The sequence below is a fragment of the Panthera tigris genome, chromosome D4, assembly GCF_018350195.1.
Source record: "Panthera tigris isolate Pti1 chromosome D4, P.tigris_Pti1_mat1.1, whole genome shotgun sequence".
NCBI classification, from domain to species: domain Eukaryota; kingdom Metazoa; phylum Chordata; class Mammalia; order Carnivora; family Felidae; genus Panthera; species Panthera tigris.
The window spans coordinates 71,196,107-72,320,522 of NC_056672.1; the positions used below are offsets into that span (position 1 = coordinate 71,196,107).

General features: G+C 39.3%; 12 protein-coding genes, 2 long non-coding RNA genes, 1 other non-coding gene and 3 pseudogenes across 48 annotated transcripts; 8 read left to right on the top strand and 10 right to left on the bottom strand.

Moving 5' to 3' along the window:
* Nucleotides 1-1,080: 1,080 nt before the first annotated feature.
* Nucleotides 1,081-104,605, bottom strand: ECPAS (Ecm29 proteasome adaptor and scaffold). 5 transcript variants are annotated; one of them, XM_042965168.1, is made up of 50 exons: nucleotides 104,280-104,295; nucleotides 96,451-96,554; nucleotides 80,038-80,168; nucleotides 73,897-74,013; nucleotides 72,304-72,422; nucleotides 71,018-71,167; nucleotides 67,487-67,655; nucleotides 64,472-64,611; nucleotides 60,665-60,746; nucleotides 58,384-58,503; nucleotides 55,284-55,369; nucleotides 54,953-55,031; nucleotides 53,106-53,155; nucleotides 52,047-52,113; nucleotides 51,832-51,954; nucleotides 49,687-49,790; nucleotides 49,168-49,291; nucleotides 48,111-48,191; nucleotides 46,683-46,908; nucleotides 46,197-46,288; nucleotides 43,255-43,389; nucleotides 42,322-42,484; nucleotides 41,695-41,867; nucleotides 39,925-40,026; nucleotides 36,356-36,479; nucleotides 31,250-31,395; nucleotides 30,785-30,839; nucleotides 29,857-29,971; nucleotides 29,084-29,152; nucleotides 25,936-26,053; nucleotides 25,484-25,651; nucleotides 22,657-22,736; nucleotides 21,951-22,056; nucleotides 21,133-21,180; nucleotides 19,951-20,072; nucleotides 17,924-18,074; nucleotides 16,929-16,994; nucleotides 15,443-15,532; nucleotides 14,323-14,389; nucleotides 13,402-13,493; nucleotides 13,255-13,321; nucleotides 12,827-13,018; nucleotides 12,017-12,225; nucleotides 11,166-11,209; nucleotides 10,877-11,069; nucleotides 7,766-7,904; nucleotides 5,696-5,801; nucleotides 5,158-5,246; nucleotides 2,554-2,625; nucleotides 1,081-1,237 (listed from the first exon to the last, which is right to left on the bottom strand). In XM_042965168.1, the coding sequence occupies exons 2-50, from the start codon at nucleotides 96,470-96,472 to the stop codon at nucleotides 1,098-1,100; spliced, it is 5,523 nt and encodes a 1,840-aa protein (XP_042821102.1). In that variant the 5' UTR covers nucleotides 96,473-96,554; nucleotides 104,280-104,295; the 3' UTR covers nucleotides 1,081-1,097. The 5 variants fall into 5 exon arrangements, with proteins under 5 accessions (XP_042821102.1, XP_042821101.1, XP_042821103.1 ...); XM_042965167.1 differs by lacking the exon at nucleotides 104,280-104,295 and adding an exon at nucleotides 103,665-103,685; XM_042965169.1 differs by lacking the exon at nucleotides 96,451-96,554 and having other exon boundaries at nucleotides 104,280-104,605.
* LOC122233271 lies at nucleotides 65,059-72,081 on the top strand. The gene is made up of 2 exons (XR_006210814.1): nucleotides 65,059-65,183; nucleotides 71,810-72,081. It is a non-coding gene; the product is annotated as an uncharacterized LOC122233271 (long non-coding RNA).
* A 12,849-nt stretch (nucleotides 104,606-117,454) lies between the features above and the next one.
* ZNF483 (zinc finger protein 483) lies at nucleotides 117,455-139,345 on the top strand. 2 transcript variants are annotated; one of them, XM_015543120.2, is made up of 7 exons: nucleotides 117,455-117,675; nucleotides 119,517-120,057; nucleotides 121,979-122,067; nucleotides 123,004-123,130; nucleotides 123,510-123,605; nucleotides 127,354-128,916; nucleotides 136,227-139,345. In XM_015543120.2, the coding sequence occupies exons 2-6, from the start codon at nucleotides 119,670-119,672 to the stop codon at nucleotides 128,901-128,903; spliced, it is 2,250 nt and encodes a 749-aa protein (XP_015398606.2). In that variant the 5' UTR covers nucleotides 117,455-117,675; nucleotides 119,517-119,669; the 3' UTR covers nucleotides 128,904-128,916; nucleotides 136,227-139,345. The 2 variants fall into 2 exon arrangements, with proteins under 2 accessions (XP_015398606.2, XP_042820380.1); XM_042964446.1 differs by lacking the exon at nucleotides 117,455-117,675 and adding an exon at nucleotides 118,119-118,188.
* A 6,876-nt stretch (nucleotides 139,346-146,221) lies between these two features.
* On the bottom strand, nucleotides 146,222-229,988 carry PTGR1 (prostaglandin reductase 1). 4 transcript variants are annotated; one of them, XM_042963686.1, is made up of 14 exons: nucleotides 229,920-229,988; nucleotides 185,356-185,464; nucleotides 173,686-173,855; nucleotides 172,743-172,897; nucleotides 171,984-172,207; nucleotides 170,086-170,201; nucleotides 168,627-168,672; nucleotides 166,646-166,702; nucleotides 162,044-162,211; nucleotides 158,095-158,212; nucleotides 157,216-157,371; nucleotides 154,185-154,293; nucleotides 150,210-150,328; nucleotides 146,222-146,474 (listed from the first exon to the last, which is right to left on the bottom strand). In XM_042963686.1, the coding sequence occupies exons 5-14, from the start codon at nucleotides 172,112-172,114 to the stop codon at nucleotides 146,364-146,366; spliced, it is 1,131 nt and encodes a 376-aa protein (XP_042819620.1). In that variant the 5' UTR covers nucleotides 172,115-172,207; nucleotides 172,743-172,897; nucleotides 173,686-173,855; nucleotides 185,356-185,464; nucleotides 229,920-229,988; the 3' UTR covers nucleotides 146,222-146,363. The 4 variants fall into 4 exon arrangements, with proteins under 4 accessions (XP_042819620.1, XP_042819621.1, XP_007094350.1 ...); XM_042963687.1 differs by lacking the exon at nucleotides 171,984-172,207; XM_007094288.3 differs by lacking the exons at nucleotides 171,984-172,207; nucleotides 172,743-172,897; nucleotides 173,686-173,855; nucleotides 185,356-185,464; nucleotides 229,920-229,988 and adding an exon at nucleotides 172,250-172,319.
* On the bottom strand, nucleotides 177,025-177,097 carry TRNAT-CGU. The gene has a single exon. It is a non-coding gene; the product is annotated as a tRNA-Thr (tRNA).
* LOC102957544 (dnaJ homolog subfamily C member 25) lies at nucleotides 200,693-220,492 on the top strand. The gene is made up of 4 exons (XM_042963689.1): nucleotides 200,693-201,099; nucleotides 213,801-213,953; nucleotides 216,286-216,756; nucleotides 219,280-220,492. Exons 1-4 carry the CDS (start codon nucleotides 200,767-200,769, stop codon nucleotides 219,400-219,402), a joined length of 1,080 nt encoding a protein of 359 aa, XP_042819623.1. The 5' UTR covers nucleotides 200,693-200,766; the 3' UTR covers nucleotides 219,403-220,492.
* Nucleotides 201,550-204,373, top strand: LOC122232983. The gene is made up of 3 exons (XR_006210370.1): nucleotides 201,550-201,989; nucleotides 202,737-202,890; nucleotides 203,650-204,373. It is a non-coding gene; the product is annotated as an uncharacterized LOC122232983 (long non-coding RNA).
* Nucleotides 229,989-230,021: 33 nt separating the features above from the next.
* Nucleotides 230,022-236,501, top strand: GNG10 (G protein subunit gamma 10). Its single transcript, XM_042963690.1, has 3 exons — nucleotides 230,022-230,160; nucleotides 234,388-234,519; nucleotides 235,551-236,501. Exons 1-2 carry the CDS (start codon nucleotides 230,080-230,082, stop codon nucleotides 234,511-234,513), a joined length of 207 nt encoding a protein of 68 aa, XP_042819624.1. The 5' UTR covers nucleotides 230,022-230,079; the 3' UTR covers nucleotides 234,514-234,519; nucleotides 235,551-236,501.
* Nucleotides 236,502-243,298: 6,797 nt separating this feature from the next.
* SHOC1 (shortage in chiasmata 1) lies at nucleotides 243,299-329,206 on the bottom strand. 7 transcript variants are annotated; one of them, XM_042963817.1, is made up of 30 exons: nucleotides 328,993-329,206; nucleotides 328,425-328,471; nucleotides 328,041-328,121; nucleotides 325,456-325,536; nucleotides 323,015-323,138; nucleotides 318,607-318,694; nucleotides 311,462-311,646; nucleotides 301,643-301,805; nucleotides 298,415-298,511; nucleotides 296,204-296,354; nucleotides 295,161-295,262; nucleotides 293,971-294,076; nucleotides 289,071-289,156; nucleotides 288,094-288,336; nucleotides 283,606-284,022; nucleotides 281,789-281,917; nucleotides 278,548-278,724; nucleotides 275,490-275,594; nucleotides 271,961-272,139; nucleotides 270,435-270,507; nucleotides 264,634-264,700; nucleotides 263,235-263,413; nucleotides 261,595-261,712; nucleotides 260,165-260,276; nucleotides 258,779-258,900; nucleotides 254,578-254,671; nucleotides 251,352-251,483; nucleotides 248,729-248,878; nucleotides 246,905-247,859; nucleotides 243,299-243,497 (listed from the first exon to the last, which is right to left on the bottom strand). In XM_042963817.1, the coding sequence occupies exons 4-30, from the start codon at nucleotides 325,498-325,500 to the stop codon at nucleotides 243,397-243,399; spliced, it is 4,500 nt and encodes a 1,499-aa protein (XP_042819751.1). In that variant the 5' UTR covers nucleotides 325,501-325,536; nucleotides 328,041-328,121; nucleotides 328,425-328,471; nucleotides 328,993-329,206; the 3' UTR covers nucleotides 243,299-243,396. The 7 variants fall into 7 exon arrangements, with proteins under 7 accessions (XP_042819751.1, XP_042819750.1, XP_042819749.1 ...); XM_042963816.1 differs by lacking the exon at nucleotides 328,041-328,121; XM_042963815.1 differs by lacking the exon at nucleotides 328,041-328,121 and having other exon boundaries at nucleotides 293,971-294,007; nucleotides 328,425-329,206.
* Nucleotides 279,391-280,995, bottom strand: LOC122232998 (annotated as a pseudogene).
* A 71,262-nt stretch (nucleotides 329,207-400,468) lies between the features above and the next one.
* Nucleotides 400,469-438,124, top strand: UGCG (UDP-glucose ceramide glucosyltransferase). The gene is made up of 9 exons (XM_007094489.3): nucleotides 400,469-400,654; nucleotides 420,034-420,175; nucleotides 427,888-427,990; nucleotides 428,724-428,825; nucleotides 430,309-430,421; nucleotides 433,870-434,048; nucleotides 435,295-435,381; nucleotides 435,868-436,057; nucleotides 436,414-438,124. Exons 1-9 carry the CDS (start codon nucleotides 400,557-400,559, stop codon nucleotides 436,582-436,584), a joined length of 1,185 nt encoding a protein of 394 aa, XP_007094551.2. The 5' UTR covers nucleotides 400,469-400,556; the 3' UTR covers nucleotides 436,585-438,124.
* SUSD1 (sushi domain containing 1) lies at nucleotides 403,392-688,627 on the bottom strand. Of its 11 annotated transcripts, XR_006210618.1 has the most exons (18): nucleotides 688,517-688,627; nucleotides 674,983-675,096; nucleotides 672,176-672,331; nucleotides 660,380-660,532; nucleotides 659,539-659,718; nucleotides 644,801-644,980; nucleotides 635,822-635,919; nucleotides 634,804-634,990; nucleotides 621,013-621,122; nucleotides 616,229-616,421; nucleotides 590,334-590,425; nucleotides 588,849-589,035; nucleotides 577,870-577,966; nucleotides 573,683-573,941; nucleotides 569,204-569,243; nucleotides 558,580-558,673; nucleotides 558,148-558,253; nucleotides 545,332-545,420 (listed from the first exon to the last, which is right to left on the bottom strand). XR_006210618.1 is itself a non-coding variant. In XM_042964608.1 (17 exons), coding segments are annotated over exons 1-17 (2,247 nt in total). In that variant the 5' UTR covers nucleotides 688,623-688,627; the 3' UTR covers nucleotides 556,575-558,252. The 11 variants fall into 11 exon arrangements, 8 of the variants coding, with proteins under 8 accessions (XP_042820546.1, XP_042820543.1, XP_042820545.1 ...); XR_006210619.1 differs by lacking the exons at nucleotides 545,332-545,420; nucleotides 558,148-558,253; nucleotides 558,580-558,673 and adding exons at nucleotides 423,372-423,661; nucleotides 424,033-424,185; XR_006210620.1 differs by lacking the exons at nucleotides 545,332-545,420; nucleotides 558,148-558,253; nucleotides 558,580-558,673 and adding exons at nucleotides 448,879-449,559; nucleotides 449,915-450,052.
* Nucleotides 688,628-702,141: 13,514 nt separating this feature from the next.
* On the bottom strand, nucleotides 702,142-702,836 carry LOC122232956 (annotated as a pseudogene).
* Nucleotides 702,837-715,169: 12,333 nt separating this feature from the next.
* On the bottom strand, nucleotides 715,170-841,133 carry PTBP3 (polypyrimidine tract binding protein 3). 7 transcript variants are annotated; one of them, XM_042964615.1, is made up of 15 exons: nucleotides 840,938-841,133; nucleotides 838,065-838,098; nucleotides 803,417-803,498; nucleotides 781,627-781,796; nucleotides 778,060-778,206; nucleotides 768,831-768,995; nucleotides 758,750-758,860; nucleotides 757,154-757,328; nucleotides 738,741-738,818; nucleotides 735,974-736,113; nucleotides 735,695-735,728; nucleotides 732,563-732,655; nucleotides 731,246-731,462; nucleotides 727,475-727,552; nucleotides 722,132-727,332 (listed from the first exon to the last, which is right to left on the bottom strand). In XM_042964615.1, the coding sequence occupies exons 1-15, from the start codon at nucleotides 840,943-840,945 to the stop codon at nucleotides 727,200-727,202; spliced, it is 1,665 nt and encodes a 554-aa protein (XP_042820549.1). In that variant the 5' UTR covers nucleotides 840,946-841,133; the 3' UTR covers nucleotides 722,132-727,199. The 7 variants fall into 7 exon arrangements, 6 of the variants coding, with proteins under 6 accessions (XP_042820549.1, XP_042820550.1, XP_042820548.1 ...); XR_006210621.1 differs by lacking the exons at nucleotides 838,065-838,098; nucleotides 840,938-841,133 and adding an exon at nucleotides 715,170-715,513 and having other exon boundaries at nucleotides 727,009-727,332; XM_042964616.1 differs by lacking the exon at nucleotides 838,065-838,098.
* Nucleotides 793,990-794,699, bottom strand: LOC122233144 (60S ribosomal protein L21-like). Its single transcript, XM_042964619.1, has one exon. The coding sequence runs from the start codon at nucleotides 794,499-794,501 to the stop codon at nucleotides 794,016-794,018; it is 486 nt and encodes a 161-aa protein (XP_042820553.1). The 5' UTR covers nucleotides 794,502-794,699; the 3' UTR covers nucleotides 793,990-794,015.
* Nucleotides 841,134-872,289: 31,156 nt separating the features above from the next.
* On the top strand, nucleotides 872,290-940,336 carry HSDL2 (hydroxysteroid dehydrogenase like 2). Of its 2 annotated transcripts, none has more exons than XM_042964500.1 (11): nucleotides 872,290-872,634; nucleotides 884,362-884,525; nucleotides 885,682-885,780; nucleotides 891,221-891,335; nucleotides 897,097-897,200; nucleotides 897,885-897,983; nucleotides 909,132-909,326; nucleotides 913,206-913,277; nucleotides 920,943-921,092; nucleotides 925,302-925,430; nucleotides 940,160-940,336. In XM_042964500.1, exons 1-11 carry the CDS (start codon nucleotides 872,609-872,611, stop codon nucleotides 940,270-940,272), a joined length of 1,266 nt encoding a protein of 421 aa, XP_042820434.1. In that variant the 5' UTR covers nucleotides 872,290-872,608; the 3' UTR covers nucleotides 940,273-940,336. The 2 variants fall into 2 exon arrangements, with proteins under 2 accessions (XP_042820434.1, XP_007094357.1); XM_007094295.3 differs by having other exon boundaries at nucleotides 872,290-872,600.
* A 14,385-nt stretch (nucleotides 940,337-954,721) lies between these two features.
* On the top strand, nucleotides 954,722-1,108,571 carry KIAA1958 (KIAA1958 ortholog). Of its 3 annotated transcripts, XM_007094296.3 has the most exons (5): nucleotides 1,021,215-1,021,632; nucleotides 1,024,496-1,025,690; nucleotides 1,065,693-1,065,776; nucleotides 1,092,495-1,092,667; nucleotides 1,104,255-1,108,571. In XM_007094296.3, exons 2-5 carry the CDS (start codon nucleotides 1,024,520-1,024,522, stop codon nucleotides 1,105,059-1,105,061), a joined length of 2,235 nt encoding a protein of 744 aa, XP_007094358.1. In that variant the 5' UTR covers nucleotides 1,021,215-1,021,632; nucleotides 1,024,496-1,024,519; the 3' UTR covers nucleotides 1,105,062-1,108,571. The 3 variants fall into 3 exon arrangements, with proteins under 3 accessions (XP_042819614.1, XP_007094358.1, XP_015398553.1); XM_015543067.2 differs by lacking the exon at nucleotides 1,065,693-1,065,776; XM_042963680.1 differs by lacking the exons at nucleotides 1,021,215-1,021,632; nucleotides 1,092,495-1,092,667; nucleotides 1,104,255-1,108,571 and adding an exon at nucleotides 954,722-954,860 and having other exon boundaries at nucleotides 1,065,693-1,067,996.
* LOC107180771 lies at nucleotides 1,043,343-1,044,111 on the bottom strand (annotated as a pseudogene).
* Nucleotides 1,108,572-1,124,416: the final 15,845 nt, after the last annotated feature.

A 1,124,416-nucleotide genomic window follows, 5' to 3' on the forward strand; every position in this document is an offset into this window, starting at 1 on the left:
ACCATAAACACTTGTGTTAGACTTGGTTCTTCCCCTTACCCTATACCCTTTGGCAGGGGTATGAGCAGAACAACAACAAAAAAAGAAACCCTAGCTGCAATTGTTTACTTTCAGTGATAGGTTATTCCCAAATGGTTAATTAAGACGCTTGCCTTCTATTTCTAGAGTCATACTGTTAGTATAAGAATGGGCGGCAATTTATTGTCTTCACAGTTTTGAGATTATAAATGGTCTAAAACAGAGCAGTCACGATTTTGTTGTTGGTTTTTGGCTTTTGCAAAATACGCAAACTACAGATACAGACAGAACAAGCAATCCTGTCCTAATCTCCTTTCACATGCCTGTAAAAGGGCGATCAGAATTATCACATGGAGAGCAAAGTCTCTCAGCCCGTAAAGATGGTAACCAATCATTTTCTAAAAACCGATCATCTAAACAAATGACAAGACAACGTTCAGCCTCTGAATTCAAGAATCCAACAGTACTTAGATAACGGGTCGGTTCAGTTCTGGTTCAAGGACTATAGTATACACCTCATCTTGGGAGTTTCTTAGGCAGGCCAGGGGTAGCACTGATTGGCAGCAGCTTATAAAAGAAGTATACTGGGCAGGTCTTCAAACACCTGGGTCCCAGCCTTGGCACAGGCTTCAGATCAGAAGCTAAGTCATCTGCTAGCTTATTTCTTCAGGTGTAAAGCAAGGGGGCTAAAATAAGTGAATTACAGAGTCCCTTCCTGAAATAACCTTATTTAATTTGGATGCAGTTCCAAGATTCTTATCCAGCTTGCTCTGCAACTCTGCCTATTCCTTTAATTACAGCCTTAATTCTTTTCATAACTATTTCCATCAGTTTCACCTCTGACCACCTCTCAAACATCCAAGGTCCCATTAAGCTCACTCAGCCCAGACACTTTTAAAAATCAAGTAAAATAAAGCTAATAAGGAACAAAATTTAAGGCATTTTTTTTTTTTTATTTCAGCCAAGGAATGATGCATGCTACAGATTAATCTTTACTTTTACCCACTTGGTTTTTCAAAGAATACCACCATTTCAACCCCCAATGAACATGGCACTTGTTGCTTTCTTCTCCTTCTAATTTATTCCAGGTTTTCAAGTGTTTTCTTCAGTAATGATGCTTTCTCCTGCAGCTCAGGTCTGCTGTCCGTCTCCATAGTAGCTAAAGACTCGATTAGGAGCACTCTGCATTCTGATGTCAAACTTTCCCACTGTTTCGATTCTGAATGGAAAAAGAAGAATCTTTATAGAACAAGCAAGCAAAAAAACCCTCAAACTGTTCTTTCTGCTTTTCCTCCACAGAGCGTATCCCCCAAATAAATGCAAAGCAACCCCCTGATGACAGTTTGACATATGATAACAGGTTCAATAGTTGTCTCAAAACCTAATTATTGACAATAACCCGAGAATATGTCAGAGCACTTCATCCTCTGCCCCCCCTCCCCCACACTAGTGGAACAAAGAGGATCTAAGGATGCTGGAGGAAAGCGGGAAGTAGGAAGAATCAAGGCAAAGCACACAGTAACAAGCCACTTAACACAAAAGCCGTCTTTATAAAACACACTCGGTAAAAAAATCTTGAATAAACTTCACAATTGCAAAGTCAGTCTGAACAGACTGACTTTCTTGAAGGCACCAGAGATCTATACACATACTGGAAATTTTAGAAACTCAGAAAGTATACCAGATCCTCAATCTTGTCTATCAGGTTCTGCCACTTTCTAGTGACGTGGTTTCAAACAAGTTGTTTCACTGTTTAGCCTCGTTTTCCTCATCTAGAATTTATTTCTACACATCTGACTGTGAAAATTCAGTAATGCAACTAAGTTCCTAGCTCTTTTATTTCAACAAGGAAAAACAAGATTATGAGATGTGTAGCATTACTGAGTCTAAAAGGCCTGCTTCATGGAATCCTAGGAGGGGTGCTTTAATTGCTAGGCAGAGAGAGAGGAGAAATAGAAAATATTTAAGACTCTCGAGAAAACTGTTCCATCTTCTCCATTCTCAACCTACGGGGTTAGAAAAATGAAAAAAAAAAAGAGAAAAAAGAAAAGAGGCCTCCTTTTGAAAAACCCCACTGGAGAAAATGCTAGTGGTTTTCTTTTACCACTGATACAACAGACCTTTAGAAGACATCTGCTTCTTGATAAAAGGTTTAAAAAAAAAAGAAAAAAAAAAGAAAAACGGGAAAAAATAGGATTAAGAAAACTGCTATCAAATTTGATGACTCAACTGTTAAAGTGTTTTCCCAACTCCACTCCCTAGTGCGTCACTGTTTCTTTGTGTATGTACAGAGAGCCCTCGAGATAGCTATGGCTTCATAATATATTAAAAGTATATAAAATAAGAGTACCAAATTTAAACACTTAATAAAATTTAAAGGTTTTAGCTTTGTATATTTGACTTACATGCACATGTATTAATTTGTATTATAGATTATACACTTATTAAAAACAAAAACAGAAAAAAATTCCTAAACTATATGCCATAAAGTATCCTGCCTTTCTGATCCCCTGATCAGAACCATCAAGAGCTCACCTTCAAGTTTTTTAAGCAGTAATTCTATCACAGATAAAGCTTCCGTTCTCACAGATGAGTAGGTCTTATTTTCTAAGAAGAAAATCAGATAGTTCACGTTATTTGTTTTATATGCCTTACAAACAGAACCTTCGAGAGTAAATTAGTGTTACTGGAAGAAAGATATTCAGAAATTATAAATTCAGAGAAAGATATACCTGTTCTTAAGTAAGCTTCCTTTTGCTTATTATCATCAAATACTTAAAATATGCTACATGTCCGTATTTCTTACTTTAAAAAAAAAAGAAAGCAAACTGTCAGCCAAATATACCAATGCCAGTATTTGAAGGACCCGTTTTAGAAGTGAGAAATCAAACGACACTATCTCAGAGTTGTCTTCACATGACACCTGAGAAAGGTATTTAGGTTTACATGATGAGTTCCTCATTTTATCAGAGAACATTAGTAACCCAGAGGGTTAAGGACAATCAAGGACACCTGTGTCTTCACTGCCAGTTCCTTTTTTTTTTCCTTCATTTTTTAATGTTTATTTATTTATTTTAGAGAGAGAGACAGCATGTGTGCATGCAAGCGGGGGAGGGGCAGAAAGAGAGGGAGAGAGAATCCTAAGCAGGCTCCACACTATCAGCGCAGAGCCCAACTCAGGGCTTGAACTAACAAACCATGAGATCATGACCTCAGCCAGTATCCAGAGTCAGACGTTTGACTGTGCCATCCAGGCGCCCCTTGGCTGCCAGTTCTTATTCAAAAGCATTCTACCTCCATGAACTGCAACTGAAACATGCTTCCCTAGTGTCTATTTTAGACACAGCATCTAGTTCAGGGTGATACCGTCTACCAAAAAAATTAACAGACAAGCAAGCCTGAGGCAAGGAAAGCACAAGATGAACTTATAACATCCTTTTTTTGCTACAAAGTACAGAGGTGCCTAAAAGGATGCTAGCGACCTGTCAGTAAGACCCAGGAGTCAGCTTAAAGAAGCCTCCGCCAGCCAAATCTGGAACCATCGGAGTAAAAAATTACTTAAGGAAAATAATTAATTATAAACCAATGGGGGGAAAAGGAAATCCACAAATCAGGACTGATGAGATAAAGAGAGGGAGAGGTGGCATCTTGTTTATAAGAGGATGCCGATGGCCACATGGTAAACGTGAAGGAAGTGCCCCGAGGTAGAAAATCACCCTCGTAAACACCTCGTAAAAATTACCTCGTAAACCTCGTAAAAAGGGTTCAGGGAAAAACCCTTGATGCATGCTAAGTCCAAAGAGGATATTTTGAAGAGGGGTGGTTTATCTGCATGGTCTTAAAGTACCTTCTCTGGGACTGCTGGTTAAACATAGTTAAGAGGAGCAGGTTGTTTGAATGGTCTTAAAGTGTGTTCCCACGGGTTTATCAGACACAAGGGAGAAAAAGAGTAATGAATAAAGAATAAAGAAATAAAGAATAAAGAATAAAGAATAAAGAATAAAGAATAAAGAAAAGTGAGTAGTACCCTGAGGAGGTGATCAAAACTAACATCACCAATCAGGGCAGATGAACACTGTGTGCCTCTGGAAGTGCAAGGATACATCACTCACAGAGTGTCCCAGCCAGGAATTCATAACCTGCATCTAGTCACCGGTAAACATGAAACACCAAGTGAGAAACATTCTAGTTTTAAAAATGGGGGGGGGGGGGGGGAGTGGGGAAGGGGGAAGACTTTTCTTCAAAATTATCAATGTCATGTAAGATAAAGAAAGGCTGAGGAAGTGTTCCAGATTCAGGGAGACTAAAAAGACATGACAGCCAAGTCCAGTAAATGATCCTGGACTGGACTCTTTACTAATGGGAGGGGAGAAAGAACTTTGTTGAGGGCACATGGGCGGCTCAGTCAGTTAAGCATCAGACTCGGTTTTGGCTCAGGTCATGATCTCACAGTTCGTGGGATCAATCTCTGCACTAACAGCATGGAGCCTGCTTGGGATTCTCTCTCCCTCTCCTTCTGCCCCTGCCCCATTTGCGCACATGCACGCACGCTCTCTCTTTCTCTCTCAAAAATAAATAAATAAAAACATTAAGAAAAAAAAAGAACATAGTTAAGTCAACTGAAAACCCTGAATATGAATGGTAAAAATCTGACTAAACTTACTGCATCAGTGTTACACTCCCTACAGCTGGTAACTGCACGTGTTACATCAAAGAGCACACGTGGCAAACTAAGGAGCAAAAGGGCACAATGTCAGCAACATACCGTCAATGGTTCAAGAAAAAACACAGGTACACAGAAGTACAAATGATGAAGTAAATGGGACAAAATATTAACAGGTGACCTTGCGTAAAGGATACACACGTATTATATGCACTATTTCTGCAACTTTTCTGTAAGTTTGAAATTCTTTCCAAATAAAAGTTAAATAAAAATACTTATCACAAAGGTTCTCCTAACCTAGGGGTTAGTTCCAGAGTAACATGCCACAGTTTGGGGACACATGTCGAGTACATGAAGTAGTTCAGCAGCTGTTCTGTGAATGAGGCTCCTTGCACAAGGGAGGGAGTATCTGAAGCTCCACTCCCCGAGCTCTAAGGTTAGGACTCCTTATATCCACATCAGCTCACCACACTCACCTAAAGAATATGTGATTGATTTACAAGTTTCGAGAAGAATTTCAGCCAAAGCTTCAGGATCTGCATGTTCTTCTTCCAAAAGCATTAATCTGTACAATAAAAGCAAGATACAAGCGCCAGTTATTAAAGAAACATCCCCATACTTTTCTGGCACAATTTCTATCTGCATGTTATCGCTTTACAATGTCACTTCAGCTATTTGGTTTTAAAATTTGAAAGAATTCAGGGGCCCCTGGATGGCTCAGTCGGTTAGGCGTTCGACTTCAGCTCAGGTCATGATCTCACGGTCTGTGAGTTCGAGCCCCGCATTAGGCTCTGTGCTGTCAATTTGGAGCCGGGAGGCTGCTTCGGATTCTGTGTCTCCCTCTCTGTCTGTCCCTCCCCCACTCACGCTCTGTCTGTCTCTATCAAAAAATGAATAAACGTTAAAAAAAATTTTTTTAATGAAATTTGAAAGAATTCCTTGTAATAGATCTAAAACGCTGAGTGGATGCGGGAGGCAAAATAAATGACTAAACTGTGTGTGAAGCAGAATTACCCCTGAAAAAAGGCATTCATCGACTGTAGGACTCCGAGCTGCACCTTCCATGTGCTGAGTTTCAGCCGCTCACACATCAACTTGCACAGCTCCTGACGGTAACAACCTGGGGCAAACAGAACAAGACAAAGCGAGACAGAGAGTGCAGGAACAAGACACACAGTGAGAGAGGGACACACGAGGGACAGACAGAAACCGGAGCACAGAAGGATTGGGAGGGTAGGAAAGAGGAAAAAATAAAACATATGCCTTTAAATTAAAGCCATGAAATCTCAAGAAACTTCAGCGTAACTTTGTGCCCAATTCCCAAATTTCCCAGACCAGAAACATCCCCCCATCCAGGGTCCTATGTAACTGCTCATAAATGTTCGTTTTCAAGGCAATATCCTTCTCCAAGGAACTAACAGAGAATCTTAACCACACTCCCTTTCCCTGTAAAATACCCTGAGTCACAGCCAAAGAAAGCAGAACTCTGGAGGCAGGGAACTCCTCTCTGGACACTCACAAGCTCCTGCATATTATAGGCTTATCAAGAGACAACAATGCTTTATTCCCAACATGTTATGCCAACTGCACTTGTTATAATTACATCATTAATAATACGCTCAATGACGAAAAGGAGGATAAAACTCAACAAAGTAGTTATTTTTTAAATGCTGTCAAATTTAGTATGATTCACAAATGTAAAGATGCATGGGGATAAAAATCTAAAAGAATTTTGCACCTGACTTGTTTTCTAATAGACTATAATTTCTTTCTCCACCATAAACAAACATAAACCAGGAATTGTAGATGCTACATTATGAGTAAGATGTACATAAGAAGCCAATGTGAAACAATTAAATTCTCAGACCTTGGCCCTCTCCTCAATAACTAGCAAATGAATGTACATTCCATTGCCCTACACTATAATTAATGTACTGCTTTGTGTGGGATCTTTTTTATAGAATTCCCTACTTTAATTTTTCCTATCTATCAAGCAAAAGTTAGGAGTCCAAATGGTGTCAAATGAAGTGGATTTTCACTGCAGCCCGTAACATAAGATGAAGAAATAAGACTACTTAACAAATCTCTGTCTTATGGAAAATTCTTCCAATACATACCAAATATGCTGCATGAAGGTCACACAAAGAACAGCCAAGGCTCAAAGACAATCTTAAGTCTGATTTTAGACATATGCAATCCTGAATAATCAACAATATTCTATACAGTATCCAAGATTATTAACATGTTCAGCAGGGTGCTCTGCAGGAACCAGCATAAGGCAAACTCAGGAGCACAGTGTCATCCCAAGAGGCCCTCTGAACTAACTGCAACTTAAATCAAGAGCAAAGGCTTAGTGGTTCTTCACTTAAACCTTTGGAAATATATATCCAACTTAAAAAATCTCTCAAAAAGTTCCAAGTTTCTCAGTGAAATACAGATTTCACCTGTTTATTGAAGATTTGGTAACAAGGCCGTTAGTTTTGAAGAAAAGAGCTCACTAATAAATTCTATGGATTCCCCAGAAAAGAGCACCATAAAGAGTAACAATTCTTCTTATGGTCAAAATACATAAAATTTATCATGATTGTCATGGGCTGAATTGTGTCCCCAAATTCATCAGTTCAAGGTCTAACCCCAAGTACCTCAGAATGTGACTGTATTGAAAGACAGGATCTTCAAAGGGGCCATTAGGGTGGGCCTCAATGCAGTCTGACTGGTGTCCTTATAAGAAGAGGTTAGGACACAGACACAGATGGTCATTTACAAGCCAAGGAGAGAGGGTACAGAAGAGCCCACACTGCCAACACCTCGATCTCAGCCTTCCAGCCTCCAGGACTGGGAAAAAGTAATTTCCGTTGTTTAGTACGCCCAGTGTGTCTTACTGTGTCGTGGCGGGAGCCCTCGCAGACCCTACACGGGTGTCCACGAGACTGTTTGCGGAGGTAGGAGGACAGTTTACAGTGAATCCCTACTATGAATCAGACTCCGCAAGCAACAACAACTACCAACTGCCACACAGAACATCCTCGTTCCCACCAAGTAACCTCTGGTTACAGCACTTCACGCGCAGATTCCAGTGCTTACGCTGGGTCTCCATGTTCCGGGGCCAGGCTTTGCCCAGGCTCTCAAAGGCTCCCAGCAGACATTCCAGCTGGAGCTCCTTCTCCTTCTCATTCTCATCTTCGTTTTTGGTTGTCCGAATGCCAGTGCTCTCAGGTGAGTTCTAGGATATAAGAAAGCAAATTTTAATTTTTTTCCTTCTGAGTTACAGGTGTACTACAAAAACAACCAGGGTACCACAGTAGGAAATGTTAACTGAGAATTAAATGCTAAATTCTCTATCATGAGTCTTCCTTTTTGGAAAAAGAATTTGTTACAGAAATACTACACCTCTCTAATAAATTTGGAAAATCCTTTAAAGCAATCTGTATGAAAAGGTGAAAAATATGCTGTATATGTAGCTTTGTTTGTTTTTATGTAGGCTCCACGCTGGGCATGCAGGCTTGAACTCACGACCCTGAGATCAAGACCTGAGCTGAGATCAAGAGTCAGACTTCCAACTTTGGCTCAGGTCATGATCTCACGGTTCATGAGTTCAAGCCTTGCGTCGGGCTCTGTGCTGACAGCTTAGAGCCTGGAGCTGCTTCAGATTCTGTGTCTCCCTCTCTCTCTGTCCCTCCCCTGCTCGCACATTGTCCCTCTCTCCCTCTCTCAAAAATAAATAATATGAAACATAAAAACAAAAAAGATTAAAAAAAAAAAAAGGAGAGAGACACATGGGGCACCTGGGTGGCTCAGTCAGTTAAACATCCAACGCTTGATTTCCAGTCAGGCCATGATCTCACGGTCATGAGATCGAGCTCCCTATCTGGGCTCTGCACTGACAGCAGGGAGCCTGCTTGGGATTCTCTCTCTCCCTCCCTCTGCCCCTCCCCTGCGTGCATGCGCATGCTCACATACTCTCTCTCAAATAAACTGTAAAAAAAAAAAAAAAAAACCAAAACAACAAACAAAAAAAAGGGCACCCGGGTGGCTCAGTCAGTTAAGCATCTGACTCTGGCTCAGGTCATGATGTCACGGTTCGTGAGTTCAAGCCCCACTTCGGGTGAGCATGATCCCCACCTTCAGGTAAGCTCAAGCCTTACTTCGGGTGAACCCCACTTCTCTCTGTCCCTCATAGGATTCTTTTTCTGCCTCTCGCTCACTTGCACCCTCTCTCTCTCAAAAACAAAAAAGAAGAAAGAAAAAGACTCAGATGCTTAACTGACTGAGCCACCTAGGCACCCCTGTATATGTAGTATTTTAAGAATACAAAAAGATTTGCATTTGAGTCATGGGATTAAAAATGAAAGAACCTGGTAATCATCTAAATCCAAACTCTTTCTTAATAAGAAAGGGAAACAAGCTGAGAGGTGACTCATGCAGCTAGCTGGTGAAATAATGTATTTAAAACACAGTCTCCTAAATCCATGTATATCCATATATCAGTATATAACAGAAATTATCTAAACTGCTTTTTGTTAAAAGAAAACCAATGAGCAGCAACACAAGAAATACAAATCCTATTTAAAACATTTCATGTTTCTTTAAAAAATGATAAGCCATAACCTTTTTCTCTCTGAACCAGTGTCCAATCTCCAAAAATGCGTACTTCATTTTCCAAATGACACCTAAGTCTTTTTTATCAAAGTCCCCTCAATATACAGTAGAGACAAATAACAGAGACACCCTGAGGGGGCGCCTGGGTGGCTCAGTCAATTAAGTGTCTGACTTCAGCTCAGGACATGATCTCACGGCTTGTGGGTTCCAGCCCTGTGTCAGGCTGTGTGCTGACAGCTTGGAGCCTGCAGCCTGCTTCAGATCCTGTGTCTCCCTCTCTCTCCACCCCTCCCCCATTCTCACTCTGTCTCTCTCTCAGAAATAAACAAACACTGGGGCGCCTGGGTGGCTCAGTCAGTTAAGTGTCCAACTTCGGCTCAGGTCATGATCTCGGGGTTTGTGAGTTCGAGCCCTGCATTGGGCTCTGAGCTGACAGCTCGGAGCCTGGAGCCTGCTTCAGATCCTGTGCCTCCCACTCTCTCTCTGCCCCTCCCCCACTCACACTTTGTCTCTGTCAAAAATGAATAAACGTTAAAAAAATTTTTTTAAAAACATTAAAAAATTAAAACAACAAAAGAGTGACACACTGACCTCCCTGTCTTCATTCTAGGATGACTAGGATGGCTTCTGCACACACATAAAAGGCAAAAGCACATCACCACTATGTTAGAGACTGTCCATTCGCTCCAACATTCACTCCTGCAACTCACTGTTCCCATAGCCATGCGTTTCTCAGCTTGCGGGTTGAAATCCCTGCAATAAACTGCTCTTTCTGCTCTGTTTAAAAAACAAAACAAAACACACACTCTCCCCTTCTCCCATGAAGGGCAAATGGACGCCTAGAAGACTACCTTTCCTAGCCTCTGTCGCAGCCAGGTGTGGCCACCTAGCTAAGTACCAGGAAATACAAGTCAAAGTGCCACAAAGTGTCCAAGAACTCTCCTTGAGAGAGAATGGCCATGCCTACTTGGATCCTGCATCATTTCCTCATCTCCTCTGCCACCACCCGCCTGGAAGGCAGTTACACCTGCACACTGTAGGGAAGGCAGAGCTCACAGCATAATCAGCCAGAATGCCTAGCTTCCTAGGTGACAGAAAATCATCTATCTTGTTTGAGGCCATGATATTGCAGGATTTTCTGCTATTTGCAGTTACACTAATCCTAATAAAATATGTAAACAGGGTACGTGGAAAATCTTCCTTTCTTTCCCTTCTTTTTAAATTTTTTAAGTTTTTAAGTTTCAAAATTTTAAAAATTTTTCTTTTTAATCTTTTTAAATTTAGTTTTTATAAACTAGACCAGAAGGGGGGGCACCTGGGTGGCCCAGTCAGTTAAGCGTCCAACTTCAGCTCAGGTCATGATCTCGTAGTTCGTGGGTTTGAGCCCCACATCAGGCTCTGTGCTGACAGCTCAGAGCCTGGAGCCTGCTCTGGATTCTGTGTCTCTCTCTCCGTCTCTGGCCCCTCCGCTAGTCACATTCTTTCTCTCAATAATAAATAAATGTTAAAAAATAAATTTAAAAATAAATAATAAATAAAATAAAATAAAATAAAATAAAATAAAATAAACCAGAAGGGTTTACAGGTGGTCGTTACCTTCTTGATGAGAGGTATGACAATGTCCGAAAACTCCTGGAATCTGTCTTCTTTGGTGGCCTTTAAGACATCCGCCGCACAGTTGATTGCTACGATCTTATATTTAAGATTCTCTTTGCAACACTCCTTCAGAACAGCCTGGAGAATTTCATTTGTGCTGGGCTGATTGGGCACAGGCTTTTCCAGCTGTGCACTAGAGGATCCACACAAAAGAATTAGGACAGTTAGTAAGGAATGCAGCTTTCGGATTCTGTTTAAGAAATGGCATCGTCACTGGATGAACATTTACCTGCATGCTGTCACCACACAGGCAATGGCTTTCAACAGCTCTTCCTAAAGGGTTGAAAGATGAGGGAATACTGTTAAGCACATGTGTGTCATTGACATTCTATATACGATGACTGCATTACCTGAGGAGTATTTAATAACTTAGCCAGAGTCATAGTATCTTTAACACACTTTACTATTTAACAAGCACATCCACAGAGTTTTACTACAAACCACAGAGGGAGGACAAGTGTCTTCATCTCCACTTTAGAAAGCCTAGAGACCTGACTTGTCCAAGGTCAATCACAGAAGTCCCAGTCCAGCACTTCTTCTACAGTACTGTGTTGGCCGCCACTGACTGTGACCACAGCAAGTCGACTGTTACATGCTGCCACATGTCATGTTCCCCGCTGAGTGTTCACTCTAAGTAATCTACTATCACCCGTGTGTATGAAGTGACTAATTCACAGGCCTCGGCGATGGGCACCCTCAGCTCCAGGTTTAGGCACAGCTTGCTTTCTACTCAATTTCACGTGTGCCAAATCCTGATCTGTTCACGAGGTCACCAGGTATGAAACAGCCAACCATGTGATTTAAGACTTCTCTTGGAAAGCTAAACGTGATAGATAAAAATCAATCTCCAGCATTACTATGCAGTATTCAAAAACATGTGGGTTACACTTTCATGAAACATCATATTTAATCAGGCCAAGTTTACACAGAGCTTCCCACTGGCTAGAAAAACTGGTTCAGATAAAACAATCCACCTGACATCCCACAAAAGCAGATTCTAATTTTTATGGAAAATGAAAGATGAAATCATAATCCTTTAAGGATACCTTCAATTTAACTGGGCATGAATGGTTCCTTTACCTTTCCTGCCCATGTTCTTCCAGCCAGGCCTTGCAGTAATGCGGCCAGGATCATTCCCAGATATGGAGGTACTAGGGAGCTGGTCTGTTTTGCAATTGATGCCATGGCAATTGCACCCTGGGCTTTCATTTTCCAGGACTGGGACTGCAAAGCCTTCTGGGTAATGGTAATCAACTCCTGCAGGTATAACCGAATGCCACCAAAGGAACCTAGGTTATGAAAAGCAAAATTAGAGCAACTTTTAAATGACCAAAAAAAAAAAAAAAATCAACTTTTTTCTAAGTCTGAAAAAGAAAAAGGCAGTGACCATCAGCAATAAATGTTCTCAACAGTTACATCATACCACTCTCTGAAAGAGAGAGAAAGAGGGGAGTGTTGGAGTGTCGTGATATACCTTTATAACAGTAAGACTTTATAAACCTGAATATGCCCACAGGAGGGTGTCATGCAAATGGTCACCATCCATTTGTACACGTGAAGGTGAAGTACAGAATGAAGAAGCATTACTCTGAAATAATACACTAAGGCAACATAAAATCACCATTCACTCCCAACTCAAATAGGTACAGCTCCACTTTGCTTGGGCAGAGTTCTGTTCTGTTACGTGGGCAGCAATGAGGGCAGAGAGCAAAGAGGTCTGAGGGCCAACCTTGAGAACGTAGCAATTTGGACAGGCTTAAAACCAAATGGGACACATGATGTTAAAGTCCTGGGAAAGTAACTACAAGAGTTTATAGATGAAAAGTAAGAGTAAAACCCCAGCTGTGGTTTTTAAGAAACAGGTTTAATTCACAGGCACTGTTTACTAACCAGGTACATTTTCCTGCCACACTTCAGTCCATAAGTTACACTCTTCCTTCTCTGCTTTCTCCTCATCAGTAATTTCATGCATGCCCAAAAATGCCAAAGGCAGAACTTCTTTGGCATGGTTCTTCAATACATCCGGGCTGTATCGTCCAATAGCATGAACAGTCAAAGCACAAGAGGTCTTGTAGATGGGTTCTAAAGAGGAGCAGAAACACCATAATCTTCATCATGCTTACTGCTGTCAGTCAGGGTGACTGATCTCAACAGACTACTAGCTCAGCTTGCACCGTGGCAAAACAAATCCGTAAAACCAGTCAGAAATGTTCCTAAGCAAAGCGCATAATATCAGAGGGCAAGACCTGATTTGTACTGTGTTCCTAGATTGCTAACATCTAAGTTAAAAATAGTAGAGAAGAGGAAAAGAAAGGTACCTTCTTTCTCCATGTACCAGCCATTGAGTTTCTGTAGGAGTTTCTCAGTGCTGCTATCCCGTGAAGTCTGAGAGAGAAAGCAACCCTATTTATTCCTTTATAATTACCAAAGTATAATTACTTAATTAAATACAAAATTCAACTCACCCGAACTAAATGGCCCATGGCAAATGCACAGGATTTCTGAATTACACTGTTCCGATCTGTCAGGCCACTAAGCAAAGCACTCATAAGTTTACCTATCAGAAGTAACGGAGAAACACATGACACTTGTTTACCTATCAGAAACAACAGGGAAAAACATTCTGCTCTGTTCCCAGGACAAAAACAAACTTAATCCTGTAATTAGTATCTGATTTATTCCAAGCTAGTTTGGAACCCAAGTATGTTACATTTGTACTATCCACTTGTTTCCTTTGCCTGATATAAAATTAAACAATCTGTGTCTAGAATACTGTAGGAAACGTTGCAAAAATGAGAGCTAGGTACTATAAAGTTCATTTGCTCCATGTAGAAGGCAATCTGAGAAGAGAAAAATGCTAACACAAAATTAGGCATAAAAAGGGGCACCTTGGTTAGTTTAGTCAGTTAAGCGTCTGACTGTTGATTTCAGCTCAGGTCATGATCTCATGGTTCATAAGTTCCAGCCCCACATCAGGCTCCATGCTGACAACATGGAGCCTGCTTAGGAGTCTCTCTCTCTCCCTCTATCTCTGCCCCTCTCCTGCTGTTCTCTCCCTCTCTCTCTCTCTCTCTCTCAAAATAAATAAACTTTAAAAAAAAAAAATAGACATAAGTGGTAAACAAATCCTACAAAATGGCAGATACTTTCACCTCCTTATACCAGTAAGAAATGATCCAATACTTATAAAACAGTGAACACTAACTAAACTTGATCATCCTTGCACCTTGTTGCAAACAAAGAAACAAAGGCAGAAAGGGGGGGGTCAAAGGGAGAAAAACCATACAGAAGATCACAAGCGTGTCTGAATAATTTTTTTTAAAAACCTTGTCACACAAGACATGGCCATACCAAAATGTCACCACACAAGGTTTTGACAAACTCACCTGAGTAAGGTGTTAGGTCCTGGGGACACTGAGTAGTTAATGACACAATGACACTGGCACAGCCTCCCTACAGGGTTACAAAGGCAAAGGTCTAAATTTGATGGTCACAACGTTCTTTCTTTCAAACCCTTTGTCTTAGGTGTCAATGATTTAAAGATGAGGAATATATGAAGCCTAACAGTCCCTGCAGGATTCAATCTGGAAAGAGGAAGGTCCTTATTTTAAATTAGCAATGCAAAGATCTTTTTCAAGGCTTTCAGTAGGAAGATGTGTGTTCTCACATACATTGCAAGTAAGAAAGAAAACTGGTACAGTCTTTCAGGACGGTAACATGTCCTCTTGGCCACCCTGGTTCTAACATTTTCAGTTCTAAGAATTTAACCAAAGGAAATAGCTTCAGGTGTGTCCAAAGACATTCATCACAGTGCCTTGTTTAATATCAAAAAGGCTGAAATCAGATGTTCCTTGAGGGACTGAAGTAGATGATGCTACAGCCACACAACAGAATACCCTATCGTCATTAAAGAGGATGCTATAGAAGACACAGGCCCGGAAAAGAGAGTGGAAGAAAACACTGTGAAACATTAACAGCAATCACCTCTGCATGGTAAACTTAGTGGACAATCTTTAACTTCCTCCTGATCTATAAATGGTAAAATTTTTAAATGCAAGCAGTATTACTTTTGCCAGGAGAAAAAAAAATCTGACTGGGTCTGATCCTTGAAAGATCTTAAACAGGAAGACATTTTTCTAACCAGACACCTGCTGGCCCCTGTGAAAATACTAATCACCACCTAAATCCATCGTGCCTCGATATCTAGAAGCATTTCCATTAATAACTGATCATGATGAGGACCCAGAGAGCATGTACATGGCAACCAGGGAACAGAAATGATTCCACTAAAAAAAGCAAGATAGAATTTATTGAATAAGGCACATGTTTTATATTCTGAGTTACAGGTTTTAACTTATTAGTGCAACCATAGAAACAAAATAGTTAATATAAGATATTATTAAGTTTTACAGAGAACTATGAATTTCAGTATGATAGCTGTTACATTTTTGTGGCCCAAACTAATGAAGATGAAAATTCCTCTTGTGAAAAAATACACTTACTTACCTTAGTTCCGAGACCCACACCACTTCTGATCAATTCACATAATCTAGGAACTAGCTCACCCAGCACCGACACATCAAGATACTGCAGGCACTTTGGGAAAAGAATAAACATAAAGTTAACGTCAGAAAATGAAGTCAATACCACATCAATGAAAACTGCCATGTCAAATATGTTACCCGCTGGATTTGACATGAAGTTGAAAATTGCTGGTTTGATTATGCACTGATTTCAACGTAAAAACCGCCACTGTACTACAAGCAGAAAAACCATTTACCAGTGGGTCAACAATAAAAACAAAACAAGGGGCGCCTAGGTGGCTACGTCGGTTGAGCGTTCAGCTCTTGATCTCGGCTCAGGTCATGATCTTGCTGTTGGTGAGATCGACCCCCACATCAGGCTCTGCACTGACAGGGCAGAGCCTGCTTGAGATTTTCTCTCTCCCTCTCTCTGCCCCTCCCCCGGCTCAGGTGCTCTCTCAAAATAAATAAACTTAAAAAAAAATAATAAATGTTTAAAAAAATAAAAATAAAAGCAAAACAAAAATAACAAAAAAACATTTACTTACTACAGGAGAAAATGAATTATGATTACCCAAAAAGAAAGGATTTCTCTGGGCCTATCTTCCTCTTTCCCAATTCATGTTCAGTGTAAAACACATGAATTGGCTTCAGGGGGCCTGCCCGACCAAACCATCTTATTAAAGTCAACTTCTTAGGTGAATACTATGTTTTAAAAATGCAATGACACACATTCTATTACAAATGAGCGTATCTGTAAGGTATTTGCTAACCGTTTCTATTTATTTAAGATTTCTTTTCCCCTCAATAATCCAATTAAGACATAATATCCTTAGACCAAGTTTGGTGATAGTCCCCCCATAAGCACTAAAGAATATCTTCTTCTCTTGTCCAGCCTTGCGCTCTGCTTAGCAAAACAACTTCCAGTAGCTCACAATTTGTCAGTTAAGCACTCCAGTGTATGCATAGCAGAGCTGGCTCTAGACTTTAGTGACCCCTAATCCCAGACTCTAGGATCTTTAGAATTTCGAACCTCAGTGCCAAGCAGCTCTTTTCTGCAAATCCCTTTCCACGACCAAAACATTTCAGCACTGCTTCAGTTCTCTTTCCCTCTCTTTCATGCCGCCTACCTTTACTGAACCTCCAGCTTACACCTTCCTAGGTCCTCCCAAGGACAATGCTCAGGCAGAGACAACTATCTGAATCTTTCTAAACAGGCAGGCCAAAAGAAATACACATTTGAGGGATCTTTTAATATAACACAAATCTGAACTAATGGATGTTGGTATTTAGAAAATGATTTATTCCATTTAGCAATCTAGCAGAAGAAGAAAAAACTATACTAAAAAACTAGAGTCACAATAGGTGCTTGACTCACCCCTTAAATCTCTACATCACTTGATGGACCCTGAAGACTGAAAAATTACACTCTAAGGTAGCCAAACATTGCTATTACATTAGGCACTGACCATGTTGATTGTTTCCATCATGGGAGAGGATTTGGCAGCACTAAGTCGAGCACTATCCATCGCAGCCTGAGAACACAAATTCAAGTCACTCAGCACATACAATTAATTAAGAAGAACCCCTACACACACACACCCATAAAAGGGCTTTGTTTCTAGAGGAAATTTTCAAAAAAATAATATACAGATAAAGGAACAGGCACAACATTTGATGCTGCATAATCTGACAAAAATCTGCAATCACCTCACTATAAAATATGACACACACATTAAAAAGAACGAAGTAGCTCTATCTACAGATATGATGTATTGTCAATAACAAAAAGCAAGCTGTAGAACAACATTCATCGTCTATTTTTAAATTCGCGTGCTTGTTTGTGTTTGTAGGCTATGACTACAAAGGAATTTCAAAACAGACCCAGGAAACCACTGAGAGTGGATACCCTCAGGAAGTGATACTATACCAGCAAGGGAGAGGGGGCTCCTAGGGGATTACTGTCTACCCTTCTGCATTATTTTTTCACAGCAAATGTTTCACCTACAATTTTTAAAAAACTTTGATCAGTCTAGGCACCTACAGTATATCTGAAGAGCAGAATAATTTTGGACTATGCCCAAGTCTAGATACAAATCCTCTGTTCTTATAAGGGCAGGAGTGGTCCACAGAAGGACTCTGAAGGTGTGGAACCCACCCCTTAAAAAAAAAAACATGTACAAAAAACTGTGTTATATAAACATAAATCCATTTTTTAATGGAAGTGCTAGCTTTCATCCAATTCACAAAATAGTACATGAGCACTCCTCATACACCCTCCCACCCCTCCAAAAAACACACTGCATGTAGTCACAGGAGTTGAGTTATTTCAAGAGTGATGAAGGTATCATTTGAGTCATGGAGTTTGTCTAGGAACACCAGAAAGACTGTTCAGACAGAACTCAGGACCTTAACAAGCCTTTTCCTCCTTGACCATGACCAACATGTCTTGTTGTCAACTCACCTTTTCTTGGTCTGTAGCCCGGAGGCTCAAATAATTGAGAACTTGGGGTTCCAACACACTTAAGGATTCCAACAGAGCTGGGATGAGTTTTGGTGCATGTGGTTTCAACATGGCTCCTGCACTTTTGCTAATCTTCACAAGGGTGTTAATGCTACAGACACACAGAACACAACTCCTAAGTCCTTTTAACAAAAGCAAGAAGCTCTACAAATCTAATCATGGGGACATTCTGTAGTTTATTGCATTCAGGAATACATTCGCCTGGTTAGAGTCTGGTCCTAACACTACCTTTTTCCTTTTTATCACAGAAATTTTTGAGCATATGTGAAAGAAGGAAGAATCGTAAATGAAATCCTACATATTCTCTACCTGGTTCAACAACCAGCAACTTTTGGCCAATTTTGTTTCATTTATACCTCCTCCATACACACAAGCACACTTCCCCTCTCCGACATCATATTACTTTCAAGTATCTCCTAACTAAACTTCAGTATGTGTCCCTAAAAGACAAGGATCCTTTACTACAACCAAAATACCATTTTCAAGCTTAGAAAATATTAATAATATTTTTCACATAATCTGATATCCAAATTTCCCTGTTTCACAAGTGTCTTTAAGAGTTGGTTTGTTGCTGGGGTACCTGAGTGGCTCAGTCAGTTAAGTGTCCCAATTCTTGATCTCGGCTCAGGTCATGATCTCATTGTTTGTGAGATCAAGCCCCACATCTGGCTCTGCATTAATAACACAAAGCCTGCTTAGGATTCTCTCTCCCTCTCTCTGCCTCTCCCTTGCTCTCTGAAAATAATTAAACTTAAAAAAAAAAAAAAAAAGTTGGTTTGTTGGAATTGGATCCAGAGCCCACCCACCCATTGCAATTTACTGCATTTCCCAAATCCTTTTTAACAGTATCGTCCCTACCCTTTTTTTTTATAATCTGTTCTCATCAATTGTATTCCAATGGTGTCATTTAACATGCTCCTCTGTCCCCTGTACAGATCTGCAGGCTACATCAGGTTCAATTTTTTTTTTAATACGAATCTTTCACAGGTGGTGGTGTACATGTCCTATTCCATCACATCAGGATGCATGTAATGTCTGCTTGTCTTTTTTTTTTTTAATATAATTTATTGTCAAATTGGTTTATATACAACACCCAGTGCTCATCCCAACAAGTGCCCTCCTCATTGCTTGTCTTTTTTTGTGAAGAGTTATCAGTGGATTCAAGTTTGGTTGACCTAACCATTCAGTTAAAGTTTCCCATCAGCCTTTCACCAGTGGAGTTAGAAGCCACTAATGATTATTACCACAGATTATCTTACAGAGAATAGCAAAATGGTAATATCTTAATTTTATAATTCTCTTGCCTTTGTCATGCAAAATCTTTAAAAAAAAAAAAAAAACTCCCCTCAGCTATTTTATTATTAGTAGTATGAAACAGTTACTATAAGTATGGTACTATGCTGGTAGTATTAATTTGATCTAATTTTAAGACTGAACTAAAATGACAGATAAAATTCCTAGATAGGAGTCTAGTTTAAAAACAAAAAAACAATACAAACTAGAATCGTTCACCATTGAATTTTACAAAATAGCCATATATGTCTAAACATGTGAGTGCCATTTTTTTAGCAATTCATTGTTGCAGGTGGTACAGTTTATTTTAAAGCTAGTAATCTGTGAAATATTAACTAAATGATATAACCAATAACTCCCAAGGACCTGTGACATAACAGAAATGTGTGCCTGCTAGGGGCAGGGGCTGATGGCAACACAGTAAGATACCTAACTCAAGGTCAAGGCAGAACGCCAGAATACTGGTCCAAAGCAAGGTCCCCATGAGAATGTCTGTTTCTGCAAAAATGGTCTACCTCACAACTTTTCACAAATGCTCTTGGGTCACCTCAATAGGCTATCCTCAACTCATTTCTCCATACTCTAAGAATCTAACATTCAGAGACACACTATTTCTGCTGAATGGCTAGGAGCTAAGTAAATCCAATATACTCATTTAATCAGCGGATTCACACCTGAGGGCTCGAACTTCTGTCACAGGGCTCATCATTCCTTTGTCCAGAAGGCAAGGCAGAAGGACAGCGATGGTTCTCTGGCCAGCTGCTCCTTTGGCAGGGTCACACATTTTCACACAAACCTCACATACACAGAGTGTGGAAATTAGTGACAATGACCTCTTACCCGATAAAGCATTCATCTAACAAAATATTTCCCATAGCCACAGAAAAGAGTAAGTTAATCAATTTTCCATGATACTTTGGGGAGAAACAGGAAAGAGTCCTCTGTCTGCCAGTAACTAAAAGGAATTGGGTAATGCTTCCACTCTCTAAGCTTTGGCTTTCTCAGGCCAGCAGGAAACAGCCGAAAATAAAATGAGAAAATGTGTAAGAAAGCACTTTGCAGAAGGCTTAAGGTATTATCATCATCATCAATAACTGTGGGTGACAGCATAACACAGTGGTCAGGAACACAAATGTGAAATAAGAAATACCTGTTTTAGGGGTGCCTGGGTGGCTCAGTTGGTTAAGTGTCCGACTCTTGATCTCGGCTCAGGTCATGAGCTCATGGGTTTGTGAGATTGAGCCTCGCACTGGGCTCTCAGCAGACAGCACAGAGCCTGCTTGGGATTCTCTCTCTCTCCCTTTCTCTCTAACCCTCCCCCGCTCAGTCACGCATATGCTCTCTAAATTAAATAAATAAATAGAAACATCTGGATTTAAAACCTGGTTTTACTACTTACTACTTACATGTAACCTATGGCAAGGTTTACATAGCTAGAATGTAGAAGTCCCTGAAATACCACAAAATCAAGTTCAAGTAAGAAACTTATTTCAAAAAGCCTGGCAACCTCGTAAATATGTAAGGAAGATTAACACATAACCATAGCAATAGTAAGAGACGAGATAGATGCTGCTTGCTCTACAAGGGTCCAGTGAAAGTCACATCTTATGTAAAGGCCCAGAGAAGCTGACCACAGAAAGAGACCAGACATAGACTTTGTCACAACTACTAGTATTCTAGTATAATGGCACCCAGTTTCTCATTCACTCTAAGAACTGTGAACTAGAACATGAAGCCAATTACTTCATGTCACTGCAACTCAATGTCAACTTATATGACAAAAAAGAAGTCACTGTTGTCCTGGTCTCAGAAAACCCTGCCCCACCTCATCCCCGAGATAAGATAGGAGTTTTCACCTTGCTTAGGGTTTTCAGGGCTAGTTCTGCAGCTTTCCGTACAGATTCCTAAAAATGAGGGAAAGTATGGCATGATACAGATTCGTTTCATTCTCATCCACCCCACAATGTGTACTTAACTGCCCCCGACTCTATACAGATTAGTGAAAAATCCTACTTATGATACCAGGTAAAAATAGTGTTTCACTAGGCTCCCTGTCCATCAAGGAACATATAACAGCATATATTCCTTGAATTAGGAAGGACCTATTGTGACCTTACAAAAACCTGGCTATTATAAGTATAACAGTTTAGAAGCTAAATGTATTATTAACACAAACATATCGATATCTATGTGAGGATTCTGGAAGACTTTTAAAAGTCTGTAATGAATAAAGCAAAAAGAAAGGTAAAACTGAAGTACCTAATTCTAATGGTGAGATATCCCAAGTATTTAAAATTTGAATCACTTAGGAAAAATTCAAAAGAATTAGTCCCATTATTTGGGAGTGACTGATCCAATTTATAAAACTGATCAAGTAGAGGTAGTCTGGATTATTTCCAAACTGTTATTTATCCTAATCAACAGCATCATTAAATCTCTATTGAAAGAAAGTCAGACTGTAGCCACTTTTTTTTTTTTTTTTTAAGTCAATTCAATTTAGATCTAAGGATATCCACCCTCGTAACTTCACAGACACATCAAGACTGAAACTTCGGGAGGAAATTGTAGTCTCTTAAAACTGTCTGTGGAGTGAGTTGTGAAACACTTAACATATGTACTTTAACAATCCATTTACACCTATTCCATGAATAAATGCAGACTATTTCTATAATACCTTGATATCATCTTGTACCCGGAAAAGAGTTTCCCAAATTTCTGGAAGTTTATCAATGATGTCATCTAGGGGTCTTCCTCTCAATAAATCATTCAGAGCTAAACAGCTGAAAAGAAACAATTTGGTTTTAAAATATAAGATCAAGGTAGTTCAATCTTCTACTATGAAACATTCCTACCAAACAAGAATAGGGATTGTGCCTGTATTTCCAGTTCCTACCCCCTCACTGCTGGACAGCAATACCTATTCCCTCCCTGGTTCTGCACACACCACAGGCATGTGACATTTACACTCATCAAATGTCTGTGTCCCACAACTATAATACAGCCTCTTTGAGAGGATACATCACTTTTTAGTTACCAGTGTATCCCTACGTGGGTAGCAAAGTGAAAGGACACAGCAGGCACTGAATAAATCATATAAATACATAAATAAATGATGCCCTACAAAGCCTTGACAGTGCCGATTTAACAAGTGATCTTCTTTAATGTCATACTTCTGTAAACTAAGACAAGTTAAAAACACCACTAACTAGAGGTTTTTTTTTGAGTTTTAAATAGTTAAACATAGATTGTCTAACCCAACCAAAAATATGCTTTTTAGTAACATGAATTTATTCCTTTTGCAAAAGTATAAAGCTTGGAAACCTGAAGAAAAAAAAAAGTCACTTCTATTTGACTAGTCTTATATTTCCAAAAAATGGTACCTAGATTCTCGAACTCGCCACATATTGCTGGTAAGGTTCTTAACCAGATCTTGAAGAATTTCCTTCAAATATTTATCCACCTAATGAAAGAAAAAGGTAAGATTTAAAATGTGAAATTCATCCACAGATTATTAACCTCTCACCCATACTAACCACATCCCTGAAGGTCACAGCCTAAGTGTCTCTAGGCTTCTCAGTCTACAAGTCTCTCCCCACTCTGCTTGCTGCCAGCTACCAGAACGATCATTCAAAAATGCAAACTTGATTCTCTTGCTTTCCTTAGTACGTGAATAAAGTCCAGCCACTGGGACATGGATACAAAGCCCTCTGTGACCGATCTAGCTCCAAAGGTATCGTGTGCCATCTCGCCCTTGTTCCTTAGTACATACTACCTCTCGCTACAATCCCCTTCCATGTCTTGCTTGCCTGGCTAATTCCTACTTGTCATTCAAGATTCAAATCAGGCATCACCTTTGCAGAGAAGACCGGCTACTCTCCTCTGACTTCCCACAGCACCTTGTTAGGCACGGCGTATCAGACTGTAAACAACTACGATGCTCCATCACACTGAGACCTCAAAGACAGGGACAGGGTCTCACTTGTCTTCGCTTCCCTGGTAACTTGCACAGTGTCTGGCACATAAAGACATATTATGACTGCTCAGAATGAAAGGTGAGTTCAATCTTTTATGCCTGTTTTGTTTGATATATTTGGTAATAACCAACCGATGATAGACTCAGTTTTTATACTGATCCAAAGAATCTCAAAACTATGGCTTTTCCACTTTTACTCTTGTAGGCAGAAGAGGTTTTGTTACCCTCCTTTACCCACAAAAAATCCAAGACAGACGTGAATAACTCACCTATGATTTAACAAACTGACATCTTCCAATGTCCACCTCTAAACATTCTATATCACCTTTTGCTTATAAGGAGATGATACATCTCAAGAGCCTCAGCCTGTGCCTTGGACTCAGATCTGTAAAGCCAACTGGCCTATTAGATCTTGACTGACCCAGGAATACCAAATACTCTCCTAGAGCCTTCAAAGCTGAATCCTCAAGTGCCTATCACCATGAACAGGAGCACACTCAACCTGATACCAAACTGAGCAAGAGGAAAAGGCCACACATGTGCAGGGACTAACTCCTTTAGTTAACTTTAAATAAAGGACTTAACCCAAAATGGCACAATCCAATTTGTTTTTAATTGGTTGCTTATTAAATGAAGGAAGGCAAAGAAAAGAGAAAGATGATACCCTGTTAATCAGGAAATTAGGGAAAGAAGAGAATGGATTCAAGGGATACTTCGGATGCAGAATCAGCAGAATTTGCTACTGGATTCAACTGTGTGTAGGGGCAAGACAGACAAGAAACCAAGATGATACCAAGTTTCTTGGCATGGGTAGATGGATAAATGCTGACAAGAGAGGGGAAAGCTTGTTTTTTTAAGTCTTGTTCTGGACTTCTTAAGTCTAAGGTATCTTGAAACAATATCCAAGTGAAGATGTCAAGAAGGCATTTGGATGTGCAAGTCAGAAACGCAAGTCGTGTCTGGGCCAAAATTATAAGATTGGGAACCATCACAACAAAGATGACATTTGTATTCACTGGAACTGATGAGCTCATTTAGGAAGATAAAGTTGAAAGTAAAAGGTACTCAGAGGCAAGCCCCGATAAATCCTAATATCTAAAAGTGAAATTATGGGGCGCCTGGGTGGCTTGGTCGGTTAAGCGTCCAACTTCGGCTCAGGTCATGATCTCGTGGTCCGTGAGTTCGAGCCCCGCATCGGGCTCTGTGCTGACCGCTCAGAGCCTGGAGCCTGTTTCAGATTCTGTGTCTCCCTCTCTCTCTGCCCCTCCCCCGTTTATGCTCTGTCTCTCTCTGTCTCAAAAATAAATAAACGTTAAAAAAAAAAATTAAAAGTGAAATTGAGTATGAGAAGCAGCCAGATAACAGAAACACAAGAGAGAAAACCATACTTGGCATTTGCCTGTTTCCTTGTCTATCTTCTCAAGGAAGTGAACTCCTTGAAGGCAGGAACTATTATGACCTGTTCTCCACTGCATCACCAGTACCTACACACTGTTCTATTTGTGTGAATACACTGCCATTTCCTTAGCCAGCCACCCCATGGACATTTAGATTGTTTCCATTTTTAAGACTGTAATAAATGTTGCCATGAGCATCTTTGATACATTGAAAGATGAAAGAAAGCTCATTTGTTTAAACAAGCATACAAACATAGGGACACTTGTACCCCAATGTTTATAGCAACACTCTCAACAATAGCCAAATTATGGAAAGAGCCTAAATGTCCATCAACTGATGAATGGATAAAAAAATTGTGGTTTATATACACAATGGAATACTACATGGCAATGAGAAAGAATGAAACATGGCCCTTTGTAGCAACGTGGATGGAAGTGGAGAGTGTTACGCTAAGTGAAATAAGCCATACAGAGAAAGACAGATTCCATATGTTTTCACTCTTAGGTGGATCCTGAGAAACTTAACAGAAACCCATGGGGGAGGGGAAGGGGGAAAAAAAAAAGGAGGTTAGAGTGGGAGAGAGTCAAAGCATAAGAGACTCTTAAAAACTGAGAACAAACTGAGGGTTGATGGGGGGTGAGAGGGAGGGGAGGGTGGGTGATGGGTATTGAGGAGGGCACCTTTTGGGATGAGCACTGGGTGTTGTATGGAAACCAATTTGACAATAAACTTCATATATTGAAAAAAAATAAAAAAATAAAAAAATAAACAAGCATACAAAGTAGAAAGAAAGATGAGCACTGGGCAATCTTAGACAAGGGTTCACAGATACTTGCCGTTGATTTGTCAGTGACCAATGCATTCCAAATACTTGTCATGGCCTGTCGAATGCCCAGGTTGGGATCAAACTGATAACGATAAAGACGAGGAACTAGCTGAGGCAGAAAAGGAGCCAGCTGCTCTCCAGCTCTGGTGGCAATCACATTAAAACCAAAAGCAGCACCCTAGAAAAATAAAAAGATGAAGTAACTCAGATACATCTACTGTGGTAAAATATTAATACATTAAATATATAAAGATCACAAAATTACCCCTCCCAAACTTGTCCCTGAATACAGCCTGATTTATTGGGTGTCCCAGCTTTACCAATGAGCCTGGGTGGTGGCCTGGCTCTCTCTCATCCCAGATTCTTACAAAATACACTGCATATCAATTGCCACTTCCTGCCAACGTAGCAGGTTTGGTTTTGGAAGTAAAAAGTAAAAACCATCCAGTGATAGGAACTTACCTTCCTAGAGTTCCACATCGCATGATGGTTGGCTAAATTCATAAATTTATACACCAGATCTGGCTGACTAAGATCACTTGCCAGAGAACAAAGCTCCTTGTAAGTAGAGAGGCCCTGGCTTGGAAACAAACAAACACAAAGCATACAATAATGTATTTCTCTGCCTTCAGCCCAGTAAGTTACTTCACCAATATTAGTGGGACATTTTAAAATTGTTTTCAATCTCATCACCACTGAGGCAGAGAACCAGGGTGAGAGGAATATACAAGTCACCTGGTTCAATTATCGACAATGCCAGATAAATGACCTGAAGATCCCTGCGACTCCTATGGGGGCGGAGCCCTCACCACCTCAGGAGGCGGGTAACTCTTCGTTACATTGTGCACCAATCTCTCAGAACCATGAAAGTCACTTAAAGACAACTTCTATCATCCCTAAGCCTTTTCTAAGCTACAGCAGCCCATCTTTTTTTAAAGTTTTTTTTTTAATTCCCGTTAGTTAACATACAGTGAGCGTTATGTGCAATAATATAGTGAGTCAACAGTTCCATACAACACCCTGTGCTCATCACAGCCAGTGCGCCCCTTGAGTCCATCACCGATTTCACCCGTCACCCCACCCAACTCCCCTCTGGTAAACATCAGTCTGCTCTCTAGAGTTAAGAGTCTGTTTTTTGGTTTTCCTCTCTTTTTCCCCCTATGATCTTTGCTTTGTTTCTTAAATTCCACATATAAATGAAATCACATGGTATCTTTCTCTAACTTATTTCATTTAGCATTAAACTCTTTATTAGCTCCATCCATTTCACTACAAATGGCAAGATTTCATTCTTTTTTACAGCTGAATAATATTCCATTGTATACAGATGCCACATCTTCTTTATCCATTCATCTACCTCAGCAGACACTTGGGCTGCTTCCCTATCTTGGCTATTGTATATAGTGCTGCTATAAACATAGGAGTGCATGCATCCCTTTGAATTAGTATTTTTGTATTCTTTGGTAAATACCTAGGAATGTAATTGCTGGACCATAATTCTATTTTTAACTTTTTGAGGAACCTCCATACTGTTCTCCAGTGGCTGCACTATTTTGCATTCCCACCAATGGTGCACGAGGGTTTCTTATTCTCCACATCCTTGCCAGCACTGCTGTTTTCTTGTGTTGTTGATTTTAGCCATTTTGACAGGTATGAGATGGTATCTCATTTTAGTTCTGATTTGCATTTCCCTGATGATTAGTGGCGTTGAGCATCTCTTCACGTGTCTGTTGACCATCTGTGTATGTCTTCTTCAGAGAAATGTCTATTCACATCTTTTAATTGGATTATTTGGTTTTTGGGTGTATCAGTTCTTTATACATGTTGGATACTAACCCTTTATTAAATATGTCATTTACCAAGTATCTTCTCCCATTCTATGGGTTCCTTTTAGTTTTGTTGATTGCTTCCTCTGCTGTGTAGAAATTGTTTATTTCAATATAGTCCCAATAGTTTATTTTTGCTTTTGATTCTCTTGCCTCAGCAGACTTATCTAGAAAGAAATTGCTACAGCTGATGCCAAAGAGGTCACTGCCTGTGTTTTCTTCCAGGATTTTTATTGTTTCAGGTCTCACATTTATGACTTTAACCCATTTTGACTTTATTTTTCTGTCCGGTGTAAGAAAGTGGTCTAGTTTTCTTAACACCATTTGTTGAAGAGATTGTCTTTTTCCACTGGATATGTTTTCCTGCTTTGTCAAAGATTAACTGACTACATAATTATGGGTTTCTGGACTTTCTATTCTGTTTCATTGATCTATGTGTCTATTTTCGTGCCAGTACCGTACTGTTTTGATGACTACAACTTTATACTATAACTTGAAGTCTAGAATTGTGATGCCTCCAGCTTTGCTTTTCTTTTTCAAGACTGCTTTGGCTATTCAGGGTCTTCTGAGATTCCATACAAATTGTAGTACTGCAGCACCCCAATCTTGATAACTTCTTTTGAGTCTTGTTAACTTTCCTCTGAACAAGTAATATTTACTCAAAGACCCGATTATTTGTGTTACTCTGTGAAAAGAGCACTTTTTCAGAAAAAGTCTACAGGGAGGGTAAGTGGAACAAAAATAACTTTCAAGGGGTGTCTGGGTGCCTTGGTTAGCTTCCGACTCTTGATCTCGGCTCAGGTCATGATCTCACTGGTTGTGAGACTGAGTCCCAAGTCAGGCTCTGTGCTGACAGTGCAGAGCCTGCTTGGGATTCTCTCTCTCCCTCTCTGCCCCTCCCCTGATAGTGCTCACTCACTCTCTCAAGATAAATAAACTTAAAAAAAACATATTACTTTCAATGTGGAAACAGTGAGCTATGGGAGAAAGTCAAGGACAGAACAAACAACTGGTTTCCGGTGTTGTAGACAACACTGAAACAGGGCTCTGTGTGATGTCACAGCAAGGCCCAGCCAGCTGAGCAGTCTGACCTGAGGGCTTTCAAAGGAAAAGCAGCAGCATAACCACAATGAAATAATGATAAGACAAAAAGAGGGTAAAGCTCTAGGAACTAATCTGAAATGCTAACTTGGTAGACCCCACAATACCAAGTAGAGTTGCTCCCCCCAAAAAACGAAATGCAGTGGATGCCAAGCTGTGCTGCCAGACCCCTCCTCAGGACTCAGCCGCCCGGGAGCTAACAGAACTGCCCTCAGTACAAGGTCAGGTCCTTCTCCAGAGAGGCCCACCACTGATGCCTAGTCACCGAGGGGATTTAAAGTCTAATGAGAGGAATGTAAAGGCCTGGCCCCTCAAAGCAGGACAGCTCTGAAGGGCCAGCCCAGCCCTTCCTCCCAGCCCAGATCCTCCAGAGCTCAGGATCTGCTTAAGTATTAGCAGCAGGTCAGCTCCTCCTTGGGCCACCAACCCTCTCTCCTGCCTCGTTGCTCCCCCAGGTGATAAGGCTGGGGCACTCTTCATTTCAGGTTCCAGCAGACAAACCTCCACCTCACAGTCTGTTTCCCAAGAACCTCAAGCTGAGACACTACACTTTCTCCACAGACGTTTTCTTCTTCCATTAACATACAACATTTCCTAGGAAGGTGGGAATCAGCGTTGTGAGCGTTCTATTGACAAGACTAAAGGTGTTTATGATGAACAATCAATGCATTTGGCACACTTACCCATCGGGTGTTTTGCCAAGGCTTCCCCCTTGAAATACCACTGTCTCTCCAGAAACTTCATGTTTCGCTCTAAAGCAGAACAATAAGACTTGAAATTAGCCTCAATTTTTTCATACCAATGAAATTTTTTCATTCAACTAACTGATTCATTTCCTTTATAAACTGATTAACATCAAACTCCACAGCAAGAATCTACCATGTGCAAGATGTAAAAGTCACCTAAATCCTTTCCAATAAGCCTAAGAATTTTGTAAAATGAATTCTAGGATGAACAAAGAGACATAAAAGACATCCCACGTCAAGTTAAACTGCATTAAATGTGGTCACCCATTAAAAACTATCCTCCCTGTAAGGAAGGTGACATAAAGCAGTGACCAATTACAAGAATGATCGCCCCTCTCATCCTCTTCACAGATCAAGCTACAAAAGACATGCAAGCTTCCTCTCCACATCTTCATGTTCATTTAGTCAACAGCAATTATGGTATTTTTGTAATCCGATGCTTTGATTGTCCGAGAGCATTCAACTTTCAAAGCCCGACCTACTGGCATGTTTCTGAACAGTAGTTTGGTTTCTTTCACTTTACCGTCTAAACAGGATACACTGAGTAATTAAACCACTCTCCACTGCAGAACAATCGCTGACATGCAATCCACAAGAGCTTAATAAACAGGAACACCAAAAGCTGACGTTTCCTTCTTCCACTGCATATTCTCAGTATGTGCAAAATTTGCTATACGTGTTTAAATGTGAAATGTTCAAGTTCACTGTACCTTTTGCCAGTCATGAGTGTCTCTACAAGTGTTGAAACCAATTCCTGTTGATCTTGTTCATTGCCCAGTTCATACACCAACCCAAGACCTTTTGAGGCAACATCTTGGCTAAGTTCTGCACACAAGTCAGACAGAATAGTATTACTTTAAGAGAAATTTGTCTTCTGGCCATCACTAGATTTTTTAAAAAGCTGTAACAGAAATCCAAAATAATATCAAAGTAAAGATATGAAAACATCATCAATCTGCTTATTTTGTTACAACATACTAAATCATCAGTGGACATGGCACCAAAAAAGTCCCTGTAAAGGAGAACTACATTCACAAGAGTCAATTCACAAGCCAAGTCCACACTGCTGGGCCTGGGCATGCAGGCACCGTGAGAGAGGATCAGGGCGCTACAAGGCATACTCATGCGAAGTACAACAGCCTCATGGGATTTCAACACATCCACGTCCAATGTTTTTTAAGTGAAAAGTCAATACGAGACTCTATTATATTGAAACAATTTCTAAAACAGAGCTACTTATTTCAATGTCTAACACGTTCACCCTCCCCTGACTTACATCACAAAGTGGAAAGGAATCAGAAGTAAAAGAAAGCGATTGTTTATAAATACTATCATTGAGGCCTCAGCTCCATTTTTAATTTTTTTTATTTTAAATAAACTCTACGCCACACATAGGGTATCAACTCACAACCCCAAGACCTAGAGTTGCATGCTCTACTGACTGAGCCTGCCAGGTGCCCCAAGGCCTCAGCTCCATTCTTAAATGCAAAACTGAAGAACATGATCTAATTAATCAAATCAGTCAATAAGAATCGACCTTCCTTTGTCCCTCTTTTATGCTCGTTAATCTAGATTTTTTCAAAATTTAAAATACAAGTTTACTGAAGTTTGGAAATCAAATATTTACCAATAACCTACCATCATTTTCTGACAAAACGGAAACAAATGCACTCTGAATTTCCTTCAGGTGAGACTGAAAGAAGAAGAAAGGAGTTTAGAACACAAACTCTACCTCTTGGTAGATAAGGGAGGGTAAGAATCTTTTCTCAGCGTACACAACACCTTGTTGGAGTCTTCCAACCCCAGGCAGCCACATTACCTATTATGTTATGCTCTGGTCTCTGAAGGCAGCCAAATTACCTGAAGGCTGGACCACTTCTCAGCCTCCCTATCCTTACCATTTGACTTTATACCTTCAAGTTTAGAATCATCTTCTAACCGATATAGATCAGGCTGTCATCTTTCATGTACAGCTTATTTCAAAATATCTGTTATCAGTTTGTGGCCCTCCCCTTCATACACTTTTCTTCCTACCGGCTTTCAATGATAAATATTTCATAAACAATTTCCAAAGGTGCTGAGCACATTTATAGCATGGCTTACCTTCACTTCTTTATGGGTACTTAGCTTCCTCACAAGGGAAAGGAGCCAGATGCAGGCCGCTTGCCTCACGTGTGGGTTGGGGCTGACAATATGTTTATTTAAAATCACATCCAACACCCAGGGGACCACATCATTCACTTTGGCTCCTGAGGGGAAAAAAAGGAATGATAGAAGTAATTAAAATAATTAAACAGAGTTTCCGGAAAAATTAAATTTTAATATTTATTCAACACAAGAAGCTTATAACATATAAGTATCTGAATGACTAAGGTGTTTAAGTTGTTGAAAGAATTTTGGTAATCGTCTACTTCAGAACCCAACACAAGCTAAATAAACCTTCAAAGGTACTCTCGTAACTTTAGCTCCCTAGAATGAAAACTTATTCCTACTACGGGGGAGGCTATGTAGGTGTAGGGGGCAGGGGGCATATGGAAAATTTCTGTATCTTCCTCTTAATTTTGCTGTGAACCTAAACCTTCTCTTAAAAAATTAAGCCAATTTAAACAAAAATTATCCCTACTCTCTCTGGTCTTAGCAATTTTTCCTTCTCTACCACATCTTTTCCATCTCCCATCTAAAAACTGACACACAAACAAAACTCTTCAGACTTGACTTTCCTCCTCTAGCTACACGTGCCTTTTTTTCTTCTCCTTTATTACTTCAGAGTCCTCGGACATTTCTGGCCAGCAAGTGTGTTGCAGGCCCATTCTGTGCACTGCAGCATGTTCAGCAGCTTGCTGGCCTCCCCTCTCTAGAGACCAGCTGCACCCGCCCTGTCCAGTGTCCAGACATTACCAAATGTCCCCCACGGGGTAAAATCTCCCTCTTACAGTCAAGAATCACTGCTTTTCATTAAAACCTTTCAAGTAGTTGTCTATACTCAATAGTCTAAGTTTTTCTCTCCTCTTTTTTTGAACCCACTCCAAATCAGGCTTTTACCTTCTCCACTCCACAGAAATTACTTATAAAAGTCACCAATTACCATCCTGTTGCTAAGTTCAATGATCACTTGTCAGTGTTCATCTTAATTGATCTCTCAGCAGTGTGAGACCTGGCTGATCCCCATCCCAGTCCTTTCCCTCCCCTCTACATAGATTTTCTTCACTTCCCTTCCAGGGCCCCCTACTTCAGGCCACTTCTTCTCAGTGTCCTTCCCTGATTTCTCCTCATCTACTGAAACTCAGAACTCTGGGGACCCCAGGGCTTGGCTGTTGGATCTCTTCTCCTTTCTACTTACCCCTCAGCGATTACACATAACACATGGCTTTAAAAACTATCTTTACATGATACTCCCAAATATTTTCCAAACTGTGACTCCTCAAAATGCCATACTCATATATCCAACTGACTTCCAGATATGTCCATGAAGATACTGGTTACAACTCACCTATGGGGGCATTGGGGCATTCCAACACTGAGAGGGAGGAGTGAGAAGAAGAGTCAGAAAAGCAGATTTCTCCCTGCACCCACCACGTCTGTATCTCCCACAGCCCCCCATCTTAGTTAAATGGCAATTCCATTCTTTCAGCTACTCGCATCAAAACCTCCGAGGTCATCCCTGACTCCTCTCACTCTTCACATCCATCCCAGTAAAGTCCCCATCCTCTCTCACCTGGAATACTGCCAGAGCCTCCTAACTATTCTCCTTGCACTGCCCTGGCCCTGCTCCAGACTACTTTCAACAAAATACAAATGACTGACTGAGTGACTGAGTGAGTGCGTGAGTGAGTGACTGACTGACTTATTTATTTATTTATTTTTAATGTTTGTTTATTTTTGAGAGAGAGAGCCTGAGTGTGAGGAGGGGAGGAGAAAGTGAGAGAGAGACAGGAGACAGAATCCAAAGCAGAATCCAGGCTCTGCGCTGCCAGCACAGAGCCTGACGTGGGGCTTGAACTCACAAACTGCAGTTTTATGACCTGAGCTGAACTTGGATGCTTAACCGACTTGAGCCACCCAGGTGCCCCAAAATGACCCTTTTAAAATGTAGTCAGACCATGGCCCTCCTATAACCGCTTCCTATTAAGGCCCCCACGGTAGCCTACAAAGCCCCTCTATGTTATCTCTTACTCCCCGTTCCCTCACACACTCTACTCCAGTCCCACTGACCTCAAACATACTCATGCCTCAGGGCCTTGCTTGCAATTGCTACTCCTTCTGCCTCCAATGCTCTTCTGTTTCAGGTCTTCACTTTAGTGACACCTCCCTGAGAGCAGGTGCCCCGTGCACTCTAAATTCCTACCCAAATTTTATCTATCGCTTTCTCTGCTATACTTTCCTCCATAGCACTTGTCACCATTTAGCATGTTGCGTGTTTCTCTTATTTGCTTTTTGCCAACTCCCCACTTAATATAAAGCTCTGTAAAAGCAGGATTTTCAGCTACCCAGGAAACTGGATAGAAACAGTGCTACTTTTAATTGAGATAGGGACTAAAGAGAGAATAGTTTTGGGAAATAAAGAGGGCAAACGGTTTGGGAAGCCAACAGGAGGAAGAGGTGATTTCAGAGTCAGGCATCTAGCTACAGTGGAGCCTAGGGGACCTGTGTATGGACACACCTAATGGAAATATAGTTCTGGAGTACAACACAATGGTTCTAAGATGAGATATCCATTTGGGGGCCATCAACATATACTGGAGTGAGTGAACTGGGACATCCCAGCACAGTGAGGAGTATGCAGGAACAAGACCAGTGAAGGACAACGAGAAGAGGTCAGAGGTAAGGAAGAAACACAGGCAAACACAGTCTTGCAAAACCTAGGTGAAAAATGTTCCAAGAAAGTGCTGGGGATATGGTAAAGGCCTGGGTGAAAATGCAACCCAACTGGACCAAAAAGAAAGGAGAATATAGGTAAGACAAGATTTCAGAAAGAAGGAAATGGTTAGAAGAAGACCCTAGAATGATAACATTCCTAAGGGAAAAAAAAAAAAAAGCCAGAATAGGACTCCCACAAAGCCAACAAAAAGCCTGAAAAAGGTAGAGCTCTATTAGGGGACATCCCCCTCTTCATAGGAATTCGGATACAGAAAGAAGCAGGTGCAGGGGCACCTGAGTGGCTCGGGCGGTTGAGCGTCCGACTTCGGTTTAGGTCATGATCTCATGGTTCGTGGGTTCGAGCCCTGCATTGGGCTCCGTGCTGACAGCTCAGAGCTTGGAGCCTGCTTCCGATTCTGTGTTTCCCCCTCTCTCTGCTCCTCTCCTCCTTGCACTCTGTCTCTCTCTCTCTCAAAAATAAATAAACATTAAAAAAAAAAAAAAAAAAGACAGAGGCAGGTGCTATTAATTCCTCACTGGTCACATAAATCTAGTTCTCAGGGATGCCTGGGTGGCGGCTCAGTTGGTTAAGTGTCTGACTCGCAATTTCAGCTCAGCTCATCCATGACCTCACAGTCATGAGATCGAGCCCTGCATCGGGCTCTGCATTGTGGATTGGGATCTGTGCTGCACGTCGAGCCTGCTTGGAATCCACTCTCTCTCTTTCCTTCTATCCCTCCCCCATGCATTCTCTCTCTCATTCAATAAATAAATCTAGTTCTAGTTCTCAGAGGCAAACACAATCTCTCCTTTACCTTCCCAAAACCACAATTCCAGCTATCTGTAGGTCTGCCACCTAAGCAGCCGCAATCACCAAGTAAACAAGCTCTGATCAGATTCCCACACTGCGCCAGGTACTGTGTTACATGCTTGAGATGCTAAGATGGCTAAGACCTAGGCCCTAAGTGGCTTCTCCAATACTGTATCTTCTATTCGAAGCCAGATCAGTACACTACAACAAAAGACATCAAAAAAGCTGAGTAGCACTCAGAGGAGAATGACAAACATGCATAATCAAAATTCAGGTCGAAAAGTCATCATTACCCACTTCACAGGATTTTATGCTCTCCTTTCCCTAAACACACAAAGATGGGGCAAACCTTAACACTTGATGGACAATTTAACTGAGACTCTTTTGGATGAGCAAAGAGCCAAGCCAACCAAAGAACAAATTCTTCCAAGAAGAGCATGAGACATAGGAAGTTTGTAAGTCTGAAGACGGGCATAGGTACCTCTCTATTAATCTTCATTTGCTTAAGTCACTACAGAGAAATCCATGGACTCAGAAACATGGCTTTTACAGCAGATCTGCTCTTCCGCGTCATGAGCCCTCACTACCATCAAGCCTCCAACATCACCCCTCATGTGCAAACTCCGAGTTTCTACTTCCAGTCTGGTTGCCTGTTAACAACGGTCACTTCCCTTCCTTTAGTATCTTCTCCCATTTATAGACAATCCTCCTTACCTGGCCTCATACCCACTGAGAGAAGCCTCAGAGAATTAGCCCTATCAGCTTCTGTCAAGTTATAGCTCTCCTAATTAGATAGCAAGTGAAAGTATATCTGTCCATTCCCTTTACATTTCTTTATGGTGGTTAACGAACAGGTGAACGTATGCAAAAATGCAAAATGCAAAACTAGTGTATTCATGGTAAAATACAATTCATAATGCAACAATTACCATGAAAACACTATCATTTCCTTAACTGAGAAGATAACATATAAAACATCAGGTGACTTTTCTTTTGTTTTTAGGACTAAAAATATATTTCAGTATCTGAAACAGAATTCATTTTCAATTCCAAACTGAAATCGAACCACAAGACATATGAAACCATAGTATCTATGACACGTAGTCGGAAACCACACCCTCCCTCTCCCGCATAGTTACGGAAAGCCAGAGACCCTCTGGGCAGAGGTACTTGGAACACCAACAGAAGACCCTGAGGTTTCATTATGTGATAAAGGATGAAGGGACACACAGCTTGGCAATGGAACTGTGTTGCGACTTCTGAAACTGGCTAAATACCCCAACCCTCCAGAAAAGAGCCTAAGCTTGAAGGTACAACATAGCGAATTCCTTTGCTTGCCAAAGGACTAAACAAAGAAGTTCTTGTTCATTTTGTGTTCACTCTCCTTTAACCAACTATTTTTCTTGACTGAACCAAGATGATATAAATATTTTTACAGAAAGTTAAAATGGAACGCATACATTTTTTCTTTTGCTTCAAATGTGCAAACAAGAACAGAAAGGGTTACTGGATTCTGAAGGGATGAGCTGCAGGTACCGTACCAGCAGGGGGAGTATACTCCTCTTCAGTCACCAGCCAGGCATCTCGGGCAGCCACAGAGCTCGTTCCTACGGCAGCACTGGTGATGGCCTCCCCGATGGTGAACTGCAGCTCTATCTGCTTGGCCTGCACGGAAGGAAACAAAAGCCGCAAATCGGCGAGAACATTTCCCAAAGACGTCTATTTCCACACAAAGGCTGTTTGGTATCAACACGTTCGTCTATTTCCACACAAAGGCTGTTTGGTATCAACCCCGTCAACGTGCTTTGTTTTTACGCTTTTTACTGGATTGCTCTCACCTAACCTGGTGGCTCACAGGGGACGGGTGGGGTGGGGAGGGGAGGGAACGGAGAATGTAGAGAATGACCTCAACACCACACTGCACTCTTCACCCTCAGCAGAGAACCACTAAGCAGGGATTTTTAACTGCGGGAAGAGTGATACCAGTAACTTTGGGGAAAAGGGCACGGACTGTGAAGCCACACAGATCTGGGGGCAAATTCTAATCTGTCTCTCACTAGCCACACAGGCATATTTAAACTCCGAGTCTCAACTTTGTGTGTAATGCGGGCATAACACCATCACCTGCCTCATCAGGCTGCGAGGAGGGAATGACGGTAACATGTTTAAGGTTTCCAGAGGATCCTCATGTGCGGTAACTGCACTACGAACAGCAGCCATTACAATGTATTAATTCATTAGCACCTCCCTCTTTGCACTCCTGAATTACGTGGTGTCTGCAAGTTACTCTCCAGTGGTTCAGAAAAAAAAAGAACGATAAAGCAAATGCGATAAAATGTTAAATTTTGGTGTATCTAGATGAAGGGTATATGGGAGTTCTTTATATCATTCTTACACTGCACTGTAAGTTTGAAACTGTTTCAAAAATCAAACATTAAAAAAGTTCTATACAGTATATACTCAAATTTTTTTAATTTGGTTTAGAAATTTTGACACATTTCACAAGCATGAATCACTGCACTGACAACATGGAATTGGGCCTGTCTTAGCTCCCTTCAGCATTTTTCTGTTTACTGTAAACTGGAAAACAGCTAAGAATGTGGGGACTGAGAAGAGAATGAAGAACAGAGGGTCCCCGTGAGGAGCATGGAAAGAGCGACCTTTGGGAGAACTCGGCACACAGACCACAGTGTAGCCATTCCTAAGCTCAATCAACTAAATGCTCTGGTCTCGGTGACGTGTCAAGTGCTGAGAGCTTCCGACTCTGAGGAAAAAGAATTTCAGGATTTCAGTTCTGCAGCTTTCCTGGTCAAAAGCTGCTTTGGCAATTCTAAGCAGAGAAAAGGTATCTCAACACAGAGGATCCCATAGTAAGGATTCATTTTATGTACCCTTTATCACACGTTTTTCCCATTGTTACTAACAACATAACTGGCATTACAAACAAAAACAAAATTCCTTAACTCCATTTATGAATGATAGGATACCCAGACTTCACTTTAAATATTCCAGAAATAGGGGTGCCTGGCTGGCTCAGTCAGTTAAGTGTCCGACTTCGGCTCAGGTCATGATCTCACAGTTTATGAGTTTGAGCCCCACTATGGACTCTGTGGTGACAGCACAGAGCCTGGAGCCTGCTTCAGATTCTGTCTCCGTCTCTCACAGAAGTAAAGATAATACTAATATAATGAATCCCCATGTACCTGTTTTTATCTCATCTCATGATCCTTTATTTCTGGGATATTTAAATGTATTTTTTAATGTTTATTTATATTTGAGAGAGACAGCGTGAGTTCGGGAGAGGCAGAAAGAGGGAGAGAGAATCCCAAGCAGGCTTTGCATCATCAGTGCAGAGCCTGATGCAGGGCTCAGTTTCACAACCCATGAGATCACTATCTGAGCAAAAATTAAGAGTTGGACGCTTAACCCACTGAGCCATACAGCGACCCCTTTCTCACTATTCTTAAACTTTAATCTCTCCATCATGTTTCTAGCGTTTCGTATTATCTCTGTCCTTCTACACTCTTAAAAAATAACTTCAGTAACAAGTTAATAATCCAGACAAACCTTCATTTATCTAAATAAAACTAGAAGAGAGGCGCCTGGGTGGCTCAGTCAGTTGAGTGTCCGACTCTTGATTTCGGCTTAGGTCACGCATGATCTCACTATCATGAGATCAAACCCTGCATCAGGCTCCATGCCAGTGTGGAGTCTACTTAAGATTCTCTCTCCCTCTCTTTCTGCTCCTCTCCCACACTTATGCTCCCTTTCTCTCAAAAATCAATCAAACTAGAGGAAATCCATCTCTCCCATGAATTTGTTAAAAAGAAAAAAAGGTAAGAAAGCAGACACTGTAAGCTTTTCCCCAAGAGGTTACAATGTCAATGACACCAGGGAGAACCTAATGTGGTATAAGTCATGCTCAAAAAAATTCACATTAAAAATACTGGATTATTGGGGCACCTGGGTAGCTCAGGCAGCTAAGCCTCCGAATTCAGCTCAGGTCATGATCTCGCCATTCCAGAGTTTGAGCCCCGCATCGGGCTCTGTGCTGACAGATCAGAGCCTGGAGCCTACTTCAGATTCTGTGTCTCCCTCTCTCTCTGCCCCACTCCCGCTCATGCTCTGTCTCTCTCAAAAATAAATAAACGTTAAAAAAATTCAAAAAAAATACCAGATTATGACTCCAGAGACCCGGATCCTAACACTGGCTCTGTCACTCAGTGGCCTTAGTCCTCACCCCAACCTGCTTCCTGTCTCCCTGCCATCCTTCCAGGCCCAAAAGGAACCTCACCTCCAAAACCCTAACATAAGTCTCCCAAACAGAAGTACTCACACCCTCCTTTGTGAGTCTACTGGCTTCTATGCAAATGTCTCTTCGTTCATTTATTGAGGTCCTACTACTACCAATCACACTGCCAGGCACTTGTTTCATAATGGGGATCAAAATAGACTTTGCCTCAGTCTAGTGGGCAATTAGAAACTGTGATAAATGCTGTGAAGACAAAGTTTGGAGAATCATGAGAGCCCAATAAATGAAGAATCTACTCTAGTTTGATGGCTTTCAAGGGGCTCAGCGCAACCCAAGAAAGAAGTATTAGTCTTTCAAAAGCTCAGAGCAAAGAAGGACAAAGAGTCTGGTGTACAAAAATGTGAGTAAGTGACGAGAATCAAGCCTAGATGAGGGTCCATATCAGGTCTTGTTAAGATTCATGACACAGGCCTAGCAGCTGCCCATTTGTTGGTCTTCCCAACTACCCTAGAAATTTATCCAGAAGACAGAAGCTAGGCCATCCAACTCAAGAGCAACTGGAATACCAGCATCCAATTCCTACATCTAGTTCACTGGGTTAAGTGTCCTCTTCTACCCACAATGCACTGGGCTTTACTCAATAATTATGAGGAGAGGATTTTCCCATATAGGTGATTTAGTCAATGCTATGCCTACCGAAGTGGTAAGCCCAAGGCTGGTTTGTACTCAATAAGTACTTGGTGAATAAATGAATAAAAGTTTAATTTAAAATCTCATAGCATACAAAACTCCAGCTAAAAAAAAAAAAAAAAAAAAAATGCCTTTTTCTGAATAACAATCAGATAGCAATATAAATACCTCCACAGAGTCCATCAGACCTTGCAAGAGGAGCTTCTGGTGAGGAAAATCTCCATCCCCAACTGGAAAATATCCCAGTGTTTGGATTGCTCGTTCTTTCATCTAAAAGAACGGAAAAATTTTTTTAAACAAAGTACATAACAGCTTTATCAGAGAACAGTGTTTCCAAAATGAGAGGACAGGGAGGAGTAGGCTGGCTAAAGCACTTATACACGCAAGTTTCTTCTTAAAAGTATCCAATTTTACATAATTATGTTTATAAGACACTGGAGGTAGAAAGACATAAAACTGAGTTCATTAAAGGTCCGTGGCTGCAAAAGAAGAAAGAAGAAAGCCTCTAAGTAGGTTTATTATCCTTCAAACTGTTTATAAATGTAGGTTTCTGGGCCTGGGTGACCTAAGATCAACTCACAGCTTGACCATTTTAGCAGTCTTTACAGGTATGTAACCTTAGGCAAGATACTCCACCTCTCTGTGATTCTATTTCCTCATCTGGGAAAACAGAGATGACAACTGTACCTACTTCACTAGACCTTTCAGAGAATTCAATTAATTAATGTACGTGAATCACTCAAGCACACACCTGGCACATTATAAGTGCTCACCAAGGGTTGATAATCACTAATTAGTTAATAACAGCTAACAAAAACTACACTGTTGACATTCTCAGGAAGTTTTAAACGGTGTCCAGATCAAGAATCAGATTATGGGAGTGCCTGGGTAGCTCAGTCAGTTGAGCATCTGACTCTTGATTTCAGCTCAGGTCATGATCCCAGGACCACAGGATTGAGCCCCGCATCAGGCTCTGTGCTGAACATGGTGCCTGCTTAAGATTAATTCATTCATTCTCTCTCATTCTCTCTCTCTCTCTCTCTCTCTCTCTCTCTCTCTCTCTCTCTCTCTCTCCTGCTTGTGCTTTCTCTCTCTAAAAAAAAAGAATAAAAAGGGTGCCTGGGTGGCTCAGTCAGTTAAGCATCTGACTCTTGATTTCAGCTCAGGTCTTGATCTCACAATTGGGGAGATCGAGCCCCGAATTAGGCTCTGTGCTGACAGTGCAGAACCTGCTTGGGATTCTCTCTCTCCTTCCCTCACTGCCCCTCCCCCACTCATTCTCTCTCTCTCTCTCTCTCTCTCTCTCTCTCTCTCTCTCTCAAAATAAATAAACTTAAAAAGAATAAGCTTATGTGTCTATTAAATTTGTAGTAAGTTGATTTATCTGCTCATTAAATCATATTATACTTCAACACTGAGGTACTCTGATCACAAATATAATGTTTTTAACTTTATGAAAATGTTTATCTGAAACTTAAAAATGATAAAAGTCCCTCTCCTCAGATATTACTCACCCCTCTTACTAATGCCCAGATTTCTTAAAACCAAATCGGCTGTCAGAGATTAAGATTTAGAGTTGTTCTAAAATTACAAACGTGATAAAACTATTTAACACTTTACAAACTATTTAACACTTTATTATCCATTGTTTGCAGGACAAAAGAACTACCTGATGCACTTAATTCTTTACCCAAATCCTAACAGTTATGGGCCTACACTGGAGCAGCTGGGCCAAATGGTGCATGCAGAAAGGCTGAACAAAATCACCCTTAACTCAAAATTAAACAGTCACCTAGACTTCCTGTATCATTCCCTTTTATATTAAATCCTTCCTCCAGCTGCATGGCCCTCTATCCTCATTACAACTGTGTTTTTGCTCATTTATGTATCTACAAATAGAAAGAATTTCAGAAAGGAAGGGAAAAAAAAGAAACTTGCCTTATTTGTTTCTTTACTGGAGGGTATTCTATTCAGTAAGCTTTCTACAAGATGCAATTTGGTGAAGCCAGATCCCTCACTGGGGATTGGGAGGGGACCGTTTCTGCCAATTTCACCCAGGGCTGTACAGGCAGCAATTGCCAGGAGGGGCGACGTACTGTCCAAAAACGAGCCTGAAAGCACATTGAGACAAAACTGAGAAGAATACACTTTTGCTCTTGGGATCCAGGGCAAGCAGCAAGGTACTTGAGATTGTTTTAAAGAGAGCACAACAAATCAAAGTCTACATTTCCCTCTAGTTGATAATTTGTTAGCATTTACTCAGTAACAAAACAACATAGAAATTAGGTAAACAGCACTGTACTCTGGTAAATGTTTAAGGTTTTCCCCGTGAGGAAGTATCACCTCCGTCATACTGAAACCTATGTATAGGAAAAAATATACAGAAAAACTAGAGTACTTTCCTTGCTATTAAAAACACAGAATTTATCCAACACTAAGTAAGGTATTGTGAAAAGGCTTGCACCTTTAAAGTGCAATGCTGCAAAAAGAAACTAAAATGCTGTATTAAATTTTAACCTAATTCAGACACTGCAACATCCAAGTCAGCATGAGCGTATTCATTACCTATCGTTTCTGTGGCGCTCTGAATGAGCTCCTCCTGGTCAGGCAGGAAATCGGCATTTGTCTCCTGGTCTTGTTGTTCGGCCATTCTCATTTTCTTCTTAGCCAAATATCTTCCTACTGTGAACCCCAATGCAAGCAAGGATCCGTGTTGTATCTCTGGGCTCTGAATTTAACCACACAACAGCATACGTGTCTGTCACTCTCTCACACATGCAAGAATGCACCGAAATAACTATGTTTCTTACAGTCATCTCCAATAAAACATAAGGCCAGACAACAAAGTGATCATTTGAGATTCGACCGAACACTAATGAATCTGGGGTTTCTAACACTCAAGAATTCTAAGAAGGTAAGCTGGGTCTTGACTCACTTCAAGTAATTCCCTAATCCTACACCCACTCCATGTCGGTGTGAAGGGGCTCTCCTGCAGGCCCCCCTGTAGCACCCATACATTCTTCTAGCTTAGAGCACTTACGTAACTACATTACCACAATCTTTAAGCCTAACTTCTCCCTACCGCCAACAAAATACAATGAGCAGATACTATTTCTAACTGCTAAAACCTCTAAACACAAAGTTGAGGTCTGAATGTTTGCAAGCACATGCTTTCTGATAGAACAGGCACAATGAGAGGCACCAGTAGATGGGGAAAGAAAAAGGAACTAACATTTCTGAGCATCTGTAGTACTAGGGATCCTCATGTATTTACTGAATTCCCAGCACCTAAAATTCAGCACCTAAATCAGACACAAGGCACTCAAAGTTGTTGCACAGAATGAATTAATCAATGTATTATCTATCCTCTATCTCACTTACTCTTCACAATCATAAAAGTTCCTTTTAGAAATGAGAAGACAAAACCTAAAAACAGATGCTTTTGGAAAGCTCTGCCATCTCCCCCAAAAAAGAATAAAGACAAAACTGGTAACATACATGATTGTCTTTTGTAGTCTTTATAAGCTGTTCTATCATTGACTTCAACTCATTTCCCGACACTGTAGACACCACCACAGAATAAAACAATGCTGCCAGTTCACGCATCTCTTCTTTACTGCTATTCATCAGACTCTGAGCGGTGTAAGAAACAAATATATACATCATATGCAATCATCTTCCTACTGACAACATCTGACATTTAAAATTAATAATACGTTATATTCAATCTATTGGTATCTGCAAGAAAATAACACAATAGGCTATTATTTAAAAGTAAAAGATGAATTATATATCAAAATGTCCTATGCCTTTTCATCAAAAATACAAAACATAAAACACAAAGAATTAATACACAGATGATCTAAAACAGAGGTCAGGGTGCCCAGCTGGCTCAGCCAGAGGAGCATTCGACTCTTGATCTCCAGGTCATGAGTTCGAACGTCATGAGTGTAGAGATTACTTAAATAAATTAAAGCAGAGATCAACAAATGTTTTCTGTAAAGGGCCAACTAGGCTTTGTGGGACCTATGGTCTGTGATGCAACAACTCCATTCTGCCACTGTAGCACAAAAGCAGCCACAGGCAACAGATAAATGAAAGGGTATATATGTGTTCCAGTAAAACTTTATGGACTCTATAATTCTCATGTATCAGAAAATGTTATTCATCTTTTTTTTTTCAACTATTTAAAAATTAAAAACTGAGGTGCCTGGGTGGCTGAGTCGGTTGAGCCTCTCACTCTTGATTTTGACTCAGGTCATGATCCCAGGGTCATGAGATAGAGCCCCGGTGTTGGGCTCCATGCTGAGTGTAGAGCCTGCTTAAAATTATCTCTCTCTGCCCCTCCCCTGCTTGCTCATACACGTTCTCTCTAAAAAAATAATTTTTAAAAAATTAAAATACGAAGGGACGCCTGGGTGGCTCAGTCAGTTGAGTGTCCGACTTCGACTCGGGTCATGATCTCACACTCATGGGTTCGAGCCCTGCGTCAGGCTCTGTGCTGACAGCTCAGAACCTGGAGCCTGCTTCGGATTCTGTATCTCCCTCTCTCTCTGCCCCTCCCCCACTCGCACTCTCTTTCTCTCTCAAAAATAAATAAACATAAAAAAATTTTTTTAGGGACGCCTGGGTGGCTCAGTTGGTTGGGCGTCCGACTTCGACTCAGGTCATGATCTCGCGGTCCATGAGTTTGGGCCCCATGTCAGGCTCTGTGCTGACAGCTCAGAGCCTGGAGCCTGTTTCAGATTCTGTATCTCCCTCTCTCTCTGACCCTCCCCTGTTCATGCTCTGTCTCTCGCTGTCTCAAAGATAAATAAACGTTAAAAATTAAAAAAAAATTTTTTTTTAAACTGACATATGAAAACCATTCTAAGCTTGCGGGCCATACAAGAACAGGAGGCAGGCCAGATCTGGTACATGAATCACAGCTTAATGACCCCTGATCTACATGATCAAAAGTCAGAAACTCTTGACATCATTTTACAATCAGCAAATATTCACAAGGAATAAAATAAACCTTTTAAGCCAGAAGCGATTTCATGAGACCAGATTTTCCAGAAAAGTGCAAAACTCACACCTCTTGGTATATTACATTCATGCTTTCACACTAAGAGATAATCTGTACATTTCACCATAACTCAAGTTCCATTTTCCAAAAAGAACTGCATTAGGTGGCACAAGAGGTATTCGAAACTGTATGAGCCATACCTGTACTAAAAACAATGTTTCACTTTGCAGTGCAATTCAAATTTAACTGAGCATCTTGAATTTTTCTTTGTTAAACCTGGCAACGCTTTTGGTGTGAGCATGGGACAAGAACACTCTCCTACATGGCTGGTGGGAGTGTAAACTGGTACTGCTCATATGCAGGATGCTTGTATCCCTCAAAAATGCTAAGCCTATGTCCTCAATTCCACTTCTAGGGAATCCATCTAAAAAATATACTGCCTTATATTCAAAATGACAGACGGTTCACTGCAGCAAACTGGAAGCACCCTAACTGACCATCAGTGAGGCTCTAGAATAAATTATGGCACATTTATATAATGGAAAAAATGAAGCCATTAAAGACGATATCCTCTCTGTAGTTCTACAGGAGTACCTACACATTTTAACTTTAAGCGAAAGAAGTAAGATACAACATGGTGTGAGAATTTTAAAAAAACGTGAAACAACAACAATAAAACAGTGTGAAAACTATGCACCTTTTGTGTAAAAGAAGGAAATAACTTAAAAATGCTTACTTTTATCTGTGTGTATATGTGTAAGTATACTCGAGAAAGTACACCATATATAAATAAGTGATGACCTGTGTATGTCTGTCAGGTGAGAGGGGAAGGGGCAGGAAGTAGGGAGATCTGGGTAAGTAGGAGACAGTTACAGAAAGGAGACAGTTTACATATGTTTTTAAATGATCTATTATTCCACTATCATAAGGCAACCAGTTTTTTTTTTTAAGTTTATTTTGAGAGCAAGAGTGAGAACGAAAGAGAGAGGGGAGGGTTGGGGGAGAGAGGAAGAGAGAGAATCCCAAGAAGTCTCTGTGCTGTCAGCGTGAAGCCTGACGCAGGGCTTGAACCCATGAACCTTGAGATCATGACCTAAGCTGAAATCAAGAGTCAGACGCTTAATCGACTGACCCACCCAGGTGCCCCACATATTTTTTATTTAAACTACAAATCTATTTTTTTTAACTTTTAAAACAGAAAAACATAATTTTTTTTAATCTATATGATTCTCAATTAATCTCTCACTCTCATCTAGATGGATCATTGAGATACACTAACCTAACATGCTTCCCAGGAAGTGTTTGGTAGGAGAGTTTTCAAAATGGCCCAAAGGTAGGAATGGTCATAGCAACACTAGCAGGAAGACGAAACCCTAAGACTACAGTGAAAAATATACAGAATCAAAGAGAAATGTACATGCATAGGATGTACCTTTATCCATTCTGTTTTGTCTACAAATTTGGCAGCCAGTTTTTCTGGATACACAGAGACAGCTTCCAGCAGACAGTACATGACTGGCAAACCTAAATGAGACAGAATTCCGTTTTAGCTTCAAGAAAAGCGGTAAACACACAGGGTTCACTAAATTCCTTTTAAGTATAAGGCCCCTGCTTTGGAAGGCATCTCCCAGTTCTACAAAACAAAAATCAACTTAAATCCAGTAGGTGATTCAATACAGCAAGTTTACAGACTAAATACCTATAAAAAGATATACCATTCTTCATACCCACTTCCAAAGTAAAAAACATTATCTATTGTTAGCATTTCTTTCTGAAGGAGTAACAGTGTATCCAGGATGAATCAAGTAAGTTCAGAAAAGAAACAAAGACTAATGTTCAGGTACAGGAGTGAAGAGAGTTAAGATTAGATTTTTGCCTAAGTGCTTTACCATCTGTCCTCAGCCGCACAACCACCTACCTCCAACACCTGCCAGCAGCTGCTGAAGCAGGCCAACGTAGATCTGAACAGGGTTGGTCTCTCCACTCTTGGAAGAAGATGATGAGGATGTCGCCTGACTACCTGACATCAGAGTCCGTATGTAGCGTCCAATGGCCGGGGCGTGATCTTGCATATCGGCCAAACTCTGGGAGGTGGGCACCACTCCGGCACTGTGCGCTAGGCACGTGCGCAAGTACAGGACGATCTGAAAGCAGAAGGAGGAAAAGCAGTCAAGCTCCTCAAGAAGTCAGTGTGGGAGGGTGTGCTGCAAAAGGACACTTTCCTAGCTTCATTTCCCCACCCTCCCTCATAAAGCTATTCGACAATCCTCACAAAAGCTGGAAAACATGACTCAGTAAGTTAACTGAAATTACAGTAATGCAGCACAGTTTACATAACAAGCTTTTATAAATCCAGAGTGTTTTTAGTGGAGTTTAATGGAGTTAAAATGCAAACTCAACTTTTTTAAAGTCTAAACAATTACAACAAAATCATTATTTTTTAAAAGATGGGGGGGGGGGGAGAGAGAGAAAGGGGGAGAGAGAGAGTGTGAGCAGAAACCTGGGGCAAATCATCTATTCCTGTAGAACTCCAGTTGTATTTAACCTCTACCAACGTAAGAATTTGAGAATATGGGTTCGTACCATCTACCCAAAGAGTAGAGACAACACCATAAAAACTTGTGATATAAACTGGCTAACAAGGAGTCCTCTGGAAGTTCTTCCCTTGAGAGCTAAAATAGGACAGGTGACAATTCCACCGTGGGTATTCTTACTCACTCTGAACAAGATTACCTCCTGTTGTTTAATTAGTGCAAGTCAATGACCTAAATAGATAACCCAAACAACCTCGGCATATTGTTGGCTTTAAATTCAAATCTAATTTGCTGTAATAATTTGCTGAAAATAACAACAATAATCAATGCAGAGCACCCAGTTCCTCCACAAAGAGAATCTCACTGAGCTAAATATACTTAAAGACTCCACCATGAATTAAAATAATACCAATTACCAAGGGGCACCTGGGTGGCTCAGTCAGTTAAGCATCGTAACTCTTTTGATTTTGGTCCAGGTCATGATCTCACAGTTTATGAGATCAAGCCCCACATCGGGCTCTATGTACCGATAGCACGGAGCCTGCCTGAGATTCTTTCTCTCCCCCTCTCTCTGCCCCTCCCCCGTTCTCACTCTCTCTCTCAAAATAAATAAACTTTTTAAAAACTTAAATAAATAATAAAATAATACCAATTACCAAATGCTTTTTTTCTAATAAACAACCTGGTGAAAAACAATGACATCACAATATGGGTTTATGTAGAACACAAAAAAGTTTGGACATCTCTTTGGGTGTGACATGATCTTTCAGAATGTGTAGAGAGAGAGAAATGGAAACCTATCCCAGTCCCACCTCTCCAAAGGCCGCTGGGTTAAACGGAAGGACAGTGGTCCCAGTCATGTACTTGGCTGGAGTTTTCATTCGATGGGAAGCCTGATAAAAATAAGTCAAAAACAAACACTATTACTAAAAAATGGAGCACATGTGCCCCTCCTCAATTCAAACATAATTGTATTTCTAACTACATTATTGTTTGCTACCGTTTTTTTCTAGTCACAGCATTTTTCCATCAATCATGCTGACTGCACATGTCCCTCAAACCCTAAATGACAGGTGCGGTGCTTTTTTTCCTGGCTTTTCTCTCCTTTTCTCCTGGCGTGTTTACTGCTTGTTTAAAAAGAATAAACTGCTCCAGGCATCTATTAACACTCACCTCGGGCCACTGCAGGCCCGTTATTTTCATTACTAATGGAGCAAGAGGAAAATATGTGCACAAAAGCATCTTCTGACCACAAATGTGACTGTGCTATAGAGAATTATGGCTATCTAGTCCTCACCTCCAACTCCCTTAAGATATCTGTCTTTGCAGAAAGCTAGGACTACCAGCATACTCAAAGAAACACTGATGTAAAAAGAGGGACAGGATCAGGGCTGGGGGGTCACGATAGCCAACACTCTGTCTGATCCACCAGCAGAGAGAACTGCGCACACGTGGGAGGTTTGCAAAAGCAGATGTGATGCCCTCCTATGATCAGAGTGGAAAAAATCTGACCTATTTCCTGAAGCATTCTTAAACTTATGGTTCCTAAATAATTCTCTCAAAAAATAAAAAAGGAGACCTATGTTTAAGAATGTCATACCAAGGGGAAAATGTTTAAACCTAGTCAGAATGTTAAAGAGCATATAAGGAATTATAAGTAATTCAGATTGGGGCAAAACAAATCAATTTTGAGAATTACATTTTCTTCATTTTGTATTCTCTTCCTCTACTGTAAATATTAACATTGTTAAAAACCTTACTACTATTCAACATTTAGCAATGACATTTCAAATATGTCACCTAAAAATGCGTTTATTTTTATCATTCATTATATGACCCACACTAATTTTCTGAAGTCAAATGCCATACCTTTTCTTGAATATAATACACCATTTCTGGGAAAGAAGGCATCTGCTTAGAAGCATTTTCTTTTCTGTTTCTACCAGGAAGACATCTTAATACTCGCTGTGCCTCTCCATGAACTTCTTCTCGTCTTTCAGAAAGACGAATAAAAATAAAAAATTAATTTCAATAATGGCAAAATGATCGTCTGATGATTAAGAACAGCAATTTTATTTGACAGCTGGGGTTCTGAGAAAATGTCTTAAATACGTTCTTGGCTATCTAAGAAAAAAGTCATAAAATACACTGCAAGAAATTACTTCTCTTTGGAAATATCTTGAAATTTGAACAGTTATGTGGCTTACCCAGAAATAAACAAGATAGGGTATAACTACAGGTCTCTATCATATCAAGGGCCATATTTTTAACTCTTTAATAAATTGCTTCTAAATTCCATAGACCAACATTAAAAACAATATAAATTTTAGTAATTTTCAAATAATTTTAAATGAACCCAAATTCAAATTAACACCTTTTGAAACTTACGGATCTCCTGCAGCTAGTAAGAGCAAATATCTGGACGGTATATGATCTGAGGGAAACACCGTGCTAGCAAATTTCACAGCCACCTGTCGAACTTGAACTTCAGGCTATTTGACACATGAATTCATGTTCACACAAACACATACAGATTTTAAAAAAAGAAGAAGAACTCAATTAGCAACAATTCATTCCAGTCAAGATAAGTCATCTTAATTGTAAACAATCAAAATTAAAACTGCTATTTTAGGAAGTATGTCTAAATAAATAAAGACAAATCATGTGTTGAAAATCTTTAATCAAGTTGTTTAGAAGCTTTGGAAAGTGACATCACTTAAAAAGTACTTTTATGATCTAAAAGGACCCTCCAAGTAAAGCAGGAAGACCCACCAAGACCATACACAGCCAGAGAATCTCTGTACGTGCACATCCTCAGGCCAACTTTGGGACCAAGGTCACTGCAAACGGTTTCTGGCCATCACCCCTGCTTCCCCAATTCTCAAACTCTTAGTCACATGAATGAAATTAAGACATTCTGCAGCGAACACGAACAGAGGTTACTTGGAATCTCTACAAATTTGGAGCAAAATATGTCCAAATTTTTCAGATTAGCTCTAGTTAAAACAGACTCCAAAGCAGTTTCAACTATGTAAACATATTCAATTAACTTAAATAGATTAAGTATCTATGAATACAAAGTTCAACCGGAGAAGCAGTTGAAGAATCTTTATTCTGAAAAGCCTTATTCTCATGCACTTCCCCCGCCCCAGGTCCTTCTCTTAGTCACAAACCTAACATCGTGAGAGGAGAGCGATAGTAAGAAACAGATACTGTCCTACATTCAGGTCTATCTTGCTCTTTATCATTCCTTGAGCTACAATAAACAGCAATGATATTAAGGACTAGTTCATATGATTTAGCCTACAGTCTGGTTGCTTTCAGTGTAGTCTAAGAATATAAATTAGCTTTGCTGTAGTAATACTGTTACATGATTTTATCTGTGTAGGTACAACCAGCACCCACATGCCTTATACAAGCATCATGCATCCTTGTAAGGTTACCTAGGGAAAGTCTTAAGTATTCTAATGAGTTTCCAAAAAGCCTACACTTCTTTGTCCACAATATATGACTATGAACCATGTACAAGAGCATCTGACAATGGAACTCTACATACAGTAATTTTCTTAAGTGTATATAATAATCCTGTCATATTTCAATAGAAACCAGATACCTTTCTGAACCTTCAGTAATTCCCTCGATATGAATATATTAAATATGCCAGCCACATTTCAGTAGGACACAACATATTAATCACACTAAGACTTTTTGACATCATTCCCTCTTCTAATCTCCCTTTCTACTCCTAGAAATGGAGGACAAAGAACTAACTACAGCAAATACATATTATTTTTTATTGTATAATATATATTGCGTATACATATTGCATGTACATATTGAGTACATATAGATAACTCAAAATTCTCTACAAACAGCCATGACGCCCAAATAAAGTCTAGAAGGAAGAAGAGTATGTGTGATGGTACTGGCTTACTTCCTACACACTCATTATAATGTATAAAATTTGTCTTTCTCTCCTTCTGCTTAGCCAGTGGACTGTAGGGTTCAACTACCAGGTAAGACAAAAGACTTCCAACTTGGGAAAACACAATATTAAGAACAGTTTCCCAGCATGAAAGGCTTTAAACATAAAGCCTCTGTGAATATCACCACTCCCTCTTCCCTAAAATCATATTCCCATCACAAAGTATCAAAAATCAACCATAGGGGCGCCTGGGTAGCTCAGTCAATCAAGCGCCGACTTCGGCTCAGGTTGTGATCTCACAGTTCATGAGTTTAAGCCCCATGTCAGGCTCTGTGCTGACAGCTCAAAGCCTGGAGCCCGCTCCCCATCCTATGTCTCCTCTCTCTACCCCTCCCCCACTCACGCTCTGTCTCTCTCTCTCTCAAAAATAAAATAAACATTAAAAAAAATTTTTTTAATAAAAAAAATCAATCATAAAGCACAGCCCAAATGAAAGCAAATATTCTTACTTGTCAAGATAGTTAAGGAGAAAAGCAATTCAAGTTTTGTTCTTAAAAATGTAAAATGTCTATATTGCCAACCTCTGCAGTTCACATAGCTGGACCTACCTTTATTAAGTATGAAGCCACAAGTGCCTCCATGAGAGTTCGCTGTGCTCCCTCCAAAGTACTATAAGCTCCAACCATCATAGATAACGCTTCTTGAATAGCAAGCCGAGTCTCAGGCTCTTCCTATAAGTATGATAAAAATAGCATTTCCCTCCTGTCAGGTGTCCAGGTCAGCATCCAAATGGAAAGCATAAACTTGCCAGGTGTTTCCCTACCTTACACAGGGCTTCAAAAAGCTGCTGCACAAGAGCTATATCCTTAGTGAATAAATGGGGCATTCGACTGTAAGAGAATATAAGACCATTGTTATGATCATACATTTCCATAAGGTTGAAAGAAAATGCAACCAAACGAAAATTTTCTTGAATTGCATTTTCATCTCTGAACACAATGTCAGCATCATTAGATTACCTCCCCCAAAGAGCCAAATACTTTTTAAAGCGAATATTTAATTCTTCAGCTGTCTAATCCAAGTAACCATGATTTAAATACATACTGTCCAGATATTCCCTTTACAATATTCCATGCATTCAGTTAGCATTTCTGATTTTAATAGGAAAAAAAAAACACAATTAAGACTAAACTGCTATTTAAACTAAAGGCTATCGGACAAATGCGGTATCAGGGGATCTAGGGTGGCTTTTTTCTGAGCCCCAAAGATCCTTTCCCTGCACAGTACAGAAGAGCAAGACCCAATCTACACAGGCCAGTACAAAACCTGTACCATGGACGGAAGCACCATATAGTGCTACTGAGGGTGCTGTACCTCTATCTCCCTGCTTTGAAATATAGTGAAGGAAGAGGAAACCAGGAGGAAGTAGAAAAAGGAAATCATACTAAGCAGGAAAAAAAAAAAATCCACCTTTGGAAACAGGGCCACCCAGAATCATAATATAGCACTATCAGAAAAGAGAGTCAAAGAGATAAACCTTGATGACTGGGATTATAAAGACTGGTAATAAAGAAGCCACAAGAACACTTAAGATCAATCAAATGTCTCCAGGGTGCAAGAAAAAGTAACCCATCATGACACAATCCAGTTCAAAGTATCATTTCAAGACTACCATTTAATATGGAAACATACCTTCAAATGTAAATTGAAACGTCTCACATCATTTTCCTACTACAAGGAAAACATTTCTAAACAACCTATGGTTTAAATACATTTCCTTTCAAAATCAGAAAAAAAATTATTCTCCATCTATTATTAAATGCCACATAATTTCTCTTAGTTTACCAACAGGATATCTCTCACTGAAGAAGAGTTTACTCACCTGGAGAGTTTTCCAACAGCTGAATATGCCATTGACAGTAGCTTAGGGTCCTTGAAATTAAGAAGAAAAAAAAAGAACAAAAAACAGACAAAACAAAAAATACAGTAAACAGCAAAACATTTTTGCTGCAATTACATGCATTATTTTACTCCTTGTTAAACCTGGTCTCACTCTGCCTAACTACAAGATATTAACATCTGAACAAAACAAACCAACAAAAAAATCCAAACCCAGAATCATCACACTACTAAAAGGAAAAGGAAAAACAAAAACAAAACTTTGCATCCCCAACTCACTCCAAAAGGAAATGCAGATGTCATAAATGAAAGGGTTCTCTTAGTTGTGCTAAGTTCGGGGTATTTGCAACACCATGTAACCTGCAAACACCAAAATTCACCTTCAACACACTGGGAAAACAGCTGAACTTAGCAGAAAATTCACCACTGGTCACACACTAGGGTCCTCCATCTCTAACCCAAAACTGTGATAAGCTAACCGAAGAACAATTACCTACAAGTCGGCATGATAACAAACAGCTTCCTCTCATATCTTCCATTACAAAAAATTAAAGGGATCACAGTCATCAAGAGAGTGAGGTTCCCTCCTCAGACAGACAGAATTTTACATCGTTTTATGAAAACCAATAGTCTGATGCCTCAAAACAAAGTAACCCCTCTGTGAGCTGAAGTTCATACAATTAGCATAGGGCTCACTCTCCTGCACCTAAACGGACACTCTTAAGGAGTCATCTGTTGGGAAGACAGGCAGGTGTCATCTCCAAGTACAGGGATCGGGGCCCTGTGGTTTTACCTGACCTCTCTAATCTATTTTTAAATATACAAATTCTCCCCTAAAAACCCAAAAGCACTTTTATTTCTACCGACCATCCCAAGCATCTGACTATCCATGCCATAAAAATAACCTGGAAGGTTCCTTAGGCCTCAAAAACCACACAAATACTATTCAATAAAAGACAGGAGAGCCAAGCCCCCAAAACACAACTGCACACCAAAGAATGGCTTTTCACTAATAATACCTGTTAATGTGCATTCAGTGCACCGATAATGGTGTGTGATCTCCTTTAATCTTCACAATAATCCAATGAAGAGGTATTATTTTTCCAATCAAGAGCAGAGCTCCAAAGATTTTAAGCCACTCATCAAAGAACAAAACTAGGATTCAAACTCAATTCTAACTCCAAATGCCAGGATCTTAGTGACTATACCACTGCAAATGTGCATTTGTGTGTAGCTCAGACTTAGGAAAATAACGCCAACTGGAGTTCTTAAATCTTACTTTCTTTAGCAAATTCACCTGAACTAATGAAGACGGCATGGCACGAGGGACACAGCCAGGACAAACAGGATTCAAAACACTTGGCTTCAAGGAAGCCTCATCTCACTGAGCTTAAGGAATCAAAAACTTACTGAATGCATGTTGTTACAGAATTGTGAATAGGTAAAAGCTCAGCCCTTAAGAATTAACACTATTTCTGAATCTAAGCAAATCCAAATAAACATCCACATGAAAACAAATCATAAAATAAAATTTACTTCTTTCCATTCCATTTTTGCATAGTGCCTAAAAGCAGAATAAAGTGCAAATGCTTTAAAAAAGATAAGACCTCTCAAAATTCATATCAATTTTTTTAACACTTAGTTCCAAAAAAAAAAAAAAAAAGCAAAAGGTGGCAGTAATTTCTGAAATTTGTACCACTTCAAGTAAAAATGCTAGAAATGATGGAACAACAGCAAACTGTAACTAACTAAACCAACATGTAGACCAGAAAGGTGGATAACATTCTAAAATAGAAGCTGTTAACAATATGTAAAAGACAAGTCACTTACTTCTTTATATTCATTGATTAGCTTGGTCAGGCCATTCAAAAGCATTGGACCTAGGGGCTTAATCTTGATTTCTGGACAACTTTAAAAAAAATAGCACACATACACAAAGCAAGATAAAAATCTTGTTATTATTTATCTTTTCAGATGATTACTTCAAATAATGAGACACAACTGAAATAAATTAAAATAATCTATTGAAACCTACAACTTTTTTTTTTTTTTTTTAAGATGAGCAAACATGGATTTCTTTCTGGATAGGAAAGAAATACTTGAAACATCTGATCATTCCAACAGCTTGAAATGTTACAGTCAAATAGTTGAAAAAACTTACGTTATACAAATGTGATGCACAAACTGCAAGGATAACGTTCTCAATTTTGAATTTGTATTTGTACCAAAGAGTCCGTCATACACCACCTACAAGAAAGGGACAATGACAATACCAATTAATAGCAGCAATTTACTATTTTCAAATATTAGGCTTCAACAGCAGATCTTGTGCACCACCCCTCATTCTTCAAAATTAATGATTATAATCATTTTAGCTGACCACCGTAGGAAGCCAGCCAATCAGTGGCTCCAGTCAGTAGTCCATGAAGTACAAACACAAAGGTTGACCTTACAAGTCTGCAAAACTTGTGGCTCTACCACCAGAAAGCAACAGAGCTCACAGCAGGCCCCCTCTCTGCCACTCTGTACCACACAGGGGATACTATCAGATAAAACCACTTTGGGTGTATTAAGTTCCTCAATTACATGCAGTCATTCTGAACAGATTATATAAAAACTTCACAGAAAACACCAAGATTAAAGCATTCTACAAGCGGACAGTCGGGACACAGGTGCTCCATGTATTGTGCAGTCATGTCTAGGTGGCAAAAGAGCACATAGTACATGAGTTTTGTGCAGCATCCAGAAGGCTCAAAGAAATCTAAATTTCCCAAATTTCTACTTTTTATGGGATAGTCTTACACTTAAAAAAAAAAATCTCCTTACACTGGTTCCTAAAACTACTAGTAGTATTCTGATCTTACTTAACAACGACATGTGACTGAACACGGAACAGGACTGAGCCTCTAATGGGTAACCGACACTATGCAAGGTGTTGTGAGATACAAAGAGGGCAGCATCACTCCCAAGGCACTCGATCGTGTTGAGGGGTCAAAATGTACATACATTAAAAATGCTATAGGACAATATATAATCACATGCTACTTTTTTGGAAAAGACTTTTAGAAAATTTATCTGATAATGCTATATTATATAGAGTAATATGGTAAAATGAAAGAAGCAAAAGGAATAATCAACACTAATGTTTTGTCAGAAAAAATAAAATTCATGGTGCTTACATTATATGCAAAGAATTATGCTACGTTCAAAATCAAGATGAGGTAACATATGACTAATTAAAGGCACTGGTATCAGGGAAGAAGAGGCTCATCTAAATGATACCTTGAAGGATTCTATGACTGAAAGGTGGAGGGGGTGGGCGGGGCCAATTATGTAGAACAGTAATATGCAATCATTAAAAACAGGAATATAACAAAGAATGTGTGCGATGAACAAGGAGTTTGTCTTTGAATATACAAAGTTTCGGCTAGATTTATTTTGAAAACACTAAATAACTACAAATAAATTATACACCTACAGGATATCTATGAATACTCTGTCACAAAATTCTAGCTGCTTATTATGTAACATAGTGTTACTACAACCAAATATTCTGAACCAAAATTATCAAGACACTGTCTGGGAAACAGTGCTTGGGAATACCAATTATAAAACACCAATCATGAAAAAGAAATGAAAGAAGCTCCGTGATAATTTTATGTTTAAGGAGACACAAAACAATACTTTAAAGTTACTCAAATCCTAGAATGCCAGATATGGAGAATACAAGTTTTATCATCTAAGAGGAGGAAGCAGCCACTGATACAAAATAGGCTTTAAGAGGGAGAGATGCTAAGAAGTCTATGTCCACCATACAGTGAACACGAAGGAGAGTGTTCTCATTCTGGGACTGAAAGAGAAGGGTGGCAGGAAATGGGAACATTTTTCAGACGGGAGGTAGCACACTGGAGTGCATCCTGAAACATGAGTAGATGTTTACCAAGCTAAAGGGGGAAGAGGAGCTCTGCCAGGTAAAGGGAACATTCTGAGCAGAGACAGAGCCATGAAAACAGTATATTTCAAGAGGAACAATTTTTGTTGGAGCTTAAGGTACAGGGTAAGGTGGGGGTGGGGGGCAAGAGAGGAGACTGGAAGATAAATAACTGCTAACTTTTCAGCGGTTACTAGGAACCTGATAATTGAATGAGAACTAGCCACTGCTAGTGGGAAAAAAATTTCGGGTGGAAATTTAGGGTGGAATTAGGGTGGAAAAAACATTTTTTTTAGAAAAACAGGAAAAGCTCTGACACTGATTTAAGTTCAAAAGCAAATAACTAATGACAAAATTATACCCAAATCTCTCTATTCCTGAGCTCTGCTGGTCACCACTTGGATAAAAGGTAAGAGCTTTTGCAGAGGGACTCATCCCACATCAAAAGAGAGTATAAGGATTTCCAATGCAGCAAAAGCTCTGGTGGCAACAGAGAAAACAGAATGGCTGTGGGAAAGAGGAAGGGAAACAAGATAGGAGATTACTGGAATAACCAAAATAAGAAAGGACAGTCTCAATTAACACCAGCATTAAATATAGGGAGATAAAGACATTAAGAAGGCAGAATCAAGAGGATTTGGCCATTGTCATCACATGGTGTTCTTTTCCACTTAACTGACTGGTAGAAACTTGTTCACTTAAAAACATTTTTGGAGCACATGAGTGGCTTAGTCAGTTAAGTGTTCAATTTTGATTTCGGCTCAGGTCATGATCTCACGGTTCATGGGTTCAAGCCCTACGTCAGGTTCTGTGCTGACAATGCACAGCCTGCTTGGGATTCTCTCTTTCTCTCAAAATAAATAGGTAAGCTTAAGAAAAGAAAAAAGAAGAGAAAAGGAGAAAAGGAGAAAAGGAGAAAAGGAGAGTGAAGGGAAGGGAAGGGAAGGGAAGGGAAGGGAAGGGAAGGGAAGGGAAGGGAAGGGAAGGGAAGGGAAGGGAAGGGAAGGGAAGGGAAGAAAAAAGAAGACGGAAAAAGAAGACAAAAAAACACACATTTTTGGATAAGAGCAACTCAGAAAAACATTAGTTTGAAAGGACAGTCACCATACATTTAAGTTGGATGTTAACTATATATAGTACACACTCGACAACAAAAATTTTTTAAATCATTTCTGCAGTTACACTTGAGATAGAAAAAAAAGATGGATTCTCATTAATCTTGTTAATACGTCAATGCATCTCCTAAATATCCATTAATGCATTTCTTTCTCTAATTAAACAGACATAAAAGTTGTAAACAGGCCATTTTTCTCTGCAAAGAACAAATTACCTGAATGTTAGCAGGGAACGTTTCTGCAGCTTGTCTAGAACGAAGGAGATGGGGGACAATCTTCAACTTGACCCTTGTACTGACTGGGTCCCTCTTCAGCTCTGGCTTCAGAACTGCTCCCTGTTCAAAAGATGTTTAATTGTAACTCAGCATTTCAAAATTACTGTGTGCTGAAAAAGTCATGAGAGATCATCTAAATCAGTAGTCTCTCAAGCTTTTGTTTCAAGATCACTTTACACTCTTACAAACTACTGAACACACAGAGTTTTTGCTTATATTGGAACACCTATCACCATACGCTACATTAAAAACTAAACTGAGAAATTTTTACATATTCACTTAAAATTATATTAATAAACCTATCATATATTTTAATAACATATTTTTTAGAAAATTAACTATATTTTCCCAGACAGAAAACTGTACTGACATTGTTTCATGTTTTTCTATAAATATCTTGATTGTCCACCTTAATAGAAGAGAGTTGGATTCTTTTATCTTCTACATTCAATCTATTGTGGTTATGTTATTTTGGTTAAATTACATTAAAAAAAAAAAACCCAGTTTCAAAAAAGATACATGGTTGGAAAACTTGGGATGATTTTAGCCTTTTCAGGTACTTGTAGATATTCTTTGACACTATGCCAAAACTTAATAAACAACAGCACCTTGAAGGTTAAAATCTGGATTTGAAACCGTTATCACTGAACTTTTGCATATTGTGTCATCCTAAATTCCACTGAGCTATAACCTTTTAACACTTCTATAACATCACCGGTCATTTGGAAAATAGTGGCTCACTGAGTTAAGCAAACATCTCATTATAAAGCATTTTTAAAAATCACACGTTAATATCACCACCAGTCTCATCAGAAAAATCTGTAGGTACTAACAAGCAGTCAGGCTCATTGTGATGGGATTCAAGTTTCCCTAAATTCTAACTTTTGCTTGAAAGTTCAACTTTTACCACTGGCAATAAACTGTATTAACTGTTCTTGAAGCCTCATTTCTTCACTTTGGAGAATATATCTGCCAAATACCATCTCAATAACCACAGTTGCCCTGTCTACAGGTAAAATAAGTTTTACCGCTTCATCAAAGATATTCTTAAGTAAAGCTGAGTTTTCTTCTTTTTTTTTTTCAACCATGAGTGCTGACGATAAAGAGCAGAATAACTACTAGCACTATTTGGTGACACAGTTCTGGTCTGTGCTAAGACCCCAGCAGTGACACCATCATCGTTTTAGCACCATCAGTATAAATATCAACATGGTTTAAAAAAAAAAAAAAAGTCTCCCTATGACCCAACAAGGGTGCACGGACCACATTCTAAACACCACAGATTTAATCAAACCCTTTCATGTTCCACATGAAGAATATGAGCCAAGAAAAGCTCTGTAATTAGCCAAATTCCTCCTCCCCAGTACAACATTTATGTGCAGCCACTCAGGACCAGAACCCAGAGTGACAGGGAGGCTCCCAGTTCCCAATTCATTGTTCTTTCTGCTACATGACACTCAATTTAACCTAACTGGAAATGGTATGACTTTTAAAATAACTATTTATGGCTTAAAAAGCAGACAAGCAAACAAACAAACAATAAACCTTGTATGTCTGGATATGGACTTGAGAACACTTTTAAACACAGTGAACCAAACAGAACTTAGGTCATTAAGCAAACGCCTTAATTTGAGGCTTCAGAAGAACCCACCTATTGTTCTAGATTCTAGACCAGAGGTCAACAAACTAGAGCCTATGGCCAAATCTGGCCCACCATCTGTCTTGATATGAGTGAAGAATATGTTTATGTTTTCAAATGATTCTTTAAAAATCAAAAGAATAATATTTTATAATATACGAATATCATATGAAATTCAAATTTCAGTACCCATAAAGATATACTGGCACACAGCCATGCTCCTTCTGTTATGTGCTGCCTATGGCTGCTTCCATGTTAGGGCAAAGTTAAATAGTTGCTGCCTCAGAACCACATGGCCAGCAAAGCCTAAATAATTTACAGAAAACAGGTGTGGATCCCTAATCTACACAGTGTATCATCATTATTTAAGCACAGGAATTGAAACTACCAGATCAAATAAACTAAGTTACCAGAAAATTTTAATCCACCCAGACTAGCATGGCTTAAAATTTCCTCCTATATTTCCTACAGTACAGGTTCGGCTTAAATCAAAATAACTAGGGAGAAAAAATTCAAATATATGGAGCTCCTATCAACCAAATGTTTTTTATTACGATGTGAGAATAAATCAAAACAACCTACCTCTTTCGTCTTCAGTGGTATATCTCCAAGGTATACCTTGTACATCTTATTAATGATGGCAGGATTATTCCAGTCAATCAAGCTACAGAAGGTTTCAACACAGCTTGTTAAAATTATTTTTCTCCCACTTCAATTATCTCAAAAAACACACAGCCCCAATATTTGTTACCAAAGGAAATGTTAGAAATACACAAATGAACTGGGCAACTGACATTGTAGAAGAAAAGGAAAGGGATTAATTTAGATCAAAATTAGTTTTTAAACAGAAATACATTAAGTATGGGCACCTGGGTGGTTCAGTTGCTTGAGTGTCCAGCTCTGTATTCCAGCTCAGGTCAAGATCCCACAGTTCGTGGGATCGAGCCCCGCATCGGGCTTTGTGCGGAGAGCATGGAACCTGCTTGAGATTCTGTTTCTCCCTTTCTCTCTGCGCCCCCCGCCCCTTTCAAAAATAAATAAATAAACTGAGGCACCTGGATGGCTCAGTCAGTTAAGTATCCAACTTTGGCTCAGGTCATGATCTCGCAGTTCATGAGTTTGAGCCCTGTGTCGGGCTCTGTGCTGATGGCTCAGAGCCTGGAGCCTGCTTCAGATTCTGTGTCTCCCTGTCTCTCTGCCCCTCCCCTGCTCGTGCACTGTCTCTCTCTCTCAAAAATAAATAAACGTTAAATAAATAAACTTTAAAAAAATACAGTAAGTCACTTATCCCACCCTGACTCAAAAAATCATTATATCCACAGTCCAATTTGACACCACACAAGAAAAAATGGACTGCATTCCACTCTCAAGGCCAATGCCATGGAGCAGTTCTGACAGAGCAGAGCTAGACTACGCTTGTTCAAAGAGCCCTGAGCCAAGCATCTGTTTAACCATTTGGAAATTCAAAAGTGACAAGGAAAGCGACAAAAAAATTCAACCATTAAACCCACACCCTAAGAAGCCCCTCCCATTTCTCTTAAATTGTGTCACTGTGATTCCTAGCCTCCCCCTCTTCCTTATCTATCAGCACATATTTGCAGCTTTATCATCTAATTCTATACAGCAGTCATGCTGCCATTAGTCACTGAGACTTGCTCCTTAGTGAGCTCCACCAGCAGGTGAATTAGAATATAGCGTTGATTGGCGGTGGGCACCTGCCCTCTGCAGCAGCCCCTCCCAGTCATTTTACAAACCTAGCAACACTGCAATCCTGCATTTCACGTATCAGTGAGATTTAACAATACTGTCTTCTCTCTGTCTTTTGACATTGGTTCTGCTTCAAGCTATACTGTATCTGTGTAAACACAGTTTACGATGCTGCTTTGACGGTTTTTCTTATCCACCTCTTCTTTCATAGTTTATCAATCTGCCTCTTCCACTATCCTTGAAGACGGTCCACGATTCTATTTTAGTTATTATTCACCTCCATCTTTCCTCAGCCGATTGCTACTAACTAATCCTCAAGCTCTACCTCTGTTTCCCTTCTATAAATACGTCAGGTATATTTTGACAAAACACACACACATTAGTAAAATGAAGTAAAACTTAACAGTAAAACAAACTAAACACTTTAATAAGGATAATTTTTACTGTATCGTATATTTTCCTTTTGCCATCTTTATAGTTTTAGAAATGTATAAACATATGTTTGATGTGAAAATTCAAAAATGTATAGAAATGTATAATCGGTACCATATCCCTCTCTATTCCCTTTCAGTAGCCACTAATTTTGGTGTATCTTTTCCTAGACTTCTTTTCTATGCATGTAAAATGGGTGGCTGGGTGGGTGGGTACAGCAGGCAGGTAGGGAAATAAACAGATCAATAGATAGATGGATCACATGGAGAGATACTTCAGGATTTTTCTTTAACAAAATGGGAAAATACCTACATACTGTTCTCAACTTACTTTTTATCTCTTAAAAATGTCATACTATTCTTTCTGAAAAAATGGACACTTGTTTTAATAGACAAAGCCAAAACTAATTAGGATACTTCTAGACCACATTTTTATTTCCAACAATCCAATCCACTACATGGTGTAAAGATTGGGGCCAGTTCAAACACAATGAGAAGTTTTAAAGAAAGATTTTCTGATACTTCAAAACCAAAAGTCTTTGAAAGGAAAAGGCAGTTACAAGCAGCATGAAGGAATTTCAGACCTGGGGAGGGAATATCAAAGTACAGTTCTGTCCAACTTTCTTATTTACAGAGCCCAAGATCTGGCGAGGTTATGAGAGTCCTCCATTCTCAATCAGTGAGAGGCATGACCAGAAGTAACTAACTGTGTAAGAATCCGCTCCTCCTATATGCCACCTCCCCTGCCCTGTAGCAGTGAGCTGTTCCCAACCATCACCATACGTGCAGCTTGCTTACTGAAATGGAACCATATTATCAAAGACACAAAGAAGTTAACTTCCTTATTCTGTAATACCTATTTGTATTGGTTTCTTTGAAAAGGGAAAACTACAATACGCATTCCACTGCCTTTTAGCATGTTATTACATTAAGCATTGAAACAAATTTAATAATTATTCCATAATTTGGTTTTTTCAACCAAGTAACTTCAATTTTTCATGTCATTTTTCAGTCTTCACACATCTCATTTTTTAAATCAGTACACACATTATTTTGTATTCTGCTTTATTCATTTGCCATTCCTTGGGAGCAATTTCCATGTTGCTTTATTACTTTTATAATTATTTCGGCAGATATATAATATTCCATATAGATACACAGAGTTAATTTACTTAACTATTTCCCTATAGCGAAAATAATTTGTTTCCATTTTTCTTACAATTGTAGGAAATGGTATAATGAGCAAATCTATAACATTTTTCTAAATATATTTTTCTTCTTTTGAATGACTCTCTTAGGATAAATTCCCAGAAGATTTACATAAAAGATTATAAATATTTTTATGATTCACTGCATACTTCAAACTGCTTTCCAAAAATTATTTTAGCTTATAATGCCAATCAACAGAATATAAAAATAGCAGTTTCAACAGAAACTAAATGGAGTTTCAACTATTACACAATTTTATTTACCAATGGGTACAAATTGGTGCACCAGTGTTTTATTTTGCACTGATTTGATTTCTCATACAAAATATTTCCTATGAGGGGCACCTGAGTGGCTCAGTCAGTTGGGCGTCCAACTTCAGCTAGGGTCATGATCTCACAGTCTGTTCGAGCCCCACAATGGGCTCTGTGCTGGCAGCGCAGAGCCTGGAGCCTGCTTCAGATTCTGTGTCTTCCTCTCTCTCTGCCCTTCTGCCATTCACTCTCTCTCTCTCTCTCTCTCTCTCTCAAAAATAAACATTAAAAAAAAATTTTTTTTAATTTTCTATGAGCCTTTTAGTATTTGTATTTCTTCACATGTGAATTAAGATCTATTCAGCACCACTTTTCACAGGACCTGATTTTTACCATATTAATCCTAATATGTACATATCCTTTATTAAAAGCAATCTCCATTGGTTTCACACAAAGGAAGAGTCAAAAATGAGTAATTTCTGGGTTTTGGCATTTTTCTTAACATTAATTATTTTAAGTCCATTTACCTAGCCGCCAAAGGTCTCATTTCTTGTGGTAATATTTCTAATCCATTCCAGTTTTAAACTGCATCTCCAAACAGCTTCTCTTCTTTGTCTTATACAGAATCCTGCTCTTAGGCAAACTGTCTTTATTAAAAATTAAGTATATTTCATAACCTCCTAAATCAAATGTCTCATTACAGAATCCTGAAAGAAGAAATCTGTGCTCAGTGAGCTTTTAGAAATATAGCCTCTTTTCATCTTTTAAAGGTGAAAAGAGATGTAGTTTACCTTTGCTTGCTTTTCAATTCTAGGTCCGCTGCTGTCGCTACACTGTGGCGTGTGTCACTAGAAGCAATCACCAGGTGGAGAACAGCTTCAAGTTCAGGCACCTGCTCAGCTTCTATGAATTTCACTATACCCAATTTGCACTGCAGATAAATGAAGGGAAGGAGAAACAGTGATCAAAGAAACAAAGACCCCCAACCAAAAATACTGTTTAACAGATCAGTATGGTCATATACCAAGGATCAACAGTAACAACAGGAGCAGCTCCTGTTTAGGCTTACATCGTGTCAGGGACTGTATATGATATATATTCACGATTTCATTTAACCCTCACAATCTATGAGATAAGCAATATTATACCCATTTTTCTGATGAGGGAACTGAGGCAAGGCTTAAGAATTTAGACACATAGTAAGTGATGAAAACAAGATTCAAACCCAAGTCTCTCCAACTCGAAGACCATTATGATACACAGCCTTCCTACTTAGGTTACAGTCTCTCTAGAATGATAAAGCCTTGAACTGAAGTCCAAATTTGGAGCCTGCAGGTAAGAGAGTGGAACATTATGAATAAAGTGCTCCATGGATTGTTTTGACATTTCAAAAAGAACTAAACCACATTCCACAGAGTTCCACTCTATTGTTAACATATTCATTCTGTCCTCAATATTCTTACATACTGAAAACAACAGGATTTCAAACACACTCTAATGAAGGTAAGTGAAATTCTAACCAAACACTATTCAATGTAATTGAATGGCTCAAATGAAACACAGACTGAAGAGGGATTCTAATTTGAATTTCATGCAGTGTGAAGGAACTACGAATTTCATAAAAATTCTATTTAGGACACATGTGCCTGAAGAGTAAAACTGTCTTTACCTAAAAGCCAGTTACATAATAGTTATTATGTATATGAATCAAGATTGATAGAGTTTATAATTATTAAATGACAATGGGTTCAATTTAAAAAGATATATAAACAGATCATAAAACGCTTGTCTTCCTTCCCCTTGTTCAACACAACCTACTTGTAACAAAAGCTACAACAGAAAGCACTCAAACACTTAAGCCATAGAAAAACAATTATGGAAATTAACTACACAAAGATATAAACAAAAAAAATGTGCAAAGAAAACTGAAAACAGTACTAATGCCCATCAATAGGAGACTAGTTAAAACCTTATGTGGTTTACACATAACTAAACTTTATATAAACATTTAAAAAGATGACTTTTTTAAAAAACCTGATATGCTGTTAAATGAAAAAAGTAAGCTACAAACCATATATTATATATAAATGTACAATGTAATATAAAAATGTATTGTGTAAAACTGTAATAGTGTATACACACACATACACACACACACACACAGTATGTTGTAAGAATGACAAACTAGGGGGAACACCCAGGTGGCTCAGTTGATTAAGTTTCTGACCTGAGACCAGGTCATGATCTCACGGTTCATGGGTTCGAGCCCCGCATTGGGCTCTGTGCTGACAGCTGAGAGCCTGGAACCTGCTTTGAATTCTGTGTCTCCTTCTCTCTCTGCCCCTCCCCAACTCATGCTCTGTCTCTCTCTCTCTTTCTCTCTCTCTCATGAATAAATGTTTAAAAAAAAATGACAAACTAGGGTGGCAGGATTCCAGGTAATTTCTAATTTGTCTTTATAATGTTCTGTGCTGTTTGAATCTTTACATTATCATGACTATCATTAGAAAAAATAAAAACCATTTTTATTGAAATAAAAACAAAATTTTATTTCATCTTTGAAATGAAATGGTTCACTTCAACACCAAACTATAAAACTGACAAAAAACATAGGCCTTTAGAAATTAGCAAATAATTACTGACATGATATTACAATTTAATGGTAACAACTACTCGCCAGCACTTAAGAGCTTTAGCCCTCAGAAAGACCTAGAGTCAAAGCCTAGAGCTAGAAGTGAGACCATGGTACATCTCAAAACCTCAGTTCCTTTTACAGAATGGAACAATTTCTTTACCTCTCTGGGTCGCCGTAAGGATTAAATGAGACAATGTATTCAAAGTGCTCAGCACAGTGCCTGTCACATAGATCACACTCAAAAAAGAGTAGCCTCTACTACTATTTACCTTTCTTTCTTACTTACATCCTGGTTTGAGGAGGGAAAAAAAGATCTATAACACATGAAGAAGTAAATCTACTCAAACATAACCCTCACTGAACAAATCATTCTATAAATCTGTGAGTGGCAGGAATGCCCCGCTTGCCTTTTTCCCTCTCCTGGGGAACACTGTTTTGATCAGTGGTCAGTTACATTCCCAAAAAGAAAAAGATCAAATCATTTAGACTGCCATGGAGAGATAAAGGAAGGATTGGAAGACTAACCCATGTTGCTTGAATTCCAAAATAATTACATACTGATCTCATCTGTTCTTCCCTGAGGTGCCTGAGGGCACAGACACAGTGAGGCAACTTCTCTGGAGAGCACCAGTCTTTTTTAAAAGCTGCTCAGAGAACATCTGTGTCCTGTTTAAATCCAGAATAAAATTCTTAATGCCAATTTTTAAATTCCCAGGAAGAAATATAAAAGGGAGTCATGCTTTTCCCCCCTATTGTCACATATGAGTATAGGAGTTCTTCAGTTTACACAAAAGGTACAGCCCTAAAAAGCTGAATAACCTGATATAAATTGTATTTTAACTGCACCAAAATAGCTAGATGATTATTAAACCTATAATTAAAAGCTAAAATGAAAGAAGTGAGACATAGTCTCTAAGGGGACTGTATTTTACCCCTGAACTATGTACACAATGTTAGAAAAACTGAAAAGCGCTTCCCACTCCTCCCTTCCCTTGGGGCTTTAACAAATAACTGACACCATGAAGAGAGCACATTACATCAATCGGTCCTTGCAAACATATTTCATTAGAGAGCCTGAATACGTGGGAATTATGTTACACATGCTTCCATGGACTTCATAGGGGCTGGTATACAGGGGGAGGTTCCATTATGAACAAGCAGTGTACGATACCTGTTCCAACTGTTCAGGTGTCCACGGGTTATCACCAATAACTCGCTTAGCTGCATAAAAACTCATTCCTGGAGGAGGCTGTGGTATTCCAGAACCTCCCCCACTATTTGAAGAAGAACTCTGTCCTGAAGATGAATTTTGGCGACTCTGGGATTCATTTAACACATATCTGAAAAGGAAACAAATTTAACCTCCTTCTTAAAACACATACACACACATGCATATTTAATACACTCAGTTATATACTTTTCTCCCAGAGAATTTTTCTAGAATACTTGAAATTACAATTTCATCATAAAGAAAAATTCTAAAGGTGTCTAAAAAACCTATTTACATCTTTAACAAATTAACTGTTAAGAGTCCATCTGTTCGGGGCGCCTGGGTGGCTCAGTCGGTTAAGCATCCGACTTCAGCTCAGGTCACGATCTCGCAGTATGCGAGTTCGAGCCCTGCGTCGGGCTCTGTGCTGACCACTCAGAGCCTGGAGCCTGTTTTAGATTCTGTGTCTCCCTCTCTCTCTGCCCCTCCCCCGTTCATGCTCTGTCTCTCTCTGTCTCAAAAATAAATAAACGTTAAAAAAAAAAAAAATTTAAAAAAAAAAAAGAGTCCATCTGTTCAACTTTGTTACAAATGAACTATTACAGTTACCAACAATGAGTATAAATATTTTGCTCTCAATCTATAAATACAACTATTCAAGAGCCACTATGGGCCCACTGCATTTTGAGTTTCTGGTTGAACAATAACAGAGAAAGGTTAGCTGACTGCAAGAAGGGCCTAAAAAAAAAAAAATTATTATTCTATATCCAAAGCACAGAACATTTTTAGTCAGTCCCATTTTTGTTAAGTTGCAATCCACCTCCAATTCTCCTTATATCCCTGCATTAGAAAACCCACTGAAACCTCCAACACATACACTCCAAACACATAACACCCCAAAAAGGAAAAAAAAATTCAAAAGAACCCAAAGAGGAAAAGTCATAACAATTAGCTTTTCCCATTGTATGTTCAAAGCCCTTTGTAGCTACTTATTAATTTACCATCCTATTTCCATCTTTGGCTTCTATAGATTAAACATAAGATTTCTGGTAAATTATTTTTGATCCAGTTAAACTGGTAGTTCTCATCTAGGAAATGAAAATTTTGAAAAAAAAAATTTAATTCAAGTCCCTTCCAAACTCTAAAGTTCTATGCTGACTTATTAGGACTGAACATTAAAATGAAATACTCGCTGTTGGGGCACCTGGATGGCTTCAGTAGGTTGCATGTCCAACTCTTGGTTTTGGCTCAGGACATGGCCTCATGGCTTTGTGGATTCGAGCCTCACATCATGCTCTGTGCTGGCAGCACGAAGCCTGCTTGGGATTGTCTCTCTCCCTCTCTAGCTGCCCTTCCCTGACTTGTGTTATCTCTGTCTCTCTCAAAATAAATAAATAAACTTTAAAAAAAATTTTTTTTTAATGAAATATTCGCTGTAATAGAAATTAAACACTTGGATCCTGATGGTATAGTAAATTATTCTATATTATTTACTTGCTATATCCATTCAATTCCTAAATCCATCTACTAAAAAAAAAAAAAAACAAAACAGGGGCTCCTGGGTGGCTTAGTCGGTTGAGCGGCCAACTTTGGCTCAGGTCATGATCTCACGGTCTGTGAGTTCGAGCCCCGAGTTGGGCTCTGTGCTGACAGCTCAGAGCCTGGAGCCTGTTTCCGATTCTGTGTCTCCCTCTCTCTGACCCTCCCCCGTTCATGCTCTGTCTCTCTCTGTCTCAAAAATAAATAAACGTTAAAAAAAATTTTTTTTTTAATAAAAAAACAAAACAGAACAAAACAAAAAAAACCTGTTAAGGAACCACTTTAATATTTTTATAAAAATAAGGCAAATTCTCACTGGTAAGAAAAACTGGATTGAGTACATTATGTGCCAAAGTTAAATTTGGATTTGGTAAGAAAAACTGGATTGAGTACATCATGTGCCTAAGTTAAATTTGGATTTCAAAGTTTATTTACCAAAGCCATCATCACCTGCCAATTCTGGCTGCCTCCTGATTTAACAATTATAAAAAGGAGGTTTTCATTTATTTCTAAGTTATAAGCAAGACTGGTGGTGGTCAGTAAATTAATCAATAATTACCAAACAGCTAACATTATGCAAAACATCATCCTAAGCACACGTCAGAAGCATTCCAAGAGGTGTGAGGTTGAGTCCCTGCCATCTGGAGATCTGGAGCAAGCTGAGATAATAACACATATAACAGCGTTTGACATGATATCACAGGGCAAAAAAACCACCGAAAAATAAGAAATGGTATGACAGGTACTAGACAGAGGTAGTGGAAGTGTTTCAAGGTCTGAAAAATAAAGCCACCAAACAAGAGGGGTGGGAAGGAAGCAAACTGGAAAGGAAGGAAATCGTACAGCACGAACCCTCTTGTGTCTGGATGGAGGGACAGATGATATGGGGCTCCGCACGGTAAGCTTATAGTGTATGTTCTACTCTTGATCAGGGAAGAGACAAGAAAAGCAGCATTTTAGATCAATATCTCTGGAAGCAAGAAAATAATTAGGCCAGAAGCTGATCACAACCTGGGCCACTGTGCCAGGGACCAGAGCTAGGTAAAACAGCTCTTGGCTTTAACAAGTCCCAATCCATTAGGGAAGACAGATGTGTCAGCAGTGTGATAAATACACAAAGTGGTGATACAGATGGATGTGACTGTCATTAAGGACACGGAAAATGGCATTCTCTGCCCAGGGAAAGAAATTCATGCCAGAGACACACACTGCTGACGTCTAAGCTAGTTTGAGGTGCTTTTTCAAAGCAGTTTTTTTGGCTGTTTTCTTTTTCTTTCTTTCTTTCTTCCCTGCTTTTTTGATGGGCAAGCATTTTAAGCAGAGAGAACTGTACTGTCTTAAAACACGAAAGGCAAGGACACATAAGAGCGCATCAAATGCATGAGTAGTAACGACTGGAAAACGATAGCCCAAAGACTTTAAGGTGTGACTGGTAAGAGGCGCGCATAAAAATCAGGGACCTTTCTGGCAGTGTAGAGAGTTTTGAAGAAGAGCAGCTGGTGAGAAAGTCGTGACAAGAGCTGAACAGAGACGAAAGTAGATGGCAGCGGGCAGCGGTGAGAGCGGTTTCAGGATGCATCAGGGAGCACAGAGGGGGAATTATGGGACTGGTATTAGCTAAAAGGAAAAGGGAAGCTGGAGGCAATTTATAACTATACCGACTCAGCTATGAGACACAGCACTGATGGCAATTAAAGAAAAGGATCTATTTTTATGGGGAAAAACGGATTTCAGCTTGGACAGGTTGAGCCCGAAATGGTTACAGCAGGTCCACACCTGTGAGGTCAATGAGCAGCGGAGCTGGGGTTTAGCAGAGGTCAGGGCTGCAGCAAACATGAAAATCTGAGACATATCCAATTTCAAGCAAAAGCTGAATCATTTAAAAGAGTACTTCACTCCACACAGTAAAAGCAGTTACTAATAAGGCTGCTTTGTTTTGATTTCTTAACCTACCCGTAAGGCATCAGAAGGACATCTAGCATGAAGTCCAAAAGCAGCTGCACAGTCTTTGGTTTCTCAGCAAGATTAAACGGAGAAGCTGATTTTGATGATTCAACAGGGTATTTCATGTGAAAAAGGGTTGGTATTAAAAGATGCATTAAGCTGAAAAAACAATTACATTTATTGCAACTACTTTAAAAATAAGGTTTTTATAACATGCAAATAACAGACAAAACAAAAATCATATAACATAAAGTGGCAAGTGTAGCAAGGGCCATGCGTTTTCAACACCACCAATTTACAAAGTCCTAAACCCAGGGGCTAGCCTAGCTTGCTCTGCTACTGAAACCTCAGTATACTGAGCAAAGACTGCCATTTAGCCAACCTGGCTCATCACCAAAAACACCAGAAACACATGTACAAAATATGACCTCAGTGTTAGTATCTGAAGTTACCAAAAGAGTTTTCTATTAAACTTTAGGTAGTTCAACTTCCAACATGTTCCCTCAATAATTTTTTTTTCTTTTCCATAGTTAATTAAAGTTATTCTAAAGCTAAAAAAATAAAAAGCAACGGTTTAATATTTTGAATAAACGTCCACTGTGTGAATTTATGTAACACGCCTTCTGTAATTCTTTCATTACACCTTTTGCTATTCTTAAAAACACATGAAAACTTCAAAGAGTGCTTGCACTGTTTATCAGTTGTATTTGTAAATACGTGGATTACAGTTTCTCTTTTAAAAATATACACACTCTAAAAAGTAAAGTAAAACCACCACTTAACTCCATCTTTCCTCCACAGTTCTGTGCTCTTCCTGACGATGCTCACTACAACCAGGCTACCCTACAGAACTCTGAGCCAAACCTGGACACTAAGTGTGTTATCTAAACCTTTTCACCCCTCCAATTCCCATATTAATATAAACAAGTGATCTGTTCCTTAAGAAAACTGCTCTAAGACTTCATACCCTCCGAAATGTTTTGATGAAAAGCACTTTATAACTAATTTGTGCAATCACATGAAATTAGCTTCTTCAAAATAATTAACAAAATAAATGCATTTAGATTGAGAAACACGTTGTTAGTTCTGCACATTTTCAATATGCTCACATCAAGAAATTTTATAATTACCAAAACAGTAACAATGAAATAACACAGGAAATTCAATTATTTGTCACCTGAAAGAGCTCAAGCCTTCACATTAGCCCAAGTAAAACAAAACGTGCGACTTTATTTTTTTGAAAGGTAGCTGTAGACTCATGCAGGTGAGAGGTAAGATAACTGAGGAGACCGTACCTATCCTGCTGTGGCTGAGGCTTCCCTTCCATGGCAGTAAGAAGCGTGGGGGCCAGTTCACATTGTTTTTCCACTGGCAGGCGAGGATAGCCCATCTTAACATAAATTATAGTAAAATTCTAATGCAATGAGAGAAAAGCAGGTGAGTGTGAAGGAAATACTCTGGGATTTCAAAGAAAACACACGGTTGATAACTTAGGGAGTTCTGTCATTAACAGAGAAATTACATTCTCTCTCCATACATTTACCACGTGTTTATTACAGCTTGATCAACTATTACATTTCAGGAAGAATTCCAGCCCTATTTAGTCAAAATGCTTGCTTTTAAGATGTGCTGCACGTGAGGGAGCATGACCTAATCGAAAGTACTCATGCATACATCTATCAAACATTCCATTTTTTCACCTTAAATACATAAAATTTTATTTGTCAATTATGCCTCAATAAAGTTGGCGGGGTGGGGGGAATAAACCACTCAAATATGCAATGTTCGCTGAAAAGGAAAAGTAAGCATTTGGCCAATCTGAACCTACAGGCTACACATTAGCATCAATCCTTTGAAGCTAAGAGGAGACCAACTGTGAAATCCTAGGCTGTTGTTTCCCACCTGGTCAGTTACTACAGCCTCCTCAGTACACGGCAGTGCTCTGGTTCCTCACCCGGACAACTGACCAATGAATGATGAACCAAGGCAAACTGAGTGCTGTGGGTATGTCTGTATCGCTATAATCTGTATGAATGCCTCACTGTAAGCAAACTTATAAATGCGTATCTGGATCCACGCATAATTAAAGATTTGCTTTTCTGAAGGAGTCTTCACTTTATGAAGGAGGCTTCATAAGGTTATTCCTTTGAAGACATTCTCTTTGGCAGTTTTATTGGTACCTAATGTTCCTATCTGCTTAAAGAAAGGGACATCTGTAATGAAGCTGTATGTACAGAGCAGGCACAGAAAGATGTCTGGACCAGTACATGGCTCCCAAGGTTTGGAATCCAGATGTTACATAAGACCCAATAGATTCTGACTCAAAGCTAGAAACAACAAGGCCAGGAAGAGATCATCTGACATCACATGGCATCAACACTCTTATACATTTACTTTTCATGAAGACAACAATTTAATAGGAGTATTTCTTACCAGGCTCAGTTTACTTCACTTTTAAAAAGGATACCTTTCTGAACACATCAGAAACAGAATTTTTAAAAATTCAGCTTCCTATCCTTGCCATTTACCCTTTCGTTGCCTTCTTCTATTATCATTTATTTATTCATGCCTATGCTACATAACCCTTTCTTCTCTCTATTCAGACTGGTCTCACACAAGCTTCTGCTAAGAATCCAACCATTCCTTTATATACCAGCATACCTGACAAGTCATTTCACCAACCTTCCTTTGCCCCATGGAAATGACCATGCCTTATCCTATTCCTACCATTTCAATGGAAAAACAGTGTGTCATCTAAAGGAAAATATCGCATATTCCATTTAGAATTAGTCTAAGGTGAGGTTCTTAACTTGCCAATATAGTGATGGCATCTAGTAAGTGTTAGGAGAGAAAACTTACATCAGACAACATTCCAAAAGAACACTCACTGTGACAAAGGAAACTGCAGCCGGGTCCTGGTATTGAACCAATAGTGTCTCTACCGGGAGCTGTATTTTGGGGCGGCTTTTTATACGCTTATTCAGATGGACCAACAGTTCCATTACCTAAGATACAGAAAGATATGAATTGAAATTATTGATACCTTTGAAACAAATTCATTTTTCCAACATTACTTAATTTGATGAATAGCAGCTACTTTGTTCGTTTAAAGGACATAAATGTAACATTCCAGAAAGGGAATTTACAATATCAAGGTCCTGTTCCAAAATGCTGTGCCCCCCAAGGCTGGGATCCCAGCTGAGCCTATACTGAGGCACTATTCCCCAAAAGACCTGCAAATAAATGACTGTTAACACCCTACACCACGGACTGAACATTTGTGTCTCCCCAAAACTCATCTGTTGAAGCCCTAATCCCCAGTTTTCTGGTTTTAGGAGGTACTTAGAGTTGGCTAACATCATGGGGGTGGGGTCCCCCACAATGAGATTGGTGTCCTAACAAGCGGATGAAGGGATTAGAGTCCTCTCTCTTTCTTCCCCTCTTGAGCATGCAGCAAGGAGGCTGCCTCTGTCAACCAGGAAGGTCCCTCCACAAGGAGACAGACCTGCTGGCACCCTGACCTCAGACTCACAGCCTCCAGAACTGGGAGAAATAAAGTGCTGTTTAAGTCACCCAGTCTGTGGTATTCTGTTACAGCAGTCAAATGGACTGACATACACTGTGAACATGACAAAAAGAGAAATAGACAAGATACTGTGAGTTTCCTGAAAAGAAAAACTCTGCCAAATCAAGGAGGACTTAGAGAGGAAGTCACAGGAACACTAAATGCTGACAACCAGATGAATTTCCAAGAAGAGAATCAGTTACAAGAAGAACAGAGGTCCAAAAGAATGTAGCACAATCTGACATGCAGATTGATGAGGATAAAAGTAGGGCCTAGATTATAAAACGACTCAGGTAAAATGCTAGATAGAGAACTTTTACTTTATTCTGAAGATCATCTGATTCTACTAAAGAGCTTTAAGTAATAACAAGCTTTCTGTCCTTCAAGTGGGGAAAGAGCAGAAAGAGAAGTCTGCAAGTCAATAGTCCCTGTGGGTGGAAAGCAAAAAAAAAAAAAAAAAAAGAAAGAAAAAAAAAGAGACTTGTGTCAAATGGCCCCGATCTTACTCTAACAATGAAATTATCTTGCTAAGAGAGAAGTAAGAAACTGAGCACTGAAAAATAACATTTTTAGAAAGTCTCACCTAAGAAAGACTCAAAGAGTTAAGGTATCTATTCTGGAGGACCAGGCCCACACTACTCTCCATCATTTCTGAAATTTGTGCTCCAGCCTCAAGGCAAGTATTAAAGGGAGTTGTAGGACTTCTCCCAGCAGCAACAAAAGTTCCAATGAATCTAGAGCAATAATGAAATATGAATTTTAAGAAAAACAACAAATCAGGGCACCTGGGTAACTCAGTTGGTTAAGCATCTGGTTTCGGCTCAGGTCATGATCTCACAGTTCATGGGTCGAAGTCCCACATCAGGCTCTGTGCTGACAGCTCTGAGCCTGGAGCCTGCTTCAAATTCTGTCTCCCTCTCTCTCTGCCCCTCCCCTGCTCGCAGTCTGTCTCTCCCTCTCAAAAATAAACATTTTTTAAAAATTATATTTAAAAAATGACAACAAATCTATAATCTATGGTCCGTTTAATGAATGACAATAATGAAATACGAGACATTCATCAAGCAGTTTCTACACAGAACACACTTGTGCACAGCACTCTGCATTTCCCATCTGATTCTCACAACAACCAGAGAAGTGGTATTCTCATTCCCATTTCACAGGTGAGGAAGCAGAGGCTCAGGGAACTGAAGTAACCTGTCCAAGGAGATACTGAGCCACTAAGTGGCACAGTCAGGATGTGACTCCAGAGCCCATCTGTTTAACCCCTCCCAACACTGCCAGTTGAGCTCAATTCATCTAAAGTGCCTGTCTCCACGAGACATCCTTGGGACCACTGATACCTTACAGAGATCTAGAAACATGCATTACCACACATATTTCATCCAAACTTCCTAGCTGTCCAGACCTGTGATACAGCTAACCAACAAGGAAAAGAAACAGCAGGAAGCAGCCTAAAAGCAATAGCCCTCTTCTGGCAATCTAATCTAGGCTGTTTCCTAGAAGGACTCTTGGGAAATCATTATTAGTGACAGACAATCATGTCCACAATCACGCACTCTTTACAAAAAAATTTTAATGTTTATTTTATTTTTGAGAGAAAGAGACAGAGAGGGAGCAACAGAGAGAAAGGGAAACAGAGGATCTGAGGTAGGCTCCAAGTTGACAGCAGAGAGCCCGATGCGGGGCTTAAACCCACCAACCATGAGGTCATGACCCGAGCCAACGTCAGATGCTTAACTGACTGAGCCACCCAGGCACCCTGCACTTTCTTTTTTTATCTTTTCTTTTTACTTTAAATGAATTAATGACTAATTTTCTTCTAACAATATCATCATCTTAAATATTGGTTAATTTCCTGTTTAGTTATCCACTATCTGAAATCTTCTATAAACCCATAAAAATAAAAAAAACCAACTGAGCCAGTCCTTCCCCGAGGCCAACTAGGTAACAGTTAACCTATCAGTAAACCTACAGAATCACTAGCCTTGGGTATATAGTGTCCTGTGCATAACAATTCTTATTACTCATTCATTTATATTCATTTATTCATTAATAACTTTTAACTGAAGTATAACATATGGCTAAAGTGCACAATTGAAAGGGCACGGCCCAAAGAGTAGGCATGGCCCAACTTCATAGAGTAAACACATCAGAAGCATAAAAACCCTGTATCCCATGCCCCTCCACTCACCAACCCCTCTTTCCCAAAAGTAACCACTGTCCTGAGTTCAAACACCATGTTTAAATTTATGTAAATGGAACACATAGGGTGAACCCATGTGTCTGAATATGCTTTATTCTATACCATATATGAGATTCACTCATGTTGTCGCTCAGAGCTGCAGTTCACCTTCATTGCTCTGGTAAGAAAATACCACAAGTAGGGGTGCGGGGGTAGCTCAGTCAGTTAAGCATCTGACTTCAGCTCCGGTCATGATTGCACAGTTCATGAGTTCAAGCCCCGCATCGGGCTCGGTGCTGACAGCTCAGAGCCTGGAGCCAGCTTCGAATTCTGTGTCTCCCTCTTTCTCTACCCCTCCCCCACTCGCACTCAGTCTCTTTCAAAAAGAAACATTAAAAAAAATTAAAAAAAAAAAAAAAAAAAAAAAAGAGTGGCACCTGGGTGGCTCAGTCGGTTGAGCGTCCAACTTCAGCTCAGGTCATGATCTCACGGTCTGTGAGTTTGAGCCCCGAGTCGGGCTCTATGCTGACAGCTCAGAGCCTGGAGCCTGCTTTGGATTCTGTTTCTCCCTCTCTGCCTGCCCCTCCCCCCGCTCATGATCTGTCTCTGTCTCAAAAATAAATATAAACATTTAAAAAAATATAAAATAAAAAAAATATAAACATTTTAAAAGAAAGAAAACACCACAATTTATCTACTCTCCTATTGATAGACATTAGATAATTTCCAATTTGGCCTAGTATGAATAATGCTGCTATGAACATTCTTAGATATGCTTTTAGTGCACATATATACATAGTGCTGTTATATATAAACTTAGGACTGAGTTTATATATAACTTGCTTGTTACGACCATGCTTGGTCATGGAGTATGCATATGATCGGCTTCAGAATATTTCCAAACAGTTTCCCAAAGTGGTTATACTCATTTACACTCCTACCAGCAATCTGTGAGAGTTCCAGTACAACCTTGTTCCAGTACAACCTTGGTATGGTCAGTCTTTAATTTTTAGCTATTCCAATGAGTTTAAACATAAATTTGGCTATAAAGCAGAACCTACATAACAAAACTCATTTTCCTTAAAATAGCAAATGTACTCTAAGGACATGTCACTAGAAATCTAAAACTTTAATTTCTCTTTCATTCAGTTTATCCACAAATTACCAGCTACCTTGCAGGATATCCTGGTTGAATCGAATGTACATCACAAAACATAGAAAGGAATCCCAAAATTACACAACTGAAAGTCAATACAAGTTTTCATCAATCACAAAATTTCACATATTAAAATTATTTATACATGAACTTTCAAATCACTGCCCACTGGAATCACTGTTTCCTCTCCCCAGTGCCTGACCTCCTATCACTCCTAACATTAGATGCAGCGGGTGGTCCTCAGCTCCCTGAAGGCGTCATACTCTGTTCCCACTCAGAATGCCTGCACAGGGCCTTCATGTCTTCAACAGTCTCCCCATCTCTCTGTCTGGCTACACACTACACAGCCCTTCCTAATGCCCCACATTCTGTTTAAATCAAGTCCTCAAACATATTCTTTCATAGAATGCTTTTCTTTTTTTTTTTTTTAGTATTTTTTTAATGTTAAGAGAGAGAGACAGAGAGACAGAGCATGAGTTGGGGAGGGGCAGAGAGAGAGGGAGACACGGCAGGCTTCAGGCTCTGAGCTGTCAGTACAGAGCCTGAGGTGGGGCTCAAACCCACGAACCGTGAGATAATGACCTGAGCCGAAGTCAGATGCTCAACCGAGCTACTCTGGCACCCCAGAACCCTTTTCTATCTTGGCATTTATTGCAATTTATAACTAGTTACTACTTGCCTGTTTTTGTTTTGTTTTTTTTTACTTTTTTTTTTTTTTGATGTTTATTTTTGAAAGCGAGAGAGAGAGAGAGAGAGAGAGAGCATGAGCAGGGAGGGGCAGAGAGAGAGGGAGACACGGAATCTGAAGCAGGCTCCAGGCTGTCAACAGAGTCCGATATGGGACTCAAACCCATGAACAGTGAGATCATGACCTGAGCCAAATTCAGATGCATCACCCAGGTGCCCCTTGCCTGTTTAATACTGGTCTTCCCAACTACATGTTTCTTTCATTCACTATGTCCCTAACACTTGGCATATACGGTAGAAGGCACCTGGTAAGGATTTGCCAAATGAATAACGAGACTGATGGAGCTAAATAAGAAAGCAGAAACCAACTCATGAAGTGTCTTTTATCATACCTTGCTATGCTGAGGGTAACAGAAGGCCACAGAAGAGTTTTAAATAGGACAGTGACAGGATCAAATACATATTTATCTCAGCAAGGCAGTGTTAACAACAGGCATGTCAAATACATGACAAGAATGCCCTATTCCTTCCTGCAAACATAACAGACATTCTTAAAGATACTCTTTCTCCAATGAACCCAAATTGGGTCTCAGAATCCCTCTTAGGGCAGACCTCCAAGAACCCATTGCCAATCAATCAAAGCGGCCCAAGGGATGAAACCCGATGACAGCTCAAAGACCTGAAGGTCTAGCATAAATACACCAGAAGACTGAACTATTTTAAAAATGAAGGGGGCAAATGTTCCCTGTAGAACATTTAGGTTAAAAAAATCTTGAGGGGTGCCTGGCTGGCTCAGTCAGTACAGCATGTGACTCTTGATCTCAGGATTGTAAGTTCAAGCCCCACACTGGGTGTGCAGATTACTTAAAAATTAAAATCTGAAAGAAAGAAAGAAAGAAAGAAAGAAAGAAAGAAAGAAAGAAAGAAAGACAGAAAGACAGACAGAAAGAAAGAAAGAAAGAAAGAAAGAAAATCTTGCTATGATGGCTACCCAACTTTTGGTACCAATACTTTACAGAATCCTAAAACAGGAGCTACACAACAATATCCTGGTGTTTAAAACAACTATTTTGCTTAATTTTAATGAAGGTTTTATTCACAGTTAGCCACTGATTAAAGAACAATTTTGGCCCATTCCCCCCTTTCATACTGGAACCAAGAGCATGGATTTTAGACCAAGCCCCCACATATTTTAGAATAATTATCTCAATTATTTCACTGCACTGATGCCAGTGTACAGGTGAAACTAAATGCAGCTGTGCTTAGCATACAAAAGCTATTTTAAATCACGTAAGCTGGTCCCAGACTTACTTTCCATTTTGAAAGGCCAGATTTGGATCATGAACCTAGATTTCAATAATGGGAACAGAAAACTCACTTCCTATATATACCATTTACCCATCATGTAATTCCCACCACTGTCCCAACATGCATACCTTTTTACGTACTCCTTCTTGGGTGCTGGACAGCTTGAGCAAAACAGGAGGAAGGAATTTAGATATAATATTCTGTAACTGTTCATCTGTTTCAGCATGGCCAAGTCGTAAAAAGACCCGTTCAAGCTGATCTATAAGAAGAAAAAAAGAAGAACTTAACAAAACAAACACAACCAAAACTAAGTATTTTCATAGCTTAATCCTTTTTCTGTACTGGAGGATCCTTCAGTCATAATTAACCACAACTAGTAGGTAGATGACTCTGACCCAGCTGGGAAACACTAAAAAGGTTTACCAGCTAATTATACTTTCTTACAACTGTCCCCGGTCATTTAACCTCTAGAAGGAGGAAAAACAAAGCCAAGAATAACAAAAGTCTCTCCTATATACAAAGTTACTCCTTCTTTCTAAAGGATTTGTATACTGAAGAGAATACAAAATTTTTGAAGAAATGTTCTAGACTTAGCCAGCAGAGGGAAACAGGAGAACTTTAATCAGATACCAGGGATAATATAGATTTGGTGAAACCATCTTACTGATGATGCAGTTTCTCCAAAGACAGCACCACTGCCCATTATTGTGTTGGCATTACCTAACCAGAATGTGAGAGACCATTTGCAACCATGAAAGTCACTGTGAGAGAAACACGTTAAAAAAAAAAAATACCAAGGGGACGCTCTCAGAAAAACCCAGGCTGTGACAAAGTACTGAACAAGTAACCAGTACAGTACAAGGTGGAGGAGGAATAGTGACAGGGGAACCTACCAACTGCAAACGACTGGATATCTGATTTTAAGGAATTAACTGTTAATTTTTTAGGTGTAATAATGGGAATGTGGTTTATGTTTGTTTTTAAAGGTTCTTCTAAAAATTACCAGTGGTGATTAAGGGGACTTCTAGGGGGCTAGAAATGTCCTGCATCTCATTCCAGGTGATGGTTACAGAAATATATACATTGATAAAAATTCACCAAGCTCTACAATTTCATACTTTCTACTGTATTATACCTCAATTTAAAATTTTTATTTAAGAGAGTCCTTATTTTTTCAGAGATCAAGACTGAAACTTCCAGATAAAATAACATAGTTGACAGGATTTACTTGAAATAACCAGGGGCATACTGGAAATTTGCTAAGAAAGAAATTTCAGATGTTCTCACCACACACACACACACACACACACACACACGTAACTACATGAGAAGATATGTTAATTCCAATAATCATTTCACATGTACATGTATATCAAATCATGTTGTATACCTTAATACAAAAATAAATAAATAAAGTAACAGCCTCATTTTAGTACTCATAAAAAATAATAATTGGGGGCAGAGGGGTGAGGAAAATGAGGAGAAGCCATATAAATGAAACCAAGATTGGTCACTAACTGATAACTGTACAAGCTGAATGATAGATACTAAGAATTTACATTTTTGCATATGTTTGAAATTTTCCATAATAATTTTTTTAAATACACACACACACACACACACACACACACACACACACACACACAAAGAGAACCTAGAGGCAATGACACCCTGGCAGCAGCAAGCACACCTTGCACCCAAATCTTGGTTTTTAAACACCATTCTTCAAAAAAAGGAACCAGGCTCTTTGAAAAAATGGCTAATTCCAGGGCTGGAGCAGTGAAAAAAAGCATGATGAACCTGAAGTATCTTGTAACATTAGGAAGAAAACGAGGCCTGGAACATATCAAAGGTCTACAGGAACCACCCCAAAAGAGTTCCAATATGGCCAAAGCTGAATAATTTGAAGAACAAAATAAATAACACAGTATTGTATTAAACCCAAAGCATAAATTAAATGTACGTGAATCCATATGATATAAATGATTAAATGATTAAATTCACTGATGAAAAGAAACACGACTTTCTTATAAAATAATTCCAAACAATTTATGTGTAGATACTTCCCCCTGCCGGAGGTACAGCTTAATTTCTGCCTCCACCCTCTTTGAGAGGGTAGACTAGATTTAGTGACTTGCTTCCAAAGAACAGAATAAGGAAAGAGGAAAATTACAGTGGAAACACTTGATAAATATTATCTTAACTGAGTGATGAAAGTTAACAACATGAGTGATGTCACATGGATATCACAATCCCTGATATGATGTGACATGAAAGGCATTTCACCTCTGTGATGTTCTTTCAAAAACCCAAACTCTCCATCTAATTATCAGTAAAACAACAGAAAAACCCAGGTTGGAAAACCTTCTATAGGACACCCGGCCAGTACTGCACAAGACTTTCAAGATCATGAAAAATAAGGAAAGCCTAAGAAACTGTCACAGACCAGAGGAGACTGGGGAGACAGGACAACTAAACAGTGTGGTCCCTGGGTACGATCCTGGAACAGGAAGAGGACATTAACGGGGAAAAGTGGTGAAATCCAAATAAAGTCTCAAGTTTAGCTTTTAAAATGACTAACAAAGGAAGAAAAGAGTAAGGAAGAAGGAAGCAAGGAAAGGCAGGATGACTGTGAAATAAGCAGACTAGATGATTCTATGCAGTGAAAGGAGTTCGTAGGAACAGGGAGCTCACTCCGCATATTTGTGCCAGTTACAGGAGGCTCTGCCTGGCACCTTACAGACCAGGGTCAGAAGAAACTGCCCGCAGAGTTTAGCTACAGAAACTGCGGAAAAACTGTTCTGTGGAAGAAGGCAGAAAGTTCAATTCTTCCTAACAAACTGACCTGGAGAATCTGGACCAAAGGCTTAAAAAACCAAGCGATATCTGGTCTCCTTCATTTTTCACATAACCATTTGGTTTCTTCCTATGTATTCCCAGTATAGTGCCTTAAACTTCCCTCTCTTCCTCACTAGAATAGAAAATGGAGCTTCCTAAATGCAATAAAATTATTTATGATGGCAACGTGGGAATGCCAAAAACAGCCCCAAACATCCTGTGGGGTCCCTCCAAAACAGGCCAAGTGCACCTGAGGAAGAGTAAAAGCCTCCTACAGCCTTTGGGATCGGTGTTAACACCTGTATGTCATCTGTAGCTACACACCACACTTTAAATAAAAGGGAATTAATCATGTTCAAGCTTTATGAAAATAAATGTAAATAAGTGCTGATATAGTCAAGAACGAAATTTATCAACCTGTCAAAGTTAAGAAAATAAAAAGTAAAGGTTTAGCAATAGTATGGTCCCTGAATCCTGTTTTTAGAGGCACAGAAAGAATGTGAACTCTGTGCCCTTACCCTCAACCCTGGAAACAACCTCAAGAAAGTAAATTAGGCCTGGGACCCAAAAAGTGTCTATTCAGAAACAAGAAGGATTGTAACCAAAAGTTCTGAAAATTCAAAAGGAATCCAAAACTTAAGTTCATCTTTCACACAGACTCAGTTTTTAGTTGCAGGAAATGAGATCCTTCAGGTCACCGCAACAGTATCTGAGGTACGACAAATACCACTTCCAAGTCAGAAGCAAGTTCCATCCTCTCCAGTTACATTACATATTGTATACAAACTCATCCAAATTGTTTTCACTTATGAAGAAATTAAAGAACTGCCATAACCTCAGATAATCACTGTGAAATGTGGAGAACAGCTTATGCACTAGTATTTCCTGTTCATACATTCGTGTTACTTTAACCTAAAAACTGGAATATGGCATACAGGATTTTACAGTTTGCCCTCTTTTTTTCCTTTTGATTAACACAAATCCTTTACTAGAAACCTTTGGAGCAATATATGTCTCAGAACTTTTCAGATTTTAGAATGATAATATAGTGACATAGTGTATATACTGTATTTCAAATAACCCTACCCATCCAGTGGGTTCTAGAGCAGTACCTACAACCAAATACATTCATATTCTGTAATAAAACACACACTCATACTCAGTGGGATAATCAAAGATTATAAGGAACCGTATATCCATTCAGGTCAGGTTTTAAATACCAAAGAACACTAAAATGTTTGGCTATGTATAAAACTTTATCTTTCTGTAGCACTAAATAAAAATCTAATTGATAATGGCTACATGGCAACTATGTCTATAGATACAGTAATGTAATTAACTAACACTCTATTTGTGCGATTACCAGTTTTATAGTACCACAAACAATACTCCAGAGAACATTCCTACCCATACATCTGTGCACTTGCACAGGTTTCGGTAAGCTAAAACATTAGCGACAGAACTGCTAAGTCAAAGGGTAGGAGTGTCGTCGGGTTTACCAGATTTTGGAAAAATACCCTGTGCTACTGACTAATGTATAGAAGTGTTGAATTGCGGGGCGCCTGAGTGGCTCAGTTGGCTGAGTGTCCGACTTCGGCTCAGGTCATGATCTCGCGGCCAGTGAGTTCGAGCCCCGTGTCGGGCTCTGTGCTGACAGCTCAGAGACTGGAGCCTGTTTCAGATTCTGTGTCTCCCTCTCTCTCTGACCCTCCTCCGTTCACACTCTGTCTCTCTCTCTGTCTCAAAAATAAACATTAAAAAAAATTTTTAAAAAAAGAAGTGTTGAATTGCTATATTGTACACCTGAAATTAATATAACACTGTACATTAACTATACTTGAAATAAAATTTAAAACAATTTAAAAAGAAAATTTTGTGCTAATTTATACCACCAGCAACGTATGTAAGTTGCAATTTCCCTATGCTCACTCCTATACTGAGTAATCAACTTTACAAAGATTATAAGTAGTCAATCTTAGCTGTATATGGTAGATGAAAAAAGATCACTCTGTTGTCTTAATTCATACGTATTTTATCACTAAGGTAAAGTATCTTTTCAAATATTTATTGGTCTTTTGAAATATCTTCTTCAGCAAATTACTCATTATTCTTTTGAGTTGATGACTTGTAAAAGCTTTTATATATTGGGGAAAAAATCTCCTCCATTCTCCCACACATCATAAATACTTTTTTCCTAGTATGCCTGTGACTCTATAGCACTTGCTTTTCATATCTAGGTTCTTAAATATAAATTTACCTTTCCTTCCTTTTATGGCTTTGGAGCTTCTAGTCATACTTAGAAATGCCTTTTTTACTCCAAGATTATAAAAAATAGTATATTCTGCAGAAAAGTGTTAACAGAGCAGGCCTGAGACTGCTATCCTTAGAAATGCCTGCCTGCCAGGCTGGCCCTTGACTGAGCATTTGGAAATGGGTTTCAGGACAGTTCCCTCCATTCCTAGAACGGATAAGAGTGGCTCACTGTGCCTAAACCCTTCACACAAACAATATGGTTTATGCCAAACACCTGCTTTCTTTCTTGAAATCTGGAATTTTGGTACGTGTTAGGCAGAAGATGCCAACATGACCCAGCACTGATTAAAAGCTCTTGGCACTGAGGGGTGCCTAGATGCCTGTCAGTAGAACATACAACTCTGGATCACGGGGTTGTGAGTTCGAGCCCCATGTGTAGCAAGGAGTTTATATAAAACAAAAATACATAAATACATTGCATACACACATATATACATAAACAACAAATAAAAACCCTCAGCACAGAGTCTCTAAAGAGCATCCCTGGTGGACAACATGTCACACATGTTGTCACAACTCATTGCTAGAGGGGTTTAAGCACATCCTTTGGGGCTCCCCAGAAAAGGCTGGTGGAAGCCTGTACCTGGTTTCCTCTGGACTTTGCTCCATGTGCCTTTTCCCTTTGCTGATTTTGCTTTGTGTCCTTTCACTGTAATAAATCTTAAACATGAATACAAATATATGCTGAGTCCTGTGAATTCTCCTAACAAATCACTGAAGCTGGGGTGGCCTTGGAGACCTCTGACACATATATTTATCTATGTTTTCTTCCTGGCCTTATGATTTTGCTTTTTTCATTCAAGTCTTTAATCGAGCTTGAATTTTTTTTGGGGGGGGGGGGGTAGCACATGGATGTAAGAAATCTAGTCTTTCTTGTTTTTGAAACCTAGTCTTTTTGTGTGTGTTTTTTTAAGGTTTTAGTTTTATGTTTGAGAGAGAGAAAGAGAACAGGCAGAGGAGGGGCAGAGAGAGCGGGGGACAGAGGATCCCAAGCAGGCTCTGTGCTGACAGCAGCAAGCTTGATGCGGAGCTCAGACTCAGGAACCGTGAGATCATGACCTGAGCCGAAGTTGGACGCTCAACCAACGGAGCCACCCAGGTGCCCCCTTTCTGTGGGTTTTTAAAATCTTTTTCAATGTAAATTAAACACTTACAAAAATGCACAAAATGTAAGTGTACAGTTTAATGAATTATTATAAACACCCATGAAACTATCACCCTGAAACCTGTACTACAAAGAAAGATTTCTACTGAATTCACAGCTGGAGAGGACTGAAAGACTAGCATAAAAAACAGTGGGTTTTAGGGACTCACCCAAGTTCACAGAGGTAATTAGCAGCAGCACAAGAACTAGAATGAGGTGTTCTGACCTTCAGTCGAAAAAACCTTGCCTATACTGTGCAACTGTCTGCAACAATAGTCCCATTTTCTAAAAGGACCTATGCTATATATACTACATCATACACAGGGAGCCCTGTTTAAGAGCATCACCAAAAGATCATGAGACTTTGTCTCATTCAAGTGGTAGTTAAGACAATATGGAACCATGTACAAATTCAAAGGTCAAAAAGCAACACGAGAAAGGGGCGTCTGGGTGGTTCAGTTGGTTGAGCAACCAACTCTTGATTTCAACTCAGGTCATAATCCTGAGGTCATGGGGTCAAGCTCCACATCAGGCTCCATGCTCAGCAAGTGTGGAGCCTACTTAAGATTCTCTCTCCCTCTTTCCCTCCCCCACTCACACACGAGCCTTGTTTCTCTCTAAAAAAAAAGAAAGGAAAAAAACACTAGAGAAAGCTCAACACTATAAATCAGAAGCTAATACCAAATGTGTCAAGGTGCAATTCACCCTTCCTCTTTCTCCCAGCTCATCTAAATTCTCTCCTCTTTCAAGGCCCAGTACCCTCCTATTTCCACTGTGAAGCACTAACTACTCTGGCTAGATCAGTCATGCACCCTTTCAAATATTTACTGAAACCTCAGTCTGTGTCAGAGCTTAGTGGCCATGGAAAAACAGAGTTAAGAAGGAAAAGGCAAGGATGTAGCACAGGATTACCACACTTGGATATGCTAGTTGCATGCTGAAAGAACATAATAGAAGGTCAGAGACAGATTGCTCAAGAAAACAGCATTTAGGGGCACCTGGGTGGCTCAGTCTGTTAAATGTCCAACTTTGGTTCAGGTCATGATCTCACGGTTCACAAGTTCAAGCTCCACATCAGGCTCTGCACCTACAGTGTGGAGCCCGCTTGTGGAGCCTGCTTGGGATTCTCTGTCTCCCTCTCCCTCTGCCCATGTCCCTCTCGCTCACACTCTCTCAAAATAAATAAACCTTAAACAAAAAGATTTTTTAAAAGACAATAGCATTTAAGGATAAAGGAAAGAGAATCCAAAAAAGGAAATGATAGGCAGTATATAAAAATAAGGAGAAAACTGAGTATTGCATCTAAAGAACTAGGGAAAGAAAAAGCAAACTAGTCAATGAAAACTGGAAAAAAATTGTCTACCCATACAGAAAAGAAATAACCTAAAAATCCCTTGCAGGTAGATTAATGACATGTACAAAGTAAGATTTTAAAGATTTTTAATTTTTTTTAATGTTTGTTTATTTTTGTGAGAGAGTGACAGACAGAGCATGAGTGGGGGAGAGGCAGAGATACAGGGAGACACAGAATCCGAAAGCAAGCTCCAGGCTCTGAGCTATCAGCCCAGAGCCCTACACGAGGCTCAAACTCCTGAACCATGAGCTCATGACCTGAACCAACGTCGGATACTTAACCGACCGGGCCACCCAGGTGCCCCAGGATTTTAAAGATTTTAAAATAAAACTGAGAAGGGAAAATTAAAACTCACACACAAAACATAAAAGACTAATCGGTTAAGATTTTAAAATATCAGAAAACACACCATAAAATAAGAAGATACGTTATAAATAATGATGTTTTTAAATGAAAAGGACTTGAATACAGAATGAAATATGCAAATCAAGAAAAAGCAAATTAATCCAAAATTTTCAAATAAAAAAGGATATAAGCAAGCAATTCAGAGATGAGACCCACAGACTAAATAACACATATAAAGATGTTCAATTACACTTGTCAGAAGTATGCAAAATTAACACAGTAAGATACAGTATCGTATTTTTCACATCAGAAAACTTTGCAAATCTAACTACCAATCTAACTACCAATTGTTGGCAAAACCTGGAAACAAACCAAGAGATACTTGAGTTCACTGTTAATGGGGTGTACACCCATACAATCTCTGAAACCAAATTTCTAGCAATTCTACTCCAGGGTAACAAACCCTAAGGAAGTTCTGCTCAAAGTAAGCCAGCTGCAAACTGTCACCAGTCAGAAAAAAATAAGGAACACTCTTCCTTCATCCTATCTTACTAGGATAAGAAATGTTAAGTAAAATAACAATGATAGTTAATTTACATTCTTCCACAGTTCCCTATTTGCAAAAAATAATTCTCCCACCCTCAGACCATACTTTGTGTATCACCGCCCTGGAGAAAAACTCTCCAAGGGAAAGATAAGCACAAGGAACACCAGAATTTTAAAGCTTAAAATGCACCTTAAAGAATATGGAAAAATGAAAATAAGAACATTTACTGGTGGGAATGCAAAATGGTTCAGTCACTTTGGAAGACAGTTTGGAGGCTCCTTATAAAAATAACAGTCCAGGGCGCCTGGGTGACTCAATCGGTTAAAGGTCGACTTCAGCTCAAGTCCTAATCTCGTCGTCCATGAGTTCAAGACCTGCATTGAGCTCTGTGCTGACAGCTCAGAGCCTGGAGCTTGCTTCGGATTCTGTGTCTCCCTCTCTCTCTGCCCCTCCCCTGCTCACACTCTGTCTCTGTCTTTGAAAAATGAATAAACCTTAAAAAAAAATTTTTTTTAACTAACTTAACTAACTAACTAACTAACTAACTAACTAACTAACTAACTAACAGTCCTGGGTGTCTGGTGGCTCATTTGGTTAAGCATCTAACTCTTGATATCAGCTCAGGTCATAATCTAGAGGTTGTGAGATCAAGCCCGGTGTCAGGCTCCACACTTAACGATTCTCTCTCTCCCTCTCTCTCTGCCCCTCCCCCACCTGCATGCATGCATTCTCTCTCAAAATAAATAAATAAACAACAAAAACTAAATATAGTCTTACCGTATGATCCAGCAATTGCACTCCTTGGTATTTACCCAAAGGAGCTGCAAACTTATGTCCATACAAAGACCTGGACAGGGATGTTTACAGCAGCTTTATTCATAACTGCTAACACTTAAAAGCTCTTCAGTAGGTGAGTAGCCCCAACCAAGATGTCCTTCAGTAGGTGAGTGGATAAGTAAACTGGTACAAACAATATTTTTCAGTGCCAAAAAGAAATGGTATTAAAATCATGGCTATGTGTCCAAACACACAGAATATAGGACACCAAGAGTGAACTGTACTATAAACCATGGACTTCAAGTGATTATGTACCAATGTAGTTTATCCTTGGTTCAAAAATGCACCATGCTGGTGAGTGATGGTGATGGGGGAGGCCGTGTAATTTGCGTAATTGTGGGGGAGGGATGGGAGCCAAGGGCTTATGTGGGAAATCTCTGTGCTTTCTTCTCAGAGGAGGAGAAACCTAAACCTAAATCTGCTAAAAATAAAAATTAAAAAAAAGTCTTTCTAAAAAAAACTTATTTTGAAAAAATAATTTCAAAAACACTGAAATTCTTCAATCCCAAAACAAAAAACAATTTCCAGCTTAGTTTATGTCTACTATTCCATTCACATAGGAAAAAATAAATATACTGATTTACTCTTCATTAAATAATTCTTTAATCCATATTATTCACCTGCCTTTCATTTCTCTATGTAAAGACAAAGAAAAGGGCCCTTCCTTCCTTCTACCCCCACCCAAAGCAGAAATAACCAGTAAAGGTTCAAGGACTTCACTTCAATGTTATCCACCAGTAGCCACTGATATTTCTGAAAACGTGTTAATTATTCCTGACAAATCTATCTACACAAATCACTCATTCTCTGGATTATGCCAAAAAATACAACTTTGACTTCTGAGTTAAGGAAGAAAGGCAACTTTTCCATCGGATTAGAAAAGGTAAATACTGGTTTGTCACTTACATCATCAGTTAGAGAAAAAAAGTTAAAAAAAACAAAAAAACAAAAAAAACAGCAATACATCTGTTTCCTCAGATGTATCATCTTTTCATAACAACTTGAACGTCAAAACATTCCTTACAAAGTATGCAAAGCAAGCATATACCATCAAAAAGAATAGGAAAAGTTACTAAATTTAAGGTAATGGTTATCTCCATGTGGTAGAATTTCAGAGGATTCTTTTTTGGCTTAATTTTATGTCATTACTATCTTACTTCATGAGCATGAATCACTTGTATGAACCAGAAAGAGAAAACAGTTATTTCAGGGTAACAGGTTTAGGAATGTTTTTAAAGTTGCTTAAGTTTTCTATAAAGAACATTATTTTTTCTGAATGTGAAAGTAAATTTTAAATTATAAATCATAAATTGGGTTAGCGGAAGCTGTGACTGAAATGGAAATCTGAAAATACCTAAACCACTGCCTGCTGCACCAAAAATCAATTAATACTCTACAGCTACAAGATATTTTGAGAAAGAGCTGTCAAGTTACCATAGAAATATACTAAACTATAATGGAATAATATCACAAGGAAATATCCTTCCTAATAGTTATTTATTTTCTTCTGATTAATACATATATATCCGCACAGTCACAAAGCAGTTTCACATGGCCTTTTGAGCCTCAAAAAACACTGTGAGGTGGACAACTGTTGTCTGCATTTATAATTAAAAAAACAGGCTCTGGATCTGATTTGCCAAAGGTCATCATCATCAATCTAATAAGACAAAGAATCGTAAGCTGAACCTCAAGAGATCTTTACCCTCCAAGAACACACTAGAATGCAGTACCTCCCTCTAAAATACCATTTAGTGAAGGGAGTATTAGTTCCAACTTACAAATGAAGAAACAGTCTAAAATTTATTAAGAATGCTGATCGCAGCACCTGGGTCGCTCAGTCAGTTAAGTGTCCAACTCTTGATTTCGGATCAGGTCACGATCTCACAGTGAGTTCGAGCCCCACATCCAGCTCAACGCTCAGCACAAAGTCTGCCTGGGATTCTCAAGTCCTCCCTCTCTCTCTCTGCCCACTCCCTCCCCCTCCCCCCCTTGCATGCACACGCTCTCTTTCTCTCTCTCAAAATAAACACATAAATTTTTTAAAAAATATTTTAAAATATTTACAAAAAAAAAAAAAAAAAGAATGTTGATCAGAACTGTAGTAAGTGGCAGGGCTAGGGCTCAAACTCCAAGCCAGTCCAACTCCAAACACAATGCTCATGCCTGCATGTTAAATTGCAGCACTGATGAAGCAGAGAAAGTGGATGGAAATGATACAAAGGCTTACTAGACATGGGTCTGGCTCAATTCATACCTTCCGCAGCAATTCAGAATTGGCACCATAAAGTCAAGCCACCCTTGAGTGCTTGGGCCTATGAGAATAAGCCAGTGGATATGGCATGGGCATCTTTAGCCTATCCTTTGGAACACAAAACCAGAAGTCTGGTCTGAAGAAAGAATGGTCACAGAGGCACAGACAGCATCTGGAAGAAGTGGATGATTTCTAGTTCTTGAAGGCCCCTCTTACTTCCATAAAACTCCCTGATTCCTTATAGTAAGAACCCTGTTTTTGCTTAAGCCAGCTTACAACTGGGTCCAAATACAAATGGAAGGTCTTTGTCAAAGGGGCACTGGGGGACAAGGAAGAAGTACTTCCTTCATAAAAGCACATTAAAAAAAATTAGCAGCTAGCACAAGCCTAGTGTGAATAATTAGATCAGAGAGGGAGTCCTTTCTAAGAGTGGGCCAATCTAGCCCCAAAAGAACCTTCTCAACCATGTACCCCATTACTCCCCAACAGCCACCCAAATTGCAATCGTTTAAGTGCGCCATGTTTTCCTGCCCAATTATTTGGTCAACCAAGTCCCCCAATCAGGAATACTCTCCCAACCTCTCCTATCTCTCCATCTCCACACAGCCAAATCCTCCCATTCAAGGTCCAGCTCAAATATTCCATGATCCACAACTTGTACATACCATTTGGGCCCTACAAACTCTCACAGACCTCTTCTACATCTCTCCTGGCACTCACTGTCTTTTGCTATATGTTATGTAACTGCCCAATCTTCTCTTCCCTAAACCAAAGCAGTTCTTCTAGGTGCGATTTCAATCTGATTCCACCTGACTACCCACTCATACACTCTGTCCTTCTATAGAACTCCTCAGGTTGAGAAACTGTGACCTAACTTTCTTGGTGTCCCGGCACTTAATTCAGGCCCTTGCAGAGAGTAATTGCTCAAATACCTGTTGAATGCATGAAATATTAATTCCTCATGCATTAAAAAAGTCATTTAGAAGTTTATACATTTAATGTCTAGCAAGAGAAAGGAGGGGATTGGCAGCAATTTATAGTATCTGACATCAGAATTTCCGGAAAAGGGGACTATATGTATTTTAATACAACGACAAGTGCTTAAGGTTACAAAAAAAAAAAAAAAAAAAAAGAAAGAAAAAAAAAGAAAAAAAAGAAAGGTGGGTTAAATTCCAGAAGGTCTGATTGTGTGGCAGCACTGGTCTGCTCCAAATCAGGAATGATGTAGTAGTTACTACAGAGAGGAGAGGAAAAGAGAAAAAGATGGAGAGGGAGGAAGGACCAGTGAAAGAACAGGAAGTCCAGCACTCTACAGCAAGGCCCTTCCCCATGACTCACATCTTCTAGAGTTAACTTAAATTACTGAAATGCTTGCGAAAGTGGATTGTGTGGTGTGTGTGTGTGTGTGTGTGTGTGTGTGTGTGTGCACGTGTGCACACACATGCGTGTATATAAAACCAGTGAAAACAGGTAGGTTTCATGTCCAAGCTTACATGAGTGGAACCAAAATAATCATTTTCAGAAATGGGAACCTAACAGCTAAGAAAAGCGTTAAGTATACGACATGTACAAAAATAGGATGTGATGGGGCAGGGGGATGCGGTAGTGAAGGAAGGATGACCACCTCTGGACTTTGACGACTTCTGCAGTTAGGAGTCTGAGACTAAAACTACGATGAGGACAGGGAAATACAAATCAAAACCACACTCAGATATCACCTCACGCCAGTCAGAGTGGCCAAAATGAACAAATCAGGAGACTATAGATGCTGGAGAGGATGTGGAGAAACGGGAACCCTCTTGCACTGTTGGTGGGAATGCAAATTGGTGCAGCCACTCTGGAAAACAGTGTGGAGGTTCCTCAAAACATTAAAAATAGACCTACCCTATGACCCAGCAATAGCACTGCTAGGAATTTACCCAAGGGATACAGGAGTACTGATGCATAGGGACACTTGTACCCCAATGTTTACAGCAACACTCTCAACAATAACCAAATTATGGAAAGAGCCTAAATGTCCATCAACTGATGAATGGATAAAGAAATTGTGGTTTATATACACAATGGAGTACTACGTGGCAATGAGAAAGAATGAAATATGGCCCTTTGTAGCAACATGGATGGAACTGGAGAGTGTGATGCTAAGTGAAATAAGCCATACAGAGAAAGACAGATACCATATGGTTTCACTCTTATGTGGATCCTGAGAAACGTAACAGAAACCCATGGGAGAGGGGAAGGAAAAAAAAAAAAAAAAAAGAGGTTAGAGTGGGAGAGAGCCAAAGCATAAGAGACACTTAAAAACTGAGAACAAACTGAGGGTTGATGGGGGGTGGGAGGGAGGGGAGGGTGGGTGATGGGTATTGAGGAGGGCACCTTTTGGGATGAGCACTGGGTGTTGTATGGAAACCAATTTGACAATAAACTTCATATATTGAAAAAAATAAAAAAATAAAAAATAAAAAAATAAAACTATGATGAGGAAGGAAAGCCTAACTGCCATCTAGATTTTATATGTAATAATCTTTTCAGGTAGATCAATCCTGTGAAGTATAAATCTAACCAAATACTAACTGATAAAGTCCACATCATCTATTAATTTCTATATGCCATTTTAATTCACCAAATGCGACTCTAATACTTGACCAAATCCAAATGAGGCCAGCAAGAAGTAATGCTTTCAATTTTGATCTCTACTCCTAGGTTTTTAAAAAGATGTTTGCCCTCCTTCTCTACCTTTAAAAAAACATATTAAATGCAAACGTACTTAAAAGGAGAATGTCAGGGAGCACCTGGGTGACTCAGTCCGTTAAGTGTCCGACTCTTGATTTGGGCTCAGGTCATGCTCTCATGGTTGGTGAGTCCGAGTTCCATGTTGGGCAGTGCGGAGCCTGCTTGGGATTCCTCTCTGTCACTCTCTCTGCCCCTCCCCGCCTCAAAATAAATAAATATACTTAAAAATTTTTTAAATTAAAAGGAGAACGTCAGGAAGTCCAGTAGTAAACACCAATAAAGGTCGGGTGGTGGGGAGAGGACCCATTCCATCATGGCTGCTGCAAGAGTTGCCTCCTTCCAGCCAGGGCAGCCCCAAGGGGTGACAGATGTAAATCTCTGCAAGCAACAAGGTTCAGAGCAAAAGGTTCCTGCTGACACAGTCCCTGCTGGTACCCCTTACCCCCAAACTAAGGCAATCAGACAGACCATCTTCCTGTCCCCTAGCCCACCAGTCTTACCCCCCAGGGCCCAGGCAGATAGTGCAATATTGAAAGCCTTGCACCAGGATGCACTATGGACTACATTCTGAGCAGGAAAGGGAAAAGGAGTCTTCCTTCTCCTGCCACTTCAGAAGTCCTAGCCACCTGCATATGACGTCAGGCTACTTTAACCCAGCATAGCCCAAAGCAAGGCTACCCCCTCTTGCTCTCACATACACATTCTACTACCCCCTACACACACACACACACACACACACACACACACACACACACACACACAGAGGGAGGGAAGGAAGAAGTGACTAGGTTAGCTTGGCAGGGTTGGGCCAAGTGATGAGACAGAAGCCCTCATCTATTACCTAGATTTAATGAATAAGTGTCAGATTCTAGATGCACTAAGCTCCACAACCACTCCCACCTCCCAAGGAAGTCCTTTCCCCCAGAAACAGCAGCTGGCAGGTGTCCACTTAGAAATCAGTGTTAGTAAACTGATGAACAGAAAGATTAGTTCAGCTTATGAAAGCCAGCTTAGAGGAGACAATATACCATGCAAGAGGTCAAACTACATAAAAGTCAAATATGTGACAGTGAAGATCCACCCAAAGCAGCTAATTACTTAGGATAATGCTCATTTGGATGTGTAAACACTAGAATATTCCTTATTTAAGTCACTATTTAAATTCCAGCATTTGTGGTATACTGCTTGCCTTCAGTAGATCATTAATTTCATTAACACATCTGTCACAGGCCCAAAAACACTGACAGAGAAAGAATCTAGGAGCAAATGAACAATGTCCCCATTTCTCTTCTACAATTCCTCCAACCTCCCAATTTTCCATTTCTCTAAAATGGAACGAAGATAGCAAAAATAAACCAAAGTTTACTCTGAAGTTGAACTTTGATTTATAAAATATTCCATGCATTCTATCCCTCAAAATTCCACCTAAATGAATTCAGACATCATACACATCATCAGCAATATACATACTGAAAAACAGAATGCACTGGGGGAAGGGGAATGCAATAGAAGACAGCAACAAAATGAACTTTGAGTTGAAGCCACAAAATCCCAGGTACTCACTGGATATTGAGCTCATGAGATCAGAGAGTTGCAATGTGAACATATAGAGTTTCAATCAAAGGACTATCCAATATCATCCAAGAAGGACACTGACACCATACGTATTCAGCCTCAGAATGAAGTAGAATTAAGTGGCTTTTCTATCACAGTAGATGTCAAAAAGGCAGAATTAGGAATATCCAATTACTATCATGACGCCATTTTTAACACCTTTTTTTTTTTTTTTTTTTTTTTTTTTACAAATAAAACAATTAACTCCAGGATAATATTCCTGCAGCGTGTAAAATCATCTTTTGTGGCTGTGGCAGACAATACCACTTGTAAATGAACACTCATAGATTTTTCCTTGTGCACACAGCTAAGCAATGTCTTCAAGTTTTATCTTTTTTCTCTCTCTTGCTGATTTTTTAAATTTATGTTTGTGCAATGACAGAGAATAGAGGCTTCAGGAATATATAAACTAACATGAACTTCACCAACTCTCTTAAGATAGCTAGAAAAGGAGAAAAACCCATGAAGATCTTGGCAGGAAAATGCTACTTGATAACCTATGCATTTTTAAATGCTACTACAAAAAAATGCACACATCCTAAGGAACTAAGGAACTACTAACCTCTACAATCAATGTGATACATGGTTTATCCAGTCTTGACAAAAATCCTCTGGATCACCAGTGGTACGTTCATCCACTCGTACACATGCAATTGTATAAAGAATCTATTATTTAGAACACCAGGAAAGAAAACAATTAAAAGATTTATACTCACAGCTACCATTAAGAAAACAAAAAAGCACTTTTCATTTCTATGCTAAGATCTAATTTGATGCCCTGCTTTGTAAATTCAAAATGAGGAGGAAAAAAATTACAGTGATTATCAAATTGGAGAAGGAGTAAGGAATATGTCCACAAACAAAATTTATTGTATAGAAGTAATAGGTGAATACTTTAAAAAAAAATACACTGGTAATTATTCACAGAAGACTAAAAAAACTGGAATACCAATACAACATTTATTTTATCATATATGTATATGTGTACATATACATATAAATCATCAGCATACAAAGCCTTACATTAAAATTAGAAGAAAGTGTAATTATATAACATTTTTACAAGATGAGTATTAGTAGGTACACATTATTAGTACATTACAACTGAGGATGTAAGTGGTTAATATTCATAACCCTGGGAACCTCTGCCTTCTCTCAGCACTCCTGATCCCCTTCCCTGGTTCTTCTTTGTCTTCTTCTCACCCCTACATATAGCACCAGACAGCTGTCCTCAGGACAATGTGTCCATTCCCATGACTCTACCATCACCCCCACACTCTACCAAGCTTCAGAAACCTAAGTTCCTATACACAGGAATCCACATGCCTAGCACTATGCCCAGTTCTTAATATGTATTATCTCTTCCCCCTCTTATAACAACTCTGTGAAATAGATTTTGTTATTAACCCATTTTACAGATGAGAAAACCAAAGCCCAGAAGTTAGGTCCTCTGTTCAAGGACATTAATCGAATGCAGGAGAGCCAGGATTCAAAACCATCTCTGACTCCAACACCAGATGTTTTTGTTACTGTTGAAAACTGTCTCCCTAAACAACATAACATGGGCGCCCCAGTAACTCAACTTACTCACTCAACAAATACTCTGTTGAACACAAACCTGTTCTCTTTTCTCCACTTCCACCTCCCTACATCTGTCTAAATACTACAATCTCCACTCCACTGCAATCTCTCAAGTAGATTCTTAGAATCATCTCTAACTCCTCCCTCTCTTAAATAATGCTTATCTACTTGGCCAATAATTTCTGCCTACGTTAGGGATTGTAGGATATATCACCTTCTTGCCAAATCCACTTTCACTCTCCCACTTCAGACCCTATGTTTCCTTCACTTGGCCACGGTGATACCCTCCTAATTAGTCTTGCACTCTTGGTCTCTGGATTCTTAAAATCAATGTTACGCCACGGCCACCTGTTATCCTTATAAAACAGATCTACTCATGTTACACTCCAGCTTAAAAGCCTTTGATGGTCCTCTTCTGTCTACAGAACAAAGTCCAAACTAGTTATGTTGGCATTCCCACACAAGCTGGTCCCAACCTATCTTCCCAGCCCCATCTCCTACTGCACCCCCCCGAATAATAATAATAATTTATATATAGCTTAATTGTTTAGACAGTGCATTTTCACATACGTTAATCATAACAACACTATGAGTATTTCTTATTATCCCAATTTTATGAGAAGGAAACTGAGACCTAGAAAGGTAAAATTATTTGTCCAAGATCCCAAATTGTAAGAAGAACATAAAAGGTAAAAAGGGCCAAGTATCAAACTACAAATTTTATCTCCTTTCCCAGCACCTCACACAGCCATAGCACGCCTACTCAGTACATCAGACTCACTCACACTTTCTCTGAAAATGCACAACATTTTCTAACCTCTATGTCTTAGCTTAATCTATTTTTCTCTTAACTTGGAATGCTATTCTCAGTTGAAATTTCCAAAGAACTGTGTTAGGCATTTTTCATATTATGCCTCATATGAGTTATTTATATTCATATATAAACCTGTCTCTACACTGAATTATAAGCCCTATGAGGACAAGACCAGAAGTTGGTCAATTTTTAAAGTCTTATTTAACTGGAAAATGTGTGAGGAAAACAAGCCACATAAGATGACAAGCATCAAGGCAGAGACTGGCCAGGCCTGAAACCAGAGACCAGAAACTTGGATCAGACCATCTGAGCACCCTGGAAGTGCCGACAATTTTAACATCTATCTTCTGAACAAGTTCGAATGTCCCAGTGCCAACTATTCTGACACTGGCCTTTATTAAATATTAGTTTATTGAAAGCTTAATTCAAAACAGAATGGGGTGAAAATTAAGAATTAGAAGTTGATAAAAAATAGAAATATCATTATTTTCACTTTAACTTTTCATATGTGACTAAGTAACCAAAATTTAAACCATACAGGTTTGATTTACAACGATCAGCTCAGCTGCATGGATGGCTGTCTCTAGGGCTATTTCAGTATGACCACAGAATCACATTCACCTACACAGACAGCTTCCCACATCTCATCCTCTAAAAGCCACTAGGATTCCTGGCACTGGCAGAGCCTCTCTCAGAAGGTATCTGACATGTTGATTATCTGGCCAACTTTTGCAAGTGAAGTGCCCCATGGTTATGTCAAATGGTCAAATTGAATAGTGTCAGTGGGCCTTAAGATTACAGGCCATTACTCCTTGAGTTGTCTTTATCCCAATGAAGATCAGATTCTAAGGATGCCCTATAATTATGAAGCCCAGAATATGAAACCCCTCAACTGCTGACCAGGTGAAAAGTCACAAATGCTTCCTTCCTTCTATCAGAAGTCTCCCTATCCACTCCTGCAATATAACTACAATGTCAACTTTTCCATGAACTGACTGAGGATATTAGAAGAAAAACTAGCCCACATGCTCTGCCCTGAATTTCATTTCATTCCAAACAGTTATAGCACCCTGAATATAAAGAAAAAAATTACAGACTATGATCTCAAGTAATTTACAATCTAGATTTCAGAACTCTCTTTAACAATCAGAACTAACTGTTCTCCGTGGTTGCATCTCACCCAAAAATCTACTATTTCTATTCAATAAACATCAGAATACTACAACATTTTATACACTACAGCAGATTTCTTCCAGAGGCTATTAAGATGGGGGGGGGGGGGGGACATGTTGCTCTTGTTATAAACTGTATATTCTCCCTTTCAGAGATGGTAATACAGCAGTCAGTCGGAATTAACATATAAACAGGAATCAGAGAATCTGAATTGAAGTCCTAACTCTGTAACATGAAGGAAGTTCCACCACTGAGACAATAATAGGACTAAACTCACAGGGCTGCTGCAAGGATTCATTTAATATGTACAAAGTGACTAGAACACATGGTAAGCTTTTGGTAAACATTAAGCTTTACAATCACCTGACTCAAAGTGACAATTACATGATATTTGTGAGAGGATAACAGATTCTAAGATATCCCAGCCCAAGACTGTCCTGCTTACCTTTCATGTGTCAATGATACTCATCAACCAATCAATCAATAAAAATGAAATAAAAGAGAAACCTAACAGTTCTGCTTCTCAGGAGCTCCTGCAAAGTGCGGTGGCAGATACAACTGAAAGCACCTGTAGATTTAATTTAAATTTATGGCACGCATGTCACCTCAAATACAAAAATAGAAAATGCTGATTTGAAATCTATAGAAACCCACTGTTACCAGCCATACATCTCTAAATAGCAGACATAGGAACCACAGATAGCATTATTTTAGCATTATCTATATTATGTAAGCATACATTTTGGTCCTTAACATAGCTGTTTACAGTTATTCTTCCTTCTTCTCAGCAGTATTATAATTCCACTCGTGGACTGTGGTGTTTCTTTTGCACCCCACAGCAAAGCTAAACAGTAGTCAAATAATTGTAATAGTAACATCCAGCTAAGATTTTTAGCAGCCCATCTGACTAGATCTTTTTGTCCACATGAACACTCGGTGCACAGAGGTAATACAGCCTAAAGCCTGGTTGAGTGCACACTGGAGTCTGAGACACCTGGGATTCAATTCCAACTCATTTGCTGCAGGACCTGGGGAACCTAAAAAGTCTGTTTTCCATTACATAAAACAGCAATAATAATTTTGCCTACCCCTTGGGATTACTTTGACAAATAAAAGAATATACACAAAGCACTTAATGCTAGTCCTGAAATACTGAATGGGATGTTTACAAATAGCTCCAATTTACTCTGAAATGCATCTAAAAAGGATGGATTGAGTACTTAATGCCACTCAACTGTATAAAGATGATTAAGTTTTGTTATGTGTATTTTACCACAATTTTTTAATAAAAAATAAAATAATTAAAGTGAAATTGTAAAGGTGGATTGAAAGATGGACAGATACATGATAAAGCTAATAAAATATCAAATGCAGAACCCAGGTAGTGAATATATAAATGCTTATTTTCAACTTTTCTGTATTTTTGAAGATTTTTACAATAAAATATTAGGGGAAAAAATGCAGACATCCAATAGTTCACTTTTATTTTCATCTACTACTGAAAAATAATAGCCAGCAAATATTCAGATTCTTGGCTCCTTTTTAAAAAATCTTATAAAGCATCTTTCCATCAGCCATCTCTTTTATTATAGCCATTCTAAAACTAAAAGTGGCTTATTTGAAACTTCTTAGCCACTTACTTATGTATTTAATTTCAAGTTAAATTATTCTAAGGTACCAGCTGCCAAGCATTTAATCTCTTCTGAAGTACAGAAACCAAGTCAACAGACATTTGTGGTTGATGACTGATGATGTGACCAAACAAAAAAATGGAAAAGCAAGGACTGGAATTATTTGCTCCTAACTTTTCCAGTAGCTGCTAAAACCATAAGTTCCTTAACCAGAAGGACTACCAGCACCTTAACAGGTACCTAATATACAGAAGCACAGTGCATCTACACATGTACATCAGCCATATAGAATGATACCCAATCCTTCTTCTAGTTGTGTCCTCCATTCCAAGTGATAATCCGGATTTTAAGTGTTTTAGTGGTACATCAGGAACCCAGATACCATGCAGTATAACAATTTAAACAGACCATCTCACACCCATTGCAATGGCTACTTTCAAAAATACAGAAGAAAATAACAAGCGTTGGTGAGGATGTGGAAAAACTGGAACCCTTGTGCACTGTTGGTAGGAACGTAAAATGATACAACCACAGTGGAAAACAGTATGGTGGTCCCTCAAAGACTTAAAAATTGAATTACCATAGGATCAAACAATCCCACTTCTGCATATAATACCCAAAAGAATTGGAAGCATAATCTCAAAGAAATACTTGTACACCCATGTTCATAGCAGCATTATTCACAACAGATAAGATGTACAAGCAACCCCAGTGTCCAACAACAGATGAATGGACGAGAGAATGTGATATACGTACACAATGGAGTATCATTCAACTTAAAAATGAAGAAAATACTGTCACATACTACAACATGGATGAACTTTGAAAACATTATGCCAAGTGAAATAAGGCAGTCACAGAAAGACAAACCATGTATGATTCCACTTATATGAGATACCTAGAGAGGTCAAAATCACAGAGACAGTCAGCAGGATGGTGGTTGCCAGGGGCTGGAGGAAGGTGGGGTGGGATAGGGAGTTAAGGTTCCGTGGGTACAGAGTTTCAGTAATGCAAGTTGAGAAGAATTCTGGAAATGGACGGTGGTGATGGTTGCACAATATGAATGTATTTAACACCACTGAACTGCACACTTAAAAGTGGTTATGATGGTAAACTTTATGTTATGTGTATTTTACCACAATAACAACAACAACAACAAAAATGGAAGAAAAAAACCAGGGACCTGATCTCCCCAGGAGGCCTGGAAGGGTGCTCCAGCTTGGAATTGACAGAGGAACAATCAACTCCGGCTCTCAAACCTCGTCTATCTCTGAACACACCAGGAGACCTTGTCCACTCAGACTCTCCATCACGCCCAGGGTCACACCAACTGTGTATTTCAACTTCAAAATGAACAAACATTACTCCGCCTACACCAGTTTTATGTCAAAGCAGCAACTTAATCTCTCTAAACCTGCCTCCTCCTTAAAACAAGGATAATTCCTACCTACCTACTTCACAAGGTTGTTATGAGGGCAAGAGTGAGATCACGTACATATAAAAGTAGCTTCAAACTGCCAAGCACCAAAGAAACAGAAATTATTATGTTTATAACTACTTTCGGATGGAAATTCCGAAGGGACTGTAACAACAAAAACTTCACAAGGCTTGCGACACCTCGCCCATGGTACATTCCATTTAAAACTCACATCATCCCTAAGTAACACCGTTCTTGTTTTTGTCATGAACTGAAGGGCAGCGCTGAGGAAACAAACAAACGCTCAACGTAAGCATTTCATCTAACCACCCCCAAACGCAATCAGAAATCATCTTACATGTTCTAGGAAAATTCAATTTTTATGACCCCAGCGTGGGCCTGCGGCGCCTTGGAACTACACTTCCCACAAAGCATCGAGGTGAACCCGGGCGGCGGGCGGGGCGGCCTGGGATTCAGGGTGGCCACAGCTCTCCCCGAACCTAGATCGCCGGCCCCTGAAAAATTGCACCGTTTACGGTCGAGCGTGCGCTGGCTCTCCTTTCTGAAACCGCTGTCACCCCGCGGTTCCTCCTGCGTCTAGCACGGCGACCCCTCTCTCCGCCCTCCCGTCCTTCCTGCTCCACCTGAGGGTCACCGCCTATTCTTGACCTTTCCGCTGATTTCTAAGGTGTCACAGAAAGGCACCTTCTTCCCTTCCTCCCCGCCAAATCTACATTTCTAGAACTCCCCAAACAGTTGGGACTCGGGGCCACGGCGGGGTCAGACGGGACGGGCCGACACTGCCCGCCACCCTGGGCCCCCAGCCGGTCCGCCCGCCCGAGCGTCGCGAGCAGGGGGCTGGGCTGCCCCCACCCCCGGGCCGGGGCGGATCGCGGGCAGAGGTGGCTCCGCCCGGGGCTCCGGTTTCAATTTCGCAACGTGACGGTGCAAACCTGAGGCCTACAAGCGCCGGCGGCCGGCGCCCCGCCCGCCCGCCAGGCCCGAGCGCCCCAGCCCCCCGCGGCCGCCGCCCGCCCACCCAACCCGGCACCCGGCGGGAGGCAGCGCGCCCCGGCCTGCCCGCCCGGCCCCGGCCGCCGCCCCCGGCCCCGCGCAGCGCCGGCTCCGACTCGCGGCCGCGGGCTCGCGGTGGCACTTACTCAGCTCGTCCTGGGAGGCGGAGGCGGCGGCCGCAGCCATGTTGCGCCAGGGAGGGAGGGAGGGGCCGGAGCGGGAGGGCGCGGACGCGAGGCGCGGGGGGCTCGCCGCTCGCGGTGCGGCAGGGGCCGGGAGCCGCCTCCGGTCGCTCGGCGCGGGCCGCGCTGCGCCCACGAGGCCCGCCTGCCGCCGCCTCCTGCGTCCTCCTCGCAGCACGCGTCGATCTCGCGGTCCCCCGCGAGCTCGCGACTCGGGCGCTCCCACCGCCTCGCGCCTCTGCGGAGCCGCCGCCGTCTGTCGGCCGAGTCCCGGTGCGCCCAGCCCGCCCGGCGGCTCTGCGGCTCCGCGCCGCGCTCGCCCAACTCACGCCGGTTTTATATTTAGAAAGAGCTGAGCCATCCTCCCAGCGGCCCCCCCGCCGGGCCCCTCGCGCGCCCGCCCGCCCGCGCTCGCTCGCTCGCGGCTCGTCCTGCCCACCTGCCGCCGCCCGCCCCGCGAGCGCTCCCCGCGCGGACCCGGCACGCGGCGGCCTGCGCGGGCGGCCCGGCCTAGCCGCCCAGCCGCGCCGTAGCAGCCTGCGGCGGCCGTGGCTCGGCACGGACGCGCGGGCCTCTGACCTGAATCCGAGCCGGTCTCCATGCCGGGGATGCTGCGCGCGGCGCCGCGAGGTGGGCGCCCGGAGGCGAGGCGGCGGCGGGCTCGGGCCCGAGGGGCCGCGCGCCGCAGTCCGGGAGGGGCCTGACCGGCTGGCCCGCGCTGCCGGGGCCGGGGGAGATCCTCGAGGCGGGGCCCAAGCTCCCTTTTGAAAGGTCTGCGGCTGTCACGTTGGCCGGTCCCGACCTGAAGAAACACGTCTGTCCAGAGGAAGAGACGTGGACTCGGAGAAGTAGAGCCGGGCTCCGAGTCGGCGGGAGGAAGCCCCGCCCTGCGCCTCCCGCGAACTTCTCGGCCCCGGCGCGTGGAGCGCCCGGGACCCGGCTCCCCCGGCTCCACTTCTCACTAAAAGGCAGTGAGAAAGTGCACTTTTTCGATCCTCTCAGAACTAGGACCGCCGAGTGAAGGAAAGCCGCGAAGCCCTACCAAAAGTTACATGAACCTATATGTTTAAAGTTCAAATTCAAGTATATATGCTTACATGAACTTTTTTTTATTTGTAATACCTACGTTCTTTTAGGTAGCCCGAGTGATTTATTTTCAATATGCCGATTTTAACTTGACGGCTTAAGTTGGTCCGTGTTCGTGGTTCGTGTACGTGAAAAACACTCGCAAAATGCAATTCAAATTAAGGGGTTGCATAATTGCTGTACTTTAAATGGTGGCACTGTCACAACAAATTAGGTACAAGATCAGATCCCTTTTTTTTTTTTTTTTTGGTATAAAAAGAAGAAATCAAGACCCTAAATAGATTGAAATTGCGTCTATTCCTAAAAGAAATCTATAAAGCCCTGGTTACTGTCTTGAAAAATGACTATATGTCATTCCAGATGTGGGCAAGTACATCTTGTACTTGCCTTGTACTGAGGCAAGTACAAGGTACTTACACGACATTAAAGACATCTATTTCCTTTATTGCTTTAATAAGGAAATTATACATGATCTTTGGGAACATTTCAAATGATTCAGAATGTCACAAAATTAAAAGTGAAGGGCCTTCCTCTTGCACATCCCTTCCTCTCCCACCATTTTCTCCCCCAGAGAAAAATGTGGTTAACAGGTAACAGTTGGGCGCGAGTGCTCTGGGGCCACATATCTACACCCTCAAAAGCGACTAGGATAGAGACAGGCTCATACTCAACAATGAAGTTTGCATCAGTTCCCCCCCCCCCCCCCCCGCAACACACACAATCTTCCATGTTAATTCAAAAAGGTCTACATCACCACTTTTTTTCTTAATGACCTCATAGCTCATTAAATTAGCCAATTCCTTTTTTGAGGACATTTTGGCTCTTTAGTTCGATGTTGGCACAAAGTCACTGCATAACAAACTATTTGCCAAGACTACAATATGGAAGTGTATAAAATAAAGGCTGTCCCCCATCTCACTGTCCACCATCCCCTCATCCTGCTCCCTGGAAAGAATCCTGTTTGATGCACCCAAACTTTCCGACTATGAATATATAAAGTAGGGGCGCCTGGGTGGCGCAGTCGGTTAAGCGTCCGACTTCAGCCAGGTCACGATCTCGCGGTCTGTGAGTTCGAGCCCCGCGTCAGGCTCTGGGCTGATGGCTCGGAGCCTGGAGCCTGTTTCCTATTCTGTGTCTCCCTCTCTCTCTGCCCCTCCCCCGTTCATGCTCTGTCTCTCTCTGTCCCAAAAATAAATAAAAAACGTTGAAAAAATTAAAAAAAAAAAAAAAGAATAAAGTAGCTGCACTAAGGATTGGTTTGGAGAAATGTTGACTTCTCATAACTTCAAATAGATTCTTCTAAAACCAACAACAAAAAAAACCCCATAGAATATAACTTTTAAAAAAAAGTTTGCTAGGCAATTTTAACTTATAGACAAAACTAGCATCTCATAAGTTCTATGTAGAAATTTTTAGAGTCCACACGTGCAAATCACAGATTTATGTTTATTTTAACAAAAATGGAATCCTACTACATACACTATTATGTAACTTTCTTTTCACCAAACAAGATATCACAGGTATTTCTCCATACCAGTAATGACAATAATAGCTAATACTAATTGTGCCAGGCACTGTTTTAAAGTGTTTTACATGGTTGGGGTGCCTGGGTGGCTCATTCAGTTGAGCAACCAACTTCAGCTCAGGTCAGGTCATGATCTCGCAGTTTGTGAGTTTGAGCCCTGCATGGGGCTCACTGCTGTCAGTATGGAGCCTGCTTTCCCCCCCCCTCTCTCTCAATAATAAACATGGGGGGGGGTACATGGTTGAATTCACTTAGTTCTCACAACAATCTTATGAAATAGGGATTTTTAATGACACCAGATCATGGAGGAACAAATCTAAAATGCCACAAACTAGAAAGGGGTAGAGTGGGAATTTGAACCTAGGCAGTGTGAATCATTCTTCACCACTATGGTCTGTTCAGAACCCTTCTTCTTGGGGTGCCTGGATAGCTCAGCTGGTTGGGCGTCTGACTTCAGCTCAGGTCATGATCTCATGGTTGGTGGGTTTGAGCCCCACATGGGGCTCTGAGCTCTGAGCCTGGAGCCTGCTTAGGATTCTGTGTCTCCCCCTCTCCCTCCCCCTCCCCCACTTGCACTCTGTCTTTCCCTGTCTCTTGAAAATAAATGTTAAAACAATTTTTTAAAAAAGAACTACCTCATTCTTTTATTTTTTTAAGTTTATTTATTTATTTTGAGAGAGAAAGAGTGCAAGTAGGGGAGTGGAAGAGAGAGAGAGGGAGAGAGAGAGAATCCCATGCAGTGGGAGCCAGATGCAGGGCTCAACCTCACAAACTGCGAGACCACGATCTGAGTGAAGTCAGATGCTTAACCGACTGAGCCACCCAGGTGCCCCTACTTCATTCTTTTAAATGGCTGCATGATGAGTACATGACAATATTTAATCATTCCCCTACTGATGAGCATTTAGGTTGTCAACAATTTTTGTTACTATTGCAAGCAAATACTACCATAAAAAATTCTTTTTTTTAATTTTTTTTAACGTTTATTTATTTTTGAGACAGAGAGAGACAGAGCATGAACGGGGAAGGGGCAGAGAGAGAGGGAGACACAGAATCGGAAGCAGGCTCCAGGCTCTGAGCCATCAGCCCAGAGCCCGACGCGGGGCTCGAACTCACAGACCACGAGATCGTGACCTGAGCTGAAGTCGGACGCTTAACCGACTGAGCCACCCTGGCGCCCCCCAAAATTCTTATACATATATCAGCGAAGTCACATGTTATATATAGAGACAGAAATATGTAGAGATAGGATTGTTAGGCAAAAAAAGACACCTTTAACATCTCATTATATACAGTACTTTATAGCAATTTACAATGCTGCTTCTAATCACTAGAGTTTAAAGCTATAAGCTTTTTCCATAAATAAATAAATAAATAAATAAATAAATAAATAAATAAGTCTCTAAGCTTTTTCATAGTTGCTTTCCCCCTTCAAACTAGTTGTAGTTTATTTTCCCCACTAAATAGCTTCATATTCTTACTACACACTTTGGTTTTGAATAGTGGCCTTGAGGTACTTCCTATCTAGAATCTACTTCAATTTCCAAAACAGACAAGAAAGAATTGTGGAAGGGGGTGAACGGGGGGGGGGGGCAGAGAAGAGGCCACTGGGAAGCCAAAATAATGTATCACAAAATCCAAGAACTAAAAACTTACATCTTTTAGATTTAGAAGTCCCCTCTCCCTCTGTTAGGCCCTAATCACACTAAATGCAAGCATCGTTCTAACAAAGTAAATAGTCTTGTTTCCATAGTCAAAGCAAATTAGAAACAGAGTATTAGAGAGCATTCTTCCGGGCAAGTACTAGGAAGACAGAAGAGCTACTAGACACCCTAAAAACAAGAGAAAAAGGAGGAAAACTATAAATAGAAGCCATAAGAGCTCAAAAAGCAAAACATGCTGGTGTTATTTGTTAAGTACAAAAAGCACCACCCCCAAGAGGCCCTGACGTCATTTCACCTGAATAACTGATGTTCATGGTGATCATCCTGACATCAAGAAACAGTAAAATGATGTCTACTATATCAGCATCAAAAATCAAGGAAGTACAGAGTATATCTTAAAAAGCTGTTCATCCAAAATGATTCTAATAAGCAATTTTAGATGCCTAAAAGGATTGATTCTAAACTATCTAGAAAATCTAGTTATCCCAAATGATTCAATGATCCATTCCCAAGGATCTCTAGAGAAGCCAAAGTTCTGCAGAGATGTGTCTCATACAGTATTCATTTTGGTTGCCGAGGAAGTCGGGTACTGGGTCCAGTCTGCCAACAGAATCCACAACGCTAATGATCTTCATCTCTGCTCTTTTCAGTTATTAAAAACATGTTTCACTACACATAAAAACCATGTCATGGCTCAAAAAATTCTGTTTTCTAAAAATCAAACTCCAAAACATCAGTCCTAACCGCCATGTAGAATCCTTCCACTGTTGTACCCCCCACTTCCTGTGGATTTAAAGTACATTTTGGATCCTCCCCATCGCCTCAAACATTTCCACTGCTCTCTGGTCTGCGTTTCCTCTAAGTATCATGTGCTCCGCTCTCAGTCCGAACCCCAAAGATGGCAATGAATTCAGGTCTTTCTTCCCTTGGTTTCTGTCTTAAAAATACAGTGCCAATCAATCCCCAACCTTTGGCAAATCTTATCATTCACTTTATTTTTCCCTCCCAAATATCTCTGGAAAAAGGCAAAAAAGCTAACCTGGTTCAATACAGTACTGCACCTTGCATCTTAGAAGATAAGGCAACATTTCCTCTACGGATAAAATTTATCCCTATACCAGAAGATCCTCTGATTTTCTTTAGATGGTGGTTGCAAACCTTTTGGTTCACATTCTTCCTCCTGCCCCAAATTTTTGAAATTTGGGTAATCCATTTACACATTTTAGATTGACATCTCAAGTTTTCCCTTATAAATAGTTGAAAAGGAGAAACTTTGATAACAAATTCTATTGTAAATATTAGTGTTTTTTTTGTTTTTCTTTTTGTTTTTTTAAGAGAGAGCACACTCAAGAACAGGGGGAGAGAGGCAGAGGGGCAGAAGCTGAGAGATAGAATCTTAAGCAGGCTCCACGCTGAGTGGGGCTCCATCCCATGACCCCGAGATCATGACCTGAGCTGAAATCAAGATTCTGAGGCTCAACTGCCTAAGCCACCCAGGCACCCCAATATTAGCATTTTAAAATAAAAACCCTTCCGTTATTTAAAAATACATATATATAGGATCTAATTAAGGTTTTTTAAATGAGATATTGATTTGATGCCTACTATCCTCTATTTAAAAATACATGAATAGCGTGCCTGGGTGGCTCAGTTAAACCTCTGACTTCAGGTCACGATCTCAAGGTTCGTGGGTTCAAGTCCTGAATCAGGCTCTGTGCTAACAGCTTGGAGCCTGCTTCGGATTCTGTGTCTCCCTCTCTCTTTGCCCTTCCCCTGCTTGTGCACTCGCTCTCTCTCAAAAATAAATAAACATTAAAAAAATACATGAACAAGCTCTTAATAATCAGAAATCTTACATAATTACTTTTGCTCCTTGAACTTCTACACCAACCTGTTTCTTCCCACACAATAATTTATTTTTTAAGTTTATGTATTTATTTTCAGAGAGAGAGAGAGAGCGTGTGTGCGTACAGGCACGCACACGAGCAGGGGAGGAACAGAGGCAGAGAAAGGGAGAGAGTGAGAGAGACAGAGAGAGAATCCCAAGCAGGCTCCATGCTCAGTACAGAGCAGGATGCGGGGCTCCATCTCACAAACCCTGAGATCATGACTTGAACCAAAATCAAGAGTCAGATGCTTTACCAACTGAGCCACTGAGGTACACCTCCCATTGATAATTTATACTAATGCAATATAGTTTTAACCTTGAAAGTCCTTGAAAGTACCCTCGTCTTCAACAAAAATGATATATAACTTAAAAGTATTTAAATTTTTTCTGTGGCCATCTAAAGAATTATGATGATTGAATAACCATAATTAATAGTAGTACACAACTTGTCAAAACAACATAAATATATTACAATTTTTTAGAGGTTCCAACTCTTAGTGATTGGCATATTTTTATGTTACAACTTCTGAGAGTTGTAGGGGTAGGGGCTTTTGGAAGGAAGAAAAATATCTAGGTATAGTTATTCACTTCCTCATTACCTGATTTAGTATATCAAATTGTCCCTTTGATGTCACTTGAAGCTCTTCCCTGGGGGTAATCAACCATACTTAGACTGGAGGTAGCTGAGAGGTGTGGCTTCTTTTGGAAAGTCAGAGAAGGGCCATTGTGAAATAGGACACCTTGACTCTATTTTTTTTTTTTTAAGATTTTATTTTTAAGTAATCTCTATGTCCAGTGTGGGACTCAAACTCATGACCCTGAGATCAAAAGTCACATGCTCTACTGACTGGGCCAGTTAGGCACCCCATGGACACCTTGACTTTACAGCATTCTTAGGCAAAACAAATTAAATGAAAAATGTATATGATCTACAGATTGATTCTCTTAACACTATCCATGTCCTTGTATTCCAAGATATCCCTCCCTACTCCCAGGGGACCATAGCTTCAGCATAGTTCATCTTGAGTGTTCTTTCTTCTTATCCTACTCTGTCCCTAGTTTCTCCTTAGAAAAATAACCTACCCCACCCTTCTCTATCCATTCTCATATTCAAGCCGCTCCTGTATTCTGTCCTCAACCCACTGGACCTCCCTGAAACTAGTTAATAGCAAACTCTGATGGACACTTTCATCCTGATCTTGTTTGAACTATGGACTCATCCTCCCTTTCAAAACTCTCCTCTGCTAGGTTTTCCCTACACAATTTCCTCCTGATTCTTTTCCACTTATCAGTTGCCTTCATTGTCCTCTCATTCTCTGCCACCCCTTTGAAGTTGGTACTTCACTTCAGTTTTAATCTCAGACCATTTGACGTTCTACCCGCTCTTTCTTTGCATTCCCCACTCCCTCATCTTCAATTACCAAATAACTACTTTCTCTCTCCAGTTAAGTTCTCTTGGACATTTCCACCTAAATGTGCTACATGCACTTCAAACTCAATATATCCGCAACGGAACCTATTTTCCTTCTCAAACCAACTTCTTGTATCCCTCAAAGTGTGTGAAACCAGCATTCAGTTGACCAAAACAGAGACCTGAGAGTAACCCATAATTCTACTTTATCCCTCACTTTTATTCACTATCTGCAGATTGTCACTGAGTAGTATCAGTTAGGGTTTCTCTGGTTCCCAGCACAGAACCCAACTCACGGAAGTAGAACAATATTTGAAGAAGAGTACTGGAGTAGTTCACAGAAACAAGGAATAATGAAACAAGTATGTTCCAAAAGGATAAGAACTGGGCAGCAACCAGGATCTCTGGACCAGGAACTTGAAGATCATCCCTCAGGGAATTGCAACCAGATGATTCAGCAATAGCACAGCCTTTCATTTCTGGATGTTGTGGAATAAGAATTATAAGCTCCAAACTTTGATTCAACCTTGATTAAAAATAAAAGAAACCATAGGGGCAAATGATAGTAGATGAAAGGTAAATAACTTTATTGACATAAATTCTTTGGGAACCCAAAGTATTCTGTTGGTCTAACATTTCTCAACAACAAAAGAGATGATTAACACACACACACACACACACACACACACACACACACACACACATTCTGATGCCTAGAGGAGCATACTAAATAAGAGAGCAACTCGTGAGTGGCAGAGGTCATGTTTAAGTTTCAGATCTAGATCTGCTCTGTTTCTTGTTTTTATGATTATTGCTTCTTTAATATTTCATAAAAAACAAGAGACTACCGTCTTATGTAATTGAATTATCTCATTCATGCTATAAATGAATTAACTAATCTTAGGTGTACTATATATATTGTGGGGGTTCTTTTGTCAAATAAAGAGTATTTCGAATGACTCTCTCTCTCATACCTGGAGAAAGTATGATATAGCTGATCCAAACACAAACAAAGTCTGATTCCTTTGACAGTGTCAAGTTTAAAATCCTGGGATGGGAGAGTTGATTGATTTAGTTTGGATCACTTGTCCCCACTGATGGAGATTTGGGACTATTAAAAAAAATTTTTTTTAATGTTTATTTTTGAGACAGAGAGACAGAGACAGAGACAGAGTGCCAGCCAGGGAGGAGCAGAGAAAGGGGAAGACATGGAATCCGAAGCAGGGTCCAGGCTCTGAGCTGTCAGCACAGAGCCCAAAGAGGGGATCAAGCCCATGAACCGTGAGATCATGACCTGAACGAGACACTTAACAGATCAAGCCACCCAGGTGCCCCTGGGACTATTAATAGAAGGAGAAAGGGAAAGTTGAACAATAAGACAAACAATAGTAACCACCTCCCACTAATCTAAATAGCAAATATTCACTCTCCTTAAAATGGTTCTAATCTGCCACTTCCTCTCTATTACTGGCTTTAGTCTACTTTCTCCAAGGCATCTCTTGGTAAAAAGTCTTCAGCCTTTAATCCTTTGCATTCCAGCTCGTGTCTTCTTCACTTTACCCTAATAAAGATCACTGTTACTCTGGAGGTTTACCATGATTTCTCTAAGTTTTTTTTTTAATTTTAAAAAAATGTTTTATTTATTTTTGAGAGAGAGAGAGAGACAGAGAGAGAGAGAGCGCACGAGCTAGCGGACACGCACACACGTGCATGTGATGGGCGGGACAGGGGCAGATGGGCCAGAGGATCGAGGAGGGGCTCACACTCACTGTGATATCATGATCCCAGCCCAAGTCAGATGCTTAACTGACTGAATGACCCAGGCACCCCTTAATTTTTTTAATGTTTACTTATTTTGTTTTTTTTTTCAACGTTTTTTATTTATTTTTGGGACAGAGAGAGACAGAGCATGAACGGGGGAGGGGCAGAGAGAGAGGGAGACACAGAATCGGAAACAGGCTCCAGGCTCCGAGCCATCAGCCCAGAGCCTGACTCGGGGCTCGAACTCACGGACCGTGAGATCGTGACCTGGCTGAAGTCGGACGCTTAACCGACTACGCCACCCAGGCGCCCCAATGTTTACTTATTTTTTGAGAGAGTGCATGCGTGCACGTTCAAGTAGGGGGAGAGGCAGAGAGAGAAGAAAGACAGAATCAAGCAGGCTCTGGGCTGTCAGTGCAGAGCCTGACATGGGGCTCAATCCTATAAAACATGAGATCAAAATCTGAGCCAAAACCAAGAGTCTGCTGCTTAATTGACTGAGCCGCCCAGGCGTCCCTTCTCTAAGTTTTAATTCTTTTTTTTTAAATTTTTTTAAAATGTTTATTTATTTTTGAGACAGAAAGAGAGCATGAACAGGGGAGGGTCAGAGAAAGAGGGAGACACAGAATCTGAAACAGGCTCCAGGATCTGAGCTGTCAGCACAGAGCCCGATGCAGGGCTCGAACCCACAGACCGCGAGATCATGACCTGAGCCGAAGTCGGATGCTTAACCGACTGAGCCACCCAGGCGCCCCTCTGTTTTAATTCTTAAAATTTAATATGTATATACACATATGCTTTATACATATATTTTTATATTGTATGTATTATAAATACAAAGAATTTATTAATGCATATATATTTTATAACTTAGATATAATTGACATATAAGATCATATTCCTTCTAGGTGTACAACACAATTTAATATATATTACTATATGATCACCATAATAAGTTCAGTTAACATCCATCACCACACATAGTTTAAAAGTTTTCTTGTGATGAGAATTTTTAAGATCTACTCTCTTAGCAACTTTCAAACATACCATACAGTTTTGGGGTTTTTAAATGTTCATTTATTTTTGAAGGAAAGAGAAACAGAGCAGGGGAGGGGCAGAGAAAGAGGGAGACAGAGAATCAGAAGCAGGCTCCAGGCTCTGAGCTGTTAGCAGAGAGCCCAACACAGGGCTGGAACTCAAGAGCCATGAGATCATGAACTGAGCCGAAGTCGGATGCTTAACTGACTGAGCCACCCAGGCGCCCCCACAGTTTAACTATAGTCACCATGCTGTATATTATATCCCTAGGACTTTATTAATTTGTAACTGGAAGTTTGCACCTTTTGGCCATATTCACCCATTTTGCATACTCCTCCATCTTATAGGACATTTAGTGGTTTTTCAAGACAGCTTAGCCTCATTAACATCTCTCAAACATCAAACATTAAACATTTCTTGCAATTCCACCCTTTCTTGTCACCCTTGATTCATTTTTCTTCCACCTGTCTAAAGTTTGTTTGTTTCCATCATTTCCCCTTCCTACTCCTTTAAATACACCTTATTGGCAAACTTTTCCTGTAAAGGGCTTGCTAATACATAGTTTAGGCTATGTGCGCCACAGAGTTTCCTTCACAACTACTCAACTCTGCCATTATAACATGAGAGCAGTCATAAACACTAAATAAATAAAGGAGCTTGCCCATGTTCCAACAAAACTTTACTTACAAAAACAGTGGGCTGATTTGGACCAGGGACCGTAGTTTGCTGATGTCTCATTTAGGAGCCTCTTGAGAAAGGGAGACTAGGAAATGAATGTTGGGGACTTGCACGTCTAAAAATGTCTCTAATCTCCAACTTAAATACTCAGGATGGCTAGAATAGAATGCCAGGTTGGAAAAACCGCTCCTCATAATTTCAAAGGTACTGTTCAATTTTTTTCTACCTTCCACAATGCGTTTCCTTCAGCTCAGCTAGCTCCACTGGCCTTCAGAGGTAATGCTCTCCCTTAAGATTTTACTCAGGCTAACAGAGCTATTTTACTTCATTAGTAACATTTTTCACATTTCTAAAAATCCATTTGAAGAAATTGACCATTATGTTTTCCAATTTCCTATACCCAAGGACTACCTTTTCCTAGAATTTAGTACCAGAAAAATGTTTGACTCTCAGGGAAACTTCTATGCTGTCTTTTATGAGACGATAAGCATTAAGTAACCCACTGTGATCCATTTTTTGTCCTGACCGTTATTATCCAATTGCATTCAGCTCTCATACCACATTCATTTGTATCCTCTGACGTTTATTAAAAGGGAATACATGTGAAGGAATTGCCAAAAGGAAGGCAACTATTTTGTCAGCTTGTTGCAACACTCAAGGCTGAAGGGATAGAAACAGGTATTTCCTTTCAACATCAACATCACATTGTAATAATATATTTCTAGATGGGCTAGATATCATTGCAACCATCTTTACAAAATATTATCTACCATATAGTGCATCATTTTGATCATTTCTTTGTTCCTACCTATCCGCATTTGCAATAAATCACCAAATCCTACTACTACTATGTCCTGGGTCTTTTTTAGTTCATCACCAATTAGACCACCTTCATCGTCCCACCTGGATTATTGCACAACGTCCTGACAAAACTAGGCTTTTTGCCTCCAGCTTTCCCTCTTTCCAATCTCTTCTCCATCCTGAAGCTAAAACAGCTAAAAAACAAGCAAACAAAAAGCCCACTTATTTGATTGTTCCCTAGTGTGCTTATCCTGACTAGAGATCCCACCAGATTGCTTATAGGTGAAACTCATTGATATGTGGTTTTTCTCTTTCTTTACTGATGCACAACCCATCACTCTTTACCACGATGGTTGCTTTTAATCATAGTTTGGTCACCAGTTCCAAGGAATCATTTTTTCCTGGTAATTTATTCATATGTAGCATGTCACTTAATTACGGAACATTTCAACTTGTGTAGTGTTTCTCAAAGTATAGTCCAAGGATCACCTACAATAGTTGTGGAGGGGAAGTTCCAAAATTTGTACTCAAATGAGGAATATCATGTGTGTCTAAGGTACACATTGTTTGAGAACCACTAATTAAAGTTCCTCTGACTTGCCCAGTTAAACTTTCGAGCCAATTTTATATCATGTCCCTCTGTTTTCTCCAGCTTCTCCTTGATGTCCCATTTTCAGCCTGACAAGGAGAGGTGGGTAGAGGAGAAGAGTATGTACTCAGACCTGGGACTGGGATAGCTTCGTTTTGACTGTGGACAGTTTCTTCAGCTTGCCTTGCTGCCTGTGAGATGAACCCAGTGGTTCATTTAGTTGAGCCTGCTCTGTCTTTTAAAGTCTCAGGGCCCTGACTCACCCTGCTCTCTCAGTCTAGAATGTTTTTCTCTCCTAACTCACTCCATCCTTCCAAAAGCCATCTAGTCATTAGAACCTTCCAAACAATCCTTCCTGAGTTCCTCGGCCCTTTTTGCAAGGTCCCCAGTAATCTGTGCAAGCGCCCATTTCTAAATTCAACAAATCTACTGACCACCTACTAAGCACCAGGTACTGTTTTTAAGGCCTGGAGATTGTTTCTCATGGAACAAGATAAAAGATAAAAATCCTTACTCTTGTGGAATTGGTATTCTAGTGAAGAAGGCAGACAAAAAACAAAACAAGACAGACAATAAGTAGTAAACAAATTAGAAAATTATATGTTAGGAAGGGAAACAGGAGTGGAGATGGATGGGTTCCAATTTAAGCATTGTGGTGGTGGGAGAGCTTCACCAAGAAGATATGATACGAAAGGGTAGGAGAGTGAGCCATATAGCTGCCTACAGCAAGAGCATGCAGCCAGAAATGCCAGGCAGGTTGGAAGGAGAGAGCAAGGAGGCCATTGTGACTGGAGCAGGGAAGTCCAGGAAGAGGTCAGGGAGGTTATAGGTGATCGATCAGATTCTATCCAGCTTTGTAGGCCACTGTTAAAATTTGGGTTTTTACTGAGTGAAATGGGAAACCTTTTCAGGGTTTTAAGCAGAGGAGGGACATAATCTGTTTCACGTTTTTAAACCATCTCTCCCGCTGCCGTGTAAAGAATAGACAAGGGAAGAAAAGTGCATTCAATCGGCTATTGCAATAATCCAGGGGAGGCATGATGGTGGTTTGCTCCATGGTGGCAGGTGTGAAAGTCATAAAATTAATATTTGTTAAATTCGCGTTGCGGCATTAATTATGGCTTACATAGAATGCACCACTAATATGCATTCTGCAGTGGGTTTTTCCAGCCTGGATTTAAGGGAAGGGTAGGGAGAGGAAGGAGGAGGGATGGTTTGAGGTTACCTAGGAGACCGAGCATCATAAACCTGAAAACCTGAGATGGTTCTAGGCCTTTAGGCCTCTGGCGCAGCAATAATTCTGTGGCCGAGCCCACCAGCCGTTTCCCAATGACCATGCGCAACAGGCCAGGTGGGAGCCTATGGAAAACACAGGACTTTCGCAAAGCAGGACAAACGCATTCCGGGAATCGTAGTTCTGCGCCCTTGCGCAGGCGCAGTGGCTCTTCGCGGGCTTGCGCGCGCAGCTCCTGCAGGACCAGCTTCTAGAAGCTCATTGCGGTGGCGTTGGTCTTGACTGCGGGTGCTGATGCAGGTAGTGGTTGTCCCGGGCCCCTGATTTGGCGGCCGCGGCCAGGTCGCCGGCTGCAAGGATGCACCCGGGCTGGGTGCATCTTTGGTGGGGTGGGTGGGTGGGTGGGGAGCCGAGCGATCTCACAGTGCACTCCGATGCTGCAGCTTCTGGGGGAGGTGGGCACTGTCCTGAATGACGGAGCTTTCCTCCATCCCCTCCCTGCTTCCATACTCCCTTAACTTGGGTACGCGGACTTTTTCGGCGGGAAAATTCCTTTATGTGTGTGCGTGGGGGAAGGGAGCATTGCGGTGACTGCAGGATGTTTAGCAGCATCCCTAGGTCTACTCGCTAGGTAGGTACCACTAGCACTCCTCCTCCAGTCGTGATAACCACGTCTTCAGCCGCCCCCCACCCCCTTTGAGAACTTCTGCCTGCCTGCGTCACATTTTCGCGGAGCCTCTATTGTAGGCTCCCTGGAGACCTAGACGAGTGTCTTAGTCAACACAGAGCCCCAGGTGCTCAGAGCGGCGTCAGGTACGTGGTAGGTGCCTAATATTTGGCGAAGGAATAAATGACGTCATGCATTCGTGTGTGCCGGGCTCTGTGCTCAGAGGTGGGGGAATTATTGGTATACTTGCAATAGGAGGAGAGGGCTTTCACTTGCCGCAATGTAGTGCATCTCAGACTGTATTTTCATCTCCTGGGTGCTCTCTGAGGGTGAGGACCCCACCAGATCTCTCCACGCTTGTCATAGTTTCCTGATCTTCAGTTATTTGCAGAATGAAAGCATGCGTGTAACACACGATGGGCTCTGTGCAGAAGAGCACTTGGGCATCAGAGAAACCTTTGTGCAAGAGGTGACAGTTGAAAGGAGTCGTTTTGAAGGATGAGTAAAGGTTTGGTAGGAGAGAAAGAAGGCAGCATTTCTAGGAGAGGGAACGGCACTAGTGCAAAGGATGAAAGGGGATATAGTTTTTGTTTTGTTTTTTTTTTGTTTTTTTTTTATGGCTGCAACATCCATCAGGGGCAGCTAGAGCTCAAGAGGTGAGGTTCTCAGAGCAGGGTCTCTAGATCATCAATACATGGCCTCTGCATTTGAACTTCACCCTGAGACAGCTGGGGAGTGATAGGTCCCTATTTTGCAAATTGGAAGGGATCCTTAGGCTGCAGCATGAGACTGGATTGAAGGTACCCGTACATTTGTAGTTTAAGTAGGATCGGGGCACCTGGGTGGCTCAGTCGGTTAAGGGTCCGACTTCTGCTCCAGTCATGATCTTGCTGTTGGTGAGTTCCAGCCCCACATCAGGCTCTGTGCTGACAGCTGAAGCCTGGAGCCTGCTTCAGATTCTGTGTCTCCCTCTCTCTCTCTGCTCTTCCCACATTCATGTTCTGTCTCAACAATAAATAAACATTTTTTTTAAAAAAAAGGTAGAATGGGGAGGTTTTTAAGAAATAAAACTGCCAGAACTTGGTTGTTGATTACGTGAGAAGTTTGAGAGGCAAATACGAAATCGGGCTTCTGAGTTGAACACCTGTTGGGAATATGTGGCCATTCACTGCAACAGGACAGGAGGAATAGAATAAATTTGTGACTGGATTCTCTTCTAGCAGTGTGCCTTTTCTGATGTGTTTTGCTTATGAAGAGTCTTTAGTCTGAAGAAACCGTTTTCTTGGTGGGTATCTTTAATTACCCTTAAATTAACTCCCCAGCCTTTCCCCCACAAAGAAAATTGCTCTTTAATGTAGCAGTTGGGCAGGGCTGTTGCTGGCCTCTCCGTATGTTTATGTCTGTGAACCATACCAAGAACAATGTTTTTAGAAGTAATTGTTTTACCTATTTAATATCTTTTATTTCTTGACAGTTTCTGCAAGACCATAAGCTGAATGCCTGGAACCCTTGATATTTTGCTGTCCCTAGTGCCTGTCGGTGGACTGTACTGTTAATTCACCTAGAGTCTGAAGGGGACTGTATTCCTGCTGGTGATACATTTGCAAGCTGTAGTACCTTGGACGAGATGACAGCCATCTCCCCGGACCCTCAAACTCTGGCCTCAAGTGAACCAAACAAGGTCCTAAGAATGGATACTCCTGGGGATCAAGAAGCTATCCGGAGAGGAGACGCGACTGACCCAGAGACTTTTAGACAGAGGTTCAGGTGGTTTTGTTACTCAGAAGTGGCTGGACCCAGAAAAGCCCTGAATCAGCTCTGGGAGCTCTGCATTCAGTGGCTGAGACCAGACATCCATACGAAAGAACAGATTTTAGAGCTTTTGGTGTTTGAGCAATTCCTGACCATTTTGCCTGGGGAGATCAGGATATGGGTAAAGTCACAACGTCCTGAGAGTAGTGAGGAAGTAGTGACCCTCATAGAGGATTTGACCCAAACACTTGAAGAAAAGGAAGGTGAGAATCATAGATGGTGGGAGGAAGAGGGAGTAATTTCCTCAAGGTGTGAAAGTAAACTCCTCCAAAGAAAGCAGTTGATTGCTAAAATAGGAGTCTAGGTTTGGGGTTGGGACTGGGTTTGGATCAGCCTCACGTGGTGAGCAGGTTTGGATCAGCCTCACCTTTTACTGTAGAATCTTGGGCAAGCTATGTAACCTCTCTGAACTTTCATTTTTATTTTAATCTGTAAAAAAGGGGTTCCTGTCTGTTCTAAGTCTTTTGTGAGGGTTAAACAGGTCAAGGCATAATACTAATTTCTTTCCTCTTCCCCTTGAGTAAGAGGGACTCTTAGAACATGGGAGAGAAGGAAATTATCTGAATGTGTTTGGAGTCACAAGCATATCATCCTGCCCAGGCCTCAACTTCTGCCTCCAGCGGGTGCAGGAGCACGTTTCCAGAACGGGGCTGCCCAATAGCTGCAATGATGGAAATGTGTTCTGCATGGTTTTGCTCTTCAAATTGAACATATGAAATGTGGCGAAGGCAAATAAGGAATTGAATCTTAAATTTAAATAGCCTTACGTGGTGAGCAGCTACCCTATTGGATAATGCAGTTCACAGCCTTAAGGGAGGAACAGCTGACTTATACTTTTATGCCTACATTATTATAAATGTATAAACTATGAATTATAACTTATCATTGTAAGATATGGATAAAAAGACTTCTAGGGTGGATAGCCCTTTGAGGGCATGTGGTTCAGCTTTTATAAAATCCCTCTAATATCCTACAATGTTCCAAATATGTGTAACATATGAGTTACCGTAAGACTCAATACATATGTACAAGTTTGTATCCTACCCAGAGTTCCACAGAAGTGGCATTTACCACCACAGACTTGAATTGTGCTTGCACAGCTAAAGGTATATTCAACATTTGGGTTTCCTGACTTTCCTCTCACTTGTCTGTCATTGCATTGTGGTGCTTCTCCAAAATTAGGGCCTCTATATGGAAGCCCCTGCAGTAAAGAAGTTCATGAATTGATTGCTTTAGCCTTCTGTAAGAACAGTGTCCTTAAAATCGTCCCTTCTTTCTCTTTGATTATATAATTCTGATTCTTAATTTCTGTTGATTGTCTAATCAATAAGCTGCCTAAAATTCTTTTCATAAGAAAGTGAAGCATGATTTAAAAAATACTTTTCTCGGGGCGCCTGGGTGGCTTGGTCGGTTAAGCGTCCGACTTCGGCTCAGGTCATGATCTCACGGTCCGTGAGTTCGAGCCCCGCGTCGGGCTCTGTGCTGACAGCTCAGAGCCTGGAGCCTGTTTCAGATTCTGTGTCTCCCTCTCTCTCTGTTCATGCTCTGTCTCTCTCTGTCTCAAAAATAAATAAACGTTAAAAAAAAAATTTTTTTTAAATACTTTTCTCTTACTAGAAGAGCTGTTGACATTGCCAGGTATGTAATATATTTAGTTGATAGTTTGGCTTCCTGATTTCAGTCTTTAGGAATCTGCTGGTGACCCCAGAAGAAGGGTCTGTTCCTGAGACCATCTTGGTTCTCTCATTCAATAAATGACTCTACAAGGCATTGTGCTAGGACTGTGAAGAAAACAAATTAACACATAAAACAAAATGCTTTTTTACCTTAAAACATCCTATGAATATTTTAAAAGAATAATTAGTATGCCATTTAAATTCATAAAACTGTAGATGTATGGATTGAATGAAATCAGTTATTGTGAGCTTAGGAATCGAAAGGCTTTTTTATGGGGTAGGGGAAAGAGCTTGGATTTTAAAAGAGTGTATCTGTGGCTTTTATCTCTGTTTTAAAGAGTAGGGAAAAACTGTTTCTTCTGACGTTTTTATCCAGAGAGACCTGTAAGAAATTCTAGTCTGAGGAACACATTTGAAAGACCAGAGTGTTCTTCTCTCCCCTTCTTAGATCCAGCCTCTCAAGAGTCTGTTATTTCTGAAGAGGAGAACCCTGAAGAAAATAAAATGGTTTCTGTCCTTCCAAGTGCTGAGTCCCGGGTAAGCTTCCCTTCACTGGTTTTCATTCTTTAGTGAATACTTACTGAGCTCCTACAGAGTGGTATAAAAATATTAGAGTAAAGAAGACCGTCTCCCTTTTCTTCACATTCTTCGAGCTCATTCTTCAGATGCTATTTTATTTCAGTTACCAGAATTTGTCACAAGTCTGACTCTAATGAAAATAACAGCTCTGTGGGGCTCCTGGGTGGCTCATTCGGTTAAGCATCGGACCTCAGCTCAGGTCATGATCTTATGGTTCATGAGTCTGAGCCCCGCCTTGGGCTCTGTGCTGACAGCTCAGAGCCTAGAGCCTGCTTCAGATTCTGTGTGTGTCTCTCTCTCTGCCCATCCCTGCTCGCACTCTGTCTCTCTCAAAAATAAATAAACATTTAAAAAAATTATAAAAAAACCCAACAAAATATTTTTACTAAAATTCTTAAATTATTCTGGGTAAAATTAGTCAAGTGGAAATAGGGTTATATTTTCTTAACACAGTAAAACTCTAGCTGAACAGTGTTGGAAAACAAAAAGCAACTCTCCTGTAAAAAGATATGGCTGTCTAATCATGCTGCTGTTAATGAGCATTTCTTGAATATTCTAGCCAATGCAGTAAGGTAAAAAGGAAATGAGGTAAGTATTGGTGTGAAAGAGACAGACGTGTGTTATTTGCAGATGACATGGTCTATTTGTAAACCTCTGGGTATCAACTGAATAAGTACTAAAACTTGTAATAGTTGAGAAAAGTGGCTGGTTACAAGTCGATAAGCTTTCTATAGACCAATAATTATCGGTTAGAAAAAAATTCTTATTCACAATAGTAAATAATACAGCTAAAATAGACTGATAATGGCTCCCAAAAGTACACCCAGTTCTTAATCCCCAGAACCTGTGAATGTTAAGCCGATGCAAAAAGACTGTGTTTTGTGTGTTCGTTAGGAGTCCATAACATTCAAGGATGTGGCTGTGAACTTTTCCAGAGGAGAGTGGAGAAAACTGGAGCCTTTTCAAAAGGAGCTCTTTAAGGAAGTGCTACTGGAGAACTTTAGGAACCTAGAATTTTTGGGTAAAGATACCTCTTCATGATCTAACATACAGGCTGTGTATCTTTTTGTTCACTATTAGTGAAAGGTAAATGCTATTAACTGTTTTGGCTGGGCATGCAGGGTTGACCATGAATGATCCTAAAAGTGTGTTCTGAAAATGTACTTTTCTGCAATGTTTTCTCCAAAAAAAAGAGTTCTGCTTTATTGAACTGGAAATGTTGAGTATCACTGTGTTGTCATCAAGGGCATACCTTCCTTGGTTTCCTCCTCATATTCCAGTGTTGATGTCTGTATGTGAAAGCTTCTCTTCCCTAGAGAACCAGAGGCTGTGTGTGAATGTTGGAACATTTTTGTTCTATGCAGAAAACAGTCATTTGGTATTCTTTTCTCTATGAGCAGGCTTTGCAGTTTCCAAATTAGATTTGATTTCCCAGCTTAAGTGGGTTGAACTGCCATGGCTGCTGGAAAAAGAAGTCTCAAAAGGCTCCAGACCAGGTGAGTTGGTGAAAAGCAGATAAGGAAATTAAAACGGTTGTTTAGCCAAGTCATTTGTGAAGAGCTTTTGAAATGTTGGGTGGGCTAGATGCTAAAATGGAAAGGTGATTAGAATATACCCCTTGCCTTCCTGGAATATTCATTTTAGTGAGGAGACTGTTGGTGTAGGTCCTCTGAGAAGTAGATGCCAAGACGTGATTAGCTATGCCAGAGACTTACTGGGGAGAATTTCAGTGAAGGAAAATGGGGATTACTGGAAGAGGCTAGAGGAGCTGTCAAGAGCATAGTGTGACTGTAACATCTGTGAATGAGAGAGGGAAGGGAGAAAGGTTGGGTAGGAAGTATCTTAGACTGCAGTGCTGCTTAAGAAAGTTTTGGCAAGGGGGCGCCTGGGTGGCTCACTTGGTTGAGCGTCCACCTCTTGATTTTGGCGCAGGTCGTGATTTCACTGTTTGTGATTTCGAGTCCCGCATTGGACTCTGTGCTGACAGCACGGAGCCTGCTTGGGACTCTCTCTCTCCCTCTCTCTCTCTGCTCTTGCCCCACTTGTGCTCTCCCTCAAAATAAATAAATTAATAAACAAACAAATAAACTTAAAAAAGCTCTGGCAAGGCCAAAAACTGGAATCACCTGCCGGTCAGATTCCTGAATCTCACAAGAAATGGGCTTGCCCAAGTGTCCCTGCTGTACTTGCCATGGACTGGGAGCAGCTTATGGGAAAGTGGCCTTGGCATGAATGTGGTGGTGGATATTCAGGGCAGCTGCAGGGACTGGTAAGTAAGTGTCCCAGAGTTGGAGATCTGTGAAGTGCATCTGTGTGGATGCTATAATATGGGTATCAGAACAAAAGGTGTTAGTAACGGGATATGTACTATAATAATGCATGTGTAAGGAACAGTGGGAAATACAGGAGCGACAGCTTTTTTCACGTTTAAGTTGAATCTTGAAGGAAAAGTAGGAATTCATCCAGTGGACAACATGTAGAGTATAATCTCATCTTTGTTAAAAGCAAAAAAATGTTACATGTACAGGTATTAAATATATAGCTATAGATAGATTTTTTTTTAATGTCTGGAGAGCTTTCATGTTCACCCTGGTTATCTTTGAGGGATTACATTTTTTTTCTTTATCCTTCCTTTATATTTAACAATAAATGTATGAAATTTACATTTAAAAATAATTTATTACAATACTTTTTTATATTAAATAATTTCACTTAGCTCTGTTCCACCTTTTATTTTATATAATTTAAGTTTATTTACTTTGAGAGAGACAGAGAAAGGTGGGGAGGGGCGAGAGAGAGAATCCCAAGGAGGCTCTGCAGGGTCAGCACAGAGCCTGACAGGCTTGAACTCACAAAATCATGAGATAGTGACCTGAGCCAAAATCAAGAATCGGATGCTTAACTGACTGAGCTACCCAGGTGCCCCTTAGCTCTATTCCATCTTTTTAAATTTTATTTTATTTTTAATATTTTTATTTAATTTTGAGAGAGACAGAGCGTGAGCATGGGAGGGACAGAGAGAGAGGGAGACACAGAATCCGAAGGAGGCTCCAGGCTCCAAGTTGTTAGCACAGCCTGACACAGGGCTCGAACCCATGAACTATGAGATCATGACCTGAGCCGAAGTCCTACGCTTAACCAACTAAATCACCCAGGCGCCCCATCTCTATTCCATTTTAACCAAAGTCAACCTGTTGGCTCTTTTCAGTATAGATACACAAATAAAGAATATTATGTTTAATATAAATGATATAAACATGTACCCCTCCACCCCCAGAATCATCATGTAGATGTACACCTTGTTTAAAAAGTTATTTACAACAGACTGGAGATGACGGACAAAGCAGAGTCAGTAGTTCTAATTTATAAAATACTTAAGTAAATCAGCAAGGAACTGATTTTTCTGATGCTGAGTCTGTTCGAAAAATGGGTGAAGAACTTGAGCAGATAGCTGACAAAATTAAAAATAACTGACAAAACTAAAATTTAAATACCTGTAAATTTGAAAAAATTTTCCCAGTCACTGGTCAACAATGAAATATACATTTAAAGCAGCAGATCTACTTATTATCCATCAAATTTGTAAAGATTTAAAGAAAGATCATTTCACCAGAGAGGAGGACTCAAATACTTGTGTTCATCATCTCTCATATGGTGGTAAAACTTTTCTACCCTTGGTTCCATAACTCCACTTTTATGACTGTTTTCTGAATATATATTAATCATTTGATATACATTCAGTATGGGAATGTCTCAACTGTAATGCATCTAAATGATGAATTACTACTGATTCAAATTATTCTTACGAAGCATTATCCATGAGATGGGAAGGAATTATGAATGAAAAAAAGTAACACCACGTTATACATGGTTTTATTTTTAAATGTATACAAAAGATTTATTCTAAAATATAGAGAAAAGTGTCTTTAAAAAATACACAGAATTTTTAACAATGGTTAGCTTCTGGGTAATAGAATTTTTGTATTTTATAGTTAGTGCTTTGAAAAATAGTTTCATGAGGGGTATGTGGGTGGCTCCATTGGTTAAGTGTCTGATTTGGTTTTGGCTTAGGTTGTGATCTCATGGTTTTTGAATTTGAGCCCTGTTTCCGGCTTGGGAATCCTCTCTCTCTCTCTCTCTCTCTCTCTGCCCCTCCCCCACTCGTGCTCACCCTCTCTCTCAAAATAAATAAACATTAAAATAATAATAGTTTTACAAAAGTGACAGTGTGATCTCATGATTAAGAGCCAAGTTGAATGATGATGGCTAGTAAATGAATTCAAAGTTCTGAGAAGGGTGTAAATAGAATATGGTATTAGAGAAGGCTGTGGAGATTGTGGGACCTGAACCCTAGGCCCTGTCAAATTTATGTGTTTGTAATAGTGAATAGTTGAATAGTGAATAGTGAATGCTTGGGATTGCATTTCAGGTAGTACAAAGACTGAGAGAATAGGATTGAGAACACCACCATAGTGTGTAGGGACAGCGAATGGATGCCTGAGTAGAGTGTATCCATAAGATTGATAGGGCCAGACTGGGGTAACGTGTGAAAGTCTAGCGTAGTTGATGTTACATGTCTGTGATGTGATTAACATTTTCTATAAACTTACTGCTATTTGGCTGCTTTGAGAAGCAGTGTAGTATAGGGATCAAAAGCATGGGCTTTGATAAACACTAAAAAATAAATAAAATGATTAAAAATAAATTATGGGCTTTGGTGCCAGACTAGATTTAAATCTGCCACTTACATGTGACTTTGGGTAAGCTCCTTACAGTCCATGTGCCTAGGTTGTCACGTCCACAAAATGGGGATAATGACAGGACCTACTTTATAGGCTTGGTGTGTAGATTAAGTGAAATACAAGTGTCGGATGTGGGACCTGGCATTTACTAAGTATTCAATAAATGTTTGCACTGTCGTCATTATTTGGAAAAAGGGTAGATTGTAGAGAGAGTGAGTTTGAACATAATACAGAAATTTGAAATGAGGGTGAGAACATGCATCTTTATTTTAACTATAAAGCATAAATTCTTCATTTTCCTCACTATTTTTCCTAATCCCTATATTTACCTAGTTTTCCTATATTACTTTTTTCTTCTCTGTTTTGTAAGATTCTGAGAACTGTGCAAGCCACACACCTACTGTTCGTAGTCCTTACTATTTATCTGTATTCCTGTTTCAGTCCCAAATATGATAGCTCCCTTTACTGCAACAGGACATACCCTATTTATTATTTCTTTTAGAGTGTGAACCTAGAGGTGAATTGAAGGAATCCTTTCGAAATCAAGATGCTCTCCTGGATGAATCAACTTTAAATAAAATAATAGAAAGATGCCTAATGGGTGGGGATCATGGCTTAATGGGAGAATCCCGGAAGCGTAGCAGTAAGGAATATTCACAAGGCGCAGTCACACAAAAGAAAACTCATGGGAGAGGCAGTAAGGGTGAGGAATTTGATCCAGATAAGAGCCCCTTTGGAAGTAATTTCAAACAAACCTCGGACATAATTAAACATCTGAGAGTCTACTTAAGGAAGAAATCTCGGAAGTATAATGAATGCAAGAAACCCTTCAGTTTTCATTCAGACCTTATGAACCGCAAAGAACACACTGGAGAAAAGCCACGGAAATGTAACGAAGGCAGGAAAGCCCTAGGTCACTCTTCATCTCTTACTGAACATCAGAAACATCAGAAAATAGGGAGGAATTTGGGGAGGAAGGCCCAGAAATGCAGTAACTGTGGGATAGCTTTTACACGAAGCTTGTCCCTTACTAAGAGAAGAAACTGCACTATATGTGAAAAATGTTGGAAAAATCTACATCAAGATGCATCCTCAGATAAAGATGAGGGAGCTGAGATGGGAGAGAAGACCCACAAATGTAGCAAATGTGGAAAAGCCTTCGGCTATAGTGCCTCCCTGACCAAACATAGGAGAATTCACACAGGGGAAAAACCCTATATGTGCAATGAATGTGGAAAAGCTTTCAGTGACAGTTCATCCCTCACGCCACATCACAGAACTCATAGTGGAGAGAAACCCTACAAATGTGATGATTGTGGAAAAGCTTTCACCCTGAGTGCCCACCTCATTAAACATCAGAGAGTTCATACTGGAGAAAAACCCTACAAATGTAAAGAATGTGGGAGACCCTTCAGTGACAGTTCATCTCTTATTCAACATCAGCGAATTCATACTGGAGAAAAACCCTACACGTGTAACAATTGTGGAAAGTCCTTCAGTCACAGCTCATCCCTTTCCAAACATCAGAGGATTCATACTGGAGAGAAACCCTATAAATGTGGTGAATGTGGAAAAGCCTTTAGACAGAATTCTTGCCTTACTCGACATCAGAGAATCCACACTGGAGAAAAACCCTATTTGTGTAATGACTGTGGGATGACTTTCAGCCATTTTACATCTGTCATTTATCACCAGAGGCTTCATTCGGGAGAAAAACCCTACAAGTGTACCCAGTGTGAGAAAGCCTTCCCTACCCATTCACTCCTCAGTCGTCATCAGAGAATTCATACTGGTGTAAAACCTTATAAATGTAAAGAGTGTGGAAAATCGTTCAGTCAGAGTTCATCTCTCAATGAACATCATCGAATTCATACTGGAGAGAAGCCCTATGAATGTAACTACTGTGGAGCAACCTTCAGCCGCAGCTCAATCCTGGTAGAACACCTAAAAATTCATACTGGAAGGAGAGAATATGAATGTAACGAATGTGAAAAGACATTTAAGAGTAACTCAGGCCTCATCAGACATCGGGGATTTCACTCTGGAGAGTAGTTCTTGAAATACTGTAAGGGGGTGCGGGTGGGGGGTGGGGGTGGTGGAATCTCACCAAATTGTCCCTTATTAAAAACCTGGGGTGTAAACTACCACAGCCTTGATCTGCAGCCACAACTTTGATGGGTTGGCAGCTAGGAAAAACACTTTTTCCCATGCACACTTCTTTGGCAAATCCTAATTTGGGTTGGTCAAGTCACATTGAAAGTGAAGAACGCAGGCGAGATGGGCAATGATTCTAAAAGGCCAAATGCAGATTTAAAAAGCAAGAAGCAGTGCACAAGACCCACTTAACCATTTCTCTTCAAGAGGTTTCTCTTAGCTTCTAGCAAGAACTGGTCGAATTCTGTTCCAGTTTGCCAACCACCTTGCTATATCACCTTGGGGCATGTCATTTGCCCTTTCTAAATTTGAGTTTCTTTACTGGTACAATGAAGTGGCTGAGGCTCATGATTTCTGAGTTTACCTCTAATCCTCTCTGAAGCTGTGGGAATAAGCTAAACACTTGGCTCGTTGGAATTTTCAAGTTTCTGTGGTAGGAAATTACTCAAGAGCCTGAGCTTCTAGCATAGTGAGAACGAAGTATACTCTTGGAATACTTGATGCCAAATCCCTAGACTGTCAGCAGGAACAAGTCAGTGAAGCTCACGCAGGTGTGTTTTCAGGGAGCGTTTTAATTGGACAAAGTCTCCCAACCTGTTTTTTCCTCTGGACTTTGAGTAAGGGGCTTAGGAATCTAGAGGGCATGCGTGGGAGCCATCTCAGCCATGAGAGTACCAGTCCTCGGAAAATAGGTTGGGGGCTGGGGAGGGGGGTGGTAGGGGAAGAAATGGGTGCTGAAAGCAGAGCTATTCTGGATGGATTGTCTTTTGCAAAACAGAATTATATTTTTTTAAAAGTTTGCTTATAGTAAGTATAGCTCCTTGTAATTGGAGTGCAAACATTGTGTATGGCAAAGGTCACGAGCTAAGAATGGGCCATTTGATATGGTTTCGTTGGTCTGCACGATAAGGGGTGTGTGTATGTGTGTTGGTGGAGTTGTCACCATTTAAAAATTAGATTTCATATTTAAAAAAATAAAGGCTTGCCTTGAGAAATTGCAAGGGGTGACCACACTGGCCCATATTTCAGTGGAGTAGTCAGCTGGTTTGGGGTGGTGCCTGCTGCCTTTACATGGGGAATCCACTCTTCTACTTGCCAAGTTCTCGTTTATAGGACCTGACTTGCCCACTATAGGAACTTGATACTATGATCCTCTACCATCTGGAGAATGCAGATTCTAAAATCTAAAGAGACTCTATTGATACTGATATTCAGGAAAAGAATGTAGAAATCAAAAAAATAACTTTTCAGTTACATTTTCTTGTTGAAACTGGACCTGAAAGGAATAGAGTGTGCAGATACTAGTGGATTGTTCCTTAGAAATCTCATTGGTGGAGTGTGAATAACAATTTCTAACTGGAAAAGGAACTAGAACCCTGAGTCCATTTGGGTTACGTCTCAGGTGATAGGGTTCTGGAGGTGCCCTATTGACTCAACAGTGGTACTAAAAAGTTCCTCAAGTTGAAGTTTGAGGCAGCTGTTATATGAAAGAGAATGAAACCAGAAAACTTTTGGCTTATGGAAGAAGATCTTTCATGCTTACTGGAGACTCAGCAATATTTGCTGTGATTTAATAGGTGTGGGTTTGCAATGCTACCTCTGGATTATACTGTTGGTTTCTTCCTTGTACCCCAACTCTCCCCACCCCAAAGCTTGTAGTTCAGATACTGCTGAGTGGTAAATTGATCTGCATAGTTAATTGCTCAGTGGACCAACCAGAGACATTCTAGCCATGAAAGGAATATGGTTTATGAGAATCATTAAACCCTGGTTTGGTTTTTTTTTTCCGAAAAGATAGAGTATGTGAAGGGAAGTATTTAAAATTCTTGAGAAGAGGCTTGTTCCAGGATGTTTACCAACATTCTCCAACATTCATAAGAGGATGTTTTATACCATTGTTGGGAATCTGGAACGTAGTTTTTTTTAACAAGTTTTTTGGGGTGTAAGTTACATATAAAAGTCATTTCAAGGGTATAATTGAGTTTTGGCAGATTCACTGAGTTGTGCAATCATCACCGTAATCCATTTTTAGAACATTTTATAACCTCAGATCCCTCGTGCCTGTTTACAGTTAATCCCTATGCCTACTCTTAGTCCCAGGCAACCACTAATCAGTTTACGCTGTCCATAGAGTTGCCTTTTCTGGACATTTTATACAAATGGGGTCATATGTGGTCTTTTGTTTTTCATTAACATGTTTCTAATTTCATATTATAGCGTATCAGTCCATTATTTTTATTGTTAAATAATACCCTATTTTATGGGTATACCCTATTTTGTCCATTCACCAGTTGAAGGACATTTGGGTTGTTTACAATTTTTGGCTGTTAAAGAGAATGCTGCTTTGAACATTGATGTGTAAGTCTTTGTGTAGACATGTCTTCATTTTTCTTAGGTAGATGCCTGAGTGGCTGACTCATCTGGTAAATTTTTGTTTAACTTTTTAAGAAATTGCCAAATTGTCTTCTCAAGCGAGTACATCATGTTGCATTCTGAGCAGCACTGTATGGTCCCATACAATCTGGGAAATACAGATCCTAAAATCTAAAGAGATTCCATTGACAGAAAAATTCCGGAAAAGAATGTAAAAATCATACAGAGTGACTCTTCAGTTAAGTTTTCATTGTAAAATTACACCTCAAAGGAATAGAGTGTGTAGATATTAGTGGATTATTTCTTAAGAATTTCATTGACAGAGTCTGAATAATAATTTCTAACTGATGAGGCAGCTGAAGCCTTGAGTCTGTCAGGTGTCTCTACATCCTCACTGACCCTGGTTATATTATCTGTTTTTATGAGAGCCCTCCTAGGTATTTGAAATGGTATCTCTTTGTGGTTTTAATTTGCATTTCCCTGGTGGCTAATGATGGCGAGAGTCTTGTCATGTGCTCTTTAACTATTTATAAATCTTTGGGAAAATATTTATTCAAGTGTTTTTTTTTTTCATTTAAAAAATTGCCTTATTGAGTTGTCATGGTTTTTAGTCTATGTAAAAGTCTTCTCTCCAGTATGAACTCTCTAAATACCATGTACTAGCCACAGAGAGAGACCTCAAACCCTGCTGCATGGTATTTATCAAAAGCTTGCTTTCAGTAACTACTTCTGTGTAATTGCCTAAAGGATATTTGATCCGGGCCATCCTCCAAGTACTTAAATTCATTTTTATGCCCTATCAGCTCATCAAGAGATTTTAAACTTTTTTTGATTCCTTATAGATTTGTTTTTATTAACCAGTATTTGACTTTATGCTTTTTATATACATTGATGGGTATTAAAATCAGCCCTTTAAGACATTCTAATTTAAAATGCAGATCTTGCTTTTAAAAATGTTTCTTCTTCCGGAGTTTCTGTTGAAGAAACTTCTTTCAGCTCACAGGACAAGATAAAAGCTTCTCCTGTCAGTGAGTCTACTTTTATTTACTTATTTTTGAGTTAGTTTTTAGTGTGGTAAAATACACAGAACATAAAGTTGAGCCTTTTAGCCCTTCTTGGGAGTACAATTCGGTGGCATGAAGTGCATTCACATTGTTGTGTAATCTTCATGACTGTCTATCTCCAGAACTTTTCTGTCATCCTAAATGGACACTTATTAAACAGTTACTCCTCATTCTGTCCTGCCCACAGCCCCTGGTGACCACTATTTTACTTGCTGTCTCTCTGAATTTGAATATTTGTCTTTTTGTGTCTGATTTCTTACACTTAGTATAATGTTTTTAAGGTTCATGATACAGCATGTGTCAAAATTTCATTACTTCTCAAGGCTGAATGATGTTCCATTGTATGGGTGTACCATATTTTGTTCATTCATCCATCCACGGACATTTGGGTTGTTTCCACCATTTTGGCTATCGTTAGTGGTATAAAATAGAGTCTAGTTCTAAGCAGATGTTCTTAATGGCATCTAGAATGGTGATCCATTCCAGAAGGTTTTCCATTTACTCTGCCGAGGTCCATCAGAGGAATCACTATCTGTGGCAGCTATAGCCTTACAAAACGTGTGTGTTAAATAAATAATAAGACCTGGAAGTTGAAATTAGTCCTTGATCCAGGGGCTGCAGAGTAGATACTGTTAGCAGTGATAAAAACAAGTCTTGTACATCTTCGTGAGAGCTCTTGGGTGACCAGGTAAATTGTCTTTGAGCAGTAATACTTTGAAGGAATTTTTTCTTTTTTTCTGAGCAGATCTCAATAGTGGACTTAGAAAATTGAGTAAAAACCATGTGGTAGGGTTGCCTGGGTGGCTCAGTCAGTTAAGGATCCGACTCTTGATTTCAGCTCAGGTCATGATCTCAAGGTTATGGGATTGAGCCTCACGTGGGGCTCTGTGCAGACAGTAGGGAGCCTGTTTGGAATTCTCTCTCCCTCTCCCATGGCCCTGCCCCCGCTCGCACGCGCATGCTGTCTCGCTCTCAAAAAACAAAACAAAACCATCTTGTAAACAGTTGTGTTGTCATCCAGGTTTTGTTGTTTCATGTATAGAGCACAGGCAGAGAAGATTTAGTGTGATTCTTAAGGGCCCTAGGATTTTCGGAATGGTAAATGAGCATTGGTTTCAGCTTGCAGTCACCAGCTGCATTAGTCACCAAATGAGAGTTAGCCTTTCCCTTGAGCCAGGCACTGACACCTCTCCAGTTATGAAAATCCTAGGTGGCGTTTTCTTATAAGACCGTTTGGTCTGTATTGAAAATTGTTTGTTTAATGTAGCCACCTTCGTTAATTGTCTTGCTAGATCTCCTGGATAACTTCCTGCAGCTTCCACATCAGCATGTGCTGCTTCGCTTGCTGTTAAGGAGACAGCTTCTTTCCTTAAACCTCATGAACCAGTCCCTGCTAGCTTCAAACTTTTCTTTCTGCAGCTTCCTCGCCTCTCTCAGCTTTCAGAGAATTGAGGGGAGTTAGAGTCTTGCTCTGGATTAGGCTTTGGCTTAAAGGAATGTTATTGGTTTGATCTTCATATCAGCAGTAAGGCTGCCTTGCTTTCTTATTCATGTACTTATGGGAGCGCTGCTTTTAATTTCCTTCAAAAAACGTTTCCTTTGTGTTCATAACTTGGCTAACTGGGGCAAGAGGCCTAGCTTTTGGCCTATCGGCTTTCAACATGCCTGCCTTATTAAGCTTAATCATTTCTAGCTTTTGATGGAAAGTGAGAAATGTGTGACTCTTTCACTTGAGCACTTCAAGGCCACTGGAGGGTTATTAATTGGCCTAATTTGAGTATCATGTCTCAGGGAATAATGAGGCCAGAAGACAGGGAGGTGGGGACAGAGGGTCGATGGAGCAGTCAGAAACATGCACAGCGTTTATCGTTGGTGTTCGTTGTCTTACGTGGGTGTGGTTCTTGGCACCCCAAGACAATTACATGAGTAACATTGAAGATCACTGATCATAGTTTACCATAACAGCTATAATAATAATGGGAAGGTTTAAAATTTTGTGAGAATTCCCAAAATGAGACACATAAAACGAGCAAATGCTGTTTGAAAAATGGTGCTGGTAGACGTGCTCAACACAGGTTGCCACAGATCTTCAGTCTGTGAAAACAAAAAACACCACACACTATCTGTGAAGCACAATTAAATGAGATATGCCTAGGTTCATTTTCACAAATGCTGCGTTTATTAATGCTTCATATATACAGTGCACTTTAAGAGATGAGATGAATGAATATTCCCCAGAATATTCCTGCAGAAATCCAGTCTTCTGTGTAAGACTGATGTGTGTTGGAGGGCAGGTAGGATGCAGGTCACAGTATGGTTGCATTTAACAGCGAAAATGAACTGTGTTCATTGCTAAAAATGAAATGTAAACATAGCACGTGGGAACACCCAGGAAAGGTGGCTCTGATGCTTGGGGATAGGAGTCCGTTGTGTTCCTTGCTGCCACGGTGCAGGCCCTGCATTGTAAAGACCTTTCTTTCCAGCCCTGGTGAAGAGTTTGTGTTTTGTTACCAGGGCAGTGGGGAACCAGTAGAGGTTCTTCATGTGTGCATGTGTTTGCTGATAGAGAACTTCTGTTTTTGCTGTTTTTTTTTGTTTTGTGCTTTCCTCAGAATTGTTTCTCCATTGTGGAACAGCTTGATGCAAAGAGAGAAACAAAAATTTTAAGATTCTGGAAATACACTGTCAAATTGTTGTCTATACAGGATAGCACGTTCATAGGGTCTCTCCTTTCTGTGGAAATATGGATGTCTCTATGATCTGATGTAAGGGATCTTTTCCCCAAACCAGGGCACTTGTGAAATGTCTCTCTTGAGTTAATCTGATGCTTAGTAAGTTGCAAATTACTAGCAAAATATTTCCTACCCTGAGAACATTGGTGAGATCTCTCTGCTGGGCTCTCTCTCTCATAGGTTCTAAGGTGAGAGGTCCTTCCAGGTTAGAGTCTTCAGGTCTCTACCCCTACAGAGTGGTTCTGATAATCTACAAGCTTTGCTAAATATCTGCAGCTCTTCTGGGGTTTTTTGCCATTGGTATTCAAGATGTTTGTCAAGATGTCCCGTATAAAATGAGACCAAGGAGAGCATTCCTCTAAAGTAGTAATTAATGGATGCATAATCCCTAGTTTTTTCTCTTTGAAGAATCTTCATTTTTCTCACTGGATTTGCCAAACTCATCAGAACCTTCCTTTAGCTCTCAAAGCATCTTTAAGACCATTGTTTTAAAGGTCTTGTCTGGCAAGTGTGACCTCTGGGCTTTCCAAGGTACATTTTCTGTTGATTTATTTTATTCCTTTGAATGGGTCATACTTTTTTGTCTCTTTGTATGCCTTGTGATTTTTTTGGTTGTTGTTGAAAACTCAACATTTGAATCTTACAGTACGGTAGCTCTGGAAATCAGGCTTTCCCTCTTTTCAGAGTTGTCTTTTTTATTGTCTTAGCATGTCTCTGTGCTGGGGATCAGTCTGTGAATGCTTAAGCTTTTCTCAGCTCTCTTCTGACTCTGTATTTCCCTGGGAGGAGTCCATGGTATTCTAAATTCTCCCATATATCAAATTTTTTCTCAATGTCTAAAAAAAACCCAGGTCCTGTCCCTTAATCCTCTGGAAGCTACTTGAGCCAGTGGGGGTTGGAAGAATGGTAGTTGGCTTCTGTGCTCTTCCTTCATGATCAGAAGCGGCCACCCACAGTCCGAACCCAGCACTCCGACATTTAGAGACAGAGGTTTTTATTACTTCCTCTGGCACCAGCAAGCCCAACTACAGATGTGGGTTTCGTCTCCACAGCTGCCTCCCCCTGGGCTGGCCAATAGAGAATGAGTGGCGCCTACTGTCCTGAAGGCTAGAATCCACCACTGATCATTGCAGTTTACCAGTCAAGAGTTCCCCTGGGAGCTGTAAGTTTTAAAATAGACTTCCTCTATTCCAGAATTATCACTAGCTACCTTTTTCCAGTACAGTTGTTGTCTACGTGGACAGATGGGTTCCTGGCTTTTCCTTCTCCGCCATCTTCCCTGTCATCACTTCCTTCATGTCTTTGATCTTTATCTTGCTTTCTGGAAATTTTCTTTAGCTTTATCTTGCAACTCTACTACTAAGTGTTTTGAATGTTTTATTTGTGTTGTCGCATTTATAATTCTAAGTGCATTTTCTGATTCTCTTTTCCTTTTTTGTTTCATGGGTGAATTTCTTTTCTCTGAGGATGCTAATATAGTGTCTTTATTCCATGTTCTTCTGCTCCCTGCATTATCTGTCTTTGCTCCGAGTTGCTTTTAACCTGTTTTCTCTCTTTCACATTGGAGACTTTCCTCAAATGTCTGGAGAGCTTTGACTATTCACATTTAAGAAGAGGGCTCTACCTGGTTCAGATTCTGTGTCTCCCTCTCTCTCTGACCCTCCCCCATTCATGCTCTGTCTCTCTCTGTCTCAAAAATAAATAAACATTAAAAAAAAATTAAAAAAAAAAAAAAGAAGAGGGCTCTAAAGAGCTGACTGGAAGGTATTTCATTTAGTGCATGCAGCACTGTCCGATAGCATAATGTGAGCCACACATGTAATTTCAAATTTTCTAGTAGCTGCTTTTAAAAAGCAAAGCAGATGAGGTGAACAATATATTTTAGAGACATATTATTTCAACATACAACCAGTGTAAAAATTGACGAGACATATTTTTTGCATTGTCTCCAAAACCCAGTGTATAATTGTATAAAAGTTGCAGCACATCTTAATTCATACACTAGATTTTTCCTTTGAAGTACTTGATCTATATTTAGATTTATAAAACTTAGCATTGAAAAGTAGATTCACCTAGTTCTTCCAAACATATCTTGATGTTAATGTAAATGTACTTAAAGTTTTCCAATAACTGGATCAAATATCAAAAACATTACTTTGATACTTGCATCCACATTGACAAAACTGCTCATTGTTTTATTGAAAGAATTGATTTGATTTTGAAGCAAAAGCAATCATTTTGAAAATTATTTAAGTAAACTCACTAACTCTTGTGTCCACTCAGTATTGTGAACATCAAATTTGGCAAAATATTGCATGAAATGGAAATAAAACTAAGTTTATCCAATCAACAAACCATTCTTCACATTTGCCTTTTTCTTTTTTGGCAGCCAACTTCCACAGAATACTATTGATTACATTTAAAATTTACATATTGACCAATGTTAGAAAAATGTGTAAAATTGTCATTTTTTTATTTGTATTATGAAGTGTTTCAATTTTAACTAAATTATTTTACCTAAGTAGGTACAAGTTTTTCCTGTTCTAAGGAGTTTCATATTTAGCTCATTCACATGCAGCGTTCAGTTAAGGAGAAATATGAATCACACTGCCACTTTTTGTCCATGATTTTTGAATATATGGCAAGCATTCCTTTCATTTTAAGAAAACCTTAAATTGAAATTCCTAGTACAGGAAATCTTTGTAAAAATTCTTTTCTAACTCAACCAAGGAACATTGGTAGAGAACACAAGATCATTAAAAACATTATCCTCACCAGTTCCATAACCTGGCAATGATAATTTTATAGCATTTGCGCATTATATACTGAAGAATTTTAACATCTGTATTCTTGACTCTCTTTAAGAGTCTCCTTGAGAAAACTGAACACAAATATTTTCAAGAGTTATCAGACACTGGAACAAAGCAATGAGGGAAACATCATTCTCTTGCTTTAAAATTCTAATACAGCTGGTCTTTTGACTTAACATAGCTGGAGTCTCATTCTTATGATAGAAACTCGTTTTTCTGTCTCTAGCTGAAATTCTTCTTTGACAGATGGAAAAATGTCAAAAATACCTGTCATGAGTTTGAGTTTTTAGGCAATGAATTGACATTTCTTTGTAAATTTGGATGTTCTTTGAGACAGAATGTACCAGATTTTCAATGGGCACTGTCTTAGTACATGACTCATCCAAAGCTAAAAGTAAATACTTGGAACTTTCTGAATTTTAAATCAATTGATCTTTGATAGTATTAGAAACTTCTTGTATTCTATGAACAACTTTGTTTAGAGAGTTAATTGAAAATTTCAATTTTTGTAAATGTCTTTTTAAGTCTTTCATAATTTCTAACTAAATTACCATAACTAACATAATTTCTTTTTATCGTCTCTCCATCTAAGATTTCTTGTGTGTGTGTTAAAGAATTCAACTATTGTATAGCTGGCCAAGTTGGCAAGTTCAAAATCCTGTTAAAAACTGTTTAAATTTTTTTGATGGAAATTGCTCATTTCATATAACTAATTTTGTGGAATTTCTTTTTTTTTTTTTTTTTTTTTTTTTTGCTGTTAGAATACTTAAACTCACTAGACTGTTGCTGAAAATGACAAATATTAGCTATTGTCTTAAATATTGTCTCCTGTATCTAACACATTTGTATACAACAAACAGCTTCTTCATTTTGCTGTGCCTGCAGTAAGTTGCAATGGCCATTCATCGACTGTGCACTATACCCTCTCCCCTTTTGTCTTTCCTGTACTAGTTGTAGTACTAGCTTCTGTATTGCACTGAATTCTGCCTCAGTAACATGCCTTCATTTTGAAATTTAAATATTTTCCCTTATTTTTTTATCTAGAAAAAAGTTACAATTAAAATAGTATCTCAGTTGGTGGTTAGGAGTTGCATAGATGTCACTGTAACTGTGCTGTCTGCATAGGTATGCTTTAACTTGTGCTAGCTACATAACATGCCCAAGTAAACACATTGTGATGTTCTTTCAGTGCATAGAAGAAAATCATCTGAACTGAAACAATCCGTTGATAACTGTGTAGATTGAAGTGTTTATCTGTAATACTAGAAATAATGCACGTCCCTCTACAAGCATTACAGTACAACATCCTATGCGATGCAACAGTTAAAGTGAATTGTAGTTCTACAAAAACAATAAAGTTGTGTTTAATGGAAAAACATTGACTCTGCTTCAGTTTTTTAAGCCTCAGAATGTGGCACTGTCTGTATTTGCAGTCCTAAGAAGCCTTCAGCAGCTACCATATTGGACAGTACAGAGTCAGAGTAAGCAGCACTAGCCACAGAGAGCCCAGCAGATCAAAGTGCTTAACTGATAACCGTTCATTTCCCAGGCAGGCATCCTACATTGTGTTGCATTCCAGTGTTTTGTAGCTGTACCATCTGGAGGTCCCAGAAGCAGAGAAAGCCAGAATGGGGAGCATTATATACATGGGTCCCAAATGGGTGCCACGGTGTCCCAGGTCACTGTAGAGAATTCTTAGGGGATTCCAGGATATTTTAAATTTTAGGGAAACACAGATACAACTATTGCGCATAGTACCAGATACTACTGTCTTATTATTTGGAACTTACTTAGCACATGGGACAGTTTGGTATTTCTTTTCTTGTGAAAAGACGATTGTGGTGCTAAGAATGCTCTAACCAAGAAACTTTGGGAACATGTAGCTTAGAAATCACTTCCTTGCTCTCCCATTGACCAGAAATCAGTCACATGACACTAACTGCAAAGGAGGCTGGGAAATTGTCTTGCCCTCACTGTGAGCACATAGATTGCTTCTGCCACTATTTGTCCTGATCACTATACCCTTTCATTCTCCCCACCCACCCTCCTGCTCCACCACCCCCCCCCCCCTACATACCTTCTTTCCCCCAGGGAGATAATCCAAAGTCTGTTGATGAGTGTTTACACCTTGAAGTCCAGGGTCTCTGGGTTACAAACTGAGTACCTGGGAGCAGCAGGTCAATTTGTGGGCTTCACAGAAAGATGATTGGGTGTTCACTTAGGTTTCGCCTCGGGGAAATTGCCCAAATGTCAGTGTCTGTTAGTCATCCTTGGAGCAGTGTAATTTCTCCAGAAGGACAGTTTTTCCAGAGAAGGAGCTATTCTGCCAGGGGCTACACACCTGGCTATTGTGGAATAGGCAGAAGAAATGCTGCATTGTGGGATGGGAGTTGAGAGTTCACCCCGCCCCCCCTTATATAGACTTCCACTTAATCTGTTTGCAGCCTGACATTTCATTTCCACCTTCCTCCAGGGCCAGGGGATCCAACTTAAGAGCCTCTCAAGTTCCACTTGGTGAGAGATCATACTGGTTTTCTGGGGGGTTTATGGAGGGATGGATAATCATTTACCACGTAAGGTAGGAGTGGCATTGTGAGCTTGAACTGCTCCTTACACATATCTTTAAGCACTAGCTTTCATTTTAGCCCCCAATTGCCTCCCCACTTCCAGAGACCCTGACGCCTTCGCCTCCCAAATCTTTATAGGTTTCATCAGTACCCTTTGAAAGAATGCAGGCATTGGGGCGCCTGGGTGGCTCAGTCAGTTAAGCATCAGACTTGATTTCAGCTCAGGTCGTTCACAGCTGGTGAGATCCACCCCACATTGGGCTCTGTGCTGACAGCATGGAGCCTGCTTGGGATTCTCTTCCTCTCTCTGCCCCTCCCCAGCATGATCTCACAGTTCATCAGTTCGGGCCCTGCGTCAGGCTCTGTGCTGGCAGCTCAGAGCCTGGAGCCTTCTTCAGATTCTGTGTCTCCCTCTCTCTCTGCCCCTTACCCATTCACACTACCTCTCAAAAATAAACATTAAAAAAATGTTAATAAAAACATTTTTAAAAAAAAGGCAGGTGTGCCTTATTTTCTGTGCTGACAACAAAAGTTCCTCTAAACAATATGTGTCTTCATGTAATATTGTTTGCAGTTACATGTGTGTAATTTTTTACAACAGCTCTAATGTGATATAATTCACATCAAAATTTCACCTTTTCAGCTTTATAGAAGTAAAAATCAGCAAAATTGTAAGCTATTTAAAGCATACAAAGTGATGATTTGGTGTACATATACATTGTGAAGTTATTCCTCCCACCACCACCGAGTTAATTAGCACATCCATCACTTTACATATTTACCAGTTTTTGATGGGAACATTTAGGTTGTACTCTCCTAGCAAATTTCAATTATATAATAACAGTGTTATTAACTATACTCATCACGTTATACACTGGGTTCTCAGAACTTAACGGGGCGCCTGGGGGGCTGAGTCAGTTAAATGTCCAACTTTGGCTCAGGTCATGATCTCATTGTTCGTGAGTTCAAGCCCCCGCATCAGGCTCTGTGCTGACAGTGTGGAAGCTGCTTGGGATTCTCTCTCCCTCTCTCTTTGCCCCTCCCTGACTTGTGCTTTCTCTATCAAAGTAAATAAATAAACTTAAAATTGTTTGACTTTTTTCTTTCTTTTTTTTTAGACCTCACATATAAGTGATGCCACACAGTATTTTGTCTTGTTCTGACTGGCTTATTTCACTTAGTATAATGCCCTCCAGTTCATGCATACTGTTGCAAATGACAGAATTTCCTTTTCTATGGCTGACGGATATTAGTGTGCGTGTGCATGTGTGTGTGTGTGTGTGTGTGTGTGTGTGTGTTTATCCATTCATATGGATACAAACACTTAGATTGTTTGCATACCTTGGCTATTGTGAATAATGCTGCAAAAATTCATTTCTTTGAAGTGTACAATTTAGGGGTTTTTAGTATAGTCACAAAGATGTGCAACTATCACCACTATATAATTCAAGAATATTTTTATTTCCCCCCCAAATAAACTCCATACCTATTAGTCATCACTTTCTACTCCTCCCGGTCCCATCTGTACAACTACTAAATCTACTTTCTGTCTCTAAATGTGCCCGTTTGTTCTGGACATTTCATATAAACAGAATCCTACAATGAATGGCCTTTTGTTTCTGTCTTCTTTCACTTTAGCCTAAGGTTTTCAAGATCTTATGTTGTAACATGTATCAGTACTTCATTCCTTTTTATGGCTGAATAATATTCCATTATAAAAATGCCACATTATAGCATATTGGACATTGGCTTGTTTCTTCTTCAGGCTGTTATGAATAATGCTGCTATGAACATTTGTGTACAAGTTTTTGTGTTGACATATGTTTTCAGTTCTCTTTGGTGCATACCTGGGAGTGACATTGATGGTTCATGGGGCAATTCTGTTTAGCATTTTGAAGAACTGCTCAACTATTTCCCAAAGCAGCCACCCCATTTTACATCCCTACCAGCAATGTATGAGTACTGCTAGAATCAATTTTTTACCTCTTTGCCATCACTTGTTATTAACCTTTTTGTAACAGTTGGTTACAAAAATCCTACTGGTTCCTCTTTATTTTTCTTAAATGGAGTTTGCATTTTTTTTTTTTTTAAGTAGGCTTCATGCCCAGTGCAGTGCCCAATGTGTGGCCTGAACTGAAAACTCAGAGATCAAGGCCTGTGCTGAGATCAAGAATTGAATGCTTAACCAAATGAGCCATCCGGGTGCCACTGGAGTTTGTATTTTTGTTATGCCTTATGTTATTTTGGATGATTTTCCGGAGGACAAAGCAGAATTCTTTATTCCCTTAAAACCAGAAGCCCTATAGATCTTAAAATTTTTCAGTTGGGCTAATAATATGCTGTCAGTGGTAATGTCCTGCCTGGTTCTTCATCTGGAAATGTCTGTCACTTTACTATTGAAATTTCACTGAAAAAAATTATATTCCTGGGATATGCACAAGTTCACAGAACATATTACATGCTGGAAAAAAGCACATTTTTGGTGCAATCAGTTGTATCATTTCAAGTCCAATTAGCTACCCGGAAGCAGTTCTGGATTATGCTGTTAGCATCAGGCTAAAACACTGCAGTGATGATTTTAAATGAGTTAATCCGAAATACTGTATTTAAAAGAGCACTCTTTTCGGGACACCTGGTGGCTCAGTTGGTTAAGCATCTGACTCTTGGTTTCAGCTCAGGTCATGATCTCATGGTTTTGTGGGTTCGAGCCCTGCATCGGGCTCTGCACTGGCAGCGTGGAGTCTGCTTGGGATTCTCTCACCCTCTCTCTCTGCCCCTTCCCTGCTCACCATGTCTCTGTCTCTCTCAAATAAATGAATAAACTTTATAAAATATTTTAAAAAGGAGCACTCTTGTAATACCCTATTACAAAAATGCATAATTGTGCATAGATTGACAGATTATTTAAAAACTTTCCCAAGCCCTGGGGCATCTGAATGGCTCAGTCGATTAAACGTCCGATTCTTGATTTTGGCTCAGGTCATGATCTCACGGTGAGACTGAGCCCCACATTATTGGGGATTCTATCTCCCCCTCTCTCTCTCCCTCCACTGCTTGTGCACGTGCACACACTCTCTCTCAAAATTAATAAACATTAAAAAAAGAAAAACTTTCCCAAGCTATAGGAATAACTAATAAAAAGTGTAATAGGAAAAAATCCTATTCCCAGTAGTGACAAAATAATGAAACACAAAGATCAGTTGAGCAGGTTAGTCTAGCTATGAACCAAGTACCTATGAATAGAAAACACAGTAAAAGATGTATTTGAAATCAGTGAAGGGTAGATGGGAGTATTCCATAAATGATGTAGGAAAAACTGGCTCCTAACTTGGAAAAAATAAAGAGGGATATGTATCTTACAGTAGGGACCAAGATAAATTCCAGACAGAGAAGTAGATGGGAGTGGGGGAAACATGAAGACCTGTGTTCATCCTGTCTCAAGTTGAAAATATTCCCATTTAGGAAGCTTTCCCACAAAGTACATACCTTGTGGTTGTAGATCTTACAGACTTTGGCCTTACGCTGGCTGTTTATCATATTTCTCTCTGCACGTAAGTCAGGAGTCTGCAGCGGTTTGGTAGCAAGCGAGCTCCTGTCTTGCAGCCTACCTTTCGTACTGGACATATTTTCTTCTTTTTAAAAATTAACTGTAGTAAGGTATAATTTACATACAATAAGATGCATATTTAAATGTACCACTTCATGAGTTTTGACAAATGTCTCCCCTTATGTAATACCCACCCCCAACAGGACACTGAAATCACCCCCAGATAATTCTCTCTTGCTTCTTTGCAGTCAGTCTCAATCCCCTATTCTCTGCTGTCACAGATCTAACATAACAGCTAAAACTGTAAAACTTATAGAATAAAACATGGGAGAAAAATTTCATGACCTTGAGCTAGGCAAAGATTTCTTAGGTGAGAAACTAAAATCAGTAACCATCAGGGCACCTGGGTGGCTCAGTCTGTTAAGCGTCCAACTCTTGGTTTCAGGTCAGGTCATGATCTCATGGTTCATGGGTTCGAGCCCTGCATTGCTCTGCTGGCAGTGTGGAGCTGGTTGGGGTCCTCTCTCTCTCCGCCCCTCCCCTACTCACCCTGTCTCTGTCTCTCTCAAAATAAATAATCTTTAAAATAAAATAAAAAAAAATAAAATCAGTAACCATAAAGGAAAAAAAAAGATAAGTATTATCAAAATTAAAAACAAATGCTCTTGGCTTCCAATTTCTGGGCCAGCCCGTGTTGGGTTTGGAAGTCATCACTCTGTCCTAACAAGAAATAAGTTGAGGAAACTGAAAAATCAACTCTCTTTAGATACAGCAGAGAACTGAGGTCACAAACTGCTGCCCCCAAATTTAGAAAGTCAGACAGACACAGAGAATCATGTGATTGGAGTCAAAGCCCAAGAGCAGAAATCTCCATGGGAACCAGCAGTCCCATGGCAGGAAAACTTAAACTATAATTGAGGAATTATTGGAGGCTCAGTCTGGATATCTTTAAGAGTTAAAAAAACAAACAAACAAAAAAAGCAGGGGTGCCCATCTTGGGGATACCCCCACACTTGCCTGAGTTTTATCTCATCCCTGTATGGGGGACCCAGAAGGGTGAAGATTTTTATTTTTTAATTGTATTTTATATAGTGGATAATTTGTAAGACCTAGAATTCAAAAAGTACAAAAGGTTATACAGTGTAAAGTTTCTTTCTTATCCCTTGCCTTCAGGCACTCCCCAGTTCTCTTCCCTGGAGACAAATCATATTATCAATTGTTTATTACATCCTTCTTGAGGTTCTCTCTCTCTCTCTCTCTCTCTCTCTCTCTCTCTCATACACACACACACACACACACACACACAATTTTCTTCTTCCATTTTTTTCCCTTCCATTTTTCACTGTGGTCTAATTTACCCCTTACCCTATTTGGAGGCAGAATTGACATCTTCATAATTCTGAATCTTCCTATCCAAAAGCATGGTACCTTTCCAAATTTTAAGTCTTTTGTGTTCCTCAGTAATGCTTTAAAGCTCTAAAGTGTTCGTGGGTGGGCACCTGGCTGGTTCAGTCAATAGAGCTTCTGACTCCTGATCTCAGGGTCATGAGTTCAAGCCCCACGTTGGGTGTAGAGAGTGTATTTAAAAAAAAAAAAAAAAAAGAGCTTGAAAGTGGTCTTCATTTAACTCTCAAACACTTTGGAGGCTTATATCCCCATGTGCTATCTTTTTGTAGCTGTTGGGAATGATAAATTCCTTCCTTGGTCTGTCATATTATTAGACTCAGCTGCAGAGAACCAGTGTGGGCTGCCCTGAGACCCCCATGAGCAATGATTATTTCTGCTCATGTAATCATAAGCAATAAGAGTGATAATTTTATGACTTCAAATTCACTGATTTCTGCAGGGAGATAACTAACACTTACTGGGTACCTAATATAGGCCAGGCATTATGCTGGTATTTTAAATAAATTTATAATATGTACATAACGCAGATGTTACTATCCTCACTTTACAGATTGGGAAAAAAAAAAAAAAAAAAAAGAACTCCAAAGTCACAGAGGCAGTAAACTTTTGGCCTCTAAGCCATTGTTTTCTCCCTTAACCTAGAAGGAGCTGTAGTAGGCAGTGACATGACCGGCCATTGTTCACTATGAAATTTTCACTCTCTGTTGCTAATTACATACCACTTAAATGTGTTTTATTAGGTAGATCAAACTCATTACAATTTTTAGATAATGAAGGCAGTATATATTTTTACTAAATGGTTAAAAAGACGTGGTAATCATCCAAATGAATTCTAGATTCCACGTGTCTGTTTTTTTTTCATGCTTTCACTATTGTTTTCCCCAAATTTTCACCTTTCAGCATTCCCATAAACGCAGCTGGCATGTTTTCAAACCCTTCAGTGATGTATTCACGATACTGGATTTTACCCTGTATCAAAATGACAACAAATATAACAGATTAATTTCATATTCTGAAGGATATACTTTTCTCATCATAGCAACAAATTTATCAGGAACATCATTATCTTGGACATCTAAGAGGGAGGCCCAATCCACCAAGAGCGTATAGTCAATCTAGTGGCATGAGCCACAAAGTACACATAAAAGTTTGGTAACAGGTGTTAGGTCACAGTATAACAATAGAAGAAATGTTACAGGAAGTGATTAAGCAATTTATAAGTAAATCACATGGAAAAGTTTAATAATGTAATGATCTCAGAAGAGGTGGAAGAAGATGGAAAAAGGGGCCCCCTTCCAGAGTATTATCTACTTTAATCCTTCCAGTAGCTTCATGATGTAGCATCATTACCTCTCTTTGACCCCTGAAGCGGCAGAGCCTATTCAGGAATTGTAAATACCATGGCAATCTAATAGTTCGCCCTCCCTTCAAGCCCAGATTCTTTCAATATGTGTTGAACATTCACTTAGGAATGTGGGAGGGAAGGGTTTATTTAGTGAGGGTTTTTCATTTCTCTGCTACAAGGCAGTCTACTAAGTGGAACTAATTTACATTTTCAAGGTTTTTATAAAGGGTCTTCTGTGGAGACTGGAGTTACCGGATACCACTTATTTTCTTAACATATTCCGGTGATGGCTTAGTACCTTTTATGAATTTATGGAGGGACAATTTGCTTGGGGTCACTCAGCTAATTGATAAGTACGGAGGCTGGGATTTGAGGAGGCCTTGACTAGGAAGCCCCAGCTCTTCTGTTCTTAAAGGAGGCAAAGAACCTGTAAAGGGGCAAACGCTGTAATCAAAAGTTTATAAGTTAAAAGTAGAGGATGAATACTAATATATAGGTGATAATAATATGGTAAATTAAGGTGCAGAATACAGGGCATATTGAAACCCTTTGTACCATCTTTGTGATTTTTCTATAAATCTAAAACTATTCTAAAAGAAAAGTATATTTTCAAGAAGAAAAAGAGATGAGAAAAAAAAATAAGTAGTTGAGAGAGAAATTAGGCCAATTCACTAGTTACTGAAAACAAAACTGTAATTAGGTCCACTCTGTTAGAAGGAGGCATTAGGAAGACCAGCACAGTGGTTTCTTGTTGTCAGTTGCCATCATGAGAGGGCTAGATCAGATTTCACCAACAGGGACAAAGAGGCTCCACACTGGGAACTTGAAAATCATTCAGCTCTTCCCAGCTTCCTGGAAAGAGCCCAGCTCAGCACTCCAAGCGTTGGACTGGGAAAAACACCAAGCTCCAGTGGCTGCCAGAGGAGCAATCTATTTGAATTGGGAAAGGATAATAAAGCCAAGAGTTTAGAAGTGTGATATCACTTTTCCCCTCCAAAACTAAAATAATGCCCCTTGGTTATTCAGAATTCTGTTGACTAAAACTGCAAATTGTGAAAGATGGGAAAAGTATCACAACATAGGACAGGATTGGCTTCTTCCTGTGGATTGAAAGCCATGGCTATAGGAAGATGCCAATTTGGGACCTGGAAGAGCCACAGCCCCAAATATATGCCTCTCCAACATTTATCCAACAATATTCATCTAGAGTTTACATTGATTCAGACACTATTCTAGGTGGTGGGGATACATCAGAAAAAAATGCATGAATGTTGCTGCCTTCATGGAGGTTACATTCTCACAGGAGGGCGATGGGCAACAAATATACATGAATTATAGTATACATCATGTTAAAAGATAATAATTGCTATGGGTAAAAGATAAGGAGGATCAAGAATGGAGGGGGACTGCAATTTAAAATAGGGGCATTATGGGGCACCTGGGTGGCTTAGTCAAGTTAAGTGTCCAACTTTGGCTCAGGTCATGATCTCGTGGTTCATGAGTTTGAGCCCTGCATCCAGCTTTGTGCTGACAGCTCAGAGCCTGGGGCCAGCTTCGGATTCTGTGTCTCCCTCTCACTCTAACCTCTTACCTGCTCACACTCTGTCCCTTTCTCTTATTAATATTTAATAAACAAATATTTAAAAAATAATAAAAAATAAAATAAAATAGGGTCATTTTAAAAGTTGCCTCATTCAGAATGTAGTTATAACTTGAAGGAGATGAGTGAATTAAGGAAGCAGTTACAGAGGGCAGAGGGAAGTGGGGAGGGATTGGGCAAAGAAAGCAAGGGGTGAACACTAAGAAATGAAATTAGGTAATGGAGGCCAGATCATGTACAATCTTGTAGGTTTTTTTTTTTTATTAGTTTATTTTTGAGAGGCAGAGAGAATCAGAGTGCCTGTGGGGGAGGGGCAGAGAGACAGGGAGACACAGAATCAGAAGCAGCCTCCGGCTCTGAGCTGTCAGCATAGAGCCCAATGCGGGCCTGAACTCACAAACCGTGAGATCAAGACCTGAGCTGAAGTCGGTCGCTCAACCAACTGAGCCACCCAGGCGCCCCTCGTAGGTTTTATTGTAAGTGAAATGGGGAGCTTTGCAGAGTTTTGAGCATAAGAATGACATGGTTTGATTTATGCCTTAAAAGATCACACTGGCAGCTGTGTTGGGAATTGTCTGTTGGGGCACAAAGTTGGGAGGCCAGACAGAGGCTACTAGGCTAAATAAGAAGGTGGCCTGGACCGGGGTGGTAGCAGTAGAGGTGGGAGAGCTGGACAGATTCTGTGTATATTTTGAAGGCTGAGCCACCAGAATTTCCCAACAGATTAAATGTGGGTCTGAGAGAAAGAAAGGAATCAAAGATGATTTCAAGGTTTTTGGATTGAGCAACTGGGGGAGGGGGAGGGGTGGGGAAATGGTGAGGTCTGTATATGGAATGGATTTGGCAGGAAAGATCAAGACATACTTAGTTTTTGACGTGTTGAGTCGAAGATGTGTATTACACATCTAAGTGCAGCTGTTGAGCAGCCCAGAGCCCTGGGGAGAGATCCAGGCTGGAGACAGACATTCAGGAGCTGTCAGCATACCAATGATATTTAAAGCAAAGAGCCTGGATGAGCTAAGTAAGGGATAGACAGACTGTGGGCAGAGAAGAAAAGAAGTCCAGTTACCATACCTTGGGACACTCTATTATTGATCTCCAGAGGAAAAAAGAAGTTAGCAGAGGAGGAGGTCCTCTCAGAAGGACAAATCTGTGAGGAAAACCAAGAGCCAAGGGAAGGCAAGGGAAGAAAGTGTACCAAGGACAATGTGATCACCTCTGTCAAACACCCCCCAGAGCCAAGTGATACTAAGAACTGACCACTGCAGTTCACAATCAGGACATCGTCAACCTTGACCAAAGCAATTACGGTGGAGCGGCAGGAGTACAAAAGCCTGATATGTGGGTTCACAAGAGAATGGAAAGAGAGGAACTGCAGACATTGAGTGTCAACACTTCCTGGGGCATCTGGGGGCTCAGCTGGTTAAGTGTCCCACTTGGGCTCAGGTCATGATCTCATGGTTCCTGAGTTCAAGACCTGCATGGGGCTCTGTGCTGACAGCTCAGAGCCTGAAGCCTGCTTCAGATTCTGTGTCTCCCTTTCTCTCTGCCCCTCCCCTGTTCACACTCTGTCTGTCTGTCTATCTCTCTCTCTCTCAAAAAAAAAAAACCACATTAAAAAACAAACACTTCCTGGTATTTTGTTCTAAAAGGGGGAGCAGTGAGATGGACCTGTATTTGCAGTGGAAATGAAGCCTATCATGTCAGAAGAGAATGGGATCCAGTGTACAACTGGGGGAGTGGCTCTGGAGCTCCTCACCTCTAAGACCCATGTCAGCAAGTCTTTCAGAGCCTTCTGACGGACATCTCCTTGCCAGCGGGTGACAATGAACCCTTCCATGCGGAGTTGCTGATAGATGATATTCTCTGGGGGTGGGCCTGTGAAAGAGGAGGACACATTTGGTGACAGGGTCCAGGGAGGTGGCCGTGGTGAAAACACAAGCAGTATAAGTCACATCACTGTTCTAGATTTCTCCACTCTTTTCTGATCCACGAGGTTGTCCAAAAATCAACATGCCCTCTGTGGTAGACAGAATAATGGTCTCCACAGGTGGCCATATCTTAACTCCCAGAACCTATGAATGTGCTTCCTTACATGGCAAAAAGGACTTGGCAGACATGATTAAGTTAAGGGCCTTTATTTATTTTTTTAATTTTTTTTAATTTTTTTTAATGTTTATTTATTTTTGAGACAGAGAGAGACAGAGAGAGACAGAGCATGAATGGGGGAGGGGCAGAGAGAGAGGGAGACACAGAATCAGAAGCAGGCTCCAGGCTCCAAGCCATCAGCCCAGAGCCTGACGCGGGGCTCGAACCCACGAACCGTGAGATCGTGACCTGAGCTGAAGTCGGACGCTCAACTGACTGAGCCACCCAGGTGCCCCTGTTGAGGGCCTTTAGATGAAGAGATTATTCTGTATTATACAGGTGGGCCCAATATAATCACAAGGGTCCTTGGACGGGATGCAGAAAAGTCAGAGTCAGGAAAAAATATGTGATGATGGAAGTATAGATTAGTGTGAAAGAGAGAGAAAGAGAGACTTTGGAAGATTCTGTGCTGCTGGCTTTGAAGATGGAGGTAGGGACCATGAGCCACAGAATGCAGGCAGCCTCTAGAAGCTGGAAGAGGCAAGGAAACAGACTCTCCTCTTGAGCCTTCAGAAAGAATTCAGCCCTGCTGATCCACGTTAGACTTTTGACCTCCAGAACTATAAGGCAATAAATCTGTGTTGTTTTAAGCCACTAAATTTGTGGTAATTTGTTACAGCAGCAATAGGAAACTAATACACACTCAGTCCTTGCACAGGCCAGGAAGCCAGGGAATGTTCAGCCTGCACATGCCAGAAGCAAGGCCCACCAAACACTTCCCAATGGCAGTCCATAGAACACTGTTCTATGGAACTGAAGTGGGTCCTGAAGATAACGTGAAAATGTTCCCGTGCTAATCAACCATAAATACCCTGATATTCCCGACATGTAGAATGTTCTTTTTCAGAATCACATGGAAGGCTTATGAAAAGAGATTGCTGGCCCCTCCCCCAGTTTCTGATTGTGGATATGGAATGGGTCCCAAGAATCTATATTTCTAACAAATTCTCAGGAGATGGTGATGCTGTTAGTCCTGGGCCCACACTTTGAGAACCACCAGCCTAGAAAAAGTACCAGCCTACTCTGCAGCCTATCAGAAAGGTAGTACTCAGGGCCCCTGGGTTGCTCAGTCAGTTGGGCATCCAACTTTGGCTCCGGTCGTGATCTCATGGTTCATGGGTTCGAGCCCCATGTCGGGCTCTGTGCTGACAGCTCAGAGCCTGGAGCCTGCTTTGGATTCTGTCTCCCTTTCTCTCTGCCCCTCCTCCACTCACACGCTATCTTGCTCTCTCTCTCTCTCTCAAAAGTAAATAAACATTAAAAAAAAAAAAGGTAGTACTTTTCTGTGTGAGAGAGAAAAGGTTGTGTTGGTTGCCTGGCTTATTTTCCCAAGGATCCTGAGTGACCAGAAACTGAGGGAATGACACCTGAACATAGTCTTAAAAGTTTCAGGAAGTCAGGTGAACATGCCCCTGAAACCTCAGCACCAGATGAGCTGAGGTGACTGGCAGAATTTATTTGCGGCATCCTTGATAACTGGCATCGCTCATGCTGAAAGTTCCTACTCCCTTCTTTGGAGAAAGTCACATTAGCAGTCAGAAAAATAAGGCCTTGTCCTGAACCAAAAGAAACTGGTGCAAGAGGAGTGAGATATGAGGGTGACACAAGACAGCAGCACGTCCAAATGCCAGGTTGCTCTTGCAGAGAGGGTGCTTCTTTAGGAGATGCACACCAACCATATTTCTCTTTAAGTTAAGAACTGGAATCCTCATTTCCTCATCTTGGAAGAGGATGAAATACCATTTTTGGGCTTATCCACCCTGATGGGAATATAGTTTCTTTATTGGGAGCAAGAAGAATGTGGCATTTGAACGTGGCATTAATGCTGGGGCAAATAATTACCTCTGAGCGATCCTAACAGTGATACATGTTAGAATTTCTGGAGCTCAGAGGCAGGGCAGGATCTCACCTAAAATGAATGGACAAAGCCAGCTGACGTCTCAAAGACCTTCAACTTCCAAACTCTAATTGCTAACAAGACGAGATCAAGTTACTGGGCCCAAATATTTGGCTGTACCTTATTGGACTATGGTCAAGAAAATGCATCCTGGTGCTTTGCTCAATGGACAGGCAGAAGATTTCCCAGGATTCTAGCTTAGCTTCAATTAGAAAACTAGAGGGGGGAAAAGTCCATAGCAATAAGACTGCCAAGTGCACCTGGAGTCTTTTTGGAGATGGTAGTATCTTTGATTTTTCCCAGCCCAAGAGGGAGTCTGCAAGCTGTCCTTTCTCAGTCCCTTCCACTCTCGCTCACCTGTCTCAGTGCAGTTGTGGGATTGTTAACTAGCAGGGCTGTAGGGTTTCATTCCCATGAGTGAAGCCCATCACAGAAGCCCAATTTATTTATGGTTATCATCCCAGATCTTGATAATAATCTCTAAGATTCCTTTGCTCTTTTTTTTTTCTTTTTTTGGACCACAGGTCAATCTATAATCTCACCAACAGCACAAAATCGTTGTAGTAGGAAAGGACTCTGTACGAGGAGTGCAGAAGGTCTGTCTTTGAGTCTCTTGCTAATAGGATTTAAAGAGCCTCTGGCCTTCTTGCCCATTCATCTGCCCATTCATAAAACAAGAGGCCTGCACAACATCTCTCAGAGAGTTAGGATTTCACAAATAAAGTTCGCTAGTTGATACTGCTTTTGGACCTCTGTGGGTATGAGGAGGGCAGAAGGCAGTCTCAGCATAGGAGAGTGGAGAAGTGGAGATGGATGCACAAAAGAAACAAAATAAGGACAGTCCAGGAACAGAGGGGCAATGCATGCTCCTCTCCCTTTCCATGGAAATTGTCAGTCTGGGGGAGCCAGTGTGTCCTGAAGCTCTAGGAGGCACTGCCCTCCACTGTCGGAAGGAAATGGCAGCCTGTTGTTTGCTTCACCCACATTGAGTCATCCTCTCCGATCCCCATTCCTCCGGCAACGTTCTGAATATCCTAAAGAACCCTGATATTGCACCAGCCAGACCAAGGTGTTCCGTCTCTAAATCAAAGCATGGCTGTCTTTTCACAACTTTGCCCAAAACAATAGGTAAACAATTAAAACTTTTAACAATTATCAACATTTCTTCCCTATTTTCAGATTCTGTTATTTCTCTATATCAAAATCTAACATAAGTTATTTAGCACAAACATATAAAAATACATGGTTTTAGTTTAATAAACACTACTTCATCAAGAATATCAGGAAGTCTGGGGAGCCTGTGTGGCTCAGCCAGTTAAGTGTCCAACTTTGGCTCAGGTTATGATCTCGCAGTTCGTGAGGTCAAGCCCCAGGTTGGGCTCTATGCTGACAGCTCAGAGCCTGGAGCCTGCTTCGGATTTTGTGTCTCCCTTTCTCTCTGCCCCTCCCCTGCTCACACCCTCTCTCTCTCTCTCTCTCTCTTTCTCTCTCAAAAACAAATAAACATTAAACAAATTTTTTAAAAAGAGGAAAAAGGAGAAAAGTATTTTTTAATTATTTTTTAAAAAGAAAATTATTATCAGGAAGCCTTTTTAATATTTTGATAGTCACTGGCCTATCTACCATATCCATGAATTTTCTCCTTGCCCAGTCTTTCTACATTTGTGATTGTGTGCATGAGCTCATTACCTGGGGGAAGTGGGCGAGTAGTATTATACACAGAGATGGCCCCACAAATAGCAATCCTTCCAAACTTCTTCATCTGGGGGATAACAATGTTTGAAAACTCTCCACCTACCTAAACAGGATGGAAAAAAAAAAAAAAAAAACAATCCACTTTAATCTAAACACTAGAAGATTCAGGAGAATCATTAAGTCACAATTCCCATTTCATAACATTTATTTTAGAAGGAAAAAAATCAGACTGAATTAGCACAACATTGCAGAAAATTGCACTTGAAAGGGACATGTGAGGTTGGACATTTCTGTTTTACTGTAGGAACATACCATATATAACTTATACATTTTACTTTATTATATTTTGGGGTTTTCTGACCAGTTCAATAATCTCTTTGCCCCTATCTAAAACCATGGAAAAAAATAGTCAGAAGACACATCAAGAACAAAGTTGGAAGACTCATATTTGACAATTTCAAAACTTACTACAAAACTGTATCAATCAAGACAGCATGGGAGCAGAAATATAGATCAACAGAGCTAAGTTGTGAGTCCAGAGATAAACTCTTACTTTATGGTCAATTGATTTTTGACAAAGTCCCAACACAATGAAATAGGGGAAAAAAACAGTCTTTTCAACAACTGGTGCACAATTACTGGCTATGGTAAAGAATGAAATTGGACCCCTCCTTACACAATACATAAAAATTAACTTAAAATGTATCATGGGCCTAAATGTATAAGCTAAGTCATAAAACTCTTACAAGAAAACATAGGAGTAAATCTTTGTGACCTTGGATAAGGTAAAGCCTTCTTAGACATGACATCAAAAGCCCAAACAACAAAAGGAGACATAAATCAGCCTTCATCAAAATTTAAAACTTCTACAGGGCTCCTGGGTGGCTCAGTTGGTTAAGTGCCCGACTTTGGCTCAGATCATGATCTAGTGGTCTGTGAGTTCGAGTCCTGCATCAGGCTCTGTGCTGACAGCTCCGCGTCTGGAGTCTGCTTTGGACTCTGTGTCTCCCTCTCTCTCTGCCCCTCCCCTCCTCGCACTCTGTCTCTCTCTCTCTCTCTCTCTCAAAAATAAATAAACATTTTTAAAAAATTTAAACTTTTGTGCTTCAAAGGACACCATCAAGAAAGTGAAAGAAAAGAAAAGAGAAGGTGAAAGACAACTCACAGAATAGGAGAAAATTATTGCAAACCATATTCAGTCAATCCTCATTACTGGTATATTCCGTAGTTGAGAAAGAGACTACTTGCTAACATTTATTTATATCCCTCAAATCAACACTCACAGGGCTTTCCTGCTCATTTGCAGACGTGCCTAAAGCAGTGAAAGATGCACAAAGTTCCCAGCTAAAGTAAAAAAAAAAAAAAAAGTCGAGGTTCTCTCTCTTTTTTTCACCTCTCCCAGAGATTACCAAGGGGGGAAGGCAGAAGGGCACAGTACAGAGTAGTTCAAAAAGCTCCAGCTCTGGGGTTGGTTGGATGGGGTCTGAATCCCAACTCTGGGAGGATCAGTTTGTGGGGCAGCCGTAGGCAAACTTCTTAACACTTCTGAACCTCCTTTTCTCTTTTAAAAAGTGAAGAAAAGAAAAGCTGTAGGAAGAGTTGTTTCTAGGATTTAAGATTGCAATGGAGGTAAAATATATACATGTATGTACATACTTGCCCTAGAAGCAATGCTCGTTGTTCGTGGTGACTTGATAGAACATAACTACCAGGAATACTGAGAATTGACTGTATCTGATGAGGGACCTATCATAACTCTTATAAAGAACTCTTGGGTGGGAGAGAGCCAAAGCATAAGAGACACTTAAAAACTGAGAACAAACTGAGGGTTGATGGGGGGTGGGAGGGAGGGGAGAGTGGGTAATGGGTATTGAAGAGGGCATCTTTTGGGATGAGCACTGGGTGTTGTATGGAAACCAATTTGACAATAAATTTCATATATTAAAAAAAAAAAAAAAAGAACTCTTGGGGTGCCTGAGTGGCTCAGTTGGTTGAGTGACCGACTTCGGCTCAGGTCATGATCTCATGGTCCGTGAGTTCAAGCCCCACATCGGGCTCTGTGCTGACAGCTCAGAATCTGGAGCCTGCTTCAGATTCTAGGTCTCCCTTGCTCTCTGCCCCTCTCCCACTCACGCTCTGTCTCTAAGAATAAATAAACATTAAAACAAATTTGAAAAACTCTTAAAACTCAACAAATTGAAAAATGGGCAAAATATCTGAGTAGACATTTCTCTAAAGAAGATATATAAATGGCTCATAAGCACATGAAAAGATGCCCAATACCATTAGCAATTAGGGAAATGCAAATCAAAACCACAGTGAAATACGACTTCAAACCAACTAGTATAGCCATAATCAAAATGATAGTTAGTAAGTGCTGGCGAGGATGTAGGGAAATTGGAACCCTCATACGCTCCTGGTGAGAATGTAAAATAGTGCAGCCATTTTGCAAAATAGTTTGTCAGTTCCTCAAAATGTTAAATATGGAGTCATCACATGACACAACAATTCTACTTATAGGCATATACCCAAGATCATGAATGTTCACAGCATTATACGTAATAGCCAAAAGGTGAAAATTACTCAGGTGCTCATCAATCAATTGATGGATAAATAAAATGTGGTATATCCATACAATGGAATATTATTTTTCAGCCATAAAAAAGGAATGAAGTACTGATACATACTACAACATGGATGAACCTTGAAAACATGATAATGTACAGTGTAAGAAGCCAGTCACAAAAGGCACTTTGGGGAGGAAATGGGGAGTAATTACTGAGTACAGCATTTCTTTTTGGGATAATGAAAATGCCCTAACATTCATTGTGGTGATGGTTATACAATTCTGTGAATATGCTAAAAACCACTGAATTCAACACTTCAAAATGGGTGAATTATATCTCAATAAAGCTGTTTTTTAAAGGCATATGTACTTTATATATTTTAGATGGAACTCTAGAAGGCTATTCCCTTGTATAGTACTTTGTTAGTAAATAAGATATTACGTCCATTTCATGCTTACGTTATCAAAATAACAATCGTAACCATCAGGAGAGGCTTTTTTCAAAGTTTCTTCCAAAGACTCTACTGTTTTGTAGTTAAAGGCAACATCATATCCAAGCTTTTTAAGGTAGGCAACTTTTTCATCAGACCCTGCTGCTCCAACAACTTTGCAGCCCTAAATGGGGAGAAAAAAATGGAGACCATTTACAAGCCAAGCATGGACTAACTCACCTTCCTAGCCTAGTATGGTCAGGTTCCCCAAGAACACCCTCTTAGGTACTGAACCACATACATGAAGATACCATAATGGGCCAACAGACCCACAGGTGAAATTGGTCCCTGAATCAGCCTACAACCCAACGTTAACTTTAGCTTGTCTCTGACCAACCAACAGATTCTGGTCTATGTTTATATGGTTTACAGCTCGTTTCAACTTACTGACTTGACAACCTATTCATCTGACTCTCATTTCTTTATTTTGGGTCTTCTCTTGCAGTGACTTGCATGCTATCTTTTGGAACAGTAGTGCTTTAGACGATAATTTGGGCTCAGTTCTGGAACTCTCAGCCATCTTGTCACTTCTCCTGGTGACTGCCCCTTTATTCTTTGATTTGGGCTCAAGCGTTGGACTAGATAGAACCTGTCTAATCATAGAATCATAGAGGAACTGGAGAGCATTCTGAAAAGCACTTTCAGGATGAGCTAGAGATTGTATTGGTACACAGAGAGTAGCACTTCAGAAATCTCTCTTGCATTCTCAATGTATCTTCAACTTCCAAGCAAGACCCACTAAACAAAACTCCCTGAGATCAGAGAAGGTCTGCTCTGTTCACTGTTGTATTCTCAGTGTACACTGTGGATATTGAGTAAATGTTGGGTAATGGAAGAAGACACTTACCTTGAGCTTAGCTATCTGGCCCACAGCAGAGCCCACTGCTCCTGCTGCTGCATTAACCATCACTGTTTCTCCACCCTTCACACCACAGATGTCAAGTAGGCCAAAGTAGGCTGTTAGCCTGAGGGAAGAAAATTAAAGATATGTGGGTTGATTTGTGGCTTTCTCTTATAAGTTGTTCAGATATATCCTGAAGGCCTTCTCAACAGCCCAGTGCCATGGGTCCAATAAAAGACAGAAAATATAGGAATTGAATATTACCAGCCACTAATGGTCCACCTCCTCCTTCCTCGCTCTTAGATAGGAATAAATATGATGGGAACCAGAGAAGAAATGGAGAGTTGGTTGGAAAGGTGCTGCACCCTGTCTATCCCTAGGCCAAGTCTCAAGAGCAAAAGAAGATTCTAGGACTCTGGGGGTCCTAGAATAGAGAGCTTGTGCCTCATTCCTATGTACGCCCTGGGGAGATGGTGAACTTCATGGGGAAAGCCTCCATGTCATCATGGTGCCATAACCATAGAGCAGATGAGGATCCAAGAGAAACACCTTGAGTTTTCCATGGCTCCTAAGTGGTATGGAAGAGCTTCTGAAATTTCCCCATCTCATCCTAAGTGAGATGTTGAAGTTAGCTTGCAGGGAAAAAACTATGGGGTCTGCAAAGATACAGCTCAGATAGTACTGACAAGAACTGAGTGAAGAAACCACCAGCTTGGATGGCCAGCTTGGAAGGGAATGTCACTGAGGACTCAGTGGGAAAAGTTACACTTTGAAGCAGGAGAACAGCATAAGACTAAGATAGATCAAGACCAAGAAGTTATTGGGGCACCTGGGTGGCTCAGTTGGTTAAGCGTCCAACTTCGGCTCAGGTCATGACCTCACAGCTCATGAGTTCGAGCCCCACATTGGGCTCTTTGCTGTCAGCACAGAGCCCACTTCAAATCTTCTGTCTCCCTCTCTCTCTGCCCCTCACTTGCACTCGCTCTCTCTCAAAAATAAACATTTTTTATAAGTTAAAAAAAAAAAAAAAAAAAAGATCAAGAAGTTGCTGTCGCCCCCCTGCTGACATGGAATCTGTTAGCCCTGGAAGCTCTGCATCAATCTTGGGGAGAAGAAAAAGAAAATTCTGAGTTTTGAACCTGAACAATGTGAAAAACCACTAAATTAAACTGAGGCTCTGCTTTACTACACAAGCCAAGATGCAGGCTTGGGATAGAGATGAAGTACAGAAATAGAAAAATTTTAAGTTTTATAATCACGCCCCTGAGTCTGAGTCAAAGAAATCTATATCCACTGTGGCAATTGCTAAACCACTTGCAAAATTTCAGACAAATTCATGTAAAGTTGTTTCTATAAGAAACAAACTATACATTAGCCTTTGGCTATATCCGGGGACCCATTAGAGTTGGACATTAAAGGCAAGGCAGTGAAAGGCATAGAAATCTACACATTTTCTGAGGACCCAAAAGCTAATATTCCCAGTAATTTTCGAAAGATGAATGGAGCACCATCTGCCTCAGAATCACCTGGAGTTTTATTAAAAATTTAGATTCCCAGGCCCCACACCTCAGACCCACTGGTCCAGAAATACTGAGACATGAACATCTGAATTTCATAAGAGTAGGTGATTCTTAGGAATTTAAGCAACTGAGAACCACCACCTTAATGAATGCCAAAACCAAAGCACACTGGGTGAGCTAGCATAACCTCAAAAGAGAAGCAGAAGGTGCATTTTCTGATTATATCATTCCACTCATGACAATCGTTACCACCCCCCAACCCCGATCTCCCTTCTAGAAACCCTAAAATCACCTCTCAATTAGACATACTGCCCTAGGAGACACAAGGCCTCTCCCAAACATCATATCCTTTTACAAGTAAAATGGAGAAGCCAACAGTAAAGCAATCTTAGAGGAAAAATTAAAGGTACCCTTGGGACTAAGGGGGACTTAACATATAAGTTTGGAGAGCAAAACACATGAACTCCTCCAGCTTAACTGAGAAAACAGAGGTCCACTGAAGGAAATAATGCAAACCTGGAGGGAATGCTAAATCTCTGGAGCCTGGACAGCTGAAAGGTACTCTAGGTTTCAAAGTTCAACTTCTTTTTTTTATAATGTTTATTTATTTATTTTGAGAGAGCGAGCGAGAGGGGGAGGAGTGGGGAAGAGACAGGGAGAGAGGGAGAGAATCCCAAGCAGGCTCCACACTGTCAGCAGAGAGCCCCACAGGCTCACAAATTATGAGATCACGACCTGAGCCAAAATCAAGAGTTGGACGCTCAACCCATTAAGCTACCGAGGCACCCCAAAGTTCAACTTCTTTTATAGTCTATAGCAGAAGTTCTAGCACTCTTGAAGGGCCGACCCATCCCACTGGTAAGTAGTCCAGAAGGCAGGAATTGCTCAAAGAATGGGCAGTGTGTCACTAGAGAAGGTTAGAAGCATGGGATAATGCCTCTCCCTCAATCAGTGAGAACCAATGGTATGAAGTTGATTGTTTATGGAGTAAAAATGCACTCCTTGGGGGTTTGGAACAGGGTGAATGAAAAGTACACACAAATGAGTAAGTTATCCTCTGTTTTAGGATTCAAATCTCCTAATATTTTACAGATTACTTTCTCCCCATCTAAGTCATGGGAGACTTGCTCCAAGGTTTCCTCATGTCTGCCTTCACCCCTGCATTCCTACACCTGGCTCACAACTTAGAACGACAGGTGGGATAACAAGGTGGGAGGAGAAGCTCTCCCTCGTAGAGGTTATGGGGCAGGTAGGCAGGACCTGGAAGTGCTATAATTCTATTTAGTGCTTATTTGAAAGTAAGAAGGGGGCCCCTGGGGGGGCTTAGTTAAGTGTCCCGCTCTTGATCTTGGCTCAGGTCATATCTCAAGGTTCGGGAGATCAAGCCCTGTGTTGGGATTCTCTCTCTCCCTCTCTCTCTCTGCCCCTCCTCTGCTCATGCTCTCTCTCTCTCTCTCAAAAAAATAAATAAACTTTAAAAGAAGACTAAAAAAAAAAAAAAAAAGCAAAAAGGTATTAAGCACCCTCTAATTTCACATTAATTTCAACATTGCCTCTTGGTCACGGCAATACTAAGGAGTTCATAATCTGAGTGCAATATGAAGTTGGGGTGTATGGGACTGGTTTTTGCTAGAAGCTGATCATTTGAGGTATACATATCCAGTTCATTCTTTAGAAGTCCTTCAAATTATGAAAAAGAAGGAGGGAGGGAGGGAGGAAGAGATCAAATAACTTAGAGAAAGAAAGGAAATACATGAATTTCAGGCTAAAAAAGTTTTGGGGGATTCCAAAAGGAATTCAATTGACCTTGCTTCTCCAGGCCACAAAGGGAAATTTGGAGCCTAAAGTACAGCTGAGATAGGATGAACTGACCAGGAGTCTTCCTGAGGGACAAGGCCAAAGGACTCTTGTGGAGTTTAAGTCTGTGTCAGCTGAGTGACTGTGCAACCATACTTGTGATTCATCTCATTTAAACTTCAGATCTCTTTATACCTCAGGAGATTCAGATGTGCATAGGGAAAGGTGAGGAATGAGAGACAGCACAGAAAAGCCAAGGTATATTGAATTCTCTTCCCCTTTTTAAACTCTGAAATGGAGACAGAGACCCTGAAGCCAAGACCCTTCCAGGGACAAAAGGAGCTGGTCCCTTTGTGTTACCATTTGCCAGCTGCTAAAGAGGGATCATGCCCCATGCTGTTTCTCACTGCCGCTCTCTGGTTCTGAGGGTCTCTGGCTGGATTTTTCCCTTTCTTTCCTTTAGTCCAAGGCCAACTCTAACCCATCTTATTCCCTTCTCAGTCCCATCATTTACTCTAACCAGCCCCTGAGCCTAGAATGTCTTGGGTCTCTTCTTGTTGACCACATTCTAGACAAACTATTTTGGAAAACCAGAATGTCAGATATTCAAATAAATGAAACATACCCATGAAACTCACCCTGTCATGCCAACTGTTCCCAGAGCCAAAGACACTGGTAATGTGTCTGGCCACTCTGCAGGCAGTTTTTCCAGATCTTTCCCATCAGAAATGGAGTGAGTTGTCCAGCCTGAAGAAGCCACTACCATAGTTCCTGTTGGGAAGGCTGAGTTTTTACTTTCCACAACTCTGAAAGATAAAGCACATTAAGATGTGGGAAACCTCTTTTCTTTCAAGGGAGTTAGGATGCTGCATGGTTAGTATTCCTAAAAGGGCATGGAAGTTAATATTCCATGATTGAATACCCCACCACATCTCTCCATCTTATTCCTAGCCATTGGTTTCTCCCCCTCCTTGAGAAAAAAATATGGGCCATTACAGAGGAACTCTCTGAATTGGTTCAACATCTGTCTCTGTCCTCACCCACTTCTCTTTAAGCAAGAGGTGTACATCCTCTGGTTCAAGGGGTTCTGTTCTGTTCTTCGGGGGCCACCCTCCATCTCCTAGCCCCTCCTCTCTCCTGAATATTTAACATTGTCCTCTCCACTGCCCCCTTTCCCTTTTATATTCAAACTTCTTCACTGCCCAATCACTTGACAACCCAATGCAACATGGCCTCCACCCCTGTTACTCCACTAAAGCCACAATTTCTGATTGCAAAATCTAGTGGACACTCTGCACTCATCATCTGATTTCACCTTTCAACTGTATTCAGCACTCTGGGCTACCCAAACTCTTTTTCATTGGTTTCCACAATACTACCTTCACTGGGCTTTTTGCCTCTCCCTCTAAGCTGCTCCTTTCCTGTCTCATTTGCTGATTCTTATTCTCCCATCTTCTCCCACTGTTACCATTTTTTTTACTCTCTTTCCCTTGATCATAAAATTATGTAACACATTTATTTTAGAAAAGTTATAATATATAAAATAAAAAATCAGTTCTAATCCCATAATACAAAGATAACTGCTAATATTTTGGGATATGTTATGGCAATCTTAATGATATATTTAAAAATGTGTATTATAAGAATGCAAACTGGTACAGCCACTGTGGACAGCAGTATAGAATTTCAAAAAATTAAAAATATAATTACCATATGATTCAGTAATTCCACTACTAGGTATTTACCAAAAGAATGGGAAAACACTAATTGAAAAAGATATATGAACCTTTATGTTTACTGCTGTACTATTTACAATAGCCAAACTATGGAAGCAACCCAAGTGTCCTTCCATAGATGAATGGAATAAGATACACACACACACACACACACACACACACACACACACACACACACACAATGGAATATTCCTCAGCCATAAAAGAGAATGAAATCTTACAATAGCAACAACATGGATGGATCTACAGGGTATAATGCTAAGTGAAACAATAAGTCAGTCAGAAAGACAAATACCATATGATTTCACTCATGTGTGGAATTTAAGAAACAAAGCAAATGAACAAAGAAAAAAAAGATACAAACAAAAAAATAGATCCTTAAATATAGAGAACAAACTGATGGTACCAGAAGGGAGGTGGGTGAGGAGATGGCTAAAATAGGTGAAGGGGGTTAAGAGTACACTTATTGGGGTGGCTGGGTGGCTCAGTCAGTTAAGCATCTGATTGATTTTGGCTCAGGTCATGATCTCCTGGTTCATTGGATTAAGCCCCACATTAGGCTCCATGCTAACAGTGCAGAGCCTGCTTAGGATTCTCTCTCTCCCTCTCTCTGCCCTTCCCTGCTTGCTCTCTGTCTCAAAATAAAGAAAAAAAATTTTTTTTTTAATTTTTAATATTTTTGGGAGAGAGAGAGAGAGAGAGAGAGAGAGCGAGAGAGCACAAGCAGGGGAGGGGCAGAGAGAGAGAGAGAGACACAGAATTTGAAGCAGGCTCCAGGCTCTGAGCTGTCAGCACAGAACCTGACACGGGGCTCAAACCCACAGACTGTGGGATCATGACCTGAACCAAAGTCAGGTGCCCAACTGACTGAGTCACCCAGGCCCCCCAAAATAAATAAAACTAAAAAAAAATTTTTTTTAAAGGAGTACACTTATTGGGATGAGCAATGAGTAATGTATAAAATTGTTGAATCACTATATTGTAACTAATATAACACTGTATGTTAATTATACTTGAAAAGAAAATAAGTGCATTTTAAAAATGTTTATTATATATATTTACATAATTGAAATCACCTTATGTTTTGCAAGCCAGCTTTTCTCTCTCTACACTAGCATATATGACTTATACTTTTTCTCATGTTAGTAAGAATCCTTTAAAAACTGAAATGAATTTCAGGGCGCCCTTCTGGCTCAGTCAGCAGAGTGAGCAACTCTTGATCTTGGAGGTGGGAGTTGGAATGCCACGCTAGGTGTAGAGATTATTTAATAATAAAATCTAGGGGCGCCTGGGTGGCTCAGTTGCTTAGGTGACCAACTTTGGCTCAGGTCATGATCTCATATTTTGAGTTTCAGCCCCATGTCAGGCTCTGTGCTGACAGCTCAGAGCCTGGAGCCTGCTTAGGATTCTGTGTCTCCCCCTCTCTCTACCCCTCCCCTGCTCACGCTCTGTGTCTGTCTCTCAATAATAAACAAATGTTAAAAAGAAAAAATTTTAATAATAAAATCTAAAAAAAACCTGAAATGAATTTATTATACCAGTATTAGACACTTAGGTTATTTCCAGTATTTTCTAAATTATACTTCAATTAATATTCGTAAATATGAATTTATAATTTTCCTAGGCAATATTTCTATAAATGGAATTACTAGGTCAGAGACTATTAAAACATTTGTTAACTCTTGTTGCATGCATATTGCCAAATTCTTTTCCAGAAGGTTATGCCAACATTTGCTTCCACCTTCAGGGTATAAGTGTATCATAACAACATTTCCATCCCTGAGTACTGTCTTAAAAAAAAAAAAAAAACAGACAGACAACTTTGCCAATTCAGCAAACACAGACATATGTTGTTCATATCTTTGATCATCAGCAAGAAATGTATACGACCTATATGAAGAAAACGGTTAATGGGCCATAAGACAAAGATGGATAAATGGAGAGGTATACTTTGTGTCTGGAGAAAAATGTACTAAAGATAACACATTTCCTCTAAATGAATCTATAAAGTCATTGAAATCCCAAAAATCCAAATATAATTTCAATAAATGGTGTTATAACTGGCTTGTCACTTGGACATAAAGTAAATACTTCACCCATATTCCAAAATAAAAATTAAAGGATCTGAAGATTTAATTATAAAAAATTAGCATATAAAATACCAGAAGAGAGGCACCTGGGTGGCCCAGTTGGTTAAGCGTCCAACTTTGGCTCAGGTCATGATCTCATGGTTCATGAGTTTGAGCCTGGAATTGGGCTCTTTGCTGTCAGTGCCAGTCCACTTAAAATAAAATAAAATACCAGAAGAAAACATGAATAAATATTTTAGTTATTTTGGAGGGGAGGATGCCTTTCTAATGATGAAATGAAACCCAGAAGCCACAATTACAAATATTAATAATTGTATCACATAAAAATTTTAAATTATGACTGGACACAGGGGAAAGATAAAGATAAAGACACAGATATTTGCAACACTCCTATTCCTAACATATAAAAAGGCTTGTACAAATCACTAATAAAAGATAAAAAGACCTAAAGGAGGAAAGGAAAGGACATAAACATAATTCACAGAAAAAAATTGATAGTTAATTTACAAAAAGAATGTCAACATCGCTAATATGAAAGAAATGGAAATTAAACTAAGCATGAAGTATCAACGTGAATTCACCTCAGATTGCCAAAATTGATGGTAAGCAATGGACATTTATTTGGTATGAGAAAGGTTCTTTAATACTATCGGTGGGAGTGGATATTCATACAATATTTTTGAAGAGCAATTTGACATTAAATCCTCAAATTAAAAATGTGCATCTCCTTTGACCTAGAATTTATGCTTCTGGGAATTTAATGTGAAGCAATATTTATCCAAGTAGGCAAAGAATACACAGACATGCACATAAAGATGTACGTATATTCCCTGCAGAACTATTTGTAATAGAAAAAATAGGAAACATTTGCTATCAGGAATAGATTACTTAAATGACAGATAACAGTGGAATAATTTGCAGCCATTAAAAGGTAGGTAGTATATTTATATACTATCAACAAAAGATATCCATATTAAGTGAGAAAAATAAATTTGCTGAAGGGCATATAATACTGCTAGTTAAGAAAAATTATAGACATTGGTTTGTGTACTGAACAATTTTTGAAATAAGAATACATTAACAATAGTCATCTCTAAGGCTCAGATGATGGGGGAACTTTCAGTTTCCAAAATAAAAAATGGTGGTTTATTGGAATTTTTACTATAGTCATAAACTGGACAAATGCAATTTTTTAACTAATTAAAAGCAAGACTAGCAAAGTGAAATTGCAGTGATGACAATCTCACAGTCGTCCCTCCCCCACAGGAAAGGGGCAAGATGTCCCAAGTTGCTTCCAAGGTCAGTGAGTGAACCATACAGGCTGAAGAAACTGTAGGGGCGATGGACAGACTCAGGACCCAAAAGAAGGTAAAAGAGAGATGTATTTTTCAAGCCCTGGGACAAATAGAAATACCTGGCCACTTGCTGCCCCATCATCGTATCACCCTCCTTCAATCTTTTGGCTGCCACTCTGGAAAAAAAAAAAAAAATTCTTAATACATAAGAGCATCAAGGGAAAACCATCTTGAGTTTCAAGCCAAATGGAAAATCAGTGGGAAAGTGTGTGCTGATACTTGAAGGTAATATAACTGGGTGAAATGCGGGAGAGCTGCTAGAAGTAAGCAGTTCTGCTCTGTGACCCCAAAGAAGCATTCTGATATATTTTTCTGGGAAATGAACATGAGAATCTTACCATCATATTCCACTGGGGTTGAGTTTCTACCAATGACTTAAAAGATGACAAAGACACCACTGGGTACTTGTTACTCAAATCACAAGCTGTGATGTTGTGATTTAGAATTAGAATTATTATATTCTGTCTATATCCTGTTTCTGGCAGAGCACCTAAACCCCTGGGATTTCCTAATTAATGAGACTGATAAAGGTATCTTTTGTTATGTTATGAAGTGACTTTTGGAAAGCACCTAAGGATGGGAGCGGGTTGCCAGAACCAACCATGTGATTAGAGGGCTGTAACTTTCATTTCCCTTATCCAGATCTCAGGAAGGGGAGAGGGACTAGAAGTCAAATCAGTTGCCAATGGTTAATGATTTAATCACTGTGCCTATGTAATGAGCCTTCATAAAATATGTTCAGAGAGGTTCTGGGCTGGTGAACACAAGGAGATCTGGGGAGAGTAGTGCCCTTGGAGGGGGCATGGATGCTCCTTACCCCTCCCCACATACTTTGCCCTATGCATCTCTTCCATGGGACTGTTCCTGAGTTATATATCCTTTTATAATAAGCCAGTAATCTAGTGAGTAAACTAGCTTCATGAGTTCTATGAGCCACTCTAGCAAGGAAGGTGTCGTTGGAAACTCCAAAGTACAGGTAACAATGTGGACTTGAGTCTGGCATCTGAAGTGTGTGGGGGCAGTCTTGTAGGACTGACTCCTTCACATGTGAGATCTGACACTATCTAACTGTAGATACTGTTAGAATTGAGTCGAATTGTAGGACACCCAGGGGTTATCAGAGAATTGGTTGGTATTGTGGGGGGAACCTACAAATTACAATTATTATTGCAGAATCATACTAGCCACACATAAAGGGATGCTAGTTAACATTTTGAAACATTTTTTACATTAAATTTGAATCTCTATTGATCAGCTCTGAAAACAATCATTTTAAAGAATGATGACTACATTATTTACCTAGGCAAAAACCACTGAGAAGTTAGTGCCCCATGAAGGCCTTTTATTCCCTCCCCACCCCCCCCCCAAATTGTTTCCTGAGTACACACATTTGATTACAGGAATACAGGTAAATGGAAGTCAAGAAAACCTTATTTTAGTCTTACCATCTTCCTCTACACAAATAAGTGCCAGTAGTAAAATGGACAAATTGGATTTGTCTTAATTTTTTGGGAGGCAATTCTGATGAGCAATTTGAGGCAAATTGTGTACATTAAGATAGGAGATGATGGTAAAATACAGGGGCAGGGTAACCCCTCGTCAACCTTCTCACACCTTTGCTGGCAGAATGAGCATCCATGAATCTTATCGCTGATATTATACTGGGACAACAGGGGGAAATGACAATCAGTTGGATATTTGAAAAGATGGACTATTTCAGGGGCGCCTGGGTAGCTTAGTCAGTTGAACATCTGACTTCAGCTCAAGTCATGATCTCATGATTTGTGAGTTCGAGCCCCGCATCAGGCTCTGTGCTGACAGCTTGGAGCCTGCAGCCTGCTTCAGATTCTGTGTCTCCCTCTCTCTCTCTGCCCCTCCCCCGCTCACACTCTATCTCTCTCAAAAATAAATAAACATTAAAAAAACATTATAAATTTTTAAATTAAAAAAATTAATCAATTAATTAAATAAATAAAAGATGGACTATTTCAAAACAAGGTCCCAAACACAATACATGAATTTTTAGGAGGAAAATAATACCTCATGTAAGGATCCACAGTGAGGAACAAAGCTTCCAGCAGGACCTCTACAAAATAAAGCATTCCATAGGCAATTAGATACTCAACACTCGATGCCTTCCTTGACTTTGGCACTCTAAATAAACACAGATAACCTTTCTGCTTCAAGGTTGCCTTTCCATCAGTACTTTCTATGGAAGAGACAAGAGGGGCTCTCACATTTGGTCCAGCCCAGATCATCATCATCATCATCATCATCATCATCATCATCATCATCACGTTATTTATTCAGCACTCCATGCTTTACATGGATTATTCTAGATGATATTCTCAATGATTACTGTTTTCATTTTATTTAGGCCTAGGTTAAGGAACTTGATCAGGGCCACATTTGTAATCACTGTTACAATGATCATATAAGGTTTCACTAACAGCCCCCATCGGTATTAAAGAATCTATATTTTGTTGCAGTGACCTCATGCACACATTCTCTGGAATTTTGAATCTGAGTCCTGGCTACCCCAATTTAGATGGGACTGAACTTTGCCATGCTATTTGATTGCATGTCCTTTTCTCAAAGCCTGCCTACCTACCTGTAAACACCTTTTATTGTCTGTTCTACAAAGCTAATCTCCAAACATGTTATGGCATGTGCTGCCATTTCTCTCCCCTAGATTTCTTTAGGTTTACCTTTTCCTTTCACTTTCCCTAAGGGGATGGGAGACTCTTCAATGAAGGAAGAGGGTTTATCCCTCCTGTCTGTGTACAGGATAATCTGAGCTTTGCACACAGCTGCTAGGTATTGCTTTCCCCACTTGCTTACCCCATCATCAGGCTTGCCAGGACAGAGAGGAAATCCTCCCCAGAGTCTGGTCAAAGTCATGAACAATGTACCCAACCGTGAGTTTCAATTATGCAGGAAATCAGAGGGATCCCACATGACATGAAGGCTTCACACAAGAACACCTTGAAAAAGTCTCTGTGGCAGATTGCAAAATTGTCACAAATGCCTTCCATCTCTTTGTGTGGGGCCTCTTTGCCATTCCTCCCATCAAGAAGTCTATTTCTCAATCCTTGAATCTGGACTTGGCTAATGTGACTTGCTTTGCATATTAGCAAACATGATATAACTAGAGGCATGAAAGTACTTGCACATTGGAGCCTGCCAACTCCTACTGTTCTAGATCAATGAGGCCACTGTGAAAACAAAGAGCTCAAACCAGCCTACTAGAAGAACTGAGACACACACCTCAGCAGAAAGCTTGCTAACCACCAGACATGTGAGGGGGGCCCATCCTACATTAAACAGCCCAGATGAGACGTGAAGAGTTACCACCAACTTAACCCAGCCCAAATTGCCAACCCACAGAATTGTGAGCAAATAATGATTGTTGTTTGACATCACTAAACTTTGAGGTACTTTTGTTATGAAGCAAAGGCTAACTGATACAGTCTTTTCCAACTCAAATCTTAGGACTTACCTCCATTGTTTAAGGGTGGGAGTTCAACTGTTTTCAACTCAAAGTTACCATGAGTGGGGCTGCCTTCAAAGTGCTTCTTCAGGGTCCAGCTCTTAGCATAAACCATCCTGAAGTTCCTGGAACACAGTAAAGATGTAGTCAGCTACCACGAAGTGATTGGATTATTAAGACTTCCTAGCCATTGCAATGAAGACAGACAGGAGGGTCTACTCATCATCTACTTCTCTTCATTATCATTTAATACCAACCACATTTATTATTTATTATATTTCTATTGCTGTGCAAAACACTTCAAATGCATTATCTCATTTTATCCTCCTAAGTTCCCTATTAGATAGGCATTATCACTGCCAGTACCAATGAGGAAACTGAGGCTTCCTCAGAACTCTCCAAGGCAAGGGAAAATGTAAACCAACACAGAAATTCTTCTCAGCTACCGCTAGGGTTTCACCAGGACACTCGACAGCCACCTCATGTGCAAATATTCTGTTTCTCACCTCACATAGAGTGAATCCTGAGAAAGAGTGTCAGACACAAAGAACCGAAGGGAGGAACACTCACATCTTTCAGTCTGATAAAGCAACGTTCTAAGGCAAACAGTCTCATCCTGCTGAACACCACGGCGTGGCGCTGCTGCTCTGCTCAGTGGTGAATTTACTCTGGCACCAAAAGGGAAATCCAGGGTTTAAACTTGCCTTCACAGGGAACCAAGAGAGATGATCCAGGCTGCCCTGAGCTTTGGGATCAGGACATTTTGCTTGGACCGATCTACCCCGCATCATGTGGGAGCCTCTCCTTCCTCACGTGTGTACTGCCAGCTGACAGGCCTGTCCCCCAGCAATGTAAGCAGAAAAAGGGGTTGACGGATATAAAAAGCTGAAATAGAGCTTTGCCGACACAGAAGTCATTTTAGGCCCTCCTGACACTACTTACCCAAGTGCACCGCCTTCAGAATTTCCTAGGAGGTGTTAGAATTACAAAGGAATGCAAAAACCTCAGAAGTTAAGGATTTTATGGAAACAAATCGTCTTTGCCGAGCCAGAGAATAGCCTAACCTTATCAGAGACGATAAATCAATGCCAAAGCTCCCAGCGCTGTTTCAAAAGCAAATATTGACCTCATGCACATGGTTGGGCTGTTCTTTGCTAGATTGAAACCCTTTGAGCACTCAAATTCCAGGCTAATTGGAGCCAGAGAACTGACGATGCCCACGCTTGCTGACCCTCAAGACTTCAATCAACTAGGACCTGGACTCCGTCGACTCAGGATGACCTTTGCCCCAATTCATAATGAATTTGCCTTTGCAGAGCCCCTTCATGAATATGCATGTATCATTAGCTTAAAACCTCCTCACTTTTCTTGTTCGAGGAGACACTACTTTGGGAAACATCCCTGGTGTTCTCCTTTACTCGCAAATAAAATCCTTCCTTTTCCTATTCTTTGCAGTCAAATGCTCTACCCCTGAGCTATACCCCCTACTTTTCCTATTCTTTGGCTCGGTTGTGTCTTTTCACTGAACACCCACCAAGAGGCGACCCCAGTTTAGGGTAACAGCAGGGCCCTGGACATCTCTGCATTGCCAGGGGAGCGATCCCGGCGGGCGGATCCGTAGTCCTGCTCTTCTACTTCTTTTCCCAAAAAGGCAGCTGAGAGCGAATTCTGAACTCGCTGCCAGTCCAGAAGCCCCCCACCCTGGAAAGAGCGTAGCCGAAGAGGCCGCAGAGTTCACGGAGTCCCACCCACCAGAGGGAGATGTCCAGGTGCAGAGTCCGCAGGCGCGCTCGCTCCTAGCTTCCCACCTCGTCGGCCTGCACACACCCATGCCCACTAACCGAATTCCGACCCCTATCTTAATTGTCCTTCCACACTTGTCCCAGTTCCGCGGTTCCGCAAGTTACTTGGCCAGCCGCCGCCGGGGTTGGGCAGCTATGCTGAGAACCCGGAATGCAGACAGGTCGTGCCCTTCCCTCCAGTAGGTCTCTGATTTCTCCAAGAACGTGCTGGGACTGGGAGGAACCGATCCGGACATCTGGCTTTCTAGTTTCCTCCTAGCCCAAGACTCAGAGGTTATGCAGCAAGAGGTGAGGGAGAGCAACGGGCAAACGCTCCACAATAGGGAATTCTAGAAAATCAGCAGGAAAAAACGGTGAGGATGTTTACTTACGAGAATACGCGGGCTCCACTACCTAGACACAGAACGTGTTTGAGGTTGTGCAGCGGACCTTCCACCTTAAATCCAGGCGGGTCCCGGGGGAGGGTGGGGCTTCCCGCAGGGGCGGAGCTGCTCCTGCGAGAGTGGTGGAGCCCGGGCCAGCAGAGGGCTCCGGAAGGGAAAGCCAGGATTACCCACAAGTGTGTGTGTAGGGCGTGATTCCAATGATAATGGCCTCTATTGGAGCCCTGCCCAGGTGGAACTGTACTTCCACTAGCGTCCTAAGTGGCAATCCGGTGGAAAGACGCCGCGTAGAAGAACGAGCCTTGGCGTCCACCGTTCAGGAAGGAAAGAGCCAACCGCACGGTCCCCCGGCGGCCGCAGCCCAGGTCTGGCCCAGTGCTGCTTTCCATCCGCAGGATCCTCCTCAGATCACAGCTTGCCTGGTGTCCACACCTCCACCCCATGCCCAGTCCCCAAGTCTCCCTAATGAACACCTGTTTACCTTTCACAAGTCGATACAAAGGTCCCAACGTCTGTGAGCTGTGGTCAGATTCCCCCAGGCAGGAGTGAGTGCTCTTCACTGAGGCGACCTCCGAGTCAGAACATCTAGCCCTTCACAGGGCCTTTCTGGGACTCGGGGAGGAGAGGAGAGGTGGTCTAAGGGAGGGAATGTACACAAAGCCAAAGTGCTGGTTTGGGCTACCCTGATTCGAAGCTGGTGTGTCTCCCTTTTCCTAGTGGTGCAGCTTTGAGGGAGTTCCTCAGCCTCTTCCTGCCTAAATTCACCCCTCTGCAAAATGGGGATAAGATAGTGCTTTATGGGGGCTCCCCCTAGCTGCCCACCCCGCAAAGCCTGCAACTCTTGATCTTGGGTCTGAGTTCCAGCCCCATGTTGGGTGTTTAAAAAAATAAGTAAGACATTAAAAGAAAAATAGTGCTTTATGAACATTAAATATCTTCTTTCCCCCGTTTCTTTTTTCTTCTAGAGAGAGAGCTCACCAGTGGGGGAAAGGATCCCAAGCAGGCTCGGTGCTGAGCAGGGGCTGGATCATGTGATCCTGGGATCTTACCTAAGGGGAAATCAAGGGTCCAGAGCTCAACAGATGGAGCCACCGACGCACCCCTTACGTGTCTTTTTAAAGAACAAAATGAGTTCATAAAGCTCAAGTGCTTAGAGATTACCACACAGGTGTGTGGTAAACTCAATAAACCTAGCTCCCAGTAACAAAATCTTTGGACTTCCCCGTTGACCCTAAGTCAGTCCCAGGAGCCCCACATTGTGTCTGATTCAATCATGTATCTCCATCTTCTAGCCCAATTCTTGCCAGCCATGTCATGTAAATAGTGAAACAATGCAAAGATGTTTAAGGAATTTTAAAACTACCCCTTAATTTCCTCCATTACCCTCTCACTAAGCTAACTCATGTTACCAGTGCAGTATTTACCTTTCACTCCCTTCTCTGTAGCCAGGCAGACATATACATAGAGAAGACTTTTTCCCCTGTTTTGACATCACTGGGATCATTGTCAACATGGTACTCTGTATCTTTTTTCCTTTTTCTTTTTTTTCCTTCTGCATCTTTTTTTCTTTTTTTTCTGATTTAACATCAGGGACCTGTCTCCAAGTAAAGAGATACAGATATAACTCATTACTGAAATAGTTCTTAGATCATATTTCATGCTTTGGGTGTATGATACTTTATTCCTCAATGTTGAGATTTTTTTTTTGAGATGGTTTCTAATCTTGCTTTGCTTTGTCACTATCAACAGTGTTGCAATAAATGCCTATCTAGGAAGAGCTTTATATTATAATGATTTTATTCTTATAGGCTAGTTTCCCAAAACTGAGATTGTTAGGTCAAAGAATATGTGTTTTTAAATTTTTTAAAAATGTTTTTATTTATTTTTGAGGGAGAGACAGAGCACAAGCAGAGGAGGGGCAGAGAGAGAGGGAGACAGAATCTGAAGCAGGCTCCAGGCTCTGAGCTGTCAGCACACAGCCAGACGTGGGGCTCAAACTCATGAACCATGAGATCATGACCTGAGGTGAAGTCAGAAGCTCAACCAACTGAGCCACCCAGGCACTCCAAAGAATATGTGTTTTTAATATATTGAGTTGAATCACATGAAACTATTGATACTCAACCACTGTGACCTAAAGAAATCACAATTTCAAAAGGTTAAGCCTAATAACCTTGTTTTCCAAAAATAAATAGCAATTTACATTCCTCTCTTTTAAAAAAAAAATGTTTATTTATTTATTTTTGAGAGAGCATGTGCGCAGGAGCTTGGGGGAGGGGCAGAGAGCGAGGAGAGAGAAAATCCCAAGCAGGCCCCATGCCCTCAGTGCAGAGCCCAACTCGGGGTTTGATCTCATGACTGTGAGATCATGACCTCAGCCAAAATCAAGAGTCGCCACCCAGATGCCCCAGCAATTTACATTCCTACCATCAATGTATGTGAGCTTCTGTTACCTAAAGCCAATAATCAGGACTGGTGTTATTGTTGTATTCACTTTTTGCCAAACTGATCAGTGCAAATGAACTTATGCCCACAAACGGCTGAGATCTGATTTTATTCACATTTGTACCCTTGTACCTACCTGTAGTATCATTTAGAATATTTTTCTTCCAAGTTACGGAGGACTCACATTGGCTTAAAAAATATGGCTCATGCGACTGAAAAGTGCAGAAGTAGAATGGGCTTCAGGGTTGGTCTGAATCAAGACCTGGCATATTTCATCCTTACCTACACTTTATGTGGCATCAGCATAATCCTAAAGCTTGCTTCCCTTATGGTAACAGAATGGCTGCAGCAGCTGCACTAACCTAAAGGAAAGACAAATACCCATGTCACAAAATTCCTAGCCAGAGTCCTCTCTACCTCTCATTGACTGAAATGCCTCTAAACCAATCTCTGGCCAATTAAAGACTGAAAAGCTTGGACCTGGGTTACCTAAACCTATCATATGTCATCAGGGATAGGATTCCTCTTTTCCTTTTGCCAGGCTTTCAATGAACAAGGCACTGAAAGATTCAGAACTCCAAGAGAAAGACTTCTCAGTTTTCAACATAAAATGGCATTAAGTAATAATCAGATGTTAGCGGTACAGTATTGTCAGTTTTGTAGGAAACCTTGTTTGTTGGCTTCGAAGGCTTTCAACAGAAGAACTGAAAGAAATCTGGGTGTCTCTGAGAAAGTGTGTTGGATTTCTAGAACTGCCATAACAAAATACCATAGGTTGGGTGGCTCAAACAACAGAAATTTAGTTTTTCATGGTAATGGAGGCTGAAAGTCCAAGATCAAAGTGTTGGCAAGTTTGGTTTCTCCTGAGCCCATGTTTTGTGGCTTGCTGATGGCCACCTTCTTTCTGTGTCCTCACATAGTTTTTCTCTGTGTACACACATCCCTGCTGTGTCTCTCTTCTTTAAGAACACAGGCCATATTGGAGTAGAGCCCCACCTAAGAGGCTCAGTTGAATTTACTCATCTCTTTGAATGTCCTGTCTCCAAATACAATCATGTAGATTAGAGCTCACTCATTTATGACTTCATTGAACTTTAATTACCTCTTTAAAGGTTCTATCTGAAATACGATTTATTCTCAGGTACTGGGGTTGGGCTTCAGTATATGAATTTGGGGGGAACACAGTTCAGCTCATAACAAAATGTATGTATGAAAAGTAGATGGATGCACACTGTGAGGTATAATGCAGCAATCAGAAGCACTGGGTTAGATGTACATAAAGCAACTTGGATGGATCCTAAAAACCCAATGCTGCCTAAGAAAAGAACATCATATGCCCCGACACAGTGGGGCATATAACTCAATATCATTTCTACAAATTAAAAGTATATGCCCAGAGGGGTGCCTGGTTGGCTCAGTCTATGGAACATGCAACTCTTGATCTTGGGGTTATGAATTTGAGTCCCACATTGAGTGTGGAGATTACTTAAAAACAAAATCTTAAAAAAATAAAAAATAAATACAAGCATAACCTCCAATATGCATTATGCAAGAACATTTACAAAAAAAGACAAACTATACATTAAACACACCACTCTAATTGTCTATAGTAGAAGGAGGAGAAGAGTAGAGGATGGGTCTTTTCTTAAGTACATAAATTAATGAGAGAGAGAGAATTTTGGACAGACCAGTGGTGATGATACACCGTAAATTATGATGAGTATGAAGAACTCAACCCTCTGGTCCTGAGGTCCAAAATCAAATATGAACAGTGAAGAAATTAGGATACCTCTCTTCTTAGCAGGGTGACAGAAAGCTTTTGCCACAGTCCAGCTCCACAGACACAAGACAACCTATGTCCCTCTTTTTCCTCTAAAATATTTGGCCCATATGGTGACATCCAATTGCAACATATCCTTTCTGATTTGGGATGCAGAGAGTTTATGGTTTTCTCTATTATCCAACGGAAACATTGCAAAGTAACCAAAGTGGCAAGCATGTACAATTAATGGCAAAGAGCCAGATATAAACACTTAGAAAAATATTTCATGCTTGGTATTGCCTGTCCAATATCCACTTACCCCTCATTTTTCCTGCAAACATATCCTAATTTTGTTCAGGGTAGCAGTGTGCCCAGTTAAAGAACTCTGCTTTCCAGATTCCCCTGCAGCTGGGGTTTTGACACAGTTCTAGTCAGTAAGATAGAAACAGAACTCTAATACCTAATGGGTAGGGATTTTAGGAAAGTTATTGTTTTCCTGATTAAGATGAAAAGGGACAAACTTAATAGACATGATTTTTTTTTTAAGTAAGCTCTAAGCCCAATGTGGGGCTTGAACTCACAACCCTGAGATCACGAGTCACATGCTCTACCAGCTGAGCCAGCCAGGTGCCCCCAGATTGGCATCTTTTGTCCTTGGTCTTTCTTCCTGCTTGGGATGTGGAGATACTGCCCAGTGGTACAACAAACATTTTGTGACTATGGAAGAAAGCCTTTCACTACAGACAGCAGTAGAAGAAGAGAAAAGGTGTCTGGTTTCCTGAGCAGTTGCAGAAGCTCTGGACTTTCTACTTTGGACTCCTTGTTATATGAAAAAAAAAAAATAAAAAGGTTTTCAAGCCATTGTGATTTTGGTTTCTGGAACCACTGAATGCAGCCCTACATCTGGGGAATGGAACAAGATAAGCCTGTACCACCATGCTCCTGTCGTGAGAATTTATCAAGGCTATCTTTCTTCTAGATAAAGAGAGGACAATCATGACTATTGGTCAAGAAGCCCCTTCTGCCTGTGGGGTGAGAATTTACAAAGCTTACCCAGCATGCACGGACTAGATTTGGGGGAAATATCTGCAGTGCTCACTACATTATTAAACAAGATTGTTGAAAAGATTGTGACATGGGATATAAAGTACCGGCAAGTGGCAAACCTCCAAAACATCTTCATTTCCCTCCCCTCTTCTCTATCTTGTTTTTTTTTTAAGCCATTAAAAAATACTTATTGACACCTTTTAGAATGGATAAAATAAAAGACAAGGAAAAAAAAAACAAGAAACAACAAGTGTTGATGAGGACGTGGAGAAAAAGGAACCCTCATGCACTGTTGGTAAGAATGTAAACTGGTGCAGCCACTGTGGAAAACAGTATGGAGGTTCCTCAAAAAATTAAAAATAGCAATATTATATGATCCAATGATTCCACTATTGGGCATTAATGAAAATAAAAACACAAACTTGAAAAGACAGATGCACCCCTACGTTACTGCAGCATTATTTATAACCAAGACATAAAAGCAACCTAAGTGTCCATCAATAGATGAATGTACAAGGAAAACAGCACACATGCGCGCGCGCACGCGCGCACACACACACACACACACACACACACACACACAAGAATATTACACAGCCATAAAAAGGGATGTGATTGTGTCATTTGAGACAGCAAGGATTGACCTAGAGGGTATTATGCTAAGTGAAATAAGTCAGACCGAGAAAGACAAATACCATATGATTTCACTCACAAATGGAATCTAAAAAAATTGAATAAACAAACAAAAAGCAGAATCAGAACTATAAATACAGAGAGCAAATCAATGGTTGCTAGAAGGGAGGGAGGTGAGGATTGGGCAAAATGGGTGAAGGAGAGTGGGAGATATAAGCCTCCAGTTATGGAATGAATAAGTCAAGGGAATAAAAAGCACAGCATAAGGAATAGAGTCAATCATATTGTAATAGTGATGTAATGGGACAGAGGTAGCTATACCTGTAGTGAACACAGCATAATGTATAAGTATGTCAAATCACTAAGTTGTACACATGAAACCAATGTAACACAGTATGTCAAGTATACTCAAATTAAAAAAAATTACTTCTTGAGTACCTATTGTGAACAAAGCATGTTTCAGGTAAGGTACATCAGAGTTCAAAAATGAGAAAGACACTCTCTGATACTGAATATTGGAAGAGCTGATAAAATCACAGGTATGAAAAGTCTTTGTAAAGCAAATAAGAGTTATAGAAAGAAAGTGCCAGCAACAAAGTCTGCCTTGAACACTTACTTGCTTGACATTAAATGGAAGGTATAGATAAGATGTGACCACTCTGGGCCAACCAGAATCTCTTTCTCAGTCAGTCATTGTGGCTCAGGCTTATGAATGAAGTGAGTGTTATGATGATTAAGCTCAATCAAGGCTGTTACATCATCACAGAGTTAGTTAGAATATGTCTTAAAGGATTAAGGAAGATTTTCCCTTACTTTGCTTTAGGACAAAATCTTAATTCAGTGCTCTGATGTTAGGTTTCAAAGAGCTCTGATCTAGCGAGCTGAGGGAACACTCCACTTAAAACAATATAGTCACACAAATAATAAGAGAATGCAAATAATTCAGATAATACAGATGTGTAGAGCATAAAAAGCAAAAGTCGTTATTTGTTTCGTGGAAATTACTTGATGGCTTTCTATGGCAATGCACTTGAAAAACAGACAGACCTGTCTTCCCTGTCTTTTCTACAACTTCCATTGCATTGGTCCAGTGAGATAAGGCTTGTGAAATTATTAGAAAACTGGATAGTAATATTGGTCTCATAAGTGAAAGAATCCCTTAATAAACATAAGACACTATGTTTGGAGAGATAAAAATTATGCCTCTTCCCACACAGAACTATGACGTGTGGCTGGTGCAGCACCAACTGGGAGCCTTTGGTATCTAGTATTTCTTTCTTCTTTTTAAATTAAAAAAAAAATTTATTTTAGAGAAAGAGATAGAGAGATTGAGAGCACAAGAGGAGGAGAGGGGCAGAGAGACAGAGAAAGAATCTTAAGCAGACTCCACACTCAGTGGGGAGCCCAACGTGGGGTTCAATCACACAACCCTGGGATCTTTTTTTTTTTTTAATATAATTTATTGTCAAGTTAGCTAACATACAGCATATACAGTGTGCTCTTGGCTTCAGGAGTAGATTTCCACGATTCATCACTTACATACAATAAACACCCAGTGCTCCTCCCAACAAGTGCCCTCTTCAATGCCTATCCCCCCCCCCAAAAAAAAATTAGCGCCCAGCTTGTTCTCTGTATTTAAGAGTCTCTTATAGTTTGCCTCTCTGTTTGAAACTATTTCTTCCCCTTTCCTTCCCCCACGGTCTTCTGCTAAGTTTCTCAAATTCCACATATGAGTAAAACATAGAATATCTGTCTTTTCTCTGACATTTCACTTAGAAATAATACCCTCCCGTTCCATATACGTTGTTGCAAATGGCAAGAGTTCATGCTTTCTCATTGCCGAGTAGTATTCCATTGTATATATAAACCACATCTTTTTTTAATTTTTTTATTATATGAAATTTATTGTCAAATTAGTTTCCATACAACACCCAGTGCTCATCCCAAAAGATGCCCTCTTCAATGCCCATCACCTACCCTCCCCTCCCTCCCACCCTCCATCAGCCCTCAGTTCTCAGTTTTTAAGAGTCTTTTATGCTTTGGCTCTCTCTCCCACTCTAACCTCTTTTTTTTCTTTTTTTTTCCTTCCCCTCCACCATGGGTTTCTGTTAAGTTTCTCAGGATCCACATAAGAGTAAAAACATATGGTATCTGTCTTTCTCTGTATGACTTATTTCACTTAGCATAACACTCTCCAGTTCCATCCACCTTGCTACAAAGGGCCACATTTCATTCTTTCTCATTGCCACGTAGTACTCCATTGTGTATATAAACCACAATTTCTTTATCCATTCATCAGTTGATGGACATTTAGGCTCTTTCCACAATTTGGCTATTCTTGAGAGTGCTGCTATAAACATTGGGGTACAAGTGCCCCTATGCATCAGTACTCCGGTATCCCTTGGGTAAATTCCTAGCAGTGCTACTGCTGGGTCATAGGGTAGGTCTATTTTAATTTTTTGAGGAACCTCCACACTATTTTCCAGAGCGGCTGCACCAGTTTGCATTCCCACCAACAGTGCAAGAGGGTTCCCGTTTCTCCACATCCTCTCCAGCATCTATAGTCTCCTGATTTGTTCATTTTGGCCATTCTGACTGGCGTGAGGTGATATCTGAGTGTGGTTTTGATTTGTATTTCCCTGATGAGGAGCGACGTTGAGCATCTTTTCATGTGCCTGTTGGCCATCTGGATGTCTTCTTTAGAGAAGTGTCTATTCATATTTTCTGCCCATTTATTCACTGGATTATTTGTTTTTTGGGTGTGGAGTTTGGTGAGCTCTTTATAGATTTTGGATACTAGCCCTTTGTCTGATATGTCATTTGCAAATATCTTTTCCCATTCCGTTGGTTGCCTTTTAGTTTTGTTGGTTGTTTCCTTTTCAGTGCAGAAGCTTTTTATCTTCATGAGGTCCCAATAGTTCATTTTTGCTTTTAATTCCCTTGCCTTTGGGGATGTGTCAAGTAAGAAATTGCTGCGGCTGAGGTCAGAGAGGTCTTTTCCTGCTTTCTCCTCTAGTGTTTTGATGGTTTCCTGTCTCACATTCAAGTCCTTTATCCATTTTGAGTTTATTTTTGTGAATGGTGTAATAAAGTGGTCTAGTTTCATTCTTCTACATGTTGCTGTCCAGTTCTCCCAGCACCATTTGTTAAAGAGACTATCTTTTTTCCATTGGATATTCTTTCCTGCTTTGTCAAAGATTAGTTGGCCATACTTTTGTGTGTCTAGTTCTGGGATTTCTATTCTATTCCATTGGTCTATGTGTCTGTTTTTATGCCAATACCATGCTGTCTTGATGATTACAGCTTTGTAGTAGAGGCTAAAGTCTGGGATTGTGATGCCTCCTGCTTTGGTCTTCTTCAAAATTACTTTGGCTATTCGGGGCTTTTTGTGGTTCCATATGAATTTTAGGATTGCTTGTTCTAGCTTCGAGAAGAATGCTGGTGCAATTTTGATTGGGATTGCATTGAATGTGTAGATAGCTTTGGGTAGTATTGACATTTTAACAGTATTTATTCTTCCAATCCATGAGCACGGAATGTTTTTCCATTTCTTTATATCTTCTTCAATTTCCCTCATAAGCTTTCTATAGTTTTCAGCATACAGATCTTGTACATCTTTGGTTAGATTTATTCCTAGGTATTTTATGCTTCTTGGTGCAATTATGAATAGGATCAGTTTCTTTATTTGTCTTTCTGTTGCTTCATTATTAGTGTATAAGAATGCAACTGATTTCTGTACATTGATTTTGTATCCTGCGACTTTGCTAAATTCATGTATCAGTTCTAGCAGACTTTTGGTGGAGTCTATCGGATTTTCTATGTATAAAATCATGTCATCTGCAAAAAGTGAAAGCTTGACTTCATCTTTGCCAATTTTGATGCCTTTGATTTCCTTTTGTTGTCTCATTGCTGATGCTAGCACTTCCAACACTATGTTAAACAACAGCGGTGAGAGTAGACATCCCTGTCGTGTTCCTGATCTCAGGGGGAAAGCTCTCAGTTTTTCCCCATTGAGGATGATATTAGCTGTGGGCTTTTCATAAATGGCTTTTATGATGTTTAAGTATGTTCCTTCTACCCCAACTTTCTCGAGGGTTTTTATTAAGAAAGGATGCGGAATTTTGTCAAATGCTTTTTCTGCATCGATTGACAGGATCATATGGTTCTTATCTCTTCTTTCATTAATGTGATGTATCACATTGATTGATTTGTGAATGTTGAACCAGCCCCTGCATCCCAGGAATGAATCCCACTTGATCATGGTGAATAATTCTTTTTATATGCTGTTGAATTTGATTTGCTAGTATCTTATTGAGAATTTTTGCATCCATATTCATCAGGGATATTGGCCTGTAGTTCTCTTTTTTTACTGGGTCTCTGTCTGGTTTAGGAATCAAAGTAATACTGGCTTCATAGAATGAGTCTGTAAGTTTTCCTTCCTTTTCTATTTTTTGGAATAGCTTGAGAAGGATAGGTATTATCTCTGATTTAAATGTCTGGTAGAATACCCCAGGGAAGCCATCTGGTCCTGGACTCCTATTTGTTGGGAGATTTTTGATAACTGATTCAATTTCTTCGCTGGTTGTGGGTCTGTTCAAGCTTTCTATGTCCTCCTGTTTGAGTTTTGGAAGTGTGCGGGTGTTTAGGAATTTGTCCATTTCTTCCAGGTTGTCCAATTTGTTGGCATATAATTTTTCATAGTATTCCCTGATAATTTCTTGTATTTCTGAGGGATTGGTTGTAATAATTCCATTTCCATTCATGATTTTATCTATTTGGGTCATCTCCCTTTTCTTTTTGAGAAGCATGGCTAGAGGTTTATCAATTTTAGTTATTTTTTCAAAAAGCCAACTCTTGGTTTCATTGATCTGCTCTACCATTTTTTTAGATTCTATAATTGTTTATTTCTGCTCTGATCTTTATTATTTCTCTTCTTCTGCTGGGTTTGGGGTGTCTTTGCTGTTCTGCTTCTATTTCCTTTAGGTGTGCTGTTAGATTTTGTATTTGGGATTTTTCTTGTTTCTTGAGATAGGCCTGGATTGCAATATATTTTCCTCTCAGGACTGCCTTCACTGCATTCCAAAGCGTTTGGATTGTTGTATTTTCATTTTCGTTTGTTTCCATATATTTTTTAATTTCTTCTCTAATTGCCTGGTTGACCCATTCATTCTTTAGTAGGGTGTTCTTTAACCTCCATGCTTTTGGAGGTTTTCCATACTTTTTCCTGTGGTTGATTTCAAGCTTCATAGCATTGTGGTCTGAAAGTATGCATGGTATGATCTCAATTCTTGTATACTTATGAAGGGCTGTTTTGTGACCCAGTATGTAATCTATCTTGGAAAATGTTCCATGTGCACTCGAGAAGAAAGTATATTTTGTTGCTTTGGGATGCAGAGTTCTAAATATATCTGTCAAGTCCATCTGATCCAATGTGTCATTCAGGGCCCTTGTTTCTTTATTGATCATGTGTCTAGATGATCTATCCATTGCTGTGAGTGGGGTGTTAAAGTCCCCTGCAATTACCACATTCTTATCAATAAGGTTGCTTATATTTGTGAGTAATTGTTTTATATATTTGGGGGCTCCAGTATTCGGTGCATAGACATTTATAATTTTTAGTTCTTCTTGATGGATAGACCCTGTAATTATTATATAATGCCCTTCTTCATCTCTTGTTACAGCCTTTAATTAATTAATTAATTTATTTATTTTTATTTTTTTTAATGTTTTATTTCTGAGACAGAGAGAGACAGAGCATGAGTGGGGGAGGGGCAGAGAGAGAGGGAGACACAGAATCTGAAGCAGGCTCCAGGCTCTGAGCGGTCAGCACAGAGCCTGATGTGGGGCTTGAACTCACAAACTGTGAGATCATGACCTGAGCCAAAGTCAGTGGCTTTTCCTGATTTCTCCTCTAGGGTTTTGATGGTTTCCTGTCTCACATTCAGGTCCTTCATCCATTTTGAGTTAATTTTTGTGAATGGTGTAATAAAGTGGTCTAGTTTCATTCTTCTGCATGTTGCTGTCCAGTTCTCCCAGCACCATTTGTTAAAGAGACTATCTTTTTTCCATTGGATATTCTTTCCTGCTTTGTCAAAGATTAGTTGGCCATAAATCTTTGGGTCCAATTCTGGAGTCTATATTCTATTCCATTGGTCTTCTATTTTTAATTTTTTGTGGAACCTCCACACTGTTTTCCAGAGCGGCTGGACCAGTTTGCATTCCCACCAACAGTGCAAGAGGGTTTCCATTTCTCCACATCCTTGTCAGGAGCTGTTGTTTCCTGAGTTGTTCATTTTAGCCACTTTGACTGGAGTGAGGTGGTATCTCAGTGTGGTTTTCATTTGTATTTCCCTGATGATGAGCGATGTTGAGCATCTTTTCATATATCTGTTGGCCATCTGGATGTCTTCTTTGGAGAAGTGTCTGTTCATGTGTTCTGCCCATTTCTTCACTGGATTATTTGTTTTTATTATTTATTTTATTATTTGCTAAGTTCTTTATAGATTTTGGATACTAACCCTTTATCCGACATGTCATTTGAAAATATCTTCTTCCATTCTGTCGTTCGCCTTTTAGTTTTGTTGATTGTTTCCTTTGCTGTGCAGAAGCTTCTTATCTTGATGAGATCTCAATAGTTCATTTTTGCTTTTATTTTCCTTGCCTTTGGAGATGTGTCGAGTAAGAAGTTGCTGCAGCTGAGGTCAAAGAGGTTATGACCTGTTTTCTCCTCTAGGGTTTTGATGGTTTTCTGTCTCTCATTTAGATCTTTCATCCATTTTGAGTTTATTTTCCACAACCCTGGGATCTTGACCTGAGCTGAAATCAAGAGTCAGATATTCAACTGACTGAGCCACACAGGTACCCCAGTATCTAGTATTTATAATCCTCATAACAGTCCAGAGAAGCAAATATTATTATTATCTTCCTCAGAAGCCTAAAGAACCTGAAGTTCTAAGAGTTGAAATCAGTTAGACAAGCTCACAGAGCTAGTCAGTAGGAGGGTTGAGATTTGAATCCGAATTAACATGCTCCAAAGCCCTGCACTTTTCACTGTTCCATGTTACCTACCAATATAAGTGAGATGGATTCCTCTTGTAGGCAAGAACAAACGTGGGAAAGATCACACTTATAGGATCTCTGTAAACAACTATTAGTAATGTTATTTTGTACATACAAATATACTTGTCTTGGAATGTCACTCTCTCACCTTGGTTTCCTCTCTTAGTCCCTCCTTTCACCTTCCTCTCCACTTGGCTGGTGTCTGATGTAATTCCGTGGCAGAGCTCCTTTCTGTCGCATGAAGGCTGTGGCTGGGACTGGGACAGAGAAAATACAAAATGAACCTGAAATACCTTTTGGTACCAGTAAGTAAGAAAACACATAAAATATGATAGGAACAAAAAAGGACATGGAACATGTTAAAAGGATACAGAACCATCTTAAAGGAGCTTCCCTTGGCCGATTCTAAGACAATTTGAGCATCAAAACAAGTAATGAAATTGACAGATTAGCACCCATATGATTAACAATAACGATTAATACATTAGTGGAATTAACATATTTTATTGCCCATAAAATAAGTTTCCATGAGTCTATAAATGTAGAAGCAAAGAAAGATCTTCGTTGGAGCACCTGGGTGGCTCAGTCAGTTAAGCATCTGACTCTTGATTTCTACTCAGGTCATGATCTCGAGGTTTGTGGAATTGAGACCTGGCTTGGGCTCTGTGCTGATGGCATGGAGCCTGCTTGGGATTCTTTCTCTCCCTCTCTCTCTCAAAATAAATAAATAAACTTAAAAAGAGAGAGAGAGAGAGAAAGATCTTCTTTATATTAAGAATGTAAATGTGGTTGGGGGGCACCTGGGTGGTTCAGTCGGTTGAGCGTTCCACTTTGGCTCAGGTCATGATCTCACTGCTTGCAGATTTGAGCCCTGCATCAGACTTTGTGCTCACAGCTCAGAGCCTGGAGCCTGCCTGCTTCAGATTCTGTGTCTCCCTCTCTCTCTCTGCCCCTCTCCCACTCATGGTCTGTCTCTCTCTCTCTCAAAAATAAATAACATTAAAAATTTTTTTAAATAAATGTGGTTGGAACGACAAAATTAGAATGTCACCATTCTGCAACCATTGTATTAATCATTGGTTCAGGCAAAAATCATGGAAGCTAAAACAAATAGGTGAAAGTTTGTTTCAGAAAAGAATACACCTAAAAGTTTCTCTTCACACATTATTTATTAAAGGGGGAAAAGGTAACTTTACAGTATAAAAACCTGGCAGATAAGTGGCCAAAGTTAACATTAACAGTAATGAGACAGATGTTATCTTGCTCTTTCTGATATCATCCATTGAGAAGGACCTTGCATCGGTTCTGTGGTATCCTGACAGAAATGCATACCTGGAGTTAATTATGAGGAAACAGAAAACTCAAATTGAAAGAAGACCTTCTACAAAATAATTCACTTGTGATCTTCAAAAGTGTCCAGGTCATGGAAGTCAAGGAAAGCCTGAAAGATTGACTTTCTAGATTAAAGAAGACTGAGAGACATGACACTTAGATGCAGTGCAGGAAACTGGGTTGGAATGGGGATTGCAAGACAGCTCTAACTGCATGATAGAAACAGCCGGTGAGATCTGAATATGTACTATTGGTTAGAACAGGAGCTGGCAAACTGTGTATGACTCTGGTCAAATCCAGCCTACAATTTTTATATAGCTGGCAAGCAAAAAATGGTTTTAACATTTTTAAAAATTATGGAAAAGAACCACAAAACATAAAGTTTATCATCTAAGTCATTTTCAAGTGTACAGTTCCATAGTGTCAACTATATTCACGTTCTTGTGCAACAGATCTCTAGAACTATTTTTGGAAAACTAAAACTCCATACCCTCCAAATGACCACACCCCATTGCCATCTCCCCCTAGCCCTTGGTACCCACAAGTCTATTTTTTATGTCTACAAATTTGACCTCTTCAGATGTCTTCTATGAGTGAAGTCATATAGCTTTTGTCTTTTTGTGATGTGCTTATTTCACATAGCATAATTTTCTTTTTAAAAACTTAAAAACATTTTTTTAATGTTTTGTTTTATTTATTTTTGAGATAGAGACAGAGCATGAGTGGAGGAGGGGCAGAGAGAGGGAGACACAGAATCAGAAGCAGGCTCCAGGCTGTCAGCACACAGCCCGATGCGGGGCCCAAACCCACAAACCGCAAGATCATGACCCGAGCTTAGCCGACTGAGCCACCCAGGTGCCCCATCTTTTAAAAAACTTTTTAAAGTTCTTATGTATTTATTTTGATAAAGAGAGTGAGCATGGGAGGGGCAGAGAGAGAGAGAGAGAGAGAGAATCCCAAGCAGTCTCCACATTCAGCACGGAGCTGGGTTTCCTAAGCTCAGAGTTCCTCTGCTGTGATATCAAGCCACTGTACGTGCAGTATTCACCTGGGCTCCCCTATATTGCCCCTGTGGGCTAGGGTGGGGTGCAGGTGGGGAGCCAATGTGAACATGAACTTCATGCTGCTTGCTGGGCTATAAATAATAAAGTCCTATTTCTCTGACCAAGGAGTCTGTGTCTTCTGCCATCATCTGTGAAACTGTGGCAGGCTAACTTGCTAGCTTGCAAAGGAAGGTAAAAATCTCAACCCCTTCACGGTTCCTGACAATTACAAAGTACAAAAGCATGCAGTCATATATAAGGAAGCACAATTTGGCAAACAAAAATGATTATAAAAAGTAATTTCATTTTTCACTCCTATCTCTAAATGAATATTTAAAGGATTCAATTTATAATTATCTTACTGTACAACCATGGCACCATCCAGCTTCTTCCACATACAGTTATGGTCCCCATCTTATCTCCTAATTTGAAGGATATTCCAAATGACCCCTTCCTCATTGATTCTGGTGTGTGATGCACAATTCCTAGCATCTTCTTCCCAAACACCCAACTTCAGAGCAACTATATAGTTTTGTCCCTGTTACTTCTCAGTCCACTCACTACCACTGACATCCTGATGGCTGACCCAGGCCTAAAAGAAATACAAGTCACCAAGAAGGACATCTAGGAAACCCTGAGTGTGTGAGTGTGTGTGTGTGTGTGTGTGTGTGTGTGTCAAACACTATTAGAACAATGATTAGTGGTACTAGCTCCAGACAGAAAACCTAAGTGGTGGACTGCCTGGTTCTTCCATCATGATTTACATATCTTCAAGCCTGAAGGAGGAGCACAGTTACTTGAGTTCTCTCACCACGATGCAAGTTGGGGGCACCTGGGTGGCTCAGTCAGTTAAGTGTCTGACTCTTGATTGTGGCTCAGGTCATGATCTCACAGTTGGTAAATTCAGCCCCATGGCAGGCTCTGTGCTGACAGTGCGAAGCCTGCTTGGGATTCTCTCCCTTCCTCCCTCTCTGCCCCTCCCCTGCTTGCACTCTCTTTCTGTCTCTCAAAATGAATAAACATTTTCTTTAAATGATGAAAGTTGTCAGACCAAAGCCCTTTGGATCCCAGTGTATTTACTCTGTCTTTTACCATTCTTTGTCACGCCAAGTTTAACGAGGGCATAGAATAGATAACAAGAGAATGTTGTTCCGGAGAGGCTGGACTCCTGGTAAGTCCCAGTACACAGAGGGTGGCTGTGGGGATGGATCACCAGAGCCTTGCCCCTCCAGATGTGATCCCTTGACCAGCAGCATCAGCACCAGCTGTGAGCTTGTTAGAAATGCAGAATTTCAGGTCCCACTTCAGACTTACTGATTCAGAAACTACAGTTTCAACAAGATTCTTGGATGATTCAGATGCATATTTTACAGACTGAGAAGTATTGCGTTAAAGCTTTCTATGTGGGAAACCCACAGAAATACAAGTTCTGCTTTGTTAATGATGACCTGGGTGTGAGACAGAGCGTGTGTAATCTAAATGGCCTTGTAGCCCCTAATACTCTTCACACATCATTGTGGGTTTTGCGCCATCATCCCAGGAAATGTCTCCCAATCCTGTCTGGCATTCTGAAGCCATGTAATCTGTTCTGGGGTCTCTGATTGCTATCTCCTTATCTTGTACTGGGTATCATCTCCCTGATGCTTAGCTGTCTGCTCCACCCAATTCCACCTTTCATCCTCACCTCCACATGGCCATGGGACAATCTCATCCTGCCTGCATCCCACAAGCCCCATGTTAGCCCTCCCAAATTCTGCTTGTGTGGGAGTGGGGTTTAGTGACACACATCCACCTCCCTGCTAGAGTTCTACACGCCCAGCTAGAAGCCTTTGGCCAGGAAAAAGTGAATCAGTAAGAAAGTGGTCTATAGGAGCACCTGGCAGCTCAGTCAGTTGAGTATCTGACTCTTGATTTCGGCTCAGGTCATGATTCCAGGATCGTGGGATTGAGCCCCACATTAGGCTAGAGCGTGGAGCCTACTTGGGACTCAATCTCTCTCTCTCTCTCTCTCTCTCTCTCTCTCCTTCCCTCCCTCTACCCCTCTCTCCTGCTTGTGTTTGCTCTCTAAAATTAAAAACAAACAGTCTATGGTCTTTGATCTTTCTGGAAGGCTTGGGAGAAGAAACATCTCTTGGCTGGGTCCCATAGCAGAGGCTAAGGGCTCTGGCTAGACACTTCTGGGCATGTTTGTTTTGGCTGAGGCTGAAATGCAATGCTGGTGTTTGCTACTGCCTTCACTACACTTGTCAGGCTTCGTGAAAAGCCTCTTGACAGGAAAGGAACAAGGAATGAGGCGTTGGCAAGTCGGCAGGGCATAAAGCTCAATTTTAATAACCTATGGGTTCTTTTATTTATGTGCTTTTCTTTCCCTGGTTTTGACATTCTGACTTTTAATTACCATTATCATAGTGGGTATGAATTTTAGTCCAACTTAGTTCAGGTAAGATTCCAAGGTTCTTCACTATAATTACTGCCTAGCAAATGCCTTCAGCTTCCTTGCTTTTCTCTTCCTTTATCAGTCACCTTGGCATAATACTAACCCTGAGTAAAAATGATTGCCTTTTTCACATCTGCTCATGAGCAGCTAAACATTACTGGAGAAAACCACACAACCACTGGTTTTGCTCAACCCCACCCAACAATCCCAGTCATTCTCCAGTAAATTTGCTTTCTCACACAGTGTGATAACAATTTTGTATTTTCACTTCTGTTCTCAAGTCTTATCCTTTAAGAGATAATCTTACCTTAGGTTTCATTAAGAAATTAGGAACAATTAGATCAGAGACCTTGACTTTTCATGGTCAAAGTTACAAATTTCTCTGCATGTGTACACATCTTCCCTTTTCTTCCTCTGATGATGGGGGAAGCCATCTCCTCCTACTGAAGGTTCATGAACTTGGATTGCATCCCTTCTAACTTCTTAGGTTACTTAGGTTATTTCTTTTCTCCTGCATAATCAACCTCTTTTGTATCAACTAGAGTACTTTCGACAACAAATAAAAAGGCAAAAACCCCTTGTAGACTAAAGGCTCTCAAATTTATATCCCCTGCTTCCACTCAGGAGCCATCCATATCTGAGTGGGTATTATGCTAATTAGTAAATTCATATGTCCTTAAACTTCCCATGTAAAACCTTATCATGGAGAATATTTCTGAAGTGACTGTTTACCTAAGTTTACACATTATTTCGACAAAAAGTAAATAGATATATGTTTGTACATCGGAAATGTTTTTCCTCCCTTTAAAAACAGAGCCAATGCCAGTGTTTAAATTATATTTTTGGTGCAAAATCCTCGTAACCACCATCCTGTTATGAAGCATGCCAGGGAGTGGGTGCTGGAACTGTGTTTAGCTTTCCCCTTTTGTCTATGCAACCAATCAGGTTTCGTTTCCCTTATTAGATGCTTGGTTTTAAAAAGTGCTTCATTCAAGAATTCTGAGGGAAGGCTAAGAAAAACAGAAACCATTGTAAATTATGGGGTTTATCCATCAGACATTTATAACTGTGCAGGAATGGGTAGCATCCTCTAGTGGACAATTTGGAACTGGCATAAGTCTCTGTTGGGTGCTTTGGAACCAGTTAGAGGTACAGGGCCAGGTTGAGTTCTCTCCAGAATTTCTTCTCAATGAGATTTTATCTGTGGTTTCCTGGTGGTCAGCAAATACACAACTGGCTTCTGTCTTCCTGATGACCTAGCAGGTCCAGGATATAAGCCCAGTAAGAGTGGGGTGTGTGTGTTGTGTAATTTGTGTCCTTGCCTCCAATAAGAATAACAGAGGAGGGGAGAATTGTAAAATGAGTTTCTCCACATTAGTGACTGAGTGGGATAAATAGCTAAAAGGCAAATGGATGTTTAAAAAGCAAGAATTAATAGAGTCAGATACTACCACTCTCCCATTCTTCAAGTGGGTGGCTGGTAGAAGAGATAAGGAAGAAACAGATATTAATTTTTAAAAAGATAGGCATATGTAAAGAAAACAAGAGAGAGGGTATATTCATATGAGTCTGACAAAATTTAAAAATGGGTTTGGCAATGAAATTGGTGGTGTTCTGACTCCATAAATCACCTCACTCACATGACCAGACCTCTGGGCTAACAGATATGACCAAAATGAAGTTCAAAAGCAATGCTGGTTTTGAGTTAGCCTTTTTTTTTTTTTGCCTTCCTAGTTTTAGAACATTCTTAAAAATCTTTTAAAAAGATCTTATAGTACCAATTCCTTGCCTTAGAAGTATAGAGAACTTTAAAACACTATAATATCCCAAGTTGTATATAGATTGGTTGTTTTTCAACCATTTATTGATTTGGGGGTATGTAGGTGTAACTTTTGTTCACTTAATTCAAGTCAACTTTTGGGCCAAGCAATTCAATGTAAGTGTGAAAAAAAGTATGCTCAATTTGAATGGGAAGACCTTTTAAAAGTCTTATACCAGAAATTATAACAAGGTTTTCTCTCACTTCAGGTGACTTTTGGCCAGATTGGCCAGTAGTCATCTAGCATAGTGGTACAAATGTCATCTATCTGGGAGTGTGAATTACAACACCCCACTGCTCTAGTTGGACAGTGTAGATCCACTAGACTAAAATCCATGGTTAGAGCAGTTTCTTATCTTTACTGTTTCACCATTGGAGACACAGAAAAAGCCAATCGACTCTAAATTATTATCTAAATTATCTAAATTATTATCTAAATTATCTAAATTATTATCTATCTGGGAGTGTGAATTACAACACCCCACTGCTCTAGTTGGACAGTGTAGATCCACTAGGCTAAAATCCATGGTTAGAGCAGTTTCTTATCTTTACTGTTTCACCATTGGAGACACAGAAAAAGCCAATCGACTCTAAATTATTTTCCCCAGATGAAACAATTTGTGCATCAGTTGAAATGTATTTATTGAATGCTAATTACATAAAGACACTAAAAGAATACAAAGAATTAGAAGGCATGGCCTTAGTGGCTTCTTTTGAAAGTTAATTTTTATTTTGAGGAGGGGAGGGGCAGAGAGAGAGGGAGAGAGAAAGAATCCCAGGCAGGCTCTGCACTGACTGATCTCATGAACCATGAGATCATGACCTGAGCCAAAGTCAGACGCTTAAGTGACTGAGTCACCCAGGTGTCCCCTTAGTGTTTTTTAATAGAATTTTTTTAATTCTTAAAAAATTTTTTTAATGTTGATTTTTGAGAGAGAGAGAAAGACAGTGAGCTTGTGAGGGGCAGAGAGGATGACACAGAATCTGAAGCAGGGTTCAGGCTTTGAGCTGTCAGCACAGAGTCAGATGTGGGGCTAGAACTCATGAACCAGGAGATCATGACCTGAGCCAAAGTTGGATGCTTAACCAACTGAGTCACCCAGGCACCCCTTTAATAGACTTAAAAAAATTTTTTTTTAACATTTATTTATTATTGAGAGACAGAGAGACACAGAGCATGTGCAGGGGAGGGGCCGAGAGATGGAGAGACACAGAATCTGAAGCAGGCTCCAGGCTCTGAGCTGTCAGCACAGAGCCCGACACGGGGCTCAAACTCACAAACGGTGAGATCATGACCCGAGCTGAAGTCGGACGCTTAACCGACAGAGCCACCCAGGCGCCCCAATAGACGTTTTCAAAGAGCAATTTTAGGTTCACAGCAAGACTGAGAAGAAGGTACAGAGATTTCCCATATGGCCCCACATATGCATAGCCTCCCTTATTATTAACGTCTTCTACCAGAGTGGTACATTGGTTACAATTAAGTAGCCTACATTGACACATCATAATCGCCCCAAATGCATAGTTTATACTAGTGTTCATTCTTGGTGTTGTACATTCTATTTGTTTGGACAAATGTATAATGACATGTACTTGTCATTACAGTGTCATACAGAACATTTTCACTGCCCTAAAAATTTTCTGTGTTCTGCCTTTTCATCCCTCCCTCTTGCCTGGCAACCACTGATCTTTTTACTGTCTCCATATATAGTTTTGCCTTTTCCAGAATGTCATATAGCTGGAATCATACAATATGTAGCCTTTTAAGATTGGCTTTTTTCACTTAGTGATAGGCATCTAAGCTTCCTCTATGACTTTTCATGGCTTGACAGCTCATTTCTTTGTAATACTAAATAATGTTCCATTGTCTGGAGGTACTTCAGTTTGTCCATTTCACCTGTGGAAGGACAGCTTGGTACTTCCAGGTTTGGGCAAGTAAGAATAAGGCTTCTATAAACATCTATGTGCAGGTTTTTGTGTGAACATAAATTTCCACTTCCTTTGGGTAAATACCAAGGAGTGCAATTGCTGGATTATATGGTAAGAGTATACTTAGTGCAGTGTTTTTTTTTTTTTAATGTTTATTTATTTTTGAAAGAGAGAGAGAGAGAGAGAGAGAGAGAAAGACAGAGCGCAAGTGGGGGAAGGGCAGAGAGAGAGGGAGACACAGAATCTGAAGCAGGTTCCAGGCTCTGAGCTGTCAGCACAGAGCCCAAAGTGGGGCTTGAATCCATGAGCAGTGAGATCATGACCTGAGCCCAAGTTGGACACTTAGCTGACTGAGCCACCCAGGCGCCTGGTTTGTTTGTTTGTTTTTTTTTTAAAGTAATCTCTGTGCCCAATGTGGGGTTCAAACTCATGAGCGTGAGGTCCAGGGTGGCATGCCCTACCAACTGAGCCAGCCAGTGTCCCAGAGTATGTTTAGCTTTATAAGAAAACATCAAACTGTCTTCCAAAGCATCTGTACCATTTTACATTTCCACCAGCATTCAATGAGAGCTCCTGTTGCTCCACATCCTTGCTAGCGTTTGGTGTTGGCAGTGTTTCAGATTCTGGCCATTCTAATTGGTATGTAGTGATATCTCATTGTTGTTTTGTTTTGTATTTCCTTGATGACATACGATGCAGAGCATCTTTTCATATACTAATTTTACATTGATATACTCTCTTTGGTGAGATGTCAAGATCTTTGGCCCACCTTTTAATCAGGTTATCTGTTCTCTCATTGTTGAGTGTTTTATTTTTTTAAGATTTTTATTTTTAATCAATCTCTACACCCAGTGTGGGGCTCAAATTCACAACCCCGAGATCAAGAGTTGCATGCTCCTCTGACTGAGCCAGCCAGGCACCCCTCTCTTTGTTTAGTTTTAAGAGTTCTTTGTATATTTTGGATAATAGTCCTTCATCAGATGTGTCTTTTGCAAATATTTTCTCTCAGTTTGTGACTCATCCATTCTCTTGAGCTTGCCTTTCACAGAGCATAAGTTTTTAATTTTAATGAAGTGTAGCTTATCAATTATCTCTTTCATGGATCGAATCTTTGGTGTTGTATTTTTTAAGTCACCACCATACTCCAGTTGACTGAGCTTTTTAAACCATAATTTCATTTTTTAAATATATGTGAATTAAGGCATTTCTTCCTCCACTTTGAAGGGAGTGATTTAAATTTTGAGACTTTCTGCTATGTGTGTAAATTAATTATGCTTGTACTTATAAAATTTCAAATGTTACTTTTATTTTTTTTTTAAGTTAATTTATTTATTTTGAGAGACAGAGTGAGAGTGAGAGCACAAGTGGGGTAGGGGCAGAGAGAGGGAAAGAGAATTCCAAGTAGGCTCCATGCTGTAAGTGCAGAGCCCAATGTGGGGCTCAAACACATGAACTGTGAGATCATTACCTGAGCTGAGATCAAGAGTTGGAGGCTTAACCAACTGAGCCACCAAGGCGTCCCTCAAATGTTACTTTTAATAGAGACTTACCTTTTGGAACAAGTTTGTGTGCTTATTCTAAATGTAACAAGTTAACATCAAGTGAAATAAAGTTTATGGAAGTCTCAAGACCATGCTGATGCTCTAAAACCAATTGTGTTCCATATGACTTTCCACTATGGTTTATCAAAACCTAGAAATAATGTAGAGTTCAATCTCAATTACCAGAATCCTAAATACAGTTGTCATCAAGTTGCTAATCACAAACTTGGTTAGCCTATGAACCTACTAACTCATTGAAGTCATTTGGCAAAGGGTTATCTGTGAAGAAATCACTATTTACCATGCTTATTATTTCTCCTTTCATATACCTTAGGAAGAAATTCAAGGTACAGATAATTGGTCTGTAGAAACTGCATCTCAAAATTCCATCTGTGATCATCTAATATTGAACTTTGGACTATAATAAGTGGAACCAAAGGCCAGAGTGTAAGTAATAAGGATATTTTGGCTTAAGATGTTATTACTCAGATAGGTTATAGTGGTCAACCAAACCTACCCAGATGATTTTTCTGATTTATTGAACATGCTTTTACCTAAGCAGTTGAGTCACAGGTAATAACAGCCTCAAACCCCAAAAATTTGATGACTTTTCAGTTTCCTTCATATTTACATAAACACCAATCTTGGCGTTTTATATATTTCTAGGAACTTTTGCATCTCATCCAAATTTTCCAATTTACTACCCATATAGGAGTTTTCCTGATATTTTATTCCAGATTCTGATTCATGGAGTTTCCTATGGTGAGAGAGAAGAAGTGAGACATAGGTGGGTCAACACTTTTAGAGCACCTTGTTCACCTCTCTGAGTAGGGTAATTCTTACCAGGATGTAGCCCCCTGACCCTGGTCTGGCCTGGCTTTTTGTGACCCTCCTTGGCTGCCCTCTGGTTTGCCTTCCCTTCCCTCGGAGTTCTAACCCTGGATTAGGGATACTCCTTCATGGTGCCAGCCATAGTGACTAAAAGGGGGCTAAAGAGAGCTCTAAGGGGTACAGAGCAAAAGAAGTAGTAAATGCATTGCATGCTTTAACAGATACAGCATTTCTTTTGGGGGTGATGAAAAGTTCTGGAACTAGATCATGGAAATGGCTGTCGGCCACTGTTAAGGTACTTAATGCCATTGAATTGTACATTTTATTTATTTATTTATTTTAAAATGTTTATTTATTTTTGAAATAAAGAGAGAGCAGGTAAGCAAGCAGGGGAGGCACAGAGAGAGAGAGAGAGATGGAGACAGAGGATCCAAAGCAGGCTCTGTGCTGTCAGTGCAGAGCCTGACGCCGGGCTTGAACCCACGAATGTGAGATCATGACATGAGCCAAAGTCGGATGCTTAACCAACTGAGCCACCCAGGTGCCCTATTTTAATTTTTTAATTTAATTAATTCATTTTAAGTAATCTCTACACTCAACGTGGTGTTCAAACTCATGGCCCTGAGATTGAGTCGCACGCTCTTCTGACTGAGCCAGCCAGGTGCCCCTGAACTGTACATTTTAAAAATGGTCCAGATGGTAAATTTTATGTGTATTTTACCTCAATAAAAAGAATTAATCTCAGATGTGGGGCAAGACACTCCTCTGAGTTTCTGAGTTCCTTGTTTCCTTTTCCCCTTAGCCTCAGGGGTAGCTGTTACCCTTTGCATTTACTCTTTCTTTCTTTCTTTCTTTCTCTCTTTCTTTCTGTTTATTTTTGAGAGACAGAGACAGAGTGTGAGTGGGGGAGGAGCAGAAACAGAGGGAGACAGAATCTGAAGCAGACTCCAGGCCTACTGAGCTGTCAGCACAGAGCCTGACGTGGGGCTTGAACTCATGAAACATGAGATCATGACCTGAGCTGAAGTCGGTTGCTTAACCGGCTGAGCCACCCAGGCACCCCGTATTTACTATTTCTTTTTAATAAAATTTACCATCTTAGCCATTTTGTGCAGCCATCACCATGATCTAGTTCCAGAACTTTTCATCATCCATTAAGCATGCATTTATTATATATTACTGTAATTCCTTTGGCTCTGAGGAGAGAGTGTGGTTATCACTGAAGCAGGCTGCCTGCTGCTGTGGCGAAGAAACTGCTGAAAGCTAACAGCTGCCACCCGTGTGGTGACTAAGACCCTGACTGGAGATTTATCCATTTCCTAGGACTGCTGTAACAAATCACCATGAGCTGGCTGGCTTAAAACTACAGACCCTTACTCTCTCACAGTTCTTGAGGTTATAATTCTGAAATCAAGCTGTTGGCAGAGTTGGTTCCTCTTGGGGCCTCTGAGAGCAAACCTTTCCATGCCTCTCTCCTAGTTTCTGGCAGCTGCTGACAATCCTTGGCATTCCCTGGGTTGGGGTAGCGTAACTCCAATCTCTGCCTCTGTCTTCACATGGTCATTTTCCCTGTGTGTCTGGCCGCTTTCTTATTAAGGGGACAAGAGTTGTTGGATTAGAACCCACTTGTATCCAGCATGACTTCATTTTCTTTTTTTCATTTTTTTAAAAAAAGTTTATTTAAAGAGAGACAGGGAAAGCACGTGAAGTGGAGGGACAGAGAGAGAAAGAGAGAGAGAGAGAATCCCAAGCAGGCTCTGTGTTATCAGCACAGAGTCAGCCTCTGGACTCCATCCCATGGCCATGAGATCATGACCTGAGCCAAAGTCAAGTCAGATGCTTAACTGACTTAACTGCCACCCAGGCACCTCCAACATGACTCTATTTTAACTAATTACATCTGCAAAGCCTCTGTTTCCAACAAAAAGTTCACATTCACAGGTACAAGAGGTTAGGACTTGAACATGTCTTTTGGGGGGAGACATGAATCAACCCATAGTAGGAGCCATCACCAACATGGTGGCAAAGAAAGTGGTGCTGAACAGGGAATTTTGCATATTGATCTGTTTGAGAAAAAAAATGCAATGCTCTTTTTCTTTTCCAGCCTTGCAGTGTGCCCCAGCACCCTCTGTAGGTAGAGTTTAACAGTCAGGTGGCCATGGGGGAAATGCAGTCTGCAGAGTCCTGTTCCCCAGGGCAAGGAATTGTGAGATTGCAACTCAGAGGCACTAAATTAATATCCACCACAGTTCTGTCTGCTCTGAAGTGAGCTTTCCCTCTGCTAGTTTGATCTTGAGTACAAAGCTTCAAATCAGCTGTGGGACTATGACACGACAAGGGGAGAGTTCAAATAGAAGAGAACTATCTCTAAGTCCTGCAGGATATAGGGGGTTGGAGGGGACTGCAGCAGGGGAGGGATGATATTTTACACAGACAGACCAGTGTGAGCAAAAGCAGAGTGTATGAGGCCCTAGATTGTCACAGAATCTTGAGAGCCTGCTAAAGTATTTGAACTCTAATCTGAGGGCAAAGTCGAGTGAGAGTAACACTATCACATTTGTAATGTAGAAAATTTCCTTTAGCTCAGGGTAGAACAGCAAGTTCTTCCAGTTGGGAAGGAGAGCCTGAACAGGTAGCAATGAGCTTCTATAAGAAGAGCTTGCATGGAGGAAGTGGACTGGGAAATCTGCATATCTGAGAGCCTCATGGGATGTGAGGTTCAATGAGAATCATCAAATGTTTCAAATATGGACGTGCCATGCTCTGATGTGGACATGGATGGAATTTCAAACACAGTATGTCCCAAATGGATGCATCATCTTACACCATAAACCCACTTTCCTTCTGTGTTCCTTATTTTAGAGATGGCACCTGGCTGTCCAATCCAGAAATGTGGGCATTATCATGACTTATTCCTCTCCTTAGCTTCTCCAGAACCAATGATCCTAAACTGCCCATTTTGTTTCACGAAAGTGCCTCAACTTTTCACTATGCTTTCTCTATTCTCAGTGTACTACCTTGAAATGGGCCTGTAGCATCTCTTACTTGGACTCTTAAAACTGTCTCATAATGGTCGTCCTGACATCTCCCAACTTATTTTCTCAGCAGAGTAATTTTTCTGAAGTGCAAATTTGAAGGTGTCATTTTACTACTTAAAATTCCACTCTGGCTCTCCATTGCTCTTAGGATAAAAAGTAACTTCTTCGACATGGAATAAAATGTCCCCTCACAATCTGGCTGCTTCTGGTTTCATCCCCTTCACTCCTCATTCCCATCCCAGTTCTATGGACTATATTTTATTTCTTGAAAAGCTTCATGCTCTCTTCTTGCCTGCCTCTTTCCCCTTCTTGGTTCTTCCTTCACAACTCCCTTATCCCAAAACTTCCTAACTCCCATTCCTCAAGTCATCCTCTATTTGTCCTTCAAACTCAGTTTAGGTGTCCTGGAATTGACCCTAACAATTGACCCTGGCTCTAATAATTTCAGCTTAGGTGACTCTCCTATGTGTTTCATTAATTCTCTCTCTCTCTTTTCTCTATGTATGTATGCTATATATCATACATATATGTGTATCTTTTCTTTGTTTCATTTTCTTAAAGGAAATTATTTTATCTTAAAGTTTACTTATTTTCTTGTTTATTGTCTGTCATCCTCCACCAGAATATATGTTCCCTGAGATCAAGAACTTTTGTCTACCTTACTCACCACTATGTCCCCAGAGCCTCCAACAGTGCCTAGCTCCTATTAGAGACTCAATAAATATGTACTAAGCGAATGATAGAAACACATTTTTTGAGGCAAAGTTCTTCATATTGTTGTATAGTCCCATGAAATATTTGGGATACAATTACACTAAGAAATTATTTGTTGTGTCAGAGATTCAAATTTAAGTGAGCCGCCTGTATTGTTTTTCTACACCCAGAACACATTTGGCAATATCTGGAGACATTTTTGACTGTCACGCTCAGATAGGTGGTACTACTAGCGTGTAGAGGTCAGGGCTGCTAACCATTTTACAATGCATAGGGCAGCCCTTTACTTGGCAAATACTTATCTTGTCCAAAATGTTACCAGTGTGGAGGCCGAGAAACCCTTTAAGGGTCCCCAGCAGGCAGAGAGTGACTAGAATCTCTAAGTTCATCTTCCTTTGGGAAAGACAGCACGGGACTAGTGAAAGGAAGGCGTCTGGGGCTCGGGACTCGCTTTAAAACCGTGTGCACACATCTTCACGGCGATAACCAGACGGTAAGAGAGCCAGACTACCAACTGACGCAGCTGAAGTAAGGCTGTAGAAAAGATCGCGTGTGAAGGGTACCGTGGACGTTACGTAAAGCGCTCTGCGCACACTGGGTACGTGCGACACTGAGACATCCTTTAAGTCTAACAACAAATCCTCCAGCAGCTGAGGCTAGGAAAGCGGACAGCTGCATACCGGAAGCGGCCCGGCGGATGAGGCGTCCGTCTCCCGTAGCAACGGTCGCGAAACGGGTGCTTGTCGCAGCAGTGCCCAGTGCGCCTGCGCGGAGGCGGCGCCTGCTGATGTGGAGTTAGGTCGGGGAGGCGTAGCCCGGCGCACGGCGGTGTGCGGCAGAGGTGCTGGGGTGGTGGAGCAGCGGCCGAGGCCGGGATGGCGGCGCCGCTCGCTCCGCGCCGGGGAGCCGGGGCTGCCGGCCGGCGCTGGTTGGTGCTGCTACCGCCCCTGCTGCTGGTGCTGCTGCTGGTGCGGCCCGCGGGGGCCCTGGTGGAGGGGCTCTACTGCGGCACGCGCGACTGCTACGAGGTGCTGGGCGTGAGCCGCACGGCAGGCAAGGCGGAGATAGCGCGGGCCTACCGCCAGCTGGCCCGGCGCTACCACCCCGACCGCTACCGGCCTGAGCCTGGCGATGAGGGCCCGGGACTGACGCCGCAGAGCGCCGAAGAGGCCTTCCTGTTGGTGGCGACCGCCTACGAGACTCTTAAGGTGAGGTCTGGGGGAGCAGATGGGTTGCGAAGACTCCTGGCCTGCGGAGCAGGGTTCTCGGTGACCCCGACTCCGGGCGCGGCCACCGCCACGACTCCTATCTAGGATGTTCGCGATTTCCTACGTGGCCCGCGAAAGAACCCATACGGCTCATTGACAAAGATGGGAGCCCCCTCGGGCCTTGGGGGACAGCCCTCTCCTTTTTTGTTACAGTTTTGCAAAGCTTTGGGCATCTAAGGATTTAGTGAAAGCGCTTTAAAAACGTGTAGCTCACACTTGTAAAGCAAGGTAGTTGTTATTACCAGGATCTGTGATAGAACACAGGAAAGGTCTCCAATATTGAATGACTGTGATGGCGCCAATTTGACATGACAGAAACTTGATTTCTGGGCATGGTATTAAATGTGCCATTTAGCGTGGGTTTACGGATCTAGAAAAACAAAACAATGAACAAGCAGTCAGAAGACCGGATATTTGACTCTTGGCTCCTACACCCCAAGTATGACCTTGGATAGTGACTCAATATGTCACAGTAGCTGTTTCTTCATATGCAAAATTAAAGCCGTGATACCTCCTCAGAGGGTTATTAGGAGGATTGAAGAAGTGTGAGAAATCCACTGTATAGGACCTGTAAATAGGTGCTTAATGACTTGGGATTCAAGACTGAGAATTTTTGACAGGAAAAGTTTGTGAATATGTGTGTAGTCATTTGACAAAGGCTTTATGGAGTCCTTTGGGGATGGGGAGATTTAGCCTGATCCTGTTCTCTTCTCCTACTGCAAAAATCAAACCATATAAGGAATCACAAGTGTAACTCCTATTGGATGGAAGTGTAACTGCTTCAAGGGCCCCATCATGCAAATGTACCAGCAATTTACAGCAATTGTAAGGTACTTCTTTCCAGCCTTAAAAAAAAAAAAAATACATATATATATATATATGTATGTATGTATATATATTTATATATGTATATATGTATTTATATATATGTATATATATATATTTTTTTTTTTTTTAATTTGAGAGGGAGATCACGAGTGTGTTTGCGGTGGGTGGGGGTGGGGTAGAGGGGGAGAGAGAGAGAAAGAATCTCAAGCAGGCTCCACACACACTCAGCTCTGAGCTGCCCTGCAACCCTGCGATCATGACCTGAGCCGAAATCAAGAGTGGAGTGATCAACTGATTGAGTCACCCAGGCGCCCCTCTCCTTTTTTTTTTTTTTTTTGGAGTCAAAGTTTTCCATGTTGCTATGTTGTCTGCTTTTAATGACTACTTTGGGTATACTGTAATTTAACCATGGATTATTTTTATAGATTAGCTTCCCAGAGCTGAAAATACTGAAACAAGGAGTTAAAGGCTTTTCATTCATGCTTTCCAGAGCAGTTTATATAATACGGAGTCATATTAATGAGTGTGTGGAGTTTGCTGAATTATGACTAGCATTGTTGAGATTGTAATTCTTACTGGCAATTAACTGAAGAATGAGTGGGGCATGGGGAAAGTGCAGATACCAGAGGGTTTAGTTGCTTATTATTTAGGATATAGAGTGATTGAGGAAAGACTTCCCAAAAATGGGAAAGAACTTCTCCATCCAGGACAACCCAGCATCTAAAGCCCCAATCTGTGTTTTTCTGCAGTGAGGAAATCTAGTGGTCCAGACAAACAGGCAGAAGGACCTGGTGGCATATAAGGAAGCACTGGAGGGATGGAGGACTTCCAGAAGAGAGGGCAGCAGAAGCACTGGCAGCTGTTGCCTTCTGCTGGGGTTGGAGATGGTTTGGCATGAGAGTGGTGAGCATGTTAGTAAACGAGAACCAAGAATGAGAGATGGTAGATAAATTCTTGCTGGGAGGAACCCCAAGATTCTTAACTATTCTTGCCATTTTCTTGAAGACACATATTTGGAAGCTGATTTGGCAGATCTGCATTGGTTGCCTCTAAAAGTTTTTACCCCTAAAGTTTAGGGTTGATTGGTTAGCTAATGAAAGCTCAATGAAATAATTTGTGCACTTTTTGGCAGCTAAAAACTGGTATGTCTGGAGAAAGTAACACGTAATTTTTTTTCAAGTTTATTTATTTATTTAGAGAGAAAGAGCAGGTTGGGGAGAGGTGGAGAGAAAGAGGGAGAGAGAGAATCCCAAGCAGGCTCCTGCACTGTCAGTGTGGAACCTGACATGGGGCTGGAACTCATGAACCATGAGATTGTGACCTGAGCCGAAATCAAGAGTTGGACGCTTAACTGACTGAGTGACCCAGGCACCCCAAAAGTAACACTTTTAATCTTGATTCCAACAAGAGGTTTGCAGTACTACAAATGTCTCCAAACAGGAAACAATTGGAGTTGTGCTGATGGAGGAGGGAGTGAGAGAATGTGCAGTAGTTTCCCCAGCCCCACTCAGAGTTACTGTCAGAGGAAAGGGATGTCTAGGGATGGTTTGGACCCTGAAAATCAGACCTAGCTCAGCTCTATGAAAACAGTTTTACAGTTATAGAGATGGACTTCTAAGTGGAACACTTCCAGAAACTTTTCTTTTTCAAACTTCATTGCAGATTCCCTCTCCTGGAATAAAGAAAAGGACTTTGATTTGCTGTATGTGGAAGTTATTAAAAACAAACAGGGTGGTCAGGTTTTATTTCTGTCATAATGAAAAACTGTGAGTAAGCGGCCAGAGAATTCATTTCTGGGTAATGCAAAGATCTAGTGAACTGGGGTCATCCAATTTGGACAGCTTCAGCCTTCAAATTATCCCTTTGAGGCAATGGGGATGTAACTACTACTTGAGTTATATCTGCAGGCTGGAATCAGGGCTTGTGAGGGATAAGAGGTTCACATGGCCTTTGCTAAGAGCAGATCAGATAGAATAGTGGGAGGAGTTGGTAGGTTCCAGTGGCTCTGGAATAAGGAGATGCAGAAGCCTATCTAGAATTCCACATATCATCTCATGGAGGTAGCAGATGCCTACCTGGGACCACTTCTTTTCTGTTTGCTAGTTTTGGTATGCGCTGTATCTTTCTCCATAAAGAATAACAGTAAACCCTGTGAGAGGTGTACTTATGTACAAAGCCAGCCAGAAAGAGGGAGGGACTTGGGAAGACTGTGTCCTCCTTCATAGCCATGTGCAGTTATTCCTGGCATATGGAAGAAGTTGATTTTATATTTGCTTTGTAAAATGCACAGGTAGATTCCATCTTGAAACAGTGTATCTAAAAGAAATTTTTCCTTTCTTGAAATCTGAAATGATTACTTATAAATTCATTGGAGCTAGGAGTCTTTTTTCTTCCCCCATAATTTTTTGATAACCTTTTGATTTCTCTTATTATTAGTCTGTTCAAGTCTCTTAATATTTTTAATATATGTGATATAAGAAGCTATATTATATCTTCATTATAAGCTTATAGTGGTTTTCCATCAAAACTTCTAATAACCAAGGATCTCTGAATGTTGATAATAAAATATATCACCAAAATGGGAACTTATATTTGTGAATTCTTGTGGATTTATGACTGAAGTTGTCTTGGTCAAATAAATACCTCTTTGAGAGAGAGAGGCTTTTTAAGATGGTGGTTGCTAAAAAAATAAGTACACTAACAGGATTTAAATACAGTTGGTAAGACAGGAGATATCACACTTGGTCATTGTTATTTTAGCAACAGATTCTACCTGTGCACAGAGATACTGAGGAAAACCAGAAAAAGAAGGATGGGTAATTGTGGATGGCGAAGGCACTGGTCAGATGCTTTCATCAAGTCATGCTTAGTTCACATTTTCAAATAACTTAAAAATGCAGTTCTCAGCAGGACTTCAGACCATTATGATTTTACACACTGTGTTATATTTGCTTCATCATATAAGCAAAGTTAAGACAATGAAATAGTATTTAGTGTATTCAACTACTGGGATTCAGGGAATTTGTGGACTTTGGAAGTTAAGTAAATGGACTCTCACTTGCTGTGTCAACATTGAATCTTTTTATGTGGATATAGCACTTATCACACTGCACTGTAAATATGGAGTAGCCCTCCTTTCTTCACTAAACCATCTCCTTGCCTTTTTGTATGTATATCCATGGAACCTAGCCCAGTGTCTGGCACATCAGATAATGAATGTTTGTTAAATGAAAACTCATATTTGGAGATAGATTCAGATTGAATAGAAATTGAAAGTGGATTTCTGACATTGTGACATTGTTATGTGAAGCCTACTTTGGTATTTTACCCTAAATTAACTGTAGTTTTAAAGAGTGGTATAGATAAAGTAGATTGGATGGCTATGAATGAAAAGTTCCCGCATGAGAGAAAATGCACATCTATTTCTAAGGATAAATTCTGTTTTTTTTTTGAGTGAAAACATTAACCCTTTTTGAATATAGATAACAATTAGATGAAGTAGATGGAATACGGAAGGCATAGAAGTAAGCAGATGAGGGAACAGGTGGAAAGAATGCACTTAGAAAATGGGAAAATAGAATTTGACACCATTTCGCAAAATCACAAAAGAACAGAAAAGATCTTGGCAGTATTGCCAAAAGATCTTGGCATGAAGGTTATCTGATAAGGTAGGAGATCTGTAGTGAGAGCCTTTTACTACTTTAGCCTTGTCTTGGCAGGGAAGTCACAAGAACACTTTAGTTTTCTATCAGTCTAATTGGTGTAGCAGAGCTTTAGCACTTGTGAAGAATTGGGCATAAGGGGTGGATTCTGAACACCCTACCCTTTTATGTGACTGTTTATTGTTCTTCCTTAGTTTATTCTCTTATTCAGTCCTTTCTGTAACTGGTACTGAGGGAGGCGCTGAGGGAGGAGACAGTAACAATGAAGGCACAGTTCTTGCCTTTAATCTTTTAACATAACAAGGAGACAGGTACTTATTGTGTGGTTATTTATTTAAGTTATATAATAAAAAATGTGTAGGTTATATTGCAGCACTGAGAGGACACAATTATTTCTTCTTTTGGGGATTGGAGAAGAATGTACTCTTTGATCTGGATCTAGAACAGTCACCAACAGTTGACAGTGAAGGGATATTTTTGGTAGACGGAAAACCTGATCAACAAAAACATGGAGTCATGAGTATGGAAGACTCATTCCAGGAATGAGATCTAGTTTGGTAAGGTATTATAATAGTATTTTCTCCACCAATGATCACTTTTATTATATTTCTCTGAAGTACTCTTTGTTTTGAGGAACAATTAACTGCACTTCTTAGAATTATTGTTTTTCTTTCCTAGCATCTATCCAGATTAATCATTCATAATAATTGGGTATTCATAAAAATAATAAAAAACATGTATATTTTGAATACAGTTGTGATGCTGATAAACAGCCAACTTAATTAAGCTTGATGGCAGATAGTTTTCATTTTACATGTCAACTCTGATTGGTTATGACTCCCTGAAACACTTGTAAAGGTTTTGAGATCTTGTCTGGGTTTAGTGAGAAGGAAGGAGGACATGTTCGATAGTGATTTCTCCCATGGGCCCAGAAGAAGGGTGTGGTACCTTATGCACCACACACACGATTTCTGCTGTGAGTCCATAAGTGTTTATTTTTTACTGATCCCTTAATTTCAACTGTTATTCCCTACTTATGGCCAAGACTGACTATATACCAGATATATTTAATTTTAGTTCTGTGACTACCTGACACATGATGTTATCAACACCCAATCAGAGCTTTTGATTAACACAAAAACTACTGAGTTGATAGAATTCTGGCCAGAAACTGAGCACTTGAGATTTTAATTTAGCCTGTGCAGATTTATCATGGGTAAAAAGGACATTTTGAGATATTCACAGCACAGAGACCCTTATTGCATTTTTCACAGATTTTAGAGGATCTACTACTTTTAGGTTAGAAGCCTGTCAGGCATATGGTAGGGAGATGTTTCAGGAGACTGGAACATAGTTTGGGATCAGATGATGAACAACCCTTTAGTCCGTGTTCAGGAATTCGAACTTTATGTATCGAATAGTTACCAGAGGTTTTAAAGAGGAGAAATAACACAACCTGATGTTTCTCTCAGGAAGAAAATTCTGAGAATATTGAGAATGGGTTAGGGAAGACGGGGAGGTTTTTGACTGAATTCATTTCCACCATTTTCTGGAATTTTGTCATTCTTCTTTGGTAACTTGAAAATCTCTTAGTTGGTTCATTTCACATTCCTTTCACTTAATTTTGCTTCTTTCAAAGCTACTGTCACATCTTTCTTCTTTTTTCACTGTTGGCTATCTTTACTTCCTCATCTCCTTTTCCTTCCAGCTGCCGTAGACTGACGTGTATCAGCACACATACTGGAATTGTTCTTCAGGTGAACAGTGGTGCTCTAGGTGTCAGATCTGAGAGCTGCTCTTCCTTTCTCCCTCCTGGTGTGATCTGTGGCATTTGATGTTGCTGATCATATAGTTCTTTAAGCTGTTCTCCCTAAACACCCTCAGTGTTATTCTCACCCTTTTCACCTGTCTTTCTAGTCATTTCTTTTCAGTCTTTATAATCTTTTCTTCTGCCAGCACCTTAAACATTGCTTTTCCTTAGAGTTCTATCCTTTGGGTACTCTTTTTTCTTTTTGTTTTCTAATCTATTCCTGGTGAAACTCAACTACATCTGTGACAACTCTAAAATCTGTGTTCTCTAGGTTCATATTTTCAGTTGTGTCTCATTTTGTAGCATAGTTACCCAAAATTAAACATTTGAGAAGTCAATCTTGTTATGTTTGTTAAAGCATACGTTTTAAAAGAGGATGTAATTATGACTCATATAAACACAAAATGAACATTGTCAGATTTTATTTAATTAATTAATGAAGGAACCACTAAGATATTGAAATCAGTTCAAAAGAGAAAAATTGCCACACATTCACGAACAGGGAACACTAAAGTGCCTGTAAAACTGGCCAGTATGACAAGGCAATAGTCAGTTGTATTCCATTGGACACAATTTATCTTTCTGTGAAGAAGAATTATCTGCATTACTTCCAGTTTTCTACATGTTACTTCTGTCCCTATAAAGGTGCAACCCTCCTTCAGGAATAGATAATCCCAGGAGGCTCCAAGAATTGAAAAGATTCCAGTAATTTTTTTCTTCCTTTTTCAGAATCTTCCACTATTTTCTCTAGCCTCTTCTCTAAACTTGATATCCTGTTCTTTTTTTTTTTTTAAGCTTATTTATTTTGAGAGAGAGCAAGAGTGCATGAGTAGGAGAGGGGCAGAGAGAGAGGGAAAAAATCCCAAGCAGGCTCTGCACCATCAGCATGGAGCCCCATATGGGGCTCGAACTCTTGAACCATGAGATCACGACCTGAGCTGAAATCAAGAGTCTAATGCTTAACGGACTGAGCCAGCCAGGCACCCTCATTCCATTCTGCACAATATTGTCAGAGTTAGCTTTCAAAAATAAACACTTCTACTTAGTGGTATTGTTCTCATGCTTTAAAACATTTTGTTTTTGAATAGCACAGACGATACTACTCTAGCACTTCAGCATGGCATACAAGGTCCTCTCCACGGTTCTTATCCAAATCTGGCTTCCTGGGCACATTTACTATACTTTCTTCCTAAATTTCCCTACTGTGCAACCTTTGCTGAATCCATTAAATTCATTGATGCTTCTGTACTTCAACACTTGATGTTACCTGTGGCTGGAACAGATTTTACACTGTACTTGCTTTTCAAGATCCAGTACTTACTTCTTCTCTGCTGTGGTTCTGTTACCAGTGGTCTCAGGCAGAGTTAGTCTTTTCTTCCTTAGCACATCAAATTGCATTTTTCTTGCTAGATTGTTCTAAATGGAAGAGTTCTTGAGACCAGGACGTTATCTTATTTGTCTTTTTATCCTCCTTTGAATTGAGCACAGGCTTAATGCCCGTGTAATTATGCCCCTGATTTGGAAATAACCAAGGTTTTTAAAAGCTCAGGTTACCAAGTAGATGGTGATACTATACTATTAACTGACACGGAGGGACAGATTTGCATATTTGTTTTGAGATAGTTATGTTACATTTAGGAAATGCTTAGGAGATATTTGAAAATAGGAGGACACAGGAAAAGCAAATCCGAGTATCACTAGTATGTAGGTGATACTGCAAATCGTGGAAGTTGTTGAGGTCACATGTGGAAAGAAGAGAAGACATGGGAAGACAGTGGCATAGTGACTGGGGTCAGGAAGCAGGGAGAGAAATGAAACTGACAGCAGTGAATTTCCTTCCTCTGTAGTAGGATGTAATGGCCTGGATAAAAATGTAGGAACAGATGTTATTTTTTTTTAAAGGATCATTTGTGTGTGTGTATTTCTTTTAAAATGGGATTAATATATATTCTTAAGAATGAACAAAAATATTACTACGTTTTTTTTAATATACTATTGATTCCTGGCCTTTAACATCCAACCTAAAATGGTTTCTACTATCTGTGTAACAGAAAAATTTTAATGTATAAGTGGCTGCAATACAAATTATTGCAATTTATGTATATTGAGACCAAACAATTCATTATTTCTTCAAGGGCAAGAACATAATATATTTTTGCCTCTGGGGAGGTGGGGGGGGGGAATGATCATTTTCATAAGAGAAGGAAGGATTCAGTGCTTTCTTTGCTTGTGGGTTTCCTCTTGTTCACTTTTGATCTAGATATTGGTGGTTCTGTTCCAGTCCTCCTGCATATGCCCAAGAGGATTGGGAGTGGAGTGGACACCAGCAGAAGCACCATTTTTTCCTGTAGAGATTAGAAACAAGGAGCTTATTGCCCTGCTGGTCAAGGCTCAGGACAGAGAGGAGGAAGAAACAAGTATAAAGGTTTTGGTTTTGGAAAGAAGTTGGAATCTCCTGACCCTGGGACCTTAAGATCCACAAAATTGCTGAAAGAAAAAATACTACCTTATTGAAAGGTAAGACATTAAACTGTTTTAAGGTTTAAGCTGTTTTAGCCACAGTAGCATATTTTCATAAGCTATGAAATCAAGCAGTCATTTCTGCTAAGCCCAAGTTTTTGTGAAATAATCACCGGCCTTCCTGGTGAGATGAAGACCTGTGTATAGTGAGGGAGAGCCTTTACAAAATTTTACTCATTTTTTAAATGACACTTACTGAATGCCAGGCACTATGGTAGGCCTTGGATATACAGAGATTAATGTGTCACCCTACCTATCTTCCAGAAGTTCTCACTCAAGCAAAAGAAAAAACGAATGATTACAATGTGATAAGTGCTATAATAAATAGGTCACATATGTAATAAGAGTGTCCTAAAGGATTAATAGGAGCTCATGAGGTTGGAAGAAAGGGATGGGCATTTGAGGTAGAAAGAATTATATGTTCAAAGACATAGGTATGAAAGGGCATGCTGTACTGGAAGAACACACCAAATTTCAGAAATTACTATCTGATGTTTGCTATGGGCAAAAGAGGGGCAAGTGATGAGATGTTGCTAGGTAAGAGTGCACTAGCTATGGGGGCCTTGTTGCATGTCAAGAAATTTTAACTTACTAGCCACAGGGAATCACTGGAGATTGAGGACTGAGTTCCAGGATGGTGGGAGAAAAAATAAATATAATGGTTTTAAAATATGTATGTACCTGTAGCTTTCAATTGGGTCTCAGCCTCTTGTCTTTTCTTTTTTGCTAGTATTCCAGGTATCCTTGCTAGTATTCCTGGTATCGTTGGTAACCTAGTATTCTTACTAGGTTGATTCTAAACTTTGTAGGCTACTAGAGAGTAGAATTTTGACTTAGACTGTTGAAAACTAACTCTCCAATTTGTGCCAACCTTGAATACCTTCCAAGGTATATTATGCATACCTCAGCCTAAGATAATTTTCTTCAATCTGGAGAGAAAGCTATAAACCTAAGAGTAAAGATTCTGGCTGATTAAATCCTATAACAAGGAGGTGGCCAACCTTTCTTGTCTTTAATCGTGACAAAAACGGGGTCATAAATTTATGGTGACCCCAAAGAAAAGAAAACCATCCCGTGAAGTCAGACTTGATCCTGAAACCTTTTGCAGGAATTAATTTGAGGCCTCATTAGAGGGCTCTGAATAGACTTCACAGGCTCTGGTTGCAGCAGAGAGGCCAGACACAAGGTTCAGATTTTGGAGTGGCTGGTTGCTGGAACATTAGTTGACCATCCTATTAGAAGAGCTCAGGACTCAATGAAGTAAGTCACAAATTTAGGGACCAGTGAGAAGATGGTGACCGTGGTAGAAGATCTGGGTGAAATGTTTGAATAGGGATATCTGCATTCTATGGATTGTGACCTTCACTAAGAGAACAAAGACGAGGGGATAACTGTTGGACCTATGACATTCACATAGCAGATTTCAGTCACACTCAAAGACAGTGCTGTATACTTTAACCAGGAGGAGTACAGTCAGGCTGGGCAAAGGGCTCTGTGTAGATAATGATGCTGGCTGGAGTTCTTTAGGAATCTGATCAGTGTGGCAGTTAGTTTCAAAACTACTACATGTAATCAAGTTGGAGCAAGAAGAATTGTGTTTGAAGAAACGCATTTCAAAAGGCATCTACCAAGATTGGGAGGCTGAATGAAAAGTCAAAGATTTCAGGCCAAAAGCAGAACATTTCTATAAAATTAGTCCAAAAAGCAAAAACTAGAGGGAGAATGGAAAAATTCTTAAAAGATGCCTTAAAGTACTCAAAATGAGATACATCAAGATATGTGGGTTTTAGTCTTCAGAGCTATCTGTATGACCTATAAAGTTTTGCCCTTTTTAGGTTAGAAGCTATAAACTATAATGCCTTATAGAAAGAATAATGGATTGACAGTTGAGGCATGTGCCAATTGCCACAAGAAAATCTTTTTTTTTAACAGAAAAGAACATTCAAAGAGTGAATTTGAAAATAAAAACAGCCTGAACTCAGCCCTCTCTAAATAACAGACAGTTCTCATACTGGGCCTCCAAATAGTGTGGTAGAGTAGACTTTAAATATATTTAAATTTCATTATACTAGATACTAGTTTATTTGGTTTCAGATTCTAGTCAGAGGTAAAAAATAGTTTGAACGTACTGAATCTAAGAGAATTGTCACTGAGAATGTGCTCAAATTCACAATTCTTATTAGAAAACATATAATGATTTTAATGGGTACAGAGGAGATATTGCCATTAGCAAACTCATTTCAAATCTCAGAAACTGCATGTTGGAAGGGTCAGGAGGTCCTGAATAGACCCCAGAGCCTTCATCTGTGGTAAAGCACTAGGTATGGATTTTGAAATGCCTTTAGTTAAGAATTTACAATTTTATGAATATTAAATAATTCATGCTAGAAAGACAGCCTCTAGGTTAAATAAGATGGTTAATTTTCATAATGGTTTCTGTTGTACTCCCTCCCTTACAGAGAGTAAAGAATTTGTTGTGGTTTTATTCTTTAACACTCTTTGGACATAAGGCAAAATAGGGGGCACTTGGCTAGCTCAGTTGGTAGAGCAAGCGACTTTTGATCTCTGGTCATGAGTTTGAGCCCCACATTGGGGGAAGAGTTTACTCTAATTTTTTTTTTAATGTTTATTTTTGAGAGAGAGACAGAGCATGAGAGGGGGAGGGGCAGAGAGAGAGGGAGACACAGAATTCGAAGCAGGCTCCAGGCTCTGAGCTGTCAGCACAGAGCCTGACCTGGGGCTCAAACCCACCAACCATGAAATCATGACCTGAAGTCGGATGCTTAATCGACTGAGCCACCCAGGCACCCTGAGTTTACTTTTAAAAAAAAGAAAGACAAAATAGGTTTCCTGTGTGATAAAGAAGCAAATCATAACCCTGTGTAGAGTTCTTCAACCTATGTAGCTCAGTAAGAGATTGGCATTTATCTCTATTTGAAATTGATTAAAATTAGAGGTTTTAAGAAATGTTTTATTTGTGAACATTCAGAGCAGCATTTCAGAATGCTGTGATTTTTTTTTCAACGTGTTTGTGTAATTAAGAAAGATCTATATGTTACCTTATTTATGAACTGGGCTGTGATAATATAATAGTAAAATACTCTGTATTTGTAACATGTTTTTTATAATGTTGTATCACTTGATGTTTGAAATAACCCTGTAAAATTAGAAGGGTAGATATTATCTCTGTTTTACAGATGAGGAAGAGTGAGGCTCAGAGAGGCTAAAGATTTCACTTGAAGTCACAAAGTTAAACTTTTTACCATTATACTGCATCAGTGTTTCTTGGAGATGAGCATAATTCAGTTTTATAAGGCACAGACTGGCTTTGTCTGCTTTTTGTTGTCTTAATCATTGCTTCCAACAGAAAACTTTCTATACAAGGCTGGAAAATGATGGCGAATATCTATAATAGAGATAAACATTTGTTCCTATGAATAATTATTGAAAGTAGGTATCAACATGTTCTGAAGTTAAAAGAACGTGACAACATCCTTATTAGCACCATAACGCTGCCTAAAACATCATGGTTAATTGCTATTAAAATGTTTTTATTTTTTCAGGAGGACTAACAACACTTACAAATTTGGAGAGATTACTTTTATTATGCTTTATACCTAATATTAAAGTTCTAGAAACAAATTTATGTGTGCCTTTGCAGAGTGGTGGGAAATTTTTCATTTTGATAGTTTCAGTCCTTTTATTCACATTAATCTTACATGATTATAAAATTCTGTTTGACTTAACAGATTATCTGTTTGACTTAACTAAGTCCATTTAATGAAATGTCCTATGAAATTGAGTATCTTGTTATTTTACAGGATGAAGAAACACGAAAAGATTATGACTACATGCTGGATCACCCAGAAGAGTACTATAGCCATTACTATCATTACTACAGCAGGCGCTTAGCCCCCAAAGTGGATGTTAGAGTTGTGATTTTGGTCAGTGTATGTGCTATTTCAGTGTTTCAGGTTGGTATTAATGGAGGTGTATGTCTTCGTGTATGTGTTTGAGTGCACATTGCCTGGTACTGGGCATTAAAACTGAATTAGAAGTACCTTTTATTTTTTTTTTTAATTTTTTTTTTTTAATGTTTATTTGTGAGAGAGAGAGAGAGAGAGAGAGCGAGCAGGGGATGGACAGAGAGAGAGGGAGACACAGAATCCAAAGTAGGCTCCAGGCTCTGAGCTGTCAGCACAGAGCCAGACGCGGGGCTCAAACTCATGAATCGCAAGATCGTGACCTGAGCCAAAGTCAAACAGTCAACTGACTAAGCCATCCAGGCGCCCCTAGAAGTACCTTCTTATAAAGTTTATACTTATAAATTCTTATAAAATTTTACTTGCAGTTGAGACTAATTTTTTTAGACTAGAAAAATAATTCATTTGTTCAACCAATCGATAACATTGGAATCATTGTAAATGGGAAATCCAAGAAATTAATGATGAATGTCATTATTTAACTATAAAAAACTCAACAATAGATCTTTTTCTCATTGTTCCATTTAGAGTATTTCCCCCAACAGCCAGAGTGAATGTTAACCTGATCATATCATTATTTTTGTAGGACTTTTCAATGATTTCTCATTAAATTTAGGGAAAACCTGAACTTTTTCTTTATTTTTTAAAAAATATTTATTTATTTTTGAGAGAGCAGGAGACAGAGAATCGCAAGCAGGCTCCACACTGTCAGCAGAGAGCCCAACATGGGGCTCGAACCCAGGAACTGTGAGATCATGACCTGGGTTGAAATCCAGAGTTGGACCCTTAACCAGCTGAGCCACCCAGGTGCCCCCCCAAACCTGAACTTCTTAATGTGAACTAGTAAGTCTTGGTGGCTATCCACAAAATGCCAGAAGTGCTTGCCATTACTATAACAACCAAAAATGTCCCACACATTTCCACTGCCTGCTAAGGGCACTCTTGCTTAGGCTGAAAACTACTGAAACAGATTAAAAGAGCTGTAGTAACTTTTCATGTTCTTCTAAATGTCACAAAAATTTAACTTCAGCTTTAAGTGAGTTTTTCCTACTATTCTTAAACTAACCACACCTGTTATGTTCTCTAGAAGAAAAGAACATGTCAGATGATTAGAATGAAGCAATTTGCTAGTCTGAAAACTGCTGTTCCAGCTTAATTCCCAGAAATGAGAATCACTTTGTATGACAAATAGAAATTCTGTTGAAAACTAACGTGTATTTTAAATGTATCCGCTTTTGCAGAAGTATTTTCCCTTCAAAGGGGAAAGCAGGGATAATTTTACCTTTGTGTTTTAGATAATGTGATATCCTAGTAACATTTCTTTTCCTTAGTCCTAATAGATTGCTACTATAATATTTCAAGATATTATCGGTGTAACTGCAATATTCATTCAGTAAAACAGCAAATGAAATGTGTGGAATAGTGAGGAGTAGGGCTTTTTCTGACAATTAACAAAACACTTTGTATATATTTACGAAATAAGTTAGATGTTTTACAGTCACAGTCCGTGTGTGTGTGTGTGTGTGTGTGTGTGTGTGTGTGTGCGCACACGCGCTTAATGTTTATTTAGTTTTGAGAGAAAGAGAGAGAGATCATGACCTGAGCCGAAGTCAGATGCTCAACCAACTGAACTACCCAGGTGTCCCAGATGTTTTCCAGTCAAATACGAGCTCAAACATATTTGAATCTTTTACTTCAGAATATAATGAGCATTGCTGTGATATGTCTAGATGGCTTAGGAAAGAGATGGGAATGAATATAGTTGCCTGAGTCTATATCCTGTGATCTCTTTTTTAAACAAGTTCCTCACTGGCTAGTTTTGCCAGTTAACTCGTCCTCCAGAATGTAGATCACAGTCTCACAGTCTTAAAAAGAGAGAGAGAGAGAGAGAATTTTTTAATAGTGATCTAGGGAAAGTCATTTCATAAAGATGTGAAATGAAAGGTATGGTGTGATTCCATGGATTTATCTTCTGATCTTGGTTATCTCCTGTCTGAATTAATGGCTTTTTGGCCCAGCTCAGGGCTTACTTGATTTATCTAGCCTGAGATCCCATGTACATGTGGGTGTTATTCAATTTTATCTTTTACTTACAGAGAAAGATGATTGTGGTCCCGATTTTTTTTTTTTAATTAAGTTAAGCTCTATGCCAAGCTCATGACCCCAAGATCAAGAGTTGCATGCTCTACAGACTAAGCCAGCCAGGCAGGCACCCCTTGAGATCCCTATTTTTAATCAGAATGGCTTTGGAGGGGGGGAAGGTGTTCACCAAGATGCATTTTGGTAGTAAAAATGACCCATTTTTCTTTGTTAAATATTCCAGTTTTTCAGCTGGTGGAACAGCTACGACAAGGCAATCAGCTACCTAGCCACAGTGCCCAAATACCGTATCCAAGCCATGGAGATTGCCAAGCAGCAGGGGTTGCTTGGAAAAGCCAAAGAGAAGGGCAGAAACAAAAAGTCCAAAGAGGAAATTCGTGACAAGGAGGAGAGCATCATAAAAAACATTATAAAAAGTAAAATAGATATAAAGGGAGGCTATCAGAAGCCACAGATATGTGATCTTCTCCTGTTTCAGATTCTCTTAGCACCTTTTCACCTGTGCTCATATATAGTCTGGTATTGCCGGTGGATCTATAACTTTAACATCAAAGGCAAAGAATATGGGGAAGAAGAAAGACTATATATCATACGTAAATCCATGAAGATGTCAAAGTCTCAGTTTGATAGTCTAGAAGATCATCAGAAAGAAACTTTTCTTAAACGGGAGCTCTGGATAAAAGAGAATTATGAGGTGAGTACTCTCTGCTGGGATTTTAGTGTTATCTTACTTTTGAAGTTAAAATTTGGTGTATGAGAACGGATCACAGAAATGCACTCCAATTTCTGAAATCCAAGATTTAAATAATAAATAAAGATCCAGTTTTTATTGGAAGTGTGACTATATTTGGTAGTGGGACAATGGGTTTTTAACCTGTAATTTGTCTTAAAAGATGAACTTCAAATACTTTAATTGACTCATGCTGAAAATCTTAAGAAGGGTCTAATTTGTTGTGTTAAACTGCAGTGGGATAATATTTATGTTTGCAAGGGTGTCACAACAACTTTCTGTTAATTGCTCTAATTAAAATTTGTTCTTCCCCAAATTTTCTTTCAGTCATGTAAACTTAGCCAGAGATTAAAAAAAAAAACAAAACAGAGAAGGAATAAGAGATGGAAATTTTGTTGAAATAACTTCATTTCAAAATAAATGAGCACAGAATCTTCTGTATAATAAATATATTATGAAAAGTTAACTTTTATTTTTTAAAAAATGCCTCTAAATTTTGGGCAGTTTAATAAATGCTATATAATTGTCATCTATACTAGTTACCTTGAAGTGAGCAGCTGCTTAGCTAAAGTCCTAGAGGAACTAGTAATCTCATCATAATGATATTATATTAGGTTTGGGGTAAAATTAATTGATGTTATTAAATATAAGAATAAAGCACAGTGATGGGGTGCCTGGCTGGCTCAGTTGGTAGAACATGTAACTTTACTTATTACTTATTTACTTATTTATCTACCTATTTATTTATTTATGAGAGTAAGCGAGCACGAAAGGGGGAGGGCAGCAAGAGGGAGAGAGAGAATCCCAAGCATGCCTGCACTGTCAGTGCAGAGCCTGCCATGGGGCTTGAACTCACAAACTGAGATCATGACCTGAGCCAAAGTTAAGCCAAAGACGCTTAAGTGACTGAGCCATCCAGGCACTGCAGTGGAGCATGTGACTCTTTTTCTTCCTATTTTTTTAAAATGTTTATTTTTGAGAGACAGAGCACAAGTGGGGGAGGGCACAGAGAGAGGGAGGCACAGAATCCAAAGCAGGGTCCAGCCTCTGAGCTGTCAGCACAGAGCCCGACATGGAGCTAGAACCCACGAACCACGAGATCATGACCTGGGGGAAGTCTGAAGCTTAACTGACTGAGCCACCCCGGTGCCCCAGTGTGACTCTTGATCTCAGGGTTGTGAGTTTGAGTCCCACATTGGGTAGAGTTTACTTAAAACAAAACAAAAAAATAATACAGTGAGACCTTCTTAAGAAATCTGAAGTGTGTTTGGTTTTTTTTAGTTTCATAAACATTCCCTTTTTTTTTTAAGTTTATTTATTTATTTGAGAGAGAACATATGCTTACACACACGTGAGCGGAGGAGGGGCAGAGAGAGAGGGAGACAGAGGATCCAAAGCAGGCTTTGTGCTGACAGCAGAGAGCCCGATGCAGGGCTCGAACTCATGAACCATGAGACTGGGGCTTGAATTCATGAACCATGAGATGATGACCTGAACCAAAGTCAGATGCTCAACTGACTGAACCACCCAGGCACCCCAACATTCCTTTTTATAGGTGGTGTCCTAAATAGATTTTACTGAAGGTAGGGTTCCAGTCTGAATTATATTTAACTTACTATGAATTGCCAGAATGTTTTCGCAAGTAGATGTAGTTAGCCTGCTTGTAAATAACATAAAAATGGAAGGTAACATACTATTTTGTTCCTGAATTATTTGAAAAGTTTTCTCTTTTAAGTAGGGTAAGCAGCCCAGTTTACAAAACTATATTTTCCATGGAGTACTATCCTGGGCTGAATTATCATATGTTAATTATATGAGGTGATCTTAGTCATTACCTCCTAAAATTTGGTAGTAAAATCATTTCTTTCTACAATTTGATGAAACTGGTTATGAAAACTTGTCCATTTAGCTTCAGCTGACATCCATGAAGATTTTCTTTGTTCTATACCTTTGTGGTTTATTTAGCCCTCTTTGGGAACCTTAGTAAAATATTTTGAAAAACCAAAACTTCTCTTCGAAGATAAAAGTAGATGTAAGTTCAATTTGGAGACAAGTGTATATAAAAGGTCATTTTTTCCCTTCGTTAGCATTAACAAATACTGAAAGTCATCAGTTAAATTTTCAGAGTATTGTATTAAAGTAATAGTGTGATTCTTTAATATTGGATATTAATTATGGAGAGGAAATGTTTACACCCTTTCAACTCAGCTGATGTATGATTTCAGTAAGGAAACGAATGTATTCTCAGGTTACAGAAATCGGTGACAAAAATTACTAAGTTCTTGTACAAATTTTTTTAATTTAACCCTGAATGTTAAGGTGCTTAATTGCTTAGTATTTTTAGATGCATGGTCTTCAGAAGACTGTGTACATTCACAGGAAACTTTTACCTGAAGTTATATTTGAAAAATATTAATATGCTGTAAAAGTAATGACACATGTTTCCCTTTGGATAGTAAAGTCATTTAGGGTTATTTATACTTACAGGTTTATAAACAAGAACAAGAGGAAGAACTAAAGAAAAAATTGGCAAATGACCCTAGATGGAAGCGATACAGGAGATGGATGAAGAATGAAGGGCCTGGACGGTTAACGTTTGTGGATGACTGAGGATTGCTGGAATGCTACTGTGCCAAACCTTAATTGTGACATTATTTTCATAGCTGAATTATTTTAGAATTGTAAAAACTGCTCCTCAGCAGTACTTAAAATTCCTCAAATATCTGATTAAGCAGAATAATGTAGAAATTTAAACTTTCCCTTAAAACTTTATATATAAGACATTTATGATTGTTCAATTTTTATAATCTATTTGTGGATTTTGTTAAATGATCTGACATGAAGATTTATTAGTTGCCATTTAAAATTTGTATCTTTAGTTAAAATATTTGACATGAAAATTTATTAGATACCATTTAAAATTTTTATGTGTTAAGTGTTTATTCTTTAAAAGTGTTTCCTTATTCTTTGTTCTAGTGCTACCTTTTTCTGCTTCCATGGCCTCTCATATTTTCACAAAACATAAAAAATTACAACAGCATTTAAATACACTGTGTCTTTAGACACGAACTTCTTCAGCAAAATGATTTCAACTGTCATGTCATCTTCATTACAGTCATTCTAGGATTGAAATATGTTCAAAATATCTCTCTAGGAGAGTCTTCTGCCAGAATGTGTTTATACTATTTTCCCCCTGTCGTACTATTCTTAATAAGATCAGAAACTCTCCAGGAGAGTGAATCTACCTTCATGTCCTTGTAGGATGATCTTGATTACAGTCATTATAGGACTAAAACTATTCTCAAACATTTTTCCAGAAGAGACCTTGTAAAAAGGTCTTTTGTACCACAGTATTGCTTCCCCCACCCCTTCAGTTAAAGAAAAAAAAAAAGATGGAGCAGAAATAGTGTACTGAAAAGTTGTTCATGTATTATGAAGTCTTTGAGCCATGAAAAATCCAGTGTACATGAGTGTATTTACATGCATTTAAACCAGAAAGAGGAGGTGCATGGCTGTGTGCTGTTCTTTCAAACAATGAAATATATGTTTTATACATGTGGAAGTGAAAGCAATTCACACATAATTTGACTGAAGCAAGTATGATACTGCATCAGAGTATCGATACACAGTCATGGTAGTGAATCAATACTCCTGTTAAAGGATGTATCTCAATGCTTCATATTAATAAAATGGTTGCAATACGTCACAAGTTTGTGGGTATGACATTTAATTTATGTGTATATATATATATATATATATATATATATATATATATATATATAAGTTTATTTGTTTTTGAGAGAGAGTGAGAGAGAGAGAGCATGAGCAAGGGGAAGGCAGAGAGAGAGGAGACAGAATCCCAAGCAGACTCTGCACTGTCCGCGCAGAGCCCAACATGGGGGTTGATTGAACCCATGAAGTGTGAGATCATGATCTGAGCCGAAATCAACTGACTGAGCCACCCAGGTGCCCAAGGTATGACATTTTAAATCAAAGATTAAGGTAACTGCTTTTGTATCATATAGTTTTAAAAGAATAGTGTAGATAATAGAGATGCAGAGTCTCTGTAGCAAAAGTAAACTAGTGCTTTCAGGAGCTCAGCCTAAATGTGACATATACAAAGAGGCAAGGAGGGAAGGGTTTTATCCTTGTCAGTCGTTTAACCTATGAGTGAGGGCCTCAGTTGCCTCATTAAATGGAAAATTGGGGGAGGAGCTTAACTAGCTATCAGTAGGATCCTTTTACAGTTCTAAAATTCTGAAATATTTATATTTTTGTAAACTTTAGATAAAAGTGTTCAGATAAAAGTGGTTCATACATGTATTCATTTTTAGGAGGGTGGAGAAATTACAGAGCTAAATTATAGGTAACTATGTTTCAAACCTCAAAAATGCCCAACCATAGATAAATGTCTTTCAGAGATGCTGAGGTTATCTGCAGTTAGCGACCTCCTGTCTTAGAATTCATTATTATATTTAACACACAATAGTGTTTATCATCTAAGAACAGAAATATGTGCCATAGGTTGTAGGAACCAAAAAGAAATATAGGTACTTAACCCTCTGTTAAAATTTCAAAGAAACATGTGGTATTCTAGGTACTTTTTACCTAGTACTAAGGAATAATAAAAGGACTGGAAATGTTAGCATTCATAAAGGTTGGCTGATACAAACTGTTGGATATTATTTTTTTTATTATTTTTTTTTAATGCTTATTTGTTTTTGAGAGAGAGAGAGAGAGAGACACCGTGTGAGTGGGGGAAGGGCAGAGAGGGAGACAGAATCTGAGACAGGCTCCAGGCTCCAGGCTCCGAGCTGTCAGCACAGAACCTGATGCAGGGCTTGAGCTCAAGAACCGTGAGAACCTGAGCCGAAGGGACGCTTAACTGCCTGACCCACCCAGGCGCCCCTGGATATTATTTTGCGTACCTGCTAGACTGTTGTATTTTCCATGGCTTTCTAGAAAACTATTTCTGGAATTGCCCCCACCAGCCTGCTCACATGGTAAAAGTTTGGTTGCTCTTTTGGAATCAGGATCATTGCATGGGTGAAGATAAATGGACTCTCCTTAACAGAAGGACTGTGATTTTTCTCTTTTCCTCTCTCAACAAAAGAACTATGCTTCAAAATCCTAAAGTGAAGAAAGAGCCATTAGTTGTTTTACAAGAGTTATTCAAGTACTCTGGATATCTTTATTGTCTCCATACTCTGCCCACCCCCCACCAAAAAACCCACAAAAGCTTCTGAATTTTAAAACCATCTGGAGAAGAATCCTGGGTAGAGGATCCCACCTCAGTAGTTAGAAATTTTTCCTTATGCTTCATTTTAAGGCTATAACCATTCCTTTTTGATGGACGTTTACGTGTCTATAGTGCATAGCTGTTCATTGCTATCACTTCATATACTTTTGAGGTCTGTGCTAAAATTATTCTTAGGATTATATTCATGTCAAATATCTTCATAACAGATTCCACTACTAACCCTTTCCTCAGTGGTCTTATTTCTTTATGAATTCTCCAAGTTCTACCAATCATAAGTTGCTGTTTCAGAGCACATCTATTAGGTAGGTACCATGTGTATTATCTTAAAAACTATGATTGTTAGGATTTTTAAGTGTCACATGAAAAAATAGTTGAGAGAATTAACAAGTATTTTAGTACTATTGAGTTTATGTTTAGAAAATCATAATTCATTTACTTTGAGATTTTTTTTTTTTTTTTCCCTTTTGGACAGTGCAGTAAACCTTTTAACACCCACACCTTGGAGATACTTTGCTTGAGTGGAAGGAAGCCATTGCTAAGCTAAGCTAACATTCAAGTAAGTATTATGAACCAGTCTGCTGGCCCTAAACTGAAGGTTTTGTGGAAAGTAAAGAGAAATGGTTTTTATTAGACATTATTAAAATAGATATAGCTACTTTAAGACATTAAATTAGACATGATCTCTGTTCAGTTGTAATTGTACATTTGAGGGAGGTAAATATCAGTACTGACACAAACTAGTGTATGGATAAAGTGTATTTTATTTCCAAAATGTGATACTCTTCATATTTAAGTATGGGAAAGGCAAAATCTAGAACCTAATAACTAAATAAAATTTGTTAAATTATTTAACCTTTCTGGTTTCCTCATCTGTGAAATGAGGGGATCTTTTAGATAATTAGGATTTAAAATACTATAAGCCTGCAAATTCATACAGGTTTAGGGTCTGACATAGATTAGATTGCCTGCAATTGAGAAATGTTACGGGTATTTTAAAAAGGGTACATAATTAGTTGTAAACTTTTATCAGATTCTTAGGACTTAAAGGATTCAGAGTATCTTTGACAATTATGTATGGAATGGATCACATGGTCTTAAGTCAGTGACTTAGGGTTTTTTTTTACAGACTCCCCTTGGGTGTCATTAGGGGATAGAGAAACTCCCTCTCATTTGGCAGTTCTTTTATAACCTCAGGAAGAGTGAGCCAGATGCAGTAGCAGGGCTCAGGCTTTGTAGCTGGATAGACCAAGATTTGTTTTCGGGCTCTGCAACTGACCAGTAGCTTGACTTTGGGCAGGGTAAGCTCCGAACTTCATTTTCTTATTTTTAATACTAGGGTTACTAACTACTTCACAGGACTCTTGTGAGAATTAAACAAGATAGGGATAAAGTGCTGGCATATATTAAGTGTTCAATAAATGAGTTTTTTCTTGCCTTTAGAGGAAACAGGGAAGTCATTTTCATTTGTCAAAATCTATGTTAATAGGAGAGTATTTAGTGATGACTACAAACCCCTTGTGTCTTTATTCCTTTAATGGGTATCTGAATCCCTTACCTTGGGCAAGGTACTGTGCTAGAGTGAAAAAGTGCTCCTCAGGGTTGGAACTGTAGATTTTAGAGGCAGCTACCTGCCCCTGTTGCCTTTGGAATAGAGGGTGAATCAGCTGAGAGGACAACTCAAAGAAAATCAAACTTTCAGAGACAACAAACAGTGATCAGCTACTTGCTGGTTTAAGGCCTACCTTTACTACAGGGACACTATCAATGAGATACAGAGGCATGCTTGGAATGTCTGTTCAAAAGGACAAGTACCCTTAAGTTCCACTGCCTCCTAAAGTCTCAAAAATGCCTGTGAAAATCTCTTGGGGGAAGCTGAATCTACAAACCTGCTGGTGAATGTTTAGCTCCTGATTCATGATTCTAAGTTCTAAAAATAATGCAATGGGTATAAGGAAGTGAAATAACTTTTATGGTACGTTACACTATGTCATACGAAATACAGTTGTTGATGTGTTTTCCCGTTTCTTTTAAATTATTTTAGAAAACCGAAGGTATATAGTATTGTCATTTTGACATAACATTGGCAGAAAGACATACCTTCCCATTATATCATTATTTTTATGAAGAAGAGTTATTTGAAGCCCCTTTTCTGGAAAAATAACCCACTGTTAGTAAAAAAAAAAAAAAAAAAAAGTGACAAAACACATGTCAGAGGGTGAAGAATTGTGTAGATCATAAAAGGGAAACAAAACATTTGCCTCTACAAGGACACTTTTTAAAAAAAATGTTTATTTATTTTGAGAGAGAGAGTGAGTGCAAGCAGGAGAGGGGCATAAAGAGAGGGAGAGAGAGAATCACAAGCAGGCTCCATGGTGTCCGTGCAGAGCCCAACTTGACCTGAGCTGAAATCAAGAGTTGGACAGTTAACCAACTGGCTAAGAGTTGGACACTTAACCAACCCAGGAGCCCCAGAACACTGACACTTCTAAAAAGTACTGAGATTCTTAGAAACAGAAATTTTTAAGTTCTTATTTTATTTCAAGTTTTCAACTAAATTCTAAGTTGTTACCATATATGGTAAAATTGGTTTCAGGTGTAGAGTTTAGTGATGCATCACTTACATATAACACCCAGTGCTCATCACAACAGGTGTCTTAATCCCCGTCACCCATTTAGCCTGTCTCCCACCCATGTCCCTCCACCAACCCTATTTGTTCTCCATAATTAAAAGTTTCTTATGGTTTGCTTCCCTCCCTCTTTTTTTATTTTCTTCCCTTCCTTATATCCATTTGTTTTTTCTTAAATTCCACATGAGTGCAATCATATGGTATTTGTCTTTCCCTGACTTATTTTGCTTAGCATAATACACTCTAGCTCCATCCACGGCATTGCAAATGGCAAGATTTCATTATTTTTCGCGGCTGACTAATATTCCATTGTGTATGTATGTGTGTGTGTGTGTGTGTGTGTGTGTGTGTGTATACACTCACCACATCTTTATCCATTCATCAGTTGATGGACATCTGGGCTTTTTCCACAATTTGCCTATTGTTGATAATGCTGCTATAAACATTGGGGTGCATGTGCCCCTTTGAATCACTATTTTTGTATCCTTTGGGTAAATACTTAGTGCAACTGCTGGGTTGTAGGGTAAGTCTATTTTTAACTTTTTGAGGAAACTCCATACTGTTTTTCAGAGTGGCTGCACCAGTTTGCATTCCCACCAATAGTGTAAGAGGGTTCCGCTTTCTCCACATCCTTGCCAACATCTGTTGTTTCCTGTGTTAATTTTAGCCATTCTGACAGATGGGAGGTGGTATCTCATTGTGGTTTTGATTTGTATTATACATTCTTATTTTAACCAAGAAAAAAATGTGTAACAAATTCTTTAAAATAATACATTGGTGGTGTGCCTGAGTGGCTCATTTGGTTAGATGTCCAACTTCGGCTTAGGTCACAGTCTCACAGTTTGTGAGTTCGAGCCCTGCGTTAAGCTCTGTGCAGGAGCATGCTTCATATTGTGTGTCTCCTTCTCTCTCTGTCCCTCCCCTGCCTGCATGCTCTCTCTCTCTCAAAAGATAAACAAACACTTAAAAAAATTAAAATAATATACTGGTGATCTGTTCATTTCAGCTGAGGGAAAGGATTCTTTGTCCCCAGGCCTCAGCTCCTTTCAGAGCTCTAGAAATAACTACATCTGTGGGAACAGATTCTACTCCTCCAGATGAGCAGTGACTTCTCTTGAAAGCTGAAATGAAAGTTATTTTCCCTACTCCCACTTTGTGAGATACTAGTTAAGTTACTTTCCTTAGTGGCTGTTAGTTTTCCTCACCTCTAAAATTGGGATGAGGGGCCTGAGAGGCTCAGTCAGTTAAGCGTCTGACTTCTGCTCAGGTCATGATTCGAGCCCTGCATTGGGCTCTCTGCTGTCAGCGAGGAGCCCGCTTCCAATACCCTGCCTCCCTCTCTCTCTCTGCCCCTGCCTGGCTTGTACTGGCCACACGCGCACTCTCTCAAAAATAAATAAACATTAAAAAATAAATAAATATAATTGGGATGGACTACATTATCTGAGTCTCTTCACTCTGAAGTTCCATGATGCAAAAATAATGGATGAGAAGACATTTTGGTAAAGTACAAAGCAAAACACAGATGGTCTGCCCTCCTCAATTACAAATGGCACCAAGCTTGCTTGTCTGTGGATCACTGTGGGAGGCTGTATGCTAAAACTTTGGTGTTTCTTTCTACATTCGACCACTCTCCAAGAGTAGCACAATCAGTCATACCGAGGTGGGCAGAGATGGTGGGTGTATATAGCACGAAGGAAGGAGGTGGGACACATCTACCTATGGCTGATACACAAGTACTATGTGTCCCCTCAGTGTGGGCGGCCCCAAAGCTGCCTTTCTAATTAGAGATAATCTCACTGCTTCAGCTTTCATTGTGAGATGTCTCCCACATCAACATCTTGCCACAACATTTCCAACAGCCTAGAGGCATGTAGCATTACAGCTGAAGACTTGGCTTCTCCTAAACCAAACTCATCTTTTTTACTCCTCTCTTCAAACCTAGGCCTGTTTCCTGACATCTGTTACAGGCACCAATTCTAGCCCACTCTGCTTCAGAACCCTTTCCTCCCTTTCCTTTGCATTTTATAAGCACCATACAGTACTCCTGATTTAGTCTTTTGAATTTGTTCTCCATCCTTCCTTCATAGTCCTAAGGCCTCATCCCAGCCACTTTCTCCACCAAAAAGACAAAACAAAAAGCCATTATTGAAGTCATTTTGTTTCCTCAACTTCAGTTCATTTTGTATCCTCATCCTGGATTAATACTTCTAAAATGTGTTATTACCCTGTGGCTATCCCACTGTTTGCCACAAACTTTTGTTTCTTTTGAGGTTTTCTGTGACTTTGAATCTTAACAGCTGTGTATCTTCTATTACCGCCTAGAGCCTTCATTCATTCATTCATTCATTCATTCCATTTGTACATGGCCTGCTCTCCCATTGTTGAAATGCTTTCCCCTTCCCCTGTGCCCTGTGCAGGACACATATTTTCAAAGTCTAGGTCCTGCCATTTATGAGGAGTTTTCTCTAATCCTTCTGGTCTATACCTTTGCTCTGAGTTCTTTGCCACATCTTTTTGACCCATGACCATTCTTTTTTTTTTTTTTTAATTTTTTTTTTTAACGTTTATTTATTTTTGAGACAGAGAGAGACAGAGCATGAACGGGGGAGGGTCACAGAGAGAGGGAGACACAGAATCTGAAACAGGCTCCAGGCTCTGAGCTGTCAGCACAGAGCCCGACGCGGGGCTTGAACTCACGAACCGCAAGATCATGACCTGAGCTGAAGTTGGACGCCTAACCAACTGAGCCACCCAGGCGCCCCGCCCCATGACCATTCTATTCTGTATTGCTCACCAATCTAGTAATGTTTTTAACATGTATTTTCATCTTTTGACTAGCATGTATTTTAAGTTCTTCGTGGTGAGGGAACTTGTCACTAGAGAGGGCTTCAAAATTTGCAAATCTGCTCATCATAAGAAAAACTTTAACACCCGAAAAACTAAACACATAGTTTACACACACACAAAGAAATGTTCAGTCTCAACACTCAAGATATTTAGAAGATTTGAGATGCCATACCAATCTATTAGGTTGATAAAGATAAAGAACCACAATGTAGAATTGCGCCCGTGCAGAGAAATAAGCAGTCTTCTGGTGGGAATAGCACATACTACCACTTTCTGGAGGATACAGGAGGGAAAAGTTTAAGAAACTGTTTATATTCTTAATCCACCAATTTTACTTTTAGGAACGCAACCAAAAAAAAAATAAACATGCACAAAGCTGTATGTTTAAGGTGGTCATCATAGTGTTAATAGGGCAGTAGGTAAATTATGATCCAGTTGTACAATGGAACACCATACACTCATTAAAAATAATGGGTGTAGGGTATATCTTTTCTCACTGTTCCTGGCCCCCTTCTGGTATCAGCACCCTGTTTTTTCTTTGAGCAACCACTCTTCCCCTACCCCTCTCAGTTCATGTAGTCTGGGTATCTTAGCTTGGGTTTTTCAGAGAAATAGACTCTAAGATGGAGATATTCATGCAGAAAGTTTACTGGAGAATGTGAAAATCAACACCTGTGGGAAAGTTTAGGGAGTGGGGATTGGGCAAAGGGAGGAATGAACTGTGAAGTAGTTGCCATAAAGGCCTCAGATGATCCCAGCAAGGAGCTGTGGATCATTTTTCAGTGTTGTTCCAACTTGAGGCAATGGGGTTGGGGTTCGGGTTTTATACATCCCATGTCAATGTGGATGAGAGCTGACACTGGGAGGGATGGTTCTCAGCTAAGGGCAGTTCCCAGAGAGGGACTTAGCTGAGGCATCAGCTGTGGCTACTCCCAGCGGCTGGGGGAATGAGTGGCTCAGTCCTAAATGGGGAAGTCGGGTGGTGCATCTCTCCTCCTCCTCCTGGCCAGGCACAGCTAATCTGAGCATTCTGACTACACAATGCTTGCTTTCAAATAATAACTGGTTCAGGGTGGGCACATGACTGCATAAGGTTGATGAGATCCAGTATGGGGTTTTTGTTGGAACGACGAGACAAGAGGCGCTCTTGCTCCTGAGTCTGCTAGGCTGGGACAATGAAAACACAGAACCTTTCTTCACAGCACCTCTTATAGAGTCTATTTACCATTGAAGAAAATGAGGCCAACACTCAGAAAAAGCAGAGCCAAGAGAGAGAGTCCCAAAGCTACTATTTGGGCAATTAAATCCACTACTTTAAAGTGCCTGGGCTCTTCAGGTACACAAGCCAATATATTATGTTTTTGCATTACTCAGTTTACGTGGGTTCTGATACAGTTCTTTTGAACAACTGTATCAAAGGCGGGCAGGTAGGGGCACTGATCCCATGCGGGCAAAAATCCACATATAACTTTTGACTCCCCCAAACTTAACTACTAATAGCCTGTTGACTGGTAGCCTTATCAATAACACAAAGTTGATTCACACGTATTTTGTATGCTGTATGTAATATATACTGCATTCTTCCAACAAAGCTAAATAAAACATTAAGGAAATCATAAGGAAGAGAAAATATTTTTCAGTACTGCACTGAAAACAATTCACGAATAAGTGCAACCGCACAGTTCAAACCCGTGTTGCTCACAGATCTACCACTGTACAATGATGTATAATAATAATAAAGGCAGTATTCATGATACAATAAGTGAAAAGATTAACACAAAACATGTATTTTACACATAGGAATGATGCCAGTTTTGTAAAACAAACCCAGGTACACAATGAAAAAAATAAAAAGAATGCAGCACAACAGAAACAATGGTTATAACTAAATGGTGAGACGGGACGGGGGTGGGGGTGGGGTGGGGCTGAATTTAATTTTCTTCCACACGTTCCGCAAAGATGTCAGGGCCTGGGATTTTTGCCCTGCTGACCTTACTTCCTATCCAGTCAACTGGCGGGATTCCCGTGAAACGGTACCAGGTGATTTCCAGACCTGTTACCGTTTCCTGGGGCTCCTACCAACCGTCCTTGGTCTCTCCCAGCTAATATCTCAGCGTGGCCTGGGAGCCTTCATGAGCTTACTTCAACTCCTCTGCCACCTTAGCTGCAGCCACACGGAGTCACGGCTCCGGTTTCTCAGGGGTGCGTCTCCGCGTTCCCGGTCCCCACCGCCCTGCCACCCCCCTTCAGGTCGCGCTCGCTCCTCCAGAAGCCCCTCGTGGGCCCGCAGAGCGGCTCTGCTTCCAGGCTCAGAGCGGGTAACTCTGCATGTTAAGAGAGCAGAGAGATTTAAGTGTCAGGTGATTCGGGAACCCCACACTGCCGCTTACCTGCAGCTCCGGTCGAGCGGGGGGCGACCGCCGGGAGAGGCGGGGCAGCGGGCGGTGGGGCGGGCGCAGCGGCTTCCCCGCCCCGGGGCGGCGCTCGCGCTAGGGGCCTGTCGGCTCCCGCAGCCCGGCTCGCCTGCCCTCGGAGCCCAGCGCCGCCGCCATGTCTTCCGGGGCCAGCGTGAACGCCCTGCAGCGCCTGGTGGAGCAGCTCAAGCTGGAGGCTGGCGTGGAGAGAATCAAGGTGAGGCGGGCGGCGGCGCCCTTTGGTCAGGGCGCGGGGACCTCCCTCCCTCCCTGCGGCGGCCGCCGCCGCCCGGGAGCCGTGAGAGGAGAGGCCGGTTGCCTCTCGCCGCGGCTCGGTCGCGATGGCGGCCGTGAGGACGGCGGCCCGGCCCCGGCTAGATGCCGCGGCTCGGCGGGGACGCGGGCCCGAGGGAGGAGGCCGGGCCTGGTGGGTCGGGGGAGACGGGCGCGCCCTCGGGGTCGAGTGCCCTGGGGGCGTCTCCCTGTTGGCGGCGCAGACGGCGACTCGGGGTGCGGGAGGCGGTGCGGCGCGGGGCGCGCGCGCGCGCAGACCAGGGATGCCCGCGCCGCGCGGCTCGCCTGGCTGGGCTGGTGCTGGCCTGCGGGGCGACGAGGACCGGCCTCGCTGATGGGTTGATGGGACGAGAGCGAGAGCGGGAAGACGGGGCTCAGGTTTTCGGCGTGGTGACAGGGTGTAGGGCCCGGCCCTGCACCACGGCAGACAGGAGGGAGAGCGGGATCGGGAATATGGAGTTCAGTGTTGGACTTGTGGACTCTGCGGAGATATCCATGTGTTGGGCCGCATGGGCTTGAAGCTCAAAGCTCAGAGAACAAGAGGCTGAAAGAGGTCATTAGAATGTATGGGGGTGAAAACAGTGTATTAACGAAGAAATCAGAGTGTGGAACCCAGGACCAGCCAAAATGTGACTGAGAGAGAACCAAGAGGAAGTGAGGAAAGAGGCATTTTCAAAAATTGGGATCTTAGTCACTGTGGCCAGTGTTTAGTCAGTTGATTGGAAAGCATCTGTTGTGTAATTGTGTTGAGCAACGAGGGTATGTATGTTCGTATGCGTGAACACGTATTCAGCCTATGTTCATATGTAGAATGTATGTCCGAATGTATGAATACACCCTGCTGTGATATTCCAAGTACCTCCATAGTGCCTTTGGTCTGTATTTGGCACTGTATTAGGTGCTGAGAATATGCTGATAATTGTGGCAAAGATCATCAATAAACACATTAACCAACAAGTAAAATAATTTCAGACCATAAGTGAAGATTATAAAACAAGGTAAAGAATTACGGACCACAGAAGAGGTTTTAATAACATAGGTAGTAGAAGCAGAATCTAGATTGTAATAGGGTAGACAGACTTTTTTAAAAAAAGAAATCTGGTTTTAAAGAGGAAACAACTTTTATTTTTTTAATTTAGAAAATGAAAAGCCTTATTTCGAGGTTGAGGGAAGGGAACAAACGATTTTTAGGCTGAGGAGGAACAAATAGAGAAGGAGCATTGGAGGTAGAGGAGACACTCTGTGGGGGTATGGGATTGGAGGCACACCTTCTGAGACGGGAAGAAAGAAAATCCGGACGTGTATGAAGATAGATGTTTCTAGACATACGGACTTAAGGACTTGTAGGATGACGATTTTCTCTGTGAAGTTTACCTCCAGGGCAGAGGGGAGGGAGCTAATGGAATCACTAGAGTGAGGGTGGGGAAAATGCTGCTGGGAATGGAAGAGGATCCCCAACCAGGCACATCCGTAGACACCTTATGACTCTAAAGACCCAGCTACTTTGAGATTGGAGACTGAATGTCCTGCTTGGGGATTCGGAGTACTCAAGGAGAATAGTAGTTGATCCAAGTAGTGGGTTATCAGGGGAAGTATGCTGGAAAGATGGAGGTGGGGATGTAGGGCAAGGAGTTTGAGGGGTTAGCCAGGAAGAGGCTGAACCTAGGCTGGTTAGAGAAGGAACTGAGTCAGCCTGCTGGTGATGGGGAGGGCAAAAGGGGAGGAGGTGTTCTCCCTGAGGTCAAAGACTGCCTGGACTCAGATTCAGCCCCATCACTACCTGTAGGATCTTGGGCAAGTTAACTTAATTTCTCAGTCTTTGTTTTCTCATCTGTGAAATGTATTTTTGTAATAATACCTGACTCAGCGAGTTGATGAGACAATTAAATGAGCTAAATCCGTGTAAAACCCTTTGAATAGTAAGAAGAAAGGAAGCGGCATTCTGGATGGGTAGGAGAGATTGTGATCAGAAAGTAGGATGTTGAAGTGTAAAATTTCAGATGTGGAACAGTTACAGGTTTAGCTGTAACTTGGCACTGGGGAGAAGGTTGTTTGAGGAAAAGAGGTCAGGGAACTGAAACTAGGATTGTCGAAAAATGTTCAAGATGATGTTGGCCCCTGAGATGGAAAGGAGACCTGTGAGCCAGATGCCTGCCTACCCTGTGGACTAGACAGGGAAGATACTTTCTACATTTAAAAAATAATTATAGGTGATGAAACAGACCGAGAGAATTCAAGTCAATTGCTCAAGGTCACACAGATAATAAGCTTATTTGTGAGGTGTTCTCACGGTAGTATGGTTTCAGGTGTTTGGTGGGCTTCTCTCAGGCAGCACCTTTGGGAGTCACGACATTCCAGGTCTAGTTTGCCTCATTTCAGGGCTCAGTGATGAATGGATGCCCTCAGCACACCCAGAGATGTCTTCTCTTGAGCAGACTTGCTAACTGGTAAATAAACCAGGACATCAATTTTCTAGCATATAATGGAAGGCATCCCTTCCCAGTGATTGGACTGTTCCATATCCTTCCAAGGACCCCTTCTCTGTTTTGGAGAATTCTCTCAGAAGTTGCTGTGTAAGCATGGACTCAAATGAAGGAAAGTCATATACTTTGGGTATCCCACCTCCAATGGCAGTGACAACTTCTAAGTGTTTGGGCTTGTATTCCACCCCCTCCAGAGTCTCTTCTATAAAAGTGCTAGAGAAATGCTGCACCCTTTAATTTTCTCTTATTTTTCTCTGCATATCCCCTCAACTTTTTGACCATGTTCTGCAGGATGGGGTCCAGTTAGTCCCATTTCTCCAGGGATCCAGGAAGGTAGTCTCCTCCTACCCATCACGTGTGGAGTTCATCTGTTCCCTCTGATATAGAGTTAGTAAGCATGAGCATAATTGGTTCTAAATTCCTTTTGAATAAATAACTTATTTTATAACCATTAATTCCAATTATAATTAACATGAAAATGTCAGAACTTCTTTTGAGGGAAAAGCAAGCTAATAAACTTCTCTAAAACTTAGTGATTTAAAGCAACATTTATTAACTCACAATTCTTAGGTCTACAGTTTGAGCTGGGTTCAGCTGTATAGTTCTGCTGCTTGCTCTTTGCTGGGCTCTTCCATGGATCTGCAATCAAATGGAGGGTTGGTTGGTAGCTGGATGATCCAGGATGGTTTCACTTACATGTCTGGAGGTTGGTAGGCAGGTGGTGGGAGCTGGCTCACTGATTCTTCTCCACACGATCTCCAGTAGGCTAGCCTGGGCTCATTGGATGGTGGTCTTAGAGTTCAAACCACAGCAAGAGTAGTTGGAAAGGCTCTTGAAGCCTAGGCTTGGAACTTGCCCATTATTTCTGCCACATTTTCCTGGTCAAAGCAAGTCACAAGGCCAGCCCAGATTCAAGGGTTGGGTACAGACTCTACATTTTGGTGAGAGGAACTGCAAAATATTGTGACTGTTATTGCAGTCTACCACAATGTATTGCTGACTGTGTGTCAGCACTATTCTAAGTGTTTTACATGCATTTAGCTCATTTAATTGTCTCAACTCACTGAGTCAGGTACTGTTACAAAATACATTTCACAGATGAGAAAACAAAAACTGAGAAATTAAGTTAATTTGCCCAAGATCCTACAGGTAGTGATGGAGCTGAATTTGAGTCCAGGCAGTCTGGTTCCAGAGGCTATGCTCATAACCAATAAGCTATCCTGCTTCAAAAGCATGGTGGAGAAAACTTGTCACTTGTTTTGGGCAGACTGGATAAGGTGCCAGCCTTGTAAACATTAAAACAGTTTGCTCACATGGCAAACCTGAATATATCAATGCATGCTTTTTTATATAAGTGAAAATTTGTAACAGATGTGCTAGAATGAGCTATTTTCTTTACCAAAACTCAAACTCAGTCTCAAAACTAGGATTCTAAATGGATCAAAGATGCAGCTTTATCTTTATTGAAGAAGCAACCCTAAATCATAGAAATGGTAACATTTCCCTTTCGAGTTCAGGTATTAGAACTTTCATCAAAAAAGAGACTTGTGGAGATCACAGGATGTGTGGCCTTTATCAAGTTGTGGGATCATTTCTCAGACTATCAAATGGCTGTCAGATGGCTCTGGCTGTGAGCAGCATGTCAAGCTGTGGTCCCTTTGTTTCAGGTCTCGCAGGCAGCTGCAGAGCTTCAACAGTACTGCATGCAGAATGCCTGCAAGGACGCCCTGCTGGTAGGTGTTCCAGCTGGAAGCAACCCCTTCCGGGAGCCCAGATCCTGTGCTTTATTCTAAAGGCTGGTGAGTAATGATACACCACCATGCTGTCTAGGGGCTGTGGCATTATCCCAGGGCTCCCCAAGGGCTTGAGCAACAGAGTTTTCAATATCTACTATTGTTGGGGGAATTAAAGTAAGAATAGCAAAATGCACGACTTTCCCTGAAGGTGAGTCTAGGTGGCTGCCTGTGGAATACATCTCATTAAGAGAGTCTCAATCCTCTTTGGTACTAACTCCTGAGATGTTAATATCCTTCTGTACTTGAGCTCTTTAACCGAGTTGGCTGATAGTAATTTCATGACCTTAATCCCACCGTCTCTGTCCTGACACCATCCCAGAGTTGTGATTTGCTGCTCGGTGCTATCAGCTGACTTGCTGCTCTGGGGACTAAGGACTCCGCAGTGGAGTCTTGTTCCTACCACCAGCTGTGATTTCTTTCCTGGAGGCTTTCACAATAGATCTGTTTTAATGGAAGAAGAAATGTAGCTATTAGGGAAAAGTGTGGGTAGAGTTAAAAGAACTTTAAAAATTGATTACTGAAATGAAAACACCTCTTTGGTGGCATATTAGAAATTTCATAGGTTCTAATGTGTTGTATGGGGTTTCATTCACATTTTCACTTGTTTTTTTTTCCTTTTTTTGGAAGAGGTCAAGGTATAGATTACTAGAGTCTTTTGGGGCCAACACATTTCAAATTATGTGTTCTGAGGGGTTTTCATACAGTGAGTAATCATCTTAGGCCTTTTTTCATATATTTGCAAAAGGAAATTATTCATATTAACAAGAAGGAAGTAATCATATTATCGGATACTATTGTACCTCTTGATGGAAAATGTTCACATTTATGGTATTAAAATAATAGTCTTATGCTGGCATAGCATTTTCCTTTTTATAAAGCACTTTAATGGATGTTACTCATTCAATGGTGTGGCTTGGATGTTTTTTATATTGTTACTTTGTACTTTGAGAACACTAAAGTGACCTGAAATGATGACTAGTTAATTTTATGTATAAATCTTACTAAAGTGAAAACCTACCCAATTCTGTTTCCAGTAGGGAAGAAGTTCACTGAGGAATGCTTTTAAGCGCAAAGTGATGAATAACTGCCTCCAAGTCTCAAGAAAACACTTTTCTCCAGCCAAATGACTTTTAGATATTTCATACCTTTCCTATGGCCTGGTCCTATAGCCAAAATTCTATAGAAATTGATGAGTTTCTACTCAGATAAGGAAACTGGGTGAAAGAGTAGACTTTAAATAATAATGGCCTGATTCTTTTGGTAAAGTTCTTTTATATTTAAGACAGACAAAAATGTTACCACCAAATACACCTCTTTAATAAGCGAATTACTGGTGTTTCTATACCTGGAAATTATGTTTGTTTCATTTACTGGATGTTTACATTTTGGGAAGGAAAACATTTTTGTTTGTTAAAAAATTGAATATTTGTAATTTGTTGTTCCTAAGATTTTTTATACCACAAAACTTGTTCTTTTCTTGTGAATTTACAGTTTCTAAATAAAGACAAGCAAGTATAAAACTGGGGGAAGAATAGGCTTTATCAATCAAATGATGTCTTGATTTTCCTAAATGAGAAGATTGTTTTATTTGTAACACTAAACATGGGAGCTATTTCTTAGCAAACTTGTTTGGAAAGATTCATGTTGTGTTGTGTATGAGATTGCCCCATCCTGTGTATGAACCAGATTTGGTCTTTGTCTTCTTAAGTTCCTCTATTTTATAGTTGTGGTTATATTTAAAAAAACAAAACAAAACTACATTAGGTCTTTAAAAAAAATGTTTAAATGTGATCTTCAGAACATTGCAAATGATTAAAAACAAAATAATGTGAAAATATTACAGCCTAAATGAATTCTTACTGTCACAAGTAGGTTTTACTTTGATGATGTGCCTTTGATTTAATTTGGGACACTTTTAAAAGGATACTTGATTTGTGTTTGTAATTATCTTTGATGAGCTTGGAAATAAAATTTTTTGCTTAATTCATCGTTTTCTATGGCAGCAACATTTTGTGTCTGATTTTGTTTGTTTTAAGGCTTCACGGACTTTTGTTGCCTTGTGAAATTGAGTGCTGGAAGCGGGAAGTGAAATTTTTGTTTATAAGTGCTTGTAGAACTTTGTTTAAAAAAAAAAGATGTATGTATAACTTGCTGAGAAATCTCAATTTCTGGCAACATTTACACTTATATTTAATTTTTTTTTTCTTTTTTTTTTTGGAGAGAGCACAAGCAGAGGAGAGGGAGAGGGAAAGAGAATCTCCAGCAGGCTTCATGTTCAGCCTATAGCATGGAGCCTGATGTAGGGCTCAATCTCAGGACGGGAGACCATGACCTCAGCTGAAATTGAGAGTCAGACACTTAACTGACTGAGCCACCCAGGCACCCCTGCACTTTGAAATAGTTATGTATAAATCCATAAATAAATAAATGAAAATATCTTTTAGCATAATTAGTGTTACTATAGAAAAAATAGAAGCCATCATATAGAAACTCCCTTAATTTCAGCCACTAAACTTCGAAATCTAAGTGATCTGAGTCTCTTCTATTTGATCAAAATTCAGGTGTCCCTCTTCTAATCCTATTTATTCTCTGGATCTGTTTCACGTTCTCTGACATTACACTGTCAATTATCCTTTCTCTTTTATCTTCAACTCCTCCATTGGATCCTTTCTGTCAACATTTAAACATGTTCCATTCTTTGTCTTAACAACAACAAGCATTTAAAAAATCTCCATTAGAAACGGGAACCCTCTTGCACTGTTGGTAGGAATGCAAACTAGTGCAGCCGCTCTGGAAAACAGTGTGGAGGTTCCTCAAAAAATTAAAAATAGATCTACCCTATGACCCAGCAATGGCACTGCTAGGAATTTACCCAAGGGATACAGGAGTGCTGATGCATAGGGGCACTTGTACCCCAATGTTTATAGCAGCACTTTCAACAATAGCCAAATTATGGAAAGAGCCTACATGTCCATCCACTGATGGCTAAAGAAGTTGTGGTTTATATATACAATGGAATACTACTTGGCAATGAGAAAGAATGAAATATGGCCCTTTGTAGCAAGGTGGATGGAACTGGAGAGTGTTATGCTAAGTGAAATAAGCCATACAGAGAAAGACAGATACCATATGTTTTCACTCTTATGTGGATCCTGAGAAACTTAACAGAAGACCATGGGGGAGGGGGAGGGGGAAAAAAGTTACAGAGAGGGAATGAGGCAAACCATAAGAGACTCTTAAAAACTGAGAATAAACTGAGGGTTGATAGGGGGTGGGAGGGAGGGGAAAGTGGGTGATGGGCATTAAGGAGGGCACCTGTTGGGAGGAGCACTGGGTGTTGTATGGAAACTAATTTGACAATAAATTTCATATTAAAAAAAAGATTCTTGCACCTCTGTAGAGAAGGGAGAGAGAGAGAGAGAGAGAGAGAGAGAGAGAGAGAATATCTCAAGCAGGCCCCAAGCTCTGTGTGGAGCCCAGCGCTGGGCTTGATCCCAGGATCCTGGGACCATGACCTGAGCTGAAATCAAGAGTCAGATGCTCAACAACCTGGGCCACCCAGGCTCCCCTAGAGGATAGATCTTATGATAGGTGTTTTTACCACAAAAAGTAAAAGTAACAAATAAATATAATAAATTAAATAAAATAAAGAAAATTAAAAAATAAAAAGAGGGTGGAAGGAAACTTTTGGAGGTGATGGGTAAGTTTATGGCATAGATTGTGATAATGGTTTCAGAAATGTATACTTACCCCCAAACTCATTAAGTTGTACACATTATTATGTACAGCCGTTGATATGTAATACACACACACACACACATACATACATAGTTTCTTGGTTCCAGTTTCTCCTTTAGCAAGAACTTGATAAGACAGTACAAGAAACCATAGATGTCTCACTTAGGAATATAGCTTTGTCCTAAATATTAGCAAATCAAATTCAAGAGAAGATACAATTTGACAAAGCTAGTTCAATATATGGAAATCTGTCATTATAATTCATTACATAAGTGGTTTAAAGAAGAGCATCAATGCCAACAAGTCATTTGACAAAATTCAGTAGCTGTTCTGGATAAGAACTACATGGCTTAGTGAAATAGGAAGAAGAAGAAAGATGATAAAGATTTTATCAGCAGCAGTGGCAAATTTCATACTACATGTTGAAATGTGGAAGCATTCAGCAGCATGTTGAGAACAAAACAAGGATACTTTTTTTTTTTTTTAAACGTTTATTTATTTTGAGAGCAGGGGAGGGGCAGAGAGAGAGGGAGAGAGAAAATGCCAAGCAGGCTCTGTGCTGTCAGTACAGAGCTCAACATGGGGCGTGATCTCACAAACAGTGAAATCATGACTTGAGCTGAAATCAAGAGTCAGACGTTTAACCAACTGAGCCACCCAGGCACCCAAGACAAGGATACGTTCTATCGCTACTATTGTTCAGCATTGCTTTAGAGGTCTTATCTAATGCAGTGAGATGAAAAAATGAAATGGGGTAAACATTTGAGAAGAAATATCTATTTATGGATTATATACAATTGTACATTTTGAAAACTGATGAGGATATAGGAAAATAAATACTTGAATTTGTGACAGAGTGTGAGGGGCTGGCTGCATACAAAGTTTATGTAGAAGAATTAAAAGCATTTTCTACACTGGCAATAGCTAGTTGGAAATGGGCATTATATCTCATTTTGACTTTAAGGACAAAACTATAAAAATACTTAAGAATACACTTAACAAAGTGCAAGATTAATAAAACGTTTTATTAACAGGGTCTAAAATTTGGGGATATTAAAACAATTCCATTAAAATGCAATCTTACTAAAACTCATATATAAAATTAATGGAATTCCTATTTTTTTAAAGGGAAATTAGTTAAAATATCAGAAGGTTCATACGGAAAATGAAGTGTCCAAGAATAGTTTTTAAAACTCTGTGTGTGTGTGTATGTATGTATAAAACATGGGAGGGTGAAACATGCCTTAATGGGTATTAAAACTTACTTCAAGATGCTGAATCAAAACTATGATTTTTAAAAAAATTAAAAAGAAAATAATATTGTGGGATAGGAATAGGCAACAGCTTAGTAATAGATTTTTTGTCTATTCAGTAGGAAAGTATCATTTACTTAAATGGTGCTGGCATTATTGGCTGTCCATTTGGAAGGGAATAAAATTGGCCTGTATTATGTAAAAAAAAAAAATCCACATAGGTTAAAGAAGGATAATACAAAAACATTAGAAGAAAAATTAGGGGAATAGTTATATAACTAGGGTAAAAGAGGTCTTCCTAAGCAAGGCAGGAAACCCAGGAGGGGGGAAAGTGTGTACACTTGACTATATAAAATTTAAATAATGAACTTAAATAAACAAGCAATTCAATTTAAGTATTAAGTTTAAAAATCTTGTATGATAAAATCATAAGAAACTGAATAAAAAAGCAAAAATCAGAAAAACATGTACTTTTTCAGTCTTCATTTTGGATTGCTCGTTTGCACTACCTCCCACCCCACCCCAGCTCACCAACCGAGGCTGCTCTATTTATTGAAATTGTTGTATCCCTTGTTTGAGGGCTGGCTTATTATTTGGGGAGGATAATCAAGCTATGACTGTGAGAGGCAAGGCATGGATCACCCTGGTGTTGATTTCCATTTGTACCCTGAGTCTCAGTGGCAAGGGAAGGAGTATCTATATGTCCATACACAGTTGGAAGGGACAGCTGATGTTCTGGTGAGGCCTATACAGTTAGGGCTGAACCTAGAAACCTGAAGTAAGGTGGTTCAAAAGCCCTCAAAAGTGAGCAGCACTATCACCAGCAATGGATCTAAGAGCAAGTAAGTCTCTTTAGAACATGAAAAACCTCACTGGGAAATGCTCTCAGAGAAAAAAATCGAAGTTTCCATTGCAAGAGCCAACCTGAGAAGGTGGGGCTGTTCCAAACAATTCCATGTAACAGGGTATTTGGGAGGCTGGACTGACACTTTTGGTCCCCTAACAAGGGCCTAAGAAGACCCTTCAGGCTTCCACGGATCAGCCCAACCTGTTATGTGACAGTGGCTCCCAGGGACTGCTCTGATGGAGCAGAGCTCACTTTATCACTGTTCCCTGACTCCTAACACAAAACTTCCTTCCCAATAACTCTGACAGAGGCTGTTCCAAGGCCCAGGCAGAATATGTCCTTAAACAGCAAGCGCCATTGAGAAATGCCCACAGGAAGACTCAGTAGGGAAGCAGGGAAGTAGGTGTTGATAGCCTAACCTCAAGGTTTGCCACAGTCTATGGCCTATGAAGAAATTCCTCTCCTTTCGAAGCTGATTAAAAGTAGGATAAAGGAGATCTGCAAGCTGAGAAACCTTAGCCTTACCTTAGTTAGAAGCAATCCTTCCAAAACTTTAAGTAGAACAGAAGTTCCAATTAGATTTCCAGAAATAGTTTCTCTTTAAAGTCTCCACTCCCTACATACCCAAGCAAAAACCCAAAGCAAAAAAAAGTATAACAAAGAGGAGAGTAGTGGGAGGAAAGTAAGAGGTGGTGTTAAGTCTGTTTCAAAAATGAGGACGTGATGAGGCACCTTAACTCAATCAGTTAAGCGGCGGACTTCAGCTCAGGTCCTGATCTCATGGTTCCTGAGTTAGAGCCCTGCATGGGACTCTGCTGACAGCTCGGAGCCTGGAACCTGCCTCGGATTCTGTGTCTTCCTCTCTCTCTGCCCCTCTCTGGTGCATGTTCTGTTTCTCTCTCTCTCTCAAAAATAAATAAACATTGGGAAAAAAAATGAGGACGTGATTAACAGTATCAAATATGGAAGAGAGGTCAAGTAAGGTGATATTGAGTGTCTCTTGGATCTAAAAAGATAGAGGTCAATTTTGGGAGTAATAGGGTGACAGTTTCAGAAGGCAGGACCGAGAGTATGCGTATGGTCTTCAAACATTTTTGCTGGTGTACCATCTGTAATAATGTCAAAAACCCATTATATCTCTTTTAGAGATGACATATAAAAGTTTTATTGTAACTTTGAATAGTTGCAAAGAATATAATTTTATTAGAAATTCTGACATTTTAGAATAAAATTATTACATCTTTTAAAAATGTATTCAATGTAGTATAAATACCATAGTAATTAGAAAGCTACAACTGTCCATTAAAAAATACACAAGGACACCTCGGTGGCTCAGTCAGTTAAGTGTCCCACTCTCGATGTTAGCTCAGGTCATGATCTCACGGTTTGTGAAACTGAGCTCCACTTAGGGCTCTGTGCTGACAGCGCTGAGCCTGCTTGGGATTCTCTATCCCTCTGTCTCTTCATACACTCTTCTCACACACACACTCTTCTCAAAATAAATAAACTTTAGTATATATTTACAAACTGTATTCCAAAAATACTGTACTAACAATATAGGAAAATATTCTTTCTCCAATATGCTGACACTGAATATTATTTTGCCGATCTGATAGGTGTTCTGTTTTCCTTTGCATTTGCCTAATCAGTAATGAAGCTACATGTTGTTTCCAATGTTTATTGGTTATTTTTGTTTCTTCTGTGTAATATCTATTCATATATTTTGCCCACACTTCTATTAGGTTGTCTTTTTTCCTATTAATTTGTAGGATTCTTTGTATATTAGGAATGTAAATCTTTTTTTTATTATGTAGGTAGCAAATATTTTCTTAGTAATTTGCTTTAAATTTTTGTTTATGAAGGCAACCATTTATTTATTTTAAAAAATTTGTTTTAATGTTTATTTTTGAGAAAGAGAGTGAGAATGAGCAGGGAGGGAGCAGAGAGAAAGAGGGACAGAGGATCTGAAGTGGGCTCTGTGATGACAGCAGAGAGCACAATTCGGGGCTCCAACTCACATGAGATCATGAACCTGAGCTGAAGTTGGCCACTTAACCCACCCAGCGATCCAGGTGCCCCTGAAGGTAACATTTTAAATAGGAAGTTCTCTAACATTAACTTTGCCCTTTCTTGGTGATGTAGGGTCAACTCTGGTGATCTTAACTTCTTGACTTAAAGGGTCAGACTGAGATGGAGGCTCATTTAAAAAAGGCTTGCTCGGGGCGCCTGGGTGGCGCAGTCGGTTAAGCGTCCGACTTCAGCCAGGTCACGATCTCGCGGTCCGTGAGTTCGAGCCCCGCGTCAGGCTCTGGGCTGATGGCTCGGAGCCTGGAGCCTGTTTCCGATTCTGTGTCTCCCTCTCTCTCTGCCCCTCCCCCGTTCATGCTCTGTCTCTCTCTGTCCCAAAAATAAATAAAAAACGTTGAAAAAAAAAAATTAAAAAAAAAAAAAAAAAAGGCTTGCTGGAAGAAGGGCTCCTGGGTGGCTCAGCCGGTGTCATGATCTCACGGTTTGTGGGTTCGAGCCCTGCATCAGGCTCTGTGCTAACAGCTCAGAGCCTGAAGCCTGCTTCGGATTCTGTGTCTCCCTCTCTCTGCCCCTCCCCTGCTCACACTCTGTCTCTATCTCAAAAAAATAAATGAACATTAAAAAATTAAAAAAAAATTAAAAAGGCTTGCTGGAAGAAAGGTGGGAAGCAGCATGGCTTTCAGAAGACAACTAAATATCCCTTTTATATATATATACTAAAATGTATATATTGCTATTCTAAAAATATATGTTGTAACTATTGCTCAAAAAAAAGCTTTGCAATGTTTGGGTGAATCTGGAAGATATTTGGATGTTATGACAATTATGCTAATTAGAATATTTTACTTACAAAGATGTAAACTATAGGGCAGAATATATATTTTGAAATTTTAATATGGATAACACCAAGAACATCTAACAACAGAATTTTCTTTAATCAATGAGCAAATCTATCATTTTGTTACTGGATTTTCATCAAAAACAAAGGAATGTGGCACAGAACACTCTTTTCTTTCAAAAAAACCTCAGACGGGTTTGTCCATCAACTCTACCAGGGACTTTTTCATACACTAGACGCCGTTTTTTGAATTGTGGTAGTTGTGAACACATCAGATCTGTTAAAAGGAGAAAAAGGAAAACCATTTTATTTCTGACATAGCTATTTTTTCCAGTTATTCAAGTGCATCCTATCTCTTCATCTGTCTACAGAGTGTTCAAATTTCCAAACTGAGATAAAATGACTATAAAAATTACATTTTTAGCATAACTGTACCTGTACCTAATGGCCCAGTACTGATTAGTGTCATGTATACATATTGTATACTCATGCTTTGCACAAATCATTAAATCTCCCTGGATTTAAGACTCCTTCATTTAAGTTTTCACTCATTAAGCCTGTTCCTTAACTCAAATCTGTAATGTTGTAGAATTTATCCCGAGGTCTGATATGTGATAGGTGGTGATCATGTATGACTCACCTTCTATGACTGTATTAAATATGACACATTAGCCTGAAATATCCTAGATTTGGATACTTACAGAGGCTGATTGATTAAATCAGTAAAAAAGTAGGCTAAAATATTTAAAACTGTTTTGGTAATTATTCCTGGGGATATAATCTCATAATTACAAGATTTGGATGCCATTATAAGCATATTTAAAAAGCAATGTAGTCTGTAATTGTATCATAGAGGTCACAAATACACATCTGTAATATAAGACAAATAGAAAATTATCTTGAGGTTATGCCAATGGCTTTGGATAAATTGTCTAGGGCTGCATTAACATCAATTCTAAAAGTGTTACATCTTAAACAGTGGAAGGTAATGATGTGCTATGGGAAACCACAGTAAAAAGTCAAAAGTTTCCATAGTGTTAATGATACTAGTATCAAAGATTTATGTGACCTGTTTGAATAAAATTATTTTTTGGAAGAAATTTGAAAGTGGAAAAAAAATATTTCTAGGCCATTATTTATTTAATATATGATTGAAAAATATATTTATAACTAAGTTAATGAATTAAAATGTAGGTAGACATTTTACTATTCCATCCATATCCCTAAAAGTTTAAATATTAAAGTTATTAGAGGGGTGCCTGGGTGCCTCAGTCAGTTAAGCATCCAGCTTAGGTTGAGGTCATGATCTCACAGTTCACCAGTTCAAGCCCAGCATCAGGCTCTGTGCTGACAGCTCAGAGCCTGGAGCCTGCTTCAGATTCTGTGTTTCCCTCTCTCTCTCTCTCTCTCTCTGCCCTTCCCCTGCTCTCTCTCTCTCTCTCTCTCTCATTAAAACATTTAAAACATTAAAAAAAGTTATTAGAAATAATTTCTAAGATCTCACTGAGAAAATGGGAGGATTATCTTATATATTGGGATACGCTATGTTTAAGAACATATAGTAATTCACATACTTGATTTGGTCCAGGATGGAAAAAAAAAAATGGAATTTTCATTCAGTTCATTTATGAAGCTGGAATAAAGTTCATGTCAGAATGTGACAGCACAAATAAAGAACACAACAGGGTAATTGCATTTTGAATGTAGATAATGAAAAAAATAAATATTAGCAACCATATTCAACAGCATATTAAAAGAATCACTCTTCAAAAGCCAATTAAGTTTATCACAGAATGACAATTATTATTTAATATTAGTAAACCTGTTAATATAATCATTGACATTAATGGGTCAATGGAGAAAACGTGTGATTTTCCCCAATAGGTGCCAAAAATGTTTGGATAAAATTCAGCATCTGTTCCTCACAAAAGTTCTTACAAAGTTAGGGAGATAATACCTCTCATTAAAATCAGGAACAAAACAAATTATGACTATTAAACAGGACCAAATCCAAGTTTTGTGAATCCTGAGGCTTATACAGTTGACCCTTGAACAATGTGGATGTTAGGGAGGCTGACTGCCCCCAGACCCACCCCCCCAAATACTATACATAACTTTTTAAATACTTTATTTTTTAAATTTATTTCAGAGAGAGAGAGAGAGAGAGAGAGCATAAGCAGGGGAGAGGGGCTGAGCAGAGGGAGAGAAAGAGAGAATCTTAAGCAGGCTCCATGCTCGCTTCTACAACCCTGGGATCATGACCTGAGCTGAAATCAAGAGTCAAATGCTCAACTGACTGATGCTCAACCACCCAGGAGTCCCTGTAACTTTTTAAAAAACGTAATCTCTGTACCTGACGTGGGCCCTAAACTCATGACTGTGAGATCAAGAGTCACATGCTCTACTGACTGAACCAGCCAGGTGCCCCCAAAATCTATAACTTTTGACTCCCCCAAAACTTAACTACTAATAATCTACTGTTGACCAGAAGCCTTACTGATAACATAGTCAATTAACACATATTTTGTAAGTTATATGTATTATATACTGTATTCTTACAATCAAATAAGCTAGAGAAAAGAAAATGTTAAGAAAATCAAAAGGAAGAAAAAATACATTTACAGTACCATACTGTATTTATCAAAAAAATCCATGCAGTTCAAACCTGTGTTGTTCAAGGGTCCACTGTACAAGTTGGGAGGTACTCTTTTATTATTTTCTATCAGTGATTGCACTCAGGATTGACAGACTCAAGTCATCACTGCAATTTATTTTAACTTTTTTTTTTTTTTCAAATTTTATTTATTTTGAAAGAATGAGTGATTGGGGGAGGGGCAGAGACAGGGAGAGAGAGAGAAACCTATGCAGGCTCTGTAGTGACAGTGCCACACAGGGCTTAAACTTACAAACCATAAGATCATGACCTGAGCCGAAGTCAGACGCTTAACCAGCTGAGCCACCCAGGCGCCCTTAATGCTTAGTTCATCTAAAGCTACAAGAATTTGACATATTTTGTTTACATTTATTTTCTTAGATGTCTATAATTAGAATTTTGATTTTCTTTTTGACCCCAAAGTTAGTGAAGATTTAAAAAAAATTTTTTTTAAGTTTATTCATTTTTTATAAAATTTTTTTTTTTCAACGTTTTTTATTTTATTTTTGGGACAGAGAGAGACAGAGCATGAACGGGGGAGGGGCAGAGAGAGAGGGAGACACAGAATCGGAAACAGGCTCCAGGCTCCGAGCTGTCAGCCCAGAGCCTGACGCGGGGCTCGAACTCACGGACCGCGAGATCGTGACCTGGCTGAAGTCGGACGCTTAACCGACTGCGCCACCCAGGCGCCCCAAGTTTATTCATTTTTGAGAGAGAGGGAGAGAGACAGAGCATGAGCAGGGAAGGGGCAGAGAGAGAGAGAGAGAGAGAGAGAGAGAGACACAGAATCCGAAGCAGGCTCCAGGCTCCGAGCTGCCAGCACAGAGCCCGATGTGGGGCTCAAACCCACGAACTGCAAGATCATGACCCGAGCCAAAGTCAGACGCCCAACCAACTGAGCCACCCAGGTGCCCCTAGTGAAGATTTTTAAGTATAGTAATTCAAACAAACAAAAATTCTTTTTTTAGTTCAGAGATGGTTCTTTTAAAATTACATCTGCCAGTAGTTTTATTAACTTTAGATAGTGTTACCTGGTAATGATTTTTTGTCTCCTGAGTTAGATGAAGATTCAGAGTGCCTTTTCTGTCCTAAACATTTCCCAGCTCTTTGGTGGAAATAAAGACTGCTGAATTCTTTTTGATTTACATTAGGATCAGAAGCACACAATAAATCCATACTGGGGACAGATGGCAATTCTCTCCAGAAAGTCTTTTTAGTCCCAGCATTTGAACTTTGATGAAGGAAGCTTTCTACCTCATCCGATAGACATTTCTGCTGATTAGGGAATAAATTATCTTTCTGAGAGTACCATTTGTCACATGTAGTCTGCTTTTCACCATATTCTAAGTTGAATGAGTGATTCTGTTGTTCCCATACATTTTTCTTGAAGTTCCAGGGAAGAGGAGATTGAGAGCCTTCCAGTGAAAAGTTAGGGGTACATACTTCTTTATTTATAGGTCCTTTTGCAACATGTGTTCCCTTTTTCTGATTATTTATAAAATTAGGGGCAACTCTCTTCTGAGTGTCAATTGGTGATATTATATTTTCACAGTTCATTTGTGTTAGATCCAAAGAAAAAACATCTGACTCTGAATCATTCCAGTTTTGAAAGGAGTTACCAGCCATGTTCCTTGATCCTATATTAATTAGGAAAGGATTATGTACTATATTAGGATTACAACTGGAGTCTTTCCGGTAGCTGGCCTGATTATAAGAAGTCACAGGTGATAAAATGCATGGCATTTCTCTGAGTTGCGTAAGGGAAGAGTTATAGTTTGAAGTGATGTTTGTGTCTTTGTGCACTGTGGCTCCTATGTCTGAATTCTGGTATTCATTATATTCTTGAAAGACAGAGTTTGAAGAGCCAGAAGCTGAACTGGTAATGGTACTAGCCTGATTCCCGTTTTCCCGAGGTGATGGAATTTGAGGTGATTTTGTTATGGAAGAAGAACTAATCTTGAATAAGGAAGTGATGCTACAAAAATGCTAAAAAAATTTTTTAAATTAATGTAATACAAATACAATATACACATCAGTCAAGTAAATATAAATAACAGCACTTATCTATATGGAAAGAAAGCAAAATATAAATAAGTAGGGTATTACAGTGATCCATGTAATAAGAACATAACATAATTAGGCTCCATTAAAAGAAAAACTTATGATTTGTATTTCTTTTCTAATCACTTGTAATAGAATTTTTAGTTACACAAATTATACATGAATGTCATTTGCTTGATAAAAAATTAGAGTTTTTACAATAAGGCTAAAGTTAAAGTTCTCTTTACTACTATAATGAAGGGCATCAGGATTGTTTGGAAGAGATCATGTAAACACATATGAATAGAGTATGTGACCGCATATTAGTGGGCACAATAACATTTCAAAATAATTTAAAGTGTGATAAATGGATTGTACTGAATTATCTATATAAGATAGGTTTAAATGTATAATGTGATTGGCAGTCAATGAGAATTCTATAAGAAATTTAGTTCAAGTAAATTATTTTTTTTAAGTTTTTTAAATTTATTTTTGAGAGGGAGAGAGTGTGTGCAAGTGGGGGAGAGGCAGAGAGAGAGGGAGACACAGAATCTGAAGCAGGCGCCAGGCTCTGAGCTGTCAGCACAGATGAAGGGCTCAAACTCGTGAACCACGAGATTATGACCTGAGCCTAAGTCGGAGGCTTAACTGACTGGGCCACCCAGGTGCCCCTCAAGTACATAATTTCTTTGCTATGTGAAGTCCAAAACAATTAAACTTGGATACCTCCATTTTGAAAATGTTTATGGCAAAAATCAATACTCAAATGGAAAGGAAATACATTCATATAAGAATATGGAATTCAAATAACTAACCTTTAAGACTTTTCCTGGAACTTCAGGTAAAAGTTCCTGAAGTTGACAAAGAGTTGCTAATAATATCCAGTGCAGTGATGGTCCTTTATTTAACATGAGCTGAGCCACCAATGGGTTAATACATGGAAAGTCAAGTAAGTACATTTCTTCCTAGAAAAGAGTTTTTTTTTTTTAATTAAAAAAAAATTTTTTTTTAACCTGTATTTATTTTTGAGACAGAGAGAGGCAGAGCATGAATGGGGGAGGGGCAGAGAGCGAGGGAGACACAGAATTGGAAGCAGGCTCCAGGCTCTGAGCCATCAGCCCAGAACCCAACGTAGGGCTCGAACTCACAGACCGCGAGATCGTGACCTGAACTGAAGTCGGACGCTTAACCGACTGAGCCACCCAGGCGCCCCCCTAGAAAAGAGTTTAAAGGAAAAATCAGCCACTGGTCCTTTGGAAATAACCCATTTTATTCTGCTCAATCTAGAAGATTAAAATTTTTGTCATTGCACCTACCACTCAATTTGAGATGCTGGGGAAAAAATATGGCTAGTAGGGAAAGAAACTTCTCTGTCAGTTAGAGTTCATATGCTCTCAGGGGCACTTGGGTGGCTCAGTAGGTTGAGCATCTGACTTCAGCTCAGGTCATGATCTCATGGTTCATGAGTTCGAGCCTAGCATCAGGCTCTCTGCTGATGGAGACAGCATGATGCCTGCTTTGTGCATGGAGCCCACTTTGGATCCACTGTCTCCCTCTCTCTCTGCTCTTCCCCTCCCCCTCAAAAATAAATGAAAATATTTGAAAAAAAGATTCACATGCTCTCAGAATTGGGAAAGGTCTTAAAGTTCATTCATTTCAATCATTCATCCAAAAAATTTGTTACAGTTCATCTCCTTCAAATGACAATTGTATTATATAATGGTAGATTTTCTTTTCTTTTTTCAAAAAATGTTTATCTTGAGAGTGAGAGCACGAGCTGGGGAGGGGCAGAAAGAAAGGAGAGAGATTCTCAAGCACGAACCGTGAGATCATGACCTGAGCCAAAGAGTCCAGTGCTTAACTGACTGAGCCACCCTGGCACCCCTCTAATGGTAAATTGTCTAATGAAAACGTTTTCAGGGACTTTAGTACCTCAAGATTTCTTTAGCTCATCCTTTGTAGGCCATATGTTACTATCACTATTTAATTTAAGCTGAACCATGTTTATGACATCTAACAGATGTTGTAGTTTCAGGAAAGCCTTGCTGTGAAGAGTAGAGGAAGAACTTCTATCAACCAGAACTGACCTTGATGGCCTAAAAATGTGTTCCAGAGAGATCTCATAATAATCTAGAAATATAGCAGCCATCTTTTATTATTGCCATATTCCCTCTTCTTTCTGGGATATACTGGCTTTTTGCACCCTCTTTGATAAAATCAAATGACAGACATGTGAGTAGATTAGACATGCCTTGGTAATAGGGAAACTGCAGACATATACACATCCCATAATTAATTATACCCATACTTGCCAATAGTACTATGTTTTGCTTAGGCATATAAAAATTCTGTGATTTAATATACATGAATATTTTTTAATGTATATGAATACACGAATATTTATTTGCTTTATAATTTTATTTTTTGAATAGGCAAAATAGGCACATGGTTCAAAATTCAAAGGGTACTAAAAGATGTGCAGTAGGGGTGCCTGGGTGGCTCAATCAGTTAAGCGTCTGACTGTGGCTCAAGTCATGATCTCATGGTTTGTGGGTTCGAGCTCCATGTCCAACTCTCTGCTGTCAGTTCAGAGCCTGGAGCCTGCTTCAGATTCTGTGTCTCCCTCTCTCTCTCTGCCCCTCCCTCACTTGTGCCCTCTGTCTCTCTCGAAAAATATGTAAATAAACTTATCAAAAAAGGTGTGCAGTAAAAACTCTCATCTTCCTGCTCCCCATTACCCCAGTTTTCCTCTCTGGAGATAACTAATGTTATCATTTCTTGATAGCATTATCATGATCTCTTCCAGAGATATTTTATTTACTTACAAACACATATAAATATTAATTTCCCCTTGTTCAAGTGGTAGGATACAAACTGTATGCCACAACTTCATTTTTCATTTAATATAGCTTAAAGGTCATTCCACGTTAGTAAATAAAAAGCTCTATTATTCTTTTTTTATGGTTTCATGATTTGAATATATTAAAAAAATAAAGGAAACTGAGATATAAGGTTGGTATGAGAACTTAGACATATTATGCTTAACCTGAAGGAATTTCTAAAAAGTTACTATTCAATCTTACGAATATTTTACAACTCTACTTTCAGTTTTGATTATGTAACTTAATTACTGACAAAGGCAATGATGGAATTTTGCTATTATCATACTTACTACTCTTAAATGTATAAATTTATGAATTAGAAAAAGTTATGTTTTAAAAATATTAGGCATTAAAAGTTCATTAAAATACTTCTGTCAAGTTGCAAAATACCCACGATTCTGGAAAATGATCTAAATAAATATTGTACATTATGGTTACTGTTCTATATGCTCATGCAAACATTATAGGACAAAAATATGCAACCAAAAAGAGAATTCAAGTCTATGTATCTATACTTGCTTTGCAAATATCTAATTTACACATTTAGGGGATGAACCTTAGATGGTGAAACTTCAAGCCAGGATTTATCCAACCATTCATAAGGATCTCTCTTCGAGGTCATTAAACTGTGATCAGCAATTTGTCGAACTATCAGTGCAGCCTCTTCCACTCCTGGGGCAAGTACAAGCTAAAATATATTTTCTATATGTTAGATTATAGGAAATATTAGGGAGCAAAATATATCTTGCAAAAACTGTAATTAGAAGAAAAAAGCCCTGATTTTAACCTTTGAATATAATTTTAGATATAACTTATTAAAGTATCTATGTGAAATCCAGCATATTTTGTGAGACTAAGAAATTTTCTTCCCTTCTTTAAACATGATATCTTTATAGTTTTCCAATTTTTGGAACTAAATTTCTTTACTTCCATTTGGCATTTATTAATAATTTGTTAAAATAACATATTTGGTTTTATATTTCACCTATGTTAGAAGCAAAGCAATTTAGATTATCATTAATAATATTTAATATTTTGCTTTTCCAAGTTAACTCTAATAGTTACCAAAAATAAGAATTTTAAAAATATACTGCAAGCTATTTCAAATACATTTTTAAAAAAGGATATTTACAGATGAAGTTGATGTGTATTTGAAAAGAAAAAAAGTTTTGATTTAGAGTATTTTGGGAATTGTTCATCCAATATTGGCTTATTTGATACTATGCTCTGTGTACTAAACTTTAAAAAAAAGTTTCTTAATATTTCCTACTTCCTGTCTTTCAGTTGTGTTTTCCTCCAGGCCCTTCTCTTTCGAAATGCCAGCCTTTTTCTTCTGCTTTCAGTTCTATTTTTACCTTCATCTTTTAGATTCAGTTGAAGGAAGTATAGTCCATGGGTTAGCAGTTTAATGTGGATAGAGAATACTGCCCTAAACAGTCATATCTTAGAAATATAAACACCCTGTCCTGTAGTGAAAATTCAAGAAATAGAGACTGTAGAAACCTTATAAAATCATTATGACAATTTTTTATTTCACAAGAAGAGTAACAAATACAAGACTGTTAATACATACCTGTAGGGAATACATGTATTCTAAAGAAGGATTTTCTTTAAACTGTATTAAGTACATATAGAGTGTATAGAAACAACACTGTTTGATTCCAAATTAATTTTATTTCAGTTTTGGATGTTTTGAGAAGATCCGACACATTTATATAAATGTATAAAGGCACAATTTTATGGTGATGATAATGAATATTACCTTAATTTATTAAAGCAAGGATTCTGGAGCTCATGGCTAGGCTTTGGGAGATTCAGAAACCTCCTAACATTGTTTTCAAAATTTTGCATATGTGTTTATCTATGCATTTTTCTGCAAAATGAGTTCATAAAGACATTTATAGACCTTTTTTTGACATTAGAATAAAACATAGCCTAACACTACTAGCAGTATATTCTTTTAGTTTAAGAAAATGTACTTAAACTTTCTCATGTTTCTTTTATGGCTAGGCTCTTCAGATGCCTGAAAAAAATTTTTTTAAACCCATAACTGATGTGCTCTAAAAAGCCAAAAACTATATTACTAAATACAGTGAGGTAAAGCAACAATATATTCTAAAATAATATGAGTCTAGGGAGCCCCTTTTATGTAATAATGTTATTAAGTCAGAAGAATGGGAGACTTGAGTATTGGTGACATATTTTAATGTGTTTTGATTTAATTTTATTTAGTAGATGTTTGTTGAATATTTTTACTGTGTATAAAGTAATGTGCTAGATGCTATACATTTGACAAAGAAAAAGGGCCTAGTTTTTACCCTCCAGGGTGGAAGGTACATGAATGAATACCTTATACTATAATAAAGGCATAAAGTGCTCCTGGGAGAATGGGAGGAGAGATTTATCCCAAGAGGGTATAACTGGGGAACATTTTTTTAAAGTTTATTTATTATTTTAAGAGAGACAGAGACAGCACGAGCGGGGGAGGGGCAGAGAGAATGGAGAGAGAGAATCCCAAGCAGGCTCTGCACTGTCAGTGCAAAGCCTGACGGGCACAAACCCTCAAACCATGAGATCATAACCTGAGCCGTGTAACTGGGCACATTTCTTAAAGGAGGCAGTGTTTGAGCCAGGCAAAAACAGACAGAACTATGAAGGCTGGTGGTTAGGGGGAAGGAAGAGACAGGCTGGGATGATATGTTAGTGCAATGGCTTAAAGGTGATAGTGTGGTCATTCATATTCAGGAAATGGTGAGTAGAATGATGCTAAAGGAAGGATTACTAGGGGCCAAATTGTGAAATTTGAAACCAGCTGAGTTTGATCTCTCTTTCAATAAAGTAGGAAGCTATGGAAGGTCTTGTGAGCAAGAAAATTCAATGTAACAACAACTATTTATCAAGAGCCTGCTACGTACTTGGCACTGTGCTGGGTGCCAGGAATATGAAAACAAGTAAACATGTTTCCTTTCCTTCAGGAGCTTACAGCCCAGGAAGTGAAATATTCACAGCTGTATTTCAGAAATATAAGTGATGTCAATATATATGATGCACTGGAGTAGGACTAGAAATAAGGACATTAGTCAGGAAGTTGCTTAAAACTCCAAAGGCCTGAATTTGGGAAATAGCAGGAGTAGGATAGAGAGACATGTTCTAAAGACTGATTACGTTACAGCAGTAACCTACTACTGATTAGGTTACAATAGTAATGCCATAAACTAAGTTTGGGGAGAATGAGAAGTTTTGTTTTGGAAATGCTGAGTTTGAGGCACTTGTGGGATATTCATGTGAAGATTTCCAGTAGAATGCTAGAATACAGGTACAGATCTAAAGAAAAATCAGGAAATTTTTAAGGATTATACTCAGAAATGAAAGCTAAATTTGGGGGAATGTCTGAGTTTATTAAGGAAAGAGTATAAAGTGATAACTGAAGAGGACTGAGCCCTGAATTGGGGGAAGTGTCTAAATTTCAGAGTGGGACATTGAAAACAAAGAAAAGACATTGGTTAGAGATGATTACAGCAGATAAAAAGAGTGTATCTTTCATAAGCAAACATTTTCGATCAACAAATATTTTTTATTTATATCCTGCCAAATAGTAATTAAGAGATAAAATATGACTTTAAATTCATTAAAGGCTTTTAGAACAGAAGTTTAAGTGGAAAGAATATTTATTAATTTGAAAACTGTTAAAAGGCTTTTAAGAATTTTTTAGTTTACTAGCTGGGCACTTGAGTTTGAGTATAATTTTGGTTTATTAAAACAAACATGTAAGAAAAGAATACCTTTACATCCAGTTCTTCTGATTTTAGCACAAATGAAACCAAAGCTGCGTAAATCAGTGCTAGATGATGAAGTGCCTTTTCTGTAAGATGGTACCTAAAAAAGATTATATTACTATTCTTGTACTCATTTGATGTCTGATTCTACTTATTAGAAGTTCATTTCATTTTGACATTTCATATTATTAGAATAATCTGGCTAAATAATGCTAGTGTGGTAGGCTCAGCATTCTTTTGAAAAGATGGCTCCACCTCCATTCTTTAACAATCCAGTTAAATCTAGGGGATGCTGAGAGTGTGTCTGAGGAGAGTTTAACTCATACCCTTACTGACTCAGGGATGACTAGCTGACTGACACAAACTAAAATATTCTATCTCCCTGGCCAAAGTACGAGGTTCAGATATGAACATGTGACCAGAGCCAGGCTCACTAGAATCCTCCCTGGCTCTTTTTCCTGAACTGTTAGAAAAAAACGCTTTTTAAAAAGATCATTACCCTACATGGGTAATCATATTGCAGTATATAAATACATAAAGTCAGCATGTTGTAGACCTTAAACTTACACAATGTGGTATGTCAATTATATCTCAATTTTTTAAAAAACTTTTTTCTTCTTCTATGGTTATTAAGCAGATCAGATGTGAGTCTTAAGCTTTGGATAGATATTTCTACCACCTTTATCCACTTTAAATAGCCTAAGAAGCAAAAAGGAAATTTATTGGCTCATATTACTAAGAAGTCCAGGGAAGACACTGTCGGATCCAGGGTCTCAATATGATTGAGATAAGGGCTCTCTTAATTTCTTGGCTCTTCTTTCCCCAGCTAGTTTCTTTCTCAGGTGAGCTATTTCATAAGAGTGACCAATAAGAGTCACTCACTGTGCCTAAACAGTACAAACAATGTGGTTTCTGCTGAACACCTGCTTTCCTTCTTGGAGTCTAGAATTTTGGTATGTGCTAGGCAGACAGTGCCTACTCGACCAGTCCTTAGTAAAAGCCCTGGGCACTGAGTCTCTAGTGAGTCTCCCTGGCAGATGATATTTTATAAGTGTTGTCACAACTCTTTGCTGCGGAAATTAGGCACATTCTGTGTGACTCCACTAGGCTAGGATTCTTGGAAGCTTCCTTGTAGCTTCTTCTGGATTTTGCTCCATGCACTTTTTCCCTTTGCTGATTTTGCCTTGTAACGATTTACTATAATAAATCATAGCCATGAGTCCAAGTCTATGCCAAGTCCTGTGAATCTTCTTATCAAATCATCAAACCTGGGAGTAGTCCTCAGGAGTCCTAACACATTTTTCAAGCAGGAACTAATGATATGAACTACTAAGGTAACTCAAGCAATTTCATTTTGTATGTTGAATTTTCCTCATTTGGTCAGTTGATTAAGATACTTCTTAAATGTTTTTATAAATCTAAAAATATAGAGCTGAGATACCTAGAAGTCTGAAAATAATTACATTTTATAATAACATCTTATTGTGAATAAACAGCTCGTCACATCCTGAACATAAAACTATCTCAGGCTATTACATAATTAGTGGGGTTTGTTTCCCTGAAAATCTGAGTAAGAATAAGTGTGAATCTCCTCTTTTTTGCTTGTACTTCAATTGCACCTCTAGAACATAGGTGGAAAGCAATCTAAAAACAACTTAAAATTTTTTTCAAAACAGTTTTATCTCCATAATACTTCTAAGATCTTGATAAAGCTTTAATGCTTTATAAGCAAGTTCCAAGCTTAAAATGCTTCAGAGACTTTACTAATATTCAAAATGAAGATTTTAGATCTAAATTATTATTTTTCTTTTTCAATTCTGGTAGAAAGGAAAAGCAAGGTTAAATGACTTGCCAAAGGTTATTGTTAATAGAAAAAGGAATAAGAACCAAGGAGTTTGGACTCTTATATTCTAACTTAAACTTATTTCCACTTAATAATAATCATATACAAAGAGCTCAGAACAGTAGATAAACAAAAATGGAGTCAAGCAAAAAGTCAATAAAGAAAAAAGTCACACAGGCCATGTCAAATAAGGTAAGATGTCTCTACCTTCTATAATAACTAAATTAAATATTTTTTAAACTTCTACTGTGAGTGATGTGGTATGTGTTGCATGATAACTGTAGAGATTTAAAAAATGAATGAGACTAGTTTTCAATTTAGTAGGAAAGATGCATTCATTCAGTCAAGGAATATTTACTAAGCATCTATCATATGAAACAATATGAGGTGCCATAAAGCAAGTACTCTAAAATGATAATACAAAGCAAAATGTGATAAATATCAAAGATGAGGAAAAGACAAAGAGCTAAGGAGTTCAAAGGATGGAGAGGTCACAACTAAATATCTATTTGTACGTGTGAGTTGGAGGGGGGGTATTAAGGAAAGACTGAATAGAAAAAGTGGTATTTGGGGATAGGTTCTGAAAAATAGGCACAATTTCACCAGATGAAATAGTTAGAGGAAGTAGAGAGTATCGTAGAAAGAGAGAAATGTATTGGCAAAAGTAGAAGTAGGAAAACCAGGACCATATTTGCAAGCCAATGAGAAATCCTTCTAGCTGAAATGGAAAGCAGTGAAAACTAAGCTGAAAATATAAGTTGAGATTATACTCTGAAGAATTTGAATATTAGGGTGAATAGAATGTATGTATTCAGTAGATAATGGGAAAGTCAGTGAAGGCTTTTTATCGGAGTGAAACAGTAACAGCCTGGTTTTAGGAATATTAATTGGATGTCTGACAGATTATGGAGAGTAACACTGAGAGCCATCTGGAGGTGGGAAAGCAGTTGGTAGTCTATTGTAACAGTCCACATAAAATAATAAGAATCTGAACTAAGATGTTGGTAACATAAATGGAGAGAGGGGATTGATAAAAAAAAAAAAAAGAGATAGTGGTTAAATCTATAGGATTTGTTTTCTAAACTTGGTGACTAAAAGAAAGGCAATGGTCATAAATAGCTAAAGGCAGAAAAGAGGAGATATTGTTTTGAAGAGGATAGAGAATATAATAAATTCACCTTGGAACATGTTAAGTTTGAGAGCCTATAAAATATCAGGGTGGAAATATTTAACAGAAAGTTAGAGATACATGTCAACAATTTCAAACAGAGACTGCAGCTGCAGATGTATATATCATAATTTATATGCAGAATGATGGTGACTGAATCCATGGGAGTGGGGAAGATTTCCAGTGGATCAAATAGAAGAAAGAAGAGAATTCAAATGTATCTGAAGACTGGGACAAGGAAGAAGAGGTACAGACAGAGAAAGAGTAGTTAGAGAGATGGAAGATCAAAACATTGACTCATCATAGGACTGAAGGGCTTCGAGTAAGAAGGTACTGACAACAGGCTTAAACGCTTTAGAGCAGTGGAAGATGAAAATATTTTTGGAGCTGATCATGAGAGAGCCATGAATGATGAGTTGCCCTGAGAGACAGAGATGAGTACAGATGTAGGAAGAAGACCCAGACTGCAGAGAAAAAAAGGAAGTAGAAGCAGTGGGTTCATAAAATGTAGAGATGAAAGAAAGGAGAGACATATAATGATAAATTAAGCCAGTGTCTCGGCATGGATTTTTTTGTAATTTTTAAGTTAAGCACATCAGTGACAGAAAGTATAGAAAGATGCTATTTAAAAAAATTTTTTTAAATTTATTTATTTATTTTGAGAGAGAGACAGAGAGAGCAAGCAGGGGAGGGGCAGAGAGAATTCCAAGCAGGTTCCACACTGTCTGCACAAAGCCCGACGTGGGGCTCAAACTCACAAACCACAGGTTCATGACCTGAGCTGAAACCAAGAGTCGGACATTTAACCAACCAAGCCATCCAGCTGCCCCAAAAGATGCTATTTTGTTGGTATATTTAATAAGATTTTAGAGACAGTGACTTAATGACATCTTTTAACATACAAGTTCAGAAATAAAAAGTAATAAAAAATGACACTTAAAGCTGCAATTCTTAGTGAAGTAGAGGAGGGGAGGGTGATTTGCACAGAATGTCTAGGGGAAATACATCATCTCCCAAATCCTAATTCCTATGGGCATCCCAAATTCCTATGGGCATGGCTCCTCCACCTGGAGGATCCCTGACTTAAAGCGAACTAGATGAGCAAGTGGAAAATTTGCATAACGATTTTTATTCAAAGAAGAGGACCAAATAACTTAAATATAAATGTAACTTTGGATAAAGAAATGTTTACTTACTCTGAGTTTAATGTTTTTTTGGTATATAAAATTATCCAACAATAGCTGTACTGGAATGATAATGCCATCAGTCTCATAATGATATTGTCCGATGCCTTCTCACAATTCAATTCTTTTAGGTCCTACCAGAAAATAAATAAAATAAAAAGGTTCACTAGGTTGAACAGTTGTTTTGAAGTTATTGTTACCCTATTTTAAGAATCCATGATATATAAATTATAACTTGAGAAGAAACATGAGTATGGGCTCCCATTTTATGGAGAAATTAAAATCACACTGGAAGTAGTAGGGGGAAAATTATGTAGTAGATGTCAAACAGCGAATGACAGCTTAAGCAAGGACAGCTCATGAATCTCCCAAAGTCCTAGATACGAAGAAAGCCGCCTACAGAGTGTCCCTATTCAGGCAAGGTCCTTTATAGATAGAGATCTGGCTACTCATAAGGGCGAAATAAAATACATTTAAAAGTCCATGGGATAATCTGCACTGATTGCTTATTACTTAAGGAAGGAAGCAGTCAATGGACTTCCAGGAATTGCTCTCTAATGGCCTATCAGTCCCTTTTTCCTTTAACACAATTAAATTCTATAGAGTGAATGATTCAGGAAATGTCTTACTCTGACAGTAAGTTATGTAACTGAATTAAAAGTTCTCCTAAACAGTATTTCCCCCAAATAATTGTTTTTTAAAAACTTCAAATATGTAAGACATGGTATCTCTCAAGAAACCCTCTAATAGAGCTTGGTGTTTCCATCATATAATTCCATATTGTTAACATTTGCTCATTAAATCAGACTTATGTTATCATAATCTTTGCCATTAATTTATAGTCCATACCATCAAACTTGGTTTCTGCTCCCCACTCCCACCCTACTGAATTAATTTCTTTGTACTCCAATCAAGCAAACATATCAAGGAGATTGTCAAGAATTTGTAAATCTTAAATTCCAAACTATAGGGATTTTTTAAAGAGAATCTTTTTTTTTTTTAATCAGCTTACTTATAGGTAACCCCCACTTACTTTAGAGGAAATCTCATATCACTAATCATGGATTAATATACTACCACCTGTTAAGAAGCATAGTAGCTAGGATTTGATTTTTCAGGTTTTCAACACTATAATTGTTCTATAAATATATTTTAAAATAGGTCAATATATAACATTAAAGATTCCATATTTGCTTTGTCCTCTTAAAGTATGTTAAAAATTATAAGGCATTGAAGAAGTTTGGTAATAGTAATTTTGTATAGTGACGATTTTAGTACTTGTGGTCCATTTGCAAAGTTTTGGAAGAAATCACTAATATTATAGTTAAGCTCTCTATAGTAGAGCTAATAATAAATTACACAGATATTTGGCTTGTATTTCTTACTGTCTAGTTTTACCTGCAAAACTATGGCGGTGTATTCATCAACTGTCACCACTACATAACACTCTGTACTTCCAAAGAGTTTCAGTGACTCACTGCAGCTTCTCTCCACTAGTGTGATATTATAGCTGTAAAATACCATATTTTTAGGTGACATCATGAAATGACTAAGAAAAATTCTTTTGTTTTATTATTTTTTTAATGTTTATTCAGTTTTGAGAGACAGAGAGACACGTGAGCAGGGGAGGGGCAGAGAGAGAGGGGAGACACAGAATCTGAAGCAGGCTCCAGGCTCTGGGCTCTGAGCTGTTAGCACAGAGCCCAACACAGGGTTCAAACCCACGAACCCTGAGATCATGACCTAAGCTGAAGTCAGCCGCCCAGCCGACTGAGCCACCCAGGCGTCCCAGAAAAATTCTTTAAGAAAGTCTGTATTGTCCTCTTGCATATTAAATTATTTTAACGACTGCACTTTTTCTTTCATATATCAATTTATTCTACTTTATAAATTTGAGGAATTAAATTATGATTTATTCAGTATGTATGAAAAATTCGTTAAGATGTGCATTGCCGTAGGTATTTTACTAAATATTACTGCACATAATACTATTATAAATGTATTGACCAATTTCTTCCAGCTTTTTAAATAATTCATGAAATCAAAACATTTTGTAATACACTAAAACATTCTGCATTTATCAGAATTTTCTTTTCTCTTTCCTTAAAACTGGCCTAGATTTTAACTACCTTTTGTAAGCTCATAGTTTTCTGTGAATGCCCCATAGCCTTAAGATTTAAAAACAAAAGCATGGAAAATAGATCTGTATTATTTATTTATTTATTTATTTTTAGATCTGTATTTTAATTAATGTCACAGCTCAATTATTCCTCCTTGATATATAGCCCAATGTCTAATATTTCTGTGACAACTTGTATGCTGTGATAAAGTGTTTTATATGATTTTAAAATGTTCAGTGCTGGTCTGACCTCAGAACTTAAAGTCTAAAAATTTGAGAATTTATTTAGAACTTCATAGTCCTATTTCCCAGGCAGTATTTAAGGCCCTCTAAATAAGAACACTCATTCTCCATATTATCAATGACCCAAAGATATGACCATATAATTCACAGAAAAAAAAAGACACATAAAGTGTTCGTACTTGCTGGTAACAAAAGAAATGAAATTAAAATATAAATTTAAACAATAATGAAACATTTTTTTCTCCACAAGATTGATGTATATTGCCAAAAAAAGATAACATTCAGTAATTGTGATGGTGTACTACAGGGAGAGAAGTGTAACTTGACATAAACTCTTTGGAAAACTATTCATATGATATAATTGCAGGCTTGAATCAGAGAAATAATAATACTGCATATATAGCATAATGGTTAGTCATTTAGAATATATATACCCTTGCTAAAAGTTATGAAATCAATAACTTACTTGGATTCTAGCAACTGAAGAATTTCTGGAGTATTAAGAAGTCCTTCAGATGCAAAAAACACATATGGAACCTGAATTTCCAAAACAAAACCCCCAAAACTATCCAGCAAGGTGCTTCCTAAATGAGAGAAAGCTTATAAATATTTGTTTCTCATCTTTCAGCTCTTTCTCTTTTTTACTAAACATGAGAATAACAAGTGTATGTTCAAGGAGCAGTATAAAAATAAAACATATTCACTGTAAAAAATCAGAAATCAGAATAAAGAAAGGTCTGAAGAATAAAATAAAAAGCATATGTTATCCTATTACCTAGAAATAAAACACAGTTAACAGAATTTACTAAAACTACTATATGATACAGATCAATAGGAAAATAATAAATACCTCAATAGATAAATGGACAAAGGTCATTAACAGGCAATTTACAAAAGAATGGCTATATAAGATCAATTCATGTATGAAAAGATATGGATAATCAAGACATTAATTATCTATAATTAATTAATTATATATAACTATAAAATATTTTCTGCCTATAATTCTGTCAAAGACTTAGAATAATAATACCTACTTACTATAAAGATATTGGGAAAAGGATTCTCTTGCACTTTCTGCACAAATATGAATTGAGATAGCATTTCTGGAAGCATATTTGACAATATGTAAATGTGTATATACTTTTGACCCAGCAATTCATTTCACTTCTTAGAACAGTATATAAAATTATATAATAAACTACTATAAATCTTGTAGTACAGTAGTGGAAAACTGAAGTGTTGTAAATGCTCCAAATAAGGAATGGTTGAATAAATTAAGTTCATCTTCAAGAGACTGAAAGAAGCCTCTACCTATAAACTAGGATGCTTTTATCTTTTCTTGGGCCCATGTTTCAATTATTTAATCAATTTAACATTTAATTCTGTTTATCAAAAATTCCAAAGTAACCATTATGGTGACTGTATTTTTAGAATTGAATTAGAATCTCTCAGAATTCAAACTTCCCACTCAGACTTGAGGTGGATAGAAAGTAATTTATGGCAAGTATTGAAAGGAATGCCCTGGGACTAAAAATGTACAGGCTTTTTTTACTTAATGGACGTGAGAATTCACAATCTGAGTCATGTGAAGCTTAATGGATGTGAGAATTCACAATCTGAGTCATGTGAAGGGTTGCTGAGAAATACAGAGAAGCCAAATGATATACAAAGTGGTTTTAGAGTCTTCTCTAAGTGTCTGTGTGTAACTTTTTGTTGCATATTAAGTTTTCTGAATCAGTCAACATACTACAACAAAATTTCCCCTAAAATTCAATAAAAAATACGATATAAATGAGATACAAAATATGAAATGCGATATAAATACAAAAAAATGCAATATAATCATAATTAAATTGGGCTATTATAAATAAAACTTAGAAGGTAAAGAGATGAAGACAGATATCATCAGTAAAGCTTACTTTACAAATGAATATGAGGTAAGAGGGAAAGAACCTGCCCAACGTCACACCCAAGTGGTGAGGTTAGAGCTTGAACTCAAGTCCTCTAATGCCATAGCTCATTCTCTCTCCACAGATCAGAAACAGAAAACAGACAATTTCCATTCTACCTCAGCAACAAAAGGACTTTAGTTTATATCCTTACTCTTTAATACTGTGTCTGGAAGAATCACTTTAAAGGCCATGTGAGGAATATTCAATTTCTCGCAGTGTTTAGTCCAACAAGAGTTTTCTACAAAATTGTATTCCACCACAAATGAGAAGTTACTCCAGGGGAAATCTGCTCCAATGTATTGATTATGTGCAACTACACAGGAACTTGTACTGAAGACAAAGGAAAGCCAAGAAAATGGAATTATATTTGTGTCATTATTTACTTTGAAGGCTAAAAAGATGACTGTTTTTGGCTAGTTTATTCTTCTCTAGTCTGTGCCTGCTTATCTTGGAAAGGCACTGGTGTATTTTCTGTTGATTTGTTCTCCAGTTGTGCTAATCTCTCTTTATCTTTCCTTTTGATGGTCATACATTTTTTTTTATTTTTTAAGGATTTTATTTTTAAGTAGTCTCTGCAGCCAATGTAGGGCTCAAACCCATGATCCCAAGATCAAAAGTCACATGCTCTTCTGACTGAGCCAGCCAAGCACCCTGATGGTCATACATTTTTTTAAAAAAACAGGACTACTTCACATCCCCAAATGCAAAGGACTATTAACTGAGTCCTATCAATAACAGACAAATCACCATGAGAAATCAATCTCATTCTCTTATACATGTGAGGTTTTCATCTTTGAGGATCTATATAATAGAATATTATCTGACAACTTTGAAATGGTTTTTCTTTTTCTCAGTGAGCTTCACAGATGCTTTAGCAACAACAAAAGATGGATACTTAAATATCATAAGTTTATCTTTTCCATCTTCAGATTCCATATAATAGCACTTGCTACAATGAAAAATCTCTATTTTCTATATAGAGCAATCCAGATAGATAAAAGACGTAAGTGCTTTTATGAGCTTCTACTTGATTTACACCTCTTTTTATAATTTGGATCTCAGTATTGGAAATAAATAATTTCTACATAAAATAAGGCAAAATAAAAACATTTTTAGACATGTCAACACTGAATTTTATTATTAGCATGCTCTCACTGAACGAATTTCTAAAGGATATACTTCAGGAAGAAAGAGAACTCCAAAGAAAGGAAGGAGATATAAGAAACAATGCTGAGCAAAAAACCCCAAAACTGGTATAAACAAGAGTAAGTCTAAATGGGCACTTCCTGTACTAAAAATAACAATGATAATTCAGGGATATTGAAACAAGACTGAACTAAAATTCTGGACAACAATAATATATAATGCATAAGGCAATGACCTGAGTTCAAGTGTTCTAATATAATACATTTTTCAGGAAGAGGAGAGAGATATTGATTAATTTCAGGTTTTACTAAGCCTTTTTAAAAAGTTAAATTCCGGGAGAAATTGTGAAGAAATCTGTGAAACTGGTATGCTTATTTCCCATAGATGAATAAATACATTTTTACCCATTTAAAACACCTTCAGATTCCAGAAAATCATTTCTTTTGTTTTGTAAGACAGTCAGTGTTAAACCTGTTAGAAAAGAAGAATAATACAAAAAAGGTTTTTTTCAGTGTTCTGTTTATATATAAGTTTTAGGTGTTCATATATTTCACTACCATAACAATGAATTAAAGATCTATAAACAAGGAAACTGCTTAAAATACAATTTTCTGGATTATTTTTCTGTCTGTGGTATCAAAGTTTGACGCATGGGCAATATGTCCGGTATGTGTGTATGTTATAAGCATGGAAAGTCTGAATTTATGATGTAAAATAATAGAGTGGATTAAAACCTTAATTTTAAAGTAACCAAATAAGATACTCATCAATTCTGTACATTTAATTTTATTTGTTAAAAATCATGGTTGATTTCACCTTTTTTTTTTTCTACTCAAAAATTTAAGTACATAATGAAACAGCAAGAGACTACATTTTGATGTCATTTTTTCCTTTTTTTAAAATTACCACCTTAACTTTTTGGGTTTGTTGTTGTTGTTGTTGTTTTGTTTGTTTGTTTAGAGAAAGAGAGGGCACAAGCAGGGGAGAGGAGCAGATGGGGAGAGAGAAAGAGAGAGAGAGAGAATCTTAAGCAGGCTCCACACTCACTGCGGAGCCCAACTCAGGGCTTGATCTCATGACCCTGGGAGCATGACCTGAGCTGAAATCAAGAGTCAGACGCTCAACCTACTGAGTCACCCAGGTGCCCCCATTTTTTCCTTTTTATTGGTTGTGTAAGAAACAGAAGATCTATTGGATGCCACCTGCTCATTAGATTCACTTCTGCTTCTCAACTATAACTTAAATTTCTATGTTACTAATTTCTTAACAAAATAAAATTAATTTCAAAAATTCTGTACCCACACATACAGTTTATTTTTGGTAGACATAACTGGTTTAGGAATAGCTAGTTCCAGTTAAAATAAAGCTTACACTCTATTGGTATACATTCATCAGTTGTAAAGTTCACAAAGGCATGATGTAATAATAACAAAGTAATGCTTACTTACTCATGTTTACTTGGCTTAATATGACAATAGTTTTGGTAGAAATAAGAAGAGGATGGGTACTATTTGTCTTCTGTATATAAATTTATAAGGTATTATTATTATTTAAAAATTTTTATTTTTAGTAACCTCTACACTCAATGTGGGTCTTGAACTCACAACCTTGAGATCAAGAGTCACATGCTCTACCGGCTGAGCCAGCCAGGCCCCCCAAGATCATATTATTTAAAAATCTAATCTCCAGGGGCACCTGGGTGGCTCAGTCGATTAAGCATCCAACTCTTGATTTCAGCTCAGGTCATGATCTCCCGGTTTGTGAGATCAAGCCCTGCATCAGGCTCTGCACTGACAGCATGGAGCCTGCTTGGAATTCTCTCTCTGCCCTTACCCCACTCCAGCTTTCTCTCTCAAAATAAATAAATAAACATTTAAAAATAAAATAAAATAAAATCTAATCTCCTTACCTGATTTGTCTTAGCTATGATCCCAAAGCAGATTACTTACTAAGTGAACTGCTAGGATCTTCCAAAAACATAGATGATGAAACCTCATTTCTATTTTCTAACACTAGACAGAAAAAAAAAGGTCTTACTCCTAGACAGAGAGGACAGCTGCTAGTTAGAAGGAGTAAAAACATTTTTTCAGCTTAGAGAGTTAATATTTTTGTGTTAGTAGACCTTGTTGAAAGAAATTGGAAGAGTAGTGATGATATAATCCCAAAAGCCAAAGAAATAGGAATGTTCAGCATGAAGCCTAGATAAGAAGTGACATATACACTAATAATTTGTCCATGTGTCTTAGGTGTATTAAAGGGAAAGTTGCCCCATTAAGTAGGTTTAAGTATTCTTCTCTGTGCGGCAGAAATATCAGAAATATTTCCTCAGCTTCTTCACAAAAATATTCCTTCAGTTACCCAGATCCCTTGGTTTTATAATGCTAACATTGCTCATCACTTTCCTAACTTAAAAAAAAAATGTTTTCAATTAGCCTGATTCCAGACAGTTGTAGCAGGTTCAGCTTCACAATTGTTAACTAATGCTTTACCAATTTCATAGTGGAAATATCTTGTGAATTTAGTAGATAAGACCTCATCTGCCCAGGACTGGAAAACTGAACAAATAATAAGATCCAAGTTTGCAAATTTGGACTCTAGACACATGATAATGTCATCAAGAAGTAGCACTTATAGAGGTGCCTGGGAATCTCGGTCAGTTAAGCATCGGACTCTTGGTTTTGGTTCAGGTCATGATCTCACAGTTTGTGAGTTTGAGCCCTGAATCAGGCGCTATGCTGTCAGTGAGGAGCCTGCTTGGGATTCACTCTCTCTCCCTCTTTCTCTGACTCTCCCCCACTCGCTGTCTCTCAAAATAAATAACTTAAAAAAAAAAAAAGAAATAGCACCTAATACAGTTCTGCTTGAAAGAATCTTCCATTCTCATATTACTATAATTTAATAGTTTATTTTGCTAACTGCACTGATAAGCAGACATTTGTAATATGTGTATATAGTTCAGTTTAATCTTTTTCACTAGTCTCAGTCTACTAGGTATATAGAGAGGCATTCATTAGCTCATCCAGTTATTAATTTTTATTAAGTTCCTTCTATATTCCAGGCATTTTTGTGGGTGCTGGGAATACAAATTAGGGCATAGTGCTTATCCTCCAGAAGCTGACATACTAGTGAGGAAAACAGACAAGAGAATCAGTTGGTACAGTCCAGAATGGTACGTAGCGCCTTAGAAGTATGCACATAATACCCTGAAATCACAAAGGAAAGCATTTAAATCAGGCTTCCTGAACAAATGTTTTAACTGATTTTTAAAGGATGTGTAGGAGTTAGCTGTTAAAGAAGGGAGAAGAGCACCATTATAGCAGAACAGGAGGCATAAGGGCATGGAGATAGGAAACAGCATGATAAAGTTTGGTAGGGTTACAGCAAAGAAATATATTGGGAGATGGTCAAAGATGCAATTTATAGAGGGAAAATAAATAGTAAAAAAAGGATGACATAGGTTGAGTGTGGTATTTTATTTTATTTTTGAGACCAAAGGGCTTGGGGTGCCTGGGTGGCTCAATCAGTTAAGTGTCTGACTCTTGGTTTTGGCTCAGGCCATGATCTCACAGTTTCATGAGTTCAAACCCTGAGTTGGGCTCTGTACTGACAGTATGGACCCTGCTTGGGATTCTCTCTCCCTCTCTCTCTGCCCCTCCCCCACCTGCATTGTCTCTGTCTCTCTCAAAATAAATAAATAAACTTAAAAAAAAAAAAAAGAAGAAGACCAGAGGGCTTGAAGATTAAGGGAGAGTCATTAGAAAGGAAGGCTGGGCTATGGAATAACTTAAGGAACACACTGATGCAGGAAGAGATAGGATCCAAAGCAGAAATGAAAAATTGGTTTTCAAAAGGAGGAGGTTCACCTCCTTTATAAAGAAAGGAGGAAAAGATAAAAGAAGAAATAAAGGTAAGTTTGTAGATGGTAGGGAAGAAAACTGAAGATTCTTACCCCATTAATGGACATTAAAAAGCATAATTCTCTTTTTTTAATGTTTATTTATTTATTGGGGGGGGGGGGGGAGACACACGCACATGAGCAGGAGAGGGGCAGAGAGAGAGGGAAAATCCCAAGCAGGCTCTGCACTGTCCACACAGAGAATGACATGGGGCTTGAACTCACAAACTGTGAGATCATGTCCCGAACCAAAATCAAGAGTCAGACACTTAACCAACTGATCCACACAGGTACCCTGCATAATTCTCTGAAAAATGAGGGGATGAGGAGTCATGAAACCTGGGTTGTGGGATAGAGCCCCACATGGGGCTCCACATTAACAGCACAGAGCCTGCTTGAGATTCTCTCTCTCTCCCTCTGCCCCTTTCCCTGACTCACACTCTTCTTTCTCTCTCTCTCTCTCTCTCAAGTAAAAAGAAGAAATAATGAGGGGATGAGTAGCATAGTGGGGGTTTGTGGTATAGCCATTAGGTGGATAAGAATGGGAACTAAGAACATATAGAAAGGTTGTTAAGAGGTATTAAGAGCCCATATAAGTTCAGAGAAGATAAGTTATACCAAGATAGTGGTACCAAACTATTTTATTTTTTCTAATAATGCTCAGGAGCTCAGGTATAGAAACAGAGAAGTTAAATGTCTTGATGGATTCAGAGCTAAGGTTTAAATGGAAGGTACATTAGAAGGACAAGACTGATTAGAGTCATGGGCACATCACCAAGTCTGGAAAGAGAAGAAAGTGAAACAAAAAAGGAGTTGACAGATTACAGATCTCTAAGATGCTGAACATCGTGAAAGAGTTAATGTAGCTGTAGACAGAGAGCAATATATCAGAGTTTAAAGTTCAGAAGTAGCACAGTTCTGCATTATTACAAGGTTGATGGCATAGCCAAGGAATGAATATCATTTTTGCTGTGGGGGTCAACAAAACTATAAGCAGAATGTTGAATCATCATTCATGTTAAAGACACCTAGGATAATGGCAGGACTAGGAGTGAAAAGAATACCCTGAACCAGGTGCAGAACTGTCCACAGATGATGGGGAATGTTCAGGTGGTAACTAGAGGATGGCAGTTGGAATGGTAGAAAATGCTGTGGCAATATGGCATAACCTCAGAGATAGAGGAATAATGTTTTGGAAAGGATAAAACAAGAAATTAACCTTCTCACCCCTATGATATATACATATCTTATATATCTCATATATCTCATGTATCTCATACATATACACACATATATATACATATGTGTACATACATATATATGTATACATACATATGTGTACATATACATATGTATATATATATGTGTGTGTATATATATATTAGAAAGGAAGGCTATAATATACATATATATATACACACACATATATATGAGAGAATTATCAGCTTTTTTACGAGAGGGATACAGGGGAAGCCATATCATCTGGGGAAAGCAGGGTTTCACTTAAGACAAGGAGATGAAATTGGGACACCTGGGTGGCTCAGTTGGTTAAGTGTTCTACTTAGGCTCAGGTCATGATCTTACAGTTCATGAGTTCAAGCCCCGTGTCGGGCTCTGTGCTGACAGCTCAGAGCCCGGAGCTTGCTTTGATTCTGCATCTCCCTCTTTCTGCCCCTCGCCTACTCACACTCTGTCTGTCTCTCTCTGAAAAATGAATAAACATTAAAAAAGACAAGGAGATGAAAAAGGAGAAGAGTTTAAATATAAGCAATATGTAAACCATAGCACAAGGTGGAAAGAATTGGCAGAGGGGGCAATAGTGGGTAGAAGAGTTGAAGAATGACACTAGAACAAGACAGACCTTAGATGAAATCCTGATTCCCTTACTTGCTACCTATGAGATGTGGCATGTTACATCACCTTTATGAATTTTAGTTTCTTTATTTATAAAACTGATTTACTAAAACTGATTTATAGAGTTGTAAGTATACAGTATTATGTAGCAACTAGTAGATAATTAATAAAAGGTGTTAATTGATAATAATAAATACATATGATATATAATGTATGTGTAAGTACATTACAGTATATTTATATTGCAGACTTAAAGTCCAGATTTATTTCAAAACTGGTTATATCCCACTGAGTTATATACTTTTAAAGGATGAATTTTATGGTATGTTATTATATCTTAATTTAAAAACTTAGATCACTACATTTGTATATGTTCAAACATTTGTTATCAAATGAAGCATAATTTAAGACTCCCAACTGCCATAAATCAATCAATCAATCAATCAATCTCCCTACCTTCCATTTTGTTAAGGATTTTAATGAGTAAATGTTTCTCACCATCTGAGTCCATTCTTATTATAATCAGCACCTGGTCAAAAATAAGAATTTCATATATCTCTGAATAATTATTCTTTTCATAGTTATGCTACTATAACAAAAAAACAAGCTTCACTGGTTACATGAAAATAATGACAATAAGATTACCAAGCAAATATGTGTTATAAAAGATGTCAGTGCTTAAACACAGAGGAATAAATTCTGGTAAGATCAAATATCAATGAGGAAAATATTCTAGGGTAGGGCATTCTTAGCATTCATGTACTTCCATATAGGTGATTGTATATATAAGTTGTCTCTGCCTGCATTGTTAGTGTTAAATTCGACTCAGACAAGTTTGAATTTGTTAGAGAAAACCAATGATTTGCTGCTATACTTTCCTACTTACCATCACAGCTCTTTTTTTGGCACGGGGTTGGGGGAGGACAATAAATCAATTTCAATTTTTTAAATTTCTGACTGATTATTTTACTTTATTTTAATGACTTAGGCAAGTTATCCAAGTAACCACAGAGTTGGGGATAAAGATATAGGAGGGGCAAAGAGGAAGAAGAAGAAGAAGAAGGCCACATTTACATCCAGATTTTGTGTAAAGTATTTGAAACGTTTTTCAGCTTGAAAACATTTAAGAAAGTATTTCCTCTTAAGTCTTTTTTTTAAATGTTTATTTGAGAGAGAGAGAGAGAGAGAAAGAGAGAGAGAGAGAGAGAGCGCGCATGAGCAGGGAAGGGGCAGAGAGAGAGGGAGACACAGAATCCAAAGCAGGCTCCAGGCTGTCAGAATAGAGCCTGATGCAGGGCTTGAACTTATGAACTGTGAGATCATGACCCAAGCCAGATGCTTAACCAATTGAACTACTCAGGCTTCCCCTCTTAAGTCTTTAGTAATGCAACCTTCATATGCTTGAGGTAGCGTGGGCAAAAATCCCCAATATAATCCAAGGCATAAACTAAGAGCTTTTTTTGTAGAATCATATGAGATGAGATTCTGGTTCAATATCTAAAAATAAATTATTGTAGTTTTGTTATCTGGTATATGCCCATGAACTTAAAAGTACCAGACAACAATTTTGAGATTTGCAGAGTCAATCCATGGAGAACTCTGTATAATAAAAATTAAAGTATTTTTAAATTCAAGACATATGAACAATGATGCAAAATCATCCTTTCTCTTGGTCTGATTCTGTTTTGTTAACTTACTTAAGGAGAAAACTGTCAAGGGACCAAATAGTCTAGACTACTTCATAATTTCAGAGTTAAATGCAAAAATTTATCTTATATCCAATTCCTTTTTTAAAATTAATTTATTTAAATTCAAGTTAGTTAATGTGTTGTGTAGTATTGGTTTCATGAGTAGAATCCAGTGATTTAACACTTACGTATAACACCCAGTGTTCATCCCAACAAGTGCCCTCCTTAATGCCCATCACCAATCCAATTCTTACTTAAGCTGATTATCGTTATCAGCTTTATTCCAGTACTTACATTAATCTGCTGTTCACTCTGCATCCAATTTAGTATCTGGCATCGCAGTTCTTGTATCTTGTAATTGGTTTCAGGCTTTTTTTCCCTAACAAACTGTACAATCTCCAGCTGTCTCCAAATGTTGTCCAGATAGGAGCCTAAAATGCTTCTGTAGATATCTTTTGCATTTGACAAATATCCTGTTAAAAATAAAAGTAGGGGGAAAAGGCATATCTTTTCATTCTTTGAGAAACTCCATGGTAAAAATTAAAAGGAAACAAGAGTCATAACAATTAAAATTTACTTTAATCCTTTTATGATTTTGATCAAAGATATTAATAAAAACCTTAAAATTGAGTAAAGCTTAAAATTATGTACCAAATGTCTCCTTTTAAGCTACCACAACATACTCGAATATATCCCATCTTTTCCTGCCTTCTGGCTTGATCTACACTTACATGCAAGTCCTATGGAAATGCCACCCCATTGGAATTTTCTTAGTATTTTATCTGTAGAATAAATAGATTGTACTTGATTTTTGGTTCTTTATGTATATGACAATCTCAGTCTATAAGCTCTTGGGATAAATCCATGATATTTATGCATAATTTATTTGTATAACTGCAAAAACAGCAGAGCCTAAATTCAGACCCACTACAAGCAGTTTCCAAACACAGAATCCTGCAACCTATCCTTGCAAGTTCATATTCAGTAAATTTAGATTGTATCCCGGGGTTTTTTGCCTAAAAGCTCTCCTGGTGATTCCACAACACAGTGAGTTCTGTGAATTACTGAAAAGCACCTAGCATAGTCACTTATGTAGGTCAGATGTTCACTGAATACTTTGGCAATAATATATTTTAAAATTATGTTTATGTTCACATTTTTATATTTATGTGCATATTCAAATTTTACATTAGTACAGCTTGACTGATGGGCAATTTAGACTGATGTTCTATCTTTTTTTTAAAGTTTATTTTTGAGAAAGCAAGAAAGTGGGGAAGGGGCATAGAGAGAGAGGGGAGATAGAGAGAATCCCAAGCAGCCTCTGAGCTGTCAGCGCAGAGCCCATCGCGGGGCTCGAACTCAAGAACTGTGAGATCATGACCTAAGCTGAAGTCCAACGCTTAACCAACTGAGCCACCCAGGCGCCCCATGTTCTTTCTGCCTTCTAATCTCCAAACCTCTTACTGATTCTCTAGATCTAACTTTCTAAATGAGAAGCCTAATCCAGTACCATCCCTATTTCAATGGCACCCTATTATCTACAGAATAAGGTCTGAGCTCTTTTGTGCAGCTTACAAGGCTATTCATGATTTGGCTCTTTTTTATGTCTTCATGCTTAGTTCTTACTGCTTTCTACCTTGTACTCTTCACTTTAACTACATGGAACTGTATGCAGCACACCCACTGGGTCATTCTTATGGGCTCTTAATTCTGCCTATAATACCCTTTCATACTTTATTTACTTAGCAAACTTGTACTTTTTTTTTTTTTTTTTTTTTTTTTAGCTTTTTAATGTTTATTTATTTTTGAAAGAGACACAGTGTGAACAGGGGAGGGGCAGAGAGAGAGGGAGACACAGAATCCAAAGCAGGCTCCAGGCTCTGAGCTGTCAGCACAGAGCCTGAAGTGGGGCTGGTACTCACAAACCATGAGATCATGACCTGAGCTGAAGTCAGAAGTTTAACAGACTGAGCCACCCAGGAGCCCTTTATTTTTAAATAAACATTCAGCTTAAAGGTAACAGTCTCCATCCTTTGTATCATTAGTACCTATCTTTACTACAGTACCCATTACACAATACTGAATTTATTTCTGGGTTAAAGCCCAGAAGTGAGACTATACCTTTAATCTTGAAAGTCATTACCTTGCTAGCTTGGGAGGGGTAACAAATTGGCAGCTGGGAGAAAAAAAACAGAATTCTAGAAGGGTACAGGGCAGGCAGCCAGACCCCCATGGACCTTTCTTTCTCTGCCACTATGCAAAGAAAAAAAGAAAAGAGGACAACCTAATTCACTCTTTGACTTTGAGAGGTTTAGAGTGAGAAATCTCTCCACTAAAAATGTCCAAAGTGGCTTAGTTATTCCTTATGGCTTGGGACCTAGGGCTTAAGAAGTTTGCTTGCCAACAAGAATTTTAATTTTACTTCTAGAGTATTCCTCAAGGTAGCCAAATAGCAATGACCAAGTTTGATTGAGCAAAAGTATTTCTTTGAGGAGAAAAAATCATTCAGCCCAAGTACATAGTTCTTAATGGTCTCACTTAATCCTTGTGTAGATCGTAAGAGTACTTAAAGGTGAATATACTTCAAATAATCCTCCATAAATATTATTTCTCTAATTCTAATTCTCTAATACTAGTAAGTTTGAGCAGCAGTGAGTCACAACTGAACTCTCTCTATAGCATGGAGAGCTCAGATGTTTAGATTCTGATATTCTGCCTTATTATTATGCTTTAATAATCAGCCTTGTTTTTGGTAGGACTGGTGACCTTTCATGGAAGCTGATAAGTATAATGAAAACAGATGACTAAATAGAAGGACATGTGATATTACACCCTTATACCAATTGCAGGTTCTGTAAACTAGAGTCCCCAATCCATAGTTTTCTTGGGATGGAGGTAAAACAACCTGATCCAGCATCAATACCCAAGTGGTTTAATTGGAGAAGAAAGGATAAGCAACATGTTAGGATTTCTAAAGGTAGCTGTAACATAGTTATAATACTTGACCAGATAATACTAATACAATACTTGGCCAAATATTATTATTTCCAGTGCTTAGAGGGAGGACAGCTGTAACTCACTGCTGCTCAGTATTTACCAAAACAGTGGATTAGAGAAATAGTTGTCTGGGTCATAGATTAGACAAAACCTCTGGGTCACAGATCAGAGAAAAATTATTTTCACTTTAAATTTTAAATAGGTTCTAGAAATTCTAAATTATAAAACAATTCTATAAGTATACCATTACTAAAAAATCTAAATAATCCTGCAATAAGGGGCCTAAAGCAGTAATGTATTGAGACAGATATTTTAATGATTTTGATAGTTTGGAAATAATTTCCAAAATCTTAACATTTTCTAATATATTCAAATAGTTTGATTTTTATTTCTCAAGTAATTCATATCCTAATTTACATGTAAAACTAAAAAAATTGCAAAATATCTTACTACTAATAATTTGGTTATATTAGTTATATTCACCTAGCAAAGATTCAAAGCCACAACATTCAATGAGGACCTAAAATGTACATGCCAAAATATCATCTTACATTAAAAAGTAGTGCATGATAATGATTATATAATCAAATCTGCTTGAGGCCATTATGAGTTTACAATTCAGGCCTAGATTAGAGAATCCTAAACCTATTTTTTTAAATGATGGTATTTGTTACAAATGATTTCTTTCAATGAATATAGGCAGCATAAAATATACATTCTATTAGAATTATGTCAAAATGTATATAGTGCTTAATGTGCAAGTAAAAGAGGAAATAAAAATATCTCAATAGGACTAAAAGGGGAAATAAAAATTTATCCCACTAACCCAATGCTGTGTCCAAGCTGCATGTTAAAAGGACATCTCTAATTGTTACCAGAAGATGTAAGAGAGCAGCATGCTTGTATGTCATTTCTCTTTCATCATTCGTACCTAAGCAAGCAGAAATGTATTTAAAAACATAAGATACACATCAGAATTTTAGAATATGTATCAGAATGCTTAACAATAATAGCTAACATTCATTATCAGGTGCTTACTATATGCCAGGCTGCTGGTTATTTCATTGCATCTATAATAATAATAACCCTATCAGACAAGTTTATTATGATCCTCATTTTATGGATGAGGAAATAGTCTGAACAAGGTTAAGTAACTGTCCAAGGTCACTTTGTTTTTGTTTTTAAGTTTATTTATTTTGAGAGAGACAGAGACAGCGTGAGTGGGGGAGGGGTTGAGAGAGAGAGAGAGAGAGAGAGAGAGAGAGAGAGAATCCCAAGTAGTCTCTGTGCTACCAGTGCATGATCTCACGAAATTGTGAGATCATGATGTGACCAGAAATCTAGAGTCAGATGCTTAACCAACTGAGCCACCCAGGTGCCCCTCTAAGGTCAATTTGTGAATAAATAAGTGGTGGAGCTGGCATTCAAACCCAGACAGCTAACCTTAGTGTTCATATTCTTGTTGTTTCCAAAAGATATTCAATTATTTCTACTCTTGGTAGGAAAAAAGGCCAGTGATTCCCAGTTATGAAACAAAAAGCAAATTCAACTCCTAACTTGCCAACTGGTGAAGAGAAAGATGGGGATCATAACATAAAGCAATACCTTGAAATGGAGGTAGACACCTGGGAATATTTGTCCAAAGATATGACTCAAACAAGAGGTGTATTTACAATACAAGAGATGTATTGGCTACTTAATGTGTTCCATGTAGTTCCAGAGCTTTCTGAAGATGATAGATTGGATTTTACTATGTGCAAAAGTGAAACCAAGAAGATAGGAGTCTAGGCCCACTGCCCCAATTCAACCAGAGAAGCTTCACTTTTCCATGTTTTATATAATGGGATCCCATGAAATATTTATTTGTACAAAATGTTCTGCTGAAAAATTTGAAAACTGCTCATCTAATCAATTAGTGAAGATCAAGGCAAATAAGAAGTAGTCACTGGGAACAAGGGGCAACAGGAGAACCATTTATGGGTTAGTATATTCAGCCCCTCTAAGGACTTGTGGAAACAAGTCAATCATGACCTGGAATGGATAAGAACAGGGCAGAGAAACAAGGTTTGGTATCATTTTTCTTCTGTCTTTAGGAGAACATTTCTTGAACATCTCTTATCATGCCAGTCTGCAGCTGATGAATTCTTTCAGCTTTCATGTGTCTGAAAACATCTTCATTTTACCTTTGCTTTCATAATATGTTTTTGCCTAGTGTAGACAACTAAGGTTTTTTTCTTTCAGTATTTTAAAGATTTTACTCCACTGTCTTTTCACCTGAATTATTTCTGACAAGAAATTATGTCATCCTTATCTTTGCTTTCCTTATGTAACATACTTTTTCTTTTCCCTCTGGCTGCTCCTACAATTTTCTCTTTACTGCGAGTTTTGAGCAATTTGATTATGATATGCCTCGGTGTGGCTTTATTATGTTTCTTGTGCTTGCTGTTCACTGAGTTTCTTGGATCTATGGGTTTTAGTTCTTACTAAGTTTGGAAAGCTTTCAGTCATTATTTTTTCAAATATTTTTCTCTTTACCCTCTTTTTACCTCGCCTTTGAGAATTCTAGTTGCTATTATATCTGGCTATCTGAAGTTGTTTCACAGCCCGCTGATGCTCTTTTCTTTCTTTTTTTAGATTTTTTTTTACCTACCCATGTTTTATTTTAGTTTCTAGTGCTATGTCTTCAAGTTAACTAATCTTTTCTTCTGCAATATTTAATCTGCCATTAATCCCATCTAGTGCATTTTTTCATCTCATGCATTGTAGTTTCATTTCTAGAAGCTTCATTTGTGTCCTTTATATGTCCCTAACTTACTGAACATATGGAACACAGTTATAAAAAGTTTTAGTGTCCTTCTCTAATAATATTAACATCTTTGTCAGTACTGAGTTTGCTTCGATTGATTATTCTCATTATGGGTTGTGTTTTCCTGTCTCTTGTTATGCCTGATAATCTTTGATTGGATGTCAGACACTGTGAATTCTATCTTGTTGGGTGCCCCATGAATTATGAGTTTTTCTAGCCTAGCTGGTGGTAGCAGGCATTATTCCCTGCCCTGTGTGAATGCAGGGTACTATTCCCTCTAATCCCATCAGATGGTTTCCTTCCCCAACCTCAAGTGGTTTCCTCATATACACTCTTTGATCAGTACTCTGCCGAATACTCTGTGTGAAGCTCTCTGTTCTCTAATATTCTATCCTTTGACCTCTAGCCAAGAGGCTAGATGGCCTTGGTCTCCCTGGACACTCAGTTTTGTTTCCTCAGTGCAGACTGTCCACTTGACTCTGCCCCGGTACCTCTCCCTGTGCTATGGCCTGGCAACTCTTTCAAGGCAGTAAGCTAGGGCAATGGTAGGGCTCACCTTGTTTCCCATCTCTCAGGAATCACTGTGCTTCACTGCCTGATGTGTAGGGTCTTAAAAACTGGTTTCATGTATTTCATCTTTGTTTTTGGTTTTTTTTCCTCCTTGAAGGAGGGTAAATCCAATCCCTGTTTCTCCATCTTGTACAGAAGCAAAAGTTAAGGAGTGACTTTAATTAATCTATTTTTTTACCTCCCCCCACCCCACTTTTGGGAGGGAATTAGGTGGTTCAGATGTTAACAATAATAGGGTTAATTTGGTTTGGGGGCAATAGGAACCTGTCAAGTAATATATGTCAATTAGGAGTATCACTGAGAAGCAAAGCCAGATGATATTCATTACCTATTTCTCCTCACTTAGGTGATCCTCCAATATTGGTTTATGGTTGTCATATGCTGAATTACAGTTATGCCTTCATCCATGACTAATTACTATACCTTCTATATTCAATTTTTACTCATTTGATACAATAATCCATAACTTTATATCCTTTTAAATAGTATGATTTTTATTTGTACTCACCTTGCTGAATAGCATCACTTATTACTTTTTCTTGTTCCTTTAAGAGGAATCTTGTTTCATCAAAAATGACAGTGGCAAATGTCCAATTAGCAGCAGGGAGAGTACAGAGGCATACAAGTTTTTTTAAGATAGGAGTAGCTGCTGCTTCTAGGAGACAGAATGCTTGGCACTGGCTATCTGTGAAAATAAAAGCATTAAAGATAGTGTTTTATAAGGATGCTTGCTCTTTTTGACAAACCAATTAAACATGTCACTTCTTGGAAAACTGAACTCCATCCTAATTCTTTTCTGAGTAAAGATCAAGAGATTGTACAGAGGCTCATTTTAGAATATTTATTCTAAATAAACTAATAACAACAAAATCAAAAACCCTCTGTAGAATTAGTATAATTTTATGACTATCCTGCTTATTAGAAAATATTTATTCATTAACTAATTTGGCATGGCAAGTATGAAGAGCCATATAAAGAGAACCACATAATTTTTTTTCTTCTCCCCCCACTGAAATTAGCTTACAACCTTAAGCCAAACAAATTTATAACAATGACAAATTGTTTCTAGTTTTCACTAGAATGTCAATAAAGATTTGCATTACCATCTAAAGGTTGTAAATAAAACTGAAGAGAATGAAAAGATATTTAAAAACAGTGTCATATTTTCTTATTGATGTTAATAATGAGCATGATATTCTTTTTTGTTTTTGCTCTGAATTTTTAAAATTTATTTTTCATTTATTCTGAGAGACAGAGACAGAGTGAGCGAGGGAGGGGCAGAGAGAGAGAGGGAGACACAAAATCCGAAGCAGGCTCCAGGCTCTGAGCTGTCAGCACAAAGCCCAACATGGGCTTGAATTCATGAAACCGTGAGATCATGACCATAGGACTGACACACCACATGCACCAGCGGGTAAGACTTCCAGAGGACTCGGTCACACCAGGAAGGCAGGTTGTATTTCATCCCTGTGGCTTTCTGCTTAGTGTAGGCGTATTAGTCCTGAGTCAGTCTTTCAAAACGGTAGGTGGGCACGAACGTGATTTCTTCCTCCTCAAAGTGTAAGAAGACCTTCTGCTCCTTCCTCTCCATCACCAGCTGGTCATGGGACAGGAGGTCTGCGTACTGCTGCTGCTTGATCTTCTGGACAATGGTTTCTGCCTCCCAGGTGAGAAGGTCCACACAGTAGTTCAGATCACCAAGCCAGAAGAGGTGGGTAAAGTGGTGAGTGGTGTTAAAAGGACTCAGTTTCTTGTCTCCCAGAGCAGAAGCCAGAGAATGTTCATATAGTTTTGGTTTTGCCTGAGTTTCTTTTCACTTCCAGAAGTTAAATGGCTGTTAACAAAGCCCTAGGAGGTTCTGTTGAACATAAATGACACCCCCACAGCTCCCTTGTTTCTCAGCGTGTTGGCGATGCCTGTCTTCACATTGTTGGTGCAGATGTGACTGATGTGGTTCTCATGCTCCGGCTTGGCCAGCACTACGATTTGGATATTCCAGAGGGTGTGGATGGCAACTGTTTTAAAAGTCATGCTGGTGATTTCTTGCAGGGAGTGTCTGAGTATCTCCAGCCACTCCTTCTCTCCCAGGGGGTCTTCCTGGGTGCTGATCACGTAGATGTCATGAGGGATGTAATCGGCAGAGTCATCCTGAGTCTTTCCCTGCCCCTTGGAGAGAAACCAGAATGTGATCTTCTTGGGGGGGGGTGTTACCCATGTTCCAGGTGCTGATGAAGATGGTGATCATGTCTGGCTCTGCTTGCTCCGAGTACTTATTCTTCATCTCCTGGAGAAGCTGGCAGAAACCTTCTCTCTTTTTGGAATCAGCAAAAACATATTCCTTCCACAAGGTCTTATCCTTCTCAGTTTCCACCAAAATCACCAACTTGTTCAGAAACGTCTGAGACTTGATGAGCTGCAGGATCTTATTGTGGCTGTAGAACTTGTCCTCAGAACCATCCTTGAACTTCTTAATTATCAGTTTCCCAGACTCAACATCAACTTTGAGCTGCAGCTTCTGAGGAATCCCCAGGGATTCTGACTTTACCTCAAAGGTGACGGGAAGGATGAGGGAACGTTGATGGGGAGACTTGGTGCCTTCATGCAGCAAGGCCTTGACCTTGTCTTCAATGGGGGTCAAGATACTCGTCAGTTGGCTGACCTTGGCCACCATGTTGACTGGATTGGCCTCACCAGGCACCTGAGGCCATGGAGGGAGGCAAGGGGATTGCTGCTGGTCAAACAGCCTCTGCAGAGACTCCAGGGAGGGGAGAGTCTGGGTGACTTTGCTGGGAGCAGGAGACTGAGCATGATATTCTTAAGCAGGCTGTTCTTTAGGAGTCGAAGAATATTCTTCACGGCAGAAGCAAACATTTTAATCAGTATTGTTTAATCATTTAAACAATAGCTTTAAAAAAATTTTTTTAAGTGTTTATTTATTTTTGAGAGAGAGAGAGAAAGAGAGGTATGCACAAGCATGGGAGGGGCAGAGGATGAGGGAGACAGAATCTGAAGCAGGCTCCAGGCTCTGAGCTGTCAGGCCAGAGCCCAGTGCAGGGCTAAAACCCACGGATTGCAAGATCATGACCTGATCCAAAGTTGGATGCTTAACCAACTGAGCCACCCAAGTGCCCCAACGGCGGTAGCTTTTTTAACATCATGTTGACAATGGGTAAAAGAATAGAGGGAGTAAGCAACATCAGTTCATTTTTCCGACTGGGCAGAACGGTGTGAGCAGCTGTAGTCTGCTGTTGTCTGATGAATATAGAGAAGCAGGAGTTTAAATGAAGGCAGAAATAACACTGAGTGGACTGGAGTAGGGCAATGGAAAGGGGCAGAGGCAGTGAATGGGGGCATTCCAGGCCCAGGAGTAACTTGAAAGTAGGAATGGCATGATGAAACATCTGAAACAAGTGAAGAAAATAACATGGGAAATCAGGTATGTCCTAGATACTCAGAAAAGGCTTCAAGTTCACTTAATTTGAATGCACTTTAAAAGCATACAGCAGGGGCGCCTGGGTGGCGCAGTCGGTTAAGCGTCCGACTTCAGCCAGGTCACGATCTCACGGTCCGTGAGTTCGAGCCCCGCGTCAGGCTCTGGGCTGATGGCTCGGAGCCTGGAGCCTGTTTCCGATTCTGTGTCTCCCTCTCTCTCTGCCCCTCCCCCGTTCATGCTCTGTCTCTCTCTGTCTCAAAAATAAATAAAAAACGTTGAAAAAAAAAATTAAAAAAAATAAAAGCATACAGCATACCTGATGCTTGAATTTCAATGACCTTGTCTACTTTCCTTTCCTGACTTATTTCCTCTACGGCTTTATTAGTACAAACAATGGGACTTTCTTCTTGAAGAGTCAAGGAATGTTCTTCTTTATCTTGAAATTCTAATAAAAAATATTAATTTGCATTATTCAGGGAAACTTAATGTCACTTTACTTAAAATGATTTGATATAATATGATAATTGTTAAAGTTCTTCCTTGAAATATGTCAGTATTAAAGTGAACAACTATTCAGGTCAATGGACGTAACAACAGTGCTGGGTAGGAAGCTGAATGACCATAACAGAAAGAATCTTGGCATCAAATCACTGTTTCAGTCTCAATTCTGACACTAGCTTCAGTGTCCTCATATGTAAAATACAGATAAATATACCTATTGTGAATACTGTTATAAGGAATAAATACCAAGTACAGTTCCTGACAGCTAAAAGGCACATACAGCTCAACTTCATTTCTCTGTGACTTTCCATATACCCTTCCTTCTGCTATTAATTCTTTCCTATGCCCCAAGCCCTCCCTATCTCCAACCTTTTTTAATTAGGTCAATTCTTACCACTCACCCTTTAGGTCTCAGGCATTTTCTCTGAGCCTATAAGCTTCTCAAGGTCAGCAACAGTATCATATTTATCTCTAATATGTAATTTAGTGCCTGGCATACAGTTCATTTGTCTTCCTTCTTTTCTAAGTAGTGTGGAGGATTACAAAATATATATAACTAATTAATTTATTTATAGTTACTTATTTTAACTAGATAGCAAAGTTATCTATTAATAATGATTACCAGATAATTTTAGAAACATAATACCACCTTGAAACATTTTAATATATGAACTTTAAGTATATGGTGAAAACAATGGAGTAAAATATCCTAAACTAGATTATGTTATTATTTTCAAGTATATTTTTCATTAGCTATAAATAATTGGAATGGTTATGATTAAATAATACTAATTACTAGAGTTTTTGAGGGGGCCTAATAAGTTGTAACATTCTTTGTTGCCCCTGAATTAATTATAAAATAAGGGAAGAAGTAAAATATATATACCAAAACATTACCTTTATTACTAACAAAGGCTAAGTTGGAAAAAGGAGCTTAGTTTGAGAATCAAATGGGCTGGCTGTGGACAGCAGAATTCCACATTAACAATATATAAGATGGTAAGACCTAAGTATGCTGTGACTCTCACGCATATATATTCTTGTACTTAATTCTTCTGAGTAACTTATATCAAACATATTCTACAATATCTATTTTTCCTTTTTTACCAGAAGTGAAATGATATGATACATACTACCTTTGATATGGTTTTAAGCAGTGAATGTAAAACAGTTACAACTCAGACAGAAACTCTTTGTTAAAGTTAAAAAGAGTAATAAGCAATCAAATGGGCAAAATGTTCTCAAGTACACATTATAAGTTATAATACTGAGAACTGTCAGCTAAAAGAGAAAAAACAATGGCAGAACAATCAACAAAAGTTAGAAATACCATGAATCTGTATGGCCAAGTTGTAGAAATCAAGTTTTACAAATAGTGACTTTTTTACAAGTTCAAATGCACTTTTAAATTTTTTGGAAAATACATATCTACATCTATGTCTAAATACATATACAAATATCCACATCGATCTCCATACTCAATAAGTATCATGAATGAAAGATGTTTTCTTTGGCTTTGAAAAATAATATATTCTATTTGAAAGAGCTTTATTTCCTTACCTTCTGTAGTAAATTATATATTTAGTCCTTAAAGCTATCATATTTATGTCATACTATTACTAAGTTACCCACCATCATTTTCTTTACTGCCCGTGAGTTCAGTCTTTGAGGTGCAAGTTCTATGTTTATTTCGCAGTACAATAAAGTCATTCAAAAGGTCCAAATCATTCTTCCATTTTCTACATTGTTTAAAAGACGATTTTTCAATTTTTGGAGAGGAAGATGATTCAATAGATGGTACTGTGCAGTTAAGTTCCAAGTAATCTTCATTTTCTTTATTTTGGCTTATTCTATAAACTAATTCTAGATCATTCTTTGTTTTTTCTTCTTTTGTTGGTCTTTTAACAGATATATAGTCATCAGAAAAACACAGGTCAGGTATTTCTTTTGCCAGAGATGAAATCTTTTGTGGGAGCAATAAACGATCATTTGTAGATTTCTCATTAATAAGTACAATAGGTGAGGAACAACTTTTATATTCTAGCCATGCTGAAAACAGAAAATAAAAATATCCAAATGACATCCATGAATAAATGGGTGCTCTGCTAGGGTATTAGGATAACTTTTATTTATAGGTTCTTATTAATATAATTTGATCCTTAAAAGTACTTTGTTTATTGCTTTGAAAATCAATTTTGTCCTGAATAAAATAAATTTTTTAAAAGGGCAAAATTTCTGCACCTTTTTTTCTTACTACTGGAGTTAGGTTACCAGGTAAAGAATTCCAGAAAAGTCCTATTGCCAATAGGCTTAGAATTAAGTCTAAAGGTCAAAAACTTAGGTATCCAGCAATTGACAGATCAGAAGAATATACTTATAATACATATACTTGAAAAGAACTGTATCCAATATATATAAAAAACTCTCCTAGTTTAATATTTAAAAAGCAAATCCAATTTAAAATTTGACAAAATATTTGAACAATACTTCATATATGTACATGCTACAACATGGATGAATCTTGAAAACATACTAAATGAAAGAAGCCAGTCACAAAAGACCACATATTGTATGATTCCATTTATATGAAACATCCAGAATAGGCAATCTATACAGGCAGAGAATAGATTAGTGGTTCCACAGCTGGAGAAAATGGGGAGTGACTGCTAATGGGTACAAGATTTCTTTTGAGCGATGACAAAAATGTTCTAAAATTGACCATGGTGATGATTACACAACTTTGTGACTATAATAAAAACCACTGTATGGTGTACTTTAGAGTTGTATGGCATTTGAATTATATTTCAGTAAAGCTATAATATATTTTTTAATGTTTACTTACTTATTTTGAAAGAGAGAGAGAGAGCGAGTGAGCAGGGGAGGTGCAGAGAGAGGGAGAGAGAGAGAATCCCAAGCAGGCTTTGCATTGTCAGCAGAGTCCAATGCAGGGCTCGAACCCATGAACCACGAGATCATGACCTGAGCCAAAACCAAGAGTTGAATACCCAACTGACTGAGCCACCTAGAAGCCCCTATAATATATTTTTTAAAGCAAGATATACAAATGGCCAATGACCATGTTAACTGATGTTCATCATCATTAGTCATCAGGAAAATACAAATTAAAAGCACAATGAGATACTACAACACACCCATTAGAATGGCTGAAATTAAAGGACTGTCAATACCAACTGTCGGCAAGGATATAGAATAACTAGAACTCTCACACATTGCTAATGTGAATGCACAATCTTGCAACCACGTTGGAAAACAATTTACTAGTTTCTTATGAAGTTAAATATACACCTACCATAAGACCCAGTAATTGTACTCATAGGTATTCATTCAAGAGAAATGATAACATATGTTCACAAAAAGACTTCAATAAGAAGATTCATAGAAGTTTTATTCCTAACTTTCCCTATAAAAACCTGGGAAATAAATCCAGGAGAGTGGATAAACAAACTGGGGTACATCCATATGAAAAATTCTTCAGTAACAAGAAGTGAATAGTGATACACACAGCATTGTAAATGAATCTCAAAAATGTTATGCTGAGGGGCGCCTGGGTGGCTCAGTCGGTTAAGCGTCCGACTTTGGCTCAGGTCACGATCTCGCGGTCCGTGAGTTCGAGCCCCACGTCGGGCTGTGTGCTGACAGCTCGGAGCCCGGAGCCTGTTTCAGATTCTGTGTCTCCCTCTCTCTGACCCTCCCCCGTTCATGCTCTGTCTCTCTCTGTCTCAAAAATAAATAAAGGTTAAAAAAAATTTTTTAAAAAAATGTTATGCTGAGTGGAAGAAGCCAAACACAAAGGAGTTACTATATGATTCCATAAATGAAATTCTAGAATACTGAAAACTAATACATAGTGACAGAAGGTAGACCAGTGGTTACCTGGAGTCAGGGGTGAAGGTTAGAAGAAGAGAGGGGTGGGAACTACAGAATGCAAAGGAGCACGGGGAACTTTTTGGGTGATAGAAATAGTCTATATCTTCATTGTGGTGGTAGTTTCATTGGTATGCACATTTGTCAAAATCCATAAGACTGTACAGTTAGAATGGGTACATTTTATTATATGTATATTATATCTTATAAAATTTATTTATAAATTTTTATTCTTAAAAAAGCTTAAATGCCTATAGGCCCAGATAAATAAGGTATGTTACTGAGGGAAGTATATGCTTAAATCATAATTTTTTTTAATGTTTAAATGTTTGAAATTTTTTTAAATGTTTACTCATTTTTGAGAGAGAGAGAGACAGTGCAAGCAGGGGCAGGGCAGAGAGAGAGGGAGACACAGAATCCAAAGCAGGCTCCAGGCTCTGAGCTGTCAGCACACAGCCAGATATGAGTCTGGAATCCACAAACCGCAAGATCATGACCTGAGCCAAAGCTGGCCACTTAAATGACTGAGCCACCCAGCAGCCCCTAAATCATAATCTTTAGGATGATAAATTTTGAACTTTTTTCTTCCAAAATGTAGAACTTTTTTCTTGCAATAATTGTTTTTGTTTTTGCTTTTATTAGAGATACTGGTATCAGAAACATTTTACTTTCCTCTTAATTACACTAAATGTAAGATAAAAGTGCAAAAGTAATGCTAAACGCCAATTAACACCTGGCCTCAATTTATGAGTGCTGGGAACTGTGGCAAATTGGAGGTGGGTGAGCTGCTATAGGCCTGTCTAAAGAGGTGAGCTGCTATTGGCTCCAGGCAGTTGTTGCCATATAAGAATAAGGGTCTGGTCTTTGAAATTTTAAAGACAATCTCAAAATACATGTCATTTATGTGTAACCCTCCAAATTGTAAATGTTGGTAAGTAAATAAAATACCAGGACCTGAGTGCTACCAGTTTGCAACCTCTGAGATATTTTCTAGAGATATCCTGGTATGTTTAGTAGGCAAATATGAACTGTTTATCATTTCACTTTTCTGAATATTTTCTTCTACTATTTAATCAGCCCTTTCCTGACAACTTGGTAATGAGTTCTTGATACTATTACTGCTTTTTAGACTTCAGAATTAAACTATCATCATAATTCTATTGGATATCAAGGTGAATCATATGTTTTATTTTAACCTCAAAATTGTTACATATCATAATAAAGACTTTATTAGTCTTATAGATTTAATACATTATTCTGGAAATTTGAAGACCCCATAAAATCTTCCTCTCCTTTTTCTTTGTCTAGCAATCTGACTTAATCTCTTTTAAAATTATTCTTCTACCCTGAGTAATCATCTAGGCCTTAGGATAGACTGGTGTGCATTTCTTTAACATAGTCTATCTATCCTCCCTTCTACCAAAGCCCTCTGTCTTCTGTCTTTGAAACATCTCTTTGCTGATAACGATTCTTGCCCCAATTCCTATCTCCTTAGAGCAGTCTCCTAATATACACAATTTCTAAAATTCACTTTCAAATATATTATTTACTCTATAATAAACTAAAAGTGAGCTTTACCAACTTCTTTAAGATCTAAATTTAGTAACTATTGCACAAAGATTTAAAAATAATTCATAAATACTTCAAAAAAGTATAATTCAGACTAAGAATACTCCATTTACTATAGAGGCATATATAGCAACCAAAATACTTGAAAGATAGGTACTTACAAGACATTTTTTGCTGTCTTAAATTGTATAATTGTATAAGTAACTTAAAATGTTGAGTAAACTCTTTGGTAACAAAGGAAGATTATATATTGTTGAACACAGGTTACTACATATTATTGAATACCCAGAGTTCCCCTGTCAGATCAAAAAATAACAGTGCTGGTTTGTGTCTAAGCTGATGTAGACAAACATTGAGCTGGCAATTAATCACTTATAAAAAGAAACAAAGTCACTTTAATTGAAAATGGCTAGAAATTTAAAAACTGAGACTACAGAATTTTAGGACAGTAAATGATTTTAGGATGAGCTAGTCAAACTTCATTTTTTTTCAAGGAAGAAAGTGGGGCTTTGTGAAGCTCAAAGTTATAAATTCTGGCAGAGCCAGAGCTAATACTGAATGCTGGAATTTAGTTATATCTTCCCAATCACCTAATGGAAAGCCAGTATCAAACATTTTCTCATTCTGAATAATTCACACAAGTGACATTTACTATTATGTACTTACACTCAAATTGAAGTACTTTTGTAGGCAAAAATATCTCCATTTTAGTATCATCAGCAGATAGATCATCATGACACAAATATGTATTCAGATGTTCCAAAGTTTCTGTCTCCATTAGATTTAGTCCTTCTTTTTCCCACCACTCTGGGTTTACAGGATCAACTACAAGGCTTTCTTCTTCAATAGAAAATATCTTTTTCAAATCTGTAACTGAATATTGACTATTGGGCTCTTCAGTTCTTGGCACTTACAAAACAATAACAAACCAAACAACAAAAAGAGACAGCCCACAGAAAAAAAGAGATGAAAAACACAATAAATAGAACCACACTGAAAACTGCTTATGAAATAGATTTTCACACATTGGGGAAAAAAGTGAAAATTGAAGTTATAGCTAGTATTTTGTCTTCAGGATGCTAATATTTGTAATACTCTAGCAGTTGAAGTTACATAAGGGATGTTTTTCAATCTATGGAAATATCATGAAGTTAAAATTATTCTAATATTTAGTAGGAGATAGAACCATTATTTTGACCATTTTAGTAATTCCTAAATTAATATATTTAATAAAATTTTGAAGAATTAAATTAATTTTGAAGAATTTAATTAATTAAATTAAATTTGAGATTCTAATTTATTATAATGAACCTAAACAAGAAGATATATTTGATAAGATTTCATGATGGCTATCATCTTATATATTGTGGCACAGAGATTTCTCCCTCATTACTTTAAATTAAATAGTGCAAATCATAATGTAGGGAGGAATCAAAGTAGCACAACTACTTAATATTATTATCTGCATTATAAGCATCTACCCAAAATTAAAATGAAAAATTTCGAAATCTTAATTTAGAACTGTGATTTTTCTAATGACAGTAACAATAATAAAGAAATAACAAAACTGACAATACATTTCTACTGATTATACGTTTTCACCTTTACTTTTCATTTAGCATTCAAAGTCAATTAATCTTTACCTGTAAGCAAAAATGGTTTCAAAGAACTTTCTAACTGCCACACCATACGGTATTTGGTAGCCGATTCTTCAGCAGTAAGCAAACTACTGAAAAAGAAGAGTTAAAGCTTAATACATTGATAATATTGAGGCTTTTTGCATAAGAAAATTTAAGAAAGTTCTTTTTCTAAGTATTTTTTACATTCGAAAGCAGTGAAAAATTAACTCTGTAAGTGTGTAAAGCTAAGTAGAGAGTTCCATAAGCCAAATTTCAAATACTTGGTTTTCCTCCCCCTGGGAAGGTTTGGCAGTGTGTTACCTGAATTGCTCCTGCTTGCCTATAACTTACTCCTTCCTCTAGCTCCCTCAGTGGAACACTTCCAACTATGAAAGTGTGCCAGCACCAACCCTATAAACCACCCCAAATAAAAATACAATTTAGGTAAAATTACTGTGTTTTCCATACAAAACAGTAGCTTTAACACAAGTTTTTACAAAATGGGCTTGTCCCCAAGTCCATTTTAAACAAATTCTGGAGCCTCTGCTGGCTGAGAGTCAGAATTATGAAATGAAAGAACAGTTCTGTCTGTTCTACCTTCTCAGGAAGGTAAAAGTTTAGTCCTAAAGTTTAGTTCAGGTCCTTCATTCTTGGTGTGTGTGTGAGTGAATGATTTATGTCTGTTTGCATGTTACAGGGTGCTAGGAGGAGAAAGGAAGAAATATGCATGACAATTAGTGTATATCACAGTTTATCAGTAGCTATGAAGTTACTAGCCTTGATAGGGAAGATACCATTAATCCATAAACCCCTTAATCTATGGCTGCAAATCTCTTACTCCAAGGCAAAAATTGATGGTATTGTTTCTCTGTTCATACAAAACATATGTGAGTATGCTAATTATAAGTATTGCTAGTTGACAGTCCTGTGCAGTAGAAAGCTAGGTTTTATGTCTAAGCTATCCAATTTACCCACATAATCCAAAAATTTAGCATGTGGTGGCAAAATGTGAGATTCTAGATAATTCTCGAACCTTACCAAGATCTCTTTGAAAACCAGACACCTCAGATTATTGGCAATTAATTTAAAATTTTTTAATGTTTATTTATTTTTGAGAGAGAGAGAGAATGAGTGGAGGAGGGACAGAGAGAGGGAGACAGAATCCGAAGCAGGCTCCAGGCTCTGGGCTCTGGGCTGTCAGCACAGAGCCCAATCGATGCAGGGCTCAAACTCACAAACCATGAGATCATGACCCGAGCTGAAGTTGAACGCTTAACCAACTGAGCCAGGTAAAGTAAAGCAATTACTTTAAAGCAAAAGGAAAGCAAGTTAAGTCCATCAGGAGACCATAATATAAACAAATATTCTCACTCTTAATGGAACTTTCTGAAGACATGTCTGCATTTGATATATTGTTTGGTCATATATAAAAATATGTTCACAATTCAGTAATCAGTGTGGAAATAAAGTCTGATGCTACACAGACTTTTCTTTTTAGCTCCATAAAATCTAGCATAGAAGGGCGCTTGGATGGCTAGTTGGATAAGTGTCCAACTTTGGCTCAGGTTCATGATCTTGTGGTTTGTGGGTTCAAGCCCCACATCGGACTCTGTGCTGACAGCTCGGAACCTGGATCCTGCTTCGGATTCTGTGTGTGTATCTCTCTCTCTCTGGCCCTCTCCCGCTCGTACTCTCTATCTCTCAAAAATAAACATTGAAACAAATTTTTTAAAAATCTAGCATAGAGCTTGACATGTGGTAATCACTCAAAATATTTATTAACTGGGTTTATTTCCGCAAAAATGTGTTCTGAAATAAAAGTAATTGGGGACATAAAAGCAAGTTAAGAGCACAATAACATTACATATTATTTTTTCCTTCTGTTGTTTTTTTAATTTTAACTTTTTTCTTTGTTTTTAGATTCACAGTTGAGGTATAAATCTCTTTTGAATATAGGAATTTTAAGATTTTTATATTCATAAACCAAATGAAAGTGATTTATCTCTTGCTAATGAATGTAGCAGTGGTGAGACAACTTCTTTAAGTTGTTTCAAATGGCCCTAGAACCTTTGGGCTAGCTATTTATTTATTTATTTAAAGGAAGAAGTGGTAAAACTTTATTTGCAAGATGTCATGATCTTATATGTTGAAAATCCTGAAGAATCCACTATAAAACTATTACAACTAATAAATGAGTTCTGCAGGATGGCAGGTATAGTACATGAGCAATATACTAAAGCCACTTGTATTTCTATATATTTGCAATGAACAATCTGACAATGAAATTTAGAAAACTAACCTACAATACAACAAAATACTTAGGAGTAAATTTAACAAAAGAATTGTAAAACTTATATTTTGTAAACTACAAAAAAATTATTGAATGTCCAGAATAGACAAGTCTGTAGAGACAGAAAGTGGATTAGCGCTTGCCTAATGGTGAGGGTAAAGGTCTGGGAAATGTGAAATGACTGCTGATTGATACGGGTTTCTTTTTGAGGTGATAAAGTCTGGCATTAGATGGTTGGACAACTGTGAATATAGTAAAAGCATTGAATTTTATACTTTAAATGGATAACATGCATGGTGCGTGAATTATGTTTGAGCAGCTAAAAAGGAGAGGATAAGGTAGTCAAAAATACTGACATGAAAAGATATCTGTAGCTTAACAACATAAAAGTAAAATATATTTCTGGTTAAATTTTTTCTCCCAAACACAACAGAGCTCAACTTGAAGCATTGCAAGTTTGTTTGCATTTTCTCTAGACTAGGTGGGTTCATGTTCTCCTTACAAACTCTTTGAAAACTGGAAACATTTGGCTAATTTAAAAAAGCCTTCTTTGTTCTAACTTTAGGGAAAGCATAAAACATAGGAAAGATTTAGGTTTCATAAATTGTAATTAGACATTTGAGTTATAACAATTAGATATATAACTTGTATAATTAAAAGGAGTTTATTATAGTTAAGTAAATACTTTTAATATCAGATTGAAATTCAAAATTGTACTAATTTCTGCTAGTTTCTGTTTCTGATTGCCAATCTGCCTTAACAGATGGATTAGGGTATATGGAGTAAAAGAGCACTAAAAAAGACAGTTTACATCCTACAAATAAATATCTGCACCTCAGCAAAGGGACTGAAAGTATTTAAACAAATTATATGTAGTTTCTGTACTTGTTCGATGCTATTTTTTAGAGCTCATATTCTGATATGGGCAGTTCTGGTTCATTGTAGAGTTCTGTATATCACCAATTTATCCCCCAAATGACACAATTCTTTGCCAAAACAAGGCAATTGGGATCCTCAATACAAGACGCCTCTATCTTGTGCTGTGACACCATCCTGAGACCATTAATAGAAATCTTGAGTAGCTAGGGATGAGTTGCTCCCAAGTAACCCAACAGCAGTCTTCTCTGATGTATCAGTCAATCATAGCTAAGAACTCAAAACTCAGTATAAGAACTCAAAACTCAATACTCAGCTCCCAAAGTGTCCATTCTGGGAACAATTCATCAGATATTTTTATACTTTCTTGTAATTTTCCTGAAAATATATTATTTTGGACTCGTCACTCATTAAGTTTCAGGGTTACAGTGGGGAACAAAGGGACTCTACTGGTTATGCTCCTAGTTTTGTAACTAGCCTCAGAGCAGGGGAATGGATCAACAATTCCAGGATAGCAGATTAATCTAATTTAGAAAATAAGTTACATATATGCCACATGGTAGAAGATAACAACCAAAGGTATCTAAGACTCCCCTGGAGGGCAAAAATGCTGTCTATTAAGCTATCTATACAATTTTGGCTCAAACTAGAATACAATGATCCAGCCTTACAATGTCAATTCTGAGATTACAGACTATACTGTGCAGAAACAATGGGGAATTGAACAGATTTGTGGATCAATACTTGGTTCTACATGTCTACTTCCCCCAACACCAATAGTACATTGGCAGGTAAACAAGGTCAGTGGATGTCATTTTATTAGAGATGGGATGTGACCCCTAGTACTCCTAGAGGAGTAATTTGACAGCCAAATCTATGGAGGGACCCCTGTCCACACTGCCCTGTGGTCCTTGGCTATTCCTGGTCAGAAAGCTTTGAAAATCTCTTAAAAGGCCTCATAACAACCCTGAAAGGTATATACTATAAATATCCCAATGTTACAGATAAGGAAACTGAGGCACAGGGCAATTAAGGTCACAGAGCTAATAAGTGATACAGTCAGGCAATCTGACTCTAGTTCAGGGCTCTTGGTTGCTTATTATGGGCTGAATTGTGACCAAAATTCATATACTGAAGCCTTAACTCTCAGTACCTCAGAATGTGATTGTATTTGGAGACAGGGACTTTAAAGAGGTAATTAAGTTAAAATGAGGTGGGTGGTTAAGATGGCTACTAATCCAATATGACTGATGTCCTTATAAGATTAGGAAATTAGGACAGACACAAACGGAGGAAAGACCATAAGAAGAGAAGTTATCTAGAAGCCAAGGAAAGACATCTTAGAATGAATCCAACCCTGCTAATATATATTTTTTAATGTTTATTTATTTTTAGTTTGAGAGAGAGAGAGAGGCAGAGAGGCAGAGAGGCAGAGAGAAAGGGAGAGAGAGAATCCCAAGCGGGCTCTGTACACTCAGCACAGAGCCCAACACAGAGCTCAGTCCCATGACCTTGAGACCATGACCTGAATGGAAATCAAGAATCTGCTGTTTAACCAGCTGAGCCATGACCTTGAGACCATGACCTGAATGGAAATTAAGAATCTGCTGTTTAACCAGCTGAGCCATGACCTTGAGACCATGACCTGAATGGAAATCAAGAATCCGCTGTTTAACCAGCTGAGCCACCCAGGTGTCCCACAATTTGAGTTCTTTACTTACATTTTAGTAGGTAAAATGTAGTAAGTTCTTTACTTACATTTTTTCACTAGGAGAAAATGGAAATGTCTGAAGTCCTGTTAATGAAGTCATGGAAGAATGTTGGTTTGTTTGATATAGATGAGTTAGTGGCATTTCTAACTCGACTAGAATACATAAAAGTTTAAAAAATAACAAATTATATAAACCTTAAATAAAATTAAGTATAATTTAGAACTTTTTTTATAAATAACTATTATGTTGATCATTCTGTTACAATAAAAATTTTCAAAAATAATTTTTTAGTAAAAAGACATTTGGGTTACTTGAAATACAAAATGATAGTTTTAAATTTCCATATAAGGAATTACACATTTATCTCATGGTATCTCAACTGTGATAGTGGTGATTAAAAAAAAATACACTGACAACTAAACTTTATTGAGTTTATAGTATGAAATAAACTCTAAGAGTCTTATATGTAATAATGCTTTTAATTCTGAAACTTATGTTGTCAGTACTACAGAGACAGTACTACTTTCATCTCCATACGAAATATTGGTGAAGTTAAGTAAATAGTATTAATGGAGACTAATACTTTACCTTAATAAAACTACAGTCTAGGTGGCCCAACACAGAGTTACAGATTTATAGGGTGGGCTTGAGAAACTGAAACTCATTTATTCATAAGTAGTCGGTGTGTTTCTATCACTTTCATAAATAAAGCATTAAACTTCCAAAATGTAACTAAATAACAGTACCATCGACATAGTTAAGAAGCAACACAATTTGGCATTACAGTGGAACAAAAGATGATTCAGAGTCCAAATGTGGTAGGATAATAATAATAAAAATGATAGGATTGTTTTGGGTGGTTAAAAAGTCAAATTTACAAAAGTATAACAAGGGTCAGCAAGATTACTAACACTGAGATAAAATATAAAATTTTATTTACTGAACTATAATATTATAAGATTTCTAATCTTAATATTAATGCTATTTCCTCCATTCTTCCTCAATCTTTTAATTCTCTCTGTATATTATTCAGTTTTGATGCCAGAAGGAGAGAGTTAATTATCATAACAAATGTAAATGGATAGATAAGAGAAAAAAATGACAACTTGGATTGCAATAATCAAGTTTTAAATGTGAAAACTGTCTCATAGTAGACATTATATGTGAATGTATTGTACTTTTACATCACATAGAGGTAATCTCTGATAAACTCAATGATTTATTCAAAATTTCTACCTGGTTGATTGTACTCCGCTTCACCATAGCTTTGAATGGCCAAAATCTCTGTGGAGCTGCATTTTATATCCTCAATGCCAATTCCATGCTTGGTAGTAAGATCTGAAAAGGAAGAAAGTTTACTATCAGCATAACTATTACATCAGTTTTTTGGTAATCTTTCTCATTCCACTGTGGCAATGACTGTTTTACTTAGTATACCATCAGAGCCAACTGAAGGCTGGGAGTGTAACACTTCAGTAAAGTCACTTGTCCTTTACATTAGCATTCATAGATTTTGTCCTCCTAACAAGCCAGCGGGCCACTCTGCAGTTTTAAGCTCTACTATGTTTTCAAGTTCTGGTGTGAATTTGATCACCTTTCTTAGACTGACTTTTCATTCCTTTGCTTTGACTTATAGATTGATCAGTAATTCACTTGATTTAGCCTTGTCTGCAAGGATTCCTTTAAGTCTGTGATCTATTAATGGCAAGCATCCCTGTCCTTAATGGACATCATAAATCTCCCTTTCCTTCTCTGTAATACTATACATCTTTGATGATTTCAACTGGAATTAAATAAAAAGGTAGTTAAATATTTGGGCTTAAATTGTCATTAGAAAGAATTCAACAATATTTACTAAATCTAACTGGGATAAAAACATCTACATTTTAGGTTATGATTCTCCCAGTCATCTGATTCCATGAGTCATAACCTCACTGTGCTTCTCCTTATATAACTAAACTCAGCATAAGAGTTGTTACTACTTTGTCATTGTTTATAAGAAAACAATTTTAAAAAATAAGAATAAGTCATAGGTGATTTAGCTTTATTTGTGTAATTATCTTGACATGGTTAATTTCAGAGAGGTTTTAAGTTTGCAAGTATATAAAGAGAAAGACAATGAGAAAAGAATCTCATCAACAATAATTCTAAGATTCCACCATGTAAACTATAGACACTTCAAAAATCTGGAGGTTCAGAAAACAGTTTAATCAACACATTTTTACAACAAACATTATTAAGTAGTTTTACAAGTAATATACTTTTAAATTTATTCTCACCTCTTTCGAAAAGCTTTTCATTTTCATCTACATAATTTATTATTTCTGGCATTAAGTTTAATGATTCCTTTAGTTTGGTGAGTGATGGAATATCAACTTCTTGTTTGAGGCTTGTAGGTATTAAGAATTCACACTCAAGCAAAATTGATGGCTGAAATAGTTATATGTAAAACAAGTTTTTAGGGAGATTTTCCAGATAAATATTTCTGGATTCATAAACAGATATATATAATTTATATTAAATTTATATAATTTTATAACTTTAACTGGTGTACCAAATTTGATTTATTTATTTACTTATAAAGTTTATTTATTTATTTTGAGAGACAGCATCTTCACATAAGTGGAGGAGGGGCAGAGGGAGAGGGAGAGAGAGAACCCCAAGCAGGCTCTGCACTGTCAGTTCAGAGCCCAATGCAGGGCTCAACCTCACAGTGACATCATGACCTGAGCCAAAATCAAGAGTTGGACACTTAACCAACTGAGCCACCCAGGCACCCCTAATTGGTATACCAAATTTTAAACTAAACATTCAAAATTTTTAATGTTATGCAAACACTTTAAAAAAACAGAGGTATACTAGCCGAAAATGTATTATAAGCAATGTTCTGAGTAATGTCTTTTATGGCTACTGATTACACTAGTGATATACAATATCCCCAGATGCAGAAATATCTTCTTTTGGGTTAATAACAAATTTTAAAAATTCTACGTTAAAAGCAGTAACTGCAGCAGATCAGAGATGGTGATTGGGGAGAAGTAAAAAGGGTAAATGAAATGGAATGGATCTTCACTGCACTTCATTAAATACACTTCTCTTTCGGGGTGCCTGGGTGGCTTGGTCGGTTAAGCGTCCGACTTCGGCTCAGGTCATGATCTCACGGTCCGTGAGTTCGAGCCCCGCGTCGGGCTCTGTGCTGACAGCTCAGAGCCTGGAGCCTGTTTCAGATTCTGTGTCTCCCTCTCTCTCTGCCCCTCCCCTGTTCATGCTCTGTCTCTCTCTGTCTCAAAAATAAATAAACGTTAAAAAAAAATTTAAAATACACTTCTCTTTCATTCCTACAGAACTGGATTCTATGTGCATAATTCTCAGAGCTAATGGGTGAGGAAGAGGGGGACTAGAGAAAGGGGATAATAAGTGAATTAATATTTTCACCATGTGTGTTAAAATTTTTAATTGTAAGGAAACCCTTTAAATGCCTTAAGATATGGATATATCTATCTCCTTTGAATGTTTTAAGCCCCAAATATAAAATATTTTTAGTTGTCTCAAAAAAATGTTTAAAGTAATTTTATAAATGCATCTATCTATGTGGGCCTAGTTTTTTGAGTTTGCTATGCTGCAAAAAGTTGTTTGTACTCTCAATTGCTAAAATTCTTTGTACTAATATCATAATAACAATTTTGTGTGCTATTGGAACTGTATACTAAAAAAGAGGGGGTGCTTTTGAGAAATTTGATCTTTTTTTTTTAAAGTGATTTTGAGAATGAAAGAGAAAGAGAGAGTGAGCAGGGGAGGGGCAGAGAGAGAGGGAGTGAGAATCCCAAGCAGATTCCATGCTGTCAGCATAGAGCCTGCTATGGAGCTCAGACTCAGGAACCATGAGATCATGACTTGAGCCGAAATCAAGAGTCAGGCACTTAACCGACTCAGCCACCCAGGTGCCCCAAAATTTGATCTTTAATATGAAAGATGCTATCTTCCTTATTAACTATTGGCAGCACCTAAAATGAAGTCTCAGACAATATTTATTCTTACTATTTCAGTGAGATCACTTCTCTTACATAGTGTGTGCTGTTTTGTGTTTAACTCATAAATCAAAATCAACAATTATAGCTTGTCTCCATTTTGTAAATTAGAACATGGCCACCTAATGTCTTATACCAGGTATATTTTTTAAAATCATTAATAAGGTTTTTAAATTCACTATACCTGGGCTGCAAAACAGATGAGTTTAATCAGAATATATCTGAGTAGGACCTAGGCTTCAGTATTTTATTAAAACTATCCAAGTAATTCCAATGTGTGGCTAAAGATTAGAACCACTATTTTAAATTTGACTCCACTATTAATATATTCAACTCATTACCAAATCTTTTTAAACTTGACAGTAGTAGATGGTCAATGTATTAAAATTTATAAAAGTGTGCTTTACTAACTTTTACAAAAATACTACTGAAAGCAAGTATTACAGTTTCATTTAAACCTACTGTATCTTCTAGTTTTTCCTGACAAAAGTTTTCTTTATCCATGTAAAAATCTTCTTTCACAAAATTTTTCAAATCTCCTTGAAAAGAGAAAGATTCCCTTAACAAAAAATGAAACATTAAGTTAGTGTTTACTAAAAGCAAGGTACATACTAAATGTAGTCAATCAAACTACACAATGATTAAAACTGGAGTTGAGGTAAAGCAATGATAAGATATTGATAACATCTAGACTTGTGAGCACATGAAGAATATTTTTACCTTTATTTTTCTTTTTTAGAGGGAGAAAGCTCACACAAGTGGGGGAGGGGGCAGAGGAAGAGAGAGAGAGAATGTTACCCAGGCTCCACGCTCAGCACAGAGCCCAACTTGGGGCTTGATCCCATGACCCTGGGATCATGATCTAAGCTAAAAATCAAGAGTTGGATGCTTAACCGACTGAGCCACCCAGGTGCCCAGAATATTTTCTCCTTTAAAAAATATTTACAACTTGGGGCACCTGGGTGGCTCAGTGGTTGGGCGTCTGACTTCAGTTCAGGTCATGATCTCGCCATTCTATGGGTCCAAGCCTCGCATCAGGCTCTGTGCTGACAGCTCAGATCCTGGAGCCTACTTCAGATTCTGTGTCTCCCTCTCTCTGCTCCTTCCTACTTCAGGTGTTCATTCTCTCTCTCTCTCTCTCTCTTTCTCTCTCTCCCCTTCTGTCTCTCTCAAAAATAAATGAACATTAAAAAATTAAAAAAAAAATATTTACAACCATAAAATACCTAGGAATAAATCTAACCAAAGAGGTGAAAAATCTATATACTGAAAACTATAGAAAGCTTATGAAAGAAACTGAAGATGATACAAAAAAATGGAAAGACATTCCATGCTCCTGGATAGGAAGAACAAATATTGTTAAAATGTCAATACCACCCAAAGCAATCTACATATTCAATGCAATACTTATCAAAATAACACCAGCATTCTTCACAGCCAGACCAACCAATCCTAAAATTTGTATGGAACCAGAAAAGACTCCGAATAGCCAAAGCAATCTTGAAAAAGAAAACCAGGAGAAAAGCACGAGGCATCACAATCCTGGACTTCAAACTGTATTACATAGCTGTAATCATCAAGACAGTACGGTACTGGCACAAAAACAGACACTCAGATCAATGGGACAGAACAGAGAACCCAGAAATGGACCCACAAACGAATGGCCAACAAATTTTGGACAAAGCAGGAAAGAATATCGAATGGAATAAAGACAGTCTCTTCAGCAAGTGATGCTGGGAAAACTGGACAGCGACATGCAGAAAAATGAACCTGGGCCACTTTCTTACACCATACACAAAAATAAACTCAAAATGGATGAAAGACATAAATGTAAGACAGGAAGCCATCAAAATCCTCAAGGAGAAAGCAGGCAAAAACCTCTTTGACCTTGTCTGCAGCAACTTCTTACTCAACACCTCTTCAGAGGCCAGGGAAACAAAAGCAAAAGAACTACTGAGACCTCATCAAAATAAAAAACATCTGGGGTGCCTGGGTAGCTCAGTTGATTGAGTGTCTCACTTCAGCTCAGGTCATGATCTCGCCGTCCGTGAGTTCGGGCCCTGCATCGGGCTCTGTGCTGACAGCTCAGAGCCTGGAGCCTGTTTCAGATTCTGTGTCTCCCTCTCTCTCTGCCCCTCCCCTGCTCACGCTCTGTCTCTCTATCTCTGAAAAATGAATAAACCTTAAAAAAATAAAAATTATAAAAAATAGGGGCGCCTGAATGGCTCAGTAGATTAAGCATCTGACTTTGGCTCAGGTCATGATCTCGCGGTTCATGAGTTCAAGCCCCACATCGGGCTCTGTGCTGACAGCTCAGAGCCTGGAGCCTACTTCAGATTCTGTGTCTCCCTCTCCCTCTGTCTCTCCCCCTTTCACACTCTTTTTCTCTCAAAAATACATAAATATACATACACACATACATACATACATAAAAAGCTTTTGCACAGTGAAGGAAACAATCAGCAAAACTAAAAGGCAGCTGACAGAATGGGAGAAGATATTTGCAAACGACATATCAGATAAAGGGTTAGTATCCAAAATCTATAAAGAACTCATCAAACTCAACACCCAAAAAAACAAATAATCCAGTGAAGAAATGGGCAAAAGACAAGAATAGATACTTCTCCAAAGAAGACATCCAGATGGCCAACTGACACATGAAAAAATGCTCAACATCACTCATCATCAGGGAAATACAAATCAAAACCACAATGAGATACCACCTCACACCTGTCAGAATGGCTAACATTAACAACTCAGGCAACAACAGATGTTAGCGAGGATGTGGAAAGAGAGGATCTCTTTTGCATTGCTGGTGGGAATGCAAACTGGTGCAGCCACTCTGGAAAATAGTATTGAGGTTCCTCAAAAAATTAAAAATAGAACTACCCTATGACCCAGCAACTGCACTACTAGGTATTTATCCAAGGGATACAGGAATGCTGTTTTGAAGGGGCACATGCACCCCAATGTTTATAGCAGCACTATCAACAATAGCCGAAGTATGGAAAGAGCCCAAATGTCCGTCGATGGATGAATGAATAAAGAAGATGTGGTATATAGATATACAATGGAGTATTACTTGGCAATCAAAAAGACTGAAATTTTTCCATTTGCTACTACATGGATGGAACTAGAGGGTATTATGCCAAGCAAAATTAGTCAGTCAGAGAAAGACAAATATCATATGACTTCACTCATATGAGGACTTTAAGGCACAGAACAGATGAACATAAGGAAAGGGAAACAAAAATAATATAAAAGCAGGGAGGGAGACAAAACAGAAGAGTCTCATAAATATGGAGAACAAACTGAGGGTTACTGGAGGGGCTGTGGGAGGCAGGATGGGCTAAATGGGTAAGGAGCATTAAGGAATCTACTCCTGAAATCATTGTTGCACTATATGCTAACTAACTTGGATGTAAATTAAAACAAAAAGAAAAACAAAAACAATTACCCATAAAATCTTTTGAGACAGTATTAACAATCATTTTAAGTTGTATTTTTGTTAACAAATTGCAACAGAGATAACATGAACTTCTTTGACTTCGGTAAACTTAGGTAGAAAAAGTTTTATATTTAATGTTGATAATTTTAAAGACAGGTCTATCTTAATTAAATCAATAAACTTAAATTCTTTTAAATACCAAATATATATATATATAAAATCAACATTGGACAATTAAGTACCTGAAGAAATTAGCTTCTGTGAAGATCTGTCCTTTGAAATCTAAAATGGGGTCATTTATCAAATATAGTTTTAGCCTACTCAACAGAGTATGCAAAGTTGGTAGCTGACTTTTATAGGACATCAAGCTATTTACAAAAATTATTTCTTCATCAATAGAAAAATCTGGAAAAAAAAGAAATGTGAAGGAATAAGAAAAAAATCTAAAAGTTACACAACGGGATCTAGATAGTTACTGCAGTCAGCCATTAGATATAGCTGGGATTTTCAAACACACTTTAAATTCCTTAGTTCTTCATTGTATTGTGCATATAAAGCATGCTGCATAGGATTAGCATATCGGTAAAAGCTCAATAGATTTTAGCATTACTTAGTACACTGAGTAGTAACCAAACATCCTGAAAGAGTTGTAATGCTTCATTTTTTATTTTTCAACAGAGATTAGTATAATCAAAGGAGGAAAATATCTTACGGCCTTATGCTTCAAAACAACCAGGGGTAGCCTAAGCAAAGTTGTAAAGAAATAAAAGCATTTGACTTTTTCTGAACCTAGTGTTTTCTTTGCATCATTTTACCTCTTTTTTGTTTGTTTTTTAGTTTTTTATTTACTTGGAGAGATAGAGAGCAAGTGGGGGAAGGGCAGGAAGACAGGGAGAGAGAAATCCCAAGTAGGCTCCACACTGTCAGCGCAGAGCCCGATGAGGGGTTCAATCTCACAGACCGTAGAAATCATGACCTGAGCCCAAGTGAAGAGCCGGAAGCTTAACCAACTGAGCCACCCAGGTGCCCCAAATCATTTTACCTCTTAAAGTCTCTAATTCATCCCCAGAGATTCTGAGATGTAGGGAATGGAGATGGTCTACAAAACCTACGAATGAGATCAACTCAGATTCTATCATTACAATAATAAAAAAAAAAAATTGTTTCTATTGTAAAATAGAAGTAGAAAATTATAGTCAATTTTACAATGAAAGTTATATGCAAGATCTACCTGAGAAGTGTGATACATCTTAAATATTAGGAAATACTATAGTTAACAGTTAATTGCTGGAATAAATTTCTCCTATCCCCACCCTACGATGTTCAAGTTACTTTAAAATCTTAGCCAACTGTGTCAGTGCTTTAAACAGTTTCTGAGCCAAGGGAGAGAACATAAAACTTGCTCCCGTTCTTCAGTGAGATCCTGAGTGGAAAGAGGAAAAGGAAAATGTAAGTTCGGATGAAAAACTGCTCAGAAAGCCAAATTTCAAAAGCAAAAGCCCCACTGAGGGAGGAGCAACAGTCTCTTGTTCTGGGTAGTGGCCTTTCAGTTAGGTACTTCTAGAATGGCATGAGAGACGAATAGCATGGAGTGATGTCTCCCATAACCAATTACATCACTGGTATGCATATGTTTAATAAATATGTGGTGTTAAAAAGGCAGCCAGGAAACATCCCTTTGCCTGGTGCTACCTTGAAATGCCAAGAAAACTTGTTCTATAAACTGGCCTCCTAAGAGATTACTTACTGAACCTGTTAAGTTCCTAATAATTTCATGGCCAAGAGTTCCCAATTTCATGGCATAGTTCTTTTATATACCAAAGAAAGCCAGCCAATCAATTCAATGTCTAAATAGGGCCTATATGAGACCATTTAAGATTGTTCATTCGTACATCCATTCTGTAAGTATTAACGAAGTCATATTCATAGCAAAACCACAAACAACATTTGTTTATAGCCCTGTCTCCACCTTGCACTTCCAAACACAGGCCCTCTAGCCATCTTCCCTTCCAACGGCTCATCCTAGTATTTCTGTGAGTGCATGGAAACATCTCCTATCAGTTATGAAGTCCTGTTTTCCAAGCACCCTTTTTTGAAAGAGCCACTTGAGGGCAGCATCACACCATAACGAATGTTCTTTGTAACCAACCACACAATAATTGTTCTAGGAAGGGTACTACTTCCTATAGTCTTAAGGTTATACAACATTTCCTGGAGTTCTTACTTTCTTACAGCTCTTCTACGTACCAACACGGATATGAGGAGACTGTTTTCTTCTATTGTAAAAGAGTGTTAAATTGTTATAAAGAAACAAAATTTTAGCTAGTTAACTATGAAAAGCAACACAAAATAGAGGTCTACTGACAGGAAAGACACGTTTATTCTTGGCAGAAGATTTTTGTGTCTTCCTAGGAAACCCAAGATAACTAAATGAAAACAAATAAAGGAGTTCACTAGGTGTCTGATAAAAAAATAAAATAAAATCTATGGTTTTCAAACATATAAAAACCTCAAAAATTAATGGAAAAATTCATTCATAATGGTGACAAGTATACAAACATTGAAGAAGCAACATAACAAAAATGTGCAGAAAGTATATGCAGGGAACTAAAACTTTAATGAAGACCATTAAAAACTGAATAAAAGCCCCGATAAACCATTTTCCTGGCTAGTAAGACTAACTATGGTAAAAAAAAAAAAAAAAAAAAAAGTAAAAAATCCCAATGACATTTCAATTTGTCAAGAGATCTGTTTTGGAATGTGGAAAACTGATTTACTGAAAGTAAATCTGGAAGAATAAGGACATGAGAGTAGGGAAAAAATTTTAAAAACAAAAACATATATACTATTAATACATGTTATAATTATATATTAAATAGTTAAAACTGTATGATACAATTACAGATAAATCAATAGAATATAATAGAAAATCCAGAAACATTCTAATGTGGGCAAGGATTTAGCATATTTTGTAAGTGGCATTTCTAGTCAGTAGAGAAAGGAAACACTATTCCATAAATGATACTGAGACAACTGCCAAACACATTTGGAAAAAATATTTTGTATTCTTACTTTTATTTATTTATATTTTTAATGTTTATTCATTTTTTGAGTGAGAGAGAAAGAGAGCATGAGTGGGGGAGGAGCAGAGAGAGAGGAGGGAGACACAGAATCCAAAGCAGGCTCCAGGTTCTGAGCTGTCAGCACAGAGCCCAACACGGGCCCGAACCCACAAGCCATGAGATCATGACCTAAGCCAAAGTTGGATGCTTAACCAACTGCACTATCGGGCACCCTGATATCTGTACTTTTAAAGATATACCAAAGTCTTAAGGAAAACCTTAAAGAAAATATGAATAAACATTTATCTAATTTAAGGAAGAATTTTCTAAGTATAAAAGCAATGAAAGAAACCTTAAAAGAAAACATTGATGGAACTAGTTAATTTCAAATATATTAAACATATCTTTTGACAAATATGTCTTCTATTCTTATATTTAATATATATAATAGAAAAATAGGGGCGCCTGGGTGGCTCAGTCGGTTGAGCATCCAACTTCAGCTCAGGTCGTGATCTTGCGGTTTGTGAGTTCGAGCCCCACGTCAGACTCTGTGCTGACAGCTTGGAGCCTGGAGCCTGCTTCGGATTCTGTGTCTCCTTCTCTCTCTGCCCCTCCCCCACTTGTGCTCTGTCTCTCTCTATCAAAAATAAATAAATGTAAAAAAATGTTTTAAAAATAGATAAAAGTGAGAATCATTTCACAAAATAAAAATATATAAATGGCCAGTAAACATGAATAATTTTTAAAATACAAGTAAAAACATAATTTTTGTCCATCACATTGGTTAAAATATATTAACATAATATCAGTAGTAATATAACCAATGATGATAAGGTTGCTGTGAACAGGGTATCCTCATATCATGCTAGTGGACAAATAGCTAAAAGAAATACATATATCAGATAATTCCACTTCCACAAATTCACTCCAAGGAAAGAATTGGAAATGGAAGCATACATTCATGTACATATTTGAAATTAAAAACATTAGTGGGGTGCCTGGGTGGCTCAGTCGGTTAAGTGTCCAACTTTGGCTCAGGTCAGTAAGATCAGGTCATGATCTCACAACTCATATGCTGACAGCTCAGAACCTGGAGCCTGCTTCAGGTTCTGCATCTCCCTCTCTCTCTGCCCTATCTCTGCTCATGCACTGTCTCCCAAAAATAAATAAACATTAAAAAAATTTTTAACTAAAATAAACATTAGTGTCCTCAAATTGGGAGATGTATGATACATACATAAGATTTAAAACTGTAGTCATTAAAAGCCATGCTTTTTTTTATTATTTAAATCCAAGTTAGTTAACATATAGGGCAATAATGATTTCAGGAGTAGAATTTAGGGATTTCTCACTTACATAGAACACCCAGTGTTCATCCCAACAAGTGCTCTACTTAATGCATCACCTATTTAGCCCATCCCCCCACCCAACACCCCTCCAGCAACCCTCAGTTTGTTCTCTGTATTTAAGAGTCTCTTATGGTTTGCTTCCCTCTCTGTTTTTATCTTAGTTTTGCTTCCCTTCCTTTATGTTCATCTGTTTTGTATCTTAAATTCCACATATGAATGAAATCATATGATATTTGCCTTTCTCTGACTGACTTTTTTTTTTTTTTTTTAATGTTTATTTATTTTTGAGACAGAGACAGAGCATGAGCAGGGAAGGGGCAGAGAGAGAGGGAGACACAGAATGTGAAGCAGGCTCCAGGCTCCGAGCTGTCAGCACAGAGCCCGACGCGGGGCTCAAACTCACAGACTGTGAGATCATAACCTGAGCCGAAGTCAGACGCTCAACCGACTGAGCCACCCAGGCGCCCCTGACTGACTTATTTTGAAAAGCCATGCTTTTGAAGATAACTATGTGCTGAAATGTTCCCAATATTAATATTTAAAAATAATATAATACAGACAAAATATGATCTCAAGAGTAAAATGACTTATGTTTAGATTGTAGATTTGGAAGTTTTTAATAAAGGGATATTCTATATATTTAGAATGTAGATATTTTTTAATAGACATAGAAAACATAATTCAGTCCTCATTCATGATCAAAAGCTCTTAGCAAACTCAGAACAGAAAGAGCTTCCTCAACCCAATAAATTCTTTCAACATTTCACCATTGAAACTGATGTAAACACTGTAAATGATTCACCATTGAAATGGTATTTACATCATTCTTAATGGTGAAACATTAGAGTTATCTTCTTTACTGTCAAGAACAAGACAAAGATGGCAACCATCACTACTTGAATTGAACAATGTACTGGAGGTCCTAGTCAGCACAATAAGACAAAAAAAAAAAAAAAAGATATAAATGTAAAGTCAGAAACAGACAGCCAACAAAATCAATGTCATAAAGAGATACCTGTATACACTCTCACTGTAGCATTATTCACGATAGCCAAGGCATGGAAACCATGTAAGTGTCTGTCCATAGATGAATGGATAAAAAAATGTGCTTTAAAGAAAATATGTTTTATACACACACACACACACACACACACACACACACACACATATATACAAATATTGTTCAACCTTAAAAAATAAGGAAATCCTGCTATTTGCAATATGAATGAACATTAAAGGACATTTTGCTAAGTGAAATAAACAAGGCAGAGAACAACAAATACTGCATGGTATGACTTATATGTTGAATCTAAAAAAAAAAGTAGGACTCATGAAAACAGAGAGTAGAATGGTGGTTGCCATGGGGCTGGGCTGTAGGGAAATGGGGAGAGACTGGTAAAACAGACAAACTTCCAGAATAAGGTATGAGGATCTGATGTATAACATGGTAACTATCATTGATAATACTGTAGTGTATAACTGAAATTTGCTGAAAGAATAGAACCTAAGTGTGTTCTTACCAAAAAAAAAAAAAAAAAGAAAAAAAAAGAAGAAGGTGAATATGTGAAGTGATGGATGTGTTAATTCAATGAATGGGAATCTTTCACAATGTATATGTATGTTAAGTTACCACATTGTACACTTTAAATATATTACAATTTTTATTTATTAATTATACTTCAATAAAGCTGGAAAAAATATATGGGTGGTTGATGAAGCCAGAGACTGATGCTTTTTATTATAAACTTTGAATAACTATTTGCCTCTCTAAACTAAATGCATGTGCAACTTTCTTAAAAAATTAAAAATAAAGTGATCTTTACTCTGAAAACTATAGAACATTTATGAATGAAACTGAAGAGGACACAAAGAAATGGGAAAAAATTCCATGCTCATGGACTGGAAGAAAAAACATTGTTAAAATATCTATACTACCCAAAGCAATCTACACATTTAATGCAATCTCTATCAAAATACCACCAGCATTTTTCACAGTGCTAGAACAAACAATCCTAAAATTTGTATGGAACCATCAAAGACCCCAAATGCCAAAGCAATTCTGAAAAAGAAAAGCAAACCTGGAGGCATCATAGTTCCAGACTCAAGCTATATTACAAAGCTGCAGTAATCAAGACAGTAGGGTATCAGCATAAAAACAGACACATAGATCAATGGAACAAAATAGAAAACTCAGAAATAGACCCACAACTATATGGTCAACTCATCTTCGACAAAGCAGGAAAGAATATCCAATGGAAAAAAGACAGTCTCTTCAAAATGGTGTTGGGAAAACTGGATAGCAACATGCAGAAGAATGAAACTGGGCCACTTTCTTACACTACACACAAAAATAAATTCAAATGGATGAAAGACCTAAATGTGAGACAGGAAATCATCAAAATCCTAGAGGAGAACACAGGCAACCTCTTTGACCTCAGTTGGAGCAACTTCTTCTTAGACATGCCACCAGAAGCAAAGGAAACAAAAGCAAAAATGAACTATTGGGACTTCATCAAAATAAAAATCTTCTGCACAGCAAAGGAAACAACAAAACTAAAAGCCAGCCTACAGAATGGGAGAAGATATTTTCAAATGACATATCTGATAAAGGATGAGTCTCCAAAATCTATAGAGAACTTATCAAACTCAACACCCGAAAAACAAATAATCCAATTAAGAAATGGGCAGAAGACATGAATAGACATTTTTCCAAAGAAGACATCCAGATGGCTAACAGACACATGAAAAGATGCTCAATATCACTTATCATCAGGGAAATACAAATCAAAACCATGATGAGATATCACCTTACACCCTATCAAAATGGTTAAAATTAACAATACAGAAAACAACAGATACTGGCAAGGATGCAGAGAAAGGAGAACCCTTTTACACTGTTGGTGGGAATGCAAACGGGAGCAGCCACTCTGGAGAACAGTATAGAGGTTCCTCAAAAAGTTAAAAATAGAACTACCTTATAATTCAGCAATTGCAGTACTAGGTATTTACCTAAAGGATACAAAAATACAGATTGAAAGGGGTACACACACCCTGATGTTTACAGCAGCATTATCAAAAACAAATTATGGAAAGAGCCCAAATGTCCCTCAACTGATGAATGGACAAAGAAGATGTGGTTTATATATACAATGGAATATCATTCAGCCATCAAAAAGAATGAAATTTCACCATTTGCAATGATGTGGATGGTGCTAGAGGATATTATGTTAAGCAAAATAAGTCAGAGAGAGACAGCTACCACATAATTTCACTCACATGTGGAATTTAGGAAACAAAACTGCTGAACATATGGGAAGGGAAAAAGAAAAGAGAGAGAGAGGGAAGCAAACCATAAGAGACTCTTAACAATAGAGAACAAACTGAGGGTTGATGGAGGGAGGTGGATGGGGGATGAGATAAATGGGTGATGGGTATTAAAGAGGACACTTGTTATGATGAATCACCAAATTCTACTCCTGAAACCAATATTAAACTAGAATTTAAATAAAAATGTAGAAATTTGTAAATTAAATTATATTACATTAAATTAAAAATAAAGCTTCATTTACATTTGATTATATATTACTGGGATGTCTAAAAGGATATGCATAAAATTTTTACATTTACTGACAAATAACATGTGAACGTTGTAGCAAAATTAGTACATATCAACAAACCAACAAACAATAAAAGAAAATTACCCACTGTTTTTGTCTTAAAGAAATATGTTTTGAAATCAACTTATAATTTAGTAATTAATGACATTCTTTTAAGACAGAGAATTTACAGTATCAACTGAATTTCAAAGCATAATGCATTCCTTTTGATTTAAACATTGAGACCAAAGTATCTATAAATCTGGCAGCAATCAATATAGCTGCAAAGAAAATAAATCAAATTGCAAATGTAAATTTATAAAATGATGTCTAATGACATAAGACCCCAAAGGCAATATAGGATATATATTTAGGAAACCCAAGCATATTTTATTCTTAAAAATTTTTTAATGTTTACTTATTTTTGAAAGAGAGAGAGAGAGAGAGAGAGAGAGAGAGAGAGACAGCCCAAACAGGGGAGGGGCAGGGAGAGAGAGGGAGATACAGAATCTGAAGCCAGCTCCAGGCTCTGAGCTGTCAGCATAGAGCCCAACACTGGGCTCAAACCCATGAACCATGAGATCATGACCTGAGCCAAAGTCGGACACTTAACCGAGGCACCCAGGCACCCGACCCAAGCATATTTTCATTCAGTGAATAGTAGTTAAAGAAGCTTCTGACTCTAGTTGATGTTAGATATTATGAAGTTTGCCAATAACAGCTTCTGGTTTTCCACATTAATAATAATAGCTATGTTTGTGTATCTGTTATTTTTATACACCATCTCTTTACATGTACATATATATTAGTTGATCCCTATATTTCTATTATTTTTTTAATTTTATTTTTTTATTTTTAGAGAAAGAGAGTGCACAAGCAGTAAGGAGGGGCAGAGGGAGAGACAGAATCTTATGCAGGATCCACACTCAGCGTGAAGCCAAATACACAGCTCTATCTCACAACCCTGAAATCATGACCTGAGCTGAAATCAAGAGTAAGGTGCTCAGTTGACTGAGCCACCCAGGTACCCCTGAATCCCCACATTTTTATAAGAAAATTAGAAGAATTAAAAGAAATTATAGAAGAAAATTGAAAACCATAATTTTAATAACCGTCCCCAAACTGCATCACTTTTTAAGAGTAGATTCAGACTATGATCAAAATCCTCTGACTCCAAATTCAGATTATTCCTAATACATCATTCTCTCAAGTTTAGTCTCTAATGAAATTTCTTTCTCTTTCATCTCAAACTATAAGAGGGATTTAACTCTATATCATCACACACCTGTTTGCCAACATTAAAAATCTTATACACAATTTATGTATTTGCATAAAAACAGTAGTAAAAGAACCAAATTATTATATATTATTTATCTGTTAGGTTATTGTAGCTCAAGCTATAGCATACCTTAAACTTTAAGTCTTTTTATTTTAAAAGGGAATAGGCTGTTCCACATACAAGAAAAGTAGTTCTCAGCAAGTTTTTATACAGTTGGAAGAATTCAACACCCTTTAGGAAGATGAAAATTTGGAATATAATTTGGATAAAATGTACTTTAATTATTATTTATGGTAAGTTTGTAAAAATTAGGTGAATTTCCTGATCTAATACTGCAACTATTCCATCTCTACTTTGAATTATAGTTTCACATAAATTAGATGAGACAGAAAATCTTTAGTATATTTTGGAAAATAAAATACAGCCATCATTTAATAATCTACTACTTTAAAGTTATACCAGGTTGCTATGTCATCAGATCCTTGCACAGATGCTAATATCATTGTAGTAATATGATGTGAACACACTATGATCAAGTCCCTGATGCTATTTTGAGGCCCAGCACACATAAACTCCAAAAACAACCAAATTCACAAAAAGGGGATGAAGATGAAAGAGATTTCCATAATGTGGCAAAGCCTGGAATTATAATTTTGCAGGTAGATACCTTTAATAAAATAGAAAAATTAAAAATCCAGTAAAAAAATTCACCAAAATGAACAACTGTATGTTACTAAGATATGTTTTATAATGATAGAAATAACAAATGTTTTACCTTCATTCTGTGCTTGAAGTGCTGGATATTTTTCTAAACCGCTGACAAGTGTAAAGACTTCAGTGTAGTCCTCATGGGTGTATAAACTGGTTTCCTCTACTTCACTTTGGGAGTTTGGGTTTGAACTTGGAACAACTTCCTCAAATTCACAGTTAATCTGGGTCACCATTCCTGTGATTGTTTTTCTATGACATTATAAAATTACTGATTTTATGTATGTCTTATTTTAAAGCATCTTTATTTAACAAATAGTGTATGTTCATTGTTGTAAAATTACAAAATTCCAACAGACACAGAGAAAAATTACCCATAGCCCCAATACTCAAGAGATTTAAAAAAATTATGTACTTTTTAAATTACTTTTGAATATTTTTTTAAAGATTTTCTTTTTTTTAAAATTTTTTTTACATTGATTTATTTTTGAGAAACAGAGTGAGACAAAGCGTGAGCAGGGGAGGGGCAGAGACAGAAGGAGACACAGAATCTGAAGCAGGCTCCAGGCTCTGAGCAAGCAGTCAGCACAGAGCCTGATGTGGGGCTCGAACTCACAAACTGTGAGATCATGACCTGGGCCGAAGTCGGACGCTCAACCGACTGAGTCACCCAGGTGCCCCTACTTTTGAATTTAAAATGAGTACATTTACATATCAATCAATGTACACTCACTTTATTTTTGAATGCGTGAACAGGATCTTATTGTATTGGTAAACCATAATTGACTCAAACAGTTCCCTATTATTGGCAATTTAAATTTGTTGTAATCATTTGCTATTATAATGCAAGGAATATCTTTATGCACTTGCCTAATTGTTTTCTCAAAATGTTTCCTAAAAACGGAAATGACGAGGTTAAAGGTATGCAGATTTGCCATGCATTGCCAAACTGCCATTGTGTTGGGTATTCAGTGTCTGCTTTTCCATATCACTATCCAACATTTTATATTCTGTTCTTCAAACTAGGAAGCTGATCTCCATGACCAAACTAAACTCTCTTGCCCTCTGGCTTCTGGTTGGGTTCAGCCAATAGGAAGCATTGGCAGGAGATCAAAGGTGGGAAGAGAGGTCTGGATATTATTCTTCCCAAATCCTTCTCTTCTGGGCCAGTTTCAAAGTGGCTGCATTCTTCTACCAATGGTTACATCTCTTGTCAGACAGCCCCTCTCCTATAACTAGCTGCAGTTCTTACTGGGTTGATTACTGCTCCGTCCTTTTGCTGCTTCAAGCTTAGAGTGTTAACAACTTCCTGCAGTTGCTTAATCTGGGCACATTTTTTGTCTCCCTTGACTTTGCCCATCCTTTGCCTGTTTGCTGATTCATCCAGGTATATCTGTCACTGTCTGTAACATTGGGATATTTGGACTTATGAGAGATTTTTAAAATAATGTTTATTTAGTTTTGAGAGAGAGAGAAAGCATGATTGGGGGAAGGAGTGGGGGCAGACAGAGGATCCAAAGCAGGATCTGCGCTGACAGCAGCAAGCCTGATGCAGGGCTTGAACTCACAAGCCGTGAGATCATGACCTGAGCTGGAGCTGGACACTTAACAAACTGAGCCACCCAGGTGCCCCCTTATAAGAGATCTTTTTAATGAATTTTCTAACAAATAAATATATTATTGGCTACACAGTCTAATATACCTTTTAGCTATATATTCTAATATACCTTTTTCTCCCTGATATCCTAAACTATTTTAGCCTCACTGATTCCCTACACAGACTGAGAGAACCAAAATCAATATAACTCCCCAATGTAACTGGAGAAAAATGAATATGCCATATCTTCAAATCACATATAGAAAATTCTCTAAAATTTCTCCTTTACTCTTTAAGATAATGCAAGGTACAAGAAAAAATTTTTCAACTCACCCAGGTCCATATTACTCATAAGACCATTGATTCCTATGTGAATCTTTATACACTTTTAAGTTTAGCACTTATATCACAGTTATCCTTTTGGTTTTAAATATTACTGATAGGGTGAGCACTTTGTAATAATCCTTGGTAGTACCATTTTGAGAAAACCCAGAGAAATCTCTTTCCCTAGATATAAATGTTCTATGAAAAAAAGTATTTCCTGGATCTCCTCCTACCTCCTTGTCCAATATTATCTATTCTTTGCTCACTGGTGTCTCCTCCTCTGCCTAACCTGTAGATACTGGTATTTCCCAGGCTTCCAGTCTAGATGGTGTTTTCTGTCTTTCCACATCATGGTACTTGGGTAAGTTCATCCACTCCAATTCACTAATTCCTTAATCTAAAAGAAATATTTACTGTGCGTCTATAATGTGCTAACACCACTGTAGGCACTGAGAATGGAGTGGTAAAACAAAACAGTGTTCTTACCCTCATGAAGCTTACCTATTAGGAGGATGATAAACAAACAAACAAACAAATAACATAATGTCAGGTGGGGAAAAACTGTTATGAATAAAATATTAGGACTTCAAGTAACAGCCAGAGGGTTGGTAAGAGGTATATTTTAGACAGGGTAGTTAGTGAACGGCCAGCTGAGGAGCTGATAATTCCACAGCTACCTGAATAATCGTAGGGTACTCCAGGGAACAAGGTTGGCCTATTCTAAGAAAAGCAGAAAGAACAGGGTGACTGGAACAGAATAAGGTTAGATACATAGGCAGGGACAAGATCATGTTGGACATTATAACATCTGGCAAGAACTTTGGATTTTACTCTACATGCAATGGCATATGGTCAGTAAGTTATAACATGATCTGATTTGTGTCTTAAAAAAAAAAATTCCAGGCAAAGTCCTAGAAGAAAAGAGGAGTAAATCCTCATGATTTGGATTAAGCAAAGCCTTCTCGGATATGATGCCAAAAGCCCAAGTGACAAAAGAAAAAATGGATAAATTGGACTTCAACAAAATAAAAAAAAATGCGCTTCAAAGGATACCATCAAGAAAGCAAAAAGACAATCCACAGAAGAAACTATTTATAAATCATGTATCTGATAAGAGACTTGTATCTAGAATATATGCAAACCCTTAAAATTCAATTATAAAAAGACATATAAACTGACTAAAAAATGTGCAAAGAATAAACATTTTCTCAAAGAAGATAAAGGCCAATAATTACATAAAAAGATGCTAAACATCATTAGCCATGAGGGAAATGCAAATCAAAGTACAATGACATACAATGAGCCACCCATTAGGATGGCTATAATCAGAAAGACAGCAAACAATAAGTTTTGGCAAGGATGTAAACAAATTATGACCTTCATACACCGTGGGTAGACATGCAAAATGGTACAGTTGTTGAAAAATTTGGCAATTCTTCAAACAGTTAAACACTGAGTTACCATGTGATCTAGCAATTCTACTATTAGAGAAATTAAATGATATGTATGCACAAAAACTCATCCACAGATCTTGATAGCAGCATTACTCATACTTGCCCTAAACTGAAAACAACCTAAATGTCTATCCACTAAAAATGGATAAATAAAATGTGCTATGTCCACACAATGGAATATTATTTGGCCCCCCAAAAAATGAAGTGTCAATACATGCTACAACACAGATGAACCTTGAAAACATTTTGCTATGTGAAAGAAGACAGCACAAAAGATCCCATATTGTATCTGTCATATTGTGGTTTTTTTTAAATTTTTTTTTACATTTATTCATTTTTGAGAGACAGAGAGAGACAGAGCACAAGTGGAGGAGGGGCAGAGAGAGAGGGAGACACAGAATCCAAAGCAGGCTCCAGGCTCTGAGCTGTCAGCACAGAGCCTGATGTGGGGCTCGAACCCACGAGCCATGAGATCATGACCTGAGCTGAAGTCAGACGCCTAACCGACTGAGCCATCCAGATGCCCCATATTGTGTTTTATAATAAGAAATGTGTATTTTGTCTTCATCTCTATTTATGGCAAGGAACTCCTAAGGCCTTTGGAATTTCCTAAGTATTGAAAGTGATAAAGGTATATTTGGTTATGTTAATGAGGTGACTTTTGGAAAACTGCCTGTTGCCCAGAGAACCAATCATGTGATCAGAGGGCTAGAATTTCAGACCCATCCCTCTGCTCTCCAGGGAGGAGAGAAGGGCTGGAGGTTGAATCAGTTGCCAATGATCTACGATTTAATCAATCATGTGTGTGTAATGAAGCCTTCATAAGAACCCAAAAAGATGGGGTTCAAAGAGCTTCTGGATTAGCGACCACATGGAAATGCTGGGAGAGTGGTGTGGTGGTAGAGGGGATGCAGTATCCTTTTGTTCCACTCATTGACTCCTAGGTTTAGTTCTTGTCAGTATAATCCAAGCTGGTTGCTGTAGGGAGTCATTACATCTCTATTCCAGCATTGGGAAGGAGAAAAGTGAAGGAGAAAAACATGGCTGCTTCCTTTCAAGGACATTCCCCAGAGCTTGAATAAGCCTCTTTTGCTTAATATCCCATTGGGAAGAACTTAGTCACATGGCTATGTTTAGCTACAGAGAAGCCAAGAAATGTAAATGTGATTCTAGGTGGTGCCACAGGTCCACCTTCTTTGTCATGGACTCTATCTTGGTGCTGCAAAATGAATGTAAGGTCAGATATGGTGGGGTGTCTATTCTTTCAGGGCCTCCCATTTCTCTCATACATGAATCTTGTTTGCATCAAAGTAGCCAGATCACTGCCTTTATTGGAACTTACTGTATATTCTTGATCTATGCCTTCAGATATGCTGTTTCCTTTGGCTGAAATACTTTCTCTCTAGTTATTTTCTCCTTCAATGTCCAGCTCAAGCTCAGTTCCTACTTCTTTGTGAAGCTGATCTCTCCTGCTTATAAATGCACAGCCCTACCAATCTAACTCATAGGGTGAAGAGATCTTAGAGATCATCTTGTTTCTTGTTACTTAAAGTAGGTTCTTGGGCCAGCAGCATCAGCACACCTAGGAGCACATTAGAAGTGCAGAATCTCAGGCCCCAACACAGACCAATTGAATCAGGATCTCCATTTTTAATAAGATCCTCAGGTGATTCATATGCACATTAAAGATTGAGAAGCACTGCTCCAGCATCATTATAATGACAAAGAGAATGAGGGTCACAGAGAGACAAGAACTTGTCAAAGTAGGTAGTACTTGACTTTGACTTTTCAAATCAAGACTTGAAATCCACATCTTTTGGATTTCATGGAGCAGAGCTCTTTTAACTACAACTTCCTGCTTCCTCACAGCTCAGTTTAGTCATGCAATACATACCTTGTGTTGGCCTTAGGCCTTGTGATAGACTTCATGATAGTCATCTTCTATTATCATTTAATCCTTACAAGGTTAATTTTTGTTATAATTAATTTATAATTTTTAATTATAAATAATGTTTATATATTATCTTCCTAATCCGACTTTTAAATTCCTAGATGATAGAAATGGTATTTGGGGGGCACCTGGTGGCTCTGTCAGTTGAACATCCAACTCTTGATTTCAGCTCAGGTCATGATTCCAGAGTTGTGGGATCAAACCCCATGTCTGGCTCTATGCTAGGCATGGAGCTTGCTTGGGATTCTCTCTGTCTCTCTCTCTGCCCCTTTCCCCAGCTCTCTCTCTCTCTCTCTCTCTCTCTCTCTCTCTCAAAAAAAAAAAATGGGCTTCTCAGGATTTTGAGTCTGGACACATTTAAATAGGTAATTTGTTTCTTTCCAACACAACTAAGGACAACTTAAATTATTAAAAACCTGAAAACATGAGTAATAACTATATCCTTCCTAGGTCAGCACTCTTTTTTTTAAAGTTTATTTGTTTATTTTGAGAAAGAGAGAGAGAGAAAACACATGCATGCACGTACATGAGCAGGGGAGGGACAGAGACAGAGGAAGAGAATCCCAGGCAGGCTTTGCGCTGTCAGCAATGAGCCTGATGTGGAGTTCCATTTCATGAATCATTAGATTGTGACCTGAGCCAAAATCAAGACTCAGATGCTGGGATGAGTACTGGGTGTTGTACGTAAGTGATGAATCACAGGAATCTGCTCCTGAAGCTAAGACTACACTGTATATTTGCTAACTTAACAACAACAACAAAAATGTTTAACCAAGTGAGCCACCCAGGCGCCCCTGATCAGCACTCTTTGTACAAAGTAAAGCAACAAACTCTTTACCTTTGCACTGGAATCCCTAATTTATGTCTATATTAATAATGTAGACTGGGTTAGATGTTCTTCCGTATATTATGTTCTGTGTTCCTACCTCTGTCATTATACTTCCCATATTGTATTGTAATTAGTTTATAAATCTCTACTCCCTAGTTTCTTGTGTTCTTTGAGAGCAGAGACTTGCATCACATAGGATGATATATAATAAATATTTGATGAATGACTGAACTAATAATAAGTAATGTTTTGACAAAGTATGTTAGAAAATAGCCTTAAATCTGCATTTATACTATAGGATAAAAGACTTACTTTATTTTATTATTTTTTAAAGTTTATTTATTTATTTTGAGAGAGAGAGAGAGAGAGGATGAGTAGGGTTGGGGCAGAGAGAAAGAGAGAGAATCCCAAGCAGGCTCCATGCTGTCAGCACAGAGCCCAACACAGGGCTCAATCTCATGAACTGTGAGATCATGACCTGAGCCAAAATCAAAAGTCAGTCACTTAACCAACTAAGCCACCCAGGTGCCCCCAAAAAACTGGTTTTAATATAAGGTGTTCTATAGACATTTTCTATAAGAAGTTTCCTTACTAATTAAAAGCATAATAACATATTTGCTTTATTTTCATGTGTCTTTTGCAACACAAATGCATAGAGAACAGTTAATATGGGATAAATGAGAAGATAAAAAGAAGGTATAAGTCAGGGTGGAGGGGTGGCTCAGTCAGTTAAGAAACTGACTCTTGATTTTGGCTCAAGTCATGATCTCATGGTTCGTGAGTTCAAGCCCCATATTGGGCTCTGTGCTGTCACAGTGAGGAGCCTGCTTGGGATCCCTCTTTCTCTCTTTCTCTCCCTCTCAAAATAAATAAACAAAAAAATTTTTTTCAAAGAGGGTATAAATCCCTCTTTGTGGTTCAGATTAGGGCTTTTTCTTCAGATAAAAGAATAAAATCTGTTAGGGTACAAAGGAAAGGATCTTCTCTCTTCAGGTGTCTGGAGAACTTAATGTTTATCTCCTAGATGTAAAGGGAGATTGAGGTTAAGGACACATACTTCTCAAGAAAATCCTCCACAAAGAGACTTGCTTTCCATTGATCCAAGACTGAGAGATCTGTCACTCCCGGCACTGAAACAGCTGAAGCTAGAAAGCAGAATGGTAAATATTAGCTTCTAGAATTTTCTTTTACACTTAATACAAGGAAGCTAAATATGAATCTTTTACATTATGGTGTTATCTTTCTTTGTTCCCAAATGTAATTTTTCCCAAAATTATACCAGATTCCAGATATTTAAATACTCATTATTACAACTCACCCCCCAAAAACCCCCTCAACTATAGTCAGAACAATACCACCTGCACATACCATCCTCATCTTTACAATCTCTCTTTTGCTCATACAGCCTTACCATCCTAGATATTCCTGTTCAACAACTTGTATTATTCCTCATAAAGCTTTTCTTATTAACCATTTCAGCTCACTCTGATATATTCCCCTCGAAGGGCCATAATATTGTCAGTAGCACTCACTCTGGTACATAGTCACAACAGCCATATTTTAAAATTTTAGGTGTCTATAGCTTGTCTCTCAAATTCGACCCTTGGTTTCCTAAAAGAAGGATCATGTCATATACTAATGTCAGAGGAAGTGACTGAGTGAAGTTAAGAGTCAAAGGAGCTGCATTCTACCACCAATGTTACTTCTTACTAGTTATAATTTTAGACAAATTACTTAATGTCTGAGTTTGCATGTCATTAAAAAAAATATATGAAAGTGTAGTGGTCAAGAGTACAGGTTCTGGAGGCACCTGGGTGGCTCAGTTGGTTAAGCATCTGACTCTTGATTTCAGTTCAGGTCATGATCTCAAAGTTTGTGGGATCAAGCCCTGCCACTGGGCTCTGTGCTGGCAGTGCACAGCCTGCTTGGGATTCTCTCTCTCCCTCTCTCTCTCTGCCTCTCCCCAGCTCTCTCTCTCTCAAAATAAATAAAAATAAACTTAAAAAGAAAAAAAATAGAGTACAGGTTCTGGAATTATCCCGCCTAGATTTTAATACATGTATTGCTACTTATTAACTGTATGATCTTGGGTAAATTTCTTAACTGCTTTGTATCTTAGTGTCCTTATCTACAAATTAGAAATAATAATAATTGCCTTTTCATTGTGTTGTTGTGAAGATTAAATGGGATGAAACATATAAATTTGTCAGAACAATTCCTGACATACCAATAATACCGAATAAATAAATAATAATATCCAATAAATAATATCCATTAAATTTTGGCTGTTAATGTTATTGATATTTTTAAAAAGAGGAAAAGAAATAGGAATGATAAACTAATTTTTTCCTTTTGTACTTTTAGAGAAGCAGTTTCATGAAAACTGTTTTTCTTCTTATTTCCAATCTGATTGAGATTCATTCCATTTTTACAATATTCATCCTCCCTCATGTCCTCACTTCCTTTCTTACACACTTTAGTCTCCATAGCCAGTCCCATAACTACTCCCTTTAAAAGACTCTTGATTCCCTTGCCTCTTTTTCCCTTGTATTCCCTCGGGAAAACCCCCACTCTCCACCTTGTGTACACACACTAGGACAGCTAAAAATTACTGGAAAAAAAGTCATCCAGTCATGCTGAATGAACTCATTTCAGATTATGACCAAAATTTCTTTTTTTTTTAAAGTTTTCATTTATTTATTTTGAGGGAGAGAGAGATTGAGAGCACGCACAAGCAAGGGAGGGGCAGAGAGAAGGATAGACAAAATCCCAAGCAGGCTCCCAGCCATCAGCACAGAGCCTGATGTGGGGCTCAAACCCACAAAATGTGAGATCATGACCTGGGCCGAGATCAAGAGTCAGAGGCTTAACTGACTGTGCCACCCATGACCATAAATTTCAAATAGGTATCCATCATTGACAGATGATAATAGTATGCCTTCCTAATCAAACTGGCTTTCTCATTCTTTAAGACAATTATGTAACACTTTCATTTCTCAAATTTTTGATACTCATCCCCTACCTATTCTCAGTCTATGGCCATGACTTCACATAGAAAACTGATACAGAGAACTACCTCATCTTCTACCACCAATTCTACCATCTCATTGGACTAAGTACCTACAAACCCTGCCTTCCTATCTATCATAATGGAAGAAATATTCTGGCTTCTATATAACACCAACTCCTCCAACTGTGCTCTTGATACTATCCCCCTTTACTAAGCTACCCTTTTTCTTTCCTACATCATTAGTTTCTCTCTTTTTACCAAGATCATTTCCACTGGCAAACAAACATTTTATAGTCTCTTTACTTATGACACATATTTTTTTTAATCACACATCTAAAAAAAAAAAAGAGAAGAAAAAACCCTCTTTTTATTGCACCTCTCCTTCAGCTAGTGCCTCAGTTTTCTATTTTACTTCATAGCAAAATTCCTCAAAAGATTTGCCTATATTCACCACCTCACATCTCACTTCTCATTCTTGCTCAGCATATTCCAATCAGGCCTCCATACCAAATGTTCCAGTTAAACTACTCTTACCAAGGTCATCGATGACCTACATTTAGTCAAACTAATGGTCACTATCTTCATCTTACTTGATACTTTAACAGGAACCAGTACTTTTGACCACTTAATCTTGCTTGAAACACTTTTTTTTCTTTTTTTTTTTTCTTAGAATTCCACAATATCTGGTTTTTCTATCTCACTTGTCATCTAATCTAGTTTTGCCTTTTAACTGTTGGAATGTTCTGAGGCTCTGTCCTAGGCTCTCTGCTCTATATATACTCATGCTTTCAGTGACTTCATCCAGTTCCATAAATTTATGTATAATCTATATATGATAACTTCAACCTGAAACTCTAGCTGTGCTCAAGATTAATATAACCAATTGCCTTCTTGATGCCTTCATTGAGATGCCTAAATAGGCATTTTGACCCAGCCAAAGCAGAGCTATTAACTCCAGCCACATTTTGGCTTCCCCACGAGCCTTTCCTTATCTTAGGAAACAGCACTACCATCCACCCACTTGCTCAGGTCAAAAACCTAGAGGAAACTCTTTATTGTTCTATTTTTTCTTTAATCCTCTCACCGTTGGCTAGACCTCTAAAATAGTCTCAATTCAAACACTTCTCACACCTCCATTACTATAAGCCTAGTTCAAGCCACTATCATCTTTTATACAGAGGGTAGATTTACTAAGCAGTCTAGATTCTGAACCAATATGACAGCTTTCTGATTGATTCTACCATCTCTATTCTTGCCTTTCCATACTCCAAACAACCAGAATGATCTTTCTAAAGCATAAATCAGGTTATGTCACTCCCTTTTTAAAAACTGGAAATGATTTACCACATTAGCCATAATATAAACAAATAAACTCCATATTATAGCCTACAACATCTTACATCTTTCAAAAGCTGCCTACTTCTCAGATATCCCTTTGCATTAACTTGTCACAATGGCCTAATTTTCTGGTTATTACACACATCAAGTTTATTCCTGAGTCAGGAACTTTGCATTTGCTTGAAAGCCTTCTCTCCCATATCTTTTTATGGTTGTTGCCCTCTCATCATTCAGAACTCCACTCAAATGTTTGCCCCCTTCCCTAACTAACCTAGGAAATAGTGCTCCCTACCAAATTTCATATCACATTACACTATTGTGTCTTCTCTACACGTTTATTAATACCAGACATTAGTGTATATATTTAATTGTTTTATTGCTGCATCCTTCTTACCAGTCTGAAAACCCACTAAGGGAAGGAACTATTTTTGTCTTATTAGGCACTGTCCTTAGCACCCAAAAACTGTGCCTGGTCCATAATACATGCTGAATAAATGTTGTTAACTGACTTGACTCCTCTATGGAAGGCTTCCTCTTTCTTAAATCCATGACATGATAAGAGCAAAAAATAACATTTTGTACATAAACATTTAAAAGTAGTTTTATACATAAGAGACTCTTATATATGGAGAACAAACAGAGGGTTACTGGAGGGGTTCTGGGAGGGGGGATGGGCTAAATGGGTAAGGGGCATTAAGGAATCTATCCCCAAATCACTGTTGTACTATAAGCTAACTAACTTGAATGTAAATTAAATTAAAAAAAATAGTTTTATATTCAGTGTATCATTACATTTTAAAGTAGCCCTCCTACAGTTAAGCAAGACCTTATTATATAATACAATAAGTGTTTACAAGGCTAGAATATTTTAAGATTTCATCACCTACATATTTTTTATTTGTTCTATTCATATCTAGTATAAGCTTCCCAATTTCCTACTTTGTCACCTAAATTGTCATAAAAATGTTAATCTGTAACCTTCTTGGAGTTCTGATATGAATAAATGCAATGCATTTTTATTTTATAAGGAAAGCACTGTATTCTCCTAATAACTTACTGTGCTAAACTGTAAAATCATTTTTAAAATAGATTTTTGAGAAATAAAAATAAAACATACCTCTCATCCATGGCCTCCTATACTTATTATCAATAACTCCTGCATAATAATTTCCATCTTGATATAAACATGAAGGGATTCGAAGCAACAAAGCATCTCTGCAAAACTTCTTTCTAACTATATTCTATGTAAGAAAGATTATAAAATCTTTTAATATGTTTATCAGATTTAACTATCAGTGTTCAGAATATTAAAATTCTCTATTCTTTTCAATTTATATTATTTTTATTTAAAAGCAATACCTGCTCATTATAAAATATCAAATAACACAGAGACACATAACTGAGACAGTCAAGGTCCCTAGCAATATCAGTTATACTTTGGCGTATTTTCCACAAAATTCTCTTAGTAGGTTAGGCTAAAATTTGTGTGTGTGTGTGTGTGTGTGTGTTGGACAAAAATGAGACCACATCATTTATACAGTATGCCACTTAGCAATGTGCTTTTTTTTCACTTAGCAGTACAATATGGCTGTCTTAATTTTATTTTCTATGTCTACAAATTATTAAACTTGTGACAACCAGTAAATATGTCTCTATCTTTAAAAAAATATCAATAAACAAAAAGTATTTCTTCAACCCTGTGGTCTACAGTGTGCCTTGGAAAAATGCCCTGCTATTCTCAGGTTATCAAAATCCTATTTATCTTTCAAGGCCCATCTAAAGCAATATCTCCTCTATGAAGCTTTTCCTCAGTGACTCTCAACCTCCCACAGAATTCATTATTCTTTTAATTAGGACAAATGATAGTTTCTTGCATCACTTCCTAAGAGTTTGCTGAAGGTGTTATACATATTAAATAAGAGGTCTTGATCACCCAAAACTAAATGGAAAGATGAGTTAAAGTAATTTAAATAAAATGCAGACCAAAGGTTCATAGTAAAAAAAACAAAAAGCTTGATTTATACTTTGTCCAAAAAAAACGAAATAAAGTTATAAAAATTAAATTTTATATCTAAACAAAATGTTGTTTATAATTAGCTTATAATCATAATTGCTTTTTTGTCAGAATTTTCCCATAAGCTATATTATATGACATGCATGATATTAGTCATTACTTTACCTTTGATCATAAAGAAGATATTTTTTTTAAATATTTAAGCAAAATATTCCCAAGGCATCTCTGACTCCTTTAATACTCAAACCATTGTCTTCCTCTTATCTGTAACTAATCTAATATTGCAAGATCTTCATTTGACAATACCTTTACCTGTTATTTAAGTGGTGCCTCAACACTGTTTTCATGAACTTTACAAAATCCTACAACTTTTTCAAGATTTGCAATTGATTAGTATCATATTTGTACTATACCATGGAGTGCGATCCACCAGGAAGAAACCAAGATACCATAAACAAGGATAAATTCTGAGGATGTTTGAATACAGACTAATTTTGAAGTGGCCAATATATTTATAAATATATTTGTTTAACAATGACTTCTGATTCCCTACCATGTATATGTTATAACAACACATTTACCTCCCTCAGTTATCAAAAAAATAAAACTTGAAAATGTCCAAATATCTCTTTTTTCCTATAAAATGTTAACAGTTTTAATTACATTGGAGTAATTTTTTTTCCTGGTAATGAGGTCAAGATTATAAAGAAAATCAAAATATCGCTAGTCAATTAAGATCATAAGAACAATGAATTGTTGTATGAGGACTATTCCATTCAGTTTCTTAACAATGTGCTGGACTTAAATCTCAGCTTTGTATAAGCTATTTAAGTTCTCTAGACATCAATTTCTTCACCTGTAAAATTCTAAAACCTATGTAATCCTGGCATCTAGCTCTTTCACTAGTTATGATGGTCAAATGACATAATCCAAGAAAAGAGCAAAGTATCTGTCCCACAGTTAAGTGGTCAATACACGCTGTTACTGTTATTTTCTCATAAAGATAACTAGGACTGCTTCCCCCCACTCTTTTCAAGAAAGATCACTCAAGAACGTTCATAAAAGGAACCCAAATTTGTCAAGAGTTTCTATTTTCTTCTGCTGACAGCTTCAAATTCAGTTACATTGTCAATAATTTCTTTCCAAAAGTGGTATTTTAAAGGTATATTAAAAGTGGGAAGCGGGGCACCTGGGTGGCTCAGTCAGTTGAGCGTCTGACTTCGGCTCAGGTCATGATCTCACAGATTGTGAATTCGAGCCCCGCATCGGGCTCTGTGCTGACAGCTCAGAGCCTGGAGCCTGCTTCTGCTTCTGTGTCTCCCTCTCTCTTTGCCCCTAACCCACTCGCATTCTGTCTCTGTCTCTCTCAAAAATAAATAAACATTAAAAAAAAATTTTTTTTTAAAAGTGGGAAGAAATTTTAAATCTCAAAGTAATCAGAATAAGGATTAATCTAAGGACTACTATAAAATTATTATAATCATGTAATAAATGCACTTTTTATATCATAATTCTTAGTAGTCAGTGATCCAATAACACTCTACCTCATATAAATAGTCTATTGCACAATATTTGAATGTTGGAAACATATCTTCTTTCTCTGAAAGTCGTACAAATTTCAGTATCTGGAAATAAAAAAATTAATATTAAATGTTGGTAAAATAGCAAAGCAAGGAGTAGAAAACCATTCTTAATCACAAAACTTTGGTTCATTCATTTTATTTTATTTTATTTTTAATGTTTATTTATTTTTGAGAGAGAGAGACAGAGCACAAGCAGGGGAGGGACAGAGAAAGAGAGGGAGACACAGAATCCAAAGCAGGCTCCAGGCTCTGAGCCGTCAGCACAGAACCTGATGCAGGGCTCGAACCCATAAACCGTGAAATCATGACCTGAGCCAAAGTTGAATGCTTAACTACTGAACCACCCAGGTGCCCCTGGTTCATTCATTTTTAAAAAGATGCTGAATTATATTTAAAAAAAAAGTTAACTCTAAAAATAACATTTATTACTATGATCTAAATCTAATATGAAAATAACATGTTGATATAAAATTGTTCATATATTTTTCATATATGTTCATATATTGTTTAATCCACACAACTTCTGGTTGGTAGATTGAAATATATACTGTGATCATATTGTTGCAAAAGAGGCAGGAATTCGCAAGACTGGTACAGTTGTTTTCTCAAGAGAATCATATTTCTTAAGTGGTGCTGAAATAGCATAACCACAGGCTAAACTTTGCTGAAGTGGAGGAGTAGAATTTGGGAAATTCTGCTCTTACTTAAAAAATAAAAAGCCCATAGGGCACCTGGATGGCTTTAAGTGTCCAACTATTGATTTCAGATCAGGTCACGATCTCACAGTTCATGAGATCGACAACTGCGCTCACAGCACAGAGCCTGCTTGGGATTTTCTCTCTCCCTCTCTCTCTCTTTGCCCCTTCCCTGCTCACATGTGCGTTTTCTCTCTCTCTCTCTCTCTGTCTCAAATAAACTTAAAAAAAAATAAAAGTAAAAAATAAGAAGCCCAGGGGCACCTGGCTGGCTCAGTCAGAAGAGTATTCAACTCTTGATCTTGGGGTCATGAGTTCAAGCCCCATGCTGGAAATAGAGATTACTAAAAAAATAAAATAAAAACTTAAAAAATTTTTTTAAAAAAGGCTGAAGTTAGAATTTCCTAATAGCTCATTTGGAATAAAGCCACTATGACATATTATTCCTAGGTCAATGTGTCATTATTGATAAATAAACAAATTCATCTAATGAAACAGTAAGTAAAATTTGGAATGCTGAAAGAGTCCAAGATGATTCTCATTTATGTGTGAACTACAGCAGTTATAGGCTGGAAGGGTCACTCTAGGACAGAGTCTAGTTTATCAGATAGTTTTCAGCCTTTTAATTAGTCACTTAAAATGTTTTGGGGAATTCAGGTGTAAGCTAGGAAGTCTTCATATGGTTGTTTGTAAGTTTTTAGTGAGTAAAATAAACATTTTCATCCAAATGGTTTTGCCTTAGTTTCATTATTATTTTAAATTTGTTTAAGGTTTACCTGTTTCCTTATCTATACTGAAGGTACTGCACCAGAAGACCTTAAGAGTACATCTACATTAATTGACTATGAATCTATTATTTTCAATCATCATCAAGTGAACATTCTTAACTACTCAACTACTGTACTATAAAAACTAAGAGCAAACTTGTTAGTGAATACAATTACTTTATTTGATTAATGAATCAGAAGCCATTTTGTATATTACAATAAGCTTTCCAATGAAAACAAACCCAGTAAGTTATTTGGGTTATTTCTAATATTGTTTGATTCTGTGGTTTCAACAAATGTAGGGAATAGTGTTGGAGTCCTCTTTCACTCTTAATTAAACAATGCCAACGTAGCATTGTTTTGTTGTTGTTGTTTTTTTTTTTTTACTGGTGATTACTTCTCTGGAAATATTTCCAGTCATTGTACTTCCATACCCTTCCCACACAGTCTGTGGGATCTTTGAGGCAAATATTAATTTAGAATTTCCGCTTCTTGATATTGTGCTTTCATAAAACATTATCTGATTGCGCCTCATTCTAAATTTTTTTAAATGTTTATTTATTTTTGAGAGACAGAGAGAGGGGCACAGGCACCCCTGTGCCTCATTCTAGAAGTCACTTCAAAAAGTTTAAAACAGGGGCGCCTGGGTGGCTCAGTTGGTTAAGCATCCAACTTCAGCTCAGGTCATGATCTCACAGTCAGTGAGTTGGAGCCCCGTATCAGGCTCTGTGCTGACAGCTCGGAGCCTGAAGCTGCTTCAGGTTCTGTGTCTCCCTCTCTCCGACCCTCCCCCGTTCATGCTCTGTCTCTCTCTGTCTCAAAAATAAATAAACATTAAAAAAAATTTTTTTTAAAGTAAAACAACCAACTCTACTTAGTTTATCCATTCAGTTGTCAGCTTTTATCTTAAATTTTCCTTTCTTGTGAAGCCTAGTACCTCTATCAGCTTCAGATTCATCATTCTCAACAGCTACCTTAAATAATAATTACTGTTGTATTGAAGTTAATCGTTTAAATTCATGCTGAACATATAGAACTTAAATAAGATACTATACACCATATATATTCATAAAATTTCTTTCACCTGTCAACTTTATTTCATTGCATTACAGGTATTTGAACCCATCTTATAATAGTGGAAAAATAGGAAGAGAGATAAATTGGCCTGAAAACAAGCAAAATCATGGTTAAAGAGAAGGTATTTTTAAAATAATCAACTTTTGGGGCACCTGGGTGGCTCAGTGGGTTGGGTGCCCGACTTCAGCTCAGGTCATGATCTCACAGTTCGTGAGTTCAAGCCCGCGTCAGGCTCTGTGCTGACAGCTCAGAGCCTGGAGCCTGCTTCGGATTCTGTGTCTCCCTCTCTCTACCCTCCTCAGCTCACACTCTGTCTCTATCTCAAAAATAAATAAACATTTAAAAAAATCAACTTTTGAATTGCAGCAATTCCTTAAATATTTTTCCTTACCTGTTTATGAAAATTTTCTTTCTCTTGTGCTACCTCCTGACAGGTATCTGGGCCAAAATAGAAATGCATATAAATAATTAGGTCAGGCTTTTATGCACAAGGCCAGAGAAGTAAGGCACAAACTTTTTGCCACCCAGCTTTACTGAAGTGTAATTGAGAAATAAAAATTGTATATAGTTAAAGTGTACATATGTATAATAGAATATTATTCCCAAAATTATTTAAGACCACAGACAAGCGAATGTGAATTTTAGGGCTGGCATCCCATCTCCTCCCACCAGCCTAAGACACACGGGGATTTCTCCCCTTCCTCAATCCACTGCCTAAAACCACACTTTAACCATGTAAAATCCCAGGGCAGGCGAGGTTCACGTAGTTTCTCATACTATATCACCTATACAACTTCTCATTAGTGGGTTGAAATCCCACTGGCCTTTCTGTGCCCTTCGCACACTCTATTCTCGCCTAATTAGGTTACGTGGACCCTGGTTCTGAAGTCTTGTCTCCACAGAGCCATATTAACTGGACCTCAAAAATAGGTTTTCCAGAAATTTTGGAGCTGCCATACTTTAGCCCCATCCTGCGCTTTTCTTCCCCTCAGCTCAAGAACACCTTCCCTCGTTTGTCTCCTAAGCCTCTCAGGGATTCTACCTCAGCTAAAATCGCGACGTACCTGCCCTCGCCGGAGAAAATTCCGGCCTACTGAACATGTGACCTCTGGCCCTGGGCTCAGCACTGGCATTGGCCAGCCAGGCCAGGTCCCGCCCCCCGCATCCGCCCCCGCCCCCACCCCGCCCCTCCGGTTTCAGGCACTTCCGCCCCGGGAGTCCCGGCGAGAGAAACCTTTGCTGCACCAAGCAGAGGGTGGCTGTGGAGAAGGGCGGGAAGCTAGAAGGAGCTGGTATGAAAGGTAGGGAAGACCAGGCAAGGGAGTCTGGACTTCATTAGTAGTAGCAGCTCCAATGTTATTAGTTAATCCTGGACAAACAGGACAGGGCCAGAAGAAGAGCAAGGGCAGAAGCATAGCAGAAGTAAAACAGAGAAGATTTAGCCACCAGAATCAGGGAGAGAGGAAAGGAAAAGGGAGAGGGCAAACGTGACTCAGGTGTCTGGCTAGGTGTTGGCCATGCCTTGACGGCAGAAGAGCATTTGAGGAGGAGCAGGAGCATAGCTAGAATTGGGACACGCAGATTGTACACTTTGATTGATAGCCACCCCTTCTCAAGCACGCTCATTTAGGAATCACTAGACCCACCTGATAAGGAAGAATTGTTTCTTTCTTTGTATTTCTTAACTCCTTCTTCCTTTCTGTGACATAGCTTGGCATTAAATTTCTTCCCAGAATATTGCAGGAGGTAACATGCATTTATTTATTTCACTAACACATGGGTGTCATTCCAGTTAATTGTTAGCAAAGTACTAATCATGAAACATCAGTGGATGAGCCATCTTATTCTCTCAAGTTACAGGCTTCATTCTATTTTGCACAGGTTGGTGTGGTTTGCTTCACTGATAGGGATTTCATGTTTAGCAATAATCAATATAAAGTTGTTCATTTGGCATTAGGGTATATTACTATGCATTCCTGGATGTATACCTTCTATTAAAACTAATTTTGAATTAAATAATTTTGTAAAAATTACAAAAGTAACACCTAATTATATTCATTGTAACCAGTAAAACCATCCAAAGGTGAATACAGAAAAAGTAATCTCTATTACTAACCCTATTCTTAGGTAACCAATGTTAACAATCTGGGGTGTATCTTTTTATACCTTCTTGCATGTTCATACGAATTTATATGGGCATGCGCACACAAAATAGTCTAGCCAATTATATAAAAATGGGTGACTTATTTTCCATACTAAGCAATACATCTTGAAGAAACTTCCAGATCAAGATATACATATATATATGTATATATATATATATACATATATATATGTATATATATATATATATATATAAAACTCATTTTTAACATCTGCATAATATTTCAGAGTAAAGATATGCCATAATTTATCCATTCTACTACTGAAGGACTTAACAGATTGTTTTTAGGGTTTTTTTTTTTTACCTTAAAAATAATGCTGCAATAAGAATTCTTACACATATGGTTTTGAATGTTATTGCTCTTATTCCTGTGGTATAGATTTGTGTTGCTTCACTGGCTCAAATGGTAAGAACATTGCCAATTTAATAGATATTGCCAATTTACCTTCCAAAAATGTATAGCAATTTATATTAACAGTGCCTGAGAGGGATCATTTTCCTGAATACTCGACAGAAATGAACATTTTGCTCTTTAAAAATGTTTGCTGGTCTGACACATGAAAAATACTATCTCATTATTGTTTTTTCACTTTTCTGATTACTGCTGAGTTTAAACACTTTTTAGATGTTTGTGGTCCCTTTGGATGTCTTCTTCCATGAATTCCATTAATTGCCTAATTGTGTGTGTGTGAGTGTGTGTACAAGATCAGGCAATTTTTCTATTTAGTAGGTTGTCTTTTGAAGATCTTGTATATGGGTACATTAGTTAGTATCACATTTGACTATATAAATAACCGAAAATTTCCAAGCAATATGAAATGTATTTCTCTGTCTTGTAAATGAGGTACAGAAGTAAAAGGTTCAGGTCTGATATGACAGCTGTGCCCCACAAGGTCCTCAGGGACTTAATCATCCAGTTTATTACTCTGATATTCCTGTGTTGTGGTCCTTGTTTTCATGGTCTCAGGTGGCAGTATTTATGGTTCAGTCAGCAAGATGGAAGAAGGAATGAAAAAGAGGAGAGGCCCAGGGCGCAATGTTTCTTTATATATCTGTAATTAAAATTGTGAAATATAATGTTCATAACGGAAAGTGCGTAAGACAATCTGTAGTTTAAAACATCCATGCAACCTCCAGTCAAGTAAAGAAACAGAGTATTGCCAGAATTTCAGAAGCTGTGTTTCCTTTTCTAATCACAGCTCTCCCTTGAGGAAGTCTCCCCTAGACCTAGAGATTACTATAATCCTGACTTTATGGTAATCATTGCTTTTCTTTTCTTTAGTTTCACCCAAGTATATATTTCTAAATGATATAGTTTTGCTTATTTTTAAATATTGCTGTATGTGTTAGTTTGGTTTTGCTTCTATTCAGTGGATGCTTTGGTAAGTATATATGTTAATTCAATTTCATTGCTGAATACATTGTATAAACATACCTCAATTTATTCATTCTGCTTTTTTTAACTCTTTTTTTTTTTTTTAATTTTAGAGAGAGCATAGGAGTGGGGGAGGGGGCAGATGGAGAGAGAGAAAGAATCTTAAGCAGGCTCCATACTCAACACATATCCCTATGTGGGGCTCAATCCCACAATACTGGGATCCTGACCTGAGCCAAAACTAAGTCAGCCACTCAACCGACTGAGCCACCCGGGTGCCCCTATCCATTGTTGGACCTTTGGATTATTATAGTTTTGGGTGATTACAAATAATGCTGCTCTCAATATCCTTATACATATATCCTAGCATACATAAATGTTTTTTTCTGGAATATAATTTTATGAATGAATTTCTGGGATTATTGAGTGCTCATATTATCACATTTATTCAGTAATGGCAAACTGCTTTCCAAAGTGATTGTACCAATTTCCACTCCCACCAGCAATGTTTGAGAGTTCCTAGTGCTCTGTAACCTTACCAACCCTTAGCAGCTTCAGATTATTTAATTTTGAATATATGGTAAGTATCTAGTTGTCTCTCAAGGAAGGTTCCCATAAGCTGCCACATGCCACTTCTGCTTACATTTTGTTGGTTAGGCCCTAGTCAGCTGGTCACTCTTAGCTGTAATAAAGGCTGAAAGATTTATCGTTTATTCTGGACAGTCGTGTGCATAGTTACAACTTGGAGATTCTATTATTAAAATAAGCAAAGAACAGATTTTTTTGAGAAATATATAGTAGTTTCTGCCACATTAAAAATAATAAAAATAGCTAACTTTATTGAGTACTTATTATGTGCCAAGCACTATTCTAAACACTTTGCAACTACTTATAAACTAGATACTATATTACAAACCCCAGTTTACAGATTAAAAACCTGGGACATTGAAAAGTATCTTTCCTAAGATTAAACAACTAAAAAGTATGAAACAGAATTGCAAATCCAAGTAGCCTATTTCAGAGTTCATGCTTTTAGCTAGGCCATAGACTCTTTAAAAGGAATATTTGCTTTTGTTCTGACGTATATTTTATGAAGATTTTCCTCCTGCTTATCTTTGGAAATTTATAGAACTAGTTTTCTTTATATATCTGTAGTGAATTTCATCATAAATAAGTCATCTGTGGTATTTTTTTCCTCAGATATATCTGCATCATTTCTAAAATGATGCATATGAAAAGAATCTTACTTAGAACAATTACTTTTCCCTATAAATTTTAATTAAATTTTAATGCACCATTATTTGCACTATTGTTTTGTATCTATTATTTATTTATTTATATATTTTTAAAAGTTTATTTATTTTGAGAGAACAAGAGTGAGCATGCATGCATGGGGAAGGAGCAGAGGGAGAAGGAGGGAGAGAATCTCAAGCAGGCTCCATGCCCAGTGCAGAGCCCAATGCAAGCTCCCAACCAGGAGATCACAATCTGAGTAGAAATCGAGAGTTGGACACTTAACTGACTGAGCCACCCAGGCGCCCCTCATTTTGTATCTAGATGGAAATAAAATATGTTTAAAACACTTGAATATAAACTAAGCTGAGGAGACATAAGGGAAGCTGGAAAAACCCTTTACTCTTCAGATCAATTCCACACATTCGTGGAAATGTCTTATAATAATATAGACTTCGTTGTTGTATTCACATGTTATGCTGTTGAGGACAAAGTAGTGATGTTTCAGGTTTACTGAGAACATACTTTGTGCCAGGCACAATGTTAGACATTGAAGATGCAAAAATAAGGAAAACACATCTTAGCCTTTGAGAAGCTTACAAATCTTTGTCTGATGTTGCTCTTATTTTTTTAATGTTTATTTATTTTTGAGAGAGTGAGACACAGAGTGTGAGAGGGAGAGGGTCAGAGAAAGAGGGAGACACAGAATCTGAAGCAGGCTCCAGGCTCTGAGCTGCCAGCACAGAGCCCGATGTAGGGCTCGAACTCACTAACGGCGAGATCAGACCTGAGCCGAAGTCAGACGCTCAACAGACTGAGCCACCCAGGCACCCCTGTTGCTCTTATTTTTCAATTTTCTTTTCTTCAGGCAATTCTGTACACTGCCGCCAGGGTGACATTTCTGAAACAACTGAGAACATCACTCCCCTGCTCAAACTTCATAATTTATCAAATACAGGATGAAATCTGAAATTCTTAGCATAGAACAATTACTCCACCCCATTTACTATGGAATCCTGAACAATTGGCCATTCTTTGAATATCTCTCAGATCCTCTGAATTCCAGGTCTTTGTTCCTGCTGTTTTATTTGTATTCTGATCATACATTGTAACCCTATTTATTCTATAGGGTTTAGTTTGAATGTTTCCTCCTCCCACTTAGAATTAGTTGTTACCTTTTTGGCACTCTTATAGTTTTTCTCAGTATCCCACTTTGGGCAGTTTTCATACTTTACATTATAATTGTTTTGTTCATGTCCACCTCTCCTATCAGATTGTTGTTTTCTTGAGATTGTGGACCACGGACCACATTTTAATTATCTTTATACACTTTGTAATACTAGCATAATTCCTTAATGCTCTAAAATAGATATTTAATTCACTACTTAAAATTTGGCACTAGGTCATTTTGAAATAATCAAAAATTTTCTTGCATTTTGTATTAAGTATAGGCTTTCAGCATTTTTGCAGGAGCATTAATGTGTATGAAATATTACACACACATACACACACACATCAGCCAAAGTGAACATGACATAAATATGGCAGATAATCAATTTGAGACAGAGTTGCAGATTAGTCTGAATCAGATTATGCAGACAATCTGGATATATGGAATGAAATAATATTGCACAAATGTGTTGCATAAGTAATTTGTCTTGTGGTTGCTAATTTGTGGGTGTAGTCTCACATACTATCTTTTGATCAAGGGACTATTTTACATTAGTAGGATGAGAGATATATTTTGGCAAAACATATTTAATCTAATTAAACTAGAATATAATGATAAACTGGTAGCATTAACATGTAAAGAAATTTTCACAAGTATAGAAGGGAAGCCTAATATTTCATATTCATGTAGTTTACATTTTTTTCAAATACAGAAGCCAAATGTTATTGTAGCCTACTTTTGAAACATCTCTTTCTCTAAACGCTATCACCTTTCTCTTCCATATGTTGAACCCTTCAAAATTTTTCCGATTATGAGCAATCTCATATCTCATATGTGTATCATATCTTTTACACATATTGAAAAATTCACTTAAGCTAAGTTTCTGGCCAGGATAAAAACTTTATCCATGCTTAGACTTGATTCTGTTCCCTCAAAGAAGACTTACGCTGGAGTAAACGGTCCATTTCCTTCTGAAAAATGGAAGAGCTAACTCTATCTACACTTTAACATTTCCCTTGGGTAGTTTGTCCTAACGCTTCTTGTATTTTATGGTCCAGTGAAATTAAGCCATTTGCCCAAAATTACGTAGGGGGGATAGGAACACAGGTCTTCTGACTTCCACACAGGGAGGTGAAATTGTTCAGTCATCGACTTATCCATTAGTTATTTTCAAGCACATATTATATGCCAAGAATATGCTAGCTGGGGAGAGCAAATGACTCTACTCTTGTCAATGTGACAGGGAAAATAAGATATTTTCATAAATAACTAGTTATTCCCTGAGGAAATTAATGTCATAAGAGTTACAGGAGCTTAAAAGGGAAATAATGTTTTATTGTTTTAATAAATAAGTTGGAGAGATACAGAAGAGTAATTGAGTAGATAACTCATTTAGCTATTTCGCCAGATTAACCACACCTATGGGAAATCTAGCTGTTTGAACCACAAAAACATAACAGCACCACTGTGTACCTAATGGAAAATGAAGTGACTTATAAAATAAATAACTTCTCAAGGCCTAAACTGCAAATTCAAACTACAATAAGTTATAACAAATATCCAGGGTAGCCAATATCATCCTTATAAGAGATGGGAAAACTATTTCTCTTTTTCTCTCCAAAAGAAGTCTTAATGTTGTTTCATAAACAGCAATTCTCACCACTTCATTTTTTTTTTTTTTTGAAAGAGAGAGAGAATGCCCATGCACTTACGCACACAAGCAGAGGACAGGCAGAGGCAGAGGGAAAGAGAGAATCTCAAGCAGGCTCCTTGCCCAGTGTGGAGCCCAATGCAGAGCCTGACGTGGGGATCTATGTCACAACCGTTAGATCATGACCTGAGCTGAAATAAAGAGTTGGACGCTTAACTGACTGAGCCACCCAGTCAAAATTCATATTTTGAATTTAGACCCAATATTTTACCTCACAATGTAAGTTAATTTAACAAATAAATTTTGAACACCTACTATGTGCTTGGTATGTACAAACTTAATAGTTTAGTAACTTGTGTTGTCTTTTACAGGAGAGAAAAAAAAAGAATAGCCAGAAGCAATATCTAACACTATTGACCACTTAATCTTTTAAATATATTTCTCTTTTGGCTTCTAGCTTCCTGATTTCTCTCACCTGTTCCACATCTGGACTCTCTTTAATTTGGGGAGAAAATAATAAAACCATAATATCAGGCTCATTGGTTCCACTACATATATATGTTATGCAACTTCAGCTTGTCCTCCAATGCCAACTCTCAATCATTTTTTCTCCTTGTGTATATATATATATACATACACGCACACACACACATATATACACATATATATGTATATGTATGTGCCAGCAATGTTCAAGATTTGAGAAATGGAGTCTCAAGACAATGTCCATATCTTTAGGCCCCTTGTCATATTCCAACAACTAGATCAGTGGTTCTCATTTGAGGTGATTTTGCCTTCCAGAGGGCATTTGGGCATATCTGGAGACGTTTTTGGTTGTCACAACTTGGGGAAGGGGTGCTACTGGCTATTGGCAGAGGCCAGGATCCTGCTAAACATTCTAAAATTAAGAGGAAAATCCACCACCTCCCTTAAATAAGAATTATCCAGCCCAAACTGTCAACCTAGTGCCTAGTGCCTTGGCCTAGTGCCAAGGTTGAGAAATCCTGATCTTAACTGATTAAAGACTAAACTATATCCACACTCTTCTATTCATATATAAACCACTTACCCCATTCCCTGGAGATGAGTTCACATTCTTCTTGAAGGAGAAATTGTGTTCCTTCACTTTTCACTTTTTTGTCTCAAAATGTCTATATAGTCAGTCTCATTTGGCATTTTCTTCTTTCTCTGGATAAGTATTGTTCTTTGTTTTCAAGACTAATCTCTTTCAATATTTGTCCTACCCTATTTTCCAAATTATTTATGCTACTGACAAAAATGCATTCTGTATCACAGAATAAAACAGATAAGAAATCAGAGTACTGTTCCCTCTGGATTCTTTATATCCTACCCACTCACCAGCTCCAGAATTCAGTTGATAGATTATTTCCTCTCATGTATATCTTTAATCTCTCCCCTATAATGGATTCTCTCTGTGTCTAAAAAGTACTTAATTATATCCCATCTTAAAATGTTCTTTAAAACTCTTATTTTTGATCTTTCTGTTGTTAAATTATCTGTATTACTTAGGACTCCTATACTTTTCTCCTAACTGTTCACCCAGCCTCTAATTAAGTCTGCATAGTGCTGTAGAATTTAGATTTTGTCAACTACTCTCATCAAAGTCCTCTAGTAGTCAACCAATGCCTGTACATAATAACTATGCCATATAAAGCATCTTTTATTTACAAGATACTGTGCTTGGAACTTGACTTAAATCAGTTATTAATATCTCCATCATATAGATGAGAAACTGAGGATTAGAGAGGTTAAGTGACTTTCTCAAAACTCTATAGCTAGGTAGGAAGTGAGGAGCCAATTTAAAACCAAGTCAGTCTTATGTCAAAGTCTGTACACAACTCTTCATTCCCTAAGGAATCAAGTCCAGATTCCTGAGTTTGGCCTTCAGTCTTCAAGTTTTTTCCAGGTACTGCTGACCTTCATCCACCCTATATTCTTGTTAAAGTACTGTTGTCTCTGCATACTCTTTTTGCTTTCTTTTCTCCTATTTGCTCCCACTCATATCATACCCTCTGTCTTTGTTATCCTTTTCACATGGCTCTAGAGTTCCAAATAGTGACCCACTTTCAAGCCCAACTCAAGCTTCCCAGCCGAGTTCCCTAACCTCTGATCTTTTCCTTTTTTTGTTTTTTCCTGGTGAAATTTTTCTCACAAATTTTGTTATTATAAATTACGTATATGCTTTTTTGCTCATTCTCTATTCCTGCCTCCTTTAGAGCAGGAACTTGTTATGTGATAGTAACATAGTTTTGGGTAGAATTTTACAAGCACTCTTTCATATATGTTAAGAACCTGGCAAAGAGCAAGAGCTCAATAAATGTTTGTTTGCCTGTTTGGGTCTGATCTTCAGAGCAGTTCTCCAAGGTATTATTATACTTTACTAACAGATAAGAAAATTGAGGCTCAGAGAGATCAAGTGACCTGCCAAAGGGCAGAAATATTCCAGGATGACCCAAGCTCTAACGCAAAAGTTTTGTCTTTAATTGGGGGTTCTTTCTACTATACTACTTAGGACTTTAGAAGTTTGATTCCCCAGTATGTCCTAGCTCTATGCCTTGGTCTTAGTAGTACTGAATATGAGCTGAATGAATGAGTAAATGTCTGTTAAGAACATATTCTTTGATGTTGAAAGTCATGAGAGATTTCTTGGCCACCAAGAATAAGAGCACTTTAGGATGTGACTCATACTCATACATAATACTTATTATTCATTTAGACAGAAAGAAAACAAACCCACCCATTGTGATAAAATATCTTAGGTAACATTAGGTTGAAGTCTGTATTATTATCCACTTAAGAACACCTGTACCACATGACTTTGACAAACAAGCTTTTATGTGATTTAAAATCAGTAAGTAGGAAAAAATTCAGAATAATTTTTCAATTTTTGTTTTTCATTTTTATGTAGGTACATTTATCATTCTCTTTCCTTATTGTCTCTACTTTTGGGGTCATGTTTAGAAAGGTCACCTCTATCCCAAAAATTATACAGATACTCTAATATATTTTCTTCTACTGTTTTTATCATGTCATTCTTTACATTTAGAATCTCTGGGATTGTGTCTAAGTATGTGTATGTGTTTCTATGTATGTGTATAAGGCATGAAATAGGTTTCTAATTTAATATTTTCTTAAATAGTTCAATGAGTTATTTATTGATTTTCCCTTCTGATTTAAATTACATCTTTATCATATACTTCCATATACTAAATTCTTACATATATATAAACTTTCAAGAATTTTTTAAAGTTTATTTATTTATTTTGAGGTGGGGGTGGGGCAGAGAGAGAGGAAGACAGAGAATCCCAAAGCAGGCTCTGCGCTGTCAGTACAGAGCCCAATACAGGGCTTGAACTCGTGAACCATGAGCCACCCAGGTTTTCTTCCAGAGTTTTAATTTATTCTGTTGATGGTTTACTCCTGAGCTGTTTTTATTTATTAATTTACATGGTTTTAATTATTAAAATTTTAATTTCTGGGCAGCAGTCTCATTCACTATTCTTTTTTCTTTTAATTCCTTTTAATGTACTGTTGGATTCAATTTGCTAGTATCTTGTTGAGAATTTTTGCATTCGTGTTCATCAGGGATATCGGCCTATAACTCTCCTTTTTAGTGGGGTCTTTGTCTGGTTTTGGAATCAAGGTCATACTGGCCTCATAGAATGAGTTTCCTTCCATTTCTATTTTTGTAATAGTTTGAGAAGAATAGGTATTAACTCTTCTTTAAATGTTTGGTAGAATCCCCCTGGGAAGCCATCTGGCCCTGGACTATTGTTTGTTGGGAGAATTTTTGATTACTGATTCAATTTCTTTACTGGTTATGGGTCTGTTCAAATTTTCTATTTCTTCCTGTTTGAGTTTTGGTAGTTTGTATGTTTGTAGGAATTTGTCTATGTTTTCCAGATTGCCCAGTTTGTTGGCATATAATTTTTCATAATCTTCTTTTGAAATTGTTTGTATTTCTGTGGTGCTGGTTGTGATCTCTCCTCTTTCATTTACCACGATCAAGTGGGATTTATTCTTGGCCTGCAGGAGTGGTTTAATATTCACAAATCAATCAGTGTGATTCACTACATTAGTAAAAAAAGGATAAGAATGATATGATCCTTTCAATAGATGCAGAAAAAGCATTTGACTAAATCCAGCATCGATTCTTGATAAAAACCCTCAGCAAAGTAGGGATAGATAGAACATACCTCAACATCATAAAGGCCATATACGAAAGACCCACAACTAATATCATCCTCAGTGGGGAAAAACTGAGAGGTTTTCATCTATGGTCAGCAAGACAGGGATGTCCACTCTTACCATTACTATTTAACATAGTACCAGAAGTCTTAGCCTCAGTGATCAGACAACAAAAGGAAATTAAAGGCATCCAAATTGGCAAGGAAGAAGCCAGACTTTCACAATTCACAGACAACATAACACTTTATGTAGGAAACCCAGAAGACTCCACAAAAAAATTGGAAGCACTAATACATAAATTCAGCAAAGTTGCAGGATACACAATCGGTGTACAGAAATCTGTTGCATTTCTATACACCAATTATGAAGCAGCAGAGAAAGAAATCAAGGAACCAATCCCATTTACAACTGCACCAAAACCAGTAAGATACCTAGGAATAATTTTAACCTAACAGGTAAAAGAACTGTATGCTGAAAACTATAGAACACTTAGGAAAGAAATTGAAGAGGATACAAAGAAAAGAAAACATTCTGTGCTCATGGATTGGAAGAAAAAACATTGTTAAAATATTTATACTATGCAAAGCAGTCCACACATTTAATGCTTTTCCTATTAAAATACCACCAGCATTTTTCACAGTGCTAGAACAAACAATCCTAAAATTTGTATGGAACCACAAAAGACCCCGAATAGCCAAAACAATCTTGAAAAAGAAAAGCAAAGCTGTAGGCTTCACGATTCCAGACTTCCAGCTATATTACAAAGCTGTAGTTTAAGACAGTACGTTACTGGCGCGCGCGCGCGCGCACACACACACACACACACACACACACACACACACACACACAGATCGATGTAACAGAATAGAAAACCCAGAAATAGACCCACAACTATATGGTCAACTGATCTTTGACTAAGCAGTAAAGAATATCTGATGGTAAAAAGACAGTCTCTTCAACAAATGTTATTGGGAAAACTGCAAAGCAACATGGAGAAGAATGAAACTGGACCACTTTCTTACACCATACACAAAAACAAATTCAAAATAGATGAAAGATCTAAATGTGAGATAGGAAACCATCAAAATCCTGGAGGAGAACACAGGCAGCAACCTTTGACCTCGTTCGGAGCAACTTCTTACTAGACATGTCAATGGAGGCAAAGGAAACAAAAGCAAAAATGAACTATTGGGACTTCATCAAGATAAACTTCTGCATATTGAAGGAAACAACGACAAAACTAAAACGCAGCCTATGAAATGGGAGAAGATAGTTGCAAATGACATCTGATAAAGGATGAGTATCCAAAATCTATAGAGAACTTATCAAACTCAACACCCAAAAAACAAATAACCCAGTTAAGAAATGGGCTGAAGATATGAATAGATATTTTCCAAAGAAGTCATCCAGATGTCTAAAATATATATTTTCCAAAGAAGACATCCAGACACATGAAAAGATGCTCAACATCACTCATCATCAGAGAAATACAAATCAAAACCACAATGAGATACCACCTCATACCTATCAGAATGGCCACAATTAACCAGCAAACAACAGATGTTTGTGAAGATGCAGAGAAAGGAGAACCCTCTTACACTGTTGGTGGGAATGCAAACTGGTGCAGCCACTCTGGAGAACAGTATGGAGGTTCCTCAAAAAGTTAAAAATAGAACTACCCTACAATCCAACAATTGCACTAAGTATTTACCCAACCCAAAGGATACAAAAATACAGATTGAAAGGGGTACACACACCCTGATGTTTATAGCAGCATTATCAACAATAGCCAAATTATGGAAAGAGCCCAAGTATCCATCAACTGATGAATGGATAAAGAACACACACACACACACACACACACACAATGGAATGTTACTCAGCCATCAAAATAATGAAATCTTTCCATTTGCAACAATGTGGTTGGAGCTAGAGTGTATTATGCTAAGCAAAATAAGTCAAGTCAGAGAAAGACAAATACCATTTGATTTCACTCATGTGAAATTTAGGGAACAAAATGGATAAACATATGGGAAGGAAAAAGAAAAGAGAGAGAGGGAAGCCAACCATAAGAGACTCTTAACAATAGAAAACAAACTGAGGGTTGACAGAGCGAAGTGGGTGGGGAATGGACTAAATGGGTGACAGGTATTAAGGAGGGCACTTGTTATCATGAGTATTGGGTGTTGTATGTAAGTGATGAATCACGTAATTCTACTCCTGAAACCAATATTACACTATATGTTAACTAGAATTTAAATTAAAATTTGGAAAAATAGGAAAAAAACCTCTTGATTTCTGCTTAGGTCGTGATCTCACAGTTCATGGGATCAAGCCCTGAGTTGGGCTCTGCACTGACAAGGCAGTTTCCTTCTCTGTTTCCTTCTCTCTTTGCCTCTCTCTCTCTCTCTCTTTGTAAAAATAAATAAACTTTAAAAAATGTTGGAACGAGGGGCACCTGGGTGGCTCAGTCGGTTAAGCCTCCGACTTCGGCTTGGGTCATGATCTCGCGGTCCGTGAGTTCGAGCCCCGCATCGGGCTCTGTGCTGACAGCTCAGAGCCTGGAGCCTGTTTCGGATTCTGTGTCTCCCTCTCTCTCAGACCCTCCCCCGTTCATGCTCTGTCTCTCTCTGTCTCAAAAATAAATAAACGTTAAAAAAATTTAAAAAAAATGTTGGAACAAAATTTTTTTTAAGTTTCCTGGCTATCCTCTAAGGTTTATTCTTAATAAACATAAGAAATATTTTGTCAAGATCCCACATCTTCTTTTTCTGGGATTCTGATTGAGATGAAATAAAAGTGATGGATTCATTTGGAGAATTGACACATTTTAATATAGAGTCTTCAGAATCAGAGAACCTGATATGGTTTTCCATTTACTCAAGTCTTATGTCATTTTCCCCAATTACTTTAATTTTTTTTAACATTTGCTTTATTTTATTTTAAAAAAATGTTTAATGTTTATTTATTTTTGAGAGAGAGAGGGAGCAAAAGAGGGGCAGAGAGAGAGGGAACACAGAATCCGAAGCAGGCTCCAGGCTCTGAACTGTCAGCACAGAGCCTGACACGGGGCTCAAGCTCAAGAACTGTGAGATCATGACCTGAGCCAAAGTCGGACACTTAACCGACTGAGCCACCCAGGCTCCCCACATTTGTTTTATTTTTTAATATTTATTTATTTTGAGAGAGAGAGGGTCTGTGTGTGTGTGTGTGTGTGTGTGTGTGTGTGTGTGTGTGTGTGTGCAAGTGAGGGAGGGGCAGAGAGAGAGGGAGAGAGAATCCCACAGCAGGCTCCATGCTGTCAACCCCAAGTCTGAAATGGGGCTCCCTCAGGAAACATGAGATCATGTCCTGAGCTGAAATCAAGTTGGATGCTCAACCGACTGAGCCACCCAGGAACCCCCGCAATAATTTTATAATTTTACAGTTTCTGTGTTTGTGTGTATGTGCATGCATACTTCAATAGAATATAGTGCTCTAGTACTTATATGCAAGAATCAGCCACCTGAGTTTCAAACTCAGCTATGCCATTTACTAGCCATGTAACCTGTTCTTTCACCCTTTTGTGTTTGTTCTTTATTTCCCCTCTCCTATAATATGGGCGATGATAATAGTGCCTCTTAGAGTTATCATGAAGATTAAATGGATTAATGTATCTAAAACACTGAAGACAGTATCTGGCACATAGTAAGTACTCCATAAGTACTACCTATGATTACATGTGTATATATGCTATACACATTTCTTGTTATTTATTTGTGTTTTATATACTATTATTAAAAAGGGGATTTTTTTCTATTCTCTTCTTATGGGTGGTCATTTTATTAATTTTGATTATGGAGTGCAATCTCAATCAACACTAAATTTTGAAATTTCAGCCTCCAGAGGGCTCCCCTTTCCTGTGAATTATTGTCATTCTCATAACTTCTTTTTTAAGAATTTTGTGTCGCTTAGAGCCAAGTGATGAAGAGGAAAATGTGTATGTGATGCATTTGAAAGGTCAAGTAAGATAAATAAGATCAACAACTAGTCCATTGAAAATACTAACAGGACTGGGGCGCCTGGGTGGCTCAATTGGTTAAGCATCCGACTTCAGCTCAGGTCAGGGTCTCACAGTTTGTGGGTTCGAGCCCACGTGTGTCAGCTGTGCTGACAGCCCAGAGCCTGGATCCTGCTTCAGATTTTGTGCCTCCAGCTCTCTGCCCCTCCCCCACTTGCACTCTGTCTCTCTCAAAACTAAATAAATGTTTAAAAAAAAATTTAATAAAAATAATAAAAAAAGAAAATACTAACAGGACAAGCAATCTTCTTGCAAAACTGAAGAAAGAAAAAACAGCTGAAAATGTAAAAACAAAAAAGGAATTAACAGAAACATAAATATCCAAGAAGTTTAAAAATTATAAGAATACTCAAAGTTTAACCTGTCAATAAAGTGAAAATTTTGACAACTTATCTGAGAAATATAAGTTATGTAAAGTGATACAAGTAGAGGCAGAAAACTTGAATTAGTCAACAACATAGGAGAAATGGGAAATGTTACCAAAGTTCTACCACTAGGTCAAGATGTTTTTAAACATGGATTCTCTCAAAACTTTTAGGAGCAATGTTATTATAGAACATTGGAAAAGATGAAAAACTTTATTATAACTCATTAAACAAAGCTAACATAACTATGAAACCAGATTAGTGAGGAATAGAAGAAGAAAAAACTATAGGCCAATCTTAATAATGAAATAAATGCAGAAATCCTAAATAAAACATTAACAAATTGAATATAACAGCATTTTAAAAGTTGAATGTACTGTGATCCAAATAGATTTTATTCCAGGAATGCAAATATAGCTCAGTATATTAAGACATGAGCCTCTTATGATTTGCAGCTAAATAACAAGTAAATCTTTAAATATTTCATGGCATTTTTCTCCTAATATTATCCTGCTTTGCTACTTTGTTTGATCATCTCGGCCTAGAACATCTTCTTCTCTGTCCAGGAAACTCCTACTTCTCTTTAAAGACTCAACGTAAGTCATCTCGGTCTCCTTCTCTGACACCGCCTTACCTGAGGCTAAGAAGATACTGCTCTTATACACTTCCACAATACCTTGTATTTACCTCTATTACAGACTTACTATACTGTTCTATAAATGCTGGTTAACTTGTTTATCTCCCCTACCAAATTGTGAACTCTTGAGATACAGTCAATTTAGTTCTGTGTTGGGGCGCCTGGGTGGCTCAGTCAGTAGAGCATCCAACTTCGGCTCAGGTCATGATCTCACAGCTTGTGAGTTCGAGCCCTGTGTTGGGCTCTGTGCTGACAGCTCAGAGCCTGGAGCCTGCTTCTGCTTCTGTGTCTCCCTCTCTCTGCCCCTAACCCACTCACATTCTGTCTCTCTATGTTTAATCATGTTTTAAATAAACATTAAAAAAAATTTAGTTCTGTGTTTTGGAAGCCTGATATATAAATATTTGGCAAAATACACTGAGAGATATGCACAGAACAAAACTGGAAATAAAAAATGTTAGCCAATTACTATAAAAAGCTGTATTGGAGGACACGATTTTGATGTTTAGACTGGACTTCTTAATATTTCACCTTAGAAAAAAATCAAACTTCCTTTTCCTGTTGGAAGCAAAGTTGGGCAACCTCCCTGGAAAGCACTAGCTTCTTACCATATGGTAGAGAACACACTAGTGTTAACCTCCTCTGTCGGGAGCCTAGAAGATGCTAATGTATTTATTAATAGAATGTATTAATGTATTTATTAATCAAAAGTACTAATCAAGTCAGTCACTCTTCCCATGGTTAAGTTAGAGGTGAAGAGAAAGGCCAGGAGTTTTATTCTAACTGAAATGCTGCATGGAGACATGAAGCCAGAGAAATAGAGGATACCCCCTGTAATGGCTACCGAACCTAGGACATTTTCCTTTAGGACTTAGTTGCCTATGATTTCAGAGAAAAATTTCAATTGCAGTAACTATATTTAGCCTGAGTGCTCTCATTTAACTTAGCAGGTCTTTGTTTTTTAATTTATAATTTGATTGGTATGCTTCTTCAAATTTCTGTTGGAATAAGTGAAGTGAAAAAAGTAACCAAAAGACATGTAAATTTTCCTCACAAATCTACTTGCATTCTATTATGTTCTCTGTACTTTTTTCTAGTTAATGTAACATTGCTTTCAAGGCACTCTTAACAGGGAAACTGCTCCTTCTGTAGCCTCGTGAAATCGAATAAGAAGGAATTGTCATCTCCATATATTCTGGATCTATTTAACCTAGTAGCATGCTCTGCTAACACTGACAGACAAGGGGAGGGCCAGTAAATGTCAGAGAATGAGGACAGTATTGGAATATGAGCCCATTCACTTAGCATTTGTTTCACTAGCTTTTTCCCTCTGCTACCAATACAGATAGTAGCTGGAGATCTAACGGACAGTATAGTGATTATAGTCAACAATACTGTGTTATATACTTCAAAATTGCTAAGAGACTAGATCTTAAATGTTCTCAACACAAAAAAGAAATGATAATTATGTGATGTGTTGGAAGTTTTAGCTAAAGCTATGATGGTAATCATGTTGCAATATATAAATATCAAATCAACACATTGTACACCTTAAACTTGCTCAATATTACATGTCAGTTATATCTTAATAAAAAATAAAATGAAGATATGGTAATTTGTTTCACATATTGATGGACACTTATTTAGTGGCTATTCAAATAAAGCTGCTATGAATGTGTATGAGTCTTGGTGTGGCTGTGTTTTCATTTCTCTTGGATAAATAACTAGGAGTGAATGGCTGGCTCTTACGATTTGTGTATGTGTGTTTTTTTTTATACCATTGACATGTAACATTATAGTAGTTTCAGGTGCACAGCATAATGATTCAATATTTGTATACGTTGTGAAATAATCACCTCAATAAGTCCATCCATAACATTCATCTGACCACACAGTTACAATTTTTTGTGTGTGATGAACACTTTTAAGATCTATTCTGTTAACTTTCAAATACACAGTACAGTATTATTATTAACTATAGTCACCATGCTATATATTACATCCTAATAAATTATATCCTAATTTATTATCCTAATAAATTAGGATAATAAAATAAGATAATTTTATCCTATTATATCCAAATAAATTAGGATTTATTTATTTTGTAACGAAGTTTTTTCTTTTTTTATCTTTTTTTTCTTTAAAAAAAAATTTTTTTTTTGAGAGAGAGAGAGAGCATGAGCAGGGGAGGGGCAGAGAGAGAGGGAGACACAGAATCCCAAACAGGCTCCAGGCTCTGAGCTGTAAGCACAGAGCTTTACATAGGGTCGTACTCACAAACTGCGAGATTATGACCAGAATCAAAGTTGGACGCTTAACCAACTGAGCCACCCAGGCAACTCTATCTTTTTTTTCCCTTAATGTTTATTTTTGAGAGAGAGAGAGAGAACATGAGTGGGGGAGGGGTAGAGAGAGGGAGACACAGAATCCGAAGCAGGCTCCAGGCTGCAAGCTCTCAGCACGGAGCCTCACTTGGGGATCAAACCCACAAATCATGAGATCATGACCTGAGCCAAAGTCAGACACTTAACTGACTGAGCCACCCAGGAGCCCCTGGAAGTTTGTTTCTTTTGACCACCTTCACTCATTTCACCAGCCCCACAATCTCTGCCCTGGCAACAGCCAGTCTGTTCTTTGTATCTGGAAGTTTGTTTTTTATTTTATTTTTTAGATTCTGCATATAAGTGAGATCATACATTCATACATACATATTTAGAATCATATATATATGCATCTTATATATATGTGTGTATGTGTGTATATGTATGTGTGTGTGTGTATGTGTGTGTGTGTGTGTGTGTGTGTGTGTATATATATATATATATATATATATATATATATATATACATGCATCTTTTTTCCTCAATGTATTCTTTTGTTAAAAAACTTTTTTTTGGGGCACCTTGGTGGCTCAATCAGTTAAGCATCTGACTCTTGGTTTCGGCTCAGATCATGACCTCACAGTTTTCAAGACCCCTGCATCAGACTGTGTGCTGGCATTGTGGAGCCTGCTTGGGATTCTCTGTCCCTCTCTTTGCCCCTCCCCACTCGTGCTCCCTCTCTCTCTCTCTCTCTCTCTCAAAATAAGTAAAAAAAAAAAAAAAAATTAAAAAAAGAACTTTTTTCTACTTCTATTCCTCTTCTTTTGACTTTCCTCCTCATATTCCTGTTATTCTTTTCTGCTTTTATTTAACACAGATTATGGGTTGCTTCTAACTCAAGCAGCAAAGTGAGAGTATTAGCAGTTACAGCCTCAGGGAAATTATCAGTGGTACCAGGGTACAGATGTCTAAGAGTGTAGGGAGAGGATTGAAAAATGCAATGGAAAAATTAATTGGATTGTCAATACATACAAGATTCCTGAGATGAGAGGATGTTAGGAAGAGTATAGCTCTCCCCAAAGGAAATGTGTACTAAATATCCCTATGAAATGTCCCAGAAAGAATGCAGATGTGATACTGGGGTTTATAAGAAATATATCTTTGGTCTTCATTCTGGTTCCTGGCATAGGACTCCTAAAACCCTTGGAATTAACTGTGATGACGGAGATAAAGGTGTCTTGTATTGTGTTAATGAGGCAGCCTTTAGAAAGCACCTAGGGCTAGAGGCTGGTTGCCTGTGGGACCAACCACGTGATTTGAGGGTTGGAACTTTCGTCTAGTCCTCCCTGACCTCTGGGAAGGGGAGAGGAGCTGGCAATGGAGTTTAGGCAGCAGCTGCTGATGATTTAATCAGCTGTGCCTACATAATGAAGCCTCCATTAAAGCCCCAAAGGACAGGATTCAGAGAGCTTCCAGGTTGGTGAACATGTAGAGATTGTGGGAGGGTGGCGTGCTCGGAGAGGGGATGGAAGTTTAGTGCCCCTTTCCCCAGACCTTGCCCGATGCAACTTCTTCCATCTGGCTATTTCTGACTTAAATCCTTTTATAATAAACTGGTAATGTAGTAAGTAAAATGTTTCTCTGACTTCTGTGAGCCACTAGAACAAATTAATGGAAACTAAGGAGGAGTCGTTGGAATCTCCAATCTATATCCAGTAGGTCAGAAGCACAGGTGACTACCTGGACTTGAGATTGGTGTCTGAAGTGTGTGTGTGTGTGTGTGTGTGTGTGTGTGTGTGTGTGTGTGTGTGTTGGGGGGGGGTGCGTGTGCAGTCTTGTAGATCTGAGCCTTTAACATGTGGGATCTGATGCTATCTTTGGATAGATAGCATCAGAATTGAATTAAGTTGTAGGTTACCCAGCTGGTGTCAGAACATTGCTAGTTGTGGGAGGAAAACCCATACCTTAGAATTCAGTGCAAAAATCTTAAAATAATCAAAAACCCTGGTTAGGAAAAAATAAGAAAACAATGCTTCTTTAGGCTTTAGGTGGCCTGTTACTGATTTCCTATAATTATGGAGACTTCTACTAAATCCAGAATTGAGGGAATTTAAAGGACATTGTAGTATAATCGCCCCATGATTGATAGGTACTGAGGTTCCTGTCAGCCAACAGTAATTGGATCTGGCTCTTTGGTGAAAGTACCTTAGGTTGAAGTATGAATGCTGAAAGATTTCACTAATTGCCTCCTGAGGACCACCTAACGATAAGAGGCTGATCCCAGGCAGGTAGGCCTTGTCCAATAAGGATTACAGAAGCAGTTTGTCTACTACTACTCCGTTTTGTTGTTGGTGTTGTTGTTGTTGCTAAGCTATGTTGTCTGCTTGAGGTTTGATCCAGCACTACTCTATTCCAGCAGACACATCTGTTTTATGGAATAGGACTATTCTCAACTCTTACACCATCCTCCCTCAACCAGTCAGGTGTGAAGGCAGAAGACAAGACCAAAAAAGAAAAGAAGACAGTCCTAAATAATCCTCTACATATTTTGACTTTGGATTTCATGTGACAACCTAAGCAGACAGAATATTTTGTATGATAGGACGGTACATGATCTCTAAGTTCTACTACAGCTATTTAACTTATATTCATTCAGCTAATTCAGGAATGTTTGCCAGAATCTTCTTAGAATGGTGCCAACAACATTTATGTAATCACCTGTAGGTGAGGAAGGATAGATGTAAACACAAATTAAAAAAATTTTTTTTTAATGTTTATTTATTTTTGAAGGAGAGAGAGACAGAGCACAAGCAGGGGAGGGGTAGAGAGAGAGGGAGACACAGAATCTGAAGCAGGCTCCAGGCTCTGAGCTGTCAGCACAGAGCTGGACGCAGGGCTTGAACCCATGAACTGTGAGGTCATGACCTGAGCTGAAGTGGATGCTTAACTGACTGAGCCACCCAGGCGCCCTGTAAATACAAATTTTGACTTGCTGAAATTTAATCTTTGATAGTTAAAAAACTGCTACATTGATATGAAACCAGAATTTTGGAGATTAGATTGTAAACAAAGTGATCATATAATTTATTGCCAAAACCTGACTCTTTTGAGAACAAAAGAAGCAAATTAATAATCACACCAGGGCAACAGGAACAAACTGAGGTTGTCCCAGGCAAACCAGGTAATACAGTTACTCTAATTATAAACTACATTTTGTGTAAACAGAGTCAGGATTTCACAAGTGAAGGATGAGTAGTTCTGGAGAATTTCTCTCTCCACATCTTTCTCACTTTTCTTCCTCAACCCATTTTCCCTAAGGTTTTCTAATGTTTCCTTCAATATCCCAACCACTTTTTCTAATTCTTATCTACAAGAATATGAGGTGAATAAAACATTAAAACTAGTTTCACACATACTTGAACTTTAGCTGCTCTCTATAGTTACTAGTAAAACTGATGTAGTTTTGTGGGAACTCCAGACTGGCTACCAGTATGACTGCTGGAGGTACAGCATTTATGTAAAAAAGTTAGTCTATATTCCCTATTTTCCCTTAGAGAAGGAACTTTATGGCCCCTTTCTGGTGTGTAAAAAGTCAACAGTATTAGAACGTGTTCATTTGAAATCACATGAAGTTTTATGCAGAATAACTTGTAGATTAATAAAATATTCTTGATTCTTTTTCTGTTGAGGCACAATTGACATAATATTGTGTATGTTTAAGGTGTTTAACATGCTGATTTGATACGTTTATGTGCCGCAATATGATTAACACTGTAGCATTAGCTAATACCTCTCTCATGTCACATAATTACCATTTCTTTTTTGTGGTGCAAGTACTCTTGATTTTATCCTATGTGGCAGTCACATGGCTTTTCATATTTCCGCCAAGCAAAGGGAAAACAAATCTGCCTTATTCATAAATTTGTATATCCATGCTGAAAGTTTTAGATGCACACACCATGACTGTCACAAGATATAATCATGTCTTCATAAGGTTAAAGGAAGAGGTAAACCTGTGACAGCCAGCCCAGTGCCCTCTGGGGACTTCAGAAAAATGTCATTAACTTCACATCAGACATAAAGGTCAGAGGGAGGGCAAACGATGGAAAAAAGATGTACTTTCAAACAACTTTCAAAAACTGACTTTTTAAGTGGGAAACTGTAAATTGGATAAATTTACCTATAAATTGGACAAATACTTGTTCTCAAGTTCCTGATAAGAATGGGATCTTGGAATTGAAGGGAAGCAGAATGTGCCACAAAATAATCAAAATATGGATTATTTTGAGCTGAAGTCAGTTAAGACCCAGAAGACTCAAAAACTTTTACCTTTCTCCTAAATATCCAAAAGAATTTTAGATAAGGGACCTAACCCAAAAAGAGAGCTGTTACCAGAAATAACTTTTTAATGTATTTTTTATTGAAGTAATATATTCTTTTTTTGTTGATATGCAATATTACATTAAAGTGTATAACATAGTGATTCAACAACTGTATACATTATTCTCACGAGTGTAGCTACCATCTGTCATCATACAATGTTATTACAATACCATTGACCATATTCCTTATGCTATACCTTTCATCCTTGTGACTTACTCATTCCATAACTGGAAGCTTGTATGTCCCACGCACCTTTACCCATTTTGCCCCTCCTCCCATCCCTCCCCCTGGCAACCATCAATTCTTTTTTTTTTAATGTTTATTTATTTATTTTTGAGAGAGAGAAAGAGTGCACATGCATGTGCACATGAGCAGGGGAGGGGCAGAGAGAGATGGAGACAGAGAATCCTTAGCAGGCTCCATGCTGTCAGCACAGAGCCAGAGGCGGGGCTTGATCTCATAAACCATGAGTTCATGACCTGAGTTGAAACCAAGAGTCCAAGGCTAAACCTGCTGAGCCACCCAGGCACCTGTTTATTCTTTGTATTTATGGGTCTGTTCTGCTTTTTTGTTTGTTAATTTGTAGTTTTTTAGATTCCATATATAAATGAAAAATGGTTTTTGTCTTTGATTTATTTCACTCAGCATAACACCCTCTGTGTCCATTCATGTTGTTGCAAATAGCAAGATCTCATTCTTTCTTTATAGCTGAGTAATATTCCGTAATATATATATATATATATATATATATACATACATATACACATATGTATATGTATGTATATGTATGTACATATACATATATATCCCACATCTCCTTTATCCATTCATCTGTCAGTGGACACTTAGGTTGCTTCCATATATTGGCTATTTTAAATAATGCTTCAATAAACATAAGGTGCATATATTTTTTTGTCATTTTCTTTGAGTGAATAGCCAGTAGTGTAATTATTGAATTGTATGGTATTTCTATTTTTAATTTTTTTTTTATTTTAAGTAGGCTCCATGCCCAATATGAGGCTTGAGATTAAGACCTTGAGATTAAGAGTTGCATGCTCCACTGACTGAGCCAGCCAGGTGTCCCTATTTTTAATTATTTGAGGAACCTCCATACTGTTTTCCACAGTGACTGCACCAATTTACATTCCCACTGACAGTGCATGAGGGTTCCTTTACCAGAGATAACTTTTTATCTAAAAGACCTATCTGTATGGCAGGGCAAACATCTAATTGCCAAACATCTCTTCTTATCATCCTGTGAATTACTCTCCTCACCTTTGAAGCCCCAAGCCCTTATCCCATTCCTTAGCTCAGGACAGCATATAAGCTTCAACTGCTTGATTTGCCCTCAAATGTCATATCTTTGGGGCTTCTGTATATGCAAAATTAGACTTGTTTTTCTCTTTTTAATGTCTTATATCATTTTAATCATTAGACAACCCAGAGAACCTAGAAAGGAAGAAGGGGAAATTTTTCTTCCCCTACAGAATGAAGTCATCTTTAAGCAGTGTCTCCACACTTGTGCCAGCACATGGGAATCATTGTCAGAAGAAAGAGGAGGCACCCTTGAGAAACCCTGTATTATGTAATAATGACTTGAAGAATAGCCAGGATTTACATGGGACTTACTATGAATCAGGGACTGTTGTAAATACTTTTCATATATTACCTCAGGAAAAACCTGGGCTTGGAGTCCTATAGGTCTGAGTCCGAATGCTGGTTCTGTCACTTTCTAATTGTGTGGTCATAGGAAGAAGGTCCTTAAACTGTAATATTAAGTTTCTTCAAATGCAAAATAGTCCTAGGGTTGTTGTTGAAATAAATGAGATCAGGTATGCACCAGCTCTAGTAGTGTGCTGGCACATAATGGTCCTTTCCCTCTTGTGCTGGTTACCCTGGGAGCCTTCAGATGACAAAATTGGCGCTAAGTGAACATTGTCTGTAGGCCAGGGAGTAGTTAGCCATCCTGACGTCACATGATATGGAACATTCATTCACATGAGTGCCCATTAACTTTAAAAAGATTATGTGTCCTGGGGTGCCTGAGTGGCTCAGTCAGTTAAGCGTACGACTCTTGATTTGGGTTCAGGTCATGATCTCACAGTTTGTGGGATCAAGCCCCATATTGGGCTGTGAGCTGACAGTGTGGAGCCTGCTTGGGGTTCTCTGTCTCCCTCTTTCCCTACCCATCCCTCACTTTCTCTCTCTCTCTCGAAATAAATAAACTTACCAAAAAAAGATTATTTGTCTCTATCTGCTTGGGAAAAATAGTTCCTGTTTCTTGACCTGTTTTCTAAAAACATGGAGAGGCTGGGAAGCAAAGACCCTGGTAGGATTCCCCAAAGCCACAGGAGACATTACAAGAATGACAAAAACTAATATGAAGATGATGAACTCAATTTGCATTTCCTTTTAGGGTCCTGATATTTAAAATTTTTATTTTCCCAGAAAGTCATTCATGGGGAGAACATTTATTTCTGGTGACCTGGCACTTGAAGGAGAGTGACCCTCACATAATTTCTTTTTGTTCAAAAACTTCTGATATGTGATATTTACATCTCCACCCATACAGTTACTAGTAAAAAATATAGATGGTTTATATTGATCATTCTTAGTACTGAAAGACTTGCTAATCAAATAGTCAAACCACTTTGAAAGTGAGGCTGGTACTCATAATTAACCTCATTTTTCAAGTGAAGGAACATGAGCACCGAAACAATGTGACCTAGCCAAAGCCACAACAAGTTAAGGGCAAGGATGAAGACTAGAATTCAATAAACTCTGAATCTCAAATCACAATTGCCTTGTACAATCAACCTTTGTTAACCATTAGCAATTTTATTGTTCTTTCCTATGTTTGTGCTTGTGGTATTCAGAAGTGGGCTTTGTTGTTGTTTCTTGCTATGCAAGAGCAAATCGTGTTTACAATCAACCTGTTTCTTGCAGAGCAAATCGTGCTTACAATCAACCTGTCTCTCTATCTGTGTGTGCGTATGTGCGTGTGTCTCAAACACACACACACGTGCGCACACACGCACACACACACAATCTATTGAGAAAATTCCTTCCTAAACAATAACCTACTAATAAGTACTTTTAGATAATCAAAGGATAAGTGCATCAAAAGTATGTGGTCCTGCTGAGTCCCTTTAGGCTAAGATCTTATATAGAGAGATACCAGGAGCACTTTAAGGTGTAAGGCAGTTCACTTCCATGCTGTGTGTCCTGACCAGCCCATAGAGAATAGATCAAAGTCAGTCACCAGTACCAGCTATCAATGCCAGTGGTATTTGCCTAGCTAGGATCCTGATCCCAGGATGCATGAGTATCCTATTTTTCTGAGTTTTCAGCTTTTGGAGCTCTCTGATGTTCTGTTATACTCTGGTTTTGAGAAACTATCTCAGGCTCTTCTCTGGCTGACCGGTTTCATACCCCCAGTAACTAAGTAACACACCTTGTATCCATGATCTGTGTTACAGCCAAGAGAACAGCTGGAAAATAGTTTGAGATGTTGAAGGTTGTTTTCCTTTTGATTCTTGTACTTTTTTGAACAAGCTACCCTCTTCCTAACTTTCTTGAACAAACTATTGGGTGGCAGCAATTGCTTCCAAAGGTACTGTTTTAGAGGGATGGGCCTATACAGCCAAGAACAAAAAGTCAAATTCTTGGCTTTGAATTCTAAAGTAGCCTGTGGAAATTGATAGCAGAGAAAACAGGCTTGCAAGCACAGACTTTTAAATTGTAATCGTTGGGCTGTTTGAAAGTGAAAGTATTTTTAAGTTCAGAAGCTTGTCTTTGAAAACCAGGAGCCAAAATCCAAATATAAAGTTTATGCCATAATTACCAGATTTTGGAACAATATAGGATGCTGGAAGAGCAGTTTTCCTAGCCAAAAGACAGTAAGATTTCCAGGACTTGGCAGAAAACAGAGAATTGGAGAGGACATGAAAGGAACTTGTCTTTATGGGTGTAGTTTCTATCCTTTACACTTTTCAGGCTGAGTCCCAAGAGGGTTATTGAAGAAACACATCAGCTATTCCATGAGGTTTAGGGGGCCGTCAGAGCACGAGAACCATCGTCAGACTCCCCAGAGTGTTGCCTGATGAGATGGCATACCTTGTAGTGAAGGCTTCGTCCCTCGGAGAGCATCTGAACTGAGGAAGAGCAATTCCTAAATGAGGTTACCAAGTAGCTGGGCCTGAGGCAGCTTCCTGGAGTCATGCACACCCCTGCATGATGTGAGAGAACCATCAAAAATTCCTATGCCACAGTATGACAGTTCTACAAAAAAGTAAGCACAATTATCATAAGATCCAGCAATTTCACTTCTAGCTATATACCCAAATGAGTTGAAAGCAGAAACTCAAACATACATTTTTATAACCGTGTTCATAGCAGCATTATTCACAATATCCAAAACATAGAAACAACCCAAGTATCCATTGACAGGTACACAGATAAGTAAAATGTGTTATATACACATAATGTAATATTATTCAGCCTTAAAAAGGAATGAAATTCTGATACATGCTACAATAGGATTAAACCTATCAAACATGCTAAGTGAAATAAGACAAATGCAAAAGGACAAATACGATATGATTCCATGCAGACGACACACTTAAAATAGTCAAATTCGTAGAGTAGAATAATGGTTACCAGAGGTTTGGGGGAAGGGAGAATGAAGAGTTTTATAGGTATTGGGTTTTAGTTGAGATGGTGAAAAAGTTGTGGAGATGGATAGTGGTGATAGCTGCACAAAAATGTAAATATGAACAATAATCCCAATGAACAATAATCCCAGTGAACTGTACACTTAAAAATGGTTAAAATGGAAATTTTAGTGTGATGTATATTTTACCACAATTTTTAAAACTCAAGGGGGAAAAGTCCCATGCCCCCAGTAGGAAGACAAAAATGACTGAAAGTCAAGCCAGTGGCCTTGGAGAGGTCAGGAGAAGGAGGGTATAGAGTGATTGTAAAGCCCTGATGACTGATAAGCCAAGGGAACACACAGTTTAGCATGGTTATAGTGGGAATAGTCAGGTACCACACAGGAAACAGAGATTTTCCCTCTCAACGGAAATCACTGGGTGGTTTGCTAATGACTGCAAAATATATTCCTCTCCCCCCAAATTAGGATGATATACTACCCAGGATTCAGATCATCCAGATCTTAGATGACTACTAAAAAGGGACAGAAAAAGGTGAAAGGAGAGAATACCAACTTGACCATTTATCAAAAAAAGATTAAGTTTAAATTAGAAGGTATCGAGATTACTTTGGATAACAGGGTTAGGTTTTCCATCATCAGTGAAAGAAGGATTCCAGAGCTAATGTAAGTTGAGTTACACATAAGTCATTTCCATTTCCACACATGCATGGATGTGTGTGACTGTGAAATGTATTCCCATTACAGTGCTGTATGCCTTTTCCAAACCTACAACTAAGGTGCTTCTCAAATCTGTGGCAATTCTGGAGCTCTTCTGTGAGGAACCGGGAGTTCTGCCTGTTACAAGATTAATTCAGCTTCCTTGGGCTCCATAGAAGATGGCCACACAGTTTCACTGATGGCCAACCTCAAGACCAACCCCAGGACATGGGTGGCATGAAGCTGGATCTTTGGGGTACCTGGTAATTAAAACAGTAAACAGACTTGGCTTTCCAGGTCCCATGTTACACTGTTGCCTTTGAGAATACCTTTGGACTACTTGGACTTTTGGATAACTGCACCATCATCTTTCCAGTGGTTAGTGATAAGGATACAGAAGGGCTTCCTAAAGTAATAGCTATTAATGACTGCTAACTGCTAATCTGTATTACATAGTTATTCTTTGCTGGCACTGTGCTGAGTACTTTACATGCTTATCTCATTTAAGCCTCACCACACATCTGTGAAATTAACTGCTAGTATTAATCACATTTTGCAGAAAAGGAAATTGAAGATTAATAAAGGCAGATTACTTGCTCCACGTCACACAGCTAGTAAATAACAGAGTGAGGAAGAACCCAGAAACCTGACTTCACAGCTCAAGAGCTAGAAGATCACTTTGCTTTTTGTTTTGGGATATCCTCCTACTCTAAAAATCTAGCTTGACATGGATGTTTATGGATACAATATAGTAAGAACTGGCTTAACTATTAGATTTGTGTTTGAGTACTCACAGGTTGATTACTGGTCCACATAAACAAGACTTCTGTTTGGTACCTAATAATTCAGCGATGGTTTTGAAGTAGGACTTTGTCAAAAGCATTTGGGGTATCTTGGTGTTTACTAATTTTATGAGCAATTCATCACCCCAATTCTATCCAAACTGCCTCTTAACATAGAACATGCTACACCTTTAAACCGTAAAAAACTCCCATCATCCAAGACTTCCCCACAACCATACTGTTGGAAGCTTTACTTTCCTCTGTGGTATAGGGTTATCCTATTCATACAGGCACAGATAACTGACTTCCACAACTACCTCATGTGGGAGTAAGAGTTAATGGTTTTAAAGGCTGCCTTAGAAGCATGAGGGCTAGTATCAGGGAGTAAGTTTGGAGCAACTGATATAGACTACCAGCTTACCTCATGTCATAGAGGATGGTCGAGCTTTTTATTTTTGTCCTGTAGGCTACTGGCCAGGCAGGTAGATAGTGCCTTATCTTGGAAACAAGGGAAATAACAGTACAAACACTTCTCCATTCCTCATTTCCTCTGTCCTGTGATATCTCAGCAATCTTGCCCCAGTGGTGAATGAGCACTGTTTGGTACAGGAAGCATACAGATGCTCTGTTCCTGAGCTTAATTATTACCTAGCTACCCAGAGCTTGCCTGTGGGAATACAGAATTCAGAGGAGGACTCTTCTGACCAGGAACAGTTATGAATGAAATGAAATTCAGGCCAGAGAAGCTCATTTCTGGGTGTTTTATCTTTGTCCTAAAAATGAATCTAGCCAACCTCTCCAGATTATCCAAAACCTTTGACACGCCCCACAAAGAGGTCTGATAGCCTGACATGTCCTTTTCTAATGTACTCACACTAATGACACCCTAACCAGATGTAAAGACAGACCTCCAGAGGTCTAAGGAACTGCTTACCTATTCCTGATCGTGAATGTCCCTAGGACAACTTCCAGAACATGTCTCCAGAATTTTAAAGTTCCGAGAAAAGATTATTTTCAAAATATAATCAAATACTAAGAAAACTATTAATCAAGGATAAAGGAAGAAAACAGATTTTTTCAAACACAAAAAGGCTAAAATTTTACCTTCCAAGTAACTGTTCTTAGAACTTACTTGAACATATGCCCCAGCAAATTTAGAGAACAGACCAAGCAAGATGAGATATGGAATCCAGAAAACAGTGTACCACTCTTAACCCCACCCCCCCCCCCAAAAAAAAACAGCAAAAGGGAGAGGGCGCCTGGATGGCTCAGTAACTGTCGGACTTTGGCTCATGTCATGAACTCATTGTTGGTAGCTTCAAGCCCCATGTCAGGCTGTGTGCTGACAGCTCAGAGCCTGTAGCCTGCTTCGGATTCTGTGTCTCCCTTTCTCTCTGTTCCTCCCCTGCTCACACTCTGGCGCTCTCTCTCTCTCTCTCAAAAATAAAGATTTAAAAAAAGAGTTAAAAAAAAAAAGCAGCAGAGGGGGAACCTGTGTGGCTCAATCAGTTAAGCGTCTGACTCTTGATTTTGGCTCAGGTTATGATCTCACGGTTCATGAGTTCGGTTCCTGAGTTCGAGTTCCGCATTGGACTCTGTGCTGACAACACGGAGCCTGCTGTGGATTCTCTCCCCACTATCTCTGCCCCTCCCCCATGCATGCACTTTCTCTTTCTCAAAAATAAATAAATAAACATTTAAAAAAAGCGACAAAGGAAGGAAGTTCCTGGATGAAGCTAATTAGCAAATCTATAGAACAGCTATTCCAGATTGAAACTAGAAGATTAAGGGCTCTTAGATGAAAGTTTACAGAAATAAAGGGAACCCAATATTAAAGAAAATATTTTTGACAACTTGGAGAACTTGAGGGAAATGTAAATACAAATAAATCAAGAAGAAAGAAAAGTCATTAGAAATCCCAGGAAAAGAATTACAAAATATAGAAAAAAGTCATGACCCAAATGTGAAGCAAAACTTTCAGATCAAGATGGTAAGAGTGGATATAGTCCATGAAAATCCCCTTTGCTCTGTATGCATAGCAATAATAAAAACATAAAGAAAGAAAACCGGAAGTCATAACTAGGCCCAAATACCAGATAAATGCAAAAAATCCAAAAAAGGAACAGAAACTCAAAGCGGTAAAAAGGACGAAAGCGGGCAGCTGGAAGTTTGCCTTTTATAAAGTGAAAGGGGTTAAAAATGCTCCTGTGAGACAGAAAACTGGAACCAGACACATACCTCAAAACCCTGAGCAGTAGTGGGGCATCTTCAACACTGAAAAGAGAATGAAAATTAACCACTGCTAACTGCTGCCTGAGACCATAACTTCTAATGAACTGCAGGCCTGAGGAGACAGAGATCAAGATCACAGCTTTGCAACCAGGAGATAAGCCAAGGCATCCAATGGTATGTGACTAGATCTGTCTTATCCTTAATATCACCTCTGATCCACTGTTATGAGACCTAGCTCTGAATTAGGGACCCAAAGGGCTGAGTGGAGGTAAAAACTTAGACAGGCAACAAAGGGTAAGGAGAGAGGTTAAGAGAGAGAGAGAACTGTAAAATAAACAACAAATTCTCACTTAAGATGAAACAAAATTTCAAGACACAAATTTATTACTGTTTTTTTAAACATTTATTTATTTCGAGAGTCAAAGACAGAGCATGAGTGGGTGAGGGGCGGAGAGAGAGAGACATACAGAATCCAAAGCAGGCTCCAGGCTCTGAGCACAGAGCCCGATGAGGGACTCGAACCCATAAACTTTGAGATCACAACCTGAGCCAAAGTGGGACACTTACCCGACTGAGCCACCCAGACACCCCACAAATTTATTGTTAATAAAGATGACTACAAAGCAGAGGGTGGACAGGGGCATCTAGTGGAGTGTTGTAGGGTGCAAAAAAAAAAAAAAAAAAAAACGTGGCTACTAAAATCTAAGAGAGACTTACTTTTCTCAGTCTGCACTTTGGTACCTTTCAAATTTAGGGAGGGAATTTTCTTTTTCATTCAAAGAGTCTAGGGAATCCCACCTGCTTCAATCTATAAATCTTAATATCAATCTATAACTTAATAATATTACATATAGTTAAGGCTCTCTCTGCAAGGTTTTTTAAGAAAAGAAGGTCTTTCAGAACCTCAGCTCAAAGATCCTGTTGACAGTTTTGCAGAAAAGGCACCCAGTACATATTTGCTGACATTGGTGGTGTTATTGTTGATAATGATTATGATAGTGGCAATGATGAGATGAACAGGAACTCATTTCTTCACTCCACAAGCACCAGAGCTTTGTGAAGAGTCAACATCCTGATTTCTCCAGAATGGCATGTCAACAATGCTATTGCCCATTTCCTTCAGTGCTGGGCATTGCCCTTAACATGACTTCTACTTGCTATAAGGAGTGTCTCCTCTGTACTCATTCAGCATATCATTCTGCCCCCCAAGTGGGTTTTCGGAAATATCACCATTAGATCTAGTAACCCTGAATCAAAATTCTCTCCACTCAGCAGTTGATGCTGTGGTTGACAGTGGACCATGCATTTGGGAGGAACCTAGATTTCAGGAAGCAATACGTGCTCACTAACCAAGCAAAGCATCATCAGAAACCGTATTATTAAGTGATGCATTCTTATCTCTCAGGGACCAAACACATCCACTTACAGCATTGTCTGGCAATTGCAGACCTGCCGACCAGGGGTAGGGGGAGAGACATAAGATCATTGCCATATAGCATACCATTTAGCCCAATAATCCTGCATCAGCTGTCTGAATACAGCGTGGCCCAAGGCTGATCCTGGAATTCTATATTCTTCATCACATAGGCATGGTCTTTGTCACAGAGGATTCTCCATCCTTGCTCCTCTCCCCCTCCTTCCTTCCCTCTTTTCTTTCTTCCCTTTTTGCTTCCTTCACTCACCAGGCATGCTTTGAACTATGTGTATCAGATACTACTCCAATAAGAAGGTGGTAAGAATCACATGTCAATTTTAAATCAGGAAAAGTCTGAAAGACCCCAACATCAGGAACTGAAGTAGGTTTTTTTCTGAGGAATAAGTGGAACAAACAAAACAGCAACTCCCTGGGGCGCCTGGGTGGTTCAGTCAGGTAAGCGTCTGACTTCGGCTCAGGTCACGGTTCGTGAGTTTGAGCCCTGCGTCAGGCTCTCTGCTGTCAGCACAGAGCCTGCTTCAGATCCTCTGTCTCCCTCTCTTTCTGCCCTTTCCCATGCTTGCTCTCTTTCTCTCTCAAAAAACTAAATAATCTTAAAAAAAAACCCAAAAACCAAAAACCTGAGCAATCCCCATCAGAGTTGCATATGCTTGAGTAATACCCTCTCCTACACCCACACCTGATTTGGTTGGCAAGAGTCTGTGGGCAGTTGTAAGTATGATGGATAGAAAGATTCCCTTGAGTTATATGGGCTCTTTGAAGGAGGAACAGAAAGGGCCACTGCCCAGTATGGTTGTGCAAGTTGGGTTATGCAAAGGAGTGCTTGGAGAAGGTGAGTCAGGGCAGAAATCTAGCTTGTGCTCTGTGCACTAAACCATGAGGTGAGTGCTGCAAAGGATGGCACATTTTTCTCATTCCTACAAAGGTAGACTGACTATGTTTTAGGAAGCAGATCCATTTTCTCTGATTGTAATTCTCTGATGAGAAGGTCAAGGAGTTGTAACCAGAGAGGGAACACCGGCTGTGTGGAGAGGCACAGGCTTTACGAAACAATGTGTAGAGTGGACATCGCCATCCACATCAGTTCCCCTGCTTTGAAACAGCCTAGAGCCAGGATTTTTTCTGACAATCCTAATATATTTCTAACTTGGGATTCAGACTTCATAGTGGGGCTTCTGGTTTCTAGCCAGTCAGTCCTCACATTAGTCCTGTTGATGTTTGTCTCCCTGAATGTGAATATATCCTCCTTATCCTCACTGACATCTTTGGATGGGAAATTCCTAGAGAATCCTCAGGAAGATGCAATGGGGCTTGAACATTAAGTATTTGAGGAGATGTCACCCAGGACCAACCCTGTCATCTAAAAAACCTGCCTGGAAAACACAAGTTTCCAGTCGTGGCTTGATCCCAACTCTATGCCTGCCCTTGAATAAGTCCTTACCTCTCTCTGGGTTTCAGTTTCTCGGTCTATACAATAAGAAGATTGGGTCTTTATTGTTCCCTTAGGCTGTGGTTATACCCTGCTTGGCTTTCTGAGGTTGGAAGCATAAAAGTGACTTGGCAGCAAGGCCTGGTTTGTAGTCCCGTGGAGCCTGCGTCTAGGACAAGAGGAATGATATGGTTGGAAGGCGCAGAGCCCTGTGCTTCTCTCCCTATGCAGTTCATGCCAAGTGAATCAAGGATATAATCACCCTTGGCATACCGAACATTACTGCACTTACTTCAGCTTCAGCTTCTTTTATTCGTTAAGTTGCCATCCCTCCCACCTGTGCATGAGTATGCAGGTTGCTACAGTAAAAACCCTGGAGCTTTGAAGTTCCAGTTTCACCCCTTAATAGTTATGTGACTGATTCCCAGTTTCCTAATCTGTAAAGTGGAGATAATGATGTTTATGTCATGGAGTTGCTATGAGGATTAAATGAGATTCTGTCTAAAAAGCACATAACACAGGACCTGGCTAATACATAATAATTTCCTTTCCTCTCCTACCTATCCACTCCCCTCTGCCCCACCACCAGTGTGCACATGGCAGTAAAGACTATTAAAATTTTGCACTGTGGAGGGGTAACTTGACTGTCTAATGACACACGTTCAGACATGAAACAGGTATGCACTTGGCTATTTGTGGCTTGACATCTCACGCTTGCCATTTTTTCACCACAGTTTCCTCTGAACAGATGTCTCATTAGAATGATAAAAAAATGTATGTTTTTCCTCTGAAGTGGTAGTTTCCTCCACTTATGCTGAACCTGATAATTTTGTGTGTGTATGGAAGAGGTTAGCATCCAATGGGTCCACTCAAATGGCATTGGGAAGTCCCCTTAAATTTCAACCTCAGTGCTCTCTGATGAGTTGACTGTCTCCCAACATCCATCTGTGATTTGAAGCCCCATTGTGTTGATACCAAGAATTAAAGAATTCTTCAAGGATGTCACCCCCTCCACAAGGCAGCCCATTCTATCTGTGGAGAGTTCTCTTTTAATGAAATGCACTATCTGCAACAATCACACACTGTTCTGATGTGTAGAAAACAAGCAAGTTAGTATAATGTGCTGGTTAAGAGCAAGGTCTCCTTATTCAGACTGTTTGATCTTGAAGACTGACTTTGGTACTTACTAGCTTTGTAACCTTGGATATGGTTAATTTCTCAATTTCCTTATCTAAAGAAATGGGGTCAACCTGGTTAAATGATTCAATATGTATAAAATGTCCGATACATAATTAGTTCTTATAAGTGTTTCTTTATAATAATGACAGTGATCTCCCCTCTACACAAAAAGTTGTCATATCCCAGAATAAAGCTGAGAATGGCCCATTTAACAGCAGTAGAACTGGGTAAGTGAGAGGAGCCAGTACCTAGCACTTGAACCATCCATTTCAGAGATATACCCAGCTACAGGTCCTAGAAACCTTGTCTTGAGACAGACCATTATAACTGGAAGGAAGATTTCAATGTGAAGAGCAATATTCTGCTTATTGATCTCCTGGCTGATCATATGAGAGCTCAAGTCTCTGTCTCTGCCAGGTGAGTACAGTACACCTGAGGACAGTAAGGTCAGAATGGCTGTGAATTCCTGATCACCAGCCATCTTTGCATTGTTGGTTTGATGCCCATGACCCAACCATCTCCTGGAACTTCTAGACCATGTCCTTGACTTCAGCCTGCTGCTATGAATAGTATATGCAACTTGTGTCAGTTACCAAATGGCTCCACCAGGACTTGGAACACCTGACTGAGAGAACTTCTTGGCAGAAAAGGCAAAAAAGTTGCTCCTGGCTCTGGCCTCATGCCTAAATCCTAAGAGTATGCTTGCTTTTGGTGCTGGAGGCCTGAGTTTTTAGAAAGGACACAAGGAATCTGTTGGCAAAGTTATCTGGGTTTTGGTTTACCCTGCTATACAAAATGAAAAGGGGGGCAGGAATTAGGGTATGTTAGAATTACTAAGGCTTCTTGGTAGTCAGAGCATGAAATAACTTCCCGCTTCTGATCATTCTCAACTTGCTTGCTGGACCAGTTGAGGAAAGCTAGGATATTCACAAAGTCTGAACTCAGGTGTGTAACATCATCAGAATCTAGGAGGATGCCTGGAAGACAGCATTCTACAATGACTCAGACAGTCTGAATACTGAGGGATGCCCTTCAGTTTCTCTGCTTGAAGACCTTAATTTTTAGAAGTGCAAAGAATGAAAGATCAATAAAAACTGGATTGGTGGAGGAAAGTTACCTACGGGAAGTGGTCCACATTTTCTACTTCCACTTCCAAGACCAGCTTTCCCACTTTCCCCTTACTTCCATCCCAGATTGTGATAACCAAGGTCCTCTACACCTTTGACTTCTTCCTCTTGACATACCTTGACGTAACAGACACAGGTTCTTCCCAAAGATTACTGCTTCCTCTGCTGTCCTTTCCATACTCTGTCTACTGCAGGAGCCAGAAGAAAGAGCAGCATTCTTACAGTCCAGTGTCATTGACAAGCTATTATTCCTATACATCAAATAGAACATTTTCCTCTGTTGAATTTCAAGCCACTAGGTTATATCACAATTCCCTTCCTTGACTCAAACTACTATCTTCCTAGTCCTTTCCCCAAATTTACTTCTTGCTCATGATCCGTGTCCAGTCCCTTAATAACCATGGGTGACCACAATGTCTGTGGGGATGATCTATCCCATAACTTCTTGACCTTCTCAATCCCATGACCTCCATGTAATTTCAGTGACACCCACCCCCCCAGTCATGGACTAATCTTGGATTTTGTCAATTGCCCCAAACTACTCCATCTCTAGAATTATAACTCTAGTGTCCTATCCTCAGTATTCCATTTCTCACACCCCTTGCTCTTTCTAAACCTGCTCTTTGATCTTAACAAGACCTCCAGTATTTGATTCTTCCATTTTCCACTTTCTTCCAGTCTATTTGTCTCTCCCCTATCTAAACTAAATTCTTAGTTCTTCAGATCAAATACTGTTTGGCAAAACTTTCTGTTCTTTTGTCTCCTTAACCTTTTATCTAACCTACCTGGAAAAACAGCTGGACCTTCCATGACACATCACTGATCAGCTCTCCTATTCCTCATCGATGTTTATTTTTAATTTATCTATTCTCTACAAATTCCCTACCCCTTCTGTGTCCCACCCTACCTTGTCACTCTTACAAGACATCCTCATTTAATACCTTACACAGAAAATAGAAAGTGTTAAAGAGTAATTGCCTTTAAGTCTCTGTCCCTCATCTCCAGTATGCAAAATTACCTTCATCTCCCTCCTTTGGTCTAAAACTAGTCCTCTGATCTAAAGCTAATCTAAAGCCAAAGCTACATGTGCCATGAATTTTATCCCTGTCTACATCCTCATGGGTCTTTATCAGTTAACCCTCTGTTATCATTAATGTCTCCCTCTCAACTTGCATCTCAGAAGCTTCTATACCAGGCAGGTCCTGGTTCACTAGGCTTTTGCCTCACCTGGGAAATATCCACCTTGAGCATTACTTCAGGGGTGCCATTGATAGAATTGTGAAAGTCAGAAAAAGGGGAAAAATTGTTAGGAACAAGAATTAGGAATTGCGACTTTAGTTTTTTAAGTACAGAGTTTGATGGGCCATTCCAGTAGAAATGTAGAGTAGGAGGTTTGGAGATACTCATATGTATCTTTAGGAGAGAGATCAATCCTAGATATCCAACTTTCTTCCTTCCAGATATCCCTGACACATCAGCGGCATAGAACTATCCATTAACTTGGATGAGATGGGGGTGGGTCTTATCCCTGAGTATTTCTTTTCCTAGTATTTTGCTACAAAAGTCCTCTTAAGTTTTGGGGATATTAACATATTTATTTTAAAGGTATGTCAAAAAAAAGGTATGTCTTTGGTGCTGAAAATCCAGACGTTATAACTTTGAATTTCATCTTAATCTCCAGATGTGGAATCCAAAAAAAATTCTCTAGTCTTATAAGCAGAAAATAACAGTGTAACTCTGGGTCCTTATTAGGAATTCTTATATTTTTGTATAATTGAGGAAACCCTTAGAGTCATTGTACAGCCCTATTTATTAAAAGAAAGGCTCTGCAAGCCTTCTTGGGAGTCTCTCTCTCTTTGTCTCTCTGACCATCATGGTTGTCTCTGTCTCTGTCAAAATAAATAAATAAACTTTAAAAAAAAAGAAAGAAAGAAAGAAAGAAAGAAAGAAAGAAAGAAAGAAAGGCTCCCCAGGCCACCTGGGTGGCTCAGTTGGTTAAGAGACACCTCTTGGTTTCAGCTCAGGTCATGATCTTACGATTTCATGGGTTCAAGCACCACATCAGGCTCTGTTCTGGTGGTGCAGAGCCTGCTTGGGGTTCTCTCTCTCTCCTCTCTCTCTCTGCCCCTCCCCCACTCACACTGTCTCTGTCTCTCTCAAAAAAAATGAATAAGCTTTAAAAATTTTTTTTTTTAAAGAAAAGAAAGGCTCCCTGAACTTTTGTTAGAGAATGACTTTACTGGAGCATCTGGCTGGCTCAGTTGGTAGAGTATTTAACTCTTGATCTCAGGGTTGTGAGTTCAAGCCCCACATTACGTGTGGAGCCTACTTAAAAAAATAATAATAAAACAAGGCTTGCTTTAAAAAAAAAGGGGGGGGGCAGGTGCCTGGGTTGCTCCATTAGTTGAGAATCCGATCTTGATTTTAATCAAGGTCGTGATCCCAGGGTCATGGGATTGAGCCCCGTGTTGGGCTCCACATCTGCTTAAGATTCTCTCTTTCCCTCTGCCCCTCTCCCCTGTGCTCTCTCTCTCAAGGAAGGAAGGATGGAAGGAAGGAAGGAAGGAAGGAAGGAAGGAAGGAAGGAAGGAAGGAAGGAAGGAATGGAGGGACGAAAGGAGGGAGGAAAAGAAAATGAGTTTACTGTTTCCCCAGAAGTCAAAGTACACTATTCTACAGATGCTTCAACCTCCTCCTTTGAGTACCACTTACTGACAGAATATCTGCTACATTTAGAGTAGAAACAGGCAGAGGCTGAGAAATGCTGATGAACTTTTGGGTGGCATGTCTTTGGCCTTTGGTTGAACTAGTACTCCTCAGAAGTTTATCATATTCCAAATTCCCTTTGATAAAATTGAGCTTTGTTTCTCTGATGGATAATTGCTGTCACTCTCAATTACCTCATTACATATTTAAAAATTATCTTATGTTGCTTTGAACTACCATAACCAACACACTCTTTTGATGATAACACACTGATTATAAATATCATCACAAAGTACACGAACATTCATCAGAAACTTGAAGATTTCCATGAACGAACAGGATGACATTCATCAATGTGCTTGAATATCTGCAGTGCCACTCTGCCAAATGGTCATCTGTCTTCTCTTTGAATCAGAGGTCATTATATGGGGTTTGGATGGATGAAACTTATAAATAAAAAGATTGGAATTATAAGACTAGAAGAGTCTTTTAAAGGCCACCTACTCTTTTTAGGCACTAGACCATAAGTCATTCCATAGGATGAGATTTTATAATACATTCCTTTTTAAATTAAAAAAAATTAAATTTTAAAATTCTAGTATCATTACCTTATTTTTTAAATGTTTTTTTAATTTATTTTTGAGAGAGAGAGAGAGTGAGAGAGTGAACAGGGAAGGGGCAGAGAGAGAGAGAAGGAGACAGAAAATCACAAGCAGGCTCATGCTGTCAGCAGAGAGCCCAACTGAGATCATGACCTGAACTGAAACCAAGAGTTGGATGCTCGACTGACTGAGCCACTCAGGTGCCCCAAAATACAGTGTTATTTTAGTTTCAAGTGTACAATATAGTGATTCAATGATTCTATACATTACTGAGTGCTTATCATGATAAGTGTATTCTTTAATCTCCATCATCTATTTTACCCATCCCCCCCCACTCACCTCCCCTCTGGTAACCATCAGTTTGTTCTTTGTATTTAAGAATCTGTTTCTTGGTTTGTCTCGCTCTTCTTTTTTTCCCCTTTATTCTTATGTTTGGTTTCTTGAATTCCACATATGAGTGAAATCATATGGTAGTAGTCTTTGTCTCAAGCTCCATCCATGCAAATGGCAAGATTTCATTCCTTTTTATGGCTGAATAATATTCCATCACACACACACACACACACACACACATCTTCTTTATCCATTCATAAATCAATGGACACTTGGGCTGCTTCCTTATCTTGGCTGTTGTAAATAATGCTGCTGTAATGTAGGGGTGCATGTATCCCTTTGAATTAGTGTTCTTGTATTCTTTGTGTAAATACCTGGTACTGTGATTGCTGGATCATAGGGTAGTTCTATTTTTAACTTTTTGAGGAATGTCCATACTGTTTTCCACAGTAGCTGTACCAGTTTGCACTTCTACCAACAGTGTACAATGGTTTCTTTTTCTCCACATCCTCTCCAACACTTATTATTTCCTGTGTTTTGATTTTAACCATTCTGACAGGTATATTTCATTGTAGTTTTGATTTGCATTTCCCCAATAATGAGTGATGTTGAGCATCTTTTCATGTGTCTGTTGGCCATTTGTGTATAATATATTCTTATCTCCTTCCCTTTCTTCCTCTCTTCTTCCTTGTCCTCCTCTTCACACAAACATTTACTGAGCACTCACAATGTTCAAGGTCTTATGCTAAGTATTGATTAGTATTTAGTATTGATTTAGTGGTGAATAATCATTTCCTATCTTTAATACTCTATCTGGTAGAAAAAAGAGAATATGTTACTGCAGCCAGGAACCTAGGCAGGACATTTTTTTTTCTTAACTAAATGATCAAGAAATATTTCTATTGTGGGACTCCTGGGTGGTTCAGTTGGTTAAGCATCTGACTCTTGATTTCAGCTCAGGTTATGATCTCATGGTTTGTGAGTTCGAGCCCTATGTTAGGCTCTTGCGCTCACAGCGCAAAGCCTGTTTGTGATTCTTTCTCTCCTTCTCTCTCTCTCTCAAAATAAATAAACTTTTTTTTTAAAAAAAGAAATATTTCTAGGGAGATGATGCTTCAACTCACCCTCCAAAGATGGGCAGCAAGTAACCAAACAGGCAGGGGGGGAAAGGGATTCCTGACAGAAGAGACATGATGAACAATCTTTCATGGAAGAGTGAGAGCACATGGTGAAATTGTAAATAGTGAAATGTAAATGAGCATATTGTGCAAATGTGGATAAAGGAGAGTCTGGTCACTTATTCTGATGATATTTCAGTAAAAATAAAAGTAGCTCTTAATTATATCCCTCTTCTTTAGCAGAATCCTTAAAAAGTTGACAAGAATATAATCTGATTCTATATCATTTATTTTTTTAAGTTTATTTATTTATTTTCAGAGAGAGAGAGAGAGAATCCCAAGCAGGTTCTGTGCTGTCACAGAGCCCAACTGAGGGTTCGAACTCATGAACCATGAGATCATGACCTGAGCCAAAAATCAAGAGTTGACACTTAGCCACCTGAGCCACCCAAGCACCCCTGATTCTATACCATTTAATTACAAGTGCCTTAGTACCAAATACAGGAAGAGGGAACTCAAAGGAAGTTTTGCATCTCTTCAACTTCTAAGAGTTATTCTTACTATTTGCTGAGGGGAATGGTTATTAATAGGAATAGTCAAGGGAATAATTCCTCAATTATTCTCAGCCAAGCTTCCTGGCAGTATTTCATTCAAATCAGAAGGATGTTAATTCTATTTTTCATAAGATAGAGGAGTATGACCAGTTGTAGCAAGTAGAATCCAAACCTCAAAGAGTCAGTTGGATTAGCTTCAGGAAATCCTGGTTTTATCCATGTGGTCCATAAACTAAATTATTATATTTGCAAACAAAATTATTTAAGGACTGGCTATTAGCTTTATTTTGTATTCAAAGGCAGGAGGTGATAAATCTTAAAACAGGTCACATGACTTTTAGAGCTGATGTCACTGAGGTCTCTCTTCATCTCTCCTTGATCTCTATCTTTCCTTTTGATCCTCATCCTTCCTCTTTTCCCTTTCTCTTTTTCTTTTGTCTAAATTTCTTCTTAATTTGTCTTATGCCTACCAGTATCTCTTTGGGCATTTAAATTTTTCTGCTAGTGATTTGGGTTTCTAACACTTTACCTAAAACAATATTTCAAGTAACTCTTTAGACTATTCATTTCTCAAGGCGTGTCAAATAAGTTCCTCTCATGATTCCTCATACATTCCCATACTTGACAGAACCACACCTGGAGGAATGGGATTATTATTGTCTCTGTGTCACTTAGGAGCAAGTCTCTTGTGGAGGATCCTGTCTGTCCTTGGCCCTGCCCTGTTCCACACTTTTAACAGGGATGTGTATGAAGATATAGATGTCAGAATTACCAAATCTGCAGGTGACTCAAAGCCAGGAAGGATAGCTAAGACCATAGATGGCTAGCTGGAATGCTGGTATGAAATCAATAAGCTGAAATTTAAATCAGGCAGATTGATGTAAAGTTCAATGTGTTAAATTTAAAGAGAACTGACAGAAACTCAAGTCCTGAGTGGGATTAGTTCATGTGAGCTAGATTGAAAGGGTTTGTTGTTGTCGTTGTTGTTATTGTTTATTAATTTTTTAATGTTTATTTTTGAGAGAAGGGGAGGGGCAGAGAGAAAGGGAGACACAGAATCTGAAGCAGGCTCCAGGCTCCAAGCTGTCAGCACAGAGCCCAATGCAGGGCTGGAACCCACAAACTGCAAGATCATGCACCTGAACTGAAGTTGGATGCTTAACCAACTGAGCCACCAAGGCACCCCTAGATTGAAAGGTCTTAATTGAATATTAGCTTAGTAGAAGCCAAAGCATGAAGCAGCTGTTGAAAAGGCTAACATACTATTAGACTGTGAATCAAAAATAGAGTCCAGGTCAAAAGAAGGGATTGCCACACTGTACTGCGTGTTGTCATATCATACCTGAAACATGATTATCTATGGGGAGGTAAAATAGGTGAGATAGATGGAGGGGGAAGGACAGTGAGAGGTCAGAAAACTAGAAGAGGGTCTAAACACCATGTCAGATGAAAGTGGTGAAAAAAACTTGGCATGTAACAAATAGGAGGAGACTTACTATCTGAAGGTCAGTGTGAGCCAGACAACAACTCAAGAGGAATGTAGCAGTAGCTAATGTTGGCTCCCATCTCTGTCCTTCCTGTGCTCCTTGTCTCTGCCCAGTTCCTTTTATCCCTTTGAGTTCTAAAATGAGTCCAGACTTCTTCCATCTCAGCCCTAGCTCTAGTACATAGATATTATCTCTCTATGACTAAAGTATGGATGAGGTTGGCTTCATGGGTATATGATTTGTGCTGTTGCACAGGAACCTGCACTTAGACAGACCCCATGCTTGGTTTAATTTTTACCTGAAATTCATAACAAGTTTTGAATAAGGGGCCTGGCATTTTCATTTTCCACTGAACCCCACAAATTATATAGCTCACTCTGGGTATAGAAAACATTCTTTTCTTCTTAGACCAATTGGAGTTTTCTAAAAGGAAGATTTACTGTCAATAGGAGGTAGCAAACAATGTCAGCTACACTGATAGCTAGAAAAGAATAGAATTTCAGATTATAAGTTAACCCCAAAGTGAACTAGAACTCAGCCCAAAAAATGTGATATTCAGAACATTTAAGGGGGTCTATAGTTTTTGGCTCCTTTCCATCTCATTTTTGGCTACCCTAAATGTTAAATTAAGATATGCATATGCTCTGAGATGGATTTTGGTTTGGCAACAAAACCAAGCTGTAGGATCTGTGATACAGACTCCGTGCCAGGAATGGGCCCTAGGTCACTGGCTTTAGCTTCCTCACCACTTATCAGTGCCTTGTTTCTTACCTCCTCCTTTTGCCTCTTTCTTCTCATTGGAGATTGGGGCTCTGGCTTCTTCACTTTGACTCCATTTACTTCCTGTTTACTAGTGAATTGAAAAGTCCAGTTACACAAATTGGGAAACCTTGTCTTCCTTGCCTATTATTGGCATCATGTAAAGTTGCCAGATTTAGCAAATGAAAGTACAGGAGGCCCAGTTAAATTAGAATTTTAGATAAACAATGGGTAAATTTTTAGTAGTTGTTCCAAATATCACATGACATCTGCTTACACTAAAAAAAGTATTTGCTGTTTAGCTGAAATTCAAATTTATTTGAACATCCTGTATTTTATCTTGGAACCCTAACATCATTAACACCCATGGATCTTGGGCCACCATCTAATTTCCTTGGTGTCCATTGTCATCTCTTCAGGTTTTTGCCTTCTGTTCTTATCTAATGCCAACTCCTGGCTCCTGCAATTTCTGCCTCCTCTCGAATTCCCATTTCAACAAGAGAGCAGAAGTGACTAACAGATTCTGAGTTTATTGAATAATCATATATGTTTCCCAATTCACATCACCAGTTCTTCTTACCTGTCCAAGTTCTCCTTCATAATTCCATTTCCAACTACCCCCAGAGAAGTCACAGTTACTAAATTTTGCAACAGAGATTGTGACTGGTTCTCTCACCATTATTTCCCCAGTAGCTACTGTATTACATGGCACCCAGTGGAGTTCAATAAATATTTGTTGAATCAGTTAAGTAAAGAATAAATTCTCCATAGACTGTTAAAACAGATGGAATAAAGTGTTCTATTTTATTCTGGGGGAAGGACTAGAGCCAATAGTACTAATGCTTAGGAAAATAATTTTGGCTTCAACACCCCCCAAAATTTCCTGCCATCAGAGGTCAGGGTGGTAGTGTTGAGAAGTCAAGAGCTGCCCAACCCTGGCAATATTCAGGAGGAGACTGATTCCCTATGGCCTAGTAAGAAGTGGTTGCCATAGAGAAAATTCCTGGACTGCAGTGAGAATTGTTAGATTACTTATAGCCCTCAGATTTAAGGATGCTAATGTACTCTCTCCACACATACTTTGTTTTGTTTTTTTGGGTTTTTTTTTGTACCTTGAAAGTTGCTTATGCTCTTGAATGCTGCTTTTCTGAGACCTAGGATGTATAATGGTTGCATACACATGTTAATGATGTGCCAATTAGCTTTGGTTTCAAATCTTGAAAGGCATAAAGACAAGAAAGTGATTCCTATCAATAAAAAATAAAAAGCTCTTAACTTTTCAGTTTATCTTTGATTTATATGTTTCTGTGTCTCTGTGTTGCAACGCTTTCCTTGGCCTTTTTCAAAAGGAACAGTGTAACAGCTGAAAACAAGTGACTACATGTCCATGGGGGAAATGTGTTACCCAAAAGTACAGTCACTCATGGAAACCCAAGCTAGTACTTCAACATGAAAGAAAGTATTTGTAGGCATCATAAACATAAGCATTCCCCCCAGCAACCCTGGAATCCTTACATATCCCTCCATTCTTTTAATGTTGTAATGCGAGAGAAAGAATGAGATATCTGTGGTAGTGTTGTGTTTGAGCAATGCATGGTGTTGGCGGGGCAAGGCAGGGAGATAAAGAAGTATAGGAAAGTGGAAGCAATGTGTGATATCCCTGGGGCTGGGATGGGGAGTGTGCGATGGCTTTGAATGTGTGTGTCACATGTGAAAGCTGAGTAGAGACAGTATACATGTAATTACACACTCAGTAATATTTAATGTAATACTTCTTTAAATAAAAATTAATGCTGGGGCACCTGGGTAACTCAGTGGTTGAGCCTCAGACTCTTGATTTCAGCTCAAGTCATGGTCTTACTGTCCATGGGATCAAGCCCTTCATTGGACTCTGTGCTGACAGTATGGAGCCTGCTTGAGATTCTCTCTCTCCCTTTCTCTCTCAATAAATAAATAAACTTAAAAAAATTAATGCTTTGGGTGAGGAACATGTTTTAAAGTTAGATAACAGTGGGGACGCCTGGGTGGCTCAGTCGGTTGGGTGTCCAACTCTTGATTTCGGCTCAGGTCATGATCCCAGGGTTGTGGGGTCAAGCTCTGTGTCAGGCTCTGCACTTGGCAGTGTGGAACCTGCTTGGGGCCCTCTCTCTCCTCTCTCTGCCTTTCCCCAGCTCATGCTCTCTCTCTCTCTCTCTCTCTCCAAAGACATAAATAAACATTTAAAAAACAATGATGAATGTTATGGTATGTGAATTTCATCTCAATAAAGCTTTTGGTAAAAAGGTTAATACAAAGATCATGACCTGAACCAAAATCAAGAGTTGGACCCTTAATAGAATGAGCTACCCAGGCGCCCCACCATTAAACAACTTTTAAAAGCCTCTTCAGATATTCTTGTTTTAAAAAATCTTTTGGGGGGTGCCTGGGTGGCTCAGTCAGTTAAACATCCGACTTGGGCTCAGGTCATGGTCTTGCTGTTCATGAGTTCAAGCCCCACATTGGGCTCTCTGCTGTCAGCAGAGACCACTTCAGATCCTCCGTCTCCCTCTCTCTGCCTCTCCCCCACTCACACTCCTGGGCTCTCTCAAAAATAAATAAACATTAAATCCAACGCTTTTTTTTCTAATGTTTATTTTTGAGAGAGGGAGACAGACCATGAGTGGAGGAGGGGCAGAGAGAGACAGTGACACAGAATCTGAAGCAGGCTCCAGGCACTGAAATGTCAGCACAGAGTCCAACGCGGAGATCAAACCCATAAGCTGTGAGATCTTGACCAGAGCCAAAGTCTGATGCTCAACCAACTGAGCCAGCCAGGCACCCCTAGTGTCCAACTCTTGACCTCAGCTCAGGTCTTAATTTTGAGGTCATGAGTTCAAGCTCCACATTGGGCTCCATGCTGGGCATGGAGCCTACTTTAAAAAAAAAAAAAAAGTTGCTTAATGTGTTCTGTGTGTTGTAATCTCTCCTCCCTACAAGGTCCTGCTCTTAAATAAAATCTGTGTGTATGCATGAGATTTGTGTGGAAACCAATGAAGGAACCGAATTTCATGTACAGATTGACCTGCTCAGAATGGAAAATGAGACAGAAGAGGCCGAAGTCCGGTATGTAGGAAAGACCATGAGATGTAAGCCTCCTAGACTGTGCCAAAACTTTAGAAAGGGTCCTGAACTTGTGCTGGCCATGGAATTAGGACAATTCAGTGAGTTCTATGTATATCTCAAAGATCAAGGAGGCCACATCTGAGAATCAGGTTAAGTCTGTTAAACAGGATTAAATCTTATTTGGAAGGCCCTTGTGAGCCCAGTATAGGAGTGGGGAGAATCTTGCCATACATTCTACTTACATCTGAAAGGGCCTTTGGAAGAGAGAACTGCCTCAATAGACTCAGTTTAAATATTTGGGGCCCAATTCTCTAAGGCTCATACTTACATTCATTACTTGACACATTTCAAGGGGTTATTCACCCTCAAGATATTAGAATATGTATTAAGCTCAAGATCCCAGCTAGATAACCACATTTCTTATTTTACTAACAGATGTTCCATCCTGAGAGCAGATGTTTACAATATACCATGTGTATATGATTCTCTTCTTTCTATCTTAAAGGTTTCCCATTGAAAATGATAGTTGAGTATGAACAATGACAGTCCCTATATAGTTTCATAGCACTCAAGAAGCATGAAGATAACTGTCTACTGGCTTTTCTATACTTGTTTCTTATAAATAAACCACTTTTCCCCCTAGAACTTTACGATTATAACCTATTCTGTTTTACGGTGGGCAAGCCTCAAAAAGAGACCCACGCTGACCCAAATCAGAAACTCCAGAGCTAGATGTCCAGGCATCAGTATTTTTTTTAAAGCTTTCCTGGTTTTTCCAATGTTTTGCCTTAGTTGCAAATTGCAGGAACTGTCTTTAGAGGCATGTGTATTTTGAAAAATTCTCATCCCCTCCTACCATATTTAATTCTATGGCTTGAATAACTAATTATGTAATACTTCCTATGTTTTATCCCTCACTATCACTTGTCAAAAGCACAACCTAAGGAATGAGAATTTAGAAAACAATATATTAATCCCAAGTAGCCTGATCATTTAATTCCTAATAATAATAATTTGAATTACTCCATTGATACTTCATTTTTAAATTCATTCCTTTGTTCATTAGCTCCATGCATTATTAAGCACCCATTATGTTCCCATAGTCTTCTAAGCACTGGTGATAAAAACAAAAATGAACAAGATATAGTCCTTGCTCTCAGGAAAAATTGACAAGTCAGTAGGCAATTACAATATAGTATGAGGCAGGTTAATGAGAGAGCAAGCACATGGAATGCTGGGTGCCCACTGAAGTGCATTTAACTGAATCTTGAAGGTTAAGAAAGTTTAGAAAGTATTGTCTAAGCTGAGACTCAGTGGATGAGAAGGACTTAATCCGGATGTAAAGACACAAGAGAAGAGCAGTGCAAAGGCCAGAAGAAAAACAAAATGAACCCAACCAAAGAACTCTCAAAGATCCACATGTAGTTGAGCAGGACTACAGCTTAAAATTCAAGGAGGGCAGTGATTAAAGATGGGGCTGAACAGATAAGCAAAAGTCAGATTATGAAGGACTCTGTCCATCATGTTAAAGAGTTTAGACTTTATCTAGGTGGGATGTCATAGAAAGAGTTTTTAAAAATCAGAGTGACTAAAATTGAAAATATTGACAACACCAAGAATTGATAAGGATGTGAAGTAACTGGAATTCTTATATACAATACCTACTAATGCACCACAATCCAGCGGTTCCACCGTACGTTATGTACCAACAGAAATTAGTGCTTATATCAACCAAATGATATACACAAAAATGTTCAAACAGTTTTATTTATAATATCTAATATCTAAACCCTGAAGATGACCCAAATAGCTGTCAACACTAAAAACGGTAAATAAATTGAGGTGTATTCATAGAATGAAGTACTACATAGCAATAACCATTCATAGCAATAATACATAGCAATAATCAGTTCAACCTACTGAATGACATAGGCACCCCCACTTATATGGGTTTTTAAAGTAGGCAAAACTGGGATGCTTGCTGGGTGGTTCAGTCGGTTGAACATCTGACTCTCGATTTTGGCTCAGGTCATGATCTCAGGGTTGTGAGATTGAGCCCTGTGTTGGGCTCTGCACTGACAGCACGATGCCTGCTTGGGATTCTCTCTCTCCCTCTCTCTCTCTGCTCCTCCCCATCTTGCACACTCACACATACGCTTTCTCTCAAAATAAATAAACATGAAAACAAAGCTAAAGTCAGCAAAACTAATCTGTGGGACAGCAATCAGAATAGTTGTTACCTTGGAGGTGGAGCATGATTCAAGTGGGGACATGTGGGAATGCCAGAATATTCTATATCTTGATCTGGTATACACAATTGAAAATATATCAATTCATATATTTAATATTTGGGCACTTTATGAGGTTACACCTCTCACTTTGGGCACTTTTACTAAGTCAACACCTTTATTAAGTAATGCCTCAATAAAAATTAAAAAGCAGAAGGGCACCTGGGTGGCTCATTTGGTTAAGCGTCTGACTTCAGCTCAGGTCATGATCTTATGGTCTGTGGGTTCAAGCCTTGCATCAGTCTCTGTGCTGACAGCTCAGAGCCTGGAGCCTGCTTTGCATTCCGTGTCTCCCTGTCTCTCTCTGCCCCTCCCCTGCTCACAGTCTCTCTCTCTCTCTCTCTCTCAAAAATAAACATTAAAAAAGGGGGGGAATGACATAACAAGATTTGCATTTTAGAGTGGCCACTCTCGTTGTAGAATGGACTGGAAGCAAGAATAAAAATTAGGAATAATGTCAGTAAGAGAGCAGTGGCCTGAAATACAAAATGGATCAATTGTATACATAAAAGGTAAGGAAGAGCGTGCTTGGTATTTCCTATGTGTGTGGTGGATGAGGGAGAAGGAAAGGAAGTGTGAAGAATGATTCAGAAGATTCTGGTTTAGGCAACAGAATGGATGGTGATGACATTCACTGAGAGAGCGAGAGAGCACAGAGGTGGAGCAAACTTTAGGTCATATTTAGTAAATGAGAAAAGGTCTGGGAAGGAGAACGGGGTGTGGCCAAGGCAGGCCATCCACTCTTTCCAGCTGGTCTGATGAGAGGGTCATAATCTCAATTTGAGTCACCAGCATTTGGTTAGCACTGGAAGGACCGGCTCCAGCCAGTCAGAGTGGTTGAGGGAGATATTAGGAGCCTCTCTTACCTCATGAATAGGAATTTGTGGTTTGCAAGCAAAGCATGTGAAAAATAAAGATGGGTTTAGAGCAATGGGCCTCAAGTTTCCAAAATGCCAGAAAATGAAAAAGTAAAGGCAGATAATGCCAAAGGAAATAAATATGCAGAACTTCTTCAGACATATGATGAGGAACACAGATCTTGAGTCTTTGAGAATGAGTTTATGCACTTGGTTGGAATGAGGGGTGAGGGGAGGCACAAGGGCTCTAGGCCCAAACAAACACAGGTTCAAACCCCACCTCCACTACTTATTTGCATTGTGATTGAGGGCAAGCCAATTAAACATCCCAGGCCTGAGGTTTAAATAATTTCATATATGGGGAAGAAGTTAATTCATTATGGGCATTAAATATATGGATTTCCCTTTCTTCTTCTTTTTTTTTTTTTTAATTTTTTTTTTTAATGTTTATTTATTTTTGAGACAGGGAGAGACAGAGCATGAACGGGGGAGGGTCAGAGAGAGAGGGAGACACAGAATCTGAAACAGGCTCCAGGCTCTGAGCTGTCAGCCCAGAGCCCGACGGGGGGCTCGGACGCGGGGCTCGAACTCACGGACCGCGAGATCATGACCTGAGCCGAAGTCGGGCGCTTAACCGACTGAGCCACCCAGGCGCCCCTTCTTTTTTTTTTTTTTTTAAACTGAGCTGAATCCTCAGCAGCTTTTTTTTTTAAGTTTATTTATTTTTGAGACAGAGAGAGACAGAGCATGAACGGGGGAGGGGCAGAGAGAGAGGGAGACACAGAATCGGAAGCAGGCTCCAGGCTCTGAGCCATCAGCCCAGAGTCCGACGCGGGGCTGGAACTCACGGACCGCGAGATCGTGACCTGAGCTGAAGTCGGACGCTTCACCTACTGAGCCACCCAGGCGCCCCCCTTTCTTCTGTTTTTAAACTATTTATTTATTTATTTGTTTATTTAGAGAATGAACAGGGAAGGCACAGAGAAAGAGAGGGAGAGACAGAATCCCCAGCAGGCTCCCTGCTCAGCAAGGAGCCCAATATGGGGCTTGATCTCATGACCATGAGATCACAACCATGAGATCACGACCTGAGCCAAAATCAAGAGTTGGATACTCGACTGACTGAGCCACCCAGGCACCCACCCTTTCTTCTTATTATGGACAAAGGGTTTCCAGTTAAATTTATATAAAAAGTCCCAAAGGGCAAAATGGCCTACTCAGACCACTTCACCAGATACCACTGTGCCTTCTGTTCATTGATTTTCAAAATCCTATTCTGCAGCCTTTTCTAATTGTGTGAAGTAATCATCCTCTCCCTGTAATGCATGGTATATATAAAAAAAGTAATCCTTAAGCACTACAGGAGGTGTCTTTATTCTTGTCCATTCCATCTCTGATATTCCATCTTTCTCTTCCTATAATGCTGTTGAAGATTGTTATACAGGACTCAGAGATTGAATACTTGGCCTTATTACTATAGTTTAAAATATAAATTTGACAAAGGTATTAATTAGGATTAGTTTGGTGGCATTAAACTAAATGCCCTAAAACAAGGATGGCTCAAAAATGCAGAAATGCGTTTTTTTTTAAATTTTTTTAATGTTCGTTTATTTTTGAGAGACAGAGACAGAGTGTGAGCGGGGGAGGGGCAGAGAGAGAGGGACACACAGAATCCAAAGCAGGCTCCAGGCCCTCTGAGCTGTCGGCACAGAGCCCGATAGAAACGTATTTCTTGTAAAAGAAGCCTGAAGGTAGGCATTCCTGGGGTAGCTCAGCAATAATCTGATAACGTAAGGGCTTCAAGCCACTATATTTCTGTCTGCCTTATTAGCACATGGCTACCATCCCTGGGGTGCCTCATGGTTGAGGATGGCAGCTGGAGCAGCAGGCATCTCTCTTAGTTGCAGGCCAGAAGGAAGAGAAAAGGCATAGGGGCAATAAAAGGCCACTTCCACAGGGGGCAGTCTTCTTTATGTGGTCTTTATGAAAATTTCACAAAACATTCCAGTTTACATTTCATTGACCAAAACTAGTTGCAAGGGAAGCGGGAAAAAACATAGTTCCACGTGGCAAGATGCCCAGACAAAAGTCCAGATTCTGTTACTAAGGAGGGAGGGAAGAATTCATGTTGAGGTAGGCAACTTGTACTCTCAGGGATTTCATTCATCCAAAAAATATTTATTGTATGACTCTGTTTATTAGGCACCAGACCTATTCCAAGCATTAGGATTTCATCAGGGGGAAAAAAAAAGTTCTGTCTTCGCATAACCCACATTCCAGTGGAATAATAATTGGTAACATTTATTAAGTGAATACTATATGCAAGACATGGTTTTAAGTATTTTATTTGTATTTATTTGATATTTGCAACAATCCTTTGGGGTATGTGCCATCACTATCCATATTTTGTAGATTAAAAAAAATAACCTAAGCACAGAGTTAATAATTTGGCAAGTTAATAACTTGCCCAAATTGATATGTCATAATTGGTAGATCCAGGATTTGAATTCAGTCTAACTCCAGAATGAATGCTTTTAATCTCTATACTATATTGCTTCTCCTCAATGTTTTCATATGCTTAATTTGCATTCTCTCTTGGGCATAAATAATTACATATATGTTTTGTGGGCACAAAATAGTTGGGCCCAATCCTCCCTCTTTTTTGTTCTGGTCATGAGGCATTGGAAGGGGGGGGTGGCTGGCTATCCATTCTACCAGGAGTGAATGGGAGAAAGTCACCATATACAGGACCTAGGAAATCATTGGGCTGCTTATCAACTTAGAGTGCTGCTCAGATGCAATAGTAAGTAGAAAGTGCCCTCTTTTTTAAAAGCTTTGACTTGAATTAGAGTCAGTGATGGCATCACTAGTTGTCAATCCAGAACCCTGGACATCATTTCTGACTCTACCCACTATTTCACATCCACATATAATCAATTAGCCCTTTTGTTTGAACCTTCTAAATACTTGTAGAACTTGACAGCTTATTTTCTTCATCTCTGTTGTCACATTTCCAAATTCATGGCATTATCATGTGTCTGTGTAATTCAGTACCCACATATATGGTGTCCCTGCCTCCAATGGAGCCCTCTTGGGTCCACACTCCACATTGTAGCCTGGGGACTTAATAACCACAGCTGGTCACATTCTTAAAACCCTTCTTAAAACCCTTCAGTAATTCTACTTTATCCTCAGAATAATAGCCAGACTCTTAACCTGACTTACAGAGTCTTTAAATTCCAAAGCAGACTGAAGACTGTTGCAAGCTGGGTTTCCCCCAGGAAGCAGCCCGGATTCAAGAGGAGGAGAATTAGACTCTACCTCTCAAAAAGAAGGGAAGCAGAGAATCCATGGCCATCTTTAATCTACCACAGATGCCTAATAGGTATCTCAGTTGTAACACATCCAAACAAAACTCTTAATTTCCTCTCCAAATCTATTCCTTGTGGTGATTACCTTCCCAGTAAATTGGACCACTATTCACTCAGTTACTCAGGGTCCATATCTTAGAGCCATCTGTGACTGTATTCTTTCTCTCATACTCTGTATCTTATTTATTAGCAAATCCTGTTAGCACCACCTTCACAATACATCCTAAATCTAATTACTTACTCTCTTCACCTCCATTGTTTCTGCTGTCATAGAATCTATATTTTAATGGAGCAGGCAAGTAATAAAATATATATATACCCAATACAATTCCATACAGCCTTTTCCTGGACTACATTAATAGTCTTCCAACTGGATCATTAGCTTCCATTCTCATTCTCATGGACTCTTCACTATACAATATCCAGAGAGATCCTATTAAAGTCATATCAAAATCATGTCACCCACGTACTCATAATGTTCCAGTGGCTTCAAATCTCAAAGCCAAATCCAAAATCCTTACTTTGACCATCAGAGCTTTGTTTTGTCTGGACCCTGGCCCTCACTCTAACCAATTTCCTACCTTTCTTCCCTTCACTCACTATACTCCAGCCCCACTGGTTTATGTGCTCTTCCTCCAAGAAGCCAAAAGTGCTCCTCTGCAGGGCCTTTGCACTTTGCACTAAATGGATCTCTCCTTCCTTACACGCATACATTGTTTACTTCCTCACTTTGTTCAGTTCTTTGCTCAAATGTCATCTCTTCAGAGGAGCCCTCTCTACTACTGCAGAAATATTTACTCTTTATCCCCTCTCCCACACTGTACTATTTATGTATTTACTTGTATTGCCTGCCTGCTCTTAGAATACAGCCTCTGTAAGAACAGAAACTAAGTAATTTTGTTCACTGCTATTTCTCTATCACTAAAAACAGTGCTATCACATAATAGGTGCTCAATAAATATTTGTTAAATGAGTGAATAAATAAATGTGCTTAGTCTGCCAACATGTTAGATGATCCAACAGCTAGAGCCAGAAGAGGGTATTCAATAAAATCTTGAGAGTAATGTGGCTCAGTGTGGAGCAGCGCCTTCCCTAATAGTAATAATGAGGAGATTCTATTGCAAATCAAAGAAAGGTATAAAACTTGTGAATCTGCTTCTCATTTATTCTCTTCTAGGGATCTAACAATAGTCCCTCTTGGAAGAATTATGAATTACCAACATTAATACAACGACTTTCCTTTTATTCCTTCTTTAGGATATTAGATTATTTCCTATCTCTTTCTGGCATATACATTTTATAGTCCTCTGACAGGATTCCAGTTCTACTGATAAAGACAAATATATGTACCCTACCTAAGTTTGCTTGGTAATATAAACCATGGATAAATCATCAGGGCCCATGTACAAGATGAGCTGGTCAAGGTGATAGGAGGACATAGATGTAAGAAGAGATTGGGAAAGTTACTGTAATATAGGAGGTTATAAATGCTGGTAAAAAACTCCCTTTCCTAATCAGTCTTAAGATGTAACCTAACTCCCATTGTACCATGTATGCTAGGTGGTTAAATATCCCAATTAACATAAAAAAATGTTAAATTCTATCTTCTTGAAACACTAAAAGCAATTTGAGTACTAGCAGAAATTGTCAAAATTAATTTTGTCAGAGCTCTGTAAATTAACCAAAGACCTATAACCATCTGAGGAGACTTTATTCAAGAAGAAATAGGTTATCTGATTAGACCTGTAACAAGTAAAGATATCACAATAACAAAAAAGAAAAAAAAAAACTTACCTAGAAGAAAAACCCAAACCCAGATGGCTTCACTAGTGAATTCTACTAAACATTTAAAGAAGAACACAGATCCCTCAAAAATTTTTTAAAAATTAGAAGTGGAGGGAATACTTCCCAGCTATTCTATGAGGCCATATTATCAATACCAAAAACAAAGACATTGTAAGAAAATAAAACTACAGACCAACATCACTTATGAATATAGGCCTAAAAATCTTCAACAAAATACTAGCAAACTGAATCCAGCAATATCTAAAGAGGGTTATACAACATGACCAAGTGGGATTTATTCCAAGAACACAAGGTTGGTTTAACATCTTAAAATCAATCAATACTGATAGATTAAAGTGCTGATAGAATAAAGGGCAGAAACTATATGATCCTTTTAGTAGATGCAGAAAATGTATGTGACAAAACGCAGCACTTTTTTATGATAAAAATATTCAACAATTTGGAAATATAAAGGAACTTTCTCAACCCAGTAAAATCCACAGCTAACATAATTAGTGGTGAAGGACTGAAAGTTCCCCCCAATAATCAGTTACAAAACAATGATTTCTGATTTTTCCAGTTCTATTCACATTATACTAGAGGTTCTGGCTAGGGCACTTGGGCCAGAAAAAGAAATAAAAGGTACTCAGATTGAAAAGAAAGAAGTAAAACTATTTCTATTGGAAAATCATTATCTTCTGTGTAGAAAATCTTAATGAGCCACAAAGAAGCCATTAGAACTAATAAAACAAGTTTAGTAAGGCTTTGGGATACAAGATCATTATATAAAAATCTATTGTATTTCTGTACACTAGCAATGAACAATCCATAAATGAAATTAAGAAAATATTCCATTTATAATAGCATCAAAGAGAATAAAATACTTAGGAATAAATTTAAGAAAGGAAAAGGTACGATCTGTGCACTGAAAACTAGAAAACATTGTTGAGTGAAATTAAAGATGAGCTAAGTAAATGGAAAGTCATCCCATCATGAATCAGAAGACTTACTATTATTATAATAGTAATGCAACCCCTACCAATATCCCAGCTGTCTTTTTTGCAACAATTGACAAACTGATCCTAAAATTCATATTAAAATTCAAGAGCCAACCAAAACAATCTTGGAAAAGAACAAATTTGGAGAACTCATACATCTGAATTTCAAACTTACTGCAACTCTACAGTGATGAAGACCATATGGGACTGGCAATAGAATCGAGATTCTAAAAATAAATCCATACATTGTTGGTCAACTGTTTTTCAATAAACATGCCAAGACCATTCAAGGGGGAAGAATCATCTTTTAAACAAATGGTGACAGGACAACTGGATATCCATGTATAAAAGAATGAAGTTGGACCACTATCTCACATCATATAAAAATCAATTTTAAGAAATTAATTCAGGGGCGCCTGGGTGGCTCAGTCAGTTAAGCGGCCGACTTCGGCCCAGGTCATGATTTCGCGGTCCGTGAGTTCGAGCCCTGCGTTGGGCTCTGTGCTGACAGCTCAGAGCCTGGAGCCTGTTTCAGATTCTGTGTCTCCCTCTCTCTGACCCTCCCCCATTCATGCTCTGTCTCTCTCTGTCTCAAAAATAAATAAATGTTAAAAAAATTAAAAAAAAATTAATTCAAATTGGATCAAAGACCTAAATATAGGAACTAAAACCAAAAAACTCTTAGAAGAAAATGGGGGAGTAAACTTTGTGACATTGAATTAGTCAATGGTGTCTTTGATATGATACTAAAGCACAAGAGACAAAAGAAAAAATAGATGAATTGGACCATTAAAATGAAAAGTTTTTGTTTCAAAGGACACCGTCAAGAAAGGAAAAAGAAGAACCCTCAAAATGGGATGTTTGCAAATCATATATCTGATAAGGGGTTTGTATCTAGAATATATAAAGAACTCTTACAACCTAATAATAAAAAGATAAAAACCCAATTAAGAATCAACAAGGGATTTTAACAGACATTTCTCCAAAGAATGTATACAAATGGCCAATAAACACATGAAAATATGTTCACCATCTGTCTTAGTCTATTCAGGCGGCTAAAACAAAGTACACAGACTTTGTTTATAAACAACAGGAAATTATTCCTCACAGTTCTGGAGGCCAGGAAGTCCAAAATCAAGGTAGCAACTTGGTCATGTTCTGTTGAGAACCTTCTTTGTGGTTCATAGCTGGCACCTTTGACTGTGCCCTCACATGGTAGAAGGGGCCGGGGAGCATTGTGGGATCTCTTTTAAAAGAGCTGTAATCCTGTTGATGAAGACTTCATCCTCATGGCCTACTCACCTCCCAAAGGCCCCACTTCTTAATAACATCATCTCTGGGGGTTGGTATTTCAATATATGAATTTTAGGTGGTCACAAACATTCAGGTTAAAGGATTTTGAGGTAGACATGTTTTTATTTCTCTTGGATACAAACCTAGGAGTGTTGAGTTGTGTGGTAACTAACTTTTTGAGGAAGTGCCAGACTGTTTTCTAAAATGGCTGCACCATTTGACCATCTCACCAGCAATATAGGTGGGCTTCCATTTTCCCACATCCTCACCAAAACTTGGTATAGTCATATCAGTAAGTGTGAAATGGTATCTCATTACAGTTTTGATTTGCATTTCCTTAGTGTCTAATGTTTCTATGATCTGAATGTGATTTCAGTTCAATGATTTTTGGTATATTCACAGAGTTGTGCAACTATTATTATCTAACTTCAGGACATTTTCATCATTGCAGAACGAAATCCCAGACTCATTAGAAGTCATTTCCCACCTCTCCCTCCCTCCAGCCCATGGCAATCACTAGTTTAATTCCTGTCTCTATAGGTTTACCTATTCTGGCTGTTTCATTAAAATAAAAGTATGCGGGGGGCGCCTGGGTGGCTCAGTTGGTTGAGCGTCCGACTTCAGCTCAGGTCACGATCTCACGGCCCGTGAGTTCGAGCCCTGCGTCGGGCTCTGGGCTGATGGCTCAGAGCCTGGAGCCTGCTTCCGATTCTGTGTCTCCCTCTCTCTCTGCCCCTCCCCCGTTCATGCTCTGTCTCTCTCTGTCCCAAAAATAAATAAACGTTAAAAAATAAATAAATAAATTAAAATAAAATAAAATAAAATAAAATAAAAGTATGCGGGGCGCCTGGGTGGCTCAGTCGGTTAAGCCTCTGACTTCAGCTCAGGTTGTGATCTCGCCATTCACAAGTTCGAGCCCCATGTCGGGCTCTGTGCTGACAGCTCAGAGCCTGGAGCCTGCTTCAGATTCTGTGTCTCCAAATTCTGCCCCTCCCCCACTCATGTTTTCTTTCTTTCTCTCTCTCTCTCTCAAAAGGAAGGAAGGAAGGAAGGAAGGAAGGAAGGAAGGAAGGAAGGAAGGAGGGAGGGAGGGAGGATGGGAGGGAGGGAGAGAGAAAAACTCAGTGTAGTGGGTATTGTGGTTATCTCTCCAATTCTATTTTTCCCCATTCATTACATAGCTGCTATGCAGTTAGGGTGTGATTATCCATACTATCAGCTTCAGTGGGTCCTGATTTGACCATTCTAGTCTTTTTGCCACAGCATAAACCAGTGAGCAAGTGGCATCAGGGTTTTTGTTAAGTGGGTATGAATGAATAACACATTTTCTTTCTTCTTGCACATGAAGGGAAAACTGTGAGGTACAGGCAACTGTTAGCAGCCATCTTACAACCATGAGAGAAGTCAGCTAGAAGACAAACCTGACACACTGAGAAGGAGAAAGCCAAGACTATCACAAAAAAATGGATCAAAAGCCCTAATGGAGCCTTGCCTGATTCCTGTGTCTTTTAAGTTGTGACTTAATGTCTTGTGCCACATGACAGATTTGCCTAGGACAAGTCTCAGCTTACAGAAATTCTCCTAGCCTGATTGGTAATAGTGCTCCTTGCTTTCTGGAAAGGGTCCTGATTTAGACAATCATTTATATAGTCAATTCCCTATAACTGAATTTTTAATTACATATCCAGTTAAATTTAATAGTTAGTCAAGGCCAACTGTTTCTCAGATTGTGCCCATTCACACTGTTTCCTGGCTGGCTCTCAACAAGATCCCTCCGGTTATTCAGTTATTTAAAATACTTGGAATCACGTAGGAACAACAGAAGACATCTTGCTTTCCTCTCACTTTACCTGGTGGTCTCTTAAATTCTTTTTTCAGGACCCAGGACTTCTCCATGAAGTCTTTCTAGACTTTCCTAAATAAATGTAATCATTCCCAGTCCCAAACAATTCTCCTCATACCTCTTTATCAACACTTTTAACATTGCATGCAATGATCTGTTTTCATGTTTATCTTTCGTAGCCAACTACGAGCATCTACTGAAAAAACAATTACATCAATTTTAAGTTTGTATCCAAAGCACAAGAACAATGTGCTCCTGGAACATAGTTTCTTTTGAAATTTGTTGAGGACTAGAAAAGGAAAAGAAATGACTAAATAGGAAAGCAGTTCGTTTACCTTGTCATCTTAACAATCTTGTTCATATAATTTTGCTCAGTATTTTCCACTGTACAGTGACTGGCCCTTAATGATATCTCCCAAACCCAAATGATTATAAAATAATTAAAATGGGCAATTGAATTTAGGGATGAGCTTAGTAAAGAAAAGGCCTCAATAGTTGTTTCTATTTCCTTGAGTTACACAATGGGCTATTTCATGCTTCTTCACACTTGAGATAATACTTCAAATTTATGCCCACAATAGGGGTGGCTGGGTGGTTCAGTCAGTTAAGCATCCAATTCTTGGTTTCTGCTCAGGTCATGATCTCACAGTTTCATGAGTTCAAGCCCCACAAAGGGCTCAAGATGGCAGTGCAGAGCCTGCTTGGAATTCTCGGTCTCCTTCTCTCTCTCTGCCCCTCCCCCACTTGCACTGTCTCTGTCTCTCTCAAAATAAATAAATAAACTTGAAAAAATTTATGCCCACAACAAAATAAAGATTTAAAAATAATCTGTTAGGATTTTTGAACCATAAAATTGGTAGGATGGAAGGAGGGCTCATCTCCACAAATTCATTCTTAGTTTGTTGCTCATTCATGCAGTTGTTGTAATCTTTTTGAAAAAGAAAAGTCTGACCTTAAAAAAAAACCCAGGTATATATGTTGTCATGTAAACTGACATGTTGTCTGAAAACTTCATCTTCTGTTAATCCTGATATCCTGATGGCATTTTTAAAAAAATGTTTATTTGTTTTTGAAAGAGAGAGAGCATGAGGAAGGGACAGAGAGAGGGGGACAGAAGATCTAAAACAGATTCTGTGCTGACAGCAGAAAGCAGATGCAGGGCTTGAACTCATGAACTGAACTGTGAGATCATGACCTGAGCCAAAGTCAAACCCTCAACCAACTCAGCTACCCAGGCCCCCCATCCTGATGCATTTCATTCTAAGTATTTTCAAGGTATTTATTACCCCCAAAAATATTAACACTTATTCAATATCACTGTTTCTTACATGTCAGAAGGCCCCACGTATATCTAAATACCTTTTGTTTTAATGTTTATTTATTTATTTTGGGAGAGGGAGAGAGAGTGAGAGAGCACTGCATGCGTGTGAGCAGGGGAGGGGCAGAGAGAGAAAGGGAGAGAGAGAGAATCCCAAGCAGGCTCCAGGCTGTCAGTACAGGACAGAGCTTGAGCTCACAATGGTGAGATCATGACCTGAGCCAAAATCAAGAGCTAGATACAAACGACTGAGCCACCCAGGCACCCTTAAATACCTTTTTAATCTTATTCTTCGCTTGGTATAATATTATATTTCAAGGCCTGAAATAAAAGGAATTTATTCATGGAATAAAAGTTTGTTTGCTCTTTATTAATTAATTATATCTTTCCTATTGCATGCAATTGTCATCTAATTGCATTTGTTTCTGATTGACTAAACTAGTTATGTTGGCAAGAAAATGAGATCAGTAGGATATTCTTATTTGTGTAATAAGCAAGGATTGTTATATGCTTGTATTACAGACAGGCTGATTTGCTAAAAAAAAAATCCTTATGGGAATAGTTAATTTTAATTTTTTTTCATAGTTAAAAACAGTAGAAGGAGAAATGGAGAAGACCAAGTTAGTGATCTATATGAAATTAAAATGAATGAACTCTATTAAAGAATAATAATAAAACTTTCATAGAATTTCATGTGCTTGGAACTGTTCTAAGTATTTAAAATACATGAACTTTAATCCTCACAACACAGGTCGTAGAGCTAGTAAACGGTAGAATCGGGATTCAAACCCAGCCACTTTGACGTTCACAGTGTATGTGCTTAACTGATAGTCTACACTGAATCCTAAAACAAAGCATTCTTAAGATGAAAGGTATTTTGTAGAGATCCTAAACTCAGGTGATCCAGGTTATCTCAACAGCCTTTGCTCCGTAGTAAAAGTTAAATTCACATTTTTCTTACATTGTTAATACTATGAAATAATACCAGAAGAAGCAGATTTTATTGGTATTTCCCTGAATTATTTTATGAGAAGAAAGCACTTATGAAAAAAGACTGTTCTTTTTAATTCTTCTACTAGTTTTTGCTCTCCTAGGTGAATTGTTCTGAAATGACAACATATTTTACGAAATTCCTCTTAACTGAAGCAAAAGATGTGGTAAAAGAGCAAGATGTTTAAATTGCCAGTGTCTCTAGGCATAAAATACATGACCTATTCTTAATATCCTTTTCTGTACCTTCAACGGTGAAATTCACCTATATAGAACATTGGTTTCCAAACTAAATAGTGCTAAACAAAAATCCACTTTACAATCAGAACCGTGAGAATTGTTTTTATGGGTTTTTGTTGTTGGTTAGATTTTTACTGTTGGTGGTGGTGGTTTGGGGTTTGTTTGTTTGTTTAGTTTTTGTTTTGTTTGTTTTTTACCTGTCAAATTCAGAATCTTTCTTTTTTTATGAATATAATTTATTGTCAAATTGGCTTACATACAACCCCCAGTGCTCATCCCAACAAGTGCCCTCCTCAATGCCCATCACCCATTTTACCTCTCCCCATCTGCACCATCCACCCTTAGTTTGTTCTCTGTATTTAATAGCCTCTTGTGGTTTGCCTCCCTCCCTCTCTGTTTGTATCTATTTTTTTCCCCTTCCCTTCCCCCATGGTCTTCTGTTAAGTTTCTCAAGATCCACATATGAGTGAAAATATATGATATCTGTGCTTCTCTGACTTTCTTATTTCACTCAGCATAATACCTTCCAGTTCCATCCACGTTGCTGTGAATGGCATGATTTCATCCTTTCTCATTGCCAAGTAGTACTCTATTGTATATATAAACCACATCTTCTTTATCCATTCATCAGTTGATGGACATGTAGGCTCTTTCCATAATTTGGCTATTGGTGAAAGTGCTGCTATAAACATTGCGGTACATGTGCCCCTATGCATCAGCACTCCTGTATCCCTTGGGTAAATTCCTAGCAGTGCTATTGCTGGGTCATAGGGTAGCTCTATTTTTAGTTTTTTGAGACACTGTTTTCCAGAGTGGCTGCATCAGTTTGCCTTCCTACCAAAAGTGCAAGAGGGTTCCCATTTCTCCACATCCTCGCCAGCATCTATAGTTCCCTGATTTGTTCACTTTAGCCACTCTGACCAGTGTGAGATGGTATCTCAGTGTAGTTTTGATTTGTATTTCCCTGATGATGAGTGACGTTGAACATCTTTTCATGTGTCTGTCAGCCATCTGGATGTCTTCTTTGGAAAAGTGTCTATTCATGTCTTGTGACCATTTCTTCACTGGATTATTTGTTTTTTGGGTGTTGAGTTTTGTAAGTTATAGATTTTGGATACTAGCCCTTTTTCCGATATGTCATTTGCAAATATCTTTTCCCATTCCACCAGTTGCCTTTTAGTTTTGTGATTGTTTCCTTTGCAGTGCAGAAGCATTTTATCTTGAACATCCCAGTAGTTCATTTTTGCTTTTAGTTCCCTTGCCTTTGGAGATGTGTTGAGTAAGAAATTGCTGTGGCTGAGGTGAAAGAGGTTGTTGCCTGCTTTCTCCTCTAGGGTTTTGATGGTTTCCTGTCTCATATTTAGGTCTTTCATCCATTATGAGTTTATTTTTGTGTATAGTGTAAGAAGGTGGTCTAGTTTCATTCTTCTGCCTGTTGCTGTCCAGTTCTCCCAGCACCATTTGCAAAGAGACTGTCTTTTTTCCACTGGATGCTCTTTCCTGCTTTGTCAAAGATTAGTTGGCCATACATTTGTGGATCCAGTTCTGGGTTCTGTATTCTATTTCATTGGTCTATGTGTCTGTTTTTGTGCCAATACCATACTGTCTTGATGATTACAGCTTTGTAGTAGAGGCTAAAGTCCAGGATTGTGGTGCCTCCTGCTTTGGTTTTCTTTTTCAATATTACTTTGGCTATTTGGGGTCTTTGGTGGTTCCATACAAATTTTAGGATTGTTTTTTCTAGCTTTGAGAAGAATGCTGGTGCAATTTTGATTGGGATTGCATTGAATGTGTTGATTGCTTTGGCTAGTATTGACATTTTAACAATATTCTTTCTTCCAATCCGTAAGCATGGAATGGTTTTCCATTTCTTTGTGTCTTCTTCAATTTCCTTCATAAGCTTTCTATAGTTTTCAGCATACAGATCTTTTCCATCTTTGGTTAAGTTTATTCCTAGGTATTTAATGGTTCTTGGTGCAATTGTAAATGGGATCAGTTTCTTTATTTCTCTTTCTGTTGCTTCATATTGGTGTATAAAAATGCAACCGATTTCTGTACATTGATTTTGTACCCTGAGACTTTGCTGAATTCATGTATCAGTTCTAGGAGTCTTTTCATGGAGTCTTTTGGGTTTTCCATGTAGAGTATCATGTCTGTGAAAAGCGAAAGTTTGACTTCTTTGCCAATTTTGATGCCTTTGATTTCCTTTTGTTGTCTGATTGCTGATGCTAGAACTTCCAACACTATGTTAAACAACAGTGGTGAGAGTGGACATCCCTGTCATGTTCCTGATCTCAGGGGGAAAGCTGTCCATTTTTCCCCATTGATGATGATATTAGCTGTGGGCTTTTCATATATGGCTTTTATGATGTTCAAGTATGTTCCTTCTATCCCGACTTTCTTGAAGGTTTTTATTAAGAAAGAATGTTGTATTTTGTCAAATGCTTTTTCTGCATCTATTGACAGGATCATATGGTTCTTATCCTTTCTTTTATTAATGTGATGTATCACATTGATTGATTTGCAAATACTGAACCAGCCCTGCAGCTCAGGAATGAATCCCACTTGATCATGGTGAATAATTATTTTTACATGTTGTTGAATTAGATTTGCTAGTAACTTGTTGAGAATTTTTGCATCTGTGTTCATCAAGGATATTGGTCTGTAGCTCTCCTTTTTTGTAGGGTCTCTGTCTGGTTGAGGAATCAAGGTAATGGTGGCTTCACAGAATGCGTCTGGAAGTTTTCCTTACATTTCTATTTTTTGGAACAGCTTGAGAAGGATAGGTATTAACTCTGCTTTAAATGTCTGGTAGAATTCCCCAGGGAAGCCATCCGGTCCAGGACTCTTTTTGATTGGGAGATTTTTGATAACTGATTCAATTTTTCCACTAGTTATGGGTCTGTTCAAATTTTCTATTTCTTCCCATTTGAGTTTTGGTAGTGTGTGGGTGTCTAGGAATTTGTCCATTTGTTCCAAGTTGTCCTGTTTGTGGCATATAATTTTTCATAGCATTCTTTGATAATTGCTTATATTTCTGAGGGATTGGTTGTGATAAATCCATTTTCATTCGTGATTTTATCTATTTGTGTCTTCTCTCTTCTTTTTTTTTTATTTTTTTAATTTTTTTTTTCAACGTTTTTTATTTATTTTTGGGACAGAGAGAGAGACAGAGCATGAACGGGGGAGGGGCAGAGAGAGAGGGAGACACAGAATCGGAAACAGGCTCCAGGCTCCGAGCCATCAGCCCAGAGCCTGACGTGGGGCTCGAACTCACGGACCGCGAGATCGTGACCTGGCTGAAGTCGGACGCTGAACCGACTGCGCCACCCAGGCGCCCCTTCTCTCTTCTTTTTGAGAAGTCTGGTTAAGGGTTTATCAATTTTGTGTATTTTTTCAAAAAACAAACTCTTAGTTTAATTGATCTGTTCTACTGGGTTTTTTTCTTATTCTATATTGTTTATTTCCGCTCTAATGTTTATTATTTCTCTTCTTCTGCTGGGTTTGGGGTTTCTTTGTTGTTCTGCTTCTAGTTCCTTTAGGTGTGCTGTTAGATTCTGTATTTGGGATTTTTCTTGTTTCTTGAGATAGGTCTGGATTGCAATGTATTGTCCTCTTAGGACTACCTTTGCTGCATCGCAAAGGATTTGGATTGTTGTGTTTTCATTTTCGTGTATTTCCATATATTTTTTAATTTTTTCTTTAATTACCTGGTTGACCCATTCGTTCTCTAGTAGGATGTTCTTTAACCTCCATGCATTTGGAGGGTTTCTAAACTCTTTCCTGTAGTTGATTTCAAGTTTCATAGCATTTTGATCTGAACATGTACATGTTCTTTTATATTTATTGAGGGCTGTTTTGTGAACCAGTATGTGATCTATCTTGGAGAATGTTCCATGTGCATTAGAGAAGAATGTGTATTCTGCTGCGTTTGAATGAAAAGTTCTAAATATATCTGTCAAGTCCATCTGGTCCAGTGTATCATTCAGGGCCCTTGTTTCTTTAGTGATCCTATGTCTAGATGATCTACCCATTGTTGTAAGTGGGGTATTAAAGTCCCCAGACTTTAATAAGTCTCACAGACCATAAGATCATGACCTGAGCTGAAGTTGGATGTTCAACCGACTGAGCCACCCAGGCACCCCATCAAGTTAATATTTCAAAAACTTGCTGGCATATAACTTATGTTGTGTTCAATAAATTAGAGTCTCAGCCTGTCTTTGTCTCTTTCTTTCAATAAACTACCAAGTTTGTTTACACACACACACACACACACACACACACGCACACAGCCTAGGTGAATGTTTGAACATTATAAACTTTAATAAATACATTGAATTGAGTCTATCTAAAAAGAAAGCAACTTTAGGGGCACCTGGCTGGCTCAGCTGGTGGAGCATGCAACTCTTTATCTCAGCGTCATGAGTTCAAGACCCACTTTGGGAGTAGAGATTACTTTAAAAAAAACAAAGTCTAAAGAAAATAAATAAAAAAAACATTTTAATTAAAAGAATAAAAGGAAAGCAATTTTAAAAATATTTTGAAAAAGAAAATAGTTGACATTTACATGAGACATATTTGGAAATCTTTTATTTAGCTTCCTTTAAGAATAAACATTAGTGCTTCAACCTAGCACACTAGCACACTATAGACTAAAACAAAACCAAATATGAGATTTGAAAAGAAAAATTAGTATAAGTAAATCATTTTAATTAATCATTTGAATAAGTTAGCAAAACAGCTGAGAATGAAATAATGAGCTCTAGTGAACTCCAGGCACTCCCCTGGACCACACCCAGACATACAAACACACTATACGTGTGGACTGTCAGGATCAGGCCCTGAACTGAGAATTTACCTAGAACCTTTGTGCGTTTGAAGGCTATTCACAGCAATATAGTATCTTAGGATTTGTTCCTACCCATTTCATGGGTAACAAAACCAGTGTAAGTTAAGCACCTGAGTTAAATAAGTAGATAAGGCATTTTTCTAACTAATTGCAAAACATGCTGAGGGGGAGAAAAAAACAAATGAATTAAATTACTTCTTTTGGCACTAGCACCACAAATTCCAGATCAATTGATTTTAACTTTGTTTTTGAAACTTCAGATTTACCCAATTTCTGGAGGATCACCTTTTTTTTTAATGTTATTTTTAAAAAGTTTTTTATAGGGCTGAAAATTCACAGTGTACCTGTCTTTTAAAAATAACAACACATTAACTGTAGGGAACTGAATTGTGATTTTTAAAATGTTTATATGAGAGATTCTTTATAATAATGACAAAAATGGAAAATACGTCCCATGCTGACATAAAAGTCATGCATTGACTCTGTCAAGGAGAATATAGGAGTTGGAGCAGGTCTTCAGGTTGTGATTAGGCAAACTAACGTGTAGTTACTCTCTGCAATTCTGTGATCTAATTATGTAATATGAAGGAGGGGTTATGTTAATTAATGTGTATTTTTTTCCACAAAGAAAAAATATTTTTAAAGTATTTAAAAAGTTGAAAGGAGAAAAGGAGAAAGTTTAACAGTTTTTCCGGTGACTTCTCTCAACATAGATTATTTATTCATTCGTTCAACAAATATTTGAGTGCCTAGAAGGTGCAAAGCCCTGGGATCTGATGACAAACTAGATTATCTCGCTTATTCAGACACTTACAATATATACATATACATATGGTGGAGTACTCATTAGTTTTTAAAAGATAGATTTTATTTTCTGGAGCAGTTTTAGGTTTACAGCCAAATTGAGCAGAAATTATAGACAGTTCTCATATGCACTCTGCCTCAACACATGCGCAGCACCCCCTACCCCAACAACATCCTCACCAGAGTGGTGCCTTTGTTACAGTTGATGAACTTCCACTGACAATGTCATTACCCAAAGTCCACAGCTTATATTAGAATTCACTCTTGGTGTTGTAAATTCTATGGGTTTTGACAAATGTATAATACATGTACCCATCATTTTAGTATTAATGTTTCTTTATTTATGTTGAGGGAGAGTGCAAGTGGGAGAGGGGCAGAGGGAGAGGGAGAGAGAGAGAATCCCAAGCAGGATCTGCATTGCCGGTGCAGAGCCCTACATGGAGCTCAATCACACAAACAACGAGACCATGACCTGAGCCAAAATCCAGAGTCAGACGCTTAACCAACTGAGCCACTCAGGCACCCCAATAAAGTATTGTACAGATTAGTTTCATTGCCCTTAAAATCCTCTGTGATCACCTATTCTTGTCTCTCTCCCGTGACAACCACAACCACTGATCTTTTTACTGTCTCTAGGTTTGCCTTTCCTAGAATGCCATATAAGTGAAAAGATTGTCTTCTTTCACTTAGTAATATACATTTAATCTTCCTTCCTGTCTTTCATGAAGGCTTGATAGCACATTTCTTCTTGGTGCTGAATAATATTCCATTGTTTGGGCGTACCACATTGTATTCACTCATCTACTGAATGACATGGTTGCTTCCAAGTTTTGTTAGTTATGATTAAGTTGTTAGAAACATCTGTGTGCAGGTTTTTGTGTGTACATGTTTTCAACTCATTTGGATAAATATCAAGGATGCTATTGCTGGATCATATGGTTAGGAGTATGTTTAGTTCTGTAAGTAACTGCCAAACTGTCTTCCAAAGTGACTGTACCACTCATAATTTTAAAAGAATAAATAACAAAAATTTTCTACTTGGTTCTCATCAACCCCTTTGTAAAATAGAAAAATGGCCATATTTTTCACCATAAAAACAATAATGCTCATTATAGGAAATCAACAATATAAAAAGGCAGGTAAAAAAAATCAACACATTTCATTCTTCAAAGATAAATAATTGTCTGGTATTTCTTTCAGTGTTTTTTCTGTGCATAGCCTTTCAAGTGTCACATTTTAAACTTGATTTATCTAGAATCTCACCAAAGATGATGTTTCTTAGACACAACCCAAATTAGGTATCCTGATTGTTGAAAATGTAACTTTAAAAAATGTAACATGAACCTTTATATATAGGCATATAGGGCATTATGTAACTAAGAGTATTAACTTACCAAAGATAAATTGTTTTGTTTCTATTAAGTAATTTTATGTATGTACCTGTATTCTCCCAGCCTTCTGCCCTATCTTTTGGGGGATATGGGGCCAGAAGTAATACAATTTTATTTAAGTTTCAGTTTAGAGTCAGCTATAAATATTTTGGTTTGGGTTTGGCTCAAGCCAAAAATGTGTTGTAACTACTTGGTTTGAACCAGATATTTGGAATTATTTTCTTGTTAAGGTTTTATAAACTAAAGTTTCTAGGGCCATTAAATGATAGTTAATTTTGGATTTTGTTTGCCTCTGAAAACACTGCTCCTCAAAATTTATTAGTGTGAATTCTAATATATACAAATGCTACTAGATTATCTCTGGAGAGAATCAGAAGCCCTGGCCTTCATGAAATTGGTTTTCTAAAAGAGAAGAGTGCCCATTAGATAACCAAAAAAAGTGTTAACTGCTAAAAGTGAGATCAGTGGACAGGGTCTTTGCTAGACTCCTATGCTGCTGTGCTACACGGAAGAAATGCACACTTTTATAGTATCTATAGAATGTTAGGATTATATATTCTAATGTTAGGGTTACATATTCATGCATATTCATTTTGGAATATGTGGTCCTAACAGACAGATACTATAGAATGGTTTGCACAAGACCAACCGAAACTAGGCTCAAGTACAATATTGCTGCTTCTGGCTCTGCACTCAAAGTGTGGGGCCTGCTTGGGATTCTCTCTCCCTCTCTCTCTGCCCCTTCCCCGCTTGCACACGCGCACACGTGCGCACATACACACTCTCTCTCTCTGTAAATAAACTTAAAATTTTTTTCCATTTGTAGTTATTTTGCTAGTAGTGTACCATCCCACTATAACTTTAATTCATCAACCAATAACTCTGAACAATAGAAGTTTCCTTTGTAAGCACTGTTCTTTCTCACTGACTTTACCCCAGTGAAACACAAAGTATAGTAAATGCAGATTGGTTCTCAGTACAGACATTAATTTAAACTCTTCTCTGATTGTAATTTATCACTTAATTGTAGATTAAGGTAGTTCATTTACTCAATATCAGCTATAATAAATAGCAATGATAAAATAACCAACTTCTTTTCAAAATTGAATTCAATTCTGAAATCTCAAGGGAGGTCATGGATTATTTTAAAGGAAATCACTTGAAATAATAAACACTGTCTAAACATAAAACAATCAAGAAACAATATAAACTCATCTAGGCTAAAGAAACAAACAGGAACATTTAATACTAGATTAAAACATCTCCCTGGACAGATTTAAAATGAAGATAAATGCTAAATTGCCTTACAATCCATAGTGCCACTGCTTAACATTTTAGAGCAGTGCTATCCACATGCGTAATTTAAAATTTTCTGGTAACTAGCTATATTTTAAAAGTAAAACAACAAAAACAGTGAAATTAATAATTTTTAATTTAACCCAATATATCAAAAAATAGCTTCACTATGTAATCAATAATTGTAACCAAAATTGGTTAATGAGGTGATCTTCGACATCGGTGTATGGTTTAGACGCACAGCACGTCTCAATTTCTACCAACCACATTTTAAGCGCTCAATAGCCACATATGGCTACCGTATTGGACAGTAGTCTTAGGGGACTTCCATACTAACTGATTCCTTATATTTGTGAATGTGAGAATCTCTTTTACGTTACATTCTCTACGGTGCTTAGAGATATGTGAGGCATACGATTATTTTGCTCTCCGGTCGGTTGTGATCCAAGACAACACAGCATTAAAAGCATTGAGAAAGAAAGGCAATGGGACACCCGTGCGTCCAGGAGCATGGCCTGGAGGAGGGCCTAAGCCTCTCTGAGCGGTGCCCGGCGGAGAAGCTGCAGATACAGCGTTGGAAACTGGATTTCGAGACAACCCGAGCGGCTGCCTGGAACTCCGTGTCTTCTCTGGGGCGCCCCCGAACACTGCAGCCGGACAGAGGGCAAGCAGCCTCTGAGCCGGACACACGGTCACGCGCCGCCACCGCCGGGGGAGGCCGGCCCCGGGGCTGCAGGGCTGGCCGCCCGGGGCGCCGCCGCCCGACGCCGAGGGGTAGGCGCGGGCGGAGACAGGAGCCCAGGGAGAGAAGGCGGGCTTGCGTCCAGCAGAAGCCTCGCAGGGGCGCGCTCTCGAAGGTGACGGTGACGCAGCGGGCGCGAGGGCGGCAAGGTGGGCGGGGAGCAGCGGCGCGCACCGCCCCTCGGAGAGGCGGGCGCCACGGTTCCGGAGGGCGGGGGCGAGGCGGGGCGCGACGGGGAGTCGGATCGCTGGCCGCCGGTTTCGATTAGTGCACGGAGCTGCGGCGGCGGAGCAGGGTGCGGAGCTGCGCGGCCCGGGGTCCCGCGGCGAGGCGGCGGGGCGTTGGCATCTGGGGCGCAGGCGCTCAAGGACCGGCCGGCGACCCAGAGGGTGTGGAGAGGCGAGCCGGAGCGCGGGGGCCACTGCCGCTCTGACCACGGATCCCGGCCACCGCAGCGCCCGCAGCCGCGAGCGCGCCCAGGGCAGCGCGCGAACGAGTGCGCGCGGGCGGGGCGCGCAGGCCCTGCCCGCCCCTTCCGTCCCCACCCCCCTCCGCCCCTTCCTCTCCCCACCTTCCTCTCCCCTCCAGCGCCCCCGCGCCGGGCGCCCACCCTGTCCTCCGGCGGGAGCGCGGTCCGCGGCGGCGGCCGGAGCGGGCCGGGCCGGGCCGGGGGATGGCGCTGCTGGACCTGGCCCTGGAGGGAATGGCAGTCTTCGGGTTCGTCCTCTTCTTGGTGCTGTGGCTGATGCATTTCATGGCCATCATCTACACGTGAGTGAGGGGCAGCAGGAGAAGCCCTTGGCGCGGGGGTCAGGGCCTCCGGGTGGGAGAGTGGGAGGCATTGCGCTTTGGAGAGGATTGGGCTCGGGTGGGAGTGGAGAAAGCTAATTCTCAGACTGTTATTCCATTCCCTCTCACCTTGGACCAGCTGGGGCGGGGGTCCTTGAGGGGGGAAAGTGGTGAGTGAGGGGGTTTGCTGGGCTGCGGGCGACTGCACGGCCTGGGGAAAGGAGACTATGATCTTTCTATGTGTCGGCGGAACGTTGCTTGCTTGGTTTCATTGTGTTGGGGCTTCGTTTGATTTTTCATCTGGGCCAAATATAGTGTGTTGTTGTGCTGTAGTTGTTTTTTCGACCTGGACGACATTTCTATTATGATGATGATCATTTTCACTCTTCTGGGAGCTGTACACAGCTACCCGGAGACCTCCCTGTGGATTTTTCTTCTTCCTGGATGCCTTTAGATAGGTGTGGAGCACCTGTCCACCTTGAAAAATATCCACCAAACTCTAGGCTGACGTTACAGCCTAGAGTCATGTCAGCTTGTGTATTTCATTGTAGTTTTCTTTCCTTTTTTCCAATTCCTTACATATAGTCTTATTTAAATTTGTCTCCCCCCTCCCGACCTTTTTCATTATTAATTTAACAACTACATCTTGAGTCCTTACTAGATGCCATTCACTGGGGACACAGTGGTGAGCCGGACAACATTCCTGTCCTCATAGAACTTACATTCTGGAAAGGAGAGGCAGATAATAATTCAAATAGGGTTATTTCACATAGTGATAAAGTCTGAATGATATAAAATAGGGTAGTGGGATGAATAATGATAGAATAATGAGTAATGAATAATGATAGAATAATAATAAACATTCACTTGTTTAAATGTCTTTAAAATGAAATCTGCCTTCCTAAAGAAAGGAAAGAATTACAGAGAGCACATTGCTGATACAGATTCACTGGCATTTTAGCCTGAAAAAAACATGATTATACATAGTAATCTTTATCACCAACTAGAAGAGGGCGTGTGTCAATAGAGGAGATGGGAAGACTTTTTTCTTTAATGTTTATTTACTTATTTTTGAGAGAGCACAAGTGGGGGAGGGGCAGAGAGAGAGAGAGGGAGAGAGAGAATCCCAATCAGGTTCTGGGCTGTCAGTGCAGAGCTGGATGCAGGGCTCTATCCCGAGAGCTGTGAGATCATGACCTGAGCTGAAATCAAGAGTCAGATCCTTAACCTACTGAGCCACCCTGAGATGGGAGGACTTTTAAGAAATTTGTTACTCACCCCCCCCCCCCACTTTTTACTCTAGAAAAAAATGTGCTTTTCCTTTTGGAAATTTTGCATTTTATCAGGATAGGGTGGCATTTCCTGGTACTGGAAAAAGGTGGTACATTGTAGAAAACATACTCCAAAGATACTTATTTGGAGGTGAAAAAAACATGCCACTTGGATACTGCTGATCTCAGTTTTTGTAGTTTGTAGCTGATGTCACTGAACACTTTCTGGAGTTCATTTTAAATATATATGAGTTCTTAAAAAGCAATGTTGTTACTATTTTCCAATCATAAAAATTTTTTAAATGCTAACTATGTAAGAAATTTAGACAATACAGAGAGGGATAAAGAAAAGTTACACACACCAGAACTTCACCTTGTCAGCCTTTTGTGGCTGTCCTTCCAATTGTGTGTGTGTGTGTGTGTGTGTGTGTGTGTGTGTGTGTGTGTGTGTGTGTAGAGAGAAAGAAAGAAGGAAGGGGGTGGGGATTGACATTATAATTAATTGTTCTGTAGCCTGCTTTTAAAATTTATGTATTTAGTAAAATGCTTTCTTGGGAGCTCCTTTTTTACAAGGCACTTTTCTAGGTGCTGGAAATAAGGTTGAAGAACAAGACATCCAGGCTTTGCCCAACCTGCTCACATGGGGTTTCCATGTAAAATGTCATGACCACTTTTTTCCTATTTTAATAAATATCATCTCTGCATCCTTTTAAATAGATTTATGGCATTTTCGTTTATGAGGTACTAATATGTATTCATTGATGGGCATTTAGGTTTCCGATTATCAACATTACAAACAACCCTGTGATGAATTCATATGTGTACATCTTTGAGAGGATTTCCTTAGTTTAGGTTCCTGAAAGGAATTATTGGGCCAGGAGCACATTTTAAACTTTGCTACATATTGCCCTATAGGAAGGTTGTATCTATTCGGAGTCCTGGTAACATTGTATTTTGGTGCTCATTTCCCCTTGCATTTTATCGTGCTCCTCACTGTTTTCTGTTTTTTATTTTCATTCCTTTAATTACTAGTTCTATTGAACATTTTTCATATATTGATATGCTAGTTACATTTAGTTGTAAATTACATACTCATAATCCTTTGTGCTGCAGTCTATTGCTGTATTAATCTTTTTGACACAAAGATTGTTTTTCTGTGATAGGTTGCATTTTTTTCCCCCAGCTTTTTTTTTTTTTTTTTTTTGTCTTTCAACTTTGTACATACGTTTAACGTGGAGAAAAGTATGTGCACCTGTGTTTTGGATTGTCAAGGCCTTTTTTTTCTTTTTTTAATGTTTCTGACTTGTGTAATTTTATAGCTATTCCTCCAATTATTATATAGTTAATATCTGTTTTCTTTTAGTAATTTGAATTCTTTCCTTTTTTTTTTTTTACATTTTATCATGTAGTGTACTCATTATTTTACTTTGTGATATGATGAGATCTAGAGACTTAATTTTAGGTTCACCTAAATATTTAGCCACTTGTCCCAAAATCACTAATTGAATTATTATTTGATTATACCACAGTTTTGAAATACTGTCTTTATTATAGACTAAAATTCTTCTGTATTCTTGCATGTTTCAAGATTCCCAGTGCTGTTTCATTGATCTGTTCTTGTACTAGTATCCGCTATTTTTTAAAGATTTTTTTAATTTTTATTTTTAAGTAATCTCTACACCCAGTGTGGGGCTCGAAGTCACAGCCCCAAGATCGAGAGTGAAATGCTCCACTCACTGAGCCAGCCAGGCACCCCTGCACTGTTTTAATTAATGAAGTTTTATTACCTCATTACTGGTGAGCAAAGCCCCTTATTCTTTTGCAAACTTTATTGGATTTTATACATTTTTACTTAAAGATATACTTTAAGATTTTTTCCCAAACCCTAAGTAACCTTGTTTTTCAATTGGAATGATTAAAATATTATTTTTAATTGGAAGTATTAAATTTGCAGCTCAATTTGGAGAAAATTGACTTCTTTCAAGATAGGAGTATGATATATCCCCTTCCCTCTATAATATATATGATAAAATCACACTTTTTTAATTAAAACAAACATGAGAAGTGTAGCTTAATATTCCAAGTAACCCATGGTGTTAGACTTGAGACAACTCTACAATTGTTGTAAGTTATTTATTTTGTGCTTAATGATACACAGTAAAGTTTTCTTTAAATACTTTCAGTTAGTGCATTTAGCTTCATTAAAATACCATAGAGAGGCTTTGTATTTATTTTCTCATGCCCTACATAGTTACCTTTGTGACTTCCAGTAACAGGATCCTGAATATAGAATGAAAAAAATGCAATTAGTTTATAACATTATAATGAATAGTTCATTCATTAAAGGAATCTTAAGAATACCTTTTTGAAATGAGTAACTCAACATAGAGCAAATAGTCAACAGCTTAATTTCTTTTTTTTAAACAGTTCTTTTTTTTTAAGTTTATTTATTAATTTTGAGAGAGAGAGAGAATCCCAAGCAGGCTCCATGCTGTCAGAGCAGAGCCAGAAGTGGGGCTCAAATTCACAAACTGAGATCATCATCTGAGTCAAAATCCAGAATCTTAATCCAGATGCTTAACCGACTGAGCCACCCAGGCAACAGCTTAATTTCTGTATAAATTAAATCTTACCTCCCCCCTCCTTTTTTTTTTTTTTTTTTTTTTGCTAAGTTCTTTCTTCTGGTGCCACCTTCAGAATTACTTACTGATTTGATTTGATCCCTTTCTTATTGTAATAAGGATACTTCCTGGTTTGAATTGTTTTCAAGCAGAGCACTAAGGTTTGTTCCTCTACCCCTTTTTCTGCTGTACTTAGTAAAATTGCAAACTTAATATCAACATTTTGACAAGGAAAGCTAAAGAACACTGGCAACAATATTTTGGTTAAGATGTGCTAATATTCTGTATTTTATTGAATAATATGTTTTCTGAATGCATGTTCTGTGTCCTCTAGAATCCTTTTTGAAACAAGGTAAAGTATACATATTAAAATAAGCAGATATTGAGACTCTTCTAAAATGTGTGTGCTCATTGGGGCGCCTGGGTGGCTCAGTCGGTTGTGCGTCCGACTTCAGCTCAGGTCATGATCCCACGGTTCGTGGGTTCGAGCCCTGCATTGAGCTCTGTGCTGACAGTTCAAAGCCTGGAACCTGCTTCTGATTCTGTGTCTCCCTCTCTCTCTGCCCCTCCCCTGCTCACACTCTGTCTCTCTCTGTCTCTCAAAAATAAATAAATGTAAAAAAAAAAAAAATTATAAAATTTGTGTGCTAGCAACTAATGGAAATGGATCCTATTTCAAAAACTTATATGGATCTGGTTGTCACATTAAAGAGATTAATCATGGACACCTAATTGTCAAAAACATTTAAGTCATACAGATACTATAGGAAAATGGCTGAGAAAAGCTATAAAACTTTTAAAAAACCAACTGTTTCTTTTTTTAAATCAAATACAATGTGCAATGGTATCTAGTTAATTTAGATTCAGTGTTCTATTGAATTGTGTCTTCTTAGAGACAGAGCCAAGTATTAAAAAAATGGAGCTCAGGCTGGCTCAGTCCGTAGAGCCTGTGATTCTTGATGTGAGGGCCATGAGTTCAAACCTCACATTGGGTGTAAGATTACTAAAAAAAGGGCAAATAAACAACAACAGAAAAATGGAGATCGGTGTGATTAATACAGTGAGCAATTCTTGCTCAGATTATTTGTTAAGATTTCACAGATGTCTTACAATTCTTATAAGCCTGCAATTTAACATAATTGAGATAATTTGTAAACTAGAGAGCCATTCTTTTTAATATTTCAAAATCATCTCTGTTCACTGGTATCTCTATCAGTATACTACTGCTTTGCTCTTTTCCAATTTTAATATTGAACTGATACTTAGTCATTTCCTGATATATTCTAGATGGCACACGTGTCCGGGATTACTGCCTATAATGCTCAAGATAAAATTCAGATTAGAGCACTGAAATTCAGGGCTCTTATTCCCAAGACTTTTTTTTTTTCCCTAAGTGATCTTTATGAGTTTTTCCTTTTTTGAGATCTAATGTGGTTTGATAGCACAAACTGCTATGCACAAACTGATAGCACAAACTGCTGTGGTGAAATCCTTTAAAAAGTCTGGAAGCAGCCATTTTCTTCTCTTTTTAGCCTTTGGGAGCCATATTGCTGGATGATAAGGGTATCTGAGCGAGGCACCTTGCCTTTTTTCCTCTATCTCCCTTCTTTTTCTCTTCTCTCCTCCCCCCCCCCCCCCCCCCCCCCCCGCACTCCCATTTTCCCTCTGCTTGGATTATCTTTTTTTTTTTTTTTTTTTGTCCTCTGTATGTAATGTCCTAATGATTAGTGCTAGGCTTTATCGTTTAATTGACTGGAGGTGCCAGGCTAGTGTAGAAATACTCCTTGTATCTGTAAATATTAACTGCCCTCTAGTAAAGCAGAGGTCTTTTCCCTGGAGGTTTCCTTCCAGTTCATTCTACTTTTTTCTAACCTATTTAGCACAACAACTTCTATACCTGCTGTGTAGTTTTTGAATGGAATTTAAATACTCATTGTATCAGGATGTCTGTGGTAAACCACCTGTCAGAAACGAATTGTTTTTAATGTAAATTTTAGCACTTTAAATGTTATTTTTAGATAGTGTGGCCTTTGCCTTAAATTCATTAATACGTTGGCGTTCTGAGCCTTAGTGGAATGTGAATTGAGAGCTTCTTGTTTGGGTTCAATTCTGAGATACACTTGGACTTTGGCCACATGTTGATCAGGTAGGGTCATTGCTGCCAGGACCACTTTGGGTGAATGAATGAGGCAGTAGAGCCCCTTTAACCTGAGCCTGGGAAGATACCAAATTGGACTATAGTGTGATAGCTTTAAAAAGCAAAATGACCATTGTAATTCAGTGTTAATATTCAGGGATGGTTCTGTTGATTCATCAACCCTCCCTCTTCCTACGTGATTAGTGCTGATTAGTGCCGTACCCCTTATCTCTATTCTAGATTATTGTAACTATCTCTATTCACTGGTATCGCTTCCAGCAGCCTTGCTCCCTTTTTACTTTACTTTTCTTACTGTTGCCTTATCCTACTGGAGCACTAATCTTAGATCATGTGCTTAAAATTTTACTGTGATTCCCTATTGCCTTCACGTTAAAATTCAGGCTCTTTAACAAGACATGCATAGTTCTTTAGGAGCTGAGCCCTGTACTTGTTTCTTCAGCAACATTGAATTACTGACATTCCCCTGATTATGCAATGTGTTTTCTTTAGAATTCTCCTTCCTTATGTTCCTTTTTTTCCCCTCCTTTTTTGTTTAACTAACTTCTACTCATTCAAGTCTATTTAGACTTTAGCTTTTTACTGGGTTAGGCGCCCCCCTTCTATCCTTCTTTAGTACCTAGATTTTACCCATCTAAATTGTAAATGTGTGTTCAGTTGTCTCTTTTCCCAATTAGATTGTAAGCTTTTGAGGGTAGGGATAGTGTCTTATTTACTGTTCCGTCTCCAGTGTGTACTAGGCACTCAATTATTGCTGGTTGAATGAATGATCTTTGAATTTTTTCCAGTAGTGATGGTGGATTTACATTCATTAGTTCAGTATCATTTGGCCATTGTGATCTGAGGTAGATGGTCAGATTTGGGGATGCTTTCAGTGGCCATGGACTCTGATGAAATTTATTGGACCAAACGGAATCTTTATTTCACTATTTCTAATTAATTGCACGTTAAAATAGAAACAAGACTCCATTAATAACATGTTTACTTACAGATCTGAGTCCCCTTCCCAAGGTTTTCCTATGGAAATGCCTGTCTTGTCATAAATAATCTTTACCCTTCGATCTGACCTTCAGGGGATGCCGAACCCAGTGCTTTCCTGAGTTGGTTGACATGCAGATCATTAAGTGTCCCCCACTTTTCCTCCATCCACAGAATTTTATTTTATAAACAGAACAGTTTAATTTAAATATCACATTCTGCTTTAGGGAATTTTCTAGAAGACCATTGAGACAGTTTTGATTTGAAAACAGCTTGAGTGGATGCTATATTTGAGGGTCTCCTGTGTTTTTGAGCACTGTGTGCTGGGCTCATAGTCTGTTGGTGCCTGTCTTACTTAGTTGTTATTAGCAAAATACCATGCCCTGTCCATCTCCCATACACTAGGGCTAACTTGTCACCAAAGGATTAGTGAGTTGGGGTTTTTTGGGGGGAGGGAATGGTAAAATTAATAAAGATCTTATTTGTTTTCAATGGTAATGGAATTTTTTGTATTCTCTAGTGTGTAATTAAAGTCTACTGTCCAGTGGAAATAGTTTGTGTTTTCCCATAAATCTAACTCACTATTGGTTATTTTGTGTCCTCTGGGGAATCTTCTGTCTGCAGAGTTCAGGTTGCACCAGAAGGTGTGCTTTGTGTTGCTGAAGAAGCCCATTTTGATGCAGTGCAATTTTTTAAAAGATAAGTGCTATCTAGAAGTAACATTAGTCATGACACCTAGTGATCATAAACACACAGTAACAGCCTTCCAGGGCACAGGCAGAAGTAACAGCAACAGAAGCCTTTAATCATTGGAAATTGCAGGCATGGACTATGTGAAGTAGGGGACCTGCTGATATAGCAGTCAGCCTAATTTTACACGAAATATTAACAGGCTTGGTGGCATGGGACAGAGGAGATGAATTCCGAGAGTCAGATAAATCGATTCAACTGAGCCACCAGCAGAACTATTAAAAAAAGCGCTGTTGGGGGCGCCTGGGTGGCTCAGTCGGTTCAGCGTCCGACCTCGGCTCAGGTCATGATCTCACACTCCGTGAGTTCGAGCCCCGCGTCGGGCTCTGTGCTGACAGCTCAGAGCCTGGAGCCCGCTTCGGATTCTGTGTCTCCCCATCTCTCTGCCCCTCCCCTGCTCATGCTCTGTCTCTGTCTCAAAAATAAATAAAAACATTAAAAAAAAAAAAAAAGCGCTGTGGGGGTGGGGGTGGGGGGCTGTTAAGCAAGGTGAACTTTGCCCTCACGGAATCCTTACTCCCTTCGAAGCCTTGTGTGAGATTCTTGCTTCACTTCTGGGAGGTGTAGTTCTCTGCATTAAGGTTGCTGCAGAGGCTGCTACCAGCCGACTGAAGGGGAAGAGCAGAGCCTGCCCTCTCTCCAGGGAGTGTCCCTTCATACCAGGCTTCCCTCCTGCTCAAAATGCAATTAGAATATGAAATTGTAGGGGCGCCTGGGTGGCTCGGTCAGTTAAGCGTCCGACTTGGGCTCAGGTCATGATCTCACGGTCCGTGAGTTCGAGCCCCGTGTCGGGCTCTGTGCTGACCGCTCAGAGCCTGGAGCCTGCTTCCGATTCTGTGTCTCCCTCTCTCTCCGACCCTCCCCCGTTCATGCTCTGTCTCTCCCTGTCTCAAAAATAAATAAACGTTAAAAAAAAAAAAAAGTAACAGAAGTTTATTTAAAAAAAAAAAGAATATGAAACTGTAAAATAAGCCATTTAAAGTGGTACACACTTGGGGCGCCTGGGTGGCTCAACTCTTGATCTCGGCTCAGGTCATGATCTTGGAATTCGCAGTTTGTGAGATTGAGCCCCGCCTTGGGTTCTGTGCCGACAGTGCGGAGCCTGCTTGGGATTCTCCTTCTCCCCCTGCCCCAAATAAACAAACATTTTTTTAAGTGGTACGCACTATTAAATAAAAAAATGCGTGAGAAAGGGAAAGCAGGGAGGGGAATTAAAAGATTAGAAGGCTCGGGGTGCCTGGGTGGCTCAGTCGGTTAAGCAGCCGACTTCAGCTCAGGTCATGATCTCGTGGTCCGTGAGTTTGAGCCCCGCGTCGGGCTCTGTGCTGACAGCTCAGAGCCTGGAGCCTGCTTCAGATTCTGTGTCTCCCTCTCTCTGACCCTCCCCCATTCATGCTCTGTCTCTCTCTGTCTCAAAAATAAATAAACGTTAAAAAAAAAAATTAAAAAAAAAAAAAAGATTAGAAGGCTCAAACGATAAGCCAAAATGGCAAAAAAGAGTAACAGTTTTAGAGATGAGGTGTTAGGAAACAAAAATCATCCAAGATAAAATAAGGCCATCCCATCAGCTTAGAGGTTGAAAACCCTTCTGCAGAGCGGCAGTTAGGATTCATCGAGGTAAAGCTGCTATAAAGTCCACCAGAAACCCTGAATATTTCTTACAGTCACTTGGAGATCTTTGAAGTGTTCTGTGAATAGATGTCCTTCTAGCTCACAATGGAGGGCAGGACCTGAAGGCCTCTCTCTTTTGACTGTGATTCACCCCTCACGACTTTTTGGACTTGACTTACTCTGAGGAAGCAGCCCAGCCCGTGTACCCATACTCCTGTCCCCTGTGTTCTGTCCCCTGTCCCGCTGCTGGCAGGTACAGCCCTGCAGCAGCTGGCCATGAGCACCTCCTCCTCCCTGCCCTTGAGAGTGATGTGCCTTAATTACATGAATGCGACTTTTGTGACAGAGGGTGACTCCAGCTCCTGACTGAACATTTAATTTAGAAATAATTCCTCGGGAAAATGACACATTGAAGTTTTCCTGTGCTTTCTGTCTCCCCAAAATGGCTCAGTCATGTTCCAGGATGATTTTATTCTTTAAACATGAAACCAGTCAAAACCATTGACCGGACATAGAGGAGGTCCATTCCTTTTTGTAACCCAGTGTGTTCCTGAAAATGTAATAAAATCAAATTTCTGAAACTCAGATGGACATATATATTAGGAGGGGTGGTTCTGTTTCCATAAAGAACTAAGATTATTATTAAAATCCCAAATTATGGCTCTGCTGGAGCCCGATGCCTGGGACACGCTGCCACTGATTGAGGGCTTTCCAGGTGTTCAGGGCTGTGTGGAGGGGCCTCCCTCTGGCCTGGACTGGAGTGCTTAGAAGGCTGCCTTGCAGTGTTTGCTCTGGGGACTGCGCTGGGCGTGGTGATTTAATAGTCTACAGAACAGTCTCTTCTGGACTCCCTCAAAATGTCTCCATTCTAGGAGGCAGTGTGCTTGGATTACATAGTCACTGGGGGTTACTTTGCTCATGGCGTCTGGCCTTCCCCGCTCCACTCTGAGCGTGGCCAGCTCTCCCTCTAGCAGAGAGAGCCAAGTGAAGGGTTCTGTGGCAGCAGAATCCCACATTTTGAGTCAGGCTCTGAGGGTAGAGGAATTCAGAGAAGCCAGGACTGATGCAGCGCCTCTGACCCACTGAGAACCCATCTAATGGTTTAAAGGAAGAGATCAGGCCACTTCAGGGGATAATTGGTGTTAATGTTCCTTACTTGCATTGCCTTTACACTTTTGGATGATCTCCGTAGAACTTCAGATTGGTTCCTAAATATTGGGTGTAATTTTAACTTGGGATATAATTTTAGCCTAAGAACTGCATATCATTTAAACTTTGTATTAAATGTGTTTTATGCCATGTTTTGACTGTCTCTTTTAACCGTGATTTGGGAATTTTGATGATCCCTTTTTCCCCCTTTAATCTTTCTTAATACACCAGAGTTGTTTTATGTTTTTAAAAAGCGCCTGATAGGGGTGCCTGGCTGGCACTCTTCAGTCGGTGGAGTGTGCGACTCTTTGATCTTGGGGTTGTGAGTTCGAGCCCCACATTGGGTGTAGAGACTAGTTAAAAATAAAAGCCTTTAAAAAATAAAAAAAAAATTTTTTAAACCCAACGTAATAGCTTAATATTTAAGTACCTATGAAAGAATCTTTAAATATGTTCTTTCTCTAAATATGTTCCAGTTCTTCCATTCTGGTGTATAAGCCTCATCAATGTTTGTCATCTCTAAATCTCCTACTAGAACTATGGTAATTCAGAGAAGTTACATTTGGTGGAAAATGTCCTTAAAATTAGCAGCTTTAAAAAATGATCAATATTAGCTATCATTGAATGTTTACTTGTGGCTTAATTGCCTCTGTTTCTTACAACTACTTTGAGGTACGTACTAATTAATTATACACACTTTAAAAAAATTTGAGATAAAGAAGTGATTTACCCAAGGATTACTCAGCTAATTATCTGTGAAGCTGGTATAGAAATCCAGGAGAACCTCCTCCACCCCAGGCTCTTAGACCAGTATGCTGTCTGTGCGGCTGCGGATAACCTAAAAATAACCCCGGAAGTAATTTGCAAGGATAGAGTGTTAGTATGGGAATTTCTTCAGTTGCTGTGAATCTTGCTTCTGATAACTGGCAACATTGAGACTAGTGTGGAGAGAGCCCCTACTGCTTTCCTGCAGCTCTTCCCCATTCTCACACTGTTTGAGCTATTTTGTGGGCTACTTGTTTTCAGCCCATCCTGTAACTAGCTGCTGGTCTTCCTGATTTTCCTGAGCTTTCTTCTCTCCTTACAGGAAATCTAGTCTTCCTAGGCCCATGGTTCTCAGCTTTGACTGCACTTGGGAGTCACCAGGGGAGGCCTAAAAAAAAAAAATTACAGTCAGTTAAGCCTCTTACTCTAAATTTTGGTTCAGGTAATGATCTCACGGGTCATGAGATCAAGCCCTGCCTTGGGCTCTGTGCTGACAGTGTAGAGCCAGCTTGGGACTCCTCTCTCTCTCTCTCTCTCTCTCTCTCTCTCTCTCTCTCTCTCTCTCAAAAATAAATAAACTTTTTTTCCTTTTTTTTTTTTTTAAGTACTGCTTGCCTAGGTCTCAGCCCTAGACATTCTGATCTAACTGGTCTGGGCATCAGGATTTTTTTTTTAACTCCCCAGGTGATTTTCATGTGCAGTTAAGGTTGAGAACAGGTGCCCTAGGCTGTTCATGCACAGTTGTGGCCCTCACCTGTTATCTCTTGGTTTCATTGAATCCTCCATGTAGCCAGAACTCAAGTTCATCACTTCATCATCTCGCCCCTTGCCTTCCCTCCTATCAGTCTGCCTTGTTATCCTGAACCCATCTCATAATTTATAGCTTCTCAACTTTCAAAATCCTGCAGAGGGTAATCTCACAGCCATGTGGGTTAGTACTACTACACATTCATGGTCTCAGATCTCAGCTAAGCCTTCAGTGCTCTCTGGCACTGCCTTGTTTCTTTATTTAGCCCAGGTCACCCATTACTGGCGGAATCTCTTCTAAATCTTCACTATCCTGCCTTCCGTCTTGTCAGCTTTTCTTCACTCCTGCTCCACACTGTGGAGCCTGTCGTGCTATGCATTTTCTCTGTCTTTACCTTTGACTAGCTCGTCCCCTTACTCTGTATACTCAAGTATTTAAAAACATTTTTCCCCCAAATTAAACTGAAAAACCTTTTTCCGTCTAGTTACTCTGGCCCTTTTACTCACTGTCAGGTTTCATGAGAAATCAGTGTTTATTCCCTGTTACCACATTGCACTTTTCATTCCTTTGCATCCATTCCTTTGCTTCATTCCTTTGCTTCCTTTTCATTCCATGCTCCCCCCTCCCCATGCACAGTGCTCCAGAGGCAGCAGATCCACACAGTGAGGTGGACATTTCAGTTCTTGCCTTCACCTCTCAGCTGCATTCAATGTTGCTCTTCCTTGAACCCTTTCAGAAAGAAAACAGCCAAATAAAGCCGTCTTTAATAAATCCTTTCTTCCTGCCTTTCTGCGTCTTGGCTTACTCCCTCCTGGTCTCCTGCATGTATTATTGGCTCTATGTCAGTTACATTGATTTGTGGCCACCTGCTAATGGCATGCTTTACCCGGGAGAGCTTATGTATTTAACAAACTCTGGATGGCTCCATATTTCTCTCTCTAGACTAACCTGACCTTCTGAGCTCTGTATACATGTTTCTTTATTCGTATCTAGTCAATGTTTTTTAAACTTGAGAACATACTGTTGTTTATCCTTATTTTGCTGGAGCTTGGAGAATTTATAGTCTACAGCAGTGTGGTTCACTGCTGGCCTGCATCAGAATCATTTGGATGCTTATAAAAATACAGATTCTTGGGGCGCCTGGGTGGCTCAGTCGGTTAGGCGTCCAACTTCGGCTCAGGTCATGATCTAACGGCTCGTGAGTTCGAGCCCCACGTCGGGCTCTGTGCCGACAGCTCAGAGCCTGGAGCCTGTTTCAGATTCTGTGTCTCCCTCTCTCTGACCCTCCCCCGTTCATCCTCTGTCTCTCTCTGTCTCAAAAGTAAATAAACATTAAAAAAAAATAAAAAATAAAAAATAAAAAAAAAATACAGATTCTTAGGCTCTGCAACCAGTCCATTAAGTTGTGATTTTCACCTGTGGGCATTATGTATACAAATATTGGGAAACACTGGTCTCCTGGTCTGGAAATTGTATCAAAGCAGTAGCTGGAGCGGTTGGAGGGCTTAGCTTCTTTGTTTTCCGTGTTGCAGGAGTCACTAAGCTTCTTTACCTGATGTCTAGTATGTTAAAAACCATTGTTTCCTATATTTTGTCTGATTTTTTATGCTTACTTATTTATTTTGAGAGAAAAAGGGGAGGGACACAGAGACGGAGGGAAGGGAGGGAGGGAACGAATTCCAAGCAGGCTCTATGCTCAGTGCAGAGCCCAACATAGGACTTATCTCATGACTGTGAGATCTTGAACTGAGCCAAAATTAAGAGTCGGAGGCTTAACCAACTGAGCCACCCAGGCACCCTGATTTTGTCTGATTTTTAAAAAGTTGTTTCAGGTGGGCAAGCAAATTGGGTCCCTGTTTCTTCATCTTGCCCAAAAGTTTAAGTGTGGGGGGTGGGGTGGGGTTTAGGTCAAGTTTTTTGATACTTTTGTAAAGACAGAGACAAGGCTGTATTAGCCCCAAATTGGAAATAACCCAAATGCCCATCAACGGAAAGTAGCTAAATAAAGTGTGGTATGTTAATATAAGGAATACATGCTGTAATGAAAATGCATGAACTATAACTAAATGTAACAACAAGGATGAATCTCACAAACATATGAAGTCAAAGAGGCCAGACACAAATGAGTACATCCTATGGGATTCCATTTAGATAACATTTTAATACTGGCAAAATTAGCCTATGGTGTTGGAAGTGAGGACAGTGGTTACCCTTGAGGGGGAAGGTAGTTAGTAGATGGGGACATGCAAAGCCTTCTGGGGTTCTGGTAATCCTGTTTCCTGATCTGGGTACTGGTTACATGGGTGTTTCGCTCTGAGAAAATTCATTGAGCTGTATACTTATTTATATGTGACTTCACTGTATGTGTGTCATGCATCAATAAAAAGTGCTCTCCTCCACCCTCTAAAAGAAGGACAAGGTCGCAAACAAAATGCATGATGGGAAGGTAGAACTGGATTCCCAGTGTAGAACCTGAAACTGAGAAAGAACTGTGCAAAGGATCCTGACAGAAGGCAGGTCACCTGCTCCAGGCCACAGGTGGAAATGCATACCCGTGATCGATCCTGTGCAATGTGTGGATGCAGTAGGCTCAAGTTCAATTCTAAGTGATGCAGAAACCCTGCCCCAAAATACCAAAGTAAAAACTGGTTTGAAACCAGGAAACCTTGTAGACCCTGTCAGAGCCACCCCACTTGGAAGACTCTACCACTTGGGCCACTTTTGAGACTCCAGGCAAATTGGCTCTTGATCATGTTTTTTTTTTTTTTTTTTTTTTTAATTTTTTTTTTTAAATTTTTTTTTTCAACGTTTTTTATTTATTTTTGGGACAGAGAGAGACAGAGCATGAACGGGGGAGGGGCAGAGAGAGAGGGAGACACAGAATCGGAAACAGGCTCCAGGCTCCGAGCCATCAGCCCAGAGCCTGACGCGGGGCTCGAACTCACAGACCGCGAGATCGTGACCTGGCTGAAGTCGGACGCTTAACCGACTGCGCCACCCAGGCGCCCCTCTTGATCATGTTTTGAAAGCTACAGATTGGTTTACAATACACTGGCCAAGGCCAAGGCACCCGCCAACATCATTTCTCTGTGTGGTAGGCGAAGTTAATAGATTGCTTTAGGACATAGCTTGGTTGACCGTAAGAGTTTTATATGAAGAAGAACTTCTATACATGTGCAATTCCCCCATTAGACTGCAGCTCCTTGACAGTAGGGAATTTGCCTGTCCATCACTGTATCTCCAGCACACAGGATAATGCATAGTATACATTCGGGGTTCAAAAGTGATTGTTTAAAAAAAGGGATTAGGGGCGCCTGGGTGGCTCAGTCGGTTGGGTGGCCAACTTCAGCTCAGGTCATGATCTCGCGGTCTGTGAATTTGAGCCCCACGTTGGGCTTTGTGCTGACAGCTCAGAGCCTGGAGCCTGTTTTGGATTCTGTGTCTCCCTCTCTCTGACCCTCCCCTATTCATGCTCTGTCTCTCTCTGTCTCAAAAATAAATAAACGTTAAAAAAAAATTTTTTTTAATAAAAAAAATTAAATTAAATTAAAAAAAGGGATTATTTGGTAAGGGGATGCTAAGTAGTTGTAGAGCACCACTGTGTGCTCATCATAGTGCTCTGTGATTTTGTGTGTGACTTCATGGATATTCTTTTATTGTTTTTGCTAAACATTTCAAGCAATTTGTAACAAGGGGCTTTGTCAGTTGTGTTACATAAATTGAAACTGTATTCTCCAAAGTAGGATTCTTGTATCCTAGGGTATGCTCCATAAGAGGACTCAGTGGGATATGGAAAGAAAATATTGGGGGATGGAGGGAGGAGAGATGGATGTGGGGGAAAACACAAAAGACCTTTTTTTAAAGGTCCTGTGATATAGTTGGGAGTTTGAGTTATTTTTGAGTAGAAATTTCAGATCTAGTATTTACCAGTTGTCTTCATCATAAACCTGGAGAGGACTTCATTGTTGTTTGGTGAGTCAGAATGAGTCTGATAAAATACTGCATTCTTGATACGAAAAGTTCTTCAAAAGATAGGAGGTATATCTATGTTAGTGTTTAAACCAAAATATCTTAACGAACGAGAAGGGGTGGGGGGAATAGGATCAGTACTAGACTGTTTAACACTGTTTAAGTTATCCTTGTTCTTAATCTAAAGACTTGCTAAATGCAATGAGATAGCGGGCTGGGTTTCTCTGAATTGGTCATGACCTTGTGCGTGTTTTGATAAGCTTAATAGCACTTGAATGATCTTGCAGTGGGAAGAGAATAAAAAATTTCTGGGATTTTAGTCCGCCTTATTTTATCCTCCGTGTCTCAAACTGTTTCATGATTTCAGTGTTTTTGCTTCTCATTCTCTCTGTGCCACATTCTGGATAATTTCTTCAAATCTAGATTCCGTTTGTCCAGTCCTCTCTTAAACTGTATATGCAGTCTTCTGTTTTACCTGTCTATTGAGTTTTTATGTCAACAATCATAATTTTTATTTCTAGACATTGCATGTTGTCTTTATATATATGATGGTCTTTCTCAATCTTTCTCTTGGGTTTTGTTCAGCAACACAGGTAGTTTGCGTTACGGGTTCCAAACCTGTGTGGTCAGGTGTTCTCCTGGAAGACTTTCCTTCTTTGAGGGGTGGATCCAAGAAGGCAACATCCCCATCTTCCCTCTGTGGGCCAGCATTTTTCTACTTTGCCTTTCAGGGATCCCATATTATACAAGGTTGTCAGAACAGAGTTCCCACCGTTCTTACCTCAGGCTTGTCTCCATTTCTAGATCACCTGGGACTAACAGATGGCCCTGGGGCAAAAGCATCCAACACTCACTCACTCAGATTTCTCCTCATTTCTGACCTGAGAGGTTTCCCTTATTTTCTTAACAGTTCAGTCATGTGTTTAAAAACATGCTTTGAGGGGCACCTGGGTGGCTCAGTCGGTTAAGCGTCCGACTTCGGCTCAGGTCATGATCTTGCGGTCCGTGAGTTCGAGCCCCCCGTCGGGCTCTGTGCAGACAGCTCAGAGCCTGGAGCCTGTTTCAGTTTCTGTGTCTCCCTCTCTCTCTGCCCTTCCCCTGCTCATGCTCTGTCTCTCTCTCTGTATCAGAAATAAATAAACGTTAAAAAAAAATTTAAAAAAATAATAAAAAAAACATGCTTTGAGTGCAGTTGTATCAAATATTATAACCATTCTGTAAGAATGTGTGTGTGTGTGTGTGTGCACGCGCACGGCTGTGTGCATGTGTGTTGGCTTGTATATGCATTTTTTAAAAGTCTGGAAAGATGAACAAGAAACTAATATTGCTGAGAATTTGGTGGTGAGAACGTGGCAGATGGGGGACAGGGGCGACAGGGAGACTTCTTTTACATGAATATTTTAATATCTTCAGTGATTTGAACCATGTGGATACAACTGGTTCAATCAATTAAATATATAAGTTTTTTTGTCTCCAGCAGTCTATATGTTCTCTATTGGCTGGGTTTCCTCAGACATCTAATCTGCCATTTTGTTAGATACGGAATAGTGGTCATTTTTGTGGTTATATAAATTTTAGATTATGGTTTTACCTCTGTCCAACCTCTCAATGAACTTGGTAGATGAATATTTTCCAAACTATCTATGGCAAAGCATCAGCTCTTTAAAATTTTTAAAATAAAAAAAATTTTATTATAGTAAACTATAATAAAAATAAATACTGGGGGCGCCTGGGTAGCTCAGTCAGTTGACTGTCTGACTCTTGATCGCTGCTCAGGCCTTGATCTCAGGGTTGTCAGTTCAAGCCCTGTTTTGGGAGCCTACTAACTACATACATACATACATACTGATCATGTGTGTGGATGGCATGGAAAGGTCAAAGTGCTATAAACATTTCTAAATGCTTCTCTCAATTTCTTCTCATCACAGACCAGTAAAAAGCCACTTTATTCACTGACCATACTGAGCAGCCCTGCTGGAAATGGTGCCCCATTATGCCCCATTATTATCCAGCATTTGGGGACTGTGGATCAGAAATTGGTATCACCTTGTTCTTTAAGAAATCTTTTGTTGGTTTACATTTTTTTCCATTGTAGGTAACCTGTTTTCTTTCTGTAAAGTCTTTTATGGCTTTATCTGAAACATTAGATGTTCACTGTGGCACATCCCTGTCTTTAATTAGCTGAGAGTGAGCCCATGGCTAACTCTTCTGGATGATGGCAGCGATGTAGTTCCAGAAGTCATTCATAGATTAATTGCGTATTTCACCAAATCCAGGATGCTGGTGTTTTCTTGATCTTCTAGAAGGTTTCATTGGTTGGGTTTCATGCTATTAATTTAGGACTGCCATCTGGCTGCTACCAATCATAAGATGCCATTGATTTCGGAGATGTTAAAATGTGGAAGAACGTGTGTCTTAAAATATCTTGCACGCGGCCCCCTGATTGTTCTAACCTGTAATTACTGTTGAGTGCTTAGAGACGTGCTTATGAGAAGGAGGGAGGAAGACTTTGGTGACCTCCTTTAGAAACATCATCACTCTGCTGAAAGGCATCTCTTGTCTTTGTTGTGACACCGTGAACATTAACTGGGGCAAATTCTCTCTTTAATTGGCATGGCTTCCCTCCTCAAGAGCCATGGGATGGGCCAGCACTGAGAACCTTGGCCAACTTATCTGTGAATTGGTGGCAATGGTGTATCTTCCAGTGTCATTACCAGACATTTTTCCCATTATTGAGATTTCAAATTCCCTCTGTTCCATCCCAGCCATTCTGAGCTTGTGAATATTGGGAGTGCTGCTAGTTATCCCATTTTCTTGCTTGCCCTGCTGGTAGCCTAGTGCTTCTTTCAATCATGTGTTATGTGGACTGCTTACTATAGAAATATCTCAGATTTTTCTGGTTACACTTCTCTATTTTTCTGGGGAAGATAGGGATTTCCCTCCCCCCACCCCCTACAGTTTTTATAGTTTTTGGTCTCTTTTGATGACTCTTTGGGAGGAAGGACAGTTAATGTGTAGGCTAACACTATAATTCATTTCTTCACCATGTATTTATTGAATGCCTACTCTTTGCCAAGCATAGTTCTCTAAGCACTGTGAGTACAGCAATAAACAACACTCTTAAGCTCCAGCCTCCATTGGAACATTCATTCTGCTTAGGTCTGGTTTTTCTAAACTGGATGCTTACCTGATTACTTTCCTCCATTTTCAGATAACCCTTTAAAAAGATGTCAATTAAAAAAAAATTTAACTTAGAACTTAGTAGGTTCTTGATAGCTTGACGCATACTTTATATAGCACTATTATGTTCTCCAGAAATAACGTATATATTATTTGCTTTTCAGCCGATTACACCTCAACAAGAAGGCAACGGACAAACAGCCATATAGCAAGCTCCCAGGTGTGTCTCTTCTGAAACCTTTGAAAGGAGTAGATCCTAACCTAATCAACAACTTGGAGACATTCTTCGAATTGGATTATCCCAAAGTAAGTACAGTCATGTACTCATTAGAAATGGGTGGGATCATGTTTGTTTGGTTTTTGGTGTGTGTGTGTGTGTGCACACGCTTCTCCCTCATGGTAAACACTTAAAGAGGCATTCTGATACTGTAAAAGGTGAAGGTATTAAACATTCATGGTGATCTCGGCCTCATACAACTTATGCTCTAGTAGCAGCAGTCACAGGACAGAAATGGGGTTGAGGAAGGGAGGGGTGCAGATTCCTTTTTGTAACCACTTGTCCATCTGAATTTAAAATCTGTGAGTAAACCTCCTGGAACTCGGACATGGTTAAGTGCCTGGCAATTTGAATATAAAAATCTTGTTCCATGAGAGTTGTACGTGAATGACAGGAAGAAGAGGCAGTGAGAAAGAAAAAGCGGCATTTAATGGTCTGAAATGGGATTCAGGATAGCTAGAAGTAAACATAAACCCCTTGAAAATGTGGCTTTTGAGCCATGAATAGGTTACAGTTAGTGATAACATGGGTCTTCCTCATACCTAATTTCTAATTTCTGTATCTTTCTGAGTTTTAATGCCCAATTGTTTTTTTCCTATCATTTATCTATACAAGTTGTAGATCTATGAACTCAACCTAATCCTTCATTGGAGAATTCCCGGTTTTGTTGAGATGAGAGTATTCTTTTTATCTCTTCCTTTTAATATTCCACCTGTAGTTTCTTTTTTTTTTTTTTTAAGTTCATTTATTTATTTTGAGAGTGAGAGAGCATATGAGCGGGGGAAGGGCAAAGAGAGAGGGAGAGAGAGAATCCCAAGCAGGCTCCACACTGTCAGTGTGGACCTTGAGGAGCTCTGTGCGGGTCTCGATCCCACAAACCATGAGGTTAAGGCCTAAGCCCAAATCAAGAGTCAGATGCTTAACCGACTGAGCCGCCCAGGTGCCCCTCTGCCTATAGTTTCTTACGAGAACTTAACTATTCCTCGATTTATGTATTTAGCTTTATCTCCGCTTTTTAAATTGCCTGTTTGAAACACTGCTTTTGAATGTCTCTTTACATGTCTACATGCTTGATTTTTTTTTTTTAATTTTTTTTTTTACGTTTATTTTTGAGACAGAGAGAGACAGAGCATGAACGGGGGAGGGGCAGACAGAGAGGGAGACACAGAATCGGAAGCAGGCTCCAGGCTCTGAGCCATCAGCCCAGAGCCTGACGCGGGGCTCGAACTCACAGTCTGTGAGATCATGACCTGAGCTGAAGTCAGACGCTTAACCGACCGAGCCACCCAGGCGCCCCTCTACATGCTTGATTTTAAGTCCATTTGAATTTTCCCTCCATGGTCTCTATTCACTTGCCTCAGTTTTTACCCTCACTGTCTCAGCTTTTCTATAGTTTTTGCCACTTGGAGACTCCCTCCTATTTCTTTAGGACAGTGTAACCCAAGTAATGAGAAGGAAGATAAAATACACACCACACTTCTCATAGTAACTGGTTTTCATGCTCTTATTTTCTTTCTTTTTGCTCTTATTTTTCTCAGTAGCATCAGTGAAAAGAATAGAGAAGACACAGACGTGATAGCCTTAATGCAGCTCTTATTAAGTATGTAGACACGAGTATAATTCAGTTATTTTGTAGTGTTTTTATATTACTGCTTTTAAAGTTTGGAAGTCGAGGTATTTGAAGCTAATTTTAAGCAAAACCATTATGTGTTTTTCTTACAATTTGTGTGTGTTGTGTATTATATATGTATTTAATAATTTTAGAGATCTGAATCACGCATGTATTATCTATCCCATAAATTGAATATGTAATTTAAAAAAATAAGATCTATACTTGATTTTTTTCCCAACTAGAAGTGCAAAAAGTGGCCTTTAATAAAATTAATTGTAAAATAAGCTTTGCAATAAGGAATATGGAAGGTTTTTTCAGCAATGCCTAGGTGGTTCAGTCAGTTGAGCATCTGACTTCGGCTCAGGTCATGATCTCACATCTTGTGAGTTTGAGCCCCACATCTGGCTTGCTGATGTCAGCGCAGAGCCCGCTTCTAATTCTGTGTCCCCCTTTCTCTGTCCCTCCCCCTTTTGCACTCTCTCAAAAATAAACGTAAAAATAAAAATGGAAGGTTTTCAAGCCTCACATTGTATAAATATATGCAGAGAGATTTTTTTTTTAATGTTTTTTAAGTTTGTTTATTTAGAGAGAGAGAGTGCAAGCAAGGTAGGAACAGAGAGAGAGAGAGAGAGAGAGAGAGAGAGAGAGAGAGAGAATCCCAGGCGGGCTCCGCACCGGCAGTGCAGAGCCTGACGTGGGGCTTGAACCCACAAACTGTGAGATTATGACCCAAGCTGAGACCCAGAGTCTGTCGCCTAACCAACTGAGCCACCCAGGTGCAAGAGATTTTTTTAATAAATGAAAGAATATCTTCATTGATTATTATTAAATCTCAGAACAGCTTAGAATCATACATTTATCCTTGTGAAACTTAATGTCACATTTCAATTTTTTAATCCTCATCCTACCCTTTCCCCATTCAACCACTCTCAACTAAGTTATGGAACTTCTGTGTGGCAGCCCTCGTGAGATGATAGTCACAGAATTTAATTGGTTGAGAAAGTTAGTGTGGGCTTTAGTTGTAGAAAGAGTTTCTAAAAATAATCCAGGAACATATGTATCCATTAATTCTGAACATTTGGGGTAAGTCGATAACTGATTTCTTCTTCTGAATGATTTTTCTTTTATTACAATGTGGGATTATCTCAAGAGCTCTTGTTTTTGCTTTTTTCACAAATTATGCCTTTGAGGTATTTAAATTCGTCAAGGAGAAAACTATTTTGATTCTTACTATAAAATGAGGAACTCCAAATGTAAGAGATTGTTTTTATTACTTTTTCAAAATTTTACTTACTAATTATAAAAGTACTGTTAGCTGTGTAAATCCAAAGTTTGTAAAGTGGAGGAAAAGTGTTAAGCACCTGCAGTCTAAAGGAAAATTTGGATTTCACGGCATTTCATTTGCTTTTTATTTTTTAAATTTTTAAATATTTATTTATTTTTGAGAGACAGAGTGTGAGTGGGGGAGGGGCAGAGAACGAGGGAGACCCAGAACTCCGAGCAGATTCCAGGCTCCGAGTTGTCAGCACAGAGCCCAATGCGGGGCTCAAGCCCACGGACCATGAGATCGTGACCTAAGCTGAAGTCGGATGCTTAACTGACTGAGCCACCAGGCGCCCCAATTTCGTTTGATTTTTAAAAGACCAAGAGCCATGGCCCATGTTCCACAAGAAACTGAAGTGAAACCACTGACCTCCCATCAATCTGAGTGTGAACAGACAAGTCGCTTGTGTGCCCAAGGAGGCCTGTAGTCCTGAAACGAACATTTGTGTGACTGCCAGGCCCAGCAAACTTTACTATTTGCTTTTTGTCGAGTGTGAACACTGTTTTAGAGAAGTATGTCTGGTTTCATCCTGGACCTAAATTTTTCCTCCTGATTTGATTTGGAACATTATAGGTGATTCTAGAAAAAAAAAAAAGAACACGGTCAGAAATTTAATTTTGGACACGTGCAAGAAAATTTCTTGTTCTGGTACTTGTTCTAAATTTCTAGGTTTAAATTTTGGTGAGACTGTTATTATGCTAATTGTCCTGAAAGATTTCTGTGCTTTACGTGTCTTATCAATTCACTTATTTTGATATTTATTCTTTTGGGGGCGGGGGGGGGATGAAAAAGCCATGGAATTCATTTTCCGCAAATTGAGCACTCTGTGGCAGCAAAGAAGGCATTTAGGGAGAGATTTAGCTGTAGCAGGAAGATTCAGCAAAATAGCTTTACTTTAGTAAATCCTTGCCATATGAAGAGCTTTTTAGTTAAATGATCAGAATTCTTACCAGAGTGAGGCTGAGGTCATTGTGGTGGGTTTTCTGCTTCTTTTGCAAATACACAATTGGCTTAAAATGTTACAAGTCCAGTGCCATGTTTAGACTTTCTTACCAGTGGTGTAGCTCTCCTTAAGAAGAATTGTTTTCTAACTGGATAGTCTTCTAAACAAAGAATTAGAAGACAGAAAATCGAATCCGTTATCAAAAGACCAAGCACAACATATGTTAGTGAAACTTCCAAATCTGCAAGATTAGGAATTTACTAAGTAAATTTGGAAAACAGTATAAACAAACTATTTCTTGAAAATAGAGATGCATATAACTCAACTTGTCCAGTCTTTGAACTCAGAGCTGTGTTCTTACGAAACATTTCCTTCCTGGCTTCTATCTTTTACTCAGAAGTTACCCTAAAGACAAATGCATTAACTTATAAGTGTATTATTAATCGTTCCATGCCAGAGACTGTTCTAGGCATTTGGGGTCTAAATCTCTTCTTGTCATAGAAAATTTATATTCTGTAATCCAAATACCCTCATAAAATTTTTCTTTAAAAATGATATGTAGTTATTTATAGACAATTCAAGATATTCCTACTTGATATGCAATGTAATTGATTAATATCATTAAAAAGTTTTCTATTTTAAGAAGATGTTTTGTCTTGTTTGCTATAGTTCAAAATTTGTATTCCTAATGTCTACAGGGCTGAATCAGTGAGCCCTTTTTTCTCATGTCATTTATAGACCTAAATCTAATGCTATATATGCATCTGAACGTAGCATACGTGATTATTGCCACTTCAGACATTCACTTCTTGAATGTCAAAGGGCTGGATCCCAGGTTGTGGATTTCCTACACCTCTCTTGTTCTCAGCCTTTTAGTCATTGTACTGTTTGAAAAGGAAATTACTAAGGAGTTGTTGGAGACTAATCTTCTCATCTAAATTACTCTGGGTTTTAGGCGTGCCTGGTTGTTTCCACTGAGTGTCCGTCTCAGGTCATGATCCTAGGGTTGTGGGATCGAGCCCTGTGTTGGGCTTTGCGCTGAGTGTGGAACGTGCTTAGGATTCTCTATTTCTGTCTTTCTCTCTCTGCCCCTCTCCCCCGTTCGCACTCTCAATAAAATAAAATAAGATAAAATAAAGAGATATGAAAAGTTTATTAAAAATAAATAAATAAATTGCTCTGGTGTTTATTTCTAGATTCATACTGCCCATTTATACTGGAATTCACTGTATTGTATAGCTGTTTCAGATTTATAAAGTAAGCGTTTTCTTGAAATATTTTTAAAGTGTAATATTTTTAATAAATGTTATATTTTTGAACATATATACTTACATTTGATCCTTTAGATAGTGTAAAACTATACAAAAAATTTTTTTTGTTTATTTTTGAGAGAGAGAAAGAGAGCACGAACGGGGAAGGGGCAGAGAGAGAGAGGGAGACACAGGATCCGAAGCAGGCTCCAGGCTCCGAGCTGTCAGCATAGGGCCCGACATGGGATTCAGATCCCCCAAACCGTGAGATCATGACCTGAGCCAAAGTTAGATGCTTAACCTGCCGAGCCATCCAGGCACCCCTAAAAAAATTTTTTTTGGTATTAGCTAAGAAAGCTTTCAACCAACTTAATATGCTGTGTTTTGCCGGTTACAGTGTAGTTGGAGTGATTTAATTATTCCAATACAGAGATTCCTAGCAAATAAAATGTTTGATCAAACTGAAGACACAGAGGTGGTTATCAGAGCTGAAAAATCAAGATTCCTGGTTAACATTTAATACCTTAGAACATACTTGGAATGCTACCTCCTATTTGGTATAATTTTCAATATCAGAAACAAGCGAAAGCATAAGTCGTGTGTTTAAATAAAAGTCTGAACGTTTTTTAGATAATGTGAATTGAGTTTTGTTTGCACTCTGGCTAATCAGGAGGTGTTGGTTTTCATTTGAAATTAAAAGGCATAATCAATAAAAATGGAAACTTTAAATCTTACATTTGAATAAAGGTAAACTCTGTCTCCTTTGAATACTTTTCTAGAGCTGTATTTTGCAAAGTTTTCTCTTGCTAAGGAAGAAAGCAAAGACTAACTTTTTTATTATATTTTATGGAATTGTATCATTTACGAACATTTCCTTTCACTTGTATTTGCTCATACCTGCAAAACAGCATAAATTATAAAAGCATTAAAGAAACTGAGGTGTTGGGAAAAACTAGGCATTCTTACAGCAAGGCTGGCTGAGCAGCTCACTCTAGGAGGGAAGCTAATTGTAACTTTTACCCTTTGGAAAGTCACTTAATCTTTCTGATCTTCATTGTTAAGGTCGATGCCTTTTGGCTAGTTCAGTGGAACATTGTTTTGAGAGTCAGGTTGGGAAGAGGACTGATGCTTTACAGGATTTAGGAGTCAACCCTTTGGAAAATTGAAGGGCGTGGGCAGGAGTGGTGTCCTTCCCATTCTCAGATTTTTATCTCGTCCCTGAAGACTAGGTAGCTATAAAGTTGGTTTCAATACCTCCTGAGTGGCAATTTTGGTCAGTCATCATTAAAGGTAGCTAGTTGATAGAATGTATAATAATAGTAGGTAGAAAGTATGAGAAAAGTATACATTGTTTTCCCAGAGTCTACTTAACTATTGAGAAAACTTTTTTTTTTCCACTTGAAAAAAAAAAATCTTATTACCTTCTTCATTGACCTTAGTTAGTCCTGGCCCTTCTCATACTCAGCCCCTAATTTCCATATTGCCAGTTTTTGCTGAGTTTCCCTTTACCTGAGCTGGTTCCTGTATGTTAGATACTTAGAAAGCTATGTCCTTAGCTCTTTGTATTTTTTTTTTTTTAAACACATAGCTTTGTTTTTTCGGGGACACAACTAACCTCCCTCCTTTGCTTAAAAATGTCCATCCCATTTTAGAAAGAGAATTGGCAGGGTATTTGTCACTGACTGAGTCAGCATGAATTTAGCAGCACCTAAAAAAAAAGTTACTACTAAGAATACTTATCCCACAAAATAATAAAGTAGTATCTTTGTATGTGAAAGCAAACACTTTTTTTAAAAAAAATGTAGTTTATTAAATGGTAATTTAAAGGTTCAGCTCCAGATTTTTTAAACCTAGTTACATGTCCGAACTGCCCCCAGAGATTCTAATTCAAAAGTAAGAGTGGGGCCCAGTATTCTCTAAATAAATGTCCCAGGGTAACCGACACAGCCAGTCAAATGTGAAGAAATGACTTCCCTAATGTCCTATCAAAGAGTAAACATCCTATCAAAGAGTAAACGTAGCACTGAGCAAAATAAAACCCTGGGTATTTTCATTGTTAGAGGGCTAATCATGCTTCTCAGGATGATAGACTTTCAACCAAATTCTATTTTATTTCAAAAAATTATTATACAGCAAAAATCTAATAGCACTTTGTCCTTTTCATGGGAAGAATTTGGAAAAACTCTTTACGTTGATCATTCTGGGATTTGATACATACTTTATGGCACCTTCATGAAATAGTAAGTTCAGAGGCAGAGCTTCTAGAGAACAGGGAGATGTTTCATGATGAAGGCCACAGAGAAGCTTGAGATCCAGTTTAATTCAGGCCATGCCTGTCTGGGAATGGCAAGACTTCCAACTGTGGGGGTTGCCAGTCTCTTCATTATCTCTGCTGCTTGCAAATCAGCCCCTGTTCTGGAGAAGCTGCTCTCAATTAAAGCAACACTTGATGTCATAAGTATTTGCATCGTTATGAGTACTCTCTTAACTTTTAAATGCTGTGTGTACAACGGTTTCTTTTTCCTAATGCTTTTTATCAATCAGTAAATACCGATAATGTGCTTATTTTTGTAAAAGAGGTTTAATCTCCGTAAAATGTGTTCTTTGACTAGTATGAAGTACTCCTTTGTGTACAAGATCACGATGATCCAGCCATTGATGTATGTAAGAAGCTTCTTGGAAAATACCCCAATGTTGATGCTAGATTGTTTATTGGTAGGTAACAAATAAATTCTACCATAATCCTTTTGCTTTAATAGTATTAAGTATCAGTAATCCTTGCATTAAACTATAGATTAAGCTGTTAGCCACCCACTGACGTTATTGGGATGTTTGCTTTCTGCGTGTTTGTTAGAGTAGGGAAAGGTGTTTCTAGCCTTTCGAGAGAACTTAAGTTATAAAAACACAGAGTGGTGGTGGTGGTCGTCGTTGTTTTTCCATATCTGGGATTAACAAAATAACCAAAAAAAAAAAAAAAAAACACCCCAAGTTATGTTTTTCTCAGACACGAGAATCTGTTATTTTTGTTTCTTTACTATTTTCAACCCGTGGGCCTTCTTATATCTCATTCACTGTAGTTGGGAGTGAGCAATAGAATTTACTTTTATTATATTGCAAAAAGAATATTTTTCAAAAGCCTGCAGGCTTATTCTAAAGACTTGTAGAGAGATATTTGCCATTAAACATTGATTCATACTTAACTATTGATGCAGTAATTTAAGAATCAAACTGAAACTAATATATTTTCAAAGACAAATTAATTCTCTTTTTGAGAACGAACAATTTTTTCTAAATATGAATAATAAGGAATGCAAAACACATTAAAGTATGTTTGTTTCTGTTATTACGTATGAAGGTACTTTTCACTTCTCCCTACCATGTATCTGTATAATAGAATATATTTTCAATGTTGGATGAATCTTTCATAGTTGTATCTTTAAATTTTTAGGTGGCAAAAAGGTTGGCATTAACCCTAAAATTAATAATTTAATGCCAGGATATGAAGTTGCAAAGTATGATCTGATATGGATCTGTGATAGTGGAATAAGAGGTGAGCTGCTTTTTATTTGTTTTACAGAACTATTCATTTGATGATAAAATGCCAAAAGCATTCTAAAAATACATGCGTCAATCCTTTTTGTTTGCCTAATAAAGTAATTCATTTCATCATTATTTCATGGTAAAATGTCAAGTTATACTTATTTGGAATTTTTTTGAATGCTACTCTAGAATGTTACATCTGTAGAATTGTTTTTGTTTTGAAGAGAAAATTCCAACTATTAAAAAAAGAATAGTCACGGGCTACCATACAATCCTTTACACGAGATTTTTCATAGTTGTAAATTTTCCCGAGTTCACGTAATAACTTGTCTTTTACTTTAATCTGTTTGTGGCACCAATACTGTCTCACACAAGGGGACAGAAATTAATAAGTGAATATTTTACCGAAATACAAACATGGCTTTTAATTGGTTTTAGGAGGAAAATATACTGAAATCATAATTTGCGTGTTTGCATTTTTAAACATTTATATTCTAATTACCGTAAGTTTCTCAAGCTCAGTATTTGCGGTTGGGTGATTGTTGTTGAGGCTGCCCTATGGGATGGTTAGCAAGCATCCCTGGCCTCTCCACACTAGATGCCAGTAGCACCTCTTTCTCAGTAGTGACAACCAAAAATGTCCCTAGACATTGCTAAGTGTCCCCTGCGGGGCAGCAGTTGGGAACCACTGTTGTAGAATATGTGTATTTAAGGCCCAAATACACTTTTATACAATAGGTTTGTTCATAGCTTTTGTATTTTTGAAGGAAATAAAAATACAAAGTCATGTAAAAAGGTAGGAGGTGTTTGCTATTTGAAGAGGGGACAGTGATTTAATTTTTTTTTATTAGCTTGAAACACAGATGTGAAAATTAATAGAAGTGTGACATGCCTAATTAATCAGGCTCATTATGAGTCTTGTCAATTCATGGACAGAGAGACTACGTTCATTCTTCGTGTTTGCTACCTTAAATTATTTTCTATCATACGTTTGTTTTGTTTTCATAATATATGTTCATCTCTCGGTCAAGTATAATCTCATTCAATTCCCATTAGCAGTTTTATGACATAGGATATCTCGTATCCTCCAAGAAAGTGGAGGCTCATCTCCTGTAGTTAGAGAGTGCAGGAAACCAGCGTAACAACTGAGGTCCTTTCAGCCCTGCTCCTGTAACTTTTCCATTAGGAACACATTGTCCACATTCTAGTTTGGAGGTTCTGAAATAGGGGGAGTACCATTTTCAAGGTATATCCTGGCTCTGGCACATAGTAGCCTGAAAGTGTGTAGAGTAAATTAGCTTATCATAAAGTATGCCTTTTTGAAATTTTGTATTCTACTTAGAAAAGTGATTGAGAATGATTTTATTAGATCCAGATGTAAAAAAGAACTTTATAACAGCTCACAAAATGCATTTCACATTGGTGGGCATTTTACTAAAAAGGATTGTTTTTTTCTCTTTCCCTCACCACCTGTTTGTCTTTTTTTATTGTAGTAATTCCAGACACGCTTACTGACATGGTTAACCAAATGACAGAGAAAGTGGGCCTGGTTCATGGGCTGCCCTATGTAGCAGACAGACAGGGCTTTGCTGCTACATTAGAACAGGTAAGTATGGTTGTCGTAGGTAATATTGTCGCATCCCTGATCTTCCAGAAACTTGAGATTATTCTGAGAGTTGGGATGGACTAGGTGAAGTTAACTGTAATTAAGTCTGTTTTAACCTGCTAAGTACTGGCATCCTCAAGATGAGAGTAGCTGTTTTAGTAGTGAAGAAATTCTTGGGCCCCTGGAATCACTCACAGCCGCACTCTGGCAGTGAATGGATGTGCACAGGAAATACCTTGTGGTCTCATTACCAGCTGAACACAGTATATTGTTTCCTTCTGGTCCTTGCTTTCAGTTCTAGAGTTTGGTTCTAGGCTTACATAAAAGCACATGACATATAGTTCTTTCAGAAATCTAATCTGAAAATAATTTTTTTTTTTTAAGGTTTTAAGTATTAATCTCTACACTCAAAGTGGGGCTCAGACTCACAACCCTGAGATCAAGAGTCACATGCTTTTCCAACTGAGCCAGCTGGGCACCCCAAGAATCTTTTTTAAATATCAGAGTATTTCAAATACACACAACAAAGGAGAATTGTTGTTATAAAATTATAAGTTATTACAATTATAAGTTGTTATAAAATCCATTTGATTTCCTTTTAAAATGGATTTCTAAAAATTACTGGAGAGGGGTGCCTGGGTGGTTCAGTTGGTTAAGCGTCCGACTTTGGCTCAGGTCATGATCTTGCAGTTTGTGGGTTCGAGCCCTGCGTCAGGCTCTGGGCTGACAGCTCATAGCCTGGAGCCTGCTTTGGATTCTGTGTCTCCCTCTCTCTCTGTCCCTTCCCTACTCACACTCTGTCTCTCTCTGTCTCAAAAATAAATAAACATTGAAAAAAAATTTTTTTTAATTACTGGACAAACTTATTTTGTGGTTTCCATTTTTTTCTCTTCACCCTATAATAGAATTATATAAACTATAAATTGTGGGAAAATGTAAGAAGCAAAAAAACAAGCCATAACCCTACCAACTAGAGGAAGTTTCTATTTTTTTTCCTATGTTGAGGTGGTACTCTAAAAACAATTCATGTATGATTTTTGTCACTTCATCAGCTTTTCTCCCTATCCTTAATAATTTTTAACATTTAATTAAAAAAAAATTTTTTTTTAACATTTATTTATTTTTGAGACAGAGAGAGACAGCATGAACGGGGGAGGGGCAGAGAGAGAGGGAGACACAGAATCGGAAACAGGCTCCAGGCTCTGAGCCGTCAGCATAGAGCCCGACGTGGGGCTCGAACTCACAAACTGCGAGATCATGACCTGAGCCGAAGTCGGCCGCTTAACCGACGGAGCCACCCAGGTGCCGCAACATTTAATTTTTTTAAGTTTATTTATTTTGAGAGAGACAGAGACAGCACATGAGCAGGGAAGAGTCAGAGAGGGAGAGAGAGAGAGCTCATCCCAAGCAGGCTCCATGCTGTCAGTGCAGAGCCCAACGCAGGGCTTGAACGTACAAACCATGAGATCATGACCTGATGAAACCAAGAGTCAGACACTTAACTGACTGAGCCATCTAGGCACCTCATGAGTAATTTTTTATAAAAGTGATTTTTGTTGACTGTATCATAGTCTATCATTCTATCCTAGACCTGACTTAACCATTCCTGTGCCGTTAAACATTTAGGAAGAATGTTTTCACGTCATAAGGGAAGGACATATGGTTGCAATCTTTTAAACATGTCAACTTGCTTTTAAGTGTATCTGCACTTGTATGATTTTGAATCGCAGTCCTGTGATTACTACAGATCTTAGGGGGTAAAGGTACATTGTGTGTGGAATTTAACCTTTGGCACTTTGAGCCATGATCTCTTAATACTGCCCATGAATAGATTTGTCCTATTGCAAGTCTTTAAATATCAGGGTTTTTGTTTAGTAAGAGAAACTCTGAGTAGTTACTTTAAAATAAAATACTTAAAAATTTTTTTTTAGTATTTATTTTTGAGAGAGAGTGTGAGGGAGCGTGCGAGTGGAGGAGGAGCAGAGAGAGAGGGACAGAGGATCCAAAGTAGGCTCTGTACTGCCAGCAGAGAGCCCGATGCCAGGGCCCGAACTCAGGAACCATGAGACCGTGACCTGATCGGAAGCTGGACACTTAACCGACTAAGCCACCCAAGCACCTCAAAAATAAAATACTTTTTATTCTTATGTGCCACATCATACTTTTGTTTTACAAATATCCAAGTTGATTTATAATGGCAGTGGTAAGCATCTCCCAGATCACACAAATCAGTGACTTAGGTTAAATGTAATCCTTAAAGGCCCCCTTGCCATACTTAGAGTGAATGGAAATAGAGGGATTGTTCCAGTCTGTAAAGAAGTCCTGGGAGCCTTTGATGGAGTCCCTATTTCCACCTCATTCCTAAAGCCTCACTTAATAACTGCTTAAGAAATTAAGATGTGCGCTTCTGGTCTTCAGTGTTTGGTTCAGTTCAGCCCCATAAACCACAACTTCACTACAGTCTGGATGTCGAGCAGGCAGCAAGAATCCTATTATTTGTCACCACCCCTGCTAGTTCTCTTGTTCCATGCTGTGTGTATGTCACTGCTGCCATTGGGAAAAATCACCGTTCTCTATTTCAAGCTAGTTAGGAAAGGCAGCATATCTAAGATGTAAACAAAAGGGTTTTTTGTCTAATAATTAGGATGATGACCATTTTATTCCACCCGTAATTTAGCAACTTGCATAGCTCATGACTTCAAAGCATATCTAGGGAAAGGGGGAGTAAAATGGAAGACAATTTCAGTATCTTCCCTGTTTGTGAAAGATACATTGAAAGATAACATTGGGCAAATCAGGAAGAAGCTCAGTGACTCGGGGGCAGGAAACAGACAGCTATGCGAAAAAGGGTGCAAAAAAGGAATTCAGAAACAGGATTGTCCTGTAGGTTGATATACCTACAGGTGAGTATTTGAGTATTTGTGTGTATGTATGCATGTGTGAGTACACACATAAACACATGTGCATACGCATACACATATATGCATATACATATACCTTTATGTGTAGGGGTGTGTGTGTGCAGTTACACATATTTAAAGTACAATATATATTATATATTATAAAATATATAATATTAATGAATATTTTATATGCGTTTGAGTCCTATTTTTACCTGACTTATATCCAAATTAGGTTTTATTTGGATGAATCTTTAGGGAAGACAGTATTTATTTGGGAATACGATATATACTTTTCCCTCCTAGAAGTGTATTTTTCTTTGTAATGGTAATAACAAGAATAGTCAACCAAACAAGAAATTACTGATTGCCTGCTACATGAAAACACTGTTTTATAATAATTTTTATTCAGGTAGTTTATGTAAGAATAATAAGATACTCAGTCATACCTAAAGGATATTCTTTCAGAAAAAAAAAAGTTTATACATACCATACTTTTAACATAACATCCTAATTACACACATATGTTTTTGCTTTTGTTTCGGCAGGTATATTTTGGAACTTCTCATCCGAGGTCCTATATCTCTGCCAACGTAACTGGCTTCAAATGTGTGACAGGAATGTCTTGTTTAATGAGAAAGGATGTGTTAGATCAAGCAGGAGGGCTTATAGCTTTTGCTCAATACATTGCTGAGGATTACTTTATGGCCAAAGCCATAGCTGACCGGTAAGCAAACTAAATCACATTAGGCTATAGTATTTTTAGTACCTGACTTCTGTTGGTTTATTGTATTTCTTAAAGTCGTGGCTTAAGGGGCTATTTTATTTTAGTTTTTGCTAGTGAGTACAGAATAGGTCAATATTTTTTAAGAAAGTAATTCCTACTCATAGATATTGTTACGAAAGAAATATGTGAATAAATGATTGTTCTACATTCTTTAAATTAATGTGATTTGACATAATGAAAAGGAAGCTTCTCTGTGATTATAAATTTTCATTATTATGGATGTAAATTTCTATGTGTTTTAGAAGAATTAAAAATGTTAGTGCAGTCATAAGCTGGCAGGTGATTTAAATTTAAAGATTTACAAAGCTTAAAGAATATGATTCCACATTTTGGAATTTCTCAGTAGATTATTTGATGCTCTGCTAAAAAGCCACTTAACGATTCATATGAATGGCTTAACATTTTCTCTATCACAAAATTGTTTGCTTTTAAAGGGGTTCATTGCCTCGTGTGATAATTTACTAAAGATAGGATTTTAAAAATTGGTATGTTTTACAAATTCATGATGCTATTCATGTGGCTCATAGTTGTGTGTTGAATATCCACACACACATCACACATATTCCCCATCCCACCCCACCCCACTCCACCCCCCACTGCCCGCCATTTGATTTGGTGGGTTTTTTTGGTTTTGGTTTTGGTTAGTAGTGATCAGAGACTAAACTATTAATTTTTTTTAACGTTTATTTATTTTTGAGACAGAGAGAGACAGAGCATGAACAGGGGAGGGTCAGAGAGAGAGGGAGACACAATCTGAAACAGGCTCCAGGCTCTGAGCTGTCAGCACAGAGCCCGACGCGGGGCTCTGACTCCCGGACCGCGGGATCATGACCTGAGCCAGACGCTTAACCGACTGAGCCACCTAGGTGACGCGAGACTAAACTATTAAATACGAACCCACTCCACTTGGTACTTTGAGAACATCTGTATTTTAAGTTTTTTAAACTGTAAACTGAGAGGTTGTAGCTCCTTCCAGGTCTAGATGGTACTGTCCTAGTCCTGTGTATTTGCTAAAACATCCAGGAGTACGATACACCCTAAGTAGGGTGCTGATCCTGAGAACTAGGCTCACCCTGAACACCAACAGTTCTTAACTCCTTATAGTGATGAGTAAGTAAATGCATAACCAGTCATGCCTGCAGGTGTCCATCATCACAATTCACTTTATAATTGTCTTAATTTTCAGAGGTTGGAGGTTTGCGATGTCCACTCAGGTTGCAATGCAAAACTCTGGCTCTTATTCAATTTCCCAATTTCAATCCAGAATGATCAGGTAAATCAGTTGGCTTTCTTCTTTTTATACGTGGTTAAAAGAAAAAGGGGGGAGAGAGTAATTTTTACATGGTCTAACTTGATATTTAAAATATCTAAAAGTCAAATTTTTGTTTAGTTCCAGAAAAGAGAGGTTAGCATTTTGTTAAAATAAATTTAATGTCTAAATATATTTTCTTGCTGTGTAATCCTGAATGCATTCAGTAAAGAGATGTTGAGACTTTGCTGTCTTTAATGTGCTGTTCTCTATTTTCTTTCTACACTTTGAATTTTAGAATCTTTACTCATTAGAGTGTAGGCCATACAAATGAATTTATAGATTTTTTTCTTTAATGTACTAAATAAAAATAGAAAAGTGATTCTTAAATACTCTTTAAAGAGACAAGGGCTTTTATGTAACAGGCTAAAGAGCTGATCGGGGCAGGGAATTGATTAGTCTTGTAACCAGGCTGTTCTAAAGAAAAGGTTTTGTTTGTTTTTTTTTTAGGTGGACCAAATTGCGAATTAACATGCTTCCCGCTACAATAATTTGTGAGCCAATTTCAGAGTGCTTTGTTGCCAGTTTAATTATTGGATGGGCAGCCCACCATGTATTCAGATGGGATATTATGGTATTTTTCATGTGTCATTGCCTGGCATGGTTTATATTTGACTACATTCAACTCAGGGGTGTCCAGGTATGTGGATAGGCATGAAAAGGTTGGCAGTCATTTGGTGGAACTAAAACTGGTTTAATTTAGAAAAGCTTGAAATTTATCCAACCCATTCTTCAGCTTCCCATTGAAGGTTAACATCGGGTTTAAACATTACCTTCTTTAGTGGAATGTGGACACAAAACCTAACTTGATTTTCAACTTTCAGGTGATAGTTATACTATCGCTTTTATTAAGCCTCCAAAAAAAATGATGTTAAGCAGTTATCTAAAGAAGCAGGCTTGATTTCATACAGTATATTTTAAAAGAGTGAAATTGAAGAATTCCATTTTTTAACTGTGTATAGTTCGACAGTAAATTTTTGTTTTTTTAATTCCTAGGGTGGCACACTGTGTTTTTCAAAACTTGATTATGCAGTAGCCTGGTTCATCCGTGAATCCATGACAATATACATTTTTTTGTCGGCATTATGGGACCCTACTATAAGCTGGAGAACTGGTCGCTACAGATTGCGCTGTGGGGGCACAGCGGAGGAAATTCTAGATGTATAGCTACAGCTTTGTGACTGTACATAAAGGAAAAAAGAGAAGTATTATAAATTATGTTTATATAAATGCTTTTAAAGATCTACCTTCAGTAGTTTTATCACATGTATGTTTGATATCTGTTCTTTAATTTATTTTGCATGGCACTTGCATCTGTGGAAAAAAAAAAAAACCCACATCTGTAGTCTTGGCCAAATGGTACCCTTTGTTTTGTGGAAGTAGAGAATCAAGAGAATTGGTTCTAGGAACCTGGCTTTGGTTTTTGTTGTTGTTTGTTTATTTTTTAAAATAAATAAATATATATATATATATATAAAATATATGAATGCTCTGCAGCAAACACTATGACAGTATCCTTCAGTAGAGAAAGTTTCTTATTTGTGAGTACACTCTTTTAGAACATTTATGGGATGGCAGCAGCTTTGTTTTGGGGTTTAGAAAAGACTAGAAAGTAATCACTTTACGGATCTAAAGTGAATGGTGTCACGTGGTGAACAGTCCACGGTGAGGTACTAACTAAGAAACTTTTTCATGCTCTATGCCTACCTCTTGTAGTTGTTGCAGAGCAAATATAAATTGTAATAAGGTAGCTAGGCCTTGCAAAAACAAATGGAAAAACTTTAAAAATAATAATAATAAAAGAGCTGGAGTCTAGTATTTATATGAATCTGTGAGAGAGATTTTTTTTTTTTTTTTGGTCTCACTGCAATGAACCAAAAGTGGTTGAGTTTGGTTTTTAATTGTAGCCATGTATTGAAGGCATCCTTTTGACCAACTCTTGTTGGTTCTGTCTTGAACCATTGTTAATCACTGTGCTGGTAGACCTTTCCTTCCCTGCTCCTGCTCCTCACCTGCCCAAGTCCCTTCTTTCCTTAACTTTTTTTTTCGGGGGGGGGGGGTTGTTTTAGTGTGAGTGGATGTTTTGATAGTTGTGAGGAAAAATGCATTTCAGACACATTTCACACATGAGCTATTTTCTTACACAGTATGTCTTGTTAAAAAGAATGTAATTTCATGATACAGGTATTTAATATCTTATCTTTTTTAAGTAAATATTCTAGCCATCAAATAAATTGCAGTAGAGTATTAAGTGGGGACAGGATGAGTTTTACTCTTAAAATTAATCAGTATCAAACTAAGTCTACTGTGTGTGTGTGTGTTTTTTTTTTTACTCTTACAGTTAGTCTAGTCTTATTTAAATTGGATTTTTGTATTCCAGTTTGTATGACAGAATAGATCAGTGCTAGTTGTAAATGCATGCTGTATGTCACTCTTCTCTCCCCATCATGCCGCTGAACTTGCTTGTCAGGTTGTGCTTAACTTGTGGTGAACTGGACTTGTTTTTGTTTAAAAAAAAGGCAAAAATGTAAGGGATAGTGCATAAGCCTTTTTTTTTTTTTTTTAACCTTTGGTAGTGGAATTTTTGCTTTTTCTTCGGGATTAGATGGCATGTTGTCCATATGAACGCCTGCTGCAGGGCTGATGCTGGCAATATGGCTGCTTTAAATTCTGTTACTACAGTTTCCATGTCAAAGCATAGTGTGTAGCATATCAGCAATAATTACGTATTTAAAGAAAATGAACACGTTTTCACCTCACTGAGCCAACTCATTTAATTGTCTAATGACTAATATACATGGTTTAAATTGTAATATATCAATGTGTATACACTATGTATATACATTATGTATAAGCTTTTCTCTGGGCCAAACTGCTTCATTTAAAAAAAAAATTTTTTTTTTTTTTTTGGCGCCTTATGACGAATTTGTTTGAAGGGCATTTTCTTCATGAACAAAGGCTTTGATGCATATTCCTTTCTATGTGAAATGGGTAGTAGTGTTCCCTGAGGAAAGTTGCACAGTGAAAACCAGTCTAGTTGTGACCCACTCTGTGTTTTTTTTTTTTTAAATCTCTATTACACAAGTTGAATTTTGCTGAATATGTTTGTAATTTGTCGGTTTGTTTAATGAAGTTTGGTTGATGCCATCCTTTGCACTGCTGAAGTGAAATCTTGCTTATTACTTGGCTTTTTGCTGATCTCAGTATGGGCAATGTAACAACACATCCAAATGGCTGGACAGACTTCTTGTGTTTTGTAAATAGAAACAATGACTGTTCTGTGTGTGTGTTTTATGTGGTCGTGGAGTATTTCCTTGAAGTGAAGCTTCACTTAAGCAGGACAGAGTGATTCTTTGTTTAGCAAGTTTAGGAGTGATGGTAAAATGGTAAGAAATAATATAAATGTTGAAGAAAGCACCACAACAGAACTGTAGGAGTCCAAATTTAATAAACTGTTAAAAAAAAATGTCTAGAATATACCACGTTTTATTTAAAATCATTGTATGAAGTTTTTTGTTTAAAATAAAAATTTGAATACAATCAAAACATTAACAATAATGTATTCTTGTTTGCTGTCTTATATTTTTATAAACAACATATTCCACCATTCATATCAGAATTACTAAAAGAATTCTGTCAAGTGTTAATTTGAAATCTTCCTTTTTACCTGGGCTACAAAGTCAGGCTTATGGCTTGACGTTCGGCTTCTCTGCGTTGGTTGCACGTTATAACCACCTGGAGAACTTAAAAAAAAAACAAAACAGATGCCTGGGCCCTGCCCACAGAGATTCTGGTTTAATTAGTGTGGGGTGAGGGCTGAGCTCTGCTTGTTCTGTTTGTGCAGGCAGACCTGAGAAGCGCTGGCCCACAATCGCCTGTAGAAGAGACCCATCCGCCCCCGTGACCCCCTCGCCTAGGCTCAGAGCCTGACTCAGCCTCTTAGATGGTACAACTCCAGTGGTGGGGAAAGGCGGAACCAAGGAAAGGAACCGGCTCTGCTGCTGGAGACCTACATGGGAGTTAGACTAGGGCGTCCCCCACGCTCTCCAGTGCCAGGCCCCTCCCGGCCTAGAGGCGTTTCTGGGCCCATTTCACCACCAGCCTGTGAGGGAAGAGTACTTTTAACTGAGGAGCACATCCCAGGAGAGGAAGAGTCCAAAAGGAATTTGAAGGGATGAGAATGTTTTGCCATTAAATAGTATTGATGTTTGCACAACCTTGTGACTATACCCAAAAAACCCACTGAATTGTCTGCTTTTAAAGGCAAATTTTATGGTCTGGTTAATTCTATTCCATCTTTTTTTTTTTAATAAATGAAGGAAAATTAAAACCACTGTAAATGTATTATTTCCTTCCAGTCTTCTGATACCGTTTGCTGAAATGGCTTCGACAGAGTGCGTAGGACTGCTCTTTATGTGGCATCCTTGCTCAGACTAAGAATTGCCATTTTCAAAATCTTTCTAAATTTGACAGATGAAAATATTGTACCTCGTTGTTTAAACATAGGGATTTTGTTTTTGAGAGAGAGAGAGGGTGCAAGTGAGAGAGGGGCGGAGAGAGAGAGGGAGAGGGAAGCAGGCTCCCCTGAAGCAGGGCTCGAGTTCACCCGACGTGGGACTCAAACTCACAAACCCTGAGATCATGACCTGAGCTGAAGTCAGATGCTTCATGACTGAGCCACCCAGGCGCCCTGAACATACGGAATTCTTTACGACTGGCAAGATTATCTCTGCACGTAAGATTTACAACCGCTGGAATGTCTTCCATTTCTTGGTCTTATTTAAATGAGGGTCTTAATGCTTTTTTATTGTGTATTCCACATCTCTTTTCTTTTTAACCATAAAAATAACAATTTACATTACCAGACAAAACACTGCTAAAATCTTTGCATTTAAGATCATGTTTTCCCAAGGCAAGATGGGGTAGGCATGGAAATAACTGATTAACATTTGTGTAACTAAATGGCCCACACAAGTGTCCTGATCAAAGATCAGTCTTCGCAAATGTGATTTCCCTGCCTGTCTTAGAACACACCATTTTCAGCTTTGAAGTAACAATATACTGACATAAAGCTTACGTGGCATGTGAGTACTATTTTTTTTCAATACATTTCTGAACTTCATTGGCTAGTATTTAGTGGAATGTTTTAGAGTGAGGTTATGCTAAGAGTGCAGTCATTTGGGCTTTCCCTCCCCACCCCCCCCCACCCCCATGCTTCAGAAATTATTTAGCCAGGAATTATCTGTTCCTTGAAAGTTCGAAAGAATTTATCCATAAGACTTTATGGGCCTAGCACTTCAAAAACCTTTTCAGTTTATTTCATTGGTAATAATCAGTTCACATTTCCAACCTCTATTCTAAAGTCACTTTTAGTCATTTACACCATAGAGATGCATGTGGCATTCTCATAATTTTCTTCCAACTCTCGCTAGCTACGTATGCTGCAGGGCAGGTGGTCTGCAGCCCCCGTGCGGGTTGAACTTGGACCTCTGATCGGAGAGTAGAGTTGGCTGGCAAGGCCATCCCTCCCGAGGCCACCAATATCCTCTTTCTACAAAGAAACCCTGACCCTGTGACTCCTCTTGAAATGCTTTAATGGCTTGATGTTACCTTCAGGGTAAAGCCCAAGCTTTACTATGGCAGAAAGGCTGTTTTATGGGGTGCCTCGGTGGTTCAGTCGGTTAAGCGTCCTACCTTGGCTCAGGTCATGGTCTCACAGTTTGTGGGTTCAAGCCCTGCGTCGGGCTCCGTGCTGACAGCTCAGAGCCTGGAGCCTGCTTCCGATTCTGTGTCTCCCTCTCACTCTGCCCCTCCCCTGCTGGCGCTCTCTCTCTCAAAAATAAAAACATGAAAAAGTGCGCCATTTTAGGTTACATCCTCGCCAGCACCTCCAGATCCACTTGTTACCATTTTGCCAAACTCACTCACATAAACTCTCATTGTAAACTTCCTGCATTCCTTGACGTCTGCCCTTCCCTGCTCTGGGCTTTGTGCCTGTTGCTTACTCAAACTCCAGTTCCTCTGACCTCTGCCCCGCTCTCGGGACTCTGCTCAGGGTGCCAACCCTTCCATGACTATCTTCTCTGGTGATATGCCCTGTGTCTGTGCCTCCCCAGCCTCACCCTGCACTTCTGTCCTAGCACTTAATACTCGTTCTTGTAATTGCTCCTGTAGTTGTTTGTGTTCATCATTAAATTCGAAATGTCAAGGGCAGGGAGGGTCAGTCTCTTACTTGACTTTGTGTTCCAAGCGCCTAGCTTAGGACCTGACACAAAGTCCGTTTTATTGAATGAATTAACGAACAAATAAAGATAAGCATGCCTGCAGCACTAATCTTATGCCTACAGCCAATCACGTCATAGGAGCGCAGACTGTGGAGCCAGACCGGTTGGGCCCACTTTCCAGCGTCACCATATGCTTCCTGTATACACTCTCTGCGCCTCAGTGGATTCCAATGTGATCTACTTCTCAGGGTCGATGTGAGAATTAAAGGAAATACTGCATATGAAAAGCCACATTCTTGGTAAAAGCTTGTGTTACAATAAGAATCTCCAGTCACTAAGTGAAAATGAAAGCTTAGTTGCACAGTCGGACAAAGTAGCTCTTCTTCCTCCAAGGCTTGAGGAAAAGAATCGTTCACAATCTGATGGAGAGAGTTGCTTGATCTTTTGTAGGGCAACTGACCTCTCCGCCCTTGGTGGTTCACAGTAAATATTCTATCTAGCGTTCAAGACAAAAAATCAATCTGATTTATTTAAACTATTATAAATAGTGCTATTGCAGCCCATATAATACTGGCCAGAATGTTAGCTGATGGCCTGAACTGCAAGGCCTGGCAGAAAATTGCAAGACCTCACTGCACAGGCCTGCATTCCCATAAGAATAGTCCACAAAATCTGAAGACGGAGCACGTGGTGTTCACAGCGAGCGTTGCAACACGCTATGTGCAATGAGGTGCACCCGTGACATGGGCAACATTCAAGGAATTTTACCTGACTGGAATGTTTCCTGCTATTATTCTTTAAAAGGACAACTGGTTCTGTGTACCTAAAAGACATTTCCTGGGTGTTCTCTGACCCTGAGCACTGAGAGCAGTGAGTGTGGAGGCTGAGGTCTCTAGACCTGGCCATCTGAAGGGGAATTTTCTTGCACATGGCTTTGCAGCTTCCATGGTTCCTAAGCTGTAGGATAAGAATTATTTTATTTTTAATTTTTTTAATGTTTTTTTTTTTTTCTTTGAGAGCGAGCAAGGGCAAGCGGGGGAGGGGCAGAGAGCCAGGGAGATACAGAATCCTCAGCAGGCTCCAGACTCTGAGCTATCAGCACAGAGCCTGATGCAGGGCTTGAACTCATGAGCCCACTTAACCAACTGAGCCACCCAGGTGCCCCGGATAAGAATTATTTTACATGCCAACTGTAGTGCCCCACTCCCCTATCATAAGGCCCCAAACTCTAAACCTTTAAAAGCTTTCCTGAAGACTATAGATGCTGGCGAGGATGTGGGAAAACGGGAACCCTCTTGCACTGTTGGTGGGAATGCAAATTGGTGCAGCCGCTCTGGAAAGCAGTGCGGAGGTTCCTCAGAAAATTAAAAATAGACCTACCCTATGACCCAGCAATAGCACTGTTAGGAATTTACCCAAGGGATACAAGAGTACTGATGCATAGGGGCACTTGTACCCCAATGTTTATAGCAGCACTCTCAACAACAGCCAAATTATGGAAAGAGCCTAAATGTCCATTAACTGATGAATGGATAAAGAAATTGTGGTTTATATACACAATGGAGTACTACATGGCAATGAGAAAGAACGAAATATGGCCCTTTGTAGCAAATTGGATGGAACTGGAGAGTGTGATGCTAAGTGAAATAAGCCATACAGAGAAAGACAGATACCATATGGTTTCACTCTTATGTGGATCCTGAGAAACTTAACAGAAACCCATGGAAGAGGGGAAGGAAAAAAAAAAAACAAAGAGGTTAGAGTGGGAGAGAGCCAAAGCATTAGAGACTGTTAAAAACTGAGAACAAACTGAGGGTTGATGGGGGGTGGGAGGGAGGGGAGGGTGGGTGATGGGTATTGAGGAGGGCACCTTTTGGGATGAGCACTGGGTGTTGTATGGAAACCAATTTGACAATAAATTTCATATATTGAAAAAAAAATAAAATGTAAAAAAAAAAAAACTTTCCTGAGATTCTGATGCAGGCACTTTCCAGGACACTGTGAGAAACATTTCAGTGGAGTTGTATCACCATGGGGATGCATTTTACTCAAGTTGACAGTGGAGTGAAGGTGGTGGCCTTGTGGGCAGGAGGGTTGAGGCTCAGCCCCTAGGATATAATTTGTTTGATCTCTAGGTGAAATGGTTGCAATATTGTGATTTACAGTAAGATACGTGTGTGTGTGTGTGTGTGTGTGTGTTTTAATGTTTATTTATTTTGAGTGAGCACGAGCAGGGAAGGGGCAGAGAGAGTGAGAAATAGTCCCAAGCAGGCTCCCTACTGTAAGTGCAGAGCCCAAAGTGGGGCTTAATCCCATGAAGCATGAGATCATGACTGAGCCTAAATCAAGAACCAGATATTCAACTGACTGAGCCACCCAGGCACCCCTTTAATAAGAAACATATATTTCATCTTCAGCGCCCTTTCTGGCACAGAGTTCCTAAAACCCTTATAGTTTCCTATGTGAAGAGAGGTCTTTTGTTATGTTAATGAGTTGACTCTAGGACTGCATCTGGAGTTGGGGTTGATTGCCAGGAGAACCAAACTTGGGATTGGAGGTTTGGAACTTTCAGTCCCACCCTCCTGACCTGCAGGGAGGGGAGAGGGGCTGGAGGGTTGAATCAATCACCAATGGGCAATGATTTAAATCATGCCGATGTAATGAAGCCTCCATAAAAACCCAAAGGATGGAGTTCAGAGAACTTCCAGGATGGTGAACACATGGAGATTTGAGGAGATTCACGTGCCTGGAGAGGGCATGGGATCTCCAAGCCTTTCCTCATGCCTTGGCTTCTGCATCGTTCCCATCTGGCTGTTCCTGAGTTATTTGCCTTAGTAAATTGGTAATCTGGTAAGTAAAATGTTTCTCTGAGTTCTTTGAGCCACTCTAGCAAATTAATGGAACCCAAGGCAGGGGTGGTTGGAAACTCCAATCCATAGCCAGTTGGTCAGAAGCACAGGTGACAACCTGGACAGGTGTCTGAAGGGGCAGGGGTCCGGTCGGGGGACAGTCCTGTAGGACTGAAACCTTAACCTGTGGGATCTAATGCTATCTCTGGGTAGATAGTATCACAACTGAGTTAAACTCTTGGACACCTAGCTGGCGTCCTATGCATTGCTAGGTAACATGGGAAGAACCTCTCCCGCCACACACTGGAATCCTGATGGGGAACCCAGTAGTGGCCGGGTGGAAGTGTAATCACCAGTGGTTGCCACAACACACAGGAATCTACAAGGCAGACCATACGGAACAGTAGGTGTTGATCGGCAATCCAGAGGTCTGGTAACAGGAACCTCGAGGCAGAGGAAAACATATTTGAAAAGTTAACAGAAAGTTTTCAATATTTTTTTCTTAGGACCTGTAATTTTGACCTTTATAACCAGGGTAACTGGAACTTTAAATTTTTACTTTGTTTGCATGGATTAGCGCAAGGGGGAAAGTGTATGGAGGAGTACCATGGCTGTGTCTAAAGACATTGAACCAAAGCTGCTGAGCAGAGGTAGGAAGCAGCCTCTGTCCTTCAGAGTCCCACTGATTTGGACCAGCAGTGCCACACCTGTCTGGCCAGGGAAGTCTGGGAAAATGACAAGCTGCCATCTCACTTCTGATCACAGCCCCTCCCAGCTAGGACCACTCAGGCTGCCATACGTCCTGCTGTGACCTTGTCTGGGGGAAACCGGTGTGATTCCATAGACAGCAGTAGCGCTAGAAAGAAAACTGAGCTCTCTTGCATCTGAGAACAGAGACCCCAAAGTCTCAATCCCCAAAGCCTCAACAGAAATGTCGGGCTTCCTGTCCCTGTTACAGCCGGCCTGTATTACAGTGGCCATCAGTCCACACTGCCTGAGGGATTCCAACAGCTGACTTGCCAAATTATCAGGCAAAAGAGATTGCAAATGAAGAGAACGTGTAATTTGTGGTAGAGACCAAGCTGGCCAGAAGATGAGGGTAAGTGGAGGCAGAATAATGGGAGAAACAGGGGTGCCTGGGTGGCTCAGTCGGTTAAGCGTCTGACTTCAGCTCAGGTCACGATCTCACGGTCCGTGAGTTCGAGCCCCGCGCCGGGCTCTGGGCTGATGGCTCAGAGCCTGGAGCCTGCTTCCGGTTCTGTGTCTCCCTCTCTCTCTGCCCCTCCCCGTTCATGCTCTGTCTCTCTCTGTCTCAAAAATAAATAAAAACGGTAAAAAAATAAAAATAAAAATAAATAATGGGAGAAACAGAGGGGAAAATTCAATCAAAACACAAGGAAGGGGGGAAACATAATGACAACTTTTAAGAAGACAGAGCATAAAAAAATGAAATTCTGGAACTAAAAAGCAAGATCTCTAAATTTAAATTTTCAACGTATAAATGGAGCAATTACTTGTAAAAACCAAATTCATGTTTGGGGGTGGGAGGGTGTCTCAATAACCCAGAGCCAAAGACAACGAAACAAAACATACTAAATGCAAAAATTCACAGATACAAGACATAGAGGACTCATCAGGTGGAGACTTAATAGACTAACAGTAGGAGTCCTGGGAGAAAGGGGACATGGAAGAAAACTAAAGACATGATTTCCATTGAAGGGGCCCAGGTGGGTTTATTGAAAAGACACACTCCCGGGGCGCCTGGGTGGCTCAGTCGGTTGAGCGTCCGACTTCAGCTCAGGTCATGATCTCATGGTCTGTGAGTTCGAGCCCCGCGTCGGGCTCTGTGCTGACAGCTCAGAGCCTGAAGCCTGCTTCAGATTCTGTGTCTCCCTCTCTCTCTGACCCTCCCCCGTTCACGCTCTGCCTCAAAAATAAATAATAAAACATTAAAAAAAAATTTAAGAAAAGACACACTCCCAAAGAAGTGTCCTGGTGAAATTTCTGAGCTTCAAGGATAAATTTCACCCTCATCAGCTTGAAAGAACAAGTTACTGACAAAGGAAAGAGAGTGAGGCCATCATCGGACTATCAGCACTACCTAGGCTCTTGGGAGGCACAGGGATGATATGGATAGGCCAGGGGGGGCAAAGTGGATTATGACTGGAAAAGCTTATGTCCAGTCAAAACATTAGTATAAGAGGGCAAAAAGAAGGCATTTCTGGACCTGTAGGGCTACAGAAGGTACACCAACCATGTACTCTGTCCGAAGTCAAGAAAGTACTCAAGAAAACAACCCCAATCAGAAATCTCAGCATGGGAGAGTTGAAAGAATTCAAGGAAACAGTGGTGAATAATGAACCTTGTGTTAGTCACGGTCTGAAAGGATGATGCTAGTGTAGCATGGAATAATGAGAATTTTTGAATCAGATAAGACTTTTTAGAGGGGAAATTTCAAGTGGCCTTGGCTAAAATTCTAATTTCTCTCAAAACCTAGGAGTAGGGACGTGAAAGAAATTAGGGCTTCAAGCTTTGCGGAGCTTTACAAGTCTCAAGGGAAGGGCTGCCGTGCCATTTCCACGGTGCGCAACAAACAACTCAAAATTGCTCCTTAGACATGAAACGTCCTTTGTCCGTTCTTCCACTGAGGATTTCTTCACTGTAGTAGTAGTATCTCTTCGAGCTCTTTCTCTCCCCGACCCCCCACCCCTTTCTGTCTGCTGTCTCTCTTTCTGTCTCGCCCACCTGGTGGTGACCTTTCTTTACCGCCTCAGCTCTCCAACCTTTTTGTTTGTTTTTTCTCCTACCCACATTCGTCTTACCCTTTGCACGGGGCAGGTTAACTACAGATTGCAAACTTAGCTCCAGGCCCACCTGTTCAGATCCAAAACCCATCAAGATGTTCAGTGGGACAAAAGGAACAACTTCTCCCTTAGAAATAAAAAAAGGACTAGCAGAAACCTTGTGATTATGGTCTTTCTTTTTACAGAATACACTTTCATTAGAAGGCTGTGCACTTTGGGGCGCCTGGGTGGCTCAGTCAGATAGATAAGTGTCCGACTTCAGTTGCGGTCATGATCTCGCAGTTCGTGAGCTCGAGCCTTGCGTCAGACTCTGCAGACAGCTCAGAGCCGGAAGCCTGCTTCAGATTCTGTGTCTCCCTCTCTCTCTGCCCCTTCCCCGCTCACACTCTGTCTCTCTCTCAAAAATAAACAAACATAAAAAAAAAAAAAAGAAGGTCCTGTATGAAGTTCAAGGTCATTGGGAAGCAATAGGGTTGAGAATAGGGTTAGGGATGGAGGTGGGGACCATGAGGTGAAGACGGATGGGGTGACAGGGCAGGAGCATGCTAAGCCTTGAAATCCTCGATAAAGAATGTAGGCTTTATCCTGAAGGCAGTGGGGGGGCGGGCATTGAAGGGTTTGTGTTTTAGAAAGATTTCTCTGGTTGCTACATGAAGATAGAGTTTTTAGTGATAATGACCTTGAAGGCAGAGGCCAGAAGGAAATTTTTTGTTCTAACTTAAGAGGAATTCTGTTTATTTATGGAAATCACCGCCACCTTTATGACCTCAGGGTGGCTAGAAACTTTTCTTTTTTCCATTTGTGCAGGTCGGATGGGAATGTGCCACTTACAACCTGGCACTTTCCACAGTGGGAATCCTTTCGTGTCCCATACCGACCCTATATCTGTCTTTATGAGGGTCTGACTCGCAAATTCCCGGGAGGCTGACACCTAAGAAAAATCCTGTCAGAGTGACACCCCACTTCATCTAACTTCCTACCTTCATCTGACTTCTCCAGGACATCACTCTCCAATTTGTTCCTGCATATGACGGACTCTCAGTGCTAACTTTATTTCCCTTTTCCAGTCTCCCACTCACAGTTTGGCTTTCCCTACTGCTACCTAATATTCAAAACTTAATTCTGAAGAATGTTAAATTAAAACCTTAGGTAGGGGTGCCTGGCTGGCTCAGTCGGATAAGCATCTGACTCTTGGTTTCGGCTCAGGTCATGATCTCATGGTTCATGAGGTCCAGCCCCATGTCGGGCTCCACGCTGACAGTGTAGAGCCTGCTTGGGATTGTCTCCCTCCCTCTCTTTCTGCCCCTCGAACCTATCGTGTGGTTGAGTGTAGCTGGAATAAATAAATTTAGCAATTGGTATAATTTCCAAGTCTGCTTCCTGACCCCCGTTATGAGGACTATTATGGTAAAAAAAGCAAATTAAGCCTTCAAGGAGTACTGTCCAATAGAAACATAATGTGAGCACACATTTAATTTTAAATTTTCTAGTGGCCATATTTTAAAAAGGTAAAATGAAACAGGTAAAATTAATTTTGGTAGTATATCTAATTTAACTCACTATATCCACCATAGTATCATTTCAACACTAAATCAACATACAACATATTAGTAAACTTATTTTTGTCCTATGCTACACTTACAGAACAACTTATTACGGACTACAGGTACTCAGTAACCACATGTGGCCAGTGGCTACAGGACTGGATAGCCTCACTCTAGACCTTCTCCTGCCTACCATGAGAGTTAGCCAGAAGCAATGATACATTCCTGGAAGATTCTCAGAAATGCATATGTAATCAAAAAGATTTGATTATGGTTATGGTTATTTGGTAGTGTTTCTTTCATATCCCTTTCTAACATACCTGTTTTATCTCTGCAGTTGTCAGATAAACTCAAAGAAATATATAGTATTCTTACAGATTTAATTAGGTAGTGATTCAAACTGTATGTACTGTTCTGGATGTGCTGTCTTTACTAGAGCAAAGCATAGTTCCTAACATCTGGTGTGCAACTATGGGTGCGATAACTGTTTTTATGCATTCAAATAAGGAGAAAGCATTAGCTGCAATTTGCTTTTACCTGGCAAGCATAGCTGTCCACCTTGGCTGTCTTGCCTTGGGATTACATCGACTCTGCCTCTGTGCCACAATTTAGTCCGTGCTTGACTATCTCCTTGTTCCATAGGACATGATGCTGGCCCATTATATTGATGACATCAAGCTAATAGGCCCTGGAGGCCCGGATGCAGCAGATGCTTAGGGACCTGAGTAAGATACAGATGTGATTGAAGCGAGAGAAGCATGCCATGAAAATACGGGGGCTGCTGCCTCGTTCAGTGTAAGTCTCTCATACGTGCAAACATTGGGAAAAATTAAACTGGCAACAGTAGGGAAGCTTTATTAAGGAGGAACTTGAGACAATTTCCAATGAAAGCCACGACAAGGCTCATGAAGAGACCATTGCACTAGTGTAGGTGAGACACTAGGCTTGGACCAGATGGGGGTCTAGATCAGGGAGAGTGGAGGCGGGTAACAGTCTCATTCCTGGTTTGGCTGTTGTCAAAGAACTCACATGGCTTTCCAATCACAACTTTTAATATATTAAAAGTCACTACTAACCATTTTTTCTGGGAGTTGACTGAAAAAATTATCAACTCAAATCTGTCCAGATGTCATATGACAGTTCTGTGTGGATTCAAGTTTCAATTTGACATTCCCTGAACTTTCTTTGTTGGGAGGTCCTCAAAAATCACGTTTCTGCAAAGCAAATTAATTCTATAAGAAATATTTCTAAGGAGTAGCATCTTACTCAGTGTTTAACGGGAAGAAGAGAAGTAACATTCGACTATCTAATCATGCACCAAATCTGTGAGCCTATTTATTCCTTCCAAGAACCTTATGACATTGTAATGATTATATTCTTTTTTTTTTTTTTTTTTTTTTTGGAGACAAAGAGAGAGTGCGCGCGTGCATGCAAGCAGGGGAGGGGCAGAAGGAGAGAGAGAATCTTAAGCAGGCTCTATGCCCAGCGCACAGCCCTACTCGGGCGCCATCTCGCAACCATGAAATCATGACCTGAGCCAAAATCAAGAGTTGCATGCTTAACCAAATGAGTCACCCAGGCGCCCCTGATTATATTCATTTTATAGATGATAAGAGTAATCAGGGATTCTGACAAGTGAGTTCCCCACTGTTTTCAGAATTCCCACCTGCCAGGCTAACTTAGCCCCAGTTGATCTGGCTGAGGCCCCACTTCTCCTTTTGCTCCATACAAAAGGGCTCACAGAAAACTTAGCAATGCTACGGTCATCGGAAAACTACTGTCTTTTTCACTTCCAGCCTGGGACCACCAGAACCCAATAGGAAAAGCAGAGGGTGGTAGGGGAGTGGGGAGCAAGAGCTCAGTGTGCTCATTCTCAGCAGGGTTGATGGCAACCACTCCCATCTGTAGAGTTACAAACGTGTTCCCCACTTGTTTCTCTATTGAATAAGATCTTCACAAGAACTCTCTGAGTAGGTATCATGAGGTCCATTTTAAAGATAGAGGAACTGAGGGGGCGCCTGGGTGGCTCGGTCGGTGAAGTGCCCAACTTTGGCTCAGGTCATGACTTCTCAGTTCTTGAGTTTGAGCCTTGTATAGGGCTGTCTGCTGTCAGCACAGAGCCTGCTTTGGATCCTCTGTCCCCCTCTCTCTCTGCCCCTTCCCCACTCATTCTCTCTCTCTCTCTCAAAAATAAACAATTTTAGAAAAAAAGATGGAGAAACTGAGACTCAGAAGTAGACTTACATGTGTACAGTTATGTAACTCATAACCGGCAGAGCCAAGGTTTGAGTTCAAATCATCTGACTCCAAAACCAGAACATTTTCCACTGTATCAGGCCACAGAGGAAAATGAAGCATGGAGCATCTTTCTGGATAGAGTCAGGGGCCTGAGATTCCCTGGTAAGGGGCCAGTATCCCTGCAGGGTGTCCTTCTTTCCTCAGGTTGCTTTGGGACTTTAAGGCAAATCACTGTGTATTGTAGTCAAAGGCTGGTGTGGCATGCTTTCTCAAGCATCCAAGCCCAAGGATGGTCATATATTAGGAAACAAGGTGGTGTTCATTCACCATACTCCTCCCTCCTAAGCCAGCTTCCAAAGTGACTGAGGCATAATCATAAGATCTCACAAAAACAAAGCTCAAAATACTAGCTTTATGGCTGAAAAAGAGACCATGGGTTCACCTCCCCAGACTTTCTATTATTTATCCCCAGAATGGCAGTCTTTTCTCTCTGAGGGGCAGAATATATCCCAGTAAGTTCATGGCATGGAGGAGCAGAGAACCTGAGTTTTCAGAGAGCAAGCTGCTCCAAAAGAGAATTTTCTGGTTAGTCACTTCTCCCTTGGGGAGCGCTGTGTGAAGGAGAGAGGGGCTGAACGTGTCTGCCCATGCTTTCACCTCTTCTCTATGACAGTGTGAGGAAGGGGGAACAAGCATTCCTTCCTCTCAACACTGTGCTTCCCACATTGCAACATCCTGAGTGTACCAGGGATCGTCAGCAGATGCAATATGTAATTCATTCTGACGAGGAAAGAAAGACAATGGTCTTGATGTCTTATCTAGAATGGTAGGTAAACGAGACAATCGTGTAAGAGGAAGGACTAGTAACCAGGAAGAGCAGATGTGTTATTTGCAGACAGGTGGAACAACCAAATTAGAGTTTCAGGGCTGTAAAGAACTTAGAGATCATGTACAACAAATCCCTGCTTACCTGACAGGCTTGTTTGGCAAGGTCATGTGGGAATTCATGGGGCTGGGATGTGAGTCCAGCATTTAGTTTGGTTGTCCTAAAGAAGTCTAATGACCTCAGCCCCATACCCATGACCCCCTTCTAAGGCTTTCTCACCTTAGGGCCCATGCTGCTACTGTTGAGCCCTCCAGCATGGCCATAGCTGAAGGGGGGAAGGGTAGCCAGCCTAGATGCTGGTCTATAAACTGAGCAGGAGGGACTCCAGTGACTAATTGAACCCGCTAGATTCTGTCTTTTGAGGATTTTTGAATATGAGACATTGGGCTCTGAGCAATTGATAGGAAGGGCAAAAGACACAGAGAACAGCAGTAAGAAGGCATGAGCTGAAGCTATGAGTGAGCAGGGTGTGAGGTCAGATGAAGAGCAAAAAGTGTTTCATAGGTGGAGATGTGAACAGCAAAGAAAGGATGGAGGAGCTGGGTTCGAACGATGGGGAAGCTCTGGAGTAGCGATTAGCTCCTCCTGCTGCGGAGGGAGGTGTAGAGATCACCCAGCTGCCAGACCACGTTGGATCCTGCTACCTTCCAATTACCAAACTATGTTCTAGGCCCAGGGGAGGTTAGCTGTTGAGCTATTAATAGGGTCACCAGGGACCTGGTTATATGGCCAAGATGTCACCCTTTCTTAAAACATGTAGCTTCATAAAACACCAACACTCAGGGTAAAATGGGTAAGCCTTTTTGTACATTACAACCCAAACAGGCTAACACGCTGGCTTTTCCACTAGCAACTGCACCTGTACAAACCACATAAATCAGTATTAAAAGTTTTGATCCCATAGTTGTGTCCCTTCTGGCAGCAACACCTACAGTTTTTTGATTGGCCCAGAATTCACTTATGATCCTTTGCTCCATCCCAAATAATCACTATCAGAGCCTTAGAAACCTCCTGGTACAGCCTATACTACTCCTTTTTCCCTAAGCAGGCACTCCTTGGGCACCGGGTGCCTCTGTGTTTAGTGTCTGTCCTAAGGTCCAAGAATAGCATGAGCAGTCGTGATGAGTAAGTGCCCAGAGCATGACTCCCTATTCACGAAACGTGGAGCAGCTGGGTGGGAATGCACGTGTTGGATGAAGGGAGGTAAGTCAGGTGGGAAGATAAGAAGAATGCCCGGCTAGCTAGGAACTGTAATCTCTAGCTTTGCTTGGATGTGCCCTAACCTACTGCGACTTGACCTCCTCGCCTTCTTCACCGCATTTTTGCTCTCTGCCACTCTTCTCTCCTCCCCCTTCCCCCCTTCCCTGGCCTCTCTATGGGACTCTGGGGTGATATGAGTAAACCCCAACAAAGCTTCTACCAAATCCAGGTCTCCTTCTCCTAGAGAGTCTCCAGTGATAAGAGCATGGATTTTTCACAGTTGGTTACAAACTTGACTTTATTTTCTCACCTATAAAATTGGCAAAGTTCAGTCTCTCCAGCAAACGGTGTTGGGAAAGTGACATGTGGAAAAATGAAACTGGACCACTTTCTTACACCATACACAAAAATAAATTCAAAATGGATGAAAGACCTAAACATAAGACAGGAAGCCATCAAAATCCTTGAGGAGAAAGCAGGCAAAAACTTCTTTCACCTCAGCCACAGCAGCTTCTTACTCAACACCTCTCCAGAGGCAAGGGAAATAAAAGCAAAAATGAACTATTGGGACCTCATCAAGATAAAATGCTTCCGCACAGCAAAGGAAACAATCAGCAAAACTCAAAGGCAACCAACAGAATGGGAGAAGATATTTGCAAATGACATATCAGATAAAGGGTTAGTATCCAAAATCTATAAAGAACTTATCAACACCCCAAAAACAAATAATCCAGGGAAGAAATGGGCAAAGTTTAAAAGCCCACTTTATTTACAAAGGTGTAGGAAAACAAGTACTCTCATACATTCCTGGTGGACATATAAATTGGCACAATTTTCAGGCTGAAAATTACAAATCACATGCCTTTTGACTTAATTAGCTCCACGTCTAAGAATGTATTCTAAAGATATACACGTAGCAAACTTTACTCGCTTTCTTTCAGGAAGCATCCATTAAGGATGGCTCCAGTGAAGAAGCAGCAGTCTTTGGAATTCTCTGTAGCCCATGATATGGGATAACCAGTGTTGTATGTAGCCAACAGCCTGTCTGGGTTGAGAATAGATATAGGTAGGTGGCCTTTCTCTTTCCATCAAGCCTTCCTCGATTTTTCCAATAGAACGACATACAGAGCACCGCACTACATCCCTTACAGAGTGCAACTGAAGAACTCAAACTATTCACCAACTATTCTGCCTTTCTGATGAATGAAAGAGTATAAGAGGGTTGTGACCATGTAATAGGGGATATTGGGCAAAAAGCGACAGTACTGTTGCATAGGAAATGCCAGAGTATGGTGTAAACGGGAAGTCATTTTCAGTTCTGACCTCAAGCAGGAAGGGGCTCCTCTAGCCAGACAGCCTTTAAAACTCCTTTTTGCCACCACAATCTGTAATGAATTCAGCCACTAGAAGAGCGCAGAGTCCTTGGTTAGAGATTCAGAGCGCCAGGCTCACTCAGCTATTCCCAGACTCAGCATCCAAATACCGGTACCTTGAACCATGTGCAGAAAGATGACCTATAGCAAATGGATCCTATAGAAAGAGGCAGACCTCCCAGTGCAGGGCACACTGTGTGAGACGGGGAGACATGGGCTACCTACAGAGAATTAGACCCAACCCGCCCCTTTGCTTTAGGGTCATTGCCAGAATCATCTAAAGAGGATCCAGAGCTGGGGTTCAGAAGCCATCACGGGCTGTTACCCAGGGTGTACTATATAGCCTTGCTTCAATCCTTCTCAACATTTCACTTTGCCATTTCCATAAAGTTCTGAGCTTGGCGAATTCCAAGGCAATATTAGAGTCCTCTAGAAAAATAAAGATAGGTACTGCCTTTTACTAATTTTTTCCCCACCATTCCTGCCATACATTACAACAGTTCTTCATTTCAGGGGGTAATTGGATGGAAAGATGATTTCATTTGTCTATTTTATGTAGGACGAGGCTTCCTGTGCTTTCTTTTCTTATCTGCAGTATCAACTTTTATGATTCTGTGGTAAATTTACTAACATGGAAAGAATAGGGGAGAAGGGGAGGGGGTTGAATAGAATAATGGTGGGGTCTGGAGTGCCTGGGTGGCAGAGAGATACTTCAAAGAGAAGAATGAATAGCAAGGCCCTAAATAAGTTGTACTCTGAGTTTAGTAATGTTAGCTGTGTTCATTGTGAGGACAGGTGTTTGCCCTCTGATAATAAGTAGACTTTAATCCTAGGTGTGAGTACAAGTCATGTCAACAGGGGTGGTTCCAGAGAAATTCACAGTTATTGCCCAAGACGCAACATTAGCCCACAACCAAATTCTCACACTGAAAAGTCACTGGCAAGTAGGAATGCCAGTCTTGATACAGCTCATTAGGTAACAGAAAAGGAACTGATCCTCCAAGTCAACAAACATCTTTGGATGCTTCAAGGGCTAGCCAGGCAAGCCATTCCAGCAAGGGAGAGGTGTGGCTCTGGTGTGTGGTGACACACGGTGAACACCCAAGCTCCGTAGTGCTGATTAGTTGTGTAATGGGTGGATGAGTCAAAGATCATGCTTCCTAGCTTGTCAGATACTTGGTAGCTCCCAGGAACTTGCTCCAGACTTCCAGTGGCTCCATGCAAGCAATCCTGGGGCTGATTACGAGACCACATCAAGACTCAAATTTCAGTGTCATAAGCACTGAAGCAAAATCCTCCTGACTCACATCCTTTAATCCAAAGAGGAAGATTTCAGTCAGAGATTGTGTTTCTGTGAGCATCTTCACTTTCACCAGGGCCTTGTGAATTTATGTGGACAGCACAGGAGGAGCAGCAAATTAAGAGTCTGGTCCAGCAAAATCAGCTCTGGCAAGGTATGAAATCTTACCCACAAGACATGGTCGTGCTGCCCAGTCCATAGCACCAACAGCTATGGTACCATGTTCCCTGCAGGGAGCTTCCTCTTCCAAGTCCCCTGTAATGTTGGTATCGACACTTATCACCCTGCTACCTTATAGTTTGGGAATGGATGGAATGGTTAGCTTTCCTTCTCATCCCCAGGGCTCCAGGAAGAACAAGTAGTCATATACTCCTAGGTTTAATCCCTGGCTAAGGTACTTAATAATTGGATGACCATGGGCAAATAATCTGAGTCTCGATTTCTTCATCTGTTTATTAAAAATAGTAATACCCACTCTGTAGGGTGTTTTTTGAAGATTAAATTAAATCAGCTCTATAAAGTGCCTAACACAGTGCCTAGCACAAAAAAAATGGTAGTTTTCATCTCTGGAATTAGTGAGTCTCAGAACTGGAAAAAATGTTAAAGGTTATCCAATAAGACCCGCCTTCTGTTATTCTGTTGCCAGAATCCCCTATTACACCTCCAAGACATGTGGCCATCCAGCCTCTACTTTGAGTGTATCAAGGCAAGAGACAATACTCCTAGGAGTCCTGAGGTTCTTGCTGAAATTGAGCTGAAATATAGCTCTAAGGGGCTTCGACTATTTGGAATAGTAACCCCTTACCCACGTACAAGAGTAGCACTCTGACTGTGCAGACTTGTACCACACATCTCTGGGCGATGCTGTTCACACAGACCACAATGTAAATGGTGCCTCCTGGAGTTGGGCATTGTGATGGCCCTGTCTATGTATAAGTCATCCAAATATTTAGTGTCAACCTCACATTCCTTTGAGTCTTTTCTTCTCCAATGAAAACCTCCAAATTGCTTCTATCATGTCTCACATGACAAGTTTTGCATCTCTCATCACTCAAGTCACTCAGTGCTCAACTATGTACTGCCTGGATCTGGGCACAATGCTTTAGTCATCATCTGACCAGTCTGGAGAAATGAGACCCACTTTTCACATTTCACACCACTAAGCTATGTTCTCTCACCCCAATTCCATCCTGAACTTGTATGGTTCGTTTTATTATTTCAGTTCTCATTTAATCCTTACACTTGCCCCTATGAAATTTCATCCAGCTGGGTACAGCTCATCATTCCAGATGGTGAAGACATCTTTGCATCATGCAACATACTCATTCTCTCATGTTGGTACAGAGATTACTCAAGACTCACAGGACAAAGGGCAGAGTTCTTTCTCCCACTCTTAGAAAATTCCCCCTAACTGACATAGATTCTTTTTTCTTTCCTTCCTTCTTTTTTCCCTTCCTCCCTCCCTCCCTCCCTCTCTTCCTTCCTTCCTTCCTTCCTTCCTTCCTTCCTTCCTTCCTTCCTTCCTTCCTTTCGATACTTGTTTCACTAACATACAGTTAAGATGTCTCTTTATTGACCACAACTATACTATGGGAGACTTTGTTGAGTTTCTTGTTCAAATGATTTATTCCTTCAGACAACAGTGTTGGGCACCTGCTGTGTCTTGATACTGTAGTAGATACCTATAGTACAGGCAATGTTGTGCTGGAAAACATTTAACACTGACTTCCCAGAAAAAAAATCTTTGATCTGTAGCATTTGCTGATTTCCATGACATAAGTACTTCCAAAATGGCAGACTTCAAACTATCAATGTGATGTCACTGAACACGGAGTTGGGAGATGTGCACAATTAGCTCTTGTGAACTAGCATGAGCCAACTCCAGCACACTACTGATGATGTACACATGAATCATAAGTGGTTTCTGCCTTAGAAAAACTCCAAGAAGTTTTTAGAATCTATCATGCACAATGCCCTTCTTCTCTCTAGACCTACTATGCAGAAACAATGTCAGTGAAGGATATAAGATTTGTCAGGTATAAGTTGTTCTCAGTGAACCATTGTGTTTCATACTTGCAGTGGACCTTTTAAGTGGTTGTGAACCTAAATGTTTCGTTCAAAATTATTTCCAGAAGCAAGGTTAAACTCATTCACCTATAGTTTAAGGAATCCTATCTCTTCCTTTAAAAAAAAATTAGTACAGGGGTCCCTGGGTGGCTCAGTTGGTTAAGCGTGTGACTTCAGCTCAGGTTGTGATCTCATGGTTGGTGGGTTCGAGCCCTGCATCAGGCTCTGTGCTGTCAGCTGGAGCCTAGACCCTGCTTCAGATTCTGTGCCTCCCTCTCTCTCTACCCCTTCCCTGCTCACACTGTCTCTCTCCCTCTCAAAAATAAATAAACATTAAAAAAATTTAGGGGTGCCTGGGTGTCTCAGTTGGTTAAGCATCTGACTTCAGCTCAGGTCATGATCTCACAGTTCGTGAGTTCGAGCCCTGCCTCAGGCTCTGTGCTGACAGTTCAGAGCCTGGAGCCTGCTTTGGATTCTGTGCCTCCCTCTCTGTCTCTCCCCCACTCACACTCTGTCTCTCTCTCAAAAATAAATAAACATTAAAAAATTAAAAAAAAATTAGTATAGGGCACCTAGATGGCTCAGTTGGTTGAGTGTCCCACTCTTGATTTTGGCTCAGGTCATGATCTTACAGTCGTGAGATTGAGCCCCATGTGGAGCTCCATGATGGGCATGGAGACTGCTTAAGATTCTCTCTCCCTCTCCCTCTGCCCCTCCCCCATTCATTCTCTCTCTCTCTCTCTCTCTCGAAACAAAAATAATTAGTACATTTCTAATCTTCTAGCATGTTTACTATTCTCCATAAGTCCTTAAAACTCTCCAAGCACATTTTAGAAATCCCATTCCTAAATTCTCAGTAACTTGGGTGAATCCCATTCCAATTTGGGAACCCAGAGTACATACTGCCTCTTCATCTACCTTGAGCTTTGCTTCCAACCAATATTTATTCTTCTCTTTTGGATCCAAAGATCTTTCTACTTGATGAGAATGATAAAAGGAAAATAAAGGAAAGGATCCTTTCTCCATGTTTTCATGACAGATAATCTTTGCTAACTGATGGGCAGAATAAGTTCCCCATTCCCAAGATGTCCACATCCTAATCCTTGGATTAGGAAGGACGTTATCTTACATGTAAACATGTTATATTTTTTGGCAAAGAGGAATTAAGGTTGCACAAGGAATTAAGCTTGCTAAACAGATCTTAAAATAAGGAGAATATCCTGGATTATCCAGATGATCCCAGTGTAATCCCAGTTTTTTAAATGTAGAAGAGAGAGGCAGAAAAGATTTAGAGATGCTGCATTGCTGGCTTTAAAGATGGAGGAAGAGACCAGGAGGCAAGGAATGCAGGTGACCCCTCAAACTGGAAAAGGCAAGGAAATGGATTCTCCTTTAGAGCCTCCAGAAGGAAAAAATCCCTCCTCACTCTTTGATTTTAACCCTGTCAGACCCATTTGGACCTCCAGAATTGTAAGACAGTAACTTGGTGTTTTTAAACTACCAACTTTGTGGTAAAACATCCTACAGCAGCCATAGAAAACTCATATATCAACCTTCTTTCTTGCCATCTTCCATTATCAAGGCTAGAAAGTCCAGTACAGATAGTCCCCAACTTACAATGTTTTGACAAGTAGGATGGTGCAAAAGTGATACACATTCAGTAGAAACCATACTTCTAATTTTGAATTTCGATCTTTTTCCAGGCTAGTGACATACGGTAGAATCATCTCTCATGATGCTGGGTAGTAGTGGGTACAGCTCCCAGTCAGCCACGTGCTCACAGGGGCAAACAACTGATACACATGCACCACAATTCTGTACCCACTCTCAGTACAGTAGTCAATAAATTACATGAGATATTCAACACTTTAGTATTAAATAGGCTTGCTATTAGATGATTTTGCCCAACCATAGGCTAAAGTGTCCTGAGCACATTTAAAGCAGGCTAGGCTAATTAAAGTATTTTCAACTTAAGATAGACTTATCAGGACGTAACCTCATTGTAAGTTAAGGAAGATCTGCACTTGCTAAGTCAGTGGTTCTGTGCTTTTATAATCCATTACCAAAACCATGATGGTGACTTAGATACCAGTGTCACCAAAATATGGTGATGTGGAGATCCAGAGGACCTTGACCACTGAAGAAAGTGCTTTGGCTATCAAGACATGCTCTATCACTAGGGGCGCTGGGGCGGCTTAGTTGGTAGAGCATCAGACTTTGGCTCAGGTCATGATCTCATGGTTTGTGAGTTCGAGCCCCGCATTGGGTTCTGTGCTGACAGCTCAGAGCCTGGAGCCTGCTTCGGATTCTGTGTCTCCCTCTTTCTCTGCTCCTCCCCCGCTCATGCTCTGTCTCTGTCTCTCTCTCTCAAAAATAAACATTAAACAAAATTAAAAAAAAAAAAAAAAGACATGCTCTATCACTATAGCCAGACAGTATTTTCTCCAGAGGTAGAAAGGAAGATAATGCTTCCTCTCTATGGTGTATGTTCACCTGTAGTCACATCTGATGTGCGAGCTCTCCAGCTACACAGCACTATCTTTACATAACACATACCCACACAAACTCTTTTCTCAAGGTGTCTTCATAGCACTAGAGTGCTACATCCAGATGACTTTCCAAACTTGGCCATCCATTCTACCTGGAACCAATTTCCCCTACAACCTCAGTGTCCTGGCTCCTGAGAGCAGAAGTCTCACATCACCCCAATCCCAAGACACACAACATTTTCCTAGTCAGAATGGGTCTTATTTTTTCCAGAGGATAAAAACCTCATCTTAACACAGTAAAAGTGTATCTTTGCTTCCTAATCCCCCTGAGGAAATTACTCGACTTGTGCATGGTCTTGTGATTCTCATAAATTTAACGTCACTTTTTGGTCAGTACTGCTTCTCCACCCTTGCTTCTCTAACTGATTCCTCTCCCCACCCTACCCCCCACTTTCCCTCCACCACGAAACCATCAGGAAAGCAAAGCAAGAACTTTGCCACATATTTGACGTAGAGGCCACTTTTAGGCAGCAGGCTTGAGCAATGGAAAATGAACAAAGCAAAAGGGCCCACAGACTCTTTAAACGACATAGCCATAGGCCCCACCTGACCAATACAACCAGACACAGTCCCTAAGATTACTAAAAAAGGGAAAATTCCATATGTTCCTATACTCCCCCTCTCTATGGTATAACTGTGGCCCCCACCACTGCCTCAAGGCAGATAGTCTCTCCTTTGCTGTCCTGCCTGCCTCCTCTCTCTTTCAGTGTACTTAATAAACTTCTCTTTTGTTCTGCCTTGGGTGAATTCTTTCACTGCCCACACCACTGGCCCCCCACCCATTACAATGTCTCACATTTGGTGACCCCCCCATCCAATCAGGTCACCCCACATTTGGGTCTTACATGAATGAGATTTTCAGGAAAGGGTGGACAGCTTATGTACTGCCATTATCTTGCCCTATACTTCCCTTCAGCTTGGTGGGCAGGCTGCAATCCTTTCCCACAACCAAGGTATTTATTTCCTTCTCCCTTTTTATCCTTACCTATGTGCCCTCCATGGAGTTTCTAGCCTAAGGTAATTGATTTCCATACCACCATAAATGTTCCCTTGAGTAACTCTGTTCTCTTTCATCTCTGTGTTCCAATCTTATGTTTCATGCCCCAGGGTCTCTGGAACAGTGTTCACTGAGTTTATTACTCATGCTCTGTAGTCTCGTACCCTGAGTTCATCAATCATTAATATGTCCTAGGTGCTGTGGGACATGAAAGATGCTCCATGGGACTTGAATCCTTGTAGTTTACCCGTCTAGTTGGGACATTACCAGATAACGATGCTGTGAGATAGGAGTGGCGTGCACTTTAATAAAAGAATTGATAAGTTCCAATGAGAGCTCTGAAGTGGGCAACATGTCACTTCCAATTTGAAGACAGGGTTCAAGGAGGAGGGGCTTCCAAGCTGGGCCTTGAAGAAAGAGAACAATTTAGAAATGTGAAGATGGGGAGGGTGGCAATTTGGGCCAAGGAGGCTATCCTGTGAGCAAAAAGTTCAGACTTGTGATAATGCTGGGCGTCTGTCTCCATGGAGAAGAATGAAGCTTGGCTTGGACAAGCACAGCATGGTGGGTGAAGAGTGTGAGATACATTTCTGTAAGACTAGAAATGTAGATGGGGTCAGACCTCAGAGGGTTCTCAAGTCAGCAAACAGGATTTGGCCTTTCAGCTATAGTCAATGGGTATCTTTAAAGTTTGGTGAGCAAAGAGTAAAGCCACTTACTTACTTACTTACTTACTTACTTACTTACTTACTTATTTATTTACTTAATGTTTATTTTTGAGAGAGAGAGAGAAAGACAGCATAAGTGGGGAGGGGCTGGAAGAGAGAAAGAGAGAGACAGACAGAATCTGAAGCAGGCTCCAGGCTCTGAGCTGTCAGCACAGAGCCCGACACGGGGCTCAAACTCAGGAATCATGAGATCATGACCAGGAATTGTGAGATCATGGCTTGAGCCAAAGTCAGATGCTCAACTGACTGAACCACCCAGGTGCCCCGCCACATACTTTTTAAAATGTATAATAGCCATTCACTAAAAGAATATTGGTATTCAGTAATTTTTAAAAATGTTTTATTTGTGGGGCATTAAACATTAAAAAAATGTTTTATTTGTTTTTGAGAGAGAGAGAGGGCACATGTGAGTAGGGGAAGGGCAGAGAGAAAGGGGGACAGAGGATCCAAAGCAGCCCTGCGCTGACAGCAGAAAGCCCAGTGTGGAGCTCGAACCCACAAACCGTGAGAGCATGACCCGAGCTGAAATCAGGAGGTGGATGCTTAACCGACTGAGCCACCCAGGTACCCTATGGCCTTCTTATACAAGGTAAAGTGGTTAAGAGAACATCAGCCTTAGAGTAAAAAAACACACAGTCAAATCCTGCCTCCTCCTCTGCTAGCTGAGATTTGACCAGCTTAACCTCTTTCAGGTTCAGCTGCCCCATTTATAAAAATGGAGACTGTAATAGAATCTACCTCAGAAGGTTGTTGTAATGCTTAAATGAAATAATAAATGACACATACTTAACATAACTGACTCACAGAATAAGTGTTCAGGACACGTTAGGGGAGAAAAAGCACAGCACACTTTCTCCACAGCCTGGAAAACACATCTCCTACCCCCAATTCTTGTGCCCAGACCAAACTATTAGGTAGTTGGTACTGAGTTTTCCACAGCTGGTCATAGGCATCACTCTGTTGGTTTTGCTCAAACACGGGTCAGGGAGGGAAGGAAGAAGAGGGCCTAACTCCCTAAGTCCCACCTCTATTCCTGCTCTCTGTTTACACAGGGTTGCAAATTTAAATACCACAGAGAACAGACAGGTGTGTAAACAAGTGAAGCAGGCCCGGGAAGATGTGTGACAAATTGAAGAGTAGGATTTGATCCTGGCCCCATAAAATTGCCTATGCTTACACTTCCTGGGGTGCTTAGGGCTGGTAGACAAAATGGAGCAAGTCATAGTTTGAATTATAAGAATGCTTATAATGTTACCTTTGTGAGGAACATGAGTCAATTCTTGACTGATAACACTATCGACACTAGGTGAGGACCTCGTAACCACTGACCTGAACTTTTTATCTCATGGACGTGGTGAACTGTAACCAATACTCTGTACTTGTGTGAGTTGCATTATTGACAGCTCAGAGGAGAGTTTGTGGACACACACAGATATGTAATGGTTCCTATGCATTTTAGCTTTTTTTTTTCTTTCTTTTATCCTGCCTAATTTTAAAAAATTCCTTATTTCCCTTAAGAAATCGTGTTCGGTGTCATATGTTCAAATAAAAGTGTACAAAGTAAAATGTACAATTAAAATCCTTTACAGAGGGGTACCTGGGTGGCTCAGTCGGTTAAGTGTCTGACTTCGGCTCAGGTCATGATCTCACAATCTGTGAGTTCGAGCCCCGCGTTGGGCTCTGTGCTGACCGCTCAAAGCCTGGAGCCTGCTTTGGATTCTGTGTCTCCCTCTCTCTCTGACCCTCCCCCGTTCATGCTCTCTCTCTGTCTCAAAAACATAAACAAACATTAAAAAAATAAATAAATAAAAATAAAATGCCTTATAGAACCATCTCCTCAGAAATTACCTCAGCAAGAATTTGATAGATTTTTTTCCGGTTTGATTTTATGGCATGTGCACACTGTATTTGTTTCCTGGGGCAGCCGTAACGAAGCACCACAGACTAGGTGACTTAAATAACAGCAATTCATTTTCTCACAGTTCTGGAAGCTGGAAGTCTGAGCTCAAGGGGTCAGCAGTGTTAGTTTCTCCTGAGGCCTCTCTCCTTGGCTTGAGGATAGCGGTCTTCTACCTCTGTCTTCACATGGTCTTACGTATGTGTGTCTGTGTCCTAATTTCCTTTTCTTATAAAGACACTAGTCATATTGGATTAAAGTCCACCATAAAGACCTCATTTAAACCTTAATTACCTCTTTAAAGATCTTTCCTCCAAAAACAGTCACATCCTGAAATACTGGGCATTAAGGCTTTAACATAGGAATCAGGGGATGATGTACAAATTCAGCCTGCAACACACACATGTAATAATTCTTATAATAATTCTTTTTCAGCAGAGTTATGCAACTTGCTTTTTTCACTTAAGGTAGTTTCAACACATTTTCAGGTCAGAAGATTGTGTATCTTTCTGAGGAGGCTGAGAGATTGAGTATTTAGCTGTCTCATCTCCTATATATGGCGAGAGAGAAGCGGTTGGGAATGGCCATTTGGGTCCACAACCAATAGCATCAGTCAAAAAGATACACTGGCTCTTCACTGCCTCTCTTCCTTCTCCTTCTAATTGCTTTTATTACTTTGTGTTTTCATCTGAAGTTCACGTGATTTTCTTATGCTTTTTCTTCATATCCCACATTAAGTTGGTTATTGCATAAATTATGCTCTGTTTGCTGTTTCTATGATGGGTGTTCATTGAAAAATGATATTATGTCCTTGCTTTCTTTTCTTAGCTCTTCTGGCTTCCTTGCTTTATCTCATTCAGTTGATTAATGACTACATCTTTTATCTCGCTCTTTCTCTTCTGTGGAAAGTGCAAGGCATGTGTTACCTGAAAGTTCCTGCTGCCTCCTAAGATGTGTTCTCCAAGTCTCCTGTTTGACTCTCGGTAGTGTGAGTGGTTTCTCTTTTGCATCCCTCCTTGTGTCTTTAAGGTCCCTTTATATTCTGCCCCTAGTACTTAAAAATGCACATTGATGCCCTATGTTCAGCCTTTCATTGAGTCTGTGTGTGTGTGTGTGTGTGTGTGTGTACACGCACACATGTGCACAGGGGTCTTGAGCAGTTGGCATTTATGAATTTTGTCTCAACTTTCTTTCTCTGGAACTTGACCTTGTCAGGGCCCATCCTGTGGGCTGCCTTCATTTTGTAGAGTGTTCCCAACCTGAGGTGAAGTTCATTCCCTTGCAGGCCCCTTAAGGCCTCTGAGCACTGATTTGATGTAACAGTCAAATCTATCTTAGTGTCTTTTTTTTTTTTTAATGTTTATTTATCTTTGAGAGACAGAGCATGAGCAGGGAAGGGGCAGAAAGACAGAGGGAGACACAGAATCTGAAGTGGGCTCCAGGCTCTGAGCTGTCAGCATAGAACCGGATGCAGGGCTCAAACCCATGACCTGAGCCAAAGTCAGATGCTTAACTGACTGAGCCACCCAGATGCCCCTATTTTAGTCTTTAATGTCATCCTTAGGAAAGATTTTCTTACTTCAAGACATATATAAATATTCATCCGTTTATGGAAGTATATTTATTATATTGTTTCCAAATGGCTAGCCAACTTTTCCAATATAATTTTTTAAATTCCCCAAATCTTTCCTACCTATATAACTTGCCGGACAGTGTTTATACACATAGTGGATATGATATACTGAATAGTGTACAGACACGGAACTTTTCTAGGCTTTTCTTTCCATCTCACTAAAATAGCTCTTCCAGTTGTATCTATTTTCAGAACACAAATGTATATTCACAAACAGATTATGTTGCATTATAGTCTGTTCTTAGACATAATATATATAAAATTTTAGCTTTATAATACAGGAAATTGAAAGTTGCATAAACAAAAGTTCCCACTGCTCTCACCTCCCACTTATACCCCATGTACAAGGTCTAATCATAATGCTGACCTGATTAGAGCATAACAGATATGCCCTAAACAAGAAAACTTAGGGACAGCCTCTACTGCCTCTGGGTAGGGCCACAAGAGCAGGGCAAAAGGACCCATACCGTGACTTAAGGGTGAGAAATTTGTCTGAAGTTATCAAATCTTCATTTCACTATAGCAGACAGGGCAAAGTCTTATATAGACTTTTTTTTGATGACCAAAACAAGTGACCCCAAGATTTATCTTAGGGAGGGAGCACTCTTCGTTTAAAAAAACATTTCACGGTCCACTTAGATATATCAAGTTGGTTCTCGGGTCGCAAAGCCTAGTCATGAAGTGTAAAGAGGGAGTTCAAATGCTTTATGAGAACAAAAGGAATGATTTTAGACTCCTATGAGGAGAAGACAGAAACAAGGAAGAACAAGAGAAAAACAGAAGCCAGTGATACAGTAAAATCCCCAGGGGTGGGGGAGCTAAATGGGCTTTTAAGAGGACACCCAATATTTAAAGTTGAGTTGTTACGATAGTTTTGATGTAAACTCCTCCATCTCTCCAGGTTCTTAGCATCATCTGTTCCTCAAATGAAAAGCCTGTGTTTAAGGGGGGAAGGGAGTAGAGGACAGCAGCTGTGTTCATATCTAGTTCCATGAGTTTTCGTGGATGGTCCATAATCTAAACTTACTCAGCAGAAACATGAACCAGAGCAGAGGTAACCATGAGCAAGTAGGTTCCTCAAACTGTTGCGAAACCTTGGGGAAGATCACTGATTTCTACAAGTTATAAAATGGGGACTTTCGATTATATTAAATCTTGCAAGCAGGGTGATCCCAGCTCTATAGTTACCCAAAACTTCACTGGCTATATCTGTGTTTGCTCTCAAAAGAACTGGCATCACTCCTACCTTTGGGGAAATGCATTGCCATATTGTTCAATTTACCTCCCAGAAACAAGTGGGGAGAGGGAAGGAATAAACAGAATTTCAAAACCTCTGTTAGTTTTTCTAATGGTCCATTTCTGAGCAGAGCAGATTAGACAGAATTACATTTTTCTCTTCGTAAAGTGTGGTTAATCATAATAGCTTCTTCACACGGTTGTGGTGAAGATTACATGATTAGTGGTATATGTACAGCACTTTAGAAGTGCCTGGCACACAGTAAATCCTGTGACATTTACTATTATGAATATTTTCTAAGTTTATTTATTTATTTTGAGAGAGAGAAAGAGAGTGATGAGGAGACGGGCAGAGAGAGACAGAGAATCCCAAGTAGGCTCTGCCTGACACGAGGCTTGAACCCACGAACCATGACATCATGACCTGAGCCGAAAACAAGAGTCAGAAGCTTAACGGACTGAGCCACCCACACACCCCTAGTATTATGACTATTAATACTACTGTCATTATCATGCCTAGTAGAATAAGGGGAATTGAGCTGTAGGGACTCTAAGAGGAAAGGAGGCAGAATCTTCAGGAGTAAGAAGAGGAGTGCCCTGCCCTCGCCTCTCCCTTCACCTCAAGTCTTCAACAAGTCCGCCATACACGAAAAACAAATGCCCGTGGGGAGTTTTGGGAGGCGGGGGCAGTTGTGGGGCAAAGCATCACAGAAAGGAGCCAAGTTATGGAGTAGAGAAGAGAGACTGGCTTCAGCAGGTGGGATGTAAATGAAGCCAAGAGGAAGCTAGAACTTGAACTCAAAACTGAAAATGATTGGGGGGTCAATAAACTCACCAGGAATCTGCAAACATAATTGGAAAGGATTAAAGAAATCATGCCAACAGAAAAAAAAAAAAAAAGCCCAAATCACATTCAAGTGATGCTCTCAGCTGACCTAAGCCCACATTAAAAATAAACTGCACAAGGGGCACCTGGGTGGCTCAGTCGGTTAAGCGTCCGACTTTGGCTCAGGTCATGATCTCACAGTTTGTGAGTTCGAACCCCTCGGGCTCTGTGCTGACAGCTTGGAGTCTGGGGCCTGCTTCAGATTCTGTGTCTCCCTCTCTCTCTGCCCCTCCCCTGCTCACGCTCTGTCTCTCTGTCTTTCAAAAATAAATAAATGTTAAAAAAATAAAATAAAATAAAATAAACTGCACAAGAAAGTTAAGAAATAACTTGTTGAGAGACCCTGAGTGACTCAGTTGGTTAAGCGTCCGACTTCAGCTCAGGTCATGATCTCATGGTTTGTGAATTAAATCTCTCTTTCTCTCCCTTAAAAATAAACGTTTTTTTTTAAAAAGAAGTAATTTGTTGAAAATCTATCAGATTAACACTTTTGGGAAAATGGTCACTTCAATGCAAATTTAAAAATTCCCTTCCAAAATACAAATCAAAACCACACTCAGATATCACCTCACGCCAGTCAGAGTGGCCAAAATGAAGAAATCAGGAGACTATAGATGCTGGAGAGGATGTGGAGAAACGGGAACCCTCTTGCACTGTTGGTGGGAATGCAAACTGGTGCAGCCGCTCTGGAAAGCAGTGTGGAGGTTCCTCAGAAAATTAAAAATAGACCTACCCCATGACCCAGCAATAGCACTGCTAGGAATTTACCCAAGGGATACAGGAGTACTGATGCATAGGGGCACTTGTACCCCAATGTTTATAGCAGCACTCTCAACAATAGCCAAATTATGGAAAGAGCCTAAATGTCCATTAACTGATGAATGGATAAAGAAATTGTGGTTTATATACATAATGGAATACTATATGGCAATGAGAAAGAATGAAATATGGCCTTTTGTAGCAACATGGATGGAACTGGAGAGTGTGATGCTAAGTGAAATAAGCCATACAGAGAAAGACAGATACCATATGGTTTCACTCTTATGTGGATCCTGAGAAACTTAACAGAAACCCATGGGGGAGGGGAAGAAAAAAAAAAAAAGAGGTTGGAGTGGGAGAGAACCAAAGCATAAGAGACTGTTAAAAACTGAGAACAAACTGAGGGCTGATGGGGGATGGGAGGGAGGGGAGGGTGGGTGATGGGTATTGAGGAGGGCATCTTTTGGGATGAGCACTGGGTGTTGTATGGAAACCAATTTGACAATAAAATTCATATATTAAAAAAAATAATAATAAAAAAAATAAAAATAAAAATAAAAATTCCCTTCCAGCCTATGCTCATTAAAATAAATAGAAATATCCCCCAATAGAGTGGGGCCCCAATCTCATACATATTAGGAAAATTGGCTGGCTGTGATTCAATTCATACCAAACTGAAAAGTGGTGCTGGGAATTCAAAGTGTTAACATTCAAACTGGTGAGCCTTGCTGGGATGGGTAGGGGACAAACTTCTGAGAGCCCCACCATTACTACCCAACAGAGAGTCGGAGTGGGTTGTGTACATTTGGGACACGTTCCTCTGTAAAGTATTAAGAAGCTTACAGAGAACACTAGGTAAGTAGCTCCTCTTGTTGACTTAACATTGCTTCCACTTCAGGACCGGTTAGGTCTGTAGGGAAGATGCAGCACAGGAGACCTGGTGGGGTGTTGGGGAGACTCTCCAACCAACAAAACCTAGCCCTAGCCCTAGCTAGCATCTCCCCAGCCAGACGTGCACCAAAATAGCTGCCTTTCCCCAAAGTAAACAGAAGTATGGAGATTCACGCCACTGTTACCCCAGCCAGAAGGACAAGATCAGTGAAGTTATACTCACAGCTATGGGATTTTTAACAACTTCTGAAAGGAAATGCCATTTCCCAGAAGATTACCAACCAACAAACAATAAATAAACTAATGGAATATAAGAGAGAGTCCAGAAGTAAAGGAGTCAATTAATATAGTCAATTAATTTTTGATAAAGGTGCCAATGTAAAGCAAATAAGGAAAGAATAGTCTTTTTCAATAAATTGTGCTATTGAAATTCCTTACCTCACACTATATATACATCAACACTTAATGACTCACGATACACAAAAATTAACACAAAATGGACCAAAATAGATCATTTACTTAAATGCAAAAGCCAAAACTATAAATCTTCTAAAAGAAAATGTAGGAGAAATTTTTTTCAATCTTTGCCTAGACAAAGATTTTTTTTTTAAGATTTTATTTTTATTTTTATTTTTTAATTTTTTTTAACATTTATTTATTTTTGAGATAGGGAGAGACAGAGCATGAACGGGGGAGGGTCAGAGAGAGAGGGAGACACAGAATCCGAAACAGGCTCCAGGCTCTGAGCTGTCAGCACAGAGCCCGACGCGGGGCTCGAACTTCCGGACCGCAAGATCGTGACCCGAGCCGAAGTCGGACGCCCAACCGACTGAGCCACCCAGGCGCCCCTAAGATTTTATTTTTAAATAATCTATATGCCCAATGTGGAGCTCGAACTCAGAACGCCAAGATCAAGAGTCACATTCTCCATCAACTGAGCCAGCCAGATGCCCCCTAGACAAAGATTTCTTACATGAAACACAAAAAGCATGGACCATAAAAAACAGAGAGAGAGAGAGATAAATTGGACTTCACCAAAATTTAAAACTCTACTCTTCAAAAGATGCTGTTAAGAAAGCAATGGTCTGGGAGACAAAATTCACAGTATGTCTATTTGCCAAAGTACATACACCCAAAATATATAAAGAATGTTTATAGCTCAGTAGTGATGAGACAAGCAACTCAATTTTTAGAATATGCAAAAAGCTTTAACAAACACCTTGCAAAAGGACATATGTGATTGGCAATTAAGTGCATGGAAAGATGTTCAACGTGATTAGTTGTTAGGGAAATACAAGTTACAATTGTAATAACATACCAGCACATACCTACTAGAATGGCTGAAATCAACAGAATGGACAATAATAGCAGCAGTTTGGAGAGAATACAGAAGTCCGGGAATATAAAAAGCTACGCCACTTTGGAAAACAGTTTGGTGGTTCCATATAAAGTTAAATATATGCTTGCAGTATGATGTAGCAATTTCATTACTGGTTATTTACCCGAAGAAAAGTATGTCCACACAATTACTTGTGCACAAATGTTCATAACAGCTTTATTCATACTGGCCCCAAATTGGAAACAACCCAAATATCCACCCAAAGTGAATGGATAGGGGTACCTGGGTGACTCAGTCATTCAAGCATCCAACGCCTGATTTTTGCTCAGGTCATGATCTCACAGTTCATGAGATCAAGCCCTGCATGGGGCTTGACATGGAGCCTGCTTAAGATCTATTCTCTACCTCCCCAACTTGCACGCACATGCTCATTCTTTCTCTCTCTCTTAAAAAAAAAAAAAAAAAAAAAAAAAAAAAAAGTGAGGGACGCCTGGTGGCTCAGTTGGTTGATTGTCCGACTTTGGCTCAGGTCATGATCTTTTGGCTTGTGAATTCGAGCCCTGCATGGGCTCTGCGCTGACAGCTCAGAGCCTGGAGCCTGCTCCCTCTCGCTCTGCCCCTCCACCGTTCATACTGTCTCTCTGTCTCTGTCTCTGTCTCTCTCTCAAAAATAAACATTAAAAAAAATTTTCAAAAGTGAACGGATAAATAAATTGTGACAGAGCCATATAATGGTATACTCCTCAGTATGAAAAGGGAACAAACTATTGACACAGGAAACAAAAGGAACGGATCTCAAAAACATATGGTCCACTAAAAGCGCCAGACACAAAAGACCTCATACATATGCATATGGCACTCTGGAAAAGACAAATCTAATATAGAGAGAAAGAAAGCACATCAGTGGTGCCTGGGGCTCTCCATGGTGAGCGGGGATTGACCGGGAAAGCAGAAATGAACTATTTGGGTTGAGAGAAATGTTCTTGTACTTTCTGTGGTGGTGGTGACATGGTATGTACAATTTACCAATTTCATTAAACTATAACTGCAAATGCGTGCATTTTAATTGTATGCAAATGTACTTCAATAGAGTTGATTTAACAAAACAAAATTTTTACTGAAAAAAGCTACATGATATAAAAATATCTTTATGATGATAAACAGGAACCTGGACTAGCCAGTGTGGTAGGGAGGGAGGTCAGATACACGTATAATATCCTTATCTTTCAAAAGAAGTTATTCATGGATAATTAGAGATTCAGATTCTGATCAAGATAACAAGCTGAGCAAGGGCTGCTAGTTCTCTCCCCTGAAGGTGCAAACAGAAATGTGAGAGGGATGTCAATAAATTCCAGAACCTAACATAAGACTGCAAGAAACTCTTGAAGAGACACAAAGTGCTTGGGTCTTGGTGAGGGGGGGAAATAGACTTTGGAAGCCTAATAGTAATAAAAGTAATACACAGTGTTTGTTATTTGCCACTCTTCTAAGTCTTGGATATATATACTATCTGATTTAATCCCCTGAACAGTTCTGTGAGGTGGGGATTGTTATCCCCATTTTACAGATAAGCGGACTGAGGCAGGGTGAAGCTAAGTAGTGTGCCTAATATCACATAGCCAGTAAGGGCCGAGCCAGGATTTAAACCCAGGCAGCCTGGCTCCAGAGTTAGGGCTCTTGTGTCTGCACCCTGGGGCTTCCCATTATAGTGTTAGGAGCCATAGGGTAAGGGAATGGCTAAAGGAACACACTCTCCCTCTGCCATTTCCTCTCCCCCATATTGCCCTCCTTGGGTGGAGGATGGCAATACCCACAGAAGGTTGATCGGAGAGGGTGCTTCTGTTCTCCACAGCATCTTCTGATAATGACAAGATGAGGCCATGACTGGCCCCTGATCATTACCTTGCTTCTCCCGCCATCTGTGACTAGGAAATTACTAGGATACCACCCTGCAAAAGATCTGTGCCTGGATAAAGTGGTTTAGAGATTGCCTAAAGAGTGGGATTGCCTGGGGTCCTTGGGGGGTGCACTAATGTGGAGTGGTTAAGCCCACCAGGGGCTCCCCCATCCCACTCATCTGGAGAAGATGACAGTGCTCACGTTTTCATCTCTCCCCAAAGACAGTGGCCATCAGGCACAAGGGAATATGAGCTCACAAGAAGAAAACAATGAGACATCTGAGGAACACAAACACTATAAAAGAGCCAACACCAGAGGAAGCAGAGTTAAAGGACCACCAAAATAAATATCAAGTTAAGATTACAGATATGCTCAGAAACACAGGAGGGTATTAGAAAAGAATAATAGATGTTATGAGGAAGAAGCAATGTCATGTGAGAAATAAGGTAAGTAAGTAACTTTAATTTCACTGCCACCTAAATAAATAATGGCAAAACTTAAAAAACAAAATGTGTCATTAAAACTAGAGAATACCAACGTACTGGGAGAAAAGGGTTGGGTCACAGGGATATGAAATTGTGCTAAGATACTTGGGGAGAAGACATGGAGAATTTTAAAAGGCATAATGTAGGGGCAACCTGGCTGGCTCAGTTGGAAGAGCATAGGACTCTAAATTTCAGGGTTGTGAGTTCAAGCCCCGTGTTGGGCATGGAGCCTACTTAAAAATCAAATAAAAGGCGGGGAGCCTGGGTGGCTCAGTTGGTTAAGCATCTGACTCTTGGTTTCAGCTCAGGTCATGATCTCACAGTTCATGGGTTCGAAAGCCTGCTTGGGATTCTCTTTCTGGCCCTCTCCTGCTCGCGCTCTCTCTCTCTCCCTCTCTCTCAAAATAAATAAATAAACTTAAAAAGATAAATAAGATAAAATAAAAGGCATATGATAAGGTAACAAGGAGAAACACATCAGATAATAAGAGCTAAAAGAAGCTGGAGTGGCAGCTTAATTTTAGGTAAAATAGATTTCAAACTCTTCATTCCCCTCCCCTCCAAAAAAAAAAGCCTATGGGAAAAATAATGATGTCATATAGTTGTACAAGTATAGTAGACCCCAAAAAACATGATTATGAGCACGTATATATCTGACTACTTAGCCTTAAAATATATAAAGCCATAACTGACAAAACTAGGGAAGAAACAGATAAAACCACCACTTTTGGAAGAAGTTTGACACTTACTCAGAAACTGTTAGATCACACCGATTTTAAAAATTAACTACCAGCATAGAAGATTTAATAAATACATGATTGAACATTTTAAAAGCAGGACTTAGCAACATTTTTTTTTCTCAGCACATCCGAAGGAAGAGCCTTACTATAGCAGTGATTCTCAAAAACAGGAAGTCTCGCTGAGAAAGAGACAGGATACTGACTTATAAAATTAATAATGATAGAGGAAATTTATAGAGCCAGAAAAATTAAAGCCAGTCTAAAAGTTTAAAAATCTGCATGAAACAGATGAAATTCTAGGACAGTTGGCTAAATAAGAATGAGACTCTGATATCAACACAGAATACCTATCTTTTCTTTTCTTTTTCTTTTCTTTCCTTTTCTTTCCAAGTACTAGACCCTGGCTAACCCAGATTCATCTCCTTTAATTCTTAGAACTAATATTTAGTAAGTACCTACCGGTGCCAAGCACTCTCTCATTCCATCTTTACAACAACTGCATGAGCTAGGTGTCATTATTATCCCCATTTTATAGAAAAGGAAACTGAGGCATGGGAAAACTAAGAATCTTGCTCATGGTTACCCAACTTCTAAATGTGCTGTAAACACTTAATATTTAAATATTAGATTATGAGATGTAATAGCATCATCATTTTATTTATTTCCTCTTATTTTTATTTTTTTTCACGGGCAATGCTTTCTTCTGTTTTAAAAATCGTAGGGCTAAAATCTAGTAAAATGTGGACCCATACCCTGTACTTATTTTATGTTGTGATTTACAAGGTATAAATTCTATATTTTGTAAAATGTTTTGAAAGAAGTCGACAAAGTAATTCCCTTTTCTTGCTCCCAAATGCAGAGGTCTGAGAGAAGTCACATGGCCTATGAGCTTCTGGGTGTTATCAAACCCAATTTCCTCTGAACTACTAACTGCCCAGATACATTTACAGGGCATGCAGGAGTCCCACTTAAGCAGTGGTTTTTGCTACATACCTATCTATCTATCTACCTTAATATTTTTAATGTTTATTTTATTTTTGAAAGAGAGAGAGGGACAGATCATGAGCAGGGGAGGGCCAGAGAGACAGGGAGACAAAGAATCTGAAGCAGGCTCCAGCCTGAGCTGTCAGCACAGATCCCACAAACCATGAGATCATGACCTGAGCTGAAGTCAGACACTTAACTGAGCCACCCAGGCACCCCTGTATCTATTTTTTTCATTGAAGAATCTTATTTAGGGAGGGTTAATACTCCCAAGATCACAGAGCTAGGAAGTGATGGAGTTGGTACTTGAATCCAGTTAATCTCACTCTAAGAGCCAAAGCATGTGATTACTAACATGCCCCACACCAATGAGATCAGAAATAGGTCTCTATACACTAACTGCCCAAGATACACTGTTTAGGTTGGTGGTGGTGGTGAGGGGGAGAAATTTAACTCCAAAAATAGTATGTAAAAATTTCCTTTAAAAATATACATTAATGGAAACCAATTTGACAATAAATTTCATATTAAAAAATAAATATAAAAAAATAAAAGTATACATTATACATACACATCATATGACATATGATAAATATTATATTTATATAAATTTATATTATATATAAACTTACTTAATTTTAATATAATTATAAGTACATAATAAAATTATATATTATATAGATATAGAAACAAACAGAGGTACAGAGAAAGACACAGATTGACTGGTCTGGTAAGAGTTTTGTAGTCATATTGCATGGTTGGATCCCAGCTCTCCCATTTATGAACTGGGTAACCTCTGGCAAGATATTTAATCTCTCCATGACTCGGTTTCCTTTGTCACAAAATGGGGCTAATAATGGTACCTAATTCAGGGCTGTAAAGATGAAACCAGTTGCTACGTGGAAGAGCAGTTGACCAACAGCAACTGCTCACTAAGTATTAGTTAATTTATTTGTTAAAAAATGGCTGCTTCTGGAGAACATTTCACCTCTGTTACTTTTGTAATCAAGGAAAGTTGCTAAATTAGGAATAACTCTACTGTAATTGTAACCATGTGATACTGATGCAGAAAGAGGTAGATCAATGAACTAGATTGGAGACTTCAGAGAAGTCCCAATTATACTGGGATAATATTAATAGATAATAAGGATGTAGAATCAGTGGGGAAAGTATAGGCTATTTCATCTAGTGAGCTCGTTTAATTTAGTGCCACGCATGGTGCTTTTTCTTAATTAGGTTATCCACCCGGGCTGGGAATCAGATGGATAAAGTCCACTTCGGACAGTGTTGTCAGCCCTGGCTGCATAGCAGACTCAGGTGGAGAGCCTTGAAAACTCCTGCTGTCCAGCGGTGCCTGGGTGGCTCAGTCGGTCAGGCATCTAACTTCAGCTTAGGTCAGGATCTCGCAGTTCGTGAGTTTGAGCCCTGCATCGGGCTCTGTGATGACAGCTCAGAGCCTGGAGCCTGCTTCGGATTCTGTGTCTGCCCCTCTCCTGCTCATGCTCTGTCTCTTTCTCTCAAAAATGAATAAACTTAAAAAACAAAACAAAACCTCCTGCTGTCCAGGGCCCTGCCCTGTCCATTTAAGTCATCATCTCTGGAATGGGGCCCAGACATCAGCATTTTTCAAAGACTTCTCCCAGATGATTCTAGCGTGCAGTCAGGATAAATAACTACTACTTTACAGGGCATTATTTTACCAAAATGATATATTAAAGGTTAATTTCCTAGGAACAAATTTCACATCAGCTGTTTATTAAGAGATTTTGCTCGCTATTCCTGCATTCCTCCCCTTAGGGGATCCTAGTTGGCAGGTACACTTTGCATTTAGATTTTTTCCCTGGGGAATGTTAATTGCTTCAGCTATCATAACAGAATGGAATTTTTACTTTTCCCTGGTGTCACAGAAGAATCTGTACAGCGCACCTGAACTCTGACCTTCTACGTCTATTTGGATGGTACCCCCAAACCCAGCAAAGGAAGTGGTCCCATTTAATTGCCAGACGTCCCATTTAATTGCGGGACTGAGTCAGTTAAAAGCAGCACCAAGAAATCACCAGACTGTCCCACAGAGCCTGAGATAGTGAGGAAACCAAAAGTCTTTCTAAAGTCAAAAAGTTCTGCCTTTATTTCCAGATCTTCTTCCTGATTTCCAAGCAGCCAGCCACCTGCTCTCAGCTTTCACCAAGAACTAAACAATTTAAGGAAGGAAGATTATTCTAGGCCAGAAAGGTTCTGGGAAACTTTAAGTAACCTTGCCTGTGGAGAGGACATTTCTTGGCCTCTTTCCCTCGTCAGGCCTGACCATCTTCTGGGTCGGGGAGAAGAAAACCCTTTATCTTTTCCTAGTCGGGATCTTTTTCTAGGCCTAACTGCCTGAGCTCCTGCTGAAAGACCTGTTAACAACTGCTTTGTGGGGAGAGAAGCAGTTTAAGATTAGACCACTAAAGATAAGATTGAGCAGAAGCAGCTGCTAGATTCACTCATTTACGTATCCACAGTGCTGGTGGTGCAGGTCTGTATTAAACCCACAGAAATGTGTCACTGAGGCAGAAATCACAAACCATCTCCAGTCTTTCTGGAAACCCATGAAAAGTGCCCTTGGGAGGGGAGGGCGAGTCGCAAATGGGAATGGTTTGATGGATGGTTGCTTTATTTTTTTCAATTTTTTTAATGTTTATTCATTTTTTCGAGAGACAGAGCGAGCAGGGGCGGGGCGCGCGCGCGCGCGCGCACACACACACACACACACACACACACACACACACACACACACACACACAGACGCGCAGAAGCAGGCTCCAGGCTCTGAGCTGTCAGCACAGAGCCCAACTCGGGGCTCGAACTCACTAACCGTGAGATCATTGCCTGAGCCGAAGTTGGCAGCTTAACCGACTGAGCCACCCAGGTGCCCCTGATTGATGGGTTTAAGGAATTCTTTGACTGCTCTATGTGGACACACTGTTTGCTTTCAGTGCCCATCACAGACTTCTGGTCTCCACATGAAATTGGAGGAACTGCTAGAAAACCAATGCTGTGCAGACTAAGCACTACACATAAAAGGACAGTTGGCACAGGAAACACACAAAGAAAAATTAAGAAGGCTCCTCAAGGTCCCAGCCAGGTGGAGGCTCCCCCCTGCAGCCAGGTCACCCCAGGGGCAGTGTCCTCACCTTCCGTGTTAGCCACCGTGCTTCCTCAGACTGCCCACAGCCCAACTCTTTCCAGCAAATCCCTTTGCTTTTATGTCACACACCTGCCTTTAGAGATTTTCTGGGCCTCAAGAGAGATATTTATTAAGAAGTAGAAAGGGCATGAGTCAGGAAATGAGAAGAAGCCCAGAGCTTTTAGATCATGTGACTGAGGACGCTACTTTTCCCTTCTCTGAACTTCATTGCCATATTTTAAAAGACTGGGGGACTAGATTTCTTTCCCCTCCCATCTGTGAACATTTACCATACCCAATTTACCATACCCATTTACCATACTTCTTCATCATGGCAACCAGATTGCAATTGCTTCTTCTGTCTCCCCAACTAGACTGAGAGCTGAGTATGAGAGGGGCCATATCTGATTTATTCTTGTGTCCCCAGCACAGGGACATGCACATAGGCAATCGAAAAATGTATTTGTTGAATGAGAGAAAGGAAGGAAGGAAACAGGATAAGACGTCTCACTAGGTCACTGGACACCTATTTGCATAAAGGCTGCTAGGAGCCCTAAAAATTGCTACAAACCAGGAAGGAAGTAAACTGCTTCTCTCCAATCCCTATGAAAGGGAAAATAAATGGGGTCAGAGGCAAAAACAAGATGTGGCCTAAATCTCTCACAGAAGCCTCTGTAAACGTGAAAAAGCAAAGCTACCTGTGGGGGCCATGAGTTCACGAACACCCCAGGCTGGTCCTCCTGAGGGGGGGCGGGGGTTGGCAGAACAGAGAGCGGAAGGGTTTTCTTCCAAGGGATCAGAGAGGCCTGAGGCCTTGCAAGAGCTAGCAGATGAGACTTTGTTAGGGCTTTGCCATTTATACACATTTTCTTAATCTCGAAGGGACTGTCCAGAATAGGGAGGGCACGCAGGGGCCGGAGAAGAATAGGAATATCAGTATGGTGCCAGGCCTTGGAGGAACTGACTGGAAGGGCCCCACAGCCCGCAGTCCCAGAATTCTCCTCCAACCTGGAGTGATTTGGGAGAGACTCTGGTGCATCCCCTTAACACACATGGCCCCAGAGGAGGAGGGAGAGGGGACACTGGTAGACTTGGGATCTCAAGGAGTCTCAGCATAATCTGCCAAACACCTTTGAGTATAAACTGGGTTTTAATTTTTCAAAAAAAAAAAAGGAAAATTGAGAAATATTTATCATTAGATTGTTTTGGCAGTAATCCTGACCTTGTGCTCAAATCATGGAATCACAGAATCAGCGGCTCAGAGGCCAGTCCCAACTTTTACAGAAAGTATCCCCAACAGGAAAGTCAACAGCAGCTACCATTTTATTCCACTTCTTTTCTGCGCACAGGGCCAGGACTATGGGGAGATAAGTGAGGCACTCGCTCTGGTGCAAAATTTAAGGGGTGTCCCAAAACATAGTTGTCACAATAAACGTGTAACTGCATTGATGCAAAAAAGTCCATGATGAACAAAAGAGCAAACTTTTAGAGAAAGACAAATACCATATGATTTCACTCATAGGTGGAATTTAAGAAACTAAACAAATAAATAAAGAGAAAAGAGATGAAGAAAAAACCAGACTCTTAAATACAGAGAACTGTTACTAGAGGGAAGATACACTTATCATGATGAGCACTGGGTAATGTAGAGAATGGCTGAATCACTATATCATACACCTGAAACTAATATAACACTGTGTTAGTTATACTTCAATAAAACAACCAAAACAAAACCAAAATATTTTAAATAACAAAGGGTTTTGGGGTGCATGGATGGCTAAGTCAGTTACGTGTCCAACTTCGGCTCAGGTCATGATCTTGGGTCCATGAGTTCGAGCCCTGCATTGGGCTCTGTGCTGACAGCTCAGAGCCTGAAGCCTGCTTCAGATTCTGTTTCCCTTGCTCTCTGCCCCTCCCCAACTCACACTCTGCCTCTGTCTCTCCCAAAAATGAATAAATATCAAAAAAATTAAAATAAATAACCCTGGGCTCTGATCCTATACTTGCTCGACCCTGAGAGTGAACATTGTGTTCACCTTACCCTAGCCGTGGCTCCAACCAAACTCATTCTCATTTTAGGGCTTTGTACTTGCTGTTCTCTGTCTGGAATGTTCCTCCCAAATCCTTGCATAGTTGGCTTCTTCTCATTATTTAGGATTTTGCTCTAGTGTCATCTTCTCAGAAAGGCCTTCTCTTCTCTGACTTTGCTACAAAATCACCCACCCTATCCCCATCACGCTATTCCATTACTGTTTTACTTTTTCCAAAACACTCATCACAATGAAATTATATTTGTTTCCACATTTGCTGATGTCTCTTCAATGCCTGATACATAGTACATGCCCCCAAAATATTAGTTGAATGAATAAAGTACATGAATGGAGCACTTGTCTATGAGGCATTATGCTAAGTGCTTTACATGCTTGATTTCAACCACTGTTGTACAGAGGAGTAACCCGGAACTCTGAGGGGTTAAGAGAAAATTCACTTCATGTGACATAAGGTCACACAGCTAGTGAGTGAATGGAGGCTAAAATCATCCAGGTCCTATTTCATCGCCTCTACTGCTACCACCCATGCTTTGGGTTCCTTATTGCCCTCTTCCAAGGAAAGATTTAACTCTTTTATTCCCAAAGTCACCCTTGGCTTCTCCACTGAGCCATTGTTGTGAAAACAGTAAGATATCAACCCTTTCTTGATTAAAAGCATAGCCAACAGTGGGTTTGCACGTCCAAGAAAGGCTCTGGTAGGACATGTTTATGGAGAGGGCTATTCTTACCAGCCCGGCTGAGGCTGGGGCTGCCTCCTTTGTACAAGTCCTACCTGTGATCATGTAGAGTGTACCCAAATCCACCTTCCTTTGAGGCTATGAACTGTCCAACTGTCCAACCAGGTTCGATGAGAAAGTAGCAGCTTGGGGAAACAGATCCTATCTGTGCTTGAGCTAATTTCCTCTTTGGCCTTATATTAAAAGGTGCTGTGCTCTGGCTTCCTCAAGGCCTGTGTGTGTGTGTGTGTGTGTGTGTGTAAACAAGGTTAGATACCATAAAATTCACTAGTAACTTTACTAAGTTGTGTAACTAGAACCACAACCCAGTGTTAAACATTCCTCTCACCCACTAAAGTCTCTCATCCCCATTTACAGTTAATCCTCATTCCCTTTTTTAAAAAATGTTTATTTATTTATTTTGGGGGGAGGCAGAGAGAGAGAGAGGGAGAAAGAGAATCCCAAGTAGGCTCCAAGCTAGCAGAGCCCAATGCAGGGCTCGATCTCATGAACCGCGAGATCGTGACCTGAGCCCAAATCAATAGTCGGATGCCCAATGGACTGAGGCACCCCCAGTTAATCCCCATTTCTACCCCCAACCCAAGGCAACCGCTAATCTACTTTCTGTCTCTCTGGATTGGCCCTTCTGGCCATTTTACATGGATGGAATCATTCCCTATGTGACCTTTTGTGGCTGGCTTCTTTCAGTTAGCATAATTTTTTTGAGGTTCATCCATGTTGTAGCATGTATATATTTTGTTCCTTTTACTTACTGAATAGTATTCCAGACGTGTACTTTCAATGGGACTGAATGAGTAGCTCAGGCCAATGGCTCCTTCTTCTAGGCCTCTTTCCCGGAGAAGACGTCAACAGGCCTACCCACAGGGCCTCCCCACCTCTGAGTAACCTTTGTCCAATTCTGTCTTCATGGGAGGGCAAACCTGACCACCTCACCTCGCACTTGGCAACAGGTTGCTTTTCGCATCTTCAACCCAATGTCCTCTGGTGGCCCTGGTTCTCCTTTATTAGAATGAAAGCTCTCTGCAGGGAGAAATCAGGTCCTCAGTTGCTTCTACATTGTCTCGGTCTTCCAAGAACAGTGCTGGGCAAAAAGCAAGTGCCTGATAGATACGTGGGAGGAATGCTTGTGTGCGGGGCAAGGCTTCAGCAGGGATTGTGGGTAATCCCCGGGTTCTTTCCATCCCTTCGGCCCTGGATGCTGTGGTCAGTGTGTGCTTTAGCACCTCAACACTGAGTGAGTCCCGTGAGACACACAGCAATGGCTTGCCTGCGTTAGCTCTCCTGAGGCCATTGGCCCAAATGTCCCTCCAGTCAATTCTACAGAATATACTGGAAAGAGCAAAAGTTCTGGCTCTGAGTTTGACCTCAGGAAAGGTTTCTCCTCTGGAAAACAGAGAAAGTATCTGCCCCACAGACTGGGAGGATTAAATGAGATAAGGTATCAATAATATAGTCAGGCTCAGAACACAGTGGTGGCCTTCCCCTTAATGCTTTTGTCTTCTCCCTCCCCACCACTTCTGTGTCTTTTTTTTTTAATGTTTATTTATTTATTTTGAGACAGAGAGAGAGAGAGAGAGAGAGAGAGCGAGCAGGGGAGGGACAGAGAGAGAATCCCAAGCAGACTCTGCACTGTCAGCACAGAGCCCAGTGCGGGACTCGATCCCACGAACTGTGAGATCATGACCCAAGCCAAAATCAAGAGTTGGACACCTAACCAACTGAGCCACCCAGGGGCCCCTCTGTGTCTTTTCTTACCCCTCCCCTCCCACCTCTCCCAAAGTCAGTAGTTCATGCAAATTCAAAGCCACTTTAGAGTTTGGTAAACACGGTATCCTAAAGGTATTACTATCTCTGTGGAAGGATGTAACATGTTTGGGGAAGGAGTTCCAAGGACTCTGATTCAGTTTTGGTATCGCTGAGATGTTGCAAGGCAGAGTGGCAAAGGGACAGCTTTCAGATGTGTTTCATTTGATTTCTATAATAGAAGTTCCAGAGAGGTATTGTCAACATTGAACAATTCAGAGCTTTCATATTATAATCTGGACTTCTGTCTTCTATTAAAAAAAAAAAAACAAAAAAACAAAAAAACACCCCAGAAGATCTGGCCATTGGGTTTCATGTTTTGGAGGGCAAGAATCTTCCAAATGGCCTCAGTCCCATGGGTTTTCTCTTGCTCTGAAGACTAGGGTCTTCTTCACCTACACTCATTACATTTCTTGCCTGGCCCCTGAGACTTGAATCCGTGCCCCTTTAAAAACTGATGCCCAGGGGCACCTGGGTGGCTCAGTTGGTTAAGCATCCAACTCTTGATTTCGGCTCAGGTCATGACCCCACGGTCGTAGGATCAGGCCCCACGTAGGACTCTCTCTGAGCGTGAAGTCTGAGATTCTCTCTCCCTCTCCCTCTGCCCCTCTCCCCTGCTTATGCTCACTCTCTCTCTCCAAAAAAATAAAAGGTGATGCCCAAAGAGAATCATTCCTGGGACTTACAAAGGCTTTGTAATGCTAACTGTCCCCCTGGGGGTAAGGGGACTGTTATTCTGCCTTTAGTTTATGTTTTTTTTTAATGTTTATTTATTTCTGAGAGAGAGAGAGGGAGACACAGGATCTGAGGCAGACTCCAGGCTCTAAGCTGTCAGCACAGAGCCCAACACAGGTCTCGAACCCATGAACTGTGAGATCATGACCTAAGCCGAAGTCATACGCTTAAACAACTGAGCCACCCAGGCACCCCTGCCTTTATTTTATCTTAATATCCACTGGAAAATATAGATAATAGTAAGAGCTTGTAGTGGGGAGTGCTGGGTGGTGGAGAGTTGGTGCTCAGCTTGGTCTTAATTTTTGGCTAGGGTCTAGGAAGGGAAGGTTTGGTGAATTCCTTTCTATGCTTGAGAGCAGATGTCCTGCCCAGTCCCTTACCTCTTCACATGAGGTGTATACATAAACTGCTTAGCCTGGTGGCTGGTGCAGACACAGTAAGCACTCCATACACACTTGATGGCAAGTATTACGATTGCTTTTGTCGTTACCATGATTAAACCCCTGCTTTCCTGTTGCTCAGCCAGCTCCCAGCACGATGGGCTCCTAATACCTTTGCCTTTTAACAGCCACCTCCACTGCTTTCTGTCTCCTGACCTCTTCCAAATGCCTGGACTCACTTTGCAGCCCCGCACCCACCCCTTAGACCTACCCATGGCACTACCCCTGTGGCCCTGACTTCTGGCTTTCCTCCACAAGGACTAGCAGATTCATCCCTGGTTGCCCTGCTTCTAGCTGCTCCGGGTCAACAGCTCAGGGTGTCTGGTCCTGCCTCTGGCCTAAAATGCAGGCTTTTTGAGGCAGTGCCTCCCGGTGAGCTCCTTAATGAAATCTAGATATCAGAGGACACAAACACATAGGCTCCTGTGACTCTCAGGGGAACGAGGACCTCCACGACAGCAGGGACATGTCTGTGCCTGACATGTCCACTACTGTATCCCCAGTGCTAGACCAGTCCCTGGTACATAGCAGGTGCTCAGTCAATGCTTGCAGAATGGATAAATGAATTAATGGACAAATGAATGAAGGAATGAATATGGATGAGAGACCTGTGTGGTAAAAACAGTAAAAATCTGTAATTCTCCTAGATGTGCTGATTTCACAATGCCACTTATTTCTCTTCCATGAGTCAGGATAAAATCATTAAAGGGAAGACAGTCTATGTGCGGGCCTTCTAGGGGAAGAAGCAGGGAATGTTCCCTCTACACTGCAGTCAAGCCCTGAGCACGGCATGGGGTCAGTGGTGGTGACCTCTGAAGAAGCTGGGAGGGAAGGGGGAGAGAGAGAGGAGAGTGCCTGCAGCATAGGAAGGACCAGGGAGCTTGGGGAGCCAGCTGGGGATTGAGAAGCCCCCAAAGGCTGAGTAGGAGAGAGGCCTGCTTGGATTTTCCTCCTGTGGGCACCACTGGTAAAATTTCTGCTCTGCAAACCCTACCCCTGATTTGGTACTGACCTTAGAGGCAAGGCCCTCACCCCATTTGGGGGCCTGCTCTGCAGTTATCAAAAGGCAGTCACCTCATAAATGCAGCTGCTTTTTAGTGTTGCTGATATAAAACCAACAGCACCACCACCCACCCCATTCTGCTTCTCTGTTCTGTTTCTTTTGCTGCCTGTTTCCTATGCTGGGCAGAGAGCCAAAGCAGCTTGGGGTTACCAAACCCCAAACCCATTAAACCACTTCCCTTCCCTCAGAACGGTCCCAGCATTGTAAGCCTAGATGTGGATCCTTCACTTTTTCCTCTCCCGCCCCCACCTGTCCATTTGTCCCCAGAGATGAGTCATGAACCCCTTGGAGCAGTGGGAACCAAGAAGAAAGAACCAGGCCCCAAGCACTGGACAGCAGATTACTACTTCTCTTTCTTCTGGCCATGTGTCTTCACTCTTTGGGCAAAAGTTAATTTTAGCCAGCCTCTATCAAACTCCCGGAGGCTGATTTTCTTTCACCACGATTTCTCTGGAAATTTGAGTTTTTCTATTTCTGGTGCACAGCAAACCTGGGGTGCCCAGAAGGCTGGGAGGGGGGCAGAGTCTAAACACTTTTAGGCCTCTGGGATCCTGCTCCTTCTGTATCCCTGCCTCATCCTGGGGCACCATTCCCTACCGCCATGATGAGGTTAGAATTGGGGGACCCCAGGGAAGGTCCTTTACCATCATATGCACCACTGCACTACCTTAGAACTCTTTCCTCATGGGGCACCTGGGTGGCTCAGTCAGTGGACCATGCAATTCTGGACCTCTGAGTCATGAGTTCAAGCCCCATGTTGGGCATGGACCCTACTTAAAATTAAAAAAAAAAAAAAAAAAAGAACTCTTCCCTCTCATTTGTTACTCAGGATCCAGAGCAACACATGTTCTGCCATACCCACCTCCTTGTGGAGGTAATAATTATAGCTAAAATTTATTAAGCATTTATTTTGTTTGCCCAGGCATTATCCCACTTTAATTATCTCATTTGATGCTCATAACAACTCTATAAGGCATGTGGTATTATTTCCTTCATTCTTCAAGTGAAAAAACAGGCTTAGAGAGATGAGATAATTTGCCCAAACTCACCACCTGGTGAGCTGTAGTGCTGGGAATCTGAACCCAGGAAGTGAGACTCCAAAGTCTTATGTCTTGCCACCATTTCCATATCCTCTGATAGGGCTGAGAAGTCAAGGGAGGAGGTTCGTACAAGGGTTTCCTTTGGGGGCTGTTAGTAAGCAACCTCTAGGGATGGAGAGAAACATCTGTGAGGAACTAAGGAACATTCCCCAGTTCCCAGATGGTGGGGAATATGTTTATGCCAGCTAAAATCTGACACCTCTTCATGCCCTCAGAATCACCCCAGCCTTCAAGTCAGAAAGAAAGCCCCTCTCACTGGATCCTCAACTGAGCCAGACCAGCTCCCAGGGGCTCAGGGTCTTGTGGAGCTAACAAACTCCTCCCCTTCACCCCTGTGTTCCCTGCCCACCCCTTCTTCCTCTGGAAAGGCCCCCTCCTGGGCCTTGTCCAAAAGAGTCCCTGTCCTGAAGGAGACCAACCCTTGAGCTGCAGGCCCAAGGAACAAGTCCTCGCCATCCATCAGTCTCCTGCCCCTGGCCGGCCTGTGTTCATCACTACCTGAGCCACTCTGTCTCCAGGGAAACCGCTACGTCACCTGAGATTAACACCACCTGGCCCAACTCCACCCTCCCACTTATGGGCCTGTAGGAAATCTGATTTAACTGTATCTAAAACCGGGAAGTATGTTCCCACTGGGACTACATGTGCTAATTCTCAGAAGCTTTCTTGCGACAGAGGAAGAGGGGGAAATATATTTTAAAACTTATCTTTTTTCATCCTTTGTTCAAACCCTGAGACCTAAACTCTTGCTCCCACCCCGTCTCACCCTTAACCTCCACTCCCTACCTTCTCTGGCCTTTTCGAATAGAAAAACTGCCAGCAAATCTCTCCCTGCGCACACGTACATGTTTATTTTTCCTCATTACAAAAGTGAAATATGTCCAGTGCAGCTGGAGATGCCTTAGGAAGACAGAACTCATGGGCCTTGCTGAGGGACTGGATGGGGAGGGTGAGAGAAAGAGGAATCTGTAATGACATTGAGATTTCTGGCCCGAGCATGTGGATACAGAAGGAAGCTTCCAGTAGTGGACTCACAATCCCACTTCCTGCAAAGGGGGTACTTCATCCAAGACAAAATGAAGAAGAAACTTGGGAAGTGTGCCCCACTTTCTGATGTGGAGGGGAGGGCCAGGAAGCAAGGATGGCCGTGGGATGCGGGACCCACGGTGCTTATGTCATCTGTGCTGCTGTGGGTCAACCATGGTCAGAGTGGCTTCTGTGATTAACAGAAGACTCTGGGCCAGCAGAGGAGGCAGGGGCCCCAGGAAGGAGGCCACTCACCGCCGTGCCATGTGCCTTGAGTGGCGGTTGAGCCAAGAAGAAAACACATGGGAAAACTGGCCCCTGGAGTGGCTGTTTCACCAGAGGAGAAACCACAAAGAGCCAAGCCCCCCCAGGTAGGGCTGCCCTTGGCCCAGCTCTCTGCAGGCTGCTGTGCCGGTTAAGCAACGGGTGGTAAAGTTTTCCTCTTCTTACAGAAATACCTCTAATACACGAATAATGTTAATGACTAAAATGGCAGACATGAGGAGGTGGCTGGGGAGCTATTCTGGGGCAGCCGGAGTCCTCTAGCAGGGCCTTGCAAATTCGACCACAAAGAGCCCCCTTCTGAACACAGGCAGTTTTTGGAAGCTGGGGTAGCTGATGTGAGTTTTACTGCATGACACGCAGATGTGAGAAATGTCACATTTCTTTGTTTCTATAAATAAGATCAATTTGCTCAGGGCCTTCACACACTTGGTGAGCCAAATATTTCATCTCGGTCACAATCCGAACGCTCTCTCTCATTTCAGCATCTCCCTACTGCACACCCACACGTATACACAGAGGATGCTGCAAAAATGCTGAGGTTGTCGGTAAGAGGAAGCAGGGAGGGGGGCAAGTTGGTCCAAAAGACGCCCATCAAGGAAATCCACTGAGAGGGGAGCCATGGCTGTGGAAACAGGGAGATATCTCAAAGCCACCAGGTGTGAACCAGTTTGATTACTGCAAGGGGTAGAGCAAATGAAGTGGTAAGAAGAGAGCACTGGTCTAGACCCACTGGGCTGCAGAATGCTTTCCCCCAGGGAGAGAGAGAGACCATCAGTGTGGGCTCGCAGAGCTGCAGGCCTTCATCATGGGTTACACAGCAGGGGGAGGAGGCATGACCAGGACAGATTCCCAACAGGCTTGGTGGCCCTAAGAGCACTCCCCCTGTCCTGGGGCTCTGGAAGCAGGCCTCTGGCAAACTGTTCCTTTCTGCTGTGTACTTCCCAAATAATCCTCAATCCACTTGCTCCCGCGTTGCCTCTGATCTCCCCTTCAGACCTTGGCTTTGCATCTGGCTTCAGTTCTCCACTTTACCCCCCACCCCCACCCCCACCCCATGGACTCTTGGCTCTTCTTGGCTCTCCAAGCTTCCTCAGGAGGGACTCATTTGTGATTCTCTCTTTCCTCACACTGAAGCCACAGGTCCTTCCGACTGACTCCTTTTCTCTGGCTGCTTCAGGAAGCATAGGTGGGAATAAATGGGTGCTACTCCCTCAAAAGCCAAAGTTCAACAGTTACCCTTGTTGCCCCAGGGTGGTCCACGTTTATTCCAGGCCCCAGCTCAGGCTTGACACGATGATTCTGGCTTGCTTCGTCTTTCTGTAGCCTGGCCTCACCCTGCCCTTTTCCTGTGCATGGTCTGTTGATTCTTCAACAATTACAAATTCTTCTTACTCAAATGAGGGAGAGAACAGGGGCTATTTCATAGCTGAGTTCCTCAGTCCGGAAATCCTGTTCCCCTTAGGGCAACGATCTTGCCCCTAAGGCTAACAGCTCCCTCTAGTGGCTGTGATGCTACAGCTGAGGGCACTGAGCTATTGCAAACACTGTAGGCACTGTTCAATGTACTCTACTTATATTAGTAATTTAATATTCACATCAATCCACTGAGAGAGGCATTATTATTGTTATCACCATTTTACAGATAAGGAGATGGGCACAGAGAGATTAAGTAACTAGCCCAAGATCACACAGCTAGTTTAAGGAACAAAACCAGCCCAGGAAGTCTGGTTCCAAAGTTGGTGATTTAAGCTTTGTACCACACCAACTCTCAAAATGAAATACAGTGCCCACCCACTCCATTAAAACCCTCAGCACACCTCTGCCCCTCTCACAGAAATTCCTTTTCTAGCAGACATGCTACAGGTTTAAAGATGGATAGTGTGAGCCCCTCTTCATTTCACTCTTAGCAGGTAAGGCAAGGACGGTACTTCTCTGACCAGGCAGTCCACTGCTCAAAGGTTCCTCTGGTTCCGGAGCAGCACGATGCATATTCAATGGCCTTATCCAGCATAAAGATAGTCCCCATGTTAAGCTGCAGTTTTAGGCTGGGGATAGACTGGCTCTCTACTTGCTGTGTGGTTATGGTTCTCCAGCCAGGCACAGGAAAGGAATGATTTTTGACCATGGACTCAGTTCTAGAAAGAACTCAGGGACATACTCTCCGAAGAACCTGTCTGCTCCATTTCTCCTAGCTGCTAAACCTCCCTGTGAAGAGAGAGGCGAGCCTACCGTCTCAGCCTGCCACCCCAGGCTAGAAGCCAGCTCCCAGACACACCAAGGGACCACCAGAGAGCTTAGCAGCTGGAAGAGATGTCCAACTGCCAGTCAGGGACCCCAGTCCTCACCTGAGGGGCAATCTTAGCCTCAGCACCTTACTCTACCAAGACTTGGTCCTACAGGCTCAGCTCCAATGTGACTCAGCAGTGGGAGGAATACGAAGGGTCTCATGAGATGTTTCCTACTGACCCTCATGTGGGAAACCATGTGGTCCCAGTCATTTGAGGATCGGCCCATGACAGTCTCGTGGGCATCATTCTCCCTTTAGTTTCCCTTTCACTTTTGCTGCCTACATTGTCCGGAACCATGCAAGACCTCTCTCAGCCTAATATTCCCATGGCAGGAGTTCTGGGAAAACACAGAAAACATTTATGAATACCAAACCCAAGCAGGCATGAAGTCAGAGTTCAAAAAGCACAGTCCACAAGCTAAGAGAATTTTTAAAAAGAAGCCAAATCTTTAAGTTGCATCTCTACTGTATTAGAAGGGACTTAATTTATAATTTCCAATGAGGTTATGTGGGATAAAGCCTTTAAAAGTTAAGACTGCCAAAAGGATGGGCTTTGAAGTTTATAAACAAACCTTCTTGAGAATCTTCTCTTCCTTTTTCTACTATGCCACCTGTAAAGTTAACTGCCCAAACCTCCAAGAGCTGTTGATAGCAAATAGCCAAAGGAGGTTTGCCCCTCACCAAAGGAAAAGCCCAGTGTTCTTCATCAGAAGGACAAAGCAGGGACACAGTATTAGAGTAAATACTATTCCTGCTGAGGCCTTAAAATATACATGGGACATCAGACCTTTGCTAACATAGTGGTACCCAGACTGAAGTTCACAGGGTAGCACAGTTTGAGCTTTTTGAATCAAATCTAAGACATCATTAAAGTAAATACAGCACTATTTTAAAAAAATTTTTTAATGTTTATTTATTTTTGAGAGAGACAGAGACAGAGACAGAGCCCGAGTGGGGGAGGGACAGAGAGAGAGGGAAACACAAGATCGGAAGCAGGCTCCAGGCTCTGAGCTGTCAGCACAGAGCCCAACGTGGGGCTCAAACTCACAAACCATGAGATCATGACCTGAGCCAAAGTCGGAGGCTTAACCAACTGAGCCACGCAGGTGCCCCAATACAGCCCTATTTTATGTACCACTGAGAAAGAAGAAAATGTTATTAAACCAAATGTTCTATTTGTTATAGGATGCAATTCATCTTTAGAGATGTTAAAATGTGAAAACAAATCCATAGAATCAGTGAAACATGATTGATTCAGTATTGTTAGGATGAAATGGGTCACTCCTCACAGAGTGCTTAGGACAGTGTTTGACACACTGGAAGAGCTCAATAAATGTTTTGGGTTTTTTTTTTTTTTCATTTTTTAATGTTTATTTTTGAGAGAGAGAGAGAGACAGAGAGACAGAGCATGTGTGGGGGAGGGGCAGAGAGAGAGGGAAACACAGAATCTAAAGCAGGCTCCAGGCTCTGAGCTGTCAGAACAGAGCCCGATATGGGGCTCAAACCCATGAACCACAAGATAATGACCTGAGCCAAAGCTGGATGCTCAACTGACTGAGCCACCCAGGCGCCCCCTAATAGATATTAATTGCTGAAATATCTTGACTGTCCATATATTTGGGATTTAATCCTAAGAAAGGTAAGAGGCTGTATTCAGGGAGAATAATTCACTTTCCATGGCAGAATGGAGAAGTATAGGTTGAATTGGTGAGGTGGACAGTCACGAGGAGGCTGCCAGAAGATACACCAGAAAGATGGGTTGCGTGGGGCTGAGGTGAGCACACTCTGTCCATGCCAGGGAGGAACTGTAAGTCTGGTCACTGTCTAGATCCACCCTAGAGAATGGGAGCCACTGCCTACTGGAACAAAAGTCACAGCAGGGAAATCCTGTGACAAGGTTTAAGAAACCTGTACTATCACTAAAAAAATGAGGGCACGAACTTACACCATGTCAGCTAGGCAAGGGTCCCTCACCATCCAAGAGCAATTGCATTCTTGAGATAACGCAGCATGATGAAGTGGTTATACCACTAGAGAAGGGAAAGTAAGGCCACCTCATGACATCTTTCCACCCACCACAAAGTTCCGTGTTGTTCACAGAGGGGACCAATACATGACCATGAAGGAAGGGCCATCTGGCTCAGGCCTACTTCCTCATTGCCACCAGCTGTGCCCACATTTGACAGTTGCCATTTGGCAGCTGCTGGTAACAAATGACTATGAGGAAAAGGAGCTCTTGGTTCACACAAAACTCACTGCACCTTATTTCCGGGCCCCAGTTAAGTCCTGTCACCCCTATTTTTGCCCTTCCTTTTCCATTGCCATTAGACAATATGACCTAAAGATTTTTGCTTTGGAGAATATATGATTGTTGCCTATCTGGCCAAAACCGGTGTTATTAGTGTTTCATGAATAAGGGATTCCAATTAAACAAGGCAAATTGGACACACACTTACCTCTCTGTATTAAAAACCCACAAAAATGACAGTAAATGGAATGTTTTTTCAAAAGCCATAAACCAACAAAGAGAATTATAAGGAAATAATAGTAGACTTAGATGTCAGAACTATTTTTTTTTTAATGGAAAGCAGATAGAAGAGTTAGAAGATAGGAGAAAAGCGGGGAGCCTGTAAGGGAAGGCCAAGAAGGAGCAAGATGATTCCCACTCAGGAAAGGCTTAGGGCTTGGAGACACTATTATCTCTCACAGCAACATAAGCAGCCAGAAGACAATTGAACAATAGCAGCCAAAACTGCTACAAGTATCATTTTCTTAAAGAAAAAAAAGTTGTCTCCTATACACCAACAATGAAGTGACAGAAAGAGAAATCAAGGAATCAATCCCATTTACAGTTGCACACAAAAACATAAAATACCTAGGAATAAATCTAACCAAAGAGGTGAAAAATCTATACACTGGAGACTAGAGAAAGCTTATGAAAGAAATTGAAGAAGACACAAAAAAATGGAAAAAGATTCCATGCTCCTGGATAGGAAGAACAAATACTGTTAAAATGTCGATACTACCCAAAGCAGTCCACATATTCAATGCAATCCCTATCAAAGTAACACCAGCATTCTTCACAGAGCTAGAACAAATAATCTTAAAATCTGTATGGAACCAGAAAACACCCCGAATAGCCAAAGCGATCTTCAAAAAGAAAATCAAAGTAGGAGGCGTCACAATCCCAGACTTAAAGCTAGACTACAAAGCTCTAATCACCAAGACAGTATGGTACTGGCACAAGAACAGACACTCAGATCAATGGAACAGAATAGAGAACCCAGAAATGGACCCACAAACGTATGGCCAACTAATCTTTGACAAAGCAGGAAAGAACATCCAATGGAATAAAAATAGTCTCTTCAGCAAATGGTGCCGGGAAAACTGGACAGTGACATGCAGAAGAATGAACCTGGACCACTTTCTTACACCATACACAAAAAGAAACTCAAACTGGATGAAAGACCTCAGTGTAAGACAGGAAGCCGTCAAAATCCTCGAGGAGAAAGCAGGCAAAAACCTCTTTGATCTTGCCTGCAGGTCTCCGGAGGCAAGGGAAACAAAAGCAAAAATGAACTATTGGGACCTCATCAAAATAAAAAGCTTCTGCACAGCAAAGGAAACAGTCAGCAAAACTAAAAGGCAACTGACATAATGGGAGAAGATATTTGCAAATGACATATCAGATAAAGGGTTAGTATTCAAAATCTACAAAGAACTTACCAATTCAACACCCAAAAAACAAATAATCCAGTGAAGAAATGGGCAAAAGACATGAATAGACACTTCTCCAAAGAAGACATCCAGATAGCCAACTGACACATGAAAAAATGCTCAACATCACTCATCATCAGGGAAATACAAATCAAAACCACAATGAGGTACCACCTCACACCTGTCAGAATGGCTAATATCAACAACTCAGGGAACAACAGATGTTGGCAAGGATGTGGAAAGAGAGGATCTCTTTTACACTGCTGGTGGGAATGCAAGCTGGTGCAACCTCTCTGGAAAACAGTATGGAGGTTCCTCAAAAAATTAAAAATATAACTACCCTATGACCCAGCAACTGCACTACTAGGCATTTACCCAAGGGTACAGGTGTCCTGTTTCGAAGGGACACATGCACCCCCATGTTTATAGCAGCACTATCAACAATAGCCAAAGTATGGAAAGAGCCCAAATGTCCCTCGATGGATGAATGGATAAAGAAGATGTGGTATGTATGTATATATATATATTTATATATTTATATATTTATATATATATATATATACACACACACACACACACATACACACACACACACACACACACACACACACACACAATGGAGTATTACTCGGCAATCAAAAAGAATGAAATCTTGCCATTTGCAACTACGTGGATGGAACTGCAGGGTATTATGCAAAGTGAAATTAGTCAGTCAGAGAAAGACAAAAATCATATGACTTCACTCATATGAGGACTTTAAGAGAGAAAACAGATGAACATAAGGGAAGGGAAACAAAAATAACATAAAAACAGGGAGGGGGACAAAGCATAAGAGACTCATAAATATGGGGAACAAACTGAGGGTTGCTGGAGGGGTTGTGGGAGGGGTGATGGGCTAAATGGGTAAGGGGTATTAAGGAATCTACTCCTGAAATCATTGTTGCACTATATGCTAACTAATTTGCATGTAAATTTTAAAAAATTAAAATTAAAAAATATATAGCACGGGTCCCCAAAATATAATATATTATGGTAAGTACAGAAAAAAAAGATTGTCTTCCTCATCTTAAGGGGGGGGGGGAGCCCATCATTCAATCAACCCGCCTGCCTCAAGATATATCTATCTTTTCCTTCTCTCTTTTAAAAAAATATTTATTTGAGAGAAAGAGAAAGAAAGAAAGAGAAAGCAAGCAAGCGAGCATTCCTGCACACGAGCAGGGGGGTGGGCAGAAAGAGAGGGAGAGAGAGATTCTCAAGCAGGCTCCACACTGCCAGCACAGAGCCAGATGCAAGGCTTGATCTCACCAATTGTGAGATCATGACCTGAGCTGAGACAGAGAGCTGAAACCAAGAGTCAGATGCTTAATGAACTGAGCCACCCAGGCGCCCCATTCCTTCTCTTCTATAGTCAAACTGATGTTAAATATTGTCTGCATTCCCTGTCTTCATGTCCTCACTTCCCATCCATTCCTTAATGAACTTCACTCTGCTTTTCTCTCCCATCACTTTGCCTAAAACCCATCCTGCAGTCACTAGTCCAGTGGGCACTTTGGCATCCATATAAGATTTGAGTTCTCTTCAATCTTAAGGTGACATTATTCATCTTTCTCTCTTTCTTTAAAAAAATTTTTTTAATGTTTATTTATTTTTGACAGAGAGAGAGAGCATGAGCAAGGGAGGGGCAGAGAGAGAGGGAGACACAGAATCCAAAACAGGCTCCAGGATCTGAGCTGTCAGCACAGAACCCGACGCAGGGCTCGAACTCACAGACCACGAGATCATGACCTGAGCCAAAGTCAGACACTCAACCGACTGAGCCACCCAGGCGCCCCAAAGACTCATCTTTCTCTCTTTTTTAAGACTCTTTTCTGCCTTTGGTTTCTGAGTCTCCACACTCTTCTGAGGTCTGGCCTCTCCTTCATGACCTTCTTAACAAGCTCTTCCTTTTCCTCTCCCTTAAATGTTGGTGTCCTGGGGATTCTGTATTGTTCTTGTCTTAATCTAGCCACTGTACCAACTACTTCTATACCTACTGGAAACTCCACAAGGTTTCTCATTGATGGATTACACTCAGGTGAATGTATCATCTTCCCAACCATCTTCTAGCTCAGGGAAAGGCATCACCATAAACTTGGCATTCCTATTACATTCTCCCCTCTCCCTTGCTGTTCTTGTCATCCATTGCTGCATAAACAATTACTCCCAAAGCATAGTGGCTGGAAACAGCCTATTATTTTTAATCATAATTTTATGGGTCAGAATTCAGGAAGGGCTTGGATCAGCAGTTCATCTCCGATCTACATGCTATCAGCTAGGGCATCTTGGGAGTGGAGGTTCTACTTTCAAGATGTCTTCTTCACTCACATTGTGTGACATCTCAGTACTCCTTGATTGATCTCTTTCTCTTCATATGGCATCTCATTCTCCAGGGTTTCTCCAATGCCTTGGGCTTCTCACAGCCTATTCTCTGGGTAGTCATATTTCTTTTTTTTTTTTTTTAATTTTTAATGTTTTCTTTATTCTTGAGAGAGAGAAAGACAGAGCATGAGCAAGGGAGGGGCAGAGAGAGAGAGGGACACATACTGAAGCAGACTCCAGGCTCTGAGCTGCCAACACAGCGCCCAACGTGGGGCTCGAACTCACGAGCTGTGAGATCATGACCTGAGCCGAAGTCAGACGCTCAACCGACTGAGCCACCCAGGCGCCCCTGGGTAGTCATATTTCTTACCCAGAGGTTCTAAGAGATAGGAAGTGGAAGATACGAGGCTAGTTGGGCACTACACCTGGAAGTGACAGTGTTACATCTTCTGCATTCTATTGGTCAGAATAGTCTCAGGGCACACCCAGAGTTAAGAGGGTGGAGAAAGGCTCCATCTCTTTATATGGATGGGAAATATTATTGCAACCATTTTTGGGAGTACAATCTACCATGTTTACCCACACAATCAATTGCTAGATCTTATCTGTTCTGCATTCTAACTGCTTCTCAAATGCATTTACCTCTCTCCCTTACCACTATCATCACCTTATGCAGGCCACCATTTTTTTTCTTTTGGACTCTTGTCTTAGCTTCCTAACTGGCTTCCATGGTACTTCTAGATCTCTTTTATTCTCTGTATGACTGATAGCATGATCTTTTTGAAAGGCAAATTTAATTATGTTTCTTCCTATACTTAAAACTTTTACATAGCTCCCATTGCCTTTAGGAACAATCTAACATAGTATGCAAGTCCATTCATGACCCTACCTCTACTTCTACTTCCACTCTCAATTCAGATGGTGTGATGGATTAATCTATAGCTCTACATATTTAGGAGCATTTAAAAATAGGTTTTTAACTTTACATAAAATTGTTTTTATATTTGTGTTAATGTTTCATCTGTGTCTTGGGAAATTTAGTTTTGATTATGAATTTCTGGTGCCTATAAAATAGCTATCACCTAAAAAGTGCTTAAAGGTGAAGGTACTGTTTCCAAAAATATTTCACTATGACACCTTTCTATACTCACACTTTCAATCTTGCCTCCTCTGTTATTTTTGGATGTAACTTAAATCACTGGTTATTCATAAAGGCTAAAACTTCAACACCTCCAGCACTCTTTGACTGTGTCCATGGCTTCTGATTTTATAACAGTAGCTCTTTATGTATTTTTCTTTTTTTTCAAGTTTATTTATTTCTTTTGAGAGAGATGAGAGTGTAAGCAGGGGAGGGGAAGAGAGAGAGGAGTGAGAGAGAATCCCAAGCAGACTCTATGATGTCAGCACAAAGCCCAACATGGGGCTCAAATTCATGAACTATGACAGCATGACATGAGCCAAAACTAAGAGTGGGTCGCTTAACCAAATGAGTCACCCAGGCGCCCCCATGACAGTAGCTCTTTTTGAATGGCTTGTTTTACACAAATAAAATGTATTTATGTGATATTAAGTATAAATAAATAGAACTTTTAAAAATTATTACAAACATCTTTGTCTTTTAATAGGATAATTTTACCCATTTACATTTATTGTCATGACTGATAAATTTGGCCTTTTGTCTTGAATTTTAGGTTTTGCATTTTTTCTTATGCTTCCTTTTTTTCTTTGTTTTCTATCTTCTAATACTTAGCTCAAAGCTTTATGACAGGCCTTTGATAGTGTTTTAGAAAATATGTCAATGTTTCTAATTTCTAATTCTTATCTTTATTTCTTTGCATGGTGAAAAAGTTTTAAAATTTTGACTAGACCACTTTTTTCCCTACTGTTCAATATTGGTTATTGACAACCTAGTATGCGAAAGACACAGATGACACAATGGTAAAGAAAAGAAACAATCTCTTTCCTCACAAAGCCTACAGTTTAACAAAGAAGACCAACCATAACATAAAAAAAGTAAAATAGGGCCAAGTACAGATTTTATATTCAGGTTATTGTCATACATGTTTAACTATACAATCAATTGCAAGAATAATCTTTGGCTTTTCTGGTCCCTTTGGAACTAAGTTTACCTTTATTATATATAGTAGGTGATTTTCAGTGTTGCCATGATTTTCCAATTCTTGGGTCCTTTATTTATCTCTGCTTGGCTACAATATGTCATTCAAATAGCTTTTGAAGGGATTCTTTTATGGGCTCTCCAAGAGCCAGCTACAAGGCAAAGGGAACTCAATACCATAAAAAATTGACACATTCATGATTTTTCACCATCAGAGGACATGCAGCAAGGTTGTGGATTAAGGAAAAAAAACTTCCTAGCAAAGCTATAGAGACCACTGCTCAGTTTTGAAAGAGACATTTTTCTAAGACTTTAGGAGCTAGAGTAACCACTCTGCATTGCTTATAGGCACAACTACCATCTCAAGATTCACTGCATCCATAATGAGATCTCATAGCTAGCCATGCAAAAGTTGAGGTGTGTTTGGTAGTAGTAGCATGGAGAAGCCTGTCTCAGGAAACCAGAAAGGAACTGAAATGATGTACTCTGATCCCACAGTCTAGATTGAGATGACACCTGTTTCTTCTTTCATACCAGACATCTGGGACCTGATACAGGATGGTGGGGAAGGGGAAAGACTAGCCACTTGAATAATGACTGCTTTTATGAACAGCTACTTAATCTAGACAGATATAAGCAGGAGGCCAGCTCTGAAACTGTAGAGCCCAGAAACTGGGGAAATAAAAATTAATCTGAGAGTCAAGAGAGTGTGTCAAGAGATTGATGTCATGAAACCAGCCTAAGTTCCATGCCAATATTGGACACCCTCGCCTGTATGTCAAAGACAGCTCTTCGATTATACAATACATATTAATGCTGACTTGGAACATTCTGCCTGCCTGCCCATGTTGATCAACCGCCTGAAGGTGGTGGAAGAGAAAAGAAGGCTAGTGTGAGAAAGAGGATAAACCACCCAATAATCAGGCATACTCTCTTGACCCTTGAAAGGTCTAGAAATGTTATCATCTACCACCAAACCCTTAACTTCTCAAATAGGAGTTAGTCCTAGGGGGGAAAAAGTGTGGGTGGGGTATTTGGGGCAGAGCCTCATATCCGTACTCTTGGGAAAGGAGGTGGAGACACCTGGAGAAGAGATATATTTTCTATGTGGGACCACAAGGATGTACTAAAAGAAGATGTATAGGACAATGGTTGGATAATGTAAAGGATTCGTTTCTACCATCATTTCACTCCTCTCTTCCATTTCTCTTCATCAAACATAGACAATGTATTCACAAGTGATTTTCAGTAAAAGGTATTTCCTTCAGATCTACATCTATCTAGCTATTTATCTATCTATGTACCTATCATCTATCTATCATCTATCTCACATAAAAAAAGGCGGGGGGGGGGGTACCTAAGTGGCTCAGTGGTTCGGATGCTTGGTTAAGTATCCAACTTTGGTTCAGGTCACTATCTCATGGTTTGTGAGTCTGAGCCTCACACAGGGCTCTTAGCTGTCAGCATGGAGTCCGCTTCGGATCTTCTGTCTCCCTGGTTTTCTTTCCCTCCCCCATTCATGCACTCTCTCTCCACCCCCCTCAAAAATAAATAAAAACATTTTAAAAATTAAGAAAAGATTCACTTGGGGCACCTGGGTGGCTCAGTTGGTTAAGCATTGGACTTAGGCTTAGGTCGTGATCTCGTGGTTTGTGACTTCAAGCCTCAAGTCGAGCTCTGTGCTGACAGCTCAGAGCCTGGAGCCTGCTTTGGATTCTGTGTCTCCCTCCCTCTCTGCCCCTCCCCAGTTTGCACTCTGTCTGTCTCTCTCTCTCAAAAATAAATAAACATTAAAAAAACAGATTCTCTCTCTCTCTCCCTCTGCCCCCTCCCCTGCTTGCTCTCTTGCTGTCTCTCAAAAAAATAAAACAAAACAAAAAGAACTTTAAAAATGCATTATAAATGTACTTAAATTCATGGGAGTTGATTTGAATTTAAAATGCAGTTATTGGAGGTGGCCTAACCTCCTTCCAATCCCAATGTTTTTCACTGAGAAAGTAGCCTTTTGAATATTTCATCCCATGTTGTTACTTACACTGGGTTATTGAGCATAATCTCAAACTGCTCTTTCTACCCAAACCTACAGAATAAGTAAGAAAGGGAAACAGTGATTTAAACAGGATCTGGACAGTCCCCAAGAAAGACACCTCCAAGATATGATAGACAAAACAGCTAAAAGGGTGATATGAGTTTTTGGAAAACCCACTCATGTCACTATAGGACATTGTCACTATATTTTTGCATCGAGATATTTGTTCTTTCAACTTGTAAGGAAACCCATCCAACTTGTCTTTACTAATTGCTCGAAGGCCCAAAATAGAAGACTCAAGAAATAAATTTTGGCACAATTTTCATTTGTTTGTTTGTTTTCCTTTAGCAAACATTTCTCTTTCTGCTGTGTTATATTTGTTCTTCTAACACCTGTCATAACTAAACACAGTAGCAATGACATTGAGTGAAGTGACTTCCCAAGGTGCCTGACAGAGCTAGCCCCAAAACCTGGCTGCTAGATTCAGAATTCTTCCTGGAACAACGTGCTGCCTCAATTCTCCCACAACACAAACCACAGAACTGGCTCTAGGACAGCCATGGAGCAGGGATGAGCGGCAGTTATCAGAATTGCAAGTTTTCTCTTTTCAGACTAACTCATATAATCAAATAAATCACAAAGATTACTCTTGTAAGCTCAGTTGGAAAGCACCGTTCACTCCTTCCAAGAGAAAAGAAAAAAAAGAAAAGAAAGAGAAAGTCATCTGGGAGAGTGATGCCATTTCACAGTGACTTTGTAAATTTCCTAAATCAGCCAGTGTGCTGTTTCTTTCCTCACTTCAGTCCAGACCTGGAATGTGGGAAGAACTAGAAAGACTTTCCTGAAGCCCCAAGGAAGCACCAGAAGAAAATGAGACCGGACTGTTCCCTCCTCAGTAGAAGACCCAAAACAAAATCACCATCCACATGGGATTAAGCTAAGTCTCCTTCTCCCACCACATTGTTCATGCTGACACAAGTCAGAGGGGAGTGTTTACTGCTGAATCAGACACATCTCTTCTGTTTCAATTTCACAGGAATAGAAAGAACTGCAATAATGAAAACACTATCCAAAGGGACTGGAACCCTCAATTGGAATGTAAATTGGCATACACAATTTCTTAAAAGGTCAAACATGCTATGCTAAGTGAAAGAAGCCAGACACAAGAGGCCACATATTGTATGATTCCCTATTTATGAAATTTCCAGAATAAGCAAATCCATAAGGGATAGAGAGTAGATTAGTGCGGTTTTCAGGGGACAGGGGGAGGGAGGAATTGGGACTGACTGCTAATAGGTATGGGTCTTTTTCTGGGATGATGGAAATATTCTGGAATTAGTGGTGATGGTTGCACAATATCGTGAATGTACCAAAACCCACAGAACTGTGTATACTTTAAAATGATGATTTTTATGTTATATGAATTATATATCAGTTAAAACACATTAAAACTAAAAACACCAGGGTCCCACATTCCAAAGGGTCTGAATTAAAGCAACAACTTTATATGGATATATTCGATTACATAAAGGATATCTTTTTCAATGTGGAAAAAAAAAAAGGAATGGAGAGAAATAGGAAGACCGGTTGTGTCTGATAAAAATGATCTATTGATCTCGTTGTATTTTCATAAGCAAAAAATAAAGTCAGGCAGAACCTTTCCATAAAACTTACCATAGATTCCACTTCTGAGAATCTACCCAAAAGAAATGAAAATATGTTCACACAAGTAACTGTACGAGAATACTCACAGTGGCATTATTCACAATAGCCAAAAACTGGTCAACCAACTGGTGAATGGAACAGCAAAATGTGGTGTTCCCACATACTGGAATACTATTTGTCAATTACAGGAACAAAATAATGATACATGAAATGACATACACAATATACCTCAAAAACATGATGCTAAGGGCGGGGGCGGGGGGTGGCGGGGAAGGGGAAGCCAGAGACAAAAGACTACATAGTCTATGATTTCACTTGTGTGAATTTTACAGAAAAGGGGAATGATGAGAAAATTCTAAAACTGGATTGTGGTAAGGGTTGCACTAAAAATTACTGAGGTGTATTTTAAGTTAGTGAAGTGGAGGGAGAGCAACAAAGCAGGGCAGGAGGGAAAGGAAGAAAAAAATTGAAACACAAACACACAAAAAATAGAAAACAAGGTGACAGAAGTTAACACCAAAGTTTCAGATTAAAACATAGTTAATGCAAAACACTCAAAAGTTTAAACTAAAATGTGGGTAAAGATATACCAAGCAAAACACATAAAAGCCTGGCAATATTAATAGCAGAAAAGTGGAATTCATGGGTTAAGCCTTCAGTGAGACAAAGAATCATTTTATGAATAAAAGGTAAAAGATGCAGGGAAGAAATAGTAAAGCTTGTCATGCTCTCATCTTCTACATACATGATTGTAGCAATATGTTCCTATTAGTCTATCACTGATCAAATGGGCAATAAATAAATTTATAAAAATGTTGAATAATACATATAAGCTTGAATTTGTAGGTCCATCAAAGATGTATAAACTAGTTTCTGTTTAAAGGTATAAGAAAAATTTGCAGAGAAACAGCCCAGCAAGAAAACCTCATTAAGTTCTGAAACACAGAACTTTTTCAGACCACACTCTCTGACTGCAGAGCATTAAGTAGACATTCATAACAAAACTACAACACAAAAATAAAACCTCTACTATAAAGGGATGAACTTCTAGTTCTTGTCCCCACACTGCATGCTTCTCTGCCCCCCCCCCCACCTCCCTCCTCACACTCTTCCCCCAAGTCAGGTGGCTTTAGAGCTCTGCTTACTTCCTTGTCCTTTTCCAGTTCTGTGTGCCTGGGGACTGCTAATGGCCCACTAGGGGCCACCAGGATACCTCTTAGAGCCCAGTCAGCTCTCACAGCATGATGCCTGAGTATTTGCTCCTAGGATTTAGAGCAGGGTCTCTGTTGGGCTTGACCCCTGAGTTCTGTGCTCCTCTAACTTCTCCAGAGCTTCTGAATATTATTTTTTTAAATAAACATTTAAAGTTTATATATTTATTTTGTGAAAGAGAGAAAAAGAGACAGACAGAGAGACAGAGAGACACAGAGAGAGAGAGAGAGAGAGAGAGAGAGAGAGAAGTGGGGGAGAGGCAGAGAGATTGGATCCCAAGCAAGCTCCGCACCATCAGCCCAAAGCCCAATATACGGCTCAAAGTGCGAGATCATGACCCGAGCCAAAATCAGGAGTTGAATGCTCAAATGACTGAGCAACCCAGGTGCCCCTGGATGAACATTATTATGAACAGTCTCAGCTATTAATACAGAGGTGCCTTGATTCCCATTTGATTCGTGTTTCTTATATAAAGCTGTAGGAGAAGCTCTCTAAGGAGAAGTACAGAGAGATGAGATGAGGATGATTTATGCATTTTTGCAATCCCAGACATAAAAATTACTGGCAAGTTTCACCAAATCTCATCTTGATTTTTAATATCTACCAACTGAAACTAGAAAAGACTTCTGTGCTGCCCAACATTAAAATACTATTGCAGGTGCACCTGGGTGGCTCGGTCTGTTAAGCGTCCAACTCTTGATTTTGGCTCAGATCATGATCTCATGGTGCGTGAGTTCCAGCCCTGCTTTGGGCTCTGTACTGACAACACAGACAGAGCCTGCTTGGCATTCTCTCTCTCTCCCCCTCTCTCTGCCCCTCCCCCACTCATGTGCACGCTCTCTCTCAAAATAAATAAGTAAACTTTAAAAATAAAATACTATGGTAAGTTATTTACAAAAATGAATGAGATGCTTCCATTTAATAATGCTTTCTTTCTTTTGCCAAAGAATAACAATCACATGTTAACACTTAATGACAGAGATTTAAATAAATCTACTCTAAAGGGATTAAGAAGATCAAAATAATAAAGAAAAAAGTGGAAACCAATTAATTAGGAAACAAAACTAGACAGAACAGAGAAGTAAATCCAAGAGCTGTTTCTTTGGGTTATCTAGTTATTTAAAAATAATACTAAGGCAACATAAATAATGAGATTTATCCTGAGTTTTAAAAGGATTTATTTAGCGGCATGAAGATCTAGAACTCATCAGCAAATACCATACATTTCTGTGTGCTAATTGAATAGGAAGATCCCAATGGAATAAACAGTTCTCACTTCTGCCAACCTCCCTGCCACTCATGGCACCCCACCACACCCCAAGACTTTACTTCTCACTTCAACAGCCCTGAAGCAGTGAAATCTCCTTACAAAAAGACCATTGGCCCTTAAGGCTTGGCAAGACTTCTCAATCCTTTTCTCTAACAAAGTAAAAAAAGTTCAAGTTATGTGGCAAACCTCAGGGCAAAATGCCCATTCCTTTCAAGTAGTGTTGACCTTCAAGCTGAACCACAGCCCCCCTGTTAGCCTTGTAAGAAAGCCTAACTGAAAAATAAGCTGGGAGAACGTGGAGACTAAAGGGCATAGAGCCCAATGTTTGACCTGGAAAACACAGAACTAAAGACTTTGTTACAGGAGAAAGCAAATGGGGGTAGGGGTGAGGGTGGGAGAGAGGATCATAAATGTTCCATGGGGAAAAAGCTAAACAACTTTGCACCAGACTAATCAGTTCAATTTCTCCTCTAGTCCCATCTTTTCTGTTTTAGTTGTATAATTTCCGATTTTGTCTTTTCTGTAAACTGGAGATAATCAGCACACATATCTGAGAATTTTTAGAGCAAATCAGGTAGCGTATATGGAAGTACTTTGCAAAATGCAGTACTTGATACATTGGTAGTGTAGGAAGAAGGGTTTCACTGCCCAGTGAGGGATGAGATAAGACAACACATGCCTTGAGTCTGTTCTAGGGCACCCATGACATTCAGCTTTCAAATGCAACATGTGTTCACACCCACTGGGGAGCTGCTGATAGGCTGCCATGAGGTTAAAGACCCTTCATAAGTCAGAAGGTCCAGCTATCCCAGCCAACAAGGGGAAGCAGCATACCTCCAGAGCCCCCATAATACAAGGATATAGACAAGGGCAACCCTGGACCCTAGCTCCTCCTCTTGAGCACCCAAATTTCTTGATCACCAAGGCCGTTGAGCAAGAGCTTGGGTGGGAGTACAGATCTGGAGAACTGACTTTCAACTATGAAACAAATATTTGAAAATCCCACCAGGACTCAGACCCATGCAGAGAAACATAGAGCTGATGAGGCCATTTGAGGTGGCTCAGCCCAACTGGGACTGGGGGCTTATTGATTCGTTTGTATATTGGTATGTGATGAAAACCCACTCCTCTGTCTTTCCTAGTAAATATTTAGCAAAATCTACATTGATCATTAATGTTTTGTTAAATGGATTAAATGGATTTTCCTTAGGAAGGACTGCAAAGCAGCCTTGGGTCTGGTATCATAAGTAGCAAGATCAGAAGCTGGACTTGGAAGACAGAGAGACCTGAAATAGACAATAGTACACATCTTAACTGTCTGAATGAAACATTTTAAGAAGAGAGTTTCTGACTGGCCCAACTTGGGGTGGGAATGACTGGATTAATAAACTATGGCCAAGTGGGTAGAGCCAAGTAGTACTGACATGACAACTGGAGAGGTCTTGTGAATCAGGGGCCATGGCCGGGAAGAGACTCTTTGTGAGCTGGGCAGGTAATCTAAGACATGCTACTATAGAACACATGCCACAATGTGAAAACGGCTTATCTCTGGGGGTGAGATTGCAGAAGTCTTTTTGTTTGGGTTTGTATCATTCAAGGATGGGTTCATTGCAAGAAATGGAAACACAACTCTAACCATCTGAGGCAGAAAGTGAAAATTATCAAAAGGCTAACATGATTGCAGTGAGAGCAGGGTACAACTGGTCTCAAGAACAGAATCTTGGACACCCTGCCAGGACCATCTCTCACTTCTTGTTTTATCTAAATGTCAGCTTACTTTCCTCCAGATTTCTCCACACAAGAGACATGGCTGAAGGAGGCTCCCCAGCCTGGTGTCTCCCTCTTTCACTACCAGAATGAGACTGGGATTCATTCTGTCTGGTTCCAAACTTTGAAAGCCCAGAGAAGATTGGCTTAACTCAGGCAGGAACCTTTACTGCCTTGTCCTCCATTCTATCCATGCTACCTGGCACATGGGAGACCCCCAGTATACATGTTAAACAAATAGTAGATGTGAGGGAAATGGAGGGAGACGACTGAAAGGTAACTCTGGGGTTTGGGTGACCAACTGGGAGATAATACCATTAATTCAACCAGGCTTCAGAAGAGTAACAGCCATGTGGAGGGCCCAGAAGCATTGCTTAGCAGTTAAGAATGTGAACATCAGAGTTAGACATCCTGGATTTGAATTCCAGCTCCACCACTGACGATCTTTGTAACTGTGGGCAAGTTATTTCAACCTTCAAAGCCTAAATTGCCCCACCCATAAAAATGGAGGTTATTTTAGCACCCAGTTTATAGGGCTCATTGTGAAAATTAAATAAAATACACTGTGAGGGGACTCAATAATCACTAATATTATTATATTCTCCTTTCAACCACACTGCATTATGTTTTCAAATTGACTTTCACCATCTTTGTGGTTAGAACTGATTTTTTTCTGATAACATAACTTTCATGTTTCAACCTTCATGCCAGTTAATCAGTCTGTTTCTCCAGTCACCAGGGCAAAGACATGTGCTCAATCATACTTATCTCGATGGGGAGAAATAATTGTGGAGCCCCTATGTTTGTTGAGGTCCATGTCATAACAGAGCCTGTGCTGTAAGAAGCATTTGTATGTTGTATAGGAATGTCACCAGGAATGCCCTTGGAAGGCCTCCAGGCAGCAATATCCAGAAGAAGGTCACAGCCATGTTCAGGGAATGCAGGCCCAGCCCAACAAAATCTGAGACAGTATGGGGATAACCACATGGTCATGTTCACTCATTATGCTACTGTATGTATAGGCGGAGATACCCAAACATTTTGGCCTCTCTCTCTAAATCTTAAGGTAGAAAGTAATTTTCCCCTCTTGGTTTTTAAGTATCCACTAAGGGATTGGAATACATCCTTTACCTGGGACAACATGTAAGTTTAAAAGCAGAAGCTTTTTATGTGGTCTTTTAAATTTCTCTGTATATAAGGACTATGGCTTTGGGGTCACCCCTGCCCTCTATGTAGGTCATGCTTTGAAGGTATAAGTAGAACCCAGAATAAGAATGAAATTTTGTGGTTTTTTGTTAGAATAAACTTGAATATTTTATATAAAGGTCCTAATTTTTATAACATCCTCAAATATGTTGGGGCAAATTACATTTTCCAATATATATCCCAAACCACATACTCTGATGATAGAAAAGTGCAAATAACAAGTTTCATTCAAAAGATCCTGACTGCATCCCAGGAACTATTGATTCCTATGTCATGACCCAAAATTCAGACCTCAACACTTGACTTAAAGTCATGTTATATCCTATTCTGCATTCGTGTAATGTTAAAAGCCCACGATATAGAATTAAATGTCCTCTGATTCTTCATTTATCACTAATTGTATGACCTTGGATGAGAGACTTGACCTTTCCAACGCCTCTGTTTCTTCATTTGTAAAATGGGAATAGTAACTGTTCCTAACTCATAGAGTTGTCACTAATGAGTTAATACACGTTAATACATAACTTAGACTAGTTCCAAAAGCCATACCATACACTTTTTTATGCTAGCTGATGTTGTTGTTCTGAGTTCTCTTGCTCAAGTGGCTGATATAGAAGGAAAGGAAGAAATACAGAAATACTGTAATCAAGTGCCAAGCTGACTTCCTTTATTCAGGTTAATAAATGAAGGCAAGGAGCTGTCCTTTGACTCTACTGCTGGCTGCTCTGCTGAACATTTCTTGGGCAACCATGTCCTAATATGCTGTGGCAGGACTGGAGCAGGGGGGGCTTGCCCCACACCATTTCTGGAAGCTGAGGTTTGGGAGTAGGTGTGTGTGTGTGTGTGTGTGTGTGTGTGTGTGTGTGTGTGTGTTTAGGGAAAGATGGAGAGATCAGCGCACTGCAAGGAAAGCTAACCTCAAGGAGAGAAAGTACCAGATTCAGGATATTGGTTGCCCCAGGAGCTAAGTACATATTTTATCTTTCTCCCAAGTCTGGACCCCACCTGCCCTCAATCCTGATGCAGGAATAAGGGAAACAGTGGGGCAAAGCCTGTAGAGTAACTTGTGCCAACCAAGGCCCAAGCTGAGGATGCTGGGCCCAGAGTGCAGTTCAGAAGAGAGGAGGGAAAAGGTAGAATTTCCTTCAGAGCTCTGCAACCTTCCTGTTCCAGTCAGTCAGGAAGAGACAGGGGCCTGCCTCCTCTGTTTCGGGCTGAACCATATTCTTCATGACACCCCACTGCCTCCACTCTGAGCACAATGTCATATGGAGACAGTCTCACGGTCAAATCCTTAGTCTAGGTTAAGTGCTAAAATTAAAACAGCTGGGATGGGATGGGGAGCCCAGGGGTACAGGGAAGAGAAGAAAGATAATTTCTTCAGGTGCCTGGGTGGCTCAGTGGGTTGACTGACTTTGGCTGACTTCGGCTCAGGTCATGATCTCGTGGTTCATGAGTTCGAGCCCCATGTCGGGCTCTGTACTGACAACTCAGAGCCTGGAGCCTGCTTCAGATTTTGGGTCTTCCTCTCTCTCTACCCCTCGCCTGCTCACACACTCTCTCAAAAATAAATTAACATTAAAAAAAGGAAAGAAAGATAATTTCTTAAGTGCCTACCAAAAGCCAAGAAAAGAACTGGGTGCTTTTCCATGATCTCACATAGTCCTCAAAAATGACTCTGAGTTCAATATTTCTATTTATTTCCAGGCACGATGGAAAACTGAAGTTTGGTGTTAGAACCAGGATTTGAATCCAGTGCTGGTTCCAAGGCACATGATCTTGCGAGTGCGCCAGAAAAAAAAAATAAAGGGAAAATAGGGCGGTCAGCGCCAGAGCAGGACTTGAGATTCACAATAACAGGATACGCTGAGCACAGCAGAGCTCTTTGGTTATCGCACTTGTCAGTCACCCGCTCCTATCCCGCCTGTTTACAAGTCAGGAAATGAAGCAGGGATTACAAGTGCGAGGGGAAAATTGACAAGCAAGCCAACTCTAGAACTTTCACTCGGCAGTATGGTTCTCTCACATTTTGTTATCAGCAGGATAGATAACATGTCAAGGTGGTAGAAGGCTGCAAGATGAGTGTGTAGACCAAATCTCCCAAAGCCACACTGGACTGCAGGCACAGTGAGAGAAATCACAGATGTGGCTCAGCAATGGCAGGCGGAACCCCTGGGGCACCAGCAGCTCTCCCCTCCCCCAGCCAATCCCTCCCTTTCTGATTTGAGGGCTCACACACACTCACACACACCGTAGGATTTAGCAGACTCCACAGGTAGACATATTTAGCTCAAATCCTGGTTCCACTGGCTCCCCTCGTAGGGTTGTTGTGAAAAGCACAAAACAACATCCATGGAAAACCACCACGTGGTAGTGTTTGTTCACTCACTTCACTTGTCAAGGGTAATTCTAGACTTCTCCAAATGGTTACAGGGTCCTGCCAGCTCAAATCCTTAAATATGTCAAATCAGCCTCCTTCCCCAACCTCGTTCAGGCTACCAAAATCCTCCACCGAAACGGACTTCATCCACCCAATCTGACTTCATCATAGTCACAGAAAAATAGATTTGTGAAGGGGAAAAAGAGTGTGTCATAAGGGGCACCTGGGTGGCTCAGTCAGTTAAGCATCTGACTTCGGCTCAGGTCATGATCTCCCAGTTCGTGAGTTCAAGCCCTGCATCAGGCTCTGTGCTGACAATTCAGAGCCTGGAGCCTGCTTCAGATTCTGTGTCTCCCTCTCTCTCTGCCCCTAACCCACTCAAGCTCTAGCTCAACATTAAAAATTAAAAAAAAAAAAAGGTATCATTCAACTTTCAACCTGTACTCTACTGTCACACTACACACCTGTAGTGTACTGTTAATTAATATAGTTTAGAAATCCTCTAGTTATCTTGTGAAATAGCACATTCTGAACACTATCTTGGGGGACTGTATGGTTTTCAGTCCTTTTGGTGAGAAGAGTCATTTACATTTTAGAGCTCCGCATCCACCTGTCACAGCTGACCCTGAACACATCCCTGGGCTATGTGACTTGGCTCGGCAGTGGTGGCTCCTCTTCCGGAGTAAACCCCCAATATATTTTTTACACCATTAGGGACGTGTAGTACATTTACAGTCTTGTGCAACCTCCACCACTCTCTAGTTGCAGAGTATTTTTATCATCCCCAAAAGAAACCTCAAACCCACTGAGCAGCCACTCCCCATTCCCCCTCCCCTGGACGCTGACAGCCACTGATCTGCTTTCTGTCTCTATGCATTTGCTTATTCTGGATATTTCATACAAATGGAGTCATACTGATAACATATCTTTAAGAGCTAAGGCTAACCTATCACACCGAGGGGTTCTGGCCTAGAAGCCCCTGGCCAATCAGGATCCCCAGGCTAATCTAACTCCATTGTGGTCTAGGCCACCTTGACTGCCCCAATGAGTGACTTTCCCAGATGAGGAAAGATATTTGACTGGGCTGCTTTTTCAGTGATCTATGGGTTGAAACCCCATCTTCCCTCTTCTTTGGGCCTATCCAACCTTGATGCAACCTGGTCTTGGACGTCAAAGTCAATAGCTCCAACACTGCAGCGGGGCCATTCTGCTATAAGGACTGAGCTCTCTTATGCTATTTGAAGCCAAAGAAGTAGCTGCAACTTCTTGAGGAATGAGTGTTGGCTGAGAAGAGGGTCTAGGACAGAGCTCTGAAGAACTCTGATAGAAAAGACTGGATAGAGAAGTCGTTGAAAAAGAGGCCAAGAAAAGTGATTAGAGATGGAAGAGAAAAACCCAGGATTGTGAGATGTCCCAGAAGCCAATGAAAGCATGTTTCAAGAAAGGGAGAGGAGTCAACAGAGATCAAACAAGCTGACGGTGAAGGCGCAAGCTTCACAAGAGCAGTTCCAGTGGAAGCCAGGTTGCTGTGGGTTGCAGGTAGAATGGGGGTGGAATGGACACAAAGATGCTCAATATCAAGAAGGCTGATTACAAAGGAGAGAAGAGAAAGTGGGGTGCATCTAAAGAGGGGCATGGGGTCTCAGGAGAATTGGTTTTCTGGGGTTTTTGGAGGGGCATGAAAGAAAAGAGCGTGTTTTAATGCTGATAGGGAGTTTCCATAAAAGAGAGATTTGACAAGAAGAAGAGAGATAGCCATATATGACGGCCCGCAGAAGGCAGAGGATACAGCCAGAACAAAGTTCTCCTAAAAGTGGATCTGCCCAGCCACCAGGCACACAGTCTATCAAACATATCTGGAAGCAGGGAGACCTTAGGCAGTAACGGTGTGGGCACGAAAAATGGCAGGTGAGAGCCTCCTCCCAGGACTGGTCTGCCCTCACATCAAAATGATTTCCTGTAAGTGGTCTTAGATGAGGAACTGGTGCAGAGCCAGCCTGGTTCCTGTCAACACTCCTCCCTCGGGGACTCCCTCACAGCTGTCCTAGAGGCAGACAAAGCCTCTATTTGAGAGTCTTTCATTGGGTAAAGGGATAGTAATGAGTGGAAAAGTTCGATTAGAGCAAGAGCCAGAAAACAGGATTCTTGGCTCCCAAACTTTGATCCCCCCACTCCTTCTGACAGAGGCAACATCCCCCAGATGGAGCAGGCTCTGAGGGATGAACCAACTAAATAGACAAAGGAAATGATCAAAATAAGTGCACAGAACATGTGTCATAGGAAGAAGTACAAACAATATTTGGTTATTTAAAATAAATAAATCTGGAGGATTTTGAATTGTTAATTATCCTGTCTCTGCAGGATGTACATCCTGAGACTTGCCTGGCCTCTCCAGGCAGTTGGCTCCATTTCCAGTGAGATTACACAAAAGCTAGGACCAAGCACGAGCGGCTTTTCGTCCTGCTAAGTCTCATTACCAGCGGTGGCACTGTGACCGAGCACCCGAGGCCAGATTGCTCAGAAAGGGTTGAGGGTAGGCTGGGCACCAGCCTGCAGCAGCAGCTGACACATTCGGGAGCCCTGCTCAGCCTCCTCTGCTTTGGAGCCTCTGCAAGCCTCCCCTCTCCCTGGCCTTTACAGTCCCACCAGGGAACCAACTCAAGCTCTTCCCTCCCCTCCTCCTGGGTGTTCCCAGCACAGCCATGATCATGTGATTATGATGTGATTGTGAGGGTTGAGGTGGGGGTCAAGGGAATGCTACTGATTCTCAGGATGAGTCATAACCCTCAGAAGGAGGAAGAAAGGCTGGTGCCAAGTTCCTGTTCCCCGTCAGGGCCTTATCTTGCCCCGAAGGTGACTGCCACACACACGCATTTTGGTGATTTTACCTCCTGCACTCCAGGCTCTGGGTTGAACTGCAAAGGGTAGTGATTCTCAAAAAGCATTTTTATGGCACTATTTCAACTAATCCTCCCATCTCTGGAGGCACAGAGAGGATTACTGGAATATTTTAGATGATAAAGCTGAAGCCCAAAGATGTTAATGATATGCCCGTGGTCTTACCGCTAGTGGAGGAGTCAGAATTTGAACTCAGATCAAGCAGGTTCTTGTCCAGTATGGCTTAACTGCCTAAGACTCAGTCCCTGCACTCCAGAAACTAACAAGGAATGCACACAAATTACCATAATGTGATTATGTGCATTAGACTGCAATAGGAATTGAGAGAAGGGAGACATCACATCTCAACTTTTTTAATTTGGGAGAAATGGTCCAACTGTCTGAGGCAAACCAGTCAGGATATCTGGAAGCAAATTTGTTTTGAAAAATCTTGTTAGGTGGACTTGCAAGTCGAAAAAAACAAAGTAAGACTTCTGAGGCTAGGTGTGCCTGGGTGGTTCAGTCAGCTAAGCATCCGACTCTTAATTTTGGCTCAGGTCATGATCTCGCGGTTTGTGAATTCGAACCCCGCATTGGGCCTGTGCTGACAGCTCAGAGCCTGCTTAGGATTCTCTGTCTCCCTCTCTCTCTTTGTCCCTACCCTATGTGCATGCTCTCTCTCTCTCTCAAAAATAAACAAATAAACATGAAGAAAAAAAAAAGACTTCTAGGAGTGAACATTTAAGTTGGGACCTAATGGTAGGCTTTGGATGTACAGAGATGGAGGAGACCTATGGATGTTACTTCCAGAACCGGGTCAATAAAACGAAAGGCATGATTGTCAAACAGGAGCCCTAGGAGCTGACACATGATAAGGATGATTTGTAAACTCAAACCTGAATGTGCAAGATTCATAAAATTATACAAAATCACATAAAATTAAGGTATGTATGACACTGAGCCCTTGTTCCCTCCAGCTTGCAGGAAATTTAATTTCAGAGATTGACAGGGTTCTCTTCTCCTCTCACCTCCCACTGCCATCACCTCTCCAAGAGTTAATGATCAGGAGTTGTGATGTGAAGCAAAACATTCAGGAGGCATCTCTGGTCACTGGTGTACACAAAGGGCTGGCAACCTATTTTTCCATAAAGGATCAGAGAGCAAATATTTCAGGTTTTGCAGCCCAGATGGGTGTCTGTCACAACTACTCAACTCTGCCATTATTGCTTGAAAGCAGCTGACTGGTCATACAAAAATAGATGGTGGGCCAGATTTGACCCATGGGTCAATCCTTTATCAACATGTCTTCCACGATCCAAGATCCCCATAGGCCAAACTTACATTGATCCTTGAAGTTGGGTGGCCCTTTTCCATGGCTGAGAGCCCCAGGACCCAGAGTCCAGGAAGACCTTCCTATATTTAACATGGGCTTATTGCCACTGGACAGCTTGGCATCTTCCTGAGGTTCTGTGGAGGATGGACCACAGAGACCCATGACAGGAATGCTCTACTTTTTGAAAGTTCATGTTAGGCCCCTGTGCTTTCATGAAAGACCTACATTAGTACCTGTTTTATCCTAACTGAAGTAAACCTTTTTTTTAAAATTTCATGAAAAAGGGCAAAAAGCAAAAATAGCATTCAGCATTTGTTTTGCAGTGAGCCTTTATTATTTTTTTTAAGTTTATTTATTTATTTTGGGAGAGAGAGAGAGCACACAAGCAGGGGAGGGGCAGGGAGAGAAGGAAAGAGAGAATCCCAAGCAGGCTCCATGCCATCAGTGCAGAACCTGATGTGGGGTTCAAACTCACAAACCATGAGATCGTGACCTGAGCCAAGATCAAGAGTCGGAGGCTCAACCAACTTTGCCACCCAGGGGCCCTTCAGTGAGCCTTTACAGAGGCAGCACACACGCTGAGCAGTGAGTCACCCGCCAAGCTCCTTCCCTGGAAACTACACTCAGCATCTCAGCATCCAGCCACCTGAGTTCTGAGCTGTGTCTGTGAGCATCTGTGCTCTATCTTGATTTATTCTGTGCTTCCGTTAGCAAGATGTGCCCTAAGGTATCAGAAAAGCCTGAGAGAGGTTATTTTTGGGGTCTGGGAATACTCTAAAGTTTTTTCATATACATTCATGGTAATTGCTTCTTCCCTTTATGCCATTTCAGCTTCTGAAAATTTTCAGAGGAACGCTCCACTTTTGGATAGTGGGGGAAACCTGTATTTACAGAAACTGTGGACATCCGTTCCTTCTCTTGAGGAAAAAATCTTTGCTCTTTCACAACTAGAAACCCTACCCCTCAAAGGCACTCTACAGCTCCTTTCCCTAGCATAGTGTGCTCAAATCCTTCAGGATAAAGGGGGAAAAGTCAGGAAAGGGGGTGGATACTTCTTCTATAGGCCTTGTGGCATGGGAGCACAGAGGCTTGGCCACCTGCTGGAATGCTGAGTAATATACAAAGAATACAATGACAAACACCTCAATTAATTATCTTGCCTAGTACCAGAACATTCTAGCCCCAGAACAAGTTCAGGCCTTGACATTCCAAACTTACAAATCCAGACCGTCTGTCCACACCTCAGTGGGTCCTGGTGTTGGAGGTCCTCAGAAAACTTCTGAAGACAGGTCAGGGTTCTGGTGATAAAGAGGGGGAGTGCATGATTCAGCCTTCCCTGGGACACCAGGCTCCAATGAAGGTGACTCAAGTCTTGGCTTGTAAGCAACATTGCTAATCACTTTGACAAACCACTTGTCCCTACCAGCTGCCACTCCAGGAGGACTCCCAGCATATCTGTGGTGTGAAGTACACCTACCAGCCAGTTTCCATTTTCCCCATAAAAGCCTGTTTTGCTTATGCTTTGGGTGAATTGTTTAAGCTCTGTGGAACTTTAGCCATAATTCCAAGAACAGGAGAACAGAGGCCACTTTCATTGTGAACCTGTCTCCAAACCCCCAGCCTCAAGTGGCCTCGTCCCTCCTGAATTCAAAGCACACACTCAACAGTGCCTGCTATTCATGGCATCATTGTACCCTTGGCCTCTCTCAGGCCCCTGTAGTAATAGCACGGGCTCCAAGCATGGTTCCTGCTGCCACCTGCTCCCCAGTAGATGGCCAGGCTTACTGGAAGGGAATGTTCTCTATGCAAGGCAATTTGAGACAGGAAAAGTCATCCTCGGAAGTTAGGGATTGGGTGGACACTAGAGCCTAGGAAATGCAAACGGCTTGTGCTGGGAAATTGTTCTTGTAAAGAGTCCACGAGAGGCAGGTGTCTATCACCCAGACTTGAATGTTATTCACTCAGGTGGAAAATAGAAACCATCACCCAGGTTGATTTCTTGCTCCTTATCTGTGCACCCATCAATCGTTGACAATGAGCTTATTTTCTTTTAAGATTATTGATCTATTTAAGTAATCTCTATACCCAACATGGGGCTTGAACTCCCAACCCAAGATCAAGAGTCACGTGCTCTTCCAACTGAGCCAACCAGACACCCCAACAAGATCATTTTCTATGCACACAAACATCATGCAGGAAAGACTCAACCAAGCTTTGTTAAATGGATGAATTAATGAAACTCACTCTCAGGATTTTGGCCACATTTTGCCTAATTTTCCCCACAGTTCTAGAGAAAGGATATTTTATAAAATAGCCCTCTCATTCCACAGAGCTTTCAAAGCCCCCGTGTTTAACTGACTTTACTTCTTAACATGACAAAACGATTCTCATGCTTGAAATGGCTGCCATAGGGTGCGGGGAGGCTCAGTTTGTTGAGCGTCCAACTCTTGATTTCAGCTCAGGTCATGATCCCAGGGTCATGGGATTGAGCCCCACATTGGGCTCCACACTAAGTGTGGAGGCTGCTTAATATTCTTTCACTAAGCATCTGACTTCAGCTCAGGTCATGGTCTCACAGTTCCTGAGTTCAAGCCCCACTGATTTCAAGCCCCACATTGGGCTCTACCCTGACAGTGCAGAGCCTCCTTGAGATTCTCTCTCTCTCTCTCTTAAAATAATAAATAAATAAACTTAAAAAAAAAAAGATTCCCAGGTTGCTGGGTGGCTTAGTCAGTTAGGTATCTGACTCTTAATTTCAGCTGAGGTCACGATTTCAGGGTCTTGGGATCAAGCTGGGTATAGAGCCTGCTTAAGATTCCCTCTCTCTCTCCTTTCCCCTCTGCCCCCAGCTCATGCATCCTCATGCTCTCTCTCAAAAAAATTCAGAAAAAATGAAAACATTCTCTCTCCAATTAAAAAAAATGGCCACAACACAGCTGCTTTCAAGACAAGAAGAAAGGGAAAGGAGGCAACAGCCCCAATTGTACCCTTTATCAGCAAAGTGAAAACTTTCCCAAAAAGTTCACAAGTAGACCTCATTTCAACCTAATTCACCAGAACTGTATCCTCTGTCCCCCAAAGACAACAAAGGAGGTTGGGAACTTGAATGTTGTCTTCTCTAGCCTCTAATGAAGAGAAGGAGGATCTAGATATGTATGGGGGGGTTAACCTAAAATCCGGTCACAAATGGCTACACAATTTTGAAAAACAAAAGCACTGAAGGGGAAACTAGCTCTGTTCTCTACTGAAATAGATTATAAAAACACAGGAACATAATCAGTGATACACCCAAGATCTGAACAGAGATTCATAGAAAGGAAGAATTAGCTCAGAAACAGATCATATATATATAATACATATTATATTTATATGTTATTATATATGTTATATATAATATTACATATACACATTATACATATCGTATATGTAAATATACAATACGTATGTATAGACTGTGTATATACATATATATATATAACATATACTATATATACACAGACTGTATATATGTATATGTATATATAATGACTCAATATATGATCTTATTTAAAAAATTTGCTGACTCTTGGGCTGGATGATGAAGTACATTTGCTGCTTAGGGAACTGTGGCTCTGAATGAGCCGTGGCTCTTGTTGGAGGGAAGTTAACCCAGAAGAAGGGAACTCACCATCTACCATGATGACAGGCCAGACCCTTTCCTGCCTTTGAAGCTGGCAAAGTAGGAGCAGAGTATGCCTGCACCAGCATCCAGGAGATGGTAAAGGTGCATTTTGAAGATCCTGGGGACTATAACTTCTCTTTCTCCTGAAATGAGGTTGCATTTTCCAAGAAAACTGAGTGGGAACCAGGAGCCATGGGGACTTCACAGAGGGACATGGGAAGAAAGAAGGTTCTTTAACAGAGGACTCTGTGTGGAAGACTCTTTCTGGAGGTGGTAAGGACTTGCCCCTTATGTTATATGAGAGAAATGAGACAACTGAAGAAAGTCTCAGTTTCTGCTCTGTGACAGTAAGTTTATTCTTTTCTTTTAATGCTTTTTTTTTTTTTTTTTTTTTTTTTTTTTTTTTTTTACTGAGAGAAAGAGGAAGACCAGAGTGAGAGCAGGGGACGGGTAGAGAGAAAGGAAGGCACAGAATCCGAAGCAGGCTCCAGGCTCTGAGCTGTCAGCACAGAGCCTGACATGGGGCTCGAACTCATGAACTGTGAGATCATGACCTGAGCCAAAGTCAGACACTTAACTGACTGAGCCTCCCAGGCTCCAGCATGTGCTTGGTCTATGGGAAAACTGAGCAGAAAGTTCTAGGGGAGGAGAGAGCAACCATTGTGTTTCTACTTTGTTAAACTCTGGCAGAAATGATCCTGAAAGTTCCTCAGTCCATGATGATGATGATCATGATCATGATGATAAAAATAAGAATAGCAGCTGACATTTAACGAGCATTTAGTATATAGCAGGGGTATGGATTGTGTCACTTAATCCTCAAAACCACCTTTTAGAATTCTGCTATTGCCATTCCCTCCCCTTTCTTCTTCCAGTAAGTGATGAAGTCAGGATGCAAGTCCTGGTGGAGTGACCCCAGAGCTCACACCGCTAACCCTGATCTTGTCACACCTCCTTTGGAAGAGCCCCAGACCTACCAGACCTACTGCCAGCAGTGAGGCCCGAAACTAACAGCAGGAGAGATGGTCCTCCCTGGAATGAAGGTGCATGAAGTTAAATACCCCAATTTTCTGACTCCTTCCAGCTCGTAGGTTAATAAGAAATGTTTGCCTTGTATAAAGATGAGGATGCAGCTACATACCAGATGCACCCAGAATTGCAGCTTTTCAACTGCTCTGTCAAGAACAGGAGGAATCAGAGGTTTTCTGAATTCCTCATATTCAGTAAGAAAAGTAAATCCCACTACTTAAATCCCATCGTTGACAAATAGAGAATTACAGCTTAAAAAATGCTTTTAAAAAGCTTAGAGAAAACCATAAGTATAACTTAAAATGTGATGTGTGGGGCGCCTGGATGGCTCAGTCAGTTGGGTGTCTGACTTCGGCTCAAGTCATGATCTCACGGTTTGTGGGTTCGAGCCCCACGTCAGGTTCTGTGCTGACAGCTCAGAGCCTGGAGCCTGCTTTGAATTCTGTGTCTCCCTCTCTCTCTGTCCCTTCCCTACTCACGCTCTGTCTCTCAAAAGTAAGTAACATTGAAAAAAAAATTTTAATGTCATCTGTGACATCCCAAAACCTTGAAAAACATAAAAATGACACAGATTTATCAAAAAATGGACAAGGAAATATAAAGCAAATGTAAATTAAACAAAAAGTAGAGACTGTAGTTATTATTCTAGATAAAGTAGAATCCAAGAAAAAAAGAACTTGAAAAAGTCACATAACTTACACTTGAAAGATAATAGCCATTATCTTTTATGTATCAAATAACATGTAAGAGTGAAACCTGCTGAAAACCAAGGAAAAGATGACAAAAATAGAATAAAAATAAGAGATTCTAAAATATTTCTATTATTATGTGACAAATCAAACTTGCCATAAAGGTAAAAGAAGCAAGGAAAAGAAGAACTGAATAATAAGTAAGAAGATGAGGATCGATTCAGAAGAATACTTGTCTGTAAGATCTGTTTCTGGGCTCAGCCCCCCAATTCTAAGGGACACACTCCATGCCTCTCCTCTCTTACATTTAAGACAAACAAAGAAACAGCAAAGATCCTTGTACACACATACTTACATACCGGTGTCCTTATTTCTTGGAGGCAGATTACCAAATGTGAGATTTCAAGGCCAAATATAAATACGTTTTTCATTTTAATGGATATTGTTGGACTGAATTTGTAAAAACTGCAGAGATTCATATTTCTACCAGCTCATCAATGCTTATGTTTTGCCAACCGCAGTGAAAAATGGTATCTCCTAATTGCCTTAATTTGTATCACTCTGTCTTCCACATTTATTGGACATTTGCATTTCCTTTTCTATAAATTGCCTCATTATGTCCTCACACACTTAAAATTTGACTTTTTGGGGGGCACCTGGATGGCTCAGTTGGTTAAGCGACTGACTTTGGCTCAAATCATGATCTCACGGTTCATGAGTTTGAACCCGGTGACAGGCTCTGTGCTGATAGTGCAGAGCCTAGAACCTGCTTCACACTCTCTCTCTGCCCCTCCCCTGCTTGTGGGCTCTCCCCCCGCCTCAAAAATAAATAAATAAACATAAAAATATTTTTTTAAAATTTGACTTTTTAAAAATCAATCTGTAGGGGTCCCTGGGTGGCTCAGTCAGGTAAGCGTCCGACTTTGGCTCAGGTCATGATCTCACGGTTCGCGGGTTAGAGCCCCACATTGGGCTCTGTGCTAACAGCTCAGAGACTGGAGCCTGTTTCAGATTCTGTGTCTCCCTCTCTCTCTGCCCCTCCCCAACTCGCGCTCTGTCTCCTTCTGTCTCAAAAGTAAACATTAAAAAAAAATTTTTTTTAATCAATCTGTAGGACATTAAATCTCTATTACCATGTATTACTAGTATTTTTCCCAACCTGCCATGAGTCTTTTGACTTTGATTTTGGTGTTTTTCAATATACACAAAAAAATATTAATGTAGCTATCCATATCTATGTTTTCCTTGATAAATTCTGGGCTTTCTGAATTGCTTAAGAATTCTCCCTTTATCCCAGTTTATACATATATTCCCCTAAATTTTCCTTTTTCCCATTTATTTTTTTAATGTTTATTTATTTATTTTTGAGACAGAATGCAAGTGGTGGAGGGCAGAGAGAGAGAGTGGGGGTGGGGAGAGAGAATCCCAAGCAGGCTCTGCACTGTCAGCACAGAGCCTGACGCAGGGCTCAAACCCACGAACCGTGAGATCATGACCTGAGCCAAAATCAAGAGTCAGACACTTGACCAACTGAGGCACCCAGGCACCCATCTTTTATTCACATTTAAAACTTTAATCCGTCTGAGATATACTTTTTGTGTGTGATGCATGAGGAAGAGGTCCAACCTCATTTTCTTCATGATGCATAACCAGACCACTAATTAAATAGATGGATTCTTTTCCCACTTAAGGTGACGTCCACCTTTGTCCTATATTAACTGACTACATGCACCCAAAGTTATTTCTGGACTCAATTATGTTTCCCTGATCTGTGTAGAGATTTTTGTGTCAAGTTCATGGTGTTTTCATTGCCATTGTTTCATAGAATTGTAAAAGGTGGTAAGTAACTACAGGTCAAGCAGAAAGAAGAGTGAGAAGCTACTGGATTTGGATTTGAGTCCCCAAACCATTGATCACGTTTGTGAGTACAGTTTCATGGAAATATAGAGAGGAATCCTAAATCTAGCGATGTCTGGAAAAGAGCAGAAAGTATAGGTTGTGCTCTTCAAGAATTTGGCAGTGAGAGGACATGAGAAGGTGGTAAGGTGGATTGAGTGGGAAGCAAAAAAAAGGGAAATATTGTAAAGCCCAGGAAAGATATGTATGTTTGTGACCCAGAATGAAAGAGTCAGTGGAAGGGGACTGACAACGGAGGATATACACCTACTAAATAGTTATAAACATCCATGAACTTCTTTCCAGAAGAACTAAAATACTGCAATTATAAAATGGTGTTACTTGGTTTCAGGCTCTGTATAATATGTGTTGTCATAAAGGTTTGCCATAGTCTCAATTCAACATGAAGCACTATATTTAAAAAATAGGTGAAAAGGATTAAGAGGTACAAACTTCCTGTCACAAAAGTAATGGGGGTGAAAAGTACACCATGGGGAATAATGTCAACAATATGGTAATAACTTTGTATGGTGATAGATGGTAAATACACTTATCACGGCAAGTATTTAGTAATGCATATAAATGTCAAATTACTATGCTGTACACCTGAAACTAACATAATATTGTATGTCAACTACACTTCAATTACAAACAAACAAATAAATATCAACTACATCCTCCCTGTTGGTAAAAACTATGATGAAGTTTATTTTTTCTCTGTAAAGTATGATTCTGAGGATAGACACTGGGGGAGGAGGCCCATGGAAGGCACTGTATTCTTTTTTTTTTTTTCCTAAGTTTTATTTATTTTGAGAGAGAGAGAGAGCAGGGGAGGAGCAGAGAGGGGGGGGGGGAGAGAGAGAGAGAGAGAGAGAGAGAGAGAGAGAGAGAGAGAGAGAGAGAATCCCAAGCAGGCTCCGCACCATCAGCATAGAGCCTGACATGGGGCTCAACCCTGAAAACCATGAGATTATGACCTGAGCTGAAATCACGAGTTGGACACTTAACCGACTGAGCCACCCAGGCACTCTGGAAGGCACTGGGTTCTGAGGCATCACAGGGACTTGCCTATTCCTTTTTCTTCTGCTCCAAATAAGGGAAAAGCCAAACCTGCATTCCTACCCTCTGGGGCAGAGTTTTCCAAATGTGGCTTGCACAGTAGTTAGCTGAGAAGCTTTAAAAAAAAATGTCAATGCCCAGGTGGCACCCTAGGCCAATTAAATCATAGTCATGTGAGACCCGAATGTAAGTATTTTTTAAAGCTTCCTGGGTGATTTCAATGTACCGCGAAGATTGTAAACCACTGATCTAGAGCTTCTGAATCAGCTGACATGCAATGCTGTTTTCTGAACCTGGGACATGTGAGCCTTGGCAAGTTTCAGTGTGAAGAAATATTAGAGACAGATGACCAACACTCTTCCATGTGATAGAGTATATTCTCTGCAGGCCACTTTACTTAGGATGTCTCTCAAGGAGAAAGCTGGTGATACCTTGAATTATGGTGTTTGCCAGGGTATTTCTAACATGGGCAAGACTCAAGAAGACACAACGGTGTTTGCATAATGGGGTGCTCTGGTCATTGTTCAGGGGATAAAAAGGTTAAAATATCATGGGAAATGAAAGAGAAGCTACTCCTGAGGTGAATGTGAGAATTTAATTACCAAGAGCAAGAACAAGAGTCGTTCACTTAGGAGTTTCCTAGGAGGTGAACTCATTTCTTTGCCAACTCTCCCAGGGGCTGGAATGCTGTTTAAACCAACGGCCAAGAGGCATAGAAAAATTAACTATAGTACAAATTGTTTTGACATCCAAGCAACTAGAACAAAGATGTATTCACACCCACCCTAAAATCTAAGTTTGCAATACTAAAACTATATTTACTGGAAAACAAAATGAATTCTATTGAAATCTGAAAAAAATGGAACATTAGGGTGTTACCCTGACATTTGAGAAACAAAAAGCAATATCTGCTAGTGTTTGATTTTTATTCCCAGGGGTCGTCTTTTTGTGATCTCTTAACTAGAGAACAGGAAGTTGAGTTTATCATCCAGAGACTCCTCTCATAATGAGCCAGATGTCTGCACTTATGTAACTGTGTAGACCAAAAAAAATTTCCAAGCTCAAGATTGAGAGTACAAAGCCCTGGTGGGTGCTGTAAGTGACCTTGAATAATGATGTAACCACTCTAAATCTCAGTTTTACCATCTTTAAAATGGGGATGATGGTGATGATGATAACAATTAGATACCTACAACTAAGTTGTTTACAAAGGGCTTAGCTCGAGACCGAGGACAGGGTAAGCATTCAATAGATCATAATCATTCCTGTATTCATATTCTATTTATAAAACAAGAGACTTAGAAGTGTCCCTAGCTGTCATTATCTGATTTGTAAAGATCATAAAGAAATAACTGAAATGTTCTGGCCTTGATAAAGGACACATGGTTTCATTTACAGATGCACTATTCTTAATCTTAACTCTTGATCCTGATCCCTCAGATGGAACCACTCTCCTTCTGAAGTTGTGTTCCCATCTCTTAGCTACCCTAGTGCCCTCTCTCCAGTGAAAAACTAAAAATACACTGAGTAAACAGGCTACAAGCTATTGGTTTATTTTTAAATTTTCTGATTCCCTTGGAAACATAACCATCTCCCATCGGCATATCAGTTCACTCTGAAGATTATAGCCAGATAGAATGCCACGTGGAACAAATTGAAAGTCCCATGACCTAACACCAACCAGTGCAGTGCTGCAGGTCATAAGTGAAGGAAATTCCAGAGGTTCTCACTAGTATGAGTTCTGGAGACATGGACAAGCTTCTGGAAGAATAATAAACACTCCCTCATAGAGTCCATTGGTCCACCACTAATTGCTATATAGTGTTGCAAGACAGACTGTCCTGCCCAACACACCATTTCTTCTTCCTTGTTTCCTATCACATTGGGGCACTGTCTAGAGGCAAAGCCTACTTCACAATCACAGAGAACACTGGACGATTCTGTACTGACATAATTGGAAAACCAGAAGGAAAGAGATTCTTGTTATTTAAAATGTCCTAGGTGAAAGAAAGAAGGAACTCTTGTCCATTAACAAATACCAATATACTTCCGTTTTAAACAGATAATGCACAAGAGAAAACTAGAGATATCAAAACTGATTTTTAAAAGGTTCTAAATAAAGTATTAGCAAATAGAATCTAGAAATGGACTTAAACAGCAGTACACTATGATTGTGGGTGTGTATTCCATTAATGCAAATGTGGCTAAATATTAGGTAATCTATACTAATATTGATCAAAGGGTTGTCCTACCATATGAACCCTTATAGATATCAATAACTCATAACATTTAGTGTCCACTCCTGATAAATGCTCTTTGTGAAATGGGATTAGGTGAATAATTTCCTTAACATCCAGACATATCTCAAGCCAAAGGCCAATACCACCCTTGCTGATAATGTGTATGACATTGCTTTTACGTGATAGATATTGCAATTAAACAACAAAATAAGAGGGTTAAATATTAGATTGAAGAAAACAAAATTATCATTATTTGCAGATAATACAAAAGTCTAAGATTCAGCAGAAAATTATTGAAAAGCAAAAATAAGAGAGTTCAAAATTTTTCATGATATAATATTAATATTCAAAAATCACAAGTCTTACAGTATATTAAAATATAACCCCAAATCAATCCATTCATAAAAACACAAAAACATAAAACTACACAAATTTGAATTATATGAAAAAGCAGAAAATTACCTAGAAATATAAAATAAAGTGAGTGAAAAGGTGAAAAGGCATGCCTTGTGAGTAAACAGAAATATTCAGTATGGTTGTAAAAATATAAATACTTAAATATAAATTCTAATAATCTAGAAAATCACCTTGTTTATGGTCAAAATCCCAACATGGTATTTGTGGGAGGGAGCATTTAAAAAAGTACTCCAACTGCATAATAAAAAGGTGATATTTCAAATCAATAGTGACTGGGAAGAGATAATCACATAAATAATTATGATATTATAACTGTGATGAATAGTAGGAAAGATAAATACAGGTTTGGTGTGAAATGTTTTAAATAAAAGTTGGGTTCTTGTTTCATTCATTATACAAAATAAATTCCAAATACAACAAATGTTTTAAAGTAAAAACTAGAATTCGCAACTACATGGATGGAACTAGAGGGTATTATGCTAAGTGAAATTAGTCAGTCAGAGAGAGACAAATATCATATGACTTCACTCATATGAGGACTTTAAGATATGAAACAGATGAACATAAGGGAAGGGAAGCAAAAATAATATAAAAACAGGGAGGGGGACAAAAACATAAGAGACTTAAATATGGAGAACAAACAGGGTTACTGGAGGGGTGGTGGGAGGGGGGGATGGGCTAAACGGGTAAGGGGCATTAAGGAATCTACTCCTGAAATCATTGTTGCACTATATGCTAACTAACTTGGTGTAAATTTAAAAAATAAAATAAATAAATAAACAAACACTTTTAAAAAAAAGTAAAAACTAGAGTCAACATGGCAGAGAAGTAGGGGAACCCAAAGTTTCCTCATCCCTCAAACACAGCAGTATTTTGCCAGAAGACTTGGAATTCCAGGAATCCAGGCTACAGAGTGACAGAAACATCTCTAGAGGCCCACAGGGACAACCTGACGGGCCATAGGTACGTGATTGCGAACTGGGAGAGATAAAACGGGCAGCAGAGGCACGGAGGGTAGGGATCCCCTTCCAAAGAGAGACAAAAGGAAGAAAAAGAAAGTCTGTAGAAGTGCAGGATTGCATTTGGACAAAAGAAAAACTACAGACCGGGGATCGGGAAAAACGGACAAAGAACCAACTTCTAACTTGCAAATAGCCTTAACAGGGAGGATCCAGGGTTGCAGGACTTCCTCTAGACTGGGGCCTGCCGCCCTGTGTGCACACCTGGGGAGGAGGGGAACCAGCTCCAGGCTCGGTAGCCAGCTCAGAGGCGCAGTCAGAGAGAGCAGTCCCCTCCCTTGAGTGCTGTGGGAAGAAGGTATATATCCATTCCAAGAACAAAAGACCCTGCAGGCTCCCCCCAGCCGGAGGCCCTCTGTTGGCTGGGTGGAGTGGCACTCCCCCAGAACCAGGGCCAGCGGAGCAGGATCCTTTAAGACATTGGGGTTTGAATCCCAGCCAAGTGCCTGGGAAGTATGGGAGACTGTGGAGTGGGACAAAGAGGCCTGCTCATGCCCATGCAGCACTGTGAGGACGGCCTAAACGGAGTAATCGGGGACATCCTGTCCAGGGAGGAGAGATTTGGGTGTCGCTATTCTCCCCCCATTACCAACAAAGTGGGGCTTCAGGGAACAAAACACCTGGCCTACAGTGCAGGTGGGGCCCACCTACATCAACCCACACACCTCCACACCTGGTGACTGCATACCTCACAGAGCAAGATTGACACTGACAGCCTCTCCTCCACACTAGCACAGCCACCGGTTCCAAGGCACAGACAGATATCTACCCAGTGGTTTTGCGTTTTCTAATTTGATACTTGGTCCATTCTTTTATATATATTGTATTTTATTATATTTATTTCTTTTCTTCCTTCTATTTCTTCCCTTCTCTATTCTGGTTGTTGGTTTGTTTAAGCAGACATTTTTAACCTATTCTTTTTACACCTCTTCTGCATCTCCCTTACTTTCCTCTCTCTCTCTCTGGATTAAGCCATATAGTTTCTCTGATTCTCTGCCTGCTCAATTTTTTTTCTCTCTTTTTTTTTTCTTTTCTTTTTCCCCACTTTTGTCATTTCTCTCTTTGTATGGGATAAGGCTTCTTCTACCACCACCCCCTTTTCAAATTTTTTCCAGGGTTACTCCAATGAACAAATGAACAAATGCACACCTGGTGGAAGGTCCCAACCACCACTAGGAGTAGGAATATAAAGCAACCAGAGCCACAACAACAGAGAGCTTGCAACACACTCCAAAAACACCTCCTGAAGGACCAGGCCATGGACAGCGCATGACCCCTGCTCACAGGTGCAGGACACATAAAAAGCTATTAAACACGCAAAGGACAGAAAACTAGCCAAAATGATGAAATGGAAGAATTCTCAAAAGAAATTACAGGAAGAAATGACAATTGAGCTAGAGAATTGCTCAAAACAGATATGAACAATATATCTGATCAAGAATTTAGAATGATAGTCATAAGATTAATAGCTGAGCTTGAAAAAAAGCACAGAACAGAGGAGAAAATCTATTGCTGCAGAGATCAAGGAACTAAGAAACAGTCATGATGAATTAAATTCTGTAAATGAGGTGCAAAATAAACTAGATGCAGTAACAGCAAGGAGGGAGGAGGCAGAGAGGGGAATAAGTGAAATAGAAGATAAAATTATGGAAAATAATGGGGCTGAGAAAAAGAGAGATAAGAAAATACTAGACCACAAGGGGAAAATTAGAGAACTGATTCAATGAAATGTAATAATACCAGTATCATAAGAGTTCCAGAAGAAGAAGAAGAGAGAGAAAGGGGCAGAACGTTTACTTGAACAAATTATAGCTGAGAACTTCCCTAATCTGGGGAAGGAAGCAGACATCCAAATTCAGGAGGCACAGAGAACTACCTTCAGATTCAGCAAGAACAGGCCTTCTTCATGGCATATCATCGTGAAACTGGCAAAATACAAAGATAAAGAGAATTCTGAAAGCACCTGGGGCAAACAGGCCTTAACCTACAAGGGTAGACACACAAGGGTAATAGAAGACCTGTCTACTGAAACTTGGCAGGCCAGAAGGGAGTGGCAGGAAATACTCAATGTGCTGAATAGGAAAAATATGCAGCCAAGAATCCTTTATCCAGAATAGAAGGAAAGATAAAGGCTTTCCCAGACAAAAACTAAAGGCGTTCATGACCACTAAACTAGCCGTGCAAGAGATCCTAAGGGGGACTCTGTGAGTGGAATGCTGCAAAAACTACAAAGGACCACGGACATCACAACAAGCATGAAACCTATAGATAACACAATGACACTAAATCCATATCTTTCAATAATAACTCTGAATGTAAATGGACTAAATGCCCCAATGAAAAGACATAGAGTATCAGAATGGATTAAAACAAAACAAAAAACAAAACAAAACAAAACCCCAAGATCCATCTATATGCTGTCTACAAGAGACTCATTTTTAGACCTGAGGACACCTTCAGATTGAAAGTGAGGGGATGGAGAACCACCTATCATGCCACTGGAAGTCAAAAGAAAGCTGGAGTTGCCATACTTACATCAGACAAACTAGATTAAAAAAAAAAATTTTAACGTTTATTTATTTTTGACACAGAGAGAGACAGAGCATGAACAGGGGAGGGTCAGAGAGAGGGAGACACAGAATCTGAAACAGGCTCCAGGCTCTGAGCTGTCAGCACAGAGCCCGACACGGGGCTTGAACTCACGGACCGCGAGATCATGACCTGAGCCGAAGTCGACCGCTTAACCGACTGAGCCACCTAGGAGCCCCCAGACAAACTAGATTTTAAACTAAAGTTTGTAACAAGAGATGAAGAAGGGCATTGTATCACAATTACAAGGTCTATCCATCAAGAAGAGCTAACAATTATAAATGTTTATGCCCCCGACTTGAAAGCACCCAAATATATAAATCAATTAATCACAAACATAAGCAATCTTATTGATAAGAACATGGTAATTGCAGGGGACTTTAATACTCCACTTACAACATCTAGGCAGAAAATCAGTAAAGAAACAATGGCCTTGAATGACACACTGGACCAGATGGACTTGACAGATATAATCAGAACTTTTCATCCAAAAGCAGCAGAATACACATTCTTCTTGAATGCACATGGAACATTCTCCAAGATAGATCACATATTGGGTCACAAAACAGCCCTCAATGAATATAAAAGAATTGAGATCATACCATGCACACTTTCAGATCACAATGCTATGAAACTTGAAATCAACCACAAGAAAAAATTTGGAAAACCTCCAAATGCATGGAGGTTAAAGAACATCTTACTAAAGAGCGAATGTGTCAACCAGGCAATTAAAGAAGAAATTTAAAAATATATGGAAACAAATGAAAATGAAAACACGACAATCTAGACCCTTTGGGATGCAGCAAAAGCACTCCTAAGAGGAAAATACATTGAAATACAGGCCTATCTCAAGAAATAAGAAAATCCCAAATACAAAATCTAACAGCAACCTAACCTAACCAAAATCTAACTGTAACCTAAAGGAACTAGAGGCAGAACAGCAAAGAAACTCCAAAGCCAGCAGAAGAAGAGAAATAATAAAGATTGGAGCAGACATAAATAATATAGAATCTAAAAAAAACCAAAAAAAACAAAAAACAAACCACAAAACAAAACAGAACAGATCAATGAATCTAAGAACTGGGTTTTTTTTAAAAACATAAACAAAACTGATAAACCCCTAGCCAGACATCTCAAAAAGAAAAGAGAAGACTCAAATAGATAAAGTCATGAATGAAAGAGCACAGATCACAACTAATACCACAGAAATACAATTATCAGAGAATACTATGAAAAATTATATGCCAATAAACTAGGCAACCTGGAGAAAATGGACAAATTCCTAGACACCCACACACTTCCAAAACTCAAACGGGAAGAAATAGAAAATTTGAACAGACCCATAGCCAGCAAAGAAATTGAATCAGTTATTAAACATCTCCCAACAAATAAGAGTCCTGGGTCAGATGGCTTCCCAGGGGAATACTACCAAACATTTAAAGCAGAGTTAATACATATTCTTCTCAAGCTGTTCCCAAAAATAGAAATGGAAGGAAAGCTTTTGGACTCATTCTCGGAAGCCAGCATTAGCTTGATTCCCAAACCAGACAGAGATCCCACTAAAAAGAATTACAGGCCAATATCCCTGATGAACATGCATGCAAAATTTCTCAACAATACACTAGCAAATCAAATTCAACAGTATATTAAAAGAATTATTAACCATGATCAAGTGGGATTCATTCCTGGGCTGCAGGTCTGGTTCAATATTCGCAAATCAATGTGATACATTACATTAATAGAAGAAAGGATAAGAACCATATGATCTTGTCAATAGATGCAGAAAAAGCATTTGACAAAATACAGCATCCTTTCTTAATAAAAACCCTCAAGAAAGTCAGGATAGAAGGAACATACCTTAACATCATAAAAGCCATATATGAAAAGCCCACAGCTAATATTATTCTCAATGGGGAAAAACTGAGAGCTTTCCCGTGAGATCAGGAACATGACAGCGATGTCCACTCTCACCATCATTGGTTAACATAGTGTTGAAAGGCCTAGCATCAGCAGTTAGACAACAAAATGAAATAAAAAGCATTGAGGGGCACGTGGGTGGCTCAGTCGGTTAGACATCCAACTTCGGCTCAGGTCATGACCTCACAGTTCACAAGTTTGAGCCCCGAGTCGGACTCTGTGCTGACAGCTCAGAGCCTGGAACCTGCTTCGGATTCTGTGTCTTCCTCTCTCTCTGTCCCTTCCCTGCTCATGCTCACTTGCTCTCTCTCTCTCAGAAATAAACATTTAAAAAAAAGGCATCCAAATTGGCAAAGAAGTCAAACTTTCACTTTTCTCAGATGACATGATACTCCACATGGAAAACCCAAAAGACTCCACCAAAAAGCTGCTAGAACTTATACATGAATCCAGCAAAGTCGCAGGATACAAAATCAACGTACAGAAATCGGTTGCATTTCTATACACCAATAATGAAGCAACAGAAAGAGAAATCAAGAAATCGATCCCATTTACAATTGCACCAAGAACCATAAAATACCTAGGAATAAACCTAATCAAATATGTAAAAGATCTGTATGCTGAAAACTATAGAAAACTTATGAAAGAAATTGAAGAAGACAAAACAAATGGAAAAACATTCCATGCTCACGGATTGGAAGAGCAAATATTGTTAAAACGTCAATACTACCCAAAGCAATCAACACATTCAATGCAATACCAATCAAAGTTGCACTGACATTCTTCTCAGAGCTAGAACAAACAATCCTAAAATTTGTACAGAACCACAAAAGACTCCTAGTAGCCAAAGGAATGTTGAAAAAGAAAACCAAAGCGGGACGCATCTTGATCCTAGACTTTACCCTCTACTACAAAGCTGTAATCATCAAAACAGTATGGTGTTGGCACAAAAACAGACACATAGACCAATGGAATAGAATAGAGAACCCAGAACTGAACCCACAAATGTATAGCCAACTAATCTCTGACAAAGCAGGAAAGAGTATCCAGTGGAAAAAAGACAGTGTCTTTAGCAAATGGTGCCGGGAGGACAAGACAGCAACATGCAGAAGAATGAAACTGGACCACTTTCTTAAACCGCACACAAAAATAAATTCAAAATGGATGAAAGACCTAAATGTGAGACAGGAAACCATCAAAACCCTAGAGGAGAAAATAGGCAACAACCTCTTTGACATCAGCCGCAGCAACTTCTTACTCAACACATCTCTGAAGGCAAGGGAAATAAAAGCAAAAATGACCTATTGGGACATCATCAAGATAAAAAGCTTCTGCACAGTGAAGGAAACAATCAGCAAAACTGAAAGGCAACCGACAGAATGGGAGAAGATATCTGCAAATGACATATCAGATAAAAGGAGTAGGATAAATCTATAAAGGACTTACCAAACTCAATTCCTGAAAAACAAATAATCCAGTGAAGAAATGATTAGAATACATGAATAGACACTTTTCCAAAGAAGACATCCAGATGGCCAACAGACACATGAAAAGATGCTCAATGTCACTCACCATCAGGGAAATACAAATCAAAACCACATTGAGATACCACCTTACACTGGTCAGAGTGGCTAAAATTAACTCAGGAAACACCAGGTGTTGGCGAGGAACCCTCTTGCACTATTGGTGGGAATGCACACTGGTGCAGCCACTCTGGAAAACAGTGTGGAGGTTCTTCAAAAAATTAAAAATAGAATTACCCTACAACCCAGCAATATACTAGGAACTTATCCAAAGGATACAGGAGTGCTGATTCATAGGGGCACATGTACCCCAATATTTATAGCAGTACTTTCAATACCCAAATTATGGAAAGAGCCCAAATGTCCATCAACTGATGAATGGATAAAGAAGATGTGGTTTATATATACAATGGAATGCTACTTGGCAATGAGAAAGAATGAAATCTTGCCATTTGCAACAACGTAGATGGAACTGGAGGGTATTATGCTAAGTGAAATAAGTCAGAGAAAGATATCACATGTTTTCATTCAAATGTGGAATTTGAGAAACTTAACAGAAGACCATGGGGGAAGGGAAGGGGAAAAACAGTTTCAATCAGAGAGGGAGGCAAACCATAAGACTCTTAAATACACAGAACAAACTGAGGGTTGAGGGCAGGGTGGGGGAGAGGAGAAAATGGGTGATGGGCATGGAGGACTTGTTGGGATGAGCACTGGGTGTTGTATGTAAGCAATGAATCATGAGAATCTACTCCCGAAGCCAAGAGCACACTATATACACTGTATGTTAGCTAACTTGACAATAAATTATATTTAACAAAATAGACTGGAAGATAAAATTGAGCATATCTCCTGGAGAAAATAATAAGGAAGAAGGAAATAAACAAGAAAAGAAATGTAGAGGGTCAACTAATTGTGGTAATATCCAACTCATAAGAGTTCTATAAAAAGAACATTTTTGAAAAGCACAGTGGAGAGAGAATTGTCAAAACAAATTCTTAAAAATTGAAAGACATAAATTGCTGATAATGAGAAAACCTATTACCAAAGATCCAATACGATGAGTGAACAGAGAAGGCACCCACCATGAAAGCAAATCTTCATGACATTTTAGACTGTCAGAGGTAAAGGAAAGATTCTAAAAGTTTAAATTTTTTCTCTTAACATTTATTTATTTTTGAGAGACTGACAAAGCATGAGCAGGGGAGGGGCAGAGAGAGAGGGAAACACACAATCCGAAGCAGGCTCCAGGATCTGAGCTGTCAGCAAAGAGCCCAATGCAGGGCCTGAACCCACAAACCATGAGATCATGACCTGAACAGAAGTTGGACACTTAACTGACTGAGCCACCCAGGCGCCCCAAGCTTCTACACACACACACACACACACACACACACACACACACACACACACAGCACATCAGAGATGAGTGATCAGTGTGGCGTTCTACCTCTCAATAGCAACACTGGATGCCAGTAGCATTGCTTTCAAATGCTGTGGAAACAATACTTTCAAAATGCTGAAGAAAGAAAAGATTTCCATTTAGAATTCCATTCCTAGGTGAACTGTAAGTTGAGTATAAAGTTAGAATATTGACACTCAAAAATGCCAGGTTTAAATATTTTAACCTTCTTTGCATTCATTGTTAAGAAACCACTGGAAAAGGATATGTTCAGCCAAAACAGTGCTAGACACCAGGAAATGCCCAAGAGATGGGAAGGACCACTGTGCATCGAACTTAGAAAGCATCCAGTTTAGACTAGAGGAGGAGGACAGAGTATTCAAGGATGGATATCTCCAAAGGAGAACAAAATAAAAGCAAGTGGTAAATTAATTATCTGATGTGTTTGATCATAACTGAGAAGTTTACAGTTCTCCTAAGAAGTTGAGGCTCCTAAAAAATGAAGAAAAACCAAAGTATGGCAGTTATTAACTCCAAAAAAAAGAAAAGAAAAGTTCAACAAATTTAATTGTAATATACTCTGTAATTAGACAGTGAGCAAAGTAGAAATGAAAAAGTACTATACATTGACATAAAAATTGTGATGTAATTATTGGGGGATTAAGGGGAGGAAGGGGGTTTGTGAGCTAAAAGCTCAGATTCCATACAGAGAAGTTAGGAAATAATGCCTAAAATTAAAAATAATAAAGTAGTAGTTATGTAAGGCTGTTGTTTAGAAATATGGGAGAAAATACCAGAAAAAATGGCTGCAAGAGTTGAAGATGATTCTCTCAAGGAAGTAGAAATTGGGTTGGGAGTGGTGGCGCAGAGGCCCGCTTTGTTTTTGTTATGACTTATGGTACCAATTGAAATTTTGACCATGTACATGTATTGTCTTGGTGAGAATAAAAACATTAAAAAAATAAAATAAAAACCAAAATTACATAAGACCTAGAAGAAAGACTGCACAGGTATTTTTATAATCTTGGGTGAACATCTTTCCGAGCACATCATGAAAAACAGTAATCACAAACTAAAGATTGATAACCTCGACTGGGTAATGAAAACTTTCCAGTGACAAAAACAAACAAAAGCTTAAGAATAAAGATGAAAGACAAAGGACAAATGTGGGAAAATATGTGCAGTACAAATGACAGACAACCTGCTGCTGCTCTAACATAAAGAGTTGGGCAGTTAAGAATAAATTATTCCTCCTCCTAAGTAAAAAAAAGAACCAATACGTTCTTCAAAAGAAAGAAATGAAAACACTAATTCGAAAAGATACATGCACTCCTATGTTTACTGCAGCATTATTTACAATAGTGAAGGTATGGAAGCAACTCAAGTGTCCATTGATAGATGAATGGATAAAGAAGATGTGCTTTATATATACAATGGAATATTACTCAGCCATAGAAAAGAATGAAATCTTGCCATTTGCAACAACATGGATAGAGCTCAAGAGAATGCCAGGTGAAATAAGTCAATCAGAGAAAGACAAATACCATACGATTCTCATATGTGGAATTTAAGAAACAAAACGAACAAAAAAAAGTATAGTTTCTGCAACTGATAAAATTTTTTTCTCCTGTCACTACTGAGCTCTGAAGAAGAAAGGAGGAGGTATGACCAATGGCAGTTCCTACCACTCACTCTTATCAGGATTCTTCTAGCACCCTTCACACACACACACACACAAACACACTACATACACACCACACATATACACCCATGCAACACACACTGTGCGTACACATAACACACATATGCACACATGTACAATACAGACACACACACATGCACACTTTGGGCAATTTATTGAGGAATCACACCTGCATTTTTGTAGTATGTTCCTTCCTGGTATACTGCTCAGTCGTTTCTAAGCTTTGAATTCTTTCTGCCAGAAATACTGCCCACAAATGGGGGCACGTTCTGTCTGCCCACTAAAGTGGAATCAGTGCACAGAGAAGCACAGCTGCCTATTTCCTGGTTCAAGTCATGGAAAGGGTTTTCTCCCCTTGACACAAGGGCTCTGTTTTCATGAAACAAAGCCAGAGTGTGCAACGAGCTGATTCCTCCGTTAGGGCGTCTGTCTTAGTCTTTGGTGGTATTAGGACATCCACTTCCTTTCCCAATTTTGTCAGTACTCCACGGGTGATTTAGGGAGAGGTTCTAATTATGAGTGACTGCATTTGGAGACAATGTGGACCTTAAATTTGTCTAATCACAATGACCAAAATTCCGCAGAATATATGTAATCATAGAACATGGTCCCTGGGTCAACAGACACTGTGGAGGTCATTAATTCCAGTGCAGTGGCTGCTCAAAATATTGTTGGAATTTCTCTTGAGAGATTACCATCGGAGCCTGCAGCACATTTTTTTGGTATTCTGAGTCCACAAGTGAAATCCTTTTTAGACTGTATTTGATTTTTGAAAATAGGTAAAAGTCATTTGCCACATTCTCCAATTTATAAAAGAAATGTTTACAACTGACTAAGTTTTAATGATATATACCTTATATGCATACAGAACATTTTCATCCTATATAGAGGCATGCAAAGACAGAGAACACTGTGAGGTAGTAAGACTAACTGAGGCTCTGTTGTAGCTCATGAACACATTCTTAAGGCAGTTCCCAAAGGGGATTTGTAAAGATTTATTAAAACACTAATACCATCACAAGTGAATAATCCGATTTGTTTTAGGGGAAACCATGAATATCGGGTTTGTTTTGGGAGGTGATAAGTCTCATTAGAGTCACAATTTGTCTAGCAGATGTTCTCTTCTTTCTAAATGTTATTTTGTTATTTTGAAAGGCTTAATAAGCAGATCTTCCCTTCCTATACCTCCTTCCCTGCACCCTCCAAACCAGCCAATCCAGGGCACCATCACCTCCTTCGGTTTTTACGTTGGTGATGTCTCCTTCACATTGGGCCTTCCTCTCTAGTTCCTCCACTGTGTTCAAATTAGTAATCAAAAATCTGCCAAAAAACAAGAGTCCAGGGCCAGATGGCCTTCCAGGGGAATTCTACCAGACATTTAAGGAAGAGTTAACACCTATTCTCTTGAAGATGTTCCAAAAAATAGAAAGGGAAGGAAAACTTCCAAACTCTTTCTATGAAGCCAGCATTACCTTGATTCCAAAACCAGACAGAGACCCCACTAAAAAGGAAAACCATAGACCAATTTCCCTGATGAATATGGATGCAAAAATCTTCAAGATATTAGCCAACCGGATCCAACAATACATTAAAAAAATTATTCACCACGACCAAGTGGGATTTATACCTGGGATGCAGGGCTGGTTCAATATCTGCAAAACACTTAACGTGATTCATCACATCAATAAAAGAAAGGACAAGAACCAGATGATCCTCTCAGTAGATGCAGAGAAAGCATTTGACAAAATACAGCATCCTTTCTTGATAAAAACCCTGAAGAAAGTAGGGGTAGAAGGAGCATACCTTGAGATCATAAGCCATATATGAACGACCCAATGCTAATATCCTCAATGGGGAAAAACTGAGCTCTTTCCCCCTAAGGTCAGTAACAAGACAGGGATGCCCACTCTCGCCACTGTTACGCATAGTATTGGAAGTCTTAGCCTCTGCAATCAGACAACACAAAGAAATAAAAGGCATCCAAATCGGCCAGGAGGAGGTCAAACTTTCACTCTTCGCAGATGACATGATACTCTATATGGACAACCCAAAAGATTCCACCAATAAACTGCTAGAACCGATTCATGAATTCAGCAAAGTCTCAGGATATAAAATCAATGCACAGAAATCGGTTGCATTCCTATACACCAACAATGAAGCGACAGAAAGAGAAGTCAAGGAATCGATCCCATTTACAGTTGCACAAAAAAACATAAAATACCTAGGAATAAATCTAACCAAAGAGGTGAGAAATCTATACACTGGAGACTAGAGAAAGCTTATGAAAGAAATTGAAGAAGACACAAAAAAATGGAAAAGATTCCATGCTCCTGGATAGGAAGAACAAATATTGTTAAAATGTCGATACTACCCAAAGCAGTCTACATATTCAATGCAATCCCTATCAAAGTAACACCAGCATTCTTCACAGAGCTAGAACAAATAATCCTAAAATTTGCATGCAACCAGAAACACCCCGAATAGCCAAAGCGATCTTCAAAAAGAAAATCAAAGCAGGAGGCATCACAATCCCAGACTTAAAGCTAGACTACAAAGCTCTAATCACCAAGACAGTATGGTACTGGCACAAGAACAGACACTCAGATCAATGGAACAGAATAGAGAACCCAGAAATGGACCCACAAACATATGGCCAACTAATCTTTGACAAAGCAGGGAAGAATATCCAATGGAATAAAGACAGTCTCTTCAGCAAGTGGTGCTGGGAAAACTGGACAGCGACATGCAGAAGAATGAACCTGGGCCACTTTCTTACACCATACACAAGAAGAAACTCAAAATGGATGAAAGACCTCAATGTAAGACAGGAAGCCATCAAAATCCTCAAGGAGAAAGCAGGCAAAAACTTCTTTGATCTTGCCTGCAGCAACTTCTTACTCAACAAGTCTCCAGAGGCAAGGGGAACAAAAGCAAAAATGAACTACCGGGACCTCATCAAAATAAAAAGCTTCTGCACAGCAAAGGAAACAATCAGCAAAACGAAAAGGCAACTGACAGAATGGGAGAAGATATTTGCAAATGACATATCAGATAAAGGGTTAGTATCCAAAATCTGTAAAGAACTTATCAAACTCAACACCCACAAAACAAATAATCCAGTGAAGACATGGGTGAAAGACATGAATAGACACTTCTCCAAAGAAGACATCCAGATGGCCAACCGACACATGAAAAAATGCTCAACATCACTCATCATAAAGGAAATACAAAACACAACCACAATGAGATACCACCTCACCCCTGTCAGAATGGCTAACATCAACAACTCAGGGAACAACAGATGTTGGCAAGGATGCAGAGAGAGAGGATCTCTTTTGCACTGCTGGTGGGAATTCAAACTGGTGTAGCCACTCTGGAAAGCACTGTGGAGGTTCCTCAAAAAATTAAACACAGAACTACCTTTTCACCCAGCAATTGTACTATTTAGGTATTTATCCAAGGGATACAGGTATGCTGTTTCGAAGGGACACATGCACCCCCATGTTTATAGCAGCAGTATAAACAATAGCCAAAGTATGGAAAGAACCCAAGTGTCCCTCGATGGATGAACTGATAAAGAAGATGTGGTGTGTATGTATGGGTGTGTGTATATATATGTATATATACACATATATATATACATATATATACACATACGTAGACATATATATACATATATATACACACACCCATATATACATAGTGGAGTATTACTTGGCAATCAAAAAGAATGAAATCTTGCCATTTGCAACTACGTGGATGGAACTGGAGGGTATTATGCAAAGTGAAATTAGTCAGAGAAAGACAAAAATCATATGACTTCACTCATATGAGGACTTTAATAGACAAAACAGATGAACATAAGGCAAGGGAAACAAAAATAATATAAAAACAGGGAGGGGGACAAAGCATAAGAGACTCATAAATATGGAGAACAAACTGAGGGTTGCTGGAGGGGTTGTGGGTGGGGGTATGGGCTAAATGGGTAAGGAGCATTAAGGAATCTACTCCTGAAATCACTGTTGCAGTGTATGCTAACTAATTTGGATGCAAATTTAAAAAAAAAAATAAATAAAACAAGTTAAAATAAAAAAAAATCTTATTGAAATTTCATGCCTTTGTTCACATTCTTATACACCCACCCCCATTACTAGCATTTCCCTCCCGGTCTTCTCCACTGGACAAAATCCTACTAATCATTCAAGGCCCAGCCCCAAATCCATTTGAGTAGTGGATTTGCTGGCCTCCTGCATTGCTTCCTGTCATTCTGCTTGTCACTCTGAACTCCATCACAGAAGGCACTCAGTCAGATATATGCCGGGTGTTGTGAAATGAAGGTTAGACTGATTTCTCAATACAGGGGAAATTCAGGGTCAAAAGGAAAGCAAAAAAACCCACTAGTTTGTTTCAGAATGAATGATAAATTGACAACAGACTGGACTGGATTTTACACTTCCAGTCTCATATCTTTGAAACTATATGGGGAAGCTTCTCGAGCATGCTTAATATAGGGGACGCACATCAAGCCTTCCTTTGGGTTTAAGAAATATGACCCAGAGAGATGTGACCAATTGGAAGCCATCAATTAGAGGAGTAGTAGGCAAAAAAAAAAAAAAAAAAAAAAATTATCTGGAAATATAGAAATTGAAGATACACACTGTGTGGGCTAGGATGAAAATCACACCTAGCCTTTAGATAGTGAAAATGTTGGTCAGCTGTGTCTGATGTTCACCTGGCTTCCTACTCCAATGTTCTCGGGTTCTTCATCGGTTGCTCCGTTTTTACTGGTGCAAGAAAAACTAAAACATTCAGGTATGACTTCCAGAGAAAAACGTCAGCAGACTTGTTGTGAACTATTTGATCATCTTCCCCCCTTGCAGGAGGAGCTTACGGTTTTTCTTACTGATGTGTAAGACTTCTGTGTAATCGGGCTCTTAACTCTTTTGTTAGCCATATTTATTGCAAACAAGTTCTTCCCAAATGGTTAGACACTTATTCCCACCCTTTCCTAAAAATCCATCATTCCTCGGTGATTTGAAATTGCCACCAAAGCTTTATCCTTAGCAAGGAGGACCACCAATAATGCACATCTCCAAATGCCACACAGGCTGTAAAGTGGGCTCAAGGTGGACCCAGGATGCTCCAAACCAACCGGACAATGACATACGGGAAACTAGTAGCTAAAAGCAGACCACAGACACCCAGGTGGCTCAGTCAGTTAAGCATATGACTTTGGCTTAGGTCATGATCTAACGGTTTGTAGGTTTGAGCCCTGAGTTGGGCTCTGTACTGACCGCTCAGAGCCTAGAGCCTGCTTCAGATTCTGTGTCTCCCTCTCTCTCTGCCCCTCCCCTGCTCATTTCTGTCTCTCTCTCTCTCTCTCTCTCTCTCAAAAATAAAGAAAATAAACATTAAACAAACAAAAACCTGTGGTGATTCAGCAAGTTTATTCCTGAGAATAATAAAAAAGAATAATAATCTACAGACTATGGTCTTAGAGGATGTGGCCTATTTGGAGCATTTCCAAAATACGGTAAAACTCAGACTAACTTAAGCTATGATTTCTTTCACTGTGCATCAAACCCCATCCCTTGTGTTATGGTAAAAAAAAAAAAAAAAAAAAAAAAAAAACCTCACTAGGTCCCTGAGGAGTCGCCTCAGAATTAAATGGGAATTCACTGAGCTCAGAAAATTTCGGAGCTTCCCGGTTGAAATGCTTGAAAGTTGGCATCCTGTTCTTCAGACTCATGTCTCAGGCTCTCATTTCACTCAGAAAGTATCTGCTCAAAAGCAGTTCTTTTTCCTGTCGCTCACTTCAAACAACTTATTTTACTTCTGATTTATCAGCATGCAGCCTCGTGGCTGACCAAGCAAGTGATTATGCAAAGCAGAAGTCCTACAGCAAGAAAGGTAAGTCCATTTGGAAAGTTTGTTAGAGTTTCCTAAAACACAGGCTAGCTTGCAGTGGCAGACAAGAGGTACTATGAACCCAATGTTCATGGGAAACCAGTGAAGTCTCAGGGATTGAGGGCAATCACCTGGGTGACCAAGCTGATGAAAGTTGCATGGGCAATAAAGGGCCATTTGGCAACCCACTTGCAGGCAGAGGCTGAGGACGATGACCTCCCTGGTCAACCTTAGAAAGTGAAGTATGCAATACAGTCAATACAGACCACACTGCCAAACCAACTCCCCAGCTGTCAGTCAACTCCCCAAGGCTGTTCAGCTTCATGCATCCTTCCAGGAAGGCAGGCTACCCCCTTCCCTCTAGAAGTGGGTCTCTATTTCTTTTATATGTTATAAGCCTTGATCTTTCTATGGTTGGCTCTCACTGAGCCTCCCATGCTCTCCCGGCTCTCCCATGCTCCACTGTGGGTTCCAGCTCTGCATCTAACTCCAACCCTATCTGAGTGGCTTCTCCATGAGACCTGCAGGGCTCAGCAGCAGCAGCAGCAGCCTGGGGGTGGAGGGAGAGGAGGCCAGAGGAGTGGCTGTAGAAATGAGGGGAAGTGGAGGAAGATGGAGGAAATGGAGACTGAGATATAGTCTCATGAGATCGGTATGGGGCTGGTCCTTTTGCCTTTGTGGAGTTCCTTCAGCCTCTATCTTATCTAATCCAGCCAATTATTTCAGATGCACCAAACTCAGACTGATAGACCAGATGGCTATGTATTAATTTTCCAAGAGAAATCCAGTAAGAATGCTGATGAACACAGATCACAGGCAGCCAAGTCAGACTCAGCTGCTTTGTACCCTTGGTAGCAAGCTGGAGACAGGCTGGAGTCTTGGAACCTGACAGCCCCATGCACCATCTCCCTTACAGGGCCATACACAGTGTGGACATGTATGTTCTGCGACCAGGACCAACACATGGTCTTCCTTGTTCAGCTCAGGACTTGCACTGCCCAGCCAATGCCCCTTCCTAGGCTCCGTGATAACAATTCCCCTGCCCTGCACACTGCCCTTCTTTAGCCAGAAGGCAACATAATGAAGTATCTCCCACTGTCCCTGACCATCACCAGCATGGCAAAGTCCTTGCAAACCACAAGGGCCCTGGACTCATCTGGTGCTAATCTCTATAGGATCCTAAGCCACAGCTAACACAACCCACCCCCCAAAAAGCCAAATTCCCTTGGCTCTTGAAACTCAGCCCTCTTTCAGGTTCTTGGGTCCACTCTTCACCAGAAGGCACTTTGGACACAGGGAGTCACAGCTGGTGGCTAAGAGTTTTGACTGCTTTGCCCTCAGCCCCATCCACTCTGCTGCATACACCTACTAACAAGTCCTTGGCTAGGGAGGGTCCTGGGGGCTGGGGAGGACCTTTGTGCTCTCCAGCTCTGATCCCTGGAGCTCTGGCCACCATCTGCAAGCCTTGAGTCTGGTCAATGTTGCCTTACTCTGCCCAGTTCACCAAGACTCAGGATGGCCGCTTCCAGGGACTATAGGACAGAGCTAACCCGCCAGGCCACACACCACTTCTCTCAAGTCTGGCAGAGATAGACTTTTTCAGGCCAAGCTCACAAATCCTGAATCCTGTTAACCCAAAGGATATGCGCCCAGGGACACAGAGAAATGGCACCCTTTCCCTCCCCCAAAATCTCTGTACCTCACCCAAGTGAATGCGTTCAGTCAAAGTTAAGAAAGCAGTTTTACAGACCCAGTTGCCTTCTTAAAAATCTCAGGGCCATTGACCATTTCTACTCCTGTAAGCCTTGGCACCTCTCCTTAGAGAGACCAGAATTATGCCCTAGGGTTTGGCCATAAAGTCAAATAGCCCTGTCAGAAGGACCCAGGAAATACCGTAGTGGGGTTTAAAGTTTATCATTGATTTTTTTTCTTTAGCAACTTGTAGTAGGCAGAAATCTAAAATGGCCCACAATCCCTGCCCCCTAGTGTTCACATCAGATGTCCCCCTCCATTGGAACTTATTTCTAACCAACAGAATACAGCACAAGTGAAAGGATTTTATAGACATAATTAAGGCCAATTAGTTAATTTTTAATTAAATTCATTATTTTTTAACGTTTATTTATTTTTGAGAGAGAGAGAGAGAGCACGCGCACACACGAGCAGGGGAAGGGCAGAGAGAGGGGGACAGAAGATTTGAAGCAGGCTCTGCGCTGACAGCAGAGAGCCTGATGTGGTGCTCAACTCACAAACCATGAACTCATGACCTGAGATGAAGTCGGACACTTAACCAATTGAGCCACCCAGGTGCCCCAATTTTTAGTTCGTTAAAAAGGAGATTATCCTGGGTGGGCCTAACTTAGATGAAAGCCCTTTAAAAGAGGGACTGAACACCTCCCTGCAGTCATAGATTCTTGTTGCTGGCTTGATGAACTAGACAGTTGTGTTCAGGAAGGCCATGCGGCAGACAAACAGGCATCCAGGCATCTAGGACCTGAGCCACCAGCCACCAGCCAGCAAAATGTTGGGACCCCCCCCCCCCAGCCCTACAACCACAAGGAAATGAACACTGCCAACAATCTATATAAGCACGTTACAGAAATTTCCCTCAGTCGAACCTCCAGCTGAAAATGCAACCTAGCCAATACCTTGACTGCAGACTTTTGATACCTTGAGCAGAGAATCCAACTAAACTAAACCTGGACTCTTGACCCATACAAACTGGGGCATAGTAAGTGTGTATTGTTTTAAGCCACTAAGTTTGTGGTAATTTGATACATAGCAAATAGAAAATTAACATATGGCTATAAGCATATATAGTCTTTACTATATTTCTCTTATAAAAATTCACTTTCTAGTTTCTAGTTGTCTCCCAAAGTCACATTACCAAAGATTCACAAAAAGCTTTTAAGAAATCTGAATCACTACTGTGCAGCAAGGAAAAATGAACTCAATAATAAGCAGCTTCGGGAAAATTTCAGAAGGCCAAATATGTAGGGGTGCTTGGGTGGCTCAGTCAGTTAAGCACCTGACTCGATTTCAGCTCAGGTCATGATCTCATGGTTCATGAGTTCGAACCTGGCAGTGGGCTCTGTGCTAACAGTGTGGAGCCTGCTTGGGATTCCCTCCTTCTCTCTCTGTCCCTCCCCTGCCCACTCTCTATTTCTCTCTCAAAAATAAATACACATTAAAAAAAAGAAGAAAGAAAGCCAGATATGTAATGTTTAAGTTAACGGCTGGCAACAGAATTAAGGAGGAAAATATTTTTGTTTAAAATAATACTTTGGTGGGGTGCTTGGGTGGGTCAGTCGGTTGAGCGTCCAACTCTTGATTTTGGCTCAGGTCATGCTCTTAGGGCTGTGGGATCAAGCCCTGTGTTGGGCTCTATACTGAGCATAAAGTCTGCTTAAGATTCTGTCTCTCTCTCTCTCCCTTTTCCCCAACCATCTGCTTGTGCTCCCTTGCTCTAAAATAAAATGAAAAAAAAAAAATCACAACAAAATAAGAAGATAAACACTCAAAAGACTCACTTTCACCCTGTCCACCTCCACCCCATTATTCCTTGCTCTATTTGTAACCATTTTCATTAATTCACTGTTATTGTTCCAGTGTTTCTTTATATAAAATTGAATACATATTTTCATTTCCCCTCTTACACAAAGCACAGCATACCATATCCAGTATTCTCTACCTTGCTCTTCTCATTAAAACAATATATCTTAGAGGGATTCCTGGGTGTCTCAGTTAAGTGTCCAACTTCAGCTCAGGTCATGATCTCATGGTTTGTGGGTTCAAATCCCATGTCAGGCTCTGTTCTGACAGCTCAGAGCCTGGAGCCTGCTTTGAATTCTGTTGTCTCCTTCTCTCTGCTCCTTCCCCACTCACACTGGGTGTGTGTCTCTCTCCCTCTCAAAAATAAACATTAAAAAAAAAACAATATATCTTACAAATCTCTCCATATCAGTACATAAAGCTCTTCTCCATTCCCTTTCCACAACTGCATGGTTATTCCACTGTGTTACATGGAGATATCATTGTTCATTTCCTCCGGGGAGGCATATGGGTTGTTTCTCTGCTTTTTTGATTATGAACTAGGTCACAGCAAGTAACCCTGTACATGTGTCATTTTCAACATATGCAAGTGAACCTACAAGAAGTGGGAATTCTGAGTTACAGGATAAAGGCACCTGGACAAAGGCAATGTAAGTATTGCCAGGTTCCCTTCCTTTTCATAGAGGTTGTACCATTCCATAACCTCTCTAACAATGTTTGAGTGCCTGCTTCCCCACAGCCTCAAAAGGAAGTATGTTGGGGGAGGAGCCAAGATGGCAGAATAGCATGGAAGCTTTTTGTGTGTTTCACATCCATGAAATACAGCCAGACCAACACTAAACCATCCTACACACCTGGAAAACTGATTGGAGGATTAACACAACAATCTGCACAACCTGAACCACAGAATTCAGCAGGTACGCGGCGTGGAGAGCTGAACTTGGGGAGCGAGAAGCCACAAAAGGTAAGGAACCCCTTTTGCAGGTGGAGAGAGGACGGAGACTGGGGAGGGGGGAGCATACGGGAAAAGCACCCGTTCCCAAAAGCAGCTGGAGAGAAAGTGGGAAATTGGAAACAGCCGCAGGGACTAAACTAAAAAGGGAGAAAGGAGAGAGGGCTTAAACTCCATTAAGACTGTAAACAAGGGGAGCACAAAGGCTGCAACTCCGCAGCTCAATACTTGGTGGTGCTCTGGTGGGAAGGGCGAATCCCCAGGAACAGAGTGGAGTCCGGGAGGTTCTGAGGCCACACGGGAAAAGCGGTTCCACTGCTGGAAGGGACATTTGGTAGAGACTGTTGAAGCCACCTGGTCCCAGCAGACCCCGGAAGGCAGCCACATTCGCTGGTACTGGGGCAAGGTCGTTGAGGGTGAAGTCTGGTGCCAGATGTGTGTAGTGATTTTCCATAATCCCTGAAACGCTGCTGCTACACTGTCTCATGAACTTTTTCTGGGGCGGGCTGGCACCTGGCCGCAGTCTCGGGGCACCGTCAACAGCAGGGTCCAGCAGGCATTCCTGGTTGCAGCCGACATTCGGCCATTGCTCATTCGGCCATTGCTCATTCGGCCATTGCTCATTCGGCCATTGCTCGGTGAGACCCTCCTGCAGAGGGGCGGAACGGGTCAAACCCACAGTCCTTCGGAAGCAAGGGGCCGGGGAAAACAGCCGCATCTGAGACAAAACTTGGGAGAAGGTACTGCCTGGGGCCTGGTCACAGAGAGTGAAAAAGTGGGGAGTGGACGAGAGCTGAAGACAGAGGACAGGTACACGATTGCTGATCCGGGAGAACAGAACGGGTAACTGGGTGGCGCCATTTTCACCGCTCCCGCGCATGCGCATACGCACCTACGAGCACTGCAACAATCCACCCCAGTAGGCTAGCAGCGCCATCTAGTGGAGAGTGGAGCTGTTACACCGAGCCCCGCCCAACTGGGCCAACTTCGCTCTTCAAGAACACAAGCCTCATACCGGCTTAATTTATGGACTATAAAGAGCTACGTAGACTGACTTCTAGGGGAAAACAAAGCAATTTCAGTCCTACTTCAATCTGTTAGCAGGTTCATCTATTATATATTTTTTCTTTTTCCTTTTTCTCTTTTACAATTCTTTTCTTTTTCTTGAATACAGAAAGAGAAAAAATGCATTTTTATTTCCAATTTTTATTAAAAATATCCGTCTTTAAGTCTTATTACTATATTTTTTACTTTTGTGTAAATTTTTCCAAATTCTACTTTACTTCCATCATTTTATTATAGTCTACTTCAGTGTACTTACCTTTTCAAATTTTCAATTTCCTTTTTTTTATCTTTTTCATTTCTTTTTCTTGAATGCAGAAAGAGAAAAACTTCACTTTTACTTCCAATCTCTTTTAAAAATATTTTTAATTTTTATTACTATATTTTTTGCTTTCATGTAAATTTTTTCAAATTCTTACTCCCATCATTTTATTTTACTCTACTACAGTGTATTCACTTTTTCAAATTTTCAAACGATTTTTCTTTTTTTTATTCTTCTCTTTTTCGTTTCTTTTCTTTTTTCTTAAATACAGACAATGAAAAAATTCATATTTATTTTTAATTTGTATTAAAAATATTTTTCTTTAATTTTTTCTACTATATTCTTTCCTTTTGCATGTATTTTTTCAAATTCTATTTTACCCCCCATCATCTCATTTTAGTCTACTTCAGTGTATTCATTTTTTTAATTCTCAATTTCCTTCCACCCCCCCCCCTTTTTTTCCCTCGAATCTGTCAAACCACTTTTAACACCCAGACCAAAACACACCTAGGATCTAGCATCATCTATTCGATTTGCGTGTGTGTGTTTAATTTTTAATTTTAATATTTTTTTAATCTTTTTTAATTTCAATTTTTCTACCTCATTAATTCCCTTTCTCCCTTCAAAATGACAAAAAGAAGGAATTCACCCCAAAAGAAAGAGCATGAAGAGACGACAGCCAGGGATTTAACCAACACAGATAGAAGCAAGATGTCTGAATCAGAATTTAGAATCACGATAATAAGAATACTAGCTGGAGTCGAAAACAGATTAGAATCCCTTTCTGCAGAGATAAAAGAAGTAAAAAATAGCCAGAATGAAATTAAAAATACTATAACTGAGCTGCAATCACAGATGGATGCAGCGGCGTCAAGGATGGATGAGGCAGAACAGAAAATCAGCGATATAGAGGACAAACTCACAGAGAATAATGAAGCAGAAAAAAAGAGGAAGATTAAGGCAAAGGAGCACGATTTAAGAATTAGAGAAATCAGTGATTCATTAAAAAGGAACAACATCAGAATCATAGGGGTCCCAGAAGAGGAAGAGAGAGAAACAGGGGTAAAAGGGTTATGTGAGCAAATCATAGCAGAAAACTTTCCTAACCTGGGGAAAGACACAGACATCAAAATCCAGGAAGCACAGAGGACTCCCGTTAGATTCAACAAAAACCAACCATCAACAAGGCATATCATAGTCAAATTCACAAAATACTCAGGCAAGGAGAGAATCATGAAAGCAGCAAGGAAAAAAAAAGCCCCTAACCTACAAGGGAAGACAGATCAGGTTTGCAGCAGACCTATCCACAGAAACTTGGCAGGCCAGAAAGGAGTGGCGGGATATATTCAGTGTGCTGAATCAGAAAAATACGCAGCCAAGAATTCTTTATCCAGCAAGGCTGTCATTCAAAATAGAAGAAGAGATAAAAAGTTTCCCAGACAAACAAAAATTAAAGGAGTTTGTGACCACTGAACCAGCCCTGCAAGAAATTTTAAGGGGGACTCTCTGAGGGGAGAAAAGATGAAAAGAAAATATGTACATATATAAATAAATACCAAAAGCAACAAAAGATTAGAAAGGACCAGAGAACACCACCAGAAACTCCAACTCAATGAGCATCAAAATGGCAATAAATTCATATCTTTCAGTACTCACTCCAAACGTCAATGGACTCAATGCTCCAATCAAAAGACAGGGTAACAGAATGGATAAGAAAACAAGATCCATCTATATGCTGTTTACAAGAGACCCACTTTAGACCTAAAGACACCTTCAGATTGAAAATAAGGGGATTGAGAACCATCTATCATGCTAATGGTCAAAAAAAGAAAGCTGGAGCAGCCATACTTATATCAGACAATTTAGACTTTAAAATAAAGACTATATCAAGAGATGCAGAAGGGTGTTATATCATAATCAAGGGGTCTATAGACCAAGAAGACCTAACAACTGTAAACATTTATGCACCAAATGTGGAAGCATCCAAATATATAAATCAATTAATCACATAAAGAAACTGATTGATAGTAATACCATAATAGTAGGAGACTTCAATACCCCACTCACAGCAATGGACAGATCATCTAATCAAAAAATCGACGAGGAAACAATGGCTTTGAATGACACACTGGACCAGATGGACTTAACAGATATATTCAGAACATTTCATCCTAAAGCAGCAGAATATACATTCTTCTCCAGTGCACATGGAACGTTCTCCAGAATAGACCATATACCGGGACACATATCAGCCCTAAGTAAGTACAAAAAGATCAAGATCATACCATGCATATTTTCAGACCATAACACTAAGAAACTCGAAATCAAACACAAGAAAAAATTTTGAAAGGTAACAAATACTTGGAGACTGAAGAACATCCTACTAAGGAATGAATGGGCTAACCAAGCAGTTAAAGAGAAAATTAAGAAGTATATGGAAATCAATGAAAATGATAACTCCACAACCCAAAGCCTCTGGGACGCAGCAAAGGCGGTCACAGGAGGAAAGTATATAGCAATCCAGGCCTTCCTAAAGAAGGAAGAAAGATCTCAGATACACAACCTAACCTTATGCCTTAAGGAGCTGGAAAAAGAACAGCAAATAAAACCCAAAACCAGCAGAAGACAGGAAATAATAAAGATTAGAGCAGAAATTAATGCTATCAAAACCAAAAAAGCAGAACAGATCAATGAAACCAGAAGCTGGTCTTTGAAAGAATTAACAAAATTGATAAACCATTAGCCAATTTGATCAAGAAGAAAAAGGAAAGGACCCAAATAAATAAAATCAAGAATGAAAGAGGAGAGATCACAACCAACAAAACAGAAATAAAAACAATAAGAGAATATTATGAGCAATTATATGCCAATAAAATGGGTAATCCGGAAGAAATGGACAAATTCCTAGACACATATACACTACCAAAACTGAAACAGGAAGAAATAGAAAATTTCAACAGACCCATAACCAGTAAGGAAATCAAATTAGTAATCAAAAATCTGCCAAAAAAACAAGAGTCCAGGGCCAGATGGCCTTCCAGGGGAATTCTACCAGACATTTAAGGAAGAGTTAACACCTATTCTCTTGAAGATGTTCCAAAAAATAGAAAGGGAAGGAAAACTTCCAAACTCTTTCTATGAAACCGGCATTACCTTGATTCCAAAACCAGACAGAGACCCCACTAAAAAGGAGAATCATAGACCAATTTCCCTGATGAATATGGATGCAAAAATCTTCAAGATATTAGCCAACCGGATCCAACAATACATTAAAAAAATTATTCACCACGACCAAGTGGGATTTATACCTGGGATGCAGGGCTGGTTCAATATCTGCAAAACACTTAACGTGATTCATCACATCAATAAAAGAAAGGACAAGAACCAGATGATCCTCTCAGTAGATGCAGAGAAAGCATTTGACAAAATACAGCATCCTTTCTTGATAAAAACCCTGAAGAAAGTAGGGGTAGAAGGAGCATACCTTGAGATCATAAGCCATATATGAACGACCCAATGCTAATATCCTCAATGGGGAAAAACTGAGCTCTTTCCCCCTAAGGTCAGTAACAAGACAGGGATGCCCACTCTCGCCACTGTTACGCATAGTATTGGAAGTCTTAGCCTCTGCAATCAGACAACACAAAGAAATAAAAGGCATCCAAATCGGCCAGGAGGAGGTCAAACTTTCACTCTTCGCAGATGACATGATACTCTATATGGACAACCCAAAAGATTCCACCAATAAACTGCTAGAACCGATTCATGAATTCAGCAAAGTCTCAGGATATAAAATCAATGCACAGAAATCGGTTGCATTCCTATACACCAACAATGAAGCGACAGAAAGAGAAGTCAAGGAATCGATCCCATTTACAGTTGCACAAAAAAACATAAAATACCTAGGAATAAATCTAACCAAAGAGGTGAGAAATCTATACACTGGAGACTAGAGAAAGCTTATGAAAGAAATTGAAGAAGACACAAAAAAATGGAAAAGATTCCATGCTCCTGGATAGGAAGAACAAATATTGTTAAAATGTCGATACTACCCAAAGCAGTCTACATATTCAATGCAATCCCTATCAAAGTAACACCAGCATTCTTCACAGAGCTAGAACAAATAATCCTAAAATTTGCATGCAACCAGAAACACCCCGAATAGCCAAAGCGATCTTCAAAAAGAAAATCAAAGCAGGAGGCATCACAATCCCAGACTTAAAGCTAGACTACAAAGCTCTAATCACCAAGACAGTATGGTACTGGCACAAGAACAGACACTCAGATCAATGGAACAGAATAGAGAACCCAGAAATGGACCCACAAACATATGGCCAACTAATCTTTGACAAAGCAGGGAAGAATATCCAATGGAATAAAAACAGTCTCTTCAGCAAATGGTGCTGGGAAAACTGGACAGCGACATGCAGAAGAATGAACCTGGGCCACTTTCTTACACCATACACAAGAAGAAACTCAAAATGGATGAAAGACCTCAATGTAAGACAGGAAGCCATCAAAATTCTCAAGGAGAAAGCAGGCAAAAACTTCTTTGATCATGTCTGCAGCAACTTCTTACTCAACAAGTCTCCAGAGGCAAGGGGAACAAAAGCAAAAATGAACTACCGGGACCTCATCAAAATAAAAAGCTTCTGCACAGCAAAGGAAACAATCAGCAAAACGAAAAGCAACTGACAGAATGGGAGAAGATATTTGCAAATGACATATCAGATAAAGGGTTAGTATCCAAAATCTGTAAAGAACTTATCAAACTCAACACCCACAAAACAAATAATCCAGTGAAGACATGGGTGAAAGACATGAATAGACACTTCTCCAAAGAAGACATCCAGATGGCCAACCGACACATGAAAAAATGCTCAACATCACTCATCATAGAGGAAATACAAAACACAACCACAATGAGATACCACCTCACCCCTGTCAGAATGGCTAATATCAACAACTCAGGGAACAACAGATGTTGGCAAGGATGCAGAGAGAGAGGATCTCTTTTGCACTGCTGGTGGGAATTCAAACTGGTGTAGCCACTCTGGAAAGCACTGTGGAGGTTCCTCAAAAAATTAAACACAGAACTACCTTATCACCCAGCAATTGCACTACTAGGTATTTATCCAAGGGTACAGGTGTGCTGTTTCAAAGGGACACATGCACCCCCATGTTTATAGCAGCACTATCAACAATAGCCAAAGTATGGAAAGAGCCCAAATGTCCATTGATGGATGAATGGATAAAGAAGATGTGGTGTGTGTTGTGTGTGTGTGTGTGTGTGTGTGTGTGTGTGTGTGTGGTGGAGTATTACTCGGCGATCAAAAAGAATGAAATCATGCCATTTGCAACTACGTGGATGGAACTGCAGGGTATTATGCTAAGTGAAATTAGAGAAAGACAAAAATCATATGACTTTACCCATATGAGGACTTTAAGAGACAAAACAGATGAACATAAGGGAATGGAAACAAAAATAATATAAAAACAGGGAGGGGGACAAAATAGAAGAGACTCATAAATATGGAGAACAAACTGAGGGTTGCTAGAGGGGTTCTGGGAGGGGTTCTGGGCTAAATGGGTAAGGGGCATTAAGGAATCTACTCCTGAAATCATTGTTTCACTATATGCTAACTAATTTGGATGTAAATTTTTAAAAAATAAAAAATAAAATAAAAAAAAAAAAAAGGAAGTTTTTTGGGGGCACCTGGCTCAGTCAGTTGAGCATCTGACTCTTGATTTTTGCTCAGGTCATGATCCCAGGGTCATAGAATTGAGCCTCGCGTTGGGCTCTGTGCTGGGCATTGAGCCTGCTTCAGATTCTCTCTCTCTCCCTCTGCCACTCTACCCCATTCATGATCGCTCTCTCAAAAAAAAAAAAAAAAAAAAAGAGAGTGTGTGGAGTGTGTTGTTAAACTTCTGGATTCCCCTCAAATTGATAGCTAAGAAATGATATCTTACTAATTTGCATTTTTCTTAAAAGTGAGGTTGAACATCTTTTTTTAAAAATGTTTTAGAGCCATTTGCATTTCTTTTTTGTGAGCTATAGTTTCATGTCCTTTGACCCCTAATTGGACTTTTTGTTTTGACCAAATTTCTAAGAAACTGAAAATAATAGGTTGCCAATACTTCCACATTCTAAAATGAGGTTTTTTAAATAGTCTTACGACACCTGATATCCAGGATGTAAAGTGATTTAAATGGAAAAGGTCAAAAGAGAGAAATTCCTTGGAGAAAGCCATTGGTGTCCCAAGAATTTTCAATCCCCCACCACAATGACAAGGGGATCTTTCCTCAGCCTGGAAAGAGAAGCTTCAAGGGGACCCCACACTCAGAGTTTCTGACTTGTGTCCCGTAAACCTTTGGAAGACACGCTGGCCTGGTAGCGGATTCCAAGGATAAGAAACTCAAGGGTCAAGAAGCTGAGGCTGTCAGGGCAGCAATAGGACAAAAAAGTGGGATCCACACTGGGAACAAGCTACACTTCCATTAATGGGAGGACAAAGGGTCAAATGAATAAGGAAACTTGTGTGGCTGGAGTGACCTGTGAGAGCAGGCGGTCCTCCATTTGGCATGGAAGGATCCCATGAGTCCAGTGGATACCTGGGAAAGTAATTATGTTGGGGGAGACACCTTGGTGTGACTTCTCCCAAAAAAGGACAGACTTCCAGGGCAGGACATCTCCAGGAACACCAGCAGTGAGAGGCCATGGGATACACGTTCAGGGGCAGGAGCTGAGGCAGTGACTTAAGAGGCCAGGATAACAAAATAGAAAATACCTAGATATACATAACACAAAATAAGCATAAGCTACCTTGTAAATTGAAAACTAGAATACTCTAGAGAGGGACACACACAAAATTAAATGGAGACACATTCCATGTTGTGAGATAGGAGCACTCTTTATTGACCACATGCCCCCCCACTCCAACCAAAAAAAATATTAAGATTTTGGGGGGAATATGACCAAATAATTCCTTAGTTTATGTATAATAAATATGTACACATGAATAAATATATAATAAGATCTGAGAATAATCTGAGAATTAACAGAAAGAGTGGTAACTTAATTTTACTTGGTACTAAAAATCCTATTTTAAAGTTAGAACAGGTGGTATTGGCACAGAAATAGATCAGCAGAACAAAGGAGAACATTCAGAAATAGACTTTGGTATCTAATTCAGTATATAATTCAAACCACTAGGGGAAAAAAGTCAATGAATATTAATAGGACAACTGGCTAAAACCATTTAACAGCTTAATTTAAAGAAAAAAAAAAAAAAAAAAAAGATCCCTTCTGTCCCAAACCTCACTCTGTATACTAAAATAAATTTCAGATGGATTAAAGATTTAAATGTTTTTATTTTATTTTTTTTTTATTGTTTATTTATTTTTGAGACAGAGAGAGACAGAGCATGAGCTGGGGAGGGGCAGAGAGAGAGGGAGACACAGAACCGGAAACAGACTCCAGGCTCTGAGCCGTCAGCCCAGAGCCCACGCGGGGCTCGAACTCACGGACCGCGAGAACATGACCTGAGCCGAAGTCGGCCGCTTAACCGACTGAGCCACCCAGGCGCCCCTAGATTTAAATGTTTTTTAAAACTGCTGAATTATATTTATTACCTTGAGATTGGAAGGTCCCTCAAGCATGGCACCAAAGATACAATATATAAGGAAAAAATGGATAAATCTGACTACCTAAATTTTAAGGTTTTGTGTGGCAAGATATGACACAATCAGGGTCAAAAGGGAGAATGATAAACTAGAAAATTTGTTTATAAAATATATGACAGCCAGGAATAAAAATTACTATGATACAAAGAGCTTTTCATATCAATAAAAGACAAACCAAGTACCGAGAAAAAAGGCAATTCACCCAGACAGAATTACAAATGACCAATCAACATGCAAAAATAAAGATATGCAAATAAAGCATGGAAACATCATTTTTCACCCATCAGATTAATCAAGATGAAAGATATCAACAGTGCCCAGTGGTGAGGCTTTCTGCTAGTGAGATTGTAAACTGGTATAAACTTTCTGCTGAGATTCCTCTGACAATATGTAGTAAACGTAAAACATATATCATTTTCAATTTCACACAATTATACAATTTGTATAAGAATAGTAAACATCTGGAAACATCCTAAATACATAATGCACAAAAGAGTATTGGCTAAATAAAATATGGCACAAAATTCTAATGCGGTCACCATTGACTGCATTTAAAAAATGTGCCCAGAAATGAAAGAAGCAGTTTACAAAACTACACATGTAGTTTGACCCCATGTTTGTAACCCAAAAAATGGGTTGCACCAAAAAATGTATGGATATGGATACACATGCATACACACACACATCACCAAAATGATTCATTTATTCTCCTTCTCTCTCTCAAACAATAGGAACACTGTTTTTTAATTGATTTGCTTCAATGTATCACCTGTCCACATTAGGCACAAAGAAAGCCCCATCCTCTTTCCTCTCCAAAATGCAGCACTTCAGTTCAGCAACAACAGTCATGCAGGCAAAAGGCCCCTAAAGCACTAATTGATTGACTACTACTAACATTGGTTTTCTCTTAGATGAATAGAATGGAAAAATAGAAGGTTTAGAAACTCCAAATGTGAGATCAGCAATAAAAAGGGAACACCTTTTTACTTCCTTTAACATCACTTTAAGTATTAACTTGATCCCAAACTAATGTGGAATTGCAAGATCATCACTTTTGCTCTGGTCTTGGGTTAAGTGCCCAGCTACAGTTTCAGGTCTTGAGTCAGAGACAAACTATTACCTATTTCCCCTAATTAACCTCCAACTCTTTGATGGTTTGTGGCTCCTTGTAGAAGAGATCTCGGGGGGAGATACCTTTTACTGAAAAGACAGATAAAAGAAGATCGGCTACAGTAGAAAGGTCAATGGTTAAAACACATATATGGAGAGAGAAACACAAAGGCCTGACTCTCCCCAAAACCAAAAGGGATGTCCAAAGGTGAGCTCAAGGCCAGTCAAATCCTAGGAATGAGGACTAGACTTGCATCAGACGACTCGGCCCCACAACTCAGGCCACATACCTGTCTGAACCCATTTCTCCATTCTAAAGTGGGAAAAACGGTAACCCCTAACCTTCCCACCACACACGACTGTTATGAGGATGGAATGGAAGAATGTGTATCAACAAAAACTCCAGTGGAGATAAACAAAAACCTCAGGCATGCAGACACACAAATCAGCCAGGGAACAATCTGCTCCTATCTGGTCAACCTCTAATTTTGATTCCTAACCTAGAAGGGAGCTCACAACTGGGTCTCGGTGCTCACTTCTACACGCTTCCCCATGACAGTCAATAGGGGGAGATCCTGCCTCCATCCTCAGCTTGGACCTGGCTTTATTTAGAGGCACTCCAAAGCGACTCCAAGTGCTGCCTGGGCAGCCCTTGGGCAGACAGACCCTGCATTCTCCCAGGAAGACCCACTATTGCTCTCCTGAGATGCCCTCCCCACCTTAACCACGAATCTGCCTGGGGGAAAAAAAAAAAAAGAACAGTATTGTGGTAAAGCTCCCAGGTGAATTTAGAGGACCTCAAGCTGCCCGCCGCCATGTTTATGAGGAAACTGTTAGAAAAGAACTGCAGAAAGATATACATCCTTTCTGCAAACTTCAGCACCTGCTTCTGTTCAGTAATACTACTGAGCAACTGTGTTATGTACTCAGAAGTACAGTTTACCGAACATTTTACTTAATATTTAGTCAGTTATTTTACCCAGAAACTTTTGATACTGAGCAGGTGGGATTTCTTGCTTTCAACGACAATTTTGCCAAGTTCCCATGTGGACCACAGTAACTTCTTTGGCAGTTAATTGTAGAGCTGGAAATTAAGGGGGCTACAGAAACATATGGTGTTTACAGAACCAGTAAAACAACAACAACAACAACAACAACAATAATAATTAATTCAGATTCTCTCTTTGGATAGAGGAGACTTTAGGAAAAACCTTACTCATCAGAGACCCTACCCTACAGTAACCACAATAATTTGTAAGGATTCCAAATTTCATTCAAGAGCTGTGAAAATAGTATGAGTTTGAATGGCTGCACATAAAGATTAAAAGTAGAAAGGTATTTGTATTAGTCTTTTGAGAGCTCTACTCTATAAATCACCTAAGATGAGAGCAGGAAAGTTTCTAAACACTCATCTGCGGTTGTAGTCCAAGGTAGTACCTCAGAGGACAAAAGACAACTATTCCTAATACTGCCTAAGCTGGCAGGGCCAGGGGCCGACAGCTGTCACTGAACATCCAGGTGTCAGGATATTGCTTCCCTCTCTCTGACTCTTCCTAATTGAGGGGATATACTTGGACCTGGATCTCCCAGGGCAGCTTCATAGACAGTTTCCACCTGTTTCTACTGTTCCTATTGTTTCCTCATCTGCAATACACAAGCTCAGACCACACAGATCTGACCCTCACTAACACCCAGGAAGCTCATGGAGAGAGGACACACAAGTCCATCCTATCAGAAAGACTGTCCCTTTTCCTCAGGACTGCAACACTGCACAGTTCCAGGGCCACGTTCATATGCACCTTGCCCTGAGGTTATACAACATAACTGTCTCCTGGTTTCCTCCCCCTTGCTTTTTATTCTCCAGGCCTAGAAGAGGGAGAAAAGGGATAATACCATTGTTACTCAGGAAAGCCACACGCCTCTGTCTTCTCCATTCATTTCTTACTGAGCCTTGGAATTACACCACCAGTTAGAGAAGACAGTTAAAGAACACGGATTCAGAGTTTAAAAGCCAAATCTAGTACATTCCGTCTGTAAATTCAGCAAGTTGATGGTGGGCCCACGGCTGCTTGCATTTAATGTGTCATGGCTCATGGTAAAGGAACAGCCATAGTTACTGAGGTTGTAGGTAAAGGGGAAGATTACACATCACTCACATTCTTCCCCCTTCCCTATGAACACATGGATTCTGGCCATGGGCTTTATAACGTTTCAACCCATTGTTACTAAAGGAAGGCACAGGTCATTTATATCAGAGAGTAATAAAAAAGGTAGACAAGGCTGCTATAAACTTTGGTGTGGAAGAGAAGAACTGACTAAATTAACAGAATATTTTTATTGGAATGAAAACTTGTGGCTTTTGATTACCTGTAAACCAATGGATCTGTATCAAAGCGACACTGCCTAACACACATTGCAGGGAACTTACTGGAGTCAGGCCGGGTTAGTATACTATTCGCATGTCGATCGATTGTAAGAAAAGGGTTGCTTCTAAAATGTTTGACAAGTTTGCCTACTGTCAATGAGCTCTATCCTTTTGAATGATCTCCTTCATAAAGGCAAATTCTAGCCCAAACTTAAGTCCCCCTCATCGCTCATTGTAAAAGGATGGATTCCAAATTAATTCAGAGATGCCATAAAGGAAGATGCAGAGACTCTCTTGTATTCAATGTCCAGAAGAGCTGACTCTCAGGTATCACTCAGAGGAAGACAAGGGTCCAGCCCACATGATCTTTAGCCTGCGGTCAATATTATATTGTATATCAAGGGTCTCACGTTCACACACAGAACTGGTTGTGTAGCAAGCAGAGAAGACATCAGCAATTCCTGAGTTTCCTCCTTTTGGGGAATTCCACAGAGGTATTCACCATCCTGAATCCAGAAACGGGACCAAGCTGGGAATGGAAAAAGTTGCAGACCCATACACACCTGGGTGGAAGTCACATGGGGCCTCTGTCTAGGCAGGCACCTGAGAAACAGCCATAACATCTGCCTCAGCACCGTGCATCCTCCACAGGTAGTGCCCGTCTGCAATCTAGATGTGGAGGAGGAAAAGAGTCCATTGACACACTCTGGTTTTCCCTTGGTGTATCTCTATCTGCAGCTCATGTACCCTCATGGGAAGCAGCATGGGAAATCAGCACAGCCATCACCAACCCTGCTCTTTTTCTGCACCAGAAGCACATCTCCCTCCCTGCCCGAAGGTGTAGACTACTCGTGCCTTTCACCTGCTGAGTGCTGAGCCCAGGACAACCTCTGCCCACATCCCCTTTGGCTCTCCTCAATCCCAGCTGTTCTCATGACTCCAACCCCATCCTTCCGCCATTCCGCTCATTTCTCAAAAAGGACAGTCTCACATACCACACGGCTGAGAAGGACAGGAATGCGAGAATAATCACAACAGCCACGGAGCCCAGCCCAACGCCCACCATCTGCTGCAGCATGAATGACGAATCTGCGGAACAAAACCACATGCTGAGCCCACAGCAGGAATCGTGGCCCTCCCAGGAGGCACAGGTGCACCTGTGCTCACTCCATTTTAACCCAGAGCGTGGCCCCATTTACTAAACCATCCCAAGAATGCTCAGAGTGCCTCTGTGTCCCCTGAGTTGGCCTGGAGGGTGTAGGGCCTAAGGAAAATACAGTTCCAAGGGATTTCTGAAGAGGAAATAGAAAACCAGGCCACATTCAAGTTACAAGGGATAAAAAAGCTCATCTTGTTGTGGATACAAATACAGCAGACCGTGTTGCTTGTATTGGTCCTCTCTCAACCAATTATGCCTGAAAGTTTTTATGGGCAGTTTTCATTTGCATTGAGGAAGAAGTCATTCTGACATCGTTTGGATTTTTGCTCCAAAAATGATAGGTAGGTCCAGTGGTCAAACACAGCAAACAAATCCTCCCTGCCAGATAGAGTCATCTGTCATTTTCCCTGCACACCTACAAGGACAGCACCTCCCTGCTCTGCTCAGCAGGTTGCCATGAGGATAAAGTAAGAAAATTGATGTAAAACCTCTTTGGAGGACATGTATATGTTCTCTTTGGGGGGTATCGTATGTCAACCCCAGGGAGATGCTTTGTTATAAACCAAAAGACACCCACATTTGAGTTGCACATTTGGGCCAAGTGACTGAATCAGAGCATCATGTTCTACACTAAAGGGCTCATTTTCATTTGCAAACAACTTATTTAGCATTTACTATACGCCAAACACTGTTCTAATTACTTCTCCTAACTACCCAGTGAGGACTATAATAATAGTGTATTGCAATAATAGTGCCCAGCGTAATAACAGTACATGGGACACTATTATTATTATTCCCGTTTTACAGATGAGGAATGGAGGCACGGAGTGGTTCAACAACTTGCCCAAGGTGACATAGCTAATAAACAACAGAGCCAGATCCAAACCCAAGCTGTCTGGTTCCAGCATCTTTGCTTTTAACCATAACACCATGCTTTCCCAGTGCAGATCTGAATCTACATGGTCTACAGCAGAGAAGGTCATGTTCCCCTCTCGTGTATGCCCTGTCCTTTCCTGCACAGGCTGAGGATGATGGGGTCTCAGACTGTAGCAGTGTAAAAGACCAACTGTGCAATGGTGCCACCAGACATCGAAAAGATCTTGGGGGATAACCCTGCATGCATAGAATTAGAAAGAAAAATACCGAGGCACCTGGGTAGCTCAGTCGGTTAAGCATCTGACTCTTGATTTCGGCTCAGGTCATGATCTCATGGTTTGTGGGACTGAGCCCCACATTGGGCTCTGCGCTGACAGCACAAAGCCTGCTTGGGATTCTCTCTCTCCTTCTCTCTCTGTCCCTCTCCCACTTGCACGCACTCTCTCTCTCTCAAAATAAATAAAATAAAACTTAAAAAAAGAAAAATAAAAATGCCATCAAGCCATAGAATAAATGTAAGGAAGCACAACTAAGTCCAAATTTTGCCAAATGATTTGCCGTGGTTTTTACTGCCGGAACATCCAAATATTTCATTTTTCTGTACCCTCCTGTTACCAATGCCCCAGGCACATGCTTAGTCTGCCCCTTGGGTCATCCAGCACTGCCTTGGAAGAGTTGAAAACAGCAAAAGCAAAGCTCTGTTAAGTAAGGAGGGGCTTGAGAGGAAAATTAGTAGCCCCTGGACTTGAGACCCTCAAACATAGATGACTCTCTTCCTTGGCAGTGAAAGAGGCACATCTGAGAAGAGTTCCTGCTACTTAACTTTTTCATTACTTAATTTGCGCTACAGTAGCCACTGGACACAATGTGGCTATTTAAATCTATACTAGTTTCCATTAAATTAAAAGTTCAGTTTCTCAGTCATACCATTTCAAGTGCTCAATTTCAAGTACACATTTCAAGTTCCCAGTAGCCACACGTGGCTAGTTGCTACCATATTGGACAGCACAGCTTCAAAATCTTCCCATTGTTGCAGAAAGCTATGTTGATTGGCACCTGCTCAGATCTCTCCAACCAGGCTGGGAGCAGTTGGGTTCTGTTCTCTAATAGGGTAGCTGGCACCAGCAAAAGCAGCCATGGACTACACTTCTTGCTAAAAAGCTCTGCAAAATCCATTACCTCAGAAAGTGTTTTCAGGAGACTTCCTGGAAAAAAAACATGGCTTATGCTGTTTGGCTACCTTTAATATTCAGGGGAAAGAAAAAAAAAATGTCTTGAGGCCTTACAAAAATGTAAGAGGCCATACTACAAAATGGAAGGATGTGGTTACACTAGAAATTAGTGGTGAAAAAAAAAAACAAAAAACTAGGAGAGAGTGACTCACATTATTAGTGATAAACAGTGCGGTATCAGCATAGGAATGAATATACTGGAACATAACAGCCTAGAAATAAACCCACGTATACCAAATAAATTTCAGAGCTTAAATACTGAGGTCGGGTTGTCCAAGTCTGTAACTGTGGACTCTGGACAAGTTGCTTAGCCATTCTGTGCCTCAGTTTCCCCACTGAGGGATGATCGAGTAACATGGGAATGATAATAACAGTGCCCACCTCAGAGGTAAGTCATGTTAGCACTGTGCCTGGCACGCAGTAAGCAACTGGCAAATGTTAGCTATTGTTAATTACTGTTTTGTTACTGTTTCAAATCATTAGGGGAAATGACACATCACTCGTAACTAGTGTTGAGAAAATTGGCTGGCCATTTAGAATAAAAGGATTTTGACCATTTGAGCTTATATTATATGTGCCAAAATAAAACCCGGACAGGTTAAAGGCTCAAATAGCAACCTAAAAAAATTAGAACAAAATGTAAGTGAATGCCTACCTAAAATATTTATCTAAAGCAGATGAGAATTTTCTAAGCATTATTTACTAATGCAGAAACCATAATGCTAACTGCTGGGAACTACTGTGGCTCTACCACAAAGCCATCTCTTAAAAGATTTTGCCTGGCCTTGACTTCAAGTTATCATCGACTACACTCTGCAAAGCCTATCTTCCTTCTACAAAGTTCCATGTTCTTTGCTCATCTCCAGCCTGCTTTCTCTTCACTATTTCTCAAAGACCACTTGCAGTGGTCCACTGGCTCATGTGAAAACTGTATGAACCTGCATTATAGAATGTGCTTCATCCAGGTCAGAAGACTTTATGTGAAGCAGTTAGCTCTTCTCTTGCTTTGAAATGTCCCCTCACAAACCAACAGGACAGAAGCAAAGTAGGAGTGTATGAACCTGACTTTCTCTTGACCATCCACCAGCAGGACATCATTTACCCTAAGCCACATGTCTGCCCAACTACTCCTTACCCTACACAAAAGTATTGGACAATCATCTTTTTTGTTCTGCATAACATGACTTGGGTTCTGGCTCCAGGCATGGTTCTTGCTGGTATGCATCTCTTGGTCTACTTTGTGCATGTAGTCTGTGAAAATCTGAGTCCATCCAATCCAAAGTGTTCACAGTGTAGCCACACAAGATTTCTTTAGGGACTTCCCGCCGTTAATTCCTCACTGAGAACATTTACAGCTGACCAATTTGTATTACATTTTTTAAAGTTCTGCCATCCTCTGGTTACCCTCCCTTTCACGGTTTCATGCTATAAAATCATGCTTATTTTTCTTCTGAATCACTTGTAGAATATTCTATCAGAAACTGAAGTGAGTGAGTCATGTGTTGTATCACAGATTTGCAGTGACTCAACCTTGACAGGGTAAATCCATTAGGCTAAACTCCACCATTCTCTTCAGCGTGGCTCCCTGAGGAGGTACAGTGTTCAGGAGGAATGACAGGCCTTCTCTGCGCTTATCTTCAACTCTTGCACTAATGCAAATATCACAGGTGCTGAGGAGCAAGTTAGAAAGACCCTGTGCCTACTCTCAGGCTCTGGGACAGCTTGAAAACTGCCTATGGATGTGGACATTTTTTTCATGAATTTACACAAGCAGGGCCATTTCCTGAAAGCAATAATTCTGTTCTCCAAAAGGTACAAATAATTAGCACCATGACTTCTGTTTGGCATGTGAAATTCCTGTCTGCTATTCTAGGGTCGCCTCACTTGAATTCCCTGCAGAGGAGGAGACGGCGAAGGAGATCAAAGTAGAAGATTAATTTAGAGATAAGTAACACCTGATGAATCAGCAACTTTTTAAAAATTCATTTTCGGGAGCCTGGGTGGCTTGGTCGGTTAAGCATCCGACTTCGGCTCAGGTCATGATCTCACGATCCGTGAGTTCAAGCCCCGCATCGGGCTCTGTGTTGAACACTCAGAGCCTGGAGCCTGTTTCGGATTCTGCGTCTCCCTGTCTCTCTGCCCCTCCCCTGTTCATGCTCTGTCTCTCTCTGTCTCAAAAAATAAATAAACGTTAAAAAAAAATTTTTTTTTTAAATAAAAAAAAAATTCATTTTCTATTGCAGCTTCCAAATTACCATAAACTTAGCAGCTGGCCCCCATTCATTAGCTTGCACTTCTGTAGGCCAGAAGCTCAGGCACATTGTGACTGGGTCCTCTGCTCAGCGTCTTCCAAGGCTGAAATCAATGTGTCAGGTGGTCTGCCTTTCCCTCTGGAGCCTCTGGGGAAGAACCTGCTTCCAAATTCCTTGCAGCTGCAGGACTGAGGTCCCCATATTCTTACTGGCTATCAACCATTGGCGGCTCAGCTCCTATGGGCCACCCACATTCCTGCCATGTGGTTCCCTCCATCTTCAAAGACGGCAGGAGAAACCCTTATGTCAGATCCATCTCTCCCTTTGAATCTCCAATCTCCCGTTTCTGACCCCTAGATCCAGACTGAAAGGGCTCATGTGAAGGTCAGGTCCATCTGGATAATCTATTTGGGATCTTAATTACATCTTCAAATCCTTTCACGGCAACACTGAGAATAGCCTTTGAATGAGTAAATGAGAGAAGGTGGGTGTCCAGCAGTGGCCACATTATAATTCTGCCTACCACAATTATGCAGGTTTAAAATATGCATGCGTGTGTGTGTGTGTGTGTGTGTATACGTACATGTGTGTAGCGTATACAAACATAAACATACACACTAGGATTAGATCTTAAGGTAACTCTTCCCTGGCTTATTTAAGTATTGCACTTCCTATGCTTCATTTTTCATCAGACTATGCGGCTGGCTCACCAGTAATCATCCAACCCAATGGGTTCCAGGCACTGCTCCACTCTTCAAACGTGTTCCCGCAGGGTATGAAATCTAGTATGAAAGGACAAGTGCACCAGTTTCTCTAAAGTATGGCAGAATGGCTAAGGAGAGGGAGAGGAAGAGGGAAGGAGGAAGGGAGAGAGAGAGAGGGCGTTCCTGCCTGTTGAGTAAATTTTAAGAAGCTTCAGGGAGGAGACAGCATTTCATTTTTTTTTTTTTAACGTTTTTTTTTTTTTTTTTTTTTTTTTTTGAGACAGAGACAGAGCATGAACGGGGGAAGGGCAGAGAGAGAGGGAGACACAGAATCGGAAGCAGGCTCCAGGCTCCGAGCCATCAGCCCAGAGCCCGACGCGGGGCTCGAACTCATGGACCGCGAGATCGTGACCTGAGCTGAAGTCGGCCGCTCAACCGACTGAGCCACCCAGGCACCCCAACAACATTTGATTTTAATCTTGATGAATAGGTGGGATTGTAACAAACTCGTGAGCAGAGATTACAGGAAGGTTATAGGGCAATCCGGGTGGAAATAAGCAAGTAACCGTATGAGCAAAGACACGGAGGAAAATAAGCAAGGGCCGTAACCAGAGAAGAGCTAGCACATCATTTTGAATGGAGAAGGAGAGATGCAACTGGAAGGGCATGCTGGTGTCCAAGTGAGGCCTTAGAAACCAGTCTAAAATGTAACGGAGAACCATGGAAGAACCATCAGGGGAAATAGGAAAATCAGAGCCACAGTTTGGACAGATGAGTCAGGCATGTAGGCTGGAGTGAAGAAGGAAACCCTGGGGTGCCTGGGTGTCTCAATCAGTTAAGTGTCCGACTTCGGCTCAGGTCATGATCTCATGGTCTGGAAGTTCAAGACCTGCTTCGGGCTCTGTGCTGACAGCTCAGAGCCTGGAGCCTGCTTCGGATTCTGTGTCTCCTTCTCTCTCTGCTCCTCCCCGACTCTCTCTCTCTCTCTCTCTCTCTCTTTCTCTCTCAAAAATAAACATTCAAAAAAAATTTTTTTTTAAAAAGGAAACTATGAACACCATGATGGAAGAGGAGAAAGGAGGCTTTGCCCACTCTCTGTGCTACAGATAATAAAGGCCTATGCACAAGGGGACGAATCCAGAAATGAGACCAGCACACCCTAGGCGTAAAATGTGGCTGAAAGGGAAAGGGTCACTAATGACTCAGGGGTTTCATGCCTATGACTGAAGAGTGTTCTGTGATTACAGTGTGTGATCATCTCCCATATATCAAATGACTTTGCTTTGTGACTCAGGAAATCACAGACTCAGTACTTTGTGGCTGGAAGGGATCAGAAAGATTGTGGTAAGAGGCAGCTGAGAACCTGCCAAGTTAAATATAATTGCAAAGGCCCTCAGCTGATTAGTAGCAAGGCTCAAGCAAGGAAGCCCAGGCCTCCCCATTTCCCATCAAACCAACTGCTGGTTCCCTGGTAATCACAAAGCCCTTTTAGGAGCAATCTGCGTCAGGTAAGTAGCATAATTTGTCACTGGGCAAAGGCAAGAACGGGGCCGTTGCTCGGCAAATGAACTGGAACAAGTTCAGGACTAATCTGGATCCTGCAAATTATTTTGTGAGATGGCAGTCTCCAACATTTTTGCAAAAGGGGACTGCCAAAGGTGTGTGCACAGTACAGGTAACGTTTGTACATAGATATACAGAGTAGAATTGCCTTCAGAATTTCAACATTACACTGGGTTTTCTATTATCTCCAGAGCCTCCCAGTAGTTTGATTTCAAAGGTTTGAACCCTCTTTCAACACTGGTTTTTAAGTTGAGAGGGGGTAAAAAGGTACCACCAAAAGTCACGTAGACATTTCCAAAGCAAAATCCTCCCTGTTAAGTTAATCACAGTAGAATGACTGTGGCCAGCTCTTTGGCCATTTCTTCCACCCAGTTTGAGTTTGCTAATCATATCAAACAGCTGCTGAAAGCCGTGGATTCTGGAAGCTATTTCTATGTCCAGGAGGCCTGCACATCTCCATTCTTCTGATAAAAGCACCTTTTTTCTTTGTGGGAACTCTATTCCCACCCTTATAGCCTTAGGGAATGGATTGGCTGCAAAATGTCCAAATGTTGAAATACATGGCTATTTCTTGTGGCCTTCATTTAAATTCCATGACAGGGGTGGGAATGCAAGCTGGTGCAGCCACTCTGGAAAACACTATGGAGGTTCCTCAAAAAACTAAAAACAGAACTACCCTACGACCCAGCAATTGCACTACTAGGTATTTATCCAAGGGATACAGGTATGCTGTTTCGAAGGGACACATGCACCCCAATGTTTATAGCAGCGCTATCAACAATAGCCGAAGTATGGAAAGAGCCCAAATGTCCATCGATGGATGAATGGATAAAGAAGATGTGGTATATATATATATACAGTGGAGTATTACTTGGCAATCAAAAAGAATGAAATCTTGCCATTTGCAACTACGTGGATGGAACTGGAGGGTATTATGCAAAGTGAAATTAGTCAGTCAGAGAAAGACAAAAATCATATGACTTCACTCATATGAGGACTTTAAGAGACAAAACAGATGAACATAAGGGAAGGGAAACAAAAATAACAAAAATAACAAAAACAGGGAGGGGGACAAAGCATAAGAGACTCATAAATATGGGGAACAAACTGAGGGTTGCTGGAGGGGTTGTGGGAGGGGGCATGGGCTAAATGGGTAAGGGGCATTAAGGAATCTACTCTTGAAATCATTGTTGCACTATACGCTAATTTGGATGTAAATTTAAAAAATAAAATAAAAAAATAATTAATTCCAAGACAGGGAGCTTAGCCCATCTACACACAGAAGTGTAACAACACACATCTTTGTTAAGAAAGACCCTCACTAATTATGCTAAGTGAGATAAGTCAGACATAGAAAGACAAATATTATACGATCATATTTATATGTGAAATCTAAAAAGGGAGAACTCATAGAAATAGAGAGTAGAATGGTAGTTGCCAGGGTCAGGGGGGTGGGGAGAAATGGGGTGATGTTGGCCAGAGTACAAACTTCCAGTTATAAAATGAATAAGTACTAGGGATCTAATGTACAACATGGCAACTATAATTAACAATACTGTATTAAATACTTGAAAGCTGCCGAGAGAGTAGATCTTAAATGTTCACACATAACACAAATATTCATGGTAATCATGTGAGCTGATGGAGGTGTTAACTAACCTCATTGTGGTAATCATTTTGCAATATAGATCAAGTCACCACCTCAAATTCAATGTTATATGTAAATTATATCTCAAGAGAGTAGGGGGGGGTGGGGCACAAAGACCCTCGCTGCCTGGCAACCACAATCCAATGCTCTGGTAATGCGCCTTGCCCAGTAGAAAAGCCATGTCCTCTGCTCTTTTTGAAGTTGGTGTCAGTAGAGATTAAAAAGATGGGAAATAAGATGAGAAGACAAGCAGACAAATGAAGGAAGTCTAATTCTCCAGGTCCCTTCCCATCATTTCCTGCTAAGCACCCTCTACTGACAAGGTAACAAATCCCCCATTGTGAAGTGCCCCGAGCTGGAGTCCTCCTGGAAGCAGAGTTCTGCAGGCACTTCCTTACCACCCCAGCCTATTGTTTTATGCTGCTCTGAGGTAACAGACAGGATGCAAGGGGTTAAACTGATACTCCAAGCTAAGAGCAAAATTCCTCAGGGTGTTGCTAGGACTCATAAACCGCAAAGAAAAAAGGTCCAGATACAAAGGTCATAAACTTGACAGGATTTCTGGTATTAAGCAACAAACTAATGGAATTCCTAGGAATCAAATCCACTGGCTGGCTGCCTGTTGGTTTAAAGAAATGTACTGCCAGGGAAATCCCAAGTCTGGCAACCAAGGAGCTGTGATTGCTCAAGCCCTGAGGCAGTTCTCCCACCTGGACAACTGCCCGTGGGAGGAAGAAGGTTTAAGCTACACAGCACCCAGCTGCTACATCTCTTGTGTCTGTACAGCTCTGGAGGAAAGGGACAAGGGTACTCACTCTCCCATCGGGCAGACCCAGGAAAAGACTGAGGCAGCCCATCTAACCGACCAGGCGGCTCACTCTGCTGCCAGGGCAGGGGATGCCAGTTTTTCCCATCCAGCAGGATGTGGTCGCTGTTATGGGCGCCCTGACCACTGCACAGCCTTTTATCTTTTCCTCCTTTCTAAATGAAAGTGCTTATTGCGCTTATTCAGTTTCCCCTTTCACATTATAAACTGCGGTTTGAGGATGCTTACATTGGGCATTTAGTCATAGATTGCTAACAGATCGTGAGAGGTCCCCCTGGATTTGATCAAGAGGGATGGACCATCCCCAGGAATCCTGGTCTTGGAACTGGATGCAGTAACAGAGCCACACACAGTTGTCATCCAATAGAGTTCTACTTGTGGTTGTATACAGGATAATTCTTCCATCGTGGAGGGGGTTTTTCTTAAAAGTATACATATAAGTGTGTGCGCATGCGAAGCAGCTAAATGGCTCAAAGCAGTGGACTGTTTTGCTCTTTGTATTGGTCTGTCAACATGTTTCCGCGTGCCTCTTTTCCTGATGGGGATCGCGTCCACCTCTCAGTGCAATCCGAGTGTCACTGTCCATGTCAATCACACTGATCTGCCCCCAACCAGCCACATGAATAAGCCCAAAATCCAAGGTAGGCTGTTCATAGTACATAGTACTCTAGGAGGTGGTACCAGTCATCCCACGGACAGGGACCTAATCTAGGAGAAAGGGTTCTTCCCCTGAATTGAAAAACTTTCTGTTCCCACTGGAGTTGCTAAACTGGGCAGCTGGTGCCCATCCCTCTCCATCGCATGGCTTATTGTAGAAGAAAATGAAGCCAACCCATCCTTAGAAACAGAAAGCAGAGGGGTGCCTGGGTGGCTCAGTCAGTTAAGCGTCCAACTTTGGCTCAGGTCATGATCTCACAGTTCATGAGTTTGAGCCCCGCGTGGAACTCTGTGCTGACAGCTCAGAGCCTGAAGCCTACTTTAGATTCTATGTCTCCTTCTCTCTCTGCCCCTCCCTTGCTTGTGCTCTGTCTCTCAAAAATGAATAAATGTTAAAAAAAAAAAAAAAAAAAAGAAGAAGAAGAAGAAAGAAAGAAAAGAAACAGCAGAGACAGAGGCAGAGTGTGCCACTCCTGGTTTCAAGTCCCAAGTGTCAGTTTCTGGAGTCCTGGTGCCCCTGTGGGTTTAGGTCCATAAGCTCCCCACCCCCATCCTTTTCAGCTATGGCTTTTTGCTTAACTAGTATGAGATGGGTTTCTGTCACCTTTAACAATTTAAAAAGAAATCTCATTAACATAACTCGATGCTGCAGGCTGGAGGGGAGAAATAAGGACAGGATGCTTAAGCAGAAAATGGTTTTACCTTTCACGTGAGCCCAAACTGCACAGGAGCATCTTCTCACCTATAAAGGAAAACACAGCAACACGTTTAACTAGGCAGCACATGACATCAGTTTAAATAACACATTTTAGCCCAGAAAATTTAATGTTCTATTTCTCTTAATTTGGATGAAAATATCTTTAAGGCCTCTTCTAGCTCTAACATAGTATACTTTAGCCATGTGACTACTAAGTATTCGAGGGACTGGCATAGGTAGCAGGGACAGAAGTGACCCTGGGGATCAATTCTATAGCTTCTCAAAAGATCTCACAAAGCACACACTATGGGTAAAGGACAGAAATGGCAATGAGTTTCATTCCCCTGGCCAGCTCTCAGCAACTGGCATTGACTGCCTGTGAACTCTGTTGAGAAAGATTCCAAGGTCACATCCAGTTCAGCAAGATAGTGATGCATGTGATAGGCTAGGCTATGAGAAGCCTTGGCATATAATAATACTTCACCTCTCTAGAGAATACTTACCCGGCTGCCTCAGTTACCCAAACAGTAGCCAAGGGCCAGAAAGAGAACAAAATAACAACAACAACAATAGTAATAACATATGAAAGCTCATCCATGGTAGAGGAGACCCACAAACTCATTGGAATGAAATACCTTCTCTTCTCCCCCAGTTATTATGTGCATATTTGTCTGTTAGGAATGGCTGGGATTAGTCTGCAAAACATTCCCCAGAGGAAACTAAATAGCAGGGGTTAGAGAAGGATCCCTCTAAGTTCAAAAGGAAATTCTCTTTCAAGTGACAACCTTGGGCAATCTGGTTTTCTTAAAAATTGAAAAAATATATTTACACTGACAAATTCTGGGGAAAGCTCAAAATGGCCATAAGCTTTTGAATGTGACTAATTTTGCCTTGATGCTAAGTGCAACTAGTGGAAAATAATATCCAATAATAACCAGTGAAAGGGATCTAACCTTAATAACCAGTAAGGCACGTACTTGGGAATGGAGTATATTAAAGGAGAGAAATTGGTGGGGCCAGGTGAAGAAGGGAGCTCATTAAAACAGAGTGTCATGACCAGATTTACACTTTACAAAACTCATTCTGGCAGTTACATGGATCAAGGAGACAGAATAAGAGACAGGAAGATGAGTTAGAAAATTTGATGTTCAGGCAAGAGATGTCAAAGGCTAAACAGTGTTAATGAGGAAGGAGAGAAAAGGATGATTTTACACAGCATTACGGTGATAGAATAGACAGGATTTGATGATGTACTAGACAAGAAGATAAGGAGGCAGGAGGCAAGAATTATTCGTGCATTTCTATCTTAGCAACTGGGTGCATGGTGGTGCTAGTTACTGGGACAGATACACAGAGAACTGGGAGAATACAGAATAGAGAGCCCAAAAAGAAGCTCTTGCATACATATCAAATAATTTTCAACAAGGGTGGCCAAGAACATTCAATGGGTAAAGGAAATCTTTTTGACGAATGGTGCCAAAGAAGATATACAGATCTTTTTAACAATTGGATTTAGCAATGATTTCTTGGATGTAACACCAAAGGCATGGGCAACAAAAGAAAAAATAGACAAACTTGACTTCATCAAAATTAAGATCTTTTGAGGATGTGGAGAAAAAAGCACACTCATGCACTGTTAGCAGGATGCAAACTGGCGTGGCCACTGTGGAAAACTGTACGGAGGGCCCTCAAAAAATTAAAAATAGAACTACCGTATGATCCAGTAATGCCACTATTGGGTATTTACCCAAAGCATATGAAAACTGAATTGAAAAAAATACATGCACCCCTATGTTTATTGCAGCACTATATACAATAAGCAAGATATGGAAGCAATTCAAGTGTCCATCAAAAGATGAATGGATAAAGATGTGTGGGTGTGGGTGTGTGTGTGTGTGTGGTGCTCAGCCATAAAAAAGAATGACAACTTGCCATGTGCAACAATATAGAGGGATCTAGAGAGTATAATGCTAAGTGAAATGAGGCAGAGAAGAGACAAAGAGGAAAAAAAACTTCTAAATACAGAGAACAAACTGGTTGATGCCCAAGGGTTGGTGGGTGGGTGACATAAATGGGTGAATAAATGAAATACATAAATGAAATACTGAGTTCACTTATCATGATGAGCACTGAATAATGCACTGAATTGTTGAATCACTATATTGTACACTTGAAATGTAACACTGTATATTAATTATACTGGAATAAAAAAAAGAAGCTTGTAACATTAAGAACTTTTCTGCATCAAAGGGCACTTACGACAGAGTAAAAAGGCCATCAATGGAATGGTAGAAAATATTTGCACATTGCAAATCTCATAAAGGATTGATATCCAGAATATATAGAGAACTCCTAAAACCCAACAACAAAGAAATAAATAACCTTTTTCAAAAATGGGTACAGGGAGGCATATGGGTGACGCAGTTGGTTGAGCATCCAAGTTTGGCTCAGGTCATGATCTCATGGTTCAGTTTGTGGGTTCGAACCCTGAGTTGGGCTCTCTGCTGTCAGCACAGAGCCCACTTTTGATCCTCTGTCCCCCTCTCTCTCTGCCCCTCTCCTGCTCATACACGTGTGTGCATGTGTGCCCTCTCAAAAAGTAAACATTAAAAAAAATGGGCAAATGACTTGAATAACCATTTCCCCAAAGAAGATATAAAAGTTGTCAAAAGCATTTTGAAAAGACGCTCAACATCGCTAATCATTAGAAAAACAGAAGCCCAAACTACAATGAGACACCACCCCACATCCATTAGGAGGGCCATTATCAAAACAGAAAACAGCAGTTCTTGGGGAGGATGTAGAGAAAATGGAATAATTGTGTACTGTCGGTGAGAATGTAATATGGTGCCATTGCTGTGTGGCAGTTCTTCAAAAAAATACAAAGATAATTACCATATGACCCAACGATTCCAACTCTGGGTCAATGCCGAAAAAATGGAGAGCAAGGACTCAAAGGAGATATTTGTACAGCATGTTCATAGCAGCCTTATTCAAAATAGCTCAAAGATGGAAGCAACCCAAGCATCTATCCACAGATGAATGGCTAAAATGTGGTGCATACATACAGTAGAATGTTAAAAAGGGAGGATGGGGTGCCTGGGTGGTTCAGTCGGTTGAGAGTCCGACTTCAGCTCAGGTCATGATCCCACGGTGGTGAGATCTGGTTCCCACTGGGCATGGAGCCTGCTTGAGATTCTCTCTCCCTCTGCCCTCTTCCCCACTCATGCTCATGCACGTGCACTCTCTCAAATTAAAAAAAAAAAATTGGGGCGCAGTCAGTTAAGCATCCGACTTCAGCTCAGGTCATGATCTCACAGTTTGTGAGTTCGAGCCCCACATCAGACTCTGTGTTGACAGCTCACAGCCTGGAGCCTTCTTCAGATTCTGTGTCTCCCTCTCTCTCTGCCCCTCCCCTGCTCACACTTTGTCTCTCTCTCTCAAAACTAAACCTTAAAATATTTTTTTCTAATTAAAAAAAATAGAGTGTGTCTTGGTCGTAAGTATGTGATGAACCTTATAGTCCAGGTGGCTCAGATTCATTAGTCAAGAGATGTTTCTATTGAGGTGCCTGGGTAGCTCAGTTGGTTGAACAGACAGCTTCAGCTCAGGGCATAATCTCACTGTTAGTGGGTTTGAGCCCCACATTGGGCTTTGCACTGACAGCAAGGAGCCTGCTATGGATTCTCTCTCTCTTTCTCTCTCTCTCTCTGCACCCTTCCTCCACTCACACTTTCTCTCTCAAAATTAAACATTAAAAACCTTTTTAAAAAGGAGATGTTTCTAATAATATTAATACAATGTTTTTCTAATTTCCATCACCAATCTATGTGAATTTATCCCACTCTTCGAGTTCTCCTGGGACAACCCATCACAATGGCTCTTCCAGGAGAACTTCTACCCCCGCCCACTGATCCAGCGCCTGCTTTCTGCCTATCCAACTCACTAGATTTATTCATTATACAATGACTACATAGTTCTAGGTCTCATGAAAGAACCACCACTGGAATAACATAGTCTTTCTAAGGATGAGGAGAGGTGGGTATGGCCGAGGAAGCAATGGAAGGAGAAAATAGGGCAGTGCTGACGTTAATCTGCCTCTCCTTCCTGCTTCCAAGACAGAGTGAGGGGAGGCGGCAGCTTGGCAGGAGTACAAGGAAGTGACAGGGAAATCTAGATGTTCCTTTCTAACTAAGGCTTCAGCAGTGCAGTAGGATGAGGGCATTCCTGCAGCTTAAGAGGAAGAACCAAAACTAGGTCAGTCCAAGCATAAATCCAGCCAGGTCCTGCAGGAAGTTCAGAACATCAACCTCCTTAAAGGTTTCACCTGCCCGTCATTTATAAAGGCAAAGTAGTCAACACATTTTTATGGTTATTACATGCAGTGTCCATCTCAAATACCAGGAAAACAAATGTCCAAACATTTAACTTTCACATGAAAAAGAAAACAGAGAAGTCACAAGAGTTTTTAAAGAAGTATATACCTTATTCCATTCACTTGTGATTCGTAATATAATCCAGTAATCATTCCCTTTTCTCAAAGGTGCATTATAGTATTTCCCATAGTACAGCCTGTCCCCAATAGATATCTCCATGGCATCATCTGGAACATCTTCGGCCAGTAGTTCCGCAGCCACATATCCACTGGCATCAGAGGTGTTGCTAAAGAATGAGGTAGCCCCTTCAGAATCACAAAAAAAAGTGCTTTGGAGGGCCAGGGGAAGCACCAACACCTGGTAGGAACTGGAAATAAAAAGAAAATGTCTATCAGACCCTTGCTTCATTTATTTATTCATATTTATTGAGCACCTGCTATGAGAGAAACACTTCTCTAGGCACTAGAGGCACATACAAAACTGCACAAGAAAAAGTCCTTGCCCACAGCGGATCGACAGTCTGATGGCTCCAACAGGTAGGGCACTTGAGTTTGAACCTGTACTGCTAACGCCACATGACATGGGGTGAGGGATCTCAAGTTCTCGCTGAGGATGGACGCCAAGTACATCCTCTAGAGCTGGGAGAAGTTGTTACAAGTATGGCCGCCCTGAGCGTGCATGCCATAAAGCCGATCTAATCAATGCTCTCCACGTGGGCAAATAAAGCCCAGCTGGGCCAAGGGTTCAGCAGTCACATGGAGGCTGGCCGCCTACAAGAGTTAATGGGCTAAGTCTGCAAAACGGCTCTAATCACATGGCAGCCTAAAACGGAACTCATGTGATCTGCATTCCCTCCGGTTCACAGACTGATACCAAAGTTCATGTGAAATAAATGAGAAGGAAGGAGTGCAAAGTCACCATGAGTTAGTCTAGCCTGACAATATCCTGAAATAGCCTGAAAGGGACAATGTCATATGTGCATTATGGAACTGTTCCCTAGGTGTGGACAAAGAGGCACACCAGCAATCTACTCTCCTTTTGTGTGTGTTTATTGTGGTTTATCCCACCAAATTCAAAACCTGTCGGTGAAAGGAGGTGTCAGCATAAAAACGCACTGAGAATGAATCACGACTTCTTTTTTGTTCCCATCTCTTCAGTCCTTATCTCCTGCCTCTAGTATAGCACGTGTCTGAACACCTGCTTTCCCGGTCAGGCTTAAGAGCAGGGATTTAAATGATTGACACTTATATCCTTGCAAATCCTTACACAGTTCTTTGGCTGTGACTGACTCCCCGCTAACATTTCTTGAGTTGAAATTTCAGTAAAGAGGAAAAATATGCATCAGTACCAAATATGATTGGGGTCATTTCCAAACCATTAGGCCACATGATCTATTTTACCAATAAATATACACTACCTGCTCCACATTCCTAAATGCCCTACCTCTTCCTTCCTAAAAGTCCATGGGTCACTACGTTAAGAAAAGGGAGCCCCCCACCATAGTAGGTGTTGGACTTGGAAAATCTCCACCCAAAAACCCTAGGGGTCCCAGAGTCCTGATTTCCACAAAGTCTGGGCTCACTTTCCAGCAAAGGGCTTTCTCCAAAAGGTACAAAGTAAAGCCTGCAGGGCAGTGAGCTGTCATCACCACCACTGTAAACATTTACTAAGAATCCACTCCCTACAAGGGAACACTTGTAACAACACAGTTTCCTGGAGACCTGAAGACATTCCTACGAATTGTGGCTGCAGGTAAGAAAGTAAATAGTGCAGCAGCTCCATGCTGCCCACAAGCTCCTCTTCAAATCAACCATGTCTTTCCATGTAGATAGTGGTGTTCAAGTGCAAGTTCAAGGCATACCTTTGGTTCTGGACATTGCCCATTAGAGGCACCAGTCATAGGACATAAAGCAGTCTTCCCCAGTTAGCATGATCATAATCAGCTGAATTGCTTGATAATTATACAAATTTCCAGCCCCTGTCCCAGACCTACTGAATCGAAATCTCCAAGAGTCAAGTGCGAGAATTTGCACTGCTGATAAAGCACCCCTAGGTGATTTCTAGAAGTTGGCAAGTGTGGGAGGCACTAGCATTAAGAGAACCCGGGAACAGGCTGTATCATCTGTCCAAGATCACCAAGCTAAGGAGGCAGCCATGGTCCCAGAGCCCAGCTCCACCAAGTGCCCCAAGCCACTGCCCTACCCCCAATGATGCACAAAGCAGACTCAGGCCTGTCTCACACACTGGCAAAGCTGCTGCCCCAGCTCAAACCAGGTACTCAGGGAGAGGAAATCACCCCACTTGCCTTCTGGTAATTAACCCTGATGACGTTAGGGAAGCAGTTGTGGCTGTTTGGAACATGACTGTTCTGGAAAGACTTCTCCCCTCTTTCTCACCGCCACCCCCCCCCCCCCCTGAATGACTCACAGATCTCCACTTCCTGTTTTGGAGGCACTGGAGAGCACATTAGCCACAAAGATAGACTGTCATTTGGCTTTTCTTTTTGCCTTACGTAACTATTTGGCCTACATATCACATTTACTCTTGCAAGTTCTCTCAGACAGTGATATCATAACTTCTGTTCTCCTTATAGCAACAGAATTGCAGTGCCTTCCAGTAACTTGTCAGAAACAGAACAATGTGGGCAATAGCCATCCCAGGAAAGACCTTTAAGAATTTGCTGCACTTAAACTAATGGAAAGACAGGAAAAGCCTAAGTTTCATTATATATGGACACACAGATTGGGACACCTTGGTGGCTCAGTCAGTTAAGCAACCAACTCTTGATCTTGGTTCAGGTCATGATCTCACAGTTTGTGGGTTTGAGCCCTACATCAGGCTCTGCGCTGGCCGTGCAGAGCCTGCTTGGGATTCTCTGTCTCCCTCTCTCTCTGCCCCTCTCCCAGTCACGCTCACTCTCTCTCTCAAAATAAATTAATAAACATTTTTTAAAAATAAAGATAAATGGGGGCACCTGGGTGGCTCAGTCGGTTAAGCGTCCGACTTCGGCTCAGGTCATGATCTCACGATCCGTGAGTTCAAGCCCCGCATCAGGCTCTGTGCTGACCACTCAGAGCCTGGAGCCTGTTTTGGATTCTGTGTCTCCCTCTCTCTCTGCTCCTCCCCCACTCACGCTCTGTCTCTCTCTGTCTCAAAAATAAATAAACATTAAAAAAAATTTTTTAAATAAAAAAAATAAAGATAAATGGACACACAAATAATAGATCCAGACTTTCTTTTAACTTTATAATATCTCACATTTATTTTCACCTTGATTATACTGAAGGGTCATTAGACTAACAGGTCAAGACTGACATAAGACAATGAAGGTTAGGTCAAGGATGGCAAGGTTATTGCCATGTCCTTGCCTTATTCCCGTGAGAGAGTTGCTTATCTCTCCAGGGAAACCTCTATCTTCCTTTCTAAAAAAAAAAAGGGGGAATAATTCTACTTTCTTAATCCAACCATGACCCTCTAAATAAAATGCCTAATGGAAGACAATGTAGTTCTCCAACTGAGGTGGATTAATTCCATCCTAATAAAATCTGGAATCCCAGAAGCAGTCATTAACTACCCAGTGCCTTGCCCTTAACTCAATATGTGGTTGAATTAAGAGAGTTATCCAAAGGACCCTTTCAGAAGCCACTACCCATACCCAAAGATCATCCTTAAATAAAGAAAAACATACTCTGTCTTTGGTAAATGAAATGATGCTCTTGATCCATCATCACGAAGAGATGTATGTTAAGATATGAGTGCAAAGGATCACACCTGATACGTTACACTCAACCAATGCTTGTCCACTGACCAAAGGAATGGATTTAATTATTGAGCTAAGCTGCCCAAGTGCTTGTTTCTGGCTCCTTAGAAGTCTCTCTATTTATTTGGAAGGGCCCTGGTTGGAGTTAAAGACCCAGTCTGTGCCCAAGGAATCAAAAATAAAAGGCCCCGGGGCACCTGCATGACCGACTCTTGGTTTAAGCTCAGGACATGATCAGTTTGTGAATTCAAGCCCCACATCTGGCTCCATACTGACAATACAGAGCCTGCTTGAGATTCTCTCTTTCCCTCTCTCTCGCTCTCTGCCCCTCCCATGCACTCACTCTCTCTCTCAAAATAAAACAAACTTAAAAAAAAAAAAAAGTTTAAAACAATAAATGAATATGAGGCCCTGCCTATACTGCCCCAATAATTTGAGCACAGCACCTAAAGAGAGAGCTCCTCAATTAAACCAAAGTTTCCAAAACTCTCTATGAGGATCCCTGGACAACCATGGAGAAGGGGGCACTGCTCACCTGATCGGTCCATTTTTCTCCTTGGCTTTCCTCAGTCTCAGACGTGGTAGAGGCCTTCCATGCACTGTGACAAAGTCTACTTCTGGAAGAGGAGGCTCTGAAAACAAGTCAAAAAGAGGAAAAGGGTGTGATCAGAACAAATGGAAGCATGACCAAAGTGGTCCTAATGGGGGCCATCAAAAGGAAAGTTCAAATGTAAGGACTGATGAGCATTTTCTGACATATGCTATAACACGAATGAATCTTGAAAACATGACACTAAATGAAATAAGCCAGACTTAGAAAGACATTGTATGATCCCTCCTACATGCAATATCTAGAACAGACAAATTCATAGAAGCAGAAGTAGATTGGAAGTTGCTAAGGACTGAGGGGTGGGTAGGCAAGGGGGAGTTAATTGTGTAATGATCAACAGAATTTCTGTCTGGGATGATGAAAAGATTGTAGAAATAGATAGTGGTGATGATTTACAACATCATGAATGTACTTAATTCTGTGCCAGAAAACGGTTACAATGGTACATTTTATGTTATATATTTTACCACAGTAAAGTTTAAAAAAAAAAAAATAAGCAATTCCCCAGTGCTGACAGGGTGGATACAGTGGGCCTTACAGTTAACTTGGTGGACAGGTTCCAGATATGCTGGGGAAAACCAGCATATCAGACTTCTAGATCCTTCCCAATCACAGAACATTCTGTCCTTCTTTTGTTCTCTCCAGCAACCAGGTTTCCCAAATAGACTTTCCACTGGGAGGGGACTATGTTGGCTGACACCAGTGTTCTAGTATCTAACTGATAGCTACATTCACAGTATGAAGGCACCGGCCGCCATTGTGCCTTGTGGGTAACACAGCTGAGATGCACTGGGCACTAACTAAATGTACTAGCTGTTTTCTGCACAGGCCTCATCTCATATGATCTTCTCAACACTGCTATCAAGTGGATGAGATTTATAGAGGGAGAAAGGAAGAAAGACAAAGAATAAAATATGAATGCCCCCCTTCCCAACCCTGGCCTAGAACTCTGTTACAGTGAAAGTGAGGAGTAGGAGGCCAAAATAAACACTCAAGACTCTATTTACCCAATTAGAAAATAGACTTGGGGTAGAAATTTCCAATCCAAATTATAATAAAAACTTAGACCTTCCTAGATAGACTTTAAAGCACTATCATGAGGGGCGCCTGGATGGTTCAGTCAGTTAAGCCTCCGACTTTGGCTCAGGTCATGATCTCACAGTTCATGAGTTCAAGACATTGGGTTCTGCGCTGACATCTTGAAGCCTGGAGCCTGCTTCAGATTCTGTGTCTCCCTCTCTCTCTGCCCCTCCTCTGCTTGCACTCTGTCTCTCTCTCTTTCTCTTAAAAATAAACTTAAAAAAATAAAATAAAATATGATAGTTGCCAGAGGGAAGGGGATTTGGGGGGTAGACAAAATAAGAGAAAGGGATTAAGAGGTACAATATTCTAGTTATAAAATAAATAAGACATGGGGATGTAATGTACAGCATAAGGAATACAGTCAATAATATTGTAGCAACTCTGTATGGTGACAGATGGTGACTGGATTTATTGTGGTGACCATTTCATAATGTATATAAATATCAAATTATTATGTTGTATACCTGAAACTAATATAACTTGTATGCCAATCATTCCCCAATTAAAAAAGGCTCTGGGGCGCCTGGGTGGCTCAGTCGGTTGAGCGTCCAACTTCGGCTCAGGTCACGATCTCATGGTCCGTGAGTTCCAGCCCCGCGTCGGGCTCTGTGCTGATGGCTCAGAGCCTGCAGCCTGTTTCAGATTCTGTGTCTCCCTCTCTCTCTGACCCTCCCCCGTTCATGCTCTGTCTCTCTCTGTCTCAAAAATAAACGTTAAAAAAAATAAAAAAAAATTTTAAAAATTTTAAAAATTTAAAAAATTTTAAAAAAAGCTCTAACAGGGCGCCTGGGTGGCTTGGTTGGTTAAGTGTCCGACTTCGGCTCAGGTCATGATCTCACAGTCCGTGAGTTCGAGCCCCGCGTCGGGCTCTGTGCTGACAGCTCAGAGCCTGGAGCCTGTTTCAGATTCTGTGTCTCCCTCTCTCTCTGCCCCTCCCCTGTTCATGCTCTCTCTCTGTCTCAAAAATAAATAAACGTTAAAAAAAAAAATTAAAAAAAAAAAAAAGCTCTAACAAATATGTCATTTATACATCATCAATCAACACCTTTATTAGCTACCTTTATACGTCACGTACCATGGGAGGCTGGAAGAAACAGCCATGGAAGACACAGTTTCTGCTCTCCAGGAGTTCAGACTCTAATAGTGGAGACGGTTTCAGAAACATGCAGTGCTCAGAACCATGAGAAAGTTATACGCAGGGTGTTGTAGAAGGTGCAGAGGAAGGACACCTGAACAAGGGCAGGGGGCGCCGAGACCACAGAATGCAGAAATACATGTATACAGGGGCAGGAGGTGGGAGAGAGGGCAGAGACAGAACTGCAGCCCCACCAGTAGTTCAGCGTAGCTGAAAGGCTGAGCCCCGGTCTGGTAGGCAACAAATGGGAGGTGTGGATAGAGGTCAGATCTGACGTCCTGGCAATAGAATGAAGTCATTTACAGATTTCTTAGCAGATGTGTATTTTAGAAAGACAATTTAGGGGCAGCTGAGTGCCTCAGATGGTTAAGCATCCAACTCCTGACTTCACCTCAGGTCATGATCTCAGAGTTGTGAGATCAAGCCCCGAGTCAGGCTCTGAGCTGAAGGTGGAGCCTACTTGGGATTCTCTCTCTCCCTCTGCCCCTCCCCTGCTCATGGTCTGTCTGTCTCTCCCCCAAAATAAATAAATTAATTAATTAATTAATTAAAAAAAAGAAATATTAGGGCACCTGGGTAGCTCAGTCAGTTAAACATCTGACTCTTGGTTTCAGCTCTGGTCATATCTCATGGGTTTCCTGAGTTCAAGCCCTCGTGTTGGGCTCCACACTGACAGTGCAGAGCCTGCTTGGGATTCTCTGTCTCCCTCTCTCTCTTCCCCTCCCCACTTGTACTGTCTCTATCTCCCTCAAAGCAAGTAAACGTTAAAAAAAAATTAAAAAAAAAAAAAAAAGAAATACAATGTAGACAGCTGGTTGAAGGAGGAATTGAAAAAGAACCGAAGTACCAGTTGTCCAAAACCTTGTTAAGATGTGCCTGAGGTCTGAAGCAAGTGACAGCACTGAGAATGGAGAAGAGGGGGCAGGTGGAAGAGACACTCAGGGAGAGAGAGAACAGAACGTGGTGGAAGATAAGGAAGAGGGAAGAATCTGGGCTTTGGTTTTGACAACTGAGTCAGCAGTGATGTCAGGCAAGGTCTGGAAGAGAAGTTCAGAAGCAGCTCGCTGACATGCTTGTGGAATTGTCCAGCCGGCAGTTAGAATGCAGGTCCAGACAGGAGCAAACCGTGGTGGTGCTTCAGAGTCAGCCGTCGGTAGCTCCCCGGGGTGATGGGGTAAATGCACCTCAGCACCGACCACTAGGATCCCCAGGCATCTGATACCAAGTGGAAGAGTGAGAGCCCCAGTAACTTTTATTAAACAGTGCCAAATCTAGAATTCCTTCCAAAGTCACCTAGATATGGCCACATAAATTACATTTCCATAAGCTTGTGGGATTGCTAGGGACCCTGGAAGGTGACCTGGAACAGCCCCTGCTTACACAGTCAGGGTCTCACAGGCCTTGGAGGTCTACACCGTTTCCAAGAGGTGTGTGTTCCAAAGAGATTCTGAAACTCACGCCCCTGAGGAAGACGACTGCCAGGTTCCTGCAGCCGCGATGGGGAGAGGAGGCTGAGGTTTGAAAAGCCTTGGCCAGGTCCTCCAGGGTAATGTGCCCCTTCCAGTCTGAGAATTTCTGCCCTCAGCCCTTCACGCTAACATTGAAATGCCCTTTCATTTGTGATGTCCTGTTGTCACAGTAAAGCAAGTGCTTTTTATCACACATTTCCTGTTTTCAGCCCAGAGGGGGATGAACTGTTCACTCTCTGTGTGAGAACCTTCCTCGGGCTCTTTTAAATTTTTCCTCTGTTTGCTCTTCTCTGATTAATAATTCCAGTTACTCTAGTCTTTTGGTTCACCTCTTAAGACTGCCCAGTTTTGCCCCGTCCTCGGTACAAGCAGAACAAAGCGCTAGCTCAGCTGGGAGAAGGCAGGCCCACAGAAGGAGCTGGAAAGCCACCCCTGACTGTTTCATGCTACACTGCCCTTTGCTAGTTTCATGCCTGCAGTTAGTTCTAAATGTGCCACTGCCATCCGGCCAATTCCATCCACATGTGACTTCCAGACTGCTTTCTGTTCCAAGACCTTCCCCACCTTCTATTTTAAATAGGCTACTTTTTTTTCACTCATGTAAAAGCCTGAACTTCATTAGGCGAGTTGTTAGCCACATTTCAAGGTTAAATAATCTTAACTTCCAGCCATGTTTTCCGAGGTGCTATTCCCAGTCCCGCGCCCCACCCCACCCCCTGCCCCCAGCTGGTGTCCTGGGTAGATGTGCTTTTCTTTACATTAGCCTCATTACTGATTTAAATCAAATCAGACCCAAGGCCAGAAATGGGTCATGTCTGGGCTGGAGAGTATAGTTCTTCCACCCTGGGTATGTAAGATGGGGGAAGACCCCATAAGCAAATGACAAAGGAAAATACGGGGACTGCCATGTGAGAAAACTCTGGAGAGTAAGGAGAAAAGCAGTGAAGGAGAACTTTCCCTATAAAATATTAAATATAGCATAAAATTACAATAATTGAAATAGTATGGTACAAGCCCAGGACAAGCAAAGGAATGGAAGAAATTAGAGAGTCTAGAAAGAGATCCAAACAAATAAATGAGAATATAGTGCATAGCACAGACAGTCTTTCCAAAGGTGGTATGGGGGACACCTGGGTGGCTCAGTTGGTTAAGCGTCCGACTTCAGCTCAGGTCATATTCTCATGGCTTGTGAGTTTGAGCCCTGCATCAGGCTCAGTGCTGACAGCTCAGAGCCTGGAGCCTGCCTCTAATTCTGTCTGTTTCTCTCTCTGCCCCTCTCCCTCTCGTGCTCTCTCTAAAAAATAAATAAATATTTAAAAAATAATAAGGTAAAAATTAAAAAAAAAAAAGGTGGTGGGAAACTGGCTTATCATTTAGGGAAAAAAAATACCCTGTAAATTTAGCCTTATACTATATATCAAGACAAATTCCAAATGGGTCTAAATTTATAGGCAAAAAGCAAAACTATCAAGAAGCATCAGAGGGATGGCTCAGTCAGTAGAGCATCTGACCCTTGATCTTGGGGTTGTGAGTTCAAGCCCTACATTGGGCACAGAGATTACTTTAAAAAAAAAAGAAGACGACGAAGCATTAGACAATATTAGAGAATAAGAATTGATCTAATTTCAGGGTGGGGGAAGGTTTTTCTTGGCATGACCAGAGGCAGAAACTATAAAAGAATCAATAGAATTGATTACATGAAATGTTTAAATGTTTAAAATGTTAAAAAAGAATACTGACAAGAAAAATAAACAGTAAATAACCCAGGAGGTGGGTTATAATATGTATAACAAAAGGTTAATATCATTAATGTAGGCAAACTATTAAAATCAGTAAGAGAAAGGAAGTAATATAAGTGAAAACGTGTTAAAATTCCTCTAAAACACACCAACATGAATAAAAAGAACGGAAAAGAAAATTGAATCTGTGCCAAAACTAAAGCCCCAACTTTATGCTATAAATTTCAAGTAAATACAAGGAAATGACACACATAAATAAATACATACAAAGACACTGCGTTGGTTCTTTTTGAATCCTTAGCACCTCCCCAGCAGATCACACTGCACACTTGGGGAGGCATGACCAACTGAAACTGACAGCAATAGAAACAATGGTAGCTTGCACCATAAGTCAGCAGCCATTACAAGGCTGGCTACATTCCCCCTATCGATGAAGTTGTGAGACTTGGCCTTCCGGGGAGAAGGAACGATCTTCTCTTCATCTTTACATCCCCCCCTTCAGCACTTAGCACAGGTCTTTGTACATAACCAGTCAATAAATATTTGCTGGGTTAAATTGTTAAATCACCCCATGCCCCTCCCACACTCTTCCACCACACACAGAAACTCTGGTTTTTACGCTTCTGGTGTAAAGAAATGTTCTCATTCATATTTGGTAAAAGCTAACGCTAATACAAGAAAATAACACACCCAGCCTATTTTCCTCTGCGGTGTATCATCTTGTCTCCATGGGGCCTAGGTCAGGGTGTGGATGCTTTCAGTGAGGGGAACTGGGAGATACCCATCCCTACACAGCCATTCACTTGGAGGTTTGGGATTTAGATCTGCTAGAAAGTAGCTGGGAGAGTTCAGGGGATGAGAGAATAGGTGGCCCATGGAGGTAAGGAAGGGCCATACCTTCCTTCTAGTCTAACATTACATACCCAGATGTCAAAGAACTTGTGTCCATGAAAGACTCTCAGAGAGTCCGGACAAACACAGGAACAGCTGGCATGAAGGCCAGTCCCTCTCCGGACCTCTACTGCAGCTTCTGCCCCCTGGGAGCGAGGGGGACCAGCAGGAATAAGTGTGGTACCCTGGAAACAGCCCAAGGAAATAGGGTTCTCAGAGGACACAGGGGTGCACTGTCCTTGGAAAGTCTATGGGTAGCCAACCATGGACGAGAAGCCTCTGGCAGAAGAACTCAACAGACTTGGTCCTGTACAGTGCTTTCTGGGGACACCCAATAGGAAGAGAGGAGATATCAGACGTGGGGGCTGTGGCTTCTAGTCCTGTGGGGGAATCAGAGCTACCCTGACTAGACCTCTCCATTCTCTCCATTAAAGGGACAGTCTGCTAATGCTCAGGACATACCTATGTTTTTGATTGCTTTCCTGAATATCTGAAAAAAGTACATTCTCTTTTTCTTTTCCCGAATGCAGGCAGAGATGGGAAATTTCCCATATTAGTTTCCAGCCTTGGTACTAAAGGGCACCTTGGGAAGGAATGGTTTCCTTGACATCCTTTCTTCCCTTTTCTCCTCCAGCATTCTTGATTCTATAATAAATATTCAACCTCAAATTATCACTGTGTTGTGTACACAAGTGGTTTAGCTTTACCTTTCCACACACATTTGTTTTCTCTCTCCCCCGCCCCCCACTTTCCCCTCTCTGGTTTTTTCTCTCTCCCTATGGGAAGACAAGCTTTCTGACTTGGCTAGAAAATAGCATAACCAACGTGTGAAAGCTCTTCTGACTCTGGGTCTACACCAAGGATGGAGTTTGCTCTTTACCCTGTCCTAAAAGGAGTGTAAGTAGTGGAGCTCTTCTGAGGAATTCAGCTCACTGGGCTCTACCTGAGGGAGCCTGTCAGCCCTGAGGCACAAGCCCTGGGAGAGGACCTGGTCTCCCCCCCTCCCCTCAGGCCAACACGCTCTCCTTTTCTCACTCCAACACTTTCCTCTGCCCTTCAACGTGCCTAGAACTTGCACCCTCCTCTGAGGTCAGCGATATATTTAAAGCACTACTCTTCATCCTGTTCCCATTAGGGAGATTTAGTTTAATGTAAGGCATTCGGAAGGGAAATTCCATTCACTTTCCTTCTGGGAAATCAGCTGCTGAGTTTTCCAGGCCCAAATCCCTTGCCTCGCATTTCTGGTAAGATTGAAAAGTTCAGGATTTTATTGAAACACAGCCATATCTTAGGCAATCAAGGCATACCTCTTCCTATCAACACATAAGGCTCTCTTTTTTCCCCTTTTTATAAAAAAAGAGAGTTTGGGTGGTTTTTTGTTTCTTTTTTACCTTTTGAAAAGATCATAACAACTTGAATTTTTCACTTTTTTAAAATTTCAAATTCTTTAAAGTAGGGTAGAGTTGGAAAATATGCAGCCGTTGTCACAAAGAACTTTTTGAAGGGTCTCAATGGACTTAAATAGCTCAACAGTGTCCCCTGGTGGCCATGAGAACAAGGCACTTCAGCTAAGGGGGCTATAGTTAGCCTACAAAACAAGATTAAAATAAATGTCTCCTCAAGAAGAGACTCCCTTATCCAACTCAAAAAATTTGAAATACTGATTTAAATCAGCAGTACAAACCAGCCAAACACGGTAAGGACCACAGAGCAGGAAACTAAATAGGTATTCATTTGACTAAGTCACCACAGAGAGATGCCCAATTGGACATTACTTCTCCTTCCAGCCTAAAACTTAGTAAATTCTTTTTTTTTTTTTTTTTAAAGCTTTTCTTAACTCACCAGCCATCCCCTCAATGCTAATACCATGCAATGGCCATTCAGGGTTTGTTGTGCTATGTGCCAGCACTATCTTTACATCTCTGCCTTCAAGGAGCTTAGTCGGGGAAAAGCAAATAAACAAGTAAACTAAAAAACACAAATTCTGGGGGTGCCTGGGTGGCCTAGTCGGTGAAGCGTCCGTCTCTTGATTCAGGCCCAGGTCATGATCTCATGGTGTGTGGGTTCAAGCCCTGTGTCGGACTCTGCACTGATGGCCTGGAACCTGCTTGGGATTCTGTCTCCCTCTCTCTCTGTTCCTCCCCTGCTCTTGTAGCCTGCCCCTCCCTCCTTCCCTCCCTCTCTCTCCCCCTCTCTCTCTCTCTCAAAATAAATAAACGTTAAAAAAATTTTTTTAAATACAAGTTCTGAAAACAAGTTCTATGATGAAATTCACACAGGATAAGTGGAGAGCGAGTGATGGGGTGGAGACGGAGGTTATTTTTGAAAGGACGGGCAGGGAGAGCTTCTCTAAGGTACTGGCATCTGAGCAGAGACGTGGATGATTATAAAGAAGCCATGTGCAGAGTGTGCACCAGGAACAGTAAACAGTAAATGGAAAGGCCTGGATGCACAAACAGGTTTGACCCATCTGAGGAACAGCGAAGAAGGCAGGGGGGCAGCAGATGCTAGCGAGAAACAGAGAGAGCAGAGATGAAGTCAGGGAGGCAGGGAGCCAGACTCCATGCTTCATGGTAAGAACGTGGATTCTATTCTAATGCTAATGCAAACTCATTGGACGGTTTTGAGCTAGGGATGACACATTCTCCTATGCATTTTTAAAAGATCACTCTGACTTCTGGGTGATCTTTTTAAAGTTATGGTCTCACCATACTTGGGAGTGGGGGTGAGGGGTGGGAGACTGACAGGCACCCGTGAAAGCAGAAAGACCAGTAAGAAAGTCAGTGTAGGAGTCCAAGCAAGAGGTTGCTGACTTGGATAAGGTTGCTTTGTGGTGAAGGTGAAGATGGAGAGAAGTGGGTGGATTCCAAGTATATTTTAGAAACAAAAGCAGAAGTTGGTCGGGAAGGGTAGAAGCTTTTTCACCTGAGCAACAGGTGAACAGGAATGCCAATAACCAAGATAGGGAAGCCTGGACGGAAAATGGCTTTGAAGGTGAGAGGAGAGTTGAGAAATCAAAATCCTCTTGGACTTGTCAATTGGGTGTGCAAGAAGTTGTTTAAAAGATGACTGGATATATGAGCAGGGCACTCAGGGGAGAATCTGGGACTAGGATACATATCTGGGAATCCTCAGCATACAGGCAATATTCTTAGCTGGGCAGAGGGGGTAGATAATGAAGAAAAAGGAAGAGGAACAGGCAGAGAGGGCATCCGTAAAAGAGGACTGAGCAAAGAGGAGCCAGCAAAGAGGACTGAGAAGGAGCAGCCAGTGAGGCAGGAGGACCTAAAAGCCCAGAGAAACTGTATTTCAAGAAGGCAGGAATGCCAAATGCCATGGTGGGGGAGGGGGTGGGGGGGCAGGAAAGGGAATAAAAATTAAATAAAAACAAAATTGGGCAGCAGATTTTGCAAGATGGAGACACTTTCAGTAAAGCAGTGTGGCCAGGACAACCACCTCCAGTTTGGAAACAGTTAAAGGAAGTACCTGAAGTAAGGATGTGGAGTCTATAGAACAGACACTTCTTTCAAGTTTTACGGTAAAGGGGATGCTGAAAGAAGTAGCTGGGGGGAATATGGGATCAAAGGAAGTGAGTTTTTTAGTTTCTTTGGTTTTCATTTAAAAATGGAGATCCTGGGGCGCCTGGGTGGCGCAGTCGGTTAAGCGTCCGACTTCAGCCAGGTCACGATCTCGCGGTCCGTGAGTTCGAGCCCCGCGTCAGGCTCTGGGCTGATGGCTCGGAGCCTGGAGCCTGTTTCCGATTCTGTGTCTCCCTCTCTCTCTGCCCCTCCCCCGTTCATGCTCTGTCTCTCTCTGTCCCAAAAATAAATAAAAAAAAAAAACGTTGAAAAAAAAAATTTAAAAATGGAGATCCTACAACATGCTTGTGCAGTGCTGGGATGATTTCTCTACTGGGGATGATGACTGGGCAGGAAGGGATGGGATCCAACACACCCATTGAGGGGAGCAGTCACCTGAGGAGTGGGGACCAGAGAGAAGACAGAACACACGGTTCTGCCCGAGAGTAGCAATGGGAGACTTGGGAGAGGCAAGTCCTCCCTGATGACTTCTAATTGCTCGGTGAAGTAAGAAACAAGAAGGCAATACTCCGAGTCTTAGCTCAACTCTCCCAGATTTGAAGAGAGACAAGAAAATGAGAGGAATGTGAATTTTCCAGGGACCAGAGTGGGACTGCCTATCACTTCTCCCTGGAAAGGACAGACTCTTGAGGCACTTGCGACAGAATGACAATTAACTCATGTTACTGAGAAACAGTACTAATGAGAGAGAATTCTTTTTAGGTATGAAATGTTTGAACTATTTCAAATATCCGGAAGGAATGTAACCAGCATTCATAGACACGCTAGCCGGATTTAATTCGCATTAATGGTTTGTTTCAGCTGTCTTTTTAAGGAATAAAATATTACAGTCACAGTTACAGTAGTCTCTCCAGTTCCACGCCCTTTTTCCTCTCACTCTTCAAGTTCATTCTTTAATGATAGGAAGCAATAGTGTTTCTCTCTATCTGGGCCCATCTACGGCTCTGTGGTGACTGCGTTCATCCAAATGCTGTTATTCAAGATTTACCTGTTATCTGGGTTGTCAGGGAGAGGACCACAGGAAGTTCAGAAGACAAAGCCTGGACGTGGACACTGTAGTTGGTGCCCGGATGCAGGTCCAAGCACATCTCGGGAGCCTGACTGCTGGTAGTGATATTAAAGATTATTTCCTGGGAAAATTCCTTCTGATACCATCTCTGGCCCTGAATGTGGAACTGAAACACAGAAAAGTTCACTAGGTGAATGGCTGGCCTGGAAGGCTCCAAATGCCTCCAAACCTTTTCTCATGAGCAATCTTGCTCTTAACTCTAAAGTTCCTTCAAAAAGTGAAATACAACAGTAAACAAATATTAGAGACGTAATACCATAAATACTGTTGCCACGATATATCAGCGCAATAAAAATAGCTTTAAATCAAAATGTGCAAAAGGCCAAGGCCCCAGTACTAACAATTTTCTTGGTCTCGTTCTCACATATACAATGAGCAATGTGAAAGTCTGTTGGCAAAACTATAGGAGCAAAGCCACAGAACATTTTCCTAGAAAGAAAACGAAGGTGCATCCAGGTGGCTCAGTTGGTTAAGCATCCGACTTCGGCTCAGGTCATGATCTCATGGCTTGTGAGTTCAAGCCCCACACGGGGCTCTGGGTGGACAGCTCAGAGCTTGGAGCCTGCTTCAGATTCTGTGACTCCTCTCTCTCTGCCCCTCCCCTGCTCACACTCTGTCTCTCTCTCAAAAATAAACAAACATTAAATAAAAGTTAAAAGAGAGAAAGAAAGCAAGAGAAAGAAAGAACAAAAGGAAGGAAGGAAGGAAGGAGGGAGGGAGGGAGGGAGGGAGGGAGGGAAGGAGGGAGAGAAGGAAGGAAGGAAGGAAGGAAGGAAGGAAGGAAGGAAGGAAGGAAGAAAGAAAGAAAGAAAGAAAGAAAGAAGGAAAGAAGGAAAGAAAGAGGAATCTGAACTAAGCCTTCTCCAGAGCAGGACCTGAATTAGGAAACTCCAAGCTGGTCTGGTAAAACCTCAGCAGGATTCTTCTCCTCTGCCTGCCCCCTTCTGACATTCCCTCCATTTTCCTGGAATATCCCAGCACAGGGGCCAATACACATACTTTTCTGCCCACTTAAATTCTTCTAGTAGCAGCTCATCCCACGGGCTTTACCTTTCTCACTCACAACCGCATCTAGCTTCAAAGATTCCCCTTGACTCCCTAGACGATATGTTCATACCCTGGTCAGAGACACATGCAAAAGCCATGGATTCCTTCCACGGATCCTGTGTGAGCATCAGCTCTGCATCGGGCTGCGTGCCCAAAGAAACTTTCATGACTTACTCATCAATCCCCAAGGTCTCTCTCTTCAAATATGCATTACAAGTGCCCATCTTCTTGCTTGTGCGTGCAATTGCCACTATCAATCCGCCATTGATAATCACAGCTGTAGAAGTAGATTTTTAGGTTCACTGATATTTTTTAAGCCTCCCACACAAGACAACATCTATACATAGAGTAACTTACTGAATACATCTCCTCTGTATCAGCTGTTTTTGTACTTCTCCATCTCAAGCAGGTTTCATTAAATATTGAAATGTTACTGATGATCTGTTTTACTGCAGGGGGAAAGAATGAGAAATCAACTTACACTCTATACAAAAATGCTACCTTTTATAGAGCATGCAGCTCCTGATCTCAGGGTTGTGAGTTTGAGCCCCACAGTAGGTATAGAGATTACTTAAAAAATAAAATCTATAAAATAGAATGCTATCTTGTCATGGAATCACTTACACAGGACAATTTCAGTAGTACTTTAATTTAGAAATTAGTGGTGGCAGTCTGAGAAACACCACTTTTACATTTATGTAAACTCAATCTTGATGAAAGATTTAAAATCAAAAGATACCCAATCAGAGGATCCCTTTTAAAAATTACTTAAATCCAGTCACTGCAAACTCCCCTGGTTTACTAACCTAAAACTGCAGTTCGGGCTTAGACAACCTCATTTATACAGATAAGTATCAATTTCAAATTCTGAGCAGGGAGCAACACTTGAGCAGAGCATTGAGAAGTGCTCTTCTTTGCGGAACTGAAAAAAGATTTGCTAAGAAGTTTCACAGCAACACTGCCATGATTAATAAATCATAAAGACAACTCCCAAAGCACCTGAAAAAAAGAAAAGTCTCAAGGGAACCAAGCCTTTATTGTGTAAACCCCTGGCCTGACAGGTTCCTATGAATGAAGCCACATTGGTAGATGTGACCCTTCTTTATGGATTGGGCAGCTTTGCCCAGAGAAAACCTGTTCCACAGGTCACAAGCTGTACTTCAAATGTTGTAAGACAGAGTAGGTAAGAAAGTACAGGTGTTTCAGAATAATGGAATCTCACTATTGGGTACAGAATTTAAAGATAACTAGCAGTAGTCCAAGGAACTTTATACTTATGAAACTTTCAAAAACCGATAACCTCAATACTATTTAAGTTGCAGACCATACAAAAAGGTAGAAAGTTTCCCAATTTACTCAAGATGACTGGATATCCACAATTCCCAAATTGTGCAAGCAATTACAAAACACACTATGCCAAACTCACTTATCATTATAAATGCAAAAACCTAAAATAAAATATTAGTAAACAGAAGTCAGCAGTAGCTTCAAAGAACAATACACTATGATCAAGGAAGATTCATTCCAGGAATATAGAGGTGATCATTATTGGGAAAGTATTAATAGATTAAAAGGGAAAGGACACATGGTTACTTCTATACCCATTATGGTTAACACATTTAATACATGTTCCTGACTAAAAATCTTAGTCAACTAAGATTTAATTTGATAGAAACTCCTTAATTTAAGAGTGTTTATTAGAAACCACCATCCTTGCTGGTAAAATAATGAAGCAATTTCTAGTAAAGTTAAGAACAATACAAGGATGCATGTTCTCAAAGCTATTTTTTAGCATTAGCTATGAGATTCTAGACGACATGGAGAGAGGCAAGAACAAAATGAGCTATAAATACCAGGAAGAAAGGGAATAACGCAACTTCCAGTAAATCTAAGAGAATCAACTGAAAACAAATATGAAATCACTTGAAAACAAGAGAAAAACACATGCAAATAATGGAGTTTGGCAAAGTGTACCCAAATATAAGAACACAGAAAAACTAGTCATTTTCAATAGATCTATAAGAACAAGTATGGTAGGCTAAAAACAGGCCCCCCCAAAATGTCCACATCCATCTGTGACCATGTTACCTTACATGGCAGAGGGACTCTGCAATTGATTAAGATAGGGAGAGTATCCAAGATTATCCAGATGAGCCCAATGTAGTGACCTTGGTCCTCATAAGAGAGAGACAAGAAGATCAGGGTTAGAGAGAGATTCAAGGACAAAAGCAGCAGTTAAACCAATGAGCTTCAAAGATGGAGGATGGGGCCCAAGCTAAGGAATGTTAGTAGGATCTAGAAACTCGAAAGGAAAAGGAAATTGATTCTCTCCTCCAGCTTCCAGAATGAATACACACTTGCTGACACCATCATTTTAACAGAATGGAACTGATTTGAACTTCGGACCTCCAGAACTATAAGTTCATGTTGTTTTAAGCCACTAAATTGGTGGTAATTTGTCAAACTAGCAATAGGAAACTAAAACAACAAATAAACTACAACAAAAAGATGCAGTACCCAGCCACCGCAGTTCACTGTGCCCAGCCACCAGGTTCAGATTAGTCCCAGCCACTGATACATACCATGGCCAGCCTCATGCCCCCAACAACACCAGCACGCAGCCCCCAGCCACCATAGTGCTTCAAGAAATCCAGTATAGAACTAGTGACCCAGCACAAATTTTGCTAACACCACCACTTGCTCTCAAGTTCCCCAGCAGGCATGCCCACCCTGCCTGGGCCCCACTAACACCACAGAGAGCAAGCACAGCCCACAACAGGCAGAGAATCAGTGCAAACAACTGCACTGAAGGGAAAAGTGATTCAGACACTACAGCAGACTACACACATAGCAGCACATATAGGATACTCTCCTGAAGTGCCAGGTTCTGGTGAACAGAGGAAACTGCACTGTAGGGCACTCCAAGACCTCTTCTTCATAAAGTCACTACTTTCAAGATCAGAAGACATAGCTGACTTTCTTAACACACAGAAACAGACACAGAGAGGCAGACAAAACAAGGGAACAGAGAAATTTATCCCAAATGAAATACGAGGACAAGGCCATGACCAGAGATCTAAGTGAAACAGATATAAGTAATATTACTGATAGAGAATTTAAGGCAATTATCATAAGGATAATCACTGGACTTAAGAAAAATAGTGGAAGACATGAGTTGAGACCCTCAGCACAAAGATAAAGAATAACATAGCAGAGATAAAGGGCTCAATAAACAAAATGAGAAACACACTTGATGGAATGAACAGAAGAATGGAAGAAGAAGAGGAATGAATTAGTGATCTAGAAGGCAGAGTAATAGGAAGCAATCAAGCTGAATAAAAGAGAGAAAAAAGAATCATGCAAAATGGGAACTCAGTGACTCCATCATATGCAATGACATTCATAGTATAGGAGTCCCAGAAGAAGAAGAGAGACAGAAAAGGAGGCAGAGAATTTATTTGAGGAAGTAGTAACCGAAAAATTTCCTAATCTGGAGAAGGAAACAGATATCCAGATCCAGAAGGCACAGAGAACTCAAATCAAAATCAACAAAAGCAGACCCACACCAAGACATATTGTAATTAAATGGCAAAATACAGTGGTAAAGAAAATATTTTTAAGGCAGCAAGAAAAAAGAAGACAGTTACTTACAATGGAAAATCCATAAGGCTAACAAGGAGACTTTTCAACAAAAACTTTGTAAGCCAGAAGGGAATGGCATGGTATATTGAAAGTGCTGAATGGGAAAAATCTGCCACAAAAGATGCTCTATCCAGCAACAGAAGGAGAGATAAAGAGTTTCCCAGACAAACAAAAACTAAAAGAGTTCAACCAAATCAGGCCTGCAAGAAATATTAAAGGGGGCTCTGTGAGTGGAGAGACCAAAAATGACAGTATAAAGGAAGGAAACACAAAAGCAATAAAAATGAATATTTCTGTAAAAAATCAGTCAAGGAATTCACAAAATAAAAGAATATAAGGGGCACCTGGGTGGCTCAGTTGGTTAAGCATCCAACTTTGGCTCAGGTCATGAGCTCATGGCTCATGAGTTCAAGCCGCACTTTGGGCTCTGTGCTGACAGCTCAGAGTCCATAGACTGCATTGGGTTCTGTGTCTCCATCTCTCTCTGCCTTTCCCTTGCTCATACTCTGTCTCTCTCTCTCTCTCTCAAAAATAAACATTAATATATATAATATATATATATAATATATCTATGATATATATTACATAAACACATTACACATATATATATTTCATGTAATATATATATTATATATAATATGTATATAAGGGGCACCTGGGTGGTTCAGTCAGTTGGGCCTCTGACTTGGGCTCAGATCATGATCTCATGGTTTGTGGGTTTGAGCTCTGCATTGGGCTCTGTGCTAACAGCTCAGAGCCTGGAGCCTGCTTTGGATTCTGTGTCTCCCTCTCTCTCTGCCCCAATCCTGCTTGCACTCTGTCTCTGTCTCTCAAAAACAAATAAACATTCAAGAATACACACACACACACACACACACACACACACACACATAAAATATAATAACATATATCTAAAATATGGGGAGTGGCACAAAAACAGACACATAGACCAATGGAATAGAATAGAAACCCCAGAACTAGACCCACAAACGTATGGCCAACTAATCTTTGACAAAGCAGGAAAGAACATCCAATGGAAAAAAGACAGTCTCTTTAACAAATGGTGCTGGGAGAACTGGACAGCAACATGCAGAAGGTTGAAACTAGACCACTTTCTCACACCATTCACAAAAACAAACTCAAAATGGATAAAGGACCTGAACATGAGACAGGAAACCATCAAAACTCTAGAGGAGAAAGCAGGAAAAGACCTCTCTGACCTCAGCCATAGCAATTTCTTACTTGACACATCCCCAAAGGCAAGGGAATTAAAAGCAAAAATGAACTACTGGGACCTTATGAAGATAAAAAGCTTCTGCACAGCAAAGGAAACAACCAACAAAACTAAAAGGCAACCAACGGAATGGGAAAAGATATTTGCAAATGCCATATTGGACAAAGGGCTAGTATCCAAAATCTATAAAGAGCTCACCAAACTCCACACCCGAAAAACAAATAACCCAGTGAAGAAATGGGCAGAAAACACGAATAGACACTTCTCTAAAGAAGACATCCAGATGGCCAACAGGCACATGAAAAGATGCTCAACGTCGCTCCTCATCAGGGAAATACAAATCAAAACCACACTCAGGTATCACCTCACGCCAGTCAGAGTGGCCAAAATGAACAAATCAGGAGACTATAGATGCTCGAGAGATGTGGAGAAACAGGAACCCTCTTGCACTGTTGGTGGGAATGCAAATTGGTGCAGCCACTCTGGAAAGCAGTGTGGAGGTTCCTCAGAAAATTAAAAATAGACCTACCCTATGACCCAGCAATAGCACTGTTAGGAATTTACCCAAGGGATACAGGAGTACTGATGCATAGGGGCACTTGTACCCCAATGTTTATAGCAGCACTCTCAACAATAGCCAAATTATGGAAAGAGCCTAAATGTCCATCAACTGATGAATGGATAAAAAAATTGTGGTTTATATACACAATGGAGTACTACATGGCAATGAGAAAGAATGAAACATAGCCCTGTGTAGCAACATGGATGGAACTGGAGAGTGTGATGCTAAGTGAAATAAGCCATACAGAGAAAGACAGATACCATATGGTTTCACTCTTATGTGGATCCTGAGAAACTTAACAGAAACCCATGGAGGAGGGGAAGGAAAAAAAAAAAAAAAAAAAGAGGTTAGAGTGGGAGAGAGCCAAAGCATAAGAGACTCTTAAAAACTGAGAACAAACTGAGAGTTGATGGGGGGTGGGAGGGTGGGTGATGGGTATTGAGGAGGGTACCTTTTAGGATGAGCACTGGGTGTTGTATGGAAACCAATTTGACAATAAACTCCATATATTGAAAAAAAATAAAAAATAAGGTAAAAAAAAAGAAAATAAATAAAAGTAACACTCATAAAAAAAAAAAAGAAAGTGAGGGGGTAGAGAAACATGTATCATGCAAATGGATGTCAAAAGAAAACTGGAGTAGCAATACTTAGATCAGACAACATAGACTTTAAAACAAAGGCTGTCGGGGTGCCTGGTGGCTCAGTTGGTTAAGCATCCAACTCTTGATCTTGGCTCAGGTCATGATCTCAACTCAAGTCATGATTTCACGGTTTGTGGATGTGAGCCCCACACTGGGCTCTATGCTGGCAGCACAGAGCTTGCTTGGGATTCTGTCTCTCCCTCTCTCTGCCCCTCCCCCGCTTGTGCGCTCAGGTGTAGTGCACACTCTCTCTCGCAAAATAAATAAATAAACTTAAAAGAAAAAAGACTGTAATAAGAGTCAAAGAAGGAAACTACATAATAATAAAGGGGACAATCCAACAAGAAGATATAACAATTGTAAATATTTATGCACCCAATATGAAAGCATCCAAATACACAAAACCTTTACTAACAAACATAAAGGAACTAATCAATAGTAATACAATAATAGTAGGGGGCTTTAACATCCCACTTACGTCAATGGACAAATCATCTAAACACAAAATCAACAAGGAAATAGTGGCTTTGAATGACCCACTGGAACAGATGGATTTAACAGATATATTCAGAACATTCCAACCTAAAACAACAGAATATACATTCTCTGCAAGTACATGGAACATTCTCCAGAAAGATCATATATTAGGCCACATAACCAGCCTCAACAAATTCAAAAAGACTGAAGTCATACCATGTATCTTTTCTGACCACAGTACTATAAAAATAGAAGTCAACCACAAGAAAAAATCTGGAAAGCACACAAATACATGGAGGTTAAGTAACATGCCGCTAAATAATGAATGGGTAAACCAAGAAATCAAGAAGAAATAAAAAAGGGCACTTGGGTGGCTCAGTCAGTTAAGCGTCTTAATTCTTGATTTCGGCTCAGGTCATGATCTCACGGTTCGTGGGATCAAGCCCCACATTGGGCTCTGCACTGACAGCCCAGAAATTTCTTGGGAGTCTCTCTGCTCTTCCCTTGCTCTCTTTCTTTCTCAAAATAAATAAGTAAAGCATTTAAAAAAAGATAAAAAACTACATGGAAACAAATGAAAATGAAAACACAATAGTCCAAAACCTGTGGGATGCAGCCAAAGTGGTTCTAAGAGGGAAGTTTATAGTAATATAGGCCTACCTCAAGAAGAAAAATCTCCCATAAACAACATAACCTTACACCTAAAGAAGCTAGAAAAAGAACAAACAAAACCTAAATCTAGAAGAAGTAAGTAAATAATAAAGATTAGAGCAGAAACAAATTATATAGAAACTAAAAAAACAATAGAACCAATCAATGAAACCAGGACCTGGTTCTCTGGGGGAAAAAAACCAAACGGTTTAAAACCTTTAGCTGGATTTATCAAGAGAAAAAGGAGAAAGGACTCAAATAAAATCACAGATGAGAAAGGAGAAAATAACAACTAATATCACAGAAATATAAACTCTTGTAAGAGAATATTATGAAAAACTATATGCCAATAAATTACACAACCTAGAAGAAATGGATAAATTTCTAGAAACATGTAAACTACCACAACTGAAAAAGGAATAAATAGAAAATTTGAAGAGACCAATGATTAGCCAAGAAATTAAATCTGTAATCAAAAAACTCACAACAAACAAAAGTTCAGGAACAGATGGCTTCACAGGTGAATTCTACCAAGCATTTAAGGAAGAATTAATACCTATTTCTCTCAAACTATTTCAAAAAAAAAAAAAAAAAAAAAAAGACAGAAAAGCAAGGAAAAGTTCCAAATTCATTCTTTGAGGCCAGAATTATCCTGATACAAAAACTGGATAAAGACACCACTAAAAAAGAGAACTACAGAGCAATATCCCTGATGAACACAGACACATAAAAATCCTCTTTAAAATACTAGCAAACTGAATCCAACAATACATTAAAAAAATCATTCACCATGATCAAGTGGGATTTATTCCTAGGTTACAAGGGTGATTCAATATTCGCAAATCAATCAACATGATACATCACATCAATATGAGAAAGGATAAGAACCATATGATCTCAGATGCAGAAAAAGCATGTGACAAAGTACAACAACTATTCATGATACAAACGCTCAGCAAGTAGGTTTAGAGGGAGTATACCTGAACTTAATAAAGGCCTTATATGAAAAACCCACAGCTAACATCATCCTTAATGGGGAAACACTGAGAGCTTTTCCCCTAATGTCAAGAACAAGATAAGGATGTTCGCTCTCAACACTTTTATTCAACATAATACTTAAAGTCCTAGCCACAACAATCAGACAACAAAAAGAAATAAAAGGCATCCAAATTGCTAAAGAAGAAGTAAAACTCTCATTATTTGCATGATATGAGACATACATATGTATACACACACACACACACACACATATATATATATATCCTGAAAGATTCCACCAAAAAAATTGCTAGAACTGAGAAACAAATTCAGTAAAGTGGCAGGATACAGAATCAAGGTACAGAAATCTGTTGCATTTCTACACAACAATAATGAAGCAGCGAAAGAGAAATTAAGAAAACAATCCCACTTACAATTGCACCAGGAATAATACGATACCCAGGAATACATCTACCAAAGAGGTAAAAGACCTGTACTCTGAAAACTATAAAACACTGATGAAACAAATGGAAGGTGACACAAAGAAATGGAAAGACATTCCATGCTCACAGATAGGAAGAATAAGTATTGTTAAAATATCCCTGCTACCCAAAGCAATCTACAGATTTAATGCAACCCCTATCAAAATACCAATAGCAATTTTCACAGAACTAAAACAAACTATTCTAAAATTTGTATGCAACCACCAAAGACCTTGAATAGTCAAAGCAATCCTGAAAAGGAAAAGCAAAGCTGGGGGCATCACAAATCTGGACTTCAAGTTTTATTACAAAGCTACAGTAATCAAAACACTTGAGACTAGCACAAAAGACACACAGATCAATGGCACAGAATAGAAAACCCAGAAATGAACCCACAATTATATGGTCGATTAATCTTCAACAAAAGAGGAAGAATATCCAATGGGAAAAGTCTCTTCAATAAACGGTGCTGGGATGGCATCACGAAAAAGAAAAAAAAAAAGGACTGTTTACACCATACGCAAAAATAAATTCAAAATGGATTAAAGAGGGGGGCCTGGGTGGCTCAGTTGGTTAAGCATCCAACTTGAGCTCAGGTCACAATCTCATGGTTCGTGAGTTCAAACCCCATGGAAGGCTCTATGAAGACACCTCAGAGCCTAAAGCCTATTTCGGATACTGTGTCTCCCTTTCTCTCTCTCTCTCTGCCCTCCCCTGCTTACACTCTGTCTCTCTCTCTCTCTCAATCAAAACTAAATAAACATTAAAAAAAATTTTTTTAGTGGATTAAAGACCTAAATGTGAGACCTGAAACCATAAAAAATCCTAGAAGAGAACACAGGCAGTAATGTTGTTGACACGGGCCATAGCAACTTTTTTCTAAATATGTCTCCTGAGGCAAGAGAAACAGAAGCAATAAGTAAACTATTGGGACCACATCAAAATAAAACACTTCTTCACAGCAAAGGAAACAATCAACAAAACCAAAGGCAACATACAGAATGAGAGAAGATATTTGCAAATGACATATCTGGTAAAGGGTTAGTATCCAAAATAAATAAAGAACTTATAAAACTCAACATCCAAAAACCAAATAATCCAATTAAAAATGGGTAGAAGACATGAACAGACGTTTCTACAAATAAGACATACAGATGGTCAACAGACACATGAAAAGATGCTCATCTTCACTTACCATCAGGGAAATGCAAATCAAAACTACACTGAGTTATCACCTCACACCTGTCAGAATGGCTAAACGTAACAACACAAGAAATAACAGGTGTTGGTGAGGATGTGGAGGAAGGAACACTCCTACACTGTTAGTGGGAATGCCAACTGGTGAAGCCACTGTGGAAAACAGCATAGAAGTTCCTCAAAAATTAAAAAAAAAGAACTATCCTAGGGGCACCTGGGTGGCTCAGTCAGTTAAGCCTCCAACACTTGATTTCGGGTCAGGTCATATAATCTCAAAGTTTGTGAGATGGAGCCCCATGTTGGGCTCTGCGCTGACAGCAAGGAGCCTGCTTCAGATTCTCTCTCTCTCTCTCTCTCTCTCTCTCTCTCTCTGCCCTACCCTCTTCCCCCTCTCGAGCACACACACATGTGCACTTTCTCTCTCAAAAATAAATAAATAAGCTTAAAAAAAAAAGAAGTAGGTGATGGAGATTAAGAAGTGCACTTGTCATGATGAGTACCAAGTAATGTAAGGAAGTGTTGAGTTACTACACTGTACACCTGAAACTAATATAATACTTTGTGCTAACTAAAATTAAGACTGGGGCGCCTGGGTGGCTCAGTCGGTTGAGCGTCCGACTTCAGCTCAGGTCATGATCTCACACTTCGTGAGTTTGAGCCCTGCGTCCGGCTCTGTGCTGACAGCTCAGAGCCTGGAGCCCGCTTCAGATTCTGTGTCTCCCCCTCTCTCTGTCCCTCCCCTGCTCATGCTCGGTCTCTCTCTGTCTCAAAAATAAATTTAAAAAAAACATTAAAAATAAATAAATAAATAAAATTAAGACTAAATTTTAAAAAAATTAAATAAAATAATCAAAAGATCCTTATCCACAGGAGAAGAAACCACAAACTTCAAATAAAATAGAATAGGAATAGATTTATTAGAAATAAATCTAACTAGAAATGTCCAAGACTTATGAAGATTTTTTTTTCTTCCGGAAGGACAGAAAAGAAAACAATAGAGAAATGCCACATCCATGAATGGAAAGACTCAAAAGTGAACCTTCTTGGAACGTGGTGAGTTTACACATTCATTCAATAAATACTTAGAAAGTTCTTACCATCTACAGGCATGCTTTAGGGGCTAGGGATAAAGTGGAGAGGAAACAAAGTTGCTACACCTAAGGGAATTCATTCTAGCAAAAAAGGCAGAAAATAAATAAGTAGACAAAACAAATAAAAAATATAATCTTGTGTGCTGGTAAAGTCTGAAGAAAAGCAACGCAGGAGGCTAGAAAGCACAGAGATGATTTGTGAGCAGAGACCCGACGGATGTGAGTCACCAAGAATGGAAGAAGAGCAGTCAGAGGGAGCTCCAAGGTCTGTGTCCCCCATGTAGGAAATCAGCTTGGCACACTCACTGAACAGAAAGCAATCACTGCTACATTTCTTTGGAAGGATTAACGAGAATAGCAACAAAAACAATTGAAAGAGGTCATAAGCAGGTATCAGTACCTATTATATAGCTACAACAGTGTTTCTCTACCGTTTTTCATCACAGCCCCACAAGCAGCCTTTTATTTTTTTAATTTTTTTAATACAATTTATTGTCAAACTGGCTAACATACAGTGTGTAAAGTGTGCTCCTGGTTTTGGGGGTAGATTCCCGTGGTTCATCATTTACATACAACACCCAGTGCTCATCCCAACAAGTGGTTCATCGTTTACATACAACACCCAGTGCTCATCCCAAGTGCCCTCCTCAACGTCCATCACCCACTTTCCCCTCTCCCAAACCAACCCCCCCCCTTCTCTGTATTTAAGAGTCTCTTATGGTTTGCCTCCCTCCCTCTCTGTTTGTAACTTTTCCCCCCTTCCCTTCCCCCATGGTTTTCTATTAAATTTAAGCCCTAGAGGAGAAAGCAGGCAACAACCTATTTGACCTCAGCCACGGCAATTTCTTGCTTGACACCTCTCCAAAGGCAAGAGAATTAAAAGCAAAAATGAGCAACCTTTTTAAACAGTTTTCCCCTAATCTCTCACCTTCTATAAAAATGTAATAATCCCAGATATGCTGTATGTTTCTTATGTACTATATGTTTATCTGTGCTTCATATATAAAAAGAATAAAATTCTCTCACCTCTCAAGAACAAATTTTTGCCCCCTTGTGGGTAATTTTGCCCCCAGGGTGACATCACCCCCACTGAGAATATGCTAGAGTAATTAAACAGAACTGTTTCACTGGTTAAATTCAGTTGCATCTTGGTCAGAGGGCAATTCTCACCCTAGGTCCCCTTCCCTCCACTCAGGGGGCTTATGGTTTGGACCACAGGCAGGTTGAACCTGTGAGGTGTTCAACTGGGGAGAAAAGGATCCCCAATAGAACCAGTCCTGAATCTCTTCTTACCCTGCTCTCTGACCCCTTGCTATGGCAAGTACATGCCCTGTCCCTCATACCAATATTCCTTCCCTGCTTCATTTTTAGTGGTCACTCTGCCTACTCTTTCTCTCCCTTCCCCACCCAGAAGGCCAACCTAATCAAGAATCCTGCAGTTGAAAAACCAGACCTGCAAGAATGCCTCACAGAAGAGAAGAGTTGGTTCCTAGTTCATCAACTTCTTTGAAACTTTGTTTCTGCTTCAGTAATGTGAGGGAGCAACTCTGGGCAAAACCAGTCATTACTTCCTCTGTGCCCCCATAGTACCTGCAAATACCTCAATTACACGTTATGCACTGTATTATTATTGATTCTGTCTATTGCCCCCACTGAACTGAGAGACACGGTTTCTGCCCTTAACATGTATTTAATCTAGAAAGAGAGTTATACCCTATATCTGTATAATAAAAATATAAGGGCATATATAATAAATGTCATAAAGTAAATTTAAATAATAGTTAACATCTCACAGATGCTTGTTGTGAGTCAGGTATTGTGCTGGTTCCCCATAACCCACTTATTTTCACAACAAACCCATGATATAGGTATTGCTACTCCCATTTTTACAGTTAAAGCAATTTAGGCACATAAAGGTTTAAGTAATTTGCCCAAAGGCATACAAAGAGTAAGAGATCTGAGATTTGAGTTGGATAGTCTGACTCCAGAGTGTGCCAAACTATTACACATACTTCCCTGGAGCAGAGTATAGGAATTCAGAAAGAAAATTTATTTTCAGTTGGAGAGACTGTAGAAGAAGGGGGGATGGGAATATTAGGAACTAAATAAAAAAGGGGCGGGGGTTCCACATAGAAGAGCGAGCATGAGCAAAGATATGGGGGTGGAAAAGTTAGCACTTGAGAATTTATTCTAGATTACTGCTGCAATTTGTTCAATGACAATGGTGGCCAGTTAAATCCAAATCTCTCAACACCTTTCCGAAAATATTCTTCAGATCAACAAGAACAAACAAATCAACATAAAACCAGTGCTGTCATACTAACCAGAAGACAGAGAATATAAGAAACTTTAAGTTGCCTTTTAATAGAATAAATGCCAAATTCCAGCAAAGCTATCTCTCAACCTCCCACAAGTCACTGTAGAAAGTAGGGGGCTCTGAAAGAGCAGGGAAAAGAGAAGAGGGAAATGAGGGGCCTGAACGTGAGCTAGATTCACTCCCAGAAGGAGAAATTCCATTTTCAGTGTGAAAATACTGAAAGGAAAATCTTGTGTACCACAGGACTGTCTACAAGCAAAGGGTGAAAGTCTAGGACACTTCAGGTATTGGCATGAAAAAGGCATCGCTTCTGGGAAAGAAGATGATTCAGTGGAAAGAACTGGTGTCCTGGGGAGACGAAGCAGTGATGAGAAAAAGCAAGGGGGGAATGTAAGATCCTACAAGACAAAAGGGAACCCCAAAATAAAACAATATATAACTCATCCCCACACTCACCAAAAAAACAACAAAAATATCCTTTAAAGAAACTGCACTTCATTGAGTAACAGAAGAGGGCACTCTTAACCTAGAAATATTATTAACCATTCTAAACTACCAATGTTATATAATTAATATACAAAAGCAGTGTTCATTTAGAAAAGAAAAGAAAGATAAGAATGTGATAATCAAAATATTTCAGCTTATGAAAAACTACAATTTTTAAATAACCCCCAAACTAGAATTAAAAAAAAAAACAACCCTGTGACACAATTAATTGAAATAAATATCCTCAAATAAGCACTATGGGTCAGAAATTCAAAAACTAAGAACAGAAATAGACACAAAGCAGGCAGAAAATGAGACAAAAGTGACTGAATTCAGGAAACAAGCAAAAGGAAAAGACAAATCTGTATCAGAAATAAAGCTAAAATGTCGTCAGACCCAAAGAAGGATTAGAATAAAAAATTAATAAGGGGCATTGAAGAAATACAGGAAACCAAACAAAAAGAAAAAAAAATGATATTAAAAAGAAGTAGCAAGGAGCAAAATTCAAGTGGTTGAAACAGAATATAAGCAGAGATCCAACATATGTATAATTGAAGTCTCTAAAAGAAAAAGAATGTTAAAGCAGAATATTTAAAACTATAATCCAGGATAAGTTTACAAAAATCAAAAGATCTGAATATAAATACTGAAAGGTCCCACTCTATACCTGAGAAAGCTCATCCAGAACAATCAAATCTAAGACTTAGCCAAATAAAATTATTACACCTTAAAGATAAAGAGGGGCACCTGCGTGGCTCAGTTGGTTGAGCGTCCAACTTCAGCTCAGGTCATGATCTCACAGGCCGTGAGTTCAAGCTCTGTGTCAAGCTCTGTGCTGACAGCTCAGAGCCTGGAGCCTGTTTCAGATTCTGTGTTTCCCTCTCTCTGCCCTTTCCCTGCTCATGCTCTGTCTCTCTCTGTCTCTCAAAAATGAATAAACGTTAAAAATAAAAAATTAAAAAAAAAAAAGATAAAGAAAAACTCCTCAGCATCTTCACTCAAGGAAATAAATAAGATCCAAAGGCAACAGAATTAAGTGGCATCAGACTTCTCAAAAGCTACATAAAAAGCAAGGCAACCAAAGAACTGAATTTTACGAAAACTCAAATCAAGAAATGTGAACCAAGAATTTTATATCCAGCCAAAACTATCAAGTATCAAGGCCATAGAGAGTTTTAAAATGTATATACATATAGGGGTGCCTGGGTGGCTCAGTCGGTTAAGTGTCTGACTTCGGCTCAGGTCGCGATCTCGTGGTTTGTGGGTTCAAGCCGTGCGTTGGGCTCTGCACTGACAGTGCACACTCGCACGCTCTCTCAAAATAAATAAATAAAAATAATAACAATAAAGTTTATATACATATAATATTCCATATACACAAGATCTAACTATATGCTGGGTACCAGAGGGACACCTAAAACCAAGTGATTCAGAAAGACTAAATAGAACATGATGGACAATAGTATAGCAGACAAATGGAAACCGTTAGAAAGTCGGGGTTGCAATCCTCACATAAGTAGAGTTCAAGTAAAAAAAAAGCGTTAAATATGACAAAGAACACTTTTTAATGCAAAAAACCACAATTCACAATGAAGATAAAATGCAACCACCTTTATAAAGCAAAAGAAAGCATAAGAAGGAATATAATAAATATGAAAGCAGAAATTAATGATGCAGTTGAGCATGGGTCAACAACTTCAGAGCTTTACACCCAGCGCTGAGCCTGGGGCTTGAACTCACAACCCTGAGATCAAGACCTGAGCTGAGATCAAGAGTCAGACGCGTCAGACGCTTGACCGACTGAGCCACCCACGAACCCCTAGCAACTTGTTTCTATAGAGGGTCAGATTGTAACTATCTTTGTAAAAAGTTTCTGGTCCAGTTCTGTCACAACTACTCAACTCTGTCTTTGTAGCACAAAAGCAGCCATAGACATTATGTAAATAAAAGGCTCGGCCTTTTGTGTCCAATAAAATTTTATTATAGAAACAGGCAACAGGCGAGATGTGGCCCACAGGCTATAAAGAAAACAGATCTAATTAATAAAACAAAACCTTGGCTTTTTTAAAATAAGAGACCAACTACTAGCTAACTTAATCTACAAAAAAAGGAAGAAAATACAAATAGAGGGAGAAATACTCATTGAAACAGAAGAAAATGCAAACAGTTAAATGAAACTACTTTTCAGACCACTCTGCAAATAAATTTAAAAACAGAGAAAATGGGCACTTCCTAGGAAAATACAGTTTTCTAAAACTGACCCCATTAGACGTAAAAAGTTTAAACAGACCATTTTCCATAAGCAAAAAACTGAGGCAGTTATCAAGGAACTACCCCCATGGAAAAGCCCCATGCCTGGACTGTTTCGAGGGGAAATTCTACCTAACCATCCAAGACCAGATAGTCCAAATGCTATGCGAATTGTAACAAAGAGGGAAACCCTTCAAATGATGAAGGGCATAATGATGAAGGAAATCTTTCAAATTCTTTTTATGAAGCAAAGAAAATACTAATGCCTAAACCTGATAAAGATGGTACAAGATAGAGAGAAAACTATAAACCAGTATCACTCATGAATACTGGCGCAAAAATGCTGAAGAAAATATTAGTGGAAACAATTCAACACCACAGAAGAAACAAATACACCATAACCAAGTAGGATTTATTTCAGGAAGAGAGAATTGGGGTGGGGAGGGGTGTAGGGGGGCTATGAGAGAGAGAGAGAGAGAGAGAGAAATTTGAAATCATACCAAAATTTAAAAGTTAAAGGAAATGAAATAAAAAAGAATATACTGTAGTTAGCTTTCCTTTGCATTGTATTAATGGACATTTTAGACTAAGGAGTAAGTGATCTTTTCTCTGATTTCAGCCTAGGAGACAGCAGTCTTGAAGTCTGTGTATACATGATTAGAATATGGAAGTCCTGGGGCGCCTGGGTGGCTCAGTCGGTTGGGCGGCCGACTTCGGCTCAGGTCATGATCTCGCGGTCCATGAGTTCGAGCCCCGCGTCAGGCTCTGTGCTGACGGCTCGGAGCCTGGAGCCTGTTTCGGATTCTGTGTCTCCCTCTCTCTGACCCTTCCCCGTTCATGCTCTGTCTCTCTCTGCCTCAAAAATAAATAAATGTTGGGGCGCCTGGGTGGCTCAGTCGGTTGAGCGTCCGACTTCGGCTCAGGTCATGATCTCGCAATCTGTGGGTTCAAGCCCCGCGTCGGGCTCTGTGCTGACTGCTCAGAGCCTGGAGCCTGTTTCAGATTCTGTGTCTCCCTCTCTCTCTGACCCTCCCCCATTCATGCTCTGTCTCTCTCTGTCTCAAAAATAAATAAACATTAAAAAAAATTTAAAAAAAAAAATAATAAAAATAAATAAATAAATGTTAAAAAAAAATTAAAAAAAAAAAAAAAAAAAGAATGTGGAAGTCCTGAAAAGAGTAAGATGAACCCACTGCCTCCAAAGCCATTGAGGACCCATTTAGTGAAGCACTCCAATGTTAAATAACCTATTCATCTTTATTTACCCCATGGGTATGATACCACCAAGCTGGATCTACAATGTCATTATATTATTTTACAATGAAACAACCATTGGGGCACCTGGGTGGCTCAGTCAGTTAAGTGTCCGACTTCAGCTCAGGTCATGATCTCACGGTTTGGGAGTTTGAGCCCTACATCGGGCTATGCGTTGACAGTGCGGACCCTGTTTGGGATTTTCCTTCCCTCTCTCTCTCTCTCTCTCTCTCTCTCTCTCTGTCCCTACCCATTCGAGCACTCTATCTCAAAAAAAAAAAAAAAAAAGAAGAAGAAGAAGAAGAAAGGAAAGGAAAGGAAAGGAAAGGAAAGGAAAGGAAAGGAAAGGAAAGGAAAGGACAGAACACCATTTACTTTCCCCATTTTTGGCATATTGCAAATGATTGGGTATTCTGTTCAAAATACACGCAATTTTTTGGCTTGACCAGCTGCCAAGTATGAGCTTCTCAGGCTGATGGTTTACAAAAGAGGCAGAAAGACTTCAGACATAACTCTCCTACCAGAGAATACTGTTATAATATTTATCATTTTGAAGGAAACTGTCAGAAACAATGTTAAATTTTTTTACCTTTTGTTTGGACTTCAATTCTGTAAATAGGAATCAGTTATGGGGGAAGTTTTATAAGGTCAACACAGATCTCAAATTATGTGTGCTATTAGAAAACTTAAATCATAAACCACCTTAACAGGGGCACCTGGGTGACTCAGTCAGTTGAGCATCCGACTCTTGATTTCAGCTCAGGTCATGATCCCAGGGTCATGGGATCGAGACCCGCATCAGGCTCCATCATGCTGAGCATGGAGCCTGCTCGAGATTCTCTCTCTCTCCCTCTGCCCCTCACCCCTCTCCACCAATCATGCTTTCTCTCTCTAAAATAAATAAATAAGATTTTAAAGATAAAATAAGCCACCTTAACAGTCATGGTTTTCTACCAGGCAATAGAGGGAAGACTATACTGTTTCCCTCTTTTTGTTTTTTAGAAAATGTACCAACAGTATTTTAGAAGTAACTGAGTGCATGTACTCCTCTGCTAAAGAGAACAACAACAACAATAACAACAACAAAAAGAAATATGTTATTCAGGGACACCTGGGTGGCTCAGTCGGTTAAGCGTCCGGGTTCGGCCCAAGTCATGATCTCGCAGTTTGTGAGTTCGAGCCCCGTGTCAGGCTCATGCTGCCAGCTCAGAGCTTGGAGCCTGCTTCAGATTCTGTGTCTCCCTCCCTCCCTCCCTCCCTCTCTCTCTCTCTCTCTCTCTGCCCCTCCCCCACTTATACTGTCTTTCTCTCCTTCAAAAATAAACATTAAAAAAAACTCTTATTCATAAACATTATAGTTTTTAAAACACTAATTAGGAGCAGTCTAAATGGGCAGTTGGCTTTGCAAGGGAAATAGTGTCAGAAAGAATGGCTAAGCATCAACTATTTTGAAAACAAAATTACTATTTTTATAACTGTTCTATAGACAGTGGTATCATCTTATCATCCTTTAGTTGTCCTTGATGTACATTCTGCATTTTATCTTAGAAGGAACAAGAAGATATAAATCTGTTCAAAGTGGGGAGTTTTACAGTCACTTTGTTGAAATTTTTCTTAAGGCAAATTTGGTATCTGGTTACACCTACCCTGAAATTTGCAGGCTAAAAGTATGTGATCATATTATATGGAGAGAAATTTGGGGAGTTCAATCACTCATTCAACTGTGCAGGGCAAATTCAAACAATTCCCTTGGTTCAGCTCCACAGGCTCAATCTTCTACCAGAGGTGGGCAGCCTTCTGTTCAGGCACAGACCCCTGTGATTCAACCCAGAACCACTGCCTCCTCAGTACTGATGAGACAGAACAGTCTGAAGCTCAGTGACACCTACCATGTATCAGATCTGCGTTGAGAAAAATATTTAGGACACATGGACTCCAGTCATTCCTCCTCATAATCTAAAATAATCTAATCCTCCCCTGAATCAAGCCAGATCATCAGAGCACAGGCACTTTTAAGGCATCTTTCCTTGTCCACTCCACACTGAACTGTGCTTTCCTGTAATATGAGCCATGCTGACGAGCAATAAAAGAAACAGCCTCATAAAATCCTCTTAAAATGCTGCTTTACATTTCACTACTTATGAAACCCCTAGAATTGGAATTCCCATCTGATCACATTGTTGAAAAAACTTGTACCTCTCCCGAGAAACACAGCCTTGTTGTTACCTGAAGGACAATGTAATGGCTCCCTTTCTGATTGGATGGGTCGAAAACTAAACCTAAATTTATGAGCCACGAATGAACAAATAGGTTGTAAGGATATGGATTAGACCAACCTTATTCCTACATACTTTGTTATGCCCCTGACTTTGTTTTCATTCTTCTTTAGCTTACATATCTAACTCATTTTATTTTCTATATCCAGGCAGGTCACTTAAAGTTTTTCCTAGAAAACCAAGATGGGATATAAGTAATACTCTTTTGTTTAAAAAATTCTATGTTTAAAAAAAATTTTTTAATGTTTATTTTTGAGAACGAGAGACAGACAGAATGCAAGCAGGGGAGGGGCAGAGAGAGAGGGAGACACAGAATCTGAAGCAGGTTCCAGGCTCTGAGCTGTTAGCACAGAGCCTGACATGGGACTTGAACTCACAAACCGTGAGACTATGACCTGAGCCAAAGTCAGATGCTTACTGACTAAGCCACCTAGGCGCCCCATAAAAAATTCTATGTTTAATATTAATGTAATAAATCACAAAGGAAAAGATCAATAGTACTGACTGCATAAAATCTAAAACTTTTATATGTCAAAAACACCATAAACAAAATTAAAAGAAACTATAAAACAAGAAAAATGTTTGACACAAATAATAATGAAATTCTTACTACACGAATAAGTTGTTTGTATCAATAAGAATACAAAATTGGATAAATTAAATAATAATGGTAAATAAATTGTTCAAGAAATTTGGATGTTGAGGGGCACCCGGTGGATCAGTCAGTTGAGCATCCAACTCTTGATTTCAGCTCAGGTCATGATCTCAGAGTCATGGAACTGAGCCTTTCTCTTTCTCCCTCTGCCCCTCTCCCTCACTCACAATCTGTCTCTCTCTCTCTCCAAAATTATTTTTATTTTTTTTAAATGTTCATTTATTTTTGAGAGAGTGAGAGAGAGAGAGAAAGAGCACACAAGTGGAGGAGGGGCAGAGAGAGAAAAGGAGACACAGAATCTGAAGCAGGCTCCAGGCTCCCAGCTGTCAGCACGGAGCCCGACGTGGGGCTCAAACCCAGGAACCACAAGATGATGACCTGAGCTGAAGTCAGATGAGCCACTTAAGAGCCCCTCTCTTTCTCCAAAATTAAGAAAGAAAGAAAGAAAGAAAGAAAGAAAGAAAGAAAGAAAGAAAGAAAGAAAGAAAGAAAGAAAGAAAGAAAGAAAAGAAAGAAATTTAAATGTTGAAATAAATGAATTTGAAGGAACCTAAAATTGCTTTCCTAACATAGACTCCTAGAACTAGAATAGAACTTTCCTGTTCAACCCTCTAACATTGCAGACATCAATAACTTTGCTCAAGTGTGTTAAAGGTTGCTATTTACCTGTCTTCCATTTCCACAAAAGGAAAGACAATTGTGGTCTGTCTCCACTCCCTACTCACGAATCCTCAAGGATGGAACAATAAATATGTAATCTCACTGGTAAGACACTACCATTCTTTGGGACACATTTCCTAGTGGGTGGAGTTCATATATCACAGGTCACAGCCCAAACAAGATGCAGATTCTTGGTTTCTGGGACCTGCCTGTTCTCAGGTGCAAGGGGCACATATATCTCCAGTCTCCAAGAGGCAACTAACCAGACTTCACCCATTGCCCTTAGCTCGGGCTAAGCCAGGGGAGGGTCCTTTGCAGATCCAACTGCCCATACTTCTGGAGGAAACAGGAGTAGGAAGCTCCATTTGGCCACATACCTAAGCCTCATTCTCTAATATAACTTTTATTGGAAACTCTGTGTTGGAGGTAGTTATCTGGGAATTGGCCCAGGCAATAAAGTTGATATTTCTTATTTGTCATTCTATGGAAAGAAGGGGTAAGATTCAGTCTCTCCCAACTGCAAAATGTAGATACACTGACTGGACCCTGAGTTTACATAAAGACAAGAGCTATCACGGGGGAGCAAAGTACCATGGGGGAAAATGGAGACTCTCAAGTCTCTGTTGCTGAAACTGCAGGAATAGAGGAGGTAGATACTCCATTATCAGGAAAACTTCACAAACCAGGAAAAACTTCAACACGAGTTCTTAGGCATGAGCACACTGAGTTATCTTTGGCTACTTTTTTTTTTCCTTTCTATCACTTTATCACATCTTTACATTCAAGAAAGGGCCTTTAAATTACCCAGGAGTAGCTAAGGTCTATACAGTCAGAGCAGTGCTACTCACAATGTGGACTAGGAGCACCACCGAGGCCTGGGAGCCTGCCAGAAACGAAAATCTGATGTCCCCGCTCCAGATCTACTGAATCTGAACCTCTAGGGTACAGCACAGGCACCTGTGTTTTAATAAGTTCTTTAGTTATTCTTATGTTATCACAGAGACTCAGACTGGGGATTCTACAGCAATGATTTTTCTTGCATTAAAGTAGATAAAATCCAGTGGGATCATTACAAACTCCAGTGCCAAGAAGGAATCATAAAAGATATAGGCCTAGAATCCTCTGTTTCTAGAAATGAGATTTGCCAAGTCTCAAAAAAAAAAAAAAAGGAATGAAATCAGTTTACAAAACAGATTTTGTTCTTACACACAAGACAAGATTAGGAGAGAATGAAGTAAAGTGAAGGAAATCACATCAAGGTGAAGAAAATTTGAAATCCTCTTGGTCCAGCTAGAAAAAATATGATAAGGATGAGGAAATGCATCCAAATGTAACTGTTCTAAAGAGTCTAGAAAAGATTGGGATATTTACTAGGTTGGGGATGGTGGCTCAAGATCATCAAGGATAAGAAGAGAAGGACTCCTTTGGCAGACAGAAGAAAATGACACCTGCCCCAACAGGTGCCCAGATTGGGGTATCATTCTATCAAGAGGGGTCTTCTTAGCATTTTAAATAGGGAAGGCAGGGTCAGCATTAATGGGAAACTCCTCAATAACTAGAATTGTGATGCTATGTAGTTAGAGAAAATGTGGACATACTGGGGCACCTGGGTGGCTCAGTCAGTTAAGCATCTGACTCTTGATTTTGGCTCAGGTCATGATATCATGGTTTGTGAGAATGAGCCCCACGTCAAGCTCTGTGCTGGCAGCACAGACATTGTTTGGGATTCTCTCTCTCCCTCTCTCTCTGTCCCTTCCCAACTCATGTGTGCGCATGTGTTCTCTCTCTCAAAATAAATACTAAATAAACTTAAAAAAAAATAGAAAATGTGGACATATTTAAGAAGAGAATGACTAGGGGCACCTGGGTGGCTCAGTTGGTTAAGTGTCCAACTTCAGCTCAGGTCATGAACTCACAGTTCATGAGTTCGAGTCCCACATTGGGCTCTGTACTGACAGCTCAGAGCCTGGAGCCTGCTTCAGATTCTGTGTCTCCCTCTCTCTCTGCCCCTCCCCAGCTTTCTCTCTCTCTCAAACGTAAAAAAATATTCAAAAAAAATTTTTTGTAAAAGAAGAGAATGACTAGAAAAATCAGTGAATTTTTCATGCACTATTAAATTAGTTTCAAGTAGCATTCATTGTTCATGTAGCTGGAACAGCAGGTATAGCACAGGCTCTACGGACACCTGCCTGGGCAGTGCAAGGAATTAGAACTTGAGGAAGAAGGAACAGAAAAACAGGTGCACTAGGGAGGATCCAGGGAGAAGGACAGTTGATCAGACCCAGGCCTGGGTTATAGGTTGCACTGAACAGAAATATGTACCTCCTAATGACATTAAAGGTGAGCAGGATTTATTTGAGCACGGAATGATGCTGGCAGATCCAGAACTCTCTGGCATCATTCTCTCTCAATGGAGACTTCACTGGCCAAATCCAAAGTAGTATGTCAGTAGAACAAAAATCTAAATGTGAAAACAAAAGGGAAATATAGGGAAGGAAAGTACTAACAACTAGCAAAAGGAATTGGCCAGACCTGGGGATAGAGAAGTGGGAAAAAGCAGGTTGAAAGCCTACAGTGGGCATCATCAGAGGGAACTGATGCTGGAGGCTTACCCCCTGCAGAAAAGGAACTGGTGGCCGGAAGGGCTGCTGCAGTGCCCATTAAGGAAGTGCAGGCGGCTGAGTCTTTAAAAAGTCAGTTCTAAGGAAAGGTGGGGCCTGGGTGAACACCACTAACCTAGGGCACTTCCTGGACCTCATTAGACCAGTGAAAGCACAAGTTCCAGAAACTCAAAGCAGCTCAAGGATCAGCTGAGGATAATTCTCCAGGCGACAAATGCAAAAACTCCTAACCACGAAGCAGCACTCAGAGGCAAGGCATTCAGTAATACGAACCCCAGGAGCTCAGAACTAAAACGATTCTCAAGATCTTTCTGGGGAAAGAGAAATTGAGAGAAAAGGGCAGGAAACTGCAACGGTGAAGGAGGCATGCAAGACAGTGCAATTCATTTGAAGACTTTCCTACTATTCCTCCCACTATACTGTGGGGTACTCTTCCCACAAAGCAGGGAGGATCCTTCACTAGAGATAAAGATCTTCAGCAATGGATAGAAACAGGGCCTGAAGGAGACATGAAAATGAAAAGGTGCTAAATACTTGAGGTGGGCACCAAGAAAGACCTGGAGCCACCGTGGCAAAGTTCTAAAATTTTCCACAGAAGAGGATTTCCCTCCCCACAAAAACATATGGCAAGACTACTGTCAGAATCCAAGTAACTTTATGAGAAGAGACCATTTCCCAAACTAAGTTCAAATTCACAAGTGGTAGACTCCAAATTGCTTGGGAACCTATAGAGGCTGAAAGATCACGTGCTAGATTATACTTACCAACGGTAATTTGGGATCCACCTTGTAAGGAGAAGGTAACAATGGACTTACTTTCTGAATTTGACACCATGGGACCCTGATTATATTAAGGCTACAGTTTAGACCTCACCTCTTACCACTTTCTCCAGCTCACCCTGCTCCAGCCATATTAGCTTCCTTGATGTTCCTAGAACATGTCAAGGACATGCCTCTCTCAAGACTTTGTCACTTGGCGTCCTCCTTATGCATGGCTTACTCCCTCACTTCCTCCAGATCTGTGCTTAAATGTCACTTTATAATAGAGGCCTTCCCTGACCATTCATTGTCACTCCCTTTGCCATGCTTTATTCATTTTAACACTAAGCCCCACTTAACATCTGATTTATTTCCTTACTTGTTTATCTCTCACTATCCTGACCTCCTGACTCCCACTCCATGACAGCTGGGACTGTTTTATCGCTGCTATGATGTCAGCTATTAGAACCTGCCTGACACATAGTAGGTAAGAAATAAACATGCATTAAATGAATGCATTTATGCATCATTGGAAGTTTTTGTTCACGGTCCAAGCTTGGCAAAAAGTAAGGTGGGTCTGGACTGACTATGCACTGGGTTCATAGAGCATAATTTTGCTTTTTTCTTTTGAATAACTAGGGGACCCTGGGTGGCTCAGTTGGTTAAGCGTCCGACTTCAGCTCAGGTCACGATCTCACGGTCTGTGAGTTCGAGCCCCGCGTCGGGCTCTGGGCTGATGGCTCAGAGCCTGGAGCCTGTTTCCGATTCTGTGTCTCCCTCTCTCTCTGCCCCTCCCCTGTTAATGTTCTGTCTCTGTCTCAAAAATAAATAAACGTTAAAAAAAAAAAAGAATAACTAAATAATTAGTGAGAAACAGTGGAATTTCTGGTTAAGAATGAGGGCCCTGGAGCCAGACTGCTGTGTTCAAATCACTAGGTTTGTGGTCTTGGACAAATTGTTTAACTTCTCTGCGCCTCATGATCTTTGTCTATGAAATGGGAATAATGGGGTGCCTGGATGGCTCAGTCAGTTAAGCATCCAACTCTTGAGCTTGGCTCAGGTCATGATCTCACGGTTAGTGGGATCGAGCCCTGCATCAGGCTCTGTGCTGTCACCACCGGAGCCTGCTTGGGATTCTCTCTCTCCCTCTCCCTCTGCCCCTTCCTCACTCTCTAGCTCTCTCTCTCTCTCTCTCTCTCTCTCTCAAAATAAATTTAAAAAAAAAAATTTTTTTAATGGAGGTACAGTTCACACAACATGAAATTAACCACTTTCAAGTGTACAATTTAGTGACATTTAGTAAGTTCACAATGTTAGACAACCATCACATAATTCTGCTTTTCTTCCCTCAGAACAATGGTTAGTCTGGGAGAGAAGTATCAGGAAGGTAGGGGCAGGATCTACCCTATTCAACTGCATTCCTTCAAAGGTGGCAGCCTCTCCACCCATCAATTTGTTAAACCCAATGGATTAAAGAACAAAACAATTCTGTGACCCTCCCCACTAGTGAGAGCTGTGCAGTTGACACAGCTGGCCTTTATCTGGCTTCCTCACAAGGCCACATGGCCCTTCCCTAAGAAGCCTGACCTTCATTAGGCCACTGCTCTCTATGTCGGGTTCATACGCTCATACACAGTCTAGTCATAAGGCCTCTTTGTCCCGGCTCACATTCATGATCTCCTGGAATTTGGTTCTAGTTGTCCATATGGTCTACCCTTGGAGCTCAGCTATCTTCAAGTTTGGGTAAAAGACAGTAGACCTTACAGGTATTTTCAATCCATCACTGTCAGAGAGCCCTAAATAACACAGTCCATTCCTGATCTGTACCCTCTAGGAGCCAGAACCCCTGTGGGGAAGGGAGTAGGTGGTAAGATTCAGGCACTCTGAAGCCCAGAAAAAGTTGGTGGTCATTAGAAACAGAACCCAAGTCTCTTGCCTCCCAGATGAGCATTCCCAACATTGTGTAATTCACATATTTCTCTTGTCCTGAGCCACAAAACAGAAAGACACACACACCCACCTGCTGGTGCAGTTGTCATTGTTATTTGCACTGAGTGCTGCTCAGAAGATCCCAGTAGAGTGATATTCACTGTGTAATCCGCTGCTGGGTACAGGTCTAAACACACTACTGGAGCTTGTTCCCTCGTTGTGAAGTTAAATGATGTGGCATGATAAAAATTATTCAGATACCACCTCTGACCCAGAACTTTAAACTGTCATGAGATTAAAATAAAGTGTTGCATTAAATTTCCTGTTGGCTTGCAGATATCTAGACTATAAGCAAAATGGAGATAAAGCAAGAAGTTCATTCTATTAGTCTTCACCCACTTAGAATCATTTTTAATACCATAGCGAACTAAACCAGGATGGACTTTACAAAGCTACCTTACCTATCCTATTCAACGTCCCCCTCAACCAGCTATAGGGCAGAGCTTAAAATGCATAACTGCATCTCATATGAACAAAACATAGGCTACCCTAAGGTAATCCATTGATATCCTCCCAGGTAAAGAAGATTGCACCGGAGGGGCACCTGGGTGGCTCAGTCAATTGAGTGTCTGACTTCAGCTCAAGTCATTATCTGACAGTGGGTTTGTGGGTTCAAGCCCCTCATTGGACTCCATGCTCAGAACCTGCTTGGGATTCTCTCTCTCTCCCTCTGTCTCTGCCCCAATCCCGCTCATGATTTCTCTCTCAAAATGAATGAATAAACTTAAAAACATTTTTAAAAATACTTTAAAATTAAAAAAAAAAAATACTTTACAAGACTGCACTGGAGCTATTGGGCAAAATTCTTTTATTTTCATTCATAAAGAATCCATCGACAAGCTTCACAAAATAGAATTTTTTAACTTTATGAGGACTCCTCCAAATTATGCATTCAAAGCAACTGTTCAATGGTCCTTCACTTGGTCCTTCCTATTAGAGCTCTGATAAAAGAGTGTTTGGTTCATGGATTCATCATGCACGCTGTTAACCCAATAATACCCTACCCACTGCCAACCCAAGATGCATGTATAATATAGGGATTTAAGAGGAAAAAAATATGTGAAGGTCCCAGAAGTAATATGATAAACCCTTGATCAGTCAGTGTGCTACAGCTGGTCATCTTTGTGTTTAGTATTTCCTTTGATGCTCATGTCACTGGCTATACCACCCCCCATCCCTCCTCATTCCTTGCCAATCTTCCATAGTCATCCAAGACCCTGACACCAGGCGCTTTGGGAGATTCCTCTCTCCTCAATTCCTACCATTATCTTCGGTAACTTAAAGATCCTTATAAATAAGCCATCAAAACTTGGCCTCAGAGTTCCTTGAGCTCAATGTTATAAAGTTCCTTCACTCCACATTAGCTACTCATATCCATGGCCACATCCCAGACTGTGTCACGCTGAGTTGCTCCAAGATCTCACAAGCCCCTATCTTTCTGAACCACTTGCCCATTATTCCTCATCTCTCTCAAGAGAGAGATTTCTTCCCCCAAGATTTCCTCACTCAAGATCTTCTACCAATATTCTACCACCCCAGTCCTCGTCTTCCCCAACTCTCTCAGGTACCACTGTCTATCACTTCAATTATTCTCTTGTCCAGTACCCTCAATCCCCTTGCCCATTGGTTCTCAATTCTACTCATTCTAGAAAATGCAAAACACAGTGGGTCAATCCAGACACTTGACTTCACCAGTTCTACATTCAGGCTGCTGGAGAAGACCTCACAACTATGGAGGCTGCATTTCTACACAGTCTCATCCTAAACTCCACGTGGTTTAGTCTACAGACAAAAAATTACTTTCTGTTTACAAATTTGAATCACACTGCATGCATGATTCTATACTGAAGTTATTTTATTTAAAAATATATTGTAGGGGCGCCTGGGTGGCTCAGTCGGTTGGGCGTCCGACTTCAGCTCAGGTCATGATCTCATGGTCTGTGAGTTCAAGCCCCACGTTGGGCTCTGTGCTGTCAGTTCAGAGCCTGGAGCTTGTTTTGGATTCTGTCTGTGTGTGTCTCTCTCTCTGCTCCTCCCCCACTCACACTCTATCAAAAAATGAATAAATGGTTAAAAAAAAGTTTTTTTAACATATATTGTAAAGACTTTGTCATTAATTCATTCTCTAAATAGATATACAGAGCATACAGCATTGGGTATACAATGGCAAATAAGATAAGGTCCTAACCTCAAGGAACTCACAGATGACTATCTAGGCAAACAAAATACCCAGGGAGGGGGCACCTGGGTGGCTCAGTCAGTTGAGCATCTTTTCTCTTGACTCTGGCTCAGGTCATGATCTCAGGGTTTGTGAGTTCGAGCCCCACATCAGGCTCTATCTGCACTGACAGTGAAGTCTGCTTGGGATTCTCTCTCTCTCTCTCTCTCTCTCTCTCTCTCTCTCTCTCTCTCTCTCTCTCTCAAATAAATAAACATTTAAAAAGAACTTTTTTAAACACTGAGGGAGAAATGCTATAATACATGAGGCTGTAGGAGCACTCAGGAGGAACACCTCATCCTCCTCTTTAGGGATGGGGAAAAGCTTCCCTATCTTAATTATGGACCAGAGGAGAAATTAGCATTAACCAAGTGAGTTAGGGGGTAGGAAAAACTATTCAGAGATCAGGAACAGCATTTGGGACAGGAAGTCAGCGAAGGTGTCCCACCAGGGTTGCTGACTGAGCTGAGCCTTGAGGATAAATAGGAAGCAGTCAGGTAGGATAAGGGAAGGAAGGACACTGCTAGTAGGAGGGTCACATACATGAAGACACAATGCAAAAGAACACAAGAAGCTAATCAGGGAGTACGGAGCTTAGAGCTTATAGAACGAATGAGGTCTGAAGAAACCGATTTAGGACTTACCAGCATGGAGACAGTGAAGGAAATAAAGAGATTGGATAAGATGGCTCAAAGTGGGGTACAGAATGACGAGAGAATGGGCAAGGAACAACCTTGAGGGTAATCAGATTTAAGGGACAGGCAGAGGAAAGGAATCCTGGGAGGGAGAGACTGAGAGGGTCTCCAGTAGCAAATGCTGTCCAGTGTGAGGCAGAACCTATTTCATGTCTGCATAGTGGTCTAACAGATGAATGTATGATTCTCTACTTAACCAAATCCCTACTGATGAACATTTAAGTTGTTTCCAATTTCCCCTATTATAAATAAAGCTTCAGAGAACAGCGTAATCTTTCTGTATATGTCTGCATAATTAATTACAGTCCATTTTCAAAAATTTACTGATAGATGCTAACAAATAACTATTCTGGAAAAGTCATGACAGTTTCAGTGGCCAGCAGCTGTGGAGAACAGTATTCTATGCTCAAAGAAGAATCATGGTGTCTCATGGCTTAATTTGTTTTTCTTTTTTGGCTTACACTAACAGGTGTTCATTTGCATTTTTATGATACATATATATTCTATACTGTCTTTGCAAACTGCCTTTATTGGGTGGGGGGTTGGTTTGGCGTTTTTTGTTGTTGTTGTTTTGAGAGAGAGTGCATGAGCAGGGTAGAGGGGCAGAGAGAGAGAGAGAGAGAGAGACAGAGAATCTCAAGCAGGCCCCTCGCTCAGTGTGGAGCCCAACCCAGGGCTCAATCCCACGACCCTGGGATCATGACCTGAAACAAAATCAGGAGTCGGAAGCTCAACCGATTGAGCCACCCAGGAGGCCCTACACTGATTTTTTGACATCATCTGTATCTTAAATTAATGTTAATTTTATTTAGGTACTTGAATATGTTTCTAGCCCCTGTATTCTTCCTAATATAAAAATATGAATATTTTGTTCACCAGTTTAAAATCCTTCAGTGACTCCACAGAGACATCAAAATAAGATCCAAACTCCAAATTACAGGGCTGTTCACGATCTAGCCACTGCTTAGGTTTTTGCCTCATCTCTTGCTATTCTCCCTTGCTTTCTTTGTTCCCTAAGAGAACCATGTTCCCTAAAACTCAATATGCTACTCTACTTGCCCACAGTGTCCTTCTTCACCTTTATCCCACATCATTGTGGGTTAAAAAAAAATGTTTAAAAACGGGGGGGGTTGTTGCCTGGGTGGCTCAGTCGGTCAAGCATCTGACTTGGGCTCAGGTCATGATCTTGCAGTTCGTGAATTCGAGCCCCGCATTGGGCTCTGTGCTGACAGCTCTGAGCCTGGAGCCTGCTTCAGATTCTGTGTCTCCCTCCCTCTCTGCCCCTCCCCCTCTCATGCTTACTCACTCGCTCGTGCTCTCTCTCTCAAAAATAAATATTAAAAAAAAAAAAAAACAAAAACCACTTTACCTTAGTGTGACTGATACATTATATTGTTTTGGTAAATGGCTAATGAATTAATTAACTTTAATTTAATACTTAGTCTACTGTGCCAAATGACTTGCGAGGCACTAAAAATGACATAAAATAAAAACTCTCAGTTCCTACCTGAGTTTATTTATAATTTTGAGATGTGTTGACTTTTAAAAAGTCAAGTTAAATGGGGACCAATAGCCATGCAATGAGTTTCTTAAAGATCTGCAAGTATGAATTTGATGATAAAATAAGCTGTAATTATAAAATGCATAAAATAATAAAACATACACATGTGAAATACCAGACAGGGAAACCGATAGCAAGTCACCAAATACGGTGTCTTCCTCCAATTTAACCCCTCACTTGGCATCCATCTCACATCTCATATCCATCTCTAGCGACAAAAATCAAACTGTCTAGACATTCATTCTATCAGTGTTTTTAAATACTTTGGATCCTCACTTGGAGAGCACCCAAATTTTTAAGTGACACAGTACTTTGACAGACAGCATGAGAGATCTTCTTACTTGGTACGTTTGTTCTGATCCAGCTTTCCTAGGGCCCCTGCTCAGTTTCAAACAAGCTTCGCTGAATATTGAAATATTGAAAGTTGCATCATCTTCTGAGAGATCATCTTCTAAAAGATAAGACATGTGGACAGGTTGTATATCTTAGCAAAACATATCTTGGCTAAGTAACGTTTGAAACTGACACCTTATAAAAGCCAACAGGGTGTTTAACAGCAAGGGTATCACATTTGGCTTCAAGTCCTGGCTCCACAACTTCTTAATTGCATGACCTTAGCTAAGTCACTTAAGCCCTCCAAACCTCAGTGTCCTTCTTTGTGAAATCCAGTAATCTGACTTGCTTTTTCTTACATCACAGGCTATTGAGAGAATCAGATGAAATAATTCATATTTAAAAATCCATGTAAACTAATAGGGGGCCCCTCATTGGCTCAGTCAAGCGTCTCACTCTTGATTTCAGCTCAGGTTATGGTCTCACAGTCCATGAAAGATCAAACCTCATGTCGGGCTCTGTGCTGACAGGGAGGAGCCTACTTGGGATCCTCTCTCCCCTTCTCTATCTGCCCCTCTCCTGCTTGCTCTCTTTCTCTCTCAAAATAAATAAACACACATTAAAAAAATTAATCAATGTAATCTAATAAAGCTGTGATACTTTTAGAAAGTTGGATATCACTTGGATAGTCCATATGTAAAATGTCATGGAGGGAAATGTGTCAAAAGCTAGAAAGTCTGAGAATAAGGAAAAGATCAATAAAAGTCAAAGAGCATGGATTAGAACTCTCAGAGTGGGGGCTTCCTACCTAGAAGATGATCAGAAAGTAGATGGCCAGGCAAGATGTTTGCTTCATAGCAGGCAGTATTTCAAGAGCTACTCAGAAAACTAAGGCAGTAACATAATCAGAGAGCAGACTTATTTCAACTGCTGGTTTAAAAAAAAAAAAAAAAGTAATTTCATACCTCCTCCAGTCTAATTTATTCCTTCAATGTTCTAGTTTCTTCACGTGTCATTGAGAGTGAAGAGGTTTGTTACTAATGAGTAAAAAACTCACAGGGACACCTGAGTGGCTCAGTCGGTTGAGCATCTGACTCCTGATTTTGGCTCAGGTCATGATCCCAGAGTCATGGGATCAAGCCCCATGTCCGGCTCTGTGCTGAGTGTGGAGCCTGCTTAAGATTCCCTCTCTCCCCCTCTGCCCCTCTACCCCATTTATGTGTTCTCCCTCACTCTCTCAAAACAAAAAACAAAAACAAAAAAACACCTTACAGAATGTCTAGGAATACCATGGCTAATTTGCAAGGAAAAGAAAGTTTCCTAACAAGCCAGTACATTTTTGTCAAATGAGAAAAAATTTAAATGTCTATCAGAAAGAAGAGGCTTTTTATAACTACCTAGAAAACTACATTTCTCCCATGGGAGTCTCTGCTACCTAAGAAGTAATAATGACAACAAATTATTCAAAATCAAAATTGCCCACAGCATTTTAGACATCACTCACACATGCAACACAAGGCAATTAGCTGGGAGAAAATATTCTTAGCTATAATTGGAAAATGTAAAACTATGGTTATGAGAGACAATTCGAAGACCTATCTATCACTTGTTCTCCCCTTTATCTTCACAACTTTTTAGCTGTTATTTATTTTTTTCAAAAAGTTTATTTATTTTTAGAGAGCCAGAGTGCACAAGACGGGGAGGGGCAGAGAGTGGGGTGGGGGGGAGAGAAGATTCGAAGCAGGCTCTGTGCCGGCAGCAGTATCTGATGCGGGGCTCAAACTCACAAACTGTGAGATCATGACCTGAGCTGAAGTTGGACGCTTAACCAACTGAGCCACCCAAACGCCCCTATTTATTTATTTATTTTTGAGGAAGAGAGGGAGCTTGAGCAGGGGAAGGTCAGAGAAAGAGGGAGAGAGAGAATCCCAAGCAGGCTCCTCGCTGTCAGTGCACAGCCCGACACAGGGCTCAAACTCACAACCCATGATGAGATGATGACCTGAGCTCAAATCGAGAGTTGGACACTTAACCCACTGAGCCACCCAGGCTCAGATTTAAAGATTTTATAAGATCCTTTTAAAGATTTAATAAGGACATCAGAAGCAAAAATTGCTACATGTGTGCATGATTTTGAGGCACACCAAATACATGTCTGTAAGGACTACCACACACAGTATATGTCTGTTCACAAACGGAACATAAAATAGAAGTACTGCCTGCATAGTTCCCAGCTCAGTAGGATTTCTCACTCACAGCCATCATAGTCTGAATTCAGGGGAAGATGGCAATGTGAACAAAGGCATCTGGCTCTCACTTCCCACCCCCAGTCCTGACAGAAGTGACTGAGAATAGTAAAAATGGGTCAAAATTTGCATCTGGGTTAGAAAGAAGGGTGGGTTGACATACACAAGGCATAAACATGAAGATGTTTCTGCTTAGCACCGTGCGGAAGAGACCAGATGAAAGGAAGATACCGAGAGCTACTATGTGCCTTTGCCATCAAGCAAAGGGGCATGGCCTCAAAGTGTTCAAGGAAGGAACTGGAGGAGAAACTGGTGCCCACAGAGGTAGGGGCTAGAAGTAAGGACAGCAACAGGACACATAAGTGATGGATGCTCCACTTGGAACAATTGAGCCTCGTAGTTCCTGATCCTATCTGAACATCAGAATGGCCCAGACACAGATCTGAGGTGTGAATACACATCTGTATTTTGTTTTAATTCACCAGGCAATGCTGACAGGCAGCCAGGGTAAAAAGTAATATATACTACTATTACAACTACTAGTAGTAGTAATAATAATAATAGTCCTTCCTTAGCATACTGGAGACCAGTGACATGGAACGACTTCTACACGGAGGCCCAGGGACCTGGAGGGCCCACCTGACAGAGAGCCTGTGTTGGCCGAAGGAGGGACTCAGTGCTCTCCTGCCTCCGTAGACCACAGCATCACAATGAAGTCGGACAACGGACACTGTCCGAGAGCACCAGTTTCACTAATCAAGACAGCAAAGTGCTCAGAAATAAAGCTCAAGCCAGTGGGCTTTCTCACAGCTAGTTGTTTCCTGAAGGATGCTGGATTATCCAATCAGCAGCAAATCCTTCAAGATGAGATGTGACAAAAGCACACACTAATATCATCCAATAAAAAGCAAAATGAGAGAGAATGCCATCCATTTTATTATGAGGGAAATATCAGACCTAGATAAAACTTTTACTACTTATTGTAATAAAGTAACAAGATTACTTATTGTAATCTAGAAAAAAATAAGTAATCTAGAAATAATCTAGAAAATAATCTAGAAGTAATCTAGAAAAATAAGTAATCTAGAAAAAAAAAAAAGCCTGTGAAACAATTCTACAAAGAGGCAAAGAATAAATATTCTTTGAAAAACAATTGGATTGCTTGGGTGGCTCAGTCAGTTAAGCATCTGACTCTTGATTTTAGCTCACTGATGATCTTGTAGTTCATGAGATCAAGCCCTGCATCAGGCTCTGCTTAGGATTCTCTCTCGCTCTCTCTCTGCCCTTCTCCTCTTGCAGTTGCGCGCGCTCTCTCTCTCTCTCTCAAAAATAAATAAATATTTTAAAAATAAATAAATAAAAGTTTTAAAATATTGAGCAAAGTAATAGTATAATTAGGCAACATCTGTTTTGTACCTTCAGTAAAAAAATTTTAAAGATAGATTAAAATGGGATAAAGGATGAGTTAATAAGAGAATGCAATAGCAGAAAGGAAATTGGTTGAGAGGCAAAAAGAAAAAGAAAACATGGCTGGCTCAGTCTGTAGGGCATGTGACTCTCGATCTAGGGGGTTGTTGAGTTCAAGCCCCATGTTGGACCTAGACCTTACTTAAAAAAAAAAAAAAAAAGGAACTAGATGAGACAAGAAACAAAAGGAAATGCAAGTCCAACAACAGAATTTAAAGTGCATTAGAAATAGTGAAGGCAAAAAAAAAAAAAAAAAGAAAAAGAAAAAGAAAAGAAAAAAGAAATAGTGAAGGCCAGGGCGCCTGGGTGGGTCAGTCGGCTGAGTGTCCAACTTTGGCTCAGGTCATGATCTCACGGTTGGTGAGTGCAAGCCCACATTAGGCTCTGAGCGGATGGCACAGGGCCTGCTTGAGATTCTCCCTCTCTCTCTGCCCCCTGCTTGCACTCTCTCTGTCTTTCTCAAAAATAAGTAATAAATTAAAAAAAAAAAAACTTTTAAAAAATAAACAAAGATACATGTTTAAAATGATTAAAAATAAGAAGCTGGCAGTAAAATGCTGTACTAAGCCAATAACATAAGGGAAGCAAGAGGGGAAGGAAAAAAAGGAAGTACAGAATGCTAAATTCTTTATTCAGGAAGAAATTAACATTATTTCAGAACACTGGTAATCAGAAAAATATACATTCAAATAGGATTTTGTTTGTTTTTTAATGTACAACATAGAATAAAAACAAAATCTACACTCTCTGAATCACTGAAAAAGAAATTTATGTAGCAAAAAGATAGAAAACAATGGACATAGCAAAGCAACATAAAAAAGAAAAAAAAATTAAGATGACAGAAGAAGAAAATCATATTACAAAGAACACTAAATGTAAATAAATTGCTTAACTTATCTACTTAAAAACAAAACTCTTCTCAAGGTGCCTGGGTGGCTCAGCTAGTTAAGTGTCTGACTTCCGCTCAGGTCATGATCTCATGATTCGTGGGTTTGAGCCCTGCATCGGGCCCTCTGCTGTCAGTGCAGAGCCTGCTTCAGACTTCTGTCTCCCTCTCTGCCCTTCCCCTGCTCATGCTCTATCTCTTTCTCTCAAAATAAATATATAAACATTAAAAAAAAGTTTGTAAAGATTCAATTAAAAAAAAACAAAAAGCTTTTCTCAAGAAGGCTCACAGTATATGCTGCTTCCTAGAGTACATCTACAGCAATGTTATTCAGACAGCTTTTAAGAACAAAAGTGTTTAGAATATGGGAATGGAGAAACAAGTGAAGGGGATTAAGAGTACACTAATCATGTGAGCGCCTGGGTGGCTCAGTCAGTTAAGTGTCCAACTTTGGCTCAGGTCATGATCTCGTGGCTCACAAGTTTGAGCCCCGCACAGGGCTCTGTACTGACAGCTCAGAGCCTGGAGCCTGCTTCAGGTTCTGTGTCTCCCTCTCTCTTTGCCCCTCCTCTGTTTGCACTCGGTCTCTCTCTCTCTCTCTCAAAAAAACTAAAAACATTAAAATTTTTTTTAAAAACAGTAATCATGATGAACACTGAGTCATGCATGGAACTTCTGAATCACTATATTGTACACCTGAAACTGATATAACACTGTACATTAACTACACGAAAATTAAAATTTTTCTTATTAAAAAGGAACAACAGTGAACAAAAACATATGCAAATAGACACACAAAGAAATCAAGAAAACCAATATTGTTAGCAAACTATATTCCAAGGCAAAAAATATTATACAGGTTAAAGTAAGCCATTTATTACTAATGACAGTTAGATTCTGCAATTAAGACATAAATATCAGAACATCAAAATGTGTGAAAGAAAACAATTAGGATTTCTGAGAGAGACTGAGAAAAATGGCGATCCAAGTAACCAAAAACCAATAATACAACAAAAAATAGAAGATCTGAATAACTTTATTAATAAAGTTGACTGAAGACCAGATCTTACTCTACTCACAAGCAAACATTATCACAAAACTTTCCCAAATAATAAGCCCCAAGAAAATGTCAATAAGTCCCCCCCCCAAAATACCAAAATGTAATAAAACTAGAAATTAACAACAAAGTTAAATGTTAAAAAAAAAACAAAAAGAAAACCTGCCACTTGTATAATTCACTTATAATTAATCCTTCAGTCAATGGGGAAATCAAAATAGCAATTATGTAATGCTTTGAAAGTAAACATAAAGAGAACATATATTAACACACTCATAAACATTTCTTCAACCAAAGAGAAAATCAATCAAAGAGAAAATCAGAATCACAATTATATCATGCCTAGAAAGTAAGGATAAAGAGAATATGTATCAGTGTCTAAGGAATTCTACCAATGCTCAAGTTCAGAAGCATTAAAGACTTTTATGCTCAAACAGGAAAAAATGGAAATATGTTGAATTATACATTCAGTGGAAGAATTTCTTAATAGAACAATATATAACCAACTTAAGAGAATCAAGGAGAAAGAAATAATAAAACTAAGGGGAGAAATTAATGACATAGAAAAAGAAAAACACTTAAAAAACCAAGAGTTTATTCTTCAGGGAAAGGAACAGTAATAAAACAAACAACTCAAGCTAAGCTAATCAATTTTTGAGAGAAAACCCAAATTAGGAATCAAAATAACCTGGGGTTATATAACCTGTAACCCCAGAGGAATTGTCAGTAAATATTCCACATGACATTCCACTGATATACTTAAAATCTCACCCATACTCTTTTAGGAAAATACAAATAATGAAAATTGACTGAAGGGGGCGCTGGGGAGGCTCAGTCAGTTACATGTCCGACTCTTGATTTCAACTCAGGTCATGATTTCATGGTTCAGTTCATGAGTTCGAGCCCTGAGTCAGGCTCTGTGCTGACAATATGAAGAATACTTGGGATTCTCTATCTCCCTCTCTCTCTGCCCCTCCCTACTCGTTGGCACTCTCTGTCTCTCTCTCAAAAATAAATAGGGGCACCTGGGTGGCTCAGTCAGTTAAGCATCTCTTGATTTCAGCTAAGGTCATGATCTCATGGTTCATGGGTTCAAGCCCCACCTCAGGCTTTGCACTGACAGCATGCAGAGCCTGTTTGGAATTCTCTCTCTTCTCTCTCTCTGCCCCTCTCCCTGCTTTCACATGAGCTTCCTCCCTCTCTCTCTCTCTCTCTCTCTCTCTCTCTCTCAAAATAAATAAACTAAAAAAAAAATTTTTTTTAATAAAAAACTAAACTTTTTTTAAAAATTAAAAAAAAATTGAAGAAATTATAGGAAACATAAACAGATTTTTTAAAAAAGTCATAGCAGAAATTAACAAAGTTATCAAAGAATTATCTCCCAAAAGGGATAAAACCTAACGATCTCAAGAGAAAATGTGTCCAACTTTAGAGGAAGGCAAAATTCCAAAGTGATACAAACTTTTCTAGAGCATAAAAAATATGGAAGACTTCCCAATTCATTTTAAGAGAACTAGCATGAAGCTTATAATGAGATCAGATCACCAAATGTGCAGGATCTAAAGGAAGAGAATGGCAAATCTTTACAACAGTGCATATATGAACAGAAAAGATAAAACTTAAGTAATATTGAGTAAATGTAGAAATGTACTTTTTCCCAGTTGGGATGCCTCCATATAACCCAATTCTCACTAGATTAACTTGCAAATTTAATCCAATTCCACTTAAAATTTCAGGCAGAGGAAAGAGATCTGGAGACATTTAAATACTCAGCCATGGTCACCAAACTCTTCAATGCAGAGTTAAAATGCAAACCACGTCTGTCTGACCCTACAGACCATCTTTTTCTTGGAGAGAAATTACCTTGTAGAGGTAACTGGGTATTAGTAAAAACAGCTGACACTGAACAGCAAGCTGTCATTTTGACTAAATAATGACACATGAGTTTGAAGTCTTTTCAATAAGACCTATTCCCTAGAAAAACTAAAACTATAAAACAACAAAACGTCAGTAAATACATATCTATCAATAATTACTTTGATTGTAAATGGACTAAATGCTCCAATCGATAGACATAGGGTGAGAGAAGAGATTAAAAAACAATACCCATCTATATGCTGCCTACAAGAGACTCATTTCAGACGTATAGACACCTGCAGATTGAGAGCAAGGGGGTGGAGAAACATCTATCACGCAAATAGACGTCAAAAGAAAGCTGAAGTAGCAATACTTAAAATGGAAAAAGACTTTAAAACAAAGACTGTAAAAAGAGACAAAGAAGGACACTTTGTAATAATAAAGGGGACATTCCTACAAGACAATAGATCAATTGTAAGTATTTATGCACCCAACATGAAAGCACTCAATACATAAACCAGTTAATAACAAACATAAAGGAACTAATCAACAGTAGTACAATAATAGGAGGGGACTTTAACACCCCACTTACATCAATGGACAGATCGTTCATACAGAAAATCAACAAGGAAAAAGCGGCTTTGAATGATACATTGGAACAGATGGATTTAACAGATATATTCAGAATACTCCATCCTAAAACAGCAGAATACACATTCTTTGCAAGTGCACATGGAACATTCTCCAGAACAGATCATATAACAGTCCACAAAACAAGTCTCAACAAATGATAGAAGCTGTACCATGCATCTTTTCTGACCACAGCGCTATGAAATGAGAAATCAACCACAAAAAACAAATTTGGAAAGGGTACAAATACATGGAGGTCAAATAACATACTACTAAACAATGAATGGGTCCACCAAGAAATCAAACAAAAACTACATGGAAATAAATAAAAATGAAAACATAATGACCCAAAATCTTTGGGATGCAGGAAAACAATTCTAAGAGGCACGATTATAATAATACAGTCCTACCTCAAGAAGCAAGAAAAATCTCACATAAACAACCTAAGTCCTAAAGGTGCTAGAAAAAGAGCAACAAACAAAACCTAAACCCAGAAGGAAGTAATAAAGATTAGAGTAGAAGAAGTAAATGACATAGAAACCAAAAAACAATAGAACAGAACAATGAAAGCTGGTTCTTTGTAAAGATCAACAAAATTGATAAACCTATAGCCAGACCCTTCCCCCCGCCCAAAAAAAAAGAGAGAGAGGACTCAAATAAACAAAACCACAAATGAGAGAGAAGAAATAACCAACACCAGAGAAATACAAACTCTTGTAAGAGAATATTAGGAAAACTATATGTCAATAAACTGGACAACCTAGAAGAAATGGATACATTCCTAGAAACATATAATCTACCAAAACTGAAACAGGAATAAATAGAAAATTTGAACAGACCAATAACCAGCCAAGAAATTAAATCAGTAATCAAAAAACTCCTAACAAACAAAAGTCCAGGACCAGATGGCTTCACAGGTGAATTCTACTAAACATTTAAAGAAGAGTCAATACCCATTCCTCTCAAACTATTCCAAAAAATAGAAGAGGGAGGAAAAATTCCAAATTCATTCTATTAGGCCAGTATCATCTTGATACCAAAGCCAGATAAAGACACCACAAAAGAAAGAGAACTACAGGTCAATATCTCTGATGAACATGGATGCAAAAACCCTCAAGAAAATACTAGCAAAATGAATTGAACAACGCATTAAAAAAAATCATTCACCACAAACAAGTGGGATTTATTCCTGGAATGCAAAAGTGGCTCAATATTCACAAATCAATCAACATGATACATCACATCAATAAGAGAATGTATAAGAACCATATGATCATTTCAATAGATGCAGAAAAAGTATTTGACAAAGTACAACATCTACTCATGATAAAAAAAAAAACCAGAGCAAAGTAGGTTTAGAGGGAACATACCTCAACATAATGAAGGCCATGTATGAAAAACCCACAGCTAACATCATCCTTAATGGGGAAACACTGAGAGCTTTTCCCCTAATGTCAAGAACAAGATAAGGATGTTCACTCTCAACACTTTTATTCAACATAATACTTAAAGTCCTAGCCACAACAATCAGACAACAAAAAGAAATAAAAGGCATCCAAATTGGTAACAAAGAAGTAAAACTTTCACTATTTACAGATGACATGATACTACATATAGAAAACCCTAAAAACGCTGAAACTGATAAATTCAGCAAAGTCACAGGATACAAAATCAACGTACAGAAATCTTTTGCACCAATAATGAAGCAGCAGAAAGACAAATTAAGAAAACAATCATATTTACAATTTCATCAAAGACAATAAAATGCCTAGGACTAAACATAACCAAAGAGGTGAAAGAAAACTATAAAACCCTGATGAAAAAAAATTGATGATAACACAAATAAATGGAAAGACATTCCATGGTCATGGATTGAAGGAACAAATATTGTAGGGTGCCTGGGTGATGCAGTCAAACATCAACTTTTGATTTCAACTCAGGTCATGATTTCATGGTTCATGGGATTGAGCCCCACGTCGGGCTTTGAGCTGACAGCACAGAGTCTGCTTGAGATTCTCCCCCTCTCTCTCTGCCCATCCACTGGCTCGTGCTTGCTCTCTCTCTCTCTCAAAACAAATAAATAAACTTAGAAAAAGAACAAACATTGTTAAAATGTCTGTACTACCCAAAGCAATCTACAGATTTAATGTAACCTCTATCAAAATACCAACAGCATTTTTTACAGAATTAGAACAAACAATTCTAAAATTTGCATGGAACCAGAAGAGACCTCAAATAGCCAAAGAAATCTTGAAAAAGAAATACAAAACTGGAGGCATCATGATTCCAGACTCCAAGTTTTATTACAAAGCTGTAGTGATCAAAACACTATGGTACTGGCACAAAAACAGGCAAATAGATCAATGGAACAGAACAGAAAACTCAGAAATAAATCCATAATTATATGGTTAATTAATCTTGGGCAAAGCAGGAAACAATATGCAGTGGGCAAAATCTATTCAATAAATGGTGTTGGGAAAACTGGACAGCAACAAGCAAAAGAATGAAACTGGACCACTCTCTTTCAACATTCACAAAAATAAACTCAAAATGGATTAAAGACCTAAATGTGAGACTTGGGGCGCCTGGGTGGCTCAGTCGGTTAAGTGTCTGACTTCGGCTCAGGGCATGATCTCATGGTCCATGAGTTCGAGCCCCGCGTCAGGCTCTGTGCTGACAGCTCAGAGCCTGGAGCCTGTTTCGGATTCTGTGTCTCCCTCTCTGACCCTCCCCTGTTCATGCTCTGTCTCTCACTGTCTCAAAAATAAATAAAAACATTTTAAAAAGTTTTTTTTAAATAAATGTGAGACCTGAAACCACAAAAATCCTGTAAGAAAGCACAGTCAGTAATTTCTCTGACATCGACCATAGCAACATTTTTCTAGATATGTCTCCTAAGGCAAGGAAAACAAAAACAAAATAAACTGGGACTACATCAAAATGAAAATCTCTGCAGAGTAAAGCAAACAATCAACCAAACTAAAAGGCAACCAACGGAATGGGAGAAATATCTACAAATGACATACCAATAAAAAGTATTCAAAATATATAAAAAACTGATACAACTCAATACCCAAAGAACAAATAACCCAATTAATTTAAAAAGGGGCAGAAGACATTAACAGACATTTCTCCAAAGAAGACATACAGCTGGCCAACAGATAGATGAAAAGATGCTCAACATCACTCATCGCCAGGGAAATACAAATCAAAACCACAATGACATATGACCTCACACCTGTCAGAATGGCTAATATCAACAAAACAAGAAACAAGTGTTACTGAGGATGTGGAGAAAAAGGAACGCTCATGCACTGTTGGTAGGAATGCAAACTGGTGAAGCCACTGTGGAAAACAGTATGGAGGTTCCTCAAAAAGTTAAACACTGAACTACCCCTATGGCCCAGTAATCACATCATTGGGTATTTTATCCCAAAAATACAAAAACACCAATTCAAAGGGATACATGCAACCCTATGTTTATCACAACATTATTTACAATACCAAGACATGGAAGCAGCCCAAGTATCTGTTGACTGATGAATGGATAAAGATGTGGCATGCGTACATGCGCGCACGCACACACACACACACACACACACACACACACACAGAGGAATATTATTCAACCATAAAAAAGAATGAAATCTTGCCATTTGCAATGACATGGATGGAGGTAGAGAGTGTAATGCTAAGTAAAATAAATCAGAAAAACACAAATACTATATGATCTCACTCATCTGTAGAATTTAAGAAACAAAACAAATGACAAAAGGAAAGAGAGAGAGAAACCAAGAAACAGACTCCTAAGTATAGGGAACAAACTGACGGTTACCAGAGAGGAGGGAGGTGATGAAACAGGTGAAGGGTATTAAGAGTATACTTATGGGGCACCTGGGTGGCTCAGTGGGTTAAGTATCCGACTTCGGCTCAGGTCATGAGTTTGAGCCCCACAGAGTCGGACTCTGTGCTGACAACTCAGAGCCTGGAGCCTGCTTCAGATTCTGTGTCTCCCTCTCTCTGACCCTCCCCCATTCATGCTCTGTCTCTCTCTGTCTCAAAAATAAATAAACATTAAAAAAAATTAAAAAAAAACCTTTTAAAAAAAAAGAGTACACTTATCGTGGAATGCACTTATTGTTGGTTAAGTGGCTGACTTCGGCTCAGGTCATGATTTCATGGTTCGTGAGTTCAAGACCCACATCAGCTCACTGCTGTCATTGCAGAGGCTCACTGCTGTCAGTGCAGAGCCTGATTTGGATCCTCTGTCCCTCTCTCTGCCCCTTCCCCCCTCAAAAAAAATAAATAAAACATTAAAAAAAAAATACACTTATTGTGATGAGCACTGAGTAATGTAGAAAATTGCTGAATCACTATATCTTACACCTGAAACTCATGTAACACTGTATGTTAACTGTACTGTATTAAAATTTAAAACTTATAAAAAAGAGAAGACATACTACTTTTTAAATGTTTATTTTTGAGAAAGAAGTGGGGGAGGGGCAGAGTGAGAAAGGGGCAGAGGATCTGAAGCAGGCTCTGTGCCGACAGTAGACAGCCCGATGCGGGGCTCAAACTCACAACCTGAGCCAAAATTGGATGTGAGAAATATGCCCCAATAAGACCTATTCCTACTAAACCCACAGCAGTTTATCATTAATTTTGAGTAAGATTCTCTAGTTATATTAATTCTACAACATCTTTCCCTACATATTATTTGTTTAGAAAGAAATATTTTGGGTTTTTTATATATAAGTACCTTAGGAATCTAATCTGTGTAATTTCATATTTGGCTTTCTATTGTTAAGATCAGCAGACTATTCGATTATTTCTGCCAAATCCATGTCACTTCCCAGTTCCTGGTGGTAGTAATACCCGAAGGCTGAGGTACATTTTAAGTGGGACATCAAACAGCTAGTTGAGAACCACCTCCACTCACCCAAAATAATAAATGACACTAATGGCTTCTTGAGATTTGCTTATAAGGTATTTAATCAGTCCTGACACCCCATAACCAAAATTACGAAAAAAAAATTTATTATAATTGTCACAATATTGTTGTAAAAATCATGTGATAACTATGTGCAGTGAGGTTTATTACTACTTTTTGAAACTCCTTCCTGTCCACTTCTCTTCTCACTTAATATCTCCCTTCCTGCATCTTGGGGCTGCCTCTTCCCTATCCACTCACTCACTGTCAACTTGATTCCCACCCCTCACCGGTCCCGGGGCCAGTTTCCTACCTAGATGGAAAGCTGCTAGGTCACCCTCTCTGGCTCCTCCTCTCTCATAGCCAAGAGTAAGAAATGACCTTGCCCTTTCCGACCAAAGATAAGCCACATGGCTACTCTCTAGTTCCTTGGATAATTGGGAATTGGCTGCACCGTCACCAAATATTCTCCTCTTTTAAATGTCTCATTACTTTCCATTTCAACCAGGGACCCAGCTGTGAAACAATACATCAGCGCATCAGTAAGATAGGAATCTCTCTTACTAGACCTGCGCTGGTTCTGACCCCTGGAGTAACCGCATCCTCCTGGCTACAGATCTCAGAAAATAAATGGGAACTCTCAGGCCCAGTTGATTCTGAAGTACACTTCCCCACATCCTGTGCTTAACGTTTCCTAGGAGGCAATGAGACTTCACCTCTACCTACCAGCTGTCTGGAACCCAAAGATGGTGGGCACGGAGCGTGTGGGCAGGGCGGTGAAGATGCTCACGGTGTAGTTGGTGCCTGGGTACAGATCTAGGCACACTTCGGGGGTCCTGCTGTCTGTGGTCAAGTTGACGGTCTCCTCATGAACTGATTCCACAGGGTGCAACCGTTGTCCTTTTATGTGTATCTTTGGGAGAGAGAAAGAAAAAAGAACCCACCATGACTCCAGTTAAAACAATAGAGAGGGGCGCCTGGGTGGCTCTGTTGGTTAAGCATCGACTTCAGCTCAGGTCATGATCTCACAGTTTGTGAGTCCGAGCCCCACATCAGGCTCTGTGCTGACAGCTCAGAGCCTGGAGCCTACTTGGGATTTTGTGTCTCCCTCTCTCTTTGCCCCTCCCCCACTCACAGTCTTGGTCCCTCTCTCTCTCAAAAACAAATAAACATTTAAAAAATTAAAGAAATAAAAAAACAACTGAGAGAGACCCTTTGTGGGGCCGGATCCCATGCCCCTACTACACTGCGCACCCAGGGGAGATGAATAGGTTAAGTTTCTGCTATCAGGTATCTGATGATGAAGTCTCACCCTAAGAAGTGACATAAAATGACATGAATGACCAGCCATCAAGGAGGCAGTCACAACCTGAGAGCCACTCTCTGCATCCTGTCACCCAGTCAGCAGATGCTTCCAGGCCCCCTCTGGAGGAGTGAAATACAAGTGCTTGGAAACAAGCGATAGTGATGATGCCAAATATAAATATATCCCCCACACGTATACTCCGTCGAATGACAAATATATTAAACACAGAATGTAAAATAAAATACACCAGACTATGTTAAAAATTCTGATCACTTTTTAAAAGGACAATCAGACAATTAGATTGAGAAGACCTTAGTGCTCGCTTCGGCAGCACATATACTAGATTGAGAAGACCTTAGAGCAGGAAGTCCCTCCAAGTCACGTTCCTGTCGCATACTATTTCTGCCCTGTCAAGAAAACGTTGATCATTTTACTTACCACATAGATAATCTTGGAGACTGTTCTTCCTGGGTTTATTTGCCACCTCACACAGCTGTTATTAAACACTGATACATCATTAACTTCTGCAATTATTTCTAAAACAGAAAAAGAGAGTCCACTCACAAAATGCATCAATGGTCTTTGGAAAAATCCCAATGGCAATCATGATGGACGTAGTTTATCTGTGCAGCTGACAACTCGGCATATCACCATTCATGCTCTGATTCAGAAGCCAAATCAGGCAATTCGAGCTGCCCCAGGCCAATCACCCAATTCATCTTCATCAAAGATGAGCCTGGCCCATTACCTGACTTGGAGGAAAAGAAAAGACAGATAGCCACTTGAGTGTGGGTAAGAATTCCAACCTGTGATTGGCCTGGCAGGCCACTGGATGCCACTGGTGTTCCACTCATGTGGGATGGAGAGGCCCAGAGCTGAGCCCTGAATCTTCCCTGCAGCCACGTAGGTAAGATCTGTTTCTGGCTTCCCCATCTGACCTGGCTGACACAATGCTCTTATTTCCAGGTCACTGCTGTTCCCAACAAGGAAATGACATGCATCACCACACACAGGGCCATTCTTCAGCAGCAGTGTGGGGTAAACTACATAAATTCCCCACAAGGTCCCTGGATAATTCTGGGGCTCCTCTAACTGAAGCTATTTAATTCTGATCAGAAAGCCACAGATTTCTTCAAGTTGTTCTGCTTGAATATTGTGTGTATTTCATGTAATAAATTTGGCAGTGTGGGAAACCATATGAGGGCATTGGTTCTGAGGTAACACAGTTTCCAAGGGATTGTACTGGCTCTCTTTCCTCCCCTGCTTTACTCACCTTACCCCACTCCTGCTTCCCAGGGTGTCATTCCCCCTTGTGTAATAAATATAAGCCCTGTGCCACAGGCTCTGTTTTCTGGGAAACCCAAGATAAGACTCCCATCGAGAAGGGTGAGAAAGGGGCACCTGGGTAGCTCAGGGGGTTAAGTGTCCGACTTCAGCTTTGGTCATGATATGGCCATTTGTGGGTTCAAGCCCTGCATCGGGCTCTGTGCCGACAGCTTGGAGCCTGGAGCCTGCTTCAGATTCTGTGTCTCCCTCTCTCTCTGCCCCTCCCCTGCTTGACTCTGTCTCTGTCTCTCTCTCTCAAAAATGAATGAACATGAAGGAGGAGGAGGAGGAGGAAGAGGAGGAGGAGAATGATTACAAGAAGGGTGAGAAAGAGAATTCCCCATCTCAGAAGATGCCTCCCCTCATCTCATCCCCTGTCTCTCCCTTCTCAGCCTCCAACATGGGAAAGAGAGCCTGACCTGTACCTTGGGTACCTGTAGGATTGACTCATTTCCCCTGTACTCACAACCAATGCCACCATCAGACTGTGATCTACGGATGATCTCTTTGCCAAAGAAGATTTTACATCTTTACTAAATCACCCCATCAGCAGCATTACTGGGTCTCGGGTAAACCCAGGTCAGCCATCAGTAAGTGAGAATAAATACAGGCAGAGAGAGGAAAACAGGCAAATTTCTGGTGAGACACCAGAGGATCACCTATGGCTGTCTAAAGCATTCCTGGGTCTCTACATCAATGCTTTTCCCAGAGCACAGATAAAATGAAATCAAAGAAATATTCCAGTTGTGGACATGAGTACCCTAAGAGATGTAAAGATTCTATCTGTTTGCCGCCCTGAGGAGCATGAAGATGACGTTGGTGCCAGTCTTTCATGAGCATGAACAAGCCCCAAATACTCCAGGACCCTTCCCTCCCCATCACCCTTCAAAGTCCCTGGAGCCCTGGACTCCCCTGCTCACTCACACATCACTCTGATACCAACTCACCACCTGGTCCAGAAAGAAAAGGAAACATCCCACCCCTCACCTTGTCTCTGACTGCCAGTGAGGCAAATGTTCTTCTCACTCAGGACCCCCCTGCTATCCAAGCAGAGATTAGAAAGGAGACATGAAAGTTTCCTTCCTTGTCTTTCCCTTCTGCTCATTCACTATGACAACAGCAAATGACATCTCAAAATTGCCATCTGCCTCCTGCCTGTGCCGTGCTCTCTTGCACGGATGGACCGAGATCTGATTACGGGGATGTCAGATATTTCATCCCAAGGGGCTGTTTAACAAAACATGCTTGCTTTTCCCTCCAGGTGTCACCAGGTGGAAAGACCTCTTTATAAACACATCAGGTATTAAACATCCACATTAATGCTGCCTTTTTAAAAGAGATGCCTTCATTCTAACAGTACTGATAACTGAAAACATTTCTGGAAGTTCTCTTTGGAACTGGCTCCAGGGTTCTTTATTCACCATTCACTGAATGATGAATCCTCCCATGCCAGACACTGGGCTGTGACAATGATCAGAACATATCAGAACATTCCCTCGGGAATGTGTGGTCTAACGGAGGGAGCAGACATAGAAGCAGGTAAGTACAACTCAATAAATCTTAGAACAAAGTTACACACAAGTACCACAGGGTAGGGAGAAAGGAGCCACCCACTGTCACTGGAAGACCTGGGGAAGCTGGCTTTGTGGAGGGCATGACCTTAAGGGACGAATGGCTAAAGAGGGGGGAAGACACCCAAGCAGAGCGAACCTAACGCAGGTCTGGAGCTACAGGAGGGTGTGGCATATTCACGGTGTTGAGTGACAGAGAAGCGTAAGGCACTGAGAGGGGCGAATGACAGGAAATGAGGCTGCAGACGTAGACAGAACAGACTGGGCTCGATCCTGCCCGCCAGACTAAGTGCAGACTTACTTCTGTGAGCAAAAGCAGGAAAATAATGGAACTTTTTTTTTTTAGAAAGATGATTCTGGTATTTGTTGAAGTAGACACCGGAGTAGAACTGAAGGTTGTAAGAACAGGATACTCTTTACTCAGCACTTACAATATGGCAAACACTGATAGATCTTTAAAGACAAGATCTCATCTTGGGGCACCCAGGTGGCTCAGTTGGTTAAGTGTCTAGCTTCAGCTCAGGTCATAATCTCACAGTTTGTGAGTTTGAGCCCCGCATCCAGCTCTGTGCGGATGGTGCAAAGCCTGTTTAGGATTCTATCTCTCCTTCTCTCTGCCCTTCCCCACCTTATTCTCTCTCTCGCTCTCAAAAATAAATAAATAAACTTACAAAAAAAAGATCTCATTTTAACAGCAGTCATAAGAAGCAACAGTGAACACTTATTGAGTAATTACTATGGGTCTGACAGTATGTATAGTACTTTAAAAGTGTCATTTATTTCATTTTCAAAATAACCCCATTTCACCATATACGTGAGTCAAACCACCATGGTGTACGTCTTAAACTTATGCAGTGATGTAGGTCAATTATTTCTCAATAAAACTAGAAAAAATATATTAAGAATTAGGGGCACCTGGGTGGCTCAGCTGGTTAAGCATCCGACTTCAGCTCAGGTCATGATCTCACCTCTCATGGGTTCGAGCCCCATATCAGGCTCTGTGCTGACACCTCAGAGCCTGGAGCCTGCTTCGGATTCTGTGTCTCCCTCTCTCTCTAACCTCCCCTGCTCATGCTCAGTCTCTCTCTCAAAAAAATAAATATTAAAAAAAAATTTTTTTTAATATATTAAGAATTAATTTAAAATAAGCCCATTAGCTTGACATTATTGTGTCCATTTTATAGACATGAGGCTTAGAGAAGTTAAGTAACCTGCCAGAGGTCATATGGGTTGTAAGCTGTCAAGTCAGGATTCAAAAGTAGGCCTGTCCAACTCCAAAGCCAAAAGCCAAGGCACTGCAGAGGTTATTCAGCAAAGAAGGGGAGGAATGGCCTCAGGGCCTTGTGTTTAAAGCCATGAGACACTTCTGAGGGAGACACAACAGGAGGTGAGCGATAAGGACAGTCAGGAGTTGAGGCTGACTGCCAGTTTTCGAGCTTGACAGTCTGAATGGATTGCCTTTTATTGTTCTCCTGAGAAACACAGGGAGGGCTACCCTGGGTTTGTGAGGAAAAGACTAACGAGTGTGTTCAGAACATGCCAGATAGGAGTTATCTGCAGAATATCCAGGGGAGAAATAATCCTGAGAGTCAGCCATGTGTGGATGGTCACTGAAGCTGTGGGTGCAGGTGGAACGTCCAGGGAGGACACGGAGATGAGCCCAAAGGCAGAATGCTGGGAAACATGGAACCCAACGGGAACCTACAGGAGAAAGAGCAGAAGAGAGGGAGGAGGAAGCTGGCTGGTGGGTGCCTGGAAGTCAGGGAAGGAAGATCTGAAGGAGTGTCCACTTCCTCGAAAGTTATCTCCCTTCCTGGCCACCAGTTCCCCACAACCTCCTCACCTCCGGCCCAAGAAGGACCTGGAGCAGATCATCACGGCACCAGGGAAAACCTCCATCTCTTTCTTCTCTCACATGGCTCTTTGTCCCCTGACAGAGTGCCCACAGCGTCATGATGAGATCCGAGGTTTGACTTCGGGCAGAGCAGGCCTTTGCCTTGTCCAGTTATAGGACACTTAGGCCTCTCTGGCTTAAAAAAAAAAAAAAAAAAAAAAAAGGAGGGCCCCACACCATCCAGTTGAACTATTCACTAGATTTGGGGAACCAAAGCTTCAGTAGGTAATAAAGTACCTTTAGTTTGCTTTGGATTCTTTATGTGGTGCATGCATGTGTGTATGTATGTATGTGTGTGTGTGTGTGTGTGTGTGTGTGTGTGTGTGTATATATGTATGTAAATGTGTGTGTGTGTGTGTGTATATATATATATGTATGTAAATGTGTGTGTGTGTATGTATACACACACACACACACACACACACACACACATATATGAGTATTCTACTAGCATCAAGTATTTCTCTGCAGTACTTACCACATTTGTAACTAAATAATTTTGTCTGGTTACTTAATGTCTCCTTAATGTCTCCTGAATCTCTCCTGAATGTGAGCTCCATGATGACAAAGACTGGGTTAATCTCTCTATTCCCAGAACCTAACAGACTATCTTGTATTTTTTTTTAATATTTATTATTTGGTTGATTGAGTGGATGGATATGGATATCTGATCAACAATGCTAAATGTTGTGGAAAGGTTAAGAGGAATGAGGACTGAAACTAGAACATGAATTTGGCACATGGTCACTAGTGGACCTTGGCGAGAGAGCCAGCGTGGAGTGAGGGTGTTGGATGCCTGATTCTCCTTCAGGAGGCTGAGTGGAGAAGCAATGTGGGTGCGGACAGAGAAAGTGGGCATAGACTATTCCTTCAGAAATCTCAGTGTGGACAGGGACTAATCCAGCATACTCTCTTGGTTTCCAATTTTATATCCTTTTTCTCTATTTTTAGAAACAGTAAAAGCTCACAGAGAATAAATTGAGGTGACCCAAGCAGATGGTCAAGCTCAGTGTCACTTCTAGTCAAAATCAGTATCTGATTTCAAAAGGTAAATGACTGATCTTCTAATATGACTCATAAACTACCTCCAAAGGCAGAAATTACCCAACACATTTCGATAATGGCAGCATCACTGAAATCAAAGTGACTACTTTGAATAAGTACATGCTTGGCTGTAAGAGTTCTTCGATATTTCTTTTCCTTTTTTCAAGTCACATAAAATAGGTAGAAATAGCATGGCTTAGGGTAGTGCTTTCCTAAAAAGCATTGTACACCTCAGGATGATTTTCTTGTGGCACATGAATAAATTTATATGTTTGCTTGCATCGACTTCTTTGTATATTAGAAAAAATACACATAGTCATCCAACTCATAATATCACACATACTACAAAGTTTCTTTGATCAATAAATTTGAATTATACTGGGGCACCTAGGTGGCTCAGTCGGTTAAACATCTGACTTCGGCTCAGGTCATGATCTTGCAGTCTGTGAGTTCGAGCCCGGCACCAGGCTCTGTGCTGACAGCTCAGAGCCTGGAGCCTGCTTCAGATTCTATGTCTCCCTCTTTCTCTGTCCCTGCCTCGCTTGCGCTCTCTCTCTCAAAAATAAATAAACATTTAAAAAAAAAAAACTATAAAAAAATAATTTAAATTATAATTTTAAATTTTGTGTTTTTTTAAAGAAATTTATTAAATAAATAATACTTTTGCTATGGCAAACATTATCGGCGGGGGGGGGGGGGGGGCATTCAAATAATTCAAGCTTGGGAAACACTGGTAGGAGAGAGACTGTGGGCGTTCCAGGCTTCCAGACCTAAGTTCAAATCCTGTCTCTGCCATTTACTAGTTACTGAATGACCCTCTGAAAGTTGCTGAACTTTTATGAGTCTCGGAGTACTCATCTACGAAATGAAATGTAACATACTTACTTTATAGGGTTTTCTTGAGGACAAAATGAAACCAAGCATTAAGACCCTTAGCAGAGCCCTGGGCATCTAAGTCAGTACACAATCAACAGCAGCTATAATGCTTGACAGCCAAACTTCATACACATATTCAAACAAATCCAAGCCATGTGGCTTTTATATAAATGTGTCCATTTATTCCAGCTGACCTTTCTTTTCCATCTTTCTTTTCCATAATTGCATTAGAGCTTCATGTGAGCACTCACTAGGCTGAAAAGGAAGATCAACAACAAAACAGAGGGGCAGACGCTCACAAGAGGCCTAGAGGAGTCAGGACCTGAGTCAGGTTAGGGGGCTCAGAACAGATCCCAGCAGATAAACAGTCTGTGTTTCAATAGAGATATTACCCTTCTGAGAGCACGGCGTGAGTGAGCATCCACTTTATAATTATTAACTCAGATTCTAAACATGAAAAGCCAAATGACCTGAACAGAATGAAAGCCAGGCACAGTCTTATCAAGAATGAATCAGCCTCTTTGATCTTGAGGTAAACCAACCCACTAAACATCAAGCTTCCACCTGGGGTTTTTCCAGACACTAAAATGGTTGCCTAATTCTCAGCTGTCTGGAGTTGCCAGTCCAAACTGGCCTTAAAGGAAAAAAAAAAAAAAAAGTCCCACCACCTTGCCGGAGTCCACACTCCATTAAAAACATATACAGATCCATGCTGCTAATCCAAAGAAACAGGGCCTCCAAAAATATTTTTAACTAAAAACAACCCAGGTAAAGTGAAGATAAATTATTCCACCCAACTTGGAACAAAACATTCAAACATAAAAAGAGGGATAAACAGAACGAAAACAGAGAGCAGAGGGAGAAGGCATTCGGAGGTTAGGCAGGAAAGCAGAAGACGGGAGGAAGACCCAGAAATGGACACTGAAGAAGGTAAACACACAATACACACAGGGAGCTGGTACAGAAGAGGTGTGAAGAAATCGGTGAAAACAGGGAAAAGAAGGAAGAAGGGAGTTCGGCTGGGCAAGAGCCATGGCAATCAGCGTTTCTCACTACATTTCCAGAAGCCTCTCCTACCTACCCACCCAGATCGTGTGCACTGCACCGTGAATTCATCAGCATGCAAATCACCCCCTTTATCTGCGGAAATTGAATTTAGCTGCCAATCTTGATTGAGGGCATAGAGGCCTCCTCACAGAAAGATCACAGCTCTCAGGGAAAATGCCTTTTCTCTCCTTAAATCAAAGCTTGCATAAACCCAAGGAAACAGCTGCAGCTGGAGCCACAGACTCCGTGAAAGGTGGCAGGCTGAGGACGGTAATTATAATTAGCAGTTACATAACATGTTTGTTCTTCAAAGTGCTCTACAAGCATCAGCTAATTAATAGCTTACTATGCCCCATGCAGACCCACTGGTTTTTCAAGTCGTGACTAATCCCTGCATCCCCACTGAACTCTGGATGGCGGAGGCAGAGCAGGGTGAGCAGTGAAGCAAACAGCTGAGGGTCCAGAAGCTATGCCCAGCTCTCTCCAAAAGTGACGCCGGAAGTGGCTCAGGGCCAGGAACATTTCCCCAAATGTTTAATTCAGCACCGCAGGAGACAGCTTGCCTCACTTCCTCTAAATAACTCTTAGATGTCTCAAAGAGATATCTGTATATCCACGCTCAAATAGCCAAAAGGTGGCAGCAACACAAGTGCCCACCAATGGATGAACAGATAGACAAAATGTACACACACGCAATGGAATATTACTTAGCCTTTAAAAAGAAGGAAATCCCATCACTTGCAACAACATGGATGAACCTGCAGAACATTATGCTAAGTTGAAGTAAGCCAGGCACAGAAGGGCAAATACTACATGAGTCTGCTTCCATGAGGTATCTAAATTAGTCAAATCCACAGAAACAGAAAGTAAAATGCTGGTGCTATGGGGAGGAGGAAGTGGAGGGGAGGTATTGTTTAATGCGTACAGAGTACAGAGGTTCAGGTTTTCGAGATGAAAAGGGTCTGGAGATTGGTGGCACAGCAACGTGAATATACTTAACCCTTAAAAAATGATTAAGCTGCTAAATTTTATGTTGTGTGTGTGTTTTACCACAACTGAAAATTTAAAAATAGGGGCACCTGGATGGCTCAGTCAGTTAAGTGTCCAACTCTTGATTTCGGCTCAGGTCATGATCTCATGGTTCATGAGCTCGAGTCCCACTTTGGGCGCTGTGCTGACAGCACAGAGCCTGCTTGGGATTCTCTCTCTCCTTCTCTGTCCCTCCTCTGCTAACTCTCTCTCTCAAAATAAAAAAAAATTTTTTTAATTAAAAATAAACATTAAAAACCTCTTTATCTATTACACCACCTTTTCTCTGAAAAGGTATCAACGTGCGCTACACAGGACTCTTAAGTAGGCCCCCCTGAGAAAACGGTCCATGAGAAAAATTTCTCAGCCGGCCAAGCAGAGGAGATAGGACTCACTGTGATTTAAGGTGAGTTTCAAAAGATGGATGCACAAAATTTTCTATCCAACCTATTTTCCCAATCTACCCCCTAAATCTTCAGGATTTAGCTGACAAACCTAAAGCCAGGTGCCCTCTCAAGTAAACGGCACAGCCAAGCAGTACACAGAGGGAGCAATGGAATGGCTCCAGGTCCCACGCTCCTGCTGGCCATTTGCTGCCAGGAAACAAGCCCCACAGAACGGAGTCTATACCTGTGCATGTCAAAGGACTTTCTCTCCAAGTGCCTTTCTCTGTGCAAATGGAAATGATCTTTCCTCCAGGGCTTTCAAAGCCCTCTTGACAGACGTAATGAGCCACACTGCCCAGCCTGGAGCTGTGATTCCCCACCAGGACCGCATGCTGCACTTCCGGAGGATGGCCACAGTTGATCTCTGCAATGGGAAGAAGCACAGCACTAGTTATGACCCCCAACTTCTATCCTTATAATTCATATTTTAGAAATAAACATGTAGGGGCAGCTGGATGGCTCAGTCAGTTGAGCGTCCGACTTTGGCTCAGGTCATGATCTCTCGGTTCATGGGTTCGGGCCCCATGTCGGGCTCTGCGCTGACAGCTCAGCCTGGAGCCTGCTTCGGATTCTGTGTCTCCCTCTCTCTCTGCTCTTCCCCAGCTTTCACTCTGTTTCTCTCCCTCTCTCTCTCAATAAATAAATAAACAAACATTAAAAACAATTTTTTTTAAAAAGATACATTTAGTAATGATAGAGTCCATTCATCTGGGAAAAGAGAAAACATGAACCCCATCAAATAATCCAGTTGCAGACATACAAAATAAGATTGTTCAGAAGTAGAGAAAATAGATATACCTGACTTTAATGAAATTTACAAACATGTATACATAGAAAATGTTCCAATTAGGGATGCCTGGGTGGCTCAGTCGGTTAAGCGTCCAACTTCAGCTCAGGTCATGATCTCGCAGTTCAAGAGTTCAAGTCCCGCATTAGGCTCTGAGCTCACAGCTCGAAGCCTGGAGCCTGCTTCGGATTCTGTGTCTCCCCCTCTCTCTGCCCTTCCCCCTCTCGTTGCCCTTCCCCCTCTCGTTCTCTCTCTCTCTCTAAAATAAAGCATTAAAAATTAAAAAAAAAAATGTTCCAATTATAAGACCATTTACATTATGAAGAATTCCTTGTTCAGTGAAATAATCCATCCCAGGGTTCTATTAAATATTAACATTTTCACGTACCTTCTACCATGTATCATCAGATCACAAACTCCAAAATAGATGATAATAGATAATAGATGTAGTTTTCTTGCCAATTGAATATTAAATGAAATATAAACAAAATATTTGAACTTTGTAAAGCAAATTAATAAGGAAAGTATAGTCTAAACATTCAATTTATAAGTATCTTTCAAAGAAAAAAAATCAGCTGCAAAGAGGGAGGTAGGCCTGACATTACAAAATTGATATGAAATTTCTTCTCTGCAACTCTTAACTACTAGAAGACACTAGAATATTTACAGAAACTATCTGAAGTAAATGGATTTTGATGTTACCATTTTAGACCCAGCCAAACTCTACCTCATGTAAAAGAAAGTCTTTCTCTGCCCCTCCCTGGCTCGCACTCTCTCTCTCTCAAAAATGAATAAACACTAAAAAATTTTTTAAATAAATAAAGTTGAACAAGGTAAAAAAAAAATAATTTGAAAGTAAAGTTCCAAATTATTTCAAAAACTCTGAGCAATGAGGCAAAGGGAAGAAATGAACATGCTAAATTTCTCATGCAGTTATGGGGAGTTCACAGATATCACTTTATTAAAGAAAGCATAATAAATATAAAATAAGGAGGTCATAATAATCTCAAATGCAACCAACAATCCCAGTCATACCTAAATACAGAGGAAAAAATATATACAACTTTTGTTATTCATCCTGCTTTTTAGTTTTCTCCCCAATCTGTAGAAAGCCAAGTAAGCACTCTTGACATCCAGGCTTTTAAAATATAAGGGCATTTATTGAGATAAAGCACTCAAGATAGAGGAAAATGGTATGATCTGTTCCCAACTCCCCAAAGACCATTCTTGGCCTTAGAAGTAGGTGGCTTCTCTTAAACAAGCTTCTGATACAGAACAGGTAGATTTCATGGAATTGCACTTGCCTCCATCCCATTATGGATGCTTGGACTGTTGCAGAACCCCAGAGTTATTTCCCTGAGGGAGGCCTCCCAGAACAGGCTTTCATCTGTTGTCACTGAAGTTATCGTAAGAACTTTAATACAACAGCTCAACCCACCTGACCAGTCACTTGATTCCGAGATTTTTAAAAAGGAGTTAGTCTCTGGTCAGTGCAGATTCAAATCATGAGCAGTTATGGGACCAGAACCAGATGGTCATTTCATAAATCCTCCAACCCTGCCTACCTCACAAGTCCCATATTTGCCCACAGAGATTAATTCCCTTTTCATACATGTTTACCAGACACAAGGCTTCTTGGCCCTCATCATGTTTTTCCCTTCAAAGCATCAAACCTTTAGACATATCAACCAGCCCAAAACACTCCAAGACACAAGTATATTTGTGTGTACATGAGCAGCCAACCGAACAGGTGGTTAATGTTTCATAAAGCTGCCCATTCATTGTTGACATCTAAAATATCTTCCAGTTAAAACCAGGGTTCAGTTATAGCAGGAAATAGAGGGAACAGCAGTGAAGAGATTGAGGGTGTAGGTTATGCAGGTTTATGGACCTTGAAACTGGAATTCTTTTTTTTTTTTTTATTTTTTGTTTTCAACGTTTTTTATTTATTTTTGGGACAGAGAGAGACAGAGCATGAACGGGGGAGGGGCAGAGAGAGAGGGAGACACAGAATCGGAAACAGGCTCCAGGCTCCGAGCCATCAGCCCAGATCCTGACGCGGGGCTCGAACTCACGGACCGCGAGATCGTGACCTGGCTGAAGTCGGACGCTTAACCGACTGCGCCACCCAGGCGCCCCTTGAAACTGGAATTCTAAACAGCACATTGGAGACAGTGGGAAGGAATCCAGTGATAGATAATTGGATTAAGGGAGAAGCACAGATTCTAAAGGTATAAGAATACAGAAGATAACTAAACTGCCTTCCATCCTTGGACACAACTAAGAATAATGGAAGACATGGTGGCTTTTGTTGGGAATACAAGATGTTTTTTAATTAATACCAAAAACATGGGGAGCCTGGGTGGCTCGATCAGTTGAGTGTCTGACTCTTAGTTTCAGCTCAGGTCATGATCTCTGCAGTTTGTGAGTTTGACAGCGCAGAACCTGCTTGGAATTTTCTCCCTCCCCCTCTCTCTTGGCCCCTCCCCTGCTCATGCTCTCTGCTCATTCTCTCTCTCTCTTTCTCTCTCGTTCTCTCTCAAAATAAATAAACTTTAAAATTTTTTAAATAAAAAAATTAATACCAAAAATATTAATTTGGGAGTTGATGAGACATCAATAGCTTGGTCTCTAAGAACTAAGGTTCAGCAACTCAGGAAGGTGCCTAGTGGTAGACAACCTGGGCTCGTGACTCTATGCCTTCCCATTCCACAGCTACTCAAGTTGGAGAGTCTCTTGGCAAGAGATATTTAGAGAGGATTCTAGCATGGCTTGGATTAAACACATAGTTCTAAACAGAAGGTGTACATCTGACTTGCCTATGGGGCTTTGGAAAAACACCCATCTGGAGCCTCACAGCCTCTCCCCTTCCCCAGAGATAATTCTTCCGAATCAGTAGTACTGAGTTGGGTTCTTGGCAACCACATTTCTACAAGGTTCCAAGTTTGGTTTTTATGCACACCCTCAGCTGAGAACCTAAATGGAATACTAGTATGAACAGCTACCGTTTATCATCACATGCTTGAGGGTTTAACATCTTTCTATGAATATATTATGTCTTCCCAAAATATGGCCAGTTCTTAAAGGACAGAATCTTTATTTTACAATCTCTTGCACCCCCACAATGCCAACTTAAAATAGTATGTTTTAGGGACTCCTTGTTGGCTCAGTTGGTTAAGCATCCAACTTTGGCTCAGATCATGATCTCACACCTTGTGGATTTGAGCCCCTCATCGGGCTCTGTGCTGACAGCCCAGAGTCTGGAGCCTGCTTCAGATTCTGTGTGTCTCTCTCTCTGCCCTCTCCCACTCACACTCTGTCTCAAAAATAAACACTAAAAAAAAAAAAAAAAATTAATAAATAAATAAATAAGATAAATAAAACAATCATAAATTTCTTTTAAAAAATTATATGTTTTACATAGTAAATACTTAAAGAACTGTTCATTGATAGCACACTACTACTTTATCATTGTTCGAGATGCAACAAATGTTACTTTGATATGACCAAAGCCCCTGAGGAAGGAAACCTCAGTACGTTATAAGTATAAATAACAAGACAGGTATGCATTACCTCTGTGTTTGTTACCCAACAGAGGTAACTCACACCTACCAAACACCAAGTAGATGAAAAGAGAGTAAAAGACTCACAAAAACTAGTATCAGTTTTGTACCAGGGAATTCTGTTCAAACCTCAATAATTTTATTTTTATTAAAAAACAATTTTTTAACGTTTATTCATTTTTGAGAGACAGAGCATGAGCAGGGAAGGGGCAGAGAGAGGAAGACACAGAATCCAAAGCAGGCTCCAGGCTCTGAGCTGTCAGCACAGAGCCCGATGCGGGGCTCAAACTCGCAAACTGGAAGATCATGGCCTGAGCCGAAGTCGGACGCTCAACCGACTGAACCACCCAGGTGCCCCAAACCTCAATAATTTTAATCATGACAGCATTCACCGAAATCCTACTCAACATCAGTCCATTAGATATATACTATCTGACTGATTTCTCACAGAAAACCTTGCAAGGTAGATGGTTTTTTCTCATGTAGTTTATAGATATGAATATGGAGCTTAAGAGCCACTAAGAGCTCCTAAGAGCTTAAGTCACATTCAAAAGTCACACCAATAGTAAAAGATAGAGCCAGCATTCAAGCCATGGGATGTATGGTCCCAAAGTCCTGGTCCATTAAATCTGGAAAGCCTCAGGGCACCTGGGTGGCTCAGTCAGTTAAGCATCCAACTCTTGGCTTCAGCTCAGGTCACAATCTCACTGTTCATGGGTTCGAGCCCCACGTCGGGCTCTGTGCTGAGGGTGCGAAGTCTGCTTGGGATTCCCTCTCTCTCTGCCCCTCCCCTACTCGCATGTGCTCGGGCATGCACTCTCTCTCTCTCTCAAAATAAATAAATAAACAAACTTTTCAAAATAAAAAATAAAAATAAATAAATCTAGAAAGGCTCACAATGAAGGGGTCCACTCGAAGCCCTGATTGGGACTGACCTTAGAGGTTAGCTAAATCCTCAGGAGAAAAGGCTGCATGAAGGAGCATTCAAATGAGTATGGAAGTGTTGTGTAACAACTCCCTCTGCCAAATCTTGCCTCCACGAGCTTTTCCAGAGCAAGACAGCTGCTGGAAATAGACTTACCTCTGCATCAGTGTCATACCCTGAAGCCTTCTTAGTACTGATGGGGTCTGGCCTGTCACAGATATCCCCACCACGCTTGAGAGACATGGCAGCTACTGCCACTTCTGCTCAGAACAAATGGTACACAAGAAAGCAGGTGGCTGCTATTAAAAAATACCCCCAAAATCAACCCAACAGACGTTACAATAGGTGGTAATAAAAATATGACTCTGGGGCACCTTGGTGGCTCAGTTAGTTAAGTGCCCGAGTCTTGATTTCAGCTCAGGTCATGATCTCACAGTTTGTGAGTTCGAGCCCCGCGTCAGGATGCAAGCACAGAGCCTGTTTGGGATTCTCACTCTCCCTCTTTCCCTGCCCCTTTCCTGCTCATGTGCATGCACACTTTCTCTCTCTCTCTCTCTCAACATAAATAAACTTTAAAAAGTAATAATAAAGTAAATAAAAATATGGTTCTACATGAAATGCCCAAAGCTTTCACTATCACAAGGAAATAAGCCATTTAAAAACACTTTAGGGGCACCTGGGTGGCTCAGTCGGTTGAGCATCCAACTTTGGCTCAGGTCATGATCTCACAGTTTGTGAGTTTGAGCCCCGTGTCAGGCTCTATGCTGACAGCTCAGAGACTGAAGCCTGCTTCATATTCTGTGTCTCCCTCTCTCTCTGCCCCTCCCTCACTCACGCTCTGTCTCTCTGTCTCTCTGTCTCTCTCTCTCAAAAATAAACATTTTTTAAAAAGTTTAAAAAAAAACAGTTTATATCCAAAGGAAAGAAAAATAAAGAGCACAAATTTGCATTAGATATGCATTAGGGGTGTTCATTTAAGCACACGTTTCTCTGGCTAATTATATTATGAAGGAACAACGTTTGGATATGTATCAGCAATACAGTCAACTAATTATGAACATGGCTGGGAATTCTTCCCTACTGTCCTCCTATATTTTGTGATTTTATGCAAATAATCAACTGCAAAACTGGTCTCCCCAGGGGGAAGATGTGCTGTGCCAATTTCAAGGACCACATTCACACTCTATTTCATATCTTGAAGGTAAAAATGTTTACCCACATTACTAGCTTTAATATTCAACCCAAGAAAATATTCCAGAAGGAAATCTGTTTGATGAAAGGTATAGGAGATTTATGGCATCTAGTCAACAGCTGACTGCATCACAAATTTCATCCCCATTGGCTGCTTCCTATTATGAACATCAGCACAATAATGTGATTGATTTCAGAAATAACATAATAATCTAAGGTGTCATCTAAGACTGAGTTAGAGACCAATAAATACCCAAGCTGAGAATGAAAAAAAAAAAAAAAATGACCAATAATGTCCATAAATTGGGCAGACGTTTTGCCAACTGCCAGGGGAAGGAATGATAGACCTATTCCACATACTGATATTGACTCTAAAAAAGTCTTCCCAGAGAAATAAATTTGTAGATGGAGAGCTCTGGCAGAGAAGCAGCAACAAATATGAAAACTGAAGAAAATCATATTAAAGTTAGTTTCATTTACACAATAACAGAAATGTCTCTGTTGTGCCTTAGAGTCAAAGCAGAATTACATATCGCCTAGAAATTTGTGTGACATGGCAGGTTGTAAGGGTCCAGATGGTCAGGTTAACATCAGAGTCTACACTATACTCATGTCCTGTATCAGATAATTCAGCACTTAGCCCTCTATTTTCTTCATTTGTAAAAATGTTCTTCCCCCACCTCTTAATGGTAAGCTCTTCATGGAGCTATACCTATAGCCCATATTTTTAAAATAACCTATAGCCTATATTTTTAAAATATATAGGTTTAAAAATATATAGGTTTAAAATATATAGGTTTAAAAAACCTATATTTTTAAAATAACCCCTGCAGTCATGTGAGCTATTCATATTATTATGAACATTAATCTTTGTGATGCATATATGTATGAAATATGGCCTAAGGAATGGGGCTGAAAAATGTAACCTTGAGATAAAGTTTCATGCACTTTATGGCATGCTCCTAATTTGCCCACATGGAATTAGAGCCTCATTCCAGGATCACTGGAGTACGAAATTTCATGTATGATCAATGTGGGGGGTTGGAATCTAACATCTCAGTATGTGGCAACTTGCATTTAGAAAATGGTATTGCCATCATCAAAGAAAAGTGGGAGGGTTATAGGATGCCATGAAGAACATTCTCAAGAGTAGCTTATTAACTGCTGTAACTAAGCTAATGAGCTCATTAGTACCAAAAAGTCCACTTGCCCTCAAGGCAGTAGGGGAAAAAAAAATAACTTTTTGATGTATTTTGTATTCTAAAGTCTTCCGTGAATGTTAGCTTCGGCTAACAATACATTTCCTTCAGATCATATTCATAGAGAAGGCCCACTTGGAAGAAAAAAAAATTTCCATTTCACATAACAATACTGATTGTCAAGAAATAGTGTCTGGTATGGAAACCTCCTTCGGAGGAGGTGAAAGTGTGAGTGCTGGGAAGAAACAAAGAATTTATCAGCGTATCTCTTCTAAGGATCTTCCATTTGTAGATGGGATAATGGCTGTAGATGCTTTGAGCAGCGTGTGAATCTTTCTTTTTTTCAAAAATATAACATTAAAACTCTTCATTCTGGGGCACCTGGGTGGCTCAGTCGGTTAAGCGTCTGACTTCGGCTCAGGTCATGATCTCACAGTTTGTGAGTTCAAGCCCCGCGTCAGGCTCTGTGCTGACAGCTCAGAGCCTGGAGCCTGCTTCTGATTCTGTGTCTCCCTCTCTCTCTACCCCTCCCCACTCACGCTCTGTCTCTCTCTCAAAAGTAAATAAACACTAAAAAAAAATTTTTTTTTTTAAAACCTCTTCCGGGGCGCCTGGGTGGCTCAGTCAGTTAAGCGTCTGACTTCAGCTCAGGTCATGATCTCACAGTTCATGGGTTCGCACCCCGCATCAGGCTCTGTGCTGACAGCTCAGAGCCTGGAGCCTGTTTCATATTCTGTGTCTCCCTCTCTCTCTCTGACCCACCCCTGTTCATGCTCTGTCTCTCTCTGTCTCAAAAATCAATAAACGTTTAAAAAAAAATAAAAAAAAAACCTCTTCCTTTTAATGCTCTACTTGTAAACAGAATATTTGAATTGAAAACTAATAGATCAGGCAACGTGAAAGCTGGAGGATTTTAGACCTTCCCACTATGTGGTAGGAAATTTCACAAAGATATTACATTTTTAAGTTAGAAACACTACCTGCTGCTCCCTCCTAGCTTATGACCTCTTATTCTGATGGTGAACACTTATCTGGCAGGTACTTTACATCAAGCACAGCACCAAGTGCTTTATATCATTATCTCATTAAATCTTCACAATAAGTCCACAGGATGAAAACAATCTCATTCCCTACTAAAGAAGGAAACTGGAGTTCAGAGAAGTTTAGAGCTGGTTACACAACTCCCAAGTGGTTCAGCCAAAACTCACCCAAGTCTCTCTGATTCTAAAGCTCGTGCTTCACCAGCCTGTGTCAGTCTTACAAGAGCGTCATCATTCACGCTACAATGACTCCATTTGCAAGTGACATATTTCAATGGCATTTACTTGGCAAAAGGATAACACAAGAGATTTGTTGCACGCAGCAAGGAAGTCAATACTGTTTTCCTAAATGTTTTAAATTGTCAGTATGTAGTGAGGGCGTCAGAAAATCTGTTTCAAATGATTACCTGGAACACAAAAGATAACCACAGGAAAAGTGTGCTGCCACTATACCCTCCCTTGCTCACAGCAGAGGCCATGAGTCACTCACGGCACACTTTCCTGCCAGGTCTGGACGTGGCCTCAGAACCGTCTCCAGACCCCTGCTAAAAATTCAGAGACAGCGGTGCAACAAAACTTGTGTGCGGTTCCTCACCTGAATGCCCTAATCTGTGTTCCAACTTATGTCAAAACTTTTTCAAACACTCTCCACTTTACAGAGGTGAGATTGGGTTCTATTTAGAAAAATCTTAAAAGCGGAAGAGTTGACTCAGCAACAATAAATATTCTTCCGGATGGATCCCGGACCCTATTGTGTGCTTCTGGGCCCCCCAGGTTTCCTTCTTGCCTCCCACCTCCAGTATTCACAAGGGTTCTTTCTACACAGAATTTGCCTTCTAGAAAGTGCTTTGGGTTCTCATCTTGATACATAAGCTAGTGACACAAGGTAAGTCACTTCCTCTCTCTGGTTCTTAATGGGAAATAATACCCATTATTACTTGTAAATAGAATATATGTGAAATGAGAAATAACCTATTAACCACTTCAGAAGGAATTTCTAAAGATCAGATGAGACAATGTTTACAGAAAACCTTGTCAACCTTAAAGTGCTGGCCACCCCATTTGCAGCAATGTGGATGGAACTGGAGGGTATTATGCTAAGTGAAATAAGTCAGGCAGAGAAAGACAAATACCATATGTTTTCATTCATATGTGCATCCTAAGAAACTTAACAGAAGATCATGGTGGAAGAGAAGGGGGGAAAATAAAAGTTACAGAGAGGGAGGGAGGCAAACCATAAGAGACTCTTAAATATTGAGAACAAACTGAGGGTTGATGGGGGTGGGGAAGAGGGGAAAGTGGGTGACGGGCATTGAGGAGGGCACCTGTTGGGATGAGCACTGGGTGTTGTATGGAAACCAATTTGACAATAAATTATATTAAAAAAAAACAAAAGAAACAATAAAAAAAAAGTGCTGGCCACCTTTAGAGAAAGGCTCTGTTATTAGTAGACGTAAGAAACCATGTCGTATCCTCATTAACTCAAAGGAGAAACTCGTGCCTCTGCAATCAGCCCACAAGTGCTGGGCCCCCCATTCTTTGAGGGCCATATGCATGGATATGGGGAAAATCAGGAATCAGCCCCAAGGCCTTGCCCTGCTTCATCAAAGCACAGAGGTGTCATGCCAAGTGAGAAGGAAGTGTGAAGGTACAGAAGACAAAGAAGATGTGGAATCAGCAAAGGATATGAAGCTTGAGGGCTGAAACAAAACAGGAAGTCAGGGTCTCAGCAGGGCTCAGCCACGTGATCAGCTGGGACACCAGTTCAGGAGCCAACTCCCTACTGTCGGGCGTGGTCTGCACCCCCTTGTGAATGGAGTTCAGGGTGCTCCCACAGGCCTTAGGCATGCTAGGCAGGGTGCCAGGTGCTGGAGAGATCATGCCTAGGACGACTCCGTGGTGGCAGAGCTCCCAGATTATAGTCCAGTAGGGGTGACATAAACTACAAAAATAATCATAAATAAGATACTTACATATTGGACACTAAGGACAGTAATGTCAGAGGTGACACTGAAGCTGAAACTTAAAAGATGAGAAGGAGCATGCTGTGTAAAAAACCAGGGAGACTCCATCACCAAATATATATGCAGAATAGAATATCACTCAGCCTTAGACAAGAATGAAGTTCTGACACCTGCTACAACATGGATGAACCTTGAAGACATTATGCTAAGTGAATGAAGCCAGACATTAAAAGTCAAATATTGCATGATTCCTCTTCTATACGGTACCTAGAATACAAATTCACAGAGACAGAATGTACAACAGAGGTTACCAGGGGCTGGAGGGACACAGGAATGAGGAGTTATTGTTTAATGGGTACAGAGTTTCTGTCTGGGATAATGAAGACATTCTGGAAACAGATAACAGTGATGGTTACACAACATTGTGAATGTACTTAATGCCAATGAATTGTATATTTATAAGTGGTGAAAATGGTAAATTTTATATTATGTGTATTTTATCACAGTAAAAAAAAATTTAAGATGGTTGGCAAGTATTTTAAGTAGCAGGAGATGCAGGTGTAAAGGCCCTGACGTTGATAAAAGCTTGACATGTTGGTTGGAAGAGAATGATGGGAAATGTAACCTGTAGAGAAGTCAAAAAGGCCAAACCCTGTTGGTTTCAGAGGCCATGGTTAGGAGTTTGGATTTTATCTTGGAAGATAGACTCCCCCCACCCCCAGAACCCTCCAACTCATCGACCAACACTGCAAACCACTCCTCCCCGGACTCTTACACAGCAAGTAAACTACTCAAAGAGAAGAGCACAAATGTCATCTCTTTCCTGGAACCACCCTATCTCCCATCAGAACCCTTAGTGTTTATCCATCTTTTCACGTAATACTTAGGAGCTCACCCTTGCATCATAGTTCATGATATACCTGTCTTTTCTCTTCTCCCAGACCCCAGATTTCCTTAGTCACAAGGTCTACAGTTTATCTAGCATCAGACCCGGACTCTGGATTGTTGTTGATGATAACACAGTTGAAGTGATTCCCTCACTTTGCTTCTGGCTTGGTTGAATTTTAAAAGTTTAAGTTCTCTAAGCTGCCATGTACAACTTGCATCTTTTTTGAAAGCTAAGCAAGTAATAATAAAATAATAGGCAATACAAACTAGAGATTGATTCTGTCTTTTCCAGAGAGCTGATGGAAGTGTGGGACTGATGTTTCAGGAGCCCCAGATGCCCTGGCATGAGAAGCTGTCATCCTCGCTTCCAGGTCCCACCTCTGAGAGCTGTTCAGAGGGGAGTCTGGGCCTCGGGGTCCCAGCCACAGCAGCAGAACCTCCAGGGACACAGTAATTGGCAACCAATGGGATCCACCAACTGTACCTTCTCTGATGGGGAAGTCTGTTAAATTGGACACCAAAGCTGCATCTGTAATACACAGCGGCTCCCGTCCCAAGTACCTGTTCAAGTTCACAGTTTGCTAGTGTTTTCAGTGCAATTCCTAATTCCTCTGAGCTGAGAATACAGTGCTGGCTGGCACACAGCCCAGAATCTGGAGCCCCAGAGAACATGAAGGATAAAGAAGGGGTGTGCTCAGAAAAGCAGGCACAGCCTTGAGAAGCTGGTGGCCATGTGGTGACACGGGGGAGGAAGAAGGTGTCAGCAGGCAGACGGAGCAGTTATTAGAGGAGGTAAAAATGGAGTGAAGATCTTTTAAATAACAGTTCTTTGGGGAATGTAACAAGTATTCTCCTCTAAATTAACTTTCTCCATCCTCAGTCCAGTAATCCAGACGACTAGTAGTTCTCAAAGCCACACTAACTCTTTTGTTAGGGTTTTCCTATATAAATCCTCAGAGAGTTCTTTGATATGCATTATGGCACATTTTAATCTAAATTCTGCATTTTAATTGATCCATTGAAAGATAATGTTAGAACTATAACGTACTTTTAGAATTTCTTAACCCCCAGTATGATCATTATTAAAATATGTGTAGAGCCTGAATCGCAGATCAGAACAGCACAAGAATTAACTTAGCCAAGCACTTCACTGAGATTTTCTAGCTATGCAGTAAAGTCAATGAAAAGTTTTCTTTTTTCCAAAATGGAAACAGCTTTGTTACTTTGTCTAATATGTTCAAAATTCTTTCCATAAAGAGTATCAAATATGAAAATCATCCAGGATCCCCTCCAGTGGAAGTTACTGCTGTTAATATTTTGCTGTACACCCTTCTAAGCTTTTGTAAGCATATATGTACATATGAACTCTTTCAAAACTAAGATCATGTTACACATATAGTTGATAACTCAGTAATATACTACTAAGACTAAACTATGTTAATAAATATTATTTTCTAATTTAATTTTTACTGGCTACATAATATTCCATTTCATGTATATGCCATGATTTATTTAACCAATCTCCTATTGATAGACATCTGCAGTTGTTTCCAATATTTCACTTATAAACAACTATAACTACAGAAAATTATAAATAAGATTGCTTTACACTTCTCTCTACAAATAAGCTTGAAAATCTGGATAAAATAAATGATTTTCTAGGAATACATAAATTAAGAAACTTAGACCAATAAGTATAGGATTTTTTAATAGCCCCAGGGCTACCTCTCCAAAAAAGCCATAACCAGGTAATTTTTGAGTGAAATTTTCCAAATCTTTAAAAATTCTATTTATAGTAGTCCAAAGAATAAAGAAAGAAATTCTCTCAAATTCTCTTTTTAAAATTAAGAATAACACTGACACCCAACCCAACAAAGATGGCACAGAAAAAGAAAATAAGCCAACCTCACTTCTGAGTATCAACAGAAAAATTCTAAATGAAATTTAGCAGGAGCGCCTGGATGGCTCAGTTGGTTGAGTGTCAGACTCTTGATTTCGGCTCAGGTCATGATCTCATGGTTTGTGGGTTTGAGCTCCATGTCGAGCTCTGCACTGAGAGCATGGAGCCTGCCTGGGATTCTCTGTCGCTCTGTCTCTGTCTCTGTCTCTCTCTTTCATTCTCTCTCTCTCCCTCTGCCCCTCCCCCTTTCTCTCTAAAATAAAAATACTTTTTTTAATTTAGCAACTATAATCCAGATGAAAAGAATAAAAAAACAAAGACCCAGAAGAATCCATTCCAGATACTAGAATATATTATCAGGAAATCTAATAATATAATTATAGGTTAGACATGACTTGTTTAAAGCAAAAACATTCATGATCACCTTAACACCTGTCTAGAAGACATGACAAAAAATAACTCATTTCTGATTCTTTTAAGCCCTAGTAAAGTTGGGATAGGTGCTTCCTTAAGATTATGTTATGCCAAAAACTAGCATAATTGTAATAAATGAAAAGAGAGAAAGCCAAAAGGAAGAAACAAACCAAAAGCCACCAACATCATGAAAACAGAAGCAGTACCCCAGCATGATTAAGAATACAACCTTTGGAACCAGAATTCCTGGGTTCAAGTTCAGCTCTATCACTAGCTGCATGACCTTGAGCTTGAACTGATAACTTCACTTTTCCAAGCCTCACTTTTCTCACCTGTAAAATGGGATAATAACAGTACATCCTCATAGGGTTACTATAAGGATTGAATGAATCAACATATATACAGTGCTAAGAAGAGCACTTGGCACATAGCACTGGATCAGTGTGCATAGGAATATAAGTAGATACCCATAACATCAAAAAGCTAAGGTCATAAAAAACTAAAACCAAAGCCATGAAAGTCATGAATAAGAAATGAATATTCAAAGTCAACATTACTATTTAAATTTTTGTTCTGAAAATACTAGCCTGTGGTCAATCAAGAGAAACAGAACTTTCATAAACATAGAAAAGTAAAAGGTGCCTGGGTGGCTCAGTCGGTTAAGCATCCAACTCCTGGTTTCAGCTCATGTCATGATCAAATGGTTTCATGGGTTTGAGCCCCATGTCAGGCTCTGCACTGACAGTGTGGAGCCTGCTTGAGGTTCCCTCTCTCCCTCTCTCTGACCCTCCCCCACTCACACTGTCTCTGTCTCTCTCTAATAAAATTTAAAAAACAAAACAAAAAAAAAGATGGAATTATCATTATTTGCAGATGATAAGATAACTATTCCGGAAAATACCAAGAGAATCAACTGTAAACCTATTACAAACAACAGGGATTTACTGGATCTATTTAATTCATTCACTACCCTAAAGAGAAATTTAGAAAGAAATATGAAAACAAGCTCAAAATGATACAATCTGGGAACCTGAACCTTTTGAAAACTCACCTTGGCAATTTAATTTTGGGGACTCCCATGTGCCCAAGGCTGTGCAGCTTGAAACTGTATCTTCCAGGCCACTGAAAAATCCTTCTTTGCAAGCATAACGAACCTGGCTGCCAAGCCTAGAAGTATAATTTCCTACGATATAGCCATCTGGGACCTCAGGAGGGGTGCCACAGTCTATTTCTGAAAATAAATTAATGTCAAATTCATTACTATGTGAATATAAATTTTCAAAATCCATCATCTCCCTCCACCTCTGCCCCATCATCCCCCTCCCTCCACACACACCTGAGTCATATTTTACAGACTGGTTAATTTCCATTTGACTTCTGGGCACGTTTCCAATGATTGTCTCTATTCAGCCTTCTGGCCTTCCATAGGTAATAGCATCCATACATGCATAAAGCTGATGGAATTTGGCAGTCAGCCTTCACTAATTCACCCTAAAGAGAAGCCTAGCCCAACAAAGTAAAAAATTTAAATTGCAAAATACCTAAAGATATATATGGCTTTGGAATTTCCAGAGTCAATTTTCTTCTGCTGGTCCTTACCAGATCAGCTATATTTACTACCTAAAATCATGTTTAATAGCATAATTTCTATTTACTGCTAAAAAACCCTAAAAATTGTAGCTTTTTTAAAAATGTAAGATAGCCCCCTTCTACCCTGTATCATTGGCTTTATTTCATAGGTTGTACAGCTGCACAAAGGAATAGATAATCTCCACTCACATCCCCAACACAGACCCCAACCCCAACCCCAAAGACACAGGCTCAGCTCAGGAGAAAGTCATCTGAGAACAGAATCTCGCCCTCAGAAGCTTCCTTCTTTGGCAGAAACCCACCTGTGCATGACGTGGCGTCTCTGGTCGGGTGGAAAGGCTCAGGCCCATTCTTTGCCAGGTACCCATCCATACAGTAGCATTCGAAACTTCCGTAAGTGTTCACACACCGTCCTCCTTGTCTGCACAGGCCGGAAACCTCACACTCATCTATGTCTTGAGACCCAAATATAAGAAGGGAGAGAAAAACAGAAAAAGGAAAAAACAGAGGCAGGGGGCATTGTGACTGCCATTTCTCATATTCTCAATCTACCCTTAAAAAAATGGATGCATTTGTCTACAATGGTATCATTGATTTTATTTTATTCTTCAAAGGTTCTTTTCATATGTCCTTTACACCAACAGTACTAAAAGGTGTTCCATAAATGCTTGTCGATGTGTTCTGGAAATACACTAAAACCAACCACCATCACCAACTCTCTGACACCAACAAAAGGAACCCAAAAAAAGCATGCTGAAAAAAATCCAATTACTACAAAATAAGGATGGCCTCTACCTCATACTAAAATACCTGGAGTAGAACTCCAAATATAAAACAATTTAAACCAGAGTGAAAAATGCTTTCCAGCTCATGAGCATAGGATGGTGAGGCAGGTCGTCAGAGGAAAATTCAGAAGGGTCTCACCAATTTTACCAAGATTCCAAGAGCTTAAAACAGGCTTCAAGAGGAAAAAGACATGCCCCTTGGCAGACTTCTCCTCTTGACTGCCAGAAGTATCAGGTATAGAGGTAAAAACCACATGGTAATTCAGACACTGAAGAGGAAACCTCTCTGCCAGCTGGCAGTTTTTTCCCCAAGAAATGGCTTAGGAAAACAAAACTAAAAACTTTAGGAATTCCATCAGACACATGTACACACACACACACACACACATACACACACTCACACTCCTATTTCACCCAGAGGAAAAAAATACCTTAAGTGAAATGGGACTTTTCCCAGGACACTTGTAAGAACCCAGGCGGGGGGTGGGGACCAAGGGAATAGCAGGACTGAAGAAAACCTGGTTCTTAACCAGCTCTGGGATTTTAAAGGCCAGTAATTTTGAAAGGGCCACTATAAAGTGGCCAATATTCTATTTTGCCAGATAAAGAGTTGTTTTGTTTTGTTTTCCAAAAACTACTAAAGCCATAATTTCATAAAAGAAGGAAGAAAGTAATATCAGAACCCTTTAAAATTTGTTTAATTATGACTTTATTAAAATTCACTATATTCTCCCTTTTGTTTGGTTTTTGGTCTTGGACCAATGAACTCCTCATCACTCACTGATCATTGTTTGAGGGCCAGAAATTCATTTAATTGCTGAAAGAGTCCATACAAGCTACCAATTCTGATCAGCCTATATCTTTAATGTATCAGACTTATGGGAAAATCTGGAAGACTGTCTCCAAAGATGGCGGCCATTCCCCTCTCTTTCTTGGGGATTCAAGAGTGGAATCCATTTCCCCTCCCCTTGGGTTGTCTTGAGACTTGTTTTGGACAATAGAATGCAGAAGTTAACACTATGCCTGCTCTGAACCTAACAGTAGAGACAAGTGACAGCTTCCTCTTTCCATCTGTTGGAATCCAGTGGCCATGCTGTAAGGAAATCCAAGCCATCATGCTTAGGAGAGAGGCCAGAGGATGCCCTACAAATGAGATACCATGTGAAGAGAGAGGCCACATGGAAATCTAAGGTGGCCTGATAGTCAGCATCAAGCCCCTAGAATGTGAGAGAAGCCCTCTATTAACTACCAGCCCAGTCCAGCCACCAGCTGAACATTTCCACATGAGTGACAGAACCACCCAGCCATGGAATTGTGAGTAATAATAAATTGTTGTTTCAAGCCATTAAAAGGAAGTGTGGAGAGGGGAGATGGAGAGTACAAATTACGCAGTAATAGATGACCAAAACACTCTTCACATATGAAGAGATACAGAAGTCCAAATGAGATTAATAAAGATACTATAATCAGGGTGCCTGGCTGGCTCAGTTGTAACAGCATGTGACTCTTGACCTCAGGGTTGTGAGTTCAAGTCCCATGTTACATGCAGAGATTACTTAAAAATAAAATCTTAAAAAAAAAAAAAAAAAAAAAAGGAGGGGTGCCTGGGTAGCTCAGTCAGTTGAGCATCTGACTCTTGATTTCAGCTCAGGTCGTGATCCCAGGGTTGTGGGATCAAGCCCCATGTGTGGCTCTGCACTGAGCATAGAGCCTGCTTGGGATTCTCTTTCTCTGCCTCTACCCCTTTCCCCAACTCATGATTTCTTTGCCTCTCTAAAAAAAAAAAAAAAAAAAAAAAAGATACCACAATCAATGAAAAAAGAGGGGAGCTTCTGAAAAAAAAAATGAGATCTTGGAAATTAAAAACAAAATATGAATGCCAAAAATAAAAACCCAATAGAGGCATTGAATAACAGGTTGATCACTGCTGAGAAATAAACTTGCAAATTCCAACTTGAAGAATTCTCCAAAAACACAGAAAAATAGATTATAACGGGGGTGCCTGGGTGGCTCAGTTGATTAAGCATCTGACTTAAGCTCAGGTCATAATATTGCAGTTCACGAGTTCAAGCCCTGCATTGGGCTCTGTGCTGACAGCTCAGAGCCTGGAGCCTGCTAAGGATTCTGTGTCTCCCTCTCTCTCTCCACGCCACCTCCTCCTTCTCTCTCTCTCTCTCTCTCTCTCTCTCAAAAATAAAAATAAAAACATTTTTTAAAGAAAGAAAGAAAAAGAAATTATATGAGACAGTAGCTATAGGACAATAAATAAGGACAGATCCAAAATATTCAGTATCCATTTAAGAGAAATTGCGGAAGGGAATGGTGCTGATGTATAAGAATTAATATCAAAGGAAAAATTTCCTCTGCTTAAGTATTCACATCCAAACAGCCTTTTGAGGTGACAGGCATGAATGTTGAAAATGAAAGTCATTCTGAATTTCATGGAATAAAAGAAAAATCTATAAAGGAAGAGAGAAAGGAATGGTAATCTATGAGGAAAAGAAAACAATCTGACCTAGGACTTCTTGTCTGAAAACCAGATAATAATAGAGTAATATTTATAGAATTCTAAGGAAAAGGGAACAAGACATTATACTATATTTAAGCCAAGGAGTGACATTTCAGAACATGAAGGATCTCAGAAATTATACTATTGGCATTTCTTTTCTGAAAAAGACTTTGAAAAGTATTCAAGCCAGTGAAAAACATCAGAATAAATACTGTGAAGAAAGGGGAAAACATAATTAAAAAAAACAAACAAACAACTTCTATCAACAAAGAGTGGTAAGAAATGAAACCAGTGAAAACTCAGTTAATTGTTGATAACAGAATCATGGAATTTGGGGTAATAGTTACCAAAGGATTCTTAAAATGTAAATAGTATGAAATAAAATCAATCTCAATCCATCACAAACTTTAGAGATGATTTCAACACTCCAGGACCCAGCATGTGTTCCTAGAATTGGAGCTATCATTTCAGCTTATCAAGATCTTGTATTCCAAGTAGGAGTATGTTTGTAAAATGTATACATATACCTATGACACAGAAATCATCTTCCAGCCTGCCCACCTACCCCAGACTCCTCAAAAGACAGAGAGTGAGAATAAATGGATTTTTCAGTAGACTTCTAAAAATCGGCAGTACAAGTACTACAGGGCAAAAATGTGGCTAAGTAGTGAGGGTATGGAAAAGACTTAAGAGTTTCTACATACTAATCAATTCTGTATGAGTCACTATGGTCATTAATCAGTTTGCTTTGTGTACAGTCATTCAACAGCCTAATAACAATGATTGTTATAATGAATGCTAATAGCAATGACCTCTGCATATCAACTTGCACATGCCAGGTACTGTTCTAAACACTTCATTATTTATTACTAATTATTTTTCATCTTACTTAATCCTTACAATGGACGCTATTAGTATCCCCACTTTACAGATGAGGTAAGTGAAGCACAGAGTGGGTAAGTAACTGGACTGAAGTCACACAGGTTAAGGAGTCAAAACACTAGAGTTTGAAACCAGGTGTCTGGCTCCAGGAGCGTACTAGCCACACTGTGTCTCCCATTGCAATTGGTTTGTACCATTATCCAATCAATAATTCTATCTTGTCCACAGACATTGTCAAAGGTATCAGCTGCCTTAATGAAGTCCACAAGTATCTACCATCGGTCCCTGAAATTAGTTTGACATGATTTTGACTCTTAATGACCTCTTAATGTTCACAAACCATCCCTTTTCTAATCCACTCTAGAATCTTAGCTGGATAAACATGTTAAGCTCATTAGAATAATTTCTCCATGTAGAAACGGGAACCCTCTTGCACTGTTGGTGGGAATGCAAACTGGCAGAGCCACTCTGGAAAACGGTGTGGAGGTTCCTCAAAAAATTAAAAATAGATCTACCCTATGACCCAGCAACAGCACTGCTAGGAATTTACCCAAGGGATACAGGACTACTGATGCATAGGGGCACTTGTACCCCAATGCTTATAGCAGCACTCTCAACAATAGCCAAATTATGGAAAGAGCCTACATGTCCATCCACTGATGAATGGATAAAGAAGTTGTGGCTTATATACACAATGGAATACTACTTGGCAATGAGAAAGAATGAAATATGGCCTTTTGTAGCAACGTGGATGGAACTGGAGAGTGTTATGCTTAGTGAAGTAAGTCATACAGAGAAAGACAGATACCGTATGTTTTCACTCTTATGTGGATCCTGAGAAACTTAACAGAAGACCATGGGGGAGGGGAAGGGGGAAAAAAAGTTAGAGAGGGAGGGAGGCAAACCATAAGAGACTCTTGAAAACTGAGAATAAACTGAGGGTTGATGGGGGTGGGAGGGAGGGGAAAGTGGGTGATGGGCACTGAGGAGGGCACCTGTTGGGATGAGCACTGGGTGTTATATGGAAACCAATTTGACAATAAATTTCATATTAAAAAAATAAATAAAAATAAAATAAAGAATAATTTCTCCATGTGGTGGATTCCATGGGCCTCCAAGGTTATACCATGTTTGCTTGTGAAGAAAAAACATTCTGAGCAAGTAAGCAACCTTATCAACGTACTTAACTAATCAAGGGAGGAAATTTTTCCTTGTCCCATTGTATATACAGGATTATTTAACTTCATCCACAGCCAGGACAATTCCTTGCCAGAAAGTAGCAAAACTAAGCAGGACAAACTGACCTGGTCCTAGAGCCCTGGCATTCTATATTTAATCCTTTCAACCAATAGCCTGTGTTCGAAAGTCAGACTCAGGTTTGAGAACTGATTTTGCTACTTACTAGATGGACTAAGGTCTGTTCCTTAACCTTTCTAAACACTTTTGTAAAATGAAGCTAATTAGTTCCTCAGTACGTGTGAGCTAATGTATGAATGGGCCTTGCCTTTCTACTGACTCAGTTCTCCCTGGAGCATAAGCCACCCCGTCAGAACCCTCACCAAACCCTGAATGTGACCATGAGCAATGCTCACACACACATATACACACTCTCATGGGTTTCTTGGCTGCGGTCTGAGGAGTGGCCACATGGCTTGTTCCACTAGATTTGAATGCTCTAGAACAGAATCAAAAGATCCATCTGGAGGGCCCTTAGGTAGAAAAGGAGTGTCATAGAGGCAAGAGTTTAGCTTTGGCAAGAGTGCCAGAGAGGCAAGTCTGTGAATCCCCCATTAAACACAAGCTCTGGGGCACCTGGGTGGCTCAGTCGCTTAAGCATCCAACTTTGGCTCAGGTCATGATTTCACAGTGCGTGAGTTTGAGCCCTGCATTGGGCTCTGTGCTAATAGCTTGAAGCCTGGAGTCTGCTTCGGATTCTGTGTCTCCCTCTCTCTCTGCTCTTCCCGTGCTCGTTCTCTTTCTCTCTCTCTTTCTCTCTCTCTCTCTCTCAAAAATTAAAAAAAAAAAAAACAACAAAACCACACAAAGCCTTTGCCTGCAGAAGCCTTTAAAATCTGAAGACTTAGAATGAACTCCATGAGGAAAAATGCACTGAAGAACTTTCACATTCATGAAATGCTCTCACAGCCTGCTTTTCTCCATATCAACAACTAACAACTAGTTCCTTCCAACTCCATGAAGGTAAGACAAAATTTACTTCCCCACATTCTGGAAAGTAATTGTTTTCTTCCTGCCATTTTCCCTCCTCAAATGTGAAGTTCAGCTCAAAGCCTACATCTTAAGAAACCATGTTTAGAGAGATACAAATACTCATGTAAAACCAAGATTATTAAGGGTGCCTGGGTGACTCAATTGGTTAAGCATCTGACTCTTGATTTTGGCTCAGGTCATGATCTCGCGGTTTGTGAGTTCGAGGCCCACCTCGGGCTTTGCACTTGACGGTGCAGAGACTGCTTGGGATTCTCTTTCTCTCCTCTCTCCCTGCGATTCCCCCTACTTGTGCATGCATTTTCCCCTCTCTCTCAAAATAAATAAACTTGAAAAAAAATTTTAATGGAAAAAAAGAGCTGTTGCCTCTGAGTTAATATTAGATGACTTTTTTCTTTCTCCTTTATGTTTTTATATAACTGCTTGACTATTCTACATGAATATGTGATTTTTTTAATAAATGGAAAAAAACAAAACTATATTCCTCTTTTTATTAAAGCTATATTCCTTCTTATGGGGAAAAACATACTGGCTTATCCTTTTTTTTTTTTTTTTTTAATTTTAGAGAGTATGAGCAGGGGAGAGGGACAGAGAGAGGGGGAGAAAGAGAGAGAGAGAGAGAGAGAGAGAGAGAGAGAGAGAGAATGAATCTTAAGCAGGCTCCATGGCCAGCATAGAGCCCAACATGGGGCTTGATCCCATGACCCTGGGATCATGACCTGAGCCAAAATCAAGAGTTGGACGCTCAACTAACTGAGCCAGCAAGTTGCCCCTGCTCTGTCTTGTTTTAGGAGAAACAATCACTACAATCAAAACTAAATTCACCTCTACTCTCTTCCAGAGTTCCATCCTAGGGTAACAGCTCCATCCTTCTTGACACAACTTTTGTTAATGTAATAGCTGAATAAATGAAGAACCATTTCCAACATCATGCTCAGAGAGGCACTGATCATGAACAAACAGCCTGAACTCAAAGGGCTACCCATTTCCTTCACAATCTTGCCAATATCAATAGTTTGCTTAGGAAAACCTACTTTATAGATGCTCCAAAGCTCCTGTCCCAATTACTCCTCCCAAAAACTTTAAACGAGTGGAGCAAAAAAGAACCATGTGTGCATATTTTACTACATTCAACAGGGCCTTGGGAAAGGACATGGGATACCCATATTCTGGGGCTTGAGCGAGCAAGAGGCAAGAGTGAAGTGAGGGGGATGCTCAGCTGTGGGGGGAGCTCAGGTATGCCCCCTCACTCCCAAAGAGAAAACATGGTGCCTTAGTCAAGGCCTCTAGCATTTAAGGAATGGAGCTTTGGTTTAATTATCTTTTGATTCAGAACCTTTTGCCTCTCTCTCTCCTTCCTAGGAGCAGGGGCCTGAAGCTATCACCTACCACTACTAGGAGACCTCAGCAGGAGTCAGGGGGATTCCACAGGGAAGGCAGGCAAGGAGCCAACGGTTATGAGCAGCGCTCTGGGAAGTGGGCAGCAATAGTCCCCCGGTGCACTTTTCCTTAGGTTTATCTTTTCTTGCTTCTTCCTTCTTTCAGAGTAGTGAAACATAATACTTTAGTAATGAAACCAAGCTAAAACAAAGGATTAGGATTTGGGGAGGGGCACCTGGGTGGCTTAGTCGGTTGAGCCTCCTTCTGACTTCCAGCTCATGTCATGATCTCATGGCTTGTGAGTTCAAGCTCCTCGTCGGGCTCTGTGCTGACAGCTCAGAGCCTGGAGCCTGCTTCAGATTCTGTGTCCCTTTCTCGCTGTGCCCCTCCCCCTGCTCATGCGCCCTCTGTCTCTCTCTCGCTCTCTCTCAAATAAAAACATTAAAAAAAAATTTTTTTAAACACATAAAAAGTATTTGGGGAGCAAAATCCCATTTGGAGACAGCACCAGGAGAAACCTCAGGACAGCTGCAAGCTTATTGAGCAATACCCCACATAGAGCCAGCAGAGTCTCGCGGGACTACGCATTTGTGCCTGAGGCCACAGCAGGCGGCTCCAGGACCTGAAACAACAGGGCAGCTGAGAAGCTTGTGGGCAAAGGCTCACACAGAAAATAGGCTCCTGACCTGGGAGAGAAACCAAAAGACTTGTCCTGGCGGGGGTAGGGATTTACCTCTTAGAATGAAGGGGTTTACTTTACCATAGGCAGACCTACGTGAAACAGGCTTTGAGCAGAAGGTTCCAGGAACTGCTGGAATAGCAAGGCATTCACTCCCTCTAGGTTTTTTTTTTCCCCCTTCCCTTTTCCCCATTTCGCAGTCAAGGCTGAAATGCTATCGCATTTCTCCAGAAGAAATGGTATCAGTCCCATGATACTGTGGGAAATGAGCTGACAAGAAAGAAGGCTGTGGCTGCCATCAGAGTCAAGATGGATTCCCAAGATGTGGGCAATTCAAAGGTTCAGGGAAGACAGTTTGCAGTTTGCAGCAGCCCTGATAGGGCCCTGCCTCTCTGGAGTTGTGCTGGCAGGGACATGACAGTGCCCGCATATTCCCTCATCAATTTCATTTCTCTGGACTTACTGTCAGGTCACCCGAGCCAAACCACCCTCCCACTGGAGGTGCCACACAGCCTCTTCCCCTGCAAAGTTTCCATGTTCCCCAGAAGTTTTTTGGGGGCGGCCCTGGGGACCAAAACATCTGCAGGTTCTCTGTAACTAGAACCCCTACAACTCATTCCTCACCTCTCGCTGGTGACATCCAAAGAGGCCTACCTGCAACCAGCTCCTAAAATTGGCTTAACCTCTGCAAAGTACAATAAACACCGGGTCACAGGAGTTCTCAGAATTCAGGAATTAGGATCCATATCCTGTGATTCCAGACAAACACCAGATAACTGCTGATGCCCCCAAAACTGGCTAAGCCTCTGCCCCAGATAAAGTCCACTGACATTTCTGTGGCAACTGTGACTCTTTTTTTTTTTAATGTTTATTTATTTTGAGAGAGAGAATGAGCAGGAGAGGGGGCAGAGAGAGAGGAGAGAGAGAGAATCCCAAGCAGGCTCTGCACTGTCAGCACAGAGCCCAGATATAAGGGCTCGAACTCATGAACCATGAGATCAAGACCTGAGCCGAAATCAAGAGTCAGATGCTCAACTGACTGAGCCACTCAGGGGCGCCCCTCCCCCCTTTTTAAGTGGCAACTGCTTCTGATACAAACTCAGTATCATTGACAAAAGTCATCCACCAGCTTTTACAAAGTCGTAACTGGAGACTTCAAAAGGAAAGGTCATAAAAATGACTGCCAATGGATATGGGGCTTCTTTTGAGATGATGGACATATTCTAAAATTAGATAGTGGTGATAATCGCACAACTTTGTGAATATACGAAAAACCACTGAACTGTATACTTCAAAAGGGTGAATTTGATGGTATGTGAATTATATCTCATTTTTTAAAAAAATTTTTTAACGTTTATTTTTGAGACAGAGAGAGACAGAGCATGAACAGGGGAGGGGCAGAGAGAGAGGGAGACACAGAATCTGAAACAGGCTCCAGGCTCTGAGCTGTCAGCACAGAGACTGACACAGGGCTCGAACTCATGGACCGTGAGATCATGACCTGAAGTCGGACGCTTAACTGACCGAGCCACCCAGGCACCCCTATCTCATTTAAAAAAAAAAAAAAAAAAAAGAAAGATCACTAAATAATTACAAGAAGTAGAATAGAAGCAGAGCCTAGATTAGGATTTTGTTCCAGAAAGACTGGTTCTTATTAGGCTGACATCTACTTGGCCCCTGCATAAAATATTTCTTTCTTCTTCTTCTTCTTTCCTTCTTCTTATTGTTTTAAAGTCAAATGCATCCTTGGGAACTATAGTCTTCTACACAGTTATAAAAGTTTTTCCTGGCAAACTCCCACAGCCTTGAAAGCACAATTTCCAGTATCATGTCCTCCAGAAAGTTCCCTGATCCCTTCCCTGCTTTCAAGATAAGAGCCCCAGTGGATTCCAGATTCCAGAAAGTAACCTTTGCTTACCTACAACTAACACTTTCTAATGAAATTAATGGTCTGCCATCACCTCCCGCTGGCACAGCCATGGCACACAGGCCGTGCATGAGAAATGTGTATTGAATAAGCTGAACATAACATCATCACCTTGTAAGGTTTTTTAAAAAAAAAATTGATATATTTTTTTAATGTATCTAATTTAATTTCGCAGCATTGCACTCTGGCAATCATGTAGCAAGTGGTCTGCTACCTAAAACAACAATGTATCCCAAAATGTTTTCTCTAAGGGAATGTGGTTCATTGATGCCAAGAATAAATCAAATGTGCTACCCTTTGGGGGATTTTGACCTTGGTACAGGTCAAGAAGGAGAATGAATCAGAGCATCAGGATCTGTGCTTCCTGGTGGGTAAGGAGATAAAACATGTTCTCCTCCCCCTTCCTTTTCTCTGAAAATCTTTAAATATCACAAAGCTTTTAAGCAGAGTCATTAAGTCTATGCAAAACCATCTTAGAACCAGGAGTCTTTTCCTGACTTTCCTCTTCCTTACTGTTCATAGATTTTGTTAGAAAACCAAAGACCTATAGTGTCATACATGCTGTGAAATAGAGTCTGGCTAACAGAGGGCCCATTGAAAATTAGGATTTTGCTGACCCACTGTATTCAACCAACATATGCCCAAAGCTTCAAAACTGAGATCCAAAAAGTTGCACGCCTCACATCTCATTCCCCATCTCTAACAGGGCTGTGCTCTGATCTCCCAGAAGCCAACATCTGAATGCCCACCCCCGGGGCCCACAGTGTGCACAGTGGTGAGTGCCAGCGTCACCCCAAGAACACCCCACCTGCAGATGGCATACCATCTCTAAGAGTACCGTTCAAATGCACAGAACAAGAAAAAGAATACTATACTCAACTCCCATAGACCCGCTCCCTCAAGATTCAACATTTACATTTTGTCATTTAAGATTCCTTATAGATCCTAATAACAGCAGATAATACTGTTCCTAGATATTTCAGCATGCATCTCCCAAAATAGGAATATTATCCCAAACTGGGGTGCCTGGCTGGGTGGCTCAGTCCCAGTTAAGCGTCCAACTCTTGATTTTGGCTCAGGTCATGATCTCACAGTTGTGGGATTGAGCCCCGAAACGGGCCCTGCAAGGGGCGTGGAGCTTGCTTGGGATTTTCTCCCTCTCTCTCTCTCTCTGTCTCTCTCTGTCCCTCCCCCACTCACTCTCTCAAAAATAAACATTAAAAAAATAATAAAATTAAGAATATCTCAAATATCACAGCTAACAAAATTAACAAGAATTCCCTAATATTAACTAATACTCAGTCCACATCCAAATTTCCCTCATGGAACTTTTTTTTTTTTTTTACTATCTAGTTTTTTTTTTAATGTTTATTTATTTTTGAGACAGAGAGCGAGACAGAACATGAGCGGTGGAGAGGCAGAGAGAGAGAGGGAGACATAGAATGAGAAGCTGGCTCCAGGCTCCAAGCTGTCAGCACGGAGCCCGACACGGGGGCCTGAACCCACAAACCACAAGATCATGACGTGAGCCAAAATCAGATGTTCAACCAACTGAGCCACTTAGGCACCCCACTCATGGACCTTCTAAACAAAGGAGGGTTCCTCCTTTAAATCACACCCTGTCCCAGCCAAGCCACCTCCCTCCTCCCCACCGCAGATACTGTCCCGCCATCACCAGGATGCCATCCCTGCAGCCCCCTTCTTGAGTACCTGTGCAAAAGGTGCCATCATTGGGAATGAATGTTTTGTTGTTATTCGTGGCTCGATATCCTTCTAGGCAAACGCAATAAAAGCCTCCGAGCGTGTTGTGGCAAGATGTGTGGTTTCCACAGACCACAGTGGCTCCAAACTGGCACTCATTTTTATCTGTTGATACATTGAAATAACACACAGAAAGGGCTATCAATCCATACCATGTTCAACAACCCAGACTGTTCTGCTGTGCTACAGACTCAGGAGTTGCTACTGCATTGACAACGTCTCAGTGGTCTATCCCCCAGCCTCTTTTCTTTTCACCAGGCCTCTCACATGATAGGGCACGGGCCCCTTGGAGCGTGCACGAGGTGTATATAAAACCACAAGAGAAACCCAACATCTTAATCTGATCATTCATCTTTTTTGAAGACTGGGCGAAGGGGATTCTTTTTCAACTTCTCCGTATTTAAAAAGATTTTATCATAGGCCTGGGGAAACGAGTCCGCAGCATCCCATTTTTCCAGCTCCACCAACCATTCTCTTGCTTTTTTCATGAAAGGCAGAATAGGACGATTTTGCATCCAGTGATTAACCGGAAAATTCGTTACTTCTGAGTTACCAGGAAACACAATGGAATTAGTGCTTAAGCCTCATCCGGGAGCAGGGCTAATAACAGCTCCTGCTAATCGTCAATGACCCATGTGAATAATATTAGTCACCCAGTGAGAAGGAGCTGAAAGAGAGGAGCTTGATGAGCCCACAGAAGCCTGCCCTGAATATTTTTAATTTGATAATTTGACAGGGATGTAAAATGAAAGTAAACCTTCCTCCTGTCTCTGTTCCGTAGCTCAGGGGTCAACAAACTTTTTCGGTGAAGGACCCATCATCAGTCTCTGCTTCCATGCTTTTGGAACACGAAAGCAGCCACCACAATAAGTAAACAGATGAGCAATGTTGTGTTCTAATAAAACTCTATTTACAAAAACAGGCAGCAGCCAAATTTGGCCTGCAGGCCAGACTTTTGCTGACTCTGCCCTGGACTCTACCATCAGAACTCCTGTGACCAGTTTCTTATTCATTCTTTCAGAGCTGATCTATCCAGCTAGTTTTGTTTTGTCTTGGGGGGAGCAGGGGAGGTCATCAACTTCTTCGGATTGTTATTTGGTGTTTCACTACAGCACTGGTTCCTTCAAAGCACTTCAATCGCGTCTCACAATTGCATTCAATTCCTGCCAACTCAAAAGTACCCTCCCCAAAATCCAGTGTTCCTTTTTTTTTTCTTCCCCCTCATTTTCCTTATAGGCATTATCTTTTTGGAAATGTAACTGAACATGGAACACAGTTCATTGTCAAAACCGTCTACGGTGAAATCTGCACAGAACGGTAGAGAAACAGAACCCTCAAGTCACAGCCAGGCCAAGTTTCCAGCCCAGCTTATGAGCACTGCACCGGGCTTTCAGACCCAAAATGGCATATTCCTGCCCTTTGCTATTGTTTCTGACACTCATCTCCCCTGCAGATTTCCCCAGCAGGGACACTGGGTTTGTAGAGAATTCTAAATTTCTTGGGTCCCCTGACTTAACACCAGGTTACAGCAGGCCTGGCAGACACGTATTCATGCTACGGTGTGGTCTCAGCAGGCCAAGTACTGGGATACGCAGGGTCCAGTGTCTGAGAGCGAGTGTCACATGAATTAATAAAGCCCCTTCATCCCATTAGGAGAAGCTTCTACTCAGAAGTCAAAGAAGAATCCAGAGTGGGGTGGCTTACATGGGAGGGGGACTGTATTAGGGGAAGGAACAGAAAAAGCTTGTCCATGCTGGATTCCAACCTCATTTCCAAGCCCCTGCCAGCCATCTGCCAGAGGAGAGGGGTGGGGGAAATGCGTCAGGAGCCTCAGACTGCAAGGCAACCACGATTCTCCGGACAGAATCCTAAAGAAAGAGGGTCAAAGGTGACACCATTCCAATCTGCAGGAATGGGCAGTGATGTGTGACTGTGAAAGCGTGTTATCTTTGAAGTAGAACATGACTTTTGGAACTCAGAATTATTATTTTTCTTTAGGTAGAAAAAACCCAAAGATATCACAACAAGGTTGTATACACTGTCAGTGCACAACTATCAATATTTGTACTGCACGTAATAAGGTTCCTGGGAGAAAACTGTGTTCTCCCAACATTCACTATTATAAATATGCTGTGAGGTTCTCCCTCTCTCTGAGTTGGGCTTGAACCTGGATATTGCCCGACTCTCATGGCATAGTGGACACCATGAAGCAAAAAATAATCTTAGACACTTCTAGACTAAAGGTCTTTGTATTCCTTTAAGACACCCAAGACCCCAAAGGGTTACAACTATAAAAAATCTGGAGGATGGATTCTGGTAGTCATAAGACTCTAAGCAACAGTATTTCACCAATTAGCCAAGAAGTCCAATTGGCAATTGTATTTTGTTTTTCCTCAGGGTACTAATACTCATCGTTTTCACCAAAACAACCAGGAGAAATTTAGGAATACAACATTCATTCAAGTTAAGTTAAACTCAAGACTTGAAACATTTCAAATTTGTGTTAGGTCAGAGAGTTGCCAGAGATTCAAGTTCAACAACCCTCTAACATTGAAAGATACGTCCTTGGAAATGCTAAAGAAAGGGGTTTGGGGAAACACTAAAGGAAAGGAGTATTATAACAGACAAAACTTCTTGTAAGAAAAACACGTGAACAAAACAACGTTTTCCCCACAAGGAAGTAATAAGCTCTTTAATACTAGAGAATCTTATTAGTTGATTCAACTTTTCATCTTGACCCGGGATTCAGAACTTACCAACGCAGTGAGTCCTCCCATTGCCCACAAATCCATACTTGCAAATACACATCTTCATCCCTTCTGTTTGCTTGCAGGTAGCATGTTCGTGGCAAGTGGCACAGACATCTAAACCTGAATCATAAAATGTATATTTCAGGAAAAGAAAACTTCCACATTTTTTTTGAGACACAGAGACAGAGCATGGGTGGGGGAGGGGCAGAGAGAGGGAGACACAGAATCCGAAGCAGACTCCAGGCTCTGGGCTGTCAGAGACCCACATGAGGCTCGAACCCATGAGCCGTGAGATCATGACCTGAGCAGTGAGATCATGACCTGAGCAGAAGTCGGACGTTTATCCGACTGAGCCACCCAGGTGCCCCAGGAAAAGAAAACTTCAGTCCTATTTTGGGTAGTAGACATTTACAATGAAAAACCAAAATTTGAATTGCAAAATTATAAAAGATAGATCTGATCCCATCCTTAAAAACCTGCAACAAAACAGCTACTCACTGACCACAGAGTAAAGTGCAAATATCTCTACCTGGCAATCAAAGCTCTTAACAGTCCGACTCTAAGCTAATCCCTCCAAGCCTCACTGTTTCCAAACCCAAACCACACACAGTATTCTCTAGGCAGGAGGCCAACGACCCCTTTTTCCCACCCATGTTAGCCACTGTCCTACTTCATGCTGTAGTCACAGTTTGCCCTTCAACTAGAATGCCTATCCCACCTTCTCTCTCCAGCTTGCACCCATTCCTGTTTCAAGACACCCCTTAAACATCACATTCTCCCTGGGGTCTTCCCCATTCCTCCATTCTTGGGGAAAATTAAATGTATCTTCCTCTGTGCTCCACTAACCCTTGTAAATTCCCACATCCACCATGTAAATTTGTTATTATACACTGTTCCAGCTCTGTCTTCCCAGCTGCATTTTATTAATGAGCTTCTCCTCAAGGACAGGGATTATGTCATTTGCCCACATATCATCATGGCACAGTATAAAAACATTCAATATACTTTTATTGACCAAATGGATAAAGGAACCTGTAATCCTACTTGCTACAACTCAAAGAGCAAGTGGAAGGCAGAAGAACTCATCTATCACCCTATCATTTTTTCTTTTAGGGAAAAAAATGAATGTGTCTAAAATGTCATTGAGGGGCACCTGGGTGGTTCAGTCGGTTAAGAGTCAAACTCTTGATTTTGGCTCAGGTCATGATCTCACAGTTCGTGAGTTCGAGCCCCACGTGTGGCTCCGTGCTGTCAGTGCAGACCCTGTTTGGGATCCTATCTCTCCTCACCTCTCTCTCTGCCCCTCCCTCACTCTTGCTCTCTCTCTCAAAATAAATAAACTTAGAAAAAAAGTGCCATTGAGATAATAGCCAGGTCCCAGCCAGATGACCAGATCCCAATTACTCACATAGGCAGCAAAAATGTGTGAGGCTAACACACACACACACACACACACACACACACACACACACGCACACAAATCTACCAGACCGTGATCCATATATGCCCCAAGATCAAGAATTTCTACCTGAGGCTATGTGGGATATCACGTTGTCCTCAGAGTGTCTGTAATTTCAGGAGTGGCCTAATGAGGACAGTCTTTGAGCATGAAATTCCACCTTAGCCTTGGCCCCATTACCACCCAGCTAATAAAGACTTAGCCCTCAGGTTGCTCTAAGCAACTGAGACAGGGAGATTTCCAAGGACAGACAATCCCTGACTTACGATGGTTCACCTTACAACTTTTCAGCTTTACAATGGAGCAAAAGTGATACACATTCAGTAGAAAACACACTTTGAATTTTTATCTTTCCCCAGGCCAGTGATACGCAGTGACCCTCTGTCATGATGTTGGGCAGTGACAGCCAGCTGTGGCTCCCAGTCAGCCGAGCACTCAGAAAGGTAAACAACCCATATGCTCAGGAACCATTCTGCACCCACACGGCCATGCTGTTTATCATTTTCAGTATGGTATTCAATAAATTACATGAGATATTCAACATTTCAGTATAAAATAGTTAAGTGATTTTGCCCAACTGTACGCAAACTTGTTTTGGGCGAGTTTACGGTAGGCATGGCTAAGCTACAATGTTTGATAGGTTAGGAGTATGAAATGCATTTTTGACTTAGGAGATTTTCAAGTTAGGATGTAATCCAATCATAAATTCAGGAAGATCTGTACTGCTCATTAACCATGCCTGCTTTTTCTTTTAAAACAAATATAACACAGAAATGAGACAAACCACTGCTTATCACTAAGGGATATGAAATTAACCACGGAATATTTACAAAATGTGTTATATCCCAGACCATTACAAAAAAATGCAACAAGGTGCAAAAAAAGGCAGAGATTGTAGAGGACATTCTGTCTGACTACCATGTAACCATGTGATAAGACTACAAAATAAAACAAAAGATGAGTGTCCCCCCTAAAAAACCTACTTGGGAACTGCAGAACAGTCTCTTAAAAAATTCTCAGGACTAAGAGGATAGCAAAATTGAATGTTTAATACTAGATATAAGAAGGTATTTACTGCAGAAACTTTTGGGTTTTTCATGGTTTGGTACTTTCAAAGAGAGAAAGAAAGCAGCCAGCCAGGAAACACACACACACACACACACACACACACACACACACACACACACACACACCTTAGAATTTTAATGCAAGAAATTCAGGGGGAAAATAAATTCCTAAAAGAAAATAGAGGTTTATCTGGGGAGAGGGTGAGGAATTAGTAAAGAAGAAATCAGGGGCGCCTGGCTGGCTTAGTCAGTGGAACATGCAACTCTTGATCTCAGAGTTGTGGGTTCAAGCCCCACAATGGGTTTAGAGATTACTGAAAAATAAGATCTTTTAAAAAAGAAAGAAAAAAACTATATTCAAATTCATTGGGATAAAAAAAAAAAAAAAAAAAAAACCTTTCCCCAAAGTCAGTGCATCATAAAGACTGGTAGTCATAACTCAGTGAAATTGGGGAGAGGAAAAAAGCATATGCAAACACACAACATTAGGAATAAAAAAGAGCTTGTAAGAAAATACACATAAAAGTTTTTTTATTACAGGGGTACCTGGGTGGCTCAGTAAGTTGGGCATCCGACCTTGGCTCAGGTCATGACCTTGTAGTTCATGAGTTCAAGACCCACGCCAGGCTCACTGCTGGCAGCGCAGAGCCTGCTTTGGATCCTCTGTCCCCCTGCTCTGCCCTTCTCTCACTCATTCTCTCTCTCTCTCTCTCTCTCGTTTTAAAATAAACATTTTTTTAAAAGGTTTTTCTATTACAAATGACTTTCCAATTGAACACTGCAGATTTAATACATTCTCAAAGCCACCCCCCCTGCCCCCCGAATGACATCTAGGACCAGAAAGGCATAAACTTTGGCAGACAAGATGATGGCAAATGAGGATGTCAACAATATTTCATAAGATGGAAGAGATGGACGTACGGGAATGTCCTGAGAAGAGGAACTAAGAGCTGACCCCAAAAGGCTCAGGAATTGGGGCCACTGAGCACTTTAGAAGGGAGGAGTAAGGGACAGGCTCAAAGTGAAGGAACTAGGCGTAAATACGGATAAGGAGTATGGGATACCCAGTTGCCCTCGCTAACCCTGGAATAAAACAGAGTTGTACAACCTGGAGAAATGGACCAGAGAGGCTCCGGATTATAGGGGCAACAGGCAGAGCTGAAGTGAGAATGCATCCCCATACCTAAATGTCCATCAGGTAAATATATGTAACCATTTTAACATATAACATTTTTAAACAGTGCTGTAGGACACTGTCAATTCATAACCACACGCAACCAAAATTCTGGAAATACTTTTGAAAAAATGGATCCTGGTCAAGTCCACAAATCCACTGTGATCAACCATATAATGATGAACATTCTTCTGTATATGTATTGTGCAATAACAGAAATAAATACCATATTAATGAAACCAACAACAAAATGACAAAATGTCTGAGTTGTTTTCTTATATGGAATATTTGTCTTTATAAACATGGAAGCATTTTTATACATCCAGTTCCAGAAACTTGTATCAGATAGAAAAGGATTATTTCATTCAATCCTTGATTGAATCTAATAAACACACACAAAAAAATTAAGAAATAAAGTAGTGCCACCCACTCAGATAAATTAAAGGAAGTCCAGTCTGAATTAGTGAAGGACAGAATGTAAAGTTTTTTAAATAAATTGAATTAAGTTCAAGTTCATTCAATAAACAGAACCAGACAAAATAAGGCCTTACAAGAAGGCAGTCAGATAGGGGTGGGGGGGTGGGGGGGCAGGGGGAAGGAAGCACTGGACCTGAGACTCCAAATTGAATCCTAAATCTAGCTGAGTCTGATTCATTGTATGACCTTTAACAAATCATTGAACCTCTCTGGATCTCAGTTTTTTCTTCTGTAAAACAAGGGCTTTGGGCTTTTCAAATTTTAAAGAGCATTCAAATCACCTGGGGACAGACAATGTTAAACTGCAGGCTCTGATTCAGCTTGTCTGGGGGGGGGGCTCTATAGTTTGCAGGTCTCACAAGCTCCCAGGGGAACCACATTTTGAGCAGAAGAGTTTAAGTGGGCTCCAAAGTCCTTGCCCCCTCCCTAACATCTGAGACTTCACCCTTAGTGATGAGGGAACATAAGGCAAGCTGAGGGCAAAGTATAAACTAACAGCATCCCATCCCCCATCCCCTAGGTGGGATGTGTGATATTCCTCAGACACTCCTGGCTGGCCAACAACAAAGGAAAGAAAACAAATGGTTGACTGAAAAAGATCACAATCCTGCAGGCCAGGAGTCTCCTTCAGTTTACGTTCCTGGAACCCTAATATCAGCCTCATCAAGATGTAAGGGAGTTTAAGTGCTTGCCATGGTAATGTGGGAAACAAAGGCAAATGAAAAATTAAATTCCCTTACTGCCTACAGCCCAATGACAAGTCCTTGAAACAGGCAGAGTGACCTCCCTGTAGGAGCTCAGCTGCCTCAATGATGACACTTTGCTAGGGGCAAAAGAGAACCTTGGCTTAACATTATCCTGACTGCCCCCCCTCCCCAGGATCCTGAGTCTCCTTAAACACATAAAAATTCCTTTGCAAACGTCCTTTATCTTTAACCCCCAAGTATTTGTTGGCAATTATACTCCAAATATGTGGCCCCTGATATGTATCTCAAGTGTCTCATGACTGAGGTTTTACTAAGCAATACTAAATGACGTTTTCCTAACAACAGTTAGCCCCTCAAGGTCCTGGAAACCCTGTTTCCAAAATACCTTAGAGACTTATGCTGTCCCTAACCTCTTCCTAACCTGAAGGTATATAGTCACTCTTCACAACCCCAGTGCAGCTCTTTCTGCCCACATATCCTGTCCCCGTAGTTTAATAAAATCACCTTTTTGCACCAAAGATGTCTTCAAGAATTCTTTCTTGGCCGTCGACTCCGAACCCCGACCACCCCAAAACCCCATCATTAGGGTACCTATCTTAATGACCCACTAGGAATAATTTAGCAAAGTATAACCCCAAAAGGACAGTACTTGGCATGTTTGGTTCAATAAATGTCTGTTCCCCATACCAGCAAAGAAGACAACATGTAGAGGCACCTGGCTGGCTCAGTCGATTAAGCATCCAACTTTGGTTCAGGTCATGATCTCAGTTTGTGAGTTCGAGCCCCGCATCGGGCTCTGTGCTGACAGCTCAGAGCCTGGAGCCTGCTTCCGATTCTGTGTCTCCCTCTCTCTCTGCCCCTCCCCTGCTCAGGCTCTGTCTCTCTGTGTCTCAAAAAAAAGGAAAAAAAAAAAAAAAAAAAGACAAGATGTACACGAGGCTACCAAAGGCTTCTCAGACTACCTGCAGAAGGGAAAGCAGCTTCCAGAGGAAGAAGGACTTCAGCTAAATCTTGTTATTCAGCCATAATTAACCTAGTCTGTAGGGCCTTACACAGCAGCTTCTGAGTTCTAATTGCTTGAGGAACTAAGTAGCCTCTTGGGGGGCGGCGGAAAACAACTTATCCTAAAGAAAGGGGCAGGAAGCACAACTCTAATCCAAGGGCAGGGAGAAAAGACAGTGCGGGGAGGGCCACATCTGAGCACACAACAGTTCCACTGTTCACCAGCCTGTAGCTCAGTTAAGAATCACATAGAGGTGGAGTGACCCCTTCATCCCGATTTTAATACTACAAATCCTATGACCCAGAAAACACCTCATTAAGGTGCAAACCAAGACAGCTGGTCACCCGACCTGGGAGAGCTTGTTAAAACAGAATCCCCAGGTGGGAGGTGGGGAGGCGGGGAACACCAGAATCCCCAGACATTCTCATTCAGTAGGTACGGGGTGGGGCCTGAGAATCTGCATTTCCAGAAGCTCCTGGGTGGAGCTCCTAGTGTGGTCCACCACACTAACAGCACTGCAAGTCTGGTTCAACCTCATGGACTTGGGTCAGAATCCTGGGGAAAGAAAAGGCAACACTGAAGATCTTTCACCACTGATCTTTCATCAGTCTAAACTGATGCACAGCATAGCTGGACAAGGTGACAGAGATATTTCCAAAGAATGGGAATTCTCCAGGCCAACAGAAAGACTACCATGCCTTTGCATGAGGGGAAGGGGGGGGGGGAGGTGTAGGGAGGCAGCTTCACATCCATACCAAGGATGACTTAATTCTGTCATGAAGAGGTGGCCGCCATGCAGTAACCAAGGGCACTCCTACGGAGGTGAGGGACCCCCATCCCCCACCCTAGGGATACCTAGAATTACCGGCAGAGACAATGGGGACTCTAAGGTCTAGACAGACAAAAAGGCTAAGCCCTTTTTGTTACTATTATTGTGCCCCCAGCAAGGACGACCTAGATTCACTTCCCTTCAGCACTCCTTATCAACTAAGCCAGCTAAAATCACATTCAACAGTGAGAGAACGAGACAGCTTTTGGTGTCTCCACCTAAACTGGAGGACTTCTCTCTTGCTCCCTGGTTAGGTGATCTCAGGCAAGTTAAACTGTCAGTCCTCCAGTTTTAATCTGTGAGATGGAACTGTGTCACGAGGATTAAATGAAACATATAAATGCTGTACGAACTCTAAAGCACTAAACAAAGGGCTAATTTACATGAATATTTATGCCTCTTTCCGTTGATGTTGCAATTATTGTTAGAAACAGGTCATGCAAGATGCAGTGCCTGCTATTTGGCAGGTGGTTAAGAGCAGGGGGAAGAGACATTATGCCACTTGCTGACTGTGTAATCCTTGAGAGGTCTCTGTGCCTCAGTTTCCTATAATTCTGAATGTGAGAATAATAAAAGCCCACCTCATATGGCTGTTGTGAGGAATAAAGAATAAATGAGTTAATAGACATAAAGCAATTAGAATATGTTAGATGCTATTATAACCACCACTCAACAATTCCGTTAATGAATAAATGAAAATAGTGACAGCTAGCCAACTCCCAATTATACTAATGAAAAGGGTGATGGAAAACTGCACTTGTGCAAAAACCCAAAGCAGTATCTTTGTGTGGACGGATGCCTACCTATTCATGGGGTTGATATTCTAGGATCCATAATACCTTAATTTACATAATCACCCCCTCTGTCTTCTCCACATCCTTCCGGCCTTCTGGGTAACACCTGACTCAGACCTTGGAAGTGTTCAGCATCCTTACCCTTTCAGTCCTGCTCACCACCCCCTCCTCTCCTCTAAGCACCAAGTAGACCAAACCTCAGGATGGAATGGAGGGTGGCAGCCTGAGCAAGACATTCTCGCTCTGTATTTCTTTCTTTTTTTTAAGTTTATTTATTTTGAGAGAGAGAGAATCCCAAGCAGGTTCCATGCTATTAGCATAGAGCCCAACATAGGGCTTGTACTCTCAAACCGTGAGATCATGACGTGAGCCAAAATCAAGAGTCTAACACTTAACCAACAGAGCCACCTAGGCGCCCTTGCTCTGTATTTCGATATGCAAGCAACGATTTAAATGAAATAACAGCACATGGGCTCTGACAACACAATGAAGAGATTGTGTCCACTGCCAAGGGAAGAAGGTAGTTTAAAATCCAAATGGAGTGCTTCCATTTAAATCTTAATCTAATCCCCAGCTATTCACAGTCATACCAAACAAATCCACTGCACAAGCTTCATGAGATCCTGTCTCTCAGGATATACTTGTGGCCATATGTGGAAACACTGCAAATGACCTGAGGAAACAAACAAGCTTAAAACTAAAACATCCAGCTAAAACTCTGGAAGAGCATTCCCAAGTCTTCCACATTATGTAAAACTGCTCTTTTTCTTCCTTCCTTTCTTTTTTTTTTTTTAATGTTTATTTTTGAGAGTGAAAGACACTGAGGGAGCAGAGAGAGGGGCAGAGAGAATCTGAAGCAGGCTCCAGGCTCTGAGCTGTCAGCACAGAGCCTGATGTGGGGTTTGAACTCACAAACAGTGGGATCATGACCTGAGCCAAAGTTGGGACACTTAGCCGACTGAGCCACCCAGGCACCCCTAAGTTTATTTTATTTATTGAGAGGGAGAGGAGAGAGAAATCAGGGGAAGGGCAGAGATAGAAGGGGAGAAAGAATCCAAAGCAGGCTCTGCACTGTCAGCAGAGAGCCTTATGTGGGGCTTGGACTCATGAACCAAGAAATCATGACCTGAGCCAAAGTCGGAGGAATAACTGACTGAGCCACCCAGGCACCCCAAAATTGCATTGCTCTTAAAGGACTGCATCAAATTCCTGAAATGAATGGAACTTGAGAAACCTCAAATTCTCTCCTTTCCACATCCCCAAAAAAACAAAACAAAACAAAACAAAACCATAGCCTCTGCTTTAAAATCCCCCAAGACAGAGTGCACTCTCCTCTCGGGCAAAGCGATCCTTGCAGGACAATGTGGACCACCATACATTTCTCTTCCCCACCCCAACCCAGGACTGACATTCCACATCAGGAAGCTGCAGTCCTTCCTTGTGGAAAATGGTTATAGGGCCCTCAGCTTCCTTTTGCCCTTTTGCCCTCTTGTGTCCCCTTTCCTGTTTGACCAACACCAGCTCACGGTGGGGCCCCACACACGTGGCCTACAGACCAGGAACCAACCCCAAGTGCCCCAATTTCAAAGGTTTTGAGTTAAGGAGCGCTTCATTGAGGCCACACCCTCGGTTCACATCCAGCACGTCACCCACTAAGCGTTGCCTCACACCTGACTCACACTGTCGACCAGATGGAAAACTTCTTTTTAATCCATGCAATTCATTTCCCCTGTCTCCTCTGCCAATAGGCCACTTGCTACCTGGGGCTACAGAGAATGGGGAACCCATTTTAGGATTTGACCGGAAGGTTGAAGACGTACCCAGGGCCAGGTCCCTGGAGATGGAAGACGGGCTACAGGCAGGATCTTCTTCATCAGCTGGAATTTGGCTCCCTCACCTTGAGCAACTGTAAATCATCCCAAAACAACTCCCTCCCTCCCCCAACCATTTCTCTTCCCCCCCACCACCACCCCCGGGCTGGGGCTGAAGAGTGACTGTTGCTCTGACTCAGGATGACAGAGTGAATAAGAGGCCTATGAAATGCATGATTAGTGACATCATGTGCACTTTACAAAGCAAGAACAATTTCCTCAGGCCTCTGCCCCAGTGTTCCCTCTAGATTCTCAAGGCCTCTGCCTGTCCTCCTTCTGGCCTTTCGAACCCCAGCCAGTCCTGAGCCAACAAGGCCCCTGCCACTCCCGCCTCAGAACCCTGCCAGAGAAGGGAGAGAAACAGGACTGACTGGTTCCCATCCTAGCCCATTCCTAACCTTCCCTCCCCTGGGCTTGGCACCCCACCCACCCACCAACACCCTCCTGCTCTCCCAACTGTGCAACTCGCACTTCCCTCACACTCAGGCCCTCTGAATAGAGCTCCTCCACTCTTTCCTCCCCAAAGCACCTTGGATAACAATTCAGTGTAATTCAGCACATGTAACCAATGAGAGACTGAATCTATAAACAGACAATGGCCAGACCATATACAAAAATAGAACGCTGACCCACAATCTGCAGCCATCAGTCCAGGAAGTCAAACCACAACCTCTGTAGCTGTAAGTCCCAAATTGGTCAGGATTTAATCAATAACAGCCGGCTCCCCTAACTGTTGCCCTCACTTCAAACTTAGGACCAATCAGAGAAAGCCAAATATACTCCCGTAACCAATCACGAACAACGCCTGCTGTTAGTAAAGCCACCGCCAGCTTCTCCATGCCAACAGCCTCTGACTCGGACACACCGGAAGCCTTCCCCTTCCCCTTTGATCCACTATCAAGCTTTTATACACCTCTGCCTGTTTTTGAGTCTGATAAATGTAAGTGATGCCGGCTGACTCTCCTGCTATAATAGCAAACTCTATATAAAGAGCCCTCGCCTGTTCTCATTTGGGTGGGCTTCGTTTACTTTCATACCAAACTCCTAATACAGGCCACGATCTCTACTCACATGGAGCTCTTAGTCTAGTAAACAACTACACTGCAATATAGTATCAGTGTGTAGAGTAAGGGTACCATATAAATACGTACACAAGTGTTAGAGTATCCCATACAAGTATGGTACACAGGGACAGGCAGGGTACCGCTGGTGCTGCAAGGGAACTGGACAATTTCCCGGGGGGGGGGGGGGGGGGCGGGGGGACAACTGGGCTGGTTTTGAAATATGAATAGCACTCACTAAGTAGACAGCTCGGGAGGAAGGAAGGGCAGTTCTCTATTCTTCTCCCTCCCTCCCCTCTCAGAGACTAAGCTTTCCCACTTGTAGCCCAATTTTGCTTTTTGACATGATCCATTAAATACCTCATTTATTTTTTAATTTTCAGTGTCTCCCTCTCTACGGAATGATACCCTTCATTCTAAATCGTGCTTGTGTCTTCTTTACCACCACCAGCCAGCCGAATGCTATCTTCTCTTTCCTTCTTTTTTTTTAAGTTTTATTTATTTAAGTAATCTCTACATGCCAAGTGGGTCTCGAACTCACAACCCGAGATTGAGAGTCGCATGCTCCTCCCACTGAGCCAGCCAGACACCCCTCCTTCTAATTTCTTTGAAGCGTATCCTTTTTTTTTCTAATTTTTTAAGTGTTTATTTATTTTTGAGAGAGAGACACACAGCATGAGTGGGGGAGGGGCAGAGAGAGAGGGAGACACAGAATCCAAAGCAGGCCCCAGGCTCTGAGCTGTCAGCTCAGAGCCCAACACAGGGTTCAAACCCGTGAGCTGTGAGATCATGACCTGAGCCGAAGTCAGACACTTAACCGACTGAGCCACCCAGGTGCCCCCCTTTGAAGAATATCTTTACGAGCCAACGGATGTCTCCGCACTCCCTCGAGCTCTCTGCATCTAGCTCTCAGCCTCACTGCTCTACTCTTGTTAACCTCAAGGCTTCAACTGACCACCAAGTCTCCATCACTGGCACACACCTATCATCCACAGTCTTAACGCCCTATTGAGTTCAACCTCTCCAGAAGCCCTAACATCACCTCAAATTCAGGAATTCAAAATGACTTATCTTTCTTCCCAAACCTTCTTCCTCCTCCTACAGAACCATATATCTAAGTTCACGCAGTTCCCAAACCTTAGTGTCCCCTTTCTCTTCTGTTCTCTTGCACCTTAATGTCTGTTAGGTCCTTCCGTTCCATTTCTACTTCATTATCTCCATTCAGTCTCCTTCTCCTGCTGTCTTTACAGTGGGGCCAGTCCTCAGAAATTCCAGGCCAGCTATTACAACTTCCTCAGTGCCTCTAAGCCTCCAGTCATGCCCCACATTGTCCACTGGAAGGAAACATGCCCTTAGTAAAACCAGATTCTTCACATTTGGAAATGAAGAAGGATGCCTACATAGGGAGAGGAGGCTCAGCGGGGCAACCCCGACTTTCATTTCCCGAAACTCACCCAATAGTAGCCTTTAAGGATGAACTTAGGTAGTAATTTTGTTCCACTGTCTTAGCCCAGTCACTTGATGGGACCATGCTGGAGCATTTCCTAGGCTAGAGAATCTTCACACAGGTTCTGAAATTGGCCCCAAGCATCTACAAGTTTGTCTGCACTCTGCCACATGCACAAAGTCCGGGAAGGAAGTTAGAAAGCCTACCAGAATACCTGATGTACCAAAATGGCCATCCCAGAAGGTTAAGCCATCAAGAGAAATGTCCACCAGCGATAGTAAAAGTTGTAGTAAAAGTAAAAAGGTAAAGAGAATTTGGGGGAACAGGAGTCGGAGCCACAAAATCCCCCCATATCTCCCTTCGTGGAAGTTCCCTTCCACCTTAGGATGAATGGTTTTACTAAGAAAGCTGGAGGGTTTTCTTATTCTCACTTTTTATGTCACTCCCTATACGGAAACCTCCAATTACTTCCAATGGCTTCCCAGCACCCAGGAACAGCTAAGTCTAAATCCCTGGGTCTGCCAGTTAAGGTGCTCAGGCTTCTGCTGAATTCAATCTGCTTTTCCACCTCAATTTCCCACCCATCTTCTACATTCCAGTCAGACTGAAATCACAGGCCCCATGCTTTTATACCTCCGTGTGAATCCTCACATTGTCCCTTCCATGTAGAATTCATTCGTTCAATACGTATTTATGGAGAGCTGACTGTACCCTCTGCTATGAGCTGGAACGCCTTTTCCCTCATCTTCACATACCCAAATATTACCAAGCCTTGTTTGCCCAGTTCAACAGTCCTCTCATCCATGATGCCACCAGATTCCCCAAGCCAGAATTAATCTTGCTCTCCTCTGACCACCTACATCTTCTCGGAGCACTTAGGGCAGTCTGCCTTCCGTTACTGTTACTTGGGTAAACACCACCGCCCTTAAGGGTTCGAATCCTCTGTGTAACTCGCACCACGTGTTCCATACGTTCCAATTGTCTGGAAATGGTTGACTTGCTTGTCTGTGGCCTCCAGAATACGAGCTCAATGAGGGCCAGCGCAAGGACATCACATCCTGCACAGGGAAACTATTCAAGGCCCAGGTGTTGGATGAATGACTTGGTTAAGGAATGCTTTATTCCTGTAAACTTCCTTGCACTTCTTTCTCACCACATTAGCATCTGGGTCTTCATTAAGGTGAAAAAAATTAAAAGGCAGAAAGAAAATTGCTTGGGGTAAAGAATTTGTCGTGCAAAAGCCACAGCAGGGCAGGAAGCGTGACAGTGCAGCCGGAACGCCCTTCCGCGCCCTTCCACACCGGGCGCGGCTCTCCCCAGGGGCTCGCGCTCCCGCCTACCCCCGCCTCGCCCCAGGTCCCCGGGCGCCGAGGGCGAGGCAGTCTGCGACAGGTTCCCCCACCCCCCACCCCCCACCCCCCCGCCCCCCGGCGGCCCGGGGCGAGGGCGGGGAGCCCCTCCTCCGTCCTTTTGCCCGCCTTCCCGAGCCCCAACGGCCGGAGGGGGGCCCCGCCTGCGCTCCACGCCCCGGCACCGCGCCCGCCCGGCCCGGGGGCGGGGAAGCGTCCGGGGCGCGCCCGGCGTCGTCGAGGGCCCAGAGAGGCACCCAGCCGGCGCCCCTGCGCCTTGCCCGTCCCTCGCCTGCACTCACCGTCGGCGCCCCGCGCTCCGCTCGCGCCACGGGCCAGGCCGAGCAGCAGCAGGAGCGGCAGCAGGCGGCGAGGCGGGCGGCCCGCTCCCCGGGGCCCCCGGCCCATGCCGCCGCCGCCGCCGCCGCGTCCCTCCTGGCGCGCCCGCGACTCCTCCCGCGGCCCCGAGGCGCCGAGATAAGGCGGCGGGCGCCGCGGGGAGGGGGCCGGCCGGCCGCTTCCGGCGCCGCGTAGGGCGCGGAGAGCGCCGCGGGGTCCCGAGGAGGGCGCGGGCCCTCCCCCCACCGCGCGGCCTGCGCGCTCTGCGCGCCCGCCAGACGTTCGTTTGCTACGCGCCCCTCACTTCCCCGTGCACCTGCTGCGCGCCTGGCGCGAGGTGGCCCGGGGAACACAGCGGTCAGAGAGACACGGTCCGCGCGGAGGTTCCGCAACTGGGAACAGATATCCAGCACACAATGACATAGCTGACCCTAGAGTCCCGGACCGTGCCAGGAGGAAACGTCTGCCGTGCTTCAAGCGTAGGAAACGAACTGGAGATCTGAACCTGCCTGGGGATCAGGGTGGCACCCCGGGTGGCAGCGGAAGAGGGGTGAGAGGCAGAAGGAGCGGGAATCTTCGAGGAGGGGAAAAGAGACCTGGGGTGAAGTGGCTGGCACTCCAAGGGCAAGGTGAGAGGGCAAGAAGCCAAGTACCCAATCCACCCAAGCGCGGCAAACAACCAGGTGACAAGATTACACCAGGCAACCGAGCTGTGGTGGGGGAGGAGCTAACAAGAGTTCCTACTGCACCCAGGATATTCAGCCTGGGGCGTCGGAAGGCTTCTTGACGAAGTAAGCTAAGGCTGAAAAGGATGTGGGAGGGGAATCCAAGCGGTAAGATGGGCAAATGCTGAGACACAGGGACTTGAGAGTGTATTCTAGAAATGGGGAGGACCTCCTTAGAGTAGGAACAGATGGTTGGAGAGAGGCATTAAAGCTGCAGAGATAAAATCGACCTCATAAACCAAGGAAAGGAGGTTGCTCAGAAGCTGTAACAGGGTTTTAAGCAGAGAGTGACCTCATCAGGAAAGGCTCCCATGTCTGCTCTGTGGGACTGGGACAAGGGAGGCGGGCAGACCAGTCTGGGGCTGCTGCAGGAATCCAGGCATGAGAGGACAAGTACAGGAGCAGGGTATTGGCAATGAGAAGTGGCAAATCAGAGTGGTATTGGGTGGAATCCACTGGATTTTGTGACCAGTAGAATATGAAGGAAAAGGAAAGAGAAATTAACAGATGTCGCCTAAATTTCTGGTTTGGGCAGCTGGGTTGATGATGGTGGTGGGAGTCACTGAGATTGAGACCCAAAGGGAATATTTGCAAGTTGGGGTAGGGAGAGGCTGCAGGGTGGGGGAAATAAGTTCCAGTTTGAAGGCTTCGAGCTTGTTATGCCTGTCCAAGAGCAGGGCCCCCCACTCCTAAACCCATATCTTCACGTGCTTTCTCTACCATGAGCCTGCTCTAAATCTAACCACCCATGAACACACCCATATAAGGGCCAAACTTGTTGTGTAGCCTTAAAAAGAAGTAGTTAAAAATAAACTGCCTAGGCTCTTTTGCAGCAGGCTTTCTTGCTAATTATTTTTTTGTGAAGCAAAGATAAGAGCATACTTTGGGGAGTAGTAGATGGGCAGTGGGGATACTGTGGTCTGTCCTCTATAATTTAGACAAAAGTTCTGCTAAGGTTAACTCTTCATGAACTTTGAAATCATGTAATTGCTTCCACAAAGATACACTCATTTATGACCTTTTTAAACCAACCTATACTTCTTCTCTGCCATGTCCTTCTGCAGAGTAAATAAATACAATTAAATATATTTGTGTATATGTGTCTGTATGTATACATATATTTATTAATTGATGATATCAGGGAAAATAGTACAAAACTTGGAAATGGGCAAGTTTACTGGGTCTTTTCAGTGAGGTGTTGGGTGTTGTCTGGTAACCTTTCCAGATGTTACCTAATTCTATTAGGTATTAGGTAGACTTTCTATTGACTAATCTCATCACACCTAACAGACATCTGTATATATATATACATATATATATATATATATGTATATATGTATATGTATATACATATACATAAATTCTTCAAATTTTCCTCTGAACCTTGATATCTTACTAGTTGGCCTTTAAAAAAAATTTTTTTTTTTAATGTTTATTTACTTTTGAGAGAGAGACAGTGCAAGTGGGGGAGGGGCAGAGAGAGGGAGACGCAGGATCGAAGCAGGCTCCAGGCTCTGAGCTGTCAGCACAGAGCCCAGTGTGGGACTGGAACTCACAAACCGCACCGTGGGATCATGACCTGAGCCAAAGTCAGGGGCTTAACCTACTGAGCCACCCAGGCGCCCCACTAGTTCTCCTTTGAAGTCAACATCTCGCTCAGTCCCTCATGAGTTAATTAGTTGAATAAAATCTTAGGTTTTCTTTTTATATTTATGTGATTCGTGTTTTTAATATTTTGAAAAGTTTATACTAGCACAATCCACGTCATTCATATTCCACATTAGATTTGTGGCTCCCATCAGTTATTTTGTTGGCTCATTTTGTTGCTTTCAAGCAAATTTTTTTTTTGTAAAAAGAATTACTTCTTACCCAATAGTGAGTTCATGGAATCACAAAATGAAAAATAATCTCCTGGTCGATATGTGTCACTAGAATTAAAACAGAATATTAAACTAGCATTAAATTTGCAGCAGTGGGATTATTGCTGAGAAAATATTTAGCTTAAGAAAAATATTCTGCTTTTAAGAGAACATAGCCAACACGCAACACCTTCTTAAAGAAATTTGGAGAGAGCTCTTTTTGTCCATATCTAGATTTTTATAACTTCATCAAAAACCTTTTGACTTTTGGGACGCCTGGGTGGCTCAGTCGGTTAAGCATCCGACTTCAAGGTTTGTGGGTTTTGTCAGGCTCTGTGCTGACAGCTCAGAGCCTGGAGCCTGCTTTGGATTCTGTGTCTCCCTCTCTCTCTCTGTGACCCTCTCCTGCTCACACTCTGTCTCTCTCTCTCAAAAATAAATAAAAACATTAAAAAAAAAAAAAAAACCTCTGGACTTTTGGTTTCAAGATGGCATTGTAAGCCCTGAAAGTTCTCTCTCCCCCACCTTCCCAAACCCTAGTAAAGTGGTCAAAGATACACACACACACACACACACACACACACACAATTAAATATGCAACAATGCTTTCAAACAAGAAAGGATGACATCAACAAACCAGATAGCTTTGAGGAATGTATTGGGTTACATTTGCCACATGATCTCCACAAAAATATCCACCAAAAGAGATAGGAGGTAGGGTGAAAAAAATAAAAATACATACCATTTAAAAAAAAATTTAGGGGCGCCTGGGTGGTTCAGTTGGTTGGGCGTCCGACTTCAGCTCAGGTCACCATCTCACGGTTCGTGAGTTCGAGCCCCGCATCAGGCTCTGGGCTGATGGCTCAGAGCCTGGAGCCTGTTTCCGATTCTGTGTCTCCCTCTCTCTCTGCCCCTCCCCCATTCATGCTCTGTCTCTCTCTGTCTCAAAAATAAATAAACATTAAAAAAAATTTTTTTTAAATAAATAAAAATTTAATTATAGGTACACTTCAAGTTATTATTTGTACATATTAATATAATGTGCAGATTTTATAACGTTTTAAGATTCAGTTGAGAATGACTATGTAGAAATTGTTGAAAAAGATGGAGAGTACACTTCTTACCAAATCAAAGCATTTTATTCTCCTCATCTGTGTACATGCTGCATACAGGCTGCTCACCACCATCAGCTCCTTCTTTAGGCTTCAGGCTTCCCAAATCCCAGCTACCTGGCTCTCCAAAACACTGTCAATTTCCACACTTTAAAAAAAAAAAAAAAACCGTTTTATTTTTTAAAGATTTTATTTTTAAGTAATCTCTACATCCAACGTGGGGCTCTAACAACCCCAAGATGGACAGTCACATGCTCTACCGACCGAGCCAGCCAGGCACCCCAAAAAATCATTTTAAACTTCATTTTTTAAAAAGACTTTTATAGTAATTTACTCATCAGAGGGCCTTTGTATAGTTAGACAAATGCTTGAATCCCAGCTAAAATATTGAGACTACTGACCAATATCTGAAGTGTTTTTAAGGGACCTCAAACAGGCATACAAGATGAAGAGAGCTTCTTAAAGGGACTCCTTGCAGGACAAAATTATTCTACTCCTTGGAAGCACAGGAAAGAAGTTTCTGATAGTTCTAGAATTGCTAATTTGATCCTGTCTCCATCACCAAAGTTAAGAAATTTTGAAGTCTATCTTTAATGTATCTTGCTGCACAATTGAAACATTCAACGACAACTTGTACACCATGTTCAAAGCATCATTATTCACAATAGCTAAAGGGTTGAGACAACCCAAATATCCATGGAGAAACAAAATGTCATATATTCATACAATGGAATATCACTCAGTCTTAAAAAGGAAGAAAACTCTGACATGTGCCTCAATATCAATGAATCTTGATGACACAATGCTAAGTGAAATAGGCCACTTTTATAGGGATGAATATTGTATGATTTCATTCATATGAGGTACTTAGAGTAGCCAAATTTCTAGAGACCAAAAGTAAAAGGGTAGTTGCCCGGGGTTGAGTGTAGAGGGGAACAGGGAATTTGTGTTTAATGGGTAGAGGGTTTCGGTTTTACAAGATGAAAACAGTTCTGTGGCTGATGGTGGATATGGGTGCACAGCAATGTGAATGTACTTAATGCCACTGAACTGTACGTTTCAAAATGATTACAATCTTTTTTTTTTTAAGTCAGTGGCAAAAAAAAATTAGATGCCAGTTTTTATTTTACCAGACAAGAACTAACACGTAGGCCTTTCCAAATCAGTTTTGGATCCTGGTAACTCTATGTGGGATTAGAATTATAGGAAAGCTCCCTGGAAAAGCCCCATCCCCCCATAGACATAAGTGGATGGGATCCCAAGAGACTCCTGAGTGGACTGGGAAACAGCCAGGGTGTGGGAAGGAGGAAGACAGGCAAATAGAAAGGGAACACTGGTCCACCATCTCTAGGGTTTTTCCTCAGGCTCCCCTTCGCTATGTCTGCTTCCAATGTAAAGTTTGGGGTTTGCCCAGTGGATGCTCCTCTGGGTACAAGGCCAGAAGGAGAAGGGGACATGGAGGCTGGGTACCAAATATTCTGGAACTCTTCTGGAAAAATCCCTTGCATGACCGACCAGAAGGGATGTACTGCTTTTCCTACAGTTTGGCTTGGGAACACCACCAGCACGTTTGCAAATGTTAAGTGAAGTGCTTATAGGCTTGTTTTAGGAATGGCTTAAATATCCTATTGTAATGAGTTTGATATACTCTGGCACTGAACTTCTTGCTTGAAGTTTGCGTTAACAGGAATGATTCTAATGTTTGAAGAAAAGAAAACCACATGCCCAAAAGGGTGTCCCGTGGGCCAACTCCCCAAGCGGGAGCTTAATACCTAATCTAATTGCAGTTTCAACCTCCCCCCAAAATGTAGTCTCAATGGGTCAGTCAGGAATTTTCCCAGAAGAGCCAATGAATCTGTAGCATGAGCCCTCTCCACCTCCAAAGGAAGATGAGGTAATCTGCATGATAAGATCCCTTGCTCTTTCCCCTAAGGAAAAGTGACTTTGGGGTGCCTGGGTGGCTCAGCCAGTTGAACATCTGACTCTTGGTTTCCACTCAGGGCATGGTTTCGCCTTTCATGAGTTCGAGCCCCGCACTGGGCTCCGCGGCTGACAGTGTGAAGCCTGCTTGGGATTCTCTCTCTGCCCCTCCCCTTCTCGTGCTCTCTCTCTCTCAAAATAAATAAATATAACTTAAAAAAAAAAAAAAGCAACCTTGCCTGAGACAATCCTGTCCTTTTACTAATAACTTTCTTGCCCCGCCCTCCTTCCCATAAAACCCTTCCATTTTGTGCAAGTCCTCAGAGTTCTTCTGGACTTGCTAGATGGGATGCTGCCCAATTCATGAATCACTTAATGAAGCCAATTAAATCTTCAAATTTACTTGCCTGAATTTTGTTTAACATTTTAAATTATGCTGATTGAAAATTGTGTTTGAAACAGATAAAAGTGGGGACACCTGGGTGGCTCAGTCTGGCTCTTGATTTCGGCTCAGGTCATGATCCCATGGTTCGTGGGTTCAAGCCCTGAGTTGGGCTCTACCCTGACAGCAAGGAGCCTGCTTGGGATTCTCTCTCTGCCCCTCGCCCCACAACGCACATGCACGCATGTGCTCTCTCTCTCTCTTAAAATAAACTTTAAAAAATAAATAAAAGAAGCAGATAAAAGTGAATCCCTCTATATCACCCCACTGTACATCCACACACAGCTACCCTAGCTGACAAGATATCTGAGAACACCAGAAGGCCACCTTGACCTTGAAAGGAGCCACATTGACCTTCCCAGAACAGAGGTGTCATCTCAAGCAGATGTGTGGAGACTGATAACAGGGACCTGTCTCTGGAGAAATGCCCCTGCTGCTGGCTGTCTCTTAAGTCAAGCAAAGGTAGACTTCTAGACTTCTCCTTCTTGGATGCTCAGGGACTCCCAGACCCCTCGTTGCCATGTAAGGAACAGCAGGATTATTCTGCCCTCTCTAACACGTCTCTCCCTCCCTCCAAACAGGCGCACAAACCATTCACTCAGCCTGGAGTTAGTTTGTGGAACTTGAGTAGCAAATACATTATTTGCTACTGCACGCGGGTGGGCTGGAACCAGGGCTATCAGACACACAGCCCACCCAAAATGCCAGTGTTCTTACAAAAGCAAAATAAGCATGGGTTGGGGGGCACCTACTGGACCAGCAGGTTAAGCTTTGACTCTGCTCAGGTCATGAGCTCACAGTTCATGAGTTGGAGCCCTGCATCGGGCTCTGTGCTGACTGCGCAGAGCCTGCTTGGGATTCTCTCTCTCTCCCTCTTTTTCTGCCCCACTCTCTACCTCTCAAAATAAATAAATAAACGTTAAAAAAAACCCAAAACCTTAGAAGATTATCCATTCCAAATTGTACTTAAAAAAAAAAACAACAAAAAACAAAAACCATGGGGCGCCTGGGTGGCTCAGTCAGTTGAGCCTCCGACTTCAGCTCAGGTCATGATCTCCCGGCTCATTGCTGTCAGCCTGTCAGCACCAAGCCTGCTTCAGATCCTCTGTCCCCCTCTCTTTGCCTCTCCCCCGACTTGCGCTCTCCCCAAAAATAAATAAATATTTAAAAACAAAACAAAACAAAACATGGGTGGGAAGAGATGGCTCAGGAAAGCAGGGAAGGCCCCTGGCAGAGCAATGCCCTTCCCTCTCACCTCCCACCGGCACTTGCTCTCCAATGGGACTCAGACTCCCCGTGATCCCACCAGCAGAAGCTGGAGGAGCACATCCGTGGATTTGGGAACCAACTCCAGACCCTCTAACAGACTGAAGTTCACATTCCAGTATTTGTCCATCCTCCCCTTGACCTCGGTGAGACTGGGGCTCTGTCACCCAGTCTGTCACACACACACATGTGCAGGCCCCCACAGAGTCACCTCTTTCACTTGAGGAAGCCTCAGCTGTCGGTCTGTTTGTTCCACAAACCCGGAAAGGAAGCCTGCTGACAGCCCATTTCCGGACCCAGGATCAGCCCCAGGACCCTGCGCAGCCACCCACAGCCCTAAGGAGAAGTAGGGCACGCCCAGCATCGACAAACACAATTGCGGAGGAAGCCCACGACAGATTTTGTGTGATAAAGAGCAGCTGACGGTGAAACCCAGATCACTGACCTTGGCAAATTGTTCAACCTTCAAAATATAAACACTTCATTCTCTGACTTTGCAATGAATGCACTTAGCTACAAGTTTACTCGGTTTCTTTGCTTTTTTTTACGTCCTAGGTCTTCCTCTCTCTCCTCCCCCTCCTCTTCTTTAAACTTCTTCTGGTACATCTTTGAGCATGTCTTTCAGAAAGTTTTACTGGATAGGCAACTTTCTGAATGTTTGCACGTCCAACTATGTCTTGATTTTGCTTTCAAAATTCGATTGTAGATTAACTGAGTATAGAATTCTGAAATCAAAATGATTAAAAGGTAGTTTAACGGGGTCTGGAATTTTCCCTTGAAATTTAGCCTTCTAGCTTTAGTGTTGCAGATGAGAACCCCAGGCTAATTTGGTGATCAGCTCCTTCTAGGTGATGTGTCTCCCTGACCCCCCCCCCACCCCCCACCACAAATTTTAGGGATTTTTCTCCTTCCCCTTGGAATTCAGAAATGTCATCCAGATGTAGTTTTTCATTATTCTTACCTAGTACTCGTTGGACCTTTTTATTTTGTGATTTGAGCCTTTCTTTGGCAGAGACATTTTTTTTTCTTTTGATTCTTTGATTATTTCATTCTCTCAATTCTTTTCACGTATATCCTTTCTGGGATTTATGGTAGGCAATTTCTAAAAGTGTGCCTCTAGCCTCCATGATCCATCTCTGCTTTGGCTTTATCCACTGAATGTGGGAGACCAGCCTATCTCACTAATTCTACCTGAGACCACCCTGAGGTCACTCTGTTCACTAATTTGACCTTCATCCATACCCGTTCTGCTCTTCAGTCCATCTGTTGAAATTTTTTTTAATAATTTTTTTTAAGTTCCATGCCCAGTGTGGGCTTGAACTCACAACCCTGAGATCAAGAGTCACATGCTCTACCGACTGAGCCAGCCAGGCGCCCCTGTCGAAACATTTTTTTTATTTCAGCAATCATGCTTTTAATTTCCAAGAACTCTGTTTCTTTTTTTTTTTTAATTTTTTTTTTAACGTTTATTCATCTTTGAGAGACAGAGACAGAGCATGAGCAGAGAAGGGGCAGAGAGAGGGAGACACAGAATCCGAAGCAGGCTCCAGGCTCGTAGCTGTCAGCCCAGAGCCCGACGTGGGGCTCGAACCCATGAACCGTGAGATCACGACCTGAGCCGAAGTCGGACACCCAACCGACTGAGCCACCCAGGCGCCCCCTCTGTTTCTTTTTTATAAAAATGGTTTTTATTTCTGTAGATGTGATAGCATCTTGAATTCCCTTTAGTATACCAACTATCGTATTTTAAAGTTCTTTTCTTTCCTGATTAACTCTGTTTCATCAGGAGGTTGTTCACTGACTTGTAGTTCAATGACTCTTCTGCTGGTTTTCCTCAGTTGTTTCATGATTTTTGACTGTTCTTATTTTTTCCAAGGGAATCTTGTCTATTTAGAATTAGAGATTTGGATATACTTCCTCTGTCCTGGTGAGAATTTCTGCTTGCTTGTTTTTTGTTTTTTAAGAGTTTTATTTTTTTAAGTAGGCTCCACACCCAATGTGGGGCTTGAACTCATGACCCCAAGATCAAAAGTCATGTGTTCTACAGACTGAGCCTGCCAGGAGCCCCAGGAATCTGTGCTTTCTTAGGAGTAAGTGAAGATTTGGTTACAGTGGTCCTAGCTCCAGTGGTCTTGGGGGTGGAAGGGGAAACTGCTACTTTCTCTGGCTCTAGTGCCTTCTCTGGGAGCCTCTTGTATCATGACTCTTGATTCTCATCTATCTATATCTATATAATATGATATCATCTATATATATTATATATATTATAAAATTATTATAAATATATATAAAATATAATTTTTGTCAAATTGGTTTCCATACATCATCTTTTTAAAATTTGTTTTAATATTTATTTATGTTTGAGAGAGAGAGACAGACAGACAGACAGTGTGAGTGGGGGAGGGGCAGAGAGAGGGAGACGCAGAATCTGAAACAGGCTTCAGACTCTGAGCTGTTAGCACAGAACCCGACACAGGGCTCGAACCCACGAACCACGAGATCATGACCTGAGCCAAAGTCACACGCTTAACTGACTGAACCACCCGGCCGCCCCTCATGACTCTCCTCTTATTTGGTAAGCAATAAGCTTTACTCCAAATTTTCACTTGAGGAAAAAATTTTAAACTTGCCACTTCAAAGCACGGATGTTTACAGCTCATGAATTAGTTACCATCGTCATACCAGTTCCTTCTCCCGGTCCCTGCTGTCTCTGCACTTGGAGCTATTCTGGAGTTTTAAACAGAAAGTACACTTTTTTGGAGATCCTCTCTCTCTGCCTTTATGGGGGTGTAGGTACATTGGCTCTTTCACATTTTTATTAATCTGATCACATCTGCTTTATATCTGTCACAAATCATTTCTATATTGGTGGTCTGACAACTCCCTGCCTGGATTGCCAGTGCTTTCAAGTGATTCCTTTTTTCTCCCCCTCACCTAAAAAAATTGAGATATAATTTACACTCAGTGAAACACACAAATACTAAGTTTACATTTCTACTTCTGAAAGTCCCCCTGTAAAGTACTTTTAGCACTCACGTGTCTGTCTTTCTCATGGACTATAAGTTTCTCAAGGGCATGGCAAGTGCTTTGTTAACCAGCTACCCTTGTCTCTGGCAACTCCTGGTACCTAGTATGTGTTCTACATATTTGGGGAAGGAAGGAAGGAGTGGAGTCAGTCACTGTCAGTCTTGTGTTGTCAGTGGGTGTTAATATTCACCTCAGCTGCACATCCTTGGAGCAGGCCAATGTGGAAAATCTTCAGATTACTCATCTCCCGACATGTCTAATTTCCTGTTCATTCAAGGGCTCAGTGGTTCCTAGACGATATATCCCCAGGTGACTGTCTCCCAAACTGTCTCCAGGATTCTGAGACACCTCGCGTTGTACTGACTTGCTCACACAGTTGCTTTAAAATGGATATGAGTGAGAAAATTTGACTCTGTGCCAAAGTGGGTAATGGAAAAGAAAGCATGTATTATCCAGTTCAAAAGATTTCTTATGCTTTGATTTTCCCTGGCAGGTTTTTGGAATCAACCCTGCGCACTCACAGATAATTTTTAAATCAAATTATTCTTTCTCATCATGGTAGCTTCTTAAACTCGATTTGCCAATATCAGCCACAATGTTGGGCTGACAGGCCAGGAATCGTAGATGCTCACATGTCATGTGAGGTTGTCACACATCATCTAAGTTGCACCCACTGCACCTGCTCAAACAGGATAACTTACCAACTCACCAGCTGCTGTTAAAGTTCTTCTTTCCCAGGTCCCTCTCCCTCATAGCCCTGCTGTGTACTGTTTAAGAGACTTTTTGTTCGAGGGACTTTAAATTATCCAAAATGTTGAAATCAAAACTGGAATTTATTGGCTCCCATAACCTAAAATATTCACAAACAGATCTGACCCAAGGTCGTCACCAAACTGAAACAGTGTTCTGGAATCCAGTTTGTCCTCTTGGCTCTGCTTGCTCCTCAGTTTCTCCCTGACAATCATAACGTGGTTCTTGCCATAGAAGTTCTTAAATCCTCTCAGCTTCAAACTCAGTGGACAGAGAAAGCTTCTCTTCCCCAAGAGTGACACAAAAGCCTTGAGCCTGTTTACAGCTGGGGACAAGTACCCTTAGCTAAACCAACCACGCCATCTTACCGGATAATAGGGCCAATAGTTAGCCTGGAGCCACCGGGGCTCACCCTGAGTGTGGGGTCAACTGCATCCAAATCCCAAAGACCGAGCTGGAGAGGAGTGAGTGGTTCCTGATGGAAATACAGAGAAATATTTTATCAGCAGGAAAGAGGGTGCAAGTCACAAAAACAGCAGGGGTGATAATAGCTTATGAGCATACTGGCTATTCTGAATCACTCTCTTCTCAATTTAGTGAACATGCATTTCCATGAATCCTAACTCATTTGAGCCCGCCTCCCTTTCCATATGATATTCGAGGGTGTGGCTTTGAATCTCTTATCATTCTCTTATCATTGGCAAATCGAGTTTAAGAAGTAGCTACCATGATGAGAAAGAATAATTTGATATAAAAATTATCTGTGAGTGCGGAGAGTTTATTCCAAAACCCTGAAGTAACCTTAAGTAACTCCTTTTGGTTTCGTTTGATTGATTGATTGAATTTTATTTTTACGTTTAAGTAGGCTCCACGCTCAACGTGGGGCTTCAACTCACAAGATTGATCTCTCTGAGATCAAGAGTCGCATGTTCTACTGAGGGAGCCAGCCAGGTGCCCCTGTTGTTGTTGTTGTTGTTGTTGCTTTAAACTGTATCTACTCAAGGAGTTATTTATATCCAAAGCTGAAAACAATACTCTGAGAATAGTCTGACTAGTGTAGAATCAAGTGGCTCTTTCCCCCCAGGTGCTGATAGTAGACCCTTGTAATACACTCAAATTTTGTATAACTCAGGTATACAACCTTAAATGCACACCCATCACACTTTACCTTTTCAGATGCAGTCCATTGTGTGTACCCTCTGGTAAAGGGGTAGAAAGATCCTCTGGTCTTTTAGAATGTGATGACTTCTGGGGCGCTTGGGTGGCTCAGTGGGTTGAGCATCCAACTTTGGCTCAGGTCATGATCTCGTGGTTCCTGGGTTGGAGTCCTGCATTGGGCTCCATGCTAACAGCTCAGAGCCTGGAACCTACTTTGGATTCTGTTTCTCCCTCTTTCTCTCTGCCCATTTCCCGCTCACGCTCCATCTCTCTATCTCTCAAAAATAAATAAACATTGGCTTTCTGGAAACCAACTCTCCACTTCCCCGAAGAATAATGAGGCTGAAGTCACCTTAGGCTGGCTCCCAGGACCTCTCTAGGGTGGGAGGTACTAGGCAAGGAGAATCCATAATCTCCTTAAACCACACACTATATTTTTAGCCTCTGCAAAGAGGTAGGAAGGACTGGAAGGCATATACACCAACCTAGTTTTCAAGAAGCATTTGTCTGGCTGCAACAAAGACCTATGGGGGCCTCAAAAAAGGGGCTTCTGGTCTCCAAGATTAGGAAAGGTATCATTAAGAAGGCCTTCAAGCAAGACCCTAAAAGACAGGTATGTTTTCAACAGGTGACAATGGGGTCCCAAGAGGGAACACAAGATAGAAAAGGGCTTTTGTCTAAAAAAATCTACACATGAATAAATTTGCTGGGCGTCTGGGTGGCTTGTCAGTTAAGTGTCCAACTCTTGATATCAGCTCAGGTCACAATCTCACGGTTCCTGAGATCAAGTTCTGCATCGGGCTCTGTGCTGACAGCATGGAGCCTGCTCAGGATTCTCTCTCTCTGCCCCTCCCCTGCTCCCATGCTCTCTCTCTCTAAATAAATTAACAAATGAATATTTTTTTAAAAAAGAAATTTGCTGGGGAATGGAGGTGTCTGATTTGTCATGGACATACAAAAGAAAGGCATACATTAAAATGAAGCTAAAAGGAAAATTCTGCCTATTCCCAGCCCTAAGCCTTCATGCTGTCACTTCCCTAGGAAATGTCTCCAAGTCAGGATACTCTTTAATTGTAGTAAGAGGAGTCCCCATCCTGAACCCTGCTTTTCAGAGGACCCTGCATGTTACAGTCGTAGTCTTAAAAATTAAATTTTTTAAAAGATTTTTTTTAAAGTAATCTCTACATTCAACACGGGGCTCAAACTTAGAACCCCAAGATCAAGAGTTGCATGCTCTACCAACTGAGCCAGCAAGGCATGCCCCAAGTTAAATTTATTAATGTACAAAATAGCATTTCATCATCTAATCATAAAAATAATATGTGTAAATTATGGATTTTTTTTTTTAATGAACAGTCTTAATGAACAGTCTTTATTAGACTCAGACCAGAGTCTGAGAGTCTTGAGGACCTCTGTCTATTTGTCAGTTTTCTTCTCAACCTTCTTTCAGGCCTGTTTCATTAATCTTGTGAGCTGCTCTTCCTTCAGATAATGGATTGTGGCCTTCTTCCTCTTCTTCGGGGTGGCTGTCATCGCCTGGTTCTTCCAGCCAGCCTTGAGAGCCAGGTGCCTGGTTCAGGCAAACTTTCCTGCAGGCTACTGACGTACAACCTTGAGGGAAGCAGGAACTGACCCTCTGCTTCTTCTTGTTGTAGGGCAGTAGGGCCCATTGAACACCTTGAGGTGCTTAGGGCAGCCTGGCCTCCCTTGGTATTGGAGACAGCCTGCTCGCACCTTCATAAAGAATAACTGGAGGCAAAGAAGTGGTAGCGGCCAAAGGGTGGGCTGGTGATCATTCTCTTGCAGAAAGAGACCAGGTACTTTAACTTGTTTCTGTAGAAATTGCCAGATATGTTGATGCTTTCACAGCAAGTGACCATTACCTCCTGGCCCAGTGGTACCTGTTTGGCCACAATGGCTGCCAGGCGCCCTGGGAGATGCCTGGGCCATGGAGCACCAGGACCTGCCCTCTGCCATCTTCTGTGGCCTCCTGGGAAAGTGGAATGTTTTAATACAGAGAAATTTTAAAGAAGAAAAGAAAGACTTGGCATGAACATTAAAATTATCTTATTGAAAGTCACACAAAGTGCCCTCTCACTCAGGATCCTACTCTTAGCATTGGCATAAGCACTCCATAACTCTAAACATCGACCCCGTGATCAACCCTGTCCAGACTTAGGAAATGCCTCTCCGCTTCTCATGCTCCATATTCCTAAACAAGAGGCAGTAGCTTCCAAATGCTTTGAAAGTTTCTCACTGTATCACTGTTGACTTAAGATGTAGATGCTTCAAACTACAGGAAGGACTGAAAACTGAAAGTACATCAAAAGGAGAGAAGACAGATTCGCTACCTTATAAATCCCTTCTCTGGGACGGTACAAATGTCAGATTCTGACGTGATGAGGTACCATTTCCCAGTAGTGGTCAGTGCCCACGTTGGTTTTTTTTTTCATGTTTTATCCAATTCTTGGCTCTAAAGATATTTGGAGATTTGCAGTTTCTGCACAGTTTTGCTTATGATGGCTGACAAAATATTTTGCAACATTACCAGTTCATATGACTTTTAAATTTGTAAATATATAGATCTAGATCCAATGTATATGAACCACGATACCTGTTCTTTATGTTGGCAACAAAATGAATACTGATGGCTAGAATCGTGAATAGTTTCGTTTTTATAAAAATATTTAATAAGATTTAACCAAATCTTTAACATTAAAAGTCAGCTTTATTTAAGTGATTTTGACTTAAAATATTGATACTGACTAATCATAATTTGAATTTTATTCTTAATTTTAACAGGATTTTGAATATAACATATATTAAATGCTGTACCCTGGGAACACAATTTAAAAAAGATTTTTAATCCTGCAGGATTAAATCTGGCCCACCACCTGTTTTTGTTTTGTAAATAAAGTTTTATTCGAACACAGCTATACTGCTCATCGTTTACATGTTGTCTGTGGCTGCTTTCATGTTACAGTGACAGAGTTGAGTAGTTTTCACAGAAACCATATGGCCCACAAAACCTAAAATTTTTACTGTCTGGTCTTTCATAGAAAAGGTTTGCCAATTTCTGCTTTGGATGATTACTGCCAAAGGAACACAAATTATGTGAAAATCTTTAATATATCAACATAATTTTGCTGAAATGAATTTTTAAAATTTATGGAATATACATATATACAAATTATAAATTATGAATGTCTTTATTTTATTACTTATCCAAACATCACTGGCTTCTCAACAGAACACCCAGACATGTGTGATATTGGTAGTCATCTTTAATAGCCTGCCAACTTTTAGCTGTATAAAAGCCAGAGCTTTTCACATATTTTTCAAGTTTATATTTAGGAAGTTATGTTTTTCCATATGAGGTGTGTTTACTCTTGCCCTGGGCTCTGCAAATACGGGGGCAGGCTTGCCAGAGTGTACTCTGAAATATACCCCTGTTCTGCCATATTGAAGTCCGAGCCTGGATGCTGGAGCTTGGGAGATGGACCCCTGTGCCTTTGATGGGAGTTTGTACAGAGGGCACCATCCCGGAACAGTAACACTGTTACTTGCTCTGTGCCCTGCTTCTAGATGGGTGGCCATTAGGACGTTTGGACAGACTCAGTCCCCAGAAGGACACTTCCCTCTGCAGTTGAGCAGATGGGACCCACTTTGGCCCTGGAAACCCATGTGAGCTTCCAGGCCAGGTGTGTGGGAGGCTCTGGCATGGAGAAGAGCTCCAGAGGGCTCGGTCAGTGCCGAAACAGCTCTCTCACCCACGCAGGCAGCTCTGCATTTCCTTCAACAGCTATGGTCTTCTGGCCACTGCCCAAGCTCTCTCCTCTGCCTGCCCAGGCAGAACCTATATGCCAGCAAGAGCTCTTGGTGCCTGTGGGGACTGTGTAACTCAACATGTGAGGCTGACACTCAGGACGCATCCGTCTCTGCTGCTGGGGGAGGCAACTATTCACAAAATGTTGGCAAACTTTTCCTTAACTATTGCCAGATTTAGCAAATAAAAATGCTGGATGCCCAGTTAAACTTGAATTCGTAAACGACAAATGCTGTTTCAGTATGAGTGTGTCCCATACAATAGTGTTGTACGTTAAAAGTATGTGTCACTTCTCAGACAAGTCACTTAAGGACTCGGGCATTCGAGAGTCACTGTTCTTCCCCTGCTGAGGAGACTTTGGAGGTTATGTGTTTTAGATGATACGATAGGGGATGGGTGGGGCGCCTGGGTGGCTCAGTCGGTTAAGCATCTGACTTCAGCTCAGGTCATAATCTCACAGTTTGTGAGTTTGAGCCGCACATCAGGCTTTCTGCTCTCAGCACAGATCCTGCTTTGGATCCTCTGTCCCCCACCCCCCTCTCCTCCCTGCTTGTGCTTTCTCTCACTCTCTCAAAAATAAACATTAAATATATATATAATATATATATATATTATATATATATAATATATATAAATATATAAATAAAAAATATATAAATATATAAAAGTTAAAGTTATATATATATATATATAAAGTTAAAGTTATATATATATACATATATATACACACACACACACACACATATATATATATATATATATATATATATATATATATATATGTATATATATAAGTTAAAGGATGGTTGCCCAGCTCATAGAAATGAACTTTCATTCATAGCTGGAAAGTTGTGAATTTTTAGGGTTTATCTTTTACCACAGCATCACCTAGACCCTTCTGACTGTTATATCATTTGAGACCCTGCCCAGACGTCACTCTGGCTCCTTCCTCTTCCATTGTGCTCCTCTCATGTTTTATGAACCCCTTGCTTCCAATGTTTAATAAATGCCTGCTTAGTTCTCTCTCTCCCTCTAACCAGGGCACAAGAGTCTTGCCTTATTTGACTTTGTGATCACAGGATCTCACACAGGAAGTACTTTAGTGTGTGCTGAATGAATGAATGGCCAGAAGTTCTCTTCAAATTCATCTTGGTATCACCAAGGACATTACCTCTTTAGGTTTTATCTCCATTATTCCTTAAATAAAGGACCATCTCTCTTTAAATAGGTCTGCAATCTTGGGAAATTTAGTTACATGTAGCTGTGTTATTTATATAGTGACTGGTCACCAGAAGAACAAGAGATTGTGGGTGATGACATTCATTCTTAGTCACAAATTAAAAGAGAAACATGACAATGACATTTCCACTGTGAGAGAAAAGGTCACCTGGCATTCAGAAGCCCTAATTGCAAGGCCATGTTTCCATTCTAATCATCTATACTTTCTGGAGATGTCATTGCTACTAATACAGAAAGGCTGGGGCCCACAGTCTACTTAGAAGAAAAAAGGAATTACTATTTCCCTAAAAATTTAGATCAGTGATGCTCAACCACGAAGTGGGAAGTGTGCATGCATATCAGAATCTCAGAATGGGGGAAAACATAAAAAATATTTTGATTTTGGGGTGCCTGGGTGGCTTAGTGAGTTAAGCATCCAACTTGGGCTTGGGTCATGATCTTGAGGTTCATCGGTTTGAACCCCATGTTAGGCTCTGAGCTGACAGATAGCTCAGAGCCTGGAGCCTGCTTTGGATTCTGTCTCTCTCAATCTCTCTCTCTCTCTCTCTCTCTCTCTCTCTCTCTCTCTGTCCCTCCTCTCTCTCTCTGTCACTCTCTCTCAAAAATAAACATTTAAAAATTTAAAAAATTTTATTCTATTGTGAAAATTCATTTTTTAATGCAAAATACAGAGAGATTCAAGTGTGACACTCTAGGCTGTGAGGCATGTGGAGAATATGGAATGGGCAAGCAGTCAGAACAAGCTGCAGAACTGAGGTGGAAATCGGTGCGCATTTGTTAGCCAAAGGGTGTCATTTGTGTTGCGTGTTTGGCACCATCTGTGCTACTGTTCCCACTGCAAACACAAAGTAAGTCATCTTTGTTTTAAGGGGAGTGGAGGCTTTTCTTTTAAAGCACGTTTTGATTTGGAGTTCTTAGGATGTGGCAAAAAAAAAAAAAAAAAAAAAGAGGGGGCTTTGATGAGGATAGAAAGATGAAGAAGCAGAGGCAATTCTGTTCGGAGGTTTGTGAAAGGGAAGATGAGAAGTAGAAGGGTAAAGCAAAAGAGCTTTGGGAGTTTTATTTCCTTGTTTTAAGATTGGAGAGACTTGAGCATGTTTTAAAGGCTGAAAGGAAAATCCAGTACAGATGAGGTGGAAAAAGCAGGAGAGAACAGAGGATGGATATAGATAATGGATTGTGGATAGAGAGAGATCTCGGGGGCAGGGGGGAGGGGTGAAGAAACTGAACAGACGAGGGAAGAGGTTAAGAGGGACAAAGAATTGGGGCACCTGGGTGTCTCAGTCGGTTAAGCGTCCAACTTCGGCTCAGGTCATGATCTCATGATTTGGTTTGGTTCGTGAGTTCAAACCCTGCAGGGGGCACTCTGCTGTCAGCATGGAGCCTGCTTCAGATCCTGTGTCTCCCTCTCTCTGCCCCTCCCCTGTCTCTCTCAAAATTAATACACACACACACACACACACACACACACACACACACACGGACAAAGACTTGGTTTGAGAGTCCCTGGCAGGTTGCTGGGGACTGCAGGCCATCATGGTAATCAGGGGGCAGGTAGAAAACTGATTTGCCTATTTTTATGAATATCTGAACTCCAATGCTAAATTTGTACAAATTTCTGCAGTTCCATACTGAAGTTTGTGGGTGGTCAAAGAAATTCACTCGGCCAAATTTAGAAACTATTATCCTACTTCAGGGTGAGGCTAACATTTTCAAACTTTTCAAAAATGGCTAGCTTGCAATTGAGCTTGTTTAGTTTGGAATATAGAATTGAAGCCCTGAAGACATTGAATCTGAGCTATAAAGGCTCAAATACCAACCTTGTTCATTCCTTTAAGCATGTGTTACAAAAATTGATTTCTAGATTATTCCAGTTGATATTTGAATGTCTTTTCATTTGCTCATCTTGATGATGTTCTAAAGGACAAGAATTTTGAAAGTGGTTTCCAAGAAAAACAAATTCCAACCTCATTCTAGTCCAGCTGCTGGATAAACTCAGGCTAACTTTTCCTTGTGTGTGGGGAGGTAGACCCGAATTTCCTTTGTGAAACTCAGGGTGGGAGGGAAATTCTTCCTTCCTGATTTTCAGTCTTTGCCAGAAAATGCCTCAAGAACAGCTTAAGTGATACGCTTGTCAGTTGCATAAGAAAACATTTAGAAAAGCACACTGGAAATCTAGGGATGAAGTAGTTCCCTGTTTGTCGTAAAGAAGAGACCCGGTTTCGTATGCCACTGTATCATTTCCATCAACGTATGAGGCCAAGCTGATTTGTCTGCACCTCGGGCCACAGAAACCAAATAGAGGCAGGCTGTGCCTTCCACGTACATAAGACACAAGGCTTGTTGTGGAAGCCAGTACACTCAGCACTCACACCGATACTACCTTACTAAGATTAAAAACACGAAGCTTTTCGGGAACCCTCTTGCCCTGTTGGTGGGATCGCAAACTGCTGCGGCCGCTCTGCAAAACAGTGGGGAGGTTCCTCAAAAAATTAAAAATAGATCTATCCTATGACCCAGCAATGGCACTGCTAGGAATTTACCTAAGGGATACGGGAGTGCTGATGCATAGGGGCACTTGTACCGCAATGTTTATAGCAGCACTTTCACCAATAGCCAAATTATGGAAAGAGCCTACATGTCCATCAACTGATGAATGGCTAAAGAAGTTGTGGTTTATATATACAATGGAATACTACTTGGCAACGAGAAGGAATGAAATCCTCTTCATTTGCAACAACAGGGATGGAACTGGAGGGTATTATGCTAAGTGAAAGAAGTCAGTCAGAGAAAGACAGATATCATATGTTTTCACTCATATGTGGAACTTGAGAAACTTAACAGAAGACCACGGGGGAGGGGAAGGGAAAAAAAAAAGTTACAGACAGGGAAGGAGGCAAACCATAAGAGACTCTTAAAAACTGAGAATAAACTGAGGGTTGATGGGGGTGGGAGGGAGGGGAAAGTGGGTGATGGGCACTGAGGAGGGCACCTGTTGGGATGAGCCCTGGGTGTTGTATGGAAACCAATTTGGCAATAAACTTCATATTTAAATACATACATACATACATATATACATACATACATACATACATACATACATAAAAACACAAAGTGTTTAAAGACCAAAATACATTTGTTCTCAAAAATTGCCATCGCTTTGTTTTTAGCTGTGATGTTTACATCAGTATAAACTGTCTAATGAGCCTAAAGGGTGCTGTGGGGGGTGTTGTAAGTTTATCAAAGGAGAATAAGGAAGAGTTGAGGAAAAACTGCTCTAAATAGGAAAAAAACAGTGCCAAGAATATCCGCAGAGGCTTTACCGTGCTGACAGTACCTTACTTAAATTCAAATTCCTGGCCTAGGTGGAGGGCGTATCTGGTTCTATGAGGACGGTGACTTTAGGATAAGAAACACTTTATTGTGAAGACATTCTAGATTTCAGGCTTTGGGTCTGAGATAGATGGGCAGGGTTTCCTTGTCCACCCGACCCTTTCATGCCCACTGAGATCATTAATTCCAGATGACCCGCTAGACCGTGTGTGGGTTGCCTGGTGTCAGAGTAGGAACGTGGCATGAAACCATGAAGGTTTCTCTGGCTTTATGCTAATTTCCATCGTTTTCTGGCCAAACCACTGTTTAGCTGACATTTCTGTAAGATGATGGTATAATATCATCTTATTATGGGGTGGGGACCCGCTTCCCCAGTTTAAGACATCTTTGGCTTCTTCCAAACACCTAGCTAAGATAATTAGGTCTTATGGCAGAGACAAAGGAACATAGCAACCTTTCTCTTCAACTGGATTTTCTAACTTCATTCTTGTATCGGGGCTACAACCTTAGGATCTCAGGGAAAGGGGACATAGCTATTCACTGGAGGTAAATGTAGAGCTTTTGGATCATTTCCTGGACTGTTGGATGACTGTTCAATAATAGGTAACTTTAGATAACGTTTATGGTATTACAGGATTATCCTAAGTACTTTATAAACAGTAAATCATTAATGCCTCACAACAGCTATATGAGAAGGGCATTATTATGATCCTCATTTTCTTTTTAAGTAAGCTCTACACCCAACGTGGGGTTTGAGCTCACAACCCTGAGATAGGAGTCGCATGCTGTACTAAGTGAGCCAGCCAGGTGCCTTTTTATTTTATAGAGAGGCAACCAAAGGACCAAGTGCAGTGGACTGAATTGTGTTCCCCAAAATTCATATGTGGAAGCCGTAACCATCAATGTGACTGTATCTGGAGATGGGGGTCTTCAAGGAGAACATTAAGGTTAAATGAGGTCACGAGGGTGGGGCCCTAATCCAACAGGACTGGTGTCCGAATAAGAGGAACGGACCAGGGATGCATACACACAGAGAGGCCATGTGAGAACACAGCAAGAGGACGGTCTGCCAGCCAAGGGGAGAGGCCTCAGGGGAAACTAAATCTGCTGACAACTTGGTCTGAGACTTCCAGCTTCCAGAACTGTAAAAAGATAAATTTCTGTTGTTTAAACCACCTAGTTTGTGGTATTTTGTTGTGGCAGCTAGCAAACTAATATACCATGAAACTAAGAAATGTGCCCAGGATCACACAGCTCTTAAACGGGAGAGCTAAGATTTGAACCCGGGTAGTCTGGCTTCAGCAATCATACTCTCAACCTTTTTCTGTCTTCATCCAAGGAGTTAAAGCCATACTTCTCAACAGAAATATAATGTAAGCCACAAATTTGAACCTCACGTGTAATTCACAATTTTCTAGCAGTCACATTTTAAAAAACAGATGAAATTAATTTTAATAATGTATTTTATTTAAAATTTTTAAAAAATGTTTATTTGTTTTTGAGACAGAGACAGAGCGAGTGGGGGAGGGGCAGAGAGAGAGGGAGACACAGAATCCAAAACAGGCTCCAGGCTCTGAGCTGTCAGCATAGACCCTGATGGCAGGGCTTGAACCCACGAACTGTGAGATCATGACCTGAGCCGAAGTCGGACGCTTAACCGTCTGGGCCACCCAGGCGCCCCTTAATAATGTATTTTATTTAACCCAATGTACCAAAGTCTTATTTAAGCATTTAATCAATATGAAGTTATTAATGAGATATTTAACACTCTTCTTTTGTACAGAGTCTTCCAAATCGAGGGTTTATTTTGAACTTACAGCACATCTCAATTTGGACTAGCCACATTTCAAATAAGCCACACATGGCTGGTGGCTACCATACTGGACAGCATAGGATTAAAGCACTTTCACGGCTCTCTATTGTGCACAAGATAAAATCAAGACTCCACCCATGTTTCTAGCTTCATGTTCTTCCTAGCTGCAGACTTTTTAAGCTCCTAAAATTGGCAATACTTAAATGTTAGCTTTCCATTCACACCATGCTGCTTTTCAGCTTGGTACCATGCTCTCCCCATTGTCTGGATGCCCTTCTTCTCATCCATCTGGCTTTTTCCTGCCTCTTGTAGATACCCTGTTCAGGTTTCCCCTCCTCCCGGAAGCCTTTCCTACAGCCCACACTGAATTGGATGCCTTTTTTTTTTTTTTTTAATTTATTTGTTTATTTTGAGAGAGAGAAAGCATGTGTGAACGTGCACAAGTGGGGAAGGGGAAGAGAGAGAGGGGGGCAGAGAGAGAGAATGCCAAGCACGTTCAGCGAGGTCAGTACAGTGAACTCACGAACCGTGAGATCATGACCTGAGCTGAAATCAAGAGTTGGACACTTAACTGACTGAGCCACCCAGGCGCCCCGGATACCTCATCTATGTGTTTCCTCATAACATTTCATCCTAATTCATCCTGACATTTAGGTCTTCTTATTATACTTATTTGTATATGTGTCTGCCTCTCTGATTATACTGTGAGCTCAGTAGCAGATATGCTTTATTTATCTCTGTGCCCAACACAGAATCTGACACATAAAAGGCAACAGTAAAATTAAGCTGAACTTAATACACATGTTTTGGCATACAAGATTCTTCATCCTGGTTGACCAGAATTTCCTCCAAATCATGAGGAAACCAGGCACAGGCCTCCTGGAGGGAAATATGGGTGGGCACTAGAGCTACGTAAATGTGGGTGTGTGGGGTGCAGTGTCTCTATAATTTCAAGACTCCTTAAATAAACATAAAATCAAAGTAAAATCAAATTTTCTATGCAAAAGCAGTGTCAAAAATCAGATCTTCAAATTTCACCAACAAACCTATTGAAAAGACAAAGCTAGTTTACTGCTTACCTCAGCAAGCTTTGAAAAAGCTTTGGCTGTGTCTCAGATGATCTCAGATAGAGGGAGTAAGGTCAGAATTAGGTGGAAGTTTGATTTAAGACAGATTTTTCAAAGAAGGAATGGGAGGGGGGAATCTTGGTTAGGATTGGGTGAAGGTCACAATATCACAGTCCAGGAATGGTGTAAATAGCAAGGTAAGGATTTTAAGGGGAAGACTCAAGACTCAAGGGCAAAAATTATTGTTTTCCACTGAAAACTTGATGAGTATTTCTTTAAGATCTTATATGAAAAATCAAACTATTTACCTACACAGGAGACTCCTGGAAAAATAAAAGTCACCCTAATGAAGACAGAAGAATAGCAAAGTCAGGCTAATGAAAACAAAGGATTCTCCCTAAACTGATTTAACAGGATTCTGGTAAAAATTGGGCTCATGAGGACAGGCCCAAGGATGAGGTCTATTTGAGAATAAAGAGTCCGACTAGGGGTGCCTGGGTGGCTTAGTCTGACTCCTGATTTCAGCTTAGGTCACAATCTCTCAGTTCCTGAGCTCTGTGTCCAGCTCCACACTGACAGCATAGAGCCTGCTTGGGATCCTCTCTCTGCTGCTGTCCCGTGCACACCTTCTCTCTCTCTCAAAATAAGTAAACATTAAAAAAAAAAAAAAAGAGCCTGACTCAAGTTTTGTCAAAGGGGGAGTCTGTGTCAACGGGGAGCAGCCTAAGGTCCTCTTGGCTTGCCTTTCCTGGCATGGAACCATTGTGTCACAAGCCAGGGCAAAAGTGACAGGGACCCAGTATTCTCAACATGCCACACCTGAGGAAGAGCCTCCGTTCCACAAAGAGGGGCTGAGTAGAAGAAGGTCCCTGCTTCTTGACCACACTTGGACTTAGTGTCAGCGATAGGTGGCTGTGAGAAGGATGAGAAAAGGTATTGTTCTGCTACTGGGGATGTTCTGGGTCTCAGCAGTGTGGGACCTGGGGACAGGTTGCCATCTTGGTTCAAATACCACAGACTCTCACCTTTCTTATTATGTTTTCTTACCTAGCTGTTCTTCAATAAATGTTTCCTTATGTGCTGTTTGCCTTTAGGAACATTTCTGGAGTCCCCTTGTCCCCCCCCCCCTTTTTTTTTTTGTAGCTTCACTTTTACTGGGGAGCAGGTCAGTGGAGCACCTTATGACATCATGCCAGAAGTCAGTCCTCAGAAGTATTTAAGATCCATGGCTGGCAAAGTTGTTCAAGGAGACTCAGGATGAAGGACAACATGTATTAGATTCTAAGTGGTGATTTTATGTATGCAGGAAAGGATCTAAAGCTTTGAATTAGTACACAATGGACGATTATGTGACTAACAATCCTGTAATGTTAGAGGTTAATTTATAGAATGCCATTAAGGTGTGATTTGAGAAAGCATATATATCCAGTAGAGGGGTGCCTGGGTGGCTCAGTGGATTAATCATCTGACTTTTGATTTCAGCTCAGGTCACGATCTCATATTGATGAGATCGAGCCCCATGTCAGGCTCTGTGCTAACAGCACGGATCCTGCTTGGGATTCTCTGCGAGAAGTGAAAGGTTTCACTTTCAGAAATAAAACAAAAAGCTGTGCTGTCTAGTTAATAGGTTTACAACCTATTGGAAATATGTACGAACCTCTCCCAACAATGGAGTCCCAAATCCTTAGACACTTCACTTCCTGGTTCTTCATGTGGGCCCTGCAATGAGCATGTGCCAAAGAACTGAAGTTTCTGCATCATGTGAGGGGATGTACATTTGTTCCAATCAGACTACTTTTTGCCTTACATGGGCATAGGCAACTTCCGGCTAATGGTGTAGCCTCTGTAGTCCTCAGCCAATGAGGAATCAGGGGAGGAACCTGCACACTAGGAGACTAACCTACCAGAGTGTGCCTGTCCATCAGACACGGCTCTTGCAAGAATGTTGATTAAAGCCTGGCTTCACTGTGCTGAGTCTCCATGTCCCTCCTTTGATTGGGTCAGTGGGCTTATTTCTCACATTCACTCTCTCCCCCTCTCTCTCTGCCCTCCCCAGCTTGCTCATACTCTCTGGCAAATACATGAACTTAAAAAAACACATCTATGTCCAGTAGAGAAGAGAACCCCAAGTGTTGTGGTTTAATTGCTTGAAGATTAGCTGGTTTTATATCTAAATTAGAAATTTCATTTTAGAATTTCTTTTCCCACTGATTACATGAAACGTAGTTCTTTTCTACACAGCTTGTCATCCTGCCAGCTCCTTCATTGAGTTAAATAAAACTTTAACTCGTGTCTATTTTTGTATGAGAATTATGTTTTTAACAATTAAAAAATTTTACTTTCAAACCTCTGTAGTCTCAATTCTGAATTTTTTTCCTACACAGATAGCACAGACCACAGATAGTAAGATTAAGGAAAAGACAGTTTTTCTGAAACTCTGGCTCCTAAGGTCCTGAAGATTCTCTTAGCAGGGTCATGCACTCCTAGGGGAAAATGTGTTATGGACTAATTTGTGCCCCCACCCTCACCCACCCACCAAATTCATGTTAAAGTCCTCCAGTACCTCAGAGTGTAACTATATTTGGAGATAGGGCCTTTAAAGCTGTAATTAAAGTAAAATGAGGTCAGATGGGTGGGCCCTAATCCAATATGACTGGTGTGCTTATACAGAAAGACATACACACACACATACACACACACACACACGACTGTGAGGACACAGAAGGCAGCCATGTACAAGTCAAGCGGAAAAGAAACCAACTATCTAATACATTACGCAGGGGAATGTTTTGGGTTCCTTGGGACTGACCAGATGTAGGAAACCTTTGCTTCTGGGGGACATCATCGAAGAAATTATGGCTACCCCAAAAATGTATAGGTTAGAAGCAACAGTCTCAGTAAGGGTAGGGATCTGCAAATACTGCAAATACAAATACCGTAAAAGATAATTGTGCTGTTGGGAGTTTGTCACAAAATTCCCGAAGCCCTGATGTGGAGAGTAGGTATTTTTGTGGGTTGAGGCAGGCCCCCCCCCCACTTCCTTCTGTATTTATTCAGCTTTCTGTGTATTTCATTAATCAGCTGGCCGCTTGGTTTAGACAAGATTGTTGGTCTATAATAGCCAGTTTGCAAAGTTACCAGAAAACACCAGGGTTCTATCTATAATGGTCTTAGTATTTTTAGTTCAGGAATGGAGGATGGGCACTGCCAAGGTAAAGAATTTAGGGCTGGTTCCACCATAAACTCCTACCACTGCAAGGCAATGGCAACTCTTTATTTATTCAACAGATAATCTACCATATGCTGGTCTCTGCATGGGTGCTTTAAGGAAAAACTGCTACTTACTGAACAGGGGTTATCATTAGAATCCTGTAATCTCTTTAATCTTCATGCCTTTATTTGTGAGAATTCAGGGTAATTAATCTGAAAAAAATTAAAAGAAAAAAATTTTTAATGTTTATTTATTTTTGAGAGAGAGAGAGAGAGAGAGAGAGAGAGAGACAGACAGACAGACACAGAGTGTGAGCCGGGGAGGAACAGAGAGAGAGAGAGGGTGACACAGAATCCAAAGCAGGCTCCAGGCTCTGAGAGCTGGCAGCACAGAGCCTGATAACAGGGCTCAAACTCACAAACTATGAGATCATGACCTGAGCTGAAGTCGGATGCTTAACCAACTGAGCCACCCAGGCACCCTAAAAAAATTTTTTTTTAATGTTTATTTATTTTTGAGACAGAGAGACAGGGTGTGAGAGGGGAAGGGGCAGAGAGGGAGACACAGAATCTGAAGCAGTCTCCAGGCTCTAAGCTGTCAGCACAGAGCCTGATGCGGGACTCAAACTCAACCCATCAGATCATGACCTGAGCCAACTGAGCCACCCAGGTGCCCCCACAGTAATTAATCTAAAAGTGAGCTAACTTGTCATACATCAGGCACACAAGCAAACAATTTTGTAGCTTTAAGATCTGTTTTGTGTGTGTGTGTGTGTGTTTAAAGAAAAAAACCTTGGAAGCCATGTTTTGAATATACAGATCTTATGCTTGTTTTGGAAAATCTGAAACTGATAGCCACTGTTCTTGGACCCTATTGAGAGATGTTTAAAAACACTAGATATCAATAAATCAGGTAGATTCTTCATATATATATATATATGTGTGTGTGTGTGTGTGTATGTATATATATATATACACATATATACACACACACACACACACATATATATATATATATACACACACACACATATATATATATATTTACTTGTTTAACCAGTATTTCTTAAGTACACAGGGTAGTGCAGTTGGTTCTGGACATACAATGCTGGCTTTTAAAACAGCACCATGACTTTGTCTTCATGGAGTTTATGGTCTAGTACAAAAAACGGCTATTAACCAAATGATCATGCAAAGACAATAATAACCAACTACAGTATGCACTCTGAAGTCACCTACTGCTGCCAGGAAGTTGTTACAGATAACCAAGTCAGGTTTCATCAGCCTAATATTCTATTGCCAAAAAGGGGCCTTGCTGTGACCTGAAAGTGGATGTAAACTAGCTTTCTGTCAACACAGAGAACATTGCCTTGGAAGTCACACAAGCCACATTTTTCATAGTATCTGAGAACCAACCAACCTGTTCCAAGCACATAGCTGAGCTGATACTGAAATCTGAAGAAAAAATTTCCTGTTACCCAAAGGAGGAAGAGGGAGAGAAGAAAAATCAGGTAGATTCTTTAGAACTAGTTTGTAAGCCAGCATCAAAGCTACAACAAAAGACACACCAGGCCTTTGCACCATTACTATGTTCCTTGATGGCATGGCTAGAGTAACTTTTCAACTTGAAGCTTCCCAGAAAATATATGTGTCTATGAAATTGGTCTACATAAAACTACAACAGTAAGAGGTATGGGGGGTGAGAGAATCATTGGGACATCCTAAACTTTCTTTATTATTATTTTTTTTAATTTTAGAGAGCAAGCATGAGCAGGGGAGAGGGGCAGAGGGAGAGAGAATCTTAAGCTCCATGTTCAGAACAGAGCCCAATATGGGGCTAAATCTTGTGACCCAGGGATCATGACCTGAGAGGAAATCAAGAGTTGGACACTCAACTGACTGAACCACCCAGGTGCACCCCCCGCACCTTTTTTAAAAAAAGTAAGTTTTTATTCCTACTCAAATCATTTTATCTCTCTCATATTTTCTCATATTTATTGCTTTTGTCACAAAGAATAGATATGCAGTAGAAATCCTTAGGATAAACTAGGAAATTGGAGTATACAGCTATGATTAATATATCAAAAATCTTTTCCAGAAGAAACACAAAATAAAATCAAAGGTAGTATAAAAATAATAAAGCATTAACAAGCTAAAAAACAAATTTATTTGGGAGATCAAAACAACGAAAAGCAAGTTCTTTAAAAATACTTCTGGCAAGATGGCTGAAGAAACAGAAAGGCACAACTGAAAAAAAAAAGATATTAAAAAATGACTAAAATTACGAATTAGGTAGACTTTTAAAAATACTATAAAATAAACAAGGGCACTTAAATGGCTCAGTTGGTCTGACCCTTGATTTCAGCTCAGGTCATGATCTCATGGTTTCTGAGATCGAACCCCACAATGGGCTCTGTGCGGACAGTGTGGAGCCTGCTTGGGATTCTCTCTCCCTCTCTTTCTGCCCCTCCCCCCACCCCCTCTCACAATAAACAATTAAAAAATACTATAAACTTTTTTACCAGTTTGAAAACTATTATATAAAGTGGTTTAAATTATTAATAATCTTCCAAGTGGAAGGAGAGAGTGTGCATGGGTATAGAAAACACTGAATGTGAATTGTACAAGTTAGGTGACAGAAACATGAAGTTTCTTATACTAAGCTTTCTACTTTCACAAATGTTTGAAATTTTTCACAAAAGCACAGGCTTAAAAAAAAACACCAAGGCAAATAAAGTTTTGGAGGATGACAGAAAACAAAACAATCATTTTGAAAACAGGCAAGTAAAGGCCAAGAATCAAGTGTTTACCTTGTCTGTTGACATGGGAAGTTTCTCTTATTATATAAAAGTAATCACAATAATAAATGCAAAAGGCAGGACAGAACTTTGCCATTTTGTTATCCTTACAAATTAATGAATTTATAGGATAGTCAACAATGGCTAGTACCATTTTGACACATTTAAATGCCCAATGCTATCTATGAAGTATTCTTCTCTCTCCCCACCCCCAAATAAGGAGGGAGGTCAGGAGGAAGGTGAGGAAAGCAGTAGCTTCCAATTTACAGAAAATCTGAAGTGGGGAGACATTAAAGAAGTAAAATCATGGGACATACATGCTCAGTGAAATCCAGACTGAATTTTTACATAGTAAATAGCTCAATTTCTTCAACAATTAAGTTGCAAGGGAACAACATCAAAATGATGGAAAGGAAAGCTATAGACTGTATTGAAAGACTTTATCAGCAACTACAACATACATACTTACACATACTTAAGTGTTTACAGATGACATCATATGATGACTGGGACTTGCTTCAAAATCATCCAAGGAATGAGAGGAATAGATGAAACCAAATCAGTCACTGGTTGCAGTGGGTATTGGGTACATGGGGGTTCATCACACTGATTAGTATATATTTGAGAATCTTAACAACAAGAAGTTTTGCTAAGCCTTTTGTATAAAGTCTCTTCCTTTAAGGATGCTAGTGAGCTAGGGGTCTTTCTGGCTTTTCTTGGTGGATATATGGGATTAGACATCAAATAGCCCATATGATCAGGCTTATAGTTGCAAAAACAAAACTATTAATGAGAACTTTTCTGAATGAGTTGGGTGTAAAATTGTTCAAAAATGTAAAATTTACTTGAAAACAGTTTGTGCTTTTTGTTTTGTTGAAGGTACTATTTTTCCTATAGGTATGCCATGGTTAGAGAAATGCCGTACATGTGCAGGAGGGTTACATTGTGAAACCCAGTTCATGGTATCTTGAGTACTTGACAACAGGTCTTACTTACTAGGATCGAATAATCAGCTAGGTTAAGCACCAAGAATGGTTTATAGCTCCTTGCTGAATTACATTTTTCAAAATCCTTTAAAAAAATTTTTTAATGTTTATTTTTGAGAGAGAGAGACAGAGCCATGAGTGGAGGAGGGGCAGAGAGAGAGGGAGACGCAGAATCTGAAGCAGGCTCCAGGCTCTGAGCTGTCAGCAGAGCCCGACACGAGTCTCCAACTCACGAGCTGTGAGATCATGACCTGAGCTGAAGTCGGATTTTTAACTGACTGAGCCACCCAGGCGCCTCTCAAAATCCTTTTAATTGAAGTATAACACACAGATAAATGTACAAATCTAAAGTGTCCAAGCTCAATGAATCACCAGAAAGTAAACACTCCTGGATAACTGGTGCAAAGGTTAAGAAATCAAACATTAACCACACACCAGAACCTCTCATGCCCTCAATTATCACCTTTCCAAAGGTAACCACTATCTTGTTTTTGATGTAAATGGAATTACACATTATCTACTCTTTTGTGTACGGCTTTATTTGTTCAACATCACATCTGTGAGATTCTTCATGTAGCTTTTATGCAGTTTTATTATATATTTTGCGTAACTATAAAGTATTCCATTTTATAGATCATTATGAAATCTCTTTATCTCTAATAATGCCTGATGCCTTAAAGTTTACTTTAATTAATACAACTAATACCAGCTTTCATTTGGTTAAATGGCCCTGCATGGAACATCAGAATTATTAATTTTTCCTGGTGAACTATACTTTCTTTGTACCAGCAGAGTTGAAAGTTCTACATTCAAACCCAATGGCTTGTAAGTGTAGTATTTCCAACAAAATTATTAGAATTTTATCAGTTCAGTATATTTTGCTAGAAACACACAGTGATGAATTTCCACTAAAAGCTGAAATAGGAGAACAGAAAAAAAAATTGATGATGTAGGAACAATCACTCAGATTGCAAAGAGTGGAGTTTAACACTTTGAACTATTCCTAAATTCAATTTTCAGTCCTAGTTCAATCAACAAATGTTGGTCATTAAAAATCTGACAGAGCTTTGATGGTGTCCTCTGATTTCTTCAACTGTCCTTCTAGTATTGGTATATCTTAGAAATGGTCACTGCTCTGAAATGGCTCATTTCTAAAAGTGAAGAGGGGCTCAGTCGGTTAAGTGTCCAACTCTTGGTTTCGACTCAGGTCATGATCTCACGGCTAGGTTTGAGCCTAGCCTTGGGCTCTGCGCTGACAGTGTGGAGCCTGCTTGGGATTCTCTCTCACTGCCCCTTCCCTGCTTATGCTCTTTCTCCCTCTTTTAAAATAAGTAAATAAAAAAAAAAAAACCTTAAAAAAATCTTTTAAAAAAGTGAAAACTAGATAATTATTGCAGTGTATATGTTCCTACATATTAATACTTAGCTATAGGATAGTTTTAGCCACGTGTATTCAGACTAGAATTGCCTAGAGAGGCCTCAGGATCCATTCTGGGGGCTTGCTATTGAAGGCAAGAGTTTAAGACTATTTGGTTTATGGATTTAGGCTGACATTCCACATTTACACAAGAGAGGAAAGACCATGTCAAGGCATGGGGAGAGGATGGCCATCTATAAGCCAAGGAAAGAGGTCTCAGGAGAAATCAACCCTGCTGACACCTTGATCTGAAACTTCAGTCTCCAGAATTAAGAAAATTAATTTTTGTTTAAGTCACCTAGTCTGTGGTACTTTGTCATGTCAGCCCTAGCAAAGTAATACAAACAGCAACTGTTTGTAAGAGTTCTCAAACTTGCAACTTGTAATTACATTTTCAGCTTAAACTTTTCAAAAGGAGGTAAGCATTTTTTTTACTCTTCAGCAGAAACACCCCCACCACTATGCAATGCTTTCAAATTGGTCTTAGTAGTTTCCAGAACAGCATATAAGTACCTCAATCCTGCGTACAGACATTCAAGATCACAATCCTAACAGTTGGCAGGACAGAACCCCTAGGGGCAACACTGAGTACTGAGTAATGCCAAAGAGTCCTGGGTTCTAGTCCAGATTCTGCAATTAACTGTCACGTGGCCTTGGGCCGGTCACTTCCTTCTCTGCACTGCTGATCTTTAAAAAGTGTAAACTGAACTAGGTGGTCTCTTAGATCCATTTATTTCCAAACTACATGACTCAGGGATGGTTGTAAGCCCTCTACTGTGTAAATGAGCATTTCACAGAAAAGCAAGTTTAAAACCTCATTTGGCCATAGTGTTATTTTATCTTTTGTTGATAAAAATGTCTGTAATGCTGGAAAAAAAAAAAGTAATTACATTTACGGATACAAGAGATTTTACAGGCTAGCCAGCAAAGATCAATAGTGGTTACCTAATTTCCTATCCCATTAAAAATAAATTCCCACTTCCAAAAGATCCTTAGTAAAAGATTAAAGAAAACTCCTACAATCCAATAGGTTTTTAAAGAACACAGAAATAATACTTTTGTCTAAGTAAAAGCAATATATAGGCAGCTGTAGCTGTGTTACCTTTTAACTAAAAGCAACACAAATTTGGTCTGGAATGACACCTCACGTTTCAAGTATGTATACTAATCCCACAGGAAGCCAAAAACTGAACTGGAAAAAGTGTTCCAACTCTTGTTTGGCAATCGCATTTATATGAAGAGTTGTGCGTGTTAGACACTTACACAGAAAGGTGGAGAAAGGGAGAGAGGAGAGAGAAAGAGAACTCATGCAAGTGTGCCAATATGCTTGCGCTACAGGGAGAGGGCCATAGAAGTTGTTGCATTGTAGGGACTATTAGAAAAGCACTATGCCCCTCATAATTAAAAATCATTCCTTAATTAATTAAAAGAGAGGTGGTTAGCAAACTTAGGGTTTCATCAGTTTTTAAAGTTGTATGAATATGTGCTTGCTCATTATGATCCCTAACTATGACAAGTTTAGATGGATGGCTATGAAAAAGAAAAGAAAATATGACATCATTAGAATTACAAGTAAGACAAGAAGAAACCCAAAGTACAGACACAAGAACACAGAAAAATTTTAAGAGAGTACAGATGTCATGACATTTATTAAAAGGCATGCTACAATGCTATACTTGTTAGGAAAAGAGATTAGAGATACCAAGTAATTGTCAGCAAATATACAAACTGAACGAAAATGGAATATACTGTAGTGTACAGAAGCTTGAATTAACCATGCACTACGCATTTAGAAAATATGTTTTTTAATATTTTATCTTCTCTTTGCATTTATAACATAATTCACTTAATCACAGAATCCTCTTCTTCCAACGCCACAAACTGTGTTACAAATGAAAGCTGGTACTGCTGCTTATCAAAATATACAAGACAATTGATGTTTTATATAAAACCACTTTATATGTTAACTTGTTCCCAAAAACCTTTTTTTTTTTTTCTTTTTTGGCCTGGTTAAAAAAAATGTTGTTACAAATATTTACAGCATCTTCTTCTGTTAGATGAACATTCTTATAAACTGAAAAAGGGAATTTTATGAACAGACCACATAAAACACAAGACAATGTCAGAGGCTCCTACCTGTGCTATTTTTTTTTTTCTTAAATACAGTACTGAAAATGCCCATCAAACCCTTGTCATCCTAATCCATTCTGTTCACATTTATACTCCCATTTTCTCTAAGTAGTCTATTCACCAATAGGAAGTAGAAAGTAAAGGCCGCTTTGCACTGGGTCTTCTTGCAGAAAGGAGCTTGGGAAAAAATGCTTAATGAGAGGAGTTAAAACCAGAACAGTTAAGTCTTTGGTCAGAGCAATGAGGTGACATTTTGATGCAAAACTTTGCTTGGTCAGCAATCTATAATTAGTACTTTCTGGATATGGGATGAATTTTTAAAAGATCTGGGTAACAATGGTAAGGGGGGAAAAGGCCAGAGCATGTTTTGTTTTTTAAATGACATCAAAAATATCTATTTAAATATTTGTTAATACAACTACTACATAGATTCAAAAACTGAAAATAACAACAACAAAAACAAAATCTGTTTACAGTGCTGACTTAAGCTTGCTATAAGCAGCTTTCGATCATGACTATTATCACCAAGGTCACTGGACCAGACAAATATCCCTGTTTTCTGGAACATATGCCTCAGGTTACAAAAACAAAAATGACGACCACAGAGATTTAGAGCGGCTCATTCTTGGACCTGCACAATGCTATATAATGAATATCATGTGATAAAGGCAGAAGTGTAACTGAAACCTCATTTCTACAGTTACAATTCTTTGCTTGTATGAATAGTCTGTGAGATAACATTCTTTTAAAACTTTATAGTACATATTTCCTGAAAACCAGAATACTGATAACTACCTTAGTCTCAAATAGGAAGAAAAGGTCAATTAAGACTACTGAAGAAGGCACATAAACTTTGGTCCTGTTTTGTTTTCTTCCCTCTATAAAACCCCCCACTAATATTTTAGTAATTTTCTACTCTTTAAACCATTCATAACTGTTAGAATTTGCTGTGAAAAAAGACTGCAAATAGTCTTGTAGATAACAACACAGCTCTTTTGAAGGACAGCTGAGTTCTATTTTCTTTAAAGGAAAACTTCTGTGCAATCTAAATTGTATTTTTTTAGCACAATAATAGAATATTTTAAGTCTGGCAGTTTTATTCTTGTTAACGACTGATCAAGACGAAAGGCTAAGAAAAATGCTTTTACGCATAGTCATGCTGTCTTTTTGGTTTAAAAATAGCAGTACACATTAGGTTTTCTAAGAGATAGATTGATAGTTTGGCAAACTTAGGGTTTTTAAGTGACTCAAGGGGGGGAAAAACACATACTTTTGAGCTTGTCACCTTCTGCCCAAAAATATTTAGTGGGACCAAAAATTACATGATAATATATTCATTATATAAATTCCACTGCCTAATGACATTTATGAGAGTTATCTCTTTATCATCTGAAGCAGAACCAATGATCACCATCCTAGGTGGAGCCAAATAAGACATTGCTCCCTTAAGGAATTAGGCAGGCAGAAATTATGTCTCTAAAAATTGTGAGATCTGCAACTTTTAACTACAGAATAAGAAACATTACTAAAAATAACAACATAATATTTACTTTTAAAGACTATATGGCATTCTATCGGAGTTACTGGGGAATTCTGATATTCTTCAGTAAGTTATTGATTAAGATATTAAGATACTGGGTCATTTTTCTATTTGTGTCTCACATAAAACACATTTTACTGCTATGCAAGTTATTTAAATCTCAAACTTTTTGGCATACATTGCTATTGCTGAACGTGTACTGCTATTTTTTGAAGACCTGAATATATATACTTTGTGTACAAGTCAAGACACCTCCAAAAGTGATTAAGACAATAGTCCTTAAAATAAAGTAAATAAACTTAAAAATAGGATACTATGACAGCTCAACAGTGAAAATAAACATTGCTTAGAAGATACTGAATAAATGTATGCCAAAACAAAAGTATGAAGATCTAGTTTTTCCACCACCCTGATATCTTTAAATCTCTCTACAGAAACTATGCCAACAAATACTGTAGACCTCTATAATTCAAATAGTAAATAACTCAATATGGGCAATATCCATGCACTACAGCTAATTTCAGACACAAATTGAAGATTTCAAACATACTGTTTTAGACAAGAATATCTCACTTTTCCAAATCTTAATTTGATTTTGTCAATAAATTAAAATGTATGTAATGTGTATATGTATGTACATTAGAAGAGTGCATGTATATGTATACATACCTACACACACACACACACACACACACACACACACACACACACACACACATCCCTGAAAAAGATTCAAATGTTCTCTCTCAGATTTAAAGGCCATTCCCTACTTCAAAATTAACATTCAACACTATTACTATCTCCTTTCTGCTACACTGACACTAAATGTTATGAGAATCATGAATTAAAATTACACAGTAATTCCTAACTCAAAGCAAACAAAATAATCCAATAAATGTGACACTGGAAATTATAATAGTGCCTATATGGAAGGAAAAAAGAAGCAAATTTGGGGAGATTTCTCAAAAAAAAAGAGTTGTTTTTTTTCCTCTCCCCTCTCACCAGAGGGGTAAAAATGTGTAAACACACATTTTGTAAAGTGAAACAAATAAAAACTATATAGCTAATTATTACTATCTATTCAGCCAATGCTAAAATGGATTCATTTGAAATGAATCTCAATTCAGTGGCCTCCTTCCTAGTCTATCACATACCTGCTCCTCAGTGTGAAGTGAATTGTTTTTTATAACCTATAGTATCTTTTGTAGTCTCCAATTTTCTGTAAAATTTCTTTTGTAAAAATCTTCCAACATTCGAATTAATGGCTGCAATATAGTAAAGAAGTTGAGATATTCTTTTTAAAGGTGAGATGAGCTACTCTGAGAATCTGAAAAGTGTAAAAGGGATGGACAAAAATGACCCCTATGACAAATTCTGCTTTAAAAAAATCTAATCAAGCATTGAAAAAATAATGAACAAATGCAAAGTTTCTTATTAAAAAGAAATAATTTTACATTATAGAATCACTGAAGTAACATCAAAATGCATTCTTACACTCAACCAAAAAGAGAAAGGGACAGAGTATGAGAAAGGACCCACCTTCTCATACCCCATATAATGTGGACACTTAGTAATAAAGTTACATTAACAAAGAAAAGCATCGCACTGTACTGAGAAAAACCAAGTAATCCTGAGACAAATTCTAATGGGTGATAAAGGTTAGACAAGATTCAGAAACTGAAATTATATTTTATAGTCCCAAACTGGTATGCTATAACTGGCAATGACCGCTATTGGTCACAAAGTGAAGAGGCCTACAGGTGTGCAACTGAGTTATTCCCCAAACCATTCACCCTTCCCCACCCCATCTCTGCACCAAAGCACCAAAAATTTGAATAAAAACTATTACTTATTGAAAACCACTTAAAATTGCAATGAAAAAACTTTAAAATCCTTACCAAAACAGGGAAAGAAAAAACAAAATGCTCACCAAGCCCACAATATAGCTTTCAAGATACTTAGATAAAATTCTAACCTATTGTATCATAAGCACATAATAAGGCACATAATAAGAAATTAAGTAAATACACAGTAATTCTGAATAAGTATTAGAGATTATAGTGGTACAAAAAACCCTTGAGATTAATTTTTTTCTAAAAGAAGACCTTACCAAAAATAACTTTTAAAAAATCTGTCAAACCATATGATAGACCTGAATATTTTCCTTGTAAACTTTTTTTTCTGAAAACAATTATAAAAAAGTAGTTTATAAGTAGGATTATTTTTCTTTTTAAATTTTCGAAGATCATATTACTCGGCAAATAGTATCATTTTGAAAATTAAACCATGATTTTTCCTCATAAAATTACTATTTCTTTTGACACCTTAACAGATCTTGGATTCCACTTAATTTCCTTTGGGGACAACTGAGACACTTCATTTCTCCAAATAGTCTTAAAAAATTAAAGATATGTATTCTTTAAAGGAGTGTCTTACAGTGAAAAAAAGAAACAATTGAAAGAAAATGTGCAAGTTTATAAATTTTCTTCCAATACAACCCAATTTGTTTATGTATAATACCTATCAATATATGCCTAACAACCGATATAATTTAGAAGTGAACATAATTTCCTATAGGGGTCGAACTTCTGAATCATAAAGTTAAAAACTTTGTTGTAAGTAATTTTAAAAGCCTGTATGTTTAAATTTTTCCAAAGTACAAAGGAGTTTAGAAATGTTGTATAAGGCTGATCTGGACCCAAACTAAAAGAAAGACTGTCCTCTTGAAATCCAATTTAATACAGGGAATTAAATTACTAAAAAAATTCTTTTCCTGATTTTTTTTTTTTCCTGAAGGTTATTTTCATAGACACTAAGGTACAAAGGAAAAAACGAACCTTTGATCACATACTGGCAAGGGGGAAAAATGGAAAAAAAGAACGTCCCTTAATTTTCTGAATATACTTGGATATCAAACTCAGAGTCATTTTTGTGAAAGAGGCAGAATTGGTCTTGAGTTGCTTCAGTCTATGTCTGAAGGTTTTACTGAAATTATGGTCCAGTCTTAGGAGAAAAATTCACAGAAAAATCAGATTGTAGATTTTGAGAAGGAAACTCTGAGGTGATGATTTTCTCCAAGGTCATGGTTATGAAGTTCAATGAGGGCCTGGATTGCTTCTTCCACAGATCCCAACTGAATGAGTGCCATTTTGCGATCTTTCCTGAAAATAATGGAAGAAATATAAAAAGTATGTAGAATTAATTTTACCCACAAATCTCCCCAACCTTAGAAGACTTCATTGAACTACCTTTAAAATTTGCACACCACTTAAAATAATGTATTTCTTGAAAGCATGGACTTACTGAAAGAATTTAAAAGCCTTCACTGAACACCCAGCTTCTGTGAAAAGGTTCTTCAGATCATCCACTGTAACAGAAGGGCTGTGAAAACATCACAGAGAGTGTCAACTATCTTAGCCCCAGTTCTCAAATGAACCAAAGATTAATTTTCAATTGTCAAATCTTCAGAGTATCTCACATTTCTAAGACAATAAAGCCCTGAAAGGGCTTTTGGAACTGCCCTGAAAGATGTTCAAAGTTGACACATACATGTTCTAAAACAATGTAATTTGGTCTAAAATCTTTTGCATAAAATACGGGCAGGTATTGGGGCACCTGGGTGGTTCAGTCAGTTAAGCATCCGACTTCAGCTCAGGTCATGATATCATGGTTCATGGGCTCAAGCCCTGCGTCAGACTCTGTGCTGACAGCTCAGAGCCTGAAGCCTGCTTCAGACTCTGTCTCCTTCTCTCTCTGCCTCTCCCCTGCTTGTGCTCTCTCTCTCAAAAATAAATAAACGTTAAAAAAATTTTTAAAAACACGGGCAGGTATTTAAAGAACAAGAAAATCTATCTGTATTTCTTTTAAAGCGATAATTACCCATACCACTGGCTTCAGTAATTAATGTTAATGGTATTTCCAAAACTACTTCTAGTGTTTCCAAAATTACTTCCCAGTTCTGACTTGTTGGCTCTTGACCAGATGTCTACATTTTTAATGGCTTTTAGGATAATTCTGAATACATGTATGTGGGAGTCAGGCTCTAAGATGCTTCCCCCTCCCCTCACTACTATTGCCTCCTAGTATTCAAGGCCTTTAGATACTCCTCTTCCATAAGGAAGAGATGTCCTCTGTAACCTTTAGGGTACCATAGAAACGCTATGTTTGACTTCTTCTTCTTTTTTTTAACGTTTATTCATTTTTGAGAGGCAGAGACAGAGCATGAGTGGAGGAGGGCCAGACAGAGAGGGAGACACAGTATCCAAAGCAGGTTCCAGGCTCTGAGCTGTCAGCACAGAGCCTGACGCTGGACTTGAACTCACCGACTGCGAGATCATGACCTGAGCTGAAGTTGGACATTTAACCAACAGAGCCACCCAGGGGTCCTGACGTGTTAGACTTCTAAGGCTAAGAGACATTGCAATTCCCACCCTGCCCTCCCTTGAATCATCAGCTCTGGAAGAAACCAGCTACTCTTTCAGAGGGATGCTCAAACACCCATATGGAGAAGTCCTTTGTGGCAAGGAACTGAGGCTGCCTGTCAACAACTAGATTCATAAGTAAGTGAGCCACCTTGAAAGTGGATCCTGTAGCCCCAGGTAAACCTTCAAATTTTTGAGACACTCTAAGTTAAAACTAACCAGCTAAGCCACTCTGGATTCCTGAATCACAGTAACAGTATCAGCTAATAAACATTTTAGATAACTAATATAGTGGCCTATCACATAAGAGTCAACTGACTAAATTATTCCAACATAGCAGTTGTCCTATTCACTAATTTCTTATGAGATGATTTAACTGCCATACTGTCTTAAGAACACTGTATCTCATCTCATAACTGCCAGTAAGGATGGTGCAGGAGGACAATGATTGGTTCTGCATGGAGACAGATCTGAGTTCACATTCAATTTCCCATTCATTTGGTGTATGACCTTGAGTAAGGTACTTAACCTGAGTTTCACTGATAAAATGAAACAAATGACTTTATTTCAAAGGTTTTTAGGTATGAATTCACAGAGAAAGAAAGAAACAATAGTGGTTACCAAGGACTGGAGAGTAGAGGGAAATGGGGAATTACTCTTAATGGGTACAGAGTTTCAATTTGGGATAATGACAAGAATCTGGAGATGGACAGAGGTGATGGTTGTACAATCTGAATGTACTTAATGTGAATGTACATCAAACTGCACATTCAAAAATGGTTAAAATGGGGGCACCTTAGTGGCTCAGTCAATTAAGCATCTGACTGGCTCAAGTCATGATCTCCTGGTCTGTGAGTTCAAACCCTGCATCAGGCTCTCTGCTGTCCGTGCAGAGCCTGCTATGGATTCTCTGTCCCCCTCTCTCTGTCCCTCCCCTGCTCTCGTGCACACTATCTCTCAAAAATGAATAAACATTTTTTAAAAGGTTATTATATGGAGATTAAATGAGGTAACAAATGTAAATTGCCAGCATGGTGCCCAGAACTTGGTAGATGGTTCAGAAAATATTAATGTCCTCTCCCTCTTCTGCCTACACATCCTATGTAGGCTGCAACCTGAGACCAGCCCCTAGATAATGTATTTAAGAAGGTAATAATGACAAGAGCCTGCCCTGGTATCCAAATATGTTGTCGCTCTGTCTCCATAATGTGAGCTGCTACATTTCTAGATCCACATAACCTAGAGATTTTTTAAGGGACTCCTCCAGTTTCTCAGCTGGCATGAGATTTGAGCCATCGTCCAATTCAGATTCAAGGTTCCTTCAGGTAGCCTACCCAGAGACTAGCTGGCAGCCTGAGCACTCAACATTATTTTGGGTGATTACTTTCTATTCCTATTCATCCCCATTCTCATTCTCAATAATGTTCTAGAACTTTTTTACCCTTCTCCATTCCCTCAAGTCTTTAAATTTCTACACACATGGCCATACACAACGCCACTCTTTCCAAAGTTTATTCTCTTTTCATGTATTAGATTAAGTTATATACAACTGCCATCTTCATATGTGCTTAGAGTGCAGACCCTGCTTGGGATTCTCTCTCTCCCTTGCTCTCTGCTCCTTCCCCACTCAGCTGTCTCTGTCTCAAAAATAAATAAATAAACTTAAAAAAAAAAAAAAAAAAAGATGATGACTCAAGAACAAGTCTCCTACAACACTGGTTAAAATGGAGTAGTCACAATAAAGTAATTTTTAGCTTTTATAAACATTTAAAAAATTATTTATTTTATTTTTGAGAGAAAGACCGCAGGAGTGGAGAAGGGATGGAGAGAGGGACACAGAGGATCCAAGGAGCTGAAGCGGGCTCTATGCTGATAGCAGCAAACCTGATGCAGGGCTTGAACTCACAAACTGTGAGATCACGACCTGAGCCAAAGTTGGACACTCAACTGACTGAGCCACCCAGGCACCCCTATTTTTTTAAAAGCTTATTTTTTATTTTGAGAAAGAGAGAGAGAGAGAGAGAGAGAGAGAGAGAGAGAGAGAGAGAAGAAATGCGCACATGCACGAGGTGCGGGGGTGGGGTGGGCAGAGAGAGGGAGAGAGAATCCCAAGCAGGCTCTGTGCTGCCATTGTGGAGCCTGGTGCGGGGCTCAAACTCACAAACCCTGACTTCACGATGTGAGTCAAAAGTAAGAGTCCAAATGCTTAACTGACTGAGCCACCCATGTGTCCCAGAGTAATTAACATATGCATGGTTTTGCAACTTGTAGATAAAGAATAGAAAATTCATTTTTACCATATTAGACACATAAATTATTTGAGTTTGTTATGTTAATTAATTCTTTACTTCTATACAAAGGGATGAACAAGTATGTACCAATGGAATATTTCTGCATAAACTTATTTTATGCCCTTTTATAACTGAAAGGTAACTAGTTGCTAATTCTCCATTTGGAAAGAAACTTATCTTTCACTTTTGGTGTATGACTAGAGATATGACTTTAAGACATGATGGTAAATAAGTAATCTTATGAGAAATTGGTGACTAGGACAAATGCTACGTTACAATAATTTCAGAGTTTCTACCTCTCCCAAACCATATACTGTAGACTGTTAATCATCTAAATGAATAATAATTAATTAGGTACATACGGGATGTTGGAAAGATGCAGAGTGGCTGATGGTGGAAAAATATTCTGGAAGTTTTTAGAGCCAGGTTTTTTAAAGCGATGCAAAGGACTATTGCTAAAATCCTTAGTCAGACCTTGGTCTTCTTGTCCCTCTCGGGGAAGCTGAACTGCCTGATGTTTGGACAGTGTAGCACGAAGCACTTTTCCGTAAAGTCTCTGCCCACTCAGGTGGTTCATGGCTAGTGCATAGAAGAAAATTAAGAAAAGTTTGGGTATTAAGATAAAGTTCTTGTAAAATTTGTCTAAATTATCATTAAATTCTTTTATTTAATCATTTAAAATTATATTGCCAATTCTGGGTGTTATAATAGTCTTAAATTCAAAAACTCTTACATATAGAAATGTATTAAATGACTTTACTATGATGAAAAGAGAAGCAATTAAACAAAAAATAACTATCTTTCTAGCAGAGTGCTAGAAAGTTCCATAGTGCACAGAACAAGTACTCAGGAAATGGTTATTGAATAAAGTATTTTAATCTCAAGCAACACATTGTTTTTTGTTTTTAAAAGCAGACTCCATGCCCAAAGTGACTTGAACTCATAACCCTGAGATCAAGAGTTGCATGCTCTACCGACTGAGCCAGCCAGCACCCCTGGCAACACATTCTTTTAATAAAAAAATCTGAGTAGTAATATTTTAAGAGCCACTGTAACTATGAACTATAAGGCCATGGAATGCAACTTTCTTACACCATTATTACGAAGTTTGCTCAAACTTTTAAGCCATGAAACAGTTACAGAAAACTTAATTTGGAAGAAAAACAAATAAATAAAATTAAATGAAACAAAAAAAAAAGTCACATTTATTAGTTTATACTTAATGGAAAAAACCTAGAGTTTATAAAGGTCCAAACATCAACAATATGTTAAAGTAGATAAACAAACTTCAGACTTCAAAGAGCAACAATTATTTTTTAACCTTTTTTTTCCCCCCTGAAAGAGAGTTTGAGCCTGAAAGGGAGAAGGGCAGAGAGAGGCAGAGAAGAGTCCCAAGCAGGCTGTATGGCCAGCACAGAGCCTGATGTGGGGCTCGATCTCACAACTGTGAGATCATGACCTCAGCCGAAATCAAGAGTCAGACGCCTAACCCACTGAGCCACCCAGGTGCCCCTCTTTTTTTAATCTTAAACCAGAAGTAGGCTCAAATAATAATGAAGACATTTGCATAAGAAGGTACCCTTCAGTAAAATGATAGTCCTACCACCTAGAAATTTATTTTATAGGCAAATTCACATACAAAAGGAGGAGGCTTTCATTACTACTATTAACCATAGTACCTAGCTGAGCTTGACTTGCATCTGCCATCTGAACCAAGGCATTTTCTTTCTTATTAAACATAATCTTCACTCGATGTACATCACCATATACTCCTAATGGAAAAGACAAAACAAAACCTTAATTTAACAAAAAAAAATGCCTGTTTAATGTTCAATTTTACTCATACATTTAAAGAAGGCTTCTTTTCTCATATACATATTCCCTGGGCAATTCCACACATGTGCTCCCAAATTAACAAATTTGCCTTCTATGTTCTAGATTAATGTACTCAACCCTTTTCACTTGGATGTCCCATAAACACTTCAAATTTAGTATGTCCCAAACGGATTCATTTCCCCTTTTCTCTCCCCACTTCCAGTGTTCACCAACTCTATCGATATATATTATCATCATTCATATATGTGCTCTAGTCAGACACCTGGGACTCATCTTTTAACTTCTCCCTTTCCTTTCCATTTAGTCAATCACCCAATCACCAGCATCCATTGATTTTATGGCCTAAATATCTCTTGTATTTGTCCACTTCTCCCCATCCTCACCACCTTCAAAGCTACCATTATCATTTCACATCTAAACTACCGTAACAGCCTCCCAAATGACCTCAATACAACCAATTTTTCTGCATTAGTCTTCCCCAAAGTGGATCTAATATTCCAAAGGACTGGTAAAATGATTGGGGTGTAGGGGGAAAATAGTCAAACTCATATTTATACTGAGTTGATTATATAAGCTAATATGAAAAACTATATTTTACTAATTTTTAAATATATGCATGAAATTATAGGCAGAAATTTCTACAATAGGAAAAATATTGTTTTTTTAAAATTTAATATATCAAAATAGATTGCAGTTTACATGCTAGAGGGTATCACCAATATAATAAAAATAAAAAATAAAAATATAAAAAAATATGGTGCTACTTAAATATCAGTAGCACCATAACCACACTTTGTTATGTGACAAAAAGAATGACTATGAGTATCTTCAAGGGACACAAAAGGAGTGCTGGTTATCCGGTGGGCAAGCACCTAACAGCAACTAAAGTCAGAGATGAATGGTACTTTTAAAAAAGACAAGTATTCTGAATTCCAAATTAGCTGTCCTTCTCAGAAGTGACAAGTGGCTGAAATAGACATTAAAAAAATAATACATACAATATGTTCTTCAAGTTGAGGGTGATATTTTTTTTTTTTTTAACGTTTATTTATTTTTGAGACAGAGAGAGACAGAGCATGAACGGGGGAGGGTCAGAGAGAGAGGGAGACACAGAATCTCAAACAGGCTCCAGGCTCTGAGCAGTCAGCACAGAGCCCGACGCGGGGCTTGAACTCATGGACCGCGAGATCGTGACCTGAGCTGAAGTCGGACGCTTAACCGACTGAGCCACCCAGGCGCCCCAAGGATGATATTTTTTTAAACGAGTAAGAAATCAACTACTTTTAGAAAGAAATGTCATTAGTTATTAAAGAGACATGTGAAAATTTATCATTAATACATAATTTTGTTACTGAAAATTACATGAATATGTCATGAATAAAAAATTTACTTTTTTATGAACTACAAACGAGTATGAAGAATCTCTGTGGGATGATAGAAATGTTCAAAACTGGATGTAGTAATGGCTGCACAATGATGTAAATTTACTAAAAATCAATGATTTATTTATGTACCTAAAGCAGGTGAACTATATGGTTATAAATTATACCTCAAAAAGATCGTCTAAAAACCTATTATCCACTCAAAAATTTGAAACGATTTTCTAGCCTATTAAAACTTCCAAATAAAGAGTGCCATTTGTTAACCCCATTTGTTAAAAAAATATTCTAATGCAGCAGTTGTCAACATCAGCTGATTTATTTAACAAGAGGAAAAAAATGGAACTTTTCTAGGTAAAGTACAATGAAAACGAGTGGATTAGACTGAAAAATTACTAAATCATAAGGTACAGTGACAATGAAACATTTCCACTTAAATTGCTTATCTTTATGAGCTATCATTTCCAGTTATGACAACCTTTAAGATCAAGCACTAAAATAAAGTGAACTTGGAATCAAAGCTGAGAATACTGATTCAAAATGGAAAAGATTTTAAATAATGAAACATATTAAATAATATTTCTCACTAAATGTTAGTAAGTTTTTTATGAAGTTTCACTGTTAATAAAAATCTGTAAAATACTGATTACTTATTTCGTTGTTCTTATATTTCTATTTGTGCATATTATACTATACATAATGAGTACAGTACAAGGTGGATAAAGTTTATAAATAATCATATATAAATTAGGAGTACCTGCTAACATTTTTTTTTTTTTGGACTAAGAGAGGAACACTATTAGAAAGTCTGGAGACTATCTTCATTTTATTTTTTAATGTTTATTTATTTTTGAGAGAGACAGAGACAGAATGTGAGGGGGTTAGGGGCAGAGAAAGAGAGGGAGACACAGAATCCGAAGCAGGCTCCAGGCTCCGAGCTGTCAGCACAGAGCCCTATGTGGGGCTCGAACTCACAAGCTGTGAGACCATGACCTGAGCTAAAGTTGGACGCTCAGCTGACTGAGTCACCCAGGCGCCCCTGGAGACTATTTTTAAAACCTGAATCTCATTATGCCTCTTCTCTGCTTAAAACTATTCAACGGTTTCCCACTGCTCTTAGGTTAAAAATCCAGCTCCTTAATTTAGTTACAAAGCTCTTCCTGACCATGTCCGTATTCATCTGTTCAGCTTCCACACTTTCCAGTGGGAAGTGGCTTCCTTCACTTCCATGTTCCAGGAGCTCTCTCACGCATTGCTAGCATCTGGGAAAACACATTTGCCCTTCCTTTCTGCCTGGCTCATGCTTACTCATTTTTCACAAGTCAGCTTAACTATCATTTCTATTGGTACACCACCTTTGATTCTCTCAGCTAGGTTAGGTCTCCTAAGTACACATTCCTATTACAATCTCTATTTCCCGTTTCATAAAACTTTATTGTAATTGTAATTACTTACTAAGTCTTACTTATTTCCTTCTCTATCTTCAGTGTCAAACACACTATTTATTAGCACATAGAGACAATCGATAAATATTACTGAATGACGAAACATGTTTAATCCACATTACAGACATTAAAACAGCAAAAAAGAACTTACCAAATAGGATAAAAAGCCCATGTGGTGTGATAAGCTGTTTGAAAAGGATAACACAAAATATAAGTGTCTAAGTAAAACAATTAAAGTAAGTTTACTTATTAAAAACAGCAGCTGACTTTGTTTAAAGCACTGATTTTATATGCTTCTTCTATATATACCAGTGATGAATTTTAATAAAAATCCTTGAAACAAACTTAAACATTTGAATATAACCCTAGACCAGAAGCTATGATACCTCCTCCTGAAAAGAGTAAAATTATAAAATAATTTTCAACTCACATCCGGATTGAGATTGGTGACAAGCAGAACAGAATTTCCTGGTACACCACTAGTCCCAGGAATGGCCATCCTTCCAGTGACAGCAGAAGAGGTGATTGTGAGAGGGCCCAGAGCTCCAGGAACAGCTGGGACTGATATACCTTTTTAAAACATCAAAAGCATTTCATATACTGGTTATCTGGGGAATTACAACACTGGATATAACTTAAGTAAATAAATGAAGATGAAAGCAAAAATATAGAAGAAAATAAGTCAAAGCTACCATAAAAATATCAAAGGCCAGTTAGCCTAGAAGTCAAGATCCTTATTCTTTGACATCATCACAGTCAGTACTCTGTTATTTATAATACAGAATTTTGCAGAGCAACTGAATTCACTGCTCTTAAAAGTCGTTAGAGGATCTATCAACTGTTAAGTGCTCCATTTCTTCAAAGATATTTTAGCACATCCCTATAAGGTAGATGTATTTTTTCATTTGGCTTTTACCACAAAATTATATTAAAAAAAAAAAGCCCTTCAGCAAAAGTCATATTTGTGACTAGGAAGTATTACATGTCCTAAAAGTGGACTGTGGTAATGGCTGTTCAACTCTGTAAATTCACTAAAAATCACTGGACTGTATACCAGGCATTCAGAATACATAACATTCTGTATAAGAGAAGTATTTTGTGGGAAAAATACCTGTAACCTTGTAAAGTGCTATATAAATATTATAACCATCAATAATTGATTTATAGAGTTCAGTATTCTTTTGTAGTGAGAATTTTCAGAGCTCTCTATTCCCCTAGATAGTCCAGAACTATTTCAAGTTTGGTAATACTGGAATATTAACACTATATACTATGCCTAAAATAGCACTTTACTTTTACAGAAGGTCCTACTATTTGTGTTCTCAGCTTAAAAATTATCTAAGGCAAAATCTCTAGTTTATGTAAAATAAACCAGTTCCTTAATGGTATTTCTTGATTCTTTAAGCTCAAAGTTTCTTATAATACGGTCTGGTCACTTTCCCACAAATCACATAATTAAACAATATAGTTTACATTCAGACTATTCTGCTTGACCATCCAATGAGGTCATTATGACCATCATCCTCCTGAGTTTTAAAACTCTGCAGACCACTTTCTCAGGCTGGATATTTTTCCCATGAAATCGATATTCAATGGGCCCTTACATGGCCTCTTCCCATGCCCCTCCAATCCAACACTGCAACTTCTGAATAACCTGTGTAGGTTTATTACATATCACCAGTAGTACAACGTAGCTATATGGTACGGTGTGTAGTATGTTATATACGTATGCGGTGTGTGTGTGTGTATGTGTATGTATCTACCCTCTACTGAAGCTTAAGTCTTATCAACTCAGGAGTCTCCTAAATGCATTTTTTTCCCTCTTCCTTAATATCTGTGGTGATTTACACACGGTGTGTGTCAAAAAGAAATATCAAGGGGCCCCTGGGTAGCTCAGTCGGTTAAGCATACTTCGGCTCAGGCCATGATACCACAATTCGTGTTTTGGAGCACCGTGTCAGGCTCTGTGCTGACAGCTCAGAGCCTGGAGCCTGCTTCAGATTCTGTGTTTCCCCCTCTTTCCTCCCAGTCCCATGCTCACGCTCTGTCTCTCAAAGTAATAAATAAACATTAAAAAATTTTAAAAATATATCTAAGATGAAGGAAACCATATATCACTACTCCCAAATGTTTATCAATTAAACTTTGGGGAGCTTCAAATAAATAAAAATAATGTATAATGCCTTCATTTTAATGGAATAGGTAGAATATTCATTTAATTAAACATGTATTAAGATTTCTTAAAACCACCAAAAACAGAAAACTTAAATGTCAACCTTATCATATTTCCTCTTTTAGTCAACTTCATCCTCTCTATCAAAGATAGTAGTTAAAATTCCCAAGATTAGAGGGGCAGAATATGAAGATTACTGACAGAAAGGAGTTATGTTGCAATTTAAAATACAGTTATACTCATAAATCAGCTGGAAACTGGAAATGTCATATGTACACTAGGCTTAACATTATGCCACTCTTCTAATCACCAACCATAGTGTTTTCTTTAGGCATTAAAGAGAAAATCATAAAGTAAATTTTTTCTTTTCCTGAGCTTATGATCGAATTTATTTTGTTTACTATTTGGAAAAGAGTGAGAGAGTCATTATCAAAGTATTAACCAATTGCTATCTCTTAATTATCTCTATTAGCTAAGAAAATATATATATCTCCAAAAATAAACAGCATGCATACTCTCTATGGTAATCCTCTGAAACCATTAATGATATAAGAAAGGATTTAATATTTAATATTTATTAATTCAGGTATTTACTGACTCCATAGTATGTGTTGAAGGCCATCAAAGGCATTAAGAACCTAAATGTAAATAAGACACAGGTCCATTCAACATGTAATTTATAAGCTTATTAGCAAAGACAGAAGCAGTTCATACATTTCATAGAGTAATCTAAAAGGCAAATGTCAGGCTACTTAATATAGTCAACCTATAGTATATCTGTGTCAATAACAAGTATAAATGATGCAGGACATATAATGGAATTTGGGAACTGAGAATGGAACCACAGGGAATGAGCTGTAAAGACAAGGAAGCTGTGCATCATACAATGAGCCATTCCTATGGTTGATATACATAATGCTTGTATTGTAAATTCTTCAAATATAGTGATGTTTTTCATCTTGATAAGCTCTTAGAACATACAGATCACTAAAAAACTGTTTCAAATTCAACTTTAAAAAGTCACCTGTAGCTTGATGGAATCCAATGGCTGGGGCAAATCCAGCAGCCCCTGCATATGGTGAAGAAATTATACCTGGTGCACCTAATGGGGAAGAAAAGCTAAAGTAAATATTCTACCTTCTATAGATATGGTTATCAAAGCAATAAAAAAAATTTTATGATGGTATACTATTGATAAAGAGATACTGTTATGGAATAAAGATTTGTTCAAAAGGTGATACCTAATGTGTAAGTAAAGAGCCTCTGCCCCTTCCAGAGCCTAACCTCCTTCACCTGGGCTCAAGGTTCAAGAGTACAGCTTAGCTGTTATTTAGTTTTGAGTTACTAGTTACTTCATTTTCATTTATTTTGTTTTGTTACTTAGGCTGAGATTCATGCCCTTATTTAGAGAACTATTTCTATGTGAAAATTTCTATGTCAAATACTTACTAAAATGTACTATACCTAGACGGTTCCATGGTGATGAAAATATGAAATAAAAATCCTCACTTTTGAAAGGCTTACAAACTACAATTGTATGAATTATGTAATTCATACAATAATATTATTCATATTATTATATGAATTACAAGAGATTCATATACTGAAGATCTAATGGTTTAAACACAAATGTACTGCAAGTGGTCTAAGAAGGAAATGCAGAGGATTCACTGTGATTGTTTGGAGGTGTCTCAGGAAGTAAAACTTGAGCTAGACATTATGTAATTGAAAAGCACAGTGCCTACTGCATACCAGATGCTAAACAAATGCTGGTATTATTTCCTTTCTTTCCAGAAGCCTGGGGACTGTGACCATCAAGAAAAACAGGAGTTAGTTCCAATGGAGAAGTCAATACTAGTCGCAAGACAATGTGATTTCAGACATGTCAAGGTTGAGGTGATGGTAAGACACAAGTGGAAATGAGAAGGCATACTTAGAAAAAGTAAGACACAGATCTGTAAATCATCTATGTAGAAATAAACGTGAAAGCCGTATGAAAAAAAGTTACACTTTTTTAAAAAGACAGAAGACAAAAAATGGAAGAGAGTATTAATGGATACTTTAATGGATTCCAAAAATGGAATGGAGTATTAGTACATTTAAGTGATAGAGGAAGAAGACGAACATTCTAAGAGAACAGCCTTAGAAATAGAAAAAAAACAAAACAGAGAATTATAACCCCTCAGGATCTAGAGGAACAGTGTTTAAGTGGGTGGGGGCTCAGGAGAAGTCAAAGAGAATAAGAAATATAAAAAGTAAAGAAGTTTTAGAGCAATATCGAGAAGTTAGACTTTAAGAGTCAAAGGGAGAGGTTGTTTTCTTTTCAATGATAGGTTGATGAGCATATTTACGGGAAGAAATATGTAGGCTGTATTTTCCAGAGGAATTAAAAACTCAAAAAGTTTATTCTCTTCATTAAAAATAGTTAACAGAATCTGTTAAATATGTAGTTGTGATTTATTAAAATAACTCAAGAAAATATATAGTCATTAAGAGACTTCAGGGATAGAGCTGGCAGGGAGAACTGACAGTTAAGTGAAGATACAAAAAATGAGATAATTGACAGAATTAAGTGATGAAATAAGAGGAACGTAACATTTATTGAGAGCACACAGAGAGTCAAGCATTTTTCTAGTGCTAAGGAAGAACTGTCCTTGTTAAAGTTATATTCAAGTAGGTTCAAGACCATACAGAAAAATGATTTAAAAAATTTTTTTAAGTTTATTTATTTATTCTGAGGGAAAGGGAGGGACACAGAGAGAGGGAGAGAGAATCCCAAGGAGGCTCCACACTGCCAGAGCAAAGACTGATGTGGGGCTCAATCGAAGAACTGTGAGATCATGACCTGAGCCAAAATCAAGAGTCGGACACCAACTGAGCCACCCAGGCGCTCCTAAAATGATTCATTTTTACAACAGAAATAACTATATTTAAGGCATAAAGACTTAACAAAGAGGCTTCAATATGGATATGAGTAATTATGAAAATCTGTGCTAGAAAGTTAAACATATGAAGAGATATATATAGTAGATTGCATTATTGTTGCCAAGTATTTACCTGCCCCTTCCGCATAACTCTGGCTAGTACTGTGACTTGCACACATCTTTATGCAATTCCCACTGCACTTAATTATGAGTACACAGCGATATGACACACACCACCTCTCTATAAAGAACCTTCAAGAGGCATTACGGGTTTACATCAGCTCTCCTATTTTTTACTCTCTGGCACCAGAATGCCATGTCTCAAATGTAATGACACTTTTAAACTGGGCACTAGATCACAAATACATGTGAAGGAGTGCTGAAAGAATGGGTTCACAGCTGCATAAATGTCAGGGGTGTGAAAGAAATAAATGTTAATTGCTGTAAGCTACTGAAATTGGGGGGAGGGCAAATGAGGTATTTTTAAAACACAAGAAGACTGGAGCGCCTGGATGGCTCAGTGAGTTAAGTGTCCGACTTCAGCTCAGGTCATGATCTCGCAGTTCGTGGGTTCGAGCCCGGCATCAGGCTCTCTGCTGGCATTCAGAGCCTGCTTTGGATCCTCTGTCTCCTCTCTCTGCCCCACCCCTGTTTACACTCTCTCCCTCTCTCTCTCAAAAATAAACAAACATTTAAAAAAACACACAAAAAGACTAATACAGATGGCTATGGTAGGGGGCTATGAGGTTGCGAGACTAGTAGGTTTTAGAGAAATGAGGAAAAATTTTGAGGTAAGTATCCCAGAATGCTAAATAGTGATAAATAAAAGAATTGGCAAACAATTAACAGGGATAAATTTTAAGTAATTGCTCCCAAGTAAAATATGATTAATAAGAACATTTGTTAAAATTTGACAAAAGAATCATTGATAGTTTCTATAAATAAACATTCTCCCAAATAAGCAGAAACAGAAACATTTTAGCAAAGTAACCTTTAGACAATGGGTTAGTATCTTTATGAAAAGATTATACAAACTTTTATGAAAAAGGCTTAAGAGTTGAGTGACTAACAATTGTTTACAACTGGAAAATGTACCCCTACAACAGCAATTAAGGCAATAAAAATTGTTAACATTTTTACCTGTGAAATCAGTTTATCAATAATATTTATAACAATAAAACCCTAAAGAAACACACTTAATGTCCAAATTGGAGAATGTTTAAATTATGAGTTGCTAGACAAAACACAGAGCCATTTAAAATACTACAGAAGAGTGTGTACTACAAAAAAAATAATGCTCCGTAATTATTTTTTAAAAATGTGGACTCAGTAGCAGATTAAATAAACAGACCAACCTTCATGCAGAAAATGCCCGAAGAGTATAAAGATTTTTTTAAAAATCTAACAGCCAACAAGATGATAAAGAATAACGAGGTGAAAGGCCAAGCCCCAAGAAACTGAGCTTTGGTTTTGTCAGCCTCATGGGGTAGGAGACAAGATGAAAATTCCAGGATTGGCCCCAGGAAGGAAGTCAATAGATGACCTTTATGGCATTAATCTGGAAGTGTACACCTTAACAACCTACCCTTCTCACCCTCAGACAAGACTGCAAGAAAAAGTGCCTTCATGTCTAGTAGAAAAGGGAGAAAAAAGTTGCCGAAAAGGCCTAACCAAAAGCAAGCTCTGATAATTTGCAGCAGCTCAAATTCACATTTCTTAGGAGTCCAAAATAAAACTAATGAAGTTATGGATTTAGACTGAAATGGTCCTAAACACAGAGCCTTTAATTTTGCAGACAAACAAATTCTCTCTGGAGGAGTATACCACGATCCCAAATAACTCATACAATTAATTCTCTAAGTAAAATGAATAACTCATATAAAAGAAAGAAAGAAAAACCTAACAGAGACAGACACAGGAATTATCAGATCAAGATTTTAGATAGTACACTTGAAGAAATAAAAGATATGCCAAAAAATACTGTAGGTCAGAAGACACTTAAAAAGAGCAAAATAAAATTTCTAGAAATGAAAAACACAATTAATGAAATCTAAATTACTGGATGAGCTTAACAACACATTAGACAAAGTTTCAAAAACTTTGATTTGTGAAATCAAAGGTCCTAAGGAATTATTCAGAATGCATTTTAGAGAGATAAAATAGAAAATATGAAAATCTGAGACCCTCAGAATAGAGTAAGAAAAGAAATTGTGAGGAGGGAAAATATATGAAAAGATAATTTCTATAACCAATAAAAGGCAATGAACCATCAAATCAAGAAGCTCAAGGAAGCTCCAATTAGAATAAACACATCACAGACACATCACACTGAAACCACAGGGCATCAAAGATGAAGAAAACGTCTGAAGAATAGCCAGAGAGAAAAAAGCAGTAGTTAAATTGATGCAGCTGACTTTCTAAGAGCAACAATGAAAACCAGAACATCATCAAATGATTTAATATACTGAATGAAAAGAAAAAGAAATACATCTGTTGATCTAAAACTCCACAGTAAGCAAAAGGATCTTTTAAAACTGACAACAAAATAAAGACATTTTTGAACAAAAATTTGAAAACTTCAAATATGTTATCATGGACTTTCCTAAGTGAATACTGGAGGATACTGTTCAGGTAAGTGAATCCAGATGGCATATCTGAGTTGTAAGAAAGAATAAAAAGTTGGGGCGCCTGGGCAGCTAAGTCAGTTGAGTATCTGATTCTTGATTTCACCTCAGGTCATGATCTCATGGTTTGTGAGATCAAGTCCCACATTGGGTTCTACGCTGCCAGTGCAGAATTCTCTCTCCATCTCTGCCTTTCCTCCACTTGCGCTCCCTTTCTCTTTCTCTCTGAAACTAAATAAATGAACATTAAAAAAAATAAAGAAGGAATAAAAAGTCTACAGTTACATATGGTTTGATCTAAACGAGTATTTATTATATAAAACAATACTAACAAGTTGCCTGATTAAAAAAAATTTAAGGGGCACCTGGGTGGCTCAGTTGGTTAAATGTCCAACTTTGGCTCAGGTCATGATCTCACAGTTTGTGGGTTCAAACCCCACATCAGGCTCTGTGCTGACCATTCAGAGCCTGGAGCCTGCTTCAGATTCTGTGTTTCCCTCTCTCTGCCCCTCCCCTGCTCACACACTCTCTCTCTCAAAAATAAACATTAAAAAAAAAGTTTTAATTTTAAAATGTAACTATAATATCATGAGTTAGGAGAAGGTAAAAGAGGGTAAAAGCAGTTAAACTTCCCTAAAAGTTCTTAAGTTATGTAAGGAAAGGGTACACTATCAGTTAACTTTAGATTTTGGTAAAATAAGTATGAAAGTTAAAAATCATAGATGCAAACACGAAACAGTACTAGATTCCAAAAACAGCAAGAAAAACAGAATAATAAACAAAAAACATTACTTCAACAAGTATTTTTGAATGCCTATTTCATGTCAGGCATAAACATATATAAACTAAATAGAAGAAAAAATCTACCCCGGTGAAGCTTAATTCTAGTGATAAAAATAAAATAATAAATACAGTAAAAAACTACAAGTAAGAAAGTGATAAATACTATAGAAATCAGAATAGGGGTGCCTGGGTGGTTCAGTCGGTTATATGCCCGACTTCGGTTCAGGTTATGATCTCGGGTTTCTGAGTTCATGGCCTGTGTTGAGCTCTGTGCTGACAGCTCAGATCCTGGAGCCTGCTTCGGATTCTGTGTCTCCCTCTTCTCTGCCCTTCCCCATCTCACTCAAAAATAAACAAACATTAAAAAACCTTAAAAAAATAGAATAGGAAGAATCAGGAGCACTGAGGGCTAGTCAGGGTAGGTCAAAGGCAGCATGAAAAAAAATGAGGGTACCTGAGAGAAAAGTACTCCAGCTAGGGGGAATAACTGGAATAATCTAGAGGTGGGAACATACTTAAAATGTTCTATAAACTGGAGGGACTGTCAGTTTGGTGAGCAGAAAGAGTGGGGTGGAGGGGGGCGGGGAGGGTACTGACAAAGATATTTAAAAAGTAAAATTGGAGTGCATGGTATAGGGCCTTGTAATCCAACGTAAGGATGTGAGCATTTACTCTGAAAGAAAAAGGAAGTTTGGAGGGCTTTCAGTCAGCATTAGACTGAAACTGATAGGACTCACTTTTCTTTTTTAAAAGGGATTATGTAAAGTTTTGACATGTAGTTAAAACATGTGAAACTATCATCACAATCAAGATAACAAATCTTTCTTCATTTCAAAAATTTCCTTGTGCCCCTTTGTAATCCATCTCCCTCCAAACCCTGTCCCTAGGTAACCACTGATCTGCTTTCTGTCACTATAGACTAGTGTGCATTTTTCAGACTTACACATAAACAGAATCATACAATAGGTATTGTTTAAGAAATCTGGTTTCTTTAATTCAGAATAAAGTTTTGTCTGGCTTCTTTCAATCAAAATAATCTGGTTCTCCTTACTGATATATTCCTGTGTATTTAAATAGCATTTCATCATATGGACAAACTGTACTTTAAAATACTCACCTGTAATAAAATATTTCTAGATTTTGGTCATTACAAATAAATTGCTAAGGACATTTCTACACAGGTATCTGTGAAATTTAGCCATTCTAATGGGCATGTACCGCTATCTTACAGTGATTTTAATTTCCACTTCCCTGATGACTGGGGATAAGCATCATTTCAGGTGCTTGTCGACATTCATATGCCATTTTTTGTACCCTATCTTCATATCTTTTGCACATTTTTTCTTGGTTTGTTTTCTTCCTATTGAGTTATAAGAGGTCTTCACATAACTTGATATAACTACTATGTCTGATATGTGCTGCAAAGGTTTTCCTTCAAGTCTGTAGCCTGCCTTTGATTTCCTTTTTTTTTTAATTTACTTCTTTATTCTATTACTTTTTTTTAATATTTATTTTTGGAGAGCACAAGCAGGGGAGGGGCAGAGAAAGGGGGACAGAGGATCTGAAGCAGGGTCTGCACTGACAGGCTGACAGCAGTGAGCCTGATGTGGGGCTCAAACTCCCTAACTGCAAGATCATGACCTGAGCCAAAGTTGGACACTCAAATGACTGAGCCACCCTAAAGTTTATTTTTGAGAGAGAGAGAGAGAGAGAGAGAGAGAGAGAGAGAGAGAGAGAGAGAGAGAGAGAATAAGCATGGGAGGGGCAGAGAAGGGGGAGAGACAGAATCCCAAGCAGGCTCTGCACTGTCAGCACGGAATCCAATGCAAGGCTTGAACTCAAGAGTCGGACACTTAGCCAACTGAGCTACCCACGTGCCCCTGCCTTTGATTTTCTTGATGTTATCTTTGAAGCACTGTTAACATACAGTGTAATATTAGTTTCGTGTGTATATTACAGTGATTCAACATTTCTATATTCCCTACATCACCCAGTGCTCATGACTACAAGTGCTCTCCTTAATCTCCATAACCTATTTAAACCCCCTCCCCCGCTCTGGTAACCATTCGTTTGTTCTCTGTAAGTAAGAGTTGGGGGTGGGGTGCTTAGGTGGCTAAGTGACTGACTCTTGATTTTGGCTCAGGTCACAGTCTCACTGTTTGTGAATTCAAGCCCCGCATCAGGCTCTGTGCTGACAGTGCAGAGCCTGCTTGGGATTCTCTCTGCCCCTCCCATGTGCTCTCTCTAAATAAAGAAACTTAAAAAAAAAAAAAAAAAAAAAAAAAAAGAAAGAAAGAAAGAAAAAAGAGTTCAGGTGCCTGGCTGGCTCAGTCAGAAGTACATGCAACTATTGAGCTTGGGGTGATGAGTTCAAGTCTCATGTTGGGTAAACAGATTACCAAAAAAACAAAAACAAAAACACCAAAACCAAATAACCAAACCAAACAAACACAATTTAAAGTCTGTTTATTGATGTCTTTCTCTTATTTTTTCCTTTGTTTTATATATTAGAATCTACATAAGTGAAATCATGTGGTAGTTGTCTTTCTGACTTATTTCACTTAGAATTATACTCCCCACCTCCATCCATGTCATTGGAAATGGCAAAATTTCATTTTTTATGGCTGAATAATATTCCACGTGTACACACATTCTTTTGCATGTTGCTGTCCAGTTTTCCCAACACTGTATGTTGAAGAGACTCTTTTTCCCATTGGATATTTGTTTCTGCTTTGTTGAAAATTAATGGACCACACAATCGTGGGTTTATTTCTGGGTTTTCTCTTCTGGTCTATTGACCCATGGAGTCCAGAATTATGATGTCCCCTGCTTTGCTTTTCTTTTTCAAGACTGCTTTGGCTGTTTGGGGTCTTTTGTGGTTCCATACAAATTTTAGGGTTGTTTGTTCTAGTTCTGTGAAATCTGCTCTTGGTTTTTGATAGAGATTGCATTAAATGTATAGACTGCTTTGGGTACTACAATCGTTTAAAAATATTTGTTCTTTCAATACACGAACATGGAATGTCTTTCCATTTCTTTGTGTTGTCTTCCATTTCTTTCATCAGTGTTTTACAGTTTTCAGAGTACAGGTCTTTTACCTCTTCAGTTAAGTTTATCCCTAGGTATCCTACATAAGATATCTTAAATTATTTTTGGTACAATTGTAAATGGGATTGTTTTCTTAATTTCTCTATCTGCTGCTTCATTATTGGTGTACAGAAATACAACAGATTTCTGTTCTTTCATTTTATATCCTACAACTTTACTGAATTTATCAGTTCTAGCAGTTTGTTGGTTGAGTCTTAGGGTTTTCTATATATAGTATTATGCCATCTGCAAATATTAAAAGTTTTACTTCTTCTTTCCCAAACTGGATGCCTTTTCCTTCTTTTTGTTGTCTGATTTGTTGTGGGTAGGACGTCCAGTACTATGTTGAATAAAAGTGTTGACAGTAGACATCCTCGTCATGTTCCTGACCTTAGGGGAAAAGCTTTCAGTGTTTCCCCATTAAGGATGATGTTAGCTGTGGGTTTTTCACACATGGCCTTATTTACATTAGGCCCTCTAAACCTACTTTGTTGGGCACTTTCATCAAGAATGGATGTTGTGCTTTGTCAAATGATTTTTCTGTTATTTACTGAAATGATAATATGGTTATCCTTTCTCTTACTGATGTGATGTATGATGTTGATTGAAATATGATTATTGAACCACCTTTGCATCCCAGGAATATCCCACTTGATCGTGATTTAAAAAACAAAATGTATTGTTTAAAGCAGTTTGCTAGTATCTTATTGAGAATTTTTGCATCCATGTTCATCAGGGATATTGGCCTATAGTTCTCTTTAGTGGGTCTTTATCTGGTTTTGGTATCAGGATAATGTTGGCCTCAGGGAACGAATATGGAAGTTTTCCTTCCTCTTCTATTTTTTGCAATAGTTTGAGAACAAAAGGTATGAGTTTTTCTTTAAGTGTTTGGTAGAAACTGCCTGTGAAACCATCTGGTCCTGGGCTTTTGTTTGTTGGGAGTTTTTTGATTACTGATTCAATACCTTGACTGGTTACTGACTGTTCAAATTTCCTATTTCTTTCTGTCTCAGTTTTGATAGTTTATAGGTTTCTAGGAATTTAACCATATCTTCTAGGTTGCCCGGTTTATTGGCATATAGTTTTTCATAATATTCTCTTACAATTGTTTGTATTTCTGTGGTGTTAGTTTTTTCTCCTCTCATTTGTGATTTGGTGTCCTTTCTTTTTCTTGGCAAGTTTGACTAAAGGATAATCAATTTCACTGATTATTTTCCAAAGAACCAGCTCCTGGTTTCATTGATCTGTTCTATTGTTTTTTTTTGTTTTTAGTTTCTCTATCATTTATGTCTGCTCTAATCTTTATTATTTTCGTCCTTCTGCTGGTTTTAGGTTTTGTTTGTTGTTCTTTTTCTACCTCCTTTAGGTATAAGGTTAGGTTGTTTATGTGAGATTTTTCTTGCTTCCTGAGACAGGCCAGTATTACTATGAACTTCCCTCTTAGAACCACTTTTACTGCATCCCAGAGGTTTTGGACTGTTGTGCTTTCATTATCATTTGTTTCTATGTACTTTTTAATTTCTTCTTTTATTTCCTGGTTGACTCAGTCATGGTTTATTAGCATGTTATTTAGCTTCAATGTGTTTATGGTCTTTCCAGATTTTTTCTTGTGGTTGACTTCTAGTTTCATAGCATTATACTCAGAAAAGATGCATGGTATCATTTTGATCTTTTGAATTTGCTGGTTTGTTTTGTGGTCTAATATGTGGTCTATTCTGGAGAATGCTCCATGTGCACTTGCAAATAATATGTATTCTGCTGTTTCAGGATGAAATATTCTGAATGTATCTGTTAAATCCATCTGTTCTGGTATGTCCTTCAAAGCCACAGTTTCCTTGTTGATTTTCTGTTTACGTGAACTGTCTGCTGGGGTAAGTGGGGTGTTAAAGTCCCTTACTATTAGCATATTGCTATCAATTAGTTCCTTTATGTTTGTTAATAACTGTTTTATAGTGTATTTGGGTGCTCCTATGCTGGGTGCATAAATATTTATAACTTTTGTATCTTCTTGTTGGATTGTCCCCTTTTTAATTACATAACATCCTTATTTGTTCTTTACAGTCTTTGTTTTTAAGTCTGTTTTTGTCCAATGTAAGTACTGTTACTCTCTTTCTTTTGACATCTGTTTGTATGATAGATGTTTCTCCATCCCTTCACTTTCAAACTGAATGTGTCTTTAGGTCTAAAATGAGTCTCCTGTAGGCAGCATTTAGATGGGTCTTGTTTAAAAAAAATTTTTTTTAATGTTTATTTATTTTTGAGAGAGAGAGAGAGAGAGACAGAGTGTGAGTGGGGGAGGGGCAGAGAGAGAGGGAGACACAGAATCTGAAGCAGGCTCCAGGCTCTGAGCTGTCAGCACACAGCCCAACGCAGGGCTCAAACCCATGAACCACGAGATCATGACCTGAGCCGAAGTCGGACGCCCAACCAACTGAGCCACCCAGGCAACCCTACATGGGTCTTATTTTTTAATCAATTCTGTCAATCTCTGTTTTGATTGGAGCATTTAGTCCATTTACAAAGTAATTATTGATAGATACGTGTTTACTGCCATCTTATTACTTATTTTGTGGCTGTTTCTGATTTTCTCTGATCCTTTTTCTTTTCATGTTTTGCTGATTTTATTTAGTGATATACTTGGATTTCTTCCTCTTTATTCTTTGAATGTTTTATTAGTGGGTTTTGGTATATGGTTACCATTAGGTTTGTATATAACTTCTTCTGCATTGGTTTAAACCTTACAGTATAGGTCTAAAGATCTATTTCAAGAAAGTCAGTTTGTCAGTATGGTACTTTTTTTAAGTAAAAAATTTTTAATTTTTTCAGTATGAATACCTATGTGTCTAAAAACTTTTTGAAAAGATTTTCTTTCCCTCTGGAATTTTACACTGTTGAAAAATCAACAGATGTATTATATATAAATGAGACTATTTCTAGACTCTGTATTCTGCTCCATTAATGTAAATCTATATGTCTATCCTATATACACTATCAAACTGGCTTGATTTCTGCAGCTTTACATTAAGTCTTTCATTAAGAAATTATTGTAAATACTTTGACTATTTTAGATAGCTTTTTAAAAAAATGTTTATTTATTTTAGAGAGAGAGCACACGAGAGAGCGCACATGCAAGCAGGGAGGGAGCAGAAAGAGAGGGACAGAGAATCCCAAGCAGGTTCCATGCTATCGGCACAGAGCCTGACGTGGGGCCCAAACTCATGAACCAGGAGATCATGACCTTAAAGGAAATCAAGAGTTGGCCACTAAACCAACTTAGTCACCCAGGCGCCCCATGCTCATTTCACATATGAATAAACAAAAGTGCAGAGAAGTTAAACAATTTGCCCCAAGTCACACAGATCATAAATAGTAGGTCTAGAATTAGAATCTAAAAAGTATGATCCTGGGCGCCTGGGTGGTTCAGTTGGTTAAGCGTCCAGCTTTGGCTCAGGTCATGATCTCGCAGTCCATGGGTTCGAGCTCCGCGTCAGGCTCTTTGCTGATAGATCAGAGCTTGGAGCCTGCTTCGGATTCTGTGTTTCCCTCTTTATCTTCCCCTCCGCCGCTTGCACTCTTTCTCTCAAAAATAAACATTTAAAAAGTATGGTCCTGAGGAATAAATATAACAAAGCATGCACATATTTGTGGAGTCACCTGAAGTCACCAAACTCTTTGGAAAGACATTAAGGAACATTCAAAAAAATGAAGAGATGTACAATGTTCAAAGACGGTTAAGACTGTAAAGATGTTAATTATCTTCTACGTGATTTATAAAGTCAATGTAATCCAAATGAACTCTAACAGCTTTTTCCTTGAGGATGTGACATGTTGACCCTAAAATTCATAGGTAAAATGATGAAGAAGTGCAAAGACACTCTTGAAAAATAAGGTAAAAAGATTTATTCTGTCAGGTATTGAGACTTGTGGTGATGATTAAAGGAGAGACTAATAAATAGACCCATGAATAATACCCACGAAACTACTTAAGCAAATATTCAGCTGAAGTTAATGCTATGTGTTAACAACTCTGAAACCACGCTCTGTGTATTACAAGATTGAGCAAATAAGTAAACACATTGAAGCTAATAGAAACTAAATATCTCATTCTTGAAGCAGGGAGCTAACAGTATGAAAAGGGTGCAGGGATTGGAATTGGAGGTATTAGTTAAAATTTGTGGTTTTTAACCACACAGAGACATATATTTATGAAGCACAGAGAAATACATTTATGACCTACACATACATATGAATCCCAGTAATGTTCATTTAAAGTGCCTAGAAGCAATGATGTTCCTATCAACAATGAGCACATCTAATGCCTGAGTATTGATTTCAAAAAACCATTTCTAACTAAAAGGAACCAGGCCTCAATGGAGAAGTAGCCGATTGCAGCACTAAGGGAGGGAAGGTAAAGAAGAGCTGAAATATCTTCAGCCAGAAAGTTAGGAAATGTTCAAACGAAGACGGGGATATGTCAAGGGTCATAGAAGCCACTGTGAAAGGGCTCCCACTGGCCAAACCTGGGACAGGTTGAACATAAAATGAAAAATCACAGCATAAAACCCACAGAATAAGAATCTATAAGACCATGGGAATGCAAGCTGGTGCAGCCACTCTAGAAAACAGTATGGAGGTTCCTCAAAAAACTAAAAATAGAACTACCCTACAACCCAGCAATTACACTACTAGACATTTATCCAACGGTACAGGTGTGCTGTTTTGAAGGGACACATGCACCCCGATGTTTATAGCAGCACTATCAACAATAGCCAAAGTATGGAAAGAGCCCAAATGTCCATCGCTGGATGAATGGATAAAGAAGGTGTGGTATATATATATATATACACAATGGTGTATTACTTGGCAATCAAAAAGAATGAAATCTTGCCATTTGCAACTATGTGGATGGGACTGGAGGGTATTAGGCTAAGTGAAATTAGAGAAAGACAAATGTCATATGACTTCACTCATATGAGGACGTTAAGAGACAAAACAGATGAACATAAGGGAAGGGAAACAAAAAATATAAAAATAGGGAGGGGGACAAAACAAAAGAGACTAATAAATATGGAGAACAAACAGGGTTACTGGAGGGGGTGTGGGCTAAATAGGTAAGGGGCACTAAGGAATCTACTGATATTATTGTTGCACTATATGCTAATTTGGATGTAAATTAAAAGAAAATTAAATTAAAAATTATAAAAAAATCTGTAAGACCACATTGACAAGAAAAAATAAATGAGTAATAAATAAGCATAGAGACCTAATGCACAGTATAATGAATTTAGACAGACATTATTACATATAAATGTATCAAAGTAACATGTTACACACCTTAAATTCACACAATGTTAGATGTCAAATTTATTCAAAATGAATGAATAAATAAATGAAGGGAGTGGTGGTAAGAAAAAAGTCCTTTATAATAAAATTACAGCTAATAAGCATTAAAGGAATGATGAGATTAACAAATCTCCAATAAGGTAACCATCACAGTAACAACAATATTTGGCAATGGATGATACAATTCAAGAGTGAAAAGCGATAGGGAACAGGATATTTATATAGTCTCAATGTATCACCCTACAAATTACAGAGAAAAATAGTAATTTACTGGGAAGAAACTGCAGAAATCACGTTAGTAAGTGATCAAAGTTAGTATCGTCATGAATTAGATAAACTGGCATCCTATGTCTCCTGATGTAACCAACTGAGAAAGACACAACACTGTTTTAGCCAAAAAAACCCACACACTCATATTGAGAGACATTCTATGAAATACCCAACCTGAAATCTTCACCAATTCAAATATCATGAAAGACAAAGAGTGAGGAAATGTTCCCAATTAAAGGACTCTAAAGAGACTCCAAATAAATTAGCCTAATACTGGTTTGGGTCTTTACCAGAAAAAAATTCTTATAAAGAACATTACTTTTGCAACAGGCAAATTTCTAAAAGGTCTGTGGATTAGATCATAGTATTATATAAATGTTTATTTCCCAATTTTGATAAGTGACCTGTGTTTAGGTAAGAATGTCCTTATTCTTAGAAAATACACACTGAGGGACACCTGGGTGGCTCAGTCGGTTAAGCGTCCGACTTTGGCTCAGGTTATGATCTCATGGTCCGTGAATTCAAGCCCCACGTCGGGCTCTGTGCTGACAGCTCAGAGCCTGGAGCCTGCTTCAGATTCTGTCTCCCTCTCTCTCTGCCCCTCCCCCGTTCATGCTCTGTCTCTGTCTCAAAAATAAATGTTAAAAAAAATAAAATAAATAAATAAATAAATAAATAAAATAAAAAAAGAAAATACACACTGAGTATTAAGAAGTAAAGAGGCATCATGCCTGCAACTAACTCTCTAATAATTGAGGGGAAAAAGAAAAAACAACTATCCACCTCTTCCATATAATCAGAGAGACGATGAAGTAAATATGGCATGATGTTAATTGAGGAATCTTGGATGCTTCTGGATATAAGGGAATTTCTTTGTACTAATCTTGCAACTTAAACTATTTCTAAAATTATTAAAATACTATAAAGTTTATTTATTTTGAGAGAGAGACAGTGCAGGTGGGGAAGAGGCAAAGAGAGAGGGAGACACCGAGAATCCCAAGCAGGCTCTGCATTGTCAGCATGGAGCCCGACGCGGAGCTCGACCTCACAAAACTGAGATCATGACCTGGGCCGAAACCAAGAGTTGAATGCTTAACCAACTAAGTCACCCAGGTGGCACTAAAATACTATAAACTTTAGAATGTAGGTATATATATTTATGATGTCAGAGGAACAAAGGATTTCTTAAACAAGACACAAAAAACATAAATATAAAAGAAATGGCAAATAAATTTGACTAAATAAAAATACCATAACAAGAATAAACCAATAAGCCAAAAATGGAAGAAACTATTTGAAACACATATAGCTATAGCCAACAAAGGACTATTGTGTGGGATATATATAAAAAGAATTTCCACCAAAAAAAAAAGAAAGAAAAATAAAAAGAAAAGAAAGAAACAAGACAGCAAACACAAAAATAGGTAAAAAAAGTTAAAACAGAAAATTCATAAGGGAGAATGGCCAATAAACAAATAAAAATATGTTTAACCTCATGGGTAATCAGGAATATCTCACTGCAGCATTGTCCATAATGACCTCAAACTAAAACAATCCTAATGACTATCAACGATAGAATGGATAAACAAACTGTGGTATATTCATTCAATAGATATCTATACACTTGATGGTACTGAGAATGAATAAGCAACAGCCATATATATATGTATATATATATGTATATATATATATGTATATAAATATGGATGAATCACAAGTCAACAAAAGAAAATGAAGAGCATGATGCCATTTACATAAAATTCTAAAAAAGGAGAAAAAATGTTTAAATTAACACTTAGAGCTGCATAATGAGTGATAAGAAAAACATACACAAGGAAAAAGCAGAAAAGCAAAAGAATGAATATCATCAAATTTGAGACTGATCATCCTGGGACAGGAAGGGAAGGAACATACATAATCAATGAGAGTGCTACAAACACTGCTTCTTCAGGATATATAAATATATTATTTCTTAACCTGGATGATACTACATGGGTGTTAAAATATATATTTGCATATTTTAGAAGATTTTCTAAAGGTATAGTGTATTATCACTAAAAACAGGGACAGAGTGCTTATGACTTAACCCTAGAAGCAGTAAAGAACCTTTAAAAAAAGAAAGAAGAGATAGTGAGGAAAAAGGAGAGTGGTATTGCACAAGCCAAGAGAAAAGAGGAGGGGACAGTGAATCATGTTAAATATTAGCAAGAGGCAGAGTAAACTTTCACATAATATGCAAAAAAGTATTGTTCTCTGTTGATGAATCAGCTCTCTTAAGATGTAGACATTACTTTGCAATCACTAAGGATTTATTAAAACGATGAAAAAGGCTGTTACTACTCTGTTCTTTTATACTCAGAAACCAAAATTCTTGATCATAATTGAAAAATGTCCTCCTCCCATAATGTATAATTACATCAAAAATATATATTCAATTATTGGAATAAGTACAGTTCTGCATTTGATAGCAAAGTTTTGGTAAACTTGAACGACAGCCTCAATTTCTATCATGTATTCCTGAAACTGTGATTACAAAGACCTCTGGCTCTGCCAAATCGGACATGTAAGTAAAGGCTGGTAACAAGTATAAAACACAAAAATTTGGTTAGACCAAGACAGAAACTTTAACAATTCAGGAACATGAACTGAACAATTCACTTGTCTTTCTCAGTTATAAATAACAGAAAGCTTTTACTTGAAAATAAAGTTACAAACTATTTTCCAGAAAATTGGACATGTGGCTAAGGATTCATTTTTCTCACCTATAAAATAAATATGGACTAAATATCACTTAAGGTCTCAATGAGCAATATTTTATGGTGTCATCTGGGAAATGAAAACTAATCACAAAAGGTAATAAAATTTAATGCTTTATCTAGATAATAAACCACACCTTCAAGGGCTGCAAAATCCAAAAGTAGCATATATCAACCTAATAATATACCCAACTGGGCCATCCATTGCTTCTTCCTTTACATAAAGATTTGTTTTAAAAGTTACAAATTTGTACAAGATTTGTACAAATCTTTTTGTACAATTTGTACAAAAAGTTACAAGATTTGTTTTAAAAGTTACAAAAGTTACAAATATTAGTTACAAATATATTGGTAACTAATTTTATTTAAAAAAAAATTTTTTTTTTAATGTTTATTTTTGAGACAGTGAGAGACAGAGCATGAACAGGGGAGGGTCAGGGAGAGGAGGAGACACAGAATCTGAAACAGGCTCCAGGCTCTGAGCTGTCAGCACAGAGGCTGACGCGGGGCTCGAACTCACGGACCACGAGATCATGACCTGAGCCGAAGTCAAACGCTGAACCAACTGAGCCACCCAGGCGCCCCTATTGGTAACTAATTTTAAATAAAAGAAAAAAGCCCTTCAAACCAACATTTGCAGAGATAATTCAGAAGGTTGTCATTTTAATAATTATAATGCAAAAATACAACTTCACACAAACTTAAGTTACAGATGGGAGTTCTGATTTATAAAAAAAACAAAATAAAATAAATCCCCTTCTTTGAACACAGGAAGAACATACCACTAATTTAGGCCCTTTTTTTAAAATAACACTACATGGGGCGCCTGGGTGGCTCAGTCGGTTGAGCGTCCGACTTTGGCTCGGGTCATGATCTCGCGGTCCGTGGGTTCGAGCCCCTCGTCGGGCTCTGTGCTGACAGCTCAGAGCCTGGAGCCTGTTTCAGATTCTGTGTCTCCCTCTTTCTATGACCCTCCCCTGTTCATGCTCTCTCTCTGTCTCAAAAATAAATAAATGTTAAAAAACAAAAAAAAATTGAAAATAACACTACTTCAGGGGCACCTGGTGGCTCAGTCAGTTAAGTGTCCAACTCTTGGTTTCAGCTCAGGTAATGATCTCATGGTTCATGGGTTCAAGCCCCACATCGGGCTCTGTAGTGACAGCATGGAGTCTGCTTGGCATTCTGCCTCCTCTCTCTGCCCCTCCCTGGTCACTCCCTATCTCTCTCTTCCAAAAATAAATAAATATTTAAAAATAAATAAAATACCACTACTTCAAAAGGAGAAAAGTATTTCTCTCAAGAACACAGATACCAATATTCCGTGGCTATAAGTCAACACATTTAAAGCAATGTTAATACTTATGAGCATTAATTTAAAGCAAATGGTTGTTTGGCTTATAAAGAATGAGTAAGATTAATGTTAGAACATAAATTTTTAACTCAATTTCAGATATTCATTTGTTTTGCCAACTAACAGAATCTACTAATATTAAGATTTAATTAAAGGACACATTTTGTTCCAAGATTTTTCTTTCCTTTAGAAATCCTGAGAGAATCCAAGAAGAAAAAGGCTGATATAATATACACAGATTAATGTATAAAACTTGTAACCAGAAAGCTTGCTTTGCGACCCAAAATGGAACTACTCACCAAAAGCAGCAGCCATAGGGGGTTCAAGGGATGGCTGGCCATCACCAGTAGGAAGGTCTAAACGAGTGAAGTCTCTGCTTTTGTCATTATTATATTTCACATTAAGGCTGGTGAGCTTGGAGAAGTCAATACGCAGAGTGCAGCATGCATTATAGATATTCTGGCCATCCAGAGCCTAAAGCATGTAAGAAAGGGACTGAGGTTTTGCAAGACAACAACACTGATAAATCAAGTAGCCTCTACTTTGACACAGAGTGGCAATTAGGTGTAAAGCAGAGAGTAAAGGACTAAAAGCCAAAGACTTGTGTTTACTTTTACCTAGGTCACTAACTGTGTGAACGTAAGAGAGAAAAAGAAAATCTCTCAGTTTTTCACAATGTCATAATAATCCCTTTCTTGTCTATGGTAAGATCAAATGAAAGGAGAGAAATGTCAAAGTGTGGAAAACTTACACATTACTGAGCATCGTACTAGCTACCATTATGATTATTTTGTCCACAACAAATGTTTAAAAATGACTTGATTTTATATTTCATCGTATTTTTTAGCACACTTTACATAGTTTAAGATGAAACCACAACATATGAAATATTATCTATCTCTTTTTTTCTCTTGTAAATCTATTTTATAATACTTTGAATAATAAATGAGGGAAATTTTGCAATTAGTTCTGACATAAGACCAAAGATCAGTAATTCTTACCCCCTTCACAATAATGAAAACTTATCAAAGGAATATATGTAGCCACTTGACTTTCACAAATGCTCAAATTTATGAAAATAGATACCAGAAACCCCAAAACACGAAAAATGCAAATATACAAAAAACACTGACTTATAAACAGTTATTGATGAGTACATCATCATAAAGGTACAAAGTAATATGTGCAGGTAAAGGGTACAGCAAATATAAAGTCCATATTCCTAATATGGCAGACAGTGTGTGGTACAGAAAACTAGTAAAAACCTTAGTCCCAATCTTTGAGAAGAAATTAGAAATAATTCAGATACTGATAAAAGATAGAATTAGGGTTAAGAATAGATCTCAATAGGAGATGAGTAAAATATAATCAAACTGAATATGAAATTTTCTACTTGTCAAAAGTCAAGCACTCATGTACTAAAAAAAAAAAGACAATATAAACCAACAGCAGCAAGCTTCCTAAAATGTTGTATATTCACAAAATCAGAGCTTAACAAAATACAGCAGTGAATACAGTTACAAAATTACAATCTTTGGGCGACTGAATCAAAATGAAGATACAAGAAAAAAGATAATTCTACTTTATTATTCAGATTTTATCAGGAATACTGTGCTCCACTTCTAGACTTTAAAAATATGACAGAAATGAGTCCCAAAGATCTGAGAAGTGATAAATGATTTGAAACCATTTCATATGAAGAAAGAAATCTTTAGCTTATCATTTTAAAAAGCATATGGAACAGTGCATTTAAAAGCAGTAAATTTTACATTACGTATGTTTTACTACAATTAAAAACACACGGTAAATTGCAGCAAGGGAGAAGACATGATGGCATTCTTTGGTATCACTGAAGACTAATTAACAAATGAAAAATGAAAAAAGATCGTAATTACCATTTTGGCATAATGTGCATTCACTGGGTCAGCATACTGAAGCAAGGCTTGAAACTGATTATTCTTTGTAAAGGTGATAATCTTCAAGACTGTGCCAAATTTAGAAAATATCTGGAAAAAGTTCACAGGTTAAATCTAAGGTAAAAATTAGGCTAATGTACTTTTATAAATATAACTCAATTCATAAATTCCATTTTTGTCTATTATTTTTTTAAGTTTATTTATTTTGAGAGAGAGAGAGTGAGCACAAGTGGGGGAGGAACAGAGAGAGAGAGAGAGAGAGAGAGAGAGAGAGAGAGAGAGAGAGAGAGAGAGAGAAGGAGGGAGGGAAGGAGGGAGAGAATCCCAAGCAGGCTCTGGGCTATCAGCGCAGAGCCTGATGGCAGGGCTCAAACTCACGAACCATGAAATTTTGACCTGAGCCGAAATCAACAGTCAGACGCTTAACCGACTGAGCCACCTAGGCAGCCCTAATGAAAACAATTTCCTCTATTAAAATTGTTGGTACAAAAATGACTTAAATCAAGCCTAAGATGTTAATGTTTCAACATCCACGCATGGCCTAAAACAGTGCCTGATGCACAACAGGCACTCAAATATTTAACCTATTTTATAGCATGTGATAAATGGCACAACACGAAAAACATGAGACTACAGTAGGAATTAATTACTGGTAAGAGATAATGGTGTTACAAAGCATATGAATGGAAGTGGAAGAGTCATACGGATCAACTATTTCACCTTGAGAATCAGCATCAACTTCTTAAGATTTTTATAGGCAGACAAACTATAAAATGTTCCTCTACAGGCCACTCTGTTAATTCATTCAATATTCAAAGAGCACTGTTCTAGGCCTTGGAAATCAGCAGTGAATAACAACAAAAGTCTATGCCCTAAGGAAAGACAGACGATAAATGAAAAACAATGTCTCATCATAAAAAAGTGTTATGAATAAAAATAAAAGGAAAAGGGATAAGAGTGAACTGGAATGTAACTTGGGAAGGTGCAAGACTGGTCAAAGAAGGCCTCTCTGAAGTGTCTTTGGAGAAGAGGAATAAACACAGTGTGGAGACTTCCTGACAGATACCTGGTTACCCTAGAAAGTTCTTACAATATACTTGCTCTACTCCATCACCAATAGCCACGGTTACTACAATGCACTTTGTTTTCCTCTTATATCCCATCCCATCTTAAATGTGGATCTTAATCAGCCAGAAGCTTGTCCGTCCACTTTTAAGAATAAAAAGATAATTATTCCCTATGCTGGTAAGAATTTGCTATTATCACTATTATCAAATACTATATATGAATGTCCTTAATAGCCAAATAGTCCTTCCTCCCTTTTAATTAGAATGATCAATAATAAATACCCTAAAGCACAGCAGCAAAAGAATAGGCAACTTCTACTACATCAAAATTTAAGACTTATGTGCATCAAAAGACACTATCAACAGAGTGAAACAGTAACCCACAAAACAGGAGATCATATTTGCAAATCATATCTGGTAAGGGGTTACTATCCAAAATATATAAAGAACTCCTATAATTCAACAACAAAAATCAGCAAAGGACTTAAGAAAATAATCAAATAGCCAATAAACACATGAAAAGATGCTCAGCACCACTAATCATTAGGGAAATGCAAATAAAAACTCAATGAGATTTCGCACTCATTAGGACAGCTTTTATCAAAAACAAAAAACAAACCCAGAAAATACCAAGGGTTGGGGAGGATGTGGAGAAAACAGAACCCTTGTGCACTGTTGGTAGGAATGTAAAATGATGTAGCTGCTATGGAAAATAGGATAGTGGTTCTTCAAGAAAATTAAAAAAAAAAATTACCATATGATTCAACAGTTCGACTTCTTAGTATAAGCCCAAAAGAACCAAAAGCAGGGACTTAAAGAGGTATTTATTTGTACATCCATGTTGGCAGCAGCATTATTTGCAAAAGATGGAAGCAACCTAAATGTCCATCCACAGATGAATGGATAAACAAAAATGTGTTAAATACATACAAAGGAATATTATTCAGCCTTTAAAAGAAAGGATATTCTGATACATGCTACCACATGGATGAACCCTAAAGACACTTAAGTGAAGTAAGCCAGTCACAAAAGAACAAATTATCCATGGTTCCACTTATATAATGTAAAGAAGTCAAATTCATAGACAGCAAGTAGGATGGTGGTTGCCAAGGGCTGAGAGAAAAGGGGAATGGGGAGATATTGTTTAATGGGTGTGGGAGTTTCAATTTAGGAAGACAAAAAACTTTTTGGAGATATAAGGTGAGTGGTGATAATTGCAAAACAATGAGAGTGTATTTAATGTCACTGATCTGTACACTTAAAAAACAGTTAAAATGGTAAAATTTATGTATACTTTACAACCCCCAAATAAAATAAACTGTCCTAAAGTCCAAATACTCATTTTTGGCAAAATGCTAACAGATAATCAGCTTAGAGTCAAACACTTCTTATAGGAGATAACACCATTGAACAAGATTTGCAGAACCAATTTGTCTTAGAAGGGCTCATCAAAAAATGTTATTACTTAAAATTAGTTAGTCTGAGGATTCTTTGTTGAAATTCCTTAAAAAAAAAAACAACGCAGTTAATTTAGTTATGGTCATATTTCAGAGTTTAGAACTTTGGGATCTTGGGCGCCTGGGTGGCTCAGTCATTAAGCATCAACTTTGGCTTAGGTCAGGATCTCACATTCCATGAGTTTGAGTCCCACATCAAGTGAGCTTGAGCCCTGATTTGGTGAGCTTGAGCCCCACTTTGTGTGATCTCATTCCCTGCTTCGGGTGAGCTTGAGCCCCGCCTAGAGTGATCTCATGCCCCTCTGGTGAGCACGAGATCAGCTTCTCAGGTAAAACAAGAGCCCTGGGCAAGCCCTGCTTCTCTCTTTCTGCCCCTCGTGGGATTCTCCCTCCCTCTTTCTCTCTCTGCTCCTTGCTCACTAGTGTCCTCGCTCTCTCAAAACAAACAAAAAACAAACAACTGATCTTAATCTCTCATTTAACTGTTCTGAAAACATTAGGAATTTCTTTTTGTTCTTTTAATGAAAATTCTGGTCCTGTCACAGGCATTTCCTCAGTACACCCTATGTGTTGTAGATAATATTCTTAAAATTTATAAAAGAATACCACACTTATCTTCTCAGCTGACTGTTAAAGAATATAGATTTTATGTTGTATCTTTCTTTAAGATACAAGCATTCCCGGGAAAAGGTCTTGTATTTTCTTATTTCCATCCTTGGTGATACGGTGATCACAAACAACACCCCAATCTATATAAGTGCATAATCTGAGTGTTGGGTAAAGGAGTAGTAATAGACTTTTTTACTGCAGCCACAGGTAGTATTCTAAACTACAAGATTATATCATATATAATTTTGCTCTGGTTTACTTCTCTAACCACATTTCCTGATACTCTATATCACACTATTTATACCAACAATGTGCAGTTGTGTCTAGTTCTCTAAATGTACCAAGGGATTTCAGACATCTATGCCTATACACATGGCTATTCCCTTTTTCTTAGAACTCTATGCTTAATACCTAGTAAATTTTCATTTATCTTTTCCAAAACTCAGCTCAGGAAAGTAATGCCACCAGAAAATTCTCAGCCTCTCCCAAGTATCAACAGAGTTCATTCTCTTTCTTATTACTCCCTTCTTGGTCTCATACATATTTTTGTTTTACTTATACTGTGCTATACATTTGTTTACGTATGTCTCCTTTAATTAGACTGAAAGCTCCTTGAAAGTGTGTGTGTGTGTGTACACACACACACACACACACACATACACACACACACCTTGTCTTAATCATTTCTATATCATTGAGTAAAATTCTTGGCATATAAACAAGTACATGGTAAATGCTTATTATGAACTGATAAAGAATTATACTTAGACCTGATTGGAATTACAGCAACATGCAGTTTTTTGAAAATAATAAACATTCTTCATGTAAAACATCTCATTAATGAAGTAGTAAGAACATACAATTTGCTCTCAAATCTGGAATTTTACACTAAATTATGCTTAGAACCTAGAAAATTTCCACTTAACCTTCAGATTTTATTAATGTTTACATTCTCTCATTTAACATGAACACTAACATGATGCACATCCTCACTCACTGCTGTGTTTGGCTGTGTGATTTTTAACTGAATGTGTTAACAGAATATAAATGGGTGGAACTGGCTAACCATGGACAGTTACCTAAAGTCCCCTGGATTGTATGTACTGACAGAGTAGCTTTAAACATCAATCTGATACTTTTGAACAAAGTAAGTGAGCAACACCAGGGAATCTAGGCTAATGCCTCAAGTGTGATTTTTTTTAAAAATTTATTTTGAGAGAGAGAGAAAGCACGAGTGGGAGAGGAATGGGGCGGGGGGGGGGGGTAGAGAGAGAGAGAATCCTAAGCAGTCTCTGCACTGTCAGCACAGAGCCTGATGCAGGGCTTGAGCCCACGAACAAACCACAAGATCATGACCTGAGCCGAAGTCGGACGCTTAACCATCTGAGCCAACCAGGCACCCCTCAAGTGTGATTTTTAACAACTTTTCATAATTACCAACAGTAATACCAACAGTAATAATTTACCAACAATTTTAAACAGATTTGGTCTCATAAGATTAACATTCAGGAAAGTTTAATATATATGGATTTATTATTATTGATTACAGTAATAATTTGACTCTTTGATTCTACTTCTCTAATATATTTATTTTTCTGTCATAAACACAAACACACAGACCCAACTCTTGATGTCTCCTGTGCATTTAATCTTTTAAGACTTTAAAATGGGATGAAGAGAGAGGTGCCTGGGTGGCTCAGTGGATTAAGCACCTGACTCTTGATTTCAGCTCAGGTCATGATCTCATGGTTCATGAGGTCAAGCCCTAAGTCAGGCTCTGCACTGACAGCATGGAGCCTGCTTGGGATTCTTTCTTCCTCTCTCTCTACTCCTCCCCTGCTTGTGTGCACATGTGCGCACTCACTCTCTCTAAACAAACAAACAAACAAACATTAAAAGGGGGGGGATGAAGAGAATACCAAAGATCAAATTCAGGTAAAATTAATCTTCATGGTGATGTTTATACATGGAGCACTTATCAGAAACTAAAAAAGTTCACTAGTATTCACTTGTAAAAAGTGTACTGGGGCACCTGGGTGGCTCAGTCAAACATCCAAAAATAAATACACACTAAAAAAAAAAAACCCAAAAAACCTAGTGTATCGGCCATAATTTGTTTACAGTAATTTTTGTCCCCAATGAAACAGTGAGATTTAAGAACCAGAATTGTATATTACTAGTACTGACTCTTTTAATAATTGCTTTTTAAAGTTATTTATCTTTACTCTGCAATTCAAAAAGATCAGTTCTTTATCTTGAAGACATTCATCTATTGGACATTCATAAAAAACTCCCATAAATAACAGTATTTGGAAGTAATGGACTACATGAGAACATTGTTTTGTACTATTTCAGTCCACAAAGAAATTTTTTAGTATGCAAGGTTGAATTTACATTATGGAATTGTTGAGAAATGACTTCCTAACTTACAAAGACTTTCTAGATTATGCAATCCAATCCAATGGCTTTAATTACCACCCATATGCTGATGATAACCAAATCTCCAGCCCTGAATTCCTACACTCATTCCAAACTTATTTCCCAATTGTCTATTCAACATCAACCACTTGCATGCCTAATAGGTATCTCAAAATTATCTTGTCCAAAACACTACCTCTACCCCCGCCCCAAATCTTCTTTTCCCTTTAGTCTTTACTATCTTAGTAGAAAATTGCTCTATTTTACCAGAGGCTCACATCCAAAATCTGGAAGGCATTCTTGATTACTCCACTTTTTCTTCATAATCCACGATTACTCAACCCATCAGCAAATCCTTCCAAATATATCCATAATCACCACTTCCCGAGACCACATCCTCACATGGGTCACCACCATCTCTTACCTGGACTATGCTAAGATCCTCCACTTATGCCTACAATTTATTCTTAACACAGCAACAAGAGTGATTCCATTAAAACATAAATCTATCATCTTACTCCTCTACTCAAAATCCTCTAATGGCTTCCCATCTTACATAGTGTAAAGATTATAAAGGCTTTGCATCATCTGGATCCTAACCCCTTCTCTGATTCTATCATTTATAGTTTTCCTACTTTTTACAATTGCAATTACATAGCCTTATTTCTGATATTTCAACACATTAAGCACCCTTGCACTTAGACACTTCACACTTGCTGTTCTTTCTGTGTTATTCTACCACATACTTTAAGCCTCTGCTCAAATATCATCATATTGAAAACCTCCGTTAACTTTCCTCACCTGAAATAGCACCACTCTCATCTCACTCACTCACTCCCCTTACCATGAGCTAAAGAAAAAAAACACTAACTTCAAGAGATGTCAGAGAAGAGCTTAGCTAATGCCAACTCTTCAGCAAAAATATAAAATAATACGCTAATTAATTACAACAGGTGCAACCAACTCCATACTTCCATGTATTCATCACATTTTTAGGCTATTACTTAGGAAATTATATCTTACCCACAAGACCAGAGCAAGGATCAGTTTCTTACAGTGCAATTTACTAGTGTCTAATAATTACAGCTAACATTTCTTGAGCACTTAATATGTATCTTTCTAATGTATACCTTAATATTTCTAGGTGCCTTAAATGCATTAACTCATGTAATCTTCACAGTAAAGATATAAAGATATATAAAAGATAGACACCATGTCCAGCCCCATTATATAAATAAGAAAAAGATACAGAGAGGTAAGTTAGTTGCCCAGGGTTATAGAGGTAGTAAGTGGAAGAGCCAGGATTCAAACCAGCTCCGGACCCTGTATCCTTAATCATGTTATACTACACTTTAGTTGGCTAATGACACAGAGTGCTAGGGGAGAGGGCTCAGTTAATGCAATGAGAGAAAGACTGAGGAGGCAAATTTGAGCTGAAAACTGAATGATGTAGGTTCAACTAAGTGACCGTCTCAGTCAAGTGTTTTGGAAAGAAACAGGAGATAGAAACGGACTAAGACATGAGTAAACTGGGGGCAAAGGGCCAGAAAAGCCAGTGGCTAAATAAGCAGAAGGGTGTTAGGAAATGAGGTTAAAGAGAAGGGGAGAGGTCTGCATGTGGGACCTTAAGGGCCTTGGTAAGGGCTTTGATTTCATTCCAACAGCAAGGGAAAAGAGGATTAAACAAGGAAGTGTGATAACTGATAAGGCTGAGAGTCCTGCTTACTATTAAGGACGCTCAGAATTACTCCTCTTCACTCTGAAGGACCCCATGATCTTTTGGGAGAGAAACAAGGTTTATTACTGCTCTCAGGAAAAAAATAAATGGAATGACACGGCAGAACCACAAGACTCTAGCTAAACTCAAGGCTGAATGATGGCACTGTTGAGCCACAGGTGCAAGAACATCTTCTGTAAAACAGCATTAGTAAGTTAGTAGTAGCTTCGATGTTACCGTTACAAAAGCAAACAAACACTGCTGATGGATCACAGTGCTCAATGACACTCTGGGATAAACATAGGACAAGAAAAGTCACCAGAACTAAGAAGCCAATCACCTAAGCAACTGCTGAAACCTTTGTAAGGAAGAAGGGTGGCTATGGATAGTACTGTTAAGGCCTTTCCTAGACATGCTTCACAAATGCATATATTTAGAAAATGGTATGCATAAAACTACTATAGGGAACACAGTAGGCCTAATAAATGGTATATTTTGATATTTATATGCATGGCACAGGAACTGTGTTGGGAAATGTATCTGAACTTTATTGCCAATTAGTACAATGACTGTGGGAAAGTAACGTGACTTTAAGGACCCCAGTTTCCTAATTTATAAAAGGTGAGAAAGGATGCAAAGTACTTCAATTTTTTTTTTAATTTTTTTTAACGTTTATTTATTTTTGAGACAGAGAGAGACAGAGCATGAACGTGGGAGGGTCAGAGAGAGAGGGAGACACAGAATCTGAAACAGGCTCCAGGCTCTGAGATGTCAGCACAGAGCCCAACGCGGGGCTTGAACTCACGAACCGTGAGATCATGACCTGAGCCAAAGTCGGACGCTTAACTGACTGAGCCACCCAGGCGCCCCGGAAAGTACTTCAATTCTTAAACACACATGCACATATACATCCCTATGACTCTTCACTTAGTAGTGCAAAGCCAAAGGTTTGGAAAGCAGTTAAATGATTCTGGACTGACTTGGCATCACACTATGCAGTACATACTGAGATATAAATATGAAAATAAGTATATGTTTTAGTGTTTAAAATTTTTTAAATATTTCTTTTTGAGAGAGAGAGTATGCACGCCTGAGCGAGGGATTGGGGCAGGGAGAGAGGGAGAGGGGGAGAGGGAGAGAGGGAGAGAGGGAGAGAGGGAGAGAGGGAGAGTGGGAGTGGGAGAGTGGGAGGGAGAGAAAGGGAGAGAGAGAGAGAGAGGGAGAGGGAGAGAGAGGGAGAGAGAGGGAGAGAGAGGGAGAGAGAGGGAGAGAGAGGGAGAGAGAGGGAGAGAGAGGGAGAGAGAGGGAGAGAGAGGGAGAGAGAGAGAGAGAGAGAGAGAGAGAGAGAGAGAATGAATCCGAAGCAGGCTCCAGGCTCTGAACTGTTAGCACAGAGGTGGATGCAGGGCTTGAACCCACAAGCTAGGAGATCATGACCTGAGCTGAAGTTGGATGCTTAATCGACTGAGCCACCCAGGTACCCGTTTTAGTGTTTTAACATTACAGTGTATGGCTTGACAACTATGAGGAGATGGAATCAATATGCAGCAAAAGAGGACAAAAACTAATTGAAGTTTTTGGGCTAGATGTCAAATGTTTATACATACAGATTACCAAGTAATTGTACGTTACATTTTGAGGATACGTATATATGGAGTATTAGTTAAAACTGTAACAAGCAGGGGTGCCTGGGTGGCTCAGTTGGTTAAGCAGCCGGCTTTGACTCAGGTCATGATCTTGCAGTTTATGAGTTCAAACCTCACACTGTGCTCTCTGCTGGCAGCACAGAGCCCGCCTTGGATCTTCTGTCCTCTTCTTTCTTGCCCTCTTTTGGAAATACATACACACACATACATATATATATACATATACATATATATACATATACGTATATACACACACATATATATATATGTATAGCAAGCATACAAAACACAACATTGGACTTCATATTAGGAGGCTTGAGTTCTAACTGTCTCTTCAGTTACTCTCTACAATATTTAATTATCTGAGTCTCAGTTTTATTCACTACAAAATTATGTAACTTAGCTACCTTCCAGTTCTTAAATTCGACACTCTCATAGTAGGCCATGATGTGGTGGGGTGCCTTTTATCACAACAGTTTGGACATATTAATGGGTAATCTATGAAAATTATGTTGACCATCAGTCAGTATTTAACATGATACTTCCATTTTATACATGAAGAGTTACCACATACTTTCCTTTCAGAGTTTTTAAAATGAAAATACTCAAATGTAAGAAAAAGTTAATAGAATAACTACTATCAGTGTGTTTTTAATAGGATTCTATGCTTTGTTCATTTTCATGCTTATGTATTTTTAAAAAAGAATTTCTTACATACCCTTTTATATCAAGTATTTAAGTTAGAAAAATGAAGCTATAGAAAAGTTATCTCTGGGTGCCTAGGTGGCTCAGTTGATTGAGCGTCCGACTTCGCTCAGGTCATGATATCGCAGCTCACAAGTTCGGGCACTGCATCGGGCTCTATGCGGACAGCTTAGAGCCGGGAGCCTGCTTCAGATTCTGTGTCTCCCTCTCTCTGTCCCCCCCACTTGTGTTCTCTCTCTCTCTCTCTCTCTCAAAATAAACATTAAAAAAAATTATCTCTAATAGATGCTATTTCCTACATAAAACAGGATGCCTAAGGTTATTATTATTTAAACATATATACCAGTCAAAATAAAAAAAAAAAAAAAAAGAAAGTTAAGATATAAACATCAAAAGCTACAGAGGTCACATTTGCCTCTTAAGAGTGTTATTCCACTTTACCTGATGAAGAACTTCCAGAGTAACAGGGTAAAAGAGGTTTTCAATAATTATTCGGAGCACAGGGCTCTGCCCAGGTATGACTGTGCCTTCATTGGTAGGAGCTCCAGGAAGGGCCAGGCTTCCTGACTGGACAGCGCTGACAGCCTGCAGTGCAGCTTGGGCTCTCTATAAAACAATCCAAAATAAGGAAAAAAATACATATCTACTTTCTCTAGATGCACATATCCTAAATTTGTAACCAGTTAAGATTCAAAAGACTTGCTTTCTTATCACAATGACACAATATTTAAGAAAGGTACTTAAAGTTACTTGAAGAAATGAAAAAAACACATGGCAAAAAAAAAAAAAGAGGAAAATGTGAAGATGATTTTTATTTCCTAATTTTTAAATAACAGAAAAAAAAGTGAAAGTAACATTAAAGATGACTTAAAAACCACTCAAGTCCCTCTTCTTTTTCCCTCCCTGAACCACTGAGTTCTAAAACCTTTGGGTGGCATATGAGAGACGCAAATATGGAGCTACGGTGGTTCAGAGGGGGTTAGGAATGCATCCCTATAGGAAGGCATCCTGGCATGAGCATCAGAGCCTGAGCGATGAGGACAGCATCTACATAGTAGGCTGCCTGGCAAGGGCAACTTGAGCCCAAACAAGGTAAGAAAGGTATCTAGTGTGGGGGTGGTTCAGTGCTAGCCATCAAACCTGAGGAATATGAAAAGGGTAAGAAATGCATCCAGAAGAGAATAGCCTGACAGGACTGTTAGAGCCCAAGGAGAGTTAGGCAAGGGTCCACATGGTGTGACCCAATGTAGTGAAGACAGTCCAAGCAGGGTGAAGAGGAGGTTCATGAAGGCCTGACCGGGGTAAGAAGGTAATTCAATGGTGGGGCAGCCTAAAATAGGATGTAAGAACCCAAGCAGGGGCAGGCAGACAAGTTTTTCTTTTTTTTTTAGCAAGAAGACAATATTTACTTATAATGGAACATTTACGGAGCACTAATTGCAGGTATCATTCTATGCATTCACTATACAACTCTCTTTAATTCTCACAACAATTTACAAGGCATGTATTATTACGTTTTTTTCAGATGAGAAAACCGAGTCTGAGATGGGTTAAATGGTTTGTCTGGAGTCACACAGAGGACTGTAAACAGTGGTACTTAAACACTTGATGAAAATCTGAAAATGTCTCAAACACAATTCTGAACCCCACTTTTGTCAAACTCCTGGAAACGTCTCCTATTTTTATTGTTCCTGTTGTTATTGAATTACAGTTGACGTACAATGTTATATTAGTTTCAGGTGTACACCATTGTGATTTGAAAATTCTATATATTGCTCAATACTTACCACAAATGCAGTCACCATCTGCCACCATACAACACTAGTACAATATTATTGACTATATTCCCCATGCTGTACTTTTTATCTACATGACATTTATAACTGGGAGTTTGTACTTCTTAATGTCTTTCACCTATTTTGCCAAACCCTCCTCCCAACCACCTTCCTGTGTGGCAACCACTAGTTTGCTCTGTGTATTTAAGAATTTGTTTTTTGTTTTTCACTTATTTTCTAGATTCCACATATAAGTAAATCACATACTTGTCTTTCTCTGTCTGATTTATTTCACTTAGCATAATACCCTCTAGGTAGATCCATATTGTTGCAAATGGCAAGATTTCATTCGGCAGACGAGTTTCGAAATAGCATGCTCCACTAAAAAGACCAGAGTGCCCTAAAACAAGTCGAGTTCCAGAGCTGGAGCAAAGACAGTACAAAATGAGTAACTTTTTTGTTTCTTTGGTTTTTTTTGTTTGTTTTTACTAGGATGCAAAGAACTGTTCAAATATTTATGGAAACATGCCAAAAGATAGAAGACAGCTTCCCTGAAGTGGCTCCCACTGGCCAAATATAGGACAGTTTGAGAATCAAAATAGTGATTGTAACAAATAACAACCCATCAAATAAAACAGGAAACCTTAAATCCATACTGGTATAAGTTGACAGTTGGTAAGAAGTATATATATACTGCTTTAAAGTACCTTCCCCCAAAATATTCCTCTTTCCTCCTTTGTAAGTCATAACTTTACAGTGGAGAAGCCAAACATGAGCCTCATCAAGGAATCTAAGAGCACAACATCAGTAATGCAACAAACTGAAATTATGTGCCACCTGATATGATGCAATGAGAAAAAAAGGACATTACTTCCACGATGTTCCTGTCAAAACTATATACACTGAATGTAATCACAAGGCAATACCAGATAAACTCAAATTGAGGGAAATCAAGACAACAGACTGCCTATAATCATCCAAAGTGTCAAATCAAGGTCATGAAAGTCAAAAACTGAGGAACTGTTTCAGACTAAAGAACACTAAAAGATGTGACTTCTAAACAGAACATGTGATTCTAAATAATGTTTGTTTTGCTCTAACAAACATTACTGGGATGATAGGCAAAACTTGAATGGGGACTGAGGACTGAATGTCAATTTCCTAATTTTGACCTCTATATTTTGGTTGTGTAGGAAAATGTCCTTGCTTATAGGAAATGCACACTAAAATAATGGACAATGAAGACCGATCAGGTAAGCAACTTATTCATAAATGCCTGAAGAAATCAAAACTTGTATCTGTAACTCTTTTTCAATTTTATGACTGCCTCAAAATTTAAAACCATTATTCAGAAAATGAAGTGGGTGAAGGAAGGAAAATTTAAGGGAAAAAAGCATGGTTAATGATTAATGAAATCAAATGCAAGTTTTCATCAATCTCTTTGTTCCATTCTCATCATTCCTTAAGAATGGTGATAATTAGTCTGTGCCACAAAATGAAAAAAAATCACCACTTTTTTACATATATTCACTTCCAATTTTAAATGAACATTTCTTGTGTTTTGCTTTTATTATTTTAATTTTTAGTTTATTATATCATCTCTCTAATGTGAGACATTATGCTATGATAAATAACATTAAAAGAAGAATCTTTCTGAAGATTGGCTTTTAACTTTGTGTATGCTTAATAAACTTCCACTTTTTTTTTTTTAAAGTTTATTATTTATTTTGAGAGAGACAGCAAGAGGGAGAAGGAGAGAGAGAATCCCAAGCAGGCTCCACACCAGAAGCACAGAGCCTGAGGGGGATCTGGAACCCATGAACCATGAGATCATGACCTAAGCTGAAACCTGGAGTCAGACACTTAACCCACTGACTCACCCAGGTGCCCCAGAACACCTTCCACTTTTATGCTTATATGCAACTCCTTTTTTATACTTTTTACCAGCATTTTTAGGCCATATAGATTTTTATGTATCAGGTAATATTCAAACTGCCCAACATTCAGTTTCTAAAACATCATTATCTTTGAGAACAATGTATGCGTAATTATTTGAAAATTTTGTATCATTTGTTTTCAAAACTGTGCTCTTATGGAATACTGAGCATCCCAATCCTGCCTCAAAAACAGGAGTTTATCTCATATATTTTACACTGGGATCCTCAGTAAGAGTTTATTTGGAAAATGGGTTCTATTGTTTTCAAGTTTGAAAACTGATTCAGACTTCCACTTTGAGTCTATAATTAGCAGAAGGTGTGGGTCAATTAATAATTAATTTTAAAAAGACCCAGAAGGTAGAATTAGCAGACAAGAACATGTGGGACTCGAACTCATGACCCCGAGATCAAGAGTTACATGCTCTTCCGACTGAGCCAGCCAGGTACGCCTAAATTTTTCATTTTTAAATTTATTTAAATTTAGCCACATGTAGCTAGCAGCTACCATACCAAACATAACTCTAGAACGTCTAGGCAAAGACTTCAACATAGAGAAGTTCTAAATGGAATAATGGTTCTTTTTTTTCTTAGATCAGGAGGATTAAATCTTTACAAAACTAAGCCTGCACAACCAAAAGTAAACTTAACCTTGCTGACTTTACTTCATTATGCCATCAACCATTCTACCAATCCTTCTTATTAAACAATTCTACACATATGCTTCCTGCTACTGATACTACTATTTTTATCATAGCTCCTCTTCCTTCACTCATCCTTTTTGGCATGGGGGGTACCACAACAGAGAAACAGGAGAAGCCACGGTACCTACTGTGCTAGTCATTCTAGAGTTCTCAACATATTCTGCATTAGTATTTCACAGAGCACTGAGTACAAAGGTCTCTGAGCAGCAGGCATGCAAGAAATGCTTTTGACAATAAAAATCTGAGAAAATAACACCTGAAGACAGATTTATTTAATAAATAACTCTGTAGTTTCCGTTTTTAATTAGACAAAACATTCAAGTAAAAAAAAAAATAAAATTGAGGCACACTCTCCACAGAGGGCAACAGAAAAGTTGGGGGTGGGAGAAAATGAGAAATATTTTCTTAATATAAAGAGATTATTTCACATAGATTTATGTTCTGTGTATTTGATGCTAAAAATTATGAGGCAGCAGAATTCCTACTATGGGAGATAATTTTTTAAATGTTTTCTAAACAAACTCGCTGGAATAGTTTAATAACTTAATAAAGGAAACAGCAGTAGCATGACTGGAAATGCAAGTATTTCATCAAGGTGAGGGGAGGACAAATAGACTTCATAGAAAATTTAAACATGTCTGGATAACGTGAAAAAGACATTTCTAAAATTGAGATAGAAATGAATGTACAATAAAATGCACAGATCTGAAGTGTAGAGTTTGATGATTTTTTAAGAAAACATTTTTAGGCAAAATCTTTCCATGGTTATCTCTGCAGATTTATAAATGTCCACCCACAAGGTAAAAAAACAAAATAAAACAAAACTGTCTATACCCTAATGATGGTTATTAATAAAACCATTTCTCAAATGCTGTACCTCAAAATACAATCTAAATTTTTTAGCTATAATTTTAGTTTACATATTTTTTAAGCTTATTTATTTATTTTGAGAGAGACAGAGAAAGCACAAGTGGGGGAGGGGCAAAGAGAGAGGGAGACAGAGAATCCCAAGCAGGCTCTGCACTGTCAGCTTGGAGCCTGATGTGGGGCTAGAACTCACTAAACCACAGGATCATGACCTGAGCCAAAACCAAGAGTTGGATGCTTAACTGACTGAGCCATCCAGGTGCCCCAACTATAATTTTAGTTTAAATAAAAAGATAAAGATACTTGAAGGGCTCCTCAGTTGGTTGAGCAGCTGACTCTTGATTTCAGCTCAGGTCATGATCCCAGGCTGAGCTCTGTGCAGAGTGCGAAGCTTGCTTAAGATTCTCTCTCTCTCTCTCTCTCTCTCTCTCTCTCTCTCTCTCTCTCTCTCTCTCCCTCCCTCCCTCCCTCCCCCCCCCTCCCTCTCTCTCTCTCCCTCTCTCTCTCTCTCTCTCTCTCTCTCTCTCTCCCTCCCTTTGCACTTCTCCCCTGCTTGTGTTCTCTCTCAAATAAATAAATAAATTTTAAAAAATATTTGATATTCACCTGACCCTCTCTGGCAAGTATGTCCATAGGCTGGAAAAGAAGTTATGTGCATGTTTTGGGTTACCTTGTTATTCAGAGAATAAAAGATAATGAAATAGTGATTTATCAGTTTCCCAGGGCTATCGGAAAAAAAAAAAAGACATTTGGTATATTTTATATATGCAAACAAGTACCTTAAATTCTGACTTCAACTTTGGTGTAGGATTTTGAATAAAAGAAAAACTGTTATATTTTATCAAACACCAATGTATAAAAATTGCACAAAAATAACAAAATGGAAAGGGCACTAGGAAGAAATCAAGGCTATCGAAGAATTAACTAGGTCATTTCAGCTGGCTTTGGTTGCCAAGCAACTGGAATGCCTCACAGTTTCTCTTTAGAATAATCCAGTCTTTAAGAGTTTTATTAAATTGTTTATTCCTTGTTCAAGACTTATTCTAACATATTTAGGAATCACACTAATAAGAAAACTGCCATGACTTACATGAATGAAAATTTAAAACTCTAGTGAAAGACAGGAGTCAAAATACATCCTCCTCAAAAGAATCATAGAGCAATATAAATGTTAATTATCTCAAATTAATCTATAAAATCTACCCAATTCCAACTGTGTTTTTTTTGGGGGGGGTAGAAGTTATCTAAATAATTCTATTATATATGGAGACATAAGTAAAATACAATAGCTAATTAATGTCTGAAAAGAGAGTATAAAAGAGGGCTTTGCCTTACAAAATATTAATACTGGAGACATTAGCTCTAGGGAGATGAAAACAGGAATGGAACAGAAATGAATACAAAAGGTAGTCTGGATTAGACATGGAATGCACACCATGTGAGTAGCACAGATATGAGGGTATATCAGAGCCAGGCAAGCAGAATGTGTATGCATGCCTAAGAAGGGTATACATGCATGTTTTAAGTAGGTACAGCAAATGTACAGAAAACTAGAACATGACAAAGAACAAGTTTCACATGAGTAGATAATAAATGGGTTATTCAAAAAAACGATAAAGGAGAAACTGGTCAATGGGAGTTAAAAAAGAGATCAAAGCCTACCCTCACTCCCCACCTCCAAAATATTTCTAATAAAACAAAAATTTAAACATTTAAATAAAACCAACTAAACATAAAAATATGAGAAGAAAACACAGGTAAAAAAAATTTAAAAAAATTTTTTAACGTTTATTTATTTTTGAGGCAGAGACAGAGCATGATTGGGGGAGGGTCAGAGAGAGAGGGAGACACAGAATCTGAAACAGGCTCCAGGCTCTGAGCTGTCAGCACAGAGCCCGACGCGGGGCTCGAACTCACAGACCGCGAGATCACGACCTGAGCCGAAGTCGGACACCTAACCGACTGAGCCACCCAGGCACCCCAAAAACAATTTTTTTAATGTTGGTATACTAGGTCCTGATGAGCATGGTATCAAAATCAGAAACCATAATACAATCTTAAGAGATTTGACTATTGTGTAAAAATATTTTTAAAACCGCATTAGTAGACAAAACTCAGAGAGACAGAAAGTAGACTGTGGCTGCCAGAGGCTAGGGGGTCAGGGGAATGCGGAATTAGCGTTTAGGGCATAGAGTTTCAATTTGGGAAGGTGAAAGAATTTATTTTTTTAAGTTTATTTACTTATTTTGAGAGAGAGAGAGAGAGAGAGAGAGAGAGAGAGAGAGAGAGAAGGAGGAAGGGGAGAGGGAGAGAGTGTGAGAGAGAATCCCAAGCAGGCTCTGCACTGTCAGCACAGAGCTCAAAGCAGGGCTTAATCTCACAAACCATGAGATCATAACCTGGTGTCCCAAGGTGAAAGAATTCTGGAGAAAGATGGTGGTGATGGATTGCACAATATGAATGTACTTAATGCTGCTCGGCATTTACAAATGGTCAAAATGGTAAATTTTATATGTAATTTACCACAGTGTTAAAAATGGGGAAAAAAACTGCATCAACAGAAATCACGATACTTTATAAGTTCTCAAATAAATATTAAGTAAACAATAAGATATGATTTCATCCTCTAATAAAGACGACAGGAAAACTGCTTGCTTACACATATGAGTGGCACCCTAAGCTGGCACATATTCTTTAAAAAAAGAAATCATGTGGGGCACGTGGGTGGCTCAGTCAGTTAAGTGACTGACTTTGGCTCAGGTCATCATCTCACCATTCATTAATTCAAGCCCCCCATTGGGCTCTCTGCTGTCAGCACAGAGCCCGCTACGGGTCCTCTTTCTCCCTGTCTCTCTGCCCCCCTCCCCCCACTTGCACACATACCCTCTCCCTCTCTCTCTCTAAAATAAACATTAAAAAAAAGCAATCATGAAATATATATCAAAATATAAAATATGCATATGCTTAGTCCCAGCAATTTCACTGCCATAAACGTTAACTAGTAAGAAAATGTTGCAAGTGTGCTAGGATATGTAAGAATGTTGCTACAGTGCTATTTCTAAAAAGTGTAAAACTGGAAACAATTTCAATGTCTATTAACAAGACATTGGATAGATTATGGCTGTCTTATAGAAGGGAGTATTATGCATTCACTTAAAAACTGTGAAGTAATTCTGCCTTTATAGCCATCAAAAAAATATCCATGACACATTATAAAAAAAAATATGAGCTTTCAAAACATTAGGATTCCACTTATGTAAAATTATATACACAGATAATAATACACCTGGATAGAGAAGGAATACACACCAAACTGTTAGCAAATGTTAATTAGTTGTCTCTGGACAACTGTGTTGTTGTTGTTGTCATTTTTACTTTTCTGGACTGTTTGAATGTTTTACCATGCGAATGGATGCTATTTAGAATTTTTAAGTCAATTTTTCATTTACAAAAGTCTACACTATTTAAAAATATCTAACATCTCATTTACTAAGTTTATATAGGTTATTATATGCCACTAATATCTCTTAGAACAAGCTAAGGATTATGCACAGAAAAATTCTTTGTTTTAAAAATGTGGAAAACTAGTTTAAATTCAGTAGCTTGCACTATAATGACTTTCAGCACAGAATCAAAGGGCTGGAGGAGTTCTTTTGCCTAGAGCAAGACTATAGGGCCCAAACATGCTCATAACATAATAAAAAAACCTCTTTCTTGCTTTGTGGATCAATTTTTCTTACCCTTAAGTAACTTCAAATTACTATTTTAGCTACTACAAATCAACCTGGAGAGACACAGAAGATGAACTATAGTCAATATGAACTATATCAAAATAAAAACTGAAAAACGAGGTTAGAGATGTTGATATTCTACATTCCACATTCACCTAGAAGAGTCAAAAACCATTTAATGAACATATCTATACAAATTCTTATTAACATCTTAATGTTAACATCACAATAGAAGCGGCACTGAAATTCTTAATGCCTTTGTTATATATTCTAAGTATTCTATAAAAAGTTCCTTTTGGACTTGAAATTTTAAGAGATAAGAATGTAAGTTTTTTCTCTTACTCGTGAAAAAAGTTTCAAGGGCAAACTAAATTTCTGCCATTTCTGCAGTCAAATGCTCTGCCTCTGAGCTATACCCCCAGTATCTGTCATTTCTAGCACCGCAACTTCAAACGTATTTCTAAATGGCACTACTTAAGCCTTCAGGTAAGAATTTACATACATAATCTTTACTAATAAAGCATCCTAACAGGAAGGAACATGATTTTTTTTCCTCTCTGAGAAATAGAAAATTAATCTTAAGCTATTATACCATGTATTCTTGTAGCTTTTTTTTTTTTTTTTTTGTAGCTAATTTTTTAAATGCTTTCAATACTTACAGCTTGATTAGGTAGATTGTCAGTCTTAAGTTCTCTGTGATTGGAATACTGAATAAAAACAGGCTGGCTTCGAAGGTGAGGAGTAACAGGAGTGTAGTAATTCACCATAGTAACAGCAGCTTCCTCAGAAGCCATTTCTAAGAAAGCCTGTAATAAACACAAGAAAGTAAAGTGAAAGCTCATGTTTTTGAAAGACAGCTAAGAACTATGAAAAAACTCTTGCTTCAAAGTGTACCACTGATGTTAAATGAAAATACACATGAAAAGTCGAGCTCAATAAAGGATTTGGGACTGGGAAATTGCCAGTTGAATAAATGATTTCATGTGGTTTTTGGTTTTCCTCTTTTTTCTTTCTTCTAAAATCTAGAAATAATTAAAAAGGTGAAAATAAAGGTGAGCATCAGTACTGTAAAATGGATGCTTTCAGGGGTTAGAATTTAATAGTTCTTTCCTAAATAAGAACTTTCCAAGATGGGGCATAATGATTTGCTCTTTTACCTTTTAATTAAATAGCTGTTTATGATACACTTAAGTTTATGATACAATTAAATGCAGAACTCAGGTGTAAAGGCTCAATTGTTCAAGTTAGGGAAATGGGATAATATCTTTCCTACATTAAGTCAATATTGATTTGAATCATTCAAGTGACTTTTCCTGAGATCTGTGTTAAAAAATACAGAGGCAACAAGCCCAAAATGAAGTCACCTGTACTAAGCCCGACTAAGCCCACATCACCAAACCAGGAGTTAATACCTAACAATTATAGTTTCAACCTCTCCCAAGATTAGAATCTTAAACCAGTTCATCTGGAATTACTTGGTCAGCACTAGTGAGGTTATCTGCCTTACAGACCCCAACCATTCCCTAAAGGAAGATGACCTTGCCTCAAACAACTCACTCTACTAGTAACTTCCTTGTCCCACCCTATTCTGCCTACAGAAGCCTTTCATTATGCACTGCTCTTCACAGCTCCTTTCTATCTGCTAGATGAAATGCTACCCAATTCACGAATCCTTGAATAAAGCCAATAAAATCTTTAAAATTTACTCAACTGAATTCATCTTTTAACACCTGTAATCATTGTACGAATATTAGATATCTGAAAAATAACACAGGAAGAGCTGAGATCAGAAAAGACTCCTTGAGATCTATGTCTTATTCCACACATGGCTTCTTCCAGCTGTAAGAACTCCTGAAACTTCCGTGAGAGGTTCTGCCACCCTATCATAATGGTTAGTTACGAAGATGAAATACTAACCATTCTGAGCCCCCAGAACTACCTATAATGAACATCTCAAATTAAAAATGTATAGGAAGAACTCCTGATCCAAGTCCATGCAAATTTCTAGTTTGATAACTCAATTCTTTTTTACTACAACAGAGCATGTAATTAGCAAGTGTACAGTAACCACTTCAAATTATATATAAAACACAACTTATAAAAATATATATTTATTAACAAAATTTCCTGAACATAGGAAATGGCAAATATCTGTAAGTCAAACTATTTATTTGTTTATAGTTATCTTACTAAGTGTTTCTATTTGGCAAATATTCCAGTAAAGGAATATTAACCTGACAAATGTTAAATGTGATGCTTAACTGTATTCATCAAATGTCACAAATGAACCAATTAAATGCTTTAATTAACAACATTCTATGAAGTAGTAATGTTAGCCACACCACAATAGATCAAATATCATTAATTAACTGATCCTCAATAAACAAATAAATTCTACTATCTTCAAGAAATGCACTTTAAAACCATTATCTGTATTAGTAATATGCTTTTACTAATTTTTCTAAGGAAGATAAAAATGATCAAGGTAACCAAAAAGCAATAGCAACATTTCCTGTCTGGTTTTTAATCACCTTTTCAACAAAGAATATGTAAACTTTTTGCTAATAATATTCACTATATAGAGGGAGAGTATCTTTCTGAAAACCCCTTCATAAATGCAAAAACTAAACTCAATGTCTAACATTAGTTACACAAAGGAAAAGCTAAACAATATCTTTGGAATACATGATTATTATTATAGAAAATTTTTCTTGAAAGTATATACAACCTAAAAATTCATACATAAAAAGAACTTTTTCCACATGGACCCCAGTAGGAATTATTTAGGTTTTTCTAAAGTATCCAAAGAAATCAATTTTCATAATAAGGGGTGGAAAAAAAAAAATCCCAGAAGTCACTAACCACAGAAAGGCTGGCGAAAATATCCCGTATGCTGCCCTCAACATTCCCACCTCTAAGCGCCATCAGAAAGATTACAGCTACAAGTAGTTCTAATGACTCACATCACTCTCTTGCTAAAGTATATAACTAACAAAATATTTTCTAAACATGATTTATGACTGAAAGATAAGCAATTAACACAATAGCACTGCAGATAAATAATAAACCCAGAACCAATAGCAGAGACAAAAACAAATTGTGACATTGCTGCCCCTCACAACCATCTAACAGAATATACAGGATACAGTGCATGAAACATGATAATGTACATGATACACATACACGATACATCTCACAGCCATTAGACTTGGCCATGTTGGCTCTTTTAAAACCACCCAAACCATATATTCTCAGTAGTGGCAACTGAGTTAAAATAAAGATCCAGGCACATGTAAGATTTCCAGAAGATGTAAAATAAATGTGTAAACATACAAGAGCTGAATACTAAAACATGTTATTTAGCCTCTCCAGATTTAAATAACCTCATCCGAATTAAACAGGAACGTTAGTTTCACTAAAGGGCCAGAATCAGACATGATAATCTCTTTCATGTCCAAACACATACCAATCTGTTTATAAATATATTTGTTTCTTAAACTTATTTACAAAAGTGTAAGAACATAGGGTCTTATCACAATGTACTACACAATGTTTAGGGCTTAAATCTGTTGTCTTCTTCTTACCAGCAATGCTCAGTTTAAAAGATTTTCAGGACAACCAAAAACTGGGAAAGAACTAAAGAATTCATCCTAATGGGGTCTGAGTTGGAACAAAAAAGCAGGTGATTACTCAAATCAACATAACAAGTATTATATTTTTGTCATGGTCACCACAAAAGCAAGTTTCCTGATTCATCTTAAGAAAAACCTATTAACTTCTGAAATGAAGAACCTCTAACAATCTCTTTTGAATTATTAAAGAAGTTATATATTAATTCTAAACTAAAATATACCACACATTTCTATACAGATTTTGGAAAACTTATTCTTTAACTACCAAATGAGGCATAATTTATATCCTCTCTGTGTCTTGGTCTTCTGCTAATCACAGGGTATTTTCATAAACTATTTTGTAATTAAGAATATAAAATTTTTTTGTTCAGGAAGAAAAGGACAAGTCATTGAAAAAGAGATAATCCTATGTCCTGTGTTAATATTTTTGTTTGTTGCTTCCTGTCACACATAAAAAAAATTCTATTTAAAAAACTACTTTATGTAAATAAAATGAAATTTAGAAAATACAGAAAAGTTCAAGAAAATAAAAGTCACCTTTAACACTAGTACCCAGAGATAATCACTGTGGTTCAATCTTTAAATATTACATACCTGGCTCTTTCCTTTCAACATCAAAAGATTAGTTACTTTGCCAAATGGTAGACCTAATGATATGACCTCTGCTTCGGTGACATCACTTGGAATTTTGCGAAGATGGAGAACACGAGAAGGCGAACAGGGAGGTCTATCTCCTTTAAATTTCTTGTTGTCATTCCCATTAGCTAAAAAAATATAAGATTTTTTCAAATTACTGAAACTAATTTAGGTTGACATACTACATTAACCCTATTGTCACATTTCATCTCCAACAGTTTTAGTTTTTGAAATTCAGGGAAACTCTAGGGCTGATCAGAGATAAGGACAGTGGAAAACCATCCACTTTCAATGAATGGGTGTTTTGGTTTTTCATGGCAAGTATTAAATTTTTTAAAAATTGAAGTCTGGTTTTTAATTTCAAGGAAAAGTATTGGATAAATAAATTAATATAGAGAGAGATCAAATTCCTCTAAACAACTATTGTGAATGGAGAATAATGTTTATAGTGTCTTTAATGTATTTTTAAAGATATTCTGCTAACTTGTTCCCATGCTAAATAAGTAAATATGAACAATTAAGTTTCAGGAAAGACTATAAAAGAAATTTTATATTTACCACATCCTGAGGGGATTTGGATTTGAGCTGTATCATTATGAAAATTAAGTTTATTTCTCAGGCATTATGTAGTTTTTACTAATCTATTTATAAAGTGTTTTTTAGAAGCTAAATTGCGGTTTCCTAAGACAATCTTATTCCTTACCATGTAACAGTAGGTCTTAACATAAGCATCTTATTAGAAATGCAAATCTTCAGCCCCACCTCAGACCTACTAAATCAGAACCTAAGGGGTGGCACCCAACAACCTGTATTTTAACAAGCCCTCCAAATGATTTTGATGCAATCTGAAGTTTGAGAAGACTGCTGCACAATAAAAAAATCCATTATCCCAGTTACAGCTAGATTTTACTTAAATTCTTTTAACACTGACAATAACTAGAATTGATAAGCCTGTAATGAATACTCTAATTTATGTACATAAGATTCAGAAATGTTTTTCCTTGGAAAAAAAGCACCATATAAGACTGAATGCAAATTATCTGAAAGCCCTGTTTCATTACAGTGTGTGTGTGTGTGTGTGTGTGTGTGTGTAAATGCTAAACAGTACCATACTTAGCACTATTAGGAGGAAAATACAATCTTTCCAAATGTCTAAAATTGTCATTTTTCCAAACATTAATGGAACTTTGCAATCAGATGTCTATGGCTATAAATAAGTAACATGAGGACCACATAAAAACTATATGGCCATACTGTGTCCCCATATCTGTGGCATAGAAGTCAACATGCTTTCAAGTGAGTAGCTTGACTTAATACCCAAATCAGCACTCACTCCCAAATTCTCTGTTCATGAATGCAGGCAGCATCCTACCCAGACACCAAATACTACTGATTCCTTCAGGTCCTTAGTGGTCTGTACCTGTATATAACAAATGCCTAGTGAGACTGTGGAAAATAGGCAGTTAAATATTTATTGCAAATTAATCTGTGAGTCAAGAGATTTCCTCTCCTCTCAACCACCCAGAAATATTGATTTTTCCCTCCAAAATCACTAATTAACATTTTTCATGTCCATTCGCAATGTCACTAAGTTCACCTATGATCATTTCCACTTCTACTCTACCTCCCTCTAGCCTCAGTCCCTCCTCCACCCCCACTCAGATTCAACATCCTATCCACCGACCACACTATCCTGGTCTAAACACGCTGACCAGCTTGCAACCACCTGAAATGTCCCTTAGTTTCTAGTTTTCACACTGTTTTCACTTATACTACCTCATTTGAGTAGACAAATAAAAATATACTGAGTTAAATATTAACAGATGAAGAGACAGAAGTTCAGAAACTAAATGATTTTGTACACAGCTAGCAAGTGAAAACGTCATTCAAACTAAAGTTTAAAGGTAATTTTTTTTTTTTTAGCACAAACATCTCAAAATGTCTTACCATTCCTAGAAAAAAGCAAGCCACTTGACACGGACATACATTTTGAAAGTATGGGCAGATTTATGTGGATTATAATGACAACTGTCATTAAATTAGAACACTAATCATCACGTCCTAAACAGGAGTGAAAGCCAGGCATGGAGTATGCCCTTTTGCACCCTCCTTTGCATCGATGGCAAGATAGCACTACCACCATCTTGTGCCTTCTTAACTAGCACAAGGTGTTAAAGACTGGAAAAACCTCCTAGATGCAAGGAGATTTTATCAGTTTACCCAGAATATTCCAAAAACAAATGGAAGAACACTGAAAAGGCTGCTCCTGAGCAGGGGAGGGGCAGAGAAAAAAGGACAGAGAGAATCCCAAGTAGGTGCTGAGCTGTCAGCGCAGAGCCCCTTGTGGGGCTCAAACTCATGAACTATGAGATCATGACCTGAGCTGAAACAAACAGTCCACACTTAACGGACTGAGCCACCCAGGCACCCTGAGGTGGTTTCTTTAACAGAGGTTTTCATCATCTCTGTAAAACTGTGTAAGCAAAAATGAATGCCTACACTTGCTATGTGAATTCGTGTTGTACTATCAAATAAAGACCTATGGTAACAAATTAAAAAAATTTTTTTTTCAATGTTTATTTAGTTTTGAGAAAGAGACAGACAGAGACAGAGCACAAACGGAGGAGGGGCAGAGAGAGAGGGAGACACAGAATCCGAAGCAGGGTCCAGGCTCCACTGAGCTGTCAGCAGAGAGTCTGATGAGGGGTTCAGATTCACAGACCACAAGATCATGACCTGAGCCGAAGTCAGACACTTAACCGACTGAGCCACCCAGGCACCCCTGCTGACAAATTTTATCAAGAGATACTTAATTATAAAAACCCAGCATTTTAGGTTGTTAATTGTTCTGAAATATAAAAGTGCCTGAGCAATGTTAAGAGCATGGGCTATTAAATCAGACATCCTGTTCTAGCAAGTTACCTGAAATAGCTGAGCCTCAAATTCTTTTCCAGTAAAATGAGTGTAACAGGGTTATTTTGAAAAGTAAATTAGATAACATATTTAGATACAAGGTGTAATGCCTAGCACATACTAATCAATAATACGTCACGATTTTCTTAAGAAGGATTTTTATCTAGAAGTGATAGTCTTTCTACTTTTTTGGTATTAAAATGATGATTATAGGTAACAATGATTTTTTTTTCTTATAAGTGCTTACTTTGGAAAATTTAAGACACTGTCCAAATTAACTAAAAATTTAATTATTCTATGAAAGCTAAAAATCTAAGAATGACCCCAGAAAAGGTGATAGCCAAAGACTCGATAAATATAATAATCTGGAAAATGGAAAATACATAAGCAAATAAATGGCATCATTTAATAAAAGTCAACAGAAAACAAGGAAATTCTAATGTATTAAACACGTAACTTTGAAGAATTGTTCTCTGTACAAAAAAATAACATGAGACTTTCCAAAATTTTTATTATAAAAATCAGCATTCAAAATACTTCACTTGTAAAAATTTCATATTTTACTGAATGATACACTGAAAATTACTGAATACTTGCTACATATTAGGTTCCAAAGAGAGTAAGTAGGTTTTTATTTTTTTCAATGTTTATTTATTTATTTTTGAGACAACGTGCAAGCAGGGGAGGGGGAGAGTGAGAGCGAGAAGAGAGAGATAGAGAGAGAATCCCAAGCAGGCTCTGTCCATGCTGTCAGTGCAGAGCCCGATGTGGTGCTTGAACACACGAACTATGAGATCCTAAGTAGAAGTCAGATGCTTAACCTACTGAGCCACCCAGGTACCCCGAAAGAAGCTTTTTAAAATTCATGTATTTCCATCTCAAAATTGGAGAAATCCACCAGGAAAACTATCCTAGAAATCTGGATCTTTTTAAAAATGCAAGTTTAATAGGATATACTTTATCTATTTATTAAAAAAAATTTTTTTAATGTTTATTTTTAGCAGGGAAGGGGGCAGAGAGAGAGGGAGACACAGAATCTGAAGCAGGCTCCAGGCTCTGAGCTGCCAGCACAGGGCCCGACACGGGGCTCGAACCAGTGGACTGTGAGATCATGACCTGAGCCGAAGTCAGACGCTTCACCTACTAAGCCACCCAGGCATCCCTAGGGTATACTTTAGATACAATAAAATCTATGTAACATTTTAAATGCAGAGTTTGACAACTTTTGACAAATGTATATATCCATATGACCACAAAAATCAGGATACCCAACTTTTCCATCATCCTCAAAAGTTCCCTGGTGTCCCTTTGTAGTCAGTCCTCCCTCTAAGACTCTCACCTCCTCAAGCTATACAGCTATCATTTGACATTACCATAGTGTCTTAGTAACTATAGATTTACAAAAAAAAAACTATAGCTTTACAGCAATTCTTTTTAAGTTTGTTTATTTATTTATTTTGAGAGAGAAAGAAGGCGCAAGTGCAGGAAGGGCAGAGAGGGAGAGGGAGAGAAAGAGAATCCCAAGCAGGCTTCATCCACACTGTCAGTGCAGAGCCGATGCAGGGCTTGAACCCAAGAACCATGAGATCACAACCTGGGTCGAAGTCAGACACTTAACCAACTGAACCAGGCGCAGCAGCAATTTTTGTTTTTTAAGTTTATTATTTTTTTTAGTAATCTCTATACCCAAAGTGGGACTTGCATTCACGACCCAAGACTGAGTGGCATGCTGTTCTAAGCCAGCCAGGAGCCCCTTAACAGCAATTCTTGAAATCAGGTATTTAACTGGGGAGAATTCATGTCATAATAATTTTGAGTCATCTAAAACATACACATCATTATTTCTCTCTGCATTTATTTACGCCTTCTTTAATTTCCCTTAACGTCCTGTGGTTTTCAGTGTAATGGTCTTGCACATATTGGTATGCTGACCCTATACTCTGCAACCATGCTAAATTCTTTAGAATTTTCTACATAATACAGTTTTATTGCTTACTTTCCAACATGTGATGCCTTTTATTTCTTACTCTAGTTTTATTGAGCTGGCTAGGACTTCTTGTACAAAGATGAATAGAAATAATGAGAGTGAACATTACTTCCATTACTGTGGATTTCAGGGGACACGACTGTCTTACACCATTAAGTATATTGTCTGCTGTAGCTTCACACATTTAGTAGGGTAAACAGGTTCCCTTCTATTCCTGGCCGAGGTCTTATTTGGCCGAAGGTCTTATTTATCATGAATAAAAGTCAAAGTTGAATTTTAAATGCTTTCTCAGGACATATTAATGTGATCATAAAGTTTTTCTCTTTATTCTGTTAATAGAGTATATTGTACTAATTTTCTAAAGTTAAACCACTTTGTATTCTTGGAATAAATCTGACTTGGTCATGATATATGACCTCCTCTCCATGCATATATATATTTATATTTACATATATATATATAAAATATACACACACACACACACATATAGCTGAATTTGACTTAATGCCTTCTAAATATATTTGGGTCCATTTTCATGAGAGATATTAATCTGTAATTTTTTTTTCCCTCTTGTATCAAGGGTAATACTAACTTCATAAAAATAAATTCGAAAATGTTTTTTTTAATTTCTTTTCATTTTATTTATTTGAGAGAAAGAGCACACGTGAGAGAATGGGGGAGAGGGGCAGAGGGAGAGAGAGAATCTTAAGCAGGCCCCGAGCTCAGCACGGAACCCAATGTGGGGCTCAATCTCTCGACCCTGGGATCATGACCTGAGCTGAAATCAGGAGCTGGACGCTCACCGGAGTGAGCTACCCAGGAGCCCCAAAAGTGTTGTCTTCTATATTCTGAAGGAGTTTGTGTAGCACTGGTATGGTTTCTTCCTTTAAAAAAACCACTGGGTCTTAAATAAAAAAAAAAAAAAATTATATTTATTTTCAGAGAGAGAAGGGCGGGTGGCGGGGGGGGGTGGGGGGGAGTGAGCAAGGGAGGGGCGAGTAGGGGAGAGGCAGTGTGGAGCCTGACACAGAACTTGAACTCAGGAACCACGAGATCATGCCCTGAGCCAAAATCAAGAGTCAGACACTTAACCAACTGAGGCGCCCAGGCGTCCCTAGATCTTAACTTTTTAATTATCAATTTGATTTTTAAAACAAGTATAGGGGTTATTTGGGTTTTCTAGTCATTTTGTACCAGTTATGATACTCCGTATTTTTCAAGGAATTTGTCCACTTCATCTACATTGAATGAATGCCTATTCATTCATTTTATTGGCTTAAAATTGTTCATAATATTTCCTTAATATCTGTCTTAGCCTGCTTAGGATACTTTAACAAAATACAGACAGGGTCATTTAACAATAGAAATTTACTTTCTCATACTTCTGGAGATTAAAAGTCCAAAATTAAGGTACTAGCAATGTCACTTTCGAATAAGGACTCTTTTCCTGGCTTAAAGACAAGCTACCTTTTCAGTGTCCTCACATAGTAGAGGTGGAGGCAAGAGCAAGCTCTCTAATATCTCTTCTGATAGGACACTAATCCCATTGTGAAGGCCCCACAATGGGCCCAACTCCCAAGGCCCCATCTCCACATACCATCACAATGGGGGTGGGGTTTAAACAAATTACCAACAGATGTTGGTAATTTCTGTCTTCTCTCATTTTTTGGTCTTACCTAGAGGTTTATCAATTTTATTGACCTATACAAAAACAACTATTGGTTTCATTAATTTTTCTCTACTGTTTTCTATGTCCTTAATTTATGCTCCTATATTTAATATTTTCTTCCTTTAAACCTGGAGGTTTAACTTGTTTTTCTTATACTATGCTTAGAAGCTTAGATGATTTACTTTGCACTTTTCTAATGTAAACAAAGCTGTAAATTCCTACTTCTAAAAACAGTTCTAGCTGAACCCTTCAAAGTTTAGTAAATTGTGTTTTTGTTTTAATTCACCTCAAAATATTTTCTAATTTCCCTTGTGACTTATCTGATTCATGGGTTAAATGTTAATTTTTAAATAAATAACTGGAAAATTTTCCCCCATATACTTGAGGATTATGCGTTTTTGATTTCTAATATAATTTTAAAGAGAACGAACTATAAATAATTTTAATGCATTCACTTTGAGACTTGTTTTAGGATGCACATATAGCCTATCTTGGTGATTATGTCATGTGAACTTCCAAAAAAGCATATTCTGATGGTGTTGCAGAAACTACTCCACTGTCAATTAAAATCAGTTGGTTGTTAGTGTTGAAAACATCTATATTAGGAGATCTACAAACTTTTTCTTAAAGGGCTACATAAATAATTTAGGCTTTGTGAGTCATACAATCTCTGCTGCATCTATTCACCTCTACAGTGGTAGCATGAAAGCAGCCATATGGACAGAAATAAAAAAGTGTGCCTCCATTCAAATAAAGTTTTATGAATAAACATCAAAATTAGTACCTCCTATAAGCTTCAGGTATCTCAGAATATTGTTCTTTGTTTTATTTTTTCACAATTTAAAAATGTAAAAATCAGTCTTAGATCACAGGAAATATAAACCCCTGTCCTGTGTCCTGATTTTCTGTTTACTATGCTATCAATTACTGAGACAGAGATTTTGAAATCTCCAGCTATAATTGTGAATTTGCCTATTCCTCTGTTTAGTTCTATTAGCTTTTACTTTATATATCTTGAAGCTCTGTAACTAGGTAAATATACATGTATATTCAAGATACGTATATTTATCAAGAAATACAAATAAATACAATGGAATACAAAATGGTAAATAATGAATAAATATGAAATACACACACACACACACAAAACAGTACAAAGAAAGCCAAGAAACAAAGGAAGAAAAATAACAAAGAATAAATGGGACAAATAGAAAACAAATAGCAAGATGATAGGCTTAAAACTAACCATGTCACATAACTATATTAAGTGGAAATGACATAAAGATTCCAAATACAAGGCAGAGTTCATCAGTCTAATAAAGCAAGACTCAATTATGTGATGTGAAGAAGAAATCCATTTTTTAAAAATTTTATTTTAAAGTAATCTCTACACCCAATGTGGAGCTTGAACTCAAAACCCTGTGAAAAAGAGTCACATGCTCTACCGACTGAGCCAGCCAGGTGCCCCAGAAGAAATGCATTTAAATATAAAAATCTCACATTCAAAGTAAGAGGAATGGAAAAAGATAAATATGTAAACACTAATCATAATAAAATGCAGTGGCTGTACTACTATCAGACAAAGTAGACTTCAGGAAAAGGAATATTACTGGGGATAGAGAGACATTTCATAGTAATAAAAGAATCAATTTATCAAGAAAACATAATATGTCATGCATACATGTACTGCATGCATACATGCAAACATATACTGGGGGCGCCTGGGTGGTTCAGTCGGTTAGGCGTCCGACCCCGGCTCAGGTCATGATCTCATGGTTCGTGGGTTTGAGCCCCGCATCGGGCTCTGTGCTGACAGCTCAGAGCCTGGAGCCTGCTTCGGATTCTGTGTCTCCCTTTCACTCTGCCTCTCTCTCCTTCAAAAGTAAGTAAAAACATTAAAAAAACAACAACAACATATACTGGACACATAAAAGGCAATCTTTTTAATTGGAATATTTACACTTTGTTTACTTTTGTTTAAGTGACTGCTCTGGGGCTAAATCAATATGCATCTTTAACTTTCCAAGGTCTACCTTTAAATGATATCACCTAGGTACAACGTAAGAACTTTTCAAAGCATAGGTCTATCTCCCTCATCATAACCTTTATGTTACTGTCATATTTTAGTTTTCACATATGCTATAACCCCAAAAATTTATTTCCCTTATCTTGCTTTAAATAGTCAATTATCTTTTTTTCTTTTTGCATCAGGTTTTTGTACACTCAACGTATCTTACAGACCTTTCCATAGACAGTATTCCATACCTTTTTTCTCTTTCTTTTCTTTTTAAACTAGGGTAAAATCACATAAGAAAATTCACTACCTTAACCTTTTTCTTTTAGATTTTATTTATTTAATTATTTATTTTGGTAATCTCTACACCCAACATGAGGTTCAAATTTACAATCCTGAGATCAAGAGTCACATGCTCTACCGACTGAGTCAGTCAGGTGCCCCTTAACCATTTTTAAATGCAGAATTCAGTAGTGTTAAATACATTCTTAATGTTGTGCAACTATCACCACCATCCATTTCAATAACTCTTTTCATCACGCAAACTGAAATTCTATACTCATTAAACAGTAACTCCCTAATTTCCCTCTTCTTCCAGCCCCTGGCAACCACCATTCTACTTGCTGCCTCTAGGACTTTGAGTACCCTCATTTCCTTTTGTGCATATTCTACAGCTAATTTCTTTGTGGTTACCATGGGGATTACATTAACATCCTCAAGTTAAAACATTCTAATCTGACTTTATACCAGCTTATCTTCACTAATATGCAAAAACTCTGCTCCTTTACACCTGTCCCCATACCCTTCTGTTGTTGACGCCACAATATTATATCCTTATACACTGTGTGCCCCAAAACACAAACTAATTCTTTTAAATGTGTTAGTCTCCTAAGTTACATGGAAAAACAAATGTGGAGCTACAAACAAGTCACATGCTTTTAGATTAAGAACTCCTTAAAAAAGGCAGTCTCTTGTTAAAGACCTGTACTTTAGGTCTTTAACTATAAATTATAAACTATAGAACTATAAAACTATAAAACGCTGATGAAAGAAATGGAAGACAACACAAAGAAATGGAAAGACATTCCATGCTCACAGACTGGAATACGGTTAAAATGTCTACACTACCCAAAGCAATCTACACATTTAATACAACCCCTATCAAAATAACAAGAGCAGTTTTGATAGAACTACAACAAACAATCTCACAAAAGACCCTGAACAGCCAAAGCAATCTTGGAAAAGCAAAAGCAAAGCTGGAGGAATTGTAATTCCAGACTTTAAGTTACATTACAAAGCTGTAGTAATGAAACCACTATAGTACTGGCTCAAAAATTAGACACACAGATCAATGGAACAGAAGAGATAATGCAGGGGGCAGTTGAGCCTCCAACTCTTGATTTAGGCTCAGGACATGATCCGAGGATTGTGGCAATGAGCCCCGTATCAGGCTCTACACTGAACTTGGAGCCTGCTTAGGACTCTGACTCTGACTCACTCTCTCTTCCCCCTCCCTCTTAAAAAAAAGAAAAGAAAAAAAGGAAAGAAAACCCAGAAATAAACCCACAATTATATAGTCAATTTATCTTTGACAAAGCAGGAAAGAATATCCAATGAGGACAAAAAGTCTCTTCAACAAATGGTGTTGAAAAACTGGACAACAGGGGCACCTGGGTGGCTCAGTCGGTTAAGTGTCCGACTTCAGCTCAGGTCACGATCTCGCGGTCCGTGAGTTCGAGCCCCGCGTCGGGCTCTGGGATGATGGCTCAGAGCCTGGAGCCTGCTTCTGATTCTGTGTCTCCCTCTCTCTCTGCCCCTCCCCCGTTCATGCTCTGTCTCTCTCTGTCTCAAAAATAAAGGTTAAAAATTAAAAAAAAAAAAAAAAAAAAACTGGACAGCAACATGAAAAAGAACGAAACTGGACTACTTTCTTAAACCATACACAAAAATAAAGTCAAAATGGATTAATGACCTAAATGTGAGGTCTGAAACCATAAAAATCCTAGAACAGAACAGGGACAGTAACTTCTTGGATACTGGCCCTAGCAACTTCTTTCTAGATGTCAACTGAGGCATGGGAAACAAAAAACAAAAACTATTTGGACTACAGCAAAATTAAGTTTCTGCAAAGTGAAGGAAACAGTCAACAAAAATAAAAGGCAATCTACAGAATGGGAGAAGAGACTTGTAAAAAGCATATCTGACAAGGGGTTAGTATCCCAAACACATAAAGAACTTATAGAAGCGCCTGGGTGGCTTAGTCAGCTGGTTAAGCATCTGACTTTGGCTTAGGTCATGATCTCAGGGTTCTTGAGTTCAAGTCAAGCATCGGACTTTTTGCTGTCAGCACAGAGCCCACTTTGGATGTCTACCCCGCTCTCTCTCTCTGCCTCTCCCCCTCTCGTGCTGGTGTTCTCTCTCAAAAATAAACATTAAAAATAAATAACTTACAACACTCAACACCCAAAAAACCCATAAATAACCCAATTAAAAAATGGGTAGAAAACATGAACAGACATTTTTCCAAAGAAGACATCCAGATGCCTAACAGACGCACGAAAAGATGCTCATCATCACTTACCAACAGGGAAGTGCAAATCAAAACTATAGTGAGACATCACCTCACATCTGTCAGAATGGCTAAAATCAGTAACACAAGAATGAAGAGGTATTGGTGAGAATGTGGAGAAAAAGGAACCCCTGTACACCACTGGTGGGAATGCAAACTGGTGCAGCCATGCTGGAAAACCATATGGAGGTTCCTCAAAAAGTTAAAAACAGAACTACCTTATGATCCCACAATCACACTAGTGAGTATTTACCCAAGGAATACAAAAACATTAATTCAAAGGGATATATGCACCCCTATGTGTTTAAAAAAAATTTTTTTTAATGTTTATTTTTGAGAGAGACAGAGTAGGAGCAGACAGGGAAGAAGCAGAGACAGAGAAACACACAATATCCAAAGCAGGCTCCAGCACAGAGCCCGACACAGGGCTTGAACCCACGAACCAGGAGATCATGACCTGAGCCGAAGTCGAACACTCAACTGACTGAGCCACCCAGGCGTCCCCTGCACCCCTATGTTTATAGCAGCACTAATTCAAAGGGATACATGTGGCCTGTATGTTTATAGCGGCACTATTCACAATATCAAAGATATAGGAGCAGCCTTAGTGTCCATCAATAAATAAGTGGATAAAGAATACGTGGTATATAGGAGCACCAGGGTGGCTCAGTTGATTAAGTGTCCAACTTCAGCTCAGGTCATGATCTCACAGCTTGTGAGTTCAAGCCCTGAGTCAGGCTCTGTGCTGAACCTCAGAGCCTGAAGCCTGCTTCGGGTTCTGTGTCTCCCCCTCTCTCTGCCCCTCCCTCACTTGCGCTCAGTCTTTCTCTCTGTCTCAAAAATAAATAAACATTAAAAAAAAGAATATGTGGTATATATACATCTTCTGTATATATGTATATAGGTATATGTATGTATGTGTACACACACACACACACCCAAATATTATTCAGCTATAAAAAAGAACAAAGTCTTGCCATTTGCACTGACATGGATGTAGGCAGAGAGTATTATGCTAAATGAAGTAAGTCCATTAGAGAATGACAAACACCATACGATTTTACTCATATGTGGAATTTAAGAAACATATATGGAACTAAGAGCAAAAGGAAAAAACAGTGAGAGAGAAACCAAGAGACAGACTTTTTTTTTTTTTTTTTTTTTACAGTCTTGACGTCTTTTATTTTTTTTACATTTATCGCGCCATGAATTCATAGGGAATGGGTTCGAACAGCTCAGGCTCCTTTCCATTGGTTCTCACAAAGTGTGCTTCTCTGGGTGGGGCAGGCTGGTGCTTCAGTTGAACCCAAGTACCTTTCTCCTTGGCTTCCTTCTTTTTCTGATCATTTTCCTTCACACGCTTCAGGAAGCTGTCTCGGCTCTTTGAGTGCTTAATGCGCTCGATACATGCATTAATTCTCTTAGCAAGAATCTTGCCCTTAACTTGTTTGTTTACGACAATGCCAATAGCATGATGGGTAACACTGTAGACTCTTCCGGTTTTGCCATGGTAACATTTGTGGGGCATTCCTTTTTGAACAGTGCCCATTCCCTTGATGTCCACAATATCACCTTTCTTGTAGATTCGCATGTATGTTGCCAAAGGAACAACTCCATGTTTTCTAAAAGGCCTAGAGAACATATAGCGAGTACCTCTCCTCTTTCCCTTTGTGTTGATCATTTTGGCGAATTACTTGAAGATGGTGGTTCTGTGAGACAGAATCTTAATTACAGAGAACAACCTGATGGTTACCAGAGGGGAGGGGAGGGGGAATGGGTTAAATAGGCAATGGGGATTAAAGAGTGAATTTGTGATAAGAACTGGATGATGTATGGAAATGTTGGATCACTATACTGTACACCTGAAACTAATACAATACTGTATGTTAACTAAGTGGGATTAAAATTAAAACTTACAGAAAAAAAGTAACCGCTTAAATAATGCAGAAAATAAAAGGAAGAGTTATAATCGTTCAAAAACCACTAGCTTTTTAGACTCTTAAATACAGAGAACAAACTGAGGACTGCTGGAGGGGTTATGAGTGTGGGGATGGGCTAAATGGGTATGAGACACTGAGGAGGGCACTTGTTGGGATGAGCACTGGGTGTTATACATAGGGGATGAATTACTGGAATCTACTACTGAAACCATTATTGCATTATATGCTAACTAACTTGGATATAAATAAATAAATACATACACACATAATAAAATACTAACTTTTATAATTGCCCTTGTATTTACTTTCATTGAGATATTTATTCCTTTACATGGCTTTGAGTTACTGTCTCATGGCCTTCATTTTCAAGCTAAAGGACTTCTTTGACTTTTTCTTGCAGGGCAGGTCTAGTGGTAATAAACTCCCTCAGCTTCTGTTTATCTGGAAATGTCTTAATGTCTTTCTCTTTTTTAAAAGATTTTATTTTCACGTAATCTCTATACTCAATGTGGAGCTCGAACTTGCAACTCCAAGATCAAGAGTTGAACATTCCACCAACCAAGCCAACCAGATGCCCCTCTCTTTTTTTTCTTAATTCGTGACTGGCCCATAGAGCCAGGTATGTTACATGTAAATGACCTAATTTATTTTTAAATCCAATTTATTTAAAATAAAACATAAAGATACTTTTTCAACTCATGAACTCACGAGTTCATGAGATCATGACCTGAGCCACAGTTGGACAATTAACCAACTAAGCCACCCAGTACCCCAAAACACAAAGATACTTTTTTTTAATTTTATTTTTTATTTTTTAAAGTTTACATCCAAATTAGTTAGCATATCGTGAAGCAATGATTTCAGGAGTAGATTCCTTAGTGCCCCTTACCCATTTAGCCCATCCCCCATCCCACACCCCCTCCCGTAACCCTCTGTTTGTTCTCCATATTTATGAGTCTCTTCTGTTTTGTCCCCCTCCCTGTTCTTATATTATTTTTGTTTCCCTTCCCTTATGTTCATCTGTTTTGTCTCTTAAAGTCCTCATATGAGTGAAGTCATATGATTTCTGTCTTTCTCTGACTAATTTCACTTAGCGTAATACCCTCTAGTTCCATCCATGTAGTTGTAAATGGCATGATTTCATTCTTTTTGATTGCCGAGTAATACTCCATTGTATATATATACCACATCTTCTTTATCCATTCATCCATTGATAGACATTTGGGCTCTTTCCATACTTTGGATATTGTTGGTAATGCTGCTATAAACATTGGGGTGCATGTGTCCCTTCGAAACAGCACACTGTATCCCTTGGATAAATACCCAGTAGTGCAATTGCTGAGTCGTAGGGTAGTTCTATTTTTAGTTTTTTGAGGAACCTCCATACTGTTTTCCAAAGTGGCTGCACCAGCTTGCATTCCCAACACAAAGATACTTTTTAAGGACAGTTTTGCCAAGTATTGGACACTTGGTTGACAGTTTAATTCTTTTAGCACTTTGAATAGATTGGCTCACTGCTTTCTGGCGCCCAAAGTTCCTGATGAGAAATGTGCTCATATTCTCATTGAGGATCCTTGCGTGTGATGAGTTGATTCCTTCTGCTTTCACGATTCTTTGCAGAAAGTTTATTATAATGTGTCTCATGGGAGGTGTCCTCGAGTTCACCTTACTTGGAATTCATTAAGCTTCTTGGATATTTACACTCCTGTTTTGCATCAAATTTGTGGCTGTGGTAACTCTGGAAATCAGATTCTTCCCCTTCCTCAGGGTCTTCCAGTTTTGTTACTGTTTTTCTTTTTTTGATTGTTGTAGGCTATTTCTCTGTACCAAGAATCAGCCTCAAGTGTAAACTTAAGGTCTTTTCTGGTTTCTTCCGAGCCTTTGCCTAGGCATATATACTATCACTTTCTAATTTTCCCTGTAGATACAGTTGTTTTCTAATGTCTTAGTTTTTGATGCCTCACTCCCAAATAAGGTAAAAGAGGAAAAATGAAGGAAGAAGCAAAGAGCACCAGGCCTTTAAATCCACTAGAAGTCACTGGGGGAGGCAGATATATCTGCTTCCCTACCCCCATCTTTCTTTTTGGAACTTTAATTACATATATGGTCAGACCACCTAATTTTTGTTCTATGGGTTACTAAACTATTCATTTCTTCCTCAATCTCTTTTGGTCTGTATGCTTTCATTTCTATTGTGGTTTGTTTGTTTGTTTTTAGGATTTTATTTTTAAGCAATCTCTACACCCAACGTGGGGCTCACACTCACAACTTCGAGATTAAGAGTTGTGTGCTCTACTGACCAGGAGGACCAGGTGCCCCTCTACTGATGTCTTTAAATTCAGCGATCATTCTATAACTATATAATGTGCTATTAATGCAATGCCATGTGTTTTTTAGATGCATTTTTACCTTTAGAAATTATATTTGATTTTTTATAGGTTCCATTTTTCTGTCTTATACTAATATTTTCCTTTAAATCCTTAAACGTACTTTTAATAACCATTTCAAAGTCCAAATCTGCTAATTTCATCACCTCTGTCATTTTTTAGGTCTGCTTCTGTTGACTGATTTTTCTCCTGGTTATGAGTCACAGTTTTGTGATTCTTTCTATGTTTGGCAATTTTTGACTGAACAGTCAACATTGTGAGCACTAGGATTTGTTTTATAACTTTAACATGCCAGACTCTTTTCTGGAAAAAAAGGTAATTTCATATCAGGCAATTATTTTGGAGTCTTTTTTTTTTTTTTAATTAAAATTTTTTTTAATGTTTATTTATTCTTGAGAGAGAAGAGAGACAGAGCACGAGCGAGAAAGGGGCAGAGAGAGAGACACAGAATCCGAAGCAGGCTCCAGACTCTGAACTGTGAGCACAGAGCCCGATGCAAGGCTCGAACCCACAAACCATGAGATCATGACCTGAGCCAAAGTCAGACGCTTAACCAACTGAGCCACCCAGGCGCCCCTGGAGTCTGTTTTTAAGCTTTGTTAGTGTGGGTTTAGAATGGTAGCGTTTACGCTAGAGCTGGTGTACCGTTAGTAGTAAGGCATGTGTGGCTTACTATTTGGCAATAGATTCAAAGTAGATTTCTAGAGCACTTTTCTCACAGAGCTCCCTTCTCTCCCATACACTGCCTCCACAGCTCCTAGCCTCAGCCTTTCAAACCTGGATCTGTCTATTCAACTCAGCAATTCTGCCATGTTTGCTTGGGTTCCCCTCCACCGTGCCCCCACCCTGCCCCCGCAGCTTACATAAAGTCTAAAAATAAAATGGCAAAGTGATAATAGGGCTTGCCTCAGTTGTTCATTGTGATCCGAAATCCTAGTCCTGCATATAATAATAATATATTCGAAATAACAGCTGCTTCAAAAAAAAGTTAACTTGTCATGTAAAAAGTCTAAATGTAGACATTCCAAACGTGGACGTGGAATGGTGACATACAAAGTTATCAGTGACTCAGGCTCTACTTGTCTTTCTGTTGGGGTGCAGCCTTCAACTTCATCCTCTAAAATGGAAACTGGAACTCCCACAGGCAGTAGGATAAAAGAGGAAAAAGTATACCCGTGTAGAAATGCTCCAGAAGTAACTTCTATAACTTCCTCTTACATCTCATTAGCCAGGACTTAATCACATGACCACATCTAGCTGTAAGGAAGACTGAAAAGTAGCTGTTTAATTTGGGAGACAATGTGCCCAGATGAAAATTAGGGTTCTGTCACTAAAGAAAACAGAAGAAAACAGAAAAGTATTGGGGTACACAATAAACCATCTATGCCGTAATTCCTAAGATTAAATTTAAAAGGAAAGGTATACATTTCATGAAGAAATATGTAGAACATTTTCATAATTACCAAAAGACATAAAATAGGACCCACAAATATGAAATCACAGGTCAGGTTCCCAGATAGAAAGACACAATTTTGTTCATCACCATTCCAATTTTTATATCTTGCAGTAAATCCATAAATTTGTAATTAATTTACTTGCAAAGTTTCTTCTCCATGTGTAAAGGTGTTAATATGTTGACCCCATTAACAGAACTATGCCAACAGCTACATTTTATCAGTTTTATCATCATCTGCTAACACTGAAATATCCGTTATTACCCAATAAAGGTTTAATGTTGAATCATCTCAAGGAATCAAAGTATAGCTTCTGGGAAGTCATTCTATCAAAAGTGAAATATCCAACATTAATGAAAATTGAGTTTTAAAAGTTCTACCTTCAACATCAACTTTTTATGAGGCAGTAATACAAATGTAAGTTTTGGTGCAACTGTGTCATGACAAAAATACTGTTCTGACAGCCCCAGGGGCAGACGTGTATGTGCAACTGGTCTGGTGCATACATAACTCCTTTACCAAACAAGCAATATTCTACTAATAGAAAGAAGCTATAGTTATCAAATTTTACAAATTATTTTTAAATCCACATTTAGAACCACAACAATTTTGTGATTCTACCCATTATCAATGCAATTTAAAAAATTTTTGTATCTTTATAGCAGCACTACCAACAATAGCCAAAGTATGGAAAGAGCCCAAATGTCCAACAATGGATGAATGGATAAAGAAGGTGTGGTATATATATACAATTGAGTATTACTCGGCAATCAAAAAGAATGAAATCTTGCCACTTGCAATTACATGGATGGAACTAGAGGGTATTACGCTAAGTGAAATTAGTCAGAGAAAGACAGAAATCATATGACTTCACTCATATGAGGACTTTAAGAGACAAAACAGATGAACATAAGGGAAGGGAAACAAAAATAATATAAGAACAGGGAGGGGGACAAAACAGAAGAGACTCATAAATATGGAGAACAAACAGAGGGTTACGGGAGGGGGTATGGAAGGGGGGATGGGCTAAATGGATAAGGGGCATTAAGGAATCTACTCCTGAAATCATTGCTTCACGATATGCTAATTTGGATGTAAACTTTAAAAAATAAAAAATAAAATAAAAAAATTTTTTGTATTTTTTTTTAATTTTTTTTTTCAACGTTTTTAATCTATTTTTGGGACAGAGAGAGACAGAGCATGAACGGGGGAGGGGCAGAGAGAGAGGGAGACACAGAATCGGAAACAGGCTCCAGGCTCCGAGCCATCAGCCCAGAGCCTGACGCGGGGCTCGAACTCACGGACCGCGAGATCGTGACCTGGCTGAAGTCGGACGCTTAACCGACTGCGCCATCCAGGCGCCCCAAAAAATTTTTTGTATTTTTAAAAAAATACCTGGGGCACTAGGTGGCTCAGTCAGCTGAGCATCCAACTTCAGCTCAGGTCATGATCTCACAGTTCGTGAGCTCAAGCCCCACACTGGGCTTGCTGCTGTCAGTGCAGAGCATGCTTCAATTCCTCTGTCTCCCCTCCCCCCCCGCCCATCCCTTGTTCATGCTCTCTCAAAACTAAAAACTAAAAGCAAAAAAAAAACCAAAAAAATCACCTTACACAGGGATTAAACTCCTTTGTAAATGAGCAGTAAAGCCTTTCTCTCCAAATTTGTTCAAAATCAATTAGAATATAGTCATGGAATGGAACACCAAAATCTTGAAATTTTAAAGTTTTTTGAAGTTTGCAAATATTAGATCAAATATCATAAAAATATTTTTGTAAGTGACCTCAAAAAAAAAAAAAAAAAGGTAAAATTTCCAGGTGTCAACAGCCAAACCTCTCAGCAAAAGCAAACTAAAATTAGAAATTTCCCATAAAAAGAAAGAAAGAAAGAAAGAAAGAAAGAAAGAAAGAAAGAAAGAAAGAAAGAAAAGAAGGGTAGGCGAGGGAAGGGGAGGAATTTCCCATCTACCAGAAACATTTAAAAAGGAAGCCTATCTCTGTTCAGGAATTTACATTCTGAATTTTCTCTTCCTCTCTGGCTTAAGAATCTCCAAGGTAATAAATTAACATATACGTTAGAAGATGTAGGGGCTGGTGGTACCTTATAAAATCTAGCAGAGCAAACCACAAAACACCTTAGAGATTCTCAAAGAAGAAAAAACAATTCAGCTAAAAACTATCACTCACACAAGGAAAAACACTAGAATATAAGCAAATATTCAACAGAAGAATTAAACAGTACACTAGACAAAGTTGAACAGAGAATGAGTGAATCAGAAAAACATTTTTAAAAAATTATCCAAAATACAGGACCTCAAGGAAAAAGACATGACAATATAAGAGGTTAAAACAAATACAGGACTGAATGAAATGGGTCTTATACATGTCTAACTGGAGTTACAGAAGGAGCTGATTCTTTTTTTTTTTTTTTTAGGTTAATTTTATTTATTTTGAGAGAGAGAGAGAGATCATGATCTGAGCCAAAATGAAGTCAGAGCCACCCAGGTGCCCACAGGAGGCAGTTCTGTGAAGAGCTGGGTCACTCCAAAACAGGATAAATGAAAGTTAAGTCTCCAGCAATGGTCCTTAATACTGGATGAACCTTAGATTATCACCTAAGAAGCTTAAAAAAAAAAAAAAAAGAAAGAAAGAAAAACAGTGCCTAAACCTACCCCCCCCAGAGATTTTAGAATTGGTGTGGGGTAGGTCAAAGTATCTTTGTTTCCCTCAAGCTATTTTAGTGAGTATCCAGGTTTGAGAACCTGTGATCCACACCTACAAACAGCTAAACCAATGAACAAAAATAAAGAGAAAAATGTTAAAAATAACTACAGAGAAGTAATTTTACCTACAGAGTAGTAAGCCTGCTCACAAACTTCCCAACAATAGAAGCTAAAAGAATAACAGAATAATACCTTCAAAGTGTAGAGAGAAGTAACTGTCAACCTAAAATTCTAAATAGCTAACTAACATTCAATAGTGACAATGAAATAGACATTTTTTAGTCATAAAGTCTGAGAAGTTACCATTTATAGAGCTTTGCAGAAATAGCTATTAAATAGGGTGGGCTGAACATAGAATGGAATGGGATATAAGAAGAAATTCAAAACATAAAAGCAAAAAACACAACAAACTCTTGTTGCCAGCTAAACTCACATTTCATATTTCTTTTTTCCCTAAGTAATCAATCAACCAGGATGAAAATCCTCCTGGTCATCCATCCTGGTAGTTCATAAACATGACCAAACAAACAAAGTGACCTGTTTTTAAAAGAACAAACATATGGGCCCCACCCTAGGTGTACTGTAACTCTAGGAATAAGGACATTTTTTTAGCATCCTACACCAAGAGGATAATCAGGTTTAGAAATATCAGGTTCTACTATTTCCTTAATACAGAAGTTCTCAAAGTGTGGCTCCGCAGTAGCATCACTGTTATCAGGGAACTTGTGGAAATGCAAATTCTTAGGACCCACCTCAGATCTACTTTATTAGAAATTCTGGGTATGGACTCAGCAACCATGCTTTAATAGGCCCTCCAGGTGACTCTGACACCAGCTCCAGTTTGAGAAAGCTGCTTTAGTCTCATGCTCATATTATCTGTTCACACTTCTACGTGAACAAATCCTCTGCTGCTGTGCTGCCCATAAAATCTATCCATTTAGTCCTCTAGAGCAATGTACCATGGTTAACCAATTCCTAGACATTCTTAATCTCTTCAGTGAATTTTCTTTCTATCTTTTCCCTCAACTGAAACTAACCTTCTTCTCTTATAGAGTTCTCACATAAAAGCTGTTCACTCTCCCAAACACCATGTGGCTGAGGGTCTGGAAAGTGAGGTTCACTCATTCCTGCTTCCTATATCTCCAAAAACATTTGGATAAAAATCTTGCCTTTTCTGACACTCTCCACTCTCAAGCCTTTTAAACTGTGGATGATAATAACTTCCAAATTTCTCTTGTGATGTTGGGAAGAACCCAATGACTACCCAACATTTCCATGTGGATGTTGCAGAGGAACTTCAAATTCAATATATAAACATCAGAACCTGCCATATTACCCAACTCTGTTGTTCCTACAGTTTCTATATGAATGGCACCACCACTCATCTATCTAATTATCCAAGTCCAAAACCTGGAAATAAATCATCAATGGAATCCCTTATCCAAATATTCAATTAATCACCAGTTACTATCAATTTCACCTTCTGTGAATTCTCTAATTCTCTCCATTACAACTGCTAGTGCTATAGTACTAATTACCATCCCTAACTGGGAAATCCTATCCAGCAATAGCCTCTTAACTGTTCACCCTCCCTCCTGTATTGCACTCTTCCAGTTAATTTCACAGTCCCTAAATTTTAAGAACATGTATTTTTAAACAATGTGGTAACTTATGGAATGTAAATTATGTTCCAATTTTTTAAAATCATGTAAACTTACAGTTTTAATACTTCTATTATTCTAAATCATCATTAAACACAAGCTTTTAAATCCAGCTCTTTTACTCAATTGTTCTGGGTCACCAACATATTGACAGTTTTATCACAATTATGTAACACAAAGAACATCAATCAAAAAAGGAACTACCGAATTAGACACAAGTTAAAATTTAAGGGCCACAACTGCTAACTTCATCTATGTGAACTTTCCTACAATAAATTTTACCGCAATAAATGTTTACTGAACTTTACTGCAATAAGTGTTTTTGTTATAAATAATGGCATTTCAATAAATGTTCAGATGAGCAAACGAAGAAAAAAATTTTTTGAAACTCATGGAAAGAAAACATTCTAGATTGTGAAAAAACGAAAACTCACCATACACACCTGTAGAAGTAGAATTGTTCATGGTAAAGGGTCCGTCAATGACATCAGAAGAAAGAAGCTCATCAGATCCCCGCTGAAAAGCAAGGGCAATATTGTTAATAAAACAAGTCTTGGATAATGGTCCACATTTACTACTAAAAATATTAAAAGTTAATATTATTACTTCTGTTTGAATATCAAGGCCTTTAAAGGGAAATCCTCAAGAATCACAAAATTTAAAGGTTGGAGAAGTGAATTTCATAGAAAAAAAATTACTGCATATCCACATGGTTGTTAGTTATATATACCAAAAAAAAAAAAAAAAAAAAAAAAAGCCAACCTGCTATCATATAATTGGGGACATAATCCTTCATCCCTTTTTGAACAAACCCAATCTTCAGATGTTTCATTTGAAGTACCAAAAACCATACTTAGGGGTTGCGTCCTGAAATTTTTTCTGTAATTTATTTTAAGGTATATTTGGTATATTTGAAATATACTTAGTATTTTAAAATATGTTAAGTTTTTTTTAGTATATTCTTAAGTATTCATGTGGAAATAATTTGTGTAGCACCTGTTAAGAATCCTGACTTGATACCTACATATTTTTTTATTTTTCATTTTTTATTCATATATTTTTTCCTATGTGTTTTTTAAAGTTGAACACAAAGATGCAATTTACTTCTATATTTGGTGATAGCTGAAACCCTTTATAATTGGTGATTTTTTTATCCATTAATCTTCAAAATGATCTTTAATGTGTACTAATTCTTAAACAACTACTGTTTAAATAATTTACTCTTTTCTGCTGATGAGAGTTTTGACCAATTGCAAGCTGAACTGTCAATGCAAAAAGACAAGTCAGACAAGCCTTCTCATTTTAACTGTAAGATCTATTACCAAGATTTAAAAGTTTACATTTACAATGGACAATAAATGCCATGTACAAAGTTAAAATCAACCAATTTCCAATGTTACTGTTTGTTTAACCTGGTCAATTTTGAAGATCAAATATTTTGGTCTACTGGATAAAACTTAATCCTTAAACTATCCTACAAATATCAGAATAGTAATTATGCTCCAAAATATGTTTAATGTTTAGGTGTTGAGTACCATTGTAGGAAACAACTTCAGCCTTTGCTAAAGAAAGGCAAAGCACTGATGTGTTTGCATAACAGAAATACAATTACTTAAACAATTCTTGTATTAAACATCTGGAAATTATTCCCTTTCGTTCTTCACGAGTTTATACAGACAGCTTGTGACAAGAAGAAATTAAATAAGCACATAAGATGAAATAAAAAGGACAATCTCAACTTCCAGAAAGATAACAGAAGAGTATTTTCATAATTTTGGAGTAGAGAAAGATTTCTTAAACAAGAAACAAAAGCACAATTATGAAGGAAAAATACTGATAAACTTGACGACATTGAAATTAATTTTATTTACAATATACACAATGTCAAATTATTATGTTGTACATCTGGAACTAATGCTGTATGTCAGGTTTTTTTTTTTTTTAAGAATTTTATTTAATAAGAGACATTAGGAGATTTAAAAGGCAAGTAACAGAGTGGGAGAAAATATCTGCAATACACATAACCAACAAATTTTATATCCAGAACTTACTAAGAAAGAGAAAAAAGGAGAAAAAAAAATCCTCACTAGCAATCACTAAGAAAGTCCAAATAAAAGAAAACAACAAAAGAGTTCCATAGGCACCTAACAAAGTGGTAGATTTCACTTGTGTTCCAGAGTATTTGTGCCTTCCCTTTTTCCTGTGAAAGGATTTTTCACCCCCATCCATGGTGACATAACTTGCCATGTCTCCTGTGGGAGAATACTTCCCTCACCCACTGACACTGAGCACAGTTTTACAATATGCTCTGGCCTATGAAATATGAATAGACATGACCCATACTAAATCCAAGCAGAAGCTTCAAAAGATATTACTAGTTTCTGCTAATTTTTTCCTCTTTCCCCCTTAAATACGGGCTGTTCTTTCAACCTGATTCCCAGAAAAAGAACACATACAGCTTCAGAACAGCCACCAACCACTATAAGTGAATGAGAAACAAATGTTATATCTAAGCTATATCTAAATGACTAAAACCATATCCAATAGACATATGAAAAGATGCTTACCCTCACTGGTCATCAGGGAAATGTAAGTTAAAACCATAATAAAATATTAGATATTAAAAAAGACTGACAATATCAAGAGTTGATAACAATGTGGAACATCAGAACTAGTATATTGCTAGTGGCAGTGCAAGTTGGCACAACTTTGGAAAACTGACCCAATATACTAATGTTGAATATATGACTATCCTACAAACCTTATGTATTCTATTCCTATGAATACACTCAAGATAGTTCATGCTTATGTGCACCTAAACACATGAGAATGTTCTCATCAGCATTGTTTCTACTCATCAAATTGGAAACAGCTACGTTATCAACTCTAGTATGGATAAATAGATTGTTGTAAATGCACTCGATGATTTACGCCACTGAGAATGAATTACTGCCCCATACACTAACATAGATAAATCTCACAAGCATAAGAAGTCATTCACAAAAGAATATATACTGTATCATACTACTGCATTTATATGGAGTTCAAGAATATGGTGAAAACAAAATTACACATTGGACAGCAACATGCAAAAGAATGAAACTGGACCACTTTCTTACACCATATATAAAAATAAAGTCAAAATGGATTTAAGACCTAAGTATGAGACCTGAAACCATAAAAATCCTAACTTCTTTGACATCAGCCATAGCAACTCCTTCTAGATATTTCTCCTGTGGCAAGGGAGATAAAAGCAAAAATATATTACTGAGACTTCAACAAAATAAAAAGCTTCTACACAGAGAAGGAAACAATCAACAAAACTAAAAGGCAACCAATGGAATGGGAGAAGATACCTGCAAACGACATACACAATAAAGGGTTAGTATCCAAAATACATAAAGAACTGATGCAACTCAACACCCCCAAAATGAATAATCCAATTAAAACACGGGCAGAAGATATGAAGACACTTTTCCAAAGAAGACATATAGATGGCCAACAGACACATGCAAACATGTTCAACATTACTTATCTGAGGGAAATACAAATCAAAACTACAATGAGATATCACCTCACACCTGTAAGAATGGCTAAAATCAACAACTCGAGAAATAACAGGTGTTGGCAAGGATGTGGAAAAAGGAGACCCCTCTTGCACTGTTGGTGGGAATGCGAACTGGTGCAGTGACCATGGAACAGAGTATGGAGGTTCCTCAAAAACTTAAAAACAGAACTACCCTACAATCCACCAATTGCACTACTAGGTATTTACCAAAGAATACAAAAATACTAATTCAAAGGGATACATGCACCTCAATGTTTATAGTAGCATTACCTACAATAGCCAAATTATGGAAACAGCCCAAGTGTCCATCAACTAATGAATCGATAAAGATGTTGCATATATATACAATGCAATATTATTTGGCCATAAAAAAGAATGAAATCTTGCCATTTGCCATGACACAGGTGGAGCCAGAGTATTATGCTAAGCGAAATAAGTCAGCCAAAGATAAATACCATATGATTTCACTCATGTGTGGAACTTAAGAAACAAAACACATGACCAAAGGGGGGGGGGGGGGGGAAGAGAGAGAGGCAACCCAAGAAACAGACTCTTAACTATAGAGAACAAATGGATGATTACCAGGAAGAAGGTGGGTGGAAGGGGGATGTGCTGAACAGGTGACAGGGATTAAGGAGTGCACCTGTGATGAGCACGGGTGCTGTATGGCAATGCTGATCATTATACTGTACACCTGAAACTAATATTAGGCTATGTTAACTGCAATTTAAATAAAAAGTACTTTCATTCTTCAAAGACACCATTAAAAAGAAAAAGAATGAAAAACCAAGCCAGAGAATGGGAGAAAATATTTGCAAAAACTAAATAAAGACAAATAACCCAATAATAATAATAATAATAATAATAATAAACAGGCAAAAAGCATTTGAAAAGACATTTCTCCAAAGATATACAAATGGCCTATAAACACATGAAAATATCAAATATCAACATCATTAGACATTAAGGAAATGGAAATTAAAAAAAAATAAGTGCAGTATTTGCACTTTATTTGTTTGTTTTTAGGGAAAGCGCGCAAGCGGGGGACAGGGAGAGAGAGAATCTTAAAGGCTCCAACACTCAGCACAGAGCTTGAAGCAGGGCTCAATCCCATGACCCTGGGATCATGACCTGAGCCCAAATCAGGAGCCAGACGCTCAACCGACTGAGCCACGCAGGTTGCCCGAGAAATGCAAATTTTAAAACCACAGAGAGCACTTCAAATAAAATGTAAGACTAAGCCATCACCACACACCTACCAGAACAATTAGAATAAGGAAAGGTGACATATCAAATGCAGGTGAGGATGTGGAAGAAAGTGGATCTCTCATACACTGAAGATAGGAACGGTACAGCCACTCTGGACTGTTTGGTGGTTTCTTTAAAATGAAACATACACAGTAATCTCAAAAGATCACATTCTCAAAACAAAAATTCACATGTTCTACGATTTTATTCATACAACATTCTCAAAATGACAGAATTATAGAGATGGACAAGAGACCAACAGTTGTGAGGGAGCAGAGATGGTTGGGAGGAGGTAGTGGATAATTAAAGGATGCCAGAAGGGAGACCTTTGTGGTGATAGATTAGTTCTGTATCTTGACTGTAATGATAGTTACATGAATCTACACATGCAACAAAATGAAACAATTATAAACAAGCACTTTATCAATGTCTTTGTTTTGATAGTGTGCTGTAATTAAAATGTAACCATTGGAGGAACCTGGGAGGGTACACAGGATCCCTCCACAATATCTCTACAATTTGTTGTGAATCTTGAAATTTTTCCCAAATAAAAAGTTAAGACAAAAAACAAAACAGGGGCACCTGCGTGGCTCAGTCGGTTGAGTGTCTGACTTTGGCTCAGGTCATGATCTCTCGGTTTGTGAGTTTGAGCCCCACATCGGGCTCTGTGCTAACAGCTCAGAGCCTGGAGCCTGCTTCATATTCTGTGTCTCCCTCTCTCTGCCCCTCCTCCACTCACACTGTCTATCTCAAAAATAAATAAAACATTTAAAAAATTTTTTGAAATAAAAAATAAAAAACAAAACAAAACAGAAAAAAACAGATGTATCATTCTAAGCCAGAGGATTCCTACTTGACTTGAGACTTTTTGCTGGCTCAAAATAGTCATCACCAACACCTGTGCTCGATCAACCCTCAAGAAGGGATAAGACAAGACTGGTCAAGCTGTCAATTACTACAGCTCATTGTCAGAGTTCATGCCTCACACTACTGTTCCATACAATGGTGATCCAGAAGGCATCCCTTCAAAGACAGGCAACATTCAAAGAAAAACAATCCTATGAGTTCCTTATGGGAATCTGTACATAAGGTAAAGGAAGGGAAGACTCAAAAGCCAGACAACATACACCAGAAAAAGTATACAACTTTAAATTATGAGCAAATAAGAACTTTGTAAAATAAAATAAAAAATTAAGAAAATAGCCTCTCCTAAATAAAATGCAAAGGGATATAACAGCTCAAAGGAGAGGCAAGTAAGAATTCTACCAAACGATTTAAAAGATAGATTGATGAAAAAAAAGAATAAAGCAGTGTCGTGAAAGTCAGACATGACAAAGAGGAGAGCCTAAAGTGCAAAACACACCTTTCCACCATCCAAAGAAGTTACCTACTGCAAAGAACCAACTCTTAATCTGGACTTTAAGTATCCAAAAGCCACACAGAAAAAATTTTCAGGAAAGCCCTCCCTTGCAGGCACATGAGATTACTTAAATGCAACTGGCGAAAGTGTCAGACTGTTAACAAAGGCCACACACAATGTTTGACAGCAAAGAATCCAAAAACTTCCCTGCAGTCTTCTTAATGCACACAAACTATTTCAGTTTCAATTTGGGGAGAACTGAGTTACTCATAGTTCTATTTCCATCTCATTCAATAAACTGTTACCTGGTTTCCTAACAAGTAAATCACCAATCGACCATTAACATGAAATTATTCCCTGTTGCTTACTGAATCAATTCTAAACTTACTATACGGCCATTAAAAGCTCTTTCTAACCCAGACCTCCTCCTACGCACAGTAACACTCCTGTCTTGTAATTTGCCCAGACACACTATCTTTATTCTTGCCTCGTTATGCTATTCTCCCACCTCAAACACTCCCTTCACTACGTATCCATTCCTACGTAATGATCACAAGTAAATACTATCACATCCTTGAAAATTTTCCTTTCCCCAAAATGAAGAGGCTGAACTTAATTTTGATTGCCTTACGGGATTAAAATGTACGTATGTTTTAGGATGTTAGTACACTTGCATAATGTATTCTTCCTATATGTATAGCTATCAATATCACACATTTTGTCAAATATGTATGCAAAGTTTTTTTTTTTTCTTTCAGCCACTTTCAGTCTATTATTGTGTCTTACACTTGATTGTATTTCCCCACGGTCTATAGGACAGTGTCAGGTATATTATATGTAATGACTCTCTGCCTTGGTTATACATTACAATCATATAACCAGTTAAAAAAAAAAATTGTTTTTATTTGAGAGAAAGAGCATGTGCTCAAATAGGGGGAGAGGGGCAAAGGGAGAGAAAGAGAGAATCGCATATAATCAGTTTAAAATCAACACCAGATAGCAGGTCCTACCCCAAAGATTCTTAACCAATAGGTCTAGGCTAAGGCGGAACCTGTATATTTCCAAAGCTCTAATGTGTACCCACCTGAGGACCACTATAAACAGATGTTTTAATAAACACAGAAATGTAAGAGTGAAATGGTTTAAAAGACTAAAATAAAATAGTCTTCTAGAGTAGACCAGATCTAGGTTCGAACAGACTCCACAATCTTAAATTTACCTTTGTATGATACTACAGGTTATTTAATCTAAGGCTGTTTACTCATCTGTAAAATGAGGATAATAATGCTACCCATCATCACCGTCCTCTGAGGATTAATGTTTCTAATACATAAGGTATCACTAAACACTAGCAGATAAACACTAATAATTACTCAGTCCTTTTCAAAAGCTATACATGTCAGTAGTTACTTGTATTCAATGTAATTAGTACTAGATAACAATCTCCTAAAGGTGAAAGGTAACATTCTTTCAATAAAGACAACTTTCTAAAGTTTTAAAAAGAAACGTCACCTCCCCATCCTAACAGCAAACAATTAACGAAAGACTTGGCTTTGATAAAACATGCTTAAAAACTGAAAGCAATACTTTTCACATTTTATGTAACAAACTCTTAAAATATATATCCATTTCTAATAAATAAAATTGAAACATTCTTTGTATAGGATTGCATACGAGAGCTAATAAAGTCCCATTTTATGATTAACCTCTGAGGATGAGAAAGAATAAAGCATGTATCTGCCTGGGCATTAGGACTTTTCCTGCAGGACACTGGTAAGATCTGTTAAGAGAAAAAAGTAAAAATTTTCACTATAACCATCCTTATTTAAGCATCTTTGCATACTTAATTATCTCAGGATAAATCTGTAGATGTTAAACAGCCTGATTTTTTATTTTTATAATTCATTTTATCTTAAGTACATTCTGTAACATTATAATATGAATCCATGCCCCGGTCTGTAATCCTTTTATAACTGATAAGCTTTTGCCACACTGTTGCAGTCTTTGTATTCTATTCAAAATGAATATTCAGAAATGAAATAAACAGTTCGTCCTTTGTGAGCATAAAGTAAGACTGCAAGAAATCTCAAGTTTCCACTCAACGATGTAGAGTAACTTAAAGTTACTACTACACTACACGTGACTAGGAAGAAGCATTTTTATTTCTATAGGGGTCTTTCAAATATTGTTAGAATTAGCACACGACCACCTCATTTTATTTTTTTCCCACAACATTTTAGTATTACTCAGAGTCTGGCTCACAATTTGTGTAGGAAAGAATTTAACTTTGCCAATTAGAGGTCTGGCTTTTGCCCTCTCCTTCTGGGAAGTATCTCTAAAGTCCTGGAAGGTCACGCTTGAAAGAAGTATCTTTTTTTTTTTTTTTTTATCTTGAGGGCTTTAGGTCACGGACAAGGGACTGACCACACCAAAAAAATCAACGATGTAATTTAGGGTAAATATGGGCTTTTGCTCATGCCTAAAGACTGAGATCTGCCTCAAGGGCAATCAATTATGCTTACACAAAGGAGCTTCTCAATAAAAAAAATATAGTTAATCACTAAAGCACAAGTGAACTTCCCTGTTTGACAATACTCCATAAGTACTACCACACACTGATGATGGGCAAGTAATGTGTCCTGATGCCACAGAGAGAGGACAAAGGATGCTCTCTGTGTTTGGTACTTCCCCAGACTCTGCCCTTTGTGTTTCTTCCCTTGGCTGACTTAAATCTATATCCCTTCCCTGTAATAACCACTAACCATGAGTATAACAGCTTTCATTGAGTTCCATAAATCCTTTTAGCAAATTATGGGACCTCAGCATTGGTTTGGGAAACCCCCAGAACTTACAGTTGGTGTTATAAGTGAGGGTAGTCTTCTGTGGACTATGTCCCCTAACTTTGCAGTTGGCCTAATTCCTCTCAAGGTTAAATGATGAATCAATCAAATATAATAAAACTATTCATTTAACAGATTTTTAAAAACTGTATTCTTAACCTCTGAATTACCATTTGGACTTCTAACTATAAAAGAAAAATTTAACCTAAAAATGTGATTAAATATTCAAGTATAGAAAAACCAGAATAATTAAGTTAAATTTATATGACACCTTAAATAAATTAATGTAACATCTTAACTATCACACTCTATGTTTCCACACAAAATATAAACTGCCATTAATAAAAAAATGATGAACACTGCAGAGTCTTCAAAATAAACACATATAAGGGGCACCTGGGTGGCTTAGTCAGTTAAGTGCCCAACTTCAGCTTACATCATGATCTTACAATTTGTGTGTTTGAGCCCTGCATCAAAGCTCTGTGCTGACTGCTCTGGGCCTGGAGCCCACTTCAGATTCTATGTCTCCCTCTCTCTCTCTCTGCCCCTGCCCTACACGCACTTGCTCGCTCGCTCTCTCGCTCTCAAAAATAAAAACATTAAAATAAATAAATAAATTATATGTAAGTCTAAAAATTCTACAAGATCTTTCAAGAATAACAGGAGCAACTTATAAGTAAAGCAAACACTATAGTATTGAGTGAAGTATTGGAATGACTGGTTTTATTTTTTTAATGTATTTTTCTTTTTCTTTATTTTTGAAAGGGGGGGGGGGGGTGGAGAGGAAGAGGGAGAGGGAGAAAATCCCAAGCAGCAGACAGCACAGAGCCCCATGCAGAGCTCAAACCCACAAACTGTGAGATCAAGACCCCAAGCCAAGATCAATAGCTGGGTGCTTAACCAACTGAACCACCCAGAAGCCCCATGACTATTTTTATTTTTATACTTTATCACAAAAGAAAAAATATTTGATACTAAAGTTTCATACCTGAAAATCCTGTTTAACATCAGAAAAAGGTTTGACTATCATATAAAATAAACCACACATCTCTCAAATAGTTACGATACTTTTAAAAAAATGCTAACTTTCTGACCCTAATAGGGGTCTGATAAACACAAGACAAAGAGAACAAAAGGGCTTACATTTGAAAATTCAGTCACAGAAAAAGTATTCTGATAATCAAAATTTACTAAGCTTTTCCCCAAGAATTCATTTGCAAATTATAGAAAACAAAGGTTATTAATATTATAAAGCTCAAATCCCAAAAGCCATATTACTTTGTAAAGCTCTGTAAAAGAGGAGAAAAACACAATTAGTTCTGTATTAAACATTCCCTTCTTTTAAAAACCAACTTTTCTTTCCTAGACATAAATTCTTTCTCCTGAAAACACATCACCATCTATAATTACAGATTACTTCACTACAAAACAAATTTCTGAAAATTATACTTAATATTTATATCCTAAGTGTCTGAAAAGCAATTTTCCATTAAAGTAAGGGAAGAGCGATGCAGACTAGGCAAATTGAGGATCTCTCACAAGGGATGACTGCTATGAGAGAGGATGGTTTAAGAGATGGGTGGAAGATGAGCAGAATGAAGACCCCTGTACCACAGAGAAACAAATTAACATTACACAAAAGGCTTTAACAAGCCAAATGAAGACATCACAGAAGGTGGGCTGCATGAAAACACTGGCTCAACCGTCTCCTTAGAAACACACAGTAAATTTACGTAAGTGCAGCAGTTGCTTTCTGGACTTGTTAGCTCTCTGGCTAAGTCAACACACCAATCAGCTTCACTGCCTCTGGTACCAATTACTGAAGTTCTCTCCTATTGAAGAATAATGAAATATACAGGACCAACAAAGCAAAACAATACTGTAATTAGCAGCACAAATAAAGTGTTTCATTATCAAATTTGATGGAGAGTGGTCTTATTTAGCATTAGAGCAATATTATTATGATAGAAAGCAATCCACACAACTGAGAAACAGCCACTAAAGTAACATGTAAGGAAGATTCTGAAAAATAAACCATTAACTCACAGTTAATCTTCAGATCATATCAAAAATGCACACGTAATTCAAGAATAAGATATCATTTGTTTTAGCCTATCAAGATACTATGACCATAAAAAAAAAAAATGGCTATCAAAATTATCTCGGAATTGTCTATGATCCTAGTACTTTTTTTAAACAAAAGAATCTTAAATACTGAAATTAATATCCAAGTCGTACCATGAAGCCAAGCTAGCCCCCCCTTTTAAAGTTCTAACAGATAGTCTTAGTGAGGCTCTATGAACACTTCCCAGAACAGAAACACATGTTAATCCTGTGGATACATTTTTCTGTAAACAGGAATAAAAGTGATATTATGTAAAGTCTCATCATAGTATATACACTTGTTGATTATGATCTCCTGATTACTCACCTTTATATCTTCCTCCACAGAACCTACTATAACATTTTACATGGCACCTATGTTCAAAACTTTCTTGTCTAAAAAGGAAATTAAAAATGAATAAAAACTACACAGAGAAGAGAACAAACAATATTCAGTGAGGCTTTCAGATTAACTGTGAGGCAGTATGTAACTTCAAGTATTTTTTTCCTAATTCAGCCTTTTGTTAACATTCACCATTTCACAGCCTCCTGTTATTCAAAGCACATCCAAAACCCAAAGGCACTAGCTATTATTGGTAACTCTACCCTTGCAAATGACTTGGAGATCATATTCCCAAATACTGTGGCCCCATTAACACTCATCATCTACTAAATGTGTGACTATACCTAAACATATTTTTTTGGTTAATGTTTATTTATTTATTTTTGAGAGAGAGGAAGAGAGAGAGAGAGAGAGAGAGAGAGAGAGAGAGAGAGAGAGAGAGAGAGAACGCGCACGCAAGCGAGCTCAAGAGAATCCGAAGCAGGCTCCAGGCTCAGAGCTGTCAAGGCAGAGCCCGATGCAGGGCTTGAACTCATGAACTGTGAGATCATGACCTGAGTCGAAGTCGGACGTTTAACCAACTGAGCCAACATTATTCTTAAAAAACAATTACCACCCCCCAAAAAACAGTTGCCAAACTGTTCTCTTGTGCTATTTTCCTTTCCAAGTCTACCACTATTGAGATTTTAGGACAGTGAGAGTAAAAAAGACAACGATGGGGCAAATTCTACAAACATAAAGCTATAGCAATGTTCAAGACAAAGAAAAAACCCTGCCCTTTATGCATGGAGTTTACAATCCTGCAGAAGGAAACAGATAGTCAAAAATATTAAACTATGTAATATGTTTTAGAGTCACAAGTGGTTTTTAAAATGTAGGATAAGGAGCAGCCAGAGATGAAGAGGATTACAATTTTAAATAGGCAGTAAAGGAAAGACAAGATAAAGTGACATTTAAGCAAAATGTTAAAGGAGGTAAGGAGTAAGCTATGTAGTTATCTGAAGGAAGAATGTTATAGGCAGAGGAAACTGACTAGAATGCTTTGCATGTTCTAGAAAACTCTGAGGAAGCAACTGTTACTGCAACAAAGTGAGCAAAGGGAAAACAAATAGAGATTAGGAGGGCGTGTCATAATATGTGTGGCCTTGAAGGCAATTCTAAAAAATGTTATTGTGTGAAATGAAGGACACAGACTTTTGAACAGAGGAATAATATGATCTGATTTACTTCTTACAAGATCACTCTGGCTACTGTGTTGAGAACAGTCTGTAATAACACAAAGAGGGAAGCAGAAACTCTAGTTTCTCTAGTTAGGAAACTATAATGACAATCCAGATAAGGGGCCAAAAGAGCGCCAGTTACTGCGGAGAATGGCTGGAGTGTGAATATATTTGGAAAGATTTGCTAATGAATTAAATGTGGAAGGGAAGAGAAAAAAAGAAGTAGAAAAGTCCTGGCCGTCCCAAATAGCTAACACTGTAAAATATTCTTGCCCTGTGGTTAGTCTACAGACATTTTTAAGATTATATTCATATTCTCTAATTCTCATCCTTCAAAGAAACTATAAAAATCAGGTTATGTCATTTAACATACGTTAGAGGGTAAATGGTACAATTAAAATCTAGGCTTGGTTTAAGGGCATGTGAGGGGCTCAGTCAGTTGAGCGTCACATCACCATCTCATGGTTGCTGAGCCTGGCGCCTGCTTGAGATTCCCTCTCTCCCTCTCTATCTCTGTCCCTCCCCTGCTCACACTCTCTCTCTCTCTAAAAGAAATAAAAATTTAAAAACAATCTAGGCCTGGTTTATTTTTCATCCTACATATCTGTTCCTCTAGAGTATAATAAACAAATTTCTCCTCTAGTATGTTATGCCAACCTTTTGATCTATTTATTCCACATCTAGACCTTACTTTACATTACAACCATATACAAAGATTATGTATATAGACCTTCCTCAACTTATGAATGAGGTTACGTCCTGATAAATCCATCATAAAGATAACCTGAGTCAAAAATGCATTTAATACACCCAACCTACTGAACATCCTAGCCTCGCCTCGCTTACCTTCAACGTGCTCAGAACAATTACGTAGCCTACAGTGGGGCAAGAACACTTTACACAGCCAACAGTGGGGCAAAATCATCTAACACAAACTCTATTTTATAATAAAGAGTTGGATAATTCATGTAATTTATTGAATACTATACTGAAAGTGAAAAAGAGAATGCCTGTATGAATGAGTACAGAATGGTTTTAACTGTATCAACTGTTTAACCTTGTGATTGCACGGCTAACGGGGAGCTGCAGCTCTTTGCTGCAGCAGCTGCAAGGCATCTTAAGAGTTTCGCACTGCTTATCACTAGCCCAAGAAAAGTTCAAAGTATGGTTTCTACAGAATGCATATTGCTTTCATGTCATCATAAAGTTGAAAAATCTTAAGTCAAACCATCATAATTGGAGACCAGCTGCATGTAATCATCCTTAACAAGAGCAAAATAAAAACAAGGACACTTACTGATTGCATACTACACACCACGTAGTGTTCTATGCACTCTAGCATACATATTTCATGTAATCTAAGAAGCCTTTAATTTTAAGACCCAAAACTTTATCTAACACCTTAAAAGAAAAAGTACTGCCAATTAAAAATTGTCACTATCAACTAATACGCTATCAACGTATGGATGGATGCACCCTGATGTCAGAAATGTTAATAAAAAACTGTGCCTGAGAATCAATGAAATATCAAATCCTCACAAAATTCTAATCATTCAATATTATTATGGTGACCAACTGGTTCAAAATATTATGTCATATATAATTGGTTAAAAATACTAGTTCTACCCTTTTCCTTTCCGCATTTTAACTTTTGAGCCTCTTTCAATTACCTTTTTTCCCTCACGGTGATAACTAATGAAATATTACTGCAGAACTTTGAAACCACAAGCCTTTATAAACACATGTAAAAGAAATCTCAGCAAGGCAAGGAAAAAATGTTCTCTCTTCCATTATAGCCGCTGAAAAAGACACAACTCTGATCATGAAAATGTTTACAAATGCTATTTCTAACAAAGGAGTCATAAAAATAACAAAGGTCTGGGTTTTGGCTAGTTGTCATACTTAATATTATTTATTGCCCTAGCAGTAGTAATACTTATATTGACACCTATTTTCTGAAATATATATACACTTGCAAGTTTTTTTATTAACCCAATCATTACAACTTTCCTCTCCTCATACATTTGTAAACAAAACCTAACAATTTCTTAGGTTTCTCAGAACAGAGGTGGAAAGATAACACCATTCTGGGAATGAAGAAACTAAGGCACAAATGAGTTATGTAACTCAGACAAATCATACTACAAATAAAGAGTACAAATAAAGTGCAAATAAGGATTCAAACCAGGGTGCCTGGGTGGCTCAGTCGTAAGTGTTGACTATGGCTCAGGTCGTGATCTCTTGATTTGTGAGTCTGAGCCCCATGTTGGACTCTGCCTGGAGCTTGCTTCAGACTCTGGGTCTCCCTCTCTCTCTGCCCCTCCCCCACTCATGCTCTATCTGTCTCTCTCTCTCATAAATAAACATTAAAACAAATTTAAAAAAACATATTCAAACCCATGTAGGGCAATTTCAGAGTTCATGCTTTTAATTGCTCCACTGAACTGCCAAAAACATTAACTCATCACTATGTTCATAATAAGAGATTAGTTAAATGAGTTACAATATATCCATGCAATGAAATATTAGATGGTTATTAAAATGATGAAACATGTGGCACTTGGGTGGCTCAGTTTGCTGAACCTCTGACTTTGGCTCAGGTCATGATCTTGCAGTTCATGAGTTCAAGCCCCACATCAGGCTCACTACTGTCAGCACAGAGCCCTCTTTGAATCCTCTGTCCCCTTCTCTCTGCACCTCCTTGACTTGGGCTCTCTTAAAAATAAACAAACACTAAAAAAAATTGTTTTAAATAAATAAAATGATGAAATAATACTTATCAATCTGCATACCAATTAATATAACACTGTTCATTAGTTATAATACATATTTTCTATTTTTGTAAAAATAAATAATAAATACATATGTACCATGAGCCTGTATGTAAAAGTCTAAGAGCAAGTTTACCTAAATGTCAGCACGGATTATCATATCTGGCTTTTCTGTCATGTTTAAATATTAATTAATCAGAGAGAAAGGAGTTATTTTCATTTCGAAAAATAATCAACTCTTAAAATTTTGCCAATATGTGTCTCAAGCTCTGTAACTGGATCTTTCAATTAAACACATTTCATGAGGATTTTTGGCCAGTTCTACTATAGACCATTACCATATTATCATCTCAAAAATGTTAACAAAACATTTAAAATTTCTTAAAAAAATAAAATTTATTTTTGCATCATTTAGTGATCTGCAAGCACCTCTGAACTGTGTAATAGCCAAATTATATGGACTTAGGATGGTCTTCAGATCATATGCTTTGCCAACAAACCTTTATTTGAATCTGTCACTTACCACCTGTTTGATCTAAGGTATTAGATTACAGTAACATCACAGGTTTGGTATCCTGTTCTGTAAAACTGGTCTAATGTTATAATAAATATGCAAAGTTCCTTTTTATAAAGGACTTCTTGTATACTGACACCTAGCAAGATAGGGATTAAATGCATTTTTTTTTTTTTTTTTTTAATCTGGAGGAGAGGGGCAAAGCTGATGTCGGGGGGGGAGGGGGGAAAGAATGCTGATGTCTGTCTACTTATTCTATCAATTGAGAGAGATGTTAAAATCTATGATTATGGATTTGGCTCTTTCTTCTGTCACCCAAAACTGTCATGCAACTTCTCAAGAAAATGTCTCATTTTCTTAGGCAGGAGTCCTCTCTTAATGACAAATCCTAAAATCTGAGGACTGCTAGCTTAGTCTAAAAGGTTGATTCTCTGCAGCTTCTACTATTCCTTCATTGTTGATGCTATTGCTCTAAATGTCATCACTAGCAATACAGCTGCTGAATGAAGTTCCTGTCTGCAATAGTGACTGAGCACAAAGCACTGTTAATCTGCCAGTATTCCCTCTGCATGTGAAGAAGGAAACTCTCTGGTGTGAGTCTCAACTATTGTTGCTGCTAACCTCCCAAAGATACAAAGCTCTCAAATTCCATATACATTCATTCATTCTCTATGATCCTCCAACCTCCACCTTCACATATATACACATACCCCTATTGCCCAAATCACAACAAACATTGTAATGTTGAAGTGTAAAATTAGCCTCAAGACCAACTCCAGGTTCAATTAATTCTCTAAAAGGACTCACAGGACTTGGCAGAAAGTTGTGTTCACAGCTAAGACTTATTATAAGGATACCAAACAAAGTAGACAAAAGAGAAAGGCATATAGGGCAAAATCTGGAGGACACCTAGAGGAAGCTTCCAAGAGTTCCCTCCCAATGGAGCCACACATACTTAATTCCTCCAGCAATGACCTGTGATAACACATGTGGAATGTGATAACCAGGGAAGGTCATTAGAGATTCACTGCCCAGGGCTTTTATTGGGAGCTGGGTCACACAGACACCCTCTGTCCAGCATGTACCAAAAATTCCAGAAAGTATAAACCATATCATTTACACAAACATTCTAGGAACAATAAGCCACTCTTATCATTTAAGGATAAGTTATATCAATGTAGGGAACTGTTTACCAGCCAGGATTCTAGCCAAGGGCCAACCTTACAAGCAGCCTTTCCAAGGATAGCAGTCTTCGGCCTGCTACATTAACTATTTTCCGTACATTTGCCAAGCCCAAATGGCCAAACAGATCTTGATTTTTCTTGTAGCACTCTGGTAAGGCTGGAACCCAGACACACTTCTTTAGTTCAGGTTCTATTTCCATGGTCATTGCTGCTACTATCGCATTAGTCATGAATGTGAAAGGGGAGAAACCAGAGGCTCTGTGCTGCCTCCACTAAGATCAAAGACAGGACACAGTGCTGTAGGGTTAAATGCGTTGAACAGCACAGGCTATAAAAGCATACCCTCTGGATTCAAATCCTAACTCCACTACTTTCTAAGTGATGCTTAGGTCATGATTCCAGGGTCGTGGGATTGAGCCCCATATTGGGTTCAGCGCTGTGTGTGGAGCCTGCTTAAGATTCTCTCTCTCTCCTTCTGCCTTTCTCCCAACTCACATACTCTCTCCCTAAAATATAGAAAAAGAATCTGAAGATTATTCATGAGGAATAGTTTATTATAGCACAATACTGGAAATAACATGAGTCCATCATTAAAGGGCCTAATGAATTAACTTCTATATCCACAAAATATGTTATACCCGTTAAAAAATTAGAATGGGGGACATTCTGAGGAAGATTCCCTACACTTTAGTGAGAAAATCAAAGTGTAGAACAATGTACATAAATGTTCTGCCTTTGGTATTGGAGGAGGAAGAAAAATATGTATATCTGCCTTTATATGCATATAAGATACTGTAAGTGTAAATTATAAAACTAATAAAACTGTTACCTTTGGGGGAAGACTAAAACAACACTGCAAATGAAAGTTCTCTATGTAAACATAATTAAATTTATTTTTGTTGAATTACTTCTGTTCTTTTAACTTTTATTTATGAACTTTTATTTTCATCAAATTCATGTTCTATAACAAGTATTACAAACAAGTTTATATGATAAAGCAAATCTCTCCAACCTAATCCTAATCTTTAAACAGCTCTCAGTTATTCTAATGGACACCCTCATAACCCTAGATAATAGTTATACCACTACTTCTGAGTTACCAACTTTAAAAATAAACCAACTGACCTCTAATATGAAAACTTAAAAATTTATCTCTTAAACTTCCCACTCTTCTTGCCTTCTTAATGTGTGAAATATATACTATTAATTTTAATTCTTACATAAGTTACCTTTAAATCTTAAATAGTAACCTTATAGTTTTAGTCCTTATTTTGCCAATTTGACAACCTCTTGATTCTCTACTTTGAAAGATAAAGCTGTTAGCACAAGTAATCTGTTCTCTCCTTCCCTCCCTCTGCCAGCTTCACTTTCATCTTGTTATAGTTGTTACATTCTGCCCTGCAACAACAGCATTCTAGGCTTCCACCAATCATGTCCTGCCCAAAGTTTGACTCAAAGCTGAAAAATCAATAAACAGCATTTACATTTTCATGACTATGTAAATACTGTTCAAGGAAACATAATCCTTACCACACTTCACTTTCTACTTTATAGTCTAATGTTACAACCTAAGGACCACTTGAAAAAAACTATTCCTAAAATCAAGATCAAATGGATTCTTTGTTACATTCAATATCTTAACACCATGCCGCATTCTAATTTGGCTTATAGTCAGATCATGATTTTCTTTCCTTTTTTGTTCTCCATGATTATTTTTAAATGCCTTTATTTTCCTCACAGGATTGTGAAGATACCAATCATTCGATCCAGTCCCCATTTTTCTTCCCAAAATCTCCTTCCTTAAATCCTACTTCCCCCTGCTTCAATCTAGAGTGCTTTCTAGGCCTTCTGAACAACTGTTAACCCGAGCCTTCCTTTTACACTTCTGGGTTGGCTCAACTTTTTCTTCAACTTCTGTCTTCATTGTCTTTAGTTTACTTTATCATTTTGCCACAGTATATCCTTAAGTAACCACCTAAATGACGGTAAACAGAAGGCAAACTTTCTGGGTCCATGCATGTCTGAAAATTCTACCCTCATAGTTGTAGCCTCGTAAATAATCATTTGACTTAGTAAAAGAATTCTGGGTTAAAAATTACTTGTCCAGGAGCGATGGGTGGCTCAGTTGGTTGCGCATCCGACTTTGGCTCAAGTCATGATCTCATGCATTGTGCATTCGAGCCCTGAAACAGGCTCTGTGTTCACAGCGCAGTGCCTGGAGCCTGCTTCAGGTTCTCTGTCTCCCTCTCTCTCTGCCCCTCCCCTGCTCACGCTCTGTCTCTGTCTCTCAAAAATAAACAAACATTAAAAAAAGTATTTGTCCAAAAAATTATAAACACTGTCCCATTTTCATTTAGTACATAATGTGGAGACGAGCAAGCTACAGACTGCAGTTGAGAACCCAAAGGTGTCAGTGACAGGACAAGTTAGAAGAAAGCTTTTTAAATTGTTCTTTTCTAAAAATATTCTCAGAGATACAAAGCCTTACTAAATTTGCCACACAAAGATACATGTTATAAACTTATTGGAAAAAAGTACTCAAGCAATTGAAAAACAAATCTAAGAGATGATACAAGAGACCTAAAAAACAAAAGTCATCAGATACCTTGAAGTTTAAACTGTTATGGAAAAAAAAAAAAAAAAAAGTTGAGTTCTAGAGAAAATGAGAAAGTATGTATAACCCAAGACTAAAGTTCTGGATCATAATTATTATGATGAAATATAATAAGGAAAAAAGGATAAATCAACAGTTGAGTTGAAATGTCACATTCCTATTAGAAATCAATAGAACAGGGGTGCCTGGGTGGCTCAGTTAAGCATCCAACTCTTGATTTCAGCTCAGGTCACGATCTCGCAGTTTGTGAGTTTGAGCACCGCATCAGGATCTGTGCTGACAGTGTGGAGCCTACTTGGGATTCTCTCTCTGCCCCTCCCCTGCTCGCTCTTACTCTCTCTCTCTCTCTAAATAAATAAATAAATAAACTTAAAAAGAAACCAACAAAACATACGACATATGACCAGAAAAAAACAAATAATACAATTAATACCTTGAACTAACAGATACACTTACTGCAAAACCAGACATCCACCTAAGAATATACACTTACAAAAAGGATACTGTATCAGCTTGGCAAACTGTATTTATAAAGAGCCAAATATTAAGCATTTTAGGCTTTACAGGCCATAGAGTCTCTGCCACAACTACACAAAAGCAACCATAGACAAAACACAACATGGCTGTGTTTCAATGAAAAGTTATTTACAAATACTGAGACTCAAATCTTACCAATTTTTCACCTGTCACAAGATAGTAATCTTTGTTCTTTTTTATTTATTTCAAATTTACATCCAAATTAGTTAGCATATAGTGAAACAATGATTTCAGGAGTAGATTCCTTAGTGCCCCTTATCCATTTAGCCCATTCCCCTCCCACAACCCCTCCAGTAACCCTGTTTGTTCTCCATATTTATGAGTCTCTTCTGTTCTGTCCCCCTCCCTGTTTTTATATTATTTTTGTTTCCCTTCCCTTATGTTCATCTGTTTTGTCTCTTAAAGTACTCATAGGAGTGAAATCATATGATTTTTATCTTTCTCTGACTACTTTCACTTAGCATAATACCCTCTAGTTCCATCCATGTAGTTGCAAATGGCAAGATTTCATTCTTTTTGATTGCTGAGTAATACTCCATTGTATATATATACCACATCTTCTTTATTCATCCATCGATGGACATTTGGGCTCTTTCCATACTTTGGCTATTGTTGATAGTGCTGCTATAAACATTGGGATGAAAGATAGTAATCTTTCGATTTTTTTTAATACTATTTGGAAGTGTAAAAACCACTTTAGCTTGCAGGATGTATTATAAAAACAGATGGCAATGAACTCTTATTTAGCCCTTGAGTCACAGTTTGCCAACTCCTGCATTAGTTTGTAAAAGAAATACCAATTTTATCCAAAAGAATATAGTGAACAGAGGCTCTACAATAAAACTACGGGGTGCCTGGGTGGCTCAGTCAGTTAAGCGTCCGACTTCAGCTCAGGTCATGATGTCACAGTTCGTGAGTTCAAGCCCCCCGTCGGGCTCTGTGCTGACAGCTCAGAGCCTGGAGCCTGCTTCAGTTTCTGTGTCTCCCTCTCTCTCTGCCCCTCCCCTGCTTGTGCATACACACTCTCTCTCTCTCAAAAATAAACATTAAAAAAAAATTTTTTTTTAAATAAATAAAACTACAGACAATAAAAGAGTAGCTAATGTTTGGAAACTAAAATTTTAACACCAGTAAATAATCTTGGGTTTAAAAGGAAATTTTTTTCAGGGCACCTGGGTGGCTCAGTTGGTTAAGTGTGCAACTTTGACTCAGGTCATGATCTTGTTGCTCATGAGTCTGAACCCCGTGTCGGGCTCTGTGCTGACAGCTTAGACCTGGAGCCTGCTTCAGATTCTGTGTCTCACTCTCTCTCTGCCCCTCCCCCGCTCATGCTCTGTTTCTCTCTCTTTCTCAAAAATAAACGTTTAAAATAAATAATTAAAAAAAGAAAATTTTAAAGTCTTAAGTATAAAAATATTTAAGATATAATGAAATGAAACACAAATACTAAACTTGTGGGATCGAGCTTTAGTACTTTAAGATAAATTTACAGCTGAAACAAGAAATTTAAAAATAAGTGGATTAACTATCCAATTAAAAAAACTTAGAAAGGGGCGCCTGGGGGGCTCAGTCGGTTAAGCGGCTGACTTCAGCTCAGGTCATGATCTCGCGTTCCGTGAGTTTGAGCCCCGCGTCGGGCTCTATGCTGACAGCTCAGAGCCTGGAGTCTGCTTCAGATTCTGTGTCCCCCTCTCTCTGACCCTCCCCTGTTCATGCTCTGTCTCTCCCTGTCTCAAAAATAAACATTTTTTAAAAAAATTAAAAAAAAAACTTAGAAAAAGAGCAAAAGAACAAAGAAAAATTTTTAAATAACAGAAAACAAATGAAATCAAGAACTGAAAAATCACTTAAAGATTACTAAAAACTAAAAGCTGGTTCTTTTAAAACACCAACCTGGGCCTCTAGCATAACTGATCAAGGAGAGAAAAAACAATTCCGAATAAAAAAGAATAACAAAAGACTAAAGAGATTAAAATTAACATGAGTATTATGAACTGCAGAATAAAAACTTAAGAAATCAATAATCAAATGAATATATTCCTACAAAATATAAAATTCCAAAACTACTATGAGAGGAAACACAGAACTTCAATTAAACCATAAGAATTAAAGATAGTGAATTAGTAAATAAAGACCTCTCACCTTCTACTCCCAACCTAGGCCCAGATGGCTTTACAGGTGAGATCAACCAAACTTTCAAACTTCCGAGAGAAAAACTATTAATAAACTTACAGTGAAAAACCTGGCAAATACCTTAACCAAGTGATTAAAATTAACATTACAAATAATAGGACAAATCAACATCCTTTGCCTTCTAATACAATACACTGAGAAGAACATAACATCACTTCTATGGTATTCCTACCAAAAATATACAACCTAAATCTAACTATGAAGAAACAGATAAACTCAAAGTGACGGACACCCTACACAATAAAATGCCTGTATTCTTTTAAAATGTCAATGTCATGAATCAAAAAGACTGAGGAACCAAGGTGCCTGGGTAGCTCAGTTGGTTAAGCATCTGATTCAGCTCAGGTCACGATCTCATCATGGTTTGTGAGTTCAAGGCCCACATCGGGGTCCACGCCAACAGTGGGATTCTTTCTCTCTGTCCCTCCCCTGCTCATGCGTGCTCTCTCTCAAAATAAATAAAGTTAAGAAAAAGAAAAAAAAAAAGGACTGAGGAACCTTTTGACATTTTCTGACTGTCATAATTATACTACAGTAATGTAAAGAAAAGTTTTGTTTTTAGGTAATATACTCAAGTATTTAGGAGTTAGAGAATAAATAAAGTAAAATAAGGGATGCCTGGCTGGCTCCATTGGAAGAGCATGTGACTCTTGATTTTGGGGGTCATGAGTTTGAGCCCCATGTCGGATATAGAGATTACTAAAAAAAATAAACTTTAAATAAATTAAGATAAGGGGCGCCTGGGTGGCTCAGTTGGTTAAGCGTCCGACTTCAGCTCAGGTCACGATCTCACGGTCCGTGAGTTCGAGCCCCGCGTCAGGCTCTGAGCTGATGGCCCAGAGCCTGGAGCCTGCTTCCGATTCTGTGTCTCCCTCTCTTTCTGCCCCTCCCCCATTCATGCTCTGTCTCTCTCTGTCTCAAAAATAAATAAATGTTAAAAAAAATTTTTTTTTAAATAAATAAATTAAGATAATATATCAATGAAGTTTCAAAGACTCTACTGACAAATTATTGATTATGAGGGAAAATTAGTAACTTAATAGTAGAGAAACCTAGATGACAATCACATTAACCAATTTACAATTCAGAAGGAAAAAAAAGGATATATGTAGAGATGTATGTATACCTAGAGAAAGGTGTGTGTGTGTGTAGAGAATATTAACAAATGAATATGAGTAATGAAACAAATGGAGCAAATGTGAGCTAACTGGGTAATGGTTACACAGGTTTTTTGTACTATTCTGCAACCTATGTTTGCATTAAAATAAAAAGGTTTAAAAAAATTTAGTGTAAAGTAAAAAAAAATACGGTTATCAATGAAATACACATTAGTACACTAAGAAAAAAGAAAACCTTTAAAAAGGAAAATCAAAGTATATACAAACCATGGTAAGCTATTAGAGATAATGTGGTCATATAAAAAAGACATATGCATAATGACTGACAACCGAAAAGTATCTGCACTTACATAAGCAATCTTATTTGGATATTAATAAGCTATTTTATTATTCATTTTTTTCAATATTTATTTACCACTTTGAGTTAAGTAGTTGTATTAGTTACATACAGATGCAAACTAATTACCCCAAATTCAGCAGCTGATAAAAAAACAAGTATTTTTTAACTCAATTTCCATAAGTCAGAAATCTGGGCATGACTTTGCTAGATCCTCTGACTCAGTGTCTCTCACAAGCTGTAATAATTTCAAAGTTCAGTAGAGGAAATGGAGGATCCACTTCCAAGTTTAGTCAAGTTGCTGCTGGCAGTATTCAGTTTGTATGTGGACCACCAGGCAGCTAACATGTCACCTCACTTTCATCAGAGTGAATAAAGTAGACAGCAAGAGAAGCCAGTCTTTTGGAACTCAACCTCTCAAGTTGTTAAGATGTTAATACCACCATCTTGCTACTTTACCTTGTTGTCTGTCTGGCTTATCTTATTCCTTAACCTACCTTACAGACAAAAAGCAGATTAAAAGAACAGGAAAAGGAACAAGAAAAAGATATATCAAATACCAATCACAAGAACAATGGAATAACTACATTACTATCAGACAAAGTAGATTTTAGGGCAGAATTATTACTGAAAATAAAGATGTATATTTCAAATAATAAAAGAGTCAATTCATCAAAAAATAGAACATTCCTAAATATGAGTGCATCTAATAACTGAGACTCAAAAATACAAATCAAAAACTGACACAACTACAAAGAATTTTTTTTTTAATATGTAAGTATAGATAGAAATTCCAATACCCTCTCCTCTTTCAGTAATTAACAGAACAAAAAGAAAATCAGAAAGGATATCAGAAGACTTGAATTTTCATCCTTCCTTCCTTCCAAGTTTGTTTATTTTGAGAGAGGGAGAGAATATACACAAGCAGGAGAGGGAGGGGAAAAGAGAGAGAAAGAATCCCAAGCAAGCTCCAGGCTGACAGTGTGGAGCCCAACCCAGGGCTTGATCCCATGAAATGTGAGATCATTACCTGAGGCAAAACCAAGAGCCAGACGCTTAACCAACTGAACCTTCCAGGTGCCATCTTTTTTTTTTTTTTTTTTTTTTTTTTTAAAGAAATCTAATCTCAACACCCAACATGGGGCTCAAACTCACAACAAGATCAAGAGTCAGATGCTCTACCAGTGGAGCCAACCAGGCACCCCAGAAGACTTGAATTATCAACCAGCCTATCTTATTGACATTTAAAAGGCAATACGCTCAACAAAAGTAAACTATATATTCTTTTAAAGTGTATATAGACCATTCATACACACCATATACTTGACATTAAAACAAATTTCAGGAGGGACACCTGGGTGACTCAGTCAGTTGAGTGACTGACTCTTGATTTTGGCTCAGATCATGATCCCAAGGTCATGGGATGAAGCCCACATTGGGCTCCACAATGAGCATGAAGCCTGTTTAAAATTCTCATTCTCTCTCTCTCTCCCTCTGTCCCTCTCCCCTGCTCAAGCTCTCTCTGTCTCTCTAAAAATGAAAAATTAAAAGAAAATTTTCGGGAAATGTAAAAAGACTGAAATGATTCAAAGTACTATTAAAAAAAAAAAACAGTAACATGAAGATATCTGGAAAAACCCAAAATATTTAGAAATTCCCAGTATATCAAAATCTGTGGGATACAGCTAAAGAAATTTAAAATCTGAATTAACACAGGATCTATTTTTAAAAACCGAATTCATAATTAAAAACCTTCCCACACAAAAATATGCACCCACAAACAGTTATACTGAATTTCATCAAACATTTAAGGAAGAAATATTAATCTTATACAAACTCTTTAAAAAAATTTTTTAATGTTTATTTATTTTTGATAGAGACACTGAGTGTGAGCAGGGGGAAGGGCAGAGAGAGAGAGAGACAGACAGACAGACAGACAGACAGTATCCAAAGCAGGCTCCGGCTCTGAGCTGTCAGCACAAAGCCTGACACAGGGCTTGAACTCACGAACTATGAGATCATGACCTGAGCTGAAGTTGGACGCTCAAGTGACTGAGCTACCCAGGTGCCCCATACAAACTTTTTAAAAAAAAAGGGAATACTTTCCAACTCATGTCAGTTTTGGTCATCTGCTATTTTCTGTCTTTCAAGGAATTTGTACATTTCAGTTGTTACTTATTATCTCCTTCTACTTTCTTGTGGTTTTATTTACTCTCAATAAAAATGAAAACAGAACAAATCAAACTTTTGGGATGTGGCTAAAGCTATGCTAAGAGGAAGATTTGTAGCATTAAAATTATTACATTGGAAGTATCTTAAGTGAAAATACCAAGTATTGGTGAGAATTCGTAATAACAGTAACTTTCAAACACTGTCATTAGTAATTTGGAACTATCTAGTAAAGCTGAACATGTGTATTATCCCTACACCACCCTACAATTTCTCTTCTGGAGTAGCAAGCACATTTCTAAGATGGTCCATACTGCTTAGCATTCACACCCAGGCCTAACTCCCTCCCCTTAGATGTAGGCTACACCTAGTGACCTACTTCTATGAACAGAATACTTTAGCACAAGTGATAGATTGTTCCCTTCCAGATTAGGTTTCAAAAGACTGACTTCTGCTTAACTCTTACTCTGTCTCTTGGTTACTTGGGAGAAGCAAGTTGCTGAGGCAAGCTGCACCATGGAGAGACTCACATGGCAAGGAATTGAGGGCAGCCTTTAGCCAACAAATAAGGAAGTGAGGCCCTCAGGTCAACAGCCCAGGAGGAACTGACTCCTGCCAATCACGTGAGTGAGCTTGCAAGCAGATTCTTCCCAGGAAGATGACAGCGGCATCTACCAACACCTTGATAGCAGTCTAGCATAAGAGCCCCAAAGTCAGAGGACCCAGCTAAGCCATACTTAGATTCCTGACCCACAGAAAATGTAAGAAAATAAATCTTAATAATAAAGAGTAAAAGTGATGAAACAGAAAAGTCAACCAAGAGAAAAATAAATGAAACCAAAAATTGCCTTTTAAAAAGGATCATTAATATTGAAAACTTCTAGCTATACCAATCAGAAAAAAACAAAAAACAAAAAAAACCCACCATGAATTATCAAGATCAGAACTGAAAAGATGGAAATCATTACAGATCCTAGGGATTAACAAGATAAGGAGCTCCAACCTGACAAATTCCTTGAAAGGTCTAAATCCAACACCCATTCATTTTAACAAAAAACAATGAATAGAAAAATTTGTTCAACATGAGAAAGACATCTAAGAAAAACCTACAGGTAACAAAGACAGACTACTTACCTTTATGAGCAGGATGTTGTCACCTCTACTTAGCATTATATTGGAGGTTTTAATTTTGGATTAAGGCAAGAAAAAAAAAAATCACCCAGATTCGAATTTAAAAAATAAACTCTACTCACAGATGACATGGTCATGTACAAAAAAAAAAAAAAAAAAAAAAATCCTAAGCAGTTAAAAAAATACAGTAACAGCAATGCCATAAATTACAAAGTAAATGTGCAAAGAAGTATTTCTATATATTGAAGAGAAAATACAATTTACCATACAAAAAAAAAAAGGGATACATTTAAAACATACATATAAACTTGTACACTGAAAACTACAAAACAGCACTAAAAGAAATTAGAGAAGACTTCAAAAAAAATTGAGATACTCTATTCCACAGGTAACAAGACTCAGTATGGTTGAAACATCAATGTCTCCCTAATTGATCTAGATAGTCTGTGCAATCCCAGTAATCCCAGTTTCTAAATAGGAACTGACAAGCAGATTGTAAAATTTTTAAGAAAAGTGCAAATGATTTAGTATAGCTAAAACAATACTGATAAAGAAGAACAATGTTGGGAGGACCTAACACTACTTGAATTTAAGACACTATAAATCTACTGTTATCAAGACAGTGTGACATTAACACAGTAATAGATAATGGTTAAGAATTCAGTGTGTAGAAATAGACACACTCACAAATGGTGAACTAATTTTCAAATAATGGTACCAATACAATTCATCATGGAAAGGAAAATCTTTTCATCAAATGTGTCAAACTCAGTATATAACCATATGGAAACAAGTGAATCTCCATCTCTACCACACACCACACACAAAAACAAGTCTGAGATTCATCTCAAATCTAACCTTTCTTAAAAGTTCAAAGTACAGGCTTAAAACAAATAAATAGAATATTTTTATATCCTTGGGATAAGTAGATTTCTTAGACAAGACATAGAAAGCCATAACCAAAAAAGAAATTTATCAAAATTAAATTCTATTTATCAAGATACCATTAAAAAATGAATAGGCAAGCCACAAGGCTAGGAGAAAATATTCACAGTACATATATCTGAAAATGGACTTATACCTAGAATATACAGAAAATCCTTATAACCCTATTTCAAATACAGTTCAAATAAAGAAAAAATATTGATGATCTTGGGGGAAAAACACATAGAGGGAAAAATACCTTCCATATAGAGAAATACAGATAAGAATTACAAGGTTTCTTTCTCATCAGAAACCCTGCACGCATTAAGAAAGTAGAATGAGGAGGAACCTGGGTGGCTCAGTCAGTTAAGCATCCGACTCTTGGTTTTGGCTCAGGTCATGCTCTCACTATTTGATGGGTTTGAGTCCTGCATTGGGCTCTGCGCTGGCAGTGTAGAGCCTGCTTGGGATTCTGTCTCTCCCTCTCTTTCTGCCCCTTCCCCACTTACACACACACATACTCTCTCTCTCAAAATAAATAAACTGCATAAGAAAGAAAGAAAGAAAGAAAGAAAGAAAGAAAGAAAGAAAGAAAGAAAGAAAGAAAGAAAGAAAGAAAGAAAGAAAGAGAGAGAGAAACAAAGGAAGAAAGAAAAAGAAAGAAAAAAAACAAAACTGCAGGTCCCAAATGGCACCACTTTCGACAAATCACCAAGTCTGGACTTAATACCTAACCTACTAGCAGTTTCAACCTCCCTCAGAATTGGAGTCTTAATTGGTCAGTCAGGAACTTTCTGATGAGCATCAATCAGGTCATCTGTCACAGGGCTCTCTCAATCCCTCAAAGGAAGATGAAGTAATCTACATAGTAAGACCCCTGTAAAAGAAGGTGATCTTGCCTGAACAATCCTTTCTTTTCTTTTGCTAATAGCTTGCCCCACTTCCTCCCTATAAAAACCTACATTGTACAACACCTTGAAGCTCCTCTCTACTTAGCTGGAATGCTGATTCATAAACCCCTTAGTAAATCCAATTAGATCTTCAAATTTACTTGGTTGATTTTAACAACAGAAAACAATTATGAACAAGATAGATGTTAATCCAACTAAATCATCCCTTAAAGTGTGCAGAGTCTATATATACCGATTAAAAGACTGTCAGAGTGGATTTGAAAAAAGACCTTACAGAGGCGCCTGGGTGGCTCAGTCAGTTAAGCGTCTGACTTCTGCTCAGGTCGTGATCTCACGGTTTGGGAGTTCAAGCCCTGCACAGAGACTTGCACTGACAGTGTGGAGCCTGCTTGGGATTCTTTCTCTCCGTCTCTCTTTCAAAATAAATAAACTGCTGCCCGTGCTCTCTTTCTCTCTCAAAATAAATAAGTAAACATAGATAGATAGATAGATAGATAGATAGACAGACAGACAGACAGACAGACAGATAGATAGATAGATAGATAGATAGATAGATAGATAGATAGATAGATAGGACGGGCATCTAGGTGGCTTACTCGGTTAAGCATCAGACTCTTGGTTTTGGCTCAGGTGATGCTCTCACAGTTCTAGCTGACAGTGTAAAACCTGGTTGGGATTCTCTCTGCTCCCCCTGCATGCTCTCTCTTTCTCTCTCTCAAAATAAATAAATAAACTTAAAAAAATAAAAATAAATTAAGAAATATGTAAGACTTAATGAACATTCACAAAAGATAAGTGAATGACTAATACATGAAACAGTAGAAAAGCATGAAAAGGTAAGCACCACCATCAGTCATGAGGTCAATGCAAATTAAAACTATAATGAGATACTGTCAGCCTTTCTGGTTATACCCACTAGAATGGGTAAGTGAAGACTGGCAATACCAACTGTAGACAAGGATGTAGGCCACCTAAACTCCATAATACAAAGCTAGTCCGAGTATAAAATGGTACAACATTTAACAAAACAGTTTGACAGTTTCTTACAAATTTAAATATATGCATATCTAATTCTATTCCTACATATGGTGTAGAATGAAGCATACATCTATCCAAAGACATACACAAATGCTCAAAGCAGCTTTATTCACAACAGTCCAAATCTGGAAAGAACCCAAATGTCTATCAACATGAGAACAGATTTTTAAATATTGTAATACATTCACAAAGGAATACTCTTAGAAATAAAAAATAATGAACTACTGATACATGCAACATGGTTGAATCTAAAACTCATTTTGCTGAGTAAAAGAAACCAGACATCAAAGAGCTTATACTGTGTATATGACATATAAACATTTTATTCCATTTATAAAAAGCTCAAAAACAGAAAAATTAATAGACATCAGAACAGTTGCCTAAACTGACTCTGAAAAAAGGCAACAAAACAATTTGGAATGATGTTCTATGGCCTTGACTGGGGAGTAGGAAACATAGGTGGATACATTTCTCAGAATTTATTGCACTGTACCCTTGAAAACTGTGCATTTCACTCTATACAAATTACAGCCCGATTTAATTAAAAAAAAAAAAAATCCAGTAAAGGCCTTCTTTATTTTGTATAGCTCAAGCACCGCAGCAGGCAAGCTTTTTCTGAAAAGGGCGCCAGAAAGAAATATTCTAAGCTTTGTGGTCATATGATCTCTGCTACCACTATTCAACTCTATCCATCTATCATGAAAATCACCAGACAATATGGAATTAGCATGGCTGTGCTCCAACAAAACTATTTACCAAACAGGTGGCAAGCTGGATATGGTCCACAGTCTGTACTTTGCTAAGCTCTGGTCAAGCAAAAAAAAAAAAAAAAACCCAATCTTCAAAATCAATTTAAATATGTTATATTGTTCTTCCCTTTATACTAACAGGCATGATAATTATCAGAAACCAACAGTCTTTCCTAAACATGAGTTTTTCTATATGCATCTAATGAATTAAAATAAGAAGACAATGGGGGTCTGGGTGGCTCAGTCTCTTAAGCATTTGACTCTTGATTTTGGCTTAGGGTTCGTGATTTTGAGCCCCACGACAGGCTCTACACTAGCAGTGTGGCATCTGCTTGGGATTCTCTCTCCCTCTCCCTCAAAAATAAATAAATAAACTTTAATAAAATAAAATAGGAAGACAACCCAGAAAACATATAAAAAAATCATCATTAAAAAAAATCATTTGTGGGGTGCCTGGGTGGCTCAGTTGGTTATGGGCCCGACTTAGGCTCAGGTCATGATCTCACAGTTTGTGAGTTTGAGCCCCACACAGGGCTCTGTGCTGACAGTTCAGAGCCTGGAGCCTGCTTCAGACTGTGTGTCTCCCTCTCTCTCTGCCCTTCCTCCATGCATGCACATGGACTCTCTCTCAGAAATATTTAAAAAAAAATTTGTTTTTATTTAAAAAAAAATTTTTTTTAATCAATCATTTGTTTTAATAGCTACTACAGCATTTTGAAAACATAACTACAAATAAGGGAAATATTTGAGTTTCAGATAAACCAACTAGTAAAAGTGTAAGCTGGAAATTTTTTTTTTAAGTTTATTTATTTATTTTGAGAGAGAAACAGAAAAGGAGGAGGAGCAGAGAGAGAGGCTGAGAGAATTCCAAGCAGGCTCTGCATGGTCAGCAAGGAGCCCGACATTGGGCTCAAACTCATGCATCATGAGGTCATGACCTATAAGCTGGAAATTTTAAATACACTTAGGTACACACACAAAAAGCTATGTTACCCACAATGCAGACAGTTTGGTTTATCTGGTATAATGAAGTTCTTTTTTTTTTTCTTAAGTTTTATTTATGTAAGTAATGTATGCACCCAACGTGGGGCTCAAACTCATGACCCCAAGATCAAGAGTCACATGCTCTTCCAACTGGGCCAACCAGGCACCCAGTATAATAAAGTTCTTGAAACTTGTCCATTATCACTCATAGTCACCTAGTTGGTTCTTCATTCAAAAGAATTTAAAATACAGGATAACACTGTTTCTTTTTTTTTTTTTTTAATGTTTATTTTGAGAGAGAGAGCACACCAGCAAGCAGGGGTGAGGCAGAAAGAGAGAATCTCAAGACAGGCTCTGCAGTATCAGCACAGAGCCCAACTGGGGGCTTGATCTCACGACCCTGAAATCATGACCTGAGCTGAAATCCAGAGTCGGGTGCTTAACTGACTGAGCCATTCAGGTGCCCCCCGCTTGTTTTTAAAAGCATATTAAAACGTGAAATAACATGAGACAATAAAGCAAATACTTTGTGAGAAGTACCCAAAATTAATTTTCCTGCATAATTTAGGCAAGGCTCAAAAATTGATACCCTGTATCCAGGGTATACAACTACATAAGTAAATCTCAAACATGGTATGTCCCTAAACTGCTTGAAAATGTTTATCTGTATTCAAGAAAATTCCAATCTAAAAAATGAATCTAATTCTTTCTCACTACAGTAACACCTAATTGAGGAAACACCAGCAAAATCAGAAGGCTTGGGTTCCATTTTACGTTTGTCACCAAACTAGGTGCCCATTTTGCTATCATTCACTTATCAGGTATTTTTTGAGAGATTATGTGCCGGACATTGGAAACACAGTAGTGAAGAAAATATCAAAATTTCCTGCCTTCATGACATATCATAGTCAATAACTTCATCTCTAAAAACAATTCCATTTTGTTTCTCTAAAATAAAAGATTTTATATTGAGTATTTTTAATTCTTTAAAAATGAAATCCATATTATTTTTCTGAGTCTGGGAAAGCAACTTGTGGAGCATAACCTGAAATCCACTCTTGCCAGTGGCTGAAACTATTTGTTGTATCATCATATTCAGATAGCAAATAAAGGTAAGAAACTGATATTCTCAAAAGACTTACTTAAATTTGCTAATTTTGGTTTATACAATCCAGACAAATTATGAGCCTTATTAGCCTATTACCTGGTAACTAAATTCCTTGGATGGGATCCAAGAAAGAAGCAGAACAATCTTAGGAGAAATTCTCCATATAATGAGTAATTTTATAGACATTTCCAGTATGTAAGTCTATAAAAATATAGATTGACTAGTGAAATAACTAAATCAGCATATTGTTTCTTCAGAGTAGGATTTGACCTTTGTTTCCAAAGTGCTTGCTACTAAACAGGTAGTCAGAAATCCAAATCATGTATTCAAATCCAGTGGCTATGCCTGGTCTTTTTCTTTTATTTATCATCAAGATATATTTTTTTCCCACAATAAAACCGGCATAACAGTCCCTCAAGGATAATTTCTCAATTTCAAAATGGTAAGTTTTTTAAATGTCTCACTTACTCATTTTTGCCAGATAAACTAGTATCACGAATTACATTTTGGATAAGACCAAAACAATATTCACTTTAAATATCCTTTCCCTCACAGGGACATACAGAGACACCAAAAGTGATTCTAGACATGAGCCTGCAATTTCTAATCTCCATGTCATTCTCTTTAGCGTCATTCTCAAAAGAGAAAATGACTTGAGTATCTGCGGTGAGAAAAAAAAAAAAAGACGACGACGATGAGAAGCATACTTAAGAGGTTCTTCCATTTATTTTCAATTCATAAAATATGTTTAAAGTTTGCCAAAGCAAGCTAATTCAACCCAACTTCAAAAGACAGTGTAAGCAGTAGTTCCCAATTATGTTAGTCTCAGAATCCTACTGTTAGTTTCATATGCTATTTGCTGTATTTGTGGGGTTTTTTTTAAGTTTATTCATTTATTTTGAGAGAGTGAGCATGCAGGAAAGGAGCAGAGAGAGAGAGGGAGACACAGTCCCAAGCAGTCTCCATGCTGTCAGCGCTGAGCCCGACATGAGGCTTGATCTCACGAACCAGGAGATCACGCATGACCTGAGTTGAAATCGAGTCAGATGCTTACAAGACCGATCCACCTAGGTGCCCCTATGCTTATTTTTTAAGATGTTTCAAGAATATGAGCAGCACCACATAGAATAACTGCAAATGTGGAAGTGCTGAAATTGCTAGCAAGAAGAGATGATGAAGAGATGAGAAGAAAGTGATTAAACAACTTTACATAAAATACATATAAACATCAATTATTTATTTCTGTTTTCTACAGTAATTCAAACTATTAAGTGGCCTCTAGAACTAGATTCTCAACAGGTTTATCAAATATCAAATTGCTAAAGGAAACCTTAAAACATCCATTTATATTTAAAAACCTCATACTGATGAACATTGTTTACTTGATTTATAGTTTAGAATTCAATAAACAAGAAAACTGATTAAACTGATGTGACATTACTTAGAAGAATTATTACTGTCAAATACTAATTATCCAGCTCTCCTGCTGCTCACCTTCTAGACAGAACCCTTATTACTGGCAGCTAGTTATAATGGGGTGTGGGGTAAACGTCCAGCTTTAGAACCAGGAAGACATGGGTTTGAACTTTGATGCACCACACCTTGAACCTATTTTACATCTCTAAAATGGGAATTTATTGATATCTACCTTGAAGAACTGTTATTAATTAGTGAAATACGTGTAAAGCAAGCTGGCACATAGTAGGAATTAGAGAAACCTTAGCTGCTACTATTACTGTATTACTCTTAAGCACATCCAAGAGAAGATATAAGAAAGAACATGACAGGGGAACACAGCCTAGGTTACATTTAACTGCTAAGCCAGAACAAACCAAAATCAAACACACTCACTCTGATAGTTCAAGTAAAACTATGGGCTAAACTTTTTGTTCACATTTTAGATATACAAGATAATACTGTAGTACCTCTTCATAAATATATAAAATCCAAAATCAGCTACAAATCCACTTATTTTGGAGTTAAATAAAAATGAAAGATTATTATCACACAGTAAAACAGATAATTTTATGAACAGGTGAGATGATTTCACCATTGGAAAAAAAAATGCTGAAACTAAGATTTAAAAAAGCTTATGAAAGGATAGTAAAAGAGTCCTACCTTTAAACCGACTGCTATAAGATCTGTAACAACACTGTATGGAAAAAGTAAAAAGAGAAAATGGAAAACAAAGTTAGAGAACAAGTTTTTAAAAGACAGAGATAATAAGATTAAAGAAAAAAAGGAAAAGCACTATAATAATAAAAATTAATAAAAATAAGAATGTGATGAGTTATGAAATGTTAATACAAAGAAAAGTGATGGGTCAGTCTAGTAACAGCAGAGTATAAAAGCAAAGCTTTAACCGCAATGTAAGAAACAAATCAAATTCTTTTAGTATTTATTAAAGTATAGGTGTGTTTCAATAACATGAATATGTGTATATCCATTTGCCTCTATTTAACAAATCCAAATCAAAACTTAAAAATCACCAAATTTCATTCTTTTAAATGACTGGTCTGAATTATCATGTTTAAAATTCTAAATGAAACAAAACCACTGAGTGGCTTTTACAGAAATAGAAGGTATCTTGCAAATTTGCATCCACCCAAAACAGCTCACCAAAATACAGCTAAGATAGTCTCTCAGAACTAAAATAAATGCAAACATCAAATTTCAGACATGAAAAATTTCAAAGATCTGCTTTAAAAAAAAAAAGCTCTACCACATCAAAACTGTGTTTAAGTATAAATTATCTCAGGAGGAAATGAACACACACACACACACACAAAAGACAGTTGGAATTTGAGGAAGAACTAGAAAGATACAATGACTGGTGGTTTGTTGTTTCTTTTTTAACTATCTGAAATAATGAAAAAGGACCTTTTTCAGGCTGTGGGAAAATGCAAAAAGTTAATTAGCCTCTAGAAGCAAAAATTCACTGTGTTCAAAACCACATCCCTTAACCCCAAGGTGTAGAAACCCCATAAAGTTCTCCCAAGCAAAAATCCATCTCTTCTAACCCCCAAGAAACCATCTTCAATTACAATTTACCTCCGTATCTCCTAAAGCTCTAAATTCAATATATTATTAAGAACCTTTTACCGCTATTACTTAATAAAAGTAAACAAATTTATGAATCTGGCTTGCTCAATGATGCAAATTTACTTGTTTTAAACAACCATATAGGTTAAAATTTTTTCCTTAGACTTGGTGAAAACTTGAAATTCATTTGTCTGAAATTTAAATGTGTCAAATAACTATGCATAAAAATTAAGACTGTATCAGTCCTGAACTTACCTTCCAGGATCTGTCTTACTGCCTCACATATTTCAACGAATAAACAACTCATTCTTAGCTTTAATAACATATAAAGGGTGAAGAGAGAGTTATTAAACTATCCAAAAGAGTAAGTCTGCACTGCACAAAATGCAGAACTCCAGTCCTCTTTATTATCACTATAAATTTTCCAATACCAAAAGCTAGCCTGCGTCCACAGCTCAAGTCAAATCATCTAACGGACAACACACTACACACTGTGAGACACCAATTTCACAACCTCCCTAAACTGAAATACTGGCATAATTACACAAATAATTAAAACGGCAAAATTATGCACCCATATAAAGTGTAACTGAATAAGGTGATGTGCAGTGAGTTTTCAACAATGCTCTCAGAAAAGTTTCAATTAAACAATAAAAATAGCTTCAATTAAATTAAAACAAAATAACATCACAACCATGAATGAAATCTAAAATCGCACTTTGTCTAAAGTCAGTGGCAATATGCAATTAGCATTCAAATGAGTTAATCCAAATATTCCATACACTTCATACTGTGAAAATACGTAAATGAAGTCTAACGAAGACAAAAATTGTTGGAAGATTCCATTGTCTTTACACAGCATGGCAACAATCATCAACTATATGGTAACATGCACAAGGCTTTTACTGTTTAAGCAAGTTTCATATATTCTACAACCAAGGGGTTTGCAGATATCTTGTCCTCAAAAGCAAGTAAAAGGCCAAACAAAACCTCAATAATTCCTACATAATAGGAATAAGAGGATTTGCAAGCTCTAATAGAGCTGGAGATATTTTAAAAATCTTGATGTACATATGTTAACAATAATTAATCTATGAAGATCTTAATCCAGTCGTTTCCTTAAACATTAAATTATCTGTCAGGTCCCACGCCAAATCCCTGGGTCCTTAGACAAATATTTATAACGGCGATTCCAAATCTTTTTATTTTGGTCACGGACCTCATTAACTTTTAAAGAGCTCCCCGAAAATTGAAGAAATTCACGGGGCTTCTTTTGGGGGGTTGTGGGGGAGAGCGTCCACAGTCACCAAGTCCAGACGCCCGGTATACAGATATCGTTGGCACAGCTCACAGCCCAAGTCGGGAGACCTCCTCCGGTACCCCCCCGCCTCCCCGCACGTCTACATCCGCGGGGGGCACTGGCCTCGGGACCAGGTCGCCGCCCAGACGTGCACCGACGCGTGCACTCGCCATCCGCCTCTCCGCGGCCGCTCGCCTCCCCGCCAGGGGAAGCTCCGGCGCTCGCCCCACCTCACCGGTAAACAGCAACTCCCCAAGCGGGAGGACGCCCGCCCCGAGCGCCGCCTCCGCCTCCCCCAGCGCCGCGCACCATTTTCTGAGAGGAAGTGTCGGCAGGCCGGGCCGGGCTCTCCGGACTCTGCGCGCGGAGGGCGGACCCCGGCACCCGGCGGCTGCACCCGGCTTTCCTCCGCTTCCGGGTGTGAGGCTGGGAAGGGGCGGACATTACGGGGGCGCCCCGTGGGGGAAAGAGAGGCGGCGGCGGACCGCCCCTCCACGATTTCGGGCCGCGCGGAAGCCCCGCCGTCGGGCTCGGCCGGGGCAGCTCCTCCGGTCGCCAACGCCGCGCCAGGCTCCCCGGCCGCGGCGCGTCCGGCCGAGAGCCGAAAGGAAGCGGGGCAAGCGCAGCCGATGAGCCACCGAGTACTTACCCATCCATGGCCCAGACCGAGGAGCGCACGGTGCGGGGACTGACGGGCTCACCGCGAGCGGAGGGCGGAGGCGGCGGCAGCTGGGCGGCTCCGGGGACTGGCAAGCGGCGCCTCTCCGGAGCCCCGCCGGGTGGGAGGTGGAAGGAGAGTGGGAAACAGGGGCGGAGACCAGGGACGCTCCCGCCACCGCCGCGCCCCCACCTTCCCCACCCCGCAAGCGCGTCCCCGCCTCGCCTCATCCCGCCCCTTAGCGTCGACGCCCTCCCTCCACCCCGCCCCCAGCCGGCCTCCGGCTCGGCTCCAGGGCGCCCTCTTCCTGCCGTTGTCCTAGGACTCCGCCTCCCGGCCTCTCATCCCAGCGCACGCGCGCGCCTCGCCCCTGCCTCCCTCCTGCGTTCACGGGAGCGCGCTCCTTGTGCTTCTCGCTTTGCAGTCCCGCCCGCCCACCCGCGGGCCCTGCCGGCCTTCCGGCTACTCTGCCTCAGGCTGCCTGGGTCCGACTCCGCTGTCTACCGGCGGGAAGAGCGTTGGAGACCCGACTCCTGAGTGTAGGTAGGAGTGTCTCGCCAGGACCCCAGAACCGCGCCAGAATTGCTCCTGGTGAGCGAGGCTGGCGGTGGCTCGACCCCAAGCACCGAGGCAAGGCGCGGGCAGTGGTCTTCCGAAGCCCCGAGCCCTGCAACCCACAGAAGCCTGGGTTCAGGACCCGGGCGGGTGCGAACTCCAGTGCGGGACCCGCCGGTCGTCCGCCGGGTCCTATGAGTGGATCTCTGGGATTCCCAGTGGCCGATAGGTTGAGATTAAAATGAATGAGATGAAACAGACTGCCCGTAATTTAAGAACCTCTCAATTGTGTACAGTTTTAGTCTCTATTCGACCCTACTGTCTGGGTTTGGATTTACACGAAATAGTCGTTGCACAATACGGAAGGGCCACTATATTGCCAGTATTTTATACAGGTTTTCATATCCCTTCATGTAAAGAAACATATCCTATGACGGAGTGATGATTCCCTTTTTTTTTCCACGTGAAAATGTAGATACTGGTAGAGTGATTTGCCCACAGTTTCACTGCCACTAGATCTCTTTCCTCTCGTCTGGGCAAAATTTTGTATCTAAGTAGTGGCACCTCGATCGTTTTCCCTTTTATATGCTGTATGGTTCTGAAATTCAATGATTTCCCAATTCACAGTTCATCAAAACATGAGCCACCAAAGGCTGTCCTCGACCAAATTCTTAACCTGACCAGGAAGAGAGGGGCTGCCCCCCCCCCAGCCTCCTCATTTGAAAAGCAAGTAACAAGACACTCAATCATCCTCTATCTTTGCTAGTATCCTGCTTTTAAATAAGTAGGTGCTACTAAAACGACTTAAACTGTCGATTCATCCATCATTAAGGCATTATTTATTGAGTGTTTACTATGTGCCGAGTGCTGCAGGAATAACCAAGAAATCAGATTCCAGCCTTCATGGTTGAATGGATTCCTCAATCACTTTATTATTTATTGGCAAAAAACAATTTTCAGATAGCTCAGGTATCTAATTCAGGGAACCTACTTTTAAAGAACTGTATCTAACTTCAATCCCTCTTTCCAAAAGATAAAATATATTTTGTTTTATATGTTAAATACAATATTAAGTTGCACCCTACATTGCCAGACAGATGTTAAAAATTCAGCAAGACAAGCTATTTTTTTTAATGCTTATTTATTTATTTTGAGAGAGAGAGAGAGAGAGGGAGGGAGCACAAGCAGGGGAGGGGCTGAGAGAGGGAGAGAGAGAGAATCCTAAGCAGGCTCCACACTCAGCACAGAGCCAAGGTGGGACTGGATCCCACGAGCCTGGTATCATGACCTGAGCCAAAATCACGAGTTGGATGCTCAAAAGGCTGGGCTACCCAAGTGCTCCTACTTAATTTGTTTTTTATACTGCATACTAGGTTATAATTTCATGTACCATAATTAATTTAACCTCTTCCAAAATAGTGGAAATTTAGAGTTGCTAATTCAAAATAACAATATTGCAAAGAACATAATATATATGAGCATCTCTGCACATGAGTGTTTCTGAGGAATAAGTTCCTAGAAGTAGAATTGCAGAACAAAGAGGTATAAACATTTTCAAGTTTCATAAATATTGCCAAAATGATTCCAAAAATCATTACATTTTCTTACGTTGCCTTTCTCTTAGCCCCATGCCTTAAGATAGCTGACAGATTTCAGTTTTAAAAAATAAATGTGAAATCGATCTGAAGCTCATTGTCCCTATTACTAACAATAGCTCTGGAAAGTCTCCAATGTAAAGATAGCATATCTGACTAATGAACAAAACTGACATTTCCTAAACACTTAACATCCCATTTTACAACAGAAGCATAGATAGAAGAAAACAGCTCACAACAGAAAGCAAGGTGAAACCTTTCTATTTCTCTTGCCTTTTGGTCCTAAGTTCAAAAGACTTCTCACTGATTGAGTGCCTTAGGTTTGTGAGTGCCTCTGATTCAAAACAGTAGGCAGAATAGAAGTTAGGTCTTCTAGAACCACTTTTAGAATCCTAGATGTTCCCATAGTCCAAATGGCATGGGAAAACCATGGCCTTCTATAATCTCAGCAAAAGTTTCTGAGGTTCCGGAATGATCAGATATCATCCACAAGACCTAGCTGGTCATGAGAACTTTATGTCCTGTCGAGTGGCTTTTTGATGGTGAAGAGAATATTGTGTTCTCTGTTTGCTCTAAACTTTTGAAAAGTAAGACAGTTACAATAACTTAATTTATAAATTTTCTAAGATTTTGCTTCTTTTTGTTTTTGTTCTAATTTGTCTAAGAAATTCCCCTGGGGGAAAAAAAATAAGAAATTCCCCTGAAATGCCTTCACTGAGAAGACACACACACACACACACACACATCCACTTTATCCACTATTATTATGTTTGGACAAAATGTAGCTTTTGAACATTTGCCTTAAGGCATTCCATTATGCATTGATATAGTTAACCTTTAACTAACATTACCCTATTCATGTTTACAGGTAAGACTTCTTAAGACATACAAGTAATAGAAAGATGCCAGTATAGGTCAGAAATAAGATCAGCCTTTAGATGAATCTGGAAGGAGCATATTTTTTTTTTGAGAGATAATTCTTTATTATTTTTTCTGGAAGGAGAACATTTTAATATATTATCGCATGACAAATAGAAAATATAATCATTAATATGTATTCCTTAAAATAGAAACTGTACTGAGTAAAAAAAGCTAAATGCCAAAGGTACCCATTATGATTCCATTTGTATATAATATTTTCAAAATGAAAAAATTATATAGAGAACAGACTAATGGTTTCCAGGGGTTAGGACCAGGGTGGGAGAGTATGGAAAGACAAGGGGACAGATGGCACTATAATGGAGTCACAAGGGGATGTTTGTGGTGATGGAACAGTTCTATATCTTGATTATAGGACTGGTTATACAAGTCTACACATGATGAAATTACATAAACTTTAGACACATGCAAGTGCATATAAAACTGGCAAAATCTGAATAATAAGATTTCTGGATTGCATCGATATCAATTTCCTGGTTTTGTTATAATTAAGATGTTACTATTGGGAGAAACTGGGTAGAGAGTACACAGGACCTCTTTGCACTGCTTTTTAAAGTTTGTATGAATCTGCAATTATTTCAGAAGAAGACTTGAGGAGTGTTCCCTTCAAACTTATTATTTGTTCAATAGCTAAGCAATAATAAACTTCAAGCCTTAAGAAAAATGTGTGGGAGTATAATTCACATTTTTCAGGCTACATCACCTTGGTAGTTAGTCAAACAGGGTTATAATAGCTAGCACACTGAGCCTCACAAACTGCCCAATCTGTCGAATTGTGAACCTTGCTTTAAGGCCTTCCCAACTATCAGGAGGAAGCTTGAAAGCGTCTCCTACTGACTGCTCTACCACCATGAGTCATGTCCACTTTCTTCAACCTGTACCTGGCCCTGACATACTCATCTGCACATGAAGCTCCTAACATGACCACCTGGTTCAGAGGTTTCCAATGTTTGCGTGGAAGGTGCTGTCTCCTATCACCATCCTGTAGTAGGACCTACCAGCCCATATCAGAATTGCATTGGATTTTCTGGAGCATTTTTCCGAAATGGGAGCGTTCCTTTCCCCTTTTTGTCATATTACATAGGTGCCTCAAAATTTTTAATGAAACAGCCCTTTCCATTTTTATTCACAGAAATCTTTTAGGATTTAAGCATGAATTTGTGGGGACTAGGCCAGAGAACCAGCTAACAATCACCATAGTGTTCCAAGTGTCATCGTTCCCCTAGGCACTGACATTTTATCCTTAAAACTGGTGCACACCACTCTCTGCCCTGAAGATGGGTTCTTAATCTGGGAAACTCCTTGGCCCCACTGCAGGAGTAGAACTCTTGGAAGTGGAGGTTGGCACACCTTTTCAGATATGCTTAAATATATTCCTGTTTGATTTCAAGCTGATAACCCCTGCTCTCACAAAGTGAATTCCATTCACTAATTCTCAAAGAACTAGAAAAAGGACACTTTAAGTAGAAGAATACCTCTGCCTACACAATCAAATGAACAATAGTGTATAATGATTAAGGATGTGCTCTAGAACCAGACTACCTAATTTAGAATCTTAAATCTTCTTGGTCTGTGTAGCATCGCACTGGGCCAGCTCCTACTGGAGCCGAATTTCCCAGCCATTGCCCATCCCCTGTGGGATGCCCCAGGAGGAGAGGTTTTCTCAGTACTAGAAGTTTAAAGATTTTTTTTTTTAAGTAATTTAAAAAAAATTTAATGTTTATTTTTGAGAGAGAGTGGGAAAGGGGCAGAGACAGAGGGAGACAGAATCCTTAGCAGGCTGCAGGCTCTAAGCTGTCATTACAGAGCCCACGTGGGGCTTGAACTCACAAACCACGAGACCATGACCTGAGCCGGAGTAGGATGCCCAAATGACTGAACCACCCAGGTGCCCTAGTTTAACGATTTTCAGTGATGAATTCTGGTGGCTACCAACCTATTCGGCTGAGGCATGGACATTGCACTATTGCAAATTGCATTTAACAACAACATGCCTGAGGGGCTCCTGGGTGGCTCAATTGAGGTTCCGACTCTTGATTTCGGCTCAGGTCATGATTTCACAGTTTGTGGGATCGAGTCCTGCAGTGGGCTCTGTGCTGAGCACAGAACTTGCTTGGGATTCTCTCCCTCTCTCTGCCCTGCCTCCTTCTCAAAATAAATAAATAAACATTAAAAAAAAAAATGCCTGAGGATTCCAACCTCTATCGGCGTTGTGTGGTCAGAGCCATCCAGTTTGGTACCATGGGCTTGGCCATCACACTTATGTCAGATATCAGATGAGAATGATGCCAAGATCCTCAAGGATGTGCAGGATTGCTTTGAGGTCAATATTAATGAGCTACCTGTTGAGACAGACATGTCATCATACCTTGAACAGACACAGTAGAAGACTCCCCCACCCATTCTGAAATGTGTCTATCTGTCCCTCTGCAGGAGACAATGCCAGGTGTGGGAGCGAAGGAGACACTACTGCCAGCTACCCCAACCCTGGCCCCGTGGCTTCCCTGTTTTCCATTAGCACGACTCCTAAACTTTCATTTCCTGATTTTCTGTTAAGTTTTTAACAGTAGACCAGCACTTGCTAAGAGTAAACTGGAACAATTTTCTTAACCTCTCTGTGCTTCAGCTTCTACAACTGTAAAGAGGGGATAATAATAGTACTTATAGCTTTAGGGGAAGGTTTAAATTAGTACATGAAAAGTACCTAAGATGATATTTACCATATGGTAAATGTTCAGTGTTTATAGTTGTTCATAATTATTACTTTGATTATTATTTTCAGCTTACAAAACAACAGAATTCCTTGAGTCATTTATTTATCATTTTATCATTTACTGTGGACAGTGGAATGGTGTTGGTCTCTAAACTGTTAACTAGTTCCTAACAAGAAAAGAATAGAATGAGAAAAAGTGTCTTGAAACTCCTAACAATTGAACAAATACTATTTCTATTGAACCTAATAAAAAAAATGGATTAATATTCTGTACTTATTTTTTTATTTCAATTTCTAGTTATTTTTATTGTATTTTTACAAGAGTATTACTCAAGAGGTGCCTGGGTGGCTCAGTTGGTTAAGCTGCTGACTTTGGCTTGGGTCATGATCTCATGGTTCATGGGTTTGAGCCCTGAGTCAGGCCCTGTGTTCACAGCTCAGAGCCTGGAGTCTACTTTGGATTCTACGTCTCCCTCTCTCTCTGTCCCTCCCCCACTTGTGCACTCTCTCCCTCAAAAACAAATAAACAGGGAAAAAATTTTTTAAAAAGTAATACTCCACAAAGGATTGGAAATTTTTTTAAAAATGGCTCTTCACAATTTGAGAAGCACTAGTCTACTATTTCTCTATATATGGATCCCTTTTTTAAAAAAATTTCAGCTTTTGGGGTGCCTTAGTGGTTCAGTCATTTAAGCAATTTGACTTCAGCTCAGGTCATGATCTCATAGCTCATGAGCTCAAGCCCCGCATCAGGTGAGCTCGAGCCCTGCTTTGGGTAACTATGAGCCCTGCTTCAGGTGAACATGAGCCCTGCTTCGGGTGAACCCAAGCCCCACTTTGAGTGAGCCCTGCTTCTCTCTCTCTCTCTCTCTCTCTCTCTCTCTCTCTCTCTCTCTCTCTGTCTCTCTCTTCCCCTCCTGGGATTCTCTCTCTCTCTGCCCTTCGCTCACTTTCACCCTCTCTCTAAAAAAAAACAGAAAAAAGATTTTCAACTTTGGGGTACCTGTGTGGCTCAGTCGGTTAAGCATTCCGATTCATGATATTGGCTCAAGTCATGATCTTACAGTTTGGGAGTTCAAGCCCTGCATAGGACTCTGTGCTGACAGTGTGGAGCCTGCTTGGGATTCTTTGTCTCTGTCTCTCTGTCCCAAAATAAAGAAAATAAAACTTAAATTTTCTTTCAACTTTTTATTTTAGAAGTAATATATGAATATGTTCTCTATTTGAGTGTTGTTTTATTTTTTATCTTTTACAATGGAAAATTTCAAACATACAAATAAATGGGGGCACCTGGGTAGCTCCATTGATTAAGCATCTGTCTTCAGCTCAGGTCATGATCTCACGGTTCTCAGGTTCGAGCTCCACATCAGGCTCTGTGCTGACAGCTCAGAGCCTGGAGCCTGCTTTGGATTCTTTTAAATTAGTACATCACCCTCTCTCTCTGCCCCTACCTCGCTTGCGCTCTGTCTCTCAAAAATAAATAAATAAATGCTAAAAACAAATAAACAAATAAATGGAAATAGTTTAATGACCCTCAACTACCCATCACTGATCATTTTAAATCCACTGATAAATTATCAGTGTAGAGGGGTGCCTGGGTAGCTCAGTCGGTTAAGCATCTGACTTTTGATTTTGGCTCAGGTCATGATCTCACTGAGTTTGAGCCCGATTTGGTCTCTGCAGTTAGTGCAGAGGCTGCTTGGGATTCTCTCTCCCTCTCTCTCTGCCCCTCCCTAGCTCTATCTCTCTCTCAAAATAAATAAATATAAACTTAAAAAAATTATCAGTGTAGATCAGTAATTCTCAAACTTTAACGTGAGTTAGAATCACCAGGAGGGCTTGTTAAACAGAAATTGATTGTTTCTGATTCAGAGATGGGTCCCCAAAGTTTGCATTTCTAGCAGATTCCCAGGTGATGCTGCTGATCCCAGGTGATGTTGCCCAGTAACTTTTTTTTTCTAACCTGAGCTCACAGAATACTTTTTCAGATTTACCTTTAGGCCATCTACTTCTTGAGAACTAATAACGTATTTTTGCCCTTGTCCCCTCTTCATATTCTTGCTTCTTTGTTCCTTTTTCTCATGAGCAACCCAAGTAAGTGTCAATGAGATTTTCTTCCACTTGTTCTCTGTTATAGGTGATGCTTGAAATAGTTACTAACTGGTACTAAATGGGCACCACCCATTCAAAACAGATGTCCTTAAACAACTAGTAAGGCCAAACCTTTGTACATTAGCTTAATACCTTCCTGGCTATAACTTTACTATAGTGGGCTATGTCACAATGACTCAACTGTATCAGATACCTTTCTGTATACCTTCATTTTAGCATGCCATGATATCATTTGTCCTCTATCTGAATCAAATACATCACTTACATACCAAGCCTCTCTATCCTTTTCTCATTAGCCCAAGACAATTAAAGTGACACTAATGGGTGAGAAAGCAGCTGTAAATACAAATGTAGACACAAATGTACGTGATAGCACTTCGTTTTAAGATGGTTATCCACATGATCTAGAATATAGTTATATATAGATATCTACATCTAGATCTGTATATATATAAACGCAAATGTGAAAAATCCCAACATTCTTACAAAAAACCCTTAGACTTCCATGAATGTATTCACAGGCTCATTTAAGAAATCTTGACCTGCGAGCACCGGGGTGGTTCAGTCGTTTGAACATCTGACTTTGGCTCAGGTCATAATCTCATAGTTTGTGGGTTCAAGCCCCACATCAGGCTTTGCACTGAGAGTGAGGAGCCTCTCACAGCTTCAGATTTGCTGTCTCCCTCTCTCTGCCCCTCCACTGCTCATTCTCTCTCTCTCTCTCTCTCTCTCTCTCTCTCTCTCCCTCTCCCCCCCCCAAAAAAAATAAACATAAAAAAAAAAAAAAGAAAGAAAGAAAGAAACATTGGCCTGGAGCAGTCTATCAAACTTGACTCATTCCAATACCAGTTCCATAATTCTTTCTCAATCCATGAACCATCTTTACTTTTGTCCACTTAACATTTTTCTTTAAAGCACTTCACTTTTTTTACTTAATTTTCTAAAAGGAAATTTTCTATCACTGTCATATATAGAAAACCAGTATCATTTGCCATAAGAGCTATCATAAATAAAAATAGATACAATGAAAATAGAAAATGTTATTAATTTCTAGCCAGATACTATTATTTGGCTCCTGCCCAAAGGCCTATCTCTCTTTTGGTAAAAAGATTACCAAGCATTGGCATAAATGACACACTAGCATCAAAAGGAAAGTGTTCTTCTATTTATAGCTTTCTGAAAATTTCATCAGGTAGATATTCAATTCAATATATCAAGTATTTTGGCATTTGAGATTATCTTGATGGCCAGTATATGATCATGAGATTATCATATAGTTTTTCTCCTTTTTACTTTTAAAATTAAAAAAAAAATTTTTTTTAACATTTATTTATTTTTGAGGGACACAGAGACACAGAGTGCGAGCAGGGGAGGGGCAGAGAGAGGGAGACAGAATCCAAAGCAGGCTCCAGGCTCCAAACTGTCAGCACAGAGCCCAACGTGGGGCTTAAACCCACAAACCATGAGATCATGACCTGAGCCAAAGTCGGAGGCTTAACTGATGGAGCCATGCAGGCACCCCACTCCTTTTTTCTTTTAATGTAGAAAATTTATTGTCATAGATTTTCTCACATCAATACATTCTTGCATTCATAGAATAAAATGTACTTTGTCAAGGTATGCATTTTTAAATACATTAGTACATTTGTTAATATTTTTATTCCAGTCTTAATATCTCTATTAATAAATGAGATTGCTTTAGAGTTTTTGTGGTCTGTACAGTTTTAGTATCAGAATTAAGGCAACTTCCTCTGGTAAATTAGAAAATCTAGTTTTAGTTTCCACTAGTGGTTATCTTTAAACTTTAAATAATATACTTAAATCATCAACCTCAGAAACAAAAATGTATTTATTGATTCCACTCTAAGAAATGAACAAATTAACCCTCACACTCTGTCATGACTCTCTTTCTTTATAGTCAATTTGTCAGAGTATTATTATCTTCACATTATGTAAATTTTCTGTTGAGAATTATAACCATCATGTTATATTTTATGAATATTCACATCTAAGTGAATTAATGCTCATTGACAATGTTTTTTTAAATTTATCTTTCAGTCAGCAGAATTATATCTTCAACAATTTATTTTTTTTTAAGTTTATTTATTTTGAGAGAGAGAGAGCATGAGCTAGGGAGGGGCAGAGAGAGGAAGAGAGAGAATCCCAAGCAGGCTCCACACTGTCAGCGCAGAGCCCAATGCGAAGGTGGGGCTCAAACCCACCAACCATGAGATCATGACTTGAGCCAAAGTCAGACGCCTAACCAACTGTGCCACCCAGGTGCCCCATAACAAGTTTTTTAGAAGGCATCATGGGTTATCTGTTTCCTGAGTCCTTATGATTCTATTACTTTTCTACATTAAAACTTTAGTGGATGAAGAACTAGGGAGTTCCCCTCCTTTCCCAGAAAACCCTGTAGCTATAGCCTAACTCTCTTCTTTAAAACTATGATGAGCCACCTGGGTGGCTCAGTTGGTTAAGTGTCCAACTTCGCCCTAGGTCATGATCCCACAGTTCACGAGTTCAAGCCCCGCACCATCATTGCAGAGCTTGGTTGGGATACTCTCTCTCCCCCTCTCTCTCTGCCTTCCCCCTGCCAAATAAATAAATAAACTTTAAAAAATAAATAAATGAAAGATCAGTAAAACCAAAAAAGAAAAACTATGATGAAAAGGATTCAAGCCAGTCTTTTCCTTCTAGAATATTTAAGATTTCATGTATTTATTTATTCATTTATTTTGAGATTAAAAGAGAGAGACCTTGAGTGGTGGAGAGGGTCAGAGGGAGAGAGAGAGAATCTTAAGCAGGCTCCACACTCAGCACAGAGCCCAACACAGGACTGGATCCCACGACCCTGGGATCATGACTGGAACTGAAATCAGGAGTCGGGCGTTCAACCAACTGAGCCACTCAGGCACCCCTAAGATTTTATTTTTAAGTAATCTCTACATGCACTGTGAGCCTCAAACCCCACAACCCCAAGATCAAGAGTTGCATGCTCCACCAACTGAGCTGGCCAGGTGCCCCCAAGCCAGTCTTTCCTTCTATATGAACTAATTCTTTGGGCAGATGTGTAAAGAAACCTTTCTTCATCTTTGAAATTTAGATAATTATTTAGAATATGCCTTATTTTGAATATATTAATTTTTCTAGAAGCAATCTTATAGACAATTTTCTTATTATATACTATTATATACCCATTTTTTTCCTGTTTGTTGTGGTTTTTAATTATTTGCAGGTATTGTAACCGAATTCACGTGAGTTTGCTCCTTGGTGAGTCACAGATAGAAACTACCCAGGTGGTGTAGTTGTCACACAAAGGAAACTTTGCTTGCAGCAAATAAAGAGATCACAGGGAATAACTTCCAAAGCCCATGACTCCTTGAGGAAGGGTGAATGGGTTCCTTTTAAATAGGGTTAGAATGAGTATTTAGGTAGCAGAGCCTTGTCACCTCTACTGTATTTACAGGGGGGCAATAAGGTGGCATATGTGCCTTATGGAAACATGCCTATACTTATATTGTATGTTATGTAAATGAAATGTGTGCTCCTCTGAGGCAGAGATTTTAGCATTATAACAAGGTAAAGATAACTCTCCCTGGGTTACCCTCTGGTCCATCTGCACAGGCATGAGTCTGGGATTAAGTTCAAACTGGTCTGAGTGGTCTGGGCCTGCCAGAATTCTTTGTCAGCAGAGTTGTTATTGCTTAAGAGGTAGTTTGGATTTCCATCAGGAGATACTATACCCCTCAGGTCTTTTGCCTGAGTTAAGAGATGAGCTGTAAAGAAGAGCTTAAGGAAAAATGTAGGACAAAGGTCAGTGGGCAGATGAGCAGTAAAAGTCAGGTGTTGGTGTCTAGCTGGTGACAGTATCCTTGGTAATATCTGCAGTAGATATCTTCTTCCAGAATGTGTCTTCTCTCTCCATTTTTTTATGGTTTCTTTCTTTCCTTCTTTCTTTCTTAAGATTTATTTGTTTAAGTAATCTCTACACTCAATATAGGACTTGAACTCATAACCCTGAGATCAAGGGTTGCATGTTATTCTGACTAAGCCAGCCAGGTGCCCCTTAATGGTGTCTTTTTGTTTTTTAATTTTTTTTTTAATGGTTTATTCATTTTTGAACGATAGGGCATGAGCAGGGGAGGGGCAGAGAGGGAGGGAGACACAGAATCTGAAATAGGCTCCAGGCTCCAAGCTGTCATCACAGAGCCCAGTATGGGGCTTGAACCCATGAACCTCGAGATCATGACCTGAGCTGAAGGCCAACACTTAACCAACTGAGCCACCCAGGCACCCCAATGGTGTCTTTTGATGAACATAAACTCTTAATTTTGACAAAGTAAAATTTATCAACCTTTTTTGTTTATGATTTGGGCCTTTAGCTTAAGTTTCTATTCAGTATTATACCATAGTTTCTATGCAATAAAGACAAGAAACAGAAACAAAAGATATTGACATTGGAAAGGAGAAAATAAATTGCCATTTTTGCAGTTGAAATCATTATGTAGAAAGTTTAATAGTATGTTAAATTAAAATTAATGAAACAGTTTAGTAAGGAGTTTCAGTATAAGATGAATATATAAAAATCAATTTCATTTGGATATATCATTGCCAACAAGAGCTAGAAAGTATCATTTAAAAATAGAGCACCTGGCTGGCTCAATCGGAAGAATATGCACTACTCTTGTTCTTGGGGTCATGAGTTCAAGCCCCATGTTGGGTGTAGAGATTACTTTAGAAAATAAAAATAAAAATGGCAATTCAATTGCCACAAAACTATAGAACTTAAAATGGTAGAAATGACAAATTTTATGTTATGTGTATTTTACTACAAAAAAGCAAAAAAAGATGCCATTAAATTTTGTTAGCAATAGAAAAATAAGATACTGAGGAATATGTTTAACCAAATATTTGTACTACCTTATGGAAAGGAAGATGAAATTATATTAGGAACGACCCAGCTTACTTAAATGATATGTTTATAGATCAGAAGATAGTAAGTTGTAAAGATGTACTTTCCCAAAAATATCTATAGATTTAAATAAAAATCTCAAAAGATTTTCCCAGGAGTTTGAGGAAATGTATTCTAGAATAGCCAAGACAATCTTGAGGAATAACAACAGAATAGGACTTGCCTCACAAAGTATTAATACATATATCATAAAATTAAATAATCCTTGGAGTGCCTGGGTGGCTCAGTCAGTTGAGCGTCTGACTTCAGCTCAGGTCATGATCTTACTGTTCATGGGTTTGAGCCCCACATCGGGCTTTGCACTGACAGTGCAGAGCCTGCTTGAGATTCTCTGTCTCCCTTTCTCTCTGCCCCTCCCCCCTCAAAGATAAATAAACATTAAAAAAAAATTTTAATTAAATAATCCAGAAAAATGTATTGCCATAAGGATAGGCAAGTTGTCTAATGGAACAGATCTGACCATATATGAAAACTTGATGTAGGACACAGGAGGTATTTAGATCAATTGGGGTTGGGGGGAAGTGGAAAGTTGATCTCTAGCTCATTCCAAATACAGTTATCAACCTCCTACTCACATACAATGAGCAGCTCCAGATGACTAAAAATTGAAAGGCAACATTTTTAAGCTTCTAGAAGAACGTTTAGGAGACTATCTTTATGACTTTCGGATAGAAAAAGGAGTTCTTGCAAACAATTTCAATTTTTTTTAATGTTTATTCATTTTTGAAAGACAGAGAGAGACAGAGCATGAGCAGGGAAGGGGCAGAGAGAGAGGGAGACACAGAATCCGAAGCAGGCTCCAGGCTCTGAGTTGTCAGCATAGAGCCTAATGCGGGGCACAAACCCACAAACCACGAGATCATGACCTGGGCCGAAGTTGGACACTTAACCAACTGAGCCACCCAAGAGCCCCACAAATAATTTCAATTTAAAGTTAAAGACATGTATGTACACTTTAGCAATTCCACTTAGTTATATGCAACCTAGAGAAACTTGCACATGTGCACCATGAGACGTGTGAAGGAATATTCATAGCACCACTGCTTATAATAAAATATGTAAAGAACTTAAATGTCCATTAACAAGAGAAAGGGGCAAATAAATTGTGACATATTCACACAATTGGATACTATACAGCAATGAAGATGAATAAAGTACCATAGGCAATGATATGGATAAATAAAATAATGAAAAAATAAATCAGAGAAAATTGTATGTACTAGGATACCATTTCTACCAAATTTAACCAATGTATCATACACACACACACACACACACACACACACACACACACTTTTATAAAAGACGACAAGGGAAAGATAAATATAAGATAAATATAGATAAATAGATAAAAAGATAAATATAAAGCTTGTGGGATCAAGAGAAGCACATGATTCATTTCTTGTCCTTTCGCTGGGTGATAGTTTCATAAATGTTTATTATCATCTCATGATTTACATATACAGTAGAACTTTGGTTTGCAAGCATAAATCATTCTGGAAACATCCTTGTAATCCAAAACGCTTATATATCAAAGTGAATTTCCCCATAAGAAGTAATGGAGACTCAGATGATTCATTCCACAACACAAAAATATTCATATAAAAATGATTACAATGCCGTAATATAATACAAGATAATAAAGAAAATACAAAATATAAAGAAAAATAAACAAATTAACCTGCACTTACCTTTGAAAACCTCCATGGCTGGTGTGAGGAAGACGAGAGAGGAGGGTTATTATGTAGGATGACTTTCACTCTAACGGAATCACTGCTGTCTATTGGCTCAGTGGAATCTTTCTCTTTTCCTGCAACTTTAACAAGGAGCCTATCCAATGATTCTTGCTTTTGCCTCCTTTTGAGGATTTCGCAGAAATGTGACATTGTATTGCTGTTAAACAGATTTATCGCTCGCACTGCTACAGCCTTATTCAGGTGGTGCTTTTTTACAAATTCTTCACTGTTTCCCACATTTTACACATCTCCCTAAGCTCATTTTAAGTGAGGGATTCCTCTGCCTTTCTCTCCTCCTCCTCTGCAGATGAGATGCACATGTAGACTTCTTATAAAATCTTGCAGTTTCGGCCACTCACATACCTTGTTCGTATTTCTTGATGATTTCCTTCTTAACTTCCACTATGATCATCTCCTTATTCTTACTGCTTTTCTTTTCAAACTTTTTCTGCATGGGGACCATGCTCACACAGATGTTGACTACAGTGCAGTATTAATAAACTTTGTTATATACTGTATTTAATGTAACTGGCAATAAGGCAGAAGAGGAAAGGGTCTCTATCTGCAGGCAGCCTGACCTAGAATGAAGCAAAGCATTCCTAAGCTTACACTTGTATGGAAGAACAAAGGACTCTCTGTAGTGACAAAAAATACACTAGTGCCAGTTGTGGGCACTTTCCAACATTCTAAAAATCACTGATTTCTACCAAACACCATGGCCTGAGACCGAGCATCTGAGTACGGGAGATGGTCACTCACAATCCCACAGAGAGAAAGGGGTGGGGAGGAACCATTGGCTTGGTTGTGATCATGTGACATTGGGCATCATGTACTACTTGTATTGCAAGACATCACTTGTTTATCAAGTTAAAATTTGTTAGAAATGTTTGTTGGTCTTATGGAACACTCGCAGAACAAGTTAACTCACAATCGAAGGTTTTACTGTGCATTCCACATATTTTGGATGTATTAAATTATTATACCCACACATATCCATAAAATCTAACCTATTTCTGTCAGCAGTGATATAGGTGCCTAGACCTCATTCCTTAGGGCAGAAGTTTCACAACCTCGATACAATTAACATTTTTGTAATTTTTTTGTGTGATTTTTTTTTAAATCTTTATTTTTGAGAGAGGCAGAGACAGCGTGAGCAGGGGAGGGGCAGAGAGAGAGAGACAGAGAATCTCGAGCAGGCTCTGCACTGTCAGCACAGATCCTGACACAGGGCTCGAACTCATGAAACCATGAGATCATGAACTGAGCTGAAATCAAGAGTCGGACACCTAGCCAACTGAGCCACCTAGGTGCCCCTGTAATGTTTATTTTTAAGGGAGAGAGAGAGAAAGAGAGAATGTGGGGGGGGGAGGGGCAGAGAGAGAGGAGGATAGAGGATCCAAAGCAGGCTCTATGCTGACAGGAGATAGCCTGATGTGGGGCTCGAACTCATGAACTGTGAGATTATGACCTGAGCCGGTCAGATGCTTAACCGACTGAGTTACCCAGGCACCCTGGGTTAGGTCATTCTTGCAAGAGGAAAGTGGACTGTCTTGTGTATTGTGGAATGTTTAGCAGCCAACTCGGGCTCTATTCACTAGATGCCAGTACCACTCTCCTCCCAAATGTGACAGTTAAAAATGTCTCCAGACATTCACAAATGTCCCCTGGTTAGCAAAATCCATTGAGAACCATTGCCTTGGAGATTTCCCTTATTTTCTTCTGAATTCAATCATTGAAAATGGTGTGTTTTTTTAAAAAAACTATGTAGTCCTTTAAGATTTTAAAACATTTTTTTGAAAATGTTTATTTATTTATTTTGAGGGCAAGTGCGTACACATGCAGGGGAGGGGCAGAGGGAGAATCTCAAGCAGACACTATGCTGTTAGGGCTTGATCCCACAACCCATGAAATCATGACCTGAGCCAAAACCAAGAGTCAGATGCTTAACCAACTGAGGCACCCAGGTGCCCCAAGATTTTTAAACTTTTTAAACAAACTTTATTTTTTAGAGCAGTTTTAGATTTACAGAAAATTTGTGAACAGAGTACAGAGTTCTTACATGTCCTTTACCTAGTTTTTGTCATTATTAACATCTTACATAGTAGGATAAATTAATCATATTAATGAACCAATATTGATACATTGTTATTAACTACGTCCATACTTTATTAAGATTTCTTTAGTTTTTACCTAATATTGTTTTTCTGATTCAGGATTTCATCCAAGACGCCACGTTACATTTAATCATTATGTCTCTTTCGGATTCTCTTGGCTATGACAGTTTCTCAGACTTCCCTGACCTTGACAGTTTTTGATGGTCTTGACAGTTTTGATGAGTACTGCTCGTGTATTTTGTGCAGGTATTTTATCTGGGATTTGTCCGTTTTGTTTTGTTTTTTTTTCCTCATGGTTAGACTAGGGTTATTGGTTTTTGAGAGAAAGACCATAGAGATAAAGTGCCATTGTCATCATGCCATATCCAAGGTAGGTATTATTGGGTGCCTGGCTGGCTCAGTTGGTGGAGTGTGCAACTCTTGATCTCAGTGTTGTATGTTCAATTCCCACATTGGGTGTAGAGATTATTTAAATATAAAATAATTTTTTAAAGGGTATGTTTTATCAACATGGCTTATCACAGTTGATTTGACTTTCATCACCTAACCAAGATCATGGTAGAGTAGATCACAGTAGAGTCATTTTCCTCCCCTTTCCTATTGTACTCTTTGGGAGATGTCACTGTATACAGTCCATACTTAAGGAATGAAGAGTTATTCTCCACCTTTTTAAGGGGGGGCAGTATTTACATAAATTATTTGGAATTCTTCTATACAGGATATTTGTTATTTCTTCCCATTTATTTATTCAATCTGTATGGACTGAAAGATACTTATTTTTACTTTGGTTATAGTCTAATACCACTTTATTTTTTTGCAGCTTTGTCCATTGGAAGGTCTTTCAGTTGACTTCTATTCTCTTTTGAATACTTCCTTCAATGTGAGCTGTTTGTTTTGTTTTCATTTTTCAGAACTTCCTAACTTTCTTCCATAACAAGATGTTCCAGGCCCATCTTGTATATTTTCTGCTCTAGTTCTAGAATTGGTCATTTCTTTTTTTTTTTTTTTTAGGAACTTTCTTTAATTTTTTAAGTTTATTCATTTATTTTGAGAGAGGGGGAGAGAGCATGCACACGGGCACACATCGGGAAGGGGCAAAGAGAGAGACTCCCAGGCAGACTCTGCACTGTCAGTGCAGAGCCCAATGTGGGGCTTGAACCCATGAACCATGAGATCATGGCCTGAGCCAAAGTCAGACACCCAACTAACTGAGCCACCAGGCGCCCCTAGAATTGGCCTTTTTTCCAAAGAGCCCTGATTCTTTTTATTGGAGTATAGTATTAGGAATCGGGAGCACCTGGGTGGTTCAGTCAGTTAAGCGTCTGACTTCAGTTCGGGTCATGGTCTCATGGCTTGTGAGTTCAAGCCCTGTGTTGGGCTCTGTATTGACAGCTCAGAGCCTGGAGCCTGCTTCAGATTCTGTCTCCCTCTCTCTCTCTGCCCCTCCCCCACTTGCACTCTGTCCCTCTATCAGATATATATAAACAAAAAAAGAAAGAAAGAAAATCTAAGGGGCACCTGGCTGGCTCAGTTGGTAGAGCATTTGACTCTTGACTTCATGGTCTTAAGTTCGAGCCCCACATTGGATGTAGAGATTACTTAAAAATAAATCTTTTAAAAAAAGAAAGAAATCAAATCTGAATACTAGGTATGCTCATGTTTACTGGAATTAAGATTGATTTTTTTTAGTTTGAAAGTTTCGATCTAGCATATTATAGGATTTATAGGATTTTAATCTTTTTTTTTTTTTAATTTACATCCAAGTTAGTTAGCATAGTTCAACAATGATTTCAGGAGTAGATTCCCTAATGCCCCTTACCCATTTAGCCCATCCCCCCCTCCCTCAACCCCTCCAGTAATTCTCTGTTTGTTCTGCATATTTAAGAGTGTCTTATGTTTTGGGGTACCTGGGTGGCTCAGTCATTTGAGCATCTGACTTCAGCTCAGGTCATGATCTCACAGCCAGTGAGTTCAAGCCCTGTGTTGGGCTCTGTACTGACAGTTCAGAGCCTGGAGTGTGCTTTAAATTCTGTGTCCCCACTTTGCTCTCTGCCCCTCCCCCACTCACATTCTGTCTCTCTCAAAAATAAATAAACATTAAAAAAATAATTTAAAAAAGAGTCTCTTATGTTTTGTCCCCTCTCTGTTTTTATATTGTTTTTGCTTCCCTTCCCTTATGTTCATCTGTTTTGTATCTTGAAGTCCTCATATGAGTGAAGTCATGTGATATTTGTTCTTTTCTGACTAATTTCGCTTAGCATAATACCCTCTAGTTCCATCCATGTCATTGTAAATAGCAAGATTTCATTCTTTTTGATTGCCGAGTAATACTCCACTATATATATGTATATATATATATATATGTGTGTGTGTGTGTGTGTGTGTATATATATATACCACATCTTCTTTATTCATTCATCCATCAATGGACATTTGGGCTCTTTCCATACTTTGGCTATTATTCATAGTGCTGCTATAAACATTGGGGTGCATGTGTCCTTTTGAAACAGCATACCTGTATCCCTTGTGGATAAATACCTAGTAGTGTAATTGCTGGGTCGTAGGGTAGTTCTATTTTTAATTTTTTGAGGAAACTCCACACTGTTTTCCAGAATGGCTTCACCATTTGCATTCCTACCAGCAGTACAAAAGAGATCCTTTTTCTCCGTACAGGATTTTAATCTTATAGTCAGTGTTTATTTACTCTGCTCAGTTTACTTTGATCATTGGTTGCAGATCTGTCTTGCAGGTCACTGTTAACCTTTCAGCTGCCCCTCACTTTCCCATTTCACTTATAAGTCAAGAAACTGAGTTCTGGAAAATCAAAATGTGTGTTACATTGTCTCTTCCTCAATTCTACCTTCCTTACCATTTGAGAATGGATGCCAAGGTGGCCTTAATTTTTCCATAGTCCGGCCAGGTCCCTAGTCCTTATTTCTTCAAGTTTCAGATTACTGTTGGATCTTAAGGACCATCTCATTTGCTTTCTGAGAAAAGCAGTGAGTTACTATTTAGAGCAAATGCTTACAAATCTCACCACCTTCCTTAATTTGGGTGCAAATTGGAAGGTATTCTTCATAGTCTGTGATAGGATTATGTCAGTTCCCTAGTTTTATTATACTTGAAATTTTCTTCTCTGCTTTTAGTTCATTTCTGTTCATTTTCCTAGACTTCCATCTTCCCTCAAAGTTATGTAATCATTAATGACTTTTATTATGGGGCACTTGGGTAGCTCAGTCAGTTGACCATCTAACTCTTGATCTCAGCTTAAGTCTTGATCTCTGGGTCATGGGTTCAGGACCCACACTGGGTCCACGCTCAATGTGGAGCCTACTTAATATATATACATATATGTATAAATATAATATAATATAATATATTATAATATTATATACATTATTTATTATATATGATATATGTTATATATATTATGTTTATAATAATACATATATATATTATATTATATATATTATGTTTATAATAATACATATATATATATATATATATATATATATATATATATTTCCACTCTTCTCAAGCAGCTATTTCCACTCTTCCTTCCACAGCCCTTAACAGGATTCTCCCTTACTTTATCCCTAACTGGTTAACTAACATATGATTCATCTCAGTCTTTTCAAAAAAGGGGAGGCAGAAAGAAATATCAGAGGGTCACCTGGGTGGCTCAGTCGGTTGAGTGTCTGACTTTGGTTCAGGTCATGATCTCAGGGTTGGTGAGTTTGAGCCCTTCATTGGGCTCACTGTTGTCAGTACAGAGACCACTTTGGATCTGCTGTCTCCCTCTCTCTGCCCCTCCCCTTCTTGTGCTCTCTCTTTCTCTATCTCTCTCTCTCAAAAATAAATAATAAAACATAAAAATAGAGAAAAGAAATAGCTGTGGGTAGGGTAGCAGAGGAAAAGGGGCAACTCCCTTTTTTCCCCTTCTTTTCCATTTAACCTGCTACTTCCAACTCTTTCTCCCTGAGTTGAAGTTAGTCTACTATACTATATAGTTTAGTATACTATAGTTGGTCTAGCATACTATATATTACTATAGTATAGTTGATCTGCTTTTCCTACCTTGGAATTTCATTTGTCTATAGATATATAAAGTTGATACATATTACAGATGCCTATAATATTGTAAAATTTCTTATATGGGACAAAATAGTCCATTCTTAGGTATCTGAGAACGTATCATCAATAGGAAATATAAATTTCATTTTACAATTAGAACAAAACCTTTACTCTGGCCACTAATTCAAACCTTCTCTAAAATTTTTGACATAACTATTTAACAAGGAGCCAAATAGATTGATTCGAGTACATCTATTTTCTTTTTCCTCCTTTGCCTTTTGTTGAAATATTATCCTATGCAAAAAGGAGATCATAGTCTACAGGGTCAGTGGAAATGTTCCAGGGATGCCGGACAACTGGATGGAGCTGCTGTTCTCCCTCCCCAATATGTTTCTAAAAAATGTTTAACTGCAGATAATCCCACAGGGCACCAGGCAAATGTTCAACCTTGAACAGGCAAACAAGCAAAAGGTCAGTAGCAGAAAAACAAAAGAACAATCTGGGACATTTCTCTATGAAAATATGTTATTTATGTCACTGGAAAAGCAAATCTCCCCATCCCTTCCCCCATCCATGGAGGTGGAGGGTTACTTCTAGCAGAGGATAATAAGTCTTCATATAGCCTCTCTTCTCCTGGAGCAGTGGGAGTATGAGACCCTAATCAAGAATTTAATTTAGTAGAGGGAGGTAGTAGGATGACACCAACACAAATTTAATTTGGCACAGTCCAAAGCTTGATCTTTGTGTAGTAAAGTAGTAGGCATTAAGAAATAGATGGCTCCATTATGGGCCGGATTCTTAAGCTAACTTTGAATGGTTTATTGTTGTTTTAATGACTGTTAGGCACAGTTTGAAAGCTAGAAGATAAAGAAAAGAATTGACATTCTGCAAAATAAAATACTATCTTTACAGTGAACAGGGATGAAGCTCTCTTGATTATAGAAGAGTCAAGTGTTTCTCAGCTTGGAAAGAATACATATACTGACAGTAGAGTATTGTGTCATAGAATAAATGCCTGACTTTGGGAGATGTGAGTGTATTTTACAAATAGCTTTTTACTGGACACCAGGAAGAATTAGGTAGAAATATCTCCAAGGGAACTGTACTTGGAATACCCAGACCCAACCCTGGACTCTCTTACTAACGTCATATTCTATATAGAATCAATAATTCAGATTTGGGAAAATGTATGGCCTGGGAAAGGGGGATGGCTTATGATATGAGACAAATTCCTGTGCGTGGGGCATAGTATCTCCTAAAAGGAGATGGAGTTATTAAAAGCAAGTTTGAAGAAGGAAATCTGAACAATATTGATGCTCTTAGCGTCAGATATGAAGCAGATATGAAGACAAGGAGCAAAGCTGGGGGTAAGCTCAAGAGGGAACCCCCTGCAGTGGTTTGTACTCTTCTGATACTTTTGTCTTGAGACAGAGTATCGCTTAAGACTCAGGTACAGATGCATATAACAGAAAACAAAAAAGTAACAGTGACTTAAACTAAAGATTAATTTCTCCTGTAAAAGAAGTCTAGCAGTAGTAGCTTCAGGGCTATTATGTCATTCCATGGTCATCAGAGACCCAGCCTCCCTTTTGTTTTATTATGTGAGCGTATGGTTTTCATTCTTAACATCACAAAAATGACTGGAAGCTCTTTATTTTTATTATTTTTAAAGAAATTTTTGGGGTTGTTTTGAAATTTATTTTGCACGTGCATGAGAAAGAGAGAGGGAGAGAGAGAGAGAGAGAGGGAGAGAAGGCAAGTGGGGGAGGGGCAGAGAGAGAGAGGGAGAGAGAAAAAGAGAATCCCATGCATGAGATTGCAATATTGTGACTTGATCATGACCTGAGCCGAAGTTGGGGGCTCAACCCCCTGAGCCACCCAGGTGCCCCTAGAAGCTCTTTAAAGAAGCTTTCCCATCTCTCTCAAAAATAAATAAACATAAAAATAAAAAAAAAAAAGACACTTTCCCAGAAGTCCATTGCAATATCTTCCATTTATATCTCATTGGCCTTAATTTGGTAACATGGCCACCCCTAGGTAAAGACAAGTTGAGAGATGCAGGTTTTTTTCTGGGCATGTTGACACTTCCAATAATAGATATTGTTGGTAGGGGGCGCCTGGGTGGCTCAATCAGTTGAGTGATGGACTTCAGCTCCATGGATCCTGAGTTGAAGCCCCACATCCAGCTCACTGCTCTCAGTGTGGAGCCCTCTTGGGATCCTCTGTTTCCCTCTCTCTCTGACCCTCCCCCCTTGCACTATCTCTCTCAAAAATAAATAAACATAAAAATAAAAAAAAAAAGACACTTCCCCAGAAGTCCATTGCAATATCTTCCATTTATATCTCATTGGCCTTAATTTGGTAACATGGCCACCCCTAGGTAAAGACAAGTTGAGAGATGCAGGTTTTTTTCTGGGCATGTTGACACTTCCAATAATAGATATTGTTGGTAGGGGGCGCCTGGGTGGCTCAATCAGTTGAGTGATGGACTTCAGCTCCATGGATCCTGAGTTGAAGCCCCACATCCAGCTCACTGCTCTCAGTGTGGAGCCCTCTTGGGATCCTCTGTTTCCCTCTCTCTCTGACCCTCCCCCCTTGCACTATCTCTCTCAAAAATAAATAAAAAACATTAAAAAAATAGATACTGGGGCGCCTGGGTGGCTCAGTCGGTTGAGCGTCCGACTTCGGCTCAGGTCATGATCTCACGGTCTGTGAGTTCGAGCCCCGCATCGGGCTCTGTGCTGATGGCTCAGAGCCTGGAGCCTGCTTCCGAATCTGTGTCTCCCTCTCTCTCTGCCCCTTCCCTGCTCATGCTCTGTCTCTCTCTGTCTCAAAAATAAATAAAAAACATTAAAGAAAAATAAAAAAAAATAGATACTGTTGGTAAAAAGAAGTGGCGAATGGAAAATAGGTAGGCAAATATCAGTCTCTGCATTAGCAATTATCACATAAAGCTAAAGTTAATTGCCTTATATATAATTATAATTTATTAATATGATATCATTATATTAACATATTAATATAATAATATTCCCTCATGTAAACCTCAACCCTTTGGCTAATAGTTGTGTGCGGATGGTGTAGTAAATAAACCAACAAGCAAAAAAGTGAAATAAGGCATGATCCATACACCCACATACCTAGTCCACTACTTGCACTCAAGTAAACTAGCACTTGTCTATTGAGGGAATTGTTTCTTGGAATTCTACGAGATGGCAGCTGCAAAGTGAGGAAAACCCACAGTGTACCTTGGAGCAGTGAGAATATCAGAAGGCTATGTGGGAAACTCAGGAGGGTACTGAGATGACTGCCCCCCCAACCCTAACCTTTCTTTCATGAATGTTGTAGGGGAAAGTTCACCTTTGAAGGAGCCACAGGAAAGGGGAAGGCTAGTCCCCCCCTCCCATGATTGTAACATAGATGCTGCTGTTCCAAGCATCACATCCAGAAATAACATCTAGAAGAGGCAACCGATTCTGTTGTCTTTCTTAAAATAAGAAAAACTTTCCCAGCAGACCTCACATTTGCCAGAACCAGATAACATGCCCACTTCTAAACAAGGCATCGGCAAGGGCCATGGGATTACATTGACTAAGGTCAGTGACTCTCAATCTTGGCCACGTATCAGAAGCATTCAAGGGGCTTTAAAAAAATACCACCTGTGTGAGGGGTGCCTGGGTGGCTCAGTGGGTTGAGCATCCAACTTTGGCTCAGGTCATGATCTCACGGCTTGGCTCGTGGGTTTGAGCTCTGCATCAGGCTCTGTGCTGACAGCTCAGAGCCTGGATCCTGCTTCAGATTCTCTGCACCTCCCCTCATACTCTTTCTCTCTCTAAAATAAATAAATAGGCAAACAAACAAACATTTAAAAAAATACCACCTGTGTACTCCGTGTCAACTTAATTAGAATCTCTGGCAGTAAGACCCAGACATCAGAATTTTTTAAAGACCCCCAAATGATTTCAATTTGCAAACATAGTTAAGAACTACAAACCTACGTCTTCTGGTGCCCCAACCAACAGCATTAGCATTACCTGGAAACTTAATGGAACTACAAATTCTTCAACTCCACTGTCTAGACTTAATCAGAAACTTTGGGTCAGTCTCATTAACCTGCATTTTACAAAGCTCTTTAAGTGATTCTGGCGCACATTAAAGTTTGAGAACCACTGGCTTAGACTAATCAGGATTTAAACATTTTTTTTAAATTTTTAAAAATTTATTTTAGTTTGAGAGAGAGAGGCAGAGAGGAAGGACAGAATCCCAAGCAGCCTCAGTGTCATCAGTGCAGAGCCCGATGTGGGGCTTGAACTCATGAACTGTGAAAACATGACCTGAGCTGAGATCAAGAGTCAGACATTCAACTGACTGTGCCATCCATGTGCCCCTATTCAGGATTTTATTCTAAACTGTAGTTATGTTTACCTTTTCTATTTAAAAAAAAATTTTTTTTATGTTTAGTTATTTTTGAGAGAGAAAGAGACAGAGTGTGAATGGGGGAGAGGGAGAGAGAGAGGGAGACACAGAATTCAAAGCAGGCTCCGTGCTCTGAGCTGTCAGCACAGAGCCCGACGCGGGGCTCAAGTTCACAAACTGTGAGATCATGACCTGAGCCGAAGTCAGCCGCTTAACCGACTGAGCCACCCAGGCACCCCTATGGTTACATTTTCTAAAGCATGGATGAACAAAATTAGCAAGGACTAGGAGCTGAAAAAGCACAGGCAGGCAAAGAATAGTGTCAGCTGTAAGCATTTGCTTTCGCTTAAAGAAAACCTTTCTAGTTTTTTTCGTAATTTTTTTTAATGTTTATTTTTTTGAAAGAGAAAGGGGGCAGGGAGGGGCAGAGAGAGAGGGAGACAGAGGTTCTGAAGTGGGCTCTGTGCTGACAGCAGACAGCCCGATGCAGGGCTTGAACTTACAAACCATGAGATGATGACCTGAGCCAAAGTAAGACGCTTAACCAACTGAGCCACCCAGGCACCCCCAGAGCTTTCTAGTTTGAATTCATTTCCAGCTTAGAGGAAAGTTGTAATAAAAAAGGAACTCTCATATATCTTTACTCCAAATCACCAATTTTTAACATTTATCTACATTTGTTTTAGCATACCCTCTCTCTCTCTACACACCGCATGTGTGTGCACATGCACACGAATAGGTGGATCTTAATTTCCTTTTATTCCTTAATATTTCATACTAAGAACACAGACATATGTTCTCTTAACCCCAGTACAGTTATCAAATTCAGGAAATTTATCATTGACCTAATACTTTAACCTGTAGTGGGTAGACTATTCTAATTTGTTGATTGTGCTATGGCAAAAATTTTTTTCTATATAGAATCCAATCTAAGATCATGTATTGTGTTTAGTTGTAATGTCTTTTTAGTCTTCTTAAATATCTCTTACAGCTCTTCAGTCTCTCATTTTTCTATTACACTGACATTTTTGACTTCTCATTTACCTCTGTGATGATGTAAACAATCAGGGTTAACTTTGCTCTCCAGGGGCTATTCAGCAATTTTGGAGTGTTAAGACTGGAAGGGCTGGGATGGTGGTGTTGGTTGTACAACAATGTGAATGTACTTAAGGCTACTGTGCACTTAAAAATGGTTGACATGAGGGGTGCCTGGGTGGCTGAGTCAGTTGAGCGTCTGACTCTTGATTTCAGCTCAGGTCTTGATCTCATGGTTTTTGAGTTTGAACCCCACATTGGGCTCTGTGCTGGCAGTTTGGAGCCTGCTTGGGATTGTCTCCCTCTGTCTCTCTCTCTGCCCCTCCCCTGCTCTATCTCTAAAAAATAAGTAAACTATTAAAATTATTTTAAAAATGGTTAACACGAGGGCCCCTGGGTGGCTCAGTTGGTTGAGAGTCTGACTCTTGATCTTGGCTCAGGTCATGATCTCATGGTTTGTGAGTTGGAGGCTTGAGTCGGGCTTCGGAATTCTCTCTCCTTCTCTGTCTACCTGTACCCCCTCGTGCTTGTGCATGCTCTCTCTCTCTCTCAAAATAAATACACTTAAAAAAATTTTAAAAAATGGTTAACATGGTAAATTTTACGTTATATATCTAAACATACATACATGGAGGTGGGGGCTCTAGCATCTAAGGGGTACAGGCCAGGAATGCTGCTAAACATATGAATACACGTGGCAGACTCCTCGAACAAAAGATTATCCAATCCAAAAGGTCAATAGCAGCAAGGTTGAGTTGCTATTGAAGGTGCTATTAAAGGTCTAAGTTATGGTTGACCCTTGAACAATGCAGGGGTTAAAGGCGCTGATGACCATATGGTCAAAAATCCGTATATAACTTTTGACTCCCTCAAAAAGTAACTAATATCCTCCTGTTGACCAGAAGCCTTACCAATAACATCAACAGTCTATTAACATGCATTTTATACATTATATGTATTATATACTGTATTTTTACAATAAAGTAAGCCAGAGAAAAGAAAATGTTATTAAGAAAATCATAAAGAAGAGAAAATGATTATAGTACTGTACTGTGTTTATTGAAAAAAAATTCATGTAGAAATGGACTCCCACAGTTCAAACCAGTGTTGTTCAAGAGTTGACTATATTAGCACAGCCTTGCTAAATGGTGTTATGTATATCCATTGAACAAACAGTTTTGATTTTTGTATTCTAAGGAAAAATGAACAGTACACAATGATGCATGCACAGAAGCTTTTATTGCAAGACTGTTTATAACAGGGATGATGTTGAGACAAAATGTCCATCACAAATGAGAATATAAAATTAATTTCAGTATATTTATATAAAAGAAAACTATGTACCTCTTTTTAAAAAGTCAAGGTAAACCGTTAGTTGTAAGCTTGTAAAGATGTCTATGATATATTAAGTAAAACAAAAACAGGTTCCAAAACAATCTCCCCTATGATTTACAAATGATCAAAACCTATATAAAAATTTCAAAGTCTTAAAGGAAACATGCCAAACTGTTAATGATTATCTCTGAAGGATGGTATTAGAGGGAAATTTTCACATTCTCTAGATTGGTGTAGTCATCAGAAAGATAAAGACATTAAAATACAGCATTGAGGTTAATATCCAACAGTTACTAATAAAATAGCGACTAGTAATAATTCTTTGAGCAACAGAAGTTACTTCTACCGGTCCAATGGGGGAAGATTTGGTACATTGTCAGAGGAGCTGCCATACCCTCAAAATCCCAGGGACTTCCCCTGTTTAACCTGGACCAGGGTGAGCTGTCCTGTGGGTGAAGGAAATGGAAAGTTTCAAGAGCCCTGACTCTTCCAAAGCCATTGAAAGCATCTGCATTGTGTTCTTGGCCTCTGACCATTAATTAGTAATTTTATATTTGACTGGAGAAGGCTAAATATCTTAAAAGGCAAGTTGAAAAATCACAATGGTAAATTATAACACACTGAAACTGTGTTTTCCAAACAGTAGGTTATGATCCATTGGAGTCATCAAAATAATTTAGTAAGTTATGATCTGCTTAATATGATAGAATATAATAGATTCAATAAAATAGAAAATTGTGTTTACTGGATCTGGATGAAAATATCTTTCTTTATGTGGATGTGGCCAACAAACATGAATGTTACTGCATTACACACTTAAAAATATATATTCTTATGCAACATAGAGTTAGAAGAGTCCTTACTCAATAACTTAAGATTAAAGTTGTTCTCAGTGTCATGTCTTTTAATTTTTCAATTTAAGTATGCATTTTCAACTTCCCATGTGTTTGAAAATTACTTCTTAATGTTGGTAAAAGTAACTAATTAGTAATTAATTTAAATAATAAAAGATGAATTAGGATATCACATCCTGTTTATTTTTTATTAAAAAATTTTTTTTTTATGTTTATTTTTGAAACAGAGAGAGACAGAGCATGAGTGGGGGAGCAGCACAGAGAGGGAGACACAGAATCCTTAGCAGGCTCCAGGCTCTGAGCTGTCAGCACAGAGCCCAATGCAGGGCTCAAACTCTTGAACTGTGAGACTGTAATCTGAGCCGAAGTCGGATGCTTAACCAACTGAGCCACCCAGGAGCCCCTAGAATATCACATCCTGTTTTTTAATTATACAAAGTATTTTCTTTAAGGAATTTAAAATTTATACATCCTATTTCCCCTTTATGGGAGCCCTGTAGCTCTTCATGCTATTTTTGCCTTAATGCAAGGCAGATTATATTATACCATAATATTGTTAATAAATTAACATTTTGCTTAATAGAATTCTGAATTTTAAAATAACAGTGCCATCTGGTGGTTCTTTCTCTTTGGGTATAAATCTCAAAGTGGAATTGCTCTTTTTTTTTTTTTTTTTTTTAGAGAGAGAGTGAGAGAGCACAAGCAAGGGAGGGGCAGAGAGAGGGAGACAGAAAGAATCCCAAGCAGGCTCTGCACTGTTTTGTTTTGTTTTTTTAATTTTTTTTATTAACATTTATTTATTTTTGAGACAGAGAGAGACAAAGCATGAACAGGGGAGGGTCAGAGAGAGGGAGACACAGAATCTGAAACAGGCTCCAGGCTCTGAGCTGTCAGCACAGAGCCCGACGCGGGGCTCGAACTCACGGACCGCAAGATCATGACCTGGGCCCAAGTCGGCCACTTAACCGACTGAGCCACCCAGGCGCCCCAGCTCTGCACTGTTTGAACAGACCCCGATGTGGGGCTTGAACTCAGGAAGATCACCACCTGAGCTGAAACCAGGAACTGTGAGATCATAACCTGAGCCGAAACCAAGAGTCTGATGCTTAACCCACTGAGCCACCCAGGTACCCAAAAAGTGTAACTGCTCTTTTGCATATGGATATCCAGTAGGTGGTAACTTAAGGAGCTGCAAAACAGTTTCCCAAAGTGGTTTGTGCCTTTTCACATTCTCACCAACCATGTATGAGAGTTCCACTTTATTTATTTATTTTTATTTGTTTATTTTGAGGGGGTGGGGGAGAGAGAGAGAATTCCAAGCGGGCTACACCCTATCAGTGCACAGCCGATGCAGGGCTCAAACTCCCAAACCGTGAGATCATGACCTGAGCTTAAGTCAGACGCTTAACCAACTGAGCCACCCAGGAGCCCAGAGAGTTCCATTTTCTCCACTTCCTGGCTAACATTTGTTATTTTCCATATTTTCTATTATAGCTAGCCTAGTGTATGTAAAATGGAGTCTCATTGTAGTTTGGATTTGCATTTCCCTAGTAACGATTGTTGTTGGACATCTTTTCATATGCTTGCTGACCACTTGCATATTTTTTTTGAAGAAATATCTATTCAGATTCTTTGTTCACTTTTTAGTTGTGTTTTTCATGTTTTTGTTGCTGAGTTGTAAGAGTTCTTTATATATTCTGGTTACCAGACTTTATTGGATATATGAATTGCAAATATTTTCTCCCATTCCGCAGGTTGTCTTTTCACTTCCTTGAGTGGAGAGTAAGCTTTTCATTTAACAGTCCCTATCAACTCTTTTTGAAACAGCAAATATTTACAACATTCTAAACAACACATTGGCCACTCCTCATTCCTCCCACGTAGGCTGACCTTGTCTTTTTTGTCCTGCTGCATCTCGACAGTGACCAGCATGCACTAGATGCTGATATTTATTGAATAAAGAAATTCTTCTGTTGTCTCTAAGGACAATATCATAGATCGTCAATTCAAATACCTATAGGAGGCAGGCAGGAGATATACATGAATAGAGCCGTTTAGGGTTTGCAGTAAATGGTAGAGTACATACCTCATCTCCAAGCTAGTTTAACTAGTCCTCAGATAACAACCTCATCGCCCTGTTGTATCATTTCAAAATAAAATTTCTTCATGTCTCCCTAAAAATATGTTGGTCTTTAGTTCATTAGGGTAGCTAACTAATGTCCAAAGATACTACCAAAAGCAATACTGCAGTGCACTTGCTGTGATGAGCACTGGGAATTGTATGGAAGTGTTGAATCACCATACTGTACACTTGAAGCTAATATTACATACACTGTATGTTAACTGGAATTTAAATTAAAACTTTATATGTAAAAAAAGGCAATACAAGATCCCAGAATTCACCTTCTTCCAGCACTGAGTTTGGATGTTCCTTCTACGGGACCAGAGCTAAATATGCATTCTTCCGCGAGACTCCTGCAGAGTTCTGACTCAGAAGCTGCTGCTCATCACAGGGCTATGTAGAGCTGGGTGAGGTCGGCAGGCTTTAGTCCAGATTTCATGGGAGAGTCCAAATGCGACGCTGGCCGGCTTCTGGCAGAAAAGTACCTGCCGAGGAAAACTGGTTCCTACTAGGGGAAATTCGACGGAGCGCATGCAGCTGGACAGGCTCCCAGGTTCGGGTCATAGAGGGAGAGAAGAGGGAGAGCCAAGTACTCGCAGCTCAGTGTCTGCAGAGGAGAAGCCGCACCCTAGCCTTCAAGGTCCCTAGTGTACGACTCAAAACGGCCACCCCACCGGCGCAGGAACGAAGCGCTGCGCCTAGGAGGCCTTCACAGAGCCGGAAAAAGCGTGCGTAGCGGCTGACGCCGACGGGAGACCGATTGTCACCGCAGAGCCCCGCGAGTGAGGTGGGGTGGAGTTGCCTTTCCCGACGCTAGCGCAGAGAGCTAGTTTCCAAGGGCCAGGCCGGGGAAGGAGGAAACTAGCTCCGAGAGCCAGGAGGCCCACGGCGTGCGCAGGCGCACTCAGAGATCTGCGAGTACTTGAAGCGCCCGTTCCCCGCAGGCCTCGGGGTGGGGCCTCGGGGGATTGGCATAAATGAGGAGGGAAGGCCCGCCCCTCGCACACCGCTCTCTGCCGCTGGTGCCATTGCTGTCGCCACCACTTTTGCCCTAGGAAAGTCATGTTACCCAACACCGGGTAAGGGGATGGGGGCGCCGCGGGAGGAGACCGGGTAAGGGGCGTGGTGCGCGGCTAGGCTGGAGTGGATGGCTTGGGTTCCGAGGGGTGGGAGGGCGCTCCTTGGAGTGCTGGTCTGCGCTGGACGCGGTGTTCATGGAATCTGCGGTGATGCGTGAGAGTAACCCGGAGTTATGTACTTCGGGGTGGCAGCCACGTGCAAATCTCTCTCACATGTAAAGGATCCAGAGTGGGTTACCCCGCCACTCGCGGGGCGGGCCCGACCGTGGGTTTCTCCGTGGCTTGTGAGGTCTTTCAAGTTCTAGGTGAAAGGTCACTAGAACGCTGCACCGCCAGTGAGTCTTCACTTTTCCTGAACGCTCAATTCTGGAATAATGAAATAATAATGGGGTGTTTAAAAAGTGATTTTCAAATGAGTAACAAACTAATCTTAAAGTATGGGTATCTTTTTGGGGGGGACGGTTCACTTAAGTTTTTTAAACATTGTGGTAAAATACACATAACAGTATCTACCATCTTAACGGTTTTTAAAAAATAGTTATTTTTCAGAGAGAGTGAGAGAGAAAACGCAAGTGGGGGAGGGGCAGAGAGAGAGGGAGGCACCGAACATGAAGCAGGCTCCAGGTTCTGAGCTGTTTGCACAAACCCCAAGGTGGGGCTTGGACTCACAAACTGTGAGATCAGGACCCGAGCTGAAGTCGGAGGCTTAATGGACTGAGCCACGCAGCCACAATTTTAAGTGTGCAGTAGTGTTAGGTAGATCCACATTATCTGCAGCCAATCTCCAGAACTTTTTCAACTTGCAAAACAAACTCTATACCCATTAAACAACTCCTTCTTTCTCTCCAGACCCTGGCAACCACCATTCTGTTGTCTGTTTTTGTAAAGTGTAGGTGTCTTGAGCTGAGTGACATGTCTATTTTGTAATTTGCTTGAAAGATACAGGCGCATGGCAAAAAAACTTAAACAGCTCTAATGGTTAAGGTAAAAAGTGTGTTTTCTCATCCTTAACATTCAGTCCCCCAGTTACTCTGGTTTGTTTCCAGAGATAGTCTATGCATTTATAAACATTTGCACACCACCTTAAACACACACACACACACACACACACACACACACCACTTTTAAAAATAGTAGCAAACTCCCTTCTGGGCCTTGCCATTTTTACATAATATGTATTGGGACACACATTTTAGGTATGTATATGTGGATTTTTTTCTTTTGGTAGTTACATGGTATCCTATTGATGTACCATAATTTATTTACCCAGTCCCCTGTCATTGAATACCAGATCATTTCTAGGTTTTTGTTACTGCATATTTGCTGCAATGATTATCCTTGTATCCACTGTTCGCACATATTTGAGTGTGTCTATATAATAAATTCCTGGAAGTGAAGTTCCTGAATGAAAAAGTATATGGCTGATATACTTTGATGGCTGGTACCCTTAGCACTCCAAAGAGGTAAAAAGGATGAATGAAATTTTCTAATCCAACATGTTGGCAAACAACAAAATGTTTCATCATAAAAACCTAATTGAAAAAAAAAATGGCACTTCGTTACAGTTAAATTTTGCATCACGAGCGAGGATGAGGATCTTTTTACCAATTTGACCCTCATAGGACATTTGGCAATATCTGGGAACATTTTGGTTGTCCTAATTGTGTATGCGTGGGGGTGCACGCTGTTGGATCTTTAGAGTCCTGGAATGCTGGTAAATATCCTGCAATGCACAGGATGGATAGCCCTTTACAACAAAGACTTAACCTTGTCCAAAATGTTAGCAGTGCAGATGAGAAATTCTGATTTAAAGCCACCTGTGTGTCTTTTCTTTTTCTGGCTTCCACAGTTAGGTTTGTTTGTTTGTTTGTTTGTAGTTTTTATTATTTTTTTTAGTAATCTCTACACCCAACATGGGGCTCAAACTCACCACCATGAGATTGAGAATTGCAGGCTCTTCTGACTAAGCCAGCCAAGTGCCCCCACAATTAGGTTTTATTGATCTCTGAGAGTGCTATTTGAAAAAAAATTTATATGTGGTACAAATATTTTTGGATTTTTTTCCACTGTGTCTTGATTTTGATTATACTATTTGTTTATCATGAAAAAACATGTTTTTACTAAATCAGAGTTAATCTTTTAAGGCTTTGTGGTTTTGTGACAACCTATAAGGCCATCTTAAACTAGGATTTTCTTTTGAATTGGTAAGTATTCTTCTAGTATTTTTATTTGTATTACTTTTGTTTTTACTCAGATTTTTCATCCACCTGAGGTGAAATACTATTTTGCTTACTATTTTGACATAGGAAGTGGGTTAGAAAGTCCACTTCATTTTGGTTCGGATGGCTGGCTGCACAGTTGTATTAGTACCATTGACTGACTAATCTTTTTTTCTGTTCGAAACTCCACATCTATCATATATTGAATTCTTGTATGTATAAGGATCTGTTTCTGGATTTTCTATTTTATTACATTAGAGTGTCTATTCATGCACTATTGCCAAACTATTTTAATTACTCTAGTTTTATAAAATGTTTAAATATTTGGGAAGGGTGGTTTCTGTCTCATTTGAATTTTTTTCTTTTTTCAGAATTTTCCTGGTTATTCTTGGATGTTTATTTTTCTAAATGAACTTTAGAGTAACTTGTATAGTTTTTTTTTAAGTTATTGTTTTTCTTTTTAAAAATTGTTAATAAAAATTTCATCACATTGACTCTGATTTTGAGATACCAGAGAAGTTTGGTAAACTGTGTTGTAGATTAATTCTACATTAGCAAGTTTTAGCCATTCACAAGTTTAGATTCAGTGTGAGGAGAAAAATGTCCTTTATCCTGCTGGGAATCAGTCCAGCTAGACCAAAGGCAAAGGGATGGAGCTTTTAAAGCCAACAGTTAAGACATTTTCATGTTAATACTTAGACTAAAAAAATCACTTTAATAGTCTGTGCCCCTGCACTTGGGTGGGTCAGTTGGTTAAGCATCTGATTCTTGATTTCGGGTCAGACCATGATCTTAGGTTTGTGAGTTCCAGCCCTGAGCCCTGCTTTGGGCTCCCTGCTGAGAGTGCAGAGCCTGCTTAGTATTCTCTTCCTCTCCCTCCTTTTCTCTGCCCCTCCCCCACTAGCATGCCCAAGCTCTCTCTCTCTCTCAAAAAAAAAAAAAAAAAAAAGTCTATGGTGGGAGCCTGGATGGCTCAGTCGGTTAAGCATCTGACTTTAGCTCAGGTGGTGATCTCATGGTTTGTGGGTTTGAGCCCTGCATTGGGCTCTGTGATGACAGCTCAGAGCCTGGAGCCTGCTTCGGATTCTGTGTCTCCCTTTCTTTCTGTCCCTCCCTCAGCTCATGCTCTATCTCTCTCTCAAAGATAAATAAACATTTAAAAAATTAAAAAAAAAAAAGTCTGTATATACTACCTTTTGTATAAAAAAGGGAAAATTACACACACATACACACAATGTGTTTTTATACATACATGTGTGTAGTTGCATATTTTGAAAAAAGAACTACAAGGATAAGAAGCCAGAAGTAATTGAAGCTGGTTACCTACAGGTAAGAGATTTGAGTGTACATATTTATAAGGTTGTAACTTTTAAACCATGTCTGTGTTTTACAACATCCTTCACTAAAGATGAGGGGAAATAAGCTAAAATGGAATGCAAACATTAACAAAGGAAGTTAACTATATATCAAATTTATCCCAAATATACAGAGAAAAAGAAATAATTTTTAACATAGTAATTTGTATACCTTGTGAGGGATTTGGTCTAACAAAAGAAAGAAATATAAAGAGAACTTGAACTTAGTAGATTTATTATTGGAGGAGAGAGATATTAGTACAATAATTCAAATACTGTTGTAACTTATAGTATATACCTTCCTCTAGTTGGTCTGCTTCCTTAAGAGAACAGATGAAGATCCTTACTCTCCCCCTTTGCCTCGGGCAAAAGTGTGTTACTGGGGTTTTTTTCATATCCCCTAAGCTGGCTCCTGGCGCTCTTGTCCTTTTTCTTGTAGAAAGCCATACCTGTGTCAGCATCCCATCCTTGTCTCCCAAAACTGTCAAGGTCTGGAATTTCTTTTTTCTTTTTTATAATTTTTTAAAGTTTATTTCTTTTGAGAGAGACAGAGTGTGAGCAGGGGAGGGGCAAAGAGAGAGAAAGAGAGAGAATCCCAAGCAAGCTCCACAGGATCAGTGCAGAGCCCGACGTGGGCCTACATCCCACGAAACTGTGAGATGATGACCTGAGCTAAAATCAAGAGTTGGATACTTAACTGACTGAGCCACCCAGGTGCCCCAAGGTCTGGGATTTCTATTTATCACATTTAATGTATAAATTTTTTAATGTTTTTTTAAAAAAATTTTAATGTTTATTTGTTTTTGAGAGAGAGAAAGAGAGCACGAGTAGGGGAGGGTCAGAGAGGGAGACACAGAATCTGAAGCAGGCTCCAGGCTCCGCACTGTCAGCACAGAACCCCACCTGGGGCTCGAACCCACAAACTGCGAGATTATGACCTGAGCAGAAGTTGGATGCTTAACTGACTGAGCCACCCAGGCACCCCTAATGTTTTTTTAAATTTATTATTTTTGAGAAAGAGAGAATGTGAGCAGGGGAGGAGCAGAGGAAGAAGGGGACAGAGGATCCAAAGCAGGCTCTGTGCTGACAGCAGAGAGCCAATGTGGGGGTTTGAATTCATGAATGGTGAGATGACCTGAGCCAAAGTCAGATGCTCAACTAGCTGAGCCACCCAGGTGCCACTTAATGTAGAAATTTTAACGTGTAAATAACTTAAAATCTCTAAAGTAAATAAAATTTTACCACTCCCTCAAACTGTAAGGATCTACAAAACTTAAACTCTAATCACTCTGTTTTAAACTTACATTATTGTAACAATACATTTTAATTCTTTAACCATACAAGTATTATTTATTATTTATGTTATTACTAATTATTATAAATACATTAATTGATTTCTGTTCTTAACTTACCAGTGTTTTTGTGGGTTTTTTTTGTGTGTGTGTGTTTTGTTTGTTTTAATCTTTTTGGTTTTAATGTCTTCTTGCATTTCTGACCTTCCATCTGGGAACAGTTCTTCGAATAAATAAGGCATGAGGGGTGCCTGGATGGCTCAGTCAGTTAAGTGTCCGACTTTGGCTCAGGTTATGAACTCTCCTGAGTTCGAGCCCTGCATCGGGCTCTGGGCTGACAGTGCAGAGCCTGCTTGGATCCTCTGTCTCCCTTTATCTCTTCCCCCTTCCTCTGCTTGTGTGTGTGCTCTCCCTCTCCTCAAAAATGAGTAAGCATTTTTAAAAAATTTTTATTAGGGGCACCTGGGTGGCTCAGTCGGTTGGGCGTCCGACTTCGGCTCAGGTCATGATCTCGCGGTCTGTGAGTTCAAGCCCCGCATCGTGCTCTGTGCTGACAGCTCAGAGCCTGGAGCCTGTTTTGGATTCTGTGTCTCTCTCTGTCTCTGACCCTCCCCCGTTCATGCTCTGTCTCTCTCTGTCTCAAAAATAAATAAATATTGAAAAAAAAATTTTTATTAAAAAAAATTTTTTTTTAACATTTATTATTGAGAGACAGAGAGACACAGAGCATGAGCAGGGGAGGGGTAGAGAGAGGGAGAGACACAGAATCCGAAGTAGGCTCCAGGCTCTGAGCTGTCAGCATAGAGCCCGACGCAGACCTTGAACTCACAAACTGCAAGATCATGACTTGAGCTGAAGTCGGTCACTTAACCAACTGAGCCACTCAGGCGCCCCCAAAATGAGTAAACATTAAAAAAAGTAATAATAAGGCATGAAAAAGAAATAAACGTCTCTGGATTGGAGAGAAAGAAACAATGCTGTCATTATTTGCAGTTGATATTATATAGAAAACCAAAATAATATATAACTAAGTTATTAGATTTAATAAGAGTTTAACAAATTTTCAGGATACAAGTCAGTGAAAAAAATCACATATCTACATAAAGCAAAAACTGCAAGTAATACAGTACATTAGCAGTAAAACTCAGAAGTCCCAAATCTAAGATATGGGCTGTATACCACAGGACAAATAATCTATATTCTTGAGCAAATAGATGTCATAAATAAAATGGAAGGAGAGCTGTTACAGACTAAAAGAAACTTATAGCAATTAAATGCAGTGTGAGGTCCTTAGAGGATCCTGATTTGATCAAACCAACTATAAAAAGACATTTTTGAGATAGTTATGACTTTGAAAATGGATAAGTAGTAGATGATGTTGAGGAATTACTGTTAATTTTCTTAGTCGTGATAATGGGGGCACCTGGGTGGCTCAGTTAAGTGTCTGACTCTTGATTTCAGCTCAGGTCATGATCTCACAGTCATGAGATCAAGCCCCGCATTGGGCTCCATGCTGGGCATAGAACCTGCTTAAGATTATCTTCCAAGGGGCGCCTGGATGGTTCAGTCAGTTAAACATCTGACTTCAGATCAGGTCATGATCTCACGGTTTGTGGGTTCGAGCCCCACGTCTGGATCTGTGCTGACAGCTCAGAGCTTGGAGCCTGCTTCAGATTCTGTGTCTCCCTCTCTTCTGCCCCTCCCCCACTCGCACTCTGTCTCTCTCAAAAAAATAGAAATTAAAAAATTATTTAAAAAAAAAGATTCTCTCTTCCTCTCCCCCTTTTTCTGGCATGTGAGTGTGCGCGCACTATCTCTATCTCTCAAAAAAATAAATATACAAATTTTCTTAGTCATAATGATATTACGTAAAAAGAGATACACTATAAAGCATTTATAGGTGAAATTATATGACCTCTGAGATTTGCTTCCTGATAATCACTTTCAAAATTTTGATAATTGATGCATTGTTAAACATGAGATCTTACAGTATTTAAGACTTGCTTGAAAATTTCATAATAAAAATTTTATAGTGGTCTTTAAGTGTTTTTGCCTGGATTATTGATTAGTTGCAAGGGAAAGAATAGTAATTAATAATGGAGATATCTAGTAACACAATGATTGGATGATCAAAATTAATATTACCAGTAAGTATAGATAAGCATTGTGTGAAGTAGAGAACAATATCATGTTCATTGATTGGAGCACTCAGGGTCAATAGTTCTTTCCAATTGAATTATAGGTTCAATAAAATTTCTTATCAAAATCCCAACTGATTTGCTTACACAGTTAGATAAGCTGATTCTAAAACAATATGTAGGAAAGCAAAGATCCAAAGATAGCCAGGAAACTCTTGAGGAAGAACAAACTGAAAATATTTGCCTTATCAGTTATCAAGACTGATAAAGCTATTGCAATTAAGACAGTGCTGTCCGGGCACCTGGGTGGCTCAGTCCGTTAAGCATCTTACTCTTGGTTGCACCTCAGGTCATGATCTTACAGTTTGTGAGATTAAGCCCTTAGTCTGCCTCCATGCTATAGTGGGAAGCCTACCTGGGATTCTTTCTCTCTGCCCCTCCCCTGCTTATGCTGTCCCTCCCTGCCTCTGTTTTGCTCTCTCAAAATAAATAAACATTTAAAAACAAAACAAAACACTGAGAGGGGGTGCCTGGGTGGCTCAGTCAGTTGAATGTCTTGATTTCGGCTTGATCCTTGATCTCACAGTCCTGAGAGCAAGCCCTGCATAGAGCTCTGCACTGGGCATGGAGCCTGCTTGGGATTCTCTCTCTCCCTCTCTCTGTGCGCCTCCCCCGCTTGTGTGCTCTCTCTCAAAAATAAATAAACATTTAAAAACAACAGCAACAACGAAAATAAAGAAAAAATAAAACAACAACACCACAGAGAGGGGTGCATGGATGGCTCAGTTGGTTGAGCATTTGACTCTTGATTTTGGCTCAGATCATGTTCCCAGTGTCCTGGAATCAAGCCCTGTGTCAGGCTCCATGCTTCAGTTAAGTGGAGCCCACTTCAGAGTCTCTCTCTCCCCCTCTGCCCTTCTTCCCCATTCACATCTTCTCTTTCTCTAAAAATAAATAAGTAAATTAAATAAATAAATAAGTAAATAAATAAAAACACTGAGGTACCATTTCATGTCTACCAAGTTGGCAGAAATTTTGAATGTCTGACATTAAGGCTTGGAAGATATGGGAACTTTTATGGGAACTTTCATACATTGCTGCATATATTGCTGCTAGTAGGAGTATTAACCTCTTTGGAAAGGTGTTTAGCATTATTTGGGAAAGCTGAACTTCAATGTGGATTTCAGTTACCCATTGCTATGTAACCAGTGACTCTAAAACATAATGGTTTAAAACAACAGTGTTTTGTTTTGTTTTGTTTTGTTTTGTTTAATGCACAGTGCTTGGGTTAACTGGGTTCTTCTGTTCTGCATAGTATAAGTTGAGGTCATTTATATGGTTGTATGTAGCTGAGGCCTTGGCTGGGCCTGAAACATCGTAGATGGCCTCTCACCCTCCAGGATTTGGCCTGTCATCGTTCGGTAATCTGTCCCTCTGCATCGTGGCATCTGGCTACCAAGAGAGAGACAGTGAAAGCTGCCAGCTATCTTACAGTGTGGGGTTGGGAATCTCAGAATATCACTTCCGTCATATTCTGTTGCTCAGAAAAAGCCATAAAGCTAATCCAGACTCAAAGGGAGGGAAAAAATACATTCCTCTTCTTCTTTTTTTTTTTTTTTTTTTAAGTTTATTTATTTTGAGAGAAAGAGAGCACAAGCAGGGCAAGGGCTGAGAGAGAGAGAGAGAGAGAGAGAATATCCTAAGCAGGCCCTGCACTGTCCTTGTGGAGCCTGATTTGAGTCTGGAACCCACAAACAGCAAGATTGTGACCTGATTAAGGGCCCACCCTACTCCAATATGACCTCATCTTTTTTTGTTTTTTTTTTTTTTAAGTTTACTTATTTTGAGATAGAACCAGTGGGGAAAGGGCAGAGAGAGAGAGAGAGAGAGAGAGAGAGAGGGGGACAGAGGATCCAAAGTGGGCTCTACTGACAGCAGAGATCCTGATGCAGGGCTCAAACCCACGAACCATGAGATCATGACCTGAGCTGAGATGCTCAACCGACTGAGCCACCTAGATGCCCCCAATATGACCTCATCTTAACTAATTACATCTGCAACAATCCTGTTTCCAAATAAGTTCCCATTCTGGGGTACTAGAGGTTAGGACTTTAGCATTCACTTAGGTAGATACAATTCAATCCACAGCAGGGAGGTAATGTTTGGCTTCATTGAGGTTTAAAGTTAGTGTTCGCTATCATCAAATTGATGGTAGAACGTTCGTCTGTAAAAACTGTTTTTAGCTTTAGGACTATGCACAAACAGGTGGAGGGTTGGATTTGGCTCATGGCTTAGACACATTTATGTTGGTATTAGAAATGATAAAAAACAGGAATAAGTAATCCTATGTAAAGTAGTTGTTACTTTGTGGGGTAGGAAAGAAAGGAGGAGGATAGAATTAGAGGAGTAGACCAGTGGCTTCTGGAGTATTGGTAATATTCTATTTCTCTTTCTTGCAATTCATATTATTTTGTTTTTTATATACATTAGTTTATGTGCTTTTTGTATGTTTGCTGTATTTCACTAAAAATAGTCACCACCTCTGTCTCTTCCCCTCTTCTCCACCCCGCTTCTTTCTTACCAAACTGGTTATTCATGATATTAAAACCCTTCCCATGTTCAAAACATGTTAACGTTGTTAACAAACCTGCTAATCTTTGGGTACTGTCCCCTTTTCTCTTTGTCATTGTCACTTCCACTGTATTCTCTTCATCCTTCTCCTTAGGCAAGCTTTTTATATGCATTTAGAAAATAAACAGGGGAGTGGTTTTCCTCCCTATTCCCTGACTTTATTTCCTTTTATTTATTTTATTTTATTAAAATTTTTTTCAGAGAGAAAGAGAGAGAGCATGAGTGGGGGAGAGGGGCAGAGGGCAAGAGAGAGAATTTTAGGCAAGCTGCACGCTCAGCATGGAGCCGAATGTGGGGCTTGATCCCACGACCTGTGGATCATGACTTGAGCTGAAATCAAGAGTCAGACACTCGTGTCGCCTGGGTGGCTCAGTCGGTTAGGCGTCTGACTTCAGCTTGGGTCGCGATCTCACAGTTCATGAGTTGGAGGCCCGCGTTGGGCTCTGTGCTGACAGCTCAGAGCCTGGAGCCTGCTACAAATTCTGTGTCTCCCTCTCTCTCTGCCCCTCCCTTACTTGTTCTCTGTCTCTCAAAAATAATAAACATTAAAAGATTAAAAAAAAAAAGAGAGACACTCAACAGACTGAGCTACCTAGACACGCCCTACCTGATTTTATTTTAGATGTTTTCTTCCTGCCTAACACCTAAGTAAATAGAAAGTTTAAAGTTAAGACAGATGGGGGTGCCTGGGTGGCTCAATCGGTTAAGTGTCCCGACTCTTGATTTCGGCTCAGATCATGATCTCACAGTTCATGAGATCGAGCTCTGCACTGACAGCACGGAGCCTGCTTGGGATTCTCTCACTCCCTCTCTCTCTCTCTCTCTGCCCCTCCCCCACTCGTGTTCACATGCATCTGCGCTCTCTCTCAAAATAAATAAACTTAACAAAAAAAAGTTATGGTAGATGAATGTAAAGATGAATGGGCACAGAGAACTTTCCTCAGTACAGTTGGGTCAGATCAGAGAATTTCCATCAGTACTCTGAGCTCTTTGCCAGTCTTTTAGGTTTGTTTGTTTAACAACTTTATTGAGATGTGATTCACATACCACACAATTCATCCTTTTAAAGTATACTATTCATTGTTTTTTAGTAAATTAACAGACTTGTGCAACCAACACCACAATTTTTAAAACCTTTTTATCATCCTCAGAAGAGACCCCACACCCCTCAGCTCTCAACTCCCAACTACTCCTGCCCCCAGCCCTAGGCAACCACTGTCCTCATGTCTCAATAGATTTGCCTGTTCTGGACATTTCATATAAATGGAATCATACAATGTGTGGTCCTTTGTGACTAGCTTCTTTCACTTGCATAATATTCTCAAGGTTCACCCATTTAGCACAGATCAGTACTTACTTCCTTTTTACTGTTGAATTTATTCCACTGTATGGATATGCTGCAGTTTATCCATTCATCAGTTGGATATTTACATTGTTTCCACTCTGGCTATTAGGAGCAATGATGAGCATCCATTATACAATTATTTGCTTTCAGGTAATTTCTTTTTTTTTTTTTAATGTTTATTTATTTATTTTGAGAGAGCATGAGTAGGAGAGGGGCAGAGAGAGAGAGAGAGAGAGAGAGAGAGAGAGAGAGAGAGAGAATGCTGTCAGTGCAGATCCTGATGCGGGGCTTGAAGTCACAAACCCTGAGATCATGACCTGAGCCAAAATTAAGAGTTGGATGCTTAACCCAGACACCCCCAGATAGTTTCTTTTAAGTGGGTTTGTATTCATTGTAGAAAATTTGAAAAATCCTGAAAAATACAAAAATTTGATAAAATTTGTTCATAATACCACCACTCAAAAATAAGCTTTGTTAACACTTTTTCTGTGGGGAAAAAAATACATGTCTATATAGGTTAATAATTCCTTATTTCTTAAGATTTACTTGTATCTGAGCAGATTTTGATTGCCAAATCATATCAAGACTGGCCAACAGCCATTATAATATTACAGCAGTGGCAATATCACAGAATTATTAGCTATCAGGGAGGGAAGGAGGAAGGTTCAGAGCAAGTTTCAGAAGGGGAAACATACGTATTGTGAAATATGCAGAAGTTCCTGTTACTAATAAGTAATTAAAACATTGAGCTTCTTATAAGGTCATATTTGTTCTGTTGTAGGAAGCTAGCAGGATGTACAGTTTTTATCACAGGTGCCAGCCGTGGCATTGGCAAAGCTATTGCGTTGAAAGCAGCAAAGGATGGAGCAAACATTGTCATTGCTGCGAAGACCACCCAAGCACACCCCAAACTCCCAGGCACAATCTATACTGCTGCTGAAGAAAGTGAGTGAATGTGACAGTGCCATTTCATGAAATGTCCTAACCATGGTTTCAATACATAGAGAATTTACTGGAGAGTTTAGTTGTAGCTATTGGAAAGGTACCCTAAAAATCATTTTATCTGGTTAAAGAAGTATCTTGTCAGCTGAGGGCAGTGATTCAGAAACTTTTTTTCCCATCACTTTTGAGCGATGTGAGAGACTCCCATTAAAAATCATGTCTCTTGAGGGCAGTTGTTCTTGGATCTACGCAGAAAATGGGGGAGTGGAAATGGAGAGGTGGATGATGTGAGCACTTCGAGAAAGCTCTCCATGTTATTTATTCTCTGTGCCATTTGAAAGTCATTATCTTAATACTTTCAGTTCACAGTTATCAAGTGCTTATATTCAAGGCATTGTGCTAGACACAGTACCGGGAGGGAGGGCTTAAAATTCAACTTTGGTTAATATTGCTAGTTTTGTTAGTCATGTTTATAGCATTGTGGTTATGTTAGGGGAACACATATGAGTGAAATGATGCCTGAGATTTGTTTTAAAATACATACCAGCCAAAAACAAAACAGGATCGGGGGTAGAAAAATTAAACAACTCAAACACCTGGCAAAGCATTAATAATCATTAATAAGTGATAGATTCATGGTAGTTTATTATACTATGTGTTGTATATTTTTTGTGAAATTTTTCATAATAAAGGTTTTTAAAATTACCTTCCCTTTTTTTCTTTTTAATAGGATATTTTTTACTTGCCCCCCCCTTTTTTTTAAGAGAGAACGAGAGAGAGAGAGAGCAGGGGGAGGAGACAGAGAAAGAGAGAGAGAAACCCAAGCAGGCTCCTCACTGTCAGTTCAGAGGAGCTCTAAATCAGGAACCGTGAGTTCATGACCTGAGCCGAAATCAAGGGGCAGATGTTTAACCGACTGAGCCATACAGGTGCCCCCTTTTTTTTGTTTTTTAATAGAGTTGGCTTTTCTAATCTGAGGCTGGATATGGGTTAGTCAGTCTGTCCGACTGTAGGGTAGAATCACTAGTAGTTCTAAGACATATTTATTTATATTGATTTTCTGAAAATAGGATACTTATTTCTTTTGATTCATATCAGAATGGAAAGTTTAGTATTTGAATGCCTCAATGCTTTGTTTTTGTTTGTTTATTCTTTGTAGTCGAAGCAGCTGGAGGAAAGGCCTTGCCATGTGCTGTTGATGTGAGAGATGAACAGCAAATCAATAATGCTGTGGAGAAAGCAGTGGAGCAATTTGGAGGTAGTGCCTTAATTCTGAAATAATTATTGAATACTGTAACTATAATTTAAATTAAAAAATTTTTTTTTAAATTTTCTAAGTCATTGAAGGATCACCAGGTAGGAGTATTTGGTTATGTAGAAATGCAGCTTAAAACCATCTGATGACTTTTTTTATTGCTAAAAATTATTTTGAATAATATAACAAATCTACCATTCAATATAAAGTTAGGCCCTTGACAATACATATGTCTAATCAATGAGCTTCCCAGATCCCATCTTCTTGCTTCTCCTCAATTAATGTAGCCCATCATTTGATGACTCTTTGGTATTTATTGGATAAAGTGTAGATAACTTACTGACATTCAAGGTATTTCGCATTCTGATCTCAACAGACTTTTTTTGGTTCCTTTTTTTTTTTTTTATACCCCTGTGTAAATGCTTTACTCCTGCCCAGATAGTTTACTTCCATATCCTTGCCTTAAGATGTTGTCTCTTTTTCTCTTCCTCTTCCTGAGGCTTCTCTAGTGCCCACCTCTCCATCTCCAATCCTGCCTGAAATGCTCCCTTCTCTATCTTTTGAAATCCCACCTTTGTGTGGTTAAATCTTACCTTCTTCCTGACCTTGCCGACTTATCAGAAGTGTATTTTTCTTTCTCTGAATTCCTAAATCATTCCTTTGATCCTTCTCTTGTACTGCTTTAGATCTTAGTGGGTTTTTTCCTCCTCAGTTAGTTTACAAGCTCCTAGAAGGCAGGTGTTGGGGATTGAGCTAAGGCTTTGAAGGTATTATAGCAAGGCACCTGGCCATGTCCAAATCCTGCCCAAACCATTATCACTCTTCCCCATCCCCCATAGTATTCCAGAGACTGTATGTATACGTGAAAGATAATTGACAACAAGGTAATTGAAACAAGATAATATTTTATTGTTAGCATGGCTTGTGCTTATAACCTTCGGTGCAGAGCACTGTGTTATAAAGGATCGGAACACAGCTTTGGCTCAAGTGGGGCCTCTATCTTTAAATCCAAAGTCTTAACCCCTACCTGGCAAAGTAATGTCAATGCCTATGTGAGAAGAAGAAAGAGAATGCAAAATTATTGGTTTTATTTATTTATTTCTTACTGATAGGGACACATGTGGAAGAGAAAGGAGAGGAAGCCACGTTCATGTGCAGGACCTTTTATCTAAAATAACTTCACCTGGTAGTAAAAGTAGCCAATTAGTGCTAATTAAGATTTGGCCTGATTAGCTTAAACATTCCTTTTTAGGGAAGAATTAAGGGAGAAAGTAGATAGTAGAAAGAGAAAGGGGGTAGACAGGAGCTTTTCCTTTCCCTATGTTCTTTTTTTTTTTTTTTAATGTATGTATGTATATAGAGTACACACGTGCTTGAGTGGAAGAGAAGCAAAGAGAGGGAGAGAGAATCCCAAGCAGGCTCCATGCTTGTTAGCACAAGGCCCAACATACGTAAGGCTGGATTTCACAAATCACGAGATCATGACCGGAGCTGAGATCAAGAGCCAGACGCTTAACTGGCCACCTAGGTGCCCCTCCTATATTTAGTTCAGTGTTAGTTTTTTCTGTTGTGTCTGTCAACTGAGGGTGAGTTTATCCTTCCTGGAGAATGAGATCATCAGAATATCAGAGAGAGCCACCACCACCTTTGTCTAAGCCCTTCCTGTCTTTATTTCTGTCTTTCTCCTGGAAAATGTCAGCAATTCAGCTCTTGTCAGTATGGTCCCAAGAAATGTAGAGACATTAGGTCAAGATAGGACGTTAGTTAAAGCTACTTAAAAGCCATACTGTATAGGCCCAGAATTCACCCCCTGTTTGACTTCCATCTTGAATTCTAGCTGTGCGATCTATCCTGATTCACCAGAAAGACTTACACATTCTATAGTACATGACAGCATAGCACATTAATTTATGCCTGTCAAAAATGGGACGCACCTCCACTGGGCAGTATTGGGCTCCTACAGAGAAATTGAATTCTCACAAATTAATTTCTTCTTGCCACAGAGAATTTAAGGACCCGCATTGAAATCTCTTCAATTTTCATACTCTGTTTTGTCCCAGCCAAAGAATTTTCACTCAGAAACATGGATGGTCTGGATTTCTTATTTAGCCATTATAGATTGTCTTCCATTGGTTATGGGATCGTTCCTTCAGCATATTCAATGTTGGATTAATCCAGTTCTGCCAATCATATGATCTCCTTTTCCAGGACAGAGGAAATGAAAGGAGCAAAAGGAAATCTTGGCTTCTGTGTTTTCAGATGCCAGTTGATCCATACTATTGATCTGGCATTTGTGTCTCTGAACTTAAACTCTGTTGGTAGAAATTTTCACTTAAGCGGATGTGTTTTCCATACCTTTGAGGAAGAAAAAAATCTCTCAGTATATTTTGCTACTTTTTATTGAGAGAGGTGTCTGAAACACTTTTATCTTTTTGATAAATTTATAGATTGGCAGTGGAGTTATCTCTGTTTTGAAGTCTTAAGTTTTCCTTCCTTCCTCCTTAGTATCCACTTTGATGTATTTAAATTTTTTTGCTTTCCTTTTAACTATCAGCTTCTGCTTTCCTGCCATAACAATGCACAATTAAGAGGGAACCCGGTTGGGCCACCTGGTTGGCTCAGTTGGTTAAGCCAACCGATCTGACTTCGGCTCAGGTCATAATCTCGGGTGAGCTCCAGCCCCGTCTCAGGTGAACATGAGCCCCACTTCTCTCTTGCTCTCTACCCCTCATGGGATTCTCTCTCTCCTTCTCTCTCTCTTTCAAAAAAAAAAAAAAAAAAAAAAAAAAGAGGGAGCTCTGTTCAACCACTCAGCTGCTCTCTCATAATTATGGTGGATGCCACATTTATAAGAGATGACCTCTAAGATGCTCCTTTCCCCCCCGCCCCGTGTTTGTTTTGTTTTTTGTTTTTGTTTTTTTTTTTTCCACAAAGATCCCACACCTTTAGTTTTTATTTGTTTGGTTTTAGTTGCATACTGTGGTTGCTACTATTGTGGCCTTCTGTTTTGGAATTCTGTAGGCCTGTGATTCTGCCTGTTGGGAAGACTTTACCTTTTCCTGATATTTCTCTGTGCTGGAGAGTTGTCTTTAACAAAGTTCTGAGCAGTTGATAATGCTTTCAAACCTGTGCCCTCAGGGTTCTCTACCACAGGGTGCTCCTTAACACCTTGCTTTCCCTCACCTTGAGTTGTCCAAGCCTTGAGTAAATTATGCTATTTCATAAACCACAGAAACATTCTTTCCTGCTACTTTTTTTCTTCTGTAGCTGGCGTATATATGCTGTTTGTGTATTATTTTTCACTGTTCCCTAATCCATTTTAATTTGGGCCTTTGGAATTTAGAAATTTTAACCTACATCTTGATTGGAGCCATTTTTTTTTTTTCTTTAGCATTCGCAAGTCAAATACAGCTTACCACACCAGTATATTTTCGTTTCTCATTTCCTTTCTTTGCCTGTGGGCCCAGATGTTTGTTCTGCTAACATACTTGTCATTTGTTGTCACATAGTGGGAGAGATGAAGTCAATAAAGTCTGGATTTGCTTAAGGAATCTATTGACTGGTTAACCCCTGCTACCTTCATCTCTCTGAAGAGGGTAATTCTATGCAAGTGGTGTATATACTCCTCAGTCCAGTGTTTCACTCAGATGTACACTCATTTTGCTTTGCTCCCACCTGGCTGCTTCTTTAGTGAGTATCATCTTTCTTGCCTCTTAGGCCCTAGCCTTATATAGAATAGCCACTCCATGATTATCTTTGATGTGGTTGAGTAGCTCATAGCTTTGTGGAATGAGAAGCATGTCCTATATTTAAAAATTCTTTTCATAGGGGAATGCCTGGGTGGCTCAGTTGGGTAAGTTTCTGTCGGCTCGGGTCATGATCTCATGGTCCATGAGTTCGAGCCCCGTGTCAGGCTCTGCCCTGACAGCTCAGAGCCTGGAGCCTGCTTCGGATTCTGTGTCTCCCTTTCTCTCTGCCCCTTCCCTGTTCGTGCTCTGTCTCTCTCTCTCAAAAATAAACATTAAAAAAAAAATTAAGGGTGCCTGGGTGCCTCAGTTAAGCGTTCTACTTCAGTTCAGGTCATGATCTCCTGGTTCATGGGTTCGAGGCCCATTTGGACTCTGTGCTGACAGCTCAGAGCCTGGAGCCTACTTCAGATTCTGTGTCTCCCTCTCTCACTGCCCCTCACCTGCTGGTGCTGTCTCTCTCTCTCTCTTTCTCTCTCTCTCAAAAAAAAAAAATAAATAAAACGTTAATAAAAAAAAAGAAAAACTTTTTTTCACAGGTCTTTACTCCTTGTGAAGGCAGCCATCATTATGTTCCTTCTAGAAAGTTGGTAGTCACAGGGCCTGGTACTTGTCTCAGATATCCAGGTGATTTACTTGAGTTTGAGTTTTGTTATAATGAAGGTATAAAATGTAATGTAGTTGAGTCTAAAGTTATTCTAAGGACACATTTTAAGAAAACATTAGCAACACAAACTGTATACAAAAAGATGTAGAAATTGGGGAATGAGGATGTGATCAAAATGTTATAGTGTTAGTATATATGAAGAAAGGGTGCTTATGACAAAAATGTTTTAGTGAGTATAATAGACTTATTTAAGCCATTATCCACATACTGTGAGAGAGGAGCATAGGAAAGTTAAGAGGATAACAAATAATGTTTATTGCAACAGTATAACCCCAGCAGTAGAAGTTATGATATTCTATTTGATGGAATATTAAGTGCCCTTTAAAAAGAACTATGAATCATGTAGAAACAGAGAAGTGTTTAAGATACTTCTGTATTTTACCATTTTTATTTAACATTATTTAACTAAAACTTGTAATTAAACCTGTAAACAAAATGTGTTACATATAGAGGAACTGGACAGAATATACATAAATAATTGTTATTCTAAATTAATTTTATTTTGTGTATGAATTACTAAAACAAATTTGATATACTTTGATGATTTACCTAGAATTGAAAATTCACTCTAGGTCTTTTTTCTTTTCCCAGTTCTCAAGACCAGGAAGGACCTCTTTTATTTAAGTGAGGGTCTTAGGAGGGAGGTCAGTGAGCTTGGAAGGAGGACAGGCCTTGGAAAGATGCTAGAGAGAAGGGAGAACTTTAAGGAAGTTAACCTAAGGTTCTTGGAGACAAGGAGGGAAGACCAGGAGGTAAGAGAACAAATAAGAATGGAAGCTACAAATCACTGAGGACTAAGCCTTACAGTTTCACGCGAAGCTCTGGCGATTGGCTATCTCCATTGTGCCGGTGAAAATACTTAGGTGTTTTAACACAGCTATTGAGTCTTGCATTGGCATATTGGTCAGTCATATTATCTAAAAGAAGTATTTGTGAACCAACTTAGGGTTCAACTATACAGTGTAAATGTTATTTCTTTTTGTTACAAAGTTTAAATTGCATTAATAGGAAGCTGATTATTTGAAAACAGGAATTGATATTTTGGTGAATAATGCCAGTGCCATTAGCTTGACCAACACATTGGAAACGCCTATGAAGAGAGTGGATTTGATGATGAATGTCAACACCAGAGGCACCTATCTGACGTAAGTTAGAGTTGTTGGGGAGAACATTGCAATGTTTTCTTAGAGAACTAGTTATAAACAGATTTGAACCAGATCAGCAATACAATTTAAAACCTAGTCACTTGTTACAAAGGCCTAAAAGTGCTCCAAGCTGGTAGATGGTATTTTAAACAGTTTTATTCAGAGCTCCTTTTCTCTGTGAATCTAATAAAGTCTAAAGTATAGCCCAAGCATTTTCAAACATTTGCATGAATAAATATATACATGCATACCAAGTCTTCTGATTATTCAAGCTAGCAATCACCTTTCCTTCCTCTGAAAAACCCGAGGTTTTAGTTATATAAGTAAGAGGAAGCCTGTTAAGAATCACATTTTTTTTCATTTTTATTAAATTTTTAATTTTAATTCCAGTATAGTTAACATAGAGTGTTATATTTATTAGCTTCAGGTGTCTGTGAATCCCATTTTATGTAACAAAGGCTAATGCTATCTTGGGGATTATCAGGGGCAATACAAAATACAGAATGAAAGCAAATGTAGTCGTGATCTGTTCTGGATGGGTCAGACAGCCCACTCTTGTTTGTTCCTTTTTTTTCTGTTTATTTACCCTCAGGTTCTACCATTTTTTTTTCATGTGGACACAAGGATAGATCAATATAGAACTTTTTGGTCTGCCTTCTAGGTGTCTCATATGTATCTGCCTTACATGTACACACAAAATAGTTTGTTAGGACCTTGGGCTTTGGCGTTAGACTCCTTTGAGTAGGATTCAAGTCCTACTTCCCACCCTTTCTGATGTGCTATCTCATAACTTTGTGCAAGCAACTTCTTGCAGATTCTGTTTCCTCTTTTTTAAGACGGGGATGATAAAATCACAGGATTCGTTGTGAGGGTTAAACGTAAAGTTTGTTAATAGTCTTGAACTTTTCTCTCAGATGTGTTTTGTTGGGTATGCAAAACTAGGCCTTGACCATTTTAAAAAGTTTGTTTTTATTAGCTACTTTGCTAGTTCAGAATTTTATTAGTTGCCTATATGAAAAAGATTAGATTTACACAAAGATCCGGATTTCTGGCTTTTTATTGAAACATTAGACAATGTGGCCACAGCATACTCATGTGGCAACCTTGAGCTGCTGTAGCTGAGTGAGAGTATTAGCTGCCTCAGTAGATGGCATGAGTCTGCTGTCTTTTGGATGCTGAGGACAGGCTTAAAGGTTGCCATTTTTATTGTTGTACTTGCCTTGCTGTTTTTCTTAAAGAGGGAAATAAAATATTTCTCATACCCATGTGTCTGTCTAAAGTGGGAAAATGAGACATATGCCAGGAGGACCATATGTTAAAAAAAATGCATTAGAGTTTACTACTTTGTGGATGCGGCGCATATTTCTGTAAATTCAATATGCAAGATATTATCTCTCTTGAATGGAAAGTGTAGTGAATCAAATCCTAGTAAGAACTATGGCAAAGATATAGAAGAGATTGTGGTGAAAAACTTAATGAACTAGAAAAAGGACTAACATTTCAATAGGATTTGTGTTTATTTTCAGCTAAAATAAGCATTGCAGCTCTGTGATGTAGTCATATGTTACATGAAGAAATTATCTGGGCATCAAAATCTTTTACAGATGGTAACTTTGTGAAAGAATTTTGATTAAATATAAACATTCATTTAAAAAGCATTTAGAAAGTATAATCTAACCAGGAATACTGTTGCTCAGCATGTTGAATTAAGGCTTAGAAGGAAACGATTTGTGAAAAGTTAAATCATTTGTGGCAGTTTCAATTGTAGATGATGAAGCCACAGATATAAATACTCCACTCACCAAATTTTATTTATTTAAGGGATCAAGAGAATTTTGAGGTGATTAAGATTTTTTTAGACTAGTATCCATGACATGAGCATGGAAATGACTTGTTAAGTGTTGAGAAACGTCTTAGGAAGTTTAATATAGATTTGTCAAAATTTTAGTAACCATAACTATAGATAATGCTATTGTGATGGTCATTGTTAACTTTAAGCCCAAATGGTCAGTGTTAATTTTAGACTTACTAAACTAATGTAGAAATGTTTCACAGAGATGCAGAAGATAATTTTGTTCATTGTGTTATTCATTAGGAATTGCTTTTGCTAAAAAGTTAACAATGGACTATGTTATGAGTTTTAAGAACCACATACACTTCCACGGTTTCAACCACACAGTTAGTTAGATGCTTTACTCATGTGAGCTACAAACATGATTGTCTGCTCTGTGATGAGATTATGTGGCAATGGTGTATTGTTGAAGACATTTTGGCTTTAATTTGAAAGAAATCAACTCTTTTTTTATTTAAACATTTTTTTAATGTTTATTTTTGAGAGAGACACACACACAAAGAAAGAGAGAGACAGAGCATGAGTGGGGGAGGGGCAGAAAGCGAGGGAGACACAGAATCAGAAGCAGGCTCCAGGCTCCGAGCTGTCAGCACAGAGGCTGATGCAGGGCTTGAACTCACGAACTGCGAGATCATGTCCTGAGCCAAAGTTGGATGCTTAACCGACTGAGCCACCCAGGCATCCCAGAAATCAACTTTTTACCACCCATGATAAAATCCCAACTCAATTCCTATAGAAAGATTGGATCAAAGACAGTTTTTTCAGTTGATATTATGACTTATGTAAACACAAATGTTTGATTGTCATTGATCATTCCTTGTGAAATTACGTCTTTGGAAAACTCATTTGGCAAGAGCAATCTGGCCCCTTTCCTATACCATGGTCATTTTCTAAACATGAAAATGATGGCCTAAACTACATTCTTGCAATTATAGATTTGAAGGTTCAGTTCAAAAGAAAACAAAAAAACCACTGTTTTCAAACTATAAGATAGTGAACTAACCTTGTTCAGCTACCTTTTTCAATGAATACTACTTGTGTAGTTGAAGAACTACAAATGGAACGTGTAAGCCATATGGCACTAAGGTACTCAAAACTAAATATGAGTACATTGAAATAGCATATCTACATATATCTCAGGAATAGATACCCTAAAATATAAACCCTTTTTTAAAACAAAGATTCTATTCATTGTTGAAAGTTCCTCCATTTAGGAACAGCTGTTTTTTTATTTAATTTTTTAATTTTTATTTTTGTTTTAAGTAGGCTCCATTTCCAGCATGGGGCTTGAACTCACAACCCTGAGTTCAAGGGTCACATGCTCTACTGACTGAGCCAGACAGACGCCCCTGGAACAGCTATTTTTAAAATAAAACTAAATATTTTTCCAGTTAAAGGCATATTGCAATGCTGAATGAAAGACTTGACATTGGCCTTTGGACCAGAGAAGAGGTGTCAGGTTTTTGGCCCTCTGTGGAAGGTGAAAAAGATAAATTTGATAATGAAATATTTCCATTTTATTTTTTATTTTGTGACACCCATTTATTCATGGAGGGAAGGTATAGATTGTTTTCTCAGGCAAGCCTGAGAATCATTGTGAGGGAGAGAGTGGGGGCAAGGCCCAAAGAACTCACCTGTTTGGAGGTTTCAGCAAGGATCTAAAAGTGTTTCCTGATCCCTGGCATGCAGGACTCTGTGGCCTGTGACTTGTGTTGTAAAGGTTTAGAGAAACAGGGTTGGAAGGCAGAGAGGGGATAGATAGAAGGCAGACCCTTAATTTATATTTTCAATTTATAAGTTTCAATGAAATATTTAACCTCAGGTGTTATATGTGTTGGTATCATGTTAAATGCTTATAGAAATTCAGTAATAAAGTTTAATTGTAGTATTTCTGAACGGTTGATTTTTCCTGTACCCAGCTTACTTTATTCATTTACTCAAATACCTTATAGGCATTTGAGCTCATAACCCTAATTAGGTAAAATAATTCGTGTAAGAGTAGTAAGTGCAGTGCCTAGCACACAGTAAGTTTTCAGTAAGCTTAACTATTTTATTAAGCTGAAATATTAGTACCTAAGCATGGCACTAATAGTTTTTAATATGTAAGATAGGGCTTATTACTGTTAAAACTGCAGCTGATTTAGGGTCAGTAATGCTGAGGGCCAGGTAGGCAAAGTGCAGGTGGAAAGGTTTTGTCTAATAGATCAAAGGAGAAGCTCTTGTGTATAATGTAAATGAAATGAGTTCTTTACTTTTTGAGTGTACAATGTGGTCATGGTCTTATTGCCTAGAATAGATTGGAGTTTTTTTCCTCTTGAGATTTTTGAGGTGCATCTTCACTATTTTAATGAGTATTAGCTGTAATATTGTTTGCCCCTCCCCAGCTCACCCCCACAAAAGTAAAGCACCTTTGGAAAGGGAAAACAATGTGTATTAAAAAACCCTTTGGTGATATGGATTGTATTTGGTTTCTAGGCTTGAAAAGATGTAGGCTTGAAAACAGGTAATGAGAATGTTGTACATGTTCATAAAACTAACGAGAAGAATGAACTAATTCAAAATCCTAGAAATTATTGAATGTGATGCAAAACTAAAAGCTATACAACTATTAATCTACATATAGTATGTTATAGCTTAATAAATTTAAAATATTGGATCTTTTTGAACATTTTTTTAAAAATGTATAAAAACTAAATATTGCTCCCAGAAGTATATTGCATTGCATATTGGTGCAAATTAAATTTGGGAATGTATTGGGAGTTTTGTTATTAAACTACACTTCCAGGGTAGCAGGAATACCACACCTACTAGGATGAAATAAGTTAGCATATGTAATAGTAATAATAGTTGTTTATTTCATGGTTAGTTATGCACTGTTTTTTTTTTTAAGTTTTTTAATATTTATTTTTGAGAGAGAGAGAGCGTGAGTGGGGGAAGGGCAGAGAGAGAGGCAGACACAGAATCCGAAGCAACTCCAGGCTCTGAGCTGTCAGCACAGAGCCTGACAGGGGGGGCTCGAACTTACGAACTGTGAGATCATGACCTGAGCTGAAGTTGGATGCTCAACCGATTGAACCACCCACGCGCCCCTGTGTACTGTTTTAAGTACCTCATATTTATCATCTCATTTTAATCCTTTGGTCAGTCTTCGATGGTAGTAGGTGTTACCAGCATTTACAAATGAACTGAGAGTTAGAATATATTTTGCCTAAGATCACACAATGAAGAGGCAGAAAGAGGGTATGAACCCAGGTCTGTCTGACTTGCGTACCATGTTCTCTACTACAGTGCTGCCTTTGCTGGCCGGCAAATACATTAACTTAACGAAAAGTGTGTGTGTGTGTGTGTGTGTGTGTGTGTGTGTGTGTGTGTGTGTGTGTGTGTTGGGGAGGGAGAATTGGAAGGATGTAGTTGAGGGTAGCCTCAGTTGGATTTAAGGCTAATGTACCAAGGATTTGATTATTTTCATCAAGCAGATCATGTTAGGCTAGTAAGCAAAACTTCAAAGATTGAAAATTACTGCTTTTCCTGTCTTTGTTCTAGAAAAGTGAAAACAAACAAAAAGTACACTACATTACTGAGCAAGTTTAGTTGCTTTGTAGAAGTAGTTTAAAATATAATTTTAGGGGCACCTGAGTAGCTCAATTGGTTAAGCATCCAACTTCAGCACAGGTCATGATCTCGTGGTCCGTGGGTTCAAGCCCCACATTGGGCTCTGTGCTAACAGCTCAGAGCCTGGAGCCTGCTTCTGATTCTGTCTCCCTCTCTCTGTGTCCTTCCCCTGCTCATGTTCTTTCTCTCTCTCTCTTTCTGTCTTAAGAATAAATTAAAAAAAAAATTTAATATATAATTTTAAAAAGTGGGTAAGTTGTTAGAAAGCTGTTGACTTGTGTTTTCTTTTGCTTTCAGATCTAAAGCATGTATTCCTTATTTGAAAAAGAGTAAAATTGCCCATATCCTCAATCTCAGTCCACCACTGAACCTAAATCCATTGTGGTTCAAACAGCACTGTGGTAGGTGGTTGGTTGAGGGGATGGTTTGTTTGGTTAATTTGCTTTGTATTAAGTCAGTGTATCTATGATGTGATCAAAATTTGTACATAGTATTCAACATTAAAGTTTCTGTGCAATATTGGTAGCACTTTGGAAAGTAGATTCTTCATCTTTTATCTGTAATTTAAAACGTTGAGGTATAGTTTACATTCAATAAAATGCACAGATCTTAACGGCTCAGTTTGATGAGTTTTGACAAATGTGTATACACCTGCATAACCAATAGCCAAATCGGGATAGGGATTTCCATCATTCCAGAAAGCTCCCTCCAGTCTCAGTAGGTGTGTTTTTGTATATAACTTATTCTTTAATGAAGTTGGTTAAAAGCTATGAAGTACTTTCACTTTCACAGCAAATTAATGATTTGAGGTGTGTATGCTAACCTATAAGAATTATGTATAAGTGCTTCCTTTAATATAGTTGCATCAGATACTTAGTCCTTTTTTGTACATAATTTACTAAAATTTGGACAGGCAATTGGAATAGAAACTCCCAGTAAAACTGAAAGAAGTTCAGTTTTAATTGACTAGATTAAACAGATTTGCAACTTTTTGTTCTTGTTTCACTGGCAGTATAGCCGCAGAAATTGGTTATACTCACAAATTAGTCCATTAATTAAATCCTATTCTTTGTGGTTTCTTTCAGCTTACACCATTGCTAAGTATGGTATGTCTATGTGTGTGCTTGGAATGGCAGAAGAATTTAAGGGTGAAATTGCAGTCAATGCATTATGGCCTAAAACAGGTATGTACTTAAAAAAATATATCCATTTATTAGATTTTCATTTATTGTCCTTGACAGTTTTGAGATGCATCTTGGGTGGGTAGGTTGAGGTGGCAAACAAGTTAAACTTTTTATTATACATACAAGGCTCTTTTCAGTCACCTTCTACCTTTGACTTGGACTACATGACTGACTTTAAAGCCAGTTACTATGCTAGAGACATCGAACATTGGGACACTTGAAGAGTTTCATTAAAAAGAGGGGCACCCGGGTGGCTCAGTCAGTTCAGTGTCCCAACTCTTGATTTTGGCTCAGGTCATGATCCCAAGGTCATGGCTCAATCAGTAGAGCATGTGGCTCTTGATCTCAGGGTTCTTTTTTTTTTTTTTTTTTTTCAGGGTTCTAAGTTCAAGATCCACGTTAGTCATAGTTTACTTAAAAAAAAAAACAACTAAATGCAACAGCTACTTAGGAGATTGAATTATAGCATAAAAATGCTTTCTGGATCTACACAGAGATTGTGTTTTGAGTTAAAAAAAAAAACTGTAGTTGAAGGATTGAGTGGTCATTGTTAACACCTGAATAAGTAGCTTGGACGTTGAAGTGTAAGAGATATCTCAAAATGCAGAGCAAAAACACTCTGAAGAAAAAGAAAATAGACTCACGGGACTTCCCATGTAAATATCAGGAGCCCCAGAAGGAGAAAACAAATAGAGGAAAAACAATAATTTAACTAAAAATAGAAAATGGGTGTCTGGCTGGCTCAGTCAGAAGAGCATCTGACTCCTGATCTCAGGGTCATGAGTTCAAGCCCCATGTTGGATATAGAGATTAAATAAATACATACATACATACATACATACATACATACAATTTTAAAAAAAAAGAAAAAGAAAACAATTCCCTTTAGCCAAAGACTTAAATGTGTCAGTTGAAAGGTTTACCAAGTGGGAGGCTGAATTTATGGGGGGGTGGGGGGGTGGTATAGACATCTGGGAGAATCTCTGAATTTCAAGGATAAAAAGAAAATCTTGCAAGCTTTCAGGCAAAATATGTTACTTACAAAGGAAAAAGATTGCATCAATACTAGAAGGCAGTGGAATAACATCGTGGATTACTGATAGGAAGGGACCCAGTCAAAATAACATTTATTGACAAGGGGAAGATATAGGAGCATGCAAGGATATCATATTTGAGAAAAATCTAGAAGTGCTGTTAACCAAACAGCAAATCGGTCATAGTCAAGACTTTTCAACATAGAGGGAAATGGAGTGGAGAGGAAATAATGGCAAGCAAAAAACCCTGTAATGCGTATGGTTAAATGTAAATGAGGTGTGGTAGAATGACCAAGAATATGAAATATAGGGTATCAAATAAGAACTCTTGGTATAGAAGACATGCATAAGAGAAAACTTTAAGATTAGTCTCTGGGCAAAAGCACTAAACTGTCTTTTTAAAGCTTAGAAGTCAGGAAAGGACGAAATATGAAAGTAATTGAATTCTGAAGGGCTATATAAGCATTGGAAGATTGGGGAGGGAAAAGTATTCCGACAGTCTCATCTTGTGGCAGCCACAATACTAGATGGTATGCTTTTTAAAAATTATATTTTCTTTTTGGGGCTAGGGTATGGAAATGCTTTAGGCTCTTAAAGTTACAGATAACTACCTACCTTCTCTTTTAATTAATTTTTAATTTTAATTCCAATACAGTTACATAGTTATATTAGTTTCAGGTGTACAATATAGTGATTCAGCAATTCCATACATTACTCAGTGTTCATTACCATAAGTGTACTCTTAATCCCCTTCCCCTGTTTCACCTGTCTCCCTACCTACCTCATTTCTGGTGACCATTAGTTCTCCATAGTTAAGAGTCTGTTTCTTGGTTTGTCTCTTCTCTTTTCTTTCTCCTTTGCTCATTTGTTTTGTTTCTTAAATTCCACATATGAGTGAGATCCTGTGGTATTTGTCTTTTCTCTGACTGACTTATATCACTTTAGTTTTATACTCTCTAGCTCTATCCAGGTGTCTCAGGTACTTTCTCTGCAGTTGGTTTATTCACATCAGGATATAAACAGGTTTCACATAGGGGCACCCAGGTGGCTCAGTCAGTTGAGTGTCCGACTCTTAATGTCAGCTCAGAACATGATCCCATGACTGTGGGACCAAGCCCTGCATCAGGCTCTGCACTGAGCGTGGAGCCTGTTTAAGATTCTTTTTCTCTCCCTCTCCCTCTCTTTCTCTCTCTCCCTTTCCCCTTTTGCCCCTCTCCCCCGCTTGCCCTTTCTCTCTAAAAAAAAAAAAAAAAAAGTTAACACATTACATTTGTGTGATATTTTTCATTTAGAGTAGTTACACTTAATTTTTTTTCCTCATCACTGATTTCTTGAAAAACCAGGTCATTTATAGAATTTCCAAAATCCTGTATTTTCCTGATTCTTCCCACTGTGTCTTTTTTTTTTTTTTTTTAATTTTTTAAATTTAATTTTGAGAGAGAGAGAGAGAGAGAGAGAATGCATGTGAGCACGTGAGCTGGGGAGGGGCAGAGAGGCGGGGGGGGGGGGGCGGGGGGAGACAGAGGATCCCAAGCCAACTTTGCCCTGATAGCAGGAGTCCAACGCAGGGCCTGAACCCATGAACCGTGAGAGCATGACCTGAGCTGAAGTCAGACGTTCAACCGACTGAACCACCTAGGTACCCCTCCCATTGTGTCTTTTAACATGTTTCTTTATTCTCTAAGGACCTTTATATTGTTTATTCCTATTCTTCTTCCTTCTGAAATTATTTTGTATATTCATTTATTGCTCAACAAATATCTGTTGGACAGTTACCATGTGGCAGACCTTGTGCCAGGGTACTGTGCCTACTTCTTTGACCTTTCACCTAATAGATGACTAGTTCGGTAAGAGTTGACCATGAAAAGCACATTTAATCCAGCATTTTTGCAAAGTATTGCAGCCCTAGCGGTACTTTTGAACTGAATTGCCACATATAACATGTGAAACATACCCAGAGTTCTAGCTTAAGGACAATTGAGAGATTTCTTTTTATCTTTATTCCCATCTGCTGAGTGAAGGGATTTCCTCAGCCTCAAGAAGTAGTGGAAGGGCCAGTGGCCTGTGGTGTTGAAGCTCAGGAAATGGGGCTGTAGGTGAGAATGTATGGAGCCCGAGGGCGTGTTGCTGATACAATTTCTAGGAAAATTTAGCTGTTGCAAGCACCTCTATAGTTACCACCTTGCTTTTCTTCTGAGGGCTCCAAGAATCAATTTTTTAAAATTCCTTTCTTCTGTTTGACCGAGATTCCTTTCTTCCCTGGCCCACTGTGGGATCGGAACCGTGTTTCGTTGCTTCTTAATTTCCCTGATGTTTCTGAAGCAGATACAGTTCTTTTAAGATTTTTCTGGAGAGTGATATTCTTTGCAGTGAGGCAAAAGGTGAGAGTGAATGAGTGCTTCTATAGCATTTTTCAAACTGCATGTCAGGACTCATTGGTGAATCATGAAATCAATTTCGTGGCTTGTAAAATTGAGTCAGAAGGTAGCAGCCAGAATTTCATTGTTTTGTTTTACTTCTAATGGAATAAAAAAGAAAATATTGCAGGTAGTTAGTCGGTACTGTTTCATATTTGAATGAATATGTTTGTGAGTGTGTGTGTATGTATGTATTATGTATTACTAGTCATGTAGGTAAAAAGTGTTACTTATTGTGGATCACACTGAAAAACTTTAAAAGCTCACACTTTGTGGTGCTTTTCTTTTTCACCTTCTTTTCCTTCTCTCATCCTTTCTCAGCCTCCCCCCACTTCAGTCGTTGCTGTTATTGGTAGATAGTGAGGGTCAGGCAGTTAATTAGAAAGGGCTCTCTATGATAACAAAGTCCTAATGTAGTATTTTCCCTTTTTTGTACCTCTATTATGTTACTTGTCATTTTCTATTCATTCATCTTCTGAACATTTATATATGCCAGGTACAATTCTCTGCACTCTTTATTCGTTACACATCTGAAGATGATTTATGAAGTGTCCCACTTGTGTACGAGGCATTAAGGGGAATGAAGATGCCTGTGATAACAGGCCTTACTCTTGGAGTTTACTGTTTAGGGTACCATTGTCTAAACTTTGTCCTTCCCTTCACCCCTCCACTCTGCTCACCTTTAGGTCTTTGGAATCATGGGGTAACAAAGTTAGAAAAAGCCTAGTCTGACTCTAAGAATTTTAGATTTTATTTGTACAACAGATAATTTTTGGATACCCGTTATGTCCAAGCTCTGTTTGAGTTGTTTAAGACACATCAGAGAACAAAACAGACAAGAAGCTCTGTCCTTTTGGAGCTTGCAGTTTAATTGGGAGAGATACAATAGACAGTTAACATAAAGAAGAGTCAAGTATATAGCATGCTAAAAGGTGATAATGCTATGTAAAAAAATAGAACAAAGTAAGGGGGATTGGGAGTCTCAGATGTTGGGAGGGTAGATTGCAATTTTAAATAGAGTAGAAGGGTTTATATTTTTCGAGAAGGTGACGTTTGAGCATAGACTTGAAGAGGGTGCTGGAGTTAGCCTCAGGAATGTGTTAGCTACAGGGTACCTGAGAGAAGCATTGAAGGCAGAGGAAATAGCCAGGGGAAAGGTCCTAAGAGGTGAGCATGCCTGGCATGATGAAAGAGCAGAGGGAAGGCCAGTGTGGCCAGAGTGAGGGGAGAGCAGTCGAAAATGAGATCGTGTCCATAAGGAAATGGGGATCAGATGTTGTAGGTCCTTGCCAAGACTTGGGCTTTTACTCTGAGTGAAATGGGCAGCTTTTGCAGGGCTTTGAGTAGAGAGGGACCTGATCATACCTGAATTTTTTAAAGGATCTAAAGAATAGATTCTTGGGTAAAGGGAGAAACAGGGAGAGCAGTTCAGAGACTACTGCAGTATACATGTTGGTAGCTGTGACTGGGGTGATAGCAGTAAAGGTGATGGAGAGTGGTCACATCCTGCTGTATTTTTTTATTTTTATTTTTTAATGTTTATTTATTTTTGAGAGAGAAACAGAGCATGAGTGGGAAATGGGCAGAGAGAGGGAGACACAGAATCTGAAGCAGGTTCCAGGCTCTGATGGAGGGCTCGAATTCACAAACCGTGAGATCATGACCTGAGCCGAAGTCGGATGCTCAACCTACTGAGCCATCCAGGTGCCCCTATTTTGAAGGTGGAACCAACAGACACGGAAAGCTGCAGATGGGGCAGGTTAGGGAGCAAGGTTAGGAATTCATCTGGGGGCATTGTGCTCATGCATCCGTATGGAGATGGTCAGTAGATGGTTGGATTTGTAAGTGCGGGTGTCAGGAGAGAGGTCCAGCAATTGGAGATAGCAATTTGTGGGCTATCAAATGTAAATGCTACATAAGAAGAGAAAGGACCATTAGCCATTGCAGCATTCAGAGATTAGGAAGGAGAAGAACCATATAGGAGAGAAAGGTAGGATGAAAACGAAAGAGTGTGATATCTTGGAAGCCAATTGAAGAAAGTGTTTTAAGGGAAGAAGGGGAGAGATTCATTATGTTAAATGCTGCTAGCAGTTGTTATAAGATGGGGACTGACCACTGGATTTAGTAGTCTGTACATCTCCTTCACATCACTTAACAACATTTGTAATTAAACTCTTGATGTTATTTTAAAAAATTTTTAAATATTTATTTATTTATTTTTGAAAGAGAGGGAGAGCACACGCAGCAGAGGTGCAGAGAGAGAGAGGGAGACACAGAATCTGAACAGGCTCCAAGCTCTGAGCTGTCAGCACAGAACCCGATGTGGGGTTCGAACTCACAAACTGCAAGATCATGACCTGAGCCAAAGTCGGACAGTTAATCAACTGAGCCACCCAGGCACCCCTGAACCCTTGATTTTATAACTTAGTTGTTTAATGTCTTTCTTGCTAGAATGAAAGTTTCTAGAAGGTAGATACAGAATCTGCTTTGCTCATTTTACTGTAGTCATGGTAGACATTCAGTAAATATTTGATGAGTTAATGAATGTACAGTATGATTACCTTCTGCCTAGCTCCAAACAGAATACTGCATGACAGAGAATGTGGAGGTCGCCACCAGGATTGGCAAGAGAAATCAGCTCACTGCCAACATCTTTGTTTTAGGTCTGAGATGTTCATTTTAGAAGTTTTACGAGACAACTTAGAACCATTGGTATTATTTTTTTTAGCCTAGACTTGATGGCACAGTAAGTTGAATTTACAGTCATGTACCTTGTGATATGTGGCATGATGGGATTGTGTACTGGATGCTTTTGAAAGAGAGCAGGAGGGCCACGTAGCTCACGTTTAAAGGTCAGGAAAAGAGGTGTTCTAATAGAAGTAATCGATCGAAATAGGACCTCAGGGGGATGTTGGAATTAGCAAGAAGGAACATTGGGCAAGGCATTCCTAGCAGAGGGAACAACCAAGGCCATGGTATGGGAAAATACCGTGTGTTTGGTGGAACTGTCAAGGAATTTGATAATGGTGTATATGTGATAGGCTCTGAGCTTTTTATTTCCCACTGGACTTGGGCAGTTGTCTTGATTGTTGGGTAGGTGTGAGGTGGTGGGGGGAGGAGCTTGAGCTAAGCCCCAGGTCTTGATTGCCAAATTTAGGGGCTTGAATTCTAACATGTATTCAATAGAGAGCCACTTTAGAATTTGAGAAGCAGGAGAGCAGAGGGAAAATAGGAGCAGTAGAGTGATGTGGTTGCTGCTGAGGTTTAAGAAGTTTAATTTGGCATCTGAATGTAGGATGGCTTGTAAGATTATGGAGAGAGGAGGCTGGAAAGCTAGCTAGGATGTTGCATTATTCATAACTGAGGCAATAAAAATGGATTCGAGAGGGTGTCCAGGCTCCTGGCTGTTTGTGAGGCCTCTATTTCAAAAACATGGTTTCTCTTCCTAGACTGTGTAGAGCGGCTCTCTATGCTTGCTGGAACCAGAAGTAATCTCCCAGCATTATTCCCTTCAAGGAAAAGGAGATTTATGACACTTAATGGAAGAGATACAGTGTAACATACATTGTCTACAATGTATGTGTCCTGGTCCACTCTTTGTCCTCTCTGGCTCACTGTTTCTTCTCTGAACCGGCTACAATCCCCCTTCTGGGTTTAGAACTTTTCACCCCACTGAATTCAACACATCCAGAGAAGGGATCAGAGAATAGCCCTGAGTGGTTGAACAACATGAGGATCTCAAGCCCCAACTAGGTCACCTTCAGAAGTTTGTCTTTTTACAAGACTTAGTTCATAGTTTCTGTTGAAGTGGAGGGTGGGGAAGGCAGGAGGGAGAAGAGCTGCCATTCAAAATGCCTGCTGCCTCTGACCTCTTGGCTGGTCAGAACAAGTGTGGTGGAAGAGGGAGGCCCACTTCGGGAAGGATTGCATGTGGGCTGGGGTGAGGAGTCTGGGCATCCAACCACCGATCTTGGTACTGGCGGCCGAGTGGAAGATAACAGATGTATCACAGAGCAGCTGCAGGCCTCTGCCACCTGGACCATGCTACATACAGGCGTGGTAACTCTGCTAACCACGGAGGTCAGGGTAATGAAGTGGCAGCTGGCCTCTCTGGTCCTAGAAACCGAAACTAGTTTCCTTGTTTTTTAAGGGGCTTGCTTACCAACTTGTTTAAATAGCAGTTTATATATATTTCATTGATTCTGAGATGCCCGTGTTTTCATATTTTTACATCTTTGATATCAGGCTGCTCTTACTATTAATGATGTACAATAGGTTATTGGCAGGTGGTTTGTTTCTTAGCGGAACACTTTGTAATCAGTGGTATCTTTGGTTCAGTGAGTACCCAAAGAATATGTGTGTGTGTTTGGTGGCTAGCAGGTGTTTCAGAGGTGAGACAAACTTTCTTTCCAGAGAAGGAGTCAAAGGCAATGCTGATATTTTAAGTCTGATATGTACTCTATATGTTTATGTGAAAGGAAATCTTTGGTTGATACGAAGACTTGTTACTGTGTGTTTTAAATGGAGCATCAATTGGAAGCTATTAGATATTTTTTAAATTATTCCTTAATAATACTTAAGTTTTAGGCTCACCTTTAGGATTCTTGTAATCCAAGGCATATCAGCTTTCGTTAAAACTTTTGCTTTTTTTCTTTCCCAGGAATCATCAGTGAATTTCATTTGTTGTATCCTATTGTTAACCTGTTTCTATTGTTGTCAGTTTTATGACCTATTAGGTCAGCCTACGACATTGCAAAACCTTTGCTGAGAATAACTCTGGCTTATTTCCTGATTGTGAGTGTATGTGCCTTTGTATCTTCCTTAGAAAGATTACTGAAGTAAACATAGGTTGCTTGGAGAAATCATTCATTGTTCTTATGTGGTGTGCAGGTCTATACATATGAACACACACAACACATGTATACATCCATGACATACTCTTAATTAAAGCTTTTAAGAATTCTTATACCATTCATATAGTCTACATTGAGACTAGAGTATATACATATGCATATAGACTTAAGGCGCACCGTATTGAAAAAATTTATTTATTTTTACATTATCTCTGCACCCAACATGAGGCTTGAACTCATGACCTAAAGATCAAAAGTCATGTGGTTTCCAGATAGAGCCAGCCAGACACCCCTATGTTGAAATATTTTTATTTTTATTTCTTTATTTAAAAAAATTTTTTTTTAATGTTTTTTATTTATTTTTGAGACAGAGAGAGACAGAGCATGAACAGGGGAGGGGCAGAGAGAGAGGGAGACACAGAATCCAAAGCAGGCTCCAGGCTCTGAGCTGTCAGCACAGAGCCCGACGCAGGGCTCGAACTCACGAACCGTGAGATCATGACCTGAGCCGAAGTTGGACACTTAACCGACTGAGCCACCCAGGCGCCCTGAAATATTTTTAGAAAAATTCTACAGTTTGGGGCATATGGGTGGCTCAGTTGGTTGAGCATCTGACTCTTGATTTTAGCTCAGGTCATGATCCCAGGGTCGTGGGATTGAGCCTCACATCGGGCTCTGCACTGAGCATGGAGCGTGCTTGGGATTCTTTCTCTCTCTCCCTCTCTCTCTCTCCCTCTGTCCCTCTACCCTGCTTGCACACACTCACTCTCTCTCTAAAAAAATAAAATTCTGTGGTTTATGGGAGTGAGAATAGTGTAAACCAAATCTAAGAATGTTGGTTTACAAAGTATGACCCTTTAGTCTCCTGATGGTTAAGATCCTGGCTCTGAAATCAAGCTGTCAGATGTTTGAACTCTAGCTCCTGTAATCTTTTAACTCCTCTGTGCATGAGTGCTCTCATCTGTAAAATGGGAATAACAGTACTGACCTCACAGAATTCATTCACATAATGTATGTAAAGTCGTAGCAGCATGCCCAGCATAGGCCACATTTAATAAATATTAGCTGTTATTTTTTTTTTTAAACGTTTATTTATTTTTGAGACAGAGGGAGACAGAGCATGAACAGGGGAGGGGCAGAGAGAGAGGGAGACACAGAATCTGAAACAGGCTCCAGGCTCTGAGCTGTCAGCACAGAGCCTGACGCGGGGCTCAAACTCACGGACCTCGAGATCATGACCTGAGCTGAAGTCGGGCGCCTAACTGGCTGAGCCACCCAGGCGCCCCTACCTGTTATTTTTTATTAATGAAGTGTCACACCAAGAGCAAGACCAGAGCTCTTGAGCTATTGGTTAAGTAAAAAATTCTTCCTAGTAAGAAACCATACTTACAAGATAGGAACAGGATGTATTTCCTAACTCTGTGCTTTTGGAGATTCCCCAAGTTGATTGTGTTGTCTTAGTAGTAGAGGTGTATGCTAAAAGGTAATCACCATGAAGGTAGGAACTTTTGTCTATTTTATCAACCCATTTGTCCCCAATCCCTACAATAATGCCTGACTTATTGCTCGATAACTATATATTGAATGAATGTAAAGGGGTCAGTGGCTATTAAAAGCTCCAAAGTTTTTATCTTGTGGGCTGACTTATGTAAGTTCTTCCAGTGTGTATTGATTTAAAATAATGGCTCGGCAATGGTATGGAGAGAACCTTATCTGAATTACTAGAAACCCTGAAACCTAAAGTACGTTTAAACAAATTGACTTTCATTGCTTTAAATATAAGCTAAGATAATGTAAGTAAATTGAGATAAGTTACTGTTCACAATTTTGACAATGTATAATTAATAGTGTGCTATTAATGGTAGAGTTTCAAGTTACTTCGTAAACACAGAATTTAAAAATTATATGCAGCTAAAATAGTAAAAATTGTATGCAAATTTTAAAAATTTTTTTAAATGTTTATTTATTTTTGAGAGACAGAGAGTGCACACGTGGGGGAGGTACAGAGAGAGAGAGGGAGACACAGAATCTGAAGGAGGCTTCAGGCTCTGAGCTGTCAGCCTGACAGCGGGGCTTGAACCCAGGAACCATGAGATCATGACCTGAGCCAAAGTCTGACACTTAACCTGTTGAGCCACCCAGGTGCCTCTGTATGCAAATATTAATAGTAATTATTTCTGGCTAGGGGAATTATAGATAATTTTTAAATTCTTCCTTTTGCTTCTCTATTTTCTAGTATTTCCTGTATTAAAGGAAGTATCTGAACTTAAAAGGGACCACCAAAAATCCAACTAGTATTTATTGAGTGCTAATAATGCATTTGTCATTGTTTTAGCCACGAGGAATACCCTGATGAATGACAGAAACAAAATCTCTGTATTTTAATAGAGGGGCAAGATAATAAACTTAGGAAAGGAGCTTCTTATTGTAGAGTCAGGAAACAGGCCCAGAGATGTTAAAGTGACTTGCCAAAAATCCTGACATAGTTGGCCTAAAAATCCCACTCACCTGACTTACTGCTCAGTGCTTTTTCTGTTATACCCTCCTGGCTTTCTCAACTTTCAGGAATCCTGTGCAAATTCTTGAGCATTCTAAATCAGAAGTCCAACTGAATTTTGCTGAGTCTCAGGAACCCATTCTGTTGTATGAGGCAGCATTGTGAAGAGTAAGGAACATGTGTTTTCTACCCGGTTATGTCAGTAAAACATTCGGCAAATCCGTTAAGCTCTCCGGACCTTATTTTCATCATCTGAGAAGTAAAGAGATCAGCTGTCTGGTTTGTTACTTCCAGAGCCCCATTATTTGATCTGGAGTTCTCTGTATGTGTATTTGCTCTCTCCACAGCCATCCACACCGCTGCTATGGACATGCTGGGAGGATCCGGTATTGAAAGCCAGTGTAGAAAAGTTGATATTATTGCAGATGCTGCCTATTCCATTTTTAAAAAGCCAAAAAGTTTTACAGGAAACTTTATTATTGATGAAAACATCTTAAGAGAAGAAGGAGTAAAAAATTTTGATGTCTATGCAATTAAACCAGGTAATGCTTACAGTTTTTTGTTTTTTGTTTTTTAATTTTTTTTTAACATTTATTTATTTTTGAGACAGAGAGAGACAGAGCATGAATGGGGGAGGGTCAGAGAGAGGGAGACACAGAATTCGAAACAGGCTCCAGGCTCCGAGCTGTCAGCACAGAGCCCGACGCGGGGCTCGAACCCACGGAGCGCGAGATCATGACCCGAGGTGAAGTCGGCCGCCCAACCAACTGAGCCACCCAGGCGCCCCAGTGCTTACAGTTTTTAAAAGTAGTGATGTCTGTTTCTGCATTTCCTGCAAGGAACACACCTCTGTTTTGTGTGCACGTTTGAGTCATTATAAAATTAATATGTTCTTTTAAAAGCCGTCCTCCTGATAAAGGGTAGGACTTAAAAGAGAGAAAGGAAAAATAGAAGTGAGTTGAGGGCTTTTAAAATGATATGCAGATATGGAAGGCATATCAGCTATTAGCCATTTCCAAATCTTGAAAGAAACCAAAAATGAAAATTGGTTTTTAAAGTTGGCCTTAAAATCAGAGGAAAGACTTTGTTCAAGGACGTGGAAACAGATGATACAGGAGTGAGTTTTTTACAAAACGCTGGGTGGCTCAGTCAGTTAAGTGTCGGACTTGATTTTGGCTCAGGTCATGGTCTCGCAGTTAGTGGGATTGAGCCCTGTGTCAGGCTCTGCGCTGACCATGTGGAGCCTGCTTGGGATTCTGTCTCTCCCTCTCTCTGCCCTTCCCCTGTTCTCTCTCTCAAATACTTAAAAAAAATATATAGACTCCTTCCAAATATTTGTCTCTCTCTCTCTCTCTCTCTCTCTCTAAATTAAAAAAGAGACAGAGGGAGAGAGAGGAAGACAGAATCCCAAGCAGGCTTTGCACTGCCAGCATGGACAAGGGCCTGAAACCCATAAACCGTAAGATCATGACTTGAGCTGAAGTCAGACACTTAATCATCTGAGCTCCCCAGACTCCCCCAAATGTTTGTCTCTTAAGTGCAGTCTCTTAGAGTAACTCACTGATAGATGGTGAAGATGAGTAAACACAATCTGTCCTTGGTACAAGGGTATGATTTGAGAAGTTCTCAAGGCCCCCTTGTTCAAAGATCATTCTTTCCAAAATTGTAGATGCTGGTGGTGAAAATGAATTCTGACTGTATGTATAAAATATTATATATATGTTTTGATGTTTTATTTACTTTTGAGAGTGACAGTACAAGTTGGGGAGGGACAGAGAGAGGGGAACAGAAGATCTGAAGCAGTCTATGCACTGAGAGCTGCAACCCCAGTGTGGGGCTCAAACTCACAATCTCTGAGATCATAACCTGAGCTGATATTGAATGTTCAACCAACTGAGCCACCCAGGTACCCCTAAAACATGATATATGTTAAATAATAGACAATATAGGGGTGACTAGGTAGCTCAGTCAGTTAAGCAGCTGACTTCGGCTCAGGGCATGGTCTCATGGTTTGTGAGTTCAAGCCCCGTGTCGGGCTCTGTGCTGCCAGCTCGGAGCCTGGAGCCTGCTTCAGATTGTCTCCTCTCTCTGCCCCTCCCCTGCTTGTGCTCTGTCTCTCAAAACTGAATAAACATTAAAAAAATTGAAATAATAGACAACATAGCCATAAGCGAGGGGTCTATTTACTTGTGCTAAAGTGTATTTTAAATAGGGGCACCTGGGTGGCTCAGTCTGTTAAGTGTCTGACTTCGGCTCAGGTCACGATCTCACGACTCGTGAGTTCGAGCCCCACGTCGGGCTCTGTGCTGACAGCTCAGAGCCTGGAGTCTGCTTTGGATTCTGTGTCCCTCTCTCGCCATGCCTCTCCCTCACTCATGCTCTGTCTCTCTCTCTCTCTCTCTCTCAAGAATAAATAAAACATTAAAAGATAAAAATAAAGTGTATTTTAAATATTATTCAGTAGGTTGAGCTTCCACGTCATCCCTGTCTCTTCGGTTTGAACTGAATTAAATAACTCTTTACAGTTTAACAAAGCCATTTTTTAAAGTTTATTTATTTAGTTTTAATTTTTAAAAACAATTTTTTTAATGTTTATTTGTTTTTGAGAGAGACAGAGAACACAAGCGTGGGAGAGGTGGGGGTGGGGGGAGACAGAGAATCTGAGGCGGGCTCTGCACTGAAAGCAGAGAGCCCAACGTGGGGCTCAAACTCACAAACTGCAAGATCATGACCTGAGCCAAAGTCTGATGCTTAACCAACTGAGCCACCCAGGCACCCCTATTTATTTATTTTGAGAGAGAGAGTACCTGTGAGCAGCAGAGGGGCAGAGGGAGAGACTCCCCAGTGGGCTCCATGCTGTTAGCACAGAGCCCAATGTGGGGCTAAATCTCACAAGATCATGACCTGAACCAAAATCAAGACACTTAACTGACTGAGCCCCCCAAGTACCCTTACAAGGCAGTTTTATATACATTATCTATTTAATCTTCACAGCAATCCTGTGAGAGAAGCAGTATTGTTTAGGGATTAAAAGCATGGAGTTTGGGAGAAGAAACCCAGGTTCAGATTCCAGTTCAGCTGCTCACTAGCTGTGTGACTTTAGGCATATCACCCACTTTCTCTGAGCTTCACTTATTTTACCTTATTGGTAAAATTAGGGGAATAATAGCTTCCATGCAGGATTTTTGTAAGAACTAAGTGCAATAATGTGTGTAATGTGTGTGTCACAGTGCCTGACATATGATACAATTGTAGTATTCAGTAGTTAATATTTACAGTAGGAAAACAGGCTTAAAGAGCTTAGTCTTTGCCTAGGAGCAGTCAGCTAATAAGTGGCAGAACCTGAACCAGATTGAGGTGTCCTGGGTCCTGGTACAATTATCACTTTAGGTTTGAAAGGCACAGGGTCATTGTGCACACAAAAAATTTTTTTAATGTACTCTTTTTTTTAATGTTTATTTAGTTTTGAGAGAGAGAGAGAGAGAGAGCAGGGGAAGGGGCAGAGAGAGAGAAAGACACAGAATCTAAAGCAGGCTCCAGGCTCTGAGCTGTCAGCACAGAGCCTGACATTGGGCTCAAACTCATGAACTGTGAGATCATGACCTGAGCTGAAATCGGATGCTTAACCGACTGAGCCGCCCAGGCGCCCCACTTGATACGATTTTTAATCTTAAATTTAAAATTCTGTGCACAATCGGGGCACCTGGGTGGCTCAGTCAATTAAGCTTCGGACTTCAGCTCAGGTCATGATCTCATGGTTTGTGATTTCAAGCCCCACATCGGGCTGTCTGCTGTCAGCACAGAGCCTGCTTCGGGTCCTCTGTCCTCCTCTCTCTCTGTCCCTACCCAACTCACGCTCCCTCTCTCAAAAATAAATAAACATTAAAAAAAATCCTATCAAGCGTTGAGAGCTTAAGATGAATACGTACTATGATAAGTATTAGGATATAATAAAGACCAATGCCTTCCTGACCTCCAGTTTTCTTAATCTTCTGAGAGGGAGAGACAGAGACAGAGATGGGAAACAAGTTTCTTAATAAGGAACCCCCTTTTCTCAGGGGGCTAGGTAAGAAACGAGTCCTGAGTACTTCGGAGGGATGTAGGACAGAAGGGTTGCATGGATAGATGAGAAGGGGGCAGAGCCTCCTGGGAGGGCAGCTAGGAGCTTAATGTAACAGGTGACTCTGTTTGGATCTTAGTGATGAAATTTGCCATTGGAGAGGAGGATAACTGGGTTATGGGAAAAGTATTTTAGCTTTGTGAAAGTCAAGTAGTTTAACAGTTCTCTTGGGAGTCTTTTCCATTGCACAAGAATGATTATTACAATAAAAACAGATATAATGTTCATTAAACAGGTGTTAGGAGTCTTAATATATTTAAGTTGTCTTAGTAACCTGATTATTTTTGGGGTCATTTTTCAGGCCATCCTTTGTTACCAGATTTCTTCTTAGATGAACACCCAGATACAATTATCAAGAAAGTGGAATCACGTGGTAAGATGTAGACCATACTTTATGTAGGAAAATAAAGATACTAACTTACATATTTCTTTCAGAATATAAAATTGGACATTGCTGCCTTCTGGTTTTGATCCATTGTAATTTAAACTAGAGAGTAATATGTGGTCTTGTTAATTCAAGAAGGTTGTCTTTTCCTTCCACCAGTAAGAAGTTCTTAATATATGCTTTTCATTTGACTCAAAAAAAAAAATCTTAAAAAGAAAACAGACCCTTTTTTAAGATTTTTATTTCTTTTCCTTCGCACTGTGTTTAGGTATTTCATGTTGATGTGTTATTTTATTTTGAGGAAAAATGTGTCACATCAAAGTATACCTAACAGCATTCTCAGAGTTTGTGCTGTGTGACTGCTTTATTGGAGAAATTCACTTCAAAGGAGATTTTGGTTTTACTTTATTTTGCTTTTATAATTCAGAAACAATAGCCTCCCTTAATTGGTCCAGAGTTTACGTTTTAGTTTTTGTGTTCTGGCATTGTGTCACTAGCTTACTGAAAGATTTCAGAAGAAACACTGTTTAACAAATACCCATGAGAAGAATTTCTCTCATGGTTTATTAACAAGAATGGCTGTGCTTCTCCTGGGCCCTTACTTTATTTTATCTCACAGGCAGTGTGAATCTCCTAAGTGATCACAGATTCTTTAGATGGCTGCTAGAAAATTTAAGAACAAATTTCCTCTATACCTTTATAGCAAATTTATAGAATCTTATACCACAGTGCATTTTAGTGCCACCTTTTTTCTGGCTTAATCTTTTCTACCTTTACCTTATCTTTGTCTAAATTTTTGGAGATAGTCTTAAAAATTACTTAATAAAAATGGCAACTTTTCATTTGTAGCATGGAAAACTTGAAAACACATCTTATCAAAGTCTAAAAAGAGTCTAGGCTCAAGGCCAGGCAAGAGCAAAATCCTGATTTTTGTGCAGCACCCTAACCTTTGATCTGAGCTTCTCTAAATTCCAAGTTTAAATAATAAGAACCACTTATCGATCATGTATATTCATTTTGTTTTTCACCACATATTTATTGGGCACTACTGTGCATCAGACACTAAGCCAGGTGCTTTGTATGCATTGTCACGTTAACACGAGCCTGCAAGACAAGTATTATTATCTTCATTTTACATCTGAGATCATGGCAGGTGGCGGAGCCAGGATTTAAATTTGTATTTCTCTGATTGCTAAGCCCGTAACTTTAACCAGTAAATTTAAATTGCTTTTCTAACTCCTGAATACTTAAAGTCCTTTAAATTAGCCTATTTTCCCCCCAGTAATCCAACTTATTAATTTATAATGAGTTGCCATCTCATGGACTAGGCATACAGTTGCTATGATCAGCCCATTCTCTCCCTTGGGTCCTAATTACATAGGGAACAGAATCACGATCAGAAGGTTGTTTCATGACCATGGAATCAGAACAAGGGAGGTTAGATGAGTAAAATGTAAAATAAATGTTTACTGGCATCAAATTTTGATAGGAATGATTTTGCCTATGGGATCAGAATGTGTCACGTGCATTGACTACAATCCATATATCATCTCCACATGAGGGATGCCCTCAGCCTTGAGGTCACAATACTCAAATTCCTTTGGCTGAAGCTTTTCTTCCCCATATGCTGCTGGAGAGAGCGTTTGCTACTGTAGCTCTCTTTTTTTATTCCCTCTTCTTCCTTGTTCAGTCTACTGCAATTGTACTTAACATTTTCTGTACATACCTTAATATATTCATATAGTCCAGTATATCTGGCTTAGAATCTAACATCTTTCAGGTGATTGGTTAGTCCCTATCCACATCCTCTCTCTCAGAGGTCAGTGTGTATCCCTTATTTCCCAAGGGGGAGCAGCTCACCTTTCTATTAACGTTTGATTGTACCTTTTCTGGTTATTTGTGCTATGTATATTTGTTTTATATAGTGTATTTGTAATTATGAAGTATATTGTAGATTATGTTCATAATTTTAAGTGTTTTTACTCATATTAAAAGCACTACTGTCATTTCTTCATTGATCTCCCTCCTCCCATTACAACACAGGGAACCCATAGTCTTTTTTGTCTGTTCAGTTTATTTTTGTTTTTTTTCCTTTAGTTATACTTTTTATTGCTTCTGTTCCAGTTGCTCTGGATTCTCCTCAGAAACACTTATTCTTAGCCTGTTGTCCTTTTCCTTTCCCCTGTAGTTGTCACCATCTTTTATTATTTCTATCTTACTGTTCTTTTCTTCTGCATTCTGGGATACCTGCTCAAGTTTGTACTGTAAATTACCGATAAGACTTTTGATGGGGCACCTGGCTGGCTTGGTTGGTAGAGCATGCGACTCTTCATCTTGGGGTTGGACTTCAAGCCCCACATTGGGCGTGGAGCCTACTTTAAAAAACAAAGACTTTTGGGGCACTTGAGTGGCTTAGTTCATTAAGCATCCAACTCAATATTGGCTCAGGTGATGATCTCACAGTTGTGAGATGGAGCCCCACATTGGGCTCTGTGCTGACAGTGCAGAGCCTGCTTGGGATTCTCGCTCTCGCTCTCTGCCCCTCCCCTGCTTGCACGCACACTTGCGCTCTCGCTTTCTCTCAAAATAAACAAACATTAAAAAAAAAAGACTTTTGACACTTTCATCTCTGTTCCCTTTGGCCTGTAATATTTATTTTAATTTTATTATATGTTTCATTTCTCATGTTCCCTCTTTCCTTGTCCATTTTATTCCATTGTCTTTTCATTCCAGCCAGTTATATATGACTTTGTGCCCTCGTTTCATATAGTTTTCATGTGGAGGAATTCTTGTGGGTTTCATAGTAAATTATTTTTAGAGGTAGATTTTTTTTCTCTTCAGAATAATTTTCCATTACTCTTGTGTTATGTTGTTTCTCATAGGCACCAGGTTATTTTTCCCCACTGCTAATTTATCTTCATATTAGGAAATATCTCTAGAGCTAGTAGAGTCAAATGACAGGGATGTATAGATTGCTTCTGGCTTCATTCCTTGTCCTTCTGGTAGAATTGCGTTCTCAGAGCTATAGTTTCTGAGTATAGTTGTGGTACCTGTTAGGCACATAGCTAGTGCCTGTGTGCAAGGCTGACATGGGAACTTCTTTTACCTCCTACTGTCCCCTTCATGCCCTGCTCCCAAGGTTCTTCCCTCCCCATTTTTATCAGTATTGCTTTGGGGTGTGTACTTCCCAGGGTGCCTCACTACAAGGGCTCCCCCTACTGTCTGCTCCTCTGATATTTGGGAGCTACAAGCTTTGAAATTGGATTTGAAAGATGGAGGCGTTCTTAAAAGGCAGCATTGTAGAACAGAGGTACAGATCCTAGTCTTCTAGTTGAAACAAGCCCAGAGTCTGGTCCAGTGGTTTAAAAATATGAAAACCTGTCTTCTTTGTTTAAGTTAGTAGAGCTATTCTTTCTCTGAGATCTTTCATGAGGCAAAGCACAGGCAGTTCCGTGTTTCTTAGGCTGACTCTGTCTACCTTAGAGTTATTGAACATTTGTTCCTAGATTCTGACAGTGATTGTTTGTGAGTCTAGGTGATGTTTAGTAATTTTTTTACATGTTTATGTAAGTATGGAGTTAGGGTGTGATGGGGGCTGCTAGTCATTATCTTTTTTTTTTTTTTTTTTAAGGTTTTATTTTTAAAGTAATCTCCACACCCAGCATGGGACTTGAACTCACGACCTTGATATGAAGAGTCGCATGCTCCACCAACTGAGCCAGCTGGTCACCCCTCTTTTTTTTTTTTTATTTAATTTATCTTTTTAATTTACATCCAAATTAGTTAGCACATAGCACAACAATGATCAGGAGTAGATTCCTTAATGCCCCTTACCCATTTAGCCCATCCCTCCTCCCACAACCCCTCCAGTAACCCTCTGTTTGTTCTCCATATTTAAGAGTCTCTTATGTTTTTGTCCCCCTCCCTGTTTTTATATTATTTTTGCTTTGCTTCCCTTAGGTTCATCTGTTTTGTATCTTAAAGTCCACATATGAGTGAAGTCATATGATTTTTATCTTTCTCTGGAAGTCATATGATTTTTATCTTTCTCTTTTATCTTTCTTTAGCATAATACCCTCCAGTTCCATACACGTAGTTGCAAATGGCAAGATTTCATTCTTTTTGATTGACGAGTAATACTCCATCGTATATGTATATACCACATCTTCTTTATCCATTCATCCATCGATGGGCATTTGGGCTCTTTCCATACTTTGGCTTTTGTTGATAGTGCCACTATAAACATGGGGGTGCATGTGTCCCTTCAAAACAGTATATCTGTATCCCTTGGATAAATACCTAATAGTACAATTGCTGGGTCATAAGGTAGTTCTATGTTTAATTTTTTGAGGAACCTCTATAGCGTTTTCTAGAGTGACTGCACCAGTTTGCATTCCTACCAGCAATGCAAAAGAGATCCTGTCTGCATCTTTGCCAACATCTATTGTTCCCTGAGTTGTTGATATTAACCATTCTTTTTTATTTTTTTTTAACGTTTATTTATTTTTGAGAGAGAGACAGAGCATGAACGGGGGAGGGTCAGAGAGAGAGAGGGAGACACAGAATCCGAAACAGGCTCCAGGCTCTGAGCTGTCAGCCCAGAGCCCGATGCGGGCTGACACGAACCGTGAGATCATGACCTGAGCCGAAGTCAGACGCTTAACCAACTGAGCCACCCAGGCACCCCTATATTAGCCATTCTGACAGGGGTGAGGTGGTATCTCATTGTGGTTGTGATTTGTATTTCCCTTATGATGAGCAGTGTAGAGCATTTTTTTCATGTCTTGGTTGGCCATCTGGATATCTTCTTTGGAGAAGTGTCTATTCATGTCTTTCGCTCATGTCTTCACTAGATTATTTGTTTTTTGGGTGTTGAGTTTGAGAAGTTCTTTATAGATTTTGGATATTAACCCTTTATCTGATATGTCATTTGCAAATACCTTCTCCCATTCTATCGGTTGCCTTTTAGTTTTGCTGGTTGTTTCCTTTGCTGTGCAGAAGCTTTTTATTTTGATGAGGTCCCAGTAGTTTGCTTTTGTTTCCCTTGCCTCTGGAGACGTGTTGAGTAAGAAGTTGCCTTGGCCAAGGTCAAAGAGGTTTTTGCCTGCTTTCTCCTCAAGGATTTTGATGGCTTCCTGTCTTACATTTATGTCTTTCATCCATTTTGAGTTTATTTTTGTGTATGGTGTAAGAAAGTGGTCCAGGTTCATGTCACTGTCCAGTTTTCCCAGCACCACTTGCTAAAGAGACTGTCTTTATTCCATTGGATATTCTTTCCTGCTTTGTCAAAGATTAGTTGGCCATACGTTTGTGGGACCATTTCTGGGTTCTCTATTCTGTACCATTGATCTGAGTATCTGTTTTTGCACCGTCCTCTTTTTTTTTAAGTAACCAAAATGTTCTTTCTCATTAAAGCTTACATATTTGTAGTCTACTGATTGTACCTTTCAAATATATTACTGATTTGTTTTTTGTCTCCTGAAGTTTTATTCTCTTGTGCAAAGTCATCATGCCATGTCTAAATAGTCCAGATGATCAAATTATGCAATTTATCACTTGGCAAATGTCTTGTGGGGCTACACTAAAGTTTTTGCTACAGTCTGCCACCACAGGCTTCTGGGGGACTTGTCATATCTTCTTTCTTTAAAATTTTTTTTTTTTACATTTATTTATTTTTGAGAAACAGTGAGACAAAACGTGAGCGGGGAGGGGCAGAGAGAGAGAAGGAGACACAGAATCTGAAGCAGGCTCCAGGCTCTGAGCTGTCAGCACAGAGCCCGACACGGGGCTCGAACCCATGAACTGTGAGATCATGACCTGAGCTGAAGTCGTATGCTTAACCAACTGAGCCACCCAGGCACCCCTATCTTCTTTCTTGACCTAGGTGATGATGACACAGTATATCCACTTATTGATAAGTTTTAAAAAATTATTGAAGTATAGTTGACACAGAATATTACCTTTGTTTCATAGTGATTCCACAGGTCTATACCTTATGCTGTGCATATCACAAGTGTAGCTACCATCTGTCACCATACAACATTACTACAATACCACTGACTGTATTTCCTGTGCCATACCTTTTATCCCCATGACTTACTCATTCCATAACTGAAAGCCTATGCCTCTTACTCCCCTTCACCCCTTTTTACACATCCCCCAACCCCTTTGGTAACTTTTTGAGCTATATACTTACGATCATTATTCATGCATGTTATCCATGAATAAAAAGCAAGGGCAAGGCAGTCGGAGTTGTTTGCCATGGGTGTAGGCAATAAAGAGGTGCACTCTCTAATGAATTTAAAAATAGTAAGAAACTAAAAGTTTATTTAAAAGTGTGTATCTTTGCTCCATTGGATCTTGAGGATTTCATCTTTAATATCTGTTTGGATTTTAACTTGTAAGAAGAGAAGGATTTTCTTGTTTATTTGTTTGGGTGTTTTTGTCTCTGGAATCATTATAGTGGAGGGTAATCTATATCCAGCAAATTCGGGATACTTTTATATTGCTTCTGTTGTACTATGGAATATTTTTGTGCTGCCAATTATATTTCATTTAATAACCTTTGGTGAGTTATATGGCTGGGTGTAATTTGAGTCGGAAAGTAGATGGAGAGTTCATTTTTAGCCTAGAGCACAGATTGGCCTTGGAATTAATTTAATTAATGAATTGTTCTCACCTGTTTCTGGGGGCAACTGCTAAACTGCCCACAAGTGATTCCGGGAGGAAAAATAAAGGAATAGAGGTTGGCTTTGGAGGACAGCTTCAAGCTATGGCAATTGAACTGTCCTGTGGACTGCACATCTACTGGCTCGTTATACGCTGAATGGTTACGGCCAATGGGTTACATGGATACAAGTTTAAAAACACTATAACCTCCATTCCCCTGGCCTTATATTTCTAGGCAGGGGTGGGGGGGCTTTCATGAGGCTTGTAGTCTGATCTCCATCTTCATCCAATGAGGGGGGGACCAGTCTGATTAAACTGGAAGAGGAACTAATTTTGTGTGGTTTAGACTCTTGTGAAGGTTCTTTCTGTCTGAGCAGGTTGTCCCCAGTTTTCACATGACCTGTACTTTTAGAGGCATTTCTAAGCAAATTAGAAAGGAAGGAGGAGGAGGCAAATTCAATCCAGGGGTGAAGGAACTAAGTCAAATTTAGAAGCAAAGTTACTAGGAAGTTCACTTGGCTGTTAATTCAAGCTACAATCTCCAGTTCAGCTCTGCTGTTTACATGGTTGATGTTCTGATCTCCATGGTACTTACTCTAGTGTCTTTTCTCATTTGGTTTTAGAACTCGGAGCGGATGATAAAGGAGTGATTATTACTCCTAAAACTCCCAAAAGTTTGTTTAGGTCCCTTAAAAAAAACCAAAAAAACAAAAAACACTATTGTTTAGTAATGGTTTGTTTTTTTTCAACGTAATCTGAGAGTCAGCCTTTTACCTGGAGAGTATAAACCAACTGATGTGTAACTGATGTATTTGGATATTATTTCATCAGGTTGACTTAACACTTTGTCACCAAATATATTTAAAGTCATTTTGGTCAAACAGGTCTAATTGGTGGCAAGTCTCTTTTGCTAATTAATTAATTCTGTGTGGGGCCTTACACTGCCTAGGCTTTAAAGACATTTATATCAATAATGTTTTATAGGTGCTGTTCCGGAACTCAAAGAAGAGAAGCCACAGCCACCACCAAAACCACGTTCTGGAGCTGTGGAAGAAACATTTAGAATTGTTAAGGACTCTCTCACTGATGATGTCGTTAAAGCCACTCAAGCAATCTATCAGTTTGAACTCTCAGGTAAAAATCATATCTAGTAATTTGGCACTTTTGTGAAACAAAGTAGGGTATGTCCCTTGGCAGAAAATCAGCCTCCAGTAGTAATCACCTTGATAGTTGGCTGTATCCAGAACCCTTAACCCTAGAATGTAGACATTCAAGAATAGCAGGGTGCCTGGGTGGCTCAGTTGGTTAAGCGTCTGACTTTGGCAAACCGTGAGTTCGAGCTCCGCGTCAGTCTCTGTGCTGCCACCTCAGAGCCTGGAGCCTGCTTCAGATTCTGTGTCTCCCTCTCTCTCTGCCCCTCCCCGACTGTACTCTTTCTCTCTCTCTCTCTCAAAAATAAATAAACATAAAATTTCATTACCTATACTGTCAGTGTTAAATACATTTTTGGCATATGTAATTGAGAGAAAATCCTGTTTAGGAGGGCATGTGGATCATGACAGGCAGTATAATACAGTAATTTATCATTAGCCGTAGCACCTTACCATTTTTATCTTTGGAATTGTTTAGGTCAGTCTACATGTAGTCAGTTTTTTCAAACTTCTCAGTAGTTTTCTTCTCAACATAGTATTAACACATATTAATGATAGTTTTGAGAACTAGCTACTTTAGTCCCATTGAATGCAAACTTTGACATTATCAGTTCTTTTATCCTTTGCCTCCCCTGTTTCATCTCTTCTTCCTTTTTACCCTTTAGAACCCATGGTCCATTGCTTTAATCACTCTCTTGCCTGTATCCTAAATTTCCTGAACTTTTTGTGCTTATGTCACCATCTGTCAAAAGCCTAATCCTGGATGAATCACGTTATGTGACTGCCCCACAGTTGCACCCAGGCTGCCAAGTCCTCCTGGAGAAATGGAAAAAACCCATCACACCACCCGGTGGATCTGTACCAGTAGAAATTCATCACTGGGGCACCTGGGTGGCTCAGTCAGTTAAGCATCTGACTCTTGATTTCAGCTCAGGTCATGATGTTACGGATCATGAGATCAAGCCCCCCATCAGGCTCTGCACTGTCAGAGCTTGGATTCTCTCTTTCCCTGTCTCTGTGCCCCTCCCCTACACGTGTGGGCTCTCTGTCTCTCCCTCAAAATTAATAAACATATAAAAAAAAAGTTCTTTAAAAAAAAAGTAAAGAAATTCATCATTGCCCTTCTTCAACTGGGGTCTAAGCAGTGCCTGAGAATTCTCTATTTCTGTAGTCAAGCTTACTGCCTCATTTTTCGCAGTAATTATTTTATTTTATTTTATTTTATTATTTTCTAACTTTTTAAAATATAATTTATTGTCAAGTTGGCTAACATACAGCGTATACAGTGTGCTGTTGGTGTTGGGGGTAGATTCCCGTGATTCTTCACTTACATACAACACCCAGTGCTCATCTCAACAAGTGCCCTCCTCGGTGCTCATCACCCATTTTCCTCTCTCCCCTGCTCTGCTGCCATCAACCCTCAGTTTGTTCTCTTTATTTAAGAGTTCCTTATGGTTTGCTTCTCTCCCTCTCTGTAACTTTTTTTCCCTTCCCTTCCCCCATGGTCTTCTCTTAAAGTTTCTCAAGTTCCACATAGGAGTGAAAACATGGTATCTGTCTTTCTTTGGCTGACTTACTTCATTTAGCATAATACTCTCCAGTTCCATCCACGTTGCTGCAAATGGCATCACTTCATTCTTTCTCATTGCCAAGTAATATTCCATTGTATATGTAAACCACATCTTCTTTATCCATTGATAGATCCATCCAGTTGATAGATATTTAGGCTCGTTCCATAATTTTGGCTATTGTTGAAAGCACTACGGTAATTATTTTTAACCTTCTCAGTGTTCCACAAATCTCCCAGCTCTCCCTTCACCACATCCCTGCCAGTGTCAGCAGATAATCCCACCTCCTCTTTCACAGAGATAATAGAAACTTGCAGACAAATTGCTTCAGCTTCCTGCCATCTGATATCAAATCAGCCATTATGAGCATCATTCTTTCTTCCTTCCCAGTAGAACAGAGTTCATCTCTAGATTCATGCATCTCAAGCTTTTATGTTCATATTGATCACCTGGGATCATGTTAACATGCAGAATCTGATTTAGCCTGTCTCCAGCAGAGTCTGAATTCTGCATTTCTTTTCTTCTTTTTTTTAATGTTTATTTATGAGAGAGAGAGAGTGTGCACAAGTGGGGGAAAGGGAGAGAGAGAGGGAGACACAGAATCTGAAGCAGGCTCTGAGCTGTCAGCACAGAGCCTGACACGGGGCTCGAACCCATGGACTGCGAGATCATGACCTGAGCTGAAGTCAGATGCTTAACCACTGAGCCACGTAGGCACCCCCACAGATCACACTTTGAGTAGCAAAGCTGTAGATCCCATGTCCTGTGGCCTCCTTAGGGACATTGTGCTGGTAATTATGCCCTCTCTCTGACCTGCTCATCCTACAGCCTACTCTCTGGTAGTATTTTAACATTCTCAAAGTCCATACCATCTTCAAATCAAAACACAACCCCCAGCCCCACTTCTGCCTCCACCATTCTTCTCCCTTTTAAGAGCCAAACATATTTCCATGTGCACTTCACTCTGCTCTGGTATATTTCTCCATTCCATTGAATTTGCTGTCACCAAAGTCCTCAGTGACTTCTATATCGTCAGTGGGCCTTTGTCATTCTTACCTTGTCACCACTTTACAGCATCTGAAACTGTTGACCACTCTTTCCTTCTGGAAATACTCCCTTCCTTGACTTCGCTGATAGCCCCTCTCCTCGCTTCCTTCCTCTGTCTGTAATCATCGTTGTCAGTTACAGACTTGCCCTAGAAAACCTCAGTCACTCAAATGGCTTCAATGACCATAGGAAATGATTACTCAGGGGAGCCTGGGTGGCTCAGTCGGTTGGGCGTCTGACTTCGGCTCAGGTCATGATCTCACAGCTTGTGAGTTCGAGCCCCACATCGGGCTCGGTGCTGGCAGCTTGGAGCTTGGAGCCTGCTTCAGATTCTGTGTCTCCCCCTCTCTCTCTGCCCCTCCCCCATACTCACTCTCTCTCTCTCTCTCTCTCTCTCTCAAAAAATAAACATTAAAAAAAAAGAGGAAATGATTATTTATGTATCTATATTTCTAGGCTAGTCAGACTTCATTTGACATTTTCCCTTGGCTGTCACAAAAATGCCTCAACAATCTGAAAATGCCTAAAACAGCACACCATTCCCAACACCTGCCTCAAACACTACCTATTCAATCTGTTTTTCTTCAGTAGTCGTCTCTCAGTAAAAAATACACCAGTTTTACCCAGTATCCTGAGCCAAAAATTAGCAAACCATTTTTATGCACTCTCCATACCTTTCCTCATCATATTCATTTACCCAATCTTGTGTTTCTTATTTGAAATTCTCAAATAAGCCTACTTTCCCATATTCCCTTTGTCACAGTTCTGGTCCAGGCATACATCCTCAAGTTCCCAAACTACCCCAACACCATCCTAACTTGCCTTTTGCATCCTCTTCATCCCTCTCCGGTATATTCTCTGCACTGCTTTTAGGGTGATTTATTGAAAATACCAGCCTTATGTCATTCTCCTTCCGTAGCCTATCCCTTTAGGATGAAGTCAGTGAATCTTTTACATGGCTCACTGCCCCCCTCCCCCCCCCCCCCCCCGCCCTGCATCTGGACCACTTCATGAGCTCATCTGATGCCACTCTTCATTCTCTTTCTGCCTTCAGTCCCAGTATACGTTTTTCAGTTCCTCATCTAGCTAATTCTTACCTGACTCTTACTCATTTTAAAGTGTTTACTTATTTACTTTGAGAGAGAGAAAGCATAACCAGGTGGAGGGGTGGAGAGAGAGGGAGAGAGAGAATCCCAAGCAGGCTCCACACTCAGCATGGAGCCTGACACAGGGCTCGATCTCATGAACTGTGAGATCATGACCTGAGCTGGATACTTAACTGACTGAGCCACCTAGGCACCCGCTTACCTGACTTTTAAATCTCACCTTCCGCTGGTCTTGCCCGACTCCACATTAACCTTCCACTTCTTCTTGTGTAAGAACCATGTTACTGCGGAGTATTCAGAGCCTAGCCTAGTGCCTGGCATGTGACTACTTAATGGATATTTGCTGAATTTGATAGAGGCCTGAGGGTTTTAACCTGGAAAAGAGCATTTATTTTAACTGTAGCAGTTATTAAGTTTAAGAAGAACAGGGCTACTTTGGCATTTATTTTTACATCTTTATATTTTGTGTAGGTGAAGATGGTGGAACGTGGTTTCTTGATCTTAAAAGCAAAGGTGGGAACGTTGGATATGGAGAGCCCTCTCATCAGGCAGATGTGGTGATGAGTATGTCTACTGATGATTTTGTAAAAATGTTTTCAGGTGAGTTTTCAATTTTATGAATTTACTGAGTGTTTAAGGAGACTTTAGTTCCAACTTGATTCCTTTCCAAATAATCAAGACTTGTTTTTGTAGCTGCAGACCCTTAGCGACTATTGATGTTGAAGAGCACATAGTCTGCAGAAGGTGATTCTTACTGTTTGGTACCTACTCTTACGACTAACCTCTCCTGCCCCTTCTACTTCAGCCAACAAGTGGGAAGTAGAAGTCAGAATTTCCTTTTTTCATGGCTGAGAAGCCCAAAGATAATATTAGGAACAGAGACGTAATTCAAGAGGACTTGTAGGTGGGCTTTATTTGTACTAGTTGAACTAAGAAACCCTTTCCGAGAACACCTGGGACACCAAAGGTGCTGCACTCAGCTGCAGCCCATTTGTTGAGAGTAAGGTCATATTTCAATCTTGCCGTGACTGTAATAGGAAACAGTGGCCCTCTCCCATGGCCCCATGAGCCTGCTTTCTGTGGCATCCCTAACCAGGAGAATCTTCTTTGTAGTTTTCTACTCTGCTAGTGTACCTCTTAACAGTGCCAGAAAACTTTAAGGGTATTTTTTCAATTTTCTACTCTTAGAACGCTACTCCAAACAGTAATTATCACATGTATTTTTTAGAAACAACACTTTAAACCGTTACAACATTCTAATCAAAAAGATTCACTTAATGATCTATAAGTATTATTCATTCTTTGCTCTGTTTTAATCTTCATAAATTGAAGATCACTGTGCATACTCCGTGCCTTCTAGGTCTTGCTTTCCATCTCCAATCCAGGGTGCTAATGGCCTACATACTTTATGAGCCAATCTGTGTGTATTACTAATGGTTGAGGTCCCTTCAACTTTTCCTTTTTTTTTTTTTTTACAGTAGTAGTAAATATCCATGGTACAAAAATCAGAAAATACACTTAAGAAAAAGCAAAATAAAAATACTTCTTTATCACACTACTAAGAAATGACCATCAGTTGATTTTGATTTAGAGTCATATATATTTCTGTGAGTGAGTATATAAATACTCACACATGGGTCCCCTGGGTAGCTCAGTTCATTAAGCATCCAACTTCAGCTCAGGTCATGATGTCTCGGTTCGTGGGTTCAAGCCCTGCATCTGGCTCTGTGCTGACAGGTCAGAGCCTGGAGCATGCGTCACATTCTGTGTCTCTCTCTGCCTTCCCCCCGCTTTGCACTTGCTGTCTCTCACTCTCTCAAAAATAAATAAATAAACATTTTTTAAAAATCGTGTTTTTCGGGGTGCCTGGGTGGCTCAGTCGGTTGAGCATCTGACTTTGGCTCAGGTCATGATCTCACAGCTCGTGAGTTAGAGCCCCGTGTTGGGTTCTGTTCTGACAGCTCGGAGCCTGGAGCCCGCTTCGGATTCTATGTCTCCCTCTCTCTCTGCCCCTAACCCACTTGTGTTCTGTCTCTGTCTCTCTCAAAAATAAATAAACATTTAAAGAAAAATTGTGTTTTTCAAAAATAAAAAATACACATATGTGCTTATAAAAACAGGATTATAGCATTACTACTGTTTGGTAATCTTTTTCACTAATATAACATCTTTCAGTGTTAATGAATAGTTATGTCTTTAGTCATTTTCTTTTATTTATTTTTATTTTTTTAAATATTTATTTTTGAGAGAGAGTGCGAGTGGGGGAGGGGCAGAGAGAGAGGGAGATACAGAATCTGAATCAGACTCCAGGCTCTGAGATGTCAGCACAGAGCCTGCCATGGAGCTCGAACTGACAAACTGTGAGATCATGACCTGAGCCGAAGTCAGATGCTTAACCAACTGAGCCACCCAGGCACCCCTCTCTTTAGTCATTTTCAATAGTGTTTTTAGTGTTTTAGTATTCCAACAGCTATTTCCTTATAAAACTTAAAGTGCTTTGTACATACTAGATGATCAGTAAATGTTGGCAAATTTGCACCTTATAAATAAGTAATATTTTGAACTTAAAGATCATTTAAAAATTTACTGTCGGGGCCCCTGGGTGGCTCAGTCAGTTGGGCGTCCGACTTCGGCTCAGGTCATGATCTCGCAGTCCGTGAGTTCGAGCCCCGCATCGGGCTCTGGGCTGACAGCTCAGAGCCTGGAGCCTGTTTCGGATTCTGTGTCTCCCTCTCTCTCTCTGACCCTCCCCCATTCATGCTCTTGTCTCTCTCTGTTTCAAAAATAAATAAATGTTAAAAAAAAATTTAAAAAAAATTTACTGTCTATTTCTAAATTTAAATAACAATAATTATATGCATTATATGCATTGTATGGTTACTATGAGATGAGCAATACTCTGAAAAATGCTTTGAGATAAAATATTTTCTCCATTTTATAAAAATGGAGACTGAGGCATTGATGAATTAAATAATAAACCCAAAGTCACAAAGTGAGGAAATGTTGAAGCCGAAATTTGAATCCAGGCTAACTCTTTACTCATGCTCTTTTAATCATCATGTTACTCTGCCTTCCAAAGGTGAAAGAGTCAGGCCGCGACTTTAATTTACATTTTATTTATGTATCATAAACCTGTAATAATGGGCTTTCTGTTTATCTTTCTGTGAATGTGTCTTTGGATTGACTAGGAAAGATCAGTCAGATAAATAAGTTAAAAAAAAAAAAGTATTCTTACAAGGTTTCTTTTATAGCAACAGTGAGTTTGCTTCTGCTTCTTATGTCCTTTCATTCCTACTCTATCCCATCTGCTTTCCTTTGGGCACAATTTAGACCTTATATCTTTGGTTTTTTAAGTTTTATTTATTTATTTATCTATTTATTTTGGGGCGGGGAACAACAGGGGAGGGGCAGAGAGAGACAGACAGAGGATCCGAAGTGGGCTCTGTGTTGACAGCAGAGAGCTGGAGGAGGGGCTTGAACTTGTGAACTGTGAGATCATGACCTGAGCTGAAGTTGGATGCTTAACCCACTGAGCCACCCAGGTGCCCCAGCCCTTATATCTTAATATGGTTTCTCTTTTAAGAAACCATAGCCATTCCTGACCTAATTTATATAGCAGATACATTATAAATATAAAAACTTTAAGCAACTAGTGATTTTTTTTAATTTTTTTAATATATGAAATTTATTGTCAAATTGGTTTCCATACAACACCCAGTGCTCATCCCAAAAGGTGCCCTCCTCAATACCCATCACCCACCCTCCCCTCCCTCCCACCCCCCATCAACCCTCAGTTTGTTCTCAGTTTTTAACAGTCTTTTATGCTTTGGCTCTCTCCCACTCTAACCTCTTTTTTTTTTTTTTTTTTTCTTCCCCTCCCCCATGGGTTTCTGTTAAGTTTCTCAGGATCCATGTAAGAGTGAAACCATATGGTATCTGTCTTTCTCTGTATGGCTTATTTCACTTAGCATCACACTCTCCAGTTCCATCCACGTTAAGCAACTAGTGATTTTTAAGCAACTAATCAAAATCTCTTCTTTTGGCCAGTAGAGGCCACTGTATGGTAAAACATTGTAATAGAAAGGAAATAAATTGTACAAGATTACCTGATTAATATATGGGAAGAGAGATTCTATATAGGATATTGTGCTTACTAGCAATTTTTTAAAAGTTATTTTTATAAACAGTATTATTGAAATATAATTTATATATCATTAAATCCACCCAGTATGAGTGTAGTACGTAGTTTTTAGTAGATTCATAGAGCTGTACAACCATCACTAACAATCCAGTTTGAGAACATTTTCATCACCCCAGAAAATTCTCTCATGTCTCTTTGTAGTCAGTCCCCATTTTTACTCCCAGCTAGCCAACCAGTGATTTGCTTTCTGTCTCTACAGATTTGCTGTTTCTAGATATTAAATGAAATCAAACAGTATATAGAGCCTTTTGTATCTGGCTTATTTCACTTACCATAAGGCTTTTGAGATTCATCCATTCATGTCATAGTATTTATCAATAGTTCAGTTCCTTTTTATTGCTGAATAACATTCTGCTGTATGGCTGTACTACATATTATTTGTCTGCTCACCAGCTGGTGGACATTTGGGTTACTTCAAGTTTTTGCCTTTTGTGAATAATGCTGCTCCAAATATTGTCATACATGTATTTGGGTGGATATCTATTTTCATTTCTCTTAGATAGATTCCTAAGAGTGGAACTGTTAAAGTTTCTGTATATAAAACTTTTTCAAAAACTACCAGACTGTTTGCTAAAGTAGCTGCACCAATTTTACATTCTCATTAGCAATGTGTGAAGGCTCCAGTTTCTCCAAATCCTCACCAATACTTATTAGTGGCTTTTTTTTCTTTTACAGCTTTATGGAGGTATACTTGACAAAGACTATTTAAGGTATAAAACAGGATGATTTTTTATATACACACACACACACACACACACACAGTTAAGTTACTATAATCAAGCTAATTAAAACATTGATCATCTTACATGGTTAACTTCCTTGTGTGTGTAGTGAGAACACTTAAGATCTACCCTTAGTGGGGTGCCAGGGTGGCTTAGTTGGTTAAACATCCAACTCTTTTTTTCTTTTTTATTTTAATACGAAATTTCTTGTCAGATTGGTTTCCATACAACACCCAGTGCTCATCCCAACAGGTAAGCATCCAACTCTTGATCTTAGCTCAGGTCTTGATCTCAGGGTCGTGAGTTCAAGCCCTGCATTGGGCTCACACTGGGTGTGAAGCCTACTTAAAAAAAAAAAAAAAGATCTACTCTTAGATCTACTCTTAGCAAATTTCACATATACAATGCAGTTTTATTAACTGTAGTCATCATGCTATACATTGGATCCCCAGGAATTATTCATCTTGTAACTGAAAGTTTGTACTCTTTGACCAACATCTCCCTATTTCTCTTACTCCCAACCCCTGCCAACCACCATTTTATTCTCTGCTTCTGGGTTCCACATATAAGTGAGATCCGTATTTGTCTTTCTATGTTTAGGTTTATCTGTGTTGTTACACATGGCCCTGTCTTTGATACTATAGCCATTCTAATAAGTGTGTGGTGATACATCTTTGTGACTTTAATTTGTATTTTCTTAATGTTGAGCATCTTTCCATCTGCTTAATGGATATATACATTTGATGAACTTTTGCAGGGGCGCCTGGGTGGCTCAGTCCGTTAAGTGTCCGACTTCGGCTCAGGTCATGATCTCACGGTCCGTGAGTTTGAGCCCCACGTCGGGCTCTGTGCTGACAGCTCAGAGCCTGGAGCCTGCTTCAGATTCTGTGTCTCCCTCTCTCTGACCCTCCCCCATTGATGCTCTGTCTCTCTCTGTCTCAAAAATAAATAAACATTAAAAAAAAATTAAAAAAACAAAACTTTTGCTCGTCTTTGAATTGACTTATCATTTTATTGTTAGATTGTTAAAATTTTTTTATAAATCCTAGATGCATGTGATTTGCCAATATTTTCTCTCAGTCTGAGTTTTCTTTTCATTTTCTTAATGGTGTCTTTTGAATTACAAAAGTTTGTTAGTTTTGATAAAGTCTAATCCATCATTTCTTTCTTTTACGGTTCATGCTTTTTTTTCAAAGTATTTCATTCTTCTTTATGCTGTTGTGAATGGAATTATTGTCTTTAATTTTATTTTTGAATGATCTGTTCCTACTGTACATAAATATAATTAATTTTGTGTATTAATTTTATATCTTGTGAAAAACCAGTGCAGCCATTTAGCCCTGGGATTTTTTGGGAAAATTTTAAATTATTAATTCAATTTATTGTTATATATAACAATAGCTTTTATTTTTTAATAGCTTTATTGAGGAATAATGCACATACTGTACAATTCATCCATTTAAAGTGTACAGTTAAATAGTTTTTAGCATAGTCACAGATATTTGCAACCATCACCACAGTTACTTTCAGAACATTTTCATCACCTCAAAAAGAAACCCCATACCCATTAGCTGTTAACCCCATATCCCCATCTACCTATCTTCACTCCTAAGCAACCACTAATCTACTTTTTGTCTCTATAGATTTCTAATCCGAACTTTCATATGAACAGAATAGTATAATGTTGATTTGCTTGTGACTGGCTTCTTTCAGCATGTTTTTCCTTTTAGCATGTGTTCGAGTTTAATTTAAAAACAATTTTTTTTAATGTTTATTTATTTTTGAGAGAGACAGAGTGCAAGTCAAGGAGGGGCAGAGAGAGAGGGAGACACAGAATCCGAAACAGACCCCAGGCTCCAAGCTGTCGGCACAGAGCCCGACGCAGGGCTCGAACTCACGAACCGTGAGATCATGACCTGAGCTGAAGTTGGATGCTTAACTGACTGAGCCACACAGGTGCCCCTCAAATTTCATTCTTGATGTAGCACGTATCAGTACTTTCTCTTTTCTTTAGTGGAGATGAAATTCATTTGACATACAGTTAACCATTTTAAAGTGTACAGTTCAGTGGCATTTAATTTAGTGAATACACAATGCTGTGCAACCAGCATTTCCCTTTAGTTTCTTTTTTTTTTTTTTAATTTTTTTTTCACGTTTATTTATTTTTGAGACAGAGAGAGACAGATCATGAACGGGGGAGGGTCAGAGAGAGAGGGAGACACAGAATCCGGAACAGGCTTCAGGCTCTGAGCAGTCAGTACAGAGCCCGACGCGGGGCTCGAACTCACGGACCGTGATATCATGACCTGAGCCGAAGTCGGACGCTTAACCGACTGAGCCACCCAGGCGCCCCCCCTTTAGTTTCAAAGCTTATTCATCACCCCAGAAGAACACTCCATACCATTTAAGTAACACTTTTCATTCCAGCCTTCTCCATCCCCTAGCAACCACTAATAATGCTTTCTCTCTTGCTCTCTATGGATTTGCCTATTCTGGATAGTTCACATAAATGGGATCATGCAACAGGTAACCTTTGTGTGTAGCTTCTTTCACTTAGCATAATGTTTTCAAGGTTCATCTAAGTTGTAGCTTATATCAATACTTCATTGCTTTTTATGACCAAATAGTATTCCATCATAGAGATATGCCATAATTAGTTTATCCTTTCACTGTTAACAGACGTTTGGGTTGTTTCTACTGTTTGGCTGTTATGAGTAATGCTGCTATAAACATATGCGGCCAAGTGTCTGAGTGGACTTACGTTTTCATTTCTCTTGTATTGCTGGGTCATGTGGTAATTCTATGTTTAACTCTCTAAAGAACTGCCAAACTGTTTTCCACAGCAGCTGTACCATTTACATTCCTACTAGCAGTGTTATGAAGGCTTCTGTTTCTTTGCATTCTTGCCCTTACCAGCACTTGTTGTTTTTGTTTTTGTTTTAATAGCCATCCTGGTGGGTGTGAAGTGATACCACGTTGTGGTTTTGATTTGCAGTTTCCTAATGACTAATGATGTTCAGCATTTTTTCATGTGCTTATTGGTTATATGTTCATCTTCCTTGAAGAAATGTCTCTTCAGGTCCTTTGCACATTTTAATTGGGTGTCTTTTTTTTTTTAGTTGGTTTTTATTATTATTTTTTTCCATCCTAGAGACAGAGAGAACACAAGTGGGGGAGAGGGGTAGGGGGAGAGAGAAAGAGAACCTTAAACAGACTCCATGCTCAGCACAGAGCCTGATGTGGGACTCGATCCCATGACCCGGGGATCATGACCTGGGCTGAAATCAAGAGTCAGACATTCAACCCACTGAGCCACCCAGGAACCCCCCCCTATTTTTTTTTTACTGTGTTTTAAGGATTCTTTATATATTCCAGGGGTACCTGGGTGGCTCATTCGGTTCAGCATCTGACTCTTGATTTTGGCTCAGGTCATAATCTCGTGATTTGTGAGTTTGAGCCCGCATCAGGCTCTGCACTGACAGCATGGAGTCTGCTTGGGATTCTCTGTCTCTCTCTCTCTCTCTCTCTCTCCCCCCTGTTCAAGTGCTCTTTCTCTCTGTCTCTCTCTCTCTCAAAATAAATAAACATAAAAAAAAAAGCAACAACAAAAAAAGACCTTCTCTATTAAAAATAAGTATTCTCTATACATTCCAGGTATAAAGAAGATATTGTTTATGAAATACATCATTTGCAGATATGTTCTCCCAATTTTGGGGAGTTATCTTTTCACTTTTTTTTTAATGTTTATTTATTTTTGAGAGAGACAGAGTATGAGCAGAGGATGGACAGAGAGTGGGAGACAGAGAATTCCAAGCAGGCTCCATGCTGTCAGCACAGAGCCCAACACAGGGCCCAAACATAAAAACTGTGAGATCATGACTTGAGCTGAAACCATGCGTTAGTCACTTAAATGCCTGAGGCCTGAGCCACGCAAGCATCCCTGAGGGTTTTTAGATTTAGCTCTCATATTTAAGCCTCCAATCCATTTTTTTAAATGTTTTATTCATTTGAGAGAGAGAGACAGAACGTGAGCGGGGTAAGGGCAGAGAAACAGGGAGACACAGAATCCGAAGCAGGCTCCAGTTGTCAGGACTGAGCCTGAGGTGGGGCTTGAACTCACAGACCACGATATTGTGACCTGAGCCAAAGTAGGACGCTTAACCGACTGAGCCACGTAGGCTCCCCAAGGCCTCCAATCCATTTTGAGTTAATATTTATGTATGGTGTGAAGTAGGAGCCCAACTTCATTTGCTTATGTGTGGATATCCAGTTTTCCCAGCACCATTTGTTAAATGGACTATTCTTTTCCCATTGAATGGTCTTGGCAACCTTGTTAAAGATTAGTTGACCATAGATGTACTGGTAAAATTAATATAGAATTACCATATGGGGTGCCTGGGTGGCTCAGTTGGTAGAGCATCTGACTTCAGTTCAGGTCATGATCTCACGGTTTGTGGCTTCCAGCCCCACCTTGCACTCTGTGCTGACAGCTCAGAACCTGGAGCCTGCTTCGGATTCTGTGTCTTCCTCTCTCTCTGTCCCTCCTCTGCTCACGCTCTCTCTCTCTCTCAAAAATAAATAAACATTAAAACAAAACTAAGAATTACCATATGACCCAGCATTTCCACGCCTATATTCAAAAGAAAATAGACTCTCAAATACGTGTATACTCATGTTCATATCAGCTCTATTCACAGTAGCCAAAAGTTGGAAACTACCCAGATGTCCATTAACAGATGAATGGATAAACAAATATTATTCAGCCATAAAAAGAGATGAAGTACTGATTCATTGTAGAATGTGGATGAACCTTGAAAACTTAAATAAGTGAAAGAAGCCAGACACAAAAGATCACATATTATATGAATCCTTTTATATAATACACTGGAATAGGTAAATCCATGGAGACAGAAAGCTGATTGGTGGTTGCCAGGGCCTAGAAGGAAGGGGAACTGTGAATGCATAATGGATGTAGGTTTCCTTTTGGGGTGATAGAAATGTTTTGGGACTAGATAGAGGTGGTGGTTGTACAACACTGTGACTGTACTTAAATGCTGAATTGTTCACTTTATTTTTTTCTTTTTTTAATTTAAATTTCTGTTAAACATACAGTGCAATATTGGTTTCAGGAATAGAATTCAGTGATTCATCACTTACATAAAACACCCAGTGTTTGTCACAAGTGCCCTGCTTAGTACCCATCACCCATCTAGCCCATCTCCCACCCACCTCCCTTGAATTGTTCACTTTAAAAGGATTAATTTTGGGGTGCATAGATGGCTCAGTTGGTTACGTGGCTGACTTCAGCTCAGATCATTATCTCGCTATCCAGGAGTTTGAGCCCCGCAATGGGCTCTGTGCTGACAGCTTGGAGCCTGGAGCCGGCTTCTGATTCTGTGTCCCTCTCTCTCTTTGCCTCTCCCCCACTCACACTCTGTGTCTCTCTCTCTCTCTCAAAAATAAATAAACATTAAAATTTTTTAAAAAATAATAAAAGGGTTAATTTTATATCCTCTGAATTTCACCTCAGTTTTTAAAAGTATATATTTTTATTTTTTTAATTAAAAAATGTTTAATTAAAAAAAAATTAACATGGGGCTTGAACTCATGACCCCAAGATTGAAAAGTTGCATGCTCCACCAACTGAGACAGGTGCCCCAAAGTGTATGTGTTTTTTTTTTTTTTTTTTGAGAGAGAGAGAGAGAGAGCATGTGAGAGTAGGGGAGAGGCAGAGAGAGAGGGAAAGAGAGGATCTGAAGCAGACTTTTTGCTGACAGCAGCAAGCCTGACATGGGGCTTGCCCAGGAACCTCGAGATCATGACCTGAGCCGAAGTTAGATGCTTAACCGACTAAGCCACCAGGCGCCTCCAAAGTATATATTTTCAAAAAGTTTTCTTTGGCCTTTCCCCCTTTTTCTCCACAGAGGTGATCTCCTTCAGGTATTTTTGGTATTTCTTTCATTATCTAACTCCACATTTTTCAATGCGATCACATTTCTCAATGTTAGATGTATACTTAATGCTGTTTTGTTTAGATTCAGTAAAGACTGGCAGGTGGGATTTAAGTTCTCTTTATAGCACCTTGATTTTGCTTTACCTCCCCCTCTCCCATCCTCCCAATTAATTATATCACCATTTTTGCTTAAGTCAATACTCTGTGTTTGTTGAAATAATTATGATTCTGATGTAGCTTCCTGCTGAGTCAAATAGTATACTATTATTATGTTTCCTCTCAGAACTTTTCTTTTTCCTGGACATAATAATTGCCCTATTTTTCCCCATTAGAATAGGTGTAAAGAAACTGAGCAAAATCTTCCTATGCTCTCTTCCCACAACCTTTTGATACACTTTTCCACTGTGCCAGTTGTGTCGGATTACCTGTCAGTCTACTTTTTTCCTGGAGCCCTTTGTCTTGTTATAATAGACAGATAGGCTCATTAAGCCTGCCACGCAGCTGTGATCCTAGAAATTTTTAACTCTCTTCAGCACTGAACCTCTTTTTTCCTGTGTCTCATGTTTTTTCTTGGCTTACATCCTCTTTTGGTGGCTGGCACACATTCTCCAGTAGCTTCACGAGAAAGGATACAGAAGAGGTAGTATTTTGTGAGTGTCTAAAACTACTTGTATCCCCCCAACACATTGTTTGGCTGGGTAGAGATTTCTGGGTTGAAATTCATTTTTCTTCAGAATTGTGAAGCCATTGCTCCATCTTCTAAGATTACCATTGAGAATTTGGTACTATTGTTGTTCTTAATCTTTTGCGTCTACCCCCTCTTCTTTCTAAAAGCTTTGGAATCAGAATGCTCTCTTTCTCTGTAGTGGTTTGAAATTTCACAATGATGCAGGGTCATGTGGTCTTTTTTCTTTCTCTTTTTCTTTCTTTTTTTTTTTTTTTTTCATTTTCCTGGGTATTTGGTGGGCCCCTGGGAATGTGTCTTATCTCTTTGATCTCTCAGTTCTCACTTTCTGGAGAAAACGTTTGATCTTTCATCATCTCTTTCTTCGGTTGCACATCTCTCTTTGTATAACCTTTTTATTTTTTGGGAAATTGATTCACCTTCCTATTTTGAACTATTTTCTTTTTTTATATAGTAAGGAGAAACTTAATTTGGAAAGACTGTTTTTGGGGGTGGTGCATGGAGAGAGACTTTTGCAGTGGGAGGGGGATGGTTGCAATAGAGAGTTGACTTCTGTGACCAGAGATCTGCAAGTGCCTCTTTCCTATTGTACTTTAGTATTATCTGTCAACTTTTTAATTTCCAGGCATTCACCTTTGTTGTCATTGGTTTTTTTTTTAATTTCATTAATTTTTTCTTTTCAAATTTTAATTTAAATTCTAGTTAGTTAACATACAGTGCAGTATTGGTTTCGGGAGTAGAATTCAGGAGTGATTCGTCACTCACAACACCCAGTGCTCATCCAACAAGTGCCCTTCTTAATGCCCATCACCAGTCTACCCCATCCTCTCCCCACCTCCCTCCATCAACGTCAGTTTGTTCTCTATCATTAAGAGTCTCTTATGGTTTGTTTCCCTCTCTTTTATTTTCCCCCCTTCTCATATGTTCACCTGTTTTGCTTCTTAAATTCCAGTCATTGTTTCTTCTCTTACCGTCCCCTTCCTACTCACTCAATCCCATTTTGTTCACCTTCTGCTGCTGCTTCTCTCCCTTCCTTCTCATTTTCCTCCCCTACCCCTTTAAGTTGCTTCCTCTTTTTTTCCCTCTCTCCTGTGCTTTGTTCTTCCCCCTTTCTCTAGCATTCTGTTCTTAATACCTTGTTGTTATGTCTTCTCTTAACAATAAGGACATGAATTATGGAATTTTTTATTTTTCATTTACTTTGTTTGAGTTTTCTTCAGTGCCTCACTGTTTCCTCCAGATGGCTTTTACCTGTGTGTTTTGTTGTCTCCACTTGATGTCCATTCTTTTTTATTTGTTTTTAATGTTTATTTATTTTTGAGAGAGAGATTAGACAGTGTGAGCTGGGGAGGGTCAGAGAGAGGGAGACACAGAATCCAAAGCAGGCTCCAGGCTCTGAGCGTCAGCACAGACCGTGAGATCATGACCTGAGCCGAAGTTGGACACCCAACTGACTGAGCCACCCAGGCGCTCCTTTTTTTTTTTTCAAAATGTTTATTTATTTTTGAGAGAGAGAGACAGAGCATGAGTCGGGGAGGGGCAGAGAGAGAGGGAGACACAGAATCCAAAGCAGGCTCCAGGCTCTGAGCGGTCAGCACAGAGCCTGATGCGGGGCTTAAACTCACAAGCCATGAGATCATGACCTGAGTTGAAGTCGGATGCTCAACCAACTGAGCCACCCAGGCGCCCCTTTAATTTTTTTTTAATGATGTCTATTCATCTTTGTAGGCAAGTCTCCATAAAGCTGGTTGGAAGCTGCGTATGTGTGAGTAGGGCTTGAGGACTAGTAGGTTCCACTGGAGGGTGACAGAACAGGGAGCCAATTTTTTAGCTGAAGGGCACCTAGATGTCAGTGATTGTAGGTTTCCAGAGAGCTGTTCTGTTCATTTATTTATTTATTTTTTAACGTTTTTTTTTGTTTGTTTGTTTTTGTTTTTGTTTTTGTTTTGTTTTGAGACAGGGAGAGACAGAGCATGAACAGGGGAGGGTCAGAGAGAGGGAGACACAGAATCTGAAAGAGGCTCCAGGCACTGAGCTGTCAGCACAGAGCCCAACGCGGGGCTCGAACTCACGGACCGTGAGATCATAACCTGAGCAGAAGTTGGCCGCTTAACCGACTGAGCCACCCAGGCGCCCCTGTTCTGTTCTCTTAAAGAACAAAGATCGGGGTGCCTTGGTGGCTCAGTCAGTTAAGCGTCTGACTTCAGGCTCAAGTCATGATCTCACAGTTTGTGAGTTCGAGCCGCACATCGGGCTCTCTGCTGTCAGCACAGAGCCTGCTTCGGATCCTCTGTCCCCCTCCCTTTTCCCTTCCCCTGCTTGGGCTCTCTCTCTCAAAAATAAATAAACATTAAAAAAAAAACCCAGATTTTCCAGTATCCTAAATGTAAATAAAAATTACCCTTTATTTACTTATTTGTAAATGTTGGCATTTTAACATCACATTTCCGTAGAAGGTTGCACAGCTCAGTTTATTCATTAAAGTAAAAGAATTAGACTTGATTCTTTCTATCCCTAAGCAATCTATAATATTGTGTTACAACCCCTACATAGAATAATTTAAAGGTGTTTTGGTATGCCTGTGGCTCTGTCAGTCGAGCATCTGACTCTTGATTTTGGCCAAAATCATGAGTCCCAGGGTTGTGGGATCTAGTGCTACATCAGGCTCTGCCCTGAGCATGGAGCCTGCTTAAGATTCTCTCTCTACCTCTCTCCCCCTCTCCGCCTCCCCCCCTCTCTCCCCCTCTCTCCCCCTCTCCCTCTTCCCCTGCCCTCCCTTCCTCCCTCTGACCCTCTTCCCAGCTTGTGCGTCCATGCTCTCTCTAAAATAAACATATGTTTCCTAATTTTTAAAAAGAAGAATTTAAAGGTATTTAATATCTCAATATATATAAATACATTAACCCACACAAAGATCCTGTCTGTGTGTGGCCCAGAAGTCTACTAATGTACCAGACATATATTGTGCCTGCTGGAGATGTGATCTATATATAAATTGGCATGCTATAGGTCAGAAAACTATAAATGAGAATCAGAAACACCTGGCTTTGAATTGCAATACCATTATATACACGCTATGTGACATTGGGGAAGTCAAAATCCTCTCAGAGCCTCAGTTTCCTCATTAACTCCACTATGTGCCAGACCCTACATGTACTAACACTGGAATAAGAGTAGCAAATAAAAATTTACTCCCTCTGTGGAGCTTCAGTTTATTTTATGTTGTTATTAACTACAATTCCATTTTAATACTCAGGTTTTACATCCTGGCATTTCTGTGGTTAAAATATTGCTAACACTTTTGTTGTCCCTACCCTATATTTTTAATGATGATTTCTTAAGAATATCATATGTATTTACAACATTTGATTTTTTTTAAATATAAACCTGAAATGCTAAAGTTTAACAAACTAGTAGATTGGAAAATCAACTAAAGTAGGTAGATTTGTTTACTATAATTCATCTGAGGGCGATGTACCTTTAATGTACTGTAACTTGTATATAAATATTGCATCTTCAGCTTTTTGATATAATCTTTTGCTGATTGTTGTTTTTACATTATCTCTCATACTATAATATATTTTTAACGTCTAAGCCTAGGAATCGGGATTCCCAAGGTACTGATAAAAAAAATTATGGAATAGAAATTTGTGTGCTTCCGAGATTTATAGAACTCAAGGAGATTCTTTTTATAATGTGTGTTCTTGAAGTGGTATATCCCTAAGGGCACTAATGGATGCTTTTCCTTCTCTCATTTTCTCATTTTAGGGAAACTAAAACCAACAATGGCATTCATGTCAGGGAAATTGAAGATTAAAGGAAACATGGCCCTAGCAATCAAATTGGAGAAGTTAATGAATCAGATGAATGCCAGGCTGTGAAGGAAAAGGGAAAAAAATTGTTGACTGCCAAGCTTAAAAAGTAAAAGGGCTCAACAGTTAAAAATCTGTCTGTTTTCTTCTCTGTCATGTTATAAGGATATGCATGTTTGTTCTGGAAAAAATAGAATTTCTGTATCTATAAGACTTGAAATTGTAATTAAAAGAGCTAGCTAACATAAGTTTCATTACATGGAATTCTAAGACAGTCTGCCTTTTGTATTTAGTGAGTTTTGCCCTCTGAGCTCTATATTTCATTCACTATTTTCTAGGAAAGTTATTATGAGCAACTAATCAGGTCCCAGCAGTAATATTAGCTCTTTTCAACACTTTTTCCCTTATAAAAGGAGACTAATCTCTTTTAAACTTTTCAGTTTTGGATTGTATACTAATGGAATCTGAATGATATTTTAGATTTTTATATACTTTTTTGAAGAAGATCATCTACAGTGCATTTTCACAGAAATCACATAAACTACTTAATAATACTATTTGTGAAGACTAATGAAACAAAAAGTTTTTCATTTTAACTAGATTTCTAGGTATGTTACCTATAGTAAAATATTATTAATGTAATTCAAGTAATTATAGTATGTATTTTCTTTTTAAAGTAGGTAATAATGTCCTAAAATAAAATAATTTCTCCCCAGAAGTATGTGTTTGGTCACAGCATTTTACAGTGAACATTAGGGATGCCTTGCTGACTCAGTCTGAGGAGCACGTGACTCTTGATCTTGGGATCATGAGTTCGAACCCCACATTGGGTGTAGAAATTACTTAAAAATAAATAAAAGCTTTTAAAATGAGAACATTAGAATAGTTGGTTGTTACCGGCTGAACTGCATGCTCCAAACTCATTTGTTGAATTCCTAACCCCAGTACCTCAGAATGTGACTGTACTTGGAGATAAGGCCTTTAAAGAAGTGATTAAGTTAGAATGAGACTTTTAGGGTGGGCTCTAATTCAGTCTGACTGGGTTCCTTATAAGAAGAGGAAATTTGGAGATAAAAGACCGGGGACATACACACAAAGTAATGACCATGTGAGGAACAGCAAAAAGGCAGTCATCTGTAAACCAAGGAGAGAAGCCTCAGAAGAAGCCATTCTACCAAGACTCCTGCTCTCCAGAACTGTAAGATTTCTGTTGGTTTAGCCACCTGGTCTGTGGTATTTTGTTATCGTAGCCCTAGCAAACATAATGATTTGTTTTTCTTTTTTTAAAAAGCTAAGGATAAAAAAAAAAAAACAAAAAACAAGAAACAACCCTTTCCTTTCATTTCATATGTTAAAAATTCTTGCTCAGAGATGCCTGGGTGGCTCAATTGATTAAGCGTCTGACTCTTGGTCTCAGTTCAGGTCATGATCTCATGGTTTGTGAGTTCAAGCCCCACATCTGGCTCTGTGCTGACAGCACAGAGCCTGCTTGGGATTCTCTCTCTCTCTCTCTCTCTCTCTCTTTCTCCCTTTCTTTCTCTCCTCCACTGGGGCTCTTTCTCTCTCTCTCAAAATAAGTAAACTTAAAAAAAAAAAACTTGCTTGGTGTAATTCTTTTACTTCTCATTTTACATTCTCTAATATTACTGAGCTTAATTCTGGCATTCCATAGAATCATAATATTAAAAAGTATTTATCTGTATAGTACAAATGAGGAAACCTGATCAGAGATGGGAATAGACTAGCCCAAAGCCAAAATTAACAGTCCCTATCCAATGAAAACCTCCTAGGATATTATCGTTGAATAGAACCTGAAGACTGCCTCCTCATTCAGGAAGCCCAGATGGATTGCCTTTGGGGTGGCAGCCTCACAACTGCCTTTACATCTGCCAGTCATTTCTAGCTACATGAAGATCCCGGTCAGATGTTGCCAGCAGGCTCGTTTTCTGCTGAAGTTTACTAATTTTTTTTAATGTTCATTTTGAGGGAGAGAGAGAGACAATGTGAGTGGGGGAGGGGCAGAGAGCAAGAAGGAGATAGAGTCTGAAGCAGGGTCCAGGCTCTGAGCTGTCTGCACAGAGCCTGATGCAGGGCTGGAACCGAGAGATTATGACCTGAGCTGAAGTCAGAGGCTTAACTGATTGAGCCACTCGGGCGCCCCTTTACTGAAGCTTATTAAAGACTTCTCTTTTCTGTGCCTTCTCCTAAGTGTCTCAAAGCTTTGGGAAAATAAAAAGTAGAAAATCTAGTGAGACAAGAATTCTGGGTTCTGATCACTCAAACATGAACTTGCTTACTGAGGCTTTAGAACATTAGGAAAAAGTATTTTCACAAGGCCCTGGTATTCACATCTCTAATTGAGGAAGTTGGGTTAGGTCATCTGCAGCCCCTTTGTGCTCATTATTACTAAGAAGTTCTGAGCCATCTGCAGTATTGTGTCAGAAATAAAGGTGGCCACACCTAGATTCCTGAAGCCTTCTTCTGCCACATCCGCCAGATGCCTTGATGAATTCACCTGTTACCTTTTTTTGGTTCTTACCCATCAGCTGCATTGAAGTTGTGGAACCTCCCATAAGTTTTGAATGGCCATATTGTGTGTTGTCCAGCAACCAGTTGAACCCTATTTCTGAAATTAAAAGGTTTGGAGGGAAATCAAGGTCACTGGGCTTGTGAGTGATTGAGTGAAGTTCCTTAGACATTTTGAAGATGGTTTGTTGCTAGTAATCCTATATTTCAACAAATCCTCTTATAAAGAACCTCTTAAGCAGAAGGAAAAATGTCTTTTTTTCCTCTGCGTATCAAGTTCTCAGTTGGAGGCTTATAAATTAGATTAACAAAAGATAGCTTAAGAGAAAAAGAAAGAGAAGTGTATTAACATGTACGTTACACAATTTGACAATAAATTATATTTTTAAAAAAGTGCATTACAAATACATGTGGGAGTATTCAGACATGAGTAACTCAAAGGGGTGGTTAGAACTTGAGCTTATATAACATCTTAACAAAAGAAAATACATTTTTAGAGAAATAATACCAAAAAAAAAAAAAATGAGTTTCTAGGGTGGCAAATTGTGCAAAAGAAAATACATGGTAGCAAGTTTAGTTTTATAAGAAACTGCCAAGGGGTGCATGGGTGGCATCCGACTTTTGATTTTGACCCAACTAATGATCTCACTGACAGTTGGTGAGTTTGAGCTCTGAGTTGGGTTCTGAGCTAACAGTGCAGAGCCTGCTTGGGATTCTCTGCCTCTCTCTCTCAAAAAAAATAAACAAACTTAAAAAAAAAAAAAAGAAACTGCCAAACTGTTTTCCAAAGTGGCTGTACCATTTTGCATTCCCACTGGCAATGAATTAGTGTTCCTGTTTTCTACATCCTCTTCAGTATTTGGTATGGTCAATGTTGTGGATTTTGGCCATTCTTTTTTTTTTTTTTTTTTTAACGTTTATTTATTTTTGAGACAGAGAGAGACAGAGCGTGAATAGTGGAGGGGCAGAGAGAGAGGGAGACACAGAATCCGAAACAGGCTCCAGGCTCTGAGCTGTCAGCACAGAGCCTGATGCGGAGCTCGAACTCACGGACCACAAGATCATGACCTGAGCCAAAGTCGGACCAGCCGCCCCGGATTTTGGCCATTCTAACAGGTGTGTAATGGTATCTCATTTTAGTTTGCAATGCTGAACATCTTTTCATATGCTTCCTTGCCTCTCTATCTTCTTTAATAAGGTGTCTATTAAGGTCTTTGGCCCATTTTTAAATTGAGTTGTTTTCTTATTGTTGCAATTTAAGAGTACTTTGTGTATTTTGGAAAACAGACCTTTATCAGCTGTCTTTTGCAAATATTTTCTCCCAGTCTGTAATTTGTTTTCTTATTCTTTGGACATTGCCTTTTGCAGAGCAGAAGTTTTTTATTTTAATGAAGTCCAGCTTAGCAATCATTTCTTTCATGGATTATGCCTTTGGTGCTGTACCTAAAAAGTCATTGCCATTCACAAGGCCATCTCAGTTTTCTCCTCTGTTATTTTGTAGGAGTTTTATAGTTTTGCATTTTACATTTAGATCTGTGATCCATTTTGAGTTAATTTTTGTGAAAGGTATAAAGTCTTTGTTTAGATTTGTTTTATTTTGCATATGGATATCCAGTTCCAGCACCACTTTTTGAAAAGATTGTCTTCTCCTTTGTCAAAGATCAGTGGACTGTATTTATGTGGGCCTATTTCTAGGTTCTCTATTCTTTTCCACTGATCTATTTGTTTATTCTTTCATCAATACCACACTGTTTGGTTACTGTAGCTTTATAGTAAGTCTTGGAGTCAGGTAGTGAGACTCCTCCAACTTTGTTCTCCTTCAATATTGAGTTGGCAATTCTGGGTCTTTTGCTTCTCCATATAAACTTTGCAATCAGGATCACCTGTCTGGCTTAGTCGGTGGAACATGCCAGTCTTGATCTCGGGGTCATAAGTTCAAGCCCCATATTGGGTATAGAGCTTACTTAAAAGAAAAATTAGAAAAAAAAAACAAAACAAAAGTAAAAGTATTTCTCAATTAAAAAAAAAAACAAAAAACAACACTTGAGAATCAATTTGTACAGATGCTGGGTGGCTCTGTCAGTTAAGCTTCCGAGTCATGATCTCGTGGTTTTTGCGTTCAAGCCCCACGTCAGGCTCTGTGCTGACAGCTCCGAGCCTGGAGCCTGCTTCAGATTCTGTCTCCCTCACTCTCTGCCTCTCCCTCACTCATGCTCTATCTCTTTCAAAAATAAACATTAAAAAAAAATTAAAAAAAAAAAGCAAAAGTATTTCTCAATTAAAAAAACACGTTAGAATCAATTTGTTGATAGCCACAGAATAATTTGCTGGGATTTTGATTGGAATTGCACTGAATCCATATATTAGTTTAGGGCAAACTAACATCTTGACAATCTTGAGTCTTCCTATCCATGAATATGAAACACCTCTTCATTTATTAAGTTGTTCTATGATATCTTTCATTAAAGTTTTATAGGTGTCCTCATATAGATCTTGTTAGATTTTGTTAGAGTTGTACCTAACTATTTTGCAGGATGCTAATATAAGTGGTAATGTGTTTTAAATTTTAAATTTCAGTACTTCCTTAGTGGTATATAGGAAAGTGATTGACTTTTGTATATTAACCTTGTATCCTACAACTTTACTATAATCATTATTATTTCCAGGAGGGATTTTTTAGCCAATTTTTTCAGATTTTCTATATAGACAATTATGTCATCTGTGAACATAGATAGTTTTTATTTCTTTCTTCTTAATCTCAATACCTTTTATTTCCTTTTTTGATGTTATTGCATTAGCTAGAACTTATGCTTATGCTTATTGCATAAGCTAGAACTTATGCTTATCATGTTGAAAAGCATTAATGAGAAGGGACATCCTTTTGCCTTATTCATGATCTTAGAAAGTTTCTAGTTTCTCACCATTTAAGTATGTTAGCTATAGGTTTTTTGTAGATATTCCTTATCAAGTTGAGCAAGTTCCCTCTGTTCCTAGTTTACTAAAAGATTTTATCATGAGTATGTGTTAGATTTTGTCAAATGGTGTTTCTCCATGTATTGATATGATCTTCTTTAGCCTGTTGATGTCGTAGCTTACATTAATTGATTTTCAAATATTGAACCAGCCTTGCATACCTGAGATAAATCCCAGATGGTTGTTTCCATATGAATGTTCATGTCTCCCCTCTTCCCCCGTTTCATGTGGTGAAACCCTAACCCACAAGATAATGGTATCAGGAAGTAGGGCCTTTGGGAGGTGATTAGGTCATGAGGGTAAGGCCCTCATGATTGATATTAGTGCCCTTATGAAATAGAACCAAGAGAGCTAGTTAATCCCTTCCACCATGTGAGGACATGGCAAGAAGTTCCCGTCTATGAACCAGAAATTGAACCCTTACCATATACCAAATCTGTGTGTGCCTAGCCTCCAGAACTATGCAAAATAAATTTTTAGTGTTTAAAAAACTACCCAGTCTCTGGCACAGAGGGTCCCTGGCTTAATGATTGTTTAACTTACAGTTTTTCAACTTTATAATGGTGTGAAAGCGGTACACGTTCAGTAGAAACCACACTTCAAATTGGAATTTTATTCTTTTCCTGGGCTAATGATACCTGGCAAATACTCTCATGATGCTGGGCAGTGGCAGTTAGCTGCAGTTCCCAGTCAGCCACACGATCACAAGGGTGAACAACCTATACACTTACAAACCATTTTGTACCATACAACCTTTCTATTTTTCATTTTCAGTATAGTATTCAATAAACTGCATGAGACATTCAACATATTATACAATGGGCTTTGTGCTAGATGGTTTTGCCCAACTGTAGGCTAATGTAAATGTTCTGAGCATGTTTAACGTAGGCTAGGTTAAGCTAGGATGTTTGGTCGGTTATCTGTATTCAATGCATTTTTAACTTAACAATATTTTCAATTTACAGTGGGTTTATTGGTACAACCCCGTGGTAAGTTGAGGAAGATCTGTACTTTGTTATGACCTGAGCAGGATATGAGAGTCATGGAACATAGTTCATTTTATATATTGTTGGGTTCAATTTACTACTGTTTTGTTGAGGATTTTTGTTTCTATGTTCATGAGATAGTGGCCTTTAGTTTTCTTATAATGTCTTTGTCTGGTTTTGGTATTAGGGTAATGTTGGCTTCATGGAATGAATTAGGAATATTTTCTCTGTTTCTTTCTTCTGAAAGGGACTATAGATAATTGGTATAATGTCTTCATTAAATGTTTTTTAGAATTCACTAGTGAATACTTCTTGACCTGGTGCTTTATGTTTTGGAAGGTTATTAATTACTGTTTTGCTTTCTTTCCCATTCATTCTGTATATCTTTGTTCTTCTATTTTCTAGTTCTTCTTCTGTCTTCCATTTCATTCTGTCTTCCATGTAATGCAAGAATATCATAAGATATTTCCTTTACCCATTCCCATCCTTTGTGTTATTTTTGTTATACATTTTATTTCCTGTATGTTATAAGCTCCACAGTATATCGTTTAATAGTTCTGTTAAACAAGTAAATTATCTTTTTAAAAATTAAAAGATGAGAAATGTCGGGGCACCTGGGTGGTTCAGTCAGTTAGGCATCCGACTTCAACTCAGGTCATGATCTCATGGTTCGCGAGTCAAGCCCCATGTCGGGCTCTATGCTGACAGCTCGGAGCCTGAACCCTGCTTCAGATTCTGTGTCTCCTTCTCTCTCTGCCCCTTTCCCATTCACACTCTGTCTCTCTCTGTCTCAAAAATAAATAAAAATTTTTTAAAAATGAGAAATGCCTTTTAAATTTATCCATATGTTTACTATTTGCACTGTAAATATATATCCCTCACTAACTATCCAAAAATAAACATATCCAAAAGTTTCCTTCTGCCCCTTTGTAGTCATTTGTGCTCATCTTCCACACCATTCCTTGCCACTATTGACCTTCTTTCTATCACTAGATTCATTTGCATTTCCTTGGAATTTATATAAATGGAATTATACAATATATACTCTATCATTCTGGCTTTCAATCTGCATAATTATTTTGAGATGTGTTCATGTTGCTCCATATATCAATAGTTCATTCCTTTTTTATTATTGCTGAGTAGTATTGCTGAGTATCCATTATATGGATATACCAAATTCGTTTATCCATTCACTTGTTGACAGACATTCAGGTTGTTTCTAGCTTTTGGCTATTACAAATAAAGCTGCTATGAACATTTATGTACAAGCCCTTGTTTTCTCTTGGGTATGGAATGGCTGGATCATATGGTAAGTGTATATTTAACTTAAGAAATTTCCAGGGCTCATTTGCAACTATGTGGATGGAACTAGAGGGTATTATGCTAAGTGAAATTAGAGAAAGACAAATATCATATGACTGGAATGAGGAATTTAAGATACAAAACAAATGAACATAAGGGAAGGGAAGCAAAAATGATATAAAAGCAGGGAGGGGGACAAAATATAAGAGACTCTTAAATATGGAGAACAACAGAGGGTTACGGAGGGGTTGTGTATGTGGGGGAGCGGTGGGCTAAATGGGGAAGGGGCATTAAGGAATCTACTCCTGAAATCATTGTTGCACTATATGCTAACTAACTTGGATGTAAATTAAAAATTAATTAATTAATTAATTTTAAAAAATTGCTGGGGCGCCTGGGGTAGCTCAGTAGATGTAAGCATTCTGGCTTAAGCTCAGGTCATGATCTCATGGTTTGTGGGTTCGAGCCCCCACATTGGGCTCTGTGCTGACAACTCAGAGCCTGGAGCCTGCTTCGATTCTATGTCTCCCTCTCTGCCTCTCTCTCTCTCTCAAAATTAAACATTAAAAAAATTAAAAAAAAAAGAAATTGGTAAATTTGTTTCCAAAGTGGTTGTACCATTTTATATTCCATTAGCAATGTATAGAGTTTCATCTCTCCACATTCTCATCAACACTTGATATGTTCAGTCTTTTAAATTTTATCCATTCTAATATGTTGTGGTATCTCATTGTATTTTAATTTTCATATCCGTGATGATGTTAAGCATCTTTCCATGTGTTTATTTTACATTGTATACCTTCCTGGTGAAGTGTCTGCTCAGACCTTTCGTCCATATTTTATTACATTGTTTTCTTATTGAATTATGGTAGTTCTTTATATATTCAAGATACAAGTCATTTTCAGATATTTGCAAATATTTTCTCCCTTTCAACGGCTTATGTTTTTCATTTTCTTACCAGTTATATACATACATTTTTAATATTGATGGAGTTTTAATTTATCCAATTTTTTTAATGAATCATGATCATGCTTTTGGTGTCATAATTAAATCTTGGCTCAACTGAAAACTCTGGAAGTTTTATAGTTTTAAGTATTGCATTTAAGTCTATGATACAAATCAAGTTAATTTTTGTACATGTTGAAAGGTGTAGACCATTTTTCTAACTAGGGCTATTCAATTATTCCAGCATCATTTATTGAAAAACAGCAGATTTTAAAAACAGCTTAAGAGGAACTTCTGGGTTGATGAACACGTGGAGAGTGACACATCTAGAGAAGGCAATGAAGCCTCACACCCTTTCCCCACACCTTCCATATCTTCCATCTGGCTGTTCCTGAGTTACTAGTAACTAGTAATCTAAAACAGGTTAATTAAAAATAAAAAGAATCTAATAGAACTTTGAAATGTATAATATAACCTATTAAAACTTTGCAATAATATAACTTGAGGGTTTCATTATTGTAGGGTTAATGCAAAACATTGTTGAAACACACACAAAAAAGCATGACAGTAAAGTTAGTGAAACTTAAAAGTATACACAGTTGATCATATATTTATCCAAGAAAGGACCAAATCACTTCCCAGCTATTCCCTACCCCTCTAGGAGATAAGAACTTTAATTCTCCCCAGTTTGAGAATAGGAGCTGGGCAGAGGATGGGAGCCAGTATCAAGTGGCATTAGATCTAAATTTGAAATATGGTAGGGTGTTTTATGGCAGTTTACTAATTTTCATGTTTGCTGTGTCCAATCTGCTGTTAAACCTATCTATTGGATTTAGAATTTTAGTTAGTACAGTTTTTGGTTCTGGAAAAATTTTTTTGGTACTATCTTCTTTTTTTTTAATGTTTATTTATTTTTGAGAGACAGAGTGAGCAAGTGAGTGGGGGAGAGTCAAAGGGGGGACAGAGTATCCAAAGCAGGCTCTGTGCTGACAGGAGCAAGCCCGATGGTGGGGCTTAAACCCACGAATTGTGAGATCATGACCTGAGCCAAAGCCAGATGCTCAACCAACTGAGCCACCTAGGCGCTCCACCTTTTTTTTTTTTTTTTTTTTTTTTTTTAATGTTTACTTATTTTAGAGAGCATGAGCAGGGAAAGGACAGAAAGAGAGGGAGACAGAGGATCCAAAGTGGGCTCTATGCTGACAGCAGCGAGCCTGATGCGGGGCTTGAATTCATGAACCATGAGAGATCATGACCTGAGCCGAAGTCGGACACTCAACCAACTGAGCCATCCAGGCACGCAGTACTTCTTGTAACAGCTTTATTGAGGTATAATTCACATACCATATAATTCACCCATATAAAGTGTATAATCTAGTGGTTTTCATATATTCAGAGTTGTGAAACCATCATCAGCATCAAGTTTAGAAAATTTTTCATCACTTCAGAAAGAAACCCTTTATTTTTTAGCAGTTACCCCATTTTCCCCCCAAAGCCTCTCAGGCCTAGACAACCACTAATCTATTTTTTTGTCTCTAGACTTGCCTATCTGGACATTTCATATAAATAGGACCATAGAATATATGGTCTCTTGTGACTGGCTTTCTTCACACAGCATGTTTTCAAGATTGATCCAAATTGTAGCATGTACAGTACTTCATTCCTTTTATTGGCTGAATAATACTCCATTGTATGAACGCACCATTTTTTACTTATCCACTCAGCAGTTGATGAACATTTGGGTTGTTTCTGCTTTTTGGTCATTATGAATAATATTGCTATGAACATTCATGTACAAGTTTTGTGTGCATGTTTTCATTTCTCTGGGGTATATACCTAGGAGAAGAATTGCTGAGTCATACAGTAGCTTTGTTTTACCTTTTGAAGAAATGCCAGTCTGTTATCCAAAGCATCTGCACCATTTTAACAATATCACTAGCAGTGTATGAGGGTTTCAGTTTTCCACATCCTTACCGACACTTGTTATTGTCTTTTTCATTATAACCATCTTGGTGTGTAGTGATATCATTGTGGTTCTGATTTGTGTCTCCCTGATGGCTCTATTTCATTCTTTTTTAAAGGTTCTAGCTCTCTAGTGAAATTCTCCATTTTGTTATTGATGTTCTTGAACATATTAACCATAATTGTTCTAAAAGTTGCATATAAAACTACAGTATCTGGATCATGTGTACATCTAATTCTAAAGTCCTTTTTTTTTTTTTTAAGAGAGAGAGCACAAGTGGGGTAGAGGGGCAGAGGGGGAGAGAAAGAGAGAGAGAGAGAGAGAGAGAGAGAGAGAGAGAGAGAGAAAGAATATCCCATGCAGGCTCCATGCTCAGTGTGGAGCCTAATGTGGGGCTCGATCCCCCCATCCTAGGATCATGACCTGAGCTGAAATCAAGAGTTGGATGCTCAACTGATTGAGCCATGAAAGCACCCCTGTTTCTAAAGTCTTTTTTTCTTCTTCTTGGCTTTTGTGCAGTTAGTTTTTTCTTGGTGTATTTGGTGATTGTTGATAGAATGTTAGATATTGTATATGAAATATTAAGATTCTTCCAAGAAGATTTTTTTCTTGCAGGCACATAGAACATGGAAAGATCATCTTGACCCACCTAGTCATTTAAATAGTTCAGGCTGGGGCACCTGGGTGGCTCAGTCGGTTGAGTGCCCAACTTCGGCTCAGGTCATGATCTCACGGTCTGTGAGTTCAAGCCCCGCCGTCGGGCTCTGTGCTGACAGCTCAGAGCCTGGAACCCGTTTCAGATTCTGTGTCTCCCTCTACCTGACCCTCCCCTGTTCATGCTCTGTCTCTCTCTGTCTCAAAAATAAATAAAACATTAAAAAAATTAAAAAAAAATAGTTCAGGCTGTTTCAGGCATTGTTAGTGCTATTTCTGATATGATTTTACTCTTAGGGTATAGTTCTTCAAGGGTCTCAACTGTAAGTTTGAGGTTTCACTGGGACCCTTCCTTCCTGTTTAATTCTCTCTAACACTATACGACAGTCAAGTGTTGTTGCCAAGATTTTTTTTTGTGCGGGGGGGTACTCAGCAGTTTCATGGCTTCTTGCCTGTTGCGTGCACAAAGCAAATGCCTGTTGTGTGTACAAAGCAAATGACATATAGAGTGATTGACTCCTTTTGCCATGATTGCCTTTTCTCTGGGATGTTGGCCTCTTAAGTCCTAGCTGCCTTGATAGACTTGACCTCCAAATTTTGTATCCATAGCCCAATCAGACTGTTGAAAATTCTAGGATGCTCCTCACTGGTTTCTATACTCCTAGACACAAATCAACAATGTCCTAAGAAGGAAAAGTGATTGAGAATATAGGATTCACTTCAATGTGTTTCCCTTCTTGCTGAGCTCTGGGACTCTCAAGCCTTGGTTGCCTAGGTTGCTCTACAATAGCTTTAAACAGTTTTTGTTGTTGTTTTAATGTTTTAAATACAGATTTTATAGTCCTTAGTGGGAGAAGTAGTTTGTTCAACAAAGTATCCCACCATAGCTGAAAGCCTGCATCATTGAAGAAATTCATCATGATGGAAATATCCTTTAAATGGGACTGCATTCTTTTTGTTTATTTATTTATTTTGAGAGAGACAGAGCTCAAGTGGGGGAGAAGCAGAGAGAGCGAGGGAGAGAGAGAATCCCAAGCAGGCTCTGTGCTATCAGCACAAATGCGGGGCTTGAACTCACAAACCGTGAGATTATGACCTGAGCCAAAATCAAGAGTCAGATGCTTAACCAACCGAGCCACCCAGGCACCCCAGGGATTGCTTTTTTAAAAAGTTATTTGTAATAAAACCAAAACAAAAACATGTAATATAAAATTTATCCTGCTAACCACCTTTAAGTTTGCAGTTCAGTAGTGTTAACTATATTCACATTGTTGTGTCACAGATCTCTAGAACTTTTTCATTCTGCTAAACTGGAACTCTATTCTCGTGGAACAACTCCCCATGTTCCTCTCCCCCAGTGCCTGGCACCAGCCATAATACTGTACTTTGTTTCCATGATTTTGGCAACTCTAGGTATTTCACATAAGTGGAATCATGCAGTATTCCAATAGTCCTTTTGTGACTAGTTTACTTCACTCATCAGAATATTTTCAAGGTTCCTTCCTGTTGTAGCGTTTGACAGGATTTCTTTCTTAAAATTTAAGACTTAAGTCTGAATAAGATTCTATTGTATGTATATGCCACATTTTGTTTATTTATTCATCCAACTGCGGACATTTGGGCAACTTCCACCTCTTGGCCATTGTGAATATGCTGCAGTGACCACGGGTGTGCAAATAACTCTTCAAGTTTCTGCTTTAATTGCTAGACATATACCCAGAGGTGGGATTTCTGGCTCATAATTTTATTCTTTTTGCGGAGCCTCCATACTGTTTTCTATAGTGGTTACACCATTTACATTTCCATCAGTAGTGCACAGGGTTCCAATTTCTCCACAGGATAACATATTTGAAATATGTGGCAAGTAACTGTTGTTTGTTTTTTGGACAGACATTATTTTGTCAAAAATGTTCACATGGATTTTTTTTTTTTTTTAATTAGCCTATGCCAGGAGGAGTCCTGATGTTGACAGAGCAAGGTGTTAAGAATCCTTCTTTGTTTAGAAGTTAGTCTCTTTCTCCGCCTCATATTCTTCTCTCCCCTCACATACCCCAAGCGTAAAAGGGACTAAGGTGTCCTTTGTCACAGTGGGGTGAGGCAAGGATGTGAGCACCCCATAGCTAATAAGATATGCTTTAAATGTTATTTATTACCACTATTACTTTTTGGAGATACTTAATGCTGTAAGTAGAAAGGGAGTTAAGAGCATGGTGCCAAACTATCTGGGATGAATCTGGGTTCCTCCAGCTACCATCTGATCCTGGGCAGATGTCTTAATTTCTCTGTGCCTGTTTCTTCATCCATAAACTGGTAATGCTAACAACACTCACTGCATAGAGTTCTTCGGATTAAACAAATTAATATTCTCTAAGCACTTAGTGTTAACCCCGGACACATATTAAGTGCTATAAAAGTGTGCTAGATAAAATAAAGGTGGAAGGCGCCAGCCCTACCTCTGTTGTACCAAGCTGTCCTCCCTGGTTCTAGTGTGTTTTAGGTGTTAAGTTGCCCCTCTCTCTCTATGGGATGCACGCGAGTGTGGTAGTTGGCTTGGTAACTTCTACTGGGCTGTGGTGACTGTGGGTTAGATGTGTCAGCAGGAGGTGTTCCTGGACGTGCCTGGGTGTGGAGGTGACTCTACTCGGTGCGTTAAAACAGGTGTTACACACCAGACGAACGGAGCAGGTTCTTGCAAGTTCTGCTCCTTGGGTTTAGGTGGAGCTGTATGGAGCTCCAAGGAGCAGTGGGGACCGCGGCAGGACGGAGAGCTGCCCACTTCAGAACGTAGCGGGGATAGTGAGTTTCACACCTGTCTGGGTGCAGAGACCCGAGCCCGTGCGCGCCGGTGTGTGGTAGGAGGGTCGGTCCACACCTCCTCCGGGCAGCGACGACGGCGAGCTCGGAGCGCCTCGTAGGAGGTGTCGTTACACACTTCCTGTAGGTCTCGCGGACCACGGCGCGTTTCCGGTGCCGGCTGGAGCCCGGGGTCCGAGCCCCCGCCCCGTTCGCCGGCCCCGCCCCGCCCGCGCCCCGCCCCCAGCCCGCCGCGCTCCGAGCCGGGCGCGCGGAGCCCGGGGCGCACGGAGCGGCGCGCGCCGGTCGGCAGAGCCAGGCTGGCGCCCCCGCCCCCCGCTCCGCGCCTCCGTCCGCCCGGCGCCTTCCCCGCTTTTCTTGCCGCCGCTCCCCGGCCCTCTGGCCGCTTTCCCTCCCTCCCCTCGGTCCCGCCCCGTCCAGCCCGGGCTGCCCGGCTCCCGCAGGCCCCCCCCGCCGCCCGCGTTCCTATGGACAGACGCACAGACACCTGCAGGTGGGTGAGAGCCCGCGCGCGGGGCGGGGACGAGCGCGCCGACGCTGCGACCTGGGCCGGGGAGCCCCTTTGTGTGGGGGGCGGCCGCGCTGGGGTCCGGGCTGTCTCCCCTTCGGCCGCCAAGCAGTGACCCGGCTGAACCCTCTTTTGTCTTCTCGGGGGGGGGGGGGGGCGGGGTGGGAAGGCCGAGAGTCAGGGCAGCGACCCGGGCGGCCAGCCGTCGCCGGGCTTGGGGGCGCGACGGGTGAGACCCCAGGCGGCCGAGCGGGCTCCGGGAGCGAGCTTCGGCGGCCGAGGCTCTGGTCAGCCTTCGCGGGGCCGGCGCGGCGCCCGGCATCTCCTGTCGCCGCCGCGGGCGCGCTGCGTGGGTCTGGCTCGCCTGCTCCTGCTCTTGGGTCTGTTTGGAGGTGGGAAGGAGGGCGGGAAGGAGAAAGAAAAGATCTGCCCTCTTAGTTTCCAAGTGTTGAGATGGTTGTGGAGAGAGGGAGAGAGGTGGTTCGGGTCTTTGCCCGACTTGTTTCCCTCGCGAGAGGCACGCTGAGGTGCGTGTGGGGCGTGTGTGGAGGAACGTGCATCGCTTCGGTCCCTTATTTATTGTTTCTAACGGAGGAGGGCTTTCTCCGAAGCGCTCTTCCGCCCCCTCCCCCATCCGAGGCTGCGCACAGTGATTTGTGTTTGTTATCAAATACATCGACAAATGTATTCCCTGGGTGCAAGGAGGCTGGGTTGACCAGAATCAAACCCAGATCAGAGAAGGTTTCTGGTTTTCGGGTGGTTCCTCTTCTGTTTCTTAAGATTAGGTTGGGACTTTCAGGCAAATCAAAGATGAACATGGCTGTGATTTTTTTAGGAATTTTTGGATATCTATCCATATTTTAAAGTTTGATGGTAAAGTTTTGCTATTTCCCAGACTCCTTAGGATTAGCCTGACCGAATCTTCTACCTATTAAGTAAACAGTTAACAAGCGACTCAGATAGTGATAGCTTCCACAGTGGAGGTTAAGTTGGAGTGCAGTAAACATCTAGTTTTCCGTTCAGGCTAAAACCTTTATTTTTGCTGGTTTAAAATAGGAGATCTTCCACAGCGTATGGGGAGATCGTGAATGTTAGAACTGATTTTCCTCCCTGTGATTGTTCTTTCCCTCTTTTATTCTATGTTTTTATGTATTCTCTCTTTACAAAACCTAACGATTGGGTTGCACTGGTGGATATAATTTTTTGAAAAGTACCGTGGGTGATATTTCCGGTTTATGTTATTTATCTGAGTTTCTTATGAAGAGTTGATACATATTTGTAGATATCCAAATTGTAAGTGAAGTTGAATAAGTACCCAGAAACTTAATATTGCACGTTCAGATTTTTAATGCAGGTACAGATTTATATCTTTATATTAATCTCAGTTTACTCACTTCTGGAGACTTTTTTTTTTCTTTTTGTCTATTGTTTGGAATCCATGTAGACAAATTTAAATCTGACTTATCAAGGAGATTAAAAAAATAGTTTTGGGTACACTCAGTTATATATACAGCTTTATGTAGAAAACAGAGGCTTTCCTTGAAAAACATAGTGGTGCAAAATATTTAAATTTTCATCAAATGAGATATAGAAAGCAATGTGGTTCTACAGACGCAATGTGCTTTCATCAGAAAGCAGAGCACACTTTAAAAAAAAAAGGTTTTCTTTTTACATTTATTTATTTTTGAGAGACAGAGTGAGACAAAGTGAGAGTGGGGGAGGGGCAGAGAGAGAGAGGGAGACACAGAATCCGAAGCAGGCTCCAGGCTCTGAGCTGTCAGCACAGAGCCTGACGCGGGGCTCGAACCCACAGCCCGTGAGATCATGACCTGAGCCGAAGTCGGTCGCTCAACAGACTGAGCCACCCAGGTGCCCCAGCAGTGCACAGTTTTAATGCAGTTTTAATTAGGCAAACTGATTTTTGTCCTTATGAAGAGGAGACCATTTTAGTATGCCAAAAAGAGTGATCTTCTAGGAGAAAAATTTATCCTAGATTCTTGCCCTAGTTACATTAACAGATTAATATTATTGCATGCCTAATTTTATGTATACCTGGAGTGTACATTTTTGTACACTTAAAACCTAGAAGAGGCTACTTCTGACATTTGTCTCACCAGCCCCTTTGAATTGATCAAATTATATTCCTGCTTTGACTTCCTGTCTAGATTAGCTAAACCAAATTAGGCTGCATAGAGCTCAGTTCAAGGCACTAGTAAGCTCTTGAGCAGGGTTCTTCTTTTTCAATAAGGATGGCCCAAAGAGCATGGGTATTGAAATTTGTTCGGGCTTATTGTCCTAATTTGTTTTTTTGTTTTTTGTTTTTTGTTTTTTTTATTATTGTCCTAATTTGTATTAGGAATGGGATGGAATTCGAAAACACTCCCAGAGTTTCAGCTATTAGATTACACACTCTTTATCAGTTCTTAGAAATTTCAAAAAAAGATAAGCTAACAACTTGAATTGCTTGTTTATGTATTTATTTATAGGACTGGCAGTTGGAGGGATAAGGTTTAACAAAGAGTCAGTGTGTAAATTAAACATTAAGAGTGTGTGGCCTGTTTTGAGAATTGCTTGGCAACTTGTAGTTATGCCTAACAGTTTTCTGGGATTGGCAGTGTAGTGTCTTTACGTGGGCTGGCTAAAAGATAACACCTAGTTTTTTTTGCTTTGTTTTTATTTTTGGCTCTGATATGTGGATATTTTTTGGGTTTTGTATAATTAGCAGTAACATTTTAGTGTAATCAGAAGCAGTGCAGAGAACCTTACATATTTTCAATTGATTTCTCTTCTGTTATGTCGGTGTTTAGGAAGGCATATAAATTATTTTTCAGTCTTCATGGTTGAAATTTTTTTCAGCTACTAAATGTTACTTCCAGAAATTTTGAATTTTTATGTAAAGTTGGGTTTTAAATGTACTTGAGCAATATAAACTGACATTTACCAGTTTCTTTTTTTTTTTTTAAACAACACTAAGCTGTCCAGTTAAATTTGATAGGCTTGAAAATCTATAGACTTTTCCTGCTTGTTAGTTACCAGCGTGTTACCATTAAAGGAAACCCAAAATGGCCACTTGAGATTACTTGGAACCCTCAAAGGACTAGTATTATCATTAGTAATAACCAAATGGAAGCTGAAAAGTAGCAATTTTATTCTTTATAATAGATCTGTGACTTTCAGATCCTTCTTTTTCATGAAGTTTTTTGTAGCCTGGTGTGGAAGCAGGTCTTGACTGTTAGAAGTGTGGACAGTGACCTCTCATTCCAGCCTTTATCGTCCTGCATTGTTTAAGAACGGCACAAACTTGTGCTGCTCTTGGAAAATGCAGAATTCATTCTTGGATTAATATTCTGCTACCAGATGTACGAGGCTGGCTCTGAAGAAGCTTTTTCTTTTAAATACTGTCAAAAATAGAGAAGCTGAAGATTGGAGAGAAGCCATTTATTTTGAACAGTTTATTTTTTGACAGTTTGTGTTTGTAAAGAAACCTGCTCATAATATTTACTTAAGAGAGCTACATAGTTGCCTGAGGAAGCCCCACAGGTTTCTTTTTTCCTTTAAAAAAGTTTCCATAGAGCTTAACTCTTATGTGATACTTCTTGACTTTGCTTTTGATTAGTTGATTTATGGACTTTATTTACCAGCATGATTGGAGAATTCTTTTGCTATACAGAAATTGCACTCTGCCTGTGCTCTGATCTGTTTCCTAGGTAACAAATGTACTGCATAGATTCCATAATGAGGACTGTGGTTGGCTAGTTACAGTGTAAATTCTGTTGTTTGGTAAAGCTTAGTCTCAAATTCAAATAAAGGTCAAGAAACCAAAAGTACTCAAGATGCAGATTTTTGAATTTTATTTTGTATTCAATGTCAACAAAGTTTAATATGCTTTTCTGGAGAAAGGCAAATTATGCAGCAGTATTCAAGTGTATTTTGTAAAGTCTTGAAACAGTTGGAGAGCCTTTTCACTATTCTATATTGGTAATACCAATGGCTTTAGTGACAAGATGTATTTCAAAACTTTGTCACACTTTAATATAGATAGCGAAGTGTTGCTGTCTAGGACATCTGTAATTGGTTCTTTTGTATTGAAAGAAAAGTAACATATATGTTGCTAACTTGTGCAATTTCATGTAAAATACAACTTTAAAAAACTTTAAGAAGGCATTAAAACATTTAAGAAACTTTTAAAAACATTAAAAGTCTTGTTGTAAAATGATGCATTTGACTCTAGCTATTTCCCCTCTGATCTGCCTGAACTTTGGCCCCCTCAGCACCTGGGAGCAAGTCTCTTTTAGGTAGCTACAAATTGGAAAATAGCTTTCCCCTTTACCTTACTGTCCTCTCAAAATCTATGGCCTGTATAGTTTTAGATACAGGGCAAGAAATAATATAGGTTCAATTATTAGTGATTATTACTGTTTAAAAAAAACTTGCAATGAACCATAATTTCATTAATACTCACTGAAACTATCTTTTCATTTGATGCTTGCAACTGTTTTTGTTTGTTGATCGTCAGGGATTCTGTTAGCAAAAAAATTTTTTAAGTTATTTATTTATTTATTACATTTATTTATTTTTGAGAGACAGAGAGAGTCAGAGTACAGTGGGGGAGGGGCAGAGAGAGAAGGAGACACAGAATCTGAAGCAGGCTCCAGGCTCTGAGCCATCAGCCCAGAGCCCGTCGCGGGGCTCGAACCCACAAACCATGAGATCGTGACCTGAGCTGAAGTCGGATGCCCAACTGACCGAGCCACCCAGGCGCCCCAAGTTATTTATTTATTTTGAGAGAGAGTGGGAACGAGTGCAAGTGGGAGAGGGGAAGAGGGAGAGGGAGAGAGAATCCTAAGCAGGTTCTGTGCTGTCAGCATAGAGCCTGACATGGGGCTCGATCCCAAGAACTGTGAGATCATGACCTGAGCTGAAATCAAGAGTTGGTGCTTAACCGACTGAGCCACCCAGGTGCCCCTGAAATTTTTTTAAAGTTAATCTGAGGAGGACTTGGCTGGCTCAGTGGGTAGAGGATGCAGCTTGGGGTCGTGAGTTTGAGCCCCATGTTGGGTATAGAGGTTACTTTAAAAAAGTTAATTTGAATTCTAAAGAATTATCCAAAGTTGCTGCCATTACTTTCTCTTGCTTGGCAGGATTGTTTATGTATTATTTACTTACTTTTTTAGTTGATTTCAGGAATAAGACGTATCTTATTTGGGTGTTCCTTCTTCTTGGTTTTCCTTAGAACTGACACTACTTGAAACGTTTCTGGGCTTTTCAAGTTGCAAATATTGTGTCCATTATGTTTTCTCTTGAATGTTCACTATTTAAAGGTTTTTTTTGGATTATTATTATTTTTCTTTTCTTTTCCTTTTTTTAACGTTTATTTATTTTTGAGACAGAGAGAGACAGAGCATGAACGGGGGAGGGGCAGAGAGAGAGAGAGGGACACAGAATGGGAAGCAGGCTCCAGGCTCTGAGCCATCAGCCCAGAGCCCGTCGCGGGGCTCGAACTCACGGACCAAGAGATCGTGACCTGAGCTGAAGTCGGACGCTTAACCGACTGAGCCACCCAGGCGCCCCTATTTTTCTTTACAATATTTTTAAGTAGGCTCCACGCCCAATGTGGGGCTCAAACTCACAACCCCGAGATCAAGAGTCTTGGGCTCCAGGGGTGCCTGGGTGGCTCAGTTGGTTAAGCATCTGACTTCAGCTGAGGTCATGATCTCAGGGTTCCTGAATTTGAGTCCCATATGGGGCTGTCCGCTGTCAACGCGGAGCTGGCTTTGGATCCTCTGTCCCCTTTTCTCTCTGCCCCTCCCTCCCTCTCCCTCCCTCCCTCCCTCCCTCTCTCTCTCCCTCTCTCTCTGTCTCTCTCTCTCTCAAAAATAAACAAACATTAAAAAAAACAAGAGCTGTGTGCCCCTATTTAAACATTTTTTAATTGGGGTGCCTGGATGACTCAGTTGATTGAGCATCTGAGTCTTGGTTTCCATTCAGATCATGATCTCACGGGTTTATGGGTTTGTGGGTTCGAGCCCCACATTGAGCTCTGTGCAGACTTTGTGGAGCCTACTTGGGATTCTCTCTCTGCCCTTCTCCCCTCATGCATTTTCTCTCTCTCTCTCTCTCTCTCTCTCTCTCTCTCTCTCTCAAAATAAATAAATAAACATTAAAAAAAATTTAGATGTTTGTTTATATTTGAGAGAAAGAGAGACAGAGGATGAGCAGGGGAGGGGCAGAGAGAGAGACACACACACACAGAATTCAAAGCAGGCTCCAGGCTCTGAGCTGTCAGCACAGAGCCTCACCTGGGGCTCAGACCCATGAACTGTGAGATCATGATCTGAGCTGAAGTGGGACACTTGACCAACTGGGCCACCCAGGTGCCCCCCCCCCCCAAAAAAAAATCATTGTGTTATTTAAGGCATAGTCACCACATATCAAAAGCTCTGCTGTTTTGAGACTTCATACTTCTGGGACAGAGTTAACAGTATTTGTGAACTCCTATCTAGCCAGAACTACTTCCTCTTCCTAGCCAGTATTAGTTAATAAGGGCTGCCATAACAAAGTATGACAAACTGGGTGGTTTAGACAACAAAATTTTCTTACGCTTCTGGAGGCTAGAAGTCCCAGATCAAGATGTTGGCAGAGTTGGGTTCTTCTAAGGATTCTCCTTGGCTTTCGATGGCAGTCTTCCTCAGATATTTTCACTATGTGCCTGTCTGTGTCCTATATTCCTCTTTTTATAGGACATCAAGTCATCACCTTAGAACTCACCCAAATGACCTTATTACCTCTTTAAAGGCCCTGTCTCCAAATATTGTCTCATTTTGAAGTCCTGGGTATTAGAACTTAAGTATATGAATTTGGCAGGGGCAGGGGGTGAACAATTCAGCTCATAATACAGCCCATTCCTCCACTCATTGCCTTTCATGCATACCTACTTCACTCCATATGTGTGATATAATCAAGTCCCTAGACTACTTGGTTCCTGCTTCCCAAGATTTCTCAGTTCTGTTTGCCCCATACAGATCACATAGTACTCTGTCACCTTTGCCCATCATTGGTCTTGGTTCTACAGTTAAATATATTCAATGCACAACACAAGTCCTTATGCTAAGGCTTCTGTAATCATCATTTGATAGTTTAAATCTCTTTGAACCCTCATAAATGCCTCATGTGAATAATGTGTCCTGTCTTTCATGTTTAAAACTGTTTGTGGCTTTTATAGTTGAAGGTCAGTTTTGCTGAATATAAGTACTTGGCTCACATTTTCTTGCCTCGGGTTTCTTAAATATGTTACTCTCTGGTAGGGTTTGGCAAACCTTTTTTTTTTTTTTTTTTCATTTTATTTTATTTTTTTATTTTTTTATATATGAAATTTACTGTCAAATTGGTTTCCATACAACACCCAGTGCTCATCCCAAAAGGTGCCCTCCTCAATACCCATCACCCACCCTGCCCTCCCTCCCACCCCCCATCAACCCTCAGTTTGTTCTCAGTTTTTAACAGTCTCTTATGCTTTGGCTCTCTCCCACTCTAACCTCTTTTTTTTTTTTTTTCCCTTCCCCTCCCCCATGGGTTTCTGTTACGTTTCTCAGGATCCACATAAGAGTGAAACCATATGGTATCTGTCTTTCTCTGTATGGCTTATTTCACTTAGCATCACACTCTCCAGTTCCATCCATGTTGCTACAAAAGGCCATATTTCATTTTTTCTCATTGCCACGTAGTATTCCATTGTGTATATAAACCACAATTTCTTTATCCATTCATCAGTTGATGGACATTTAGGCTCTTTCCATAATTTGGCTATTGTTGAGAGTGCTGCTATAAACATTGGGGTACAAGTGCCCCTATGCATCAGTACTCCTGTATCCCTTGGATAAATTCCTAGCAGTGCTATTGCTGGGTCATAGGGTAGGTCTATTTTTAATTTTCTGAGGAACCTCCACACTGCTTTCCAGAGCGGCTGCACCAATTTGCATTCCCACCAACAGTGCAAGAGGGTTCCTGTTTCTCCACATCCTCTCCAGCATCTATAGTCTCCTGATTTCTTCATTTTGGCCACTCTGACTGGTGTGAGGTGATATCTGAGTGTGGTTTTGATTTGTATTTCCCTGATAAGGAGCGACGTTGAACATCTTTTCATGTGCCTGTTGGCCATCCGGATGTCTTCTTTAGAGAAGTGTCTATTCATGTTTTCTGCCCATTTCTTCACTGGGTTATTTGTTTTTCGGGTGTGGAGTTTGATGAGCTCTTTATAGATTTTGGATACTAGTGGCAAACCTTTTCTGTAAAAGGCCAAATGGTAATTATTTTAGGCTTTGTGGAACATAAGTCACTGTCAAAATTACATAACTTTGCCACTGTAGTGCAGAAGCAGCCATATAGAGTATGTAAATGAGCAAGCATGACTGTGTTTAGAGAAACTTTATTTACAGAACCTGACAGTGGGCTGGATTTGGTACCCAAGCCCTAGTTTGCTGAGCCCTATTCTATTGTATTCTGGTAAAAAGTGTTGTTGTCAGAGTCTAATACCTGTGATTTTTTTTAAGTGACTTTATCTTTTTCTTAGATGCCCAAAGGACTTTTAATCTTTAAAAACCGATACTTTTACTAGAATATGTATTTTTAAAGGTTTATTTATTTATTTTGAGGGAGAGACAGAGAGAGCATGAGCAGGGGAGGGGTAGAAAGAGAGGGAGAGAGAGAATCCTAAGCAGGCTTTGTGCTGTGAGCGCAGATCTTCATGATCTGAGCCAAAATCAAGAGTTGAACGCTTAACCAATTGAGCCACCCAGATGCCCCTAGAATATGTATTAAGTGTTGGCTGTTCTCATAAATATTTTCATCAGTGATAGATTTTAGTATTTAACGTTTCATTGCTTTCATTTTCTTTTTGGGGTCTCCTGTTACATGTATGTTGGATCTTCATTGCTTGTCTTTTATATCTACATCTTTCCTCAAATTCTTTTTATCTTATTTTTAAAGTTTGCTTTATTTTTGTATTTTTCCTTTTTATCCTTTATTAAGCAGTATCCCTGGTATCTGTCCTTTAAGTCTAGTGTTCCTCCAGTTTTGTCATCCTTTCTGAATTTTTTTTCTTTCTTATTCTGTCCAGAATTTTGTCATTGCTTTCGTAAATGCTCTGGTTATGTCTACATTCTCTCTCTCTTTTCTTTTTTTTAGGTTTTCTATTTCTGATTTATTCTTTATAGCTCCTGTCAGTTTCTTAGTTTCTTTTAATTCATGTTAAGATATTATGTTACAGTTCTTATCTACTTTATGGCCATATTTTTCTGATGTACCTTCATTGGTTAATGCATTATTTGGTTCTTTTTGTCTTTTTATCACAGTACTTCACATAGGATTAGATTGCATTCTTTTCTCTTGTTCATGTTTAATTTAGATGGATTCACCTGTACTTTAGAGAAGGTTTCTGTGATGGAGGTGGAAGTAGGCCAAGATAGTTGTTTATTATTATTATTATTATTATTATTATTAATTTCTAAATATTTTATTTATTTTAGAGAGAGAGTGTGTGTGTACACATGTGCACAAGTGGGACAGGGGCAGAGAGGGAGAAGGAGTCAGAGGATCCAAAGCAGGCTCCACACTGACAGCAGAGAACCTGATGTGGGTCATGAACTGTGAGCTCATGACCTGAGCTGAAATCAAGAGTCTGACATTTAACTGACTGAGCCACCCAGGTGCCCCTGAGTTTTACATTTTATAGTTAAGTCTGATCTCTTTTGTGTTAATTAAAAAATTTTTCTTAATGTTTATTATTTTTGAGAGAGAGACAGAGTGTGAGTGGAGGAGGAGTAGAGAGAGGAAGACACAGAATCCAACGCAGGCTCCAGGCTCTGAGCTGTCAGCACGGAGCCCGATGCAGGGCTCAAACCCCATGAATCATGAGATCATGACCTGAGCTGAAGTTGGACATTTAATCTACTGAGCCACTCAGGCACCCCAGTGTTAATTTTTATTTAAGGTGTGAAGTGTAGGTTGAAGTTCATTTTTTTGCCTGTGAATGTCCAGTTGCTCCTGCACCATTTGTTGAGAAAGCTGTTCTTCCTCCATTGAATTGCTTTTGCATCTTTGTAAAAAAGCAGTTGAGCATACGGATGGGTCTGTTTCTTGGTCTATTCCATCTGTTTTTGTGAATAGATTTGAGGAGAATCCAGAACTAAGCCTTTGCTACTGTTTAACTTGCTTAGAACTCCTTGTTCATTCTTTTTTCCCCCCTTGTTCATTCTTAAGTATGATTTTTTTTTGTTATTATCGTGGAAAACTTTTTTTTCCTGTTGGTCAAAGGGGACAAATATTAGGTTAAAAAAGGTTAAGATATGCAGTAATTTGATTAATAGTTTTTTGAGTTTATTTGCTTTATAATATAGTGATAAGCTGACATAGATTTGTTTCAGAGAATTCAATTCTTTTGTAAATTACTTGGGTTGTTAACATTTTCCTGACAATTGTGGTTCAATAATAATAGGTATACTTTGGCATCTTGAGAAAACAGAGCTCCACGTTAATGAATTTTTGTATAACTAAAGTTTATTTCTTGTACAAAACTTAAGATTTTAATTATTTTTAGGGAAAATGTTTCCCATCTGTGGTTAAATTTAAATAAAGGGTGGCAATTCAGTTACTTATGGAAATCTGCCAAGAATCCCCTTCTGGCATTTGGATGAACACAAGCAGATAAAGAAATTTGTTTCTGTCCCCAGAAAATTCTCTTCAGCTTTCTGGCTCTGAAGTTTTGCAACTTTAGACAGGTTTCTTACAACAAATGCAAGGAAGATTCCATCCACCTAACTGACAAATCGATCAAATTCATGGATTTACCAAAACCTTGTTTAAACAGTCTTTGACTATTTCTGTGAAATTTTAGCTGAAGGTATTCCCATTCTACCTTCAGAGCAGCATTTTAAGGAATGTTCTGGGGTTTTTTGTTTGTTTTTAGGAATGTTCTGTTTTTGAAAGCAAAGATTATATGGTGGCGTAGTCTTTTTGTAAATATTTTCTTTCTAATGTATTTCATGCAAAAGTGTATATTCAATGAAAAGTATATATTTTTGTAAATAATATTCTACCAATGAATATGTTTTGTTAAATATATTTAGTATTTGTGAATATATTCTTAATATGCAGTACTCATAAATTGTTTTTTGGCCAACTGGCTGGTTTACTTCTGACAGACAAAAGTCTTACCGCAAATTATATTTCCTGTATATTTAGCATTTCTCTGATTATGTGTTTATACACTGATAAGGTATAAAACTCTGCACTTTTGGGGTACCTGGGTGGCTCAGTTGGTTAAGTGTCTGACTCTTGTTCTTGGCTCAGGTCATGATCTCACAGTTTGTGAGTTTGAGCCCTGCACCAGACTCTGTGCTGACAGCATGGAGCCGGCTTGGGATTCTCTCTCTCCTTTCTCTCTCTGCCAGGTTCTCTCTCAAAGTAAATAAATAAACTTAAAAAATCTACACTTCCCATTAATAAAGTAATTGCCTCAAATCTTTAGTTGTTTTTTTTTTAATGTATATTTATTTTTTGAGAGAGAGAGAGAGAGAGAGAGAGTGAGCACACGTGTGAATGCAGGAGGGGCACAGAGAGAGAGAGATACAGAATCTGAAACAGGCTCCAGGCTCCTTGCTGTCAGCACAGAGCCCGATGTTGGATTCAAACCCATGAAGCGTGAGATCATGACCTGAGCCAAAGTCGGATGCTTGACCAACTGAGCCACCCAGGCATCCCTTTTTATTCTTTTTAAAGTAAACTCTACCCTCCCCCCCCAATATGGGGCTCAAATTCATGACCCTGAGATCAAGAGTTGTATGCTGTACCATCTGAGCCAGCCAGGCACCCATAGGGTTTTTCTTATTAAAACTTATTTTTAGAGTCAAAATTCATCCTGTAGATTTGCCTTAATACCTTTTTAGTTGATGCCTTCCTGTTAATCATCCAAATAGATATTTTATTTGTCTTTCTAAGAGCATACTATTAGTCTGAGAAGTAGGGATATCCTTATACATTATGTAGTAAGAAACAATATTTTTGTTTAAAATGAAAGAATGTAGTTCTATATAATTTTTTTTTTTTTTTTGAGAAAAGTTTACATAGGTGAAAAAGTCCGTCAGTTTGGCTATGTGAAAACTTAAACTTTTAAAAAGTTTGCGGGGCGCCTGGGTGGCTCAGTCGGTTAAGCGTCCGACTTCAGCTCAGGTCACGATCTCGCGGTCCGTGAGTTTGAGCCCTGTGTCGGGCTCTGGGCTGATGGCTCAGAGCCTGGAGCCTGCTTCAGATTCTGTGTCTCCCTCTCTTTCTGCCCCTCCCCCGTTCATGCTCTGTCCCTCTCTGTCTCAAAAATAAATAAACGTTAAAAAAAAATTTTTTTTTAAGTTTGCTTTTGGGGTGTCAGGGTGACTTGGTTGAAGCGTTGCACTCTTTTTTTTTTTTTTTTTTTTTACAGCATGATAATGTTTATTGTTATTTTTTTTCAAGGAAGTAATCTCTTTAATTTTTTTTTCAATATATGAAATTTATTGTCAAATTGGTTTCCATACAACACCCAGTGCTACTTTTTTTTTTTTTTTTAATGTTTGTTTAATTTTGAGAGAGACAGAGTGCGAGTGGGGGGGAGGGGCAGGGAGAGAAGGGGAGACAGAATCCGAGCAGGCTCCAGGCTCTGAGCTGTTAGTGCAGAGCCCGATGCGGGGCTCAGACTCACAGACCGTGATATCATGACCTAAGCCAAAGTCAAAAAGCGTCCCACTCTTGATTTCGGCTCAGGTCATGACCTCATGGTCACTTATGTAAGATTGAGCCTTGCGCAGGCTCAGTGTTGAGTGTGGAGACTGCTTGAGATTGTCTCCCTCTCCTCTTGTCCCTCCCCTGTGTGTGTGTGTGTGTGTGTGTGTGTGTGTGTGTGTGTGTGTGTGCGCGCGCACGCCCGCGCCTGAACTCACTGTGCTCTCCCTCTCAAAACACACACACACACATAAACACACAAATAAAAAGTTTGTTTTTAAAAAGATAATGCAATTAAAAAGAAAGGCAATAGTTTGTAGAGAATGTAGCAATACGATAGGGAGTTGAGGTCTTCATGGCACTGTATTATTTTTATGATTTACAAAATAATTAATAAAACTTCAAGGACAATTAGGTTAAATGAAGAGCAAGAAAAATGTTCAGCCTCACTGATAATTAAGCAAAAATAATATAGCAATCCATTTACTTTTAATTTGCTTTCTTAATTCCAGTATAATTAACATACAGTTTCAGGTGTACACTAGTTCAACAATTCTGTATGTTACTCAGTGCTCATCACCAAAAGTGTGCTCTTAATCCCCTTATCTATCTCACCCATCCCCCCACCTACCTCCCCTCTGGTAGCCACCAGTTCTCTATATATGAGAGTCTGCTTTTTTGTTTGTCTCTCTTTTTCTGTGTTCCTTTGTTTTGTTTCTTAATCATTTGCTTTTTAAAAAATCAGCAAAAATATAAAATGAGATAATGCCCATTGCTGGTGGGGGGAAAAGAAGGGAGGAAGTTATTCTCATATCTTGCCGATGTGTATATAGAATTATTTATTTGTTCTTTTAAACTTTTTTTTAAAGGAAATTTCCCTTTTTTTAATTTTAATTTTTTTTTAAATTTATTTATCTAGAGAGAGAGCAAGAGAGAGAGAAAGCATGAGTTGGGGATGGAGGGAGGGAGGAAAGGGGGGAGAGAGAGAGAGAGAGAGAATCCAGAGCAGGTTCTGTACTTCCATTCCAGTACTTCCAGTGTGGAGCCAGATGCAGGACTCAAACCCATGACTAGTAGATCATGACCCAAGCCAAAATCAAGAGTTAGCTGCTTAACCGACTGAGCCACCCAGGTGCCCCTGTTCTTTTAAACTTTGAAGGTGTAGGGGAGGTAAAACTTGGTTCTACCCTGCTCAATTCTGTGGTAGGGCCTGAGTAATAAACATGGTAAGAGAAAAACATACAGATGTTACTTAATATTAAAAATTTTTCAGGGGCCGCCTGGGTGGCCCAGTCGATTAAGCATATGACCAGCTCAGGTCATGATCTCGCAGTTTCTGAGTTCGAGCCCTGCGTTGGGCTCTGTGCTGACACCTCAGAGCCTGGAGCTTGCTTCAAGTTTCGTTTCTCTCTCTCTCTGCCCTTCCCTTGCTCATGCTCTGTCTCTCTGTCTCTCAAAACTAAATAAACAGTAAAAAAAATTTTTTTTAAATGTTTATTTGTTTTTAGAGAAAGAGAGAGAGAGAACTTGGGAGCAGAGGAGGGACCAGAGAGAGAGGGAAAGAGAAAGAATCCCAAGCAGGCTCCACACTGCCAGCACAGAGCCCAACGCAGGGCTTGAACTCACAAACTATGAGATCATGACCTGCATGAAAATCAAGAGTCGGAAGCTCAACCTACTGAGCCACCCAGGGGCCCTGAGATGTTATTTAATATTTTTATGTGCACACAGGGTCTTCATAAGGGAAATTAAGACCTAAAGAAATGGGTTGAACTGAGAGTTTATATAGTTTGTTTGTTTTTTTAGTGTTTGTTTATTTTTGAGAGAGAGAATGTCAGCGCATGCAAGTGCAAGTGTGTGCACATGGGGGAGGGGCAGAGAGAGAGGGAGACAGAGAATCCGAAGCAGTCTTGACACTGTCAGCACAAAGTGGGGCTCGAACTCACAAACTATGAGTTTATGACCTGAGCTGAAGTTGGATGCTCACCTGACTGAGCCACCCAGGCACCTCAGAAAGTTTATATAAGTTTTAAACGAAGAATCAATAAATTTGATGGGAAGTGACTAGGCAGAGGAGTTTCAGCTAGAGGCCATAAATTGTGAAACAGTGACTAGAAAATATATGGGAGAGGCTAATGGAAGGTAAGGGTTATTTTAGTAGGTTTGATTGTACAGATCCATTTTGGCATCATCTCCCAGTCTCTAGTGCTAAGAATGTTCTCTTCTGGTATAAAGAGGGCATCTTTCTCATGGGAAATTTTATGACCTGCTTTTGGGTAGAAAGAGGGAGGTCAGAGAGACTTTCCTGAATTTTCTATTTCTCAAGTGTTTTCAGCCCAAAATAATATGCCAAAGTGACATATTTTGGGGTGGCATGTTCTGAACCCCTTCAAAATATAATGTGTACCAATAATGAACATATTGAGTATACAGTTGAATTTTAACAAATTGTATAAATGTGACTAGCACTCATATCACTAAGCAGGGTTTTATCAGCACCCTAGAGGAACCCCTTGTACTGCTTTCTGTATCTGACACAGTCTTTTTGAAGGAAAATAAGTATCCTGACTGATTGCTGAGTCAGGGTATATATGCTCAGCTTTAATAGATACTGCCAATTTCCCAAAGTAATTGTATCAATTTATACTGCCATCAGCAGTGTGTTAGTGTCCCAGTGGCTCCACTTCTTCATGATTATCCTTTTGAAAAGCATTTTGACAGAATGTATCAGGAGACATAAATATATCTATAGCCAATTACCTAGTAATTCTACTAATTGAAAAGATGGGAAAAGATACATGCACAAAAACATTCCGTGAAGCAGAGATCAAAGACTATAGGCTAAATCTGGCCAGCTATAGCCCACATCCAGTTTCAACCATTTGTTTTTTGTGGCTACTTTTGTGCTATAATGGAAGAGTTTAGTTGTAGAAACCTCGCAAAACAGAAAATATTTACTATCTGACCCTCTCCAGAAAAAGTTTGCTGACCCCTGCATCAGAGCATTATTTAGAGTAGTGAAAGATTAGCAATAACCAGTATATCCATCAGTTGGGGAATTACAAGATAAATCCTGGTGTAAGCACTTGATGGAGTAGGATATAGTCATTTAAAATGATGACAGAGGGGCACCTGAGTGGCTCAGTTGGTTAAGTGGCCAACTTCAGCTCAGGTCATGATCTCACAGTCTGTGGGTTCAAGCCCCACGCCAGGCTTCATGCTGACAGCACAGAGTCTGGAGCTGCTTCGGATTGTGTGTCTTTCTCTCTGCCCCTCCCCCACTCACATTCTGTGTCTTTCTCTCTCAAAAATGAATAAACGTTAAAAATTGTTTTAAATAGTAAAATGATGATAGAGATTATTAATCCAGCAAATATTTATTGGGCATTTGCTATGTGTTAGCTACTTTTCTAGGTGCTGGCAAATCAGTAAAGACAAAAATTCCTGCCCACATAAAACTTTAATTTTAGTGGAGGAGATAGAAAATAAATGAGATAAATATCTAAAATAATATGTATGACGTAAGTGCTAAGATGGAAAAAAAAGGGAAGGGAGATAAATATTTTAGGGTGAGGGCTTGATATTTTAGATTGCCTTCTTTCTCTGAGAAAATGACTTTTGAGTAAGGGCTTAAAATAAGTGAAAGGGCTTGATATACAGGGAGTTGGAGGAAGAGCATTTGAGGCAGAGGGAAAATCAAGCATAAAGGAGCAAAGTTGGAAATGTGCTTGATGTGTTCTGAGAACGACAGTAAGATGAAGGGCTGCAGTAGAGTGAAGGAAGGGGAGAAGAGTAGCAAGGGATGAGGTTGGACAGGTAATGGGGGTGGGGGTGGCTGTGATGATGCATCATGGTCAACCTCGTATAATTTAGCTGTCTTTTATAATAAAATGCATATTTTGAAACTTGAAGGATTTTGCATACTTTAGTAGTCAATTACTTCTAGTTGATTGTAGCCTGCCAGTGGACAGCACTGTCTTAAATCATCTTAGGAATTGCTGGTTTTTTAATGATTAATTTTTCAGTGTTTGAACCGGAAGAAACTGTGGAGACCCCTTTATTTTTTGTTTTATGGGTAAAGGAAATGATCTGAAGAAGTGAAGGAACTCAGGCTTTCAGTTTTTTTCCATATGTCTTTGTATGTTCCATCACTGTTTAATCTGAGGTTATTCTGTATTTTAGTGATTTTTGTCATTAATAACTTATCTAATCTTTAACATAAAAAAATCCTTTTTAAAATAATGAAATTTAAATCTCTCGTCCAGATTTTCTCAGTGCCAAAACCCCTGTAGCCAATGTGGTGTTAATAATGAATTCTTTTGGCTAGCACCCTGGTTGAGACCATATATATAGAAGGACTCAGACTACCTGGGTTTGTTTCTGGCTCTTATTAGTACTTAACCTCCCATTTATAAAATGATTTGGTACTAACTATGTACCTCATAGGGTTGTTGTGAGGATTAAATGAATTCATGTGGGTAGAATGCCAGGCAACTAGGCCAAATTACTACGGAGGCTTAAATATCAGGAAGGGAAAGTATTTGAGCCTTAGATACCAGAGAAATTTGAGTTCGACAAGTACTTGGATTGTGTTATTGAAAGTTTGTATGTGTTCCTCTACTTTGACTTAGTAGGTAACAAATAGCAATTTATTAACATTTTAATTAACATCAGCTTAATTAGCATAGTGAGTTCAAATCATGTGCCGTTGTAGCACTTATATTATAAACCCTTCACAGCTATCAAATTTTGGGGGGAAGAATACTTATTTTAACTTCAGTAGGAGAAATACTGTGACTTAGGTGAGTGGCCTGAGTGAGTGGGTCACATGACTAAACACAGCACAGGATGAAAGATAAAAGGCCACTGGCTGGCCTGAAAGCTATTGGCACAGTGTCCAGCCAGCTCTAGGAAAGATTGCTTGTTTACTGGAGCATGCAAGAGCTTTGCTTTGTGCGTATATAGGTCAGGGCAGTAAAGAACTCTGCATACACAGACACAAATTGGTGAAAGGGAATCAAGTAGAGAGTGATGAGGATGTAACCCTGTCCTTTGAAGCATGCCACCAAAATTCTAGTACTTGAGTGCCCCTAATCTCAGAGAGGCTGAGCACCAATGAACTCAAATAATGGATATAGTTAAGAATTAACACTTTTTTTTTTTAGTTTTTCTAGAAAATGACTTTCAAAATGTATTATAAAGCTTGCTAAAATTTGAAGTATGAAAAAAAAAAAACAAACCCAGAATTTAACTTACAGAGTACTTTGACAATTTATGGGAAAAAAAAAAAGTTAGATATATTTTTCTTAGTGGTATTTAATTCAGTGAAGGATGATTTTATATACATACTGTGTCCATAATCTATTTTGTGTTTGTGACTATTTGGGGGTTGCATAAAATTCTATTACTTTTTAGTGGGAAAAATCTGAAATCTTTTTGCACTGTTGATTTTGTTTTCTTCAGTGCTAAGTCTTCAGGAGTTTTACTTGCTCAAGCTGCTGCTTTTTTTCTTTTTAACATAGCTGGATAAATGCAGATATAGTCAGCAGTGTTTCTGCCTTCCTTGCAGAATCATAGGTTATAACTTAGGGTTTCTGTGGGCACATTAATTCTGAATAGAACCTAGGGATTGTGCTTAACTAGAAATGTGGTGGTTTTGGTAGTGAGTTCCTAACAGAACTCAGGTACTTATATGCTCAGTAGGACATTGCTGTTGTAGCTGTTGTGGTATTTAATTGAACCTGAAGGTCCCTTGGAGCTTTCCTAGTCCATTATATTAAACTGAGAAAGTTTTTAAAAATGCAATTCAGTATTTATGATTTAGTTAATAGTTAAGCTAAGGACTTTTAGAAGTATTTAGAGGTGGGAGGAAAGAAGCCATACATTTACAGAGACTTTCATGAAACATAAAATTGTGACACTGAATTAGCCTTTTTTTTCCCAGCCCTCTGCTGTTACCCTAGGCTCTGGTCCAAAGAGGTAGCATAGGACTCACACTCCCCCTAACACCTTTGTTGTTGGGTTCGTTATTCTTTTCAGGGTTGGGTTGGTGTATCGAATGCACAGAATTAATCTGAATACTCAGGAAGGATGTAGGGAATCTCTCTTTAGGTTGTAAGAAATGACTATGATTGAATATTTTAGTTTGAGTCTTTTGACTAGGACTTTCTGTTTTGTGTGATAAATATACTGCATTAGCAGCAGGGGAACTAAATTTCTATTGACTAGGATATCAGTCAAAGTTTATATTCCTGTAAGATCAAGTATGACTCTGAGATACTGTATGTTTTAGCTTGACTTGGTAATTCTTAATCTTTTTGTGGGTCTTTGACCCCTTTGAGAATTGGATAAAAAATTTGGATTCTCTTCTCAGAAAATGTACATCTGCATATATAGCATACAATTTTGTATACATTTTAGGAAAAATTTAGATCTTTCTGACACATTATGCTAACAACCTCTATTTTGTGTATTTATATTTTAGCATGTGACTTTCTTCTGTCTTCATAAGAATGGAAACCTTAAAGGTTTGAGATAAGAATTAGGAGAGTGAACTTATGGACTTCCAGGGAAAATTTACGTTTTTGAAGGAGGGGATACTATGGTATTTTTCCATCAGAAATCCATTTAGACTGTTGTTTCTGATAAATGTACGAGTAGTGCATCTGGTTAAATCATTCTTCTGCACTGTAGGTTATGAAAAAATAGTGTCTCACTACTGGTACATTCACAAAGGCAGTCTAGCAAGGAAAAATTTAAAAGCTTAAATTCTCATTCTCATTTCTGTGAGAATAAAGAGGGTGAATTCATTATGTCAAGCATTACAAATAAGCATGTATTAAAGCGGCTACATATGATGATGGCACATTGTTGGAACACCCCATGAAAGATAACTTGCATGGAAGATGATTATTCAATAGGGCTTTAATTTACAAGAAACATTCCACAATTTAATTGAGCCCTTTTTGCACACACTGCTTCGCTTCAATAGATTGCATTTGCTCCCTGCATATGTACAATGCCATGAGGGTGGTTAAAATCTGATTCAGTCTAGCTGGAAGGTGAAACAACAGCTGAAAGTCATGTCATAAAAATATACATTATTAAACATTTGAGAATTGTTTTTGAAATCAGTTTTCTGTTGGCTGATGTGTACCATAAAGCTGATTGTCTAATTTTCTTTTTTCTAATAAGATTTGTATAAGATTATTTGGCCCTGCTGGCCACTAGTTAAACTATATGGTTCAATTTAAAAATTATTCACTTTTATAGGCTAGTCACCTATATTGTACTTTTGCATACATATGAGCATACATAGCCTGCATTTATAGTTATTACAGAAAGAAAATTATTTTGTGTAAAAAAGACACTAAAATAAACATTTCAACAAATAGCTGACTTATAATTAAAATGCCTAGAAAGATAATACAGTAGTCCTCCCTTATCCTGTGGGGGGATATATTTCAAAACTGCCAGTAGATGCCTGAAATTGCAGATAGTATCAAACTCTGTGTGTGTGTGTGTGTGTGTGTGTGTGTGTGTGTGTGTGCATGTGTATACCAATTATAAAGTTCAGTTTATGAATTAGACACAGTAAGAGATTGACAACAATAATAAAATAGAACAATTAGAACATTATACGTAATAAAAGTTATGTGAATGTGGTTTCTCTCAAAATATCTTATTGTGTTGCATTCACTGTTGTGATGATGTGAGATGATAAAATGTCTAACTGATGAGGTGAAGTGATGTGAATGACACAGTGTTAGGCTGCTGTTGACCTTCTGACACTATATCAGGAGGATCATCTGCTCAAGACCACAGTTGACAGTGGGTAACCGAAGGCAGAACCTCAGATAAGGGGGACTACTATACATGGTGTTAAAAAAAAAAAAAAAAAAGAAGTAATGTAGCTATGTCTAATGTCTTCTCTGTTAGCAGAATAGTATATGGATAACTTTATTATAGAGAAGAGGTTTTGTGTGGGCCTGAACTGACTGACTCCTTGTAGATGTTCCATTTTTGAGCATTTTTTTTTTAATTTTTTTTTAAACGTTTATTTATTTTTGAGACAGAGAGAGACAGAGCATGAACAGGGGAGGGGCAGAGAGAGAGGGAGACACAGAATCAGAAGCAGGCTCCAGGCTCTGAGCCATCAACCCAGAGCCCGACGCGGGGCTCGAACTCACAGACCGCGAGATCGTGACCTGAGCTGAAGTCGGACGCTTAACCGATTGAGCCACCCAGGCGCCCCAATTTTTGAGCATTTAAAATAAGCATTGTTGTGAGAAGCCAGGCCCATTCTTAGTGGGGAAACACTAAAAACATATGGAGGTAGTAAAGGTATGTCCACATGAGGAAAACACTGAAGGCCTTCAGGTTAAGTCAGAATGTCTGTTAAGATAAGGATGTCTGTTATCACCATTGTTTTGCAAATCCTAAGATAGGCAAGAAAAATGGATATAGATATTGGAAAGGAAACCATATAATTATCACCATTTGTAGGAATAGTGATGGGATAGAGGAAAAGAATATTTAAAAAAAAAATTTTTTTAACCTTTATTCATTTTTGAGAGTGAGAGAGACAGAGCATGAGTGGGGGGAGGGGCAGAGAGAGAGGGAGACACAGAATCAGAAACAGGCTCCAGGCTCCGAGCTGTCAGCACAGGGCCTGACGCGGGGCTCAAACTCACGGACTGCGAGATCATGACCTGAGCTGAAGTTGGAGGCTCAACCGACTGAGCCACCCAGGCGCCCCAAGGAAAAGAATATTTTTGAGAATAAGATGAAAGTTTAAATTGGAGGGAAGGGAGATTGAAACATTTTCTGTTGGTCCTCCCAAGTTTTTGGTGAATGAAGGCTTTCTGCAGAAAGTGGTGGGGGGTGGGTAGGGGGGCGCTGAGAGGGAAATTGAGCAACTAAGAAGAACGAGAAGAAAGAATTTAGAGTAGCTGTGATGAAAGAAAGAATTTAGAGTAGCTGTGATGAAAAAGTATGTGGTGTACCTCTAAGGGTTCAACTGAGGGTGAATCGTATGAAGACACTGTGGAGTCATTCAACAAAGGTTGGTGCCTGTGAGTCAGGGTGATTTCTGAATTCTCTGAGCATAAGCAGTTGATTACCTGTGTGGGCACCTTGATAACCACCTGAGGTGGTAAAGAAGTAGTTCATCTTCTTCCACACAATTTTGCTTCTGAGATCTGATGTTTGACTCCATGAGACCCTGAAGTTAGAGATCCTACAGGATCAATTATAAGTAAGGTAAGGGAAAAAGGAAGGAGGAAATTATTTGGAGAAGAAGCCTGTGTTATTTATTTATTTTTTAATAAAGCTGTTTTTATTATTTAGTTATTTGATAGAGCATCCACTTGTGTGAGTGGGGGAGGGGCAGGAGGAGAGGGAAAGGGAGACTCTTAAGCTCCTACATGGAGCCCTACATGGGTCTTGATCTTAAAACTGTGAGATCATGACCTGAGCTGAAATCAAGAGTCGGACCCCTGACTGAACCACCCAGGAGCACCAGCCTATGTTATTTTTTTTTTTTTCTATGTTATTTTTGTAGTGGGAAAATCTGTTAGTAGAGGTCTCTGATTATGTTCAAAAAGGTCTAGATGAAGTTCCTACTTCCTAGGGTTATTGTGGAGATTAACTAAATTAGATGTGACGGTATAAACTGTTTCCTACAGTGCTCTGCATTATAGTAAGCTCTTAGTAGATACCTGGTTTAAAAACAAATGTAAAAATCCTGTGCCCCATGAGCCCATTCTTTCCAGATATTTAAGCAGTCTTGTCTCCCATGCATCCTTTCAATATTCACCATCCTTAAACTTTTTCTTTGCACTGGTCCTAGCCCCTGGTCCTTCATCCTTGTCTTTGCATACTGAGAAACCTGTGCTTGAGCCTGCCTGCTACTTCTTGTTCCTATTTCCTTTCTTTCATAGCCAGATTCTTAAATAAATGGATTATGGTGCTATCTTTTCTCTTATCACTAACTCTCTTTAATCTTAGGGAATTTGGCTGTCTCTGCCCCTTCTACTCAAAGTCTCCACAAAATTAGACCTACCTAATAGACAAACACCTAAGAAAATGATCAGGTGATAATAAGTGCTGTGAAGAAAAATAATTCAAGATAGGGGGGTTTGGGAGTGCCAGACACATATTGGGGTGGGGGTTTATAAGGTGGTCTGGGAAGGTATCTTTATTAAGAGGACACTAAAGCAGGTTTAAGGAAGTGAAGGAGCAAATCATAGAGATATCTGGGGAGAAAAACATTCTAAGCAGTCAATGCACAGTCCCTGTAGTGGGGGCAAGGTTGATGCATTTGAGGAAGAGCAAGGAGGGTTTTGCAGATGGAACAGAGTGACGGACAAGGGGATGATGTCAGAGAAGTAAGTAGATGCACATTGGGAGCATGTGAAAGTTATCTTCTGATTGCTTATGTTTCCTCAGTGAGAGTAAGGATGGAGCAGAAGGAAGTGGAGATTTGAAGAGCTGTTCAATTAGGACAGTAGAGAGAGAATAGATTTGAGCAAAGTGTATCCCTGGGCCAGCAGCACCAATATCATCTGGGAATGTGTTAGAAATGCAAATTCTTGGGTCTCATCCCAGACCTACTGAATCAGAAACTCTGGAGGTGAGGACAGTCAATGTATGTTTTAACAAGCCTTCTGGGATATTATGCACAAAAAAGTTTGAGAGCCATCGGACTAAAGAGATAAGTACAAATTAGTACATAGCCATGAGGACCCACTTGAGTTTAGTGATCTTAAGTTTAATGTGAAAATAGTCATTAGGTTATGTTGAAGAAAGAAAGGGATGAGGGAATTGAGTGTGTACAAGGTATTGTTTTAAATGATATACCACAAAATCTAAGTTGCATAAAGAAATAAGGGAGGATGGATCATTGGGACAGCGAAAACATGGTAGGATTGACTTTGAGTCCCAATGAGTCAAAGAATTGGTCAGTGAAAGAAATTCTGATACAGATCTCTGATTAACTCTAAATTACAAGTATTTTCCCTTCAGTCAGGTGTCTCCAAAAACTAGTATTTCCTGACTTTAGAATTGTATGTCAGAGCAAGTGATTTTGAGTCAAAAGTTTTGAGTTCATGGGAATGCAAGCTGGTACAGCCACTCTGGAAAATAGTATGGAGGTTCCTCAAGAAACTAAAAATAGAACTACCCTACGACCCAGCAATTGCACTACTAGGCATTTATCCAAGGGTACAGGTGTGCTGTTTCGAAGGGACACATGCACCCCCATGTTTATAGCAACACTGTCAACAATAGCCAAAGTATGGAAAGAGCCCAAATGTCCATTGATGGATGAATGGGTAAAGAAGACATGGTATATTTATACAATGGAGTATCACTTGGCAATCAAAAAGAATGAAATCTTGCCATTTGCAACTATGTGGATGGAACTGGAGGGTATTATGCTGAGTGAAATTAGAGAAAGACAAAAATCCTATGACTTCACTCATGTGAGGACTTTAAGAGACAAAACAGATGAACATAAGGGAAGGGAAACAAAAACAATATAAAAACAGGGAGGGGGACAAAACAGAGGAGACTCATAAATATGGAGAACAAACGGGGTTACTGGAGGGGTTGTGGGAGGGGGGATGGGCTAAATGGGTAAGGGGCACTAAGGAATCTACTCCTGAAATCATTGTTTCACTATATGCTAACTAATTTGGATGTAAATTTAAAAAAAATAAAAAATAAAACAAGTTTAAAAAAGTTTTGAGTTCAGGTCCTGCCTTTTTTCTTTTTTTAATATGAAATTTATTGTCAAATTGGTTTCCATACAACACCCAGTGCTCATCCCAACAGGTGCCCTCCTCAATGCCCATCACCCACTTTCCCCTCCCGCCCATCTGCCATCAACCCTCAGTTTATTCTCAATTTTAAGAGTCTCTTATGGTTTGGCTCCCTCCCTCTCTAACTTTTTTTTTTCCTTCCCCTCCCCCATGGTCTTCTGTTAAGTTTCTCAGGATCCACATAAGAGTGAAAACATAGTATCTGTCTTTCTCTGTGTGACTTATTTCACTTAGCATAACACTCTCCAGTTCCATCCACGTTGCTACAAAAGGCCCTATTTCATTCTTTCTCACTGCCAAGTATATAGGTCCTGCCTTTGTTAGTTGGCCTTGGGTAAGTTACTTAACTTTTCTAAATCAATTTCAATATTTGTACAATAGAACTAAAAGTACCTAATAGCTTAGTCTCACAGTTGTTTACAGTATGAAATGAGAGACAAGCATATGAAAATATTTTATAAAATTACTCCTAATAATAAAGTCACATCTCCTAGTAATAAAGTCACATCTCTTAATCATTACCCTCCACTGTTTTCCACACTGCCCTCCTCCTCTTCTATATCCTGAGTTTTGTTTATGTAGTACAAATAATTTCACCTTATGTCTGTTAAAAAGATATGAATCTTGTAGAAAAGTAAGAAAAAGTATTGATGACTCTTATTGCTTGCCTTGTAATAAAATGTTGTCTTAAAAATACCCAAGGGTACAGGTGTGCTGTTTCAAAGGGACACATGTACCCCCATGTTTACAGCAGCATTATCAACAATAGCCAAAGTATGGAAAGAGTTCTGCTTCTGGCCAAGGTAGAGTAACTGGGAGCAGATTTATCACCCCACCTGTATTATTAGTCAGAATTCTGCAGAGAAACAGAACCAATTGGATGTGTTTGTTTACATATTTTTTATAAGGAATTGGGTCGCTTAATTATGGAAGCTGAGAACTCCCAAATTCTGCAGTCTGCAAGTTAAAGACCCTGTAGAGCCAATGATGTAGTTCCAGTCCAAGTCTGAAGGCCTGAGAACCAGGAAAGCTGATGGTATACTTTCCAGTCTGAAAGCCTGAATTCTCAAGACCCAAGAAGAGCCAGTGTTTTTTTTTAGAGTCTGAATGCAGGAAAAGACTGATTATTCAGTTCATTTGTCAAGCAGGAAGAGTTTCTTCTTACTCAGTCTTTTTGTTTTATTAAGGTCTTCAGTTGGTTGGATAAGGTCACTCACATTAAGGGGTGCAATCTGCTTTATGTAGTCTACTGATTCAAATGTTAACGTCATCCAGAAATGCCCTCACAGACTCAACATACCAACATAATGTTAATCAAATGTCTGGGCACCCTGTGACCTGTCAAGTTGATACATAAAACTATCACTCCACCTGAAACAATTAAGAAACCAGACAAAATATATTAAACAGTGATTTTTAAAACATTGGATATCAGGCATTGACGAACAAGTGATTTCTGAGAGATGAGAAACAAGTAAGGTGAACCCCATGACTGCTTCAGCTTACTACCTGGAAAAGATTTCTAGGCTGTGGTGCAAGGAGGGGGAACTCAAGTGGAGACTGCCAGTTTCGCTGAGTTGAAAAGGTAGGGATAGAAGTCTGAGGAGGCCAAGGTGACTAGAGTTCACAGAATTCACAGGAAGAGGTAAAACTATCTCTATTCACGGATAACCTAATCATATATATAGAAACACCCAAGGAATCCAGTAGAGATAATAAATGATTTCAGCAAAGTTGCAAGGTACAAAAATCAACACACACAAGTCACTTGTATTTCTGTACATATTCAGGAAATAATCCAAAAAGGAAATTAAGATGGCAATTCCATTTATAATAGCATCTAAGAGAATAAAATACCTAAGAATAAACTTAACCAAGGCAATGAAATACTTGTACACTGAAAATTTTAAAACAATGCTGAGGGGTGCCTAGGTGGCTCAGTCGGTTAAGCGTCTGACTTTGGCTCAGGGCATGATCTCACAGTTTGTGAGTTCGAGTCCCGCATCAGGCTCTTTGGTGACAGCTTAGAGCCTAGAGCCTGCTCCAGATTCTGTGTCTCCCTCTCTACCCCTTCCCCACTCACACTCTGTCTCTCTCTCTTTCCAAAATAAACAAACATAAAAAAAATTAAAAAACAACGGTGCTGAAAGAAATTAAAGAGGACCTAAGTAAATTGAAATATAGCTTGTGTTCATGGATAGGAAGACTTAATATTGTTAATATGTCAATATTCCCCTGAGCTATTCTTATCAAAATTCCAATAGCCTTTTTTTTACAGAAATTAAACAACTGATACCTAAATTCATTTGGAATTGTGAAAGATCTTGAACAGCTAAAACAATTTTGAAAAAGAACAATTGGTAGGTGCCTCCGTGGCTCAGTTGGTTAAGTGTCTGACTTCAGCTCAGGTCATGATCTCATGGTTTAGGAGTTAGAGCTCTGTGTCGAGCTCTGTGCTGACAGCTCGGAGCCTGGAACCTGATTTGGTTTCTGTGTCTCCCTCGCTCTCTGCCCCTCCCCCACTCACACTCTGCACCTCTCTTTCGAAAATAAATAAACATTAAAAAATTTTTAAATTGGAGGACTCATACTTCCTGATTTCAAAACTTACTACAAAGCTATTATAATCAAAACAGTGTGGTATTAGCATAAGGATGGAAGTATAGACCAGTGGAATACAATTAACAGTCTAGAAATATATCCTTATATATAGGGCTGATTGATTTTCTTTTTATTATTATTTTTTTAAATGTTTATTTTTGAGAGAGGGAGAGAGACAGAGTGTGAGTGGGGGAGGGGCAGAGAGAGCGAGGAAGCCACAGAATCCAAAGCAGGCTCCAGGCTCTGAGCTGTCAGTAGAGCCCGACATGGGGCTTGGGCCCACAAGCTGTGAGATCATGACCTGAGCCAAAGTCAGATGCTTAACTGACTGAGCCATCCAGGAGCCCCAGGGCTGATTGATTTTCGACAAGGGTGCCAAGTCCATTCAATGGGAAAAGAAGTTTCTTCAGCAGGTGGTGCTGGGACAATTATATTTCCACACACAAAAGAGTGAAGTTGGATCCCTACTTCATACCATAAGGTAAGGTATGGTAGGAAATTTAACTTAAATAGGAAATAGGAAAATTAACTTAAAATGAATCAGTAACAACACCTTGTAAGACCTAAAATCATAAAAATCTTAGAGTAAAATAAATGACTGCTAACGAAAGCATATGAAATATTATTCTTTGCTGTTTTTAGTGTATGATTTCTCTGTTGATTGCTCTATGAAACATCATGCGGCTTTTACTAAGTATGCTATTATTATAGTAACGTGAGTTTTTTTTTAAGTTTGTTTATTCTGAAAGAGACTGCATGCATGTGAGTGCATGCAGAGAGAGGGAAAGAAGAAATCCCAAGCACGTTCTGTGCTGAGCCAAAATTTTGAGCCAAAATTAACAGTCGGATGTCTAACCAACTGAGCCACTCAGGTGCCTCGCTAATGTGAGATTTAACACAAATGAGATACTCCTTTATGATGTCTAAACTTGGATGCATAGCTATCTGTTGTGTTCTATATACTGTTCAGGATCCATTTGGAAATTTCATGATCTAGTTTTTGTGTGTTGATTACTACCAGGACATCACATGTTCTGGTGTTTAAATATAACTTCACAGTAGCAAAATCTTTTTCAAACTCAAATACAGATGACTTTCAGGCTTTTAGGGATTGCTTGTTTTAAATTATTCTTATGACTCTGAACAAAAGTTTGCCTTCCTCAGTACCTGGTATATAGGTACTCAGTGATTATTTATTGAGTGAGCAAATATTATGTAAAGTGTGATTATCATGAAAATTAATTCCAAATCCTTCAGTTCTTTGAGGCCTTGCCAGCAGATACATACTATTTTTACAAGTCAATTATCGTAAGAAATGCTGGTGTACCTTTTGGAGTTCAAAGACATTTTCGTACCATCTTGTTTCTGATGAAACAATTGGATCCCATTGGATTATGTTCATGTAATTGTTGGATTATTAAAACATTTAATTTTTATTTTAGTAAGTGCTAATATAAATACATTACCTTGTGTCTTGTTCCTAATTATATTACATTGCAGGAAGTGGACAAGTATAATAGAAGAAAGGTGTTTCAGTTCCTTCAGTGATATGTCATCTTAATTAAGATCAAGGATTTCTTAAGTTGGTGTGTTTGGGAAAATGACAAAGTGAAAATAGTTTTTTTGCAATTTACAAAATCGCACCAATTTACAAAATTGGTTATGTAGAAAGCAGCAAATTAAATTGCTTTTATATTTTTAAAACATTGTAGGAAGTAGAAAAGACAGGTAGATAAAATACTATGTCTATATTACTTCCAAGGAAATTTAATTCAGCAATGGCTGAATTGTCTTCAGCAATGGCTTTGAGTAGAAGTACTATCTTCAGTTGTAGATAAAATAATGCATGCGGTATAGTCTCAGGTAACTAGAGACAGAATGAAATTGATATTTTGCATTAGTTGTGCATTATTTATCATGTCTGATAAAGCAACAGCATATGCCTGATGCTTTTACCACCATCTACATGATGATACTCTATGCTCCGAGTGAGTGGGTATATTAATCATAGATTAACTTTTTTACAGTAAGTTGTGGACTTCCTTTGTAAATTAACATCCATAAACTTAAAACTACAGTTAGGAGAATGATAGAGGATGTAGAAACACAGATAAGAAAGAAAACTGAAGGAACAGAGAAATGAACAGGTTATTGAAACTGTGAGAAATATATCAATTCTCTTTTTTACTGTAACTGTTCATTATAAGTGATTCTAAGGGAGGAAATCCAGATCATCAAGAAAATACTGAATACAAGTAAATGTTAATGTTTTTTTTCCAATAAGTACAAAGTCAAACTATAAAGATTAAAAATGGATACTGGAAACACGAAGGTCCTGAGGTTTTCTTCTAGGAATCCTTTCTAGACCATCTATGGTTTGGATCAGACAAGCATATGTTGCTGTTTTTTGGGGTTTTTTTTCAACATTCTGCCCCTAGCACCTGTCGTACAGTAGTTGGAGTTGAGATGTGCCCAATAAATAATGTCTACATTTGATCTTTTTCTCCCCCTCATGTTTTGACTTGCTTCAGTTGCCATCTCCTCCTTCATCTTTTTTTTTTTCTGGTTTTATTAATTTCTCCTTTACCTGTAAGCCCTTAATTCTAGTTTCTTTTATCATGTTTCAAGCTTGTTGAGTTTAATATTTAGTTAACTTATTTTTCAATTTTGAGTTTTTTTTCTAGTAAAAGCATATAAGGCAATTCATCTTCCTGGGTCCATTGCTTTGCCTGTTCTCCTTGGATTTTAATGTGTGTTATTCTCAGTGTTTTATATTTCTGAATAGTGTGTCTTATTTAAAATAGTATTTAAAAATTTTTTTTAATGTTTATTTTTGAGAGAGAGAGAGAGAAAGACTGAGTGCAAGTGGGTGAGGGGCAAAGAGAGAAGGAGACACAGAATCCAAAACAGGCTCCAGGCTCTGAGCTGTCAGCACCGAGCCCGATGCGGGGCTCGAACTCACAGACTGTGAGATCATGACCTGTGCCAAAGTTGGACACTTAACTGACTGAGCCACTCAGGTGCCCCTAAAATAGTATTTTAAAGATTTCTTCTTCTTTTGATTATTATGCTAATTTTCAATTTTATTGCATTTTGGTCATAAATAAGGCTTTTCGCACTTTAGGATTTTGAGATTTCTTTTGACATATTGCATGATAATTTTTGAGAAAGGTTTTATTGGCATTGGAAAAGAATGTATATTCTCTATTTGAAAAAAATACATCTATTCAGGTCTAATTATGTTTTTCTCATTTTTTTTATGTCTGCTTGAAATCTTTGTTCATATTTTTCATGTCACTGGAATATGTTCTTTATTTTTTTTTTTCCTCCAGTAAAAGTGCATTGGGCTGATTATGGCCTTAACTTCCCTAAATGAATATGCCTTTATTTTTGTCCACCCACTTGAATGATCATTGCTGGGCATAGAATTCTGGTTTTATTTTATTTATTTTTTTAATGTTTATTATTTTTGAGAGAGTGTGTGTGTACAAGCAAGCAGGGGAGGGGCAGAGAGAGAGGGAGACAGAGGATTTGAAGTGGACTCTGTGCTGACAGCAGAGAGCCCAATGTGGGGCTTGAACTCACTCAGATCATGACCTGAGCTGAAGTCGGTGCTTAACTGACTAAGTCACCCAGGAGGCCCAGAATCCTCATTTTGAATAGTTTTTCCCCAAGAAACTATAGACCATCTTTATTGTTCTCTAGTATTTCATGTTGTAGATAAGGTATCTCATATTTTGATTTAGTACTTTATCCCCAGTACTACTTTCCAACCACAGCTACTCAAGTCTTAACCCTGTTCTGTTTAGTATTTCTACCATCTCTAAGTAGCTCTGGTCCTACTTTCATTTTATCTGAGTCACATTTGATATCTATCCAGTCTCTGTTTTCATACACCTAGCTTAGCTCCTAAGACCTTTCAAAAGGCCGGGATTCCCTACTCTTTGGTTCCATACCACAGAAATGATAAGCTTGCCACGTGCAGGCCTTCTCATTGCGTACTTTGACCTAGAACCCTGGCCCTTGTTGATCCATTTGGGATCAGCTTCCTTATCTCCCCTTGGCATATCTACTTTTCTGTGGCTTTCTTCCTTGGGTATAGCCATAGAGCTTATCCCCCTTAGCCAGCCCCTAGTCTGAAGCTGGGCAAAATGAATGTACTGCTTCAGAAGGACTTGGCTCAGCCTCTGGTGGGTCCTTGGAATAGCTGCCCAAAGTACCAGTACAGGAACTTACTGTGTAGATCTAACATTAGTCATCTGTCTTTTGATCACATTAGATGGACTGGAAATTTGAATTCATGTGGCTCAGACTGCTTTTAGAGTTGAGTGGATGGTAGGGGTATCCACAAATTAACAGTTTTGGGTGGCCTGACTTAGCAAGATACAGGGCTGTGTGAGGACAGCTGGGTAATATGTTTTCTACCCATAGCATAGTCACCTACCATCAAAACCAGCTATCATCACAGCCACCCATCAGAAACGGATTTCTTTTTTGTACTTATGACTTCTGATTTGAGAAGTGACATAAGAATGAGACTCTAAGGGTGGAGGGTAGTCCTGTAAGATGTTGAGACTTTTCCAATACATGCATAATTAGATGTGTTGATTTTAAAGAATCAACCAGTAGATGTGTCATTTTAGAAGCTTGTCTTGGATTACATGAAATTTAAGCCATTTATCAGATCTGGTCTCTGGCCTGGAATTTCCTCACCTTGTTTTGTGCTTTTGAAAGTCCTGGGGAAGATAGTTTGGAATTTCTTTGTGAAATATTTTTTCTAAAGGTAATTAAAAGTGAGCCCTTTCACAGATCTTTCTGGAAGGTGTATATATGAGCACATGCTCTAGTATCTTTTTAGTATAGGTTGTTCTATAACCTCTACACTTGTGTGGAACTGTCCCTAGTATTAACAGGCACTGATGCGGAGGGCTGGAGTGCCAATTGGAGAGGGGCAAGGGCACTGGTTGGCTGTAGAGTGTGCTCTGAGATGCCATAATTAATGAGTAGACGGGGTCAGTAAATCTGCAAATGAGCAGAGGTGAGGTGAGGGGACAGAGCTGAACTGATCTGGATGACGAGTGTAGTACTATAAAAAATAATAGCTACCATTTATTAAGGACAGACTATGTGAGCTAGGGCGAGTGCTGAATGTACAGCAAAACCTGAGGGGCAGTTGGCTGGACCGGACAGTGGCAGTCATGCAGAGAGAAGTTTCTTAAATAACCCTTTTGCTGGATGTGATGTCAGTCTTTTACATACGCTATCTTGCTACAGCTATACAACTAAGGTATTGTGGCTGTTATTTCCATCTTATAAATGTGAAAATTGAGTCTCAGAGGTTACATAAATTGTTCAAAGTTATACAGCTAGTAATTGCTGGAGCCAGGATTTGAGTCATGTCTGTCTGGTGCCAGACCTTGTGCATAGTGTATCGAACCACTGTGTACAGCAGATAAGGCCCACGAGGTGATACTTATCTGTAAATCTTCTTGAATTCTATTAAAAAAAAAAAGCTTAGAAGTTTACTCAACTATGTCTTAACAGACAGATTTAACAGGAACTTTGACCTGACTGGAAATTTGCAAGTAGCTCTTTGGTTTAAGATTTGAGGATTGAATGAGAGGTAGTGTAGTAGGTTCATTCAGCATACATCCAACGGTAAATCTGTGTGTTGCCAGATGGTTGCACTGGAGCCCACGTCACACATATGATGCTGTTTCAAGAGAGTTGGCTTCTTTCAAAGGCCAGTTGTTCCATGTTTACAGACTGCTAACAAATGGGATTAGGAAAGTAGTGTGGGTGGTTTAGCAGAACCATAGAAAACTCAGTGTATATGACCTAAGCATGGTTAATGAAGTTGTTAATATTTCTCTCTATATTAAAAGAAATGCTAAAGCAAAACTCAAGATGGAGATACAGTGATAAAGTTGGCTCTGATTTATTTGTTTTTAAATTTTTTAACATTTATTCATTTTTGAGAGACAGAGACAGAGCGAGAGGGGGCGGGGCAGAGAGAGAGGGAGACACAGAATCCGAAGCAGGCTCCAGGCTTCGAGCTATCAGCATAGAGCCCAACTCGGGGCTTGAACCCATGAACCGTGAGATCATGACCTGAGCCGAAGTCAGACGCTCAACCGACTGAGCCACCCAGGTGCCCCTATTTGTTTTTTTAAATATAATTTATTGTCAAATTGGCTTACATACAACATCCAGTGCTCATCCCAACAAGTGCCCTCCTCAATGCCTATCACCCAGTTTCCCCTCTCCCCCACCCCCATCAACCCTCAGTTTGTCCTCTGTATTTAAGAGTCTCTTAAGGGTTTGCCTCCCTCCCTCTCTGTTTGTAACTATTTTTCCCCCTCCCTTCCCCCATGGTCTTCTGTTAAGTTTCTCAAGATCCACATATGAGTGAAAACATATGATACCTGTCTTTCTCTAATTTATTTCACTTAGCATAATACCCTCTAGTTCCATCCAACTTGCTGCAAATGGCATGATTTTATTCTTTCTTATTGCCAAGTAGTATTCCATTGTGTATATAAACCACATCTTCTTGGGGCACCTGGGTGGCTCAGTCGGTTAAGCATCCGACTTTGGCTCAGGTCATGATCTCGCGGTTCGTGAGTTGGAGCCCCGCGTCGGGCTCTGTGCTTTTACCTCAGAGCCTGGAGCCTGCTTCGGATTCTGTGTCTCCCTCTCTCTCTGCCCCTCCCCTGCTTATGCTCTGTCTCTCTGTGTCTCTAAAAAATAAATAAATGTTAAAAAAAATTTAAACCACATCTTCTTTATCCATTCATCAGTTGATGGACATTTAGGCTCTTTCCACAATTTGGCTATTGTTGAAAGCACTGCTATAAACTTGGGGTACATATGCCCCTATGCATCAGCACTCCTGTATCCCTCGGGTAAATTCCTAGCAGTGCTATTGCTGGGTCATAGGGTAGCTCTATTTTTAATTTTTAGAGGAACCTCCAGACCGTTTTCCAGAGCGGCAGCACCAGTTTGCATTCCCACCAACAGTGCAAGAGGGTTGCCCTTTCTCCATATCCTCACCAGCATCTATAGTTTCCTGATTTGTTCATTTTAAGTTGGCTCTGATTTAGATGGCTTTGCTTTTATTCTGGGACCTCATGGGTGAATAGGCATTGTTTATGTAGGGAGTTGTGTTCCTAGAAGTCACTATATACATCAAATATGCCTCAAGTGGTGAGTGTGCATAAGATGCAAACCCCATATAGATTTAAGGCCGGAAACTTGAGTAAGATTTCATGATTGAGGAGCACCCCATCTTATTTCTCCTTTTGATTTCAGCTCTTTTTTTCAGTGTTAATCGATCATTTCCCAACCACATTACCACATACCCAAAGCCAACAAGATGCTACTGGTGGCACTGATGTTCATGCTGAGGGATTAACATGGTCTGAAGGACAGAATTGTTCATGGTGGAAATTTGAGGAGGGGTCTATAAAATGTGGATGGATCCAAGACACAACTAACGACATGTGTAAACTCAGAAAACCAAAGCATGGGCAGTAGAACTGGACTCCAGGAATTGCCCCTTTTTTGTATGCTCACAACCACTTACAAATTCTTGGCTTTTGTGTGTCTCATACTTGAAGGGGGTCCAGTTTAGTGACCAGTTGCAATTTGTGCCACACCTTGGAATATAAGGAAAGAATGTAACTGAGAGAATTTTTCCCCCCTTTGTTGTGGTAAAATACGTATAAAGCTTACCATCTTACCATTTTCAAATATACCGTCAGTGGTATTTAGTACATTCACGTTGTTGTGTATCATCACCACTGTCCATTCCTCAGAGACCTATTTTATGATGTTGTTAGAAAAGTGAGAATCTTTAATTCGTAAAGATGTGAAGGTAGCGAGTGCTGTCCAAAAGAACTTTAGGCAATGATGGAAATGTTTTCTTTCCGCGCTTCCCACTGTGGTAGCATTAGCCACATGTGGCTGTTGAGCACTTGGAATGTGGCTAGTAAGGAACTGAAATTTTAATTATATTTAATTTTAATTATTTTAAGTTTAAATAGCCACTGTAGAATAGAATTAGTAAGTCTTTAATGACTCTCTGGTGCCCTGGCATCTTGGGGTTGTTGCTGGATAGGGTTTTGCTGCCTACAAAGGAGTCAGAGTTTGCTGTCTATGGTAAACTAGAATTGCATTTTCTCACAGGAGTAATAATAAAAATTCTAGTTGGCTGTGGTATGCAACAATTAGTTCTGTTTCTGGTTAGCAGAGAGGGTTAAATGAGATTTTGGTGGGTGGCCTGAGAACTTAATTATAATTTGTATAGCACTGCTTTTGTGATAAAATCCTCATTTGTTTTCTAAACTAATTGATTTACCATTTTTGGTGTCCTTGTGGAGACTTGTCACGTGTTTATTTCCCAGAATCCCCTTCACAGCAGATTATAGCACATACTATGTAAGGCTCACTACATGTTGATTCTGTAACTGGTATGCCAGAGATCATTTCATCAATGAAGGTATTTGGGTGTGTGTTCTATATACTGAATACTCAGAGAACATTTTACTGGGCTGGCTATGAGTTGACATTGACACATTTCCTTTTCTACTTTGCTGTCTGATTTCCCATCAGTCATCCTTTGCCCATCCTCTCAGGTCCATAAACACTAGAAATACATTCTTTCCTGAAATCCACAGCACGTGACCTCCCTATAAGCATACAAATCTTGAGAAAATTAGCATATCCTATGGTTTTCATTTATTCATAATAGCATGTTCCCAGTAATGGTGAAGTAGACTGATTCTGGGGACCACCAGTGAGTGGTCTGTTCATTGCCTGAATTATTTGGCTGTTCCTAATGATGCCATTACTCCTGCCTTATTGGTGTTTATTGTTGCAGTTATTCATATATAAAAGTAATTTTGCCTAGTACCTATTATATGAAGGAGAATTTATTACATATTTCTTTTTTATGTAATTTTCTAGTCCTCACAGAATTGCACAATTTTATTTCCTGTGAATGAGAGAAGCCACATTGTGTCCTTGATTATTGTTGCTGTTTTGTAAACTTACTACATTACATAACCAAAATAGGAACAAATAGACCCTAAACTTAGTGAGTCTAGATGAGCATAGAAGAGAAGGAATAGGACAAAGGGATTCAGGAGCTATCATTACGGACCTTGGGAGTGGGAGAAATTGGGAGGCTTCTTTTAAGTTTTTTATTTTGGTGTGTCCCCATCAGTGAATTCTCCCGGTGCTATCCTAATCATTGGCTGTCAGTGGTCTTGGTGTCCATATTTATCTGAATTGTTCTACAGGGTTTAAAGAAAGGAATCTTGTACATCTCTGAGAGGTGCTAAATAGATTGAAGTTACTGCTGCTTTACATAAGGAAGCCTATATAGTGTTTGTGATGAACTCATTCAGGCACTAATATGTTTATGTACTTGTTTTTTTCATCTCAGCTTTTAAATAATATTGACTCGGCCTTAAGACACTTTTCTACTTCAGCATCTTTATACTTAGTGTTGTCTTTGCCTAACATTTTTTCCCCACACCACTTTACATGACTTGCTCCTTCCTGTTTCTCCATCCTCAACTTAAAAATCACTTTTTCAGGGGTATCTACATGGCTCAGTCTGTTGAACATCTGACTTTGGTTCAGGTCATGATCTCGTGGTTCTCAAGTTCAACCCTGACATCAAGCTCTCTGCTCTCAGCACAGAGCCCACTTCAGATCCACTGTACCCCCCCTTCTCTGCCCCTCCCCGGCTTGTTCGTTTTCTCTCTCTCTCTCTCTCTCTCTCTCTCTCTCTCTCTCTCAAAAATAAACATTAAAAAAAATAACCTTTTCAGAAAGGCCTTCTCTGACCATTCTCATTAGATCTCCTATAATTGTCATAGCAGTTTGTTTAAATTCTTTTCAGCATTTATCACATCTGTGATTATTTAGCATGTCTTTTTTTATCTTAAGTTCTCCTCTGATTGACCTTCTGGTTTATATATTCACCTACCTATTGGGTGCTCATTTATTTATTTGCAATCATTTATTGAATGTCTATTGTGTGCTGGATGCTGAGAGGACAGACAGTCCTGGCCTCTGCCCTATCCTTGTGGTTTTACAGATTATAAAGCAAATAATGGTAATCAAATATAATTGATCTTCATTATTCATGGATTCTCTATTTGTGAAACTACCTGTTCACTAAAATTAATTTGTAACTGCAAAATCAGTACTTGCAGTACTTTTGGAGTCATTCGCAGACATGTACAGAGCAGCAAAAAAATTGAATTGATGCACATGTTCCCAGCTGAGGTTGAACAAGGCAGTGCTCTGCTTCTATTTTGGTTCTCATACTATTAACACGTGTCCTTTTCATGCTCAATGTGATGCCACACTTTTTGTATTTTTGTGCTTTTTGATGGTGATTTCAGTGTTTAAAATGACCCTCTAGTGTAGTGTTAATGTGCTTTCTAATGTTCCTGAACACAAGAAGGCTGTAATTTGTCTTATGGAGAAAGTACTTATTACATAAGTTTTGTTCAGACATGAGTTATAGGGCTGTTGGCCATGAGCTCACTGTTAATGAATCAACATATACAGTAATGAATAATTACTTGAATAATTAATGAATAGGTATCTTTAAACAGAAACACAAATAAAACAGGATTATATGGTGACCAGTTGGCAAAAATTTTATGACCAATGGCTCAGAGGAACCCTATATTTCCTCTAGGAATTTCAGCATTTAGTATTTGCAGTGACTTTACAGAACATAGTTACTACAGATAACAAGAATCAGCTGTACTTGCAAAGTATCTTAAATGCAAAGAAAGAACAAATAGGATGTTATGATGGAGAATAACTAGCAATGGTAAGACAGAGACTTCCCTTATTTGGAGCCTCTTGGGAAGTAACATTTAAGTTGACATCTATGGAACAAATAGGAAGAAGAATATTTGAGGCATAAATGGTGCTAGAACAGGAAGGAGCTTGATATTTTTAAGGAATTGAAAGAAAGGCATTGTAGCTGGAGGAAGGTAACGCAGAATGAAGTTGGAGAAGAAAGCAAGAATTTGATTATGATGCCCTTTGGAGAGCACACTAAGGACTTTAGTTTTAGAATATTCAGTGGGAAGACCTATGGAAGGTTTTAAGGGGTGTGTGTGTGAGATGACCTGCTTTATCTTTTACAAAGATAATTCTGCTTGTTGTGGGGGAATGGGTTGAACAGGGCAAAGGCTGAAGTAGAGAAATGAGTTAAGAGTATGGTGATCCATATTTAATAATTGCCAAATCTGCCTATATTAGCTCCTAAATTGTTCTCAGTTCTGTTCTCTCACTGTCGCAGGCCACCATCCTTGCCTGTTGTACTCTCACAACTTCACAGCAATCACTCAGCCTACACCCTGCTCCACTGCCTCCAGAGAGATGCGATCTATTGAAGTCACCCCCTCACCCCATCAACTCCCTAGACCTCTAGATAGTTTGACACCTCCTTGCCTTTCAAGCACTGTCCATCACTGTGCTTTGCCTGGCATCCAGTGCCCCATAGAGAGAAATGTTCTCTATTTCTCCTTGTGTCAGTTGTTTTGGGCTGCTTGACTTTCTTTGCCTGGGAATCCTTCACCACTTACCATCTCATGCAAGATGAAGTGCTTCTGGTGTGTACTTTCATGATAATCCAAAGCAATTGTGAATTTCATGTTTTGTTTTTAAATCTCCAACATACTCTTTTGTGAATGGAATCATAGAAATAAAACTGGTGTCTTAAAACCAATATATCCATTTACTCATTTCAAAAACGTTTATTGATTACCTAAATGTGTTCTAATAGTGGAGTACAGAGTAGTGAACAAAACAAAGTCTCTGTTTGCTGCTGTCTTGGAACTTAGATGTGTGTATGATCTATCAGTACCTATATATCCATTTCAAACATTTTGTAGATACTTTTAATTCTAGAATAGTTTTAGATTTACGGAAATCCTGTATTACTAACAACATTAGTATGGTAAATGTGTTATAACTAATTAATCAATATTGATATATTACTATTAACTAAAGTCCATACTTTTTTTAGATTTCCTTTGTTTTTACCTAATGTCCTTTTTCTGTCCAGGATCTCATTCATGATACCACATAACATTTAATCATCATGCCCTCTTAGGCTCCTCTGAGCTGTGACAGTTTTCAGGGTTTACTTGTTTTGGTGACCATGACAGTTTTAAGGAGTATTGATATATTCTGTAGAATGGAAATGTCCCTCAATATGGGTTTGTCTGATATTTTTCTCATGATTAAGTGAGGATTATGGGTTCTTGCGAAGAAGATCACAGAGGTAAAGTGCCATTCTCATCATATCAATGGTACATGTTATCAACATGAATTATTGCTATTGATGCCTTGATCACTTGACTGAGGTAATGTTTGTCAGGTTCTTGCACTGTAAAGTCCTCCCCCTCACTGCCACATATGTTAGTTACTTTTTGGAAGGAAGTTACTATGTGCAGCCCACTTAAGTGATGGGGAGTTATGCTCCATCTTCTTGGGAAGGAATTCTTCTGTACAATAGATTTGTCTCTTCTCTCCCAGTTATCTAGTCAATCATTTATTTATTTTATAGTTTGGCTTATAATCCAATACTACTTTATTGATTGCCCAAACTGTATTTGGGCATTGAGAACTCATTGAGTTGGCTCCTGTGTCCCTTCGGCATGCTCCCATTGGTTTGTGTTTTGAATGCTTCCTTATTTTCTAGTACTATAAGGATATTCAAATATGTATTTTTGAAAATTTAAATAATTTCCCCTCAGCGATTTGCTATAGAATTTGAAAATAATTTTATGTACTTATATGAACTCAAGACTATTAAACAGATAAATCTTCAATCGTTATTGTTTTTGTTTTTTTGTGATGGTCTGTATAGTTACTTTTAATCGGTAAAATATGAGTATGAATTTTCTCAGAATGTATTGTATTTCTCAGAATAAATACTGTATAAATACTTCTTAGAATAATATTGTGACCAGTTTATACTTTTAAATTATCAGGTATAACTTCCATTTTGCTAATCATATTAGAAAAATTTTATATTTCTCTAGCTTTCAGGGATATTTACAGTTGCCAGTAGCTGAGCACATATTATGCAGGAAGTGTTTCAGTGATTATATATGCTGAGTGGTAAGATTGCTTAGTCTAAAAAAAGGACTTCATAATATTTGGCTTTTGGTTGTAATTACCAGTCATGCTCGCCAGAAATTAAGTTTAGCTCTTAGGAGCCCAAAATTCTTTGTATGTTTATCTGTAACTAAATATTTCAGAGACTGTTATGAAACTGTCAGTAATTCCATTATATATTGTATATTCAGCTTATTCTTGCGTTATAGCTGATGGAATAACATATAGCAAGTGATTGTATAGCAACATGGGAAATGCTTAATATAAATAGTAATAGTTTGATTATAACTTTGTTTTAAAGGAAACTAACTGACCATACATACAAACAACCATTTGGAAAATATCAAAATATTAATAGTGAATGTCTTACTAGGTGGTGTGACCCGGCTTTTCTATTATTTTTCAATTTTAGAAAATGGCATGTGTTACTTATTTAATGAGGCAATGAGGGCATTTTTTAAATTTAGGAAAAAGCGTATTTTGCAAGGATTTTTATCAGGTGCTAATTTGTTTGTTCCATTTTAGATACTGAAAGTTAAAAAGACTTTAAAAAAAATACTCTGTAACTCAGGCTGGTTTTCTCCACCGGTGAGCCAGTTCTTTTTTATAATAACACTTTACAGTTTACAGGTTTTTAAGTACATCTTATTTCATTTAAAAAATCTATATCAGATGGATTTTACTTCAATTATACACAGAAATGGGCCACAGTATAAAGGTTAATGCTCAATGTTGATATATTGAAACCATGACTTGGTTAATGTCGCTCAACTGGACAGATTTGGGAGACCCAGGGCCCTAAATGCTGCCCATTAAGCCTCAGCTTTGCTGTTGCCGCTGCTGCTACTGCTGCCAGACAGACCACATTTTGAGGGACAGCCTCACATTCCTCTCATTGGAGACTAGTGGCCTCAACAGATACCTTGGGGAACCTCTTTGGATTAAAAATACCTAGCATTATTGAGCTGCTTTTAATTTTTTAAACTTCGGATGGTGAGGAGGAGGTGAATTGAGGCTTGGAAGTTGCAGTCTTTCGCAGGCTGCTATCTCTGGGTGGCCTCAGGATGGGTCATAGATAGAAGATTATAGTTTATAAAAGATACGTTCCAGTGTTAAAAATTATGCCAGATTTGCCACAATTAAAGGCAGATGCATTTTAAATCTTTTCTTTTCGTAAAGCCTTTTCTTTTTAGTATTTATAGATATATTCAAAGAGAATGTAATTTTTGTCCTTAAGCCAGAGGAAAATTCCTTTTCTTTTTTTTTTCTCCTAATATGACCCTGGTCTCTAATAGCCAGTGCTCGATCTCTTGTTCTTTCTGTTGCTGGGAAATAACACAATATATAAGAGAGTGGGGACTGGAGTGGTCATTTCCTTGGTTGCCTCCTGGGGGTCGGGGGTGGTAGTCTGTTTTAAGTTTCTGATATAACAGTGGTGAGATTACCACAGCATTTGGTAGCTCAGCCCTGGAATTAGGACTGCAGCATCAAAAACTGGGCTTGTGTTCTAGTAGCCTGGTTTCATGATGTTAGTGGGATTAGTTATTCCAGTCTGTCCGTGTGCTACTGTGCATGGCATAAGGTTGCCCTGTGCTTTGATAAGTAAGTGTGCCTTTCACTAGGATGCCCATGAATTTTTCATAATGAGATTCATGTGTACACTAAAATGATAATCAAGAACTGTGCAGAATAATAGCACCTCTTTTCTTAATAATGGCCCTCAAAGTTGCCCTTTAGAAATCATTGCAACAAAACTTGGCTATTCACAAAACTGTTTCAATATTGAAAAATCACTGTCATAAAAAAAAACCCTACTGTTAACATTTGGTCATATTTGCTTTACCCATTTTTAAAAATATTTTATTTATTTTTAAAATGTTTATTTATTTATTTTGAGAGAGAGAGAGAGAGAATATGAGCAGAGGAGGGGCAGAGAGAGAAGGAGAGAGAATCCCAAGCAGACTCCACACTCAGCCCAGAGCCAGACGCAGGGCTTGATCTCATGACTACAAGATCACAACCATGAGATCACAACCTGGGCTGATATCAAGAGTCAGTCGCTCAGCTGACTGAACCACCAATCTCTACACCCAATGTGGGGCTCGAATTTATAGCTCAGAGATCAAAACTCAGTCCTTACTGATTGAGCCAGCCAGGTGCCCCTGCTTTATGCATATTTTTGTGTGTATATGTATGTTTATATGTGAAATCATGTATGTATACACATACACACTTTTTTACTGAATCATTTGAAAGTAAGTTGCAGATGTGATGCATCATGGATTTCTAAGTGCAATTTGTCTAAATAGAACCTGTATTGCATTGCTACTACTTCCTTCCATTCTAGTCACCCTTTCCCCACATTAGCATCCCCTATCTGGGTAACCCATATTGATACCATAGTATGTGTCCTTCCATATTTATTCCATGTTCCTATAATTACATACATGCATATATTCATATATACGGTTTTGTCACTGTCTTACAAAAATGAAATCATGTACACACTTTTCTGCATGTTTCTTTCCTTACTCAAATATGGCATAGGGAACTCTTAAAGTCAATTGATGTAGCTGTAATTAATTTCTTATTTTTAATAACAGTTTTAGGATGTATTTCACATACCTTAAATATACATGTTTAAACTGTACAATTCAATGGTTTTTAGTGTATTTACAGAATTGTGCAACCTGATCACCCACAGTCAGTTCAAGAAAATTTTCAAAATCCTAAAAAGAAACCTAGCATCTATTAGCATTTACTCCCAAATCCTCCCCCTCCACCGACCTTCTCCCAGTCCTAAGCAACCAATGGTCTACCTTCTGTCTCTAGAGATTTGCCTGTTGTACCCATTTCATGTAAATGTAATGTGTGGGCCTTTATCACTTAACTATTTCAATTAGGATACTGGGGTGTTTTTTTTAATGTTTATTTATTTTTGAGAGAGAGCGAGAGACATAGCGTGAACAGGGGAAGGGGGCAGAGAGAGAGGGAGACAAAATCTGAAGCAGGCTCTAGGCTCTGAGCTGTTAGCACAGAGCCCGACATGGGGCTCAAACCCACGAAGTGTGAGATCATGACCTGACCCAAAGTTGGACTCTTTTTTTTTTTCATGTTTATTTATTTTTGAGAAAGAGAGAGAGACAGTGTGAGCGGGGGGAGGAGCAGAGAGAGAGGGAGACACAGAATTCAAAGCGGGCTCCGGGCTCCAAGCTGTCAGCACAGTCTGACATGGGGTTCGAACTCATGAACCTTGAGATCGTGACTGAGCCACCCAGATGCCTCAGGATACTGTTTTTAAGGCCCATTCGTGTTATAACTTTTGCTGTGTTACATGAATGTTTTACGATAACCAGGTATAAAGAAAAAACAATATTTAAAGGTTGTACTCTAATGTTTTATGATATTAATAATAATTGTGTGAGGATTTTTGGGTGATCACTTTATTAGTCTGTCAGCTTTTATCTATGTTTGACAATAATAAGAAATTTAGAAAAAAAGCTCCACTAGAAAGTTTTCTTTCTATGATGACATTTTTGTAATATTTACATATTAATATGTTAAAATCATGCTTAAAGAGAAATTCCTTAAACATCCCAAAATTATGAAATTATTTTTCTAGTTCTTTTGTTTTTTGTTTAAATTTCTAAGCTAATTAGAATTTTGTATTCTCTGTTTATTAATTCCATTAAAAAATTTATTATTCTTGGGGTGGGTGGGTGGCTCAGTCGGCTAAGCGTCTGACTTTGGCTCGGGTCATGATCTCACAGCTTGCGAGTTCGAGCCCCATATCGGGCATTATGCTGACAACTCAGAGCCTGGAGCCTGCTTCGGATTCTGTGTCTCCCTCTCTCTCTCTGCCCCTTTCCCGCTCGCACTCTGTCTCTGTCTGCCTCTCAAAAACAAACATTAAAAAAAATATATGTTGAAAGATAATTCTAAAAGGTGGAATGGAAATTATACCTGAAGGTAGATTGTAATAATTGGCTGATAGGGCTGCCGGAAGTTTTAACATTGATTTAGTCTTGTATATGTTCCAAATCAATGAGTTTGAGTAAAATAAGAAAAACATAGATGTTACAGAGCCTGTGAGAGCTGAGAAATACTGGGACACCACTGGCACATGTCCAAATGAGTTTCACAGGGTAAATCCTGGGGCCAGTATGTACTTGGTTGGAGATAAAAACCCTTCTAGAAGGCAGGATGCCAGTTCATCAATAAAAACAAATATATTCTCAGCACTGTTTTAAGGAACGTTCGTTTTGTCAAAGGTCAGAGTTATCGGATGGGTTTGTTGTGTTGTGAATATACTCTTCTTGAATATATGCAATGAATATGATTGTAGTCTTATGAATATATTCTTAATGAATCTGTTGATATTCATTAAGTTTTAAACTGAACTTAAAAATTTCCAGTATAGGTTAAAAGTACAGGCCATGAATATGAATATATGCTGATGAAAATATGAATATAGTCTTAGTGAATATATTGATATTCATTAAATTTTAAACCATCTTCAAAAATACCCCAATATGGTCAAGAACATAGCTCATGAATGTGAATATAAACTTATGAAATGTTCATGAATATATTGATATTCATTAATTTTAAACTACATTAAAACGTTTTCCCAAGAGGGCAAAGAAGAATATATTCATGAATATATTTATAAGGAGGATATATTCATGAATATAATCATAAAGAATATATTCACATCTATTGAATATATTCATGAAGAATATGTTTGTAAGAAAACTAAACCACTCTACAACTCTTTGCTTTTTGCAAATTAAATAGTTCTTAAAATGCTATGAAGCAAATTCTAAAATTTCACTGAAATATTGAAAAAGTGAGAGTATAAATTTGATATATTCAGTGAATTGATCTATTTATGAATTGACTGCTAGTGAATGGTTTTGGCAAATTAATTTAGAGCCCTCTGTCTCAACATGAGATGGACCATTATTTATTACAGCATCTATTCTGGGAAAACCAAGACAAGAAAGAGAGGGTATTGAAAACAGCTGGGCTATCTGTGTACTCAGAGATTGATTGATGACACTAAAGAAATGATGGTACCTCTTACAAGGGAGGCCTTCAAACCCTACATAACTTCTAAGGAGCAAAGTACTCAGGCAGATGAATTTAATATGCTGGGCAGGGAGTGTAGCCAGACACTGTTATTTTAACTTTCTGTTTATTTCTCTTGGGTTCACATTCATGAAACTGTACAGTTTAGTAATAAAGAATAGGTTTCTAGGGTTGGACTACTTACAAGACTTTGAGTCTTTTTTTTTAATTGAAGTATAATTTACATACAGTAAAATGCACACATCTTAAGTGTATAGAGTGATAAATTCTTACATATGTATACAATTACTTAAATGCCATCAACATAAAATGTGGGACACTTCCCTCACCCTAGAAAGTTTCCTTGTGCCCCTTTCTAGTCGATTTTTACCGTGTACAGATAACCACTATGCTGGCTCTTGTCATTATAGATTGTTTTGCCTGTCCTTAAAATTCATATACATGGGGGAGAAAATTCATATACATGGAATATACAGTAAGTATTCTGATGTGCCTTGCTTCTTTCACTGAGCATATTTCTCAAGTTTATTAGTTATAGTGGTGTGTATCAGTATATATTTTTTATTGCTGTCCATTTTTATAAATATACAACAAATTTTCAACCCAATTTTTATTTGGGGCTGTTTCCAGTTTCGGACTATTAGGAAGAAGACTACTAGTTGTATGCTTGTGCTTTTATACTCATTTCTCAACATTTTTTTAAATGAAAGGATTTTCAAATATAGTGTATTAAATACCTAGTATGTATTAAAATAGCATATCTACTTTGCTTTGAGACAAATATACTGGTTAAAATGAAAGTTTCAGGGGTGCCTGGGTGGCTCAGTCGGTCTGACTCTTGATTTCAGTTCAGGTTTTGATCTCAGGGTTGAGAATTCAAGCCCCACATTGGGCTCCGTGCTAGCTGTGGAGCCTATTTAAAAAAAATAATAAAATGAAAGTTTTAGCAACAAAATACAAAATAATTATGAATATAACTGAAAGGACTATCATCCTAGTATTTATTAACAGATCTTAGTTTAGATATGGACTGGAGAAGTTGGAATGGGTTGTTTCAGAATGGGCTTTACAGGCCACTTAGGGGTCAGGATCTTTTTTTCTTAGTGAAGTGTCATATACTTATGTTAGGTGCTTTACCATACCTTCTCATTTAACATTCACAGTAACATTAATAAGTGGGTGCCACTTACATTAGGTTGCAAACACATCTAGGTTGTACCTGTCAGGCACAACTCTTTCTTTTGCTATAGGATAATTTAATATGTTTTCAAACCTGGAGCTAATGATACTCTGCAGTTTACTATTTTCTTTTGTTGAATTGGTAGTATTTAGGGGCTGAGGAGTTTGGCCTCATTACCATCTGCAAATTGAGAGAGTTAAACTCAAAATGGAGGGCCACTGGGAAACACATGGCTTGCATTTTGAGTTTCTTACTTCATTTTCATGATTTGGTAGTTCATAAAGGAATGCTGAGACTTCAGACAGTTTGCTACTCTGAGATCTCATAAATCAAGCATTCTTCATGGCCTGTATTCACTCTGAGTCGATTGAAGCTCTGGAAAGCTTGAATACTGTTCACCCAGAGGCTTCCTGCCAGCAACAACCCAAACTTCTCAACCCATTTAATTAAAACCCCCCCACATTATACGTGCATCTTTTGGAAAAACAATATAATTAAAATTTCTTAACATTCCATGTATATTCAGAAATAACCATCTATTTCACATACATATTTGAGTAAACAGTCAACCATTAAATGTAAATAAATAGATGCTGAGTGGGCTAGATCTTGTGAATACCTTGGTTATATAATGTTTTGCATGTGATATTGTTTGATGTTTGTACAAAGAATTCTGTAAAATGTGTAACTCCTTTGGGGCACATGAGTGGCTCAGTTGGTTAAGTGTCTGATTCTTGGTTTCAGCTCAGGTCATGATGTTGCGGTTCATAGGTTCCAGCCCCACATTGGGCTCTGTGCTGATAGTGCAGAGCCTGCTTGGGTTTCTCTCTCTGGCTCTCCCCTCCCCCCCCACCCCGCTCTCTCTGTCTCTCAAAATTAATAAGTAAACATTAAAAAAAAAGAATCTTAAAATGCTTAACTCCTTTAGTAACCACTAAACTGTGAGCTTCTTAAGATTAGTACCCATGTCTGATGTAGATTGGCTAAGCTATGGCATTTAGTACAATTTATTGTATGTAGAAGATACTTAATCTTTATATTTAAAAATTTTTTTAACGTTTTTTGTTTTTGAGAGAGAGCATGAGCAGGGAGGGGCAGGGAGAGGGAGACACAGAATCTGAAGCAGGCTCCAGGCTCTGAGCTGTCAGCACAGAGCCCAGTGTGGGCTCACACACCGTGAGATCATGACCTGAACCGAAGTTGGACGTTTAACTAACTGCTCCTATATTTTAAATGAATAAATATATGAAACATCAATCATAGAAATACCTTCTTATGGATGATTATCATAATATATGTAAGAGATGTCCGCTGAAATGCCAAGTCATTGGAACATAGATTTTCCTACAATAGTTACATTTTCTCTGTGATATTTATGTTGCTGTTTTGTCCATTAACTAGTTCAAGGAGGTAGGTGTGAACCTTTGTCTGTGTCCCTGTTTTCCTAATACAGAGGTCCTCTGTTCATATATGTACCCAGTCTTTTTGCACTAAGATCCTCCTTCCCTCAGTTCCATAGTATATTAGATTTATTTCTGAGCCCTTTTCATATCTGTGTCCTTGTTTTTTACTATAAAATGGAGGAAAGTATGAGCAACTTGAAAAGTTTTTAAAATTTTATATACTGTTGGACTGGAAGTGAATGTCAGATCTGGGAGGGTCCTGAGAGATCACTATTCAACCCCTTTATTTTACTGATGAAAGAACCTTAAGTTCTAATTACTTCCTCACTATAACTCACCTTCCACTGTTTTATAATTGCCTAATTGTAAGCATTTCTAGCCAGACTTTAAACTCAGTGGGAATAGGGCTACATCTCTCTTATTTAATACTGCATCTCTGGCCTGGGCACAGTACTTGGAAGAGAATAGATGTTCAGTTACTGGTGTTGAATAAATAAATAAATGAACCAAGCTTGGTGAAGGGACTTGAAGCTCACAGCTGTTGAATCCTATTTCAGCACACTAAAAGTTGGACATTTGTAATCTACTCCACCATCCTAGAGAGTAAGGACCGGTGGAAATGATTAATTTCCTTAAGTGCATGCCATACTCTACAACTTACACATTTCCACACATTGGCTTTCAACATGCAGAGGACTTCTGTACAGAACAGCAGTTGACCGAAGAAACACCAGAGGATGTGCTGCCTCATTTTTGCCATAATATATAAGCTCATGCTTGATAACATAAACTCAGGAATGGCATTTGTAGAAGGGACTGTAACAAATACCATCTGTTTCAGTCCCCTGATTTCTCATTCCCAGTATAGTTCAGGCTCTCTAGCATGGCCTTTATAACTCTGTGCTATTCCACCCTATTTTTCTTAACTCATATCCTGTTACTTTCTTTAACCCGTTCTGTTCTCAAGCAAATGAAAATGTTTGCTATTTTCTGTACAACCTGAGCTTCCCAATTTCTTTCCTTACTTCAACATTGTTTTCTTCCTTTAATTCCCATATTACTCCATATATCCTGATCCTGTCCATTTGATCCACACGTATTTATTGAGACCTCATTGTATGCCACACGCTGGGTTAGGAGTTGAGACTATAATGATTAGTAAAATTATAAGCCTTATGCTCAAGGAGTTAACACTGTAGTGGAGGTGGGCATTTACATAGGGTAACAGGATCCCAGGGGAGCAAATGGAGTGGCACCTAAAGCGACTTTTGGGGGAAGTGTTGAAGAAATGACTAAATCAGTGGTTCTCAAACAGAGGTGGGGTAGAGAGAGGGAAGCATTTGACAAGGTCTGGAGACAGTTTTGGTTGTCACAGCTTGAGGGAGAAGAGTGTGCTGCTGGCATCTGGTGAGTAGAGGCCAGGAATACTGCAAAATATTCTATGCACAGGACCATACCCCAAAGAAAGATTTACTCAGCCCCAAATGCTGATGGGTGAGAAACCCCTAAATTAAGTTGAAAAGATTGAATAGGAGGGATTTAGTCAAGCCAAAAAAAAAAAAAAAAAAAAAAGCAGTATTTGTAAAGATCTGGAGTTGAGATACCATAGTTTGGAAAACTAGAATAAGTTTATTAACATGGTTGGAGCTGAGATGTTGAGTGGGAAGAAACTAAGCTTGAGAAGTAAGCTTCACTGGCAAGGTCTAGATCAAGAGGCCTCAAAAGCCATGCTGAGAAGTTGGGACATCTTCTCTGGCTATTTGAAGACTTTGATGGAGAGTGATGTTCCTGTAGGCAAAACCTTAAATCCACATTGATGTAAATGTAAAAGAGGTGAACAGTTTACATACTCTGGTGCTTTGTAACTAGTAACAAATCTGAGTTCATCAGTAGACACCCATGGTAGGACACTTGGGCTGAAAAAAACCATTCTAGCAAGTCTGAATTCTTGGTTACCTATCTACTAAGGATCACTAACTAATGAAGCTATGTAAAGCAGTTCCTTGTTAGCTGAGTATAACTGGCCCTGAAAGGGTATGTATGCATGTGTATGTATGTATTTAAATTCAAATTAGTTAATATACAGTGTAGTATTAGTTTCAGGAGTAAAACCCAGTGATTCATCACTTCAATATGTCACCCAGTGCTCATCCCATCAAGTGCTCTCGTTAATGCCCACCACCCATTTAGCCCATTCCCACCCCCCCCCACCTCCCGTCCAGCAACCCTCCGTTTGTTCTTTGTATTTAAGAGTTTCTCAAAACTGATTTAAGCAATATAATGGAACAAGAATTTAGAATAATAGTCATAAAATTAATCGCTGGGCTTGAAAAAAGCATAGAGGACAGCAGAGAATCTATTGCTACAGAGATCAAGAGGCTAAGAAATAATTATGAGGAACTAAAAAGTGTTATAAATGAGGTGCAAAAAAAAAATGGAGGTGGCCATAGCACAGATTGAAGAGGCAGAGGAGAGAATAGGTGAATTAGAAGATAAAATTATGGAAAAAGAGGAAGTTGAGAAAAAGAAGAAAAAAATCCAGGAGTAGGAGGGGAGAGTTAGAGAACTAAGTGATGCAATCAAACGGAACAATATCCATACCATAGGAATTCCAGAAGAAGAAGAGAGAAAGGGGCTGAAGGTGTACTTGAATAAATCATAGCTGAGAACTTACCTGATCTGGGGAAGAAAAAAGGCATCGAAATCCAAGAAGCACAGAGAACTCCTTTCAGACGTAACTTGAATCGATCTTCTACATATCATAGTGAAACTAGCAAAATACAAGGATAAAGAGAAAATATGAAAGCAGCTAGGGATAAACAGGCTCTAACTTACAAAGGTAGACACAGAAGAATAGTAGCAGACTTATCTACTGAAACTTGGCAGGCCAGAAAGGAATGGCAGGAAATCTTCAATGTGATGAACAGAAAAAAATATGCAGCCGAGAATCCTTTATCCAGCAAGTCTGTCATTCAGAATAGAAGGAAAGATAAAGGTCTTCCCAAACAAACAAAAACTGAAGGAATTCATCACCACTAAACCAGCCCTACAAGAGATCCTAAGGGGGATTCTGTGAGTGAAATGTTGCAAGGACCACAAAGTACCAGAGACATCACTACAAGCATGAAACCTACAGACATCACAATGACTCTAAACTCATATCTTTCAATAATAACGTTGAATGTAAATGGACTAAATGCTGCAACCAAAAGACATAGGGTATCAGAATGGATAAAAAAACAAGACCCACCTATTTGCTGTCTGCAAGAGACTCATTTTAGACCTGAGGACACCTTCAGAGTGAAAGTGAGGGGATGGAGAACTATCTATCATGCTACTGGAAGTCAAAAGAAAGCTGGAGTAGCCATACTTATATCAGACAAACTAGACTTTAAATTAAAGGCTGTAACAAGAGATGAAGAAAGGCATTATATAATAATTACAGGGTCTATCCATCAGGAAGAGCTAACAATTATAAATGTTTATGTGCCGAATACAGGAGCCCCCAAATATATAAAACAATCACAAACATAAGCAACCTTATTGATAAGAAGGTGGTAATTGCAGGGGACTTTAATACCCCACTTACAGCAATGGATAGATCATCTAGACACAGGATCAATAAAAAAACAAGGGCCCTGAATGATACATTGGATCAGATGGATTTCACAGATATATTTAGAACTCTGCATCCCAAAGCAACAGAATATACTTTCTTCTCGAGTGCACATGGAACATTCTCCAAGAGAGATCACATACTGTGTCACAGAACAGCCCTTAATAAGTATACAAGAATTGAGATCATACCATGCACACTTTCAGACCACAATGCTATGAAACTTGAAATCAACCACAGGAAAAAGTCTGGAAAACCTCCAAAAGCATAGAGGTTAAAGAACACCCTACTAAAGAATGAATGGGTCAGCCAGGCATAAATTAAAAATTAAAAGAATTAAATAATTAAAAAATTAAAATTAATTCCATAAATTAAAAAATATATGGAAACAAATGAAAATGAAAATACAACAATCCAAATGCTTTGGGATGCAGGGAAGGCATCCTGAGAGGAAAATACATTGCCATCCAGGCCTATCTCAAGAAACAAGAAAAATCTCAAATACAAAATCTAACAGCACACCTAAAGGAAATAGAAGCAGAACAGCAAAGACACCCAAACCCAGCGGAAGAAGAGAAATAATAAAGATCAGAGCAGAAATAAACAATATAGAAATCTAAAAAAAACTGTAGAGCAGATCAGTGAAACCAAGAGTTGTTTTTTTGAAAAAATAAACAAAATTGACAAACCTCTAGCCAGGCTTCTCAAAAACAAAAAGCGGGGGGGGGGGTGGGGAAGAGATGACCCAAATAGATAAAATCATGAATGAAAATGGAATTATTACAATCAATCCCTCAGAAATACGAGCAATTATCAGGGAATACTATGAAAAACTATATGCCAACAAACTGGACAACCTGGAAGAAATGGACAAATTCCTTAGCATCCACACGCTCCCAAAACTCAAACAGGAAGAAATAGAAAACTTGAACAGACCCATAACCAGTGAAGAAATTGAATCAGTTATCAAAAATCTCCCAACAAATAAGAGTCCAGGACCAGATGGTTTCCCTGGGGAATACTACCAGACATTTAAGGCAGAGATAATCCTTCTCAAGCTATTCCAAAAAATAGAAAGGGAAGGAAAACTTCCAGACTCATTCTATGAAGCCAGCGTTACTTTGATTCCCAAAACAGAGACCCAGCAAAAAAAGAACTACAGGCCAATATCCCTGATGAATATGGATGCAGAAATTCTCAACAAGATACTAGCAAATCGAATTCAACAGCATATAAAAAGAATTATTCACCATGATCAAGTGGGATTCATTCCTGGGCTGCAGGGCAGGTTCAACATTTGCAGATCAATCAATGTGATACATCACATTAATAAAAGAAAAGATAAGAACCATATGATCCTGTCAATCGATGCAGAAAAGGCATTTGACAAAATACAGCATTCTTTCTTAATAAAAACCTTCGGGAAAGTCGGGATAGAAGGAACATACTTAAACATCATAAAAGCCATTTATGAAAAGCCCATTTATGAAAAGCCCTCAATGGGGAAAAACTGAGAGCTTTCCTCCTGAGATCAGGAACAACAGGGATGTCCACTCTCACTGCTGTTGTTTAACATAGTGTTGGAAGTTCTAGGATCAGCAGTCAGACAACAAAAGGCAATCAAAGGCATCAAAATTGGCAAAGATGAAGTCAAGCTTTCACTTTTTGCAGATGACATGATCTTATACATGGAAAACCTGATAGACTCCACCAAAAGTCTGCTAGAACTGATACATGAATTCAGCAAAGTCGCAGGATACAAAATTAATGTACAGAAATCAGTTGCATTCTTATACACTAATGAAGCAGCAGAAAGACAAATAAAGAAACTGATCCCTTTCACAATTGCACCAAGAATCATAAAATACCTAGGAATAAACCTAACCAAAGATGTAAAAGATCTGTATGCTGAAAACTATAGAAAGCTTATGAAGGAAATTGAAGACACAAAGAAATGGAAAAACATTCCATGCTCATGGATTGGAAGAATAAATATTGTTAAAATGTCAATACTACCCAAAGCAGTCTACAAACACATTCTATGCAATCCCAATAAAAATTGCACCAGCATTCTTCTTGAAGCTAGAACAAGCAATCCTAAAATTTGTATGGAACCACAAAAGACCCCGAATAGCCAAAGTGGTAGTGAAGAAGACCAAAGCGGGAGGCATCACAATCCCAGACTTTAGCCTCTACTACAAAGCTGTAATCATCAAGACAACATGGTATTGGCACAAAAACAGACACATAGACCAATGGAATAGAATAGAGACTCCAGAATTGGACCCACAAAAGTATGACCAACTAATCTTTGACAAAGCAGGAAAGAATATCCAATGGAAAAAAGTCTCTTTAACAAATGGTGCTGAGAGAACTGAATAACCATATTAATTTTTTAATTCCTTTGCACTTTTAGGGAAATAGTCTCATTCCCTCCTTCTTGTATGTTTTCTAAAACAAATGTTCTGGCCCCAAATTAGAGAGTTTAGTCCTATTACCAGTACTCTGAAATTTAAGCCATTTTGATATCTGTTAAGGATATCTAAAATATTTTATTTTATGAGCAAAACTAGATTATTAACCTTCCTAACCCATGTCACTGACTCATCATCTCATCTGGAACAGTTATACCACTTGCAGTACTCACCATGCTTATTCCTAAAAATGAGAGTCAGAGTGGAGGACTATTAGTATGATATATACTTGGTAGCTTCAAAATTTTATTCCCAGGAGCAGATATTTCACAATAATAAGAAAGACCTGTCTTCCCTTTTACTGAGAATCAGTAAAGATAAAAAAATTAATTTATATATTCTATAATTATGTCCATATATAAGAATTATATAATTGTTATCCATGTTTATAAACTTACTAATACGTTTAAAATGTTAACTTAAGGTTTATCCACTATGCATAAAGTACATCCCTGTCTGAATGTTTCATTTTTTTCTGCAAGCTTTAGAAGTGTAGCAATAGTATAAACAAGATGCTTTGTAAAACCTAGTTATTTTGGAAACCAGTGGCCAGAGATGAATTTTTAGAATTGAACCTGCCCTGTAGATTCCTGTGCTTAGAAATGTGAGGACGTATTGGAGTCAAGGTGACTTGCAGGATTTGGACTTCAGCAGCTGAGGAGGTGGTCATGCCATTTGTTAAGATATTAATTTGGATATTAATTGTCAGGATATGTACCTGATAACCAGATTCATAGGGATGGCTGAAAACATCATCTAGCGAGACAGTCATATGAGCAGACTGCCGGGACCACTGATAAACTCTAGTTTTAAAGGTCAAAAAGATGAGCCCCAGCAAAGGACACTGAAAAATAGCAGAGTATGTTAGAAGCTAAGCAAAGAGACAAATTCAAGTGAGACAGAGAACAGCTGTTTAAACTGCTGAGAAGCCAACAGAAGAACTTGAGTATCAGTTGGAAGTTCTTGATGTGGTTATTGGTGATGTTGGTTAGAGCAGTTCCAGTGGAGAATGGAGTGGCATGCTTATTTTCCGCACGTTTTTCTGAAATCTGGGATCACCCTGTCTTAAGTTTATTTGCTGAGGTGGGGCTGTATTTCTAGCAGCATCTAGGATACAGTCTTCATTATAAGACACTGCTACTCAAGTCTTGGAAAATTCTATCAGGAAAATGAAGGTATGTAATTGTAAGGTAGCTAAGAATGTTAACATCACTCACTTTGAGATAGAATTTTCAGTTTTTCCATTGACTATACTTCTTTGAGTGGACTATAAAGTATGAACCAACCTGTCAAATCATGTTCATTGATGGGAAAACCACTTTAAAATGTGATTGAGGGGCACCTGAGTGGCTCAGTCACTTAAACGTCCCACTTTGGCTCAGGTTGTGATCTCGCGAGGTCATGAGTTCAAGCCCCGTGTCGGGCTCTTTGGTGATGGCTCAGAGCCTGGAGCCTGCTTCAGATTCGTCTCCCCTCTCTCTCTACCCCTCACCCACTCACACTCTGTCTCTGTCTCTCTCAAAAATAAAGATTAAAAAAAAATTAAAAAAAAAAAAAGAAAAGAATGTGATTAATACTACTAGGCAACACATATGGAACAGTTTGTATGAATGGAATGCCACTAATTTTAATCCTTTTCTAATAGTATATACTACAAACTTCTGCACAGTATAAACTATAGAAATTTAAAACATGAATAATTGGGAATTATTAAGAATTCTGAGGTATTTATGAGTCTTTTGTTGCATCAATATTTTGAAAGCATTTTTGATATAATATCAGTATCAAATTATTCACTAAGATTAAGGTGTTTGTTTTCCATGACAGTAGAAATTTTGTTAAAAATTATTTTTTTAATGAAATTTTTTCTGGCAAATGCATAATTAGCTTGCATGACATAAACGTGATTTCCACTGGATCAGTCTCTCAAAGAGATGGTGAGCAGCATTTGTTAGGAGAGTGTAGGTGAACTATGGTGGGATGGATAAGGCAAGTAGTACTTTGGAAAGTTTCATCTTTTATCCTGACCTCTGTGTGGAGTGCTAGGATGTTTCATAATAGTTGCTCAGGGTGAGTATATAATGGAATTTCAGAACCTTTCTGAGGCCCTTTGCTTGTACTTTTTCTTCTACTTGGAAGTTTCTTCTCTCCTTCTGCCCTTTCCTCCTTCCATCTGTGAATTCTTACTAATTTTTCAGCTCTTAGCTTAAATACTACTTTCTCAGAGGCTTTCTCTGATCCCCCAGAATAGAACAAGTCTCTCTAGTTTTATGCTCTCTTAGCATTCAGTGGATTGTTTTTGCAGAATTTTTGTCAAAATTTCAACAGAATGATTTCTTGTGTAATTAGCTGTTTCTCCCATCCCACCTGCCTCCTTCAGTTCCACATAGGCACAGATCATGGCTGTCTTGTTCATGACAGTATTCTAGTGCTCAGTGGCCTTAATGTCATTCAGTATTTGTTGAAAGAAAGGATGCCACTGAAAAGACCATATGATTTCTTTTAAAAGAAATTCTGGGACCAAAGTTTTAAGGTGGCTGCACAATAGGTCCTATGGCTGCTCTAAGGCCTATTTGCATGATTCCTAGGGATGTCTGGGTAGCTAGGCCTTGTTCTGTTATGCTGCTCTAAATTTAGTGGGTACTTTGATGAATCTTTGTTATTCTAAGGTGTCTGAGAAAGTTAAATGAAGACCTTATTCTTGACTGAGTATACCACTGTGTGCTCTCTGGGTCTCATGCCTTCACAAGGGTACCATGCCAAATTGTGTGTTATATTGTAGACTATCGAAATGGGGAAAAGAGTCTGATTTTAGGTGAACAATTATCAGGTGATTATTCTAGGCATTTTACAGTATGAATTAACTTAATCCTTACAGTAACACTATGATGTTGGGATTATTCTTAGCATAATTTTACAGATTAGCAAACTAAGGTACAGAGAGGTAAAGTAACTTGCCCAAGGTCACAGCAAACGGCAGAGTTAGGATTTAAGTTTTGTCTGTCTGGCAGCGGAGTCCCATGTACTGTCCCATCTTACATGGAAGTGGTCCCTCATACACATCCAGGATAGTCTGTATGCAGAACTTCTTCAGTTTTACGCATATTAAGATAGGGCTTGGGGGAAAGCAGTTGAGTTTGTAGAAAGTTTCGTGTGACCCTCATCTTATCAGACTTATCTGTAACTCTACCAGTGAGGCCCTTTTGGAAGACTCAAAAGCTTTTAACTCTATCAGTCATGGAGAATGTTGCTGATACTCTGTTTTCTGCCTGATTGACCTGATTTCCTTCTGTAGCCATCCTCCTATAAATCTTGTTTTGATTTACCAAGTCTCATCTCTCAGGTAACCTGAACATTGACACTTGCCAAATGGTGTCTGCGCAATCACAGTTTAAGTTCATAACCTTTCATTCCCTTTCATCTTAATTTCTTATATAAATGTTCAAAGAAATAAAAACATAGGGAAAAAATTGTCACTGCTGAGATACAGGAAGGTTAGCCATGAATTGGCTAGGTAATATGACTCTTTCTTCCCCCCAGTAACCCCCATCCAGCTTTGAGTAAATCCCTAAATAATCTCAAACTCTTTGAGCTCAGAGTTCATGGAGCTGTTGTTAGTGTTATTTTGTATATTCAGTTTTCTGAATATTTTCTATGACTTCTGAATATTTTCTAAAATTTCTGTATATTTTCTATGATTGTGCCGAAATGTTCATAGCTGTTTTGTATTTGCAGCTTTCTTTTTTTCTTTCTTTCTTTCTTTCTTTCTTTCTTTCTTTCTTTCTTTCTTTCTTTCTTTTAATTTTTAAAATTTATATCCAAGTTAGTTAGCATATAGTGCAATAATGATTTCAGGAATGGAATCCAGTGATTCATCCCCTACATATAACACCCATTGCTCATCCCAAAAAGTGTCCTCCTTAATGCTCCTTGCCCAATCAGCCCATCCCCTCACCCAAAACCCCTCCAGCAACCCTAAGTTTTTTCTCTATATTTAAGAGTCCCTTATGTTTTGTCCTCCTCCCTTTTTTTATATTATTTTTGCTTCCCTTCCCTTCTGTTCACTTGTTCTGTATCTTAAATTCCACATATGAATGAAATCATATGATATTTCTCTTCCTCTGACTAATTTTGCTTAGTGTAATACACTCTAGTTCCATCCACGTTGTTGCAGATGGCAAGATTTCATTCTTTTTGATTGCTTGGTGATACTCTATCATATATATATATCACATCTTCTTTATCCATTCATCTGTCGACAGACATTTGGGCTCTTTCCATACTTTGACTATTGTCGATAGCACTGCTATAACCATTGGGGTGCATGTGCCCCTTTGAAACAGCACATCTGCATCCTTTGGATAAATAACCTAGCAGTGCAATTGTTGGATTTTAGGGTGGCCCTATTTTTTGAGGAACCTCAGTACTGTTTTCCAGAGTGGCTGGACCAGTTTGCATTCCCACCAGCAGTGCAGAAGGGTTCCTCTTTTTCCACATCCTCGCTAGCATCTGTCATTGCCTGAGTTAATTTTCGCCATTCTGACTGGTTTGAGGTTGTATCTCATTGTGGTTTTGATTTGTATTTCTCTGATGATGAGTGATGTTGAGCATTTTTTCATGTGCCTGTTAGCCATCTGGATGTCTTCTTTGGAAAAGTGTCTATTCATGTCTTGTGCCCATTTCTTCACTGGATTATTTGTTTTTCAGGTGTTGAGTTTGAGAAGTTCTTTATAGTTTTTGGATCCTAGCCCTTTATCTGACATGTCATTTGCAAATATCTTCTCCCATTCCATTGGCTGCCTTTTAGTTTTGCTGATTGTTTCCTTAAATCATTTCTTTTATCAGTCTCTTTATGCTCATCTATATATCCAACTATTTGATACCTCCTTTTGGGTGTTTTAAAAGCACCTCAAAGTAACATAACAAAAATCAAACCTTTTCTCAGTGGCCAAGTCAGAATCTATAACTTCTTTCTTCCTCTCACTACCCTTATCCAATCTTTCATCTTCTACCTCTTACTCGATTTTCAAGTATGTCCCCTTCTTTCCATCCTTCTGCTACTATCCAAGGCAGGTTACCACTATATCTTACCTGAATTGCTGCATTATCTTTCCTGATGGGATTCCTGCCTTGCAGTCTTGATCTCTTCAACTATAATCAGAATTATGATTCTAAAGTCACTTCATTACTTACAGCCATGTAATACTTTTTAAATTATCTCTATAATAAAGTCAAGTCTTGTACATGATCTATAAGACCATCATGATCTAGCCCTTCCCTACTTTTTCAGACATACTCCCCACCCCAGAGTAGAATTAGCCATTATCCCCATATATGGAACTTCTGTTGTACCACATTCAATTACTTGACTTACGTACTAGTCAACTCTCAGTTTCTTGGAGTCAAGAACTCTGGTCTTATTTCTCTTTATTTTTGGAATGCCTTACACAGTGTGTATTAGGTTTCCTAGGGCTGCCCAACAAGTACCACAAGTGAATGGCTTAAAACAACAAAAATGAGGGGTGTCTAGGTGACTCGTTCGGTTAAGCATCTGACTCAATATTGGCTCAGGTCGTGATCTTGCCATGGTGAGATTGAGCCCACGTCAGGCTGAGCTCGCACTCTCTCACTTTCTCAGAATAAATAAACTTTAAAACAACAACAACAACAAAAATGTATTGTTTCATAGTTCAGTCTAGAAGTCCTAAATCAAGGTGTTGGCAAAATCATGTTCCTTTTGAAACCTATAGGGTAATCTTTCCTTCCTCTTCCTAGCTTCTAGTAGTTTGCTGTCAACCTTTGGTGTTCCTTGGCTTGCAGCTACATAACTCTAATCTGTGCTGTCACATGGCTTTCTCCCTGTGCCTGTCTTCTTGTGGCTGTCTCCTTATAAGGACACCAGTCATAATGGATTAGGAACCCCATTTACATCTGTATGACTTCATGAAAACTTAACCAATTACATCTGCAATTATAGGTTATTATTTTTTTTAATATTTTATTTTGGGGGAGAGAGAGAGATGGGGAGGGGCACAGAGAGAGGGAGAGAGAATCCCAAGCAGGCTCCATGCTGTCAGTGCAGAGCACGATGCGGGGCTTGAACTCATGAACAGTGAAATTATGACCTGAACCAAAATCAGGAGTCATATACTTAACCAACTGGGCAACCTAGGCACCCCTATAAGTTATCTTATGGTCACATTCTGAGGTACTGGGATTTAGGACTAAAACCTATCTTTACAGCGGGTGGGGTGGCACAAATCAGTCTATAACACAGTATTTAGCATGTAATATGTACTTAAGAGATGTTTACTGAATTGAAATATAAATGAAATACATGTTATATATTCATGGTATAGAATTAAAACTTTCTTATATTATGATTTTTTAATTTACTAGGTACGAAGTATCTTTTAGATTTATCTGTTTCCAAAAATTACATCATGGATTGCATGGTACTTATAACATTTGAAAATTAATAACTGTATTAAAGTAAAAGCAAATATCATATAATCTGAATTATTTATTTGGTTTCTTGTTTATTTTTATTTTTATTTTTTAATGTTTATTTTTGAGATAGGGACAGACAATGCGATTGGAGCAGGGGTAGAGAGAGAGGGAGACACAGAATCCAAAGCAGGCTCCAGGCTCTGAGCCATCAGCACAGAGCTCGATGCGGGGCTCGAACCCACAAACCACAAGATCATGACCGGAGCCGAAGTCAGACACTTAGCCCACTGAGCCACCCAGGCGACCCTGAAATCTTTATTTGTAAGCTCACTTTTTAAAAAATGCTACTTTATTTTTGAGAGAGAGAGCATAAGCAGGGGAGGGGCAGAGAGAGAGAGAGAGAGAGACAGAGAATCTGAAGCAGGCTTTGCGCTGTCAGTGAAAAGCCTGACGTGGGGCTCAAACCCACAAACTGTGAGATCATGACCAGAGCCAAAGTTGGATGCCCAATGCACTGAGCCACCCAGATGCCCCTGTAAGCTCACTTTTAATGTTTGTGCTAATTTATGTAACTGACGTATACATTTTTTAAAATAATAGATGGGTCTTACATTTTGGAAAGCACATTTCAGGCCTCAGTAGGAATAAATATCCTTTCCCTGTCCTTTCATTGTGGTTTTAAAAGTAGTATCTTCTTTCTGTACATTATTATGCATTAATGTTGAAACTTTTTTCTTCAGACTTTTTTTGGTAAAATTCCAGTTGTTTGAATATTTTCTATATGTAGCATATGTAATAAATTGCATCCTTTAATGAAAATATGGGGAAATTAGGATTGTATAATCTACTTTTTAGATTTTAAGAGTTGTAGTTAATGGAATAATAAAATAGGAAGTATATGTCATTCTCAGCAAGTAAGAAAAACATAGAAACCTTGTTTCTGGCTTTTTAAAGGAGCTATACTTGCCATGTTTTGTTTTTTCTTTTGTTTCTGGCTTTGTTCATCACTGGTCTGTTAGTTGAGACATCATCAGTGCTTTTTAGACCATACCCACATTTCCTTAGATAGCAATGAAAATTACATAGGGGATCTCCTGAAAGAAGGTAGCAATGTTGAGTGTGTTTAATTTTGATGGATACCTTCTTCATCCCTGGATTATTTATATTCCATTAGCAATTGATGGAGTCCAGTTTATCAGATTTTTTATGGCTCTTGCTTTTTGCAACCTAACAAACCTGTGCCTACCCCAAGGTCACAAAGATACTATCCTGGGATTTCTTCTGGAATTTTTTTAGTTGTAGGTTTCAGATTAGGTTTAAGGTCCATTTTGAGTTAACTTTTTAGATTTATTTTTGAGAGAGAGCCAGAGTGTGAATGGGGGAGGGGCAGAGAGAGAGAGGGAGACACAGAATCTGAAGCAGGCTTCAGGCTCTGAGCCGTCAGCACAGAGCCAGACGTGGGGCATGAACCCACAAACCGCAAGATCATGACCTGAGCTGAAGTCTGATGCTTAATCAACTTAGCCACCTGGGGGCTCCCATTTTGAGTTAATTTTTATGTGTGGTTTAACTGAAGGTTTTGTTTTTGTTTTTAATGGCTGTCTAATTGATTTAGCATCGTATTTTGAAAATGTTTTCCTCTCCTATTGAATTGCCTTTGCCTTTGTTGAAAATCAATTAACCAAATATGTGTGGGTCTGTTTCTGAGCACCCATTCTGTTCCATTGATGTATGTGTCTATTCTTTTGTCAGGATCCCATGATCTTGATTACTATAGCTTGAAATTATTCTAAGCTTCAAAACCAGGTATAGTGAGTCCTCCAACTTTATTCTTATTTAAAGATTTTGCTTTGGTTATTCGAGATCCTTTGCATTTCTATATAAATTTTAGAATCCCCTTGTCTGTTTCTTCTAAAAAAGCCAACTGGAATGTTGATTGGAATTGCATTGAATAGATACAGCAGTTGATAATAATACCAACCTAACAATATTGAATCTTTCAATCCACAAATATAGTATTTATCTGTATTTATGTCACATTTAATTTCTCTAATCAGTGTTTTGTTGTTTTTAGTTATAGAAGTCTTGGACATCTTTTGTTAGATTTATTCCTAGGTATTTAATACTTTTGGCACTACCATAAATAGAATTTTTAAAAATTTAATTTTCTAATATTTTGTTGTTAGTATGTAGAAAATAACTGATTTTTAAAACTATTAATCTTCTATCTTACTACTTTGCTAATAAATTCATTTATGAGTTCTAGCAGTTTCATGAATTCTCTGGAATTTTCTGCATAAACAGTATCATCTACATGTAAAACAGTTATATTTCTGTTCTAATTTTTCTACCTTTTATTTCTTTTTATTGCATTATTTCAGCGGCACTGACCTCTAGTATGATGTTGAATAAGTGATGAAAGTGAGCATTCAGAATACTGATCTTGGGAGAAGATGATTCAGCCTTTTACATTAAGTTTAATATCAGCTGTAGATTTTTTACAGCTATCCTTTATGAGTTTGAGGAAATTCCTACTAATATTAGCTTACTAAGAGATGTTTCAAGGTTTTTTTGTTTTGTTTTTGGTGGGTTTTTTTTTGTTTTTTGTGTTTTTTTTGGGAGAGAGAGAGTGTGAGTGGGGGAGAGGGGCAGAGGAAGAGAGAGAGAATCTTAAGCAGGCTGTATGCTCAGCGCAGAGCTTAACATGGGGCTTGATCCCAGAACCCTGGGATCATGACCTGAGCTGGAATCAAGACACTCAACTGGCTGAGCCACCCAAGTGTCCCTAAGCATTTTTAATTGTAAATGAATGTTTAATTTTGTCATGTGCTTTGCATCTTTTGAGATGACTCATGTGGATTTTTTTTTTCTGTGGACTGTTAATATGTTGAATTATATTGGTGGAGTTTTGAATGTTCAGCCAACCTTGCATTCTTAGGATAAGTCTTACTTGGTCATGATGTATTATTAACCATTTTATTTATTGTTGGATTCATTTCGGTAATGTTTTGTAAGCTTTTTTTTGTATAAAATAAGGATGTTTGTCTGTAATTTTCTTTATTGTAGTACCTTTCTCAGGTTTTTGTTATTAGGGTTATGTTGTTTTCCTCAGACAAGTTGGGTAGTGCTCCCTTCTCCTATTTTTTGAAAATATTTGCATCATTTTGGTATTATTTCTTCCTTGAATGTGTGATAGAATTTATCAGTGAAATATTTTTTTTGGAGAGGATTTTTTTTTAGCATTCAACTTCTTTTATAGATATATGACTACCAAGATTTTCTGTTTTTTCTTGTGTCAATTTTATCACCTATCAGCAATTGACATTTAGTGGCATTCCAACAACACCACACTAAATCCTTTGAAAGGTTCAGAATCTTATAAAAAAAATTTTTTTTTTAATGTTTATTTTTGAGACAGAGAGAGACGGAGCATGAACAGGGGAGGGTCAGAGAGAGAGGGAGACACAGAATCCAAGGCAGGCTCCAGGCTCTGAGCTGTCAGCCCAGAGCCTGATGCGGGGCTTGAACTCACGGATGGTGAGATCATGACCTGAGGCGAAGTCGGATGCTTAACTGACTGAGCCACCCAGGCGCCCCAGGTTCAGAATCTTATCAAGAGAGAGACTATAATGGCTGTGGGCAGATTGTTGGAACTGAAGTGAGGTGAAAGCCAACTAGACATTCACTGGTATTTGGCTGGTATTCATTGGTACTTTGTCAGGTTTTCTAAGAATGACATAATCTTTTCATACCCCCCCTTTTTTTTTCCTGTAAGAAGTTTTTCTCAAACTTTTGAAAGAAAAACATTTTCATGGACTGTCCTTAGCCCAGTGCTGCCTTAAGTCATTTTTGTCATAATGTTATTTAAATATGTATAAACATAAAATTTATGCTTATAGTTCTGAGACAGCTGTAAACCAAAATAATCACACAAATTCAACCAAAGTTAAACTATAAAACCAACATAAACTCAAATTAACATTAATGTGATAGGAAACCAGATTGGAGACAATATCTTTCTACTTTTATATCAGAAGCAGTGTAGTATGTTAATTTTAAGAGCATAGGCTCTGGAGAAAGACTAAGGTTCAAACTTTGGCTCTACCACTACTTTGTTCAAGTGACTTAGTTTACTTATTCATAAAATGAGGGTAATAATTTAGTTAATTTATTAGGAGTATTACTATAGTTAGGATATTGGTATGTCAAGTCTTAGAATAGTGCCTGGAAATTAATAATGTCCAATAAGTATTAGCTGTAATAATAATTAGTTTCATATTACTGAAACCTTAATGTTTGGTGTTGGATTTAATAGTAGAATGTCTGACTCTATATTTAATGGGTTTCTGATTTGGCTTTAATAGTATGAATCCTAATATATAGAATGTTTGCTTCCCTAAGTTAACATATAAAGTGTTGATAATAACTTTATAGCTTTGTTTGAAAATTTAGGGTAACCAGATCTCATACTTAACCTAAACTCTGTTAGTCAGGGCTCTTTGAGTTTGTTTTTAATCAAGTGTCACGTGATAACTCCTAAGCCGTGTGCCTAATCCAATCATAGCCCATATGAGATATGGGAAAATACTGTCTGAAGTTATTTTTAATTCTTGAAAATGTAGAAAAAGCATTATTTTTCAGCATAGACCTTATCATCAGACTGTTGAAGGAAATCAGTAGGTTCTTGAAAGGATTTATTTTTAGCACCTTGGAAATACCCTAATTGTCTTATTGATTCTATTTTTATTAAATTTAGAATATATTGCAGCATATTGATAGTTATTCCTTGGCAGCTTGGACTCAATCCATTTAATTACCCTAAATATCAGCTAATTATGCTCTCTTATAACTGTATTGGTTAACATTGGTTGCCTGGCTGAAATGTATTAATAGTGATACTGGAAAAATATTTTCACTTTATCATACTCAAGAAAAGTTTAAGAGCCTCTTCATAAGATTGCTAGTGAATTTCAGAATGTAATAAAAGTGACTTCTGATTACTGTCTATTGATTCTTAAAGGTTATTATTATAGAATTAAGTGGATAAGCTTTTAACCAAATTTGAAATTTTATCTACTTTGTCTTTTATTATAATTTTTTTTCCGGCTTGTGGGACCTTCAGTAAAGGTACTTATTTTACTACTGTAGCTTTTACTTATACAGTAAGTTCTTTGGAGTTCTACATGCTTATACAATTTTATGTTTGGATTCTGTCACATTTTTATCTGTTTGAACTGTTACAACGTCCTTAGTCAAATATTGTGCCATAATGTATGTTATTTTCTATGAACATATATATTTATTTCAACTCCTTTTTATTTTCTCATTACCCTGTGACACTTAAAGTGGTATATTGCTTCACCATCACATATGCCATTTTCATGACGTCAAATCATGATTGCCTTTCATTTGAAAATTAATGCAAAAGAGAAGTTTTGTATTTATATCTGCTAAAAAGGAAACAGCATGAACGGGTTTCCCAACAAATTGGAAGTTGAGTCATGTCACTTTAGGTGATTATGGACAATAATGTGAGTATAGATGCAAAGGCAATACTCGGATGTAATGTGATTATTTAGATGACTCATGATATGCTTAAAATAATCATATTTTTATAGAATCAAAATAAAACATTTTGGAATAGAATTATAGACTTCCCAAGAATGTATTTGTGGAGTCCAGTCTGAGAAACAATTGTACTGGGGCATGGTGCAGAGAAATTGAAGGATTCTGCTCTGAGGTTCCAAAAACCAGAGATGAATGTTATTTTTTGTGTGTCAGGTAGTAGTTGAGTTCAGCTGTATGTAATTAAATACTCCAACAACAGTGGCTTAAGCAAGGTAAGGGGCTCATCTTTCCTTATGTAATAAAGAGTCCTAGATAGTCCAGAGTTGATGTCATGGCTTTATGATGTCAACAGGGACCCAACCTCCTTCTGGCTATTCTCTCCCATCTTTAAGTTCTTATTCCATGCTCCCATTATGGCCTCTATTGCCATATGGAGCTCCAACCATCATGTCCTTGTTCTAGTCGGGAAGAAAGAGAAGGACAAAGGGCAAAAGAAAAAAAGGCAAAAACTGGACAAGTCTGTTTTTCAGAAGGCTTTCCCAAACCCCACTCAGTGGCTTTTTTTTTTTTAACATATTATTGCCCAGAACTGTGTTATATGACATTTCCTATTTCAAGGGAAGCTGGGAAATATGTTTCAGGTAAGCATATTGCTGCCCCTACAAATTGGGACTTTCTGTAAGGAAAATGAGAGAATGGATACTGGGTAGGCAAATAGTCTCTGTCATACCAATTAAATATAGACATTAAGAAACTTAAAAAACAAAAATAAAAAACCTCAGGCCTTCTTGCTTTATATGTGTATGTGTGTGTGTGTGTGTGTGTGTGTGTGTGTGTGTGTGTTTATTTTTGAGAGAGAGAGCGCATGAGCAGGGGAGGGGCAGAGAGAGAGGGGGACAGAGGATCCAAAGTGGGCTCTATGCTGATAGCAGCAAGCCCAGTGCGGGACTTGAACTCAAGAACCGTGAGATCATGACCTGAGCCAAAGTCGTATGCTCGGCCAACTGAGCCACCCAGGCGCCCCTTTCTTTTTTTTTAATTTTGTAATTTTAAGTTCAATATAGTTAATGCAGTTTTATATTAGTGTTAGGTGTACAATATAGTGATTCAGCAATTTTGTACATTACTCAGTGCTCATTGTGTTAATTGTAGCAGTCTTTCTCTTTTCTCTGCATTTTTACTTTAAAGTTATATGAAACAAATAAAAATAAGTCCCTAAATTCCTAAAGTATGAAGGGAACATAAAGATCATCTAGTCCTGACATTTTAGCTTAGAGGTAATCTATGATTTGTTTGAGGCCACAAACTCAGGTTCCAGGACTAGAATTGAAGTTCCCAACTCCTATGCCAGTAACTGTTCTTTCCATTTACTGTGCTGCTTCTTAAAATCTGGTTGCTCATGTATTAGTCTTCTGTACACAAGACAGCCGTGGTTTGGTTATACCACCGGCAAGAAAATCCTCTGTTCCCTTCAGTGATTACAATAAAGTGATAGGAGGAAATTTCTTGTTTCTTATTTGAGGGTCTTTGAAAAAAGATTTTTTTAAATGTTTATTTATTTAGAGAAAGAGCTTGAGAAAGGGAGGGGCAGAGAAAGAGGTAGTGAGAAGCCTGATATGGGACTTGAACTCACAAACTGTGAGATCATGACCTGAGCCAAAATCAAGAATCATATGCTTAACTGACTGAGCCACCCAGGCACCCCTTTATTTGAGGGTCTTATGTGTTCACTTTGTTAGTGTTGATGGCACTGCCAGCATTTATATATTTATTCATTCATTCACTCATCATTAATAGTAGATTATAAATTCTCAAAAGCAGGATCATATCGTATTAATCCCCAAGTAGGCCCTCATTGATGAATGCAAAATTATAGTTCCTGTCCTCAAGTAATTCTCAGTCATGTTTGGGAAACAGACAAGAATGTCAATGATAACAGTACAGAGATAACTCAGGAGATGATAGATGCACAAGTGAAAAGAATTTGAATACATTTTTGAGGCTGAAAGAAGTTCTGGAAAGACTTCAACAGGAGGTGGTCTCAAGTTCAGTTTTGAAAGGATTTTCCAGATGAATAAAGAAGAGGGCTGCATATCAAGACAAAGAACAAATTTTTAGAGGCCTAGTGGAGGGTGAGAAACTTTAGCGAAGAGGAGACCATAAAAAATGTGGGGAAATCCCATACTAGTAGGAAATGAGGTTTGAGAGGTTGGCTGTGGTCCTGACCACATCACAGAGGCCTCATAACATGTGAAAGGTTTCACTTTACCTAACTCTACTGATGAGGTGCCATGGAGATTCAAATGTGCCCTTTTGTATGACCACCTGACATTATAGTTAGACCTTGGTACTTCAGTGCAGAGCCCACCTACACTGAGGCACCACTTGTTACAGCTACAGATGAACAGGACCGACTAACCACACATCAAGATCCTTGTTCCTTCTTCTCCACGCCCCTCATCCCAGTTCTCCCCAGGATCTCCCTTTTACTTGACCTTTCTAATCACATGCAGACTCCACGTGCCCCATTTTACTTTTCTTGCCCATCATCTTGTCCTCACTCTTACCCAGCCAAGGACTCATAACAAGTGATTCTTTCTGAAGTCTGTCCAATAAAGAATAGTTTATTCCTATTTGGTAGTTGGTTATCCTAGGGTGCCCAGGAGGCTCAGATGGTGGAACACACCAGACCCATCTTTTACCTCTAAATTGTGACATGAAAGGCAGTATTTCAGGAATTTCAGACAGCAAGGAGGCAGAAAGCCTGTTCCGAAGATTTGGTTAGAGTCCAGGCACCTGGCCCACCCATCCTTGCTTCTGATCTACAGACTGCCTGCAACCCAGATCCCAGCAGGTGCACTCTAGTGGCTCTCCTCCCAGTCCATTCTCCTTTCTCTATTAGACTTTTCTTCTGCACTTCAGTGCTTGGTTCTTTCCTTGGACTCTTAGTTGCATCATTGCTTTCTGGTGCCCAACAGAGGATTGACTTCCCTTCTGTAACTCATCCTAGAATGGATCTCAGCCTTTGTTGGTTCTGCCTTCAGTAATGAAGTTTCTGATGGCAGAGTGTAAAGTTGGAAGTGCATTTTCTTGGTTAATACAAATAATGCATACATTTTACTCTTAAGGGGCTGACTAATCCTCTTTTTGTGACTTTGGAAGTAAAATGTACCATGACAAACCTCACCTCTTTTTTATTGCTTGTTTTTTTTTTCTTTCCCACATTTTTTCTTATGCAGATATTACTTTTTATGTAGATATTATAACATTGAAGGAAACGGACAAAAATCTTCTTGTTTCACAGCCATAAGGCATCAACTGTTTTTTACTTTTCCCTGTATTCTCTTCCAGTCCCTGCCCATGTGCAGCAATATTAACTAGATAAAGTTTTGAAGTGCATTTCTTTTTTATACCACATGATCATAGTTCAAGGATATTGAAATGATGGAGATACGGGAATATCTTGGGTAATAATGGCTTCTTATTTTGATTATTTCCCTTTAGGAAAGACACTGCTGATCCTGTAACATGGAGGATTGCCTTCATACCTCATCTGAGAATCTGTCCAAATTGGTCAGCTGGGCCCACAGCCATGGGACCATTTGCAGCCTCATTCCAAACCTGAAACACTTGCTTTCAGAAGGTTCCCATGGGAACCTCACAGCAATGTGGGGCTGTAGTGCTGGCCATGCTTATCACTGGCCATTGACAGCTACTTGCAGAGCTGGGTCCCAAGAAAGGGTCTGTTTCCAGGATAACAGAAGTTTTAACTCTGATAGTCCCAGTATAATCGGAGTGCCCTCTGAGACACAAACTAGCCCTGTTGAAAGGTACCCTGGGAGACCAGTGAAAGCGAAGCTAGACTGTAATCGGACCAGAGACTCTTGTGACTTCTCTTATTGCAGTGAGCCCTCTGAACTGGATGAAGCTGTTGAAGAATATGAAGATGAAAACACCCTGTTTGACATGGTTTGTGAGTCTTCTGTTACAGATGAGGATAGTGACTTTGAACCCCAAACCCAAAGGCCTCAAACCATTGCTCGAAAAAGGCCTGGAATAGTTCCATCTTCTCTCCATTCCAGCTCCCAAGCTCAAATGGTTGATGAATGCAGCAATGATGTCATCATTAAGAAAATCAAACAAGAGATTCCCGAGGATTATTACATTGTGGCGAATGCAGAGCTGACTGGAGGGGTAGACGGACCAGCCCTGTCATTGACACAGATGGCAAAACCCAAGCCTCAGAGTCATGCTGGTCCCTCTTGTATAGGGTCTGCTAAGCTGATTCCCCATGTAACATCTGCCATCAGCACAGAGCTGGACCCACATGGTGTGTCTGCATCCCCCTCTGTGATGTCCAGACCGATCGTCCAGAAGACTGCCAGGGTATCTCTGGCTTCACCAAACAGAGGACCTCCCAGTGCCCACGGCACAAACCAGCAGGTGGCCATGCAGATGCCTGTGAGCACTTCCCATCCTAATAAACAGATCAGCATCCCTTTGTCTGCCCTGCAACTGCCTGGACAAGATGACCAAATTGCTTCTGAAGAGTTCCTGCCCCATCTGCCCAGCCAGGTCTCCTCTTGTGAGGTAGCTCTTTCTCCCTCAGTTAACACAGAGCCAGAAGTGAGCTCCAGTCAGCAGCAGCCCCCAGTTGCTCCAACCATAACCACTGAGGCCACAGCACAGTGCATACCAGGTATGGCACATGAGGCGACAGAGAGTCCCTCATCCATGTACGTCAGAGAATTCTGCGCCGTCAACACTTATGAAACCATTGGCTCAGTTTGCTAGAATTCCGGCCTTTATTATTCTCAGAAAGATAGAAATGATGAAATATATGACATCCAGGTGTTACTCTAAAGGAAATTCATCTGAATTAAGGCCATCCATCCAGTCAGTGTACCTCAGGGCTGAGAGGACAGCTGTAGGATTGTGCTGTTGATATTGCATGGCTAGATTTAAGGTTTGTATCTGATCTTAAGCTGAACTTTATATAGCAGAGTTATCTTTGAAAAAAAATTTGTCTCCTATCAGTATCAAAGTATTTGATTGCTGTTTGAAGCCAAAAATGATGTTGGGTTAGACAAATAATGACAATAGAACTGGCGCTTTTCCTTTATTATTTGTCTGAACCATCTTGGCATTTCTATTCATTTTAGTTGGTGTGGCAGTTTAGAACAAGGTTTTTAAAAAGCAATAAATAATTCTAGAAGAAATATTTTATCTTTTATCTCATAATTTAAAATAACTTGCATTCCTGGAATACATGGGCCTAACTCAGCGGATGAGAGGGGAGGGAAATAATCATATGAGGTCTCTGTTATTCTGATATTCTGATATTCTGTAATTCTCACGTTCAGTTCTTATTTAATCTGGGGTATTATTATATAAAGGGGGCTTGGGTGTCGCGTGTTTGGATCCATTATTCAAATCTAATAGGCCAGAAGTAGAAACATGGATAAGGATGACAGATATGTAGAACAGAGAGTAGAGAAAGCAGAAATTTGTGGCACATTTTGGTTTCATTTTAAATCCTCTCAAGGAAGTCCTGTATTTTGGGAAAAGTTTCCTAGAATCCTGTGGTACCTGTGCCTTTACCCAATTTATGATTTTCCTGCGATAGCCCTGGTGTTATTAATAAAATACACAATGAAAATATTCATATCCTGACTAAGAATTATGCTTTTCAGTTTATTCATTTTTCCTTCTTTTTAAAGTAACAGCTTTATCAAGATATAATTCACATACCATAAAATATACTCTTTTAAAAGTATACAGTCCAGTGGCTTCAGGTATATTTACAGAGTTGTGCAGCCATTACCACTATATAATTCAAAACCCTGTCATCACCCCAGAAAGGAGCCCATACTTATCAGCAGTCTCTCTTTCCCTCCTCCCAACCCATCAACCACTAATCTCCTTTATGTCTCTATGGATTTGTCTTTTGTGCTCATTTCATGTAAATGGAATCATATCGTGTGGCCTTTTGTGACTGCCTTCTTGCACTTAGCTACTTTTTTAAATGTTAATTTATGTTGTAGCATGTATCAGGATTTCTTTTTGTTACCAAATAGTACTTCATTATATGGATATACCTTATTTTGTTTTCCTATTCATCAGCTGGTGGGCATTTAGGTTGTTTTTATTTTGGGGCTGTCATGAGTAATACTGTTAATAACATTCATATACAAGTTTTTGTGTGGACATATAATTTCATTTCACTTGGGCAACTACCTAGAAGTGTAATTGCTGGGTGTATGATAACTCTATGCTTAATTTTTTGAGGAACTGCCAAACTGTTTTCCAAAGTACCTCTGCCATTTTACAATCACCAACAATGTTAAAAGGTTCCTGTTCCTTAATGTGCTCACCAGTACTTGTTATTTTCCATTAAAAAAAATTCATCCTATTAGATGCATGAAATAGTATCTCATGATGGTTTTGATTTCCATTATCCTAATGACTAATGGTGTTAATTGAACTTTTAAAAGTTTTACTTCAATCATTTAATAACAATATGGTCTTTGGCTAATCCTGGCATAATTTAGACACGTTATTTTGTACTAGGTAGGAAATCTGACTCTTGATACATATAGGATATAAGTAGTAGTACTTTTTCACTTAAATAAATAGTTGTATCTAGTTTATTTGCGTCCCCTCCCCCCCTTTTTTAATATAAATTAGGAGACTTGGCCTGACAGAGTTTTCTGCATTCCCACTTAATTTATATTTGAGGGTAGAATTCAGAAATGTATTTTGCACAGTGGTCCAGTATACCAAAACAGCTTAGTAAGACTGTTGTATTACATATCCTTCCATGAACTTACCCAGCATCCTTCAGCTAATGTACCACAGCTTAGTAATTGTATTATCCCCTCCACTAACTTACCCCAGATTTTCTTGTATCTGCCTAGTGGATAAGGAATGAGACATCAAGGCTCTTTACTAAATAAAATATGAATATCTTATTATATAATTGTTTTTGAAAAGAAATTCAGCCTATTTGAAAAAAATATTTTATTCTATTTATTTTTATATAGATTACATTCTCTTAGGCTTTTTTCTTTTCTTAATGAAATTGTGTTTTTTTATAATAGCTATAAAAGCAGGTATGGCCAAGTACAGCACATAATGAATACAATTGTAAACTGTGATTTAGCTTTACTCTAGCAAGGAGAATTGGTTTGGCTTGGAATTGAACCTTTAAGAAAAACAGTATAAAGAACTGGTAATGGGACTTTCCTAAGGAATCATTTTGATGTTTTTTTGATCCGTTGTTCTTTGGAAGGATATTATATTGCTAAGATATCATTAGCTAAAGAAACACTATTTGTACTGGAAACATCACTGGAACAAATAATCTGATTGACATTTTTCTTTTGTGAACGTTACGTAGACTTAAATTTACCATTGTTCTATAGAGCCCAATTAGGCTCTGTGCTCTAACACTTTTATTTACTTGTTTTGCATATTTATTGCAGTGGGTAGTCTTTATTCTAAACATAGATTTTTTTTAAATTTAGAGTTCAGCACATCCAAATGTATGCGAATGATTATGTACAGATGGACCTTACTCAGTTAATATATAAAGTGTACTTGGGACTAAGCAAAGAAGAAAGCTTTTGAAAAGAACTTGCTGTAAGCAAAATCAGGTACTCTTCTTAAGAAAACAGATGTTGTATAAGCTGAAGTTCTTATCAGATCATTGTAGAAATACTGCATATCTTTGAATAATATTTTTAAAATAAATAATCTGACAAATGACTATTGAGTCAACCAAAAACAAAGAGAAATTGTCTCATTTTATTTAGTTTTACTGATGCTATTTAAATTGTATTCTCCTAGTGTAAAGTCATCCTTATTTATGTTCAAAATTAAACAACCAAAGTGATAAAATGTTAATCAAGGTATGGATAAAATTATTTTCATACCAACCCTGTTATACTGTTCAACCCAAATCTTAGCAAACAGTAATGAGGAAAGAGGACATATATTATTAAAAGAATTATTAACTATCTCCCAGTGGCTTAGATTCCATTACATTTTGAGGTTTTTAAATGTAAATTTGGGGCATTTGTTATAAATTTAAATCTCTATTGCATTGTGAGTTGGGTTTTTATGTGCATATTTCTCAAATACACACACATACACACGACTTACTTTATGATTTTGTACAAGGACCCCTTTTATTAATCAGCTTTTTCCCCAGAAGTTTTATAGTAGCAAGCGATCAACTTTTTCTTATCGGATTTATAATATATGTGTGTTTTTCTCTTGAAAATACACATCTTGGAGCACATGGTGGCTCAGTTGGTTAGGCTTCTGGCTCTTGATTTCAGCTCAGGTCATGATATCACATTTCCTGAGTTTGGGCCCTGCGTTAGGCTCTGTGCTGACAGTTTGGAGCCTGCTTGGGATTCTCTGTCCCTCTCTCTGTCCCTGTCTCTGTCTCTCTCTCTCTGCCTCTCTGCTCCTCCCCTGCTCACTCCTTCTCTCAAAAATAAAGAAATAAACATTAAAAGAAAGAAAATACACATCTTTAGTTTTTTCTAATAAATCGTATGTTCTATATATATATCGGAAATATTAACTTAGTCTATTTTTTTTTTAAGTTTTTATTTATTTATTTTGAGAGAGAGCACACAAGTGGGGGGTGGGGCGCAGAGAGAGAAAGAGAGAGAGAATCCCAAGCAGGCTCCACACTATTAGCATAGAGCCTGATGTGGGGCTTGAACTCACGAACTGCGAGATTGTGACCTGAGCCAGAACTAAGAGTTGGAGGCTTAACTGACTGAGTCACCTAGGCACCTCTCTCATAGTCTATTTTGTACATTGGAAATACATTTCTCTCTTTACTGTTAAAGTAATTTTGGTGTAATTAAAGTAAGTTTGTTGATGGCATTTTTTAAGATGGATTTTCTTAATTTTTATGAAGGTTAATCTTTTTAGCCTTTATTTAGCTATCATCTTTTCTGCCTTTGGTTATTTTGCTAAGGATGTCCTTTGCCTCCCTTGAGTCAGATAACTACCTGTATTTTACTCTGGTTCTTTTTTGGTCCCCCGCAACCCCATCCTGTCTCCTTTGTTTTTTTTACCTTTAACTCTGCAGTTAGAATATATTTTGGATTGGAACCTCACTTTATTATTTTTGCAGTTAGATGTTTCAGCATCATTCATTAAATAATTCCTGTTTATATATCACACTTTTGCTTATAATTGGGTCTGTTTGTAGATTTTCAATTCTGTTGTTGTTGATCTCTTTTTCTTCTAATTTTTTATTATTTGAGTATATCTTTTTTTTTTAAGATTTTTTTTTTTTAAGTAATCTCTGCACCCAACACAGTGCTTGGACTTAAAACCCTGAGATCAGTAGTCACTCACTCCACCAACTGAACTAGCTAGGTTCCCCACTATTTGATTATATCTTATACAAAACAAAATGCATTCATAGAAAAAGAAGAGTATAATTTAAAGTATTTAATAGAATAGAATAGAATAGTATAATTTAAAGTATTTAATAGAATTTAGTAAGTTTTTTGTTTCTTAGATTTTTTTTTGGGGGGTGGGGAGAGAGATCATGAGTGGGGGAGAGGGACAGAGGGAGAAAGAGAACCCCAAGCAGACTCCACGCTCAGCGTGGAACCCAGCTCGGGCCCTGATCCCATGACCCTGGGATCATGACCTGAGCCAAAACCAAGAGTCCAACGCCTAACTGAGTGAGCCACCTAGTGCCCCAAGTTTAGTAAGCTTTTAAAATTGGTTAAGTCATATATTCTAGTTATTTGGTCTGTGTTTACATGCATAAACAGTGATTTTTCTTGTCAAAAACCAAAAACCTGAGTTAAAATAAGTTAAAAGAGAATAAATTGCTTTATAGTCCAAGGACATATCTTGAAACAAGCTTTTATGCAATGGTCAAATGATGTCTAGTTTCTTTCTTGCTATTTCTCACCCTTAGCTTCCTTGGTATTATCTCTACCTGTAGATATTTGATTCCTGCATTGTCCCTAAGGTGATTGCCAAGTGCTGCTAAGATTGATGTCTTGCCTTTGTCACAGCATTCCCCTAACCCCTGAATCAGTCTTTGGAGCATCATGCCCCCAACAGGAAATGGTATTGAGGCCAGTTCTACACAAACCACATAGCTAAGTGTGGAGGTTAGATGGGGGTATTCTTCCAAGGACATTCATTCTAGGTTCTAATCTTGAAAGGGGCAGCAAACCAGTAGGTAAGTAAGTAGGTACTTACTACTATTTGTGTGTATTTTTGTTTTTGTTTTGAGCACTTAAAGTTTTTTAATTTTGTTTATTTATTTATTTTTAATGTTTATTTTTGAGAGAGAGCTGAGCTGTCAGCACGGAGCCCAATGTGGGGCTTGAACTCTCACAAACTGCAAGATCGCGACCTGAGGCAAAGTAGGACGCTTAACTGACTGAGCCACCCAGGTGCCCTTGAGCACTTAAGTTTTTTTTGATGTGAGCAGATAGGAGGAGATGTTTATATATGTCATTCAAGGACAGGATATACTAGAACAGTGTTCTAACATAAGGGGTAGAAACATATATGAATATGTATGCTTGTGTGTGTCTGTATATGCATATGTATACATACATATCCATGATATTATATATATTTTCTTATTCCACAAGAAATATATGCCTCTTTTTGCAAGATAGGACAAGACTAAATATGTTTTCTTAGCCACACCCTTTTCTGTGCCTTCCTGCAGGAAAACCTGAGACATAAATTCTGAAAGATAAGGGAGGAAGAGTAAAAATTCAGGCTCAGTTTTATGCCATCATTTCCCTCCTTATCACAGGATGCTTATCTGAGGATTGATAAGTCAGGCAGTCCTGGGCATTGAGATAGTAGAGCCTGGCCATTCAGAGTTTGGAATCAGACATGCCTAGCTCGATTCTCACCCCTGCCTCCTGCTGGCCTTGTGAAATTAGCTGTCATTTCATTTTCCTGAGACTGTTTTCTCATTTGTAAAGTAATAATAGTGCCTGTCTTATAGGATTGTTTGAGGACCAAATGCAAAAATATAGGTTAAAGAGAATACCTGACATATAATAAACACTCAGCAAATAAGTTTCTATCATTACTAATATTTTTATTTTCATTATCATCACCATTGTTGCCATTATTAGGCTGTGCTCAATACTCTTTAAGTAATGAGGTAGATTCCGATGTTATGCAATTACATCCATTCATCTTCTAAAAAATGTTCCATGGACCAGTATTACCAGCATCAGCTGGAAGCTTAGAAGAAGTGCAGAATCTCTGGTCCTACTCCAGACCTAAAGAATCAAAATTTGCATTTTAATAAGATCTCCACATAACCTGTATGCACATTGAAGCTTAAGAAGCAGTGATCTAGGGAATGCAGGACCCATATTATGGGGCACATTGTTATTCCATCCAGCCACCCAGTAACTGAACACTCTTGCTGTGTGAGAGAATTCCCTCTGTGCATCTGCATTTCCCTATTGGAGAGGCCAAAAACTTGGTTCCAAGTTTGTATTTCAATGAGGGCACAGTCTTGTGACCTTGGGCTTTGTCAGTCAGATGCACTCACACCAGACTCCAATTAGAAGTACCTAGACAGATACTATATGTTTTCACTCTTAGGTGGATCCTGAGAAACTTAACAGAAACCCATGGGGGAGGGGAAGGAAAAAAAAAAAAAAAAAGAGGTTAGAGTGGGAGAGAGCCAAAGCATAAGAGACTCTTAAAAACTGAGAACAAACTGAGGGTTGATGGGGGGTGGGTGATGGGTATTGAGGAGGGCACCTTTTGGGATGAGCACTGGGTGTTGTATGGAAACCAATTTGACAATAAACTTCATATATTGAAAAAAAAAAAAAAAGTACTTAGAAGAATCTATTTTGCAAATGCAAATCTTGCCATTTCTAGAGGTAGCAGAAGCAGCATCCCTGCAGTGGTTTCAGCCTTAGAGGCCCGTTGTTGGAGTTTGGTGGCTTCATGACATCTACCAGAGCAAATCTGTGTTGGGTCAGAGAGTTTTTTGTGGATTCCTGCAAACCTGATTTACTGGTATTCTAGGAAACTCTGTGGCCCTTATTAAATTCTTTTCTGCCGAACCTCACTAGATTGGGCTTTCATTGTTCTAAACAAAGAATCTGGAGGCATATAACCTCTAAACCTAGGAAATGTTGCATGAAAAATAAAATAATTTTCTTTTTGTCACTAGGTTTGTATTTTCAGCTAAAATTAATGGCATCCCTTTGGTAAGTAACCACTGATACCAGGATGGCCTGTATGGTATGATATCTTGTTGTACAAATTGTACAAACAATCAATAGGATGGTGAGGGTAGGGATAGCTTCTCCTCACACTAAATCTTCCCTTCCTTACCAGTGGGAGTTTTTGCTGGAATGTGTCCCTTGTTGGGAAGTGGTTGGAAGCACAGGTTAACATATTCCCTGAACCTAGAATGGCGGAAGGAGGTACTTAGTACTTTTGCTTTCAGCTATGGACTTTATTTAAAAGGGCAGTTCTGGGAAATGAGAGAAATCCCAGTTGGACCTTCTTACCATTATGTTAAATATTGGTTGAAAGTTAATTTTGAGTTATTAGTTTTTTCTTAGGTGTACCTTTTTCCACACTAATTCACATGATACTATTTTCTGAAATGATCTATTTCTTAAGTTGATACCTCTGACAAAGGGATTGAATAGCAAAATCACCTGGAGGTAGCCCAAATAAGGAGGATTAAGAAAATCTGGGCATTGACTTTTTTTTTTAATTGCCTCATATATTTCATTTATTCCTTCTTCTATTTCTTTCTCTCCTTGTATAATTTTGCCCTTGAGTTGCCATTGGTAGTAGTGGTAATGTCAAAAGTTTTGTAAGATCTGGTGAAGAGGAGTAAGCTTTATTTCATTAGGTCTTTGAGAAGAAAGTTAATGAACTAGATACGTATCTAATTTATTGTGTTCTCCACACAGTACCCTTCTCTCCAGTCCCAGTGCCTCGCAAGTAGCATGAGTGTGGTCATTATATTAGTAATTTCTTGACCTCAAGTATATAACTTAGGGAAAAATTACGTACCTGGGTACAGGAGTTTCTGGGGCTCACTGCTTGATGCTAGCAACATCATCTAAGAAGCAAGAGCCTTGTTTCATTCCTCTCTTCACCTAATTGGACAGTGGACTGCATGTCCACAGGAGGAGAGGGCAAGTCAAAACATTGATGAAATTATAGGCCTCTAATGTGTTACTGAATACTGTGAACCTTTTCAGATCTGTACCATCAGCCTCCCTTCCCTTAGCCTGTTAGATGCCACGTTCCACCCCTCTCCTGAGTATCACAGTCTGATTGTTTCTCCACTTGAATATCACCAGCTCTTAATTTTCCTACTTGAGTGTCATAGGATCACTTCTCCTCTACCTAGGTGTTGGAAAGCCCTTCGTCCCCAGCTGATGAAAGGGCAGTTCTCAGAGTGGAGTGGTGGGGGTTGTCTTAGGTTTTATCACGCATAGTAGAAAGCTTATAATAATGAGTTTTAAGGATCTGGGGATGGTGGTCTTTAGCTCCTGGCTGGTAAGCACTCCCCTCCTTCCTTCCTGCAGTGTAGTTCTTTGAAAAGAGAAAAGACTTGGTTTTAAATTAGTAATTTCTAGTTTTATTTTCTACACTGGCAATAGGGGAGGTATGTGTGGGGATCATTCTGTTAAAAAAAATGACAGTATTTTCATGTCTTTTCAAAGTATTTAGGTTTTTACAAAGACAGTTTTACTAAGGCAGAAAACTCATTATAACTTACAGTATATAACTTACATACATCTTATTATAAAGCTATAATAATTAAAATGGAATGATCTGACATAAAGATAGACAAGTAGAGCAGTAGAACAAGATAGAGAGCCTAGAAACCCACCTACACATAAATAGGAACTGTATGGGAAAGAGATGGCATCTCAGATTAGTGGGAAAAGGGTGGACCAGTCAGTGAATAGTATGTGGAACAAAATAAAATTGGGTCCTCACCTTACATCAGACATGAAAATAAATTTCATTTAAAGATCTAAATGTGGAATTATAAATTAAAACTATCTAAAGGAAATCCTGCAAAATAGCCTTGATGTTAGGAAGAATTTTTAAAACATGGCACAAAAAGACACAAACCATAAAGGAAAAGATTGGAAATGCTAACAGCTTTAAGGTAAAAGTCTTAAAGTAAAAGTCTTAGCTGACACAAGGGATATCATAAACAAAGTTAAAAGATAAGCAACCATCTGTGAGATGAGTTTAATGCGCATAACCAAAAATATTCATACAGATAATATATAGAAAGAACTGCCACAAATCAGTAGGAAAAAGGTCAAATAATCCAGTAGGGAAATGAAAAAAGGAATTGAAGAAGCACTTCTAATAAGAGGAAACCCATTTAGTTAGTAAACATGAAAAACGCTCAACCTCACTGGTAATCAAAGGGACACAAGACAACAACGAGGTACAGAAAGGCAAAAATTATTAACTATCTGAAGTGTTGTTGAAAGTGTGGAAAAATGGGAACATGGTTGTGGGAATATAAATTAGTACAACCATTTTGGAGAACAGTTTGTAATATTTAATAAAATTAAAGGATATGCATAGCATCCAACCTAGGAATTCAATATCTAGGTATTTGCCCTAGAGAAATATCCATAGATAGACAAAGAGAAGGAGGGAGGGATGGATGTACAGGAGTGTACATTGCAACTTTGTGATAACAAGTTAAAAAAAATGTTTGACAATGTCAGTGTCTATCAAGAGAGAAATTATATATATAATTTTTTTTTTTTTTTGACTATTACTTATTTTTGAGAGAGACACAGACAGAATGCGAGTGGGTTGGGACAGAGAGAGAGGGAGGCACAGAATCTGAAGCAGGCTGCAGGTTCTGAGCTGTCAGCACAGAGCCCAATGAGGGGCTCAAACTCACGAGCTGTGAGATAATGACCCAAGCTGAAGTTGGATGCTCAACCAATGAGCCACCTAAATTATATTTTTCAATGGAATATGTGCATCAGTCAGATCTACATTTACTAATGTAGATAAATCTTGAAGATACAGTTGCAGAATAATAGAGTACCATACCTTTTTTAAAAAACCCAAATACCAAAATATATTGTTCTTATGCACAGCCCCTCACATACAATTAATTATGAAACATGAAAGGAGATACCACAAATGATAATGGTTGCCTTTGAGGAGGAAGGGGGATGGGAAATGAACTATATCTGTAACATTTTCTTTTAAAAACATGTAAAAAGTATGACAAAATAATAACGTATTAAATCTGAATGACAGGAACATGAATTGTGTTACATAAGAGGCAACACAAGTGCAGTGCTTAATTATGGATATCCAGACACACAACTGCCTGGATTCATATTCCAGCTCTGCCACTCCTTTTCTGGGTGAGTTTGGCAAGTTAGTTAACTTCTCTGTGGTTTCATTTTTTCATCTGTAAAATGAAGAAAATAACGTATTTATTCTATAGGGTTGATACAAGGATTCCATTAATCTATACAAAGCCCTCTGATTCAAGGTCAGCGTACTTTAGCATTATTCTGTATACTTTTCTGTATATTTCAAACGTGGTTACTTTTTTAAAAAAATGTTTATTTATTTATTTTGAGAGAGAGAGCATGAGTAGGGAAGGGACAGAAAGTGAGGGAGAGAGAGAATCCCAAGCAGGCTCCATGCCGTTAGCGCGGAGCCCAACACGGAGCTCCGTCTCCTGAACTAGGAGATCACAACCTGAGTCAAAATCAAGAGTTGGACACTTAACCAGTTGAGCCAACAGGTACCTCTAAAACATGATTACTTTTTGTTGGTTTATTTTTATTATTATTTTTTTGTAATGTTTATTTTTGAGAGAGACAGAGCATCAGTCGGGGAGGGGCAGCAAAGCAGGCTCCAGGCTCTGAGCTGTCAGCACAGAGCCTGATGTGGGGCTTGAACCACAAGATCACGACCTGAGCTGAAGTTGGCCACTAAACCAACTGAGCCACCCAGGTGCCCCAAACCCCCAAACATGATTATTTTTTAATACAGAGAAAGACGGATACCATATGTTTTCACTCCTATGTGGATCCTGAGAAACTTAACAGAAACCCATGGGGGAGGGGAAGAAGAAAAAAAAAAGTTAGAGATGGAGGGAGGCAAACCATAAGAGACTCTTAAAAACTGAGAATAAACAGGGTTGATGGGGGGTGGGAGGGAGGGGTGGGTGGGTGATGGGTATTGAAGAGGGCACCTGTTGGGATGAGCACTGGGTGTTGTATGGAAACCAACTTGACAATAAATTTCATATTAAAAACGTTTTTTTAAATAAATATAGATTATGAAAATAAGTAAAATTGTGGAATATTTATGAGATGAGGGCATTACGACATTGTTATTACTGAATATAGAAGGGTTTTTTTGTGTGTGTAAGAAAGCAAATTTTACTTAACATTATCTTCTGGTGTACTTGTTTATAGACAAAGAATTTGGGGATTATTCTTACAAATTTCAACACTGTGGCTTCCCTCCTATGATTATAATGGGACGCTGTCATGGGGAATTTTTTTAACTTCCTCTGCTATATAATATGTAAAAAACAACCAAAAAATACCCCCAAATGTTCTCTATTATCTATTAGCACTTTTATTTCCAAAATAATACTGCCTGAGTTCCATGAAGAAAGAGGTTGTTTCCATTATTTTACTGATGAGAAATGAGGCACAAAGAAACTAGGTGATTTGCTTAGTTACAGTGGGAGAAACTTGGTCTCGTGCTTGTTAACTTCTTAGTTAACATTGAGTCACTGCTATGTATTGATAGATGATGTCACTGCTTGTCTTGGTATAGGTATAGCCTAAACTTCCAAATGCTCCTTCTTCTCCTTTTTTCATTTTCAGGTCATGCCTATCACTTACCCAAAGTTTAGACTGCCAGAGTACATCTTAAAGATATAATTTATTTTCTCTGAGAATCATTTCTGAAAGGACCCAGGGTTTAAATAGAAGGATTCAGGGAGACAGGAGACATGTGTTTTAGTCTCTTTTTCTGCTAAGCATCTGGCCAAGTCACTTGCACTTGAATTTATCAAACATGTTTTTAAGATCAACTATATGACAGAAGTGATGAAAATACAAAGATGAATGTCAGATTCCCAAGCCCCACAATAGCATTGTTTAGAGAAGGAGGCCAATAAAGCAACAACTCCAATTCCAAGTGTATAGAAAGAGGTATATGAAATGTAGTGGAACACACATGAGGAGCAGTTTACTCAGCCTTACGGTACACAGGAAAGAGTATTTCAGGTAAACAGAACAAATGAGCAGACATTCAGGCATAAACATTTTGCAGATTACTTAGGGAAGCTTGGATTTGAGTGTGGCCGAGAAGTAATTTCCAAGGGGTCAGGAGAGTTGCTGCTGGAGGTTGGAGCCTCCCATGAAGGGCTGTACCTGTGATGTCACGAATGTCCTACATGCAGAGCAGAGGGGCATAATTCATTGTCTTAGAAGATCATACTGATAGCAGTGGTAAAGTAGAGACTGGGACACAAGAGCTGTTTTATAGGGTGTTATGGTGATTCCAATGGGAGATGGCAGTAAAGTGCTCATGAGACAACAATACAGACATTGGAGAGGAGGAGAGAGACAGAGGTTGGTGCTTCAGGAGTTAAAAAGTACAGACCTTGATTACTCTGAGTATTTGGCCTCTTGAGATCTCTGTTGCTACCCTCATATTCTCTCTCTGAAGGCACAGCACTATTTTGGGTAACACCAAAAGGTTTTCAGAACCCAAATAACTATAGTGAAGGCATAATTCTCTGAGAGTAGGGTAAAACAGTGTTTGGAGTTCTGAAGCATGCTGTGACATTCATTTCATTCATTCATTTGACAAATATCCATTGGAAGGCTACAAATTGCCAAGTTCAATTTGGGTACCACTAGTACACCAACATTCAGGAGAAAAACACGGTTCCCTTTGTCATACTGCCTACAGTCTAATGGGAGAGAGACATATACTTGCCCTCTCAAAACATCCTCAATTAAGAGAAAAAAGTTGAAAATATTTTCTGAACCAAGATGCTATTCAAGTTTAAATGACTTTGTAAGATTAAATCAGTTGCCTTTAGATAATACATTTATGAAGGCTGTTTCTAGGATGGTATGTGGTTAAATGAACAATTAAGCCACTATGGTAAGTGAAAGGTGAGTTTTAGCTGGAAATTAAAAGTGCAGAGGCTACAGACAACCCATTCCACATCATTTATTTGAAATACTTTATACTTAGTGAAACATAACATGAGCCTAGTTATATTAAAATTGTAATATTGCTTATTTTTGCAATCAACTAGTGACCTATCTTTAAGAATTAAAAGTATAATTATTTACTAGTTTTTCAAAAGACAAAATAAAAAATCAACGTAATTGCTTTCTATTGTGCAAATGCATAATGTTCTGAGAAATACTTTTATCAGCTTTTCTCTAGTGCTTACACATACTTTTAAAATGTCATTTGTCTTAATATTTCACAAGAAAATCTTCCCAATTGGCTTTTTATTTCTCTAAACTAAAGGCACTTTTTATTATACCAATGAAATAAGAGCTCTATTATTTATTTAATGTTCATCCAGATATAACTGAGACTTCCAAATATGCAAAATGTACCCAAATACAGCAGACTAGCAAATAACTATAAACCTCAGCATGTAATTTCCTTTCAGTGAATTTATATTTGACTAAGGCTGCTAGGAAGTTCAGAATCAAAGAGGCATAGATCTTGTTTTTCTAGTCTTTGTATCCATTCCTTGTAGTCTAAAGAGATGAAATAATGTATGACTTCTCAGCAGAGAGGTCAGTGTCAGAACACTGAAGTCTTTGCTTCAGTGTCCCGAGATTGAAACATCTTCCTTATTTGTTTTCCTCAGGGAAGCAGCAGCCTTCGACCTCTCCTTACAGATTTTGCTGCCTGACCATCTTGGGTCTCAACAGGTATGGGCAGAGTGCAGGTGATCCCCTGCATCGTAGGCCCAGCAATAACTTCTCTTTGAGTCTAGATCTCATTTATGTAACTGATGGCTTGTGTTCCCAAGAGTGTATTAGAACCACAAGAAGTACATATATATAATGTAATAAAAGCAATAAATTATGCTTACATGGCTACAAGGTGATTTTCAGCTTTATTTTAGTTGAGAAGAGTGATCAAATTTATCATCAAGTAAATCTGATTTAATGATTGATATGCCTTAGTTAGCTTATTTGTCTTCAGTTATGATACACATAGCTGAATCTTCAGTATGCCCTAATAGCTGCAGGATTGCTTTTTTAGGCAAAACAATTTTCTTACCTTTTTCAATTTTCTGCATTCTTATCAAGGTAATACATGTACGTGGCAATCAGTAAGATAATATTGTTTAACATTAACAGTCTCTCACCTCAAAGCTCATCACCTCATAAATCCCATTCTTCAAGAGAAACTTCATTTGAGCCAATTCTATTTTCAGTTCTTTCCAAATTCTAAACAAATTGTTTATACTTCTGTCTCTTGATTATCAGCTTGAGAAAATCTCTACAGACTCCTTATTACAAATGATGAGAATTTAACTCATTTCCATTAACCTCTCAGTCTTTTATTTTTAGGCAATTAAAATACGCAAATACCCAATAGAAGAATAAAAATAATGAAAAAGGAAATAAATAGGCTTACTCAACCTAAGACTGAAGATACTAGTGTCTCTGTCCTTCCTTCAACTGTTCTCATCTCCCTTCTAACCATCTTCTTAACCTGACAAAGTTGTCAATATTTTTTCATCGTCTTTGGTGGCCATAACTGAGTCTTTTCCTGCTTTATCCTTAAGTTGACTCTTCAGCATTAAAAACCAATAGTACCATTTATGGTATTTTGACAGTGTAAAAACTATTCATAGTTATTAGTGTTCTAAACTTGAATCTCTTTTCATCCTGATGAATTTCACCACCTCTGGGACACTGAAAAGAGGATGTTCCTAAGGGTTCTTGTATGGATAAATGACCTAACCAATGAAAAGGGCTTACTTAAGTATGTCCCCATATTATTATTAGTACTGTATTTGTTGCATCTGAAATGTCATTGGTTGTAAAAATGTACCATTATTTTATATTCCACAATGAAAGAAAAAGCATGCTACGAATTAAACTATAGTTCCCAGGAATTGTGAGACAAATTTCAGAGATATTAAAATGTAGAAGTGCATCTTACAATCAATGAAATACATTATTCTAGTTTTGGGGGGTTTGTGCGTTTTCCTAAAAGTTTTGGTATCATTTCTTGACAGAAGAACGGTGTGCTGTTATCGTATCTGTATGGTCCTCCCAAGATTTCCATTTTCCATTCCGTCATCCTGCTGCGGTTTGGACTAACCGATTTAACAAGCCTGAGATAACCCTCCCACCCTGAGGATTCTATAGGTTTTATCCTCTGTTTCCTAGCTTTCACATGTCCCTTTTTTCCCCTCATTTTACTAGAGTCCATCAAATAATTTCCCAAGAATGGATAGGTGGGAAGTAAACTTTTGAGTTTTTAAATTGCCGAAAATTCCTTTCCTCTAATAAGAATTTAAAAATTTTTTCTTTAGTAATTGTTCCTTTCACAGGGATTATAATTATAGTAATCTCTCAAATCTCTTAGAATTTTGATTAAAAGTTTTTAAAAAATTATCTTCTATCCTTAAATTTTCTGTTCCTTTTTTTTTTTTTTCCATCCTTCTCTTTATTGCTGCCAGTTTTCTTCTGATGCCTAGTCAAATAGTTCACATTTAAGAACACAGGACAGGAATCTGGTGTTGGTTTCTTCTGTGGTTGTGTAAATAGATTTGCTTACTTTGGGCCTTTCCCGGAGTGAAAAGTATGTGAGATGTATTGATTGGCAGGACTCGGTTATAGAGAGTGGATAGAGAGCTGGTGCTTGGTCCACAGGCCTCCAAAGATGAGTCTCAGGCACCAGCACCCATGCTACAGGCCATGCCTTCCCACATGATTGGGTTCAGTTTCCTTAGCAAAGTTTTGTCTGTTTTTTGTTTTGTTTTGTTTTTGTTTTGGAAAAGGACGAGGGTGGAGCAGTGAGAGGTTAGGGAGCCCAGTTTTCAACTCTACTTCTCACTGTCACATTCCCTTGTCAGTTGTCCCTAAGCCTAGAGCCTCAGAGGGTTTCAACAGAGTGATTGGCCTCCACCTTGGATGCAACCCTTGTGTGTTCTAGGCCCTCATGACTCCATGTGTGGTCACCTGGGAACTATTAAAAATAGTTTGTCTCGTTGCTTTAAAAATTCTTTGACTTTTATCATTTTGATTATAATAGATCTTGGGATAGTCTTTGGGTTGATCTTACTTGGAGTCCTTTGAGCTTTCTGTATCTGGATGACCATATAGCTCCCAAGATGGAAATTTTCAACTAATATTTCTTTAAATATCTTTTTTTTAATGGTTACTTATTTTTGAGGTGGGGGAGGGGAGCAGAGAGAGGGAGAGACACCGAATCTGAAGCAGGCTCCAGGCCTTGAACTGTCAGCACAGAGCCCGACACGGGTCTTAAACCCACAGACTGTGAGATCATAACCTGAGCCAAAGTCGGATGTTCAACTGACTGAGCCACCCAACTGCCCCATCAACTAATATTTCTTTAAGTAAGCTTTCTGCCCCGTTCTCTCTCTCTTCCTTCTGGAACTCCCACAATGCAAATGTTCATTCACTTGATGGTATCCCATAATTCACATAGGATTTATTTTTTTTTTCATTGTTTTCTTTTTATTCTTCTAATTGACTAATATCAAATAATCTGTCAAGGTCACTGGTTCTTCTGCATGATCAAGTGTGTTGGATGCTCTGTATTGAACTTTTCACTTTTGTTATTGCATTCTTCATCTCCTGGATTTCTGATTGGTTCTTTTTCATGGTTTCTATTTCTTTATTAAACTTTTCCTTTTATTCATGCTTTGTTTCCCTGGTTTTGTTTAGTTGTTTGTGTTCTCTTACATTTTGTTGAGTTTTGTTTTTAAAAATTTTTTAATGTTTATTTTTGAGAGAGAGAGAAAGACAGAGCATGAGTGAGGGAGAAGCAGAGAGAGAGGGAGACACTGAAACCTAAGCAGGCTCCAGGCTCTGAGCTGTGAGCACTGTGAGCCCGAACTCACAGACCGTGAGATCGTGACCCGAGCTGAAGTTGGATTCTTAATTGACTGAGCCCCCCAGGCACCCCTTGTTGAGTTTCTTTAAGATGATTATCTTGAATGTTTTGTCCTGCAGATTATAGATTTCCGTTTATGTTTTTGTTTTTGTTTTTGTTTTTATGTCTGATCTTAGTTGTTACTCTTAGAAAAATCTCATTTTTGATTGGACTCAGACATAGAGGTAGAAGTTCTTGGAGAAGACACCCTCCGTCTCTTGGCAATCTGTTCCTGGTGTTTTCTTTGGCCTCCTTCAATCTCTTGGCCAAAAGTTTAACATATTCTGAAGCCTCTTCCTTATTTTTCTTAGTACACTGTTTCTTCAAAGCAGTATGCTGACCTTTGTGTTGGAGGACACATGGAGTAACAAGACACTGAGTCTTGGGTGCTTTGATTCTAGGTTTCTTACCTTCTTTGTTTAGGGTCTTTCTCACAACATGCTAGTGGACATCATCTTCTTTAGAGAGATCAAAAAGTTTGTGGATTCTGCTAGCTCTTTTGGGCCCCAGGTAACGAGGCACAGTTGTGTCACTGAGTCCAGGAATATCCTTCCTCCCCCTTTTTTACAGTGATCAAGTGGAGAACACTGAGATTGGCATCCACAATGTAACCTCAAACAGATTCACACTTTTTTCCTCCAGTTCTCCTTGGTCTGTAACAGGAATACCCTTGACTCAGTAGCAGGCGGACATGGCCATGGATCAGGACACTGCTTCATGGGGAAACCTTGTTTGTCATTGCCACCACTGATTCAGACCACATAACCCTTCCATTCCTCACCCAGAGCATCAACGCCAACTTCTGTAGCCATATGCTTCTCATAAAAGGTATGAAGTTTGCATTCATCGTCCACTTCAATGAGTTCCTGGCAGCCAGTAGCTGGGCAAGAGGTGTTCAGCTTCATCCTGAAGCAGCCTACTGCTTCCGAGGCACCACAAAAAAAAGAGCTAGATCTCCATTTTTTTTGAGATCAGTTATGGGAGCTTGATTAGTTTCCTTTGGTTCCTTTATTAATTTCTTTGTCATGTTTGCCTGGTTCTTCCTGATCCTGTAGCCTTGCATTGTTGTCTGTACATTTGAAGTAACACCTCTTCCAGTTTTTACAGACTGGTTTTAGCAGGTAAAGGTCTTTTCCTGTTCACTGGGCTGATAGGATTACCTCTGGAATCACAGTCATGCTGGGCTGGACAGTTAGGAGGCTGTTCCTGGGTTACAGTTGGGTTGCAGTTGATATTCTTGTTACCAGTGGCTCAGGTGGGTGTGGATCTTACCTGGTCCCTGGGTGGACAGGACTGTCTCCAGTACCTTGCTTGGTAGGGTAGTGCTGGGACAAAGGTCCATTTTAGGATCCACGGTTAAGTCTTCAGACAGTGACCCTATTAACTGGGTGTACAGACAGTTGTGGCTCCCACCAGGCCCCTGAAAATGATCCTAAGTGGTCACTGGAAGAGTCCTTGGATTGGTAGGACTGGCCCTGGACCATGGCCTAGAAGAGGCTGTAACTGATTGGCAGCACTGTTTCTGGTTCCACAGCCAAGACTGAGGTCTGCAGACCTGGCTCTGGAGGCACACATGGGTGTGTCTCTTGCCAGGTCCCTAGGTAGGCTGCATCATTCCCTGTGTGGCTAAAGGAGCTAGACCTGATTATATGTTCCTTTCAGGATCTGTGGGGGTGCCGACAGGGGTATTTCCCACAGATTCCCTTGGCCAGCGGTACTAGTCATGGACTGGCTGAGAAGCTGGAGCTGAGTATTGGGCCCTTTCTGAATCTCTGGGTTCGCAGATGGGTTTATGTCCTGCTGGGGTCCTGGACTCTCAGGACTGCTGGCAGACTGTGGCTGTGAGAGGGTTAGAGCCATATACTGGGCCCTTTCAGGATCTTCAGGGCTGCCAACATTAGTATCTCCTACTAGGTACTAGGTCCTTGGACCTGTAGGACTGCTGGCAAACTCCAAGTATAGGACCCTTTTGGAATTTCTGGCCACACAGATGGAAGTGTCTCCTGCCATGTCCCTGTGTCAGCAGGACTGTTTTCAGGCTACAGCTAGAAGCAGCATGGCCCTGGTTACAGGGCCCTTTCAGAATCTACAGCCTGAAAGAATTTGGAGGGCTTACCTCCAGGGGCTCCAGACCACAACCAAGAAGAGAATGGACATGCTTTACAGGCCACTTAGGGTCCACATCCTGAATTGAGGTCTGTATGCCTATTGCCCAGTGCATGTGGGCATGACTCCTCCTGGGTCCCTTGGCATATGGTGCTAGTGACAGAACTGAAGCCACATGGGGCTATAGTTCTCAGGGGTATGGAGCTGTTCAAGGATCTGAAGTCTGGACCATGATTGGTGAGTCAGCCACCTGGTTGTGAGCTTGCCTTCTCAAAACAGTTAGGGTAGGGTTTCACAATCTCCCACCCAGTTCCAAAACTCCCAGAAAGCCACTTTTGTCCTTGAGTGGATATCAAATTATTGTCGACAGGGGTGATATGAGTAACGGATGTCTTCAGACATCTTACTGAAACCACTCCCACCCCTAGAAACTTAAAAAAAAAAAAAAAAAAATCAGTGTTACTTAATTTTCTACCTGTTAACTTCATTTAGCAGAAAAAAAGAATCCTTATAATCCAAGAATGTGCTGTTGCTGTGAATTTGACTTTAGTGTTTGGTACATATTCCTTAAAAATAATGCCTGAAATTATATTTTACATAATATATTTAGTCTCTGGAGTATGTTAAGATTTATGTTACAGATCACTAATGTTTTATACCTTTATACTGTTACAATAACTGCTGCTAAATTATTATTCTGTGTAATGAAAAGCAGCTGTCTCATCAGTAAGAAAAAAAACTTTGCCTGTTTTGCCCATACTTATAAATGGGTAATAGAAAGCTAATCCATGTAGAAAGAATAATTTAGTTTTTATTTTATAATGAAGTTTTCAAAACTATGTTTTGTTTTTACCCCCTGACCCAATTAGAGAAATTAGCATTTTCCTATCCATTAAATTATTACTTCTTGGGTGGAATTTAATCAATATTAATAGACTAACTCAGAAAAAAAAAGATAATTTATTAGGGTTTTCTGCATTTCTATTTTTATGTGTTATCTGTTTTCCTATGCATTATGTGCCATACATCTTTTGTTTCAAGTTGGTTAATAATATCTTTGTGTTTTTTACTTTATTATTCATTTTCAGTAAAAGATGCCTTCACATTTTGAGCCTACTAATTAAGATATGCAGTCCTGTAAATTGAATGTAAATGTAAAGAAAGACCTGGTTTCTAATCAAAATTTTTTATAACTGTTTCTATTGTGTATAGTATTTCATTTCTTAAATTCATCTGATGTTACCTAATGTAGCATGCTTGTTTGTTTTGGGGTCACTGAAGCCATAGAATTTTCACAAACTCATGAAAAGTGCTTTTCAGACACTCAGTTCTGACTGAGGTACTGATAAGCTATTAACAAATGGTGATTATTTTTCTTCATAGGCAGGGTCATATGTTGTTAGCTCTTTGATTACTACATGCAGAATAGCAATAAAAATAGCCAATACTTATAGGGTGCTTATTATCTCACTAATTGCTTGTGGTAGCTCTGTTCTCACAGCTCTGTGAAGTCAGGACTATAATTAACTCTATTTTACAGATGAAGAAACTAAGGCAAGGAAAGTTGAACTTGCTGGAGGTCACACAGTAAGAGGCTAGGAGAGCCGGGATTCTGACCTAGTTAGTCTGGTTCACGCTGTTAACCACCAGAGTCACTGGCCATGGTGATGCTTCTCTTGCATGTTTCGGCAGCCCTCCCTCTTAGCACTTAGATGTCCTTTTAGGACGTACACCAACTTTCCTTCAGTTTTATTCCTCCAAAAACTTCATTGCCAAAACTTCTACTTTTACTCTTCCTTTTCTAGTCCCAATCTCCCATCTGCTTTTATTGTCTAATTGTCTCCGTAAGAAGGGGATAATAATCAAAGTTTAACAGTTGAGGAGACATATACAGACATGCCTAAAACAATGCCTACCGTGTTGAGGTGCTGAATGTATTTTTTGTTGAGTGTTAAAAAGTAAATAATGCAAATACTAAAATTTCTAGAAAGAAAAAAGGTAACTTTCTGCTTTCTTTTGGGAAAACTCATGCTGCTGTGTGGAGTTTGAATAGAGGCAAGAAAAGACACAGGGAATTTGTGTATCATCAATGGGTAATAAATCCAATATCAAATTCTTTTTCAAGTCTTAAAACCTCTAATTTCAAATGATCAAAGGGAATATGTCAGAAATAGTAACTTAACCAGGCATTACTGTATTAATAGTAGTTTCCCTCTTGAACATAAGACACAACAGTATTTCCAGAGAAAAATAAAAATACGTCACAAAAGGACACTGAAGTGTATAGTTAAAGTGGAATGGACTAAACTCTTGGTAATTGAAGAGTAATAGTTGTAATTAAAATTTTAAGTCAGAAGGATATACACCAAAATATATACGGTGGCCACCTTTGGATGATGGATTTATGGGCAGTTTTTCTGTCTTCTCTATACATTTATTTATATTAAACATGTACTACTGGGGCATCTGGGTGGCTGAGTCAGTTAAGCATGCAGCTTCGGCTCAGGTCATGATCTCATGGTTCATGGGTTCGAGCCTTGTGTCAGGCTCCGTGCTGACAGCTCAGAGCCTGGAGCCTGCTTCAGATTCTGTGTCTCCCTCTCTCTCTGCCCCCCCCCCCCCGCTCGCACTCTGTCTCTCTCTCTCTGTCTCAAAAATAAGCATTAAAATTTTTTTTAAAGTACTACTTTCATAATAAAACTAATAAAATTATTTTTATTAGGGAAAATATACATAAAATAACCTTTTCCTCATGTGAATACTCTTTAAGTCATCTGTTTTTTAAACTTCGATATTTCTGGATTTAAGCAAAGTATATTTAAGGATATTTGAACTCACCAGGGTTAAATGCAGTCATGGCTGAATTTCTGAACTGTGCAAGGAGTAATTTTTACTTTTGAAAATGATTTAATATCCAATAAAATTTTACTTAAAAATCATGAAAGAACATACATAGGCTGATGAAATAATGCCTGTTAAACAGTATTATGTGTTGTGTACTAATGGAGTCATCACAGACTAACCTGAAAAAGAAAGCCACATGTGTAAAGCTGTGACTTCATGATCGAAACTAGAAAATGGGGGGCACCAGGGTGGCTCAGTTGGTTAGGGCTCCGACTTCAGCTCAGGTCATAATCTCACAGTTTGTGGGTTCAAGCCCCACATTGGAGTCTGCTGACAGGGCGGAGCCTGATTTGGATTCTCTGTCTCTGTCTCTACCCCTCCCCCACTTGCTCTTTCTCTCAAAAGTAAACAAACATTAAAAAAAAAAAAAAAACTAGAAAATGTACATGTCACATGAGTAATGAATCCCTGTCTCTCCTACAACTGCCTTAAGTCCAGGAAAGTAAGAACTCAAAAATAAGGTCCTTTTGGGAAATTGTATATGATGTTTTGTATATGAAAGTCTGAAGGCAGCAGCTCACTATATATTTTATGTATTACACCAGCTGCAGGTATTTCAGACCCATCAGAAGGTCCTCTTGATTCAGTGTCTCTGGCAGTGTAATAAAAAAAAGTGGAGGAGAAATCTCTGCAGTCTCTAATAAGCAGTATATCAGTGAGTACTGTCAGATTCTGTAGAAAATTCCACAACATGATTTATTACGTTAATTACAGTCATATGGGTTTCATGCTGCTAAGCCTGAAAATGCAGCCACATTCTACAGTTGATTTAAGAATATATTTTGGCCAAGACAAAAGGGGTCCTTATCGTGATTAATACAGTACAATATTTATTCTCTTGTTTTACTCTTTTTTTTGCCTTTGAAATGCTTAATTTCTTTTCTGTGACTTGAAATTAAGTTCGAGATTTGAAAAGTTTCATCTAGTTTTTATTCACTTGTGTCATCTGGTCTCCTTTTTGTCATTTTGTGTTGTCTTAGTTGTCACTGAACGTTGCATGTCCTCTATATGTGAAGCCTGTTTGAATTAACTCCCTTTTGAGCAAATGTGGCTAGCCTACAGCTGTCCCTAGCTGGCAGTGCTGACCCTAAGACTTCTTAGGTCACACCTGCAATACTAGCGCTCTTTTTGAGGTGAAGGAGCAATTGAGGAGAAATCTTAATTTTCTTAATGCAAGGAAGCAGAATTTTTAGAGAATTCTATGGTTTTACCCTTGTTTAGTGCTGTACTGAATTCATAGTCACAGAATGTCTCTTCTTCAGTGAGACAGGAAGCTTGTCACATCACAGGATTCTAAGTGATGTGGAATGGAAGGTGTCCTAAGAGCTGTTTTAGATACAGGTATTAATTCTGATTGCTTACATATGTCTGTGACAGAATATGTTCACTTATACACAAATGCCTAACACTGGTGAGGTAACTTGGGAGAATTAAATATTAGCTACAAATTAAAGCATCAATAGAGGAGAAACTAGTGAAATAAGATTTACTAGGTTGGAATACATTTCTTCTTCTTTTCTTTTCTTTTTTTTTTTTTTTTTTGCTTATTCATTTTTGAGAGACAGAGACAAAGTGCAAGCAGGGCTGGGGCAGAGAGAGAGGGAGACACAGAATCTGAAATAGGCTCCAGGTTCTGAGCTGTCATCACAGAGCCCAACGTGGGGCTTGAACTCAAGAGCTATGAAATCATGACCTGAGCCAAAGTCGGATGTTTAGCCAATTGAGCCACCCAGGCCCGGGTGGAACACATTGCTAAGCAGTGATGTTTTTAAAGAGTTGAACTAGATGATTTATGTACCCAATGCTGAGCTAAGTGGTTTGTTTTTCTCTTAGTCAAGTAATTTTAATACAACTCTTAAGAGATAGGTACAGTTATTACACCCATTTTACAGTTGTCGAAACTGAAACTCAAGTTAAAAGACTTACTAACACGAGTTCACGTAGCTGGTTAGCAGTAGAGCTGGGACTCAAACCCAGCCATTCTTACTGGCAGTGCTGCAGCCATAAATGAGTTGCTACACTGCCCATATCAAGTGCCTTGAAAGGGACCAAATAAGATTAGATTTGAAACATTATTTTTGGCAATTAGGGAAACAGTGTTGAATTTAATAATTTCACAAAAGTTACAAAAGACGAAGTTTGAATCCAGTGGATTTCAGAGGGAAATAATTCTTTAACTCCTTCATTATTTTGTCAAGTAATAATACTAGTTATCTATAATGATTTTTGGTAGTATTTTTCACAGAAGCAGAAATCACTTAAGTATTTATTACTTATTTAAGAAGCCACTGTTTTGTCAGGGAAATAAAAATTTTCAGATCAGAAAATCTGCTGTCCCAGCAGGGAGGCAAGTGCTGCAATTGAAGCCAGGCTTAGGCTGAGGTTCACTTGAAGGAAGATATTCTAGGCCTTTTAGGGGAAGATGGAGAGGAGGCGCAGTTTCTCAAAGTGTGGCCTGTTGGACCACACCTATATTAAATCATCTGAGAACTTGTTAAAAATGTAGCCTCCTGCATGCTATGAGCCATTCGTTTAATTCCTTGTTGGGAGGATTTGCAAGGTCAGTGCCTGGTCTCCTTTATGTGTACAATATCTTACTCCATCATCCAATGCACATATTTCCTTAGCCTGATTTAATTCGTAAAGAGAGAGACAACAGTGAATATACATGAAAAAAAGGTGGGGTTTTTTTCCCCTTCTTTCTTTCTTTTTTTGCCTGTAGTTGTTTAATAAGTGCTGGTATTTTTGTAATGTATTTTATTTCTAAAATTTTTTAAGGAGAAAATTTTCCAGAAGCTCTAGATTCACATAACATACAACTGAGAGAAATGAACAGATGACCAATGTTTATTTAAGTGATTTCTGCTTCAGTGAAAAATACTATCAGAATCATACCAAACTGACTCATACTGTTATTCTAAATTATCAAGCTTTTGAATATGTATGTAATAAATGTGTTTTACTCTCACTATTGGAAAAGATTAACTGAGCTTTAAAATAGTTTGTTGGTCAGATAGCTATAATAATATACAAGTCTGGCTTCAACTAGTGATGTTAACAATCCTACAAAATAGCCTGTGTTTGAAGGTTCTAGGAGAAAGCATAAAAATTAAAGGAGAAAGAAGACAGTAACTTTTAATACATTTTATGGTAGCTATAAGGTTATCTCAATTTATTTTCCATCTTTTTTTTTTTTTGAAGATTTTATTTTTAAGTAATCTCTACAACCAGTGTGGGGCTCAAACTCACAACCCTGAGATCAAGAGTCATGTGTTCCACTGGCTGAGCCAGCCAGGTGCCCATTTTTTCCACTTTTAAAGTAAATATAGCTCACTATTCCTTTTTTTATTTTTATGTTTTTAATGTTTATTTATTTTTAGAGAGAGAGAGAGAGAGAGCATGAGCAGAGGAAGGCAGAGAGAGAGGGAGACAAAGAATCCGAAGTAGGCTCCAGGCTCTGAGCTGTCAGCACAGAGCCCAATGCGAGGCTCAAACTCACGAACCATGAGATCATGACCTGAGCCAAAGTTGGCTGTTTAACCGACTGAGCCATCCAGGTACCCCACACTATTCTTTTTTTAAATAAATTACAGGAGTTAAGAGCTATTGCTGTTTTCAAAAATGAAATATGAATGTTGGCAAATATGATTTTTGTAATCCTTTGACAAATAAAGTTGGCCTATTTCCTAATTACCAACTAGGGCACTTTTACATTTTAATACCAAGATTATTTTCCTTGAGCATATGAAAGAATTCTAAGAAAATTTAATTTCTTTCAAATTGTGGTTTATATACACAATGGAGTACTACATGGCAATGAGAAAGAACGAAATATGGCCCTTTGTAGCAACGTGGATGGAAGTGGAGAGTGTGATGCTAAGTGAAATAAGCCATACAGAGAAAGACAGATACCATATGTTTTCACTCTTAGGTGGATCCTGAGAAACTTAACAGGAACCCATGGGGGAGGGGAAGAAAAAAAAAAGAGGTTAGAGTGGAAGAGAGCCAAAGCACAAGAGACTCTTAAAAACTGAGAACAAACTGAGGGTTGATGGGGGGTGGGAGGGAGGGGAGGGTGGGTGATGGGTATTGAGGAGGGCACCTTTTGGGATGAGCACTGGGTATTGTATGGAAACCAATTTGACAATAAATTTCATATATTGAAAAAAAAAAGAAAATTTAATTTCTTTCAAAGGAATACATATGTAGAAGTAAGTACCTAAAGCAAACATCATCATGTCAGTATAATCTCTTTTAAAGTGAGGGTCAGGACTGGGGGAGGGAGTTATCTTGATTTTTATGGACATGTTAATTCTCATATGGACTTCTGTTAAAGTATTATTTTTTTTCTTATCCTGATGGTAATATAAAGATATTGTCTTGTAGCAATTTGTGTGATAGGTCTTGTTTGTTTGTTTGTTTGTTTTTTAGTGAGCTCTATGCCCAAAGTGGGCTTGACCCTGAGACCCTGAGATCAAGAGTGAGATGCTTTACTGACTGAGCCAGCCAGTCCCTCCTTATGTGATAGGTCCTTTTATCCAAAGGGACTAGCCCTGGGAAAAGTTTCCAGTGTCCTTGTAATGAGCCATTTCGTATAGTTATTGCAGATGATCATACCACTTGCCTTGACCACAACAGACTCTCTGAAGAGGCTTAATGAAGGATAAGGTGACTATGAGATTCTGATTGTGAGCCCCCAAATTTAATTTTGTACCATTGACTTTTGTTCTTAAATGCAGTCAGTAGTGTTGGTCTAAAGTAGATTGTATAATTACACATACTGTTATCTCAGTAACTTTCCTTTTAGCTTTGGTGTTAATTCAGTCAAAAAATGTTTATTGAATGCTACTACTTCTCAAGTGCTTTTCCAGATCCTGTGAGTAAAGTAGCAAAGTCCCAGCTCTTACAGAGCTGGCAGCCCACTGGAGACAGACAGATGCTAAACAAAGTGTCAAGTAAATATGTGGTATGTCAGATGGTGACAGGTGTACAGAAGAAAATAAGAGCACAAGGGGAATAAAGAATGTCAGAAGTAGAGAAATGGGTTGTTGATTTATTTTTAAAAGGCAGTTTCTTCAAATGTTTGGCATTTGGAGGTTCTTTGCACTTAGCATATTGTTTCCTCTTCTGGTGTATATATTTATAATTACTATATAAAGCACTTCATGTGGCTCTCCCACTGTTTAAGCTTTATATTCCCCACTCTAACCCTTCTCCCACCTTCAGACCAGGATCAGTGTTTTACTATCCTTATGATCAGAAGCCAGACTCCCTCTCATATCATTCCCTTTGCACATGCAGTTTCTTCCTGCAGTGCTCTACCCTCCTGTTCTTCTTAACCAAATGGTACCCTTTCCCCCATGGAACAGAGCTACAACATATCTTAAGCTCTATTTGACTTCTTTTGTTTCTGAATTCCTATAGGACCGGGAGGCCATGCCATAAACACAGTGCCTAATCGCACTGTGCCCTGTATGGTCATTTTAATTAATTTTATGTGTGTTAGTCATCTCTTCTAGCTATGATATAATCTACATAACCATCAGGGACTTGCCTTTGACTCTACCACCACAGGACTTCTTGAAATGCTAGGGAGGGGGGTGGGGGGGTACTCACAAATGTGGATTTATATTAATCCCAACTGTAGTCTCATAAATATAAATCTACTCGCCAGATTTCTTTTTACTTTTTTATTTTTCAAACTTAAAAATACATTCTTATTTAATAAGCTTGTAGACTTATCATTCACTGGTTTATAAAAAGAATTTGAACATCATTTCTCTATCAAATGAAAAGATAAAATATTCAAATGAAAATAATAAGTTAAATATCAAGAAATGTTTCTTATTGCTTCAGATGTATCACTTTAATAAAATCACAAAAAGAATGTGATAGCTAAGCTTCTTTTTTGTTAAATTGAATGCTACAGCAATAGAAGGAAATGGATCTGAATTTAAATAGAACATAAATCTCAAATTAAATGAGAACACAAGATACTGCACTAATTATGTGTTTTTCCATGCCATCTCCTAACAAGGGAGGAAATAATTGGATTAATGGGGCATGAAGACTATGTAAATAAGTACAGAAAGGCTGTGTATATAAAAACTTTACTCAGGTTCTTTGTAGGAGTTCCTGTGCCACTGCTGAGGCTCTCTCTCGGGCCCCGTTCCAGGTCACAGATCTCTTGGAAGACAGTAACCTAAAACTTTTCCATCTCTTAGCTACATTTATAGAAGGCCCATTTCACTGTACTAGGTTTTATAGTACGGCTTCTCCTTTTGAAAAGCTCATAAGTGATAAGTGTTAGATGGCTGTTGTGTTAGATGGCAAGAAGTAAGGGACCACATTCATTTCAAAGAACGAAGGTCACCCATACCTTCTACCTGAAGAGTTTATTCACTCTCCCTACTTAAAACCAAAGCCTACTTAAAAACAAAAACTACTTGCATACTAGTGACAGCAAAGATCCCTAATACAGTAGCCCAGCAGGGTACAGTATGGGTAGAAGGGAACTTATATAAATTAAAGGTATGGAGGAAAGGCAGACATTTTAAAAATGCATTTCTGAAAGCCACCCATGTCCAGAAGTTCTCCCTTTCCTACCATCCTCCAGTCAAAGCTTGAAACATTCAGTCATTAGAAATATATGTGTAAGGGGCTCCTGGGTGTCTCAGCCGTTAAGCATCTGACTTCTGCTCAGGTCATGATCTCATGGTTCATGAGCTCGAGACCCACATCGGATGAGCTCAAGCCCCACTTCTGAGTGAGCACAAGCCCCGCTTCTCTCTCTCTCCCTGCCCCTAGCTCACTTGTGCCCTGTCTCTCTCTCAAAAAGATAAAAGAAAAGAAAAATATATGTGTAGGATACGTAGGTTTAAAATTCTTTTGAGCACCTGGCTGGCTCAGTCAATGGAGCATGTGACTCTTAATCTCGGGGTTGTGAGTTCGAGCCCCATGATGCATGTGGAGATTACTTAAAAATAAGATCTTTAAAATAAATTTAAAAATTTTGATAGTTCTTATATTTATTCATTCAGTCTTCATACTTTGGGTAGCTCTGGAGTGCTGGGACATATGCTGGGTATTCAGGATTCAGAGAAGATAAATACATGAAAAATAATGTAATTAATGGGGCATAAAGACTATATAAATAAGTATAGAGGGGGCGCCTGGGTGGCTCAGTCGGTTAAGCGTCCGACTTCAGCTCAGGTCACAATCTCGCGGTCCGTGAGTTCGAGCCCCGCGTCGTGCTCTGGGCTGATGGCTCAGAGCCTGGAGCCTGCTTCTGATTCTGTGTCTCCCTCTCTCTCTGCCCCTCCCCCGTTTATGCTCTGTCTCACTCTCTCAAAAATAAATAAAAATGTTAAAAAAAAAAAAAAGACTATATAAATAAGTATAGAAAAACCATTGCTTAAAAATTTTACTAAGACTGGGGTGCCTTGCTGACTCAGTCAGTGGAGCGTGCAACACTTGACCTTGGGTTTGTAGGTTCGAACCCCACGTTGGGTGTAGAGATTACTTAAAATCTTTAAAGAAAAAAAATTTTTTTCTGTGCTAAGCATTCCTTTCTCCTCAAGGAAGTCACAACCTAACAGAGAGGTGTGAGTAAGATGGAATAAAATAATAGGGCAGGATAATGGAAGCATAATCCATTTGTCACCTGGTGTCTCTTGGTCCTTTAAGATCTCAGTAAGATTAGCTCAAATCTCTGTCCCACAGTTTTTACAAACTCTTGATACCTTTCTTTCTTTTTGGGGGGTAGAGTGAGGGGGAAAGGTGAGGTGATGGTTGACTTGGATATTCCTCTTGTTTTTTCTGGCTCTGACCTTCCACAGAGGTAGTTTAGCCATCATTTCACTGTCTGGGAGTGTTTTGCATGAGGTCATTCAAATGTGAACTCAGCCCTAGTTATACAAGGTAGAGTTCTTTGCATGAGAAAAGATAGGTCTGCAAACCTGTAGGTAGTTTTGTATCATAAGAGGGCAGTGCAAACCTGACCATGTAGTTTTCTGACCAACTAGTTTTCTTAAGACAGAATACAAAGTCATTAATAAGACCTACAAGGCCTGGTGTGATCTGACCCCCATGGGCTTTCAGACCTCTTCTAGTATCACTCCCCCTTTTTATTGCTCCAGGCACACTGAGAGTCTTTCAGTTTCTCAAACTTAATTTCCATTGCGGGAACTTCTCAAGTGCTGTTCCCTCTGCTCTTCCTCCTTCTATAGTTTATGTAACTGGCTTCTCATTTTTAGGTCTCAACTAAAAAGTCTTCTTAGAGAGTCCTTCCTGGAACATCCATCCTTAAGTTGGTCATTTATTCTTTCTCACAATACTCTGTTATTTTTCTTCATAGTATTTGTGTTGGTTTGTCTAAGGTTACCTTATTTGTGTTATTATCTGTTTTTACTCACTCTGTGGTAAATTCCACAAAAGTAGGGACTGTTACCATTATACTCATCCCTGTAGAATGAGCCTACTTAATTCCTAACATGTTTCAGTCACTCATTAAGTGTGCTTGAATGAGTGAGGTGGTTCAGCAGGGATTGATGGATTAGCTGTAGAAGAAAGGGAGAGCAGTGTCAAGGCTGGTGCTCAGATTTCAAGCTTGGGCAAATGGTAAGTGAATGGTGGAGGCACTGATTAGATAGAAGAGCACGTTTGTTGGAACAGAGCCAAAGCTACGTTTTAGGTCTGGGCACATATAATGATTCGTGGCTTTTAGGTACGTTAGGTTTGTGGGAGCCGTAGGGAACATGATTCTGATGCCTACTCATTCACCGTCTGCAAAACTGTATCTCCAATTGTTAAATACCTGATCTGTTTAGAAAACAATAATTTGTACTTCTATGTTTTTGGCTGCTACCTTGTCTTCATTCCGTTTTCTAGGCCTTTGGGGTTTTTAAATTTTTAAATAATGATTTTTAAAGTTTGCTATTTAATCACAACTTCCTATATATAATAAGACCATTTTGCTCATCTCAATGCATGCTTTTTTTTCTTCCATCAGTAACAATGACTCATTCAGCTTGCCTGCTGAATGATATGAACACTTACGAAAATTGGAAGTGATCTTTACAGAATCTTCGTTTGTGTTGAAAACAATTTTGTTTATCATTCATATTAGATAAAAAATAGAACTATTTAGAATCCAAGTTCTATTTTTTACCACATACATTCAAACAAAACTTAATAAAATTTGGCTACTGAGTTTTTGAGGAATGACAAAATCTTCAGGAATGTAACTCTTCTTCATGGAGTAGATTTCATGTGGTGAGAATGCATTCAGTGAACATTTATGGGATCCCTGTTAAGTGCTAGGCACCAGGTTAGGGACTAAAAGTTGCAGCAATCTCATTCATATGTAAAGAACTGGATCTGAATTCCAGCGTCTTTTTAAAATAACTTCAAAATAAGAAACAGAAACAAACATTCTCTTAAATTAAACTACAAGTCTTCTGCTAGAACCACAGTGTACAAAGAAAGACTGCCAGATGCAGTGATCAGTTGGGGATTTGAACATGACACCATGAGACATGTGACTGTAGATCTCAGAGGTGTGAGAACTGTTTTCCACCTAGGATGATACATGCTGAGCAGTTAAATTAACAGTCACTTTTGAAGAACTGGTATGGGGGTGTTTGGGTTGGTCTTGAGAGCTTCCCTGGGCCCTGTTTGACACCAGAGAATAGCAGAGGAGGCAGGACTGAGTCAAGAAACACAAATACACTTGCCATCTTTGTGGGAGGTGGTCTGCCATTGTGATAAGGCAGTGGAGATATACTTGAATTTATGGCTTGAAAGGGCATACTGTGTACCAGAAAAAAGATGGGTGTACAATGATCAGCACTGAGATATAGCCTAGTAACCTTACTGCCCTTCACAGATAAAGAAATAATCATTTAGATATCCAGACCCCTGCCCAAAAAAGCAATCAAGAGACCTATAAGGGAGAAAGACTATGCTGACCATTGACTTTTCTTTTTATTTTTAAAAAAAAAAATTTTTTTTTAAACGTTTTTATTTATTTTTGAGACAGAGAGAGACAGAGCATGAACGGGGGAGGGTCACAGAGAGAGGGAGGCACAGAATCTGAAACAGGCTCCAGGCTCTGAGCTGTCAGCACAGAGCCCAACGTGGGGCTCGAACTCACGGACTGCGAGATCATGACCTGAGCCGAAGTCGGACGCTTAACCGACCAAGCCACCCAGGCGCCCCTGACCATTGACTTTTCTATGCTAGCATTGAATTCTACACAATACTTGAGCAATGCTACTATTGTCCAGGGTGTGTGGGAGGGCGGGGAGTATGAGTGGAGAGTCTTGTACCTAGTCAAACTGTTGTTCATGTTGTTCAGTTATAAAGACAATAAAAGCTTAAAGACATACTAAAAAATTCAAGACCTCAGGAAAATATCGTTTTCATAAATACTTTCTGATTAAGCTGTTAGAGGACAAACTTTAACTAACTGAAGGAGACTGGCAAAACACTGGTGGTAAGCATTGATTCTGTATATTTAATTGCAAAATTGAGAACAAAATGTAGAAATTATTAAGAACAATTGTATCAATTATTTTATAAATACTTATAGTAAGTATCATAAGCCACAACAATGTAGAAGTGTATAATTTTTCAAAAGTTGGGAGGGCACAGGAGAGAGAATGTGGGAAATAGTATAAACGAAGATTCAAAAGATATTACTTAAAGCTACCAATTCAGGTAGTAGGGTATTCAGATTGAAGGTATAAAGGTAACACTAGAAGAACTAAACTAAACGGTAGAATAAAAGCTAACAATTATAAGGACCAAGAAAAATAATAAAATTGAAAATGATTAGTTGGAGGAAGAAATGTAAGTATATGGCATATTAATTTTGATATTGCTTGTAGTGGGGTATCAATATATGTTGTATAAAAATAGAGGATTTGTGATATGCAGAGTTATCAAAATAATGATAACCACTAGAAAAATTAACAAGAGAACATAAACTGGAAGAGGTTTTCTTTACTCCTAAAAGGAGATGACTGGAATAGACGGTCACTTTTCCACCTCTGGCTGTTGTTATCCTGCTTGTGGATGAAGCCAACACAAGGAAGACAGTTCAGCCAAGAAAAAGAGGAGCTGAGCAAGAGCCCTGATACAATAGTCAAAACAGATCCTGGCATATATTATGATCACAAGAACTAAGATTAAATGAAACAAATAGAAATGAGAAAATTAAGAGAGTAGATCCTAAAAGTTCTCACCATGAGGAGAAATTTCTTTTCTTTTTATTGTATCCATATGAGATGATGGATTTTAACTAAACCTATTGTGATAATCATTTCACAATATATGTAATTCAAAACATTATGCTGTAATGTATAAACTTACACAGTGATATATGTCAATTATTTCTCAATAAAACTGGGAAAAAGTCTATACATTAATGTGTAGTATGCAAAATAAATACAACTAATATTAAAACAAAGAAATGAGATAAACTCAGTGTTGACTCTAAAAGTGGATCACAAACCAAACCCAACGATATCTTATGCAGGTGTTATTGTCATCAAAGAATATATGCATTTCTAAAAATCATTTTGCAAATGGCACACTAAAAAATGACAGAGCTTGGGGCTCCTGGGTGGCTCAGTGGGTTGAGCATCCGACTTCGGCTCTGGTCATGATCTCACAGTTTGTGGGTTCAACCTCCACTTCGGGCTCTGTGTTGACAGCTCAGCTTCGGATTCTGTGTCTCCCGCTCTCTCTGCTCTTCCCCCACTCATGCTCTGCCTATCTCTCCTTCAAAAATAAATAAACATAAAAAAAATTTTTTTTAAATGACCACTTTTGGGAGAGACTATTCAAAGCCTATGCAACTTTGTAATCAAGTCACTAACCAACCAAACTAATTCTAATAAAAATACTTAAGTAGTTTAAAAGACATGATAGACTTCTAATAAATAGTGACGTCCTACAACAAATACAGGAATTTGCTGCAAAAAAAAAAAAAAAAAGTTTTAAAGGTCCAGTTATGTGAATAATGAGCCACTGTCACCGCTATTATTAACAGTAGGATGACTATCTAGAAAAATACCAAGTTGGCGCCTACTTTTTACACCAAAATAAATTCAGGCAATTAAATATTTAAAACGTGAAAATGAAATTTTAATGAAATAAAATGAAAATGGAAAATGAAATAAAAATGTTTTAGAAGAAAACATAAGAGAACTGTTTTATGGCTTCATAGTGGGGAAAACATCTCTAAGTATACCACAAAATATAAAAAACATTTAACAGAGGTAAGTTCAATACCATAAGTGTGTAATAGTCACAAATACAAAGGCGAACTAAAAAAAAGTATATATTTATCCACATATACATCATTATATGTAACACAAAGAGCTAAATATAATAATGATAACGTTAAGTAAATAATATAATAAATATTAAGACTAAATATAAAAAAAGACTAAATATAAATGAAAAGTCCTAAATGTATCTGTAGCTCCTATAAGTCAGTATAAAAAAAGAAAATGGGCAGAGGCCAAAAAAAATCCACAGAAAGAAAATGAAAAAATATAAGGGGCTAATAAGTATTTGAAAGAAATATTCAATCTTATTTATCATAAAAGAAATGCAAAATAAAACCTTAATAGATTTTACCAATTAAATAAGCAAAGATTAAGAAGTTTGATAATACATTATATCTAGGAAGGTGTGATTAAACCATCATTCTTATACCTTATGGAAGTATAAATTGATACAACATATATACATATAGGGCAATAGCAATATAGCATTTCCACTTTGGAAATTAATTCTGTGTATATACTCACTCATATATGGGGAATGTCATGTATACAAGGATACCCATTGTAGCATTGTTTGTAATAGCAAAAGGATAGAAATAATTCAAATGTCCATCAATAGAGAATTAGGAGATTAGATAAATGTATTATGGTGTTTCCATAGAAGAACTTTACAGCTATTAGATTGGGGCAAATATGTATGCAGTGGTATGGAGCTATCTTTAATACACCATAATGGTAAAAAGCAGAGTGTAGAATAGGATGTAGAGTATATTCCACCCCCCTACTTGAAAGACAAAAAAATAAGTGTTTGTGCATAGAAAAAATCTCAAAAATTATTCCCAATAGATTGGTAATACTGGTTGCCATGCAGAGGGAAACAAGGAGATGGGATGGAAGGGTGACTTACTTTCACTCTATACCCATATGTAACTTTTAGGTACTGTACCTACTGTATTGCCTGGTCAAAATTTATTAATTTACTAAAATCAAACGAATCATGGTCCATATTGAAAAAAATCTTAATTTTTATCTAGAACGTACAGGTGGCTGTTTAGTGGATGGCAGATCGAAATGTGAAAAGTAAAACTAAAGTCCTCGGAAGAAATAGATCTTCCATTACTTTGGAATAAGCACGATTTTTTTAAATAAGATGCAAAAAGCATGTACCATAAAAGAAAAAATTGATAACTGGGCTATATTAGGATTCGAAACTCTTACTCATTAAAAACACCATTAGGAAAGTGAAAAGGCAAGCCACAGATTGGGAAGAAGATATTTGCGTTATGTGTATCTGATAAAGACTCAAAATTTGTTAAAACCTCTTGCAAACAGTAAGAAAAGGGCAGACAAAAGGGCAACAGAAAAATGCCTTGAACAGGCATTCCACAAAGAGAATATTCAAATGACCAATAAACCTATAAAGAGGTGTTCGACTTTATTAGTCACCAGGGAAATGAAAATTAAGACTACAGTGCAGTACCACCCACACCCAGCAGAATGGCTTAAATAAAGAAAGACTACTTAGTTGTTGCCGAAGATACGGAGCAACCTGAACTCTCACATACTCAAGTTTGTGAAAGTAAATTGGTACAACCACTCTGGAAAATTGTTTGTCAGTATCTATTAAAGCTGAACCTATGATTTCCTTTGGCCCAGTAATTCCACTTCTAAGTAAACACCTGACATCATTTCATACAATGTTCATAAAAATTTCATTGGAAATAGCCCCAAACTGAAAACTACCCAAATGCCTGATAGAGTGGAAACAAAAATTGTGATATAGTCACACAATGGAATGTGTGTAATGTACCCACAGCAATGAGGGTAAATTATCTACAACTACAAAACAACATGGATGAAACTCACAATGCTGAACAAAAGAAGCCAGATACAAAAGAGTTCATCCTCTAAGATTCCATTCATATTAGTTACAATAATAGACCAGACAGTTGTATTCTGTTTCATCAGAATAGCTGTTATTTTTTATGAGAGGGAGTAACTGGAAGAAGGGGACATGAGAAAGACCTCTGGGATGCTGGTGGTGTTCTTTTTCTTGATCTGGATACTGGATTCAATTTGTGAAAATTAATTGCATGCACTTAATGACTAGTATACTTTATTGTATGTATGTTATACCTAATAAAAAGTTTTTAAAAAGAATTGGATCAGAAGTTTTTCTAAAACTAGAGATAAAAGCAAGATAAATGTAACAGTTTTATATTTTATTATCAATCTTTTCTGGTCTTTTTTGATTGTATAATTAGCTGAAAAACTATTACTTGACTTTAAGGCCATTTACTTCCCCCTATTCGTGCAAAATGAATAAGGGTTTCTCTACTCTTCCCCCTCCTTTTGTGGTGCATTTCAGGCTATTAGGAAAGGAGTTTTTAGTTTCTTTTTTTTTTCCTGTAGATGTGTAATGGCTCTCAACTAAAGATTGAGGCCAAGTAGAAAGAGGAGGAAGGCTTACTTTAACTCTTTTACTCACATACCCCTCAAAAGAACTTTGAAAAAACTATCCATTTAAATGGACACCCAAAGGTTTTCAACAGTTTATTTTTATAAAAAAGAGGGAGAAAATGTTGAATATTTTATGAAATGAAGATGAGGATTGACTGTAACTACAAATAATGTTTCATGTGTATGAAATAGTTATTGAGCATCTTATGAACAAAAGCATGCTGAATCTGAAAGAACTGAATAGAGTTTTAAGCTTCTATCTTGAACATCCTGGTAGTCCTGCAGAATAGTCCATTTCCAGTGAAAAGAACCAACCTTACTAACCTATAACCCCTTCAGAAGTCCTAAATTCACCCCAGTTCAGGCCCAAATACCCTCTTTCCGATGGCAAATTTCACCTATATAAGAACATGTATAAGAACAAAGGACAAGACATGCTATGGGTTTAATCATCAACGTATAAGTTTTGTTTGCCTCCTCAAAGTCTTTTGCACCCCAGAATATGTACCATATTAGATTGGGGATGGCAACATTTGCAAACTCAGTCTTCATCTCAGACAAGTAAGTTTTATAAAACATTCTGTATGAAACTTGAGAAACTAGAAATTTTTTCCCTAAAGTTGTCCATGACTGTTTATTTCTTAGAAAGTCTCTGAGGTTTGAAGACCACTGTGATGGATATTTAAACAATTAGCCAGAATGAACAGCTGTGCTGGCCCCTTTGGCTTTACATGTAAACAGCCAGGGAAGCCAGCCAGCATGGTAAAAGGTTACATGCAAAGTGTGCCTTCCATCTTTTTGAGGGAAAGATACACATCTTTATTGGTGATATATAAACAGTTTTAACTGGAAGAAAATAGCATAATCAAAAGTCAAGTCTAACGAAGTATAAAATACACTTTTGTATATTGAATTTTAGAAATATGATCCTTCAAAAACATGCCTATAAAAATATCTAATTAGGTAGTCTAGTGAATTTTAGTTCATTTTGTTTTATAAAGTTATGAGGATTTTGGCAATTACACATTAGAATGTCATTTTAAAATAACATAATTATTCATAAATGTGTATAGTAATACAAAAAGTGTATTTTCTGAATAAAATTCAGTTTATTAGAATTCTTATTATTGTATGTGGTTATTTACAAAGACTTCCAATGAGCAACCTTACAAACTAAAATTTTCCTAAATAAGATAAACAGGATAAACAAAATATTTTACCTTTATACTGTAAAATCAGAAATTACATTTTTATGTTGTTTTAAACTAAGCTTGATGCTTGCCTCTCAACAATCAATAGGATAGCCAAGTTTTCTATTGTGTGGTTTCATTTTTAGAATTTCTCTTTTTGAGTTACACCCATGTCTGACATAGTGATTTTTGACAAAACATTTTTATTGTTACTATTGAGTCCAAATTTAAATTACATACTACTGAAAGGAAACCATTTAGATGATATCATTGAACTTAATAAAAAAAGTTGAGTAAAAAATAGAGTAGGGTTTCCATCATAACACATAAACACTAGAACTTTGTTTCTCAAGGGAGTTTCTCTCAAACCTCCTCCTGGGCGTGGATTCCTGCCAGCTGGGAATCTGCTATTGATCAAGCATCCTGAGCAATCCTGAAGCACACTCAAGTGTGAGAACTGGTACTCTAGAGCAACATCACTTAACCGTGGATGATCCATAATGAGAAGAGGCAATTCTAGTTCTTGGTGGAAGAGTATAAATAATAAATAAAATGATTTGTCCAAGAGATACATCCCTTTCCTTACATCTGGATTGTAGTAACCTAATTCAAAATTCGTTGTCCTGTTTGTTACACTTAAGAAGTTTTATCCTCATTACTTTTTTATTTATTAAAAAAAAACCTTTTTGATGTTTATTTTTGAGAGGAAGAGAACGAACACGAGCAGGGGAGGGGCAGAGAGAGAGAGAGGGAGACACCGAATCTGAAGCAGGCTCCAGGCTCTGAGTCTTTAGCACAGAGCCCCGATGCAGGACCCAAACTCATGAGCCGTGAGATCATGACCTGAGCCAAAGTCAGACACTTAACCAACTGAATCACTCAGGCGCCCCTATCCTCATTACTTTACAAAATACCGAATATGTTACCACTTCTTACAAATAGCCCTGCAATTACACACAGAATATTTATAAATTGTGTTAACCTAAATTGCCATAAAGTGTTGAATTAACTACTGCAAATCATCTGTTTGGTAACTTTTAAATATAGATCTCTAGTGATGTGCTAAATAACAAATTTGAATATTTAGTTAATTCAATAAAATGGAACCAGTACAACCTCTGGTTTCACAAATGAAGTGATTCAAAATGAGTGTGTCAGCTTTAATGGGGCCCTTGCACACTGCAGTAGGATGAATAGCACATTTTTTCCCCTTGCATTCTTCCTAAAACAAAGGCTGTTTCTAAACTCACTCCTCCCACAAACTTTCATGCACAAAGCTTATGTGCCAGTGACACAAGAAGCTCATTTTGATTGTAATGGGCCATACCCTTGTCTAGTACATCATTTGTGAAACTGAAGTTGGCTATTATAATGCAGCAGGTATGTAAATAACATTTGTAAGTGATCTCTATAAAATGGATTCCTTCTTTCCCTTTTCATTATAAGAGGAAACTTTATTTCAGAGTAGAAAGTGCATTGTCTGAACTCATCAACACCCTCTCTATCCCTCCCCTCCCCAATTTGTTGCAGACCAGGATGAAAGAGCAGCTGAGCTCAGCAGGGAGCAGAATGAGAAAACCATCCGGAGCACGCAGACTGCGCTCCGCAATTTCCGCGAGTTCCTCATCTCCAAGTACCCTTCTGAAACAAGAGAGATTTATGTCATCCCTTGCAAGGAGTTGGATGCCTACCTGGCCTCTTTCTTTGTGGATGCCAGGCAGAAGGATGGGTCCGAGTATGAACCCAACAGCTTGGCCAATTACCAGTGTGGACTTGAACGGTACCTAAAAGAACACAGGTATGGCTACAGTATTACGAGGGATAAGGAATTCAAGCGTTCCCAAGAGGCCCTGAAACAGAAGCAGATTGAACTCCGCTGCAAAGGAAAAGGAAATAAGCCACACAAGTCCATGAAGCTCACCTTTGCTGATGAGCTCATTCTGCGGAAAAGAGGACTGCTGAGCCGCTATAATCCTGAGGGTCTTCTCAACCTTGTGTGGCTCAACAACACAAAAGCTTTTGGGCACTGCACAGGATTCCATGGATCTACCTTGAAGTGGGGTGATATCCGGCTCCGGGTAACAGAAACGGGGCTGGAGTACTTAGAGTGGATGGGTCAAGACACTGGTGACCTGAATGCCAAAACCAAGAGAGGGGGGACGGACTCTCGTGTGTATGCCACCCAGCATGCCCCACAGACCTGCCCCGTACAGGACTATAAGGAGTATGCCCAGCGGCGACCTCCTGCCATGCGCTACGAGGATGCCCCTTTCTACCTGTCCATCAAGCCAGTGGTGAACTTGGCAGCTCTGCATTGGTATAACTGCCAAGCCCTCGGCAAGAACAAGCTGGCCAAGATGGTGAAGACCATGTGTGAGAAGGGCAACATCCCCGGCAGGAAGACCAATTTCAGCGTGTATCAGAGCTGCAGCACCTTGTCTGAGGCTCAGAGCAACCAGCTGGTGCTTATCTGTAACAATCTGAGCCAGCAGGCCGCACAGTCAGTGGCCGGGCACTCCAACAGCGGCAATTTCATCGTCTCTGCCTCTTATGACTCTTCCTCAGACACTGCTTGACCAGGTGTCCTGAGCAAGACCCCAGCTTGGTTACTGTGTCCAGAGAAACTGTGGTTATACACTGCTTCTCGTTTCCTTTCCTCGGCCCTCAGTGTTAACTTTATAAAAATATAAATATATAATATATTTTTCTTTTTACAAATAAGCCAATGGAGATAGTTTAGTATTGCTAACATAGTATTTATAGGCTTAACACAAATGTACTTGTGGGTGATTAAATGTAATTACTGTTATAGCCGTTACAAAACCATAGTGGTTCTCAGGCAATACAAAGTAGAGAAGGAATTCCGTTTTTTAAAAAACTGTCAGAAAAGTAACTGAAAGTCGTCCTAGACACGTGTGTCCTCAACGCCTGCTTTTCCTTCCCACCCCACCTCTCATTTTGAGTCTAGTTAATAAATGGCTTTATTTTTTTAAGTTTTAAAATTTTATATTAATCAGGAGGAAACAATACTAGCTCTGCTGCTTACACAGAATTATATTCAGTCAGATCCAGAATATGAGAGTGTTGACATAAGCTCTACAAATTATTTACATATTTTTTTTAGCTGAATTAGAATTTTAGCTCCTGTGCCTCTTTTTTGTAATGTCTGAAAATCTAGATGTTTAGGTAACATCTTTTCTTTTGAGGGCAATAAAGGTGCCATTCTTTTTGAAAGATATATAATTTTTAAATAATATGCAAAGTCCAATATTGTGGCAAAAAAGACTGTTAACAGCTCTTTACTGTTGTGCTTGAACCTGGATAGATTTTTTTTGTTCCCTAAGAAATCAGTTTAAATGAAGTGTGATTTTCAGATGTGCAAAACTACCAAAGCTTTCAAAATGTTCCCAAGCATTAGACTGTATATCAAACATAAAGAGAAGGTAGAGAATGGGAGGGTCTTATTAAAAATCTGGAAGCGCTAGTCAGGACAACAAAAGAGGACTACTCTTCAAAGCCCAAACCCCCTGAATTATTTATTTATAAGCATTAAACTTCAGTCTCTTTTCCCTAGGAGATTACTTAACTCTGTAGTTGAGATCAAAAGAATATTGACACTCATTTGGGGTAACAACATTTTGTTATTGGATTTAGCTGAATTCAAAGCATTCTTGAAAATGTGCAGTTTCTAGTAAATATAAATTTATCTGTGATACCCTGCAATTATAATAATAATAATTTTGGTTAAACAACTCTTTGTGGTGGTTTTCCCAAGGTCTTTATTTTCAAGTCTTAAAGCCTGTGGTGTATTTTTAGTTAAGATCCTTCAATAACAACATAAATTTAGACATTAGGGCGACAATGAAGTTGAGCTTGGTTCCTGTCCTGTATAATCATTAACACATAGAAAATCCGAATCTTAATTGCTTTGTTGGATTCTGTTGGGAAGTATTTGTTCTTTAAGGCAACCTCTTAATTCACATTAGCTAGAAGGGTAGGTGGTATTTTATGTGTTAACTTATTGTACAGCGCGTTCAGGTTTCATTTTTATATGCCTTCCTAAATCATCACAAAAGCTGAGGTTTCCCTTGGCTTGGTAGCTTTTTTCAACACCAAGTCATAAACACATAAAGACTCATTCCTCTATATGGTGACCTTTCCTTTGGTTCACGAGTAGAAAGTCTTCTGTGGACTTTTTGTGGTGGAATCAACTTCATTTCGTGACTTTTCCTCCATAGAGAGGCATCCAGAAATAAGAAAGGGTGGAAGATATCTTGTTTTATTTATTTATTTTTTGTATTAATGATGGCAGCCACCATTTTTTAACTAGTGTGTATGCCAGCTCTGTGTCAAGTGACTTACATGCATCATTTATATAATAGTTACTGTGTGAAAATTAGAAAATTTAGGTAAGCATAAAGAGCACAAACACTCATAAATCTGCTGGCCCAAATAACCGCTGTTAATATTTTAGTAAATATTTCTTTAGACATTTCAATACATACATATTTATTTCTGTACACATCTTTCATCCTTTCAATCCTTGAAAAGCTTAGTTATCTTCATTTTATGTTGAGATCAAGACAAATCAGTTATTGTTAAGGAAATGGTACTGTCTTCTGACTTGAGTTTTTTCTGTTTATCTTCCTTAGTTCCAACTCAGAGTCAGTTTCCAGTGATTTGAGCCAGAAATGGGGACACAGTGTTTTCCCATCTCTCAAGGCTATCTGATTAGAAGGAATGCTGAGTGACCTTTCATGATGGCACACTGTGTCCCCTGGTGCCCCCTCTTCTGTTCATTTTGAGCCACAGGACCTCTTTCTCCCAGTTCCCTTTACAAAACTTTCCTTATTCTATACCCTTGTTTGTAAGTGCACAGGACAGCCTACTATAAAAGAACTCTTAAAAAAATTTTTTTTAATGTTTGTTTATTTTTGAGAGAGAAAGAGTATGAGCAGGGGAGGGGAGCAGCAGGGGAGTATGAGAGTGAGAGGGAGACACAGAATCTGAAACAGGCTCCAGGCTCTAAGCTGTCAGCACAGAGCCTGACGTGGGGCTTGAACTCAAGAACTGCAAGATCATGACCTGAGCCAAAGTCAGAAGCTTAACCAACTAAGCCACCTAGGTGCCAATAAGGCTGTTCTTAATGGGTTACCTCTTGTTTAAAAAAAAAAAAAAGGTTTTTGTGAAACACTTAAAATGTGTGCATTTTATTTTTGCATTGACATACTTTTAAAAATTCTTAATATGTTTTTGACAGCAAAGTAAGTTTGTCATGAGGAAGAAGGGCAGTGAGGATGTACTGAGAAAGCAGAATTAGGGAATTTTGCATTCCTATTTGTGTTGATTAAGGCACTACAATGAAAATCTCTCCTATTTCATTCTATTGCATTTTCACTCAGAAGAACACAAATTGAGAATGTAAATTACTTTTTTATTTATTTTTATTTTGCTTTGATAAACCAAATAGGAACATTGTGACATTTAGAGTTAGAAAGCTTTTCTGAAGAATGGCTTGGTAGAAGTTTAGCTGAATTACAGTATCTCTTTGCATTAATGAAATTATGAAAAATTATCTGCAACTACCTCTAAATTTTGTGTTTTTATATAAACAATGCTGAAGACATGCTATTGCCAGATGCCATTTTCATTATTTGTTACTTTAACTTAAAAGAAGTTATGTTCATACTGTGGCACTGGTACATGCCAAAATATCATTCATGTGCTTTCGTGAAAATTCAGCAGTCCAGTAGGTGTTCACTACAACTGAATGTGCTGCCTTTCCAGTCAATCCTGTGATTCATACAAAAACCATAAAACCATATTTGCAAGGTTTACATTTTTAAGTCAGTGTAATGTCACGTAAGGAATTCTCCAGTGCTCCTCACATGACTCTGAAAGTTGTGCACTGTCTACAACAAAAGTGTCAAGCCCATCTGTCAGCATTTGAGGGGAGATAGCTGCAAAATTCAGTCTTTCTTCTATATTCATGTGAGTGACTGTTGAAAACCTTGGATGGTAGCAATTGTTTTTAAAACCATAAAATCTGAAAAGGTTAGAGAAATTCAGGATGTTAATCCAACAGAGCTTATTCTTAAAATTCCATTTATTCTCCTAGTTAGTAGGGGTGGTCTGAATATGGTTTGTAATACGCCAGCTACTTAAAATATTTTTCTAGATCTTTTCCCTGTGTTAAATTTTCCCTATGTCAATTCACTTTCCCCTGTGTTAAATCACTTCCCAGAGCAGTAAACAATAGTCTGAAAATTTTCTAGAGTAGATCAAGTCTCTTTGGTTTTTCATTTAGATCATTGTTAGCTGAAACTTTCATCACATTAATTGATCTCAGTCATATGGCTTAGCTTTTAAGATGTCATGACATCAAATAACTTTCACTGAGAGAGAATTTACAGCCATATCAACAGATATTTGAACACCTATTGTCCAGACACTGGGAAGGGTACAAAGATGTGTAAAACAGTCCCTACCCTCAAAGAATTTATAAAAGATACTATAATAAAAGTTTCATTTCATTTTTGAGAGCTCACCAAAAAAAGTCTCTGCCGATACTCTTTTTGCATCATTTCCCGAATTTGTACTCATACAGTTTGTCTATTATTCAGCCACTGAATATGTTGGTTTGCTGTGGAATACATAACACTGCTTTGAGTATTTTGACGAGAATCTTCCTTAGAGCCTGTTTTAAAACCAATATGAAGGCAGCCACTCCTGCACCATCTATTGGGTTCACATAGGTGCACACATGTACAAGAATGTGCAGATTACCATCACTATCGTTTACTGAGTACTTAACAGTATGCCAGAGTAGTAAGTGCTTCTGTAAGCTGTTTCACTTAATTCTCACAATAGTCCTGAGGGTAAGTGTGATTATTTCTCCTTCATAAATGAGGAAATCATAGAAGTCAAATGGGCTGCCCATATCACAGCTACTACATAAGAGCATCAGGATCTGAAACCAGATCCAGATCCTATTAAGTTCTGTCCTTTTTGGCTGAGGCAGCTTGTTCACAAGGTGATTTGCTGTGCATCTGTGGACTCTGAAGTGATAAATTATACATGAAATCCCTAGTGTAATAAAATCATCAATATACATTCAATTCCAAATTGAGAGCAGTGCCATCACCTGGCATGTTTGTTGGTACAACATTGTTTAGGCCTCATTATTTTAATTATTTTGATATAGGACATTTGGCAGTTTGTTTCTCCCCTGGCCATGAGTAGAGAGCATAAGTCTGTGTCACTTTTTAAAGGACACTTAACTTTTTCATGGAGGTGAGTGTGTGTACAAGTAATTATATTTTTAAAAGTGATTTCCATTTGTTTTTACCCCCAAATAAACCAAAAACTCAATTTTAAGAGAGTTCCTCATAAATCAGACAGGGAAAGGGAAGGTTGGGCTCTTAAGCCCAAAAGCCAGTATTGCCAGCCACCAGTTACTGAGCATTGATTGCCAGTCTGCCAGGGAGTTTGATCTTGCCTGCAAATTTTTTTTTTTTAATTTTTTTTTCAACGTTTTTTATTTATTTTTGGGACAGAGAGAGACAGAGCATGAATGGGGGAGGGGCAGAGAGAGAGGGAGACACAGAATCGGAAACAGGCTCCAGGCTCCGAGCCATCAGCCCAGAGCCTGACGCGGGGCTCGAACTCACGGACCGCGAGATCGTGACCTGGCTGAAGTCGGACGCTCAACCGACTGCGCCACCCAGGCGCCCCGATCTTGCCTGCAGATTTGGTGCCAGCAAATTAACAATATTTAATTTTTTAATGTTTATTTATTTTAGATAGAGACAGAGACAGAGCACAAGAGGGGAAGAGAGGGAGACACAGAATCTGAAGCACACTCCAGGCTCTTTGTTGTCAGCACAGAGCCTGACCTGGGGCTTGAGCCCATGAGCTGTGAGATCATGACCTGAGTTGAAGTTGGATACTCAACCAACTGAGCCACGCAACCCCCACCCCCGACAATATTTGATAGAAGAATTTGTTGTTAATATTTTGGTTTTTTATCTATCGAGATTGTTTTTGGGGTGCCTGGCTGGTTCAAGTCAGTTAAGCCTGTGACTCTCGATCTCAGGCTTGTGAGTTCAAGCCCCATGTTGGTTGTGGAGCCTACTTAAACAAACAAACAAACAAACATAAATAAATAAAGATTGTTTTTAACAAAACTTTTGAAGAAAAATACTGTCCTTACGAGTCTCAGAATTAGAGATAGACCAAAACCATTCAGATTTTCTCTAGTTGGCTATCTCCATCGTTCAACATATTAGAGGCAAACACTTCTGATTTTAATCAGGCTTCTTGTGACTGGTTTTCTCTATCTATAGGAAAGGAATATTTTGATCTGTATTTCTCTAACCAAAATAGAGCTATAATACTTAGCATCTATAAATAAAGACTCTACTATGTGATAAAGGAAATAAATTTCCAAGCCTAGCGGAGAAGTCAAGAGGAGTGTATGATAATTTATTGCAATAAGCTAATTTTTAAAAGGTTCATTTATGGAAAAAAATGTTATAAACACTAAGGAATTAACAAGTTCTCTACCAATTAGTTTTAATAGATTTTTTTCTCAAATAGAATTCCTTTATATCAGATCTTGGCATATTACCATATGATAAGGTACAGATAGAGAGTTGCTTATTAAGAAACATACCATTGGCAACGGGATCCTCAGTTGTCTTTTGTTTTTCCCTTAATGCATGGAATTCAACATTGCTTCTCTTCCCTGCTCAGATCTGGCTGAGATGAAATGAATGCATTTTCACAAGGCAAAGTGATGAAGACAGGATGATTTTAAGAGATCCTTGCCATAGAATATAACTGAGACATAAATATACTCCATATATCATCTTTGGTTAATGTATTTCTAATGATATAAAACAGAAAAGGGGATGATATTGGCAAACTGCCAACAACTCTGATTTCACTTCTAATCAGAGAAAAGGAAGTTAATAAAAATTTATCATGCTTCATCCTATTTGTAAATTAATCAGACGGAGGGAAACACCTAGGTTGGTATGAAAGATTGCATTATTTTTAAAAGACAACATTTTAATACAATTGAGTTGGTTTGTAAACCATGACTTTGTTGAATTACACTCAGTATTAATGAAGTCAGTATTAATTTGATCAGAATATTAATTAGGTCAGAATATTAATGTGAACCATCATCTTTGCTGAATTATAATCCTAGAGGCTGACCAAGAGAACCTCGAGTCCAGTGCTTTTCAGTGCTATGAAGAATAGGAGTCACCATGTCCTCTTGGGAGTAGAGGACAAAGAGGTCAAGGAGTAGAGATTGCAAAGGGAGTCCTCACGCTGATTCCCCAGGAATTCTCATGTTCCCTACGCCCCTACCTTCCTATTTTGAGACTCACTAGACTGAATGAGCTACTACCTCTATGACACATCCTTCACATGGGGAGTCTGGAAAATAAGATTGGAAACATCTAACCTAATCTACCCCTCTCTTTTATAGAAGAGAGGAACAGTCCTAGAGACATTAGATGAATGCCCAGGTGTACACACCTTGTCAGAACCAGATCTAGAACCTAGGCACCCTGACTTCTAATCCATAGATCAGAGTTTAGGGAGGGAAAACAACCCTGCGTTTCCACTGAGAAAGAGTATCCTTTTCTTGTTTTCAAAATTGTAATTGGTTTTTAAGCCCTCAGTCAAGTTTCTATTAGAAGTAGATTCAAGCTGCTAGTTTCCAAATAGGCTATTTTTACATGTGAATTGTCACTTTTCATTGTATAGTGTTATATCTTGATTAGCAACTTCTTTTTGAAATTTGATGGAATAATCTCTAAATGTAATCATTTTTTAACAAACATCTCTCCCCATTCATACTTAGTTTTCATTTACAGAGGGAAAACAAACTACAGTTTTCAAGTATATGAATTCCAATTATAGATCATGAACTAAAAAGTAACTTTTTGTTTATTGTGACACTCATTTGCATATCCAGCTTCATAGTATCTATATTATTAGTTTCGAATGCAGTCTATAATATCCTTTTTTATTCTATGGAAAGGTTAAAATATCATCTTGAAGGTTTGAGATGTATCTTCAATACAAAGGATCAAACTTCTATCAACATAATTAGGATGTTTCTGAAGTGAATTTAGTTAAAGATAGGGAAGAAAGAGAAAATGGGAACTAATGGAAGACCTATAGCAGGAAGATGTAGAAATACAAAGTATTTGTAAATTCTCTGATTATCCTGCTTGTTCTTCTAAAAAAGAATTCAAGCATAAATGAAAAATATTCACAAATTTTTATTTTACAAATTATATTTACCAGATTATAGTTGAAGAAAAAAGGTGAAATTCTAGGATTTTTTTTTTAAGTACAGTGGAATTGTCTTTTGAATGCAGTGTTGAATTTTGCTAGACTTCTAATGTTCTCCTTTGTATTACACTGGAATTAGAGAGTATTTTTACCATGGTACATCCATTTCAAAGAGCTTTGAAAATGCTTTGGCATAATTTATTTATTTGTGGTAAGTAGAATTAGGAAGACATCAGCAATATAGAACCTTAACAGTAATTGCGCATACTGTATTTAAGTGATTTTTATGTCTGTTTACTTTCTGTAATTCTTACATTTTATAAATCAAATAACTTAGTATACTTCCACTAGAAATTAATTTATAATGGATTATTTATACTGGATGAAGTAGCAGGTCCATTTTAGTATTAATCCACTCAGATTAACTTTATCTAACTGAATTTTTATATCTACAGTTCATTATATTACAACTTTTTAAATAGCATTTATAACAAAAGAACTTTTGTTTTATAAAGTATTTGTTACAAAAAAAACCCATCTTGCCAAAAACCATTACAATTTCTATGCATTGTGTAATATTCAGTGATGTCACTGTTGAGATTTGCATGTTGTTATAGGTGCCCTTTCCTATCTGTGTTTGTGATGTTTATGTGGAATTGTTAACCATTGCTGCTATCACTTATTGTAGCTAAACTGAAGAACTGTGCTAAGAGGCTGTGCCAGTCAACAGTTGTATGTGTGACTTGTGAAAATGTGTACTTAGTTGTTTAATATTTTGAGCCAGCACTTAGTGGCCTCTACGGAAGGAAATATTGTAGTTGTCAAGTGGTGCCAACTTCAGCATCTTGTTTCACGTGTAAATTCCACGTCAGATTTTCTTCCATACTTTCCCCCAACTCTTTGAAAGGCAATGTTTGCAAAAAGAGAAAGCAAGAATTTTTAGCTTTTTCGGTACTCCTCCCACCTCAAATCTTTTTTTGTTCTTCTGATACTTGACACCTTACAGAAAAATCCTATGGAATGACAATGTAGCAGCTTAATTTACTTTTATCTGGTTATTTCTATCCAGGTAAATGATGTAATAACAGAACTATGAGGTGCCTACCTCATTTTTGTTGGTTATCCTGGCTTATTGTTTGAATTGCTTTTAATAAGAATTTTTAGCTTTTCTAATTTATTTATTAGGGACTGTGGAAGTCTCAGAGTTCCCAAATAATTAACTTTTATATTCAGCATTCACATGGGCTTTATAACCTATTTGGCTGCCTTATGACCATCAGAATTTTTTCATACCCACCTGTCGTTAGTTTTTCCTAGTATTTACATCTTGTGTCAGTATTTCCAAACAAACCCTGCAATTCGAGAGAAAAGTGGATGAATTCTATGTTTTGTTAAAATTCAACATGGGGGAGATATTATACATTTATACTCAAACTGGAAGGAAAACAGTCATAAAATGTTAAAGAAAAGTAGGCTATGTTCTTAAGAGCATTTTAATACCAACATGTCAAAATTCCTTGCTTAGTGCAGGGTTTCATTCTGTCTGCTCAATGGGTTTATAATTATGAGATTTCTTTAATCTCCTGAGTTATGTAGAGGCTTTTTGTGTGACTGTCAGATACATGGTGACAGCCAATGCTGTATTTGGAAACATTGCTGCTGAAATTGCTGATTTAATTTTAAGAATATTAAAACTAATTCATCAAGGCCGCTGCCACTCCTTTGCTTAAAGGAAAAGAAAGGCAGATTTTAATTGTGAGCCTTTTCTCCAGAATATGCTTTAAACATTTACCCCTCGATGGAGGTGATAAAGCAATAAAAGGAAACTCAATTATGTATGTTCTAAAGAAGTTCTGCCCTTGTCCAGTGGCCTCCAGAACAACACTAAAGTATTTCTTGATTCTTGCATTGGGGGTTTTCAGGTGAGGTGTTTATACATAGAATTTCTTTTATATTTTGGACACCAAAGATTATGGCATGGTAGATCATGATGATTAATGGTTTCTATTAGATAGCTGTGGGCACGTTTATTTGAATCCTGCTCTTGGATTTTTTTTTTCCCATTTTGGATCTTCTTTACATTTTGTATGTCTGTCCTAAGGCCCTTATGCCCAGGGCAACTTTTAAGTAATACATATGTATTTATTAGGTTTCTAATTTATATAGTATATTTCCATCATGACTTTAAAACTTTTTTTCACTGCTAAAATTAGACCTAGATTTGCCAGATAGCCCCCTTTTTCGTTGTAATCTGAAAATGTAAATGTAACCCCATAGGCCTGAAACCTGGTAAGAGAATGACTGGAAGCATTTTGGATTCAACAGAATCACTTAAATCACTCATTTATCTGTTCAAATGAAGAACTTTGGTTGCTTATTAGAAATAGTGCTGTATTCAACTTAAATAAGATCTTCCTTATGAAGATTTCTTTCATTCTACCACTTAGAGGTTAATTGGGAATAAAAAGGTAGATTTATCAATTTATTCAGTATAATTTAACTCCAGACATTTGTTTAAAACAGAAATATACCACCACAGTTAATACTCAGAAAAATGTTATGAAAAATGGTACTGTTCTTTGAAGATACATTTATTACTCCCCCCACCCATTTGGTAGAGTGTCATCTTTGGTATATTTTCTGGCCACTTGACTTTTAACTGACTTACGTGAAAAAAAGCACATGTGTGCCTGATGTTCATTCTAATCATATTTTAAAATTCTCTTTTAAACTGCTGCAGTTATAATTTGTGAAAGAGGAGAAAGGTGAATTGAAATGGAGGGAAATTTCTGTTAATATGTTAAAATGTGTGACTTTGATGCTCTTGGTTAGTCCTCTGCCAGTTGATATTTGTATTAATATGATAGACCTTTTTTGTTAATAAGAATATACTGTTGGCTTCATCTTTATTTTGCTGCTCACTGCGTTTCACACTACAATGTTTTCATCTTTTTCAGCTCACTGTTTTTGCTTCATATTTGTCTGTGTACTTGTGCTCTAAATAAAATTCTAGTTTTATGTCCCAGTGGCTTATTCCATTGTGTGTATATTGGCCTCTAACGTCGTGTAATTTTCTTTTGCTTTCAGCATTTGTTGATACAGCCTAAAACCTATGGAAGTAAGAAAAAAAATCCAATAAAATCAGCTAATGAGCATCCGTGATGTCTCCGTAATGAGAGCATGCTTTAGTCACAGTATTTTGTCTGTATTTGGATATGACCAGTCTTCCTTCACTTAATAAATGGTTTTCTGCAAAGCTGGCTGGCTGCTCTTTGTAGCTAAAACAAACATTTTTAAAAACATAGCCTCATTTTGAAAAAAAAAAAAATTTGTCCTGGTCACTCTGCCTTAGGCCCCAGGATATAGTCAGTGAATATCAGGTGTTGTTTCTAACCGCTGAGGAGGGGAAATCTTGAAAGAGAGTCATTTCTACATGTGTGCATTCACATGCAGCCCATAGGGTAGGGAAGACACTTTAGAACAGCTGAATTAATCCTCTGCTTCCTGGAGCCCCAGGTCCAAAAGTCCTATTAATGAAACAGAAGGCTCCACTGCAAACTCCTTGTCTGTGAGCTCTGTCGGCCAGTTGTACGAAAGTTACACCAGCAAAGTAGATGTCAGGTTCCGGACTTCCTCGTTTTTAAGAAAGTCTTTTTGGTCATAATTCTCCATGTGCCATTTTTTGCATTTAGCTTATTTGATGGCATTCTTTGAGCAGAATAGGAATGGTTATTCAAAATGATTATCACTTCAGACATCTTTGTTATGTCACTAAAATTATTTAATAGAGAAAAATGTTAAAATAAAAAACCAGAAAATATAATGTTCCTTATCCCAGTCATTGGTTTTGCCAACATGCAAATGTATTTCTTTCATGTCTATGAATAATCCACCAGTCTTTACTCATAGAAAGCTGAATATTGCAGGGACACCTGGGTGGCTTAGTCGGTTGAGCGTCCAACTTCGGCTCCGGTCACAATCTCACAGTTTGTGGGTTTGAGCCCTGTGTTGGGCTCCCGGCTGACAGCTCAAAGCCTGGAACCTGCTTCAGATTCTGTGTCTCCTTCTCTCTCTGCCGCTCCCCAACTTACACTCTGTCTCTCTCTCTCTGTTTCTCTCTCTCTCTCAAAAATATGGAAACATTAAAATTTTTTTTAATAAAAAAAAGCTGAACATTGCAAATAGAAGCAACAGCTTTATTTTTGTGTGATAGTATTTTAAATTGTATTAAAGTTACTTTATCAGTAGTTGTAACTTAGTTTATGTGTTCTTGGTACTTCAAGAAACAAGAAACTCACCTTTAAATTTGTTTACAAGTTACACATTTAAAATGGGACAAATTAGGGGCGCCTAGGGGCACCAGTCGGTTAAAGGTCCAACTTTGACTCAGGTCATGATCTCACAGTCTGTGGATTTGAGCCCCGTGTCAGGCTCTGTGCTAACAGCTTGGAGCCTGGAGCCTGCTTCAGATTCTGTGTCTCCCATCTTTTTCTGCCCTTCCCCTGCTTGCACTCTTGTCTCTCTCTCTCTCTCAAAAATAAACATTAAAAAAATTGTTTTTAATGAAATAAAATGGGACAAATTTTATTTCCCCAATAGAGGAAGAATATTAGAATTCAAACTGAGTAATATTTAGCCTACAACTCAGAAAATATTTTCTTTTTTAAAAAAAGTTTTATTTAATTTATTCATGATCATCTTTTCTGAAAAGATATCAAGTAAGTAAAATGGCTCATATGTACAAAATACTTAATGTTGGTGATACATCATCTGAAAAGATTATGTTGAAAGCAAACATTTAGTTTGATGGCAAGCATCCTCAGACCAAACTATTGTTTTTTAAAAGAGCATATTTTCTTTATTACAGTTAATAATGCTTTTAAAATGTGAAGGCAATAAATAAATACTAATTGTGAACAATTTGACAAATACTGATAAGTAGAATAGGAAATAAAAATCACAGGAATTTTACTACCCATAAAAACAACTTTTAACATTTTGGTGTTTTATTTTATAATTCTTATGCTTAGATGCCCTTCAAAAGTTGTAGTAAAAAAACCATTGTAGTCAAACTGTATTTACTGTTTTGTACATTTGGAAAAGATCTTTAGCCTTTGATTTTTTTTTTGTCTTGTTTTATTTTATTTTGAGAGAGACAGAGACAGAGCACAAGCAGGGGATGGGCTGAGAGAGAGGGAGACACACAATATGAAGCAGGCTCCGAGCTGTCAGCTTGGACCCACAAACCATGGATGGGATCATGACCTGAGCCAAAGTCAGACGCTCAACTCACTGAGCCGCCCAGGCGCCCTGGATCGTTAGCCTTTGAAAGTGTGATTATCATATAGTTACATAGCTTTCCATTGCATAGTAGTACCAAAATCTAGCTTACAATGCTTTTGTTGGCTTGGATTTGTATCCAGTTTTTCCCTGTTACACATTTGCCTTCAAGAACATCCTTGAGCATACATTTTTGTGCATATCTATGATTAAGTGTCCAGCATAAATTTCTACAAGAGGAATTCCTGGGTCAAATAAAAAACATTTATTTTTCCTGCATATACATTTCCAAAATCCTAGTCATTTTTATGACTGGCAAAAATAATTATTCATATTATAAAGCTTAAAAGTCGCACAGAGCTAAATACTTACCAGGGTGATATGTATCCTTACCCTTCCAAATTTTTTCCTAAACTCTAGTGCAATTTCCCCCTATCTGAGCCAATACTTAGATATAGACCTTTTTATATTTTTGCCAGTCTGAGAAATAAAATACATCCTCTTTTGATTATAAGGTCTTATTATTATTAATGCTTTTGTTGTTTGTATTTCTTCTATGAATAATTGCCTGTCACATTCTGGGCCCATTTTCTAGTGAGTTATCTTTTTCCAATTGATTTAAGGAAGATTTTCATATGTACTTTGTCACTTTATGTGTTATAAGTATTTCTCCAGGTCTGCTTATTGTCTTTTAAAATTTATTCAATGCAGAACTTTTGAATTTTTATGTCATCTGATTTGTTAATCTATTTTTTATAGCTCTGGGCTGTATCATGCTGAGAAAGGCTTTTCTTACTCCCAAAATCATAGAAATTGTCTTCTTTATGGAAAGAGCCTTTTGAAAAAAGATCCATTTGGAAATGCGTTGTGTGTGGTATGAAATAGGAATCTAAATTTGCCTTTGTTTTTGTTTTTCCAACTCAATAGCTTATTATCTCAATGCATTTATTGAAGAGTCCATCCTTTCCCCAGCAATTCGAATTGGAGCCTTTTTTATCGACTCAATTTGCATATTTACACAGACGTCTTTTGGACTTTCTTCTATAGCACTGATCTATTTGTCTTTTTCTTTATCAGAACTTAAACTATAAATTATTGCAGTGTTATAGTACATGTTTATTTCTTTCAGGGCAAAGCCTCCCAGTTATTTTCAAAATTGCCTTCCTTTTCTTATGCATTTACTCTCCTAGAGAAACTTTAGAATCAACCTGACCAGTAATAACAAAAGAGAGGGATTTTAATTGGAATTACACCACATCAAAGATTACTTGAAGAAATTAAACATCTTTATAATGTTGAACCTTCCCATCCAGGTACATGTTATGACTCTTCATTTATTAGGTTTATATATTTTTAATTTTAAGGATTTTTGGAAGTTTTCTTACTGAATTTTATAAACATAAAAGTACACAAATAGTTAATGTACAGTTTGATTAATTTTTTATGAAGCAAGCTTATTGCTGTAACATAGAACATTACTGAACCCCATAAAATTCCCTCATGTGCCCTGCCTTAGTTACCTCCCTAAGATAACCACTATGTTAAGAGTCACTTTAAAAAAAAAATAAAAAAATAAAAAAATAAAAAAAAGAGTCACTTTATCTGTTTTCAGATTATATAAGGGGACCATTTCAATATACTCTGTTGTGTCTGGACTCTTTTGTTTAACCTCGTGTTTGTTGGCTTCATCCATATTTTTCATGTTAGTTGATTCCAGTACTCATTCCTTGTCCTTATTATAAATAATGACATTATTATACAATAAATTATTGTATAAATATTTTACAATTTAAAATGCATTCTATTATGGACTTAGGGATATTTCCAGTTCAGGGCTTTCTCTTATTGTGCTTTTATGAACACTCATATGCCTTTCAGTAAACATGTACATATTTCTGTTGGGTGTATACTCAGGTGTAGGATTGCTGGATCGTAGAATATTTGTGTGTTCTGGGGCACCTGAGTGCTTAATCGGTTAAGCATCCGACTCTTGCTTTCAGCTCAAGTCATGATCTAATGGTTTATGAGATTGAGCCCTGTGACAGGCTCTGTGCTGACAGCATGGAGCCTGCTTGGATCCTCTCTCCCTCTCTCTCTGCTCCTCACCCGCTCACACATGCACACTTTCTCAAAAATAAACATTAAAAAAAAGAATATTTGTGTGTTCAACTTTAGTAGATACTACCAATTAGTTTCCAAAGTGCTTGTGCAAGTAACACTCCTACCAGCTGAGTGGGAGTGTTCTTATCACTCCACCTCCTCACCAATGCTTGATATTTGCAGATTTTGTTTTTCATTTTAGACATTTTGGTGAATACATTTTAACTTACATTTCCTGAAATATTAATGGTATTTCTTATTTTATGCAGTGTCCATTCAATTTGTCCATTTTTAATGGGACTAGCTGCCTTCTAATTGGTTTGTTATATATACACCCTTCAGATATATCTTCTCCCACCATGTGGCTTGCCTTTGCACCCTCCAAATGGTGCATTTTAATAAATGTCTTTTTAATTTTAATGATTCAATTTGTCAATTGTTTAGTTTTGGGGTAATATTACTGATATTCTATTAAAAATATGTCGCGGGGCACCTGGCTGGCTCAGTTGGTTAAATGTCCAACTTCAAGGTTTATGGGTTTTGTCAGGCTCTGTGCTGACAGCTCAGAGCCTGGAGCCTGCTTCAGATTCTGTGTCTCCCTTTCTCTGCCCCTTCCCCACTTGCACTCTGTCTCTTTATCCCTCTCAAAAAAAAAAAAAAAAAAAAACATGGGGCACCTGGGTGGCTCAGTCATTTGTGCATCTGACTTCGGCTCAGGTCATGATATCGCTGTTTGTGAGTTTGAGCCCTGCATTGGGCTCTGTGCTGATAGCTGGGAGCCTGGAGCCTGCTTCCGATTCTGTGTCTCCCTCTCTCTCTGTCCCTCCCCTGCTTGTGCTCTGTCTCTCTCTGTCTCTCAAAATGAATAAATGTAAAAAAAAATTTTTTTTAATAAAAAAAACATTAAAAACAATTTTTTAAAATATGTAGATACCCCAAAGTCATAACAATGGTCTCCTACGTTTTTTTTCTAGAAGTTTTATTGTTTAACCATTCATATTTAGGTCATAATCCATTTGGAATTGTTGTTTGTGGTGTGAAATAGGCATTCAGTTGACTCATATTATGTAAGGATTTTTGTGTGTTTATGGGCTGTGTTGGCTTGTAATTTCCTTTTATTGTATTGTTCTTGTCATATTTTTAATAGAAAAGTTATGCTGCCCTATAAAAGAAAATGAGTATTATTCTCTCATTTTCTGTCACTAGCAGAGTTTTTAGATTTAGCATTATGTATTCCTTAAACGTTAAAAGAATTTGCTAGTGAAATCCGTCTGAACCTGAAGGGTTTTTTGTGTTATTTTAATTTTTAAAAATGTTTTATTTATTTTTGAGAGTGAGAGAGACACAGTACTAGCAGGGGAGGGGCAGAGACAGAGGGAGACAGAATCTGAAGCAGGCTCCAGGCTCTGAGCTGTCAGCACAGAGCCCAACACAGGACTTGAACCTGTGAACAGCGACATCATGACCTGAAGTCAGATGCCTAACTGACTGAGCCACCCAGGCACCCCTTTTTTGTGATATTTTAAATTATAGAGTCAATTTCTTTAATGGGTGTAGTACTATTTAAATTTTACATTTCTTGTTCAGTTTTAGTAAGTTGTGGCTTTTCTAGATATTTGTGCATTTTGTCCAAATTTTCAAATTTATTGGCATCAAATTGTTCATAATATCTTTTTACTGTCTTTTTAATATCTGTAGGATCTGTAGTGATAACACCTGTTTCATTCTTGCTATAGCAATTTGTGCCTTCTCTCATTTTTCATACCAGTTTATTAATTTTGTTAGTCTTTTCCAATCTTTTTGGCATTACTTTTTTTAATTGTAAATTTCCTATTTCATTGATTTCTAATATACGTATTATTACCTTCTTTCTACTTCTTTGAGTATATATGTTATTCTTTTTATAATTTCCAAGTACAGTTGATATTCAACCTTTCTTTCTTCCTAATCTCTGCATTCAATGCTATCATTTTCTCTATAGGTACTGCAAAAAGTGCATCTCACAACTTTGACATGTATATTATTGTTATCATTCAGTTTGAAATATTTTCTAATTCCCATTGAGTTTTTTTCCATTCATCAGGGGTTTATTTAAAAGCATAATATTGCTTAATTGTCAAAAGTTATCTTCTTGTAATTGAGTTATATTTTAATTTTGCTGATATTCTGCATGATTTAATCCTTTGGAATGTTGAAATTGGCTTTAGGTCCTAGCATTTCTATTTTGGTAAAAGTGCCATGTATCTTTGAAAAGAATGTGTTTTCTGAAGTTGTTAGATATATTGCTCTTTGTGTATCAATTAAGTACAGTTTGATACTTGCATTGTTTAAGTCTTCAATATCTTTACTCTTTTCTGTGTGTGCTTGTTTTGTTGAGTATGGAAAAGGATATATTAAAATGTTAGTTGTAGATTTGCCTATATCTTTTTAAAATTCTTACAACTTTAGCTTTTTATATTTTGCAGCTATGTGATTAGATCTATAGAAATTTAGGATTGTTGGGGCGCCTGGGTGGCTCAGTCGGTTAAGCATCTGACTTCAGCTCAGGTCACGATCTCGCGGTCCGTGAGTTCGAGCCCCGCGTCGGGCTCTGGGCTGATGGGTCAGAGCCTGGAGCCTGTTTCTGATTCTGTGTCTCCCTCTCTCTCTGCCCCTCCCCCGTTCATGCTCTGTCTCTCTCTGTCCCAAAAATAAATAAACGTTAAAAAAAAAAATTTAAAAAAAAAAAAAAAGAAATTTAGGATTGTTATATCTTTCTGTTGAATTTTATAACATTTCTCTTTAGGGGCGCCTGGGTGGCTCAGTCAGTTAAGTGTCTGATTCTTGATTTAGGCTCAGGTCATGATCTCACAGTTTGTGAGTATGAGTCCTGTGTCAGGCTTGCGCTGACAGTGTGGAGCTGGCTTGGATTCTCTCTCTCCTTCTCTCTCTGCCTCTCCCCTGCAGGTGTGCATTCTCCCACTCTCAAATAAATAAACCTAAAAAAAGGTCTCTTTATTTTTTAGTAATACTTCTTGCCTTAAAGTCTGTTTTGTCTGATAGATAGCTATACCAGCCTTCTTTTCTTTATTGTTTATATGGTATATCTTTTTTTCATCCTTTTGCTTTCAACCTTTCTACCCCGTTTATTCCGATGTGTAAGGGACACGTAGCTGAGTTTTGTTTATCCAGACTGACATCACTTATCTTTTAATTGAAATATTGATCCTGTAATAATTGATACTTTTAGGTGTAAATATATCCTAGGAGTACCTGGGTCGCTAGGTTGGTTAAGCATCCAACTCTTGATATGAGCTCAAGTCATGATCTCACAGTTTGTGAGTTTGAGCCCTGCATCAGGTTCTGCACTGACAGTGCAGAGCCTGCTTGGGATTCTCTCTCCCCCTCTCTGCCTCTCCTGTGCACGCACTCTCTCAATCTCTCTCTTTGTCTCTCAAAATAAATAAATAAATAGATAAATAGATAAAAATAAAAAATATATCCTACTTTTTTTGCCTTGTCTTATCTATTCTTTGTGCCTTGTTTTTGATTAAGCAAGTTTTTTTTTTGTTATTCCCATCTTCCTCCCCTATCAACTTATACATTCTTTCAATATTCTTGTAGTGGTTACCATGGAGATTAAAATATGCATCCTTGCACTGTTAAGGTCTACTTTAAATTAGTGTTTTCATCATTTTCTGGATAATACAAAGACCTTTCAACACTAGCTCCAGTTACTGTCTTCTGTGCTGTTGTAATGAATATTAATTCTACATGCATTTAAAGCCCAAGACACCATTAGTATTGTTTTAAACAGCTGCATTCATTTAGATTCACCTACATATTCAATCTTTCCAGTATTCTTTATTTTTTGCTATATCAATGTGCTTACATCCTGATCACTTCCTTTGCCTGAAAAACTCCCTTTATTATCACTTAATACTTGACTGCTGATAACGAAGACATTCATTATTTTGTATGACTTCCTCTGTATTTCACCTTTATTTTTGAAGGATGCTTTGCTTAGTATGAATTCTACACTTGTAGCAGTTTTCTTTCAGCATGTTAAAGATGACCATCTGTCTCCTGGCTTCCATCATACCAGTTGAAAAACCAATCAATCTGTTGTTGCTCCATTGAAGGTAATTTGTACTTTTCCTCCAGTTTCTTTTAAGATTTTCTCCTTGTCTTTTATCTGCTCAACTTATAACACCCTGCACTGGGCCATCCTCCCAACCACAGATCCCTTTCTCACTGCACTCAAATCCTGACATCCAATGCTGGTAAGCCCTCCTGCATGGAAAGCTCTCATCACACTTCTTGGGCTGTGATAACTGGCACCAGGCCACTCCCATGCAGGGAAGCCCTACTCACTCCAGCAAGACTCTAACTTTTCACATAGGGCTTTTTCCCATATCTCCCGCTGCTGTGTGGGTGTCCTTAGTCTGCTCAGACAGTCACACCACATACCTGGATACCCCTGCATGAGATGTTTTTTCCCTCTGAGTTCAGGATCTGTTGTCTCCCCACTGACTGAAACATATTTCTTGCCCCAGCTTCCTACACCCTTCACTGGGTAGTTCTATGCAGGTGTCCTCTTTACCCTTTCAGGCTTCATGCCTCACTGTAGGCCACCACAGTCCCTTCAACATACACATACTCCAGTACAGGTGTCTACTTTGCTCTGCCACACCAACAGTTTTGAAACTGAGTAGTTCAGGAAGAAAAGGGAAACAGATGAAGGAAAGAGGACGAAGAGAAAGAAGGAAGAGGATTTTGTAAGTTCCATTTTGCTAATAGATTTTAATGCTCTAGTAAAATTCTCTACCTTTTCCTTATTTTCTTGAACACATTAAACTTACTTGAAAGTCTGTGTCTGACAACTCCAGTAATCTGGATAATCATGTCTGATTTTTCTCTTGTTTTTCATTCATTTGGCCTTATTTTATACTATGTCTGTTAACTTGTTATGAATGATGGCCATTTTGTATGAAAGCTTGCTGAAGATGTTATCCTTCCTCCAGAGAGGATTTAAATTTCTGCTAGCTAGCAAATAAGGTAGGCAGATCACCTTAACCCAGGTGAGACTGTTCTACAGGTCTTCCTTGACTTACAGTGAGGTTATATCTTGATAAACCCATCAAAGTTAAAAATGTTTTCGGTAGAAAATGCATTTAATACGCCTAACCTAGTGAACATCTCTGCCTAGCCTAACCCTCCATGTGCTCAGAACACTGACATTAGCCTACAGTTGGGCAAAATCATCTAACACAAAGCCTGTTTTATAGTAAAGTGTTGAATATCTCATGTAATTTACTGAATACTGTACTGAAAGTGAAAGACAGAATGTTCGTATGGGTACAGAATGATTATGAGAGTATCGGTTGTTTACCCTTATCATGTGGCTGACTGGGAGCTGCAGCTGGCCACCCTTGCCCTGCATTGTGAGAGCGCATCTTACCACATATTGCTTAGCCCAGGAAAAGATCAAAATTCAAATTCTGAAGTACAGTTTCTACTGAATGGCTATTACTTTTGCATCATTATAAAGTCCAACCATAGCAAGTCAGGGACCATCTGTATTTCGTTTCTCTTATTCTTACAGTTAAGCCCTTCCTGGGTCTCAAATGAAAGTCTATATTGTTACCAAGTTTTTTATGCCTTGGAAGGCCCTGGATTACTATTCTTGACTCTCAGTGCCATGAGGTTTCCTCTTAGTGATTTCTCCTTTCTACTTGGTTTTTTTGCATCTTACCCCTGTGTGTTTAGCTTAGGAATCAGCAATTCCTAGAAGGAAAATTGCATGCAGAATGTTGGCTTACTTTTCCATGGTTCCCTTCCTCCAGGTTCTCCGACTCTCAAGTACTGGCTGCTTGTTAGCCCTGTACTTGAATATTTGTGTACTTGTTTCCCTAGGATTGCTGTAGACTGCAGTCTGCTTGTTTGTTTGGGTTCTATGACCTGCACTGCAACCCTTCAGATGACTGAAGAGGAAAACATGGCAATCAATGCAGGACTCCCCTCTGTGCATTTCCCTTCTCACCAGGATGTTTGCTCCTTGAGTTCCAGTTACTGTGGTTGTTTTCCAGGGCATTGTATCTAGCTTTATTCTCAGCAGGAAAGATAGTGTAATACCAGCTGCTTCATGATAGCCCTAAGTGGAAGTCCTCCTGCCATCATTTTTGAGTTTTCTTTTCTTCTGTTAACTTGTTCTTCATGCTTTGTCTTTCACGATTGAAAATGTCTTTATTTTGCCCTAGCACTTGAATGGTACCTTAGGTAGGTAATAGAATTATTCATTTCTTAGCCTTTTCCTCTTACAACTCTGAGAAGACAGAGTCATTATATTGTAGCATGGGGTGTCACAGATGAGAAATCTGATTCATGTTACTGTTAATGGCTCCCCGCTACCCCTCTTACTAGAAAGATCACAGAATTTTTTTTGTTCATAGACCTTGGAAATTTCACTAAGATATGTTTATATATGTGTCTTCTTCAGTATGTCTGTTTGACAGTTCATGAGCTTTAACATCCTAAAGATTAAAATCTCTTTGATTAATGGAACTTTTCATATATTATTTCTTTGACTATTTATTGTATTCTATCTTCTCAATTTTTTCTTTTGAACTCTTATCAGATGGATTCTGAATCTTCTGTATCAGTCTCCCACCCCTCTTAACCCACCCTCATAATTTAAAAACTGTTATGGTTTTGCTTGCCCTTCAGGGGAAATTCCTTCCATATCACTAATTTGTCTTTTAGCAGTGTTCATTCAAATACACAGTTCTTTTTTTTTTTTTTAATTTTTTTTTTTAACATTTTATTTATTTTTGAGACAGAGAGAGAGAGAGCATGAACAGGGGAGGGTCAGAGAAAGAGGGAGACACAGAATCTGAAACAGGCTCCAGGCTCTGAGCTGTCAGCACAGAGGCCGACGCGGGGCTCGAACCCACGGACTGTGAAATCATGACCCGAGCCGAAGTCGGACGCTCAACCGACTGAGCCACCCAGGCGCCCCAAATACACAGTTCTTCTATCAAATATTTTTAAAATATTATTTTGTCAATCATTTTCAATTTCTACGGTCTTTCTTGTTCTCCTATTTTTTCTTTTCCAATGAAAGCTGTCATTGTCTTAAGGATGCATTATGCTCTCAGGTTTATGTAATGATACATTTGTGATCTTTTAAACTTTTTCTTTGGTTTTCTGAATTAACACTGCGGGAGAGTGGGAATGTGGATCCCGTTGATCTGCTTGTGAAACTTGGTAACTTTCATGCTACTGGTTTTCCCCAGTTGCCAAGTAATGCTTGTGTGCTCACATTTTAAAATGAAAGTCTAGATGTATCATTGCTGCCAGCTCACAGGGATTTCCTTAGACATTGTTAAGTGTTCCTGTTTGATATATCTGGACAGAGCTCACTTTTGCAGCTAATAGTTGAACACAGGGTTTTGCAAGTGGACTTCACCCAGCTATAATGAATGGACAAAGAAGTCCCATGCATAGGCGTCCCTTCAGGGTGTATAAGCTGAAAGCAAGCTGGGAAGCCAGGAACTTGCAAATGTAGACACAGGGAAGGTGCTACCTAAGACAGGGCATGCATGCATTCAGGGATTTTTTGCTTTTTTGCAGTTGCTTTTTGTTTTTCCTTCCCTGTGTCCAGTGGGGCTGCCTCAGGTTTCCCGAGGCAAGGCCCCTTCTGTCTCTGACTCTGAGGATAGTCTTTCACAGTGATTTCCCTCACATTACACACTGTGCTTGCCAAACCTATGCTGTACACGATGTATGTGGTAGCCACGCGTAGAGAGCCAGGGCAGTTGTTCAGATCTGGCCGTCCTTAGAGTGAGTACCTGACCCCATGGCCCACTCCCCCTCCAATGGCCAGCTCTCCCTAGCTTTGAGCTCAGAGTTTGCCTATTCTCCAATGGAAGGAGAATTCAAATCCTTCTTTAGTGGTCCCCTCTTTGTTCCGTATTCAGTTATAAGTTCTTACTTTTGTTTGTTTCTCCATCATACGGTCTCCTAAAAATGCCCTTGACGCCATAGCTCTGCCACTTCTACTCAGAATTTTCAAAGAGCAGCTTATTAAGTAAGTTTAATTTAATCCTTAAATACACTTATGAAAGAAACATATATGTCATTTAATCATTTTCACACAATTTATTTCCCTTTATGTAAGCATACAAGCATTCTTTACTGTTTCTGTATGTACTAGGATTTTGTTTTCCATTTTCAGTATACGGTCTCTATCCTATGATAAAAATGAAATTATTTAAAGCCATGTAATTTTTTCATGTAATAATTAAACCTCCTATCTTGCAGTGTGACTTTTTTCTGCTCCTGTACCGTACTGAAATGATGGGAACTGGGCTGTGTTGCAAATACATCCTGTGTTCTGGTTACTAACAATAAATAAATAAATAAATAAATAAATAAATAAATAAATAGGGGCACCAGGGTGGCTCAGTCAGTTAAGCATCCGACTTTGGCTCAAGTCATGATCTTGCGGTTCATGGGTTCGAGCCCTGCATCAGGCTCTCGGCTGTCAGCTCAGAGCCTGGAGCCTGCTTCTGATTCTGTGTCTTCCTCTCCTTCTCTGCCCCTCCCCTGCTCACGCTCTGTATCTCTCTGTCTCTCAAAAATAAATAAACACTAAAAAAATAATAATAAACATAGTGAAACTGTAGTGGTTGTGTAAATAAATCGGACTTAGTTCTCCTCACTGAAGGCTAATACAAGTATATGTTGGGGGCCAGGATATACTTTTCATAAGTGGCTAATATCTAAATTGTATTCTGTACTGGGAACTTTATCTGTGTAGTACATGCTGCCTTTGCTGTGGCAGCCAGAGCACAGAGTCAGTGGGATCCAGGTCCATACCCTAGCTCTGGCACTTGCTAACTCCATGACTTGGGACAGCCCAGGGTCTGGCACAGAGAGGGCACCTTGGTAAATATTGGATGAGTGATGTATGAAGTTACTAAATGTATGAGGTGACTTAGTTTCCTTATCTGTAAAATAAGTATAACAACACAATTGCTTAGTGATTACAGATCATTTATATAACTCTTGGCATATAGTAAGCATTCAATTAATACTAGATGTAATAATAATAAATTTTGTGCTAGAATCCTTTCATTAATATCAAGCAAGGCCCAAAAACAATATGAATGATCTCAGTTTATGAGGGTGGTGAGAAGAATATGCTTACATGATTCAGTCACTTTGGATAATATTTCTAGCACTGTTTCTTCCTCTCTTGCTAAAAGCGTCTATTAAAGTAGATTATGTGTTCAGCAGTTCAACAGCAAACTCAAAGGGTGAAGAACACAGTCTTAAGGAGCAATACAAACCAACTGGAGATCTTCTGGACACAATTACATCACAGTTCTAAGGAATAATAAAGCAAATGTGAGACACATACTGGAGAGAATAAGGAGTTGGGTTCATGTGAAGAAGGTTATGTAGAAGTGAGCTTGGAATTAGAAATGGGAGAAAAGACACTATTTGGCACGAAGACCATGGGGAGATTTCTCGGCTTCGGGTAGGGAAGGTTGGTGTGGTGTCCTGGGCTCAAGTGGATGCTGGGGATAGCGGGAGCTGGTGGTTGGGAGTTCCTCAGTGGGAACAGTGAAAGGTGAGGTGAGTTAGGCAAAATGGAACCAATCTGCAGATCACCTTGGTAATTGCACTAACTTTCCATTTTGCTGTTTCTCAGCCTCTTAGCACCTTGTTTGAACATAGAAACATTCCAAAGAGGATCAGAACCATTAGATAAACTACAGGTTGGCATTGCTTTCATTTTAAGGTGGTCTACCTTGATTTTTTTTTTTCTATTCAAAGACAACAGTTTAAACAATTTAATCTTGGTTTTAGTAGATCACAGAGTATAAAGAAAGGTCTAATGGTTATGGACTTGATTATCTCTTTGGTAGCCAACAATTAAAGTGGACACCTTGAGGAAGACCAGTTTCATCTGACATAGTTTGACAATTGCAATTTAAAGTCTGTTCCTTCTCCTCTGAGATGCTGTGAGGCCCTCTGGCAGTTATCTCTTCTTTCCCCTAAAGTTATTCTCACTTTACCTTCTTTTCTGATTCTAAGGTAGCTGATGGATTGTGGAGTCAGGGTTTAAATATCTCTTTGTTCATTTGTGAAAAGAATTAAAGAACTATGCCAACACCATTTAATTCAAGGTTGTCCAGGATGGCACATAAGACACTATATTACAGAGAAATAACGACTCTACCTGCACTGAGGGTCAAGAGAAAGGATGTGTAACTTGCCTTCCCTTACTTCCTTCTATTTTTTTGTTGTTGTTCATATGAATGCCTTTTTTTCTTTCCAGTGAAAATTTTAGCTAGAACATTCTTTGTTTTTCTGCATTCATTTTTTTCTTTCTGTTACTGGAATGCCTGCATTGGTGTATCAGTTGATATATATGGCAAAAATACTAGGGCCAAAGGCAAGTTTACTGCCTTAATTCTATGCTAGAAATATTGTTCCCTACTTTATTTATTCTAATACGTCTACTTCATAGAAATTTCATTTTTAAAGTGTTACCTCTTAGATTTGTTATTGAACGTGATCCCAAGATATAATTCTCTAAAGAAAGGAATGGCAAATTATTTTAATGCCCTTTGTTGTTTTTGTTTCTAGCCTATTCTACTAAGCTCAACAAATTTCCTGTATTTAATATTAATGATGACTTGAATGATCTGTGTACCAGTGCCGTGAGCCCAAATACTACCAAAGCCACGCGGTATGCCCTGAATGTGTGGCGATATTGGTGCATGACCAACGGGCTCAAAGATCACACAGACATCACCAAGGTAAGAAACTCTTGAGTGTACTTCTTTCAGCCAGCTTCACAGCTTCCGAGTGCCAGGCATTGTGTTAAGCATTGTGGGGAACACCAAACACTTGCTTTTTGCTTAAGGAAGCTTGGGAAGAACATGAAATCAAAAGAAAAAAATGCACAGTACAAAGCAGAATTTAGTAAGTGTTCTGTGAATTTACAGATCAGAAATGCCAAAAAAACAATTCAGGCGGATAAATTAATTTCAGTCTGATGAGACTAGTGAAGGAATTGATAGTTAAAGCTGTGTTTTGAAGGAGAGTTGGAATTTCACTAGAATTAGATGAAGAAGAGTCTTCTAGGCTGAGTGACATGAGAAAGAAAGAAAAAGATTTGGAGGATAGACTTCACGTATGGGGATAGTGGACTCTAAAACAAGATTTTGATAAACCTTTAAATGCCAAACTAAAATCTTATGAATATTGGGATGCCCTTGAAGTTTTGTTTTGTTTTTGTTTTTGTTTTAAGGAGTGAGTTTATCTGAAGGATTATTGCAGTGGCAACTGGGAAGAGACTGTCACAAGAGGGAAATGCTGTGACTGTAAGATATAAAGGGTTAGGCTAAAGGGAAATCACTGAAGTTTCCTTAACAGGGAATAACATAATGAAAGAGATATTTGGGAAAAATTAATTGGAAGTGATAAGCAAAAATTTATTTAGTATCCTTGGTCCTCAATTTCCCTAGTTGTAAAATGAGCTCTTAAAATTTACTCTTCCAACTTGAAACGTTTGAGATTTGTGAATGTGAAGGAAACATTTTTGGACATATAGAGACAGAACAGAAAGGCGTGTTTTGATTTGGATATATTGAGTCTAAATCAGACAGCTATCCAGATGGACATGTCCAATAAACAGTTGGGAATGTGGGAATTAAAACATGGGAGAAAAGGGGGCACCTGGCTGGCTCAGTCAGTAGAGTATATAACTCTTGATCTCGGGGTCATGAGTTCAATCTCCACATTGGGCCTAGAGCTTACTTAAAATATTAAATTAAAAAAAATACACACACACATACACACACACACACACATGCACGCACACAAACAAACATGGGAGAGATGTTAAAGCTGGAAGTATAGATTTAAAGGTCTTGCACACAGAGGTCATAACTGAAGCCCAAGGCCGGTGACATCTCCAAGTTCAGATATTGTGTTTAGGGCACCAACAATAGATGAAATAAGAAATCCAGGTTTCTACTTCTTTATTTTTTTAATGCTTATTTATTGATTTTGAGAGAGAGAAAGAGAGCAAGATTGTGTGTGCATAGGGGAGGGGCAGAGAGAATCCCAAGTGGGCTCTATGTTGTCAGTGCAGAGCCCAGCGTGAGGCTCCATCTCACAAACCATGAGATCATGACCTGAGCTGAGATGAATAGTCGGTCGATTAACTGCCTGAGCCACCCAGGCACCCCTCCAGGTTTCTACTCCTGACAGCATGGTGCTATAGATACTGTGAGGGGCCTTTCTGCTCTACTTGCAAAAAGGAGAGGAAACATCCACAGTGTGCATGTGCACGTGCACACACTTGGACACACACACACACACACACACACACACACACACACACACACACACAAGACAGCTGGAACTGGAGCAGTGAGCAGTGAGCAGTAGCACATATGAAAGGCAGGGTTCTCCTGAGGGTTTAGATGTATAACATCATTAAGGAAGGGAAGAGACAGATACATCACTGAAGAATCCTGGATTTAGGAGAGGACACTGAAAGGAGCCTTAAGAGGTTCTAGGCCCTACATTTGTCTCCTCACCGAGTCATATGCTAATAATCTTTGAAGTGAAACACCCAAAAGGTAGGGGTTTAGTTTTTTTGCAGATTAAAGTCAGCTAAATATGTGTTCATTAATAAAGGTTAGGGGGAGGAGGGGTGCCTAGGTGGCTCAGTCAGTTAAGCAACCAACTTCTTCTTAGGGCATGATCTCACAGTTCATGGGTTCGAGCTCCACAGTGAGCTCTATACTGACAGCAGAGAGCCTGCTTTAGATTCTCTGTCTCCCTCTCTTTTTGCCACTCCCTGTCTCACACTCCCTCTGTCAAAAATAAGCAGTTAAAAAAAAAAACAAAACACCAGCCACTCAAGGAAATAGATCACTATGGATGAGGTTGCATAGACACAGCAAGCAATAGATTTAGACACCAAGGACTTTAGGAAGTAGATTATAGACTAATATATATGAAATATTTACAGAAATGATAAGAATTATAAAAATGAGCAAGCAACAACATACTAATCAAGATAATACAGCAGATTTGAAAATAACGAAAAATTTCCACTTGTGGCCATAAGAGGAAAAGGGCCCAAAATTACCCATCTGCTATAACAACCAGAAAACTGAGCACAATATGTGCAACAAAGTGTTTTCAACAGAACAGATAGCAACAAATCCTTTAGAGAAAGGTAACAAATGAGAGTACTGAGAAAGGTCTCGTATCAGATGTAGAGAATAGTTCACTCTAGACCAAGCTCTGTTCTAATCCCACCCAACAAATCTTAAAAGCTAGACCCAGGTGCATGAAAAGGTGCTAGCATCACTAATCATCAGGGAAATGCAAATCAAAACCACAATGAGATACCACCTCATACCTGTCAGAATGGCTAATATCAAAAAGACAGGAAATAACAGGTGTTAGTGAGAATGTGGAAAGGGAACCTTGTGCTTTATTGTTGGAATGTAAATTAGTGTAGCCACTATGGGAAACAGAATAGAGGTTCCTCAAGACATTAAAAATGGAATTACCGTATGATCCATCAATTCCACTTCCGGGTATCTGAAGGAAACAAAAACAAAAAGATTTAGGCACCCTCATGTTCATTGCACCATTATTTACAATAGCCGAGACATGGAAGCAACCTAAGTGTCCATCAATGGATGAATGGATAAAAAAAAAATGTGGTGCATATATACACAATGGGATATTACTCAGCTATAAAAAAGAAGGAAATCCTGTCATTTGCAACAACATGAATGGACCCAGAGGGCATTATGTTAGGTGAAGTAAGTCAGACAGAGAAAGACAAATGCCTTAAGATCTCACTTATATGTGGAATCTAAAAGCAAAACAAAATAACAACAACAACAACAACAACAAAACACCCAAACTCATAGACAAATAGAAAAGAATGTGTTTGCTGGAGGTGGTGGGGAGGGGCATTGGGAAGGAGAGTAAAATGGGGAAGGTGGTCAAAAGGTTTAAACTTCCAGTTATAAAATAAATAAGTCGTGGGAATATGATGTACAGTTTGGTGACAATAGTTGATAACACTGTATTGTATATTTGAAAGTTGCTAAGAGAGTAGATCTTAAAAGTTCCCATTACAATACAAAAAATTTAACTATGTGTGATGATGGATGTTAGCTAGACTATGGTAATCATTTTTCAGTATATACAAACATTGAATCATTGTGTTGTATATCTGAAACTAATATAGTGTTATGTGTCATTTATATCACAATTTTTTAAGTAAAAAAAAAAAAAAGGCAAGACATAGAAGGATTGAATGATTTTTCAAGTAACTTAACTGTGTCCCAGAACAAAGCTTAAGAATATTTATAGGAACATAAATATATACAGAACCAAAGAAATAAAATTCACAATGTCTGTCAAAAATTATTGGACATGCAAAGAAGCAAGAACATACCCCTTAAAAGAATGAATCAATCAAAACCAACCCAGATCTAACAGATTTTAGAATTAGACAAGACATTAAACAGTTATCATAAAGAAGATAAGCAAAAAAAAAAAAAAAAAAAGATAAACAAATGGCCAATGAGCACATGAAAAAACACTCAACTTCATTAGACATCAAGGAAATGCAAATCAAAACCACATGAGATTCCATTTCACATCCAATAGAAAGACTATAATAATAACATTTGGTTAAGATAATAACAAGTGTTGGTGCAGATGTAGAGAAATTGGAAGCCTCTTACACTTCTGGTGGGAATATAAAATGGTATAGCTGCTTTGGAAACAATCTGGCATTTCCCCACAAGTTTTTGAACATAGAGTTACTGTTTCACCCAGCAATTCCACTCTTATGCATATACCCAGAAAATTAAAAACATATATATCTGTGAAAAATCTGAGTTCAAGCATACTTTTTGTAGCCTTATTCACAATAGCCAAAACGTAGGAGTAACCCAAATGGCATGAGCAGATGAATAGATAAAATGTGGCATATCCATACGATGGAATATTATTTGGCAATAAAGAGAAGTGAAGTACTGACAGATGCTTATAGTGTGAATGAACCTAGAAAATGTTATACTAACTGAAAAAAGTCAGAAACAAAAGGACAAGTATGTATTATTCCATTTATGTAAGATATCTAGAAGAAGCAAGGTCATAAAGATGGAAGGTATGATAGAGGTTACCCGGGGCTGGGGGAGGAGGAAGTGTGGAGTTATTGTCGAATGAGTACAGTTTGGAATGATGAAGAAGTTCTGGAAATGAATAGTGGTAGTGGTTGTGCAATGTTACAAATGTACTTAATGCCACTGCATTGTATAATTATATATGGTTAAGATGGTAAATGTTGTATGTATTTTACCATAATAAAAAATCAGTAAAATATAACCACTTCACCTTTATTCATAATTTTAAAATTCACTGTTCTCACATACCCCATCACAATTTCTTCATCCCTACTAAACTTTTCTAGGCTAGAGGGTCTTGTCTCTTAAACTTTGTGAAGTCACTATGAAGACAGTTGTCTCTTACTGGGAACCTTTACATTCCCATGCAGGAATCCCTGAAAAGAACCTAATTTCTCCACACTCTCTAAGGATTAGATAAGTTTTGCAACCCAGGTGAAGAAAATGTCCCATCTGTCTGGTAGAGTGTGCCTTACCGCCCCTGCGCTGGTATTTCTTAGTGTCCCCTGTGTTAGCTAGAGGAATAATGGGTGAGAAAGAAGATGTATTTCAGTCCTCTGTAATCTATTCACATGGGCCACTCAAAATAAACATTTTTAATAACTTAAGAAAGAGGCCAGTATCTTAAAGGATTAGCCAATATTTAATAAAAAGAAGGAATTGTGGCATCCAAAATCCATATTCTTTAGTCTCACCTTCTTGGTCTCAATGTGTGTGTATATATATGTATATATATGCTTATTTTAAGCAAATTTGCTTATTTTAAGAGAGGGAGAGTGCACGCACATGCATGGGAGAGGGGGCAGAGAGACAGGCAGAAAGAATCCCAAGCAGCACAGAGCCCGACACGGTGATCAAACCCACAAATCGCAAGATCATGACCTGAGTTGGAATCAAGAGTCAGACACTCAGTCGATTGAGCCACCAAGGTACCCCAAGATATTTTTAATCTAGATGTGTCTTTAAAGATAGTTAGTTGACAGCAGACAAGGTAGGTAACAGCTCTTGATCATGATTTGGTAGCTGGTGAGCCTCAAATTTAGTTGTTTGTTCAAGGGAGAAAGCAAGGAGTCAAATCAGACTTCAAAATATCATCTAAGTAAGTGGGGTGTACCCTCCAGTCTCACTCTGTTGCCTACTGTGTGAGTTTCACATAGTATTTTTCATACAAGTTATTTTCACAGGTGTGATCTGATCCTCCCTGACCCATCTCCCTCAAGGTTGCTATTTCAGTGACCTAGACTCACTCATTGGAAAATAGAGCATCTTGAAGTTCCACACTTATCTTTCTGAATAAATTAAAATTTGGTAACTGCAAGAATGAAGTAAATTTTTGTTGTCAGCAATGGTTACTTCAGGATTCATTTTATTTTCCTAGAAGAGTACTTGTAGTTCATAAACATTTCTCCACTTTTTTCATCCTCCTAGGTAAGATTATCCACAGAGGGATTTGAGACATTCCCCAAAAGTAACTCTTCATTGGCTTGTCTTATAACTCTTTCAAGTGTCAAAGATTACTGTGTAGTTTTGGAACTTGCCATGCAAGTCAGCCTTTTCTTACTCTGTTCTTTCTGGAGTCATCAACTCCATGACCATGCTCTTTCTTACTTCTCTTTGGTCATTTTGACATCAAAGAAACCAAGTTTATAATCCATGGTGAATTTTGACATGGTGATTCTATACAGAGTCATTAATGAAGAAAAATAGTTTCATGTGATGTCTTTATAACAAATTTAAAGACCTTGGTAACCTGGACAAATAACCACCAACCAAAATTCAGTCTGAGAAAACTAAGGAGGCAGCCAACGTGGGCCAGAATGAATGGTTTCTTACGTACATACAATGTAAGTTGTATGACTCGACATTTCTCTAGGAATTGCTTTTGCTGTGGTTTTACTTTGTAATCTGTGGTATTCTATGTAAATCAAGAAAAACATTCTGCATCTTAAGTCAGTTTGGCTGTCCTGGCTGTGAGGTAAATTCATTGACTTAACTGTGTTTATCAGTTCATTGTGGATCACTGATGTATTGCAGGCGTTCTGCTGTGTGTTGAAGACCTGGTCATGTATAAGATGTCATTCTTGCCTTCAGGGAGCTCTCAGTCCATTTTGAGAAGCAGACATAAAAATAGATAAGAAGCTCTGCAATATGGAGAAGGCCATAATAAAAAATTAAATTAAGTGTTGTGGGATCCTAGGTGAGAGAGTAACTTTGCTTAGGGAAGCTGGAAAAGCCTTTATGTAGACAGCAGAATTTGAGCTAGATCTGAAATAAGAGAGATTTTCCAAATAGAGAAGGTTAGAAGAAAAAGGCATTCTGGACATAGGAAGTAGAGTGCAAAGACTTAGAGGCGTAAGAGTACCTGATGGTTCCTGTGAATGGCACAGAGTTCAGTGAGGCTGGAAAATCATATACAGAGAAAACAGCAGATTAGGCTAGAGAAATAGTATGTGTACCAGTTAATGATAGCTGCATAACAAACCACTCAAAAGCTTAGTGGCTTAAAGCAACATACATTTTATTTGCTCATGATTCTATGGGTTGTTCTTAGCTGGGTAGTTCTTCTACTGGTCACTTGGAGTATCTAACATGTGGGTGCAGGGGATTAGATGGGAGACAGCTTGTCTCTGCTTCACATGTTACATGGTCTAACTGGGCTTCCTCACTTGGTAACATTATGTACTAAGCTGATGAAAGCACAACCTGTTGGAACTTATAAGACCAAAGCAGATGAAAGCAGCATCTCTTGAGGCCTAAGTTTGGAATTCACACACAGTTAACTTTTGCCATGTTCTTTGGTCAAGAGAAGTCATGGCCAGCCCAGATTCCAAGGATGGGAAAAATAGGTTCCACCCCTTGATGGGAGGAGCAGCATTGCAGAGAGGGGTGGGAACAGGGAGGGGAGCAGTTGTGGCTGTCTTTGCAATGTACCAGAGGGTGAAAGCAAATTATGTAAAGACTTGCTTACAAGGTGAACAGTTTGAAATTTAGTCTAAGGGCAACAGGAAGCTATCAGAGGTTGGTTGGTTTCTTGTCGTGTCTTGTGTTGTTTTTAAGTACTACAGGCAAAAGACTTTTTTCTCAACATCCCTTATTAAGGAGCCATTCCTCTAGTCCCAATTGTTACTGAAGAAGCCATCATGTTAGTACAACAGCCTACCTTTTGGTTGGATGTTTGGATCAGGAGTGGGCCAACCAGAATCCTTTCTTTAGATTTTTTTTCTGTTGAAAATAAGAGTTGGAACATCGCCGGTACCTGAAGCTGTAAGATGCAAACCTTAGGGAGTGCTAGGGGGTTATGTTGTACGCTATATAAAGAAAGCCACTCTACACAGAGAAGCGGAGATGGGAGAAGAGTCCCGATGGTCTTGGAGACCACTAATGCTGACATCCCTGCCGAGGCTTGTTCAAATTTGGCTTATCTCTTGAGACCAAAGGAATCCCAACTAATACAAAGAGAGGTTAACACCTGCAAGTAGGGAGTTGCAAATGACAACATAAAAATCTGAAACCAGTTAAGTTTGGGAGTCATAGTTGTTTTAACTGGTATTTTACTGGTATGTAAGAAAGCTGTTGCATTTTTATATTTTGCATATAACTATCCCACTGATGGCTTTTCAGCTGAATCTCTTGGAAATTTCCTAGACCAACAATCAGATTATCAGAAAACAATTATATTTTTATCGTCTTCCTTTGGTATACACATATACATACATACGTGTGTGTGTGTGTGTGTGTGTGTATGTGTCATTTTTTTTCTTGTCTTGCCTGGTTGGCTAGGACCTCCAGAACAGTGTGTTATATAACAGTAATTATATTCAGCAAGCTCATCCTATTCCTGACATTATAAAAAAAAATTTCTAACATTTCCATCGTAGGTATAATATTTATAGTTCTGGTCTGTAAAATACTCTTCATCATAGTAAGAGGATTGGATTTTTTTTCTTCCAATCTAAATTTAATTTGAATTCTTAAAAATTTCAAATGGAGGGGCGCCTGGGTGGCTCAGTCGGTTGGGCGTCCGACTTCGGCTCAGGTCATGTTCTCATGGTTCGTGGTTCGAGCCCTGCGTGGGGCTCTGTGCTGACAGCTCAGAGCCTGGAGCCTGCTTCGGATTCTGTGTCTCCCTCTCTCTGGCCCTCCCCCGCTCACGCTCTGTCTCTCTCTCTCAAAAATAAATAAACAAACACAAAAAAAAGAAAATTTCAAATGGATATCATACTTTCAAGTCATTTTTCAGTACTCAGCAAGTCCATGTTACTTTCTCTATGAGTAAGTCAATGATATTAACATGTTTATTAAGACCGAATCATGTTTACACTCTGCAACAATCCCTACTTGTCTCGATGTAGTATTGCTTTCCTGCAGTTCTGAATCTGATTTGATAATAGAGGCAGCCCTTGTTTTCCATGGTACCATGTTAATTGCTGCTCGTGCATATCAGAGCCGTGTGTTGGAGCCTTGTTCTCGCTTTGCACGGTTCTAACATGCACACTTTAAACATGCCTTACTTTAACCTGGCACTGTGCAAAACGAACATTGTCTGTTTACCTTTATATTCATACACTTTTTATTATATATCTGCTAGATTTGGAGTAGAAAAAAATGAAGAAACTTTCTTTTTCCTATGCTCCAAAACTGTTTAAATGCAAAAGCTGAATAGACTCCATAAAGCCAACTCCTTAGGAGTGATATACATCCCTGACCATCATTCACCATATTTTGGGGGCTCTTCAGATCTTTTACCTCCTATTGAACTAACTTTGGTAATTTGCATTTTGCTAGAAAATTATTCAGGTTACCTAGATTTTCAAGTTAATATGTACAAAGTATATAATGTTCTTTCATATTATTGATTCATTTTCTATAGTTTACTGTCTTTCTCATTCCTAATGTTATTTAAATGTATATTTCCTTTCTTCTTCTTTCTCTTTCTTGCTGTCACAACCACTAGAAGTTTGTCAGAGTAGGTCTCTCCAAAGATTACATATTTTCAATTTTTAAAATATGTTTATTTTTGAGAGGGAGAGAGAGAGTGAGCATGCAAGTGGGGGAGGGGCAGAGAAAGAGGGGAACAGAGGATCCAAAGTCTGCTTGATGCTGACAGCGGATAGCCCTTTGTGGGCTTGAACCCATGAACCATGAGATCATGACCTGAGCTCAGTGGCTTGACCGACTGAGCCACCCAGTTACCTCATATTTTCATTTTTTACGCTTTTTAAAAAATTTATTTAAGTAGTCTCTACACCCAACATGGAGGTCAAACTCACAACCTGGAGATCAAGAGTTGAATGCTCTTCCAACTGAGCCAGCTAGGCACCCCTACATATTTTCACTTTTTAATCTATCCCAATTTATATCTTTTCTAGTTCATTAATTTATGTTTTATTTTTTATTGATTCGCGCTATTGTTTTTTTAAGTTTATTTTTGAGAGAGAGAGAGAGCAAGCAGAGAAGGGGCAGAGAGAGAGGGAAAGAGAGGGAATCCCAAGCAGGTTCCACACCATCAGCCCAGAGCCCAACATGGGGTTCAGTTCCCTGAACCATGAGATCATGACTGGAGCCAAAATCAAGAGTCAGAGGCTTAACTGACTGAGCCACCCAGGCACCCCTCTATTTTTTTTAAAGTAGGCTTCATGTCCAGTGTGAGCACAGTGCAGGGCTTGAACTCATAACCCTGAGATTAAGACTGGATCTGAGATCAAGAGTCGGATACTTAACCGACTAAGCCACCCAGGTACCCCATGATTCGCTCTATTATTTTTTCATTTGGTTTACTTTCTCTAGCTTTTTCAGCTAAATAATCAGTTTGCTTATTTTCAGGACAATTTTCCAACAAAGTCATTCAAGAGTATGATGTTATGAGAGTGTATTTAGCAAATCTCATGCATTTTGATTTGGAATGTTTTCAGTTTGGTTCATTTTTAATCTCTAACTCACTGTTTATTTTCTCTTTGACCCAAGGGCTATTAGAAGAATGAGTGTTACCTGTACAGTTTCTACTTTTAAAAAGTTTTCTGTTGAGACTTTCTTTTGTCCTAGAATGTGTAGTCGGCCTGAAATGACTATGAGCAAAGTCTGGTTTTCTCTGTCTAGCTCCTTCTTGAAAATAAAGCTGTCTTACTGGCCAGGCTTCCTTCTTTTCCTACCACATCCAACTGAGAAGCTCTCTCTAATTGTCAGTGCAGTCATTAAGCTTTTCATGTTTTTTGAAGAAGTATTGATATTGCAACCCTATGGGTTATTAAGCCAGTGATATTTCTGGACCTATTCAGATATGTTCAAGTGAAGAATCAAGGTCATTAACTTGCTCTGCAACCCAGACATGCCCATCGCCTTTCCCTAATGGCCCAGTGTTTAGTGCCAGCAGGACCCAATCGTATGTGCAGATTTTGAGGAAATTAATGCTGGATGATTCAGTCTGTAAATTTAGTTCACAAATTCTTCAGAAAGAATGGTTGAATTTTCCCAAAGGAGAGAGAAGGAAATGATTTGCTAGAAAAGAGAAGAAGGGGCTTCTGGAGAAAAAGGGGCTTCCAGAGAGGAACAGAATAGTGAAAGTTACAAAGGCCAATAACAGTAACTAGTATACATATGAATATTTATATAGATATACGTGTATATGTGTTCTTCACTGTTTACAAACCACTTCACATCCCCTACTTTATTTTTTTAAAATTTTTTAATGTTTACTTATTTTTGACAGAGAGAGAAAGAGAAAGAGAGAGCGAGCATGAGTGGGGGAGGGGCAGAGAGAGAGGGAGACACAGAATCCGAAGCAGGCTCCAGGCTCTGAGCTGTCAGCACAGAGCCCGACATGGGGCTCGAACTCATGGACCGCGAGATCATGACCTGAGCCGAAGTCAGACGCTCAACCGACTGAGCCACCCAGGCACCCCCATCCCCTACTTTATTTAAGCATTACAGTAATTCTTTGAGTAGATCTTGAGTATTATGTCCCATTTTGCTGCTTGAAACACTTAGCTTACGAGTGTGGAACCAAGATCTTCTGCTTGAAGTTCTTTCACTGTCTCATGCTGAGGAGTCAACCCTCTAGAGACCACAAAATGTCTTGTCCACAATACAGCCCCTGGTGAGGATCAGGAGAAGGAAGGGGTCTGACTCTTTGGGTGTCCTCAAATATGTAACCTCAGTGTTTGTCTCATTTGAGATCCCCGCGGCGAAGTTGAACGAGCTGCTCGAGAATTTTTACGTCACCGTTAAGAAGAGTGACGGCTCCGACTTCCTGGCCACCTCGCTGCACGCCATCCGCCGGGGCCTGGACCGCATCCTGAAGAATGCAGGTGTGGGCTTTTCCATCACCAGCAGCACCTTCAGCTCTTCCACCAAGAAACTCAAGGAGAAGCTGTGGGTGCTGAGCAAGGCAGGGATGTCAGGTGCTCGTTCTCGCAATATTGTCTACTTTTCTCTTTCTGATGAGGAGGAGATGTGGCAGGCAGGGTGTCTAGGGGATGACAGCCCCATTACTCTCTTGTCCACTGTGGTCAAGTACAACAGCCAGTACCTGAACATGCGGACACTGCAGGAGCATGCAGATCTGATGTATGGTGACATTGAGCTGCTCAAAGACCCACAGAACCAGCCCTATTTTGCCCGGACAGACAGTGTCAAGCGGGAGAGCCGGAGTGGTTCCACTAGAGTGTGTCATGGGAAAATCTACCATGAGCATTCCCGGGGACACAAACAGTGCCCTTACTGCCTCCTCTACAAGTATATGTACATCCACCGGCCGCCCACCCAAATGGAGGCCAAGTCCCCTTTCTACCTTACAGCCAGGAAGGAGGCCACAGACATGGGCAGCGTATGGTATGAGGAACAGAGGATGGGACTGCGCTCTCTTCGGGGAATTGTCCCAAACTTAGCCAAGAAGGTCAAGCTGGAAAACTGTGAGAACTTCACCTTTGTCTCATTTACTCAGGTCTCTAGGAGACTTGGCTCCCACAGTTGCTGTCAATGAGTCTTCCCTGGGTCCAGGCCACTGCCCTGCTTACCCTGATGGGAGGGAGCTCCCTCAGGCAGCCAGGGCCAGAGCTCCAAGGTGGCAGGGGACGATTGTGACATCAAGGTCAGGCTGGTCTCTGTCAGTGTGACCTGCTGTTTCTTTGACTTCGGGTTTGTTCTTTTTTTTAACTGAAAGTAGATGGGTCTGAGTAATTAGGGTATTTTATCCAAATGTGTGTCACCTTTGTTAAATAATAGAATCTAACACAATGTATAATTGTTCCATACACAAAAGTGGAGGAAGTTCATCTTATCTAGTGCCTTTTTAGCACAGATTTTTCTCAAAAAAAAAAAAAAAAAAAAAAGAGGAAGAAAAAGGAGACTGTTTAAGTAGTCATTAAAAAAACTCCCAGTAGCCTAGTAGCTTTAGAATGTTATGAAGACTATATATACTTTGTTGAATTACACTCACAGTAAGGAACTGGAAGGAGAGAGGCAGACATGTTAACTGTTTCCAGGAGAAAAATTGCACTCGACACTCCTCTCTGTGTCTTGTTGATGGATGACTTGGTTCTGCAGAGCAAGCAGCTTTGGTTGCTAGAAGCTGGTGGGGCTGCACTCAGTAGTGCTGATAAGAGAGGCGGGGGGCTGCCCCCCACTGCTGTCAGCACAGGAGCAACTTGATTCCTGCATCAACGGAGGCAGTTTTAATTTTATGGAAAAAGATTAATGCACCAGAAGATGTTTATGAGAGCAAGGTTTCCGGTGAACTAGATGGTTTGTATCGTGAGGGAATTTCCAGTAGTGGAAAAAAAAAAAGTGGCTTGGGAAAGCGATCTGTGATCAAAATAAGAAAACCTCCTGAAGCAGAAGTGCCTACGTTTTATTTCTCAGTACCACGTGAAAGCTGTTTTCATTCGAAAGTTTTTTTGGAACTGTCTTTAATCTGTTCTTTGTGTCACACAGTTGTTTCTGTCAGCATCTAGCACTGGATCTGTAAAACAACTAATGGTAATTTTTCAGCTTAACCAGGAAAATCCAACAAGGCAAGGTGCAAAGAAAACCCCAAAATGTGTTCATTAAAGAGCTTTGAAATATGTTTCTCAAAGTATGACTCTTTCAGCCACAGTAGATGTCATCATTTGAGGTTGGCACCACTGCTTGGGACATGATGACGTAGGCAGCCTACCAGGTAAGCAGGCTCAGCATTTTGGACGTAGTTGTGAGAATCAGAGCACGATGACAGGCTATTAATGCAGCTTGAAATCATTTCACTCAGGTAAACTTCAACCTGAACACATGCTGTTGAAACATCAGCAGAATTTTCTAATAACTACTCTGAATGATAACTGAGAAAGGAGCCCAAAGAGTGGTAATTAATAATAATTTCCAGAAATCTGTATTTTGTATTTGAGGAAAGACTGCTACAGCTTTATACCAGTATGCTCCTGCGTGTGCTTTCTAATCCAAAATTAAAATTCCAATATAAATTCATTTTATAAGAGTCCTAAAATCAGTCCTGTTTCTTTTTCAAAACATTATTTTAGTATTTATTTTAATTAATCGTTCTTAAATATCATTCACCAGTCATTGAAATATGTAATACTTCCCTTACCAGAAAAGACTCAGCCAATGCTGCCTTAAGGTTTAATGTTTTTCCCTTTTTAGTTAAACTGCACATTTATAATTTTGTTTACTAGTTGATCTTTCCTGAATATGGGTTAATTTTGGTATGTCTCCATGTGTATATAAATAACAGGCAATACTGAATAATCAGTGTTATGACTTGATATTGCGTACTGTTCTGTTGTGATTTCCTATAGTGATTTTAGGATTTTGCTTAAAAAGAGACACAAAACATTAGGTACAGTTTTCTTTAGTTTGCTAAACACCCAAAGGCTATTTTGTTCGTGGAAGGCAGATGGTCATATTTTCTGTCAGTTCTGCACTTAAACAGAAATATAACCCATGTGAACTATTGGGCAGACACAGCCTACAGCCTAATTGAATAAAACCTCCATCTTTATTTTAAATAGAATTGAGAAGAAGTCGCCATTAGGGATCTCCGGGATCTTTTCAGATTATAACATTTCTGTAAGTAGCAATAACTGACCCAGAGGTTGTCATCTTTCTGTTGAGAGTGGCTTTTCATCAGCTGAATAACCACCTCTGCCTCACATTTGTTGCTTATCACTATCTGATGTGTTATAAATCCCCAGCGTTCTGAAGTGAATGGTTATAACAAAAAATCAGGAGGTGGAATCTTCAGTGCTATCTGATGGAATGAAAGAATTGTATCTCAGCATCATAAATGCCGTGCATTACATGCCTCCCTTGAGGAGCGCAAAAGTGAGAAAGAAAACACATATCAAGTGCTCCTCTGTGCCACACATTGTACTAGGTGCTTTGTTATGTATTTGTGTTAGACGTGTGCGTATGCAACACATACTTTAAATTTATATGTGGTAACACTTGGTAGACCTGCTAAAATGGCAAAGCACCTGTTCCTTTATATGGCCATGTCCATCCTCGGAGGATCTGAAGTGGGGCCAGAGTAGCTAGTTCTAGTTGGCATTCAGCCTTTCCAGCCAGCTCTAAATCATGCCCGCTGGGAATGCCATGATTTTCTCCTCTTCCCTAAGCCAGGAGAAAGGAGAATCCCAAGAAGAAGAAGCGGGGAGATTAAGGGCATTTTCTCCACTTCCCTTTATTTACTTATTTTACTCAAAAGTGGGAATGAATATCAGGAATTCACAAGCTCATCTAAGCACAAGTTGCCTCTGGCTTTGCATCAGGAACTGTAGGGCTACAGATATTAGGAGAGTACCTGTGGACTGAGTGCTTTGGGTGAACTCTTGCCCCCAGCACCTGCTGCATCTGGTCTTAAGTGAGCCCTGCTTGCTAGGTACCTCCTCTCCAGAATCTAGCAGGCCTCCCCTTGGAAGTTTATTCCAGCAGAGATGATAGGGAATCAGCTTGAAGGGTATGATCCCGCTAAACATAAAGGCTTTATTTAATACGGTACTAGGTGCATAGGAAGCATGCAGTACGTTAGCTATTTTAGCTACAATTTTTGGTAAGAATAATAATAATATTCAACTAATCTGCATTAAATCAATTATTTCTTCCATTGTGGAGATTCTCTCTCCTTTAAACTGTTAAACTTGAAGAGGAAACCAAACCTGATAATCTGGTCACATTTATGCCCATAAATTCTACCTCCAACACAGCCCAGCCCTGATACCTCAGCTGTAAGCAAAAACTAGTGAAGAATGGAGATGCCTTAAGAGGCTTTATGAGAAAGCTTTTGCATTGTCTAGTGTGTTTGCAAAGGGGAGTAATATGGAAGAACCTAACCAAAGTTGTGAACGAAATGGTCTCCTTGGTTGTGTGGCGTTTCCCAGCTCTCCTTGGATTATATGCTGTATTAATCTGCCCTAACTGATAAATGGTGTTTGAAGAAATGTGAAATTCTATTCCTTTGATTTTTATTTAAATTCGACCTTATTAAAAGCATCAAGCACTATACCACTCTCTCAGCGTGTTCATAGACCGTCATTGGGAAAATCTGGACAAAATAACCTTCATTTAGAAGCTGAAGCCCTTTTCTGTAGTAGGAAGAGGACTTGATTGGGAGTTCCTTCACCACTCACTTGGCAATTCTGGTCTCACTTCCATCAACTATAATAAAGCGGGATTGTTGCAATGGATCATCTCCAACGTGAACAGTATCACAATTCCTCAAGCCCATATAGTTAGGAAGTGGCAAAACTTGGAAGCAAGATTCCTAATTCCTCAAGGTCAAGCAGTGAATCTCCTAAATTTTAAGAAGTTTCTTGCTGTACCGGAACACTTTCTTCTAGAATAACAGTTTTCTTCGATTTTCAGTTTTCACAACTTCTAAAATTTTTTTTTTGCTATTTCTAGGCAACAGAATATTTGATTGCTTTTCTCAGTCTAGGCTAATGCTGGCCACACTTTAATTACTTAAATAAAGGAAACAGGATGTTTAAATATTGTGCTTATCAGCATGCATCACTTTGTTGCTTTTACTGACATCTGGATTGCTAAACCTTGTTGAGCTAGTAACCTATTACCTTTAGGCACCAATAAATGCAGACAACAAAGACCTCAAAGTTACCTCATCTTCTCTACATGAGCTCCAGTTTCATCTAAGTAAAGGCCCATGCACATTTAGAAACTGTTAACAATTCACAGATATTCAAATTCACATATGTCTTTAAATGTTTTTGCTTTGGGATTGGATGTTTAATGCTCTGTATTAAGAGAAAAACATTCAATTGTATTTAGTCAGTGTTCTGAAAAATCTTTGTTGTTTTCTTTCCCCCATATAGATTAATCACCTTAGCAAAACCATGAGTGGAGGGAGAGATTGGTGGTGACCTATGGCTGAGCTCCTTTTGTGAGAGAGGAGAACGCCATGTGGGCATGTGGGTGATTAACTTATCTCTGGGAATTCCTATGTATTCCATATCCCTGACTCCTGACATCACTGGATTTCCCAAAATTCCTTTATGGGAGGCTGCCCCTCCTTCTGGCAAAGTTTGTTATGATTTTGAGTGTTTCCAGTTCTTTATGATCCAAGGAAACCAGAGTTGCTTCTCATGTTTAGTTGTTGATCAGAATCAGACTTCTATGCTCAATTAAAGTGCTTTATTATTTATCTAGTGCAGCTCATATGGAAGTTAATAATTTCAGGAAATATTTACTAAAACCAAAACAAAAAGATCACTGGGTTATATTGGATGCATATTGCTTACATTACTATTAAAAGCATTTAAATAGACCCCCATTGAGATGAGATTGGGCTCCTAAATATTTTATAGTCAATATAACTGATATGATTAATTTGCATTTAACTGTAGTTATTGTTACAGTTCAAATAAGTTTCTAGAAGGTTCACATTTGACTAACATTATGGTAAGTGCTTCCTGACAGCTGCCTCATATTCTCATCTAACCTCACAACAGCTCTGCAAGGTAGGTCTAATTATTCCCATGTTACTTATTGAGAAACCAAGGCTCAGAGAAGTTAAGTAAATTTCCCAAAGTGTCACAGAGCTAATAAGGAGAAATTAAGTTTGGACCCAGGGTCTTCTGGCTTCAAATATAGTGCTCAGTCCATTAGAGAAAACTGTCTTCCTCAGGGCCACAGAGGTCCATTTATCACAGAACCTTTAAAAAATTAAACACAATTTGTTTGTTTGGGAATACTTCATTTCTCAAGACATACTGTGGCACACCTTGTATGCACTCTCTTACTAATCTGTTGGTCATTAGTATGATTCAGTAGTTCCTAGGAGGCCTGATGGTTTTCTGTGAACTTTCTGCATAGTGATAAGTTTCTGTCTTTATTCAATAAATAACTCGTATTACCTGTTCTCTAATCCAAAGGGCAGATGATCATGCCAGTTTATTCTAATAAGAGTCAAGTAGTTTACTTACTGCACCTGTTTTGACACTGTTATCACTGAATAAAATGTAAAGAACTACCTAACCTATGTCACAATTATATGCTTGTGTTTTTTACTTTTGCTTTTTAATTTTGGTGTCAAAGGATTTTTATAATCCTTAGGGTAAAGCACCCTCATAGCAAAATATACTTACCTTAGTCTTTTGTTTTGTATTCTTCTTTCCTTTATCAGGGCATTTTTATTTTCTGTTTTGAGACTTAAAAAACAATAGGCTATAAGTACCTCTGAGATCATGTAGTCAAATCCCCTCATTTTACCTACAAGGAAATTGAAGCCCAGAGATATTTAAGGGGCCATCGAAGATCAGCAAGACAGTAAGTAGATTCAGTACTAGAAAATTAATCCAGAACTCTTTCTTCCATACCATAGCTGGGAAGATTTGGGTTTTTAAAAATTAATTATTGAACTGCATCTGGAAGAATGACATCTGGCTGTCAGAAGCCCCCACTGAGCTCCTAACTTCCCAAAGAAATACTCATAGAGACCCCAAAGAAGGCCGAATCTCAGTTCTAGAATCTAGAAGGAATTGGTACAATTTATGAGGCATATGGTGGTGGATTGAGGGAAAATCTTCCAGGCTGTAGCTCACTTTTTTCTCTGACTTCATGTCATGAAATGGACATACTGTGAATTTAAAACTTTGAAAGATATCTAATAACTCATTTTCTTCACCAACCATGTCCTGCCTCCTTGCTCAGGATCAGGTCTCCCGAGCCAGAAAAATAACTGACTGATCCTTCCTCTTAACCAGGAAGCAGACCATGAAGGTTCTCCATCCCACCACCCTTCTCCCTGCCCCACCTCCTCCTCATTCAGTCCACAACTCCAAACCCTAGGCCCAAAATGTGAGCAGAAAGCAGAGGGATCTCTTAGAGGCCTGGTACATTCTGTGAAAAATGTCCTTTAGGTGAGGACAGATACAACTAATTGCGGAACATGCAAATACTGTAATTTTTCACGTACAATATCAGTTCAGAGAACCAGGAAACCAGGCAATAGGATGGAAAAGAATGCCACTTCAATAGAAAAGCATTAAACTTGAAATTGGACTTGGAAGTATGCACATCTCGTTACCCACCACCACATGTATCCACAGAAGAGTGTTGACAGAATACTCAGTGTGGACAGATAGCACAACCGAAGGCAAGTCCTGGATCTGGGAAGAGACGACCATATTTAAGGATGAGTATAGAGAAAAAAAAGCAAGACGGGGTATATAAAAAAAAATGACTGAACCAGGTGAAATAAACAGCTTCCAAGAGCATTTGAAAATGAAAGTGGTCTCCTGCAAGAAACAAAAGTGTAGGGCTCTTCTTGTTGTAACTGAAAGAACAGAAGAATTGCTTCTGTGAAGCAAGTTATGTCAGAATGGGACTGGTTCAGAGAAAAAGGAGGTAGAATAAAATGAAAAAGAAGAATCCTTAGAAGGATTTCAAGGAAGCTAAAACACATCAGATTACAATCCGCGCTGGAAGCAGAAAAGAACACAACTGAGCTTAGAAACACAAATCAATAATGTGAAGGACAGACTCGAGATTTTCTTCCTAATGTTCTTTCAAAAGAAAGAAGAGATGAAAACAATGGGGAGAGATTAATGGATTTGGAAGACAGAACGTTAGCTAACATTCCTGAGTTTTGCTTTCCTGATGGAAAAACTAGAAAGGACTCACTGCATTCCTGGTCAAAAAATAAAATAAAACCAAAGAGACCTGTACCTAAGCATGTCCTGGCAAAAAATGTCAAACTACCAAGGCCAGAGAATGAAGAATCCTGCAGGCATATCCAGCCAGAAAGTCACCAGTTGCCTCTCAGAAAACAAAAGAGCTTTCTGGCTTCAACCTTCTATTCTATAGCACCAAATGCCAGGAAACTATAGGGAATTTTGAGGGGAAACGTTGTGGAATTTTGGAATTAGATACACGTTAAGATACAGAAAGGATTTTTAGTTATGACAAGCATTCAGGAAATAAACCATCTATGTACTATTCTAGCCTACAAAGTTTGGTTTAAAAAGCAATTTTTGCTTAATATAATTTCAAGGGACTCTGGGGTATTAAATATCAGATCATTTACCCACCAGAAGAAGGAAATATATGCTTTTAAATAGGTAACATGGTTAGAAGCCACATATCTGAAAGTGCCCTAGGTCCTCGCATGAATGGGCTTCCCTAATGTAAGAAAATGTACCTGAAAATAATTGCCGTTTGACAGCATTGTGTTTTTTCATTTTTATTACTGAAGTAATGCAGTGTTCATTATAGTATAAATAGAAAATTCAGATACATTCCTTACAAATAAAATTTAAATGGCCCTCAATTTCCTCTGCTACCACCTAAAACACTATTCTGAGAGAGTCCTTTGCTTCTAAGTGAGAAAAGGCAAAGGGGTCCCCACTTCTGTTTTGGGGTCTGAAAGCCTGAACTAGACCTTTGTTGAGGCCATCCCATGTGCTTGTCCCTGCTCCTCTAATTCAGAACTAACAGGTGCCAAGTTAGAAAATTACAGAATCTATATCTGTGTTTTAAAATGAGACCAGGGAAAACAAATCTTGTTTTCGAATACAAGAGTGGTCCAGTTGGAACAGCAGGAAGCTGGCCTGGGGGAGTGAGAGTGATTTCTTTAGCTGTGCTCGAAGTTTTAAATTCAGGTATTAAGGGAATAGAAGCATTAAAAAAACAAAAAGCTAATTAATTACTTCTGGAGTCTAATGTCAACGTTAGAACTGAAGCTGGGTTGTGTGGTTTGGTTTTTCATTCGCTTGCACTGGAAGGACTTGAAAAGACCCAGGAATGTTGAGTATCATTGGCCTTAATGCTCAGTTCCTTCCTGACAGTATAAAGGTTTATCTGTGCCCCAAGTTTCCTTGCAATTTAAACTCTAAATTAAATTTTCAACACGACAAGCATGTTTGCTTTAAATTTAGCAATAGAATAGTTAATAGGTTGTTTTGCGTTTGCTTAGTTTTCCATTCTGAAGCACAGCAAACCTCTTCCAGATGGAGAGAGTCTCTTTTGGATAGGTTCCAAGTGTAACCTTTTCCAAGGTCCCCTGTTGCTCGGCTGTGACTGACAAAAGTCTGTTCACTGTAACTGCTTAAATGAGAAACGCAGTGCTTTTATTTAACATTTTAAATATTTTCTATGTGGCTGTATGTTCCAAATGATAACAACAAAGCTGTGTCCTAATGTTTTCGCTATTCTGGATGTGTTTTTCTTTTCTTAGTGTAGAGGAGGATATCCATCATTTCTTAACACTGGAAACATCATCCTGAATCACATAAGAAATGGTCAGTAACTTGAATGATTTTAATGTACCACTTTTCAACTTTTTATTACCCCCCCTCATGCCTGCACATGTACACACACACACACACACACACACACACACACACATGTGCACGTGGGGGAAAGCACATGTGGCATCTGTCTTCTGTCATAGAACGTCAGAGGTGAGACAGACTTTCCTGTTCATCTAGTCCAGCCCTCTAGCTGATAGTCTATTAGTCTGTTAACAGTTTGCAAGGTTCTGGGTTTTGTTTTGTTTTGTTTTAAGTTGTTGTTGTTTGGTTTATGTATGTGCAGCTTGACTGTTTACCCCAGATTTTTGAAAATAAAAAAATTAATCTATATTTTATGTCTGTTTTATTAAAATAACTTAGTTATTTAAACTTAGCAGTATGTATGGCTTCTGAATGCTTTTTATTTTCATATCACGTTCCTAGAAGTAATGTTCTTCGTGGTTTGCAAAAGTAAGGACATTTTGAGCGGTTCTTTGCCCATATGCTATGCTCCTGAGCTAATGCCCTGAGTGAAATTGTTCTGACTGACCTTCTCTCTGGTTCTCCAACTTGCATTTCTTCACTGGGCAGCTGGGAGCCCATTTGGAAAGGCCTTGTAGATGACAATATATCCACCATTGTGTATATGCCTCGGATTACTGCTTTTCTGCTTTCTAAATTATTATCTTTGGTTTTGGGAGAGTATATTTAATCCTGAATACCTTTAAAATAGACATTTGTAGCTCTAAATCATTCCTGAGAAATGAGCGTCTGAGAAATCTTTCCATATGGGTGTCATGGTGATAAGGGTGAAAAGATAAGCTGTTTCACTGAAAATTATTGACCCTTTAGCACAATGACTCTCTTGTCATTATCCTACTTAGAGCAATGATTTTTTTTAAAGTTTTTATTTTGTTTATATTGAGAGAGAGAGAGCAGGGAAGGGGCAGAGAGAGAGGGAGAGAGAGAATCCCAACCAGGATCCACACTGTCAGCATATAGAGCCAACGTGGGGCTCAGTCTCCCAAACCGTGAGATCATGACCTGAGCCTAGATCAAGAGTCAGATGCTTAACTGACTGAGCCACCCAGGCACCCCTAGAGCAATGATTTTAAAAATCTTACATTTTACATTTTATAAAATGTAATGGAAACTGGGGTGCCTGGGTGGCTCAGTTGGTTGGGCAACTGACTTCCGCTCAGGTCATGATCTCACAGTTTCTGAGTTTTAGCCCCGTGTTGGCTCTGTGCTGACAGCTCAGAGCCTGAAACCTACTTCAGATTCTGTGTCTCCTCCTCTCTCTCCCCCTCTCTCTACCCTTCCCCTGCTCACACTCTCTCTCTCTCAATAATAAATAAACATTAAAAAAAATTTTTAAATAAAAAATAAAAATGTAATGGAAGCTATAGACCATTTTCTCAGGAAAATGCATATATGCATGTAGCATTTTACACACATAAACCGAGGTTTAAATACTCCTGCATTCAATTTTTTTTTTTAAGAGCTGTCTTTTTGAGATATAGTCTAAAAGATTTAAGGATTTGTTTCAACATAATCCAGAGGGGAAGAGTCGGTAGAAATGTAGACGATACACAAATTGGCTTAGAGTAGATCATGGTTAAAGCAAATCAAGGGGTGTGTGAGAGTTTGTTATACCAACGTTCTTTTGTATATGCTTGAAATTTTCTATAAGGAAGAGTTTAAAACAGCAACAAGCTCCTGTACTGGAGATTCTACTACCCTCCTCACAGATCTCATGGAATCGCAGAAACTTCCAGCTGAGAGGAAGCCCCCGAGGAGAGAGGAGAGGAAGGATGCCAACACAGCCAGGTAAGACACCCCCCTGCCAGACAAACCTGAGGTTGATTTTCAGGTGAGAATGCTGGGCTGGAGCAGGAAGGACAAGAACCAGTGACATTTGAATCGTTAACTGTTAACATGACCTCATTTGCACCTACCAGATGGGAACACATTTTGTTCTCTCCCTTTAATGCAGAGAGTAGATCTGTGGAACCCTTGGGGGCTGATTCTGGCAGCCTTCAGAGAGCTGTAGTTGTGAGGTACAGATAGAGATGTGTTTCACTCCAGCCGAAGGGGCGTGAAGGTTTGCACGCCGAGCTGGGCGGTCCAAGGGCTGGGATAGCACATGACTTTCTGGCCTCGAGAACAAACCCTCCTCAGGGGTCACCATGGAAGCCAGGTTCTACGGAGACCTTGAAAGGACCAGAGAAGGTTCAGGTGAGCACCGGCAAGGAGTGCAATGTGTGGGTCAATGCAGCAGTGGCCTGGTACGCCCTTCCTCTCACTCAGGTGTCAAGACGTGATTTTCTCATTCCTGGAGGAGTCTCGTGACCCCACACATTTGACTCATTCAGTCTGTTCCATCTCCTTTTTCTTGGCTTCTCCCAGATTAGGACCTGGAGTCCCAGAAGGTGTGGGTTCTGTCTTCCTTCTCCAATATACTTCCTTTTCCTTTTCTTCCTTTCTGTTTCCCTGGTTTTCTCCCTCTGCTTAGGAGCACTTTCACTATCGTTTTTGCTGGTAAGACACCAGGGACAGACATGAAAGATATTAAACAAGATATATTTCAGCAATAAACAAGATTCTTGTATTTCTCATGGGATCCCAAAGAAATAATGATGAGAAATAAAAACTCCTGCTGGAGTATTTACAATGTACTCAGCTGCTGAAATGTTCAAAATGCAATCAAGGAAGTAATTTAGCACATTTCTAATACACTTAACTATGGTCATAATGTTTAAGAGTTTGGCCAAATTTTAAAAATCCAGTGAATCTTTTAAGACACTACTAAGGAGTCTAACCCCCACAATCACAAATGCATTTTTTTTTTCACAAATGCATTTTTGACAGGTAATAGTTAATACTGTATTTGTGGTTTGTTGTTGTTGTCTGTCCGTAGGATCATGGCCCAGAATTGAAAGGATGCAGTTTGACCTCCCCGTAGGCAGGGAACCAGTGTGATCCAGATGTTTCCTTTTGTGCTGTATTCTCAGGACATGTATGGCCTGTGTTAGGTCCACTGCCATGTATTTCTTTTGCTCGCTCATGATTTCTCAGTGTAGCTCCCCAGCCAGGATACTGTTTCTCAAATGTCAGTCATTCCTCTACATCTCTCACAATTTTTGTGATAGCTGAGTCCACTCGGTCTTTTATTTATTTGATACTTGCTTTAAATGGATTCATTTTTTGCTTGAATTTCTTTTAAAGCAAATAATAGTAATAACTTTCTTTTACGCAGGGTTTCTCAAGTCAGACCACTCAGGTTCAAATTGCAGCCCTGCTTCTTACTAGTTCTGTGACCTTAGCTAAGGTGTGTGACCTCTCTGGGCTTCAATTTCTTCATTTCTAAAAGGGGGACAACAATATGTATCTTATAAGGATGTGGTGAGGATTGAGTAATAATATTAATACATATGATGAAACACTTAGAGCAATGCCTGATACAAAGTAACTGTCAAAACATAAGTAACTGTCAGCTATGCTTATTATTTATAACATAAATGCTGTATTCCTTGAAATAAACACATAACTATCGCAATTTAAAATGCTTGTCAGTATAAACTCCAAGAATCGTCTCTATCATCACCAGTGACACAATAATCACATTTTAGGAAATAGCTTGAGCCCCACCCCCACCCTCCTCCCGCCCCGTCCTTTCTGAGATTATCTTCTTATTGATTTCTGTGAGAATTTACGGTGTCATGATCTCCTGGTTTTTCTGGTGTATCTTTAGAGTCTTTCTTTCTCAGCTCCTCATCCCTTGACCCTCTCATTTATTCTGATTCAATCTTATATACGTTCTCAGGGCAATTTCACTCACTCCTGTAGGCTTAGCATAAGGCGACCTACATTATCTAAACCTTTGTCAACTGGGGTCCTTCCTCTGAACCACAGAAGGCAGAAGATAACTTGAGTGCCTATCTTCTCAGTTGGAGACCTGAGGTACATAAAGTACTTTGCTCTGTACATACAACAACTAAAATCATTCCTAAGAAACACGTTATAGATGCAGGGGAGAGACAAGAATTCATTCCAGACAATGGAGGCCTTAGGGCATTAGGGCTTATTACTTCCCTAGTGGAACTCTGGTTGAGAAGGGCACCTCAACCCCATGTTCCCACCCTATATTTCTTCCTAAGGAAATGGCACCTGTATCCACCTTGTTGTCCAAGCCAGGAGCCTGACAGTTATTCTAGGACCTCACTCCTCCCTCTCCCCATTCCTCTGTCATCCTCCATAATCATTGTCTACTAGTGGATAATTCTATCTACCTTAATATCCTTCGAATCCCTTCCTTTCCCATTCTCCTCGCTGCCATCAGCTTGGTCAGTGCATACCATTTTTTCCTGTGATTATTTAAAAGCAACCTGAGTGGTTTCCTTGCTCCACCCAGTCTACCTTCCACTGGTTCCTGGGAAAATCTCACTAAATACAAATCGTATTCTATCTTTCCCCCTTTAACGGCGCTCCAAGATCTTTCTGATAAGCTCCAACTCCTCCACATGGATTTCTGGCCGGCGCTGTGACACCATTCCACCCCCTCCTTCTGCCATTTTGCCTGCTTACTGCTCACCTTCTGCCTGAGTGCCCTCTCTCTTCTACCCGCTCCTCTGCTATCACTCTCTATTTTGTAAAATTCTTACGTATTCTTCAGTTCTCGTCTGGCTGCGCATGTGAGCTCCTCTGAGAAGCAGTGAGTCCCCTTGGCTTCTGCTGCCTCACAAGTTGGCAATGTTGAACGGAACCTACAAGCCAATCAGTGTCACTCTGCCCCATCTCCTGCTCCCAAGGAGCCAACTATACTCCAAGGGAGCAGCTTTGCATCTGTGGGCATTTGACTCACAAAGTGGCTACACTGGAAGATGGGTTTTTGAATGAAGGTTTGTGCCTCTGGGGATGGAGGGCAGTGCCTCAGTTTGTGGCTGCGCAGAGCCTATACTTTTACTGTTGGGTGTTTTCCTAAGATAACATGAATTAATAGCTCAGTTATGAAAAATGACGGGCTGGCACACACTCCTGTTTTCTTAGCAGAACTATGGCTGCCAGCTTTGCTATATTTGCTACAATATTGCAAGGCTCCGAGTCTCCTGGGAGACTCCCAGTAGTAATCACATCTGTGGAACTGAGGTTTCCCAAAGGCTGCACTGGAGAGGCATTCAAAGAGGTATAGCAGCTAAATTACTTTGGATCAAAGGTTTTTAACTAGCACTTATGGCTGGGCTTCAGGGAGTCTAGGCATCCCCTAAAATTATAGGTGTAGCTTTTTGTACATTTCACTTGCAGAGGGTCCACTGCTGAATACCAAGATGCCAGTGTTCCCTTTGGATGATCAGACTTCTTTTCTTTATTCATTAAAATATTTCATTGCTTGCCATGATGTATCAGGTACTATCCTAAGTACTAGGAACAGTGGACAAAAAAAAACACATGTAAAAACATGTGCCCTCACAACACTTACATTCTAGTGGGAAAGGCAGACAATAAACAAGAAAGTAAATTACATTCTATGTTAGAAGGTGCTAAGAGCCACAGAGAAAAATTAAGCAAGGTTGTACTGGGAAGGGAGATCACATTTTAAATAGAGTGGTCAAAGAAGGCTTCATTGAAAAGATGACATTTAAGTAAAGACTGGAGGCTGTTGAGGGACCAAGCTCCATGGGTATAAGGAAGAAGAGCATACCAGGTAGAGGGCACAGCAAGTGCAAAGGCCCCAACGTCCCAGAGGTATCCAGAGGACTCTCTTCAAAGTTGCTCTCGCTTGACATTAGACAGCAGGGGCCAAGCATCAACATCACTTTCCAGAAGAGTGGAAGGGCTAAGCATCTCAGGTCAAACCATTTTTTGTTGGATGGCCCAGGCTGGTTTGCCTAACGAAAGACACACAGAACGAGGATATTGCTCTGGATCAGGAAGTGACATTCATTATCATCCAGACCCGCTGGTTCTCTACCCCGCTGGGGTAGAACTACATATAATTTGACTGAAATTCCAATTGTCATTTTGATCACTGGCCATTTTCAGTAGATAGCCTCTCAGTAGAAGTACTTAATAACTCCAAGGGGGAAAGAGAGTACATTAAGATTCAAGGAGGAAGAAAACTTCACTTTGTTTTCAGCCAAATTCTTTTTGTTCCGACAACGAAACTCACTTGACAATATTTTGTGTATTTGTAATCCATTGTAAAGATTTTGACTTTTACTGTCAGTGAAATGGAAACTCATCAGAGAAGAAAAAGGACACAATCCTACTTATATTTTTAAAAATTTATTGTGGTAAAATATACGTAACAAAATTAACTATTTTAACCATTTTTAAGTGTTAAAGTTTGGTGACATTAAGTGCAGGCACACTGTTTGCAACTATTACAACTGTCCACTTCCAGAACTCTTTCATTCTCTGTTCTGCAACCCTGTACCTACCAAACAATAACTCATCATTTCCCCCTCCCTCCCAGCCACTGGTAACCACTGTTTGGTTTTCTGTGTCTATGCATTTGACTACTCTAGGTACCTCATCTAAGTGGAATCATACAATGTTTGTCCTTTTGTGTCTGGCTTATTTCACCTAGCATACTGGCTTCAAGGTTCATCTATGTTGTAGCATGTGCCAGAATTTCACTCTTTTTTTTCCCCCCAATATATGAAGTTTATTGTCAAATTGGTTTCCATACAACACCCAGTGCTCATCCCAAAAGGTGCCCTCCTCAGTACCCATCACCCCTCCTCCCCTCCCTCCCACCCCCCATCAACCCTCAGTTTGTTCTCAGTTTTTAAGAGCCCTTATGCTTTGGCTCTCTCCCACTCTAACCTCTTTGTTTTTTTTTTTCCTTCCCCTCCCCCATGGGTTTCTGTTAAGTTTCTCAGGACCCACCTAAGAGTGAACACATATGGTATCTGTCTTTCTCTATATGGCTTATTTCACTTAGCATCACACTCTCCAGTTCCATCCAATTTGCCACAAAGGGCCATATTTCATTCTTTCTCATTGCCACGTAGTACTCCATTGTGTATATAAACCACAATTTCTTTATCCATTCATCAGTTGATGGACATTTAGGCTCTTTCCATAATTTGGCTATTGTTGAGAGTGCTGCTATAAACATTGGGGTACAAGTGCCCCTATGCATCAGTACTTCTGTATCCCTTGGGTAAATTCCTAGCAGTGCTATTGCTGGGTCATAGAGTAGGTCTTTTTTTAATTTTTTGAGGAACCTCCACACTGTTTTCCAGAGCAGCTCTACCTGTTTGCATTTCCACCAATAGTACAAGAGGGTTCCCATTTCTCCACATCCTCTCCAGCATCTACAGTCTCCTGATTTGTTCATTTTAACCACTCTGACTGGCGTGAGGTGATATGAGTGTGGTTTTGATTTGTATTTCCCTGATGAGGAGCAACGTTGAGCATCTTTTCATGTGCCTGTTGGCCATCCGGATGTCTTCTTTAGAGAAGTGTCTATTCACGTTTTCTGCCCATTTCTTCACTGGATTATTTGTTTTTCAGGTGTGGAGTTTGGTGAGCTCTTTATAGATTTTGGATACTAGCCCTTTGTCTGATATGTCATTTGCAAATATCTTTTCCCATTCTGTTGGTTGCCTTTTAGTTTTGTTGGTTGTTTCCTTTTGCTGTGCAGAAGCTTTTTATCTTCATAAGGTCCCAGTAGTTCATTTTTGCTTTTAATTCCCTTGCCTTTGGGGATGTGTCAAGTAAGAAATTGCTACAGCTGAGATCAGAGAGGTCTTTTCCTGCTTTGTCCTCTAGGGTTTTGATGGTTTCCTGTCTCACACTCAGGTCCTTAATCCATTTTGAAATTTCACTCTTTTTAAAGGCTAAATAATATTCCATTGTATGGAAATACCACATTTTGTTTATCCATTTACCCATTGATGGACATTTGGGTAGTTTCCACCTTTTGGCTATTGTGAATAATGCTGCTGTTTACAAATATGTTTGTGTCCCTGCTTCCAGTTCTTTTGGGTATATGCCCAGAGGAGGAACTGCTGGATCAAATGGTAATTCTGTATTTTATTTTTTGAAGAACCACCATACTGTTATCCACAACAGCTACACCATCGTACATTCCCGCCATGAGTGTCCATGCGTTCCAATTTCTCCGCATCCTGACCAACAAACACTCGCTTTTGTTTTTAATGGTAGCCATCCTAATGGGTGTGGTGTGGTCTCATTGTGGGTTTTGATTTGCATTTTCCTAATGATTAGTGATGCCACTTTTCGTGTGCCACATTTACATTTTACAACTATCCCTTTGGCTGCTGTATTGAACGTTCTGAGCTACGTGGTGAGAGGGAGGGCAGGGAGGGAACGCATAGACAACTGACTCTGGTGACGATGAAGACTAGCAAGCAGCAGAGGCAGCACTGTGTGGGCCTGAGGACAGATGTGGGTTTGAGTTCTGCTTCCCCACTCCCTCGCTTTGTGGCTAAGAGGTTAGCCAGCAAGTCAGTGCACCTCGGCCTAGTGTATGTAGGTGGCAAGTGACAGAAGACCTACTTTAAATTGGCTTAAACGAAAATAAGGATTACCTCCCACAACTGGAAATTCTAGAGGAAGGGTAGCATTTTTAGGGATTGTTTGACTTAGCAACCCGATGATGTTGTCAAGGACCCAGTTTCATTATATTTCTCTGCTGCCCCTTTTATGATAGTGGCTTCATTCTAAGACTGGTTCCATCTCACAGTCACTATATTAATTATATATATTAATTATATATATATTATATACGTAATATATAATATATATAATATAATTAAATACACACACACATATATTTCCTTTTACACATATAGAACGACTGCCTTTTGGTAGCATTCTCAAAGGTGAGAGAACATGTCTTTCCCATAAGCCCAGCAAATCTCTTCTGGAGTCTCATTTGGGTAACATGTCCAATGCTGAACCAATTCCTGTGGTCTGTGAAATGCAGTGCGCTATACACTGGATGTGGCAAAAAGGAATTGCCCGGATTGGCTTGAGTGTGTGGGGAAGGCCCACTCCTGCTGCTTGGGGCAGTCAGCTTTCCCTGAGGCATACTGGCTGTTGTGGAGAAGGGGCATACCCAATAAAAACTTGGGTATTGTTGGCAAGGGGGAAAGGAAGGATTAATGCTATTACTAAGAATATCCACTTCATTACCTCGCTGAGCTGCTGTGAAGATTAAGTGAATATGGTGTGAGGTTGCCTTGCTTTTTCTTTCTTTTTTTAAAGTTTATTTTGAGGTGGGTGGCAGAGAGGGAGAGAATGCCAAGCAGGCTCCATGCTGTAGGCACAGAGCCCGACACAGCGCTTGATCTCAGGAACCATGAGATCATGACCTAAGCTGAAATCAAGAGTCAGACACTTAACGAACTGAGCCATCCAGGTGCCCTCACTTTTTCTTTCTTAAGAGGTTCTTAGAGGGGCACCTGGGTGGCTCAGCTGGTTAAGTGTCCAACTTCGGCTCAGGTCATGATCTCATGGTTCATGGGTTCGAGCCCCGCATCGGGCTCTGTGCCGACAGCATGGAGCCTGGAACCTGCTTCGAATTCTGTCTCTCTCTCTCTCTCTCTCTCTCTCTCTCTGCCTTTCCCACTCTGTCTCTGCACTCTGTCTCTCAAAAATAAATAAACGTTAAAAAAACACTAACAAAAGGACATTCTTAGAAGTGGAGATCTAGGAATTGGTGAGAGAAGAATGGTAGATAATAGAACGTGAGCAAAGAGAAATTTGGGGGAAGGGTCCAAGAACTAAATGGAAGAGAGAGCTGGCGTTAAGATGTGGTTGTCAACAGAAGACACCAGTCTGAAATCTCAGTAGAAATTAAGAGTAATATTCTTCTGGTGTTTATCACAAGGGCCCCTTTGCCATGAGCTGGCTGAGAAGGACCTAACCGGTTCATCTCCACACCTGCCTATGCTCAAAAATGTTCCACAGACTAGAGGTATTTGCCTCACCCTGGAATTCAAGACTCTCCAGAGGATGTGTCTGTCCAGCCTGTCTTTGGCCTTTTTTTTTTTTTTTTTGAGTTCAGGTTTTTGGGGCACCTGGCTGGCTCAGTTGGAGGAGCATGTGACTCTTGATCTCAGGATTGTGAGTACAAGGCCCACCTTGGGTATAGAGATAACTTAAATGAATAAATAATTTAAACATATTTAGACTCCTCTAATCCTTCTCTGCTCCATTTCCTTCTCCTCAGCTGGGGCAGCAGTGGTGGAGGGAGCAGGTCCACCAGCCCCTACATTGCAGATGAGGCTGCCGATGTAGACGTCGGCCAGGGCCTTTGCAAGCAAGCCCGGCCAGAAAGCTTCAGCATTTACACCTGCTGCTTTAATGAGGGCATTGATCTCATCCTCAGTGACTATCACCTCACCGTTGTGCAGGATGAAGGCCCAGTAGATGATGCAGGTGCGCTGAGACGGAGGCCCCAGTGCTGGCGAGTGCTGCCGTCACAGTGCTAGTCGCTGGATGAAGCGAGGGCCTCACCCCAACACGGCCTTAGCTTCCTCAAAGGATGGAGCACCTTAGTGCCTTTGCCCTCATTTCTAATTACTGCAGGATACAAATTTATCCACATCTATCCATACAAGTC

What these genes read in the sequence shown, in the direction of transcription:
- ZNF483 (XM_015543120.2), top strand. Translation starts at nt 119,670, where the DNA reads ATGACAGCCATCTCCCCGGACCCTCAAACTCTGGCCTCAAGTGAACCA. An exon ending in TAGGAACCTAGAATTTTTGG is followed by an intron (nt 123,131 to 123,509) that starts GTAAAGATACCT and finishes CTCTATGAGCAG; the next exon opens with GCTTTGCAGTTTCCAAATTA. An exon ending in CTCAAAAGGCTCCAGACCAG is followed by an intron (nt 123,606 to 127,353) that starts GTGAGTTGGTGA and finishes TATTTCTTTTAG; the next exon opens with AGTGTGAACCTAGAGGTGAA.
- ECPAS (XM_042965170.1), bottom strand. Translation starts at nt 103,704, where the DNA reads ATGGCTGCGGCCGCCGCCTCCGCCTCCCAGGACGAGCTGA. An exon ending in CGTTTTGTCAGAAAATGATG is followed by an intron (nt 29,972 to 30,784) that starts GTAGGTTATTGG and finishes ACTTGTGTGCAG; the next exon opens with AACTTAGCCAAGATGTTGCC. An exon ending in ACAGAAGTTCGAGCCCTCAG is followed by an intron (nt 18,075 to 19,950) that starts GTGTGAATCCGC and finishes GTGTGTCTGTAG; the next exon opens with CATTAACACCCTTGTGAAGA.
- PTGR1 (XM_042963686.1), bottom strand. Translation starts at nt 172,114, where the DNA reads ATGTCCGGATCGGTTCCTCCCAGTCCCAGCACGTTCTTGGAGAAATCA. An exon ending in GGAACAGTTGGCATGACAGG is followed by an intron (nt 158,213 to 162,043) that starts GTGAGTTTCATG and finishes TTCTTCCCTCAG; the next exon opens with GCTAACAGCCTACTTTGGCC. An exon ending in TGCTGACATGGGTCTTAGAG is followed by an intron (nt 146,475 to 150,209) that starts GTGAGGAGCTCC and finishes ATTTTGATACAG; the next exon opens with GGTAAAATCCAGTATCGTGA.
- LOC102957544 (XM_042963689.1), top strand. Translation starts at nt 200,767, where the DNA reads ATGGCGGCGCCGCTCGCTCCGCGCCGGGGAGCCGGGGCTGCCGGCCGG. An exon ending in GTGCTATTTCAGTGTTTCAG is followed by an intron (nt 213,954 to 216,285) that starts GTTGGTATTAAT and finishes TAAATATTCCAG; the next exon opens with TTTTTCAGCTGGTGGAACAG. An exon ending in GGATAAAAGAGAATTATGAG is followed by an intron (nt 216,757 to 219,279) that starts GTGAGTACTCTC and finishes TTATACTTACAG; the next exon opens with GTTTATAAACAAGAACAAGA.
- GNG10 (XM_042963690.1), top strand. Translation starts at nt 230,080, where the DNA reads ATGTCTTCCGGGGCCAGCGTGAACGCCCTGCAGCGCCTGGTGGAGCAG. An exon ending in CTGGCGTGGAGAGAATCAAG is followed by an intron (nt 230,161 to 234,387) that starts GTGAGGCGGGCG and finishes CCTTTGTTTCAG; the next exon opens with GTCTCGCAGGCAGCTGCAGA.
- KIAA1958 (XM_007094296.3), top strand. Translation starts at nt 1,024,520, where the DNA reads ATGGAGGATTGCCTTCATACCTCATCTGAGAATCTGTCCAAATTGGTC. An exon ending in GACTGCGCTCCGCAATTTCC is followed by an intron (nt 1,065,777 to 1,092,494) that starts GCGAGTTCCTCA and finishes TTTTGTTTCTAG; the next exon opens with CCTATTCTACTAAGCTCAAC. An exon ending in ATCACACAGACATCACCAAG is followed by an intron (nt 1,092,668 to 1,104,254) that starts GTAAGAAACTCT and finishes GTCTCATTTGAG; the next exon opens with ATCCCCGCGGCGAAGTTGAA.
- SUSD1 (XM_042964606.1), bottom strand. Translation starts at nt 688,622, where the DNA reads ATGGGCCGGGGGCCCCGGGGAGCGGGCCGCCCGCCTCGCCGCCTGCTG. An exon ending in AAGTCCTTTGACATGCACAG is followed by an intron (nt 635,920 to 644,800) that starts GTATAGACTCCG and finishes TTTCTGTTTTAG; the next exon opens with AAATAATTGCAGAAGTTAAT. An exon ending in CCTGACAACCCAGATAACAG is followed by an intron (nt 577,967 to 588,848) that starts GTAAATCTTGAA and finishes ACTTGTTTTCAG; the next exon opens with AGCCTCCTCTTCCAGAAGTA.
- HSDL2 (XM_042964500.1), top strand. Translation starts at nt 872,609, where the DNA reads ATGGGGGCGCCGCGGGAGGAGACCGG. An exon ending in AGCAGTGGAGCAATTTGGAG is followed by an intron (nt 885,781 to 891,220) that starts GTAGTGCCTTAA and finishes ATTTGAAAACAG; the next exon opens with GAATTGATATTTTGGTGAAT. An exon ending in TGCATTATGGCCTAAAACAG is followed by an intron (nt 897,984 to 909,131) that starts GTATGTACTTAA and finishes CTCTCTCCACAG; the next exon opens with CCATCCACACCGCTGCTATG.
- SHOC1 (XM_042963814.1), bottom strand. Translation starts at nt 328,493, where the DNA reads ATGCATTTCTATTTTGGCCCAGATACCTGTCAGGAGGTAGCACAAGAG. An exon ending in ACTTCAAGCACAGAATGAAG is followed by an intron (nt 301,806 to 311,461) that starts GTAAAACATTTG and finishes TTTTTTTTCCAG; the next exon opens with ATTTTTCTATTGATGAAGAA. An exon ending in CAGAAGAACTGGATGTAAAG is followed by an intron (nt 251,484 to 254,577) that starts GTATTCTTTTCT and finishes AATATATTTTAG; the next exon opens with CTTGTACTTGCCCCAGGAGT.
- UGCG (XM_007094489.3), top strand. Translation starts at nt 400,557, where the DNA reads ATGGCGCTGCTGGACCTGGCCCTGGAGGGAATGGCAGTCTTCGGGTTC. An exon ending in TCGAATTGGATTATCCCAAA is followed by an intron (nt 420,176 to 427,887) that starts GTAAGTACAGTC and finishes TTCTTTGACTAG; the next exon opens with TATGAAGTACTCCTTTGTGT. An exon ending in CTGTGATAGTGGAATAAGAG is followed by an intron (nt 428,826 to 430,308) that starts GTGAGCTGCTTT and finishes TTTTTATTGTAG; the next exon opens with TAATTCCAGACACGCTTACT.
- LOC122233144 (XM_042964619.1), bottom strand. Translation starts at nt 794,501, where the DNA reads ATGATCAACACAAAGGGAAAGAGGAGAGGTACTCGCTATATGTTCTCT.
- PTBP3 (XM_042964615.1), bottom strand. An exon ending in TGTTGAAAGGAAAGAGCCAG is followed by an intron (nt 778,207 to 781,626) that starts GTATGTAATATT and finishes TGTTTATTACAG; the next exon opens with GCTTTCTTAGAAATGGCTTC. An exon ending in TGGATTCCATCAAGCTACAG is followed by an intron (nt 736,114 to 738,740) that starts GTGACTTTTTAA and finishes TGTTTTAAAAAG; the next exon opens with GTATATCAGTCCCAGCTGTT.